The 907,716-nt window shown below is 40.2% G+C and overlaps 1 protein-coding gene across 10 annotated transcripts; it reads right to left on the minus strand.

Moving 5' to 3' along the window:
* Nucleotides 1-40,010: 40,010 nt before the first annotated feature.
* CELF4 (CUGBP Elav-like family member 4) lies at nucleotides 40,011-755,814 on the minus strand. 10 transcript variants are annotated; one of them, XR_008203252.1, is made up of 14 exons: nucleotides 755,242-755,814; nucleotides 661,932-662,014; nucleotides 349,647-349,695; nucleotides 146,671-146,799; nucleotides 141,735-141,814; nucleotides 124,929-125,072; nucleotides 113,882-114,029; nucleotides 107,029-107,178; nucleotides 94,282-94,347; nucleotides 92,538-92,618; nucleotides 86,166-86,309; nucleotides 64,319-64,485; nucleotides 43,381-43,468; nucleotides 40,011-41,504 (listed from the first exon to the last, which is right to left on the minus strand). XR_008203252.1 is itself a non-coding variant. In XM_052670670.1 (13 exons), exons 1-12 carry the CDS (start codon nucleotides 755,519-755,521, stop codon nucleotides 64,358-64,360), a joined length of 1,416 nt encoding a protein of 471 aa, XP_052526630.1. In that variant the 5' UTR covers nucleotides 755,522-755,814; the 3' UTR covers nucleotides 40,011-41,504; nucleotides 64,319-64,357. The 10 variants fall into 10 exon arrangements, 9 of the variants coding, with proteins under 9 accessions (XP_052526630.1, XP_052526626.1, XP_052526628.1 ...); XM_052670670.1 differs by lacking the exon at nucleotides 43,381-43,468 and having other exon boundaries at nucleotides 86,226-86,309; nucleotides 94,285-94,347; nucleotides 146,671-146,796; XM_052670666.1 differs by lacking the exon at nucleotides 43,381-43,468 and having other exon boundaries at nucleotides 94,285-94,347; nucleotides 146,671-146,796.
* Nucleotides 755,815-907,716: the final 151,902 nt, after the last annotated feature.

The following is a 907,716-nucleotide window of genomic DNA, read 5'->3' on the forward strand; positions in this document are numbered from 1 at the left end:
AAACCTTCTGAAGGGGAGGAGTGAACAAAGCAGGAGGTGATGATACTTGATAGCAACACAAACAGACAAGAAGACTTTGGATCTGCAGGTGAGGAGGCGATGACACCTCTAAATTGCACAGGAAACGGCTCCTTGTCAGTGAATCTGGTACCCCTGTATTTGCACGAGTGCCTTCAGCACAGGGATCTCATTACCAGAGAGTTTACTGGCAGATTGGAGGGATTTCAGTGAGGAGTAATAAAAATGATCAGGGACTGCTGGAATTGACATAATGAGGAAACAAGATGAGAAGAGTCAGATATTTATAGCTTGGGTGAGAGAGACAATTAAAAGGTGGGATGGGAGATGGACTGGGTGACCTGAAAGCCTTGTCTGTATCTAATAGCTTCTCATCGTCTGCTGTACAGAGGGCTTGAATTTACCAAGGCTGTCAATCTGGCTCTTAACAGCTCTAACTTCCCACGTTGAAAAGCTCAGGTGGGTGTGCTCTGGCTGTACTGACGCTGTCAGAATGTCACTGGTACTGTACTTTGTTTAAAAAAAATAGTCATCAGCCAAGTTGTGGAAAAAATTGACACTTTGACAGCAAAGGAAAAAAAAATTGGACCATCATAAAATGAAAAGCTACTGAAGTCCTTGCTGGTGACTGAATGGAAAGGGCTCCCAGGGTGCTAAAGTGTTGACTGAGCTCTTCTTGCTGTCTGCAGGTTGGTCTGCTGAGGAAGGTCCTTTTAGAGGCAAAACCCTGCTTTCCATTTATGAACAAGGGCTCTTGTCCTTGGGCACAGAGCCCGGGGTTCGCTGGGTGTGAGAGCTGCAGCAGCCTGTCCAGAGATACCCTGGGTCCACAGGCAAATTAAGCACTGCTGCCTTGCCTGCGGGAGGCACTTTGGGGAAATATCCACGTGGTGTTGGTTGGGTCTGGTGGCATAGTCTGTGCTGTTTTAATGATACCTGTGCGCAAAGGCCAGTGCGGCTTTCATCCATTTCACATCAGTCTGACATTCACAGAACAGACATAGCCTAGGGTGGTGGAAAGGAGAGAAAGATGACCAAAAAAAAAAAAGCCATCCACTTTTTACTACTCTTTCCATGCTTCTGAGCTGTGATATCAGGCTGTGGCTGAGCAACAGTAATCTTATCCAGCATACTGTTGATTTAAGCCTCTTGGATTTATATAACTTTGGAAATGGTAAACTATATTAATTTGCTGTGTTTTCAAGGGAAAGTTATTTATTGAGAGACATTTTTAACTCAAGTGCCAGGAGCCTTAAATCATTATAATAAATTCATGCTATTCAGGGTTTCTTACATTGTAATAAATTTGTTTTAAACATGAATGAGGAGATCCATGATTTCTTTAATATACTGTTATGTATTTCCTTTCAAAATGACACAGCTCACTATATCAAGTGGGAGAATAATAGTGAGAGATTTACAGTACTTAAGAATAACACAGCCCAGGAATGTGACACGTTAACCAATGGCGGGCAGGGGCTGGTGAATGGGACCCACCACTGCCAGTGATACAGGAGAGCTCATGGTGACAAAGGGTCAGGGCAGGAAGGCTCAGTGGGAAGCTCCCTGCAGGATGGTTATCAAATCCAAGCCTGAGCCACCTCTGTGTTGGTGTGAAAAGTGCACGTGAAACACCCAAAAGGTGATGCAGAGTGTTTGCTGCTACTCACCCTCCCCATCACAGCTTTGGGCGCTCGCCTCAGCCACTCCTCAGGAACCTCATCCATCCCTATGGCAGACCTCTGAAGTGTGGTACAGTGATGCTCAGTAAGGACTGAGATAAATTTTAGTCTCCGCTGTTAATCTCTGATCCCTCACTACACCTCTGCTAACCCTTCCACTCAACACTGGATGGCTGTGAGGCCATAAAACAGAAGGCTGGTTTGTGTGTTGTGTCCAACACCTTGCTAAAGCAGGTCTGATAGAACAGGTAGCACAGGAAAGCATCCAGGTGGGTTTTGAGTGACTCCAGAGAAGAAGAGTCCACAACTTCTCTGGGCAGCCTGTGTCCTAGTCACTCTAACAATAAAGAAGTTTTTCCTCATGTTCATACAGAACTTCCTGTGTTTTAGTCTGTGCCCGCTGCTCCTTGTCCTGTCACTGAGCACCAGCCCTATCCATGTGACACCTGCCTGTAGATTCTTACAAGCATTGATGAGATTCCCCCCTCTTGTCCAGGCTGAGCAGCCCCAGGTCTCTCATCTGATCCTCATACAGGAGATGCTCTAGACCCACAGCCATCTCAGTGTCCTTCCACTGGACTCTGCAGTAGTTCCCCATCTTGACTGAGGAGCCCAGAACTGGGCACAGTGCTCCAAGGTGTGGCCTCACCAGGATAGAGAGGGGAAAGATCACTTCCCTCTGCTTGCTGGCCACACTCGTTAATGCACCCCAGAATACCACTGACCTTGGCTGCAAGGGCACACTGCTGGCTCGTGGTCAACCTGTTGCCCGCCAGGATGCCCAGGTCCTTCTCTGCAGAGCTCCTCTCCAGCAGGTCAGCCCCTAACCTGTGCTGACGCATGTGGTTATTCCTCTCCGGGTGTCAGACTCTGCAATTGTCCGTTCTGAACCTCATATGGTTTCTAGTATATTCAGGTCTTGCAGAATGGCAGCACAGCCTTCTGGTGCGTCAAGCACTTCTCCCAGCTTTGTATCATCAGCAAACTAGCTGAGGGCAGACTATCTCCACGTCATCCAGCTCACTGGTGTTGAAAAAGACCTGGCTCAGCACTGACCCCTGGGGAACACCACTAGTTACAGGCTTCCAACTGGACTCTTGCCACCGACCTGAACATGCTGAGCTCTGCCCCTTAGTGAATCCATGTTGACTACTCTTGATAACCTTCTTCTCTTGGGCATGCTGAGACATACACTCAAAATAAGCTGTTCCACCACCTTCCTGAGGATGAAAGTAAGACTGGCTGGCCTGTGACTTGTCACTGGCTTTCTTGCCCTTTTTGAAGACTGGAATGATGTTGGCTTTCCTCTAGTCCTCAGGTACCTCCCCCATTCTCCATTATCTTTTGAAGAAGACAGAAGGCAACTTGGAAATCAATTCTGCTGGTTCCCTTAGCACTTGAGGGTGCATCCTATTAGGACATATGAATTCGTGTGTGTCAAGTTTACCCAGACCATATCATCCTCGACTAAGGGGAAGTCTTCCATTCCACCGACTCTCTCATCTTCAGGGTCTGCAATTCCTCAGCAGTCTTAGTAGTAAAAACTGAAGCAAAGAAGGTGTTCAGTCTCTGCCTCCTCAGCATCCTCTGTTACTAGAACACTCACCTAATTCAGTGGACCCACATTTTCCGTAGTCCTCCTTTTGCTATTGACATGCTTTGAGAAGTCTTTCTTTTTATTCCTAGCCTCCTTCTTCAGATTTAATTCCAAGTGGACCTTAGCCTTCTTCGTTGCATTCCTGCATGCCCTGACAAATGTTCCTTTGTTCCTCCCACTTGGCCAGTCTCCTTTTCCATATTCCATAGATATTTCATAGATCTTTGTCCATTTAAATTCATCCATGATCTGCTTGCATATCTCCTGCCACCTTTGCCTGCTTTCTTACTCTTTATTACTCTTTGGGATGCAGTGATCTTGAACTTGGAAGATGTGGTGCTGAATGTCAACCAATTCCCTTGGGGCCCCTTTCATTTCAATATTCTAATCCATGGGATGCCTCCAAGCAAGTTCTTGATGAGGTCAGAGTTGGCTTTCCTGAACTCCAGGTTTGCAATCCTACTTACCACCTTGTTTCTTCCATGTAGGATCCTGAACTCCACTTTCTCACTGTGTTGCTGCGTCCAAGGCTCCCTCCAGACTACACATTCCCAACCAGTCTTTTCTTGTTTACAAGAACAAGGTCTAGTAGCACACCCCTCCTCACTGACTTCTCCACCACCTGTGCCAGAAAGTTATACTCCATGCACTGTAGGAACCTCCTGAACTGTCTGTGCTTGGTAGCATTGCTCTTCCAATGAATATCAGAGTGGCTGAATTCCCATGAGAGCCAGTGCCTCTAATCATGAGGCTACTTTCAGCTTTTGTAGAAGGCTTCATCAACTTCTTCCTCCTGATTAGGCAGCCTGTCATAGCCAATACCCACAATGTTGTCACTCATATTAGCCTGTCCCTTAATTATCCCCCATAAGCTTTTCACTCATTCATCATTCACCTCTAGAGAGATCTCAATACCTACCAGTTTTTTTCTCATATAAACTCCTTCACTATTTGCATGGCTCTAAAGAGTTAACGACTCTTTGGTAGATGCAGCTGTAATTAAAGACAGATGGACGGCCCTGCTTCCACCCCTGGCAACCCAAACCTGCAAGCCTAGCACCTCAGCTGCATGCATGGAACTGGTAGGGAGGCTGGAGGGTTGTGTCTGCTCCTTTGGGAGAGGAAACGGGAGAGGGCCCTGCCTGCCCAAGAAGTGATGGCAGGACCTCATCTGTCAGTGCAGAAAAATGTCTGGCCAATAAACTTGCCAAACGTCCCTAATAAAGGGCTGGATGTGTTATCATGTAGAATGGTTTTACAGGGGACAGCCATAAAACGTGCACATTGCCCTTTAAAATGCCAGGACGAGGATTGATTCTGGCAGGGTGGAGAGAGAGGAGGAGGGAGAAGGAAGCTAATTGGAAAAGGGGGATAAATCCAGGGGCTTTTTTTCTTCTGTGGTTCCCAAGGGTGTCAGGGAGCAGTAACAAAGCTGAAGTCATTGCTGGGCCTGGGCTTCTCCACTATATCCCTCTGTAATGCTGGGTGTCCTCCCAGCATCTGTTTCTGCTGCTGGTTCAGTCCAGCCTTGTTCTTGCTCCTCACTCTTAGACCCAAGGAAGTTGTGGAGATACCTCCATCAGCCTCTCTGTAGGTTTCTCCACATTTCTGCCTCTCCCTCTCAATCCAGTGGTCCCACATCCTTGCAGGCTCCAGTAGATGTGTCCTGTCTTCCCCAGCATCAGCTCACCTCTCCTTCTCCCTTTTGTGTTCCTTTCTGCCTGGTCTCCTGCTGTGGGCTGGGCCTGAAGTCCATCTCTTCCAGGAAATGGACTGCCAAGGTTTGGGCAGCAGTTTGTGTTCCCTGCTCTTGGACAAGGTGAGCATGTACTCAGGATGCAGGTGCTTGTACATGCTCTGGATGCTGCCTGGATAAACAGGAGACAGGGAGATGGAAGAAGATCCCAGTTGCGTTTAGAAGTGATCAATAAATATATTGTACTCCGGCTCAATTTTAATGCTGCAGAAAACAGGCAGTGATTTCACTTAATAAATGTGGACAATCTCGTAGAGCTCCAAGATCATCTATCCTGCTCCACAATTCCCACACAACAGGATGGTACGTGATGCAGGGCCCAGTGTTTATCTGCAGCTGAGGCTCATGGCCTGTGTTGGCAGAGGGGCCTGGGTATGATTTCTCAACTTCTTGAACAGGGAGATTCTGGGCAGTCAAACCCTGCTGTGATCTGCTCACTGTTGGAAATTGTAAAAAGTCCCTCTTAAAGTCACTGAAGAGGCTGTGGGTTTGCAGTCTGGGTGGGAGGTGGCAGGTACTGGAGGGATGGAAAAAGGAAAGTCAGATTGCTGTTTGGCAAGAATTCTCTCAAAAAATGTTTGTCAGTGTCAGTGTGGATTTGCTGGCTTGTGTCAGATCTCACTTGTCCTCCCACTCTGTGCATGTGGCGCTGCCAAATTTCTGGCTTGAGATGACCCTGGAAATCCCCAGCAGGAGGGGTGGGAGGAGCAAACGCTGCTCTTATGTTTAACCCTCAGCCCTGAAAATGCCCTTCAACGTGGGACGTTGCAGTTTGTGACCAAACACAGGCGAAGTGAAACTCAGTTGGAACATGTGCCTGTTTGTGACCATCAGACATGTCATAAATAACGTTCCTCCTGTCATGGAGATGAGCCAGTACAGCATGGTATGGACCCACGTCAAACAGTATAACTAATGGATATGGTGCATCATGTGAATTTGGGTGCAAAGATTGGTTCTAGTATTTATTTATTTATGTCTTTTCTGCAAAGGAGAGAGGTTATGAAAAAGCAGCCAAAGATGATGAATCTCAACTGAATTTTTCATAGCGTGGCACTGCTTTGTGTGCAACTGAGTTAGGTTTATTCAACAGGGGAGCTCCAGGACTGACACAGAGTTTGAGCTCTCCAGACTGAATGGTGTTCAGGATTTTCATCCTTGCTGCACGGTGGTGAAGTTCAGAGCAATGTTCAGTCTCACAGACGGAGACACATCTCTGAGGTCTGGATGTGCTTCTTCACTGCCTTTTGGCTTAGGACTGTCCCTGCTCTATGCCCATTTCTGTGAAATTTTCATGGAAATGCATTGTTAGTTCTGGATTTGTAATTAAAGGGTTGGTAAATTTTGCTACAAACACTTTGCTGGCCCCCTTCCTAAGCATTCAGTCTTTTCATCTACTGTGTGGGGTTTTGCAGATGCTGTTGTATATTGTATTGTCAACAACCAGTGTGAAAAAACGTGGGATTTAGAAAAATACAAACACATTTCTAATACATTTGAGGACAATTTTATTCTTTTTTTTTTCTTTTTTTCTTTTTTTTTTCCTAGAATGATCACACTTTAGAACTTCTTCTCAATGTGCTAGAGCTATGAGGTTATGGGGCAGCTGGGAGTCTGATTCTACCACTTGACTCCAAGGGCTGTGAGCTTTCCACTTCATCAAGTTTATGATCAAACCACGCAGATGACAATACCATCTGTAATTGCTCTCTGAATTAAAGCATTTCCTCCAGAATCCAGTAATAAGGAGAATGAAATATTCAGGTAGGGTTTAGTGGCTCACCTTGAAAGAATTTCATCTCATGCTAAATATTAAGCCATGCAGCTATATCTGAGCACTTGTCTACTTTGAGACCCATGGGAGAATTAAATCAAATTCTGTTTTAAAGGGGATTAATTAAACTGCATCTGGACCCTATTTCAACACTCAGAATTTAGATAAGTTGAAGTAAGACCCCTTTGATTTCCATTTTAGGGAACGAACTGAAAGAGATGTGTGACCTCTGACTCCACATGAGGGTGTCTGAGGAGTTGCTGATGTGGTTTGACTAATCTGTTTTACATTATACTTCAGTTAATTCAGACTGAATACCTAGTGAAGATAAGCCTGGAGATGTTGGGCCTGTATGTGATTGTATGGACAGTATTTGTTTTCCCAGCTGTTTCGTGAGGCGATAGAAGCTGTGTGGAAAACAAGATGATCTATAAAATGCAACAGAGAAGGTAAACTGGAGGTAACAGACCCAAAACATCTGCAGTTCAGAGTGGGTTCTGTCCCGTAGCCCTTAGTGTCTGATTGCTTTTTAAAGTTCAATCAGTGCTTTTTTTTTCCAGATTTGAGTGAAGACTAAAACTCATTTGGAGATGAGCAAGGTGATGTGTGCATTATCTGCACTTAGGACAGATATTATTTATCTTATATATATCTTATATCTTATATATCTTATAATCTTATTTCTGCCACCAGTTACTTGGCTGTGAAGGCTGATGTCTCAACCTTTGCCAAAGTTTCAGAACTGAATTCATTGTGTCAGATTTCTCCACCTTCTGGACTTCTCTATTTCAAGGCAGAAATATTTCTTTTTATGTATATTTTTTTCCTCATCCCCACCATTTTTCTTCTGGAAATCAGTGACACTCTGTGTCTTGGAAGCAATCTGTGCTGGAGGACACTTGGTGATGTCCTATGGAGTAGTGGAGCCACAGGAGAAATCTTCTCAGGAGCAGCCTGGAATCTGGCATTTTCTGCTCCTGGACAAGGAGAATGGGGACTTTCCAAACCCTTCACTAGAGGAATGGCACAGTGTTTTCTAAGATGGAAACTTCTCATCAGGCAAACCCAAAGCCAGGAATAATTTTTGGAAGAGGAGTTCTTTATGTGACAAACTACAATAGGTTAACAAACATTGCTAAATGCTTTGCTGAGCCCTGAAAATGCTTGGAAGGGAGTTTTTCTTTACATCTAGTCCAGATCTCTCTTGTCTTAGCTTTTGCCTCTGATACATCATTTTCCCACCATGTACAGGACCTCCTCATCAACAGCTCCCCGTAGGTGCTGGCAGGCTGCAGACAGGTGCCCATGAGGTTATCCTTTCTCTCCCACAGGACAAATGCTCCAGCCCCTGCTGAATTAGCTCCAGATAATTGAAGCACTGTGTGCCCAATACCTGGGAAGCAACCTAATGAGTACTGGGTAAGGGAGGCCATTTTTTCCCTCAGTCTCCCAGCTGTGCTGCTGTTAACACAGCCCAAGGTACTATTAGCCCACATGGATGCCAGGATGCAATGTGACTTATGTCCATTCTGCTGTGCACTAAGACCTCAGCGGAGTGGTTCCAAAGCAACCAGAGACCTGTTTGAGGAAATGATTTCCCCCCTCCTTCTCTGACCCACATCATGCTGGATGTTCTCAGGTTGGATATTAAGAAAAAATTCTTTCCCCAAAAGAGTGGGGAAGCATTGGCACAGGCTGCCCAGGGAAGCTGTGGAATCACTGTCCTCGGAGATGTAGAAATGTGGCACTGAGGGCATGGATTAGTGAGTGATATTGCTGGTAGGTGGATGGTTGAACTAAATGATCTTGGAGATCTCGTCCAATCTTAATGATTCCATGATTCTGTGTGCTGTGTGGACCACCCAGATGTTTATTGTGTTCACCAATCCAAGAGGCAGACCACTTTTTTTATCAGATAGTATCTCCAAAGAGACACTTAAAGGTAACAGCTGTTTTAAAGAAACATTTCTATCTAGATTCCTCACTCTCATTCCTTTTGCTCTCCTGCCAGCAAATAAAAGGAGAATAAATGCTCGCAGCAGTGAAGGCTAGGCAGAGATGGGATGGGTCTCAACTGGATGAAGCCATATTTCTTGGGATCAGAGGGTTATGGAAAACAGTACAGAAATGCTAAGAGGAAATTACATTTCCTTCCTTTTTTTTTTTCTTTTTATTTTTTCTTACTATCCTGCCATTCCTTCTTCCTCCTAGGTGTTCGAGACTTTTCAGAGGCAATCGTTACTGTTAATGATTTTAGCTTGTTGGCTATTATCACATTTGTGCCTGGGGACTGCAGTCGGCTATCTGGGCTCTGGCAGGCCTTGACAGCAATCAGCTCCTTCTTGCTTCTCACTAATTTTCTCAGGGGAGCTCAGAAGAAAATACTTTTCCTTCATTTCCCCTCCCCTTCCTGTGCCTCTCCTTCCCCTCTGCTCTGCCCCTGCTCTGCTCCGCGAAGGATCTGTGGGGAGAATCTCACTGCAAAGCACATGGGAGGCACTGGGACATCACCGGGAGAGGAAATGTCCTCTGGGAGGGAGCACTCCGGCTCTTGTTATCCATGCTGTGTTTGTATCCATTGCTGATGCCCCAGCAGATAGGGAGAAAGGAAGGGATCACTGATTATTTTATGAAAAAGGTTCGTGGATCTTTCTCAGTATCGTCGGCTGAGCACAGAGCTTTTACAGCCCTGTGTTTAATATTCTCTTTTTTCCCTCCATCATCATTTTATATTATTCAAAGCAAATCAGACAGCCTTTGAAGAACAGCTCAAAGCCTTTTTTCTTTCTTTTTTTCTTTTTCTTTTTATTTAAGGTGGGAAAGAATGGAAGCCACCTGATACACCTCCATTCTCAATTCAATGATTTTATTTAGTGGGGAAGAGATCAGTTTGCATCTCGTTCTTTAAAGGATCGTAAAGGTCAGGTAAGAACCATATTTCTGAAGGCCCCCAAAGAGGACTTTTCTGGAAAGGTGAAGAGCATCTTGCATTGGAGAAGCCTGGATGGTGGAAATGTCATTACTTCTGTGTGGAAAAGCTCTGACCTGGAACCACTGTTGTCCTGAAACCTACTGATGAAAAATCACTTCTCTGAGCCACTTCGCCGTCAATCCAGACTGATCTTACAAAGACCACTGAACCAAGCAAGATGGTTGTCAGCAAACATGTTGACCAGTTGTTAAGTTGCTTTCTGGAAGATTTTCTGTGCTGAGTGATGCTTCAGTCAAGTGAGCTCTTCCAAAGGAAAGCAATATTCCAGAGGTCTGAAAGCAGAGATCCCAGGCAGTAGACCGGAAGGGTTCTGCATCTGTGTTTGTACGAGGACTCACTGGGATGCTTGGTGACACCATCCCCTTTACAGTGCATGCATGATGGCTCTTGGGCTGCTGATATTTGCACTCTTGGAGGCTGAAGAGCTTTAGGAAGGGATTTACCTAATTCCAGTTCTTGGGTAGATATTGGTGTCTCAGCATTCATCTAGCAAGATAGACCTTGGTATCTTGGTGCCTTGGAATAGATCTCAGTGCAGCCAGAGCTTCAATCACACTCCTTGCTCACAGTGTTCATGAACCTAGGACAATCAAGAGGAAATGCAGTTTTATTAGCCAAACATCATGCTGTTACTTTGCTCCCTACTTGTTCCAGATTATAAGAGTACTCTTAGACAATATCAGATGTCCTGTCTTTTTTGCTTATCCACCATCCTCCCTTTTTTTCCCCAGTTCTGGGGAGCAGAATGCTCTCAGCTCAGAGACCCCTGCTTTGCACCATCCGTGGCTGCAGAATGTTGATGTTGATGTGAAAGCACCAACCCACAGGTGCTATGAGAATAGGAACACAAAGAGATGTGGAGCTCCTTCTGGATCTCTCCCCCTGGCCTTGAGCTTCCAGACATGCCCATCTCTGCTGGTTTCACAGTGCTGAAAGAAGAAGCATAAAACAAGTCATGAACCCCAAAGGTAATGGTCTCTCTGGGCAGGTTGCCATTCGTTTAATATCTGTATCTTTGCTAATCACCTAGAAGTGGAAGTAAATAGCATGTTAATGAAATGTATGGGTGAGACTGGACTGGGGGGAGCTGGAGGGGACGATTTGGTCAGAGGAAATGCAGCAAAAGGATTCGTTGATGTCAGAAAGACCAGTGGGAAATTTCAGCTTGGGAACAATTTGAAGGACTAGAAGTGGACAGGGGAGCAGAGATACAAGGCCATGCTAAAGTGGGAAGGCAGCAGTCTGCATCCATAGGCTGACTGACACAGGAGTACAGTGCTGGAATAATATGTGACTCCTTTGCACCAGGAGGACACTGGGAAGCCTCATGGCAAGATGGTCCTTAAGGTCCATTCCAGTCCAAGATATTCTATGGTTCTATCATTAGTATTGCCAAAAATATGTAAAAAAAATCATGCCTCACATGATTGGTCTTTAATGGAAGGCCTATGAGTAAAAATGAGCTGAGCATGTCTGAAATTGCAGTGCACTTTGGAGGTAATTTCGGTCTTTGGAGGAAAGAAGGACATTAAAGAATCATCTATACAAAATAGAGGAAGGCATTTAACTCAGAGGCGCTTCAGTTCCAAATAGAAACATCTGCTGAACAGCAAGCTATTAGGTGTGTCAGGTTCCTTAAGTAGGAAGGGCTAAAAGAGTTTGATTTCCTTAAGCCAGGTTCCCACAGAAGGTCCCGTGAGTACCCTTATGGATAAAGGGGAGAAAGAAAGGGATATGACAATGCTGGAGCAGAAACAAGATGCTGTAGCCTCTTTTGAGTGAGAAACCTAGGGAGAAAAGAAAGGCCATGTGCTGAAGATGGCTCTGGGTTTGCATTGGAAATGATGACAGTTATAATTTACTTATCAGATGTTTGGAAAGGTTCAAGAGCTCATGCTTGCAGTCCTGTGTGGATGGCACTTTTAATACGAGAGGACAAAGAGTATGTGGCTAAAAGCCCAAGAGATCTGTGTGGTAGTACTGGAATGTTCACTAATAGAGATGATCAAAATAATAACAATTACCATTTTCCAATGATTTTTCTTTTGACTTTTTTGCCAGATATTGGAAAAATATGGATGTATATATTTCTCTTTACCTCTTCTTCCCTCCAGCTTCTCCTGACAAAAAATAAAACAAAATAAAATAAAAAGTGACATTATAAAGAAAAAGGATGAATACATAATGAAAATATGCAGCCAGTTCTCTACTGTGATCAAAATGGAAGAGCCGTGGCAGGGCACAATCTGACTAGCCTTGCCTGAGCTCCCATCACCTCACAGGTTGCCTGAGGTTCATTCTGCACTGTGTCTTGGTTACTAAAAAGATTTTATGAGTTTCTGAGTTGAACCATAAGTTTTCTGTATTTCGGCAAAGTTTCTCAGAGGAACTCATCCAAGGGAAGGCCATGAAAACCATAACAGTTGGTGGAGGTGGGTTTCCCTGCAAGAGGTTAAATCTTCTCACCAGAGCAGGCTAGACAATGGGCTGAATTAGTCTGTAAGATCGTTAGCACAGCTCTCAGCAGGAAAAAAGGAGGGATTTGTGATACAAGGAGGCTGGAAAGAGATTGCCTGAAAATACGTTTCTAGGTATAGATAGACTCACTGAGTCTGAAACAAGGGATCTGATGGGGCTGAAGGGGTAGCAGGAAATCTTCAGAACCGTGCCTGTGAGAGGAGGGCCTGACTGAGAATTTGGGAGAAGAAGCATGGTGTGTGATTTACTAGCACAAGCAAGCACACCGCCTGTCCCATCTCTGCTCGTGGCTCAGGCCTTCCCATGTCCACCCATCCCCATGACTTCTGCTGCTCTCAGAGATGGAAAATAAAGCAAATCATAAGCCCCCAGACTTAGCAGCTCCTGGGCAAATTGCCAGTTGTTTAATATTGTTGCTAATGGTCTACAAGCACAAGTAAACAGCACGTTAATGAAATGAGTGGAGGAGGCTAAATGGGGAAAGATGCAGGAGCTGGTCTGAACAGAAGATAAAATACAAAGCCTTGGGGAGGGTGGAAAGACACAAGAGAAAACCAGAACAGAATAATTTTGGGGGATGATTCAAGGGAAGATAACAGGGGGAGTGAGCAAGGCTAGGTATTAGTGGTGCATTGAGCAGACAAGCACTGCATAGCACTGGTGGGCAGAGCCTTTTGTTGCAGTGTCTGCAAGAGCATCAATCACTGCACAAATTTCTTTTAGGTCATAATTAAAAATAAATAAATATGTTTTCCTAACTTTGCAGCTGGGGATTGAATCAGGAACTCTGAGATGAGCCTGGTTTTCTATTGGCATGACAGAGTTGGAACTGAAGTTTCTGCAACACAATTGTCTTGATGGGAGATGGAAATCTTCACTCTGAGCCAGAAATGGGATCAGTTTGTTTAGCCTCTGGCCCTTGTCTGATCTGCAGGGAGGGGGGAGTCACTTTGGATAAATGGTGCCCCAAAACATTTCATTTTTCCTGTTTTCTTTTTTTTCCTTTTTTTTTTTTTTCTCCTCCCTCCCCCTCATTTAAAATTCATTGGCTCTAATTGCAGAGGTAGTCAAACTTTGGCTATGTCTGAACTGCAGGTCTTCAAGGGGACTCGCAAGCTAGACAGCGAGATGAATGATTTATTATTATATTATTATTTATTCATTTAAATTCATGAATGCTTATCCAAATCAAAAATTGCCCAATTTCATCCAGATCTGAATTTATAGATTTTCAGGCCAGATGGGACCGCTCTGATCAGCAGCCTGACCTCTGGCATCACACAGGCCAGAGAACGCTGCCTGGCAATTCCCGTGGTGGAGGGAAGAGATGCTGCTATGTAAATCAGTATTATCAAGCCCAGTGAGTTGTTTGAAATGGTCTCTAGTGGAATCTGTGAAACTGCCTGGTGGTTTTCAGCCCTGCTCCTCAGTGCTTGCATCAGGGAAAATGCAGCTTCAGCTCTGCTCTCTGTCTGGAAGACAGGGCTACCACCAACAGTGAGGGCTATGGGGTCATCTCTACAGACACAAGCTTGCTCTCATATAAGCAGTTGGGCAGGAAAATCACAGAATCATTAAGGTTGGAAAAGAACTCCAAGATCATGTAGTCCAGCCACCACTGCCTACTAAACGGTGTCCCTAGTACCACATCTCTGCACTGCTTGAACACATCCCTGGGCACGCGTTCCAATGCCCAAATGTTCTCAATAAGTTTTTCCTAAAATGTGCAAGAGCTCCCATAGTGCTAACTTTAAAAACATTGCTTCGTCTATCAAACCTGCACCAGAAGCCAATACAAAGGCAGCTCCCAAAGCAAGGTGGGTCCTGCTAAGCTGAGCTCTGATGGCTCTGGGGGTTTGTGTGGACACCTGATTTGAGGATAGATAGCAGTGAGCTTTACTGTTCACATTCCTTTTCTTCTTCCTGAATTATTTTGCTGCCTGTATTGAAGATGCTGGATGCCAGGGCAGTATCGGAGCACCAACACAGCACTGAATCCTCAAATGGCAGCAGGCAAATTCTGCGGGGTGCAGGGTTCTGAAGGAGTTGAAGGATTTGTGTGTGTCAAGGGGGATGAAGTTGGGAAGTCAAACAGGAAGCAAGCAAGTAATTAAAGGCAGACAAACTTAATAGCAAGCACAGAATGGGATCCAGTCTGCCTAAAGAGTGGGATAAGAACCCTATCTCCCAAAAGCTCATTAAAATGTGTCTATGCATATCTCAAGGAGGGGTTAGAAATCAGGAAATTAGCTCTGGCAGGAAAGACCAGATAAAGGAAACCCCAGAGAGATGATCTTACTTTGCTTCCAAAGACTTTGTTCTTTTGCTGTAAACTAACGAGTTGGAAGATTTTCTTCTCACTGTAACATTGGTTCATTTCTCCTCCTTGCAAGAGGGTCTGTGATGAGATGGCATATGCTCGCCTCAGGTCCCACTAGCCTGTGGAGCTGGAGGACTGAGCTGGGTGGACCTCTTCCACATTCAGACAGTGGTCCCACACTGCCAGCACCTGCTTTAATGGCTTTCACTGAGTGAGAGGAAGCACAAAGCTGGAGAGCTGGGTTTTTAAGGAAACCATATTTATCTCCAAAAGCACATTCACCTATCACAAATTCTTATAAAGAAGAGACCTGTACAGCCATGAGAGGTTGATATGTTACTCTTACATTCCCCATTCTGCTTACATCCCCCATTCTGCTCTTCTGGACAATAAAAGCTCAAAAAGCTCAATCCATGAGCAAGAGCACACAGAACAGGTCAAACAAATGCTGAGAGCTAGACTGAGAAGTAAGAACACAGATGAGGAGATTTTAAACATTCTGTTACTCAGATTTTGTAAATAGTACTACTAAGTTGCTCAGGATAGGAGGAAACAATATGCACTAACAGGCTGACTGTGCATGTGTTAATTCAGACAATAGGACTTTCATTATGATTTTTCCCATCTGTGTACCAGCAATTTGCAAGGCAAGGTATGCACTACTGGTTCATTGTTCTGATCAGATCCCAGTTCATCTCTTTAGGTCTGCTTGTGGCCTGATGCATGAACTTCTCTTTATTTTCTGTTTAGATAAGATTTGGTACTGTGAAATGGCTGTAGTGATTCTGGTGGCTAGGTCTCAGAGGTGTTTTGTTCACCAGAGCCAGTTTGGTGGGCTCAGTAAGAAGAAAGTGTCAATATTGCAAAAGGAAGCATTGTTTCAAACATTTTAGCACACATGAAGCAAAAACTAGATAGAAAGAAGAGAGGCCTAGGTGGTTTGTGCCGCAACAGTATTGTCTGTGGCCCTTCAAAGGAACTGCAAACCACTTCAGACACTCCTTAACTTGCAGAAAATCAAAGATCACCTTATTCAGGATCAAAAGACATATGAAGTCCAAAGTTGCACAGTGGCAATTAAAGATTAGAAACACCGTGGTTTTGTTTTGTGTTTCAGGTTGGTCGAACTGAAGTGGGAAGGATGCAGTCATCAGCTGGATGTTGTCCTGGATTCTGATGCTGCATCTATACCTGTGAATTAACTGTAGCTGGGTCTGCTCCCTTGTGGAGAGGCCAGCTGGCACTGGGTATCCTGCATCTGTACTATTAAATTCTCTAACCCTCTGAACTGCCTACTGAGAATGGGCACAAGTCTGTGCTAATTATCAGGCTGCATGTAGGCATAATCTGGGAAAATGCTAGTTAGATGGTGCCTAAAAGATGCCAGATAGTGTTTTAATGACTTACATATAGAAGATCAAGTTCTAGTAGTAAAGATGAAGCCTGACAGTTTATGTTAGCTGGAAAACCTGCAGGTTCTTTGTGGCTACAGGTGATGGGCCATTTGTGTTCTCAGGTCCCCTCTGAAGGTAGTGGTGTTCAGGGCTTCCTCCCACTGCTCATTGCCAAGATTTCCTTTGATCTGAAGGCTCTCACGCATATGGATCTTCCATGGTGTGGACAAAGCAGAAGCAAAAAAGAACTCAAGGGAGTACCTGCCATCACAGAGTATTTTGCAACAGCATTAAGGCCATGGACTAAGCACCCTGATGTAGCTGCAGATGTCTCTGTTCATTGCAAGGGAGTTGGACCAGATGGCCTTTAAGGGTCCCTTCCAACTCAAACGATTCCAGGATTCTATGATTCCACAATTCTGTGATGTTGTCAGATGCTAGATGCACAGGTGTGCAGTTTCCTTCCAGGCTGATTTATGCAGAAGCTAGGGAAATGCTGAAAGCAGCCCTGGGGTACAGGAGTTGCACTTTGGCAAGCTTCACTGAGGATATGATGCAGAGACTTGCTTAGGGTATGGGCAAGGTTTAAGCTGTACAGCAATCCTGTGTGCAGATTTGGAGTCCACGCATTGATGCACAACCACAGTAGCTTCCCATCCAAGTGTTTCCCTCGGTGTGGGATAAGTTGGCATCATGCAGCACACAGCTCAGGCTTTGGACTGTGCTGAAAGTTGATGACACATCTCTGTGGTCCAAAGCTGGGGTGAAACGAGGGAAGGGTCATGAGCATGCTGTGAAGGCCATGACAGGAGCTGTTAGATGCTTTTTGGGAAGGAGTGGGGGGTGAATCAACATGACATCCCCGCACCGCGCTAATGGCAGCTGAGACGACTTTCTGCTAATGCAAATGTTCACAGCTGTACGCTGGATGTTGCTGAGTGGATAATGGCTGATGAGGTTGCCTGTAGACAGTCACTCCACTACCAGTGTGTAATTAATTGCTATGTAAAGTGCTCTGAGATGCGATGCTGAAACGCCGGGTGTATAAATGCCATCCCCACACAAAAGGGAACAACATGTAAATTCTCTCAATATATTTTTAAATATGAGCATTTTTCAGCTGTTTGCTCGTTTGTAAAATTTATTAGGCCCCCTCCTGAGAACTGGAAGGCAGCAAGGGCAGTGCAGATGGATGAGCCAGCTTCCAGGGCTCCCACTGTTTTTGCTGCTTGCCCCAGACTCGAGGGGGGTCATCCGTTTTTCTTCCCCCATTCCTTTTACCTCTCCTTAACTTCTGTTTCCCCTTTCTTTTGCTCTCTTGTAGGGTGAGCTGCTGCCTGCCTGCCTGGGAAGGGTAGTAAGGAAGGAGAATGCTTTTCTGCAAAGGACAGAAGCTTCTTACAAAGGCTTCAGCCTTGTCTAGCTTCTAAAAGACATTTATTGTTCTGAATTGATAAAATCCAGAGAGATGAGGTTTCAGGCTGTCTGAAGCTGGAAGGGCAGTGGTGTGGGATCATAGCCCAGGTTGCAAAGGGCAAAGCCCTCCTACCTGATCACAGAGATCTGATGTCAGCTCTGAGGACTACATACCCCAGAAAAAAAGGTGGTCTGAACCAGAGAGTATGAAATCTTGTGTGCTGGAGATTACAGAAATAAGGCATGATGACCTACTGCCTTCCATATCACAGACTGGAGATGACATCTAGCAAATGATCTCTCAAGCTGAAAGAAGAAGTTGGGAAGTAGTTATCCTTAGGGCAAAAAATCCAAACAAGGAATTCCTCATCACAGTGAATAACTGAGGTGCAGATAGGTTTAAAAGAGCCAGGTTCACTGATGTCCAGAGGACTGTGGTAGTTTGGAAGCTATTGCTGGTAAAGGAGCTTCTAAGCCTCCGGTTATCAGAAGCTGGGAGAATATGTGGGGGTCAGGGAGAAAGCCACCATTCTACACTAATTTTCTAGGCTTCTCTCATTATTAACGAATTGAAGAAAGGCACAGATAATATATGGACTGGAAATCTGAGGTTTTTTATTGTGCTAATGTTCAATATATTAAGAAATGAGTAGATGCGATATCTTGGAAAGAAATTATGAGCAGGAAATCTGTTTAATGAATGCTTTCCGTCAGTGTTTCTGAGAGGGAAGTCATAGCTTGTATGTAATTTGATGTTTTCGTCAATGGTTGGTAAATAAATGAGAATACTGCCACTTGCTCGAATGTGCAAACAACCTACAGTACAGAGAAGTGCTTAATATGACTTGGGGGTGCACGGAAATGGGTTCATCAGTAGTCCAAACACATAGAGCATGCCTTTTCAGAGCACCTAACTGGGAGAAAGAATGAGAACAGGTTCGAGCTGCAGAGCAGTGAACAACAAAAATCACAGAGCAGCTGAGATTGGAAGGTGCCACTGGAGATCACCTAGTCCAACCACAGGCTCAGAGTGGGGTCAAACATAGCGCACTTCTCAACACTGTATTCCAGTTCAGTTTTGAACTTCTCCAAGGAAGGTGAGAGATTCCACCATCCTTTTGGGCAACAGAGGTGATCCAGCTGTGACCACTCATACCAAAAAAATCTTCTGACAATTCAGTGGTATTTCCTGTATTTCAGTTTATGCCTCTTGTCCTTTCACTGGGCACAACTGGGAAGAGCTTGGCTCTGTCACAGGCTAATTATTCCCAGCTATCAGCTTTTCCTCACATATCAGATGCTTCAGTTCGTTAATTCTCTCACCAGTGTTAAGCAGAAGAGAAGAATCACTTCCCAGCAGTGCCCTTCTCTGTGCAACCATGGATGCTGTTGGCCTTGTTTGCTGCATACTGCTGGCTCTTGGTAAAATTGGTGTTCACCATGACTCCCAGGTCCTTCTCTGCAGCCCCAGTATGCAGTGGTCAGTGGGACACCCCTTGAAAGGCAGTGATCTGAAGATGGTAGCATGAGAAGTAATGGTCTTAAGTTTTGCTAGAGATTTGATGTCAGGAAAAAAGTTTCTTCTCAGAAAGGGTGGTGAGCTATTGGCACAGGTTGCCCACCTAGAAGTGTCTGACCATCCTGGAAGTGCTCAATAAAAGGGTAAATGTTGCACTGAAGGACATGGCTTAGTTGATGTGCTGATGATGGGTTGATGGTTGAGGCAAATGAACACAGTGATCTTTTCCAACCTTAGTGATTCTGCATTTCTGTGAATCTAAGATCAAGAAGTTCTAAGATAGTCCATCTGGACCTGAACCTTCAGTACGATGATGAAACCAACTAATGTTACCTTGGAGGGAAATAGTGAATAGGGAAAGAATGAAACTAATTTTAGCTTAGTGTAAGTCACAAGGGAACAGATAATAGAAACCCAAGCTTAGTATGCGGGCATGCACTTTGCTATGGACATTAAGAAATCAGAGAGTATGCAGAAAGTGGCATAATTCTGGGCTGGAGAAAATGCTTCCAAGTGGAGCTCATCAACAAGCTGAAGTGGTGACTTGCTGTGTTTATGTGCTCAGTACAAAAGGACTCTTTACTCTGAAAGATACAGAAAATAGAACAATGCCTTTAATGGAGCACAAATAGATGCAAGCAGGAATCTGGGCACCTATTTTTCTGGTCACGTCTTTGGGAAAGAATTGCTAAGGATATTGGTCGTGGTTTCATCTCCTGATAAAATGTAATAAAAAACATGTAACTTCAGTTGACCCCAAGTTGAGAAGTGACTCACTGCAGTGTTGCAGACTATGGTATCAAAGATTGCAAACATCTTGTGGTAGTCTTTAGTTTGAACTACGGTTGTCCCTGAAGGGGTCACAAGCACAAGTGATGTACAGCACTTACCTTCTCTCCGTGTAGCTGACATGCTGTGAGTGGCCTTTCTTGCTGTGTTCATCCTGCATGGGTGAGGATTTTGGATGGGCCTGAGTGTGAGGTGACAGGGGAAGGCTGGTGGGGAAAGTGAATGATGCAGATATTGTTCGGGGATTCCTTCATTCATGGGAAGACAGAAATCCTACAGAAAGCTTCTAGAGCCACGCGTGGAGACAGCTAGTTGGCAGAAGGCCTTACGACCAGGGAACAGGAAGGAAAAGCAGCAGGAGACTCTCATTAATACTGTGTTCAGTTTTGGGCTCCTCACTACAAGAAAGACATAAAAGCTCTGGAGCATGTCCAGAGAAGGGCAGTGAAGCTGGTGAAGGGTCTGGAGCACAAGTCTTACAGGAGTGGTAAAGGGAGCTGGGATTGTTCAGCCTGGAAGAGGCACAGGGGAGACCTTATTGCTCTCCTCAGCTCCCTGAAAGAAGGCTGTGGTGAGGTGGTAGTTGGCCTCTTCTCCCAGAAAACAGTGATAATATGAGAGGGAATGGCCTCAAGTTGTACCAGGGGAGGTTTGAGTCAGTCATTAGGAAAAATGTCTTCTCAGAAAGAGTGGTGAGGCACTGGAGTGGGCTGCCCTGGAGGTGGTGGAATAACTGTCCTAGGAGTTGTTCAAGAAATGTGGAGATGTGGTACTAAGGAACATGGATAAGAGGGCAACATTAATGGTAGGTGGATAGTTGGACTAGATGATCTTAGAGGTCTTTTCCAACCTTAATGATTCTATGATTATACTTCGCATTGGTTGGGCTGCTAAAATCTGAATCATTTAGATTTAGATTTAGAAAAATCATTTAGATTTAGATCATTTAGATTTAGATTTAGAAAAATTTAGATCATTTTTCTCCTGGGAATCTCAGCTATTTCTTTCAGTACCTGTATCCGTGGCAAATAGAAGGTGTCCTCTCTAAGGAAAAGCACATTCAGTTAATGGTGTCCAGACCCCATATTTCCACCAAAATACCTCTTCAAGCCACTAAGCTCCACTGCCTATTTCTACTGCTGTGGTTTCCTGTGGAAAAAGTGCCACAGGTCTATGATGGGGAGAAATCTATAGGCACAAATGTTTCCTTTTTTTTTTTTTTTTTTTGCTTTTACTCATCACCCACAACAGCCTCTATTTCTAATGCTGCATTTAAAAAAAAAACACAAAACAAACCCTTGAAAGTCAATATTTATTTTTCAGTCTCCCTCTCCCCTGCTGTTCATCTCTGAATTTAATGCTTTTGAAAGGTGAATGATTGACGATTTACTGAAAACGAAGTTAAAATATAAATAATTCCATGATTTGGCTGCTGTATTAAGCAGGCATATGAGAAAAGCCCAGAAGACCAAGGTTGGCTTTTATTATTAACAAGGAAAAAAATTAAATTTAAATAAATGTAATATTTATTAAAATTTCCTTTCACGTTGTTACCTGAGGTTCATAAAACTTTTGAGCTGTGTCAGCTTTGCACTCCCCAGTACATTGAACTCCAGGGAAAACTATAAGCAAATTCTTAAGATCAATGCAAACTACTTCTCCATTACTCAAAAAAGGGAATTTTAACTATTTTTGAAGGCCCCAGGACTCCACTAATCCAGATATAAAGACTTTTTTCACCTTCAAACTTCACAGTTCCAGCTCCCCTTTCACCTTCTCCCCTCCCACCACCACCCCAACACATGCACAGCCATGAATACACTGAGAGGGAAGTGAATATACATCCGTCAGCCCATTTCCCATCTTTTACATGGCTAATTGTTCTGGACTAATTACACGTAGATACAATTAAATATCATATTGTGCCCCACTCCTAAAATACAACAGTAGGTAGGCTGCAAATAGGGAGTTTAGATTCAGAGGTGTATTTGCCAGAAGGCGGAGGAGAGCAGTGTTGGGCTGCCCCTGCACTCCAACAGTACCCACAGCAGTGCCAGGGAGAGGCGATGTAGGACTCTTCTAGAAGAGGATGGTACCAAGAAAAGGACATTTTCCTGGAGTGAAGTCACTACAGTGGCAAACCAAGTCTTGTGTTATAGGCAGCACAGAAGAGAACGGCTTGGGGATGAAGGCTCTTTTACCATCCAGCTAGATTCCAGATTTAAACTGTAAAGGCAATGAAAAGATCCTGTAGGTTTTGCCTTGTTGCTTTTAGTGGTAACAGTGCAGCAGGAGAGGAGCCATAAAAACAAAAAGTCAGAGCAATTTTAACAGCAGACATTCATTTCTGAAGGCATGAGACCAGTGGCTAAGACCTGCTCTTCAGTCCCAGCGTGCCTTCATGTTGGCCACTGTAGTGAGCATATGTTCTCACAGTAACTTGCACCTAAGCAAACAAGGACCATGAGAAAAGGAAAAATAGTGTTGCAACACCTTAAATCCTCATATGGCCATGCCCCAGTGTGTGGATAGCCTGCTGTGTGTGGTGATCAGCCTTGAAGGACCAGAGCATTGCTTTCCACGGCAGTGGAGGGGGTCTGCAGGTTACCCAAACTCACGTAGGTCTGCCACAGGACCAAGGTTTAGGCATCCGTCTGGTGATAACAGCACAGAGCTAAAGCACTGGTTTGTCTGGGCTGAGCATCTTGAAGTGGACCTACAAATACAGTCTCCCATGTGCATCTGGTTTGGTTGGGGCATGAGGAAAAATACAGTGGGGGACAGCCGGTAAAATGCAGCCCAGGCATAGCCGAGTATGTGTTCCTTTTTGCAGGAGTACCACAAAGAAATGCTCAGAGGCACAAAGGATTTTGGTCCTTACTTGAGGATGTCTGTACTGGACAAAATTTGAAGGAGATTTTGTGCACAGAGGCAAGTTTTTCTCCTGGTGAACTCAGTGGATGTGGAGAGCATGGATAGGCTTGGACTCTGCAGAAGTGGATTCAGAGCAAAAATATGAGCTTTATGAGAACGTGCTTTGATGTTGATAAATGTGCCTTGTGGAGGCGTTAGAAAAAAGCAAAAGAGAGAGGAAGAAGGATGTTGAAAAGGATGATAAAGCAAGAAATAGATGCATGGGATTTGGAAGCATTTGAAGAAACCTTTTTATAAAGCTGTTCTAGGCACGTCCCGTCAAATCTCTCCTGCTGTGAGGAATTTTCATGTTACTTTGCAGATAAACTTGTTGAGAGAGTGCTGTCTGCCTCCATGGTGACAGAATGGCGTCTCGAAGGAAACAGCCCTGCATCATCATTTCTCCTTCAGATTCAGGCAGTATCTGTCCCTGCAGAGCCAGGCTGTGAGGGGCAAATTAAACCCATGTCCTTGTTGTCTGTGGGAAGTGAGTCTGCATTTGGTTCCTTGCAGGCTGGGCTTCTTCGAATTTCCTTTGGTAGAGGAGACGAAGATAGAGATAGAGACTAGGACACTTGGCTCTAATGGGGAGCAGATACAGCCAACTGGATGTGTGTCTGGGAGGAGGGGGCAACTCACTTCTTCCCCTCCTGCACAGAGCTATGCAATTCCCATGTCTCTGCTGCCAGGGCTTCCGAGTCTTTCAGTTTCTGCTCTGTCTTCATTCCACCTCCTTCTCTGCATTGCTGCCATAGCATTGCCTTGAAAAGCCACAGACACTTTCTTGCTTCAATTTCTCCTTAAGACAACACTGAAAACAGTCCTAGACACCTTCGAGGCCATTTCCACGGAGCCAAGGCAGGGCTGCCTGGGAGGCAGCCATTTGTTTCAAGTGGTACTGTACCCTTGGGTTGTTCCCACAAGTTGGCTGCTTTCATCCTGTTACTGCACCTCCACCCATTAGTTGTTACATTCAGGCCTTCCCAAAATGAGACCTCAGCTCAGTAAACCAGCGATGGCTGTTTGCATCTTTGCACAGCATCCAGCATAGAGGATGTGAGGAAGGCATGACTGAAAGGCGAGTAACACTTCTGACTGATGTGTGTCTCCTGAAAATACTTTTCAGCAGAAAATGGACCTTTATTAAAAGAAATTTTTCTGTGAAACATTATCAGTTGTTTATCTTTTGGGAGTTTAACTCACATAAATTTTTCACCTTTTTTCTTGCTTTTTCTTGGAAAAAAGTATTACACTGCTGCCTCTCATATAACACTGGGCATGCAAAAATGAACCCGCCATTCTTGAGTGAACGTCATGTGCTCAATCTAAAAAAATTGACGTAATTGACTCACTAGAGTTCTGTGTGATTTTGGGGAGGTTGTTTTGAATGTTTGGGTTCAAATCATACTTTGGGCTGCAAGACATTTGGGTTTTGAATGTTATCCAAGTGCAAATAAATGATTAAAAAATGAGATGGAAGAGAAAGGAAAGGAGGAGGGGAAGAGGAAATGGAAAGGGGAAGGAGAAAAGGAAGGCAAAAGGAAAAGGAAGGGAAAAGAGGAAAAGAAAGGGAAAGAGAAAAGGGAAGGGAAAGGGAATGGGGAAAGAAAGAAAAGAAGCTATTTCTGGTCTCATGATTCCTCCAGCTTCTTGACTTTTAAGGGATCAAGTCTTCCAATTCTTGCAGGATTGTCCCTGAGGCCATGTTAAGTCACCCTTGTAATTACTGTCTTTAAAGAGAAAATTTGGAGTGCTTTAAAAGCAGATTCCCCTGTATTAAGAGATGGTACAGGTATGAAGCTGTGTGCTCCAGTGAGCTGGAGTTAACTCCCCATTTTTCCACCTCCGTGCCTCTGGTACCAATCTCTGGTAATTTTGCTTTAGCAGCTTGGTTGCGGAGTGTTAACTTCTGCTCTGGGTGGTGAGAATATGGGTGATATCACTCTGGGACATTGTGCCATGCTCTCTTGCAGATATGCTTGGCTGGGAGGGACTGCAGCTCTCCCCACATGTCACACAGAAGTATTTCAGGCGAAGCCTTTATGATAAATTAGGGAATGTGGTCAGCCAGAAACAGCCAGAGCTCTCCTTTATTAATCTGCGGGTGGGTAACAATAAAAATGATGAAAGATCTAATCAGCTCCATTATTAGCTAAAGGTTGCTGGGGGCAGGAGGGCAGAGGGCTGTGTGGGTGCTGTGGGTGCTGGTCGGATTCAGAGGCAGAGGGACAGACAGGAGCAGTCTCTGCAAGCACAGTCAGACAGTAAAACTGCAAGGTGAAAGCTGAGATGATACTTTCCAAATTCTAGTCTTCAGTGCCCCTTTCTACCTGCTGTTTCCTGGTGAGGTCTGGGCGCACCTGTGCTTTCATAGCCAAGTCCCCTTCAGAGCCCAAGGCTCCCCACATAACCTTCATCCTGCAACCAGGACCCCAAGAAGGTGTTCTGTTTTTGTGGTCTGCATTGAGTTGTGAGCTGCGGGGCTTTGTATCATGTCTTTAATATCCGGGGGACTTTTCTGATAGATGTGAGGGAGGTGGGCAATTCAGTACTAGCTGGAGAGCTTTGAGAACAGCATGGGAGATGCTTCAGGCAGCGGATTAAGGCTCCTGGTTATTCTTTCTGCCCTCTTTTGCTTGGGGTCCTATTCTCTCTTAGGGTAGCAAGTTAAGCGAATACAATAGAGGAGAGCCGTGTTTAAGTATCTGGATACGGAGGAATTGAAAGGCTGCAATTCCCCATTAAAGCTTTCATTTGGCAACATCACAAAGTCCTGCAGTCAACACACCTGTATGCAAATGCATTATGGACAGCTAAAAAGCCTGTGTTCTTTGCTTCTTCTGTCATATTTTGCAATGCATATTATTTGCTTACAATTCAGGTCTCTCTCAGAGTCTCTGTGGTAAGAGCATATTGAGGAAAGTCATCTCCTTTCCCAGTAATTTTCTCAGCTTCTCTTGATCATTAACATGCTGGAAATCACTTGAAAGAAACACTGCAATTTTTTAAGGGATTTTATTCATTTATTCATCAAGGTTAAGGACCCTGAAAAACTGCTGTCTACATCTTTTAGCACTTACTTCTTTCAAATCTCATATACATTATAGTCCTCAATCTGGAGCTCTCTTTCTCTGTGAGGTTTTCTCTGCCTGTATCTTTTGTTGCAGTCTTAATGTACAATAAACCCCTTTAAAATTAGTTATACTGCTACAGTTGTCAGGAGAACTCAAGTGATCTGATGAATTTAGTAAGAATTCCAGCCTGTGAAACAGATACAATGAAATTCTCTCCTTCAGCCTACTTGCCTCATTATTAAATCTCCAGTTTATAGTGTGCAGACAGTCACACACTATAATTGAGGTTGAATTGCCATTCTCATTATAAATCCCCTTTTCTCGTATGCTCATAACTTCAGCCAACACATGGGCTGAAACTGTGCACATTCACTTTTAGCTCACAGTAGGATATTTTACTCTATGATCTATAGGCTTTAGCTCTGCTGCCATGCTCTGCTGCCCCATATATTTCACTGTAACTGCAGCTTTTGGCGAGGTTAAGTCACAAAGCTAGGTATGAGCAGGTCTGCATAGCTTAGGCACCAGACTCACACCTGTAGTTCAGGTAGGTAGCAAGAGCATTGCCATCCATCTATCTGAAACGGTGTTGCTCAAGATCAGCTTAAGTAACAGAAGTCTTTCTGAAACCTTGAAAACCACCTGTCCTTTACTCTTGACTCAACAGGCAATTTAGGTACTGCCTTCATTTGCAGACCAGATTTTAAGTATTCCTAACAGTTAACAGAACCCTTCCATTGCTTTCTTTCTTTGCTTATCAGTGAGGTTGAGGGGATATGCAACTGGCAGTTGATGACTGGATCCATTTTGACACAGTGCACATCTGCTCAGCTCCCAGTGCCGGGACAAGGACCTGCTGTTCTCTCTTCATGTGCTGTCGTTGTCCCCAGCTGCCATCTCTGGCTTTCAAGCAGCCTTACCCTCAATGGGATTTATGTAGAGAAAAGCTCTCTGCTGCACATTCACAACAAATGGGCCAACTTGGTGCTAAGTCCTCCAAGCCAGGTTCAGATCAGATAAAGATTTCTGCACTGCATCTCAGCCTGCACCCAAACAGAGCAAGAGGAAATGGGTCTCCTGGCTACAAAACTCAATAAGGTTGCAAAGTTTTGGGGTTCAGACCTCAGTTCTGCTCTTCAGTACAGGTTTTGTGTGTGTCATTGTGTGAGGGCTCTGGGTCCATTGAACAGTGCTCTGCTGATCCCACAATGGCCATAGGCTCAGAGGCAGTGAAAACTAGGTGAGACCATCTGCACTACAGCTGTGCTCACTGGATGAAACCAGGATATCTACAGCACAGAATGCACAGCAATACCATGGGCAGGTGTCCATGCCCTGTCCTATGCACAGGTCACAGAAGCATTCTGTTGTGCTCACATCAGCACAGTGACTTCCAGCTTTGTGAAGAGGACTTGAGAGCTGAGAGTTTGCAGAAACTCATGCTAAGAGTTTCCGGGGAGAAGAGAGGTGTGAGGGACAAAGAAAAACTAGTGCACGTTTGTCAAGAAATCTGAGCCAAAAGGATTTATGTCAAGAGATTTATTTTTTTTCTTGGCAGTTATGAGAGATCACATAAAAAATAAGAAACACACACACTCATACATTTGTAATGGAGAGAAGGAGGTGGAGGAAAGAGATTCGTGCTAAAAGGAAATTGTCAGGCTGGGAAGCATGAGGTAGAGAAATAAATGACATCCTACAATCAGACAAACCGCAGAGCAGAACCAGCCCTGTCTGCAGATGGTTGGCATGGGGGGGGGAGAGTGCTTTTGATGCATGCTGTCAAGGAAGCCATAGCTGTTCACTAAATCCCTCTCTCTGCCCTCACTGTCATGGTCCAGTGCTCACAGAGTAGACAGCAGCAGTGATGGAAGGTGCTGCCACTTATCCCCAGTGGTTTATCACCAACCCTTCATTCCAGAAGTACACTGGGAAGCCTTCTTCTGCTTCTGACCCTGCAGTATTTTGTTGATCTGTCCGGTATCTCATTAATTTGCTTTGGCCAGCAGCCAAGGACCCACTTCTACTACCTCTTTGTGGGAGGGGCTGAGGACAAGGGAGAGTGTGGTGAGACCAGAGGACGCCATGGCAATGTTTACAGAACTAGCCTTCCCATGCCCCAGATCCCCATCCTCCTCCAGGCATACAGCTCAGCATTCTCACACCTCTCCTCCACTCACTTTGCTCCCCAAGTGGTATTTGTGGGAGTGGGAAGTGAAGTGAGGGATCCTGAGGGAAAGGGGAAAATACAGACTGTTTCTCTCTGAACATCTGAAAGGGGCCTTCCTGCAAACTTGGCTCCTTCCCTCTGCCCTGTCTGTGTCACCAGCTGAAGCTCTGTGTCCAATTTTGCTAGGAGATGCGAGGAAAGCTAAAAGGAAAGTGGCTCCTACTCTGTTATCATGGGTAATTTTGTTTGGCATACTTACACTTTATTTAGGTTATAAGGATTAACAACTTCCTTCATGGTATTTCCTGCATTTCAGATGCCCCTATCCGAGCCTGCACTTTGTGGAAGATTCTGGAGTTTCCCTGCATGGTACATGCACATTTTTGAATGTTTTGGGGATCCTGGCACTAAGGCAAAGTTTTCCTTTACTGTGATGACAGGAGGGGCTGGGGGTGAGCTCACCAGGCTGCTCTGTATCAGTAACCTTTCCTGTTACCTATCAGTAACAATTCCTTTATAATCCTTTTCCTAAGAAGCAGTTATGGCAATCACTGTCCAAATTTTCCTGATCTGGACAGAGTTTTAAGAAGTAGGTTGGCTGGAACAAGGTAGTTCTGAGCTTTGCTGACTACATTATCCCTCTGTGATGGGTTTCTGCACAGGAGCTATTCTGAATTTTTAATGAATTTGAAAATCATATCCTTGGACTGGAAAAAATGGTTTGCTCTGAAAGTGTGGGTAACGATGGGCCAACTCCAGCTAACACTAGGCCCAGCAAAAGAAGATAAGATGTCCTGCCACTCCCTTGGTAACGATATCTCTGCTCAAGCATCATCATTAAGAATATTCTTCTGCTCTCTAGTTTTGTCCACCTGGAAGAGGGTTATACCTCAGACAAGTAAGGACAGCATGCCTCAGTGCTGGAATGCTGCTTGAATACATAGATGCAGCAACACACAAAATGTATGAAGATAATGTACACACCTAGGATGATAACTGCCATGGAAATTTGCTTATCTGCCTCCAACTCATAATTCTGTTCCTCTGATTCATCCTTGCACTAATAAACTGTCCTCTGAAGAAATGTAGGCAGTGTGTTGTATCAAATATTTGGCAAGCAGTGCCATATGCCAAAGAGTTTTCCTCTATTTCTCTGAGTAGTTTGCAGGTGTTGTTTTTGTGTTCTTTTTGTTTGTGTTTTGTTACTGATTCTCAGATTTTAAGTCATCCTTAGCTCTGTATTCATACAGTGAAGGCCTTCAGGATCCCATACAACATGACATGTTAGACTGTCGCTACTGGAGATGGACACTTCTTTCCTGCAGAAATATTTGTGATACAGAAAGGTCAGTGCTGACTGCTCTTTATTTTCCTTTCTTGCTTATTACTAATAAAAATTCAATTTTTTGGGGTGTGATGGACTTAAAGGGCTTTATTGCTGGTTGTGTGCATCAGTGTCCATGTGAACTGCTGCACTTGATGGTGCAAGTCTCGGTTTGCATAAGCTGTACTTCCATTGTTTGTTATGGGTCCTTCTCCTTCACCAAACACCATTTCCCATCAAAACTGAAACACTGCACTAGTTGGCAGCTGCTCTCAGAAAGTTTTGCTGCTACTGAATCAACCGTTTCTACACTTAAAATTTATGTATTTTTAAAGCTTTGACCCCATTTGGGCTGAAGAATGTCTGTTTTCCAGGCTGGAATTCAATTATTTTTCCACTGAGGCCTTCTAGGGAAACGTGTGGGAGATTTTGCTCCCCCCTTCCTTCTCCACAAAGTTCAAGTAGGTCAAATGCTACTGTCGACAATCTAACTTTAGCTTTACTCCTTCAAATCCCGACCAGTCTCCCAGACTTGACTTTACAAGTCCTTTCATGTCACTTCACTCTGTAGTGGGAGGAAGTGAAAATTACGGGCCACAGGCAGGGTTCCAAAAAGTGCTCTCTCTTTCTCAGAAAAGGGCTGGCATCTTTCCATGGGCCTTCATTGTATTTTATAGCCATACTACAGTATTTAACAGCATAATTTAGTAAGTGTCGGTACTCCGTAGCAGTGTGTGGAGAAACCGTCTTATTCAACCTCTGGCGACGTGCACTGATTCAAATAACACACTGTGAGGTAACATTAATGTTTTCTGGAAATGAAATTGGAGTCAGAAATGCCCTTATTGGCCATCAGCATAAATACTGGTGTCATCCTGATCAGCAAGCAGAATTCAAGACCTTTTACTCTTAAAAGGTGATTCTCTTTCAGACCTCCGTGTTTTAATTCATTTCCCACCAAATTAGCTCCCCCAAAGTGCAGACACCAACTCCACTCATTTATACCCGTGACAAGTTTTTTTTCGCTGTTGTTCATGTCACACCTTTCCCAAATTTTAAGCACTAAGAAGATCACATATTCACTATTGTTGTGTACCCGATTTTCTTTTTTTCTTTCTTTTTTTCCAGTTTGTAGAATGCATGAAATGAGTTTAAAAAGACTTTCCTGCAGATTGGAAATATACCCTAAGGGCATCTGTAGAAGAATGACCGCAACACAAGATCTGAGTGAAAAAGTTTCGCACCTTTCCAGCTGCAGCACTTCTTTGTTTCTCATCCACTTCACACGCTCGGGGGAGACAGGTTTGGTTGGGACCCTGCACTGCCACCTGATTCTGTGTGCTCTGAACATAGAGAAAAGGGGAAGTACTGACTTTTCTGGGTTGCCACAGATGCCATTTCATGTTTACCTCAGCTGCACAGCCACCAGCTGGGGGACTTGTCTTACCAGTGTGTTGGGATGTCAGCAATCAAACGGAGTAGAAAGCAGCAGTCACATCGGAATCTGGATAGATGTAATCTCCCGGAGAGATTTTAGCATCTTCTCCAGCCTAGAAGGCTGCAATAGTCCATCATAATTTCCATCAGCTGTACCGGACTTTGCATTAAAAGACACTGAATCCATGTAATATCATTCTTCATGCTTGCAGCCACAATGACAAGCCCCTCCTGCAGGACTGCTGCACTTTGATCTATGCTGTACCAATTTTTGACATCTAGCCAGGTCTAAACTGGAGGTTCCTTGGCGTATCAGCCAGGGGGATGCAGCAGTTCCTCAGGTCACCCTTCTCAGCTTATAGATGAGCTCTAATCTCAGGCTGTGCATGCATCATCTCCTGCCTTCATATTGCAGCAGTGAGGCTGGACTTGGCCTCATGAGGGCAGCCAGTGACAAGCTATTGGTGTGCATATGGGAGACCAGTTCTCCACTGGGCAGAACTGGGAGCTACCATGTGAGGCAGGGCTTTACCCCCAGAGTATACAGGGGTTCTTGTCGCTCTGTACATCCCAACACCTAGGGTAAGTGTTTTTGAGCTCACCACCCTCCCTGCCCACAGAAATTTTCCTTGAAAAGAAACCCGGTCCAGAACAGAGATGAATAGATCTACTAGATTGGGAAACAGTGAGGAAAGAGCTGCACTGGGTGCCTGTTTCACAACGTAGGTACAATTATAGTTGTACAAGTCTACCTATATAGCCTTTTATAGCTTTATTGCATGAGAATAACAAGCAATATGGCCACAAACAGACCTGCTTTTAGCAGGAGGTTAAACTAGAAAGCACAGAGATCCTTTCCCGTCACTGCTGTGATTTTGGTTCTATACCTACTCTGTTTGGGAAGTTTAGAGAATATCTATAGTAGTAACATACTCATAGATCTACGCGCATCCACAGCAATAGATAATACATTTCTTCTATAGCCTTGACTTGATGTTACCAAAGCAGTCAGAGTACTTTATCAAGAATGAGGTAGATGAGAAATGGAGTCCAATATATTTTTAAAAGTATCTTTTGTAAGTCTCAAAACCAGTATGAGGCAAAGTCATATGCCACTTCAAAAATGGATAAAGTGAAGTGATGCAACCCAGAAATGGTGATGAGTAGCACTGCCATAGGCTAAGCAGTGGTCCATACACTCCTCTCAAGATGGCATGCGGCTTGGTAACTGTCCAACTCCACTGTCTGCATAGACTGAAACTCAATTGCTGTTAACGAGAATGAAATTATGGCAATATTAGCATAATTAAAATGAGAAGAATCCTAGTTCAAGGATGATTGATGCCCATGGAAAGCTTAGGGTGGAGGCAGAAAAGACTGGTCCAAGAGTGTTGGCTCAGACTTTATTTACCTACACAGGTACTGGAAAAGAAAAAAAAGAAAAAAAAAAAAAAAGAAAAAAAAAGTTTAATGTGGCTACTGACTGGTATTAAATAAATGATGCATGTTGGCAGAGCGATAGATGAGAATTGTGGAAAACACATTGTGAAAGGAACCAGAAGAATTGCTGTCATAAATCTCCCCAAACTATTCTAGACAGAGAGAGGCTAAAAACTAAGCAGGCTACTGGGAGCATAGGGAAGGGGGCTTTAGAAGAAACCCATAGTTCTATAGGTCCATTGCCACAGAATTTGCCCAGTGTCCAGTCTCTTGGAAGAGGAGCATTGGATGACCAGGGAAAGGAAAGGGGTGTGAAGGTGTGACATTGCAACTTGGGTTGTTTGGCTTTTCGGTTTTATTTTTTATTTGAGGCAGGTTAAAAGAGCTCCAGGTGTTCTCTCTAGAAAAAAAGAGATTAGAAGGCAACATTAATCAAGTTTACAACATATTCAAGCAAGTAGATAAAGAGGAGAGAAAAAAAATACCCTGAAATGTTTTTCTAATGAATGCATATTTTAGCTGAAGAATTCACAGGGGTCGGCATGGAGAAAGACATGCATATATGCAAAACTAGGGTTAGAAGACAAACTGGGATTATTTTCAAAGCTCATAAATAATTTAACTGTTGGAAGAAAAACACAGAGGTTTCTGTTGATCTTATTGCCAAAAGAACAACCTTAGGCCTGATAAAGTAAGGGGCTAAAGGGTATTTCACACAGAAGCAGAGCACAGCTGTTTGTCTAATATATGCCACATCAAGTATTGTTTTTCTTGGGTAAAAGATGGGCATGTTGGGACAGGATAGGCTGGCTTCTCAGGCTCACTAAAATACTTTTATTTGGGGCTAAAGGGCCTTTTTGTTGGGAAGAAATGACTGTTTCTTGTTGATTTTTGTAAGGGGTTCACTGAAAGCAGTTATAACTTCCCCTTTAGCTTTTCTTTTCTTTCTTTATTTTTCCTTTTATTTTTTCTCTCTTTTTTTAATTTTTATTTATTTTTATTTTTTTATTTTTTTCAGAAAGAGACCAAGACTGAGTGCTTTAAACAACCATACTTGTAAAAGCATTGGAGGAGTTTGACAAATGACCAGCCACTGAAAATGTCTGAGGAGCAGAAATGCTGTCTTCATTTGCATTCCAGGTTACCATGAAAACTGTGTAACTTCACAGTGATCAACGCAGGTCATAGAAGAACTCAGTTATCTATTTTGCATGCACAATTATCCATGCCATTGTCATACCTACTTAGTCTTCACATTAGTCATTTTGTACAATTTAGTCAAGCAGTCAAATGGCTAAAGTTCTCAAAGTCCCTGTTCCATATAATTTCCCTTCCTGCCAGGTGAGAATGGCCAATAACTGTGCCTTCGACTCATCTTCCAGTGTGCCTTACTGAACTGATCTATATTTATATTTGTCTTTGAAGTAACATTTCTGGACAGAGAGGAGCTAGACTGACAGTGCTCCTGAAACCTGCTTCCTGCAAACATGTGGTCCCTTTGACCATGCCCGTTTGTGACTTGGTAGGCTCCAAGTCTGTTGGCTCAGGAAAAAGGCATATAGTATCTCTGGCTCTTCCTCCCAGTTGTGCAGAGCCTGAGCACCTTTGCACTCAGTTGGGCTCTTTCAAGTGGTCAGTACAAAGCATGGCTAAGACGTTTAATATCCCTCTGCACTCAGCTTCTCTAGGTTACAACCTTACAGCTGAGATCTAGTCGTTCTTCACCAGTGTCCCTTCTAGTGTTTCCTCATTCAGCCAGACCTAGAGCTCAGGTGTGATCATCCATCCATCACCTGCTGAACATACAATGTGCATTTGCACGCTCCTGTCTTGAAGAACTAAGGATTGAAAAGTAAGATCTCAATCATTTCTGGGGGGCTAAAACTGCAATAAAGCACTGGAAGGGCCAATGAGCAGTGACATGGACCTCTCTGATTTAGGTTTGTCAGAAGATGTCTTACTGACCAACATGGTGTCTATTAGTTATTGCTAATGATCCAGAACAGAGGCAAAGCAAGGTCTGGTCAAAAAAGGTTAATCCCCAGTTACACAGAGCCCTGCCCACATTTCTTCACTGTTCCCAGTTAATGGGGAAGGAACGCTCGTTTAAATCTGATGGATGAGAGCCCTTCCTGAAATTGGGCATTTGGTGATATCAGCCTCTTCGTGGAAGGAAAAATTCCCCAGTCTCTGATTAAACCGGATCTGGACTGTAAGTCTTTTAGGCAAGTGTGTTGCTTCACGTGGATTCCCTACATCTAGGAAAATAAAACACCTTAAATGTACAGTATTTCACCCAAACACAACTCCCTCCCAGCACTGCAAAAGCTTGGTAGTCAAGCAGAGAAAATATTTACTTAGTAAAGCTTTAAGATCAGACTTTTGGGCTGCAAGCCGGAAGGGCATAAATAAGCCAGATACAGGAAAACTCCCACTTAAACTACAAAGCTTAATCTGCAGAGCCAGGTAGCTGTCTGGTTCTTTGCCCTGTTTTGGCTTGGGCAGCTGTGTGCAACCTCCGTATCAGAGCAGAGGTTTGGCCTTCGCCTTCTGAATGCTGTGCTCATGCTGGACACAGGGGGTGGCAGCTGGTCTCATACGTAGGGCTAGCCTGCTCTTCTCAGGGTGACATGTGCTTTGGTCTAATCCCAGCATCCTGCTCCTATTCATATCCTGAACTTGCTGCTAATCAACCAGCAGAGGCATATACAGAGTTTCCTTCCCTCTCCTTGTCTTCGGTATTTAGGCAGTGTAGGTGTTCTGGATGTCCCTTGAGGTCATGAATGGTGGGGCCAGGGGCAAATACCTCTTTCTTTGTCATCAGTTTCCTGGCTGCCTGCCCTTGAACCAAAGCAGGCTGCTCCCCAGAGCCTATTGCAGTGTGCTTACATGAAATGTGATGCAAAGTGTTTGCTGGATACCTGTTGTGTGAGATGCAAGTGCTTCAGTGTGCTCTGGGGTTGCTGTAGGAGCAGCAGTAATAGAGCAGACCAAGTGGCAGGAGTTAAATTGAGGAAAAATTAGGCTGATCCTTTTCTGCTTACATGCAATTGTAACACTGGCTGGGGGCTCTGACTAGCTTGGCTTAAAAAAGATATTGCTCATGTCTAACACTTGATGACAGATGGTTCACCAACACAGCTAGGCCTATTGTCTCACTTAATTGCTCTTTGTTCTAGCTGAAAGAAGGTAATCTTTTCATGTAGAAGTAGGTAGGAGGATCTGTGTACAGTGTGCCTGCTGACAGCCACTCCAGTTCTGGAGCCTGCTCTGTAGTTTACTGAAGTGGAATCATCTCCCTCACCCTCTGGAGAAAGGATCTGCAAAGGAGTCAGGATGCCTAATTCGTGGATGCTTTGCTGTCTGGCAGGCTTTGCAACATAAATTGGGCAGCTGAAAATCTCTGTGCAGTGTGTGGAGAAAGTAAAGCATGTGATCTGGCATGCCTCTAAAGGCAAGGAGAAGCTTAGGGCCTCTGCAGAGCTGAGGAGAAGAGCACCATTTTTGGGATATGAAGCTGTGGCTCCCTGCTGGGACAGTTATTTCACCCACTGACCATGTGAAGAGGTGCATGGTTGGGGACCTTGCTTTGAGGAACTGAAAGCAATGACTGTAACCCAGCAATGTGTGCTTCGCAGGAGCACTCCTCAAGCAGCAGGGTAAAGAGTACCAAGCAGTCTGTCCTAGTGAGGTGTCCAGTGCTCCATAATGGCACATTTACCTGTATGTATGCAGATATGCACGTATCCTTCTCCAGTCTGTGCTCAGCTGGATATAATCCATAACAGGTTCAAAACTTACCCGATCAAGACCCAGAATTCAGGGTGGCTTCTGAATGCCATGGAGAGAAGATGCTCGGCAGCAAAGTGTTTCTTGCCACCAAAATCAGTTGTGTTTTTATCAGTGATAGTGCTATATGGATTCTTCAGAACAAGTGTAGGATGTTCAAGGTTGAGTGAGCACTAAGAAAAGCTTGTACAGTACCAGTGGTGACTTTAAGTGTGCAAAGGGATACCAGAATGACCTCATTCACCCAGCAAATAGAGCACAAGGGTTCTGATTTTATACCTTCCAAAGATTTATTTTGGATTTGTCTGTTGTACTGAGAGTGCTTACTGTAGTTAGAGGGAAGCCATGGGACTAAAATCAGTATAAATATCTGTTTTCTTCAGTAAGTAGAGCACCAGTGACATTCCAAAAGGCATTTGGAGACCATGACCTCATGTTCCATTGGCTCTGAAGTGATAGGATGAGCCAGGTATTCTCAAATGGAATGTACCAAGGGACCTTCATAGGCAACAACATCAGCAGCCTTCTTTTCTAAGAGATGCTGTACACAAGCTCGTACATCTCACCGAGGCACCCAGTGATATGTGTTTCCCCTTGCAAAAGCCCTGTGAAGTGTGAGTGGCTTCCTGAGGCCATAAACAGGAATGTTTGGCATGATTCATGGTAGTCAGTGTCCTGGCGCATTTGCAACAATGGGAAATGTGCTGCTGGAAACTGAAATATTCAAAGCGGAAAAGTCCTCATCTTGCTTCACAAGGACATTACCAACAGTGTCATGATGTCAGGTAGACAAATGGACAGCAGGAAGAGCTCCATATGGAGCGGCTTAATGGATAGCCGCTGCGAGTTGGGATGGGGTGGCAGTGGGGGGAGGAAAAGTTTTCTCTTGTGTGTGGGTATGTTGGAAAATGCAGATTTGGAAAACTGCCTCAAAAAAGGGATTTTCTGTTGTCTTAAAGACACAGAAGCATGATTTGTGGTTGAGGCATTTCCATGGGACTCCAGAAATAGTGACTGCAAACCATGGCTCGTACCAAAGGTCGCCCTCAGCTGTTCATGGGGGTGGGCTCCATGGTGAAGGGTGCATGCTTTACCTTTAACCAAACCTTTAGTTTCATGTAATGTGATTTAACAGCTATAAATAAGAAAGAGGACCCAGCGTCAAACACCCAGTGGTTTTGAGCTTCTGCAATAGTGTTTCTGGTCTGCTGCATTCTGGTTCATATGTGCAGGCAGCTGCAGTCTTTCAGGCTGGCTTTGCCTTTCTCTTCATTTTCAGGGCTTCACACTGGGGCTTGTCTCAACAGCTCAGCCTCGTGCTGAAACCAACCTATGCTGCAAAGCTTTATTGATTATATAGCACCTTGATGGCAGTTTGAAAGAAGCAAAGGTTCTCCGTATAGCAAACAGTTAAAGCTTAAAACAGGGTGGGTATGTGTGAACAGCCCAGAGAAGGGTGTTTAATAAACCACAAGGCCAAGTCTGCATTTCTGCTTCAGCCCATCCTATTTCAGTCTGTGTTATCAAAATAATCTGAGAGTAGAGCTCAGCAAGTAAACACCACATGGTTCAGGCAGCAGTATTGTCACAGCAAGGCTTCTGTACCCCTGTACACTAGTGTTAAATGAACCTCCAAAGGGTGGACAGTCTTGCAGTGTTTCTGTTTTTTGGGGGGAATGGGACTGGAGATTTTCCCACTTAAATACTTGAGGATACGCTGGACAAAAAAGTGAGGAGAATGCAAGGTCCCTACTGTTCCATTGGTTGTCACTATTGGTCTTCATAGCCAGGTTCCCCAGTTCTGCAACCCTTATGGTGTCTGTAAGGAGCTAGGTATTTTTAGGAGTCAAGTACAGAGCTGGGCCACCCAGGTAGCTTTAATAGTGTTTTCTGGTCTCCCCTTGTGATCGCTTTCCAGCACTGGATATTTTACCTACTGTATATTGCAGGTACCTGAGAAAAGGTTCTGAAATCTCATTTCACAGTATGCAACTATCAGCCCCCAGCTATATTATATTAGCCAAGGATGTCCCTGTCTGGATGTCTTGGGAACATATCCCATCTTACTTAGGCCACGTGGCCATGCCCTTGCAGGTACACCTTTCAGGGCGTACACTGTGACATGCAGGATGCCCAAACCCACTGTACTGATGTAGTATCAGAAAGGAGGGATCTAGGGAGTTTGGGGACCACAAGGAAGAGCTAGGAGGACAGCCTGAGAAATAGAGAGGGAATTGGGCAACAGCTTTCAGCACCACTCTTAATATGCCTCTTCCCTATCTGTTTTTTCCTCTCTTTGAAGGGCTTTGGGTGATCTAACACTCAAAACTGGCTGATATCAGAGGATGAACCTCTGTTTGTCTCCCATGTCTGTACAGCTTGGGATAGGATGCTGAATTGGCTTTGGGGCAGAAACTGGAGACCTAATCCTCATTTTCTAGCTCAGTGGTGTTTGAGGCTGATTCCCTCACATTAATCCTCTTCTGAGCATCTTCTGTGCTGTAAGCAGAGATGAGATTGATGAATGTGCTCCTTTGCATTTACCTTTTTTTTCAGATGAAAAAAAAAAATAATAATACTGACCATATTCCCTCCTAGTATTCATCACCTGATTTACATTTCATTTATTTCTATAGCCCCGAACAGACATTAGTAACTCATAATAGTAATAATAGGAGTTTCTACTAATAGAACTCCTTCCATCTGTGGAGTTCATATTATGGACAAGCACCATTAGTCCTATTTAGAGATGAATTTAGCTGGCGCAACTTGTCCAGAAGCAGACATAGCTGCAAGTATTGGGACTGAAACACAAAGATCCTGTCCTCGTCTCAGCTGACCTGGTACAGCCATTTGAGGGTGAGGGAAGAACCATCATTCAAAGAATGAGATGTGAGGGAAGCTCAGGAAGAAACTGAACCTCATCTCTGGAGACTGCTGAATTTCACAGGGTTGTCCCAAAGCAGCAAAAGGAACAATGTCCCAAGCTCTGGCCTCTATACTTATCAGCATGAAAAAACCATGAGTGTGAAATCAAACAACAGGCTTCAAACAGGAGCTACAATGACTCTAATTTGTATGTACCATTATTTGATCTACTAACCTACTAGGTTTAAGGTAAACCACAGTGGAATATCAAGCAGACATTAAATGAAACAGTGTCATTAATTCAATCCAATGAGATATGTTTTATATAACAAAGGGATTTGTTCTGATACTCAAACAATGTATATTAATGAAAGAGTTGAAATAGATTCATTTCGTTCTCAAAGCAAACACATTAAGGAAAGCCATCAAGAAGCAAAGAACATGGTATTTTTTTTTAAACTGTGCTTTATTTAGGGCTAAGCTGGAAAGCGTCATTCAATAATTACAGAAGATTACAAGGAGTTTTAGGGAATTGAGAGTGAAAGAGCAGTTGTATGGAACTGCAGCTGCGTTACACATCTGTACTTCCTAGCTGTGGGCTCAGTCTGGCTGTCCTTGCTCGGGCAAAATACTCAACATGTCTCATTGGGAGTTCTGCTGGAGTAAGGACGGGAAGATCAGGCCCATTAGGGAATTAAAAATAAAATAAAAAATAAAAAATAAAAAAAGAGAAAAAAAATGAAAAAAATGAAAAAAAAAAAAAAAGGAAAAAAGGAGATTGAGATCAAGATAAAAAATGCTAAGAAAAACAAACAAGAACATTAAAACAGAGTTAAATCAAAGAATCAGAAACAATTATCACACTGCTCAGTCAATGCAAACAAGTGTGACAATGATGTAAATCAAGTTTTAAGACTGTGAAAATAAATTATAATAAATATGATATACTTTAAAATATATGTGTTCTTAAATAATTCATTGTTTTTTTCTGAGTCAGATTTTTTAAAGCAATGTCTTATTTTTTAACTGCTCTAAAGTCATTTACCAAAGATAAATATCGTGCTTTCATTAAATAGTTTTCCTTGTTTTTCTCTATCATTACAATTAAAAGTCCTACAAAATATGCAAATTTATTTACAGAAAAACAGAGCCAGCATCTATTTTTTTTTTTTAAACATCCCCGTTTCTCAAAATTCCTTGTAAACAGTTTCAGAAGTTCTTCAAAGAGATTGTTTGCTTAATGTTTGTCTTATACTTAGGTTTTATACTTAGGTTTTTTTTTTTTTTTTATGCTTTTTTAATTTTTTTTTTTTTTTTTTTTTTTTTTTTTTAAGTTTAAGGTTTCTAGGCTAATCACTTGCCCTGAAGGTTTCTAGAGCAAATATGGAAGCTACTGAAGCATAGGATGATGGGAATTTCGCGGACAGCAGATCATGAAGACATGAAGCGTTTAGCTGTGTTTCGTTCTTCAAGTTAGAACTAACGTCTGATAAAAAGACAGCTGTTTTGTTTCCCATTTGCATTGTCTACAGAGTCGAGTTTTATTCTGTTTATTTTGTTAATAGCTGGAATGCTTGCAGTTAAAAAAGCTGCCATAATAGCCATTTATCTCCTTTGTCTCCTTAATAAATAACAGCATCCAACAGCAATTCGCAGAGTAGGAATTTATGCTCAATCTAAACTCTACAAAAATTACAGTTCTACAACATCTTTGTTTTAGCATTAACGCTAACTTCTATGTAGTATTATTTTTTTTTTTGCTTTTTTGTTTTTTTTTTATTTTTTTATGTTGTCTAATTTTTTTTCTATTATATAGGTATTTTAAACTTTCTTTTTTAAATTCTGTACAACTATTAGGATTTTAAATGGGGAGAGTTAGAAGCATTTACAAACCTTTTCTTTTTTTGTTTTCCATTTTAATATCAACCATCTTTCCTTTCTCTTCTCTTCTATGCTTTTTAGTGTATTTAAGTTTTTTTCTTTTTTGCTTTTCATAGATATCCATCTAACCTGCCTTTAACAGCGCAATCCTTACGTATTATACAGAAAACCATACGAAAGCTTCATAGACTCTAATTAACGTATAACCAAAGAACCTCCCAAAGTATCAAAGAACTATTATCTTGCTGTTTTAAAAGCATTTAAGCATTTTTTTTTTTTTAATTTTTATATATTTCTTATAATCGCTCTCAAAAACTGTTTTAGGAACAGCTCAGAGAAAAGGAAAGAACTTCCATATTTTACATACAGCTACAAGTCTGCGGTAAAAAGTTTTGTCCTTTGGTCCCTATATAGCTAAGGAATGACAGATAAAGATGCTCAGTGACTGCTACCATGGGTCGCACATGGTAACCGCATCCTTGGTGGCAAACAGGCACTCCTTTGTCAGTATCCAGGTTTGCATCTCCTGTTTGAAGAAAAGCCGCTGTGGTGATATCAGTGTTTCTTCAGAAATCCTGGTTGATCTTGTTCCTGTTCTGATTTTACTTATGTGTTTGTTTGTTTGTTTTCAAGCGCATGTCCTTCGAAGTCAGCAGATGTGATACTTTTCTTGAAGAAATGTTACAGTCTAAACAATCAAAGAGAGAATAAGTCTGAAGTCTTCAGCTTGATTGATATTTGCTGATATGTCAAAGGTGTAATCCAACAGTTCCCGTTTTTTTTTTTTAATATAGATATACTTTTTTGTGTTTTTGTTTTGTTTTGTTTTGTTTTTGTTTTGTTTTTCTAATTGTGGCCCATTCAGCTGCTGCCCTAAAAAATGAAGAAGATCATTGCAAATTAAATCAAAAAGGGAAGGGGGAAGTAGGAAGGGAGGGGGATATTTGGGAGGGGAAAGAGACCTAAAAATGAAAACGAAATTAAAAACAAGTCTGTTCTTTTGGGCCCAATCCTGCTCCTGTTGAAAGTAATGGGTGTTTTCTTCTCCCTTCAATTGGGACAGGATGGGGTTTCTGCTTTAGTTGTTTGCTTTTTGAGTCAATGGCTCTGATTCTGCTCCCACTCTCGTCAACAGAAAGATTCTCCTTGACTTCAGTGAGAACCGGATCAAACCCAAAGTGAGCAAGGTAGTCACGATCATGATAGAGAAAAATAAAATTGTTCCTATTAGTAATAATAATCATAAATCAAATAATAGTGAGGGATGTCTATTTAAATCTGTATTACTATGTATGTACAGATAACTAAGTTTTAATTATTTTTAAGTGCCACTTTACCATGCCAGATCACAATCTTGCTTGGTGGGCTTTGGTAGTGTGAAAGGCATCGAGAAAGAATTCTTCTACATTTTAATGGGATGCTGTCTATGACAGTGTGTGAGCGTTCTGTGGAGACATAGCTGCCAATAACATCTACATCTTTTGTGAATGTCAGAAAGTGGGACTTTGAACAGGTAATTTATAGGAGGTTAAATGAAAAAAAAGACTGTTGGAATAAACTTTTTTTTTCTTTTTTCTTTTTTTTTTTTTTTTTTGAAAAAAAAAAAAAGTAAAGCTAACATTTCTTAAATAAAAAAAGTTATTTAAAAAAAATGTAATCATGATCCGACTAGGCTTGACATTTAAGTAGGATGCTTAATCATTAAGGATTAGCTCTTATCTCTTTCTAGCAAGCAGGTTCTTCTTATACACTTGGTGATTTATTACATCAAGAAACTTAGAAACTGCAAAAGGTCCACTCTGGTGGAAAAGTGTCATGCGGAATATCAATCCATGCTGGCAGGTTTTCACACTGTTGATTCAACAAACAGCAAACCGTACACAGCAGTCTAAACAATTACAACACCAAAAATAATAATAGAATAAAAAAATAAAAAACACTCGTCAAGGACCCTTTTTCAGTTGTAAACAAAAAGATGCATTTTGCGTTTTGATCTGGATGTTTTTGGTTATTTTTTTTCCCCATTCAAAACAATCCCTCCCTCCCTCTAAACAATTAATTTTGTCTGGAGTTGCTGTAATACAGAACCTTAGAATTAGGAATTCTTGAAAAGACATACAATGAGGCTTTTCTTGGGGTTAGTATATATATATATATATTTGATTGCTATAGTTTTCAAACTACTGTTACTATCATTTTGCTTTTTGTTTTATTTTTACCATTTGTTTTTAAAATTTTGGAGAGTGATTTGAAATATCCTAAGGGGTAAAAAAGGCATCAATTGAAAAAGGCCCCAAATTCTCCAGAAAAAAAAATAAAATCACAAGATTTTCAGTGCAAAAATATTAACCACACATTTTTTCTCTCTGTTACTTTTTCCAAATTATCTGTAAAGTTACAACAATCCCATTTTTTTCTAAAGAATTAGGAATCCATCTTTTTTTTTTCCTTCTATGTGACATCTAGAGAAGCATAAAACGCTGACGAGAAATCAAACGACAAATAAAGAAACCACTGCAAGCACCAAAAACGAAACGAAAATGAGCACAGCAAAAAATTGTGGCAGCACAAAGTCAAAAAAGGCACATGTGATCATGACTGGCCAATCATCAACTGATACAACATCCAAGAAAAATGCTTCAATCACGGCACCTGCACGAAACTTGACGGCATGTCATGCAACCAATTCTTAGCTTGTTACATGACGCCATCATGTCACACTTTCAACTTCGAGTTGATTTGAACTTACGGCCTGGGGGACTGTATTCTCCACTTTCATGTCATTACGTGAACTTTTTTCCTAGCTCAGCGCGAGACTGTGGTGGATTTGACTGGCTCTTGGTTGGTTTTGTTGGAATTTGATTGAATGACAAAAGAAGAAAAGATTTTTTTTATATATATATATTTATATATAGTGTGGAAAAAGGGAAAGGTAAGGAAAGAAGATATATATAAAAATAATTAAAAAAAACTTACAAACACAGCATTAGTCAAAAAGCTCTAATGGAAATACTTGCTGTTAAACTATATAAAGCAAAACAAGAAGGAAAGCAAAGCAAAGAAACCGAACAGAATTAAAGAAAGAAGGAAGAAAAAGAAAGAAAGGAAAAAGAAAAGGATGGAGGAGGCCTAGCCGGAGACACACACGTAAAACACACACTTAAATGTAGACACACAGTCAACAGTGAACAGTAACAGAACGCTGTGCAGTGGCTGTTGAGGAGAGCATGCACTGAATGAATGAGCGCAGACACAGATCGGTTTGCAAAGTCTGGAAAAGAAATACATTCGCTGCCAACCAGAATGCTTTTGTTAGCACCAGCCTCTCCCGCACCACCCCCAGCCTCCGGGGTGTCGTGGGACAGCTAGCCAAAGTCCTCTGGGAGCTGTGCCATTTCCTTGGACAGACTCCGGAGCTGGCACTGCTCTAATGCAATTACATCCCAGAAAGTTTAAAGTCATGGGGGAGTAATAGACCAAGAGCTGCTTTGGCTACTGAGAATTAAAAGAAAAAAGAAAAGGAAGAAAAAGGAAAAAAAGAAAAAGAAAAGCAACTACTGGCAGTTGTTGCATGTCTATGTCTATTTAGTGGTTATTAGGGCAGCAGGCTCTGGATACAGCAATGCTGGTATGGCGTGAGAAGCAAACTTGTAGAAGGACTCAGAAGACATGATGATCCCTAAATCAGCATCGTTAAAAGAAGGAATTTTACTGCTTTGGTGTTTGGCTTTGGCCTGATTAAAGAAAACAAAAATGGAAAAAATTGAAGAGAGAAGAGGAAAGACAAGATGAGAGGAGAGGAGAGGAGAGGAGAGGAGAGGAGAGGAGAGGAGAGGAGAGGAGAGGAGAGGAGAGGAGAGGAGAGGAGAGGAGAGGAGAGGAGAGGAGAGGAGAGGAGAGGAGAGGAGAGGAGAGGAGAGGAAAAATAAAGGAAAAAAATAAAAAAAGAAAGAAAAACGGAAACTGCCTAGGATTGGTTGCTGCAATCTACAGAAACACTGTTTCTTTCTTACTAAGGAAAATGTCCCTGTATTGGCCCAGGTAATTTTGCCTCAGTAAACACCAAAAATCACTGAATATAATGATACACTTGTCTTAGTTGGCAGATCTGCACCCTGTTCTCAGGTACTGCATTTCTACCCCGCTGGCAATGCTAATATCTTTCCTCCTGCCTATTTCTAAAAAGTCACTGTATACAACCAACATGTCACCTTGTGTTTGGGTGTTAGAAGAATATTGTTGGCAGCTCTCATCCTGAAGTCATGCATGCTGGCTAGAGAAAATTCTTTGGCTTTTTATTATTATTATTTGACTTTTTTTTTTTTTTTTTTTTTCTGAGCTGAAATATGCTTTCTGGCTAGTGCCATTATGCTCAGCTGATGAGACAGTGAACTAAGCCCCTGAACTGAGCATTGGCTTCAGCTCCATGCCTTGTCCACAGTTGGCTGCTGCTTGGTTGGAAGTGTCTCCTTCTCAATGGCCTGGTCCCAGAACTATGCAGCTGGATGAGCTGTAAGTGTTAGCCTAAGCTTCCTGGGGTTTGGGTGAAGAGAATAGACTGCTTCCACCAAAGGCAGATGCAAGATTTGATTCTACAGTCACTTTTCAAGCAAAAAGGAAGAAAACTGTCTTTTTGAAGATGCCCCAGGGCAGAAATGTTGTCACTTATGTCTCTGGACACTCAAGAAAAAGCAGTGTGAACAGTACAGATCTAGGCTGTGCTTAAGGAAGCAAAACAGCATCCCTCTTACCCATGGGGGCATTTTTGGCTACAGACAGCAGTCACAAAGGAGGCCACACCATGGTCACTGCATCTATGTGCCTATGACCATAGACGCCACCTCACCTATGCCAGCTCAAGACAACCTTCAGGGTGAGGAGGGGCTCTTGGACATATCCTTGACAGGGAGAAACCTTTTCCCTTATGGCTGGAGCAACAAGGACCTCAGTGGTCTGCCATTGGCTTTGGAGTCGCTACTACCATCCCTCTGCCCATCCTCCACACACACCTTCAGACAGTGGGGATGTGACGTGCACACACACATATGCACACATATGTACAGATGAAGGATTAGAACTTGCTGAGGCTAAAACAACAAAACAAAACAGAAAACATGCTTTCAAATGAAAGTCAAAGATGGTCATCCTGTCTGCCTAAATCTTTCTAACGTATGGGTCTGTAGCACCTCCTTGGAGGTAGAGAGTAAGAGATCTTTGGACATCTCTAAGGAGATATCCTGCCCACAGAGGTGAAGAACCTGAGCTTGGGCAAGGTTTCTAGTAAGCAGTAATGCTTTTACATCAATTGACAAATGAAATAGACTATCAAGTGCCCAGTCCTCTTTTTTGGGTCCTAAACTCAGGCAGACTTTCCCTCTGGAGGACTTCAGAGGTACATGCCTTTCTTGGTTGATTAGGCAGAGGAGTCAGATACCTATCTGATGAGGACTGCTTGATCAGAGGCCTGGAATTGAGAAGCAAGTTAGGCATCTGTGTTAAACAGGCTGGACACCAGCCAAAATCATCTGTTTAAGGAATGCAATTCACTTTTCTGGGGAAAGGTATACCCAGAAAAGCAGCCTTGGGTACTTCTGAAGAAAATTTGTGAATAGAAGTGTTAGCGTTATCAAGACAAGTATATACACCCTAGTTCAGAAGTGGTACCAGGGAAACAAAGAGGAAGCATACTTCCTGACCACCAGGGGTCTGCACAGAAGGACAGATTAGGAAAAATATCTTTGCTTCAAGTGACAATGACCAAGAATGTGCTGTGCTGAGCAAACCGTAGCCAAATGCACCTGGTAAATGCCAGTATTCCTCCAAACAGCTTCTCATTTAAAGCCTCTAAGTGGATCTGGAGACCGTCTTCTTTGAACACTGAATGGAGATAATAGCTTAAAGCCCTAATTAGGCTTCAAGTCACAATATCTCCATCTGAGAAAAGGACTCCAGGTGGATTTAGTGAGGAGAAACAGGACTTGCAGCCCACAAGTTCACACATCCTAAAGGATCCCTTCTGATCAGAATGTGAACCACGGCCAAAAGGGGTGTATGTCTATCTTGATTATAATGAAGATTTGAATGCCTAGCTTTGATGGAAATGGTCACACTTTAAGTCTTTAACATAAAGGGAAGCCTTCCTGAAGATCAGCAACGTCCCTCTCGTCCAAATCTAATTTTTCAGCTATAAATACATATTTCTGCTCCACATTAGGCTGTGGCATTGCTGAGACCTGACAACGATGTACCTGAGGCTTTGCCAAGACTGCTAGATGATTTCTTGAAGTGTCTTTTGCAGATGCAAATTGCCTCAGTGTCAACCAGAGTTGGATTACTACTTCTGCTACTGAATGTTTTGGCGGGAACTAATGAAGGACAGGCCTTTCCCAAAGACCCTAGGAATGTGCAGATGATCTTTAAAGTACGCGGGCTCATGTGCTCTTTTTCATTCAACACATAGTCTAGGGAATGTTAGGCTGGTGGGGGGACGCTTGACATACCTGCCTGCTGTCAGGGTATGAACGTATCTGCTCAGCTTGCAAATAGAACCAATGGCACACGCAACATCACTTTTGTGTTTTCAGAAGACCACAGAATTGGCCCAGCACTGCCTCTTCTGTAGTGCACTCCAGGGTTATGCTCTCCTCCCTCCACAAGTATAATGTCTTCCATTCCACAGTTTTCCTACAGTGTCCCTCCCCCTACTCCTATTTAGCCAATTCTCCATGGATCATCTTCTCCATCCCTTCTTCTGTGCAATCTCACAGGCAAAGAATCTCTCCCTGAAAGGACTCAAAAGCCCTCAGTTCTTCCAGCACCAAAGTAACAAGCTCTTAAACTAAATCTCTTTTGATGACTGAATATTGCTCACTCCACATGAAGGTTTCTTTACCTTTATGCAATATCCATTAGCCTCTGTTCACACACTCATCGAAAATGGGAGTCCAGACCCTGTCCTTCTGCCTGTTGGAGCCTGTGCCTAAGAACACCTTAGCTAGGCAGTGGAGATATTTTTCCTACAGCTGACAGATCTTTACAGCTATTGCCTCTGAGGCTGATCAATATTATTTAATTCCCAACCTGTGTTTTTCTCACTTGCCTTTCTTCTTGTTTCTATAGCAATTTTTTGCTCTGTTTTATACCTCTGCACCAACTTTCTCCGAGCACTGGATGGAAGTGCCTTCCCCTCTGCCTCAGTCTTCCTCCTCACCACCCTCTTCCTCACGTGCCCCTGCACGAAACCTGTCCAGTGCAGGTGGAAGAAGGACACAGGGCTCTCCAAAATGAGCTCCATCCCTGCAACAATCACTGCACATAAGGCTGTCATAGGGAGTCCAAGATCAGGAACTCAAATGTCTTAGAGCAGGGAGGGCACTACGGTCAAGGAGATTTTGCATCCATGCTGGGATTAAATGAAGGCTGATCATTTATGCTATAGATCAGTGCATTTACCTGGGCTCTTGGGGTGCTATTTTTAGGAAGAAAAAAAAAAGAAAAAGAAGAAAAAGAGTGCTTTTGTCAGATGCTTCAGTCCTAACATCTGAAGGTTAAAAAATGAGACAGATAGCATACGTAAATCTATACATACATGAATATGCACACATATATATCATACATATGTATATGTACAGAGGTACTATATATACATATATATCAATAGAGACAGTTACACGTATACAGATACAGAAGCTAATGTCATCTAACAGGGAGATGGGAGTCCAGCATTTCAAATGCTAAGGTTTTCTGTTGTTTTTTATTTAAGATGCTCGATGTTCCTTCCTCATTTTTCCCATTTATAAATTAAAGGTGATGATAAAAATTAGCTTTTAAATTGTAATGTCCTTCTTTCAAATAACTGTATGACTTACTTGCTGTGCAGTGTTGTTACTAGGATTGTTCTCATTTAACCATGTTACATTCAGAGCTGGTTGAAAAATGACCATTATTTTCCAGGGGAAAATTGTCATTATTTTGGCTTTTCTTCCTTTAAATATTTTATTTTATAAACAAAGCAAAACTGGGATGGGGGAGGTGGCTAGAGGATGAGATTAATTTTTTTTTTTTTTTAATCAATCTGAAAACCAGTCCATTTTTAACAGAAATTTAGTGTTTTGAAGGCCAGCATTTTTAATCAAGACAGCTTTGTGGCTTTTTTTTTTTTTTTTTTTTTTTTTTTTCTGTGAGTTTGCTGTTGGCATTTCTTTTTTAATCTTCTAGAATGAAAATTTGCTGCGGAAACATCCAGTTTGGTCAAAATGTCACTTTTTGGTCACCCCTTCCTCCCCCAGCCAGTTTGATGAAAAAATGTCAAGCAGCAATAGTTGTGTCACCTCTGATTTATCTACTTTTCTAGAGCCATTAGTCTCAAGCAGCAGATGAAAAAGCACCACACTGGAGCAGCGGCTTCTGGAGAAGCCAGCTTGGTCGGTCAGAAAATGTCACTGGTTCCGTGTGTGGTGTTTCCATTCTCTCCCTGTCCCCAGGTGGTAGCATGAGTGGGCACTGCATGATAGGGACCACAGGGGGGACACCCCTAAGGAAATTTGGAAGAATGGAAAGCAAAGGTAGGTAGAGTGGGATGAAGGGTGCTCTGATCTGCCCTGCACTGAGGTTGTGATAGGGAGCTGTGGGGAAGGACTGAATGGAGCTCTGTCTGCCCTCCTCAGCAAGGTCCAGGATTTATCTGCTCAAGCAAACGCAGCCATACATCCTGTTCCTCTCTCAGCTGTGCTTTACCAGCTTTGCAGACAAAGGTCAGTGCAATAAACTCAGTCTGTTTCGGGAAGCAGGGCAGTAGTGATGGTAAAGGTCAAATGTATGTTATGTGGTTACTGTTCCAGCAAAGCCTGTAGCCTCTTCCACTTCTGTTGGCCAGCTCAGCAGCTCTGGTGCCCTGAGGAGCACATGTCTTAACTCGTACAAGGCAATCACTCCTGCTTTTGCTGCTGGAGAACATTGGGTGGGAGAGGAAATTAAGCTGTGTGGAAGCTACCTTTCTGCACATAATGAAAGGTTCTTTATTACAAGGGGGCCTCAAGGAGTTTGCTATCTCCTGAGCATTGTACCAATAGTTTAATTAAAAAAATGTACATGGTTGAGAACCAAGTCTAATTGGGAAGCCGTGAGCGAGCCTCTGTGCCCTGTCTTTGCTTACTTCTGCTTTGTAGTTTGTTTTTTTTCCCTTTTGTAGACTGACAAGAGCTTATCAAAATGCTGATGAACTGAATGCTTCACTCTTCCATTTTTGCTGCTGAGTGTTAGACAGAGACAAAATGCCCACCTTTCCTTCCTTTATTCCTGCCAGACAATGGCACCTCCAGGAATCATCTGAAGGCAACCAGGGGAGGTTGTGGCCAGGAGATGAGGAGACCCCATCTCTCCTCGGAGCTGAAGTCGGGAGTCCTCAACTTGAGATCTGCCAGCCCTGCCACATTTGGGGTGGTGGGGTCATTCTGTGCCCTATGGCCACACAAAACTGCCTTGAGGGCTGCAAATGCTGCTCTCAGAGGCAGCTGCAGCTTTGCATAGCACTTGGACCCTTCAGATGTCCCGTGCTTCCTTGTGACATACAACGGGACTTTACCCATATCCTGCCAAGCCAGTTTAGCACCACTCCTAGCCTATGTATTCTTCTGAATTAGAATGCAGCCAAGAACATATACTCCCAGCTTGCAACACTCAATTACTCCTTCTGATATTTTATTTTTTTTGCCTGCAGCTTCAAATTACCTTCAAGGTGCACAGTGCAATTAGCTAAAAATATTTCCTGCTTCGTTTTAATTGCACTAAAACTCTAATGCACCTCCAGCGAGGAGCAGTAAGGTGGAAATTGGTGTCCCAAATATTTCAAATTGATTAAAGCCCAGGATGACTCAATAAGCTTACATAGTTCTATTAATTATTAAATGTTATTAATTTTTTTGTTAATAAAAAACCCTTCCTGAAGCCACATTCCATAAGATGCTTCTGAAACAGGCTACTTTCAATGAAGAAATGATAATTCTTTCTGAATTTGAGAAAGATAGGAATAGAATTCCTCCATGTAGCTGGAGTGGTTTCTATCTGAAGAATTCACAGCTCTTGGCAGATTTTATTATCTCTGAATTTGATTCTGAAAACACTTATGTACGTGACTGATGTATGTGACTTATGTATGTGACTCATTTCACTGCTACAGCTGAAGTATTTATATGGTTCTTATTTAGAGCTGGATCACGTTTTTTTCAAAGCCTTTCTTGGTTGAAAATGCAGGTGATCTGTCAAACTACGATTGCTTAAAAATAAACTAAAATTTTGTCAGAGAATTAAAAATAAAGAAAAATTTCTTTGAAGGCACTGAGAAGCATTGTAGCTGGCTCATAAGATTACTTCAATGTACTATGAACAATTATTGAAAATAAACTTCCACTTGCATTCATGAAGAGTTTGATTAGTCTCAGACCTTTGGTTTTCTAGTTCATTGTCACCTCAGACAGCCCATGCCTGCAGCAGCGCTGGCTGGAAGTGCTATCATCCTTCATCTCAGAGAGCTGAACTCAGGGCTGGACTCCTTTAGCTCTGCCACTGAGCTTTGTATGGGATTGCTCCATTCAACTCATTTTATTCAAAACAAACCTGTGCGTCTCACATGGCTGAAACAGCAGGTCACTGCTGGTCTAGCTGACTTTAAACCCATCAGGAGTCCATTGCATGAGCCATTCAGCTGCCAGGAGTGAGGTGTTGTGGGAGGCACTGAGCAGCCAGAGCTGGAAAGCCTTCCAGCTTATCTTGCTACAGCTGGAGGCTGAACCATAAACTGCTGTGAGGTGCCAGTGCTCCAGACTTGCACCTAAGCCTGGCAATTTCATTCCCACACATAAATATTATTAGACTTATTGTTTTGGGATGTAGAAAAATATTACAGTCATCTGAGGTCCTGAAATTTTGTCAAAGGGTTTCAAAAGACCTACAGAAGGATTAATACGTATTTTAATTTCTAGGAGTATAATCTATCTATCTTATCTATCTATCTATCTATCTATCCATTTATTTTTCATTTTTAGTGCAAGTGTAAAAAATTCTGAAAGGTGACCACAAATGGACTTTGGAAGTACTTTTACTTGCCAATACCAGTGTAATATCTGAGTGTGCTGCAAATAGTTCTCAGCTATCAAATGCACTTTCCAACTTGTATAGCAGTTGGGGTCTGTGTGCTATATGGATGTGCTTAGGAGGAATAAAGCTGAGACCCAATAGCTCATTTCACACGAGCTACCCAAGATATGTCAGATGAGCAAGATTTCTGCACTACAATGAATTCAATGGATTTATCACTGATCTCATACAAGTGATAATGTTAGTCTAACCTTTGTGCCTCCTAGTGCCTAAAGGCTAATGATTTCCTTAAACGAGGAATGGTGGTGGGATTGAGAGAGATGATGTGCATCTCATCCATTTCCACGGTTGTGAACAAGATTTGGTAATAACAGTAGAGTCCATTGCAAAAGTCAGAAAAAAGCTCCCGTCTCTGCAACCCTCTCCTCCTGTACTCTCCAGGGCAGGAACAATCTCTGACCAGCTCAGGAACCACTTATGTCAGCAACTAATTCTTACACAATTTTGAAGAAAAATGAAGGTGCTCAGCCTCTTGCCACAGGGCACATTGAGAAGATGAGTGTCTGAAAGAAACCCAGCCCCTTGTTGGTGTGCAAGTCCATTCGCTTGCTTGCTCTGAAGCAAGACTCCAAGAAGGCAGGTATTGGCTCCTCCCTCCCCGTGGGAATACAGGAGACAGATTAAAGAGAAGGGGAAAAAAATCATTTCACAGCTAGTCTGCCCCGAACAAGGAAAGGTTCCTGACACCAACAAACTAATCAACGCTGAAAGCTTATGAGGTCAAGGTTTCCCTTCTCCTCCATTATTCTTTTGACTTTTTCTGACTGGCTGGGACTTGAGTGCTGCCCTGGCAAGTCTATAAATATAAAAACCTTTCTTGCTTTCCTCTGGAGCACACTGAAGACCATTTGAATACCTGTGGGGAGAAGTTAAAACTAATGCAACTGAATGCAACTCACAAAAAACAGCTTGTCCAACCAATCTTCAAGTGCTGACCATAAATTGCTGTGAGTCAGACCCAAGAAGCTTTCCATGCTCAACATGAAATGGGAAAGGCAGCTCTCCCTCCTAAGAGCAGGCAATCTGGATTTAGTGTTTCATGTGGAGGATTATGGCCAGGAATGTTAATGCCAAGGAACATGCCAAGTTTTCTGTGCAGTCTGAGCTGTGCCTTAAGGAGGGTGCCCAGGACTACCAGGATTGAGCTCTGCACATGTGGGCTGTTGTTCCCTAGGTTCTGTACATCCTTCCCTGTGCTCCCTCATATACTCCTCAGGCTGCCTGGATGGTCTGCCTGTTCACAGCTGGTGGAAGTTTCCCTGACCCAGCAATCAAGAAAATTTCAACATTTGTAAAGTCATTTTCACTGGCACCTCTACAATGTGAAACACTCCTGGAGCAAAAGGAGCATCTCTCTCCATTATTGCATGGAGAGGCATGACAGTCTAGAAATATCCATCTGCACAGGCTGGTTATGAGGATCCCTTTCTTAGGCTCTTTACATGCTCTGCACTGCAGCACAGGGATCTTTACTCAGCAGCCTTTTAGAGGCCTTCTTGGGTCCTCTGTTTGGCTCTGCACTACTTCAGTGAGTACACTTGCTCTGTGAGAGGCTCTGTTTGGTAGAAAACAGGAAAAGAAAAATGTCCTATTCCTACCAAGGTCTGACAAACAGGAATCATAGCTGCAGCATAAGCTTCTCTGATGGATTCGGCTTCAGCAAAATGAAATTAAGATTTCAGCAAACAAGCCCCAATTCTGTGGTACCAGTAGAACAAATGACATCTGATAATTGCTAACTCCTTTTGCTTATTCTTTGCTCTGTTCACCCCATCAGTCTCTCCAGATTATATTTTCAACTGAGTTTAATGAACGCCATTTATTAAACTAACACCAGGGTTCTGCTCTGGCCTCAGACAGATGTGCCTGCTAATATGAATCATTTTGTTCAATTGGATTATTCTGATAAAGAGTGGATCCCCACCACTCTGCAGTACACAAACAAATGGGGAACAGCTCGCCTCCAGTTGTGACCAGCCGCTCCTGTTCATTAGGAGGCAGCTCCAGGCTCTGCAGCCAGCTTGGCAGGGTGGTGTCCCTACCAATTCCATCAGCTGATGCTTCTGCTTCGCTCCACATCCCCATCTCACCCAGACAGACCAGGTCTCAGCACAGCCCTGAGCCTGGCTTGTCATGATGAGAGCATCACCATCACCTTTTCTTTCACCAGCTGCATGGGCAAGAGGGTTCACCTTCTCCTTTGTCAAAATGAATAGTCCTTATTTGAATATACACTAAAATCCCCAAACTGTATATTCTTTTCTGCCTAGTGTGCCATGCCTGACCTCTTTTACATTGACATCTGAGAAAATGTGGACTACTTATTTGCTATTGATCCCTCTTTACTCTGATCTTCTCCAATTTTTTGGGCAAAGAGACAGGGATGATATGCTTTTAAAGGCTTAAAGTACTTTATGAGTCAGAGAAAAGGGATAAAATCCGTTTGAAATCTCTCTCTCTGAGGTATCTTCAGTCTATGGTTTGGGATTTTAGCGTTGAAAATGTTGGGTCAATCTCTGTAATACGCTGTGTTCAGGCACCAAACATCCATCTATCTGTCTATCTCGATACAAATCCTACCTTCTGTGAACCATAAAACTCCTCACTGAGTGACATTACCACTTCTCACATCGACAGAACATACTGCGCACACATATCTCAGGGAAAAATTACAGTGGCAATGTGAAAGATCAAAAGAAGAAAGCAGAAAATTTCTCTGCTACCTGACTGTAAGTAGCTAAATCCCACAACAGGTCTTTAATTGGCAGAAATCATTATTGTTCCACTAAATCCTGTGTTTTTTTTCTCCAGGTGTAGGGAAAGCTCAACACTTCCAAAACTGACTTTGATCCTCAATAAACTCATTCAAGTGTGTTTCTGAAGGAAGAAATTTTCATTTCAATCCTGAGTAACACTCAGGAGTTACTTTCAGGAGTCACTGTTGAGAGCCAGAAACCTGACTGTGAGAAAGTGAGGATGCACTGACGGAGAAAAGACCCCAAAGCCAGCCACGGTGCTCATCCATGTGCCATTACTAACAGTCCGGGAGCATGCTTCTCCACAAAGCCATCTGCTGAGATTTGTGTTCCTGTGCTCAGGTTTCAGTTTAAGAACACATTTCCTTTAGTATAATATTCCCTTATGTCTGATCAGGATCTGTGGACCTCCCTCCGCATTGTATTGGATTGATCTTCATAGGAAACAGGAAAAAGACCTACATGCATTCCTGATGGGATTTTGTTTAACTTTGTCTGTAGCAAATAACGTAGCAAATAAAGCTGAGTGGAAAACAGAAAACCCTTAGCTTCAATCCTCTGCTCTTCTGAATTCACCAAATCACCTAAGGATCGATCCCGTTTCCTAGAGTGGTTGTTGGACTGCCTGTCTGACCAGCTTCACATTGCAGCACCTTGTCTACCATGGTGGAGCGATGTGTCATGTAAGGAGAATGGACAGGGGAAAATAAAGAGAATGGAAAGCATTCACTTGTTATATGTCAGAAGAGATGGGGTGTCATGTCTGTTGATGAGTAGGAATATTTCTTCAAGAGGGGAGGAAAAAGTTAATCATATTCAGCATAGACAAATCTGCAGCTGACTGCACAGCCCGTGGGTTTCATGATGGTCATGCTGTGCTCAGAAACTGGTCCAATAGCTTTCCAGTCCATAGAAAACAAGGCAAGGAAAATCTTTTTTCTTTTTGAACAGTCCGCTTTTTGGGGAAGACATTGTATTACAGCACTCAATTATGACAATCAGTGTCCACAGATCTCCCAGATCAAACAAAGATGTTTGCTGGCTTCAAGAACTGGGCTTCACATAGACACAAGTCACAAAAGCAGTCAAGTCCTTGCTATGAGGATTTTGAGAAAGCTTGAAAACAGTTTATTTCCTGGACTTGAAGTGCAAATTGCTTCTCAGTTCAAGGAAGAAAGACTGTTCCAGCTCTGTTTCATTGCTGGGACAAAGCATGAGGCAGCTGGGAAACACAGTCATGCTGAATAAGCCATCACTTGTCTCAGCAAGGAATGGGTGCTTCAAACAGACCAACTGCTGGATCTGTCCTACACAGGAAAAACAGTGCATCTGAAGAGGTGGGGAGGACAATATCTCTAAAACAACAGGAGAAATAGTAATGGGAGAAATAGGCTTTCTAAAAAGATTTGCTTGAAACCATAACTTTCATGGGATGACAAGAGAATTTCTCTTGTTTATAAGTCCTTGTAGTGAAAAGGTGTTTTTCAAATAAGCCAGAAGGATGCGTTTGGAAGTAGGCATGTCCATTCCCTTAGTCTCTGCTCTAAAAAGACTAGAGTGGACAGAATAGGGATGTTGCATCTCCCTCTAGAATTGGAAATTATTCAAATATCTCTGCAATAGCTTTTCAAGGAGATGGTTAAGTAAGTAATGGTGGGCCTGAATCCTTGGGTGCAATACATCAGTGTCACACCATGGAGTTCACAGCAGCAGCTGATGGATGCTGTCTGAGAACTTCACGTGATCACAGTACATAGTACCTTTCTGGAAGGAGCACTGAGTTTTCATTCAGTGCACTTCTTGGTTGGGAAATGACTGCTGTTCTTGTTTTCCCCTCCAGCTCAGCGTTCTACCCAGTCTTTCAGAAAGGTTGGATGAAGCTCAGCTTAGTGGAAAAATGACCAATTTGAAATAAAAGCTGTCTTTTCTCTAACTGCAGTCACAAGCAGGTCAAAAGATACCTGAGAAACAGTGTTTGCACTGCAAACCTTCAATTCTCTGCTACAGCTGAATCAAACACTTCAGAGACCAGAGTTTTGATATTCACTTGTATCTGGCCAAAGTTACTGCACCTATGAATTATTCAAATATGCAATTATTGCATTTGATATATCACTGGATATAACTGTGGGAATGAGAAACAGTGTTCTAGTGCAGCTGATTGTATATGCCTTCCAAACCATAAGGACATCAATTTAAAGTGCTCACATTGATGGAGCACTCTGCAACCCCTTATTAAGATTCTTGCCAGCTCCTGTAGCAGTATTCCCCTGCAGAGTAAATTTCATGGAGTTTTTTAGCCTCTCTTTCCTTTATACCTACAGTGTAAGTGCCAAACACTACCCCATACAGCTTCAATTCATGGTTCTGCAGTAACTCTGAAAGGTCAGTAGCAAAAAGTTCAGTTCATTTTCAGCCTATTGATCAATGCTGCACAAGTAACCTGAGTCCTGTGAACCATGTGTTGCAGCTGACTTGTAACTTTGACTTCATTGGGAGCTTCCCCCATTAACCTCCTGCTTTTCCTTAGGGCCCGAGGACCATGCCCTGAGTGATCTATACCATCCATACTATCTTTACCTGAACGAAAAAAGTATTTTCACAATGCTGATGTTTTCTTTCAGTTAAGCACATGAAAAGCAGATCCATTATTCTTCAAGCACATGAAGAATGGGAACATCTAAGAAGAGCATCTCTTGTCTGAAGTCCTATACTATATGGTCGCTCATGTTGGGCTCTGAATGACTTACCTTTTTTCTCTCCCCTGGTACAGGTATTTACAAACTGGCAGCATATTTCTTTCCCATCTGCTCACTAATGGCTACTGCTCTCCCCAGTGCCCCACTGTCAAAAAGATTTTTCTGGTTTGTCCCTTATTTTAAGGTCTTGTAGGACCTTGTACTGATTTTTCCAAAGCCTCTCTCATTCTGGATCTTTCCCCTCTCTCATTCTCTTTATACCTATTTTATTTGAAGGAGATTGCTTCTTGTCACTGTTTGCTGTTGCTGGAACAAACATTTTGGCTATGCATGTCCTTTGTGTTTTTCCATTTCTTTGGCTCTTGCTTCAAATCACTGCTGTTTAAAGCATCTATCTTTTCCTTTGCATACATTTTCCAATTTTTCTTCAGTTTGCAATGCCTCCTGCATTGGCCCAGCAAATCTCTGTGCTGGCTGAATCAAATCAAAAAGTTCCTTCAGAGACCACTGATTGTGGGTTACTGCAGGTGCCCATTAACTGAAGGAATTAGCACAGGAAGGCTCTAAATCTGACCTGCTCAGCTGATGAGCAGTGACCTGGTCTCCATGAGATCCCATACTAATTTTTTACACTTAAGGGGCTAAATACAACACCCTCTCCCACTGCCAAGCAACCCCAGGGCTTTAAGGTTTTGCTGTTGAAAGCCTTCGTACACGGCACAACCACAGCAAGCCCCTGGTCTTTTCACAGCAGGGAAAATGCTGGCTGCATCATTGGAAAAAGTTCTCAAAAGCCTCAGAAAGTTTACGTTAGAGCATCGGGATCAATTGTGTCACAGTGGGATGAGAACTGGGATGCTGCTTTCATATGTATTATTTAATTTTGAAATAATTGCATTATCTAACATTTAAAAAAAATGGTGACATGGGTTTTAATGAAGAATTCATGCTCTGTACTGAAGAAAAGTACTACGGTGTTGCATTGTGCTGCTCTATCACTCCCATGACAAATAGTGCGGATCTGTTAGTGACCTACATGGACTCATTTAGATGCAAACACAGCAATACTCCTGAAAAGCTGCCCTGCTTTGAGGAAGAACAAGTTCCAAATATTGCTGAATGGAATTCAGTCTCAGAGCAGTAATTACTGATTGTAATTTTGGAGTAAACGCAGTAATTAATTATTGTCGTTTTCCATCAGTGCATTATATTGTGTGCCAATCTTAGAAAAACTACAATAATTAGCAAATGCGGTTTTTCATGCTCTTGTATTGAAACTGTGGTTTATAGAACAGACATCAGAATTTTACCATCATAAATTTATTAGTAATTTAAATGGGCGGACAGGTTAAAAATGATTGGCCTGAATAGAAAAGGTTTCCTTGTCAGTTTTGTAAACAACTTAAGCAGTTTTGTTTCCAACTCCCCCAGTCACATCCAGTTCCATTCTCTCATGTATGAGCACAACAGTGTGAAGTTAGGGTTACAAACACACTATGAGGGACGTTTAATTTAATCACAGTTGTCAGTGGAAATTAAAAGGAAAAGTAACCCAAAGAAAAAAACTGGCAGAGCTGATGTTTTTCCAGTACCTACACAGACTTTCACAACTGAAGCTGTGCTCTCATTCCCACTTTTTTCACTTGTAAAAAACTTGTGCTGGAGTACTGTTTCGATGGAATGATGCTAGTGCAAATTTCTATAATGTAAGCAAGTCCTAAGTGATCTAAGTGATGGCTAAAGGATGCAAATGACAATAATCTGTGCAGGAGGAAGAGGGATTGGTTAGCATCATTGCAGGATGCATAACTGCAAGAAATGGGATTAGGTCCTGAAAAAGAACGTGTAGTCTGAATCTCAAGCTGAACAGCTGAGCAGCAAACAGTGAGATCAACACAACTGCACAACAGCCTCTCCCTGGAGGTGACAGAAGACTGTCTGAGAGGGATAAGCAATCCCAAATTCACTAGCACACTTCCATCTGACTTTGCAGTGATGAGCAACGATAACAGGAGAAAGTCATAAATGCTCCATTTACATCCATTTTTGCTTTTGTTGTTCATTTTTCTTTTGTCTTTTTTTCTTGTCGTGAGTGATCGGAATTTTGCTTGTTTGTTTGATTGTTTTGTCTGATAATATCTGCTTATTCTGAAATTTGTTTTTGTTTGTTTTCTTCTTATCAAAGAACAGAAAGTTCAAAATGCAAAGCTTTCTGCCTTTCTTTGGTAACATATACATTCCAATGGAAAAAAAATATAAATTCCTATGGGAAAAAAATCATCACCTATTCCAGCCAGCTGTGAAAACAAGCACCTCACTCATTCTACATTAAATCACATATCAGCACATGATCAGGAAGCTGTAGGGAAGACCTGGACATACTTTCTTGTGTATTCAAACTTTGCTCCGTGTTATTTTTTCTTAAAGAAGGAGGTTACTTGGACAATGCATTCTCTTAATGCTTTGCCACTACTCCTCTTAGGAGAGGAGCTTATAAAAAATCGTACTGCTATTTTTTTCCTATCTTCAGTATCACTTCCACCCCACTCACTCTGTGTCACTCACATGTATTTTGTCCCACTCACTTTCATGCCAGTCAGTACTTCAATTTAGACACATCTCTCCATCTTTAGCTTTGAATAAAACTTCAATAGTAGTGTATCTGAGGTGGAAAATAACAGTTTTCCAATGACTGGTCACTGAAATGAGAGGGTAGTGAGGTGCTGGAATGGGCTGCCTAGAGAGGCTGGAGATACCCTGTCCCTGGAGGTGTTAAAGGCTAGGTTGAATGGGGTCCTGGGCAGCCTGATCTGGTATTTGATATAGTGGTTGGCAGCCCTGCTTGTGGCAGGGGCTTGGAACCTGTTAATCCTTGAGGTTCCTTCCAACCCAAGCAGTTGATAAGATTCTATGAAATGGAGGCACAGGAGGAATATGGACAGAATTTTCACTGCTCTTCTGTGCATGAGCAATTTAGTTATACTGCAGTGTACTTAAAAGCTCCTAGGAATGGCCACCCAAGTGAGCCGTGGATTTCAGTACTTTTTTTCTTCATTATTTCATGCATTTACTATCTGAAAGACATATGAAGTGCCTTTGAATCTTTGCTTTCTAGTGCTAAGGGGGGATTTGTAATAGAATATATTGATTTTGGCAGAGTTGCCTCAAATGATCCTCCTCTTTATTTTTCTTTCTATTCTCCCAACCCTGTTATTTTTTTATTTTTCTTTCTTTTTCTCTTTTCTTTTTCTTTTTCTTCTTCTTTTTTTTCTTTCTTTTTCTTTTTCTTTTTCTTTTTCTTTTTCTTTTTCTTTTTCTTTTTCTTTTTCTTTTTCTTTTTCTTTTTCTTTTTCTTTTTCTTTTTCTTTTTCTTTTTCCTCTTCCTTTTCCTTCCTTCCTTCCTTCCTTCCTTCCTTCCTTCCTTCCTTCCTTCCTTCCTTCCTTCCTTCCTTCCTTCCTTCCTTTCTTTCTTTTTGCTGCTATAACCACTTCTTTAATTATGAAGGAAAAAGAGAACAGAGGCAGCCATTTTGAAAATATTTTGACTTCTGAATTCTTCAGAGCTTTTCTTTCTGCAGCTTATGGACTTACTTGCCACATCACAGAAATACTTTCACTGTGTGACAGCAACTTCCTTTGCAAGGAAAATAAGGGACTTCCAATCACTGTGGGCTAGGCTAATTGTGCCCCAAACGGGAGATTTATCAGTTAAAGAAAAAGTGAATTCAGAATTAAAATAGAGTGAAGATCTTTCCTTCTTGGTTGAGAAAAAACACTCTAGTGGATTACATCAAGCTGGGTGTTCGCTTTTGTTTTATTTTGTTGGCAGCTTCTTATTTTTGGAAGGGAGTTTGATAAAAGAAAGATCTTTCTTAGAAAAATCCCAATTAGAAAGTTTCTTGAGCACATACTTGAAGTACGTGAGTAACTGCCCCAATGTCCATATGGTTATTCATATGCTTCAAATTGGAACTAAGGACCCTGAAGAGCCATGACCAAAGCAAAAAAAAACCAAAAACCAGTTACTGTATTTAAGGGAGTTAAGGGAGCTGCTTGCTCTCATGCTTTGCAATAACTATCTGTGCTGTGGACATTCAGACCTAGCTGACTTCTATGCTGGTGGTTTTAGGAAACTTATTGCTGCATTGTCAGTCTACTGAACAGACAAATAATTGACTGCCAATAGCATTTTGGTGGCTGGAGTTTGCACATCAAACCAGGCATGGAGGTACACTAACACAATAGAAATACTACTTTTTTGGAAGAGTGGTCAGGCACTGGGGCTGCCCAGAGAGCTGGTGGAGTCACCGACCCTGGAGGAGTTCAAGGAAAGTTTGGATTTGGTGTTGAGGGACATGGTTTAGTGAGAACTATTGGTGATGGGTGGATGGTTGGACTGGATATCTCGTAGGTCTTTTCCAACCTTGGTGTTTCTGTGATTCTGTGATTCTGTAATACTGAGTCAAAGACAACTGACCCTTCTCTAAGTACAGCTAATTAGTGAGGGTTTAGCCCTGAGGCCTGCCTGCAAACTGCTGTACTGGGCCACCATGACCAAAGATTCTGTATTTGCTTAGAGTGCTGGTATGGAGATCTCATAGCACTGGAAATCAAATGAGCTGAAGAGCGATCTGGATCTAAGCCTTTCCAGTCACTAAGTGTCCTCTTCAGTCTCCTTCAATATGGTAGTTTCTATGCTAAATCAGATCCTTTCTTGGGATACATTCCTTATGTGCCCACCTGAGGCCACGTACACATGACTAATCTCTTTTGTGAGGTGCAAAATAAACTCCCAAACAAACATACACAAAGCTTTCTTCAGGATAACTCCTTTCTGCTAAAAGATAGGTATACATTCAGCTCATTCAATGGGTTCCTCAAGATGGGAGTCTATGTGAGAATAAGGACCTTTGAACTGCATCTACTAAGTTATGGTAGGGACTCTGCTTCTAAGAGCGGCAGAGGCACTGATCTGGTGATACTGCTGGCAAGCAGAGCAGTGAAATCTAAGTAAAAGCTTGGAAAGTTAAAGGACTTTGTAAGCAGAAAAAGACATTCAAAACTGTTCTTGTGCTTTGCAGAAGCAAAGAAAAACATGCTTTAGGAGAAAGATTTGAAATTTCATTGCCATTTTACTTGATGGTTCCTTGACACATAAATTATTAGGGAAAAGCCACAACCACCACCAGAATTCTAGTCCTACTACTGCGTTGTGCTATTTTTTGGAAGGAAGCTAAGACCTCGAAGTCAGCCTTGTCATGAAAAGCTAGACCTAGAGAACCTGTAATTATCCCTGATGAGGAAAACACAATAGAGTCATACCTGTGGAGTCTACACCCTGCACTTTCTCACATAATCAGGAGAAACAAGCATATCCTCAGTGATCACAGCTGCCCTACAACAAAAGCCACTGCTTGGAGCCACACAACTGTGGAGATATTTATTTGCAGGTGTTACCGAAAATCTCCCAAACAAAGACAATCCCTGCTTTAGCAAAACAGCAAGCATGCATCTCCCCCAACACTTCCGTGCATTAAAAAAGCCATTGTGATGAAGCAAAAAGCATTTTGATATGAAAACATATTTTGGTTTCAAGCTTCCAAGAGGCCTTGCCATAAGCAAGTAAAATAAAAGAGATATTTGAAGAGGGAAAATGCATTGAATGCATGACTTGGTATAGTCACATATAAAGGAGTTTCTGAACTATGGAGGTTGTATCTTGAGTCACTATTGTCATAGAGATACTAAAAATCCCTGTGAAATTAGTCCATACACCTAATACGTTTGTTGCACATTTTCATCTGCTTCATGTTGTCTTTAGTGCAGCACCTCTTTCAAAGACTTTCTGATTCCATTTCTTATTTCTAGGTAGGAAAGATACTGCTCTGAAGACCAGAACGAAGTATTTTCAAACATTTTAGAGATATCAGTGAAAAATCATTTGTGATCATTTTGTAGTTCTTTAAGACTGTTGAAGTTAGGGACTTTTCTACCCGAACCTTCGGTGGGTCAAAAAAAGCCTGAATCAAAATCACTGAATCTGAGATGTTATGGACATAATGGCCTGGAAAGGTCACCTAACCCATCTCACTGTTACTAATTTGAGAATGTAAACTGCTTGTTGCAGCTTAGGGGCACTGAAAGTGCTAGCTTTATAGGGCAATCTGGTGTGGAATGGCTTTAATAGCAGAGACTTCCCACCTCTGTAAGAAACATGTACTCTTCTATATTCATATTTCTCTAAGAATTATCTGGTGGAAAAGCCAGCTAGTGGTGGAAAACATTTCCATTTTTGAAAACATCCCCATTTTTGTTATTGCTGATAGATTGGATTCCAATGAAACAAGCTTCTACTTTTTTGACACTTACATATATTAGCTGTCTCCTTTCCCAAAAGCACAAAGTGCGTGAGTGTAACAATGAGACCCTCAATCAGATTTGTCTAGGTCCTCACTCAAGCAAAACCTCCTTGGCTTTGATAGGGCTTCATCTGTACATTAAATTTAACAGAGATGAGCATGGATCTTTCTATTCATTTCTTGGGAACAAAGAAATTAGGGGTTATTTAATTGTCAGGAAGACATATTAACATATAGTTATTATGCTGGAATGAAATTGGATACAGACTACACTGCATGAAGAATGAAGAATGCTTTGAAACATTTGCAACACAGAGATATTGAGACAGACACTGTGCCAGTCCAGTCACCTGGGATTACACTGCAACCCAGTCCCATTGCTTAATTGCAGATTTTCTTCAGCAAGAAATGCTGTCTTTGGCTGAGCAAGAGGAATCCGGATAACTGCTGCCTCCCCTCTAGCAACCAGGAAGACTTCCTAGACATGCAGGATGCCACTAGGGGAGCCCTTGTTTAAGCATCCTTCAACCTCTCATTCTAATGAGGCACAAACAGTTCCTCGTTTATGTGCAGGTGTGTGTCTATGTGGTGTGGCTCTAGCCAGAGGCCTGAGTGGAAAAGGCAGAAGCCAGAGAGTTGAAGAGCTGAATCTTTTTGAGGGTCTACAACACAAAGAGAGGCTACAACCACAGCTGACATCCCCTTCCCCATGCAGTTACCTGTGCTAGTGCTTTATATCCAGTGGTTCCCATAACTTCTCAGTAGGGACGATTAGCATCCTTTGGCCTCTTCAGCTGCACCTTCAGCCTCTTCATGCCAATCTGGAAGCCATTCATAGCTTGGATGGCAGCTTGGGCACTGGCAGGATTGTCAAAACTCACAAAACCTGTCAAAACATGAGGTAAGGCAGAAGGTTTAACATGCTGAAGGGGGCCAAGGCACGTACATGCAACGACCACTGAGAATGAACATGGGGAAGGGCTCAAGGGTGGTGGGAAGGAGGGAGTGAGCAGGTAGGAGAGTATGTGGGTGGGCAGGAAAGTAAGGAGAGGATGGTTGCCAGTAGGGGACGGAGGGTAGGAGGGGTTGTTACAGGTCAGTGTCCCAGGACTCAGTGCCTGGTCTGAGTGCTAATTCAGACATGAGACTACGTGAAGCATGGAGGTTCAGATGCTGGTGTCACAGTATCAAGCACAGACAAGATCTGGGTTACCCTAGAGCTGGGTGTCAGCAGATGCAGTGCATGGCTCAAGGCATTTGTTCTTTTTTCTTCTGTAGTGACCAGAGTACATCACTTTCTCCATCACATACCAACATAACTTCTCCCTTGCCTTCTAATTTTCAGAATGAAGCGAACCTGATGCACCTACCGCTACCTTCTTATTATGGCAATATAAGCAAAATGTGAATTTAATAAGCTCTCCATTATGGTATTCATTGGCATGAATAGTTTGATTGTTGGCCACTTAAGCAATGTGAGGAGCTTTATTAACTGGCAGTTACTGCAGACCTTTACTTTATGTTGACACTGCCACTGAGAAAGATGAACGCTGGTGCTTTCCTAAGATGGTTTCTATAGGTAGTTTCATACCTTGTCAGCATATCATTCAATCAGTTGTGGAGTGCGTCTAGAAATAGAAACACCCACAGTGATTGAATTTTGTACCTATAGTCCACCCAACATGCCATCCTTTGTCTCAGTGGAAGACTTGCTATCTGAAACTAAGAAGAGGCAAGACAGGTCATAATCAAAACTAGGTGCAACCAAACTCATTCAGCTTTGGGGAAAGTTTTTAATGTGACTTTTCTCCTTAATTTAGCCCCAGGAGGAGACCTCATATGCCCATCCTGTACATGATTTTTGCTGAAGTGACCATGAGACTGAGATACTGATGAGGCAGGGAGCCATCACTTTGTATAAGGATTGCTTCTGCTACCTTTGCCAGAAATATCCGTATGTGCCAGGAACATTTCTGAGCAAAAACCCTAGGTAAGTCTAGCCTGGACAAGCCTGCACTCCAGACAAAGCCATCTGTTTTCCCACCCCTGCAATGCTCTGGCAGCACAAATCAGCCCCAGGAACCCAGTGTCTCTCAGTAGACAGGCTTAAATGAAGAGACAGCTTTAGAGCCTCTCAAAAAGCTAACGCTGAGCATTTGCTGCCAGGTATACACCTGCTCCTGACAACAGCACTGGACATGGTTTACAGCCTTGGGCTGTTCTGTGTTTGCATTTAGCAACACCTCCTCTTTGGTCTAGTTCCTCCTTGAAAGCAAGCCTCACAAATGACACAGGGTGGCTCATGTTTGAAAAAAAACACGCATACACAAGAATACACACATATGCAGAAACACATCTTCTCACTCTTGCATTAAAGCTGTATTCCTGCCTTTGGATAATAATATAGCTTTATGAGAGATCATAAAACCTACAATCTCAGCTTCATAGTGAGACAACTGTATTATTAAGTGTGGCAAAAGTGGTTTTAAGAGGGAGACCAATGAAACAAATAGCCATCCCTCCCTGTCCTCCTCTCTTGAAGCAAAGCTCCAACTAATTGGTTCTCTGTGCAGTTATCCTACCAGCTACCTGGGTGACGCAGTACCAACACTGCAGCTCTGAAGATGTGAGCAGAAGTGTTGCTCAACCCTCACAGCAGTCTTCAGTCTCTAGACAGAAAACTAGAGTTATAGTGAGCAATGAGCTGTAGTGTTGTTAAATGGCACTGGATCTGTATTTGCAATCACATCTTAGCCAGTAAGGTGGCTGGTAATGTTCCCAATTTGCATCTGACTAGTTGAATAATCTATCAGTCAACAATGCTCTGTGATTTGATCTCGGCAAGAAGAAAGAAAATGAGCACCTCCTATTTTCACCTGAGTGAACTTATCTTCAGATACTTATGAAAGATCCTTGCAAATGCTTTCCTTCATCTTCAACTTGAAATGTGCTATCTGGATAACTCACATCTTTGAATATAGCTATAGAAAAAAACCATTCTTTTTAAAATAACCTATAGACTGCTAATACTCCTGTCTGAGACTCATAAGTTATATCTCTAACAGTAAACCAAAACTGTGCCAGGGAAGTTCAGAGAAAGTGAAGCTCAATTACCTATACCACTGAATTTTTAGAAAGACTCTTGACACAGTCTTGGCTTTTGCCTAACTCCAATTTCTGGACAGAGTGTGAGTATTAACACAGCACAGAAACTGTTTTCAGTACTTAGCTTGGATGTTGCCACGATATTTTGGAAAGTATCAGGATTTAATTGTTTGGGTGTGGATCATTCTATGCCAGCTGGACCCAGTGCTAGACAAAGTAGCCAGGTGCATTTACTGTTATAGACACAGCTACCAAATACGAAAGCTGAGTTGTCTGCAGCTGCATAACTGTTCATGTCATGTCTTTGGAGAGGCCTAGCTTCCATGTGAACTCTGATTTCTACTCTTGTAACTGGTCCTCTTGCAATGTACTTCTATTGGTTAAACATGTACATTCAGAGTGTGTCCACACATACATCCATTTATGAGCAAGTCACCTTGGGATCCTAAAATAATCAATGAAGATTTAGCCAATATGGTCAGTGGAGCGTAGAGTGCAATTTATTTTTTTGGTGGGACACATCTAACTGTGCTATAAGTCCCAGTGGCTGTGTAGTGGGGACCAGCACCGACTGCAGTGAAGATGAATACTCAAGTTAAACTGAGGTTTCACTTGGTGTTTACCTGATTCAGCAGTTGGAACTGACATCTTCAGGTAGGACTGGGTTAACTGGCTAATGCCTATATGGGTTACTCCTCAAAGTAATATTAATTATTGAATCAAAATCCTAATGCTTAAAAACCCCACCAGAAATATTGTCAAATGTGTTGGAGGTCTACCATTTGTCTACTTTTGCTAAGACAGACCTTTAATTGGGTAATAAGCCCTGGTGCTGGGATGCTTATACGTCTGCAAGAACTCTGCCTTTAGATAAGCTCACAAAGCCACTCTGGTTTTTATCATCACTTCAGTTTTAAGATGGAATTCTAAGGCCATTTTCTCAGACTGTGCAAAGCTGTAAATAATACAGCATTTTAACAAATGGGACTAATAAGAGAGATCAGAAGTGCATTTGCTCACTATATTTCATTTAGACCAGATAATGAAGCTGGGAGTTGTACTTTGACTCTGTTGGTATATCAGTTGCCTACAGATCTGGACTGGATTAGTTATTTTATTATCCTTAGTTGTCTGATATCCACTGCTGTAATATGAAGATCTCTACTGTCTAGTTGCTGGGGATGGAGGGGCTATATTGGGTGGAAAAGGAGGGCAAATGCTTTTAACTGTGCATTTTTAATATAAGCACTTCCTAGGGACAAGGCAGTTAATACCTCTATTGTCATTTGAATTTGACTGTTTCAGTTTTCAGGGTCTGAGTATGTCCTGTTGTTGATGTTTTCAGCTCTTCCTATTTCCGTTATTTACATGCAGTGATATTCATTTTGTTGAAGACATTTGGATGGACTTCAAAACGGAGAAAAGCTATAGTTTATTCTGAGAGCTGAGATTTCACAATGATAAAGGGGTAGGCAGATAGACAAGCCATGCTAACAATATCATATTCCTTTCTCTTTTCAGGTCAAATATCTACTGATAGATTATATGACAGTCTTCTGTTAATTGAACTGTTGACACCTTACCCAGCTTTGTTTCTCTTCTGATATGTGCTGGATTTAAACACGTAAGACTAAGAACAAAATAGATAAGGTGCTTGCTTTCTGAATTTTAGATTTAGGGTCAAAACACGATGCTGGCACTTTCTTTGCTGAAGAAGCTATCTGTGTTTTGGGCACCGCCCCTGCATTGTCATCTACACTCTTAAAGGACAAAAGAGAAAGAGAGAGGTTAAAAAATTGAAGCTGTTTCTGTGCATTAGATAATTAATAATCAGAGAAATATATGTCCTGCTCGAAGATGGTTGGTAGGAGGACAGGATTTTGTGATAAATCCTCTCCTCCCCCTCTCCTCTCCTCTCCTCTCCTCTCCTCTCCTCTCCTCTCCTCTCCTCTCCTCTCCTCTCCTCTCCTCTCCTCTCCTCTCCTCTCCTCTCCTCTCCTCTCCTCTCCTCTCCTCTCCTCTCCTCTCCTCTCCTCTCCTCTCCTCTCCTCTCCTCTCCTCTCCTCTCCTCTCCTCTCCTCTCCTCTCCTCTCCTCTCCTCTCCTCTCCTCTCCTCTCCTCTCCTCTCCTCTCCTCTCCTCTCCTCTCCTCTCCTCTCCTCTCCAGGATTATGTAAAAAGGCTGATCTAATAAATGATTTATCAAAGCAGCAAAGAATCAAGAAATGTGCTAGGATTGCAGCTTAGGGCATCTAATCTTCCTGACTCTGTACAGCAGCTTCCAGAAGATACTGACATTGGAGTCCATGACTTCTCCTGACTGGATCTTTTCCTGCATGACTTTTCCTACAGATGGAAATAAGGATATGTCTTGGAGGGAGTTTTGATTTAACTTCCATATTTTCCACGGGAATCGGTGGTACTGAGGCTTTCTTTTCCTGACACCAGAACATTGTTTCTACGTAGCTGATTATCCTGTGTTTTAACCAGCTGAGATGGTAAAGGAGGGAATTCACAATCTGTCTCAGAGCACATTTGAAGACTGTTTTGTGACTGTGAACTTTTCATTCACAGTGAGTAGTGTCTCTGCATGGCCATGAATTACTTTGCACAGTAAGTGCAATCCTGAATGAGCACATCGTTTGGTTCCCATGGATTCCTAATTGGTCTTTGTGAGTTTTCTGTTTCTCTTTGCATTCCACAAGGAGAATTAGCGGTTAATGTGCAAAACAGGATTTTGATGATCTACCAGGCTGGAAGAACATGTCGCTTCTTTTCAGTGAAAGCCTTCCTCTAGACAGAGCGCAGTACATGGAAACTACACTGAGCATCCCCAGAAATAGAAGTCAAGAAGTCATGGACAGTAGCACATCCAGATGTAAACTTTTCATCCTGTCTTTTGAACTTGGGGCAGATGTTTCTACAGCAGATCTGCTCATGTAATTAAGCTGTTCTCAGGCAGTGGAAGGGAAAATAGGAACCTCAAGGAAATAAATATTTAACTTGTTTTAAAATTAAGAATTATTGGATACCTGAGCTGGATGCTCGCTGTACACAAATACAATCTCAGCAATGTACTCTGTAAGAGTTTCCCATGAAAATACAGATGGCCCTTATTACTACTTTTCTGGAGGGGTGGGGCAGAGTTACAGTTTTCTGATTCTGATTGTCATCCTATTTGTCTGACTAACAAGAGAGGGATATTTCCTAGCCCTTCTTGTTGCTGCAGCTGTGAATGTCATTAGGTAAGGAGACAATTTTATTCTGCTGAACTTTTGTCCCTTCATTCAACTCACACTGGTGTCAGCAGTGGAATATGTAAGAAAAGAGGAAGATACTATGTTCTGCAGGATCTGTGCATGTGGAGGCAAATTCCTATGCAGTGAAAGGGAAGAACCATCATGCATATGGGCTTGGTACTAGTGCAGGAGAAGTCCATGCCCCTTGCTTCCCTTGAATGTAAAGTGTTGCTACCCATAGATAGGAGGGGGCTGAACCAGACTAGCAAAGTAGAGGAAGCTGCAGAAAGCACTGGCAATTACTTACACTTTCCTTCTTCCAAAAACATTTGTGTTAATAATTAGGGAATTAATTACTAATGCAATATGCCACTATTGTAACTGTTTCTTCAGAATGTGGTTTCACTGCTTTTGTTACCAACCACTGAAAGGCGACATGCAAGGAGGCATTTTCTGTTGGGAAGGTAGCTATGATGTGCTCAAACCAAAAGAGCCTTTTCCTTTGTAGGAAGGGTTCTGTGGAGAAGCTCCCATCCTCCTCCCCCCTCCAGCAGGAGCTGACCTCCCGCCTCTCAGCTTTTCCTTGCTACTTCAATGTGTTTCATTTATAAGACTGCTCAATTTCTCTTTTCCCATGTTTATTAGTCTTATCAGAGAATGGAGGCTTTCTTTTAATTGCCTTGCAAGGTCTTTACCTTGCTATGTTCTTTACACAATGTAGTAGCTGCTTGCAATTTTTTAGTGCTGTAAAGAATTTCAGGATACAATCTGTATGTAAGTAGCTCTATAATGTATGTGTGCATTGGAAGAAATTGTATTGTAAGGTGATTTATGGGTACTGGAATACTCAATAAAGGAGTATGTCTGCAGATCAAGGGCACAGCACTTCAGTTGTTTTCCAGTGTCTAATAGAGTTGGATGACTTTTTGGAATATTTAACCTTCTGATGTTTAATCATGTCCAAGTGAGATCTGTCTATCCAGTTAAACACCCCATGCCTTCATCCATCCATCCATCCACCCATCCATCCATTTTGTAATGTATGAACAGTCAGTAACTGATGACTATGCTAAACAACTACTATTAAATATTTCACATCTGTGGGATGAGATAACTGGAACCTCAGAATATTCAAAGAATTGGCTCAGAAATTTGCTGAACCATTAATGTTCATTTTAGATATTTATGGAATATTAGAAAAGCTTCAAAGTGTTCCAGAAAAAAAAACAAAACAACATCTTTTCTTAATTTTTAAGGATGTAAACAAAATGACCTAGTAAACTTAGTTAATCTTTCATAAGCCTAGGTAAATTTATGAAAGTGTTGACGTGAGATGATATGACAAAGAATTAAAAGGTGTACAGTCAGTGCTAATTGGTGTGGTTTCATGTAAAATAGGATCTATCAAATGAATTTGATCTCATGAAATTGCAAATTGGGTTAATACAGTAAGCTTTCATAGAGTACAGTTAAACTCTTCTGGAGTACTTGAGAGAGATTTCCTTTATAAAAATAAAAGCAGGTCAAATGAATCTTCTAAAAAATTGGATAACTGATATACCAGCAAAAAAAAAAAAAAGTAAATTATGAGTTATAATATCTAAGTGTTTCTTGTAGGCTCCTCCAGGAGTGCATAAAATCTCTGTGCTTTTTAGTTTCTCTACCTGGAAAATATCTAAAGTAACTGGTGGTAAAATTTGCCAGTCATACTGAAAGTGGTAAAAAATGGCAGAGTAAGTCAGGCTGACTGGGGTCACTATGTAGTCTGGATTCGGTTAAATAGTGCTCATTTTAACCCAACCAAATGCAGAACTAAGTATCCACAGGAAAAAAAAAAAAATATGGGCAGTTCATAAAAAGGAGAATTATTCACTAGAAAATAGTGCTTATAAGAAGAATGTAAGTTTCTTGATAATAGCCAAATACACAAGTTCTGAGGATTAAGCTGAAATACTTAAAAGGCTCAGTACAGTTTTTGGATAAAGCCAATCTCTGGGGAATATCCTTTAGAGAAAGTGAAGTGATGTTGTCTGTGAATAAGACTCAGAAAAATCCTTACTGGAATTTTGCATTTAGTTCAGGTGATTTCTTTTAAAATATACATATTTTAAAGATTATTCAGAACTACAAGAGTAATTCTAGATCTGAAAAAGTAATAATAGGTGCCATAGTTTATTGAGGAGAATATTAAATAACTTTCCAATCATAATTTATAAGTAATCTCTAATAGAATGTGGGGTTTTGTAATACAGAAAAAAAGAACTTCCACTGGATGGAAGCAGACGTTTGACAAATTTAAAACAGAAATAAGACACTGAGTCTGCATTTTTTAAATAGTGAAGGTAATTAACTATTTTGGAACATCTTGTTTAGCAATGGGAGTGGAGCACCTATCACATGAAATCTTGATTAAGAGATTTTCTAAAAGGGATGCTATGACTCAAGCAGAAGGTTTGAACATGTCACATGAGCTGTGTGGTATCTGGCATATGTTACTTTAGAACTCAGTCCAAAGAATCAGAACAGTCCCTTCTGATACTATATATCTGTCTGTCTGTCTATTGTTCATTTCACTTTTGAGATATTTGAAAATCATTTCTTGCCTACTTATCTGGCATGGACTGTGGTAACTGTCATGACAAAGGTGACAATTGATGCTAATGCCTTATAATAAATGGCCCCAAAGTGTGAGCTGTGGACCACTGAGACAGCTGACTGGTACTCGTTCTTCATCTTGCTTCCAGCTGAGAGAAACTGAACAGATGGGAAGGGGAGATTAAATGAAGAGTGAAAGTAGATGGCATGATTAACTTTCTCTAAAGGTCAGAACACCCAGTGCAGAAGGTAGCTAGAAATACATGAGCTTCTTCCCTGTGTCACCTTCCCTTCATCCCAAGCAGCTACTTCCATACAATGAGGCAGTGTGATCTTGAATGTGCAGAGAAGTGGTCCCTGCTTTTGTGCATTGTCAGTTGGATGCTCTCCAGATGCTGCTTTAAAGGAGCAGTTGCTGAAAAATTTTGAGGACTGTAGATGCTGACCCTCAATATTCTAGTTCTAACCAAGAAGACTTTCATTTCTGTTATCCTCCTCTTTCACAATCTTTTTTTTTCATATAGATATTATTGCCATGATTACACTGAAAGCACGTGATTAAAATTCAAGATTTGACTAAAATTCAGACAGTTTAAATTACTGCACGGTCTGATCTGGAGTTTTGACTCACACACATCTGTAAACAGGGCACATGATCAGGACTGACTTCTTTTAAATACAGAAAAAGAAGAAAAAGCTATTAAAGAAAACCACAACAGATTTCTCATCCTAAGAACAAAGGCAACATTAAAAGCTGTTTCTCCATCTAAAAGATGTATATCCGTATGTCTAATGCTGTGGACTGCGGGGTTACCCATTCTACTAAGGAGTTTAAGTCATCAAATGGGAAGGATTTGGGCTTCAGGTAGTCTTTGAAGACCACACGAAGACTTCATGGATCAACTTGGATATGTTGGATATATACATGTGTGCTGTGAAAAAGAAGCACTATATTTCATCTAAAAGAGAGGTAATGTTCCTACTCAATATCTTCCTCATAAGGAGCAATCTAACCATCAAGGAATCACATACAGATAAGTGAATGATACTTGGTTCTGTATGGGTGATAAATGGAACTGAAGAAATTTCCTAATTGCCTTCACAAACAGAAATAACTCTTCTAGACTTAGTTTTTGAGATTTTCTTGTGAATGTTGAGTTCATGATATGTCAGTATAAGACTTTTGGGGAAAGTACATAATTAGAAAAGTGAAGGAACTTTTAAGAAGACAAGTTCTACTTCTGGTGTAAAACCAGAAGCAAAGAATTAGCTCTGAGTGAGATCTAAGTAGGTGCTGAGTTAAAGATGCATTGAATGTTGCTGAATCAAATGAAGGTTATTTTTACATTGGTTTTGTTGGAGATGTACACTATAAACAAGAAGAAACTGGCTACTGAAGCTACCAACAGATATGTCCCAGTCCATTTATTATCTTAATCTCCACTTCTTTTCCACAGAATTCTTTCTTAGATCCCACTGAACTTCTAGATTCCTGATAAATAAGCTATGCATGAACACTGCAGAAAACAGCAGTCATTCTTCCTGGACCAGCAGGACAATGCATTGAATTTCACTACTACCACAGACAGTTCTTCATGTTCAGAATGAATCAGCAATGTTCAGAATCCTCATCTTACTCCTCACTGATCATTACTTAGATGGAAAACTAACGATCTCTCCCCTTTATGTTATTGTACCCCATCATCGGTAGGTTGGGGCAACCTAATAAATATAGTAAGACTAGAAGCTTCTCTTGTTGCAAAGATCAGAAGTTTCTATTCAGAAGGCAGAAATAATGATGAGCAGCTTTTGGCAATACTTTTTACAAAATGCATTACTTTCTATGGAGGTTATTAAGTGAAAAACAGTGAACAAAACTAGAAGTGAAATCAACAGCAAAAAACTTCATATGCGATGAGTCATCTGGGAAGCAAAATAAAAGAGAAAGGTTCTCAATATATTAATAAGTACTTTGTGATCTGGCACTGGGCTATGCTAGGAACCAAGAGGAGAAATGAAAGTCTTACACATTTTAAACTGGGAGATAAGGTACCGGACCAGATCCACATTACATCTGTGGTCTTTTCAGTGTCAGTGTAACACCTCTGCATATTTGGTAACCCACGATGGAACAGATATGATCAGTTGGCTTCTTTTGTCATTACCATCAACAGGAAATAAACGACTTCATATTATACTGTAGCTGCTGGTAGATTCCTCTGGGTCTGCCAACAGAGAATTCACCACTAATGGCCTTTGAAAAAGTATCTTGAATTCTACAGATCTCTGTGAAACCTAGTGAAAGTCCGTCTACAGTTCCTCAGAAGGGTAACGTTCAGTCTGCAGGAGTTGAGTTATATTATTCATTGCCAACCACCTGATCTAATTCTGGCTTTTGGGGCACCTGCATAGTGATCCCTCCAATCTCTTGTCTAGCCTTGAGCAGGAGACAGAAAAATCCAGTGCACTTATATTTTCATTACTGAAATAAGAGCAGTAGAAATATCACCGGGAAACCAATTTATGAAAACACCTTTCGTTCGAAAAAGTTAAGATCTAAGAAATGCAGAATGGTGATGGATAATTTGGACAGGAATCTTGATTTGAAGAGATGGAGTAAAAATGTACCTCCTAAAATGTAGATCCTGAATTGACTCCTGGAGTATAGAAGCAAGTATTCTTTCATAAGCATTTTTAAAAGCTCTGTAACACAATAATTCTGGAGCCTGTTCAGCTGAGGAGATACAAAATGACCAAGGAAAATACCTTACAAACTCTGGAAGCCTTAATGGGGAAGGATTTTAAAGGGTGATTAGAAATTTATCTTGACAACAGTCAGACAAATTCTTCTTTAAGTGGTATGAATAATCTAATTCTGAAGGTGTGTATGCCAAAAATGGAGAAAGCCTCTTGCCTGTGAAGTAGCCAAAGACAGTATCTGCACTTAGATGTTACAAGGACCTCCTTGTTTTATAACAGTAAATATACCTGTTAGTATATCAAGGGGATGCCAGGATGGTTGAAAAGGGCTCAGGCCCAGTGTCTCTAGGTTTTAAATGGGTTACATCTCTAGAGGATCTTGTCAGTGGTGTGCAAAGAGCAGCAGCATTTTGAGCTCTATTAACAAGGAGCACGGCCAATCAGTGAGGGCAGTGATTATTCTTCTCTGCTCAGCACTCGACTACATCTGGATACTACGGCTATTTTGGGCACCCAATCTCAATGTAGGAAAGACAGTAACAAAGTGGAGTGAGTTCAGCATAGATCCATAAGGATGACCACAGTCTGAACACTTGCCCTCTGAGGAAAACAAAACATGGTGGTACATGGTGGGGGATGAGAGACAAGGGGAAGAACTTGAAACAAGAGAAATCTGGGCTGGACATAAAGAATAGCTTTTTCACCATGAAGGTTAGCAGATGTTAGAACAGATTGACAAAATGCATCTCCATCCTTGGTGGTTTTCAGGACCTAAGTGCAAAATCCCTGAGCAACCCTGAGGTCCAATTCCATAGCTGACCTTGCTTTGGGCAGAAGGTTGGACTCCTGAGGTCTGTGAAAAGCTCTGTGAGTCTATAAATAGGGAGAAACAGCAATTTCCACAATTTATGATTAATAATCCCAGTGACCTTCACAAGGTACGATGGATATACCCTAAAGGCTTATGAAGTCTTATTCTCAACTATACACTCATATTTCCAATATTTATACACCCATCCTTTAGATAATGGAAGCAGAAAGGATTTAATAGGAACACCTCTTAATGGGGTTTAACACAAGAGTATTTTGACTATAGACTTTATCTGATTCTAATCAGAATATCTAGTTCCATCTGGATTTTACTAACTCCTTTACAAAAATCAGCTGCAAGCTAACAACAGGTGTTTCATCATTTCCTCAGATTTGCTTAGGCAAATTTTATACAGTTATTTTTAAGCTGCTCTTAAGCAACTCTAGTTCAGTTGTGTTCATTGTTTTTGATACTCTGTTGACATTCAGTATTAGAGAAATATTTTTATATAAATATATATAAAACATACATATTTACATCCTTATACATCTGTAATCTAGTACAGACTGAGAGCAGGGTTGAAGTTGAATTTGTTTGGGGATTTGAAATTGAGAACTGAAACTGGTATGTTGAAGAAGGGTACCTATTTCATGGGGATCTGCAACTTGTCTTCCTGAAGACAATCTTTTAAGATGTCATTACATTTTATCTGAAGACCTTCATCTTATCTCATGAATTGGTTTTAGTTCACTTGCTTGAAAAGGGAAGATACTGCATGCACCAATACATTAAAACAATGATAAGATTGCAAAATGAATCACTCATGAGTTAAAAATGCAAGAATTGATATTATCTATAAAACTTTAATTTTGTATTGCTTTGTATATGCATTAAGGCTTTGCTTCCAGCCACATATTTTTGTAGTTTTCATTGCATGCTTGTTTTAATTACTGTGGAGAATGAATAACAGGGTGAAGAAGATGGCAATGGATCAAACTTAATATTGCTGGTGTTGGAATATGCAGTAAATAAGGCATGGAAAGGATGGTTTCTTGATGTGGTTATACAACCAAATGTTGCCTTGGAGAAACAGACTGGATACCTACATTTTCCATAATGTTCCAGTTAGACAGGGAAAGTAACATCACAAAATTCCTTAATAAGATCTCCAAGGCTACATTTTGTTACTAGTAAACAAAATACACAGGATCTGAGTGCAAATGGCACATCCTGGCTTGTATCTTTATGTCTGCACTCTCTTCACAGAATCACAGAATCACCTGGGTTGGAAGGGACCTCAAGGATCATGGGGTGGTCTTCTCTGTACTGCTATTTAAGGGCAGTCCCTGTACCTTGCCAACTCTAAGCCACATCCAACATACCCTGGCCAAACTAGAGCTAAAGGCATTCAAACATTAAAAAGATACAGGCAGTCATGGCACAGTACATGCACTGATTTGTAGAGTCTCTTTAGTTTAGTGGTGCAGTTGAAGCTTTACTGTGTGTTGCTCTCTGCTTAATGCTCTGTTGATTTGTGACTTGAGATTTTGCTGGTATAAAGACTACGGGTCTGTACCTGCATAAACATAGCATACCCTGCAGTGTGTTAAGTATTTTGAGACAACAGACAGACAGACCTATCATGCTCTTGGAATCTCAGCTGAGGCATCCAAGATTAATAAATAGTTTTGAATATCTCTATGTCTCACCACCCCCTTGGTGAAATGAGGATGACATGATCACTGTGAAAATGCTGTTACTCAGCCCCATGAACCTCACAAATGCTCTATTGGGAAGGGCCTTAGGAAAACAGATGAGGAAATAATAATAAATTCATATTCATAGCAGGGTTTGAGTATTGTGCAGGAAGGAAGGCCTGGGGCCAAGCACAGAACTGTGAAGATCTATTGAACAGCTGCTCAGTAATGAGCTAGCTGACAGACTTCAGAAAGCTGAAAAGCAGTCCTGTGTGGTGAATGAGAAAGGACAGACAGATATAAAGAAGTTGAAGATATTTATGTGGGAATGCTTGGGTGGTTGGATGGATTGATGCAGAAGCTTCCGTTCCACAGACTGAGTTTGCCTTGAATGAGATAGATCTTGGTAAAACCAAAAAAATAAAAAAGATGTAATGGATAGCCTAGATCTCTTGTAGTTTTGCAGTCTCACAGGAGTAGGCTATGGAAAATTCATGTTTAGCAGATCAATCCCTTTGAATTCAGAAATGGGGCTGCCTGATTTGCTATTTCTTACTTCTGAACAGAAACTTCTGGACCAAATGAAAGTAGCATTACAGAAACTCCCTGGCATTTCTACACATGGGGGTGTTTGGGTTTGAAACTACTATATGTCCTTGGAGCACTGGTAGGATCACTGCATATAACTAGGGTTCATCTATATAAAATCTAGTGTGTATGCTGTGCAGACACAAGTGACAACTCCATCAAGTTCTCTTCCTGTTCCAAAAGCTGAAGGATTGGGTTGAAGCCCAGACCATTAAGTCTTTAATCCCTTTCTAAACTCTCTCCTCTCCTCTCCTCTCCTCTCCTCTCCTCTCCTCTCCTCTCCTCTCCTCTCCTCTCCTCTCCTCTCCTCTCCTCTCCTCTCCTCTCCTCTCCTCTCCTCTCCTCTCCTCTCCTCTCCTCTCCTCTCCTCTCCTCTCCTCTCCTCTCCTCTCCTCTCCTCTCCTCTCCTCTCCTCTCCCCTGCCCTCCCCTCCTCTCCTCTTCCCCCTTCCCTTCCCTTCCCTTCCCTTCCCTTCCCTTCCCTTCCCTTCCCTTCCCTTCCCTTCCCTTCCCTTCCCTTCCCTTCCCTTCCCTTCCCTTCCCTTCCCTTCCCTTCCCTTCCCTTCCCTTCCCTTCCCTTCCCTTCCCTTCCCTTCCCTTCCCTTCCCTTCCCTTCCCTTCCCTTCCCTTCCCTTCCCTTCCCTTCCCTTCCCTTCCCTTCCCTTCCCTTCCCTTCCCTTCCCTTCCCTTCCCTTCTCTTTCTTCTTTTTCCTCTTTTCTTTCTTGTGGTGTTAGCTCTTACCATCAGTCATTTCCATTAGTCACATAAATGGCCATTCCTCCTCTGAAGTTCATTAAATGAGTAGCCACAAAGACCCTGCAGTAATTAGTTTCTCCATTTAATTACACCACTAGTGAAAATGTTTCAAATGATTGTGAGTATTCGTGCATAGGTATGTACATAACTTCTGGAAACATTCTGGATGGACAGTATCTATCATCTGGGAGGAGATATGGTTAGAATAAAGGTAGACACACAGACAGACAGATAAATAGAAGATAAATTCTGCTAACGTATTCTTGTCTAATAAATTGTTAAGCAACAAAAGAAAGCAGAAATCCCTGTGTACAGTGTATAGATTTTCTTTAATGTGAGTTATTGGGAAAAGACAGAGTTGTCCCTTTAACTGGAGAGCAGCAAACAGCTGTTCCTTATGCATACATGCTTGCTTGGTCTGAAAGTTTTGGTAAGTCAGTGCATAACTGACAGTTAGATTTATCTCCCCAATAAGCAATCAACATTATAATAAAGGAAAAATGCTTTCAGTGCACCTTTGAGAGTGCATCAGAAATTAATCTAAACATCAAATTAATTATAGTTTGTAAATGAATAGTGGCTCACAGCCCTAATACTTCTCCTGCTCCTCCTCCTCCCCCTAAAACCTCCCCCAACCAACTGCAGTGGCTGGAAGTGCTATACAGTGAGTTTGATGAACATATCATTCTCTTTCTTATTCACACAACTCTTCTCTTATCAGCTGGAGAAATGTCCCTTCTTTACTCCTTGGAACTGAAGTTCCAGATCCTAAATGCTTTGGATTGTAATAGAGAGCAGCTAGCAAATACGAACAACTGTATTTTCTTCCACCCTTCCTCTGGAAGCCCTAAACACCCCTTTGGTATTGTCCTGCTCCTGCTGATGTCTTCTCTGCTTGTCTGTGCCATGTTCTTCAAAGTGGAGAAGACTGAACAAACTACTGCTGACTTGAACCAACACATCCCAGGGGTCGGGCATGCATACTATATGTTGTAAATAATCTCCAAAGTGTCTCAACTTAGGTACTTAAGTTAGTGATTTCTTTCATGACACACTGAGCTTTGGTCTAAAGCTTTGGACAACATTCATTGCTAGTGCTCATGCAAAGATTAAGGGCTCCTGGCAGAAAATCGAGTGTAGAGACTTTTCTTAGGAAGTCTGAAATCAGATTAAAGGGAAAAAATAACATTTAATGACAGTACTGGTAACTGGAGGCAAGCAGAACTCCACCTTTGTCCCAAAGTCTATCTAATAATTCCTGTTAATATTATCCTAATAATATCTGTTGAGAAAGCTCATTTACCAAAGGAAGAATCAGAGGAAAAAAAACCCACAAAAAAAAAAAAAAAAGCCACAACAAAGAACCTTACAGCTGATAAATAGGTCTACTCATCCACGTAACTCAAACCTCTCTGGAGAAGAATCAGTGTCCTGATACATGATGTTAAAACCAAGGCACACAGATTAGTTAACCCATGATTGCCCAGATGGGACAGGAACGCAGGACTGGAATTTACCGTTACATCACCTTACCCCTGGACATGCTCATTTCCCTGGATGAATTTAAGGACAACAATTTGCATATTTATTTATTTAAGTGCAAAACCACCAGCAGGGTATGTTGGAGGCACACTGTGAGCAGGTGCTTAGCAATACTTCACTGATGTACCTCAGGGTCTGCTGGTACAATTCTGCGTCTTATGGAGTGCTGCCAATTTGCTTTAGACCTGCTCTGCAATGCCCCTAAATCCCAGAGCCCTGCATAGCTTTCCAGTGCCCCAGTCTCTTGATGTTTCTGCTACTTCTGTTTCAGATTCCAGTGTCTGTAGACTGTCACGACCTGCTTGCTGCCTTGCTTCTTCCACTCTGCCTTCTGCCACCACACTGAAGTCTTGAACTGCCACAACATAACACTACAAAAGCTCTATCTCTCAGTCCTTCTTCTGAGCTTGCTCCCTCCCTCACTGCTTTTCTGAAGGTGAGTGTTATTAGCTAGAAAAGACTGAGTAAGGAATAGAAATATTTAACGATGTTATTAGCTACTATGACCCTTGTCAAGTAGCGTTTTCTTATCCTTTGGTATCTTCGAGTAAGACTGGATGTTTTTTTCCAAATTGGGTGGCCCATTAGAAACATTTTGGTGGACTCTTGGCAGGAATCTGGAAAGAAACCTGACATCCATATAATGCTAAGAATCAAATGATGTTTTCTTTAGGCCAAATGAACCTATGGTTTTATGCAGCCATCAGAGTTTGCAGACAAAGCTTAGAATGCCCCTTGTTACATTTAACTGGGGACTTTCAAAAAGAGATGGGGCATCTCAACATCATGTGAATATCCATGAGTAGAAAAAGTGAAAAACTTCCAATGGATGTGATTGTTCTCACCTGAGATGTCAGACTGCACTGAATTGAAGGAGGGAAACCACAGTGTCCTTGTGGACATGAAGGAGATTATTCTCATCGTTCTGGAGTCATTGGCTTCTTAAGAGAAATTGAAGTTGCCACACCAGAGGGTATGTGGCACAGGCAGAGTGAGAGGCTGCATGTTATGGGTATTATGGGGTATGTGGAACAGAGTTACTCTGACAGTGTCTGATGCTTGATGAAATGCAAAGAGACAGAGCATCAGGTGCTCACTGCTCTCAAGAAGAGGTGACCAGAGGAATGAATTTCAAGTGCACCAGTATAACAATTTTAGCTTTAATTTATCCACATCTTCTGTGACACCTCGGGGTAATCATTTGGCCTCTGCTGCTCCATCCACTTCCTCGTTTTTCTCATTTTTGTCATGTCTTTTTAATTAATATTGCTCAAACCTATCCTTTGCCTTCTCTTCTCTGTTAAAACATTTTCCTAGAACAGGATTATCTTTGCCATTCACTAGTTCTTCAAATGTCTTCTTGAAGAATATTCTGTATAGCAACACTGCTCCTGAAATTCTGAATATTTACCACAGAGGGACAGTTAACTTTGGATGGGCAGCATGAAGAGTGACTCTTCTCACGCTGACTTTAATAGCTTTAATTGCATCATATTACCTGATTTTTCTTTTTTTCCTTATGCACGAATCACTCACAATTAAATCATCTACATATCTGAGAGGAAAGCTTTCCATAGAACCATCGTGACCAGCACATCAATATACTGATATTTATATATTTACATACAGAAGAACTTACACACATGCAGTGGGAAGTCTCTGCCTTATACAGACACAAAATAGTGCCCCAGGTCCTGTAGAAGTTGATGATCAGGCATATTATGTCCCTGTGCAAGACAACCCAGATCAGTCTATTGTGAGACTGGGAACTGCTGTCCAGAAAGCAAGGTAAATTAAGTGTAATTTTTTCTTAAGTTAGACAACAAATCCTATGGTGGCCCTGCCATTTTACTGGGAAAGGATAGCATGGCCTAGTGATGGTAAAAGAAGTGTGTGTGGTTAAAGTGGCTAAAAATATCAGCTGGGCATTGAGTGAAGAGCTAGCAGGAGAGGAGAGAGAAGGACAAAACGGTGAAGGGCTGTGAAAGTGAAATCAATAATTTTGAATACAAGAGGGTGGATGAGGCAGTGCCTAAGGGGAATCCCAAGGAGATGCTAATATGGTCAGTGTGATGAGGGCTCAGGCCATGGGGATAGAGAGGGTGGTGATGAGTGCAAGGGAGGAGCATGGTGTGTATTTGGACACATTTCAGCTGCATCAGGATAGAGGGGAAAATAAGAGCCAGAGATCTGAAAAACAGTAGGAGAAAAGGGAGGATCTGGGTCCAGACTGGATGCATGCAGCAAGAGGAAAATCTCAGGCAAAAAAGCCTCCCTTTTTAAATGACTGTTTTTCAGTGAGAAGTCAGGTTTGTTTCTCAGGCAATCTCATATACTGCAGCAAGCAGACCTGCTATGGTAAACAACAGATATATTTTGATCACTTTCACATTTTTTTGCATGAAATCAGTTCTTGCCATAGTCTGAATTTCACAATGTTTGCCACTGAACTCAGAAAGTCAAAGGCTCTATGAGCAGGGTGTGTTTTTTTTTAGTGCACACAGGTATTAATGAGTTTCTGCAGGATGTTGGACTCTGGGAAACTGGGAGAAAGGTTTGTAACTGGTCTCATTTTCTTCTATGTCTTCCCGAACCCTGCCCTTCCAGCAGTGGCTAAAGGAGATAATGCTTCCATCTTTGTGCTGAAAGTGCAGGGGAAGTGCAGGTTCAGAGGCAAACAGGAAGGAATAAAAGTCCCTTTTTGAGATTGTGTTCTCCTGACTCACTTGCTTAGGGTTGGCTACTTAATAGTAGTTCAACAGTGACAGAAGAACAGAAAATGAAGAATTTTCTCTTTCCATGGGGGAAAAAAAAAAAAAAGTGAGATTTTTCTCCATGGAATTTTTTAAGTTTGTCAAAAGCAGGACTTCTTGACAATTTCTCTACAACCTGGGGCTAGACTCTGTTAGAGCAATTTACTTGGGATCTGCATAGCAGATACATTTTAAAAGGTCATATAATGGTGGAATATCTTTCTGGGGCCAGACAGTATTGTCCCCCCAGGCTACCAGTTGGAGAGCTCTGGCTTGTTAAAAAAAGTAAAACAGAATGCAAATGCTATGTTTTTACATGTTGAGTTTTGGGAAATGTTTAAGCAGAAAAAGGAAAGAATTTTCTTACATTCAAAGTTGACAAAAATCCTTTTGGAAAAAATAATTTCTCCTTTTTTAAAAAGGTAGGATTTCAGAACAATAAAACCAGCATCAACTGCAATGGACTTAGCAAGAGAAATTATCTCTAATACCCTCCACAGTTTTATGTTGCTCTAAACTTGAAGGTTAGCAGGGTTGGAGGTTTTGAAGAGCAGAGTGACATACTTGTGATAATTAGCTACCTGCACTTCTGCCATTTCTGTCCTTCTGGAAGTTCTGTTAGTATCTTTATCAAAAAAAAAAAAAGCAAGCAAAAGTCAGAGAAAATTGGGTCTTGACACCTGGGACACCTGGGAAACTGACTGAACCTGAATGTTTGTGCCTCAGAAGTTAATATAAGATGACTAAAATCAACTAGCAATCTCTATTTCCTCTTTTTGCTTGGTCTTGAGTCTGTACATCCACAGTGCACCTTCCTGCGTTCAAGCTTGAACAATCTAACATCAGCATCGAATGTTACTGCGTTAAACAAGTTGTGGTTTAGGTTCTTCCAGTAAGACTCATGCTTAAGAAAAAACTGTGCTAAAATGCCCCGATCACTGCTCAGCCACAACCTCAAAGTACCTCGAAAGTGGCAATAAAGCCAGCCCCACAACTGCTCCACAAGCTAGGTATGTGTTATAATCCTCATGAAGCCTTGCAGCTATAGTTTTGAGATAAGAGAAGATGTAGTGAATCTGTTTCTCACCTCACATCTCCGTTTAGTTTTGCCTTTCTCCTTGCCAGTTATGAGAGGAGCTAAGCACAGTATTCTCCTAAATATTATTTATGATAGGAATAGCAATTTCACTCCCAAAGGTCTGTTTCTAACCTGTTGATATCCTTGGAGCCCTAGTTTTCAATGTCACCTAGAGCTGTGCTGGTCTGCTCATTTTGTTATGAGCTTTTATATGATTAAAACTCCACAAAGAAGGTGGGCTCTGGAGTGAGTACAGATAATTCATAATTTCTCATCTAAACTTTCCAACTGCTTCTTCTAACCAGTATCTTTTTTTTTCTTCCAGTGTTTGGGAGTACAGGAATCCCATGACTATGTTGGAAGGGAATTACTGCGTCTTCTCACACCAGGGAAAAACACTTCTAGAATCAAAGAGCAACCTTGTCTGACCCTCTGTAGAGGGTCACAGAGAAGATGCACAAAATTCTTGGAAGTGTTGTCTGTCTTGCACCATAGCAAGAAATGAGGCAGGAGTTTTGGGAGGTGGGCTATCTGGGAGGGGAGTGGGGAAAGTAGCACAGAAGGAAAGCACAGTGTGGAGATTGAAAGTGACTTTAAATTCAAATGAAACTCCAACAAGTCTTAACTCTGGAAGTTTGCCTGAGAAACAGAGTCCAGATCAGCTGCAGGTAACAGGAACAGAAAAGCAATAGTTTGTCCCACTGTAATTCTAATGGAATTGCAAGGAGTACTGGATGGCACAGAACAAGAAATTTCACATCCCATTGGTGAGCATGAGGATGGGAGAGATCCCCAGTCCACCAGCGGGATAGTGCCACGTGGCAGGGTGGCAAGGTCCGCCTGCTGCTGCACTGCCTGAAAGGACCTTCCATAGTAACACTTTTGCAAACAGTGAAATCTCACTGAAACACGTTACCACACAGCTGTTGGCAGGCTGATCCAACCTAGTGGGTGCAGACTGGGGTGTCCCTGTCTGGCCGACCACATGCAGCTGAGGCTGTGTTCCACTCATGCTCCAGCTGGTGGAGCTGAGCCAGCCATATGCCCAGAGCTGTGTGAGCGCAGTATTTATTCAAACCCAGCTGAGGCACAGGGTGATCTCAGGCTGTTTGTATGTGCTGTAGCGCTGGCTCAGGTCTGGTGGGTTCAGAGCATGGTTGCTGGCATTTCACTGAGCAGCCATTCCTACAGGCATTCAACTAATGTTGTTCAGCCTTTGTCCCTTTGCAGTTTAATGTATCACACCTGCTGGAGAGCTGCTCCTCAAGCTCTGTCTTCCCTTTGACTTCATGACCTGTTCCTGCTTTGTCTTAGATACAGAAATTCTCCTTCTGCCACATGCTCCCACTGCTGACCCCATCAGCATTTCACCTAACCCCCTGGCCTCCTCCATTCTGCTGCAGGTGCTTTAGTCTTTTCTGCACCTTCCTCAGCTCCCCTTATGAGGCAAGATATTTTCCACCCCACCACCAGCAACTGCAGCACGCAGTTGCTGGTGAGATGCCAAACCTTCACCTCTAAGCAGCGCATACAATTCTGAGCATGAGACAATTAGGAGAGAAAGAGGGAAGGGGGAAAGTATTGACAGAAATAAATCGAGAGAAATCATAAAAGCTTAAGCAGAAAGAAAGCAGTTGAAAGGTAAAGTATTCAGAGAAAGCCCTTTCCTGGATGAATCTAATTGTTTTGTTATCTTTACCCACCAAAGCATTTACTTTGGTTTGTCGCCCGATCCACAAACACTTTCGAGGAGATGACATTACCGAAAGGCAGGAACATCTGCATCAGCTCAGCATCCCCAAACTCCTGGGGCAGATGGTAGATAAACAGGTTACAGCCCTCTGGTCCTGTCAAGAAAAAAATAAGAACCATGAATAGAGTTAAGTGGGATTTGAGAAAGCACATAGTGGGATTTATTTTGCGTTGTCTCCTCTCTCTGACTGCTGAGGGATACCTGTTAGTAAGCAGTCTGCAGAGCCTGGCCTGCATTTAGGGGTCTTGAAGAAACGGCTCCTCAGTGTGTCTCACCTGGGAAACAGTGGGTGTGGGATGTGCTTTCTAAGTTTTACTGGCTCATCTCTTTATTGTTGCCACTTCACAGAATCACAGAAACACCAAGGAAAAGACCTACAGGATCATCCAGTCCAACCATCCACTAATAGTTCTCACTAAACATGTCCCTCAACACAAAATCCAAATGTTCCTTGAACACTTCCAGGGTCAGTGATTCCACCAGCTCCCTGGGCAGCCCATTCCACTGCCTGGCCACTCTTTCAGAAAAGTAGTATTTCCAGACGCCCAGCCTAAATCTCCCCTGGCACAGCTTGAAGCCATTCCCTCCAGTCCTATCACCAGTTACACAAGAGAAGAGGCTGACCCCCTGCTCGCTGCAATTCCCTTCAGGTAGATATAGAGAGTAATAAGGTCTTCCCTGAGCCTCCTCTTTTCCAGACTGAAAGCTCTTCGTAAAACTCCATGTCTAGCAATGAGACATCTATCATAAGAACCCTTCCTTATTCTCCTATGTTGGTCTTCAAGACTCTTTAAGAGGAACAAAGAAAGCAGAAGACTAGGAACTCAGAAAGTCGCCAGATGTCTATGCTAACCTTCCTAGCACAAACACCAGAATAAAACACAGAATCAGAAGAATACAGGAGCTCTCGTGGCCATGGAAAAAATAAAGTAGAGGAAAAGAACAAAAAAAGAAAATACATCCAGTTCTTGGCTCTCTTTGTACTTCATTTAATCTGTAGAGTTTTGGGTGACCACCCCCTAACCTTTACTTCTCTGGGACTGCACCCAAGTGTTTCAGTATTTTTCCCGTTTCCTGTGAAGACTGAGATACCAGTAGAAGGGAAAATACAGAGACCCCTGGACTTGTTTTGTTTTGTAGAACTCTGCATTCTGTCCCCACAGTATGACTAACTCCAAAGACTCCCCATAATCTAGACAGTTTGGTCTCATTCCACAGGGTTCCTCAAAAGAGATGATAGATGGATTAAAATCCCAAATCCTAGAGTTTGGGACAGGAACTGTCTTTTTTTCTTTCTTTTTTTTTTTTTTCTTTTTTCTTCTCACTACTGTAACAAATATCCAGAGAAGAAGACTTTCAGTGGAATGTCTTTTTGTTTATGTCAAGGCATGGAAAATGTTCTGTTTTGATTGCATTTTGAGGTAGGACCTTCCTCTGGCTTACACTGTGGAAAAAATCCCTAAACATTTAAGTCACCAGCAAAGAACTGTGGAGCCTCAGGAGGTAGGACTTTTTGGGTGGGGGAGATTATCTCCAGGGATAATTCCAGCTGCTGCCCAGGTCTACAGTGACCTCCACAGGTAACTCCAGCTCTGGTTTGCTCATCAGGGTCCAAATGAAGGGGAATTAATGCATTCTCCTTGAGGGTAGGAGGAAAGAGCAAAATGGGATGCCCTTCTTCCACTCAGCTCCTGTGCTTACATCCCTGTGACCTAACTGAGCCTACTTTCCCCCATTTAAAGCTGGGGCACAGTGTGGAGAAGGAAAAGGTTTTTTTAGTACTCTTGTTTTCTTCATTGGGGCATAATTATGGTGTTGTAACACAGCAAATTACAACTTTGCCTTTCCTGTTAGAGAGAGGAGTTCGCCTAGATGCTCCCACCTTTTATTAGCCATTATTCATCCCCCCGGCTGGCAGGAGAAGTAAGGCGAAGTCAGGATTCTGACAGATGCCCATTTAAAGCTCATTAAAATTCCTGGGCCTCAGCATGATTGAAGTCACAGGCTCTCCACATTTCCTTTTGGATTAATGGAAAATGAAGCCCTAATGAATATTTGCTAAGCACAATTTTCCCCACTAATTTGCTAAAAGGACTGTCACGAAGGAACAGCTGATCCTTTGCATCTCGTGCATTTCCTAGAGGTCATGGGGATGGTGACTGAGTTTCTTCCAAGCGGGGGGGAAACTGGTACAGTGGGATAATTAACCAATTAGTCACCCAGTCATCTGCATAACTAATTTACTTTTGAAACTCAGTGGCCCACACTCAGGCTCCCCTATTTCATGCCAAACTTTTCATTCTTCCCCTCAGCTCCTGTCCACGTCTTCCTTAGTATCCCCACTGAGCGATTATCCTTTCTTCGGTCCTTTCTGCAGTTCAGTTACATACAATGCAGTTACTGGCACAATAAGCTAGATATGAAACAGTCTGAAAATGTTAAACAAACACCAACACCCTTAGGTGTCTGTTACAGCTGAGAAAATGCTGCCCAGGAGAAGACCATGGTCCAGAATAGTAGGGAAAATTTCATTTCTTCATCTGAATGTGCCCCAGAGCGCTTCTGCTGTGGGATTTGAGATCTGCATTATTATGGAATGGGTAAAATCTTGGCTTTACTGCAATTAGTGGCAAAATTCCCACTGACATCACCAGAGCCAGCAGTTTGCTCTGTAAAACTGGCAAATTCTTTCAAAAATGCCAGCTGTATTTCCTGGGGTCTTGGATGTGTTGTGCATGAGTAGAGAGATTCTGCCTGCACGCGCTGAGAAATACCTACTAAGGGCACAAGCTGGATCAGAAGCACACAACTTCATCCACACTAGGTTTGGAGGCTGGACTCAAGGAGAGAACAGCACTTAGCTCATCTTAAAGTCAGCTTTGTCTAACAGTGCTTGGACACCAAGAGAAAAAGGCCAGGAAGGATGTGAGAAAGCAGAGACCAAAGCCCAGTTCTGTTTTGAAGTGTGGCTTTGAAACCCATGCTGTGGCTTCCCACTCTGACTCAAACATTCAAGGCCAAACTCACTCCATTCCCAGCTCCAGAGGATTTTTGCTAGTTTAATGCTGAAAACTCCACCTGCTACTGAGAAACAACCTGGGGTAGTTTGATTTATCACCCTCACATATGAAAATTCTGCCATTAGAATTTAGCAACTAATTTCTTGTTAAACCCATCCATCCATAAGTTACCTATCACAGTTAGACTCCTGGGTAAAGAATTCACAAAACAAGCTCTCTCTACCTTGTTTTTCCCGTATTCCTGAGTCAAGTTAGTTCTGTCAGTCTACAGTAGATGACATAATCATGCATGTGGCCATCCCTTTCTGCATATGTGTATATTTTTGAAAGACTGAATGCATTTATTGTTCCACTCAGAATGCTATGAAGCGCTAAGTTAGTTCTATGCAAAGAGTTTTAAAGGGATCAAGATCATTGGAACAAGATTACTGTTGGTATGGCAAAATCTTAGTGAAAACTTTACTGCCAAGAGAAAGGTCTTATTCTGGACTGAGTTAATGGATCACTGAGGATAGGTACAGTTGGCAGTTCAAGGCTGAATATAATACTAAAATTCTTTACTAAGCACTTTACTTTGGTTTTCTAAAGGGCTGTAAGTCACCTCAAAATCTAACCATTGCAACATTTCATGAATCAAGGTTCATTTCTATCCTGACACCTACCACGGCTTTTAGTTTTATTGCTTTAACTAATAGGTATTTCTGCTCATTAATACACTGGAAGCACAGATAGTCTGGATTCAGACAAAAAGAAATAAAAGTTGTAAGGAACACACAGTTTATGAACGATTTGCATATGACAGGCAAACCATGCTGTATAACAGAAACTCATGTGCCTGGAAACACTGGAACATATGGAAGAGAGATCTGTTCTGAGTCTGTGTTGATTTGGCTTGGTAAGATTTGAACTGCTAAGTCATTGCTCTGCCCATGCTCATCACTGTCCAGCTTGTGGCAAGTTACTTAAGATGGACAACAGTGTCCCAACCTATTTCTGGATGTCAACTGTCAATATGAGTAATTAAAAATGAGGTGTCCCCATACGGATGTACAAAGTTGGCAAGTGGTCTTTTGTCTAGATGCACAGTAAGTGGGAATATACCTCACCTCATCAGTGAACACTCTGAGGCTGTAACTTGTTGCCTATTCTTTGCTTGTTATTTAGTCCTCAGCATACTTGAATGCAAGAGTCATAAACCTGCCCTACTTTATTTTAGTATCCAAGTGTACTTCTTTGTTTCCTAAACTATGTCAAGATGAGTAATACAATACAAATTTGAAATTACCCCCAAGTTTTGCCTGGTTGACATGGTCTGAGTTAAGACTTTGTCTCTACCTTTGGAAATTTTGGATCTGCTCCATCCTGTGCAATCCATCAGCTGCCAACAGCCTCAGCGCTCATGTGGAAGCAATGACTAATCTTTACAGGAATTATGCAGCAGCCAAGCAGTCTGGGCTTGTTATCCAACCAGGATTCAGGAGCTGAGAGTTAGCATCATTATTAACAATGTGATCATCAATGTTGTTGTTGTGGTAGGATAGGTTCTTTAATAAATCAATGTTTGCGCACATCCTTGCAAACATAAAGCACTCTTTTCAGCATTGAGTATTGTTATTATTAGAATTCCCTCTTGCTACATCTTCCTGTTAAAGGGTAGAGAGGTTTGAAGGTCTTGACTCACTGCTAAAATGCAGTGTTGTGTCTTAGAGATTCTCCCTCTAGCAAACAGTAGAGAAAACCACAGCAGATAAGCACTACATGAAAATGGAGGACACTGGGAATGGCTGCCTACCTTGAATCAGTGGTTCTTCTCCTATACCTGGCCCCCAGTCATTCTTAATATCAGATGCTCATGGAAAGGAGCAAAGAGTTATCTCATAACTTGTCCACTGGGCGATACTCACCCTCAACCCACAGACACACCGTGCGGTATGAACATTGGGATCTTTGGTCAATGGTGCTCGGAGTGTGCACAACAGTTATTCCTTGCTTTGGATTGTTCCTGGCATAATGCTATGTTAAGCAATGATCTGCTCTCCATTTTGTCCTGTGCTTAATCTAGCCCCGGTAAGTAATAAAAACCAAAGTCCTTCAGCATGGGGGAAACATCTCAGTAATGATACGCTAGGTCTGTGCATCTGTTCTCACAGCAGGGATGTGTACTAGAGCTAATCAGGAGCTGGAAGTTGTGTTCCCCAGGAAATTCTGACATCAGAAAAAAATTAATTCCAAATTAGATCGAATTGCTGACATTTCTAATTTTCTCACAAAATGAGATTTCTCCCCCAAAGTAGTTCTAGGCCATCAGGATGTTTTAGTTTGATAGTCTAATCTTGATTCATTTTATTCTGACTGTATTAAAATATTAAATGTAATTATATATATAACAACACATATAGAATATATCTGAATTAGTGATCTAGTAAGGAGTAAAAGTTGAAATATAATTATTTAAAATGAGGGTCCCTACACAAAGCTGAAGTACCTGACTTAAATGCCTCACTTAGGAAAGCAGTTTCTTGTCCAAAGAGAGTGTGGAGGATGGTTGGGGCTATCTGAGCAGGTTGCCTCTGAGATTCCTACTGTTCCCTACTGGCTGTAAAGCAAACATAAATGACTCCTCTCTTTATTTAAGGAAGTCTTTGGTTGCTCTGCATTACATGATGCAGATACCTCCCAAAACAATCACATGCAACAGTGGGAGATTCATCTATCCATGCTTTCATTGTCTCCAGTGCAACTATCCTGTCCCATGTACATAAGTCAGGCTCCTCTTGTAGTCAATGTAAAGAAACAGGTATCTTTGCTACATGAATAATCTCATCCTCATACAGATATTACTCTCTAAAAAGGGCTGATTTGTGTTTCTAGGGAGGCTGAAAGGACTAAATCAGCTCCACTTAATAGCAGGTGTCTGAAATTACATTACTGGCTTCTAATGAATGATCACCATTATTTGTTTCCTATTAAATTCTTTATTCCAGTACAATTACTCTTGTTGGCTGTCTTAAACAATCCCCACTGGATGTTATTGTCCACACTGCTAACAGGCCTTTCCATGGCCCTTGCACATCAGCATGCTCCTCTCCCTGGGATCTTAGGAGATCTTGGCAGAAATTTCCCATGAGGATGTTTGCAGTGTGCCAGTAACGCCACATATGGAAATTGAGAAACGACTCAGTGGACCAAGGATTCAAAGCAATGGGGCATTTAATGGATGCTCTCTAGGTGTATGAGGAGGGGAACCAGTGTAGAAGGGATGGCATGCTGGGTGCAGCGAAAACAACAGACCACTCACTCACCTTCTCTCTGTTGCTGTGGTATCATGGGAGGTGGCTGTGGGAACGCTTGGCTAATCTGGCCATAAGCAGCAGGATAAGCAGCTGTAGAGAAAAGAAAGGGAGAGAAGAAAAGGATAGATTTCAGTTCTGGGAAGCAAGAAACTTTCAAATCAAACAATCACAAGAAGCTGGAGACGGGCTTTCCCGTGTATTTTAGGTGCCTCGTATAGTCTGAGATATAATAGAAGTGTCACAGTGGTGCTTCAGATAGTAGCACTCATCTCTGAGCATCCATTCTCCTTTCAACTTTGTAGCAGAAGCACCGGGAACAGCCATGTGATCTAAATGGCAGTCTAAACGGAGATCCATGAGATCTCCCCCACCAGAGGTGGGTAACCATCCCAGGAAGTACAAGAAAAACACTCATTCTTGAGCTCAGTGTATTGATGCCTGTGCTGACAGGCATGTGCAGAGTCCATGTCCACGTTTTTCTTTTGCACTCTGATTTATACACATGCTTATAATAACAGTTCATATGTATTCCCACTCTCTCTAACTCTATACAGAATATGCACAGAGGCACACTTCTGCATGCATTCTCAGATATACATTTCCTTTCACGTCTATGGACATTTAGTCTTCTACACAAACACAGTGGAAACAGTGTGCAGCAATTAAACAATTTTCCCCACCTCAGCTCCCCCACCAAGCAGACGAGGGGAGCCATTCAATACCACAGATGGTAGATGATGTGCCTTGCTGCTAAAAATACAGAGTACGGGTCGCCTGTGAGCCCAGAGAGAGAGGGATAGGGGCCATGTGTGTGCAGAGGGGTTAATTAACAGCTCAAAGGGTTGAGCTGCTTCCCATCTATCAAACCTCACAAGCAATAAATGACAATAACTAAAATACCGGCAAATGAAGCCCTACATGGAGAATTAAATTAAGTTTCCAGATACAGCACTGACATGAAATAATAGCCATTCCTCAGCGGGAGCCCATGATTGCTCCAGTTACCATAGGAAATAATGACTTTGAGGTGGCAGCTTCCTTGCAGTGTTGGCCATGGACACCTCACAAGGGGAGGCTGAACACAGCAGGGTCATGGTCTGCACCGGGTCACTTTGGCTGGTGTCAGTCCATCAACTGCAAAGGAGCTGCTCAGCATACACAGAGACGTTGAGAGTGAGAGGTCTGCCCATTGGAGGTCATGGAGAAGCTGCTGGGAAGCCAGGAGTATACGCAGCTTCTAGGGCAAGCCTCGAATCTGTACCTCCAGCCACATCAGAACTAGCCAGGGCTGGGGAGTCTCACACATGCACAACCAGCAGAGTTCACACATACCCTACAAAACGGGCGTATGCAGACATACACTGACTGTGCCCTGCCAGGCACTGCTGCAGTGGCTCGGCAGGGTCTGTTTGCCCATCTGCCCTGCTCAATGCAGCACTCAGGAGACCCCCAGATCTTCTGTAACACAAAGTGGCCACAAACCAAGAGGTCTGATTTTTCTCTTGCTCATTGTACGTTCTAGGGAGGCCTGGTCCAGTTCTGTCAGTGAAGCTGCACAAAGGTAAAGCTCAGTGGGAGCCATTCCCCAGTGCTCTGGGTCCTTAGGTCTGTTTTCATGATACTGCAAATTGAATCTGAAGATCTGTCAGGTGTCCCCACCTCAGGATCCACCTCCCTTCCCACAGCCCCCTTAGCTGTGTTTACAGAATTTAGAGAAGAAAAAGGTTTACTGGGAGAAAGTGTTAATACTAACGACCTGCGTACTGCTGCACTCCAGCGTAGGCTTGCTGCAAGGGGTCTGCTGCAGTGGGACTCTGCGCTGTGGAGACAGAATAGAGAAGGAAATAAGGGATTAAAACAGAGAAATAGAATCAGAGAATATCCCAACTTGAACCAGACCCCAAGAATCATTGAGTCCAATTCCTGCCTCCACACAAGACCAACGAAAATTCAAACTATGTATCTGATAGTGACGTACAAACACCTCTTGAGCTCCAGCAGCTCACTGCCGTGCCCACTGCCCTGGGCAGCCTCTTCCATGCCCCCACCCTCTGGTGCAGAGCCTTTCCCTAACCTCCAGCCCTCCCCTGGCGCAGCTCCATGCCATTCCCACAGGCCCTGTCGCTGTCACACAGAGCAGAGCTCAGCGCTGCCCTCCGTTCCCTGTGAGAAGCTGCAGCCGCCATCAGGCTCCCCTCAACTCCTCTGCTCTGGGCCCAGCACACCCACAGCCCTCAGCTGAACCTTTCTTTTCCCTAAGAAATGTGTGCTGTGAGACAGACAAACCCAAAGGCTGAGGATCCCAGCAGTGGAGCATCTCATTCTAAAGACAGGACTGGTGCAGACCCCCCATGATGTCCAGGAGAGCTCTGTACTCAAGCTTTGCACGTCCCTGTGTGACTCTGCACAGGGCAAACAAACCCTTTTCCACCTTTCTCAAGTTTCAGAGCCCACCTCTAATCATGTAGATTATTGGCATTGCTGCAGTCAACCCCAAAGAGCCCACATCCTAATCCAGGACTGATGCTATGCTAGGTGCTGTGTAGACTCAGATCTCAGTGACAGCTACCGGCACATGAAACTTTCAATCAGAGCAGAAAACAACAGGAGCATAGCAGGGGGAAGGAGAAGAGAACAAAGCACTGGCTCCTGCTATCCTGACATTCCTTCAAAAGACCCATTGCTGCCAGGCAGCCCCATTCGAAGGGAGGAGAGGCTCCTCAGAGGGGAGGGGGACACTGCTTGTCTGCTCCAGGCAGGATGCTGTGAATCTCTGCGTAGAGTACGCAGTCCCTTGCTGGCTTCAAAGTGCATTTTCTCTCTTTACAAGTGTGCATTCCTCCCCCTTAAAACTGTTTATTTTTGTGAAACTTTGAAGTGTAGCTCAAATACAACCAAAGCTAGTTAAGATACTTTATTTTTCTTTTTTTTTTTTTCCCCTTTAGTTCATAGGGAGAGAAAAAGAGAGCAAGCGAAAGAGAGAGAAACGTGTTGGATAAGCTCTTTCTTTATCTGCAGCAATAAAATATTTAAAGCAAAGCTTGGCTGAACCTCCAGTCCAAATGTCACCTTGGCCCTAATATTTCACTTCTTGTTATGAGTTTAATTTGTATTTATTGGTGCTGCATAGTTCCACATTTATGCAATCCCTCTGGCTTCGTACTTCTAGGATGTTCTGTTAGGGAGCTGCTGCTTCCCCCCATCAGTTCCCACTTTCTTCTTTCCTACAAGAAGGCTGATGGAAAAGGCTTGGAGGGTGTGTAGATGTTGATCTACCCAAAGAGGGAGACTGGCTACAAGCCAAAATGTGTGACTAGGTGGAAAATGAGTGCCATGAACCTGAAGAAAACAGACAAAATGCTTTGTAACTGATATTATTACAGATTTGACTTAAATGTCAAAGATTACCATTGATCATGATGGTTTGTAAGGTCTCCTAGTATACTTATCTCCCCACATGCAAAGAGGAAGGGTAAAACCAAGAACAAACATGGAGGGGAGAAATACAACTGTCCAGCTAAGTCTTGGAGGATCCTATTCTTATGATATAACTAGATCTCCAGGGGTGATGACAGGAAGAAACAGGTGAGACTGTAGACTTAGGCTGGATGTTGGTGGGTTGAATCGCTATCTGACTTTTATCAGGTCCCACAGCATCTGTGTAAAACAGGAAAGCACTGCATTACTGTAAGGATTTTCACTCATACGAAAGAACATGAGGAGAATTCATTAAAACCTCTGGAGGTCAGTAGAAGCATCATAGAGATGTAAAGTTAAAGTGCAGATGCTCCAGGAAACTATAAGAAATGCTTGCAAAACATAAAATCTCTTCTCCTTTTACTCCTGCTTTCTTGAAGAAGGAAGTGAATGAAGTCTATTCTTTTTAACTTCTGTTCAGAATTGTTCCTTCTAAAAACAGGCTGTTGAGCATGTTGCTCTAGAAGAAAACTGATGGTTACAAAAGGCTGAGTGACGCAGCAGTTCCTGCACTCCTTTGGGAGAATGGTTCTTACTAACTTGAACCCTCTAAAGAGACCAAGATTATATGCTCTCAGATAGAAGGAACATCCTGAGGAAAATAAAAAAGGAAATGTGGTAGAGGGAGCAAATCTTTAAAGAAGAACCACAGTATTGAAGTCTGAAGCAAAAAAGATGATCTGTTGTGTCTGCCCTAAAGGCAACTGCCCTTTCTTTGTGGCACCCACCTGCTTATATTCTCTTTGTTGTTCAGGAGATACACTCACAGTGTTTTTGTTCTCTGCACGGGATTAGTCTAGTTGGATCAGAAGGCCATGCCTGTCAGAAATCACAAATCAGCTCTCCAGGAGAGCATGGTGTACAAGGAGCCTGAGCTGCTGGGCTGTGCAGGCTGGTGCAGAGCACCTGACTGATGTCCTGCATGATAGCAATAAGGCTGGGGAACATTTCATCCAGTGTGTCCATTCCAACAACATGTCTGTGACATGGCTCAGTTTGCAGGCCATGCTGAAAGATAGTGTAAAAGCTGACAATGGATTTGGGCATGCATTTTCTTTTCTGACATGCTGACAATTTGCAATGCCTGCCTCTTTGTAGATACAGGAAAAACCATGGCATGACATCTATTCAACTGTAGTCCTTTTCATTTTTTCTTGCCTTAGGTGGGCACATATGGAAACTGTCCATTCTCACAGCTACTATTGAGGCTGTATCCTGCCCATACAGAATAATGGCAAAAACCTCCAAATAAGCTATATTATGAATTCTTGGGCTTTGCAGGCTTTGCTCTTCCTGAAGGAAACCTGACACTTCTAATTTTGGTTTGGATCAGAATAAAATCTTCCTCACAGTTAAACACCTTTTGCTGGACTGAGCTCTGAGCTTAAGGTTTTAACATGGATTAAATCCCAGTGGGGCTGGCCACTTTTTCAGAGAGAACACGTTTCAGCAGCTTTAGGAGCATTACATTGTTTGGCTTTTGTGCCAGTGCTAGAAACTGAACAGGGCCTCCTGATTCATTGATGAGCTGCTCTCCTTACCCCATCCCTTGGCATCTCGCCTGTCTTTGGAATCATATTCTGACCACTGTAACCAAACCATTCTCTGTAGGAAATATACACTGAATATCACTGTTCATGTTCAAGATTAAATAATAAAACTGGAAAAATGCTTTATTTAAAGTGTTTGGAACAACAAGCATTTAAGCACAGCCTTTTTCCCTCTCACACAAAGTTTTTAGAGTTCATTATTTCCCTGCATCTTTAGGACTTTAGGGGTCTAACTGGGTGTTTCTTTCTCAAGAGACTGTTTCATCAGTAAGAATGACTTCCTGTCTTGTAGTATATAGAATCACAGAATCATAGAGGGTGGGAAGGACTTCTGGAGATAATCTAGTCCAACCCCTCTGCTAAAGCAGGTTGCCTAGAGCAGGTTGCACAGGAAAGCATCCAAGCTACTCAACTTGTGTGATACACCTTTGGCTCTGCAGCTGTACACCTTTTCCTCTCCAGCTGTGCTGGGGCTGCTTTGTTTCATGATGACTCTAAACCACAGAATCACAGAATCATAACATTGCTCAGCTTGGAAAAGACCTCAGAGATCATCAAGTCCAACCTCAACCTAACCCAGTCCATGAGCACCACATTCCCTGGAATAGCTGCAGTGCCACATGGAAGCACAGTACATATTCACTGCTGTAGCAGTTCTCTCTTCAGAACAGGCCTTTTATTGGCTGGGTTCAGCTTTATAAAAGACAAATATAATGTATAAGATAAAGTCTACTGTAGAATATATACTGGTGGCTTTAATAAGACATCAAGTTGACTAACGTGACTTTTCTCTCTTTTCTCCAGAAATCACAAAGCTAGCATGAGCACCAAAACCAGAAGTTACTGGTCACCTTTCTTCGGTAGCTGTCTCCAAATTTTCTCCTTCACTGCCAAGGACTGACATTCTTCATAACCCAAATTCTATGTGTAGGGGTCCCAAACCATTTATTGCTCCCAAGTGAAAGCTCTCCACTGACTCTGAGGGAAGATCCAGTGTTTAAGTCATTACTTAAATAAATGTCAAATAGTGACTTATATGATGGAGAGCTATATGATGGAAATCAGTGCGGTACTGAGTGCCCACAATCTGAGGTATATAATACAGTGTACTTCCTGAAGCTCAGCTGATCAACGAAGACTGCAGTGACTTGGAAAATGAATATGATCAGAGCTTAAATTCCTCTGCAGTGAAGGAAGTCATGGAAACTCCAGAAGAGGTAGAGAAGAAAGAGGATAAAATTGCTAATGATGAAGACACTGGCATTCAAGAAATCAAGCACCAAACTCAGTTATTGCTGAACCAATAAAACTAGACCATACAGCATCAATCAGAGACTGTGGTACTGAAGCATTTTGTGAAGAGTTCTCAGATGCCCCTGATGGAAATAATAATGTTTCTAAGAATGTAGATGAAGATGAGGATATTGTAGGTGATTGCAGTGAAACCAAAAGCAAGGAGGAAACTTACAACAATCTGAAATTGGTTAAGGTGGTGATAGTTGGGCTGATGGTGATAGAGATATCTAAAAAGATATCTTTAGAAGTCAGTAGTAAAACTCTCCCTTGATTCAGTCAGTTTTGATCAAAATTGAAAACCATGTACTCATAAGTAAAGAAAATGCCAGGTATTTACAGCTGGTTTGACATGCAGGACTGCTACAGTGTCCGAACAGTCTCTGGATGCTCTTGGAAAGGACTGAGGAAAAAGCACCCTGGGTTGCAGCACCAGATGACATGTGGAGGCAGAAAACCCAACCTGCATATCTCTGTTTTATTCAAACCCTCACAGCCTATCTTATCTACTTGGGAAATGCAATTGTGGTGGGTCACCAACTGCAGGATTTTAACTTGGGAGTTGTTAAAAAACAAAAGTGATTACTTTTGCTCACTGTGTACTCATCTTCCTTAGCTCTGAAGCAGATGAAGATGTAATTTCAGTACAATGTATGTGTCTGTAATGGCCAGCAAGGCCAAAGGGTACAGGGAACACAGAGCAGGCTGGGTGTCCCAGTGCAAAGCTAAGGTAGCTTGGGCAGTCATGCTCATTGTGCTGGATTCATTAAACTCAGTGAAGGGCACAACTGCCTGTGCTTCCAGCAGTAGTGTAGATGAAGCCAATGGTTAGTATTGGTTCAGAAATCTCTAGGCACAGATTAAACATTTATGGAAGCTGAGGCCATACTGCGTTCAGTAAAGTGACAGCCCTCCTATGTATTAGTGACCTGTGTGAAGTTCAGAAGGGGCTCAGATGTACAAGGGAACTATGATTCAGAGCTAGCCCAGGGGCTGCTTGTTACTGTAGGCTGGAACATATCACATACTAAAATTCAAAGTGATGGGGAGATATGAATCACTTCTGCGCTCAACACGAGGAGATCAGCAGAGAAAGTTACTTTATTCCTTCATAAGATGCAGACAATATAATCATGCTCCACTGAGGAAGGAGAGTTACCTTATCTCAGCAACCCTTTCTCCCTGTTCAGTTTCTCTATTACTGTAAATATTAGTTGTGTGGCAACAAGTAATAATTACGATATCCCTTGAAAATGATAGACCAAATTCAAGACAGGGTAAACTTTTTGCATCCTGAGCCTTTCTCTCAGCTCTTTATTACATGATGTAATGTACATGCTGAGGATCAGCTGGTGAAATAAAGTGAAAAAAGCAAAGAGGCTCCTGAGAGGCCAGGGAACAAATATCAATCATGTCAGCCCCACTGAAGTTAGCGTAGACATGCTTTCCAGAAACTGAAGATCTGGCCTTGCCAGGGCAAGCTATAGGTATACTGTGAAAACAGATACTAATAGTAACTTCATTTGGCAGCTCAGGGCAAGAGCCTTATCCCTGGACATAGCTTCTATATTAATTTGATAATTTCCATATCTCCATGGGAAAAATTCTGCTCAGATATGATTGTCGCTTTGCAAGACAATCCTGGCCAAGATGCCACAAGGTGACCACAGCAGATAACCTTCCATAAACCTGGAGACATAAAACAAGCCAATGACCTACTATATGGCCATAAATATAAATTTAACGAAGGCAGCACTTATTCATTAGGCAGAAGTCAAGAAATGACTCCCAAGTCCTTCAAAGAAAGTAGATCCGTTAATGTCACTTTCGGAATCCTCTGCCTGATGCCAAAAACTAAGGATGATTTCCCAAGTCAGCATGAAATACCACTGCTTTAAAATTAAAACCAGGAAGTTTTCTTACTACTCATATAACTCTAGATTTAAGTCCAACTTTTTAAGGGGATGTTCAGCTAGTGTTAGACCTGGCATTTAGTTTTAGTCAGACAATGAAAGAATGGAGGTGGCAGTAAGAAGCATGCTGTTAAAAATAAATAAAATCAGTTTAAGTGATGCTCTATAAAGAGTGCCTCCTGAGATGCCTGTAACCTCATGTGGAATCGGCAACGGAGCTATTATGTGGGTACAGCAGGTGGAAATGGTTGTAGGAGAAAGGGCAGAACTCTGCTGTGATTGCTCAGTGGTGTAGATCAGGAAGAATTGCACTGAAGCCAGAGGAAGTGGTAAAGAAATAAGATGATGGTTACTGCCTGGAAACAAAGTGCTGAGGTCCCCTAAAAAATAAAAGCAGGGTCTGGCACATTTGAGGCCCCTTAAACACCGTAAGATTTCACTTTGTTGGAAGGAGTAAGCAAACCTTAAACCTACATGATATTCCCCTCAACACTTTTTATTTCATTTCAATAACTGCATTTCCTGGCAGCCACGCTTTATTTCATCCATTTCACCCTGTTTTTCATCACTACTCCCTGCAAAGCTCTACCAAAACATTTTATCACTTGAATCCACAACTTTTTATTCTGCACCTTCCATTAATTCTTCTCATAGTCCCAGAGGTGTCTTACATCTCCGCCAGGAATACAGCTCTGCCACTGCAGCTGCTGGGAGATAGATGGGGATGGAGGGTGATCAGAGGGTGGCAGGGCTGTTGGGGAGGGGAAGAAAATGATAGAAAAAAAATCCATGCAAAGGGTAGGATTAAAATAAATAAATAAATGAGTGGGAGGGCTCTATTCACCTTCTTAAATCCAATTTAAATCACTCTCTACAGGCCTAATCTATAGCCATAATTACATCATTTCGTACAACAAGCTTGTGAGAGGTCTTAAGAAATTTATGTAGATTAAAATTCATGGGTGCCATAGTACAGATCCCATATTATTAAGATTGATTAGGACAGCTGATGCTGTGATTAAAGAAGCCAGCGTTTACTGTTGTAATTAATTAGGTATTCAGACACAACAATAACTGCAATAATAGAAAGAATGTGCTGATCCAGCAGAAAACAGAGACTGATTCTGTGTTTTATAGTCTCATTTTGCCATTTAGGGACTGGACACCATTCAGTCAAAGATATGTTGCCCCACTGCCTGTTTCTGTTCACAACAGGGGAGCTCCCCTGTTGTATCATGTGAGTTGGGAACAGTGTCAGGTATAGTTGATGCTTGTTTGGGACAACAAATGAGCTTACTATGAAAGTCATGCAGCTTATCACTGGAAATCAGAATTATCTTCAGAATTTTCCTTGTAGGCCTGCCTCCAATCCCATCTGAAATTGGTCTTCTGCTGAGACAGGACAGTAAGAGTCATGTCTGGCCATGAAGAGCTTGATACAAAGTAAAAAAAATTCCGAAGAATTGGAAATGTCACCAGGTAGAGGTGGCTGGCCAAGGTGATTTACTAATTCAGCAACAAAGCCAGGACCAGACTTCTCTACCATTGTCTGTGCTCATAAACATATAAATTGGGGTCAGGTTTTAAACATAACAGAGCACTTAACTTCATGTTTTTGGGAGCTCACTTTAAGTGACCTCCGAAAAAAAACACCCTCAAGATGTTAACTTACTTAGGTGCTTCTCCTCTGAAAACTAGCAAAGTTCCAGCTTTGTATTTACACCTTCTAGATCAGAGGAGAAAAAACTTTGGCTTTGAAAAGGCTCCCACAACTGCCTTAAACAACCTCATTCATTATGTCTGCAGTGTGATTGTTCGAAGTACACAGCATCATTAAAGTAGCTCAGACTACAATTGAGGATGGCAACTTGTTATTATATTTTTAATGAGTGCATTCCTTCACTTATTTATTTTACCAGTAAAGCGTGGTTTATGGCACGTGGCAGATTGTTACAAATGGGTCAAATAAATGCTTTCCAGTCATAATGATGTTTCAGGAGCTCACTATTGCACTTTTGAAACTGCTGATACGAAATATGAAAGTGAAAGCTCATCTCGGGATTTATGGTGGACAAATACAACACAGCCAAACATTTCCCACAGCAAGTAACTAAGCCTAGGGGCTGCTGAGGCAAGTATATTCTAGGACATGGTGTATGAGTGGACTGAATGTTATGGGGATTGAACCTTCCTACAGGTGATTTTGTTATTCTTTTCTTGCTCTTTTCTTATTCTCGTGGGGCACATCCTCTGATAACTTTGAAATGCAAGCAGTGGGGTGGTGGAAGCTGGTTCCTTTTTCTGTCTGCACAAACAGTCCCTGATCCTGGCCAATATCACTGGGAGGGGTCTATTGAGACCAGAGGGGACTGGACCCTATGCAGGGTATCAGGTGGAGCTTGCTGTCTCACTAAACCAGACATATGCACACTGAGTATGCAAAGGTGAATAGAGGGACTTCTGCAGTGTCTGCAGTGAGGATATATAAAGCTGTTCCTGGCAGCAGCAGGCAGTCAGGAACAGTAGCACTGTGAGCCTGAGAACAGTGAACAAGGCAACACGTTTATTAGAGAATTATGAAGAACTAAGGGAAATCTTTTGTAGTTCTCAATAACTATAGCTCAGACTAAATGCACTGAAGAAATCAGTGTCCTGGAAAACATTCTCCATCTGAGGAACCCCAGTGCTGCCCTACCCCTGGGTTTGCCCCTGGCTCTAGTCAAACTGGACATCCCACTGGGTACTATGGGATATCTTTGTGCTTCCTTTCTGGGCATCTCTTGCTCTTTTCTAAGTGCTCTGCTCAGTGCCCTCTTCTAGTTCTGTCCTTTTGTGTTACTGATCCTGTGACAGCTGCTTCTGTCTTTTCCATTCACTGCCCTTTGATCTCTCACTTTTCTCCCTTCCTCTTCCCAAGGAGGTCTTATTTTTGCAGGGAGAATTTTGTCTAGACCCTCATAATGCAATCCAGAAACAAGTGCAGATGATCTCCACTGTTACAAGAGAGGCACTGGGCTCTTGATAACCAAAGAGTGTAGGCAGAAGAGAGCAATCCCTATTACTATGACCAATGGTGAAGTGGCAAATGCCCTTGCACTACTACAAAGTGACTCACCATATCATGGCACAACAGATTATGCTCATTGTCCCCAGTGTGTTGTGACACACTGCTACATTCAGTAGCTTTGCAAGCTGAAGACTAAGGGGCAGGCATTAGCACAACAGAGCCAAATATCCAGAGGGACTCATAGTACTAGGAGAAGAAATATTTTCTCCCTGTTGATTCTATCCATGCACAGAAGTGCAGTGAGAGGCATTATGTACTGGTTGTACTTGGAGAGGGCGAGAGCATGGCTTGCAAAGAGCTGTCTGCAAGGAATTATTTTCTGGGGTTACTACGTGGATCTGTAACTCAAGTGGAAGTCACAGAAAAAGAGAATTCCTACCGGATATGGGGCTGTGATTAGGGGCCTAGTGAGTAGGGTTGTTTGACTTACTCTTGCCTTTGCCCCAAAGCCATAGGGGTTTCAGTAGTCTGACCCAAATGGTATTTTGTGTGTGTCCCTGCTCCAGACAAAGGCAATATTAAAAAAAGAGGATAGGGTAAGAGAGAAAAAGAAAGAGTGAAACTACAGGGTAAATACAATTACATAATTTGCACCTGCTTTTATAGTGCAAAGATTGTGGAGTTCTTGAGTTGCTTAGATGTAACATCAAAAATATTATAGCTAGACACAAAGGTGAATGTGTAGACAAACTGCACAATTAATGAGATTTATTTGGGTCTGAATGATGTGGATGTCATCCCTCTACAGATTTTGATTGTCCTGCTTTGCTATTTTCAGGCAACAAAGCACATTCTGCTACAGGATATAATGGTCTGAACCCACATTTCAGGTTTTTTTTGTTGAGTATGAAAAAGTATCTAAGAGCAAAATTCAGGCATTAAACAATATATGGCAAGTCATAACCATAGCTTACTACGGTAACATACATAATACTGCAGCACTCTTGGCCACTTTTAGAATGAGAGATATATCATAAAAGAAAATTGTTTGGAAGATGCTGACTTTGAATGGCACTGGCATGTTCTTTTCTTCTCTACAGTGTTAGTGCAATTGAATGCTCAGCTTTACTATTTTATTTCTATCCTTGCATTTAGAAATGCAGAACCACAGGGCAGTGCCAATAATAGATACTACAGAGTAATGTACAAAAAATCCTATAATGAAAAATGATGGGATAAGCTGCCCAGTGATGAAAATTTCTTTCTAACCCCAAGCAATTAGTGGCTGGATTTTATAATAAAGCATGAAAGTTTGTGTCCTTTCTACATTTTTATCCAGTCTAATGTGACCGTGGATGTTCTCATTATCCATACAAATGTCTAATCCTTTTTTTTTTTTTTTTTTAGTGTTGCTAAGCTCCAGGCCTCAATAAAGCCTGTGGCAAGGAGTAAAGTTTTGGTGAGTGCATAAATGCTCATTAGGAGGAGAAGAGAACAAGATGGAGCAAACACATGCCTTGTCCTACACCCAACCTGCTACAAAGGAACTTGCTGTAAGAGATTTATTGCTAGTGGGCACAGGCAGAAGTAAAACGAGAGGTGAAGGCTTGGCTGACCACTTTATACCTCTGCTATCACTTAGGATGTCATTGAGTTGAGGGAAAGTTGAGCACCAGGAAAGACCAATATATTGCGGAAGACATGCTGAGATAAATCCAAATGTTGTACAAAATAAAATATTTGCATGTCAGATCTTTTGGCAGAGGGGAGACCCTCTATCTGAAGAGAAGAGAAGCAAAGATGACTTTCACCTTTCAGTCTGTTATGCTTCTGATGTTTGTGCATGGACTTACTATGAACTGCTGGCTGAGAAAGCCTCTCCAGAATCAGAGAGAATTGGATTAAGGCCATTGACTTTTATATAATATTGCATGAAATGCCTAACTTAAAGTTTTCTTTAATTACGGGGGTATTTAGAGATAGTAATAAAAGCTAAAGTCATTACAATTCATCTAAAAATATCATATTTTCTCTGATATTTGCAGTAATAGATTGTGGACAATTAGCCAACAGGAGTCAGACAAACCAGTGAAAAAAATAACATAGAAATAAATGAATAAAAAGAGCAATGATAGGCTGGCAAATAGGTAAATACTTAAATGGGTAGAGGAACCAACTTTCCTGCTGTTATGGCTGAGCTCACTGAGCACACTAAAGCTTCATCCAATCTTCTGATGCCTCCTTTAGCTGCCAAGACTGCTTATTCCTCTACACTGCCACAAACATATATACATGCCTAAATTTTAACACAGTAAGTTCCTTGATTTCAATTCTGCTTAAAGTTCAACTCATGGGCTAAATGTTTATCAGATCTGTGTGTATGGGGAAATTATAGCTATTTTTTCAATATTGTTGATATTTCTGGGTATTTCTTTGATGTATCCACAGGTTTTCTTTCAGTGACTTTGAGTAGCAACTCAAAGCAAGACTTTTGTACTTCTTTGTTATGAGATTTTTTTCCTTGCAGTTCATAAAGTCCCCAGTGATGTCGACTCTTACAAGTTTTCAGGACTGGTTGAGGTGGAAAGAATTTTTTTGTTAGGGTGTTTGTGGGCTTTTTGGTTGGAGTAACTGTCTGATTTCTTGACAGATTGGATTAATCTGAGGTAAAATATGCCTTTGCCAGATGGTAGCTAGGATCAATTATTAAAATTTATTTAAATTATATTGTTGTGATTGGTATTATTAGTGTGTATACAGTCAATGGTAAGAAATGTCTTTCCAGCTCCAGCTTCTAGCAGAAGTCTTTATCAAATCCCGAGAGAGCTAGAAAAATATAAGTCCACATTAAGAACTTGTAAACCCCTAAGTTCTTGGTGATTACAGCCTCACATTGTCCATATATCTGTTAAGTACAGGCACAGAGGTAGATACATATTCTTTAACCTCCCCCATTCATTTCTGACGTCAAAATCACCCCATCAGGACTGGCATCTTTTGAGATGGTCGCAGTCCATGAACCCTATCAGCTGTCTCCAATGGCGTGACATGATAGGTTGAAGCTGAGCCTGTTATGTGTCAGCTGAACTGGCTTCAGTCACCAGCCCTGGTAAGGCTTGAGGGTTTGAATGCAGCAATTGTTTTGGAAACTAGCGCAAGCTGCCTGATACAGAGAATAATCCTTCTGAAGTAGCTGATGCTACAGACCTTTCCCTAACACTGATGAAGCAGGCTGTGGGCATGGCAATGGTCTGGCTTACCTGGGTAAGGGTGTATGCCATTTGCAAACACTGCTTCTGCGGCGGGCTGCCCGTTAGCCTGCGGCGGGAGGCCAGTGAAACCATTCACCCCAATGGGAGATGGGATGCTAGGCACAGCTGGTGCAGTTATGCCAGGAGGCGTGCTTCCACCTGCAAGGAGGGAAGAACACAAAATCAAAGCTGATGAGTACTGGAAGCAATAACCATGTAGAGAAAGCTCCTGATGCAACAACTATGATCACCACTCAGAAACCTTACGATATTTCAAGAAAAGAAAAATCTTCCAAGCTTTCTCATGAAGAAAGCAACCACTCACATGATTGCAGGCTAAACTTACCATTGCTTTTTTGTTTGGAAAGCATTTAACATAAGAAAGGTTTGGAAAGCTTTTTTCAACAGACAAAATTTGTTTGGTGATCCTCATCTCTAAGACTAGATCCACAGCTAACATCATGCAGTACAAGACAGCAGAAATACTGCCATTCCTCCTGAGCTCTCTCCCTAGAGTACTACATGTTTGATGACTTAATAAGCAGACATTTCTTTCCTAGATATCATTTAGCACCAAAAGCAAATTAACAGTCCCACTTTTCTACAGTTTCTCTTTGGAGATGTCAGCTTTGTGGGCGTAGTGATTTTCAGGGCCACTCTTTCTGCACTCTCTCATGAATACACACGTAGTGTGCAAACTAATTTTGAACTCCAGCATCAGGGATACTTAAAATATTTGGCAAGTTCATTTGTGGCCTACATACAGATAGCAATACATTTTTAGTGTTGCTGTTTTGGCCCCGCCTGAATTTGTAGTGTCAGCAGAGATCTCTGACAGAAAAGGGGCAAAAATTAAGCTACAGTTTTCCTCCATGGAACTGTGTTCCTCCATTTCTTTCCAGACTCATCCTGTGGGGGCTATAATGCTATTGCAGAGGAACAATTTAATCATTATGTTTTGGGTGGGATCCTGTCACCCACTGATGAAGAAATCTTAAAATTTTGTGGGGGGAATTAAATCCCTCTGCTACCTTACTGTTTTCTCCTATGTGTATTTGAAAGGACTGGACAATCTGTGCTACTTGAAATGTATTCAGGATGTTTCCAGAGAATAAAAATGAGTTTTCAATGCGTATGAAATTGTATTTTTCTCTTGCTGTCTGGGGTGCGAAGTTAAACTCTCTTATCTTCAGTAATATCTTCCTGTGTCAGGATGTACTACTGATTGCAGGAATCCCTTTTTTAAACCAATTGCAGAAATTTTCCTCACAATCACAGCACTCCATGATGGGTTAGTCCAATAACACACTTTAATGACTGCTTAAATCTGTGCTGGTACTTTAAGAGAACTCATACAGATTAATGAGCTGCTTCTGTATGTTCTGATTTCAGCAGCCCAAGAAGCATGCAATACTTTGTCTCTTTTCTTACACTCTGAGCAGACAAGCTGCTCCTTCCTCTTTCCTTATTTAAATGGTGTTGGCCTCAGTGGTGGTGCTGGGAGCCAGTGGTGGCAACCTGAGTCCAAAGGCAATGCTCTCAGCATATGCCATCAGCTTGCAAATCACAAAGGCTAGTTAAAATTTCAGTTGCTTTTCTGGATCTCTCTTTTATTTGCATAGGCAATGTAAGTAATGTTTTCTAAAACTGCAGCAGGGGATTTGAGCTTGCTATTTTGTGCAAGCGTAAGGAAGTTTAGGAATATTCATTGCAATTCTTTAATTTTCTTCCTATAAAGAGCCCCCTGGAGAGGTCAGATCTGTAGCTGCAGTAAGACTGGCATAATGCCACTACAGAAAACAAATGTCAGTGGTGCATGCCAGTTTTGGATTTCATCCTCAGTTTGAGATATCTTGCTGAAGCTACACCAGGTGCAGATTTACAGCATGGAAGGAGGAAGAAGAAAAGAAGAAAGAAAGTCTAAAGGGAATTTCATTTCTAGTCCTCTCTTTGCAGTAAGCAGAGCATCAGAAACATCTCAGAAGACCCAACTTTTCCTCATATTATATCAAAGACAGGAGAAAAGGAATCACAGAATCACAGAATCACAGAATCGTAGGGTTTGGAAGAGACCTCCAGAGATCATCGAGTCCAACTCCCTGCCAAAGCAGGTTCCCTACACCAGGTCACACAGGTAGGTGTCCAGGCAGGTCTTGAACATCTCCAGAGAAGGAGACTCCACCACCTCCCTGGGCAGCCTGTTCCAGTGCTCCGTCACCTCACTGTAAAGAAGTTCTTGCGCACATTTGTGCAGAACTTCCTGTGCTGCATTTCTGGCCGTTTCCCCTTGTCCTGTCACCATTCACCACTGAAAAGAGTCTGACCTCACCATTCTGCCCCCCACACCTTAGATACTTACAGACCTGGATCAGGTCCCCTCTCAGTCTTCTTTTCTCAAGGCTGAACAGACCCAGTTCACTCAGCCTTTCCTCATAGCAGAGATGCTCCAGGCCCTTCACCATCTTTGTGGCCCTCCGCTGGACTCTTTCCAAGAGATCCCTGTCTTTTTTGTACTGGGGAGCCCAGAACTGGACACAGTACTCCAGATGAGGCCTTACCAGGGCAGAGTAGAGGGGAAGGATCACCTCCCTTGACCTGCTGGCCACGCTTTTTTCAATACACTCCAGAATGCCATTGGCCTTTCTGGTCACAAGGGCACACTGCTGGCTCATGGCCAACCTGTCATCCACCAGGACATCCAGGTCCCTCTCTGCAGAGCTCCTCTCCAGCACATCATCCCCCAACCTGTACCTGTGCATGCAATTATTTCTCCCCAGATGCAAGACTCTACGCTTGCTTTTGTTAAACCTCATCTGGATTTTTTCTGCTCAGCTCTCCAGCCTGTCCAGGTCTTGCTGAATGGCAGCACAGCCTTCAGGCGTGTTTCAGCCAATCCTCCCAACTTGGTATCATCAGCAAACTTGCTGAGGGTGGCCACTCTCCCCTCATCAAGGTCACTGATGAAGATGTTGAACAAGACCGGACCCAGCACAGACCCCTGAGGAACACCGCTGCTTACAGGCCTCCAACCGGACTCTGCACCGCCAACAGCGACCCTCTGCGCTCTGCCAGTCAGCCAGTTCTCAACCCACCTCACCATCCACTCATCTATCCCACACTTCCTCAGCTTTGTTATAAGGATGTCATGGGAGACAGTACTAAATGCCTTGCTGAAATCAAGGTAGACTACATCCACTGCTCTCCCCCCATCTACCGAGCCAGTGACAACATTGTAGAAGGCCACCAGGTTGGTCAAGCATGACCTCCCCCTGGTGAACCTATTCTGACTGCTCCTGATAACCTCCTTCTCTTCCAGTTGTCTGGAGATGGCATCCAGCACAAGCTGTTCCATCACATAAACTACAAATATACACCAAACTTCCAGAGACATGAAATTAATATCCTTGCAGTTGCAGAGTGTTTTGTGAGATGAAGATAATAGGGAACCATCAAAATACAGGGAGACAGCATGAAGTTACCATGCTGAATTGCCCACTGTGACTGCCTACTGCTCAGCATTGACTGCAGGCAAATAAGATGACTACACTAGATGCATAACTTTTGTACAGTTAAAGTCTGGTGAGTTGCATCCTGTCTCTTGCCTGTTTGATCTGCCTGGATCCAAGGCTCATTAAGTTCCTGGGTCCCATGGGAACTCGTGAACATGAATGAACTCATGACCATGTTCTGAGGAACCCACTGTCCTGGAGGCTGGATTAGGAATGCATCAGAAACAGGTTATGGTCTCAGAACATGAGGGGCCTGAAGATAGAAACTCAGAGGCGCTGTGCTCAGCCAGCACCTCCGATGCCTTTAGGACTTCTGTGTTAGCAATGTCTTTTTTCTAGCACAATTTTTCTTTTGCTTAGGAAAGATCAAAACACTTCTTTTTTTTCTCTCTCTCTCTCTCTTTTTTTTTTTTTTTTTTTTTTCACAACATTCCAAACACTTTTTCTAATGCCTGTTTTTCAGAGAACTTTGAAATGTTTCATTTTCATTCCAAGTCAGAACAAAGATATACTTCAATGACTGGAAATCCTGCTATGAAGCAGAATGATCATTTTCCATTTGGCTTTCTGAATGCTAACAAAAGCCAGCAGGAGAATTCACTTTAGGCTTCAGATATCTCCTGGCTACTCAGAAATTGCTGCGAGTGTTGTAGACTTGCTTGCTCAGACATATGTGAAACATTTTCTATGCATCTTATCACAAGCTTTGTAAGTGTTGTGGTAATACAAGGAGTCATTTCAAAGTCTAAACATTTCACCCAAGGAATAATTGTCAATGGACATTTCCACAACCCATTACAGAGGTTTTTCGTGAAGGAAGCTACACATTCAAGGTAAATCTGCAATAATGCCAGAGTGCATAGGCTCCAGGATTGAAAATATGTCATGAGAAGAGTGCAAAATCTGCCACCATGAAAGAGATCAAGGGATCATCTAAACTGGAGCCTTATTTTCAATAATGACTAGTCATAGGTTCTCTGAAAAGCATGTAAAAAACATGAGCTCTCTTTCTTCTTCTGTATTCTGACAATAGTTCCCAAAAGGTAGTGGGCACATCAGAAAAGAGCTTACACGAAAGAAGAGCTGGGATATTTTTCATTTGCTGGATGTTGTGGCAGGCACAGAATTTGGCCATCATGATAGTATTCACACACCTATGTCACAGAATGGCTTATTTTCAAGACATTTATATGCGAAAGTGACTGTGCTTGTTTGTGGTGGAGACATCACAAACCACTGCCTGGATTCGGCTTTCCAAGCCCTGAGAGCATTTGAATTCCAAGCATTCCTTGTTTGACGTTCTCTATGCTCCCACCAACACAAAACAAATCTAGCTAATGCAAATATGATAATCTTTCCAGCAGCGGGTTTAAAGGGTGCACATATAATTAAGCCACTTTTCTATTTGGATTTGCAGTAGCTTCATCGACTCACTGTTTATACGTTTATCGCTATGTAAACATATATTTCAAAATGTATGGTGTAAGATTTTTGAGTCAAGCACTTTTCCTTGGCTCTCCATAAACTGCTGTGGAAATAGATCTCTCTTCCTGCCCTTTCTCCCCCTGCACCTTATATTCCAATAGCAGCAAAGGAGAAAATATATATCTGACCCTGTAGCTGCTGACATTGATCCAGCTAGAGATTGTAAAGAGATGATAAACTGTATGTTAATGGAGAAGTGGAGTTTTTTTTGGCAGACAGAGGTTAGCAGAACCAGATTCATTAGGAACAGCCCTTAAGCCTGCACTACTGTGGCACCTTGTCTCCTTGCCATCCAGTGTCCTTCCTGGCTGCAGTGTCAGTTGGTCTTTTGCTAACGGTGTGGATTTCTCTGTGCTTAGCAGTGAGGCTGCTCTCTTACCAATCTGCTCTGCAGGGGGAACCAGATCCTTCTTTCCCAGCACCAGTTGCACCGTGGCTGGCTCGTGCTCACCCCTGCCATATCTCAATCACTCAAAACTGTTGTCAAGCTGGTCCTCTTTAGGTTAGCTCAGTGCTTCAGGTTCATGTGTTGGCATTGCAATGCCTCTTCACTGAACTCAGTCCCATCTCCAGCACCTCTCATAGGAACAACTGGCATTGTCTCTGAAACACTTCTATCCTAAACTGTTCCCTAGAAATTATTCTTCTTCACTGTTAGACCCCTGTATCTTCTGCTCCCCTAACAGAGTCAGCAGTATATTGCAAACCCCTCCACATTCTCACTTCTTTTAAAGTTTGGCCCCATTTTTCCCAGCTACCCTGCTGTCCTTCAGTTAGGCCAGCAATCACTAAATAATTTACCTGTCCTGCCACTTCCTTGACCTGCATCTGTCCAAATGATTTCCTTGTTCTTCAGGAAAGCCAGTTCTGTTTACACCTCAGCTTAATTCTCTGGCCCCCAGCACTGTCTTCTCATGTCCTGCTACAGCCCAGCCAGCTGTGGGCCTGGGTCCTTCACCAACTACCTGTCTACTCTACTCAAGCTACAAAAAAATCTTCTCATCAAATACTTGCATTCCAGGTAGCATCAGATTTCCCTGAGTACCAGCAGCCCTATTTCACAGTAGGAAAAGGCTTATGCATCCCCAAAATACAGCTCATCTTATTAATTGCATTGCATCTCCCTACAAGTATTGTTCTGTTTGTGTCTGGACCAGCCTGGCTATGACAGCATGAGCACTTATCCCTTATACACATACTACCAGTAAGCAACTACTGGTCACTGTGGGATATTTTCATAGAGTTTATCAGGTTGGAAAAGACCTTAAAGATCACTGAGACCAACCACAACCTAACCCTAACTCTAACAACCCTCCACTAAATCATGTCGCTGAGCACCACATCACAATGGTTTTTAAAGACATCCAGGGATGGTGACTCAACCACCTCTCTGGGGAGCCTATTCCAGTGCTTTTGCGTCATTATTCCACTGTGCTAAGGAAAAGCTGTGTAGAGGATGATGCTGAAGGTCATGGTTGAGAGCTTCTTCCAGTACCTTACAATTCCCTCCTTCCAGCAAAATCCATCATATCCTCTCTCTGGTGTGTCTCATTCGCAGCATTCAGCTGTTGCTCAGCATGGAGCACTAGTAGCCCAACAGCTCACTGTTGGTGACCTGTTTGGCTCTGCTTCTGCACCTTTTTTGTGACCCAGATACTGACTCCCAGCTGCTCCTGCCCCTAGCAGAGGACTCCTGTTCCGGCCCCTCAAAATGATCTGGTCTGACCTCTCCTCCTTCCCTGTGGTAGCCTCTACCAGCAAGACCAGCATTTCAGAAAACACTTACAGAGGAACAAGCTGACAGTTAACATGTCCTTCGAGGTCTCCTGCCCCTTCTGCCACCCCTTCCATCCATCCAGGCCCCTTACCTGAGGTTGGAGTCATGGGGGCAGCTGCCAGGCCATTCATGTTCAGAGCCGCCATCTGCTGCATCTGAGCTGCAGCAAAGGCTGCCATGGGGTTCAGGTAGCCGCCCTGTGCCACCGAAGCCATGATCGCGGCTTGCTGCTGCATCAGCTGGAACAAAGAGAGCAGGGAAAAAATATCACGCAGTCACCAGCAGAGCAGCCTGGGTCACCAGCACCAGGAAGGAAACCATGTGCAAGAGTGTGAGGCATCTCTCCACTTGGAGATGCTAGTTTGGTGCATCTGTGGTAGCCCCCACCCTTGGCACTTCTTTCCCACTACAAGAGCGAGAAGCAAATTGCGTCAAATGTGTCTCAGAACATTGATGTGTCTTTATGGTTCCCACATTTCTAGCACTGTTCCCCAGTGTGGAGGTCTCCTGTGAACTGTACTCAACGTCTGAGTTCTTTTCCTTGCTGGGAACAGCAGAGAGAATACTTTAAGTGTTCCCAAGCAGAGAGATTTCATGGCCTATGTTGCTTGTATCAAAGCTCTGGGAAGGCACTGATGGCTGCTGATGGGAGACCACTGTATGTAGAGCAGTTAGAAATGAGGATCCCCAGTATCTCCAGAGCAGCAAACTTAACTAGTTCTCTGGGGATAAATTGATCTATTTTTATCTGTTGGTGAGAAAAATTGCTTTTTTTTTTTTTTTTTTTCATGCTGCTGTGAGGTCTCCAGTGGGCACTAAACTAAACCATGACCAAAAACCAGAGTCCATGTTAACCCAATTACAGCACCTATTTCCAACACAACCAAGCAGAGATACTCCCTGAAGAGCTATGCAAGAGAAGGGAGTTCCCCTGCTTTAGCAAGATTAATAAAGTGCAGTGGGAAAATCCCTGCATGGTAGTTTTGATCTGGGATGATTTCCTTAGTTTTAAGTTCCTTTTTTTTTTTAATTCCCAGAAAGTAATTAAAATATTGCCTCTTCTAAGGCTCTTAAGAAAGGCAGAAATGAGAAATACAAGTTGTATTTTCAGGCATTTTGCAGTAAGAGTTTTGGAGCAGAAAGGTGGTGAATGGCTAAGTATGCTAGAAATGCTTCCTGCATTAAAACCAGACTTTTCCATCATTATTTTACAATCGGAGCCTAGCTTTTAGATGGTGCAGTTCATGCATACAGTATGACTGCAGTGGGTTAGCTCATGAGATGAAGAGAAGAAAATTAGATGAATCTTCCTCTTGTCTCCTTCCCTGGAGCTGCAGAACGGGCCAGGCAAGGCACATCTGAGGTTCTGTGAGACAGCATCCACTCCCCAGTAAAGACTGATGGTGGAGGCTTAGAGAAAGTGTGAGGAAAGAGGATGAGTCTGAAACCTCATTTTGTTCATTCCCCAGCCACTGTTAACACGTGATTTGATGATAATAATGGAGAAGGAAACTATTTTTTTTCCAAAATGATTATAGAAGTGACTCATGTCTTTGCTGTCTACAGAATGAGTTTTACTCTCTCTGTGATTTCACTCTCTATCAAGAAATCACTCTCTGATGTTGTTGTTTAAGCACACGGGATACACTGTTCAGCATTAAATAGATCTTAAAGTCATGAAGTCTGATAAAGCTCCGACAAAGTCACAACAAAATCTGTTCCTTACTGTTTAACATTGAAATATTAGCTGAATTAGCTGCTCATACATATACACACTGGAAGAAATCCCTTAAATCATCGCTGTCATTCAACTGCTGAAAAATTCCTTGTCACCGCCTGCGAAGAGTCAAAATTAAAGGATGCTCTGCTACTGACCTGCTGTATAACTGTGGACAAATTGTGTATACTTGCCTTGATTTCTCCAGCTATTATATACTGGTGCACAGGATATCTATCTCCTCACGTAGGGGTGCCTTCAGATCTACAGATGAAAATTGCTGTACTAGAGCTGAGTACTATTATTTTTCATAGCCTCATGCAGATTGGTGCCAAGGTGGTGGCTTCCCCTTTGATTGTTAATTACCCTTTTTTATTGTACACTGCATAAGACACTTTCACATTTTAATTAGTGATATCCTGTTCTTTGTAATTACTGATGGAGTGATTAGACAATCTTTTCTATTATAGCACAAAGCTGATTCCTCTTTAAGGAGTACATTTGTTTCTAGGCATCACTGGAGTTTATTCTCCAGATGGGGTACCAAGCAGGTGATTTTATTAAGTATGCCAATAAAGTGAATGAGGAAAGGGAAATCCATCCATCTTTAACATTGGACTGACTCCAGCACTGGGTGTACTGACCCATATTTCATTTTCTGTGCTGGTATTTTACCTGGGGACAGCTGAGGATGCCACTATCTGGTTGCAGAAATGATGGCCAAGATCTGTGCCTGTAGCATCTATTTAGCACTGCTGACCAAAGCAGCATCTCTCTGAGATGGATGCAGTTGCAAGTGCTTGATTCAGCGGCAGTCTGGCCTTTGCTAACTTTTTTCTGCGTTCCTCCAAATCTGCACACAAAAAACATGGAGTTACCTACATGTGTGTGCCATAGTCAGTCTGGCTGACAGATAACAGCCTGGTATTTGAAGCAGAGACTTTCCTTAGGGCTTCTAGGCAGACAAGGAGACTATAATTTTGGCATTTCTCTCTGTCAGATTCAGTAACCTAAATACAGATGGCATTTCCTCTGAACTGGTCACCTATTGCTGTTGATGTAATAACAGACAAAGAGTTTAGGCCAAGATTTGTCTCTCCCTTCTGTACCCAGCTGCCTCTGGGCAGATGAATTTCAGCTTTGTTTCTCCCCACTAACTGCATGCAGAGCCTTAGGTGATCTGTTCTGCTGCACATAGTGACACAGCCAGGTGAAATCACTCCTACCCTTTGCTTGACCCTCAGCAAATATTTTTGGATGGCACTTTCCAGCCATTTAAAATAAAAGTTTTAATCCCTTTTTGTTTGTGTTTCACCTATGCTGCAAGAGACCCAAGGTTGTACCTATGTGACATTTTGTTACCAATCGTAGTACAAACGATTGTGCTGCTTCAAAGACAATCTCCATTTTGCAGTCAGCAGAGCTAAACAATCACTTGTGACATTATTTATGGCTTGTGCAACTTCTATTCCTGCTTATGGATGTCAATAAGATGTTCATCATTAACTCTACAATGGCAGGTGCTCCTCCTGGTTTGCCAATGGTGTTTGACTTCTAGTCTATTCAGAGGGCTTAAAGTTTGCACAGGAAGATGCATTTTGGGAGACATGATACATGCACGCTATTTAGTGCAGTATAATGCCATGCATGGCATTCTGTTATAGATCTTCAGAAAAGTATTTTCTCTCTTTGTGTGGGATATTCCTAACGTTCTTATTACTGCTTCTTACTACTGTGCAAGGACTATAGCTTAAAGCCTGGTGTGCTTCAGAAAAGCATTCAGATAAAACTGGTCATAATCCCATAGAAACTCAGGAGTTGGAGGAGCAAATAGGTTAATTTTAGTTTAGAGTCAAAAAGCTAATGCAGAAAAAAATAAGGTAGTAATTAAGGCTCTTAACTGTGTTTTGGGAAACTAGGTTCAGTTGCTTCTGGGATAGCAGGTATCTTGCAGGGAGAAGCCACCCATTTCTTCAATGCTCAGTGCTCTGGGGATACCTGAGCTGTCCTGGAGACCTGGAAAACCCCTTAGCATAGTGAGCAATTGAGCTGCTCATGACCCAGAGGACACACACATCACGACAGCTTTCATAGCCACCTCATGGGGTACATCTGGATATCCTCCAAGGCTGGAAGGAGTATAGCATCCCAACTCTGAACACAGGCACTAACCCTGGCTAAGTGGCTTGAGAGAGGACACCAATATTAACTGTATTTACAGACATCACAGCCGTTTGTGACACTCCTGCCACCTTTCTGCTTTCATGTTTCCCATTTGTGCATTGAAGAAGTGTTCCTTCCCTATTAGATTAAGGTACTCATAGATAAAAGCACCAAAGGGGAAGGACAACGGGACCTTTCCAGATCATCTTCTGGTGGTTATAGTGCCAAGTGCAGCAGTACTGTGGAGGCTGGAGGATGGAAACTCTCTCACCTTGAAAGAAGCTGATGAGAAAGACCTCAAGTCCTGTGAGGGTCATTGGTCTTTCTCATAAAACCACCAAGGCAATCCCAAGTGAGCTCAAACAAAAGTCACCCCTCTCCATCCCCGGCTCCCCCCAAAGACAAATGTCCCATCCACTCTCTTTTCACTTTGAAAGAGGCCCAGTGTATGATCCCAGTTAATAAAGCTATAGAAAGTGAGGCAGTGACCCCACCAGAGGCAAATCAATAGCAGCAGGGCCCCTGGGTATTGTGTACTTTAAAATATGCCATTTGAAATGCAGATTTTCCCTGCCTGAGCTGGGGCCACAGAGCACTAATCAGAAAGGCAGCAGTCTTATTATCTTAGGCTGTTCCAAGGGGATGGAAGGGAGCTATTTCTTTCCTCAGCTGAAAGGATGTATTTCCTTTTCTTCTCTTACTTCCTTGGCATGATCTTTGCCTCAGCATTTAGAGCTTTTTCCCATCTGATTTTATGGATTCATTCCACAAAATTCCTCCAACCTGTCTGTTATTTATTGCTCAAATATTTATCTTCTGAGGAGAGCAGGACAGTACCAAACTGGTTGATGTATAGAAACAGCAGCCTGCACTGCCTGTCCCAGGGCCTGAGAATCAATGAGGCAGCTGGAGAGGCACTGGTAAGGTCACAGAGGCATGAAGAGGAGTAACACATGATGGTGGGTCTCTAGGAAATGGTGGGAAAGTTCATGCCATATGTTTTTTGCTACCTCAAACAGAGGTGGCTGAACTGCAGTCAGCTTTATAATCAATGGATGAGTAGATACCTCCACAGTGTTTTCCATTCTATCCTACACTAAGAGATTAAGACAAAAAATAGAGAAGGATGCAGCTTTGCAGCACAACTGCACCAAAACAAGAGGTTACCAGTGCTAACAAGTGCAACAGTCTCCCAGTCTCTTGCTGCAATCCATGCCCCAGGACAGATGCATGTCTGACACTGTTGAGCATAATGCTCAGGGACACGAGCAGAGCATTAAACACATAACACAGAAACAAAGTGCGTTCTGCCAGTTTCTTTCCACAAGTACATCCCTTCATGGTCACTATCAGTCTGGAGGAATGTACGGAGATGTGGCCCAGAGGTGGTGGTGGGAATAAGAATGCCACCTAGGGCTTGAGTGGCTTTTAATCAGCAGGGTTGTGCAGCTGCACTTAAGGAAAAATCATCCTTTCTCTACAGGACCAACATATGCATGGAGAGCTGAGATTATTTCCTCAAGGCCAAAAGCTCCTTCCACTGACAGGACAAGGATGCTCAACTCAAACTTCCCCAGACCCCAACAGAAACATGTGTGAAGATGAAGACAGAAGAAAGATTATTTGTGAAACACTGTTGTTGAAATAGCATGATCACTGCCCTTGGTGAAGGCTTTCTCTGAATGATCTGATGACCTTCTCTTTTTTTTTCTATTCCTGTCTCTGAATCACCTGACGTTTTGTTTGACTTTTCATATTCTTCATTCTGTAATAATAATAAAAGTAATAAAGCATCCTACGCTTCTCACTTCTAACGATCTACACAAAACACTTAGCTAATTAATCCTTATGATATCCTTGTGATAGAAAGAGGTAAATAAAGCGATCAATCAAGCAGTAAGAAGACTCATATTTGGTAAAATCATAGAACTGATAAATCCATGACTTCTTTATCTATCTGATTATTGAAACAATATCTTGAAGCCTTCAGTTATTCTGAGAAAATTCAGAAGGTCCTTCCTTTTAAAAATTTATTCCCAGAAAAAAAACCTGCTCTGAAAATATTATTTAAATTTTATTAAGATTTAAAAAAAAAAAAAAAAGAAAAAAAAAAAGAAGTGCAGTATCTGGATTCATATGTCCTGGTGTTTTTCATAATGATACATGATAGTCTGGATTTCTAACTTCAGATAACTGTGAAAAAAAAGAATCTGAAAAAAAATATAAATGTACTTGCAGCCCAGATCTACAAATGGCCATGTCATGGTTCATTCCCTGCTGCTCAATTTTTCAGAATTACCAGGAAAATGACAATCAGATACGAAGTATTCATCCTGTGCAAAGTACCATGGGTTCAAAATAGCTTCCTCTTCTGGAATGGATCAGAATAACAAGTTTGCATAACTAGCAGTATTTAACAAATATATGACACTATGTTGGTCACTGAAATGTAATAACAATTATATATACAAGATTGTCTATCTATGTAAAGTAATTTTTCCGTGTTTTTTAAGGGCTAGATGATTTCTTTTAAATATCTTTACAAATTAATTTTACAGTATGCATTGAAAAAATGTTCAAAAAATGATTCTTCCCTGCAGCACCTCTTCAGGTCATTCATGAGAATGTCCTTTCATTTCTGTGGGAGCTGGGCAGGGAGGCAAAAGTGGGCTGGTGGGCTTTAATGGACAGCATCACAGGATAACTGAGGTAAGCACTTCTGATGATGACTGTGATCTATGCAATGCTGGATGTTCACAGTTTCCTTGCAGTTACTGTCTGCAGTTCAGGAGCTGCAGCCATTTGCACTTTTTCAGAATGAGGGGAGCTGGGATTTACTGAAGGGAAAGGATTTGTTCCAAGCCAAAGAGCAAATGTTACTATTGTCTGTGCTGCCCCTGTCCCCAGTCTGTCCATTTCCTCTCACTAAATCTCTGCCTGTCCCCTGCTGCAGGAAGCAATCAGTCCCACAGCTGGAATTTGGCCAGGAGACTGTGGCTAACACTCCCACCCTATTTTTTACGTAAACTTGATTTATGACTTTGATCTTACTTTAAATAATTTAAAAATTAAATAATTCATACATTATCTGTCACTTTCCAAGGCTCCTTCCTTTGTTCTTAGTGTTCTCTTCTGCTTTTTCCCATCTCCCTGACCCTTTTTGGCCTCTGCATGTTTCCTTTTGTTTGCGGTGGGTCAACAGACAGCTGCTAAGTACTTGCTACTTCCTTCACAGAGAGAAGAGTTGGAGGAACTTTTGCCAGTGGTGCATATTTGGGCTTGGACTGTACTACTATAGTTCACAGTCTGCTTTTACTTTAACTGCTCGTGATTTCAGGCTTGGCCACCCTATGGGGTCTAAGAAGATGCTTTGTACCGGATGGAATATGTGCCTCATCTGGCAGCAGAGCAAAGCTGGTGCTATTCAGCATCAGCCTCATCCCCATCCCCAGGCTGAGTTCAGACCTGTACCTCAAGCTGTCTTCAGGGAGACTACAGAAAGTTACCTACATCCAGCTGATGTGGATCCACAGTAACACGACATAAAAAGGGCTGGTGCTCTAAACAAGAGTGAGCTGAAATAATTAATTGCCTCATAAAAAAAAGAGAAGCTAGATGAATATGGGAAGATATTGCTGGGGGATAAAAAACAACCCAAACAAACTGAAACAAATTAGTAAAGGGGCTCTGGGAGCTTTGGATAGCCATGAAAGCTGACTTGCTCTGAGCTGCATACAGAAGAGGTGAGGTGGGTCTGATGTGGCTCTTTGCATTACTGAAACAGCTCACGGAGTTTGTGCCAAGCTTTGTCCTGTTGGTTGGTTTTTTTTTTTTTTTTTTTTGCAGGGAGCACATGATGGGGAGACAAAACACACACATAGAGGAGAAGAGGAGAATCCCCTTTGCTTCCTGGTTTTGTTGCCTCTGAAGCTGAGGCCATATGGCTACTGAATGTGAGGACTAGTGGCGTGGCCTACACAAGACTATCGCTGCTATCAAGGTTAAGGTTGCTTAAGCTGAGGCTTGGCAAAGAGCAGCAGTGGGGAGTGAACCATGACAAAGCCATTTGCTGAGCTGCAAAAGAAGGAACTTAAAGAGGAGCTTGGGCTCAGAGCAGTCTTGGTAGCACACTAACAACTGTCAGTCAAATACTAATGGACTGAGACCCCTGCCACTTCTCCCCAGAGATGCTGCTTAATTTGTAAATCCAGCGCTGCCTGGTAATATCTCAGACAACTGCACCATGAGGGTTTCTGCTGCACTGGTCACACTGACACGTAGAAACCTTTTTGTATGAGCTAATTCAGCCCCAGTGATATGGGTGGGCAGAGGATGCCTTTCTGGGGAGAAGCCCACTGCCCTGGGACAATGCAACCTCCTCCATGGCAATGGCCATTAGAAACAGCTTGTTAACCAGCAGTAGGACTGCTTGGGAGCTCTTTTATGGTGATGTCAGTCACTGCTGGATTGCAGTGGGATATCTGGGAGGACATAGCAAGAGTACAGTTCAGAAAGCCTATGTTTAATGGTAGTCCTGGCTGCAATGCGAAGCATTGAGGCAGTTCTTAAACTTGCACTATCATCAGGTCTGTGTGTAAAAACCCATGGAGGAATGGCATGAGAGAGAGCCATGTCCCTGAGGGAGACTGGAAAATAAACAAATCCGGTCATCATCTTCACTTGTAGATGGGGACATAAGTCTAGGAAATCAAATGACTCACCCAAGGTCACACAAGTTGCTGGTGGCAATGGCATCAGCTGTCACCACTGTCCTGCACTTGTGTTTTCATTTTTCCTTTTCTTGACTTGCCTTTGCTCTTAAACTTCAGTTTGGGCTGAATAAAACTGCCCTCGTCCTCTCCCCCTCTCCCAGTCACTCTCTCACTATCGATCTTTCCATCTCCTGCTGGCATTTACGAGGTGCCAATCACCCTGATATCTAAGAGCCAGCAGTCCAAGGTGGATTAATCAGGACCAAGGGAACGTCACACAGCTTCAGCTCTCTTTCCTTTCCTTTTGTGTGAGACTCTGAGATGAAGCAGATAGGAAGAGACATAGATAGGGATGCTGATTGAGAGACAGCATCTGAGCACGCTCTGGGTGTACAGGCACCACAAAGAAATGTGATCCCATCATTTAGAAAGCTCTGAAGTCTCCAGGGTAATTGGTATCACCAGCTTGTCATATCCTATGGTCCAAGATCTAAAATTTATTCTTTCCCCCTTATTTGCATACTTACCAGCAGGAAGAAAAAAAAAAAAAAAGAAAGAAAAAGAAAAAGAATATGGGTTCAATACTGTTTTCACAGAACTCAATAGGAAAAATATTCATTGGTTTCAAGGGAAGCAGGAGCCGACCCAGGAATTGTTCTCAGTTTTTCTTCAGAGATAAAACCTCACTCAAGTACCTATCCTCAAAATGGTATTGTCTAGTGAGAAATAGATGGAAGAACTTTTGTGGTATAAAGGTGCAGACCTCATCCTCTTTTGTATCTCTATAACTCTGGGCTGACTCTTTTATAATAGCAATTATAAGAATTACTCTAGATTAAAAATGAATGTAGCTAAGAAGAGCGCAGTTAAGAAGAGATGTCCAAAGTATGAGGACAGCAGTGTCCTTATTACCTTTCCAGCTGCCTGATCAATGCCTGTAGTGTAATTCTGCAGTCACATCTTCTGCCTGACAGCCTCTGCAGATGTGCGTCCTCAGCTGCCCGAGGGCTCCCTTCCTGTTTATTCCCTTAATACATGGGGGAACAAATGCTGCACCCACCTGGCAGGCTGCTGGCCACTGGCCAGGGCTCATGTGGGATTTACTGTCTTTTTCCCATCCTGCAGCTTTGTCTAGATAGGAGGACAGATAAACACAGCTGGGCTAGGGAGGGGGCAGCTCTTCAGTCTGTGAAGAGGAGAGCAGGAGACCAGGGAAGAGGCAGCTGAGGCCTCCATTGTCTTTGAGAATAACAAAAAGAACAGGGAAAAATAGAAGGAAAAAATGAAATTGCTTAATGAGAGAATAAAAAAAGCCCAGAATAGTACCAGGAGAGTGGGAGCATCTGTGAAGCTCCTACAGTATGTCCTCACGACTGTGCATGAGGGAAGAGCTGGGTTGTACCAAGTGCTCAGCAAAGCACATGGCACACAGGAAATAGTGGATATTTGTAGGCTATTTTTTATAAAAAGAACCTGTGGATGGGATGGGAAGTCCGTGATGCCAGTATATGACAATTAAATATACAGACAACACAGCACGGCATTGTGATCAATGTGGTAGAGGAACTACTGGTACGTTGGGGAGATTCTGGAGTTAGACCTGTGTTACCTAAGGCAAGTCTCACTGATTAAGGAAGATATTATTTTACAAAATAGGTTTCTTGCTCACATATCCAGTATGGAGCACAAGAGGGTCATATTTTATCACCAGATGGATGAAACGTCTAGGTATACTTTTTGCTGCCTGCAAATGTATAATCTGTGCCAGAAAAGATATCCAAAGTCACCTGATAGTATTATATCTGCCTGCTGTAGGGATCACTCTACTTTCTTCTAAAGTATGTGACAAAGGGACCAAGTTACCAAGTTGCTTGTCTTGTGGATCCTTTTTAATTGTAGCCTAAGTAAAGCCATTCATGCCAAAGGCATCAAAATCCGTGGTTATGCCAGGAATCCAGCTCCTTGTTCAGTCATGGGTTGTCCCAGAGGTCCAGGGGACAGCTTAGGAATGGATGCCTGATATAACAATACATACTGAATAGCTGAAGTGTTTTCCCAGTGTGCTTAAATCATATTGTTATGAGGAATCAGCGCTGTATGCGTGCTTTTATCTGCTTATCCATTTCCATATTGTATAGCTTGCTTCCTTGAACCTAAAAGAACTTCTATCGAGAGCTGCCATGTTATCCCATGATCACGCCAAAGTTACCCTCAAGTAACTTTGAGTTCAAATCAATCTGTGTGGCTGGTATCAGGGGAGAGCTATTTATGCCCTTTAAAACGTTCTCTGGGGCTGGATGGTACTGACATGGATCAGAGAACTCACATGAGCTAAATTCAGGGCCTATTTTATACAAATATTCAAAGGCTAGTTGTGTTTGCATTTGACAGCAATGGCTTAGATCCCACAAGAAGTGTCTTGCATGGGCCTGGTTGCTGGTTCCTCTTCTGCTCATCAGTTATCTCTCTGCTCACTTGTGTTATTGTGCAGTCTAGGTGCTCTTCCTCTTCATGTAAAAGTGCATGGAGCCAATGTCTATACTTACTGCCTGTGCATAGGCGCCATATGCTCCAAACTGGATGGCCATGGGGTTGAACATGCCCATTTGTCCCGCCATTTGCTGCATGCGCCTCATTGTACGCTCCTTGTCTGTATCTGCAAACTTCACCACCAGGCTTGAAGAGGCTCCCTGCAGGACAGAAAACAAAAGAGATATAGAAAAGGATTAGCCAGGAGATAGATATACACTGGCTCATGCAATCCATATGTCACACACAGATTTGATAGTGTAGGATCCTGCTGACGCTGGCATTTTTCCCACACAACCTCTCTGGCCTTCTGGTTTGGAGCTTTTGCAAGAGACTGAGAGTATAGGTAGGAAAGGACTCTGGAGGACTGTTCCTAGTGTCCTCCAAAGTTCACACTTCCAGGCTGTTATAAATATTCTCTCTGCAAAAGCTGTTGCCTTATTTTTTCAACCTTTAGAAAATCTTCTGGTCTGTTAGCTCTCATCAGAGGATGGGGATACGGACTCAGTTCAGGAAAATGTAGAAACCTTTGATGGATGTATATTGTGGGATTTTGAACTGACTTACTTTGATGGACTTTGCTCTGTGCGTTCTGGACCCCTGAGCCAGATCATCCTTTTACATTGTGCTGTGTTGCAACCTCCACGTTCAGTGAGAAAGCCCTGTTCTTAGAGGCAAGAATCAGTTTGCTGGATAGCGCACAAGCCCCATCAACAAGCAGAGTCTATTCAGCACTGTTAAAGCCAGGCCAGTTCACAATATTTGGGTTCTGTCTGTAGGCAATGCTAGTACAGAGCTACTGATGGTCATCAGAGCTGGCTGCAGAAGTCTGTGAAAAATGTAGAGCTTTTGGGAATGAACAAAATCCCTCACCTTCTCAAAATGAGATAAAAGATCAGTAACTGCAATTCTCAAATTTCTGGTAGGAGGTAGAGATGGGAAGAAATAGATCTGCTTAGGAAGGCAGGCACTGATATTGTTTTGGCTGGATTCAAGGACTTCCTCACTTCATGGGTTGCTTGATTCCCTACTCTGTGGTCCCCCTGGAGGAAGCCAGATGTGGGGAAGGGGGATTTGGCAGCAGCCCTGACAGCAGGCAGACAGTTGCCTCAGGAACTGGGCTGCCACCGGGCCTGGGGAGATGGGCAGGTGAGCTGTCAGAAGACTGACAAAAGAGAAGCTGAAATCATTATGCTCCCATGGTACACTTCCCTTTTGACATGCTGGTATTCTCTGATGGAAATAAAGTCAGCAGGGAGATGGCCAGCTCAGCCTCTGGCTATGGCAATGGGGAAACACCAGTTCTGTGCCAGAGGAACTGGTCTAGAGCATAATGTCATTTTTTTTCCAGCGGAGTGAGATTGGGTGGGACTGCATAGAGAGAGTGTACTTAACTTCCTTACATAACACATCTATGTACCTGCAACTGGAAAAAACAGTCTCTGGGAAAGCAGAGCTGGTCCGTATCAAACCAGCTTAGTAAACTGCAGCTACAGATGTACATATATGTATGTCCAAGTTTTGCATATTCAATAGTCTTTCCAGATTCTCAGTTATGAATAACAATTTGAGGAATAAACTTGCTGAAATAGAAAATAATCTAAGGCCATGCAATGAGTGATGTTCCTCTAGATTAGCAGCCTGCTCCAGGAAGAAGTGATTTTCTTTGGCAAAGAATCTTTTTGACCTGTTACTCTTTCTCTAATAAATCTATAACCCACTTGAACAATGTGGTGAAGAATAAGGGGTTGAAATAAGTGCTTCAGGAAAACAAAGGTAAGGAGAGATGAATGCTCTATTCAAGGGTGGAGAGCAGTCTTCAAAAGTTATAAGATTATAATATAATATAATTATTCTAAGAGCAAAACAGAACACAAGGGTGAAGGTGTGCTCAGGTGGCCAAGAGGGCCAACGGCATCCTGGCCTGCATTAAAAACAGTGTGGCCAGCAGAAGCAGGGAGGTGATCATCCCCCTCTACTCAGCACTGGTGAGGCTGCACCTCAAGTACTGTGTTCAGTTTTGGGCTCCTCACTACAGGAAAGATGTTGAGGTCCTGGAGCATGTCCAGAGAAGGGCAGCAAAACTGGTGAGGGGTCTGGAGCACAAGTCTTATGAGGAGCGGCTGAGGGAGCTGGGATTGTTCAGTCTGGACAAGAGGAGGCTCAGGGGAGACCTCAGTGCACTGTACAACTTCTTGAAGGGAGGTTGTGGTGAAGAGGGATTTGGCTTCTTCTCCCAGGCAACGAGCAGGACACAGGGCAATGGCCGCAAGTTGTATCAGAGGAGGTTTAGGTTGGACATAAGGAAGAACTTCTTCTCTCAGAGAGTGGTCAGGCAATGGAATGGCTGCCCAGGGAGGTGGTGGAGTGGCCGTCCCTGGCAGTGCTCAAGAGGCATCTGGATGACGTTCTGCGTGATGTGGCTTAGTGCTTGTTGTGGCAATGGTGATGAGGAGACGGTTGGACTGGATGATATTATAGGTCGTTTCGAACCTTGTGATTCTATGATTCTATGAAGGGAGAAGAAAAAGAAAACTAGCCAAGATTTTCCTGCATTTCTGCTCAAGGCTGGGCAACTTTTCATTTTTTTTACATCACATGATGTAGTTATTGATCCTTCCCCAAATCACACTCTTAATTGCAGCTCATCGACAAATGAATATTTTAATGCATACATTTCCTCCTAATTATCACCTGGACCAGTCCTTAATTAGATTTCAACACTCATTTAATTAACTGTGATCCAAGAGACTGTTTGGTAACCTGAATCTAATGATTTAAACCTATTTGTAGCTGTATTGGAGGGAGGCAATGGTCCACAGCAGATTGGGCTGTTCAAAGCTGCTGCTGTACAGCAGAGCCGCAGCATGGTTAGCACAACACAGAGGATTTTCAGACTGAGTAAGGGGAACAAGTATTTACCTCTGCAAATGGGTTTTGAAAATGTGACCTTTTCTAGTTAGCAGGATGGACAAATATGAATAAGTTGGTGTGTTTTTTTTTTTTCCTTCCTTTTTCTTTCTATCTCTATTTGCTCTGGAAGTCTTATGTCTGGAGTTGTACCTCAGGAAACTGCTGATCTCTCACATTTTTGAAAACCAAGCTATTATTGTAGATGGCATCATGAAAATATCGGTAACCTCCATATGAAATTCTTGTCCCTGGAGTGTTCTTCGCTCCTGATGTGAATTGTAGTGACTGCACAGCAGCCATTTGACCCAATAGGATCTAAGACTGCCTCTTATGAGATGTTTTTCTGGGTTGCCTGTCAGAGCAGGGCTTCGGGCCTCTTTGAACACCACTATCATAAACACAGGGCGGAAAGGCCATTGGCAAACAGAAACAAGCAAGCTTTGTAGCACATGCTACAAAGAGTAGAAAAGGGAGCTTTTCTGCTGCAATGAGATGTACACATATACAGTTTAAGACATGCAGCCAGTAGAGATGCTGCTCTGCTCTTGAATATGAAGTTTGACTTCGGGATTGATGTTTTCTGTATCTGATTCGTCATATGCAGCCCTTTCACATGGCCTGAAGGAAGTCTGTCAGTGAACTCTAGCAGGCCACGCAGTGCAGGACTTCTAGCAGAGGAGACAAACAATGCTTTTCTTCTAAAAGAGCTGGAAGACTGCTTTCAACTCCAGTGACTCCCCATAATCTACTGGATAACAGAAATATCACAGAATGGGCCCAATTTTCAATGGGGTAGAAACTGCAAAGCCCTTTGTGTGGACCACTTATTGCTTCCACGAGCAGTTGAACCATTGCGTAAATCAGCTGTTGTCCGCTGACAAAGGCAATAGGTCTTGTCTGCCTGGTCATTTATCAGTAATACATAAGCTTCCCTCTTGCACTCCAGTTGTTGTATTGGACACTACATTTCCACAACACCCACAAGAGTTACAGTAGGTAAGTCAACATTGCTTGAAATATACTTTGAGAGATGTGTTAATGTGCATTTTACTGAGGAAAAGACCTGTTTATTTCTCTGCCTTGCAGAACCACAGACAAAGGAGCCTTTTATGAAAGTGAGCATTCCTGCTGATACCTCTGCAATAGCCTACTTGGATTTATCATTTATCTCCCTTCCCATCAAATCAACCTCCTTTTTCAAGTGCTTTGATATCTACTGATGAAAAGAATAATATAAGGGCTAAGTATTATTATGCTTTCCCAATTTTGTCCTGGGCCAGCAACTCTACTTAATACGACTATCTTACTTCTGGTCCCCCTCCCGTGTGCGGTAATGAATTGCTCCCCTTAGTCAGCAGTCAGATGTTCTCTAGGCTGGCAGGGTGAGGAAAAAGATGGAGGAAAAATCACCCTGCACCACACTCACTTTGTAATCCCTAATCAGAGTCCTCTGTGGGAAAAACTAATTTCCCAACCTGTCTTGACTTGTGAAATAAAGTCATTCTTGAAAATGGGAACTTGACAGGTCACTTGTGAAATTTCATATTCAACTAAAAATAAAATATCCATCTATTGATATTTCATTTAAAGGCAAAGAAAAAACAAATCTTTTCCCTGGTTGTTGGGACTGGTTCCCATTAGTTATGGCTCTCCAAATGGAGAGTGTACACAAATTAACTACAGTGTTTTCAGAAGACCAAATAATGCTGCATAGCATGAGGGAAAGCTGCTTTCACCAGAACAATATTCATAGGAAAAGTTTTGTGAAAATATTCCCTTGCAGAATGTATGCCTGATTTTTCTTTAACTGCCAGCCCTATATGTCTTCTCTGACTCAGGTTACTTATCTCTAGAAATGGTTAGACATCTTTTGTTTGCAAAATTGATGAATTTGTACCGAATTCGCCAAAGCCATTCGAATCATGCTTCACTTTAAGCTTAATTAATGGCTCATTGGAGGTAGGCACATAAGCACCTCAATACTACAGAGGTTCCATATAAGCACTTTACTGCAGGAATGTCCATCTCATAGAAATGGACTTTTATCTCACGGTTGGCTCAAATGGTGCCATTTAAAGATTTTGGGCCAAAAATATTTGAAAATGGCTTGTTACATTGGAACTCTAGTGAATAAGGCTCTTCGGTGTAAGAGCTCTGATTGTGCAGATACCATTAAATACCACTGAAAACATCAGCCATGCACCAGGTAAAATACTTAAATTAATAAGTACTGCTGAATACTTCCCAACTGGCCATTCAAAGTATCATTGCAAGTTTTACCATGTGAATGGGATTTCTGTGTTGGGCATTTTGCCTTAGCATTCATTCTCTTCCCGACTGCAAAGCAGAGTTCAGAGGATGTTGATCTTTATCAAGCCATTCAAGGTGGTATTTTCACATGGCATTAGGTTAGACCTTGGAAGTCAAGGAAGGATTTCTTTGTTGTGGGCTCTGTGAGATCAGGCCATTTGGTATGATGACTCCTAAGTTTGAAAAGCAAACTAGATTTTTGGGGGAAGGAAGTCTGTATAGCTTTACTGAAATAAAATAGCTGTTGAATTAACCAGTATTGTCCTGACCCCAACTGGGATTTTAGACAAGTAAGAAAGAAACTACTGTCCAATTAAAACTGTAGAGCAGAGGGAATTTGAGCGAGGTAGAGATGTAATTACCCATTCTGGAAGATGGCCAGAAGACCAAGACTAACATCCCTTCTCGTTTGTGAAATATCCTATCTTTTTCTGTACTCAGGGCTTCAATTCTGTGTCTCATCTGAAAGATGAGTAGGACAGCAGTCACTAGGACTGATTTTCATCGTACGGTCCTGAGAGCTGGTTTAGACTCACTTGAGACAAGAGTGACAAAGACAGAGTGGTGAAAGGAGGCATTAATCCAGAGCTGGAGTGACAGACCCTTTGATAATGCTGCTCCCCTGGTAGAGGGGATTCTTCATGCAGTGTCTAAGCAGCGAGAGTTGCTGCAGGTACCTCCCTTCACTGGTCTCCAGAGCAGTAATTTATTTGGAGTAGAAGCTTGATTTAGATTTTACTTGCCCATACACTACTTTGCAGGTGTTCCTCTGAGCTAAAGTTATTGCTTCCCACAGGGCAACAAAATCATTGACTCCTGGTGACACTGTACCCAATTCTAATTTAAAAGAACTCAATATATAGCCTAGGTATTAGTATGACCCTCAGATCAAAGCCAGATTCCCAAACAACCTGAACTTCAAAGCTGAGTTCCTCAAGCAGCTCTACATTTTTCAGCTCAGTCTTTGGATGATGGAAGTAATCATAGAATCATTTACCTTCTTAAGGTGTTATAACACCAGCAGACTAGAAATTCTTTCCTGCTATTTAGAAAAATGAAAGCAATAAATAAGTATTTTTTTTGTTTGTTTGTTTTTGATTTTGCTATTTTAAGAAAAGAAAAAAAAATAAAAACAAATTCAAAAGAAAATTTTGTTGGTTTTTCTTTTCCACTAAGAGCAATATTGTATTGAAGAGAATGTGTTTTTAGTTTTGTATTCACTAAAATGTAGTTTCTCTGAAAATATTCTAGGAATGAAAAATGTTGATTTGACATGGTGGCTTTTTAAAATAAATTATTATTATTATTACTGAGAAAATGTTTGATATCTGCACTATAGAACCCTATTAAAGCTAGAGTTGGAATGATCACAGCCTAAAAGAGACAGTACCTCTCATTTGATTCAAATAGAAAAGGATGAAAATGAGAAGTAGAATAACTCCAGTGCTACAGAGTGAACTGTCTATTGTCACAGCACACTAGCATCAAAATCAGATGCACTGCTGATGTGCAAGTAGCACAGAAGAACACTGCAGTGGCACTGAGTTGTAAACATGCTGCACACAACTGGGCATCTGAGATTACAGTCATGATGTACCATTTTGGACTTTTATAGCATAAAGGATGTTTCTTGATTGGGATAGTTAGAAGAATTTGCATTATTGCATCATATTTAAATTGAAGATCCCATTGTGCAACTGTGGTCATTAGTTATATAATGACCACATTATATAATTATATATACACACACATATGTATATTAAATATTATATATATTATATATATTCTTTTATAGATAAATAGGGTCATTAATTGATATAAATTTCTCCTTGCAAGGGGGTATTACCGATGCACTACAATGGTGAGGGAGGTGGTCACCTTAAACTACGAGGTAAACTGGTATAAACTCAATCAGGCTTAGTGGAACAAGAAGTTGGCTTATGCTGAAAAACCCACCTCCACTGCATTTCACTCCACCAAGACTGAAACCTGTCTCCTTTCTGCTGGATGACACTTGGCAGGCACTATTTTCTGTGAGTACTATGCAGACCTTTAGGTTGAGAAGTCAAGCAAACTTCTTTGCCCGATTTCACTTGCCAGAGAATATCTGAGGCAAAGATATTAGTGTCTGATCAGATGCCTTACAATTATGAATTCGTGTTGATTTTGATTGAGGGTCATATCTGAAAGCTATTGCTTTGATATAAATACATTTTTGTCCTTTAAAATTTCCTTTAAAATTAATCTTGATCTTTGCATAACCAATCTAGATAATAAATACTGAATCGATTCACACTGGTTGTGTTTTTGAAAGGGATAGCAGTCTGCCCATTACTATGAGCTCTCTGCCTTCTTTACAAGAATGTTATCAGTTCAGATCACACTTCTGAGCTGGGCTAGGAAGAAGTGGATTAAAGGATAACAAGCAGAAGCATTCAGAGTGATTTAAAGTTGATCCAGAGACCACTTAAATAAAACAGATGGTCCCATTCTTTAAATGAGGTTAGAACAAAAAGCCAACCAACCAACCAACCAAAAAAAATAAAAAAAATAGGACAGACAGAGGAAGAATGAACCCCACCTCATAATAAGCAGAGCAGTAAGGAGTCTCTTCATTTCTCTCCATGATGGGGAGACCATGTGCTCATTGCAGAAAGATGGAGTACCCTACAGAAGATGGGGGACTTCCCTGATGTGTATGGAGCACTTTATACCATGTAAATGGCTCTGATCTCCCAGAAAGGTCAGCACTTGTGAGTTATTTTAACCTTCTCCCAACTCCTAATCTCATCCAGCTCAAACAAATGTTGAGTGGTGAGCCTCCCAGAGACCTCTGTGGCATCAGGATTTGGCCAAACTGGACTACAACATCATCCAGCTCTTGACTTCCCCCAGCCACCTCTGCAGCTGTTGATTTATTTCCAAACTTCCCTTGGACTCATAAAGAGACATTATGGTGCTAATTAGCTCCCTTTGTCTAAGGTGAGGCTGTGTGGCTCATGAGCAGTTATCGCTCTCATCCCATTTGGAAGCAATGAATTCTGTGATTCAGAAGGAAGACAGAGTGAGGAAGGCTGGGGGAGATGGCTATTGAAGCCCATCATGTCCCACAGGTCTCTTCACTGTCCTGCCAGATGCCTGTGTGGCTACGGCAATGTGACTGGAGAAGAAAAGCAGCTCTGATGAGTGTTCCAGCCCCAAAAGGCTGTCTTCAGTGCCAGTATGATTCATACCCCCTGTCAAGCAGCAGGACTGCCTGGATTTCTATTCTGGGACCCAGAAACCTGTGATTTATTAGCTCATTTATGGAATAAGGGGGGAGGAGGGAATGCAGTCCTATGATTTTATTTTATATAGAAATTATTAAGGGAAATTATGTTAACTGGGACACTGCTGGCCCAAAGGATATGAAATCAGCTATCTTGGTGGCAGCAGTGGGGTAAGATAGTCCATGAACCTTAGTCTTTCTGTGACCAGAACCTGCTGCTCTGAGGAAAAGCAGCCTGAGATCATTGGATTTTGGTAGGAATGACTGCAATTTAACATCCAGGTATTTGGTGTGTTGTTTCATCCCAACAGACAACACATGACTTTATAAACAGTATTTAGGTAGCCTATTAGTAAAATCAATTCATTACTGGAAGGAGGGCTAGGCCTGCTGATGCTGAATTATGAACTGACTCCTAATGCATTATTAATTTTTAATAATAGGAATGGGTGTGTTGCGTCCAGCCCTAAGTTAAGGAAGCCAGTCTGAGGGTTACAGAAAACTGTTGCTTGGAGTGCATTTTCTTTTACAGAGCAGAAGATCAACAGAAAAAAAAAAAAAAACAAAAACCAAAAACAAACAAAAACTAAACAGTCTGAATTGGTATCTCCACTCTCTTCCATCAGTTCATCCATCATTATCAGTGTAAAATCAAACTTCAGCTTTCTCTATTAAGAAGGAGATGGACTTATGCTGGTTATAGACCACTCAGACATTATGACCCTAGGTAAGTAACTTTAACGCAGATTCAGCAAAAAAATGTATGCAGCACTTTACATGCTGGAGTCATCAACTTTCTCCTAGAGTTATCTATTTCTATTATGCACCTGTCTACAGTTCTGTCCTTGTTACCTAGATACTTTGAAGACACCACTGGGAAGTGAGGTGGTGAACTGATACCTTCAAGTTTGGTCTTCTCAACTGTTTGTTTTCCAGGTTTAAGTAGATTTTAAAATCTACATCCACCAGTTATTACTTCTCTACTAGAATTAGGAACAAGAATTGCTGTGATTTTTGCTACAAACTGGCTAAAAATAAAGGTCAACTGTGTGCAAGACTTGTTCATTCTCACTGTATTTCCTCTTGTTGCTTCTTTTGCTTCTCTTGTGTGTCGCAGCTGTCAGGGGATCTTACAAATGACCTAACTGCAGCCATTTTTGGTGTCTATTCTAAAATCATCATTTATATAAGAGAAACAGACGTCCCCCTGAAGGATCAATCTCTATCCATTAACTGTAAGAGAGGAGCATATGATAAGATTAGAGATGATCCCAAAGTTTTATGTTTTAACCAACACTTTGACATGCCAACCCCAGCCTTAGTTGGTAAGCTACTAAGTGTGGAGAGAATTCCATAACAGGTTTTTATGGTGCCTAACACAGTGGAATTCTTTGCAAGGCCAATGATAACTACATTTCCGTCAGCAGCAGTTGCTATGAATCACCATGGAGTTGCTATGGAATAGAAATCAACTAAAGTTTTCATGAGGGTGAAGAGTTTACTTCTGTTGAGGTGTGATATGCAAACACGATGTTGTGGTTGTGCCCACTCAGCTCCTAGATTCCCTTAAGTGACTAATTTTATTGACTTCCTGAAGGTGTGTCCTGTTGGAGGTGGAATGTGCTACAAGGTTTAAGTGGAGTCTCCCAAACGGTGGGAAAGACAAATCCTCCTTCCGAGTACTAAAGGCTGCCGCGAGCCTAGAAGGAGAAGTGGATTGTGCAGCTGAATGTGCATGTATTTGCGAAGAAGGGAGGAGAGACAAGGAAAGTTTCTCCCATGAAAGAAATGATCCAATTTGAAGCAAGTCCCTCATGGGAAGAGCTGTGACAGAGGCTGCTCTGTTCCTGTTAATTTTCACAGTGCAGCTGTCAGCGGGTCTGTAAATAGTACTCCGCGAAGCCAACACTTCCTATCCACACATCAACCATTCAATTAACAGAAGAACAGAAGAAGGAAATAAAGTGCACCACCGCCTTCTATCACAGCTTTGATGTTTCCCAGCAATTTATGAAAGTGTACACAAATCTAATTACAAGCCCCACTGCTTCCCATTTACATGGAGCTCCTCAAGTTCAGAGCTGTTTATATCAAAATAATTGTTAAAAATACCTCAGCTGATCTACAGCATTGTGGCCCCCCACTCACCGGAGCCGCCACGCTGCTCCTCCCAGGGAGATTCTGCCGACTCAGCACTTTAGTGCCAGCATGCATGCATAATAAAAGCTGCTTCTCTGCCACTCTGCAAGCAAGGCACCTGGGCTACAACTTCATCATGCCCACGAAGGCCTATTTTCCTTCTTTCCTCCACCTGCTCTTTCTGCAGACTCTTACGGCTTGATCTTCCAACCTAAATATTCCTTTGCTGTGTTGACGGGGTGAAAACAGCTGCTCAACCAGTTTCCATAATGGGGCTGTGTCTGGAGTTAACTTCACAGTACTCTGCAAAACCTTAACTGCACTCTAGGAATGCTCAGCAATAACAATAGCAGTTGTCAATATGAGCTACGGTTGGTTTCTTTGGCTGAGGGCCTGAGATACAAATATCCCATTTGCCATGAGTCTGAAAGAGGGCCACTACACATGAGGACAATTGTACTTGTTTTTTGGGGGCAATTCTTGATTATCTTATATTTAAACCACTCTCACTTGGTGAAATAAATAGGTTAAAAACAAAAACTAGCAATCCTAATCTGTTATAGTATGAGAGCATAGACTGTACACTGTAAAACAATTAGAGCACCTCTTAATCTGACTATTAATTGTGCTTATTGGAAGTTTTAGAACCATGGCTGGACTTCTGAGGACTGTGATAGACATGGGATGAAAGTCAACCTTGTTGATGGTGTAGTGTCATTTGTATTTTGTTGATTAATTAAAAAAATAATAATAAATACAATAATTAGAGATCCAATTAGTCTGTAGCCTAACAAAACTTAGCCAGAATTGCATGATTATATACAGATGGTTTCTGACAAGAAATTTGAAGTTGTTCTTCTTATTTCTGTTGATTTTTGAGCTGCACAGAAAATATAGAAATGGATGTCCCCAAGTTAGCAAAGTTTTGGGTGGCAATACTTTTTTTTTGTTTTGTTTTTAAAATTTCAACTAATTTGAATCTTTCTCTGTGAGGCAGACATCTGTTCAGTGCTTGTATCCAAGTCTCACATTTTTCTTTCTTTTCACATAACCAAAGATTCCATCCAAAACATAATTTCATGGAAGATTTTCAGCCAGGCGTAGATAGACTTGGGGTGGTATTGCCCAGATACAGAAGAAATACTGTGGTTTCATGAAGCTGATGCAGAGGCTTCTATAGCAAAACAAAACAGGATATAGCTTGTGTAATGGTGGAAACCACCTTACAGTGTTTTGGAGACCTTAACAGTCTCAAAATTAATGAATAAGAGAGATACAAAATGAATATAGTACTGAGAGTTGGAACATTAGGCAAGCTCAGAAGGCACCTGAAGAATTAGGTATCAGAGGAATCAGAGGAGGGGATGCCTGGTTTCTGAGTCTCATATTGTTTTAGAATCATAGAATCATAGACTCGTTTGAGTTGGAATGGACCCTTGAAGGTCATCTAGTTAAACTCCCTTGCAGTGAACAAGGACACCTACAGCTTGATCAGGTGCTCAGAGTCCAGTCCAGCCTGACTCCAAATGACTCCAGGGATGGGGCACCCACCACCTCTGCAAGCAATGTGTTCATGTGCCTAACTACTCTTACTGTAACAAACTTCTGCCTAATATACAGTCTAAATCCCCCCTCTTACAGTTTGAAACCATTTCCCCTTGTCCTGCTAAAGAGTCTGTCTCCTTCTTCATAACAGCCCCCTTTTAGACACTGAAAGGGCACTGTCAGATCTCCCTTTAACTGGTCAGAGAACACCTAGAATAGGGTTCAGTTCCCTTTGCATTAGACATGAAGGACGTGAACAGCATCAGTGTCTGACTTGTATTGACTTGTAGATGTCTGATCTGGGATAGAGTTACCAAAGCTTTTAGCTCTGGCAAGATTACTGTGGAAGTGGCAGTGGACCAGAAGTACTTCAGACAGCAAGGGTGCATCACAGAGAGAAAAGGCAACTGCAGCCTTCCAAATATCTGCATGAAGCAAGTGTTTTTGCTTTTGTTTTAAAGCAGTGAGGGTCCTTTTCCATTCACCAATGCACCACTGGATCTGAGAGAACATGGGAATCTGACACCTAGAATTAACTGAAAAGCACACTTCTATGTGCGTTTTGGTTCAACAGGTTTCAAAATTTATTTCTCTAAAATATAATACTTCCAGAGGTATCTATTTCTATTGATTGTAATAGAAACTTAGATGACAAGCACTTACATGACAAGCTCATACTTCCTAAACTTTTAGATGTCTAAACTTAGGTGAGACAAGTCCCACCTGAGGTATTCAATCTAATACCACTATGGAGATATTCATTTTAATTATTTAAAGGGATTTCTATTCTAATTAATGAAAGGGAAGGGCATGCTGAAAAAATAATTTATTCCATTCTAGCACAAATAGGTAAGGGCAAGAAAGCATGAAGCTCTAGAAATGTGTCTCCTTTTTAGGAAGACATTTGCAGTAGATTAAAATTTTTTAGACTGTTAAAGCTAAATCAAGTGAAACATAATCTTAATTCCTACTTGCCATATTTGTCTTAACACACACAAACACACACACACACACACACACACACACACAAAAAAAAAAATTAGCTAGCAGTACTGCTTTACCCTTCCAGAAACAAGAATTTCTGAGGTACCATGGTATGAAATCATCAAAGATATGCAAAAGTAGTATGATATTTAGCCCTGCATACTAGCATAAACATTAGTGAAATTTTGAAATTTTGGTATTAGTGATAGTGGATGGAGAAGGGTTTATTCTGCGTGGGTGAAGGAACAAGGCCACATCTTTGATGTGTTGTGCAGAATGACTCTTCAACATTTGGCTGTTTCCTGGATGTGAAGACAAGGAGAGAAAGAGAAAACTGAGCTGAAGATGATGCCTAGGTAGGAGCATGACTGACAGGCAGGATGATAATGTTGTCCACAGTGATTGAAAATGGAGGTGAAGGAGAGAGGAGGAGGAGTTTGGGAGGAAAAGTTTAAGAGCTCTGTTTTATACATTGTGGGCTTGATTTGACAGCTAGGCATCCATCCATTAGGAGAGGCTGGAAAGACAGGCCAAGGTTTCAGTTTGGACAGGAGTCAGTTCTTTAGTAGAGAAGTTAGATCTGCAAACTGTCACTTCAGAAATGGTCGCTGAATTCATGTTGGTGAACAAGGATGCTGAGGACAAGAGCTGGATGAAGAAGTGTAGAGAATCAAGGGAAGAGACGTGTTTCTGCCCCTTATGGGTAAAGAAGAGACGTGCGAAAGGACAGAGTAACCATAGCTGAAGGTAAAGGGCAAATTATAGTTAAAAATACATGCAGCAGTACATGAAAATGATGATCTCTCACTAGGGAGGACATGAAGGACAAGTGTAACACTATTCTAAAGCTGATGAGTTGATAGACAATATAATTTAAAAAGACCCAAAAATAAAGCACTCTTGGCAGGTAGATACAGAGGGAACTTTGGGCCTGCTCAGAAGTAAGGGATTTTGGGAAAGTTATTTCTCAAACCAATTGCTTTGTGCTCAAATTTGGAAGTTGTATACCTGCTTGTTAGGCCCTTAGGAGAAAACAGAGCCTTGCATGGAGAAGTGGGCTTGTGACGGATGACAGTCAGGCACCTGTCCAAGGAAAGGTTAATAAAAAGAAAAAAAAAGAGAAAACTTTCATAAAAGAAAGTTGCCTTTTGAAACTATTAGGGAACATATGTTGTGTGAACAGGAAGTCACAGTAGAGCAATAATCCTGACAGCTGTGGAGAAACAGGAGTCTGCCGCAGGAATGAACGGCTCGAGACCTGACAAGAATGATGATGGATGCCCCGTTGGTAGTACACGAGGACAAGGCAGGAGACGTTTAAATTGGCTGAACCACAGGAACAACTTTGAGTTGGCATCACAGTCAGACAAATGAGGCCAGTCCTAATGGCGAGAGAAATGGGAGGGGGAGCTGGAGGAAGATGGCAGCAACGCGCCCCTCCTTTCCAAGGACGAGGCCTACATCGCCATCTCACCACGAGGTGGCTGCATTTCTCTGTGAACACCCAAGCCCTGAATGAAGCTGCATGCAAACCCCGAAGCACCCTGAAAATGAGAATGAGAGCGGTGAACACTTGCAGAATTTGGCCCATATCTTTCCAAGTGTCCAAATTGTTCTGAGGCCCTCTGTGAATAGCGCTGTGTGCTCAATGTCTTGATGAAGCGTCAAGTCACTTGACAGGTCCTCACTAGTTTGTTGAGCCATGCTAGCTGTCTGTGTACCTGCTAATAGCTCATGGGAAATGTGAGGAAGTGTCACATAATTTAGCTCAAAACAAAGAGGTCAAAACATAATTTTCTCCTTGCATTTTCTGTGAACTAATAGTATGTGCATGGATTACTGCTGAGGTTCAGCTGATTCATGGAAACTTGTCAAGTCATTCAAATTTATGAGTGTGGAATGTGTTTAGTGAGAGTTAAAGTGCAGTGCTTTTTAGAGACCTAGATCTGATTATTCAAGAACCACGTGTTAGGTTATTCTAAAGCAAGTATTTGATTAAAGAAGTCAACAAGAATAATGGTCCCATGAAAAACTGACAGAAAGGCCATATTCTGCACTACTTTTTTTTGCACATCCTCAGTTGACTTCAGCAGCATGGAACAAAAATTTGTTCCAAGATTGTTGAGATGGGTATTTCTTCTTATCTGAACAGTGCTGACAATAGGAAGGATAAGAATATTTTGGATATAGTAGATCTAGATAAAATCTTCAACTCTCCTTGGATTTTTTCTGCTTTCTTCTCTGTTTTGCTCTCATCAATATCACCCAAATTTCTAAGGGTACTGGAACTGACATTTTATTACACTGACTAGTGATAAAGACTAAAGACTCTGGAATTGCCATTACTGATGTCATCTACAGACACTATCACTTTGGATGATAGTTTTTAAGTCATTAGAATACTTCACTGACCTACTCCAGGAAAGATGATCATATTTCACAATGTGGTTTTCAGCAGTAAGCCCCCCATGTTGTTATATTCTAGAAAGTCTTGATTGTAAGAATTCAAAAAGTGGACACCCCACCTTCTAATACCTTCATTAGCAAATGTGTACCATTCTCTAATCCGATTTATCTAAACGTGGGTTCTAAAAAATAAGATTTAATGATTTGCTTCTTCTTATCAGAAATCTCTTTCCATGTGAAGAACTTTCCATTTCCATCTCTACACAGACTTAGAGACAAGCTGCCCATCTGCCAGGTTTATTTTAATATTATTAGGATAAACTCATGAATTGAGATTAGAGGTCCTTACTAAAACAAAGACTTTGCTATATTAAATATTTAAGAACAAGAATCCCTGTATCCTTTACAAGTTGTCAGCGTGCTTCTTAGACCTCCATAATTTACACCATGAATAATTAGTAACAAAAATAATAAGCCATTAAAATAAACCCAAACATACTGGATTAGATTGTCTTTCTGTACTGATAATGGAATGACTTACATTCCTTCAGGTCTGCATCGCGGTTTACAAGAATCATTCTGCACAGAAAATACATTTGCATTTTAATTTCCACTTCCTGAGCTATCAGTTTGGAAACCTCATTTTACAAAACATTAGCACAAGCAGAGTGATCCCTCAAACATTTCCTGGGAGCATCAGTAGTTTGACAGACTGTCTTTCAAATGCTGGATGTAGGGAAGACCACATTTATGCTGATGTAGACTCTTATGCAGTAGCATAGAAGTGTACTTCTCTGTGTTGTGTTTCTGGCATCTACTGCCATTACGTGAACATGCTGTTTTGTGCTCAGTTCTGGCAAAAAGTTTTTCTTCCTTCACATAGAGGCAGGGACTCTTTGTGGAAGGAAAACAAAGAAGCCCTTAGGTACAAATTTGTGCTTTATTCATCTCTCCGCAACTTAGATAAGTGGCTCATGGTGATTTTGATTCAATTGTGGTGCATATTTGGCACCTCTGAACCACGTCTTTTTTTCCAGTGCATCAAAACTGCTGGTGACAGAACATATCACTCCTTGGGGTTCTGTGCTTTCATGAAATGACAGCATCATCCTGGCATTTCCTTTAATGAGTTAAACACACCCAAAGCTCCACATGCCATCTTCCTACAGTGTGAGTAGCAGATCATACATAAATCATTCCTCCTACCATATCAGGCCACGGGACCAATTCTTGCTTTTCATGTTACAGAGCTACTCACCGGCATTGTCTGGCTGCCATGCAAGGCATTGATAGCTGCTTGGGCCTCTGCATGCGAAGAATATTTCACAAATGCACACCCTAGAAAAAGAAAAAGAAGAACATAAGAAAGGTTCCGTGGCTACCAATGACAGAACATTTAAATATTTTATCTTGTCCTCAGAACTAGTGATAGAGAAGATAGTGCAGAAAGCATAACAAGCAAACTGATTATTCCTTTCCAAAGTCCAGCCATAGGCAGTTCAAGGACTTCTTGAGGCAAAGCTAGATAGTTCCATGCTGCTTGCATATAATTTGGGTGGACACAAACTTAGAGAGAACCTTCTGAAACGACTTATCTTTTGACCTTTATAGCTTCCCATGTTAGCACTGCACAATTTTATAATTTACTGTGTGAAAATGACTTTCCTTTTATTTGTATTAAACATACTGCGGAACACTCTCCAGTGTTCTGGAAAAGAGTAAGGAAATGAACAAAAGCAGAAAGCTTCCCATTCCTGTTACAAGTCACCACAGGACAGATGTAGGGAAGGCATTCAGCTTGTTTCAAATACACAAGGTATCTGTCTTATATCACTGCTTGGTAGAAGTCCACTACAGAGGCTGCTCAGATCTTGTCCTGGCTCCGAGCAGCTTTGGTCTGACAAAGCATGACATATCTTCTGATAAACAAATGAAAATGGAATAGATATGCATGTGATGACTGCCATGTTTCTACCACTGAAACCTGAACTATACAGTGAATATTATATCATAAGCTACTTTACCACGGCTTTCCTGTACACATCAGAGAAATGTGGGCAGTGCTCCTCTAGCCTACACTGCCATGTGAAGAATCTCACACTGTCTGAACTCTTACAAAAGATTCCAGGGCAGAAAGGTGCCTTTATGAATATATGCTAGAGTGCAGAAATGATCAACACTTCAAAGGGTCACATGCATCACAAGAGTGGGGGAAAGTATTGCTAACACTCTTAGCTACAAGCAAATTGACTCAGAGGGAGGAATAGTAATTTCCATATGCTAAGGAGGATTTTGGAACAGATTGGAAGAGATCTGAGAAGTTCTGGCTTCCATCCCCTTTCATTACTATTAAAGACTCTTGAGCTTTTAATCAATTTGCAAAGCCCTAGTTGTTTCCCTGAAGGAGTGCAGAACACTCATGAGGGATGCCAGCCCTGACAACAGGACAGCTGTCCTTCATTTCCTTTGTAGAATCTTTAGAAGGTCAACAAACCATCACGGATCCATGCAGTGCATGGTGGGAACTGCAGCACTACAATACCTCACTTACAAAAGTAGAAGAATGAGCCCCGAAGGTGTCTATAATCATCACTATGAGCTGGCAGAAGTGGAATCAAAGAAAGCAATGATAGTCCCCTTCTAAAAAGAACACATACGTATGCTACACATACAGTAGCTATCAGCTACTGGTTAGGATGCCTTCACTTTGCATTCCCTCATACTCCTGTGCTCAGACTGTATTTCAGGAGAAGCGTAATGATTGTTGCTAATAGTAGGATCTAATTTGCAAGGAGCTGAGAGGAGACAATCACAGGAAAATGAGATAGATAAACTTCAGCTACAAACAATGGAGATCAATTATGACATAATCGCAGCCCAGCATTCCCAGGCTCCTGAGATTCTGTGCCTCCCTCTTCATTAATCAGAGATAATCCAGAATTAGGATGTTTAATTATTTGCACAGATTTTTTTGTACTTTATGACTCTAAAAATAAGATGCTTATTAGCAAATATACAAAGGCTTTCCAAAATCAGTTACCCACTGCATTTAGAGGAAAATTTTTGGCTACAGTGTTGCTGTCATGTTGAGGGCTTCACTCTCTTCAGGTGAAATTCACTTCTGTGCTGAGGAACCTGATGGATGAGTGGAGCTGGATAAAGGTGGGAATGAGGGGAGCAGGAGGCATTTGTCTTATTTAATGCCTTATATGCTAATGAGAGTCCTTCATTGCTTTTTCCTACTGCTTCCTACTTGGGTTTTGAGACAGAAGGACAAATGAAAACTCAGTTTTCACATATGTATAATGTCAAAGAAACATTTTGTTCCCTTTGTGTGCTCAATCGGATGGCTTTTTACACAACATGAAATGTGTACACAATTATCCCTCTGCCCTTTGTCACCAGGATTGTGCTCAGGATCTCATGAGCTGAGAATATGAGTCTCAACACTCCTCAAAACAATGGTGTCCTTGTGACAGGAGCAGTTCTGGAGTTAGAAGGGATTTTGACACCCAGAGAGATATATAACCAGGCTGAGCAGGGAGATACATGTGCACGGGTGTTGGGCTTTGTGGGTTTTTTTTTGGTAAGTGTGTGTGTTTTTGGGTTGTTTTTTTTTTTTGTTTGTTTTGTTTTTGTTTTTCTCTTTCTTTTTCTTTCCTTATTTCAAGATTATAGAGCTGGAAGGGCTGCTCTGACTATCTTGTCAGCTGTCCTGCAAGAACAGAGGAGACTGCAGAGTCAGGGCCTAAGGTATCATTGGAGGTGTTAGACTCCACTTGCAGGACTTCTGGTGTAATGGGAAGTCTTTGCTTTCTGAGATACTAAAAAAGACTACTGCTGAATTAGAAAATAAAAATAAATTATATGAGAAAACAATAAGGAGAGTATCCAGAAAGCAGCAACGCAGACACTATGGGTCCTGCTGGATTGTTAAACTGGATCTAATCTCACTGTGGCTTTCACACCTGTGGAATCCTGTGATCCTGTATGCACACTGTTAAGCTTTACTCAGATTGATGTAGGGAAGCTCATTCCTTTCTCACCTCTCCCAGCACAGATATTCTGCACTTCCTTCAGCAGAAAAATGCCCTAATCCCTGTTCTTCTGACACCTTGCATGCTTCAGCAACAACTGTGTCTGTCTGGCCCTGGGTGACTGATGCAGATGTCCACAGGCTCCAGACATCCACCCATGGATTCAAGCAAGGCTGAAAAGGCTTTCTGGCTGTGACGGTATTCTCTGGGAAGTTGAAATTCAAAGTAATGATTGCATCGAGATATCTGGAGGGCTAGGAATTTCACCACAGGGATATATGGTGAAGATTCATATAATGGGTTTGCTAGGACCAGAGCGATCTGATTGCTATCTGGTGCTTAGTTGATCTGCCTAAACTCAGTTTGGGTGGAATTTACACTTTATGGGTCTTGCCCATAATAAATATCTCACAAGTGATATGTGTCACATTGGTTTCTAGCGGATGGAAGACATTACAGACTGGGAATAACTTTGTGGGAGTTGTGGCTTGCCTGACTGTCTCCTAAAATAAGGGCACTACCCTTAAGTTTTCTACAGGATTGAATGCTCTTTGTGTGTATGTATCTGTGCGTGTGTGTAAATTAGGAGCTTCATATTCTCAGTAAACAGCACCAGCAAATGGAAGCTGGAGCCTCTGTCAAGGCTCAGTATTGATCCTGAACAGTTCAGTGAAATCAAGCCTGAGACTGCAGCCTGCTAGCACTAATAATTAAACTGGTTAGCAATATGGAGCTGCCACTCAGATTTGGACTTATAATGAAATTGTTTAAGAAAAAAAGAGAAAGAAAGAACAAGAATGAATACAAGTCTGTGGTTTGGATTTCCTTTGAAAGCTTTTTCTTACAGAGCTCACACATTATTTCCTTTATTATTACTCTGTTTAACTCCTTTGTCATTAGATTTTGTTCCGTACAAATCCAGGTAGAGATGGATTTTTATTTTTTTTTTTTGGCTTTCACTCAATTTGCTGATTTCTTCAGTGACAGGAGTGCTGAAATATCTGCCACTGAGCAATGGTTGGAGCTCTTCTTGGTGAACCAAGCCTTTGGGTCTCATGAAGTTAAAGTAGCGATAAAATTTAAGAAAGGTGTCCACAGTTTATTTTAAGCCACTTATATAAGGAAGATTGGGCTTTGCTGACTTACATCAAAATATTGCCCTATAATGCCATAGTGAAATCATTTTGGGCCACCAGTGACTTTACAGAATAGCAATATCTTTCTCTAGTGTATCACTGTGATTTGGATTTCTTGCCTTTCCATTGCAAAAATATGCTGGTTGATTTTGTCACATGTCAAAATATCTAGTGAGATATGAACTGCATCAGCAAGAGTGGTCTCTTCCCTGGTGCTGCATGTTCCAGCATGGTTTATGATGTATTATAAGCAGATCAATATTTAATGGACACATTATGCTGTCACGAGAAGAGGGCTTCCTATTCAAATTGAAGTAACTTTGTCTAGAAAATGTCAGAGGAAAAAAATGACCCTCAGATTCAACAGAAAAGTCTCATCCTTCCACCTGGACTCTAGAAAAGATTCCTTGTACTGCCCAGGAACAGGAGATTCTAAAAGGTGGCAAAAAAAGGTATGCTTTGCAATTAAGCATTGATGTATTTCAAACAGTAACTGCCTTTTGACTGTGTTGTTTACATCACATCCTGTACCCTCGCAATTTTGATTGCTGGTTGATGTATATCTGTGCAAAGACTAACTAAAGAAGAGGAAGACCTTGGACTGGTGCACGAGGAATAAGCAAAGACAATGGTGGAAAAAAGAATGAGCCTGTTCAATGGGAAAAGAAACTCCCAGCCTTCCTGGGGCTGATGGGAAGAGCCTGTCTTAAGCACTTGTAAAGATACTGTTTTCAGAGGGAAGGCTCTGCCCTCTGAGGAAACAGAAATGGGCAACAGTGCACACATGGAAAGACAGCTTGTTGTGGAGGGGGATATCCTTACATGCAATTGGCTCTTTATTCTCACACATAAGCAGACAGAAAATAGAAAAATATGGCCTCCCTTGGCAAATATGAGCCTTTCTAATATACGTTGTCCTTGCAGCCATCTAGTAAGTTGTTGTGCCAGAGTATTATATATACACTAAGACCTAGTCTATCTTGAAGCTAAGAGCACAGTGTGCCATGAGCCATCATCTTACCTTTGCTGTTTCCATCGGGTCCCCGAAGGATTGTGCACTCCTCAATGTTGCCAAATGCCTCGAATAGCCTGCGCACATCATCTTCTGACTGCTGCTTATTAAGCATGCCCACAAAGAGTTTTCTGTCTTCTGGAACAAAATAAAGAGATGCTTACCATATTTCAGAAGGGATTTGAAAGCCAAGATAGCTCAGTATCAAATGCAAAAGAAACAGTGAATTCATTGAGGTGACATATTTCAGAAGCTGTAAGTCATTTCAGGTGCTTGGCTCGAAACACCTTAATAACATCTGACTCTCAGTGAGTACTTGAAAATAATTTGACAATTTCAATGAAAAAAAAAAAAATCTCCCAAACCCAGAAACATCTAAAATGTTTTAACTGCTTCTTGAAACCTAGGCACGAAAGCCTTCCAAATTAGCTTTTTCTGATCAATTTTTTGCAGTAAGTGAAATAACAACATTGCTCAGACTGCCATCCAAGAGAAACGTGGATAAAGATAGCATACAGAAATAAAGTCCAATTGAAAAATAGCATAAGTTAGTAGCCTTCACAATACTAAATACATTGCAGGAAAAAAAAAAAGTTTTACATAAGCTGTTTTAAATAAGGATATATCAGAAGCCACGGTCTGTAAATCGAGATTTGTCATCCATATCCACTCAAAGGCATATACCTTCAAGTTTGGATTATTTTTTAAGTTCACTTAAAATAAGCCCAAAGTTTTTGAAACATATATTTTTTCTTGAAACATGAAGTTAACTTATATGAATGCTAATATCTGAGGTAGCTTAAGAAAGGTGCTATTTCATGTCAAAGCAGGATGTGGTCTACTGGCAGATATTGTATCTTGAATGAAGACTATTTATACTTGGACTTATATCAAGAATGGAGAGCTGCAATCCACAACATAACACATTGAGAAAATGCCTGTGGAAAGAAACCAGACCACTGAGTAATGAGTTGGTAGAAAGATCTCAGAGATCACTGGGTGATGCATCTGAGTCAGGTTTGTATTCAAAGATCACTACCAGTACACCACGTAAGGCACAACAAAAAAAGAAATGTAGGTATTTTATGCCATGTATGTAAACAGGCCCTTTGCAACTGATTCATGAGCATCTCATTTATCATTCATTAAACAGTATGTAAATGAGTGATTCAAGGTTGTTTTTTTTTTTTTCCAGAACACTTTACAGAGCAGATGTAACCAATTTGAATAAATATATGTAAATAAATAAATAAATAAATAAATAAATGCATTGGTTTATTTGTTTATTTATTTTTAAATGCATATATTAACCTAAGGCTGAACAAAACACTGGTTTGCAACAACTCTTTGCTGGCTGAGTAATTGAGTGATTTATGTCACTTTTGTTCACCAAGAAATCATTGGTGTAGGCAATCTGTTCTGCTTCAACCAGTGTTTGATCAAAATTCCCCTCTCCAAGATGCACCTGCAAATTGGCAAATTACTCTACAGCCTTGGGCGAGGATAATTTTTCATGCAGTTGATATCTACTGAGGATATTAGGAGTTTTCAGTCCTGCAGTGGAGTTATCCATGTGAACCAAAAGTGTTCTACCCCAGAAAATGAGGAGATACGTTGCTTTCAGTAAGGCTACAGAAGTGATAGGAAAAATAGGTTAAAGAGGATATGTGTGTGTTACTGATGGAAGATAAAAAATAGGGCTACCCTTTCAATAGACACGTTAAAAACAAGAAATACGATTTATGTTGGATTTGATTAGCTACAGGGAGCTCAGTGTCTGCTGGCAGCATGAAGTTGAGGCCTTAATGATGCTTATCAGTGCTGTGTAGTCTATACTCACCTCAAAAGAAGATGCTTTGGACAACCAAAAGGTTCATTTTCTGGATGGATACATCCAGGAGGGAAAATGGTATTGGTGATTAGGCTCAATGAATGGATTGTGAACCACAGGAATTGCATCCAGGGAACTTGTAAAATCACAAGTTTTTTTTCCCAAAAGCATACTTGTCAGATATTTTTTTCCTCAGAATTTTTGGAAACGATTTGAGTAATTTCAATCCAGTAATGTCAAAGAATGAACTAAAAAGTTCGAAGATCCCTGTAAGTCACGGTCCTTGTGGGCCTGAACGACCACTTTGGCTTCCCTGGGCCTGTGATGGACCAACGACATTTCTCAGTCAAGTAACCAAGCAGTGGAGAGACAGGCGTGAATTTTGCTTTAGATACATCTCCCCTACTTGACCTAACTACTGTTTTCATTTAATACCTTGCAGGTCCCAGTAGAAACCACTTTGCTAGGTGATTAAACTGATGTGCAAAAGAGAGGTTATAACACCTTAGAAAGGCAATAACTAAAGCTGAATGTGTGCTCTGGGGCTGCCTGTAGACTGGGTAAGGACAATGCCCAGGAAAAAGCCTGGCTCCAAAGACTGTCCAGATGACTGGGGAAAGCCCACCTGCAAAGTGAAAACAGCTGTCCTGGAAATGGGAGACACTTGAGGGAGGGAGGAAAGTTTCGGGAGAAAACTGGGAACTCTACGGCAAAAGGCTTTGCCTAAGAAGTCTGTGTCTAGTAAATACTTCCATCTCAGAGGAAATGTCTGCTATACTGTACTTTACACAGTTTCCCCTGTTTTGAAATAAGCTGCATCAGCAAAAGCTCTCCTATAGTGTAACTGTATTTTCACCAGGCTTTTTTGCTAATATACATGTATCATTAAAAAAAATCACATCCTTCCTCTGTCAGCAGAACTCTCTAGTGTGCAACTGGCCTGAAACTGCCTTGTCTGGCTTAGTTTATGCAAAGCTTAAAACAGGTGTGTTAGGAAACATTTAATTTTATGTTTTATTTTGTTTTATTTTAACCTTATTCTCCATATCTCTGCTGGACACTGAGAGGAGTGATGCCTGCCCCCACAGCCAGCTGGCAGAAGATATGGTGCTTTTGGGAGCTGCACACAAGTGGCATCAGACCACCAGAAGGCTTTGCTGAGGGTGAAGACTACCTTCCCTAGGCACTGTTGGTCCAGCTGCTCCAGAGGAGGTGACCTAAAGGGATCCCTCAAGGCCAGCCAGCACTCAGTGCCATCTGAGCATCACCCTCAACGCAGTCTCCAAATCATCACCCTCCCTCCCTCCTGAAAAACTGTACCTTGGTTTGTCAGGGGAATCATCTGTCACATCTGCCGTGTCAGAAATCTACACAATCACACACTCAGCTGATAAAAAATGAGTTAGTTTAATTTCTTTTTTTTTTTTTTTTTTTTGTGTGTGTGTGTGTGTGTGGTGATGCTCTTTTAACAAAGTGCTGCATTTACCTTTCAGATCCCAGCTCAGCAGTGCATTTTAACAATGTCCCTTGAACATCTCAAGTGGGAAGAGAGGGAGAAAGGGGCAGCAGCTGGGACCATTCAGCACATTCCTGATCTTGGCTAATGAATTTATCCCCTAATGGGCTTGTGTGAACCTCTCACACCCCGAGTGCCCCCATATGCTGCTCTGCCAAGGCCCAGACAAAAAGCCAACATGCTGTGCACTGTGGCAACTACTTCTGCTTTGTAAATGTGTCTGAGTAGGGTCACGAGGCTGCTGGTGTGAAATGAGGTGAGGATGGGCAGGAGTCAGCAGGACTTGTCTGAGCGCATGTGCACACTGCAGATGCTCCCCACCAAACTTTTCCAGTGTCCTTGCTCAGACTGTGCTCAGACCATATTCAGACCAGTTTACGTACTACAGAAAACAGAGGTTTATGCTGTAGAGAAGCCTGAAGCAGTTACCTAATCAAGCTGCCTCCAAGCTCTGTAGGATGCAGGCCCACTCTTATAACACCAATGAATCCCAGACTTCTCCCTTTTTCAGCAAGGAACATACCAAACCTATGTAATATCAGGGCCCTAAATTTTTCAAGTTAGTGAAGAAATCTCACTGGCCTCATAGGAGGGGCAGATGAAAGCAGTCTGAGCAGTCACTCTGCTCTGCAGTGCAAATGTTCAGTGGGATGTCCATGCAAGCCTCGTCTCCCCACATTTTTATTTCACTACTGTTAACCCCATTATTGGCCTTTCCCCATAACCTGAGCCCATCATGTCTGGTTGACCCACGGAAATGAACATGGATGGTTACTCCTTTGTGCTATGGTTCTCTGAAAGGCCAAAATTTTTGCTGATTTGCCTCAAGACCCTAACAACAAGTGGCCTGAGACACTTCTATGATGTCAGAAATTAAGTTCATCTTAAGTTGACCCCCTTTTGTTATCTGTAAAGCACACTGACCAATGGAGCCAACATTCCCTGTTCCTCACAGGAAGAGAGATAGAGAAAGGCTTCAATAATCATGGAATTTCAGGTGTGACCCCTTGATAACACTTCCAATGCTCCCACAAAATGAGGTTTCTCTCTTTCTTCTGAAGCTTGCTCGAGTTGGGAAAAACAGGCTGCAAGATACAGTGGTGAAGAAATGTAACTTGTCAGAGAAATTTAATGTGTCTATAAATCTCCCCAGCTGTATTTATACAAAGTCTCAACACCTTCCCCAGTGCAAATAGGGGTTAAATTATTCCCTGTTCTATTTGTATTTAAATGTTATGTTTTTATGATAAGCGTAAGGCAGAGGTGTCAGACAGGCCCGGGCGAAGGAGACGGCACGCGCGAAAGGTGAAATAATAGAGCATTGCAAACCAAGTGCCAAGAGGAGATGGGAAGGGGGGACACAGGAGTGAGAGGGAGAAGGGGGAGGACAGTCACTAATTAAAGAGACAGAAGGGACAATGAGATGCAGGATGTTTGACCCTCTGCAGAGCAAAAGGACAAGAACAAGAATCACAGCAATTGTGAAGGGACTGTGGGAAAATTAGGGTCATTCACAGAGAGACATGACACAGGTTTGTGTTTATCCAGATAGCTCTTGCTAATGTATGTGTGTGCGTGGGGGTGCATTTAGATAAAAGCGTATAAATACACTTATGTTCTCCTATTCCTCATGCAAAACAAAGAGGTTGAATCCTTGTATCAGAAAAGCATCAGCCAGCTTTACCATCAAGAACATTACATCCCAGGCCTTGGAAATAAAGAGACAGATCTACCACCTTCGTGGCCCAGACTAATCAGGAGGGCGAACCAGAAGATCACTACGGTCCCTTCTAACCATCAAACCTCTTATTCTAAAACATATGAGCATCTCTATTTTATCATGAGTTCATTGCCAGGCATCACAGACAGATTGTGTGTTTGCATCTCCATGCAAGAGCAAAACCTGCATTTGCTTACTTCTGTAGGGGAGTGTGTGTCTGCAAGGAGCACGGGATTCATCAGAGCGGTTCTTTGATATTAGTCAGTGCTTTTGGCTTTCTAGCATCAGGATCAGGTTGCTGTATGGCTTCATTTCAGAAAGCAGATACTAATTAATTCTTTTATTTGTATAACTAATAATTATTTGTCTGTAATGCCATTTCCCTCCTCACCAAATGTTGCTTGTGCACACAATGAGGGACCAGTTGTGGAGCCTCAGTCCAAGCACTGGGAAGGCCCTTTTAGGCTTATCTCCTTGGCACTATGAATGAACAAGTGAACTACCCAGAGACATTTACCCTGCAGGTGTGGATAATAAGAAAACGCTGGTGAGTAGGACTGAGTATCATATCTTCCAGAGGGGAAACAAAAGGCAAAGCAATCTTCCTTGACTGCTTTCATGATCAGTTCTTTGCCAGAGAAGAGAGAGTCAACGGCACTGAATGTCCATCAAGGAGATGTGGACAGATGATCATGCAGTAGAGGCAAAAACGTACCAACGCCAATTAGGAGGTACAGACAGGAGCCATTTCAGACAATTATGGAACTTCAGGCCAAGGAAGGAGCTACAGATCAGAGAGGTGAGCTGCATGCCCCTGAATCTATGGAAGTTTGGATTGAGGTCCAGCTCTGAACTTAACACTGCAGGCTCAAACCAGCGCTCAATCAGAATGTCTTGTTGCTCCCCTCAACCCACGCTAATCAGGTGGATCAATAGGCTAAAAGCAGGGCATTTCCTGGGGCCTGGGCTGCACACTCCTACTGCCATTTTCGCAGCAGTCCTACAGCTCTGTGATGATGATTACAGCCCTTTCCACAGGGGAAGCAATTACGAATTCTGTTGTAGCTAATTGTAAATTAGCTAATTATCTTCTCCGTGGTACCTTGCTGGAAAATACATGAACCTTGTAAAATGGAGGTGTTTCAAAAATTAGGACAGGGATAAAAAACAACAACCAAAAACCCAACCTACTCTGGAAATAACAAAACCCTACTGCTACCTAACTCTGAACAATAGCAACCAGATCCTCATTCCTCTTGCATGGGCTTCTATTTCCCCCCTTTTTCACTCCCCTCCCCGTATCCAACAACACCCACAAGGAGCTAATTCTGCTGCCAGCTTTAAAATGTTTGCTGAGTTCACCTGTTCCTCGCAGCTGGGTGTTTTGGGGCATCCCTAATCACATCTTAGCAGGAGTGATTTCTTTGTGCTGATCTTTTCCCCTCCTCCCTCCCTGGTTTGGTTTTACTTAACAGATTCTTTATATCCCATTCGTTAGCAGATATGATTGCACAGCTGCCGGTCTCTGACTGCTGGAGACAGAGGCTTTGAGACACCCGGGCTAGAGAGAATAACAGCTAATGTGAACAGCTGTGTGATGGGGACAAGCGCAAATGAATATAAGCCCAGGTGTGGGAACATAATTCTCCTGCACAAAGAAGGAAGCTTCATCCCTCAGGTGCATTACTCTCTACTGTTGCATCTGAAGTTTGAAGAGTTTCTATTGTTTAATTGCATGGCTCTATTCTGGGCCTTGACTTGGATGTGGATCCTGCACATAGAGTGAAAGAACAGCTGTATGAGAGATGGCAGGTCTGACTCAAGTGCTGCCTCTTTCCATGGCCAATCACAGATGCCTAGGAAAAAGGATAAGAACAGGATAAACAATTTTGATAATCCCCCCAAATATTCTCCCAGACTCCAGCATTCTGCAGTTTAGATATTTCTGGAGCCTCAAGCTGTGTTTTTGTATACAACAGCTCTCAAACTGTCTTTCTTAGATATAACTGTTCACTGGGATTTGAACCCAAGAGAACTATGAGCATCCATGGCATTCTGCAGCAAGATGTTCTGCAGCTTAATCATGCACTGTGTTATGAACTGCTTCCTTTTGTTTACTTTGAACATGCCACAGAGTGGTTTCCAGTGACAGCCCCTTGTTCTTGTTTTGAGTGCAAATCACTCCAGTCTCAGTTATGGAAGAGTAGGCTCACGAGAATCTGTAAGAACTTGGCCAAAGTTCCCATCTGTACATTTCAGACTGGAATCTGGGATTCATTTCAAACTCTGCTATGGATATTATGGAAGGCAAAATCACTTTTCCTACTGTATGGTTTGTTATTCCTTGTGCTAGCAAGATGGATAACTGTGTAGTTACTGTTAACATTTATAATACAACTCTTGCAAGGACAGCAGCATCAGTGGGAATTCAGCACATATAACTACCCAATGAAAGGACAGCCTCAGTTTCCCCATCTGTAAAAAGAATAGACTACTGTTTACATTGGGCACTAAAGTTCTTCAGTGTTTGACATGAGCCAGAAAGTTCTAGTTTTTCTAGCCAAAAAGTTGCTTGACATGAGCAAGCAGTTCTAGCAATAACAGTGAATGGCATCTGACAAACTGGAGATCAGATTTATGGCTGAACCCTCTGATGGTGTCTATCAGAGTAAAGGGGCTTAATATTTCCCCAATTGCATGTTCATGCAAGAGAAAGGGGTAAATAGGCTTGGTTCTGAAAGGAAATTCCTGCTTTTGAAAATGACAATGAACACAGATCTTGAATTGGTCTTCTGGGAAGAAATTTTTAAGCCCTGCAATGGCAAGATCCCTGAACACACTGTCACAGTGATGATCTGGGTGCATCTGTCCAAGAGAACACAGATGATGACTGCTGTTGGCCCCATAAGTAACTGGAAAGAAACTAAATACACACCAACAAGTGAGCCCAAATTCTAAGGTTAGGTTTTCAAATTAAACGTGTTGGGACCGATTCTCTATTTTGAAGGCTCTCAATTGGATTCCCCAAGCAGGAAGACCTACTTGACACTGTTGAAAGAGATTCTTGGTCTCCACTAGCTGCTAATCCACATCCAGAAATTGTTTAGCAGAGAGGGATATAAATAGTGACTAAAATGCCGATCTGGGACAAAAAAAAAATAAATTGAAGGAAATGGAGAAGAAAGTTCATATTGGAAGTCTGATAATTGTCTGGACTTTGTTGGCCTATAGTCCTGTGCAGTACTCACTGTCTACTTGTAGAGAAGTTTCATCCAAGAGTACACCTACAGTCTTGTCTAGACAGCTCATATGAAAGCTCAGTCAGGCTTCCTCCATGTAGATACAAAATAAGTTATGGACAAAACCTGGGCTACAGGCCAAGCAAACCCCGCTATGAAGACATACTGTAAACAACTCTAACAGCAGAATCTCCTTGTACATCTGAGAATATTATAACCCCAAGACAGATATCAGCAGTTCAGACTTGCTGAACAGCACCACCATAACTGTCCATTGCTAAGGGATGCTATTCCCTGTGCAGATCTCAAATGACAGGTTTTATGGTGTTAGATATTAAGCTGGGAAAACAACTCACAACGACCCACTTTATTAGTAGCCCTTGCTTAGGAAATCTTATGGTGAGTGCAAGTCTAAGACCTGGTGTCGTGCAAAGCACAAAGACTCTGCTTGATTTGTGTCTGGCAGATCATAATTCTTCCAAGTTTATTCATCATCTGAAACACTCAGCTGGAATATTTCAGAGAATGATTCATGAGGCAGTGTTTTTTGGGAAAAGACTCAAGACTAAAAACCTGATCTTTCTAAATTCAATGTATAGCCAAGAACCCAGTTTCTCTTCTCCATCCCCAAACCAGAAGAATAACTGAATTCAAATCAGCCTTTCAATCATGAGAAAAAAAAAATTGGATCTATTTCCCTTGATACTGACATCTTGTGCTTACAGCTGACATTTCCCAGCAACATCTCTGGCCATGAGCTGGTGCACTGGAATATTAATGGGAGAAAAGCACTTAAGGAGACCTGGCATGGAAGTGTGGAGGCATGCAGCTGTGCTGTAACTAAGCTTTGCAGGATTTTCCATGATTGTCTGGGCTCCCAGCTCCTGAAAATCTATGGATTTCTACTGCACCATAAAAAACTTGAAGGATTTCTTGGAGAAGAATGAGGTAAAGGAGAAACCTGTTGTACTATCAAGTGACACCTCAAACAAACACTGAATTACATCATGCTTTTACACTCATCTTTCAGGAACAGCTTAGAATTGAATACAACTCCTGCCGCCTTTGGTTCTGAAGAATTTAACAAATCTTAATTCCTATGTATAACATCCCCTTTTCACTCTGTGGCAACACTGGGCTGAGATTGAGCCTGAAGGGCCATTTGATTTTCACACTCATTCAGACATAAGCTTAGAAGCTTCATGACAAACTCTGTAGGGTCAGTGGTGTCAAAGCTGGTATGTCAAGAAAATAAGTTTCAGTTCCTAAACTCATCCCACTGGTGACCTGTCAGGCCTTTAAAACCCCTTCCAGAAGCCCAGAGGGCCATGACATTATCCATGGTAGCACTCAAGCCTTGAGCATTGAGAGTTGTTGGAACAGCAAAGACATGGGCAGGAAGGGGGGGGGTGGGAGGTTGGGTGGGAAGGACATATTTTCTCTTGCAGGAGCTGTGACGACATTTCAGATCAAATTAAACTTCAGTTTTTAAAAGACTTCAGTGGAGGTAATTGAAACACTTCCTCACAATTGCCTGAACCTAAGTGTTATCTCTCTTTTCCTCTGTATATCATCCCTTTTCCCCCAAGCCTGAGACAGCCCTGCACGGCCACAGCCTCCTTAATATTAAAAACGGTGATTAAATGGGATTCGCCAAAAGACAAAGGGCTGAAAACCTGCCAATTGTTAATCCCTCTTTCGCTGTGCTTAAAAATTCCATTTCCTTCATTTGAAGAAAGGTGGGGGGGAAGAAAAGAGAATTATACGCCTATGTCTAATTTAAATTCTGGCGTCGCGGGTCCTGTTCCCTTCTCCCTCTCTTGACGTCTGAATATATTCCTTTATTACCATTATTACAGCTTTCTGATTGCATTAAAATTCATCCACACGCTTCTCTCCACATTCCACTTTTCTTTTGCCAGTTTTTTTGCTAATTCCCTTTTTCTCTCCCCCCTTCCCTCTCCACTTTCAAATTATACAGAATGTCATTAAAGATCTCCACAGAATGCCTCAACTTCTTTCTCTCTTGCTTTTATAAACTTGCTTTCTTCCTTCCTCTCTATCCCTTCATCTACAAACAAAGAAAATGAAGAAGGAGAGGCAAAAGAATACAATAATAATAAAGTAATCCAAGCAGCATGTCTCATAGGTCTCAGTAACACCTCTCCTACATCATACAGCTCCGGGCCTAATGCTCAATTCAGTTATGAAGCCATATTTCACAAGGAAGTTTTGTATATTATTTGTTTGACGCTTGTATCTGGAATCCACAGCTAAAATCAGAGTGGAGTGCGCCAGGCTGTGTCTGTAAACATGAAAAGAGACAGTCCTGCCTGTGACTATAAGTAAAAAAATACGAAGGTTAGAAATAGAAATATAATTTCGCCCTGCTTTACTGAGCAAGAGATGAAGCCCTGTCAGATTTGCTTGTGGACGTGAGCAGAAGGGGTGTGAGGTGCATACAGGCTGCAAGAACGGAACTTAAATGAGATTTACCCATTGAATCCTTCAGACATCCCACCATCTGTAAGGAAGCCTTAACAGTGACGTTTTATCTCCAGAAGACAGACTACTTAAAGTGTATCTTTTCTTAAGCCTGTCCTGCTTTAGCTAGGTGGAAGCTTCAGACAAGGGATTTTGTAGGTAAAAATGAAGGTAAGAATTGGTCTCCTTCCCTATAATGAATACCATCTTCCTTACAGAGATTTACACTACAGCATGAGGGCATGACAATGACAGTGTGATCAGGTTGGGGTGATTCATCCCCCTTAATTTGTCCCTGTGAATTTTCTAGCCCAACTGGGATGAAGAAGCTGCTGTTGTTGAGCTTTCATTCATCCTCTTCAGTTCTTCCTAGGGTGCCAAAGTGGGTTTTGTTTCTTTTTTTATTTTTACTTTTTACTGTTACCCACAATTACACTGATATAATAAAATGACTGAAACTGGATGAAAAATGGGATTTTCTTTCCATGGGAAATTCTTAGGACTCAAAAACTGTGCTTCCACTTAGAATCAGAGAGGCCAAAGTTCTTGTGAAATGGAAATTTTTCATTTGTGAAATGTTAAAGGGTTTTGTCTCAGAGGAATAAAAGTCTTTGTCTTAATAACCTCAAAACATAAAATATATAAAGTAGCTGTGGTTTTCAGCTAGACAAAAGAAAGTACGTTTTCACACACTATATGAGTAAAGGAAAGTATTTCTGCCATGGGATGCTGTTGAAGGCAAAAGTCATAAATTGACTCCAAAAATTTTGAATGAAGCAGATTAGTGGTGGTTGTGTCCACTCACTGCTACTAAACTTGAAGATCCAGATGCAAAATCTATCTTAGTCACTAAACTTACATCCGCTTGAAGCTGGAAGATATTAAGAGAAGGGTCACTTTTTATAAAATCCCTATCTTACTCTTTCTAATGAGCACTGATGGAGCAGAAGATGCTACACTAGAAAGCCTTTGCTCTAACCCAAAATGGAAATTCTTATGCTCTCAGTGATTTAATACAATACATACTTGAAACAAAATTAATCAAAAAGATTATGTTAAAATGACAAGATTTTGCCTCCTGAAATGAGAACTTGATGCATTAATTTCAAAAAAAATGTACCCTGGCAAAAATCTCATTTAAACGGACCTGTTCCAGGAGAATGCTTTGCTTTTCACGAAACTACATTTGTCTATACAACCATTTCTTTGAAATGCTTTGGCCAACTCAAGAAATGATCTAGGAAATGAATGGATCTGCTTAAGGATGGTGCCTAGCAGGATCAAGCCTGACTTATCCACATACTCATTTAGGCCATTACCCCAAGGTGTGCATGCAGTGTAGCATAATATTCCAAGTGATGCTGCACCAGTGCTTGAAATAAACATTGCGGATTCAAGGTTACAGCTTAAGCTTATTGAAGTTAATGAAAAAGAGTGGCATGGAACCTTGCAGGCTTTGGATTAGACCTTCAATTTGCTGAACTGCTGTTCAGTATGTTCCTCCCACTGCTGCTGGTATCAAACCTCCCAGGCAAAATCTTCCTGATGCAGAATGGAGTTTTTGCAGCTGTGTCAGAGGAGGTCTGGCGAGGACAGAAGGACAGCAGAGCCTGAGTGATGCCAGTAACACCTTCTGTGTGCTAGGGTCTGAGAATCTCTCTATATTTGCCTATACATATTTTCCTGATTCTGCCTCTTTTCTTAATCTCCTTTTACCACTCCATTGCAACAACAAAAAAACTCTTCAAAATAGTCAGCACAGACAAAATTCTTCCTTCCTCTGAGCGGAGAGGAAGATTTTATTGCAAGACTTACCACACACCTTTTAAAACAGCAGCCCAGAGCATGGGTGATTCTATTCTGTCTGGAAAGGACCCAGAAGAATCAACAAGTCTGACTTCTGGCTCCACATAGGACAATCCAAACTCCAAACTCCTGAGTCTGACAGCATTGCCCAAACCTTGAACTCTGGCAGCTCAGGGTCATGCCTGCTGCCCTGGGCAGGCTGTTCCGTGCCCACCACCCTCTGGTGCAGAGCCTTTCCCTAACCTGCAGCCCTCCCCTGGCACAGCTCCATGCCGTTCCCTCGGGCTCTGTCGCTGTCACACAGAGCAGAGCTCAGTGCTGCCCTCCGCTCCATGAGGAGCTGCATCTGCCATCAGGATCCCCTCAGTTCCTCCGCTCTGTGCCCAGCACACCCAAGGACCGTAGCTAAAATAAAACACAGTTTGCTATCCACAATTTCCTTTAGTGAAATCAGTAATCAGCACATGCCCAGTTGGAAGTAAAGCTCCCAATAAGAAGTTACCCACTGATATGGGATGCCCCTCAGCCCAGTCTGAAGCCTCCCAAACACTTCCCTCATAGGAGAAGTGCTCCCCTCAGCATACAGAGCCAAAGATCTCTTATCTGGGGAAAGTGAGATTCCCTTGATAACGTTCCCGTGCAAACGTTTTATTGAAGATTATTTCTTCCACTTCCCCCTCCAACTCCCTCAACTTTCAACCCTGACTGGATCTAAATGCCACTGTCATTTCCATCTGCTGACAGAGCTCTTCAACTGCTGCACCGAATGGCATTCGCTAAAACTAACTAATAGAGGGAAATGAAGTTAACCTTTAAGAAAGGTGAAAATGAGCCGGGTGCTATGCCAGCAGTAAAGAACAGTTCATAAAGAGCCTCCTGCTGCAGAGGCAGTTTACTTCAGGCATTGGCCTTCCTGGTAGCTCTGTTAGCAGCTGTGTTTCAGGGTGGGCTTATCCAAGGGAGAGCATGGGACGTCAGTGCTCACACAGCTGCTCCAGGTGAAAGCAGCAGGGGGCTGTGAGGATGATGATGATGTTGCTTTTGTGGGCTTGAGTGAAGGCTGGGCCTATGCAAGGTCTATACAGCTCTTGTCTGACAGGCCTGTAGGGACAGTCCTGTGATTCTGAGCTTTGGCTGCTGTCATCTGAACTCATAGCAAATTTACTTTGACCGCAGAGAACATGTACAATCAGTGGCTCACACCAGCTGAGCTTTTCTCCTCTATTTTCTTCCCTCACATCCTGGAAGATGAGGGTCTTCTTACTGAGTTTCCTCTTTTCAGTACTCTAAAAAGTCTTTCACAGCTCACCTCAACAAGAACTACTAACTCTTACTGAATGGCTTTTCGTCTGCACTGTTAGGTGGTCCTTCACTCTCTGAAGAGGCATTATTGCAATTTTGGTTTCCTTCAGGTTTTATTCTCTGTTCTCTAGGTGTTAGATGAAATCCTGGCCTTAAGCCACAACTTAATCCTGCCTGTGCCATTCCTATACTCAAACTTGGGACTCTGTACTCATGTGCAATTCATGAAAGAGAGCAATCAGAGATAGAAGATGGAGACAAAGAATTTCCATACAGTAACTGCGAGAGGATGAGCGTCTCTTAGTCCACACAGAATATGCATCTTAAAGGAAGGAACTCAATACCATACAAGTTTGGGTACCAGAAGAAGGAGATGGTAAAATAAGATAAATATTTAAGTAATTTTCTGTTGCCAGGGCTCTGCTTCATCTAATTTTAATTAGACTAGAGAGCCCGAAGGATGTTTCTACTACCACCACCTTTATTAACAACAACTAGCAATAAAGGATTGAGTCCACATGAAGCTGGTACGCTGATATCCTGTTTTCAGTCAGTGTTCTCCTCTGAGTTTATACAAGATGCGTCTCTGTACAGGAGGGGACTGAGAGGAGTGTTTTGTTTTTCCCCCTGGCCAGTACTGACCATACTATTTTCTTTCTCTTGCCATGGGAAATTGTCCATGTTGAAAGTACTTGCGTCAGAAAACTACACCTCTGGACCAAACGACCAGTAAGCATAAACCCCCAAAGATACCTGGTGGAAGTTTTTAGTAGTTGTAAATCAACAGTATCTTACGATGACGGAATTATTTTCCCAGCTATGGCCAGATAAACAATTATAAATGCCCATTATGTCACTACTGCCTAGCGTAGTACCTGCAGATATTCATTCTCCAAATCAGGGCAAAATCTGAGTCACAAAAATGCCAGTTGCCAGCTACTGGAGCTTCACTGTCCATGTGTGTCCATGTGTAAGCTTGTCTCCTCCCTGATTTCATCCTCATTAATAATGCTTTTTGCCTAACAAGGATTTTTGGAGGTCTGGAGAAACAAAAGCTACACAGCTGATCTGAACCTGGCTCTAGTCCCTATTTACTGCAATGGTACTGTAGCTACGCTAAGGGGAGTTGTCTCTTCCCTTCATCAGTAGCAAGGACTCAGAGACGCAGGGAGAGGCAGGGAGTAAATGTGCTATTTTATAGCAAGCCTTTTCTTGAGCTTGAGAGCTCACAGTGCTAATATTTCCCACTTTTTCCCTCATTTCAGCCCTTTTCGTGTTTCATGTTTGGCCTTCGGCAGGCTGAGAGACATGCTGACAAGTTGTAACTTTCACTCGGCTCTGCAAGGGCTTTGTTCTCTGTGTGCATGGCACAGGCTTGCTTCCTCTTTCGAAATGTGACAGCAAGTGATAACACTAACACCAGGAGCCAGCACATGGTCTCAGCACGCTCTCTATGCTAAAGACCCTCTCCAGTGAGCTGCAGCATCAGTCAGGAGGCAAAGATGGGAATCATGTGGGAAGAAGAACTAGGAACAGCAACACCATCTTTCTATCAAAATCCCTTTAACCCTGTTCTAGTCAGTAATTGCAGGGTTATCAACAAAAAAAGGTTTTTCAGTCATCTGTCTCTTCCACTTGTTGGATGCTTACGGAGCTGCTCCTAAAGACCCTCCTACCCCATGGATGAGTCACCATGCTTCTGCATACTGCTTCTGGCTTACAGGTATCCCAGTAGGTTTCATTTTGGCTAAACTGTGCATCGTGGAGAGGAGTCAAGTCTTACTACGAAGACACCAGACACAGCAACTGGCAGCATCGTAGGCTGCTTTGATGCGTATCCTCTTGTGACAAGAGCCTGATTCTGACTTCTCACTTAAACGTGTTTGGCACAGCATTCAAATTAGAAAAGTTTTGGAGAAAAGTTCAGTATCTCTCTGGCTGATTAAAGCGCTTTTTGGTATATAAGCCTTCCCCCCATCCCACAAGAAAAGACACTTCCATAAAGACTGAAGTTGCTTGGAGCACAGCTCTTTAACCTGACCCTCTGAGGTATCTGTGTTCTCTTCAAAATCTTTTACAATTTCTAAAAGCTGCACACTGAGCTAGGATCAGTTTGTCAGTGCACTTCCCCACCAAAGCTACCTACTAAAATATCATCTTTGTCTTCCAGTTTCCTTAATTGTACAGCAAGAGGTCCTATTAGATGGTTTTACCCACCACCATGCTGGGAGCTAATGTTAACTTCCTCAGCCATGCTAACCATTTTTCTAGGTCATTGCCTAGGTACTTTTCTAGGTCACTGTCTTATGAGGTATAACCCCTAATTCCTTAGGTCTGGTTTTTAGCCTCATTACTCCATGAGTCAGCTTCAAGTCAGCTCTGTGAGAAGACGCACATATCACCTTAGTCAGCCAAAGCTCGTTCAGTGTGACCTAAGTGAGTCAGATGATTCTGTATCAGAGTCCTGCCCGTACAATTTTCCATTTTGTGTTATCCACAGATTTTATCAGCTGGGATATTTAATTCCTCTTCATTCATGACAATGCTGACTATCATCAGTGCTGGTAGATCCGTGCAGAACTGTACTACAAACACCCTCACTCCATCACACTTTCTCTTTGACAACTGCATTTTGAGATTTGTCCATTACCCACTTCTTAATCCATTTAATGTCCGCTCTTTTGAATGCTGTACTCAGCAGGAACTACAAGAAAGTTCAAATTCTACAGATCCAACCTTTGCAGCTCATGATAGTTTCTACTGATAAGGAAAACTCTATCAGCCGGTTTTGCCAAGGAGAAGGTAAGATCTCAAGGACATACAGCCCTTCTCCTGCCTCCCCTGGCCTCTGGAATTGCTCTATTGCTCTTTCTCGGATGCTCACACAGCAGGCCTTCAAATCTATTACAACAGTGGCATTTAAGGAATATTGTATCTTCCTAAATACTGGCAGTGTTCTCCAAGTATTGTCACCGAAGATGGACACAATCCTCAATTGTGTCTATTCCTGACTTCTGGTAGTTACTGCCTATTGCTAATTGCTGGCTTACTCACAGGTTGTGTCTGCTATGTGTAGACTTTATCTTTGTAAATGTCCACTACTGTTCTTCACCATGTTGCATCTCCTGCCATTATTACATCTGTAGGATGCCGGGTTGATAAAGCAACTAACTAGGTATGAGATCTGAAGGAAACCAGTCACTTAAGGAAAATAAAGTCACAATTCTGAAAAGTGTTTCATGCAAGAAGGGGACACAGGACAATCTTTTCCCTTCCCTCACCTCAGCATCTTTTTCCTGGGAGCAGAAGTAATTGTATTGAATACATTTGGAGATTTCCCTGCACAGTGAAGCAATGTAAGGCAATAGGATTCTTGTCATTCAGCTTCCCTGAGCATATCTATGAGCTAGAAACAAAGCCCAAGCCCCAGTTGGGATGACATTTATTTAGCATATGTAATGTTAACTGAAAGAAAGTCAGAGAGCATGCACTGAACCCTGCTTTGACTGCTCCACTGATTAACTATGGGTTTGCTCATTTATTTTTGGCCTATTCCAGCTGTCTTGTCCCAAACAGAGGAAAGTATGGCTCTGAATGATGCAGACCAGGGTGGTCGATCAGATGGTAAGCCCTTTTTTCTTTCAGGTAGTAGAATACATAGAAACTAGGATCCAGAGAATATAAGCATGAAGGATTTGATGCAGACTTTCTGAATTTGAACAAAGCCAATGAAAGGGTGCACATCAACAACCCACTCAAGAGTAAGATACAAGGGTGTTCCCTGCACCCTAGAATTACACCCTAGAGTACCCTAGAGAATAACCTACCAGTTACTCAGTCCAAATCTCTCTGTCCTCATCTACCCATCTTCAATTCAGGGGAATTTTAGCACTGGCTGATTGACATCTAATGCTAAAAAAACACACTGTCCCAGTTATAACAGCATAGTATGTAATAACACTGCTCTTACATATTCACTTAACTATTGTCGAAATCATAGCAAGTGGGTATGTTAGCCTGAATTCAGACGTGGGGAAACTGACATATGGTGAATTTAAAGAGAAGCATGGTCTGGAATGGACTCCAGAATTGTGATTGTTGCCTTGCAGTGAAACCCAGCAGAATGCATGGTCTTCTCCTTTGGGTATGAATTTTTCTATGGTGCTTTCAGAGCACTACTCTATAATCCCGACACCAGAGAATTCTGTACAGGCTGCTTAAATTGTATTAAAGCACAAGATTTGGAGTTCAGTTCACTCAGAAAATATGTGTGCTTGTCTGTATGTTTGCATATGGATGTGTGCAGCATGTGGGTGTGATTCTCTAAATACTAGGCGAAATGCCTATCACAGAGAATAGACCTTAAAAGGGGTTTCTGAGCTGTAAGTGAGAAACCAAAGCTGGAAAGAAAAAAGGCAGCCTTCCCACCACCACCAGCAACTCAAATTAAAAACGCAGTTTTGTGTATAAGAAACAGAAAGCTTTAGAAATACAAGGATAAATGACATTTGTTGTGAAATGCCTCCCCAGCTCCTGTCCCCATGTGATAAGAAAACAAGCTGGAAGCTGGGGGTACTCAGGTTGGATTTCAGCAGCTGAAACATTTTCAGATTGAGCTTCATTTGGTGCTAGTTTGCGTTCCCCTGTTACTGGCAGTGGACAAAGGTTCTTCTGCCACCACTCTCAAGCCCCTTGTATCACCTCTTGGTGCAAATGTAGACAGGCACTCACAGGCAGGCAGCTCTTTCTCACTTTGTTTTCCAGTGAACACTATAATCAAAATGCCTCCCCACCCTCTACTTTCAGCAATGCCCCAGTGAGTGATGGCATGTCCATTCTTCAGGCTAGCACAGCTTTCCAGCAAGCAAAACTGCAGGAGGGCTTTGGGAGGAGGAGAAACTGCTCACCCCCACGAGAGGGGGGCATACAGGACCTGGCCAGGACTTTCCATGGCTCTGGTTCATTTCATGGTGGATCAGAGAGCCAGATGGGCAGCGCTGCCAACATTGGGGGATCTGAAGTGGCTAACAGCTGTCAATCAGTGTTAGTGCAAGTGAGAGAGACCCATATGAAAGGTGCACCAGAAAGAGTGGTGGGTGCCTAGCATGTGCTGAGGAAAACAAACTGAAGTATTTAAAATGGTAAAGTGGGAGTACTTTTTCCCATGTCTTTGGTGGAGTTGAGGTCAGTGCCTCATCTCCATTCCCATCACCCCATGAATTCTCAGAAATCTCTGCACAGAGCCAGATCCAGTACAGCGCTGAGTACTGCCTCAGAGGCATTGAGGAGCTGGCAGGATTGGGCTGCTGCTGCTTCCTCACTGCTATTTGGGTGAGCGGCAAGGTAGGGAAGAGGGGATGATTGAAAGGAGAGGGGAGAGAAGAAGAAAGGGGGAAGAAAAGATAATAAGAAAGCCCCCACTGCCCTCTGCCATTGTGCTGTTCACTAGAAGGCTCCCTACAGAATTACGCTGTCGTGTTGCAGGAAAGCATGTAATAACTGAAAATACAGTGTCAAAAGGAATTTTTCAGGCTTTGACAGCTCATAAATTACAGTTCGTTGACTTCTTCCTAGGTCTAGATTTAAATTAATAGGTAGGCAGATATATATTTCTTTTGCTCCTTTCTCCTGAGCAGTAGCAGTTGTGGAAGTGACGCAGTTTCTCACATCTCTGTCTCCCCCTTCCCTCCCTTCTTTCCTTACAAGTAATCTCGCCCTGATGCAGATCAGCTCAACTCACTCTCAAAACCAGCGTTTGGCAGAGTGATCCTTCCGACACTGCCTCTCCCTAGCACACATTCTCTGAACCCCCAGTGGAGAAAGCAAAGTCAAAGAAATTCACTGTTCCCTATAGCAAAAGATGTATTTACAATATCAGGCCCTTTTAGGGGACATCTGGCAGAAAATAGGTGTAGGCAAGTAAAGGTCAGAGGTGCTTGGATGAACTGGTGATGGCTGCTGCATCTGAAGTGAAAGTAAGTGAAAAGGTCTGCTAAACAAAATGAGATAAGATAGCCTTCAATGAACAAATATGCATTGCCCTTTCCATGAAATTGTAGATGTTCATATTCAGGTTGTAGTGAGAATAAAGGTAACTATGCGAATGGATAGCTGGGTAAGCAGACAGATGCATATAATGACAAACAGGAGATCATAGCTCCGGAAGGTAGTCACGTTCTTAGGAGGATTACACTTTTGCCTGCTTGAAATCCCTTGCAGATACTTCCATTTGGATGCCGCATTAGCCTGCACGGTAAGTCTAGCAGGCTCAGATGAGCAGTGCAAGGAGAAAGGGAAGTTTATACCTCACTTGTACCCTAATGAACAGGAATGGTGGCTCCATACTGTCAGCACAGCTCTGGAATTTGGTGCAGGTAGCTGGAATGCTGGAGATCTGTCATTCTTTTCTATCAAATAGTGATTAATTTACAAGTTTGGGACAGGACAACCTCAGGTCTGTCCATGTTGCTGCTCTGCAGTGATGAGCTCAGTCTGCACCAGTGACAGCTGTGAAATTCCTACAAGGCTGCGGATTGGCAACATGCAGGTAGTAAAATGCGTCAAGTGCTTTTGGGCCCTGCGCTTTGAAAAGGTCTCTTGTAAACAGGGGAATTAAACAGGGGATATTAATAGTATTAATTCTTCCTGCTGCAAGTTGTAATCTGCAGCCACCTGAAAAGCTAAGGTGGTACTGGGCTGTGTGCTCAGCAGCTCCTTTGAAAGAGCAGCCCAGGATACATTTGTGTTTGGGAGGGTGGTGATGACTCAGAGCTGGCAGCTGAACATTTCCCTCATTTTCCATAGTAACACAGCAAAAGGGAGTGAAAACTGCAGAACCAGAAGGAACATGGCTCCTGGCTGCCCTTACGGAGGTGTGTGAAGGGACAAGTGCAATAATCACACATTTGAACAGCTCAGAAGATCTTTTGCACTCTAGCTATGGTCAAATTAGTTCTGGCGATGAAGGGCCATCATGTTGTGCTGAAGAAATGGTTTCTAGTGAAGCACTGTAGGCTGTGGACTTAGTCACCGTCAGCTCAGCACTTCCATGTGATGTCCTGGGTTGTGGGGCTGGGTGAGCTGAGACCTGTCTGAGCAGTGAAGGGCTCTGGAGGACATAAAGGAGCTGAGCAGGGGAAGGGCAGGATAGACAGGTGTTTCTTCTGCAGGGAGATCTCACGCGTGGTGACATGGGGATGTTTGTCACAGATCAACTCGGACACGAAATGGCCAGCTGCTGGGGCGAGTGTGTGGTATGATGAGAATTCCAGGTGCTTCCTGTGTTGGATCTGGTGCAACGACTGCAGCAGTGCGAGAGGAACAGAACCCAATTTCAGCCCATCCAGGAGGAAAATAATCTATTTAGTGTTTAGGGCTTCTCATTCTTCAGTTATGTGAGCCTCGTGTTTAACTGTTCTAAAGAGGGGTGCAGTTTAGGTATGCTAGTAGCTTGAATGGGGAAAATATTGAGAGAACTGGGGCAATTTGCTAGACTGGAGAGAATGATGAGAGTATAGCTAAAGCTGTGTATGCCAGCTCTGGCAAAGGGTGAAACACTCCTGGCTGTATTCTTGGAGGAGTGCAGCACATGGCTGCAGGCTCTACTAGTTTTACTGCAGGCTGTTAGAAAGCTGCATTCCCCAAATAGGACTCTGCTGTCTTGGAATGAAGAGTTAGGGGCTGTAGGTGCTTACATCCATTTGCTGTAACACATTTCATGAAAACCTGTTCTGGGAAAAACATTTATTTGCAATGGATTGTTTAAAGGAATATTGAATACCTCAGCAATGGTGATCCTGACATTTTTGGTGGAGATACATCATTTGCATTTTAGATGGCAGTTTGTGCAGAGCTGGATCAGCCTTCCTTCAAGCCTCACAAGTACCTGTATTAGCACACTTTCAATTGGAGTTGCTGGAAAAACAGTGTAAGTCAACCAAGCAGTCTGATGAACCCAATGAAGGCCCTTCTCCACAGCTTCTGGTCCACCATTCATCTGCAGATCACAGCAGTGCAAAACTGTGTTTGGCTAAGAGATACCGTTTCATAAAAACTGCCCTGGTTTCCAGTCTGTGTCCTTTTGTCTTAATTTCAGCTCACAACTATTTCCCACAAGCCCTTGCTCCTGGCCCCTCACTGGGACTATCTAATCTGCTCTGCCCCTACAGCCCTCTGCGCCTTGCTCTGATGAATGCTTACTGCAGCCCCTTGCTTTATGATTTGCAAAACAGCATTTTGCAGAGGACATGAAGGCAGAAGTGACAGAAAAATAAGGCAACCTTTCAATCCATTTATCAAAGTCCTTGAAGTTCCCATTTCAAGGAAACAATCAGAAACAGGGAGCATAAAAATTGAATATGAAATCCACGGCATTTTAAATAAATGGAAAGGTTAACAACAAAGCTGACTCCCCTTGATGATAATAAGAGAAAATCAGTCCCAAGACCTGTAGATCCTGGCTGGATCTTATTTATTAGGAAGAGCCAACTGAATGAACTAATAGAAGAAAAACACAAATATAATGTTTATTCATTTCCTGTTTCTGGTTTCTTAATTGAATGTTTTGCTTTGCAAAATGCAAAAAAAAAAAATGGTTCTAATATTATACTGTAGTCAAGCGAGACCCATTTAATCACACTCAATAGGTCAGAGTCTACATTAGGCCATGCGCTGTTGAGCTGCACCTGTATTCCCCTGGCAGAGGCATCATTTGCTGGCAAAGCTCATCCTGACATTGCTGAAGACTGAGCAGCACATACAAACCACTGCACCATCTCTTGGAAATGGCAACAATTAATGGAACAACTAAGCAGGAACCTCACAACTGGACTTGGGAGCTAAGTCACAGCTGCTAATTTACTGCTGCCCATTAGACTATCTCCTGGCTAAGGAGAAGTTGTTTCCATGATAGTTGTTTGCCATAATTATTTTCAGGCATAGAAGCATTAAATAATAAAGCTCAAGAGGTGTGATTTTTGAGCTGAGATTTCACTTGTTTAGGTGTTTGCAGCACGTGTCACTCTCAGTTTCTGGCTCAATGAACCAGTGGGACCTTGGGCATATTCTCCCAAGTCTGTGAAACCTGCATGATTCCCTACATCTTCTGGGAAATCTGATGCAGTCTCTCTAAAAAGTACTGGACAATGGGATCATAGGTCCCAGTTTTGCTCACCAGATGTTACACCTCTATACTGAAAACAGACATAAATGGAGCCATCTCACACCTTTCTTCCGAAAAGGAACTGTTTGAGTCCTATTACTGTCACCTCTGTGCCAGGAAATATGGAGAAGATCCTCCTGGATGCTATGCTAAGACAAATGGAAGACAAGAAGGTGACATGAGAGAATCAGCATGGCATCATCAAAGGCCAGTCCAGCTTGACCAACCTTGTGGCCTTTTATGATGATGTCACTGTGTCAGTGAACAAGGAAAAAGCCACTGATGTCATCTATCTGGACTTCAGCAAGGTCTTTGACAGGGTACTCCACACCATCCTTTTCTCCTAATTGGAAAGACATGGATTTGATGAGTGGACTGTTTGTTGGATGAAAAAGTGGCTGCAGGATTAAGTCCAGAGAGTGGTGGTCAATGGCTCCATGTCTGGATGGAGATCAGTGACAAGTGGTGTCCCACACGGGTCAGTGTTGGGACGGATACTCTTTAATATCATGAGTGACATTGAGAGTGGAGTCAAGTGCACCACTAGCAAGCTTGCTGAGGACACCAAACTGTGGGATGCAATCAGCACACCGGAGGTCCAGAGGGACCTAGACAGTCTTGAGCAGTGGGCCCAGGAGAACCTCATGAAGTTCAGCAGATCCAAACACAAGATCTCACCCTCACTACCAATACAAGTTGGGGGATGAACAGATAGAATGCAGGAAAGCACCTGGGTGTACTGGTGGATGGGAAGCTGGACATGAGTCAGCAACGTGACCTCGCAGCCCAGACAGCCAGCTATATCCTGGGCTGCATCCAAAGCAGAGTGGCCAGCAGGGCAAGGGAGGGGATCCTGTCCCTCTGTGCTCTAGTAAGGCTCACCCGGAGCACTGTGTCTAGATGTGTAGTGCTCAGCACAGAAAAGATGTGGGCCTGTTGGAGCATGTTCAGAAGTGGGCCACAGAAATGATGCGAGGGATGGAACAACTCCCTATGAGGACAGACTGAGAGAGCTGGAGAAGAGAAGGTTGTGAGGTAACCTGACAGCAGCCTTTCAGAATCTGAAAGGGAGCTACAGGAAAGAAGGGGATAGATTCTTTACCAGTGTCTGTGGTGACAGCACAAGGGGAAATGTCTTTAAGCTCGAAGAGGGTAGACTTAGGCTGTATGTTTGGAAAGTCTTCTGCAGAGAGGATGATGAGGCACTGGAATAGGTTGCCCAGAGACGTGTTTGATGTCCCATCCCTGGATACATTCATGGTGAGGATGGGTGAAGCCAAGGGCAACTTGATCTAGCTGTGCATGTTCCTGCTCACTGTAAGGGAGTTGGACTATATGACCTTTAAAGGTCCCGACCAACCCTAAGGATTCTATGATTTTGTAATTCTAAGTGTGAAGCAGAAAAATGATGAATAGAATTAACCTCCCCATAGGGGATTTGCAAAGAAGTCTACAGGGAATGTAAGCCTACTCCAGGAAGAGCTAAGTACCAAACTCAGACTTTGCAGAAAATCTCAAATGCTATTATTATTGTTTCATTTAATATATTATCACAGACTCAGAGCTGAGTGCCACCACCTTTTCCACTGGCTTGGATTGTGGTCTTCTGGAAAACAAATTGGAAGGATAAGTTTCTCTTTCCTTTTGTTTGGATAAACCACAGGTTCCTTTGATAACCTTCACCATTCACTTATTTCTCCCCTACTTGCTGCCAGAGTCTGGGACCATGATGGCTCATAGTGTTTAGTCCTTTGCACAGGAGTGTACACAGCACCCAGAGTTTCACAACTGACTGTTCACTTGTGATGGCCTCAGACAGCAGCTAAAGACCACAAGAATGAAGGAGGCTGAGCTCTTTTTGAACATTTGGTTTCCAGGTTCTCTGACTGATGGAGATAGGATACTGAAGGTACATTAATGTGTCTGCTTTGTGCCTAAGCAGAGGACTAGTATGCCCAAAGCATTCAGTCTGATATCTCTCACCACCACAAATTGTTCTGGTTTCTTTTCCTATGTGTTTTTTAATTATTATTATTATTATTTTATTTTTTTAATTCAGTGGTCCTCTGGGATGTTGAACCCGCATTAACATCAGAGGCTGATGAGTTAAGGATACGGAGAATTAGTCTCAGCTGGATATCTCTGCAGAAGGCTACAGTAGGTTTTTATAGATTGTACGGTATTTCCAGCAAAATACTTTGAAATCAGAGAGCACCTTCTGTGTGAGGGATGGGGAACTCTTTACCGTCAAGGAGGCAGTGCAGAAAAGAAAGCAGGAAGCTTTTAACCCCTGTCAGTCATCTGTCTGCTTCTCAAACCAAGGCTCAGAAAATCTCCTCTTCTAGCTGATGGGATGCCTTTGCCATGACATAGACCTGACAGCTCCTCACTCCCCCAGCATTGAAGTACTCAATTGCATGTTTTTGTGTCTGTGTGCATTTAAACCCAAGTAGTTTCAAGCAAAATCTGGTGCCACCTACTCAGCATTCCTTTGATAACCAAATAACACTGTCCCCCCTCAGCTTATATTAAGGTCCTACCAACCCCCTACTTCCCCATCCTGAGTTGCAGAAGAAGTTATTTGTCTTGGCTTGCAGTGCAAAGAAGTTTTTTTCTGCTAGAAATCATTTCACAAGGACTAGCTGTTTCTGAGTCTTTGAGGGAGGCAAAATATCTATTGCACAGGATGAAAGCCAGCTTCTAATTCAGGAAAACTGGCAAGGAACTGGTTTAGTGTTAGGCTATCTTAAAGCTGCCTTCTGTTTCTTCTAGAGCACCTGGTTCTTCTGAAAAACTTGATCCAAATCAGGCGACCAGATTCAATTTATGTCTTCTTTGTCCAATGTTGCTTTAAAAATGGTATATAATGTACCCACCTTCGTTTTTCCTCTGATATGTTTTTTGCAACTTAACTTCACACACATGCTCAGAAAAAGTTGGAGGTAGTAGCTCCTGGGTTCTTGCCTAGCAAAGAAGAAGGTATCATTCAGCATCTGCATGCTAGGGAAACCTAAAGTCACAAACCTGTGCACATCATCTGGCATTAGATGCAAACAAACACTGAGTTTAGTGAAGAACGATTGAAGCAGGAAAAGAATAAATGGAAAGAAGGAAAGCAAGAGAAAGAGAAGAAGAAAAGCATGTATGTGCTGGGAGGAAAGCTTGCAGCACCCAGTCCTGCATTTCTCCTTAAGCGTAGGGCAAGAAACATGAGGGTATCTGTGGCTGATGAAGTGGACCTGCAGAGCCAGGTCAGAGTACGATGGATGCTTTAATCCCTTTGTTCATCTGCTCTTCCACTTAATTCAGAGTTAGCCTCTGCATAGGCTTAAAGCAAGTCCTACAAAAGAGCAGGAGTTCCTGGAGTTGGCTGTGTAGAATACGTTATACCTTCTAGCAAAACTGGAAAACCTGCCTTCTTTCAAGAAAGTGAATAATAGGAAGAGTATTTTGGAACATAATGCAAGACCTTCCGTATATGAGAATAAGTTCAGGTGAGTCATTCATACAGCCTTTGTAACTTACTTTCTCAGTACATATGCATACAAATGTATGCATCCTGCACATACGCATTCTGCCATCTTGCAAATGCAATGGAAGGGTTTCTGTGCAGCACCCTGGTTTCTGTTCAACAGATCTAGAACACTGCACCAGATGAAGGCAATTTTCCCCCTCAATCTCGTAGGGTCAGGACAAATTAGCATAGCCCTTCCCACCTCCCCTAAGGGCAGGATAGGGTGTAATGTAGCCAAGGACTGATCTTGCCATGCAGTATCATTGGGGGTGACACAGCTGAGCCCCTGATGAGATGTTTGCTGACATGTGTCAGCAAGGATCATGGCATGCTTCCCTACATGCCCAAGTGTATTCTGGGTATGCCAAAGGAGGCAGGGGGCTCGTAACATTTTGTAATATGGCATTTAAGACAAAAAGGAGTGAGCTGAGGCAGAACAAGACAAATTAATGTAGAATGACAACTGCCTTAAGGAGCATCAGATGTCCAGAGAAAATCAAAAGAATTCTTCTGCCAAATTCTCCCATGTAAATTTATATATATAAATACATATATATATATATACACACACACATACATATATCTGTGTGTGAATATGCATATACAGGCAGGTGATAGTGGATAACATCCGCTGAATTAGGTAATTAGGCAAGGAATATGAATATACTTAGATATATATTATCTGTTTGCTTTCTCTATGTATGAGTTGAATGCATGTGTTTACAAGTCACCTGTGTATATAGGTGTGTGAATGTGTAAATATTCTTTTCACTCTCTCATAGATCTCGGATACAAAAATTTTCTGAAGGTGACAAGTATGAATGCTATTAATAGCAAACATTAGAAAGAAAGCTTGTGTGTATGGATGTGGCAGCTATCTGGAGGTGTATTTATAAGAGATGGGAGAATTGAATGATGTGATTCAACTGCGTGTAAGAGGGAAATTAAGGAAGAAAATTTCTACTGAATGGCTTCTTGGCACTGAGTTCTTGAGACTGGAGAATTGTCTTAAAAGAAAGGAAGTGGAAATACCACAATTTGAGAACTTTAGACGCAATACAACTAAAATGCACAATTATAGAATAGCTGAAATAGGCAGATAAGAACTGGTAAATGCATATGGGTTTTGTGTTATCAAGTCTTGCCACTCTTTGAAGCTGATGTACAAGCACTGATATGCTTACAGACTTCAATATTGTAGAAGCCATCGCTGTTTGGCAGTAGGAAGGAAGTGTGGCATATTCAATATCTGTCTGTATCAAAAAACTCAGTATTCATCTTCTTAATGAAATCATACTTCTGGAGTGATGCTGCAGCTTAAAACATGCCCATTTTTCTCTCTACGTATATAGACTGACCATTTAGATTGCCAGAACCAGTAGAGAGAACATTGTACACTTAGAGGAGCACAACAAGCTATTCCTCTTATACTAGTGGACACATGTGTTGGCCAGCTGCACTGACCTCCAGGCTCCATGCTGCACTGCCAAGATGTCTGTTGAGTGCAATGGGAACAAAGACTCCTCACCCTCATATTGACGCCTACATCTGCAAACCTACAGATTGATGTCCCAGTTTGGAGCTGTGTTACTGTTCAAACAAGCCATCTTTTGTTTCATCCTGCTTCTCCTGCCACGGTAAGGAATGTCATTAGGGGCTACAGAACAGGAATCAGCCTTTTAATATCACATCAGACATCTGAATCTGAGTACATCACTCCCACATCCCTTCACAGTCAACAGAGGTATTTGTGCCTCGACAGGCTGATTCATCCTATCAACAGTTATCTAAGAAAGGTCGAGCAAACTGCTGTGGGCAAATGTCTATCCCTTTCAACTAAGTATAAAGTAAGTTTGAGCAGCTACTTTAGACTCAACAGTTAATATTCAGATGGCTAAATTTAAGAGAGCTGAATCTCACCAAGAACATATCAATTAAACACACATAATCTCTGATCCTTAACTGTGCCTGCAGTTGTGTTATGCTGGAAGTGGTACAGATATGTATCATAGTTTATCTGACCGATTGCAAACAACCAACACAGATGGAAAAACTGGTATTAAATAAGCACAGTAATTTTCTTTGTGATAAAATCTACAGAGGTAAAAAGAAATTCTCAAAATGCGTGTCTTAATAACAGTATAAAGTTACTGATTGACAAACACATAATCTGCTTGTACGTCTCATGTAAGAAGGAAAACAAGTCAAAAGGAACTGGGAAAAACAATTTGTGAAGTATTTCACCACTAATGTAATATGCAAATGCTCTCTAAATAACAAATTTCTTAGACAAAGACCAAAAGCATTAAAAAATGTGGTGACAGCCGGTGAGACTTTACAGCTCCTGAGGTTTCAAGATATTTTGGAGAAATAATATTTTGCACATATGCAGCAGGTTTCACCTGAAGATCTCAAAGCACTTTGTAAATATATATGCGTTAATTAATCTTCACAGCAGCTCTATGAGGTAAGCACTGTAAATATAATTATCTTGATTTTACAGATGGTGAACTTGAGACTCAAAGCACTGAAATAGCTCCCCAAGTTCACACTGTGAATCAGCAACACCATAGTGACTGGAATCCAGCAGATTCACTGCCACTTTTTTTCACTAATGCAGATGACAGAAAACCTTTTGCTTACAGTAAACATGGAGGAAAGAGCTTCTTGGGGGCTTCACGCTTTCTTCATGGTAAAAAATTTTCAATCCTTTGAGTAGGGGATATGATAAATGTATGCAGTGATATTTATTATTAAAATGTTCACTTGCATCTGCATTATTACCACTGGAGAACCACTATCAGTAGATGGTGTTTGTTAGCAGGTGAGATCCTATCCCTAGCATCTAGCATGGCTGGTTCTGGTGGCCGCTTGCTGCTTAAAAGGACAATTTCCTTTTGTCTTCATTTAGTGTGACATTCCCATTGTATCTTGTAAATAATCTGTGGTTGTCCCCACTGGCAAGAAACACATTTTGATATAATGTCAGCCTGATCTGAAACTGAGAAAACTGAGCTTGCCATAAAGGGGAGGGTCTTTCAAGCACCCACATCTGGACTGTTCAGCCTACTTTTACCTTAATAAAAAGTCAACCTGCTGATGGGTAAGGAGCAGTGTACAAAAGAGGACAACACATGGCAAATATGGGTGACAGTCAGTGCTAATGCTTTAGTGTAGTGGGCTGTCAGAATCAAGGGGGTTCTACAGAGGCACTTGGTGGCATCTTTTCTTCTTAAAATAATAAAGGTACTGCATATGGCCATATATTTTGAAAGTATTACTTTGTCTCTCCCTGTATTAGCTAAGCATTTAAAGATGGACTTCTGTTTTCATTTATGTTCCTTCTGATTATTCCATTTGTTTCTGTTCTGCTCTACTCCGTTCCTTACAGGTGCCCATCTCTATTGGCTACCTCTGTTTATGGCAGTGATGCTCCAGCAGAATGTCTTGATGATTATTTTTAGTGAAACTTGTGTTTTATAGTATTTTCTACTGTCCTGAGATTCACAAAGATATTTTCAGCTGGTTAAATCCAGGCTGCGTCCATGCACACAAGGACTGGGTGTCTGTCTGGAAGACTTGGAGGTTCACACTCTTTTTTATACTATTCATGTCAAACGGTGCCAGACTTCACCCAGTTTCCTCAGTAGATGGTTGTTCAACCTTCGTAAGAATATTATTATATTTTCCTCCCTGATGTATCGTAAAAAATAAAAAGAGAGCATCCCCCAAGCCACTGGAAAGGTAATTGGATTGTATAAGGGTCATCACATAGGGGCATTCTGGGTTGACGTTGAAGGCCAGAGCTAGTTTCTATTTCAGTTTGGAAAGACATCTCCCCTGCAGCTCAGAGATGTCTGGATGCCAAATGGTCCCCAAGGCCTCTTCTGCAGGAGGCTGTGATGACCCCACACTCCGGCACCCCTCTAGACCTTTGTCCCTTTATTATGGAAGTCAGTGGGGCAGAACCTGTCTCCCTGCATTTCCTCCTTGGCATCTAAAGATAAACCAAGGAGATGCTCAGTTTTCCAGAAAAGATTCAGATGTGTCCCTCCTTCCTTGTAAATTCCTGGGTAAAGACATCAGTTGTGTGGGTAGTGAGCCCTGAGGACAGATGGTTGTGAGTTATTCAAAGCCAAATCCTGCCTTGGGCTCCCACCACGTTGCCCACTTGAACATGTGCAGTCCTGGGCTCTCTTTTTCTTCTACCACACTTCAATTTTTTTATTTTAATATAGACTTAGTTTAAAATCCACCTCTCAGCTGTGCCTGCAGGGAGTTCCCAGCTGAGGCCAGTAACAGATGTGTGGGCACATCTGAAAGCAGGACGCATCCCTGAGCTCCCTTCCATTTGCTGTCCTATGGGGATGGACCTCAGCTGCTGGGCACAGCTCAGGATCCCTGAAGGCAGCACATACCCTCTTCACTCACTTCTCATTCTGGTAATATATTTAAAGAAGAGGAGAAGAGAGAAGAAAGAGAGAAAAAGCAAGAGAAGCCTCCAAAGTCAGGTGGGAGATGCCTGCAAGCTCTGGATGCAGTGCCACGTGATTCCTTCCTTGGCATTTCTTCCCTAAGTTTGAAAGATGCCCTGAGGTGGGTTGCAATATCTGCATAGATTTACTGGTAAATGGAAAATCACGCTATTGCACATATCCCTGTTGATTTCCACATTGTTATGGGAACCTGGGGAGTCTGTAAAGAAAAGAGTAAAAAAAAAAGTAATGTAAAAAAATTATAAACAATAAATGCCATGCTGCATTTTCCAGGAAGCCCTGAAATAAGGATGTCTTAGAGAGGAGTAAAGTTGACACACATACACATGTCTGGATGTAGCAGACATCTCCAGAGCTGCATCCCATTCTAATTACCACCCTTGTTTGCATGTGTATCTGTTCGTGCAGATCCTTCAGAACATTTCAGTATAGTTTCACTTTCACATTGAATACCGATTATCTCAAGCAACTTAAAAGCTGCACAAGAGGGAAGAAGGGAAAAAGAACCCACAACACTCAAGCCTTTCAACAAAATGTGATAATATCCACCTCTTCTGGGGAGCATTTCATTGCTGTGAGTGTGCTGTTCAGGAAACATATAGGAATGGCCTTTGATACTTGTGACCTTCAGTGCTTACTGGCTGTCAGGAAACACTGCTTTTGAACATGCTTCTTGCATGGGGTAAAGATGCCACAGGACCTTCCTAAAATCTTGTGTTCATTGTCTTGTGCCTCTCACCTGTGCAAAGAAGTGCACAGGTGCACTGTGCCTGGAAGAAAACACTGGTTCACCTTTTTGCCCATTCTGGCTTTCCTTGGAGGACCCCTCGTGCAGTTCTATTGTCCTCAGAACAGCTACTGAACTCCTGCAGTTTTCAGCTTGCCCGTTAAGGTTAAATCAATGATTTGGGCTTTTGCTTTGTGTAATAATATCCAGTAAACACCACTACCTTCTGTGGCCTGAGCAGGATGCCTTGTTCTTTGCTTTGCAATTGCCATGCTGTATGTCTAGTCTTTACCTGGCTGCATTTTGGAAACTGAAAAGAGACCTCAGTGTGTTATTTCATGATTGCACAAGTTGCCAGTCTTCAGGCTCTCTGATTAACTTCTACCCTCTCTGGGGAGAAATGGTCCTGCATAAGCAATGAGAAATGTCAGTGATGCAAAACCAGTATCTAAAACATCCCCATGAGCTCAAAACAACAGCACAATTCATGGAAGAAAAATTCATTGAAAGCTACTGATACAAAGAAAGTACTTCTGGCTCAGGAAATCCCTGAGCTGCAGGAAGATGGGAAATCATTGCTTTTGTAATTTTCCCTACACTTTATGATTGACTACTCTAAGAGATGAGATACGTGTGAAACAGATTGTTGATATGACTGGCTTTAATTGTTCTTATGTACTTATATTAAATTCCTACGTTCCCTGGGAAGAGTGAACCAGTGCTTCTGAGAATGGGTGATCACAGCAGCACCCTGCAGAGAACTGTCCTCAGCAGAGTGTTTCACTGTGGCAAATTGTAGCCATCTCCTATGGCTGCAGCTTGCATTGGCAGCAACGAGGAATGGAAATGAGCCATACGCTTGGTGGGCCTAGGCAGGCGCAAAACAGAATGATATTAGTAGTGGGGTAGGTAGAAGTGAAAGAAAATGGGTTTTTTCTTTCTGGCATTCTCCTTCCAAGGGCTGCCCCAAAAGTTTCCATGAAGAATCTTTACAGAGAAAATATCAGGCATTTAGATTGACACATGATGTTGGAGAAATGTCTGCTTCCCAAGGAAAGTCTGAGGTCTATTTGCTTTAAAGAAATGAAAACTCAAAAGATCTTTGTAGCTGGAAGTGGAGAATAAATACCTATGTTGTAAGATTTTTTTTTTTGAATCAATGGGAAAAAATAACCCACTTTACAAGATATAATATGTGCCTATGAACAATGAAGTTTGCTGCAAATTTGGAGAACAACTTTGTTAAATCAGTATATGGTCAGGATGCTATTCTTGATTTGTATCAGAATTTGCTTGAAAATCATTAGACAGAATGTTCTTTATGTGATCACTGATTTCATCAGCATGATCATAATGCAAACATTCGTAAATTAAAATGATATTAGAACTAGTTAATGTAGTACGGGTTAAGACCTTCCCTCTAAGCCTAGAAAGACATCTCTTGTTTTAGAAGTCCTCTTAATATTCATCAAGTTCTCAAGCACCAACTCAAATTTATTTTCTAACACAAAGCACATGCTGGACACAAGGTTGCTTCAGGAAACAAGGAAATAGCCTCTTTTACAACCTTAATGTAGTCTTGGTTAATTAAGAAAAGTTGAAACCCAGCATTTGCAACGAGGAAGGTGGTTTAGATCAGGCAGGTGAGATGAAAGGTGGATAGAGGTGGAGATACTTGGACTGCTGACGGATCAGGATGCTGCACAGATTAGACTTGCATTTTGAATTCAATAACTAGTTACAGACACAGCACTGTAGACAACTACTAAGATAAGATACACTTCCACCAATTGTACATCTGTATGTCAAGAAGGACAAATGAAATTCTTGACAATCTCTTATAGGATACCAATTCAATTTAAAGTGCATGTTACAGGGCTGAGCTCAGTAGTAACAGGCTAAGGTAAATCTTGCCATTTTGATGTGCAGTCCCAGCTAATTTTTTCAATCTTTATATTTAATTTTCATAATACAGAATTTTCTGAGAATTCCCCTTTGGTCAACTCTTGGGCAAGCAGATGACAGGATGGGGCATAGAATGATTCTGCCTTTTGTGTTGAGCTTTTTGGCTCTAAGGATAAACACACAATTCACTGGCAGTCCAAAGCATTGCTAATTTGATATTAATTTATACAAATTTTTATTAAATATACTAATTTATATTAATTTGCACCGAAGATATGCTCCCTTGAATGATGCAACTGAAGAGGAAGAGTTGAGCCTTTTCACAAAAGAAACCACAGCACAGGCTCACAGCATGGATGAGAGCCACAGCTTAATAGCTCAGAGATATTAGAGACAATAGGTTTGTTTCAAACCTTACTTTTATTTCAAACTTTTCTGCTGACTTCAAATGGAGAGAACTGGGGAAGAACTCTGAGGCATAGCATCAATAAAATCACTGCAGATTCGATGTGGGAGAAAGAAGTTTCCTGGCTCTGACACAACTTATGCTCTAAAAGCAATATCCTAACTGCTAGCCATCACTCCAAGGTCTTCATTAAACACAAACTTGGCCAACCCGATCAAAGCCTTAAATTAATCAGCTGAGCTTGTTCCTCTGCTGGTGTAAAGTGGCATTACCTTTCTCAAAACCAGAAGCCTTACACCAATTCCAATCCATACAGAAAAGTGTGAGTGTTGCTGATGTGTATTACTTGCTGTGCTCTACCCCTAGGGGACAGTATGTAAAGAGTATGTAAAGAGTGTGTTATTCTGCATTTTGATGTCCTGTGGAAGAATGACTGCTATGTAAGCCTGAGATCTTTCAGCTTCACGGTGACATTTTTTTTTTTAACTTCTATTTGAACATTACTTTGGAAAAATCTCAGTAACTTCTCCCTGTTCTTTCTGGGGATGAGTTAGAATCCAAAATATTTCAGTGGGGACACATGAATGCCTTCCACTTGGATGAAAGACAACTCCCATCTCACCCCTTCCAGATGAAAGCATTTTTCCTTCGGGTTTTCTCTTCCCACTCAATAGCTATTAGTTCCCACAGCCATGGAAAACTGAGGGAAAGGAAGTGGAAGCTGGCCTGAATGAACAACTTCAAGCTAGCTAGCCTGCATCAAATGTGGTCGCTGGTGTGACACCAAAGCCCTCAGTGACCCTTCCCAGCATTCTCCTCAAGAAGTTCTACTAAGGGAGGGTAAGAGGATAGAACCTCTCTGATTGCAGCCATCAGTTGTGGGTTGGAAATGGCATCCCAAGTGCCAAATGTTGGAACCTCACTTTAATGTTTAATTTTGTGTTTAATTTTTAAAATTTGATTTGATCATTACCATAAACATTAAACAATATTTCCTGTTTAAATATGAATAGGCTGCATTATTTGATTGAAATGAGTGTTCAGATGGCTAATGCGTTTTATTACAGCCATAGAATTTTACTGTTATTTCCCCTCCAGCTGCTGCTGTTCCAGGGAACTTGAAGGGATTCAGTTTTCAATAGGATGGGCTCTATCCGATGGCATGGTGTGGTACACAAGCTTGCCAAGAAGAGTCTTTTTCAGCCTGGGGATACTGCTGCTGGTAGTTTTATAACACTGATGAGTGGCTGTTATGGTTCAATGTCCATACAGGGATCTCTGAAAGGCTCTTTACAGCCCATCTCCCTTCTACCTAACATCTCTTGTTTGCTATTGAAATGCCAGCTCCCATCTTTGGTTATCCTCTGATAACATCCTCTATCACTCAGTAATTGAATTTTTCAGACAAGCATCTCATTGTTTTCTCCCATGTTGCTCCTTCAAGCATGGTAGGAGATCCTTAAAGAGATCTGCAATCCCATCTCTGGATGTTCCCTGAAATTCCTCCAAAAGCTGTCCCCCTTACTATGATGCTCTCGTTACAGCTTTGACAGCACTGAGACTGAAAGACTTTTGAAACCACTTCACTGCTATGAAACTCTTTTTACAGTTTCCTCTACTCTCTTTTCCGTTTTTCTGTCCCCGTTTTCTCTCTCACTATCTCTAAGTTTTAGAAAGTTTGGAGCTTTTTATTGGCCCCTGTAAAAACTCTTGCATGGTATTGTCCTTCCCCGTGACATGGATTTCCCAGTGCCATTTTAATTAGAATGAGATGGAAAACCAGAATTGCTTTTAGCAGAAAATGTCAAGATTTTGTACGTTATTTCAGTTCTGGACCATAACCTTTCACAAATGCTTGAGTTGACAACATCACCCTTCCCCTCTGAAATTCCCATGAGCACAGGTGTTACAATAAGTCAGCAGCTCAGGTGTCTCTCATGACATAAGAATCTGGCTTGTATGTGGAAGCACCCGCTGATGCAAAAAGTCCACCCTGAAAAATTCACCTCAGAAACCTGCCCAATAAGTTTCATCAAATCCTCTATTTTTGTGCCTGGTGTCTGTATCATGAAAAATTAACGTTCTTTTGCCTGAAAAATTGTCTCAGCACTCATTAGCATGTGGATAATAACCACTTAAGAAAATAGCTTGCTGGCTATTTCAATACATCCAGACCAAATTTTACTGGCGGAGAACAATGGCAAATGGAAGTCAGTAGCAGCTCTTTCTGATTTCTACTTTTGTTAAACTAAAGGTGTATTCCAGTTAATCCTCAGGAAGGATTATAATCAGGAAACAAATCCTTACTGTGAGGTTGTTCTGAAATTCTATCAGAAGAGATTAAACTTCTTTTAGTGGCAATTCAAAACTCTTTAAGATGACAAGAAATTAGTTACAGGTCTTCAAATTTAGATTTCCTGAAGTTAAAGTGAGTTCCTCATTTCTTTTAAAGGAAGGGGAGTGTGATCCAAAGGGAGTCATTTTTCTCCCCTAAACTGTTATGTATGAACTTATTTAAAGTTAGCTGTCCAGACTCTACAAGAAATGTAGAGAGATACTGATGAATTTCCACGACATGATTCATCCTCACCTGTCTTAGGAGTGCATTAAAGAATCTGTGGGAATACCCATATTCTTTATTGACTGTCAAAACACATAGACAACAAGCTTGGAATAACTACCTAACCTTTAGAAGACAGAAGGTAAGAGAGATGTACTCTACTCTGAGCAAATTGCCCCAAACTCTATGAAGAGAATAAGACCAGACGTCTGCTCTTCTGATTTTGAGCCCTGGGTTCTGTTGTGATGTCAGGAGAGCCTATATCATTCCCTGGTAAATAAATAAACAAATAAACCCAAAAACAAATCATCAAGATCCACAATTTTTCCACTCATGTATTTTGCCATGTCTCTTTGATACCATTTTGATTGCTTTTGGATGTCGTAAAATACATACATTTTGGCACATCCCCCTTCTTTTGTCCACACACAGAAGCAAGTTCTGAGTAAGCAGAGAGAAGATGCAAGTGTCAGCATTATGAAGATGCCTCACAGCAAGCAGAGATGAAAAAGTCTTCTGAGGTTATGTGGTCCTCTAAATGCATGGAACATTCTCATGCAGAATATTCACCATTTTGCCTATCTTCATTTAAAGTTAAGATGCATCTCTTTCCATTGAGGCCCACCTCCATGGTCCAAGAAAATTCACCATGAGGACCTTCTTCCATGTATCTAGTATAATTTCCCCTTTGCTTGAATTTTGCCCAGACAAAAGGACTTTGCTATTTCTTGTGTAAGATTAGTTACATGGCCTTCTAAACTGTCTTATTACAGAAGTCTGAATGCATTCAATCCGATATGTTTGCCACTCATGAAAACCACATATGTCCTTGAGCAACAGCAAATGCTTGCAGCAAAAACCACACAGCCTGCTTATTCTATGAAGGTACTGGATGCTGATAATAAGCAAATATGATCTATCACACAAAGTGAGGGAAAAAAGCCAACAGAGCTGACATTCTATGAAGGCTTAAAGCAGGTATCTACCCATGAAGATATGCACTCCTTAAACAAGGCATTTTTGTAGCAGTTGTTGTTACAGCAGTGAGATGGTTGCCTCATTGCAAGAGGGTCAAGCAGAGTAAATCTTACTTTCCAGCAGTAAGACAGAGAATGTAGCCCACATGACTGTGCTACTGCTGTCTTCTAGACAGATATACACAATATGCACTTACATGGAACTCCACAGCAACAAAAGCAGGCCTTAATTGTATTTGATAATCAAATCTGCTGCTCCAGTCGGGTACTGTACAGCAGGCAATTCAGAGTGAACGTAACAAATAGGCTCAATTTTTTTTTTAGCACTTTCCCTGATTTTCCCCTAAACTCAAAGCAAAATATAGGTTTGTATGATCCAGTGGGCATTCCCAGGGCCAAGATGTTTATATTAATAAAATAATTCTAGAAATGGGATTATATTAATGGAAATCAGTCCCGCTTGCATTCTGAAACTGTCTTCTATTCCATCTTATGACTAATATTTGAAAAAGAGCAGATTTCCCTCTCCCTCTTCCCCTTCTCCTCTCTTCCTTCCTGCTTTCTCCCTGTATCTATTACAAGGATTTTAATAGACATTCAAATTGTAACACTCAGCAGCCCATGAGAATCATTTTTTTTTTCTTTTCAGTTGCTAGTTACCATATTATTTTGTATAATTGTTGATGTCTGTTGTCTAAATTATCTCCCCCAAAAAAGTGATCACATACATGCTGAAAAATAAGAAAACCAATAATAATAACAAAAAAACTCTAACAATCCTTCACAACCCAGACACAACCTTGAGGGAAGGAAAACACTAAAAAAAGAGAAAATATTAGTAAAAAAAAAGAAGAAGCAGAAGCAGAAGAGCAGTCCTTCTAGCTAATTCATCTGCCCAGTAAGTGCGTGTGTGTGGTGGATCAGATAGGCTTGACGGCAGGTGATGGGGGTCGGGGCTTTGCACACACTCTGAAAGGGTTCTGATGATTGCAATTACTCACCCACGCTTTGACATAGCACACAATGAAAGACTACAATTAGACAACTATTATTCCTAAATGCTGATATCAACGATGTCCATACAAATGCATCTCACTTTGTCATTGCATTATTCATACTTGAGGTGCATTTGTGTATATGAGTCTGTGAAAAAAGAGGGATGGCAGTTGCTGTTTGTATTTGTGGCACTGTATAAATTATCCCGATTTATGCACACTGTCTCTGTAAATCTATATTTAAGCACACAGCATGCACATTGTTCCTCTGCCTGTATCTGCAGTTACACACATGGAGATGTAGCAAGAGCCCTGGGATGGCACAGTGCAGCTCTCCTGGTGTGCAGGCAGATCCCACAGGGCTCAGGCTGACATTTCTGGGTTTGGGATGAAGCCCTGGACGGGACTGTGGGAGATGGGGATGCAAAGTCCGGTCCCTAGTTTGTGCCTTTTCAGGATCTCTCATTGTTTGCACCTCATTTCCTTTTCACTGCCGTGTGCTAAGCAATGGATTCTGAATATGCTTTTGTTACAAAGAGATTTCCTTTAACTACAGGAGATTTTTTAAATTGGCAGAATATTAGGACAGAACATTTTTTAACTCATTTTTAAACTGGAATTCTTATCTCAGCAGTGGTCAGCAGACACAACCAGGTGCTGTTTGGGATATAACTATTCTGGAATCATTAATTTCTAATAACTAATATTAATAATGCTTAATAATAAGAGAAGGTAATAGCTAGCAAGAATATCCAAAGTTGATTAATCTAATTTGGGCTACAGCAGTCTGACTGAAAATAAAAAAGAGCAACTGGACAGGGAATTAATTAAGAAAAGCTATCCCATGTTAAATGCACACTGTACCTTAATCTGAATGAACTTCTCTGTGTAGAGAGCCCTTTCGATTTATTTTATCCTACGGTATAGGGAATTCTAGTCAAATGTTGCCTAAAGGATTTAAAGCACCACTGGGATGGGGCTCTGTGCTTTGTGTGGGATTGGAGCTGCAAGATATGCCAGTACCTGCTTCAGCCCTTGCTCCTGTCTCAGCTGTGTGCAGAGCAGTTCTCGCTATAGATACAAGTGGGGCAATCACCAAACAGGTAATATATTATTTGATATATTTGGCCTGACTTGGCTGATGTGAAATCCAAAGACACAAGCAAATTTACTCCAATCAATCATGTTTTTAATTGATTTACAATGGCGTCATCAGGATGAAAACATGTCTATAGCCCTGCATTACATGTATGCCTTCTGGCACTGAACATTTGTTTATGAACGGTTGTGGACTGTGCTGAAAATTCCTCCCAAGAAAGTAAGTCACAATGAAATGAAATGCAAGTGTAACCATTAATGATAAAATCAAATAATAAGGCACAAAATAACACAAAACAAGAGTAATAAACCTCTCCAGAGAATTGCATCATTGTTAACGAAGCAAGTAATCAATAGACCATTGTTTGAAAGTGTTGCATGATAGAGACTTAGATAGAGACTGAGTAACAGTGGCAGCCTGAAAAATGATGTATACTGTAAGCAGCTACTGTGTGAGAATTGCTTAGGAATCATGGTCTGGGATATGGAGGTCTTTTGCTGATGACCACTCTACTGCTTTCTTAAAGAAGGCAACACTAAACTTGCTCAAGCAAGCCCTTAAGACCCAGTTTGTGATTTGCCAGCAGGAAATAGCAATATGAGTACTGAGAGCAGGTTGGGGCCTCAGGAAAGTACTCAGCTGAACTCTTTGTTCTGATGGCTGTGCTTCACAGGTCCTTACTACAGCTGGAGAAGATGGACCAGGGGCAATGCAGGAAGCTAAGGCCAGGGATGGAGCAAGAGCTGCAGCAGCTTCAGTGTCACTCACCCACAGGTGATGTGGAGGGAGAAGGAGGAGATCTGCAGTGGGAAACCAGCACTGTCTATCTTTCTTTCCCTTTGTCTGTTTGTGTGCTTTTCTGCTTCCCTTTCATCCAGCTGCTTGGTCCAGGGCAGAGCTAACCTGACACAAATGCCTTTGGCCTGAGTGGTGGCACTTAGCTGTCTTGAGTCCCTGGGGCTTTCTTTTTTGGGAGGCTGAAGCTCGCAGGGATTCTTGATTTTCCAGCCTATGAGGTGGGCACACAGGGAGGCAGGTGGTGGGGCTTGTCACCACTTGTAGGTGTCACACTGGAGCAGGGAGGGCAGGCATCAGTGTGGGCAGGGCTGGGCACCCTCCAGCACCGGGCAGCCGGGCCAAGAAGCTGCACTTTGCCTCCCACCGCCTTTCAAGTTGTCCAGGCTCCCTTCATCTCCCCAGCAGGGTTTCCAGACACAGACATCCCCAAGACCTGACAAAGCAGTGACAGCCCCGTGACAGGGTGGACTAGAGCAGGGCAGAGCAGACAGAGGCATTTCAGCACCAGGGACATTTTAGCACCAGAAACATTACGAAGCAGGCTGGTGCTGGAGGTCTGGGGAAATGCTGTGGTTTTGCTTTTGCAAAGTGAGATGCACCCAATGCAGCAGCACCCCGTGGCCTCTTGTCCCAGGCTAGGTGCTCTGTAGCCGCACTCTGCTTTGACAGTGCTAGGAGCACAGCGCTGTAAAACACCTGCCCACCCATCTGAAAATGTAACATGCTGTGTTTTACATGTGGATGTTTAACTGCATGTGAAACTCTTGCTTTGAGAGCCTGTGCCACAAAAGGAAACTTTCAGGACAAAAACCTGTGCTTTCAGTGCTTGGGAAGTGAGCTTTGCTGACTGGGTCCTGTCTTCTAGACACATCTGGAAGCCACATGCCAGCAACAGCCCCTATTCCTCAAGTGGGGTGGATGTTTTCCTGTCTCAAGGAACCCTCTGCACTTTCCAAGATGGAAGGGAAGGAAAGGGAAGGAAAAAGGAAACCTGCCATTGACTGATTGGATCCCTGATCTGAAGCAGATTTTGGGCATCATGGTCAGAACCCCAGCACAATGCATTTTGTTTTGGAGATAAAGGTCCCGGCACCTAAGCCAGGTGTGTTCATCTTAGGTACAAGAGCAGCTCCACTGAGAGCACAGGAGTTAAGCTATGTATGTCTTTAAGCATCTGTCACATGAGCCTTTCTCTCCAGTGCACTTCTCATTCCCTTGGGCTTAATTTCAACTCCTTCCACTTTCTACTCTGTGGCCTCTGCTGCAAATTCAGGGAACCAGGGAGCTGATTTTTAAAAAATACTTTCTGCTTGAAATATTGCAAGTAAAGAGGAGATGAGAATATATATCAGTTAAATGCTTTTTTAAAGGCGTATATGACATGACACGACACACTGGATTCTAAAATTAAGTACAGTAGCAAGGAACCCCCAGCTGGAATTTCCTAAAATATGGCTTTCTTCCTCTGAAACCACTTTTAATTTTAAGTGCTGACTTTCCTGACCCAGAATAAAGTTACAGGCAATGTTTACTAGCCATCATGGAAGGGAATTGCTCCCTTATTGCATTCCAAGCGTGCAAGCCACTGAAAATCAATATAAAGAAGTAGGAAAGAAAGAATAAGAGCATGCCCACTCATCTCCCCCTCCGCACGCACAGACAGACACATCCATAGACCTGTCTCTTTCCTCCCCACCATGACAGGTAATGGCCCTCTCTAACCTTAGAGGTTGGCAGTGAAGGAAGATGAAGTTTGTCACATTGTTCCCAAGCAGTAAGTTGTACAGCTAGGTCACCTCCGATTTTTAGCTAGTCAGTCAAGGCTACATTTCCACGAGCAGCACACAGCTGCCTTTCCCAACAAATAGTGAAATGATGAATCCATGTCACAGCGGAGGACACCGTCTAAACTCCTGGTGCCTCCATCACTTTGGGACCATGATGGGAGATGACAAGGACATCAGATGGGGTGATGCAAGCCAGGAATCTCCATCACAGGGCTCCTTGCAGAGGTGGTGAGTGGCCAACCTCTGGACATTTCATAGGCACGGATAGCTGTGAAGAGGTGCAAGGTCACATTTGGAAGCTGCTTCTGCAGGGCAGGGTGCTGTGAGAAGGAAACTGATCACTACTTGATGCCAGAGCCTGGAGGCAGACAAGACACTGCAGTGATCCAGGAGATGTCTTCCAAACATCTTGCTTTCTCAGTGCAGTTCAGTGTCAAGGCAAGAGGGAGATGAGAAAAAGGAGGAATGACTCACTTGTCAATTCTGCTAAACTTTCTGCAGGAGGGCCATGCTGCTCTTAAAAGAGGTCAGATTTTGTCTTTGCTTACAGGGACCTGTTCGACTTCTGTGTGGCTTGCAGACTCATTTGCAAGAGAAACATGAGGTCCTGTGTGCTGTTTTGGGGTTTATTTGGCTGCTGCTCTTTCAACATAAATGCAGAGAGACAGGGCAAAAGCAAACCTCATTCTGTCTCTCTACAACATGCTCAATCTCAGGCTGAGCTCTTTCAGAACAGCATTGGTTTGTTGGAGGGCCGGGAAGGGGTTTTATTCAATGGTTCGTGCATCAGCTTCAGGGTGAGTAGCAACAGTTGAATGCTGGTCACAGTGGACCAAGAGCCCTTCCCTGAGCCATGTTCCTATAATAAACCAGAACTGGCAATGTTCAACTAAACGCTAAGGTAAGAGTGTCAAACAAATGATCATCTTTGTACCAGGGTAATGTGCACACAGACAAGCAACAGAGAATTCAGCTCTCAACTCTGGGAAAGATATTTGCTATGATGCCAGTTCTCTCACTTTAATCACAGCCTTTCATTTTGCCCAATGTCTTTTTCGGGGACAGAGATGCTACTTGTTAGTTGGGCAAAGCCACAGAAGTGACTCTGCCATCTCAAGAGTCCTCATGCCACACAAACCTTTTCCCACTGGTAAGGAAAACCAAGTAGAAGACTGTGACAAGATGAAATCTTTGAGACTGGCAAGACTGCCCTATCCTGAGTGGCTGAGATCCCTTAAAATAAGTCCCAGGAAGTATCTCTAACTGATGCAGCCCCAGTCAGTCCTCAGCGGCTGCAGCCTTGCCTGCAGCTGACAACTTTATCACCTCCTTCTCTCCCCCTGCTCTCTCACTCGTCCTTTGGTGCACAGGGTATTCGGGGTGATGGCTTGTGCCAGTGTTAATGGGAATAACACTTGGAGGCTGCTAGAGGGAATCAAGGCCTCTGTCTTCCCAGGCCATCACCACTTTGTGAGCTCTGGCTCTCACCTTTAATGTGGAGTCAGCTTTCTTGGCACATGGAGGATTCACCCTGTGGGATACTTTGCTGACTTTTCTCTTCACCTTGACTCAGACACACAATAGAAATAGCAGCTGTGGATTCCTATGGTTTCAGACCCTACCCTGTTTCAATTAGAGAGGCACATGGATCTGCAGAGGAGGCTTTCAAGGAGGATTTGTGGGTTTCTTTTTGAGTTTTAACACAGAAAAAAAACAAGTACTGCAGTGAACTACCTGCTTCTCCTGAGTACCTCCAAGCACCTGGCAAGCAGGCAGCAATGTTGCTGCTGTCCCTTGTCTGATGGAAAACACGGAGTGTGCTCCAAATGGGTTTTCATCCCTTCGCACCCATCAACACAGGCAAAATATTTGCAAAAAAAGAGTTTGCAAGATCTGTCCCCACAGTGAGTTGTCCCAGTGGAAGAACTTGTGGCAAAGGACATTGCTGAGACCATGGCAATGACGGGCAGGATGGGTGCTTCTGCATTCCCAGCCACTCCAACCTGGTAACCACCTGTTGCTATGCTGAGGTCACCCTGCCAGGAGGAGGTGTTCCTGGGGCAGTGAACAGCATCCTCCTAGGTCTGCGAGCATTTAGTCAGCATCTCCCTGGCTTCCTGATCCACGCCCTGCCTAATGCTTTCTCAGCCCAGCTTCATCTGGCTTCCTTTGGGGATCTGGGCAGAAGTTCTTTCAGCCCTTTCAACAGGGCTCCTACAGAGGAGATGGGAAGTAGATGGAAGACCAGTGACTGCCAGCAACTGAGCACAGCTTGTTGGGCGTGTTGACACCAAGGAGCATTTGTTCTCAGGATCTCTCTGTGTCCTAGAAGGGCTCTCAGAAGCCCCCAGAAAGCACTCCTTTGCCTGAAAGGAAGAAAGCACTTCCACAGTTAGTCAGAGATGCTCCTACTGCTGAAGCAAAAGCCTTCTTCCTGCCCTGCTCCACTATTTCCTTCGCTAGGATAGAGAGAAATAGCATAGGTCACCTTCCTCAAGAAGCACCACACTTGCCTAGGAGGAGGAAGAGGTGGAGAAGCTGCAGTGAGGAGCGGCTAGGGTAAACTCAGAAAGTGTTTGAATAGCTGCGAAAATTAGTTGGGCACATTTAGTTGGTCCTTTTTTCCTTGTAAGGAATTGCCATGAAATTGTTCTAAAATAAATCAAACTAGCATCTTCCCTACACCATGCGCTACTTGGCTCCAGGGAAAGAGGGGTAGCGCATGCTAGAGGGTTGTGGCAGGGATGGGGCTTAGAAACCAATCAGGATTTTCACAGCATCTCAAGCTGTTTGAGGCCTTGCCCTCTGCTGTCATGTGCACGCCAGAGATTTTTTTCTTTCTTGTTCAATAAATCCCCTGTTTGCAAGACCTCGGGAGTGTACAAAAGTTTGAAAGTGACCGAAGTTCAAGTACAAGGCTCAGCAGGAGACAAATAAAAGGAACTTTAAATCTATTATTAAATAAGTGAAATCTCACAACATCTTTAGGTCTGACTTGCATTTTCTGAGCTCTTGAAGTTGCTAATAAAGACCAGCAAATGGCTTGAATTTTGATCCTCAGCTCTGGGGGAGGATCTGCTTTGCCTGATAATTCTTGGGAAAGCATCCAGAAATACATTTGTCAACATTTAGAGACTTTGGAAAATACTCCAAAGTTTCAAGATGGGGCAAGCCTCTACACAGTGCAAAAATTGTTTTCGTATCTCTAACAGGGAGTCAGTGAAAAAGAGAAACAGAGGAGCTTTAGGCAGAAACTTTGCAGAGAAATGGCAGAGCAGCTCATTCTCAAAGTACATTTTTCTATACTGATTATTTCTGTTGTTAACCATTGATTAAAAACCAAACAATTCTTCCACAAATTCTTTCAAATTACTCTATCTTACAGTCTGCGTTTTGAAATGGTCTAAATAAAATGCTTTGTCATCTCAACCTACAATATCTTGTAGGTCACTTTGATCTGCAGGTATTCAAAATACACCTTCTAGTCAGAATTTTCACCCTCAAGGGCATGATAAACCTAAGCAAGAAGGGCTCCTGACCAAGTCTCAACACAAACCGACACCTATTTTCACTAGAAATATCATAAGGACAATGTTGTAGAGCAATCATGGCCAAATGCAAACTCTGGAAGTCCATGAAATGACTTTCAGATTGTTGAAATATTTCACACATATTAATTAAACTTCAAATCTCCTAGCTGAAATCAGAATAGCAGAAATACTTCAAAACTAACTTTGAAGTTCTCCCGCTGGGAGCAGAAGGCTGGTCTACATGTCCTCCAGAGGTCTATTCCCACCAAAATTACCTGATTTTGTTAAAACGGTGCAACGTTATCGTAACCTAGAAAGTTGTTTGCAGAGACAGAAAGAGAAATTGGAAGCTTCTAACCACACACCACGTTATTCCTCAAGAGCCAGAGACTGAGTGTGACAGTCCTGACTTAGCATCCACAATCCCCATCTCTCAAATGCCAGACAATGCCCCCAACACGAGCTTGGGGACACGAGCTGTCTCTCCGCTAAACAATTGCGTTACTTTCAGAGGAAGGAAAAGCATGAAGTGTTTGAAGGTCTCTGTCTAAGCAGATTTGCATGACCAGTTCTGTTAGCAATCACGCATCTCTGGCACGCCTGGGTAGTTAGACGCTCTTCAAAGATTTGCAGTGGGCAGTTTTAGCCATGCATCTTTTCATCTTTTATAGCTACACTCCTTATGTCGGAGCCATTAGCAATATCTCTAAACTCCCCTTCAATCATGTTTTACGGTGCCTGCTCAGTGCATTGAGATACCTTTTATGGTTGGGATGACACTTTCATTATAAGCTGCTGTTTTCGGTGCTTTATAACTTTCCCCCAAAATTACCTTTGGGGGCTGAAATTTTCTCACGTTTTCTTATTCACAGGCCAGCAGTGAATTTATTTAGAAAGTTGGAAGATAATCTCCTCATCTATTTTGGAGTTATCAGAAGTTAGAGGGAAAAAAAAAAAAAAAAAGGAAATAGAGTATTTCAAGTATTGCAAAAAAAAAAAGAAAGCATTTTCACTCTCCTATAACGTGAAAATCCAGGGTGAATGTAGGCACCGAGAGACACCTGTTTATTGTGATTAAATTTAGGTAAAGAAAAAAAATATTAAATACTATGACAAATTGCAGGACAGTCAGATACAGTGCAGTCCTAATAGTAAGAGATGGAAAATGTATTTATGACTATTGGAGGCTGAAGGATCTTTGTTGCTGGCTTCAGCACTTTGAGTTTCCTGAGCTTTGTGCAATGAGCCCTTAACAGAGCATCAATAAACGCCTTTTGATTTCATAAAAGCCCAACAGTCATAGCTACTCAACAAATATATAGGCAAATGCAGCTAAGGTATTTATCAACTGCTCTCAAGGTGCTTACTCACTTCCCAGTATATGCTTTCCAGTAGTTACTGTATGGGCCTTTTTCTAGTAGTGCTTACTTCTCTTTTCAGGAAAAGAAAATGCAAACAGAATGTTTCCCCTCTCAGCACCTAAACCTCTTCTTTGGACATAATTTGCCTGTTTGTATGATGAAGGCTTTGGTGAAGACCTAAATGCTGTAAGAAAGAGGCTGTTGGGCAGGATGGGTGCCTATTTTGATATTAAGTGAGATCGTTGACACAATAAACAGGTAGATATTATTATGGCTGCTGCAAGTCTACCTGTTTTTTTTTTTTTTTAGATATATATCAAGAGGAAAATAAATATGGAGACAGATTCAGTTTAGATTATACCCTATGGATATGCTCCAGTGCTGGCTCCAGCCAGTGGGTCCCTTTTTCATTGGCTTTAATGGCTTTCCAATCAGGCTCTAGGGTCTGATTTTATGTTCAATGACCCGGCTGTTCATGATGACTTTTCAGCAATTTCAGAGTAACTGGAGTTGCCAAATAGTTTTAGATATAAATGATTCACTTCTCTCATAATTTTAACAAAAGCAGCTCCACCTGCAGGCTCCCCAAAATTAGTGGGATTTAAGTACCTCCTGAAAAAGGTGCTACAAATGCTTGCTTGAGCTTTTATAATTTGCTTTAACCTTCTGTTAGGATTCTCCTGTGCATTTCAACCTGTGCATGCCTTAAACAGCATCTCCTCTGTAACAATAGCAGCTCTGTAACACAACTAAAATCAGAATTTTGAGTCTGATATTCTAATTTAGGGAGTTCCAAGCTATGGCACTTTTCAGCACAGTACTTAATCACTTTACTTAAATTTTCAGTGCAAAGAAACCAGAGCAAACACGCTCCCTGAAACACCAGGTAGGGCTGAATAGCCTCAGCATCTTGACCCACATGGAATGAAGCCACATGGAAAAATCTTTCCACCCACGTCAGAGGTCATGAACAATATGGCAGTTTCTCTTTAAAAGGTGAGTTACTTCATCCTGCAGAATGATATGCTGTATTTAACGCTTCATTTTAAGCTGTTTTGAGCTCAAATGAATATAAATACCCAATGGTCATTCTCTTTATTAAACTAGAGCTACACAAAGGACTAATAATCTGGTTGTCTTGTTGTTCAGTCTAATTATAGTAGGGAGTGTGAGGAATCCCATGTGCCTCCTAACTTTGGATGAAAACAATTAGTCTGCAGGTTTCTTCTTTTGGCTTTTATTATTGTCATTATTGCAATTAATAAACTTCATCTTCTACTGGCAGAGTCTACAGAAGCACGCACTGCAAAACAGGGGGAGAAAGGACAAATGAAGTATTCTGTCTTTTTCCTATGATTTCTGTCTTGCTTTTTGGATAAGATTTGTTTCGTATATCAGGGCAGACAGCTCAAAGGCTGGATCCTAGTGAAGAACATTAGAACAAAATGCTCAAAAATATTTTGGTAATGGAGGCTGCTGTCAACATTTCTCAAGAACAGGTCAAGCGCAAACCTTGAAGAGGGGCCCCAGGGAGTGGTTTATAGTATGGACTGATACAGTAAACGCAATTTGTTTTAATTAAGGCGATGGGTTATTGCATAATTCACATTGCGCTGGCTGAAATGACCGCACCAGGCACTTTTGGAGAATTACAAGCCATTCTCATAAATTCCATTAACTGTAATGCAGCAAATGTTGCAGGAAACTGAGTTTCATCAAGAAACATAAATACAATATTCCTACTCCTCTCAAGTATATACCAAAACTAATTCTGCAGTATAGCTGCAGCTTTTAGCTCCTACACATTATGAAGTACATTTTTTCGTGCACTTTTCCTGACATAACTAACAAACCTGCAAATACAATTAGCATTCAAAGCACCAAACCAAATACTCAAGAAACAACAAAAAGCCTGGTGCAAAGGATACGGCACATCACCAAGCCTAGTCAACCATGCGTGGTCTCTAGATTCATACCGGTCATTACACTGGTGTTCTGTGACCTACACAGAATCAACACAGTGTGATCTGGAAAAGCAGTGGCTATTTTTTTAATTTAGGAGAAGGGGCTGTGCACAACCTGAGATGCTCTTGCTTTTCAGAACAAGCACACAGGGTTGATTCACTCCAGTGTTGGCTTTTGTAATCTCAAATTTCGTAGCTTTCAAAAAAAGTGTGTGATTATGCAATTAAAAAGTGAGTCAGGTTCTGTGAAACAAATACAATGGAATGGATTTAAATTAGGCCACCCTAATATTAGACTGACAAACTTTTTCATGGACTACTTTGCAATATTTACATTCTTTTAATGTCAGAAGTATATCTATCGTATAGTATATAGAGAGGGTGAACTACTATATGTTTTATTAACAGAAAAGATTCTAGAGATGGAAAGATGCTGGGGACCTTTAAAAATAAATAAATAAGTAAAAGTGATGTGATTGCATTGTTAAATATTTACTGTTTCAAACAAATCACTCAGTGCACTTCAGTAACTCCAGTACCACAAAACTGCAAAAATCATACACTTGAAAGAAAACAACAGAAAACATTGTACTATAATGGTGAGGTAATTAAAGAAAGAGGAAGAAGTGAAAGGAGAAAGATCTTGGATCAGCACTAGAATTCATGATTAGATGTAACCACACAGTGAAACACTGATAACCCCAGTAGATGTGGGCATCTGCCTCCGAACACTCTGTCTTAGAATTAACTCACTTAACACCAGCTACCTAAAACTCACTTTTCTCAGGCTGTTATCTAGGGTCTCTTTATAGGAAATTGCTGTAGGTTAACAAAAGTTTATTTAAAATTCCAGGATAAGGTTTTAAAACAGGCAATGTGAGCCACTAATGCTGGCCAACAGAGAAATGAATCGGGAAGTGACCTTTTTTTTGTGCAAAGATGTAGCTAATGTTGTAGCAAAGCATGACTAATGTTGTAGGAAAGCTGCTTTTCTAAGGTAGGTAGTTGTGGAAACCTGCTGTTAACATTTTAAAATTTGACAGCCCTTAATGCTGATGTCAGCCAGAAAGCTTTCAGAGTGTTTTATTTGCATGATCCTTAGATCATGGTGGCCAACTGGTTTGTTCTGAGCTGCACAGAGCCAGCAAGGCTCCTTTCCTGGTCTGCTGGTGGCAGAATAAAAAGCCACGAGGCATATGTCATGCTACCTGATTCACAATTTGTGAAACAAACCAGCAGAGCATGCTGAAGCCAAAATATCCACCTTCCCTGGCATGCAGTTGCGTAGCCAGCACAGCCCCATCTGCCACTGGTACTCCATGGGCACACTCAGCCTGCTGCCAAGGGTGACTGGGTCACCCCAGAACCACCCCCAGGACCCTCCAGGGATCCAATCACACTAACAGATGGACAGATTGACTTTAACACACCTTTGAGGCTACCTCTGTCTAACAGTGTGGTTCTCAACAATGCACTCCAAGCAAAAATGATAGCATTTGCAATCTCTATTCAGCTTCAGTTTCCTCTTCCAACTGGTTAATGAAATAACTCTTCTTACTGTGCTTCTTCTTCTTCCTTCAGTACCTGCCTTATCTATTTATTTTCTTCTCTGCTGGAGGACACAGACCTCTTCTCTGTTTGCACTTGGGCAATGCCGTGATCTCAATTTGAGGAGGGAGGAGAGGCAGATTTAGGTGCTGCCCAGCTAAAGAGGAATGTCAACTTATTATAAGTTGGTGGCTGTGCTCTTTCCTTCCCCTCCTACTCTGCTGTCTGTGATGTGATGTTATCAGTTTGCCTCCTGTTCTTTCTTTCGGAGCATCGTAAATATAACAGCAAGACGGAGCTGCTTTTGAGCAAAGTTCCTCACTGCATTATACATGAGTTTGGAAACAAGAGGAGTTTGTTCTGAATCCCATTTAGCCCTGTGAACTTTTGCAGGTGAATTTCAGGCCTATTTGGCTGGTTAAAGCTGAAGTTTGAATTATGGAAACAACAGGGGGGCACGTTGGATCTCTTCTGCCAGAAAGGCTGAGAGAGACAGCATTTTATTTTCAGCCTTATTAAAACTTCTCTATAGAGAGGAAGTCGATCTTTTCAATTGCTCTTAATCTCCAGAGAAATCTCCCACTGATCCCTAAAATGCCGAACTTGCAATCCTGGAGCAGTTTTTAACCTGCAGTCCTGGAACCTTTCTGAATCTTCCAATCCTTCTTAAATGCATCTCCTTTTGCCAATTATCCAGTAGTGGCTGAATACAGCCAAAGCATACTATGGTGTTAATTTGCACAAAGACTGTAATTGTTGTCTATATACTTGTGCAATCACCTCTGCCAATCTATGCTCAGTGCTGGATGCTGGGCATTTCATAGGGATGCTGCAGCATGAATCTGAAATGTGAATTGCAATGATTCACCCTCAGATATAGGGCTTGTCTTGCCTAACTCCAAGAATTTGATTCAGCCTGCACACACCTACTTCAGACGGGTGTTTTTGAGCACATCTCCTTTGGACAAACAGCTTCATTTTTTTGCAGCTGGCTCTTCGTTTTGACAGATAGATGAGCCACATGTTCTGCACAAGGTGCCCTGTTTGTCTGCAAACTGTTGTCTGGGCATCACTCCTTTAGCCTAGGCAGGTGGTCCAGTGTCAAAAGAAAGGGGCAGAAGGAGAAAGCAACAGCATTCTGGGAGTGGCTGGCAACTAGCAGGAACCGTGGCAGATGGAGGGGAATCCTCTAAGGCAGAAACTCTACCAGGAAGTGGGGAAGAGAAGAAGGAGGATGCATGTCAGTATCCAAATCAAAATGAGTTTTATGAAGACAAAAGACAACACCCCATCCAGAAATCTGAAGGCATCAGCTGAGTTTTACCTGTGCTTTTAACATGTGCCATTTAAAGATGATGCATGTAAGATGAGCAGCCTTTGTTTTCAGAGACTAGCTGCCTTCATTCCCTGGCCTGGAATGATTATCTCAATTGCCAGCTTTGCATGTCATTCAGTTCAACTTAATCATAAGGACCCACAAATCAAGAGATTTCAGGCTGGGGAATTTGTCTTACAAACCCTTGCACATCAGCAAATAGGATTTTCTTGCACTTCCACATGGACTTAACAAAGACATTTGCTCTCAGTTTACTGAATTTACATAGTGCAATTTGAACATTTCACAGTGCTATTTGTGCGAGGATCCTTTTCAAGTCAAAGAGCTCAGATGGCATATATGAATGGATAGGGATTAGTACTGCAAATACTAGATGCATCCAGGTTGGAAAGCTCATAACTTTATGGTCAAGGAATTAAACCAGATTCAGAGTTAATATCCTCAGCTGATTTGAATGGCTAGAAATCTTGCAGAGATACATGTTATGCATAGAGCAGCATCAACAGAATTGTACTTATAATAATTATTAGTTCTCTACCTAACTAATGTTAGGATATTAGGTTGTTAAACTGAGTTATTATGAAGAATTCACCACAAGTGCTGCATATATTCTCAGATTTCAATACATCTTTTTCAGAGCAGCCCAGTACATACGGTATACCGAATGGGGGAAAAAACTGAGAATGGGGTAAAACCTGAGAGCACTGTGAACCAGGACTCAGTTGCTTCTCTGTAGTCATCAAACAATACGGACCTTTAATAATATATGGAAATCCAAACATATCTGGAAAAGCTAGCTGAGTTCTTCATTATTTTTATTTTTTTTGTCAGTTGTTACATTCAATAGAGAGAAGAACTACGTGTGATCATTTAAATAATACATGATTTTGGATTGAGGAACACTGAGTAGTCTCAGCTAAAAATACTGCCTGTTTCTGAGCAAATGTTTGATCTTGGGTCAAAGAGCAGTAGTTGGTGAATTCTTGTTTCAAAGTAATATTTAAATTTTTATCTAAAGCTTGACCTAATTTCTAAAAGGGCACAAATGGGTTAAATAACCCCCACATTAAACACAAATGTATATTTAATTTACAAAAGTACATTTTGGGTTGACCCAAAATTAAAAATAAAAAAATAAAAATGTGGAGTGCCACTCTAGAGAGCACTCTCTAATGTTCAGGGTATTCATATCATTTCAGCAGAAATCAGCAGAGAGATGTAAACCACAAAGACTTTCAGGCCTTCTGATCCAGCATTATTATGTATCCAGCAGAGATCAATGCCTCAAAGAAAAGTGCAAAACCTCCTGAAATGTCCCATTAAAGACTACACATTTAATAGCGATTAGTATATGGATGTCTCAGGTTCCACCTCTTCTCCTTGTTATGATCTCCATTTGATGTGACATTCCCCATACAGGCTGCTGAGATCACATGAATTTGTGCAGAACTGCACTGGAGGAAAGAAGAGAAGCTGCCTGTATCCCAACCAGCTGTAGGTCACTTTGCTGTCCGTCCAGTGGATGCCCTATTCTTCATTCAAAATTAATTGATCTTCACTGCAAGCCCTGTGTAGCCTCACACCATTGCAATCAAGTGTTGGGGACAGAAAGCAAAGCACAACTTTGCATGTTGTTGCTGTGGTTGTGTGGTGTGGTGTGGTTATGTGGACATGCATAATATACGCTCAAAATTGGAATTTGGTTCTGAAAATGGCATTAGCTACTGTGGCCTTGCCTAAAGTGCCACATTATGTACCACACCCTCACATAGTTACCATTTGTAGCCTGTACCAAGAAACAAAGCACGGAACTGTTTTGCTGGAAAAGGCTTTCTTTGTAGAAGCTAGTTAGAAACTTCACTTGTGATCACCTGAGATCAAAGACTGAGAAAGGTTTTGTTGATTCCTGATGCTTTGGAGAGCCCTGGTATTTTGTTCAGATAATTTGATTTGTTTGTCTTTTGTCTTATCTCTGGTTGCAGCTCAACAGAACTGGTTCTACACTGTGCAAAAGGATGACATAGGAAACTTCTGTCATGATGACAAAGCCCGGTGAGTATGAACATCTCTATTCCACCACAGGTAGCAGATGAAGGATGGAAGAGGAGACAGGTGGAGATGCTTAAGTAGACCCATGAGCTCCACCCAGAGCTTTAAAGAACCAACCATTCCTGGATCCTTCAGGAAAAAACTGTTTTTTGGGAGAAGCTGAGAGTCTCCTGGGGCTCCTTTTCCCAGGACCTGTGTCAAGTCCTGGGAAACATGAGGAGGAAACTCTCACCCCAAGATCAACTAACCCTTCAAAAGAGCAGCAGGCACAGGGAGAAGTGGGAACAGGGATGTTGCAACAGGCACATTCTGAATACGTGCCCCACATCCCCTGAGAGAAGGATGTCAATTCTTTTCTCCTTCTTTCCCCTTGCCAAGTGATGATTTCCCCCCTAGTGCAATAAATGTGCATGCAATCACCTTTCATAACCAATCAACTCTACAGGCTCCATTTCATGGCCACTGAAGTAGGAAGAGTGCCTTTGCTCTGCCCCATGCTCCCCAAAAAGGCAGCTGAAGCCTCGGTGGTCCCATTACTCCATCAGACTTGTCAGCAGAAAACCACGTCCTTGGTGGCTTTTGTGCACAGGGAGCTGAAGAAAACCTCACAATTCCCATTTCAGAGAGATTCTGATGGACATTCTGAGGATACTGGGACATTCTTCCTTGAACTCTGTGTCTTCTGCTCCAATTACATGAAGGCATTCCACAGACACTACAGCAGAAGCTGCTGGCAGCTATACTGAACATGTTACCATAGAGGAGATATTCCACTTTCAGAGTCACACAACTTCACAACATGTCTGTTTTTAAAATGTCACTGCATTTTTTCTTTTTAAAAGCTTAAAATTACACTGTCTGCCAACATGGAGGCTCATACATACATACATACTGTGTGCAAAAAATGGTGATATGAGCACTAACATATGTGCACACACACACACACAAATACAGCTGGAGTTCACCTTGCTAATGCTGCTAGCAAGGAGTATTTTCCAAGGAACTTCCTATTTTGTCTTTGAGAAAAGTTGCTTTTCTTTACAAATAGAGGATATTCGTTTAAGCTGTTGTTTGAGGTGTCAAACATAAAAACAAGAAGAGACGTCAATCGGAGCCCAAGGGGACAGGGAAGGAGAGACAGAAAGACAGAAAAATGATTCCAATGCAGGTGGCTTGTTTAAGCACAGGGTGTTCTGCAGCCAACAGGATCTTTGGAGAAAGAGATGAATTTCTACCCCTTTAAAACATGAATAAGGTGAGATGAAGGGAGGGAAAAATCCATGAAGGTGAAGAGCCTTTTTTTTCCCCTTTTTCCTGTTGTGATGGATGATTTCAGCTTAAAGTACCGAGTTTTCCACTGAAGAAAATATCTACAGTGATTTTGATAAATAAATGCTTAGACCTTGCAGTTGCCATTCTGATGTTGGAGGGAGAGAAATTGATGCTTGGTTGTTTTTCTTTCTTTGTGTGCATTTTCGGTTTGTTTGCTGTTGTTTTAGAGTGTTTTGTAGTTGTTTTTTTTTCCCTGTTGTTTTTTTTTTTTTTTTTTTGGTCTGCTTGGTTTTTTTAGCAAAGGGCTGAGAAGGAGCAAAACTGGGACAGTTCTGCCACACCTGAAGTAAGAAGAGGGACTTGGACATCCTTTCCTCTTATTTTCTTCACTATGCAAGAAAAAAATGAAGCACCCACAGAGGGCAATGTCAAGATAATAACAGGATGGCATTATGAGTCTGCCAAGTGCTTGGAAAAGGCAAAGAGACAGTATACTTCATCCTATTGACCTCCAGTGCTGGCTTCTTTCTCCGTGCTTGTAAGAGGAGCTGTCTGGAAGCAAAATGTCTTTGAAGCAGAAATAAACTCCCAGACCTCAAAGACATGGATAAAGCCTGTCCCAGAGCTTTTTCTTTCCTTCAGCCACTTACTCAGAGGAGCTGTTCTACCACATGCAAAATGTGGCCGCTTCTATGACAGGACATCAGGGGATGCATTAAACAGTATTGCAGTTCTATACAATTTTGCAGTAAAAAAATATATATATATATCCAATTCCACTGCACCTATGATTGACAAAACACAAAAGCCCAAGCTGGAATAGAGCTCAGTTCATAAAGAATAGCCTATACCTTTTAAAAAGAGGGGTCTTTCAAGCACTAATTGTGATTTGTGTTTTATACCCCAGCCATGCTCCCAGCTCTGCTCTGGAGCAATGTGCCAGGAACCTGGTGGGCAGTTAGTCACTAACTCTGATTTCCACAGCAGAGCCTTCTTCCCCCAGAGCTCTCCTAGTCCTGCCTTGGCCCGATGTAACACTGCTTTGCTGATGGGATGTGAACAGATCAGAAGTGCCAAACTATGTTTTGAGGAAGTCTCTGGTGCTTCTGTAAGGCTCTGAATTGGAAACAAGTATTGCTGGATTCCCAATCCATCTTACAGCAAAAAATAAAAACAGTGATGGAAAAAAAACATCAAAAAAACCATTTTTTAGCTTTCAGCATACTGATTACATCACTTGTCCCTTGACTTCTCTTTTCCCAAAACCCATTAAAGCTGTACCACATCAGCACATGGGAAAGGGCAAATGAGGCCAAAGACATATTCAAGAGAAGCAAAATCCTGGTCCTTTCATTCACTTTCTCAGCACTGGGATTCCTGACGGGGACAGCTGTGCACTCACAAAAGGTGGTTGTAATTCCTCTCCCCCATCCCTGCCCAACAATGACGGGTCCGAGTCTGCTCAGCAGGATTGTGGAGCTACAGAGGAGTGGATGAAAAAGCCTGAGTTAAATGGAGAACACAAACACATCTCCAAGCTGCACTAATGAGAACATAACTAATATGTTACACATTCCCAGCAGCACAAAGGAAACCTAAGGGAAGCACAGGCAGTCAGAGGTATTATTTCACTTTCTGTAAGCTGGTTCTGTTCACACAAAGGTCTATCTGTCTGTGTATTTAAGCTCCTCTAGTGGCTTCTCATACCCTCAGAAATGCCCTAAACTTTGAATCCGTGTCTAAATTGCTCAGCTGTCTATGTAAAGCTGCGCGAAACTCGAGATCCAAGGTATAGTGGAAGAGGTGAGCTTTGGTTCAATAAAAGTGTGGAGAAACTCTTGAAATCTGCAAGACTGCTTTTATTCCCTGTGAAGTTTGTTCAGTTCAGTTAGTAACCAGAGAGCTTCTGAGAGCCTCCAGATTCGCCCAAGCTGCGAGATGAAAAGAGGTTAGAAGGAGTGCTATAAACAAGATATATATCCATTTTTTTCCCTCTGCAGTAAACTGTGGCAGAGGTAGCAGAAGACAGGAATGCAGATGTCCGTGTCATTTGCTCCCCAGTATATCAGGGGAATGACAGGTCAGCACTTGGGTTTGCAGTGATTTGCATTTCCGAGCTGAGCAGGGTGACAATTTGAGGTGACATGACAGCAGGCAATGTTTGGAGCCAAATTGGCCCTCAAGAAACCAGGGACAGGACAGAAAATGTGACATCTCTTATCGGGGCCAATGGACAGACTCATCTGGAGGATATTTCTAGAAGAGGATGCCTACCCAAACACCTGAAAAAGATGCAAGGAAGCTTTTTTGTTGGACTTGTCACATATTTTCCTTGTAGTCTGTGAGAGTGAGAGCAGAAAGAGGAAGACAAGAAACAGAATTTTATTTTCCCCTTCCACCCACACTGTCACATCCTCACCAGCTCACAGTGCAGCTGTGAGCACACCACATTGTGCCTCTGCTCCAAATGGGTGCAGTAAAGATGTGCCCCCAAAGCTACTGTCCCAGTGACTTGCTGGTAGACACTGTAAGATTACCCTTCTGATGATTTTACAGTCTTCTTTTCTTTTTCTCCCAGTAAGGCTGATTTGCACACTTGGGTTCACTGCCTCCATCAGTGCTTCCTGTAGAAGCAATCATTTGTGTTAAGAAGTTTTACTGCAAAGTGAATGAAGGCAGGGGGGAGACAACTGAAACATGGGAGAGAGCGCAGGCTTCTTTGGCACTGCTTTTCCCTACTCCCACTTGCAAGTCCTGCTGATGCTTACATGCAGCCAAATACTGCTCACCACTCTTTTGGGGCTTTTGCACTGCCTCCCTTGGGGCACTTGTTCTTAACAAAGGTTCTAACCAGAGCCCATTTCTCAGGCTTGAGCGGAAAGATCAAAAAACAAGCCAAGTTAACCTTTGTGAGAACTTCCACCAAAAGATTTCTACATTTCCTCACTGAAACACAAGCTTTTGAGAGAAGGGGAAAATTAATCTAAATTGTGAACATCTTCCTACCAGCTCTAGCTAAGGTGGGAGATACTACGTAAACAGAATCATATAAATCCTCCTAGGCCTTTGGGCTGGTCTGCTAGGGAAGTGGTCACTGGCCAGGTAAAAAAAGGAGTCACATGAAAATGCCCTTACTAGGCAAGCTGTAGAGGCTTCCCTGTTCTGTTCTTCACGTCATGTTTAAGGGATTCCTCTTATGCCCAGTGGAGCATCTCCATTGACTTACAGCAGCTGGAGAGCAGACCCCTGGGCAGATATGTGACTTTCCCTTGCTGAAAAAGCTGATGTATTTCATCCCAGAGGAAATTGCCTTTGAGTATCTTATAAAGCAAATCCAGAGCATATGCAGGAGTATAGTCTGAAGTCCTAACCCAAGCAAAAGCCCTTGGCAGGGAAGAAGGATGTAGGTGAATGAGAATAAAGAATCTGTGTTTCAGAGGTTAAGAAATTTGGGATGTGCTGTCGGGAATACTGGTATGGAAAGGGCTAGGCTAACGTATGGTACCATAACTATTATCTGAAAAAAATCTGCATCTGGAAACCGCAGCTCTATCATTAACTAACACAGAAGCTCATTGGAGATTTGCAGAGCTTGGCACTGTCAGTGTTGGAAAGATATGGTCTAGCTCTTTCTTAAGCAGTCCTTTACATTTATTTAGTTATTTTAAATGGCACTAGAAATGAATCTAATTTGTCAAGTTCCTCACATCATTTTAAACATCTATTACGGAAAATAACATTAAAGACAAAGGATATGAAGCCATAGCAAAGGATCCAACAGAGACTGGGTTTGGCGATTCACCTCCATGTGTGGAAAACCAACCTGACCAGAAGGACTGCTCAGCAGAGAAGGACCTGGGGGTCCTGATGGACGAGAGACTTAACATGAGCCAGCAGTGCGCTCTGGCAGCTCGAAAGGCAAATGGGATCCTGGGCTCCATCAGGAGAGGGGTGGTCAGCAGGGACAGGGAGGTGATTGTCCCTCTCTACTTGACTCTTGTGAGGCCCCATCTGGAGTACGGTGTCCAGGTGTGGAGCCCTCAGTACAAGAAAGACATTGAGATTTTGGAAAGGGTCCAGAGGAGGGTGACTAAGATGATCAGGGGACTGGAGCACCTCCCCTATGAGGACAGGCTGAGGGAGTTGGGCTTGTTCAGCCTGGAGAAGAGAAGGCTGCGGGGTGACCTCATTGCAGCCTATCAATACCTGAAGGGAACCTACACCCAGGAGGGGAGTAAACTCTTCAAAAGGGCTGACAATAGCAGGACTAGGGGAAATGGATCCAAGTTGAAGGAGGGAAGATTTAGGTTGGATTTTAGGGGGAAGTTCTTCACAAGGAGAGTGGTTAGGCCCTGGAACGGGCTGCCCAGGGAGGTTGTGGATGCCCCGTCCTTGGACGTGTTCAAGGCCAGGTTGGACGGGGTCCTGGGCAACCTGATCTAAATGTGTATGTTTGGTTGCCCTGCTAGGCAGGGGGGTTGGAACTACATGATCCTTGAGGTCCCTTCCAACCCGAGTGATTCTGTGATTCTGTGATTCTGTGATTCTGTGACTGAAGTCCTAGGCTGTGATTTTTAGCAGCAAAGCTCAGTCAAAGAGAGACAGGGTTAGGAGCAAATACTTTTTTTCAGGTCATTTTAGGTTTAGGTGATGTGATTAAGGAAGCTCACTTTTTGATGAAAAGAAGGAATCTGAGGTGAATTGCTGCCTAGGTAATAAAGCAAAATATGTTTTTAGATGACATATCTAACAACTGGGCAGTTCTGTACCTTTCTTTGTGATTTCTTATAGTTTTTTTTTGCTATATGATTTTGCAAGAAGGAACAACGAAGTATCTTGTCAGAGCTGACTTCCTGTGGGTTAGAGCGTGATTGCAACAGAGGTACTACCTTCTTGTACACACAGTGGGGTTTGCAGGATCAAATTATGCAATGGTCTCTCCCATGCACAGATGTACCTAGCTTTCACACTACCCAAAAGTCACCACTGCTATTCATAAATACATAGAACTGTTCTGCTCCTGCCAGGGAACTATTGTACAAGCATAACAAAATTCATCCAACAGCTTCCCCTTGAAACATATATTTTTTTCACATATTACAGGTGAGGAGCAGGAACAGACAAATCTGTCAGCCCGACCAAATCATCCATTCTTAGCCTTCCTATGCTACCCAAGCGCTGCTAGAAGCCTGTCTGAGTTTCATTTCCCGTGACAGGGCCATGTGCTGCAGGAGTTACCCTGGTATAAATCTGAAATGGCATTGCTGATTTCAGAATAGCTGGACTGTATCTTTCCCAGCCTGAACAAACTGCTGAAGGAAAAGCACTGCTTCCAGAGACACTTTTATTCTATCTAAAAACATATTTTCCAGCACGCTGCCCAGTCAATTAGCTGAGAGTGATAACTGCTCAGGTTCTCAGGCTACCTCCACGTGAGAAGCTCAAGCAGTAAGACTGCAAAGCCCTGGGAGCATCCACAGCTGGGGCTAGGTGACACACATCACTGGATTAGCAGAGTACTTTAAGCTTGCACACCTATAGACCAAAACACTTACTTTTCAGAGAAGCAATATCTTCAAAACTTACTCACCATATAAGCATTTGATTGCCCAAGATTTGAATGCCCAGGCATTCAAGGCTAGACTGGATGTGGCTCTGGGCAGCCTGGTCTGGTGGTGTTGGTGACCCTGCACATAGCAGGGGGTTTGAAACTAGATGATCATTGTGGTTCTTTTCAACCCAGGTCATTCTATGATTCTTACATCACAGTAAAACAGCATGGTCCTTTCCTGCAACATAATTTGTACTCTCTAGCAGTTACGGTGATATTTCAGGTTTGGAAGGTCTGGAATTAATCTGTGGCTCTGCCACAAGTTTCTGTGGCCTGAAGCAAGACATTTTTGTTTCAGTTCCTCAGCTCTAAAATTGCAGTGACCAACTTGGCTAACTTGTCTTTGGAAATCAATAGGATTTACTGCAGTCTTGAAACAAAGAATGTGCATAGCTGATTGGCTGGACCAGGGGAGGTTGCTCACCATCCCATAGCGTGAGAGGTGAACTGGGAGTGGATGATCTCGGTGTAGGTCCTGTTAGCATTTCAGCTGGAACCTGCACAAAAGGTTGCACCTCCCTCTCCTCTTGCAACACCTTATTTTGTCACAATGGTGTGAGCTAAACAAGCAAAGATTAACAGAATTGTCTCCTAGAGACTGCAGCCCCAAAGTTCAACTTGGACCAAAGGGTTTCATATCTATGATGCTTAAGTGTGCTGCGTTTGTGCTTAGGTAAACACAGGCACATGAACACACACACTCACATATGCAAACAAACTCCTCATTATATATGCACATCTGTATGTAAATACATACATGAAATACGAAATTATGTTTATGCATTTTACACATACATGCACACACACACACACACATGTATGTATGTATCTCTTCCTGAAACTCTTGTATTACAAGCAAGATTTTCTTCCTTACCCTGCAAGTCCTTTTCTTAACCTCCTCTGAAAACACCTCTAGTGCCTCATTCCAGTGCCTAATTGGCCTTATCATTAAGGTATTTTTTTTTTAACTAATGTCTAAGCTAAATGTTTCCGTTTTAGGATTCAAGCCATTGCTTCTTGTTATCCCTCTCCCAATGATGTCTACATAATATGGATTGATATGCTAGCCAGGGATGGCTTCAAAAGAAGAAAATAGCATCCATTAAGGAAAGGCAATATAGGAATGAGTCATATAAAAATATCCATCTATCTGTACGTATATTTCTGTCTGCATGCAGATGGGCATACAAACCATTCCAAGTACATACACACGCAAACATGCAGAGTAGACTGCTAATTTTCATGAATTTACCACACATTTAAAACTCATAAAATTATAAGATCACATTATTTCCCTCCCTGGATATACTGAACTGTTACGTGAGCATACGCTTGCACGATCCCAGTAAACCACAGCTGACTGAAACACAGCTTGTCTGCTTCTAACCATGCCAGTCATGCTCATTTTACAATCTTATGCTCCCTGTTTTCAGATAGTGAAAGTTAGGTGAGATAAATCCCACCCAAACCCTATAGCTGTAGGCCTGAAAATAGTCATTGTTGTAATTATATAAGCTTGTGGTATCTGGTGAAAGAGGCCTCCAGGCCCTGATTAAGATCTCTATTTGTTGCTCTAATGCAAAACAGTATTATTAATAGTGTTAGTAATAAGCAGTACAGAATGCAAATCCCAGGAACACATGTTATCAAAGCTTGTGCAGACTTCAATAGTGGAATATTTGTGAAGTACTTTTTGATCTTAAATAAATAAATAAATAAAAATGCCAGGGAAGTGACTTATTATCATTTCAACTCCACTACGTACTTTTCCCCCATTTTTTTTTCCCCATTCCCCTCATTACTTATACAGTTAAGTGACAGGATGGTGATGGCAGTGGTCCTTCTGCAGACAGGGCATAGTTCTGTACATACTGAGAGTAAGGAGTGATGGTGAATTTTGGGATGGATAATGTAGCTATTGAGATTAGAAATCACTTTCTGCTCTATATACCTGGGGTGTAAAACTCAAAGCACAGAACATGCAGGTAGGCTAATGCTGAGAGCAGGAGTTTTCTCACTGCTTCTCAGAAATCTTTAAGTATAATCATTAGGTAGAAGTTATTGCTGCTTTAATGAACAATTTCTTGCACAGTGATGTCCAAACTAAAATTCTTTGATCATCACACTCTTCCTTCTTTCTGTTCCCAAAGCCAATTAGAATAATTTAACTCACCTCAAGTTTCAGCGCAGCTTGTTGTTACAGGAAATTAACTACTTTGTCTGATTCAATTTCAAATTAGACAACATAATAAGAAGAGCCTCTGCCACTTCACTGGGAGAACCATACTTCCACCATTGAAAAGATCTCATCAATCTCATAGTCTAAGGTTTTCTTCATCATCAACCTTCTCTTAATTGGAGTTTGTATGGACCTCACAAGCATGCCTCATTTTAAATCTGTCACCTCACACATTTATGTAGTTCTCTTGCCTTCATTGCTCGAAGTGATAAATATATCCATTTCACTAGTTTTCTCATGCCTCTCCCTGAATACTTTTGTTATGCTTCCTCTGATTTATCTACTCATTTATACATTGTTTTTTTTAACATCCAACGAGGATATTCTTCTACACACAATGATAAAACAACTACGCATAGTGGGGCCTTTATTCTGTTTATGTCACATATCTATTAGGGAGATGTTAACATCTCAGGGAAGCCTTTTCAAAGTCATTTCACTGCTCCATGAATCACAGTGGATGTGTTTCTGGAATGACAGACAACAGACTGACCTGAAAGGCTGGACCATGTGAGAATGAAATAGGAGCAGTATCTTTTCCTTTTAATCTTAGCCTCTTACAGAAGAAACAAGGTGCTTCATCTCCTTCTTGCATCTGACATAAGAGGGTTACAAAATGAACTTTCAACAAATTTCATTTCTGAAGATTACCTCCTGCAAATCGGAATATGAGATCTTAACTCTGCTGCTGTAAATTGATAAAAAAGCCCTGTAAGATCAAGCTATATCTGCTATAATCCTCCTGTAACCACAGCTGTACTGAATAAAAAAAAGGCCAAATGAAAAGTGTGACAGAGGCACACAACACAAGAATGAACTTATCTCAGTTTGGACCAAAAAGATAAAAACATCACCAGGACAATAATCTCTAAAAAACAAAAATACATGGCAGAAACAAAGAAACTTATGAAAAAGTCTGGAAAATCATGCTGAACTGAAATGCTGCAAAGCAGCATTGCTTTCATCAAGAATTTCTCACCCCTTCAGTTAGTCTGCTATTAAAAATAACATCTGAGTGCAGTTGGGAATGCTGTGCGGTTTCTTTTGTTTCTTTGTTTCTGGATGGAGACTTGGTTGTCTAATATTGGAAAAAAGGGAAAGAAAAATAACCTGTTTCTACAGTAGATCATATCGACATATTGGGATTTCATCTTGCATAGCTGAATCATTTGTATCTGACAGGTACTACTACAGGGAAGATGTTAGACTTCAGAGATAAATTAATTCTAAGAAATGTTTATAAATCTAGAGAGCTGCACCCATTGACTTCTGCTCCAAGCTGAGGCAGAGTAACCATGTTTTCAAAAAATGGCTCTCCTGCTGCTGTGACAAAAGAGTTTTTGGTGGAAGTCATTCACTTTTTATTGCTTGAAGAAGACAGGGCTGGGTCGAAAAGTTTCACAGTAATGTTTATGATGTTAATGAATATAAATCACAGGGTTATGCAGTGGCCGAATGTAGTAGCTCTAGGAAGGGTTTCCTTACCTAAAGGGATGTGTTTTGCTTTTGATATCATTTTGTTCAGAGAACAGAGAAGCAGGAATAAACCTTCCTTCATGAAGTGCCAAAAACTGGCCTGTGAGGAAAGAGTGATGGATGAATCTGTGACACTGAATGGGGACTGCAAGGTGATGGTGAGCAAGGGTAGAAGGATGTGTGACAGAACACTGAATTGTAGAATGGCTTGGACTGAAAGAGATCTTCCAGCTTTCTGCCATGGGAATGGATGCCATCCATTAGACCACGTGAAGAGAGTTAGTAACAGCCTTTGGTTTGGGGGAGCTTAACTTGCATGGATTTTAGTCTCTTCTGACCAAAATGAGTGAACTATGTCTGGCACTGTTGAGGTTATCTTCCTGCAAAGTGCCTAAATGAGTCACTCAGAAGCTGATGGAATAGATTTCCCTGGATTTAATTCTATGGTGTACATTACATACTGATGGAAATGTAGCACTTAAGCTGATGTCTTTGTTCATCAGTTTCTGGATCTTAGAGGGAAAACGGTTCAAAGGTAAAACATTTCTTAAAAAAGGAAATAACAGGTCTGAGAAGAGGGAAGAAAGGAGAAACTAGTTTTAAATGACATAAATTATGCTTTTTCATGTTAAGATGGAGCTGTGGCAGGGTGTTTCTGATACATTAATTTCCACCTGAGTTATGTCAACTACATTAATGCATGCACGCATGTATTTCATTTTCTGTACAACTGTCCCTTCCTTCAATAAGTCCATAATCACTTCTGTTCTACAGCTTGCATTAACAGAGTACAGGATTTTCACAACCCGGAAACAGCCAAAACAAAGTTTTTCTCTAATTAAAACCTGTGGTTGAGAGAATCAAGCTGAGTATGAAGAGAGAATGAAAGAGTTGTAAAGTACCTTTTATGGTCTACTAGCTAAACTACATGGTCCCTCCAGCATTTTGGCAAATTAATGCATGAATCAGCTCTTATTTAATTTACAGATGCACGTGGTTGGGGAGGGAAAGGAGGGGTGGGGAAGGATGGGGGGTGGAACAGTCGTGACTGGCAGTTCTTCCCGGAATTGGCTCTCTGAATATGTCCTGCAAAGGAGATCCCACCTCATTATAACAAAATGTTAGGTGCAGTGCAAGAACACAGACTAGAGACAGGGAAAAAAACAGGAGCAAGACAGGTAAATAAATTAATGGTTCTGTTCTTTTTGCATCTAAGAATATAAATGTGAAGAAATGTCATCTGTCTCCATGACCATTTCAATGTTAACCTATGTACTGAGATAGGAAAATGCACCGGTGCATTATGATCTCCTAGTTGGAGCTTTCTCCTAGCTCTTCCTTTCCTTAATCCTTAAACTAAGCTCATTTCATGAGCTGATCTGTTTAGAGGTCTGTACTTCCCACTTGCTTATGTTGGAGTCCAGGCTGTGGATTAAGAAAATGGGCTAAGAATTTATTCAAGTGAGGCTGGTTTAACCTCTAGTATTGCTCTTCAGGTTAATTTCAAAGTCCATTAATTTCAATGGACTTTGCATCAAACACAGTTGAGCTACAGTAATATTTATCCAAGGCAGGAGGAACTCAAGCAAGTTGTCTTGAAGATGGTTGTGTAGATCACAGAGCAGCAATGCTGTGAAGGTCTAAATACTCTAAGTGGTCAGAGATTGCTCTTGCAGATAAAGGGCAGGCTCCACTGTACAACCACCTGTATTTCTGGACAAGCCATTGGAGTGATAATGCTCATTTCTACATGGTAGGCAAACACTTGAGAAGTTTCCCTCTTTCCTACTTACATAACTGGAGTCTCATAATTTTAGAGGGAGAGAAGAAGAACTTTTATAATAACTTCTTTTACCTACTCTTTTCCCTGTGCTCTCCAGTCAGTGCAGAACTCATTGTCGGTGGATATTCCCCACTGAAAGAACTAGAAATCAGAGTCCCATTGGGAGTTTTCCCTTAGGTGAAAAGTAGGAAAAGGGGGATAAAAAGCAAAAAATAGTTAAGAAGCAAATAATTGTCTTGCAGGAAGTAGGGTTATCTTCTCAGAAAAGAGAGCCTGGTGTGAAAGCAATGAACAATATTCAGGAAACATGACTGCAAATGCCTCAGGTGCCTCCTGAGCTGGTGGGTTTTGCTGAGTGCCAAGTTCCCTCTCTGGCTAGACAGTCAGCTACAGTAGGCTCTTGGCTAGGACAGTATTTCTGCTGGGCAAACAGAAATCAGCAGTGCTGAGAGGATGGTCCCACAGACTGGTAATGAAATGTCTTGCTAATGAGAGATGAGTTGGGCTGGGTACAAAGATCATTGCAAGGTGTTGATGTATATGAGGACATCTGTCAGGTGCAGTTCACCTGCCAGAAACAAGCCATTTTAGTTGGATGTGACTCAAACTTCCTCTGTCTCTACATGATATTTGTATGCTTTATGGAATAAATACTTCTTGTTACCTTCGTTAGCATGTGTCATTGAATATACAACGTCCTGTCACTTTCACTAGTATGTTCTACTGACTATATTGCTGCTTGCAAAGCTCATGTTGAGTTAATGTACCCGATTTATTTATACAATTCATTTTGCTTTATTTCCAGAGACATGCTGTGACCATACTGTGATGCAGATCCTGTGGTAGTGACTATAATAAATAAATCCAGTGAACAATTATCTCCCAAATACAGCTTCACTGACACAAATCAGTGGAGTATAGTTCTTTGCTTACATTTAAGAGTTGGTGGTCGCATACCAAATGTGGAATTTGACCAACAGGGAGTACAAACAATGCATTTGTGATCAGAACTGGAGGGGCAGGAAGAAAAAAGCAATCAAACAGCTCCACTAGTAATAATTTGTAGAGGAAAAACAGTCTAGTGGTGTGGATGTACTGATAAAAACAATCTTTCTTAATATCTGTAATTTTTCCCAAGCTTTCTGGTGCATTGATAGATAGACAGATAAACAACAGGCAGAAAAACAGATGGACCGATAGATTGCTTTTTAAAAAATTGGGAACTTTTTTTTTTTTTCTTACAATGCTTGCATTTGGAAGAAAAACATCTTGTCCTTTGACAAGAAAAATATATCATTTTTTCCCTTTGTCTGCAAATCTTTTCTTTTTGACTGGGCAACATTTCATTCTCTGAACATCGTGTTTGGACTACCCTTGATGTGAAAGTGCTCCACATACCAATGGAGATAATACCATTTTAATGTTCACAAAACTCATAAGGTCTTTGGAAACTGGAAGAAATGTCAAATTATTATAAGCAGAGTGCTTCAGAACCAAAGGAATTCCATAATAACTGACTTATTCTATCAGTAGTTCAAAATAACTCTATGTTTAAAACTAGATTCTATAGATATGGGACAACTGTAATGGACCTCACGTAACAGAAAGTTTTTGAAGTGTAAGTTTTGACAATTTAACTGGATGTTCAGATGCCCCAAATAGAAACTGAGATCTCATCCACACAGTTAGTACTCTTTAGGAGAGGATTCCTCACGCTAAATGATGGAAACTACTTTGGGCTGAAATGAACCTTGAGCAAACTCCACTGACCATGTTGCTAGGCTTACAATTGACTACAGAAGCACACCAAGTGATCACAACCAGACACAAATGCTGAGTATGCACATATTCAGTCAGTTGAGTCAGTGAGGTAAACAAAGTTGAAAAAGACGAACCTTTCCATGTGGCCTTTCTTATTATTCTTCTTATTCAGTAGCCAGCATATTGAGGAGTAATCCTTATTCCATTACTCAGCGTTTACTTTTAACACTATCAGCATCAGGGTTTCTAGTTCCTCTACACCCCCTGATGACAATATGGCATCAGTGAGAAGACAGCAGCTTTAATTGCAAGATTGCTCCAAATTTCTGAAAAGCTAACAAATGTCTTACTGTCATTTTTGTCACTTTGAGCTTTGTGCTCTGAGATATCTAACTCCTGCTGTGATGTTATACCTTTGAGGAAGATCTACTAGGAGAATGACAGTATCTTCATATGGGCAAGAGAGTACCCATGTAGCTGTTTCAAAATGAATGAATTTATTCTCTTTGGTCGTGTCATGGTAGAGGAAAGGAAGAAAAGTAGGAGGAAGTCATACGAGAAGTGGGGAAGTTTTACTAAGTCTACTAAGTTTACTGAGTTACTGAGAAGAGTTTTATTGTAGTAGAGTAATTTGAGACTTGATGGGTAATGAACTCAATGCTGAGGCATGAAGCTTCTCCCCCTACAGTCCAAAGCCAAATCCCCAGTGAGTAGGCTGTAGCTCATCTTGCTATGTGCATCAAGGTATTTGGGGCAAAGGCACTAATGTCCATGGTACAGCCTCACAAACACATGATGCAGATCTTAACCTTAATAGGACTGTAAAGAGAAGGCACTGAATATCAGTCAAAAAAGTATCAAGCTCTGTCTCTGACACTCCTGTTAGCAGTTGTACCCTGGCTTGCTGATACTTGAGCTGCTGGCAGCAAGAAAAAAAACTGTTTTGTGACAGCAGCTACGTGCAGTGTGTCTTCTCAAAAGCCAATGCATGGCAGGGTGAAGGGAGGGTAGGATTTCAACCTTCGCTCCAAGTTGCCTCGCTTTCCTGGGTTTATGTCAGGCCCTTAGCGTTATTTGAACATAGTTTTTGTGGTTTAATTTGCATAATTGATGAGATGGAAAATTATCTCTATGATTGATGGATGTTCTGCATGCACCAGAGTTTGTCACAAAAAATAATGCATCTGTAGGATGAGCCTGCTGCTCCTGCCATGTTATTTCCCAATAGGGCTATAAAATTTTAACTTAACCCTGCAGGTTTTTGGGTTTCTTTTGTTTTTAATCTTTTACGATATAATGTGCAACACAGTAAACAAGCAGAGACACAGCATCAACTAAAGTTACCATCTTTCTTCATTGTACTCCAAGGACATGGAGTAGGAAAAAAGAAGAAAAGGTGCCACATTTGTGGAACTGATCCAAAGATTTCCTACACCAGGTGTTCTCATTGCTCAGTAGACTTGCACTATGGCTGTATCTACACATTTTCACTTGCTTTGGGTATATGATATTTCTTTACCAGAAGCTTGAATTAATAAAAATTTCTTTTAATTTGCAATTGGTTTACAGTGTGCATTGTCAGACTCCACAATTCATTTGATAATAGCACTTTTTAACATAATAGTCTTTTTCACAGTCAGAAGATAGTGCCTACTGCAATGGTACTCTTTAGCAACTAACTATTTCTTCCCATAGGAAACCCAATGTGGTCCATTTCTGTTCAGCACAGAACTAAGATGCGGGGGTGACTTGGAGTAGAACTCTGAGCTGAATACTAATTGCATATGTTTTATGTCCAGTGTGCATTAAAGTTCCCTACTGAGCAGAGAAAGGCTTAGGGACACACTCAAATTCTTTGCTCAGTGATGTATTTGGAGAGCTGATGTCATCCTGTCCTGCCTTCAAATTAGTGTCCAGGCACAGCAGGCAGCTATGAATTATATGTTAACAGGTCAAGCTTTGCAGGGTGTCCTGCATAATTGTCTGAGCTGAGGGTGTCCTGCTTGCACTAAGTTGTGGGTCAGACCCTCTAGGTAGCCTCAGCTGTCAGTCTGAGGATGGCTCCTACACTCCAGGATACAGAACTTTAGGGAAGAGGCAAGACACTGTTTAGAGAGGGCAAGACACTGTTTAGTCCTACATGGAATGTACTCAGAGGGGATTTATGAGGGAAGAAAGGAAAGAAGGAGATAAGAGATTCCTTGATCCTTGAATTGAGCATATCTGAACTACAAACAAATTTTCTAGGGCACTTCCAAATCATGATCTCAGCAGACTGGAAGTGTAGGCTAAGCCTAGGATTATCACAGCACTTGAAGGACAGTTTTGCTGTGTCAGGTGAGTTTTTTGTACAACTAGTCCTGGTTTGGGGAGGACACAACTATACTGATGTCAGTGAGGATGGGAAAGATGGACACTGGCAGTCCTCCAACAAGTTAAGAATAAAGTATTTACCTCAGGAGCCCTTCACAGTGACCAATCATTTCAGCAAAAATTTGCTTGAATGGGAATTTGTTCTCTTTCAGCTAGAAATGAGTTCCTTCAAACTCTGAGTAGGCCTAAACCGCTTTCCTCAGTGACTTAAAATATAATACACTTAAGTTTGCACTTAGAAGAAGATAAAAACACATATACAGCATGCCACACTGAACAGTTTTCTCATCTAGCTTATGTCATTAATGTTTCCTTCAAGAAAAGTGTAAGTTAGACAAAAAACAAGCTAAGTAACTAGCTGAAAAAATCCATACAAATAATGGTAATCTAGGGGTAGACTTGGACCAGGTTGTATCTATGCCCTTAGAAAATGGCTTCAAACCTGAAACTGTTCAGCTTCTGAGCACTGAGGTAGAAAAATCATATATGGCCACAGCCACGGTTCTTTTCCAGCAAGGAATCTTTCTACCAAGGAAAATGAGAGACATTCTCTCCGTCCCTGATCCACACCAAATGCTGCTCCAGACTGAAGTGACAAAGGACTGATTAGTTATGATTGGCTGCTACAGCTAAGGCGATACAGAACTCCAATCAATTCCTCAGCAATCAATTCGTTACACCAAACTCTCCTTGCCTCCATCTGCAGCTGCCTGACATCCATCAGGGCCCCCATCTCCTGCCTGCGAGGCCTGGTGAGCATCTGAAGGTAGCTCAGTGGGCTGAAATGGATCTCACTTGCTCGGCATGCTATTGGGCAGACATGCTAGAGGCCTTAACCCTCCGGAGCTGAGCAGCTCAGCTGTGCACTTCAAGTTTCCACTGTGATATTGTATTTGACATTCAATTTGAAACCCTAAACTCCTTTAATGCAGTATTTCAACACAATGATAGTAATAAGGCAGCACTACTTGCTTTTATTTAACTACCAAAGGCAAAGTGGAGAGGGGGAGAAAACAGGCCAATTATATTAACCCCTTCATTACTAGCAACAGTGGATGATTTGCTTCAGTTCTATGCTAAAATAAACTAGGAAGAAAATCTGATGGATTTTTTATTTTTTTATTATTATTATTTTTTTTTTTGCTAGCATCTACAATGCAGTATTTTTTTTGTGTGTGTTTTGCTCCCTGAAAGTCCCAGAGGCTGCCATTTTGCTTTGTAAATCTCAGCAAAAACTGTGTGGAGGCGGCACTTGCTCCTGGTAGACTAATCACATTGTGTTATTGGCAGGAAAGCAACAATTAAAATTCTACACTTCTAAATGCAGGGCCATGATGGGACCCTCAGCGATGTCCTTCCAATACTTCAGAAATCTCTCTCCATGTTTTTTTCATGATCCCACATCAAGTTAGATGATAGCAATGGTTTAAAGTGCTCTGATGGCCATTCCATTCAGAGGAATGGGTGGGAAATTAGAGCAGCAACACACATCATCTCTACTTTACAAAAGGGGAAACCTGTAGTTCTGGCCTTTGGTTTGGATGGGAAATGGAGAATTTGTTTATTGTCCCAGCTGAAATACTCAGCTTAGATAGCAATCCCCATAGATTTTCCAAGGCTCAGACATGGCTGTCAGTACTCAAGAGCATTGAGGTACCATTTCCTGCCCAAATTTTCCTCTAATCCTAAGGCACTGCAGGAATATCAGACCTTTGTCAACCTTCCAGGCTGAGAAAATACAAACTGTGGTTTTGTTATACCAAGTTTTTCACAGCTCTTCCACTGGACTTCACAGACCATTAGGCTCAGCACATCTGAGCCAGCATGAGTCAAAGCAGGGACCAGGCTGAGAGAAAGGGGAGTTAGAACAAATGAGTCAAGTCTAAAGTTACTTAATATTCCTACTACAAACACACTTGTTAAGGTAAGGTCTTTTTCTTCTGGTAATGTCATTGTTTTCTTTTCCAGTCTTAGCATGGCTTTTTTCTGTGCTTTATGCACCAGTTCTTTAGCCATGTTCCTAGACGTATGACCTGTATTTCCCTGTGTGCTTCTTCCCAGCTTGTCCTCAGATACCAAGTGAATGTCAGATATCTAGACTCAAAATATTTAAAAGCATTTAGCTAGCTTTACAAGGCAACATTTCGGTCAAACTTTCTCTGCTTTAGGAAAGGACATGTCGCCCCTCTTGGCAAATCAATTATTCAAACGCTGTGATAGTCCGAGGCATCGTATCAGTAATAAAGTGGTGAATTATTAATCACCGCTTGTGCCGTTTCGATTAGATTTGGGAAATTCAGGATTAAATTTCTGGCACCCCGTGTCTCGGATTGAGCACAGCCCAGCTGGCCTGACAGGCATGAGCTGGCTTTGTACTTCAGAGGAGGCTGGTAGATAAAAATTACTTGAAAAGCCTCAGAACTTCAATTATTATTATTAGTATTTTGGAAAGAACTGGAATGACTGAAAATAGATTTCCAATCTGCAGGGCAGTTTTGGTTTCACACAAAACTTGTGCTGTAATAGCTCAGTCTGTTTTCTTCCCCAGTTTCTCTGAATTCATCTGCTTGCTGCAAGAAAGACTAACTGGGCTTGAAAGACGAGGCAGTCTGGTGAGTCTGTGCCTGTGTACAGTATTTACACTTTCCACATTTTATCTGGGCTCTGAGGACACTCCAGAAGACTGAAATGATATTAATTAGAAGCAAAGGGCCAGCCCTCCTACTGCTCTGGCAGTACCAGCTGAGAGAGGGAGAGCCTTCATGCAGGAAGAACAAGCTTTGGCATGCAGGTGATTCTGCTTACCGCCTGCTTAGGGTTGGTGTGGGAGAGGGAACAAGGAGGTACACAAGTATGTGGTGAACGTGGGGAAGTGCTGGTCAGGGTTGACGCAGGGCATGAGGTGATAGAATTTGGTATATTGCAGTGTTGTGGTAGTGAATTAAGAGCGACCTGAATCCCAAACCAGATGGGAGAACAGTGGTGGGGAGGATGAATTTTGGGTGCCCCTACCCAAAGCAGTAAACGTGCCACTGTGAAGAAACTGTGAAGAAAGATCATTTCCTCTCTGGTGACTTTCATCCATGGATGAAATTTAATTTTCCATCCTTGCCTATAGGCATAGCAGATTTGAAGAAGTTAGTAACTTCTGCAGTTAGTCTGGGAAGTTAAGTAACTTTGTACAGGCCTTAAGGAAATCAAAGGAAAAGCCCAGGTGACCTGACCTTATGCTCACATCCTTGTCAATGCAAACTGATAGCACAGGTCTGAAATGAAACCTGCCGGGTTTCTCTCTGTGAAGTTGGCCTTTTGCTAGACATACAACTGAGGGAACAGCTTTTGCCACAAATGTAGTCCAATTCAAACCCTGAACAGGACTCAAAAATGACCGAGTTGAAAACCCTTGACATAAAGGAAATAACATTTTACTCTGTGCAGTTTTAATTTCATCCCTCTGCCCTGGAGTCAGAGGTTTCTGAGCAGAATACGGACTGAGGATTGCATGTGCATTGTGAGGAGAAAAGTGTGTGGGGAGATGCTGCATGGAGCTACTTTCTTACCCTTAGAAGCCTTCATGACTTTGGGGGGAAAGAAAAGGGGGAAAAAAAAAAAAAGGTTTTAAAAGAATTTTTTTTTTTTGAAAGAGGAGCTGAAAAAGACATCAAAACAGATCAAAGAAACTCATGGAAGTGGAAAAAAAAAGAAAAAAAAAAAAAAAACAGAGAGAGAGGAGAAAAAAAAAAGGAAAAGCTCCTGCAGTAACATTGGATGAAAATTAAGCTTCTCAGATCTGTTTAAAAGATATTCTGTTTGATCTTTTATATCTTCTGCTCTGATTATCCAGGTTCCTTTTGATGTTGCTGAGCCCTATAGAACTGATATGTAAAAATACACATACATATGTATTAATGTAGTGGGTACACATGCACATGCACACATCCTCTCATGCTTTTCTTGCTGCCTATGAATGGGAGATGTGGAGCCAATGGAAATTAGCTGTGAAAGACCAAAATCCCTCACTCTGGCATGTCTCATGCCATGATGTCCACAAGGAAAGAAAAGACTCACGTTTTTTCCAGAGTAGGAATCAACCATCTGTGAGATGTGTAGGTCTGGTTGATGTATTGCTCAACATTGAAATTGGGAACTGTCACAAATGGCACACCATGTCCTGTTACGTGCATCTCCTAGGCTCCTGGAAAGTCATACACTTGCAGAAAGGAAAAACTACCTAAGTTCTACAAAAACACTGTTATCTCCAAAGTAACACCAACAACTAGAGTGGCATGGGATGTATTCTTCAAGCTGTCCTTAGCACCTCTGGTCCCTCTTGTCACCCTGTTAATCCTCTCTGAGGCCAGCTCTAGGCTGTGAGCACTGTAGTGCCCTTCTTTTAGATTAAGGGCAGCCCTTGAATGAGTCGGGATGATGACAAAGGATTTTGCCCACCGAGCAGAGACAGCTCCAGTGTGCCAAACTGGCTGCTGTTGCTGAAGAGTGAGATGGATGGCAGCTGCACTAAAATCCTCTTTCTGGCCATGCAAGACTTTGCCTCATTGCCCTCACCTGCAAAGCTCTTCCCACAATGCTGTGGGATGCGGCCACTTCAGAGGCAGCAGGACAAACCCTGGGTGGCTGTGGTAAGCATGATGTCCTCCCGAGTCTGGGCTGCACTGCACCGGCCTCTGCTCCCCACTGCTGTGGTGCCCAGTGCCTCCAAACATTTAATCTGCTTACCCTCAGGAGGCCCTGGGAGGCAGGAAAAGTGGTATTAAGCTCATTTTACAGTGGGGAAACACAAACAATTTCCATACAGATACAAAGCAAGTTGGCAGCAGAGGCGAGATGTGCTGCATCTCTTATCCTGTCTCGGATTGTGGGCAGCTCACCTCCACCTCTCCTCTCTTGGCTCTTGCTTATGTCCTTCCGGTCCCTCTGTCACAACCACCCCTAATTTCTGTCTCTTTCACCCCAGTTCTCCCATGAGGATGAGCACAATGGAGCACTCGCTGAATCTGGGCTCAAGCATGTGCTTTCCTGCAATTTTAATGCACCAAAGTGCTTCTAATCATTGTAAATATTTGGAGTGGAGTGTAGGCAGCTGGGAGTAGTACGTTTAGTATTTTGGGTTTTTCTGAGCTAGAGTTTGCACACTTCCTTGCTTAAGCCCTGGGCGCTGGCAGGTTGATCCCCCCTCCACAGCTGTATTGAGAGTATTTTTTTTTTTCTCTCTTCCCCACCCTTTCTTGGATGTTCCCTAAGTAGATCTGTCTATTGCCACTCCCCTCTTAATGTTCCCAATTGAAGGAAAAGAAAAAAAAGGAAAGTATACAGCAAAATAATTTTAGTTTTACAAAGAGCAATAAAAATATCAAAGGCTTATTTGTAGCTAACAGCACACACACACCATTCATTGAACTAAGATGATGAGGGGGGAACATTTTCTTCATCTCTCCACAAATGTGTTTCTTTAAAAAAAAAATCAATAGAGGCAGATTTTTTAATTAAAATAGATGCTGATCCTTCCTGCCCCTGATGCTGCTACTTGTTTTGTTGTTGTTGTGGCTGCTGTTATCTAATCTGGGCCTTTATTTTTTTATTTATTAGCCCCTGACAATAGGAGATTGTAGCTCTGATTTTCCTGCTAGACTTGGGGGAACAGCAGGGAGGTGGACCCATAGGGGGAAAATTCTTTTGTTTTGGTTCCAATCTCTTTGCTCCACAGGTAAGGGTCAGACACCCCATCCTCAGGCTGTCCCCTCCTCCAGCTCTGGCGATGGATACAAAGGCTAAGCCTTGCTGTCTCCTTCTCTCTGTCCTTTTTACAGATGCAAATCCCTGCTGTTCAAGCTCAAGAGTGTCTCGGAGAATAAAGTGTGCTCTGTGGAAACGCCTTCATTTGAAAGTGTTATGGAGATCTGGAGCTGAACTGCTGAATGGGGCGAGCTTTTCTTTTTGTCTTTCTTTTTTTTTTTTCCAGCCCCCCCTCCCCGAATAAAACACCAATTTAGTGCTCTGATAATAAGTTCAAGAAAGCCTCTTCCTAAAGCAATCACCCTTCTTCCTAGTCCAGCTGATCTGAATCTTGTTTCTTTCCTCTTGTCTTCAAACCCTCCCGTGCGTACTCCCAATACACATGAGATCAAAGGGTTCCCAACAAGGTTTTCTAATGAATGGATATCCAAGATGAACAAGTTTGCTTCAAGCACACTGCACTTAGAGCCAGTGTGGGACTTTATGGAGCAGGAAGGACCAAGTGCCTGGTCCATCTGTAATACTCTGGCTTATTACCTGGTAATACACTACCAGGGTTCCTGGTCTTCTGCCCTTCCAACTTGGGCAGGTGCTAGAAGTGGGAACTTTTTTGCTGACAAGGATTGGCCATGCCCAGTGGTTTTAAGCATTCTGAAATCTATAGGCGGGAGATGAAGCTTCAGAGAGTCTAAATCAAGGATAGATTCATTCTCCATTTCAAGAACCCACACTGTAAGTTACAATCAGATCATGATGGAGGGAATTACCCTGACCCTGGACTGTCCTCTATTGCAGACCCTTCCTGAAGGCCATCTTTCAGTCCTCTCAAATGCCTTTTCATAGAATCACAGAATCATAAAGGTTGGAAAGGCCACTAAGACCACTAAGACCATCTAGTCCAACGATCAGCCCATCCTCACCATGCCACTAAGCCATATCCCTCAGTACCAGCCCTTTCTTTTTCTTGAACACCTTCAGAGATGGTGACTCCGCCACCTCTCTGGGCAGCCCGTTCCAAGACCTCACCACTATTTCTGAGAAGAAATTTTTTCTAATATCTAACCTGTATCTCCTTTGGTGCAAATGCAAGCCTCTTGTCCTAAAAGATGGATCTCCCTTCTCCCATTCATTGATTTTGCCTAGATGTAACCTGAGGGGCTCTCTCAACTCTCATGGCACAAAGATGACTTGAATGAGCCGAAGATCTGCATTTCTCTTTATGTGTCAGTAGCACATAAGGTCAGCGCTGTAGTGCTTAGGGACAAATGTGTCCTTTCTGTCCCTCAGTGCATGGTCGGCCAGGTGCTATCAGGAGGGAGGGCTTCACATGCCTCTGTGCACCAAGCACAGACTGCTGCTGGAGGCACAGAACCTGGCTGGAGGGATCACTGGTCCCATCTGCTATGGCAAACTATATGTGTGCACGTGGAAGGAAAGTGTGGTTAAAACAACCCAGTTTTAGCCTTTTCATCTAACATATATCCACATTGCAACTGTCTGTCAGCATGCCCCCGACCTCCACCAGTTTCGAAAGCTGTCCAGGGCATGCAGTTCTCCCTTGGGACTGTGGGTAGGTGCTGGCAGCCCTGCTTATGGATTGAGGGATATGTCTGAATACCTAATTGTTTACTTCACTAGCCAGCATGAACATCAACAAAATAATTTAAAAAAATTACTTCCCAGCTTGCTATATTGATTCTCCTGACCCCAAATGAAACTTTTTCCATTATGTTTTGCTCCTTTTTCATTAAAAGTAAGCAGATTAATAAAGGAAATTGTGAAAAAGAAAATGAAAACGCTTTGTTTAAAACATGCCTCATCAGCAAAATAAAAGTTTCACATTTTCACTCAATTGAATTGATTGTAGTATCTTATTATTTGATAGGAGCATGCATATATTTCCACTGAATGCTTACCTACTTTTTTTTTCCTTCTCTCGATGAATAAATATTTGACCAAAAAGCCTCCTCTCTTGTAATCCAGCAGAGCATCTTACATTACATCTACAAAGAAAGCTAGAAAATGCCAGGGAATGGTCTATATTGTGTAATCCAAACATCCATTCTTTCAGCACAAGACTGATCTCTGACATGGTTTGGATATGGGCCAGCAAGTCCTGTCCCATGTGAATCCTGGATGTAGCATGGAAGACAGCACAGGGAACTTCCACAGGAGATAAAAGGATCTGGCCTTCTGAAGGAGATGGATTAGATTTTGCCATTTTGTTTGGGAGAAAGAATCATGTGGAACTGCTGTCAGCTCTCCTGTGCCAGCTCAGCCCCTTCCTAGAGAAGGTCTCTGGCAGTACTTATTTACAAATATAGGTATATTCATACTCTTTCAACTGTTTTGATGATGCTGGGGATCAAGCAATATCTAAAGCACTTGTCAACGTAGATGAGGCATAAAAGCTATTCCTACTCCCATACCTAAGTACAGTACACAGAAAGGAAAAAAAAACCCAAACAAACAGATCTCCTTCTTAATTCAAAATCTCATTCTTTGACTTCAAGAATCTGCAAGGTTAGAGACTGACTTTTGAAAGGTTGGGAGAAGGTTGGAGAAACCAGTTTAAAAGTGAGTACCTTCTTTAAAACTGCTTAGCACACTAACAGGATTATACAGAACTGAACAGGGCTATGGTTTCCCATTGTCCTGCACTGGCACACAGAAATAAGTATTTCTAATTTTCAGATCAAATGCCTAAGGGCAGAGGCACTAAAAGTACACAACAATTCACAAGTTGCTATTTGCAGGTGCAAATATTCACTCTATAGGGGAAACTTTTAGCCATATCCATTATCTACTAAAACTTTCTTTTTCTTATTATTTTCTAGACCTTAAAATGCATAGAAAAATTAGAAGTGAGATATAAACAGCTCCCCTTCCCCCACCACCCACACTTACATAAGCACACACACTGAAAAGAGATAAACTATATATATATATATCTGCAAAAGATAAAATCTACTTAAAAATGCAATCTCTAACCCTGTTCCAGCTTCTGCATTTATCAGGTGGCAAGAAAAGACTTTCACACCAAAGGAGTGTAAGTTCTGTTAATAAATTCTGCTACAATATCTTTGAAAGTGTGAGCCAATAAAATGTTATACCTGGAGATTAAACTATATCCAGCCTCAGTAGAACAGCCGTGACATCTTTTCAGTGGACTGGGTAAGGAAATGGGCTTTTTATGCATCTCTCTTTACCTTTCAAAGGGAGCTGAAGAAGGACACTTTATTCACGATACCTTGGGATAGATGTATCTTTCACTGCGATCCCTTATAACCATCCCTGCTTGGGCGTTATCATGGGAGTAGCTGCCTTGCTATATGCATCTTTTCTCAATTGCATGCTATCGATTGATGGTGTAACAAAGTTTTTGAGTGATAGCTCGACAATGGAGAAGTTCCAGACTCCCCTTCTCTCTTCCTGTGTCAGTGGAGGGGAAAATGTCTTATCCTCAGCATTAATTAAACTCTGTGAAACCTGTTTCTGTGATAGAAGACTTGTGTGTAGTTGTAGACTCACTGACAACATCTTAAATTCACTAACTGGCATTTACTACCTAGATAAATAAGAGGATGAACCAGCACTACTGTAGAGAAGCCAAGCAAAACTTTTGATCTTCCTGTTAAATACATGGGCCAATTCATCTGATCTAAAAAAGCACCAAAGCTTACTGATGACACCAGTAAAGGATGAGCTTCTGTAAAGGATTTGTAAGTGAGGAAGTGTGAGCTGGAGGATGGCTACTACTACCATAACCACAAGGTCCACCTGTTGGGAGTGCAGAAAGCCCTGTTTTATGCTGTATGTTGGAAAATGTGGGGAGGTCTCCATGATCATTTTGTTCTCTGCACATTTTTCTCAATGGGTTCTGCCTTCACATAGCAGCACTTACCATGCAGCGGATGGTGGATGGTGTACAATGCTATGTGCCTAAATCTGCATACAAATTAGACTTTCATTGAACTTATTCCAAGACTGACAGTTTTGGGCCTGTGTCTATGGTGTTGCCTGTTTTTACTTGTCTGGAAGTCACAGGGATAGGGATGGAGATCTCAGGGCAACTAAAAGGAGGACTAGGTATATGATTTTTCAGATTGCCTCCACTGCAAATTGGGCCAGAAAATGGTCTAAGTCAATGTCTGATAATTGTAGAAAAGATCTGTTATTGATAGCAGTGTTAGCTTGTCTGAACCTCATCCAGTTATGGTTCAGGAAGTAGCACAGGCCAGAAATTGCTCCATATCTGCAATATGTGCATGGATACCCAGAGAGAGAGCATGGCACTGCAAATGTGAGCATATAAGTTTGTCCTTAGGTATAGGTTACACCTCTGCACAAATACAGAGGGAGTTCTCATCTACATTTATATGTATCAGACGGGGGCTCAAGCTTGTGCTATCACATGGATACATTATCCAAATGAACAACTCTCTGAACAGAGAAGGCAAGCATCAGAAACCTCATTAAATGAGAGCTGCTCCAAAAATATTGACTCCTATTTTACTATGTTGACCCATAACATCAGAGGCAGATGGTGGTGGTATGGCAGGTTTTTACAAGCGTGGCATGAAGGCTTTTGTCCATTGGTGGTGAAAATGTAGAGCTAACAGTGGTGATTATGCTGACAAGAAGAGTTTTGCAGCTGAGAATTTGCTCTATCATATAGTGTTATGATATTATTTGTAGTTGTAGTTTCCATGGAAAAAACTAGGAGGCACTGCTTTCAGAGCAACATATCCCTAAATGTCTACTGCTGGTCACTGCTTGAGAAAGGGCACAGGATTACTGTTTTCTTTGATCAGAGGCAATATAACCACATTTATATCCTGCAATTTCTTTGTCACCTTTAAAGATAAAGCAATCCTGATTTCTCTCTTCTAACTCTCCCACCTCCATATAAATGCTCCCACTTAATCAGCCCATTCTAACCACTAATACCTCCCCCTTGAAAATCAGGGCTGACTTTCAGCTCTCAGCATGATTGGAAAAAAAGTCTGGCAGAGTATAAAGCAAAGTGTTGCTTTTCCCTTCCAGAATCTGTGTGGGAGGATGAGATTGGCACAAGTTACTGGCTAAAATATCACAAGTGGCAAAGCTCTTGCTAGGACAGTCTCTTTCACATCCCACTTACAATAACAACAATAGCCTTGGTATCACTATCACTTTGAAAGAGAGAGCAGATAAGGTGTGGGGGTGGGAAGGGCAGGAATTACAGCCCTTATATTAATCAGATAGAAAAGCTCTGTCTCCCACAATTCTTTCATTAGCTGGCGAGACAGGTGCCCTCCGACCTCTAGCATCACTTACTTCCTTGGTAACAACTACTGCTGGCAGATGATCCCTCTTGTAGACTTCATCCATATTCAAAGAGTTGTCACATCCAACTGATGCTAAGAAGCTAATCAAGTGGAATTTTCTTTTCCTTTTCTTTCTTTTTTTGTTCCCCATTTCACTCCTCTTTTGCTAGAAAGATAGTTCCCCACCACACAGTCAAATTCTTTTGAACCCTGGGAAAAGACCAGATCTGTAGGGACAGGGAGACAATCTCTTTTCTGCTCACACATGAAGTCTCTGATGATTTTTCCCTTTCTACCCATCAAGCATATGACTGTTTTGCATTCCCATTACCAGCATTTAAGAACAATCAAGCACAACCAGAGGCTTGTCTAAGACAGCTGTCGCATCACACTTGCTGTTTAAGGGCAAGCTGAAAAATTTCCCATCAAAACTTTTTTTTTTGAGAGAGAGAAATTAAATTTCCAACGTTGTCTAGGTTTGTGAGGGAAGTGCCCTTATTCTAAGCCAGTTGATTTTGCAACAGATATAAGATGAGAGGAGTAGAAAATTGCATTTTCCACAGAGAAAGGCAATATTTGCACCATTTTTTTCTCTATGGTAAACCCATCAGCTGCATCATGTTTCTTTCCCACGTTCAGAACCAGGCTTGCCAATGTGGTGATAATGAAATATCCAGCAATATGTTAAATGAGAGTACTTTATGTGCAAGGGAAGCATTTTGTATGAAAATAGTTTCTAACAGAGAATGCATGGTCATCTCTTCTACCCACACAAAGACTAAGGTGAGGTAATTTCAAACACTGGCAGTAAGAAAGCCGAGTCTGAAGTAGTAACTATTATATGGGAAATCTGACATATTCCTGATGAGAAAAAAGAAATAGAATAATAATAAAAATGCCATTTCTGATTTTTTCCATTCTGACTTTCATAGATTTCTGATTATCTGCATCTAAGAACAAATCTGAGGCCACTGAGTTCAAACAGACAGTGAATCTTCATTCACTTCTGTATGTGTATGACTGTCACTCAAACAGGAGGAAAGAGAATCAAAGTCAGGAATCTCTGCTCCAGAAAGTGTAGAACATCAGTGTTTTAAGGAAGCTCCAAAACAACTGAAATATATTATTTGTAGCTTCTGAAAATTAAATGCTTTTAGATAGAGAGAATTCCTAAACCCAGTTCCTGATTTTTCTGAAAAATACTTGTAAGCAATGACCTGAAGAATCTCTAATAAAAAAACACCATCTATAAACAATAGCCCTATTACAATGCCACTGATTTACACAATTCAGAGGAAATGCTGACAGCCTCCATTTAAGCACTGGTTTGAAAATGTTGCTTTAAATCCTGAAGGCATCTGTTCCTCTTGTATGAGTTAATTCAAGGGGAATAAATGTGCAAAACAAAGGAAAATAGGAAGTCAGGGGCGCACTGGTACCAGACAAACATCTCTCCCACAAATCTCCCTTATTTCCACCATCCACTGCCAAGCTTCTTGTTAGAATGTGCAATGCATAATTTACTCCTCATGTCTCTCCTTTCATCATCCTGTGAGTACAGATTCTTCCATAGGCATCCTTGGTGTTATTGCCATTCCTGTCACTGGTGCAAACTGAATCTGGCTGGTGGGTTTACTTCTATGAGTGTGCACGCTGCGGGATTGCAGCTGCAACTTCTTAGCAGCCTCTGTCTTCATGACACTATTTCTGGACCTCCCTCTCACTCTCTCTTGTCTAGCAATGTCTCGTCTCATGGAGACTGGAGAGCTAAGTTCATTAAAATGGAATTTGGTGGGTTATCGCACAAAATTACCTCTATTTACATCTGCTGCCTGTCACTTTCAATGCTCTATGCCTTTTATCACTTAATACTTCCACTACCTGTCCATGCCAACTTTATGTGGGCAGCAGTTGTAGGCTCAAGTTAGTACTGCTTGCTGCATGCACTCTTCCTATCGTAGCCACCTTTAATGGGCTGTGTGAGTTTGTATCTTGGCCAAGAATATTTGTTCATTGCTAAGACAGAGCTACAGCTGTGCTGATATCCAGAAATGCCAAGAATATCCAAAAATGTTTCTCCCAGGCTGAATTATAATTCCTACACTAATATTAACTCTTTGGCTTCTGCAAAAGGTCTTTTTGAGATCAGCTGAAAAGAAAAAAATAAAATGAAAAGTAAGCTTTTAGCTGCAGAGTGCACGATGCTGAATCTATCAGATCTCAGCTGGACTGAGCTGTAATATCTCAGCTATAAAAGAAGTTCTGCATTTTTGCTCGTAGAAGACAGCTTAGCAGTGATTCAAGAGGTGGAGCTCCATCTGAGCTCCCACCACCGCGATTTAACAGACCATGCCTATGTCCTGTTTGGGCATCTGGCAGACTCTGGTGCCTACGGCTCAGCCACAGCTCACAGAGCAGCAAGTTCCTCAAGTGCAGCACACACTCCAGGTTTTACAGCACTGCCCTAGGTACTAGAAAATCATGAAAACCAACCCATTTTCCTGTCTAACATGCTACATCCATCACCTTCAGCTCTGTTTACTTGTGCAAGCCATTCAGCAGAGACATTGGAAGGATGAAGAACAGCAGAGTATGTGTAATTTCCACAAACCTCAGCAGGCAACGACAATTGCCCCCCATCTGCAGAAACTCAGGCAATTGCATTTTCTTCTCGCTCACTGCCAGTGTGACACCCAAGCACCTCCGCAGCAAAGCCAGGAAACCTTTCCCTATGAAAATTAGGTGCACACTATAACATGAGCTTTAAAGGCTTCCTTCCTTGAGCTTTCCTCTTGCCCTTTTGTCAGTGAATTAACACGGCATCAAAGTGCCTGCCACCCTGATCTCTGACCATGAGCTTATTAAAATTGCATTGGAAGTTAACAATGAGGATGGAAAACAAAGATCAGATGAATAATGCATAAACAAAGCACTTCAATTAGAGATTGAAGAAAATAATATAAATATATTAGATAGCAAAATATCTTGAATTATAAATCTTATGGGGAAATTCTTCATTTTTTCCCACCAGAAGAAAAAAAAAAAAAGAAAGGAAACAAAGAAATCCATAGACTTTGATTGGCTGATGAGAATAAACTGTGGGGATATTTATACTTCTTTGCTGTTTGAGCTCAACGATTTCATGTGTTTTTGCAAGATAACACTTAGGCCATGTGATTTCATCAACCAATTGAGCTGCCAGGCTCTTTGCTGACACTCAGTAATGAAGTGATACGGTAGGGTAGGACACAGTCACCTTATCTTTTTATAAATGCATTGAGTGGCATTTGGGATGCCTTCCTACCTTTCCGGTTCATTTGCATTACACAAGAACCCTCTAAATGTTAAAGCTTTCACTTGCCTCCAAAGTTTGACACTTCCAGCTGCATTCAAGGATATCTGTCTCGGAGTGGCATAAAAATAATGACGTGTGGCTGTGTGTGCGTGGGGACGGGGCTGCGTACGCAACGGGCCCAGCAGCTGGCTGAGGCCTCCATCCGAGCTGACAGGTCTACCCAACCTGAAATCATCAGAGTGCCGTTTCTGAAATCGTTTGAAAGTGGAGTGTCAGGAAGATGCTTGCATGGCGGCTGACATCTCCTCCCGGCGTGGTTTAATGACATCCTTTCCTTGTCACAGCCCTGCTCACGCTTCACAAATAACAACAGCGGCGCAAGGACTTGGCAAGACAGCGTCGGGCAGGAGTGAGAACCTGGGGAAGGACCGGGAGGCAGGGAAGTGCAAATCGCTGGAGACAAAACCACTTGAAAGGGCTTGAATCAGCCTGAACATTCATACCTGGAAGGACTGGGGGTGTTCCTTGCTTTCCATATCATTCTTCTGCCTTGTTAAATGAAGAATACAGAGTTGCCTGGCTTTGCCAAGGTGCAGTGGCAGGAAAGAATGAAATACTACTTGGTGCAGAGGCCAACCTATGCAGGTCTCTGGGTGTTTGTTTACTACAGTGATTTTGGTGGGTTCAAGGAGGAGGAAAGCAATAAGCAAGCCTGTGAGATTCTCCTCCTACCTCCACGTGGCTTCTGGCTTTGGTGAGACGGGCCAACTGAGTGCATCAACTAAAACCAGGAGTTCAGGGTTTGACATGACCCGAGGGCCTGAACTCCTGGCTTGGTGCTGGCTCACAAGGACAAGGTGCCCCCTGTTCTTCTGCCTCAGTTTCCCCTTTGTAAGACTGGGAGGAGACAGCAGCATTAGGATTGCGGAGTGACAGACCAAATTATTGGGATGACATGAAACATGCAACCACACCGTCACAGAAGGATTTTTAAAATGCCTCATTGGCACTACATTATCTTAATTAAATGCAATTATAGCCAGAAAAAAATGATCAAGAGCTACCTGATAGAGTCTATACTGATGTGATATTTCCCTCACTTCTAAAGAGGTTTATCTTAAGTGTGTTTGCTAATTAATGCCACCTCCCAGTTAGCATAAGACTGGAGCTTCTGTACCTACTTTTGGTCAGGAAAGATGCTGACTTAGGTTTCTAGTGGGGAAACACCTGGTGGAGCAGTCCACAGCAAAGACGGCGGGCTGCCAGGCAGTGGAAAGACTTGTTTCTGTCAGGCGTGAAGACAGCAGGGGAACCAAGGAGCTGGGGAACCAGGTATGTTATCCCTGTGTCTCCGTCTGGTTGTCTCAGCTGTCTTGGCAGCCTTAAGAAGCAGCTTAGGAGCTGAAAGCCTGCACCTGCTGCTGAAAGAAACATGATTTGGTAGATGCTTGGTGTCTGAGGATTTCAATGTGCAATAAAAAGATAATTTATAGTAATCATAACAATCAAGGGTGAAACCTTGAGGCCTTTAACAGTCTTTTGTGGGGCAGAACTACCACATAAGCTGGTGACAAGTTTGCTGTCTCAAGGACTGAGTAAATGACTGAACTGCAGCCCAAGGACTAGCTCAGTAATAATACAGCAAAAGGAAAGAAAAGACCCTCCTTGCTTTAGGTAATACCTACCTGAAGAAGGGCTTTTGTACCCCCAAATTCTTTCTTCTCCCCTCCCTCCATTTATTTGTTGCAGTTCTTAGGATATAAACTAAGAAGATTTTACGGGCTTTTTCTTTTCTTTTTTTTTTTTTTTTTTTTTTTTTCCTAGCACAGAAGTGCTCATGAGCTTTATAGATGACATTAAATACTGTTGGACAAAACATGTTTCTGACATTATGAATTTGAGTGCAGAAGAGATGCATTTTAACTACTGTGTCCAGCTAGGCAAAGGCTATCAGAAGTGTCTGTGCAACTCCCTGCCATTCCTCACCACACACACACTCTAGTGTGTGCACCAGTCTCCCGACCTTATATTTTGCAATTTTTCAAAACAGCCACCATTGCTCAGATGATCAGTGGGCATCTGGTGAGGATGGAGGGCAGCTCACAGAGGGCATGAGCCAGCATTTATGCCTTTGGTAGTGATAACTGACACTGTGGTAGCTTCTCAGGCTTGCATGTGCTCTGCCAGCCCTATGGGAGTGTATTTACAAATTAAATGAAAGAGACAACAGATGCTTTCAGATTACTTCACAGGGAACTGAATGACAAGGTCAAGGAAAAGGAAGGGTAGAAACGAGCTTTGTCAAAAGAAGTATGCACCTCAGTGGCCAATATTACCTTACATAGGCTCACATCTTTGGTGCTGAGGGAGCTCCTGTGCACCAAACAAGCCAGCCCCATGGATGATTTGTTCAACTAGTATCCTTTCTTTTGCTTTTCTTGGCTTTCAAGCCAGAGGCTAAAGGATTCCAGAGTATTTTGCTTGTCCAAAAGGACTGATTCCTACTGCTATGTCTAAGGTGGTGTGCTTGCAGGTACACAACACACAGAGATTAGCATTTGTCCTAGTCTAGAAGTTGCCCTTTAATTTTTCCCAGTCTACATACTCCTAGATGTCAATTGACAAGGAATGCATGAGCGCATCAGAAAGCAACCTGCAAAACAAGGGATGCTCGTCTCTTGTCTTGTCTGTGCTTGTTGCTGATATACACTGTGGCCCCAGAAGATGTAGGGATGGATATGGCATTGGGATTCTTTCCTGCATCATGACCATGATTCAGGTTTGAGGAGGTATATGTGAGCTTGATGGACAACATGGAGAAGGCAACTTAAGTTTGAATTTGCTGAGGATTTAGATAAAAGTCTGATACAATAGTCTTTCCCTTGTCCCCAGTGGGCTTTAAAGAAATCCAAATGCTTTGGGTGAAAACCCCTGGAACTCATTTCACTGAGCACTAGACAGCTGAGAATTTGGGACAGAGTCAAAGTGGACCATGTAAACTCTCTTTGTTGCCAGTCTCCTCTCTCGAGGGAGTGACTTCTGCCCTAGTTATAGAAGTATAATAAGAACTTCATGCCAGAAGTGTATTCAGGTTACCATAGGAAAAATGTACAAACCAGGACAGCAAATTCAACCTAGCAGAAACAGCACCAGCAGACACAAGAATATTCTGGTACATCTTGAGGCAACCTGAATAGACTCATAGTTGGCTGATTCTAGGTATTTCTGTTCAGTTCAGAACTGAATATAAAAGTAGAGTCTCTCAAGTGGAGATCCCCAAGAATTTCTTGCATCTTACATGGCTTGACTTCCTTACATGTTTCCTTGACCCCCAGCTTGTGTTTCCTCTGCTATTCACTGCAGAACAGTGATGAGAAGACTTGAGTTTAACTGTTATTGCCAGGGGGTACTTCAGGTAAGTACTGTATAATTCTCCACATTTAATGAAGTGACTGAGGAGGGCTATCACACCTATGTTAACCAAGATTTTTAACAGGGAAGATACCTAATTCCATTAGAAATGTTCAGGATGCAATGCTTAAGTAAGTATGTACATGAGAGATGTGCTCTTGCTCACTTTCTGTTATTTTTTGTTAGTATAAAATCCTTGTGACCAAGAAGGGGGTTAAAACCAACAATAAATACACATTTCAGATGAACTTGGGGTATTTAAACCAGAATTATTTTTGAAAGGCTCATCCCCAATTTTATGCAATGATGCATCTTCGTCTATTTTCAAAGAAATCTCTGGAAACTGACACACAATCTGAAAATGGTAATGTCTTTGGCCTTAAACAAAAGTAGAGAAAAGTAGGTACTTCCTTTTGAATACTTTGGCCATGAGGGCACGTATTTCTGAGCATCACCCTGATGCTTGTTTTGCACACCTCTAATGACCCTAGAGTGGTCAGGATATCTGTTCGTATCTGAGCTGAAAGACAGCAAGAGAGAGAAGGGCTGTGAAGGGCAGTCAGTAGTGAAGACAAGTTTTCAGTCATTGAGCTCCTGAGCTTTTTCTTCTCTGAAGTAAAGGTAGGGAACAGGCTATTCCCTGGCACAAAGCGAACCCAGTCTAACGGAGTAGAACGGCTGCTCATGAGCTCTTCTGATGTAGGCAGGTCCATTGGGAGAGCTCCTCCTGCATGAAGATCTGTGCTGGCACTAATGAATTTCTTAGCGATTGATTATGGAATCAAAGCTCATCGTTTGTCCTCAATGGGCATCAGTGTAATTTTTGCATGTGTTAAAGAAAAGACTCATCTTTGTTGATACAGATTAGGATTAAAACACAGAAGGAGAGGTGGGGAAAAGGATGGAGCTCAAAGCTTCCACCTGTATCTTCTCATCTCTGGAGCGTAGCTTAATAAAAACAGAAAACATATGCAGGTGGCTGGTTCCAAAATACTTTGCCAGAATAGCAGCTGCTTAAAAGCTTCCAAATGTTCAAGATGTTTATGGACTGGGATCTATCTCTTGTCATCCTGCACACATCCTGCACACCTCCCTTGCTGCAAGAATATGAAAAGTTGAATAGCAAGTGCATTCAGATAAAGCTATGGCTTTGGACCTGCCCCCTTTTTCTCAATCAATCAAATACAGGGACATGAGAGAGCAGTCCCTGCTGACACAATTTGGGTTCTCCCCGTTTCATCCCTGTGCACCTTATGGCATTTTCTATTTTCTAAAATGCAACTTAAAGAGGAAACTGAGTTAGTATGAGCTTCACTGCTGGAATTACAGCCCAAAGCATAAGAACCGCTGCAGAACAGACAATGATGGAGCAGCTCTGCATCAGAGGCATGGCATGGAAACCAGAAGCAGAGCTTGTGTAGTCATTCTCTCTTCTTCCCATTCCCTTAAATCCCAAAGACACTGAAGCTAACAACATGCATGGGCACACAGAGACATAGCTTCACCAACACCTTCATTCATACTAGAGGTCTCTTGGTGTTTGAAACAACCCTGCTTGTCTGCAGGAGGACTCAGGAAAGCACTGACCCATCAGTCTTCCTCCTGTGTCCACGTCCGCTGCAGTTCAGGTGCACTGCAATTTGCTGTCAGCTCAGTGAACCAGATCCATGTGCCAAGAGAAGGAGCAGTGCCTCCTGTGACTGCTCCATAGCACATGAACTATCAGATATTCCTTTTCTCTTTCTTTCTTTTTTTTTTTTTTTTTTTCCCCACCCCTGCCCTGCCACCTGTGAAAATTCTAAAACTTTTTTCATTTATGCGGAAAATTAAATAAACAAATAAATAAGCTCCCAGAACTCAAAGATTTCTTATTAAAGTTCTGAACATATGCTAGTTAGGAAAAAAAAAAAAAAAAAAAACAACCCTAAGTGAAATTGGCTGATAAAGTAAGAATCCCACAAAGGGCTGTTCTTCCAATCATCCGGTATTTCTCCTGTAATTTCCTCAGAGATCGTGGAATGATTTTCCAGATGTCTCTGTTCCTTCCAGGTGGCGTGTTCAACATGATTTGGAACAAGGCCAATCTTAAACTTCTTCCTATACAGAGCAGAGGATTCTCGGCAAAGTACACATATGTATACACTTTCACATTTTTGGAAATATAATTAGTATTTTCTTAAGTGTGCAAGATCAAGCTTAACTTAGAGGAAAAGCAATATTCTTGTGAGGCCAACGAACTTTCTGAGAAAGGCAGCATCTTCTCTGATCAGTAAGAAGAAAATGAACAACTTCTGCTATATGACAGGGTTTCTAAGGGACAAGAAAGTGGCACAGTTTCCTACTACCCTCTTGAATCACAGAATCATAGAATGGTTTGGGTTGGAAGGGATCTTTAAAATCATCTAGTTCCATCCCCCTGCTATAGGCAGGGATACACATGAATCCTGTATATTCTGTGCCACCTTGGTTCCCCCTCTATGCTATTAAGTCCTTGCTTGTGTGGATGAACATTTTCTGGCAGCAGAAATGTGGGGCTGTGCCGTGGGGACAGGGCTACAGGGAGTGGGTCTCCTTTTAGGGCAAGAAGCCTATAGCAAATGAAAATAGCAAACACCAGAATCAAAGAATCATACTTAGGGTTGGAAGGGACCTCTGAAGAACATCTAGTCCAACTCCCCTGCAATGAACAGGAACGCGTACATGTAGATCAGGTTGCCCAGGATCTTCTCCAGCCTTGCCTTGAAAGTCTCCAGGGATGGAGCATTAACCAAACTTGTCCATGCCACAAAAAACAGCATATTCTGCTTATATTTAGTATCTGGGCATGTAGAACATTGAGAAGTGTCAATATCTCTCCTGGAGGGCCTAATCCTTGGCTGCTCCTGCATGGTATGCAGGCACATACATGAATAGTAAGCACACAGCTGCTAACAGGAACCTAGATCCCTCTCAGCACTGCCTTCAGCTGCAAAAGAGCAGGAACAGCTGACAAAGAACTTGATTTGTCATGGAAAAGTCTTCTCTACTCTTCACCCCATATGCTTTTCGCCTTGCAAACTTAACTGCTTCACTCTAAATGAGAATCATCATTATTTTTGGCACTAGCTCACAGCTCAGCTCTGTTTAGTCAGAGATATTAAGCCAATCAGTTCCACCGATGACCCCTGAATCCCTGGGATGGGTGGATATGGTGGTGTAAATGTCATGGGTGAACTTCAATGCTTGTGATTTTTAAATGGTGATGTGAATTCTTACTGGGAGGACAGACAGAGCCAGACATTGGCTGTCAAATAGCAGAGTGGAGTTTTCATTCTGCCTCCCCCCAGTGCTGACCTCAATAATGACCCATTGCATTTTAAGACACGGGAAGAAAGGGAAAGCATTCTTCCTCTTTCATACTGACTCCTGTAATATACAGAAACACCTCCAGCATCACAAGCTAAGCGTAAGCAAGGGATTTGGGGCCTCTGTTGCCTCAGCTCCACAGTTCATTATTGCAATTCCCTTAGCTCTGACTCCATGTACATGCTTTATCCATTTTCACTCGTGTTTTTTCAATAGAAATTCAGCTTTTTAAGGGGCAAGTTTAGCCAGCAAGAGGTAACTAAATGTTCTTGAAGACATATTTCCCCCACTCCAGAAAACATGTGGTTTACAAAGAAACTCCTTATTATTGTGCTACAAAAACTTGTTTTAACTGAAAACTTGCATCACTAGTGGAAATCACAATACTCATATCCTATCTATGTGCTATGTTTACCTGAGCTATGCATGAGCATACAACCCAGAAGTGTTCTATACAGCAGGAAGTCTGCTATCCTGTGTAAATAAAAGCAAATCCCAAAGAAAAGCAGGAAAATTAGGAATGGGATAAGCTCTAGAAAGTTCCTTTTCCTCTCTTTCTTTTTCTGAACTGGAATCAAAGGTGTAATTGTTGTGGGGTGGTTTTTTTTTGGTGTTTTTTTTTTTTTGAAAGTTGTTACTCTGAAAACTAAGTCAAATAACTACAAAAAAACAAAAACAAAAACAAAAAGCAAAAACAGAATTATGTCAGTACCAGAATGCTGTGCCATGTTTTTAACCTTTTGATTTCTTTTTTTTTCTTTTACCTTTTTAACAAGAACTCTTTCTTCTCCGTATTTCATGTACGTATTTTCTAGTACAGCTCTAGGTCTACAGCCTGGTGCTTTTCTTAACAGCCAACACCAACTTGAAGACACACACATGCATACAACATATCAGTGCTGAAAGAACAGATTTGCACACTATTTCCGTCCTGCTATCTCTTGGTAGAAACCAGCATTTTGCCTTGAATGGCTTGAATATAGAATACTAGCTTCTCCAGTATTGGACCTGTCTCCTCTGTATCCCCCTCTCATTCCCTAACTGAGTATGTTCAAAACTCAGATGTCTAAATTAGCTGTTTTAGTGTAACTTTGTTGTCATTTTGGATATACAGACACTTTCTGAGGACAGTTCATCTTTCTTACACAGTTATCTTGGACTGAAGTGAAATAAGCTGTAGAGGCACATGCTTTCTTTGATTATAAGGAAAGCCAGGAAGGCTAACCTGTATTAGAAACATGTATTCTGGGATGACTAAACAAGTGAAGATAACCCAATCGGGACAGCAGAAAATACCCTCAGACTTTATTAATAGCATAAACGATACTACTTTATTAGTAGCTACTAAACTATGATTATCCCCATTCAGATCCTCTGGTATCTGCTGATTCCTGGAGATTTCTCATGGACTAATGAGAACCAGCTGGGACAGTAATGTATGATGTCACCTGTGGCACATAACTAGCTTAGAAATGCTGCTGAAGGGCCAGAAAGTTTGGAGACCACTTTCTACCACGTCGTCAAAGAAAGCATTGGCAACAGAGTATATTTGTCTCTAAAAATCTCTTTTTCATTTGCACCTCAGGTTTATTTCCCCAGAGTTTTCAACAGCCGGGGTCTAATTTTGGATACGTGGCTATATTTTACTGAGACGGTCACCAAGAACACGAGATTGACAATAAGTTTTTGGATGTGGGAATCAGCAACAAATTACTTTTTGAAAGTAATTTGAGCAACACTGAGTAGCTGATAGATTCAGGCCACAAGCAGTTTCACCTGCATCAAGACAGCCTCCAAAACAAATACACCAGCCTGGAAGAAAAGAGCCTTCTTGTGCTGGAGGGATGATTGGGTCACTGAGCATAGCATTACTCATTATAGATAGAGAAACATAAGAGGAAGGATTACAAGGGGAATCTTATCAGGTCTAGGGAGAAGAAGAGTGAGGAGGACACTTGAGTTATTCTAGCCTGTTGAGATCTTAAATGAAAACTAAACGGGAGTCCAGAAAGGCATGGGAAGAAAGCAGAAAATGCAGTGAGTTTGGCTGCTCTGATCTCAGTGCAGCCTGCAGTGAGCCTGAAAATGACCTCAGGCTGGAGATGCCCAGCTGCGATTCTGGTACAGATGGTTTCCCTTGCTGTCAGTGGAGAAAGGGCAGAAGAGCAATAGGTATTTTTACACCTGCACTTACTCCTCAAACAAACACACAAAAACTTTCTGCCCCAAGACAATAATAAAACCTGCATTTCCCCCCTCCTTCTGCAGAAAGGGAGCAGTGACCTGCAAAAGCAGACTCTGGCAAGAGGGGACCTCCCACTCTCACACCCACTGGACCATCCTCTTCTCTGGAAGTACCCCAGCTTGATCCTGCTCTCAGGGGGAGGTCTGACAACAATCCCTCCTGACTTGAGAGAGGACAGACACGCTGATATGTAAGTTCTTTGGGAAGAACTGCCTATCTAGTATGCAGCTGCTCAGCAGGAGAGGGCTGTCTCCCCGCAGGACCTCACTGCCTACATCTACATTACTCTGAAGGGACACCATCTGGACCTGCAGGAAGCACAGCATACTCTACTTCCTGTGGACTGTCTGCATGTGAAGAGTGTGTTTTGGGCGTGCCTGGTAATGTACAAACTCTCCACCTATCCCTGGGCATGCAGGGTCCTATGCAGCGCAAGCTGAATATACTTGAAACAACTTAGGCCATTCTTGCAGGTTCATTATCTGCACAGAGTGTGATTTCCTGGTCTTGAGCTCTCAGGGCTACCCTTAACAGCCAGCATAGACATCTAACATCAAGTGCTGTTCAATTCCACCTGTTCATAAGCAGCTCTTCCCCTCTTTTGGACAGGGAAGGATTTTACATCATTGTCCAACGGGGTCATTCCTCCCTTTCTCCACTCAGCTACACAGAACTGTGCTTGACATGCGAGAAGGAAAAGCTGATTTACCATAACAGATCAGAGTGTGGGTACATTGCATAAAATATGCTGTTTGTGACAGAGGGAGCCATCCAGCCAATTTGATCGCTCTGCTCCCTGGGGATTAAAACACTTCCTTCATCTCGGCAGAGAGCCTGCGAGTGGAAAGAACATGAATTAAAATCTACCTTTTGCTTCGGTGCTTTCAAAACACTGTTGTCTCTTGTGGGCAAAGCCAGAGGTAATCCTGGATTCAGTGTTCCCTCTCTGTGCTGTTCAGTTTGTTATCTCTTCTTGTTTGTTTGTTCCACTTTCTTGCTGCATCCCCTTGACATTAGGATAACAACAGTCTCTGGAGGAAGGAGCACTGTCCCTGCTGTAACCCATGGAGCTCTGCTTGCATGTTCCCAGGCAGCCATAAGCCTCAGCTGGTGAAGGGGCTTCCAGTGGTCCCCTACCCCAGCAGAGGAACACCATCTCTAAGCACCCAGCTAGCTCACACTTATCTGCCTTTTACATATCTCATGTTAGGTGAAGTAAATAAATCTCAATCTAAGTGACTTTATCAAGATAACACACACAGTCTGCAGTGGTGTAAAACACAGAATTTACATCAGAGGTCGACATTCTCCCCAGCCTCAGGTTCATGTCCCTAATATGAAATAAAAATACATCAAAGGCTATTAAAGAGAAAGACACCACCTTTGGCTCAGGGAGCTTTTGAACTACAAATCATGGGAGATGGGATGAATATTTTAGGGACAAATCACTACCTGCCTGCCTTCGTTTTATATTTTTCCTATTGGCCACGGGCAAAAAAAAAAATGCCAGGCAAGGCAGATATTTGGGCTGCCCCAGCCTTGCCATCTTTGTGTTCCTCCCTATCTCAGGCCTTGGATTAGTCATTTAGGGGCAGTTTTTAGCAACAAAATTATTCCCAACTGCCTTGACCAAGGTCACATTGAAAGTCTGTAAAAGGTCTGAAAATTAATTCCAAATTGCTCAAGTGAAATTTCTACTCATTGGCCTGTCCACCCCCTGATTCATGGCTGCTACAACTAATTTCAACTGCAGACTATCAAACTTTTTCAGGAGCTGTCTCTGATCAGTTGATAGTGTTTAAAAAAAAAGAAGAGTGGGGGGGGGGAGGTACATGTCAAATAAATTCAAACAATAAATAAGCCAGCTGAAATCGAGGTCTGCTCATGGATATTCAGTAAGCTGCAAAAGAATCAAAATCTGTTGGATAAATTATTCATTGCAAATTATTTGTTCATCTTGACAGTCATAAAATTATACAATCCATTAAAAAAAAAAGAAGTCCAGTCACAGTATTTGACTCCAGCCCTGTGCTGCAGAGAAAACCCCGCTAGGCTGGTATTTGGAATGAATGGCATACCTGCGCCCTGCTGATGGGAGCTGGGGGTGTCCAATTCCTCCTAGCTCAGCCTCAGAGATGCAGCACTGTACAGATCACTGCCCATTGCCTATTGGGTGTACATTTTCATTTGCTTTCATGGTCTGAAGATATTCCTCCAAGTTTCTCTCCCCATCCCAGAAGAAAAGACAGAGCACAAAGGCCACCACTCTCACATTTCTTAAATAGTACAAGTCAAACAAATTCCCCCCAGTTTTAGACCAGCAGACCCAGTCCATAGTAGGCTGTGTTGCAGCACTTCCTGCTTGGATGTATCTTTGGCTCTTTATGCCCATTTCGGGCACTAGTGTGCATTACTGTCACCTCACAGTGGTCCTGTTTTATATGTGCATCTAGGAGTTTGTTCCAGAAGACAAAGCAGGCAGCAGTGGTGTGCTGCTTGCCTTCCCCCACTCTCCATCCTGCTCTCTCTAATGCACACCTGGGACCCTTCCTCCCACACAACACGATAAATCTGCCTCTACACAAGAGAGAAGCAATCAGCTATGCTGATAACTCATGTCTGGGCACACTCCTTGTGCTCACTTTGCATTGCCAAGCTTAGAGGGGTTGCAGTTGGGTTGATAAGCATAAAGGCCATGTCAGCAATCACTTTGCAGTGATACACCCTGATTGGTATGGCCCAAACGCTGAAAGCATCCTTTATTTTCAAAACAAGACGTACAGCACAGCCCTTATCAACATACAACAAAGTGTACACACTTCAGTGCAGTGAGTCCCTTAACATGCTCTTATCATGGACCAACCATAGGCTGAAACAAGTGAAGAAGCCTTTGATTACTTTTACACATTAACACACAAGCACATGCATGTATGTATACATCTATGTGTGGGTGTATGAATGGATGTGCAATGATTGGTGAGATCTAGTAAGCAATAGTAAAGTTTTAGGCCTCGGGAAAAAAAATCCCTGTTACAAAGACAGACAGGAAAGAGGTTCTCCTGCTCTGCTTCGTCCTAGATCTTACATGCTAGCATCATCACCATGGTATTTATTTATCTTTTCTGAATTTTCTTCTTAAGTTTTGATCTAAGGCCAGGTTTTCTAATGAGTTTAGTAAAGGATCAAAGGATGAATATCACCATCTGCCTAAAGAAAACAATAATATTTCCAATCGCTTGATGTTATCTGGCAGGGAAGGCAGATTGCTGGGCTCCTCAGCTATATCATAGGAGGGAGATGAGAAGAGCAATAGGGAAAGAAATCTTATATAATCAGTTGCCAGTAAAGTTTCAAGTCTTCCAAAACCCCTGCCAATTATTTTGTTTTGGCATCAACAAATGAGAAAATAGATTTGTTGGAGAGGAGAGGAGAGGAGAGGAGAGGAGAGGAGAGGAGAGGAGAGGAGAGGAGAGGAGAGGAGAGGAGAGGAGAGGAGAGGAGAGGAGAGGAGAGGAGAGGAGAGGAGAGGAGAGGAGAGGAGAGGAGAGGAGAGGAGAGGAGAGGAGAGGAGAGGAGAGGAGAGGAGAGGAGAGGAGAGGAGAGGAGAGGAGAGGAGAGGAGAGGAGAGGAGAGGAGAGGAGAGGAGAGGAGAGGAGAGGAGAGGAGAGGAGAGGAGAGGAGAGGAGAGGAGAGGAGAGGAGAGGAGAGGAGTACTAGGCATTTATGTACCTCATTAGGAATCCAGTCCTGTTGGAAACCTGGATTTGTGTGGCTTGTGCATCAGGTGGCACCTGAGATCTTTCTCCATCAGACATGGAAAGACAGAATAGACTGCCAAACCCTTGGCATTTCATGACATCACCTTTGCAACTAGCTCTCCTTAGGAGAGAAGAGTCCACTCCAGCAGAGTGTTTGTATTTTTAATGCTGGTGTCACTCACTTCCTCCTAGGCAAGTCACAGGTACAGAAGGGTAAATGAGCTAAGCAGTGCAGAGCAAAGAGGGAGACACCAAATCCACAGCCCTAGAGAAACAAGATATGTAAAGGACTTGCTCCGGCCTTTAGCACAGCATCCTCTCCCTTACCAGCTACTTGGCATTCCAGCAGGGTGGGTTAATCCTTCGCTTTGATGAATCTTTAATCTTGGCACCTTGTGGCTGAAGCCGGCACTAACTAGCAGATCCTGGCGATCAAAGTAATGCACTTAAATATTTAATTTATAAATAGAAAATAAAAAAATAAAGACTTGGCTTCATAATAGCAATAAGGCAACTCCAGGCGCGTTGTTATTGCCAATTAATCACACTCTTGGGACTGATGAAGAGCTCCACTGCTCCTTGTAACTCTAATTGCCCTATGGGTGCAATTATCCATAGCCCCTCTTCCTCTCTCTGTCCAGCCAGATCTTATGGCTTACTTCCACATTAGGCTTTCTAGTTTTTAACCTCTTTTTCTAAGAGCTATCTTTCACATAGTCCAGATTGGTGATGGAGAATACTAAGACTAATTCTCCTCATATGCACATTCACCCTGGCTGGTTAGAGCATAGGCATGTTCACACCTGCTTCCACATGTACAGGTCTGGGGAATGGTGGAAGGCAATTCATGGACACTGTCTTTTTGGATCTGCTCTGCAGCTCACATCCAAGGAAGCACACAGTACTCACCTCCTACCTGGGACCTCAAACTTCCCACTGAATCAGGAGCCTCTACTCAGATCCTGGGACTGGGACTGAGCCATGAAACTTTGAGCATAAACACTGCTATTTTTGCTGCTTTGAACATCTGGCAAATACTAGAACTAATCCTGTTAAAGACACATACTCTTTTCTGAAATATTTACTACTGAAGCATTTCCCAATTTGTAGTTTGGACTTGAGCCACAAAACACCTAAACCTGCAAATACAGAGACATGTGGCACTGCCATGGGACTGTCAAGGACAAGTACCTGGGGAAACGGAAGAACACAGGGCTCTTTAATTTAACAGATGAGGATGTAGAAAGAAACACAACCTAGAAAATGAAGTCTGACATGCAAAGTAGAAATGAGGTGCTCCTTTTAAAGAGCAATTAACTGTCAGAAATCTTTATCAAGTTTTATGGAAGATGTGCTGTCACTAACTGCTTTAAAGTGGGATTGGATATTTTCCTACAATATATACTTTACTTCAACAATATCTCTTGGACTTGAATTGAGAAATAATTCAGAGAAGTCTGAAGGCTTGTTTTATGTAGCAGGCTGGCTTAGATTGTCACACCAGTCTCTTCTGGGCTTAAAATGCATGAATTATTGAGGTCTGATACTCGGTCTCCACGGCAAAGGTTGCTTTCTCTGAAAGGCTCATGCCTTTAAAGGTTCACTTGTAGCTTCTTGTAATGTTCATCACCTGCTGTAGTGGAGCTTTGAATTCAGGACTGTAAGAATAAAAAAAAATCAAGGAGTGGATTCAGACTGCACATGTTTTGTGCCTGATCTGTAGTTGGTCACCCAGCAATGTCTAACCATGTGAATTGAGGGCTGCAAAGAGCTGTCACGCTGCAAGTTCCTTAAAGAAGCCTGGTCTGCAACAATAAAGTTTTCCACACATTTTTATTCTTTAATACATTCTCAGCTGGTATAGAGGAGCAGAGCTTCCTTAACTTCAGCCAAGATGTAGCAATTTACCACATCTAAGAATATGTCTCATTTCACCTCTCCATTCACTGATGGCATCACCTCTTGAGAGAAGAAAAAGGCAAATTTAATTCCCATCACCAATTCATTCCTCGCTTGCACTGCTGAGGAAACTAACAATTATTGTGGATCACACACATATACACACAGCTTTGCAGAGAATCACCGGAGTTTTCCTGCAAAGAATATGCTTTTGCTTTCATAAAAATCATAGATAGAACAACTTTTATGCCTCGTCCTTTCCTCCAGCATTTAAGACCTGGAAAACTTGCTGCTTGTGTTGTAATCATAGCCAGCTGCAGGATATGTGACTGTGTTGCTTATTCCTCCCCTGTGTAATGTAGACCTCTATGCCCCACATGAGCCAGAGCCTTGTATGAGTTATATGGCTATTATGTTATAAGTAGGACTGATGTATTACAGAATGCTGCCATAGATCCTATTAATGGCACTCGGACTCTATTTTTTTCCCTTGTAGTAAATTCTGCATTTTTTTTTTGGAAATGGACAGCTTCACGAACATGCAAAGATCCAGCATCCAGGCTGAGCTTAGGCAAAGTTGAGGGCCTGTGTGTTGAAGTGGAGCAGAGCATCTCCCTTTTCTGCAACAGCAGGATCTCCATGGACATCACTAACCCTGCTGAGAAGCCAGTGTCTTGTCCAAATGTGAGCAGCACCACTGCCAAGAGCTGACAACCCCATACTCCATTGCCCAAATTACTTTTAACATAATATTGCTTTCCCTTACTCTGAATTTACAGTTACCTCAGCCCTGTGCTACCGTTCATTCTTCTCTGCCCATTGGCAGATTTGCTGGTATCTACCCTTTTCCTAAAGTTTTTCTTCCCAAGAGCATGACGTAGCCTGGTATTCACAAGCAGTGGTGGCTTTTTTAATAGAAGGGTGCTCTCCGAAAGAGATGAATCTGTAGCCATTTTTCAGGCTCAAACATCTTGGATCTTTGTGAGATATGTACATTTCTGGGCTGTGGTCCCATTCTGCTGTCAGCAATGCAGGAAGAACCATAAAGCCCAGGATACATACATGTAGGGAGTTGAAATCTCTTTCTGGATGTGACTCGGGCTCAGCTCTGCCCTTAATAATCAGGATTCAAACACAGTCCAAATCCTTTACTTCCATGACAACCACATCCTCCTGCAACTAAGCTTTGATGAAATTTTCTCAAATTTACAGCTAGCTGCAGGAGTGTATTTGGAGAGGAGTGTGCACCTATGGAAGATAGTGGAACGGGCATCTCTTTCCTCCAATTTTGATATGAGAACAGAGGATTTCATGAATAACCACAATGAATTGAATCTGCATCAGTGGAGGATCAGGCTGGGTGTAGGAAAAGGCCCTTCACCAGAGGGTAGGGTGTGGAAGGTGTGGAATGGGATCCCAGAGCAGTCACAGCCTTGAGTTGCTGGAATTCAGGGAGTGTTTAGACACTGCTCTCAGACACAGGGCTTGAATTTTGGGTGATTCTGTGTGGAGCCAGAAGTTGGATTCAATGATCATTGTGGGTCCCTTCCAACTTTGGGTATACTGTGATTCTATAGTTCTGTGGAGAAAAATGGCATAGCAATGTATCTTTGTATGTATTTAGGAGGTAAACTAAGGCAGCGCTTGGGTCTGGATGCTGTGTCACAGCTATACAAATTGTTGAGGGCCAGGTACCATTTCCAGAAAGAAATTTAGATTCGCTTGCTCTGTCCTGAGTAGAAGAGATTTTAGGTATGTGGATAAAAGCTGTACTGTGTCACTTGCTCCCTGGGCCAGAAAATGGGCCTTGGCTGGTTTAATTTACTAGTGTAGATACATGTTTTAAGATTGCATTGTTCGGTAATGATAACAGGACAGCGAGACATGAACGTTTAAAGATAACGATATCTCCCTCAGTCCTTCTAACAGCTCACTGCAGCTCCTCTGTATCTTACTGTTCATTTTCTTATTTCTTTCCCCTATCTTCCCTCCTTCTCAAAACCTAGCTAACATGCACTATGTCATTTCATACTAGATGTCTGAAATAGTTTTGAAAAGAGCCAGGTTCTTTGCTAGAGGGACTATGGGACTTCGATTCAGTGCTGCCTCTGCTCCAGCCTAACTGAATGTTCAGAAGAACAAGTGAGAGAACAAAGGGATGTAAAACTATGATGCAGTCCCTTCCTGTCACATCTGATTTAGCAAACAAAGTCAGATGGCCTAACAAGAAAAACAAAAAGAAAAAAATAAAAATAAGCATAACTACTGCTTTTGTGTTTGAACTGAAACATTAACAATCAGAGGACAGTATTGAAGCAGCACAGCCAGCCCATCCATCTTAGGCACATCAAGCCAAATGGAAATCCATGGTCAACAGATACAAGAAGTCTAACAACCTCGGTGAGGTTGTTAGTAAGACAGGCTCAGCCTGATTACAGGGCAGCTGGTGAGGCATAGGACTGGGGCCATAAATCTGGAGTGCACAGTGTGATGAAGACAGCTCTGACCAAGGGGTGGGATCTAGGGTTGGATTAGCTGAGTGAGGCACAAGAGATTAGGAAATGCAGGTCTTGAATGTGCACTGAATCTAACATTAAATTAATCAAGATCTCTTTTCAAACCTCTGATGCATCTCGTATTGCTAATGAAATAAACTATAATAATGTGGGGAGGGTTCATTAAAGGGAAGGGATGGAGAGGGAAATGAGATTGAAAAAGATTTGCATTTATATATCTCCAAGTGACTTACCCTGGTGGTTTGGAAAAAGAAGCATCCCAACACCAATACAAAGTGCTAAAATTACATGGCCTGAATCAGAGACATACGAAGAGCAATGTTTTTCTGCTCTGTTACTTTCCACATCAGGTAAAAATCTCACAAAAACTGCTAACCTCACCTGATTGCTGGCACAATGCTGGGAAGTTGCTGCCACTTCGGATCTCATTTTATAAGATTTTGGTAAGGTTTTGTCCTTTCAGGAATGTGTTTGCTAAGATAAGGCTTAGCTTTGATCCTGAGTCCTCCTGAATCTAGTTATGTCCTAGCAGGTGTCTACTTTATATGTGTTTTGCCCTAAACACAACAACCTTTTTTAAATAAAGCAAGGCAAAGGCAGATGTAACGGGGGAATTGATACTTCAGTGTTTGTCCTGTTGGGTGAAGATGAGTGATGAAATAGAGAGAGGGTAGGAAAAAAGGTCAGGAAATCACAACCAATTTGTCAAACTAGCCTATTTCTCCCTTATTCGCATCTTTCTCCCTCTTTTTCTTTATCACTAGGGACATTAACGTGAAGGTGGTGTCCTCTCTGAGCTGCACTCCCACAGCTCCTGCTAGTGGAGCATCTCAGAGTACCTCGTCAGTATGAGCACATGAAGCTTCACAGCACCTTTGTGAGAGAAGTCAATATCATTAGGGATGATTGTACATTATGATACATTTTCTAAAGCTCCATCTATGTTACAATTAATCTCCAATTCTAAGCCAGTATTTGGCCTTACAAGGTACACATTTACTTTCCATCGCACATGGTAACGATTTTCTGTCCCTGGTCCCGACTTTCCACTAGTGTAAATCTATACAGAGCCCTCTCCAGCTCATTTTACACCAGCCGATCATCTCAGACTCTCTTTGATATTTGTGGTCTGGTGGTGTTGCGGGTCATTAAGACAGATGCTTGCGGCTACCTTGGGACGGGCGGATGTCAGCGTGGAGAAGATGTGTTTCCTTATATATGGTTTGCTGCACTCAGTGGGATCTTTCAAGGTGGGATAGACTATCTGAATGCAAAATGCAATTGAATGCATGGACTGTCACAACTGTTGGGCTGGAAGGCACCTAGAAGGAGTTCATTTTTCTTATGAGATGACAGGATCAACTCTATTTGTGTTGCTCTGGATAAAAGTTTGCCTATCCTGCTCTTGTAGATCTGGAGTTTCGGAGAGTCTCTGCTCTGTGTGAATAATAGATTTCAGACTTTGTCACTGTACATTGTGCCTATTTTAGTAGTAGTTTTCCTTAACATAAATTTTATCATTTTTATTGAAACGTCTTAAAACTAGCACCTGCAAGCCCAGAATGAAGTGAGCATTATAGGCACATTATTACAGTAAGTTTTGAAGTTACGTAATCACTGGGACCCCTTTCTCTTCCCCATTTCTCAGCTCTTGGAAGAACAACAAAAAAGAACAAATAAACCAAAACGTGATGCAAACTCAAAGAATCTTGTGGGCATTCATTTAAAACAACAGCAAATAAACACCCCCCACAAACAAAAACAAAAAAACAAAAAGAAAAAAGCAAAAAAGCAAAAAATCCCCAATCCTACCCAAGATTTTAAAGCAGCTTTCAGGCTTCTGTAAGGTTTGACTAGGTTTAAATGTTTGTAATAGGGACTACTACTGGAGTGGGAACCAGTAAAGAAATGCATGAGACAGTTTACCTCCTCAACTCACATGAGAAACAAACATTAGTCTGCCCAAACTGGAAGCAGATAAGCTGCTCACAGCATCACACAACAGGAGATGCATACAACCATCACTTGTTTAAGAGGGCACAGATTGGGAAGAGGACACAAGAACATCTGTACAATGTCTGTTATTCACCCATCCAGGGCAACATCAGTCTCTGAAGAACTCTGTACTTAGAACCAAGATGCTGAAGAGCCTCTCAACTGCGTCTGAGGGGAGAATTGGGCTCTTAATTGCCTAGCATGGCTGTACGAGAAAGGTGTACAATAATAAAAATGCAGCAGATGAGAAAGCTGGCTATTTGAATATGACATCCTTTGTCAGCTTTATTTCACTTAATAATGTGACATGGCTTGGAGAGGAAAAAAATGATTAACCTTGCCATTTTTAAGCCTGAATTGCTGGGAGTTTTTCTGCTGAAATTCATGTCCTCAACTTTCTTTGATATTTAACAAATTCATAGTTTTATCTCCATGGAAGCTTGTTTCAGGAGGGAAAAAATCTAAATGTGTGAGTGGAGGGGGTGAGGGGAGAGCATTGAGCAAGCCACCATTTGGGAGTTGGGTGTAAAGTAGCCTGGCATTGATTAACGTGGTTAAAAGAAAGTGGGAGGGGAAGTGTACTGAAAATGAGTGAAAGAACGGTATTGTAATCTGCTTTATTGCATTCCTGAGATGCTTGACTTAGCCTCATTGTCATAGCAAGATGATGTGTACCCTACGAGTGTATAAAAATATATGAACTCCTGGGACAATATAGTTCAATCTGCTCTGCTATTACCCATCATGCTCATCTGAGCACACTACAGCTATTAGATCTGTTTGTGAAACAGCTGAGCCCATGCATGGATCTCCTGCAAATGGAGCCTGAATGTACAGTTGAGACAGGATCTGAATGTACAATACATGGAGGGAGAAACAATGGGATAGAATGGGAACAACTGCACAATGAGAGGTGCAAGAAGAATGAATCTGCTCCAACTGTGGATACGTAATAGTAAAATAGACAGATTGCCATCTATAATTCATGGTGTTTTCTTCCCCATCCCCTTGTCAGATAGCCCTCAATCAGTTTGACTTGCAGGAGCTATACTTCACTACTGAAAGTTGTTTAAAGGCTGCCATTTTCTGCCTCAGAGGTAGCTGCATTTACAAGACAGGAACTGAGCCATGTATATACAGAAAATTATGTCCTGTGATGTCTTTTCCTGTTCAGAGGGACCAAAGTGGAGCCACCTCTGGGTGAACAACACTGATGCCAAATCAGCTCACTGCAGAGTATGTGCTAAAACAAAACAGACTATATCCAAGAAACTAAGCTCTCTTGTAAAAAGATATTAGAGGCTAATAATGCATACAGACTCTTACCATTCTTAAATAGACTCTGCCACATTGCTAATAGAAATTCATTGTTAAAGTACTGGAAGACAACTATTGCACCATGCCTGCAACTAACATTACTAACTCTCATGTTTGGCTATCAGTGGCACCACGAAATAAGTCAGTAATTTTCTCTTAATCCCACATTACATTCATTTTTACAGACACTTTTTTTTTCTGATGATGACACTGCTTAACAGACTGAAAAATACTAAATTATAACAGATCTGCATCTTTGTAATTTCATCTGAAACAATATTTCCTTCATTCTTACTGTTGAGTTTGGAAGAATTGTATAATGCCCCAAATGCTTCTTGTCTATTTCTGAGAAACTGCTCTCAGGAGAGGAAATTATTAAAAAAAAAAAAAGAAAAAAAAAAAAAAAAAAGGAAAAAGAAAAGAAAAAAAAAAAAGAAAAGAAAAGAAATGAAAAAAGAAAAGCTTGTCTTGTTATTTCCTTCTCTGGATAATTGCATTTTCCATACCTCCTCTTTCAGAGGCATTTACAGTGAATTCTGCCTTCCACTGCTTCTATTGATTTGTAGCTCTGCAGGGTGAAAACCAGACCCTGGCAAAGCCAAAGGGAGTTTTGACTTCATTCTTTAAGAACAAATCCACTGGTGTGCTGGATCAATGCAACGAGTCTGAGCGCTGGCCTGTTAAACTGGATTTGTAACTGCTGCTCAGAGCTACAGCTATGCAAGCAGCCAAACCATGCTGCTGAACTTTGTCTTTTCTTTTTGACTGTTATTTTTGTTTTTGTTTTTTTTTTTGTAACTGGGTAATCTGGGTTAGTGGCAAACAAAGGTCTGGGACAGACCTTTCCACTCATGCAGTTGGTTTGTGCATTTAGAGTTGCCCACTTGGTCTAGCTCTGTGACTGTAGTTCCAGCTGGGTTTGATGAAAAGGTTCTTTTCCAGAGGGCAGTTGCCCCAGAATGGGTTCCTTAGGGCACTGGTCACAGACCCAACCTGCCGAAGTTCAAGGAGCATTTGGCAAACTCTCCCAGACTTAAGTTTCTATTTTTGTGTGGTTCTGTGTGGGTCCAGGGGTTCCACTTGATGGTACAGGTGGGCCCCTTCCAATTCTACATATTCTATGATTTTACAATTCAATGGTTCTGTGAATGGATATCCTGGTTCTAAGCCTCCCAAGAGTGCTTTGAGAAACCCCGCTGTGGACAGAACTTAGGATCTGCCACTGTGCTACTTAGTGGTATGAGCTTCAGGGCCATACAGAATCCTTCAAGCACCAATGCCCCAACTAGCATACAGTGGTGGACTTTGTATAATAGAAGATGGATTGGGTCCAAATAAAGTGAAGTAATCCCTGCATATCTGGCAGAACTCCAGCAACAAAAATCCTGACAGAGAAAGGGATGGGTTCAATTGCATCATGTCTGAGATCATATCAAGCTTAAGAGCTGAATAAGCTGTTGACCTTGGCCTGTTTGCTGCCTATACCACCAGAGCAGACAGATACAATTGTTAATAGCATAGCCTAATTACTTCCTAATTTCTTCAAGAATACCCCAAGCATAAGAATTCAATTAACTACAACTACAAGGAAAGTTTGAAGTCTGAGCTATTCTCTTATTGACATCATTTGGATGAAGAGAATGTGAGAACAGATGCTACATTTCTTAAAGAATCCAATTTTTAATTAATTTTAACTTATAAGTTAATGAATAAGTTTCTCTTAGAAATTCTCTGAGAATTACTTCCATTTTCCAAAAGTAAGAATGTTAAGCTTGAGAAGGATAAGCTGTTGTTTGCTTGCAAAACAAAGGGACAGGATCCCTGTCTTCACCGCAGGCATAATTTTTTGGAGTACTACATCCAGACTACACTCCTGCTTTCATTAAACTTTCTTATGCTTCCCCACACGAGTGACATGAAGCTGTCAGCAGCTTCTAGGAAATGCATGGAATTGTGATGGTCAATAAAGGTTTGCCAGATTTTCCTGCTTTTCCTTTCAGTCTTACTCCACTTCCAAATTAAGTTGTTCATTAGCAGTGTTCTAGTTTGTACAATCTTTGCAAAACCTGATGACTGTCTTGAGATATTGAGGAAGGCATCCCATCCACTGCATGTGCATCAGGCTTGACGTTTAATGATCAAACCTCTTGGTTTTGTCAGGGAATTTGTGGAGATGAAACAATGGGAGTATTAAGTTTGAAGGGGCCAAAACCAAAAATGCTTAAGTAACAGAAGACCAAACAGTGGTAATACAAGGCCTAGCACAGGTAACACCATCAACTATTATCACCATATGGGGAAAATGATCACTGAAAGTCCTGTGGATAATCACACACCATCAACTCTGCTACATATCTGGGCCAGTCTGCAAGCATCACTGCGAAGTATTTTCAATACCTGACCTGATGATATGAACATGAACTGCATCCAAATTTGTTTTCACTTGCTCCAACTGTTGAGAACATACAGATAAACTCACTGCAGAACCATAGGGAAAGCTAGGAACCAGGAATTCCTGCTATGCTTGATGAGAGACAAAAGATTCTCTTTATCATGCCTTTCAGAGAGATGAAAATGACCCTTGGGCGATCTCTTAGTTAAAAATTCTACTGAAGTCTAGCACTGGTTTACACTCATCCACAGACACACAGGGCAGACGGGTTATAAATAGCAGCTGTGGTTGCTTTGCTTAAGACTGAGCCAGTTTCTGCTTATCTCTCTCGGTAAACGCACGGAGCTGTATGTACCACAGAGACTGCCACAGTAAGGGTCAAAGGTAAGTAGTTAGTTCCCTTTAAGTCTTGTGATGAAAAGAAATAGCAATGGCATCCTATTTTGTAGCTCCATATTGGACAGAGATCTGGGGAGGGTTCTGGTTTTGTATGCAGTGCAATGATCGCAGAAAAACAGAGAAATAATGGCTTAAAAGCTTTTTGTCCTCTTGCCCTGGCAGGAGGTTGCACCACCTGAATGTGCTGGAAAGTGAAGGCAAGAAAACTTCAGTATAAAGAGAAAGTTCTGAGGTCAGATGCACACATTCACATAGATCATAAATAAAAATTCAACTCTAAAAGGTGAGTGTAAGGTGCAGAGCTATTCCTAAGCTCTGCAGTCTGGGTGCTAGCTGTACAATTGCAGCAGCATGAATGGCAGTGGAAAAAAATACCATGGAAGTGCTGAAGGTGTCACCAGCAGGTGTTATTAGCTGTCCTGAGCTCAGTGCAGCTGTACTGGGCAGTACAGGAAGAATGGCTCAGCTGTGCCCAAAGCTTCTGAGCAGTGGAGGTAAGAGCTCAGCTCACCTGTGCTCTGTTTGGTTTGTGCATGACTTCACTGAGGAATGCTGACTCTTGGATCCCATGGGCTCCCCTTCTCCAGCTTGCCTCTGGGAGGCCTGAGGATGTACCTGACTTTACTGAATTAAGTCAGACATATGGGAACTCTGTAAATCATAGAATCACAGGCTCTCTAAAGTTGGAAGGACCAATAAGATCATCCAGTCCAGCCACCAACCCACGCCTGTGACCTCTCTAGATGATGACCCTCAGTGTCACATCTACCCTTTTAGTGACCACCTCCAGGGACAGTGACTCTACAACTTCCCTAGACAGCCTATTCCAATACCTCAGCACTCTTTCTGAGAAGAAATTTTTCCTAATGCCATCCTGAAATCCCATCCAGGTATTGTTGAGATACAGCTAGGCTAAGCCACCACCAACCTGACCACAACCTTGCTGTGAAGGAGAGGTTGGATCAAACCCCATCAGAGACCACTTCCCACCAACACATTGGTGATTCCTCTATAGAATTTTAGCTGTTATCTCCTTGTTCTGCAAAGTGGAGGGCAAGTCTGATTTGCCTCCATGACTTGTCTGTTCACTGTCCTGCACTGATTTTCCGAGAAAGGAGCAAGAAAAAGTAACTCTTCCTACTGGAGAAAAACAAACCATGTTTACTTTTAAGATATGCTACAGAAAGAGAAACCCAGGTGGCCTTTGAGCGCCAACACAGAGGCAATTCTCTCTTAAGTTGGGTTGGTGTCTTTAGTAGATCACAGAAAAATGAGGGGTAGAGGCAGAGGCAAGCATTTCAAAATGTGGTAATGAAAATGCTCACAGGAAATGTGTTAGATCAGTAAATACACTTTAATGGCATTTGCACTTATTTAGCATCGCTTTTACACATCCAGGATGACTAAAGTGAGTCTTAATATAAATGCGAATTGGGATCATACAGAGAGGAATAGATACGAGGAAATGGGCACAAACTCAGATGGAGACTCTTAACTGGGATGCACTGGCATAACTCCCAACACATGGAAGGTAAAAATCCAGCCATGCAGTGTGTACTCACACATAGATGAAGACACACATATGCACACACTTTTCCTTAAAAATAGTGAGCTTTCACTGGGCCCCACTTCCCATTAAAAAGGACTTACATCCTATGAAAATTCATAAACTCTGCAGGCGTTTCCACGGCGATTTGACGGAGTAATCTCCCGTCATCTCAGCTTCTTGGTGACAATGACAAGAGGAAGATGGATTTATCAAATACACAGTGACATGTTTATGACCCTGTTTTGCATAAGCAGGAACCTGAGCCAAAGGCTGTGCAGCTTGAGATAGCAAGAGGGTTTTTATAAATATTGTGACAAGCAGAAGTGATATTTGGAAGAACATGAAAAAAAAAAATTATCTTTCAGGGTTGTTTTTTTTTTTTTTTTTTTTTTTTGTTGTTGTTGTTGTTTTTTGAGACAGACTGCATTGTCGTAGGGTGGGGGAGAAAGGGAGAGAAAGCCTTTTCCCCACTTCTCTACATTTCAGTTTTGAGCACAAAGGCTCAGCTCTCCCTCTCACTTCAAGAAGTTTTTCTGCTAACTCGTTTCCCCCCGAATGCAAAGCCCCCTTTTTATAAATGTGTTGTTAGGAAGGGAGGATGGGGAAATGATCTCCATTTTTGGCAATAAAAAATAACGTGGAGGAACTGTAGGAACACAGATGGCATCAGATAACTCTATTTATGACACATGCACGCAAACATGCCAGGCTCAGCTCTAGACGTACTGCTACATTCATCAGCGTGTCTTTTAAATGGGGAGTACCACCAGAGGGCCCACACACTATTTGAAGTGATTTTACCCTACTTTTGCACACAAAAACCAATCATTGCAATTATTAATGCAGTTTCTAAACAGGAATTTCACAGGGGATTGCCCAGGCAACTCTCTCAGGTTTCTCAGGGCTGCAAAAGCTTTTGTCTCTGTGAGGCAGAACTAGGTGGTGAAGATGCTCTAGGTGTTCTGCAGCCTGTGTCACAGTGAGGTTTGCAGAGCTGTGCTGTGCAAAAGAAAGAGCAGGAGCAGAGTGATGTTGCAGACCTGAGGACTGAGCTTCATGGTTTTATATCCGTGAGTTTCACAACAAGAAGTACCCTAACACCACCAGATACTCTTTTGGAGAGACAATATAAAAATTTGCACTTTCGATTTCTCACAAAACCATAGGAGCTAGTTAGAAATATAGGAAATAAATCACAAAGAGGAGAAAAAAAAAAGAGTAAGAAATGTGCATGGTTGTGTCTTTCCTCTTTGGATTCCATAATTTTCATCATAACTTATATACTGAAAGAAAGGATGAGGCTAAAACAGCAACAGTGTGGAAAGAAAGGTAGTGGGTACCCAGAGAGTTCATGTGGTAGTTCAAATGGTATGAGCACAACTTACAATGCTCAGTATGAAATATTGTCTTTGTTTTTAGTTCTCTTCCCCCCTCCTTGCTCCCCTTTCCCTTCCTCCAGATAAATATATTAATTAAATGGCCCTTCTTTAGAATTACACAGAAAAGAGAGTTCAGGAACCTTTATTGAACCGACCTGTAAAACTAGAGCAAAATCAGCTTCTCTGTTGTTCTCTCTAAATGATTTTTCCATTGCATTTCACATCTTATCAGGGACTTGTTTGGGCTTGAAGCTCTGAAGCCTTTTCTGTAGGTCAATTCAATAAGGCACTCAAAGCTGCTTTTCTCTTCATTGATTGGGATGTTGGGTATGGTTTTGGGTTTTCTGTGTTGCTACTTTTTTCTTTCCTGTTCTTTAAAGTAAAATAATGCTGTTTTATTTTCATTTTTTTTTTATTTCTTGTATCTTTAAAGGAGAACAGACATAGTGTCATTCTTAGTCCATCATAAAATTTTTCTTAAAATGAAATCATCCCATTTCATTATTTGATGTTCAGAAAGAACTCATGCTTCCCCATGAACATTGCAATATGAGCTAAAATTTGGCACAAAGGTTTGAATTTGAAGACTTGTTTCACCAGGTGTGAGGTAGGTATGAAGCGATAGCCTCACCAGCCATGTCAGCTCCAGGGTAAATTGCTCTGTACCAACAATCTATAGCTTATTCTGTAAAAAAATTCAATAGCCCCAATTTTAATTTTTGATGTCATCATTAATAACTTTGCCAAAATAATTGTATATACCTCAGATAAATACTGTACCAGATGATACACATGCAGGAGTTGTGCACTGGGATGGTGGTGGTGGTGGGACAGCTGAGAAGAGATGAAGGAATTGCCTACTTGTTTCTGTTAAACTGCAAGGGAGCTCATGCCTTTTCTGTGGCTGGGAAGCTCCATGCACGCTATCATACATTATGTTTTCAGAGTATTGGCAGTTGGGCTTAAGTTGGATGGAAGGACAGCATTCAAATACTTTGTGACTGTGAAATGAATAACATCCAGAGGACAGGAGACTCAGTTGTCTCAGGCCCTATTCCTACATGAGAATGACTGCACAAGTCTGCTTCACAGTCCAGCAATCACTAGGATCTTCTTAGGATGAGCTGCTGGGGACTGCGTGAGGAAGTGTGAGACACTGCACATGAAATGACCCTTCAGAGTCTCTCTATCTATCTGACTTCACAATCAATAGTCCATACTGCAGTGTCAAAGATGGACCCCAGATCTACCGCTTGGAGCCAGTCCCCTCAAAGACCCTTTTTAATTCCCACTTCTGTTCCCAGAGGGAACCCACTAGGGCACTGCTTGGCCTCAAGACAGACCCCTGGGTCTGCAGTATTGAGTGGGGCTACCTCAAACCCTGAGAAACCGGACGTCTCTGTGAGAACAAAATCCAAGGGCCCTCCAAATAAAGAGGCAGGAGTACATACAAACAGCACAGCCTCTTCCCCACAGCCCCTATTCAAACCTGAGCCAGCATTACAATATCCCAAGTGGCCAAATACAAAATTGCGATTGCTGTATATGGAAGTCACCTTTCTTTTAGACATTAGTAAAAATTTCCTATCTCCACTTGACTGATTATGTATTTTATCTGTTATATTTCTTCTTCCCTCCATCCTCCAGCCTCTCCCCCCTTGCAGCAAACAGTTTCATGCAAACCTTCTAAGATTTCTGTGGGGAATGGTAGGCAATAGAACTCTGTTGTCTAATGGGACTTCCACCAGCATTTGGCATCCTTCCTGGCATTTCACCCTTCATATTATAATTTATAGTGTAATGTATTTTTTTTCATATCACGCTATAACATAAATTATTGCCAGTTTGTCCTTAGCACTCAAGGAGACAGTCTAGGGCTTTTCAAGCCAGGAAAAAGAATGAGAGAAAGAAAAAGAGAAATAGAGAGAGAGAGATGGAAGGAGAGCAAGAAGGGGAGGGGGGTGGGGAGAGAAGGAATAAAGAAGTGAAGGAGAGAGAGGAGGAAGGAGAGAGGAAAGAAGGGAGGGAGAGGAAGGAGGGTAGAAGAGAGGGGAGTAAATCCATTTACAGAAAAAAGCCCAACACTGTTTTCCTAAGGCAAACTAACCAAGTAAAATAAAATAGAGAGCAACTTTTTGTCCTAATGACTTATTAAAATGCTCTGCTTCCGCCTAGGATATATCAATGAGCCCTCAGTGGATCAGACAGGAGAGAGTCTGAGGAAGAAACCATCATGCTGAAAAATAATGTATTTTTAAGTTTCCTTATCTTTCTCACTAGTATGTCCCTTAAATTATTAAAAGTGAAAGACATTTTAATATCACTTGGAGGCTGTTTGTTCATTTTTGGCATCTCATTTAGCCTGGAGAATAACATTATAGAAGACAGTTTTACTGTCTATTTACTTTATTACTGTATGTTATTTCTATTATGGTCACAGTTAGAAGCCCTGTTGGGTTAGGTGCTGCACAGATGCATCCCAAGGCATGAGCAGCCTGTTTAGCTAAGAGGACTACAGGGATGTGTTCATATCCCCTTCTTTCTGAGCCATCATTGCTCCACTGGCAAAACCGTGCCCTGCATGCAACAGTGCTGGCAAAGATTGCTTCTGTGTTCTCCATTTGTGGTGCTTGATGAGATCATCATACTACAGCAGCTGAAAATGTCCTCTTTTTGCTCACATATCCCATGCCTCCTTCTGAGAGCTCCATAACAGCAGCCAGAGGTGCCCAAATTTCATTGAACTTTTGGGTTCTCTGAACTCCAAGATGAAGAGACAGATTGATGCCCTATTCTGCCATAAATTGGTCTCAGTGAAAGGAAAAAAAAAAGGAAAACAGAAATTAAAATATATATATATATATATATATATATAAATACATTTACACATACCTATGAAGCTTGAGGTTTTACCGGGGTTTGAATAATCAGAACAGAAAGGGACATTTGACTCTTGGTCATGGCCTCCTGTATCTTACAGGCTGGTCAGCCTCCCCCAGACAAGCTCCCTCTGTGAGAGTTTACCAAGTTTGTAGATCTGCACAGAAAGATCTACAAGGAACACTGCTGTTGTGCTGAGGGCAGCTGTGCTGCTGTGTGCTGTGCAGACTTGCAGACAGACACACTTCTCCTCACACCACACAGGGGACATCAGCCTGCTGGTACGGTCTCTCTCTTTATGGCAGCCAGGCTGCACAGTTGAAGCAGGAGCTGGACATTTTGTAAAATAAAAATCACTAACTCCTCAGTAAAACTCTTAGATCAATGCCTGTTCTACATGCACACAGTATTGAGGGACACTGTGAGAGGAGAGAGATTTTGGAAGAAGCCATTGCTTCTTTCCCTTTTGTTTTGGACCGAACTCACGGTGCACCAATCCCTTTTCCAAACAATTTTCCAACCCCAGAGAAAACTGTTGGTCCTCTAGACCAGTATCCTTTCTGGAGACCAGCTCCCACCAAGCTTTGAGAAGCTGCAGCATAGCAGAGAGGTGACAAAACCACCCAGAGCCCTGCAGCTGCAGAAATCATGTCAGTATGTGCAGAATTTGCATTCTGCAGTTGTAGGATTACACCTATAAACAGCTGTAAGACAAGAAAATTAAAAAGAATTTGCTATGCCTTTTCCTTATCTCCCTCCTTTGCTCCTGCTCTGCTTTCTGTACCTCCTTGGCTCACGACCACTGTTCACTCACTGGAGTCCCAGCAGCAATTCTTCCTCTCTCCTCTCTCCTGGCCTCTTTGCAGCCTTGCTCAGCTGCTGGGTGCACAGTTTGTTAGGGAATCACCTCACAGAGGACTTCTCTTGTGAAACTTCTCTTGTGTGTGTGCATTTTCCCTCAGGGATGTTGCTTGTGCAGGATGCTTGTGGCTGGTAAAGCCTAACATTTTGCTGTATGACAATCAGATACAGACTTTGCCACCTTTCTTTGTGAAGGGCTGCTCTAAGATCTATTTTTTCCAAATACCTTTGCAAAATTGCAGAATCTGAAGATCTCTTTTAGCAAGTGACATCCTCATTGCTTCTTAAAGAAGGGAATATTGATACTTCAAATGGAAATATGAAACAATGAAGGGTCCTGCCTCATCCTCCTGCAGATTCTCCGTGGAAGAGGCCAAAATAGCAATGTCACTGCTGGAACACTCTCCTCTTCCCAACCTGAAAAGTCCTCATCATTGGTATTACGTGCTTTGTGAGTAGCATTTTGGAGATTTCACACTTGTTTTCAGTTTAAAAAAGAGTGCATTAAATCTGTCTCCAACCTTTTCCAAACGCTTTTTCTTCAGGATGTACATTTTCAGGCTTTGCTTGCTGCAGGCCCAAGCCCTTCCCCTGCCCAAAGGAGGCACAACGAGTGGGCTCCTGTTCTCAATCTATTGAGAAATCTCAAGATTTACCTGGGTTTCACCTTCTGTCTGACTGTACACAGTATGCCCCACACTTCTTAGATCAAGCTTATAGAGATAGATGCATACATATTTTTTAGGCTATTGAAGCAACAAACACGTCTCCACTTTTGCTCCCCCTGTGAACCTGTCTCCTTTCTCTTTACTCATTATATCTTTCACCCAACAAGGCCACATCCATGTATTTTCCCTTTGCTCTGCTCTGTCATCAGAATCTGAGCAAAATTTGACTCAGTGTACTTACTTAGGCATTTTTTGTCCACTAGAAGAGCAGAACCACTACATTACAGGGGCGCATGTTGACCTCTTTTGGACTTAGTCCACTCGCTGTGTTTCTGACTTGATGGTTTTGAATCCAATCGATTGGTAAATGGCTAAATAGTGAGAGAAATTGCTTTCTCTCATTACTCTGCATGGCTGTGTCATTACCCTTTAATATTGCATCGTTATTGACTGATGCAGCCCTTCAAGACATGGCCAGCGGGATGTAATGCAGAGGTAGAGATGTGCAAAATATTTAATTCAAAGTTTACTCCTCTAATGGGAGGCAGGTATATGGTTGAAAGGGGAAGTAGAGGAGAGGTGTGAGCCCCAGCAAAAAATAATAATAATAATAATACAACTCTGCTCTTGAGCTTGACCTGGGCTTCAATCCATGATGAATGCCTTGGAGAGATGGACCTTACTTTAACATATAAGGCATGCTCTTAAAATGAGATATTCCCAAAGCTCATCCTGCCCTTAGCACATTTGTTCCTCAACACAGTGACTCTGAATTTTGCCTTAAAATACAATTACGGCTCTTGGTCTTTTCACTTACACAAGTGTTTTGATGTTGCATGCTACTTAGGTGAAATTGGCCACCTGTGGGCTTCATGCCTCCCTCAAACTCAGATGATGACTTTGGGCAAGGTATCAAATTTAAGTAATCTGGTTTTCTAATCTCATTTAGTATTTGGAGACTTCTGCCAAGCAGTCTTTTTCCATTCAAGATCCTAGTTTGCAGCTTCCATGTCTGGGCAACCCACAGAAAACAAAGGTCAAAAATAAACAGAGGAGATATCACTGAACAGCAGAAAACAAACAAACAAACAAAAAAACAAAACCAAAGAAACAAACAAAAAAGAAAAAAGAAAAAGAAAAAATCCCAAGCTACTTCACAAAGAAAAAAAGAAGAAAAAGTGTCAGAGTAGGAAAAAATAATCATAAATTCAGCTGTTCATGCTCACAGCATATCCATGATTGCTCACTCCTGTCTAACCATGGTTAGAACCAAATCAGCTCCTGATGGCTTGAGGCATTTGGACATACTAATGACACCTGCCAAACACCGTTCAACCTAAATACAACTGATCCATGGAACTCCTTGCTGCTGGGAATCACAAATGTTAACAGTTTACATGTGGGCAAGTAGTTAATAGAGGTATTTATGAGTGGAAAATCCACCCAGGAGTACCACATTCAAAGAAACCCGGAGTCTGGCTGTTTGAGGTGGTATCACAGGGAAAGTAGTGCAGTACATTTTTCTTATTTTTGTTCTCCTACCTGCTCTTTGCTTCTGTGGTTAAGAGGTACTGTATTATAAAGTCTGGCTTGATGTGTCTCTTGTTATTTCCCTGTGTTCAATAGAATATGTATTTGGAAACAAAAACATACTAACAAAAGGAGAAAAATGTAAGAAAGAGATCTTAGCAACAGGTTAAGAGTGAAAGAAATAAAGAAAAAAAAAATGCATTGCCAGAGGGCTGGCTCTCTGCCCTACTATTCTGCTTCCCCTCCCCCTTGCCATCTTAGCCCTCATTTGGGAAAGAAGACCCGTCAAATTAAAGATGGATAAAAACTCATTAAGAAACAACAGGCCTAGATGAAATTGCCACTGGGATTGCACTGATGGGATGGTCTCCCCCCACCCTTTCTTTCATTCAAAGATTACAAACCCTTTTTCTCCTCCAGGACTCTTGCCTCCATCCTGGTCCTGGCTAACTCTGTGCCTCCATGAACCCCTGGGTTTGAAGGGTCCGTGTGGGTAGAGAGGGGGAGAGTGTGAGGGTTGTTTGTTACGCTTCCTTTTGTTTTTAATTAACCTCCGGTGTTTTCTTTGCCTAGAGAGCAAATCCTCTCACCCTGATTTTTTACACATGCCTGCATTCAAACTACAGAAGAGTTAGATCTAGAGAGAGAAAAACTGAGAAAGTTAGAAGGCAAAAAAAAAAAAAAAAAGCTTCTCCATCTCCATCTAAAGGAAAAACGTTTTATGTGAGGGAATTGCAATGTCTGTGAGTTTTACAGGCCAATCTTTGCTTATTAATCCTGATATGAGGCAAGCCCACAAGGATAAAACCACTCACAGATTAATGGTGAGCTGCTGGGCTCCAGTTCAGGATTCTTGCAGCAAACTCTCATTGCAGGGGTCTGCAGGTGTATCTGCGCTGGGCTCTAAGACAGAGCTGAGGAATACAATTCCTCCCCATAGTCCTGCCCCAAAGTTTATTTTGTTCTTCAGCCCATGTACCTCTTGATCGTGGTGATGATTCAACAACTGAAACAGCTCTAAGAAACTAAACTAACAAAAAAATGGTTGTAGAATATGCACACAGGGGTATGTACTTCTGTCCTCCCATGCATGTGCACTGTGACAAGGCAGCATGAGTACATATCCAGGCCATAGGGCAGCAGGAAGGTAACGAAATTTTATATGGGTAGGGTGAAGAAGGGGACATCATTGCTAAGTGGAAGGCCATTGTCTGCACTGAGGCAGTTCCTCAGGAACACTGCTGAGCATGTGCATCACAATCATGTCTTAATGTCTGAAGGAGAGCTGAGCTCTCAGTCTCCAGTCATGCTCATGCCAGTGGAATTAAATGCTGTTTTACCAATGTCTGGGTAAAATCCACGTGTAAACTTGTGGATGGGTTGACCAGAGGCCAAGGAAAGGTATAAAACCAACAACATGCCACTTCAAGAGGAAGATATTCCCTTAGCTAGCTAAATTTGAGTGTGATTAGTGAAGCAAGAGGAGTATTTCAGATATGTATTGAAACAGAGATATGGTGGAGGACAGGACAGGGAGATTTTTGCTAGGCAGATTAGCACAGGCATAGTCAAAGGCTAGAGTCGTATTTACATGTAAAGATTCATTCCAAGCAAATTGGGATTGAAGATATCTATAGAAACTGAAGAAACAAATTCCTTGAAAACCCATTATTTGTGTGGACTTGCTTAGTATCAGCACAACATCACGCTGCAGAGAGGTTGCTCACTTCAGCAGCCTGAATCTTTCCCTGCATATTAGCGTCCTCATCTTTTTTGGTCTCTCCACTTTGCTAACAGTGCTGTTACATAAGGGAACACACCAAATAACAGCTTTCCTGTGAAAAGCGTTATCTTTCCAAGGAAGAGACAGCCCAGCAAAAAGCTTTCTGTCACTTTCAATAAGGACTTTGGGCTAAATCCTCAGCTGATGTAAATCAGTAGCTCCACTGAACCTCAAGTTGATGAAGCAGCTTGAAAACACCTGAAGTTTGTCTTGGAGAATCCACAGGAGATGCTGGCACACAGCATATGTATTAAAACTATAACAGTAATAGTGACAGTGGGAATTGTCATTATTAATACAAGCAATAATTGCAATTTGCAATGGGCCTCTGGAAAAACAAAAGCAGCCTGAAAATATGGGCTGTATAAATGCTTGAATATGAGCTTCCTGTTCTGTAGAACAAACTTGTGAACTCAAAATTTTGTAAATAAGTTTTGAGTAAATAGTCTTTTTTTTTTTTTTTGTAAAAAAAATGTTGAGTAATAAACATTTCACTGCTGTTTTGAAACAGCAAAATCCAGAAGTAAAATGAATTAGATGATTGAATAAAAATGAACATATTTTGCTTTTTGTGCAATCAAGTCCCAAAATCATTCATTTCAGTCTGCTATGAGAAATTCAAGCTGGGGAGTCACATGTGCAGTATAACATTCATGTTCCTGTATCATACTGAATACCTATAGAGCACAGTGCTGAAATGGTTGGGTTTCAGCTTCTCCAGACTTGCATTTCTTCCCCTTGTACTAAAAGGGAAGTCTGGTCACTGCAAATGTCAGCAGTGTCTTTCTTGGAAATGAATAATAGTCACAATACAAATTTACTCTCAAAAGGGGCAGTGCAATAGATGACCATGGTACGACCTTACATCTATCGAAAGTAAGTGCACTTCCTGTCTCACAGAGTACTTGTAAACCACTTCTTTTTGCCTACTTACTGCCTACTTTGAGGACAATTTCATGCCATTTCAACTTCTTTGCTCTTTAATTACCAAACTGTGGAGACTGTAAAATAAAGAAACTCTTCACAAAGCTCTGGGTCTGTTTCTCATGAGAGGACCACAGCCACAGCATAATGGTTTGAAGGATCCTGGAGGATCTGCCTCTCTCATCTGGACAGATGCATGACCAGCTCTGACTATGCTGTTCCAGACAGTTGCTTTTTTTCCCCATTTTTAATCTACCTCTAGTGATGCAGCCTCAGCCTCCCTAGACAACCAGCTCTGCAGCTTTTCTTTCCTCACCATTAGAAAGGATTTTTTTTTTTAGCCTGAATCTTTCTCCGTCCAATTTCCTGCCTCTTGCCAGTGGCAATAAGGAAGTGAATAGACCTTCAGACAAACAACAGAAACCCCGCTCTCTCATTAAAGACGTCAGCTGTAACATCGGTTAAATGACTGGTTCTATGAGATCTAGACATAGATACAGGGCAGCAAGTTACCCCGACAGGGATGAGAGGAAGGACATGTCCTTCTGCTTTCTCTCTCCCAACTTTATCGAAGCCAATCTTTGAAAATTCAATATTCATTCTGAGCTCCTGCTTAATAAACTTGGCAAACCTGACATTTTTAAAACAAAACAAAACCATGCTGTTCACTTTCCCTTTTCATTCTTAATTGGCCCATCTAAAAGCAATCAAGTGAACATTTAGCTGTGGTAGAAAGAACTGCAGGAGACCTCTCCTCCAAATGCCATTATTCAGGAGTGCACAGGAGTGTGGATATGTTTATGGAGAGTGGGAGGCACTTTGCAAATACTCTCTCAGCAGCAATAGAGGAGCAGAAGGATGCTCAGGGCTTGGATAAAAGGGACGTGGGCACAACAGAGCTCCAGCAACAGGGACTCGCTGCCCGGCACAAGTCCCAGACACCCACACTTCTGGTTTAGGATCCCTAAATGGTGTTGGGGGAAATAAGGCATTAAAGAATAAACTCCATAGGGTGTTGCCTTGACTTGCCAAAACAACACAGTACATAGAGAAGCATCTCGTAAAAGCCATCCGTCAATGGGACTCAGTTGCTGCCCATTGTTAGAGGTCTCTTGCCAGGGCTTAAGTGCTTGAGGTGCTTCCTGCACAGGGAGCCCATGCTTATCAGGGCCCCTTTTCACTAGCTGCTAGCAAAGGGAAAGAAAAACACCAGATAATAAAGAAAGAGCGTGTGCAAAGCATAGATGTAAGTCTGTGCCTCTCACAGCAGAAAGGCAGACCCAGTAAAGTACTTAATCCATTTCAGGTGTTAATAGTGCTGAAGGTAGGGTAGCTGTGTGTGTGCAATGACATACATTGGATGTATCGATCAAGTTAACTTTTCATAGCAGGTACTACCATTTCTAGAAATACATGAGTATGTCTAGGACAGGAATCAGATTTCAGCAGTGAAGCTATACAGAACGTATAATTATATTTTGCATTTTTAATATACTTATTAGCATAATAATGCATTAGTCTAATAGAATATTAATGTGATGCAGAAATATTAGCATATTATAGAACCTTATTCATTAATACATTAGACCCCTATTGTATTAGTGGCACAATCTACTAGAGAAAATGTTGCTTTGTGTCTGATATTGCAATCCAAGAAAAAATTGAGATGGTACAGAGAGAACTTCCCTGTCACAGGCAGACTGGAGTCTAGGTGCACTTGCAGGAGCTGAGGAGAAAATCCTCTTGCAGTAAGAAAGTTGATATTTGAGAAGCTTTCCTACATTCTCTGATTTAGACCTAAGAGCTTTTCTAGGTTTTTGCATTAAAACATTAAACTCTTCAGCCTTCTGAAACCTCAACATCCATGAACCTCAGAGCTGAATGAGAAAGCTGCTTTTACTGCATTCAGATACCCTCACAGAATACGTAGAATTGAATTCAGATCTCTGCTGTCTCATCGTGTCTCATCCTGGAGAGCATCTCCACCACGGACTCATGGTGACAAACATCCCCTCACAGAGATCCCATGTTGAATGCTACCAAACAGATTGCCAAACAGAGCAGTTTGTTCCTCAATACCCCACAATGTCAGTGAATGACCCAACTGCATAGCTATCTACTTTTCTGTTGTTCTCCTCGATGAAATTGTGAGGAATGTCTTCATGGAAGCCTGACTGAAAACAGTAAGGTCCTGTGAAAAGATCTGAAAAAAAGCCTATTATATTCAGGTTCCAAAAATTCCTCTGTAACTTTCTTAAGACTTTGTCAGTTTGACATCAGCCCCGGAATAAAGGGTCCCACCCTGAACTGATCTCTCCATCCACATTTTATTAGGGAGCAAAATCTCCTGTGTTGCTGTCTGTGTGTTTCTACTGGAGAAATGCCCTCTCAGGGCATTTTAAGGCAGGCTCCCATGGCAGAGCATTAAAACAACATTTTGTTATCTTCAAGGTACTTGATGGTATGCCCCTATGAATGGGACTGTGTAAAGCAGTTATCTGCTCAAACTTTGTACTAATCTGCATGACTCTGATGTCCTTATGGCAACTGAATGAACATGCTCTATAAGCTATGGAAAACAAATATCTAGTTAGTTAATCCCATGTCTTCTATTCACAGACAGACCGACAAACAGGACTAATTCCTCCTATTAATACTTTGACTAAAAGCAATAATGCTAACCAAGATCACTCATGGGGTAGATTACGTGCTTTTAGCAGAATAGGGAAATGAGTTAAACAGGAAAAAGAAGAATTTGTTGTAGGGATGCTAAGCATTGAAGAAGTCTGTTGTTTCTGTCTTCCTTTCAGAGTGGTACAGTCCTTTCCAGAGGCAGATATTCCCAAACCCCAGGTAACCCTCCCAAGTAAGGACAACAAAGAGAAGGTCAAAATCACAGCGCTCACTCTCTACAAAACTTTTACATCTGCCTAACATCTTTGTGGCATTGGGATTGTCTGAAATTCTGAAATTCCTTCTAAGGAGCTCAGCAAAGTAGATATTTTGCTTTTAAAAAATTACACTAGATTTTCAGTGTACATAGCTATCAAACTGAACTTACTATTTTTTTTTTTTTCTTCCCATTTTACACTAGATCCAGTGGATTTGTTTTCCAGGGTGTTGTGTTCCTTTTTTTTTTTTTTTTTTTTCCCCTGATGCATTTGAACAGCAGCTTTTCTCTTCTCCTTCTGATCATGTAAATGTTTAATTGCTCTTTGCATTTGCTGATGGCACAACATAAGCCCCTGCAGTAAAAGAGATTTGTGCTAAAACTCAAGTGCTTAAGAAATAAGGAAAAGGGTTATATTTTGGGTCAGTTCAATTATCTCAATTTCGGGGGGAATTATATATTAATTTTAATGTAAGTTGCAGCATAGCAGTGCAATTAGCATTCAGACAATGTGAGAAAGTCTTTCCTGAAGTTAACCAATGTGTACAGTCCATGCAAGGGATTCCAGGGGGTTAGGTGGTGCAGATCACAGCCATAATACAGCTAAGCCAGGTCCTTAGATGGTGTAAATCAGCACTGCCAATGGAAATACCCTGATTTAGACCGAATTATTATGTCCCCCTACTGCTGTTTGAGATGGACTCAAGATGACATCACTAGAATACATATTTACTTCCTAAGCACTAAATTGCATTAAAGCCACCCAGCTGGACTGAAAGCTAGAAACCCAAGCAAGCCTCTTGTTAGCTGGCATCAAGCTAGTCAGAACCAATGTCAGCCACTCCATATAAGCTTGATTTAAGTATGAAGGAGAAAGTCTTGCCTTCTGTTTTCCTAGCAGTTCAATGCAGATTGTTTCATACCCCATTTTAAATTAATTTTAACTGGTTCAATGTCTTCCTGGTATATAGGGGATGTAAAGCCCAGGGGAGCCAAACTACTCTCTGCTGGATCCCACCCCTCCCAAAGTAATACCTCAAGTACAAATTCACAGATACCCCACTACCATGTCTGACTTCTTATGTCTGAATCTGCTTTATCCTCTTAGCAGGGCTGACTTATGGTGTTTTTTTTGCCAAATAAAGACCTCTGTCCAGCGAAACATGGGAAAACAAAAACCCTTTGTTTCTAGTCTCAAAACTGCCTACCAGTTCTAGTTGGAAGGTTTGCTCAGTTGTTTTGTGAAAAGGTCTTGACTGACAGAACGTCTGAACTCAGAAAATTAATGAGCTTGTATTCTGCAATGGGCTGGGAAAAGGAATCCAGATGGAGAGACCCTTGATAGGACTGCTAACGCTGCTTTGTTGCCATCCTTTGTTCAGCGTAGAGTGCCCAGCAGTCAGGGGTTCTGCTGTTTGGAGGAGAGGGGGCCAGGTGATCCTGAAACACAATTAATGCATAACAGCTTCGACCAATCTATCTAATTTACTGCTCGCATTTCTCCTGGGCTTGCTTCCTCTTTCATTTTTCCCACTCACCATGAAGGATAGCCACTTATCTTAAAAAATAGATAAATTTTAATAAGAAAGAAAGAAAGAAAGAAAGAAAGAAAGAAAGAAAGAAAGAAAGAAAGAAAGAAAGAAAGAAAACAAACACAAGAAATAATGCTATTTTCTGGATTCACTCTGCTTTTTCCCTTACTGAGTGCTGTTTGGGGACTCTTTTATTTAACAAAACAAGGTCAGCTCATCAGTACAAAAGCTGAAAGTTTCACAGGGTCCAAGACTGCTTCCATCCATGGAATTACTTTTTAACACATTCTGAGTTAAAATTATCCCCTCTGAGCCAAATGCAGATTGACAGCCAAACAGCAAACAATTACATTTTGTTAATCCATTTACAGAGGTGCAAATGCCTAATTCAATACTGGTTTGCTCTGACACCACTGTAATGTTGTAGGGCTTTCTACTTTTTTTGTTTCTTTTTTTTTCTTTCTTTCAAATACCTATATTTTTTAACAGATATTCTGCAAGGAATACTCCAGTTACTGTTTAAGGGAGAAGGATTCTAGGAGCCTCTGGGGCTGCAGGAACACTCACCACCATCTCAGTCCTCTTTTGCTTGTTTATAGTTCAGAATGCAGCTTTTGTGTCAAAAACTGAAGCCTTTAACATTTTCAAAGACTGTCTACCTCTCATCTGTGGCACAGTGCTGATGGAGCCAAACAAGGGCACCCAGAGTTCAGTAGCTCTTATAATTGGACGTAAACTGATTTCCAACTAAGGTCAGTTTGATGAGGGGGCTTCAGGTGCCATTCAGAAATGACAGCGGAGCTCAGCCTAAACCCCAGTATTGCAGAATCATATAGCACTGATCAGTTAGAAATCATGTCTGGAAACTTTCTATCAGGATTGTCTTGCCTGAGAGTCAGCTGTGGAGCCAGACCATTTAGACAGACAAGTAGACGGACAGACAGATACAGGTGAGATTCTATCCCTGTCACTCAGCAATCCAATCTCAGCTGATTTTCTTCTATTTAATCTGTGTGCCTTACTGCAAAGGTGCCTATAACCTCATTACCTAAGAAAAGAAAACGTGAAATTGGGCTAACGTCTGAGAGAGCGAAAGTTATACCATCCAACAGAGGTATGTCTATTATTGCCTACCTTACTCCCCTTGCCTATTTTTTCTACTTAAGCATCCATCTTTTAGTTTTTAGTGCTGTTGGAAAGGGTAACTTTCAAGGCTTAATATTTGTCTGCATTTTTTAAAGCAGTCGATACACAGACACACACAGGTACACACACACTCACAGCTCTGCAGCAAACAGACCTCATGAAAATGTTTTGTTGAACACCTCTGAAATATCAGCATGAGGGCACTACATCACCCACAGAATGCTCAAAAACCATGTCCAGTGCTGAAAATATACCCACTTGATTTGCTTTTGTCTTATCCTGTGTATACAAAAGCCATCATCCCACACCTTGGCCTCCAGAAAACACTGCTTCCCACCACATTTTGAAAATACTTGTGCTTGTGCCTGGGTTTTTGGTTTTGACAACAAACAGCAGAACTGGACAATGCAGAAGAAGGATTATGACACAGTCCTTCAGCTAAAGTGACTTGATTGGCATTAGGCAGTGGCAATGCTCAACATGATGTTGCTTGTCCACCTCCTAAGTAAAAAAGCAAATCCCCACCTTCTACCTCCTCTGTCTTTAAGGAAGAAAAGGCTCAAAAAGATCTGCTGCCCACCCACTGTCCCAAGGTCTCAGGGGCTGAGTTAATCCCATCACACTAACAGAACATAACAATGTGTTGAGAGTACTTACCACATTCCTTGAAATTGAAGAAAGTTGCCGTGGTTATTAGTAGCTCCTAATGATATTTGCATAGATTAACAGACTTTAATGCAATCATGAATGCTACAATCCCGGGGAAAATAATGAAGAAATCCATTATGAGGTAATAAAGTAACTAAGTCAATACAGTAATAATTTGATCCCATATTAGTAATAATTTTATCTCCTGCTGCAAGGCAATTTTAATGCACATACCATTTCTGGACAGTTTTATAAATATCACCTTTGTTTGAGATAATTAATTAGCAAAATCAAAAAATATATTGCTGGTATTTTATACGATAAATTAGTCATTAGGTTTAAACTGGCAGGCTGTAATAAAACTTATTAAGATAAATGTGCTGGGATTCTTAACACTTCAGAGGAGCTGTTCTCCTCCGTCTAAGGCTCTTCTGGTGCAAAGCTATTATCACTGCTGGGTGGTTTCTATGTGTGTTAAAATCCAATTATGAAAATCATGTTTATAACTCCAACTTGCTTAGCAATAGGAGCTGGATGTGTTAGCCCATACCTGCCCAGTGGATGAGGCTAAGGTGATGGGGAGCTGCTGAGGGCCCTGCTATCTCACTTCCCATCATCACTCAGAGCCCAGAACCTCCTGCAACTCTACTGCAAAGTAACTTCATTGCAGAGAAGCTCGGGCCCAGGTCATTCTATTGTTCCAGGAGAGTAATTTACTTTTGGGGGCAGGGACAGAATATTAGTCATTAGTGGAGTGGTCAGCTATTCTGCTTTTCTGCTTGTCTTATTTTCTGATTGCTGAATCATTTTTTTACTTGCCAGCAGTGCCTAGAGATCACAATGGACCTCAGCAACATATGTGCCAATGTGGTCTGCACTAGAGCTAAAAGCTCCTGCACTTTACAGTGACCAGCATTTCCAACCCTCTGGGCTCCGAGAAAGGCTTTGCAGTGTGTTTGGGGACAGGTCCCAGCCAGATGGCACAGGCTGGCTGTGACTGTCAGAACTGGATGGGGACCAGCTTCTTGCAAGGAGCGCAAATCTTGCCATCTAATGAGCTGGTCTTGGATTCCTGGAAGACTGGTGTATGGCCAAAGTAAGGAGTGCCAGATCATGCTTCATGAAACCACCTCCCAGGAAGAGGGGTATTAAATCACTAGATTGCCTTCTCAAAGGGAATGTTCCAGGGCTTGTTTGGACTTCCCCTGCGTCAGTTTGCTGTCACCTTCCCAAGGCATTCTTATTTCACACTCTGACCAGTCTTCACTTTCCCCACAATTCCCCATTTAGCTGAAGTTTCCAAATCTCTGTCACTTTGTGTTTGAAATTGTAAGAAATGACACACACCCATCAAACTTCAGTCCTCTGTATGGGCCAATTCTGAATATAAAATAGCAATGTCCCCAAAACCTCATTCTGATTTATAAAATACCAGAGAGTTCAACATTTATCTGGGAGCTGGCCATGAGTGCTGCTGGAAACTACTATTAAACCAATACTATAGCCAAGTAAGCAGTCAAAAGACAGAGAAAGTGGGAAAAAACACTGTTCCCCTGTTCAGAAAATCACCTCTGGTGTAATATAACATCATTAGGGCAGCACAATAAATTGCAGAGCAAAGAAACTCACTATGTTCTAGAAATACTCCCTTTTCTAATACACTGCGGGTATCACTCTCAAAATAAAATTATATAATCAATACTTTGTCATACTTGTTTGGGGAGAACAAATGTTTTTCCCCACCAAGTAGCAGTGCCTTCACTTTATGGATACTTTCTCATTAATGTTCAAAGTGGTTTATGTACAAATTCTGTTTAGGAATCCCATAGGCTCTGGAATGCTGGATGCTGGAGGAGCAACTGGGGCAAAAAATCACTGCATAGGCATTTTTTTCTAGTTTTTCCTAAGCGTGCTCTACTGGCTATTGTCAGGGAAGGCTATTGGATGAAATGGACCCTTTATATGACACAAAATGGCAGTTCTTACAAAATCATATTACATCCTATTGCCAATTGACATGAGACACTGTTGGTAGACTGTATATCTTTTTTCTCAAAGGAACCTGGTTTAGTCCTGGATGTTCAGTTCACATAAAAGGTATGGAATGCTGTTTACAAGTATTGTGACATGAAAATTGCAAATCTAGCAAAGCCTCAGAGATTTTTTCATCTGTTGCTATTTGTGGAACTTGCCAACACCACTGTGCTCTACCTTTAGCCCTGTAGAGGGATGCAACTCCTTTCCAACAAAAAAAGTCTGAGAAAGGTGGGCATGTTCAGTCTGGAGAACAAAAGGTTCTGGGAAGATCATGTTGTGGCCTTCTATACTTGAAGGGAGCTTATAGACAAGAAGGAGACTGAATTTAGACATGATCTGACAGGACAAGGAGTGGTTTTAAACTAGAATGGGAGATTTAGGTTAGATGCTGGGAAGAAATTCTTTACTCAGAGAGTGATGAGGCCCTAGCACAAATGCTGCCCAGAGAAACTGTGGATGCCCCATCCCTAAAGATGCTCAAGCTCAGTTAGGATGAGTTCCTGGACAGTTTGATCTAGTGCATAACCTAGTTTTCTGTGACTGATCAAAGGGGCAGGTATGGTTTCTCAGGACCAACTTTCTGAGGCCAAGTTTCTTCAAATGGTTCCGAGACTCTCCTAATTATCTGTGGGAAACATTCCTTTAGCTAATCTCTTTTTTGCCTGATGTGTGATGGATGTATGTGACACAAGCTCTCTGTGTTGGTGCCCCATGTATGTTATGGTAACTTCAAAATGGTGTTTCAGGGATATCTACTGGATGGATTGTCTGACGAATATTACAGTCCTCTGCATCCCACATGAATTCAGATTACGGAAACATAAAACAAAAAAGGTCTTTTTTTTTTTCCCTCTTTTCATTATCTCAGTGAACCATTGAACTATTTGGAGAACTGTGTCCTTTTATTTAAGCATAATCCTAGGGAGTTGCTCTGCCCAAACAGGACAAGCTCCCCATGCACTTGGCCATCTGAAGCTTAGTCACTTCTACTCAGACCTCTTTTGCATCAAGGACCTCCTTGGTCATGCTGAGCGCTAATTAAATCAGATGACCTCAGGGGCAAGAACGGGGAGGAAAGGCCTAGGTATAACCTCTTCAGCATCTCTTGTGGAAAAGTGGTTTTAGTGACAAGCATCTCACAACTGCCATTCCCACAATCGTTCCCCTTGTCAATACGATGACCTTTCAGAGGCGGAAGCTCCTTTCTATTACTCTGTGCACTGGGGTAAACCAGGCCACACTGTGTTATCTACTCAATTTATCAACACTATTTACAGCAGGTCCATTCCACTGTCTGGCTTAACTCAGTGCCCAGAGACCCAGCATTGAGAGAGGAGGCGGCTGCTGAAGAGAAGAAATGTCAATTCCAGCCCAGTCCCCTAAAGTGAAATAAAAGAAACAAAGTAAATAAGGAAGGGAAGTAAATACAATATCTCCAGGGTGATTATGTCTATCTAGTCCAATACAGGCAAGCGTGAAACCAAGAGAAACATAGCCTTATCTTCTTAGTTATCAGCACATACAGAATGTCATCTCATGGTGGCCTAAAAAGAATCTTGCCACATCCATCTTTAATGAATAGGACATATCTCTCACCTGCTTGTATTTTCAGCGGCCCCAAACTGCTGAAAAATGAGATACGAATGTCTGTTCTCCCTGTTTGCCATGATTCATGATAATGGATTATCATGTTCTTTGTTCTGCTTTGTTTTTTGGTTTTTGGTTTTTTTTTTTTTTATAAGAATTACTTTGGGTAATTTTGTTTTCCTTCTGCTCTTCTGTGCTTTGAGGATTCAAGTTTGCCAGCTTTTCTCCACAGCTCTGTGATCAGATCAGCATATACCCGTTTATTCATTTTTGAATGAAAGAAGATCAACCTTTTATAAATGAAAACACTTCTAAAGGCTGAGGGTAACTGGAAAACACCAAATACCACAAAACTTACTGTGAAACCATATGGGTTTCACTCTTCTCCCCCCATCAGATTCAAATCATTTGAGTTTTGGACCTGCTTTTCTCGCAGATTTGAATTCATTATAGTGGCTAAATAGACTATAGTCCCTCCTTTTGGTACCTGGAGGATTCTCTGAGCCAACTGATGAAGAAGATGCTGTTCTTATACATCATGACTTGTCTCAGAAGGTTTCAATGTCATGTTCTTCTGTCGTATGAGATATATTCCTGTCTCCCTTTAATAATGATCATGCCATGGCCATTACATATTCTTTGAATGAGTTCACTCATTCATTCTATATTTTTATATCTTACTGCGCTGTACCCTGGATTGAAGTCAACCTTTGATATCTATATTAGCTCACGACTAAGCAGGTGGCCAACAATATCTTGGTTTTTGTCTTCTGTTGTTCAGGCAAGTATTGGACCACCACATACACTGTCAATGGTGAATGCGAAGAATGAAAGAATTTGTTTCCTTATAGCTGAAATACAGCTCAAAACCTCACAGAGGCAGTGCATCATGATCTCTGGGCACAGTCAGAAATTTAGATCAAATGTGTCCTCACAGGTTCACAAATTAATCAGAGCAAAATCAGGAGGTCTGCTGGAAATTGTTCTCTTAAATCACATTTGAAATATGAAATTAACAGAACAGAAAGAGTAAAACACGAAAGAAAAGATCTATGTATAAAGAACAATTCAGACAGGTCCCACTGAAACAAAGAGCTCTGTTCAGTTTTACTATTAGAATTACACTTCATTGCCAGCTCTCTCAAATGACTGTCTTGGAACAAGTCTCTGACAGCTCTGCCTGTAAAACAGGCTCACTACAAGTTCATTGCTCTCTTGGAGTTGTGAACTGTACCTGCCTACTCCAAGCAACTAAATCAGATGTCTGGATGAGGCTCTAAAGAAACAATTTGCTTGCATATGCCTTCAAGTCAGAGCTTCAGTCCAGCCATTGAGGACTTGGCTTCAAAGCTGATACAGCAGATAGCAGGAAAGAAGACAGTAAAGGTCAAGACTTCATTCCTGCTTACCTTCACAAGTACCTCACCAGGGCAGAGGAAACCAAGGTCAGAATGATTCTTTGCAAAGAGAAAATCTCTTGATACTGCACTAGGCTCACTCACAATGGGACTATTGAACATCTTGGTTTCTACATGACATGAACAAGTCCTGGTTGCATCCAACATTTAACAGAGAGCATTTAACAGGATTAGCTTTTACCCATTCCAGAACAGACATCCTGCTTGTAATTCACCTTGTAACTCCCTCTTTATTTACCCTGGTAAGCAAAAAATAGCCCTTCACTGGTGATGAGATGTTCCAGTGTCACTGCGTCAGCTTCTGGTAGTTACATCCTGAGTCTCATGGTCATTTGGGCACCGCCAGTATTTTAAGATACCTTTGGCACTCCTATCTGATTAGCAGTGAAGTGTAACACCACCAGTACTGAACATTCCGCAGTGTCTGTTAAAGATAAGGGGGAAAAAACTTGAATAATTTATGTAGTTAGTTTAATTTAAATAATTTATATGCTAAGCATTGCAAACAGAACTGGAGTTGATAATGAGTTCGAGAAGCACATTTTGAACTCAGTTGCAGATTCTACTGCATTGTAATTCCTGCAGGATACAGGATTTCCTAGCAGTATAAAGGCCAGGGAGTGTAAACAAGATAGTTGCTTGGAGAGGAGTCTATACAAACTCCTTCTTTACCAATTACCACCAGATCATCTTACGTTCTCTACAGCTTGCTCAGCTTGAACCTCCCAAAATTATCAAGAGCTGCATGCTTTTCTCTGAGCCACAGAGAGATGCCTGGTTCCATTGTCTGACAAATAAGAGTTTGTAACTGGTGTAATCTGTAATCAGGAATCAATTAAAAAGATATCAACAGGAAAGGAAAGATAAGGGAAAACCAGGAGAAAATCAATGAACAACATAAGGGAATTAATCATTCAAAGGGTCTTTCCTAAACAACTGGGTCTTCTCGGAGGACTCTTTGCTGCATGTCATATAGGCCTTTTCCTTTCTTCAGATTTTTTTTCAGATCATTTAAATGAAGAATCCTTTGTTTTTAGCAGTGGGAAAAAATAAATCACAGAATCACGAATCACAAGGTTGGAAACGACCTGCAAGATCATCTAGTCCAACCACCCTCCCATTCCCAGTACCACAAGCTACTAAACCATATCTTGTAGCTCCTGACCACCCTTTGAGAGAAAAAGTTTCTCCTAATGTCCAACCTAAACCTCCTCTGGTATAACTTCCGGCCATTTCCTCGGGTCCTACTATTTGCCTGGGAGAAGAGGCCAGACCCTTTTCCATCACAACCTCCCTTCAGGAAGTTGTAGAGTGCACTGAGGTCTCCCCTGAGCCTCCTCTTCTCCAGACTGAACAATCCCAGCTCCCTCAGCCACTCCTCATAAGACTTGTGCTCCTGACCCCTCACCAGTTTCGTTGCCCTTCTCTGGACACGCTCCAGGGCCTCAATGTCTTTCTTGTATTGAGGGGCCCAAAACTGAACACAGCACTCGAGGTGCGGCTTCACCAGTGCTGAGTACAGGGGGATGATCACCTCCCTGCTCCTGCTGGCCACACTATTTCTAATGCAGGCCAGGATGCCCTCTTGGCCACCTGGGCACACTGTCAGCTCATGTTCAGCCGAGCATCAACCAACACCCCCAGGTCCCTTTCCTCTTCACAGTCATCCAACCACTCATCCCCAAGCCTGTAATGCTGCATGGGGTTATTGTGGCCAAAGTGCAGAACCCGACACTTGGCCTTGTTAAACCTCATCCCATTCACCTCAGCCCAACGATCCAGCTTATCTAGATCCCTCTGCAGGGCCTCCCTACCCTCAGGCAGATCGACACCACCTCCCAACTTGGTGTCATCATATCCATGCCACCCAACCTCCAGCATTCCAGGTTCACCGAATGGCCACTGCCTTTTGCACTTCTTATAATGCAAGTGAAATACATCTGAGAGCTTGCTTAGAGCTAAAGAAAATTGATGCTAAACTTTGTGAATTCTTGCACAAATTCACAGCAAATATCTCCAGGTTCACTTTAAAGGAAATACATATACTCCTCAGGGATGCAAGCACCAAAGAGATCTCTAGCACATATTTCACAAGAAATAAATTCCTACAAATCCTTACACAGTTTAAGATTCATCCTTGTCATAGCAGACAAGTTATTTGCTACTGGTTTCTTTTGCGGGGATTAATTTTTCTGGGGGGTCTGAATTTCTAACCTCCTAAAAAATATGCTTACTCATTTCAAAGAAGCTGCTAGAACAGCCGTAATGAATCTATATTGCCAATACCATCAATTGCTGTGAGTGTCATGATATATTGTGTTCACCCATGACCCCTTGCAGAGTTCTGCTGTTATGTGTGCAAACCACAGCTTTCCATTAAAAAATAAATATCTTTCTAGACATTTGTTGCTGTGAACAACAAAAGCTTGAAAATGTGACCCAAGTTCTGAGCACTGAGGGTTCAAAACTCATGAGAAGTGAAGAAGCCACAAGTTTAATTACTAAAGAAAAAAAAAAAAAAAAAAAAAAAAAAGTCATGAGTTTTAAGTTAATTATTGTTGTGATTTTTAGGGGTTCTTATTCATCACTTTTGAACAAGTTGGCACACTTGTGTAACTGCAAAAAGCTGTAGAGCTTTTTCATGCAAAATGCCATAATTCGGGTCATTTCCTCTTGTCAGCCATATGCTAGTTAAGTGATGGCTAGGAGATGACCATGATAGCTACATTTCATAGCATGTAGATGTGGCTAGAAAAATAATTTATCAATTAGGTCAATTTCTTCTCCAATTTGTCAGCAAGCATTCTCAAGCCAGAGAGTCAATTTATGTGACCGATCAGAATTTAACCTTATCAAGGATGAGATAAAGGCTGACAAAGAGCCATGGACTTATCTATGATAGAGTTAAACATTCTGCTTTTTAGTTGATGTCTCTGTAGCTTAACTGTGGCAAATACAAAAAGAGAACTGATCTGTACAGTGTTGGTCCTTGTTGTCTTCTGCCCAGACTGCCTTGGAAGATGGTGATGTCCCCATTTCACCCACATAATTCACTGGGTCAATTATGCAAAGTTAGACACAGAGAGCAAGAGAATTATTTCCTGACCCCATGCACTATCAGCTGAGAGACTCCTTTATCTTTTGCAAGTGATGCCTTGAAGCCAACAGGAAGTTATTGCCACTGCTGGTAAATAAAGGCGTTTAAAATCCATTATAAGGAGAATGTAATGTTTTTTTTCCATCAAGATCTCTTTGTCTTGATCAAAATACAAGCAGGGATGAGCCCTTCTCCCAGCGGTGGGTGGTAACAGTCAGAGCTTCTTTGACCTCCTTGCATTTGACAGCCCTTTCCCTCTGCTCTTTAGGGAGGGAAAGGTTAAATGCCACTTCTGCCTTTCTTGTTTCCTCCCTGTTGCTTTCTGAGAAGGAAAGGCCTGAAATTCATATGGTGACATCAAGTAGAGAGTCTGCTGTGTTACTGCACTTGTAAATTAACAAAATACCCAAGATTCTTTTTCATCCTCGCTCCCCTCCTTTCTCTACCTCAAAGCTTCCTTGTCATTCTGAGCTGAGCTGATCAAGGATTCCCTCTACCTTATTTCCATTCAGGCTGGTGTGTCCCTGCTCTGCCCTCCCTATATACATATACAAATCTACTCCCATTCATTTCAGCTGTGGGACTTCAGCAAAACAGTGGAAAGACTGGATGAAGGGAAAGCCAACAATATCCTTTAGTTCTTTTCTGAAAATCCATATGGCACCATGCTATATCCGTCTCTCTTTCTTTTGCCAGTGAATGTCTGCACATATTCTAACTTTTCCTGACCAACCCAGAATTTTTTCCTTTCTTTATACAGTCTTTTTTGTTTTTTCCCCCCTCACTTGCTGCAGGGCTGACTGAAGGAATGAAGCTGAGTTCACCAAATTACACATTCAATTCTTTTTCCTCCTTCTTATCATATTCCCCAGTAGTCCTGCCACTACAGTTACCACCAGTCTAGCTGCTTGGTGCTCAGTTCATGGCTGAGCCAGCATGACATGCAGAAAATAGCAGAGGTCAACGCACAGCTCAGAGTCACTATGGAAGATGTGGGGTTGCTGATGCTCTACTATTTGCTCCCAACCTTGGAAAGAGCAAATGAAGAAAATACAGAGAAGAAATTAAAAGAAGGCAAAAAGAAAGGTTCTCCTGTAAAGAAGAAGAGCATTTGTCTAGGTAGATGATGTCACCTGACGGCAATTACTGCTCTTTTCCTAGATTCAAGAACCTCACAGAGATGAAATACAGCTCCTTTCCCACGGTCAAACAAATGCATTCAGTACTTCTGTGTGTGATGTATATCTACAACTATGCAGCTTCTCAGTTAGTAAAGAATACTGACTCATCACTTCTCTTTCCTAGACTCTTGCTGACCGCTTTACTGATGAGAGGTAACTCAAAACACTTTAGAATAAAGCGTTTGTGAAATGGGTGAAATGTCAGTGCTTCAATTTATTTTTATTTTAAGACAAACACTTACACAGGGTGTCCATATAAAGCAATTGAAATTTCTCAAGTCACTGAGCTCACTTCAGCCTGAGGACTGCATTCATTATTATTACTACTGCATATAATTAGTAATAGCACATCATCATAAAGTATGCAACAGAAAATAAGTTGTTCTTACCGTTCATGTCTCTAACAGCCAAGATGCTTTGTGGAAAAGTGCTAGTTAAACTGACTGTAAATACAAGTACTATATCAAATATAGCAAACAATTATTATTATTTTTATTATTAATTGTTTTATATTATGCACAAAACAATTCTACCTATCCAGAATATGTTTTAGGTCAAGTGTTCCCATTTCTCTACTGAGCTCGCAGACTATTTTCTCCTTTAAATGTGGATAATTTTCAGTCATTTGTAAAAAAATCATTGAAGGACGCCTGATGAAAGTGGAAACTTCCCATAATTCAAATAATAGTGCTGAGAGCCATTTCTTGCGAGAGCCATAGTTTAGCTGTCTCACATCCCCATCCTTCACAGGGCTGAGCTCCCCTGCCAGGCTACAAATCCCATGGTGCCCCCCATCCACAGCATTTGCCTGAAGCACTGCGACAGCTCAGGTTTGGCCTCTTGGAAATTGAATTTCAATTTGAGAAAAGTCTAAATGTTCTTCTTCAATCAAAGATGTCAGACTAAAAAGTTACAGCTCTTCTGGAACTCCTTGTGCCAAGGCAGGGTTTGATATCCTGCCTTTTCATTCCAATTCAGGACAAAACCAAATGTTGACAAAATTGTAATTGCTTAAGTCAGCTTTCCAATTTAGGTCCATTCTTTTAGAGCAAGACGAAAAGCTCTGAGGACATTTCTACTTCTGCACAGATCATTTAGGAATAGCTTTAAAGTAGAGAGGAATCAGCTGCCCTCTTAAAGGAACAATGGTGTTTGTTTTAAATAGTTAAGCCCTGGTCAAACAGTGATTCAGGTATATGGCACCTGTTACAGAATTACAGAAACGTGGTGCACATGGAGCAAAGCGCTGATCTTACACTGCTTGTTCAAATGTCTTTGAGGTTTTTGATGCCTTAACTGTGTTTTAAAAACTCTCAGACAGAACCTCAGGTTCAGACAGAAACTGAGATTAAAGCCCACTGCAGAAAAAACATTAAAACTTGAAGGTTTTAGGAATGGTGACTAGCTCACTGCTGAAAATGTGGCTGAGTGCTCATGCCTGTACCAGATAAATTAGCGCCATGGTGCACAGTGCTCAGCTCCTGCCTTAGAGATATTGGAGCCATATCTAATGAATTGCCCTCTGTCAGCTGACTTCATATAACTCACCAGGTGTGTCCTTAGATCTGTCATCCATGTGTCCTAAAATCAACAATAAAACCACCAACACATGAAAAACAGAGGTGAGATAAACAGCATTAGTTTGATAACTGCAGAGTACATTACCATCCTCCAACCTGGTGTGATTATACTGGTGCAGGACTTCTGTGGCTGAAAATCATGGTTCATTCCTGATTTTGGAACCATGGACAGAAGTAATGATCATTTCATATGTCTGTGAGATATTACCAGTAATGTTTGAACACAAATTTAAATACAGATTATCTCAACTGCTACCTCATACCTAATCCTGTTGTAATCTGAATGCTAAAGTACCTAGCTCAGTTTTTGACACAACCATAAAGAGAGAAAGATGCTATACTTCATAACTTGCAAATGACTGCACAGGGAGACCGTAGACTCAAGCAAGCACATCCCATCTCTGACAGTGACCAGGAGCGAATGTGTGGGAGAATTGCAAGAGGAGGAACCGGTGCTGCTTGAGGATGTCTTCTCTGCCTTGAAAATTAATTGATACATCTGTTGGCATGGCTCATGCTGTACAATAGCTCCACTGTGCACTTTCTTTAAGGGAGACCAACAAAGCTAATGCTCTTCCGCCTGTGATGGGTTTACAGCTCTCATTCAGGACTGACCTTGGGCTTTCACAGTGCAGCACAGGGAGAAAAAGAGTTTCACAACATATCTGTGAGACAACAGGAATCACAAGGGATACTCAAGGGCAAACACAGCACCTGAATCTACCTGCAATGCACATTTTGTTCCAGAGAAGGTATCAAAGGTATCATGTGTTGGCAGTATCCCTTTAGCCACGTTGACCCTGCAGGGTGGCAGCGATGGATTCTCCCCACCAGCAGTGAAGTCAGGTTTCAGACACACAGGGCTATGAGCCTACTGCTTCCAGCACCTTACTGAAACTGCTCACTCTTTTATCATATTCCTTTCTAGTCCTCTGTTTCTCAGGGCACTTTGTAGCCAGACTTTTTCTGGTCAAACAACAGCCTTCACTGTGATGAACTACATCTCTATTTGAAGGAATGAAAGCAGATCAAATGCATGTCCTGAACGCACCTGAGACACCACAGCAGCAGGCGTGCACCTCCAGGATAATGTGGGCCTGAATGACAGGCAGTGGATTTTTTTTTTAAACCACTTAAGAATAACCCCATAACTTAAGCCCACATAACTTAAATAATTCTGCCATACATTATCATTGCTTATTTGGTCCTGATGTATGACAGCTGCTAACTAAACAAGTAATATGAGCAATAACACAAATAAGGGCTTTTTGAACCGATGTAGGAACTGAACAATTGAAGCATGATCTTGCACACGTGATTAAACTGAGACATAAAGAATCAGGTAGAAGCTGCCTGAACCGTCCCAAAGTTAAGTTGACTTGTGGTCTCAATTAAAACCCTTCAGCTGTTCTTTTGAATACTTGAAGTTGATGAGAGGAATATGCACTTAGAATTATACTTCTGAGTCATGTAGAGAAACCAGCTCATGTTCACAAAATGCAACAAAAAACCGGGTAGCCAAAATAAATCTCCCCATTTACTCCAGTGCTTTTTGGAAGATGCTTAGAAAGAAGTGACCTTTGCAGAACTGTACAGAATGACTACCTAACCATTCTCCTTTCACACATCACTGAAGGTAATTCTCAATTTCATGTGTTGCGTCTCCTCTGATGTCTACAGACCACCATGGAAACCTCCTGAAAGCATATACAGGGCAGAAGACACCCACACGGTGCCACTTCCCATCTGTTGTTTGGGGTGAAAAGGAACAAAGCAAGATACCCACATTGCAAGGCACTTCACCCCAAGGACAGACATACACTGAATCTGAGTACAGGTAGATATTCTGATACAGGATGAACTTTAAAGTGGGGAGCTTGGCTGTGTGTCAGCAGCAAGGGGATTTTCACCTATCTGGAGATAGGTAAATGCCACAAAAGGCTTAGCCTCACTACATATAATAATATCTGGTAAATAAAGCAATAGAGACTCCAATGGAGAAGAGAAAAAGCTGTGGCCATGAACACCTGGCTTAAGGAAGGCATGCTGTGTTTGCAAGATCTTTAAATATCCTCCTGCCAGCAAAACTAAGAAGCTAAACACACCACAGATTGACTGAGCCTAAACAGCCTGCAGCTAACTGTGACAAGAAACCTGAACCTGCTTTCCTGGACACATCATAATCTAGTCTCCAGGTGCTTACCAAAGGTTACAAGGGCACAGCTGGCAGGATGGCCAGGAGCTCTACACCATGGTCCTCAGTGCAGAAGTGGAACCTTCATAAGTCTGGGTAGCGTGCTGACAGAGAAAGATTTAATCACAAGTTAAAGTGTTGGAGTTCCAATAGGGGTCAAACTTCCTTTCTCTCTAAGCTTGTGTATAGCTTTGAGTAGAAAAAAACATTTTGCTGACTACATATAAGAGGAAATTCCAAATAAACAAGCAAAAAAAAAAAACAAACCTCCAAAGTCTCAGAATGTAGTGGGGATAGAATGGGGCAACGAGATCCAAGTATGATGGTGAATTGTAAGTATCTCCTGAGACACATAAAATCCCAACTCCATCCTCTGAACCAAAATCCTAATGTTAGAAGGCGTGCAGGCTCACAGGAAAATAACTGTAATTTGTGTGAAGAGGGCATTTGCAGCAATTCATTATAATTCCTTGCTTGCTGTCATCCGTCTCCAAAGTCACTGGCAATGCAGTATTTGTGTGAAGCTATTAAGGCCAAACTCTTTTTAGATTCATGGCAAGTGCCGAATGACAAGGCGAGAGCCCAAGCAGTGATAAAGTGAAGTGACATGCCATAGCCCCTTTCTCTTCTCCACCCCTACCATGCCAAGGTTGCAAACACTGTGGATTTTGCAAATGAAAGCTACCTCTCCTCTCCCTTCCCCTTTCCTGGACTATACCTGCCACAAACGGATCTCTGTGAGGCACGCACCCAGAGGAAGGAGCAGAAGGCAGTGGAGGACAGCAAAAGAAAATTTGCTTTTCCTCGCTTTCATTCCACAAAGATCACACAAATCTTTCAGAGGTTCCCAGACAGATGGTCTGTATGTGAGAGACAGAGATAGGCAGGCTGAGGCAAGGAGAGGAGAGATCTAGGTGGGAACTTTTCAGATCTCCTAGATGAGGACACATCTTAAATATACCTGTATATAGATATGTATAAATCAATTGCAAACTTATCGATATCTACGTTTATCCCTCTGTCTGTGTTTTGTTGTTCATTTCTGTAATGCTCAAGACTATACAGAGGATAGTCAAATCTCTTACAGCTATACAGACTTCTAGCAAACAAAAAGTGGAAGTAAAAGGTGATAATTATAGAGATAAGTGCTCCTATCAAACTGTATTTCTATGTCTCTCCTGTTTTTTCTTGCATCTTTGGCCTCTATATTTTTTCCTTTCTCTCCCTACCCCTTCTTTTTCTAAGCTGGGCAGAAAAATCAGCTTAAAGGATAATACTGCTCAGCTTTCAGTGGGATAACATAGCCAGCCTACAGGGAAGAGCAAACCTCAAACCCAACTAGAACGATGAAAACAAGCAGGTTATTAAAGGTCCTCCTAAAATGACAGCTAAACTCGTGTTTGCAGAGACTCACAGGCTGTTGCTCAGCAGTGAGGATCTCCGGTTCAAATCCGAGTACTTGCCAACAGCAGTGCTGTAGTAGGGAAAAATCCTCTCCTTTTTCTCAGCCCTTTTCTCCAGAAAAACCACAGTATTTTAGCTGTATGGGGATACTGATATACCCTGAACTTAATCTATCAGAATCTAAAGAGGAATCACTTTGTCCCAAAAGCTTCTGACAAGTTACCATGCATTCAGTTACTGTTCATGTTATGTTTAGAACTACAGTAAAACCTATGTTGCCAAAACTTCATATAGAAAAGCAAAGACATTAAAAGGCATCTGATGGGACTGGATATTTGATCACAGTATGCTGTGTTCTCACATGTCAGGTCATGGCCGCCCCTTACGTTATCCTTTATGCTATTGTACTGAAGACCCATCTCTTCCCCCTTTAGTCAGGGGAGAACATGTGGATCTCCTGAAGTAGGTCTGAAAAGTCAACATGTTCAAAATCTTGGCAAAGCAAGCCTGCAAAAGTCATGTGTAATTGTTACCTGCTTCCAGGGAAAGGTTTATCAGATCCCCTTGCAGAAGGAAGCATCAGAGCTGTTGACTTCTCTACTATTAGTAGGAGGAGAGAGGTGTTGGCTCCTAAATGCCTGAACTCCTGAGGCTTTCAGCTGAAGCCATCCCTATACTGAAACAGAGAGGCCCAAGGTGCACGACATTCCAGAATGAGGAAGGAGAGGGGCCTGGATGCTCTGGGGCAGATGGGTAATGGGACACAGTCATGCAATGTGTCAGAGAATCCAGGAGTGAGTTAACTTTGAGGCTAGACTTAAGGCTAGGGCACAACATAAATTGCATCCACTTGTTTAAATTAAAATTGCCCATAACCCTTTTATTTCCTTGCATCTGATTCTTCTTTGGCAGATGACAAGAAATTGCTGGTCGTTAACGTTTTTTTCTTGCAGTGAAAAGCCACAATCAATCATGCTTTCTTTTGACCCTGCAGTTAGAGGAAAACAGAATGGCTCTGGGCTGTATTTTCAGACTCCACAGGTTGCTTAGAGCCTGTATTTGGTGCCCCCCTTCCTTCTCAGCCTCTGTGTTATAAAAGATCAGGACTCTCTTTTATAAAACAGTTCTGGCATTTCTATTATCACACATGCCTGAGAACAGGGATGCGATTGCACTGAATAGTGTGAAAAAAAGAAAGGAAAGAGGGGAAAAAAAGAAGAAAAATCAAAGCACAGCCGAGTTGATTATTTAAAGAGCTGGGTGAAATTTGCCATCCTTTTAAGGCATCCTGGGCTCTGGAATATCACTGTGTCACTTAATGTTTGCAGTTAAGTATTTACAGATCTGTTTCTATGGCAACCGATTCTTCAAAGTTACTTTTACAATTCTGTTTTCTAAAATGTGTTTCTTTGGTTGATTGCACAGGGATATTTGGAAAGCAGCCAGGTCTAAATCATGATTTTTTTCCCATTAAGGAGAGGTCCTTTCTAATCATGTTCAGTTAGTTCTTTGATGGCTTTATCTTGATTCGAAAATGTATTTTGTTTTTTTGTTAGTGGGTGGGAGAAGAAGGGGGAAGAACATGAACAAGCATCATGAGGCTTTAGTTAAAAAAAAAAAAAGAAAAAGGAAGGTGTTGGAAATTAGGAATGTGAAATACGCTTGTCTGAGCTGATCTTATTTATCCTTTCATTGTTTAGAAGAGTAGGCCTTTAAACACATCTAAATAAATAAATAAATGCCCCACTGACAGTTTGAACACATTCTGAGGCCATGGGAGAAAATGATTCACTTATTAATGACTCATGGAGATGGGAGTACAGAGAGGGAAGATGAACACTGGAAACAGCATCAAAACTGAGATAGGCAGATCCAATATGTGGGGGGATCCATTCACCCGGCAAATACCTGCTTGGGGCTGGGAAAGGTTGGTCCCACCGTTAACGACACTGCATGAAGCAGTCGTGGGATCTGCCACATCGTCCTTTGCAGCTGTAGGTAGAGTCATTGCAATGTCTCTATGTGAAGAGGTAAAGAACATGGGTGGATGTCCCAAGAACTTGGTCTTCCCATTACTGCTAGAGATATCAGTCCAATCTCCAGCCCATCCAGAGCACATAAAAGGGAGCACAGGAGCTGAATCTAGTTACCAACACATCAGAAGCCATAAAAGTACCTGGGACAGATGGAGAAGGGATGAATATTTTCTCTCTCAAAAGACATTATCCCTACTAAAGTCAAAAGGATTTAAGCTTGTCAGGATGTTTTCAAGAGAAGTTTGCTTATCAGTGATTTGGGAAATGTTTAAACTTTGGGCACATTTTGAAAGGAAATTCAGTTCAGAGGTGCCTGTAAGCCTCACCATAAGAGGGTGCCTAACAGGTCACCACCCAGGTAAAAAAGATGACCCTGTTGATTAATAAGTTCAAAGAGGGAAAAGGAAAAATAGCTGGCTAGAACAGCTAGCTGAATTATCCCTTAATAATCATCAATAACCCACTCCTATGTAGATCGCTCTGAATGTAATGCCTCCCATTTATTTCCACAGCAATTGTAAAGAGCACAGTAACAGTATTTGATAGAGCAAATTTTCAGCTAAAACCACTATTTTTCAACATAATCATCACCATAATCCAATTTCTCCGTATGAGCTAATCAAGACTCTTTTCATTTTGTGCTGTGACAGCTGCACATGGCTGTCCAGAATGTAGCTTCTCTTTTATCTCAGTGTTGCCCTACTGAAATGCACTGTGCTCACACACACTGTCATCAATGAACTGACATAGGTCTCATTTTTCCTTTATGGAGGAATTCAGTGACACACCTTTACTTCATACACACTTCCACATGAGTTGCCATTTTGTCAGGCTGCCCCTTTGCTGCCAACTGTCCCACAGCAACAGAATTCAATGGAATATTGATGGGAAGGTTCAATCTCTACAAAAATACTACCAACATCTGCCTCTGACGCTGTGGGTCAACATCATAAAATAAAAGGCATAACTTTCAGAGCAGCCCTTGTATTTTCACCATGCCACAGAAGGCAAGGTTTCATACAAAAAGAAAAGGACATAACTGGAAGACAGAGTATTGCAGAGCTGGCATGTAGTATCACAAAACATAAAAGGGAATAAATTAGTGGGGTATCTGGCATTGATGAAGTAGATTAAATATGGATGGATAATTACAAATAGAGGAGGAGAAATAGACAGAATGATAACCTGATCCATACTTTTCTGTTCTTTATGTGAAACAATATCAGATGGCCAGATGAAGGAATGAGGAGTCAAGATGCCTGGGCTCTCTTCCTAACTTTGCCATTAATTAAATATGTGACCATTTAGGCACTCTGTGCCTCCACTAACCTAAACTTAAAGGACTGTTGTCAGTGTCAGTTAATTACTGCCTGCATAGAGCTTAAAACCTACATGAGAAAGATGCTAGACAGGTATCCTGGCTTTAATGTTACAATTCAAAATAATATAATTGGAGAGCTGAAAAGGGGTGTGGATTTGAGACTGAAGCAACGGAATTGCAGAGCAAAGCTTATAGAAAGAAGGAAATCTAGGAAAAAAAATAATAACTAGAATAATAAAGAAAAGAAAATGAAGACTCCTAGGCAGGTGATGGGCAAGGCAAATTTTGGCTGACTGAGATAATAAGCCACTCTTCTGAAACTTTTTCACTTTTTCCTCCTGCTGCAGAAATGCTCCATTAACTCTCAGGAAGATGATTTACCATTTGCCCTTTATAGACAAAGCTGAAATAGTAGGAACATCATAGCAAAACATATGACCCAGCTTTTGGCACACCCTGTGGCTCCAAACCTTTAATGCACAACACAGAGTCTTGGAATCTGAAGGGAGATGACAAAGAGATGCTGCCATGCTATGATGGTTATTAAATGGACAACAACTACTAAGAGGACCAGGAGAAGTTGCAGGAGGCAGATTCCTTGCCCACAGGCAGTGGAGGGCCTTGATTTTTTTGTGATTTATTTACCCTTCAGTCTACTGGGTGAAAAGAAATCTTCATGAGGCATGGCTTTGAGGACAAAGAAGCAACAAGAGTTGTGCAAGGTCATCTCCAAGAAAACTCTGAAAGGAGAGTAAAATAAGAGGAAAAGAAAAGCTAAATTAAACAGAATAACAATGGAGTTTGGCTGTAACCTGCTATATTTTTAGTTTTGGCTGGCTGGTGGGTGTACTTAGCCTCCAAAAATGGGATACAAATCACAAAAACAACAGATAATAATAGCTGTTCTTGCCACCTCCTCTTTCTCCTCCCCAGACATTTGTTGGCTGGTCCAGCTGAGTGTCCTGTGAGTAAAAGGTTGCTGAATGAAATAAGAATGATCAAACCAGCTCTGGATAACCAGCTAGTGCGCCTTCAGGCTGAAGATCACAGCTGGAGAAGAAACAAGAAAGCTTCCCAGTGCTTAAAGATACAGAATTTCAGCTGCTGCAAATTCGCCCTCAATTTCAGAGAACTGAAAGGTACTGGATACCTCTGGATAGCCATACAAAACAAGGTTTGGGACTACTCTGGAGCTGTGAGGAGCAATGATGTGATCTGACCACACTCACAATGTGTCTGCTATATTGGATGGACTCCTTTCAGAGCAGTGGGAGAGAACTCTTTGTGTCAGAGCAGGTTTTTCCAAGCATGAAAGTAAGGGGATGTGCTAATACCATCAGGAGTGGCACAAGGATGTACCAGGGCCCATGATTGTGCAAAGTATACTGGTAGGAACTGCTACATTACTCCTGAGAATGGTCCCTGGAATGACATGCTTTCACCTAGGGGATGGGAGAACACTTTGGGCACAGGACAAAACTGCCAGGGGGTGTGTCAACAATTCAGTAGAGTGTGGGGCTGTAGGTGAGGGATCACTCTAGTCCATTATATTTACGCACAGGACTGTTGTTGGTAGTATTGCCCATAAAAGCATCAACTTGTCCTGCATCACCAGCCCTGCAGTTGTTCTTTATTCTTTTTACTTTGTTGAAAAAACCAACCTCCAAAATGCCAGGATGTCAGTTTTCTGGAACTGTCTTTAATCTTGTGTATTATTATTTTATTAGGATACTAATAAGGGTCTTTCTTCTCATTTATATGGGAAATACGTCAGAAAGGAGTCAAGACAAACTAGGTTTTCTCTAGTGACCTATACTATATAGCATGTTTGTTCGTTTTATATGGACATCCTGGAAAAAAAAAAAGAAAAAAAAAGACAAATAAACAAAAGAACTGTTCAAGACTTTCATAGACAGTGTAATAAGTCTTTTCCCGGTCCATCTGGAATGAAACAAGCTACCTTCACTAATAGTTCTCCCATCCCTATTACAAATAATTTTTGTTGCAGACATTTAATTGATGTTATTACGTGCTATTTATGATGTGCTGTGGGAAATGACTATTTCTCTCAGTATACATCATATTTTGGTTTATTGTTTTTCTTTGACTCAGTGCAGTAGCCAGGTGCCTTATACGTTCCCAAGCAATCAAAGCCAGTGCTACAGGGACTCTGCCTTCATATTCACTCATTCACTGGGGAGAAGGGAGTTTACCATCTTCTTGGAGTCTTTAGGCATCTAACTTAAATGCAAATGGGAACATATGGAGTGAGGAGCATACAGATGAGACTCGTCTAAGGATACAGTGTCTAAAAATCAGGTTCCTCCCAATATAGTCAGGGGAAAGTAGCAGCAACCTAGATGCCTGCCTAGGGCTGACTGCATGATCTGTGCTCTTCACCTGCCCATTTTCAGTCCACTAGCTCTAAAATAAAAACACCTCAGACTTCCTGTATTTCTAAATACTAGAAACAACAAAGATGAATCCCACCCTTATATAATGAACAGAGATACACAGGAGCCTCCAGATTTCACAAGATTTTCTTTGGATGCCTTAGGGTAGACAGTATTAACACTCCCCTCTTGTGCCTGGGCTCTGATCCATCCCTATGGCTGCTTCACTTCCATCTTAGAAATATGCTGTCAGGTTTAGATTTCCAAAAAGAAGTCAGAAGAGTGAGAAATTTTGATGGGATGAAAGTGATCTTCTCTAGCAAGCCCCAGTGAAATGCCTAGTCTGAGTTTTCAAAATAATGCCATTCACGGAGCAGTAGGATTGCCTCCAACAGTGAGTTTTTTTATGAGAAAACTTTGCTAGCTACTTTGAGTAAGTTCTCACCATACTTTATGCAGTGTTTTTCATCAGAAGATCTGAAATATCTTATATGATTTACTCTGGTAGGACTCAAAACTCATACGGAGTTTGCCATCATTGTGGCTCATCATTCTCTTTTCTTAACTGGACAAGGTGTGCTTTGTTTTGACTAAGTAAAAATGCTTGAGTGGATTTGCTGTGACCATACAGCACCTTGCACAGTGATCAGCTGATTCCAATGTGGAGCAGTTGGTGCTACCATTGCAGCTGTTAAATGCAATGACAAATTTGTAATAAGGAAACTAATGTAGCTCTGGGCAGCCTGGTCTAGTGTTAGGTCCCCTGCCCATGGGGAGGGTTGAAACTAAATGATCTTTGAGGTCTTTTTCAACCCAGGCCATTCTATGATTCTATAATTCCTGGACCAGAAGCACAAAGCTGTGTTCAGTATGAGCGTCCTTGACACCAGTTTTTATGTGTGTAAAAAGTGTTCTGGTATTCTCCACATTTGTGAAAACTGTCCTGATGTATTGCTGGCTGCCTGTAAGCCTCAGCACATGCAACATGCGCGTGCACACGTACTCGCTCACGCAGACACACACAAGATAGAGTCTTCTGCCACTTTCTATCTGGCAACATATTAATCTTGTGTTTCTCATTCTCTAAAAGCTTCACCATTATAACATAATTACTGCTGAAATTGACCTTTAAAATATATTCCAAATTTCAAATGTCTTTAAACCCCTCAGTGAGCACCATTTTTCAATTTCACATATTGTTTTCTTTTTTAGGAGAGGCAGGACAAGAGATGGGAAAGAGGATTAGCAAATGAATGTCAACCTGTAACATATGCACATAGTGATAAAACAAAATCTTGCAAAGATGTACCTGGACATTTTTAATACCCAGTGTTCAAGCAGTTATGATTTCCCGTAAGGTAAATGAAAATGTAATAAGACTAACTAAAATGTTGCATTTGTGTCTCACCTTTCCCTAAAGTAATTCAATCAATCAGTTTAGCTTCACTAATATTCAAATGCATATCTGATGCCAGCAATATAAAAGTTCAAGTATTCCTTGGCTTTTAAACACATTTAAGCCATTTTATTAGAACACACACTTCTCTAAATTTGTATTAGTACCTAAAATTGATTGTGTTTCTAACTCTACCTAAAGGAAAGGATAACTTTGTTTGCAAATGAGATGCCAAATGGTGTGGGGAGACAGATTTCTGTATCCTCAGACTGAAAATATGGATATTATAGTACATGGATAATCATGTGTATGCTTACATCATTGTGCAGATAAGTAAGTAAGAAACAAGTAGTGTAACTCCAGTTCAGCAGCACTTTCACACAGCTTAATCCTTTGCACCCATAGAAAAAGGAGGGGAGAGGAGAGGAGAGGAGAGGAGAGGAGAGGAGAGGAGAGGAGAGGAGAGGAGAGGAGAGGAGAGGAGAGGAGAGGAGAGGAGAGGAGAGGAGAGGAGAGGAGAGGAGAGGAGAGGAGAGGAGAGGAGAGGAGAGGAGAGGAGAGGAGAGGAGGGGAGAGCAGGTCTAGAATTAAATGGGGAGTTTGGTGGCCCTGCATATGGCAGGGGGTTTGGAGATTCACGATCCTTGAGGTCCCTTCCAACCCTGGCCATTCTGTGATTCTGTGAAAGGAAACTTCCTCCTCCATTGCTGTGGTGTGTCCCTGTGCTGCTTGGGCATGGACAGGGCAGGGACTGCCAAGAAAAGATGGCATATACAGGGTCTTGTCCTTTTGAAATACCAATGAAAAGCTGGCATGGCATTCTTCACATAGTTTCTAGCTGTGAGCTTTCCTAGGAAAATCCCAGTTGAAAAAGAAGTGCTGGTTCATAGCCTGCTTATTCTGTTTGCTCCCACAAAAGCAGGTGTAAAGTCTGCAAGCAGGGACCATGTGCACATACGACTATACTCATCTTTAGATACAATTCTTTGCAGTGTCACATTAACAAACCTTGGTTAGCTAAGGAGGGAAAGGCATAAAAAGCATGAGGGAACTGTATCTGCAGAGTCCAAGAGCCTGCAAACCATGTGCTTCTGGTTGTTTTGGGCACCTCCTGGTGCTAAGTAACTTTGGCACTGTGCATAACTTCCCGAGCCCTTTGGCATGTCCCATCCATAGAGCTGCCCATGTCTCTCGGTACCAAGAAGATGAGATGCCTGCCCACTCCAAAACCTTCCCTACTTTTCATCTAGATCCTTTCCTAACTGCCATAGAGGACACCGGCACCTGAGGGTACGTGATGCTGCAGGAGGAGCTCTGATGATGGGAGACACATGGGCAAGTGCAGGAAGACCAAGAGACCTCCAAAGTGTGGGTCTGCTGCAGGGGCAGGCAGCTCCTCAACTGAGAAAAAAGGGGACAGTCTCATTGAAAACACCTGTTTTGCGTCCGTTTACTCCAGCTGAGGATCCAGTCCATTATTTCCAATTAGGTTTGATGGAGGATTAATCCAATCTCAGGTGTCAGTTTTCTGCCCACTGACAGCTGCTTATGGCATGACGTGCATGCTATAACCTGCTGGCCCACCTCACCTTTCTCTTTATGAAAAAATGCCATGCAGAGTCAAGCTTGATAGAAATGAAGACAAATGAAAATCATCAGAAATCTCATTAGTGACCATCCAACAGCTTTGCTGAAAGCTAGGTTTTTGCTTTCCCATGCACACACTTGTTTTATGTTGTAGGGTTTGTTACATGTGTCATCCCCCTCAGCGCACACTTTCCCCTTCTTCCATTCTTCCATTGCAGTGAGGTAATGCAAATAAATTGCTCTGCTTGCTTTGCACAAAGGTTTACATATTGTTCTGTTGATAACGCTTTTGGTATGCCTAATAGATGTAAAGGGGAAATACCTGTCTGTATCACTTCTAAAGTTTGTGTATTATCTAACTAGCTCACACTGCTTTAGAGGTTTTAAGCTCTCCATAAGAAGTCCTTTTGCCTGTGAATCTTTTATGTTACACCTAGGTGTCCTCATTATAAGGGCTCTACTATTTGACAAGCAACGCTTGTCTCTACAGTCGGTGATGAACACAGCATGACAGGCAATGTGTGCCTCTGTCCAAGGCACTGAATCACAATAAAATGGTAAATTACTGTCTGTCATAGCTAGAAACTGCAGTGACTAATATCCAATTCCCTATTCTACATAAAATGAGGTGTGTGTGTGGGGAGGGGGTGCACTCATTTGGTGGCGGTGGGAGAAGCTAGTGTTAAGATTCCCTTTTATTGAATCTTTGCGATTGAAAATGTACCTGTACACTGAGAAATAAAGCAAAAGGAAGGGTTCTGAAAGGGGGGAAGAGGCAAATTACTAGCAATTGGCTTATTGCTTGAATATTTTTGAACAGCTCAGAATTTGTTTTTGTTTGGGTATCATCAGGATAGAGATATTTGCAAATGGGATTCACTCTTCTCACTCCTTGGCAGAAATACGGAATTCAGCTTTGATTAAAATGCAATAATAATTGTGAGTTGGACTGCATGTCACTGCTGCTCAGAAAAGCCCCCATTTGAGAAGCCTTTATTTTAAAACAAGCCATTCATCATTGCAGTATAATTTCCAGTAAATATATTGTTTATTCAACTGTAATGCTAGAGATAATGTTTAAAATTCTCCCCTCATATCTCATTATGAAATAATTGATAGCAACATGGTCACTTCTTTTCATTTGTAAGGCTTTTTGTTGTTGTTTTTCTCCCCTCTCCCTTTAAGGCAACTTCTTGAAACAATCAATATCAGCAGTTTCAGAAGTGTGATACAATAAATAAATCTCTCAGACAATGACAGAGAACATCCTTATTATAATAAATTTACCATAAATAAAACTTTGTGTGATATCCCTAAGAGCCATTTTACGCGAATGCCTTCAAATGCTGTACAATGAAAGGAAAAAGTGTGGGGGGGAGGTGGAAAGAGCAGAGGACAAAGATGTGTACAGATGTGTGTTCGACAAATTGCTTCATTCTAAAAATATATTAAATTTGGCTTGCTGTATGGATTGTGCAGACTCCTCTCTCCCTGCATGATACACTGTATTGTTTGGAGTTGTTTAATTAATGTTTGTCTTGATTGCCATATATAACTGGATTATCTGCATCCTTTTTTAATAAGATATAATGCTACAGCAGAGATTATAACTCATCTGTTTTCTCACAAACCATGCTTGCAGTCTTTCTGTTGAGGTATTTATAGGGATCAAAATAAAGAAGCTGTTTTAACCACCGAAATCAAGTTTTGATACAACCCAGCAAGAACATACATGGCTTAAACATCAACACTGCCCAAAACGTAGCTTACATCCTATCATTTCATATGCCACTGTCCAGCGTTTTATGTGAGCTTGAATTCTTGGAGAAATTTTTTCCCCTCCTCTTTCCTCCTCTCCCTTCTGTCTTTTAGTAAAATTGAGGCTCCACTGAGCATTTGGCACATGGCTTCCTCAAGCCTCACCAAAACTAAGCCTAAAGCATGTGCTTTATTTCAAGTACATGCTTAAGTAATTTGCTGAACAGGAATCAAGCATATGCATAACCTTAAGGAGATGTCTTCTTTGACTTTGAACAGAGACGCTTCAGTTGTCTACACAAAAGACCAGAAGGAGGAAGGGTAGATTTTTATGCAAGACTTGCAATCTGTTAGGAGTTGATATTGGTACTGGCATGCTGGTAGTGGTATGGAGGTGGTAAAACGCAGGCAGACACAGGGAGAACAGGTTCTTCTGTAATTTCTGATTGCTTAGATCAAAATACATCTTTTTCTATCTGCGTGCTGGAGATTTTATGCTTTCCTACCAACTTGTACTGTTGTTATCTGAACTTCAGAACTACATTTTTTAGGGGAAAAAGAAAGGAATAATACCTGGTGGGTGGTATATGTTTTGTTATTAATAGTAATACTTGGCACTCAGATGTCATGTTTCATCTCCAAAGCACTTTATGTAATTAAGTAATTCATCTTACCATCTCTGCATGAGATAGAGCTCTGCACTGAGGCAGCCCAGGAGTTTGTGCATTCAGGACCCACACTGTTAGAAGAGCAACTAGGCTATGCAGATGGGACTGTTTCTGGTGAAAAACAGCTGACCTGTGCCAGGATAAGGCTGCCTTAAGACATTCTATGTGTCTATGTAGTAAAAGAGTGTTTACTTTGGAAATGTTAGCATGTGGTTTCCCTGAAGTTATTCCCCAAAGCTCTACGCCTGTGCAAAGAGGGATTCTGTGCAGAGCCTGCTCCAGTGACCCCTCTCATTGAAGCTGTCCCCAAGTCCTGGCGGCTCCTTGTCCCTGTGGGTACCTGGAGGACATGGGGGATAGAATCACAGAATTATAGAATCACTTCATCACTTGAGTTGGACGGGACTTATAAAGGCCACCTAGTCCAACTCCCCTGCAGTGAAGAGGCACACCTACAGCTCCATCAGGTGCTCAGAACCTGGCCCAGCCTGACCTTGAGTGTCTCCAGGGATGGGGCACCCACGAAGACTTGGTCCCATCAGTGTCCCCTTATCTACATACTTACATACCCACTCAGGGCTACCTTCAGTGAGATCTGGTGGACACAGTCTACTTAGAACAGGTCTGTTAGCAGAACCTGTATGTGAGGAAATCTGTGAAATCTGCCTTTCCTCATCTTTACAATGAAACCAGCATTTCTAAGCAAGTAATGGCAGAGACAAAGGGCATGCAGCAGACTTAGCTTGTGGCTCCTTGCTCAGCAATTGTATTTTCTGCCAAGATTTTGTTATTTTCTTTATTTCTTGTGCCTATGGAATAATGGATACTTTGCATTCAAAATCCAAAGCACCTTGAAGAAACTATTTTTTTTTCCCCAGTGTTTTTGTCACATCTTCCTTATTTGTGACCACCTTGGAAGAGTTCTTTTAGTCTCATCAAAAGGCCAGGCATACAATCATAAATTCAGTGGCCCAATGATCCTGCACTGCAGATTATAGTGGGGATTCCCAGAATCTAGCTCTGGGAATAAGTAGAGCAAAACAGCAGAAGATGATTTGAAAGGCTATTGTTGGTCAGAAGGCCCACACAAATACCTGGCCTCTTTCTCCTTCCTCCTGAAGAAAGCTCAGGGAGAAATGATTTTTAGTACACGATCTCTAATGCAGCACCAAAAATCAATCTGCACAATGTTCCTGCAGGTTTAGACATATGCTTTGCTGAATATGGGGGATGCTGAGGGTTTTTTTTCTGTGCATGGCCATCCACACGTGCATGGGATGGACTCTCCACCAGAAGGTGATTTGTCAGAACTTACAAAGAAAGTCAAAGCCTTCAATTAGAGGGAGCGGCTGTACTTAAAAGAGAGATGCAGCCCAGCGCACACTTGGATTTATCATATTGAAAGAACATAGTCCTCTTTCTAAGCAGTTGCAGTTTTTGATAAACGGCCTACATTAGGATACCTCAAAGGTGCACTGCATCATTAATTACCAGGGTATATGCTGCAGAGGAAGTTAATAAAACTTGTCTCTTGCATGGAAGTGAGAAATCTTACTACCTGATGATTCCTGATGGAAGAAGATGTTTCTGAAGCCACATGTGCAACCTTGTACAGGTAATAATAGCGAAACACTCAAGGGAGTCTTTTATGTTTGAGGATGTCATTTTTCTTTTTGATTTATAGGATATTAATGGCTCTTTTTTTTTTTTTTTTTTTTTTTTGAGCCAAGAGCCATGGTAAAAATCAACTGATGATGCTCAGATTCAGAGAGAAAAACAGAACAGAAGAGAAAATGGAGCAGAATAAAATGGGACAAATACGAGTCTCTCTGGGAGAAATGCCAGCCGCTAGCTCTGCTATTATTATACTGGAAAATCTTGTAAAACTCTAGCCATTAATAATGGGCTGCTGCCAGATATTGATAATTTATTCAAATTGTAGGTCTGGATTTGAGGGAGCAGATGTTCCTCATGCAGACACTTTCAGAAAATGAATTCCAAAGAAACAAAATAACATTCGGTGCTATCAGTATAGAGGAAAGGCAGTATTTTAGTATTTTAGTCAACATCTGGACTACCTCCTATTTTTATTGCCCCCTTTGCTCCTGGTTCTCTCCTTCCCACCAACCGTTACCATGGGATGATTCTGTTACTCTTCTTCTTCAATGGCAAATAAATAAATAAATACTCTGGTTCACAATTTATCACAAATAATCTAACTGGGAGTAATGGGATCTGACTAACTTCAAATCACTTTAAGCATGAGCAAAGCCTCCAAATAACCCACCTATTAGGAAGATGGGAAATTAATTTTGATCCAGAACAAATTCCTACAGTACCTGTAGTATTTTGAGTCTGCTCTACCCAATATGGGGTTTAGTTTTACCCTCCAGCGAATTCACAGATGTTCTCTCCCTTTCTCTCTCCCCCCTGCTCTAAGCCTTTGCTAGGCTGGAAGAAAACTGGGTATTCATAACTCCAAAATCTCACTGGCACAGATGCTCCAAATTAAAGCAAGCTGTTCCATCATCTCTTCCACTTGTTGGCTGCTCCATTTGAAACCATTCTAGACATGGTGCAACAGAATGCACTGTGTGTCCAAAAACTGTTAAACATATTTCCTTGGGCACAGTGACAATTGTTGATGAACACTAAATGGCAATGCTCACTATCAGTCATCTTGTACTCTAAAACAGAAGCCAACATCTAGGACTAAATCCAGAGGATGTATTGAGATGTGTTGGCCAGCTCTTTTTCCTGTGAGGTCACTTTGCTTTCTGTAGATCTATGTGGCTTTGCACTGCCTCTCTTCTGGAAAGGTAGGTAGGTCCAAGACTACCAAGGGAGTTAGAACATCATCTAATTTTCAGCACTTTACAAATGACTGCAGACACTTACATTCCAAACACTCTCATTTTACAATTCTTATCCAGTCCCAGCTAATCTCATGCTCCCATGCAATAATTTGTCCTCCACCAGTCGCACGTTGCCATCTGTCCATTCTCCAGACAGATCCAGAGGTGCCAGCTGCCTTTCTGTAGCTACCCCCCATTTGGAGAGGTTCATAAACGTTGATGCACGGAGGTGTAATCCCTTCAGACTATCTTGTTCATGTCTGTGACTGACACCCTGTTTTCACAACACTGAGAGACTGAAGAATTTGTTGCTCCCTCCCAACTCACACACACACATATACACGCAGTTGTTAGTGCTACAAAGGATAGTTTGCAAAGAAAAAGAATCCAAGCTGGTGTATGTCCAGGGAGCCACATAAAATTCCCAAGAAGTACCAGGGATAGAGAAGAATAGTCGCAAGCAATATATTTGCAAAGCATGTGAAGATGCGCTTGTGGGTCATTGCACACTGAATATTCCTAAGAGTCCTTATGAATCCCCCTGTTTAGTCCCCACTGCCCCATGGCCATTGTCAGTAATAACAAGCATCCAGGGAAGGCTCTTGCATGGTAGGAAGCTAAAAGTGACTGTTCCTAATTTCCCCCTAAAGCCTGTAGTATGGCTTTAGAGACCTCTCCATGAAGAATTCCTACTGCTTTTGAAGCTGGCTTGCTTAGAGGTCTGTTTCTTTTGCAAGAGAAACAAAGCATAGCTGTTGCAAAATTCCTCTGGAGAAAACTGTTCCCCTTTTGTCTTCCCTGTGTTTAGGTGAGAGGGAAAAACTCTAAATTTCACTCAGCTGGTGACAGCACTTCAAGGCTTGACAGCACAAGAAGAATTGAGTCATTACCTCACCTCCCATCCTTTGCAATTGTGGTTGGACTCCAACACTGCACCTCCCATACATGATACAGAAAATAGTGGAAGTATCAATGATTGTAAAGCATCTCCTAATTTTTTTCTCTGCCCAGTTACCAGCTGCCACTAACTTTGCAAACTTTATTGACTGCTGTTATGTCTGGTGCTAAGTATCTTCCGACTTCATTCCAAGTCATAGGAAAAAAAACTGAGGGGCAATCAGCTAGTTCCATGATGAATGAAGCCCATGTCACTCAGAGAAAATGAATATTTCTTTGCAATAATGACCAGATGGTAGCAAGACTCAGATCCAAATTAAAACATGCATGATAAATGCCAAGAAAACACAGAAAGACAAAAACCCAACCTGGAGTGAAATCTCTCTATAAATCTTCCCCCCCTTCTTCCCCCCACCCCCCCGCCCCTACAACACAGGCACTTCTAATGGGAATTAAATTATTAAGAGATGTTGCAAGGAGAATACAAATGTAAGAGTCTTCCTCCTTCTTGGAACTTTTTGAAAGAGTGTTTCAGCACAGCCAGCTGGCTTTTCTTCTCCATATGAGACAGCACTGGGCTGAATGGGATCTTTTCATGTAGAAGCACAGACAAAATACTAATCCAGAAAATAAATTATACATTGGAGTTGGCATAGAAAGAGAATATATTTTGCCTCCTGCAGAGTTGACCTATGGAACTTCTTGCTGCAAGAAATTATTACAGCTGAAATCTACAAGGACTTAGAGTGGAGTTAGCATATTCAGATAGTAATACTACCCACAATTATATTAAAAAGAACAAATGTGGATAGCAGATATGCATTATCATAGTTCCAGGTGTATTCTAAAGATAAATTAACAGCATTAGAAAGAAACTATATTATGAAAAATGTAGAGTCCACAATGTTTTCTATGCTTTTTCATGAGAAATGTGATATTTGAAAGTGGTAAGATCAGGAGAAAAGATAACACAGGCTGCTGGGCCTGAGCTAATACAGCATTTGCAGGAATACTGTGGATCCCCCATCCCTGGAAGTGTTCAAAGCCAGGTTGGATGGGGTCCTGCAGCCTGGTCTAGTATTAAACGTAGAGGTTGGCAGCCCTGTCTGTGTTGGGGCGGGTTGGAGCTTCTTGATCCTTGAGGTCCCTTCCAACCCAAACCATTCTATGATTCTGTGATTCTATGATTCTATGATATTATGAAAGAAGAATGTGTTTTCCACCCTCCTGGACAGCTATTGGGCAAGCCAAATCTAGCCCTTCACTGCCCCCATCAACCCTCAGAAACTTCACTTTTTGTGATCCCTCTTATGTCCCCTTCCTTCTATTTGTGAGTCTCACAGTGATGCAAAATGGATGATTTCTCAGGGGGTTGGCCAGCTCCTCCCTGTCGGCACTGACAACTTTCCCAAGCACTAAGTTAATGAGAAATATTAAATTACAGAGGCACACACACTTTGGAAAGAAACATGGTGTTTGATCCCCCCAAACTGCCAAGCACTACTTAAAACCGATAACAAATGTTCTTCCCCTGCAAGATGTGATTAGCTTTTATACCTGTGCAGATTGTACAAACACACAGGAGGGAGCTTTTAAATATCATTGATTTGCCTATTTGAAATTATTAATTTCAAATTCGGCTGGAACAACCTTTGCTAAATTACACTGTGCCAGTGGGAGTTAGAGGACCCACAAGTCTAAACTTAACTTAAGAATGGGAGGAGGGAGGGCTAAAGAAGAAGAAAAAAAACTGAAACAACTAAAAGTCCATTTAAACTCAGTAGGTTTCCAGTTAATTACATTTTCACACCTATCCCGGTAGTTACAGATGTATTTATAATGTATGCCTGCCTCGGTGGTTACTGAATACTGCATTCTCCACGGACTCTATGAGCCCAGATTTCTTTTCTACATCTAAAAGACCTTCAGCTTTAATTGCAGTCACATCCAAATACTGTCTCAGTTCAATTGTAATGGTTCAAAGTAATTTTCATCCCCTCATTTCTTTCCTTCTTTCCCTCCCTCCTCTCCTGTATAGAAAGAGAAAAACTGGATGTCATGTACGAAGACATCACTGCCCAGAGAATTGCCCCCTCCACAGCTTCTTGCCAGAATGGGAACATATCCCTTTCTTTCCAAAAACTTAACCCCATGTAAAGCATGTGTGATCTGCTCTCCAGGTCCCATGAGAAGGGCAGTGGCTGAGATTCAGCCCTCCATCCCCAGGTCAGACCTGGAATCCCACGGCTCTGTGGAAGAAACAGGGTCATCCAGAAGCCAACTTCTCTGCTCTGTCATTTTTATTATTTTCTTTTTAGGAGATGAATTGTCATCTAGAATTACATTTTTCTCTCTGTTGGCTATAAAAGGAGCCACGGGTCACTAGCTCAGTCAGATAATCTTCCTTGATACCTAAATTAAAGAAGATGAATCCCACCCTACGAGACCTGCCATGGTCACTTGAAGAGGCTGTTGCAGAGAGAATGACCGAATGTGGGTACACCTCAGAGACTGAAACTAATGCTACTGAGCCCACTCTGCATATGGAAAAGGCTTCTGCACGTTCAGAATGGAGGAACATGATGTATAGACAGACAATTGGTTCTGCAAATCCCCTCCACTCTGCTATCTCTCTTCCTGTGGAAATTATCAACTTTCTGAGCTCATCCCTTCAGGCCAGAAGTTTCGCAGCTCCTTTAAGCAGCAGTGGAGAAGAGCCCTGTAATTGTGCTCTTTAGCCAAATGCTCACAGCACAGTCAATGATTTTTCAAGGGCTCTGTAGAAGCAGCTCTTGCTGAAACAAAGCTACTGCAGACCTCTGACAGCTTTTGGTTCTAGAACTAGGGACGTTTCCTCAGCTTCCCTCCTCTAATGCAGGCCTCAAGTGTAGACACCAAGACAGGCTTCAAAAACAAAACCGAAGTGGTCATGTACCTAAATTTGCCCCCCTGAGAAGTAAATAAGAGAAGGAGCTGCACTGAAAAGAAACTGCTCATCTTGCTTAATGCATGACTGGAAGGCGCTCCACTATGTTGGTGCTGAGGATAGGATGAAAACCTATTTGAAACAGAATAGCACTCAAGAGATTATTCACAGCCACAGCATAAACAGTGAAAATTTACTGGAGTATATAGACCACCCAAGTGTGCCGCTAAATGAGCTTCATAGTAATGGAATTGCCATATCTCCCTGAATTGTACCCCAGTAAGGCTACCCTGCTGTTTGAAAAGCAAATTCAGACTAGATGCTAGGAGTCTGCACTATTACAAAACAAGCCATAGGGAGAAGATAAACCGTCTAACTTGATAAGGATAGCATGGACTACTCTGACAGAGTAAAAACAGTATGAGCATTCAAGGAGACAAACAGGTTGTGGAAATATGGCAATGTTACATCTAAGGTTGAGGAAATAGTCACCTGTAGCGATACTGTACTATCTGGAAAGCCAACCTGTGATTGCTGGAAAATGCAGCTCTTTTTCTGGTGTCAATCATCACAGCTCCATTGATGTCAGCCTCTTTTCCTGGTAGTGTAATATGCTGTTTCTTTGCTAATATAATGCAATATAATTTCATACTTTTTAAACTTCAGTGGAGTTACATATACTTCCACAAAGTGAGGGTTTTGTTGACAACCTTATTAGGATGCACATACAGAAGAAGACAGAGTTAAGATTAATGGAGGCAACCTCAACCTTCTTTCTTGACATCTGAGTGCTTGACTGTGGAACCAGAGTATTATAGCGGTAAAGATCCTCCCAAAACACATCAACCAGTCTAACCACTTCAATTTAATTATAGCCATCTCCCTCCACACCTTGAAGAGCTTTGTGAAAGCAACTGAATGCAGCCTTCATACCCAACTATCGCAGCCAACCTGCAGGCAACAAACCTGATGCTGGAGGAAGTTGACTGGTTCACTGAGGTCACACAAGCTTCCTCTTATTCTTACTGATTTTTCACTTTCTCCCTGATTACACTCTTAGTGGCAGCAGTCAGCATGAAGCCATAACCAGCAGCTTATGGTTCTTAGGGGTAGTCCTAGCAGCTGGGGAAAGTCAAAATGCCACAGCCATGTTATTGTCCTAGAAGGGGGCTTGCTCACTGGTGCTATTCTCTGTTGTTTTGCTAATAGCTTACAGACTGGCTGGTGCTAGCCTTGGATAGATAGCACTCTCACAAGAAAAACATGGGCATGGTTTGGGGGATGGCACAACCATCCTACACTTTACTTCAGAGTGAGGGACAGCATGGGGCTGGAGCAGATGAAGCTGATCAGATATCCTTCTCCCAGCAATAACATTCACATCATGATTTCATTTCTTACCCAGAACCATTTAAGTGAGGCACAATAACTAAGACACTAAGAATTACTTCACAAAATGCTTTTTAAAGGGGAGGTTGCCTCTGGCTTCCGGGAACTTCCTCTTTCAGAGATGCTGGGCAAGCTTATGGGTCAGTTTTGGTGTTCTTAGCATCAGCTTATGGCCTCCAGGTGCAGAGGCCAGAGTCTCGAGGGCCAACCACTCTGCCTTGCTCTGCATGCTTACTCAGCAGAAAGGGGGAGGGGAGGTAGGGGAAGAGAGAGAGCTGTGAAAGCACAAATAAGCCCTACCACACCAAACCAAAATGTTTTCAGTTTCTGTCAGGAAAAGAAAGATTGGAAATGACATTAAGTCAACAGTCATTGATTCTCTTTTCTTATGACCATTATATAGAGCCTTCCAATCCCTTATGTTTTCCTGACTGGCAGAAGCATCCTGAGCATCTTAACTGAGTGTCTGTGGGCCACCCACCCCCATCTTCTATTTAAAAATTATTATTATTATTATTATTACTATTGTTATTATCATTGTTTTTAAATCACTCTCCACATAACAGTTGTTTTTCACATTAAATAACATCAAATGAGAGCTCACCATAGTCAGAAGAATGAAACTGTCATCTCTAATTTGCCTGGCAGAAGCCATGCTGACAGGATGTTGTCTGTGGTTGTTTAGAAATAAAATAATGCTCTGAGGAGAAGTACAGAAACTTAATAGGACTTTAAAAACAACAGGAGCCATGGGGACTGCAGATGGTTCCTAGGCCTAAGGACTAAATAAACAGTGATTTTATAGGCAAGAATGTAGCCTAGGGGAGATGGCCTCTAAAGAGATGTTCACACATATTGTGTCCAACATCATTAGACTGCCCGGTGAGAGCAAACGTTCGACAGTTAAAGACATTTTGAAAAGGAAAAATCAGCCTCAAAAGATGCTTTAAATGAACAGGAGGTGCAAGAGCAAACTGTCTGAAGAACTTTGCGTAGCTAAATGACTCACCAAACATCTGTCTCAGGGACCAATAATTTGAAACTGATTGACTTACTGGATGTAAAACATATAGATAAATGCAGAGGGAAATAGTAAATAAAAAACATCCAAAACGGAGGGTGGGATTTGCTGCAGGAAAACAAGCAGCGGGGATCAGTGAGGGAGGTGGATGGGGAGGCGGAGGTTCATAAAGAAGTGACGATAACAGCTCTTTCAATGGTCCGAAGAACAGTTCATGTTCTCTCCCTCTCTCTGAGGTTTCATTTATGCCTGGCACACCCAAGTGCAGAGATAACAACAACAAAAAAAAAAAAAACAAAAAAAAAAAAGGAAGAAAAAGGAAGAAAAATATAAAAGACCACCTGATATTCACTGAAGCAAACACAGGGACAGCTTCAAAAAGGCTCAAAAAGGCTGTGATTCTGAAAATAAGGGCCTTGTAACACCAAGTGCAATCTTCTACCCAGGGCTGCTAAACCCTTTCTGCCAAGCCATTTACATTTATAAGGCCTTCAATCATGTGGTTGTTTTTTTTTTTTTCCCTTTCCCCCCTTCTCTCTCCGCTCCCCACCTCCTCTCTCTATTCTGCAGAGCGCTCATTTCAGTCTCGCTCTTTTGTTACACCTGTTTGCAAGTGGATATTTTGCAGTTAACTTAGCTGGCCTCTTCATATTTATGGCTTTCAAGACAGGCGGAGATGGTGTGAGAGGGAGAGCTGGGCCAGGCTTTTTGTAAGGAGGTGTGGTAAATTTTATCAATAGCGTTCTTTGGCGGTAGGGTTTACTACAAAGAAAGGGATGTTGGTGATGCAGCTGCTGCTGGAGAGACCTTTCTCTGTAACAAATAGAAAGGAATAGTGAAATCCCTATTCTGTTAAAGCCAGATACTTATTTTTATATCTTGATGACTATATATATATCTATCTGTCAGATTCCAAAGATTTTCTTGAGTTAATTGCCTGGGAATAAGCTTACATTTCTAAAATAACAAGTGCTTTTGTAACTGGAAAGAACACCTTTTTTTTTTATTATTATTATTATTATTATTTTTATTTTCCCTTGGCAAGAATGTCAAAATACAACATTTTGACAATTTCCTGAAATTTCTCTCTGGATTATTATTATTATTATTATTGTTATTAATTTATTTTTTTTTTTTAAAGTGAAATACATTCTGCAGTGATCTGGTATTTCCTAATAAGCTCCACAACAAAGGAAGCCATCCAAGTCAAGCAAAACACAATTTATTGGAAAATTCCCTACCCCTTCACTGGACAAGGGCTGCTTTTGTTATCCAATCTTACTTTTAAACCTTCCCCTGGACTTGGCAGTTTAATTGATATGAACCAGGTTGACTGGTTGTTTTTTTTTTCTTGCTCATTTGAGGGTACTTGGATCATATTCTGTGTTCCTTGAAGCAGTAGAAAAATAGCACCAGTGCTCTTGAAACTAACAGGATGCTCATCACCTTGGGTTTGTAAGACGAACACCAGATAAAGAGAATCAATAATCTATCTCAGAGCAGCAAAAACATCAGAGCAAGCCCTTCCACACAACCCTCAAAGGCTCACAGTGAGTTGCCATCAGCAAATGCAGATCTTGTTTATGCCTCTCACGCTATCAGGATAACACACTAGGAATAACACTGCCATTTAGATCTTGTGGAGCGTTTGTAGGAGGCAACAAGACTCAGAGAACAAAGCATCACTGTCCCCGTTCTGCTGAGCAAGTAACAGAGAAACCCTCAGGAAGGGCCTGGGAGTCAACCAGGAGAATCCTCATGGTGCTCAGCTCAGTATTCCACCACCACAGACCACCCACATCACCAGAGATATCTCTGAGCACAATGGGGACAGAAACTTTGACTGCAACCAAACACTCACTATTGAAAGCACTGTTCCCTTCCCACAGAAACTGTTCTTAGAAACAGCCTGGACAAAATGGGTGATTTCTAACTCCAGGAGCCCAAGGCCTCTCTAGAGAGGGAGCGAGCAATTGCTCTCGGTTTGAATGGGCACCCAGAGACATTCTCGGTTCTGTCCCAGATGCTGGATTGCCATCTCTGCATGTGACCTTCATCCCCTCTCCTGTGTCAGCATTTTCAAACAAGGGTCCCTGAAATTAAATGCCTGCATCTTCATTCAGACATCAAAATAGTTGGCCTTCATCTCAAAGTTGCTAAGCAACCATGTCTAGCACAGGAGAGAGCGGGACAGCAAGCAGTCTGCGGTGCCATTGCTGACCAGCCCAGGGTCACCCACCTTTCAGTGCTGAAGAAAGTGGCTGCATTCAGGCAAACCTAAGAGTGAGCTTCCCAACCTTAATTTCCCCATATGTTGGTGTTTCCTTCTGTGCAGTGGTTGTTGAGCATAGAGATTGCTCCTGCAACACTCCTGGAAAGCACCTTGAACTACTTGGGTGAAAGAAATAACAAGAACAGAAGGAGCAAAGCAAGGGACAAAGCAGATAAAAGCAAGGAAAAGCTCTGACACAATGATGCAGCAGTCGGCAGCATGAGCAGCTTTCATTTTCCTGCAGCTGTGTCATATAATGAAATCCTCGTATTAACGAACGACACCTCACAGACAAAGCCCTGCTAACTTTATATGCCCATGCAAGGTCCTCTGACAACCTCTATTCTTACTCATGGCTGGAAAGCCACGAGTGGTGATGATGAGGGGGAAGGAGTGAGGGGGGCAGTTGCCAAGCACTGATGAAGTCTGGGGAGACTCCAAATACCCCAAATAGAGATATTTTACCCATTAGCTTCCATGTGCAGTCTGTTTGAACCACAGCCTCTCCCTAGAACATCCAATGGCTGCTTTTGTTTATGGCTGCTTTTGTTTGCATGCTTTCATACATTAGTCAGGTGAGTCTCACAAAATAAGCATTTCATAGGGGCTGGAGAGGGAAAATATCCCCTAGCTGAGAACAGATGAATCAGAAGCAATGCTGAGATGTAGGGATTCAGAGTCTATTCTACAGCAAGTCTTTGGTGAGACAAACTCAGTTCTGCACAGAGGAGGAGGTCTGTACCAAGCAGGAAGGTGGGAAATACTGCATGGTCACCAGCTGACAGCAGCTGGGGAGGATAGGAACAGACCACTTTATGGCAAGAAACAAAAGGGGATAAAGAATATTACTTGGGGATATTGTCATGCTTATGTTCAACCTAAAGAAACATCATGGCACCTGACATTTGATCCAGCCCAGACCAGTCTGGGCTTTCTGCTGGAATTCTTGTTTCTTTGCTCAAACCAGACTTCTTTCCACACTCAGAAATTCCTTCCTTGCTATTACCATTTTCTACTTCCTTATGTATGGCTTACATTGAGATAAAGAAGTACAGAAATCTCAAACAAATTAATACACTGTTATTTCAAAAGCATGAGGTGTAAACGAAGAACTGAATTTGGTGGAAGAATTTGGAGCAAATTTGTAGGGTCTGCAGAATCACGAACATTCTTGTTGGTGGCCACAGCAATAGGTCTCACTCATGCCTCTCCTCCCCTCTTTTAGAGGAAATTAATGAAGATTCTGATGATCAGGGAGAGGAGGCTGCTGTGACATATGAAGTGGCAGTCCCTGCCAGGTCGTCCTTGCACAAACAACTCCTGGGTGCTGGTAAGCAGGAAAAATCCAACAAGAGAGAAAGCAGAAGCTATAAACTATAAGCAGCCTGGCTATTTTCAGGTCCCATTCCAGGCCAAACTGGTACTAAATTATTTACCAACCAATTGTGTGAAGGAATCAAATCCAGTGGCATCCACATGCGGCACTCATAACCTACTAACTGCATTAATGCAGCTGAGGATTAAAGGAGATTTGAATCAAAGTAATGGGAAAGAAATCATGTGCTGAAGTATTTAGATGTAGTCACTTTTCATGCTGCCTCTATGCCTCAGGACTTGTCACCCCCCTTCCCTGGCAAGTGGCCACAGCCAGCCACTAACCACCAGCACTGATAGCTTCTAGCTCAGCCAAGCTTCCATTTTGGAGATCAAATTTGCAAAGACGCAACTGGGTCCGGAAGAAAAAAACAAAGTAATAATAAAAAAAGAAACAAAAAGAAACAAAAAGAAACAAAACAAAAAACCCCACAAGGCCATAGACAAAGAAAGAATGAAAACAAAGAAAACTAAAATAACTCACCCAGTGCTTCAAGGACAATTTGGATTAGTAGCAGGGGGCTGGCATTGGGCAAGGGAAGTCTGTTAGGGGTCTTCTAACTTTTCCCAGATGATTCTGCTAACCAGATGACATCTTTTGCTGGATTAGTGCCTGATGGGATGGGGAAATGAATCCAAATAGCAATAAGGCAGAGAGCTGAGCAGTTAGTCTGTGAATGAACAGCCAACTGCTACAGTTGTGGAGACCATTTTCCCCTTGAATGAGGAAGGAAGAGAGAGAGTTTCTTATGATTTAGGGAAGAATAAGGGAAATTGGTGAATGTCTCTAGGATGTTCTTCTAGTTTTTAACAGCATTAGGATTTGCTCTATAGCTCAAAGCAAGGCTGTAGAGCTCCAAATGTAACAGCCAACCTGCAGGATTGATGGGCTATAGCAGTGATGTGTGGTGAAGAAGAGAGGCAAGCATGGGCTCTCCCACGTCTTTGCTTTCTCCTGCAGAGCTCACTCATGCTGCAGAGGAGATGAATCCATGAGAAATTCAGGCTGGAACAAGAGCAGCACAATCCAAACCACCGGGTTACATGCAAGCCACTTTGTTTTGTTTTCTAAACTCTGGGGCCGGGCGATATCTCAGTGCTAATTCGGTGCAGATTTGCAACATTGGGTAGCAGGAGAGCCTGGTGTGAGGGTGGGCTTCACTCGGTGGGCAGCATGGTGCACCTCTTGGAGTGGCAGCCGTGGCAGTGAGGAGTACTCTCTCTGCAGAGCCTGTCAAGCAAGGACGCAAGGTGGCTTGGCATAGTTAAACCCTATCATGCACTCAGCTCACATACAGGCCTTGTGTTACAGGGAGATGGAAACATTGGCAAAGACATCGAGGTGACATCTCTTCTGCGAAAGTTACACTGGGCTCTTTTTAAGATCTTTTTGGACAGCAGCCACTAGAGATGGGCAGGACAAGAGAGCTCTGGTAAAAGACTTCTCTGAAGGACATCGGTCCTGAGCGTGCAGTCCTGTACTCTAGGGCAGCTTAGGGTTGAGGAATGGGAACAGACACCTCTCACTGAGCTGTTTACTGCAGCCTTTGCAAATTTAGGCTTGAAATATTTATTCACTCCCAGTACCCTCTGTAATGTGAGTTTTTGACATGGCAATCAATGATGCTGTTTCCAAGGGTAGTGCTTAGTCCCAGCAATAAAAGGTGGCAAGATCAGACCTTAATGGTGGGAGAGGAAGGATCTTGATTTGAAAGCAACAAAAATAGCAGCTAGTCTAGACTTCCCCCCAAATCCAATAGTAAATGAAATCCAGTGGGACTTTGATCTTTCCAAAATGTTTCTTTGTCCCTCTCACTTGTTACAGCCCTACAGGACAGATCTATACGTATCTGTTGTATTTTTCATAGATCAGGAAAATGAGGCATGGGCAAGAAGGAGTTTGACATGATATACTCTGGACAATTTGAATTCAGGCTGACTCAGAAGAGGCTAGATGAACTGACTGAGCTCTCTCCAGCTGCCTGTTGTCAGCCAAAAATGGTAAAGGGATGAGATGGTTCTATTGCAGTTAGTGGGTATACGGAGAGCTCAAGAAGTAAATACGTGTACTTTTTCCTAACTCTCTGCAGCTGCATCTTCTATGTTCCACAACAACCCACAGCAAATCATGTTTGAAAACTACAGTCCATTCTTGCCTGTGTGAATGATTAATGCTGTGGCCTTGCACATACAGAAAAGGGCTCATCAATTTCTTTAAGTGGTGATGGCTCTCAAATGCTTTGCCTAATTTCAGTGAATTTGCAAACCCCATTTCATTCTACCAAGCCTGTCTCCCAAGGGCTTACGTTGTGCAGTTTCTCTGAAATTTGTGCTGCTTTAGATCTGTGCTTTGCAATTGGTTAACCACCTACTTAGCAGCACTTGTCATTTGGGATTTTCTTCTTTTTAATAGCCTTAAATGTTATCAAAACATGAGTCCTAAATAAAATTCCTCCTGATAACTACCAGTCATGGAGTCATTATTGGAAAGGGCAGCTGGTGGAGGATAGCAAAGCGGAGCTCAGTGCTGCTATTTGGAAAGGACAGCTTTGTACTTAATAATAATAATAAAAAGTCACTGCGTACTTATACTCTGGTTTCCCACAACTCTTCTTAGCATGAAGTCTAATCAGAGTTTGACTCTTCTCTATAGAGAAACAGCTGATTCAAAACCAAACTGACCTTCTTTGGTTAATAGTAATAACAATGAGAAAAGAAATAGCATTCAGGGGCATCTCCTTAACAAAAGGAAGCACTCAATTTCATGCAGAAGCTATTACCTTCCACTAAGCTAACACATTCTGAAGCAGCCTATAAATGAAAAACCAAAACATTAAAGCAGAACAGCCTCGTCATATATTTTAACTTTTAATCATCCTATCAAGTTGATTAAATAAACAGAGAAAGTGGAGATTTATTAGATTGAGCGAAGAAGGTGACAGGGAAACTCTGAATGTATTCAAAGATCAGATGAGGCGCCATGTACTAAAGCACAAGTCAAGTAGACAAGGAGCCTTTTAAAAAGCCTTTCCTTTGGACCACCTGGCTCCCAGCTCACTCATAGCTCATGGACAGGAATCAAATTCTCAAACAGTTTTAGCTCACAGTGTAAATGAACTCCTCCTATCTTGGTAGGATACTGCCCCACCAGTGACTGACCCAGCGTGGTTGTGTAAAAATCAGTCTATCTCATCTTGGAAAGAAACCTTGGATAAAACCCAGCAAAAGAAATTCACATTTCAAAATTTTTGGCTATTTTTGGTGTAAAAGTCTAACCACTCTAAATACTGGCACAACTCAGGATGAGATTTTTGAACATTTCCTCTTGATATTATTAAATCCCCATCTGCTGTCAGATACCACACTTCCACTTTGTTTTTACCCCTTGCACTTGCTACTTACAGTTTGAGTAACAAGAGCTGCACAGAACATAGATGAATCACGCAGGCAGGTTAGGGTGAACAGCTCTTGTATTAGTCACAAAAGCCTGAAGAACGAGATGAGTTATGTGCATGCCAGTTGTTGGGAGAAGATTCATCAAACCACTGGGCCTTGAGCTTGGTTAAAATCACACCCTTTTAAATCACCCTGGAGAGCTTTTCTGGTCTGGGGGATAACTCACCAAAGAAAGACTGTGAGAGCTGGGATCTTAACGTGCTCTGACATGGACAACAATCTGACCTTGGAAAAGTCACTTTACATCTCTGTGTCTTTGTTTCCTCTCTCTATGTGGTGTGTCAAAACCTGCAGGTCAAGATCTGCATCTGCGTGCTATTAAGTATAAATGCATCACTTTGAAACCTCAAACCACGCACAGAGAGAACCCTGAATGCTACCAGAAGGTAAACTGCAATGCTGATCCCGCACCTACATGTTCAGGCAGAGAAAGGGCTGTGCCAAGGCATGTTTCACACTGCAAAATGATTCCAGAAAGACAATGTAGTTAGGGAATTAAATAAAACCAGGATTTACTGCATTAAAGAGGGGCAAAAACAAACCAAAGAGAGGGCAAAAGAGGTATTTAGAAGATCTGAGTCCCAGATCTTCTAAAAATGGGAATCAAAGTTGGCTGGTAGATACAAAAATTTTACACAACTCACAAAGACTAGTAAAAACACGAGCCAGAGACTGTGTGCAACAAGCAAGTAAGAAGCAAGAAGCTTATTAAGTATAAATAAATACAAAAATGAAATTAAAAAGAAAAAGATCTGAGATCAATACTCTCTCAAATACCTGTCTTATCAAGCCTCGCATGCTGATTGCAGCCCAAGCAAAATGACCTACTGTGAATGATTCCCAATCCTTTTCTCCTTCAATTTCTATTTTTTCATTCTTGCACTAGGATAATCTTTTATTGATATGATACATGCTTATAAGAACAATGCTGCAGAGATTGTGGGCTTGCATCATTTCACAAGCAATGTCACGTTCAGGACTTTTACATCCCAACTATGAAGAATGCAGAGGGACACAGGCAGTGATTTTTAAAGAAGTCTAACCTTAGATAAAATACAAAATTTAAGGGGGAGTTGGAAGCCCCAAGGAAGACAGATAAATTCACTCTGCAAAGGCTGTTCAGAAGAAGGTAAGAAAGGAGATTTTGTCCTCAGTGGTGTTAATTTGCATCAGAAGATTATCTGATTCTTCATTTGTTACTCTCATTTTAGCAAGGTTAAAACTAAGGCTCAGGAAAACAAAGTCAATAGGTTAAAAAAGAAAAAGAAAAAGAAAACCAAGAAACATCATCATCTTGTTCTAACTGAACCAGTGAGCACTACTGAGACTAGAGGTGTAGCAACCCCTGCATTGCTCTCAAACTTTTCAGTGCACTTAGCTATCTCTGGCTGGGCCAGAAACAGTGGGATGGATGTAGGAATCACTGCCTGAAATCCCCACTGTGTGAGGACAGACAGAGATGTCAAAGGTTAATCCTGGCCCTGAAACCTCCAGCTTGTGCAAAAAGTTGGAAAAAGTGCAAAAGTTGAAATTACTATAGTTATTTCTACCAGTCCATTGTTTTATATTCCCAGTCTGAGTGCCCACAATTTGTCCACACAACTGCAGATCCATCTCTTCTCTACCTAAGACTTGCATTTTCTATGTAAGACTGAAACTTTAGAGTTTTGAATCCAAAGTTTCTCTCTTGAAATAAAAAATTAATAACTCCATTCTGTCTGCCTCAACTCTCCATCTCAAAGGAATTCACAAAGGACTGTCAAAGAAACTTATTTAAATAGCATTATTTGGACACAGTAACCAATGTGATTAAAATTAAATGACTGCATGAACACTTTGCATGTATCCAACAACTCACGGACCATTACATCCTCTAATTGCATGAATTTGGTGTGCTGGATTTTATGAGGCTACATCATTGAGAACTCATGGAGCTGAACAAGGCAGAACCTGAGGTCTGAAGCACTTCATATCTAGAGGATGTTTTGGTTTGTCCGAAATTCATGCATACTGGTGAGATTCAGGGAATGCCTTGTTCATCCCTTGCATGGATGAAGGGGTACTCAGGCAGAGATGACTTGTGTGTGTCCTTGGAGTAAGAGTCTGCAGTCATTAAAGTCTTCCCTATCTGCTGCTTGTAAAAGGTCAGTGCAAATTTCTTCTTCGGCTCTCCCCTCTGTCCTACCTTTAGACCTCATGCCCAAAGCCATCAATCAGACTGTCAGTCCTTCATGTACAGTCTTTTCTCCAACAACAACTCTTTAATTTTACAATCAGTGATCTCCCTCTCAGCTTGAAACTTTCCTTTAGCTCTTCATCTTTGTCCATGCTTTACCTCTACCCTCAAAATCTTCCTTCATCTGTTCATGAGGCATTTTCCCTCTCACCTGCAGCTGCCTACTCCAAAACACATATTGTTTTTATTTTACAAGAGGTTCTGAACCAGGTCATACATTTGCTAGCATCTACTCCTATAAGCACCAAAGCTCCTTTACCAGTTCAATACCTGCTAAACAGGATTTGATAAACCTTGTCATCACATTATTTACTATCCATAAAGGGAGGCATCCTGGGTTTGCAGATCTAACATATAGTTCACACTTTGCACAATGTAGAGAGTTACTAAGGGTAAACTAATTGTCCTTTGTGAGATGGCCACTGTTCCGTGGGGAACACGTTGTCCTTTCCAGTCCTTTGCCAACATTTCTAATGCTTTCATTCTTTTTCACTTAAAATGACAAACAGAAACAAGAGAGTCTACAAAAGTTTAAAAGTTCCTGAGGAAAGGAGTTCAAAGAGGCTGATAAGGACAATGGGGTAGTCCAGGAAACTATCAAAATTCAGGGCTACATTTGGCCAAGACACTGGGGGACCAGACCCAGAAATGCTACCAAGCAATTTCTATAGCATTAGGACATCAAATTTTATTTTATTTTTTGGTAAGAAAGTCCAGTGCAGAATAGAGGTGATACCTGAGCCTACTGTGGGCAGTTACAAATATTCCTGTCACTGATCAGAGTGAACAGTGATCACCAGTTTTCTCACTACTACTGCTTCAGGTGGGTATTCAGGAAAAGACATGCAAAGCCCAGAAGTTTGAATAAGCTCTCAGTAGCAGACCAACTTCAATGGAATGTGACAGGACTTAGAAACACTACCTAGCTCAAGAGCACTCAGGAAGGGTAGGACATGAGCGCCAAACTTTGAATCACTGCAGACCAAGATTGTATCACCCTGCAGCCATCATCTTTCCAAATATAGAAGGGGATTCACTGACAACCTCAACTTCTTATCTTTGCTGCTGACCTTTACTGAGTCACACAATTGGCTTCCTGCAACAGCCAGTGCTTGGATTCACAGTTTACTATGCACTGCCTGCCTCCTCTTTTATGGTTTGCACTTTTACTTTATTATCTTTAATTTTCTTCTTCCAACTCTTGAGTGGGTATTAGAAAGTCAATACAAAACCTATTCTGGCCTTTTATTCTAAAATAACAGCACTAAGCTTGTTTATTTACACAGAGACAAGATGATATTTGTGACAGCCTTGTCAATAGTTCAATGGCATGATGCTAACTTTTTTCTTTAAACACAAATACATTTTATTTATGTGTTTGTCTGTCTCTCCAGATTAACTCTTATTTTCTGGAATCAATATCAATATTCTCCAAAGAGTTGAAAAACTGCACAGAAGCCATGTGGCTTTTGAATGCCTCATCTTGGGGTAAAAGTGTGTGATTCCCATGAAGGAAGGGGCAGCTAATCATGCACTGAATTTACAGCTCTTACACTGCTTAGATGAACTGGTCCAGTCAACAGAATTAGCTTTCACCAGCAAGTAGGCAGTATCTGGGATATCATAGGATACCACCCTCATGACAAGACCTTTTCCTCTGCAAATTGAGATTATTTTGTTTCCTAACCCAGCTTCCCGGTCTTCTCATTCCTTGTGTCTATTACCTCTGTTCCTGCCAGCAGCTGTAAAATCATAGAATCATAAAATGGTTTGAGTTGGAAGGGACCTCTAAGACCACCTAGTTCCAACCCTTTACTGTTGGCAGGGTCACCTTCCACTAGGCTGGGTTGCTCATGGCACCATCCACCTGGCCTTGAATGCCTTCAGGGAGGGGGCATCCACAGCCTTGCTGGGCAACATTTCCACAATAAAGAATGTCTTCACAATATCTGGTCTAAATCCACGCTCTTACAGTTTAAAACCATTTCCCCTCATCCTGTTGCTACATGCCCTTATAAAAAGCCCTTCCCCAGCTTTCCTATAAGTACCCTTAAAGTACCGGAAGGATTAAGGATGAGAAGGCAATATCCCTTCACTCAGTGTTTCCATTGGGAAAATATGCATTTCACCCCTTTCTTGACAGAGCTTGGCAGTCCACAGCAACATGAGAAGAAAATCTTGGTCAATTTTGATAGCATCTATTTTTTGTTCCTACCAAGGATGGTATTATGGGCATCTTAGCTAGGCCCAATGCTTTTTGTGCCTTAATTTCCCACCTGTGAAAAAGTATAAAATACAAAGCAATGTAGTGCTTGGTATTTGTAGTGCTTGGTACATATAAGAAGTAATTAATTGATTAAATTATATATGTTTTCAAATTCTAAGTCTCAGTATGAATTGTTTGATTTTCAGAGATGCTGTCCATCCACTTTTCCCAAAGAATTAAAGTGCCTTCTAGCATGGCAAGAACTTAAACCATCAACGGCTTACTCATAAGATTTATATTGGGTTGGAGTGCTCAGCACCAGAGCAACACTTCAGCCAGGGGAGCTACCTGTGGCCATGCAGGTTTCTCTGTTTCTCTGACATAGAGCCATCACCAATGAAAACCCTTGCTGCTACATTTTGGGGTTGATTAAAAGTATGCAGATCTTCTATGAATCACTGAGGCATAGAAATGCTCCAAGAAAGACTTTCTGTGCTGATAATTTTGATGTGACTGAGATTCAAAACAACACTCCATCTCCAAACTCTTACTTGCAAGTTAGGTGAAGGGGACTACACCCTCCTCAGTCCTACAGGGTAAGCTGGAAGGGACCTGCAAATCCACTCCATTTGGGACAGGTTCTAACAATGCTATAGGAAGCAAAAGCATACAGGTCAACCTGGCCAGTGGGGATTTTGTTCAGATCAAAAGGTTTGACTTAGACCAAAAGCCAGAAGTTAAGTTCTTTACAGAGAGATTGGTGAGGTGCTGGAACAGGCTGCCCAGAGAGGTTGTGGATGCTTCATCCCTAGAAGTGTTCAAGGCCAGATTGGATGGGGCCCGGGGCAGCCTGGTCTGGTATTAAATGGGAAGATTGGTGGCCCTGCTGCGGCAGAGGGGTTGGAGATTCATGATCCTTGAAGTCCCTTCCAACCCAGGCCATTTTATGATTCTGTGATTCTGTGAAGTGAGGTTGCTCATCTGAACCATGTGAGACTCTCCAGGCTGAGGAACCAAGGGTGCTTTGTCAACTGCCCTTTTCTCAGTGGATAGAAGGAAAGCCCCCAGCACACCCATTCTCAGAGCCCTAGGCAGCTGCAATGAATACTATGGCACTGTTTTATGCTCTCCTATACTTTCCTAGCTCCAGGTTATCTACCCCTTGCAAATCCAAAATAGCAGTCAGGCTCATTGCTTTCAAATCAAGTCCAGCTCTTCTTTCAGTCATTCGCTATGGCTCTTCCTTTTTTACCGCCTAGTGAGGGAAGGCTGTCTTCCAGAAGTACACCCACCTCCCTAGATGTTATACTGACATAAGGCTGACTTAGCTACATATGCAAAACCAAGGGTTTGAGGTGCACACATGCACTGACTTACCAACTTAAGTATAAACTGACTCACTCATTTCTTAATACAAGATCTGCAGTGCAAGCCATGTCAGAAAGCCCAAGCAAGGCAGCTCAGGTTATAAACCTCCCAGTATTTAGTTATGTCTGGGGTGGTTTGTGCTTGCAATCAGTAACTTCAGGTTCCCTGTCTCCCCTGAAGTGTTTGCCTTCTCAAAGTGCCACCTACATTTGCAGAACCTGAAGACCCGTGATCCTTTTAAGCAAGATTGTCAGGAGAATTTGATCACCTTTGAAGGAAAGAGGCAATTGCCTGAATGTGATCCATTTTCATTCTGTGTGGATCCTGGGGAACAAATGAATCCCATAACTCAAGATAACACTTGCTTCAGCTCTAAAAATGCCTTATGTTTAGCTTAAACACAAACTGTAACTTGCTAATTTTACTTGTGCTTGCATACTTTTTCATGTTCTGCCTAGGACACACAGCTTTTTTGTCTTATCTACTAGACCATCATTTTTCTTTGACTCAGGCCACAGACCAGAACTCACTGCATTTTCATTCTACTGCAAATGTTTTGCACTGTTGCTTTGTCTGCTCCAGAAGTAGTTGCCTTTTCATGCTGTCTACAAACAGCAGTCTGCCAACTTCTGTAAGGACACTGTGGAGAGAAGGCATGCTGCAAGGGCAAAGGTGGGTCACAAATTATTTTTGAACTCTGATTAGCAGTAAAGTGGTGCCTGCGAATAAATGCTAAACTGCGGAATTCAGATGTGGCTGGCTGATTATTTCCCATCTTCTGTTGACCCTAAAAGTCAATAAAGCTCTCGTGCTACCCTTCTTTGAGATTCCCTCTCCTCTCTATAATAGTGTGATTAAAATACCCTAGTTCAGGCCCAGCCTATTTTGATGGTTCCATGTGCTTCTCCCCTATGGATTTCTTCGCTCTGGCTGTTAGCCAATCAAGGCTTCAGCAATCTGATCAGCTGCATGATTTAATGAACCCTCCTTTCGTGGGGAAGGGCACATTCCTTTATAAAAACTGGTGAGATATCACATTTCACAGGACGACCTCTACTTTCATAAGATGATGGGAGAAAATTGGTTTTGGAAATCGAGGAAGATTGCATCTTGTGAAAAAGAATCCGGAGAGTGACACAGAGACCACCTTTCCATTCCAGTCCATTTAATTTTCAGGTTTTGGTTTTGATGGGGAGCTAAATATAACTTGGGTCTCTGGACCAGATGCACAAATAATTAAGAAGGAAAGAAGCCCCTCTCTCACTTCTTTACTCCAAGAAACTCACCTAGCAAATGTACTATGTTCAAAGCTGCATAAAGAAATAGAGCTTGTCCTCCACACCACTGCAGCAGTCTTTGTGTGTAGAAGTGTACTTTTGTTAACAATGTTCTGCAGTACTATTTTGCTGCTATTACTCTGCCCAAAAGCAAGATTTGAAGAGGCAGAATGCAGTGGTCCAGACATTTAGATTCATACACCTGGATTCAAACGTGTTGTCTGGGTATCAAAGCTGAATTCAAACCCAAAGAGTTTGGCATCTGGGTAATTTTCAGGGCCCTATCTTGAATTCTTGAAGAAATTAGGCTAAGATAGTTAATGTTCATAACAAGTAGAGATTAACTTTGAGATTGTTCAGAGAACTTAAGAATGATTCTCTTTCATGAGGTCATAAACTTGATGCTGTAGGCTAAATAGAGTCTGACAGGCATGTTTGTTCAGGATACATTTATTACTGAGCTATCTAGGGACATCCACAATTACTGTCATGAGATGTCTGATGATTAAAGAGTAGAATGAGCAAAACGGAAGATTAAAGGCATAGAAAAGGGAGCAGAGATGTCTGTCTTCACTGAGAGTACCCATCTGAAAGGAAATTTCGAGCCATTCAGGAATGTGCATGGCATATGTTTGTACAATGAAATTATACATTTTTTAGACATCACCCCCCTGCTTCCATCACCTTTTACACAAACAATAGATCAACAGAGGGCACAAATCTTATGTTTCACATTCTGAGCTCTTAGAAGAATCCATCGTGCAGACTTTGGACACTAACACGGATGAGTCAGAGCTACTCAAGGATGTGGCCCTCCTTAGTTGCCTTGTATCCTCAAATATCAACAAAACACTTCCCACTGTTCCTGGCACAAATTTGGAAGAAGCAGAAGTACTATCAGTTTCAATAATCTGTTTTTGCTTGTGTGTGTGTGTATGTGTGTGTGTGTGTGACAGTCAATACTGTCACATTTCCCGATAACCCTATATTAGTTTCCTGGTATCAGGTGGGATGGAGCAGATTTCCTTCATAGTCTCTGGTTTTGGCCTTAGAAGAAAAACAGTGTTGATAGCACATTCATGTTTTAGTCGTTGCTCAGCAGTGCTGCACAGAGCCAAGGATGTTTTAGCTTCTTGCACTTCTTGCCACCCAGCTGCTGGGGGTGCACGAAGAGCTGGGAGTGGACAGAACCAAGACAGCCAACCCAAAGTGGCCAAAGGGATTTTCCACACTATATAACATCAAGCAAAACTATAAAATTGAGGGAACTTAGCTGGTGGGCAGCAACTGCTTGGGGAAGTGGGGTGCAGTGACTGACTCTAAGGATAGGTGAACAGGGGAGAACATACCAGATTTGTGTTTGGTTGGGTTTATTCCACCTGAAATAAAGGACAAAAGGATTTCCTTGCATGTCCTTGTGTCATGTGTTCATTCACTGTCCCTTTTTGAGCCAGACCTTCTTAGACTTGTTTTTCCTGATGAGCTCCCTGGGGGGGGGGAACTAACAAAGATAAATGCTCCCTCACTGCCTCTGAGCTGCACTGCCATATAAGACGTTTTGATCTAAATGCACAATGCCAATGCGTGTGCCAAGCCCTATGTCATTCAGGATCCATTCTAAATAGTCTAAAATAGAGAAGTATACATGAAGAATTAATACGCAACAAATAAATGGGAGGAATGAAGAATGTCCCCAAATTTTTTTCCTCTAGAAATGCTGGAATGCCAATAGAATATGCATGTTTTGTAGGGCATCCTGCAGCTGGCATGAACAGCGACATCAGTTCCTTCAGATGAAGAGTCAAAAGGGTCAGAAGAGAGATCTACCTACAGAAATCCTAGAGCTAGCGTAGGGACACCATGAAATGGCCCATTCACAGCATACTGTACAAGGGCTGCTCCAAAAGTAACACCTCCTGTTTTATTCTTTTGGCCCACTGCATCAGAGGCAGATGTTGGTGGTCTGGCAGTAGGCTTTGAACCTTCTCACCAATATTCCATTGGTGAGAATATCCATATCCATATGGATATATCAATATCCATACATTTTGTTGCTGTGCAACAGATGGCAGCAGAGGGGCAGTCTGGCAGCATGGCCTCTGACATGGAAGTGCATATGGAGCAAAGGTGTTTCGTTGTATTTCTATGTGAGGGAAAAGCAGCACCTATTGGCATTCATTGGTGCTTGCTGAACATTTCTGGAGACCAAACAGTAGATGTGAGCACAGTGAGGTGGTGGGTGGTGTGTTTCAGCAGCAGTGGCACTGACAGTGTGTCACCTCTGCTGGTGCAGGGGTTTACAAACATGACATACATGCTCTTGTTCATCTCTGGTGAAAATGCAGAGCTAATGGTGGTGACTATGTTGACAAATAGTGTTTTGTAACTCTATCAAATAGTGTTATTGTGGTCTTTGTTCTAGTTTCCATGGAAAACTAGGCATTACTTCCAGGATAACCTACATATGTTCCCCTCTTACTAATATCTACCTTTTCATTTCTTCATTCCTCAAGGAATATTTTCCCCTTTGTCTTTACTGAGAATGAGTGAGGAGAGCACCATGCCTGCAAATGGAATTGAAACAAACAGCAGAATAAAGAAAAAAAAATGGTGTCCCCAGCGTCTCTTCACCTGCAAACACTTTTCTTTGTGTGTGTGCATGGCTACATGTGCTGCAACTTTATGACGGTACTGAGTTCCCTTGGGAGCTTCCAACTATCGTAATGCTTATGACTGCCAGTCAGTTTCTATCCCAAAATATCCTGCATAGTAAAGACATGCAATAGGCAAGAAGAAAACAAATATTCATTACTCCAGGAGTTAAAGTAACATCCATTTGGATTGCACATCTGTAAAAGGCCAATAAATTGAAGGCAATGCTCATAATTACATTGCAGGCCAGGCTGAAAACATGATGCATTCCTCCAGAGAAATTTGCTATTGTTGGGGTTTAGAAAATTTCTCCCTCCCTGCTGCTGCCAACAGAAAAAAAAAAAAGAAGGGAAAAAGATACTTCTTTTTTTGGATGTTGATGATTAAATAAAAGAGATCTGAATGGCAATAGTCATTAGACCAGCAGGAGGAATAAATAAGAAACATCATTGGTAGTTGTAAATAACGGATGCCGTTTTGAGCACAAAGCAACACATCTGGTAATTATTCTCAATTCCACTCCAATTGCTTTGATTTGGCGGCGTAAGGTGCCACAATGAATTCTGACATTATTTATTTATTTTTTTTATTTGCAAATCAGTGTTTAATTGTAAATTGCCTTGGAGGAATCAATGGGATTTACTGCTTCTGCTATGTGAGGTGTGAAATGTTTGCCATTCCTGAACAATGGATTATTTTTTTAATAATCTCTGCCTAACATCCTCTTCCCTTGTAATACGTGGAAGTTGCTTTTGGTTCTTCTCTTCCCCACACATGTACACTTTTTTCATCTTCTTCCTTAAACTTTTTGAATGGCTGCTCATTTGATAGTTTATAAATACTGCTTTATTAAGGCAGAACTTAAGTAGGACCGTTCTGTAAAACCTTCTTTATGTGTCCTTCTTACAGTTACTTTTATGAAGAAATTTTGGGGGAGCATGTTTGGAGCAGATAAACACACACAAACCATTAACCAAAAAAATGGGAACTTTTTTTTTGCCTTTTCATACACCTTTTTTTTTTCATTATAATTTTTGTTTGTTTCCAGAAAGCATTCTTCCTATGCAGCCTTACTCCCTCTTAAAAATTATGACAAATCCCTTCCACATCTCTGCAATGAAGGATAAACAGAGAAGGCAGTTTTCCTTTTTCTTTTCAATGCTTACTTGAAAGTTTCAAAAAAAGAGGGAAATAAAAAGAATTTGGAAGAAATTTGCAATTGCAAGAATTCTCTGGCTCTTACTGAAAGCATGTGTAGATGACCCGTTCTTCATACATGAGTTTCAATTAACTCTTGCACATAGCATGACCAAACAACAACAGGGGTGATGGTGACTACTGCACCTTTAAAATGTCTCTGGGCCTTCACTCCTCATCTTTGACACAGTAATAATGGACCTTTTTTTCTGAGTTGTCTGCTGAGATTATAACTATGCCAGGACTTCTCTTTCATTACAGTGCATACAGTATTTAGCAGAACAGGGACACAGTCACAGTTGCTTTCTCCAGATGATACTGTAATTACCACATTAATTTGTATAACAACCTTCAATCCTCTGGCTGGGACACTCCTTCCCCTGAGCCACACTTATTCCTGTTCTAAACTGACACATTCTCTCTCCTTTGGATAGGATTCAGTTTGGTTGAGTCTTAGATGTGTTTGGGTGTTTTGTTTTTCTTTTCTTTTTCTTTTTCTTTTTTTTTTCCCTAAGAAAAAGAAAATTAAAAAAAGTAGATATTTTTATTTTAATGAAGGAATGCCAATTTTCATGAAACTGTCTTTATGTCAAAACTAAAGAAGGAAAAAATCCCCACCCTTCAGGTCCACAGTACTTGTGTACTAAAAGTACCATGCCTCTATGCAGAGATGAGCTCCCAGACTGGGCTGCAGATCCCTAGACTTCTGTGGATCCCAACAAGCCCAAAAGAGACCCAGGAGACCATCAGAAAGGGAGGGCCACCCTGTCTTTGAGCTAGACAGACTCTGATCCCTTGGGGATGAACAGAAAGCAGCCTCCTTGAAAGCCACTCTGGTGCAGAAGAGCAAAGTTGCTGGAGCTGGGCACGGTCTCCCCTCTCTTCCTCTGATGATGATCACCATACATTTTGCTCAGCTGTGGAATGGAGCAGATGAGCTAATTAACACAATAAGTCATAAAGAGACGGTGCCAGTGGGGAAAATGGAGCTGCCTGAGCTGTCTGTATCTGTACCCTGTGCAGCCTTCATGTCACGAGATCCTAACTGTATGATTAAGAATGACAAGTGTTAACCCCTCTGGTCCGGGGGTCTCCCAGCTCTCCTGCTGCAGTGGTCTCATCCCATTTTCTTTCTCTGAATTACAGCAATTAGCAACAGAAAAGACATTAGTTCATCTGTCCTACATGCTCTCTCTCTTCTCCTCAGCCAGGGTGAAATGAATTCCTATATTCTTGCAGTTCATTGTCCAGCCAATTTTCAAATGGCTTGCACAGTGAAGATTCTTTTAAAAAGCTGTTTCATTGACTAATGCCTGAATCTCAGCCCAATTACCTCCATACATAATAAAATAAAATTTATTTTGGGGACAGGTGAGTCTGAGAGGTTCCCCTTGTAGAGCATTCATCAGATTCTTCCCTTGGGGCTGGTCTAATCCTCTATCCAGCAATCATATGTTGACTGGCAGCCTGTATTTTGCCCAGAAGGCATGGTTTGGGTCTGAACAAGACTTCCATATTGGGAATGAAACTTCTCATGAGCAAGACAAACAAAACCAGGACTCCCACTTTTGAAAAACAGTCCACTTGTAGCTGTTTTGTTTCCAAAAAGGAAATTAATTCTGGGGGGAGGAGTACACAGAGTATGGAAATACACAGTCCTGATGATATTCCCTCAGGGAGATTAAGCTGGATTCAGGGCTGAGCGTGGCCAAAAGCCAGACTGAATCAAACTTGCAGTGTCCCTTTGTACGGACTGTGGCAATTAGTGTGTATGAGGAGGGAAGCAGGGAAAGGAGCAAAGGAAAATGGAAGGAGAAAGGATTAAGTGTGTTAGTCCAGATCATCTAGACTCAATGGCTCTCGGGTCCTTACTTCCATCTTGCAGAAAACAAGGATTAAGATAATTCCTATGAACAGCTGAGTCAGAGGATCATCTTTGTTGCTATTTTCTCTTGGAGTGAAAGTCTCTGTTTAATTCTACAAAATCATAATAATTGAAGATATACAGAACAGCTAGATAAATTCCTAGCATTGCAACCCATTGGGAACAAATGTCATTTTCAAGACATATTTGTTTTTTGCATTTGTTTTTCTTTTTCTTTTTTTTTTTAGCTAGCAGTGCCCCATGCTTAAATATTGGCTAAAGGAAAAAAAATATTAAAACCTACAGAACAGCTGATATAAAGAAAAGGACTGAAAAGAGCACCTGACAAAAGGATCAAAGTTGCCCAGGAGCATCCCTTCCACTCCAACAGGTAGTGTGGGCACCCAGATATTTTGCAAAAATTTGGGGTTGACACAGAGCTTTCTGATAGCAGCAGTGGTGTCAACACGAACTGTGCTGGGTGAGATCTTTATGGTTTTTTTCCATCCTCAGTCATGAATAAAATTATACAGATAGATAGATGATAGATAGATAGATAGATAGATAGATAGATAGATAGATAGATAGATAGATAGATAGATAGATATAGATATATATAATGTGTTGAAGCCTGATTCTGGCAAGTGGGAAAAATTCTCAGCCCACAGACAATTTTTTTTTTTAATGAGTTATGGAAATTGTTCACTTTTGGAGGAGGGAGGGAAGTATGCTTTGTACATTCAAAAATAAGGAATCAAAGTTCATTATTAGGATACGCTACTCTAGAAATTTCTGTTTCTGTTCAACTCCTGCCTTGAATTTCCAGAAGGTAAAAGGCAAATGAACTATGAAATGTTACCCAATGCAAACTCAAAACACACACTGGTTCCAGAACTTAACAGTGAGTCTGAACAGACCGAACAAAGCAGACCGAAGGAAGAATGGCTTCCAACTCCCAGATCAGTTTCACTCTTCATAAAGCTAGAGACTTGGAGATGGGCATAACTTTTAAATGCCTATCATAAGTCACCATGGAAGACTTCTCTTGGACGTTCTGGGACTTCAAGCTGGGAGTTCCATCGCTTGCATTAAGGAACAAACTACTTCTGCAGCACCACTGCCATTACTGAAAGATAATTACTATGGGAAGTAGTTTAAGGCATGTCAGTGGTATTTCACAGAGACAGAGACAACACACAGTCTGAGTTAGAATCTGACCTGAGGAAACTTGGTTTCAAAGACTACGGGTCTATCAGGCTTGGAAAGGATGCATTCCCACTAAATTGTAGTGGTGCTCAATCCATTCCAAGCATGGCCTGAGGGAAACTGGTCACTAGGGTCTCTGTAATGTTCCAGTTCAGTGGTGTGTTCAAAAATTCACTGTGTAATCGGGAACTGGGAGGAAGGTCTTACAGAATCACAGGTTCTCACACTTGCATTAAATGTGAAAAGAAGCTCTACAAACTCCACAAAACACCAGCCATTTTTTCTCTACTATTTCAGAGAGCACTATCACATACTAGCCAGCACAGAAATTTAATTATTTCCTATAGGGCTTCAGATGCCTGTACAATTCTGCCTCTTAAGCAAAGACCATCTCACAGGGGGTGGTGGACATTACCCTTACAGTATATCAAAGACTGAGACAAGTAATATCACTGTTTTAACATCTGCTGGGGGCAAAGGTGATTTTCCATTGTGTTGGCTGAGCTGCTAGATGGCAAAGGTTATAATCTTGACCTGCTTGACTGGGATTTTACTCGGAGGTCATTTTCCCTCAAATGAAACTGTGCCAAGGGGAATGATGCTAAGATTTAGGTAATTGCAGGTAACTTTGCAAAGCTTTCTCCTCATTGTGAGTTGCTTCTTCACATGGATTTAGAAAGCACTAGAGAGACCTGAGACATGTATGCCTTATGTCATCCCTAGCTTGATGCTTCAGGTAAAGACAGTGAGGCTATCTGGACCAAAAATTGGGTGGGCATTGCATGTCTGTGAGGGGAATTACCTGAGGTGAACTTTTATACTCTTTTCATACTTGGCAGTCTCAGCTTGTACTGAGTACCCATGTGCCATCACTCAAGGCTGGAAGATGACCTCTGGATATTCCTTGCGTACTTGATTCCCACTTTGGTACTGTGTAGACCACAGTGACTTTTAGAAACTTCTATCCACATCTATTCCTCATTCATATTCAGTAAACAGAACACAAAAGTAGATTTCTTCCCTTTTTTTTATTTAAGCTGCCTTTGCAGTTGCCTTTCAGGGTTCACACAACAGCTGCAATGGCCAGCTTCCAGTACCTGATTTTTGAAACAAGCTTATACCTGATCTTTTCCCTCTTCTCCAGAAATTTGGGAAAAGGCATACATCACCAGCTGGGGACCTCATAAGTCAATATTTCTACATCTGAAACACAGAATCTGTGTACACAAACAGGAGAAGTATACAGATGGAGTAATATAATACAAAGTCAACTTTGGAAAAAGCAGCAATAAAATTAATAGATAAAATTTCTCTTCTCTTGGTGACTTTGGCAATGGGTATCTTGCTCATGCCTTCCCTTCTTTCAGATCTCCTGCTCGCAGCTAAGGGGTTCTCTGGATCCTAATCCCAGGACAAGATATTCTGTTTACTTAAAGAGAGCTGCTGCCTGGTTTGATGTTGGCTAATTAGTGCCATACCACCCATAGAGATTGTCAGATAAAGGGGTTTGTTTTCAGCAAATAAACTTCAGCTTCTGCAAAAGACCATGTTGGCAACACTTTCCACTGCCAAGCTGCCTCCTCTTGTCTGGTCTATCATGTATAGATATCCAGCTACCAAGAAGATGGTCCACAGTGTGCAAGAACACTGTGCAGGAACCTTACCACTGCTTGCTTCCTTTGTGTCTCTTCTCTCCTTCTTTTCTGTTTTCATTCATCAATAATTGGAGGCAACCCGCTTTTTTGCAGTTTCATCCTGTTGGTCCTCCATACACACAAGCTCTGTCAGGGTAATGTATGCCAAAGCCTGCTCTAACGTACCCCAACAGTAAATCAAACTGACTTTTCAGAACTTCTGTGGACATACTGCTATCACTACCATTTAAAAAGAAGAAAACCTTGTTCTATTGTTTCACCTGCTTGTTATATCTTCTAGAAATTATGATGATATTGCCTAAGAGAGGAAGGCAGGGAGGCAGGCAGACAGCAGAAGGAAAGACAGAGAGAGACAGAGAGAGACAGAGAGACAGACAGACATGAAGGAAGGAAGGGAGGAAGGGAGGGAGGCAGGGAGGGAGGGAGGAAGGAAGGAAAGGAGGCAGGGAGGGAGGGAGGGAGGGAAGAAGAAAAGAAGGGAGAAAGGAAGGAAAGAAGGGAGGAAGGAAGAAAGGGAGGAAGGGAGGAAGGAAGGGACGGAGAGAGGGAGGGAGGAAGGAAGAAAGGGAGGAAGGGAGGAAGGAAGGGACGGAGAGAGGGAGGGAGGGAGGGATGGAGGGAGAGAGGGAGGGAGGGAGAGAGGGAAGGAGGGAGGGAAGGAGGGAAGGAGGAAAGGAGGAAAGGAGGGAGGAAGGAAGAAGACATTACTATTTCCAATAAAAAGAATTCAGCAATGAATTCTAAATAACAACAAGAATCATTTGTCAAATTGAAAATAAAGCCCCTTTTTTTTTTTTTTTTCTGTAAAATTGCCACTGGCTTTTAAAAATATAAAAGGACACATAACCTGAACAAAGGATGTGCACACACAGCCCACTTATTATCTAATCATGTGCAAATCCACATATTCAGATAAGTGTGATTTTCTGTGAAAGTAAGAATTAAACTAGCTTTTCTTCTACCTAGATTGCTACAATGAGAACAAATAAGTATGCACTTTAAAGAAAAATAATGACCAAAAGAACTAAAGGGTGTCAGCATTTTCTGATGCATACAAAAATCAGTGAGTCTGACATGACCTTGATTTCAAGTAGCCCTTTGAAATACAGGTTGCAATATCACTGGTGCAAGCTCGAGAGTGTATTCCAGATGTTGTTTCTTGTTCTCTTTGAAATAAAAATTTGTTTTATACATATATGCTTTTAAATTCCACTGATTCCTGGAGGTTTTTAGCTACAGTATATGAGCATTACATCAAAAATCTTTGATAGAAAGCTTCACCCATAAGTTGCCCTCAGTACATTAAACCATATGCTGTGAACATCTCCATCTGCACACCTCTGTCCACAATTATGCTTGAGTAGTGCCCAGAGATTTAACTTCCATCCTGAAAAGCATAGTGATTCCAGATCTAAAGCTGAAACACTGTCTTTCTTGTAGCTAGACATACTGCCACACATTTGGACTTTGGAAATCTGCTTCAGACTGCACTTTCCTGCACTTTGAGATGAAGAGAAATACTTTGAGTAACAGCTCAGATTTGTTTATTCCACATGATGAACAGACAAAATACAACACTACTAATGCAAAAGAGTCTGGGAGAAAACCTGATAAAAGCTGGATCATTTTAACAAAAACCAAGATTTGCTCATCCAACTTTCTTAACCCTGCAGTCTGTCTAGACAATCTGATGTGACTAATTTTACAGTAACTAGCTTATGTTTGGACAGTACTTTTTATGCTGCATTACCAACACCATTACACAAGTCTCTGCAGGTTTTCACTGCAAAGCAGCCACCTCTGATGTTGTGGTGGCTGTTAAGCAGTGTTTGGGAACTCTCCCCAGTGGTTTTGGCTGGGGAAGGAAGGGAAGCACAACAAGCAGGCTGACTTTTCTGCTGTGTGAAGCACTGTTGAAATCAGCAGAAAGAGGCTAAGAGATCTGTCTGACATTCTGTTAAAACCAAGAAGCTGTTACTACAGGAGGCCTCTTGACAGGGTATCAGAGTGCACACACTGAAACAAGTTGCTTCACGGGCAGCCAAATGTGTAAACCCTCTTCCAATGTCCTTACCCCCATGAGTTCATTGATGTCTAATAAAAGATGGGCTTATGAGCACTAATGAGAACTCTCTGCTCTGCTTGGCTGCCTATTTTCATGAAATTTATAGGAACACAATAGCTTTGGGACCTCTTCCACCCCATCAACGATAAGTTAAATTACCCAGTGGGTTCAAAGCTCAAAGGAGGAGCCCTTTACAGATTGACTGATAGATGGGCCCAGGCACACACTAACAAACAGCTTGATTATACAAGCCTGATTTCCTTTGGAAAGAAGGAGCAAGAGTTCTATTGGTCCCAGCCAATAGATAGGATAACTTATAGCAAATTGCCTCCTACTGCCTTCTTAAGATGGTACTTCAATGAAAACTTAATTCTTAAGCAAATTCTGGATTTTGAAGATGTTCTGTTAATACCTCCAGGGATAAGCGTCCTTGCTGGGCTTGAGAAGATAGAATACCTTCACCAGTGAAGGTGGAATAGCTGCAAGTGCATTGAAAACAAAGGTCTGGAAGAAAAGGGGAGTGTTTATGAAGCATGCCCTTCATTTTAAAGGGCAAAGCTGTGGTTTTGAGAAGCCAGACAATTTCTCTGAAGCAGAATTTTGTTTGTGCTGCAGGGGTATTTACTGGCATTTGGATGGTGTAGGTAGAACAGCTTTATGTAAAAAGAAGAAAAAAAATCAAACCTTTAAAGGAGCTTTAAAAGGACAATAACCCAACTCTCTGACTGTTTAGGGGATTTTATTTGGACAGAGCTGTTGCTGAGCCTTTTGTGACCAGACATTTGTACGTGTTTTACTGCATGTTTGCACGGCTGCACGCAGGAGATAATATAACTGACAGCCTAGTGATGACAGATTCCTACAGCACAGAGGATGCAGGGAGGTCAGGAGTGGTACTAAGTCCTCTCCAGTATGATAGCACCATCATTTCCTATTTACCTGCAATGTCAGCAGCAAGATGTTCCCAGTTCACAGAAAAGGTGCATGTGGGTGGGGGCCAAGAGGCTGTGCCCAGAGTGGACTCCTCTCCAAATTGCCCTCAGATTTACCCCTGTACTCAGTGATTCACCCTCTATAACACTTAGAAAAGACCAGAGAAGATTCAGATCAATCTCAGTTGGGAAAGGAGGAAGAAGTGATTAAGTAAAAAGGCCAGTTTTAAGTAGAACACTACTTAAGTAGGATTGAGAGGACATGACTACATGGCTTCTGCTCCAAGCTGTGTGATGAGGTCCTGCTCTCAATCCACAGTGATTCACTGGAGGGTGATTCACTGGACCTCAGTTTTCTCATCCATACCCTGAACAAAGCAAAGAGGCTGATTTTGCTTGAAACAAGTTTTGAGAGTTCCTAACAAATCTGCAGAAGGGAAAGTATAATGTACATCAACCAACTGAGCAGAATGCATTTTTATGTCATCCTTCTACCTGTCTTCTCTTTGTGGATAACAGTGAGGAACTTTACACTGCAGTTTCAGGGATGAGGACAGAAAGATCCAGCAGGTCCAATCTTCCACCTTAATCTGTACAGTTCTGTGGTCAGAAATTGATGTGTTCACAACTGGCTTAGAATTTGAGGCTGTAGAGAGCTACAAGAACTGGAGGGCAGAAAAAGAATTTTAAAAAAATCAAATGCCTATAGAAACAGGGAGAAACTCTTCTGAAAAATTCTGATGCAAGTTTCTACCATCCCCAACCTATTGTTTCGAACATTGTCTTGACAAAATAAACTACATTTTATGTCTTCAGTGGTTGAATTTTTGGCTGGGATGTTTCCTGTGCTCACATCTCAGTTCTAAATACATTTGCAGGAACGGAAACAAAATGTGTGCCCTTCCTGGAAGCAAATCCACTAGCTGTCTCTGCACTTCATCAGGCTGTGAAAGGCAGACTTCACACTATCAGAAACAGTCCAGGATAAATCAGCCCATTCACTTTCTTCATTCATCTTTTGAATGTCTTTTGCATGTCTTCAGATTGTATCATGGTGTAGATAACGCTGAAAGACTTTTCAGTATTCACTTTTAATTGTTGGCTGTTACAGTGTTTGGCTTTCAGAGAGGGAACATGACTAGTGGAGAAAATCTGAATGAGAAAATAGAAAACTGATGGAAGGAGAATGCTTGAGGGTCAGTTACTTGGACAGATCTCAGCAGATCTTCTATGGAGGCCTTGGTTCAAAGGCCACTGAAATCTGAGTAGCTTTTGGTCCAAATGGTAAATAATTTACTGAATACACACTGGTATCTGATCTCATCACTGTACCACTAGAGATACATTTTCACAAAGTGCAGATAAAACCTTACCCCTATTCAGGACCAGCATGCCTGTTCTGGCTGTAGAAGGTCCTGCTGATAGAAAGTAATTGCTTACATGAGAAGATATCATTAAGTACACAATACAACCAGTCAAGAGAACTTCTCAAGTATAAGTACTTATGCTTCTGCATTTGAGTTGTGGATACTCAAACTAATCATTCAAGGAAGTCAGACAATGAATGTATAGATTTCCATCTTTACTCTGAGGGCAAAAAAAAATCTGCATGGTCTATAAACTCTGCTGGCATGTGAAGACAGTAGACTTGATCAAGTGACAGGTAGGTAGTCATGTGTGGTCCAACTGGAACTGGTGCAGCACTGCTTCCTCAAATCAAAACACCAGAACTGTCTTCTGGGTTTCTTTCTCTAGAAGTCATTTTATTTCAGCGGTGCAAGTGAAAACAGTCTTACAGAAATCTGCTTTTCCAAGACTTACATCTGGTAGAGAAGTGGAATGAGAGTCCTGAAGTCTGTTTGCTGGTTCTCCCACATGCAACATCAGGATCTTGAAAACAGAGAAAAGTTGGAGCTGGGTCTATATACAAGGAATAATGGAAACCTCAGCATGAGACTGGCCTCAGAACTTTCCTTTGAACACTTTGCAGGTGGGAGGATCAGCTTATCAAAACAAGAGCGATATGAAGAGTAATATTCTATCCTGGCACAGCTAAATGATGACACTGGTGATCATTCTTTTCCATTCTGCTGATTTAAATAGCAGCTGCAGGTACATATCTGCTCACTAATGCAATCCTGTCTCCTCTAAACAACAGAAAAGGGCTCACACAGATTGCTGCCTTGCATACTTCACCTTCCGTGAACCAGAAACTACAGGGAAATACTGATCTCCTTTGCTCAGAACAGACAGTGATGTCCCAGAGGCCAAGAGACATGGCCAAAGTAACCCAAGCTCTTGGTGACAGTGAAGGCATTTGAATAGAAAGTTCAGGTGGGCACTTCAGTTTTGAGGCTGTCCTTTTCTACTCATGAGAGAACGCAGAGACAGAAGGAGCCCAGCAGCAACCACTAGTTTAATAACAATCGCTACTATGCTAGGAGACTGGATGGATAATGCAGTCCCAAAGCACAGACATGAACTAATGTCATCAGCATTGGTATAAATAGGGTGTCTGCATTTAATTAATAAATAATAGGCTGCAATGCTAATCTCCTTCTGCTAACTCTTTTCTAAAGGTGCAATCTATTAATCACATGTCACTGCCAGCCTGGTCACTCCTTTTTTTAGATTCAAGACAAAAAAAAATAGCTAGAATTAAATGGTTCCTAAATACAGCAGGGCAATTGAATAGCACAGCCAGCATTATGATCCACTGCTGATTTCAATACTTGGCTTCAAGTTTTTTTCCTCTAAGGACTGATAATAAAGCTTTAAAGAGAGAGTGAAGGCTTGTGATGTTGTTAAAGGTCAGCGTGTTACTAATGTCTGTAAAATGGAGGTGTTTTTTTTTTCCCCTGATTATTTGCCCATGGAAATTCTGCTACTTTACAATGTCTGCCAACGTGCAGTAAGACCCATTTCTGCGTGTACTTGCTAAGGCAGGTAACATACTTCTGTTGAGCTAAGGACAGCGTAAGATTCATAGGAGTTATTTTGCGAAAATATCTCACCTGCTTAGCACACTTTGAGACTAGGAAGCCAGAAACTCGAGGAGAAAAAAACCATTTGTGTTGGTATGGAAATGCTGTGGGGGAAATAACAGCATTGCTCATCTGGGATCATGCAGAAGTAGACATGCAAATTGCTTCCTTTGCATGTGAATATCCACTTTCTGGGAAGCCTCCCTTTCAGGGCTCTGAATGAACTCCATTGTGTCCATAGACACAATGAAGATTTTCACCTGTTCAGCTTCAAGATTATGGATCTCCCTGCTGTGCCTTTTCTAAGGTCTCTTTAGAAAAACCTGGAAAACTTCACCCCAGGAAAACATTGCCCCAGGTGTCTTTGTGTGCATTGAGGCGTGTGCATTTATGTCACACATCAAGTTGCTATCCAAAATGTTGTTATTAGAAAACATACTCTGCCTTTTCTAGTCTGTTGCATGCAATTGATCACAAAGATGTTTCATTAAAAGCATCTCAGAAAGTTCATTTCTGCAATTGCAACCTGTTTGATATCAAAGTTGTGCTGAAGCCTCAGAAGTGTCATTCTCTGGTTAAATTTCTTTATTCTTCAGTCAAATGCAAGGCAGAAGTCTCAGCACAGAACATATGGGTGAAATTTTACACTCAGTTTATGCAAGAGGTTAAATGAGATCTAATGATTCCTTCTAGATCTAAAAACTATTAATTTTCCTTTAATCCAGCGTGGAACACCAGAAGAACAGCTACTGCTACCGTGCTTTGGCCTTTCCACTTAAAATCCAAACTTCAATCAGGGAACACTACAGGCTCTAATAAAAACACACTGTCTGTAATAGCAGGAAAGAGTGCTGGATCACACACTGAGATCAAGGAGATACAGGGATAAATTCAGCTCATTGCATGCGCTGGAAATATACTTGAATCAGGATTTGAACTTCTTGTGGTATTTGACCCCTGTTTTGTTTTAGATGGCACCAGTCCCTTTGAAGAGTTCCCCATTAAAGAGGCAGTTGGTATTCAGGGACTGCTATATTCCAGTTTCTTTCTGCATCCTTGTTTCTCCCAAGGACCTGCCTCTGTGGCAGCAGGTGGCACTGGCAGAACCTGCTCCCTGTCACTGTAGTGTGTCCCTCAAGCATGGGCCTCAGTTTCTTTTCTACTCATCTGTGACCAAATGTGCCAACCATAAGTATGTAGTGTGAGTGCACAGAAGACTCCTTCTCAGGAATGAGGTCATGCTAGTAACTTAAAATCTTGTGTGTGTTATTCAGGATGTCACCTGTGTTTTGCGATAGGACACATCCCCAGAAAGAGCTTGGCTTGAAGGTTGTCCTTAACGTTTCCTTTCCCCAGGAAAAACCTAATTCCACAGCATCTGGCCTGATGTATTGTTTTCACTACCAGCTGTACAACTCAGCACAGCACTTTTTCTCACATCTGGGACGACATTATATGAGAGGTCTGCATCCTACCGTGTATCTGCTCCTGTATTTAGAGGCTAAGCTCTTAAGATCCTCCGTCTGTTCTGCACTCTACAACACACCTGGTGTCGTAGTTCATAGCTGGTCTCCTAAGCACTGCTGCAAGATAGATAGTAAATAATTAGATTTCTGATGTTGGGTGTGGAGAGACTGCTTTGATTCAGTCCAATCTCTAAAGTCATTAAGCTCACACTATCTTCATTCCTGCTTGCCTGAGGTTCTGGCTCATTTTCCCACACCTCTTCTTCATTAGCTACTCATAATAATAATAGTCATACTCATCTTGGAATAAAAATATCCAAGAAAGCAGTTCATCCAATATAACTTATATTGTGGCAACATAATTTTATGTTAATTGGATGGCTACTTGGAGGTGTCAGTATTTTGTGGTTTATAATCAGTGCATCTGCCCATTCATCAATGACTCAAGAGATGGATAAATTAAAGATTTGGGGCAATTAATTACCATTCATATTGCAGTTCATGGGTAAGAAGTATTCTGCTGTCAGTGAAATCCTACAACTAGGCTGCTGCAAGAAAGCATGCCACAATTAATTTCAATCCTAATACACTTGACTTACTTATCCCTTATTTTTAACTCTCTTGTAGCACAGTACTGACCATTGGGAAATCTCAGCTTGTGTTATGAAACAAACCTACTCTGCCCTTTCAGCTGGGATGTGTCCCAGTGCAGTTCCCACAATACAAGTAGGCACCATCTCCTAGAGGACTAAGCCTGACCTGATTCCACAAAAAGCAAAGTTCCATGAAGCTGGCTTGAAATATTTAAACATCATTATTTGGGGAGATTTTCAAAGGGAATATTTAGACACCCAAGGCCCGTTGACTGAGTGAGATTTGAGATGCATAACACATTTGATACTTCTAAACATCTCTATTTATCTAACCAAACTACTTCTGTGGAACTAATGATTACAGAACCTGACACCTAATAATCAATTAATACCTGTACTCTTGTAGCACCAGCACTACTTTATAGGTGAAAGCTGGAATTACAGCAACATACTGGGGCAATTTCATATATATGTTTGTATTCAGACAGTTAAAGGTAAATACTAGTCAACAGTTCGAAAAGAGGTGAGAATAATAGCCTGATCCTAAGTAATCTCTTTAAGATCCATTAGGAAATCTGAAGCAGTGCAAGAATTGAAGCCTCAGTCTTTCAAGCTGCAATCTATTGCCCACTCTACAGCTTTTGCTTCCTCTGTGCAGGATCATGCTGCAACACTGCCCTTAAAATTGAAAAGAAAGGAAACTGTCCCTCACTAATTGAAGCCAACTGTTTATCTTCCCTGGGGGAAAATGTTTCAGTGCAGTGCTGCCTTGAAAATTACCTCTCTACAAATGATATTACAAGGGGTCATATTCATTTTCCACCACAGATTCTAAAACAGGCTGGTTTTAAATATAAAAATATTTTTGTTAATTATGAAAACACATTTTCACATTTTAAAGACACAGATGTTAGGCACTGCTTTCAATTTGAAATCTTTTTTATTAGTATTTTGAGTTCACTTCCTGCCATGATGATGGGAGTGGTAAAAATCCCAAATATAAAAATGCAAATTGCTTTTAAGGAAGAATTAAAATTGATCAGATTATCTCTACTGCTCAGGCTGATTGGGATGCAACCCATCTTATTCTTTTCTCAACACTGTGAAATAATCAAATTAATGGAGAGAGATCCCTTTCCATTTTAGGACAAAAACCAACATAGCACCTTTTGTTAATATATTTTAATAAGAATTTCAGAAAATTCAAGTATTACCCTTCACATGATACAAATGGAAAACTGAGGTCCATAAAGGTAAAAGCTGTGATCCATCCTACCTCTCTTCAGATGCCTAAAAGCAGGACACCTAAAGCTGTTAGTTGCCATAAATTCACTCCAGATTCAGTGGGGAGAGGGGAAACTTCAGAGCACTTTTTATCCCATCTGTTTCAAGATGGGGCAAATCACCTTCTAGAGGTACCTCTTCCTTTCCACTTTCCATAGCAGAAGCCAAGATAATTAGCTTCCACTGTGTGCTCAATATTCAAGTACTAAGCCCAGATGAAGTGAATGCTGCCAGAAACAACATTTTAAGGAGAGTGGCATGAAATCCCGGTTTAAAATTTCCTCTGGCCCTTAATCCAAGGATCCTAACTAAGAAGCTCAACTTCTAGATAAAAGCACTAGATGCTAGTTTACTCAACGCACTGAATTATTTACATACTGATTTTCCACCTCCCAGATTGATTTCACATACATGCTGCAATTGAAAAAAAGCTGTATGTGTCATGGAGAAAAGTTTGCTTGACCTTCAGTATCTCCTGAGTCTCAAAGCTTCTTGAGAGCTGTGACACTGTCATTTGGGATCTGAGCAGGCAAGGAGCAAAACTCATATAGTGAAACGCTCAGCAGATAGAGGGGGTTCAAACTGCACCGAGACAGGCTGAGGCATTTGTATGATTAAATTGCTCAACTGCAAACTTGCTGTGCCTATGGCTTGAGGATATTGACTGTAGTCCGGGCATTTCCTAGCTCCCACATCACAGTAACACCCACTTCCCAGAACGACCCTGGATTACACAAGAGTCAAAAGGCTTTGCAAGCATGCAGTAAGCAAGTGGCAATCATGAACAAACAGGCATGCAGCATTACATACTGGATGCTGGGCTCAGTTTATACCCTGGTAATACTTTAGCCAGCACTTTAATTGTTTGAACTTACCAGATCTAGAACAAACAAACTTACTTATCTAGGACCAGGATTTTAAAAGTGATCAGATTGACAGTGCTAACACTTTGAGTTAGATGGAGAAATAACTACACATGAATGACTGTGGCAGATGCATTCAGCTCTACATTGCCAGAAAGAACTGAAACTCAAACTCAGATTAACGATGGTGGGGAGGAGAAAAAAGCTGGAGACCTTGTAGTATTTTTTTTTTTTTTTTGTCATTAGTTATAAAATATTATTCTTTTTTTACCCCAATTCTAGATGATCTGCAACAAGTTTTCTGAGTTTTCTGATATATGCTACTTTTATACTAATTTCTTTTTTACTAGATTTTTTTTTTTTTTTAAAGTAATTCTTTCCTTTGTCATTCTTCTTTACTTCACACTTTACATCAGGCCTCTCCTAAGGGCTCTTCCTTCCTGGAGTGTTGTATAGGAACATGCAATACTGGGATTTTGGCATGGGGAGGAAGACGGCTTGTGCATTTTCATTAAAATATCAGTTGGTAAAATATAAGGGAAAAAAAAAGCAACCAACCAACTAAACAAAAAAGCAGCAAGCAATACCCAATGGGAGAAGGGACAACACCAGACACCTCACACCTAACTCATTCTTGGCTCTGTGGTGGAAGCTCATACATCACTCAGGAGGCAAGCTCCCCTCTAGGAGCTAGGCTTGGATTTGATGTGATGAAATTTGGATCCCCTGTGATTATCAGACCAAAGTCACAGGGAAAAAGCCTGGAAAATCTGAACAAGTAAATTAAATCTGTAAGGTGTGAGTATTAGTCACCCTTATTTTCTTCAACACTAGGTAGAATAATAGCCTCTACTTTCCATTCCCCCCAAATGCTTCTCTGCAAGAACAGCAAAACATGCCTACCATTTTTTAAAGAGATGTCCATGTAACCATAACTACAAGTTAGTCAATAGAAAAATACATAATAAATGGCTGTTATTTCAACTCTTTTGTGAGACAGTTAATTAGAAACTTCATTTGTCTACATGGATTGCACTTATTCAGCTATATTCTAATAAAATGTGCATTGCTTCTAGTGAAGGGAATGTATTTCCTATTGATGTGCTATGAACTACTATACAGAGAGGTGTTATTATATCCCTGTGTAATAACAAGCCAATTATAATGATCAGCAAAACCTTTACAATAAAGTCAATGCATGAGGAGTGATTATCATAATGCATTCTAACTGTTCAGTGCCATAAATGCTTTGCAATTAATTGTGGAGCATATCTATAAATGTATTATTAATGCTGTATAAAAACCCATTGACAAGCAACCTTTACATTAAAAAAAGATAGCAGGACTGTAATGCGTCCCTGAGTTCACCAAGGAGGTTGAGCTGTATTTACCAAGGCAGAATTTTTTTACAAAATTCTATGTTTTATTTCCTCCACCCTCCTCACCACTTCTTCCATCTTTATTCTTTTACACAGAATCCAGTTATACACCATACTGGATTTTTGGTCCTTTACACATCATTTTGGGCACAACTAAAAGCTTGCACTGGTGTCTTAATCCTATGACACTGACAGCCCATCTTTCTTGAAAGCCAAAGGCACTGGCCACAAGAAATAAGCAAATAAAAGTATATCATAACCTACATCAGCAATGCATAAAGATTGAGAAGAAAGGAGTCAAAGTTACATAATTGATCAAAAGTTGTGTGGTACCTCAGTGGCAGAGAGAAGAACTGATATAAAAGCCTTAAGGCAGTGAGCTCCCCAGCCTCTCCGTAGGCTCTTCTCTAGGCTCTTTTCCTTATCAGTAAACTACTAGGTTACAGATGCTATATGAAAAATATGCAGTATGGTTAGTTTTGTTTCCCCCCCCCTTTTTTTTATTTCCTTAACACTTTATTTTAGAAGGTTGTCCTGAGGACATGTGCTAGAACACAATGTCCTGTGGAACTTTTCCAGTTCCTATTGATGGGCACCCTTCCATCGATTTCAATCATGATGGAAAGGGCAGACGTGAACAAAAGTTTGATTTCCCTTATACAATTTCAGCAGGTGAGTACAAAGTGGAGCACATCAACCTTCAGTAGTGTCATCGAATATAAAACATTACACATAAGGATCTTCTGGAGCCCTTTTTCTCCCCCAGAATTAAGTTTTACGAGACAGAAGAGAGCACAAACAGTGTCATCCAAGGCTACTTTGAGTTAACTGATACATTTGCATTCAGCACTGATGGTACCTTCTGCTTGCTTGAAAACAGGATCTTATGAAAACAACAGGGAATCAGCTCTCAGTATTGTGGTGCAGTTGTGAATTTCTAGAACACCAGAATATTTTTCATTTCTCATAGTCTGTGATTGGCCCTATGACAAGTCACAACTAGAAAGAGAAGACCTCAATGACTACTAAAATACTGCTTCTAGATCAGCCTTATCCTGAGATTTAAGGAAGAACATCACTTTTAAAAAGTTTTTTAACAGATGTTCTGTTCTGGAACGAAAACCAGAGACAGATTTCCTTTGAACCTAGTGGCATTGTTGAAGAAGGCTCCATCACATGCACTGGGTTCTAAAGTTCAGCTCTGCCTCTGGAAGACCTTTGCCTCTCTAAGACTGGACTGAGTAAAAACAAGAAGCCCAGGTATGGGTGAGTTTCTAGATTCAGCCGTGGACTTAGGGAATCCATGTTTTCATTGGGAGGAAACCAAGAAACGTGGTCCAGAAATGGCCAGAGAGATGCTCAAGTCTATGCAATATATGATGGTCCTTGTAGCTCCAGGTCCAAATTCTTCTCCAGCCATGACCAAATAGGCAGAGAGACAAACTGACTTCATAAATTGACTGTATCTCCAACAGCTGTTCCTCAGTGCCCACCCTGCCAATGGTGCTTTGCTAGTGCTTTCTGTGGGTTCTGATACTTCTTCAAACTCTGAAGCAAGAAGGCTGCCTCCCAGAATGATATCAGGTTCTTTTCCCTTCTGACTCCTGAGCTCATCTCCCTTCCCCATGGATTTTTTTTAACATAATATTAGATTACTTTAAAACAATCATTACTTCTTTTTTTCCTTCACCCAGAGAACTACAGTGAGCTATTTAATACTGAACATGCAATTAATAGAGAGAAGATACTTGGATTTAGGTGTGGGCTGTGTTTTCTGCAAAAAAAATTCTCCTGTTAGAAAGGTGGAAAAGAGTTGACCAATCATATTTTGGGCAAATTTAAGTAAGAGCATATATACAACACTGTGAGATTTAGAAGTGCAATGTAGTACGGAGTTGAAAATCTTTCAAACTGCAAGGGAAGATAAAGAATGAGAGATATGGTTTTTAAATCTGTGGGCACTGAAGGAAAAAAGAAGGTGGAATGCGATAAAGGTGTGGCAAATTACTTGTCCAGAGGTCTTGAGTTGAGACCTCAAAAAATATGAAGACAGATCTGCTACTATCCAACCACCATTTCTGTCCTGAAAAGTGTACTGGTCACAGCCAAGTGTGACACATGTGTTCTGTGTGATCTTCACAAGTACCTCCTTGTGCCATCCACAACTTGAGCTATAAAAGATATGGGTGAGAATACTACAGGGCTTATGATGATTTTGGTAGAGTTAATGGTAGTCCCTAAAGATGTGTTCAGGACAGATCAGCTTAGATATTTCTGACTAGTCGTGACAGAGAGAACATTATCTCCCTAGGTTACGGTTGGACTGGATGATCTTGCAGGTCGTTTCCAACCTTGCGATTTTATGATTCTACATTTGTTTGCCAGTGCTGACAGCCTGGTCCTGCTGAATGGCTCTGGGACTGCTAAAAAGGAACTGAGGAGAAAAAAAATCCGTGCAGGCAAAGTAAAAGTGGGATGAATGGATCACCATTTGGAAACAAAACATTTTGTCATCCCACTTTCCAGCTTTTGAGGTGGGAAGAAATAAAGGGAGCTCAGCAAAGATAAAAGCCAGAGAAATGCCAGTAAAATGGCTTCCATGGAATCTGGCAACGTAGGCTAGACATGTGATTCAAATAAAAGAATGAGATGGTACAACTCTGATGTGTGCATATTTTCACACTCGGACTTCTGGCACATGAGTAAAGCCTAACCTTGAGAAGTGCATGACAGGAGATGCTGGGCTCTGCCAAGATTGCCACTTCCTTATTTACTCTTAGCTCTCTTCTTCACACCTTCCTTGTGGTTGTATAGACCTTCTAAAAGCACTTCCAGAGAAGAAGGAAATAATTCCACATGACTTTGTTATAGCAGAGTAAAGCCAATCCAACCTGAAGTCGTTTGATTGTAGCAGTTAACCTAGCCTGCATCTGGACAGGAAGATTTCTGAGACATTTTGGCCAACAGCATGAGCCATAGAATTCTGAATATTTAAATGAAAAATAGCTAAATAGCAGATAGTGAGTGGAATCTGAGGCTACATTCATCACAGACAAGCCCTGCCAGCTGCAGCAGAGGGCTAGTGAGAGTTAGAAATGCCACAGATGAAATAAGAAATAGATCCAGACTTTTGTCCCCAAAGACAATAGGCCTTATAAATTGCAGAGAGGTCATTCTGGCCCCATCATAATTGCTGAGCTGATGGACGGGAATAAAAAGAAACAGATTATGGTGCATGAGCAAAGCACCACAGTATTGCTGCATATTGTGAGTGCTTGGACATTTTGTTCTGAAGCTGGAATAAACCATAAGCAAACAGATAATTTCAGAGCCTGCATACTGAATAACAGCTTGAGAAATGATGCAAGTCACTTGAAATATGACAGTCCAAATCTTCCAGCAGCTGCTATCACGTTCCCTAAACAGCAGACAAAAAAGACACTGCACACACCTTCTGCAAAACATACACAAACAAATTTTCTTGCAAGCACAAACAGACACAAAGGCTTTTGTAGATTTGTGAAGTCCTGCATGCAGAAAGCACTGCAATGTGTCAAACTGCAGCGTCTCCTATAAATCCCTTTACTCCCTCTCTGCAGGACGCTGCTACCTTTCAACTAAACAACTTCAGACTTTGACTTTTTTCTTTTTTTTTTTAATTTTCTTTAGTACAGGAACCTTCTATAATTTCTTCATAAAATACAGGACCAGAAACCACTGTGAAGTGTTTCTGGGTAGAGACGTTAACACTGAGCCTGGGTAGCACACTGTGTGTGTCTTTGCATGCCTTCCTTTATGGACCTTCCCCTGTCCTTTGAGAGGAATGTGGAGGCAATGGCGCATCTAAGCATCACTAATAGAGTGTAACTAGAGAAGCAAGGAGAGTCCTTTCCTTTTAAAAAATGTTACTCCCAGAACACGCTAGTGGGACCTCAGGGCTGTGTTTATCACAGGTTAACCCTGCCAGCTGCAGCAGGAGCTGTCTAGTGAGGGCTAGAGATACCGTGAACAAAATAAGAAATGGCTCCAAACTTTCGCCTCAAACCACAAAACAGACTTGAAATCTTTCCCTAAGTTTGCAAAACTTTAATTCATTGATATCTACAAAACTAATTTTAGAGCTGAATAGAAGACAAAGAACTAAAGTCAAGTCATCAATAGGATGAAAGTAATAGAAAATTCTTTCTGTTTAATTGGAATTTGTCTTACTCAGAATATAACATCAAGTTGTAGTTTATATGCCTAAAACGTATCAGACAACATAACACATGGCAAAATAACTTCTGTGGAATCAAAGCAAAATTTGGGCAGCACAAATGTCAGACAAAGATTTTAAGATATCCTTGATGTAGCTAATTATACTCTGATTTTTTCTGAAAGAAATACAGAATTTTTGCCTTTTTGTCACGTTCTATCAATCTGATCACTGCTGAGGTCTTTATAAAATGTTGGAGGATTCTGACCTTCCTATGAGATATTTGGAGTCACATGAAGCATCTGACAGAAGAAATACTCCCATGTAACATTCTGCAGCTTGAGTATTTGCACACACAAATAGGCAGGAATGCAAGATGCACAATTTTCCCATTAATTTAGACTTTCCCAAGAGAAATGTATTGAAAATACATTCATTTCTAAGTCCTGTGAGATTAGGCAAATGTAAATAATGCCAGTTTTTACTGAAAAGAATTGCATTCTTTGTCTTGCTCCTAGTCCAATGTGGGGATTAACAGACAAAATAATAAAAACAGCACAACTAATAAGGGGCAGTCAGAATTTCCATTTTGCTGGGATGAGTGAAATTTGTGCCAAGCAATATTTTGCATTCCTCCCCAAATCTAGATGGTCTGATAGTCTAAATTCATACTCATATGCTCCAAATGCCAACAAACCCACTTTTGTTTCAACTGAGAATCAAGACACAGAAGGGATTAAAGACCAATAAATTACAGGCTGTAGAACAAGGGAAAAAATTATCTAGCAGATTCTGCTTTTGTTGCTGTCGTTGGAGTAAATTCCAGACTCCTACCAGCTTTGGGTTTTGGGAGATCTTACTGGGAAAGTCAAGGGCCCATGCTTCAACAAAATCTGGGTATTTATCCTTGTGTAAAACACAGTCTCATTGCCTCAAGAACACTGTTCACCATTTCTAGTTACAGACTCTTTCTGAACTACAGATTCAAACAGCATCACATCCTCTCTTTACTACCTTGACCTGGCACCAAAATTCCCTATGTGTCAGAAGACAGGGATGTATTTAGACCATGGGCTTTGAGCAGACTGTGCAGTACAGAAGAGATGTTTAATCTTCCAAGCCTTTCCCCTTTCCTCATGTCCCATCCTGATACATGAGTTGGGTATAATAAGCTACAACTTAACAACTTTGTTGTTGAAGTTGACCTTTATCTTGCAGCCCTAATGAAGTCTTTTGATGTGCTCCTAAGATACACAGCCTCCTTTTTAGCATTCTGTTTGCCTTGCCTCCTTTAACTGGTGGGCTCACAGAGAACGTAAGTTTTCATACAATGCCTCCCTTGGGTGCCAATTGTTCTTTTCTCCCATAGTTGCCCTTGAGTCATGCCGTTCTGAAACATCACCAGCCCACAAGCAGCCTGACAGTGGGAAATTAGGACAGCGTGTCTTTCACACCAATGATGAGCACACACATTTGGCCCTACATTATCATCACCACCGACAGGAGAAATACGGAAGCGGAGTGGGTAGAAAGAGATGAGGCTTGTATGTGTAGGGGAGATAATTAGGTAAAATACAATGGAGAGGGAACTACTGGTGTGACAGATAATGTGGAATCAAACTGCCACCCGAGCCCTTTGCGGTTCAATCCTCTCCTCCTGAAAGCAGCTGCTCTTAGCAAGAGTTTGAAAACCTTCCCCAGAAAACCAGGCATGTGTTCTCTATTAGTGATTTGCATTTAAAAAAAAAAAAAAAAAAAAAGTGATTGGGAGCTACATACCCTGTAGGCACACTGAGCAAATTGGCCAGCCTAATTATTATTTTTTGGTATGTCTAATTAAATAGACAAAAGGCTCTCCCTTCACTCCCGCTGTCAGCACGAGCTCCAGTGGAATGTGCATAATGTCCCCTCATTTGCCCAAGCAGCTGAGCCTTTCCCTTTCCCCATAGGAGATCCACACTGACAACTGCCCATAGCTTACCCACACCTACTAAGACATGGAGCCAGATCTTCAGAGGGGAAGGAAAAGGGGGCAAATTGACCCTGTTCTGTTAAAAACCACTAGAAGATGCTGCCTTGTGTGACATGCTTTGTTGCAGATTAGAAAAGTGCTCTGTCCCTTGATAGAACTTGCCACTGCAGAGCCTTTTGCAAGCTTTCTGTACACCGCTAGCAAACCCCCCTGAATTTACTTTATGGGGACTCCAGAAGTGCCATATTTATCCTTGGACTTCTGGGCACTTTTCCAGTATTCAGTTCTTGCCCTGCTTTGTGATTACACGGCACCGCAACTCTTCCTTACAGAGCCTCTGCCAACCTGCTGGTTTCACCACTCTGTGACACCAGCCCTCTAACTATGAGCTGTGTACAAAATCTTCCAATGACTTGAGTCACTGGAGAGTTTCAGCCTCACACTGATGCAGTCAAAGCATCTGGAATCCAAAGCTTTCAACTGAAAAAGAATACAATTTCAGGGCCTTTTGTCTGCAGGACATTTTGCTCCTTTTCAGTAGCTCATGCTGGGGAATTTCCACTAATGTCAACACAAAGATAGAGTCACATAAATGAAGAAAAGTTTATGTCTATGTTGAAAATTAAAGAGTTTTCATATAACGCATGGCCAAATCATCACTAGATGACAAAATCTATTCCCATGTTTCTATGATACCTAAGCACTACTGCTTTAACTGCATATATTGACAAAAGCCTCTAGTTTGTGTTGTTTTTTTTCAGCCAAGCAGATAGGTATAGAGAAGAATGAATGCCATTATATATATAATATATTTATATATATATATATGTATATTTATATATACATAAATATGCAAATTTAAGAAAATAGAATGCAAACTAGTCCTGCATAACTGATGATGTTACCCATTCTTAGTGAGCTCTGTATTTGATCTGACAAACAGGCCCCTACCAAGCATGTATGCTGTAGTACCACAAAATCAGTTGTGAAAGAAAGCCTGTGAGAAAAAAAGCAGAAAGAAACAAAAACCTGTCAGAAAGAAAACCTGTCAGAGGAAACACCTTATCACCAGTGATCAATGGAATGGTCACTTAGCAAAGCCTTCCAAATCCACTATGCAGGATGGAAAAGAGAAAGACCAGCTCCTTACTCCAGCTACATCTGTACAAATCCTGAATAACTCCCTTTTTCTGAGAGAAGCCTTCAGCTTCCACAACATGTTTATCCACATAAGCTGATGCAGGTGTAGAAAACTCTTAAAATTTACCTTGTCCAGGACCAGAGTTGTTTCAGTTCAAGGAGAAACAACATGGTCAGATAAATCGTAAAATGTCTGCTTTATCCTAACCACATTAAACACCTCTGCAGCTCAGCAGAACATAGGTCTGAAAAACCTATGTTGCCGTCATTGCTGTTAAACTTTGTTAAGTCAGTGCCTGATGCTTCACTTCTTAACAAGGCAGTTATTTGTTTCCCAGGCAATCTCTGGCACCTGCCTGCCTTTTAAAATCAAATAATAATTGAACATGAGGAAAGCGAGACGAAGTAAAGGAGATTTAATAAAGAGAATCTTTGCTGCAGAGGGAATTTCTTTGGCAGTGATTACGTTACTAATTGATCAGCACATTGCCTGAGAGAAGCCAGAGACAACAATTATACTTAGCACTGTAGCTGAAAGCAATGCAGTCAACTACCTCCTCGGCTTTCGCTGTCCGCTGGTTTCACCTGGATCGGTCTATTCATCTGTAAGAGAAAACGAAGAGAGACAGATATTTAACAATGGAATTGAGCATTCATATATAGAGTCATGCATCATAGTAAGCACAAGAATACACTCCCTGAGGAGGGAAAAAAGCAATTAGTAAGCAAAGAAGGGACCAGAGCACAGGCTGCCTGGGCAGCTTCTTGGTGTGAGGTAATTCAGTGCCACCCCATTTTCCTGACAGGCGCTCTGCTGAATCACACTGGGAGAGAGACTGACTCTTTTCACTTGGGTTTTGAAATTTTAAATGTAACTTTTAAAATTTCTAATAGTTTCTTCTGAAAAAGCTACTGTGTCAGAACAGAAGTAAATTTCACCTCAACCATTGGCTCAGGAGGTTTGGCTATGATTATCAGCAGTATGGGGGAATGGTACTTGGACCTAGTTTGCCCATGTCATGGAAGTGCTGGCCATTGAGACTTTCTTCAGAGGACAGGCACAGTAAGTTAGTCAAAATCTCCCTTTCCCTCTTTTGCTTTTTCAAATGTGTTTTTCCTTTCTTACATCAGAATATATGCGCATATACAAATCTTGCCATTGTGCTGAAAATATGATTTTTGTTCTCTAATTTATCCCTGTTGCTCTGTTCCTGTAAGAAAAACACTGACAACCAGCACTGTCTCCAGTGTTCAGTGAGGTGCAGAGTACAGCAGACTTCTCAGCCACTCTGACCCAGCACAGCTCCTGCCTGGCCACTGGGGCCTATCATGGTGCCTAGGAGCTGGGGTCTCAGCCCAGGCTGGGGAGCACAGCTGCGTCTTTCCCTTGTGCAGGTCCAGTCCATAGCAAGGATGAACATATTCCGAGAGACACACAGATAGCACAGCACAGACAGGACACCTACATGTTCAGTCACACCAGCTGCCAGCCAAGTGCTGCCTTCAGCCGTGCTTGCTCACAGGGCTCATGTAAACACAGACACAGATGATTGAGTCCCCTTCCTCCTTTATAGTGCTGGGGACAGAAGGTCACTGGTGCAGGCACACGGTTAGTGTGACTGGCCAGGTTTGGTTCCCATCACTGCCTCTCTTATTATCCTTTACCTTTTTATCTTAAAAAGTCTGAGTGCAAGAGAACTCCGCATTAAAGGAGTTCCCTTACACCTAGAGCTACACAGCTTCTCAGGAGAAGTGGCAGTGGATGTTCATAAGCATCCTTACTGCTAGCGCCTATCTCAATGTCTGATGCAAGAGATTAGGATATTCCTCTGCTATTAATAGCTGGTGATACAGACTGGATCAGAAACAGCCAAGATTTCCATCTGAAAGCCCTTTCCTGACTCTTCCTCCATACCATATTAACATGGCAATGGGAATTTGCCAACCCACTGCTTCCCAATGAAGTCAGACCAAAAATTGGCTAAGTGTCACAGGATGCCTTTTCAAACCGCAATGCAAACAAACAAACAGAAAGAAAGAAAGAAAGAAAAAAAACAAAAGAGGCAAATGGAGGTTAAATAAAATGGAAACTCCCACTGGGATCCATGTTAGTTGCAGCAGGCCCAGTAAAGCTGTCTTAACCTCCAGGCAGAGGGCAGAGGTGCTCAGAAGTGTATTATGCCTTGACTGCAAAGTACATTAACCATAGCCACCTCTGTGCTCTCTCAGAGTAGGGGTAAGAGGAATGGTCCTGATGGAACTTTGTGGGGGAGTCTGGGTTTGGCCTGCAAATGCAGGGATGACAATTTTTCTTCCTAATTCTTCTCAGTTTGAAGTAGGCATCGATCTGAATTATTCTCTTTTCTCTGGAAAACACTGGAAGCACTAATTTTTACCAACTATCATTACAACAAGAGATTTGCAATCTTTTTAGTTGTGATGTCTGTATCTAGGCAGTACTACTATGTAACACGCAAAATATCTTATTATTCTATTCTAATTATTCTATCTCTATGCTTCTCTTCCAGTCTTTCTACTACCTTAGAATGAAGTAGAGGTGATTTTGCCCCTCTCTTCTTTGTGGCTAAATGCAGCTTGCCAACAAATCTGTTTCCTTTTTCTTCCCTCATTTTTTTTTTTCCTCATTTCTTTCTTTTTTCTTTTTTCTTTTCTTTTCTTTTCTTTTCTTTTCTTTTCTTTTCTTTTCTTTTCTTTTCTTTTCTTTTCTTTTCTTTTCTTTTCTTTTCTTTTCTTTTCTTTTCTTTTCTTTTCTTTTCTTTTCTTTTCTTTTCTTTTCTTTTCTTTTTTTTTTTTCTTCTTTTTTTCTTGAAAGTAGTTCGTAATCATTTAGATTTATTCTAATTGCTCTGAACACATATTTGGTAATAAAAAGTCATCAAACTGGCTGACAAGTAGGTTAAGATGATGGAGAGCCTCGCACATCTTTCTGCATTGTTGTCTCGAGAGGAAAATGTACTTAGCCATAAACTGACAACAGTTAGAATCACACTTGGAAAAAGATGGATCAGTGGCTTCAGACACTACTGAGCAAATTCTATTCTTCTATATGCCAGCATCATCTAGAAAATCCAGGCAGTTTAAGTGCTAAAAACTACAAAGTACTGTGTAAACCTCACATCAGCCCCTGATTCTGCAACTATAAAGGTCTGTCCCTCACACACAACTATCACAAGATATTAGCAGAGCCAGAAGCAATGTACTTGTCTTCAGCAGGATGGACGTCCTGCCATAGTGCTCCTTTAACTACACTTCAGCACCTAGCTGTTGGAGGCACTTAAAGATCTATTAAACATATGAGGTCCCTGCTGCTCATTCAAAGACAGTGAGAACTTGCTTTCCAGACATTTGGAAAGAGAAGTGGTCACATAAGGTAGGAATTTGTAGGAGATGTGCTAACAGCCACAAAATTCCCCATTGAATTCAAGTGATTGCCTTTGGAACAACTCTTCCTACTTGTGAAGAACTGGATGTGGTCAGTTCACAAAAGTCAGATGAGAACATCAAGTTTTTAGCAAAATGAGAAAAAGAAATATTTAGGTAAATTGATAAATAAAAGGCTAGTGTCATTTAATGTGCACTCTGATTTATACACTTGACAATTTCTTTCTAGACCAAAGAGAAAATGCTGTATGCACAGAGCCCATAACACAAATTGAGATCATCTTGACATGAAAAATACCCATTATATGGTGAAACACTGAGAGGAAAATAATTAAGTTTCCTCCCTCCATAGATGGAACTTTCTTTCTTCTCCCTCTTTTCTTTTTTCTTTCCTTACACAGATACCGTGGGAGCAGGCAGATGGCATGGGGAACAGGGAAAGACTAAGTGGAAAAATAAAATATACTTTCCCCAGTCTGGGAAGCACATGCTTAGAAAGGAATTCAGAGGTTCAAGCTCTCTGCTTATTCTTCAGCTGTGAACTGTCATTGTGCAAAGAAATAAATTTTTTTATTCGTAATTACAGTCCTCTGAAAAGTGTTTTCAGGAATAATGTTATGGATATCTCTAACTTCTTGTCCTGGTGGACCATGGGAGTGTGTCAGGTGGAAGAACAGTCCTATGGCAATCAACTGGGCTCACAACAGGAGGGAAATATTGGAGTAAATGAGATTGTATAATCATCTTTGCCTTGAACTAGAAAAGTCAGTGACCTCAAATTACTTTTTTCAGTTCCCTTATGAAGGAAGAACTCAGGTAAGTACACTAGAGGTGGACAACATGCCTTGGTGAAGATGCCCCTTCCTGGAATTGTGAGGAGAACTTGAACTTAGAATTGATAAGTTGCTTTTGAGTGAGTCAGCACATGAAGCTTTAAAAACACGTCATGATGCCCTAAGGCTCAGGAAATCCATGGCAGCTACTACTGTCCACCAATGAAACTTATCTTCTACATCTTTAAATGCCTCCAGTGTCATGAAATATGTGTGCCAGAGGCTGCCAGTACAGTCAGGAATTACATATTTTACACAAGCCTTCCTGCAGGAACTTGTAATTTTCATCAGAAGAACCCCAACCAGGCAAAAAAGAGGAAGAAACCTCAGATTTAAGAAAAACAGAAAGGTGCTAATACCAGTGCCAATCAGCAAATCCAATTAATGTCATGGGCAGCCACAAGAGATCATAGGAACTAGAGATTGGCTGTGAACTTTTAGTGATTCTTATCACTAAAAAGTCTTTAAGAGAGATTTGGCATTACAAGGAAAAAGATCTAGGTAGGCTAATCCAGTATTTAACTGACAAATGGACTGGACAAAATCTGGAAGGTCATCCCCAAGGAATTGTTACACTTCTCTTTGCTGCAGTGGTCCTCCTTTCCTCTGCCCAAAGATGTTCTCTGTGGTCTCCTTTGAAATATGATCATGAATTCTCATTCTAGATTATCCCTGTTGAGGAACATACTGTTTTAGTATCTATTAATCTGGCATGAGTTTATCTGTAGCCTTTCTCCTTCCTTGCAGGACATGACTGAAAATGTTCATGCTCTGTGTGAAACATGAGCATCTATCTATTTGAAGTGTTTATAAGATTCCCAACTTTATGGTCCCAGAATGCCCCATTCATGATGCAGAGGCCACTTTGGCCACAGTAATGATTTGAAAATGTCTCACTCAACATCACTGCTGGGATGTTGAGGGAAAAAGAGCCAGAAAATGTAATTTGAATTTCTGGTTACACACAAGAGACCCAGTTTTCAAAGAGGTGGCAAACAGCAGTGAAGAACCAGAGTTCTATTCACATTAACTTTACTCATGTGGCATCATGCAACCTCTGTGTCTCAGACTCCCTGTATCAGAAATTGTGGGTGCTGTATAATAGCAAAAATGTGAATCCATGCTATTGCAGAAAAAGCTGTGGGCCTTTCTTCCACAGAAGCCGTAAGCAATTAGTTTGACTGGGGAGTTAAAACTTCAGCTGCACTATGCTGCTTACTTTCCTTTCATTCTTTGCACCTTCATCTCTGCCAAAAACCATCCTTACTGTTGTTTTTGCACACCTTGGACAAAATTACTCTACTCGTTACACTTCATAACCTTCACTTTGTTTTTTCCTTCCCTTTGCCTAAAACCAACTCATTCAAATAATGCCAAATTCATCTTCCCATATCAACTTGCCATTTGCCCCACCTACGCCCACCCCAATCCTCCCTGCAAGTGGAAACACGACATCATTTTTCATGTCCAATTACAGCCACCATGGTGCCACTGTTAGAAGACAGCGCAGGTACTCCTGTCAAAAAGGGTTTGAGTTACAAGAAGCGATGAATTACAGCAAGCCCTTTTTCAATTCTCTGCAGAAATGAAATGTCAGAGCTTGCTACTGTATTTTTCTCAGCACCATCAGCTACAGGCCTCTGCAGGAATTAGACAGGGGACAGACGCTTTTCTGTATCGTGATTTTTTTCCCTTAAGGTTGTCATTTTCTTCCCCACCAACCTTTTCGTGCTCCCCCTGGCTTTGATATTAATTTAGAGCAGGTAGAAGGATCATCTGCGAAAGAAGAGTCGGAAATAGAGACAGCTGATTTCTCATTGTCTCCATCTTTCTTCCTCTCACTGCTCCTACTATCCTTCCCCTCCTTGTCTCACTTTTTCATTATTCATTAAATTACACAGGGTTTCTAGCTAGGACTAAGGCTCAATTAAGCTTGATGACAGACAAACAGAACTGAAAACAATAAGAATGAAGGAAAATATTAAGAGTGGAGACTTGCCTTGAACAGATTCAAATGAGACCAGAGATAGGAAGGAAAACTGAGGAAGGAGCTGCTGAAGATTACTGGAATACCACTAAGAAATACCACTAATCATTAGGAAAATAATATCCTGTGCAGAAGAGAGCAGTGTTGGGCATTATCTGCTGGCTATGCTAAAGGAATAAGACTCTTCAGAAGGCAAAAAAGTTATTCCAGAGGTTGTAGGATGCTTGAAACCATAGAAGATGACCACACTGATCATTTACATAATAATAGTTTTTCCTCCCCCTCCTTACAGGCCTTAAGAAATGTGATTAACAGATAACAGATTGGATGTATAACTGATTGGGTGTATGATTAGGCTTTGTGTCAAAAACTGCAAGAGAAGGTAATCTGTTCTCCATGTTTACTCATGTTCCCAAAGAATCAGGCTGTTACAGTCTAGAAAGTAGAGAGTTAACATCTGACAAGGTCAGATTCCAGCTGTATACTGGCCTTCTGGATGAATTTGTTCATACTATTATATCGGTGTCTTTCTCAGCTTTCTCTTCTGTAAAATGAAGGTAAGAACACCCCGATGTATCATGAAGGTTGCTGGTGAAAAAAAAATCTTTCTAAATGCTGGTGCTAAAAGCAAGTTCTGTAATTTACGTCTGAATGATGTGAGTAGCAATAATGGTGAATAAATAACTCTTCCTGCTCAACCACATTCTGTTGTGCTGGGTATTGTTCAGACATCAGTCCTCTAAATTAATGATGGAACACTCCTTTGGTCTGATGGCAAAGGATGTGATGTTGATGGAAACTGTCAGTTCTTAGCAAATGCTTATTGGGCATTAATGTGTCTGTGTACCCAGTAGACACTGGCTAGTCTCATAGATGACAATTTCATTCTAAAGTACCTTGATTGCTAAAGATGTCATGCATTTCTTGGTGATTCCATGACATAGCTCAGATGTTAATTGGAGGCATTAATTTGTTAGTAACTGCCCTGAAATTTCCTGAAAATATGTCTACTTCTTATCATTTCAATGGAAAAGATCTTCCTGTTCAAAAATGCCACCAAAAATACCGAAAGTATACAACAGTAATCCCAGTGAAGTCTACACAGTTACTCTTGCGAGTAAAGGTATTGGCATGAATGCTTTTTAAGAGTGGGTCATAACTTTTAGAGCACTGAACAAAATCTGCTGTGATTGAAGGCCCTAAGGAAATGCAAAGTATATTAGTGTCAAAGTTGGAAAGGCCAAGAAAATCACCTACAATTGGATTGTGTGTGTGTAATTGCAAAGTTCAAGTAAATCACTCTGTACCTTATTCTGAGTGACATAATTGAATTACAGTGATCTAAACTAAATTGCTATAAGACTGAATCCAAAGCAATCTCCTCTCTGAAGAAAAAAATAAACTCATGGCCCGGGTCCTCTGATCAGGGAAATTTCCATGAGAGTTACAGAATCAGAAAAGCTGCTTCAGCATAGGTCAGCTATACAACCAGCCTTCTGTATTTCTGTATTTCATCTATAACACTAAAAGAAAATGCCTGTTCCCATGAGAACAGTGGTTAGTGCTATGGTTGCATGAAATGCCATGTGAGTACACCTTCAGTATACTTCTGTGTGGGCAGCATAAACTGATACAATGCTGGATTAATGGCAGAGTAGGGTGAGTAAACCTTTAAGAAAGTTTGGCAAAAAAAAATCACAGTGGCTTAATGAACTGTAGTAATGAACTATACCTGGAATACAGAAGCCCCATTTTGTGAGGCTTCATCCAGACCTGGGCACTCAGCATAAGAAAGATGTGGAACTCTTTGAATGGGTCTAGAAGAGGGCCACCAAGATGATCAGAGGGCTGGAGCATCTCTCCTATAAGGAAAGGTTGAGGGAACTGGGCCCATTTAGCTTGGAAAAGGGAAGACTCCAAGGTGATCTCATTGTGGCTTTCCAGTACTTGAAGAGAGTGTAGAAAGAGGAGGGGGAAATGGCTGTTTACGAGGGTGGATAGCAATAGGATAAGGGAGAATGGTTTTAAACTGAGATGGGAGATTTAAGTTAGAAATTAGGAGGAAGTTTTTCACACAGGGGTAGTGATGAACTGGAACAGGTTGCCCAAGGAGGTTGAGGATGCCCCATCCCTTGAGGCATTCAAGGCCAGGCTGAATGTGGCTCTGGGCAGCCTGGTCTGGATGTTGGCAACCGTGCACATGGCAAGGGGGTTGAAACTAGACAATTATTATGGTCCTTTTCAATCCAGACCATTCTATGAGTTTGTGATTCTATGATTCTACTGACTCTATTCCAAACTTTATATAGCTAGTGGACTTTCAATTCCTTCCCACCATGTTCTTCTCTGCCTGACCAGATCTGTGTCATAGGCATGTACATAAATAGACGAGAAGACCTGTATGAGAAGGCATGTATGAGGTATGAAAAAAATATCTTGAAGGGTCTAATCTTTACAAATCAGTCAGTGCTCTGGTGCCTACCCCCGAGAATGATTGCTACTGGCCATCCCTGCACTCAGAGTATTTTCTATATATCATATAAAACACATTACAAACCATCCATCTAACTATCGATCCATCTTTCCACTTGTCTTCTGTATATAGATGAACCCAGAGGGGGCTTAAGTTCACATTCACATGCAGAGCCTATAGCTCTGAATCCAAAACTTCCTCACTGCAAAACAGTTTGGGCTTGATTTTGAAGAGACAGCTGATTTTGTTAATAACAAAATAATGACTTTCCAATTCCACGGATGTGTAGGTTTGTTCCTGGGGAAGCTGAGCACGTGGTGACACTGTAAGTGTCTCTGGTTTCGAAAGAAGTGACTAAGTCTAGAGGGATTTATGGACCTCTGTGCTTTGTCCAGCCACCCACTGCTCTGCAGGCTTGAGGACAGCAAGAGGAATAAATCACAGGATGCTTGGAACAACAAAAACTTATTATTCAAAGCAAGAGAGGCAGCAGGCTTGTTTTTTGAGCACTGTTTCATATGCAAAACTGCATGTGAAAGAGGCAAGTAGGAGGTCTCCTTAGAGCTGTAGGCAGCTACACAGTTAGACAGGCCTGAAAAGAAAGGGGCTTGAATTATGTTGACTTGTAGCCGCATGCACAATGACTAGTAGGAACTTGAAGGCATTTTTGGTTTGGAAAATGTTTCTGCACTCCATATATCCATGAGGTCATTCCATGTGGAGTGAGCATATTCAAGAATGTACCAGGTGATGCTAAGCAATAGGTAGGGGCCTTTTTATCTGATGATCCTGACAACTGAGGTGTAAGTCTGAAAGAGGAGCTCTTTTCATAAAATCTTTCCTGCAGCTACCACAAACAATCAGAATTAAAAATCTGTTAATAAACATATCAAATTCTGATACAAAACTAAGTCTTTTGCTGCCCTTTCCTCACATCTTCCCAAATACTAATGGGAATAAGCTTTCTGTACTGTTACCTCTCCTCTAATTTCTCACTTGAGTTTATTTCAAGATAATTTATATCCAATTTTAAAATGTGCCCAAATGAACTTTTATCTAAAATGATATTCTCTATCAGGGGCATTTTCTATTAGCTAGTTCTGCATGCATTTAGTAGAGAAATCACATTGTCTTTTAGCCTAGGTATTGTGATCCCATCTCTTTCATGGCAAAGCATCGACTTAATCCACTTATATGAAAGTAGCCCATAAAGATATGACCAAGATAGCCTTAAACCAGACAGCATGGCTAAGAAATAACAATATATAGATGGTGGCATAGAACTTAAATGAATGCTGGGGGTCCTTGATCATTTTTGCTGTGTGTGCTCAACTCAGGTGTTTGCAGTCTGTGCCTAAACTGCCTAGTTTAAAGTTTGCACTCAGACCTTTTCTGTGAATTGTCTCACAGATGCTTTCGGTGTTGATCTGCTCTAAAGATTCCCAGCACTGACTGCAGCTGGTAATCAGTCAGGCAGAGGCACAGCCAGGAGGAAGCTCAGGAGCTGCCTGGGTGAATAAGCATAGATATGGGGCAAGGATAGGGTGTTCACCACATATGGGACACGTGGAACAGACAATCAAGCCAGAGAGACAGATGTACTACTCAAGGCATTATGGACATAACCCCTGCCCTCTCACTTAGAGATGAACATCTGTTCTCCTCTTTTCTTTATCCCAAGCTCATGACCTCTGGCTGTTGGCACTTCCCTGCTGTGCTCTTCATTCTCTAAGCTTTATCTCTACTGAAGCAAGACCCAAATGCTGACTTTGCCAATAATGGTTGCTTGGCTTGCCTTTTCAGATTTTAGGCAAGGCCAAGCTCCCATTGACTTCAGTGCTTTGGGTTCAAAAGGAGCTTGGCCACCATCCATCCAAGTAGATTAGGCCTTCTGTGCTTGTGGCTTTGTATGCCTGGCCACAAAGATAAGAACCATAGCCAGCCCTCTTGCCCATGGAGAAATTTTTTCCACAGCAGTGCCATTTAACAAACTGAGTAGGCAGTGTAAATTAACTCTCAGCTTTCACCCATTGCCAGATTCATGAAATAAAGGCACTCTCACAGATGTAGTTGTGCAGGTGGCCTCAAGGCCTATATTCAAGCACAGTGTCCCCAGGAAATGAAAGAGGGCATAACTGGGTTAAGGCTGCAAGCAGGGTTGTCTTTCATACTGGACTGGCTCTGGTCTGAGCCAGGACCATATCTTCCCCCAGCACAGATCCTACTTTCAAGAGTGTTCATGCCCTTCTGGATATACTAATTTCCTGTCCCAAGGATTAACTTCAAACATGGCAAAGCTTGCTATAGGAGAGCAGGTAGCTGTCTGCACTCTAGGAAGGCTAAACCTAAACCTGTGTCATATAGGTCTTTGAGGCATTTCTGAAGCACAGGAGCTTCTTTTGTAAGGCATGTCTCCATCAAGATTCAGGTGGTACAGCACTCAGTTCTATCAGTTTGCAAAAATCATTATTTTATGATAACCTGAAATAAGCCTTGTTCAAACACAAGGAAAGAAAAAACAAAACAACCCCCCCAAAAAACAACAACAACAACAACAACAAAACACCACAAACAAAAAACAGTAGCCATGCCACCTTCTCTACTGGTTTGTCTAAACCACACCTCTAAACCACATTAGATGTGTGAAAGCCTTTCCTAAAGATAAATCTCTTAGCTGTGTGCTGGATCAGGGCTGCAGTTCCCGGAGGAGCATGCAAAAGAAATAAAAAACTAATAATAGTAATAATAATAATAACAGCAAGCAAGGAAAGACACACTAAAAGAACATCCTTATCTTGACAGTGCTCCTTTATAGAAAATCTTCTGTGAAGGGGCTTAGAGAGCTAAATTTTGCTTCAGCACTCTTTCACAGAGAGGAAATACTTTCTGGAAGGAGATTTTAAACCCATCCAGCCACCCAATTAGCCCTCTATTTTTTCCTAGTAGTGAATGAATGAATAAGTGCTAACAGAAACCTTGTAAGTATTAGTACAGCTATCAAAAAGAAGAGAAAGCAAAAATTCTTAGCCCCCTAAACACTTCCTGTATTAGGAGAAGCATAGAAAGATTTGGAAAAAAAAAATCCTCTGCCTGACACAAAACTACCTTTTTTTCTGGATTCTCAGTCCTCCGACTTTCCATGTACATTTCAGCCAATGCAGAATCAGGATCTCTGACTTGAGAGGAGCTGCCCCTCACCCCCACCTATGTATAACTGGTATCATCTGGTCCTATGTTTTGACAATTATCTATAACATAATTACGAGACTGATGAGTATTGCTGATTAATTATGCCACCCTTCAAAGTTGATCTGGGTACTTAGAATAAACAAATATCCTGGTTGGGCAACAAAGGTGATTTTCTGTGCCTGTTCCAGCCAGCAAAGGCTAGTAATTTCATCCCACCAGGCAGGGATGTGGTTGGAGACTTGCAGCACTGCTTCTGCTCTGGTTTCCAACCACACCCTGGTTTCCCCCTCCCGAATGATAAATATTTCCTCTTTGTTGAGAGCTATCCAACAAGAGTGATGTCTGATACTAATGCATCACTGATGCTTTCTTCCTCTAATTATGCTCAAACATTGCCTTTCTTTCTTTTTCTCTCTGAACAACTACTTCATCTTCTTTCTTTTTTTTTTTTTTTTCTTTTTCTTTTGCATCAACATGTACCAAAGCATTAAACAAGACATTCCATTAATTTCTTCATCATCATAACTTAAGCCTGGGACATACCCTTTAAATATTCATTCAGCTATGAAAACTGGGCATTAAAATTTTAATAATGTCAAGCTCATTTGAACTGAGCTCCTGAGGGACTATTACGATACAATTAGAATAAATATGATGATTGATTTGGTGTAAAGGTTCACCTGTCCACATCTGTTAGTGGCCGGAATCAGCATGCCACCTCTGGCATCCTAGCCGATAGCTCCAGGTTATTTACGCCCTCCTTCCTCACCCCCATCGACTTTTCACTTGTCTGCAAGCTCAACCCCCCAACTTTCTTGCATTGTGTATTCTGCTGGGGTGAGGTTGGAAGAGGCAAACTGGAGAGACCTCACTGAGAAGAGACTACTTGGGCGACTGGCCTTTCCTCCCCCTCCTCTCCTTGTGCTGTGGCATTTGATTAAAGACAGCGTTGATCAGAGCCACTAGAAGTTCAGCCATAAACTTTCCAGCAGTATTAGCCATTAACCTTTTTACAGTATGTGTCTGAACTCCCAGGGTCTGATTCTTCTGCGTGGATAAGGAGCAAGTCTACACAATGCTGACATGTTTGAACCAACGTAGAGGAGAGCTAGGCTTGCTGCTTTCTAGCAGCGTCCTTCAAAATCACAGCAAAGAAATACTCTCAAGATGTGAGATATAGAATAAAACACATAGAATAAAAAAAAAAGCACTGTGAGGGAAACCAAGCAAGAAATCATGCTACTTAGGAACCCTCTGTTTCAAACACAGGATGTTCTCAAATATCCAGACAGATAATTAAAAAATTTTCATTCCTGGGTGGGTGTTGAGTATATTTGAAAATTTGGTCCAGACTGCACAGTCTGTGCCTGCAGTGTGAATTAGGTGCTAGATGGTATAAGTGTAAAATGAGAGAAGTCAGAACCATGACCATAAAAATGAGCAGTGTTTTGTTTTCTTTTTTAATATCATCTATTTTAAATAAACTCATTGATTCTTTGAACTGGGGTGTGATGCAAACCTTTCTGTACTTAAAGTAACCTTGGTCAAGCATGTAGCAGGGGGATCGAAACTAGATGATCATTGTGGTTCTTTTCAACCCAGGTTATTCTATGATTAATTCTATGATTCTAGCCTTAACTCTCTCCCCTATTAAAGCTTTTGAGGCTTTAACATCAGTCTCCTGATGTATGGTGCTTTCCCTAAATCCTCAGCTTCTGGACCCTTGCAATTTTTTAACACAAATTTTAATACCAGAATAAAAGAAAATTCTTAGCGCTCAAAACAGGGCTAAAAGAAAATGAATACACAGAAATAAAATCTGTAATTTATATTACCATATCATATATGATTGCTTGAGATAATTTATGATTGATATATCTTTACAGAAGGCAGTATTAATTATTAGAAGCATTATTTGATTTTTATTCTTTTGGGCTGTTTCTCTCCTATCTGCGCTTTGCTTAAAGAGAATACTGACTCTAAATCTGTCACTTTCTTTTTCAAATTCAAATCAAGTCCAGTTCCCGATTCTCTGCATTTTCTTTCCTTCTGCATTATTTACTTTTCTAAAAGAATAAAAATATGTAAAGCTGTCCCAAAACCCCAAAACCACCTTTGATTAAATTTAATAGAAAGAAAATTTGTATACATATGCATGTCTTCAGACTAATCCTTAAACTTAGCATCTGCTTTTACTACCAGCAGCCCATTGTTGTTTTGCTGTGATGGATCTAGCACTTTAGTTATGCTACTTACGAAGGAAAGATAATTCTTCGTAACAGTTATGATCATTTGAGATCGAGGTCTGTTTTTAGTGCTTAATATTGCTTTCCAATATTTGCTTTGTTACCAAGATCTTTTTAACTATAATTCTTGAGTCTTTCATACAAATGACGTTTGTCGTCTAAACACCCTTACTCTTCTAATCTCTGCGTGAAAAAATGTAGTTAGTCAATGAGGGGAGTGTAGGTCAAGTTAGATGACCATCCTTGTTATTTGTTATCAGACAACATAGCTTAAGTGACAAAGTAGAACTAGTGAGTGTTTCTAACCTGATAACATAAGGTAAAATTTCCTGGGTTAAGACTTCCATGGCCAATAGGCCATGAGCTGGTGCTGGTTTTTTAAGCCATGCCCATTAGATTCCTGAAAGGGTCCACAAGAACAAGATGTCAGTCCCTGCTAATAAAACAGGCTGTTATCAAAGGTGATTGAGTGTAATGCATGCACCCTACTCAGGTACAATTTCTATGTCTTTCTGGGGCCCCCTCCCAACCCCAAAGAAGAGGTGATTTAAAATAAACTCAGCCCACTGCACACTAAGATACAGAGACCAGAAAGGGAGTAAATGGTCACTTGATGTTTTCTCAGAGGGAAAGGAACAATTTGGAAAGTCTGAACCGTGCTTGCTGTGAATGCAAAGTGTGAAAAGATTCAGTCTTGAACTCCTATTTCAAGTCTATTATCTATCATCTTCTTCCCCACTTAGTTTCTCTGTGGAAAAGGGGTTTAGACAGTAATCTTTACCTTCAGGGCCCATTGTAAGGATTAATTAGATATTATTCCTACAAAACTGGGAAGTTTTAAAATGCTATATAAGCTCTCAGTGTTATTATAACGTGCCATACTCTGCATAACGTATACCTTTGCAATATTACCCCTTGGTTGTTCAAGACTACAGAACTGCTGCTTCTAATTGAGTTAATGGCTTCATAGGTTGGTAATTTAATAAAACAGACTGCTTAAACCAGCAAAGTTTTGATTAAATGGTGTGTGTGCAAAGGGGAATTTATATTTGTTAGAGGCTCCATGAATCCACAGAATCAAGGCACAGATAATGCCTGTATAATAGTCAATTATACAGGGAGGAAAGAAGGACAAAGCTGGAAGCCATCTTGGACATCAGGGTCATGTACTGCTGTAGTCAGATATTTTAGGATGGTCTCAGGAGTACGCGCCAGTAAGTGATAGGGTGCAAATACAGATCAGATGCTGCACTTCTCCTGCCTCCCTCCTCCTTTATTTTTCTGAGTCAGGGAAGCTCTACTGCAGCTATCATGACTGTAGGGAGAACTGAACTGCTTCTTTCCATCTGGACTTGCACACACACAGACACACACATACAGGGTTAGCTGTAATGCCATAAGGAGAGCAGAAAATATGGGGAAAAGTCCTATTTACTTATGAGACAACTTTTCTTTCACTTAAATCAGAGACGTGTCATGAAATTGCCTTCCTGAAGTAAATATCCAGCCTTGACCATGCAGAGAAATAGACTGCTTGGCGACCTCCAGAGGGAGCTCTTGGCTGCCTGAACTACGATATTTAAACCAGACGGACCCAATTTCCTAGATGGAGAATGAAGGATTTTCTCCAGAAAGCCTGCTTTGTTAGGTAGTTACAATGAAGTTAGTTGCTATAGCACAAAGGCTGCATTGAATCTTTGCCTTCAGCAAGTGCTGGCCACAGGAATTTTGGACACTGAGAATAGCTGCAGTGGCTTCTTCTGTCTCCTGGAGCTGGTAGGGAAAGTCTACTCTGAACTTTAGGGAATAAGGGAATTAATTCCTCCATCTTGGCACTTTCATGTGCTGTAAATATCAATTCATAGCTACGTCTACACCAGCACCACTGTGAGTTAAAAAATTTTTTCTTGTATCATCTCTCAAGAGCTCCAACTTAGGCTTATATAAAATCACATTGATCCTTTCTTTTGTGTCCTGTATCCCTCTGACCCCAGAAAACAAAGGCACAGCTAGCCTGGCTATTTCGTGTATAAAGAGCAGCACCCACAAAGATAATGAGAGGTTTTCACATCTATTTGCTGAGCACTGGTAGATCATCAAGAACAGGTCCAAGCCGCAAAGTTTCATCTGTCAAAAGTCAAGCACAAACTTTCCAAGCTAAAGGCCAGCCACAAAATTCAGATCCTGATCAAGCACAGCCAGCTTAGGAGGACATTTGGCAGTTGTGGTGTAGGCTGGGCTCATATCTCATTCAGAAATCTGGCTCAATTAAACAGTTACTCACTGACATCTTTATCTGACCCAGCCAAGCTCACCAGCATGGACATCTGCATTTCTGCAGGGCTCCATTCAGACATGGAAAGCTGGTGAGGTCCCATGTGGAAATGGGAATGCTTGGCCTTGCATATTCAGCTGGAGGCTGAGGGTCTCAGGCAGGCTCACTGGCTGGAAGAGCAGTATTTTGTGTCTGCAAAGGAGCCAACATTGTTTGCACTTTGTGGGGAGAGAGCTGGCTCAGCAGAACAAACAAATATTAGAAGAGTGAGAAGTATGATATCAAAACTGGACAATTTTCTTTCTCTCTAAATGTGCTGGACAACAGGTTATTGGCACTGATACTTGTTAGTCTCTAGTCTGACTTAAGGTGGGGTCAGGCTGCTTGATGAAAATTGTCCTCCTCCCTATTAAAAACTGTGAACTTTACTGAAGTTCAGCTTGTTGTGAAGCTTTGAAAAAAGACTCAGGACAATTATTTTGCTGCTCCAGGTGCTGTGTTCATTCCCCGTAGGAGTCTTACTAAAGCATCATCAGAAATGTGACTTCGATTAACAGTAATAATATGCTGGGCCAAAATGCCCTTCTTCCCCCTGTGACAAGCTCACTTGAACGAGTACCAGACAAAGAGAATTCAAGATTCAGCTCCTCCATGTGAGGTGGTGTGTGCGTGTGCATGTGTGTGTTTTAACTAAATCATTTATGGTCAATAATGCCAGGTTATTATAGGTCAATAACTTTCAATTATTCAGTAGCCTTGCTGTGCTCCCACTGTCAGGCAGCACACCAGCATGTTGGCTCTCGAGAAGCAAAAAACTCATGATGAGAGCTTTGGAAAAGCAAGCACGAACACAGCTTGAGTAGAGGAAGAGAAAGCAGAGAAGAGGGAGAGTGTGAAAAGTCTTAGTTGCTCACAGGAGTATCTTGGGGAAAATTTGTGACATACTCTATCTTTCTCGTGCTTGCATGCAGTCGGCCCCATCTTTATTCCTGGATCTCATATGGTTGGATGCAAGGGAGCCCAGATCCCAGGGATGCATAACCACAGAACGGGTCTTGAGCTACCACTGCCTTTCATCAAGGCCTACAAGCTTGGGCTTAATGCCACAGTAGCCTGGGGGCTGTGTAGGAATATGTGCACGGACAGTTAATAGTCATGGTTATCTGCTCTGTATTGGGTTCACAAGAGGAGATGAGTATCAGCTTTGGTCAAATATTAATGAAGAAACAAAAATGTAAAAATAAAAAATTACAGAGAATGAAAATGAGAGTGCTGCTCCCAACCAAATTTTTGGGACAGCAAGATAGGGCACTGGATCTGTGGGATGAACTCGTCTCTTGTGAAGGGCAAGCAGCGGAAAATGAGCTTCTGTCTGGGAAGGGGAAGCACAGCATCTGTCAAAGACAAGGAGGGGACACAAAGAAGAATAATTCTGTGTTTCTGTAGAAAATTGGGTAACTACACTATCTGCCTGGAAGGCTCTTTTTGTGAGCAGCGTGTTGACACTACTTCCACCTGCTTCCTCTATGAAGCAGACTGGCACTGACAACAGCTGTGTAAAGAGAGAAACTCAGCTTGGGGAAAAACATCACCTTTCCTGATGTCTGAGTCAGTGGCCACTGCTGCAGGTAACATCCCTGACAGCCATGGCTTTGTTGACTCCTGCATCTGCCGAGCTGCCATGGGTGATGAGGAGTTAACGGGAGCTCGGAAGAGCTGGTCCATTTTGAATGTGAATAATGGGAATACTCTCCTTCAATCGTGTATTCAGCACGGGGATGTACAGAGGTATAAAGTTAATCACTAGCTGGGCCACCCCTATTTCCAGAAAAAGAACTTTAATACCTCCTTTATCCAATGAAGTACCATTGTTATACCTGCATATTATGAAGGGTTTATTAAACCGGTGATAATCTATTCAAGATAAAGTGATCTGTATGGCCAACTGAGCACAGATCAGACAGAATGATGGGAGGTTATTGTTAAAATATGCAAATTCACATCCTATTGAAATGCAAACCCTCCAGATAAGATTTTTTAATAAATCTGGTCTTTTTTCACTGCATGAAGGTAACCTAATGTTTATTGACTTCAAGACCATATAATGGAACGTAATATCTATTAGTCAGATCCTTGCCTCTCGATTACTGGAGGTACATGTTCTGGCTCCTGAAGAATTTTTGTTTTATGGTTTGGTACAAAAGAAAAGAGATTAAAAACCCTGAAATTAATTAACTTCCCTCTACTCAACACCCCCCTTCGTCTTCAACTGCTGTCATTAGTTACCCAAGTAAAAGGAAGCAGTACCCATCAGCTGAGAAACTGTCCACTGCTTTCAGTGTTACAAAAAACAGCCAAAAGGAGAAATTCTGCAAGCACTGAGCAGTTCTGTATGGCAAAGGAAAGAAATCAAGACTTTTGAATGTCTTGTCCTACCAGGGAAGTTTGTGTAAAGTTTTATTTTACCTTCCTTTAAAAATGGGATTGTGAATAGCTTGACCTGACTTGTAGGTGTGCGGGTTTCTGGTCTGCTTAATGCATGTATTCAGCATGTTGTTTTTTTTTTAATCTGAGGGGGAGAGGTGGCTACAAAACCAGATACGGTCCCAGATACCAAAGCAGCTGCTGAAATAAAGGCTTTTACTTTAGTGAAATGCCAGAACTGCAATAGCAAAAGTTAAGCACCCATTTCCACTTAAAGGTCGCTTCTTTAAAATCTACATGCTGATACAGATTGATTCGAGACTCAGTGTGCCTCATGGAGATGGCAGGTTTGTTTCGCATCCCAGAATAAAGGTCAGAAGAGTGAGGGCAGCTTGAAATACAGCTTCCCAGCTCCTTGGAAAAGCCTTTTCCAGCTGTTTTGAGGTGAAATAGGGATTGCAGTCATGTCTAAGGGTTCAACAGACAACTGAAGCTGAGCAAGGGAATATGTGCAAGTAGTTGTCTTGCACTGAGATACCTGCAGCAGCTGCATGTTTTCTAACCCACACTAACCTGTACAGACAGGGCTGTGCAACAGCCTGAGGACAGACCCTTCACGTACAGATGAAAACCTTTACAAATTTGTTCTTCTCTCTCAGCAGACCTCTGGCTTCTATCACAGCTTAAGAGTAACCAAAGTTAAACCCTTCCAGACATCTTGCAGGTTAGGCTGATGGGGATGTGCTGCCTGCCTGTGTGCCTGTGGTGAGAGCTGCACTTTCTATCTTCATCCCACACCACTGCCAAAACATGGCCTCTCTGCCCAGGTACCCTTCTCATCAGTCACTTTACTAGGTATACCACCAGTTACAAATTAGCACTTAATCAAGATAAATCCCATAGGAAGGATATGGATAATATGCAATGCATTAAGCCTGCAAATTAAGATGGTCTGATTTAGCCCTGGCTTTAAAACTCCTCGGCTTGCATTAGGACTAATGATGAATGGATGTACGTCCCTAGTTGGACAGGAGCTCTGTCAGGGCACAGCTGCCCAGCAGTGACAAAGTGAGTGCAGAGCAAGTACTCTGCTCAATGTTCATTAGGGCCTTCCACACTCTCCCTGCTTGGGAATGTGCTTTTCCTTGCCATGGATAGTTGTAATAGTGACACTTCTCCAGGATCTATTGACTTAATGGTCCTGGAGTTCATTAACAAAAGCAATCTGGGGGCATAGGTACCTGTGCTATTTGTCCATTGACTGGAGTAAAGAAACTGAGTCATTCAGGAAAATATTTGGCATGAAAGGAAATATCTGCCTGACCTGCATCACATCCAGTGATTTCAGTGCACTTTCAGACACTCTCTATTGCACTCTTGCTCTTCTGCCAGCCAGCTGCAGGGATGTTGGTACCATTTTGGCTCATGAAGCATGGCCCAAGTTACAGCTCAATGACCTGAACTCTCATAGCAGATCAGTGGAGGGGAAGTGAGAGAAAACTCTCCCATTCCATTCCCTAGACTGCAGAATGAGTGATGCAATAGGATGATGCTCAGTTCTCTGTTCTCTGTGTGTAAATACAGGCATTCCTAATGAGCATCCTTCTCCATGCTACATCACACATTGCAAACATGCAGTCAGAGAATGCTTCTATGACTGTGTGAGAATCACAGAGCTCTGGCAAGCATCTTTTCCTGCCTCAGTTCCTGTAAGACCACAAAAAAAGCCTTTCATCTATTATATGCTGTTCAGATTGTATTCTCTGAGTGAAGTCAGGAAGGAAGAAAACCTCTTAGCAGCACTCACACACCCAGGTCAGGGTCCACTTGGATCGGTATATGCCAAGATTGAATTCTGTAGAGTGCAAGGGGGCTGCTGTTATGGGGGAGGCTACAAGAGAAATCTGTGTAAGATTATCAGCTGGGGAGGATCTGCAGCTGGCTACAGTATGATAAGGGTTAAGGGTCTTTCTTCAGGCTGTAGAAGTAATTAGGGGAAGGAAATTTTACTAAAAGAACATTCATGGCAACTTATAGGGTTTAAAATGTACTTCTCTTCATGTTTGGGTCTCTTCACAGTTGCACAAGTGTGCAAGCTCATCACAGTACAGTCTCTCCCCTTGGTGTGGTACTGCACTTATTACTGGGAACAACTTCTCTCTACAGAGTGTCTCTATTTTATGGTTTTTAAGATATGGATGCTGTCATCATATTCCCTGGAGATGTGTTCTGGTTCACAGAGAGGCTGTTTTATATAATCTCCTGTGAAAGATTAAAACAGCAGCAGCAGAAACAACAACAGTGAAACAAACCACCTCTTGGGAAAAACAAGTTGTGGCACAGGCAACAAATACCATCCCATCAAAAAATGGTGGAGACATGGTCACGCTTCTCATTCCACAAGAAAGTTGGATCACACACACCCCTAGAGTAACAGACATATCACCTTACCCTAAGATAGTGAGTATCTGTTACTTTACCAAACAACATCAGAGATATTTAGAAGAGTCAGGTGCTTTGGGACAGGACAATTGCCATCAAGTTGGGGACAGGACAAATGCCATCAAGTCATGATGGCATTTCTGCATGATAAAAACAAGGCTCAAGCATGGTTTGATGCCTGCTGTATGGTATGAATGACATTGCATATCTCTTGGTGTTGCTGCTCAGTTGTCCTAAACACTTCCCAGTCCATCACATAGGAACTAGCATGGTAATGAAGTTGTCAGGAATCATCAGAGCCAGTTTATCTTGTTACCATCATTGCCAGATGATGCTTCCAGCCAAATGTCAATAACAAGAAAGTTAGTATGCAGATTATGCAAGAGGGGAAGGGTGCCTCTATTGTCCCCTATTCCTTCCTTTTTTTTACATCCCCTCTAAGATAAGAGGCCAGCAACTCCTGATTCTCAAGAAAGAAGATGTCTTTGCATTGCAGGTATTATATTAAGGTGGATCCTTGTTAATTTGATAGCCCTGAAAATAAATATTGAGCTGAAGGAAGCTGTGCCTACTGTGTCTCCCAGGCTGGAGAGACCTGTGTGTGCCTGCACTCAAATGGACCATGTTTCTGACTTTATTTAAAGCAGAGATTAACACCGTGGATTTGAAATTTAGACAATGACTGTCAATTAAGGAACTAATGAACAGAGCTTAAAGCAGGAAATAAAGACAAAAGCACAAACTACTAGTGAAGGGAGGGAAGTGGTGATGAGTAGAAACCGAAGACCTGCTGAATAAAGGAGTTGAAAGTGGAAGTTGAAAAAATCTTATAAAAAGGAAGTGTAATGAGTGCTGACATGGATGATTATGAGGGTTTGAACCTGTCACCCACAGTAACAAGGGCACTGGCCTTTCTCACTTGACCTCGGGGGATAATGCTGTTAGCTGAGGTTAAGGAGGGCAGGTGACGAGTTGCTGTTCAAATACAAAGCAGAGATGTCCTTTTACTTCCAATAATTAAACCAAAAACAGAAACAAGCACGGGCTGAATTCTGGAATCACCTGGCAAAGTTCCCAAAATCCCCTATGAAATTCTGCTACACCATCTCCTTTCTGCATCATTCATTCATCCTTACAAAATGGCATTTTCTTGGGGGTAATCTGTTCTCAAATATCTGTTTAGAACATGCTAATCTCAATACAACAAGACTAATGCATAGACTCACAACTGCATCCCCTGGAGTTTTGGGGTGCCTTGCATGACACTGAGTTCACCTAGAAATTCCTGCATGGCATTGCTGAAGTGCAGCCATTTCTGGGAGGTAACACTGGTACTATTTAGCCATGCTGCACTCAAAAGTGAAAGTGATGGGAGAAGGTAAATTCCCCTGCTCAAAGGACAGGAACAAACTGTTTATAATTTTTCTTCTACCTATTATGTGCAATTCTAACAACCATTCAAACACTTATGTTTGACAGTGATGAATATTCAAAAAAGGCAAAGTTTTCCAGGCATGTGTACAAATATTAAAGGAAGTTGAATGCTCCATTTCATCGAACATTTTTCAATCTTATTCAATCAGGAATATGAAACAATGCCGTATGAATTTGCTGATCAATCACAGCTTACAAACACAGCCTGAAGAGTGAATATGCATAGATAACAATCCAAATATGCAAAAAGAGTGAGAAAAAGCAACTTATAGTTACAAATAATTACAAAGGGTAAATTAACAATTAGCCAGTCATTAATGCAAAGTCTTTGGGATGACGAATACATCAACTAGCCATGAATTTATTTAGCCTAGAAATCAGGAAAAGGATTATCTACCATCAACAGTGTGAAGTTATGGACCAGCTAGAAAGATGGGGAGCAAGTATATGAACAAGGTCAAGATAGATCTTGAGAAGTTCATGCACTGGCAAGGAATCAACAGTGCCAATACAGAGAAACTTTTCATTCTCATGAGTTTTTTCTTTTGATTTTATTTTTGATTTTATGCCACTGCAAGCATACCTTGTGCAAGAATGCTATCAGCCAATGCATGAAGCTCTGAGGCTTAAGCTTACAAACTGATCAGATTTTGAATGTTTCTTCATATGAAAACCTGTTCTACAAGCATATAACTTAAGTTATATTTAATTGTTATTTAGGCCAATCTGAACCAATTCATTTGACACTACAGGCAGGAACCTTAGGAAGCAGATTAGCAAATGTTGTTGTTGTTGCTGTTTAATGATAAAAATATTGTGAGAACTGGCAGAACTACTCAGGAGATGAAGTTTTCAAAATCATTTTCCAAAAACCTGGACAAAGATGTTTTGATTATCTCTTCATCTGTTCGTGATACTTAGTTTTCTCATTTGAAAGTCAAATAAGCTGATGTCATTTGAAATGAGAGGCGCTGCCTGATGTATGTGAACGAGAATCAAGGATTTCTCTGCAGAGTGGCTGAGAAAGCTGCCAGTTTGTGTGTGTGCAGAAGTAGTTACTGCCCTCCTGACAAAGACACCCAGTTTGGAGCAAGGACCTCTGGAGCAGTGAGCTCCAGCTCCACAGTTTGCCTTGAAAAGCGAGCAGATGCTAGGTGGAGGATTTAATCTTCAGAGCTAGAGAGGACAGAGCTCATCACATGAGTTTCTGATGTTTTCATTTTCTTTCACACATTTTTCGAAGGGACAGAAAGGAAGGTGAAGAGGTGAATTGAACTGAAACTAAAATGTGCACGCTATTTTTTTTTCCCCTATTTTCTGGCAAACATTTTGTTTACTATTTTCCATAAAGAATGATAACATTTGAAAATGCAACCTCCTTTTTTTTTTTTTTTTTTTTTTTTTTCTCCTGAAAGCTTATTTTCTTTCCTGAACTCCTCTCCCTCATATTTCAACATTCAGGCAGTTTGAATTTAAATAAAACAGCAACCACAAAAGGATGCATTTTGTAGTGATTATTGTAGTTGCTGAAAAGCCACATTTTGTACACAAACATGCACAATTTCAATCAACCTTTTTGCCAGTATACCTTCTGTGCTTATACTCCAATATTGTCTTTCATACCTCCAATTCTATCCAATGAACATTTTAACTATCATTCCCCTTCAAAGCTATTCTAAGGACTGGATCAATTAATAATTTTTGAAGTGCTTTAGAGACAAAGAACAGAAGGGCAATTCTGAACCCTAAGTCCTTATATCTATTAATGCTGGGGTCCAGATATCAAATTTAAAGTGCCAGGATTGCTTCAAAAGTAGTAAATAACATCTAAAATCCAGACATAGAAATTTTGGGTGATGAAGTAACATTTTGATCAATATAATATTAAAAAATACAGATGGAGTGATTATTTCCAGTTTAGGGCCTAGTAACACCCTACATTAAAAGGAAAAAGGGAGGAGACATTAACAGAGAAAAAAAAGAAATACCAACGAGATGTGTGATAGAACTGTTTCCAAGCAGCTTAGAGCAACTGCTCCACGACTTCTCCGTAGGCATGATTATTCCTGTCTGAGAGAAAAGCCCCATTAAAAACCATTTCTGCTCCCTCCCATGGTTTTGGGACACCATCCTGTAGAGAAATCATTGACAAGCCTGCCTTCTTCTAAAAGGGTTAGCCAAACAAATTGTCTTTCTTGCCAGAGCTCCTCTCCCTGCTTTTTGCCTTTTGTCTTTCTCTTTTCTTGTTATAATCAGAAGTGAACATTTTGGCACGTTAATTAAAAAAGTAATAGCTGCAACAGAGAAAAAAGAGGAGGTGTAAGGTGGGGGAAGCTGAAGGGGGACAGTAACTGCAGTCCTAATTAATAGAATTACTTTCACTTGAAAGCCAACCTGATGAGGAGGGCTCTTGTCCTTGAATAAATAGTCTGTGTGCCTGCATGTGTATGCATACGTGCCTCTTCCTCTCTCTCTCTATGTGTATGTAAACACAGCTACTCTGTTGCTTAGCAGCCTGTAGTGCCCTTTCATGAGAAAACAAAATATATGCAACAAACCTTCTCAAAAACACCAAGTTCCATGGGCATATTTCTTTTCTCCACTCAGGCAAGGTGGAGAGTGGCCCTGAAATTAATGTCTCATCCAACGGACAAAGGCAGAACTAAGCTAATTGGATTCCCATCTGTTCCAAACATGGTCTCAACATCTCACAACAATAATAAATAATATGGTAATCATGGCTAGCAATTAATCTTTTAGTTTAGATTTTTTAACCAGTGCTGGATGGATCCTAATTTCGCACAAATATGGATTGCTGTCAGGACATTTCCACTGGACAAAAAAGAAGGAAAAAAAAATCACAGTCTGACCACACACAATCACATCAGATCTTTGGGTGTATTTTAGGAGAGCAATGGCTGTCTAATTTAAATGCCTCCTACAAGGAAAATACAAACTGGAACTTCATAGAGTCTAATTTTAATCTAAATCCAAAACAAATGTGAACCAAGTTGACAAATGACTGTTCGAAATGACACACACAATACTTGCTTAACATTTTCCTGGGATGAGGCAGGACTGATTAAACCTTTACCATTTCACTTGCAGATAGAAACAGTGTGTCTGCCCCCTTGGGCTCTCAGCCCACCCAGCGATGCCTGGGTTGTCCTTTTGTTACTTTATCTTCTCTCACTCCTGGCTAGTTATCTGAACTACAACCTGCTCATCCCAAATACTATCTTCTTGTTCTGTGCCAGTGCAAAACTGAAGTAGTAGTCCTACACTGGGACTTTTATATTGATAGGAGTAATAAAGAAGAATAAAAGATGGGCAAATTAGCCTAATAAAATGCCAGTGAGAGCTCACAATCCCTGATATCCAGTGGCATGCTGATGCCCAACCAAGATGCCCTTCTAGAGTTCTCTCTGTGGACAGTGGTTGTCATCTCTCTGGACATCCACAGACACCTCAAATCTGTGATGTAAAGGAAGTTGGCCTGTCAAAAATAATCTTCTCAATTTCCAATTACAAATCCATATGGTAGAGCTCGATGTGGAACCAAGATTGTACAAGTGCTAAACTGACAGACTGACAACATAGACACATCTGTCCCATCATAGTCACTTTAGGCAGGATGGTGTGGATCTCACAGTGTTACTGGACAGTTTTAAGATGACAGGAGAGCCCTTGCAGGTCAGCATTACTCTGTTCAATATGGGGCCTCTCACTACAAGAAAGACATTAAAGCCCTAGAGTGTGTCCAGAGAAAGGCAACAAAGCAGTGAAAAGTCTGGATCTCAAGTCTTATGGGGAGCAGCAAAGGAAACTGGGATTTTTCAATCTGGAGAAAAGGAGGCTCAGCGGAGAACATAAAGCTCTTTATAGCTCCTTGAAAGAAGGGTGTAGTGAGGTGGGAGTATGTCTCTTCATCTGAGTAACTTGCAACAGGATGAGAGGCAATAGCCTCAACTTGTGCCAGGGAAGGTGCCAATTAGGAAGAATTTTTTCTCAAAGGAATTGATTAGGTATTAGAACAGGCTGCCCATGGAGATGATGGAATCACCATCCCTGGAGGCATTTAAGAAAAGAGTAGATGTCATACTTAGGGAAATGACTTTTGGGGCATTATTGGTGGTAGGTGGATGATTAGACTGGATGATCTTAGAGGTCTTTTCCAATACTGTTGATTCTATGATTCTATGATACTGTGATTACCTCTCTTAGGGCCCATCAAAAGAAAGATAAAAATAGAATAAATTTTTGATGCCTCCTTAAGATCACCTCAGAATACAATTACTATTAATTCAAGGGATTTCCTTGTATCAATGTGGATTTTATCTTTGTAGAAACCCCAACTTGTAAATCACCCCACATATCCAAGTATACTTCTAATGTCCATAGCAGCAGGTGGCAATGAGATCCTTAACTACATCATTTGCTACGTTAAAATCACTTCCTTTTTTCTAACCTGGTTCTTTAGTAGTTTTATTCAGTGTTCCCTTAAGCAGCTTTCTTTGATATAACAAAGCTATAGGAAAGAAGTAGAGCTAAGCCATGAAGATGTTACTCCATATTGATGTGAGCTCTTAAATGTCTGTTACATCCCAAATCTGAAATAGCCATCATTTAGTGAAGAGAGAAATGTTCTTTATATGGCTATAGTTGTAAACAGATGGATAGATATAATGTGATGTATGGAGCTGGAACAATCAGTCAGTAAAGTTTATAAAGTACTTTGGGGGTCCATCTGGATGGAAGGTACTACATTAATGTAAGGCTGTTATCAGTGCCTCCAAACAGCATCCGACTATCTCTCAGCACTTCTTTGGATGGACAGTTACAGAAAACACATAAAATATATTCCTCAGTAGATATTTCATCCAAACTCTTTTACTTGCAATAGCAGAGGTCTAGGCTTTCATTTGTACAGACCATTCCCATTTGCAGTCACAGGGAAAAAACTGCAATAGCTCAACTCATGAAGTTGCTGGATTTGTTATGTTTGAACAATGAGGTTTCACAGCACAGCCATGGAAATAAATAGATGGTTTGGGAATTTGCTAGTGACAGGTCTCTTGCTGCAGCTGGGGACAGGATAACTGAAAAGACACTAATGGGAGAGAAAAAGTCATTGGTTTTTTGTTTGTTTGTTTGTTTTTCTCTAGGAAAATGACAAGAATTAAATTCAAGTTGGTAATGATTGAAAAAATGGACCACCTTTCTGGTGACAAGTAGATGCCAGGTGTGAATGCTGGGCATCAGAAGAAGTTGCTCAAAATGACCACTTTCCTTGTGGTCTCACTGACAGTTTGAAGAGTATGGCTGGGGAAATGGAGGAGGAGATTAATTTTACAAGAAACTGGGAAGATTGCTTCAGAACATGACTTGGAAATCAACAGAAAGATTCCATTAAAGCTCCTCCACAGCGCTGGGACAGTTTTCTTTCTCATAGCATTTCTTTGGCTAAAGACACCATTTTGTATGAAATCAGGAGATATTTTCACAGAAACGTAGGGTTTGAATTCTTTTTTTTTTTTTTTTTTTTTTTTCATGAAATAAATTTATGAGTATGGATTTATCATTATTGTTTTCTGTACATCCTGAATGCCCCAAAGATTTCAGTCTGAAGATGCTGCTGAATGAAATGTTTAAATTTCCTATAGTGCCAGCATTTTCTGCTGTGAGATGGCTTCCCTAAACTTCCCAGATTTCCTATAACACTTACTAGGCAAACACTCAATGAACATTTTCTATTGAGACCAAGGTTTATAACATGCACCATACATGTAATTATAGAAAGATCATCTATGGAAAAGACCTGAGCATGAGCTAACTAAATTACTATTCACAGCATGATAGCCTTTTCAAAGGTAACTATTTATTTACTAATTCACTTACTATTTATCCATGGAATCAGAATATTACATGGACAATTTTAAGGACCTCATATAATTATTTTTGTAACCTATTTATTTATTTATTTATAGGGAAAGGGAACATTTTCATGTCAGTTTTAAATGGAATTGTTCACCTTTTTCCTATAGACCTAATTTCTCTCTACTTATGTTGCACCTCAAGTGGCATTTAAACCCTTGGTTAGAGAGAACGATAGAATAAGCTGTTTCTTTCCATGAGCTCAATTCTCAGTTGCAGCAGGCTGGAAAACTGATATTAGAATTGTCCCTTACTTACAAAACAGCCTTCTTGTGCATAGGGGTTAGTTCACTCAACTCTTCATTTTCTGAACTTGAAACTGTCATTAACTATCAAGACAATGGTCACCAAGATGAAGATAATAATTTCTCAGAAGATCTGAAATAAGAGACCATCATGAACTCATCTTCAGACTTATAAAGAGCTGTCCATCTGCATTTTAATAGGAGAGAAGAGAGAGTAAAGTAGACCTTTAACAGCTCTGATAACACAGGAGCTACATAGTTCTGTGAGACTAATACTGACATTTCTGAAGGTCATTATATTTGACAGCTAGGAGACAGAACTACAAGGTAATAGATATGCAAGCAGGTAGGTTTCAGATGTTTTCTGTCACATACTACCTAACACATAGTCAGATGACAAGACATGAAGGAGGTAATGCTCACAATGACCCTGTGCTCATAGGTGTAGACACAAAGAAGGAACCACACAGCACATAAGCATTTACAAAGCATCCATTACCATAGCAGTATTTAGATGATGAGTAAAGCTACTATTCAGTGTAGCATAAAGAAGTTCATAACTCAGAGAGGCTAGATTGATCCCACAAGAACTGCTGAAGTAAGAGTGGCAGACTAAAGCATGTATACTGTATGAATAATTCTTTCCAAAGAGGACTAAGACAATTATATGGCTGAGGAAGTCAAGGTCAGATTATTATTTCTTTGACTACAGCAGCCAGACAACTCTCAAATAGCTGATGTGAACAGCTCTAATAGAACAATGTCATTAAAACCCAACTTCCAGAGCTTAGGAAATGACGTTGCTGGAACACTACCAAAGGCAGGTGAAAATGAAGGTTCACACTGTTAAAAACTAGTGTTTGTAATTACTGTTTTATTCCATTTCAGCAAATTCTCAATTTCCAGTGAAGAGCAACAATAAAGATAGAGAATTGAATCAACATACTTTCTGGACTTGTATAAGCCAGCAACCTTTATCTTGGTCATAGGAAGATTAAACAGAAACTTCATCTACATTATCACTAGCCAGCTCTTGATACTGCTATTTCAACAACTTTCAAACCTATGTCTATTGGTCTTATTAATACTACTCATTTGCATTGGGAAATGGAGACTGGTCCCAACTTGTAGAGGGGAAATTGGCTGTAGAGAAGCAACGTCACAGCCTAGGTCCTAGTTCAGCAGAGAGCTTAAGCACATGCTTAATTTTAAACACAGGCATACAACCTTTTCAACTCAGCATGACAGGAGCTTGTGCTCAACCTGCAGCATGGGGCAAGGAGGCAGCAGATGGGAAATTGGCACAGCAGGGGCTGACACAGCATGGTTAGCTACATGTTTTTTTGGTTATTTATACCTGTAGGGATGAGTGGGGAGGGAGGAAGGGAAAAAGAGAGAAGCAAGCATGGAAACGGCAGGAGGAAAAAAGGAATCAAATCAACACATTACACATTGAGGTATAAGGACTAAGAAAAGTTTCCTGAAGAGACAGATTCCCCAAACAGAGTTTTGCTTTTTTTTTTTTTTTTCCTTCTCTTTTTTTATTTTTTTAGGGTTTTTTAGGGTGTTTTTTTTTTTGGTTTGTTTGTTTGTTTGTTTGTTTGTTTGTTTTTTACTTAAGTGCCATTCAAGTAGCAAAACAGGATGAAAAAGCTGTTTGCTAATAGGCAAAGATATTTAGTCACTGGAGGAGGACATGAAGGAGCAGAAATGGAAGGAATTAATATCTTCTGTATGTGATGGTATTCTCACAAAGCTTGCTAAAAGTGTGAAATAAGCCCTATTTTCAAAAAAGGATCTCCTAGTTAAGAGGTGAGCTACTCAGACTAGTATGGAAAAGCCTCCCATTGAGCTGAGTGTACTACAGTGTGCAAGGAACAGCTAGTGCCAGGCTCACCACCACTGCTGCTACCTGATGAAAGTGTGTTTGTCAGGAAAACAGACCAGGATCTGCAATTGGCTTCTTCATGACTGCTCTTTGATCCCTCTCAGTGCACAACATTCCTAGATCTAGGAGGCAAACAAAATCTTCAGTTCCCTGCCTTTCCAAAACTAAATGCTTGCTTTAAGTCACATGGAAATGGATGCTGACTTTGTGCGATGGCATGATCCCTAGTCAAGGACATGTGGTCTGAATGATGACATCATCATTGCTAGTTCAAGTGATTTTAGAATCACAGAATCATAGAATGGCTTCAGTGGAAGGGGACCTCAAAGATCATCTAGCTCCAACCCCACTATAATCAGCTGAGTTGCCACACTTGAATCAAAAAGAGCTTTCTGTCTCCCCAGTTAAGAAGACAAAGAGTATCCATTTGTACTAGTCTCCGACTAGCTCTCCAACTCCTGGCAGATGCTAAATGCTGTTTTCTGTCCAGACTTTCTGGAAAGACTTATGCATGCTGGAGGTAAGAAAGTGGAATGTCCCCAAGAACGAACTCCCATCAAGATGGTGCTTTCTCCATGCCTAGGCTCATGTGTCAAATATCTCAGAGGACAAACACTGAGGAAAATAGACCCCAACCTACATGGAAAATGGGTGGGAGAAGGAACAGAAGCATGGGGAATGCAATAGACCCCTTCACAGTCTTTTTACCCACTGGGGATAAAAAAAGGAACTGAACCAAGGACACCAATCCCCAAGTTAACACTCTCCCTACTAGATTGTGATGGGCCTCTTTGAGAGATCTGTGCCAGGAGTTTGTTTGCAAGGTGCTTCACCACTGACCCAAGAGCCCTTGGGAGTATGCTGGGTACACTTCAGAGAGTCTAATCTCTGCGTGAAACCAGCTCTGATAAAGAGCAACTCTGGTGGCCAAAAATGCCGCAGTGATATTCAAGCTGACTACAGGCTAATCCCTAGGATCATGATCAGCCTGTTTATTTTGCTCAGTTAAGCAGATTCTAATGTCCAGGGCTAAGTGTAAGCATTGCTATGAACACAATCACTGAGCTGCCAGCTCTGGGTTGCCTTTGGTCATCTAGATGGTCAACCTTGACCCTATAACACTCCTAAGCTTTTGGAGGATGAGAAGGTAGTTCTCTATCCCTTATATTTTCTTTTCATTTATTTCATTTTCCAGATCTGAAAGATGCTCTGTTCTGTCACTGTGTAGTCTTCCCACATAGAAGGCTATTGTTCTCTTTAATTAATCACTTATTGACTTAGATTCAGGCAATACATTTTCTTTTTCATTTTACATCTAAAGAAACTATTGCAGCCCTGGTTAAAAATCTCTCTTGGTCTCAGTGAATAGTAAAAGACAAAGAATTGACAGAGATTGAGAAAATGGGTCTTCTCTCCTTGTCCAGATGCTGTCAGGTTCTTCAGACTGAAAGGAGTTTGGTCTCTTGGCCTTTTGTTTTCTTTTGCTCTTAGGAAAACAATTAAGCCATATGACTTTGAACGAATAAGTGATTCATTTAATAGCCATCAATAAGAGAGCACATTGGATGTTTCCTGACTCTGAACCATGATATTTCCTTACATATGACTTTTGTGCTAGTTTTCATCATCAGTGCTGCTTGCTTTACACCTTCCTTTCACTTCTAAGCACATGGTGAAGAGGGTATAAAGCATGAATCAAGTTTGGAAGAAACCACACAGTGCAGCAATGTCAGGAAACCAGACCTACAGATTATGAAGTACAGAACAGGAAATGTTCTTGCGTACTCTCTGCAAAGCACCATCTTGCTTCTGACAGTCCAGATCGCTCAGAAAACTTCAGTGCCCATTGGATACCTTCTCCCAATCAACCATTGGGGTGTGCTGCACACAAGCAGTCACTAATAGCATCCCAGGAAATCAGTTTAATTCAAATTGCACACGCAATGCCAAGTCCTATCTTCAGAGATCTAGGCAAGACAGTATCTGCCTTCTCACTGCATGCGGGAGTCACTGACATCCTCAGTAATCCCTATGTTATGCTCTGAATTGTCCTCTCATGCTGCTTGGAAAAGCTGTCCATTTTTAATTCTTTATGTTTAACCAGCCCAGCATGTCAATAACTGAGTGACTCAAAGGTTACAAGCTCAAGAGATAACAGAGGCAGAACAAATCCTGCTTGGGGCCTGAAGACACCTTAGACAAACTCCGGCTGTCTCCATGTTTTATGATTTCATGTCTTAGCATCCCAAACAGAAATAAGGGAATATGATCCCAATAAATAGAAAAGTCAACTGAAAAAGAAGTTGTAAGTGAATCTGAATAAGTCAGAAATGTGGCCAACATCTAGAATACCTTCTGCAAAAATAAGAGAGAAAAGTGCTATTGAAATACAGAAAATTGTTGGCTTTTCTTGCTTGTTTCAAAATGGTACACATATATTTTTTTTCTATTATACTGAAAGGAGAGGACTAGACTCGCCTAGAAAGTATTTGATTGAATTTCAGGAATACTAGCAGACTTTCTGCCTCTTCTTCTCTATCGGTATGTTTCTTTTGCTTGTTTCTTTGATTTGGAAAATAAAGGTTTCTATTTCTCATTTTCTCTATTTCCCCATCTTATTGTTTCTCTAGGTGACAGGCTTTCTGGTGAAGAGACCACACCTCATGCTCCCACCATGCCCAACACACTGGGACCCAATAGTGATCAAAACCCTTGCTCAGGAGTGAGGCCTTGTGCTGCTGCAAATTGCAGCAGAGATTGCACAGAACGAGCAAACCAGCAAGACACGTGGCTTCAGTCCTTACTCTGCAATTATATTTTGCACGATCAAGGGCAAAACTAGACCTTTATTCTATAGTGTCACAATACATTGGCACCTCAGCACAGCCAGGACTGTTTGAATGTTACCTCTGCCAGGTACCTATGCCAGAACTGGGCAAGTGTTCCCAAACAAACTCCTGCATAGACCAGGTGACTGGTCCACAGCAGTGGTTAGTTTATCTGGATACAATTGGCACGAGACTGTGCAGTGAGGAACTGATTCCTTCCTTCCTTCCTCCCTTCCTCCCTTCCTCCCTTCCTCCCTTCCTCCCTTCCTCCCTTCCTCCCTTCCTTCCTTCCTCGTCTTTTTCTTTCTTTCTTTCTTTCTTTCTTTCTTTCTTTCTTTCTTTCTTTCTTTCTTTCTTTCTTTCTTTCTTTCTTTCTTTCTTTCTTTCTTCTTTCCTTCCTTCCTTCCTTCCTTCCTTCCTTCCTTCCTTCCTTCCTTCCTTCCTTCCTTCCTTCCTTCCTTCCTTCCTTCCTTCCTTCCTTCCTTCCTTCCTTCCTTCCTTCCTTCCTTCCTTCCTTCCTTCCTTCCTTCCTTCCTTCCTTCCTTCCTTCCTTCCTTCCTTCCTTCCTTCCTTCCTTCCTTCCTTCCTTCCTTCCTTCCTTCCTTCCTTCCTTCCTTCCTTCCTTCCTTCCTTCCTTCCTTCCTTCCTTCCTTCCTTCCTTCCTTCCTTCCTTCCTTCCTTCCTTCCTTCCTTCCTTCCTTCCTTCCTTCCTTCCTTCCTTCCTTCCTTCCTTCCTTCCTTCCTTCCTTCCTTCCTTCCTTCCTTCCTTCCTTCCTTCCTTCCTTCCTTCCTTCCTTCCTTCCTTCCTTCCTCTCTTCCTCTCTTCCTCTCTTCCTCTCTTCCTCTCTTCCTCTCTTCCTCTCTTCCTCTCTTCCTCTCTTCCTCTCTTCCTCTCTTCCTCTCTTCCTCTCTTCCTCTCTTTTTATATCCAAAAACCTGGCTATTAACTTTTCAAAACTTATTAATCTGTTTTCATTCCATTGGTAGAAACTTTCCCCCACCTTCTACTTAGCTTTTTAAAACTCTGAGCTGATTAAATATGACACAACAGTAAAATATTACATAAGTGCACAAGAAAATTTTTACTTCATTATCTTCACAAAGTGAGTCATCTTGAGTATGACACTGGCTTTGGCTCAATTTTCTCTCACTTTTTTGCTCTAGTTTTATATTTAATCACAGCTTTTTTCTTCCCCTCTTTACGCATATGATTTTGTTTTTCAAATCCACAGCAGAATGATCCAACTTTGTTCTTGTGCTATTAATTAACACCACGCTCTAGCTTCCAACATACTTAAATGATGAATAAGGTTAAATTTCAGACAACATTCTGTACACTGCCATCAATTAACAATTTTCGAAGCAGCACTTCATTAATAAACATTGATCAGCAGAGCCCTTGTGTGGAACGCATTGAAGCTGAGAATTTGTACCACAGCTTCTTTTATATGTGTGCCGGAGTGTGTGGTGTGTGAGCGTATGCATGAGTGTGTATGTGTGCATGTGTGACAAAAATCAATGCAATATCCTAGGAAACTCATCAGCACATCATCTCCTAAAAGGTTAATTAAGAATTTGAGGAAGAACAGAGGGGCTGAAGCAGAGGTGATGGACATCCATGTCTCTCCAGATCATTAAGTACTAATTAGGTTTGGAAAGCCTATTGAGCTTCCTTGGTCTCATCAAGCCATGTGATGGTCCCTGGATACCTCAGTGTGAAATGCCATCAGCACTATATCTCTCTTTATGAACAGGATGCACTTCAGTCTCAGGTGTGCCTGCTTTCTCACTTTCTGTGTGTATGCCTCATTTGGTATGTGTCTGATCAAGTTATTTCATTTACTGTATGAAAACTGTATGAAAGATACAGACTGTTGCAAAATCATGCGTAATGCAGCATTTTTGCTCACAGGGTAAAAAGGGAAAAAGAGAGGTGTGAAAAATCAAGAAAAATCCCTGCAAGGCATAAAATCAGAATGATCAGGGGAAAAACTTACAAGACCATATGTACCCTCTTGCTGTGCTGGAAACTCACTTAATGAGGACTTCTACATTGGCTTCCCTTTACTTACGTTACCTGAGATGGAAGTGGGGCAAGAAGGAAGCTCCATGGTGAAAGTTATCAGAGTAGGACCCCACCGTGCAGTTTGAAAGAGCCCACAATATGTATCTCATTAATTATGTCAGACACCTATTTTAGAACTCCTTGCAATAAGTGCTTCACAGCTAACTGCAAAAGTGGTGATAGTTTTTCAGAAATGGCATCCATGGAAGATCAGGTACTGCTTTTAACTTAATTTTCTGGGATTTCAGTATTTCCCAATCTTCAGTTCTTACAGGGACAGATTGTTCAAAATGTTTCCTTTAAATTTAATTGTGAATGCAAATTGAGATACTTATACTTTGCTATAGACAGTCTGTGCCTGGAAGAAACCTTTGAGGTGCTCAGGGTGCTGATGTGCAAATTCAAATCAGATGCCAGTGACCAGATAGGTTCTGGTGGCAACCAGTATTGGTGGAGCTATTAGACAAATACACAGCAGTTGTTCTGCTGTGAGGGTTCCCTGAAGTTGGTAACTCAATAATGCTTATTAATTCTAGCTTTCTCTAGGTGGTCTTAAAGCTGCTGAAAGATAAAAGAATGGGTCTAATAGCACTTCAGCATTGTTGATCCAAATGGTTTAATACCTGGGAATATAAAAGATATTATTCCCATATTATTCTAATATATGAAGAGCTAGCCCACACTCAGTAATGCACCAGCTCCCTTTCTCAGGATGGAGAAAAGGATGGTGCCTGATTAGCACCAGTGTAACAAAATGGTACTGGAAAGACTTTTCCTCTGAGTTGGCATTTTCAAGGAATACCCAATATGATGAGGATGTTAACACTGGGGACAGTTGTCATTGCCTTTTTGATCATAATTGCACCTTGACTTTGATTGCATTTGATGGAATGGAAGTCAATGGTTCACTGGCTCAAACTGTTGCTCTGCCAATACTGTGCTATTAACATTTTGGTTATTAACAGCCCATTCGGTTGAATTAGTAGTGTCATAGGGGCTCAGGAAGCAGCCTGGGAAACACTGGGACACGGGCTTGTTTAGATGCTTCTGGAATTAAAATCAACGCCTGCACACTATCATCACCACTGCCACCCAGTTGTCAGCAGGAGATGGATGAATTGAAAAGCTGCTGATAATGTTGCAGCCTGCACGTCTGCTCCCGAATATCAAGGACCCCTTGATAAACCCACTGCAATGCCTGGAGCACTTCATCTGCAGGCGACTTGCTCTCTGCAATATGGAGAGGATTGCCACTAATCCTAGCGCATTACTGTTCACTTGACAGAAGTCGCCTGAAACAACTTGCGTCTGTTCTTGTCCTGATTTGCTGTCGGTATTTATTAAGAGCACTGTGTTTAAAATGGCACACAGCATAGCCTGCAGATAACATCTTAAGCTTCCTGTCTATACCAACAAAAAAACAAACACCCCCTCCTGAGAAAATCTCCTCCAAACATTGTCACTCCCCACTTTGCTCAGCCATGTCACCACTGCTGCTTCCTCCCCAAGAGGTTCCTCTGAGAGCAGTGGTGGTAGCAAAGAGGCACTTTATCTCTGATTTTACAGATACTCCTGAGCTGTTGCAAAATAATTTTTAAAATCAAACTAAGTTTAAAGTTAAAAATTGATATAAAACAAAAAGTTAGCCACTCAGATCAGTTCTATTTACATGACTTCTGCAGAGAGATGTTTTGGACTCGCAACATCTATAGTCTTCTGTTGACTGACATGACCTCTACGTTTCTCCCCTTTCCAACATAACTGGACATTAACCTCCAAGGGCATAAAGATATTATAGCTTCTCTGAGCATTCAGTCTTAACCACTATGCTTACGAGTAAGTAAGCAAATGGTAATGGTCATATGGTGTGGATGCTTACTTACCAAGAAGAAGTAAAATTTGACTCACTGGCACTGATTCAACGGATCTAATTGTCAGATTGAATCTACAGTTTGACTTCTTACATGAAAAAGACTATAAAACATCCTTACTAATTCCTACTCTGATTCTAATTTGTGTCTAGACATATTTTAGAAGCATAGCAAATCCTCTGAAAAACAAACAAGCAAACAAGAGCTACTAGTAAGTGCCTTTGCAACACAAATTTTCCAGTTTCCAGTAAAAGCCTTATGGAATTTCCAGATGAGGAACTGTTTCTCTCAGCTTTTGGTATCTCTTGGTTTCAACACCATCACAGAAAATCTGTTTGAGTAACAGAGGAGAGTTCTCAAACACATCAGCAGAGAGAACCTTCTTTTGTATGTCACCTACCCCAAAGCTGTGGCTCTTCTCAAGACTATCATACAGCAAACAAAGTTTGAGAGAAGATAGATACTGTCATGTCTGGTCTGGATGTGTGCTTTTGGCATAGAGTAATAGAGAGTGGTATGACTTGAAGAAGAAGGTTTATACTGTGAGAATTGTCCTTGACAGAAAAGGAGTTAATGTAAAAAGTGACTCTTCTGATCTTAGTCATGCAGTGGAAGACAAATCAGTGGAATATCTCTCACTCTGACTTTAAAATAAAGCACAGTATTGCAAAGCAAGGATCTGTGCATCAACTTAATTTGTGCAGCATCTTAATATTTGTCCGGGACAAGCAACATTAGAGATTGCAGACAGTAATGGCATGTTCAAATGAGGGACAGATGGCTGTCCAACACTGACACCGCAGGTGTCTCAGACTTTTAATTTCAGTTTTGTTCAGGGAACCTTTTGCTCCCCAGTCCCTTGCTACCACTGTCAAACTTTTCCAGAAGCAGAAAAGAATGCAGGGACAATGTGATAGAAGTACAGAAGGTGCTAGAGCCAATTGCTAATTCATCAGGGAAATCAGTCCATCAGAAAATACAAACTGGATTTCTGGGAAATCATGTGGATGCAAGCGTGTAATGCAATGGGTGTCTGGAAGATAAAGCCAAAATATCTGCCCTAAATCAGCCTGTACTAATTTTATTTGAAAGCCTCAGCTCAAAGAGAGACATAGGGTCTCTGGAATTTCAGAGCCTAGTCCATGAATGTCCTTGTAGAACTCAGTAGGATGACATGGAGGAGATGAAAGGCCGCCTTTAGTTTTAGGTGTTTAGCCAGTCCTGCAAAAAGAGCTGTGCTTGGAGGCTTTAACTATTTGACAGTATAGATAGAGATGTCTGTGCCAGTAAAAGGCAAAGTTTTTCAGTAAACTCAGCTCAGGAGTTTTGCCTTCTCTGGCCCACCAAAATATTTATAGGCAAAACTCTCTGTGAGCTCTGAAGCCAACGAAGCCTGTCTTCCTACGGGTTTGTACCATGAATCCCAATGATGCTTGTGGTGTCTACTTTGAGGTGTGCTCCAGTGCATCCCTTCTTCTCTTTCTGAAAAAGTGTAGTGCTCAGAACTGCAAAAAACAGTATATTCCTCTGTGTGCCCTCAGTAGTAACTTCTCTGGGAAACAGGGAAGATGGGTTGAGCAAAAAGAGGAGATCATTTGTGTATATGCTTACTTGGAGATATCAGCACTGTGGGACACCATTCTCCATTTGAGGGACAAAATCTGTCACATTGTAGGTATAGATTTGTTTGAGCATTAGACCTAAGTCACTATGTCTGCTGTCCCTGAGCAGAAGAGGAAGACGGAAGAGATAATGAATGGATACTTGAAAAATTTTTAATTGTAAGGACAAATCCTCAAAAATGCTTTTGCAACTTTCAGATATCATCTTTTCTCTACTGATCAGGAAATACTAAAAAGATTTAAAAAAACAACTTACTAATAATAGATCTGTTTAGAAATATTCTTTTTAAAGAAAACAAAAAAAAAAAAAAAAAAAGAAGAAGAAAATTTCAGTTGCTCTTTTTTGCCCATCCTTTGAACTTTCCCTGGAGGTGTCTAAGAAACATGTAGATGTGGCACTTAAGGACATGGTTAGTGGACATGGTGGGGATAGACTGGTGGTTGGACTAGATGATCTTGGAGGTCTTTTGCAACCTTAATGATTCTATGCCTTCACTCACACTGAATTGCAAGTCCTGGATACCAGCTCTAGCTTTCATGGAATGCTGTGAATAAATAACCTCTTTTCTTAGCTTCCCCTAAGAGCAACTGTATTTACTTATCCAGGCTGCTGGGCATTGCTAAGCTATCCTGCTTCTCGGAGACAGGCAATGCTGCTGGGGTATATTCCCACCCATACTACCAAAGTGCAGAACATCCTTCCAGCATTGTTCAGGGAAACTGCATGTAGCATTCTGACAAGGCATGTTCTTTACACTGCAGATGAATGAACTTAACTTTACATCAACAATTTATCCATGATCTGTGCAAATTCTACTTTATTTATTGGAAGAGAAGAGGTACAATTTGGTGAAATTAGAAAGCTTAGATGCATTCTAGTTTCCAACGTCAGTTAGGTTTGCCTGTCTTTTGTGAGGTGAATAGTCTGATTCCAATTTTTGTAAATATATTTCAGCTGGTCTCTGAGAGTTACTCCGCACTGCAGAGGAATGAGTCACATTGTTGCTTTCATTTTTACACTGGGGATACTGCTCCTGCCAGGATCATGCCATTTACTTGGCTCTTCATTCCTATTCCAGATCATCATCCTTCCCTTCCATTACCCTCTTTCACATCCCTATGGGAGCAGTAGGACAATATCTTTCTGTTGTCCTATGGAGCTAGACTTCAGATGTCTGATGTTGCCTGATTCCTGGAAATTGAAGGAAAGATAAATCCCAGAAAAATAAAACCCGTCCCATTAACACCCCAAGCACTAAATATGGTCCCTTTGTGGCAGCTGCATCATCATATTATTACTCTCTATCTTGCCATTATTTTTTGGGTGGAAAGCTGCCTATGCAATCCACAAGCACTGTTGGAACAGCCCAATTTTACAAGCATAAAGTATTATGATTGCATTGATTTCCATCATAAATCATATTTTCCATCCTCTGTCTCTCTTTCCTTGCACTGACTGAATTAAGCCTTGGTGTTTTCTTTAGCTGCTGCCAGAGCTGAGGCTTGAGATGATATTAGGGTAATGATGATAAATTTTACCCTCAAGCCAAACCATTTCCACATTACAGATAATGTTTTTTCCAAATAAGTCCTGTTATTGGAATCCAGGACCCACCACATCTGCAGGCTCAGAGGCTGCCTCAACACAGTCTCTTTGCTGTAATGGGTTTATAGATTTGAAAATTCGCTCTAAACAAATAAGTGAGAGGAGAAAGGGAAGAATGAATGAAGAAACAGAGAGAGAATCAACTGAAAGGAGGTGAGAAAAGAGATGGAAAGAGAGAAAAAAGAAGAAAGGAAAGAAAAATATAGAGGAATGAGTAGAACAAGGGAAAGAAAAAAAACTACAAATAAAGAAAAAAAAATACAATAAAGAAAAAAAATGCGGTGCATGCAGCAAAGCACTAGTAAGCCTGATGCTAACTGTGTCTCAGAAGGAGAACAGCTGAGGTGGCAAGACCCACATCTGCGTGTTTTGCATTTCATTCCTGCCCTCTTCAAAGACCGTGCAATTTCTTGGCATCTCAGTTTGGAAAGGCCCAGCAAGTGAAATCTCAATTGACCTTGCAGTGGATGAAACTGAGGAAATCTCATCCAATATTGGGATCCATGCTAGGGCCTTAGTCTCAGGTAGTTTCTTATTGGTTTAAGGTTATTCTCCTTTTTTTTTTTTTTTTCTTCTGAAACTACTGCAAAGAAGGTCAGCTGACAACCTTTGTCTGATGGGAATTCAGACTGTGCAGTCAGGCCTGAAGGGTAGTGCCACATGCTCAGAAGAGAAGTTTTGGGACATTTGACTAAACAGCTAAGAAAGGCCAACTCTTTTACTTACTTCTTCTTCAGGAACTATAAAGACAACCAGTTGCACAAGTCACTGTGCCAGTTCACAGGAGTATTCCTGTATAGCTCAGTATCCCTCATGGGTGCTCCATACCACATTAGTATTGACATTTATATGTCAATAAATCCTATGCTCCCCATGTGTTTTGTAAGCAACCAAGTTCCCTTCTGCTCTGCTCCTCACATTCACCAGACCATACACACTTTAGAGTTTTTCTTCTAGTTGCTTTACTGAGTGAGTGAAGTTCCCCATGGGGGAGCATGGACAGAGACATCTACTTCAGCAGCAGCTAGCCCTTGGAAAGCTGACCCAGAACAACACAGCAGTTCTGAGCAGCTCTGGCTGGGGACATCACCTGCACACACAGACACTTTGTGTGGAAAAACAAAAACAAAAAAAACAGAAACATAAACAAAAAAAGCCACCTTGATTCCTATTCTGCTTTTCTCATGGTTCGCCATGCCAGGTGAGATTTTCTGAGGAAACTGCTTAGCATCTGCCACCACTTGTACATACAGTGAAATAATAGTTTCCAATTCTTGGCTCATCTTGATCTGTAAAGCTGCATCTCATTAGCTTGCACTGTGAAAGTGGGATTCATCTGAATGAAAACAGGTATCTGTAGCAGGGACCTCTTCATCAGAGGTGGTCAGCCCAGACTTCTTTCAGAGTCAACAGAGCCAAACAGGCAGTCCTTGCTCAGGATTCATCTCACTTTATGATGGACATCTAAGTAAGTCAGCAAATCCCCCACTGGCTCTAAAGGGAGTCAGGGGTGATTTGCTTAGATAAAGCAGCTGCATCTCAGATTAGAAGAGGTGCATGCTTCTGCACCTGACTTCTTACTGGTCAAGCTGCTTACAAAGGGAGAACTGACTCGTGCTGTATTTGTGCAGCTTACATAAGCATCCCCAGTGTGATGTGAGCTGGCAAATAATACTATTACACAATGAAATGGGTATACTGAACAGAAGAAGCAAAGAGGTGTCTATCACAGGAAAATTAATTTAATCACAGTGCTGGAATATGAAATGAAGGTGGAGAAAAGGTGAATCCCACGTGGTTTGCTAAAGATATTCCTTGTTGTGCTCTGAAAGGAGGCGTGATCTCACTGGCAAAGGCTGACTTTGCATGACAAGTCAGCCTCTGGGCTGAATTCTCCTAAAAAGGACAGAGTAGAGCACACAGTTTTAAGCTCCAAAGAGGTGTGGAATCAACCCTCCTTGCAGTCTTTGTCTCTCAGTCCTGGACAAATTGGTGGGTCCCTTACTTTTACCCTGTAGCCACACAAGAATTTCAAAACAATCCAATGTACTAAGGGGAAAAGTTAGACTCACAGGATTTTTTATCTGGGCACTCTAGATTTTGCACAGAGAATTGAGTAGTGTGGAGTAGAACAGAAGTAAAGCTGATGATGTTAGCTCTGAGACAAAGCGTCTTCCATTGCGTCTGGTATCTGAACCCACAGCTCTAACAGTAAATTTTAAATAGGTCCAGGAATGGTCTTAGGCACAGTATAGAAAGCACTCGAACAACTTCATTGTTAGCATAATCCTTGTCATGGTTTTAGCTGATGCCAACTAGTCCCTTCCAAATTCATGCCTTGACAATCAAGGCAGGCAGGACAGGACTCAGAGTACCCTGATGCTGCTGTAGGTATCCCTGTTTGTTACAGGGGAGTTGGACCAGATGGCCTGTAATGGTCCCTTCCAACTTAAACGAATCTATGATTCTATACAGGAGACAGCTCAGACTGAGAACAGTCCCAGATGTAGTCTTATTTATAAGGGTACTTTGTCTTGAGAGGAAAAGAGTTTAGCTACATGTTTGGGCTCTGTTCTGCACCACTTTGCCTTGGAGCAAGAGGACAGGTTCTGACCAATTTGACGCCGCTGTTCCTTTACTCATCCTGCTCAGCTAAGCTGATCCTGTAAATGTTTTACTTCATGTTCTAGGTTCCAGAAATGCAGAGGAAGATCTGATAGCCTGATTCACATTTGTTCCTCCTAACCTTCCTCCCATAAAGGCAGTACTGTGCCTGCCCTGGAGGTCAGAGTTATTGCTCTTCTCAGCTTAAGTCAGAAGTCCTCATTACAACAAGCCTGGGCAATGCTGAAATATAACCTGATGCAGATGGCTGGGGCCAGCTATGATTCTGGCCAACAAATTTATCGCAGGGAGAAGGTAAAAAAGATGAACCTGCAGATAGGTAGGCAGGTGGCAGGCAGTTTATTTCACTGGCAGTGCTGGAGTGCCTACTTCACGGGATGCTAAATGCAGTAAGTGGGGAGGAGGACAAATTTAAGAGGGAAGCAGTCAGTGCTCTTCAGGGTATAAAGAGAACATCCTGTGCTTCCAGTGAAGTCTCAAAAAAGGGAAACACCTTCAGTATGCTGCCTTTGCAAGGACCATGTATTTATTATTCATATAAGCTCCTAAAGAGATGGTCATTGAGAACATCAGTCATCTGGCAAAGCCAGCAGCCTTACCACATCCCTGGGATGCCGCAGATAGCACATCCTGGGATAGAGATGCCAGATGATATATCCTTAAAATTGGGCTTAACTGTTTTACTTGCTCACCTGGATGAATCAAATTGGGATCTGGCAATCCAGCCAGTATCCTACAATATAAACCTCTATGCTATTCTGCTGCTTCAGCCAGGACATGAGAAATATATGCTGTTCTCCATCATTCCTCAAAGCTAACTGCTTCCTGGTACTGCTGACTAGCAAAATTAAACCTCCACTTTTAATCTATATCACTAGTATCAGCCCCAAACTCTCTGAGACTGCAGCAGGATGCCAAAACAGGGTAGGGCCGAGAGATGCATTCTCCTCTATCCCTTTCTATTCTACAATTACAAAATAAGCAAAGGCTTTGTGTGCATCCTTTTCACCTGCAAACTGCCTCCTTCTTCACCTTGCTCGTTGCAGGAAAGAAAAATGACAACAGAAATGTGCAATTTAAGTGCAGTAACACACAGATTTATGAAGCAGAACTGCTTTCCACAAGTGGAATGACTGCATGGGAGATCACCAAAGCAGATGATACAGTGAGAGAGCTGAATGACAGCTGATGCTGTAGCTGTGCAAACTGTGGCAGCCATAAAGGTAATCAAAACTTAGGGCACAAACCTGTGCACCTGCTGGTACCAAGAACAACAGCTCTAAGGCAGCCAAGAAGAGCCTGGAGCCATTTGTACAGAAGCTCCAGGTCCCTGTACACTTCTTCCTTCTCTGCCTCCACAGGTGGACCAAAAATAGAGTCCTCGTTTTTGCATTGTCTGATCAGTCTGCAATAGCAAAGGTAGGAGTTTGATTGCCTTCCCTCGATCCTCACGGACAAGGTACTTAGGAGGACAAAGTCACTACCACATTTATTAATAACCAGCATTGCTGCTCGCAGTCACACCACAGGGAGAAGGATTAGATAAAGCACAGAGAACAACCCCATCTTCCACCTTGTAAAGGAGCATTTATAACCCAGTGTAATGGAGCATTTATAGCTACTGTCACTGTACCAGACAGCTTCAGTCTGCCGAGCTGTGATGCTGGACCTGGTTTTGAATGAAAAGAAATACTGAACTAAATTCTGGTGATGACATTGATGGTGTTTCATTTCTTTTTGAGCAATATTTTGGTTTATCTTTAATTTAGTTTGGAGGATGGTTCAGTTTGCCAATAAATTTCATACCAAGATACCAAGATCTCCATGAGAAACACACTTAAAAACCCCCAACCCAACAACAACAACCCTTTCTTCTGCTGCTTACAAGGCCTATTACTTCCAAACCTGTGTTTGGTTTCAACACTGTATAATCTCTCAGCTGCAAACAAGAGACCAAGACAGTTCTGACTAGAGCTACCCTATAAATGATTTTATCCTTGATGTTTGTTCTAACTGGAGAGATGCCAAGCTCTTTGCGACGTGATTAGGTACAGGTGGTAAATAGGCTTTTTGGCTGGTTCATAGGTAATTCATGGGCAGTTTGCAAGGGAAAGCCAAGTTTGCACCCAGTGAGAAAACAACAATTTTAAAAAACCCACTACTCTGAGGTTAACATTTTGATGTGAAGCTCATAATTTTTTTCCTGGTCTGACACAGGTTTGACCTTCCCTTTTCGGTCTTGTTGCATCAAAACACCAAACCTGGGCAACAAAGCATTGCATCAGTTCCTCTTATATGAACATGTAATATGGAACATGGTAAACTGCACCTATCCTTTGCCACTGCCTCTCCCAGGGACCTGCTCCTGATTCCATCATGACTGGTGCCCAAACTTGAAGAAGGCTGAGAGAATCATGGCACTCCACAACTGAGTGAAAGTGTCTCCGTTTAAGTTAATGGTTATGAATCTGCCATGATTAACTTTAATCTAGAAATGAAGGAGAGAGAGAGATACGGAAAAGCCTTACAAAACAGAACAAAGAATGGGAGTGATCTGACCAAACGCAGATGCCTATAACTGAGACAGGTCCTGTCTACTCAATGGAGATAATTAGGCATCACTCATGAATCATTTCACCCTAACAAGGCATCTAAAATAGGCTAGATGAATCACGGTCCAGAAACACCTATTTTTCTACCCTCACTATTAAAGACTAAGGTAGCTATCTGACACAGAGACATTTACACTGTAGGCTGTTAAAGCTAGATGAGATGAATAAAAAAAATACAGTAAAACATAATAAAAACAATTTTAAAAAGCCACACAACAGAACATTAACAAAAGTCTTAAAGATTTTTGAATGGAATAGCACATGTATGAATGTTGTCTGACATAGATATAGCTGAATCAGTAGATGCAAGAATCCACTGAAGGTTGGATAGGACAGTTAATGAAAAACTACATTGATGGAAACTGTTCTCTACTGATGCTATGAAAATCCATGTATTTCCCTTTGAAGCAGATCAAACACTTCTTGTTTTCTATTGGAATAGTAAAGTAATGCATCTTCTCTGTTAATTTGATTGTAAGGCCTAAAGACTTACAAGTTTGCCTTCTTTTTTAATTAGTCTATTCCAGTATTCCTATAATTAATTAAGATGAACAGAGGGTTTGGCCTAAGTAAGGAAGAAGCAAGACTTATTCAAGAATAACTGTTTTCCGCATATTCTTTTCCTCCAATTTATCTCAAATTTCACCTTTTAAGACTCCTTTCCCACAAAGCCAACTTAGCACAAAGAATCATAAGAATGGCTAGGGTCTTAAACACCACTTGGTGCCAACCCCAAGCCATGGGAATGGGCACCTTCCATTTAGACTAGGTTGCCCAAAGCCCTGTCCAACCTGACGTGGTTACATCATTACTGCCTCAAATCTCATTTAAAAAAACAAACAAAAAACAAAAACAAAAAAAAAAAAAAAAAAAAAAAAAACAAAAAAAAAACCACCATTGCTTATGTGAGGTTTCACTTAACAAAACTGACCAGAAATGGTTTTAAATGATAGAGGGGGAAGATGGAGAGGCTTTGGTGTTCTGAGGGGCCTCTCTGCAACAAGATTACAATGACTGTTTTCAGAAAAACCTGTGTGTGTCTTAGGACCTATGCTGCAGACTGCAGTGTATCCCAGCAGAGCATCCCAGCACGCACACAAGCTAACTGAGCCATAAAGGGGAACCAGCACACATTATCCCAGAGGTATTGGTTCCTCCTCCAACCTAGGATGAAGTCCTGTCTTTCTGCTTTTGCTATGTGTTAGCCACATTAAATCACACTTCTGACATTACTGCAGTTTATTTAAGGTAAGATCGACAAGCACATTCGCTTCACAGAGTCCTTGTGTTGAAGCTGACAACAAAGGACACTGGTTCTTGCTTTTATTTTGGAGGTGAAGAGTGAATTTTTGATACAAGACAAAAGTTACCTGGAATTATACTGAAGCTCAGCACATACCTCCTAGCTAGCCAGGCACTTCCTCTAACAGCATAAGCAGTGTAAGTCTATGCTAACTTGATTCGCAGAGCACACCTCAATCACATCTAGAGGATCCATACACAAACAGCACCAGGATGCAAGGTCTGCACCAACAGCAGAGTACTTCTGTTCAGAGCTCAGTCATATCACTCCAGCAAACGGCCCCTGAAGCCAGTGACTGGATTGATGCACTTTCTTGTTGCATGTGTTTCCTCACTCGTGTTTTCTCTTTACTTCTCTGTACATCTTGCCTTAACAAAGAAACCTGAATGCTGCCTGGCTTGTCCAGCATCTTCTCTCTCCTGCAGGCTCTCCCACACCTCCCTCATCTTCCACAGCAGCCACTGACCTGATATAAGTGCAGCTCCTCTCCCTCTTGGTTCCTGTTCTGAAAGCCCATAGCAGCACTGCTCCTGCATGGTTCAGACCCAAACCAACATCACTGCTTCCATCCTCTTCAGAGATGAGGCCCCTCTGCACTCTCATCTCACTAAAGAGCTGAAAACAGTGTCACCTGAATTTCTTTTGCTAAAAAATAATAACACATTCTTAACACATAATCTGGTGTTCCAAGCAATGTGGAAAGTGCTTTGGAGAAGTCTGTTAAAGTTTAATTGGATGCAGTAGCTTCAGAGCGTTGTTTGAGGTCCCTAGAGATTAAGATATTTTACAGCTCCCTTGTTCCTATCACAGAGTTAGGGGGCTCATATCCTACTTCTTTTCCTTGTTTCTTTCCCTTTCCCTTTCCATCTTTTTATTTACAGAGCAATTGCTTCATTTGGGGATGAACGTAAGAAACAACTGACTTCATGAGAAAAAAAAAGCCACAAGATGGCATTACAGAGCAATTAAACTGAAAGTCTGTGCTGGAATTTGAGTTTCTTCTGTTGCTGGTGAAGATCGAATCATGGGCAGCCGAACTGTGCTCACTGTAAGAGGGGACAGGTGTTTCAGTGCAGCTTCCAACACATCCACTGTTGATGGTCTCACATGGTTAACTCTTATTAACATTTCCAAGACTTCAGTTGAAAACCATTCAGGAAGCAGAGGAGAGAACATGCCTCTTCATCAAGCCTTTGTTAGTGCAGTTTTCCTCTTAATGTATTGTTCTCTTTGGTTTTCCCTTACTCACAGGTGTGGGGTACATGAGCCCACTGGAGAGTGTGCATGAGATATAAACTCCCTGTTTTGCTGCAAACACATTGGAAATATGTGCAGTCGTGTCATGGTCCTGTTGGACCAAAGGAGAGGGTAAAGGGAGAAAGTATAGGATTTGCACATGTGTGTGATACCAGTGGGAATAGTGTGCACATGTAGACAGGCTGCATGACTATCTCCAGGTGGAGACAGACATGATGTGCTGGTATGTCTGTGCTGTTTCAGACTCTCCTTGAAGGAGCAAAGCTCCCACTGGAAATCTGTTTTGGGGAATGGCTGTAGGTGCGGCATGCACCATTTTTGTTGTGCACATAGTGTGGGGATCAAAGCATAGGATGAATTAGCTGTCAGTTTTCATAGCTTACAGGCTACATGATGCAAAGCAGGAGGGTGCAGAAAGGGACATATAAGGCACTGGTGTTCATGTGCTTTTGAGAGGCACAGTCATGTACTTCTCTTTTATATAAGTCATCATCATTTCATGTTTCGGACAGTCACAGCCCATCACAGCAGTGAGAGCAAGGCAGGAGCCAGTAGCATGCTGCGTCACACTATAGCATGTGTGTAGTCCTAGGGGGGGAAGATAAGGGTGAAAAAAAAACCATTTCTGACTTTCCCTGCAGCTTAGCAGAGAATGCAGCACTCTCAGAAACAATCGAGCTGCTCACCAGCACCTGACACAGCCTGCCTTATTTCTGTAAATAATGTAAAGTCCCCTTTATTTCACATCATGCATTGTGGCAGGCCAGGCCAAGGAATGCATTAGGGTTGATTCTTTCGAGCATCCTGGAAAACGAGACAGAGCTCAGGCTGCACACACTTCAGAAATCAGCGATTTGAAATAAAAGCTGAGATCACCAGACCTCTCCAGCCTTTCCTATCTTTCCCTAATGGTCAGCAAGGGCAGGTGCCACTTGTGGTAGCTGCTAGTGAACAAAGAGATGCACAGGTACAAATGCTGCTGCACTATACGCAGTGCTGTTTGAAGGGGTGTGTGAAGAAACTACTTCCCTTTTTGTTAGAAGTCAGCTTCGTAATGTTATTTTTATTACTCCTACCATCATGTTTACAATATCACTATTATTAAATTATTTCTTAGTCAAATGAGCTAAGGGAATCTTTGATTTTTTTCTTCTTTTTCTTTTTCTTTTTCTTTTTTTTTCTTTTCCTTTTTTTTTTTTTTTTTTTTTTTTTTTTATTTTTGGCTATAAAAGTGCTAATAATTTGCCGCATTAGGGCTCCGAGGAATTGATGCGAGATTATTCCCTGTTGGATTACTTTCTCAGCGCTTTGTCCAGCTTCATTTTAATATTACTCATCATCATTTCATGTTTGCATTGTGCTCCAGTCAGGGATCATTTCAGTGCTGTATTTCCTTGAACACAAAGCTCCCAAATGCTTAAAGGCAGAGTGCTCAAGAAGAAAACACAAGAGTGAGGCTTACTGTGCATGCAGGTGCTATTTTCTGTACCAGTCCATGCCACAGCCTTCTTCCTCTGCCTTTCTACCACTCCCTGCAGCCCTGCACTGAACAACTGAGGCTAATCTCTGTTCCCCACCAGCCTTTCCATAGCCACATGTTCCTGACAGCCCTCCCAAATTAGCTTAGGTGCTCTTCAAGCACTGTGATAGTTCAATCATCAGTTGCATAAAAAGCTGTTCCCACATTTTCACTGTTGCTTTTTTGTTTTGTTTTGTTTTAGTTGTTCTGTTAATTTTCATCAATATGATCAGCTGATTTGGCCCAGACAAGCAGCAGAGATTATCAGAGAATCATAGAACCACTGAGGTTGGAAAAGACCAGTAAGACATTCTAATCCAACTATCAACCCATCACATCCTTGCCCTAATGACGGGGGGACCAATTATGTTGCTCAGTGCCTCATCTCCATGTTTCTTGAATACCTGTGGAGATGGTGACTCCACCACCTCCCTGATGCCATGGAAAGGGATGTGGCTTAGAGTAACCCCCAAGGGACACAGCCTCTGCACCACATAGGGACACTGAGCACATGAAATTCTGACCTCTCAAAAGCTGTGAACACTTTGGGGTGAGTTTGTCCTTTTCAGTGGCAGCCCATACAGAAAAGCAGTGTGATCTACCCGTGTGCTGTGTTAGAGTGCCATGCACCCCCTTTATGACCTAAGCTGCTTTGTGCCTCCTGCCCAGTCTAGCATGTCTCAGCTTTGAAAGCATTGGTTTCTAAAAGGGATCATGAAGCTAGATGGCTAGGGTGGAACAGACAGACCAGTGCCACTGTGGAGGAAAAAGCCCTCAAATCTCAAACCAAAGGTACTGAAAAGTCAACACAGGATGAGAAGGAGGTGAACACAAAGAGCCAAAGGAAACAACTAACATAGGGTGGCTTCCTTCATCTGTGGCCCTCTTCCTAATGCAGGAGTATCTAAGTCCATATGTGAGATACCAGACCCTGTACTTCTACTGACACTGCTATAGTATCACTATTGCTGCTTTAAAATGTAGACCTAAGCAGAGAAAGAGAGCAAAAAGGAGATGTCTGGGGAGCTGAGATCCCAGTAAAATGATTCCATGGCATAACTAAAAGAGGAAGGAATCTCTAACACTAAGAGCCCAATATCACGGTTACTCATGTGATGCGAAGAGACAGCTCTGCACAATGCCTTAGAGAAGAAATCCCCTCCCAGGAACACTCTGAGGTCCTGATTTAGCACAGACTTAAAAATGCATCTGAGTCTCTCTATCTCGAGTGACGCTGACTTCTGCATGTATAGCACAGCTTTCAGATTGCACTGGGGCACATACCAGCTTACACCCAGCAAGAAAGCAGACAGAGGCACACTGCAGTCACTGAGGCTGGGGGCTCCAGCTGCCTTCTTTATTGGCCATCCCTTTGCTGCATGCACCTTTTGGTAAGACAGCATCTGCTTCTGGCTGAGACAGCTGAGCTGTTATGTGAATGAGATGACAGCCCTCATGCAGGCACTGGGAGAGCATTGCTAAGCCCCTTTCTTGGCTCAGAGGAACTCAAAGTTTTCTCTTGTGAAAATTCTCCTTTACAGCAGCCTATAAGTGAAACCATCAGAGAGGGGAGAGCATTGCACCCTCTACCCTGTAACACTCTGGAACTGATCGGAAAAGACAGAAGCAATATGTGAGCAGAAGAAAGGAGGGCAATGGGTACATCTCCACAGCTCAGAATAGAGAGCACACCTCGGAGTGGGAAAGTTCATGCATTTGCCTTTTATCTGATGCTGATTTAATGTAAAGTATATTCAGAGAGATTTTTTTTTAAGTGTGAAAGAGGGGCTGGGCCATTCTTCAATAATATGCGCTATGTATATGGTTGCAATAATAAGAAAAATGCTTTATGCAATTATTATAGAAGACAGTATGATTAGACATGCAGAGAAAGATAGAAAGAGTCAGGCAGAAATATAAAGGAAAAAGGCAGAGAGCTAGCTCGCTGATAGGAAAGCAGAGTATTATGAGAAATTATTGTGTAAAGCAGTAGTCGTGTAGAACAATAGATTAAGGAGAAAAAACCCTTAGCCTGTCACTGCGGAGGAAAAGTAGCGCAAGTTCAGGAGGCAGCGAAGCATCCAAAGGATGGTTGAGTGGGTTAATAATGTCACAGCAACATAATCAAATTAGTAATGCTACCGTGGCGATGTCGTCTAGTCTATCAAGGCATTTACCTGGTTACATTCAAAACAACACCACTCTGAAGGCAGAGGACTCCAGATGTCCTCCCCGTCCTGCGTGGGCACATGAGCTCCACGATCACGTCAGTCATTGCTAGGATAGAGGGGAGTTAGTGAGGCAGAAATCGCTGCCCAGCTCTGAGCCCCATCACCCAGCTGCCAGCTCCTCTCTTCTTTACTGGGAAAGAGGTTCAGGATACATTGGCAAAGGAGATTGTTGCACTCCCTGAGGCAGTCTTGGAAAACGGTGCTGGCTGCAGGGCAACATCAGCCTCCAGGCATAGGTGAAGCCAAGGGGAGAGAAATGGGTGTCCTGCAAACCAGAGCCTGCAAATACACACTGGGATGTGTCACAGTGACAGCATAACTGTGTGAGACCCCAGGGCCATTCCAACTTTGCTCTAAGTCTCCAAAAACATAAGTGTGAGGACTAACAGAATCCTACTGGACAAAACTCTGCTTGTGTAAGACCTAGGAGCTTTGATATGTATCACCTCCTCCTGATTCACACCAAGCATCACAACCTCGCTGGGACTGTGACACCACGGACATCTACAATTCAGTTTCCAGCCTAAAAACAAGATGGCCCAATGGGAAGACACCTGAACCAGCATGAATCTAACTCACCAGGAGAATGAGATAAGAATAAAGCGGATAAGGATGCCCGAAAGATGAAGCCAAAGAAAACACTCAGGGATGGATGGGAGACAGGCAGAGGGATGGACTCATTTCACAAGATTAGGTATTTCTAGGCTAAAAATCTGTACAGAGAAGGGGGGGAAGGGGGGGGGAGAGAGGGGGGGGGAATGAAGAGAGCTCTGATAGGGACAATGATAAATGAGTGGGGCACTTGAACAGTTTTATAGTTTCAAATAAATTCTGCAGGCTGCTGTTTTGTAAGGAGGTGTTCTTGCGTCTGTCTTAATTGGACTGAAATTTATATTTATGTATATTTTATCTCTCCATCTAAATACATATCTGTGTATGTACACACATATGTAATGCATAGGTACATATACATAAAGAAAAAAAGAAGGAACGTGTATAAGTGTGTCTTCTTTAAATTCCCCCAGCCTAGGAAATACTGTGAAGGCCATCTGTGTGGGAAAAGGCCCGTCCCCAGCCCCCTCCCTCTGCTCTTCTCCTCCAGGATAGCAAAGAAATGCAATTCTCCCTGTTCCACCTCAGTGAGGAGAGAGCAGTACAAAGAGTCCCCGTGTCCATTGGCAGGACTCGGAGACAAGCGTGGGGCTCTCAGGGAAGGAAATAGAAAATAAAATCAAATGAGGCTTAATCTGAAAAGCAAACGTTTGCAGGGACAAAGCCACCACAGGGATTGTCATTTCACAAATTGTATTAATCTGGGCAAATAGTGCTTCAGAAGCAGTAACCCTGGTGTTGTTTATGCTCAGTTCCCCTTCCTGACCTTATCTTACCTCCCTTGCTCCTCTCAATATGGGCCAAACCCTTATCAGTTTGCACCAAAGGTCCCTTCCTCAGCACAGCAATCATACAAACCTGGAGCTTGTGCACAGATTTGATAAGGATGACTGAAATATGACTTTGTTCCTTTCATTTAACAAGTAGTGTGAGGGATTAGTGGCAGAAGATGACAAAATCACTGAGCACCCAGGTCCCCACACTTTCTTGGGGCTGCGTTGAAAGGAGCCTCAGTGTGGTTCTCCTCTCTGCATCTTAAGCCCAAGTAAACATGCAGGTCAGAGAAGGTGGAGGAAGGGTTAAGAAACTAACCCACACATTAGTGAAACAGTAAGAAGGAAAGGGCAAGGAAATAATTATAACCAGGCTTTCAGCACTTCCTGTGCTCCTTTATGGTCCAGCCAACAGACTGGCCAATGTTTGCCCAGGGTGGTGCTTTGCCATAACTGTAGTCTTTCAATTCAGAGAGGAAATGAGAGGATTTTTTTTCTGGTAGATGCTGGAATTTCTCTCCATCTGTCCATTGTTAGTACTTTTCCTGATCACTTAGCATCTGAAAACGTACAAATCCGAGAGTTTTCTATGTACAGTTCTTGTCATCATGAAGAAAGGATACTGGAATGGGTACTGAAATTTCAGCTCTGTGGATGGAGCCAGAGAAAGAAAAATTCAAGAAATCAATCTTCTTAATCAACCTTCTTTTTTTCCTTTTTTTTTCAATTTTTTTTTTTATTTTATTTTTCCTTCTTTTTCCCAGTAAATACTGACTTGAAAGAGCTTTTTGCCTTTTTGTTCTACAAAATCCACCAGATTTGCTTGAGTGGGGAGGGGGGTGGAGGCAATTGTTTTTGCTTAATTTCTAAGTCAGTAAGACAACATTGGTTTGAACATCTCAGATCAATCTCCAAAGCTGTTGAGTTCATGTTCTGATTAAGAGAGGCAGTGAACAAAGGAGCAGAGTGTGGAGGAAGGAGGTAAAGGGGTAAAAACAAGCACAGCAAAAAGTGAAGCAGTGGAAAACTCTATTGAGACTATGAAAAAATGTGGAAAGAGAAAAGTGGAAAGAGAAAAAACGTTCTAGAAAAACAAACAACAACAAAAAACAACAACAACAACAAAAACCCGCATATGCATATACTGCACCTTACTAAGAGCTCCCTGTAATCTTGTCTGCCATGCTAATTACCAGATTGAGGTGTTGGTACCTTATGCAAAGATGAGGGTGTGTGAGCACACATGCATGGCTTCTGACAGCTCACACATACAACCTGCTGCTTTTTCCCTTTATCTAGAGGAAAGGTTTGGGTTTTGTTTTGTGTAGATTGTTTGTTTCTTTTTTTTGTTTGTTTTGTTTTGTTTTGTTTTCAATTGAATCACCGTCAGAACGAGCTGAATTACAGGAAAGACGAGGTTAGGCAGCTTGTGTCGCTTTTGAGAAATCCAATAAAAAAATCCAAAGGATTCCCTAAACCCCAGAACTCCAGGAAATGTGCTAGTTCCTGTGTATTACATTGTTTCCTTCCTAACATATTAATGTCCAATACGCAGCAATATGCAATGGCATGCTCTGCTTTCATTCTGCCTGCACTTCTGCACCAATTTCTTCCTCCCCTCTAAAGGTTCACTGAGTTTTGCACCTATATGCACCCCTCTTGCATTCCAAAAACGGCTAGCTTTAGCTAAACTGTACATCAGGATTTAAATGGGGTTTATGCAGAGAAAGGTGTGCAGAGGGCAGTTGATGTTGGCTTGGTAATGCAACAGCTCAAGTGACAACTAGTCATTAGCAGCTAATCAAATCGCTTCTGCTAATCCAATCAGCTTGAGAGGCTGAAGTTGTTTCTTTGCAAGTTTGGGCACTTTGGTCTCCCAAACATCGCAGTAAGTTTCTAGGGTTGGAGGCAATTGGAGCAGGACCCATGCAACCAGCAGGTGCTGGGGGATCTCCTGCAACGTGGTTTCAGTGCTATGAGGCAGAACAGGAAGAAGCCAAAAGTCAGTGTGCCCTTTACATCCTTCAGCAACATCACAAATATCAAAGTACCTGAGTGTCTGGGCTGGGGGCTGGGGAGGGAGAAAAGGAGAGCAGAGACAACTATTGTCATCCCCGGGTCCTTCTCCAGACCGCAAATTATGATCCTGAGCTGAGATTTTTCAGCAGCTGCATGAATATCATTCCACCTCATCTTCCTTACCACCTAATCTCTAAATAAGGGCCAGTTGGACTCTGGAAGCATTATGCAGTACTGTTATGGCTGACATAAACCACTGAAGTGGCATTTTGCAGATGAGAGAAATGAGCAAAAACCCTGCAAAATCCTCTGCAGTTGGGTTTAAACGAGGGCTGTAACTTCTCACACATGTCCTGCTCCCAGTGTACAGGAAGAGGCTGATTAATCCTGTGTGTGTTAGCCTGGAATATTGCATTACTGGAAGCAAAGAAACCCCTTAATCATATTGCTGGTTATGCCAGAGGTCTGTTTTCTCTCAAGTGCATCACATTAAGGGCCAACCCTGGGCTACAGCACTGTCCCAGGCTATTTTTCTGGTTGCAGCATAAAATGCTGCTGGTTTTTTTTTGTTTGTTTGTTTTGTTTTGTTTTGTTTTGTTTTTTTGTTTGTTTGTTTTTCATTCTGATTTTATTTCAGTGGCTGGTTAACCTTCAGCTAACCATGAACACTGTAGAAGTTTTTGAGGGTAGATGGGATTTTTTCTCCCTGATCTCCAAGAGGAATACTGATTTGCAAAGAAGAGACTTGCTCCTCATCTCCCTTTGCTGTTTGCTACAAAAGCAGGGGTGTGGAAGGGCTAATGCAGTATGCAAGATAGGAAGGACTGCTCTCTGTCTCTCTCCTTCTCTGCTACTCTAAAGGAAGAGAAGAATCTCTCAGAGAGAACTGCTGTCTCAACCTTCACCCCTTTTTGAGAGAACAGTTCAATCCTGATGAGGTGTCTGCTAGCTGGCAGGGCATCCATCCGTGTTCCCTCCAAGCAGAGCAAGGCTGGCATTAAGGATAGGAAAGCAGGAACCCTAGGACCATGCTCATTTGGGAGATGCAGAGCTTTGGGAGTCTGTAATGCCTCCCTAGGGTCGTTATGGGAGTGGATAGGGAAAGAAAAAAAGATGTCTTGTTGACACAGTGCTTCTAGGAAGCCCAGGGGAGTGATTGAAAAACACAGATGTCTTCTGGGATGATGCACCATGCAACAGATCTCAGTTCCCACTCCCAACACATTCACAGAGGAACAGTTCTCTGTATCGAGGAATAAGGGATTTCCTTCTGATACCCCTGTAAAGTCCTTGTTGTATGTTTTAGCACATAGCTCAGGTTCAGCATTGTACCCATGACTGATCTTGTGCAAAAGCAAGAAAAAATTGACACTTGAAAAATCCCCCTTCCTCTGTAGGGCATTTGCAGAGGTTTGGTAATACCAACCACCCAAATGGCATGAAAAGTTCTGACAAAGGCCATTATGAACACAGAACCAAGACGTGTGACTGTAAACAATGTCCCATAAGGTGTGAAACTAAGTAGAAATGTCTGTGAGGAAGGCCGATTATTGCACTGAACCCAAAGGAGGAGGAGGTGACAGAAGGAAAAGAGCATCTATTTGTACAAGCCACTTTGGACTTTCCCTTTGAACAGGGCACAGGGGCACTGAGTCTTACAGCCTTTTTAATAGGAGCATCTGCTCACATCCCCATCCCAGCTGGATGGTGTCTATGTGTACTTGCTGTTAGTAGGATGTGCCATGTGTCACGAGGAGGAGCAGATCCTGGGCAGGGAGCACATACACGGCTTGGAGGCCTTTATATCACAGCGGCACGTACATTTGTTTGGTCTGGACACTTGCTTGGAGGCAGCAGCTGCATCTCCATCTTTTGTGGGATTTCCAAATGGATAAAGCCCCCAAGGGTGGATGTCATTATCAGGGTAATGCTCGTGCTAGCAAATGTGTGGAGGAAGGGGGTTTCATGGGCATCTTGCACTTTGTCTTATCTTATTTTACTTTATTCTATTTCTTCCGCTGACATCTGGAAATGAGAGTCATCTCACTCCCACGGACTCTCTGAACTCAGGCCATCTGTGGGGCCATCTTTCCCTCTCCCTCAGTTATGACCTGCCCTGCAGGAGTTTGATGGCGATGGAGAAGGGGTGTAGGAAATTTCATGGGGATGCCCACATGGCCAATAGCAATTCTGCCAAAATGGGATTTCTGTCTAGTTCAGGGGCTTGTTACACAGCTCTTAACACTTTGGTAGGTGTTCACAGAGATGGAAATGCCAAATCAACCCTATTTATTTGCCTCTTGTTCTCCTCAATCCATCCATGCCCTTTCCCTTTGGAAACGTCCATCAGCAATTTTTAAAGGCTCACATTTATAGGGTAAATTTGGGCAGATGGAGGAATTCGTCCCATACTATCTCTTGTAAAGGACTTCAGAGGCCACATGGAAACCTGCAGCAGCCTCTCTCTGCCCATCAGCAGCAAATTTAACTGCCCCATCTGCCACCCCAGCCCTCCAACAGAACATAAAACAGGACAGCCCTCACAGCTAAAGGCCAGCTCATGCACGAACTACCATATGCAGTGGTTTTTATAGAGCTTAATCCAAATTGCTTGCATGCAAAAGCAATCCTAGCATGATCAATCCCTAAATTTGAAGTAAGAGCCTCCAAAGAATGGGGAAGAATTTCTGCTTTGTAAAGAAAACTTTGCCAAAGAAAGCTTATAGTGAGGTTTGTAAGAGGAGTCTGCATGGATTCAAGCTGGGTGTTAATAATAAAAGCAAAGAGCTACAGTGCTGGCTCCCCGCCACCCACCTCAGCGAACCCGGCTGAACCTAGCAGACGCAAATTCAAGTCAGACTCTGTAGGCTGGATGCACAACATGATCCTGCTTGTCCCATCTGTAGCAGTGCACATGCCAGTGGAGATCAGCTGAACACAAGGCAAGGAGATGCATAGGGGAGCAACTGATTTCCTCCTTCCTTCCCACTTTTTTCTGCTCTGAGCTGGGAAGAGGACCTGGAAGCTGATACCATGTCGGTCCTGCTCCCAAAAGTCTGGCTTGGGTACGGCAAACAGACGAGGATGCACAACGTATGCTCTGTGCTATGACACAGGGACCCGTGCTATGAGACTGATGCAAGAGATATTGACACCCTGAAGTCTCCCCAGTGCTTTAAGACATTGATTCACCATTGAAACAATAGCAGTGCATTTTCCCCTCAAACCCCCGAGTATCCATGCCAGGACCATATCCCTGCAATGGTGGGTCAGAAATTTGCCGGCCATGACCTGCTTAATGTCTTCAAGGCCTAATTGGCATCCTGTGCAATTGGTCTGGGTTTGGCTGCCAGGAGGGTGTAAATTGTCTCCTCCTTTCACAGATGGGATGGGGGAAGGGGTGACCACAGCGTGCCTGTGTCGGTGTCAGGGGACTGCAACAAAGGATGTCATGAAAATGGCACTGCCAAGGCGCCTGCATATTTGGCTTATAACTTGATGAGTGCAGGGCAGGTGGCTGAGTCTATGTCATGCCCTGTGGGGAGTATGCAGGGATGGGTGAGAAAGGAGGAAAAATAAGACTGGTGCAGATGGGAAGTGCCAGCTCTTCTCACTGAAGCAGAGCTATTCAATGGGGAAACCCAGCCAGAGAAATTTCAGAAAACTGGGAGATGAGCACAGAGTTGGTCAGTGGCAGTGCACACAACCTCAGCTTTTCTTACAGCCTGCTTTGGTGTATTTTGATAGGGAAATAATTAAGAAAAGTCTTCAGATTAGGGAAAAAAAGGAAAATAAGAAAAAAACTCAAAGATGTCAAGTAAGACTATGACGTGTGTATGTGCACGAGAAAGAGAGGAAGAGAAAGACACAGATTTTTTTTTTAAAAGCAAAAACTTCTTGGAACAAAACACACACAAGGCAATGCCAAAAACTTGAGAAGGAGAGTGGTTACACACTAATTTAATTCTCTAATCCCCCTACTCCTGTCACTGTTTACTCACTGATAAATGTGCAGTAGCTTCAGCAAGACAGCCACATTTGCAGAAACTGACAGCCTGACTCAGAGACTATTTACCTAAAGACCATGAATATTAAAACAGGTTTCCAAAAGGGCCCATCTTGAAGGAGAAGATTAGCATGGGGCCTCTTGCTGACAGACTCTTCCCTCTCCACCCCTCCTTCCCCCGCTCCGTGATGCATCTCTTGTGCAAACACTGTAGAAGTATCACCTAGCTGAAGAACTGAAATGTTGGACCGATGCCCTGGAGCTGTGCATTCAGCTTCAAACTGACAGCAAAAATACCCATCCATCAAAGAAAGAAGTTGGGGTTAGGGTTTGGGTTTTCTATTTATTTATTTGTTTGTTTGTTTGTGGTGGTGATTTCTTTTTCTCCATCAATTAATTAGAAACAAATTTCAAATGCAAATCTTTATTTCCTCCCTCTTCCCCACTAGAAGATGAATTACAAACTCACAGTGCTTCAATAGATTTAACAAGGCAATAGAATTATATTCCAAAGTCCCAATATATAAATGAGTTTGCATCTGTCTCTGAGGGTGGCTCATAAAATTGACCAGAAAGATGGAAAAAGGTTAAAGCAGAACTGGGAAGGGCAGAGCAAGGGATGGCTGTAAAGACCGGAATAAAGGAGTAGTTTCTATAAGGTGAGAAAGAGGAAATGGGCAGAGTACCTCAGCTTGGAAATGAGAAAAGAGTGGTAGAGTTGGACTCAAACCAGTGTGCACAAAATCGTGAGTTACATCAAATGGAATGTTGATATTAAATGGTCATTAATGGCGTTTAAAAAAAAAAGCCTACATGGGAGAAAGTTTCAAGTCTAAACAGGTGGCTTTGTTTGCTTATGCAACACATACTTTACAGGAATAACATCTTTGTCACAGAATTTTGTAATGATCAAAACTCTTAAGAGATCTAAGAAAACCTTAAGAAACTTAAGAAAGCATTGTACAAAGTGCTTTTAAATACAGTAATGCAGAAGAAAAGAATCACAGATTGCTGTAAGAAAAGAGACTCTAGCAAAGGAACAACAGTGCTGTTTTCCACTCTGTGCTAGTACACTTTCCCAGCTCATTTGTTGCTGCCCAATGAAAGGAAGATACTCCGAAAGACAGACCTTCAGCATACTTTAAAGGACTCCTCTGATGAAAGGAAAAATTGTAATATGCAGAACAAGTAGTGATGTACTGAAGTTCAGCGATCATTTATAATCTGTTTGTATCCAGAACCTAAGCACCTGGAGGAGTGGCTTCTGTAAACATTCTCAATTTCATGTTCTAGGAATGAGATATGTGATGTTTGGCATACTACAGCTGAGGAGTTTGAAAGCACTCAAGAAGACATCACAGACATCCAGTGCACAGGAGGTCTGTAACTGTCGTTCTGTTTATCTTATAATTTGGCTTGGAAAATATTTCAGAAGTAGTGAGAGACCCTGTCCTACAGTGATTTGGCAATGGAGTTAGAAGCATAATTTATTTTGGACCTGTGTTTCTCTCTTTTCTTATTCCCTCCACTCTCTTCTGGATATAAGGAGTACTCCATTTCCAAAAAGAAAGGATTTGGGGAAGCTTCAAAACACACAGGAAAATGGTCATGCACATATATATCATGGAAGCATTCAATATAACTCCCATCCCATAGCCTGGGATAGTAATGAATAGCCTACTGCCTAATGCACCAGGGTTAAAGCAGTAAGACTGATTTTCTCCAGTGGACAATCACTCCAATGTGACACATTTGTCCTGATACAGACAGTGCTACTTATCCTTGAAAACGGGTAAATATTCTGGCTCTGAAGACAATGACATTCACCCTCTCTCTTCGGTCAGTGAACTATTTAGACAATTACAGTCTGTGATTTTCCAGCCTCTCAAAGTACCCTAAGGTGACTTGATGTAGATGCTTGTTTGGGATAAAATGGCACAGTTCTGTTGAAGTCGGTGGAATTTTTCTGCTGTTTGTTTTTGTACCCAACTGAGGATCAGGTGTTTTGAACACAAGCCTTTGGGAGCACTACTGCCAGCTACTTGATGGACAAGGCTAACACAAGGACAAGTGCATTTGGCTTCCAGGGGAAAGGGCTAATAGTCATCCTATTTGCACTTTCCTTGTGCCCATAGACACCTTCCCAACTGCAGCCACGCAGTACATGCCTGGAAAACTTCTATAGCTGCCCCTCAGCTCTGCCTGTAGATTCAGAAACTAATTTAAAAGGTTTTAGAAGGGTTAAAGCACATCACCACCTGCCACACAGCTTTTCTCTGGCCAACACCAGGTCCTGAAGCAGAAACAACCCCAGATCCTTCTCTCTTCTTAATTCCCAGCTGCCACAAGGTAAAAGTATATCCTGTTGTAGGAAGACTCCCTGTGAATGTGCTGAAGGTTACTGAAGGACACTTCTTGTTATCCGGGGGATGGCAAACGGCAGGAGCAAAAGTTGTTGGAAATGTCTCCTAATACACATAAAAATTCTTGATGAACATTTTTTGTAGGTTGGATTTAACATCTCATTAAAGGTAGGATTTACTTATAGTCAGAGGAACAAATAATGATCAGGCAAAGATGGAATATTAGGGAAGCCTTCTGGAAGAAGAAATGCAGTCAAAATACAGAGGAAGCGGAAGTCCCTCTGGCCTCAGAATTCAGCCCAGGGTCAGAATAGCTTTCACCAGCTTCTCTCTAGAGCACCTTACTCTGCAAAACCTCTTTCCAGCACCTGAACGTCTTTCCTCTACACCTTGTTTTTATGACCCTGAGTATATGCTTGCATGAACAAATCAAACCTACTTCAGACCCAATTTTAAATGCTGTCTTTACTGCAAGCCCTGAAGTTAGAGAACAAATATTCTCAAGCACAAATAGTGTAAGCAATGTTTCTTCATGATCTCACAGTAAACATTTGGCATCCTGGGACACTGTAGTTGGAAAAGATTTTGGAAGCTCACTGGCTTAGCAATTGCTGAAAACTAAGATTGGTTAATGCAAGTAAGCATCATTCTGTGCTACGTTTGTTTCTCAAAAGCTTCTTTATGCATTCCCTCTTAGATCTATGAACAGATGTGGCTTGATCTGTCCTTCCCAAGGAGGCTAAACAGTTATGGTTTTCTGTATTGATAAATACATTGTGAAGTTAATTATTTGGGAATCTTTTATTTCTGTGTCACATTCACTCCTTTTGATATCCGTATGTGCAAAAATTACAGCATCCTAGATCTATGTGCAATATCTCCTTGACTTCCGAGTGTCCCGCAGTCTTTATGAAGTGGAGCCATGCCTAAACTCACATAGGGTGGACAAGTCCATTTTCCATCACTTCCCCAATGACTCTTACATTTGACTATCAGTGGGTGCTCTCTTGTTGCATTATTCATGAGAACTGACTGCCACAGTCCCTTTTCTGCTTTGTTCTGCCCATGTGCTCTGTGACAGACTGACCTAATGTGGACCCTGCTGTGTGTGTACTGTGTGTGTATGACATGCTGCACCACACTGCAAGATGGTATGCATGTTGTCCAGTAATGATGATGGAGTGCACATGCTATTTCTCTTGTTGTGTGCCTCAGCAGGGAAATCACATAGCACCCTGTACATTTGTGTGCAGCCCTAACCTATGACAGGACCCCATACATAGAACTTAGTGCCCTAGGATTGGAGAAACTAGAGTGATCTGCAAAGGCATCAAGGTATTTAACTCCTTCTTAGATACTTTATGCCCAGTTTAAGGAAGTGAGATTAAAGTCCTAAATAAGAGTTTAAACACACAAACATTTTCATGGATGTAGGAGTTTGTCAAGGAACATACCTCCAAGACTGAGGAAATAGTTTTGACTTTAACACCCCCAACCACGCATTCATCACCCTGCAGACATGCAGACGGTCCTCCTCCTCCCTCTCCCTCCCTTCAGCTACAGCAAAGCCATTCTATTCAAACTTTTTCACTATCAGCAAGAGAAGGTGCCATTTACACATTTACAGAGCAGTAGACACAACACCAGTTTAACGATATAAGAAAGGAAAGAACTGAGGAGTGATCTGTATATAATATATAAACATGTATTTTAAATTCAGCAGGAAAGACTGCTGTTGTCTTGGTTTATGGAGATGTAGCTAAATGTTAAAGAGAACTCAAGCTGATGGAATTGGATGGAAAGTTCTCTCTTTGAATCTGTTTGTCATCACCTGTATCTCTGGTTCTCTTCTCATATCACCCTCAGAGACATGACATACTGCTAGCCACCCCCAGTACATCTCATGGAGAATGTTCGTGTTTTCCAGCATGCTTTTTTTTTGAGTGGTGCAGCACTATACCATGTGGCAGCCCTGGTAAGGCAGGAGGGCAGAGGTCAGATCAAGCACTCGCAGCATTTGCCCAGAGAAAGAAATAGTGATGACTGCTCTATGGGAGGGATCACAGGGTCAGCAGCACTGGCCTGACCAAGCAGTATGACTGCGAGACTTCCAAATCTCCAGATTGTGTCTCGCAATTCACATTTGCTTCTCAGCCCCTGGCTGAGACAAAGCCCAGTCCCGTGTGCCTCACAGGCTCTCCATGTGTAGTCATTGCTCTCTCTGCACCTGCCCTTCCCTTATCATTTCATAACAGCTCCAGATAGGTGTGATTAACAACACACAGGCCTTATACACCTTCTGTGGGAAGGAATTTTCAGCAAACTTTCCCACAGAGTCTTGTTTTTACAGATGGGCAGAGGGAAAATGAATAACCATGTCATGCAACAGGCCCGTAGAAAAAATATGGGAAACATGGTTTTGTTTCCCTCAGGTTTATCCTTGCTTTTTGTTGTCCTCCTGGACAACATGCTCGATCACATAAAGAATGAGCATGTGATCCGAGACAGCCAGCACGGCTTCACCAAAGGAAGGTCATGCCTAACTAATCTTGTGGCCTTCTATGATGGATTGACGGCATTGGTGGACGAAGGGAAGGCGACCGATGTCATTTATCTGGACCTGAGCAAGGCCTTTGACATGGTCCCCCACCACATCCTCATCTCCAAATTGGAGGGAAGTGGATTTGATGGGTGGACGACCCGATGGATAAGCAATTGGTTGAAAGGCTGCAGACAGAGGGTGGTGGTCAATGGCTCTATGTCCAGGTGGAGGCCGGTAACAAGTGGTGTCCCCCAAGGGTCTGTCTTGGGACCGGTGCTCTTTAACATCTTTATTAATGACATCGATGAGGGAATTGAGTGCACCCTCAGCAAGTTTGCTGACGACACCAAGCTGAGTGGTGCAGTTGATACGGTGGAAGGAAGGGATGCCATTCAGAGGGACCTCGACAGGCTGGAAAGCTGGGCTTGGGTGAACCTAATGAGGTTCAACGCGGCAAAGTGCAAGGTTTTGCATTTGGGCCGGAAGAGCCCCAGGCACCCGTACAGGCTGGGAGGAGTGGTCCTTGAGAGCAGCTCGGCAGAGAAGGACCTGGGGGTCCTGATGGACGAGAGACTTAACATGAGCCAGCAGTGCGCTCTGGCAGCTCGAAAAGCAAATGGGATCCTGGGCTCCATCAGGAGAGGGGTGGTCAGCAGGGAGAGGGAGGTGATTGTCCCTCTCCACTCGGCTCTTGTGAGGCCCCATCTGGAGTACTGTGTCCAGGTGTAGAGCCCTCAGTACAAGAAAGACAGAGAGATTTTGGAAAGGGTCCAGAGGAGGGCAACTAAGATGATCAGGGGGCTGGAGCACCTCCCCTATGAGGACAGGCTGAGGGAGTTGGGCTTGTTCAGCCTGGAGAAGAGAAGGCTGCGGGGTGACCTCATTGCAGCCTATCAATACCTGAAGGGAACCTACACCCAGGAGGGGAGTAAACTCTTCAAAAGGGCTGACAATAGCAGGACTAGGGGAAATGGATCCAAGTTGAAGGAGGGAAGATTTAGGTTGGATGTTAGAGGGAAGTTCTTCACAAGGAGAGTAGTTAGGCCCTGGAACGAGCTGCCCAGGGAGGTTGTGGATGCCCCGTCCTTGGACGTGTTCAAGGCCAGGTTGGACGGGGTCCTGGGCAACCTGATCTAAATGTGTACGTTTGGTGGCCCTGCTAGGCAGGGGGGTTGGAACTACATGATCCTTGAGGTCCCTTCCAACCCGGGTGATTCTGTGATTCTGTGATTTTTAAGCAGTACTGGATCTTGTAATGCTGGTATCATTTTAAAAATCAGATGCAACCACAGGGTTGAGAAAAGAATTAGGAGATCTTGTGGTTTTGGTCCAAAAAATACAAATGCTATTGACAAATAGTTTTTGAGAAGCTACTTTTTTTTTTTTTTTGAGAGAGAGAGAGAGAGAGAGAGAGAGAGAGAGAAAGAGAAAGAGAGTTATTTGTGAAGGCACATGGGTGAGACACATGTTACGCTGCAGATGGATTGCAGCTTTATGTTAGTAAGGCAAGACCCTCAGCAGCCATTCACAGTTGATTTGAATCAGAGAGATTGACGGGACATAGACCTTTTGGAGTATATCCAGAGGAGGGTCAGAAAAACGATCCAAAGGATGGAACAGCTGCCTACTATGAGGACAAGCTGACATCTGAGGCTGTGCAGCCTCGAGAAGAGAAGGCTGAGTGAGACCTGAGAGCAAACTGTCTGTACCTAATGGAGGGCTGTAAGAAAGTTGGGGACATATTCTTTAACAGGGCCTGTAGTGATAGGACAAGAAGAGGTCTCAAACTCAAAAAAGACTGGATTTGCTTAAACAGTTTCTTATGATCCAGGCAGTGATCTAAGGGAGCAGGTTGCCTAGAGATGTTTTTCTGCATTCCCCATACTTGGATACCCTCAAAGTCAGGCTGCAGGGGTTCTGAGCACCTGTCTGAGATGGAGGTGTCCCTGTTCATTGCAGGGGAGCTGGACTAGATGACTTTTAAGGGTCCCTTCCAACTCAAACAATTCCATAATTCTAAGTTTAGCTGGAAGTATGGAGGCTCACTTTTACACCTGAATTCAATTCCCCACTCAACCAAATTGTCTGCCTTGTGTCTAATTGCAAACATTAGGCCATAGAGTTAGTATTTTCCTGCTTCTCCAAAGTTTTTGAGGCAGTAAGTCAACTAATGAGTGAGAAGCTCTCTGCAGTCTGACACAAGGAGTACAAGCACTTAGGCAGGCAGATAAATTGTTCCTGTTCTCTGCCTGGAAGAGCATGACTTTTGCAGTTGCATGTTTCCACAGAGCGTTCATAATTATGAATTCAGCAAGTCACCGCGCTGTGCATATTCCACAGATGTTCATGGAGAAATCATTGTCTGTGAGAAAAGATCCTGGTTAATGCATTTGCTGCAACAGGCATAAAAATTGAATACAAACTGGCCATGAACAGGCAGAACAAATTCAATTTGGGAGTCATAAGGCTATTGTGTCTTACACGACGGTCTGTTGTCACAGAGCTCCGAATAGGATCCGGGGACAGACATAAGAAACTTTGACTTGATTTTCAAATTATTTTTAATTTGGTTTCCTAAAGAAATGAGGTATTTTGCAATAACTCTTAATGTCTTCATGTCTATTTAAATCTCTCTCATTCTTTTTCTTTTCTGTCAATACCTTTGAGACAGTTGGTACAACAGGTTTTATTTGCAGCTTGAAATAAATGAGAGAAAGCAACCAAGAGATAAAATACTTTGGAGGAAATAGGTTCTGTTGTTTTGTTGTTTTTTTTTCCTTTCACCAGTGAGTGCATATTTTTGAAAAAAAATATCTAGGAGGAATACACGTGACTTGGAATATTGTCCTCTCTCACCATTAAAAATGTAGTAAATAAGTTGAGATCTATATTTGAAATTATTTTTAAGCTGAGACAGCTTCTATCCATGATTTACCTTGTTTACGTAGCACAGAGCAGAAGTCATCCTGCTCTTTGCTGACCTGCCTAACTATCGAGCAAGGGATGTCTCTTGTACATGCTTTTTACAACTCCTTTAATCTCCCATTGCTCAGACTGATATTGAAGGGTCTTAAAGGCAACAGGTTCCAAGCTCAAGCTTAGGAACTTCTGGCCTAAACTCATCTGAAAGTCACCAGTCAAGTCTACTGCTCTATTATCAGTCAGTCAAAAAATCAGTCTGGCTCCAAAAATTCATTCTGTGATTTAGGGCCAGTTTTGCAGCCACCCTCATAACTTCTTCAGGCTTCCCTATATCTTGTCAGTCCTTAAGACTAATATAAATAACAGTAGCCTTCATGCTGCTCTGACTTTTATGGAGGAACTGAGTCAGCCAATGCCCAGTGCAAAGGATCTATGCAGCCCACCTTCTCCCTGTCTCTGCATAATCTTCACAGACACATCAAGCTTGACCTTGCAGCAGAAAGTCCCGTTAGGTAAAGAACCAGCATGGTACTGAACTGCAAGCTCATTTCCACAGCTCCCTAAATAATTTCCAAGATCTGATCTCCTGTACATCCTCTGTTTTGCTTCCTACGGGATAGGAAAAATGGTACTGTTGTGTTTCACAGGAACATGGTGAGGACAGGATTCATTAACAGATACCTTTCCTGTGGTGCCCAAGTGGTACTGAAATGGCAGCAAGACTTAGCACCGGTAACAGTGACGAAAACCCTTGTGGATCCTCTCTTTGTCTCTAGGACAAAATTCACCAAAGACAAAACAGAGAGGGCTCAAATCTTAGTCTGAGTAACCTGTGGTTGCCCCAAAGAGCTACTTGTATCATTCTGCAGCAGCCAAAACTCCACCTGCCTGGGGCGAAAGTGACATAATTAGCTTGGTAAGCTGGATGCTCCTCTGCACTCCTAGAAAAAAACTAGTCATGCAAGAATTCAGATTAAGAGGAGCGTGCACAAATGTTTTCTTAATAATAATTAATACATGATTAATAGGAACAAATTCTGAAAATAAATGATTATAAGATGTCTCTATAGCATGCCACTAGGATGATGGGGATAAATGATGCCGAGACACCTGAAAGTTGAGAGCCCATTACTAAGCATTTATAAATGGGAATGCATAAAAATATTTATCCACGTCTTTCTGAAACATGCTCTAATGTGTCTTCAAGCAATTTATCAGCTAAAAAGTAATTTTCATTAATCACTTATTAATTATTAATAAAGTGTTTGTAAGTGTCACCTTAATTTAAAGTGTTTCTGACTCAAGGTGCACTTACAGACGTTCATTCACGAAGGAGATCTTGACTCCCAGACCTCAGTCCTTCAGACTCAAGTGACCTTGGTATGTCCTCCTTCGCCCAACCTACCCTAGATCTCCACACCTGTTAGGCTTGCAAATGGGACTAAGTAATGTTTCTGGAAATCACAATTTGTCATTTCAGAAAGAAACTTGATCAGATCCTTACTCCCCACTCAAAAAGCTGGATGCCCGGACCTAGGAACGCAGCATTCAAATGTTTCAATTTATCATTACAGTGGAACCCTGAAGAGATCACATCTGCTAGGACCATAAGTTGGACAGGATCCCACTTCAGAAGGAGCAGGCTCAGCTCAACATTCCTATTCTTGAACAAGGGACCAATTAGGCAGACTTATTCACCTGCCATAAAATGAGATGTTAGCCAGTGGGGGAAGTCACTTAAGGACAACACCAGAAAGTCTTTCTGATCTCACTGTTAGAAAAGACCATCTTAAGAAACAACAGCTCTTCACAATCTTAATTCCCATTGTATGTTTTCTGTTCCTCCGGTTTCTTCATTCCTCCTTTCAAATCAGCCTGTTTGCCTCTGCCTTTCCTCCTCATCTTACATATTTTATCTTTGTCTCTTCTCTCTTTTTTCCACTCTTCATTCATCATTTTCTTAATTTTTTCTCCTCATCTTTTGCTTTCTTTACATGCATATTAATATACAGATGCATATATGTTCATATGTGTATATGTATACATGCATATGTTTAGCTAAGATTTAATTTTAAGCTTCACTGCTACTGAAAAAATAATCAGAAAGGTCTTACATCTTGGAAAAGAACCTGAGCTATGAAATGAACGAATACTCACACCACCTTCTCTGTAGGTTTTGTAGTTAGGAATGGATCTTTCATTTGCTAAAAACTGGATTCGGGCCTAAAGAGACAGTAAGGGGGAAATCTTCAGGCTTAAAAGTGATATTTTCTGCTTCTTTCATAGCTTTTATTAAGCATTTTGACTAGATGGATAATGGTGTGAAGAGCTTCCAGAGTGGAAGCAGAGAGAAGCAGACACACACCTGTCAGGGCTGGTCTGTGTACATTTATCCTGCCTTTGTGGTAGGGAATGGAAGAGATGACCTCTCGAGGTCCCTTCCAGATGTACTCATCTATGAGTCCATGATTAATTGGCTTAATGATCTGCAGTTTATCTATTCAAAGAAATAAGCCTCAAAATCTTCTGCAAATACATCTCTATGGACTGCCTGGGGTTATTGTCACTCTGTCCCCAAAGTCCTGCACCCTAATTTAGACTCTACAGAGGGGATCTCTTCCTGCTGATCCCTGCAGAAATACAACCCCTTTCACATTCTCAAATAACAAAGGAATTAAAGAATAAAGCTGATTCATCTCAACAGAGAAAAGAAGGGAAATACAGCCTTTAAAAGGGAAAGAAAATTTCTACGCTCAGCTTCCCCTGAAGACAGAGATGGAGGACTGAAACTTGGTGAGGGCTGCTGATGGTATAATTTGGTTTCCCAGTGCTCCCTTCCCTCCAGTATGAACAGGAATAATTTCTGACTGCCTTCCTGGGGTAACGAGATATAGGGTAGCACAGAACATCTCTATTGGTGCCAGAGGGAAGCCACAGGAGAGGGGTCCATGTTGCCTCCACTTCTTAGTAAGAAGTTGTCCTTTAATCGTACCAAAGCAATACTTTATTGGCTAAGGACGGACCTAATCAAGACCAGTCACGTTCTGCCAAAATGTGCCAAAAGAAGAAGAAGGTATAATAGAGAAAAACAAGGGAAAGATTACAGTAAAGGCAGGGATGGACAAAAATCTAACATGAATATCTTATGAATGAGAGAAACAGTGGATGGGAACCTCTTACCTATCTGAATAACTGCAATCATGAAATGAATATCTTCATCAGAACTATACAGGCAACCTGCAACTGATTTATTCCAGGTATTTATTTAAGAATGAGACAAATTTATCCTTAAATTCTTTTTTATAATGTATATATAACAGGAAAGGCTTGTAAGTAGAAAAGTGGGTCTTCCTGGAGAAGCTGATCATGTAACACTAATTTACAAAGAATGTGCGTGGTTAATGAATACAATGCATAATAAAGATATTAAGGATTTAATCTTGCATATTTAGGCTATCCAGATCTAGGCTTTACGGAGCATATATTAGCCTACCCTTTCAGTAGTCATGAAAAAAATAATGGACAAAATTAGTTTGGTATCACACTTTCTGTGTCTTCTGAATCATCAGAATTCAAACTGAGTTAAAAATTAATAGGAGTGAGATTCAACTTGCTAAATATAGATATGTATGGTAGCTGTGTACATCTCCACTAGCCACCCTTTATTTACTTCTTAATCGAAAGAGAGAACTAGACACTTTCGTGAATTTCAGCAACCTATTTTTGCCTAAGGTGTGTATGTAAACCAGATATCAGAGGACTGTGTAAAAAATTTTTTTTAATGTCTGTTTACTGACTGCAAAGGAAATTTATGGTAACCAGCTTATATGCAGATTTCTAAAGATATAAGGCAGGATTTCTAAATTTTAAATTCCAAATAATAATAAAAAAGTTCTTTTCTACTGAATTATTTCTATAGTTTCCTGTCTTTCAAAGCTAGAGAGCAGAGATACAATTTTCTACTGAATTCTCCTTGCAACTTTAAAGATACAAATTTAACTTAGATTTTAAAATTCAACATCCAGAATTTTTCATTACTTTCCTTGTTCCTTTAGTTTTCTCCTCTCCTTTGAACAGTCTAACCACTTGTTTCTTTACTTCCTTTTCATCTTGAATACAAAGAGTAGGTTGATCCCAGCTCTGGCCCTGGAAATGTCAGGCTAAAAATGTTACTCTTGGAGTGATTTGCATGCATTACAAAGTGACAGGTGACAGGAGCACACAACCTCAGCTAATAGATGATTAATGATGTGATGTTGGCCAGCACTGTTGACTCGTTTTCTTGCTCTTCGGGAAACTTCAAAGGCAGCTGGCATTTCTGTGGCTTTATGACAGACTCACAGGTGAGTCTAATTGTTTAGCCCATATGTGCATAGCGTAGAAGTAGCCATGAGCATGTTCATGAAGCACATGTTTGTGTATGAGGCAATGTGCAGAACTGTATGCACGAGCTCCTGGGTGTTTCTGTGTGCATACAAGCTCCTCATATACAAAATGCATGGTTTTAGAGGGTTGCTGAGAGCATCATTAACCAGTTACTATAGTCTGAATAAAATACCATGGTCCATTTGGGGTTACAGACCAAAGTAATGAAAGAAACTTGCTGGAATTTTAATCTGAATGGAGAAAAATCAGCCCTAAAGTAAACAGTACGTTTGGAAGAGAGCCCAGTAACTAGCAATCAGAACAGGATTAGAAATAGGTCAGGCTGTAAACTTGGATCTTTCCTCCACCCTTTTCCTTTTTTTCTTGACAAAATTTGAGAAGGTTTAGGTCATTGTAGAGATTAAGACCAGTGGAAAAATATGAGTTCATATTTCAACCACACCCAAAATTCAAGTCATAGGCTCAATTTAGAAGGATGCGTTTCTCAGTCTGGAGTCCACTTAGTCCACATAGTACATGGAGATTTTTAGGAGAATATTCTTAGTTAGGATCTTCCCAACATAATACATACGCAACAACTTCTTCTATGTTCTCTGGATTTAAAACCCTTGTGCTTGGTAAAGGTGAAGCAAATCTCATTTTCTACTCCACACATGAATACTTCTCCTTTATACCCTGTTTTTCCCATCTCCCTGCACTCTCTATTCAGGAATGGCTTTCAAAGTTGCTCAGTGCTAGTGGGAAATAAATAGGCAGAAACTGGGAGATAGGGCCTGTACCTCTGCACAAGGATCAGACAAATTGGTCTTCTCTAATAGAAACAAGGATAATGCTGAATCAAAATTCTGCACCAAAAGTTTTTTGCTTTTATTTTTTTCTTCAGATGGTGTAGGAGAAGCATGAAATTTGGTGCCTCTTTAAGGCACCAAAATGCCCAAGAGCTAATGCTGCATGAAAATACTGTACCATAAAGGAAGCATTTCTTTAAGGAAATCATTTTTCCATCATTCTTCCAATAGCTATCATTTACAAAAGAACAATGCAAATTTAAGAAGCCTCAAATAATTGTTCTTAAAGTCAAAGACAAGTGGCCAGAGGGGATCTTAAAGGTTTCTATCCTTTGTTGATTCAAAGGGAAAGATACAGGAGTCATTACCACTGTCTGAGACAAATCTCCTACACTCATGTGAAATTGGATTTGAAAGGTCCTGGAGACAGCAGCTGGGATCTGGGCATGAACACTGTCCTGAGCAATTGAAGTCCATGTCTGGGTTCTGAATCTCAGTGTAGGGCACACTTGAGATGTAAGATGGACGCCAGGCTAATTTTGAGCCTGAATGCCTTCCTGAGCCAGATAGCTTGGCCCCATCCTATAGCAGTTTCCCATTTCTCTAGCTTGGATGCAGAGAAAAAATAGCTATCTGCTTACAGCCAAAAGCCAAAGCTGCAGTGCTTCTGAAACTACCTTTTTTGTTGTTTTTCTTACCACTCAGCTTGTTCAGTGTGTTGACTCAATCTAAAGACTTGTCCTGTCCATTTCACCTTTTCCAGACTTCATTAACCCTTCAACTGAAAGTACATTACCCACTACAAACTCAGAAGCGGCTCCAGGCAGGGCAAGACAGTAAGTACCAGGACATTGGGAAAGCAAGAATAAAAACATCCTAGAGTTGGGAGCCCTCTGATCTATTTCAGGCCTCTTGGATTAAACAGCTCTGGGTGTTCAGGCTATTCTACCATGCTTCATGTCTATTTAAACTGGATTGTTCAAGTTGAGCTTCCTGCACTGCTGATGGAAAGAATTCAGTGAGAAAAGGAGAGGTCAGCCTTTCTGAATCCTTCTCCCTGCACCATGTATTGGTAGAATTTACAGCTTGTAGAAGGGAGTTGCTCCATATGTCCTCATGATTGGTCTGCCTTGACTTCAATGGCAGAAGGAGGCAACTGTCCTCTACAGGCAGTGGTAAAAATAAACCTCAGCATTTTGAATGTCCACAAGAATGTCCACCTCCTAATCTGCAACATTTATGACATTAACGTCATGGACTTTCTAGATTAACTTGCGTAGATGCTAAAAAAAGCTGATTTTTCTTATTGTGCTCCTGGAAATGAAATCCCTTCTGCATATTTGATTCAAAGTCTGCTGCATACACATGTGCATATCTTTGACTGTGGAGGTGTCAAAGACAGGCAGAAAAAACATAAAAGTCAATTGTCAAAAATAAATATTTTAGCTTTTTAGTGCTGTTGCAGCATGTAAAAATATAGATGCTATGATCTGTATACGCAATAGGTACGTATACAGATACAGAGTAAGAAGCAAAGAGTAAAGTGAAAAGGTCATTGACCAGCAGTGCTGACATTTTTAAGTGACAGAATAACCAGCACTTTTCTTGTCTCTTAGTTCTTCAGAAGGCTGCTTTGAACATTTTCTCCCAGATTATTGATAAATACTAGCTTCAGTACTACACTGCTGGCTTTAATGGCTTGAAAATTTAAAATTGCAAAAATCAATTTTCTTACAAATGACCTTTGTGAAACCTTGTTCAAACAAAACAAAACAAAACAAAACAACCAACCAACCAAAAAAACCCAAACCCAAGACTGCATGCTTTTGTTTTAAGCAAAATCTGGATGGCAACATCTAAGAAGAGTGTTTGGGTTGTTCGTTTTTTTTTCTTCCCTAGGCTTACACTGAACAAATGAGATTGGTCTGATTCCATACAGTCTTTCTGGCTGACACTAAGACTGGAAATTTGCAATAAAAGGGAAATTGTCTTGAGGAAGTTTTTAGCAAGCATAAAAGGGAGAGTTTCGGAGTGAAGTTGGTAACTGGTGATTGCTACTGACACTTGCTATAGCACTGGAGTCATTGCTCACCTACTACAGAATTACAACCACCTCAGGGCAGAAAGCACTATCAGCTGTAAGTCCCAGCCATGACAATGAAGGCAACAGGAGTTTCAGCATGTCCTCAGTGGAATCAGGATTAGTTACTTGTGCTATACACAGTAGCTGAATATAGGAGAAACAGAATTAACTCTTCTGAGGTATTTCTAAGCCTTACACTGTCTTAAAAACAGACAGCTCCTGTACGTTGTTGGTGAATATACATAGATAATGGTAGTGTCTATGTTGAAAAATAGTGTTTTGTACCTGAGAATTCTCTCTATCAGACAGTGCTATTGTGCTCCTTGCATCTGTTGTAGTTTCCACGGAAATAAATAGGAGGCATCACTTTCAGAGCAACCTATGTATCAGAAAAGGAAAGATGTAGCATCCTGAAATCATCTCTGTAATCTCAGTCAGGACTTCTGACTGGTACATCCTCTAGAGCCCGTCTCCAACGGGCTTGCCAAAAATGCTGCTCATGCTTTCTAGACACTCAGTGTGTATATCGGATCAATCCTCTTGATTTGTAGGTTAAGAACAAGTCCTTCAGTCAGAACCAGTGATCTCATTGCTGCTGGTGTGAATGCAAAATACCTCAAGTGAAAACAGGGGGATTGATCTGAAAGGACAGAGGTAATTTAGAACAAAAGTTGGGCTTTTGTGTATTCATTAAAAAGTTTCCTGTGACCTATGGGACACATCAACTCTTTTACAAAGGTTGTCATCTCTGTACAGCCAGCCATTTGTTTTGCTTTCTTCCTAGATAAACTTGATTTCTATAATGGGCTATACCTTTTGCTGCTATATCCTCTGGGAGAGAGGTCTGGTCAGATGATTAGCATTATCTTCTCTCTTAAATATTACATTATTAAAATTGGGCAGGGTTTTTTATGGCAGCTGACTAATTAGCCCCACGTCTCATCTCAGCTGTCAAAAATCTCTTTTCATTGACAGTTTACTTTAAGCAGCTCAATTAGCATAACAAATGATTCACCAAAAGTTCTGTAGGCATCCTGTTGATTAATGTCATTTATCTTGCAAACCAGCAGTAGATGGCTGAGTTGCTCCTAACAGTTATTAAGTACATATATATACATTATGTGTCACTCTCAGAGAAGCAACACAACTTAAGAGACTTTTACAGACATCTAAGAATGATAAAGAGCTTTCATCAGCTATAACAATATGGAAGATATCCTTAGCAAGGAGCAAGAAGATGAGACCAAGTTTCCTTGCATATAACCCTGCAAACATCCAAATGATTTTATGAGCAGAAGTTTCTAAGGACACATGATGGGACTGAGGAGAAAAGAGGCTGATCAGAAGTCCTGGAGTCTGCCTTCCTGTCTTTTTTTACTGTATGCATCTGCTTTTCAGCATGTGGGCCTTTGCTTAATGGATAACATGCTGAATAAAAAGTGGCTGGGTTCTTCAGTTTCAGCTTCCCTAGCACTTCTGACTTCTAAAACTCTTACGTGATTTTCGAACTCCAGTGTCCTGAGCTCTTGTGACCAGCATGAGGTCATAACAGCAGCTCAAGGGGCATGGTAGAACAGCAAGGCAGCTCACTCCCTGTTAAAACAAGACTTGATGAGCAACAGTGCAGTACTACTGGACAAGGAGTAGAGAGACTGAGGCTGCTTTTTCTGTCCGCTCAACCACTTGCACTGAGTTTGGCCTTATTTTACCTCCTCTCTAATCCTTATTTCCCTCCCCTCCAATTTTATCCACTCTACTCATGAGGTCTATAAGATCTTTACCTCAAGGACATTTCCTCCCTGAATGTTTACAGTCTTTTACCCTACTTAAGGTCAGGGCGTCAGAAACCCCCATTATATAAAAGCACGAAGTTTAACCAAAGAGAAAACTCCATTGTGAGTGAAAAAAAAAGAGCTTATTATCAGCACCAATCAGATAGACCCTCTGATGACAATGTTCCAAAATTTCTGCAAACAGAAGTTTTTTGTCAGTGAAATCAGAGATGTCCATATCTTACACTGGAGGCATTAGTATGAGTGGCTCCGTAATCATTATGAAAAAAGTATGTGTGGGTTTCAGTTGTTTCAAAGTAATTCTCCTAGAGGAAGGAGCTTTTATCACTGAACTCTTTAATAAGGGCTCTTCCCCACAGCCCCAGGAGGGACCATGTAAGCTTTAAAGAAAGTACAGCAAGTGCTCTCACCACCGAAGCCACTAGGAGTATATTTTATAAAGCAATATTAAAGAAATACTGAGAGCAGAATAATTTAATCAAATTCATGAAATCAAATACCTCCAAGGCAGCGATGAAGATGCAACTCAACAAGTACTGGCATTTCATTCCATAGGAAGAGGAAAATTCATCAGCGCCTCTTTTTTTCTTTTCCACTCATAGAAATAAAACTTAACTACAAATAAAACTGAAGTCAAAAAATCTCAGTACATGAGGATTAGTCCTAATGCACTTTGGGCCTCCACTCAGTCACACTCAGTTTGGAGCTTGGGTACTGCTCATTGACAGGGAGCTGGAAGGAGGGTTGTTGAGCATTTCTTCTTTTTTTTTTTTTTTTTTTTTTTCTAATCACACTAGCAGTCATGGGCAAAACATTTCTTCATCTTTTCTCCCTCTTCTTACATCGTGTTTGTCATGACTCTTTTCCTTTCTGAAGGACAGCACAGGAAACCCTGATCCCAACCTGGGGTTGCCTCATGCTGCAGAGATGTTACAATAAAAAGTGAAAACTAGATTTCAGAGTAAACAGAGGGAGAATAAAGAATTATCTAAATTTTGAGCCATAAAGTACCCAGTGGCTGTAATTGCCAAAAATCTTTTGCAAGTAAAGACCATAACTAACATTTAATTATTTTACTCTGCTACTTAATGCTTTCAGCTTCTATTGGCTTTCGGACTTCCTGAAGTTGATGGTAGAGCAGTGTTTCTGTTACTAACTAGTGTATGCTATGAAAAGGAGGGGTAAGCTGACTTTGATGGCAGCCTATACTACTAAGAAGGAAGCCTGGAGAAAAGAAATATATATAATTCTTGAGCATCTACTATGGCCTCACATAACATCTGAGCCCCAGTTTGGAGTGTACCTATCTATGAAACATCTCTTATTTTCAGTAACCAGGTGCATGATTGAAGCTGAGAGATAAATTAATTTCACTTAAATTTAACCATCCAGTAGTTGTACGTGAGGTTTATTCCATCCACACTTGCTGCATAAACTACAGGGTATCAGGCACCTCATGCAGTGAATCATCCTATGTTGTGAGATGTGGCATCCAAGGCCTTATAACAATGCCTGTCTCTACCTATTGAATAGAGAGAGCTGAGAACCTTAGACTGTATGCCTTCCTTTTCACAGAACTAAAATTAGATGAGAATATTCCCATCCAGCTGTCTTCCCCAAAGAAACACAAGAGGAAGTAGGCAGTAGAACAAATGCTTACAATGGCCTCCACGTTGCCAGACACACACACTATGCAGGGGATCACCCTTCTTTCTGAGAACCCCATTCCACAGTGAGGGGATGGGTTTGAAACACCAAATCAATGCCCTCAAAGTCCTAGTGAATGCAGCCCACGAGCACTAAAGTAAGCTGGAAACGCACAAAAAGCTGTATGAAGAAAACATCCAGGCAGTGCATGATCCTGACAAGCGGCAACAACATCCCTGAGACAGACTTTTCAAAAGTACAGAGAGAGGAGCCTTCACTTTATGATGCATATTTAATGGCAAAAATACAGCAGCAGTACTATCTTGTCCTGCCTGATGGCTTCTCTCTCCATCAAGGCCATCATAAATTCTGCCTTGAGTAAAGCGGAAGTGATTGGACTCAATTTATTCTTCTCTAAAACATACACACAGGCACGCGCGCACACACACACACACACACACACACACACACATCCATGAGGGAAGGATACAGAAGTTCCAGGAAAAAGCCGTAACTCTATCACCATTACAGAGCAGAAAGATAATTAAGTAAATGTTGGCAGGGAATAGCATTGAATAACTTGAGCAGAATTAGTTCTTCTTTGCTTTGGTCTTTGCAGAAACTATGCTGCATTCTCCAGAGACCTCATCCTGAATTGCTTCAGATAGCATCCTTTTCCCTGAAGGAACTCAGAGAAACAAGATTTCCAGGGAACACCAAAGGTTGACTTCCTCCACTCCAAGGCAGGATCAATTCAATCTAAGCTGGAAAAGATGTGTGTTTGTGGGCATCAGACTGTACAGGTATGCAGTTAACTCTTCCCATAAGAGATGTCTGGGAAGCAGGAAAATACTGGTAACATCTGGATCACTTTAATTTACAATTTGGAGAAAAGAGAAGCTTTCTGAAAGATATATGTTAAAATCAAGCAGACGCCCAGTAATATAATTTCTGTTTGTGTCTGAGTATTTAGAGTATGATGAAACCATGAACTGCAGTTAGTAATTATTTCCAAGGACAGATAAATAGCAGCTCTGCCTTTTATTTGTCTCATGTAATGATCCACTGGGCTAGTAGACTTTGGCACATTTTATGTAATCTCAGATTTATCATGAGTTTATAGCTGGCCAATAAGTTAACATAAGAAGGAAAAAAAAAAAAACAAAAAAACAACAAAATCCAAACCACAAAACAATTGAAAATCTTGTAAGTCTGTACAGCTTTTAAGATTGGAGGAGTACGTGTGAGAAAAGAGGGAAGAAAACAGAACAGCAAAATGTTGAATTTAAAAGTTTGAGCTCAAGTCCATTCAGGCAGACATGTTTCAAATAAAATAATTTCTTTTAAATTTCTTTGGGCTTTGGACAACGTTTTCTGGGCTTTTTTTGAGCTCACTGAAATAAATGTTAAATGAAATGCATGCATGTATACATGCAGCTGCCTTTAAAATACAATTATTTTAAAGGCAAATCTTAGAAATTACCCATTTTTCTTTTAAGGAAGGCTATTCAAGTGCCTTGGTAAAGAATCTTTTTCTAAAACACATTCTGCAGTCTTTGCATAATAATATCATTCTGTTCATAGACTATACTTTCAGGAATCACCATGTAATTTTGGAAATAAAGCAAAAATAGCACATCTCCTTACATTGACTTTGATATGGCAGTGCTAATTTTTGAACCTTTGGAAAGATCAATGCAATCTTTAAGTTTAAAACACACGAAGAAAGTATCCTTGAAAGCGAAACTGAGATTTACAAGTGGATATTTTTCACTGTGTAGGAGTGTTTGCATACAGAAATTGGGGGTTATCACTAGAACTGAAATGTATGGAAGGCACAGAATGAGGAGAAACGTCTTATGACTGAACAATTACAGCAGTTTCACCCTCATATGACATCCTTACTGCTTCATTTTGTGTCTTAGGATCTCTTATGACAACATGTATTTGGAGAGAGTCATTTAAAAATATTTCCAACAATAGTGTTGCTTACATGGGAAAGAGAATGAGATCAATTGAAAAATGCATCCTCCCAAATCAGCAAAAATAACTTTTTCTTCCTAAGAAAAAGCGACACAATCATGTTTAATCAGGGCATTGGATGGATATGGAATAAGAACTGTATTTATTTAGCACATGATTTTTTCACCTCAGTCAACCCTAACTTTAAGATGATAGCATCTAGCTTGAGCTAATAACTCCAGCTCTTTCCACATTCAAATAAAGAAAAACACACACCTGCAAAGAGAGATTACTTTTGTTTTAAGGCGTATCTCGAGGACGTGGTGGATGAACGTACTTTCGTGATGCTCGTCTTTCTCCATTGACTATAAAGAGGCTCTAGATAGTCAGACTAGCCTCAGAACCTGACCTTCAGGCATCTCATGCGGATGCTGTGTGTGTTGACTGCAACCCACTCAGATCTCTTATTTCCGCCTGAAGCGGCTAAGATAATGGCGGTTGAAAAGCAGCTGAAAAAGCATAGATGTTTTTTGTTTAGATGCAATATTGAAGGACGTAGATGACCTGATTATAATTTATGATCTGTACTTCAGTGCTAACAGGAAGCTTAAACCGCCTAAAGACTTTACACTGTAAGCAGAGATGATGGATAAGAAAGGATGAAAGTTACGGGAATTCTAACACTGAGATGAAGAGACTTCCTTAAGCTCAAAATATCTAGCTTGTCTGTGGAAAAGGTAGGAATAGGATCTGGATTGCTCAAAACCCAACCACGGGGTCTAATTGCAACACCATTTTCTCCTCTAAAAATTAGCTAAACTACTTAAGGTAGAACAACAATTCCTTGTGTATGTGTTGTGATCCACAGTGGCATAAAAATATTTAAAAGCATGATCATGATTTTGACAAAAATCTGTCTGTTATTGAGACACAGTGAACAGGAGCCTGAAAGGGGACCCATACCAAAAGAAGAGAAGCTCCTCGCGTTGAAAGGGTTTCAACTCTTAGATCAGAAACACTTCAATAGAGATAATACAGCCATGAGTAGCTGGACAGGCAAGATGGCATTGCAGACAATCTCCTGCTCCCGTAAGGTTTTCAAATTCAACCCATTTTTTCAGAAGGCAGTGCATCTGAATTCATATTCCCTCTGTAGTCATCTTAAAAAGTGACAGCTCCTTCTGAGAATGATACAAATTGTCAGGGAACCTGAATTGCCCCCTTGGAATGCACTTTCTATGCAGCAACTGTAAGTAAATTTAATATTGACCCCACAAAGAAACACTTAAGTGCAATGGAAAGCAAGTACCTACGGAGATCAGGTGAATGCATGGAAAAAAACATACAATGTGGACACAGGTTTTCATTATTATCATTAATTATTATTATTTAATTATTCTGTGGATAAGCAGAGTTTGACATTGATTACAAACTGCTGCCAGGGAGTTGCCACTGATTGTACTACAACCTGGATTTGATCCTAGTTTACAGATAAGAGTGCCACAGGTTGTCTGAGCTTGGGACAGGCATCCAAAGGGTGAACAAAACATCTACAGGTGGTCTGGGCTTCAAATAATCCTCCAGGAGATGATTACCAGCATCAGTATCTGGGGCTTATCTGTCATAATTTCTTACTAAAGAAGAAATGAGGGAAAAGATCTGCCAAAAACATATATGATGGATCAGCCAAATTGTTTCTAAATGGTACCTTAGTCTGAGATCTCCACAGGGGACCAGCAGCCAGCTGCACTACACTATAGAGTAAATGCCACTGCTTTGGAAAAGAATCTGTGGCAAGTGATTTGCATTAAATATTTTTTTTCTTTTTGGGTTTTTTTTTTTGTTTTTGTTTTTGTTTTTTTTTGTTTTTTTTGTTTTTTTGTTGTTGTTGTTGTTTTTGTTGTTTTTGTTGTTTTTGTTGCTATTTTTGGCTAACTCAGAACTGCATCAGCATGTAAAATTCAGAGAGAAAATGCCGATTTGCTGATTTCCAGTATGTTTTTTCCTCTGTGTTTAGAGATTTTACTGCCAATGATGGGTGGGGAGTGGGGAGGATAGCATCAGGGTGGAGGTGGTGATGGGGAATCCGAAAAGAAAAAGCAACCAAAAGCAACCAGAGAGACCATCCACAGCCAGAAACAGCTTTTGTTTTCCAACATTTTCTTTCAAGCTCATGAATAAACAGAAATCTGTGAATTCAAAACGCCTGCAGTTAACTAGCCTTGGAAAGAAGAACAGAACAGAAGAGGGAGAACTAGACCTGTGCTGAAAGTTGCTGAACTCATGAATATGAACAAAGGGCATGGGAGTAAATGAAGCCTGTGGACTCACAGCTCTCATCATGAGCTAGAGATTCTTTCAGCATATGGAAGGTATGCAGCAGGATCTGGCCATTTTCCTGCTATTTAGACTGATTTGGGGACTGCTGCCTTCCCATATTGTCCTGTAGTATTGTTCTCATTGATAAAGAATGATGAAATACAGTGTGATATAGATATAAGCACTCACAGGTATACATATGGTGACAACCACAAGCCTGCCTCTTGCCCAGAGCAAGTGCTTGGGACAGTAAAATAGGTCTGCCCTTCAGCTTGTCTGCTTCATCGAAGCAGGTGTTGGGAGTGCTGAGGAGATGTTCCTTTTATCTGCATCACTGCTCTCTGCCTGCTGACTTCTAAGCTAAAGAGAAAGATCAGACTTTCAGGGTTCCTTTATATGGGAAGGAAGGGCTCCAATCCTTTGTTCCCATGACAGAAGGAGACTCATCACACCCAGACCCTCATCTTAGAAGTGGAAAAATGCCCTGCAGAGATGTTCCCAAATGCTCTTTCTGCATGTCTTTCATATACCCAGAGACACATGGATTTATGTGTAAATACAATCACATAAGCACCTATAATGATCCCTTTAAGGATAAATATATAGATGTATTAACACCCAACATACTTATGACATAGAGGTATGAATTAGAAAGAAAAGCAAATGAATTAAAAGATTCAGAAATCTAGGAGTAGAAAAGAACACTGTAGCAATCCAGACCTTCAATCTTGCATTAGCCAGACTTTATTATCTAAAGAAAGATTTGTTAGGCTACAGAACATTCTGAAATCATACTGAGTGATGAGGACAACAACAAGAACAAACAATGAAATATTTAATATCCTCTAGTGGCATTGACACTGCCTTTGAGCACAAGGCAGTACATTAACGCTGTTACTATGCTTCTTAACTAGAGTGGCTAGAACTTGACTACAAGAGACAAAAAGTGGTGGAGAACATTTCTTGCAGTGCTTATGCACTGAGAAAGCCTCAGCTGAACCCACTTCTTGGCAATGTACTTGATGAAATGTGTGTGCTGAATATGGGTATTGATCAATGAATTCAGAGAAAAAATGATGAAGGATTAGAAGCTGAAAAAACACGAGCCATGAGAAACATTTTAAATAAATTTTTATAAAACTTTTTATAAATTGTGCCTGCTTGGTGAGCAGAAGAAAATGGTGAGAAAAGAAATCATAATAGTCTTAGAATATGTAAAGGTCTTTGCTGAGAAAGAAGTTGCAAAAAGGTTCCAATTAAAGCAAGTGATTTTGTTCTGGAAAAGTCACATATCTGAGGGCGAGATGGCTCCTTGAGGTGTCACTTTCTCTCTCCTGTCTATGGAGCAAGCCAAGCCATCCTACCCAATAATTCTGCTATAATACGAATCCTTTCCAGGTGTGAGAGCACTAGCCAAGGTACAAACACTTCATAAGTCAGGGCCTTCACTGGCAGGCTATGATTTTTTTTGATTTTTTTTTTCCTGAGTATGTGCTACTCGCCACAGTTGGAGACAGGACACTAGTCCATGTGAATCTTTAATCTGACTCGACAGGAAGTACATGTGTTCTCACATAAAGAACCCCACCAGAATACCACTGAATATATTTCAGACTGATGTGCACAGCGTGAGCATGACAACTGTATCTCATTTGAGATTTCTCACCCCACAGACAGTATGTAAGGCTGGAATTCACATCCAGCAATCAGCAGTCACATTTTAAATACCCTGAGAATTCCTGTGAGCCCTGCAGTCTTTTGATGAAATCCATAAAAGTTTGACTTCATGTGTAAAGCAAAAGTACCCAGGTCTGACACAAAGTCATTTCTTACCTTTGAAAATGTTCCTACGATCCTCCATGGGCTTTGAAGCCTTACGAAGCAAGCTCTGTTAGAAGGATTTTGTTGCATTTTTGGTGTTTTGTTTGTTTGTTCTGAATGAAAGTTCCAAAATTCTATCTCTGCACAGTGAGAGTTTTTATGGTTACCAATTTTTGCTCACTGGATTAGAAGCACAGTTTCAGGTCTCTTAAACCAACTAAATTTCTGGCAAAGCACTGTTTTCTTTGGCTTGCCTGAAACACATTGTGTGAATGTGTGGAAAGAACACAGACAGAGACTATCAGATCTGTTCAATGAGGCCATTTCTCTCCAGGTCTTGCAGTCCTGGATGGAGGCAGTTTACTTTTAAGTCCATCTTGGGTAGATTCAGAAGAGGATCACACTCACTGCAGTAGAAGAAACAGCTGCAAACATCCTAATTCATAGCTGACTATTCTCCTTCCTGTTTGTACTCACACATGAGCACCCTTGTGACCACCAGGTGACATCACCAGGGTGCATGCCTCAGAGGTTGGTAGGAGCATCAGGCACTCAGGGGAGGGCTGTGCTGGTCAGTCTGCAGGTGAGCTAATTCAGTGCCTTCAACTGCAGTGCTCCTTAAGGAAAGGACAAATTATGCAAAGTATACTCTCAGTGTTAGCAGCAAGAACCAACACAGATAGAGGAAGAAGGAAAAATAGAGTGTGCCACGCAGGGGAGAGAAAAAAAAAACAGGCTGTGTTTGTAGTGGTGGCCCCTATCCTGGGTTGTTCCCTGGCTGGCAGAAAAGGACTTCACCATCCTTGGCACACAGTTCCCCTTCCATAACTACAGTGACACACGAGCTGAAGCAGGGACCCATCTTATTTGCTTGCTCATACTCTGAAGATTCTGAACTACGATAACAGTAAATGTAACTTTTCATAAGAAATTAAGTTAGATAAAACTCCAAGCCCAGGAAGAAAGGCTTTTACCTCTTCAACTCCAAGCATGCCCTCTAAAAGGGAATCTTTTCCTTGATATCATTTTGCCATCCGGTTTTCCCTGGTGTCTGTCCCTTGAAACACAGTACCAATGTTAACACTTCTCTGGGGTTGTGTTTACTGTCTTCCCAGAAGAAAAAAAAAATACAGTGGAAAGAAAAGCAATTGTATGAATTATCTTACACCCACCTAAGCAGGACAAGGTGCTCAAGGTGTGAGCAGGAAATAAATGGCTGACATTAGCTCAGGTACCAGAGCCCTCTCAATCCTGGTCCCTGCAGGACTGTTGACATGGTGACCAACCATTCTGGCACTCTTCTGTGGAAAGAAAGCCCTGCCAGGAGCTGGGATGCACTCACATTAATTTTGTCCTGGCCAACAAAGACTGACCAGATTGCAGAGACTGTGAACTCACAACCTTGATTTGTTTCCCCTTCAATAGCTCCCTGGAATGCTTGGCATTCTCTACCTCTTCCTCTTTGTCTAGGAGCCTTACAGGGGCAGACATAGCCCTGGCGATGAATCCCTGCAGTGAACCAACCCCACTGAGGTGCAGGAGATGCTGACACGTCTGGAGTTCATCACTCATTCTGCCAGCACAGGTAGGACTGCCTGGAAGGACAGCACATCATAGACAGACTACATTTAGCTGGATACTTTCCCTCAATCACTGCATTAGCTTGTCCTGATCCTATAGTTAAAAACAGCTATTTATTCTATCACTACATGCTGGCAAAGATATATTGCACCAAGTCAGCACCTACAATTATTATAGTACAGAAAACCTTTGCTGTAACACGTTTAGTGCTGCTATTTATCAGACACAAGGCTATTACATCCTGGCTCCCAACAAGGCTACACAATTCTGGCACCCAGGAAGACAGCAGGTGCTCTGAATTAAACCAAAACCCAAAGACTTTCTCTTCACCTTCATCTCACTTTCCTTAATGGTTTAACAAGTAGTGGGGGAATATAAGGAAAAAAGGTGTTTGCAAGAAAGCAGTCTGTGTATCTGATGCTATTTCTCAGCATCATGAACTATCAAAGAACAATGAGATGAAGGAAGAGGTTGCAGTGTTGTGAAGGAGATGATAGGGTCTGTAGAAACTGGAATCCAAGTAGGTTGTACTTGGTGACAAAGCCACAGTATTTAATTTCAGTAGAGATTTCTTTGTGAAGTGCTTACCCATCACTACCCCTTACCCATGAATACCAAACATTCCAGTCCATCTGCCTAACAAACTGTCAAAAATGTGCCCATATAAATTCTGCTCCATTCAAACACTAACCCAGGGCTATGGGCATCTTTTTGGTGTCTCTACTATAACACACAAAATTTCTTTTATCATTCTCAAGAAAGCTGTTTTGTCAATGATTAGTACCTCAGACTAATTTATTTTCACGTCTTTCCACTGATTTATTGGTATTTCTTAAAGAATCATCTCCAATTTGGTAAAGTTAGAATCATTGATAAATTGAAAAATATAGTTCACAAACTGTGCAGATTTCTTGTAGTTAATAGAGATGGAAATGCTAAAGAATAGCTGATTGATTAGCAAAAGGGAATATTTTGGGGTATGTTACTAAAAGCCTATTACTTCCAAGTTCTCTCTTTCCCCTTTTCTTCCAAGTTTCTCTTTCTTTTAATTTTCAAAAGAAACTCAGGCTTGAATCTAAGAAACTTCCCTGATGACTTCTTTATGAAAAATGATGCATTTTTTGCAAACATCATTTTTCAAGAGAAAAATGTCAAAATGACTTTTATCAGCCCTTGCCGACGATCTTTTCAGTCTAGAGCTGCCAGCAGCTATGCTGGATAATCTGGGTGTGGATTCCACAGAGCTGCAGGAAGAACTATCATTAGTGATTACACATGTTCAAAATGCCAAAAGGCACTTATGTCTGTCAAGTCCAAATGTTTATAGGAATAGAAGAAAAGAATATCTGAGATCTATAAGGGGGGCCCAGAGTCAGAGCAGAATATATAGGAATAGAATCAATATCCAGCCAGGAATTCAGGACTAAGTATTAATTTTCACTGAGAGCTGGATTTGGAAACTTTGGGTCATTGCTGTCAAGGATATTTCCCTGAAGAAGTTCTTAATGATACTTTGAGGAAGATTTAGCTTTACTTTCACCAACTTCCCACCAAAGGTATATTTTCAAAGTTGCTCCTTAAGGCCTTAGACTCCCAGACCTCCTCTTGTGGGGAAGCATGTTGTCATAGAGCCACCACTGACCATGACTGCCCAACTGCTTTACCTTTGCAACACGACAGAGGTGGCTCATGGGACTTTTTGTGCTTTTCCTTTTTTTTCTTTCTTTTTTTTTTTTAATTATTATTTAGGTTTGATGCTCCCAGAGAGCAGTGTCATTCTAGTAGAAGAATTGAACAGATCAAATTCTGTGACAGATGAAAGCAAAGAAAAGGAAGTGCAAGGATTCTCAGTTTTGCAAGTAATATTAATAACTGATGCAAAAAGATTTTGCTTCTGGCCGTCATTGATAATGAACAAGACACATATAGTGAGTGGATCTATTGACTTGATATTCCTGCTTACTCTGCAAGTGTTACTAATGTTAGGATAGCTGTATTTAAGAGACAGAAGCCCTTAAGAAGTATATGCTGATGGAGCTGCAGACACCACTGAAGATTCATGCCACTAACTAGGGGAGGGACCCAGAGAGTGGAAATAATTTGCTTAAAAGCATGTTGATTTGGACATCACTAATCTGGGCATTGATCTCTGCCGGCATTAACTTTGCTGTTAATGCAAATAACTGAACATAAGGATGCCATTAATTGTATTGATATAATGGAAGGCACTGCCCTTGACTTCAAGGCCCCCTCCTTGATGTAGTGCTTGATAATGACTCAACATTTTTGTCTTCTTTCTCTCTTTCTTCTCATCCAAAATGATGCTAAATTCCTTTTTATGTCCCTGCTATGCTTGGAATATCCTGCACCATCAAAAGTTCCTTTCTTCCTGAAGGTTCCTCATTAATCTTCCCTCTCTTACTCAAGTGCAGTCTCACAAATGCAGTAGAATGTAAGAAAGACCACATATCCACAGCACAACAGCAGCAATACATCCAAAGAATTCAAACCATAGTTCTACCATGGAAAAATCCTTCTGTGATCCCTTGGATTAAGAGAGTTGTGTGTTGCAGGAGGGAAGGTTAATGAAAAAAATGCAATGTGATTTATCCATACAACACCACTGATAGAATAACAATTAAAAAAATGTTTTGAAGATTTGAATTCCTCATTTTAGAGATGGATTTAGGGATTCTACATATGTAGCTTCTCTAAGAAATGTTAAGAAAAGTCTTGCTATTTACTATTACCTACTAGAAGGAAAAATTCTTCTGGCAGAGGGAATTTTAGATTAAGAGATCATTTAAGTTTTGTTTAGGAGGTAAAGACACCACAAAATATCATGCTAGAAAGCTAAGTCTAAAATTGTGGTACAGTTTATTTTAATGATGAACCAATTTTCTTAGTCTTAAAAACTTATATCAACTTTAGTTTTCTATAATGTATGTTTAAGATATGAAGCATATGTGTACATATACATACACTAAGGAGAAAGCTCTTCTTTTCTCAAAGGAGCTGTTAGTCTAGACCAGAGGCTTACCGAAGACGTAAGAGTCATTTCCTCCAACCCAAAGATTTTGCAGTGTCAAAAGCAAGGATATAGAAGAAGAATTGGATCTATCACAGACAACTACAGTTACCATTGAATAATAAAACAAGCATCAATTAACTTCACATTTTCCTTAGCCATTATTAATTGTTTGATTTCTCGAGGGAACTGTCAAGACAGAAACTGGTATTGAGTGGATCTGAAGAAGTGAGTGTATGGGGAAGATGTCATATGTGTAAGTGGCTTCCTGGATCAGGAGGCCTTTGGGCTGTCTTTTTCAACCAATCACTACAGCCTAGTTTAAAACAGGGTTGCTGACTGTTTGAAATGCTGTCAACTTTGAGATAATCAGAGGCATTGCCTCCGGAAACCAGCACATTGTGAGACTGCAAAAGGAAGCCCCTGCAGGGGAGAGTAGGAATAGGGTATGTAGTGGCATTAAATTGGCATCTATTTGTCAAAAACATCCTTTGTCACCTCTTTTCTCTAGAAAAAAAAAAAAAAAAAAAAAAAAATTCCACTGCAGAAAAACAAAAACAAAACTAAACAAAAAACCCTTTTATCCTCCAGTTCCTCAATTAACATCTGAATTGTAATCAACCACTTTGCAGTCCAGGAATCTCTGACGAGACAGGGAAATGAATGCTGTTTTTCAAGCTCAAAATAAAAATACAGTAATGATAGTGGGATTATACTGGAAATTCTTGGCCAATAGGAAACTCAGAGGGGCTTGATTCATTCCAAATCCAAATCCCTTTTGGTTCCTTAATCCATAAAGCTTACTTAAGAAGTATGCTATTGCTACATAGTTGGATTTAGGATTTGCAGCTGGATTTTCATGTACAGTTGTCTATCATCATGTATCTGTAAATGCATCTTTAATAATTACTTTGCACTTGCAAAGGGCTTTTCTTTTTGCAAAGCAGCGGTGCAAATGTTAATTTTGAATAGTATTCTGTAATTTGGAGATACTTATTAACTCTATTTTACAGATTGGAAGACTAAGGGACAGAAGGTTAATTGAGCCTAATTTTAAAAAAAGTCTTAATGATTTGTATCAAAAGAACACATAGATCTCAAGACAAAAACTCAAGCCCTATTGTGATCAGTGCTTCATTTTCTTTAGAAAATGAAGAAAAGAGAATTCCTGTCTCAAGTAGTCTAATTATAGGAATGTACATACAGGTGGATTATCACAAAACTAAATGGTACCTATGTGGATCTTTTCTGTTTTGGTGAAAGCTGCTGGGAGATATAAGTTTCTCATATTTTGGTGAGAATATCCCGATAAACTTGAGAAAAAAGGATATGACCTCAGCTTCATTTTGATTTACTTCAAAGTGGCTAATAGCATCAGAACTACTCACTTAAAATTGTTCACATTAGCATATATATGAGGAACATTGGCTGGGATGCTCCTGTTCAGCAAAACAGCGGAATCATGGTAGCATCTACACATTTGGTAGCACATAGAATAAATATAATATAATCTGTCTCTCCTTTGGACTAACAAGCAGGACAAATCATGCAAAGAGTCAAATTTCACACTGATTTATCTCCACTAACTTAAAAATCTAGAACCTAACTGGAGGCCCCATGTATGACAAGGATCAGTCAAATTTCAGTGGCTCTGCAGATCCTGAGGAGGAGGAACAGATGGACAGGAACACAAGGAGGCCAATTGCATAAATCCTGTTTCTTAAGAAACTAGATTAAAATGAGGTGTTTTAAAGTCCAGTTGGGGGTTAATTTTATTTAAAAGTAGATGCCTGAATACTAACACATATGGCTAGGAGCTGTTGTCAAAATCAGGTGTAGATGTACCAAAATCAGGTCTGTTATATCATTACAGACTGTTATGTCATAAAAAGAGCCCTGGACCCACATATCCAGGTAGGTAGGTAGGTAAGCTTTTTAGCCGTTTCTACTTCAGTTATGTAACCTAACAATAACTTCTGGTTTCGGTCAATTACGTTATAATTGTATTCTAAAACATCATGTCTGATTTAAGCCAAACTCTTTTAGTCTTGCCAACAGAAAGAAAGAGTGTGGCATGAAATTGCAGTGTTAAAAGCTAAAGCTGTGCCATCCATGAAGGTATTCACAATTCAAGACTGTATTTCCATGCATAACTTAGAATGTTGTTCCAGAGCCATCAGACAAGGTTTAAACTTAACTGTTCTGAAATCATCATTGGCAAAACAATACATGCAAACGCAGATAAATAGATAGATAGATAGATAGATAGATAGATAGATAGATAGATGATAGATAAAAATCCTAAGTAGGAATATCATGAGCAATGGATTTTATTTAAATTTCACTCAAACAAGAAACTGAGCTCAGAAGGTACAAATGGGGCAGTAATCTTTTGCACTACAGTGGTAGTAAGGCAACAGAAGATTAGTGAGGTATGATGATAATGTATATAATCTCTTGCTGAGAGGCTAACAAATGGCTGTAAATCCCGATACATGCCCTTTTTCTTAAGATGCTACAAAACTCCACCTTGGCTTCCTTTTTTTCCTGCCCAAAGGAAAGGTCTTATCCTGATATGAATTTGTACTGAATGATGGATAAAATGAACCTCTCTAGCGCTATCCTGGAACATGCACAGCATACAACATGATTAAAACCTTCTGAAAGTCCTGAATCCAGCTGCAGCCTTCAAAGGCTTCCACAAAATCTTCCTCCTTTCACTTCCTACAGCATTCCCCTCAACACATCCTGTTATAAATTGTCCTCATGGTAAGGAAGGAGGACACTGGAATTATGTGGGAATACCTAAATTAGTTTAAGGACTCAAGTTTTAATTCTGAAACTATTTTTCTCTTTCACAAGGCCACAGGCTCCATGTTGTGTAATACATTAGGATCGCCACAAAATATATTCATGGCATAGGTACTCAGATTAAATCTCCACTATAGGGTGAAAAAAGCTACCAGTAAAATGTTATTTTAATGCATTTGTTTGTCTCCTTGTGAACTTATAAAGATAATAATGATAATAATGATAGCAATAATGACTGACATTTATAGTATCTTTCATCCAGAAGGATCCCAAAGTGCTTTGCAAACTGATTTACAAACGACCGCATACCCATATTAAACACCGAATCCCTATGTTAATGCAATATTAATGTTGCAAATATAAAGCAGTAAAAAGACAGGAAATGCAAAGGTTACAGCTTCAGGAACAATATGCCATGCATCTTGCATAGGAAGGTCTACTATTGACAGCATCACCTGGCAAAATTCTGTGCAGCAAACAACACTTTCTAAACTGAAAGGTGCTCCAAACTCTGTGCATCTGAGCATGAAGGTAGTTGGGCAAGCGAGGTGGAAATTTCATTCAGTTCCCTTCCTCAGGAGCTGAAATGGAAAAGCTGAGTTCTCCAATTCTCTATTTTTTTTATTATTTGCTACAACTGAGAGGGCAAAGCTAGATGTAGATGCCCAAAAGTCAGAAGTATTATGGCTAATGGTCCTGCAATTGGGCAAGGAAGGGAACTGAAAGAATCCTGCTGGCTTCAGTGAATGCTGGATCAAACATTTGTCAAAAGAGTAAAATTTCACTCTCTCCTTTTCTTGTACTTATTATTATTATGAGCTGCTCTATTTATTTTATATATATATATATATTTTTTTTTTTTTTCATAAATGGAAGAGCATTCTTATCTTTTTCACCACCTTGTTCTTTGAGCTATGGAAAGGATGATCTATTTTGGATCCAGCTCTCACATGGCAAGCTTCAGCTGAAAGGCGTTTTACATCCATTTGAGCAATGTTTGTCTGTTGATAGAACAGATGAGCCTAATGTTAATGGTGCAAACGGTGCTGTTTTCAATGCACAATTAACCAGGTCAACACTGTGATGAATAAAAAATAAAGCTGGCATCCCCATGAAAGTTCACATTGGTTACTGGTTTTTGTGACTCACAGAACACCCTTATCTCTGAACAGACCTTTTTCTTTTTTTTCTCACATAAGATCAAATCACCTGCATCAATAGAATGGCTGGGTGGAATCTAAAGGAAGAGAATCTATGTTTGAATGAGAAGGGTTTAATGAAAGCTCTGGGCAGCCTGGACTAGTGTTGGCAGCCCTGCACATAGCAGAGGGGTTGAAAATAGAGGATCATTGTGGTCCCTTTTAACCCAGGCCATTCTGTGATTCTATGAAAGCAACAACCCAAATTATATTGTTTCCAACCAGCTGTGTTACTTTTGGACCACCTGAACGCAGAGGAATATGTATTTTTCTTTCTTCTTTTTCCTTTATTTGCAAGATGGCATTGTGAACAGGGTGAAAGTGCATATACAAACACAGCATAAACTGTCTGTACAGGGCATACACCCATAATCTTGTTGCTATAGCATCTTAAAAGCAAATATTAAAGTGAAGTTATCTTTTAGGGCAGTCATTTCTTACAAATTAGGAAGTAAATTCTAACTATGCAAATCACTCAGTTGCTCTGGCAGGAGTTTGGCATTACTTGGACTTGTCTGTCTGTGCTCCCACCATATTTTTTATTGAAGACTAAAACTCCCAGCAGAGTAAATTGGGGAAAAACAAGTAAAATTTTATCTATCCAGGTACCTTAAGGCTTTTCTTCCTTTGTTTCAAGAGAATATTTCCTGCCAACTCCGTGTATCTTCACACAGTGATAACACCCAGAGGAAAAAAAATAAAGCAGCAATATATAGAATATAAATGATTTACTCTGAGAAGGACTTCAGCCTATGTTTACTTCAACTTTCATATCAGCTCACAGGGGTTAAAATTCACTCCTCCTATAACTGCTGCTGTCAAGGTAGGTGGAAGAGTGTCTTAGTTCTTTTGCAGTTACCCCTGGCGTGATTGTAGTTATCACTACTGCACTGCAGAGGCTTTTATGCTGCTTTTAGTAAGGCTCTGTACAGACTGGTTTTGCTCAGCTCTGGGAGAAGAGTGGTTAATAGTGTCATTTTGGAATTTCTTATTAACAGGCCAGCAAAACTGCAAGGTTGACAGCACTATTAAATATGACAAAGTCTTCTTTAAAACACTGACTGTTTGACTAGTGGAAGAAAAAAAAAAATCATGGCATGATTTATACCCGGCTGTACAAGTCACACTCTCTCTCTATATCTTGTGTCCAAGGAATGATCACTCATCTATAGTCTTCAGTGTCCTCAAACAGCTCGTCACAGATGGCTCATCTTGACCCTATAACATTGAGACATGCTTGTGTGTCGCACATTTCTCAGACTGCCTCTCCACTTTGGTCCCCACGTTGTATCAGGATTTCCTCTCAAATCAAAGTGTTTCTGATTGGTCCCCTCATTGGAATGCCAGTTTTTCCCAATGGGAATATTGTGCCCCTAACGGATGGTATCACTATTTGGGCTGAGGATTTCACAGCTGAATTGATAAGATGGGAGGGCGTCTCAAACTGGAAGGCCACTTTCAGATGGGAGTGGAGTTTACCAAACAAGATTTTGCGCATATGCTTGGGATTTTTGAGAGAGAGAAGAAAAATGCATTAAGATTATATTAGAAGAAATGACATTAATCAAGTGCAGACAGAGTGGATGAGATCAACAGTCAGTCTAGTTCAATATCCTGTCTCAGACAGTGGTCAATACCAACTGCTCCTCTGCAGCTGTCAGGACACCCTTCAGTGGGCAGCTATGGGGATAACATACTCATAAGGACAACGTCTTCCTAAACCCCATTAATTAGAAGTTGGTTTAAGCACTGAAGCAGGGAAGCTTATATCCACTCTGAAGCTTTGGGCTTTCCTTTTTTTTTTTTTTAAATAATCCCCACAATTGTAAATCTGGATGTTCTTGCTACCTAATAGAAGTCTAATCCCATTCTCCCTCTTCCTCTCCTTCTCCCAAACTATCAAAATACTGGAACAACACCAGGAACAACATTGATTTTTCAAAAATCTGAATTGCAGCTTTTGCTTGTGCAGGACTGAGTGTAACAGTTTGCAGTAGCTCTGTCTGGCCTTGAAGAAATAAGGGATTTTAGTCACTGAAATCAGAGATGAACAATTTTGTGTTATCTGGCTGTGATCGTTAAAGTAGCCTGAAATATATCCCTCTACATAGTTTTACTTTTCACATATAGCATCCATTTCTGCTCTGAAACATGTCTAGTAACTAAACAGCTTGGAAGTGATCCAGGGAACATTGTTAGCACCCTGTATTTTAGATATATTAAGTGTATGTTTTTTGGCTGGGTCTCTGGCTTTATACTCCATTTGAATAATATAAGCTTTTACTGAGAGGAAGAGGAAGAAGTATTATCCAGGTGAATAGGGAAAGATATCAGCTCTGCCTCAAATGCCAGGCTGGTGTCTCTTTTCACTGAATGAGTTGTGTAAGGTCAAGAACACAACCACAGGGCTCAGGGAGCAGAGGATACAGGTAGTATTTTTCTGCATGAAGCTTTTCAAAGGCTTAAAGATACAACAGAACTTTTTTTAGGCAATAAAGCCTCCAGAGATTTGAGGCTTGGGGTTTTTTGTTTTGTTTTGTTTTTGTTTTTGTTTTTTGTTTGTTCGTTTTTGGCCAATGTTACCTTCTTGATTTAATAAAATCTATAAAGTGTGTGCAAAGATTTGGTGATTGTTGCAGGAAACCCTAAAGAAATCATATGAGGCATTACTTTTTGAGGTACTATGTTTTTTAGTTAGTTCACTCTTCTGTTGTATTATGTCCTTTAACTTGTCCAGTCATTAATTCGTCCTTCCATTAAATCTTATAAGCAGTTTGCCAGAGGTCTCCATTTCCCTGTGTGGGTAATGATCCCAAGATAGACTTCATGTCTGGTGATGAAGACAGAGCTGAGTCTACAGAGGAAAATGAGAGTATGAGTCATTCTAACTCCCAAGAGGGTTGCTGTGATGTTCTTTAATAAATAATTGCAGTTTTCAGAAGAAATATCTTATTTTTTAAATGTACTTATAAAGCAAATGCCATGCTTGTCCAGGTAAAGGGGGAACATACTTTGAGCAGATGCAATATTAATATTCACTTGATGAGTCCTAACTTTGGAAAGCAGAACTTCATCTTCTGTCATCGAACCATGAGAAGGTGGAGAAGATTTAGCATTGAAAATGCAAGGTGGTTTAGAGGTCCTGTGAAACAGCTGAAAAATCTGTATTCAGTAAGTGTATGGAGAACATATCTCTGCTTATCTATGCCTTTGTGGTATTTTTTTGTTTTGTTTTATATTATAATAAGATCTATTGACTATCTGGGAGCATTTTATTAAAGAGAAAAGTCTAGGTAAAGCCAGCAAACTATTCACTGCCAAAATTTACCCAGAAGTACCTGTGTAATTGAATTTGGCCAGCTCTAGCAAGATATTTGATTTTCTATAATTGGATTGGCTAATGGGGGGAAGAGGGTGGAGAGACAAAGGAACTGGAAAGTTATCTGTCTCCCTTGACAAAATGATCCAGTCACTTGGGAAATTTCTCTGCCTTCAGGGAGAGAAGAGCCAATTGAAACATGAAAACAAAACAAGTGATGGACTGAAGCAAGGAGAAAGGGCTAAAAAGCAAGGGTTAGTCTATGGTTCTGCTACAGTCTCCTGAGATGCTTGTAGGCAAGACACTTAATCTTCCTGTGCTCAAATTCTACTCTATGCCTGTCTTATTTCAGATTCTGAGTGCTTTGGATTGCAGGCATGTTTTAGTGAAGATGGATAAGAGCTGGACATTTCCATAACACATAGCTAAACCTTCTCTCACATCAAATAAGTGAAGGCCTGTAAGTGTACGTGGCTGTGGATAAGGATTTTGAATGGCTGTCATATCTCCAGCTTGCTTCTATTCATACCACACCAGTGTAGGCAAATGGGATTAGAGGACATGGACAACTTGCTTGTGGTTTTGGGTCATTCAGCAATTCTGGATATATCCATGGCATGAAACTCAACTGCATGAATGTGTTTGGCATAAAGCATCCTGAGATTTTCCTTCAGCTCTTTTCTTAGAGTGACAGATGACACTCACCTATCACAGCAGAGCCAAGACACTAAATGTTATTGGATATTTTTATGTAAACAGACCAACTCTACTAGATCAGATAAAAGGTCCTCTTGTCGGCAGTCTCCAGCAGAAGGTGCTTAAGGCAAATATACATAGTAAAGGTTATATTCTCCCTGAATGTCCTCCTAAACTCCAGACATTTTCCATTCAGAGGATTCCTGAGTTGAAATATGTATGCATGCAGTCAGTAAACTTCACTGTGTTTCCTTAGCCATTTGTTATGTTGTACATGTGAAAAGAAGAAGGAAAACAAGTTGTCCAATTGCCATGTGTTTATCAAAAATCTAAGTAATATGGCATCTACATTCATCATCTCAGCAAGATCAGATGAGCTGTATCAAGAATTTAAGGAGAAGGATGAAAACAGAGATTGACAGCTTGCCTCATTTCTCCCACCACTTATACGAGTATTTCTTTAATATTGGTGATATTAATGTATTATGTTTGGCAGTATTGTGACATTATTTGATAACAGTATCAAGAAATATTCTGATATTATCCTTATTCTTCATTAAAAATGAAAGATTTTCATTTTAAAGAATTTTTAAATGTCTAATCAATCTTCCTGAAAACATAAGACTGACTGAAAGTTAAGATGAAATAAAATCTTCAGTTGTTGAACACAGTTGTAGTTTGAAATGAGTGAAAGAGTCCTTTATCTTAATGACTAAAATCTGATCTTCTAAAGAAATGAAGCTGGTACAATCATGTTATATAGGTGTGTTGGTCTTTCACTCTCTCCTGATTACATTATTGCATGCTTTAACTGAACATAGAGCAGGATGGAAATAACAAAAAACACCAAAATAAAAAATATTAGCACTGTCATTGAGAGAATGGGTAATGTTAGCAGCTTGTTCTTATTAGACACCAAATAATGCAAAGTAGTGACAATCATCATGAATTTCTCAGCCACAAGAGAAGATTCAAACACTGCATGAACCTTTTTAGACATTTCAAAATCATCAGACACAAAGTCAAAGTAAAGGTTCACACGTGCATAGTTTACAGTATATTTCACTTCATGGATAGATGAGTCCTTACAGTAAGGACTGTAAAACTTTGTGGAATTAAAATAGGTAGAGGAGGAAGAAAGTAAAAAGAACACATGCCTAAATCTTTCTTTAAGATTTAATGACAGTCAACTTCCAGTAACAACTTGTTGGGAGGGCTGTCTTGATAGCTGCACGAACCTGCGGTGTGGGTTACCCTTGTTATACTGCTCTTTGCCTGCCTGCCCTTTGTAGGGAAATGTACTTTTCACTATCAATATACATTAATTTAACTTTCCTAATCAGTTTAAAAGCCTTTTGAAAATGCTTTTTTGTGGGAGTCTGACTAGCTCAATCTTTTATTTATGGGCTTGTACTGGGATGGCCATTTGAATATCTGTTGTGACTACATATTTTATTATGCATTTTATTTGTTTTTTATTGAAAGCTCTCTGAAGTACTAAGAAAGATGCCGGGCAAGTGTCTGAATAAAAGCAAACTAATTTAGAAACACCTCCTCGATCCTTCTGCCTCTTCTCACAATATGACTCACTCTCACTCTTCTCACATATGCACATGCTAAGACTTTTGCCCTCTATTTAATAGCACACACCAATACTTGATTTCATTTCCATCTTCTGTGAAAACGTAATGAATTTTTGCTGTAACTGCAAACAACCAACATCAGAATGCTAACTGATATGATAGAAACCGCAGTAAGTTTCCGTACTTTGAAGTAAACTTTATCATAAACAGTGGATCCTCTTTATTCTTCTAGAATCTTAGGGTATATTTTTGTTTTGTTTTGTTTTCCAATCAGGTGTTTCTTTGTGCAAGGAGTTTTGAAAAACATAAAGTTAAATATCTCATAAACGTTTTCTGCAAATTCTTCAATTTTTGAGAAGGTAATTTTAAGATCATTCTTTTTCTCTCCCTTTATAGCAATAAATCTTCAATGTCATAACTAATTTTGATATAGAAGACACTTTTTTTCCTGTAAAGGCAACGAAGAATTGTATTTGCTATTTCCTGATTTGCTTTGTATTTTCCTGTGTTTCTCTCCACACACTGGCAATCCTTCAAAATGGGCTATTCCACAGACAGATGAAGTCACAGCATTCAAGCCCGTAAAGACACTTCACATTTGGACTTGTGGCTTATTATCACTTTCCTTTGGAAACCGATAAAAGATAAAATCTTAAAGGAAGCCAGTGATCTGTTCACAAGCTTTTTGCTACTGGCTGACTGTGCTGGAGGAACAAAACACTGCCCAAGTTCCAAACTGCCATCATATTTTTACAGAAAATTTGCCAATGGAGTAACGTGAAAAATAGAGAAAAACAAAACAAAACAAAAAAAGAACATAGATGAATACCAAAGAGAATTAAATGAGTTAACTGAAAAGCATATTAGTTTGTAACTACCATGAGGAACAAAGAAAGTCCTTCTGTCCGGGATCTTGACTATTCAATCAGAACGATCAAACACATAACAAAATAATTGGCAAAATTGTGACCTTTTGTTATCAGAAAGGCTGATTTTGCTAATTTCTCCTGAATGTGGCTGGCCAAGATGTGCTACTGAACAGTTGCTTGAGGTGAACCTCTACACACAAACACACCTATACACACATCTTTATCCCAGATCATCCTGCTTACAGGCAAAAGGAACCCTTTATGTTTAGATATTACTTAAAAGATTAAGTCAACATATTTTAGCATGATAATCTATATACTTACATCTAGCTTTTAAAAAGCCAACATAATAGGAACACCTTTTTTAGGTTTACTTGCTGCAGCTAATCTTTAATGGGTCTTTAACACCAATGGCATGCATGTTTGTCAATAGATTTACAGCAGTGATCTTGTAAATTACACAACTGCATGATGAAGAGCAGACCAGGTGATTAACTGCTTTAACTACACACCTCTGACCAGATCACCTGCACTCTGTCCACTGATTTATCATGTTCGTGTGAGAACGTCAAACTTAGGATTTCAGGAAAATACCAGAACTGCTGACATGTCAACCCTGAAGAGCTTAGTCACAAGGATCTCTGGATTTACAAGAGTCAGATGCTGAAGTCAGGGCAATAAACTTACCGCACTTCAACATCATATGGTAAGCTGGACACAGATTGATACACGTACATTTTTCATTATTCATTCATTTATTCATTCATTTAATTAACATAATTTTAAAATGGAGATATGATTGGAAGATCATCCAGTTTTCCTGAGCACTTATGAAATCACAGTGTTTGCAATGTAGGAAAAAAATTGTTTTAGTCCCTAGTTTCAGCCACTGAGGAATCTTTGAACAGAACATAGCTTCCCTAAGTCTTTTTCAAAACGTAGATCTGAAGGGGCCTTTCATCACATCTTATGAAGTGAATTATTGAAGATTAAGTATTCTTCGAAGTAAGCATCCTTGCCTTAGGTGAGGAGAGGGATTTTGACCCTCAAACTGATGATCACAGTGTCATCACAAAGTATGATTTATATCTTTCTAAAAGGATGGCACTCTCAAACATCATCAAGCCCTATCAGTAAACCTGAAGTCAGAGCAGTATTTTGGACATGTTTTTCATTTCCAGATATAGTTGCACCTTTGCTGATCTCTGAGCATATAGGAATTTTTTAACACCATACTGCAATCAGCTAAGTCCTGCAAAGGATCAGAAGAAAATTGTTTGGGTTTAGTGCCTGTAGGACATTTCCTCTCTAGAAGGCCAGAGTGAGTTTGAATTTATCCACTGGGATCTGGTCAATGAATGTAGATGAATCCATCTGAGTTAGTCACTTTTGATTTTCTCTATAATCAGCAAAGAAAAACGGATGCTTTTGGGACAAAATTCATTAGACTGATTTTAGATTTCAACATTAAGATGAAAGGAATCACATCAGAGTATATTTCTCTCAGCTGATTAGCTGAAATGTATGTAACTAAAAATCTCTGCAGCTACAGATGATGTGTGGCAAGTCTGTACAGACAGACCGTAATGGGAGTTCTAGTAAGAGAAGGTGGGACAAGGGAGTAATTAAGTAAAATCTCATCTTTTCTTATGCAAAATTTAAATATAGAATATGGTAAAGTGACTGAACAACAATTAACTGACAGAAATAATGAGATGGGGAGAAAAACATTCCAAACAGAATGAGCACCAGCTTTGGCATATCTGGATTCCTGTGTGTACCCTGCAAATTTACAATGTCAGATTGACATAACTTGAAGGAGATGGTGAGCATTATCCTGGGGGAAAAAAAAAAAAAAAAAAAAAAAAAAGGAAAAAAAGAAAAAAAAAAAAAAAGAAAGAAAAAAGAAAAAAAGAAAAGGAAAAAGAAAAAGAAAAAGAAAAAGAAAAAGAAAAAGAAAAAGAAAAAGAAAAAGAGAAAGAAAAAGGAAAAGGAAAAGGAAAAGGAAAAGAAAAAGAAAAAGAAAAAGAAAAAGAAAAAGAAAAAGAAAAAGAAAAAGAGATATGCATATTTATTTATTCAATGCAGCAGCAAATTCTGCTTTTCTCTGAGCAGCACCTTTGCAACTTACAAATTTCTCCCTATTTTCACAATTAGTGCTGGCTGATACATGCACTGGCTGGTGAAGCATTCTCTTCTATTTCTCCTCTGCCAAATGCATTGGTCCTCATATATTCTGCTGAAACACATAGCACGTGCATGTTATTGATAAGCTAACCTGTAAATTTTGGATTATAATCCATCATTAAAACAATTTTTCTCTGTGGGTCATATAGGATGGGAGGACCTCTAATACGTACTGATCAATACTTTGGATATAAACTATAACTCATATGCACTACAAAAAGAAGTGTGAGGTCCAAAAGCACTGTTTAGAGTGAGCTGAACATGCAATACGGATACTGGTTAGGGCCACAAAGTTCTCCTTTCTACAACATGAACTTCAATAATCCAAAAATCAGTACTTCCGAGTTCTGCTCCCAGCTTGAAAGGCCTCAACTTCTCACTAAATTTGTTTGTTCACCAGTGCAGTAGCTGTGCACCAACCACAGGCTGCAAGGTCTAGTCATCATAAAATGTTTCTTACTGATCATTCCAAGAAGAAGCAAACATAAAACATTTTTTTCCTCATCTAGCACAAATTTTCTCCCATGTTTTCCTCTTATATCCAGTGCAGAGTCTGCCTAGAAATACAAATAAAGAAAAAGCAGTTTAAGTGGGACATCACTTGCAGGGGACAAGAAGCACCCCTTGGCAACCTTCCCTAGGTACCACAGGCCTCTCTGAAAGAGATTTCCAATTAGGTGTCAAATTAATAAGGCACTTCTGATGCTTCATTCCTGCAGGAAGACATTAGTAATTTGTTTGTTCCAAAGGCGCCACTCATTTTCACACAAAATGGCATTTAAATGTTAATTGAGTCAGGGGATGGGGAGTGCTTGCCAATCACTATGCAACTTAAGGTCAAGGTTTTTGTCTTAAAGGAGGACTCAATGTTAATTTTAAATTTAAAATTCTTGACAGATAGCAGGTTTTCAAATGCCTGCTACAATCTAGCTTGTTTGATTCATTTTAATAAGTAACTCCTGGCAAAATGAAGGTTTCCCCATGTCTTCAAGGAAATGGAAGGGCAAAGAGGCACAGTGGACTAATCCTGCATCCACTACAGGGAACAGGAAGCAAAACCAATTTAGACTCCCATTCATCTCCTTGCTCCCCATATAGAGACCGAAAAGAGTAATTTACATTCCTATAAACACTAGGCAATTATTGGAGGTTTCAGTTTAAAAGAAGAAAGAAAAAGAGTTCTCAATATGGAATTCAGCTTTGACTCTGTTCTGGAGGAATATTTTGTGTGCATGTCTGTGTATGTTTGGATATTTCTTTGCTTTACAGTTTGTTGTTTGTTGTTGTTCTTTTAACCTTCAGATTGTGACTTATAAATAGGTTAAATAACTGTGATTTCCTTGTGCCTTTTTTCCAAATGTGTGAACTAAAAAGGAGGAAGATTCCTACGCGCTAGGTAAAGATACTCAGGCTGAATCAGTGACATGTAAATAAGTAGGTGTGTCTGTAGATGAAAGACACCAATAGGTCTTTTCAGAGCTTTAGAGGAGCGTCTCAGGGCTTCAGACGCGGGTAGACATTGTTGCTCTCTTTTCCTTTCTGCCCTGGCAGACTTATCCCACATCAGTATCACTTCCTGTCAGTCCTAAGAACAACCAGAGGGGTTTGCTGCATTTACTTCTGCTGGTCACAAGCTGTGGATGGGGTTGACATTCCTCTCACATAGTTCTTGCAACCTCTGTGCAGGTACATGATAAACTGTCACATTTCCCAGGCAGCCTTTCAGGGGGTGATAGATTCAGATTGTCACTAATTCGAACTTGTGACCTGACCGAGGTAAGAAGAAACAAGGGATGCTTCTCCTCTCCTTGCAGAGAGAAGCAAGTTGGGGAGGAAATGAGATGGGTTGTGAGTGATCAGGGCAATCACTGAATTACTAGCAGTTTTGCAGAAGCACTGCAGAAGCCATGTGAATGTCACTCAGAATAGATTATTATTTCTCTCTGTTGATGGTGAGGGAGGTCTTTGCATAACTAATTCAGATACACAGACCTGCCAAGTTGGCTGAAATGAACTTCATTCTATCTGTTGATAAGAACAACAGGATAGAATTTACTTTCATCTCTTCTTAGATCAATTAAACTAACTCTTACCTTTTCTTGTGGTCAGATTGAGGACTAACGTCTGCCCTTCTAGAAATTACACTGTAGGTGTATGCATTGCAGGCATGCACACAGGACTCATGGACCTGGACACCTAGCACTCTCTGAGCCTTTCTGTTTCATTTCCCTTCCTTAGCCAGGTGTTGCATTCCCATGAATCACCAAAATATATAATGGCATGAAGATGCTCAGACTCTACAATTGCACAAGTGTTTTAGATAGACAATACTTGAATGAACAGTTTTCACTTGATTTACACTACCTAATTTTAGAGAACTAGTTTCCGCCATTTGACTTTATGGCCAATTGAGAGAGGTGGATGAATGCTAGCCCTCTTCAGCAAGATATTCAGTCCTCTAGGATCTCTATTGACCCTTAAGCATGTAAAGATTCCTCAGTTTGGTAGAATGAGCTTGGGGCATTAAACAATTTTATTGTGCTGCAGCTATCTATCTATTATAAACATCAACAAAGTCCTCAACAAAGAGATTGCTGAACAATAATCTTGACCTCTACATGTTTCAATAACTGTAGTGTTTGTTTCACAACACTATAACACTTATTCATGTCATTGGCATAGATGCATGCCATTGCTGTGATTACCCTGGAAAATATACTTTTACTCACTGAGTTGGAATGCAATTGGACTGATCCAAGTTGCTAACAATCTCCCTGGCCTCTTAAAATCTGCAGGACTAATCACCGACCCTGGGGGTGTTCAAGGAAAGACTGGATGTTGTGTTGAGGGACATGGTTTAGTAGGAGCTATTGGGAATAGGTGAACGGTTGGACTGGGTGATCTTTTAGGTCTTTTCCAACCTTGGTGATTCTATGATTCTATGATTCTATGACTAGAGAGTGTAAAACACCATAATGCTAAACTAAATCAAGAAGTAATCTCAAGAAAAAGAAATAGATACATGCTAGGAAGTTGGGTGGTCCAATCTTCAGCTAGTGCAGTATTGTTACCAAAATGATACTGCTTAATTTCCTGTTACTTCTAAACTACCAAAGAACTTTAAGTCTCAGGTTTGATATTTTCCAGCCTTTGTGATGGCGCTCACAGAGAAATTTCTGTTGATGTATAGTCTCCAATTGTAGCATTCAATTTTATTTATTTTATTTATTTATTTATTTATTTATTTTTCCTTACCATGTAATTCATTTCCCTGTGCTATTTCTGCTCCTTGTGTCATCACTTTTCTTTATAAAGTTACCTAAATGTTTATAGTTAATCAGGAAAGAGATTGATAAAACAAATTACCCTTGCATTTGTTCATGGAATGAGTAAATTCAAACATGCAGAAATAAATATCTTACTGCTCCTGAATACTTTCATTTATATGTGACAGGTCACTTACTTTTCTTGCAGTCTACATACAAGTATAATGGTACGATTCAAAAATATAGCACTAGTAAGTGTCACCATTGCTATCTTTTCTCATTTAAGGAGACCTAAAGAATATCCCAGGAGGCTAAGCTGCCAAATAATGATACAAAAGTCATTGCTTAAGACTGTAGTAGAACAACTGCTTTGAATAAAATGAGATCAATCTCATGATTTTCCCTTCCAAGGAAAAGGAAATCTGTAGGCTCCATCAGATTTGGTTAGTTAGAGAAGCAGATGTGTCGTGTCAATCTAGTCATGTAATCCACAACCTAACTGCTGTGAATTTCCTACAAGAATTTCTATTTGGCACCCTCCCTAGATAAGTGTTCACATCATTATCAGGTCTTTGAATAAGTCTATGTCAAGGCTAGAAATAGACTCAGAATTAGACTGAAAAAGAGGAGAACTAAGTTCCTGTCCAGTATCAAGAATCAGCTACAGTCTATGGAAACTTTTCATTTCTCTCAGTTTTTGCTTGCATTCCCTGTCTTAATTTTGAATTTGACTGAATTTGACTTGAATTTGACTTAATTTTGGAATTTGACTGTCTTTGCTGTTGGGAATCGACCTGAATGTGGTAGTGCACATGAAGTGCATGCACAGCACTTAGCAGAGCTGGATCTTGGTGGTGACCACTGAGTTCTACTGAAATATAGACTAATAAAAACAGGCAAAGCAACTACCCTTTCATTCTCATCTTACCTTCCCCTCTGTTAGAAAAACAAACAAACAGATAAAAAAACAAACCAGCATAATAAGTACAGAAATAAAACAATTAATTCCTAGTTCAGATTATTATGCCAATACAAGGTTAAACAAAAACCCCAAAAATACATCGTGGGAACTTCTCAGAAACTAATATTGGAAAACAGAAAATTCAAAGACCACCAAAAATATGAAAGTATTCTTAAAGAAGAATTTTAGCATCCTGATTGTTTTAACTTTTCTCTGGGCCTTGGTTCCCTGGGTTATTTTAGATGCTCATTTCATACACATAGAGATTACTTTGTGTGGCCAAAAATTACTATGTTGTATTACGGGGTTTTTTTTGAGACTTCTACTCTGCACAGTATCACATTTCTTTAAATATTATTACTTCTTGGGAAAAGTAAAATTGAGAACATTTTAGTAGGTGTGAAAAAAAATTTGCTTCTGTTTTGTCTGGAGAGGCAAGGGAAGGAGTTAAAGTTAAGATGAACTGAACACATGAATGCACTATGCCCGCCGGGGTCTGGCTGTATATTCATTATACAAGGTCAGGGTCTCACTTCCATTCCTCCTAGTGTAATTTAGGTAAAGCCACCACACAATGCCTGACCTTTCCATGGGACAAGCTCCCTGCCTCCCTCCTGACATGCTGCAGTAAATTTGTGTGTAATTAAACATAGTGTTCCGACATGCCAGGTCTCTGTGGCAACCTGGCCTCCCCTCTCCAGCTGACCTTTCAGATTGAATCCAGCACAGACCACCAAGGCCAGGAAATGTCTGGGATCGGAGTGCAGCGCAACAAAGCAGGGCATGTCTGTGCAGATTAAAACATGTTCCCTGCCTTTCCCTCCACTTGGGCCTACATTGCACCACATGCACCATGCTAAAATAGTGATTGGAAGTGTGGCAAAAGACTATGAAGGCAGCTTTGCTTCTTCAGCCACCCTTTGGGCATGGGATACCTCCAGATCCCCAGCTGCAGTGTAAACTCAATGGGCAAAACATTGAGTAACATGCAGGAAGACTAAGTCCTGTTGTAAATAGCTCCTAGTCTGAACAATAGTCTTTGGAAGGGTAGAGGCTCTTCATAAAAGTAGGGGATTCAGAAGGTTGCATGTGTGGTGGATAGTCTGGCCTGATCAGTTTATCTATCAGACAGTATAGCTGTTTCTGGTCATGAAGCTAGGAACAGATGCGGTGTAGCCAGATCAAAGGTCTGAGAATTCATTGCAAGAATCCCTTCTAGCCCATAGGAGTTTGCCTAAAACCTCATGTGGGACTTCACCTAACAGGAAGCTGCAAGAAAATATAATGATAGTTTACCAAAAGAGACAAGTTTACACTTTGGAGAGAAAATGCAGTGCAACAATACTGGGTATCTAAAGATGCTCATTAGTGGCTGCAGATACTGTTCTAAAAGGACTAAAAGAGCAAGCAGCTACTGCACACAGGACTTCGGGACAGTAATCGGAGTGAACTTACCTATCTTCATCTATATATGCACTTGAGCTAGTCTCCTAGATTTATTTTATAGTCAGAGGAGAGAAAATGAATATTCAATCCATATGAACAGCAAGACTGGATATAGTTTTCAACCATTAGATTTATACAGATTGGTTAGATAAATCCTACCCTGAATTCTTCATTTACACACTGACCGGTGAGCACAATTCCAGTGATATAAGGGGATCTCAGAAGTCCTTTAGAGCCCTGAAGGTCAGACTGTTTGTTCCCAGCTATATCAACCACAGTATATTCAAGTGAAATGACCTATCTGTGCCTCACTTTTCCTAATGGAAAAAAAAAAAAAAGAAAAAAAAAAAGACGAAGTAACAATCATATGAAAAACTGTGTTCGTCTGAATTACAGTAGTATATTACCACCAGCTATGTCTAGCACTGTCTAGAATAATAGAAAGAGTGAGAAACCTGAAAGTGAACAATTTTGAAATAACGTTCCTTCAAGCAAATGGTTCTGCAAATTTTTATATATCTTTTGGAAAGATTTCTCTGCCATGACAGGCATTTAGGACTACAATTAACTTGCTCTTGGTCAGAAACATCATTATCATGCTGATTCTTTCCCACATCAGGAATGAAAGCAACAGAAGAGAAAAGGCAATGCAGTCTTTTCAGACAGGTTTCCATAGTTGGAAACTCTGCTCTTTTTTATCATCTTCCTTCACAGTCAGTCCAAACAAGGAAGTGGCAGTGTCCTAGGTGTCCGAATGACCTTTTGGATGCAAGATTTTCAGGTGCACCATATCAAAGTGATAACTGAAGTCTTATCACACAACCTTCCCTCTGCTATCCCATTGCTCTCTAATGCTAATAATTCTCAACCCCATCTTGCTCACGGCTCACGATCCCATTGTCCTCTAGAAGTTTCATGATATTTTCTCTGCCTTTACATTCCATTATTTTAATGGGGAGAGAAGTTAGATTTATAGGATGATAATTGCCAGCACCAGAAGAAAGAAACTGAAAAAGACCTATTTTTGTAGGTCATCCAGCCATTTCCCTTGCCAATGTCTGAATGTTCTCTCCTGTATATGTTTTGCTCAACGTGTCTGTGACTGTCCTCAGCAACACATTTTCCATTCTTAACTTGGGAGACCATGGTTTGATATACTTCACTACCAGTAAGTGTTTTGTTCCTGATATTTATTGTGATTTTATGTGTGATATTTATTGTGTTTTTTTCTTTGCTTAATTGTATCCCATTACTCTTAGTTATATCCCTGTGGACCATCTTAAATAATTCCTTCCGTCATTGGCATCTTTCCCCTTCAAGTTTGTATATTTATTTCTTGTCCCATTAATCACCCTTTAAGAAAACTACAGTCTTTCAGCACCTTCATCCTTGAAATACAGAGAAGTCTGTACCTTCCTAGAGTCATTTCTTTCCTGTTCTGAAAATCAAAGAGGTATACAGGTAAATTCCTTAGTAATCAACACAATGGTAGTTAAGAGAAACTGGTCAAGCTTTACCATTCATAGAAGGAGTGTTAGAAGAAACAACTGAAAAAAATGGATTTACAATAAATGCATGAGATCCATTCAGTAGTCTAAAAACCATAACTATGGGAACTCGCTGGCAGCCACTTTTGTGGAGTCCTGACAAAAGCAACCTACATTTAACTGGCCTCCTTAGGAAAAGAAGAAAAGGGTCTTTATCATCTTGTTTGGTGAATGCTATATTGCAAGACTCCTCTTAAGGATGTAATAAGACAAAGGACATGAAAATAAAATTTTAAGAGCAGAAAACCAAAACACATGGGCTAAATCAAGTAGGGTGTTTGGTTTGTTGTTTTTTTGGTCTCTCCCTCAAAATTATCAGTTTGCAAACTTCTCTAAACTGATTCAGAAAGAAGCAAAGTTCTTGCTATATGGAAAACCTGTTCCCTGCCCACTTTCATTTTTAAGTCGGTATAGTTCATTTTCTAAGGATCTAAAATACAGGATTTCAATTCAATTATAGGGTGCAGATTTGGTTGCAAAATGCATGTTAGTACTAGATGTCAGTATCAATACTTCCTCCTGTATCACCGAGGTGCAATGAAGATTACCTAGTTAATGTTCACAAAGGGCTGTTTAAATGTTATTCTTATGAGCTATCTGGTTCTTTGGGCAGGTTTCATTTCTGTTGAAACTCCTGCTAATACTTCCTTGACCTTTTGATTCAGCTGCAGCACCTTTGGTAAGAGACTTTGCTTTTGGGGCTGCTGGTATTTCATCCCTTTGATTCACTCCTGAGCCTAAAGCACACGACCAAGGCTGTTAAATTAGTTCTTTAACCCTGGCCAAAAATCTGCAACATGAAAACTATCAGAACAGGAGATGGAAAGCAAAGACAGAATGTGTCTGTGTGGAGTCCCTTTTGCCAGCATCCTCCTTTTGCAGCTTTTGCAAAGGGAGGAAGAGTATCAAATCCAAGGAAGTGTTAGATAGAGTAGAACTGACATTTGAAGCTGTAATACCTTAAAGTCAATATCATTATCTCTGGTATTTACTGTAGCATACAATGCTTAGATGAAATGGTAAAGTTCACTTGTTCTTCCTGTACACACTATATTGTCGTATGTGCTGTTAAACACACACACACATACACAGAAACAAGATTTAGCTTCACCTAAATGTCTGGTGTGAAATGACATCTAAAGCTGTCTGCTGCTCTGACTTTTCAGAAGCGTGATGCTGGCGACTGACAAATTTTAGTATGTAATTCAGAATGTACATATATAGGGCCTTCACCAAAAGTAATGCCTCCTATTTTATTATACTGGCCCATGATACCAAAGGTGACTGTTGTTGAAATGGTAAAGGTTAAGCCCTCCTGCCAATATTCCAACTTAAGCCATTCTATGGTTCTGCGATTCTGTTTGAGATGGTGGGTAGCTCAGAGAGGCTAAGATGACTAAAAATATATATCTGAACAGGGGGCTGGGAAAATTTCGGACTTCTCAGCGGGGTGCAAGATAGTGAGAACCTCACTTGTACATAGACATTTGCAGTCAGTTAGTCAGGACTGTTTTACTAGACAGCGGAGAGAAGCAATACCCCTGGGAGAGCACGCACATCTTAGCTATCTGAGATGTGTATCTTAGGATGTGATGAATCATTCTCAAAAGAGGACTATTTCTCTCCACTGACCATAAATGGAGGCTAGTATAATTAGACCTGACTTAGATGTCTGTCTTTTAGCCTTCAAAGTTAGGACAAATAGATGTCACCCCACGTTCCACTTTTTTTCTTTACAAGTGAAAGATCATATATCCTCAATAGAGGGAAAACTGTTGAGCATGGAATCAAGAATTTCTGCAGTGTCTTCCAATCTCTCAAATGAAGCTCTAAAGTGGTCTTAAGTTAAACTGACCAGATTGATATTTTAATTTAGGCACTGATAACAGAGAGTTATTTCTACATTCATCAATTTCCTATGTCATCCATGGGGACAGCTGAGTGCAAAAGAAGACTTCAAGAAAAAAAGCTGCAGTAATTTAACCACTAAACCATTTTTGTTCAGATCATTATAATAATAACAGAGGGCTTGGATCTAATATGTTTGTTCCTAATCCAAGAGTATCATTTGAATTACATACTGGATGCTGTTTTGTGTTTGCTGAACTCTCTTTTATGGTTTGATGTGTTCTTTAAAGAAAGCAAGATGAGAACAGACATCCATTTTCTAAGTAAACTTATATGTTTGAGACCTCTTCTCATGTGAAAGATTATGTCTTTTCATTTATTTTTTTACATGTCTTTAAACAACTTATCATGTTCTATTGTTTCTCTTATAGCAAATCTCACCTCAGCATCACTTGTGACAAGTTGATATATCCCACCCTGGGCACAAGCCCTCCTTCTGCAGCTCTGTGGTGCACAAACTCAAATCCAGTAAGTCTTTGGCATCTCATTCACTACTATTGCCAATAGCATCTCAGAAAGGACCTGGTAGCAGTCTGCAATAGGAGTAACACAACTTTTATTGGTGAGTATGACTGTTGTTGCTAGCAGTGGGTAAAATGGATCACACTAGGGACAGGATTACAATGTACTGCTTGATAATCAGCAAAACAAGAGCATTATAGACTTCCCAGTTACTATAGCAGATGACTAAGACAAAAATTTATTTGAGCTTATAGATATTATAGGGCTATTTCAAGGGATGTCAGTGTTTCCAGATGCCAGAACATTCTACACTGCAAGTGATTTAGGTTGTTTCTCTTAAGAAAAGGGAAAAAAAAGAAAAAAAAAAAAGCATCCTCTGTCAGTTCTCGGTTTCATTATTAATAAGCTCAGAGTTACGTCTCTGAGAAATGACCACCAAGATGAAGTCAAGTGCCTTGAGTTCAAAAGGAATCCTGTTCATTTTTATGCCTTTGTAAATTTACATGAATTAGCACTTTGATGTGATCAAGAGATTCATCATATATGGTTTCATTTTAGGAGGGGTTTCCTTTTTTTCTGTTTTCTTTGTGTTATTCTATCCACTACTTTGTTATTATATGATGGTTTAGTCTTCATGAATAATCATCCCTATTACTACAGCAGCAGCAACAGTGGAAATAGCAAAACATGCAGGGAAAAAGAGAAGACATTGATGGAATGAAAAAAAAAAAAAGTCCTGCAAAGCACCTTTAATTTTTTAGAGGGGATTTGAAAAGCTGTCAGTTTTCTGCTGCAAGCTGACTACTACCTCTAGCCACAACAATCGATAATAATGAAGCTTTCCACTTCTTATTTCTTCACCTGAGCTTTTCAAAACTCTTGACTAAGTCTAAACTTGGCAGACTGGCATTTGGGAAAGCTAGGTAGGCTTTGCTATCAATTCCTCTCCAGCTGTTCTCAGGATTCATTACTCCAAGGCATGTGGTTGGATGGTAGGAGTTGACTTTTTATAAGGACTGAAGACTAGTGTTGGAGCAGATTCCTTTTTCAAGGCAGGAAGCGTAACAAACACTTGTGGAAAATGGTGTTTCCTGCCACAGACACACTGAAGTTAATGAAAAGAAAATGGTGGCACCTTCTTTGCATTCTTGTTGGAATGCATGCCTACCCAGCTGCTCTTTCCTCACAGTCTCCAGTCTTTTTTTTTTTTCCTGCTTGTCTTTTTATCAAGCAGTAACCTCAGAGTTTTTATTATTTTGTTCTCTGAATTGCAGAGTTTCTCATACTTTCTGCCTCATGTATTCATTTCAAATCTCACTTGAATTTTTATTTTTCTCTACATTTATGTGACTAGACTTGGAGGCTCTGTACCTCAATTTCTGCTGAAGCTATTAAGGATGCTTTGCTTTCTCGCTGTCCTCATTTTAAAGGAACTGATATCTTATTCACCTGAAGTGTGATAATATTTAGCTATTCTGGGAAATTCACTGCTTGGAAGCTGTTCTGCAAAGTATTTTGTATTTTAAAATACAAATTATTGTTTCCCTTGAACCATAAGGTACTTTAAATGAGCTCATTCTACTCATAAGAACTGCAGTCTCATTTTACTACAGTTCATTGGGTCCAACCTCTGCTGATCCTATTGATCCATCCTGGTAGCCTGAAATAATTTTATTATGGGTGGAAATCCCTGCTGGAGAAATTCCTCAGCTTCAGGAGGACAAATGTACTGTGTCCATGTATCTGTTCCAATTGCTCCCAACAGAGGTATAGGAAGCAGAACTTAATTTATAAACAGTGGGAAGTTTCTCTAGTCTGATTCAGGTATGTTTCATACTAGTCTTACCAGGGAAGCAAAAACAGGTAGATTTAATCTTATATCCTCTTCCCAGTGATTTCTCATCTTAACATAGAAATAGGAAAACAACAACAACAAAACAAACAAAAAACAACAACAAAATAAATAAATAAACAAAATACCAGACAGTTCCAAAAACTTCAGTTTCCTCTGGACTCTCCCACATCCTTGAACCACTTATCCATGGGCAGATTGTGATTGGACAAGTGGGAATGGTTTTAAATGAACAGAGGGGAGATTTAGATTAGATATTAGGAGGAAGTTTTTCACTCAGAGGGTGGTGAGGCACTGGCACAGGCTGCCCAAAGAAGTGGTGGTTGCCCCATCATTGGTGGTATTCAAGCCAAGTTGGATGGGGCCCTGAGCAACTTGATCTGCTGGGAGGAAACCCTGCCCATGGCAGGGAGGCTAGAACTGGGTGATCTTTATGTTTCCTTCTAACCCGAGCCATTCAGTGATGCTATGAAAATGGAGACTGAATGAGTGAACGCTCCAATGTACTGTATCAAGTCACCATGTACATCTAGTTGATTTAAAAGTTTTGGATAACTTTTCCTCTCCCTTTTATTGGATGACATGTTCTAGTTTGCCAAAGAAGAGTACGATACAAAACCAGAAAGCCACATGAGGGCTCTTTGCTTTCTGGTGCCGGGGAAGAGTTGTAGAAAAGTGGCTGAACAGGCTACTTGGCTGCACTTTATAGACAGCTGAGGAAAAGGAGACCTAAGAGATTCATCAGCAAATCAATATCTAGCTCACCAAGAACTCTCACTCAGTTAATAATATTCTATATTTTGTACCTCTGTTGTTCTATCCGAAAAAATCAAAGCAAACATAAGCTGAGATGGTTTTGCAGCTTCCTGTCTGAAGATAAGAAGATCCTTCAAAGGGATGTGGACCAGCTGGATCACTAGGCTGAGGCCGATGGGATGAAGTTCAATAAGGCAAGTACTGGGTCCAAGCACTTTGGTAACAACCCTAAACCACGCTACATAGTTGAGGAAGAATGGCTGGAAGCACGTGTGGAAGAAATGGACTTGGAGGTATTGGTTGGTGCTTGGCCAAACATGAACCAGCAGTGTGCCCAGGCTAAGAATGCCAGCAGGAGCAGGGAAATGATCGTCCCCCTGTACTCAGCACTAGTGAGGCAGCAACTTGAGTACTGTGTTCAGTTTTGAACCCCTCACTAGAAGATTTACACTGAGGCCCTGGAATGCGTTCAGAGGAGGGCAGTGATGCTGCTGAGAAGTCAGGAGCATAAGTCTTATGGGGAGTGCTGATGGAACTGAGATTGTTCATTCTCAAAGAGAGGAAGCTCTGGGAAGATCTTACAGGTCTCTACAATTCCATGAAAGGAGGTTGTGATGAGGTGGATGTCAGCCACTTCTCCCATGTAACAAGCAGTAATACAAGAGGTCCTCAAATTGCTCCAAAGGAAGTTCAGGTTGGATATTAGGAAAAATTTCTTCTCCAAAAGAGTGGTCAAGCACTGGAATGGGCTGCCCAGGGAGATTGTTGAGTCACAGTCCTTGGAGTTGTTCAAGAAAAGTTTAGATGTTGTACTGAGGGACATGATTTAGTGGGACAATATTGGTGGTAGGTGAATGGTTGGGCTAGAAAATCTTGAAGTCTTTTCCAAACTTAGTGATTCTATGAATCTATGAATATTTGTCCTTTTAAGCTCACAGTTTGGGACTACTTACTGGACAATATGTGTCAAATGGGACCTTAGTCTTGATGTGTACATCATCAGTTCAGTAGTTCCCAAAACTGTGAGGTCTTGACCACAATTAAACCCATATCCTATGGAATTTACTGGAAATATCATGGGTGTGCCTTACATGGAATTCAATCAGGTTTATAGTTTAATAAACAGATCTGTGTGAATAGGGGCTAACAAATAAGAGAATTACTGAAAGAGCAAGCTGCCTTTCACAGCCAGAAAAAGGCCTTAAACAATCCAGAATTTTGGTTATGACAGCTACAGAAAAGGAGATTTTTAACTAAAAGACAAAAATGCACCTTTGGCAGCATTTTATTTACTCATTTAATTGATATTCACTCTCTGAGCTGACGCATTTTAGTATCAGACTGGAATGATCTATTACTTAGTAAACAGAATGATCTAAAGTAGAGGTGGAAGAGATCTACTGGGACAGATTTTCAAGCAATTTACATACTCTCTTATATATACAAAATATGAGCACCATTGCACATATAACTATACATGCAAGTCTGCATCAATGCATATGCAAATCAGGTTATTGTGCAGGGTATTATGCCCATTCAGTGACTCAATTGGTGCAATTAACCAATTTCTATGCAGAACTCTTGTAAGTGGGCATGCAAATTAATGCAACTGCATGCAAAGCTTATACCAGCATTTATGTACTTAAATGTTCTGTGTATCTAGCCCATTAAATAAAGGTCTGTTTTAACTAGACTGTGTAATTCAAGCCCGATCAGATCACAATGTACTTAGAAGCCCAGTACATAAAAACAAAACCATATTTCTGATATGCTGTGTTACTCAAAACCACCAAAAGCCCTTCACTACTGCTCTTGGATTATGAAATCACAGTCACAGCCTATCAGACCATAACATAGGAAAGACATTTTTCCTGATATTCAGTCTGATTTTTTCCTTGCTTAACTTTATCTTATTTCCTCTAGTCATCCTCCCACTCTAAGCACTATCTCCCACAATATCATAAAGTGGCTGCTGTGTTTGCTTAATTCAGTTACAATATTTCAAGGAAATGAATTTTACTTGTATGAAGACAAAAGGCCAATGTATATAGAAGGGGGCTCCTCTTCTAAGGGTCTTGTTAGTGACAAGAGCTCTGTTTTGAGAAATCTAGACTGTGACGTGTCCTAGAAAAACCTTAATTAGCATCTTTCCCAGTACTCACTAAAGCTTGTATAATAATGCTTGATGCTTTAACTGAGTTTCTCTCATAACCAGACTCACCCACATCCTGGGTGTCCAATTTGGCTTGTCTGGGCCACATGGGGTGAAGAGGAATTGTCTTTGGCCACCTATATGTAGGTCACTCTGAAAGTAATGCCTCCTATTTATTTCCATAGAAACTACAACAGAGACAATGAGTTCAATAGCACTGCCTGATAGATGACATTCTCAGCTAAAAATCACTGTTTTTCAGCATAGTCATCACCACTAGCTCTACATTTTTATCCATGATGAAATAGAGCCTACATGCCATGCTTGTAAAAACATGCACCAGCACATGGACAATTTAATATTATGTGAGTGGCCAATGTAAGGCTTGCAAGATGAAGCATCTTCCACAAGTTCTCAGAGTGTACCAGTGACTACATAAGGATAACCCAAATACTATGTCTTGAGATTGACTTGGTCTGGTTGTTCACTGCAAACTTAGGATGTGCTAAGGAACAGCAGACCAATTTCTGAACTCAGTGCAAGAGTTCTTAAAGTAGTACAGTTCAACTCTTAGAAAAGCAAAACTGGAAGCTTTTAGATCAGAAGAATTCTTCTAGTCCAGGCTCTGTCTAAAGCAGCACCAGTTTGGTCCTTTCCCTAACAAACATGTATTTCTATGATATAAAGATTATTTTCATATAGTTTTGTTCCTTTGATAATTGCCTCTTTTTAGTAAGTACAAGGTATTTATTTTCACAATGCAACCATGACATGACAAAAATGGAAAAAAAAAGCAAAGTCTTTAAAGGTAAAAATTTGCTTAGATACAAAATGAGGGTTATCTCTGGTTTTCTTTATATGAGTGATTGTGTTAAATCTGTATAAACTCATTGCACACTATTGAGTTAAACTGCCATCATTACAAAATCTGCTTTTGCTAATGGCTTAAAAACATTCTGCTTTATCAGACTTATGTAATATTATGCTTCGCAGATCACATATCTTAGAGCTATACTAGAAGCAGTTATTCCATGCTCAAGGTCCCCTTTCCTATATATCAAACCACAAAATAATGAAGAATTACACAGAGTTGCTAAAATACTAGAGAGAGAGGAGGAGGGAGATACACATTTTTGCAATATTTTGAACCTAGTGTCACTGGGACTTTTTTAATGCATAAGAGGCAGAGTAATTTTGCTCTAGTTCCACATTAATTCCTGCACAATATGCATTGGGGATATTATTTTTTTACAAGACATTTTAAAACCGGGCCTGAAAACAAGCAAAATCCATTACCGACTTACAGTAAATTCCTAAAGGATTCTATGTACTTCTATTCCTACATCAAAATGGCTATACACACACACACAGAAACAGATTCAGCAAACATGGCAGTATATTTTAAGATTCACTATCTTGAAGAAAATAAGACAAGAAACAGCAAGCCCTATTCAGCAAATTTATTGTACTCCCTTAATTTCCAAATCTCAAAAGCACAATGGGCACTTACAGTGCATGATCATTTTTAATTCCTAGAAAGTGATTTAAGATGGGAACATTCCTAACGATGACTTCCAGCAAACCATTCAAACATGGCCCTGTTCCTAGATTTAAACACTCTGGTGAGGCTTGTAGCCTTATTGATGCTTTGTATTTAATATGAAGCGGAATTAAACTTTTAAAACTACTCTGCTGTTAAGTCAGGAAAAGTTAGTAGCTGAACTGTAAATCTGTGACCATATTTATGTGTATATATGCATATATACATATATACACTGTATAATGCTGCAGTATAAGAAAAGACTAGATTCTCTTAATTAAAAAGAGATGGGGAAAATGAAAGAAAAGATACAGTGCTATACTTGCTAACATACAGATGTGGAAGGAAAACTGAAGACCTTATGCCGATGCCAGGACAGAGTATATATACTTGCCTACTGAATTTGTTCCCCAGATTTAAAGGGGTTTGGCCCATACTCTAAATGTATCTATGGCTGAAGAATTGGGAAACAAGTCAGAAGACTGATGAATGAACCTTAGACCTTCAACAGACCGAGTAGCTGACTTTTACATACCTCAGTGTTACAAAAAAAGCTAAAAATATCACCAAAGTTTTCATTATCTGACAGTAGTAGTTGTCAGAACCCATGACACTTTCAAATGCTGTTACATCCAGAAAGATGCATGTAGGTGAGCAGAAAATGGCACAAATATGTCTGTAAACAAAAATGTCAGAACTCTCTAGCTCTTACACTGTGTGATTTGGCTCAGGTAGAGGATCAGCCAGGTGACATAACTTGCAGTCACACTGCCATCGCTCCTTCCTTGTTGTCAGCAGTCAGAGTGGTGAGTAGCACACAGCTGACCAGCTCTGTTCCTGCTCACAGAATGAAAGATATGGTACATAAAGTGTTTCAGAAGCCGCCTTTTGAGATTGCAGAAGGGGAAATGGGGCCCAAGAGAGTACAATTTTGTGGTTTCATTTTGCAAAGAGTTTGCGGTTTTGGGTGTTCAATTTGAGCCTCCTAGAGTAAAGCCAGCAGTTGTTCTGATTTCTGTTGGAGCTCAGAATACTATTTCTTGTAAAAATTTCACATTGTCTTTACTCTCTGTGATAGGTTGTGTTCTCTTCCTTTCACCTCAAGCAACTCACTGTAAAGCACACAAAATCAGAGCCCACCTTGCTTAAAGTCTTGAATCTGCAGTAAATAGAAGAAAGAAGCTCCAGGGCTGGGCTTTGAATTAGGAACCTGCCAACTTTTGTTGCTTTGTTGTCCACAGCTGCCTGGCTGTGACAGATGTGGCAGAGATGAGACCTGACAGAGGGAAGGCTAGGCTCTCCTGAGCCTTGTGCCACACCATGTCATTCACAGTGCATGCAAGGGATCAGGAGACACAACACATTCCCTTTATGTATGCACATATATAACTCTCCTTGTGTTGCACATTCCATGCTAAGCCAAATTTTTTTGTAGATTAGAAGAAGCAGCAGTGAATTTGAGTGGAAATAGTGGAATGAAAAAGAATTCTTTTGTCACAGGCAAGATTTTTGGTCTCTCTCCCACTACTTACTTGTAATGTTTTGTTAATGTACAAACTAAATCTACACAGTGACTAGGATTTCCCCATCAAAAGCAAGGGAGGAGGAAGAACTTCATTTTAGTTCTATTTTTAAAACAAGAGAAAGTGAAAAAAGGTGATTTTGTCTTTAGACTTTTAGACAAAGAAAGGGAAGAATGAGCTTGTAAAATGGTACCTTCAGAGTATGTTTTTGTTTAATGGGATGCTGATAAAGCAAGCCCTCAGCCTTACAAAAAAAGAAAAGAAGAAAAGAAAAGAAAAGAAAAGAAAAGAAAAGAAAAGAAAAGAAAAGAAAAGAAAAGAAAAGAAAAGAAAAGAAAAGAAAAGAAAAGAAAAGAAAAGAAAAGAAAAGAAAAGAAAAGAAAAGAAAAGAAAAGAAAAGAAAAGAAAAGAAAAGAAAAGAAAAGAAAAGAAAAGAAAAGAAAAAAAGATCCCCTGGCTTCTCCTATAAATTTCTGTGTCGTTTACATATAAATGACTCCCCTCCTCTTTCTTTCCTTTGGACTTTGTATCATCTCCATCTATTCTGCCAGACAATAAAACAGCTGAACTCATCACCAGAATTTATAGGCCAAGGATTTGCTCTGGTCACCAGCTTACGGCAGTGCAACACAAAGAGGTTCAGTCAGGTCTAAAGAGAAGGAAGTAGTGTGTGTTCATGTCTATGTGGGAGGGAAAAATCTGAAGAGAATTATTTCCAGTGATAATTTTCTTAAAATGGCTACAAGATAGGCATGACTGTGAATGTGCATTGTCATGTATATAAGGTTGAGCTCTGGACTGTTGAGTAAGAGATTCTTTCACATCCTATGTCTAACTCACTCATAAAATAATGAGCCTGAGTGTAAAAGTTTGATCTAAGCATATAGACTTCATGCTGAAGCACCATGCCTGCTCTTTTGAAAGGTGTGCTCCCATGCTGCCTTGTCCAGCGAAGCACAGGGTTACAAGGGTGTCTGCTGGTGTCTGAGGAATTTATGGATGGGTGCTGTAACTACACATATGTAAGCATCTTCTGGCTTACTGAAAAGCCCTTGAGAGATAACAGGGAGTATGAAGGCTTTATGCTTGTCAGAAAGTCTGTACGGTCGTTAGCATGTGGATCTTCGCGTTCGGGCACGTACTGATACACCCTGACTTGTATATGGTTATGTCATGTTGTGTAAGTGTGTTTTGCCTTGTTTGAAAGTCTCAGTGAGAGTGTGTATATCTGCCTTTAAAAATTGCATTGCCGCAGCATATAAATATTTATATATGTAACTGTCATAAATCTGTCAGCTTGGCAAACGTATGAGTCGCCAAGGTAACTTTGGGAGATTTTTATTGAAGAACTCATAAGCTGGAGTTGAGGAATAGCTGAAAGAAATGAGAATTAATGGCTACTCAACATCACTATCATAAAGTTAGTTATCCCAACTTTCAGAAAATGAAGCAGACAGCATGTTGGCGATCATGGGCATAGTGTAAGTACAACAGACTTGATGAAAGTGTAACACTGTGACTAAAACTAAATCGGGGTACTGGGTCAATACTGTGGGAGAAGCGTGGGCAGTGACACTTTGGAAATCAGAGGCTGTTGCTTTCCTGTGCTACACCATGGTTGGTTTTGGAGGAGCCTTCCGGATTTTCAGCTAGAGTGTGTATGTGTGTCATCTTACAAAAAAGTCCTCCATAGGAAAATGTTTTCCTCATTGAAACCTTGCTTGAATACATGGCAAGTAAGCCTTTGCCATTGTTGCTCTGAGGAGCTGGGCTGCACAGGCAGCTTTGTTGTAGCTGATGGAAGAGGCAACAGTTTACTATTGCAGAGATGTTTTCAAGAGTGAAATCACCTTTTCCCTAGGATTTGTCTGTGCCGAGAAGTCTTTCCAGAGTAAGCTAGGCAGAGTAAGCTAGGTTTCTTCACCTGTAGCCTATCTGGCTCCTGTAACAAGCCGTCCATGGAATGACACTGTTAGTATTTGAATATAGCAGCATTGCCTGTAATTCCCTGTCCCGCTTTCCCTCCCTTTATTTTCCATTATAGACAAACCCAAAACAGTTTTGGCATATGTGTTTGCTACTGAATTTGATCAAAGAAGTGAGATGCGTTCTTGTAGAGTTTCAAAAGCACAGAGTTAAAAGGTGATTGTAGAGGGGTACATTGAAGTATCCAAAATATGGGACTGTTTGTAAGTCTTACTCTTCCTCTGATTTCTGGCTTATTAAATAATAATAATAATAAAAATTCTTCTGCCCGTTGTAAGGAAACAAGTGATTATATATATTTTTTAATTAAAGGATGTGGACACACTTCCTCTGTTCTGTCCCATGAAATACACCTTTAAAATCTGCGGACACGGCTGCTGTTCTGTTTTTTTACAGTACTGGGTTCAAGGATGTGCAGATGAACCCAGGACTGTCCACACTCAGAGACACAGTGCAGAGCCTCATCTCTCCAGAGACATTTCAGATTCTTACACAGACCTCTGCAGTGTTATGGATAACACACTAATAAAACAAAAATCTAACATGTATCCTTTCATTTCCATGTAGTTAATTGATTTCCTTTCCATTACAATTACTACTTTTATTAGAAATTCACTAGGACTCCTGTTTCTCTTCTCAGCTTTAGACTAAGGACTGCAGCATCTCACAGAGACAGTTTCCACTCTCTCTTCCAAATGCTATGTAAATGTGTTTGTTTTTAAGTACACGTTCCTTTCAAAGTTTTGGTCATCAGTCATAGAAAGTGAGATTAGTAAAACATCGCGTTTCTCTTATTATGTTTATTCTTTTAAATATCATAGTCACTGTATGATATAAAGCCTTGGGTTGGAAGGGACCTCAAGGACATATGGAATAATGTATAAAGCTGTAACTATGTGTGAACATACACATAAAAACATCCATAATTATCCACTCATACATAGAATAAAACACATTTCTACATTCTTAACTCTGAGGAAAAGCTTTTGGTGTGCTGTTCATCCCTGTGTGGTGCACCTCATCTCCTATCCCCACGTGTAAGGCTGAGCAAGTCCTGCTTTCAATGCTACTGCAGGGCCAGCTGGTCACAGTCGGCAGCTCTAGTTAATAACTTTGAAAGCTGAGTGCAGCTTTCGGCTTGATTCCCATGTAAGTCAGTCTTGCTTGCTATTCATCAGACCCCTATCCCCTGCCCTCCTTCCTCGGGCATAATTGGCCTCTCATTATTTGCACATTATGGAGATATCTCACTTATTCGGGAGTGTTGCAGAGTCAGATGAAGCAAGAAGTGCACACTTCCTGCCTGTTCTCTTACTGTCTTACTCACAAATTGCTCCTATTACTTTATGGCAGAAAACAAAACTAAACCCCAAGCCTAAAACAAACAAAAGCCAAGGATGCAAGTTTCAGACAGCAAACGAGTGAGCAGTGCAGCATTATATCAAGCTGGATTTATGACATCCCAGAGTGTAGTACAATTCCTTAAAATGCACTCACAGTCAGGAAAGTGACTGTATAAAATGCCATCTGGGGTTTCCATATTTTATTCTCTTTTTCTCTCTCGTAACATTTCCAGGTTGAGTTTGTTAAGTCAAAAAGACTTTTTTTCCAACTCTCAGCTCCACCACTCCCATAAGGATGGATCATGTATTATCGAGCTCTTACATCATCTTACAGGAGAACAATTCTGCGAAAAAATGCAGTTTGATCATATTCACCTTTCTACCTTGTCTGCCACCTTGCAAACCAGCAGAATTTAATTCAAAATGCAACGAGGGGCTAAATACACTAATTTTCATTTGCACCTAATTCACTTGGGAAAAATAATTTCAATCAAGGAGGTAGAGAGTGAAATAGACAAATTGGACTGATTCTGCAGATGTTTTATAGTTGAATCACATAAACCTGCCATTTTGATTTTCTTTTTTTTTATTACAAGGAACTCTGTAACAGTATTTAAAAATATTCAAATCTGAAAACTGTAAAGATGCATTACAGTCAAGATGAAATACTTGTTTTATTTCACTGAGGAAACATACATACTGCTAATATGCTAGCAGATTCCAGCCAGGTTAGTTCAAAGCATTAAAAAATATACATTTTTGTTTAGTCAGAAAAAATAAAAACACTAAAAAAAACCAAATTTTTTTATGCTAACTGAAATGCTTATCTTTGGAAATGTGAGGAATGAGAAGGAATCAATGATATAGCCTGGTGCAGCACAATGGAGAAAAAAATGTCATTTCTTAATTAAAAATTATGAATGTTACTTTTATTGTGTAGAATTCCCTACAGAATAGCTCAGATCTTCCTCACAGTGACTTCCAATAGCTTCTTAGAAAGTTGGCCTCAACATCAGTACAATTATGATCTTGCTGGCTAGCTAAAGTGAAGTGAGAGGTGTCTCTTTGTGCATTGAGCCTTTAATTAAGAAATAATAAATGAGATCTACCCATAGTTCCACGGACCAGGCTTTGGCTTAGGAAATATAGAGACTGAGGAGCTGTGATTCATGTTCAAATATAATGCATGGTTAGGTAACATCCAAACTGATCAGAGAGGGGAGCCAAGGTCCTGATATAACCCAACCATTCATCACTTATCAGCTCTAACCTCTTGACAAACAGGGCACCCCTCCCTCCTTTGGTAATAGGTTAATTAATTACCAATTTAGAAGTAATCTTACATATCAGCTGTTGCCCTTGATAAGAATTAATTGCAGATACTTTTGGGGGAGGAACACATTAAATGAGCCTTTCTTTAAAAGGAAATACCAGAAAGCAGATGAGGAGCAGGACTTGTAGAGTGGTTCCAGAGATAGGAGGATTGTCTGAATACACTTTGGCAGGGCTGAGAATGACAATGAAACTCATTAATTTTATTTATTGAGGAATTACCAAGATTGTGATAAAACTGTTCTGAGCTCATCTGCAACCCTCCTCGCCCACCCATGTTTAACTCCCTGAAGCAGAATCTTCACCCACTCCTCCTTCTGGTGAGGGATTTAAATGCAATCCTGTTTTCCTTGCAGTGCAATAATCAAGCTCTGTAATTATCATGGATGAGATTCTTTTCACTTAAGTTTAGGAAACTGGAAAGTAGATTGTTAGGCTGCTCCTATAATCAGCACATATGTCACTTCAGATGATGAACTGCAAGTGTGCACTTAAAGATGAGATGAAAACTGAGATAAACTTCATACACTGTGTTGTTCGCTTGCTCTCTGAAGGAAACCTTGAGTTACTTCTTTGGGTGAAGATACGCAAGTTCTATGCTGAAAATTCATTTGAGTAGCATTGAACTGTTTTACCATATCTGAACTTCTTTTCTGGTGCTATTGGCTCTAGATTTCCTCCAGAGACAGTAAAGGAAAGGAAGGACTTTCCAAGATGTGAGGAGTGCAGCCTTATTAGATGTCTGCTTTAACATTAGAATCATCTTGCAAGTTCCAATTCCTCTCCACCTACTACAGCGCTTGTTTAGAGATACAGCTGCTTGTACCATGGGATGTCAATAAGCTTGGATAAATCCCAGCCTAAGTAGTCTGTCCAACACTGCCACAGGCTCTTTAAAGCAATGTATATGACATCTGATGTGTTTGAAAACTACTCCTACTAGATTATTTCACTGGGTTGAGAATGAGCTTTCATCCTGAATGACCATAGGTTTAGGCTGACCTTGACACAGTTATAAAATGTAAAGTGACTATGACAGTATCTGATGTGAGACTGTAAAATCAAGTCCCAGAGTCAAGTCTTAGAAATGCAAGCTTCTTGCTTTCAGAGGCTTGCAAATCTGAGATCATGAGAAAAACTGGTAATGACTATAAAGAGCTCAGTGAATCTAGATCTAAACTCCTCCAGAGTTGGAAAGGCTTTTCACAAGCAGTATAGAGTCTTCTCTAATAAGAATTCAAACTCACCAGACCTCCTGATGTTTATCCATTACTACAAGAATATATGCTTCATTTCCCATTCCCATTAACATGGATAGCTGTGGCAAAGGTGCATGGGAACCAGCAGGTTTATAGATCTGTAGCCATATGAATTATCAGCAAGATGCTTCAAATCCACTGGGGTCTGATATTTACATCTCCTGCACAGAGCCATCATGAGGTCTATGCATCACTTGAGTTCTACCTAAGCACTCAGCTGGGCTCTGCTCTTTCATTTTCTGTGCTGCAATGAGATCAACCCAAACTATTCTCACCATCAGCAATATCTGGCTCAGAATTTTAGGGCAAATTTGAAGATTGGTTCTTATTTTATGGTACTGAGTTTCTTATTTTTCACAATACCTATGTAAATTTTAAGAGTCAGAGTCAATATTATATGTTTCCATTGGGTAGATATAAGATTCATAATCTAATTCTTTCCCCTTCATTGTGTTTTGGGCTTTTGTTGGTCAGAAAGAACCGATTTTCCATGCCAAAAATATCTGCATAACATGTTCTGAAAAGAGAACATATTCTCCAACTCTGTGTAGAGAATATTTGATGGAAAAAATAATAAAAAAACTCGTGCTGGAATAATTACAAAATAATAATGACCCAACAGTTCCAAGACAAGAAGACTGGGGAAATGTCACTGCGAATTCAGTACTAGTTTTGAAATTTGTTTTATACCTGAAGATCTAAAATCTAGTAAGTTAAAAAGCAAATTAAGCAGTTTAAAATCGTGGTCTTAAAATACGTTCACATGTTCTAATTTGATTTTCTAAAATTTCTTTGTCACTTTTTTTCCAGTTTCATTTTCCATACATAACATTTATAACAGTGAATATTACATTAAAAACCAAAAAAAGAAACAAACAAAACCAATCTCAAAAACTCTTTTCCAATGGGAAGAAACAATTCCTGTCCAGTTCTGCCATGCCACTTACTTCCCAATTTTGGATATATATTTATGTATATATTGGATATAGAACAATGTTATTTAGCCATTCCACTGCTAATGAAGAACCTCCTTGAGCTCAGTGGTAGGGGGTAGCATTTGTGCTGCAGGAAAACCTATTTCTGAGATTCCTCGTCACTATGAAATTCTAAGTGGCTGCAGAAAGCTGCATAACAAACACCACGAAGTCACAAACACCAGTGGTTCTGTTACAAAAGCATTTGCTGCTAGGAATTTGAACAGCATCGTTACTATTTCTAACTGCAGCACAGTTCCTAAAATGTTTTCCCTAGAGCCATGCAAACATGTTGTTGTTAGAAAATGAATGGAAACTAGGTTTCTGAGGTGATTTTTTTTTTTTTCCTCCTGATCGAGACATGGAGTTGAAACTTGGCTCCTGGATGTTTAGAGCCTTCGGAATTTGATAAAAAAAACACCCTGGTCTCAGATCCGCAAAGCATTTATTAGTTGTAGGGCAAGATTCAGTTTCATTTCAAATTGGGCAAAACTCTGCTAGTGAAACACAACATCATTACGAGTCCCAGAGTAAACAGGGATGTCAAATTCAGACCTGTGGTTGTTTTTATTTTTTCAGTTGCTTTTACCTATGAACCTGTCCAAAACTGGAACATAGCTTCCTCTGAAGAGAATCCCTGGAGATTCTTAGTCCCCGCTAACCCTTCAGTCCTGCATTCCTCACCAAATAGGTGTCATACATCATTTCTGAAACTCAGACTTCAAATGGGAGCTGAGGATGTGCATTTCCTAGAGGCAGGAGTAAATGATTTCCCTGACATCTCTTTCTCCTATATGGTATTCCACCACCACTGTCCACTCCATATGCGTCCGTCTCCCTGGCAATACCCCCAAGAGATGGCTGATGTCCCACAAAATAAGCTAGAGAATGCATCTTTAATTGGTTCCAGAAGAAACTTTATTACCCTGTAGCTAGCTTCTTTGTTTTTTTTCTATAACAAATTATCCTAATGATCTGACCCAGGACCAGATGTTAATTGCAATGGAAAGTAATCAATTTCCTTTACTGAGCGTGAACTCATTTGCAAGGTTAGTCAGTGAGCAGATATGGAGTTCTTAATGAGGCAAGAACCTAGCAGACCTTCTGGGTTCCTTGTGTCAATTCCAGGTTTACTGCATTGCACCCATTTTTACCCTACCCATCTTTAGCCAGGCCACACTATTAAAAAAGTGGTGAAGAAAAAAAGTGCAATCTGCCTCTAATCACTTGGTAAAGGACAGGAAAAAATAATAATGCAACCACCATAGCCATCTGAAAGATCTGAGAGATAAAATCACCCTCTGTATATATATATAAAAATAAAAATAATAAATATGTAAATCACACAGGAAATTATGGCTAACGGCATGTTGTTTAATAGAGGGTATTATTATAAATATGGGAGATGCTCAAACAACAAATTAAGCCTGCAGTATTCTGAGAAAGAGCTCAGAGGACGCAACCTAAATTCTAACTTGGCTGCCGTCTTCGGTGCTTCTGTGCTTTCGTCTGGGTTTTATATCACCACTGAGCACAGCTTTAGGAGGGAATGGTTGGGCCATTCAGAGCAATAAAAATATAAAGAGGGGAGGGTAGGAGCAGAAGGAGGTACTTAATCTTCCAGTGAACTTTTCAAAAGATAGTTTTGTAAGAAAAAGTGTTTTCGCTGGGTTGGATGGGGAGAATGTTTTCCATCCTGGGGAGGACAGGGGGAGGAAGGTTATCTGTTCAGCAGCCAACAGGATAGCTTTAATAGTGCAACCTCTGGTGTATTTGCACCAGTGGAGCTGAAAATTGGAGTAAACACCATTGCTGTAAAGAGCGGTTTAGTCTGCCTACCTAGGGGTTGCAGTGGGGCAATTACACCCTGCTGCTGCTTATGGTAAATCTCTATTTTACCCTGGGTCTAGCAAACAACTTTTTTTCTTTCTTCTTTTTTCTTTATTTTATTTAAGAGAAGATACGCTTCCCCTCCAACTCCCTCTCAGTTCCTAATTCTAAAGCACTCCATTCTGCTTTTCAGCCCAATTCCTAGCGTGCAAAATCCCGTATCCACCATTTTATATGTGAAAGGGGACCATAAATTTAAATCAAGGTCTCTTCCAACCAAACTTGACTTTAAAATATTTAAGAGTCAGCCTCACTGCATCAAGATTGACTCTCTTATCTCAGTTAACTAGGAAATCTTAGGTAGGAGAGCAAATAGCTGTTTCTCATGAGGTGATCTTCCACAAAATCCTCCAAGGTATACCAGCTGTCAAAACAATCTCAATTCCAAGAATACTTTTGGATACAAGGAAGAAAAGCATGCAATCAGGTGAGAGATAATAATGCCTAGGATCATCACTCCTTTTCAGAAGATTTCTCTCATCTCTGGTTCCAGCAAATAATTCTGGGAATTTACATTTTTGGGACTGACAGTGCCACTCCAGAGAGATGCGCAACTAAGATGAACTCAGACAAGAAGGCAATGTGCTGGGGAAGTGATGGAGGTAGACGGGTAAGAGAAATCTAAGGCAACAAGACTTAATTAAAGAGGTGTAGGGAAAAGAATCCATCTTCATAATATATTTTTATTCATATGTATTATAGCAGCTAATTGCAAAACTGAAATCTTAGTGGCCCCCAATGGAGTTACATAAAGCACAAGTAATTTTCAGTGCATTCAGCTAGAAAGGGGTATGGGAAGGTGCGTTCTGCATCTGTCTACATTAATAAATAGTGGTTCAGTAAGAGACTTTCTCAGTGACGAGGTCACCCCCATGTTGTGCCTATATTAGAGACCCTTTCAAAGTGCACACGACAGGTTGTTCTGCTACGTCAAGCACAGGGTTCGACGAAGCCTGGCAGCTTCCCAATTTGTTTGAGGTGAATATGAATCCTGGAGGTGAGGAGGGTGCCAGTGGCTGAGGAGGAAAATTTGCTTTTCACTGTCATCTCTCATGTGTGTTCAGGGGCAAAATCTGAATGGAGGGACTTAGTATGCGGTAGCTTCCTCACCAAATTGACTTAATTGGAAAGATGTTTAAGGAAGAATGTGTATCATTGTGGTTCTGCCTGAGTAGAGCGAGCGTGCAATCAGCTCTTCACAGAAGAGAAGCGGCAACTTTCACTGTATGCCCTGGAGTCGGCTCTGCAGGAGGAAATGTGCTTTATGAAAGTCCTAACAGTTATTCAAGCTCTTTTCTGGCCTTTTTAAACACTTGAAGGATCACTTCACTGAACTGTGAGAAGATGGACTTAATAAGTGGTCATAGTTTTGGGCAACCCTTGAGCCCATTGCACTGCTCTGCCCACACAGGGAAGAAAGAGCTGCTCCTGAGCTGCTTCAGGAAGAAGTGATATTGGCACAGTGAAGACCTCAAAACTCTTCACCTGCAGTTTAGTCTTATCTGCTTTCAGTTCTGTGAGCCCAACAACCTGTTCATCTGCCTGTCAGACACCAGCTCCAATATCTGCATGAGTAATCACTGCAGATCCCAAACACTGCATGTGACTTAGATGCCACTTTCTCCCTCAATTATCCTTTCCCTGTCCAGTCCAAAATAATAGACATGACTGCTATTTTCACCTGCTCCCCAGAGGAGACGTCCAAAAGCACTTTTGTGACTACTTATCACCTTTCCTTTCTATTCAGAATCTTTTTTATACACCAGGAAAGAAATTTTGTCTGCTGGGCATCCAGAGAATGTTACCTCGCTTTCCTAAGGTTGCTTACAATAAAACTTTTCAGCAGGGAATGCATATTACCAGAGAATGCACTCAGTCATTAAAATGAACCTGCAAAGAAACTGCAGGAGATATCACAACCTATGCTGTGAACCACACAAATACATTTTCTTTCTTCACGATGACTCAAAACCATTCAGCCTCCTTAGCTGGGGCTCCCACCCACTGGAAGATCTGAGAAGAGGGTTTCAGGGGCGAATTGGTGATGTTGGGCTAAGGTAAACAGCCAAGAGATGCGCAGAGGGAGAGATGCAGATCTGGAGATTGCCATGATGCTGGACTTGGAGACACACTCTAATGGTGGTGTCCCAGTAGAGGCTTCCCCCCATGGGCAGCACTTTAGCCAGTTGTGCAGTGCTGTATGTAGGGAAAAATAAACTTCCTTCTGACCCCTGCAGGCAATCAGTTTACGCCCTGAAGCATGAGATTTGATTAGCCTCATTATCTAAGCTTACATAACTGTAAACATTATTAATGGTAATAAAATTATCTAGCCTGTTTTAATAATACAGCCACAGTATTTGTCTCGATGACCTCCTGTGGCTGTAAATCCCAGAGGGGACTAGCACACAGCATAGTGGTTCTTTTTATTTATTTTAAATTTACCAGACATTAATTTCACCATGTCACCTCTTGTTCTCCCATTAGAGGGTGGAGTGAGAAGAAGCCAATCTATGCATCTTTCCTAATGGCAGACACAAGCAACACCATTTAGTAAGTCTGAGAGTAAACACCACTAGACATTAAGCCTTGGGATTCATCTTCCCTCCCTAGCTGTCAGCTGACATATTTACATCATATCATGGGACAGGGCCTGCACTCTTTAAAACCCAACATGAAGTTAAGGAGATTAAGTACAGTACATTTGAATTCATCAGTTGCTTGGAGCCTAAGCTAGAGTTTTGACTTCCGAGTAACGTAATTGCCCTGATCCCCACAGAGAGATCTTGCCACAAGGGAAGCAGCACTGCCACTTCACTCTTCAGAGTTTTCAGACACTTTTCAGACATAAAATCTCACCCCACCTCTGTCCCTGCTACCACAGCCAAAGAGCAGAGAAGATCTCCCTCCTGCCAGATGGTGATCTTTCTCTAGAGGTCTTCCTCAGCACATACTCTGGTAATGTTCAGGAGAGCAAAAACTGAAGATGGACACAAATCTCCCTAAAGAAGGGGATATGTGCTTGCTCCCCAGTATGGGAGGTGGAAGAAGATTCTGTCTATCTTATGCAAAGAAGTAGCTGAGCAACCTATTTCTAGCCTTGCCTGCAGCAGACTGTATCTACCAATGCAACTTTTATGGAAATGCTGAGAATATGCTCCCATATCCACATTTTTAAATACTGATGTTTGTGTTAGAATGCAAAGCTGGAGGTGCTTTGAAGAGTAAGGGAGTAATGAAGAATTAATACTTTATGTTAGCTTCTGTACATGGTGCTGTTCTGTGTTCTTGCATAGGATGTGGGAGGAAGCACAACTCAGTCTTTTCTTGTAAAGATATTATAATATTGCATATAATTCATATGGGGTTTTTTTTGTTCATTCGTTTGCTTGTTTTGGTTTGGTTGTTGGGGTTTTTTTTTGTTTTTTTTTTTTTTTGTTGAGTAGTCTTTGCTTGCTGAGTAAAAATACCCAATGTAAACATTTGCTCAATGGCACAAATGAGGCTACCCCTAAATGACTAGTCTAGAATGACTCTAGTTAATAGTTAAAGGTCAGCATGGGAGTTGTGTTGTTGGTTAGCCTAGTGCAAATCATACCTTAAACAAAACTTTGTTTTTTTGTTGTACACAGACAAGCCCTTCCATTTCTTTTTTTCTCCTTTTTATGCTCTTCAACTAGTGGTGGAGTCTTCCTGGTAGAAAAAAGACTTTGAGGTAAAGAATTGCAATAGTTTGTAGGAAAAAGACAAATTCTTCAGACATCTCATCAAGAGCAGGGAAACAGCACCTGCAAGTTTAGCAATGAGCTGAATGGAAAATTATCTGTGTATGGTGTGATTATTGCACTTGTTCACCAATAGCACAGGCACACAGGCTTCTGTGCCACAAGCCTCTGTGTGCCGTTCTTTTCTGAGGAGACCATGGGTGTTCAGCATCAAGCTGTCAAAAATCCAGATATGTCATGACAAAAAAAAACAAGCCCAACTCTTTAATGTACTTGAATATACACACTCTTAGGGTTTTGGGGAGGGAGCACAGGCTGCTGCCTGAGGGCTCGGCTGCTAATATTGCCACCAGGCTGCTTCCCTTTCACCCATTTGACCAACAGCTCTTTTGTGAGAGAGCTGCATAACGCCAAGTCCTGAGAGAAGAAGAAACCCTCATTTCAGCAAGAGCAGTCCCCCAGTAAAAGCAGGAAGAGGTGGAGCGGTTCCCTCAGTGCCCAACAGCTTTCAGAGTGAGGGACAGATCTCTGAAAAAGCCATTCCCATGTAAGTGCTGCCCCTCGTTACCAACACGGCAGCATAAATCTGTGTAGATAAACTCTCCATACTGAAAGCAGAGCTGAATTCCCAGTCCACAGCATTGACCTACTAGTTAAGCACTGCAGTGTCGTTTGCTGGATTCCCAGTGCAAACATATACTTTCAAACACAAATTGGGATTCTTCTAGCAGATTAAAGATGTTTTCCTTCCCTGGAACACAGCCTGTGAGGGTGAGAGCTGAAGGCTCTGCTGCCTCACCGTGCTCCGTGGCTCAAGAGGATTTAATATTCAATTCGCTTGTCTTCCATCCTCCCCAGCCCCCCTTCCCCTCTCCCCCTCCTGCAGACCATCTCCACGTCTGGTGCCTTCCTCCTACCGATTTCCCTCAGGTCAGAAGAACTCTGTCATCAATCCCCCACTGAGACTTATTTCCAAAGATCAGCACTGACCCAGAAGTCACTTGGCACCGCACCATCAGAACAGCGTGTGCCGGCGCTGCTGAGAGGAGAATCTCACGGAGACCGGATTCAGGATGTCGGGCCGTCTGCTAAGCACTTGTCAGGCTCCCATATTTCAGAAGGAAGTCTTTATGTGGATGACCTGGTGACTGGAGGATGTATTTATAAAACAACACACAGGGGGCAGGTGGATTGATCCCGTCGTAACGCTCAGCATTGCTGAGCAGAAGGGTCTGTGCTGGATTTCTGGTTCTCTCTGCTCTCACCCCAAGGAAGGGGCACACAGATGGTGCAAGAGTCCAGAGGGGGCAAACATTCAGTGTTGGGGACATGCTGTGAGAAGAAAATATATGAAGAGGATGGATAGTGCATGGGATGGAAAATTCTGCATCCAGTCATGGACAGAGGGCACAGCCAGGGCTGGATGAGCGAAAGGATCTCCACCTCAGGGCTGATGTGAGGGAGGGACCAGGTGGAAAGTGTTCTTCACCTCAAAAGCCTTCGCTTAGCACCCTGGAATGCAGTGGCATCTTTCTTGTGATAGAACTTCAGTTATTGCTCCATGTTCATCAAGATGGTCTTGCCCCCAAATGACACAATGCGAAGAGATGCCATGGCACCGAGGAGCTAGTACTACTACCTAGAGGCTTCCATCCCATATCTACGTCCTGCAGTAAATAATTGCCCCATCCAGCTCATCATCTCTCAAGACAGCAGCAAAAGAACTTCTTTCTGCAAATAACAAGTACAATTTGCAAACATCCCACATGCAATCTCTGTGGCTAAAGCCTGAACAAACTGTTACATTTTTCATCACAGTCTAAATGTGTCTCCTTGATTGCTAGTGGCTCAGAAGACACAGAGCTTTCCCAACCAGACTGTATCCTGCATGCAGACATGGGAGCGCTGCTCCCTCTATCAAAACAAGTCAGATGGACGAAAATGCCTTGTTTAGGGCACAGAGATATCAACCATAAAGGAACCTCATGATTGCGCTAGCTGCATTCAGAAGCTAACTGGAAACCTACACTGTTGCAGCACCAAAGGAGCCCAAGCTATGGAGAATGAGCAGGCTTTACCAGTGATATTTGGTGTACCTAAGCAGGCAAACATCAAACAGTGATGTTCGAACAACCAGTTTCAAAGGTGCAAATCTGAAATTTGAACCACAACTTCTTTCTGTGGTTGATCTGACTATGGTGTGTACCATTATGAGTTCTTTCTTTTGGAGTGAGAGAAATTTTTGTGGTGATATTTCAAGTTGTCATTCACACAGCTGTGAATTCAGCATTCTTTGAATACTGCAAAGTCCTCAAGGGCTTAAATGCTCAGAAAAAAAAAAAGAGAAAAGACCACAAATGAGAGATGGAGAATGAATTAAAAAGGGGCCACAACATAACAGATAGTTAAACACAAACACACAATCAGCTCAGTCTGAGTTTGAATGGGAAGAACAATTCCTTTCACTCCAGGAATTACTGGGTGAATTTCTCCAGCCCATGTTATGTAGGTCAAAGCAGATTATCACTGTAGTCCTCAGGGCTTTACCATCTATGAATATACCCAGTTGATTGCTGAGCAGGCCTTTGGAAGAGCTAGATGCAACGTGTGCTGATACTGCTCAGGCACAGAGGGTGGGTGCTTGCCCACACTAAGAGAACCAGATTTTTTTTAGTTCTAAGTCATGATTTACAGTGCTGAGGTACTGAATTCGCAACCCAGCTCACTTACTTTTCCAACCTGTTTTGATTTCTGTGCAAGTCTGGGTAAGGGATATGGGACTTCAGCTGTCACTGTGGATTCCTGGGACACCTTTTGTCAGCAGAAAGAGTTAAGACCCTTTTTCCTCCCCTTTTCTTATGACAGCCCTAGTGCTTGTCTGACCACACAGCAGCCCCAAGCCAAGCATGGGCAGATCAGTTGTCTGTGCTGGTTTACCTCGAGCCTATTGTGTGTTGCAGTAGTGCATCAGAGAGCACAGACACAGCACCGAGGCCAGGAGATGAGGCTGCCCCTTCTCATGGCAGCTCGCCACCAGAGCTATTTACTTCTATCATCAAAACATGTCCTTTGCTGTCCTGACTTGGGAACTCCAGTGATTTACATGGGACTGACTTCAGACTCCGCTCCCCTATAACCCAGCAAAGTGCCTCGACAGAGATGGCAGGGGGACTGAAGCCAGCTCCTTTCCCAGTCATGCTGCTCCATCAGGATCTGGAGCTGGAATCTGTTGCATGTTGTGTTAGGACCCCGGGCTGTGAGCTGCAGCAGCATGGAGCAGACATGCCTTCTGCTCCACCGCCGTGTCTGCGGGGAGCAGCAGACACTAGGGAGAGAGGTAAACAGGCAGCACTGCAGATTCCTTAAAATCGTAAAACACCAGGAGCCCTGAGACTGAGCAGAGGCCAGGTCTTGAGGCAATTTAATCTGCACTCTTCCAAGTAGAAGTCCAGCTTATTTTCAGTGCTCCCTCTTCCCTCTCCATGTAAGGACTGAGTTATCAGGATCTAAGTATTCATCCTACGGTACAGGAAAAGCCAACATTAATTCTTTGCTCTCCCATCGCACCATTTCTATTTCAGGAACTCTACGCACCTTTTGATGCAGTCCTTATACTCTGAGTTTAGCCCACAGGTAAATCCACAGAGGTGGCTGTACTCTTTCTATGCCCACTGCTTTAAAAAATGTAACAAAAAGATGCCCACATTAGTATGCAGAGAAAGCCAATTTATACAGGGCATTAGGCATGCAGTATAAATGAGACTACAAGAAGAGCAGAGTGGATGGTGAATGTTTGTGGAATAACTTAACAACTGGGAATGATGTTGCATTTTCCATGCAAGCAGACAGACAGATATAACATGGTCCCAACAGGGAAGAGTAAATCCCTGTAGTTTGTGGCCTACTTTCAGCTTCATTAATGGAATAAAGGCCAGGAGGCATGATGTCATGAAATTAGCTTCCTAATTAAACATTGCCTTTGCCTCTCTTACCCTCCCCTCTCTGGATGAAGTCAGTGGCTTTGCTGGCTCAGAGCGCTTGCTATTTGTCAAAGGTTGAAAGTTGTTCTGAGCAGGATATTTAGATGTCTTTGCAGCATCTCACAACAGCACATTCTGCAGTTTGCAGTTTGGAGGCTTCTCTTTTCAGGACACCTTGGAAGATAAAGGACTCTGATTCTCAAGCATACTGGTCTCTTTTCAAGCACTGGCCTCTGCAGAGTGCTCTGAGAACCTCTGAAGAAAGGTGCTGTGTGTAAAAAGATCCTAAAACAAACTCTCTGGCTGAGGCATCACAACAATTTAGTGCTTGCTCTGAATTTGGGACTTTCACTTTTTATATAAAGCAAACTACTCCAGGGTTTGTAACACCCTGGCACTCTCTCATAGCACAATATCCTTATGTCAAATCCTTACCATAGTTATGATCAGAATCAAACTAGACCTCTCCCAGGTTCTTGGGGATCCACCACTGGCATATATGTGTTTGTTACTCTTTTCTCAATTTACAACACAGGCGATACCTGATCTTTCTTCCAGAAATTGTCCATGGCTTCACTTTGCCCATTCAGCAAAAAATGTTGCAAATACTGTATGAATAATAGAGAGCCCAAAAGCTAATATTGCCAAGAATGGGTGACTCAGGAAGTGCTTCAGACATATGCATAAGAACATTTAGCCCTGCAATTCATCAAATGTGGAAATGTTACTCATATTTATCATTTTTATTCCAGTACCAAAACAGCATCTATTGTATATATTAAAAGAAGTAACAGTCCCTGTAGCAAAGAAGTTCCCTGAAGATGAGCACAACCTAGTATGAAAGGTAGAGGCCAAGACATTATTCCCTTTCCTTTTTCACTCAGTTTGTGTGAGGGGTGTACAAATGCCCTAACATATGTCTTAGAGTTCATGGTATGGAACAAGAACACGCTTCATAGCTTTTGCCCACATTAATCTCCCTGTATGGGATCTCACATCACTGACAGTGCTACAGATTCCAATTTATCACCTATGGGAATCCTACCTCTCCTTAAATCCCATGTGTAACAATCCTGAGATTCAGCACTGATCTCAAGTGGTCTCCGAATGTGAACACACCACTGGAGTGTGGCTGATATTCAGAATCCAGGGACTGCAGCTCCTGTTGCCTCAGCTGTCCATCACCATTCAAAGAATCCCACTGCTGCTGGCAAACTGAGGCAGAGACCAGGGAGGGTGGAATGCACAAGGTTATGCAAGGTGGTGGTAATGAAGCTGTGTGTCAGCATTCCAAGATGTGATCTACAACCTTAACCCCAAATCAAGCATCCTGACTACCCAGCTTTTCTCCTCCCCTCTCCCACTTCCTAGCTCTGCCGTACAACTTCCAGTGTGATACTACTACAGGGCATCCCTGTAATGTATGTTAAATAAGTGTATGTCTTCGGGTGCGCCTGTCTCCCATTGAGATGGAGCTATTTTCTCACACTCGGCATCTTTTGTGCAGGTGCGTGCTTTACAAACAGAAAAATCAGCACTCTGCAAAAGTGTTTCTGTTAACATTTATCACCCCTTCCCTTAGTCATCACCACAGCAGCCCTCCCCTGGGAATAGGAATGGTAATTCAAGGGAAGATGTAATGCTAGCCCATTGGGATCATTGGATTAGAACAGAGACACAAAAGAGAGAAGGAGGAAAAGAGGAGAGAAAAGGAGAGAGTCCTTCTAAGACAGAGGCAGAGAAAGAGTTGAAGTCTCATTCCCTTTTATTGTAGCCCTATGCTTTTTAATTGTTCTGCATGAGTAAATCCTTCCTCTGTGATCCTGTTGTTAATGAAAAAGTCCATTGCGGTCATCCTACTGGCTTTAAGCTTATGCTTGTCCAATGGTTTCTTGAATCCCAGAGCTGTTAATATATCTGGAGTGGAGCAGCTGCAGGGCAACCTATTTCTATGATAATGTGTATACAGAGCTTTTATCTTTTTTTTTTTTTTTTTTTTTTTTTTTTTTTTTTTTTCAGGTGGGGGCAGGGAGGAGAGTGGTGCTTACATGTTATCCCCTTTTCCTCACTTCTGATCTTTTTTCTAAATATTTCTAGAAGGCTTTACCCAGAGCCCCAGGTGTTACCATACAACTTCAATTTTGATAGGTCACTGCTGGGGGCTGAGATTTTATCTATATCTGAGTTGTATAAGGCTCAGTGTTGCCAATGCAAAATCATGGGTGTAAAATGGTGAATCTTTGTAAAGAACTAGGCTGTTAAAATGAAAATCTCAAGCTATCCCAAAATGCTTTCAAACTGCAGCAAAACCCCTGGTTCTGAATTCCAGGAGTAAAATGATTTCACCCTCCAAGAGTTCCCACAGATACACAGTGATTGAAATTGAAATCTGGAGTTTCACCCTATAAAATTGTAAAATGTTACACAAAACCAAATCATTTTTCAGACTCCATCAAAAAATACCAGCATTCTTGTATGAGGCACCAATATGTTGTAGTACTCCATGGAAACTTATTATAAGCAGTGTTCACATAGTTGAATTCTACATTCATTCCTCTTCAATACAGTTTGGTTAAAAAGTAACTTCTCTTTTTCGACCCATTCTTATTTCTGATGAAAGCTTTAAAAATTAACTTTAAAAAGATAAAATACTCCAGAATGTCTTATGTAATGCCCAAAAGACAACCACCCCTCAGCTTTCTCTCTCTGAAATGTCTGAAATTTTTTAATAGGGAAATATATATGTGTATATTAACTAAATTTTTCTAATACACAATATTCTTATTTTTAGGAAGAACTGTAGTAGTGTGAGGATTGCCCTACAAAACTAAGCATGGTGTATAATAAAATAATCAGCACATCAAGACACAGAACTTTGCCATGTTATCTGTAGAGATCGTTTGGATCTCATTTGTATAATAAAGGAGAGAATTCTTTCAGTGACATGCATCTAAAGCACATTCAGTTTGAAGAGAGTAACATAGAAATTTCCTTAAAACTATTTAAATCAGAGACGTGGGCAGGCCTCTAAATACTGCAATTCATCCTCTTTCACTTTTTAATGCTGCTCAAAACCAGATTATCCAAAACACAAGCTTCCTCCAGTTGTTGCATCATGAATATAACCTTACGCTAGGGTGTGGTTGAAACACAAAAAAAAAAATCCCACTATATATCCTTTTGCAAGGACATGAATCCTCAAGTCCATCATAATTCCTGGTGATAATACAGATGATATTGTTACAAAAATGCCAGAAAACTGAATGCTTCATTCTGTCTCCCATAGATGTTTTGGATTGAAAAAGATTAGCAGCACTTCACTGATGTTTCATGGCAGAAAAGTTTAAACATCTTTAGCAAGGTCTTTGAGGATAAAACAATTACTATATTCACCATCACAATGCATCCATGTAGTAATGGAGATTGTTGTTTGCTTTTTGTTTGTTGATTTATTTTTTTACAAATGGTCAGATATTTTAAGGTGAAACCAGGAAAATGAAAAAATGCAATGACCTGCAACTTTGCATTTTTCTCAATTTAAAGACAGCACTGTCAGTGAAAGGTTTTGTTTGAGCAGCTGGAGACCTGAAGATTTACATTTGTAGACAGTGTAGAAAAGTTTTCCAATGGGAACAATTCTAAAGGTGAAAGGAAGATTAAGTCTGAAGCCTATTCAAAACCTCTGCCTCTGTAGTGAAGCCAGCAGTAACAAATTTTAGGCTGGTGAAACTGACCTTTGGTTTCACTACAGCCTAGTTAATGATCCTTAGGAGTGCTCTACCAAAGTTGCAGAGGTTTATATTCCACTAATCCTTTCCCATACAGAATTAAGTTCAATGGGAGAGACTGAGTATACAAGAGGAACCTATTCAAAAAACAACTACAGATTAATTTGAAATCTCATATATCAAGTACAATACCTTTACGGTAGTGAGAAGTACCACTCAGTTCGGCCTCAGTTGATATGTTTTGACATAATTCCCTTTTTTAGACAGTTTGTATGATCCTAGAATGCACAAGATTAAAATCCTGTTGTTTTACACATTGTATAAGATCTTAATAAGGAACAGTGTATGTAGTCTAGAGGAAGAGACAGACACAGCAGAGAGTGGGAACAGTAATAAAAGCAAACAGAAAAATTGAAGGGCACCATTTCAAGGGAGGAATCAGATAAAAGAATTCAAAGCCCTACTCCTTTGACTGTTAAGCAGAGAAAGTGGACTCTGGTGCGAACCTCAATTCTGGATGAGAGGATAGGACATCTGGGTCTGCTGCTGTGTGGACATATCTACCGGCTCAAAATGGGCTCAGGCATTTGTACCTCTCCACCCTATTTGGAAATCACTGTGAATCTCTGAGGTTGCTTTGGTGCTTTTTAAAGCTTTGTTCACAACTGATCCACAAGGTTGGCCAGCGAAATCCCACCAGAATTAGGATTAGAATGGAAGCCTCCAATACAGCAGGCCAAAGTCCACATCACAGCAGAGCGAACGAAGGTAAAATTCCAAAATTGCTGCTTATTTTATTGTTTCTTTCACTAAAATTACGGACTGTGAATGGTGTTAGGTAGAGCTAAACTGAAATCTGCGCAGCAGGTTTGATGAATGTTTGTAGCTCAGACAGCTTTCTCCGGGGGTCAGGTTTTTGGGTTCTCTGGTAATGCTACAGAGAAAACATCTAGAGTTACCATTGGAGACCAAAGACATTTTATTTCAAAGGACGAAAACAAAACAAAAATCTATCATACATCCAACTGAGACTAATATATTTGGCTAGTTTAAGGGCCAGGTCCTGGCATCTTAACTAGATCAGATGGCTTGGGAGAAATGTTTGTGCCATTTGCCTACTTCTGTGTGGGCTTCAAGCTGGAATGATGCTGCTTTCAGGAAAGCTGCAGCTGTGTACAAGGGAACAAATCGTCAGCACAAGCCCAGGATGGCAATAGGTAATGTACTGAGCAAGTCCATTTCCTATTCTAAAAAAAATGTTTTGATTTGATGACTGGGAGAGTGGAGGGAGGAAGAAAAGAAAAAGGAAAAGGAAGCTGGACCAATCCCAGTTCAGGCTTTGAAAAAACAAGGCTTGGCATCACTGCGAGACAGAGAGGAACACAGAAGCTCCCTCTCCAGGGGCTCTACCAGCACATATCACAATGGTACCAACTGGGCTGCAGATGCTTTGTAGCAGGTAGCCTTTAAGCACCTTGGAAGGCAGCCCACTGCCTTATTGAGCTATTACCTATTATACAAACATTACATTTCCTATCCACAATCCTAACAGAACCTTTGCTGTTTCATCATTTCTTGCTGGGCACAATAGATACTTCTCCCCTCTCAGTCTGTCTCCTCTTCTGTGTTTCCTTGCTTTGCTGTCCTTGCTGCCCTCACGAAGAAGGGAATTCAAGACATAGCTGCTTCAAAGCCCAGTGCTGCCTACTGGTCAGTGCAAAACTGTGTGTACAGGTTTGCATTTGGTCCTCATTGTTTGCTATGATGAGCAAAACTAGATTTGGTTTACTTCTATGAAAAAGTTCAGAACTTGCAAAAGCAAAAGCATTCCTATCTTTGTTCTAAATTTACAGCAAGTATATTCTTATACACTTATTGCTAAGCTACAATAAAGCATCCTGTGTTTTTTAGCTGCTGCAAGTAACACCAAATAATAATGCAGCTTGCAAATTATCATTTTCAATACAGTAGTTGCTGGCTCAGGCAAAGCAAGGGGAGAGGGGGGCATCAAATCTAAAAGGATTCTGGGTATTTTTTTCCTTTTACCTCATTAAGCTTTGCTTCCAATTACATTTTAATGATGCTTGATGTCTTCTGTATGCTAGCATTTACTGCAGTCTCTTTAAATTTAATCGTCTTGATAATGGGTTACTCTGACATTGCAAATTAGGGGCTGAAAGAAACCTTTTGCCACATCCAGAAAAAGCTGTATGTCCACTCTGCAGCCTGTTGCTACTCAGCAGGAAACAGCAGACTTGGAATGTGGCATTCCTTGTGCCTTCTGCATAGGACGTCCCAGTGTGTGCTTCCAAAGGGTGAAATAAGGATTAACAATTAATGAGTGGAAAAGATAGTGAAATTCTTCACCCTCATTTCAGGGTTCAAGGCAGAAATCATCAAGATATACACATCTCCTCTACCACACGTGAATCCTAAAGATGAATCCTACAGGACTCTTATTCTACAGAGTTGTGCTCCAAAGATTTTCTGAAGAACTGCATAATAGATTCATATCACAGAATGTTTTGAGTTGGAAGGGGTCTTCTAGTTCTAACCCCATTCCTGTGGCAGGGTTACCAATCACCAGATCAGGCTACCCAGGGCCCCATCAAACCTGGCCTTGAATGCCTCCGGAGATGGGGCATTCCCAACTAATCACATTTATAACTTCCTCTCCCTTCTTCCACTCTTAATTTATTTTCATGCTTCCCCCTTTCCTTCAATACATTGGAGAACCTTAGCAGCAATAGGAACTCTTGCCCTGATATTTTCTATCCCAACAAATGTATTCTTGTGAGGCCTTGATGTCTTTAATAGTGCAAAGAACACATATTAGGTTCGGTAGTCGAACACTATAATAGGATACTTCAAAGCAAAATATTTAGGATGGATGTTTTTAGCCAAAAAGAAACTAGAGCTCTCAGGACTTTTGGGTCCTGTATCAACTGTCTTTAAGACAATCTCCATTCTGTTGCCTCAGCAAGAGTTGTGATGGGTTGTGAGGGCAAATGAACAAATTTATGAAAGATATTTTCTACCAGCATGTTTGAAATCACTGGAAAATTAAACCTTACATTGGAGCGCAGGTCATCATTGCAAGGTCATTTTCTCCAGTTTTCACCAACCTCATTAAAAGCCCTAAATGATTGGTTTCCTACTGTAACCAGAAACTAACGGGAATTTAAGGCATTTTTTTCACGGCCTCAAGAGGAAAGATGAATAAATTAGGGGCCCATTGCTCACGTATTTTCACACTTGCTCCTGACTTACCATCATCAAAACATCTAATCACCTAAAATTGCCAGGTCAAAACCCCTTCTAGGAATTGGGTATTTTCTTGTCCTTTCTCAGTCAAGGAGAAAATGAAAAAAAAAAAGTGGTTTTTTTTTTTTTTTTTTTTTTTTTTTTTTTTTTTTTTTTCTCCTAAGAGCAGAAACAAGAAGAAACAACATTTGGAGAGTTAGGAAACAGTTAAGTGCCATAAGTCATAAGTTGAAAGAATGGTGTACTGGAATTTAGATCAAGTCCACATTCTCTTGAGATCTAGAGTCTTCCTATCCTTAAAATTTAAAATACTTATTTAGAAATCAACTGTGAATAAAAAGTGCTACATGGGAGTTTTATGGATCCTGTTCTTTATTCAGAGTGCTGTTACATTTCCTGGTTCACTTTTCTTAATATTTCACCATGCAAAATTATTATTTCACTAGACAGCACCTTCAAACATTATCTCTTTTAGTAGTTTAGTAGTTTAGTGGGATAGATCTCTCTGCAGAAATTGCTGCAAACAGGAAAATAGAGCACTTTCTTAACTCATCTGCTTTGCCATCACAAAAGTTGACCTACAGCTTCAGTTTGGTTCTGTCCTGAGCCTTCAACACAGAACTCACAGATTGACAGCACCATGGGAAGACACAAGAAGAAGGAAAAGTGGAAAGAAGACACCAGTTTCTTTCTAGCTGTCATTTTCCTACTGATCAGTGCTAGATTATATAGAAAATCATTCCCATCCTCCATCTCATAATAGAATCTCTTCTGCAGAGAGAGGAAGGACATCACTGAGATGGGAACATGATTTTGGGTCAGAAGGCAGCAGGCTTATGCAAGCAATACAGATCCATCTCATCATGTTCACGAAAAGTAACTAGTTCACTTAATAGCTGTTCCATTAAAGACAATAATTAAGCAGATTATGGAAGCTGAACTAATCTAACAGTCTCTGTGACAAAGACAAATATTTCCTCCATGAGTCTGATGGATTACATTCAATTTTTTGTTACTATCTCCTGTATTTTTTTTTTCCTGAAGAAACTCCTCTGGGATATCACTGGCCATAATTTCAGTCATTTCTGGTGGTTATGACTGAAGCCCATTTCTGGAGGAAAAAAATCTGGAAACAGTTCCTCCAGATATTTGTGTAGGAGCAACTTCTGGATACATTCTGGAAAGGACCAGCTTGTTCATGTCCTTATTACATTTCTCAACTGATACCTCATTTTTCTAATTCTGAGTTTTCACAAACTCAAATCTCTATAAAATTGACCAGATATATTACCAGATTTTTCCCAATATGGGAAAAGTTCTCTCTTGCCATCCCTTCCTAATATAACTGTAAAAGCATAATGAGGTGACCATGAATAAAAATACATTTTTGAAATTGTTTGTAATTTCTAAAATGTGTATGAATTTGTCTCTGAAGTTTGACAATTTTTCCATCTCCAAGCTTTTCCAGTGCAGAATTTTTACCTCCATTCTTTTCTCTCCAGCATATCTCTTTTGTGCTAAAACAAATTTAGAAAGTGGAAACAAATAAACAAACTCACAAAACTTCGGACTTTAACCTTAAAAATGAACTTGAAAGAAAATAATATTTATTACTGCCAAGATGTCTCTTTTACAAGCAAACGCTACTATTTTGGGGATGCAGAATGTGCAGAGGAAAATCCTGACTGTTATCTTCAGTCCTAAAATAACTCTCTGTATTTTTTATTTTTTTTTTTTTGAGAGCTTGATTTTGTTTGTTTCTAAGGATCTGATTTAGGTTAAGTACAGTATAAAAAACAATCAATAACTCAAGGAAAATGTATCACTTCAAACAGCCCTCAACCTAGCACTTCTCCATTTGTTCAGCTTCCTTTCCATTTCAGTGCTATTTTGATGGAGTCTCCTCCCTTTTGCTCTAAAATAATCCCCTTACATCTTTAGAATCAATTTCTCACTGCCCCCAGATGCCAACCAGTTGCTTCTCCAAAACCTTTGGAAATGGACTGGAAACCAAAGTGGGTCAGGCCCTTTCTTCAGAGGTTCTAAACTCCCATTGATTCAAGCAGGTGTTGCTTTATCAAGGAAGGTAGTTTTCCTTGACACATTTGTATTTCTGCTTAAGCACTCCCCCAAGAAGTTGCAAGAAGGCATAAACTATAGCACTTGCTTCTACCTCCAGCTCTAAAAAATGAATTGTTTTTCCAGCTTTGAATAAACATGTATCTAATGAATGCAGTTTTTACCTGGACCAGGATCAATATAGATATATGTGAGAGAAAAGTTTAGCTGAATCCAAGAAAGTTTTGTTATGACATCAGTCACAGAATTTGTGCTTATTTGTACTTTTCATCACTATTTTGCAAAAAAGAACCTACATCCTCCTGCTTACAAGTGGGGAAGTTGAGGACTTTGCCAAAGTGTATTAAATAAATCCGTGGTAAAATTAGGAGTCCTCCTGAAAAACCTCATTCTTTTGTTATGGCGTTCTCTTCTGAGCCTCACTATATGATAAAGTGAACTCCTACTATCAGTTGATCTAGGACTCCACTTCTGTTAATTATCAGCTCAGCTCAACTCATATTCCAGTCTAAAATAAATAAATAAATAATGAGGAAGAGAGATTCTTTCTTTGGATTCATAGAATCATAGAATCACTAAGGTTGGAAAAGACCTAAAAGATCATCCAGTCCAACCATTCACCTATTCCCAATAGCTCCCACAAGGTAGTAGGTAGATTCAAAGTAGTTCCAAAGGTAGTAGGTAGATTCCTATTACCTTTCACTTCCTTGCCTTCTCCATCCACCCATTTATCATTCAGACAACATAAATAATTGAAAAGAATAGTACATAAAATTAATTGTAGAAAACACAGGCTTTTAAAGTCTCATCTGCATTAAAAAATAAAACAGATGTGTTTCAGCACTCCATTTTGTAAAGTCACTTCCAGCAGACTTTCTGTATCTGCACAGAATTAGGCACAAGACTTAGCAGCACCATTCATCCTGCAAAGAAATTCTTATCTAGCACCCATAGATCTTTATCATATGAAAACATTAATTGAATATTTATTGAAGAACAGCAGAGAGAAGTGGGAAAGAGAGGCTGACAGTGTGGGGATTGAAGGAGACAAAAAGAGGTGAAAGTGGCTTTGGAAAAGGTGGAAACAGAAAGATTATACTGTTGTTCCTTTTATAGATGACCCTGACCGATCTCTTCAAACAGCTCCCTCTCTTCTGCCGTGAGCCAGCAGAGAGCCCTTGTGGGCAAGATGTCCTGGGGTATATTAGAAAAAGTGTGGCCAGCAGGGTGAGGGAGGTGATCCTCCCCCTCTGCTGTGCCCTGATGAGGCCACATTTAGAATATTGCGTTCAGTTCTGGCTTCTCCAGCTTAAATAAGACAGGGATGTCCTAGAAAGGGTCAAGCAGAGGGTCATAAGTATGATAAAGGGAGCATCTCCTGTATGAGGAAAGGCTGAGACTTGGGCTGTTCAACATGGAGGAGACTGAGGGGCAATCTGATTAATGTTTATAAATATCCAAAGCACAGGAGGAGGTTGGATGAGGGCAGAATCTTTTCAGTGGTGTGTAATTATAGGACAAGGAGTAATGGCCAAAAACTGAACCTTTAGGAAGTTCAACACAAACACATGTAAGAACTTTGCTGTGAGGTTGGCAGAGCACTGGAACAGGCTGCCCAGGGAGCTTGTGGATTCTCCTTCTGTGGGGATATTCAACACCCATCTGGATGTCGATCTGTGTGACCTGCTGTAGAGAATCTGCGGCAAGGGGGTTGGACCCAACGATCTCTTGAGGTCCCTTTGAACCTCTGCAATTCTGTGATTTTCTGATTCCTGTTCTATTCATGCATTGTATGACAGTGAAGGAATAAAATGAATGCAGTGAGCTCATTTTCTCCATCAAGATCTTACTCAGACAGGACAATCGAAACGTGATTTAGAAAAAAATAAGAGGAAAGACTAAAGAGAAAGCCTGGAAGATTCTGTACTGTTGTCTTCAGCACAACAAGACAGAGAATCAGGACACTATACCACTATGATGACTGCCAAAGACATCCTCTCCTACCTGCCCTCCACACAAGAGATCAGCAGAAGTAGTGAACAAGCCCACCACAAGATTGATCTGAATCCTGCATGTCCTGATGTACCCAGCACTCCTAAAGAAATTAGACTTACAGAGCCTAGCTGTGTTTAATATGTAGCTCCTTGTCCTATTCTTTCTCTGACAGTATTTTTTTTTTCATAGCAGCTGGGCAATTTTAACCAAATTTGACAGACTGAGGGAAAGAAAATTCTTTGAGACAAAAAAAGATATTACGTTCCAAAGAAGTTTATAAGACTAGACAGCTGAGTGAAGGAAACCTTTGTGAACCTCTTCTGAGAAAAGCTGAAGTACGAGAACATCTTTATATCAGGCACCAGTGAATCTACAAAAAGAGTGCATTCAGAGAAAAGAGGGAGACTGTATGTCACTGGAAACCAAGCTTAATTCTTTCCAATGCACAAAGATAGCCTATTTTTGTCACCAGCACTTAAGCGCCTTCCTACCATACACAAAGTGACATAAGTGATGTCTGTCAAAAATGTTTTGTGCCCTCTCTCTTCTACCTCCTTCATCTGAAGAAGAAATGTGTATGGAAAGAAAAGACTTTCTCTGAAGATTTTGTAGTAATTTTTTTTTTTTTTTTTTTTTTTGGGGGGGGGAGGGAAGGACTATAGAAGATGGATTGATGAAGGGCAATTGGAACAAAATGTTTTGAAAGGAAAAGTAGAGAGAGGTAGAAACTGGAGTGAAGCAAGAAACAGGGAATAATTAAGTGTTAAGAAGGGATGGATGGTAAAGAGATTATATTTGGGTCAAGAAAGTGCATTTCAAGGTCAATGAAATCAGAACTGGCATGAGAGCATCTGGACTCAACCTGCAATTCTATCACAGGTTTTTGATGGTCCTGTGGTCTCCAGTTTCCTTATTTCTCAGGAAGTAATGATGAGTAAACACCATCATAGACAGATGTAAGCAGTTTTGTGACTGAAGGAGAGAGAACTGTGATAAGATGTATTATTCAAATGTCACTCACAGAGATCTAGAACAAAGATGTTTTGGAGTAACTGACATCAAGGATGAATTACTGGAAGGAATAAGCAGCTGGGATTAAAAAGGGGAAAAATACAGGCTGAACTGTTGGTGGAAGACTCATTACAATAGCATGTTTCAGAAGGCTTCCAAGGGAAGTGAGAAGGCTGTTTTGCTTAGGGTGCTAAAAAACAAAAAAAAAATACACTAAGAAAAATGCATCAGAGGGCAGTCACATTGTTTTCACTACCCTAGCACTGCCCCAGCCACTTTCTAAACCTTGTAGGTGTAGTGATGCAGCATCCCTGCCCCACCACTCTCTTTCCCCTTTTATTTCTTGGAAGAGCTCCCAAACTTTCTTTTAGAGGACATTGAGATTCTCAGCTCACACTCTGCTATTGACAGAAGACCTCTGGTTTGTTTGCATCTTGACTGGGAGTCAGATAATCCTGACACAAACATTGCCTAGACATGCTGGCTTTGCTCTCGCCAGCAAACTCGATGATGTGTGGCCCAGGGGCGTGTGTGCCACTGTTGTACTTCTCTTAAATCTCTGTTTTTTTAGTGGAGACAGATGAAAAGACAGACAATGCCAGCTCTGACTGGGGTGTAGCTGGCTGCTCCTTTCCCTCAAAAAATTCACTTTGGGCACCCTCTCCTCTCCATGTTGTCACCCATGGGCTCACTACTGTTAAAAAAATCCTAAAGGTTACAAGAAGAAAGATGGTCTAGTAGTAAAGGGCTAACTGACGGCTCAAGAGATGTGATTTTAATTCTTTTTGTGGCTTCAGGCAAGACACTTAGGCCCACATCCACATAGGAAAATGTCAAAACGCTGCAGTTCAACACAGTCAGAGATAAAGAGTTTCATGGTGGTAATGCCAAAGGAAAATCAAAACCAAAACAAACCTGAGTATTTGCAGGTTGATTTTCCCTTGCAAAATGCCTTTTTCTAATCAAGAACTTTTTTGAAGGAGGTATGTGTATGGGGGAGAGGGGAGCAGGGACATTTAGGAGGAGAGAAACATAATTACATGACTTTTCAGCATGTATTCCGTATGAAGCAAAGCAAGAACAAAGGATTCCAGCTTGTCACTGAAAGGGGTTATATTTCTTCTTTGTTTCACTTGAAAATTATATATTTTTATTTGATTCAGATGGAAGGTAGGTTTCTCCCTTCTCCAAACTGTAATTCTATTTTGCCCATCTGACACAAAATTCGAGCTCTGACTAGGAGGGTATAAAAGAAATTGAGGAGAAAAAAAGGAAGACTTGACAATGACATAATTTCAGGTTGCATTTTGCTTTGTGGTTGTTTTTGTTATCACAGATACAGAGGAGTAATCCAGGAAGATGGACCTCTTAGGTGTGAGGGTCTCTTTGAAGACACATTCTTGACACAAAGACTTCTGAAAGAAAACCGTCTGGCTATCAACCAATTTCTCTGCTTAAGATTGATGTGTCAAACAATTAACAGAGATGGAGAATATATCTATAATGCAGCAGTTATCGCTAAATTGTTCTGTTTATGTATCTCTGTCTTTTCTCCCCCTCTTTTTTCTGGCCACCAGACTACTTACATGATACAATCTGAAAGCCCATTTCTTTGGGAAGCTTTTGATCGCAACTTTCCTGCTGTGGTGGAAGAACTCTGGGAAGGCATTCAGCATTTCATCCTCAGTCATTTAAAGGAAGAGAGAGAGAAAGACAGAAAGGAGGACAGAAAGAGAGAACTAAGGAATTCAGAGGGATGCATTATTCAGCACGCTTGGAAATAACCCTTTTCACTGGCTCCACTAAGCCCAAATGCCCTGGAGGTTTTCACTATCTATCTTTTTCCAATGCAGCTCAGAAAAAAAAGCTCACATCTGTCAAGATCACAGTTTCAAGAGTCCCAATTTATTCAGTTGAATGGGATAAAAGCGGCTGTTGGAAAAAGATTTGAAAGGAGGTTGGGGGAGGGAAACTGTCCAGTTCCTACATCTATCTATCTTCCTAACTCCGTGTGCATGTGTGTGTGTAAAACACACTCATTCAAATACACACAAGCAAAGTTGCACACCTGTCAACGCAGAACTGTTTGTGTCTTCACGAAGGGCAGTTCTGCAAATCACACATCTGTCAAGAGCTGGGCAAATTTACATGCATTGACCTATAGATATGCAACCTAAGCACATATGGATATGGTATAAGGAGATATATATGAGAGGCTAGGAGTGTGAAGAGAAGGAAATAGAAAGGAAAAGCTTAAAAATCTTGTTGACTTTTTTAATCCCTGCCCTTCTTGATCTGCTAAATGCTGTCACAAAAACATTTATTAATATGCAAATTCTAAGTAGCAATCTGGAGCCAGTCAGGTTGCGCTAATTTGCACATTAATATCCCTCTTCTGGTTTGCCTTTGCTCTTCAACGGAGGAGAGGAGACAGAGGAATCTCGTGCTGTATCCTTTTAAAAAGCTGCCTCTGCGGTGGTCCGAAGTTTCATTTGAAATGCTGATGCACATTTGAAGAGGAGAAATACAAACAGCATCTAACTCGGAGGCAGAGAAAAGGGTGAAGAGAATGGAGCGGGTAAAAGAGAAACCACTGCCAGATGCTCTCCTCCCAAATCCCGTAATTGCTCCATAATTGCAGGCTACAAAGAAGGCAGCACCATAATGAAATTGGTCTCAGAAACTGGTTTTGGATTTCTGATTGTTTTCTTTAGTGGACTGAACTGTGTTTTCTCTGGCCTGGTTGCCTCCTGGGCTGGTTTTCCCTGCAGACTATAGCTCAAAGGCAGAGGAAAAAAAAAAGAAAAGAAAAAAGGCTTTTTTTGTTTGTTTGTTTGTTTTAAATGTAACAAAATCCTTCACTTAAGAAATGAGCTTTCTCTTTAAAGTCTGTTCATGGGAGAATGATTCTCTCTTCAGCCTGGAGACCAAGCTGAAGCAGGAGGTAATAGAGGTCTGTAAAACTCTTAGTAGCGTGAAGTGAAGGATATGGAGCAGATTGTCAGTGAATGACTGTCCAATATCCTTCCAGCACAAGAATGAGGGACTATTACATGAAAATAGCACGCAGCAGGTTCAAAATATGGAAAGGAGCTGATTATTCACACAGTAGTCAATCTGTGAAACTGCATGCTTCAAAATACATGCACAAAAATCTGCACGTGTCCCAAAGCTGTAAGAGAATTCAACAGAGAAAACTCCAGCCAGTACTCCTATATGCAAAGAGGTAACTTTGGAAAATGCCTTGCCTGAATTTGCTGAAAGAAAACTGTGAGGACCTTGCAAAATATTTCTGCCTTTCTGTCCCACTTTTATTCAGGCAGTCATTTTTAGCCAGTGTTGGTAAAGAGAATAATGGACGAGATGGGCTTTTGGTCTGACTCTCCGTGCAAAAGTCAGGTTTCTGCTTAGGTGATTAAGACAAAAGGTTTTGTAAGACAAAACCTTTAATCATGAGAATTGAACACTAGAGTGATCATATACCTGATTCTGTAAACATGGGAACAATCCAGCAAGCTTTGGGAAAACTTTAGGTGATTAAGGTTGGAGAATGTTTAGCTAATGAAACATTTGTTTTTACAGGTAAACTGAAATATTGAAAGAAGAGACCATCAGAGCTTTTGAGTGTTCTTTCAGAATTTTTTCTTCTGGTTCCTCAGAGATGAAATAATTGTAGTCTTACATACTCCCCTGTAAAAACAAGAAAAGGATGGTTTTGTGAACCCAGTGAGCTATCACTTGTATAACTTAAACTGATTGAGATCTCCATACCCTGAACTTCTTTCTCTTGAGACTAGGTTAAGACCTTCAGCTTGCTCTTATCATTTGATAACAGGCACTTTTGCTCCTGAATGCCCTAAGTCAAACGGAGTCCAGTGACCCAGAGGTGAAAGGATCATTTCCAGCCAACTTAATCAATAGCCTGAGTCTGTTTTGCAAAATTGTCAGGAAGATCTACCAGCCAGGTCATCAAGTGTACTTACTCAGATTTTCACTCCCAGTGTTGATTGTAAAGCTAACAATATTTTATCCACACAACACACACACAGGAAGAAAAAAAAAAAAAGTTGTGTAATCATCTCAAGAACTATTTCAAGCCATTAAGTGACCATACAGGTTCTTCAGACACTATAAGCAATTGTAACTTTCTGATTAACAGAGTGTTAATCACCCCTTTCCCCCCACCCCCGCAGCGGGATGGAGGAGAGAGTTGGAAAAAAAAAAGCAAAGTAGAACTCATGGGAGGAGATAAAACTGAGTTCTGGTTGTGTTCCCTTCCAACTGCTTGTGTTCTCCTCAGTTCTCCTCACAGGTAGGGCAGCACAAGAAGATGAGAAACTGAAATGTCCTTCAGTGCATTATCAACACTGTTTTTCTCCGAAGTCAAAACATAGCATCCTATGGCAGTATGAAGGAAAAATCTATTCTGTCCTGAAAGAGCAAGAGCAGTGAGGCAACATTATCTGCCTTTAGTTTGCACATATGCATAAAGATAGAAACAAATGGTGGAGTAATGGATCTTCTAAGTTTCACTTGTAAGTATAAAGCAGAGATAATGAGGATGAAACATGTTTCCTAATTTCAGCTACCTCAACATCAAGCATCTACTTAAACTGGCTTATATACACTCTTTCTACCTTAAGTAAGGAGAAATATCTCTCCTGGAGAAGATTTATCCCATTCTGAGACAGATACCTGTAGCAGGGAGGAAGATGGGGGCACTCTTCTCATCACTGTCTGCAAAAGAACTTGAAAAGCTGTGTTGGATTTACAAGAACAATTTTGAACAGGCCAAAATCAGCTGATGTTATGATCCCTTAAGAGACAGAGTAGCTGTGATCTCAGTTCTAGCTTTTGACTTACTAGTTCCACATTTACAGAGACCTTAAGTCAACATTTTTCCTAGGGCAAAGCTAGTATAAAAAATCTGACCAAAACATAAAGATGTTGCTTGCTTTTACTTAGCACTATGAAAAGGAGCATACAGAGAAAAACATAGGACTCACTATTGCCATCTCAAGGGCTGATAGCGAGACAGTAAAGAGGGAGATTGCTTTGGCCAAAGTTGGACCCACTGACATCAATCCCAGACATGCAGGGGAAGGTGCAAGGTCAACCTGTAGATCACTAGAAACTAAGCACTTCCAATCCATTAATTAATTACACAGCTGGAAAGAGGGGACTGTGAAAAAGGTGAACTCAATGACATTGCTGACAACAGGAGCCCTCTATTTATCAGTCATAATGAGCTTCCTTCCACCCCCCTGCATCCTCCCTCCCCCAGAGCTGCAGCTGCACTGATGTGACTGAGCACTTGGGCTCCCCTCTTTGCTCCCCAGCCAGTCCCCTCCTTGCCAACATGAAGGTGACTCAGTTAGTCATGTCACTTAGGCCTGGGTTATCTCAGTCAATAGCAAGACACGTGGAGTGCAGAGACCACCACACTGATGCAACACATCTGCCTGCTGTTGCTTTGGGTTCTTTTGTCCAACAGCTCCTTCCTGACATCATGGGTAATGAACCCCTGGCTGGAATCGGAGGGCTGAAGACAAAAGTGCCACCACCTGCTCTGAATACTTGAAGCTAATGAAGTGAGCAGACAAGCATATTGAGGTTGTAAGTTTTTTTTTTTTTTTTTTTTTTTTTTTTCCCCTTTGCATAGTACAGCAGAAACAAACTTCAGAAAGACAGATTAGACAAATTCACAAGTCTATCACCAAGTATTGAGCATGATGATTAAAGATTAGGATGTCCTTACAGTAAGAGCTTCATGGAAAAAGTCATTATCTATTCTTACACAGAGTCAGTATTTGTTCGGCCCAAATGTTCATTCTGGGCTTGCCCAGCAGAACCATCCACTGTGAGCTATTAAAAGATAATAGCCTAGAAATTATAAAAGGGAAATTGAGGCAGGACTAAATGATGCACAAAAATGGGAAAATCTGTCTTTCTCAAGGCAGAAGTGAGAGTGCGTCAAGTGAGAGTGCAATTTTCTGAAAGGTGTGTGTTTTTAGCTAACGTTCTCTCCCTTTCAGTGCTGACTTCAGTAGGTAGTATATGGTTCATGCTGGAGAGCAAAAGTGAGTATTGGATCAAAGATAATTGCATATCTCTAGGAGGGAAGCTTGAAACTCATGAATGATGTCCCTTAAGAGGAGAAGAGTAGAAAGGTGTGAACTTGCCATTTGGGAGAATGAGGCTGGGATAGAGATGGGACAACTGTAATAGTCTCCTCTCATTTGCAAAAGCTAGGAAAGGGAACAATGATTATTACTGTCTCCTGCTTTACTCCACACTAATGGATGCCTCTGAACTAGCAGAAGTCGTTTCCATTAAATTCCTGCATTATCAGGCCATTACTTGACAGGGCAAAGATTAATCGCAAACTTTCTGGGGACCATTTATTCCATTTGCCAATCTATCTCTCCCCGTTACGCTGCTTTGGTTGTGTTGTCAATTTTTCAAGTGCCAAGGAGTTTGGACCGATCCAGTTTTCTGTCCATCCATCTGTCACACACCTGTCAATCTGGTTCGATCTGAATGCGCTATTTGCTTTGGGAAAGTCAGAGCGAGAGGGGAGGTGGGTGGGATGCTGGATGGTGTGGGAGGCAGAAGGCCCATATTTGAAAAATACACAGAAAATAGATCAGTGAGCTGTACTGGAAAGAGAATAGAGGTCTGAAAGAAGCCATAGAGGTAAGACTGAAGATTTAGCAACATAAATGTAACAACTCCCCTGTTCTGCAGTCTGACTCATATCATTAGCCTGAGAAACTATGAATGAGGTACATTAAAACATCTATAGATTTATGGTTATAGTTCATTTTATTGTACTGCTTGGTGCAGGGCAGTATGTGAAATGGATTGAATGGGAGAAGAGATCTTTTAAGAGTATAAACTTTTAACTCAGTGGTTTAAGTCATTATTCAACATCTTCAGAGCTTAGCACTAGGAGTGCTCAGGAAATGTAACAGAGGGAAAGTGAATTGTACAAACACTTGAAAGAAAAGTTAATTACCCATCCTGATTTCCTTTTAATCGGTATGCATTAAAGCAGTGAGTTTGTTCACTGTTAGTTTGGTTTTGAAGAAGTCAACCTTTGCTTTCTAAGCTGTTCTACTTCACTACTAGTGTATTAGTCCTGTGACTAAAAGGGATTCTTGCCTCACTGGTACATATCACAGAAGATACTGCTGTTCATCTCAGCTCAGGAAACCACCCTGTGCTTTGTCATGCAATTCATACAGAATTGTGATTTGGAAGTGGTCCTGGCTCTGAATTACAATCAGGGTAAAATCCATCTAAGTTCAAGAGTGATTTAATTGGACAGTGGCCCAGATATTCCATGTAACTTCAGGTATTTAGCTAAGATGCCAAAGCTTGGAGTTCAGCCATCCTAATCTCTCAATATAGTCAGTGGAGAAAAAGAAATAAGCAATTCAAATATTAAGTGGTTGTATTCCCTCTGGAAGTTCCCCTCTCCCACCTTTAGCAGTCTGTGGTTATTAGGCAAATGCTGTAAGTTTCTCAGGTGATTGTGTAAAGCCAGGTGGGCTGAAATTAAGCCACAAGCCCATATGGGATCCACCTCTAGCTCAAACGATCCTGACCTCCAGGAAATATGAAATCTTAGAGTTCAAAGGCTGCAGCATTCATTTCGTTGCTCAGGACTCTCTTGACACTCCTTTCAATCTTCTTTCACACAAAATTTTCTGGGAAGCACATGGCAATGATTACCTCGCTCCTCCTCCTTCATGATAATTAATCAGACTTTGCAAATAGCTTGACTCCAGTCCAAATCAGTCTTAGTTATACCTTCCTTGGAGCTTATTGTCTAGAAAACTGAAGATCAGTCTCTCAACAGGAACAGCCTTGTGGATCAGCTATTGATTCAAGATCTTTAGCATGACAAATGTAAGACTTAAGCTTTGCCAATGCCAAATGACTGACAACAACTAGGAAAAGATGACAGCAGATAAAAGCCAGGTTCAAAATGTTTCATAGCAGATTTCTGAGAACGCAAATGTCTGAAATCAAAGACTGTTGGCAGATATGCCAGTTTCAAATCCAGATGAGATGGAACAAGGAAATGCCCCTTTCTATACAGAATGATGCTGTGATGTCTTCTAGAAGTAACAAGAATGGGGGAAAATGACTGCTTTTTAAAAAAGATTTCCTCTTTCTTTGTGTACATGCATCAGAGCAGAAGACACATTTTGATTTAAAACTTGTTTTAAACAGTAAAAAACCCTTTGCTTTAAAAGTAAATAACTTCCATGGAATTTATGCTTGTGAAGATCACTAGTGCAGAATTAACACTTAAGCATCTTTATACCATCCTTCTTGTCATTTTCCTGTCTTTGAAACTGAAGGTTAAAAATTAGATTGGAAAGATGTTCTCAGACAAGTTTGAAAAATCAAACCTGCCAGCTTTCTCCCATTGCTGTGGAGTGCCAGCTCTACTTTCATCAGCCCACATTAGAGGTTTCTCACCTGCAGTCCATTCAATCAAGAGAAAACAGCACAGACAGATGGAATAAGGACAGTTGTTCTAGCATCTACACAGATTGGAAAACTCCTTCCAGCAAAGCCTTGGTGGAAGTTGAAAATAGAAAAAGATATCCTTATTCTTTCCAAGTAATAGTGCTCCTTCTCACTTGCCATTACCTCCTTTGCATAAAGCATCAGGTTAACAGTGTCTCCATTTGTGCCTCTGCGCACTGGAAAACTCCTGTGTAAAGCAGAGAAAAGTGCAAGGGATTTTGGAACATTTTAAGTTTCTTATGAATCTTATGATGGTGTCTCACTTGTTTGGATCCAGCTTGGATGTTGGATCTAGGGAGTCCCAACAGAGCTTAGAGTGAAGTTGAAGTAACCTGTCTGGTGTAAAACAAGCAAGAAATTCCTAATGGAGTGCTCTTGAGTCACCCTACTCTTGACGTTTCACATCATATCATGTTTGTGTTAAACCTGCATGAGCATTTTGGGAGAAAAGGACTAGATCATAATGCAGAATGCTTCAGGATTGGCACTGAGACAGGCTCGATGGGGCGGGTGCTAACAATGACGATCCCAAACCAGATATCAATATAATTCTCAGGTAGGATCTTGTGCAAGTGACAGGCAAAGAAGTACAAAGATTTTTAGAAATCCTCCCTGAAATACTGTATGTGCCAAATGTAGGGAGGTGAACTCTGTACAACTGCTTCCTGTCAGGCCCTCCTTCCCTGCCTCCAGGCTAGTTCCACTAAAGATGCTGGAAGGGACTCTGAGCACCGTATCAGATCAGGGCTGGCTGTCACTCTGCTTTTCAACTCTTTCTTCTTTAGTACAACTGCAGCTTCCCCCTCCCCTCACTCCTAGCTTTAGTTTTCTTTCAAAAACAAAAGATACTTCTGATCTCCCCTTAACACCCACTTCTCTCTTCCATTCAAAAATGACATACTGTGCCTCTACAGTTTCTTTTTAAGTCTTTACTCCATTTTCAACCCAGTTGCTACTTTGGCTTCTAAAGCAGACTCTTTTCTCCATTTATGTTTCCAATATTTTCTTCTTAAAATAAATAATAAATAAAAATCATTATTGTAGCAGAAATGTCAAAACTTTCAAACAAGACAATGGGGGCTGTAAAGTTCTTTGTGCTGAATAGAGGAAAAAAGCCTATGAGGGAACTGCAATATTCATCAGTGATTTAGAACAAGACAGAACATGGTTTCCCCTATCCCAATTTTAACAAACAGATGGAATGGAAAAGCCCTGGAACACCATGCAATTGAAACAGCAAATGGTGCATTAATGCTGCATACACACGAACACTTAGGGGCAAAAAAATGTGTAGTCACCCACTCAGGGCGTGTTGATATTGTCCTGATCAATACAGTTAAAGTGTAACCTAGATTTTTCAGCCACTGGGTATCTACAAAATAAACATCCTGGTATGCAGCAAGACATCATTTAATTAGATTAGCCAGAATGCTGGAAAAAAAGTATTGCTAACTCAAGCCCTGTGAATAGCTAAGGTTTGAGTCTGCAGTGTTTCAGTTGGTAAGAGACAGCATCTTAAATTAACTCTCAGTTGTACCTCAAAGTCTTTCCTGCTTTGTTTCAGAGCCAAGCCAGCACCATTGAAAACAGAGTTCAACAACTCGTTGTGTGAGTGCCAAAGATGGCATGAAGCTAGCGAGAAGAGCAAGGAGATGTGGCTTTTTGAAAGACACATTTGTGAGACAGGTGCTTCTCACAGAAGCAAGGTATAGCTGATCAGCTGTGTGTGTCTTTCAGTGGCACTCTTCTCTCTCCTGTTGGAATTCTACCTGTGTGTGTAACCTCTAATTCTGGAAATAAAATGCCTTTCACAGAATTAAAAGAAAAAAGAAAAAAAAAAAAAGAAAAAAAAAAAAAGAAAAAAACTCCAAACATTCTGCTATTTAATGGTTGCTGATTCCATGGTTTAATTCATTATTGACATTTCACCTTGCTCTGAAACAATGAGGAGTGCTCATATGATCAGTTACCAAGCCTCAGCTGGGAGGTAACAATTTATGACTGAGAAGCTGGGAGTAACGGGGCACTTCTGAAAGTGCCTTTCAATTGCATCTCCTCACAGTTCCAATAAATATATGCAAAGACATAAGTATGTATTTAGAATCAAAGGAGCTATGGAAGGATGATGTAATGCAACAGAAAGCATGACCAATGGTACATGCTTACGTATCTAGAGGTATGCAGCATAATAGACTGAAATCATTGCACATTCTCTCAGAGAAGAAAAGGAGTTATAGAGAAATCTGAGTTAAAACCAACTCTCCATTTGAAGAAACAATATAAAAATGCAAATAATTTCATAAACTGACAATCATGGAAAACTTGCACGAGGTACTGAGGAAGGATGACCCACGAAGACTAAAACCAATGAGAAGGGCTTGAGAAATTAAAGTAGCAAGTTCCTTACCATGAGCACATTCTGTTCCCATCCTCTTAGCTTGACAGAGAATAAATGTGTTTCAGGATAGCGCTGTAACCTTGCCTGGCTGTTCTCGTGTGTGCTGCTCTCCCACTGAGACCATAAGCATAGGTTCCAGCAGAATGGGGATGAGCAGAGGGAGAGCAGGTTGCTAGTTTTTAGTGCTATGCTGTTTATCCTGCTTAGCCATAAAGCAACGTAAATCAACCATGTCATCCTACCTAATTGCATGTTCATATAGGACTTAATTGGTAATATTCCTGCAACCCAGCTCCTCAACCTTCATGTTGCATTGAGTTCCTCTCAGAGACTAATGAGTTTTATACAACAACAAACATTTAGGTCTGTTGTTCTAATTCATTAACATAATGGGCAATACAATGAGCAGTTATGATAATAAACACTAATAAGAGGTACTCATGACACTTACTCCTGGCAATACTACACCTGTATGGTGTGCTTGTACAGTGGCAGTAGACTTACAAACTGGGGTACAGTCACTTTAGATCCTCTCTCAGTAGCAACCTATAGCAGTCAACATATGCCAGCTGAAAATGACAACAATCTGTAAATAATTGCTATCACAGATAATAAGAAGGGAACAAAGAATCATAAGCTTAACATCTTTTTTTTTTTTTTCTTTTAAAACTACTTTTTTAATCACCAAAAGAATTTGTGAGAATAACAAGGAGAAAAATACTCATTGCGTGAAATGCAGTGGCCCATCTCGAAAGCTACAGACTTGACTGCTGCCTGGATGCCTAAAGAAACTTGGCCATTCTCCTATTTCCAATTCTCTTTATTATGTGCAGAAAACACCAACAGGTTTTTTTGTTTGTTTGTTTGTTTGTTTGTTCGTTTGTTTACACTTAGTTCAGCCATCTTTGACTGCAATAAATTTTCCATGAACAACTGACACACCTCCATAACTAATGAGTAAGTATGTACATGTACACACATGCACAAGATTTGTAAGACCATTGAGTACAGCTCAGGTTCACTACAGCAAAATTCATGTTCGTACCAATGACTTTTGGAGCTTGGATGGTGTATAAAACACCAGCCTGCCATTAGAAAAGCCTATTTAACGTTCCATTTCTGAGGCAGATAGAACCAGATAACCATGGGGACCTGGCTGAAAAATGTACTGTATGATATTGAAAACTTTCAGAATGTGCTCTGCCACATTTTAAACAATGGTATAAACAGGTTCAGATCTTAAGCTATCTGTAAAAACAGTCTGGTTCTCCCAAAATCTGTTCATCTTTAACCTTTCTTTTTGGGTTGTGTGAGAAACACTCTCATCTATGGTAGCATAGACATGCTGTGGGTAAGACAAACCCATAGATTCATACTTATCTCCTTCTCGTGTCAAACTAACTACCTTGACTTAGCAGATTTGCATACCCAGGAAGTAGGACATTATTTATTTTTTATTTCTAAAAATGGTGCCACATTTACAGGGCAGTTGGTCTGTTGAGCTTTGGTTATTTTTGTTTGTTTTGCTTCCCTCTCTTTGCTTGTCTATGAACAAACACCTTTCCTTTTTACAGAGATACTCAGGTTCTCAGGGATACTGCACGAATAAAGAATTATAAGTCTACAAAAATATATTATTTCTGAAACTTATAGCCAGAACTTTATTACAATGGAATTTTTTTTTTCTAATTTAAACTTACACTGCTCATATGACACTTATTTAATTATTCCTCATATTTCATCCACCGTAATTTGATCTTCTTGTAAAAGAAGAAGCTTCTTGAAAATCAGTTTTTTCCTTGACATAGACAGAGTTGACTAGAGAAGGAAGGGATAAATCTGCATGCTAAAAACATCCTCTCACAATTAATCATATTATTTACAATATTTCAAAGGCGTATAAGAAAAGATCAAACAAAAAGGCACCGACAGTTCAACTTCATATTTCTAAGAAGCTGGATAGCTCTTTGGCACAGTTTAATTAAAAAATGTATAGAAGGCTACAGGAGGGCGCAAAACTTTTTGCTGCTGTAAATAAGAAAGTCCTTTCAAACAGGTCACAAATCATCATCAAAGACTGCATGTTGTTGAGCATCTGTGATATGCAAGGTATGATATAAAAAAATGTCTTGTGCATCATCTTTCATAACTCTGTGATCCCTCATTGACTGTACCTATGCTAGTAATATTTACAATAATTCAACTTTCCACATGCTTCTTGCTGAATGTACCTGCAAGTATTTTCTGTATAGGCAATGACTTTAACAATGGTGGGAGTTAGTACCTCTACAGGCAGTTTCAGCTATTTATCTCATACACATGTGGCTCACACATTGTGGTAGCTTCACCGTTAACTTTGGTTATGAAATTCCTTAACCTAGTAACAAAATTCTAATGCCACTTTTATTATGAACCTCCTGTGTGGAGAAAAGAAGATGAGTAAGTCTTTTTTTGTTTGTTTGTTTGTTTGTTTGTTTTTTAATACAAGATCAAGTACTATGTCCAGAGAAGACAGGAAAGAGTGTCTAAACAACCTTAAGCTACCCAAATTTTAAGCCTCCTTTCTAACATAGTCCTTCAAATCGACACTGTAACCAATGAAGAGCAATGTATTTCTCCCAGATGACAACTGATTCCATGCTAAAACTGTTGGCATACCATAAATGTAGGTAATGTTAAGTGTATTATTTCAGATGACTAAAGGGAATCCACACATTTCTGTCAACTGCAGAGGTAATGGGAATCTGGAAGTCCAATTCTGGTTCTCCCAGCTATTCAGTGCTCCTCTGAACTTACATTTGCGTAAGTCATAGTGTTTATATTAGGCATCCATAGCAGTAACTGAAACACAGTATTCTTGGACCATGGAAGGGAAAATCAGTTCCCACAGGGAAATAGTCACCTACAGCAATGCCTTCCCAGAATTTCTCTCTTTCACTGCACTCTGTTCTTTGTAAGAGACAACATCTTCAGAGCAGAAATTAGCTCTTCAAGAGACTTCATAATCACCTTCTAACAGCCATTACCATCAAACCATGTCATCAAAGGCCTGGAGAACCATCAAGACTGGTACCAGCCATTCACAGCATCTGCTGGTCTGCACAAGGGCTGTGATCCACAGCAGCTGCAGACAGGTGAGCACATGCCACGCTTCCCTTCAAGTGATCACTCCCCCCTTCCCTCCAACACCCTTGTCTGTATTTTTTGTTGATCTGCAGCAGATGCAAGCCTGTGATTGAAGGAGAGAGCTTATTGCTTTAATGGGGTTATGGATTAATGGGGTATTAGGATGGGGAAAGATAGTAACCTGGGAATTCTGAGGGGTACTTCTGCCTCAGGATCAATATTGCCAGTGCCACAAATATATCTGCCATCCTGGCCCCTGGAACACATACCATTTCTCTTTTTTTCCCCTTCCTTGCTTATTGCAGAAGCTTTAACAAATCTAACCACTCCTCATCAAACCAAATTCCTAGTGGACTTCAGACCCTGAGAAGGGGCAGTCAGCAGAAAAGTGGATTGTTTTAGATAGTAAAATTATTCTCTGCTTTCTCCAGTCACAGCCTTTTGTCTTCTGCCTGAAAATCATACATCATACTCGAAGGAGATATTATTTTTTGAAAGTGAAGATGGGACTTTGTAACTTCGAATCCCACCTTTATCAGTTTGTTTACAGGTTGGATGTGAAGGATGCATTGGTAGAAGCTCACTTAATGATTTGACAACTAGAACTGCTGGTGCCCCAAGCCAATTTGCCATTAAACAGCGAGACTTGGTGCATTTCTACTATATATTCTAATTTCCGGAGAGAGAGGAATGGGTTTCTCTGTGTGCAAAGAAAAGTTGATTCTCAGCAGTAAAGATTAGAAATCTTGACTTCTCTACACAGTTTTATAATGTACATTTTATAGGAACACATACTGCAGAGCCACGATATGTAGAAATGGAAAACTATGCCTAGCTTAGGAGCATTACCTACCATGAAAGCTACTTAGTTTTGTCTGTTTATTCATTTACCTAGGAAAGGTGAGCTATCGGGCTGCCCCTGTAATACAAGCAGTAGTTAGGTTATTTCTCTAGGTAGTAGTCATGTAACAGACATAAATATAACTTAGACCTTCAGATGGAATGTATCAACTGTAATTGAAAATAAACTGAGCTGGATATATGATCAACCAGATTTTGAGATGCCATCAAGGCGTGATGCTCTCCCCATACCCTTCAAAACAATTATATTTCCAGCAAGTAAGTGCATTCATTCAGAAAATCTGAAGAGCTTTAGATCAAGTGCAGCAACTGTAAATCCTTCAGGTGCTTCCTGCCAAATTTACTTAATAAAATCAGACCAGCCTGGTTTTGTCCCAGATCTCCATCAGTGACAGACATAGCACCAATCTCAACATTCTCATCATCATTTCTATTCTCTGACCCTTTACAAAGCACAAAGGTAGTGAATTTCCCCATTAGCTCTTTATGAAGTACAGATTTTTTAAATTGAAATTTATCTTCCAAAATATACTCTTTTTGAAGAAACTAATAGACTGAAAATAGGCCACTTCTTTTGTTAGTTGTCAGTGATGCTCACAAATTAAAAATAATCCTCTTGTCTAATTTTAGTTTCTGATCTTTGTTTCTTGAAATGCCTGCTTTCTTACAGTGCAATGTCCTTTTTGGCCTGGTATCTAATTTATTCAGAGGGCTGCCACATGGTCGTGAGCTAACAAGTCATGACATTATGTTTTGAATCACCACTGGGTTGTACCAATTCCTTCAGATCGGACCTTTCATTTGGTGTCTGCTGTGCAATAATAGCATGGCTGGCTGGTTGCTGTCTCTCACCAGGGTGGTGGTTAACTTCACTGGTGACAATATTGTTTGTGACCATATAGTTTAGCTCAATTCCTTCCCCTCTGTCTCTGCTTCTCCTCCCACTCCTCAGCTGTTAATGCTTCTGGACATCTTGTTCCTCACTTTCTTTTTTTTCATATGTTGTACTTCCATACCAGTGTCTTCTCCTCCTCTTCCTTTCTCTTAATACCCAACTTCTCACTGCTCCCAAAACCTGTTTGCCTTGCAACACTACCTCCTCAGCTCCCACTGGTGGGGCTGGCATTTCTGTTTCCTTGACAAGTCAGTGTTAATCGTGGTGGAAAATCTTCTTAGCATGGATTCTGTACTTTGCTTTTGATGCCAGTGAACTACATTTCAACATCAGGAAAAAGTGATTTAAACTTCAAGACAAGGTCTTTAACTCTGATGATATACTGTAATGACATATTTTCACTATGATGGTTTTCATATCTTGTAGGAGCCTGGTAACAATTACAGTAAGCGATTTTAGTGAAGATATGGTAAGTATGTAATTAAGTGGCTGTCTCTGCCCCTCACCTTCTTGGGACATAATCCTTTTTAGCCTTTGATTATCAAAATTACCATGACCCTTCTTTTCCCTCTGTGAACCTTGATTAGTTCTGCCTGTCCCTGCCTCTGTTTCTCATGTACTGAACAATTATAATTAGTCATACCTTAAGGTTATGAGACTAAAGTTGTAGTGCTTCCATCATGCTTTAGGATCCTTCCATACAAAGGCACAAGATAAATGGCACTCCATTCTGTGTAGTTATAGATCAGAATACTACTTTCTTGCATCTAGGAGCATATTTTCACTCTCAGAGGAAAGGTAGAGTAAGTTGCCACTGAGTTTCTTTGGAAGATGGGAAGTCACCATTTGGCCTTTTTGGAAAGATACTAAGTCTTACAAAAGAAGTGATCACAGAAAACTTTGTGGCAATAAATGTGAGATTCTACATTCAGGTGAGAGAAAGGACAAATCCTGACAGCAGGTATCATAACCTTCTTTGAAATGAAATAGCTGAATATCACAGCCAATGCCATTGCCATGTAAGTATAACCATACTAAGAGATCCGCTGGTTTATCTAGTGCTAAGGACTGATCTAAATGTCAGGATGTGAACACTGGCTCAGGCATTTTTAGATCAGTGGTAGTCTTTCCTAATTAACTTCTGACATGTTGTGACTGAAACTCTCTTTTGCCCAAGCTACTGATTTATTCTTAAGAATGAGCAAGGGATGCTTATGATCTATTCCAGATACGAGTTCAGGATGGAAAAATCAGGAAGTTCTTTGCAATTTTGAAGAATTAGTTCCTAAAGCTGTGTTATTCTAAGAGATTTTAGCTCATGCACTATTTGTTTTTTAAATCTCTCAAGATCTCCCTATTACCTTATTTAAATATTCTAGTTTTAGGAGAAAATTAACCCTTGAATATAAATAAAGGATTAAACTTAGATAGAGGACTAACTTCTGTGAGTAATGTTTGCTTCAAGCCCTTGGCAGCCTTTGTCCAGCTTCTAAGATAATGGCATGGAACAATTTTTAAATTGTTGTTGCAATAATGATAATTATCTCCATAAATTCATATTCAGTTCACAGTGTTATCCTGTCACTTTCATCTAAGTTTCTCTGCAGAGATCACTCAGTCTTTCTGGTGTTGGTCTAATTTAACATCTGGGAAATATCTGTTACAACTCAAATTCAATTTTAATATTGACAAGTGACAAAAATCTGGAAGGTGCTGCCACGGTCTAAAACCTTAATATGTACTCAAAAAGAATATTATGACCTATCAAGTGTAAATGGTACCTGAAAGATATTATTAAAGAGACCAAGGAACAGCTGACAGATGATTGGATCATCCTCTAGCACCAGTTCTAATCTAAGACCTTGGACAGAACAGTCCAGCAGTTTTTAAATCTATGTGAGATACACAATGAATACATATTTCTTATCAGTAGTATTTGCAAATTCACCTTCACTATCTGTATTTGGATTCAAATATTTTAGTATTCTCCAGAGGAAGAATAAAAATTCTTTTCCACCTCTTTTCTTTTCTTTTCTTTTTTTTTTTTTTTTTTTTTTTTTTTCCCTTGGGTATGTGTACTTTTTCTTTTTTTTTTTAAGTTGAGGGGCAGATGTTGGGAGGCAGAGAAGGCTGATGTATCATTGAACAATGACAATTAGATGAATTTCATTTAGTAGGTCATAAAGTTAATGTGGCTAATTGGAACATAAGGATAGAAGTAGGAAAAGAGAAAAAGAAATCCTTGTATTATCCTCTCTATTCCTTTCCCATCTCCCATTCCCCCCCCACCCCCCCCACCTTTTTTTTTAAGGATAGTGTATCATTACTCATCATGAAAGCCCTTGGTGACCACTGAAACAGAGGAGGGACCTTTGACACAGCTTGATCAATCCTAATTGAATAGACCAGAGGGACAGCAGCCAAAAGGAGGGGACCCATTCTTTGCATTTGACAGCCTCGTCCTTTTTAGTTTGTCAGCTGTCAGGAAACATTGGGGCATTCTCAGGTTGTATACAAATGCTTTAAGTTGCCGTACAATTTTTTGCTGCAAGAAGAAGATGGTTTTTAGGCTTGAAAATTATCTAGTCTTCTCAGACCTAAGATTGTCATGTAGGGAAGTACCTGCTGGAGAGATGAAGTAAATGGTGAGTTTCCTGGATGAGATCTTGCAGTTTTCCCTCAAATTAACAGAAGGCTCAGTTTCACTTATTATCCTGTATACTCCAAACTAAACTGATCATTGTTACCCTTTTACCTTATACTCTCCTGCATTGCAAATGGATATGTAATTACCTAAGATATGAGGTAGAGAAGTGTCAGACTCAGTATTTCTCCTAACATGTATCCCTTGAAGATATGTTCAGTGTGCTTCTCCATTTTTCTTGAAAAGAGAAAAAATGGAAGAAAGAAAATTAAGAGAAAAAATGAATGCTCAGAAAAACATGTAGGGAAAGAGACACTCATTCTGTTTGCAGTGCTGTAAACGAGCAACATCCCTTTGACTCCTGGCTGTCCTACATAAGTCCTAACAGAATCACTAAATCATAAAATCATTTGAATTGGAAGAGACCTTTTAAGGTCATTTAGTCCAACTACCCTGCAATGAACAGGGAGACCTACAGCTCCATCAGCTGCTCAGCACTGGGTCCACTCTGACTTTGAATGTCTTCAGGGATGGGGCATCCACCAACTCTTTGGGCAACCTGTTTAAGTACCTCCTCACTCATTCAATCTATTATATTATTTCATAATATTATATAGTAGTAATGTTAATATTGAATTATAGAATATTAATTAGATCTCCCCTCTTGTAGTTTGAAATCATTTCCCCTTGCCCTATCAGGACAGACACTGTTAAACACTCTATCCCCTTATTTCTTACAGCCTGTCTTTAGCTACTGAAAGTGTACTGAACTTAACTAGAACTACACCTGAGTGAATACTTTCAGGAATATAGAAGTGAGGAGTGAAAAGGGGTGGAAAATGACTGCCTTCATCCTTTCTGATCCCCGATCATTGATGACCCATCTCTGCTTGTCTGGCACTGGTGCAGCCAAAGAGTTGTTTTCTCATGACACATTTAAAGAGTTAAATGAGGAAGTGGAGTTGGTATATCTATGCTTGATTAACAAAAATAATAAAAGATTTAGACCAGACTATCAGCCAAGACATTTGCTTCATACTCACAACTACTGTCATATTCAAGTCTGAGACACCTTTTCTAGTATTGACTTCCCAACTTTTCCTCTCACTTTCCATTACAGATATTTTCTGAGAATTTTATGTGTCTTGACAATGATTTGCATGCAAATACCAGACAACTAAAGCAATTCACTGCTTTTACATTGCTTTCAGCTTGATGAGGAGTTCAAAACACTGAAAATCTCCTCAGAAGTTTTGTCCTAAAAGGGTCAACATCCTAGCTCTAAAAGCCAAAACAATTAAAGATGCTCAGAGATGCTACCATTTTCTGTTTCCACGTTATTCAAGGTTCAGCCATGATTGCATCTCATCTCTTCTCTCACATTTTGACAAGAACTTAAATAACGTCTACACTCTTTTCTGTTCCTGATCACGTACCTTACTGCACTGCTTACAAACCACAGGCTTTTCTGCTATAAAGGCTGTCTCCCTCCGTGTATTTGGCTGAGAAAATGTGCAGAAAGGTCAGAGCTCTTATGGACATCAACTGCATCAAGAAGATACCTCCTTCTTGGGTTATAGAGGAAGTGAAAAGTGTCAAATTGACAGTTCCTCTGGGCATAGTTTGTAACTTTGTATATATTTCTACAATGAATGATTTGCTACAAACTTGTACTCTATAAGAGGTTTTTGAAAGATTCCCATCTCTAGACTATTGATAGACTGCACAAACTTAATATAATTAAAACAAAGGAGCAATGACTCCAGCAGAAATGGAAGAAGGAAAATCTGAAAAGAAGAACAAATAACTTAAAAAAGGTCAAAATGGTCATCAATGACTACAAAGGTCTTAAAAACAACCTGTATGGCCATACAGGGAGTTGACAGACATCCGCAGAGAAGGTCTGAAATAGGGCCATAGTGGTGAAAGTTTTTGTCATATACTAGAAGCAATCTCAGCAGTGAAAAGCCAGGTGAGCTCAGCTGTACTGGATGTATCATCTGAGCTCTGACAGGTCATACTTAACTGTTAGTATAGAGAATCCACAGGAATCTTCTCTCTCATTATTCAGCATATGCTGAGAGATATGAATTTCACCCCGTTGCACTGGTTATTCCTGTGACAGTTGAGTGGGGCTATGTGCCCAGGAACAGCAAAATGCCATATTCTTATACTGTATTTCCACTGACAAATGCCTCCCACTGTGGAAGCTTCACAGGATTTTAATTTCCATCTAGAGCAAAACAGGTACTCATATTGGCCACTGACTCCCTTTCAGTCCCAGAAAGGGGAGAGGTCATCAGAGAGATGGTTAAACTACTTCAAAATGTATCTCAAGCTGCAATTTAGAGAACTCAGGTCTCTGCTGGATTTAGTCCTCCAATAAATAAACAAAAATGATTTGAAACTCAGGTTTCTTTGCCAACAGAAACTTTTGATTCTCCAGCTGCCCATGATTCACAGAAGTGTGTTGAAAACCAATTTTAGGCCCAGCATAACTAAATACAGCGTGACATTCAGCCAGCTGTGGAGATTCATGCCAGTGCTTCTGCCACAGGACAGATGATGAATGTGCCTGCTGGTGTTTGGGAAGATTTTGCAGCCCAGAACATCTTTCCTTGATCTTGAATATCAGGTCCTCACACTACTACCAATTACAGGAGTGTCTGGTATTCACCTCATACTTTTATCTTAGCAAAGATAGGTTTAATATTAGGATAAACATAAGGGAAGGTAGGTGGCACTATAAAAAATTACCAACATAAGGCACCAGGGTTGTTGATAATGTTCTTTTCCACCATAAACAGAAAAGGTGCAAGACAACACTGTCTATAACTAATATAACTCACACACTGGCTTCAGGAAGAAACTCATTTAACTCAGGATTAAGATATCTAGTGGAGAGAGGAGGAGAAATTCATCTGTGACTGTTACCGTTCATGATTTTCAGTATGAGAACAAGGCAATTCCTAAATGCACAGATTTCTGCATATTTTCTGCCCACCTGCTGCACAACCAGAAGGTCAATCTCTATGGCTTGTTATATGCTGAAATCTAAGTAAATAATATCAGTTGCCCCTATTGACCTTGGCACAAATCAAGGACACGCTGACATCTTTTTAAATGATTACATATTCTTTCTGCTCTATGATCACATGGAATTACTTCACATCTCCTCTCACACACACACTTATTGTTTGAGCACAAAGTGTAGGCTCGTATGTAACCATTTCTGGATGCTTTAAAGGATTCTTTGTCCCTCAGCAAGGAAAAAAGTTCTCAGAAAGCACAGGAAAGCAAGAAACTATAGGAATAAAGTTGTGTCCTTCATACATATGGAAATATCACTGCAGGGGACTGAGGGCAGAACAGAGAGAGATTTTGAAACGAGAATCGGTGGCTGGAAAAGATACATACTGAGTGATGGATAGACAGAGGGAGGGCTAACAAAAAGAGAGACCCAAAGCAACTGCTTTGCAAAGGACACAATTTACAGGAAAAAAACCCATAACATTTCTCTTTAAATTCTGAAACAAAGGGAACCTTATCTCATCATTGCTCTCCTCAGACTCCCCATACCCTGTTCATCAAGATAAGTCCAAAGATACAAACACCACTTGCTAGTTTTAGCACACTTGTCAAGACAAACCTTAGCAAAGGTGCATCAGAATGACAAATCTATAAAAGAGATATTACCTTTCTGTGGCAATCTGCAGCTGGCCATTGTGTGCAATTAGAGCTTCATCACCATGGGTTTACGGTGTTCTAGAAACAATTCTAAAAGGGATTCTTTAGCAAAGAGTAATTTGATACTGAAAGTTTTATGAAACTAGTGAAGAATTACTAAAGATTTTACTGTGAGAACCTTTGATAATATTAAAGTTGTCATGCCTTTAAACTTCAACTGAGGAGCAGTAAAATTTGGTGTAATTGAGAAACAGTTGCTTAGCTCATTACAAAATCAGATGTGCTTTTTTTGCAGAAATTAATGTGAAGACAAGAGGAAAAGGAAAAAAAAAGACAAGAGAATCACTGTATGGCTCATTACAAGTAAATTTGATTCTGTTTGAACAACCCTGACTACAGAGACATTTGAATCAGCAAAATGAGGTACTTAACAAGTGACTGGTACATCTCAGTCTTACTGGACTGTCCTGGCTCTTCCGCCTGTAGTAGTAATCAATTGCAAAGACTATTATTTCACATCTGCTTATTACCAAGATGATTTTTGTGTTAAGAGTATGAAAATAGATATGTTATTTCTAAGGCAGAGATAGAGTAAGGAATGTCAACCTTATTTTACAAAATTAAAACATTGGAACAAATTCTTGCATGATGCCTCCTCTCAGCGGAAGAGAGAGTTTTATGCTTGCCACCGCTTATCCCCTACAGCCATGAGCTTTTACATGGCACAAAACTGCATTTGTTTCACACTATTTAAATGATAAAATCATTGCTAATATATTTCATTCATTCAAAACCACTAGGGATGAGCAAAATATCAGTTTTCTCCAAATGCAAGTACACTTCTCAGGCACTTTTCTCTCTCTGCTTCTGCTGCTAGCTATTCAAGAAAGTTCATGGAAGGAGATTCCTAACCCAGCCATCAAAACTAATACTGACAGGCTATAACTTGTAATCAAAGATTGACCTCACTCAGATTGTATAGGACCCTAGGGAGAATCCTGGGAACTACAGACTAGTGAGTCTGACTTCCATCGCTGGTAAGATGACAGAGTCTATAATAAACAACACAATCATAGAGCACATGAATTATATATCTGTTGGGAAAAAAGTCCGCATGGCTCCCACAAAGAGAAAACCTATCTTAGTAATCCGCTGGAGTTCTAAATACATGGTTAAAAGGCAAGAAAAATCCAAGAGAACAGGACTTTCAAGAAAAAATTCAAAAGAAAGCAATTTTATTCATTATATCTATCCATGACCTGCTGCAGAAGAGCATCCAACTTTGTAGATGGTAACAATATCTCCTAGAAAGGCAAAATGCCTTCATATTAGCAATAAAGTTCAGAGAAATCTCATATAACTATGACTAAATGGTTGATAAATGAGCTCCAATATGGATAAACCTTCAGTAGTTCAACTAGGAGACAAACAAGCAAACAAAAATCAGTAACAAATGAACAAATAAAACCTAGCAACAAAACAATCTTTGATTGTTCTCATTAATCAGCATAGAATTACCAGTTATAGTTCAGTTAAGAAATCTTATCTTCATTGCTGACAGGTGTCTGAAATCCTTGTCTTAATGTATAGTGGCAACTGAAAAAGCCAGTAAGATACTGGCGACTGCAATAAAGATGTGGATAATGAGACAGGATATATTATTTTCCCTCTCCTTAAAAGCTGTGGTGCATCCAAACCATGAGTGCTGCATGCATTCTAGGCCTCTACCTCTCAGGAAAAACATGCTGGAATTAGGAAAGATACAAGAAAAAGAGCAAACCAAATGATTGGTTTAATGAGGCACCTGCATCTTGAGAGGAAAGTAAAAGTCAAAGACAATTCACGGGATGTCTTACTGATTCTGTTGGAGACTGAACACTGGGACAGAAGAAGAATCAGTCTAATTCAATGGGCATTTCTTATTCTCTTACTTTTGTATGTTACTTTGATGTCAGATGTCATTTTGGTGCCCGCCATTCTAAGGTAGGAACTATATGCCAGTTTTGAATCAAATGTCATATAACTATGTTTGATTAGGGTTTTAATTCAAGCTAAATAGTTGTACTGAAAATCAGGGAATACAATGAAAAGCTCAGTACTGTGGTAATAAAACTGCACAACTCAGTCTGCATGTGATATGCATTTGGCTAGTTCATAGCCAAATAGTAAGATAGTAAGGTCTATCCACAAATTATTTTGTAAGTATAATTTTATTACACTCTGATATTTCCAGGGACAAAGGTCTACCAACTATCTCCTGGGACACTCAGTCAACAGTCCTCTTACAAACTCCTTGTTTTCCAGAGCATGACAAAGTTTTTGTGAATTATTTGTCTATGGTTATATGACTAATCAGTGTGATCTAGACTGGCTTCTGATTGAGGATATGTTTTCTGAAACGTTATCTCATTGTCTTCTGTTTCTTTTATATCCCAGGTGAGTCAATGGCATTAATATTTCAAAAGAGGCTCTGCTTATCATGCTGAATGTTGTATATATATATATAACATTATATATATATAATTATATATATACATATATATAAGTTCCTTCTCAGAGGCAACTTCTTCCTATGATCCAAGAGTTTGGGACAACATGTAGTTGTCATTTTTATAAATCTAGTCAGCAAGGGCTGGACTCTAAACGATATTGACAGATGGTATGGAAATAGTTCGTTCTTTGTGAAGACATTTTATCATAGAACTCATTAGTGGAAGAGTGAGTCTATAGATCCAAAGCAGAGATTCACCAGGAATTCCTGGTTATGATGTTAGAGCAATCTTTATCTAAAAATAGGATAGAAATTACAACCTATTTTGGTAACCAGAATACACTGTGCAAATGACTAGAAATGATGAATGGGTGAAATTCTGACCTCATTTACTCCTTTGTGAGTACTGGAAAGAAAGAGTACCATCCTCATTCTGTTGGAGGTATAGAGAAAGGCCCTACTTAGAACTCCTTGCAGCAGAATGGGGACAATAAGTTCGGTTCTCATCAGGGTTTGCTATGGGTAAAAGTCAACCTTGGCAAGATTGCAATAAAAGATATTCAGAAAAGAACAAAAATATACTCTTAGTATATTTGGCTGTATATACTGGCTGTGGTTTATCTGCTTCTCTTTTATATCCTGGAAGAGGACAGATTTTGCCATCAGTCACTGCTCATGACAGATTGGGTGGTCCAAGGCATCCACTCCTCAAATGGAAGTCTGTCTATAGTTGCAGTCTTGCAATGAAACAAGAATTCCTCTGACCTTGTGCTGTCTCAACTATAGGTGGCCTCTGTATTACTTTCTTTTCACAAAACATCTTTATTATGAACTCCTCTCAAAGATTCATGTGCCAGTGCTCCCTTTATGCCTTGCATTTGTCTCTCCAGAAGCACAAGCTTTTCGCCTGGATCATGCCCCATTGCTACACCCAAGGAGTGAAACTACCTTGAAGCTCTTTGTGATCCATATTCACAGCACTGGCAGTTCTGCAGGGAAAAGAATAAGTGAACTTCTGAGTTCTAGCATCTCTTCCCAAGTGGACAGTCCAAGAAATTAATAATAATAAAAAAAGATTAAAAAAAACCCCAACCATTGGTATGAAGGACAAAGAGTGCAAACAAATGCACTAAATATTGTGAATGAAACAATAAATCCATTTCCTTATAGGCTCTGCTGCTCACTGCTAAGAATAAAACACACATAGAATGGTTCATTTAGCAATACGCAGCACAAGGACACCTTCTGCCCATGTGACAGTTCCATGCACACTTCTTGCATAGTTTCTCGGAAGAGCCTCAAATGCTGAGAATTTGAAGGGAACTTAGAGGACTGCATGCCACATGCTTCTAGTCTGCAGATATTCATGATTAGGAGACAGGCCAGACTATTATGTATGCCAACTGAATATGCCACAGTTGCTCCAAGAAACCTATTTCAATTCCAGAACAGCACGTTGTCAAATCTGTAGTGAGGATAAAGCCTGCTATAAACACTACAATGCTTGTCGACAGACAGTACTAATACTTACAGTAGAAGGTATTTTCAAACTGGCCACGTTCTGGTGCATCGTCTCTCATATTCATTGCTCACAACCTCAATAATCATCTGTGAGGACTCCTTTAAAACCCACCAGGCATAAAATCATTTGCAACAGAGTCTGTCAATAAAAAGTATTGTGCAATAAATAGATAACTTTACTGTGTAATAGGTAACTTCTGGGTCCCATTTTTGATGTAAAATCTGAAAGATTGCATATACATGCAAAGATAATAGCATCAGACCATGAGATGCAGGCTACAGAAAGAATTTGTGTTACATCTTTAACCCTTTATTGTTGTTTTATTTATATATTTCTTATTCACATTCTACTTTTGTTATGATAGTGTGAATCCAGAGTCATTCATTTATCTGAAGACTTTCAGATTTGTTTCAAAGAGTTCCAGTGAATTAAACTGATGTCCAACAAATATCCTTCCAAACATGTAAATCAAGAGATATGAATCTGCAGACATTGAGAGGCACAAATTACCACTAATTGACTAGACAATGCAAGAGTTTTCCCTGTTCCACTTGCTGGTTTTCAAAATGTAGAGGAAATATGAGAAATAAATAGTGAAAAAAATATTAAAAAAAGAAAAAAGAAAAAGAAAAAAAAAAAAGGACAAAAAACAACAACAACAACAACAACAAAACAATAAAAACAAATACTACCCAAGTACTCATCAGTCTCCCATATTTTACGCATTATTACAGACAAGCCTTATAAGAATTATTGCTCACTTTGATTTTAAAAATAAATTAAAAAAACATTAGATGCTGCAACAATAATTATTTGCTGAATGTGGAAAATAACAGGAATCTTTAACAAGTCTGGTTTTGAGTAGTTTTCTAGTCTGCTTTACAGATTGGTAAGTTTTGAATAACGCACTTAGGGAAGATTTTAACTTTGTGAGTGATTTTGACTTGTGAGTGAACCAGTGATGTTTGATTATGTGTTCAAAAAAGATTTCTGCTTCTTGATTTCAAGTATTGCTTCCCTTCCCAAAGGGCAAAATAGAGGATAAAAAAAGGAGGTGGACCATAATAAGAACCACAGAGATAGGGTATCTTAAAGCCCTGGAGTAGTTTGCATGTGAATTCTGCTCTGAATCTCATAGCCTATGCCTCTGTCTACATCCTCCTTTTATTCTCTTTAGTTGTTCACTCACAAATTTAAAGCTCATATAGAATGTAGGCTGACTGCTTTGAATATACGCAAACTTTTAAAAGCAGAATTTAGGCTTCTATGCTCATAAATCATAAAAGGAAGCATAAATTCTGTGTTTTAGTGGAGATTTAAATTCCTGAATGGGTTTTATAGGAGCCACATAAGACCTATTGACAACACACCGATATGGTAAAAAGTAAATAGAAGTGAAAACGTCAGAACTCAAAATGTCATTCCTTAGCTCTCACTAGCCTAAAGACCAAAAAATAGCTAGAAAAAATCTCACAGGGAAACAAATGATAACATGAAATTAAATGTGTAATATTCCTTTTTATGCTGTGTGTGGGAAAAAAAAAAAAAACCAAAACAAAAACCACAACACTCAGAGAATGAGCTGGTACATTTGCATAACAAAAGAAATCAACAACAACAACAAATTGCCATCATGTTCAAAGCTGATAATTGCACAGATGACAACAAGAAAGAGCCTTTCTTCTCAGCTCTCTAGGGAACAGCCTTGACGAGATGAAGAAAAAAGGTGGAAAGTGACCCCACTTGCTTTCATGAAAATTAGCAAGCTCAGAAAATGTCTTTGGTGCAAGGGGTGGCCACTGAATGGTGTGAATGCTAATGAACTCAAGGAGGGCAGAGGCTCAGCCAACCTTCCATCAACCCCATCTGATGATCAACAACTGTCAGCAGCCTCTTCAAAACACCCTCATTCAGCCTTCTACAATTTAAATCACCTTGTCAAAAAAGTCTTTTAGGAAAAAGTGTGTTCTGAGGAGATTCCTGTTTTGTATTCTTTTTTCTTCCCCATTTGTGTTGCTTTTTGGACTAACATTGATTTTTAGATTTTCAACACCTGTTCAATGTAGTGATCTCTCTTGTTTACGTACAGTGCAGCCCCACATAGTAACCCTTAATTTTATCAAGCCAGTTAGCTATACAACTTATATCGCTGGGATCAAGGGCAAGATATTTAAAATCACTAACACCTGGGTGATTTCCAGACCCTAGAAAAGTTCTGGCTCTGGAGAAAAAGGTACTTCTTTGGACATCAGAAGATCACCGATTCTAACTGGTTTTGTCAGCATGAAAATATGTATTTGCTTTGTCTGCAAGATGGAACATAATTCAATTTATCCAATGACTTCCTAGAAGTACAGCGACTCCAGAAGTCTACAAAAAGTGCTGAATAGCAGTAGTATTTTTTTTAATTATCCAGTGTTACCATGCCCTTGAAAAGAATTCTGAAACCCTTTGAATGTAGGAGACTGATGCTGGAAGTCGACAGAAAGATAGGCTATGTGAGAGAATGGACCAACTGATACGTCCCTATTTAACTCGCCACTTCTTCCTTACTATTTCCTTACATCAATAATGCAGTGGGCAACAAGAATGAATGAAGGCATAGTGTCTTGTTCTTGTCTTTCTTATTCTAGGACAAATTCTAATAGAGCAAAAATAGCTCCCATTGACAAATCTCCACAGACTTAAGAGATTTAAAGTACTGAAACTGTCCTTTAACCTTATGGAACATATCTATAAAATTTAGCAGAGTTTCAACCATTGGATTAAAAAAAAAAAAAAAAGCCATTTTGGAGTTTGGAAGGTTTAACACAAATAAAACGCAGTTCTAGAGATCTGAATTATTAAAGTCAATGTTTATTCTATAAGACAAGATGTGTGTATGTGTTTTAAAGTCTTACAGAATTGAATTTTCTGTTATGGTCAATAAGATTGATCGAAAACCAAACAGCTCCTCCTTCCAACCCCCTCAATAAACATAGAGAAGAAAAACACTAATGTCTAAAATCAGACCTCTATTTCTTTGTTTTTAAGTGCCCTGGCATTTGTATCATTTGTATTTGTTTCAGATGTCTAACTTGCTTCTATTCATTCCAGAATAAATGGGTGAGACCTTGAATAAACAGATAGTTAATGTACTCACATGATTTCACTGGGTTCAAACCTCTGTAGCAGACAAACCAAAAACTTTTGCGTCAGGTTCTAACATCCTATGGACCTTACCCGGTCAGTCCTTACAGTTGGAAGAGTTTCACATTGTATAAATAATGAAATACGTCTAGGGAATGAAAGTCACAGGCACAGAAGCTTTGTCATTGGGGGACTCATGTAAGAAGTCTGAAGGTACCAAATTCAAGTTCTCCTTCACCAAATGAAAAGAATAAGTAAAAAAAAATCCAATTTTCCTGCTTTTTTCCAAATGCAGTAAGCCTCTGGGCTACCAACAATCTTTCTCCTGGTTGGATTTCTCTGTTGTTTTTTTTTTTTTTCCTAGTCTCCAATAAGTACGAGATATCTTAACATCATTGTAAATTATATCTCAAAAACATGTCATCTGGTAGAACATTTTCTCTGCAAAACTAGGCTCTAAGGAACTCTGAAGGTTTAGCTGACCATGAAGGATATAAACACCTATGCGGGAATGCAAACAAAACCTCTAGCTAATTGAAGACTCATCTAAAAGGAATCTCATCTTTCTTTCTGAACCAATCAATCTGAAAACAACATTCAGAGATCACTAAAAGACAAAATTTTTATCTTTAATTGCTCCTCTACCAAATTCAACTGTTCAGTGCCCAGGACCATCACACTCATGTTGTAGAGTATGGATACCTTTTATGTTTTCTCCATCTTTAACAGTGAAATGAAAATGAAGTATAGACTAGTTTTTCATTGGACCTGGAGGGAAATTTTGAGACATTCATTTAATTTTATCTGTGATGAAATTAAAAATAAGAATTGTCTCAAATAAACCTGTGATGAAAAGGGAGTGGGGGTACTGAACTCTTTGTTATTTAGTCAGTTTTGGATGGCATATTCTTAAAACAAGAACTAAACTTTCTCATCTGGAGCCTCTAGAGGAGTTCATGAAGACTTAATCAAATAAGTGGGTCCTTTCTCTGCAGGTTTCTCTGCCTGACTGATGAAGTTCAAGACCTGTTGGCAATGGATGAAGTACCAATTGGCTCCTTTCTAGGTGCAGATTTCACTACATGCATCTTTAATTAGTTACTCCTGCCAGGTTTCAGTTGGAGCATCAAGTCTGATGTCTCCAGACAGATGAGGTTTTCCAACTGAGGACAGCAGGTGTGCAGACTGGACTGCACAGACAAGACAGAAATGGGTCTGTCTTACATTGATCCTGGCTGAGTACAGCAATATAAACCAGGGACAATTTTGTAAGGGGTTCTGGTAGTTAAACTGAATTATGAAGAGGGGAAGTAAGCAGAGATAAAGTTGGAAATGCTTTGAAATGAGTCTTCAGCCTATACACATCACAAATGTATTATTAATCCTCAAATGTATAACCAAGCACACATACCGGTTGGGTATTTTTTGGTTTAATGGCTTAAAAACAGCCCTGAGGAGAAGAATTTGGAAGTGTCAGCTGACGAAACACCCAACACAAGCTATTGATGTGTGCTTGTAGGCCAAAAAAACCCCATTTTCTGGGTTGCATCAAGAGAAGTGCGGCCAGCAGGTTGAGGGAGGTGATTCTGCCCCTCTACTTTGCTCTTGCGAGACTGCAGTACTGTGTTCAGTTCTGGGGCTCCCAACAGAGAAGGACAGCGAACTGTTGCAGCAGGTCCAGAGGAGAGCCATAAAGATGATCAGAGGACTAGAGCACCTCCCCTACAAGGACAGGCTGAGAGAGTTGGAGAAGACTCTGGGGGGGGCCTTATAGTAGCCTTCAGGGGGCCTACAGAAAAGGTGGAGAGGGACTTTCTTTAAAGGCATGTAGCATCAGGAGGAGGGGAAATGGATTTAAACTGGAAGAGGACAGATTTAGACTAGATATTAGGAAGAAATTCTTTACATTTACATGAACAAATACATCCACAAAACTAATTGGAAAGGGAAGCCTATATGACCATAAAAAAAAGTTGTCTAAAGTCATTAGCTTATGGTTTTTAAAAGGTTCATGGCTGAGTTTGTTAACTTACTGTAGTATACTTTGGCTTACTGTTATGACAGACAGAACTGGAAATTCCTACCTCAGAATATCAACATAGTTCCTCAAAGGGGATAAGTAATTCCAGATTTTGTGAAATTAATGAGAATGGCTTGCTAATGGCTTGCTTGTGATCGGATTTTCTGATGTCTAACAAAGGGCAAGATCAATTAGCTATTTCTTCAGCACTAATAGTGCCTTTTCCTCAGCATTCTGTTTCCAAAATTCATGTTAGAACAGAGTATATTTTAGTCTTTTCCTCCCATTGCCTAATTTAACTGAAATCAGCTGAGTTTGAAAGTAATTCTGAAGGACAGACAGTCTGTGATCATATAATCTTCCTTCACCAGAAGCTTAGCTAACAATTTCAGGTAAAGTCCAGGGCCGCTTAGTGAACTCTATGGCATAGTGATTCCATTTGCCTAGTGAGCAGATTGAGATAATGAAATTCTCATGAACAGTTCTCTGCTGAGCTGATCAGGCTATGCTTTACCAACAACATCTCCTCTCCGGTGTCTAACCACATATTCCATTTCAGATCCTCCCTGTGTGTATAAGGAAACACTCTCCTACCATATTTTGACATGTCTGGTAAACAATAAGAAATTTCACAGCCTCTCTAGGAAAAAAAAAAAAACACTGGGTTTTAAATCCAATTGACAGATATTCAACTGAGGAAAAAAGGGAAAATGAGGTAATCAATTTGTTCAAGGAACGAAGAAAAACTGTAGCATAAAACTACCTTTATCTTCCAAATGTCAACATACTATTTTTGGTCATATTCTATCTTCCATGTGACGGTTTACATCACTCATTTCCCAGCAGAATCATCTCCACCATGTGAAGAAAATTTCAGTTTCTTCCCTGTGCATCTCATAGACACAGACTCAAGCCCATACAGCCACCAGGTCAATCTCCAGCAAAATAGAGAAGACAGCCTTCCCAAATCCCATATCCCTGTTTCTACTTGACACTGGTTTTCTTTCCCCTTTATTTATTTCCTGCACTCAATGTGCAGTGAACCTTTCCAGGTTCATTCATTCCTTTCACTTTGGCAGCATGTCACTATGGGGACAATCTATTGAGGATGAGATGGAAATAATATTACACTACTGAGCTGATAATACCCGACTTTAATATTTCTTAGCAGCATCCCCATTGTGCTATGTCAGTGAAACAGACCAGAAGTGTAGGTCTCTAATGTAAACCAAAAGGAAGAGGGGAAATACCTCTTTTATGAAAATTAAAATTTTCATACATCAGCAACAGGAGGTGAAGGGGCAGCAGAACTGCAAGGGAACAGACTAGCTATCTTTCAAGTAATGCCTCTGAGCAGATAGCTAATAAACATGTGTATTTAACTCCAAGCACTTTTTTTCTCTCATCTCCTTGTCTTGTCTTTTCCCGCTAATATACCGGTTTAGTTATACATAGCTCATTTTAGTGACATCATAACCATTCCATTGGTCATTATCATGTTACTTAAACAGATTTACTGTCTGTGAGTTTGAATAATAATAATAAAAAAAGGATGAAAGAGGGATGTTCAAGGAGCCATAAGAAAAGATATTCAAGAAGTGTGATTTCCTGCTTACAACAACACTAAGAAGCTCTGCAAGTAGCTCTCTAACTCAAATTGGTAAGTTTGTATTATATTTAAGACAGTTCAAGGAGAAGGGACAACCTGCATGTTGTTTTTGCTTCTTCCATTTTTGGCTTTCTGACCTTAACGTATTGTTTAGCTTATCAGTTTCTTTAGCTTGCACATGACAGAGCATCTTCTGTTCTTTGATGTGTGCAAGTTTAACATATTCATTCATTTGATTCTGTTGGTATGGCAGCAGCAGAGAACTCAGTTCAACAGTTGACTCTGATAGACCCTGATCATAGGTCAGATTTAGTCCTCTGAATGTCAATATTTCACCTGAGGATGATGATGGAGTCAGATAGGATATTTCTAATTCATGAAATATCCTCTGCTGCCTCAGCAAGCAGTTCATCAAGAGAGTCACTAATAGCATGAAATTTTTAAATGTGTGTTTACAAATGATACTAAAAAGAGGATGCCTGGAGGAGACTTTCAGCTCTTTCAGGTGAATTTCAATGACCCAACAGCTATGGATAAAATGCAGAAGGTTGAAGAGGTCAAGTCTGAAATGAATAGACTTCTGTTTAACTCTTCATGTCCTGATGATGCTGATTACCTTCATTTTGCCTTTCCAAAATACCTTTGGTTGATAGCCACAACCTAATCCACCAGGGGAACCCCTTGCTGGCTTGTGTGTCACTGCCAACTATAACTGAAAACTGTAATCTGTGTATGTGAAAATCAGAGTTCAAAGAAGAATTAAAATCTTATATCTGTGTTTCTACATTACCTCACTCTTATTTCTAGAAGAGCAGTGAGTGAGAAGTTCCTGTATGCTATTTTGCAAACCTGGTGAAAAGTATGAATGAGAGCTGTGTTAAGACAGAATAATTTACCAGATAGAAAAAGCCCAAGGAAAGAAAACAAAAAAATAAAGTTTTTAATGGGTTTCTGAACTTTCTGAGAGGCTGCAGACACAGCATCCTAGTTTTTGAGATCTATGCACTGATGAGCTTCCCCTTTTTCTTTTGCTGCTAACTTCCTCATGCAGCCGAAATACAAGTGGTCCCTTGGCACTGATTTATATTATTTTTAGAGATGTGCAGGCAGCAACGGTTTTAGGCACTCAAAGCTTAATAGTATTTTTACTTTAAAGAAGAAAGAGAGAGAGAGAGATAAAGTGATCTTTCCGAGAAGATCGGAGCAGGAGGAGGTGACTGATAAAAGTTGGGACTGATGGATTCAGCGCTGTACCCTAATTAGACAGGAGCCTGGCACTTGCAGTGGGATTTTAGGGAAGTTCTGTACTGGTAAATCTCTCCTCTGAAGAAAAGAGGAAATAAATTCAGCAACTCTGAAAACCACCATGGTCTAAAATCCATCCAGCATTATGAGAAACTTCAAATTTAAATGACCCTGACTTCAAACCATACTTGCAGAAATCCTAAATAACATGTTCCAAGATACAGAACAGCTGTTTTGTAGGGTTAGGTACTGGAACAGAATTCAGAATGCCTGAGTCTTCTGATCAGATCTGCCACAAATACTCATAAAGATGCAGGGCAAGGCACATTATTTAACTCACACATGTTGAAAGGACATGTTCTATTGTCTTGTTTCTTCATACAACAACAACTTTGGGAATACAATGGAGTGGTGCTCTCCAGACATGTGAGTCCCTGACCTCATGCTCTTCTAAAGCATAAATACTCAGAAGCATTTCGGTACTCACATATCTTCATCAGACCACTGGGTGTAGATTCATCAGTATGAATTTAGTCATCTACAGTATTGGCATTTACATCTGAGATAGTCATCTAGGTCACCTTCACAGTCCACAGTGAGAAACAGTCAATTCTAGAGTACAATCCATTTAATTCAAATGTACATGTCAGGAGATTCACTCTTTGGAAATATCTTTTTCTCTCCACTGACTGTCTATATTCTAGGCAATTAGATCAGATGTGTATTCATCACACACATTTATCAATGACTCACAAGTTGGGAACTCGAAGGCACCTTTCTGGAAGCATCTAGAGTTTAGTCATGTTCCCACACCTGGCTAATGGCTAGTTCTGAACTATGAGATCCTTTCTAACTTGTGCAGATTCCCACAGGCTCAGTTTTTGCCATGATCTGTTAGAACTCAGAGGGTTAGATCAGGAATAAGATGAGTACTGATGAAACAAAGTACATTTCTGCATCCTTTTAGGCAACAACTTTTAACTTGCTTTGCAGGATAAAAGGAAAGCAACCTACCTCTCTCAAAATGTGAGTTATTCCGTGTGAAAGAGAAGAAATGAACTCCGCTTTTTAGTGAATTCTTGATTCAAGTGTGACTGAGGAAGTGCATTTTCCACCATTTACCAAGGAGTCCATATCAAAAAGGAAGGTATTAACATGTTCCTCAATTTTTTTAGTGCCTCGTTCCACAAAATTAGTCAGAACTTCACATTTAATTGAGCATGTCCAACAAGTTCAAAGGTTACACAGGTGATAAAGCAGAAAGGAAAACTAGCAGACAATGGGAAAACAGCTTCTTCAGAAGATGTACTGGAGGGGAAAACAAAGAAAGAAAGAAAATCAAGAACCCAGTCTGGAAACCATTCCACTGCCACAAAGGAAACCATTCATTTACATTCTCAAGGAACCCAACAGCAGCTGGAGGTGTCTGGGCACTGCCATTCCACAGATGATGTCAGGCCTGCAGAAGATTTTTCAATTAATCTCTCTTGACCCTATGCCTTGAAACCTCATTCCTATTTTTAATAACCCCATTCTGCTGGATGACCTTGAGACCCAGTGACCAATAATGCCCATTTAAGTAACTGCGGGGGTGTCAGTAAGTATGCAAGGAGAATTTGCAAGGGGCTCATTATATAGACAGTTACCACAAAGAAAGACTCTCTTTCTCGCTCTTTCTTGTCCACAGTGTGATCGCTGGGACAGAGGATGCCTCATGCTACTAAACTAATAAAATGCTCTTAAAAAAAACAAACAAACAAATGTGTATAGACTTACACAGAATTAAGAGGAAAAAAAAAAACTGTGTGTACCAAAAACATCAAGAAAATCACTGAAAATTTTAGGCTTCCTAAGGAAATGTAAGAACAGCTTGGGTTTCAACCAGCTATCCTTTTAGCAGAAATCTCTTGATTGGAGAGATGGGATGAAAACAAAAGGGATTAGGCTGAAAGAAGAATGAATGATAAACTGGGCTGGTTGTGAGGATACCCACTGCAAGTGAAAAGAGAATTTTCTTCCTAATATCATTATCCTTGAGGTTCTTACAGATAAGAGCTGAAGAGCATGTAAGAGAGTATACTGGATTTGCGTGGGTGATGTTCGATTAATGCTATTAATCAGGACTTAAAAACTGTCATCCTGGGTCAGACTAAAAGTCTGTAACAAAATAACCTGTTTCTGACAGTGACCTGTAACAGATGTTTGGTGAAAGTGTAAAAATCCTTGGCAATTACAGTGCGATCTTCCCCCAGCTGTACTCTCATGCCTGCAATCAGCAGTTTAGAAACTTCCCAGGTTTTCGTTTGTGAACCTTTTGGAAGGTTTGTACTTTAAATTTACTAATTCCATCAGGAAAGTCTAAGACTTCGTGAATTACTGATTTTTGACTAAAACCATCTTTGGCATGCAGAAAGAGCGTGTCAGGTTTCTCTGGGTATTCTCTGCAATGTTGTTCAAGATCCTTGCCCATTAGATCACATCAAAATGCCTGAGCCTACCAGAATACGTGCTGAAAAGCGGGATGCAGTACTTGAAAAAGCAGGTTTCAGGGCTCTGTGCATGTTCATAAATTATAATAGACCTGTTCATCAAGCAGCTCTTGAAAAAACTCTTGTTCATGTAATTGTCCTTGTACTGCTCTCTCTGGGTCATTGGCTATCAAGGCGGCCAATGCACTCTGCCCTAGCAGCGTTACACAGAACTGATCCTAAGCAGTGATGAAAGGAAAGCAGAAGGGCAAAGCACCAGCGGAACAAAGAAGATAAGGCCCGCAGAAATCCATCAAATTTTAAAATGCATCAGATGCACTAACGTCTCAGAGGAGACTCAGATAAGGACACAAGTAACTCTTCTTATATATTCCTTTGAGGCTGAACTTTGACACACTGCCTCACCAGCTCTCCAACAGGTCTGCTCACCTCTTTGTTCATTCAAGAGCCTTTCTCCTTTTCATTTCATTTTGCTGAATTCTACTGATTATTAAAAAATAAGAACTGAAGTCTGAATGTTTCTGCGTGCATTTTCCTGCCAGTCATACAAATCTTAATTGCCTTTGTTTGCTCTTATCACTTTAGTTTCATTCAGGACAGACCCTTTGTGTGTTACCAAAACAATCTTGCCACTGCTATGTTCAAGCATTGTTTCTATATTCTGTACTTTTTTTACATCAAGTAATGTGTTCGTTTCTTCTCATCTACCCCAATTAGTTTCTATTATATTTTCTTTCTGTTCCTTATAACTTTTGATTTCCCTTTCTCTTTAATTCACTGGCTCTATACTAGTGTAGCTTAACTCTCAGGAAGTATTCTGGGACGTGCTTGATTAAAAAAGATAAAGGAGATTAAATTCAAGCAGTCCTGTATTTTTATCTTTCCCCCAGCTGTACAGTATCTGCAATAACTGAACTATTTATATGTTTAGCATTCTAACATTAGTTTTGTCTCAGACTAAATTTTTCCGTGTTCATTAATTTAAACTTAAGAGAGAGAAAATTTTAAGATGGGTCAAAAGAAGATTTTTCTTCATTTAAAAATATATATTTTAATACGTTCATTATTCATATAGCCATCTAATATTTTTGACAATTTAAAATAAATTTCTGTGAAAATGACAAGACTTTTGTTTTTCAGTGTAGTACTTGTAGTACTTTGGAGTCTGCTTGCATTTTTTTTTTTTTTTCTTTTTTCTTCTTCTTTTTTTTTTTTTTTTTTCCCCAAGCTGTGTTTGAGATACTGATGAATTCACTGATTTACAGAGATGGACGTTTCAGGAAAAAAATACTGTAAGTCCTCAGTAATTACCAGTTTAACCCTCAGATAATACTCATTCTCCCTAAATGAAAATCAAGATGTAATTAATTTTATTTTCATTTCATTCTGTAAATGTAAAGGCTTCCATTTCTTTCACCTCAAAGATCTCTGCATCTCTTTAAACAGAATCCTAAAAAAATTCAGCCTTCCATTCCATCTGTATTTCTGAGTCCATCTTCTCTTCCCTTTGAGTCATATGCCTGACTTATTTGTAAAAACTTCCAATAAACATAAATCTGACTGTCAACCTAATATGCTGAAATCAAAAGCTATTATTGACTTTGCCATATTGATCAGCAGTGGCCCAAGCCCTGTAATAGATTACAGTGTTTCTCTCTGAATGCAGCTACTCAGCTGCTCTCTCTCGGCATTAAATGAATGTTCCTCTGTCAGGAAGTGTTAAAATGACCTGGTTCAGAGCCACCTGCTCCAAGCTTTGGCCTCTCATGGATTACACACAGCATTCTTCTCAAAGCCATGGAAATGCCAAAGAAGCAGGTCACTACTACCCTTTAGAGGTGAATGTCATGTGTTTTGTTATTTTTTTTCCTTTTTTGTTTTTAATCTTTACAAAACTGTGTTTTGCCTGATCTTAACAATGTGTCCAGCCCCTTTCTTATGGTGTGTCTTAGTAGCATTAGTGCACTTCTGCTCCTCCACTCTGCTGTGTGTACTACATCCTCACCATATAGACTGGGAATAGAGCAATGAGGAGGCTAATTAACTTGTTACACATTAGTCATGAGGAAGCTCAGGAATAAAAGATGGCTTGAAGACACCACCTTCACGTCAACAGTATAATAATGAAACACTGACTAGCTCCCTTCTCTCCTTATATTCTTCAAACCAACTTTCTTCTGGTTTGAAATTCCAAGATAGTTTCTGGGAGAAAAAAAAGAGATCTCTTCATCTGCTTGAAAAGTGTGTCATTATGGCTTTTCCATGACATCAAACTGAGCGTGTAGCATATCTGAGAAATACTATCTCACGCCTAGAGGTGACTTATACTTCAGCAGACTGTGTAACCGCGGTCATTTCTGAACTAAGTGGAGGTGTTAGCACCATCAACCGTGAGAACCACAATGACGCCCTCCAACAAGCAATAGCAGCTGCCATCTGGAAGGCAGCCCCTCTGCTTTGTGCTGCTCCGGGCTGGGATTTAGGCCAATGATCAATCCGGCTAAGTTCCTACTGGAAGCAACCTTTCACTAGGAGTACAAATATTCAGAAAATGGAAACAGAAAATTCTGCTATTTCTACAGCTGACCTTCTCTCAGAGCCAAGTGTTTAAAAAAAAAAAGAAAAGAGAGAGAAAGAAAGAAAGAAAAAAAACAGAGGCATCAATTCTGCTTTGTGGAAATACCTGATTCAGAAATGCTTAAATGCAGAAATGTCTGAGGAAAATGTCTACTTGCCTCCTAAATAAAAAGATAAAATCTATACTGAACTGCCACTCACAAAAAAAAAAAAAAAAAAAAAAAAAAAAAAAAGTTTCAATGTTATCTTTTTGAAGGAAAAATTATGTGTAATGTTCAAGTAAAATGAAATTAACACATAAATGCTGTTTTCAGTGAAGCCCTATATATTTCACAGGTAGTTATTCAAAGCTGGAATGTTTCCACTGGATATAATCTAAAGAGAAGCAAGAGAGTAAAGAGCATCTGAGAGATCCACTCAAGAATGGTCACCGTAAAGGAGATGCAGGCAGGTCAGGAGCAAGGTGCGCACAGGAGCTATGCAGAGAAAAGCTAGCATTGCTTATCCCTGAGCAGTTAGCCCACGGCCAACATTTGCAGATCTATTAATCAACCACCCTCCAAACAAACCGAGAGAAAACAAAACTAGGCTGTGAAGCAAGCAATGGACACTGACACCGAAATGAAAAAAGATATGGAGAAACAAGAGAATTTTAGAGCAGGTGGCATCAAATCCTTCCTGAGCAAGTCAAGGGCTCAGTGTCCCCAAAGAAACTCGTCAGAGAGCTCCCCAAAGCAATCTCTTACACACTCTTCTGTAGTATGTAAATTTATTGAAATACAGTCCCCTATGCCTACTGGGAGATGAGTGTGCTGTGATCCGTCCTCTCAACCCACACTGACACAGGCAGCTGACATTGTGGTTTTGAAGATTTCCCTTTTGTTTTTGCTGCCAACTCGTGGGAGGGGGAGAGGAGGAGGAAGGGTAAGAAGGAGGAGGAATTGAGCCTGTGAGTGTGTGTAGGCAGGCCAAGAGAATCTGTGCCACTGAACACCCAGATGGCAAGAAAAAGTCACCTTTTACTAACTGGATTTGAGGCAGATTTTTTGTAGTGTGTAGGCGTGAAGGAGGGCAGGGGTTGTGATGAAGATGCAGGAAAGCAGAGCATGTAAATTCACATGTTTGCTTCAAGAAGAGTGAGAGGAGGACCCATGACGGGTAAACATGTTTCTATCTGCATGTGTAGAATCACAGATCTGCACAGTGGAGACTTGAGTTATGGAGTAAGTCCTAAGGAATAGAAATCTAAGCACCCCAGATATTGCTCCATTGCCCTTCTCTATACAGAGGCATAAGGGAGTTTACAACTTCCTGCTACCCTGTAAGACAACTTTGTTCCTCCAAAGTCCTCTGAAAAGGGTGCTACGCCAGTGGAAAATAAATGTTTGGTGGTTTGAACTGTACTTTCCTACATCATTCGTGGTGACACAGCTCATGAACAAGCCATTTTGTGCCTCTACATTTTCCTCATGGTAACCCGAATCCCTGAATTAAGGAGGAAACAATAAAGGAGAAATTACTCAAACCTACCTTTCTGGATTCCCTTATATAATAAAACAAACCAAGCTTCACACATAGCTAAATTCTCTGTCTAATCCCTAAAACTAGGTGAGTTGAGTCCCACCTCCCTCATACAGTCTAGGCTGTGCTATCCCCCAGAATCTCCTGTGATCCTGCAGAGTTACCTCCTTGCCAGTACTCAAGGCTGTATCCTTCATTAGTCAGTGCACAGGGTTCCTTGGAAAGTTCTGCATCTCCAAGGGCTGAATCACACACAGTTTCCATCTACCTGACGTGTTTGAGAAGCTGGCTGGCTTGGGAACTTTGGCATAAGAACTCAGAGGAGAAAGAAAGCTGTCTAGAGCCAGTAAATCCTGCTTCTGCTTTCTGGGAATGTATGGGAGACACAAACAAACAGTTCTCCAAAGGTGTAATTAAATGCCATCAAAAATCCCATGTCAATCTGATGTGAACTGAATGCCTGAATTGGTACTGATGTTCATCCCAGAGGTATCTAAAGGCCCTGTAAATCTCTCCGAAGTAGGAGGGGTAATAAAATGCATACAAGACAGCTTAAGGTCATGACCATCTCACTTTGGGGGTTTCTTAAAGACTTGAAATTAAGTCAGATCTGTTAAAAGATTGACAAGTATTTCCAGTGAGATCTGATCAGACTGGAGAAGTTGTAAGTTTTATGGTGACTGAAAAGAGAAGGGATGGAAGGATCATTTGAGTATCAGTTGGAATAAAGATGCAAAATCACACAAGTAATCTGATAAAGAGTGATCTTAAGAGCTCTGCATTGAGAATATGTTGTAATCATTCATCTCTAATGTGTACACACCTATGGATCCCAGGTTTCAATCCAGAATGAATCATTTTTTGAGTGATTTTGACACTTTGATTGCAGAATTTGTCAGTAATTTGCAGACTGAACACAAGCCTTCAGCAGAATAGAACAAGCATCACTAAACGCCACTGTAAATAGAGGTATTTTACCCACTATTTTTTATTTTATGATAACTGTGCAGGAAAAGAGTAGGCTCCTTATTCTTGATGTGGCTCCAATGACCAAAGAAGTTCACTGCATTGCAATAATAGGGAGCTATGTAACGTCACCTCACACACTGGCATGTGTCATAGGGGAAGTCTGCTGGGGCTGCCTCTACAATGGATATAAGGTGAATTTTTTGCAGTGCCTTCAAAGTAACCAAATGCAAGTAGAAGCGGAGAAAAGTAATCCCTTCACGTCTCCCTCTCTGAAGGCAGCAGATGCTTTAAAATTCACCCGGCAAGGCCTGCCGTGTAGCAGACAGTGGGGTAGAGAGGGTGGCTGCTCTGTATGGCTTCCTCTGCTCCTCAGGTCTGCTCCCAGGGTTTGCATCTGCATGTGCAATTTTGGCATTTCCATATATCTGGCCAATTGTTATGCAGATCTTTGGCTCAGGGAGCTGGGCCTGTTCCCTGTCCCTTCCTGGCCCTCCCTTTGTGAAGGAGGGAGCTCTGTGCTTAGTAAACAGCAGGCTGCACTGGCCATTAGCAATCCACTAACTGGCCAGATACAAGCAACTGCTGCAAACAGCACTCCGGCTGAGTCCAACACTTTAATTGTTCTCTCTGTGCTAAACAGAAACACTTTATTTTTCTGTCTAGAGATTACAAATGAAAGGCTTGCTTCTCCACCCTCCCTCCACTGTTATTTTCTTCACTTGAAGGAGATTATTCTCTCCAAGAGAAGATGCCATGGTAGAGTTTGCTGTGATAGCAGAAAAGGACAGCAGGTCATCAGCGTTAGTAATCGAGGGCACAAACCTCAACCTTCCTCCAAACCTCCTCCCACCCTTCATCTTGCACATATCTCTGCCCATGTTATCGAGAAGCTTTTCCTGGCTGGGTGTTTCCAACCTTCTTGTTGGAATCTGCACCTTAACAAGGGCCTGATTCAGAGTCCTCTGGAGCCAACAGAGAGATTCCCTCTGTTCTCAGGAGCTCTGGATCAGGTCTGTAAAGAATCATCTTCACTGATGAAGATTAATCAGTGCAACAGCACCAATTTCCACAAATTGAAGACAAGGTAAGTTAATTTAAACCTATTTCAGGAGTTCCATTAATGGAGAAAAACAGTATTCCCTGTAACAATGTAATCAAACTGCAATGCCTGGAAAATGACCTCTATGAAGCTATGGCTGTATCTCCCAACCTCTTCTGGGAAGTCGTTCATGTAGCTCTATCTGTGACAGAGATCATTTTTAATATATGCTAACTTCTATTGTATGGTATTTTTCCCACTGGTTTTGCTAACACAAACAAACAGAACAGCCCAACAACACTTGTACTAATGTAACAAAAAAATAATAAAGGTTTCTCCAATCAGCTGGATTTGTGTAAGGCTGCCACTGTGCAAAAATCACACATTTCAGTTTTCTTTAAAAGTGAGAGAACGTGCAATCAACTGCCTAGTGTGACCTATTCTACAGCATGAATTCAAGATGTTGCAAGTACCAGTTATTGGAGCCTAGGCCCATGTCCTCTTTGGGGTATGAGAGTCTCTTATATCAGGTTGCTGCCCTCCTTCAGTGCTTAAAACATATTGTCACAGACTTGCTGAATGGACTATCAAGGGAGCTGCGTTCTGAGCAGGTCTCTTCCTCCATGCTGACATGCAGGAGCACATGTCATTTTACCAGCTCATCCTGTCGAGCAATGATGGATCACATAATACTGAATTCTGGCAACATACAGCAGATTTCTCTCTCACACACACACAAAAATCTTAAACTTTTTACTTCATCCCAAATGGAAAGAATTTGAGGATCAAAAAAGGATCATAAGTAAATTTTTCCTGAATAGAAGCTGCAGTTCCCTCTGAGATATCCTGCTTTAGACAACCAAAACCTTGCCATTTGAATCTGAGGGAGTCACCCCTGCAACAACTCATTTTGAATCTGCTGCTATTGAACTCTGCCATTTCAGCTGGCTCTTTTACAGACAGTCTGTCCTCTCCACTCCATTCATTTACCACAGCAGGAGTTAAAATAATTATATCAGCCTCCCTGATATAAATTAAATAAATCCTGTACCCAAAACTCAAGTGGAGCATCTGTCTGCTGCAAGTGGCAAAGATTTTACTTGTGCTGCAAACTTCTGTAGATTTCACTGTCAGTAGATGATCACTGATTCTCACCATGATGTAGATGAAGTTACTTCAGCCAGCCTGAGAACTCATTGTGGTTGTGGAGGGAGTCTGGCTGCCCCCTTACCACTTACATTTTAGATCTGTGTCTGAGCCAAGAAAACTTCTTCTAGTTTGTGAAATGCTTTGATTATGGCTGAAGAGAAGTTACCTTTAGAAGATTCTAATCTCTCTTTGAATGCACTGGCATTGAGTGCAAGTTAAAGCCAGATTTTTAGTATGTGTGAAGAAGAAAACAAAGCAAACTAACAAAAAGCAAGCAACAAGTGAAAAAAAGAAAAAAAAAAAAAAAAAAAAAAAAAAAGGAAAAAGAATCACTTTAAAAGTAAGAAAGAAAAATATCAAACATAGCAAAACAGCTAAGTGTTTTTTGTTGTTTTGTTTTTCAGGCAAAAAGTTTATTTCATCAAAACAAATTAAAAACAAGAAAACAGGAAAAGAGTATTTGTCTGTATTCCTCTGCAATATGAAGTGACAGCTGCTTTGAGTGCCTGGATAGCACCTTCTATTTGGGGTTTGAACCTTAGAGCTGCAAGAGTTTCTTGCTGTGGTCAACGCTAGTGACAGATTACACACTGAGAGATCAATCTGGAGTCCCACTTCCCAGCTTTCGTGCCTAGATGATTTCCCCAGGCACTGATGCAAATATCTGGGTGTTTGTGTGTGACATTTATTTGTTTTTTAATGCTGTAGGGAACTGACGATTGGGTTTGTTATTTCCACTAACCAGACATTAAAATACCTTGAGCTGAGCATGCCTTCACAGTGCTTCAGCTGAAAAGTGCTAGGCAGAGGTAGGATGACAGCCCCAGGAAATATTAACAGAGATTCATGCCAACCTCAGCAGCAGAACAAACTGCACCCAGATGCAAAACTCCGAGTAAACTTTTTTTTTTCCTTCGTTCACATTGTGGTACATTAGCCACCAGAGGGAGTCCAAGAGACCCCCAAGAACTGCAGAATGAACAGATCGACTTTTGGCAAAATCAAAGTAATTAAACATTTTCTACCAGGGGCTGCAGAGTTCAAACCAGTGTGAGCTACTTTAGGTCAGTGTGAGAACTGCAGTGTGGCAAGATTCATCACTTAAAAAAAAAAAAAAAAAAAAAAAAAAAAAAGAGAAAAGATAAATTGGACTTAATTTGCAGTTTAACTTCTCAAAAACAAAAATAAAATGAAAGAGAATAAAGAAGCAAGTCAGTATTGTTAGTAACACTGCTGTTGCTTAAAATGATCTTTTACCTTTGTATTTCTAATTAAATAATATTTTGTGTTTATAGGTCAATGGAATGGAAAAAAATCAGGTCAGGAGAACAGCATCCATAGGGCAAAATGTCTCATGTGTGTTGCTGTATATGTTCTTGTGTGCAGAGAAATGCACAGATATTTAAACACAAGTACATTATATTCTGTTCTGTCTTACACTTTGGTTGCAGAGGATGAGGTGTGGTTTCAGACTGCCTTGCATCTCCCAGCTTGACCCCAGTGATGGAGAAGGAAAGCAGCTCTCCCAAGGGATGTGGAAAGGGCTGAGAATGTCACAGGCTGCTGTTTGTGTCCATGTCAGGTAAGAGAGACACCACCACACACAAATGTCAATCATCTCTCTCCTTAAAAGACATCACAAGAATCAACACTGGTGGGCAGAAACATCAATATGCCAAAACAAGTGAGCTCTACTCTGTTATAGAGATTCTGCAGCAAAAAGTAATCGTAGTAATGTCAGGAAAAGTAATGTCAGGAAAGATAACTTCCCCAGAAGACCCTACTGCTCACCTCTGGTCTGAGTTGGGACTAGCACCTTCATGGCCAACTGCAAAGCAGTTGTCTTCACCACTAAACCAAAAAAATCCACATCTCTACCTTTTTTCTTGTCTCTCTAACCAATAAACTCTAAACATCCCTTTTTCCTCCCCTCTCTTTTGTCTTACAGTTATGAAGTCCTACAAAATTGGCCTGCATTTTAGCAGGAAATACATACACATGTGGAGAAGAAAGAGGTTAATTCTATTTTTGGCTACTGTGGGGAAGACTGTGTTTTCAATATCATTATTCTAGTGTCCAAACTCATATAGCTAGAATAGATAAGGCAAGAAAAGGGCAAAACAGAGGAGCAAAGAGATGTGAGTATGGTCAAAGAGCGGTCTGCTGTCAGAGTATACTCTCATCCACTACACCAAACAGTCTCTTCTATCACCATACTTGAATTATCTCACCCATGTTTGCATTGTGATCAGTAATGCATTTGTAGAGCAAAATGTAAGAGCTGAACTGTACAAAACATGAACAGTACTCAGGACAGTCACTTGGGAGTAGTTTGTCAAAGAGACCTTGACTGAGGCTGAAGAGAAGTGAATGGCTTAGGAAACCTCCTTGACCAAAATCAGTCCAAAGTATGAGAGGTGAGAAGCCTGACCTCTTCTTCCTACGTGAGGATAACATTCCCTAGCAGGCTGTCTGCTCTCTGGATCAGCAGATTAGTTGGAGTCATTACAAGAAAAGAAAGGATATTTTTTACTTAGTTATTTACAAAATGTACCTAATGAATTATTGATCATGTGAATAGCACTCTGTACAACCCTCTAGGAATCTGCCCTTTCCAGGTCACACATCTGGTCTGTTGGCCCAAAAAGGCCAGTGGAGATATTTCACCTCTTGGACCAATTGGGTACCTGGCTGCTTAAGCCACTGTTGTTTTTCCATTCCATAGTGCCTGCCTGCAAATTAAACCTAATTAGTTAAGGTAGAAAGCAACAGAACTGGGCAAAAATATTGAAGAAAAAGGGTGAATGCTGCTTCCACTGCTTCATTCCAAAACAAAACTGTCCCCACTTTGAAGTGAGTGAAGCAGATTCAGTTCAGTGTACTTGAGCTCTTTTTTTTTGCTTCTGCCACTGAAAATACCAAACCAGTTACTGTCTGCATTAGCTAATGTAATTGTCAGCAATGACAGTGTACAGTCTGTGGGAGTCTCATCCTCACCTCTCTTCATAGCCATCCATAGTGGCCAAGAGCCCATCAGCCTAGATAATGATTCATCCAACTAAACATAGGCATCTGATCAAGGCCAGTGTGAGTCATGCCCTGAAACTCACCATCTGTCTTGTCTAACTTTCCATTAACTGTGAAAGGAGCTTAGATACAGAGGTACATGGTATGGACCTAAAGGTAGATCAGATAAATCCCACCACTGATCTGTGTCCCAGTCCCCCATCAGAAAACAGTGTCTATTTTTCTTGTCTGTTGAAATTCTTCAGTTTCACTGCCATAACCATGCAGGCTAATTCTATGCACTTCTACCTGCGCTCTTTCATTTCATTACTTCCTTGAGGAAGAAGATGAATGAAAAATACAGCCTTCTAAAGCTGGACCTTCGGTAGAAATATCACATTTTATTCCATGTTTGTATAAAATACAGAGAGGCCCCAATTTCCATGGCAGCACGCTCCTTTTGCTTGAGCTGTTCTATGCCAGACCTCTTACTGACACAGGGTAGTGTCATGGCACTGCAGTCAGTGGCACTACTTAAACTACATCATTTGAATGTCTGTTTATAATCTACAACAGCAAATATTTATGCTTCTTGTAGATATAGCTTTTTTTTTAAAAAAAGGAAAAAGGGTAACTTTTTATTTATTATTATTGTTGGTTTCTTTTTGCATAGCTGGCAAGAAGGCTAGAGTCAGTCTCTTTCTCTCTCCCCCTCTCTGAGTACCAGCTGTTCTTCATGGGGGGATATATGAGCAGTTTTATACAGTTTTAATATCCACCAGAAATTACATCTCACTGCCTTTAGGGACTGAACCTTTAAAATTCAATTTCAAATAAATATAATTATAAAATAAGGCAGGGGGGAAAAAAAGGCAAGAAGAGGGAAAGGAGGCATCAGAATTCAGTTCCTCACTATGAGAGCTTCAGGGCACAGCCAGTGGGGCTGTATTCTTTAACAACTGTAAGAAAAATGGCCCACGGCTCTGAGATTAACGTATTGATGCTTTGGTCATCACTGTACGAATCCAGAGAGAGCAGCATCTCATGCTGCCAAGGAGGAGGAAGGGGAGCAAGAGGTTTGCAGAACTTTTTGTACTTTCCACAAATCTTTCATCACTGGAGAAACAGTGAAAAAAGAGGAATGAAAATGCAATATGTAACAGAGCTGAAAGGAAAAATCAAGGACTGCTGAAGTGTCATTGTGTCTTTTCCCCTCCAAAAGAAAGCATCTGGCTCTGGGCAGAGTGGTGATTTGGGGAGCACAGATGCAATTCTGGAACAGAAAATCACAAACAAGAACAAATTTTGTAAAATGCTAGAAGTGAAAAAACCCAAACCATCACAAGGTCAAAAGCTTTGGAGCCTGTTAATTTCTCTCAAATTTCTCTCAAATTTCATCTCAAAGATGATAATGAGAAAGTGATTTTGTTAAAATGCAAAACTGGTGAAACCATGGACAAGGTTGTTCTTGGAGAGGCAGTGAATCTTACTTGTACATGTACCGTTTTTGTCAAGCCAACTTTTCTTTCTTTCTCTCTCTCTCTCTCTCTTTTTTTTCCCCCCCATAGAGGACTTCACATTAACATAAAACTAGGAGAGGCCTTTTACAGATCTGAACATTATGGAGATGATAGGTGCTTCTCCTCAACAGCGAAGCTAAGGGGAACAAAGTCTATTTAGCATTTTGCTGAGCTGATCTGCTATTTGCTGCTTGCAATAGAACACCACTAAGCTGTAAAACCTGTTCGGTTGGGGTCCAGGTTTTTTTCTGGAGCAGATCTTATTATAAGATCTTGTTCTGGGACCCAGTGGTCAAGGAAACTTTTCTCCTTTTCTCTAGCAATTTGGTCAGCAACTGCTGGGACTCTGGTAGAAGTCTGTGGAAGTAGATTTCCTCTACAGCCTTTCCACATCATGCTTCAGTGACCAACTTCACTCAATCCAACTTGCCCAAATGCAGCCAGATTCAGAAAAGAACAGTAGTCACTTAGGGAGCCCTGTCTCTTATCCCTCACCCTGTGCTGACTAGTCCATTACCAGCCTTTTGCTCTTTCCCGAAAAGCCTGGTGCTTCATCAGATAAGCAAATATTTCGGAGACCTACCCTCTTTTGTCATGCATTTGAATAAGCACCGTGTTTGCAGTTATTTGTTTAGCCACTGAGCTGAACAAATTAGATTAACACAACACATGCAGTGATGGGAGGAGGACACGGGGGAGGGGGAGGGGGAGAGGGCGGGGGTGGGGGGAGGTAGGGGTGCTCTATCAGAGAAAGGGAAGATGCTGGGGAAGTGCTGTCATCATGGCAGTTAACCATGCCTTAGCAATGGTGTCCTTCATTAGCCCAGAAAATCTGCTAGGTAATTCCCGCATCCTCTCCTCCATGTGCCTTGTGCAGAACTGGGGCACAGGATCAAAGCCATGCTTCAGAGCTCAGGAGGTTGTGTCAGTTGCATTTGTGTGAGGGGAGATTTGTGGGAGAAACTTCCTTCTGCTAAGTTCAGTGACACACTGTTAACAAGACAATACAATAGCCAGGGATGGTTGCTGTTTTCTTTCTCTCCCTTTTGAATTTTTATTTTTATTTTATAGTCCAGTGAGGTCTGTCATTACATTTCAAACTTTTTTTTTTTTTTTTTTTTTTTTTTTTTAAGCTGTTGCAAAGATTCTCTCCTATTGCTTCTGCTGCTCTTCTTTCATCAGCTTCTGCTGATGAGCATCTCACTATCTCAGGCCCTGTTCTACATATGAGATAAGCCATCTCACAAAATGTCCACTCTTAGTAAGGCATCTAGTCACCCTCATCTCTAATGCTAGGGAAACTTATCGTGTTTTTCACACAGAGTTGGAGAACAGGTCAATGAGGTTTCCAAGGCAGTCTTTCTTTTGGCATAATGTAACACAGCTCCTCTGTAGTCAACTTACCATCAAGAGGGAGCAGATTAAAGCATTCAAGATTTGGAAAAGATGGTACCCATATTTTACAGATAGGAAACCACAGTCAGAAAAGGCGATTCACACAGAATCACTATCCTGGAGCTGACAGAAATCTCCTGAGTTACAAACTAGTGAGGCAAACAAAGCACCTCCCAATAGTCAAGCAGCACTGAGCATTTTGCAGACGGTGCTCTGGAAAGCTCAAAGCCTAGTCCATATAAAAAATGATGGGGATGTTTCACAGCAAAATGATCTTTAAATCATATGCTACACATAACAAACCTACCCAAAGTAAGCGAAGAACAATCTGTACCAAGATAACTTCACTGTCTTTGACAAAGATGACTTTGACTACATTCCCTACTTTGACTTGAAGCTGGTGGTTCCTTTACTCTCTGCCTCTCTAGTTTAAAGGTCTGGAAGCAGTGGCTTCTGACCACTGGAGACACAACACTAAATTGTGATTTTCTGTTTCTGAAATAGATCCTTCTGGAGAAAAGAACCCCCTTCTTAATGATTCCTCTTCACTACAGCAAAGGGTGGCAAGCACTTAGGTAATTGGAAAAGAGGTGAGTCTAATTGCAAGAAAAACCTTACTAAATTAATCAGTTTAATGTCACCTCTGATAATAGTTGAAGCAATTCCATGTAGATAATCAGGATGTATTGATAATCCAGACTAACGGGCGTGGAGAGATGGAAAAACCTTTTTCCTCATTATACTATTGTTACAAAAAACATTTTTGAAAGAACTACACAAGAATTTTCCTTCTTCTTTTTTTTTTTCTTTTTTTAAAATTTTTAAAAATAATCTCCAGAAAATTTAACTCAATAGAAAAGGACTGAAAGATCTTTGTTTATCTAAACAAATGGGAACAATCTTGAAATCTCTTCTCAGATTGCATATTATTTTCCAGCAATCTCCAACCTGGAATAGAGACCCATAGCAAGAAGTTAGCTAACAGCCTTATTTGCCTCAACAGTAAAGAACATTAAGAGAAAGAATTCATGTTTCTCATTGAAATCTTGCAGGGGGAACTGATGGAGATGTGGTGACAGAAGGGTGACTTCAATCTTGGACAAGTCCTGTAGTATGCAGTCGAGTAGAAGGGTGAAGGCTGCTGTTTCTCCATGTCTTGTCTGCTACAGGTGCAAAGAAAGTGTAGAGTGAGATGACCGAATACAAAGCAAAGAGTTAAAGAGTTTGACTGCTGTTCTGAGACTGAATCCTGCTCAGAGGCACTGGTATGTAAAGGGATCTTTAGCCAATGCAAAGTGAGGTTCCTTTTATATATATATATGAAATAACATTTTCTTCAGACTGGAATCATGATGCATGGCTTTCTGCTTTTGCAGAAAGTTGACGTTGAGAGAGAAAATGCATACTATCCGGCTACTTGAAGTCTCCCTGCTTTTAACATTTCCCACCTGAGTACACTTGAAAGATTCCTCAGAGCACTGGGGAACACAGGGGTGATGTAAACCTTTAGATGATGGATTTCACTATTTTAAAATAATATTTTTGGGAGAAACTCTTCAAACTTTCAGCTTTCTTTTTCCATTCTTTTTTCCCATCCGTGTTCCACCCTCTATTCAAAATAGACTTAGACATATAGAGAATCGTGTTTCTTGTGAAAACACAGTGATTTTCATGTATTTGGTGTGAGCAGATCATAATATCTCTGAAACAGGAAGAAATGACCTGCTTAATCTACTGGGTTTTGCAAGATGTCATTCCTCATAGTCAAATTCAGCAGTTGTCACAGGAATCCTAACTACATGATCCTTGAGGTCCCTTCCAACCCGGGTTTTTCTGTGATTCTGTGATTCTGTGTGAATCCCAACACTTCCATAATGTTGTAGGTTACCTTACCCTACTGCGTGAGAGGGAAGGAGAAGAAATCTAACTAATGGTTAAGGGAGTTATCTGGAAAGACAGACTTTTGTGTCTGCTTCCAACAACAGTGGCAAAACTTGCAAAAATTGAGGAGTTTAAACTCAGATCCCTCCATAGGTCCTCTGAGGTCTGCAACCATCAAATGTAAGGCCTCTAGGTGCCCTGGGAGTGTCAAACCATGAATAAAGACATTTATGCCATGCCTCTGATATCACCTCTAGGCAGCTTCACCTGTCCCACTTCTCTAAGGAGGCTAAAACTATACACCCCAAAGGCCTATTGCAGCAATGCATGCAAGGGGCTTTGAGGAAATACGGAGATGTAAGCAGCTAGCCTTCCTCCCCTCCTTTGCATTCTCTGGAAGAAAAATTCATTTCTGTGAAGAGAGTGTGCAAAGCAAGGTTTATACAGGCCTTAATTTGTGCTGGATACTTCTCAGCAAATGCTGTTTTAGATGCCAAAGGCCAGCTGCAAACTTCACAGCAAGAGCTAAAATCAATTTGCAGCCAAAGTAAAAAGGCCTGGATATCTGTCCCTGGCTCCTTCTCTTTCCAGCACAGCCATCAAATGAGCTGCTTGGTTACGTGGTTAATTTCAGAAATGAAAAGACCAGTGGCAGTAACAACATCGAAGGCTCCATGGAGTGAAGCTCGGAGAGGAGATGCTGGTAGCCTTCACAATCCAAGCTACCATATGCCATCTCAGAAACAATTTCCTTCCAATTTTTGGAGAAAATAGAATAGAGTTACTTGTGGGGGAAAAAAAAAAATCAATCTTCAAGAAACATGTATCAGGTGAGCAAAGAAGGTTTTAGATAAACAATAGTGAATAATGCTGAGGGCCACAGAAAAAGGCTACAGATTACAAAAGCAGTGAAAATTTGAGGCTCTCAGAGAAGGTAAAAGAATTAATGTTAAGTGTCTATGGAAGAGGGGAAAACATTTATTAATTTTATTTATTTATTTCATATATTTTCTGCAAGATGAAAAGTATTTCCCATTATCACAAATACAACCAGCTCAAAGTCTGAGACAGACAATATTTTCCTCTCTCAGAGTCTGAATAAAGCAAAAATATGAAATTTCTTTTTCCCTAAGTTTTACTGGGAGAGCTAAAGCCTATAACTGTGCTAAACCCAGCAAGAATAGGCCTTATCGCAAGTGTCACATCTGCTATTGCATGCAAGCTTCTTAGAGATCCTGAGCAGCAGGAATCTGTTCTTCTACTATGAGAACACTTGTGTTTTACCTTTACAGTTCCTGTAATACCTGTTTTTTTAGGCTGAAGAGGGCTGTGCTCACATGAAAAATTAGACATGTCCCATTCAGGTCTTGAGCAGAGTGTGGAATGTGAATGGCACCAGCAATGGGTTTCTGCATCAAAGCTGAATGTGTCCACACTTCTTCTCAGACACAGCAATAATACTAAATGTATTCTCCCAGCATTTTTTATACTCTGAAAGGTGACTGCTGCCCAATGCTACTTTGAAAGGATTGCTTTCCTTTTGTAGCTTTATGGAGGCCGTAAGTTTGTCTCAATATTGCCATTTTCCCTTTCATTACTGTTCTTTGATGCCCTTGCAGGCACTTATACTTCAGTAGGAACTCTATATCTCAACAGATTTGGAAACCTGAAACCTAGTCGACAAAGCATGGAGACATGACAAAATGTAAAATAGAGAAACTACCTTTCTGAGATAACTATGGATTCACTGCATCCAAGCAAGCCAAACTTTTTAGCATACTGATTTGAAAATGTATTTGTAATGAAAGATCCTCCACTTTTATAAATAAGCACCTAGCATGAAAAGGAAGGTGGGATCAGATTCCCTAAATCTTGAATTAATTCCTTAACCACAGAACAGTCTAACCGCACAGGGGCTTTGGTATTTACATGAAAGAAAACTCTTGGAGCATGATTTAGAACAGTAAAACTCCAGGTGAAGTCAGCTGTGATTCATGGACATGGCACAACAGAGACAAGAGCTCACCCAACCATATCCTCCATTACTAGCAGAAATACAGATTCAGTAAAAGAAAAAAAAAAAAACCACACACACATATATATATATCACTACTGCCTCAGTCAGTCATGGTAAATCTGAATATATAAAGCTATAGACTGCATGGATTCTCCACTATGAATTCTTCTTGGACTGATAGATGAAATACTGTAACTCCTTAAAGGCTAACCCAGAGAGGAGACAGCACTGACACTCCAGTATATTTAAAATGCCCATGTTTAACTCAAACCGTAGCCTGAATAATACAGCATATTTTTGGCTAGGGTTAAATTGATTCATAATGATTTGTTCCTCTCTTTTGCCTAGTAACTTTTTTCTTAGATACACAGCTGTCTTAATAACACTTAGGTTTGTTTAGCTTCTCCTCTAACCAGCATCATTCACAGTAACTGTGCTAGTGGATAGGAATGGCTGAGATTTCTTTCTTTCTCTTGCATGTGGAGAAAGTTAGCTGACAAATACATCCAAGCTCTCTTGTATTTTGAGTTCTCTCTGTATTATTCATTAACTACAGATTCTTCTTAAAGAGGGATGATAACTGTGTGGCTTTTACTGGTTTCTGTCCCGATCTGTCCCATTGAAATAAGAAGAAATTGCCCCCAGCACCAAGTAGTCTGTGCTGGCAGTGGCACAGAGAAGATGCCTACATGAATAGTTTGAAATCCTACATACAGAAGGACTGCTCCAGTTCCTAGCCTGTTCTTCTTTAGGCTCATCAATCATCTATTCAGAAATGTGATCAGAAATGCAACTGAATGAGCAGGTGTTGAAAAAGCCAGAGATTCAGGAATAACAAAGTATTAGCAGAGCTGGGCTGGGAATTACTCTTATATCCAAATAACTTTGGATAGTTGCAAGCATATTGCACATTGGCAATTTTTAGGATGGACAGTACAGTCCACACCACAAGCATCAATGTTTGGCCAAATGTGTCTCAACTTCCGTCCTTCAATTTTTTCCACCTAAATATAGAATCATGGAATCCTTAGAGTTGGAAGGGATCTCTGAAGGTATCTCATCCAACTCACCTGCAGTGAACAAGAACACCACAGACACTCACTCCAGGTAAGGTGTTACCCATTGGAGTAGATGGGCAGGATCTGCTCCCTCACCTTGCTGACCACACTTCTTTTGATGCAGCCCAGTATCTGGCTGGCTTTCTGTGAGGGCACATTCATTCCATGTCCAGCTTTCCATCCACCTGTACCCTCGGGTCCTTTCCAGCAGGACTTTGTACAATCCTTTCATCCCCCAGTTTGTATTGGTAGTGAGGGTTGCCTGCCTTTACCCAGGCACAACACCTCGTGTTTGGATCTGTTGAACCTCATGAGGGCCACTACTCAGCCTGTCTAGGTTCCTCTGAATAGCATCCCATCCCTCTGGTGTGTTGACTGCACCCCACAGCTTGATGTCATCAGTAAACTTGCTGAGAGCGCACTCAACCCCATTGTCAATGTAATTGATGAAGATATTAAAGAGCATCGGTCCCAGCACTGATCCCTGGGGGACACCATTTGTCACTAATCTCCATACAGACATTGAGCCATTGACCACCGCTCTCCGGACTTGATCCTGCAGCCAGTAAGCTTTGAAGCCTTTCCAGATTCCCTCACTGAGTATGAAAATTTGTTAGAGCAGCTCTGAATTCATATTAGATGTCTGAATAGCACATACCATATCAAGGCTCTGATTATTGGCATATTCTTCACAAACTATCACATTAAAATTATGAACTAGAAGTGATTGTCAAAAAACATGTGCATCTTTTTTTCTTTTTTTTTTTTTTTTTTTTTTTTTTTTTTTCCCCAGTGGATGATTTTTACCATGACAGGAAATAACAAACAGGGAAAATAAAATTCTGTTCTGACACTTCTGAGGTAATTTGAAGGAAAATGCAAGGGATGGAGAAAATAAAACAAGACTGCTCTCCTGCACTGTTTCTAGATACATTTTCCTCTCCTCTCTCCTCTCCTCTCCTCTCCTCTCCTCTCCTCTCCTCTCCTCTCCTCTCCTCTCCTCTCCTCTCCTCTCCTCTCCTCTCCTCTCCTCTCCTCTCCTCTCCTCTCCTCTCCTCTCCTCTCCTCTCCTCTCCTCTCCTCTCCTCTCCTCTCCTCTCCTCTCCTCTCCTCTCCTCTCCTCTCCTCTCCTCTCCTCTCCTCTCCTCTCCTCTCCTCTCCTCTTCTTCCTTTTCTCTTTCCCTTCCCCTGCCTCTTCCCCTTCCCTTCCCTTCCCTTCCCTTCCCCTGCCTCTTCCCCTTCCCTTCCCTTCCCTTCCCTTCCCTTCCCTTCCCTTCCCTTCCCTTCCCTTCCCTTCCCTTCCCTTCCCTTCCCTTCCCTTCCCTTCCCTTCCCTTCCCTTCCCTTCCCTTCCCTTCCCTTCCCTTCCCTTCCCTTCCCTTCCCTTCCCTTCCCTTCCCTTCCCTTCCCTTCCCTTCCCTTCCCTTCCCTTCCCTTCCCTTCCCTTCCCTTCCCTTCCCTTCCCTTCCCTTCCCTTCCCTTCCCTTCCCTTCCCTTCCCTTCCCTTCCCTTCCCTTCCCTTCCCTTCCCTTCCCTTCCCTTCCCTTCCCTTCCCTTCCCTTCCCTTCCCTTCCCTTCCCTTCCCTTCCCTTCCCTTCCCTTCCCTTCCCTTCCCTTCCCTTCCCTTCCCTTCCCTTCCCTTCCCTTCCCTTCCCTTCCTCTTCCTCTTCCTCTTCCTCTTCCTCTTCCTCTTCCTCTTCCTCTTCCTTTCCCTTTCCCTTTTCCCCTTCCCTTTCCCTTTCCCCTTCTCCTTCGCCTTCCTTTTCACCTTCCTCTTCTCCTCCTTTTCCTTTTTCTTTTCCTAGTGGAGGGGAGGGGAGGGAAGTGTTGAAGACAAGAAAAAAGTACTATAAAGTGAGAGTTTAGCCCCATAAGGACCTCTTTATAATGCTTCAACAGCAAACTCTATGGCAGCAGCAATAAAAATAATGAAAGGCTTTGTCTCTCAGTTGAAATGACACAACATATTTCATAAGTATTTCAAACATTTTCATTGGAAAGTTGTACTTTAACAGAAGAAAAGTGAAAAACACCTCAACAAGGTTCATAACACTTCCTTCTCACTTTCCTTTTTTAAAAATAACTGTCAAAAAGTTGCCTCGTGGCACTATTTCAGTCTCTTCTAGCAATGGTGATGATGATATTTTTTAGGTTTTTCTTCACATTGCCACTTTCTGGATAAGCCCTCCTATTCTGCTCTCAACTGAGGAATAAGAGTTTTACCTTTGACAGAATGATGCTGGGACTAGTATTTGCAAGAGCTGAATGAGATTCAATAAATTTTCTCTGTATACATCCAAGTTCTTTGGATCTGAGGACAACATCTCACCTTGGCCAACAACAACAACTTTTTCTCTTTTTCCCTACTTCCTTCCCACCCCCCTTCTTTCCTTTAATACTGTTAATCTGTTTCTGGGTTTTGCTGTAATAAACTATCTAGACTAGTATTGTTAATAAAATCTTATCATCCACCCCCTCTTTCAATTAATCTATGCATCCTTTTTTTTGTGTGTGAAGGTGCCTGATGTCAACTTTGATGATTTAGTGGCTATAAAAAATAAAAATAAAATAATAAAATCATCTGACAAGCTCTTAAAAAGTAAGGGAGGGATGAAAAGAAGGAGACCCTGTGGTACAAAACTATAAAAGGTTAGATTAGACTTTAGCAGAAAAGTCTCTGTGATAATTACTGTTATCTGCTGATCCATAAACTCTTCACACAAACTGCAACAGTAAACCAAAAAACTGACACTTTAATAGCAATGTGCTTTGTAGCACGGGGATGTCTCTCCTCCTCCTTCCCACGTTTCCATGCCTCCGAATGCTTCATTTCCTCGCAGCCCTCTGACAAGCTGAGCTGCCAACCTGGATTCCTAGGAAGCAGCAAGCAGCTAGAGGTTGGACTAATTACTGCTAAACTTTTGCAGATTCACAGCACAACCAAGTTGGGAAGGCAGGAGGAGTGGGTAAGATGGACCATCACCTTGCTAGGTTAGGGTATGTTTTTAAAAAAGTGGGAGGACTCCAAGAAAATCTTAGTGAAAAGTGCTGAGTTTATCCAAAGTGCAAGCCCAGTCAAAGGTCCACCATCCCTCCTGTGTCATGAAATGGCATGGCTCAACAACTTGAGCTGGTTTACGTTTCTAGCTGTACACCAGTCCCCAGAACCACTGCACCATGGTGCAGTCCTTTCTTGATTCGTAATAATAAGGGATCTGTCCTCCATGCAGATGGAAAGGGAGTGATCCAGAAGCACTGGGAAACCTTTCTGGGCTTGGCTTTTGTGCCACCTAATAAAGAGCAGATTCATCACTGCCAACTTAAAGATGCAGCTCTAGACAGGGAAATTGAATGCTTTTTTTCTCATGTTTGAAAATCATTTTATGACTGGCAACATTATGCTGTTGCCGTAGTTTTACACAGTACAATCTTAGCCCTTTGCAAATACAAAGGGGAGAAAGCAGTTAAAGTGTGTGTGGGAAAAATATAGGTAAGGAAGAACAAACATCAAAAAGAGGATTGAAGTCAGAGAATTACCCCATAATAGTCATGCCAAAGGTACTCTGAAGTTAATGATTCTATAAAATAATTAAGAGGAAATTGCAATTTTGAATTATAAGCACTCAAGGCCAAAACAGCAGCTAGCATAAATCACTACTGGCAACAAATCTCCACTTCCTTCTCCTGGCCCCATTTTTTCCTCAGTTCTCCACCCACTAGAATTTAATAGGAAAATACCTAAATATTTTGAACTACACAGTAAAATCCAAGCGAGATTCACACCCAGCTTTTCTTATCTCACAAAAATAGTGAAAACTCCCCCTGAAAAGGTTTTATTTCCTATTTTATGGCATCGGGTTTATTGACTCATTTTCTATAGAATGCTTACAATTAAATAACATCCTATTCAGTTCAAGGGGAATTTATTCTGAACAACAACTTCTGCAATTTTTATTTAAAATACCATCATATAATTCAAACAAACCAGCCAATAAATTTCTAAGCCAATAACAACTGAGACGAAACCAACCCAACAACTTAGAACAGAACATAGACATAATATTGATCTAAAAAAAGTAATTAACAATAGTTAAAAAAAAAAAAAAGTTTCAGTATTTCTGCTTACTTCAGAGATTATACAAATATGGGGAGATACTGGTATTTTTAGTCCTATGTCCTGGGCATAACATTCTCATAGAATGGCACACAGAAGTTTCTGCATCAGGTTCCTCTATTTTGTCAAGGATGCTGCACTTTAAAAACAGTCTGGTTTTCATTTGAAGGTATCTGCTTGATTGAACATCCATCATGTTCCCAACTTTGCCCAGTTGCATCCCTTTTTGTATAATCTTTCAAATACTCTGTTTTCTTCTAATCATAACATACAGCTCCAGAACCATGTTAAATAAACTGAATGTGTAACCAAATGTTTTTGTTTTTGTTTTTATCACATACTAGCAATATTCAGACAAATACATATTTGTCCAGATTTGTACACACAGGTGCCCAGAAAGTATGTCCAGTAATCAGAAAGCACAGCCCCTGTTCTTCCAGGAAACCATTACTCTGGCAGGAAGGCTTTCTGTGAAATTCTTGCATTAAATTCATATATATATATATATTCCCAGTTTGAGGGAGCCTCAGTATACTAGAAGGGAGAACGCATTTGAAGCAGACAAAAGATTTTTATTTATTTTTGAACTACACTGCATAATTACCCCATGCAACAAATTGCCACAAGGTTTCACAAAAGCCAAGACCTTACTGTAATTCCAAATAGGATTACACATTTATATGTATAATGAGAATGTTCACAGTTACACTGACTTGGATAAGAAATGCTAGGGAAATAACCTTCATGCTTCTAGGCATAAGTCAAGTGATTGGAACAAAGTTGAGAAAAAATAATCATTTTATTCTGTATTTATCCCTTATGTGTATTTTAACACTTGATCTCTAGTATCCAAAACAGAGCACTATCTGGAGGTAGAAACAGACCACTGGTTGAGTCAAGCAGTTGAGTAAGATTCAATTATAGAATAAGTACAGTTCTCAAGTTATTGGTGAATACTCTCTGCTTGGATTAATCTTTTTCACTCACATAGCTATCTTGTGTATAACAAATAGCCATAATGTCTAGAGATACATGAGAAAGGACACATCTGTAGGATTGAACTGCAGGTGAAAATCTTTAGGGTGTATTGAAACATTCATGGCTATCTATCCATGAAATCAAAACATTACCAAATAGATTATATGTCTTTTCAGAGTTATTTCTATAAAAACCTGGTGATTTCATTTCTATTGAGTTTTGTAGGAATTGGCATTCAGAAACCAATATGTCAAAAGTGCTACTGAATTTGTTTTATTGTGTCTATAGTAGGCAAAGGGTGTAGATTCAACAATGGCTGATACTTCAATTAAAGACATCTTCTGAAAAATTAAACAGTGCATAGATCTGAAGGCTGTAATTTGCTGACAGCCATTTAAAAATTTGCATTGGGCTTTTGTGCTGATTCAATCACCTCTTTTTTGCAGACCAGCCACTAGGCTTATGAATCCACTTCTGCCCTCTACTAACTAGAGAAACCCTCCATCACAATCAAACAAGATTTACGCTGTCAGAAAAGGATATCCTAGGGTTACATCTACCATACATCCCAGCAGATTAACAAGATTGCTAACAAATGCAATCCTTTACATGGGCCAGCAGACCACATCTATTGCATTGTTCTCCTAAGTGTTGCTCTTTGCTATGTTACTGTAAAGAGCTAAAGCAAAAAACTCCCCTGTAATCTCTTTTCTATCAGTACCAAGTGTCTAAGCATGTGCTCCTTGGCATCTATTCCTACACCTTTATTTTTGCTTGAGTCTTCTTGGACTGCTTTACCTTTTCTATGGGGATTTGGTGGAGCTCAGTATTGTAGGCATGTGACTTTCCTGAGCTCAGCATAAATCCTAATTAATGGAACTTTAGCAGACAAAGTGATAGAAAGCAAACCAGAGCAGTTCACTGTTTGACCAGCACTGTTTTTCGCAGATCCAAATTGCATTTATGAACTCTCATTATCAAGATGCTACTTGATTATTTTTAAATTATGAGGCTGCAACAAAACTGATCAGTAATATTACCTCTCTCTCCCAGCTGGTAGACTTCCATGCACACAAACCCGAAACACAACCACCAAATCTGTTCCCTGCCCTTGTCATGAGCTTTCTATCATGTTAAGCTCTCATTAGTACTGACTGAGTCACACATGAGCAACCAGGAACCAACAGATTCTTTTCAGAGATAAAACAAAACAAAATAAGGATGGGTGGGAGGTTGGAGGTTTAAAAATATCTCAGAATCCCAGCCTCTGTCCTGGTCAAATTTCAATTCGTTTTATTTGTTTGTTTGTTTGTTTGTATATTTATATATTTATTTATTTATTTGTATCATATAAGCCATGGAAGCAATCTGTAGAGAGGCAGGGTCTCTCTTATTTGTTTTTATTGCTTGCCTGCTTTGTGCATCCAGGAACAAGCTTCGTGCAATGCAGGGGGAAGATGTGGCACAGAGACAGAGGCAGATTTCAGGCACTTCTTAGACCATGAATGACCCATGAGAGACAGCATGTGCTTTTTTAACTTTTTTGTCTGCTTATGAAAATACTCTGAAGTTCTGCATTGAAGTCGGTGCTAATGCTTCTCTGAAAACACAATTATAGTCAGGGCTCCTCAGCTTAAAAAATGGCCTCAGAGGCAAGAGATAAACTCTGTCCATTTTCTGCCATTCCTTGTTGAGGCACACTTGAGTCATAACAGCACCTGGGCAGAAGAACTAGGTCTTGCCTAAAGGATAAAATAAAAAAATATAACACTGAGATTCAAAAGACAGAATGACTTCTAGAGATAGAATTGGCCCAGGATTCACTGACAGCAGAAAAGAAGGTGCCAATAAAAAGCCAAAGAGCCAAGAAGTAGTGCAGTAAATAGCTTCATACATTTAGTTTGCAGCTTCCTAATTCAAAGCTATGACTCTTCTCCACACCAGCAAATAAGGCAGCACACTGTTGGCATAGCTCTCCATTTGGATGTTAAAGTAACCTATACTACAACTACATCTGTCTCTTCCTAAGTTATCAGTAAGTCTCCAGAGAAAGCATGAGCTCTGGCAGAGAGCTGGGGGAGAGATTGTTTCAGTCTATGTGTCCCAGATCTAATGGGCAGGCAGAAGAGGAGGGTATACTGATGAAAAGTCCTGAACGTATTCTGATAGGAAAATGAAAACATCAAAATGTGCAAATCTACTGGCCTGGCATAAATAAAAAATGGGGCACAACATGAGGAAGTCTGGCTCCACTACAACTCTTTGTTTGGTGCCCAGACTCCACCTCCCCCCCCTTCCTTCAGCCTATACATGTCTTTATCCCTCCTGAAATCTATGTTTTGGAGCATATGAGTCCTCCTTCTCTCAGCTATATGAGTCCTTTTCCAGACACAGAGATCACTGCAATCCTTTGGCAAAAAGGAGTCAAAGTACTCTATAAAGTCCTCCCTCTGTCTCCATCTCTCCCGTTTTTTTCATTCTCTTCCTTTTTTTTTTTTTTTTTCTTCCACAACCCCTCACATTATTCATCATAATCATAAAACATTCATTTGTGCTTCTGACCAATTGGAAGGCCCTCGCGGGAGGCCATAAAGGGGGGGTGTCAGGGTTATAATGAATGTAAATGCCAGGTGTTTAAGCCGGATAATGTGCAATTTGCAACTCAAGCAATCTGCACAATAAGCAAACCTAACGTTATGGTACCTGATAGGGGCACGATGGCCATTCAGAGAGAATGAAACATTTTACGACCTCTATGTTGCCCTGATCTCATGATCTAATAATAGTCCAGACAAAATTAGTTCCTGCTGTAATGTGTTTGAATGTTTGGGGGGAGGTAGGTGGGGAGGATGGATTGCAAGGAGTAGGAGAGGGGGATGAAAATTGTATCAGGTGACTCTGCTGAAGTTTCAGAGGATCAAAGGGAATTGTTAGCTGGATGTGCTATTTAAGACAATAACCTACTGCTGAAAGTGAGGAGGTCAAAGACGGGTCCTTCATAACTATCTCTCACACGTATATGTGTGCACATAGAGCTTCTCCCCAGGACTTGGCTGCTGATTAAATGAAAAGAGGTTGGTCCTTGAAAAAAAGAAAAAAAAAAAAAAAAAAAAAAGAGCTGATTTTATGGCAGTGTGGGGCTGGACAGCCTGATTCCTTGATGCCTAACAGAGCGTCATCAACCAGAATTTAGCTAATCTTGGGCTGGAAATAGCTGCAAAGTGTAGTTATTCCCATCTCGCATCCCTGCTTCAGAAAATGAGTGTCATTTTCTTTCCTTCTGTGCAAGGCCAGGTCTGGCTCAGCAAGAGAAAAGGGGGAAGATAGGTCTCCATCCACTCCTCTTGCCCCATCAAAGAAACTGAAGCAGTGGCTAATGTACTTTGAAGGAAGGGTACAAAATGAAAGTCTTTCCTATTTTATCCATATGCTCTTTAAAATGTCATTGAGATTGCAATGAAGATAGGAAGGGGGAAAAAGCCTTTTGAAGAGGACCCTGAACGCCTCAGAGCATGCAGTTCCCTTCGGAGAATTCAGTCAGGTTTGTTTCTCTAACTCACACGATACAAATACTTTCCTCTTTTGGCCCATCAGCTCCAGACAATGCTCACTGTGCTTCCATAGGACAAGAAGGGTGCACAGAAGCTAACCTGATGGATGAGAGACTAGTCCAAACTGCAGGCCTGGCTGAACTCCACAAAAACATGGCTTATACTCTATCTACACTTCTTCCCACCATTTTAGATGACAGACATAGAGCTCCCGTAGGTAGATATGTTTTTGACTTCATGTAGCCTGACCTTTTTCCTCTGGATGAGCCCTATAACGTAGGCACGTCTTTGAGGGCTCCAATGCCTTTTTATTCCATCCAACACAAGCAGCTTCAGGAAAGCTAGACAGACTTCAAACATTATAGTTCATGCCAACTACGTACTGGAAAGACTATTTCTTAAAGACATCTAAAGCATATCAAAAACTGTAACGTTTTTTTTTTTCTTCAAAGCAACATTACAGCTCAGCTCAGCCTTGTGAAAAGTGTCCAGCAAGCTGGATACATTCCAAGAGTCAACATAGTTTTCATTTTATAATGTGGTTGTCTTTTGGAGTTGAACCCAGAAGAGAAACAACAAGGCCTGCTTTTTTTGGCGTTTTTAATTTTTGTATCCCCCTAAATTCTTTATATCTGTGCTCTAAGTATCTTTTTTCTTCCTACTATCAGGTGGAAATGTGTTTTTGTGACTCTCAGAGTGGTATCATCCCATCTGTGTTTTGGAACTAAAAGCTAGATTTAACTTGAATATTGTGAAGTTGAGTTTATCACTACAACTGTTGAAAAAAAAAAATCCATATTCATTCTATTCTTGTCTGTTTTTTAGTTTTTTTTTCAATTTCTACTGGTCTAACACAATTTAAAAATTACATTAAAATGAGTGGTCTTTCTTTTCTTTCTTTCTTTTTTTTTTCTGGTGCCAACCTTCATTGACTTTTTTTTTTAGTTTCAGGAAAGAAATGCTGATAATTTAGCCACAAACCCTCGCTGAGAAGTTCCCACCAGAAATTTCACACCTAGATGAATGCAATAATTGCCAAACAATCTGTGATCAAATATGACCTTTTTTTTTTTTCTTTCACCACACCTCTGAAAATCAAAGGAACAAGTCAAACACAAGAAGCATCTGCCATGGATCTTATGAACTTACTAGCAACACTGCATTCTGCCTTCTGACTTCTCAGAGTTACTGCAGATGTATTTTTCTCACTGCATTTCTCTAAGTTGTAGATCTAAGTCTTCTCTTCCCAACCTTCCTGTCCTTCTCAATTCCATACATTTAAGACTCATCATGCTTTTCTAGACCATACACAAAATTGTGTGGCCCATTACATCTTTCTTCTATTCATACATCAATTTCCCATGGGAAATTTCTGCTAGCATTCTACTACCCTTGAGCAAGCATGTAACTTAGACTAGAGAAGTTAGATGCACACCACTTCTACTTCAGAGGTATAGGTGAGATGAAACGTAAGCCATTTCATAGCCAAAAACTGATGAAGATATTTTATTTTTGTGAAGAAAAATTCCCCAGGAGGAAACAAAAAGTCAACATAAATCATTCTAAGTTTTAAAGAGATATTCATTCTATGCAACACCGAATATGGACAAATGTGGAGTTGTTACTTGTGCTTCTTCAAGCTCCATCACATACCTTGATGGAGTTTCCTTCTTTAGTCAGTGGTCCATATACAAGACCTGATGCAAAAGGGATTTAGGCGCTGAAGAACTTGGAAAAGTTCAACAACATCATTCTTGTTGACATGTGACTGTGATTTTACTAGCAGCAGGGATGAAAGGTAGCTTCTTTGATTTTCTGCAGTAGTTTTCTGGTTTGGCTTTTTAATTGTGTATGTGCAGGGAAAAACTTAACGGATTTTGGCAGGGAAAAAATGCCCCTTCAGAAACAAAATTGTGCTGATTTTATTTTTTGGAGCAGATGACGATCTTTGTTTATAAGGAAAATTAGGCCAAATCCAACATTTTCACAGATGGAGGAGTCTGAATTATTTATCAGAGGTTTGTGATTTTTCTCTTCTTTCTCTTTCTCTCTCTTTTTTTTCCTTTTCTTCCCTAACTGGTAAATAATCAAATACAAAAAAGCTCATTTTTATTTCAAGACTGGGATCAAACCTACACCAGCAAAGCTAAAACAGTTTCTCTCCATTTTACTCCTTCCTTCTCTTCTGTTAGAGATAATCCACTTGTGTAAATAATTAAACATCCACTGGGCCAAGAAAGGAGGAGGCAGAGAGGAGAGACTGAGGTTTTGGTGTTGCAGTTGAACAGGAAAAAAAAAAAGGTTTCATACAATAAGAAACAAATGAAATGACATAATTTAGCTTGTTCCAGCTGTTTCTTTTAAGGATACAAGAAACATTAGAGGAGTGAGTGATAGTATATTGCCATGGAAACTTTCCTCTTAATATCTAATCAGTAGATGTTGTTTCAAGTCCTGAATTTTGAAGTATTACCTTACAGTCTTAAAATATTTGTTCTGTTATTTACTAGTTCCTCCAAGCATTTTCTCTTATTTTCTGTGTTTAAAAGCCTGTAAAAATTATTCTCATAGTCACCAGTCACATGGCATTGAGTTCCATTGGATTAGAGTTCAGAAATACACAAATATCTCTGGAATGAGAATACGGGTTCAAAATTACTCATTCAAAAATGAATTATAAACAGTGATTTTATTTATTTGTTTATTTTTTTAATCTGTACTGTCGGTGACACAGAAGTTTCAGACTGAATCTGAGCATTTGAAAGAGATGCATTAGTAAACAAAGGGAAAAAGGCAGGAACTCTTATGAGTAGGTATTTATGTGAATAAACAAATACTTAACATTGAAATCGCACTCTGGAATGGAGATACAAGTTAGGATATATTCAGATTTATCAAAAGTAATGCTGAACAAAACCCTGTGGAACATTCCAATCCATATCAGCTTGATCTATTGATAGAAACGTCAGTCTGGAGGTTTCCAGACTCCATTCTAGTTTCCGTGTTAAGCACTTAAGACTTCTCTACCAAAAAAATAAACCAAACAATGTACTTCCTGTCCTTATACTGCAGTTCTAACATACAATCAAGACCCGATCCCATTAGCAAACATCAATTTCAAAAAGCAGTAGGTGTATTTGGAGGTAGATGATAAAACTTACTGCATCTGAAATATTTTATTCACAAATTCACTATGGGATGAAAAATCCCATGAAAATGGGATTGCATTATCTAGAAGACTCCAGTTTGGGGAAATTGTGCTATTTCAACTCAGTGATGCCTCATTGGCACTTGAAAAGAAGTGTAAGACTTTCAGCAGGTTGAAGAAAGGATAGATCTTTTATCTGTACCACAAAAGGGTGACATGATAGTGCTCATGCATACACATAAGTCCAGCCTTTGACAGCACCTCCTGTGAAACTCCCAGGAACTTATTTTTAGCACAAAGCACCAGTAGAAAAGGGACAGTTACGAGAGATCATTACCTGAAATTTAGCAAAGACTTGGCACAACAACCAGAAAAAAAAGCCTACATCTGATTGGTCTGTTCAAAGTCCTGCAGATGCATTCCTGTCAAAGCAGCTGAAACTAAATTGGTTTTCCCTTTGATGGCCATTAAATCTGGGTTATGCTCCAGTGATCAGTTGATCTAATGGAGAGGTCAATTTTCATGAGATGTGGTGGATAGGAGAACTAAGGAGATGGGCCATTTTTCATCCAAGTATCTGACTTTGGCGTTAAAAGTAATCGTCTTGCAAGAAGAGTGAGATAAATACAGAAAAGTGTAATGAATGTTCTAACCTCTTTCCCTGTAAACTTCAACTCTATCACACTATTATGCTTTCCTTAATCTCAAGGAAATAACCTTAGAAGAAATGAGGGTGATGTCTGGACTAATCGCAATCACAGTACCACAAATAATACGTTAGTCTGTAATTTATCAAACGTTCTGTTCACAATCCGGAAACATTTTCCCATGCTCGTCTACTTGCCAAGCTCTTCTTCCCTGTAGAACATGTAAGGGATTGCTAAACTAAGGATGGGGAAAGCAGGCATTCCTGCAGTAGAACTTTGCTTTTCCACTCAGAGAAGTTTAAATAAAGGAAAATAGCTGAAAAGAATAAAAGTGCCAGCAAGCCAAAGCATCTGTCAATGAGAAGCATGTACACTGATAGTGTAAGACAGTCTTACAAAATGCTGAACAATCACAAACGTCCTTTCAGCAAAGGGGAAAAAAGTACTTCCCAGGGATGCACAGCAAGGGATCTTGTCCCTCTACAGAACTGTGAGCTCTGTTGCCCAGGGATTATGTACACGTGTCAAAATCTGCCACAGAACAATGAGTGCAGCTATTTAAATGAATTTGAGAACATACTTGGTAGAGAGCTATTTGAGGTGACGTTGCATAAAGCTCTTTTTTGAAGGGAAAAATTAAATTTAGGATATTTTACTTAAAAAAAAAAAAGGAAATAAAAGATGATTTTTTTTTTTTAATATCTACATAAGAAACAATCTCAAGTTATACTCACTTAAATGAAATAGAGTAGTTAAAGAAAAAAAAAGTTCACAGGGCTTTAACTACCCAAATTATCCAAAAGCATTAAAAGCATATTTTATAATTAAATCAGTTCATATTTTTAAATTTAAGACAAGTTGTTTGCACCTATTTTCAATTTAATCATTTTCTTATTTTCAGAACTTTAGATTCAACTTAATTTAATGTTGGTTTCCATATTGCATTTTGCCAAGGATATCAAATCAGAAATAATCAAGCAGAACTCCTCTGCAAACATTTCTGGTCTAGTGGACTGTATCTACAAAAGTAAAACTTTATGAGATTTATTATTTGAATGAAATGTGGATGATAAACTAGCATAAAACTCAGTATGTAGCTAAAAGGCTCTTATAGCATAACATCTAACTGTCACCGCTCAGTAACTGCAATTGTAAATTATTGTAACTTCTACGATCAACAATGTGAGATTAAATGTGAGGGCTGCTCCAAAAGTAATGCTTCCCATTTTATATTTTCCCACACAGACAGAGGCAGATGTTGGTGGTACAGCAGTAGAGGTTGAACCTTTCCAGAAACATTCCATTATATTTTATTGCCACTGTGACAGACAATAGCAGAGGGGCAGTCTGACAATATGGCATCTCATGTGGAAGTGCATGAAGCAAAGGTATGTCACTAAACTCCTTTATGCAGAAAAAAATGGCACTCATTGACATCCACTGATTATTGCTGGACATTTCTGGAGACCAAACAGTGGATGTGAACACAGTGAGACGGTACATGTATTTTTCAGAAGTGGTGGCAGTAATGTGAAAGAAAATCCATGTATTGGTTTGACATCAAGATTTCTATAAGCATGACATGCAGACTCTTATTCATTGCAGACAAACATGCAGAGCTAATGGTTGTGACTATGCTGACAATGTTTTGTAGCTGAGAATTTGCAATACCAAACAGTGTTATTGTAGCCTTTGTATCTGTTGTAGTTTCCACGGGAATAAATAGGAGGCATTATTTTCAGGGCAATCTTCATACTTGGGAAAACTGCTGAATAGATAAATGCAAAGTAAATGATCTCTTTCCTAGTTTGCTAATAATCTAGGTATCAAAACACTTGGATAAAATAGATTGACTGGGTAGCCTGGAAAGTCCAGGATAGTGAAGGAAAAAGAATTTGCCGGGCAGTACTAAGTCACAGAATGTCAATTAAGCATCAAAGGACACATGGGCTATGCATACAGAAGAAATCCAATGCTGGACTGTACTTGATAAGATCTTAATGCCAAATGGGACCTTTTCTGCATATGGATAACCCAATCAGGAACTATGATTTTCAAGACTAGTATTTTCAGTACTACTAGACAAATCTAGTATGCTGGAATGAATGAAGGAATAGGGGGTCATTCTGCATGTATCAACTTCCTGCAGCCAATGTAACCTGCGAAGACAGGTTACACTGGCTGCAGGAATGTGGACTGCAAAGGCAGAGACACCATAAACCCTATCAAAATACTCATCAAATACTATCAAACTCACTCTGCTGGGGAAAGGATGATAAAGAAAACTAGCTACAGATAGCATAATAGCCCAACTGGCAAGAACACTATTAGGGAGTGTTCAGATACCACAGCGAGGAAATAAGAAAACTGGAATTGACCCCCCTCTCACACACAAAAATAAATAAATAAATAAATAAATAAAAAAATCATGAAGGGTAAATTCTTTAGAAGGTACACATGAGATAAGTAAGTTAGCTTGAAACAGGTGATACCAAAATAATCCTGTTTGTAGAATTCAGACTCCAAGCTGACTGCGTGAGCATCTGAGGGATGCTCCTGCTCCTGCCTGCCACTCAGAAAACACAGTGAGAACTGCAACTGCCACCACCGGTCCTGTGCAGCTCTGCTTTCCAGCAAAGTGTGGAATCGGCATTTCGATTTGAAAGCCCTATTGCAAAGGACCTGAAATTTGTATCTGCAATTTTAATTGACTGAGAGATCCTTAAAAGGAGGAGGCTAAGCACAGCCTGCAGGTACACAATGCCTGACAGCCAGTGCTAACAAGGACACACTTAGCTTGCTTGAAGAGACAAACAAGCCCAGAATTGATAACTACTTCATGAATGAGCTGTAACATGTTGCTTTAAAAAGATGCTGTCAGAAGGAAGATACAAACAAAACAACACATTATTGAAGGGCATTTGCTATTATCTGGGCTATTAGCAAATGGAAGAAACTATTAAAGCAGAAACAATGTTAGAAATCTAATTCACTTTTCAGCATTAACGCTATTTACTGCTTTACTCTTCTCTTAAGTTGGAACAGAGCAAATGGACTGATCAATTTTCTGTCCTACTCCAAATACAATTTCTTAGCAGTGCCTGAAACAAAATGTTTGTAGACTGCATAGTCAGAGCTCACATAGTGTGCAGTCTCATCAGAGAAAAAGGGTTGTAATGGACGAGAGAAAAGAAGTTTTGAAGAATGTTGGTAACAACTTTCTGAATTAATTTGATAGTTTCTAGAGCTCATTTTAATTTTCCTGTGTTTTATAGGTTACTTTATATTTTCCAGCTCCATTTAGGGTGCCTAGAAATTTTCAGGACTGTGATGTGCTTAACATCACTCCCAGATGAAAACATATTCCCTTTCATTCATTAAAATACATGTTGACAAGATCTATAATGAATTTGTGAAAGTCTTTTCGTGACCTGTTTAGGGTATTTAAAGTGTCTGTGGCACAGACAGATCTCAACTTCTGAATTCTGTTTTCTTAACTAAAATGTCATTGCTCATGCTTCCAGTACAACGTTTATATCTTTAATATCTGTTGGCCCTTCAAATGAAGTGGTTTGTATAAGGGAAATGAAAGAGGAGGAGATGGCTGGGCATACAGGGCACGAAAAGGACAAAACCATAAATTGTGTATTTGGAGTTTTACTAACTTCTGTGTTTAAATTCTGAAAATGCTTTGCTGAACCTCAGTTTGTGTGAAACCATGAACAATTTGGAGCACAGCACTTTAAGCGTAAGCCAAAGGCAAGCAATATACCTCAGTACTATTTCCATTTAAACTGCTTAGCCACACACTTGCAGACTTGAAACAATTCCACTGAGGTCCTTCTGCACTCAGGAAATTCTTGCTGGGTCACTGACCATCATTTAAAGGGCATATCTTGTCCCAGTGTCCAACGTGAATTTTTCAAATTAGCCTTCACTTGCTGCCTCTGCAATACACATGGCTGTGCTCAAAAACCCTGAGCTTTTAAGAACAGTCCTTACACTCACTTAACAAACAATCAAAAAAAACAACACAAGAATATATACTTACTATATTTCACACATAGTGCAACCACATATACAGAGCCTATAAAAGCGAGCCACCAGCTCCCTTGAAGGCTCTTTATAAGGACAACACACCTTTCTGAGATAGATACTGTGAAGGAATCACTGTGATACTGTGGCCTCTATTATATCCAGAAGGTCAGGTGAAATGATGCTTTCTGTCCTCAAAAGCCTCCAAGTCTTTAACTTTGAGGTAGGCATGGGAGAGCTTTTTGCAAAGGTTGGTTCAGATAAACATCCTAACAGCATGAGAGTGTTGGCTTAACCCCAAAGCTATGTCAGCTGTTTCTATTGTCCAGAGACCTTTGTGTACCAGGGATGTGAAAGCCCTGCCAACATCACAGACATCTACTACAGAGCCCTCCTTGCCATGCCTCCTTGAAACTCACCTCTGTGGTGACACTTCCAAACCACTCAACACCTGGGAGGCAGCTGGTGTGCTATCACTGCAACTTCCCGACAAAATCATAATCCGCTCTCTATTACCTTGTTCTCCCTCCATCTGTTTGCTGTGGCCTCTCTCAGGCGTTCACATCTCTGAGCAACTTGGGTCAAGGACCGTGTTTTCACTTTGCATGTGGTAAGCATTAAGTGCTCCAGAGCACTTTTTTTTTTTTTTTGTCTTTTTTTGCACTCTTGTGGCAATGCATATTATAATAAACCATTAGCAGTCTTGATGATAAACCTAACTTTCATGCAGGGCTAGCCCCATATCAGCTTCACTCCTTCAGGTTATCTCCTTACCTGCTGCCTTGAGCACGGTACTGATGTTGCACTGACACCAGCACGTCATGGGAAGTTCTCAGCCAGAAAGAAGACACCTCAAAGGCAGACAGGGAACTCTTTCCTACATTTATATCTGCTTCCATCATCTCAGCATGGTCAACACTGGGAGCCTATGGTCCACACCAAGAGCAAGTGAAAAAATACATCAGGTAACTGACATGGATTTTAAAGTAACTTTAGATTTACTTCCCCTTACAGAAAACAAAAGCAATAAAGTCCACTACTTTCTTATTTTCCTGTGAGATAACCGATAACCTGCAGCACCAGCTTATGTCCCATTTTTCTTCTTCATTTAATTAAAAACAAAATAAAACAGTTTTTTTGTTTCATTTGGGAGGGGGGGTAAGGAGGGAGCATGGGACAAGCATCAACCTTGATTTAAAGCACATAACCAAAGAATTAAAAATAGTTGGGAAATTAACTTGGGGTGATCATTTTATCCTGTTTCAGCATAATTAAAGCTCCATTTTCTCCAGAGAAATAAATTAAATAAGATATAATTCTTCTGTTTGCTTTAAAAATATCAAGTACTGACTTGTCTTCCCTCAAAGTGCTGTAATGGATATCATCTTCTTTGTTCCTCATCTGGTCAGCTCTGTTTGCCCACTGCAGAACAGGTAGCACCATTCTCCACAACCTCACTTGCCTACTTTGACTCTAATATCTACAGAGCAGAACCCAAACCCATCTCCTGTATACTTGCACTGTACCAATCTCAACAGATATACCTCTATGAAATGTTTGGTGTTACCACATTTTTGCTGCTCTCCCATTCAGGGACTTGTTGCTACTAAATCCAAAATATTCTTTTTGTTTGTTTGTTTGTTTGTTTGTTTGTTTTTGGTTTTGTTGTTATTATGAACTGTAAGGACCCAAGGCAATGTGTTGCACCAGGATCTGAGCCTCTCAGTATTTGCTGCTGTGTGGATTCCAATGACTTGGCCTTGAATATTGTGCACTCAGAGGCCCAGTTTACAAAGAGGAGCTAAGGATGAGCAACTTCTTCATTCTTCAGGGCTGCATTTGAGCACATATTTAGTGGTACATGCGATAAACATTTGTTTCACTGTTTTCCTAAAATTCACAAACAGGACCAATGCTATGTGTGTAACTTTGATTTTTTTTTTTCTCCTAAACCCTTCTGTTTACTGTAGCTATGCATAAAAAGAAAGGCCTGCAAAGCAACCTTTAAAATATACCGAGTCCAACTTCTGCAGTTCCCAGCCTCAATTTCATGATTGCTAAATCAGCTAGATGACTTCAAATTCTCTGACAGCAGTCTTGCCTTCTGAGCCTGGGGTTCAAACAAGCTGCCTGGCAAACAGAGCAGCAGCCCAGGTTTTGTGGCAGAGCTGCCAGCAAGTTGTTCAGCAGTGTGCTTAAATCAGCCACAAACCAGCTGGCCCAGACACTGAGAGTGCACTGGGCTGCTGAAACTCTTCTATCGAGTGGGCATAAAATTGAATCGCGTCCACTTGAGGGTTGGAACACTGCGGGGTCTTTTTTGCAAGCATGCCCCAGTGATCGGGAACAAATTCTTTCCTTTCAGTCTATCCCCCTGGTTTCTATGCACTAGGTTATGTCTGTATAAATATTCTAGGGACCTGGGACTTGGGGGCTGAGGTAAGGAGGAAGCCAATGAAAATACATTTTAACTAGCAAGGACTGTCTCTTCTCTTTCTGTCACCTTGTGGGCTTTTGCAATAGAAGAGATATTTTATTTGTATTTAATAAAGCCCAGCGGTAGAGCTGCTTATGAATCAAGCTGCATCATGCATGGAGCTAGAAAAAATATATATTGGGATTTTCTAGCTCGCTAGAGTTATTAATCTGGCTCAAAGCCTGCAGTAGGATTTAATATATTAAGTGAAATTGCAGGCCTTTGCCCCTGTCTTTTCGCTAAGACAACAACATACATACGCCATATTAGATTCCATTTTTTGTACATTTCAGATAAGGAGTGGATTAAATAATGAATGAGATTCCCATTAGCTTGAAATTTTGCTTATTTCATGCAACCTCCTCCCCCCTCTTTTTTTTTTTTTTCCTTAATCAAAATGACTCCACGGTGGAATATTTTTGCATTGATTTGAAGGGATTTTTTTAAGTACTCATTAAATTTGCATTTACACATCTGACAATACTATTTTTTTTTTTTTTCCATGTTTTTGTGTCCCAGACACTGAACACTGCATTACAAAAAAGATTAAGAAAGAAACCCAACCTACTTTCATCTTGAGTCATGTGAGATATTTTTTCTGGCAGTACATAAAGGTTGGGAGACCTTCGGGATTCCCCTTTACTTGACAAAGTCATGTAAAAGATTCCAGTGTGGAGCACAGGACATCAGAATAATATCACTGTAATTGATCTGAGAGGCAGAAGATATCAGTATTTCCTACCCCACAGTCTTCTACCAGACTGTATGGGATTGTCCTTTTCAGTGAACATTCCAGTATTGTCTCCAATTACCTCACACCTAAAGGTCCTCAACTACCAGCTTTCCACCAACCCTGCAAAAATGCCTTTGCTTGGGCAGATGCTGGAATATTTCTGTTAAGCTCAGCAAGCACTAATGCAGAGCTGTGTAGTGAATTGTTCTCAGGATGAAAAGCAGAAATACTGGCTTCAGTTCATTTACTGACTAAATTGCAAGTTTTCCCATGCTGTTCTGAATGTTAAGCCATGCCAGAAAAAGTGACCATCATTTTGTGCTAGAGTTGCCCAGGAAAAAGTCCTACCAGTCTGTTGTCTTTAGAAATGTCAGCAGCAGATGACCAGCACCTGATATAATGCAAAACACAGCCAGGCTACACAGTCAAGGTCTAGCCAACCTACTTCTAGAGTAGCAAAGCCAGGTGTGTTTAGACAAGGATTTTTGCCTGTTTTTACTGCACATATTGGAGTGAGAAATTTTCCCCTTTTGCACTGAGCCTTTTCTTAAATAGCGAGACAGAGTGGAAAGCAATCTGTCCCCACTGCCTAGAAACACTGAATGCAGAAATCAGCTTGCCCTTTCACACTATCAAAATGCTACATAAATATTTATCATCGTTATCTTACCCTTAACAAAGTTCTCCTGACATTCAGCTGAAAATTTTCTTTGCTTAATTTCCTACTACAACTTCTAGTAAATCTCCTTTTGTACCATCATAAGCAGTTCATCTCCTGCCTTGGAATTTACACCCTTGCAAATATATGGAGATAAATATCACCTTTCCTTCCTCCCCCTCTCCTCAGTCATCCCTTAGCCAAGCTATACATATTTGGTTCTTTTAATCTCTCCTCATAAGTCAGCCCTCCACAGGCCCTACATCATTTTTGTGGCTCTTGTCTGAACTCCCTCCAATTTGCCGACATCTTACTGATGAGAAGGTGCCAACATGGAAAAATGGGATGAGCTGCTTTCTGCTGTATGTATCGCAAACTATTGCTATCGGCACCACACAAGGCTCCCTCCATAACCCATGGGTCAGGTATCCTGGATGCTTATTATTCCTTCATGATTTTCAGCTGACAAGAAAAGGCTCTCAGAATTCATCAAAAAATAACGATATCTTGGTCTCATCCAGTCATGGGCAGTTTGTTTCTTCTCATTCTTCTTATTTTTTTCTGTTTTCCAGCTTAAAGTATTGTTCTCCAAATTTTTAATCAAAAGCTAAAAACACTGATGCTACAGAACAAAACATTTTGACTTCCAATAAAAAAAAAAAAAAGAAAAAAAGAAAAAAAAAAAAGGATGATTTACTGACAAGAATAGGAACTAGAGAGCATGTTATCTAAGGAAACAACCAGACATGGGCTCTGTTCTTCCCTTCTCCCCTTAAATTCTCCCTCGATTTGAGAATGTGCAACTCAGTGACAAACGAAAAGGTCCTAAGTGACCACATTTCTTTTCTTGCAGTGAGCTGGAGGCTTGGTTCACTAGAGCAGATAAAGCACTGAGATCCCCAGCCGGGCGTGCAAATCCTTTCTTAGCTATTGGGATACACCAGCTTCTCTCCGCCTGCTTAAAGAACAAATGCAGTCAGCATAGTAATGACGTACCGCATGGCACATAATTGTGTATTTTTACTATTGCAATGCCCTCAGAATCTGAATCTTTGTTGAGTTGAATCAGAAAAAAACCAACACAAAACATCTCCGTGCTGGGCGCTATAGCAGGCAAGGCTGCCACCCCACAGGAATTCAAGCTCCATTGCAAGTTTGGTGCCAATAAAGGTATGCAACAGGATAGCCTTGGGTCGCCTGAAAAGCAGTGATCTCAGTGAAGTGGTGTCTAAGTACTGTTACTGGAGTTTTATTTACAGCAGTATGAGAGCTTGTTAATTGTGTATGAAATAGAACACCAAAGGACTCCTCCCTTCCATCCTGTATTTGCAGCAGGAAGATTTGGTTTACAAATCTATCCTGTAACAGATACTTTGCAATTTTTCCTCCAAATGATATAGTGGTTATTTACAAACACAATTAAATGTGGAGAGGAGGGACTGTAAATTGCAAGGAGTCAGGAGAAAGGCCTACCAGCCAGTCCAAATTTAAAAGCTGAATTCACTGAGTATAAGGCATGGCACTTCAGTGCAGTGCTTCACACAGGCACTCTGCAAAAATAGGCATACACACAGGGTAAAAAGCAAGGAAAGCTGGGGAAAGTAAGGATACTTAAGTTCTTTTCCTACATCTCTCACCATATGATATTATTCTGCCACTTATTTTTGGGACTCAGCTCTTTTGTCCCTAAAAATCTTTTGCCCAGATCTTCCTTTGATAGAAAATTCAGAGAATAAGTCACAAGCATTAGCAAGAATCAGAAAAAGGAAAATGAATGTATTTCCTTCTTGTTCCTCTTTGGGGATCTCAAAGTGGTTTGGTACATTGAGAAGCACAGGCCAGAGAACAAGGAAAGAGTTTATTTCTGAAGCTGGGTTAACTTAATGAAGCCCCTTCTGCATGTGTTTCTTCCAGTCTAAGCATTCGTGTGCTCACACCTGCACACAGTTCTCAGTGATGTGTGTTCTCAGTGATCTTGCTTAAGTCCCCAGATCTCTCATTCAGGAACTTTTGCTCCACGGCCCAGAGATCTGTGCACCGTGCTCTCTCCTAATGAGCACTGCCTGGACCTCACTGGAAATAAAGTCCAGGGCAGCTGAGTAAACGTCTCCTGACTACAGGTAGGCTATGGGTCCAGGCAAGGAGCTCCCAAGGTGGCAGCTGCTGTAGCTTATGCCAGTTCTTAACTGCTCAGCATCAGCAGTTTGAGGACCCAAATCTTCTGACAGATCCACTCATAGACTGCAGGGTACTAATTATCCATCAATTAGACATGTCTGGCCCTGCCTTGCAGCAGAACAGACACTCTTTCAAGATCCCTTCCAACTTGTTTGCTGCATTAGGATTTTCTCGATAATGATTATCTGTGATACAAAGCTGATATATAGCGCAAGAAAGGATGGACGGACAGAAATAATTAATTTTAATGTGAGAAGTGGGGAAAAGATCATTGAGCAACAAGGGAGGGTGGGGGAGGGAGGAACATTTTCCTCTTCTGAATTTGGAGCAAATAGCTTCCTTGTGTTTCCTCCTCCTTTTTTCACAGAGAAGGGACACCTCTGTAAAACTCAAAGGCAGCAGAACCCTTTTGTAAAAAATCAGGATACAAGTGATAAATATGTCTGAAAAGCAAAGGTGCTGAGCTGGCAACTTTGCTAGCAGATTGTTCAAAACTTGCTATTCACCCAAAAGATAAGGACGGGAGGAGGGTGGGAGTGGGTAAAGGGGAAAACTGCTCAAATGAAGACAGATAAAATTGGCTAGTGTCTGGTTTCAATTTTTGTTCATGATTAGTTCCAGGTTTGAGCTCCAGTGTCCCATAGTATTAAAAAAAAATGTTGTCAGAATCCCTTTTGCCCCAGTATAAGAGTTGTGCTTAAAGCTCCTGCTCATGGTGGATGAGCTGCGTTTGGATCTAAGGCTGCAACAATGGAAGTCATGGCTCATTTGCCGTGCTCTGGGAAGTCCTGTCTATACCTGGACCCCTCATAGCTCCCTGTATTTCCTCAGCCATGGGCTGTCCTTTCCTCTTCCCCACCACCCTTAAGGACAGCTGTGGATGAACAGCTTTCCTAAAGTCGGATCAACCATCCTGCAGCAAAGCAGTTATTCAGATTCTAGAACTTTAATAGAGGAAATAACCAGACTATTATATACTGGGGACGTTTGGCCCCTTGGATCTAATCACTGCAATTTTCTCTCAACTTGACTCACTTTTGTTTTAAACACACCTTTGCAGGTCCTGCAGGAACCCTGATCACCGGCTCCCAGAAGGAAAGTTGTCCTGCTTTTGTGAAGTGTGAAAGCAGCTTCTTTCCCTGCACGCTTTTTTTATTATTTGAAGCTTAGCCCCTGGGAGTATGCACAGCTTTTTAGATCAGACCCAAAGGAAAGCATGACACCAGGAGGAAAATTTTTGCAGGCTTCAAAGTACACTGTGACATTATTTTTAATCTCTTCAAAAGGGGAAATGGCTTCCCCCTTGAATTCAAGGTTCTAATGTCCGTTTATAAAGGTCATCATAAATCTGATGCAATTATCAGTTTCTCATCTCACAGCAGATTTGTCAATCTGTCCATGGCTCCTTCTCAATGAATACCAGTTTGAGCTTCCCTCTTTGCTTTAGCAGCACTCAGAATACCCAACAAAGGATGATAAAATTATGAAAACAGCAGTGCTATACCCAACTGATGATTCCCACCCAGCACCTATTTCTGACAGTCATTTAAGTCAGACATTTTTAGATAGAGGACAAAAAGAGTGCAAGTCAATTCTTCTGTTCAGAGACTCTTATCATCTGGATATTAGCAGTTATGGAAATTTCTCAGAAATAGGTTATGTGAGCAATTATATCATAAGCTCCTTCTCTAGGAATTTGACTAGTAAGAAATTTCCTTGTATTTTAATTTATTTTTTAAGCCTCCTATTCCAGGAACACTCTTTCATCTTCACAGTATCTTGCAACAACTAGTTCTACATTTTGATTCATTGTTTGAGAAAGACTCCTTTTCAATGGAACAACTTTCCACTCAAACTAACTCTTGAAATATCTACTTCCAAACAATCTCAAAGCTGCCATTTTGCTGAAATCTAGCTACCTTTTCCTCTATTTGGATGGAGGTGTTGATCTGCTGATATCCCACTTCAATAACACAGTTTCTACCATTTGCCTTCTGTACCTCCAAAATTGAGTGGAAGAGTGGGGATGAAACTTCAGCAATAGAACATTTCTGTGTCATTAAGTTCTGTATAACATGAGTAGGGATGGAGACATCTCTTGCCAACATTTCCAGCCATGGAGGATTATCTATCTGTGTATTCCCAATTTTAACTGAGTGAAGAATTTAGTCCTGTTTGACAAAAAGCAACATCAAATCTACTTCAAGCAGAAGAGGACATAATTAGAAGGAAAAGAAAAAAAAAAAAAAAAAAAAGGAGGAAAGTAATGACTTTTTTTTTTTTTTGGGGGGGGGGGGGGGGGAGGGGGGGGGAGAAGGGAGAAATAGGGGGAGTGTAAGGAAGGATGTTTTTCATTGTTATTGCCAGTGATCACATTGAAAAGTTTCCACTATCAAAAATGAAGAATTCAAGTCAAGGAATTGAGTGGTCTCAGCTTCCAGCACGCCCAATGACAAAATCAGATAACGTGTCCCTCTCTAAGACTCCACTATATCAGACATTTCTTTAGGGACTATATAGGAAAACAACAACAGTATTTGACTGTGGTGGCAGCAGTGAATCAGGAGCATCCTTTTCTCCTAGCGGCAAATGTACTATACTGAGGAAAGTAGTACTGTTCCAATATGGATTCTGTCTGTTCCCCCACATCTCCTTTCCAGGTTAAAAGCAACTTGCATCTTTACAAGCCTCTGCCTCCCTTCCTTGCTTGCAGAATTACCACCAGAACACCACCAGGTCCCATTTCAGATAATCTCTTTTTCTGCCCTCTTTCCTCTCAGTCTTTCTTAACCCTTCTATCAGAAAGTGTAAAACAATAGCCCTTTAGGTCAAAATCTTTTGTTTAAATCTCTGAAAGATGAGACTCAAAATGGATTTTAAAAAGGTCAGAGATCTAAGCTTCCAATTCTCTGTGAACATGAAAAGCCTGAATCCGCTCCAAGACTCCACTGAGCAGAAAGACGTGGGGATGGGAAAGAATTTACATGGAACTGCTGTTCCTAAGTCCGCTTTATCCTCTTTCCCCTTTCCAACCTCCAGCCTCCATACAGAGACCACAGCAGCTTCCCTCTGCAGCTCACAAATGTAACGAACTGGGAAATTTGTATTTGTCCCCTCCATGCTGCACTCCCTCTTCTCTTTTTCTGTAATGATAATGCAAAATATGCCACTGATGTTCCTGTCCTTAAAGATAGAAGGGTGGAGGGGGAGAGTGAGGGAGAAGATAGGGAAAAAAAAAAAAAATAGAAGATGAGCTGAAGTCATCCAACAGGGAACATATTTCACAGGTTTTAAAATGTTCAGCTCACAACTGTACCTGATTACTATAAAGTACATCACTCACTTTAGAACCAAATTTACCCACACAAACTTGGTGTTCTTTCCCTGTTTATTACTGTAAGTTATTGCCCTCAGAAATGCTGACTCATGAAACTCAGCTTATGGAAAACATTCTATATGTTAAGGCAGCAAATCCTCACACCATCTTAGCTGCTGAGGTTTGTGTCTCTTACTATGAGTGTCAGCCAGGACATAAAGCAAGGGATTTGGTACTCCAGATTTTTTACTTTTTGCTTCAAATGGTGATGATTTATTTCATGCTCAGAACAAAACTTCAAATTTGTCTCATCCTTTGTCTACTCACTTGTTTGCAAAATGGGAACTGAGTGTCCAGTACTCTCAAATGCAAGGATTGACTTAACTGAATTGTTTTCCTCAAAGAATAATAATAAAAAAATAAATTATATTTCTCTTTAGACCATGTATGTTAGAAATTTGTTTTTAGAAAACACAGAGTAAAAGCTCAGCTTCTTTTATTATCATGTATTTCTAGCAGATGAAACTCTACAGAAGATCAAAATATACTTGGGAATATATACAGAATCAGCGATGGGGAGAAGGAGAAATGGCAAATCTGAAAGCACATCTTCAACAGAGGAGTTGTCAAGTCTCATCAGTTAATGTTGTCAAAAGTGCTTTGGAAGAATCTCAGGAGAAAGGTGTGAAAAAGTGTACAATGGTTGTTATTTGCTTTCTGAAAATTAAATATCACACTTTAAAGGCCAGAAATGCAGAAATCCAGAAGGGGTTAGGCACCAAGAGGGTATCTCTTTCAGCAAAGCCCAGACAGATAGAAGTGGGAAGATTTACTATTTACATCCACATTACAGTTAAGCAACAGTACAAACATCACACTACAGCTTGCCCTGAACTCTCATCTGAAGCTCCTGGTCCTAGTCCTGCATGGACCTACTGCACATACTTAACTTGTGTTTCACCGAGTTCAAAGGGGTTACTCATGCATGTAATGCTTTTCATACGAATGAGTGCTCACTGGATCTAAGCAAGGGGAAAGCAACCCTTTCTAAAGATTCAGAATATTCAGCAGCCTTTATTATTAATTACCACTCTGATTTGCTTTTCATTTAATATCATGCTGCATTTCTTCGTATTTTATAAACATGCACATAGACACAAGCACTTGCCATTGTGGATTTCAATAGGAGTAAACTTACAAAACTGTCATGACAAGGATTACTTTCAGTTTTAAATGAAGGAAGCACTACAAATTACACTTGAAATGGACACTTTGAGCAACTTTTAATCACTGGGAATTTAGATCAGGTTTGTCTGAAAAAAGGATCTTCCTCTACATTCAGACAAAGAAATTGGAAGACTGAAAAACAAACAAAGAGACCTCTTCTGGATTGGATTGGATTCAGTCTGTGTAACATCAATTTTTTATTGATAATCAATCAATTTTGCAAAAACAATATTTTCTTATCCACCCTTCCCTACAAATTTATCAATGATAAAATTACTATTTTCAGTGGAGTAAAAATAACTTCTGGTAAAACACTTTTGCTAACTATTATAGGGATATAACTTATGAACATTCTCTGTATTACGAGCAGGAAAAATCAGACACACATTACTACTTGTGCTTTTGCACACCATTTGCTCAAACACATTTTGTTCTTCAGCCATGGCTCATTTGCAGTCTTACACAGTAGGAATAGTAGACCATAATTTTTTATGGGGTAAAGGGTAGTCTCCTAAATGGATAGCTTCAAATGACCCCTCTTTCAGAAATATGGGAAAATGTGATTTCCAGTGACAGCCTTGTCTGGAGCCACAGCCACACAGTGGATCTTACAACTCTTTGTCAAAATGCACTATTTAGATGGGCCAGCTATAAACTACAAGGAGTAGGTCTTCCTTGTGGACAAGAGTTGGTGTTCCTATATCTTCCTAGAGTGAAGTACAGGCATATTCCCCCATACACCCACACTATATGTACACTTGGCTGGACAATGATGTTCTCCATAATAACGTCCCAATCAAGTTTTTGCACTTTCCTCTAATAGAACTCCCCGCTGTCTACTCACTTTACAGGGAAACGATGGCCCTGTAACACCAGGATATGCAAATACTCTTTTCCTGCTCCTCAATAAATTCTGAAGTTATCTGCCAGGTCATGCAGCAAGTTAGCAAAAGCCTACATCTCTCAAGAACTGCCCCAGTACCTTCCCCTCTGCTTTGTGTTCTTCCCTTTGTTTTAGCTGATGCCCTCCAAACTGACAGACATAACTTCCTGAGCCCTCCTAGCCCTGTCTTTCATCCCAGTTGAAAGAAACCCTGTTCAGGCTGTCCAACTTGGGCCAGCCTAAGCGAGCAGAGCTCACAGATGGTTAAATGCATTTGACATTTCACCGCAGGGCCTGCAGCAGAAATCCTTGCCTGCTGTAGTTGGAGCCCCGGATAGTAGCGAATCAAGGCTCGTGGCTCCAGTGCTGTGTGTGCACACTCTGCTGTGAGTTAATATTATTGGCTCGCCCCTCAATCATGCCTTTTCCAGCTAGCTGCTCCTGTCAAAGCACATCTCATTAGGCCTGAAGGCTCAATGAAATGGAAATTCATGTTTAAATTTAAAAACAACATATTGACCCTGGGAGCCAGTGATGTCTACATTTTTAATAACTTACCGAGAATAAAAGGAGCGTATGTGTACAGGGGAAGGGGGAGGGCTGGATGGCAGGAGAAAGAGGGAATGTAGAAGCGTAGAGCGGATGACTGGATAGGGCAAATGGACAGCTAAGGACTCTGGTTCTCTCTGCTTCTCTCCAGTTCCATTCTCATTCTATTTGTCTCTCTTGTTGCACAGAAAAGGGATCAGGCTTTGCTTAAAGTGGTTTCATAACCTCACAAGCAAAGCATGTCTATAATACGATCTTAACAATGAGGGAGGGAGAAGAGCATTCCTAATGCTGCCTGTGTGCATGCACATGTGCATACCCATCCACACATGAACAACGATTCTCAGACATCCCAGAGAGATGTGTTTTATTTGTATTGAGCAGTAGTGTGATGCAGCATGTGAGTAAACACAGAACCTTTCTGAAGAGGATGTGAAGACAACCATGTCGCATGTGACCATGTGGTAGCAGCCCCAGGCCCCTGTGCCTATCTCTGATGTCATTATTCCCAATCAGAGAGGCACGTACAGCTCTTTTGCTCTTTCCACCATGCCTGTTAAGTAATCTGATGGAGGAGGCAGCCTCAAATATGGCTTCTCCTCTCTGATTACAGGAGGAGAGATGCTCATTCTTCTGGGCATTTGGTGTTTGCTAGCATCCAGGCAACCAAGGACAGAGAGGCAAAGGTGGGAGGTTCTCATATCGTGTGATCACTATGGACACCACAGCAGTGTTTTTTTCAGAAAGCAAGCAATCTGACAACATCACCTTGGCCTGTGTCCAACTTGGGAAATCACACACTGTACAGCTCAACCCACGCTGGCTGCTACGTTCTTCCTCAGTTTCCAGACTCCAGAGATGGAGTTCTATGATGCTCTGTTCTGTGGGAAGCTCCTGATGTCTTCTGCATCGCAGCAGGAGGGAAAAATCAAGGCTAATCCTAACTTATTGGGAACATAAAGAGAAATTTCCCAGAAGGCTTGAGATCTTCAGATGAAATTGCTACAGATGAGCAAAGTGTGCCTGTATCTAACAAATGAGAGTTGCTATCAGCTAATTTTTTTCTCCTTTACTATCTCCACTTTCTCAGCACAATATTCCTGGATTCCAGAGCAATCCTCTCATGATATCTGTGGTCCAAATCTGGATCCTGTTCAGCTGTCTGGCCCAGATAGACATGCTTATCTTCACACATGTTCAATAATCTCCATTGTATATGTGACTTCATGTCATCTTCATTGTAGATACAAATCACATCTACAGTATTTAGAACTTATAATTCTACAAATTCTATAAATCTATACTAGGAACCTGAACAGAACCAGACTGAGGACTTTCTCACCTACATTCCTGTTTGAAAATGTCACTGTCATTCAAACTAAGCTCTAAATATTCTAGACATTACTTCCTCAGGTTTTCCTCCTTTCACTTAGATTTCTCCTGTGCTCTGCAGTCCTGCTAATTATTCTCCTATCTTTTCTTCTGGACTGCTTACCATTAATCCTCAGTTCTGCGCTGCCTTCCCTATCTTTCTTCTTTGCAGTCTTTAACTACTTTGATAATTTCCTCAGCATTTTTCATTCTGACACTAACAGTTTTTGTTTTGTACTGTTGTCATTTTCTAGATATACTTAGAGACTCTGTTCACAGAGTTTAAGGGTGAATTTCTCTCCCTCTCCACCTTGACATCTCACACCACAGAATTTCATTCTCTCACTGAACATCTTGCTCTTGGCTACAATTTCTCTTCCAGGAAAGCATCCAAATCTCAATTTGAAAACTTTAAGCAATGAAGAATTTACCAATTTGTGGCCACATCAAAGCTCAATTACACTCACTGGTTACAAAAATAAATAAATAAATGAAAATTAAAAAATAAAAAACCTTATGCTTTACTTAGCCCTTTTGTGTGGATTCTTTCCCTAGGTGTTAATTCCCAGCATCACTTTCCCTGATATGGCTAGAGAGATTCTGCTGTTCACATTATCTAAGTTGTGACACTTAGAAACACTTTCCACCTTTTGCAGGACTGTTCTACCTACTTCACCTTCTTCTTAACAGCTTCCTGAGTGATTCTCCCCCCCTAATGCTTTCTTTATCTTTTTCCTGATATCCTAGATCCACGAGCTCCCAGTTGCTGGTTATGCACTGCTCTGGTAGAGTGCAGTTTACAAAAGGATCTATGTCTACTTTTCACACTAGTGTGCAGGAGCAGGAAATCCTCTCTGCAGGGCAGATGGCAGAGACTTCATACCCCCTCTCACAAAAAGCCTTCAGTCTGAAGGGATGCAGAGCTCTTTTTCCATGCCACCCAACTTAGAAGCTTCATGTATAAGCAGGAAGAGAGGGAGAGGCAGACAACCTACAGGGGTCACAAGCTGTTAAATAGCCTTCAGGCTTCCATTTTATTTATTTATTAATCCAGAGGAGGTGTGTAGGAAGGGATGGAAATACTTTGTTTCCCAATTTGTGTCTATTATCTATTGAAATTTGACATAGTGTCTCCACAGTTCCCCCTTAATATTCCACTGTATATAGAACGTGACTAGCTCCACCATCTAATGTGACAGCTTAGGAAGATTAAAAAGAAAAGCTAAACTAGCAGTAGTTGGAGATGAGGAAAAGTAGCACATTTATGAATAATTTCAGCTGAATTCTAACAACACTGCATTCCCTGGACAGGACACATTTATTATCTTATTCACCATGACTACTGCAACATTAGTGATTTGTTACTGAATCAATTATTAATTCATAAGAGTGAATAAGGCTCTGTGACTTAACTCTTCAGTTGGCTGTGCCCACTATATGTTTATTGCAATTTTTAACTGCTTTCTTTTCCCTTCAATCATCCTCTTTACTGTCACTCTCTCTGTACATCCACACATCCACACTGATACAAAATGGTGCTTTCCATTTCAGAAATCCATTTGGCAAAGGCCATTTGAGTTCCTTTTAACTACAAATCTCTCCCTTGTGAAGCTTCACTTTCGACACACCAATGTTGTGCCCAAATAGCTGAGGATGCAGTCTCAGAATCTGGTTGGGTAGATCTTGCTTTATGGAAGAGATTTGCAAAAAGATCAGTCAAATCAAGTCTTCCTTCAGAAGCTGCTTTGATCCCTACAGTTGAAGTGGCAAGTGCAAGACATTTAAATGGTTTGTGAGATTTGGTCACTAGGATATAAAGTGTTTTTCATTCTCCAGTGGCGAGATACAGGAGCAGGCTGTCTCCCACACTTCAGTAAGGACATCAACCAAAGCAGAAGCAGAGGTACAATACCCACTACCATCCAATCTCACTCTTGCAGCTAATACAACTCTGTGTCAGCTGGTTAGAGAGTCAAGTAGCAAATCTGAAAAGCTGAATTGAGACTCTGTCACTGATTTACTGCAGAGAGCAGTGATGGTCAAATTCTGTCACTCAATACCTTTGAAAAACAACACTAAAAAGAAAAAGGAACATGCTAGAATATTCACAATATCTATTTACAAGTAATTGAAATAGCAGTTATTACTTAGTTTCGTGTCAAAACACAGCCTACCTATCAATGGTCATTAGGCAGAATGTAAACCCAATCATTTTTAACAAGAACTACTTTCAGTGAAATACATTGCTATCCTCCTCTAAACCTTAGGTGTAGAGTGATGGAAGAATGCAAGCTACCTAGATCCTGGCAAGGATTAGCTATCTGAATTTCTCCTATCATCTATTGGAGCAAGCTGTAAGCTCCTTATCTTTGGAAAGGCAGTTGATGTAGTCTACCTAGACTTCAGCAAAGCCTTTGACATGGTCTCACACAGTATCCTTCTGCGGAAACTGGCTGCCCATGGCTTGGGCAGTTTTACCCTCCGTTGGATAAGGAACTGGCTGGAGGGCCGTGCTCAACGGGTGGTGGTCAATGGAGTGAAGTCCAGCTGGAGACCTGTTACAAGTGGTGTCCCCCAGGGGTCAGTACTGGGGCCCATCCTGTTTAATATCTTTATTGACGACTCAGATGAAGGGATTGAGTGTACCCTGAGTAAGTTTGCAGATGACACCAAGTTGGGAGGTTGTGTAGATCTGCTTGAGGGCAGGGAGGCCCTGCAGAGGGATCTAGATAAGCTGGATCGCTGGGCTGAGATGAATGGGATGAGGTTTAACAGGGCCAAGTGTCGGGTTCTGCACTTTGGCCACAACAACCCCAGGCAGCGTTACAGGCTTGGGGATGAGTGGTTGGATAACTGTGAGGTGAAATGGGACCTGGGGGTGTTGGTTGATGCTCGGCTGAACATGAGCCGACAGTGTGCCCAGGTGGCCAAGAGGGCCAACGGCATCCTGGCCTGCATTAGAAATAGTGTGGCCAGCAGGAGCAGGGAGGTGATCATCCCCCTCTACTCAGCACTGGTGAGGCCGCACCTCGAGTGCTGTGTTCAGTTTTGGGCCCATCACTACAAGAAAGACATTGAGGCCCTGGAACGTGTCCAGAGAAGGGCAACGAAACTGGTGAGGGGTCTGGAGCACAAATCTTATGAGGAGTGGCTGAGGGAGCTGGGATTGTTCAGTCTGGAGAAGAGGAGGCTCAGGGGAGACCTCAATGCACTCTACAACTTCCTGAAGGGAGGTTGTGGTGCAAAAGGGTCTGGCCTCTTCTCCCAGGCAAATAGTAGGACCCGAGGAAATGGCAGGAAGTTATACCAGAGGAGATTTAGGTTGGATATTAGGAGAAACTTTTTCTCTCAAAGGGTGGTCAGGCACTGGAATGGCTGCCCAGGGAGGTGGTGGAGTCGCCGTCCCTGGTAGTGTTCAAGAGGCATCTGGATGAGGAGCTACAAGAGATGGTTTAGTAGCTTGTGGCACTGATAGGAATGGGAGGGTGGTTGGACTGGATGATCTTGCAGGTCATTTCCAACCTTGTGATTCTATGATTCTATGATTCTATGTTTGCTAGAATTTGATTTCCAGAAGGAAGACAGGCAGTAGTTTCCATATCATTCTTTGAACTATATCACCTACCAGTTACGAAAATGGAGGCCTTCCACTTTGGATGCCAATACTACCAGAGGGGTGCTTGATCGTATATGAGTTACCATTTCGATTGACATCATTCAGATTAGAACTACTTCCAGCACTGAAGTCAATGATCATCTTCCAGTTAATTTTAATGTTATTGCTAATTAAGCTTTCATGGCCAGCAACTCACATCCTTACAGTAAAATAGTGTCGGTTATACAGATATTTAGAACAGTTTGCATCAAGGATCAATATGAAATGTTTACCAACAGGGTTTGAAAGGAGGTGCTGAAATGAAAAATTCCCTCATGCTGTACTTTGAGTTTCTTAGTGGGAAACCAGAGAAACAAGATCACATTTTTAGGAAGGTGATTCCATATCATGCTTATTCACAGCTGGCAGCCAATGGAGTTAGGTTGTTCTTTCCAATGCTATTGCTTTATATAAAGGTTTCTACTGCCATAAAAGGACTAAAATCATATAACTTAAGAACAAAATATCTCTTCTCCCATCCTTCCTCCAAGTTTTACAACCCAGGCAGGGAGCACCTCAAGAAATAAAGTCAAAAGTAAAGTAAATGGTGACAGGTCAATTAGAGGATTGAAATCATGTCCAATTTCATAATCTGAAGCATTATAAGTAACACAGAAAGGATTTGTCTGCATACACAAGAGTAAATATTTGATTTTTATCTTGACATTGTACTTTCAAGGAAAGTCAAAGAGGGGAACAGACGTTATAAAGGGGATCCTGAACATGCTGAAAATCAAATGGTTTATGGTTAATGGTTAGATAGAATAGGAAAGAAGCTTGCAAGTCACTGCAGTTGTTGGAATAAAGGGCAGGTCATGACAACATGACTCATTCTCTACTGAGAGGGGGTAAAAATTGGCTAATTACTCTGCAGGGCAACATTCTCATGCCCTGAACTTCTGCCTCTCATGTCCTATGATCACACAGGGTAGTACACAAATGATCACACGAGCAAAAAAAAATACACGTACTGCCTTCTTCACTCGGACGTATTTTTTATTTGCAGAAAGAGGTCAATGGTAAAAGAGGTAATGCTCAGCCCTCCAATGTTCCATTCCAGTCAAAATTGAGTAAAGATTTGGCTGCTTGTTTTGTTAAATTTTCAGGTTTCCTCTCACAGTTTATCTCCCCTCACCTGCCTCAATATTCTCCAGTATTCTAGAACTCTCTCATTTTGTCAGGGAAAGGAGGATACAGGACTTTAAAGATTTTCTGCAAGAGTTTTAGTCCAGAGATTGAGAAACTGAAATTCAACTATCTGTTTCCTGCAGTTCTCATTATAATTAAAGCAACTTTAGAAGACAGGCAAGGTCTCTGCATCAGCAGAGCTGACTTGACATGGACCTCAGGAAAACAAAGTTACTCATGGAAAATGTTTGTTTAAAAAAGCCTGTAAGGACAAAAACGAAAAGAAAAAAAAAAAAGCTATCATTTAAGCCTGCCCATAAATCTCACTAAGATTGCAAAGTTGCAGCTTGCTTGGTATATTTTATAGGCAGAGATCTTGCTGACTTGGCTGACACTAGCTAGGAGGCGGGGAAGGCAGGAAAGTTGAGATTTGGGGTGGGTAAACATACCCATCCATCAAGTGATTGGATTTGCAACTAAAGCTGTGAAAGCCACATCAGATTAACATTGCCAGGGCAGGAATGATGTGAAAATCATCCATCTTTAATGCAAGTGACAGGAGGGAGAAGGAATACACATGTGGGGCTGGGACAACTTTGGCTCCTCTATGCATGGAGATGGAGATGCATGGAAAATCTGCCTCCCACACTGGTGCATATGAGTTCATGCTGGAGCTTCTTTTCATTTGGTGGGGAGTGGAGAAAGGAAGGTAGAGGATGGGGCCTGAAAAACCATTTCCCATCAAACTCATATCTCCGTTGTTCAGAACAAGAAGACCCATTTGTGCTGAACTACGTGCTAAAAAACAAACAAACAAACAAAACTACAGAACATCATAGGGGCATTTTGTCCTCTGGAATCTCTTGTTGACGGAAAAATCTTAGATCAAACAATTTAATTCACATAGGACCTTTGTGTCCTAATCCACGGAGCAAGGTTTTCAATCAGGCGTGGCGGGATGGAGGCAGGCAGCTTGGCTTGGGCCCCTGGGACACGGGTCTGGGAGTGGCAGGCAGGGAGGAAGGTGAGGAAATGAGATGCGATTTGTCACAGAGATCCCTCCCCGCCCCAGAGAGCGGACCAGGCACTGCTGCTTACCAGCCTTTAGGAATGCAAAGCAGCTCTTGTGCATGGGTCATTTCAGGACAGTGACGATAATTAGAGTCCTAAAACACACTCAGCACACCAAATGAAGAGGGGAAGTGGAGACAGTTGGTGAAAAGGGTCCAGCTACTCCTTAGGGGGCAAATGAAGGATTCACAGTAAATAAATTAGATTTAACAGCACACACACAAGAAAAATCTATCAAAAGGAGGAGGCTAGAAAATAAAACAGAAGAGGGATGGTGTACATTTGGAATGTGAAATGAGAGATATGATGCAAAGTGGTCAAACTGCCTGGGTACAAAACTTGGACAGCACATCAACAAATCTAGGAGACATCTACCTCCCATCCTCTGACTCTTCACACCCAGTCAGCTTTGTCAAGGCTGGAAACAGGTTGGCTGCTGGTGTAGAAATAGGCAGAAGTCCTATGGATTGTGGGAAGGTGAAATGACCTCCAATTTCATGCAGAACAGGTGTACTTCACCCTGAGTCACCCCCAGAATCTGTTGCACTAGTACAACAGCTACAGCTACCACAGTGTTATTGTGTCCCCTTGCTGCTTGCAACTTGTTCTCCTGCAGAATCCAGCTAAAGATCAAAGTTCCCACAGTAATTGGCAATCAGAAGCAGGCTGAGGATGTGGGGCAAAGTTTTGTTAATATGTGTGACACCTATATACAAACGTAAACGCATCCACATACAGACAAGCCCACCCTTTCTCACCACTGACTTTACAAAAGGTCTGCTGCTACCGTAAGGACATAGTTCAGGAAGGACATAGTTCAGCTGTTGAATCACATTTCTCCACAGAGTGCACAGCTCTGAAACAAAATGTTATCATGAAAATCCCTGTGGACTGAAGCTGGGAAGGAAAAACAGACTCCTGACCTGCAGTTGTTAAAAATGGCTTTTTGCAGATGAATGGTAATGTGAAGCGCTATGTTACAAAGGATAAAAAAAAAATGGAAACTCAAATTGCTTGTACTTTTAGCACCTTGAAAAGCAAAACAAAAAATCTGCAAAACCCATTCTCACTATTGGGAAGTAGTATTGCACAAGTTTTGGAGTGTTTAGAGCCATGAATGCTGTAATGTTTTGGAAGGAGCTGAGCATCATCAAGACTGAGCTTGAACATCATCAAGACTGGACAGCAGTTGGGCAATAGGTTTGAGGACTACAGGTGTGGATGTTGGCACCAACATTACAGAAGTTCTTTCTTTGCTTTCCTCATACAGTTGTAAAATACCATCCTTTTTTTTTTTTTTTTTTTTTTCTTCTCAGCAGTCTCTACCAGAAGATCGGACTTATGTAACATCGTCATGTAGATTGTGTTCACTTAAGTTCCCAACAAAAAACTCCGTAAATTGTGAAATCTAACTGGCACTCTCCATATAAAGAGAAAATAATCTCAGCATTACTTGGCCCTAACAAGGCCAAGTGCCAGGTTTTGCACTTTGGCCTCAATAACCCCATGCAGCACTACAGGCTTGGGGAAGAGTGGCTGGATAACTGTGAGGTGAAAAGGGACCTGGGGGTGTTGGTTGATGCTCAGTTGAACATGAACCAGCAGTGTACCCAAGTGGCCAAGAGGGCCAGTGGCATCCTATCCTGCATTAGAAATAGTGTGGCCAGCAGGAGCAGGGAGGTAATCATTTCCTTGTACTCTGCACTGGTGAGGCTGCACCTCGAGTATTGTTTTCAGTTTTGGGCCCCTCACTACAAGAAAGACATTGAGGCCCTGGAACGTGTCCAGAGAAGGGCAACGAAACTGGTGAGGGGTCTGGAGCACAAGTCTTATGAGGAGCAGCTGAAGGAGCTGGGAATGTTCAGTCTGGAGAGGAGGAGGATGAGGCAAGACCTCACTGCACTCTACAACTTCCTGAAGGGAGGTTGTGATGAAGAGGGGTTTGGCCTCTTCTCTCAGGCAAGGAGCAGGACACAGGGTAATGGCTGCAAGTTGTATCAGGGGAGTTTTGGATTAGACGTAAGGAAGAACTTTTTTCCCTCAGAGAGTGGTCAGGCACTGGAATGGCCTGCCCAGAGAGGTAGTGGAGTCGCCGTCCCTGGCAGCATTCAAGAGGCATCTGGATGAGGAGCTACAAGAGCTGGTTTAGCGCTTGTGGTAGCAAAGGTAATGCGAGGACAGTTGGACTAGATGATCTTGTAGATCTTATCCTACCATGTGATTATATGATTCTATGATAATTAAAAATGAGTTGAAATATTAGCAACAGCATGTGCAATTGCCAGGTAGAAGCAGAACCGCTGCTGATAACAAGTGCATTGTCTCACTGACTTTTATACCAAAGCTTTCTTGACATCTTGGGAAAAAGAAATGATAATTATCCATGCCTTTCAAAAAGAAATCAAGACCCCGGTGTGCCCAGAAAGCTAGTGAGAATCTGATCAGAATTTACTGCTTCAGACGGAGGTGGAAGTAAATGGCACTTTATGAACTCCATCGTTTACTGACTCACAAACTTTGTTTACTTTTGGGGAGGCTGATGATGTTTTAAAACATACTTTTCTTCACACTGTAAGGGGAGTTGGATTTATTTGGCTGGTTACACTGCCTTGATGTAGTTAATGTTATCCCCCCCCCCCCGTGTGGCCAACCTCCCTGGCTCTCGCCTGGGTACTAAAAATGCTCTATTTCAAATGTTTTACTTGAAGCCATCTGATGTCTTCTGCAAAGACACTTCCCAGAAATCCTCCAGAAATCCCACACTTTTGCTGCTCCATGAATAGGTTGTTGAACACTGAGGTAAAATCCAGATTTAAGATCGTTGTATGACCTCAGGCAAACTGGCAGGTGTGGGAGTCCCCTTCTCCAACAGTCAGCTAAAAGTTATGCTCCACTTGAAGACAGACACTTAACTGCTTTTAGAAGTTAACAGAGATGGACAGCCATCTCAAGTGAGGTTTCATCCTGTTTTTTGATGGGGTGGACTGCATTCCAGACATCTCTCTCATTAGACTAAAGAGCAGTCTAGATGACTAACAGAATAGAAAATTTTCTGGCTTTTACGGGGTTACATCTCAAGGATATGAATCCTGTACTTCTAGCCTGTGTGCCTCAATTCCCCATCAGCAGAGTTGTCCCCATTCTTACTTCAGCTCAGATACAGTAGCAAAAATGTTACTCTAGATCTGAAATGTTTAGAGGTTGTGAAATGAAGGTAGATAAGCATCTGTGGTTGAAACAAGAAATTCAACAAGAGTTGAAGGGAAAAATATAATGAACATTCCTGCAAACAGCTTCAGTGCAGGTAATAGTACCTATAGACGAGTGATGTGAAGGGTGATGTAACACTGTCTCCAGACACCAAGCCAGTTCTGTCATAGAATCATAGAATCCCCAAAGTTGGAAATGACCTCCACAATCATCCAGTCCAACCATTAGTAGCACATCTGAACTCAATATATCTATGACACCAAACACAGTGGGTTAAAGATCTTGAGTAAACATTTGTTGCTTTCACAGTTTCATCTGAAAGAGAGTCACTGACCATCTGCACACAAACTGCTAGGCACAGAATTGGCTACTTTCCTGATGGACCACTAAGCACTCTGACAGGGCATCTTGCATGGTTCTTCCCACTCAGAGCAGCTCAGACTCTCCATGCTACGATAAAATGTTGTCCCTTGCCTGTAGCCTCAAGATACAACCAAGATAGTTTGGAACTAAAAAATGATGGTTTCTGATGATTAGATATTTCATCACTGTATTTCTCTATGTCTACTTAAGATAAAGCATCAACAAAAGTCCTAGAACTTGCATAATGTAAAAAGCTTCTATATGTTTGAAACAATAAGGTTAAGTTGAGGCTTACTTTTTCTGTGTAAAAATAAATGATGAGCCTTTTCTTATACTAAAAAAAAAAAAACAACAAGTAGGAACTAAATATCTCTTAAACCAATCACTGTCAAATATATTTCAAACATAGCAACAAGTTCAGAAGCCATTAGATATGAAAGGGTGGAGGGAATATATAAAGAGAAACAAGGAGTGCAGGAAAATGAGGCATTTATTAAGGAACATTTCTGTACCCATGCTAAATATTCCCCAGAAAGAGTCAGACAATGTCTGATGAAAATCTTGGTGAGAAGAGGAAATCTGGTCTCACTGGGAAACTCTGCTTCTCTCATGTAGGCTGTGGCTCCAAGAGAGATGTGGGAACAATCCTGCCGGCTCAGTCTGAGGGTTGCTTCTCCTGCTCAGCTCTTCACGTCCACTCCCACTCAAGCTACCACACAATAACCTTGTGCTCCCTGCTGTGGCACTGCGCAAGGGCTGGCAGGGGAAGGGGCTCAGGGATAATGAATGAAGCTCTATATTAGCCACAGAAGCACAGGACAGTCAAATGAAAGGGTAAAAGTATGGTCATGAAAGACAAGCAGTCACTCCGACTGTGTGCTGGAGGTAATTACTGCTATATAAATAAACCAGAGGAAAAAAAATCTTTTAAAAATCTAATTACCATGCAGCACTGTGGATTTCAACCTTGGTCAAGTACAGGCAGACCTGATTTACGCTCCATCATAAAATCCTGAGCATGAGGCTGGGCTCTTTCTCTCTTTACAATATGAGTCAGGGAATCAAGCACAGGACGCTGTCTGATAGATGTGCCCACATCTGGGTGGGTCAGCATCTCCAACTAGCTCAAGATTACACAACTACACCAGCTGGACATACATTCATCACAGTTTTCCCTCTATAAGAAACAGCAACATCTGTTTTGTAGAAAATGATACTCTATTTCTCTGGATAAGTCTCTATTTCACTGGATTTTTGGTAACTCGGTATGAAGAAAAATGTTTGAAAGAAAGAAAATACTAAGACAAATATGTCATGAAGGCAGTCCTACAAACTCTTATAATGTTGTAAAGAGGGAAACTGAGGCAGAGGCTGTAATATCATGAATTCTTTTGGTTCATCCTGTTCAAGCAGAAGTTCAGTGTTCTAGTTTCCTGAAAACAAAGTAAGTTAACAACCAAAAGTTAGATCTTTATTTTCTGTGCCTTTGCTTGTTGCAAGAAAGATTTCCTCCAACAAAAACCAGTAGGTGAGTAAGATGCAGCAGCTAACTTTGAATGTCTCATTTTGAACTTGCAGAATTAAGGCACGTTCAACAGCACAGCAAAGTAAATCCTAAAGCACATTTGATTCTCTTCATGTGGAACCAAGTGCTACACTGCAGCTTCTTAACTGCAGAAACACTTCTGACAGCAATCAAGTTGGGGCTGGATTTGCAGCACTGTTCAGAGCTGTTGATGTAAGTGGACAGGAAGCAGATTTCCCATCATAGATATATAGGACGCTTCATACGTTTTTCCATTCCAAATTGAGAGAGAAAAATTGGAATCTATTAAGCCATTAATTTCCAAGCTAGGAGAAACATACACATACATATAATGACAAATACATTAGTTCAGTGAAATTGCTTACATAAATGTAGAAATGTAAAATTGTCACCAAAAATTACAACCATATACTTGCTTAACAAATTAATGACTCAAAATTGTTTAAGTCTGAAAGCTGAACATCTTGCTTAAAGCCATGTCAAAACAGGATGCTTCGACTGCTAAATATAAATGCATTCTTGAAAGTGGCGGGACACCCTAGGAATAAAAGTAATTTATTTTGTCACCTAGTTGTTTCCAGCACTTTTAGATGACAAACAGCAAAACCAGAATAACTACTAAACATCAACCAAAAGGAAAAAACAATATTGCCAGACTTCAAAAATAAGAACATTTCCTTATCATTGTTAATGGAATTTATTACCTAGCATCTGTTACCCTATCTTTAAAAAGTCAAAGCCCACTTTTAATAATTGCCTCTTGCTTTTATACAATACCTGGCACTCTTACAGCTTCCTTGATTAAACCTCAAAGCAGGTAAGCACTGTGATTCAGAGATTTCACACAAATAAATTGCTCTGTTTCAGAGAAATCAGTGCCAGAGCATGGAATTCCATGTCCAACCTTAAATCTTGTGTAACAAATGACTCTGCAGTTAAAATCTTGACTACAGACATATTAGAGCATTATTCCCACCATTAGAGTGTACATTTCACAAGCCTGATGGCAGTGAAACCTCTGGGTAAATCAGAAGGCTGCTGCTGCTCACTGGATTGGTTGTGTACAACACCATTAGAAAAAGACTAATAGTTATAAATGGTCTGCAAACATCTTTAGACTCGAAGGCTGGTGACCTACAAAGGAATAACTCCTCAAAGAATCTTCCAATATGAGTACAAGAGGTAAAGAGTCTGATGAATTAAATACAGCTTTCTTTCCAAAGGGGCTTGGATTCTGGTAGCAACACTGAGGGGGTGGAGAAGGCGACAACTGAGATCTAGTCTAATGCCACAGATGCTACAGAAACATGTGTAGGGCATGGAAATCACTCATCATATCTACTACCTTCCCTCCATCCTCCACCCTACTTGTTTGCAAATGAAGTTCTCCCTCCATTTTGATGAATTTCATGTTGGACAAAGTGAAAACATCTGAGCTGAGATTCTACTAGCAGTGAAAATCTCAGATGTAGCAATAGTATTCCTCTAGCAGCAATTCTTGAAGCTTGTTTATCAAAACCATGGCTTCTGCTTCTAATTTTTACCCCATCTTTCTGCAGTACTTGCAGTAAGGGAGAATGAAAGTGGAGAGTTTAAACTGTCTACAGTTCCCCTTACTTTATATTTAAAAGTAAAAAAGAAAGAACAAATATTAGAGTGCTTTCACACAAATAAAAAGATAGAGTGAGCTCTAAAAACAACTAGAATAGCTCTTGGGAACAGCTCGTCGCTTGAATAAATATGTGCAGTTTACTGCCTTCCGTACAACAAGGGTGTTCTCTTTTCTCCGTCTTTCTTCGAGCCATGTACACACAACCTTTGGGCTGTAAAGCAACAAAGAGCTTGATAAACCTAAGAATGTTCTTCCTATATGTGTGCCTGAATATGTGTGATTTGGACAAATGTAAGTTCAGCACATGCGAGGCAGTCAGCCTGTCCCTGTTCTCAATGGTACTCATCTGCAATGCAGGGAGTGGGCAAGAGGCACAGCTTGAAGCTTGGCAAATGAAAGGGACTGCTGGAAGACAGAACTGTAGGGACATAAGAGAAACTTCAGATCTTTCTCATTAAACTTAAGTGCATATCTTTTCCTCCTCTATTCTCCACTTGCCCTCCTCTTTCTTCCCATCTGGCTGTGGCCTCCAGATTCATAGGTAGCTCTAGTACACACAGAACTAACAGTTTACCAAAATCTTCCCGCACAATTCTTTCTGCTTGTCAGAAGAGGATTCATGGAATATATATGTTCATGTTAGCAGGAATGGTTATTATTACAAGAAACAAACATAACAACAAAAAAAGAGGTCATTAATAAAAACATATATGAAAAAGCACAAAATACACAAATCTACACACATACAAACACAAAATATACACACAAGCCTACACAAGTTGTCTGAGGTAGACAGACAGTTGTCAGTGCAGAACAACAGAGCCCAGCAGTCAATGATGACTAGCACTCTTACCAGAATGATTTCTCCCTTTAGATTGGCCAGTGGAGAGCTTTGCTTGCTCCCAAGCCAGCTGACCTCAGGCAACCTTCCCCCAAAGTGTCATAGCATAAGAAGCATCAAGTAATGAACGTTCACAGTGAAATTGCAGAAGTTCAAAAGCACATCAGAAATTTTGATTTACTCTTTCAAAGAAGTAGGAGGTGCCACACTAATAAGCATTCCTTTAGGTTCCCAAAGTATCTGTCCAAGAGAGCAAAAGAGAAAACATTGAAGTGTTGGCTCCTATTTTACTATCTAGACTAAGTGATGAGATGTTGGGCGGAATGTCTGTATGAGCAACAGGATTTACTCGGTAGGATACAACCCCAAGAAAGAAAGGGGCAGAGTTGAATCCATAGTCTAGTTTGCCCTAGATAACAGTATCTAGTGTAGGCTATTACTACTACTTCTGGCATATCATATGTCTTACTCTACAATGGAGTTTTCCTGCTCTGAAAACAGACCTAAGATTTGTATTTTTGTTTTCAACAGGCAGCAAAGTTATGTGGACACCAGAATTGCTGAGTATTATCAATGAATTTCTGAAAATCCAGCCTTTATTCTGCCTCTTAACTACTCTGAAATGCATTGAGTTCTACAAGGAAGGATTAGATTTCTTGTTTATTTTACTGCTACAATAATATATATATTTAAAGGAAACTTCAATTTTATATAGTATTTCTTGAATATCTACTTCCAATTTTGCACAGAATTAACAATAGAAGTTCTGGACTTAGACATACATTCTAAATAAAAGCATAATTAAAACCGTAGAAATACACAACTAAGAAGCAATAATTTTTGCTTCAAGAGCAGGAGCTACAGTGAGTCCAAATCTCAGCTGGAAACCTGACCACTGAGCCACAAGTAAAACTTGCATTTATCAAGCCATGAAATGAATAAGTATATTCTTACACATATTCTGAAGTTAGCTGCAACAAGGGTCAGAACACAATGTGCTCTTCAGAAGTTGCCAGCTTTCCTCAACAGAGTGCATGAGGAATGGTTAGAAACCAGTTTGATTGCTTAAGCATGGAAAAAGACACCAAGCTAAGCAGTTGATTTCGTGACAGGAGTATCCACATGTGGTTACTTGGGTGGAGCAGAATCTGGCAATTTAACTGCAGGCTGTTTTGGAGATAAAACCTTCTCTACCCAACATGATTCACTAGAAACTGGCTCTGAAAGCCAGATGAGCTTGGCTAGATGTGATGTGCTTTAAATTTTCCCTTCATTTTGGCAAGGGTCCTCCAGCCCCTGCGATGGCAATATAGCATTGCATCAGCAACACACCCAGCTAATCACAAGAGATTTACAGCTGTGTCAGATTAAAAGAGGCTGGGTGAGGGCAGCTACACAGCAGAATATTTATTGTGCATCACTTAGGAGATGCAGAATATTGCTTGGACACTTTAATAGATGCATCATTGTTAACTGATTTGCTCTGAGGCACCATATGCTAATCAAATGGGGTACGATGCATAATTTCACATTAATGTCGTAATAAAGGAAATCTCAGTGTGTTCTGTAATGTCTTTATGATTACCTTTAATTTCAGATAGCTAGTGAAGGAATGTGTGTTCAATACCTGGATCTGCTGTCTAATTACCTAGGATATAACAAGAACGAAATGTACAATAAAAGGCCAGGGTTTTTAGTGGAGATCGCTGGTGACAACATAACCAGTAAATAAGTCTTACGATCTTCATAGGCCTGAAACACCACAGCCTGATCAGCATGAGAGATTGTTTTAGGTATATTTTGATTTCATCTTTAGTTACCAACCTGGAAAAAGGAAATTTGTAGACACTGAGAGATGTATCCTCAAAGCTGCTCTCCAGAGGATTAAATACACAGGTTCAACAGATGTTTTACATTTACTCCTACAAATAATCGTACAGTCTTGTCATTCAGTTCAAGACACGCCTTATACTTATGGCAGCCTTTCAGGGAGGCTCCCTAATTCTGATCATTACTTTATTTATTAAGTGTCCCTTACTAGTTTCTTCCACAAGAAGGCTGTATGCTTTGAGTTATCTTTTGGGAGTTTGAAGCAATATATAGAAACTATTTTATGAATAGCTTTTGTTGTTGAGAAAATCTGTATTTGTTGTATGTACAACTCAATATATTTTACAGTAGGAAGTACTACAGTAGGTAGAACTGAGGAAACTGAAGCGCTGTTCTGATCACTTAATTTGGGTGACAGCACTCAAGAGATGGGATCATGGCATCAAGTCTCACAGATGATAAATCAGTATCTGAGCAAGTAAGTGTTTGAGACAGACATCCTCATATTAAATAGCCCTCATCGGGAAAAAAAAAGAAAAAAGAAAAAAGATTTGGTCATGGCGTATCAGGTAAAGGAGAATCTTGTACAAACGAGGAATTGATTGTAATTGATGTTCCTGTTTATAAAGATTCTCAGCCCAAATTTGGTGCTTTTGTATACATACACAAATCCTCTTTTTGTAGCAGACATTTTTAAGATTGCATCCTGGAGGGAAGGTTTTCAGCTGAGGTGGTAAAATTGAAAACAAAACAATCGAAAATCTCTGCAGGAGCATACCTGGTCAGACCTGCTCAGAGATGATATGCAAGTTCCTTCACACAGCCATACTCTGAGATGTTTTCTACCCAAGTACATTCATCAGGTGGACAAGAACAGAGCTATTTCAGACTTCCATTGACGAAACTAAGATCTGGATCTTGCCATTACAACTGAGACAGGGAGGAAGGAAATGAAAAAATGAATTCTGGATCTCCAAGCTAACTACAATCTGCTACACTAGCATAAATAAAATAAATAATAAAAAAAACCTCCAACTCTCTTCAGGTCAGTGGAGTCACACCAGGGTAGAAGTGGTATAAAACTAGATGAAAACCAGACCCAGGAATTAGAGCAGCAATACTGTCTGGGCCCTACGAGACAGCCAAAAACCCTTTGACAGAATAAAATCCTGATATGCTGCAAGAAGCAACCTGTGAGTGAGTTCCCTATCGGCATCATTACTGCATTCCTCAAAGCAGAAATCAGAAGGCTCTTTCCAGAGGAGCAAAGCTGTAGAAAGAGGCTCCATGTTTAATGACACCAGAGAATGTTTTGTCTGATGTGGAGACAAAGAAATTGGCTCTTGCTGACTTGGTACCAACACAAACTGGGACTGACACAAAATTAATGGTCAGATTGGGTGTGGGGCAGATGGAATAAAAATGGAGAAGCCATTTAAACAGTGGAGCCAACTAGAGAGCAGTTTGAAATTTTTTGTACTTCTCTAACTTCTCAACATTCTGAATTATGGGGACCTATGCTCATTACAATTTGTTCTTCCACCCTCTGGATTTAGAGACAACACTGAAGAGGTGTTCAGGATCAAATAGAATGAAATCAGCTAAACAGCCCCAGGGACAGTGTTGGCCTCAGACATGATTTGAACTCTTCACCTAGGCTAAGAGTTATAGTTTTGGCTATTAGTGAATTTTAAATCTGGACTTTGGATCCAGTTGGGATCAAGAAGCACAAAACTATTACTACGTGCAAAAGATTTCCTCCTCCATCTTCTTTTCTTTAAAATTTACATCTCAAATCTGTGTAGTTGTACGTCTCAAGGGCAGAACTGCAAGGACTCCAAAATCGTACCTGATACAAATGGAAAGATTAACACCTACTATTTTTCACAGATTTCCCAATATCACCTGTACAGTTTCTGTGGGCCTAGACAGCAAAAGAACCCTAAATAATACTTCTTCACCATTTCAGGGTCATGATAGCTTTCTGCAAATCTTTTACCATATATTGAAAGTTACTGCTCCCAGAGGTAGCTGTAAACCACTCAAATTCAGATGTTAAGCAACTCTATGGAAGCACATTTGCCTGACATCAATATTATGAAAACCAACAGTCTGATTGTCTGCCATTTTTTTCTAATTCCTAACTTTTCCAGAACTCCATTCTGGACAAATTCTGTCCTTTTCTGTGTTAAACTATAATGAACACGAGGATGCCCTGATTCCTGAACTCTGTGAACTGTTTCAATGTGGGATGCCTATCAGGGTATAGGTGTTACCAACGAAGTCAGCTGGATATTCTGCAAGAAATGTGTCACTGACACATATGGACTTCTCAGTGATAACACAGGCCAGTGGGCCATGGAGCAACCTAGAGATGAGCCTCCAAACAACTACCAAAAGACAATAGAAAGGAAACATCCTAGAAGAAACTTGAAGAAAACACAGACAATGAAAAGGGATTATAAAGACATTTAAAATTTTATGATGAGTGTAAGCTTATTCCCCAGCACAATACTGCAAAACATTCCCTGATAATAGATACTACAATGTCTGCTTATGCTACAAATACTGCATACCAGAATAGAAAATTAAACATAGCACTTCGGCCCAGCTCCAGATAGAACTTAAGTTGAAGCAGAGTATTTCTGGGTTTACTTAATCTGTATTTCTAACAATGTTTGTTCTAAGTCAGCAAGCCCTAGTTTCCACAGGGAATGTTTGAACTTAATTCCTAATCTATATGACCAATGGCAAGAAGGTATGAAAGTGGGAACAGTAAATCTAACACATTTTATTTTATTTTATTTTTTCATTGCTTGATTATTCCACAGCTCTAAGCACTGTGGTTTCCACAGAGGATAGCAGCACATTGCCAGCAGCATACCTAATTAATTCCTCCTTGCTTGTTCCATGTGGCTTCCTCACCTCCTTCCCAGCTGGCCCTAGACCCATTGCATATCATCAAGATAGCTTCAACATCATTAATTTAGACCAAGTGAAAAGTGAATTCTTTAATTACAGGAAAGTGTCAAAGCTTATGTGAGCTCAACATCAGCTAGGCCACATTAGCTCATATCCTTGGGACTGTCTTTCAGGTTTTCTCCCTCTCTTCCCACCACATTCAATGGAAATTTAGTTGTCCAGTCTTCAGTGAGTGACTTTTAGATAATAAAGAGGTGTATAATATTTGGCATTTACTCTGTGTATTTTTTTCCCTAAAAAGGGCTCAAAAACACTCTGCACATTAAGACTTGCAATATTCTCTATGGAAAAGTAAGCATTATTCTCATTTAATTAATGCATTACCAGAGGCGAAAATGTGAACTAAAGGAGATTGATCCTTCAGGACTTCAGAATTTGCTCAGATTCTGGTGAAGATGGTTGGGAGATGAACGTACTCAGCACCAAATCACATGATCCTCCTAAACTAAGGTTAGTTTTCATCTTAGAAACTTTAGTCCAGCATTCTTCATTGAGTGTTTTAATCAATGCCTTCATACAAAATTGGGTCAAGAATCAAGTGGAAAAAATAACAAGGCATGTTGATTTGTGAATGTATGTAAACATGCCAACCAGTCTTGAAGAAAGTTTCAGAAGCACACAGACACGTTCCTTTCTTATTGTCAGTCAGTCGTGTCACACATGCTGGCAGAAGTGATAAGCAGGGAGACAGAAAACTTCTTAGAACCTGAATTCCATTTCTGCAGTGACCAGGGCTTAATATATGAACTTGGGATAGGTGACTGCTCCGTGTTCCTGAATTCAAATTGTTTCTACTCCCATGACATTTAGTAGCTTTATCAGCAATGCATTGCCTAAAAGTGGGTAAGAATGAAGGAAAAATGAGGTATTACATGTGCCTATTAGACTATAAGTAATTTCTCATGTCACTTAAGATGTCTATAGTAGCAAATTCAACTGATGCAAGCCTTTGTGGAATTAAAGTCCATCCATTAAACCATAAAGAAAGTGAAAAACACTAACATCCTCTCTGCTTATTCTCCTCTGTCATCCATACTTTCTCTCCTTCATGACCATAAAGCTGCTTGTTTTCATCAGATCTTGAGGTGTTCCAGGCTTTGTCTATAGGAGAAGCAGACTTGGTAGCTTGATTGAGACTCAGAAGGGACATAAGCAGTCAGATCTCTAAATTAGTTAAAGTACTTAGATGCATTATGAAAAAAAAGAAGGCAGCAATTGCAAGAAAGAAAACTGTGACATACACCAAAAAGCAAATGCCCAGAACTCCACTGAAACCTAGCATCATTTCTTCCTGTGTAGCATCTGTAAAACAAAATTAAGTTAGCACGACACTGAAAATAGGATCTCTCCTATGGAGCATAATGCTTACCATCTTCTCAGAGCAATTTGCTGCTCTATATTTAAAGAACTCTTGAGTTTCTACAATAGGCAGTCTAATTGCAAACATTTGGTGTTAATGTTTGATGCCTAGGAGAACAGCAAATCTTGTATTTCAAAACAGTATGTGCGCTTTCTTTGCTTCAGGGGTAGGATAAGACATCCATTAGAAGGTGATGAGCTAAATGCAATCTTCTAGGAAGGTTTTATGGCTGTAATAGGGCTTAAAGAAATGTTACTAATTGCACCTCAGATAGGTCCAGGTACACCCCACATCATGTAAGTACTCTGATAATCACTTTGAATAGGGAAAAAAAGATCTCAGGATCTGAGGCTAAACAGACCTGGAAGGACAACCTTCAGAAGAGGAAGGACAAACTGGTAAGCCAACTGCTTTGCCACAAATCTACCAAGCACAGTACCACATATGCTGCATGTTATTGGTATCAGCCATTTTTACTGAACTAGCCTAAATTGTTTCCCGCAAAGTCTTAACCATGCATGGATATTGGTGATGGCAAAGGTATATGAAAAAAACTGAAGATAACAGCTCACTTTATTCCAAAACTTTCAATCATCATAGAATCATGGAGTGTCTTGGGTTGAAAAGGACCACAATGATCTTTTGGTTTCAACCCCCCTGCTCTGTGAAGGGTCACCAACTACCAGACCAGGATGCCCAGAGCCACATCTAGACTGTCCTTGAATGCCTTCAGGGATGGTCATCCACAACCTTTCTGGGCACCTAGAACATAATTATTCAGCTGCATACTTGAGCTCTCTCAGGGTACAACTTCTGTTGCCAATAAAATTCAAGTACTGCTGCGGTGAAGTTCTGCTGTGTGAGTTTGACAGTTTGCAGTATATTCAGTATATTCATTTATGAAAATTTAAACTTCACTTTTTTTTTTTTATTTCTTAATCTTGAAAATATTCTGTACTCTATATATCACTTTGTAATGTATGCCATTAAAGGCAACTAAAACATATTTAGACTGAGCATTTTTTGTTTGTTTGTTTGTTGTGTTTTTGGATTTTGGTTTGGGAATTTTTGTTTGTTTGTTTGTTTTTACCTCTGTGAACAGGCTACCATATTAGTATATGCTTAACAGATACAGTTTATAAAAGAAAAGGACTCGTTCAAATCTTCTGACAGAGTACACTCCTTGACTGTTGATTACATATTCCTTAGTGTGTGCTCCATCCGAGTGCCACTGTTAAAAACCTATAAACAGCCCAACCCATAAAAATTCAATACTAGCTTCCAGTTATATATTGTTACTTACTATTTATTTTATTATATTGGACATCTCCCATGCTCCAGGTATTTTACAGCTCTTAGGATAGTTAATGCAATTTAAATATATATATAGTGACTATACTGAGTTCTCACAACAGGAAAAAAACTCTAATGTATTAAAAAAAAAAAAAAAAAAAAAAAAAAAAAAAAAAAAAACTAATTACAATTTATCTCATTGATTTATTTCTCTCCAAGCATCCCCTCCCATTTTTTTGTAAGCATTAAAACCTTAGGTTGTAATTTTGATATACGCTGCTAGATAGATTAAACACCAAATAATTCTCATATAAAACTGGTAGTTTGATCAATACAACTAAAAGCTTCTTCCTCACTTTTGTATTTTCCAGCTTTAGAACTATCAATTTTAATCTTGCATGCTGGATTAGACGATAATCGGTCCAGGGATTTATCTTCACAAAATTCAACAAAAGCTCCTGTTCAAACCCTGTAGTGAGGAAAGAACAGTTGATCCCTCTTTGGCATAGAAAGATAACTAGGTTCAAGTTCAGTCCAAGCCTACACCCTACTCTTCCACAACTTCCTCCTTGTCTTTCTCCTCCTTTCTGTTGAGAGGGAGCTCCAGGAAGTAACCTAGAAAAGCATGTGAGAAAAGAAACTACCCAAACTAATTTTGAAAAGGTAGTTTCTGAGATAATCTGTTTGCCAGACTGGAAACACGTGAGAAAATGGTTGAAAATCTTCAAAGAAGGTTTTTTCTCATGTTCTGCGTGTAACTGAGCAAATCTATTCAGCCATTTCTGTGCGACAGAAACAGAATTCTTGCCAAATAAGTAATTTCATTTCCCAGATAACCCCTATTTCCTTCGTATAAAGCAATACACTAGAGAGAAAGAAAAAATGCATAGAAATCACCTGGATTCATCAGCAGTGTACGTGACGTAGAAACCTGACAAGAATGTCAGAAGGTAGCCCCAGTATAGAACTCTAAACAGAATAAAGTAAGCAGACTGTAAAGCTTCTGTTTTCAAATAAAATTTATGGTCAAGCTGGGGAAGAAAAATACAGCCAAGCAATAGAGATGGCTGCTGAATCTCCAAAAGGATTTCTAAAGTAACTTTGAATAAGGTCATGCAAAGACAAGAGGAAACTGGAACCCTTTCTTTCCACAGAGGTAAATAAATGGGTGACACTATGCTAATGAAGACAATTCACTCCCAGGATGAGTCATTCAGCAGCAGCAAGGTCTCTGTCCTGCCTGTTGATTCATATTCTTTTCCCTTCAGCATCAAGAGCATCTTAAAAGGGTTTGCTGCGTGACCTACTCACTAACAAGTTTGGGTTTGATTTTTTTTTTATTTATTTGGTATTAGCATAGTGTCACCCCCAGGAGATTTTCCCTTCAGTGATAGAATATCCTCTGGGTTATCTTCTGTAGGGCGGGACAGAGTGAAGCTTAAAGCAAGACATGATGCCAAAAGAACTACAGCAGAAACAAGACATGAACAGGCAGCATGTCTGTCGGTGGGAAGGTCAGCTCAGCCTCCACCTCACAATGCAAAAATTAAGACAGGAATTCTTTGCCTTGGAGTCTCTTTGTCGCTCTATGAATAATTTCTAGCAGTTCTCTCTCCTGTGCTTCAACATACAGGAGCTTTTAAACAGATCAGCCTCTCAGATGTGAGAACCTAGATATGAAATAGCACAGTGATGGGGTAGAATATAGGTCCAATTATGCAAAGCTTCCTTGGGTAAAATTGTTTAAAAATCAAAATAAAATGAAGAAGTCTACAATGTTTGTTGTAACAAGAATATCAGCTGCACAAGGAGTCTACATTTGACCCTATAGAACTGCAGTGGAAAAAATTATAAACATTGTCCTTCAGAAGTAGAGCACTTTATTCTCATTTAATGACAAGTATGATGGTCTTTTTAAGCAGCAAGCAAAAATTAAAGTACTATATTTAAGTATGTATTTTTTAAATTTATCACTTTATGGAGATATTACTAACCAGATAGCTGGTATAAACTGTCATATTTCTAGTGACTGAAGGCAACTGAATCAATACTTCAAATTAGGTTCAATATTTGAATGCAGCAGTAAGGAAGGTTGTGTAATCCACTGTTAAAGATTAGATAGCATGTCAATCCTAAATTGCACATTAAAGAGGAGACTTTAGTTAGAGAGGTTTCTCCTCTAAAGATAGCAATGTTTTTTTTTTTTTTTTTCTGAATGGTAAATATTCTTTTTATTTAGTCATTGAGTTCAAATTTTCCCCAGTGTAGTACAAGTAGAATTTGTTTCCTTTATCTATCACGCTGCCAATAGTACTCAATAAAACATCAAATTAATTATCAAAAAGTGTTTAAGATCAAAATCTTTGACTGTCCATAATGAGATGTCCAATGATGCTAATAGCAAAAAGAGTCTGTTTAGAACTAATCACCAGAAACACATTTCAGTGTGAAATAAGAATAATCAGTAGACAAGAATAATGGAAGAATCAATTGCAAAATACATTAAGCAAGTACTCTTGTACATTAAATATTCATTTTATGCTTCACCTTAATACCTATAACTTACTAAATAAATGTTAATGTTTATTGGGGATTTTTTAATTTTCAACAATGGTCTTTTGAAAGGAAAACACAAATCTATTTAAAAGAACTCTTTGAAAATGTGACTTTCAGATGAATCCTTTTCCTCCAGGTTGTAGGCTTTATTAATAAGAGAACATTAATAAAAAGAAATCCCTATTCATGTTTAATCGTTTTTGTTTAAAAGGCTTGATTTTCTTTGAACAAGGGTCCTCATTCTACTCTCCTTGAAATTAAAAGACAAATCTTCCATCCACTTCAATAGGAGCAGAAGAGGAACTCAAATTTGCAATGTACCCTTTCTCCCTGTCATGAAATCCTGCAATCTCTTTCATCTGGACAGACTGAAGCCACGTTGCTTGTTACATGCATGGAGAGACTGCTGAGGGACAAAGATGTATCTAAGCTAATGTGAGGGTTTAGTAAACATTTTAATATACTAGTGAATAAATGAAAGTGGAGCTGCACGATACCCATTAACCAAGTTTCAGTGGCAGCAGGATCTGGCTCTGATATTCTATACAAAGTCAATGGAGGGTGGAGATTACTGGTGATGGGAAAAGACAGGTGAACTCTGGAATGTTCCCTCCTTCCTATCATTTGCATAGCAGAGGCTGTACTTGCCTGGACCTGCTTGATGATAACCAATGTATCATACTCACACATATCACCATGAGTCCGAAAAAAATCATGCTCCACTTTACTATTGAGGATTGCATAGAAATGCAAAAAGTGGCGATATCCTGGCAGCCACACAAGGAGCTCCCAGTGCAGGAAAGATGTGGGAATGTGAAGCTAATGGGATGAGTACAAAGGAGGGCCTCAAAGATGATCAGAGGTCTGGAGCACCTCTCTCATAAAGACAAGCTGAGGGAGCTGGGCCTGTTCAGCCTAGAGAAGAGAAAGACCTCAGGAGACCTCACTGCAGCCTTCCAGTAGGTGAAGGGAGCTTTCAAATAGGAGAGGAACAGACCTTTTACATGTTCCACTAATGATAAGACAATGGGGAACAGTTTTCAAATAAAAGAGGGGAGATCTAAATCAGATATTAAGAAGAAATTCTTTACAGAGAAGAAAAGGGCCTTACTGTGTGAGGCCCTTGCACAGGCTGCCCAGAGAAGATGTAGATGCTGCAGAATCTCTCAAGCCTGGGACGTATGGGGCCTTGGGCAACCTGATCTAGTGACAGGCAAACAGCCCATGGAAGGGGGTTGGAACTGGATGATCTTTAAGTCTGCTCCCCACCAAAGCCATTCTATGATATGATTCTATGAATACAAATGTTTAATCACTGTGTTCTAAGGAATGAGGGTGGTGACAAACTGGAACAGGTTGCCCAAGGAGACTGTGGATAACCCATCCCTGAAGGCATTCAAGGCCAGGCTGGATGTGGCCCTGGGCAGCCTGGTCTAGAGGTTGGCGACTCTGTACGTAGCAGGGGGGTTGAAACTAGATGATCATTGTGGTCCGTTTCAACCCAGACCATTCTATGATTGATTCCATGATTGAATCTGGATTTCAGAAAGAATCAAAAATATTCTGATGATCTCAAAGGTGTCTAAAATACAATGGCATGCTTAACCACCTGGTTTGAGCTTCCTGATCTGATACCATAACTGCCATTGCATTCACTTGATGAAAAATAAAATATTAAGGAAAGCAAATAAGATAAAGCCACAGGCAAGATAAGCAGAAGATGTGTTAACATAAAAAAATGTAGTTACATTGGTTGATTAAAGGACACACATTGCCATTACCTGAATTCTGTCTCTGAAGTCTTCTCTTATACCCTCTTGTGCAATTATGCCTCACTCTCATTGTGGTACACTAATCTTTTAGGTCTGGCATACTTGCTAAGTACCCTTAAAACTCTTGAGTGTTGGTTGCAATCACCAGCACTATTGCAGGTAACCATGGCTACTTTCCGCCCTTGATTGTGACACACTAGGAAACAGCATCAGGAGCAGAGACAGAGCAACAAGAAAAATCAAGGCATCACTAAAGCAAAGAGCTCTGAGTCCTGTCTAGAATTAAGTAAGCTGGACATCCAGCTCCTTTTGAGACAGAAGAATGCATGGCCGTACACAGAGAGTTCCAAGCAGTGCGGACATACCCCTAGTTTCAGCCTACTGGGATTTCACACCAAATTGGAAGCAAAATTTTTTTCTGATCATAGAATCACCAAATTCATGTTGGAACAAAGAGCACAGTAACAATGCTTGATAGACCAAGTTCTCAGCTATAAAACATCATTTTTCAACATAGCAACCAACATCAGTACTGCATTTTCACTTGTGATGAAGAAGAGCCTTCATACAGACTCATAGAAATCAGCAGAGATAACACAGTGTAACTGCCATCACTGCTAAAATGCGCTACCCACCATCTCAATGTGCTCACATCCAGTGTTTAGTTTCCATGAAAGTCCAGCAAGTGTTAATGAATGTCAATAGGTGCAATTGTTTCTGCAGAAACTCAATAACTCACCTTTGCTTCATATACACTTCAAATGTCAGAATTTGTTTTGTCACACTGCCCTTCTGCTGCCATCTGTCACATGGCAGCAAAACAGAATATTGTTGGAAAGGTTCAGCCTCTACTACCATACTACCAACTTTCACCTCTGACATCATAAGCCAACAAAGTATGAGAGGGATTACTTTCAGAGTAGCCCTCTTATATTCCTATTACTAAAACTCTGCAAGTAGAACACTGATATTCTGGGTAGTGTAGTGTAAATATGATGGCAGCATCAAAAATTTTTTTTTGTAATTCTTTGTGATGTCTACTATCTACTCAATTATTCAGTAGGTCTGAGCTTTGGTCATGTGCAAAACTCACAGTCTGGACTACCAGTCTTAGCGAAGACTCTTATTCACAGGTAACAGTAAAAACGGTTGAGGCAGAGGCCATCTAGTGTCAAAAAAGGATGATATTTGGCAAAATGGACAACTCAGTACTAGGCTGATATACCACAGTTTGCGTGGGGGAAAAGAACAGTGGATGATTAAAAAAAAAAAAAAAGAGAAAGATGATTTTATACTTTTTTTTTTTTTTTTTTTTAAGTTACTCATTCGTACTTAGCCACATATCAAAACTATTGTCTTATTTTCAAACTATCTGATAACTTTAACCATTTAAAGATTATTCTTTTTGAAAAGAAAATGAACTTTTTTTTTTTTTAATTGAGAGATCAATCTCTGTGGCACTTTCAAAATTCATCCTTTTCTCTCCTTTCATATTCGTTATTATCAAAATAGCCATCAAACTTGACTCAATTTGTTCAGCCCACACATAGTTGTTGAGCTGCAGATTTAACAAAATTGTCCAATTCTGCCCTTAAATCATTTGGACACAGAAAAATTAGGTTCAAATTCTTGGCTTCATTAGAAGAGTTTTTGTAAATAACTTGAGGACATTTTCATTTGCCATACATTTGCTTCTCTTGCCCATCTCACTCTGGAACCTTGCTATACAAACATACTTAGTCCCTGAACCATTTACAATTTGAGTCTATGATAAGAAAAACAGGAGAAGATAAGCATGAAGAAAAATGATACAATGCCAGAAGAGCTCATTGTGTATAGAATGTTCCCCTATCCATGCTTCTAGAGAGTTCTTTTATTGAAGAAAGAAAGAAAGAAAAAAGCTTCAGAGCAGACAATATCTCTTACTGAATGTTTACAGAGAACCAAGTGCAATAGGTCACAGCTCCTAAACCATACAAATAGTTTCAGCTCTGTCAGATATGTTTCCAGATTTTGTGAATGTTGGTAAACACGCAAATATTATACACAATAAGGGCAAAGATACAAACTTTAGACACACCAGCAGCTCTTCTTTCTGCACTATCCCTTTTACAAAGGGATGCAATGAGTAGTCCTGTTGTGTTTGGGGCATCTAATCCTCGTGTTTTGCAGGCACTGCAGGAATCTTTAGCTCTTCATCTCTGTTTTGTCATACCTGAGTCAGGTCTCTACATCAACTGGTATGAAATCCTAATTATATTCTGTCATGTGAGAAAACCAGTATTCTTTAAGAGAAAACAAAGATCCTTTATACTTTGCTGGAGTGACCATATTGCTAGATGAGGCAGAAGAACTGAAAATCAAGCATTTGCCTAGGGCTAGGATGGTAATATATCTAAGTGTTGATAGCCAGTAGTACAGTAGGCAGGAACTACCACTATAGCATGGGCACAGGGTGACATAGAATGTGTACAATCACACACTTCATTTTCATATGTTATGTAGACATCAAATCACTGCTTTAAACTTGTTAGCTATAATATATTATAAGCAATTCATGGAGAGTTACTTAGAGTTCTTCTTAAAAGGTAGATCTCTTCACTTTTTTCTTTTCTTTTTTTTTTTTTTTTTTGGTACCATGCAACTGCTATCAGAGGTGAGCAACAAATTTCTAATCAACACAGTTAATCACGCTGTCTCTGCAGAGAGGCCACAGTAGTGCTCACATAATCTCATTTGTCTGGGTTCCTGGAAATTACTTGGAAAAACAAAAGTGTGCAGCTGCAGAGATGCTGCACGGTAAACAGGAAAAAGAAGAGCTCCAGCCTCTTCCTCTGCTCTGTCATTTCTCTATCAATTTAGAAAATGCAGAGAATCCAATTAGTAACATTGAAAAGGGTTTGTAGAACTATTGGTGGGGCTCTGCATGGAGTGCTTCACCCAGCTTGAGAAATATATATAAACCAAATTAAAACCCATACCCCTAACATTTACATCACATTGACTAATAATGAAAAGACTGAAGTCATCATCACCATAGCTTAGGATTTGTCACCTGGGCACATCAAATACATGTTGGAGATTTCAGTAGGCAAAACTGGCAGCAACTGAAATTGAATAGTTGATGCCCCTTTATCTTGTTATCTTCAGGCTTTTAAGTAACCTGTCCTTCAGAAATGCTTCAAGCAATTTCATTGACTACAGAGTGAACTAAAGGAGATTATCTCCTAATTTGACACCTCAGTTGGAATGAATCAAAGACTAGAAGCCAAAGCCACAAGACCGACTCATTGGTTTACTTCCCAGCTGTACTTTAGAAGTGTGCATTACCTCAGATTTCTTCCATCCCTCTCTGCTCCTTCTCTAGAAAGAGAAATTTCTAAAGGCAAAGGAAATCTCTGCCAATTTGTGAGATACTAAGCCAAATGCAGTCCTGACTTTTACTGGGGCCCACAGCAGTTACTAATGCATAACTTCACTCTCTGAATTACTATATCACTAACAGAATTCACTTTGACAAAGCAAGAGAACACTTAAAAAAAGCCCCCAAATTAGATGATTCTAATGGATGTACAATCTTCAACATCTAAGTAGAATATTAATGTAGAGCTGGATGCACCACCTTACTATTACAAGCCTACTCCCTAAGTTCGTTATATATTGAGTGAACAGAGATTGGCACAGCCAGATGGCAATTCAGATTTTAGGTAGGATGAATTGACCCCTGGAAGTGCCTGTGAATATTAACAGTTCCCATTAATGATTTGGAAAGCAGGTCTTAATTTGCATTCAAGCCTCTAGTGTACTTCTTTCCATTCTCATTCGCCCCACAAAATGTTGATACAGAAGACATCATAGCAAAACATCCCCCTCAAAAGTTCTTAAAATGTGCTTTCATTCTCTTTGTGCAGCTGTCTATGGAACAGATGATCTTAAGCTGCCTAGCTGCATTGTAGAACAGAAATTTTGTAATTTTAAACTTCAAGTAATTTCAGAAGATATCTAGGTACCATGTAATATAATGGCAAATTCTGTATCTGTTGACATCTCATTCTTTTGCAAATTTCAGATTTAAAAGATGAGGTAGGACCACAGCAGCACCGTGGGAATTTGTGGAACCATAAATGAAGGGGGGGAGGAAAAAACATGAAATGAAGTTGCCCTTACTCCAGAATATCATTTTTCTCTGTTACCACAGAACATAACAGTTGAAGAGAGGAAACCTGGACATAGGCCCATTTATATGAACAGCTGCTCCTGCTAATTACCTGTCGGTTTCTAAACTCCTTGCCGGAAGGCAAGGGAACAGCATTCCCACCACTGGAACTATTAAAAGATCATCTGTTTCTATCATCAGACCAGAAGTGGAGGCACATCTCACCAACATGCTTAGTACGGTAATTTAGGAGTGAACTGTAGCAGACAAGGATTTGTTTCTCTCCTGAATTCTGCCACTGTATTTCTGCCCAAGACCTTTCCATTCCCATCTGCTACAGTGGGAGTTTATTGCTGAGAGCACCACAACTATGGCCCTGTTAAGAGTCCCATCAGTAGTTCTGGAAACCTTAGTCAATGTTGCTAATTGGATTTTCAGCACATTCATGAGTTGTACAGGAGAGTGACAAGGTGGAAGTAAACATGAGCAACCACGGACATAAAAAATTAGTTGGGAGTAATGAAAGAGTCAATTCCATAAGAGAGGTACAGTGTTTTCAGCTTCAAACTCACTCACACCTCTTTCACCAGCTGCTTTATGTGAGTTTCAGGTTGGGGAGGAGAACCCCATCCTACTTCCTTCATGGTTCATTCACAATTTGAACCACTTGCTATGACCACTGGCATGTGCAAAGTATCAGGGTGGTATGAGTGGAAGTGGAAGGCAAAAAGGAACTCATGAGATCAGCAATATTTAAAATCCTTAAGAGGAAAATCTACTGGAGCCAAGCAGCTTTTTTCATGGCAGTTTGTCATCAAATCATTATGGGAGCTGTTCAGATCCTCCAAAAATGTGTTGGGGAAGAACTAAAGTGGGATCTGGATCCAAATCTACGAAAGTAATAGAAAAATTACTACTGATATCAGTAAGGCTTGGATCAAGCTGGCAGCTGCTCACCACCCATTTACATCAATGACTTGGGACCTATGTTAGAAAACCATTTAATAAAATGAGAGTCCAAGAGATTTAATGAGATGCTTCACTCATCTTCTGACTTTAAAATTAATCAGTCTTGCCTAGTTCATCTAAAGAGCATAAAAAACGTAATCAGCTCAGTAAAATTTTTGTATTAGCCACTTAGTGTTGTTAAAGCCCACAACACTCTTGCTCACTATCAATATGCAATATCATATCCATCAGAGGAAGTGATTGGTAGATATTTTATACTGTATTATCACTCTTCCAACAATTAATTTCTCATACAAATGAAACACCTTTCCTACTGTTTTATCACTTAAATAGTGATATCTACCAACTTGCCATCGTAGGGGCTTTTGGCAGTATAATTCATGCATACTCTTCTTCCATCTGTTAGCATTAAGGCTTGTTTTATATATGAGTGTATATATATATTTTATACACACACTCACCCACTGTCTTCCAATCCTCCTTGAAAGTTACAAAGGATTAGATACAGATTAGGTTAGTATTTTAAGTACAGAGGCACAAACATGGATGAAGATATTTTCAGTGATAATACACTGGAAATTCCTCTTTACCAACTGACTTCTATACAGGAGGATTTTCTATAATTTACTTTATTTTTACTGTATATAGCTTCTAATCATTTTTTGCCTCTTCTGTCAAAGTGGGCAAGGTATCACTTAGTTTCATTTCCTGAGATCTGACCAAGGGTCAGCAATTACCCTGAACTGATGTCTGACATTAGCAAATAGACAACCTCCTCTTGTTTCCCACTTGGTGAATCAGCAGTCTCCATGCTAATTGCGTCAACAGATTTTGCTACAGCAGGGGAAGGGGAATTCCTGGTTGACAAATAGGTCCCCAGAGAAATGCAGCTGTCAGTTACAAGAGCCTACATGGCACTGCGGAGGCAAAAAGCAAGAGGATGAATCCATGGCATTGAAAGTGATATTCATAGGGTCATGATTAGAGTACGCTAGGATGCCTTGCACAGGTTACTGGGGCAGAATGAAACCAATAGGCATGATCCACCATAGGCCCTAGAAAGAAAACTACAGCTATGCATCATTTGAAAGCACAGCACTGCAGACAGGAAGGGGCACAGGCTGACTTTTTTTTTTCTTGCTGTATTTTTCCTATCCAACATCTATATCTTCAACACCCTATTAGCCTCCAGCTCCCCAGTTACCCCAAACCATTCATTTCTCCACCCAACTATACCAGAGAAAAATATTAATGTTTCTAAAACTTGCTCCCTTTCTTCAAGATTTCTTTTACAAACATTTCAGAAGGTCTTTATTTAAAAAATTTTCTTCTATGTCTTTCTTTGGAAATAAGACCATTATTTCCACTCCTCTCCCTCTCTCCCCAGCAAGCATGCAACCATTGGTGCATATCCTGAACCAGGATCACCTGAAGAATTTGAAGTTTTAGTCTTGAGAAAAGGAAATCTGAAACTGTGGCACTTTTCAATGTGGGATGAAAGAGACAGAAACAAAGACTGCCCTTAAGAAGTGTTGCAGAAAAAGTGCCTTTTAAAAGAGTATGATAGAGAATAAAAATCAGGGACTTGAGGATGGGATAGAAGTGATAGAAGTGGATGGGGGATGAGCTAAGCTTGTTTCATCCTGCACTGGAAGCTGCAGCACTGAAGGTACAAAATGACTCTCTAAACTCAGAAATCTCCATTATTTCCCCATTTCTGTTACAGTTTTGCTCAGTGCAGCACTTTACTAGGGAAAATGAATGCCACCATGAGCTGGGGAGAGCATCCCCAGCAGGAGCCGAGTCTGTACAGCCCTATGACCAGGACATGGCAGAACAAGGCAGAGTGAGACAAAATGAATTGCACCAATATTGCTATTATCACATTAGCACAGGCTCCAAATCCTTTTCAATTACAAGTCCAGCCTGGGATCAGCCTTCTCAAACAATTCATGGAAAAGCAGGCAATATACTTCTCCCAAGCTGTCAAATTGCCCTCTTTTCTCAAGCAAAAGGCAATTTTTGCTTTCAAAGAAGTGAAAAAGAAATTTCACGGGAAGCTGGCATTTCTGTTTAAATAATGAAATGTACATCAATCCAATTTTGCTCATCAAGAACAGAGGAGCTTTAAGAATGCCCTGAATTTTCAGTCTTCAGGTGGCCACTGATGCCCAAATTAGCTCTGTTTCACAGCTGCTATTAGTAGTGCTTTGTGCCTGCTTCACAACTAACAAAACAGTTTTATATTAACACAGGGACCTAAATAGATTTGTCCATTAAATGCTAGTACATTAGACCCAAGGTGTCCCTTACAAGTACCCCAGTGGAGTTTTCTAAACAATCTTGGCTAGAGCAACCTTGGGAGGCAAGTTTGCTGAGAATCATCGCTTTTAATAATAATCATTCCAAGACTGAATAAAGGGTCTAATGCACAGTAGTTCTGGCAAAAGCTATGCCATCCTAGAAGGAAGACGGAAAAAATAAATGGATAGAAGTAACATAAAGGAAAAAAAAATCCCAGCACAGAATTACACAGAATTACAAATTTTAGATTCAAAATGCATTACATTAAGTATTGTCTTTAATTGTTATTATCCAAGCAGGAGGAAAAAAAAAAAAAATTGATTTGGCAAGAGAAAGGTGAATTCTCGACAGATCAACACAAGATTTTTCTCTAGAGGGTAGAGACTTGTTAATATCTTGGCGGGTTTAGCAAAGCAGTGAGATTCATATTATTGCAGTTATTAATTTCTTTAGTAAAGTGTTAAATCCCCAGGTACTTTACCTAGTGGCAACATTTTTATTTTTATTTTTTATTATTTTTTATTTCCAGCAAGCCTACCTTCTCAAAGGAAAGAAATCTGAATGGAATTAAGGATGTATGATCACAGGTAGCAAAATTAATAGAGATAAGGAAAGGAACAGGGAGTTAAAGTTCAAATGGTTTACACTGTCCAGGAACACTGGCAGAAAATATTCTGTGCAATGTATATTTGTTTTTATTGTGCTAGATCTCTATCCAGATTGATGCCATTTTTCACCACTTTGGTTGTGTCAATGATCTATAACAGAATAAAAATATTCTCTAGAAAGTCATACTAGATCAATACCATCTTGAAAGAGAAGTAGTGCACAAACATAGCCAGCTTGAATGCAAACACCCACATATATAATTTTTGTTCACAACTCTTTTCTGAAAAGCATTTACCAGACAGGAGGTCTGCACAGCATACTGAACAAGGGGACCATGTTGTGAACACCTGTGCTTCATCCTTTCCTAGGCACTTATGAGAGAGAGACTACCAAGAAGGTGAATCCAGGCTTCCTATATCCCATGCCAGTGTTAGGCTAGAGAGGATAAAGATATCACATTGTATAATGCGTTGAAGAGCAGACTGATGCTTTCAGCAAATGTCTCTCAGAAACCTAAGACCCAATAAATGAGTTTTAATTTACTGAAAATGCCATGAGGATTATGCCAGGGGACAAGTGGGAAAGTTCTGCTTTTAATCCTGCTTTCCTTTTTTTTTTTCCCCCTTCTTTCTCTTTTTGCTTGCTCAGTGCTATTCATAAATTATTACCACCCAGGGATAAAATGAAAAAGGTCCAAATGTGATGGTAGTGTCTATATTGCTACCTGAGCCTAGAAGAGGCCAAGGGGGAACGTACAATGGCTTATCTGAAAGTAATGCCGTCTACTTTATTCTGTTGGCCTATAACATCAGAAGCGGATGCAGGTGGCATGGTGGTAAAGGCTGAAACTTCCCAACAACACCCTGTTGCATTTTGTTGCCACGCAACAGATGGCAGCAGGGGTACCGTGTGACAAAATAGTGTCTGACATGGAAGCGTGTACGAAGCAAAGCTGTGTCATTAGATTCCTGCATGTGGAAAAAATATCACTCATTGACATTCAGTGATGCTTGCTGAACATCTATAGAGACTAAACAGTGAATGTGAGCACAGGGAGGTAGTGAGTGGTGCATTTCAGTAGTGATGGTAGCAACAGTGAGTCTCTTCTGCTGGTGCAGATGTTTACAAGCACTGCATGCAGCTCTTGTTTATCTCTGGTAAAAATACAGAGCTAATGGTGCTGACTGTGTTGAAAACTAGTGTTTTGCAGCTAAGAATTTGTTCTCTCAAACAATGTTATTGTGTTCTTCATATCTGTTGTAGTTTTCATGGAAATAAATAGGAGGAATTACTTTTCGAGCAACCTGCAAGCCTCTTACCAAGCTTAATATTTTCAAGGAACAATGGCTGTTAAAAACCCACAGAGCTGCTGGGACAAACATTCTCCTTTCATTAAGAATCAGTCAATGCATCTTCTCTTTGGGAAAAATCAGACTCCAAGCCTCAGCCACGAGTCTTTCAGAGAAGGGGGCTCGTGCTCTGCTTTTCTGGTTCCCTCCTTTGGCCTCAATGCAGCAGACCAGGATGCTAATTGGAAAAGCAAGGCTAATTGGTACCAAGAAGGCAAAAGAAAGTGTGGGGGAAAACACAGGAAGATAAAACAATATGTTAAAAAAAAAAAAAAAAAGAAAGTAAATTCAAGCACATAAAAACATTTCTGCCTTACTGTTCCTAGATAGGATCACGTAACAGTGGTGCAACAGCCCAGAGGCTACAAGGGGAAAAAAAAAAAAAAAAAGCTACAGTGTATAGCAATGAAAATATCAAACCCTTTGTGTACCATCAAAACAGAAACCAAGAAATAAAGTTAAGATGCTAAACATGTTTGAAGAGCAGTGAAGCATGTGGCATGTATTTGACTTCCACCTTCTGGGGAGTGCAAGCAGGCATGACTGAGATCTATTAAGTCTAGGGATGGACGAATGCTCCGCAGGTGTGTACAGGACACAAGCCCTGAAGTTCAAACTCAGCCAGATTTTGAAGTGGCATCCCACCAGGCAAACATGCTTCTTCCCTTCCCTGTAGAGGGAGATACCCTTCATCCCTCGAGAGAAGATGCCATAACCTTTCTCATCGAGGACTCAGAAATGCTACATGAGCTCATCTTTCAGCTGGATGCTTTTGTCTCCCTCACCCTGGGACCAGTCTAAGTTTTACCCATCACAGCAGGGAAATGCCACTGCATGCAAGCATATCACAGAATACCTGAAATTTCTAAGAAACCTTACCAGTGTAACACCCCCATCCTTAAGAACCTCAGGTGCAGTGATGTTTATTAGAGCCTGCCAATGGGGAAGTGCAATCAACAAAGCCTAGAGATACTGAAACTCAGTATTTCCTTCCTCCAAATGAAGAGCATTTTTTGTGCGTAACTTCTCTGATCAGAACTCACTTAATTTCTCTATAACCTAATGTGCATATGCAAAACAAGAACTTATGGGAACAAAGGCGTCTGAAATACTTTGATTTTAACAACCCAGAGGTGACTGCTTCCTTCAGAAACAGAATTTTTGAGGCCTAAATTTGTGTTCCAAGAGACTCATTTTTAAGGCTGTTCAGATACAGGGATAGTTAACATTATCAAGCATAATCAAAGCCTGCAGGAACATATTCAAATATCTCAACAAACAGGAAGGTCAGACTTCATAATTTTTCCAAAAAAACTTATTTTCAATTAATCAGAGACCTGAACATTTGTAACACAAACATAAGATCCCCCAAAAAAACCCCAAACCAACACAAACCCTCAACATAGTTGACATTTTTTCCTCTACTCTCAAGCTAATCTTTTTTTATCAACTGAAAAAATTACCTCATTAATTGGCCTCAAGGAGGCCATTCACAAGACAATTAACTACTGGGAGTGGGGAAAAAAGAGGAGAAGGATAAAGTGAACATATTGAGAGCTCAAGCACTGTTTTGCATCACAGCCAGCTGTGAGGTGCATTCATTTTCAGCAGTTCTGTGTCATCCACCCTTCCCTAGCCTACTTACTCAAAGAATTCCTGTTTTCTACAGGATTTTGATCTCATTCCCTTTGCTTCCTCACTGGGGTCACACTAAGTATGTTAGGATCTTAAGGGCAGAAAGATGAAAATAAATAAATAAGAGCAGGCAAGGACAATTGCAGAGCATCCAATGTTAATGTCACCATAGAAAGGGTCTGTCAGCAGTTCCATCAGAAAATTCCTATTTTCTAATGTTTATAACTCGGCCATAAAAATTCCCTCTGAACAGTGGCTGGAAACTTGGCGAACAGTATATCTCATCCTCAGCTGATATTTTTTATTTCCTTGTCACCCACCCACCTTCTTCCTCTGTCTTTTTTTCCTCTTTTCTTTTCTCCTCTTTCTACATGGTAAATTTGGTTGTCTTAATTACAGGAGCTTGAGACAGCACCCTGACATACTACGCATCATCTCTGCCTACCTTTTGCCTTTCCTGCTCCTTCTACACCTCCTGGTGCCATTTGCTTTGCTATATAAGTCCTGCACTCCTTCAAGGCCTTGCTTGCAGTTGTTTTGAGTTTCTGGAATTTTTAAGGACAGAACTCTATTTTGGGCTAACTGCAAGCAGCATGTATTGATACGCCAAAGCTCCACAACTTCTTTGAAGAGAAATAAAACCATCAACATGAGAGAGAGATGTTGCAGCTGGCCCTTTGTGGTCTATGAAATCCAGTCAAAAATGTCAGGTTTGTTCAAATAGAAATAGTAAACACCTTGTCTCCTGGTCTGTGTTGGTTTTGATCCACTTTATAATCAATGAATGTACGGATATCATAAGGTATACCAGAGAGCTTGGCTATGTAGCCGTTACACCAAAGCAGAAAAGGTAGGATGCTTACCTGTATCCTGGACTCACTTTTGAAACTCCAGCAGAGTAAATCTCCAAAACAGATCCTTCTCCACTGGTAGTCAGCTCTCAAATGGGTCTAGGAGAGATGGAGTTAGGCTCCACCCCTTCCAGTAGCACAGGTGAATTGCCTTCACTTGTGTTTCCATGGCTGACTCATTGCTCGCCTCAGGTGATCAATTAGAAGTTCAGGCCATGATTTATCGGTTTCCATACACCTACCAACTCCCTTCTTCTGTCATAGGAAGAGCTCATCAATAAGGGATGCTTAAGTGAAAATGACAGCAGCTATCTTGGCTGACGGTTGAGACATAACTGGAGACTGTAAGCATGATGCTGTACAACTGGAATTCAATTGCCAGGGCGGGTGGACCAGGCATGGAGAGGGAATGCATAACATATGCTGAACAGCAGGAAGGCAGCTCTTTAGGTGTAAGGAGTGACTAGAATTAAATGCAGCTTGCCCTGGTACAAGTCACTCCTGCAACAGTGACTCCAAACACAGGACTGGAAGGGGAAGGAAAGGAGAAAGGCAAAACATTGTCTTTGGAAAAGAAGATTTGAAAAGAAATCCCACTAAAGGTACGTTTTAAGGAATAGCAAAGTAAGCAAAAATTGTGAAAGCAGAGTAAGGAGAAAGAAAAGCAAGACAGAGAAGGCAGAGAGTTCAGGTTCATGAACATCCCTCTGTTTGAGATGCTCACCTGAACCTCCTGAATCAGCAGAAAGGAGTTGATGATGTGTAAGCAGAGGCCTCTACACTGGAATTTTCAATCCCAGTTTGTGTTGGTAAGAGCATGAACTCACATGCAAAATAAAACTAAAATTTAATGAAGAAAAAAAAAAAAAAGGCAAAAGGTTTACTCTGAATTTCTGGCTTTGGAGAGTGGAGAGGTTTATGTTCATGCATACATAGGGGGGCTGAATCTTCCTGAGGCTTCCCCCCACCCTTCCCCCCCAGATATCACAGTATAACTCATGCTGGTCAGTATAAGGCAACGAGACTGAAAATAGCCATGATATGTACTATGAATTGCCTGAAATATCCAGCATGCTCTTTCTACTTTTACATTAATCTAAACAAAACAAACAATTATATTACAAAGGCATAAGAAAATGACATCAGTACGGAAGTAGCCTCTTTATATCATGATCTAATTTTTCAGACTCTGCACACAGAATTATCTTTAGAGTGAGACATCTCCCTCTGCTTTCTCTTTTGCATATACTAAATTGCCTAAGAAGAAATTTAGGGCAGTGTTTCTCTCTTTCTCTAAGAGTTTTATATTTCTGTGTCAGTTAAATGTGAGAAGAGAGTTTAGATGCACACTGATCAAATTGAATTCAAGCTCCATCAAAATTCAGATTTAGAGAGTTTTTTTTTATCCAAATTCCATACAGCTGTAATTTGTTGATGATATAACATCTAAGCCTTGCTCAGATGCTTAGGTTTTATTCAATAGAACACGCAAGCTCATATTACAAACTCATGTCTCAATTACCCCATGAACAACTTGGAACAAAACAAAAAAAACAACAAAAAACCCCACAGTAACATCTATTCTTTGGAAGAAACACTACAAAAATTGGTACTTTAAACAAAATAAAGATCAGCATCAAATTAGACATGAAGACAAATTTAGTTAAAAATTGTACCCTTACATTTCTCTCAAAGTAAGCTCAGCAAATGCCTCTTTTTCTCTCACAGAGTAGTGATGTTCCCTAGCAGCAAAAGAAAAGGCAATCAAATGAAATGTTGGGAGAGATCAGGAGCTGCAAGGATGCTGCAGAAAAAGGAAGGAACACAGTAATTAGGAGAAGACTTAGGGAAATAGTTACACCATCCCATAGAGTAAGAGATCAAGTGGAAAGGAGGCAAACCAGGAGAGACTTTGTTTTTGATGTTTTTAATTGATGCAATGCATGGTTGATGCCTGAAGATTTGCTACCAGTTTTGTTATTCTAATTAGTGAAGTGTACAGACAGGCAAACCAACATCAAAACCCTGATCCATCGCAGCAGACCTCAGGCAGCTTTAGCAGCAACTGAGGAGATGCGTAAAGCATCATGACACCAAACATCTACACACTGAACAAAAAGAGATTTATCAGCTAGCATGCAAGACTGGCAGGGAGACTGTCCCACACTGTGGGACAGAGAAGCCTCTGGCGTGCTGTAACTCAGCAGTAGAACTGAGATTGAGCATTAAAAGCCCAGACACAGGGGCTACTAGCTTAAGCCTGCACTTAGATATTTTTTTTTCTCACCACAGAGGTTCATGAATATGTTTGATATGTAGATGTAGATCTATATCAGTTAAGATAGGCTAAGTAAAGTTGCTGGATAAGAGAGGCTAAGGAGAAGTATGGTTAGGGATTAGAGTGCGATGATAAATGATAATACGCTTTTGTAATTAAAGCAGATCTTATGCTAAAAGGACTGCAGTCTGTTTGACTGGTAGATAGGTTTTTGGGTCTATTTACAGTCCAACAGCACTTTTACATTGCTGAATGTTCCAGCCCCAAAAGATCACTTAACTGTGTGATTAGCATGATTTTCCATTTTCTTACTGACTTTTCCTTCTTTAGGGCAAATCTTACCTTCCGAAGAACTAGGTTTTTCTTTGTGAAGTTGCGTTTGAAAATGTGACCTAATTATGTAAACATTTTACCTCCTTACCCCTCACTTTCCTCCTTTTCCCTACAAAAACAGACAGTGAAACACTTTCCTGACACCATTACCACTGGTGGGGCAGGACAAGGGTGGTATTAAAATGAGCGCTACAAAAAGAGCATGGGGCTGGGATTTCCTTGGACCTTACAGTTATTAAAATGGCTGCCCAGCTATTTAAAAAATATATATATATAAATAAAATAAAAAATCAATGAGGAATTTAAGTGCATAATATATGTAAGTATACATACATAGATAAAATATATGTATTAAAACAATATAAACTTGGATAGAGCTGGGTCTATCTATATCACAGTCTCAAGTAAATGACTTGAAAAACCACAGATATTGAAAAAGCTAACCTCAGTGTCACATAGTCCCAATTATTGGCTTATCATTTCTTCTGCTTTCATTTATACATGGATTTACCAGTTTAATAAAGCATATACTCATTTTGAATTAGTAACTGGGACTATCCATATGTTACAGCTGGACTTGAAAACTATATTTTTTATTTAGTAGTTCGACAAATTAATTAAAAAAAAGAAAAAAAAAAAAAAAAAAGACACTGTTTTCATAACCAGTTGTTTGTGTTATTTTTAGTAGCTCCAGGATAACCTCTTTGTTTTCTCCAAAACATTTATATTAGCTCTTCCATGAACAGTCTTTCCCTCTCATAAATACCAGCATGTTTCTGAACATGTTGTTCTCTGAGGAATCCTTTAGAACAGTGTGAACATACAACATGATGTTTGGTGGTATTGTTTTCTTTGGATTCATGCTTTTTAGACCATTCCCAAATTTATCTCATAGCTTTTTACAGATCATCATCAATGCTCTGTGTTGAATACTTGCACCTAGGATGCTTACGCAGGCCTGAACACATACCGAGTGTTACATATGCCTATGTGTGTACACGCATGTGTATACAAATATGCAATATGTTCTCAGTGAATTATAAAGCATCTTTTCATTAAAATCCTTATTCAACATTGTCTTATAGTTAATTTAGAATATATAGTCAGAAAGAACTGAGTTTTCTGATATAATCACTTAGAAGGGAAACGAGAGCACTTCGGCTATGGAGAGTAGCAGAGAGCACAAGAATAAAGTAACGAATTTCAGGCAAAGCAATGAAGACCAGGCAACTTACCATTGAGCAGCCAGGTAGTCAAAGTTGCAGAGAGTTATCTGAACCCCTGTAAATAATGCTTTAGACACAGGACCTTACGGACACATTTTGACTGTGCCGATCTGTCACCCTTGAGCCTCCACATCCCCTGTCCCCCAGGCAAGAAGTGTTTGGAGACATAACACTTAATATTCTCAGGGGAAATTTTACAGTCCCAAAAATGCAGATTACATGAGATTCTTTTCTAAAACAGAAAGTTCACTGAGTCCCCTGGCACCTATAATTTTACACACACACACAAGGAAAGAACAGAAGAACCCAACTATATTCACCAGCACAGATAATCCCAAATAAATAAATAAAAAAAAAAACAACAAAGGCCAACAACAACAACAACAACAAAAAACACTCTGATCATCCACACTTTTGTAACTTATGGCAGGTGCAAACCTAGGGGCAATTAAAAATCATCTAGCCTTTCAGAGACACCTTGTGAATAACATAGCCTTTATTACACTGCATTTACTTTGTGAAACACCTTTTCCAAGAGCACTTCTTCACTTTCTCCTCATCTCTTCTTGCCATGCAACAGATGGGAAACTTAAGCCCTGGAGCATTGGCTTTCACAAAACCTCAAGTCATCTGCAGCACTTCAAAGATATGGGCAAAGAATGATATTAACTATGACTTTTTCTTGCTTTGTTATGTTATTACTATGGCTTTCATGAAGTGCTAATCTTTGCTAGCAATGATCTGTATCAAAACTTGTGTGAGATTTGACCACATCCACAGCCACGTTACTTGAGGTAACAAAAAAAATCCTGTATTTTTAAGTAATCAAAAGCGCAAAGAAAGTGTTAGTTTCAGCACTACCACTGAAGCAAGCCTGTTGTTGTTAAGTGCTAATTCTGTAGCTCACATGGACACACTGAAAGGACTTTATTGCACTCAAATACAGCCAGTGCAATTTCTTGCATAGGCAGAGATAAAATCAGTTATCTCAAAAGAGTGATTTCAAAGTCAACAGTGAAGATTTGCTTTGAAAATTTTTCCAGAGGGTCCTGTCCCTGTTGGCTATCAAAGGCCATATATCATATCTTGGCACCTGTATTTGAGCAGGGAATCAGCTCAGCCAGCTCAATTTCCCTTTCCAACAATCTATCTGCAGCTGTTTATGAGTGCTCTAGTCCACCATGTCAAGAAATCTGATTCTTCACCAAGAAGATCAGTGAAGCCTTTGTTCTGAGATTTGGATCCCAAAAGAGAAATGCACCACAGGAGCATCATGCCAAAAACCACCTCAACACATGCTTATTATTACATGTCCAGCAGAAAAGTGAGTGAAAATTACAGGGTGTAGGAAGATTACCTAAAGGTTAAGTGAATTATTTCAGATCTTGATGCATTTGAAAGTTATTTAATGCTAAGAAACAACTCCTATTTCTTCCTTACCACAAAGGAAAATTTCAGACTCAAAAGGTAGCCCAAAAAAGATGTTGGAAACTAATCCAGGAGCAAGGGTTTCTTTTCTTGCTGTTTCTGTTTGTTTCACACTTCATTAGAATGTGTTGTTGGTAAAGGAAAGGCAGTAGGGAAACTCTGGTGCTTCAGAATCCTTCAGAGCAGTAAGGGTTTTGCAAATTGCCTTACCCAACTCAATTAATATGGACATATATAGGGGTAGCAATTTAGATATGTATTTATGCATGTCTATTTATGTATGGCTAATACATATATATATATATGTATTTATGTATGTATGATAGAATGATGCAATATCCTCACTGTATGCTTACATATAAATATAAATATATATGTATCTATAAAATCTCCAAGACAGATAAAACGCACACAGCTGTTAGCAGCTGAAGCAGACCTTAATTACACTCGGGTTGTCATGGTAACATCTGACAAGCTTTGCCTTCGTGGATGGGAGCATTTGCCCTCTTGGAGTTTCAGTGTACCAAGAGAGAGGTTTTAAGAAAAATTAGAATAAATCACACAACTTTTCTCTGGCCTTTGTGTCTTCCTGTGAAGGCAAAAGGGCTGGGAAACAGTAGTGCTCCACAGGACTGACAAATCAGAGCAAGGCATGAGTAAAATGCTACAGGAGTATAAAGAATATTGACACTTAACATGCTTTGTTTTGCTGAGAACTAGTGCCCATATATCCAACCAAAGCTCTCAAAGCATTAGCATCATTTTATACAGATGTATTTATACGCATGTACACATGCACACCAGGAACATATAAGGAAGGCATCATTAATGCCATTGAGTCTGGTATATGAAATGATTAGTGGTAACATGAACTTTTACTGCTCATGTGTGGGTAGGACAACTGTGGGAAGAAGGATGTTACCCAATTTACTCATGATCTTGATCAAACCAGCAAGACCAGAAAGATAACTTAGTTCTAGTCTAGCTGACTAGAAGACTTTATGGCCAGCTAGTTTAATAACTAAAAACTTTTAAAGATCAGGCGTTATGGCCAGCTAGTTTAATAACTAAAATGCACTAAAAAGCACTAAAATGGAAAACAACACACCACATGGTAATGTATCTCATTAAGGAAAAAACAAAACAACAAAAAAAGGAACCCACAAAAACAATAATAATAATTAAAAAAAAAAAAAACAAAACAACAAAAGAAAAAAGAAAAAACCAAAAACATACAAACAAACAAAAAACATAAGCACACACAAAAGCCATTCAGGTTGTTTATTTCAGCAGCAGCTCACTAAGAGAAGACTAAATAATATAGACAAATCCTCTTCAAGCAGAGATCTGGAGAGGAAGCAGCAAAGCATACTCTTGCCATTACCTCTGTTAGAATCAAGTAATTCTTTGTTTTCCCTTTCAAATAATTTGAAAAAGTAATTATTTCTGTGAATAAGATGTGCAACGTCCTGTCTTTATTTTTATTGTCCTTTCCTATACCTCAGAAAAGAAAACAAACAAAAATCAACAACAACAACAAAAATGAACAAAACAAACCAAAATACAAACATACAAGCAGGAGAAAATATTATGTATCTCTAACACCAGACGTTTGGCTCACCAGCGCATTTTCCTGAACACTTGGTTTAAAAAAAAAAAAAGAAAAGCAGCACCATGGTGCTCTACTTCTGTATTAAGTATTCAGCTGGCGCAAGTGGTTTCAACACATTCAGGAAGTATGTAGTGAGAGGCAACCATGTGGACTTTGCCTTCCAAAGATAAGGTGACTATGTTTGTCAACATAGGCTTCTCTCATAGGCAACGGAGACCAACAAGAACAGGGGAAGGCATCCCTGAAGGTGCTTGACCCTTTCCACTGGCTATAAAATGAGTCAAGGACAGTCCACTCAGGCAGACAGTTGACTGTAGACATCAGAAGTCAAACAAAATGTATCTCCTCCAGCAGCTCTACAAGAACTAACAAATATACAACATGTGAGCATGAGAGAGGCAGCTCTGCTTAAATCATGCAGATGAGGCTCAAGTCTTGCTTCCCTCTTGCACAGGGAATGTTAGTAATGCAGAACTCATGTGTTTGTATATCAGGCCTCCAAACACTACTGTAATACATCTAAGAAAGAAGAACTGAAAATCCTAATGAAAGCAAATTTGCATACAAATGAAAGTTATTTTTGTATGCACTATTCCCCCATCTCCAGTTTCATTCTCTTCTCAGAACCTCAAGGATGCATAAGATACGAGGAATTACTGCTGGACAGAAACCTTGTTTTCATTTCCCACAGAGAAAAAACAGCAACATTTCTCATAAAACACACTTGTTTGTATTGATGCAGTTTACTAAAAGGAAAAAAGAAAATGTCATTTTTTTTGGTAACTTAAAGAAGGGAAAAGTCGTGTTTGAAAGTGAAAAGTCAAAATGCTTTATTTCAGAAAACTGAAGTAAAATGAAGAAAGGGATAATCTCTCTGGGCCTCCCCCCAGCATTTCAGAGGGCACTAATGCTCAGAAGGTTTTATGACAAGGTGACTTTTACATTAAAACCTCTCTTTAAAACAAAGTATTTTGAGAAATATAGTCTTCTAAAATTATTATTATTATTATTTTTTTACTGAGCAAAGTGTGTGTATTATTTTGGCTCTGAAGGCATCTCACATACTAAGTAAGAGCTTTCTGCATCATCCTTTACTAGGAGCCTACATTTCTAACTTCCATGCCTTTCTTCCATCCCACCCCACCCCCTCTTTAATTTTATTATTATTTTTTCTTTCATTTCATAAGCTCTCAGCTTTTTAATATGAGAGCCTTTTATTTCTATAAAACTGCAGCTGCTTTCATTTAGTTTTATGGATTTAATGTATTTAGAGGTTCCAAGAGAAGCTTGGAGCTGGCGGTATTATCCAGACGTTTGCTGCTTAGTGCCTTTTCTAATGACAAGACTTATCTGATTCAGAACATTTCATATCTGTAGAAAAATTAATTCTCTCTCCCTTTGTCTTTAGGCCTCAAGATTTAATTTGTTCAGGGGATTCTTTCATGCACTTTTTTTTTCCCCTTTGCAGATACCCTGATGACTTACTTCCAATGCTGAAGAAATTCTTCCTGCTGGCATTTGAGTCTGAACCATTTGCAACTTAGTACTTATGTCTTCCCATCACCATGGCATTTGAGCTCCTTTTGGTATTTAATATATTTTATCCTCATGCTCTGTGATGTAGAGGTTGCTATTCTCACCATTTTGCATAAACGGAAATGAAGCAGAGAAGGAACGAGAGCCTCCAATTGATCCACAGTAATTTTAGTATGAGCTACACATCTAAAATATTTGCTCAAATGTAAACTTCAAGTAGTTTACGCAAGGTTGAACAGAAAGTTTGTGAAAGGAGTGAACATAAGGAGGGCATTTAACATCAGTATACTTTCTACCAAAATACCTATCAGTCTCTGCTGTGATGTTCCTGGATGAAAGCGAAAGAAACATGTCCATCGCAGAAATTACACGAAGCACTGAATTTGTTGTCATTTGCTATTAATCTGCCAAGTTTCTAGCACTGGGCAATCCTGCACCTGTTCAGCAATGCAGTTATTATCCATACCTATTTTTCTCCATTTCAGTTCTCTACTTTTTGTATTCTGCAGTAATTCCTGAGGACCTTTAGAAGGCCTCATACTGGGCTTCCTCTTCACCTCATCTATTAACCTGATTGACAATGAAAACGTTCATTGTAATATTTTTTAGGTCTTACAGTTAATATCTTTTAATTCCTTTATGGGGAAATCAAACCTTGTGGAAGCGCCATTTCTAACCATTTAGGACAGTTCACTGTCTTGGTTAAACTTCATTTTTCTTACGATATTAAGAAATAGACTGGAGATAGTGGAGATACCTTATGAATAAATTTCAGATATTCCTTTCTTTCACCGTTAAAAAAATAACTACGGTATACATTAAAAACATACCATTTTATTCAGTCCAAGTCTGAAAATATGTATATGAGAGTTAAAAAATAAATAAAAGTGGTTACAATAAGATTTGAATTTAAATTTCCAATGTCACAACTTTTTACAAAAACAATATTGAGGAGAAAAAAAAAAAAAAAAAGCCAATACAACACGAGACATCAAACTTTCTCCAAAATGTTCAAAACTCTTCTGTCATAAGCTCCCTCCACACACTCCTTATTTCTTATTGGTGGTAGGGACAAGGATTGAATTTGGAGTTCAGAAGATAAAAAATGCAAGAGAAATAGGAAGAGAATGTGCCTTTTCCCCTTCTAATAAGTTTTTCAGAAAGCTAAGCTTCAAAAACCTAGGAACAGAAGTCTGACAGGGTGTGCTTTTTCCCCCTTGTCTTTAAAGAAATGGATGTAAAAGGAAATAAAACATACATGCAAAAATAATCTCTACTCCTTTAAATGCTCAGATTTATGAGACATTTTATTAAAAGCAAGAGAAAAACAATTGATACTTTGCTGAAGAACAAAATCAGAAAGAACACCTTCAGGTAGATATGTCATTACAAAGCTAAAGGGCAGCCCCAAACTCCATTATATGCATTCCCATGCAGCTACTTTCAAGGCTTTTGATGGAAAAAGTCATAAAAAGGTTGTATGGTATCAGTTTATAGAGGCAGGGCAGTCACAAATACATGTGCCACCACCCCCGAGACATGAAGAAGAACAAGGGATCATTGTGAGGCTGGCTCTGCATTTCCTCCCAGAGCCCCACAGTGCCATTAAATGCACGTGTCACATTTCTCACTGATGACTGCAGAAAGATTATGTGAGGCATTGCACAGAGGGGGACAGCATCTTTAAGAGCCTACAAGCCAAAGAGGTGATGGCAAGAAGCTTTTCTGGGATTACATCCAATAGGTCAAGCAATAAGTGGGAGCAAAGGCCAGCTTTTTAGCCCAAAGGAGTCCTCAAGGAAGGTGTAAGGGAGAGCTGCTGGCTCATTAACTAATGAGCAGTGGATGACTGCGCTCCAGCACTAAGACAACACATGGGTATCCCCATAGGAAACCCACCCTAGCCAACACAGCTGGTAACCTTCAGGCAAAAGCTCTGCAGTTCCCAGGTGGCGTTGTGAGGAATGGGAGCTTTTCCTTGCAAGTATGAGGGAAGAGGACTGGGAGAGTAGTGGGGGGTCACAGTAGTGAGTGTATGTTTCTATGGCATGCAGCATTTTGGGCTCCTGCCAGCACTTTCTCCCTTGTTTAACACCCCAGTGGAGCTGTATGCTGTGCTGAACTCCATACACTCCATCTCATATCCCTTCCCTTATAAACCTTTATTAAGGTTTTATGTTACACAACTATCACCGATACAAAACTATTGCATTTAGGCTTCCAGGCGACCGAGTGCATTAAAACTCCTTGTGTGGAATGGCAGGAACCAATTCCTCATTTTTACTGGCTGGGAACTGAACCTTAATAGGCCACAGAGCACAAAACTCATAAACCACCAGAGTAAGGGGAGGAGGAGAAGTGGGGGGGGGAAAGTTTGTGGCAGAGGTTATGAAATTATAACAGAAAACAAAAGATGTGGAGCATGGTGCAGTGAAGAATTCTCCCCACGCACAGCAGAGTTAACCTTGCCACTGATTCCCAGCAGCTGGAGGGGAAACAAATAAAGTGGGACCATGCTCCTAACAAAAGAAAGCAGCACTCCTTGACACCAGAATAGCAGCAACCTTCATCTCAAGCCCTCTCGCTTCTCAGGAGAGGCTGTGGATTGCTGGCTCAGGCACAAGTTGCTTTTGCCTAGCAACTGGCACAAAGTCCGTCTGTCAGCTTGGCCTGCAATCCCTCTGTCCTTCCTCCCCCCATTCTGCACTCACCATGTGGTCTCCGAGCTCATTTGTCAGACTTCAGACAGGCTTAGAGGCGAATGGGACTGAAGCAGGCTTTTCTCCCATGCTGATATCAGGCAGAATGGTGCTTTGCACCTCAGTGTAGTTCATCCCAGCCCTTCACTGGAAAGCTCTTGAAGGAAGGACCACCTGCCCTCAGAGCACTCCTATACCCATGTTGTGTAAGTACACACTTTTTCTACCTGGCTCTGATGTAAAGATGCTGGTTTCTGCTGATGGAAGTATGTTCTGGATCCAAGAATGTTTTTAAAACGGATGTGGGACAAAGCAAGAAACAAAACAGAAAGCTGACTTCTGCCCTTTATTTATTAGGTGATGCAAATGCAGAAACAACTGCAGATTGGAGAGGAAAAGTCAAATCAGAATACTTTCCAGTTAAATTAAATTCTGTAGCCACTTATTTCAATGCTGAAACAAGTTACTGCTAGGATCCTGCCCCACTATGTCACTTTGACCTGAGAGGCAATGGGCCTGGGAAGATACTGTTTCCTGGAATAGCAAGGAGTCATTTCACTCCCTCTCTCAAGAAAGGAACATATTAGGAAATTAAACAAGCTGAAATGCATGAGACAAGCCTAGTAAATGCAATTGTGCTCCAGTCAGCATCAGAAGGGCTGGCTGGACTCCAGAAGTTGGAGAGAGTTAGTCCCTGCATCAGGGTTCCTTCAAATCAAAAAGGAAGATAATCACCCATTTCAGGCACCAGAGGGATATTTACTTAGTGTATTCTGACTTTGAAAATGGAAAATTACAAGATATATGAGAGCAGTTACCTTCCAGAGCTTAAAGTTATCATTATACCATACTTCTAATTTCAAATCAGACTCAACAGCAAGGGCTAAAGGGAGCCAGGTTCAAGCAGTAAGCATAGTTTTTAGCACAAAAACTTGGGAACTGCCTGGTATCACAGCCCAGCTGACCCTCAGGAATTTTCATCATCAGACTCTTCTTTAAAAACACAAAGTGCCTTTTACCTCTTTTAAAACTCACAGGAAGCAGGTTTCAATTACGAAGTTTGCATGGACTGAAGGAGAGGAGTCTAAAATCAAGCGGAGATTTTACCCTCCTTACATATCCCTTTAGAAATATTTTTCATTTGGAAATAAAATGCCTTCTTCTCCAAGTAGGGAAATTTGAGATGTGCAGAGATGCTGCTGCTTTGCAGGCTGGGATGTATCAGGTCTGGTGGCCTACCCAGATCTCTACAGGCTGCATTCGGCCACACTAACCCACGACCATTATAAGTAGGAGGGAGACCAGCAGTTGCTCTCACCCTGCTGAGTTGCTAGGGCAGCACCAAATTTTTTCATCAAAAAGCTTCTCCACAAAAAGATAGAAGAGACAAAGGTGTTTTTAAAAACAAACAAAAAAAACCCAAACTTTTTAAATGATACCAAATTCAATTGAAATGAGCTACTTTGTCATCACAGCTCATTATCGATTGCTAGCTGAACATTCTTGGCAAAACTGGAATGAGCAAGAGTAAATCTTACATAAAAAGCACAGTTCTATTGATCACAGCTGCTGCTACCACTGGCCCTCCACTGAAGCAAGAACCAGCTACTTTAATAAAAATGTAATCCTCCAGTAGAGAGGAACCCATCTGCCTTCCAATCCACTCTGCATCACGCTCTTCTGAGTGGTCTTGAGAGAGAAAGCAGACCAGTCCATCCCCCTGATAAAAAACTATTACTATGCAGTGACACCATTGCACTTGATTTAAGTACATCTGGCATTTTCAGGTGTAATGCCTGAAGCAATAATACTAAAAAACCAGAACAACCCTAGTTATGCCCTCTGGGAGTTGCATGTGTGTGAACTAAGTAACTTATAGAGTTCCAATTTCCATAGTATCAAGCACTTTACATTTTGTAATGTATTTATGCTCCTATCACCCAGGGGAAGGAGAGGTCAGTGCTATTCCTCCTGCTTTTGCAGTGCTTACTTAGATCTTTTTCTATTGCATGGGAGCTGAAGACCCGAATCTCAGTCTGAGCTTGAGGCTATGGGGCTTGGTTGTAGTCACTCAGCAAGCCACTGCTGTGACTGAGAGCTGCTGTGTTACCAGTCACAGGACAGGCCCCATGTTCTGCTACAAGACATTTGGTCAAGGAGTCTGATAATTACAGATGTTCCTGAGGAAATGGCGGCATCTTTCTCCATTTCAACCCATAGGGAATATATCTGACTCTATGTAGACACATCTGTCTTTCCTCTGCCACCACCTAGTCTCCATGCTCTTTTAGAGCAAAAGATGAAGAAAAGGAGGCTCAGAAAATCAAGTCCCACTCTGAATCCTGTAAGAGGTCCCTTGTCCTCTCACTCCTCCCTCTCATCTGGGGTCTAGCCTCAGGCCTTGGAGTCCCTGCCTCCAAAATGCTCCTATGGAGGAACATTTGTCATCCGTTCCCACCCCTTGTTCTCACTCACTCTCCTCTCCTGCCTTTACATCACTGAGCCTATTTCCAAGTAAGGACCAGGGCACTGTGTACAGGTATAGATTCCACTTACTTTTCTGGTCAGAACCAAGCAGCTTGGACTCAGTGAGCAGAAGAGGTTCAAGAGATGCACATGGAAAAGTAAGGCCATGTTCTGATCTCAGACAGCAAAAAGGCAGGGAGTCACACAAATTGGTGGATACATGTAGGGATATGACACTGTGCAAGAAGACACACTGAGCAGGGGAACCATTTGCCGGAACAGAACCAGTTTTCTTTCTCCTGTCAGCATTCAGGAGTAACTCCAGCCAAATGAGTGGAACCAACAGCTCCACAGTAAGAGGGTCAAGGAGGTGGAGCAGAAGCTGGGAATCAATTCCCTTCAGGCACAACCTGGACCCTCAGAAAATAAAGGACATGGGTACCTGCTGCATGGCCACATGATGCTAGGGCCTATGGGGGCCTCTGCTCAGTAAGCTGAGGAGTTAATAGAAGCAAAACAAATCCCCTTTATTTGCCTCAGGGTCAAGGGTCAGTGTAAGTAAATCATTAATTAACACGCTGGCGCCTCAGTGCTATTGACAAGGTTTTGTGTACACAGTGGGACTGTGGCACCCCCTACAATTAAGCCTGCATTGAACTTTCCTCCTTCAGCTGCCTCCTACTCAGCTTGAGCAGGATCACTTAGTCCCCTGTCCTCATCCATGTCCCCTCTCTGTTTTTCCTATTAGCTATTTGCATAGTCACACTTTTTTTTTTTTTTTTTCTTTTTTTTTCTTTTTTTTTCTTTTTTTTTCTTTTTTTCTTTTTTTTTTTTCCTCTGGTCTATCTTCAATAACCAAGCCTTCTTTTTATCTTCATTTATTTATTTCCTTACTTCCCAGCTCCATTAAGCACCTGCTCTTTCAGAAAACTTACTGAGTATGAATTCATCAACATGTATTTATTTCACCACCATGCTCAGGTAAAGCTGCACCTACAGCATTTAAAGAGTTTACAGGTGCTTGGTGATAAGTCATCAAGCTTAAGACACTACAGTGTCTCATAAGGGAATAAAAATCTTCCTCTCAGCCCCTAGATTTTAATAAAAATCTGGAATTATAATCCATTACCATCAGCACCTGGATTTTTTATTTTATTTTATTTTTTCTAATCAAAGCAGGTCTGATGAGTCTTAATCCTGTACCAGCTGATAAATTGCTATATAAAGAGCAGTCATCTCAGAGACACAGCAGTCACGGACTCTCAACAGTCAGACTTACAGCTGCTAAGAAATTTGCTTTAATTTTCTTTTCAGAGAGGTCTGCTTGTATTTAGTTGGTTCAGGTTTTTCCTGCTGGAAAGATCTTAGTCTGCAGACTGCTTCAGTGCTGCATCATTTTGAGATAAAGACTAACTTCAAAGACAAAGTTTGAACTGCAACTTTAATCAGAAAGCCAAGACCAGAGTTCATCATTCCCGAATGCAGAACTAAACATCCATTGATGTTACATGATGTGGTGGACCCATGCTCTGCCAGTTCTCAAACTATAAATCAGGAACTGCCTTGGTCCTAGTGTATATTAGTGCAGTACTAATAAAAAGTAATTACAGAAGCTTTGATCTACTTAAAAATGCTTGAAACAAAAGCACTTGGATAGCTACCTTCCTCTGCTCATGAAATACTTACTATATTAATTCAGTGTTATCTTATAGTCTTTGACATATCATTCATATAAGGTAGGAATGACATGATAAGCATGTCTTTAACACAGCAGGAGCTTGACAACCTATCTCCTTGAAACTCCTAACAAGTGTTATCACATTAACCTGATTCCTACTCTTCCCATGTGCGCCAGAAGCCTTTATGAGAACTAGAGGGGTAAGAAATTGGCTGTATGTAGATTAATACTCACCTACATCAGCAAAGGTACAGGTAAAAATTCTCTGCACAATACAGTCATGGATCCTAGAACTTCTGACCACAGAGACAAAGGATGAGGGAATCAGCACTTTCTTCCTCTTTCAGGATGTCCCACTGGTATTTGCTGCCTTTGTCTCTAAGCATCCAGTTCACAGCCCTTGTGCTAGTTATATGAAAATGCCACCCTATACAGCTCCCAGATCCAATGGATGTTGAAAACAGAAAGCTGCTAGCAGCCAAATTAACAGTAGATAATTATTGTCATGCATAAACCTCTTTAAAAAGTACAGGGCACTTGGCGTCAAGATTAGACAATTAACTTTGTCAGAGCATAGGAGAAGGGACTGAAAGGCTTACATTTGCAACATAGTATTAAGTCTGCAATTCTCACCGGGACTCATGTGAGTAAATACTCTAGGTCAAAGCCTTGACAGCCTTATTTAGATTTTGCTCACTTAGTATAGGCTCTGCTCAAGTAAAGACCACATATAATCCAAGGAGAGACTTTAGAGTTTGGCTCTATGCTTTGACAGCCTATAAAAGAGTGGCTGAAGCATAAGCAGGATCAGCAGAAGTAAGCCTTTCCATACACGCCATTCTCTCTGAAGCCAGTGCTGTTATACACACTAGCCAAAACATGACAGTTCACTACAGTATATTCTGCAGTGCCTCAGTCAGCTGAGTTTTAAAAGCATAAACTGGAGAAGGGCTTCTGCTGATTTGCTTTATTGATGCCACAGCTCAACACAGTGATCCTTCAGCAATTCATATCCACAATCGAATGGCTCTTTCCTGGGGGATCGGCAGACCTAGGGAGATTAGCACCTGTCTCCCTCCTGTTTACCACTGGCAGGTGCTTAAGTGAAGCAAGATATAAGCTTTGCTAAAGTGAACAAAGCTCCAAAAAGATAAGATGAATGTACTGGGCCATGGAGCTAACACTTTCTCACTTGGGGAAAGAGCAAATGATTCTCCATCTGTTTAGCAAAGGTGGCTTTGTGAGCTAATAGGAGGAATAACAATTCATTAATATAGTGAGCATTAAGAGCTAGCATACAGTTACTAGGAAAAAGCCTTCTGTAGCACAAACAAAAGAAATTTACTGCCCCTAAAAAATGGAGGGATCTTGGTGACTGCGCTGGCAGGCACAGGTAAGCAGGAGCTAGCAGTGTTCAAGCTCATCCCAGAGCTCAGAGATCAAGAGAAGCAGGAGCAGAGGTGTAGGTGGGAGCCAGCTTTGATCTGGAAGCAGCATGACCACATTCCTGTGACTCCTGAGCTAACAAGTCCCTCTTCTCCATAGATAGTACTATGCTGCTTAACACCAGCAGCTGTATCTCTATTGTATTCTGCTTTGCAACCACTTGGTTTAAATACTAGGCAACGAAGCAACATTTATAAGTAGCATATCTTGGTAAGAATCTCCTCGGCTTTGAAGGACTAGCTTTTAGAAAGCAAGAAAAAGAGGTAAACTTTTAACCACTAGACCCTGCAAAATCTAGAAGACATTGCCCATTACTATATGAGTAAGGAAAGGAAAAGGATATCTCCCCCAGATTTCAATTTTGCTTAAGTTTTATCCAGGCATTTGCAGAAGCATGTTTAGTTTCTTCAAATTACCAGGTATAGAGCAACAGAAAATCACAAAGTTTGAAACAATTCATCCAGAGGGTGAAGTTCAGCACTGTGTTGCTGTTTCTTGCATCACTGAACTCCTTAAAACTTCACAGCTTAGAGATTTTGCAAAACTATTAACTAGGAGACAGTAAGTAACTTGTTTGACAGCAAAAAGGAAATGTGGCAAAGGTTCCGATCCAATATGCTGTTGGCTAGCATCTTCACAGGGTATAGGTAATCCTTTGACATAGTAAAAACAGAGTGTATTCAGCCCTCTCTAGATTAAAGAAAAAGAAGTTCCTCGTGAATTTGTTTGATGTAAATAAACCCTCTATTTATCTTTGTCTTTAATAAATTCATACATTATTAGAAAATCCTTTATACAAGAAGACCCACTGAGCTATATCATCTCATTTTAAGAGATTTCCTGTTGGTGGAATACAAAGCAGCCACCTGCAATCGCCAAGTGCTTGAAAGGATTTAAATAAACACACACAGATAATTAGATCAGTTAACCTTGCAAATTAAAACAAGCACATTGCATTATCTCCAGTTTATCCTAAAAGAAAATATGAAGTTCCTTCAGATAAATAGTTTAATAAAGACAATGAAGAGTTTATACAGGCAACACAATGCAAGTCTTCCAGGCATGCAGATTAATAGGATGAAAACCCACTTGCTGACTTATTTCATGTTGGAGGACTGGATACTGGCTTGCACAGGAGCAAGGATCCAATCTAATTCACAAGCCATATTGTCAGGGCAGTTTCGCCTCAGACAGCCAAAGCAACTGGCCCTGGATCACCCACTATCCTATAGAAAAGAATAGGTGGGATGTCTTGTCATATTCACTGTCAGAGGGCTGAAATCAGGGCAGATGAATTACACCTGTGATCACAGAATATCACTTTATGACTCACGCATCAACTTTCCCTTTGTAATGTAATTGCACTTGGGGTGAACTTTCTTATAGAATTAGAAAGCTAGGCACAGCTCATTAGCTGTGCTGCAGAGAAAAGTCCAGATTGAGTTGTTGTAGCAGTTGGGTGGCACCAATTGTCTATTAGCATCAGTGTGCCAGCTTGAAGTATGGTAGCTCAGCTACACACAGAGCTTTCCTTGTGGTCAGCAACTCAGACACATAGCACAGAAGCTGCACTGACAATTGCCTTCTAACATCAATCTGCCAGAGGAGATCATGTTGGCCACTCATAACCAAGTCAAGCCAGAAAAACACCACTCAATTCAGCAAACATTTCAACACTTTGAAGCATATTTCTATTCCATGGACAGAACAATGTTTTAAGAGAAGAAATATCACCAGTTATTATTCACTGCGCAGATGTAATTTCTGAGAAGAATTTTCTAAGAATTTCAGAGTAGGTTTGCATTTTGCAGACTTCAATAAAACAGTAGGCAGAAAATCCTGACAAAAATGCTATCGTGGATTTCTCCCTGATAAGAAACAACTGGAAGCAATATCCTTTCAGAAATGATTTCAGTGCTTCTGAGAGAAGAATGAGCTTCTTTTTGTTTTTGTTTTGTGATGTTTGTTTTTCATCCATAATTTCTTCTTGTAAGATCTGGCAGTACTTTGTTTCAAACTGAAAATGTAACATTCTCAATTATAACAGGTAGCTCCTACAATAGCATGGCACAAACCATGTGCTACACACAGTTCTGAAGCTGCAGTGGTTGGTTGTGTACCAAGATATGCCATTCTCATGGCAATTCTGTCACTGATGATGATGAGCACCTGCTCTCATGGCCAAATCTAACTTCTCAAAAATGTTTTGTAAAGCCATGCTTTAAATGACAGATTGGAATCTGTTTAAATATTATATATATTTCTATATGCACACTCACGTGTCCCCTATAACTGTAGTGAATGTCTCTCAAGCATCAAGGAGAAAACAGGACTGCCATCTACAAAGGCAGCAACTTATTTTTGCATTAAAATTGACCACAGAGCACATTTATAGAATTACTTCGAGGTTAGTTAGACCTATGGAGAAATAAGCTGATGCCCCAAATTAAATAAAAAGTTTGAAATGAAAACATGCTGCTATATCAGCTGATCTGATTGTGCCACAATATCTCATTATTTTATATAGATATTAAAATCCCTAGCAGAAATTAATACTTACACATATAGACTGCACAGAAGTAGACTGAAAACTGAATGGACGTTGGGGACTGAATTCATTTTTACATTTAGGATGCATTTAGGGTGCATACCTAGCACATGTCAGAATCTCAGTTTGATCTCCAGGCTGGATTCTGTACACATAATGAAATTCCTAAGTCAAGGCTTGATTACCCATTGCCCTTGGTTACTACACTGTTCTGGGTAGCCTAACAAACAAGCCCACATTTGCATCTGCTACGCTGCAGATAAATCCCCTGGACTGGCACAGGAGAAGGTCATGGCATTGGGACTGCATCCCTTAATGCCACAGGCTATACTATGCAGCTCTGTAAATAAACACAGTGGGTTTAGTTACCAAGGCTATTCTTCTGCATCTTCTACTGGAAATTGAGCATTAAGAGAGGTTAGAGAGAGAGAGAGAGAGAGAGAGACAGAGAGGGAAAATAAATAAATAAATAAATAAATAAAAGCAACTAAACAATACAGAGAAAATAAAAAGCCAGAAAATAATCTGTTTTCTACAATGCTAGGAAACAGATCTTCGCTCATCTACTTCACACCCCCTACTCATCCTGCTGCAGATCCAAGACAGTCCCCGAGTTTCATTTTGGAAAGTAAAGCTGCTAAGCAGCTACCAAGTGACCTTTGACTCTGAGATGAGTATTTATGGCAGGCAACACATACATCAACGACAACAAAAAAAGTTTCCCCAGTAACTAAAATGTTTCTGCCAACAATGTATCTTTTACAAGCTTGCAAGATATACCGAGAGTCTAATAATCAGATTAAAATCACATCAAACTATGTTGGGAAGTCAAGGTGAAGGCCTTTGCATTGTTCTCATGAATAGCCCTATCCAGACCCACCAGGTGATGATAAATTCAGTTTTTTGCTTGGTTGGTGTTTTTTAAAATTTATTTTAGAGGCTTACAGTTTTTAAAAGCCAAGAGGTGGGAAAACAGTTGGTGTTTTAGCAGTTCTTGCCAGCATTTGATTATAGTGAAATGGTTGAGAAGAAAAACGTGATTTCTCCTGTATAGGGATAATAAATACTCGATCTTCCTTTTGCTGGTGGAAGCCCATGACTCAGAGAGGAAAAGCTTTGTCTAGTGTTACTCATATTTCTAATGGTGAACTGAAGAACAAGCTTCAAACCTCAAATCTAAGCACAGGATTGTACCATCTCCCAGGATCATTGGGAACCAAATTAGAGGGATTTAAAACAGAACAGAAATAGAGTTTTAAATTGCTAAATGAGGAGACAAGGAGAGATGCTGAAATCCTTGTGTTTTATTTCCACCTCCTATGTGGCGTCTGCACGAAGTTAGGCTTGAATCTTCCATTTCCAGATCGCATACTGCAGTCTGCAGACAGGTGCTTGAAATGGATACATCATCCCTATTTCCTCTCCCTGCAGAAGGCCGTCTGGGAAATACAGACAAGCATTGACGAGGGAAACACTGTATCTATCAGGGTGGATTATTAGATGTGAGAACAGAAGTTCAAAGTGCTTACACATGCTTTACAGATGTAAAGAACTCTAAAAACCTATATAGATACTTTCCTGCACTGAAAAGGTATTAGGGGCTAGCATCATTCAGTCTGTCTAGCGACGTGAGCATCTAAACTACAGAGCCCTATGCAGCTTGCAGCAGTAATGCCATAATCACCTGTGACTGTCTCTGCAGCACAAGGAGGTAGTATTCTTGCTTTCAGGCTCAGATCAGCCAGGTTTGTTCAGATTAGTAACTCAGAAATTGAATCACTCAGCTGAGCAAAAGGCCAGTTGGGGAATGTTCAGGTGAGATGTTCTCCCCACAAGCAAACAGAGCAGATGGGTAATAATCTCATTTGTCCTGTCCAGTCAAGGACAAGAAAGGAGAATTGTCCATGGCGTGTAGGATCACACATGAAGGCTCTGTACATTATTAAAGAGTCATTGAACCGTGGGAAAAAGCCGATGCTGCAGTACAGACAAGGAACAGCCATGAGACAGCTTTGGGAGCCCATCAGGACAACAGTAATTTACTTCACATTCTTTGAACTTTGGCAAACCAGCTAGTCTAGAGTTAAAGCACTAAGGCCCATTTAGAAAGGTTTTTAGAGAGGGAAGAATAACAACCCAATACAGAAGATGAACTCAGTGAAGTTGTACAGGAACACTGCAAGGGCAGATCACATCTAACTGAGCTTAAGCTAGCTGTCAAATCACTTGATTGTGTACTTCAGTGTAACTAGCATGTCTGCCACCACCAAGCCAGTCTGAGAATTGTATTCACCTACTCACTGCACAACTCCCACAGCTTCTCAGTAGAAGAAAAACAGTTTCCTTGGAAATAAGAGCTCTGTCATTTGCAACACTTGTAGAAAGCCTGCTAAGTCTCAATTTCTCCCCAACTTGTAGAAAGGATGGATGCTACAGTTAGCTCACATACAGAATCACAGAATCACAGTATGGCCAGGGTTGGAAGGGACCTCAAGGATCATGAATCTCCAACCCCCCTGCCTCATGCAGGGCCACCAACCTCCACGTTTAATGCTAAACCAGGCTGCCCAGGGCCCCATCCAACCTGGCCTTGAACACCTCCAAGGACGGGGCATCCACAACCTCTTCAGGCAGCCTATTCCAGCACCTCACCACTCTCTGGGTAAAGAATTTCCCCCTGATGTCTGACCCAAATCTCCCCTCCCTCAACTTGAAACCATTTCCCCTCGTCCTACACATATCAACCTTTTCAAGTGTTGATTCCCCTCCCCTCTGCAGGCTTCCTTTAGGTATTGAAAGGCTGCAATGAGGTCACCCCACAGCCTTCTTTTCTCCAGGCTGAACAAACTCAGCTCCCTCAGCCTGTCCTCACAGGGGAAGTGCTCCAGTCCCCTGATCTTCCTAGTGGCCCTTCTCTGGCCCCTCTCCAACAGCTCCCTGTCTTTTTTGTACTGCGGGCTCCACACTTGGACGCAGTATTCCAGATGGGGCCTCACAAGAGCAGAGTAGGGAGGGACAATCACCTCTCTGTCCCTGCTGGCCACCCCCTCTTTTGATGGACCCCAGGATACCATTTGCTCTCCGAGCCACAAGAGCACACTGTTGGCTCATATTAAGTTTTTCATCTATCAGGACCCCCAGGTCCTTCTCCACAGGGCTGCTTTCAAGGACCGTTCCTTCCAGCCTGTACGGATGCCTGGGATTCCTCCAGCCCAAGTGCAAAAAACTTTGCACTTTGCTGTGTTGAACCTCATCAGGTTCACCTGGGCCCACCTTTCTAGCCTCTTGAGGTCCCTCTGAATGGCACTCCTTCCTTCCACCATGTTAACCGCACCACTCAGCTTGGTGTCATCAGCAAACTTGCTGAGGGTGCACTCAATTCCTACATCGATGTCATTGATAAAGATGTCAAGGAGCACCGGTCCCAAGACAGACCCCTGGGAGACCCCGCTCGTTACCAGCCTCCACCTGGACGCAGAGCCATTGACCACCACCCTCTGTCTGCGGCCTTTCAACCAGTTTCTTATCCATCGGGTCGTCCACCCATCAAATCCACATTCCTCCAATTTGGAGATGAGGATGTGGTGGGGGACCATGTCAAAGGCCTTGCTCAAGTCCAGGTAAATGACATTGGTTGCCTTTCCCTTATCCACCGATGCCGTCACTCCATCATAAAAGGCCACCAGGTTGGTCAAGCATGACCTTCCTCTGATGAAGCCGTGCTGACTGTCATGGATGACACGCCCATCCCTCATGTGGTCGAGCATGTCATCCAGGATGATCTGTTCCATGATCAATACTGAACATACCACAAACATACAGAGGGCTTTATCTTAGACCTACTTCCAAGGAATCCAGAGGGAGTGTTTGCCGATTACAGAGCAGAACAAAAGAACTGCCACATTTTAGGAAAATATACCCACCAGATACTTTATACAGAATCATCACTGCTCTGCTACACAGTGTCAGAAAATCCAATCTCCTTTCCTTCCCCTGGTATTATGCAGGGTTTATCTGTACAGAAGTGAGTCATGTCTATTGACTAGTCCACAGGGAGATATCAAAAACTGCCTGACGAGCCTTTTCAATGCTTTCCTCCCCACTAAATCTAAAATTCTGTTTTAATCCCAATTTCAGAAAATCTCTAGTTATTGGTTGTTTCTTTAAAAAAAGATGCAAACCCAAATGAAAATAACCCATGGCAATACAGCTGCTTAATTCCACAGCTCCCAAGATGACATCAGAGATAGCAGTGGGACTTCGGTACGTGAAGAGGCAACCTCTCCTAAACATCTGAGAGCAGTTTGTAGAGACGTCAGTGAGTCAGCAGTGTGCAGATACAGTACACATATGTACAGGTCATATGCTACTGTATGTATCATCCTTCTGTGGTATCTCTCAGGCTCTAGCATGCTCATGGAGCTCCATGCCCAAAGAGAAGTGGTATCTCACACCATTACAACCATTCCCAAAACTGGTTTGATAACAGAATTTGATAAAAGATCAAGCAGAGTGGTCTCAGATCAGAGATGTCTCATGCCTGCATCAAACATGCAGGGACCAGTGTTAGACGTTATGAAACAGCACACCCAGCCCAACATCCTGAGTTTCAGCAAGGAAATTGGTAGCTCACTGGAAGATGCCTCTGCAACGCTGGTTGTGCAGAGTAGCTTTAGATCTGACCAGTGGAAAGATCTGATAGTGGTGGTGAATAAGCATATGGTGGAAAATCATCAGGACTTTCTGTGACAGCCCTTCGAGCACCCTCCAGACTGGTTGGATCATAAACCAGAGAACTTAGTGTAAAAGGATTTTACCAATCTCCTCATGTTAGCACTGACTCCCCAATGAAATGTTTTGTCCTTTTTGAGGCATTCCAGTTTTGTGATGGTGTTCCTTTTTTACATCACTGCTAAATCTTCCTTTTGCATATTTTTTCATTAATCTAACTCTTAATCAGAATTGCAAGCAGTATTTTCACTTAATTGAAGCTGTTTTCACGACTTTCCTTTTTTTTTTTTTTTTTTTTTTTTTTTTTTTTGTTTGTTTACTTTTGAACAAAGTTTCTGTAACATGCATTTCAGTAGAGATTCTGCAAAAGCCATTAGTGTATTTCTTCACAAAATAAGTGGGGTTTTTACTCCATTTATCAATATCAACTTTCATATTTCCTGTCACTATTTTTGTAGATTTTTTTTATCGTATTACTTTAACAAAAGGCAAGGATATTATAATCCAGAGGTGGACAGTCATCCATAGAATGAATCTCAAATTTGTTAAAATTTAGAATTCACTGCAATTCACATCTAATCCTCCTATGCCTCTTAAGTATTAAGTATTTAAAATGCAGAAACAGGAAATGCAAAAGACATTATCTGTTTTATGTAACCATTCCATGCCTTGCAGAATCATGGTCTTTCAGTCAAGACATTCCATATCTTTATATTTATCCTACTGCACATGTGAGTTACCACATCATCTCTCTGCAATGACAAGTAGATATTATTCTTGTGAAAGTAAGTTAGACACTTTTTTTGTTTAATTTGGAAGAAACGAAAGTATGTAATTCAAAGGAATTAACTGTGGTAGAGAAAAGAACACTTTCATTTTGAGTATGTGCTGAGTAAAGAACATGGTGTCTCACCCAAACCAGTAAACAAAACAAGTTTTCAAATAGGGATCAGCACCTCCTCACTTGATGACGAGATAAAAAACACACTTTATATAACAGGGAAATTAACAGTTATTTACTCTGCATGCACTCTTGTAGACAGGCCACTGAGGCAATCCAGCAAATGTATGATCTCATAGCAAATAATCGCAGATTGAAATGGGTTTGTGCCTCCTACTTCCTGACAAGCAGTGCTTTACAGAGTACATCTATATTTTTTCCAATCTTCTGAGGACCTGTGTGCCAACTACTTGTACCCTAAGTAGTGTGGATGCTTGAAATTAGAGAAGAAATATCAGATAGGAATAAAACTAAGAGTCTTCTGGCAAATAAACAGGCCCTAATGAAGTGGGCATCAAGGGAGGATTTCTAATCTTCCTGAAAGCAGTATGTTTCATCTGCATGCTACTTATGTATGAGTGCTTCTTTCCATCACTGTGCATCAGGGAGAGCTGGTACAAAACCAAACCCAATAACAACATCAGTAAACAATTACATGCCTAAACTTAATAAAAAGACAAAGTTACTGATAGATTTTTAAATAATTGAATGTGAATTATGGGGTACAAGGATTATTTGTTCAGAAATATGAATCACTAATTACTTTTCCTAGAAAAAATATGGATTTTTCCCTCCATGATTGTGGGAATGATTATTACTTATAATTTGTACTCCTTTTGTATTTTCTTGATGGTAAAAGAAAGACAGTAGAAACTATTTTTTCCCATATGTCCAAAAAGATTTGTCATCTGGAAATTTAAATAAATGAACAAATAAATAAATAATTCTGAAGACAAAAACACAATGAACTTCTAGCCATTTGGGGGAAAAAAAAACCAACCAACCTATTTTCACAATACTTCAAGCTAATAGAGACTTCTACTAATGGATTTACAAAATGATTATTTATTTGCATTCAGTTCCCAATGCCTATGTCACAAACTTTCAGAAAGCTTTTCAGAGGCCCCAGGAGATGGAATACAAAAGATTCAAGCTAGTGAGAAAACTGTTCATTAATATGTGCTTATACTTTCAAGACAATCTTCTTCAAAGGCATGCTTGAAGCTGAAGAAAGAAAAGACTTACAAGAAATAGTTGCTCATAATAATTATCCAGCACTGAAGGCCATTCCAGAACATATTCTGGACCCACCTACTTCTTCAGACATCAGAAGTTATGCAGAATGGCAGTTTAGGGAGAAAGAATCTAATAGGGAAGGAACATAAGATATTGAAAAACACCATAGCCAACACGAACAAGTCCTGTTTTGCTTTTTCTTTAGACACATTTGTTCTCCATTGAAGTTCTCCATTTTCTACTAGATGCAACAAGCTAAACTCACAGTACAATTACATTAAATCTTCTTACAAAGTTTCAAGAAAGCTGTTCTCCTTATTCTTTCACCTAACGCAACTAAGACTTTTTTATCTTTTTCTCCTCTTTCTAATGAATCTAGGGGAAGGGCGGAGAAGTGTTTCCCCATGAATACAAAAGCTATACCTAAATTAAGTCTGCTAGGCTGCCAAAAATGCACAGAAATATGTTTCTGTCAATGAAAGACCTTGTTTGTTACTGTAAGGATTGCATGAAGCACATTTTTTTGATCCTGGAAGGACTTTGATCTACACTAGCCCCTAAAACACAGCAAAGGATTTCACTAGGCTTTGGAAAAAGAAGAAAAAAGAATATAAAGGAATTGCAGGTATGCAGCACCAAACAGATGACATCAAGTTCTTTATGTGTTTGTCAAGTAAAACCAGGCTTTGGACAGAAGAGAATGGGTGTCACGGCTCTGGAAAAGTTAGATTTCATCATCTTCCTCAGAAAATTTCATTCAAGAAAAGGAGAGATTCAGTAAAGTGTTTCAGGGCAGGTCTGGGCATGAAACTGGAAATAAATAAGTCCTTTACCAACACAGTTTGGCTTCAAAGAGTTTGACACACAAACAAAATGAAATTCAGTTCTTTTCTTTGTTTCCAGTAATCTTACAAGTGAATGAGGCATGACTGAAACTTAGTCTTGAAAACATTCTTAAGAACTAGAAATACATGCTGATATTCAAAAAGGGAACCAGATCAGGACTCGTAGGTAATTGTGCTTCTGTGGGCAATTACCAAGAACTGCTAGAGTGAGATATATGAGACAGAGCCAAGAGCCATCCCTGCCTGGCCTGGATGTAAACAGATCAGAGGTGTATGCAGGTCTTTGATATCACAAGAAATCTACCAGTGTGGGTGGACAGCATAAAGCCAGAGCAGAACATCACATTCAATACTAAGATAACAGAGAGATACCTTTAAAGAAAAGGTGCCTAATGCATGTGCCTCTGTGAGCAGTGCTAGCAGTGATTCCAGACCAGGTTGTCCAGGGCTCCATCCAACCTGGCTTTGAGCACCTCTAGGGATGGGGCATCCACAACCTCTCTGGGCAGCCTGTTCCAGCACCTCACCCCTCTCTATTTGAAAAATTTCCCCTTGATATCCAATCTAAAAATTCCCTACTTGAAACCTTTCCCCCTTGTCCTATCACTGTCTATCTGAGTAAAACGTTGATTCCCTGGTTTCAATCCAAATAAGTAATGGCAAGAAATGTACTAAATTTCCCTTGACAAAAGCCCTCCTCCTCTCCTGCACTTCTCATCAGGCAGGAGGTGAAGACATGGCATCAAGCAAGACAACACTGATGTTCCACCTTTTCCCAGTGCTCAGAAGTGCCTAAGTCCCTTAAAGGAACTATTGTCTTAGTTTTAGTTAGGAAGGAATTGTTTTCTTCAGAAGGTCTGGTATTATGCTGTATTTTGGTTCTAGAAGAATGACCATGCTGGTAACACATAAATGTTTACAGCTGTTTGCTAAGCAATTTTGCATACAGCAAGGCCATTCTCAGCAAAGGGTTCAAGGAGCTGAGAGGGAACAGAATTTGGGCAGCTAATTTAAACTGGCTAAAGTGATATTCTGTTCTATATGACATCAGTTGGAAGGAGGTTTGAAGTGGGTTAGCATTCATATGGCTCTCTTCTTCTAGCTGGGCATCAGTGAGCAATTTCTTTTGCATCACTTATTATATACAATTTTTTACACATGTGTATATATGTCATAATTATTACCTTTTCTTGTTTTTCTATCTTAGCAGATAGTTTTATCTCAACCCTTGAATTCTACTTGTTAAAAAAATATATTTTTCAATTATCTCCCCCATGTCACTGGGAAGCAGGGGAGCAAGTGAACAACTGCATGGTGCTGAGCCACCATCTGGGTTAAACCACAACAACCTTGCACCCTGCTAATCAGCATCTCTTTTCATGCCTTTGGTGACGTGTGGTTGAACACCATAGGCATCCTGTAATATATCTTAGAGAAAAAAAGAGAAGATAGAGTGAGGTATACTTATTACAATGCAGGAGCTCAGTGCAGTGACAACAGTCTCTATTATTCTTAGCATGACCCTAATATACAAGCATGGGGATGTTTGTAGGATGCCTCTTTTTATTGGAAAGTATATCTGACCCAAATTTTATTACAGACGTCAAATGCAATATGGACAACTACAGCATGAATCTAAGAAATTATCCTTACTTTCACTTTCTCTCACCTCCTTTTTTTGAAGTAATAGTAAGAATGTCACTTTCCTTGTTTATTTTCAGGTAAATCGTGAGAAAGAGAAGAGACAACCCATTTCTAAAAAGCAAGAATCATCCTGAGCCATCACCTTATATTGGAAGAACGCTTTTCCCTCCAAACAGTTATCATCTTTTCTCAGCATCACAGGAATGCCTAGAAGGCTGTAGTCAAAAGCAGCAGCTGTCAATGCTGAGTACTGTACACAAACAGTTGCATATGAAATGAAAAATCCTACTTTGGGAAACTCTAAATGCTTAGTAATCAAAAGGTGACAGTGGGGGATGCTTCATTAGTTCTACGGTATTAGACAAATCAAAAGTGGATTCATTGACTTTTCTGTCAACTTACTAGATCTAGATTTCCCAAATCTTGATTTTCTGCTTAATCCAGGAAGCTACACTTTATTATAGTCTGCTATTTTCTTGCTGTTTTTCTCATGGTCCCAATTGCTCCCCTAAGATGATCAGTGTTGAGAGAGGTAACTTAGGATCTGCTGATACATATTAATGAAATCTAAGGTCATCTTGATAACAGTCCTCTAAAAATCAATGAATTTATTATTATGCATCAAATATCTATGCATAAATCTTCATCTACTATATATACATATATATTTATTTAGAATTTCAGGTGAAAATAACTTAATAATTTAAGTAAAAACACGTGGGAAGAGAAAATAAAGGAAGTAAATGTACAGACATTCCCTCCAAATAGCTAGAAAACTAGTAAGCAGGAAACTTTACTGAGATGCACAGAGAAATGGTAATGCCTGTCCTCTTCTTAGTCTGAATTAGAAATGATAGAGATTTGTACCTTGGAAGCTCTATTTGTCCAACAAATGTCATGTTTGCCTGCTTGGGCTGACTTCTACTGTTCTGTCCCTTTCACTTCAACAAGGATTACATAATGTATTCAAAAAATTGATCTTAGATAAATACTTGATCAGAATTACCCCAATATCTCAAATTGAAAACTCTTGAATCAACGTTTTCTAGAGAAAAGTTGTTGCCTTAGGACAAAAGATAAATATGATATATGAAACAATCACTCAGACCTTAACAAAAACATTTTCAGGACAGGAACAAAAATATGTAGATCATCAAGTGACAGACCAGTGAGCTGAGTCAAGACAAAAATGTTTATTTCCAGTGGATAAGAATGATCAGCACCTAAATACAGCATTTGTAAGCTTAAGCATCCCATTTTAATGTCATCATTGCAAGCGTAAGGGAAACAGAACCACCTGCTTTTTAGGAAGAAAACAGGGTTAGGAGTTGGCTTCTGTAAAAGGAGAAATGTTATGAACTCACATTCTGGACACCTGCCTTTCCACACAGTGAGAAGTAATTTTAGGATGGGTAATAATTTTGTTGGAAGTAACACTCCAACACTGGACATAGTTAATCTAGGTTTTAGCAATTGGAAGAACTGGTGATTTTAAGTTTTCAAGAAGGATATTATGGTCTTACATGTGTATGATTTCTGTACATCACTGACCTGACCTCTATTTAAGAAGCTAAAACCACTTATGGAAAAGTAGTTTTCTTTAAGCAAAACAAGATGAAAATTGAGTGCGGCTTCTAAAAAAAGCTGGTAGAGGACATGAAAGGAATAGGCATGCAAGAGATGAAAATAGTTATACACTGATGTGAGCTGCCATTGGATGGTTGTCTAGTCTCTATGCCAAGGTTAAATGCTGTTATTTTAGCAATTTCATTGAAGTAGATGTTTCATGATTCCAAATCCTTTCAGGGAGAAAATTCCAACCTCCTTATCAAACACTGGGTTTTGATGAAGATTTGATTATTTTGTAGCTGCCAGAAAGAGAAGGAAAAATGACAGAGAAGCTATATCTAGGAGAAAAAAATGTTGAACTAATTTTTTCTCCAAAACACTTTTTATATATATATATGTATATATATATGCACACTTGAGTCCACTTATTACAGAGTTGCTTTTATCATGTTGATATAATAGCTCTAAAATGAAAAGGAAAAAGGGTTGTTCACTTTGATTAAAAGAGTGTTTAGGCTAGGTTTCAAAGAGCTACAGGGAAGCACGTTCTGTTAGTCTAAGTTCAAGGTTAGATCTGGTATTAAAAGGCAAAGCAAGTGACATCAAGAGGGCTGCTGTTAAACTTGGCGCTTGTAATAGTGTCGGCTTCTGTTCAGAACTCTCTTGGCCTCTGGACAAGATACTGCAATTCAATAACAGCTAGCAGAGACTTTCTAGGACTCTCAAGGATGTTTTCCCGCATATAAATGGAGAGACCTCCAGTGGCTCTGCTCTGTATCACCAAGGCACCATGGATTGGTGCAAGAGTGCAGCAACATCTCAGAAAGTAGTCTTTGTTGATTTTATGGTATGTGAATAACCAAAACAATGGTAATCATAACCATAAAACTTGCACATCACTGCAAAAAAGAAAAAAAAAAAAAAAAAAAAAAAGGAAAGAGGATAAATATAACACTTAGACTTCATCTATCTGCATAGGAAAGTATCATTAATAACTACAGATGCTTAACATAACCTCCTCAGACAATGAGTGAGGTGGCCTTCTCCAAACTCTGATTATCCTCTTCTAATGGGCTTCATTTATTGTGTAAACTAATAACCAAGGCCTAAGCACGGCACACTCCTGGGTCTGCAGGAAAATCATTTGGCCCAAATATGATTAACAGGTGAAGACTGCCTGGAAACACAGCATGTTGATTTTGGGGAGCTGGGGAGCGAAAGGATAGGGCAGAAGGAGGAAAGGAAAAGCAATATGTACTGCAGAGAAATGAAACAAAGAAAAGAAAATATTAAAAAAAAAACAGTGATCTGCATTCTGGTGTCAATTTGCTGGCATCAATTTCCTGCCTTTCAACTGGGAGCACTGTGAGTTTTCAGCCAGATTTGGTGGAATGCCAGAATGCAGCCCCAAAGTGCTAATACCAAGAAACCAAGGCAGTTGTAATGAGGGGATCTGATTGCAGCGCTACCCAGAAAGTCATCAGCAATAGCAGATAAGGAGAGTAACTAGAGTTGTCAGTCAGAGTTTCTGTGCTTCAGAGCAAAAAGACACTCAAAGAAAGCTGGATTCCCCAAAGTGAAGAAGTTCAACAACACAACCCTGGCCCAGGAATAAAGAAAATGACCTTCCAGCTCCCCTGGCTGCATCTCTAAAATGCAAGCACAGCTGAAGGGAGACAGCTATACAGGGCAACTAAAAAAAGAGGATCAGATTCTCATTTGAGCTGCAGTGATGTAAATTAGCTTAAACTTCACAAGAGTCCACAGAGAAGCTCTGAATTTACGCCTGGTAAACAAGAGAACAGAATAAGAGCCTCCCTCACTGGAAAGCACATTTCTTAGCAGCGCAATGAACATCACATTAGATTATCCAAACCGAAATAATTGTAAATACCCAATTTATCTGGACCCATTTGTGCTGTCTGCTTAATTGTTGCACTTCACTCAACAAGGACAATGAAATTATTTTGGACAGGCTCACTTTAGAAGCATTACCACTCTACTATTGCAGCTTGAGTTTAGAGTGCAGATGGAAAAGGTTTAAGGCTTAATAAAATGTAAGACAAACACATAAGCAACAGAGATAAATTTGAGATCTCCGTTGGCACCTGAGACATTCTCTTTGCAGGGGGTCATTTCTACTTTTCACTCATTCACATTCATAGAGCCCACAATACAACTTACAAAAACCACATTGAGCCCAGAACAAAATTTTTTTTGCCAAGATTCCCTCAGCAACTACCTTGTTGCTCGAAGCAAATGACATGCCATACTTGACTTCCCCAGAAATACAGTACTGCTAGTCAAAGAAGATGTCGCTGCAAGTCTTTGTTGTCCAAAAGGCTAGCCTGTGAGGCTTCCCCACCACATCTCCCTCCCTCTACACAAATCAAGCACACAAATCAATTCCCAGTTGTACTACAAAAATGGAAACAGAGAAGAGACTACTGCATGAATAAACCTCTCCTGATTGTCTTTTTTTCTGGAAGTAGGGGGGAAACATGAGCACATATACTGGGCCTCATGATTTCAGAAAATATCAGATTTACAAGCCAACTCTATACATACAGCATCATAAATGCAGAAAAGTCTCTCCTCTCATCTGGAAAAAAAACCATGATCTCTCAGGCAGAAGTAGTTGGGAAGCATGGTATTCTGCCTTAGCAGCTATAATCTCAATTTATTTCATGAGGCAGATATTATGTGAATGTTTCCAGCAAAGGATAAAAGAGGTTGCAAGGACAAACATGCAACGTAAGATGGAATTGAGGATAAAAGGAGACAATGATCCAGGGACCACTGATGCAATAGGAGAAGGCAATTGGAAAACTCAAGAAAAGTAATTCAAAGAAATTAAGGTGTTATTATCCAAGAAGATGAAAAAATCTGCTGCTCAGCTGAAATGCCTCTACACCAATGCACGCAGCTTTGGAAACAAACAGGGAGATTTGGAAATTACTGTACTACTAGGAAATCATAATGTAGTTTCTGCCACTGAAACTTGGTGGGATGATTCCCAGACTGGAGCATGGCTATTAATGGCAACAGGCTGTTCATAAGGGACATATGAGGAAGTAGGAAAGATTGTATTGCCCTCTACACCAAGGAAGGAATGGAGTTTGAATAGTTGTCCTTGAGGAGTGGCCATGAGAAAACTGAAAGTTTCTGGGTGAGAGTTAGAGAATGAGGCAACAAAGGGAGCCTCATAAGTAGTGTTTACTACAAGTTACCCAATCAAGCAGAGCCTGTTCATGAAGCCTTCTTCCTCCAGCTACAGGAGGAGACAAGATTGCAGACTCTTGTCCTGCTGGGAAACTTCTACCAGCTCAACACACTGGAAAAGTAGTTTGGTGATCTGCCTGAAATCAAGGAAGCTCCTGGAATACATAAAGGTTAAGCTATTGAGCCAAGTAATATATATTACCACTAGGGGGGATTCAGTACTGAACCTGTTGGTCACAAAGACAAGTGACAGGATTGGAGGCTTTCTAGGCTGTACTGACCGTGAAATGGTGAAATTCACACTCTTGAGGGATATGGAACAGACAAAGATACTAAATCAGGGTGCCAAACTTTAGAAAAGACAAATTCTAGCTCTTCAGGGAGTTAGTCAACAAAGCTTCCCAGGAAAATCCTCAGGAACAAGGAAGCAAATCTGGCAGATCTTTAAGGAAGTTTTCTTTAGGGCACAAGAGCTCTCCATTCCCAAGTGTAGGAAGTATGGAAAAGAAGATAAGACTACAGCATGGTTTAACTGGGTCCTGCTGATGAAACTGGAGAGCAAGAAGAAATTGCACAGGAAGTGGAAACAGAGACTGGTACTCTGGGAGTACTCTGGATGTTGTTATGCTGTGTAAGGATGGCTTCAGGAAAGTCCCCCACAACATTCTTCTCTCCAAACTGGAGAGAGATGGATTTGATGAGTGGACTGATGAGAAACTGGTTGCAACACTGTACCCAGAGAATACTCCTCAATGGATCAGTGTCTGGAAAGAGATTAGTGATGAGTGGTTTCCCTCAGTACTGGGACAATGCTCTTTAATGTCTTCATCAATAACACCAACTGTGGGGTTGAATGCACCCTCAGCAACAATCAGATGCATGATGAAGCTGACATGCCGAAGGGACAGGATGCTATCCAGAGAGATAAGCTCAAGCACTGGACTTCAGAGAACCTCAGGTTCAACAAACCCAAGTGCAAGGTCTTGCACCTGGGCCATGGCAACTGTCTCCTGAGAGGATAGGCTGAGAAACCTGGGGCTGTTCTACCTGGAGAAGAGAAAGCTCTGGGAAGACCTGACAGTGGCCTTCCAATATTTAAACAAGGGCTGTAAGAAAGAGTCTCTAGAAGGGTCTGTTGTGATAAAAGGACATGGTTTCAAACTAAAACAGGGAAGATTTAGATTTTATATAAAATATTTTTATAATAATGTAATAAAGTGCTGAACTGGGTTGCCCAGAGAGTTGGTAGATGCCCTGCCTTTGGAGACATTCAAGGTCAGGCTGGACCAGGCTCTGATCACCTGATCTAGCTGCAGGTTTCCTTGTTCATTGTAGGGGAACTTGACTGGACAATCTTTAAATGTTTCTTCTAACTCAGACTATTCTATGATTCTGTGACAATGATTTTTGGCCAGATATGAGGTACTAATGAGACTATTGAAAAAAGACACTAAATAATGCAAAAGACATGCAACCTCTCATATGTTTACCAAGAAATATCTTGACAGTGAGGCTGATTCTAAGTCATCCATATAAAAAACAGCCCAGAAAATCTGATTCAAATTTTATCACCTTGGATCCAAAGTGCTATTCTGTTGATCAAAGCTATAAATGAAATCAGAAGTTCATGCTGACATGCCTTACATGCTACATATTTACCATGCAAAGTCTCTACAGTAACAAAGAAATGACTGAACCATTCATACAACAAGAGAAAAATAAATTCACTCAATTTGTTTAAGGAAGCAACCTGAGCTTGAAATGGATTAGTTATGGCTGGACAAGACTTGCTCTGCCAAAACCTGCCTAGAAAGACAGTGATTAAAAAAAAATAAAAAAATAAAAAAATTCACCCAACATGTCAAAGAAAATATGCACTGGAAACTAGCAGAGACTTTGAGGGTTGCAGTTCAAAATACCTAGGGGGGAAAGAGGAGAGTAACTACATTCTAGCAACAGTGACTTCATTCAGAGATGAAAATATGTGAATCTCAAGGTCAAAATTTAGTACATAACTCAAAGGAATTTGAAGGTGTATGGTTTTAAAAGGAGTTGTATTTTAATGAGACAAGATTTTTTTAAGGGGTGACATGATGGGAAGAGGAAAAAAGGAATAGGAAACAAGATATAAGAAGTTCCTATTAAAGAGAAAAATGGGAAATGCACTTTTCTTATTTGAAAAAAAATAGGTTAGGCTTAATTTTGTCCTTGTACTTACAGAAACTAATCAGAAAGATTTGACATTACTGGGAACCTGCCAAGTGCAGCTGCTCATACATACAGTGCCACTATAAAGCTCTCAATGCAGCTACTCAACAGAGCAAAGTCACTTCAGATATCTACTTGCTTGAACTGATAGTGCAATCTCATGACCAGTCATTTTGCACAACTTTCCTCTTGCCAAACAGAATAGCACAAGTGAAGCACAGAAGCTAAATGGGTTACATTATGTCAAGTCCTATCAAAAGTTATCCATATGTAGATAATGGGACAATCTTTGCCAGTCCCGGAAGGATTGAAGCTCAGCTAATTCTTTAAAAGAAATTCTCAACTTTATGCACAGTTTAAAGCTTAATGCATGGATCATGAACTTAGGTTATTTAATATAGGATACACAGCTTTCTGAATAGATTTGCATCTATCAACCATGTTTCTTGTGTCAAGGCATATGGTTTGTCTACAATACAACTGATAGTGTGTATCCAACATGTTTATATGCTCCTAACCCAGCTAGCATAGGGAGCACCAACAGAAATAATGTTCCAGTCATTATTCAAGTTCTTATTATGTTATGCCCCAGGAATTAGTCATGAAGTATAGTTGCTCTACAGCATTTAAAATCTGTGCTGCAGTGTTCTAGCTCTTATATATGGTAGTTAAATTAAACCAGGCTAAGACATATCTGTGTTTCAATAATAATTTTGGTAGCAGACACATAAAACTGATCTGTCAGTTCTGTGTGTGGTCTTCAACTCCTATTATAATTTGTTTTAATTAATTTTGTATTACTGTGTGTATCTGAAGGGTTTAGAGATATGTATTTGCTCTATAAAGAATTACAGACTTGATAGCTTACACCTATGTAAGCCATGGGAAGTACAGCTGGAACTATTAAACTAATAGTATAGGTAGACATGTTACCACTGATGAAAGTGAGTCACATAACTACACAGCATCTTCACTGAAGTGCTTCATTGCAATATTATGCTGGTCGTGCATGACAGATCTGTCTTTACAGGCTTTTCCATTACTATACAGTGCAAATATGGGAAGTAGTTATTTACAGAGAGGTTACCTTATAAACAATGACTGTTTCCTATCACACTAGTAGTATCATGCACGCTATCAGCCCTATGACTGAACAGATGAAAAGTTAATTGACTGTTAAACTGTGCCTGTTTTTTTTTTTTTTTTTTTTTTTTTTTTTTTGTTGTTGGTTTGTTTGGTTTTTGTTTGTTTGTTTGTTTGTTTGTTTGTTTGTTTTTCCTTCTGCCCTCTCTCTCTATGAAAATATAGAATTAGAATCGAAGGTCTACTGCTTGGAAGTTATTCCTGGTTGTATCCCATTTTTCCCTTAATAAGTAGAGCGATACAACTGCAAACCAGACACCTCGTATTTAGGGCTCATTAGTACCTAATGACTGACACCACTGAAACACCAAGGAATCAGCCATCTCTAATTCCTACAAGTCCAAGCTGGGACTTCTCTCTAGTAAAAACCCAGGAGAGCTACTGAATGGCCCAGCAGGTGTCAGAGATGCTCAGTATTTTGTGAGATCAGATATTCGAATGCAAAGATTCTTGGTAGAAATTTGTTTCCTCTTTTAGAGCTGTGGTATGGTTCATGATGACATCATTTCAGCAGTGACAAATATAGCTGAGTCTGCTCTTTCCTATGCCATATAAATCCCTTGACCTCAATCAGATCACTGCTGATTTACGCTTGTGTAAATGAAGTCAGAATCAAACCCATGGCATTCATGAATGTAGGCCAGGGTAAACATTACTCACAGTCAAGAGAAAACTCTTTAGAGGGAGGAAAGAAGATCATTTTCATGTAAATATCCTTAATAATAAAGAACAAGAGATAGAAATAAGAGTATGAATGAAAGGCAATCAAGAATTGCTCTGAAATGAGACTTGCTTCCAACTTTATGAGGCTGCATCAGCTGCTCGTAAAGAAGCTTAAGCCCAAAATTTGACCAACCTGAAACTTGTTATATATAGTTTTTCATCAATGATCTGTGAGCTACTACAGTCCCTAGATTCAGTTTTGAAGGTAGCTGAAGTGGCTCAGCTGCTGCAGGATATGGACTGGTTTGATTGCAGTGTTTTGCAGTGTGCTATGAAAATGAAAAAGTTCTGTCTTTTTCGTTTTTTTTTTTTTTTTAAACTGAGATCCAGGTTTGCCCTCAAATCGTTACACATTCTCTATTTATTTATGCATAAATGGTGGTACGACGGCTTGGAGAATAGCAGCTCTTTGATGGAAGGTAAGCTTGACTAGCCTATGGGAGTTTACTGCTATGCATATAAATGAGGCCATACATACAAATATGCAGAACAGACAAGTGAAAATATACAGCATCTCTTTAAAATGAAATACTTTGATTGCTCCAATCACAAGAAGTTGTAAAACTACCCTGAAGAATTAACAGCCTCAGTACATGCTAACTACATCCATCATAAATTCGTCTTTAGTTTCTGTTATCATATCACTGCCTCTTGGGACCCCCAGTCCTGTCATCATTTGCCCTTTATAATTTATTCAGCTTGTACTTGCCTGAATCCTTTCTACTTATCATTCATCTTTACAGTTGTACATAAAATTAGATTGATCCTCCTATGGCAGACATGTCAGAGAAAAAAAGTTGTCATTGCAAAGCACAAAGCAAATGAAGGTCCAGCAAAAGCTTTTGTTGAATAACTTGGAAATCATTCTTTGAGAGCCTAAAGGTGACGAATAGAAAGACAACCTCCTGCATTTATTTTTGTACTCCATTTTACAAGTGTCACCAAACTGCAAACAATTGAGAAGCCTGGTTCTCATTTTGCATATCTCAAGATAAGCTTGGTCAGCCACCACAACTGTGGTGAATAAACCAGTCTCAGCAGAGATATAAGAATATGCATCCAACACACTGGCCCTGCCACAACGCTTGCTCTGTATCCTTTTCCTACTGTGCTCTTTGGGCTGAGTGGCAGAGAGTTTACTTTGTATTCCAGAGGCTGCTGTGTAGCGATACAGAAGCCAATCTTTAACTAGTGAAATGGAACTTTAATGTTTACCAAGCAGATAGGACCCAGGTGTTTCATCTCATCTGGCGAACAGAACAGCACTGTCAAACTACAGGAGTTTTTAGTAAATGGAAAGTGCATATCGTTTCCTCTCTCTCTCGTTTCCTCCTCTTTCCAAAGCAAAATCCAAAAATCCTTTTACTGTCTGGTCAGTCAGAAGGAGGAAACAAGAGAGAAAAAAAAAGTCTTTTTAACCATGACATTGACACCTACAAATTTTAGAGTACTAGAGAATTTCTACAGAACTGTTTTTCACAAGACTCTTACCTCAAATCTGTTTTTATTCCTTTTCATCTTCATTTTTAACTTCAGAAAACAGACATGTTTCTCCCAGGGGAACAATTAAATGTGTTTTCTTTCAAAATCTAAAGGGCATGGTGAGCAGGCTGTGTGTTCAGCAGGCTACTTTAATCAATGGAACCCATCCAGCCTGCCGCTGCTGACCAAATTGCAATTTACATTGGTAGATAAAACTTCTGAAATGGGAAGATGCAAGAATATAATACCAATTTCTGGCATAAAACAGATGCAGAGTGATATGTGGCTTAATGGTTTTCCAATAAGCTTTTTGGGGAAAAAAAAAAAACCAAACAACTTTGAAACCTTAGAAGTATAGACTAAAATTATAGAAAGTTCTTCTTGACCAGTGAAATTAATGCTAAATGTGCAAGACTAATGTAGTCCACATGACACTCATGTCTTATTTAAGCCTCATTACAGAGATTTAAGAGAAGCCAGATTTGCAAGATCTCCTCCCTCCGCCCCTGGTTCTCAACAGTCTCTCCTCACATACACATAAGATTTTAAACCAGACAAGAATGACAAGATGGAGTGAAATTGTTTGGGACCTGAACACAACTTAAACCTGTCTTATAATATTAAAGATGTATGTTTATTTATTTGTTTAACAGAAGTGATGATGAATAAGGCAGAATGCATATTTATCAAGATGTTGGAAAAGATAGAAAACCAGAAAACTAACGTTATGGACTGAGAAATGTATTAAACCCTTAGGTAGTACTGTTCTCTCTTTTAGGAGGAATAGCTACACTATGAATACCAGGTCTGTTTCGCAACCTGAGTAAGCCCTATGAATTGCTGAGGTTAACATTTTCTTAGCTACTTAATTTCATAGTTATTTTGTGCAAGTATTACAGGGAGGTTTTAACATTATGCAAAGAGGCAGTGATTCCAACCAAGTATACACGGACTTTTCACTGGCAGTGCCTGAGAGTCACAATGAAGCAGCGCTGCTGTGCTTATCAAATATGAGATCAGTTTATTTGTGCTATAAATAAAAGTAGATCTTGGTAGTGTAATTACATTCCTCAGCATTATCCTCTGCCATTCACTTCAGAAAGAAAAAAAAAAAAGGGAGAAAAAGTTGCCTTCATGATAATTTGTAATCAAAATGACTACACTTAAAACATAATTTTATTTCCCTGATTTCATTTCCTGTGGAGGTTCGTGGGGCAAATAGACAATATTATACAAAATTTGCTGGCAGATAATTCTCACATCCTTTCACGGTCATTGTCTAGATCACTCCCCCACCTCCAACCCATGCTTTCCCCAAAACTGAAGACTGTGTTTCTAATGCTGAATTTTATCACTGAGAGATATATCAGCATCAGAAATCCCGTGAGTGAATCAACTTTTACTTTCCCTTCCTCCTTTCCCCTCTACCAAATTACTCTTCCTTGCCTAATTTGCTTTTTATGATGTTGGAAATAAATGTGGTTTCCCACTATGAAGGATTAGCACAGATTATGGCGAACAGTGTTAATTATAGGTGGGGAAAGAGAATTGTGCATCTCTCCAATCTGTTCTTGATTTCCCTCGTGCCTGTCTGGCTGGTAATAAGCCTCCTTTAATCTGGCAGTCCCCTTGGTGAAATCAGCACCACGGACAGCAATATTGATTGCTTCTGAGAAACCATCACAGCTGCTCAACCAAATTACCTTTGATATGTGACCTTTAATGTAATTACTGCAACATCAAAGCATTTCTATAAATTATTAAAGAACTAATATACTTCATCATCCAGCTACTCTATTATATGTAAAATAAACAATCACAAGTAAACGCTTTAATTTGAGATGTCCGATGCTCGCAAAAGTGCTCTTTAAACATACACGCACAGCCTCCTACATTAACCTTCAATTTTAGGTGATAATCTCAAACGGTCCAAAAGAGACTAATTCATTTAGAGGAAGAGGATTCGACTAATAATTTTATGTTTTACATTCCACTCTAGTTACTTCATGATTCCTTCTTGCCCAAAAACAAAGTGCCATAAAGACTTTATTAATAAACACATACCTGCCTGGAAGTCTTTTGATTATTCCACAAGATGACTTTATGCCCCACATATAACACAAAAATATGTGAAACATATTTCTGTCATCTTACAAAGCACATCCAGAAAGTAATTACTGTAAAATATGTGCATGTAGCCACTCCACTAAAAACACAGTGACACATAGCTAAGGGGCAAGGTGTCTGAATCTGGACACAAATTCCTAATGCCTCACCATTTCCATACATTAGCGTTCATGTGCATATTATTAAAAATGACTCAATTTTCTGCTTTAGAATACAAGGATCACGAACAGCAATATTGTAGGAGAAGACAAATATAGAGTTTACTGATGGAAAGAAGCATTCTAATTTAACGGCTTACAGTAGTACTACTTCCCCCTCCTACCTCAGGCTTGTTAATTATTTTCCATACTTTCTGAGTAGCGCTGTCTGTGTCAAGGACACTTGAGGGTCAAGAGAAGGGGTTATATATGTGTCATTTTTGAACTCATGTGAACGAAGACTTAGACCCTTGACCTTTATGAATATTTTTTATTTTATGATGATGAACTATTCTTGATATTGTTGGTGCATATAATCCAGAACAGTCAGGTAAGTCATAAATAATTCTTAGCTACTCACATAGGAATCATTAAACAGTATCCAGGCATAATAGTTTATCAAGAGACAAGGCTGGTTTCCTTAAATAAACTACAGTGACATCATTCAGAGGATGAGTTCAGAAACTTGGCAGAAGACTGTATGCAGAGGGTTTGCTGGTGAAAAACAGAGTTTATCCTGAGACAAGCAGAACAAGAAGTAAAAGGGAGAGTCAGTGCTCAGAACTGTCAAAATCCAGGTTACAATTGCAGAGGGTTCACTTTCTCAGTTTAATCAGATACCGATGTGTCATTTCAAAGTTTAAAAACAAATCAAAAGAAGCATTCTGAAATCAGCATGGTCAGTATGATCTGTATGGGATGGAAGTGACATAAACCAATGAACAAATGTTTTATCTGTATTATAGAATCAAACAATATAATCTGTGAAATGCATCTTTATGCCAGTTCAACTGGTGGAATTTTGTCACGGTCCAAAGCAACAATTTTTACGATAAGAGTTTTGTGATTTGGAATCCCTAAAATGCAAGCCAGGATTCAGAAATATACACATATAAAGAAGTCTATTTGTAACAAAGTTACCTCCAGTTTTAATAAACATTTCAAGCTTATTTTAAAAAAAATCCAGGTAAAATACTTTAGACATCCCAATTCAACACAAACATTTATTTTCAATTTTATGTACTTACAGACCTTAATTCTTGAATGATAAAAGAAAACATTAACTATAGGAAGAAAAAAAAAAAAAAAGGATAAACCTAAACATCAACATTAAAAATAAAAATAAACCTGAACATTAACTTTCAATCTGTGGTTAACGGGTTTCTAGAAAAAAAAAATTTCTGAGGGAGTTGTCAGCTGACAGAAACGTATTTTTAGGGAATGAAGTATGTACATATTTACATAAGGTATGGCCTTTAAAGCAAAGATAGACTTAGATGAGCAAGTGTGTGGGCATCTCTGCAATGGCAAGGTGGCAAAGAGATAGGTAAATAAACTCTGGATGATGGAAACAAGCAGAGCAGAATCAACACTTTCTTCAGAAACAGAGCAACTGGTTTATCTTAGGTTTTTTAAAGTGGTGGGTTACGGGTAAACAGGACTCATTCGTAATACATGAAGTAATAAAACAAAACCTTGGATCAATTTCCCCTTGATTTTGGCAAAAACTGAGACATTCAAGATCTCAGTGTTAACTACTTGATCACTGGCTTTAGGATAAAATCAGATTTGTTCTGGTTTGCAGTGTACAGGAATCCTGCACTCAGATGTTTCCAATCTGTATATCACATCTGAATTTAAATAATCTCTCTCTCCCTTCTTTTGGTTACTGCTAAACTGGAAACCCTTCCCAGCAGAGAAGGTCTTCCCCACGTAATACTGATTCTATTTTTAGTTCTGGTAGTGTTGTCTGAACCTTAGATCTTGTTCATGTGAATAATTTTCCTCATTATCTTGTGCTCATCTCCTCTCTCTCTTTCTCTTGTCTCACCGCCTTTCCAATCTGCTACAGCTGTTTGAATACTAAAGCAACTGAGTCAAACCACTTTGTCATCAAGAATATGTTTTCTTTCTGTGATAACTCAATAATGTGATCTGTCTCTTGATTTTTCAGTACCATACCTTGCTTCAGAGAAGAAAAACAGTAAGAGTTAACACCTTGTGAGCAGTTCTAATACTTCACTATAACAGTCATAAGCTTAAAGCCTTTCCTCATCTGAATAAATCTGGTAGAATCTAATCCACAACAAGTTTATTATTGCTTTGCTCTTATCAGGAGCCAAGAAAAGCCTTTTCTGTTTGTGCATGGATACGATTTGGGTGTGTCGGTGATATCTTGATTTTATTAGCACAGTGTAAATAGTGAAACATACAAGCAACCAGAGACATTATGCTTCCAAACTCAAGATGGGAACTGCATATGTAATCAATTCTAGATTTTTAGAAAAATAAAATTAAAAAAAAAAAAACAGAAAAAAAATCAATATGAACTCACCCCTGGCAGTGTCTTCTGTTCGTGCAGTGCACTCTGGGCCTTTAGAGCAGACTCCCTTTCGCAGTATGTTAGGAAGGCACAGCCTGAAAGCAATAACAGAAAAGAAACCACCTCAGTAAAAGCAGTGTTTCCCAAAAGATTTGTATGTGGAATAAACCTATCGTCACCCATTTCAGTAAATTAACCACTGAATCTCTCTTTAGTAAGTCAACAGTGAAGAGTCTAGAAATTAAGCAGTCATCACTTCCACTTGGCCCTTGCAAAAAGCGAGTAACAGCAAAGATATAAGTGTTTATTTTTGTTTGACTATATACTACATATTAGATACAAAGAGATGTGTAGTATCTGGGATCCTCAGAACACACAAATTACAACAAGGTGGATCATGAGATCCTACTCCAGCTCCATGTTAGCACTGGGAACAAGTTTACCTTACCCTACAATCATACCATGCTGAAGATCTCACACATTTCTCTGTAGAAAGTACTTCAGGTAAGGGGTATAAAAGTACTAAGGACTTTCTACTGCAGAGATCTATGACTATTCTTTAGCCTGACTTGAATTCAGAAGCGGTCTCCCAGTCTGTATTCACACCAGAAAGTCACCTCCCTGTAAATGCTGCTGCAAGGGTTCATCGTCTTTGTGTGAATGTATGGAAGACAATCATAGCAAAGCCCAAAAAAGCAAAAAGATCATTGCTTTACAGATCAGCAGAACTTCAGAGATATTCTAATCTATCACATATATTTGCTTCTTCCAGGAAGCTGTCTTAACTGAAAATGAAAAATCCCTGTCAGATTATGACAGAGTAAAAACCCTACCACACCTCCCTCCACATATATTCTCCTCTTCTCATATAACTGGTGAATGTTGCAGTATCTTCTATCAGTTGTGCATGTATCTGCTGTGATCAGATTATTCCTTCTTACTGCAGTATTCTGAAAACCTGCCAGTTCCTGCAGCAGAAGTAGTGCTTGTTATGCAGAGAATATTTTCTTTGAAATTACAACACAATACCTGTAATCATATAATCTCTCTGATGTATAGTTAAGAAATCTTTCAAGGTTTAGGCTTGCCCATAGGCTTGGCATGTCCAAACTGTAGGCATTTCCAAGAGGAACACAATACACATAGGCTGTCAAGGAAACCACATCTTGACCCACTCGTCTTCTTCCCGTGCATATAAAAAATATGCAGTATGTGACTTAACACTAGAATATGGTGACCCCCATATGATATTTCAATTCTGACCCCCATTATGATATTTTGCCCATAAAACAGACACAGTTTTATACAAATTTCTTGGGTAGCATATGTTTCAGAAGAACAGTGCGCTTGTCTTCTTTTCAGCGATTTTAATAAATTAGTAAGCACAAGGGAATAGGGAGAACATATGAAATTTTTTAAAGATTACTTTGTTGCAGTCACCCTACTCTCCTCAAAATAAAACCACAAGCTCTTTAATTTTTCAATTTAACATGGGAAAAAATAATTTTTCCCCTTCTTCTTATTCCATATTACTTTCTGAAGGTCTTGCTCCTTTCAGTATATTCAAGCCAATCACATTTATTATGTCTCAATAATTGATATTCTCAGAAGGAGAAACTGACAGTCAAGGAAGGAGACTGAACAAACAGCAAAAGTTTCCATCCTCTAATTGGAATTATTTGGATTCATTCCCCTTTAACTTTAAATGGATGAGTTTTCAGTCTGCATTTGCCATGAAAGGGAAAGAAAATGTGGTAGAGACAGTTTACAGCTAGTGGAGGTAATAGATTGAAAAGTATCCTTAAAAGTCACCCATAGCTTGATAATCAAATGGGAAACTATGCTTAAATTTAATTTCAGTGCTAAATCACAGGCTGAGTGCTCTCTGTTGACTAGACACAATAAGAACGTCTCCCTTTAGTAGCAGACGTGGAGCAGCTGATACAGTCTAATTAGGCACATCATAGTGCACTGTTATAGAGATAAACTATGCAGTGTAAAGCTCCCATAATGATAGCTATATTTTTCTCCTTATTGTGATGGCCATGAAGACAGTTCAGGATAACAGTGTTGTGACTTTAATTCCAATGGAATAGAAAGACTTTCTCTCTGAAGGGATAAGGTTTCCTTCCAAGATCTGCAGGTGTGCATGGGGCCAAGTTCTCATCAGAGATCAACCTCCAGGAAGTCCTCTCCAATTATGTTTGAGCAAGTGACAGATGTATGAAACTCACAACCACCAGAGACTTCCAAAAGTACTCAGGGCAGAAGGACTTTGACAATGAGAAAGAGGAGGTTCTGGATCAGGTTGTCCACAGAAGTTATGGATGCTCTGTCCCTGGAAGTGTTCAAGGCCAGTTTGGATGTGGCCCTGAACAACATTATCTAGTGACCCCCCTGCAGCAGGGGGCTTGAACTTAATGATCTTTGATGTCCCTTCCAAACCAAGCTATTCTATGATTCTATGAAAAAAAAAAAAAAAAAAAATCTGGTGAAAGGTTTTAATATGATCAGAAAAAAGAAAAGAAAGAAAAAAAAAAAGAAGCCAACAAAACCAATAAGAGCCTCTCCCACCAGAAAAAATGAGAAGAGGAGAGGAGAGGAGAGGAGAGGAGAGGAGAGGAGAGGAGAGGAGAGGAGAGGAGAGGAGAGGAGAGGAGAGGAGAGGAGAGGAGAGGAGAGGAGAGGAGAGGAGAGGAGAGGAGAGGAGAGGAGAGGAGAGGAGAGGAGAGGAGAGGAGAGGAGAGGAGAGGAGAGGAGAGGAGTGAAAAGAAAAGAAAAGAAAAGAAAAGAAAAGAAAAGAAAAGAAAAGAAAAGAAAAGAAAAGAAAAGAAAAGAAAAGAAAAGAAAAGAAAAGAAAAGAAAAGAAAAGAAAAGAAAAGAAAAGAAAAGAAAAGAAAAGAAAAGAAAAGAAAAGAAAAGAAAAGACCAATCTTCTGGGGTAAATAGTTTGTGGAACTATCTTTACCTTGCTCTTTACAAACATATTATACACATTTACTACATACTATACCTTTCTTGCTTATTAAAAAGTCCTTTTATTTAGGACTTACCCAAAGTAAATCCTGATTTCTTAGAAATAGTTAGAAGTCTCATCCTAGAAACCTTCAGTTGGAGTCAAGTACAGCTTAGTGTTTACAACAGACCTCAAAAATAAACTTAAGAAGGCCAGTTCATGTTAGACAATTTTTATGCAATCCTGCATAATTTTCGTGTTTCATATTTTAGGAAGACAAGAAAACTTCTTGCCACTCTCACTGTCTAAGCACCAAAATACTTGATCTATCCTTAATATTGCTATGCTTAATGCACATCAGATTGAAGCACATCTTTTACATGCTGTTTTTCCTAGGGTGCTCCTTTCAGTGCACCTACACATTGGATTTCACAGTGAAAGTCATATTGTTAAAGTTGTTCTTTCATGTCTATTTCCCTATAGGAAAAAAAAAAAACAAAAACATCAAAGCAATTTTCTCTATTGGAAGTTTTGATTGTGTACAGAAACACTTATTTCACACACATACACATTAGAAAAAAAAAAAAAAAAAAAAAAAAAAGAAGGAGAACTCTCAACTAACTGCATTTAGCAGCTCATTTGCCATCAGCCATCTGGGCTGGATGTGAATCTGATTTCTCAGTGAAAAACTTTGCATTCCATTTCAAATCTTAGCACCATCCAGCCCTATGAAACTGCCTGGTTTTGTGAACATTTCTGAATACACCTCTTAAGGGAAGACAGGGTGAAGGCTATGCATTATTCCAGTCACCTACTTATATGGGTGATAATAACTGAGTAAGTGTAGTGTTTTAGAATTATATCTCTCAATTCGAGCAAAAAGTCCAATTGACCAATTATCGATAGTGATGGATTTGCTCCTAGGTTTTTCTAATTTTAACTCTATTTCTCTCAAACATGCCAAATTTTCCAGAAATATGTCAATCAGCTGAAAGTTGTCATGTTTGTCTTGTGTCTTTCCAGCTGTTCATTTGCTAGCAGTGGACAGCTTTTTGGGCAAGTATATAAACATCTGGAAACTCCCGGCTGGCAATTAACTCTCAACCTATTGAACTGCACTCTCCTGGAAACATAAGGATGTATCAAGTGTTCTCCTGGGAAACAGAGTTGTTAAAGGGAATGGGAGAAACAAAAACAGGAGCTCAAAATGAAAATAAATAAATAAATAAAAATTCTAGCTTAATTTTACCTCCAGGGAATTCAATAACATAAATAATAATTGCATCGAGTACAGATGGATAATGATCACACAGCAACTTCAGCCCCACAGTAAGTCTTCTGAAGATTCTATGCAAGCCTGGGAGGCAAAACAGTTGGGGGATGCATACTGAGCCCAACAGCCTAATTCTGGAAATCAAGAATCTTTCACCCCACCAGTACTCAGTTCATCCTGGGACAAACTAAAGCACATTGTTTTCACTTGACATCTTAGTACTTATCACTTCAGTTAATTGGTTAGCCCTCTGTTGCTTTAAACCAGATAATAAAGTAAGAAGAACGGCTCACCTAACATAGCTTCTGCTATTTAAAACAAGTAGTTCTAAGATTTACCATTAATAAGAAATTTATTTTACCTTACATTCAAGAGGAATAAACCTCTGGAGAAGGCCAATCCTTTGCACTGATTGTAAAGCCCCAGAACAACTTCATAAGGCATACACTTTTATCTTCAATATTGCATATTCATAGAAACAAAACCCACCTACAACCTCTACCCTCCCAGTTACCCCAACCACATGCACTGTCCATATCTGAATTAATTCTTGTTATCTACAATGGGAGATGATGATACATACTGAGGATCTCTTAGGATCCTGTTATCCTTAGGATAACTGTTATCCTTAGGATAACTGTCATTAAGGTTCCCTCTTCCTCCCTGTTTTTTTTTTTTCTTTACTTTGGCAGACAGCCACAAGTATCTTGGCAAATTGTTTAGGCCAAAGAATCAAGCACTTAGTGACTTATGACCCTTTCTTTGCCTGTTTTGATGATATTTTATTATATCAATAGAATTACATAACCTCAAACAAAACTTATCTGTAGCTTCACCACATATATCTAGATCCAGAAGAATTTTCTAAGTTCTGGACTACAACCATGATCACTTTCAAGTATTTGCTGTATGTCTGAACAAGTCATTAAAGTCCCATCCAAATCCACTGACAAAAGGCACCTCAGTAGGATTTGGAACCAGTCCTTAATCTTTCTGAATGTACCATGGGTTTGCTCTTTGGTATTATGAGACAAATTAAAAAAATTAGATGCTTTGAGACTTTTGGATGAAAGCCTAAATCTAAGGTGGATTCTGAGCACAGGGGTGTAAATCCAGTCAAGGTGAGAGCTTGCTTATCAGAACAATGCAATTACACCAGCATAAAATTAGGTGTATGATTTGGCATATAATCTACAGCATCTCTCAAAAGAGCCTTTGGCTCAGACCAAGACCTCAGCTAAATCAATCTAGAACATTTAGGACAGACTTGGAGATGGCTGGCTCAAGCAAATTAAGCTAGTGTTTGAATCACAAATATTATGATTCACTAAGCCAGTTACTACAGTTCATCTGACAGATGATTACTTCTGGAAACTACAGTACTGCATCTGATACCTGCAAGTTTAAGTAAAATGAGAGACCCTATCCAAGACAACTATCTTCATGATTTCAGTTGAAATGATATTCTTTGACAGTAAGATACATTTTCTAAACCTGCCTTCCCATTTTGTTTTGTTAGGCTCCTGTATAGCACCTGAACTGGTAAATTAGATACCACTGTGTTAACAGCTACACAATAAATAATAATAATAATAATAATAATAATAATAATAATAATGAATTTATATAGTATTTACCTACTGTGTAACTCTTGTTCTCCATCACCTTTAATGCACCTAATTCATCAGACTCTAAGGCAGAGAAGCCAAGGGCCTATCTCCAGTAGTCCACTGTCAACATTAAGAGCTTCAATTGCAATTCAAGAGCATCAATACAGGATTTTGTGCTAGTGATACTTTTCTACCTCTGCATCTTAATTATGCTTAAGATATTTAGATCTAGATGTGTACAAGAAGTCTGTGATGGATCACAGGGATCTGTCCCCTATCTTCAAGCCTTAAGGCTTTGTCAAAAATAGTTCTTTCTCCAAAAATAAACAGTGCCTTTCTTCAAGAGTAAAAGATCTGAAAGAAAGATTGTAACACTTACAAAAACTCCTGCTTCAAAATCAACATCTCAGATTATGTCTCCCAGCTAGGATTTCAAAGTAAAAAAGAAATATTTTTCCTCTATCCCAGCCCTACCTGTCTGGTTTTAAAACACTTCTCATTTGCTCTGTCTACAGTGAACTGCCCAAGGTTTAATCACTTGAGGGTTTAAGAGATTGAGCTGAATTTTCTTGAGGGGGACACAATCAATAGAGACTTTTGGAACTAGAAATGTTTTATCTGATTTCTTCCTCTGTTTCTCTCAGTGATTAACTACCTTCTGATGAAAGTTAACATCTTTGCTGGTAAAGAACATTCACTTGGCTAGAACTTTCTTTTTCTCTCTTGCTGCACAAACGCTGAACGCTGGAAAAAGATAGGAATAAAAAATTTTTCCCAGATATCAGCTTCCCTGCCAATTATATTGCAGTGCAGATTAACATCTGAAATGCCCTACTACGTGGAATGCTAATTCAATTTTTAATCATATGTTATATTCCATTAACTATTATGATGCTGTCATTTTCCAACTGTAGGTAATTTGATAGGGGTCTATATACAGACCTTACAAAATGCACACCCATGAACCAATATTAAAATATAAATATAAATATAAATATAATATAAATATAAAATATAAATATAAATATAAAAATAAACAAATCAAGTCAAACGTGGAAATGCAGAAGTTAACCACATTTATAGAAAATTAGCGTGCTTTAAGTACATTTATACTTCAAAATGAGACATGGATATGCACAATTCAAATCAGAGTCTTTCCTCAGACTGAGCAGTGCTTAATTACATTTAGAAATGTACAAGCAGACAGCAGAGAGGCTTCAATAACTGCTAGTACACATAAACATTTAAAAAAATACAGATAGTTTCCATCCTGATCTTCAAGAATAAATTTTCTTATGGAGAAAACAAGTTTAAAAAGTTTATCTTAGGAAGTTTCAATGAAACATGACCATGAATAATTTCTTAGGCCCATGAAACAATTTCTAATTACAGTCTAGAGAGAGAAACTTAATCCAGGGCAGTTAGTAGCCCAAACTTTAAAGCAAATCAGTTAAGCAGAGTCTTGAACATCTACACATCAGAACAGTCAGTGCCTTTTCATTGGTAGACTCTTGAAAGTGCATCTCCATTTCTTTGTAGGTAACTTCACAGGTATCCTACCTCCATTCTACAGGAAACTTTTGGGTTTTTTTTAACATCTTGGTTGGTTGGTTGTTTTTTGTTCCCTAGGATAAAGGAATATCAGGTTCTGATCCACACAAGGTAAGTTTTAAATAGAGTCTTGAGAGTTCTTCACAGGTTGCACTGAACCATCTTCTGCTGACAAATGTAATCAAGACAAGAGATGGAATGAACCATTGATTTGGCATAGCATATACCAAATTTTATTTGCCCACACCTGCCAATATTCATTGCTCAAGTGCTTGCAAGTCTAGCCCATCCAGAACATTTTACTTTCCAGAACATATAATGTCTAATATTCATATATACAGCAAGTCACCCTTCAGAGAAAGAAACTACCCTTCAGAGAAAGAGGAACATAAATTACTGGTTAAAGGAGTTGTCTTTGAAAAAGACTTCAGGTGTACCTCATCAGGCCTGGAAATACCTGATGTCATTAAATTCCATAGACGGCATATTTTTAAGATGACCAGCCTCACTTCAGCTACTTATTTCTTGCCTAATAACTGTGCACTCCATGTTGTAAGAAGGAGACATGTACCCTTGCCTTCCTCATCAAGAAATTAAGAAATTAAGAAATTAAGAATTAAGAAATTCATCTTAAAGCATAGGAAGGCCGATTTCAAAGCAAAGCTCAAGATCAGATGCCTGTCTAGACCTAAGGAACAGTGTTTCTGGTATTTCAGAACAGATAATGACAAAACAGTCATAGCAGCTCTAGAGATCACTTAGATGAGGATAAGTATGTCTCAATTTCTACTCAGTATGAGAACATCATGTTTAAGTTAAAATCCTGATTTCCTCTAAGCTTGACTAACTTCAGCCTACTTACCTCTTCAAATTAATATCACTGTTATTTATATATAGCCTCAGAAAAAAAGTTAATAAAGCAGCTTAATATGAATTTTTCAAGATTTTGTTTCCAATTTAGTGATAAAAAAGAAATTTTAGACCTTTTTTTTAATTGATTCACCTGTGAAAGTTACAAATATCTTAATCCCATTGCTGAAATGCTGCAATTTAGACAGTTATGAGTTAAATCTCCTAAGAATATTTGCATTAATTAGATGCTGTATCTGCTGTTCTGGGTCCTACCTTTTGAGCTTTTTTCTATTGTTAACAGTATTTGAATAACAATGGATTTTATGAAAGACCTACATGCTTCAGAAACTTTTCTCTTTTTCTTCAGTGGATCCACTTCTTTTGGATAAAGTTATCCCAAAATTCTTAAATAATCTCCACATGTTATGTTAAACAGTATTCACCCTGAATGCCCCAAATCTCAGTAAAATACGACTAAAGAAACACTACCTCTAAGTCAAACCATTCTGTCACTTCCTCTAGGCCTTTGTCCTTCTACAACCACATAGGGATAGTATCTTATTTGCTTACATGTTTAAATTTCTCATTTCCTATCACAAATGTGAGAAAGAAAAGTTCCTTGGAAAAATATCTGCTTGTGTGCTAAATGTGTTTGTACTTAAACAACATAAGAATTGGTATTTTCACCCATAAAATGACAGGTCCAAGCAGTGAATATTTTGTGGACAGAACCACCAAATAAAAAGCTATTTAAGCTTGTATCTCAGGAAAATGTCTTGTTCTAGATTCAAACCTATATGTTCTCTACCCAGTCTCATATTCTTCTCTGAGTCAGGGCTTATAATATCTGACACTTCCAGCTCAAGATGGAAAACAAAAGTCAATGCAACAACTGCAAGGAAGAGCACTTCTAGCCATTCAGAAGGAAAATATTATCTCTAAAGTTATTGTTTTACCAAGTTTGACATACTACGTTTTTTCCAATTCCAAAAGTTCTTATTCAAAGCTAAATCTTTAAAACCCCTGAAAATCAATCTATTTTAAATCTTTCTGTTACTTACAAACATTTTTTTTTCCATACCCCTGCATTCAGGAGATCTAAATGGGACAATACTGGAATCTACTGCTAAGTTCCACAGGGTTTTGTTTGGCTTGAACTCAGGAAAATGCATCTTAAGACATCTTAATTAGAACTTATGGATATGGCAGATCAAATACAGATGCAGAAATTATGTTTTTTATTCCAACAGATACAGAAAAAATCTTTGAGCAACAGCTGCTCCCTAAAGAGCATTATCTTGAGACTGTTAGCCTCCAGAACAGAGTCCCAACATGAGTCAGAGAAAACTCAACAATACTAGTTAATTTTTTAAGATTTTTAGGGTCCAATTTCAGCTGCTAGAGGGACTAACATCCAGACTTCCCTAACCATTTTCCATGTGTCTTGATTTTGAATAGATTCTTCTATCCACTAAATGATGTTAGATACAAATAAATGCTGTCTTTTCTACTTCCTTCTTCTTATCCTTCTTTCACATTCATCATTGTTCACTTAATTATATCCAGGGTAGTATTATAAAATAGGGTGAAATTCTTCTGCATGTGGTCAGAGATGAAGTTATCTTCTTGAACAGGTGACCTCTATCTGCTTAAGGCCAAGAATCACACAGTGTGTGTCAAAAACCAAGATGGAAACAAGGTGTTGTGGCAGTATGACAGGAGAAAGAGTGCACTGATTTCTCCAAGAATTTATCTCTGTTACAGCACAAAGCAAGAAGCAGATTCCAAGAACGAAGACCTGTGCATGTCTTTGGGCAAAAAGCATCAATGTAAATTGAGCCATCAATGTGCTATACAATTTCTCTTTAAGAGACATGTCAAAATTATTTGACAATAAGACAAGAATTATAAAGGCTAGAAGATTTAACTGCATGTTCAAAGCTGCACAAATAATTAATAGCAAAGGTCATCCTTTAACCAAAACCTTCCACGACACAGCTTAGAGCTATGAACACATATCACTCGACTTTTCTTAAATCTGGAAGAAGTCTTCCATAGACTTGCAGACATGAATGATCCTAGGAGATTCCTTCAAGAAAGGAAACTAGTATCTATTTTCCTGTGCATCTAGGTACACATTCCTGTCCAGTATTGTAGAATTTAGTTCCTTGGCAGGAAAATAAAAAAAAAAAATCCACCTGTGAATTTCAGTCTAAAACTTCAAATTTTTACAAGAGGTAAAAGGATAAAATCTTTACAGTGCAAAGAAAGACAGTGAAATTAATTGCAAGATTTGTATAATTTACAAAGTTTCAATGCACCAGGTGTAAATGGGCTCCTGTCAGTGTGAAGAACAATTTCCTAATGAATAGAAAACACAGGGTACAAGCTGTGCAATCTTTACTGCAGAAAGATTTTGACAACTTCATTTTCATTGATAGACAAATATTAGTGACCAATGAGCATACAGCAGATTGCTTCAATAAAGCATGTGAATTCATTTCCAAAGTAAAGATTTCTTCTAAAAAATGGAGATTGCAAAGGATGCTGAATACCTTAGTAATGTGCCTGGTGATCTCAATCCCCGTTAAGGAGTATTAGCCATGACTAACATCTTGTATGATTCAGCTCTTTAAATAGCTAGTGAATAGCCACAGAGGCTAACATAAAAGATGTTCAACAGGAGGCATGAAGCTGAAAGGAAATAACGTCACTTTTAGGTGATGATGGGCAACATTTTGTGAATAGTTCTGCCTCCATTTCTTTGTGCATGTCATTTCCGGATCAAAGATACCTGTTTCCTTTAGTGTCAATAGAAAATTCCTGTCTGAAATGATCCTGTCAGCTACAATCACCTGGGAGTGTTGAGAAGGACATGGAAGAAAAAAAGAAAAAAAAAAGAAAAAAAAGAAGAAACAAGAAAGAAGGAAATCAGAGATGAGTAATAAAAATTCTTAAAGGGTTGGGAGGATTGACATATGAAGAAATATTAAGAGAACTAAGTGTATATAACTCGGCTAAATGATTACTCAGGAAGAGAGATGATATACCTATGAGGCTTGAAGGTGTAAATACAGAGTGTAGAAAATTTTTCAGGGTGATATTAGATAATAATAACTAGCTCTACAGACATGAAATTTGACAACAGAGCATTTAGGCTGAGCATTAGGAATGATTCCCGTTTATGAGGTATCTGTTTCCTCTGCCCGGCTCCCCAGAAGTTTTGTACCTTGTTGATCTCTATCAAGAACATTTTATTTATGTTTATAGTATGTATTTAGTTCATGACCACATTATGAGAAATTTCCCAGAATCTGAAAGTGTAGGGAGAATAGTGGAATAATCCCTCAAACATTGCTGGGGTGTAAGTTTTAGGGAATGGGAGTAACAGATGGCCTTCAAGTCATTATTCTGCAAGAGAGTTCAATAAGCTTCTTCTTTCCCTGTCCTGCTCTATGACATAAGGGGAGATAAATTCTTGAAACACTAGAACAAAATAATGTCCACAGATTCTTACAGGATTTAGCACAATGACAAGTTGTCAATTTAAAGCTTGTGAGCCTACCAAATATAAAAGTAAAAACTAACAGTCTCTCCAAGTCATCAGAGAAAATCTGTCCTTCAGGGAACTTTTATTACTCAAGTCACCTGAAACAATAAAACCATAAAAGAGCCAAAGCATTCTGGGCCTACACTTTCTCTTTTTTGATCCTAATCTAACCAGCCCTCTAGACCAAAAGAAAAAAAAACACAAAAACAACAACAACAAAAAAACAACATGCTTTTAAGAAATCAGTTTCTGTGTAAACAAGTCAGAACATCAATTGGCTGGCATGGAAAACTGTCTTGAACTGCAATTCATGGGTTTCTAGGCTATACAATTGCCTACACTAAATGGGGCAAGGTGGCAGTCCAGATATCCATCAGTTTTTTTTTTTTTTTTTTTTTTTTTGTGAGTTGTGTGTTTATAGATTAAATTCAAGGAAACAAGAAAAAATTATAAAAAGACAATTATAATTCTACTAATGGTTTTTGTTGTGTTTCTTTAAGGTTTAACCTGGCATCTTTCTTGATGCTTATTTCTCCACTGACTCAGTATAAGGGAGAGGAGATCTAAAACAAATACAGACACAAAGGCAGGCTTGACTGTTCCTAACGGGAAAATATTCAGGATTGTAGAGCACTTTCCTAAATACAGGGAAGTGGAAGTCATTTTGCCCAATACATGGGAAGCTAGGCAAAAAAATTCTCAAAGATAACTTCTGAACACAGTGGCCTCACAAAACTTCTCTCTATTGCACATCTGTGAATCACTGGCTAGTGAATGCCCAGAAACACACAAACAAACAACATGTTAATGATGTAGTTTCACTTTATTATTCTTTTTTTCATCAGGAAATCTAAAAATAGTGAGGCAGCTGCTGAGCATCTCTGGGAGGTTGAACATACTGGTGAATCCCTGCTGATGTCAGAGAGTAGAAGTTTAATGAGTTAAAAAAATTGATTTGTCTTCTAAAGGGGTGCAAGAATGATGGCTCTAGGTCAGACAATGTCCACCTCATCCAACATCCTGTCTCCAATAGAGGCACTCAATATAAGAAGAGAATACAAATAATGCCTGCCTTGGATACTCTCACAGTCTCCAGTCTTGTGGCTCAAGAATTTCCAGGCTAAAATTGTCTGCATATATATATAAACAAACAAACACTTGATTAAAAAAAAACTGAATTTCTTTTTTTTACATTAGTTTATTGCATTTTACAACTTCAGTTGTTATTTTTACTGTAAACAGACTTAAGGTTTTACATTGTAAACTACTACATAAGAACCATGTAAGAACCATAAGAGACTGCTTCCTGGATCACCTGTAATCTCACTGCATCAGTGTAAAATGTGAACCACAAAGCCCCAGCTTTCAAAGTGTGACCCAGTAGGATCTCAGCATCTCAACTATCTAGGAACTTTTCGTGATCCAAGCAGATCCAAGCATGCAGAACCGTTTACTTCTATTGTTTGCTCTGTTACAGTTGTTTGAATTTTCATGTTTACAGCAAATCAACATTATTTCACAGGGACCTACTTCATCACAGGATTATTTCACTATTTCTAGTTAAACCAGTTTTTTCCTGATCATATATTAAAGAATATTCTCAGAAATATGAAATAATAATCCTCCAACTGAAATAAAAGATTATATTCAACACCCTATCACTATACCAATCTCTGCATAGTCCTCACATGAAAGAGTGAAAGTACAAGATTTTACATGATTTTGATTACAAATCAGAAGTTGAGAAATATTAGAATTTAAATTGTCTGTATAGCAAAATTGCATGAATGTACAAATGCATTATAGGAGTTGTCAGTTATATGATTACACGCTTTTTCCATTTTCTGTACTCTAGCTTCTGTCACCGGACCGTCTTTGTTCTATACTTGTACAAATCCTAGCAGATCAGCATCCTCCATATGAATGCATGCAGACATTTTCTCCAGCAGCTATTCAGTGTCTGAATCAAAACATGTGATATGATCGCCGTAGGACTTAATTGCAACCGATTAGGTTTATTAACACATGTAGAATGTTATTTTATATGACAGCTAAGATGAAGGCAAGATTCCTTAATTTTGGAAGAGGCAGAAGAGTGAAAAGTAGAAATAATTATATTTATTACTACAATAGTCTCAAGATCTCTCTTCTCACCCTCTCAACCATTGACATTCTTCTTCTTACCACACTGCGCTCTTTCGGCATTTTCTATTTTCCTTTAGTCTCTCTTCAAGAAGATTTCAGTGATTCTCAAGTATACATTCTGTAAGATTTTCCTATCTAAAGATGGTCAGGACACATTTTATACACTGGCTTCAGATTGGAACATCTTAACTATTTTAACAGCTAAATGGACAAAATGCAACATATTCAGTCGGTGCAATATGGATAAGTTGCTTGGACATCTGTTCATAGGATGCAGCGCTGTAATGTCACGTGACTTTTAATGATTTGTATGCTTAGGTCTATCCAGCTCAAAAGGGTTCTTCAGTGACAATCCACTGACGCACTGGGTTGGAGTCTGACCTTTATAAATGACAATTGTGATATTTTAGCCTCTTGTCTTTGCCCTCTATGGAATACAACCAGGTATCCACAAAGTCTCTCATTTACTCTGTATTACCATGTCTAAGACTTTCTCAGCTCTTGAATGAATGCCCTGCAGCCATATCTCCACCCCTTTGACTTCGGATCCGTACAGAACTCATGACACCTGGTCTCCCCAGAAGAACTGCACTTGTAAAGTGCTTATGTGCATCTCAGATCCTACACTAGGAAGGGCTACATGCTGTCAATCTTTCCCTTCACATGTAGTTTTGCAATGTAAGACAGGTTGTGAATGACAGAAAGTCAGAACAACTTGCAGACACATTTTCCTGATGCTGACCAAAATCAGAACAATCCATGTAGGTCTCTGCAAGTTCATAGACTGTCAGGAAAGCCAGTCGTTATCCAGTGAGCACTACATGCTAGGACACATCATGACACTTAGAAGTGCATGTTCAAGGATGTAGCTATTGCAGAGTGTAAAGAGCTGAACATTCTTTCTTTCATGAGCAAAACAGGAGAGTACAGAGCAGATTCTTCTTACTTTGCTGCAGTTAAAAACCAAAGCCAATCCAGTCAATAACAGGAAAAAGAGTACCAGTGTCATCAGCATTGCTAGGGAGGCCTCAGCACAAATAGGGGACTGAGGTACTATTCTGTGATTCAAAAGATGGAATTCAAAACCTGGAGCCAGAGAGGTATTATTAAGTTTGTATTCTATGCAATATCTATGTGCTTGTTCTGTCAGGATAGCAAAATGAAAAAAGCTTTGCATGGATTCAATTGCTAGCTAGATCATTACAGTAAATATCAGAGGGAAAAAATGGGTATTTAAACTGTAGGACAATGTCTCACAAGGACAAATGAGTACAAATTGACCATGAATAAGTTTGATTTGTGAATTAGAAAAAGGTTTCTAGTCATCAGAAAAGTGTCTTCCAGCAAGAATAGTGAGCGCAAGCAAGCTAATTAGTTTAAAGATTAGGCTTGATCAACTTATGAAAGGGATTATATGATGTGTTTTTCTACAGTAGTAGGAAACTGAGTCTTATGATCCAGGAGTCATGTCGTTCCTCCCTGCACTGTCTTGGGTTCCAAGCTGCATGATTTCAACCCAAATTTTCAGCTGCAGTGCAATGTTATAACAGGAGTCATGTAAAACCACTCTGTTCTAAAACAGAACTTACTGCAGTTTTCCTAGCAGTGCAACTGGTATTAAAAGTAAACATTTCCAACTAGACTGGAGATGCTAGATTAAAAAGACTGGGGGTGATAGGGGAGATTATACATAGAAAGAAATTATAAAATGAAAAGCTTTGAAATCTTATCAGATTTAAAGTAGATTAAGATGCATAAGTTTACTTCTACTGGAAATTTTGGCAAAATAATTGATTAGTTTGAAAAACAGTCATAAAAGTCAATCAATTCATAGAAGACTTCAGAAATAAAAATCTCTATTTTGGAATCACAATGCATTGCCATTCTGAATCCTAAAGAATAATAAGACTTGCAGGTGGAGGAGACAGAATAGAGTCATTCCTCATTTTCAACAAACAACTTATGCTTTATTTCTGCATAATTAAGCTGCCTGAGTATTACCCTAACAGTGGTTTTGATATCCATTTATCCATTATTTTTTCTTAAGCTAACTGATAAAGTTCCCAGGGAAGATCAGTCAAGATATGGAAAGTAGTCTAACAATGCAAGAAATAGTTTCTTCTGATAAGTTCTTCTGGACTCCTCTTAAAAGATCTTGAGTGTGTCCTAGATTTGCCAAAGAATTGTCAAGGGACTTGCTTGACCACTCCAGTACTAAAGTGCCTCCTAAAATACATCAGTGTATTTATGACTGTCAAGATCAAAGGAATAGACCACTTCTAACCTTTGCATTTCTGTTATTAGCAGAAGAAAACTGGGCTGTACACTATTCAGGGCATCAGATCTCATCTCATCCTTCATGTAAAATACCTGTTCTATAGGCAGGAACTATATAGTTGACGTATATAATCCATTAAACATCTAAATTTGGGATTCTAGTCATGTTGAAAGAAATTGTGATTTCTCTTCTAAACCAGTGCTAAAGAAAAGGGAGCAATCACTATCCCTATTTTACAGTTGAGGAAAACAAACAAACAAAACAGGGAAACTTATTAATCTTCTCATCTATGCACATGAAAAGCTTTACAGATAAGAGTTGTTCATCCTAGATTCCGAGTCAGTATCTTTCCTCTTTCAGTTTATCACAATTTATCCATAGTATGCTTCTCTTGATTTAATCCATAAAGAGATTTGGGATCTTTTCTGGAATGGAAGATGTTCCACAGCTACAGCTACAAATTGTTTTAGCAACCCATCAGTCTACTGCTCTCCTGGGCACCTGCAGAATGGAGTGCTTGGTGTTCTCACTTTTCTCTTCAGAAACACAGTAGACTAAAGATCAGATACTTTAAAAAGAAAAATCCATAAGAGTAGCTTCAGAAACTTAACTTTTCCAAAACTGTCAGGAATAGAAGTTTTGAGATCAAAAGAAAGACAGATGCTTTGGAGAAAAGTGCAGACAATGGGAAGGATGTAAAGTTTCTAGAACGATCAAGTTGCAGACGCTGATGTCTTCCCATCTTGTCTCTCCTGCTTTAGTTTCACACACTGAGAAAAAATAAATGGGTTTTCCGTAGTAAAACCTGCCCTTCAGCACTCCTTCAGGATGTACAAGCAATCTTCATACAGCAGATCAACTTTCTTTCTGATTTCAGCAGTGAAACAGGTTACATTTCCAATTATCTAAATGGTTCTTGACTACTTAAATCCCTCCATGAATGGCAAACTGCTCTTCTTTTTCCATCTCCATTCACCAATGTCTTTCTCCCATTCTCCCCTACTTCTGCCTCACAATACTACTCTGAGAGTTCATTTAAAGATTAACATACTCTGCAATAAAGCCTCTCTCTCCAGTTTCTTTTCAGTAATAGACTATCTGGAGTCTTGGAAAGATGCTTAAATGTATATGTAATGATTCATTATTTTGTATCTTGAAAAGGTGAACAATGAATGTCAGAATTGTCTTTAAATTTTTCTAACTCACTTGGAAATCACTTTCTGAAATCACTCTGGAAGCCATACCAAATATTTTATTCCTTTACTTATGCCCTTTTGAAAGCTGCCAAGCTGTGTCTTTAAATTTTGGGCTTTCTTCCACTGATTTTGTGTGCACCAGCCATTTGTGACTCAATTCCCTTACGCATGCAAAGGTCACAGAATAAAAACTTCTACTAATCCAGATGATTTCAGATTTTGTTACTTTTCTAGGGGGGAGAGGGGTAGAGGACAGAATGAGGAAAGGGGGTGAAAGTGCAAGGCCAAAGCAATAAAATTATTCCTGAAAACAAAGTTCCATTTCTGAAATTTGAAAGGAACCTTATACTGTACCAAGAGACTGGAATGAATCTATTTGTCCATATCAAAAGGCACAGATCAAGAAACTTGAAAGAAAGACTCAACTCACAGTGTGAGCTCTATTTCTGTCTACATCAGTGACATAGTACTGCATCTGTAAGTCCACTGCGGACAAACAATTCCCATTTTCAATTCTGAGCTTGATTTGCACTGAAATCTTAGTGTTATAATTGCAGCATCTGTGAAAACATTCAAATCACTGGATAAAGAATAAGTATAGTTCACACCTATTTCTAATCTTATGATTTTTGTGCTAGTGACATGAAGTATCAACGAATCAGAGACTCAGGTCACTGCACATCAGCATTTTATATTGTTGTTGTTATAGGGTTTTAAGCACCTGAGTTTACACATTTCAGAGGAATTTCAATTTAAGTCAGTGAAGATACAGTTCTCTCTGTCACTGGATCTACAGTTGTGCCTCAATGATACTTAGATCAGTAAAAGTTTGATGACCATTTCCTACCCTTCTCACCCCTACCTTTCCATGTAATTGCTTAGGGCTTTGACTCCTAAAGTTCATGGACATATTTGCTTAAGGACAGATTGCTTACAGCTCCCATCTGCTTTACAAAAGCAGATGTCAGGATTTTGCAGGAAGGATTTGGCAGCTTCTTATCCACTGCTTGGTGTTGATCAACCAGCATGGCTGCAGGTAACATTAAATAACAGAGAGAGCCCAGAAACAGTAGACTAGTCCCTAAACAACACAGGCAAATATGCAGTTTGAACACAAAGCCTTTATTCCCTTTCCCACAAAGCCTTTATTCCCTTTCCCTTCCCTCCATTCTTTCTTACATCAAGCACACCATGGGCTTGCATATGCCGTGTGTTGATGACCAGCAGACTGAAACTTATTTCCAGCTTTCTTACGCAGTATCTTGAGACACTTGAGGAAAAGCTACAATTTAAAAATAAATAAATAAATAGATAGATAAATAGATAAATAAATAAATAAATAATCCTCCTACTTCTGACAGAGAATATAGAGAAGAAACAGTGAATCTGGATTGTGAGTAATTGGCCTTGTTACAAAGTGAGGAGTGAGAACAAAACTAGGCTTTGGGCCTGCCCCTAAGTTTGGCTCTGGTGCTCTGTGGCTTTATTCCTATTACAGCAACAAATGTGCGAGTCTACAGTTTAGTAATAATATACTTCTTGACTGACCTTTCCTGGCAAGTTAATGACAGGAGAGAGTAATAAGGACATGCTTTTTAATCTAACATCAGTCAATAATAGTATACAACTAATAGACTTAGACATCATACATTCAATAATTGTTTTTACTTAAAGCCCTTACAGTTTGTCCACCGAGACACTGCATGTCAGCAGCAGTCACTGCCTATTGATAGGCACCAGTAAGATATTTATTCATACCTTTCTGGCTAGTTTACCTTCTCCTGGAGCATCCATCACTTGAGTATCTAAGCACTGAAATATAGATTCATTTATACATGCACACATTTTGGCTCGGCTGCCACAGAAGCTGGGATCATTATATCTTTCTCCATAGAAAGCTAGCTTCCCTACAAGCACGCCCATTTATTTCACTTCATTGCCAGAGGAGCTTATTTATACCTTCTAATGCCTAGAAACTCCAAACAGAATTGGTACATAAGCAGCATATGCATACCTGGGGCCACATCCAGACAGCCTGAACACAAAGCTTTGTCTGTAATTATGTCATTTTTCAAAAGACTAACAATTCTGATGATGAAGACAGAGAATAAAGCACATGAAACTCAAGCAGGATGGAGTCAAGGAGGATATCAACGCAGACCAGTGTCAAAGAACTGGGAAATCCCTATACAAGTATCTTTTATCCTACAAGAAACAAGATGACTCACTCAAATTCACCCACTAGAGAGCAACATCCTGATTATTTGTCACCTAGGTCTGCTCCATGGTACCTCTCAAATGCAGCAATGAGTTAAGCATCAGTCTCTTTTGAAAACAAAGAAGAGATTGCTAGGGGTTTTGTTAAAATACATATATGCAATGACAATCAATTTTCTTTTCATGTGAGCATTATTCTTCCTTTTGATATGGGCAGGATTGTTACATCAACAGTTAGCTTTCTAGATAGTAGCTGCCCTAGGGTTAAATTGCTAAAAACACCCTTCTTGCATGTTATCCTTATTTCATTGGAAGGATTAGGTTCGTTTCATTTTATATGGTAAAGATGAATGACCCAGTCTACTGGCAAAGTCTAAATTGCAGTCCTTTGCTTGCCAAAGTCTTCCACCATTTACTCTTGTCACAAACAGCACCCTGCAATCCATTTAGTTTCATTTACAGCAGATTAATTTCTTTCTGACCTTTGGCACTGCTGTCAAATAGACTGAGACAGACAAGAGCTTAGGAACAGCAAGTGCATTTCATGATGTCAATCACTGGACCTCAGGGATATTCTTAACTTCTCATGTGACAGATCAACACAAACGAAACCTTTCTCCTTCTTCTGGAAGAAGAGGGCTTATGACCACTCCAACTGTACAGCTGCTCAGCAAGCTATCTTCAGCTCCCCAATAGCTAGCTGTAAATGGAGATGAAAGGCAAATGTTTTACTTACTATAAACTTACTTTCAAATCTCACTCTACTCCTCATCCATCAATTAGATTTATTTTCTTTAGGTTAAGTTTTAAAGGCAAATTCCTTAGTGTAAGGGTCATACTGCTCAAATTGCTACTCCAGCAATTTTATTGCCTTGCTACTTTCTGCATACCATTACCCACTGTGCCTTACAGCATCATTATTTTGCTTTTAGGACTCCATCTCTAAGAAAAAAGAACAAGATATAGACAGTCTGTGTAAGGAGAGCACTGGCTAAACTCTTCTACTGCCTGTCTTCTCCAATAGAAAGATCTTCCACCCATTCAACTCCATCACAAAGAAATTCTTCACCTGAATACCCATCCACAAGAGATTTTGTTCAGAAGAGAGGGAAGGTGACTATCTTTCCAATGCACAGGGATGGTCTGTGGTTAGAAATTTGGCACTACATTCATCTTCTTTTCAAAAGGAGAAAAAACTTCTCACATCTAGTGTCAGAACTCTCCTTGCTGGATATCTGAGACAAAACAAGGCTGAAAGAAACAGACAGTACTTAAACTGCAAGGCATAGTTGGAGTAATCTGCAATACTTTTCTCCCAAAGCAGTGCTCTTGAGCACTGCTGAGTTGGACTCCTTGCTATTTCCAGGGCACCACCTGGCAGAACCGCAGGAATTATGTCACTTAGCCTCAGTGCCAGTCTCTTCCTGCAGCACTATGCAAGTCCATAGATTTTCTCCCCATGAAAAATTCATGGAGACTTGAAACATGGGGACTGCAGCCAGTTAGATATTTCCATTAAAGGGAACACCCTGAGTAGAATCAGAAGCATCTTTTCAGTCTCTGTTCAGGAAGTCCTTTTGTAGAGTTGGCAATAATCTGTGGAAAATTATTTTCCAGAGCGAACCCAGACCCTCTTCCTGTAGCCATATGCTAAAAATCACACTTCACATTCTGAAAGGCCCCAAACGATTTGAAAGTCTGTCATTTTTCTTTTCTCACAAGCGCAAAAATTTTTAAAATAAGTTCTCTATTACCAAAAGAACTTAGATTCTTCAAAAACAAGTAATAAAGGAAAATATGCAGGACTGAGTCATTTCTGCTAGCATGTTTCTTGAAAATGATGATTTCCCTCCTCCATCAAATAACATTATCTCAACTTCCTCATCCAGGAAAAAAACAAAAAAAATGTCTATCTATGTAGATAATTCTCACCTTTATTTATAACTATTGCTTGTTATATTTGGAATTAAACCTTAAACCATAGTAACAAGAAATTTCTGATAGTACTATATTGTATTAAGTACTGCCACATCATCTCAAAATTTGAGCAATGTCTGACCACGCTTGTCCTCATCTCTTCCTTTAATGCAACTATTTTTGGAAGAATCTTAGTAGCTAATGCAATGGAGTCATTGATTTCAGATGGCGCACTAAGTCAAGCAGTAAGTTAAAACATTAAAAAGAAACCTAAACACAAAGGGGATTCACTTGAGGGTGCTGAGGAAGCTGGCAGACGTGATTGCCAAGCTGCTTTCTACCACCTATCAGTTTTCCTGGTCAACTGAAGATGTCCCAGAAGATTAGAGGCTTGCCAATGTGGCTCCCATCTATAAGAAATGTAGTAAGGAGGATCTGGAGAACTACAAGCCTGTCAGCCTGACCTTGATGTCAAGGAAGTTTAAGGGGCAGATAATCTTGAGAGAAGTCACATGGCATGTTCAGGACAACTGGGGGATCAGGCCTAGCCAGCATGGATTGAAGAAAGGCAAGTCCTGCCTGAGCAACATTATCTCCTTCTAAAATCTAGTGACTCACCTAGTGGATGAGGGAAAGGCTGTTGATGCAGTACATCTTCAGCAAGTCTTTGACACTGTATCCCACAGTATTCTCCTGCAGAAGCTGGCAGCCTGTGGCTTGGCAGGTACACTCTTTGCTGAGTAAAAAATGGCTGCAAGACTGGGCCCAGAATGTGGTGGTGAACAGAGTTACATCCAGCTGGCCACTGTCATGAGTGGTGTTCCCCAAGGGACAGTACTGAAGCCTGTCTTCTTCAATATCTATATTAATGACCTGGATGAGGGGATTAAGTGCATCCTCAGTTTGCAGTTTGCAGATGAAACCAAGCTGTGAAAAAGTGCTGACCTTTCTGGGAATAGAAAGGCCCCACAGAGGAATCTGGACAGGCTGGATTGCTTGGCTGAGGCCAATGGGATGAGATTCAACAATACCTAGCACTCATTCCTGCACTTCAGCTTCAACAACTTCACGCAGTGCTACAGGCTCAGGACAGAATGGTTGGAAGGCTGCGTGGAAGAAATGGGCCTGGGGGTATTGGTTGACGCAGTGTGCCTAGATGGCCAAGAAGGCTAATGGCATCCCAGCTTGTATAAGGATTAGTACTGATTGTTCCACTGCACTCAGTGTTGGTGAAACTGCATCTTGAATATTGTGCTCAGATTTGAGCTTCTCACTGCAAGAAAGACATTGACGTCCTAGTTCAGAGAAGGGCAATGAAGCTGGTGAGGGGTCTGGAGCATACATCATATAAGAAGTGGCTGCGAAAACTAGGATTGTTTAACCTGAAGCAAAGGAGGCTCAGGGGAGACTTTATCTGAAAGGAGGCTGTGGTAAGGTGGGAGTTGGTCTGTTCTCCCACATAACTAGAGGTAGAGCTAGAGGGAATGGCATCAAGATGCAGCTAAGGAGATTCGGGTTGTGCATTAGGAAATACTCTCTGAAAGAGTGGTCAGGAACTAAAGCAGACTGCCTAGGAAGATGGCGGAGTCACCGTTCCTGGAGATGTTTAAGAAATATTCATACGTTGTACTAAGAGACATGGTTAAGTGGGTAAATATTGGTGTTAGGTGAGCAATTGGATGGGATGATTTTGGAGGTCTTTTCCAGCCTTGTGATTCCAGAACTCTATGAATCTATGAAAAGCATACTTTCTGAAATCCTGCCTTATATCTAGGTTTATTCAGGTGCAGGCTGATTACACAGGGGGTCAAGTAAAAATAGCTTTTTTAAAAACAAAACAAAACAAAACAAAACAAAACAAAAAACCAAAACAACCCACCTTTTCTTGAGTGGAAATCCAGTTATTTAAAACTCCTTCAACTCTTCTCTAACTTCCCGCATCAGATTTCCATGTACGTGAGAGGAGATTTTAAGTGTTTCGATCTCCTTAGACAAGAGACCTTGCACAAATCTGTATGGTTATTATTAATAGTACTGTGTAATGTTGTATGCCTGAGAATTTATATGCATGAGTCTCCAGGCATATGAATTCGTGCACAAATACAGATATGCAACATTATGGGAAAACTCTGATGCTTAGCACTTATGTAGTCTTTTATTCAAGAATTTTGAAAAATTCTCCAGAGGTACAGGAAACCTCAAAGCACCAAATATCACTGGAAAAAAAAGGAGCAAAACTGCTAGGTCACATTCAACCATTTGATAACTCATTAGTGTTCAGGTCCACAGTAGTTCACCAGACACTTGCTCTAACCAGAAGGCTTTGTTTCTCATCTATGCTTGCCTGGATTAGAACAAAGAAATATTGTCTGTAATAGAACTCATCAGATAGCTAACCAGTTCATATTCTAACACAAATATTTTTTCCTCCCCTCGCCCTACGTACTCAAATACTCCAATTCCAATTACTCAAAAGGGTCATATAAATACCAGTCTCAGATAAGACATGCATTTATGCTCTTTTCATAATTCCATAAGGAAGTGAAAGTAGTTGATCTGGCATAATGATATATATATATCCTCTCCATCCTCCTCCTTGCCCCTTATGTGTGTCTTCCAAAAGCAGCAGATGTAGAAGTACCATAATGCAACATGGGGATTTGCTCTGGGATAGCTATTTTATTTTTAAATGGCTGAATACGTCAGGGTTAAAGCCTGCCTGCACCACCAACATATGCCTGCCTCTTACTGTCATCTTGGGGCTTCTAAAGTTCATTTTCTGAAATGGTTTCAGTATTATGCCTGACTGAGTTGGGGTTTCCTCTTGTTGGTGGTTGCTTTCCAGAGACGGGCAGTCTCCCATGATGCACAGCTTAGAATAGAACTGTGGGAGAAGAACTCCAGAAAGGGAGAATTATTTCAAGTGGATAGATAAAAGAAACTTTAGTGTTTACTCAGTTTAATTGCTTTAAACATTGTTCCTCTTCTCTGTTGATATATTTCTAGTTGAAAAATAGAATCATAGAATCATAGAATGGCCTGGGTTGAAAAGAACCACAATAATCATCTAATTTCAACCCCCCTGCCATGAGCAGGGTCACCAACCAGCAGACTAGGCTGCCCAGAGACACATCCAGCCTGGCGTTGAAAGTCTCCAGGGATGGGGCATCCACAACCTCCTTGGGCAACCTGTTCCAGTGCATCATCATTCTCTGGGTGAAAAACTTCCTCCTAATATCTCACCTAAATCTCCTCTGTCTCAGTTTAAAACCTTTCCTCCTTGTCCTACTACTATCCACCCTTGTAAACAGCCATTCTCCCTCCTGTTACATGCTCTCTTCAAGTACTGGAAGGTCAATATAAATACTACAGAAGTTTCTTAAAGTTTAAAAATTACTGGTTACAACATTAGAGACTTCCCATATCCATTGCAAAAGATTGCCCAGTAATCACATAGTAAGAGAAGTGAACAGTCATCAAGAAGTTTTACTGTTCCCAAAACATATTCACAATCAAATACAAGTCTCTTGATTCCCTATACAGTCAGAAACAAGTGTTCTCATTTTCACCACAAGTGTTCACTCATTTTCACATCTCATTTTCACACCTCTACCTTTTTAATTAGACCACTTTGAACTGAGTTGCTGCGTCTCATACAGACCGTTTGCATACAGCGAGGAAAAGATGGCTCCTTCTTTATTCCAGGGAAGATCTGGAACTTGTCTGCAGCCTATAAAATTCCTACTGCCTGAGGACTTTGCACTTACAATTGTTATTTTCTTGATGACTTTTCCTCCACATCACAGTGAGACTCCTCCAGACCCTAGATGGTATATCTTGAGGTAGATCTAACCACTGTATTAACACTGCTCAGGAGGACAATATGCCAAGGCCTAAATAATGCTACTCTGTCTTGCAGTTAGATCTCTCCTGACTTATTTTCAAAGGACAGACGTTAGTTTCTGAACAGAATTAGTTGTTATGTATATTTAAATATGAAGGGAAATCAAGAGCAATTTTAAGGGCATGTGGGTCTGATTTTCTGCCAAAGTGCTTTATTCTATAATGAACTCTTTCTTTTAAGCCACTTTGCAGACACTTTGGTCTGAACCCAATATCAATAGTATAGGTTAAATTTCACATGCTTAACAATATTTAACCCTAGGGCCTCTTCTTGGGCTGTTAAACACTAGTTTGTCCACCAGGCTTGGGCACTGGGGTAGGAGGTATATGTTGGGACAGCAGCCCAAAAAAGAGAAAGAAAAATCCTGACCTGTATTGTATGAGTTCACTGTTGCAAATGGTAAGGCAGACATTCTTCTCCAAGCTGTTTGTAGTCACATTTAAATAGTCAATAATTCATCACTTACAATGAGAATGTTAAATGTGGAATGCAGCAGAATGTAAATTGAAATGGCTAATCCTTTTTAGCATGATCCATTAACAACCAAATATTAAAGGTGAACAGAGAATGAGAGGAGACTTCATATGCAACTGCACCGGCCTTTTCCTCTGGGGAAAGGTCTGTGCTGAAAGTTTCATTAGGTTACAAACAGGTCACACACAGGCCTAAAAGACATTTGTCCATATCACAAAACCAGAGATAGCCTTGAGTATAACGTAGAGCATTAGACAAAGAGGAGGTTATGAGAGGACCTTGTTAAATTCCATGCGTCCTCTGAATTGTGTGCAGCATGGGCATGCCGTTTTGTTTCTTCGGCTTTGTCTCTGAAAAAGATAGCAACTCCTGTGCTTCTCCATAGTGCTGGAAGGATTATCACATTAAACAAAGTGCTTGGTGTCTGACACGTGGGCAAAGAAGTGACACAACCAAGTGGAAGTGACTACTGTGCTGATGTCACTATATATGGAATGTAACAGCTGAGGTGGACAGCAAAGCAGCAAGAGAGGAAAGAGCTTAAGGTGCAGTTTTACACTTTTACCACACCTTCATTTAAAATCCTAACAGAAGAGATTAAAACCCCAACAGAACAGTATGATGTCAGTTAGCAAAGCAGCTTAACAAGCAGTTCCTGCTGATCTGGGATGACTCTCTAACCCCTTAAAGCAAATCTAAAGATCAATTGTTCCACTTTAAACAGGATACTAAAGGACTCTTCACTAACACTATGTGTATGCCATGTAACCATTCAGTGCTTAAGCTTAACCCATTCAAATTGAACACTAACATCGCTGCTGATGTTCTCTGCAGGGCCAGAGGTCTGATAATAGAATGTTTGCCATTGTTCAAAATAACTGGAACACTAAAGGAAGCAGAAAGTACTGTCAGAGCAATGTATTAGAGTGGAGCATTGAGGGGGCTTGTTGGGGTTTGGTGTACTCCTCCATGAATTCACCTCATTCACCATCTCTCCAAATTGACTTGTTTTCTCCAAGTTTCTGTTAAGCGTTCATGATCTGGGGACCTCTCACCTCACTTACCACTTTTGCCTCTGGAATCTGTGTTCTTAAACCCTTTGTTTTTAGGCAATGCTCCAGAACATAACATTTCTACTGGGAAATGGCTGCAAACAAACACAGCATCTTCTTAGCAACAAAACGAAAAAAGAGAAGTGGGTTTTCTTTTGTTTTTATAAAAGACACAATAATCTCTCGCCTGAAGAGTAGTATAAGAGTTTCTCATAAAACTTCATAAAACAATATGGTCCTGTGAAACCAAACAACATGTCAAAGCCCTATTTATTCCTTTCATTAACCTGATCTAATCCCAAGAAATTTCTAATGGAACATGCACTGAATCGATGAGTCTTCCTCTAACCCTTCCACTTACACAAAAGAGATGGAACAAACATAAATACGTCTACACTTTACACTCAGTCTTAATTTGTTCTGTTCTGCGAAGAGATTAAAAACCCACCAGTGCCTTATGGAAAACTGGCATTCTATTTAGAGATATTTTGGCTGCTTTTGGCTTTGTTTTTCCCTGTGATGTTCCTTTCACCCACAGCAATGGAACTTTTGCAGTGGGGACAAGAGCATTTTATCAACAGTTTCTGAGGAAGGCCCTGCAACTCAATGCAAACTATCTTCCTGCTAGTGGGAAGCTCTTCCTCACAGTCCTCAGAAGTGATTTGAATGGACAGATAAACTCCATTCCTCTTATCAATACTTCTTCATTTGCTAAAAAAGAAAATACTCGTCCTGCTTTTTTTTTTTTTCTTTTTTTCTTTTTTTTTTTTTTCCTGAAGAAATGTTTATCAGATTCAATTAGCATATTCTTCCTGATTTTTATAATGCTCATCTTTCTCCATGTTTGTTTTCATTCCCACTTCTACATGATGAGCACCCACATTCAGAACCCCCTCCTGATAACTGGACTTTTTTCAAAGATCTCCACATTCAATTAGAAAGGAGAAAGGTAAGATGCAGTCACAGGAAGGGAAGGGTTCATTGAGGGAAGAAGAGCCCCTCAGATTTTGAGCAACAATTTTGTGATTCCTATGGATGTTGGAAAAGAAACTGATGTTTTGATCTAGCTGGACTAGGAAAGAATGGACAAATGTGCTTCACTTCATAGTTTTATCTCCATCAGAAAGCAAACATTAACAAGGGGGCTGCTCTGTGGAAGGCAGCAAGAGTATATAAGCAGATGGTGTTTGAGCATTTAACCACCTCAAGACAAGCATGACTTGGCAGTGACTATACTGGAGGCCTTGTTTACCCTTACAGCTTTGGACAGTGCAGCTGCTGCTCCAGTTCTGGTAGAAATTTTCAAGCACAGGTATGCTTGGCAAGGGAAAAGATGGATGGGAACAAGGCTCTTTCTCATGTTCAGCTGTGCACTTAATATACAAGCACCCCAAACACATGCTCCAATGTCTGCACATTGCATCCCAAATGGGATGGCTGGTGGTCTGCATCAGCACCTGAAAATTAAAAAATATTTGGGACAGAAAACTCCGTCAAACAGTATTTGAGGGATTGAATCTCTTCTGAGCAACCAGACAGCTGAAGTTTGAACTGCCCAGGTGAAAATTCACCTTACCCACACCCTGCTCATACATTTCTCCTTTATTAACAACCTGCCATAGAAACTGCCTTTTCTTGCATCCGGGAAATAATCATGGATGTCTGGAGATGCTATTTCCACATATTTAAAGACAAAAAGAGATGAGTATGGTCTGTATAGGAATAGAAATTAAGAAAATAATGCATAACTTCACATTCTTAGACAAGAACTTTAATCATTGCCTAAAGTGCCAATGAATGCTATTTCAACAAATGTCCTCCATGGGCATGAAGGGTAACAGGATCTGACTGAACTGTAGTTTTTCTGAAAATCCCAATAAAGTGACCTCCAAAAACAGATCTCAATTTTATCTTATTTCTTAAGCAGCCAACCAAATATAAATAAGTACAAAAATAAATCCAAATTGCCTTAACATCATGTTGCCTGCAGTGCAGTGGTGAGGTGATCCCTTGCCTCCCATTACCCACCCCAATAACTCTTTTATATGGAGTGTGAAATAATTAGGACCAGCAAAAATAATTTAGGAAACAAGAAGAAACTAATTGTATAAGCTTGTTTGGGGAAAACACAAAGGACAAAAGCAAACCTGGTAGAGATGCTGACAGATACAGTACCAGTATATTAAAGCCCACACATGTATTAATAATAAGCTAACTAATGGTCCCTTGCACAAAACACAATGAATTTACTACACAGCAGCCCGCTGCTGTGGTGCATTGTGGATCTACACAACAGAGAAGAACATGGTTTGTGAAGCAGGAGAGTTTAATATTGTGTCCAGTCCAATGACTTTACACTGTGCTTAGGGAGAAACTAAGGTTTCAGAGCACAGCTCTGGGAAATAAGAAATCTCAAAGCATGCACTGATGTTGATTAGATCCTCTGGATCCAGGCAAAGTCACAAGCTACTTCTGTGAACACCTCCCCAAAGTATAAGATCCCTGTAGCAGCAAGTAGCAGTATACTGCTGAAGCAGGCCTTCCACTCTTCATGATCAGTACAACTTTCTGGAAACATTTGTTCAAATTTAAGGTTCTTTTTCTTTTCTCAGAGCATGCAGGTTGTAAAAAGTCTCAGACTGCAAATAGGAAAAACTAAGGCATAGTGTTAATTTGAAAACTCGCTGAAGATCATAAAAAAGCTGAAACTGAGGGGAAGAGAATGTACAGGCACATAATCCACATCTTACCTTGACAGCTCCAAGATCTACAGAATCAAAGAAGAATGCCAGTAGCCTGAAGTCAGATAGTTTGACCCTGGTGAATTATGAAACCTACTTGACTGGACCAGCAAACCCTGATATCTGGTAGCATAATCTCTTCTCAATAGAGTCATCTGCAGGCTGGACCACTGACTTCAAGGTAAATATTTGCATACTTTTTCACATTGATTTGTATCATGTCCTTTTGTGCCCTGAACAAAAGTAGTCAAAATCATGGTGGTCTAAATTGGTCACCACCTTTCTGAAAGCTCTATGCTCAAGAGAAAACACTCTCACGAGAAAGGTTGTTTAGAAAAGTGAATTGCAACTATAAATTTCTGGGGTAAAAACAAATGAAAAAATAAATTATTTCTGCCTTAAGATAGAGGTGACAGTGAACAAGGTAGTAGTCCTACTTAGAGAAGATCCAGAAGATCAACTTAAGCAGTTATTCTTTTAAGGTTTTCTTTCCCACCACCAATCCTATAAATTTGAAATTCAATCAGTACTAGAGTTGCTGAGTGCTTATGCCACCCCGTCTTGATCTGTTTTGCAAACTATCTAATCTTCAGCTGCCCAACCTCACTGGTTGAGCTTACAGCGTGTCCTTCATTCAAGACCTCTGGTCTTTGACTCACTGTCTCAAACTAGCCAAGTACACTTGATCCTACAGAATTATTCTTGCCTGATCATAAGCTTCCTAGCTCAAAACATAGGTCTGGAAACACTAGAACTATGAAAATCCTGTCCATATTTTTTCCCTCTATGAGTGAAAAGGCATTCAAATCATTTGAGTTACCTATTCCAAAACTCCTCTACTACTTCAATGCACCACTACTTCTTCCTTCAGCATCCACTGCTGGGCAACATTGCTGTTTATTTAAGTAGCTACTGCGTATCACCCCAACAGTGGCTGAATGTCAGTGCCAAGGCTAAAGGTTCTCTCTGTGTGTACACATACTTTTGTAAAGCACTTCAGGATCAAAAGGTGCCAATGAAACACAAGGGTATTATGAAAGCCTGGAGTTTCCTCGCAGCCAGCCTGTCAACTAATTACAGTTGTGTGCTTAGCAGAGAAGCTCTGAAAGTTACCAAGAGCAAAACCCTATGGCATCATCTGACACTGACAATGCTGTAGCCAGGAGTGCTGCCATTTTTTATACTTTCAGAACTGGCTTTGAACTGGACATGAACTTGCATAGATACGTGCCTGATGTACAAGTCAAGTGCACCAGTGCAGTGATCCACCACACTTTCCATCACTTTACACTTAACTGCATGCCAAGCCTTCATAAATTACACTTGCTACTCTATAGTCCGTTTTTAACAAGAGAGCACAGTCAACCTCAACGTTGCTCATGTCAGCAGTACAGAGCACAAGCAGTAGATTGGACAAAAGACTGCTCAGCAGACTCATTTCTTCTGATGGAGTCATCACAGACTTGCTTATTCCTGCCTTCCACTTCCTGAAAACATGCAGGTAACCTGCAACACAGCAGGATAAGAAACCACATGATAAGACATTTATTTGTCTGAGCAGCGTAGAAAAAGTCTAGGACATATCCAGAAGCAGAACTTGGCTGGAGGATTCTCAGTGTACCTTTTAGAACCATACACAGCTCTTTTTTTCTGAGAAAGGATTGGTATTTCAGCACCAGATGTTCTTTGTTTGATTCTGCCTAGTCTGACACATACGGATAGCATTTCCAAATAATTCCTGAGAGCAGATTACACTGTGGAGTAATTGAGGAAAGGACAATAACAGTGCTACCTCTTTCGGCTTCTTATTTTAAGTGTGTTAACAACATGCCTCTGTTTCTTTGCACCCCTCTATTAGGAACATCAGGGGTTGAAGGTTTCTTCCTCCCCCTTCTTTCCTCACAATCATTTATACAGAGATTGTTCTGGTTCTTAACAGGTTATGAAAGGAGTTAAATGATGTGGTTGCCAGTATTGTGTGTGTGTGTTTAGAGTATGTGTGTGGGGTTGAAATGGGGAAAGGTAAACTCGGTGACCCAGTGGGTCCTTTCCAAGGTTATGTCAGCCTATGACTAATGTCAATAAAAATTATTTCATCCAAGCTTTTGCATTTAGGCAGGAGAGAAAACAACAAATTAATGAAAACAAGAAGGTCTGAAAAGCTGGTAAGAGGGAGTTGGAAGAAAATGACAAAGCACACATTCAGTGTTCAACGTAGAGAAAGTAAGTGTTCAACTTGGACTAAAATATGACTTACGAGGTTGTTCATTTCCACCCCTACTCCTACGTACCTGAAGGGAATAGAATTTAAGTGTCCCAGCTCTAGCTTTGTAAGTGATTTGACAAATTGTTTTCTGTGCTGCCGCCACAGTTACCCAAAATAGGTAAAATATTTCATTTTGGAAAGAAAAACATTTACATGAGGACTTGACCTTTAACTCAATGTCAGAAGCTCCCCAGGTGGGAGGTGAGACTGATGGGAGCTTCAGCAAAGTCTAGAAGCCTCCTGGAGTAATTACTGTCTCTATGGCAACAAAACACTGACTAGGTATTGTGGGGTTGGGGGTGGAGGGGAGAGGAGAAAGGAGGAGGCTACAGGCCTACAAAATACACGGGCTCCCACTAACATGATTCTCCCAGCCATCTTGAATGTCTTTTCTGGAGTCACTAAAACTGATGGGACAATCCAAATAGGCTTCTTTCTTGGCTGAACAGTGGATTTGCACAACAGCACCTTCAGAGTATCACACTGCAAGGCAGGGTCCCCAAGATGGACATTGGGATGACTGAAGATGATCAGAATTAGTGATCATTGCTCAGATTTCTGATCAGACTATCAAAAACAGAGAACAAAAAGAGAAAGGCAAAGAAGCTGCTATCAGCTCAGGACATCTCTGTCAGCCTGTCAGAGTTATGTAGAAACTAGAAAGCCTGAAGACAACGTTTTCTGTCGCAGCTACTTAAGTGTTCAATTCAGAGAAAATACACAGAAATAAAATCCAGAAAAACAAAAACAAAAAACAAAAACAAAAACAAAAACAAAATAAAAATCAAGCTTCCTTTCAGAATACAGTTGACCTGTTCTCATTGTGACTCAACAAGACAAGTAGACTGAGAATTTTTTAGATGCTTCCTCACAGAATGAAAGTTTCTGGCCAGGAATTTCCCCTGGTCAGAGGTGATTTATTGAGTCACCAAGCCAAGAAGCAAAATTAAACCCCCTCAAAACCAAGAGGTTGAGAACACTATTCTGATTGAGTGCATCCTCACAGAATCAGACTGGTTGAAGTTGGAAAGGATTTTGGAAGCCATCTTGTTTAAGATGACAAAAACCTTCCCTCTTTTTAGTTTGCATCAGCTCACTCAAAACAGCAAGAGGCAGTCAGAGGGTGTGCTCATACTCCAAATACATTCTTTATTTCAAAAAGAACCAACTGCCTCAGAAGCAATGCTGTATACAGGTGCTACACGACACTATACTCAAGTCTTTTAACCCAAATTCTTACTAGTGGTTGAAGCTTCTTTTAGAGAGAAACAAAGGGGGAGGAACAAGAATTTTCTTCTGATTTTAGCAAAGAGAAAGTAATATTTTCCATCCCAGTGCTAAGCAAAAAATCTTGAAAAGAAGAGAACTCCTTTCTCTTCCTCTCCTTCCTCCATTACTTATAAAAGCTGTTCCATTCAGTTTAATTGGAACAGACGGAAATATAAAAAGTTCCTTTTAAATATATAAATTATATACACATACACTTATATTACGATCCAGAGGGGGAGGGAGAAAACATCAAAATCTGAGAGCAGAGAATATGAAGAGCTAGTACTCATTGTTCTGATTCTGAACTCTAATTTTAGATTTGTTTACAAATGTGTACTTAAAAAAAAACAGAAAGTACTTCTCCATAATACATGCTCTCACTTCTTTTGCAGCTAATGGATTTTGCTGGGATTTAGCAGTTAAAATTTACATGCAAAGCAATTCCATCCTTCCAAAATAGGGAAGAAGTGGTCTATGAAGTTCATCAAACACTTGCCCACACCCTCCCACACACCTTCCCTCTCTAAGCAAACAATTTATTTAACTTTCCCACCATCCCCTTCTTTTGACCCAAGTATGTTTATTTGTTCTTCCATTTTGGATCTGAATTTGGTGCTTCTGACATCCGACAGATACTGGATTGACAGCCTGAGAGAATGACATCCTACTTAGCCAGAATAGAGGCACTGGTAGCCATAGCTCTAAGTATCCTGTTAATTCTATCTCACTCATGGACAACACTTTTCAACAGTACATCTCAAAGCACTTAGGGAGTTAGCATCTTTACTTCATTCACCAGTGAGAAGATAGAGGCTGGGAGGAATAAGAAGTGACTTGCTCAAGGTGAACCAAGAGAAGCGTAGCAAAGCTGTAAATGAAATCCACCTCTGCCAGAGTCAGCTTACTGTCCAACTCATCCACTCATCCCTTTGGAAGTAGAAGGCAATGTATTTCCTCCAGCCCTTACCACAGCCAGAGTTCATTCTAAGTTCAGATGAACACACTACATACAAATCAAGCTGCAGAAACCACTGGAGCTGTCAAGAGTTTCTTCACAGTGCCCCTCTACTCACCATAAATAGTAAGTACATACTCTTACTCATTTCCTGTGGGCTATTAAGGCAGCAATTAACAGTATTAACACCACCATGAATAACCCTGTTTTTATATGTTGCCTCTTTTTCTGGCATGAGGAATATCAGATTTCTAGACAAAAGTCTGTACATTCTACTCACAGATTTCCTCCCAGCACCACTGAAAGCCTCCAAGTAGGAGCACTACATCCAAGTGTTGCTACTAGTCTGAAAAGGGACAGAATAACAGAGCAGAAGGCTGTACTTCTTCTACACTGATAAGTTCAAATGAGCTGAATTTAATCTACCATTTAATTCAAGAATACAGTAATTAACAGCGCACTTCCTTTATAACTCATGTTGACTTCCACAGTGTTTGGTTTATACAGAATAACCTCACTAAAAATTTCATAATATTGGTCAGAAAGTTGAAAGATGAGAAATGAGACAGAGCCTGATGAATGGCAGCACAGCCTTCTGATGTGTCAGCCACTACTCCCAGCTTTGTACTGTCAGGAAACTTACTGAGGGTGCATTATGTCCCCTTATCCAGGTGAAGACATTGAACGAGATGTGACTCAGCCTGTGCCACTGCCTCACCACTCTGAGTGAAGAATTTATTCTTAACATAGAATATAAATTTCCCCTCTTTTAGTTTAAAGCCATTCTCACTTGTCCTATCATTATTAGATAGTGAGAAGTTAGTCCTTCTCCCTCTTATAAGCTCTCTTCAAGCACTGCAAGGCTGTAAAAAGGCCTCCCTGGAGGTCTTCTCTTCTCCAAACTAAACAAGCCCAGCTCCCTCAACTTCTCTTTAAAGGAGACATACTCCAGCCCTTTGATCATCTTTGCAGTCTCCTCTGGACCAACTCCAAGAGCTCCACATCCTTCCTACATAAGGGAACTTTGACTTGGATGCAGCACTCCAGATGGGGACTCAGAAGGGCAGAGCAGATGGGGACAATCACAGACATGGAGGTATTGGTTGGTGCTCATCTGAACATCAGCCAGCAGTGTGCCCAAGTGGCTAAGAAGGCCAGTGGCATTCTGGCTTGTATCAGAAATAGGTAGCAGGAACAGGGAAAAATTTATTTTTCGACAGAGTGGTCAGGTGCTGGAATGGGCTGTACAGAGAGGTGGTGAAGTCACTATCGCTAAAGTTGATCAAGAAACATTCAGATATCATACTGAGGTGGCATGGTTTAGTGGAAATTGGTGATAGGTGGACTATTGGACTGGATGAACTTGGAGGTCTTTTCTAACAGATGATTTGATGATTTGATGATTCTATGATTCCAACTCTGCTGTCACCCCTCTTTTGATGCAGACCAGGAAACTGTTCATCTTTGAAGATGCAGGTACGTACTGTTGGCTCATGTCCAACTTTTTGTTCACTGGGACCCCCAAGTCTTTCTCTGCAAGACTGCTCTCAAGGATTTCTTCTCCTAGTGTGTGTACACATATCTGGGATTTCCTTGATGCAAGTGTAACACTTTGTATTTGGCCTTGTTTCCTGCTGCTTTTAAGATTTTTGAACTAAGTGCCCAAGTTACTTTTATTTTTTTTCTTCCCTGTGTTTGAAACTAATATGTAAACATATTAGTTCCTACAATTGTAATGAAAATAGAACTGCGGATAGAAGAGGGAAATCTTAATTCCCACCAAGCCTCTGGTTAGATTATCTTTATAAATTAGACACCAATCCAAATTAGTCAATCCAAACTGGAGTGACAACTTCTGGAATATCTTTGTTTATTCGTTTCACTATTTGTGCACATGCTAATTGAGCTCCTATCAATCTGCTTCTTCCTATTTAAATAGAACCCTGATGGCCACTCCTCTTTTCATGCAAAGTTACTTTCTGTCCTTGACTTCCCACACCAGATTTAATTCCAAGTGAGCCTTCACCTTCCTTGTCAAATCCCTATATGCCCTGACAATGTTTCTCTATTCTTCCTAAGTGCTCACTCCCCTTTTTCACATTCAATAGACTTCTTCTTCCACTTAAGTTTTTCCATGAGCATCTTGGTCATCCATGTAGGTCTCTTGCCACCTTTGCCTTACTTCTTACTCATTTGGATGCACCTATAATTAGCTTGGAAGAAGCAGTTCTTGAAGGTCAACCAACTTGCTTGGGCCCCCTTACCTTTCATGCTCTAACTCAGGGGATGCTTCCTGGTAGGTCCTTGAGGAGGTCAGAGTTGGCTCTCCTGAGCTGCAGGGTTGCAATCCCACTTACTGTCTTGTTTGTTCTAAGATCACAAATTCCATTATTTCATGGTCACTGCATCCAGGGCTGATCTCTGCTTTTACATCCGTAATCAATCCTTCCTTACTTGTAAGAACAAGAAGAGAAATGCACCTCTCTTCATTGGCTCCTCCGCTACCTATAGCTGAAAATTATCTTCCACGCAGTGCAGGAGTCTCCTGGACAGTGTATCTGGCAGTGTCACTTTTTTTCAGAACTAGTGGCCCTGGTTGTGAGGCTACATTTAGCTGTCTGTAGAAGGCCTCATTAAATTCTGCTTCCCAGTCAGGAAGCCTGCAGCAACCACTCACAATGACATCACCTATACTTGCCTGTTCCTTAATTCCTGCTGATAAGCCCTCTACTTGTTCATCATTCACTTTTAGGCAGAGCTTGGTATATTCCAGTTCTCTAACAGAAAGAGAACTCTACCATCTTGCTTTGTTGGTCCATCTTTCCCAAAAAGTATACAGCAATCCATGACAGCATTCCAGTCATGTGTTCTGTCCCACTGTCTCTGTGATCACAATGACATCATGCCAGTGAGGCCATACAAGGATCTCAAATTCTTCCTGTTTATTCCCCCGTGCTGTGTGCATTGGTATACAGGTAAAAGAAAAGGGAGCAGAAGATGTAGGTATCCCTCGACTGTTGTGAGAAGATCCCTCATAGCTATGCATGCCCTTGACATGACTGGTCTTCTAGATCACATCATGGAAGTCAGTTAAGGAAGGTTTATCACTGTTCTTCTTGGCCTGGTTCATTCCCCAGTCATTTGCAATGGCTTGAGCACTGCCATGTCAGACATCTCTCCCCCAAGTCCACCTCTCTAGGTTAGCTAGCCTACTGTCACAGACTATCCTGCTGCCTCTAGATGGGTGGATCTCGTCCCTTTCTAAGAGGTTATAACCTTCATAGAAAAGTCCTATTGTCATACACTTAACATAATTGGAAAGAATGAAGACTGAAATTTCTATTATTAGAACTCTCCAGATAAATTTTTCCACCTATGCATCTCCAATGAGGAAAACAGGTGTAGAAGGCCTAAGAAATGCCACCAGCTCAGGCTACTGAGACTCATAGGCTGAACCTTGAGTCTTCTGTAGCTGAACCTGATAGGGAGCCAAAAGATCTCTGCCTCAGGATCTTCAATCTTTGTAGTGAGGCTGCCACAGAAGGCCAAGATTTGCACTAGAATTTTGTTGAAGACAGATCAGAAGTGATCGTGACAAGTGAGAAAGCAAATAACTATGAATCTTGTCTGAGAATACAGAGGGGACAAAGAAAGATAGTATGCACACACATTTTTGGTGTAAAAAGGCAGCAAAGTCTGACTCCATCATTCTGCAGCATATCAGACCCTGCCTCCCCCAGACCCAATTTTCTCACCCCTGCATCTCAAACAAGATGTTTCAGCTTCTGCTATAGAATACATCACAAGACAAAATGTTCACAGTATCACTGACGGATCCCCAACCTTACAGTTCTTCATATAAACCTTTGAAATATTTCTACCCATTCTAGGCTGCTCCTTTGGGTTTTCTGTCACTTTCTGTGAATCTACATTATTAGGTACTTTTCCAGCAAAGGGAGATGAGAGGAATCAATGTAAATTTGCATCCCCTTCTTGCCAACTCATCCTAAACTCACCCTCTCCCTCCTTGAAGCTGTGCCAGTCAAATACTATAAAAGATAAACACTATCTACCTGCTGATGTGGAAGAAGTGGGTTCAACTCTCAGCTTCACCACAAGCTTCTAGGTGACAGGCAGTTCTTATCTGCCTCTCTGTAAAACAAGCATTGCCTTTCATTACTCCATAGGGAGTTTGGGAGGATAAAAAACCCATTAATGCTTTAAATATAGTAGAATTTTTCTACTAGAAATATTTAGAAATGAGGAGGCGGGTGGAGGGAGAAAGACAAAGGTAACATGACAACTATTTTCCCCCAAAAATTCTTAAAAACATCTATATGATCATTTCTAAAGTTTTTTTTTGTTTTGTTTTGTTTTGTTTTGTTTTTAAGAGAAAAAAATATTCCAGAAAAACCTTCAAGAAAAATAAGCAGCATCTTGTAGTGGTAGAGGTGTAGGGTATACACATTAATATTTAAAAAAAGAACCAACATTCAAGAACCATTTAAAGAAAATTAGCAGCTTTTTTTTTTTTTTTTTTCCTATTTTAATTGTTGTTTCATTTAAAACTAGTACATTTTGTCAAATTCCCTAAGACAGGATAAAGGCCACCCCAAAGCCTCACTATCTTCAAAGTATTATATTTTCAGTCTGCAGACAAATAATACAGTGGAACTAATGGGTGAAGACTAGGAAACATTACTTCTAAGTAGGCATGGCCCATGAAGCTAGGAATTACAGAGTAGTGGGTTGGTAGCTAAAGGAGACAGAAGTGTATAATTTCATACAGAGAAGAGACATCATTCTAATCAGACAATGTAAAGACTCATTTTGTCTTTTTTAGAGTATTGGTAATGAATATATATCTTCTAGGTAACAAAATCCTGTGTGCTGTCACAATTACCTGCCTGTGAGCTCCTAGAGAACTGGAAGCACAAAAGAAATTCAGGCATGTTTTGTTTTGGACCATCAGGCAGCAGTTTGTACTGATAGATGTATTTTTGAGAGCGTACAGCTGCCTTATTCACTAATTAAGGCTTCTGAGAGTGTAATGAAAAACTGTGATTTCACTGCATGGCAAACGGCCAGCACAATTTGTTCCAGATACACAAAAGAGATTTGAGTTGCAGATTATCTGGGTATGGGTAGGGTGAGTTTCATGCAGGTGTGCAGAAAAGGCAAGGAAAGTGGCTGGAACTGTATTCCAAACGTACTCACAAACCACACTGGAATTTCTTCCAGAAACAGAATCTCACAAAGGTTAGATGACATAAACTGGTTTCTCCCAGCGTAACAACCCTTACCTGAGAGGTGGAAAGTGTATGTGATACGTACCTGAAAACACTAGAGGGAGCTTGCAGAAGAGGCGGAAGAAGTGCTGTTATATTTTTGGTAAAGGAAGTAAATTTGCAAGCTAGTATAACCTTGTTTACACTTTGGCAAAAAAAAAATAAAGCATTCACCTAAAGGACATGATTGCTGTTCTCCATTTGTTCAGTAATGTGCACTGTCTGGTGTCAAGATACTAATCATTAGTAGGAAGAGCGAAAAAATGTTTAAACAAAACTCTTTCACATTGTCAAAGAAACCCACAAAATAGCTTAGGCTTACTACAAATTAAGCAGTGCTTACACTGTGATTCAACAAAACAGTCCCCCAGAAAATAGCTGCCGAATGACCACGTCTGAATGAAGCTGGGATTTCAGCAGTCAAAAAGACAAAGCTGAGGCAATAAGCCAATACTAAGAACCCTAAGAATTGCTGATGGGCTAGAAAATCAACTCCACAATTGCATCCATCCCAGAATATTATTTCAGTATATCACCCTGACCACACTGGCAGCAGCCTTGAGCTATCAAATTTACATACATCAAGCAGACAACAATATGATCAAAATTAAAAACCTACTAATACATAGGAATCTGCCAAATTGAAGTTCTGGACCCGTTGGATATCCAGCTCCATGTCTGTATCTATTATACTATGAACATCATTTCTATGACTATCAGCAGCTGGAACATACAAGGTTTGCTTTCCTCGGTACTTGGAAGGAAGCCTTACTGTGTGTCCCAGTGCTCCATAAATAGCACTTTTCCCGCCAATTTCTCTGTACTATAATCCAGATTATATCCCAAACCTCCAGTCAGATGCCATCAGCTTTCAGATATTAAGGACAGTATTGATCCATGGAGAGAAAACATGTCAACATATTGGATACCTGCTCATTCATAGAAATAAACACTCTTTGGAGATGAACCTCAGATTCACACTCAGTTTTAATAGTCTGAGCATTTGCAAGGAAGTAAGAAAAGACAATATAATACACACAGGATCTTAAAGGGAAGATGTTCTCAGTAGAAAATAGGAGAATTTATAAATTCATTTACACTTGGAGGAAAATAGGGCTGCCCTGGTCTAAAACTTTAGCTACAGTTTAAGAACTCATTGGAGTTATAAAAATGTTCATAGGGAGACTAATTAAAAAAAAAAAAAAAAAATTGTCATTAGGAGACCATTTGGAAGACAATTGCAATATGAAGTATTGAATGCTCCATGTTAAGTGTACCAAAATTCCCTGTTAAGGCACCCTTTACTCTTAATGTAGCTTCGAAGCACAGCTACATTTTTTTGTTAAGGTCTTATATCCATTACTCAACCTCCACATGATGTTTGCTTGGTTTTCAAAGAGATCCCTTGGTTTCTTGGATTAGCTGACTTATAAAATAATTGCTATGTAAAAGAAAATCTCATTAGAACTTCTAATGAATGTTTCCTATATTTTCCTCTGCTTCAAACAAAATTTATCATTTTCCTCTCTGCTTTAGCCCACAGTGAAATCAGTCAGCTGTCCTATGCCTCAACAGATCACAGCAATTAGCAACAAAATACCACACCACAAGCACTTTCAAAGACTGCCCAAGAAACACATCCAGAGACAATATTCAGAATATTTGTATCAGGAAGCCCTTATAAACATCAGTCATGGAAAACCTAATTAATCTGATTCAAAACAAATACAGTGGCCAGACACTAAGTGACATTAACCAGGCTGCAAGAGACTTTTGAAGGAACAAAGCAAACCCTTGGCATGGCTAGTGAATCAGTACTGTAATTCAGAGAGAGAGGGGAGCTTTTGGGATGGATTGCTGCAAACAAGCATGTTAAGAGTAGAACACGCAGGAGGGGAGCTCCTGTTCAAAACAGTGAGCTCTGTACAACCTAGCCTAGGTATATCTTACCATGATACATTATGAAAAGTAGAAATCAATGCTCCCACTAGAAGAGTGGTATGATTTTTCAGAACTGCTGAGCACAGAGATGCCCCAATTGATTTCAGTGGGATCTGCTGTGTATTTGCCACCTCTGAAAGCTAGGCTACATATTTAGGTGCCTATATATAGCTTTGGAAGTCTAACTTTAGTTAGACTATCTGTTCAGCAGTTAGATAGGGAAATCTCAATCTTTGTTCCTGGAAGTACCATCTTTGAAGGGAAAAAGTATACACACACACACATATATATATATATGTTGTGCACAAGGGTTAACATTACTCCTGGCATTTCAAATCCTTTTGCAAAAGTAGCATTCACTCTAGCCCCAGCTGCAAAGATTCTCTGGGAAGATATCACCGGCTTACCTGTCTTCAACTTGAACCAAAGCTTTACAGCTTTAAATGAACAAGAAGAGCTCCCTCTCCATCCCTTGTGTTACTAAAACTAAAGAGACATCAATACTGTTCTGACGGTCCATGACACAATCTTCAGCCCTTTTCCTGGTTGGAGTGCATGTTCTTCATTGTTCTTCATTACTGGCTAAGGAACAGTGTCCCAACACGGTTAAAAAGCCATAACACATCACCCTGGAGTAGATGCATTTCTCTACTAGAAAAAAAAAAAATAAAAAAAAAATACAACTTATAGTGAGAATGGCAGGTCACCTTGAATATATCAGAAAAGAACAGCACTGGCAGCCCTATGTGATTTAGAGTTGTTAACTAGTGACTTCACTGGTCTGCACAGCTCCTGTAGTATGTTAAGTGCTTCAAAAAGTTTATGACATTGCCTGTTTTTAAGTATGATAATATATAGGGATATTACCTCTGAACAACTGCTGTGCTTCATTTGACAGAACAGGTCATAACAAGCCTTCACTTTACTCCTTTGAAGCTTTGAATCAAGGCTAGGATTTCGTCCATTTCTGTACTAAAGTTGCTCAAATTAAAGTCTCTTTTTTTTTTTTTTCCACAGCTCTAAAAAAGTGAATACTATTAGATCTAACACCTAATATTAAGCTGATACAACACTGATATTTGAAAAGATTGCAGATATTGCAATAGTTGCCACATAGCAATAAACTAAGGATATATTCAGTTAAGCCCAGTTTTCTTAAGTGAGTAGTTTTCCATTACAATTTCAGCAAACAAAAAGATCATACTGCTTTGCCCAACATCACTGCAGGGTTTTGGAGGGCATTTGCTATTCACCATTAGGTTTCCAGTTTATACTTGTCTCGAATAGACACAGATGCAGAGCTTCATCCTAACTCAGTTGCAAGGCTAAGGCTTTAAGAACAGCATAATGGCCCAAAGTTACGTATAAAGCCAGTGCATACATCAGGAGAGCTTTCAATAACCACAGCCTGCTGGGTCCGACCCAATGTCCATTTATCCCAGTATCCAGTCTCTTGCAGTTGTGAGTAAATGGCTATTAAGTGAAAAAAGTACAAGAACAGATCAAATATGTATGTCTCCCTAGTCTCTAACCTCAAGATATCTGCTCCTCAATGACTTGCTGATCCCAAGGTAGTAACTCTCAGTTAAATCTCTTGAGTGTAGTTGTCTGAGTATTTGTCCAATTGCTCAGAGTTGTAGAACTACTGCCAACACCATCATGCTGTAGCAGAGAGCTCTATTTTTTAACTACTTACCTCATGAAGGATTATGTTTGCTTTTTGATCATTCACCTAATATTCCTAAAAGAAAGTGGCATTAAACGAACTTACAAGGGCACAGGGATGATTATTCCCTGATCTCTTTCTCCAGAATACCTTGGATCTTAAAGACTTTGATCATTGTCTTTCACCACTCATCAAATTTCTAGCAGAGAAGATTCTAGTTTTAGATTCTCCTTACAAAAAGAACAAAAACCACTGTTCCATTTTTGATCACCCTACTTCTCTCTCAGTACTGCACCTAGCCCTTTTGAGGTTGGGATGCAAGAATTACCTAATATTTTAACCACCTTAAGCCAGTGTGCCTCGAGAAACTATTCTAGGAGTCAAACTCAGGTGAACATGTCAAGTGAGATAAACTTAGACTAGGGAAAAAAACTAAGAATAAATAAGACCCATTTCAAAGCAAGTGCAAATAAAGAGCATATTGAGTCCATTGGTGCATAAATAATGATGTAGAAACCACTGCCATAATACTGCTGCTTGAAGATCTGGGGAAGATGCTATTATTATCCCACTGCAAGATAGAAATAGGCATAATAAGGCCAAGTGCAGGGTATTGCACTTGTGTCAGGCAACACCAGGTAAGCGTACAGACTGGGAGAAGAACTTGAGAATAGCCCTGCAGAGAAAGACTTGGGAGCCCTTATGAGTAAAAACTGCACATGAGCCTGCAGTGTGTGCTTACAGACTGGAAGGTCAACAGTATCCTGGGCTACATAAAAGAGAGATGATAGCAGGAAGAGGGAAGTGACTTCTTCCTCTGCTCTGCCCTCATGATGCTGCATCTTCAGAACTTTGTCCAGGTCCAAGCACATGAGAGAAGTGAAGTTGTTGGAGCAGGTCAAAAGGAGGGCCATGAAGATGGTCAGAGGGCTGGAGTGGATCTGCTGTAAAGAAAGGCTGATGGAACTGGTCTTGTCCAGTCTGCAGAAGAGAAGACTCCAAGGAGACCTCATTGTAGCCTTCTAGTACTTGAAGGGAGTTAATAAGAAGAAGGAGAACTGACTTCTCACACAGTCTCAGTTTCAGGGGAAACGCTGATATATTAAAAAGTTATTTTCAAAGCGGTTTGCTAGACAATATATTTAGCAACATCTACACACAGCTTGAAAAACCCAAATTATTACAGGAAAAAAAAAACAACAACAGAAGACTTTCTGGAATGGTTGTTTAGCAAATTGTTTTTCTGCTGTTTGCTTTTCAGCTAGCAGCAAACAGGACTACCACTCTTCAAAAGGTTTGTAGCAAATCAGTCAGACTCCTTCTATGCGCTGACTACAACTCCCAACATCACCTGTAAAACTCTTTCAAAGTCCTACTGTTTATTTTCTCCTGAACTAACTTACTGATCCAATATTCAGGTATCATGTTATCTGTTTATCTCATCTAGTTAGTGCATTGCTTTTTAAGCAGCAATATCACTGAGATTTATTTGGTACAACATCCACAGAGATTGTCTTGCATAACACTAGATTGTACACTATGAAAATGCAAGTCTATTCAATATGCCTCATATTACTCAAAATAAAGGTGTTGAAACATCATCTTGTCTCACTCCATATCTGTGTTGTGCTCCCCAGCAGCTTTAGGACCAGTAGTTATCAGTGATTTCTAGATTCAGCCAGTACTGGAGTACTGTATGCTCTCTCAGGAGTGGGGAGAGAACAAAGTTAACTGTGGAAAACTCACTATTTGCATGTGCAGAACTCACAGCACAATACTGAAGAAAATATCAAAGTCTCTTGGTATACTGATTCTCTACTGAAATGCTAACTAATGTAAAAAACATTCAGTAACTCCCAGTGTTATTCATAAACAATCCTATAGGTCAGAGTAAAAGAAGATGGATAAGAATCAGTAAGATGGATAAGAATAGATACTACCAGTAGACGGATAAGAATCAAAAAGGTGGAATCCAAAGGTGAGAGGAAAAAAGATAGCTTTTGAAGTAGCTACAGGTTAGCAGTGTGCAACAGAAAAAAAGGGAGAATGCCTGTACTCATAGAACTCAGTAGCTCCACGTGGATCTTCTATTCAGTCCCAGACACAAGGGATAACTTCAGCAACTTTGCAAGAGTTGCATACTATTATATTCCTTCAAAGCCTCCCAGACAGAGAGTGTCCTCAACATCAGTCTCCACCAAGGTGACATGGCTGCTAGGATACTCTAAGTTGCATGTACCTACCACAGAGAAGTAAAAAGACAAATCCATTCTGCATGTGCAACCAAGGCTTGTGGCTCAGCTGCTTCCAGCTTTCTGCTGGCAGCCTGGATATTACCTCTAAGATAAATGAATAAGAGTTTAGGTCTTATTGGATTACTGTTTATTGAACTTTATAAATTCCAATTAACAGGCCCCTGAGCAATAAGAGACATGTAGTGTACTCTTCATTTTATAGTGCAATTATTACTGAGTTTATTCTCAGCTGAACAAGAGGTATTAATGGATAAAACATGGGCAAGAAGACATACTAATAGATAAAAGTAGATATTGTAGACAAAGAGATAAACAGATAAAACCAGGAGAAAATACACAAGGCAAGAAAGAACACATGTGTTTGTCTGATTAGGTTGTTTCATTGCTCACACTATTTAGAAGACCTACAAGAAATTGATGAGAGTTACACAGATGAGTTAAGTGGCCTAAATATGCAAAAGCAGAAGAAAAGAGGAAGGGGGGAGGGGGGGAGAAAAAAAGAGGAAATAAATGGCAGTCAAAATAAGAAAATCTGGAATTTATTGTTTTCACAGTTGCTGTAGAGGCATGAGCATATTGGGGGAGATCTCACTGTTCAGAATTTTATCAATGTGCAGAGAGGATTGTGCTAGTGGAAGTTTGCTACTATTAAAAAGAAAAAAAAGAAAGATAGAATCGCAGAATCGCTCAGATTGGAAAAGACCTTCAAGATCATCAAACCCAACTAGCCATACTACCCTAACACTAACAACCCTCTGCTAAATCATGTCCCTGAGCACCACATCCAAACAGTTTTTAAACAAATCCACGGATGGTGACTCAGCCAACTCCGTGGGAAACTTATTTCAGTACTTAAAAGCCCTTTCCATAAAGAAGTGTTTCCTGATATCCAAGCTCAAACCCCCCCCTTACAATTTGAGGCCATTTCCCCTTGTCCTGTCACCTGTCACCAGTGAGAAGAAACCAGCCCCACTCTTGCTGTAAGCACCTTTCAGGTATTTGAAGAGAGCAGTAAGGTCTCCCCTCAGCCTCCTTTTCCCCAAACTGAATTCCCAATTCCTTCAGTCTCTCCTCATAGGGCACATTCTCCAAGCCCTTCACCAGCCTTTTTGCCCTTCTTTGGGCCTGCTCCAGCACCTCCATGTCCATTCTGTACTGATGTGACCAAAACTGAACACGGTACCCGAGGTGGTTACATGCTGAGCATGTTCATCTATCAGTTCACACAAAAAACATGCAATGCAACTCCTCCACCTCCCACCCAATACCAGATAGAAACCGTATTATCACGAGATCTGGGGAGATTCACCTCAATTAAAAGCTGTGATGAAAGGAAGATGTTTTTAAAGCACTGTTGCTACAGTTCTTTTTTGGACATCCTCACCCCTCTTCTAATTTCTGTCTTTTTTTAATTTTGATTTATTGAACCTGTGCAGACTGTCTTTTTCAGAGATAAGAGGAGTGTGTATGTGTATAAACTCCAGCAGTAACTAACCACATTGATCCAGTCTTCAAAGCCAGGGATTTCTGGTACTTTCACATACTAAATATAAGAGCTCTCCTACCTGTCTGCTGCAGTTACTATGAAGTGGGAAGAGATACATGTCATCTTCGTTTTATTCTTGAACTTTTATACCACGCTTCTCAGCTGGTGGAATACTGAGGTGGGAGATGCCAGTACTTTCTCCCTACTTCCATCATTTGAAGGCCCTCCTTAGGTTCAGGAAGCTTTGAAAACTTACAGCTACAATGTAGTCTTGTATCCCTGCTCAAGCAAAAACTGACAGTTGAGCCCAGATCAAGTTTTGTTTCTGCAGGTAATATTCACTGGAAATGCTGATATCAACTGCAATAGGTAATGGACTGCAACAAGAAACATCCCACATCCCAGAAAAAGACCTAAATCTTGATCTTCTTATTCTGAGTATCATCTGGCAACTTCTTACATCTTCTTTTCAATGGGCAGAAGTCAATTTGGTGATGATTTGAATGAACAAGCTTTCTTCAGGTTGAGGAAGAGATGTAAAAAGGCAGCCAGGAACTTTTTTAAAGACTTCCTACAAACAGTAGCATGACTCTTCCATAATTTAGTAATAGCTAAATCAAAGAATATTCTTGGCTTCACCCTCTTTGTTTTTTTTTTTTTCTTTCTTTTTTCTTTTTTCTTTTTTTTTCTTTTTTCTTTTTCTTTTTTTTCCCCCAGGTTTCAATCCCTCAGCTACTTCCAGTCACTATCAGTCCCAGAAAGGGCTTTCGCTCCTAAGCAAGTCACATGAATGTTCTTCCCCTTCAGACACTTAGAAGCTCATACCCATGCTCTTTACAGCTTTTCAGTAGCACATTGAAGCAAAATATTTTTTGAGAAACTGGTTTGGTTGCTAAAACATAATCTGTTTACCCAAGCACTGGCACAGCTCAAGGCCATCAACAAAATGGGAAGCTCTCTTTTAGGTTAGAGTTTGTGCAACATCTAAACAGTTACAGGAAAGATAAACATGCCCCAGGTCAGTAAGAGCTAATGTACTTGAGGAACTTAATGTATCTAAGTATGGCAAACTAACAAGGGCCTGCTCTCTGCTGAACCCCCATCCCACTTCCTGAGCCCCCCAATCCTGCAATAGATCATACAGAAGGGATTACATTAATTTTCTATAAACTATATCAACTTGAGTGGCATGTCCTTAAGGGTTAGGTGATTGATATCCACAATGAAGTCTTATAATCTAAAATCATATTAATATTAATGTTAAAGATTTTCTGTCCTTTATGTGCATCATTAAATTCCGAGTCTAAGGTGAAATTGACAACATACATTTTGACAGCTTATCTATAATAAATATGCAAATCTTGATACCAGCATGTCATCACAGACTTTGCTGCTCCTTGAAATATCAGAGAGATCCTTTCTTTATATGACATTTACAGTGAAAGATCAGATATAAAGCATTTTGTATGACTGAGATTTTCATTGGTTTAGTCTTCAACCACAATGATACGGTCTTCCTATTCTATTGGCACCAGCATCATCCCTCCTCCTGTCTCCTCTTCTTGGCACCATAGCAAGGAGGGGGGAAATTTCAAATGATTCTAATTATTCTTTACTTTTCTCATAGAAAGTGAATTTAAAATAACACTGTCTCTGAAGGCTTTTTAGCAATGCCTTCCCTGAGGCTCATGTATACTACCAGCAAAAACTGTTCCAAGCAACAGGGTTGAATTTAACCCAGGAGAGGATTTAAATGAATTAATAGACAGGATGCCACTGATCTTTAACTCTGTGAGGGCTGAGGGCACTTCAGGCCTACGCAGTGCCACCTCACTCAGGTAAGGTGGTGTAGGGAATTTAGAAGCACAGACCTTGTAAAAACAATATTTCAGAGCAGTACCCTGCTGGTCCTGCTACACAGTCACACATCTGGTGCACAGCATCTCATGCTTTGGTATTCACTGAATACAGTTCTGAAGTCTGGCAGTAAGATATTTATCTTTTCTCTGATACTCAGTAGGACTCTACACAAGTAACATTAAACAATGCCACTAGGCCACAACACAACATTCACAGTGAAGGGACACAACAACCAAACTAATTGTCCTGTGCTGATTTGAATTTATTTTGCAGCTCTCAACCCATATTTCTGTGAACCTTTCTGACCTCTGCCCCTCTCTTCTCTTTATCAGAAATTTCTGCTAATTGAATCTGAAAAACAGAGGAAGTTCCATACAGATGCAGAAAATGACTTCTTTACTGTCTGAGTGACAGAACAAGTTGCTCAAGCAGGCTGTGTGATCTCTTACTGGAGATATTCAAGATCTGTCTGGACACCTACCTATGCAATCTGATTTAGAGAATCTGCTGTAGCAGGGTTTGATCTCCAGAAGTCCTTTCCAACTCCTACAATTCTTTCATTCTGTGACAATGACAAGAGTGTGGGGGTGTTTTTTTGTTTGTTTGTTTGTTTGTTTGTTTTTTGTGGCAAAGGTGTTTGGTTTCTGTTTTCAATGTGGAAGTATGGTGACTAGTACAGCAAACATCTAATTTTGATTAGGAATTTGAGCATAACTCATCTAAACAGCTAATCACAATTTTTACACTACCTTGAGCAAATGTGGATGTGTCCATGTGAACATAAAACCACTCTCATTATCTCCTAAATTAATCCTTGCATCTTCTTGTCAGTAGAGAAAGAATTCAAAGAAAATATAAGGAGATTTTCAAAGAAGCCGATAAGTCATGAAAAATCATCCTGAGGCTATGAAATTTATTGTTTCAAGGTCTGTTATAGCTGTTTATTCCTGACAAGGGTAGGGCACAGGTAGAACATGATAAAACAATGAACCATCTTTACTTCTGTGATCTTCTGTCCAAAACCTGACACTAGCTTCTACTAGGAAATGTAGAATATGGACAGGGTTGAAGAAAACCCTACAGAGTCCGATCATGAATTTCTCATAACTGTCTCTCTCTATATATGGATCCCATGCTGAGCAGGAGACACAGTAGGTAGCTCACCCTATACTCACAGAGGGATAAAGCACTGATCCTTTGTTACACATCAAAAGAAGGAACCATAGCAGTTTAAATACAATTACCCTCTTCACTCCCAGGAAAACAGAAGGTTTACTTAAAATTTGTTGTTGAAACCCTTGGAGTCTTTGATTTCTATTTCAGTAAGAAAGTAGATTGGCCTGTATTTAAGATGTCTTTGTGGCTGTTCAACAGCATCCTTAATCCTGCGACAGTAGGAATTTCGGAAGCACTAAAATTATTCCATAGAATGGCTAAGTTGGAGCCTGCAAGGACAATCCTGATGCTCAAGAAGTAGATCCACATCAAATAAGATCTCTTCTAATACATCCTGTCAGCAGCCAGCATCTGCTCACATCCACTGTGCACAGCAGAGTGCTGCACAAGATGCAGTGGAGGGCTGCTACCCTGCCAGGAACCAGAGCAGGAGCTTCTTGATGCAACTCAAAAACCTGAGTGATAAACAAAGTGGGATTGTGGAAGGAGCTGAATCTCTGCAAATTACTCACACACTAAGGATGTGTTGCCAGTGCTGACCTCAAGACATAGGTTGTGCTTCTAGGGTCAGGGGAATAAAGGAGCACTATTATTACTTCTGCAATATTCTTACAATTAACACTCAGTTCTTGGGTTGCATTCAGCTCTGACTAATCCTTCCCGCTTTACTTTTTATTTGTGTTGATTTGACACGCCTTAATCCCTGAGTCAGTTTCTATTACTTTTAAACCAAATGTAAATTATACCAAGTCTACCCAACAGTGTTAAAGCCAGAAGGATTTATAATGCAAAGAACCTGTTACAAATACCCAGGCAAGCATACCAAGTGCAAGAGCTTTCTACAGCACCAGAGACAAACATGTCACATTCAGAAGATGCAAAGCAAGACCGTGGCAATGAAGTGCAGTTTATGAGGACCTGGGGTCTCAACCCTGCACCAAGGAACTGAGAAAGAACAGCAAAGACAGAACTTTCTATAATGAATTATCTGCATTCCTTTATCCTGGTAGCATGGTCATGCCATCTCTTGCATGAGCATCACCCACATCACTCATCATGGCACACCTGCTCAGCCTCTGGGATCTGGGATGATATTTTGCTTGCCATCATGCAGGCATTCCTTTTCACTTACCAGGATTCCATTCCCACTTACTCAGGGCACTGCCTGTGCATATTCCCTTGCTGTCCACTCATACACACTCCCCTACTCTGTTTCTATCCTTCTCCCCATTTATGGCACTGTGTTAGCACCCAGTACCCTGCCTGCCTCTTATATTCATTGCTGTGTTCCCCCTGCATCTATATCCCAGGTGCCATGTGCAGCTTGCACCTCATCTCCATTCCTTCTGCCTGTCTATATCAGCTTCTTTCAAGCTTGCAGGAGCCAGGCAGGAAGACTGTTTTTGATTCATCCACATTATCAGCAAAGTGCATCCAGATCTGAACAGCCCTGTCAGCTTTTGAGAAATGAAACAATAGTGAGTATCTGGTGAATTTCATGGTTATCAACACTCCTAATCAGTCAGATGAACTGGGAAAAAAAAAAAAAAAAAAAAAAAGCATTCACAACTTTGAACTAATGATTCCTTAACATCCTTGCTTTTTGAGACTTGATGCACTTCAGTTACCTTTTTTTTTTTTTTTTTTTTTTTTTAAAAATGAATGGAAATCACAACCCTTTTCACCCAGGAATTTCTGTAGTATTCCAGAGCCTGAAGTCTCATTTCCTTTCCTCCTCCTCTGATTTCTGTTTGTAGGGCATCATTATCATTATGTAATGATGTTTCTGTCGACCTGGCAGAGTTGCATAGTAAAGCACATTAACCTGGAGATAACAGATCACTTACATTTTTTATCATGATCTATTGCTGAGTTAGCACACCAGGCCACTTCCAACAGCACTGCGCACTCGATAAATTAGTGTGCTGGCCTAGAACTCGTGATGGAATATTGTTTGGATTTCTGGTGGCTCTGCAACTAATCGTATTTTTCCCATCTGTTTGCTTTGTTTTGACTCAGAGCTGTCGAGGGAGAGGAGTACAGAGATGAGAGAATAAGGAATCTGCCTGTGCAAGATTTATCCCTCAGTATTAATTGTCTCATTCACTTCATTAGGATCTCTCCCATCAGCCTACTCCAAGCTGATGACCTCTAACTTGGCCTGATACAGCTGAGATGCTGAAACCCTCTTTACTTTCTACTGTCTTCATAAGGAAATAAAAGCTTTCCCATGACCACTAGCAGCTTCTGTACTTAGATCAGCCACGAAGCCCTAAATTCATCTCAGACAAACCTGCTATCAGGAGTGGTCTCTCCAAAGCTTTGGTTTCTTACTATTTCTCACTTACAAACTCACAAGCCTTCAGAAGCAATGCAAACCATCAGAGTACACCTCAAGCCAAAGGAGAACTCAAACTGCTTATGTGACAAACATCAAATCCCGTCCAGCTTCAGGATCCCCATACAGCATGAGAACAATTTTCAACATCTTTAGGTTTTTTCAAGGATAACAGCACTGGAGATGGTATTCAAGACATGGTTTCTGCACAGGTATCCCAGGAGACAAACTTCTGCAGCCATCATAGCTGACCTTTCATACAAAGGAGATGCGTGTCTCTATAGCCTCTTTGCACATGGCTCCTGCAGTAGATACACCTAACACAACAGATTTGGAGAGATTTTGTATCCTTTTTCACAGAATACTTGTTTTCTCCACACTTCAACAACAAGGATCAAATACAAATCATATTACCACTGTTTATGTAGGGCCTACAAAGCTAAACTATGGCATTAAATATCTCTCTGCATAGCCTATTGAGAGCTGCCCTGTTATTACTGCAAGCTAAGCAGGTCACTAGAGAGACCTAGAGGTCCCAATTCTGGAAACTTATGCATGTAATTCTCGTGCCACTGCTGACCACAACAAGTTTATTTGTGTACTTAAAGTTAAAAAACTTCATGAAGTGCTTGCAGGATCAGAGTCCTATTTCCCAGGGTGGTAGTTCTGCTGCTGGTAAATAAGTGCCAGGAAATAGAGCAGAGACATGCTGGTTTGTGCATCCCCAGACACACAGAAGGCAGTAGCAAAATAATATTTACCAACCTGAAAAAACTGTAAAAATCTGGAGTTTCCAGCTTTTCTGACAGTACTAACAGCAGAAGAGTGAAATAAATTAAATAATCATGCCATAAATACTAATTAATTGCCATTAAAAAGTACTCAAATCATTTAAAAGAAAAATGCAACCATTAATCAGAATAGCTCAGGTACCTAAATAAATATTTACTATTATGTGTGCATATTTAATCTACCTAACCATCAAAGACTAATGCTCTATTCCTTGCCAGTGAGGCTTATTAATATCCTACAGGGAGAAAGCGGTGCCCCAGAACTGTGCAGAATTGGGTATGGGGATTTAAGAGTAAAACAGTTGCATAGGTAAGAGCGTAAGCCTGGAAATTTAGTCCTATATATAGACACACATATGGGAATAACCTCATCTTATTATCTGTGTTTAAATTAACAGCTCCAGGCCCTAATACACAAACCTCATTGTCCCAAACAAGTGCTTCTTAATGGATAGATCCCATCCTGAAGAGCTCCTAAGCCCACACATCAAAGTCTTCTCAAGATCAGGATTTAGCATATTGTATTAATGAGAATTACTTTCAACCCACTGTGCAAGAACAGGTCTATCTATAGCATTCAGAAAACAAAAAGCCTCCATGTTTGAAGTCTGCTCAGAGATGATTTGTTAGGGAGGTGGGCTGGAACAATTTTCAAGGAAAAAAAAAATCAGTTGGGAAAGGAAAACAGGAACTCTGAGCTTTAAAGAAAAAAAGAAAGATGTGACTAGCTTTGAGAACACACAATCCAACTCAAAGCTCACAAACAAGAATTAAGGATACTCACCATCTGGAACACAGAGATTTAGCAGTCTACTGCCTACTGCAAAATGGACCCTTCAGGGCCTTCACGTAGCTTCTGCCCCTCATTTTAAAGGGTCATCCCCTGCAAAAAGCATGCTGGAAAAATGCTTTCACTGAAGGGAGAGTCTAACAAGATACTGCTTGGGGGAAAGAAATGATAAAAAGAAGAACATTGGGGGCTTGTTTAGATGCTATTATGATATGCTTGTAGGTTTGTCCTGAACTTGTGTGCTTCTGGTTTTTGGAGTAAATTGCTTTTCCATGTGTCTTTAGGGGAAATTAAATATAAACAATTAATAAACATTGGGAAGATTACTTTTAAGTGTTCTCAGGAGGCATTTGCTATGATTTCTATTATTTCTAATAAAACAAAGTGTGGGAGTGAGATTTTGTTTTTTTCCTGTTTAGGTTTTCTGAAAAACAAACAAACAAACAAACAAACAAACAAAAAACAATGATACCCCCAACAAACAAAAAACCAAAACAAAACAGTACAAAAAAACAAACAAACAAAAAAAAAATTTTTCCATCCCTCAATGAAAGCCACATGAAAACGTCAGTATTGGCAAAGCCAATAAAGATTCAGAGAACAAACAAGTTTATTAAGCTTATATGTAAGGCTTATTTCAATTGCTTGCTTGATACAGTTTTATAAAATTCTGCTGACTTTTACTACAGAGATTTAAATAATAGGAAACAAGTAGAGTCTAATTCAGGAGTTGGACTTTTTAAGCATTAGTAGAATAGGATTGAGTTTTCCACTTGCGAATCATTTTGATGTCCTTTATGTTTTTGCTTAAACTGACTTTCAAGGCTTATGTGTAACAATATATATATATATAAAACCTACTAATGTCTCACTTTCTAAGGGAAACTACCATGCTTTCAGAAAGAAAAAGCTACGATATTAAAACACTAGGTGTACTTGAATGCACCTAGTGTAAACTTGAATTCATAAACAAGGAAACAAAGTACTTCTTGGTTACTGAGCCACATCCAATAATCAGAGTCAGTTACTTATCTTTAAAGGAATTTCAATAGAAGGTTTAACACCTAAATAACTTTCTAGACGTGACTTCAAATCACCCACCACAAAGTGCAGATCATCCATTTTCACAGAAGTTCTGCAGAAAAATATCTCAGGTTAAAAAATAAACTGGCTCCATAACAACCTCTCAGGTGTAAGGTACCTGCACATTGTTATTGACTTTGGTAAAGCACTGCTAATTTACACCAGATGGAGAACACCTGAGGTACCGAGGATCTCCGCACAATAAAACAGGTACAACTCTTCTCTTTTTGTCTTTACCTTGTGCTATTGTCTTTCTTTAGGTAATCCTAAAGAAGTTAAAGAGAGGAGGAACTTTCAGGAAATAACTGTTTCTTAAATATAGCAATAGAAAGTTCTTGCATAGCAAAGCCAATGGCTGCCCTATTGAAAACTTCCCAAGAGTTTGAAGATGTTATTAGGAGATTAAAAAAAAAAAGAAAAAAAAGAAAAAAAAAAGAAAGTAGCTGATTCTAAATTTTGCGTATACTTTTTTTGAAAGAGACTTCTGAGGAGAGACACTTGGAGAGGTGGTTAGTGTTAAGGAATCTGGATATAAAATGCCTGTTAATGCCTTGATGTTTTCCAGGCTATTTTGTGATTGGCTCAGCTGAAGGAGAACCTTCTCACCTTAGATCTACTATTAAACTTTTCAAGAAAAGGGGTGGGGTTTTTTTGCTGATTTCTTCTTAGGACTTTTTTAACATTAAAGGTTGGGCACGTTCAAATCAATGTTTTAGAAAATAAAATCCTGGTTCTCTTCCTTTGATCCTAGCCTACTTTTCTCTCCAACAAGCAGTGTCTTTTGTCAACTGTTAAAGAACTGTTAGAGAAATTACAATCCACAATCTACCTTGTTTTTCTAGTGCCAAGGATATTTTAGCAGAAAATGCTTAAAAACCCCAGTGCTGCGAATGTTTCAGGTGAACAACTGTTTCATGCATCTGTCTGGGAATAGAATGGTTTTGTTTGGGGATCCAAGGTGTCATGGGAGATGGGAAACTGACCAGGGTTTGTTGAGTGTAGCTAGGGGATGCTGGTGATAGTAGTGGTTCTTTGGATCTGTGTAGGTGGATAAAGAACTTGCTGAGAACATGACATTGACTTGATGTGATAGCTAGTAGTACTTCCCAGAATAATGATGTGAACCAAAAAGAATCAAGGTAGTGCTCTGGGTGCTACATTAGCAGGGTATAAAACTATTTTGCTGTTGCTTCTGTCTTAATTCTGGGCCAGAGTCTGAGGGAACGATGCTCTAGAAAGGGCATTTATGTGACCCAGAGGAGACCTCAGATCTGGGCCCTGCTCCAAAGTATAGATATGATAGATAAAGCATATTTCTGTTGATGGGATAGGTGCTTTTGGAGTTGAGAAGAAACTGAGCAGGGCATTTGAGTTGGGACATAAGCATCACAAATTATAGTCTAGACATTTCTATTTATTTATTTATTTAGTGGCTTCAGTTCCAACTTTTCCTGTATCTAATGTATCTGGGGACTGCAGCAGTCTTTAATTTCTTGGGGACAGATGATTATATAGGTTATGAGGTGCTCTTGCATGATGTTGATGGCAAGTAAATACATAATATTCTTATTTGGCCTTGCTGATGGTGCAGTACAGTGGTGCAGCAGGAGGAACATCGGGCAAGTGGTCAAAAAACTTATGTTCATTCTTTTCTTTGGGTTCTGAGTTGCTCTATGACCTTGACGTATGACTTCCTTTCTTCTCTTTCTTTCAACTTGTGTTTTTGTTGGATCATGAACAGTACCTTGCATTGTGGGGCACTGACTGCAGCTGACTTTTCTAAACACAACCGTATCACATAAGGAAAACTTATAAATTATTTCTATTGGTTGTCTGATTGAAAAAAAAAAAATTATTCTTACTCTTGTAGTAGAAAGTCATTACTATTGCAAGGAAATGCAGTTTCTCCCAGCTGTGCAAAACTGGTGACAGATCTAGGGAGCTTTGAACTTCCCATAAATTTGTGAATGCATGAATTGTCACTGACTGGCAAGTAGAATTTTTCTTCATGCTTTTTGTGGGTGAAATTAATTCCTCTCTGTTTAGGTTTATATTGCTATTTAATTTGAGGCTGATATAGCGGGCTTAAAGAGTGCACAGGTGTGTGATTGCACTTTACAGGGAATTAAATCTTTTCATCTCCTACATGTCCTTACCTAATGTTTAAGATGGGGTATGTGTTGGTGATGTCTCCTTACACCTGGAGTTTGGAGTTTTAATTAGAGTGGTGTGAAGAGTTATGCCAACAGTGCTTTCAGTGGAACATCATACGTCTTCACGAGTGTCTTAGATGAAAAACTTTTGGTTCTGCATTCCTTAACAGAAAGTTGCATGGTGTTTCCTACCTTCTGTAAGGTCAGAAAGATTGTAAGTCAGGCTTTCCTGCTGCATTTCAACACTTCCTGTAATGCCAGACAGAGGGTACCACACTCATCATATCTAAAATCTACAACTAGATTAACTTTATGTTAGTGCAGTACTAAAAAGAGTGTTGTGCATCTTTCCAGTCTACCAGATATTCTCTTCTGTGGAGGGGCATCCAGATAGCCTGAGTAGGACAACCTGCCTGCCAACTCATGTTACTCACTTACCTGCTTTCTATGGAAAAAAAAATAAAAATGGTTATCGTAGGAGTAAAAGAATGGTTAGTTTAAGAGTAAAAGACCTATGTGATGGTGGTGTCTGTGCTTCTCTCTTTGCTCCTTCCTTCCTTCTCTGCAATCATTTACAATCATTTACAAACTTACCCATCTTATCCAAACTTATCCTACCAGTACATGAAGGGAGCATATAAAGGAGGGAGAATGGCTGTTTACAAGGGTGGATACTAATAGGAAAAGGTTTTAAACTGAGACAGGTTAAATATTAGGAGGAAGTTTTTCACTCAGAAGATGGTAATGTGCTGGAACATGTTGCCCAAAGAGGTTGTGGATGCCCCATCCCTGGAGGCATACAAGGCCGGGCTAGATGTGGCTCTAGGCAGCCTCATCTAGTGGTTGGTGACCCTGTATTCTATGATTCTATGATATTCAGACAATCTGAGTAGGTGAAAAATCTAAGTGAGTGAACTGGAATAAATCTGGAAAAAAAAAAAGTGTGCTCAGATAAAGAAAATATTGAAATCCAAATTGAACTAAAGAGAGACCACAGTGATAACTTGGCCACATTACCTGAAAGAACCTGAGTTGTGTTATGCCAAAATCTTTTCAAGTTTTCTATGTTTTTCAGTATGCTTAGCTGTGTTAGATAGCACCTACAGAGAGAATTCTCCTAGTAGGGCATTTCATGGCAACAGCAGCAGAAAATGAGGGAAGATCCACTTTGGGTTTCTTGGGTGCTTCTAGTGACAAGCCAGCAGCCAGCCCTGCTTTCTGCCTGGCCCCTGATTGCCCATACTGCATATCTGAGGATCAACCTAACCCCCCTTTGTGGGTCTGTCCTGGCAGGGGTAGTGGTTATCTGTAGTGTGATTTGCTCCATGCTCTTAGCAGGTTTCAACTCATTCTATTTCAAGTACTTCCTAACAGAGCAAGAGTCATGACATCAATCTTAGCAAGGTAAATTCTGGTAACAGCTGGGCTGGTGGCCAAACGAGGCCATATGTGAGCTTGGAGAGGCCAGTACGAGTTTTAGCTACAGGAAAAAAAGGCAAAGAGCTATGGCTTTCTTCTCCTCCCAAGTGTACAAACAATTCACTATTACCCCCTGCCTAGCACAAGCCCAGCTTTATTTCCTTCATTCTCTCATGATTACTGGTTTTAAATTCTTCTGACTTCAGATTACCACATGAAGCCCTGGTGGCTGCAGCAGGACAGTCTGTTCTAAAGTACTCACTAAAAAAATCAAAGGTGAAAGATAGTGCAGTATGCTTCTGCCCTGAGGTTTCCAAAATCATTGTGTTTAACTTGGTCCAGTTTCATGAAGTTCCTTGGGTGCCTGACGATTAAACTCCTCACTTACCCTACTAGGAAACAAGTACTGAACTCATTAAGAGAACACACAAGAGCTAGAGCATGCCTTCCTCATCAGGGATTTGTCTGCATGAAAACAGGCAAAAGGTGCCTTGCAGCAACAATGCCAGTGGGTACCTTTAAAGCTGATTCTTAAGAAAATGACTTTTTCGAGTAGCTATACTGTCTGTCTGCCTAAGGGTGGTAGTGTCCATCAGTCTGTCCTTCCTGTGTAACCCTGAAAGTCCCTGGCAAATTGAGCACAATATGACAGAGAGGAGAGGTCTCAAAGACGATTACAAACTTCATTAAAGGAATGACTGATGGTGAAATCACTGAAGAAAAGGCTACTAAGCTCACCCTTTATTAGACATTAGGGAATCCGCATGGAGAACGAGACATCAAAAGTGAAGCATCACCAGTTTTCTCTGCTCTCCGAACAACTTGTTTTTAGCTCTGTTGGACCTGAGTGAGACAGGGGAAGGACGGATTTAATTCGCCCGCCCTGGCAAGGGAATATGCTTAGCCCCTGACATCATTATAGATGAATCCCTCCAGAGATATTAAAAATGGAGAGCATAGTTCAATCTTGGTGGCGTCATGTCCAGAGGGCCAGTGGGAGAAATCCTCCTTGCCTAGTTAGGCTTAAAGCGAAACTTAACACAAAGAGGATGACTAAAGTGCATTTAGAGCGAGTGATTTATGTAAAACTATAACCTTTATAAAATAGGATTAAGTGCCAATGTGCTTACATTTGGATGGGGAACGCTTGTTATTTGCCCTGCAAGAGTTATGGCCAATAGGTCTCTGCAAACGGAGACTGAGGAAGAGACAGAATGTCTCAACTGCTTTTTCATTTTTTTTCCTTCTTGTTCCTGCCCTCCTCCTTCTTTCATTAAAGCTACACATCATATGAAGTGGCACCAGCCTCAGAGAGTCTCTGACAAAACCATTGCACGGAGCCTCAGGATAGAACTTGCTGCAGTTCATGTTCTCTCCCTCTGCCCTTCCTCTCCCTGTCTTTTGCTTCTCTAGTGAACATCCAATAAGTCAGATGAAACTTAATCTTGTTTGCGCTGTCTCTAATTCTCTTTCTTTCTTTATTCTCCTTTTCTCTTGCTGCTCTTCTTCCTTGTCCCTCCTCTGCCCTCCAGCTTCAAGTTGTTTTATGTTGCTCTAGAACAACAGCACTTTTTTGGCTTACCTTTATTCTTTCCTGTTTCTGGCCTTCTCCCTTGGTTGCAGATCAATAAGTGCAAACAGTGGGCAAGGGAACATCAGCAGAATAAAAATGAATTGATGCAGTTCAATCCCTATTTTATGCCTTTTAAATTTTTGAATGGGCTGATTTTTTACAGAAGTGATGTGATCAAACCTGAGGGAGCAATTCTGCTTTTTTGCTCTGAGACCCACAAATACTGGGTAAATCTCCTCGGGGACCCAGATGCTGTCTTGGTGATGGATCCTGGAGGTGCAGCTTGTTGAGGGAAATGATCCACTGGTCACTGACGATAAGAGGGGAGCTAATTTCAGAGGGCTCCATTTGCTTCCCCCTCCCTGTCTATATGGCAAAGTCTTGGGTACCTTGGAATCTTCTGGGGGTTGTTTTCCAGGTTCTGAGTGCACAAAGAAATCAGTTCCTGCATCATGAAATTAGTTAAGAAAGTGGACAGTAGCTGCCTTGTTTTGTTGTTGTCATGTTTGTTCCTTTTTTAATAAAAATCTTTCTTAATTAATAGAGTAGGTGTTTTGTAAACGCTAAGCTTGGGACTCCAGACTTGTATCTTTATTTCTGTGCAAAAACTTCCTCATTTTCAATGCCGTCCTCTGTGGAAAATGGGAAAATTCAGCACCTACATGAAATTATGGAAATGGGGAGCTCAAATCACTTAAAAATAACCACTGTCCAGTGAAATCTGACTCTATCCATTTCTTGATTTTAGGAAAATCTTTCCCTTTTCATGTCGGTGGGAGAACAGAATTATTGTCAGACTTTGCTTTTCACATCCGCTGCTGCTACTTCAGAAGGAAATTGTGAGTATAAATCAGCTGGGGGCTCTGATCCAGCTATTCTCCTTTTGACTGCAGATTGTTATGTTTTCCTCCCTATGAAATAAGAATTAGACTTGTGGAAATGCCAAGCCTGATTCTTATCATGCTCTGGTTTTCTACTGGTATCGTTGCAATGATTTCTGCATTGTTGCTCCTGTTACATATTGGGATTTATGAAGATAAGGGTCAGTATAATAAGATTCCTCAGTATTAGAGAGAATAATTAATTTCAAGTCTGAACCCTAACATGACATATGCCAGTTCTTGATGGATGAGAAGCAAAAGCAGCACAAGCTTTGTTCAATGTGAATTCTTGCTTCTCCAAACCTTTTCAATATACTCTCAAACTTTAGCCAGGAGCTGTAATGTTATGTTTCTGCAATAAGTCCATTCTCCCTCAAATTTTTCATCTTGACTTAATATGATTTCCTCCTCAAATAGTTACTTGCAGCTGTCAGGATTGGGAACATTGATCTGCTCTTGAGACAACCCATGAAGACATGTTCATGACCTTGCTTTCTCACATTTCCAGCCCTCCTGCTTGTGCCTAAACTGGTCAACCTCTAACAGCAACTTTTCATCCAGTGGTTCTGTTTTAGTCCTGGAGCTCAGAGCATTGCATCAAGCAGGGAGCTGGGAGGCTGCAGAGGCAGATATGCTCTTCCTTCTCAACACCCAAGACACTTCAAATTATTCTGGTTATTGTTTTACTCAAAAGCTGCTGGATCTGTTTGGATCTAAATGGTTGTCATGTTTTACAAGTGGATTACTACAAATCCTTAGGGAGGGGAAAAAAATTAACAAGAATAAGTTGAGAAGTTGAAACCACTATTGGCATAGTCACACCAGCTTCACCTACTCAGTGGTTGCTGTTGTAGAATGCAGTCCCCATACACAATGCATTACCAACTTCCAATATGCAGTAATATTTACATTAGCATTAGGACACCATCAAGCCTTTACTTATCCACATAGTTAAAATTGTTATCTGTATACGAACCCCAGAGATGATATATCTATTTGTCAGCAGTGACCTGATGATAATAGCAGTACAATTTAGTTATAATATACAATATCATTAATCATCCAAATGTAGCATAAATAGAATGGACCATTTGCTAAGGTCTTGTCGGGGGTGGAAAGAAGGTCCCTCATTTACAACAGCTGTATCTGCCAGAGGCTTATCTAAGGAAAGGGACTAGCAGAGATGGGGGTGGGGAGGGGAGGATGAAGTGGGTGAAATCTTCAGTCAAAATCAGAATCACCTTCAAGGGTGGTACATGCCTCTATTTATTAGCATTATGCTACATATGCTAATGGCAGACTGTACACTATTTCTGAGCATTAACATCTGCTCAAAGCAGCAGACTTTCACTTACAGAAACTGATTTAAACTCAGTGAAGCAGATAAACACAGAAATCTAAGCAGGTGGCTGCGACTGAAGGAAGAATTCTCAATTCCTGCACTCAACCGATGAACTTCACTAAAACCATAATTAATATTCAGATAACTATATTCTGACACATAGAATAAACAAGATCATTTAAAGGATGCAAATGCCTACCTGGTATGAGGGGAAGTAGGGTCTTGGGTTTGGAATACAAAGTGGTTTTAATATAAATACAAAGCATTCCTTTTTTCTTACTGCTGCCTTTGATGTTAGCATGTGCCAGAAAACATAAGTAGCAAGAAAATGTTACTGAAATGTTCACAGGCACGAAGTGGGAACTAAACTTTTAAACAAGCAGTTTGTGGAAAGTAATAATATAAATGAACCTTTGCTTGTAGAAACAAACTTTTAACAACTATGCTGTTGAGTTTGGTTGGCACTTATAAAATCATTGGCTTTCATTTGGAAAACTTTGTACATGCAAGGCAAAAGAAATCCTCTTCTTTCCAGTCACACTTGTTTGAGTTTTGTGTTGAGCATGGATAGATGGTTCCAAGTGAAAGAACTACCAGTGTTTCATCCACAAGATAATATTGCAAAAACAAAACTCTATCCCATTTCTCTCTAATTCCAGACTCTGAAAAGATGGATAGACTTTAAATCTAATCTGGTTGAGTCTGAAGCTTAGAGTGAAACACTAAACAGGGGTGAATTTTACGTGGATTCAGATTTTACTGCAGGTATTTGATCTGTTTCCAGAGGTAATACTACCCCTCAAAAAAAACTATGTGGTATTTCTTTTCCTTATAAAACAGATATATATCCTTACTGTCAGTCCTAAAAGGCATATTCAAGCCTTGTGTGTTCAACTAGAATTCTGGACTGGTATTTCCTTGGTTATTGCAAAAAGAGTTACTATTCAAGACTCTGTGGTGCCCTTTGAATTGCATTTCTCCTCCATTGATGAGGTGCACAGATTTGGATGGAATGCACACTGCAGGTATGGTCCTAAGTTTTCAAGAACTGTGGATCAGATCACCATAATGATGAAATTGCTTATTATTGTTCATTACATGATGAAATGAACTACAAATCCGCTGGGTGGAAAATGGTAAGAAGCTGGGAGAATGTTTTAGGAAAGTTTTGAATACATTTGCCCTGTTCTCACCAGTTCCTAGGCATCCTCTCATGGCCGTTGTTGGACACAAAATGGTCTTGTGTACACCATACTTCCAAATCAGTAGAGCTGTACTTAAGCTATCAAAAAAGCTACTTTTTTTTTTTTTTTTTTTTTTTTTTTTTTTTTCATTTCTTTTTTCCTTTTGTGATTTCTGTGTTTGCGTTATTTTCTTCCGTAACTCTGGAAAGCAAAGCTTTGTTCTTAAAGATGAGACTTGTGTTCACTGCATTCCAGGGGAGGGTGATTGGCAATGAATAGCAAGTAAAGTAAAATTTTAAGACCTGACCCCGAAAATAACTACAAACACCATATGCATACTCATATAACCATTTTTTTGGTATTGCTATTTCTTCCAGTTTCTATAAGCCTAGCGAGCCTTGCTGTGCTTCATCACAGCCAGATCTGGAATATGTGAGAGTATATGAGAATCTCAACTTTCTTTTTTTTAGGTACATTTTCCATCCTGTGTGTTAACTGGGAGAATCTGAATCTTAATTGAACTATTTCAAAACAACAAAAAGTAAGGATCTCAAAATATACTGTTTTGAGACAAAATATTTGAATATTTTTGTCTCAAGATTTTTTATGCAACCTCATAACTTCAGAAAGTGTTTTCTACTTTTTGAATGTATAAGAGCCAGCGATAAAGCTCTATTAATGTTTAATTTGAATTTCCTGCTGTCTTTGAAATCAGAAGTAGCAACTTCATGGCCTTCCAAGATCTTATGCCAACTCCCTCTTCTGTGAACACTGAGAATCACGGGATGCGACTACATCACCATAATCTTTTGGGAGTAGTAGTAGCATAGCAGATACCTATAATACTGTGAAGATTAGAAGTTTACCCCTGCTGATCTACCTTTTTTTCTCCCCACATTCAAGTCCACCTGATTTGTCCCTATGGGTTCATAGAATGACTTAGGTTGGAGGGAACCTTGAAGATCATCCAGTTCTAGCTTCCCATCCTGTATATTTGATTCTTGATACTGGTGTCTGTTGGGTGTTTTGTGGTGTGAATCTTCAGAAATGTATTGGCAAATTCTGACCTATTCTCATAATACATTCAGCCTAGTAAATCAGAAAGTATACTGGCTTCAACTGTGCATGATCAGACCCTAGCAGTGGAGGATAATGATATTATCACTTTAAAATTACTAGCTTTCACATGTTTCCAAATTTGTGAGTATTTAAAATGATTGTTAGAGGCATGCGTGACTTTTTGAAAGTTCGGTTCTAGAGGACTTGTTACTTCTGAATATTAATAATCTGAAATTTGTAAGGTGAAATTGTTAGGCTGTTGTGGTTTTTTTGGTTGCTTGTTTTGTTTTGTTTTTGTTTTTGTTTTCTGTTTGTGCTTAATTGTATGCATGTAAATGTTTCATTGACTACTTTGGAGGGGTGAGAAAAGATCTGCCTGAAAAAGCTTCTGTATAAAGTCACAAGGAGGAAATGAAAAGACTGCCTACCAATCTGTTAAAAAAAATAAAATTGCCCAAGTGTTTGGTATCAATTTCCAGTGAAGAAAAAAAAAGGGTTTTTTCAAAAGCTCCTAATGCAGTTCCAAGTAAATCTTCACTGCCAATTTAAAGGAATAATACGAGGAAAAGCAGATCGAAAGCACCTGCCGAAGGAGCCTCCCTTTGGATAACAGGCATGCAGCTATTCTTCTCCTCCCCAAAAGCAGAGGGGAGGTGAGATGGTTGCAAAGCAGTTGGAAATCTCTGCCTGAGTAGTAGGACAGCTCTACTAAGATGTATAGTTATTATAGACATATATATTGCAAATAAACCCAACTGGAATCAGGACATCAAAAGACTGATGCTCTCTCCTAAGTATTCATCCTTTAAGTATTGTGTCTTTCTTTCTTTCTTGTTTTGTTGACTGCCTATTAGTGTGCTAATCTCTTGGGGGAGATTACTGAACAAATAGCTGTTGGACAAAAATAATGACAAGGAAGGAAAGCAAGAAAAAAATGTAAGAAAGGAAGGAGGGGGGCAGTAACAGTGGAAGCAGAGCTGCAAAAAAACCACTTGCTGCTTTAAGGCTGAAGGAAGGCAGAGAACCTCATTTCCCAGTGGGTCAATAAGGAAAGGATCAGGTCCTTACAAAGGGTACTCAGCACCCTTGCAGGATGTGTTACTGTCTACCCCAAAAGGAATAATATAAACATGTCATTTCTGGGGGCAGCAGCTGGCAGCTCCCAGTCCCCTTCTTCACTCCTCTATCAGGGGTAATGGAATGCTGTCCTGGTGAATGCATCAGATTAAAGCAGAGATTCTGAAGCTAAACCACCTGAGTGAGAATCTGGGACAGGCTCATGTTCTGCATGGACCAGCATGGAGTAATTTGCCGTGAACTGGGGACAAGCTGCAGAGACCTCCACCAGCTCCTATTTCAGCATCTTCAGCCCTGCAGCTGCCCAGCCACAGCCCTACCAGAGGCACGGCTCAATGCGCGGCATCCAATTTTCCAGCTAACACTTTTAGAAAACAAATCCGTTGTCAGCATTACGTGTCACACAAATATTGTCGCTTCCTGGGAGGAGATGTCTATCTGTGTTTGCCTAGGTTTGCTTTTGAACTGGACATTGAACTTGTTTCCACGCAATGATTAACAGTGATGACAGTGCGAACAAAGGGAAACAGCTTTGAGTAGGATGGTTTGTGGGGAAAAAAGAAAAAAAAAAAAATAGTAGAAGAAGAAGAAAAAGGAAAAAAAATCCCTACAGTCTGATAATGCCACTGTCAAGGGAAGGCATTCTGTAATCTGGGAACAGTCCTATATATAGCAATATGCCTGAGTGCCTCTGGGGAGCTGAAGCACTTATAAATCTCATGTATTAGATGGAGGCAGAGCGCAGCACTTTCCCTGTTCATATGGAGGTGGCTGTTTCTAGTGGTTCTTGTGCATCTTGGAGTAAGATGCCAGTATGCCAAGATGCAGCTTTAAGAGAAATCTTTTTTATTATTGTATTTGTTTTCTTTTATCCTGGCCTCTTTGACTCTTTCTTAATTTCTTTTCCGTTTTGCCTATTTTTGTCTTTACTTGGGGACACTAAGAGCAGCCTCATGACAAGACTTGCACATTTTGGTGTTTTTTTTCTTTTTTTTCTTTTTTTCTTTTTTTCTTTCTTTTTTTTTTTTTTCAGATGATATTTGTAGGGAAAAAACAGCTTAGCAGGAAGGAAAGCTGTTCACAGATTTGGGGTAAATTTGGCAAGTTGTTTCAAGCAGGACAAAAAGGGAAAAATGTCAAAACATGGATTATTCAAAAAAAAAAAAAAAGCTTGGAGGATTAATTTACCTGTTTTAAATAGCCCATACATGGTTTTGGTATTGTTTTCTAAGTATATAACTGCAAGATCACACAAAGGGAAAGTGCTCCAAAGTGAAATACCTTGAGGTATATGAAGGTATACACACACACACACACATATATATATATATAAGATATAAAGATATATATGAGGATTTTTTTTTTTTAGATCAACTTAGCCCAAATTGTTTTGACAATCTTTTTTTTTCTTTCTTTCTTTTTTTCTGGTTCAATAGCAGAAACTAACCAAAACCCAAACCCAACCAAACTTTCCAGGCCAGACTTCATTACCGGTACAGCTGTGGTTCTGATTCTCCCCCTAGTTGTAGTCCCTGAGTAATGCTGCCATCTCTGACACTGGTGTGCACCATGTCCTTGGTCACCTCATCAGACCTCTCAGCAAGGATCTTCTCCCCTCCTCCCTCCCTCCCCCCGTCCTCCCATCCCGCCCCAGGCATGCACAGCACCTTGCACAGAGGGGACTGCGGTCGGCTCCGACCTGAAGGTGTCACTGCTACGCTGTAAATGCTGACACCCGCCAACAGCCTTTCCCTTAGCTGCACGGTGGCTGCACTGCAGTTACAATGAACATGCAAAAAATGGTAATAGGTATTGCAAAGTACAGTTTTAGCACTTAAAAGACACCAATATATTGACCCATTTGTGTCGATATTTATTCCTTAGCAGCTGCATTACATTGGCATATAAGCCCCTGTCTAGATTCCATTAAAATCCGTGACAAACTCCCATTGACTTAAATGGTGCAGGATAGAGCCCTAAATCTTTAATGTACTCATGTACATGTCTGTTTTTTTGGTTGTTTTTTTTTTTTCCTAGATAACGTAACCACCACAATGTAAAAATACATTTATCATGTGCACTTTGCTCAAATATCTGTAAATGCAATAGTAATCACCCTTTCATATTATGTGCTGTGTATCAACAAGTTACTTCTACTTAGGGAGGGAAAAAGAGTTCTTAAAATGTTCCTTCCCAGAAATGCTAAAGTGTTCTGTACAGAAATTCCTAGCTAAAGCTTTCTACAAACATATACCACTGCTATCTCACACAAAGAATTTCAATCTGAAGGATTCAGTTCTTACTCCATCACTGAATGCAAATACTCCTCAGTCCCTATGCATCCCCTGATTAACAGCATCAATTGGGTTAAAATAAGGATGGCAAACTGAGTGCTGCTGGTGGGGATGCTAGATCATTTCCAACCTTGCTGCAACAGGGCAACAGTTAGGACTAGATTATGGACAGTTTTACTCATTGTAATCAGCAGCTGCTTCTCAAGTGCCTTTCCTGATGTTTATTTCTACCCAGTGGCAGTGGAGAAGTCCTCTTAACTGCCATGGCTTCAAGGATTCCTGGGGTAGGATGTTGGACTGTTACCTAAAATGGCCCTTATGGACAATATAATGGTGGAAAATCCTCAGCAGGTAAGAAGTTGTCAGTGTCACTCTTCTGCCAGCTGAGTGTTTGATCAACTTGAGGCAAAGAAATGAACACTCAGGAGTGCTCAGACAGAGTGAGGAAGAGCTGGAGTGGCAACAAGGGACCTGCTGGGGGTGGTGCTTTCTTAGGGTGTTTGCCATCTTTGCCAGATTAGTTAGCCAACACTGAAAGCCACATTCAAGACTGTTCTCACTGCTGGCTCCTGTCTGGGCATCTAAACCAGCTGAGACAGTTTCCAACAACATCAGTGAATGACTTGTTGGCATCTCCTCACATTTTTCCCATCTGCTGATAACCAACTGCTGTATCTTGTTCCCTTGTCACAGCACTTCCAGGCAAGAGGTGTCTTTTTGTCCTCATCTCTGCAGCTTCCATCATAGCAGGCTCTTGGCCCCAGTAGGTGACATGGGGGACAGAAATAGACCACAGCCAAGGCATCCTGTGAGATGCAGAGCCCACTCTGTGTGATGTACTTAATGGTCCATTTAATGCAGTGAGGAGGCTACTCTTATTCTGCTTTTGTTTGCTGTCTTTACTCCACCATTTTCCTTCTCCCTGGAAGCCACAGGACTGTGCTGGGCAAATGCATTGGGGTGCACCCTTGCCTCCATCCCACTCTGAAAGGGGGAAACAGCCATGGCACAACTTGGAAGATGGGAGTTAGCATGCATTAATCCTCACAGGAGCAAAATCTAAATAGCTAATACATACTAAAGTCTCACTGCCTTTTCTGCCTAAGCATGTTACCTGCTGCTAATCCCTATGGAAAAGGTTCTTAACTAGACACTGAGAGAGAAAACAAAATAAAAGTTGAGACGACCTGATCTAAAGCTGAGATGCTTGAGGAGGGAATTAGGGGTTCAGATTACACCACTGGTGACCCTGATGCTCTCCTAACTGGCAGGTTTCCTATCGTCCTGGCAAGGAAAGGCACAGAAAACCATCGCTCCAGAGTTCTGAGTCATGCTCCTCTAGCAAACTCTCTCTGCATGCACCAAATCCTCACTTCAACTCCACAATGCAAGAAAGGAGCCAGCAGGCTTGTAGGAGATGACTGAACTTAAATCAACAACTTCAGTGTATATTTTTTGGGTAGGCTTTAAACTTGTCCCACAAATCAAAGAAGCTGTGTTGGCATAAGGGCTCCCCCACTCTCTTCCACTACATAACTGTGTCTAAATTTATCTGCAGAACTGTGCTCGTTTTGGAGTGTACAACGTAAATATTCAGTTGCTGAAAATCTTCTGGGTCTGGTGACTTTCATCAGGTTTGGGTCTGGGCCCTGCTGTTGTTCTGTAGCTGCATCTCTGATTATCTGAGCAGCAGCATCTGGGAAGAGAGATCAAAAAGATCCCCATCTGTCCTGGTTCAGAGACAATTGGACCTGATTCTTCCTCACTAGTCATGTGAGTAACGCTGCCCTGCCAGCCTGTCCAATGCAATAAGGGATTGCTTGCAAGGAGTAAAGGTGGAAGAAGAGGATGTCAGACAGCCCCTCCTGGAAAGATTTATAAATACACCATAACCTACTTCACAGGCTCAGTGCCTTGGAGAGTAATTGAAAGAGATGTTCCATATTGATCTTTTCAGAAAGTTCAGTTTGTCTAATCCATCCCCTCCCCAGGGCCAGGTGAAAAATGTTTGAATTTGTAGTGCTGGGGTGGGATTCTGCTCTCTGTCAACTGGATGTAAATGTCGGGAGTCCTCTGAAGTCCACACAGGTTCCATGGTGTAAAGGAAGGCAGCAGCCAACCCCAAACCAGAGAAAGTGCCCAGGTGTGTGTATAGCTGGGGTTGGCTTGAGGAAACCCATTTTTTTCTTGATGCAGGTTTCCAACGATTTTATAGGATGGACATTATGTATCCATGTTGTGATGTGAGTGCCAGGGATTTACTGTCTGAAATATGGAGAGGAAAGATGATTTTGTGATTAGGAAATCAGACTGGTGCTTGTATAATCTGTGTTTAATTCCCAACCCAGCTGTAGATTGCCTCTCTGTCCTTGGATAAGTCACTTATGCTCAGATCCATAAAGCTATTTAGGTATCTAACACCCATTGATTTCAATGGCAGTTGGGCTCTAAGTGCCTTTAAGGATCTCTGAGTCTTAATCTCAGTGCATCTCAGGGCCAGGAATCAAACCTATAATATCACAACATGGTATTTCTTTATTTCTTTCTTTTCTTAGTGAACGTGTGTTTGTCTCTGTCCGTTTGGAATACGGTAGGTCTGTATTCGTCTGTACAGTCTCTAGCAGTGTGGTCCTAATCTCAGCTGTTGCTGGAAAAATACAATGCAAATGAGACAAAAATTACAGGGGGGAAAAAAAAAAAAAAGGCTGAAAGCTAAACCGCAGCAAAATAATCTAAGAAATTTAATATTACAATACAGTTTTGAATGCACTCTTGCACTTTGAAGACTATTATCAAAACCATGTCTTTATCTATGCACTGATCTTCTCAATCCTGTTAAATTATTCAGCCCCTTTTGCCATCCTTCCTCAAAACATCCCAAATATTTTACAGGTGCAAATTAGGCTCTGAATGTTTGAATCATACATGGGAAGGCAATGAGGTTTTACCTTATTTGCTTTGCAGTTCAGGAAACTGAGTCACAGAACTTTGCCCAGAATAAAAGGTACGTAAGTAGACACTGAAGTCTCAATATGGCATAGCAAGACAATAAATGGAACTGACCCAATGTCTTTTTGTTTTAATCGGAATTATGGGTAACCCAGCTTTAATAGGGATTCCCTGTTCCACTCTTCTGGTTTCTAAAGCACTGTTTTCTATCTCCTCCTGCTCCTCTTCTCTGTGACTTTTGTTCATCTAATAAGAGCATTCTTCACTCTACAACTGTTCCTCTCCTTAAGAGCAGATAACATATGGTTCTTCATGGGACTTTATGCAAACAGGAACACATAAAACCAAGCTGCCATGGAGAACAAACTTTTGGAGATTTGCAAATGGGTCAGGCGGCCATTCTGTGTGAGGAGCTGTTTAAACTTGGGCCAGATACACTATCGGGTATTTGCTGGTGTCTGCACAGCATAAAGACTGCAGTTGTGCTGTTTGCTAACTGTCACCAGAGAGAGATGGAGAAAGGCTGGAGAGTTTTCTCCAGATTAGCTCATTCTGCACAGGAGATGTGGAGAAGTTCCCCACCTGCAGCCATCGGCTGGAACTTGCAAAGACCCCAGTACAATGGGATGTAAGCACACTTTGCACAACCAGCCTCAGCCAACCTTAAAATCTAAGCCTGCTTCCGGGAAAGCTCAGGCTTTGCTGTGGGGGGTGAGCACTGCATTCCCCTTGTCTGAAGCACTTTTTCCCTAGAAATAGACTATCCTTGATACTCACACATTTCTTAAAAGCACACATGCCTAAAGTTGTGTCATTTCCTTCCTGCTCTTTGGGTTTCAATAACCCCAAGGGCTGTATCCTGTCTGAGGAGTCAAAGCAGGGAGGCAAAGCATGATGACTGGGGAGCAGCAAGGCTGAGCAGAGAGAGAGCCACAGAGACATCCAGTGCTTCCTGGCTGCAACGGTTCAGAGTATCCTAAAAAGGCAAGAGGCTTTTGAGGGGATGTTATGGCATTCTCTTAAAACTACCGTTCAGTACAAAGCAATTAATTCATTTCCTGAATTAAAAGGAACCTTAAAATGCATAGTGGTGTTGTAGTACACCTAACATTTGCCTGACTGGGATGAAAGGGAGAGTTGTGCTGGGAGGAGGCCATTATCCATTTAGTATCCAGGAAAATGGGAGCAGTTCCACCTGGCATTTAATTCATGTGAGTGTTGCTGATAGGTTTAAACCTCTTCTGGTTTTCTCAAGTCTGTTGGGAAAAGCCAGCAACAACTATCAACAGATCTCACCAAATAAATTAAAGGACTTTCTTCTGTCTGCTCAGTTGCCCCATAGGTCACATCCCTACATATCACTCCTTCCTTTTTCCTTATAAAAAATAATCAGAGCAAAATAAATGACTGAAAAGCCAGCATCTTACCAAAGCATCTTTGTGGAAAGGTTTAATTTCCTGCCCTGCTGTTTTTGTGTGTATGTGTGTATTTTTCTTTCTCCCATAGGAGAGAAGGAAATAAAGAAAAAAGCAATGGGAGGAAGAATAAGGAGAGCTGAGAACTTGACAGCCAATAAAGGGAGGGGAGTTTGAGGAAAAGATCGGCCCATATATCAGTGACTACATTTTCCTTGAACTGAAAGGATCAGCCACCTCTATACAGATCTGGAGGGGTGAGAGAAATATCAAGAAGGCAAGGCCTGTCAGAGAAATGAAGTTTGGCATCCTTACACCCTCCCTTCCAACTCAGAGCATCCCTGTATGAAGCACAAGCAGACAGATAAAGCAAAGTATGAGAGAGCACACACGGTTTGTAATCACAACAATTTACAATAAAATGATCTTCTGGGAGGATCTTCTACTCAGAGTGGAAGTAAGTGGGGCTGGGTGACATCCCTGACGTTGTGGTGTGGAGACCCATTGTCGTCCCTGGGGAGAAGGGTGCTCACCCACAATCCTAGAAGTGGGTGAGTGTGTTCGACAGAATGGATAGGAAGGAGCCACAACGTGGCAGCACTGTATCTGGTGTGTGGAAGAGACAGCGAGAGTCACGCCAGGCTGACCTTGGTCCTGCCTACATCAAACCCGAGCTGATTTATTAGCAGAGGGTCAGTGCTGAAGGAGGTACCCGAGGAGCAAAGTTTGTTCACAGGTAGAAATGCTTCAGTAGTTCTCCTTCACTAGAGAGGAAGAAAAAGAAGGGGAAAAAAACCCTACAGTGGTTTGATTATTATTCACCAAAACAGGCTGGGCTCCCTTGAGCAAGAATCTGGCAAAGCTCTGCCTGTTAGGAAATATCTGTTAACACAGTATGTTTGAGTCCAACAAGAAATGATCCCTGATACTTAAAGTGAATATCAATTTGTTAACTTTCTGGGACACCTCAAAGTTTATTGCAGGGAAAGACTTTTATCTCATTTCATAGAGCAAGGATAAGAAACACAATGACATATTGGATATCTGAGTTTCAGAAATCAATCCCTACATTATAGTGTCCAGTTTGAAATGCCAATGGCAGTGGGGAACCCCCTCCCCACAGTACTTACACAATGAACATACAAAGCAAGTAGCTACTAAAAAAAGTGTCAGCCAGCTTTAATTTTTCTCTAGAAATGACTTGCTCAGCGTCTCTGAAGTAAAACAGCAGCTGAGCTAGGTTTTTTTTCCTAGCCAACTCTCCCAACTCCTAGCTCTCAACAGCACCATGATAGAGCACTACATATCTACATAGGAAATCTCAGACCAACCTCATGGTGGGATCCAAGCAGCATAAGCGACTTTTTTGGGCATAAGCAGTGCACCTTAGTTTTGAGCCTCTGCACCCCTTAAAGAGACTGATTCCCACCAAGAGAAAGAAAAAGAGAAACACACTTGAGTTTTGTAATTTGAGCATAAGTTGACATAAAAACTAAGGGCTTCTGCATCTGGGTTTGGTAATGGAGGGGAAGAGGGAAGACTTGGAAGGAGGTGAGGAAATAACAATTTGCTGCCACCTGAAGTATTGTTTAATGCTTTGCTTAAAAACGCTGACAGCTTCTGCACAGCTGTACCGACGGCAGAAGCAGCCTGCTGGCACATTGATAAAGTATTAAGACGAGAGCAGATCTGGGTGCAGTACGAAGAGATGAGAGCTCCTAGCAGCTAAATGAAGGCAACACACACAAAGTAACCGTTACCTGGCAAAGGTTCATTTTTATGCCAACATCTTTTGTTTTGATTTCAGATCAAAGGGAGGTTAGGTGGCTCAGGGCTGGCCTCCAAGCTGCATGGCTAACTTATCTGTGCCACGCAAGCAGGCATAACATTGTCTGCTTGGAAGTAGAGAAAGACCTGAAACACATGAGGGAGGGATGGGGAGACAAGGGGAAAAGGCAACAACAGCTCTATACTGAGGAGCCCTGCAAAAGCACATTTAATCCCCACCTTTCTGGTCTGCACAGATTTGGACACAAAGTCCTCCTGCTGCTCTCAGTCTGGAAGTCTCACTTTCGGTCCAGACCTGTAGTGGTCTGGCTGAATCTGGCTCTGCTCTTTGGAAGCTCTGACTGTGATCTCCTCTCTTCTTTAGCCCTGAGCATGCGTAACACTACTGTGGTATTGAAAATATCATCCCTGCATGCTCCAGAGCATGCTGGTATGAAGGTGCCTGATGCTGATATAGTTTTACTTTCCTTCTGCTATTTGCATGTGTGTGTTCATATGTCACTGGAACTGATTTTATACAAGTATTATAGTGTCCCTAACAAAGAAGTTTAGTCATCTTGGTCATGCTGGTCCAAAGCAGGGCAGCTTTTCTCCTTCAACGTTCCTAAGTACTGTACTACAAAGCATTACTCCCTGCCAGGTCCTGCTGACTTCCTGGGAATCTCAAAACGTTTTTTGAGAGGATCTCTTCCTTCCTCTTTGTGCCATAAAGGAAAACTGGGCTCCAGGTTAACAAGAACTAAGGCAGCCTTACACTATTTTCTTCCTGAGAGGTGGCCCAGCATTTTGAGAATGAGAGACAGAAAAAATAAGTTATCAAGGCATTGGGCAGCCTTTATGTAGTGAAGGAAGATGTAAAATAGCAGCCAGAAGCCAGACACCACTGCTCTGAGACATAACATGCCCTGAATAACTTGCCTCAGTTTGCTCTGATTTGGAGGTGTAAGAAGCTGGTGGCTCACTGCAGCTCAGTGTGAGATAGATGTTACTGTTGAGATTTCTGATACACTTCTGGATCATCCAGTATATTATGCAAGCATCAGTGTTGTACTGGAATCAAATAGATTGGCTTCACTGCTGGCCCTCCTGGATCCCACACAGACGTGATTAGCGTGGCATCCTATCCCATCACAATCTGTGTACACTGCACAGGAAAAGAGAGAACTCCAACCCTATCCCTCTTTTCTTTCCTCTACTCGAGTGGGACAAATCCTGAATATTTATAGTGCAGTAATTCTGAGAGAAATTCAAAGCAGTTTCTTCCTCCAGATCTACATTGGTATAACTAGGAGCAGAATCCATCCCCATGTCTCGTACATGGCTACTAAGCAGGGAAAAATACTGAGGGCTCCTTTATCTTGACGGCACAAGATAGCTCAATAAATGTAAAGTGCGTGTTACATAACAGCAGAATAATCTATGGTATTGAGGGCTCATAGATCCTGAAAGTCTTTTCTGCTTGCAAGGAGGGGAATTAAATAAGGAGAAAAATATATATTGAATAAAGTGCTTGTTGCAGAATATTTTTTTTAAATACTGAACTGTGAAACCTAAAGTAGGGCAATACCCTCCCTTTCAACAATACTTTGACTTCCTACAGTCAGCAGATGCAATATGCATAGGATTCAGAAAGATCCCATTAAAATTCATTAAACCGTGTTTCCAGCTATTTAGTAAATTTTGAAGAAAAGAAACCTATTGCCTCTTCTGCTCCATACGATGGCCTCTTTGAATGTAATTAACCCTTCATTCAAGGGTCTTTCTATCCAACTAATCTCCCACCCCATGCCTTCCGATGCATTTTTAATACTGCAGCTAATACCGCCACCTAAAATCCTCCAGCAGTCACTGTGCAATAGAGCTCTTTGCACAGGCAAGGTACTGTAAATCTCCATAAACAGTGCTTGGATGAACAGCAAATTCAGATAAGTGATGTGTTCTTTTTCATGCCTTCCTGTTACAAACGGGGGATGCTCTTCAACCTTCAAGGTAAATTTTTATCCAGTAACAATGTTGGTTTCCTACCTGCCCTGGAGATTTAGCCAACAGACTGGGCCATGCTGGGCAAGAAGGGCAGTGAGAAGGGGCAGGAGGGCATTGATAAACACAGAGGCAATAAGGAGAAGTCTAGAGAAATACACATGCAAATAAAACTGCAAAATTAAAAGTGCAAAACAGTAATGAATCCAGTGAAATTGAAATATATTACGCATCAGCTTTACCTGTCCAGAGTGTAAAAGTTTTACTTACAGGACTCAGGACCTGATCTGGCTGAATCCTTAGTGCTGTAAAACGTGACCCGTTGTGGACTGGAGATCCTATTTACAAAGATACTAAGCAGAGATGCAGACTATATCATGAAAAATATAAGAAACAAAATACATTCCTTTTTCCCTCTTCCTCTTTTCTCTGATAAATGATCTGATAAATGAGCTGATTTGTTAAAACAGGCAGTGGAGCTAGAGGGGACAGGGGAAGAGATCTGGCATTAAAAAAAAAAGAAAACTGAAGATGAGAATTGAAAATATTCTGTTTCTCTTTACCAAAAACAAATCCTACTTCCTGGACAACTCGAACAATCTATCCCTAAAAAAATATCATGAAGCAATATTTGAAACTACTGGGAAAGTCTTAGTCCCATTCACACTGCAAGATGTTCAAGGTATGTGGTATGTCTTTCATGATTTCTATGTTCTGCCCCAGTTCTGAAGGAGTGTTATATCTGAGTCACCGAATTATATTTTTCACTTGGCTCCTGTAACACCCCTACGCTTTATTATTTCATCTGAACTGCAAATTTCCATGGATCCAGCAAAGCATTTAAAAACTTGCCCAACTTCAAGAGCCTACTGCTTTCTGGGAGGCTTTTCACAATACAAATTATGCATATGCTTTTCAGGATTAACCACTCTGTACCATGACCGCATTTCATCTGGATGAGATACAGACCCTTCCCAGCAGACTGGACGCCGTGTAGTGCACTGTTCTAAAATTTGCCTATGAGCACATATGCCTTTTTATTGAAGAGCTTGTTCTGTCTGAACTCTGGCACTGGGATCGTGATTGGTCTTAGGTAACTCAGAAAGGATTAATCCTGGCACTGTGGGCTTGAACACGAGGGTTATGGTTTGTGTATTGGATGTGGGGCTCACCCTAAATTACTGGGAAACCAGAAATCTGCATGCCTAACAAAGAGGCACTGTCACTGCCTTGCCTTGCCAATGAATGGTATTTTAAAAAGGAAGCAGAGTGATTCAAGACATCCATGTGGAAGATGAGAATTTCAAAGTATGACACAAGTTTTACTTTATGAGGAAGTATTATTGTTCTTCCAGAGATGTAAAGGGAGGAAAAATTGTGGAGTAGTTCAATCCTGCTAAATTTGTGGACCGAAGTGGCAGTCTAAGTGCTACACAGCAAGCTGGGGAGAAATCTCGGCAGTTAAAAGCCAAAAATTTGGTCTCCAATCTTGCCATTCAAAGACATATGACGTACTATCTTCCTACTTGAAAAAGAAGAGCAAGTGTGCGCTAAAAAATCAAAGATTAGACATTCATCTATGTGCTCCTTGAACCAGGCATGGTGCTTTCAACACCCAAAAATGTGTGTCCAAATTAACAGCAAAGTTCAATAGCTGCAAGAAGATGAGGAAGGATTCATCTGCTTTAATTGTTTCCATGATTTAACCGGCAGGCACCAGGAAATTAATCTGGGCAATAGTCGAGACAATCTGCACAAAACTGGGTCCAATGTTGCTAAAACAAGCCGGCTGAAATGAAAAAGTGCAGCTGTGACTCCGACTGATACCAACACACACACGCAAGCATGCGCGTGCACAAAAAAGGCACCAATTATTATTCTTATTATTTATAAACGTGGAGGAAAAGACGAAGGGAGAACAGTAACGCACCTAGATGCTGATTAGCAGGGGATTATATTGATGATGTAATAAAAATTCACTTTGTCTCTTAAGCTGCACCAGGACAATCAGAGAGAGATTAGATAAAAATCAGAGAGAATGAATAATAGAAGGGAGAAGTAACATCATAAACTGTAATTCCCTGCAAAATATTCTACCTCCAAGTGCCCCTCATCTGAATAAGGGTTGAAATACAGCCCAAACACAGTCAGGAAAGAGGCTGATGTGGCTTCGTATATGTATGATTTATCAACGAGCAGTCACGTATGCACATATATGTACCTGCATGGAGATGCAAATTTGCACACATCTTCACACACACACACATCTATCCAGCTTTGTTGAACAGACAAATGATGAGAGAGAGCTGAAAAGAGAAATCGCAGTATGTGGAAAGGGACAAACAGACAGGGAAAGCATGTGGGATGGACAATTAGAATCACAGAGGAATCAATCTGTGCAAGAAAAACAGGAATTTGAAGGAAAAAAACAATTCCATCTCCAAGTGGCAAGGCAAAGGATGGAAATGCAGTCCCCCCATGCTCATATATTTACCTACACATTCACCAGCATGTGTTCCTGTCTGACTCAGAGTTCCCCAGCCATGAAACCCCCCCGACTATAGGGAGATAGGAGAAAAGTTTTTCCTCTTTGAGCACTTGCTTGAAAAGGAGTAGAACTGCCGCACGTCGAACATTGGTTTTAAGTTTACTGACCGTGTTTAATATTTGATTAAACCTTTGGCATATCTGACTATCCTGATCTGAATAGATGATCCGATGCTTTCCCTGGTACTAAAGCCAAGCATAAGTAATAGCCATCCGCTGACTGCTGCTTTCTTGCGCATATCAGTAGGATTTTGTTGTGTCTGTAAACCTGCTACCTGCTTCAGGATTCTTTTCAACTATTCAGTATTTTCAGCTGTGCTTTATGGAATGAAACAAAAACAAAAGCACAACCAAAATGCTTCCCTCGCCATGCAGGGGGCTGCAATTTATTAACAACTAAAAAAAAAATCCCTTCCTTCTCAAGTCATCCCTGCTTAAGGATATTACCTGTACTCCTCACAGTACTTTTCGCCTGTGGTTTGCATTATCACTGGCTAAATACATTAGAAAACGTTCATCAGCTTGCTCGGCAGCTTGGGGATGTTTGTGTGGTTGCCCACACACTTGTGCATGCACACACACACACATAGCAATTTTATAAATAAATCACAGTCACAGGGATGAGAAGAGGGCATGTGGTGCTTTGCAAGGGAGCAGAACAGCAAAAGGACATCGCCAGAATCAGAAAATGGGCTGTGAGAGTTCCTCTGTGCTTCTGAATGACTGTGAGATGGCCACTAAGGCTGGGCACACAGGGAATGAGAGGAAAGCAGCCTGGGCTGCTCTTATCCTGGCTTCCTAGCTGAGGAAATATCTAACCCCTAAACAGAGACACTGAGCAGGCCTAAACAATCAGCGTACATGCTTTACACCTCAAATGAGACAAGGCTTGCTGGGAGAGGTAATATCTTTTATTAGACCAAGTGATAGAGTTGAAAAAAATAGACAAGCTTTCAAGCACACAAGGAAGTCTGTCTGTTTTTTTCCAGCTAAATCAGCTGGACTAATAAAAGATATTACTTCTCCTTACAAATGTTGTCTCATTTATAACCTTAGACCATCACCGCTAAAGCTACAGCGTGACTTATGCCTTAAATACACACAAAGCTCTTTGCAAAGCCGGATATCATAAATTCCTCTTTAGACACAGCAAAATGAAGAAGAGCCAGGTCTAGGAATGGGATCTTGCAGGACATGGGAGGTTAGTAAGAGGTCCAGGCTAGAAAAGGGGTCCTAATCCCTTCCTACCTACCTCTGAAAGAAGCAGGCTGATGCAGCACTACACCAAAGCCTTATCTCTCCTTCTTGCTTTAATTCTTGATTGCTAGAGAAAGGTCCTGGAGCTGAGAGGTAGCTCTATTTCAAAACAGCAGGAAAAAAAACATTTCTGCAGGAAGCTGAACTGTACTCCAAGAGTCTGCCAAGAACAGTTAAGAATAAGCTCATGATTTCAAGAAGTCAAAGGAAAATGTATGCAGGATTTTTATTCAGGTGTGAGAAATCTGCTCCTGATTTAATGAAAAACGAAAAGTTAAAAAAGAAATAGAAAAAATTGCAATTGCCTTGGTGAAATTATAGACCTACTGATCTGTTGTGCTTTATTTTTTAAAATCTCTAAAAGAGGACATTGGGCTTTGAATCTTAAAAGAAGCCTTTTTTCTCTGCACATTCAATGGTTTATGTACAGGGATATATATGTTTATGTGTGTATGTGCGTTCATATTTTACAGGTATTTCTGCTACTTTTCACAATCTTCTGATGCTGGTGGGAAGTTAGTATAGATGCCTGTTCCCCAACCCTTCCCTGTTTGGGGAAGATCTGAGAGAGGAGACAGCTCGTGAAGATGGGAGTCTTAGAGTGGTGAGCTGAACTGAGAGAACAGAATTGTGAAGAGAAACAGTGAGAGCTGGGCATGTAGGGCTGGACTGGCTGGACTTGGCTCCAGGAAATGAACAGGTCATGAGCACACGTAGGGTAGAAATATAGATATTAGGGGAAGCAGGCACGTGAGCTTGAAGTCGTGTAGAGAAGGAGTCTGATCCTTGGGGACAATTCTGAGTTTGTGGCCCACAAACCCAAACTTGGACCTCCAACCTTTCCCCAAGGAGGAAACTTGGCAAGGGAGAATAAGGCTCTGGTTCTGGTTCCAAACCCAGATGAAGCAAATGGAGAGGCTGGGAAAGGAGAAGGGAGCGAGCAGGTTGCCCAGCACCCATGCTGATATCTTCCACCTGGTGGTGCAGAGCAGGAACACAGCTCTGGCTGGTGGTTCAGCTATTTCTTCATGCACTGAGAAACAGCAGCCAGGAGCCCTGTTCCTGGATCATCGTAGGGGAGGGGACAGGATAATGACACACCTATTGTGCAACTTCCTCTATAAATGAACTCATTAAATCTATTCTACTACCACCTTTCCGGCCTTTTTCAATGAGCTGGTCAGTAACAAATGATCATTTAATGGCACAGAGCAGCCACTATGTCGGAGAACAGATTGAGGCTAATATAACATACATTCCTCCAAACAAAAACTCAACATCTCTCCCATTTTTTTTCTTCCTTCCCCATCTGCAAACACTGTCAGTAAAGCTGAGTAAATATATAAATAATTAAACAAACAAATATTTTCCCTGCTGCCCCCAGGCCTTTGAATCGGAGACTTCGTTGGATTTCAGGCAATCAAACAGCATCACATAAACACACTCACTCTGCATGCACACTTCCTCTCCACCTTTGACAGAATATCATTGACTTGAGTGCACTGTGATGATTTCAGATAGATCTGGGGTAGATAATCGACTGTACACACATGCACACTCCAGCTCTTCCATTTATTTCACTAAAAATGTAAGCACAGAAAGGTGGAATCACAAAATACCGCATACATTGTTATTGATGAACTAACTAAAACTACTGAAATTAAAAAACAAACAAACAAACAAAAAAAAACAGCGATAAAATAGGAGGAAGCCTGATTTACTTTCTGATCATTGGCTAGAGCGTCGCTGTAGGAGATAATCCGAAAACACCCTTTTAAATGAAAAGGTTTCTAAATGAATTTTGCTGTGACAGGCTACTTGAGATTACCGGAATCTTATTTATCCCCCACAATAAGAATCTTCTTCAGCAGTAGCCCCCAAAACCCCCTTGCAAAAGCCAAGGATGTTCACATTCCTGCTTAAAGATTCACGTGGTTTCTGTATGCTGTCCATGAGACTGTGTCGGAGTCTAACTATTGACTTAATGGAGCATTGTGTTGGTCCTTGGTAAATGGACAACAACTGCCAATTCCATCTGCTCGTACTAAGGACAGGAGTACACTTGTCTGGAGGGAACTTGCTCTTTTTACTGACCCAGGGAAAGAAGATTCCTTCGGCTTGATCCAAACTGTATTGCAAACAATATGTTTGGATCAGACCCTTAGAGAAGAAAAGTGGAATGCAGCCCTTCATCAAATCCTTCAGGCTTGCAGCTCCCTCAGTTGCCATAACAATGAAGAGTATATATGTGATTCACTAAAATAAAAAAAAAAAAAGAAATCAAGTTCCTGAATCAGTGAATGATAATATTCCTGTAGATGAAGAAATTACAAAGACTGAATCCCACTCACACAAAGAAAATTGTGAAAATTGCTGTTGACCCTTTCTTGGTAAAACAGGGACAAATAAGTATTTTCAAGTAAAATGAGCAAAGCTAATTTTCCACCTCCCTACCATGTGTTTTCTGCAAGCTTATTTTCCTGATCTGCACTGAAAGAGGCTGTGATGCAACACACGTCATCAGAGATGCACCAAAACCTTTTCTGATGGAAAATGAATGCTGAATTTCTGCCACTAATGCCTCCTTCCTTAAAAAAAGTCAAACTGTCTTAATATTGCAGAGGAGAAAATGACAGATCAATAACCTTCTGAAGCCAATTGGAATCTTCCAATTGATTCAACAGGTTTCAGATGAGGCCTGAAGGCACTGAGCTTAAGTGACTCCACCAGAGAGTGTTGGTGATTAATTATCCCAGCCCTGATTAGAAGTCAACCACCCTGCTCCCTCGCTGCTTGCCCTCACCCACCAGATCCTTCCCATACTTTGAAAATGATCTGATTACAAAAGGGTGGTTCCAAAATATGGGAACCACCAGTAAACATTTCAGAAGGAATGGCAGTGTTTGCTTTTCTTGCTTGTTTGTTTAATTTATTGTTAACTTTTACTGAATCGAGAGCAGAATGTAAAACCCAGAATCACTATATCACTGTTACCTGTGATCTTTACATATATTTTCTCCTACCGTTCATAAGGATTGACTTGCTTTTTTTTTTTTCCTTTGTCAGTGATTAAATTTGGAGTATAATTATTTGTAATATACCCTAATCATCTAGGTCCAAATAAACATGCAGCACTGCTATGCTTTTAAAGACTTTGCCAGAGGATTTTTGTTGGTTGTCTTGCCCATTCCTCACTTCCACTCCTACTTTTTTTCTTTTATTGCCAGTATCTTGAATGAGATTTCTTTTTCTTAACAGAAAAATAAAAAATCCATAGTAAGAATAAAAGAAATCACACACATACAAAGAAAACAAAGCCAAAAAAATGACCAGTTTCTGTCTGAACACACATAACAGAACAAATCCTGCAGAATAGCATAACTGAATAATAGTTTATCATTTTTATAAAAGACGGTGAAAAATTGAATCCTTGTCCGTGTACTATTGAAAATGGAATAGGATCAAATAAATTGCTTTTAAAAGCAATTAAATGCACACAAAAGAAAAACACTCATCCTGTAAACCAAGACAAGAAATAATGAAATGCAAACCATGTTGAAACTACCGTATGGTGACTGGAACGAGACATTTCAAGCCGAATGGTACAGCAGGATCACATAGCATACCTAGACAAGGCAGCCTACAGCTGAAGAGGGAGTTAGGAAATTCAGAAAGCAAGCTGATCTTTGTATCTAGGTTTATAAGAGTGAAAACCTTACAACACTTTCACTGCATGCTATCGACAGCTGCTGCCCCAACAAGCGGTACCTTGCAGAACTGCCCGTAACTTAAGGTCCAGTGGAAACCCTGCTGCAGGTGAGGTCAAGTATTCCTGAAGACTTTAATCAACACTGAAACAGATCTCTATGCTCTGCAAAGTCTTTTTCCATCAGTTATAGACTATGCATAGCACATATATCTTATTTTTACCCTCCTTTCCCCAGTATTTTTAAAATGATACTAGAAGTGTGAAAAATAAGATAAACAGAGCCCTTTCACTGCGCTGCTGCATTTACAAAAGAGCTCTCTGGTTCTGCTCCATCCTGGAGTTTCTCCAGGACTCTAGGTTCTCTGGTTCCCTGGCAGCTGCCAGGCAAAGACCTGATCCTACAGTAGGAGGTTTCTTGTCCTGTTGTAGGGCTGGTGAGACCTGGGGAAAGAAATAGAGCCCTGCCTGGAAGGTACAGGGAAGCACTTTTCTCTGGATTTGCTTTCAAAGACTTGTCAGCCAGTTGTGGCTCCTCTGCCTCTCCCTCTCTCCCTCTTTCATGCACCATTTCAAAGAAGTGCATCTTTACCTTATTATATTATTAGAATAAATCAATATTATTAATATTACATGTGGGCAATTCTGTAAATTCTTCATAGTTCTCCTCCTCGCCAGTTATCAGCAGGTACATTATACAGTCTCTAGTTAGATTGGTCAACCAGGCTATCGATAGTCCTAATAAGCAATATCTGTATTGTGACCTTTGGTCACAAAACTGAATCTCTCCTATAGGGCTGTCATATTCCTTAAAGAAGTATTGATAAGCTCATTACTGTATTGTTACATATAATTTTAGGTGTGATTCTCACTCACCCTCAAGCATCTAGTAACCTTTTTTTCCTACTAAAGCATTGGCCCTTTTACAATTGATCAAATAATGAATTAGAGCATTATAGAGAGGAAACATAATCAGGGGATTTCTACAAGCACACTGTGATATATCTTTTGATCTTCTGACAACCTTCATCCCTCTGGATCCTAGGAAGGAAGCACTGTTTTATAGGGATATTATTAGGCTGATGCTGCTTTATACGTCTACCTGCAAGAAGCTGCTGAATCTGACAAAGATATTTGTGTGCGTTTGCGGTGAGTGATATGTACTATGTGATGCAAACCTATCCTTAGGGACTGAAAAGGAGAGAAATATCACAAATGTAAGTCTGCCCTTTCTATACATGCGTGCATAGACAGTCTTCGTGCATCATGTACACAGGCATTTGAGTTAGAAGCAGGCCAAATATGCAGTCAGATCTCATCAGACCAACTCTGTCTGCAAAGCTCCATTTTTATTCTGTTTGAAGAAGCTTCGTGTCCAGAGTTATCTGCCCCAGCATACTGGGAACTCAGCTGGGTTGCCGCAGAAATATTTTGGAGACTCAGACACAATGTACAAATAAACCAGACATGGATTAATTAAGTGTGACTGTATCATTAAATTAGTATAATGAACAAACAACTACATATCATATTAAACTCTGCATATAATTCCAGGAATAGGCTGTTAAGTCACCTGTCACTTTCATAAAAGAATATAATCTCGGTACTGTCTTTTAGATAGGAATTATTTAGAGGCATATGTCAGCCTTAATGTATATGTGTCTCTATTGAATGCATGTTTTCATTAACATACGCATATAACAAATGCTTGCACATGCATATGATATACAAATGCAGCAGATGCATTTGTATCCATCTGAAAACACAACTTCACGCAAAAGTTAATTCTTGGGGGCATCGTTCAAGCAAACTATACTTCATTATATCTACCAGATTAAAATCAGAAATTACAAATCTCAGTAACAGAAAGGAGAAAAAGTAGTCTGTGTTATGAACTCTTCCTGTACGGCACCTTGGTGTCTCAAGCTGTAAGCAAGTTTCTGGTGGCAAAATATTCTGGCGGACCTAACAGAGATGGCACATCTCTCTGATGATACACATCCCTAGGAACACAAACACTGCCAACAAAGCCATCTATGAAATAGTTAATATTAAACAAAGATTATGTTCAACAAAGAAGGGACAAGTAAACAGATAAGGGTGAGGTAGATCGAAATCTGCATGCCTCATTGGCTGAGCTGTCGGATATTTCTAATGCATTTGAAGGGTTTGGTACTAAGAACCTGCTAAGTATCTTTAAACCTTTGATCTGTAGCCAGTCTTAACAAAGGTGACAATTAATTAAAGGAGAGTGCATTGCAATAAAGTTACATCGTGGTCAGTTTATATATACTGTCCAAAGCTGGTTCACAGAAGTCACTGTCAATTAAAGTCTTCTTGGAGTCCAGTTCATTATCAATTTTCCCCCCTTGCCTTGATCAATATTTTTGGCTGCTTCTGCTTGACAAACTTAACACAATGTCTATATCTATATGTCTTGCCATTCATTTACATGGAATAGATGGCTGTATATGATTTATTTTTAGCCAGTATGTATCGTCAGACACTTTATTTGAGAGGTTTAGAGCTCTCATCCATCTTTATTTTAAGGAATGACAATAATAAGCCCTCTCTACCTTCGAGGGGATATCATGTGGATATAATGAATACACATTAAAAGCTGCATTCACCTGTGTGTGTATTCAGGACATGGCTCACACTGACAAAAGCAAATAAATGCAGTATCTGCGGTGCCATCCTGACTTCAGTCCACTTCATGTGATGAGGCATATATAGAGTGATGCAAGAAATCCTGCAGTCCCCAAAATGCAACAATGCATCCTGAGGAGTTACAGAGGGAGAAAGGTCTCTATAAAAATGCTCCAGATCAGTCAAGGAAGTGGTAGTGGAAGAAAAACTATAATTTACCCTTGTCATGGATATCATTTTCTGCTTTTCATTTCTCTTTCGTTTACTCTTTCTGCTGCAGATTTTAATATACAAGGATCAGATGATCATGACAAGCCCCAGCAACAGTCATATAGGCATTAGTGGAACAGTTAAGCAAGTGAGAAATGATGCAGGGGTCAGGCTTTTTTCAGTTCCTCAGCTTCATTTAAGTTCTAGTTTCACTCACTGAAGGAAAGCTAAGTTCGGACACAAGCTATCAGGCACAGAAGCTGGTTGCGTTTGCTGCAAGTGTGGTTTTCCTACATAATAAACAACCCTCAGTTTTAACAGGAAAGGGACACACGGTTTACAAATGTGAACCTACTGATGCGATAGCGAAGCTCTCATGAACTTCTACCCAGACAGCAGAAATGGGGTCTCTGCTTTCTCCTGAAAAAAAATGCTGCGATTAATGAAACACCAGCTTCATTAAGGCCAGGATTTGGCTTAGCTCACTTAAAATCTCACTTGGTTAGTGCAAACACAGTGCACTAATGTGACAACACATGATGGAAAGTTCATACTGAGCCCTGCAGTCTGCTGTCATTGAATATTGTTGTAAACCTATAGTCCATGCCAACACAAGTCTTTGGGCATTGGATACTTTTCTCTCTATTTTAAATGCAGGTACCTGGCCCAACAGCTTCAATTGTCTTCCCCACTTTTTCTCCCTTGCAGCCATTACCGCCTGTCACATAAACCCGCCTGGGTTCACACTTGATTGACGGGAGGGACGGTAACAGCTCCTTTAGTGTTGTTCTGGTCTGTCGGGTCAGTGCGGCTGGTATGCATGTGCACAGAGTATGCATGATAAAAAACACTCTGACATCTTGCTAAAAGCTGTGGCTGAGCTTTTCCATCTCTGAAGGCCAGGGGAGACCCTCCTTGGTCATCTGGCTACTTCTGCCCCTTGATCTTTGCTACATGCATTGGAAATCCTGTGCCCTTCTCACCTCCATCTTTGGCAGATGCAATCCTCCTTCCTGTTGAGCACAAGACACTCTCTGCAAGTTGACTCACTCTTCACCCAGGCAAAATTTCCAGATAGTCTCTGAAAACTTCCTTTGAAAGACTATTCCATCAGATGCCTCACTTTTATTGTATGGTACAACTTGAATCCCTTGCTAAAGGCAGCCCTGTCTGTTGTATTGGTTACTGGTAGAAGCAGGGTACGGGATGAAATAGACCACCTTTTTCATCCAAGGTGGCACGGATCGTCAATTTTTTCCGCTACTTTAATGCTGACATTCCCAGTATTTTCTGGATGAACACAGAGAAAAAATAAAATAAGATAAATCAAAAACAAATGGTATTCTGTTTCTGTTGTGATTCTTCAGAAATAAGTAAATTCCTGATTCACCATCTAATTAAAACCTTATTTTGATAAAGTAAATACTATGATGTTTGGAAATCGAAACTATTGCGGTCTTTTTTAGAGGAAAAACAAAACAACAAAAAAAAGAATACGTTTTATTTCCTTCCCTAAAATGCCCAAAGGCATTGGCATGTGTAGATATTGAGGGACAGAAGCATCTATAAATGTGCTGGAAATGTAAGACTAACTTAGAGAAAGATAAGAGAAGGAACAAAAGCTCCCGAAACACAAACTTTAATTTCTGTGTTCTATAACTTTAAAATAAGTGCATTCTTGTGAGGATGATTAGTTGATATGGTAGTGTGGCTAGCTGAAGAACAGCTTTCGGTGCAAAACTTAACACCCAAGCGAGAGATCCCAGAAAATTGGAGTTTGTACTGGAAATGCTGACACAACCGTAACAACAGCATCATAACTGGCTGCAGCTGCTTCTAGAAACCAAAATCCATGTCCAGATTCCTGAAAAAAAAGAGTTAACATGTAGCCTTCTAATTTATGAAGCAATCTAGGCTATCCATTTGACGTTATCAAATATGCATATAAGCTCATCTGTATGGGAGATTATAATGTACAGAGGGATTTTTCCTCTCTCTCTTGAGTTGCATTTTGATTATTTTAAGGAGTTGTTCTTTAGGCATAAAGTCCCTTCTGTTTTATTCCAGTTTATTTGTGCATTTACCTCCCTAAAACTTGTTTGGTTTACTACCATACTAAATGCTGTATGCATTTCTTTCAGCCAGGCAAGCCTTATGCTTCAATTATGGAGGAGTTTATTCAGCACCTGTATTGCGTTGTGTTTCTTTTCAGCTAAATTTCCATTTCTCAAAGGCAATATGTATGAATGTGTATACATCATTTTTTTCCCTGTATTTATACACACACAAATTCATACATTTATACAAATATATTTGTATATATGTATATTTGTATATTAATTGAATGCACATCTTCATTGCACTTCTGAATTTCTGCGGTATCCAAAACATTTATAAACATCCTTAGACTTAACAAGGTTTTAATCTTTCTATCATCTTTCTTTGTAATCAAACATAACAATATAATGAATGGAAGCCTTGTTTACCTACCTCCTAGGTACTTCAAATTCCAAAATTATTTATACTTTTGAGAAGGTATAGTGGTAAAAGAACTAAACTATTCTTTTCCTACTGCATTTTTCTAGCTGCATTGAATACTTATCAGGTCAGGCAGGTACACTATACCAGCCACAGGACTGCAATAGTGGATGCTGGGGAAGTTTTTGAGGGGTTTGTGTTTACCCCTCTCTAAACAAGGCTGGAAAGAATATTGCAGCTCTCAGGTCCATGAAAGACGCTTTCTTCCTTACTGTATGCTGTCTCCACTCTTTTAAGTGCGCTCACTCGCATGTTTCAGTAAATCTCAGTTAAGTGTGCAATGCTGATTTCTTCCGACTTCCCAAATAGAATATTATGGAGACCTGTGTGTTTTAAATTAAAACACATTTCAGACCTTGGTTACAAGCATGCTTCAGTAGAAAAGGCTGTTTAAACCTACGGGGACAGTCCTATATTTAGATTACATTAATTCATAAATATTATACTAAATACCATTTAAATTGGCCTTAAATGACTTCAAAGATAATGCATTATAATATGGCTGTCCTGAGAGCACTAACCTTTATGTCTCCCAGTAACTCAGCCTTTAAGCATACACCACTGCTAGATAAGAAGGGGGGAAGTTATGAATGAATGGCTTGCTAAATTGTTCGAGTGTGATTAGTTAACTCCATGCGTGCGCGTGCGTGTGTGTGAGCGCGTGGGTGGGTCAGCTCTCCCCGGTAGATCTCTACCTGCAGATCTTAGCACACAGCCTCTTCCCAACCCTAGAGCAAAGTGCCATAGCAGAAGTGTGTTTCTGCCCTGTGTGGAGAGAAGCGAGGATGGGGGGAATATGTAGCACCAATGCTAGTTGCCATGAAAGATTCTTTTCTCAGAGAGCTAGCAATTCTTTTCCACATTTCCTCACATGCTGCATCCCCTATACCCTCTTCTACATTTGTGTGTCTGCAAGAGTATTGTGCTCCCCTGCCTCTTCCCTGGTACCTGGCATGGCATCAGACAAGACTCCTGGTGAGAGCACCTAGGACTTCGCTGTCCCTTTCTAACAGTTTGTTTGGGTTTTTTTTTTGTTTGTTTGTTTGTTTTTTTCTTTTGGCAAAGAGGGATAGTTATGTAGTTTATCTTCAGGTTCTTAATTTTCAATTTCCTTCTGATATACAGAAGCCTCACCATAGGATCCCTTCATAATATTTTGAATCGTACACATCCCATGCTCTCATTTCAGTGGACTTACACCTGAAATGACTCCGGTTGCTATGTTTTTACTCTACGCTAATTCCCTTCTCTTCCCTTCCTGAAACAAAAACCCACCTTCTCCCTCTCCACACCCAAGATTTGCTTTCTGTACACTTAAATAAACTAAAGCCCACTGTTAACCCCTCAAAGTATATTACTGTCACAGCTTCATCCTCTGGATAAGGAATTTTATCAACTGAGAGTGATGGATCAATTAATGTACAAACATGATGCATCACTTACGGAAAGCATTTTGGAGTTTCATATTGCCATCCTACCCCTGAGAACCAGTTGGACTGTCTTTGTGCAGTTCTTCACCTATGCCTCCAGCAAAGCCAAAACAGGGAGATCTGAGTGAATACTATGTTTCACATGACTGAATTTAGAGAAGGGGAAAGAAAAAGAAAACAGATTAAAAATGAAATGAAAGAAAATAAAATAAAATTAAAAAGCCAAACACAATCTTCATCCTTCAAAGCTCCATCATGCCTTTTGACTTAATAGTAATTAATCACTACTGGCAAGAAAGTAATTTTTTTTCCAGGTAGCCAGAGGCACATTTTTATCAGGATTAGCTAATAAATCAGTGGCATTGCTAGAAAGGAGTTCAAACTCTTCTTAGATTTACTAAATAAAACCGATCTCTGAAGCGTCGGCAACTCAGTGTCTATTGAAGCTTCACTCAAAATCTAACCTACGGTATAACAATCAACATCATCATTTTTCATTCCAAAGTCCAAAACTTCTAGGGTGTTAAAAATGACTGTTTCTTTCAAGACAAACACACACTTTTTGGTTTCACGGTGTAACAAGAAATCCCACCTGGAATTTTTCCTATTTTTCAGCTTTAAAACAGAAATGAAATGAATGGAAATGAAGTTAGTATCTTGTTTAGTTCAGGAATATGTGTTAAACATATCCAAGCAAGATAAATGATCCCTCTCTCTCTATCTCTCCCTCCCCCCTGCTTCCTGAGTTTGTCTTTATGAATACAGGCATACAGTAAAAGCAAAACTGAGCAACATTCCCATCTATGAAACAGAAATTAAAGTTACTGTTGATTAATTGTATGTTTCAGGTAGAACAAAGCAAAAGAATTAATTCTCATCAACAAATCAAAAAAACATCCCCATTTACAAAAAAAAAAAAAAAAAAAAAAAAAAAAGAAAGAAAAACACCAAAACCTTTACCTAGATGTTATCTCAAACATTTCATCTATCTTATGCTGTGTGATAAGTGATTCTCTTCAGTGTAGCTTATACTGCTGTTGTTTTTTATTTTACGGAAAGCTTAGATAATTTTTGCAAACACATGCGTACACACGGGCTGACTGGCTACTCACTATACCTCATCTATTAGACAAAATCTCCCAGGACATTTCCGACGTTTCCTTCCCTATTCTTTGTACTATTATTTTAATGTTATTATTAATAACTATTCTAGACTGGATGTCATGTTTAGAAGATGTCCATCAGACTTTGATGTGTCTTCTAGGCAGCTAGTCTGAAAGGAAAGCTAGGTTCAGAAGGGACAGACTGATCATTGTAAATATGAGAAGGGTGTTTGGAGCAACCGGCAATACCCTATAACTTGTGCTGAGTCTCCAATCCTCGAACCCTGAATGTTTCTGTACCCTGTGTGACTCTGGTACTTTGAACTGCCAGGGTATATTTTAATTTGCATTTTCTAAAGGTGGAGAGGAGGGGAGTCAGTGGGAAAGGGAAAGATATGCCTCTTAAACATCCTGTTAAGTTTTAAGATTTACAACTCACCATGGCAGCTGGAAAGCTGGGAAGCCACTAATGCCGTTCCCCGTAACTCTCCCTGCCAGGAATGAATCGGCTGGAGTAGAGGTTGCTACTGAACCTCTCTCATAACAGATACAACTTCTACTCGCCCCGTGTTTCCCTGCACAACCGTTTTTCCTCCTGCACTATGTCTGGAGTCACACCCTGCTCACTTCTGATCTTTTTTTTTTTTTTCTTTTTTATTCTTTCCCCCTAAATAGCGAGATATCTTATGAAATAAACACACACATACATGCACATACACACGCACACATGCATTATATATACAGATCCTGAATTAATAAAGTGGCTTGCTACATTCCCACTACTAAGCTATGCTACCATGCAAATGATCTTTAACTTCCTCTATGTGAGTCCTACTTTCCCACCCAGTGATCTGAGCATCTTCACTGCCACTACACACTCCATCCCCCCATCCCAAAATGTAGCATCCTCTAATCTGAAATGCACCACTGGAGAGACTAAACAGGGAAAGGAGCAGGCAAAGCTGGAGAGAGCAAGACACTGCATGGAGAGCACGTCCTTACTGTTTTGAAAGCAAACCCAAAAAGTTCCTGGGATGGACTTTGGGCACACTAGAGTAGTGTTAGTAATGTGCCTGCTCAGAGACTTCTCCGTTCTGGAACTGAACTGCAACCCACTCCTCCTGGCTTGCCCTCTCCAACACATACTCACTTTGTGATTTTATACTTTCTTCCCTTTCAGAGATGTTTTTATTTTTATTTTTAAATTGTTTTTATATCTCTGTTCCCATGCTGAACAAAACCTAAATGAACACCCCCTGCACACCCCCGACAAATCACTCTCCTCTATCATCAGTTTCGGAGCAGACTACAAGTAAGAATCCTAACAGAGTTAAAAATGAAAAGGAAAAAAAGTAAATAAATAATTAAATAAAAGAGAAGAAGAAAATGCAAAGGTGCCAGTGCCCGATACACAACAGTTGTAAAATAGGGGCTTCCCAGCTCCGCGGGAACACGCGGGCAGACAGACGGACACACACCCTTGAGTGGAAAATGTGCAGCTCCCAAAGATAAATAAAGAAATCCTCTTAATCTTTTTCAGCACCACTAGCGTGTGGACAGCTGCCTGCCAACACAGCCTCCCGTTCCGGCTCTCGCCTGGACTCTCCGGCTTTCGCAAGTGGCAGCATCTTGCCCCTCTAAAAGGGGGAAAGACATGAAAATACTAAGAAACAAGGCAAAGGCAGCTGACCCCCTTCTCTGCTTCTCTCTCTTCTCTTTCTAGGAGGGTCTATTATTTCTTTCCCTGCCCCCCAAGCCTGCCGCCTCCGCCCCCGGCCAGCCAAAAATGAAATAAAATGAAATCGAAAGGAAAGAGAGATCCAGAGAGGGAGTGAGAACCTGCCTTCTTCTCCCGATCTCTCCCGGGAAAGTTCAGGAGGTAACTCACCTTTGTGCATGCCAGTGAACCTGTCCTTCAGCACCGTCAGTTCATAGATCTTCCCGAACTCCTCGAAGAGCGGTTTGAGGTCTTTCTCGTCCAGGTTACGGGGAATCTGCCCAATAAAGAGCTTAATGGCATCGTGGTCCTTCATTGGGATGGTGGATGGGTTTCCGGGACTATGGTTTAATCCGTTCATATGCCCGTTGGTGCTGGGGTTGCTGTGATTGCTACTCAGGCTGGTATTGTCTGGTTGTCCGTTTGCTAACGTGGCCATCTTTATATACATAGAGAAAATCTTCTTTCCTTTTTTTCCCCCTCTTCTTTTCTCTCTCTCTCCCTCTCTCTCTCTCTCTCTCTCCCTCTCTCTCCCTCTCTCTCGCTCTCCCTCTCCCTCTTTCACACACACACACACACACTCGCACACACACACACTCCTCCCTCTCCGTCTCTCTCTCTCTCTGGGTCTGATCTGATTTTTTTTTTACATTGAAGATCTGTGTCCTTTCCGTTTAAACAGGCTGGATCGGTTCAAATTCCCAGCCAGACTAGGGGGTGGGGTGTGAGTGTGTGGATGTGTGTGTGTGCGGGGAAGGAAGGCTGGGGGTGGGGGATTGCTTTTGCCTCTACTCTGCCTAAACCCCCTCCTCCCATCCAACCAGCCCCCCCGTCTGTCTGCCTGGGAGAAGCTCAATGGTATCTTCCAACACAGCCCCCGGCTATAAATAGCACTAGGCGCATGGCTCTTTGAGAGACAGTCAATTTCTATTGTGCCAAGTGAGCAAAGGGGAACGGTTGCGTTTTTAGGACCAATGATGATGATTTTTTTTTCCTTTTCTTTTGCAAGTCCTCCGATCAATCGCTGTCGTTATAATTTCAGTGATCATCGGGAAATCTGCCTTTCATTTAAGAGGGAAAAAAAAACACAAACCCAAGGTGTTCTGACTTCTTCCTATTATGATGCTGTGTCTTATTTATTATTTACTCTTATTATGAATTTGCAGTTGATAATAAAAGCAGTTGAGATACGGACGAATCCTCAGTCTCAGAGGTTGCTTTTGCTATTGTTGTTGTGGTTGTGATGTTACAAGCTCTCTTTACTATATCTGTTCTTGTTGCATCTAAAAAAAAATGCATGCTCTTTATGCTCTTATTTTTAAAATTATACTGCCTATGATGACATCAGGCTAGGAAAGGCGCAAACTGTATTGCTGTAGGTCTTTAGAGAGAGAGAAAAATAGCGAGATGACCATTAATTTTCATGCTGCCGATATTTATTTTACGTACAGTCAGTGTGGGTGTTATCTCCTGTGTGTGTGTGCATGTGTGTATTGGAAAGGGATTGATTAGATAAGATTTTCTTGCCCGACTTTCAAGCCATCAGGATATTCTGTCTCTCTCTGATGGAAACATAAATCGTATTTTGTAGTCATCAGGGATCAGGAGTTGCTTGTCCGGACAATGCTCTCCAGACAAAGTGTACTGTATGGTGGAAATGAAATCAGCTCTCCTTTCTTAGCATCCAGGGGTGGGGAGGGCAGGGAGGCTCGGATTAAGGACACAACTCTCCCTTGTCTCCCAAATAATAATAACAATAATCCGGACGGTAACAAAACAAGGCACTGCGTGTGCTCAGAGCAATTTCCCTGCCTTTTTCTCCCCCCGGCTTTCCCGTGCGAGCCGGGCAGGGATGAAGCTCGGAGAAGCACCAGCAAGTGAGCCGGGAGCAGCCTGCGAGTTACCTGGCTTGAACCCCCCCAAGACCCGCGCTCCGGGTGCAGCTCCCCGGTGACAGGTTATTCCCACTACCGCCGCGCTGGTCGCAATCCCCCAGCCCCACGCCCGCCCCAGGCCGCCTTCAGGCACCGCGGGGGCTCCGGGCCATTGTTCCCGGCGCCGCCGGCTGCTCCCCGCGGCAGAAGCGGTGGCGGCCCCTGGGGCCGAGCTGGGAGCGGGACCCCTCCGGCCGGCAGTCCCCCGAGAGCTCCGGGCAGGGCATAGGGAGCACGTGCGGCTGTAAAAGGAAGGGGCAGCCACGGAGGAGGGAGGTTATCAGTTACAATTCGCGGCGTTCGAGTTTTATTGACTGGAATTTATTTTTATTTTTGTTTAAAAATAATGAGTAGGAAAAAAAAAAAAAAGAAAGAAAAAAAAGAACTGGGCAACGCTCTGTTTGTAGCAGCAGAGTCAGCTTTCACTTTATTTGAGTTTTGCTTTAATAATGGAGCAGCAACCTACTGTACTACTTCCCTGTCCCCCCACGATCTCTTTCTCCCCCCTTTCTCTCCACCTCCCCGACCGTCTCCCCCCCTCCCCCCCTCCAAAAAAAAAAAAAAAAAAAAAAAAAAAAAAGAGGGTCCCAGTGTATGTAGCTCGGCTATCGTACTATCGCAGCAACTCCTGAGACTGTGAGCCCTCCCCGTCTCAAAGCAGGAGGTGAGCACGAACCGATCTGGGGCTCGGAAGGGGTGCCGGGCTGCGCCCCTCCCCTGGGCGAGAGCGGCTGTGGGGGCAGCGGGGCGGGGACGGGCGCGGTCCCAGGAGCCGCTGGTCCCCTTTTATTCCCCGGGATCCGCACCTGGGCGCGACGCCCGCGCAGAGTCCCCCGGCAGCTCTCTCTGCCTTTTCGGGCTCTTTTCAATTTCTTTCGGCACTAATGGGGAGGCAGCTGCTGTCAGACGGCTGATGCCGGGCTGGTGGCAGGCTCCGCGCGTTGTCTGCCGTCTGAGCAGACATGCGATTTATTGGGGTCTAAGGGGGGGATCTGTCTGTCTTCCCTTCCCATACATTTACTTACGGCGTTTAAGGGCTAAAGACGAGATCTGTCAGCCTGGGAGCTGCGGGAGGGTAAAGCCCTTCAGACAGCCCCTCTCCCTAATTCCCAGCACTGTGACTCACCTGCTTTCAGATCTTTCCTTGTGCCTTGGACTGTGATAAAAGAATGGCAACAACAAGAAAGCCTACATAAAACAAAATCTTCCAGCACCCCCCAGTCTGCACCAGGACATTAAAAATACTTTTTCTGAACCTTAAAACTGCACTCACAATGGAGCGAGAAAGGCTCAGTGGAAGAACGCTTGTAAAACCTTCTTTTTTTTTTTGAAGGAAGGAATAGCCACTGTCGTGTAAAGTGAAACAGCACCCAGCACGGATCTGTATGGGGACAGCTCTGTTAACACCTTGTCCATGAGCAGGCCACTCTGACTGCAGTTAGGGCTTATCCCAAGTGAAAGCCAATTAGATGAACATGGCAGTGAAAAGAGGTGTTTTGTTGCTCTCTGAGGGTACCCTTTTCATAACAATCCTTATTTTCTAAAACTTTGAGCTGGTCTGCACCCTGTTTGAACAGAGCTGTCAGTACAGTCATTTAGAAATGGATGCTGTTCAAGTGCAGCCCCCTGGTGCACAGGCACAGCTGTGAGGGGTGGCAGGATGAAATAATATGGACACAAATATTGCTACAAGGGCTCCGGGATGAACACAGCTGCTGCTGTGGATGAAAATTAGCTCTACTCCATAAGCACCTTTACACATGTACAAGGGGCTGCACTGGATTTTAAGCAGATACAGGAGAAAGAAGTGTGGAATTGTTATCTATAAACCAGCCTTTGCCGAACAGTTCCCAAGTGAGAAATGTTCCCAGTGTAATCACTCTGGGTCCAGTTCAACAGTCCATAAACAGGAGAGTCCACTGGAATTTTGTAAGGATAAGGTATTTTGAAACAAGCTTCTGTCTCTCCCTGAGAGTAAAAATCATTTATCTGCTTGGAACTAAAATGAAGCACTTCTCCCCTCTCTCCCCACCCCCTCTTCTTACATTATTATTTTCTTCTCAGTGTGTTTACTTGCAGGAAAAAAAAAAAAAAAAACACACCCTCCTACCAAGCCTATCTACAAACCTTATTTGCTTTCACTCCTCACTCTGGTTAGTATCTCTTTTTGGGAACACACATGCTGTGTTTTTGGGGTAGGTTAATAGCGATCCTTTCTTCCTTGTAAGCACACGACTCAAATCAGCACCTCTGGGAAATGCATTGACATTGCCCAGCCTGTAGCAGCTCGGTGCCCCGGGACCAGCCCAGGTCTGCTCGCACCTCCTGCAAGAAGGGTTTTTGCAGCACCGGGCTTTGGCTTTTAATGTTCCTTTCAAAGGGCTTGATTGATTGCTGTTAATCCTGTGAACAACTTCGGGGTTGTTAACAGGACTGCCCGCATTAGCAAAGGTACTCGCATGCATTAATATGCTCCTCGTCCCCATGACGTCAATAGACAGCTTTCCAATGACTTCCAGGAGGGCTGGATCAGGCCCTTGCTAGCAGCAAGTTTTTAATGAACACTGTTTGATGCAGGAAAGGGAGGAATAGTAATACATCAGTCCCGAATATCTTCATTCTCCAGGAAACAAGCAGGTAAAGAAGAAAGGCAGGAACAGGGCGAAAGGTTGCCAGAGGGGGATGCTTCTGCTCAGCGTCAAAACTCTGGGCACAGAGCACACGGAGCCACTGTTCGCCAAATGATAGCAAAGAAATGGGAGGCCACTCTTCTTCCAAGTAAATAACGTGTGTGTGAATTATGCTTCTAAAGAGAAATTTATCCTCCTTTAGACCTAGGTAGCTAAATCAGCCCATGTACTCCCAGATTCACTGCTGGCTTATTATACTGCAGTTTTCCTAATAAAACATGAAACTATTAAGAGCGAGAATGCATGCTGTAATCACAATCTGCAGATGCAGCTCTCAGCCTTATTACATGCCTCAACCCCATGAAGTCCCGCTCAAATGGGATTGTTTACCTCAGCTTGGTAGGCTTTCCAAAGAGTGCAGGCAGATGTGGTGGGGGCTGTTAGCTGCATAACCAAATGAAATAACTGAGAGCTGCAGTGGGGACCTCTGATACAGACAACAAAAGGAGGGGGACAGATATCCACGGTACTCTGAATGAAAACCTGAGCATCGGGGTGCAGGTCCAGTCCTGAAACATTTAATCTGCATTATTGTTAATTAGTCTGCTGTGGTCAGAGGGATTATTCATCTGAAGAAGGATTACTCCTGTGAACATTTTCAAGACTGGTCCCTGAATTAATGTGTGAATCAGGGTTTCTTTTTTCTATCTTTTTTTTTTTTTTTTTTTTCCTCTTGCTTTAGTTAGAATCAAGAAGGTTGGCTGAGGAGAAAAATGAAAAACTATTCACATCCAAAGGATCTTAGTACTGGATCGTAGTCAGTGTAAGCAACAAAAGGTATAACTGCTATAAAAGGTATCTGTTTTTGCAGGCTTTTTGTTATTAAAGTAGTGCTGGTGAGAGTTTCAGGTGGTAGATTGAACACTGCATATAAACTGGAGGTTAATAAAGGACAGGAAAATAGATGAGAGTGTGTATGTGTGTGTTCACATGTGTGTTTGGACACAGGATTTGTGCAGACACATACATACACATAATTACATTTCACTCCATGAATTCTGCTATTTAAACAGAGCTCTCCAGAATATTCCTATTACCCATTCTGTGAGCACTGTAAACATGTTGTCGGAGTCCTTTGAAAAGACTCTCAAGTTTATTATCTCCCCATCCCCTTTCCATAATATGTATGTCCCTGTACGTAATGAGTAATGAAAGCAGGCAAGCTTGCATTGTGGGGACTATAATGCTTCATGTTAATACGGCCCTTTTCATCACCAAATCATTGTGCAGTCATTAACAAATTAATGCTCACAGCGCCCCTGTGAGGAAGGGAGATTTCAGTTTAATAGGAACCCTTAGCACTGGCAATTATAAAGGTTGCTTGAGACTTCCTACAATAAAATCCTGTTCAGCTTGATAATCTGCATATGGTTTGTCTGAAATTAACAAACTTGGGTGCCTGTGCTCTGCTCAATTTTTTTAAATCATTTCTGGAAAATTTCAGCTGGAGCTGTTTATCTGTTCCTGAGAGGAACTCGGAGGAGAAGTGGGGTGGCTTGAACTGAGTCAAATGAGATGCTTTGCAAAGCTCTCCTGTCCCCATGCTTTACAGCATGATACTAACAGCTGACAGGAGGTGAAGATCTTTTTCAAACCTTTTTGCTATCTTGGGGAAAATCTGCCCCAAAGTGGCCAATTAAAAGCCTTGGGAAAATGGCAGTGCTCACACGCTCACTAGAGATGCAGATTTCCAAACCAGGCTACCCAGTGACTCGATTCTCACCGGGAAAGCTGTGGCAGAGACACCAGCTACATCTGCCATTACAGCGCTGCCCTGGGAAAGACCAGAAAAAATTGGAGCCTGGATACCTGAGACTAAAGTAAGGAGGTTGTCTTCCCTGTGCTTTCATGGATTGTCAGGAGATCCCACTGTGAGACTACAGCAGAAGGTGAAAAGAGATAGCTGGGGAAAACTTAGGAAAGCAGAGATGAAAAAGGAGGCTGGAGATGGGATGGGAAGGGGCACAGATAGGAACAAACCGGGGTTCAGGACTGGGGATAATCTGTATATCAGCAAGCAAAGTGGGTGCATAGCACAGGGCTAAGAAATACACTGTCTTCATCTGAGCATGATCCTTAGCCTGGGCTTTGTCCCGTATTAGCCTCCCATACCCCTTCCAGGGGAAGGGGTCAGCACAGAAGGTCAGCACAGACCAATGGGGTGTTTCCAATAGGTGGTATGGTCGAGGCTTGTGTTTTTACTGGGCTAACTCATATGGATACGTGGTGCCATGTCATTTGATCCCAGGGTTTAAGAATTCCCTGGTTATTTATTAGTGTTGACCCAGTTAGCTATGGAAAGCATGAGAAGGAGAAAAGGTTGTGTTGAGCTGTAGCAGTCTGCTTCTCAGTAGGAAAAATCTGGGAAAAAAGGTGAGAAATGAAGGGAGATAAACAAGAACAAAGGGGGGATTAGTTTACAGAATACAATGTAAGAAAATACCAGAAAATAAACTGTGGAAATAATAGTGAACTGGTGAGCTTGTGGGGATGGCAAGCTCAGTGACAGAGGAGTGAAAAGCTAAAGCAGGAAAAAGAGACGGATTGAGAGGGAAACTCGATACATAACTAGGTCTGGGAGGAGGAGTGAAGAATGAAACAGGGATGGATCTGCGATAGGGATAAATGAGAAGAACAGGAGAATATCTCTGCCCCGAAAAGCCCTCTGTTCTGCTCTCCGGGAAACGGCAGGCAGAATGCCCTGGTCCTCTGCAGTCAACAAACGGTACTGCACCTGCAATCTACTCACGAATGTCCGTGCAATTAAAAGCTGAATTAGAAAGCATCTCTACAGCAAAGGCTAATCCAGATTGTGCACGAAATCTCCATTCTGGAACTCTTAATATTTTAAGTATTTAAGTGATGTTTTTGTGTGTATATGTGTTCACAGTTCACAGTTATATTTATTATTCATGAGGCAGAGAACTGCAAGAAGCTGAACTTTTTTTTTTTTTTTTTTTTTTTTTTTTTTTTTTTTTTTTTTTTTTTTCCCCTGTCTCTCCAGTTTGGGATTTGGGGATTTTAAATTAATTTAGGTTAAAGGCTGATTTCAAATCTCTTTTTTGGGAATGTTGTCCTCCCACGCCTCTAGTCACAGTCAGTGCATATTCTTGAAATTCAGTCCTGTCTCTGAAAAGAACTTCAGCAGCTAATTCATAGTTGGGCACACAGCTATTTGCTGAACTTTATAGACAATCAAGTGTGCAGAGTGTGTGTGTGACATTAATGTCCAAAGTCACTGGTCACTTTTAAAGTGAAGGTTTACAGCCTCTCGGGAAGCAGGAAGAAAGTCAGTGCTTAGATTCAAAGTGTCCTAGTATCCTGTGGCACGTTTTACTTCTGAAGCTATGCTGGATCTCATGTTGAATGATGGTATGTTGTAGGCACAGTCTCAATATTGAATTTGTTTGCATGAATGAACACTTGTTTTACAAAACCCATTCTTGCTTCTATTTTATTCTCAAAGTAGCTGGAGGGAATGTCAGTCAGGGTCCAGAATCAAGGCTGCTGACTTCATGTAGCCTCATTCTCATGCAGATGCATGGTGGATGATCAAGTGTTGAAAGCATGTGAGGAGCATGTGTGTGTGCCTCTGTGCACGTGCACACATGTGTATGGAAATGTTGTACAAGAAGGGAATGTAAAGCCAAGTGTGCAAAAATGCTTCTCATCAACTGTCTGTTAGAATTTCATAGTATACTTAAAGAAAAATATTTTTTCTTATTTTGTACTACTTCTGTCTTTTTCTATTTCTCTCTCTCTGTACAAAACTTTACCAATCTATCAGTTCTCTATTGTCTGGTTTATAATATCTCTTCTTGCATTATTTGTTACTGTTGTTGCAAATATGCTTTGTTTCCTTAATAGTCAATTTTTTAAATCCATTCTAGAATTTATGAATGCAATAAACTTTAGATCTTTTCTTATATCTTCTTTTAATATCAATTTTTTTTCATTCTGTTTCTGTTCTGGATAATGAATCACCTCCAGCACTGGCTGTCTTCTAAATGCTGGACATGCAGATAGAGGCTGGAAAGGAAATAAGCAAGGATATACAAACTGCCCAGGGCTTCATCAGCAAAGAGAGAGACTGCACGTGCTTTCAGTTAAATGCATAGCCAACTCAACATTAATAAGCTTGTGGAATAAATACAGAAGGTGGTCTAGCTTCTGTGCATGCACATAAATGTGGATTATCTAGGAATGTACAGGGTCTTGGTCACTTCAAAATTACTTTTCCATCTGGGACCTGTTTTCATCTCAGACATCCTTCCAGGATCTCAGGGAAACTGTACATTGCCTCCCCGTGAGCTTCTTAAAGTAATAGCTGTAGTACAAGTGACAGCATAATACAAAGACTCAGGCTCTGTTTGCTCCATTGACTGCAATAGGAGGGTGAAGAGGTCTTTTCCTGTATTTTCAGCTGGTGGGTTGTGCTGGACCTCACACCTGTGCTGAAATTAGAACAGACAATTTTTCATCCTTTGTGCTTTCTGCATGTATCCACCTAATTTATGAGTCCCAGTTAGCTCTGTAGTAGATACTGAAAGATAGGTGTCATCAATGTCTGTTCATCCCTCTGGATCTCTAGCTGAGAAGGAAGTGGTAGATTTGAATTCAGAAAGCAGAACTGCAAGGTCTCTAGTAGGCTGCAAATGAGAAAAAATGTTTAGAAATGGTCTACAGATGGACTGGAAAAGGGGGAGAGAGTGAAATTGGGAGGAAATGCAGAGATGAAGAGAAAAACTGACTTACAGGAAAGACAAAAGAGACAACAATAGAGCTACAGCCCTGTGAAAGATCTATGGAGACTTGGTGAGGAAATGGGTTAGAATAAAAAATCCAGAGGTTATCAGATAAGAGCTGTCTTTGTTAAGACACTGAGGCCCTTCTGAGGGTCTCTGTCTTCAAAATCCATTAGGACACTGATAGAATGTTCTAGCTCCATCTACAGGGGCTCTTAATGGAGGCTGGAAAATTTCTGCTGCTATATCAACTATTACATGAACTGTCGTGACAGAATACAGTGCAATGAATCTAAAGATTTCATGAGCATTTGAATTTATCTATACCAAAAATTACATAAGATGAACAGCAAAATTTGTATATGGATTTGCATACATATATTAACATTTTAATAGTTAAGTATTTAATGGAAACATTGGCAATTCAAGCTTAGAATGGACAAGCATTATTTTCACATACATTTCACATGGGTAATGAACAATGGATTTTAGTCTTCCACATACTGGACTGACTAGGTCTCCCATTGATGACTAAATAATAATCTCAAACCAATACGAGAAGTTAAATGAAATGTTTATATTCAAGTGAGGATTGACTAAAGAGTTAGAATTAGAATGAGAGAATGCCTGCCCAATAGCTCTGCTCCCAGGTGGCACACTGCCTGAGAGGCACAGAGGAGAAACTGAGAGAGACCTAGTAGGTCCTGGAAGGCAGAATTTAACTTTGTTTTCCAGGGCCAATAGATTTTGAACAGAAAAGGCCTTCTCTTTTTCTCATCCTGTGGCAAGGCAAAGCTTATCTTTCTTCATCTGAGGAAAAGTCCGGCTGACTAATTTAGAGGGGTGCATGGTGTCTGTTTTCTTGTATTGTGGTTTGAATAGAACGAAGACCCCACAGAATTGAGAAAGGAGATTACTCTACTCTTTCCTCAGAGCTGAAAATGAGCTGCAAATGGCAACCATGCATGGCATTGTGATTGTTTATGAAACTAGTGGGGAGAGATCTTTCCTCAGTGATGCTCCTAAGAGAGAATTCTGTTTCCCTGGACAACCAGGAACAGGCCACAGGGGAAAGCAGCTAATATAAAGATATCATGAGTCTGAAAAACATGAGTAATGAGATAATACACCTGCACATATCGAATAATTAAATGTCTTTGGGGCTCATTTGTTGTGAAATAGAACATTTTTGAAAATAAATGTTCATATTTAAGTCATCTTTTTACTATCCATGGAGCTAATATCAACTTCTATAACTCTGGCCTATGTACCTCAGGCAAGCGTAGTCCCACCTACATCTGATCAAGCCAAATTGTGAGAACGTGAAAGCTTGGTTGTCTTCAAAATCATTAGAAGTGTTCAAATTATGGCAAGGGCCTTTCTGATGGAAAATGAATTTCCATTATCAGAAGTAGGCTGGATTTCAGAACATATGTGAGCTTGACTGAAAATGTAGATACAATTTTTGATGACTATGTTCTGCAGAGAATTATTCCTAGGGAGCAGGTGCTGCTATCCAAGGACCATTGGTTCCTAGTATCTTTGCCTTTCCTGAGCTTTACAGAAAACCTAGATCAGGTTTCACAGCCTGCGTTTTTCGCAGAAAAATGCAGCTTTTTTTTATCTGAAGGGAAGAGCACTTTCAAGCAAATATGAATTCTTTCTCCACTGATAAAATATCTTCATTTATATTGGGTAAGAGTCTGCTGTTTCATGACAAATACTTGAGTAAGAAACCATGCCACAGTTAAATTCCTCCATTCTGTTGTTTGTTTGTTTGTTTTTAATGAAAATGTGAACTATATGAAGGCAAAACCTCTCTGTAAACACAGTGAATCCAAGTCACCACATCAGCTGACATGCACCTTAGAACAACAACAACAACAAAAAAACCCAAAAACTAAGATTCATCTTAAATATTTCTATGCACTGGAAATGAACAGAGAATCACTATTATTACCTTCCTGTAATATTTCAAAAATGTAAGTATATACTTTCAAAGAACTCTTCAAGCTGTCATATCTTCTTTCCTTTCTTGCAAAGCACTCGACTTGGTCAGCAGCAGATTACGTACCAAATTATCCCCAGTTATCACATTTCATTGATTTTGCTATTCTTGCCTTGGAGAATATTGAAGGTTTGAAAATCAGAAGTCAATAATGCCAGGTAAGCTAGGGAGGGCAGTGTGCCTTCTGATGAACCAATTCATCAGCTGAACAATCTCAACATGCTCTCTAATATTGATCTGAATATTCTTGAGTATTTCTGCCACGTCTTGCTTTTAACTGCTTTAATTTCTATGGTAACATTAGTCAGATTTGGTACTTCGGGTTATGTAACCTGGAAGACGCTGTTATTAATGAATTCAAATGTGAGCAGGGGCCATGCTGAGCAGCATTAGTTCCCAAAGTTACCTGAGCACAGAACAGCATGTCAGCCCAACAGTTACTGTGTCTCTGAGTTCATATCAGGCTGAGATTCAGGACTGTATCAAGGCACAAGAGTCTTATTACAAAAACAGCAAAAAATGTTTGCTTACCAGTTTAGAAAGAATTTATAAATGTTTGTCTGCTCTGAACCCTAAAACATGGAGTAGATTTTGCAAAATGTCCCTAAGTTTCATTGTGCTAGAAGTGAGGACTGTTTCTGAATTTCATTCTTGAGGATAGCGCTGCCCTCACTAGGGACATCATGTATCTACGTCGTTCTCCAGTTTCCAGTTGTACTGAGTAATGGACTTGGTAGTGGAGAGTCATTCATTTTTAACACTGATAAATTTAGATTTTGACTTATCCAAAGCAGGTGAACCTCTGTCTGAATCTTTGGAGAACATTCCCATTCCTGACTAGTCAAAAATAGCTGGTGGAGATGCTTTTGTCTATTCATTAAACAGAGTGTGTAGCATGGCTAGACTTAAAATTGAGATGTTTCAAGTGGATTCCCATAGTAGATGGGAAAGCTTTATTCTTAAGCTTATAGGTTGTCCACGAGTGCACAAAGAAAAAGTCACTGTAATGTGGACATTTCATATAACACATAGGAGTTTCCCTGGACATAATAATTTTCTGGGAAATAATTTGCATGACAATGGATTGGAGTCCCTGGGAATATTAGCAACAAAGCAGAGTTCTGTAATACAACTCAGTGCTTGTAGATACAATGAATGCAAAGGGCTGAATGTAATGCTATGGTTGGCCCTTATCCAGTCTTCTGATTTAAGAACAGTCTGAAATACAACAGATATTCAATCATCCAAGGTCCAAGATGGAAGAAAAGAAAGAAAAGAGCAATACGGTCAGAAATGCAGGGTAGAATATGATGGCTTGGACATGATGGTAGTAAAGATTTTTAAAAAGGACGGAAGAAATGACTCTTTCTTGGAACCAGTCACTCTGAGACAGTCCAGGGGGAAGTTCATCATCCCTTGGCAACCAGAAAACAGATTAATATAGAGTTAATAACATTCCCAAGGTCAGCATTCTCCTGTTGAAACAGATTCTAATATAGAAGGCTACATGCAAGCTATTTTTGTTCCTACAATGACTGCTGTGTTTGCCTCCACTCCCAGCATCACTCTCACTGTACTGTATGTAAAGCACTTTGGGACACATTGGCTATGAAAGGAAGTTCAATTTGTGAAACCAAATTCTATTCTACCCACAGTCACTGCACACTGAGCCGGGTCAGCTCTGCATTCATTTACCTTTTTTTTTTTTTCCCTCTCCAGAATTTACAGCTTCTGCCTGCCTTCCGAGTAACTGAGGAAGCATATACATGATTTTATGCCATGCAGATATTATATCTGTATGTGTAAAAATGTATGTATGCACTTACACATGCACACATGCAGACATGCTGAAGAAGTGACTCATAAGAAGAAGTAAGAAACAGGGAAAAAATTAGTTCATGCCTTTCTTTGCTTGAAAATTTCTATTGCTTTTCTGCTAAATGATGTTCCTGTATTATCTACATAATAAGTACCCTCTTTCTTCAGACAATTAAAGAGATGCTGTCCATATCCAACGAAAATTATATATTTATACATGGCAAACTTCTATTAATAAACATGTGAGATTGTTAGAACCGAACAAAACCTCACAACTTGTCTTTATTTCCCTCCACTTAGGCTTTTTATTATCCTTCTCCTTGTGCATTTAGCCCTGGTGAAAGTTGCCAGAGAAACAGTTTCAGTAAAAGGGCAAGGCAATGCAGCCTGTTGTCTCACACCTGGAGTCTCACGATTTGGATCACCTCTTGGTTCTGCTCTCTGGTGTGGCTGTGGGCCACTTTGCTTTGTGTTTCCTGAGCTCTAAAATTGGAATAGCTTTATTTTCCCCTTACCTCTCTCACAGAGTCTTTCAGTGAAACACAATAGAAAACCATTGTCTTTCTCAAGGCTGAGTAGGATATTCCTGTCTCCAGAGCGTGATCCTGTATGCCCCATTATGTATGAAAAACCTACCTCTGGGTCTGATGGTGAATTTTTGATTCCAGTATTGTGGTGGTCTACTATGTAACATTAGCATCACATAAAGTTATGTGCTACCAGCAGATGCACCTGAAAACAAAGAAACAACAACAGTGAAGAACAAAACAAGACAAAAACAAACAAACAAAAGAAAAACACCAACCAACCAATAAACCACAAAAACCTAAACCTAAAAAGCATAATAGCAATAACAAGACAACAACCAGCCAACCAAAAAAAAAAAAAAAAAAAAAAAAGTCAGTTGAATGAATTTAAAGAAAGTCTTGAAGAAATCTAATCAGTGGCAAACTATCCATTGCTAGTTGTGTTTTACTTTATGCATTGTTATTTTTTTCCTTAGCAATGGGGTTGGATTGATTAAAAGATTCATTTATCTTCTATTCAGACTCATTTTCTTCCTATGTTGAAGTTATCACCATTTCAAAAGCAGTACTACTGTAATATAATGCATATCTGAAAAGAAATAAACAAAACTCACGCATCTCTAAAAAAATCTCTATAGAAAATTAACCTTTTGTTTTTCAGCCTAAAACACAAACACATACAAAGAACATGTAGCAGCCTGCCATCTTCTCACTGTACTGGCATCAGCTGTTCTTGCTCCAGGATCAGTGGGTCCATAGGACTCTCAAGGAAGAATTACGTGTGGAAAGCTGGAGAAGAAAGTTTGAATTATTTTTGTTACTTTTCACATTAAATGAATACATGAATATATTCTCATATGCTTCTGTTATTTTCAGAACTGGTCAAGGAAAAATGCAGATAATGAAGCATGGCCAATTCTAGTTTAAGCAATGTGATGTTTACCTGTTTCCCAGACTAGCCTAAAACCCAAGCAAAAGGATTTGCTCCACTTCTTCCTTTCCTGCTCAGCATTAATCATTAATCTCATCTTCCTGCTCCCCTGCTAAGCTGTAGGTTGGTCTGTTTTTTGTTGGTTTTTTTTTTTGTTGTTGTTTTTTGTTGTTGTTGTTTTTAAAATAATTATTATTATTTTTCTGTTTTTCTGTTCTGAAGTCACCACTTCTTTCTTTACTCTCCTGTAATCTTGGGATTAGCTTGGGAGTTTGATTGTCTAAAGGCCTACTCTGTTGTCTCTTGGGGTATTGTTCTAGCTCCTTTGGTAAGTGACAAACATTTCAACTCACATTTTACTTCCCCAATAAATCCTGTTATTTCTGCCCAAGTGCCAGCCTTCTCACTTACTATCATTATCAGCTATATCCTATTTGCCCTAATCTAGTTATCTTGTCCTTTTATCAGCTTATTTTACCAGCCCCCACCCAAGCAAAACTCCTTTGACTCCAATAGCAGGCAAAAGGAAAGACGTCTCTTTGGAGTGAGTAATTCTGAAACAAAATGAAAGTGTGCAACAGATACTTTGGTGGAATACTTTGGAAACATCCATGCAAATAGCTCAAGACAGTAATTCCTCTTGGAAGCCAGGTAAGCTAAATGATTTTGCCTAAGCTTTGCAACAAGCGGTAACCTGGACTTAAAATCTCTTGAGTTTTCACTCCATAGCATTATGCTACATATCCAACAAAAATCCTTAGTTCCTCCCACAGCTGTCCTTTCCCACTTCCTAGCCTCTCCCAAACTCTTCCAGGTACTGTTGAAATACATACTGTTGGCAAGGAACACACTGGCAAACTACACACTGTGTCCGTTTCCTATGAATAATATATTTCTCATGTACCCTCATCCATGCTTATGTGCATCCGAGCCTAGACTAAAATTTTTCACTAAACTGTTGCTTCTGATAGTCTAAAAAGAACATCTTATAATGTTTCAATTTTGCATGCAAAATACCAGCTTTTACAGGTTAGGTGCTTTTGAAAAACTCCGCAGCACTTCTCTGTGCTGAATCAGAGTTTTAGGTGGCAGTGCAATGTTAGACATGCCTTTCTCAGATAAGATGCAAAACTGTGGTCCTGTGAGGCTAGAGATCATTGAGGACAGACTGATTTAACACTAGCTTGCAACCAGAAAGGCTTTTAGATCTGGAAGTGAGGAAAAAATCTCTTCTTCACTGATCCTACAGCATCAATAAATGAGATGTGAGAGCAAATGTGATTATTCCTTTTGGACTATGGATAGGGTAGACTGGGGGATCTTCAATAACTGTCAGTAGGTGAGGCTGGATTTGATGTCTTGTTTGAAGGTACACACCTGCAGGATTACAATGCCTTCCATGACCTCAGCAGAGCCTGTTTGGTAGCTGGCATGAAGTGGAAAATAAAAGAAGTCTTTTACTGACTGATTCCCACTTTGTGTGTCACCTGGGTTTCCCATGCAGGTCTCTTCTCCAACCGTTATCAGGTCTCTCCTCTAACTATTATTACAAGGTGTCAATGCCATAATTAAAGCTGAATTGTGATACATTACAATGTAAGTTTCTCCTGCATGAGATTTAAGTGATCGAATTCTTTCTCCAATTTTTGCACAAATTCTTCTCAAGGAAAACACTCTTCTTATACGTTTTTTTCTTTCCATGGTTAAATATTCTGATGCTTTTACTGGTAAAATGTTTAAAGAAAACTTACTTAGAAATCTGAATATGTTTAATTTTGTTTTCTCTGACTTTTTTTTTAATTTTTATTTTTTTCAGTGACCCCATTAATTTAAGACAATCTCTCTAGGCTTCCTGTTCCACCCTGTGACTCATCTTTTGGATTTCTCAGTCATCTGCTGTGCAGTGGGAGTTGAAATAATCAGCAGAAAAGTTGAGCTCTTCAGTATTTTTTTTTTTTTCTCTCTCTTTTTTTTTTTTTTTTTTTTTCTTTTTTTTTTTTTTCCCCAATGTCATAACTGAATCAAGATATGTGATGGAAAAATGAGAGACTTGACAATGGTGCATAAAAAAGTTACAAACAAGGTACAGTGTTAAAGTGAAAACACACAGCAGAATCAAATTAACAGTAATATTGCTTTTAAACCTTTAGCTGTTGTGAGGCCAGCAGATTTTAACAACATAAAAGGAGATAATTCAGCAGCTATGATCTAGGAGATGGAGAGTCAATTTCCTCCTCAAGCACAAACTCTCCGGGTGCCTGTTTCTGTTGCCCATATGTCAGGGAAGAATTATAGCATCTCTTTCTTTCACAGGAAAGTTGGTAGGATAAATACATTAAGGAATGGGAAGCAGTCAAGTCCAGACTCATCCCACTTAATTCTGACACCTAACTGAGGAAACCGAGAAGAAATTTAGCTATTCAAGAACATGAAAGTTGAGGCAGAAGGACAGACATCTGCAGCAGGCAATTTAGCCTGCTGGAGGTGTGTCACACTCAGAAACTGTTTATCTTTCTCCATTGAATCTATGGCAATGGTTTACCTAGGGATGGGATGCAATTTTCTGAACACAGTTGCCCAGTGATCATTCAGGTATTTTCTGGTAGCTAAGACACGTGCTTCAGGCAGGTTGGTATGACACGTGATTTCCAGGACTGTGTGGGATGTCCGATGTCCTGAAGCTCACTGCATGTGAGTTGATGCCTGTCTTCAAACAACCAAATCACTAAATGGCTTTCAGGACAATACCAGTGAAAGCCATTTAGAAGTTTGAAAGGGATATAGTAAAATCCAGCTGAAAACATATGTAGAAATAATTTTCTGGCTACTTTGGAAACTGTGCCACGCCTTGAAAGTACTTTTCTTGTTCAGTTCCCCTTCTTCCTTCAGTTTTCTATTTCACCTGAATTATATGCTGTTAGTTTCTTAAGGAATAAGGAGAGGTAAAAGATGAAATGGGTAACTGTGTTGCACTTAGACAGTGATGGGCTGTTAGAACAGTGACATTTCACAACCTCATTGCAGAAAGTATGGCATTCTTTACACTGCTCAACCTCTGTCCATTAGATGCTCTCAGCCTTGAAAGAAGTATTTTCTATACCTTTCTCCCCAAGTGGGTGGTTAGTCTGTGCATGCATGGGCATAGCTCTGTCCCTGTACTATGTGAGAGTATGGGTGTCTTTCAGTGGACTGTGTTAGAGGTAGATAAGGTGTCATACAGAAAATTCAACATCATTTTTGGAAATGCTGTGGATTTGGTCATGATTAATGCTTCCTGAGTATGTCATTCATCATCTTAGTCTCCTTGTGGGTGCATCTGTGGCCCCCATTGCTTTTCTTTTGAGCATCCCCCTCATCTCAGATGGCTACAGATTTTACTTAAGAAATTTAAATTAATGTGCTAGAAGCTGTACATTTCCTGTACAGTCAATGGAGAGAGATAGAAAGCTGCAGGCAGTGATTCAGATTTAAGGTGGGCTGAATTCCCCTCTAGAGGTGTTTTCTCCAGCAGCCTAGAACACTAATTCACCTAATCTAGGCATTTTACCTCATTTACAGCTCTGCAGGCAAAAGTGCCGTAAAAAATTATATTTAGAAGCTCTAACAAATTCCTTCCTTTCCAGAGAAGATATGACCCTGGTATATAAATGCCATCCCCTCTCCATACCATTGACTTCTTTTCCCATCTCTCTGTTCCAGAGCCTTGTCTCTGCCTTGCTGTATTTGAAAGATTATAAACTTTCTTCCCTGTCGTCTTGATTATTCCTTCCAGTGTTGCTAATAGCTGACCAGCTTTCCATTGTACAGTAGCACAGTATGTAAAAGCCTGCAATTATTGTCCATTTAGGCTTTCCCCTGGGTCTGCTTTATTCCTGGCATCAGTAGACATATGCACTGCTTTTCTGGTGATTTTACTACTAGATTCACTGCTGCTGAGGTTAAAAAAAAAATTAAAAAATTATTGATGATCTGCAACCTGTTATGTGATTTTCCCTTCTATGGTTCTTTTTTTTTTTATTATTTTTCCCCGCTTCCTTAGCCTACTGTAGAGACTTCACAAAAACTACTCTGTAGTATGACTTCCTCAGCTGTTGCATCCTGATCTGTACTGTATCACTCCTTGAGTGTTTTGCTGTTGTCTTCTGCACTTCTGCACAACAGTTACAGTTTGTTACCTGGATGTCACAATAGCTCTGCTATATTTGATGAGGCTTCTTCACCCTCTTTTCTTGTTCTAGACAACTAAGATAACTTGGATCCTAGGATCCTAGCTGGGATATTGCAGTTTATTGTCTTTCCTTTTCAGCAGGAGGTAGGAAATTATTACAACAGGTCTGACCTACTTCTTAGCATCTGCATGTGAAATGCGCTGTATCTATAGAGTACCAACCTCTGGTATTTCTTCACAGTCTTAAGTTATGTTCTGGGCCTGGGTTAGGTAGAATAGTAAACCTTTTATCTAGTGAAACTCCTGGATTGAAATGCAGTGAATTTCTCAAGGCAAGTGGCAGTTATGTCATTTATCCAAAAAAGACATATTAATAGCAATAGCATTTCTAAACATTTCAGAGGATCCAGAACATTATAAGCTGAGATTTCTGGCATCACATTCTTGGTACACCAAATTATTTCATAACATCTTGTTAATATACCACTAATTGTTTCAACAATCTTTGAATTTTTCCAGAATCAGTTCCTGCAAGTACTGTATCATTGTTCTGTGCTCTCTCACTAGGTCCACATATGGTGCTGAAAGGGTTAAACATACACAGTTGTTTATTCAAACACAGCCAGACATCTGTTGCATCACATTAATATACGTGCTTGTTTAAAACCTTTAGCTCTCAAACACCATAGTTACGCTTGCTTAGTAGCCAGTGATCATCTGTCATCTGTCTACATCCAGCCACTGCTGTGTTGTCAGAATTCTTGAATGGAACAGATACCAGTAATGAACTTCTGAGCTTGTGCTTTTGTCTCTACATTGTGCCTTCCCTACTCCGCTATGCCTGTTCTTTGTTACGTAAGCTTCCTGAGGGTACTTGGACCTTCTCTCCACGAGGCTGTTTGTGCTACCCTCTAGTGGCCGCAGCAGAAAGGATGTAGCGAAATTGATAGTACATGCCAATTTTCATGCAAAGGTGATCATGGTTTTTTTTGTTTGTTGTTTTGTTTTGTTTTTGCAACATGAAATCAAAGCAAAACATTTTGGGAAGCGGGAAAAAGAAAAAAACAAACAAACCAACAAACAATGACAACAACAACAACAAAAAACAAAACAAAACAAACACCTAGGAGATAAATCAGTTTAAAGTTAAAGGTTGGGAAATAAATGGAACTTCCAAATATATGTAATTTGCATAATATGAAACCTTGATGAAATGCAGAATGATTTTAGACTCTGGATGGGCACTCAGAGTGTTTTAAATATACCAGAGTTTTCTTGTAAGAACAGAAGGCAATAGTTTGATGTTCCCACTCAACCTCAGTGAAATATGACAGAAATACTGATTTTCCCCCACTTTTGTCTTCTGTCAACTATGAAGCTTTTCAGCAACAGAAACTCTCCTCCACTGTTCATACAGCACAATCAAGTTTTGCTCTTGGTTGAACTCAATTACAACATTGAAAGGAATGGATAAAATTTGATCAATTATAAGGGTGTGGAAGGAAAGGCAAGGTACAATAGAACAAAATAGTGGAGAACTGCTGACCTAAGAGGAACACCTGAGAGCTGTATGAGAGTATGGGCCAGTGTTTTCAGTGTTACTGAGCGCTTTGAGTTTCTGCGTACTACTGTAGGGCTCATGTAGGGTAAGTAAATACAGGAAAAGATGAGGAACAACCCCAGCTCCAAAAGCTTGAGACTTTATAGCATACTTCAATTACTAGATTTTTGAGTATTCAGAAGGTTCCTATTTCTTCCAGAGCACAGCTATTGATTTTCAGTTACATTTCTGTTCTCATCTGGGAGAATGCCCAAACTATGGTTCAAATTAATAAGGGGCAATTTAAATAGAAGACCATTATTTTAAGAGAAAAATCCCCCAAATTCTTTAGCTTCTTTAGGTAGGTAAGGCACCACCCAATTTTAACAACTTGTAGATGATAATCATCATATGGCAACATGCCTAGGAAACAATTTCTGTTGCTGAACATCTAGAAGAGGGATGCTGTTTTGGCTGTGCTGTACCACTGCAGATTTATCTCCAGTGGGGCTATCTTATCCCAGGAAACAGTAACTTTTAATTTGAGGGTCTTAATGCAGAAGGGAAAAATCAAAGTAAGACTTACATTCATAAAAAACTCGTGAGTTTGGCAAATAGGGGATAAGAAAACTGCCGAGGGTTTTATATTAAAAGTTTAGAGGTTAGATTACCTCCAGCGTTTGCCTTCCAAGTACTCCCAGGAAGGAGAGAAGGCAACCTAGATATTGAGTGGAAGATCAGATTAACCCTGACATTTCTAGGTCAAGGGAAGAACTGAGGTCATGTCTTTCCCATGCCCACCAAAGTCACATCTGTGCTGATCAGAAATACTCATGGAAATACTGATACAAAATTCAGGAGGGCAAATGGTGCTGCTACTCTTTAAAATGCAACATGTCAACAATTACTGATGTTTTCACTCACTACATCACTATGTATGTTCTACCCTGTCTTTCTGAAGCAATCTTATAAATCATTGAAGAAAATGGTTCTATTTTTTGCCTTAAACATCCCAGCCTTGAAATCTTATGACTATTTTCCAAATTATGTCTTCAGATTACTAGATCATTTTAATACTTGTAACTGTCTGCTTTATTGTCCCTGCTAGTCTTTAGTTTGAAGAACAATAGCTTTAAGGCAGAACAATCAACCCACCAGATACTGTTTGATGAAGAGCAGTCACCCTTTCTGGTTTTCAGAATACACTTCTCTCCTGGCTTTGTATATTAAGGACAAGAAAAGAAGAAACAAAAAATTTGACCTTAGCTAGTAACATATGGGAATTAACTCAGGTTAGACTGTGGTAAATTAACAGTCAAGAAATAATCAATTCCTTTGTCCTTTCGTGGCAGATTTTCTGCCTATTTTGCCTGATAGTTGTTCACTGTGTTTAAAAGAACCTCCAGCAATATAGATGTTACATGCCTTCCAAACAATTTACTCAGCTGCTTAACTATTCTCCATCAGGAGAACATTTTTCTGATGTCTAATTTAAATCTTCTTTGCTGTAATTTAAGTCCATACCTTCTTTTCCTATCTGCAGTGACTCTGAAGAACAATTCATCACACTTTTCTTGGCAGCTTTTGAAGAACCATCACCTTGCCTCCCACTAGTTTTTCTAGACAAACTGCAAGAATTTCTTCAATCTTTCTTTTGGAGACAAAACAGGACAGGTACAGTTTAACCATGTAGCAATATATCTATCTCTACAGCTCTGATTTTGATCTTTCATTTTTATGCGCACGCTCAGAAATGTTCTTTTCTCTTTGGGATCATATTTGTGTTAAATTGTATTTCACATATCACCGTAAATATTAATGATTTATCTTTAGCTGTGATTGTCTGTTTCTCTGCATGTCACCCTCTGCCATCTTATGATAGTTCAGAGAAGACGCTACAGGATATGACATCTGTAGTCTCTTTCTCTACCTCCTGCTAGGAGGTGAGGACTTGTCTGAAATAGCTATGGGTTTCAGCGCAAGGACTGTAGCTCCTCTGTAACAGAACTACAGCCTCTGACCCCAAGCTACAGCACCCAGAAAGTGAAGATATCACTAACTCCCGAAAAGCATTGAGACCTACCCGTGGGAAACACTTATCTTTAAGCAAGATTTCTAGCATAATCTATCAATCATGACACTGACAATAGCTATTCTTTGCTCCATAAGGCCCAGAAACTTCTATCTTTTGTGTTACCTATATGACTGTTGGTAAGTCATTAAGATTTCTCTTGCCTAAATTTCCTTTCTATGGAACATGGAGAAAAGGATTTTTTGACCTCATAAACAAAAAAGAATTTTAAACTACATAATTGTACTAAAAATTATAAGATGCACAAGCAACATTACAGCAAGGGCAATGACTCTGTAAAAGTTATAAAAAGGTGTGACTTTTAAATCATGTATAGAGATCCAGAAATGCAAAAGCATACACTGCAACAATTTTAAACTCACTGCTGTTTACTTCATTAAAAACAAAGCATTTGTCTTCCGGAACAAATAATGTATATATTAAAAAATAAAAATAAAAACAAAATCTTAGTTTACTTCAAGTGAGATTTCATGTCCATATTAATTTCGTGCTAAATTTTCACAATATAAATCTGTCATTCTGCAAAGAGCACACTGAGGTAGCAAAATCAGAATGAGAAATGCAGAAAGACTTCTTATTGTAACACTGTTTTAAATGTTAATTTCTTGATAACTAATTTGACTCATACATCTTTCTATTTTACAGACAATGTGTAAATCTTAAGAGTTTTATTACATAAGGTCTTTAAACTATGTGATTTGTAAACTATGCAGATGATGTTAATTTGCAACTTTAAATGCTCCTTATGTGGAGAGTTTGGCATTTTGTACAGTAGATAATAGTCCCAGATAACGAATTCATTAGATGTTGTGGGATCTTGTCACCTCCAAAAAGTAAGTCATTTCCTCCCAGATAAGCAGCTCTGTTCACTCCACTTCCTGCTAAAGTTCATGGAACTTCCCATTTTATGCTCCTCTATCCAGTTTCTTACAGTTTTGCAACTTCTGTGTTTGTAAGCACATATATACATTTCCCATATATATGCACACACACACGCACGTATATACATTAATAGTAATTAATGTAAAACTTTTTTTTTCTGTGGAGAATATGACTAGAATATGACTAGAAAAAAAAGTATGGTGCATGTTCTATATACAAATTATTGACAACTCTGTGTATTAAGCTCTAAACCTCTGATAAGCTGGAGTAAAAGTTCAAGTTCTTAGCCCTTTAGTTTGGAGATGTGCCCCTTGCTGTGGCCAGGACCTGACTAATGGAGAACAGGCCTGTAAAATTTACAGGCTCCTGTGCTCCTTGACTTGTTTTAAATTTCAGCTGCTAAATTCAGTTTCAACCCCAATTGCAGTTCAGCACTGTGAGCTGCAACACTTTCAACACCACCTGAATGTAATGTCTCTCCTGTTCTTGCTATGGTCCTCCCTCTTTCCTCCTTTTTTCAGTTCAGTCTAGCAGGAAAAGATGAGGAAATTTCTTGGTACAAGTGCAGGAAAAAGAAGATTTGCTCTGAGTATGCTTCGGGTAGCTGAGGAAAAAGGCTTTTAATGAAGGAGTCTCGGAAAGAAGAGGAAGAGAGGAGGGGAAGAACTGCTTTTAAAAAGAGACTCTGCAGCTAGGTACTTATGGGAGGGAAAGCGGGGGGGAGGAGGGGAACAACACTTGAAATGGGTTGGATTGGACAGTTGAAGAAAGTAGGCAGATGGGTCTAATAAAAAATGCAGAATATGGGACAAGAAGGGACTGAGATGGATGCTGTACTGAAGGCAGAAGCTGTTGCAGAGCAGATATGCAAGGAGGGTAATTATTTTGATTTACCCAACTGGTGAATATTCAGTGACAGATAAATTTGCTGACTTAAACGTTCAGTGGGTCTTAAACGTTCAGTGAAGGACAGGCCATACTGAAAGGCCAGGTGCTTGCTATCTCAGTACGGTATCTGAAATTTTGAACCATGGTATCTCAGTGGCTTGGTTTCTCACAACATTAGATACGCAAACAGAACAAGAAAAGGTTGTAAAGTAAATCTTATTCTGTCTCACTCATGTAATGAAAAGGAAAGTATGCTTAAAAAAAAAAAAATTAAAAAAATAAGGAAAAACTGTTCTTTTTCCCTACTAGATGATTGTCTTCTATCTCTCTTATGCATTTCTATATATACAACATATATCTATATATATATATATACACATAATGCTAATTTTAAAAAATACCTCTTGAGAAAAAAAAAAAAAAAATTATTTCAAATATACTCCTAAACTTCACACAAGTATTTTGTCATATAAAAAACTGTGATTTTTAGTTCTAGTTGTATTTCCTGCCTGTTTTCCTTTAAGTCACTTGAGAGGAGCTAGGAAGAAAATGTTAGTCTATGAAACATTTTCTTTACAAGTCAGAAAGCTGCCAGGATGGTGCTGCTTGATGCAACGGGAGAGGCGGTTTTTCTGAGATGAGCATTTTCAGCATCTGAACTCACTTCCCCAAGCAACCATCAGATGGTAGCAATGCTTGTTTGCTATCTACCATGGACTAGATTCAAGCTGGGATGCAGAAAGCAAGGCTGTTATTGCCAGTCCCTGCAGCCACCCAGAAGCCTTTTGAGACTGCTCTGATGTTAGCATTTCAGAGGACACTGAAGCTGCAGATCACACTGTAAATGCTGAGGTAGACAATATGTAAAACAATCTGATCTTATATGCACAGAGTTGTAGCCAATAGCCACATGCATGAGGGGACAGATGAAACCCTAGGGAAATGCAGATGTCCTGTCCCTGGTTTTGTTCTCTAGTTTTTGGTTTGCTGCAAAGAAAGACTCTGAGGGGTGCAGAAATAAAAGTAGCAAGAAAATTAACTTGGGACCTTGAAACTAACTATGGTAGAGACTCTCAGGCAAATCGATCTAATGCTGCAGAATGATGATAGAGCAGACTCCTGTAGCATGTAGGAGTCCTTGGTAGAGTGATAAAAAGCTTTCTTATTGAAGGCCTGGCCTGAGGTCACTGAAAACAGCTCTCCACTAGGGAAACATTTTGTCTGCTTCATCCTTGAAGGTAAGGGCAGTATTGAATGCCTCTGGCTTTAAATGTCAAACAGCTAGACACCTAAGCCAGACTTCTCACGTGTGCAGCCCACAGAGTGATAGAGACATGTCTGGAGAGAAAAAACATTGCCCACACCTAGATTCCTGATCTGGAGTAGGAGAAATCAGTCTGTGAAGGTGTCTGTTTCTCTCTACTGATCAGAAACGGATCTTATTGGATTCACTTAAGTATAGGCCCTAATTTTAGGTGTCTAGGGAAGTGTAAGTCAGTCTCTGAGAATACTATTGATAGGCACAGTTCCCAATCCTTGTTCTGCTTTATCTTACAAGACAAAAAACAAAAACAAAACAAAACAAAAAAGCCAAACAAACAAACAAAAAAAAACACAAAAGAACACAACAGAATAACTTTATAAAATGTGTTCACATGGCATGCAGTTACTGAAATATTTGAAATCACCACATTCAGTTCATTAACACAGAATTACAGAATGGCCTGGGTTACAAGGGACCTCAAGGATCATCATCAAGATCCAAACCCCGTCCCACAGGCAGCCTCCACATTTAATTCCAGACCAGGCTGCCCATGGCAGATCTGGACGCAGTACTCCTGATGGAACCTCACACAAGTGGAGTAGGGAGGGACAATCACCTCCCTGTCCCTGCTGGCCACCCCTCTTCTGATGGAACAGCTTCAAATTAATTGGTACTTTTCTAATTTCTTGTATTTGCACATTTCTTCTGTGATATCAGTGCTATTTGGACTCTTATCCAGGGTCAGAAGGTGTGATTGCTCACTAGTTCTATTTTTTGCTGGTCTTCTATTATGTCTGGTACATATTACCTTAAGATACCCCATTGCAACAGAGATCTGATCCATTTTCTTCAGGAGCTGCATGTTCAAGTTCACTTTTTCTTGCTGCTTGGTGTGCATGTATGCCTTCTTGGGCAAAATGTCCCTTTAATTCCCCACAAGCCCCTGCCCTTTTTGTCCAAAAATGTCTCCTGCACAGTCTAACCAAGGTGGCAGCTTCATTAAACCTTAGGATAGATGCTTCAGGCATCTTTACAGTTTGAGATAACTAATTTCTATCAGTAAATTACTAAACTGTAGCCTACTGTCAGACTTTATGATGGCAGGTGTACTATATTTAGCAAAAATAGATTTAGCATGCCTGATTACCTGTTTAGCCATAGTGTCTTCTAGTAAGCTCTTGGGGAAGTGAGAATATCATTCTAGAACAAGTACATTTTTTTTCCTGTCACCATAATCAGACCTATGTCGGCTTTGATCCAGTGAGCTTTTTTTTTGCTTTCCCTGAGTCACTGACATTGTTTTTTTGACTTAGACCAGGCTTATATTTTTGGCATGCATAGTAAGTCTTGACAACTTCTTAAATGTCATTTTTGTATTTGTCTAGTATGCCTTTTCTTTTCCTCCTAGCTCTTTGTTTCTTTTTAAAAATTATTATTATTTTTATTTTCTGCTGTTGTTTTATTTCTTAACTGGCCTTTATATATGCTTATAATCAGTTGCAGCATCTGAGTGTGGCTGTGAACTGGGAGGAATGGAGAGCAGTCTGTGCTGGTTGCACTCGTTCTATGTACTTGTCACAAAGCAACAAACCTCGCTGATGCTGGTTGTGTCTCCTCAGGGATGTACGTTATGTTGTACCTTCCCAGCTGTGTGCATTCTCTTTTTGAGCTGCTGCTCTAGCAAGTGCAGTGTATGTTTTGTCAAACCACTAGCATTTGTTTGTGCTAAAACAAACAGAAAACGGGTTTAGACAAAACCTCTGTACTTAGATCTTCTGCACTTCCTCTAGGTGTTCCATGGGAGGGTTGGAAGCTATGAGCTGTCTGTCATGTTTATACTTAGCTTGCAAACCATACAAAAAACAAGAGATTGGGTTTGTCAGTGTGATTGTAGGAGGTCATGAAATTGTTATACATGGCTTGAAGTCAAGGTTGAGAATAACTGTTTCTTATAAAAGAGCATGTGCAATTTACATCTGTATACAAAATCTGAGGCCTTATCTTCCATTATGTGCATCGGTGCTATTCTTTGTATGTGCTGATGAACCCTATGGCATTCACCTTTGTTATCCACTATGCTGCCATGAGAGATCATTAGTGATACCCTTCCTGAACAACTGCTTATTACACTTACTGTAATAGCACCTTATTGTTTTCCCTTTCTAAATGAATGCTTTTTGTCTGCAAATCTTTACTGATGTTTTCACCACATGTCCACAGGACATCTCTGCCTGACTCTGGTTTGGCTAGATAGATTTACATCTGGATACTTTTCTATATTGGTCATGTGTTCATTTTCCCTTTCTTTTGCAACAGGAAAATTAGTGATATCTTTGTGTCACACTTTCACAACTTTCAAATTTGTATTCTGCTTTTAGACTGCCTTTAGTTATGTCATTCTGCTATCCTATCTCAGAGAGCTGTTCAAAGCATGGTTCATTTGTAGTGTGCTGACTTTGGCAATGGAACCAAACTAAGTGGCAGTGTGTGGGAATGATGCCTACAAAAATGCGTCTTGAATATGAAAAAATGTATGGCATTAATTCTAGAGGCACATGCCAAAACTGTGACATCTCAACCAGAATGTATTTAATATTGATCCTAACCTCTATTATTTTTCCTTTTAATGACAATAAGAGCCTTTTATTTTATTTTACTATTATTTTTTTTTCATTTTCATTTTTATTTCTGTTCAATTTTTAACACCTGTACACAGAAAAGATTTAATTCTTCTCATTATTCTCTTCTGGCATTTCTAAGTCCTTATGTCAATAAGTGTGCTTCAGTTTTTTCTTTTACCCTCTTCCTTGAAAAAAAAAAAAAAAAGCTTCCTGAAGACCATCGTGCAGTAAAGTTTAGCTGTGTCCTGGGAAATTCTTTGTTCCCTCATACACTTCCAAAGTTGTTTCAGTCATCCCTTACTTCTGTTCTGCATGTACCTTCTTGATGACTTTAAGGCCTTGATGAATTCTGAGTAATGAGCGGGCTTTCTTTCCTGGAGATATAATAATTGCCACATATCATGGATTTATGCTAAATGCCTTATCTTTTGTCTATTTGAATTCATGGTAACAGGAGAGAAGATTACTTTGGAGAAAAGACAAGGCAATACATCCTTTTTACAATTTTTTTTTCCTCCTCAATTATCATAAATGTATATATGACAGCTCTCACAGATATAAATCATTAAAAGGAAGTAAGAAATTCACAACTCATTTTGGTGAAGTACACAGATAAACTCCTACCAATTCTTCCCACTCATTCAATAGTATAGAAATTTGGAAATATTAATTCATATATATTCAGATTGCAAACTTAGTTATGGCTCTGTGGTATTATGGTATAGCCTGACACTGGATAATTTCTCCCCATTATTTCTCTACCTGGTTGAAACACCTGCTGCTGAACCGCAGCACTTCTTTTATATAGTTGAACTGATTTTGATCTATACTGCTGCAGTCAAAAGAGGACAAAAGTTTGTATACATGATGCAGGTGCTGATAGTTTGCACTGTTTTTCTTGTCTTGTGGTGGTGACAGGGCTTATACCATGATGTGGCTTGAAAACCTCAGCTGTATCTTGGAGCCTGAGAGATGTTATGAAGTGACTCTGAGCAAACTTGAGGAAATGGTATTCTTTTCATTTGCAACAAGAATAACACCAGCTGATACTTATCATGGCCTCTATTTATTTTACCCATTTTTTTTTTCTGTTGTTGATGGGGTGATGACTAACATTTCTTTCATGATAGAAAACAAAATAGTGTGGATGAAACATATTGAAAAGTTAAATCAAAGGCATCTGTGGTTGCTGAAAGCCAGCATTCATCAGTAGGGAAACACATCGGGAATCTGTGAGCTCTTAGGTTTTAGTGCCTTCAGTTTAAATGTCAGACATCACGATGATATTTTACCATATCTATAGAATTTAGGCCCAGAGTCTTCTTTAAAAAACAAAATAGGCAAACAAAAAAACACTGCCAACAAAACCCAGCTTTCAGGTCTCATTGTTACTGGCCTCTTTCAACCTCCAGTCAGTTATGCAGTGTAAATGGGAGAGCATTTGATGATATTAGTGAGGGCTGATGCATGAGTGAAGAGCAGAGCGTCTCCTTTGGGAAAATGTACTAGGCCAGGGAAAGCAGCAGAGACAGTGAAAGAGGTGATTCATGGTTTGAAGTTGAGAGCTATTCAGAATTTTTTTCCAATAACAATAAAAAGAATATGATGTAGAGACTGAAATCTTATGAAAGTGGCATGCATCTGTTCCTCTCACAATACAGAAACACCCAAAGCATTTCCTCTTGAGTAAAATAACTCAGCTGTGTGCCAAGAAAGACAGAGAAAGATTACTTCCTTTTCACTCTTGGATAGACTCATCCCTTGTTTCAAAAGACAGTGCATTTGGAGGATAAGGGAAGTCCTAAGTCCTAACATGATATCCACTGGTATTTGCTAACCCAGGGCCAATTTTTCCAGTCCTGTAAAGTTAAGGGTTATATCAAGTCAGGTTTCTCAGTTGTATTGGATAAACTTGATTTTAACTGGGGAGGATTCTCAAATGGCTTGAATTGAACTGTGGTAAACGTAAGCCAGCCTAAATAGCTGCTTTATTATAGTTTATTATGTAAGCGTTGGTTCACAATAAATCATTGTACTCTATAGTAACTAGCTTGAAACTACTGCATAAATATTAAATGGCCTCAGGAATAGAGACATTTTAAGCAGAATTACTGAGTATGGTTTTCCAAATCCATTGGGAAATCCAAAATCCCCATAGTCACTGAAGGACCAACACTTACTGTCATTTATAGTAATGTAAATCCAGTGTAACTGTGTTGAAGTCAATAGAGTTATTCTAAATTAACATATAAAGAAAATAAATTGAGTTTGGCCTATGAAATATAAACAACATAATTGCCTGAAATTCTATCCATTAGGATAGAGAAAGAAAATTCTAAACCTCTGCAGAAATAGGAATTAAAGTGATCTGTTCTATGTGTGTAAATTTAGGCAAAAAAAGATTATACTGATTTCATTCATGTAATAAAGCTCTTACATCCTAATCAGAAATCTTGAAGCAGAAGTTATTCATTTTTCTTCTTAAAAAAAAAAAAAGATGAAATCTACATTTTGATAATTACAGTGGATAATAGAGAAAGGAGAGCTAGCTTTGTGGCTTTTGCAAAATAAAAAATATTCAAGCGAATTTAATTATTTGGAAGCTTCTCTGCTTTTGGGATGAAGTAGTAGAAAAGCAAAAAATTGCTATATCTGCAGTAATCAATGATCTGTAGGCTTTCTATATTACTAGCAGTAGTCTCTTGCAGATAGGCATGACATGATTATGGTGTGTCTCAGTTTCCCAAAACCCAACATACATTTGCACAGGTTGTCCTTGTCTCTGCTCATTCATTCACTAATGAGATCACAGAATCACAGAATGGCAGGGTTGAAGTCTCTCTGAATGGCATCCCTTCCTTCCACCCTGTCAAACGCACCACTCAGCTTGGTTTCATCAACAAACTTGCTGAGGGTGCACTCAATTCCCTCATCGATGTCATTGATAAAGATATTAAAGAGCACCGGTCCCAAAAGAGACCCTTGGGGGACGCCACTCATTATTGGCCTCCACCTGGACATAGAGCAAGAGATACAATTTTCCTATGTATTCAGTGAGTATGTAGGGATGGGAGAGACTTGAGCCCTTGGGAAACATAACTGTACGGCTGTGATTTCACCAGGAATATATTAGAGTCCTGCTTTAAGGACCAAAGTGCTGAGATTCCCCAGCGTTGCCTTCATGAATGCTTGAAAAGTAAAATTATTTTTTTTTCCTGTCAGAGCAGAGCTGGCCACTGAGAGAGGGCAGAGAGCAGGCAGAGTGACCTAATCAGATATGGAACTAATGCTCATAAGCTGAGGTTGAAGTCTTGGCCCACAAATATGAGGTTCTGCCAGATCGCAAAGATGGTGTGAAGTGCATAGCACTGAGGAAGGAAAGCTCTCAACAGTGCTACTGCAGATCCTGCTTAGAATTTGGAGTGAAAAGAAAGGGATAAAAGCAGAAAAATGATGTCCTTTGTTCATTTCATTTATCTCCATGTTTGTAAGCAGTTAGGGCTCTGCTCATCCCAGCAGGTCTATAATGTATGATGTGACATACATCCCAAAACCATGTTTGAAGACCAAATAGAGATTGTGATGCTGTGAGTAGCTTCACAGAGCGCAGAAGACATCATGTCTGAAATCTCTCCTTCAGGACATGACAACTGACTTGCTTTCTGCCCTCAGTCACAACTACAGAGTACGGGGCACAACTTTGGGACATGGTGTCATATATTTGAGTGCTCGATTTATGAAACACAGTGAAGAAAAACAAAAGCTGGAACAACACATTGATAGGAAAATTCCATATGTGTCAGCTAGAAGACACACCTTTAAACACAACCTTGAAACATTTATTATAGAACAGAGCAATTTGTATTTTATTCAATAGTGTTTTCAAAGGATTGTTAACCACTGTCTGCAGATACCTTTTCTTACAAGTTATAATCTATCGCACACATTCCCCTCTCCCTTCCTGGTAACCATATAACAGAGATATGCATTGCAGAAAATGTGTATACGTTTGCTTCTATTACAGTCATGATCAAAAGTCTATGATATATTGAAATATTTGCTTTGTACAAATACATCTGTTATCAGAGGGTTCCTTAACATAAATGGTGTATTTTCTGTAATATGCTCCATCTAATGAATGGTTCAGCAAAGGCATGAGAACAGAACTATGTGGGGAGAATGCAGTAATTTCTCTTTAACATGCAGGAATTCTGAATACAAGTAAATGCATGCCAAATTTTCTTGCTTCTAAATCTGAATAATTGTATTTCTGAGCTGTGCATCTGGGTAGATAATAAAGCCACAAAACAATTTAATGAAACATATAAAAAATCAAATGACATTACTAAATATTATAATATGCAGAAAATATATTTTGCATATTGTCACCTAATTTTTCATCCACATACTAACAAATAATGCAACAATAAGTGAAAGTCTTATTATCCATCTAAGTAAATTGAGACCAAATTCACCTTGTTTTGTCGGGAATAAACCCACTTGGCCAGGGAAACCTGCTGATAAACCTGGGGAAGCACACCAACTCAATATGAGTGAACAGCTTCGTTTATTGTAAATACAGCAAACCTTATATAGATACAGAACCCGAAACCACGGTTATAAACAACTCTATAAATCACATACCTAGGGTACAGTTTTCAGACAGGCATATCGAAGGAACAAAAGCGAACATTCCATAAACCCATATACCAAGCACCGTTGCTTAGGTACAATCTATGCTACAGTCATTCCAAGCACAAACCGTCCCTGGCTCCTAAGCCACTTCCAAGCACAAACCGTCCCTGGCTCCTAAGCCACGCAAGCTAGTTTGATCATCTTCTAGAAACCCAGATTAGGGTACAAGATAAAACCCACTGCAATTCCCCCCTTTTTATTTTATGGGCACATCTCAAGATATTCCAAGGAGCTATGACCTCCTTGTTCCTTAAGCCAATCTCGAATAAAATTATTTGTAGAAAACGTACTAAATACCGGCATGGCTCGAGGGGGATCGACTGCCCTTTGAAGACAGCCATATACAATTCGTCCACCTATAATTATCAATAGCAATATTAGTAACCATCGCAAACCTTCTTTTATCAGGCCGTATGCCCATGAGGAAAGGCCTGGAAAAGTAGAACGAAGCCAATCGTCTATGGGATTATGATCTTTACTCACAGATTGCGTGTGATTCAGGAGCCAGCGAATCCGTTTATGTATGGAATCACTATGATCAGACAAATTAAAACAACACATTCCCTCAAAATCAGTACACCCGCGTCCCTGCGCTAACAGCAAAAAATCTATAGCTGCTCTATTTTGCAACACCGTGTGCCGTAAACTGTCCATGTCCTCCAGCATTTCCTCAAGAATCTGGGACGTAATATTGCTTTGTTTGACTGTCCAACATGCCAATCACTCGATCTGCTTCAAGGCTTGTGCAGCTGCCAAACCTGGTGCTAGGATGGACGCAAAGATGTTCGCAGTGACCGTCCATAGTTGTACCTCGTCACGACAATCTTCAGCCAGAATCATTGCCGAGCGTTGATCCCTCAGGCGGTCATCTCCAGATAGCATCCTATAGGAAAACTTCTTGTTGCATAGTAAAAGGTTCAGATTGAGCAAACAAGATATCATCCATGTGATGATAAATGATAGCATGAGACTAAGCTTTTCTGACCGGCGCTAACGCGTAATCAACAAATAACTGGCATAAAGTAGGGCTATTTTTCATCCCCTGCGGAAGCACGACCCATTGATAGCGTGCCGCTGGCATGCTCTTATTGATTGCTGGCAATGTAAAAGCAAAGCGTTCTGAATCATCGGGGTGAATTTTGATTGTAAAAAAGCAATCCTTAAGATCAATTATTAACAGGTGCCATGACTCCAGGACCATCGATGGGTTTGGCAATCCCGGTTGCAATGCCCCCACTGCTTGCATTTGATTATTAATAGCACGTAGATCATGTAGCAGCCGATATTTCCCCGATTTTTTCTTAATCACAAAAATAGGAGTATTCCAAGGGCTGGTAGAAGGCACGATATGCCCTTGCTGCAATTGCTCTTGTACCAACTGACTGGCATGCTGCAGGCTTTCCTGTTTCAACGGCCACTGATCAATCCAAATGGGATGATCAGAAATCCATCGCAATCGGACCGGGAAAGCCCATGCAGTGGCCGTTAGGGAAAACCTGAAGACTGACGTAACAGAGAAGCACGCATCCAGTCTGGCACATCGGCATGCGACAATGCCTTGGTCAATTTGTCAACAAAGCTAGCAAAAGTTTCCTCTCTGCCCTGCTTAACTGATAAATATGATGGTGCCGGCTTTGATGTCTTTACCATGTTATATGCATCCCGTGCCAAGTTCATACTCTCCATACAAACTTCAGGTCCCATCTGGACCTGAATGTCAGGGCGAGAAAACATATTGCTGCCTGTTAACTGATCAACCGTAACCTGAAACAATGGGTGGTGCATATCCCGCGGGGTCTGTGCAGACAACTCACACAGCCGCCGCCAATGTGCTTGCCACAGCATCTGCTCAGAGGGCTTCATAATCATGCGCATTATAGTTTTTATGTCCTCCGGAACCAAAATGCTACTAGCCCACATATACGTCAAAAGCTGTTGAGCCGGTTCACTATGTGACCCATGCTCGGCCACTGTAGCCCGCAACTGAAATAACATTTTCCAACCGATTGGCACATGTACCCGGTGAACCTCACCATCCGGTCCTGCATCATAACGAATTGGAAAAGCTTGACTCACAATCTCTACTATATCCATTTCCCCCTGATGTGCGGCTTGCTCCGCAATCTTAGACCAATTAAGTCTTGTAACCCGTCTATTTTTCCCTATTTGAGTAACATTGTCACAGCCCTTTTGTTCATTTCTCCTTGGCGAAGCCCCCGCCGGCACAGGTGCAGAGGCGAGTGGAGGGGAGGGGGGGCAAATCCCCATTACCTTCCTCCTCAGGGAATAAGTCAGGCTCCGAATCCGACTCTTCCTTTCGAGGAGCGCTGGGCAAAATGTAATTATCCAACTTAACGGGGACAGGGATGCCCATAGATGGATGAGGGGGATCCTGGATTCTCCCCGTAGCCGTCCCAACCCCCAATTGCTGAGCTGCCTGACCAGCCATATCCTGCTCCACCTTGTGTCTCTTAATACAGTTAATAATCTCCCTCCAAGGCTTCATCAATTTCTTAGCCTCCTTTTTATCATCAATCACCTGATCCCAAAGTATATCACCACACGTACGCCACTCATCAACATTAAATAAGGTTCCTGCATGCAAGAACACCCCCGCCGATCGCCCGAAATCTAAAACGTTCGGTACCGACTTTAAAACTCCCGAATCCACCCCGCGTTTTTCTAAAAAACGTAAAAGCAATTGTTGGGCTACCTCCCGCTCCATTCCGCCTGATGGAGATCCGCAATCCGTCTCCCGCGGTCGCGCTCAGCTGGCCAGCTATTCGCACCGGTTGCCCTCCGAGTCTGCCCCGGTTGTTAACCGCATAAAACTCGCAGCGCCAGGTGCATCAGTCAGGTCCCTGTTCGGGCGCCAAATGTCGGGAATAAACCCACTTGGCCAGGGAAACCTGCTGATAAACCTGGGGAAGCACACCAACTCAATATGAGTGAACAGCTTCGTTTATTGTAAATACAGCAAACCTTATATAGATACAGAACCCGAAACCACGGTTATAAACAACTCTATAAATCACATACCTAGGGTACAGTTTTCAGACAGGCATATCGAAGGAACAAAAGCGAACATTCCATAAACCCATATACCAAGCACCGTTGCTTAGGTACAATCTATGCTACAGTCATTCCAAGCACAAACCGTCCCTGGCTCCTAAGCCACTTCCAAGCACAAACCGTCCCTGGCTCCTAAGCCACGCAAGCTAGTTTGATCATCTTCTAGAAACCCAGATTAGGGTACAAGATAAAACCCACTGCATTGTTTCCTTTTCTTTATGTGTGTGTGTGTGTGTGTATGTGCGTGAACATAAAAGTGAGATTGATATTATTACTTCATGTTTATAGTACATTTTTTCCATAATAACTAAGGTGACAAATATGAAGCCTTTTTTTTTTTTTTCTCTTTAAATCATTCCTCAGCTCAAATTTTGATTATGTTACGTAGTCAAGCACTTATCAGGAATAAGACTTGAATACATGGCCTTTATTGTTATCTCTCATTGATACATAATTCTGCAAGAGTGAAAATTGGAATACCATAAAGAAAGTGAGAATCCTCATATATAAATTCAGTGTGTAAAATTAATGGATGTACATTGCCTTGAGCATTCCTTATAGCCGAAGGACTGATATGGTCAACTCAGATGGCAATGCTGCTGACTCGTGTCAGACACATATTTTAGGATGAGGTGAACTGTCCTTTAGATGGATTTGTATTTCTTTCTGTTTGCTGTTAAGGAATCCTAAATGAGTAGCTTAGACTTAGATGTCTAACTTTTCAAAGCCTGGGTAAGGAAGTGGAAATCCTATCTAAAGAGGCAAAAAATGTTCCCACGATGGAAGGATCTCTTTTGTTCTTGCAATGATTCTAGCACTATGATCTATTTAACTCTGTCATGGAAGAGGTCACTGCAGAGTTCCAGCTGACTGTAGTGTCTGGATTTAAAGAACAGCAATCTAAACTGTCTACAGCAAAATGCCTTTCGCAAAGGTGAGTCTCTATCATAAAAAGTCATGCAAACAGCAGGAAAAGGACTTAGTTTTGCAAGGACCAGAGCATGGTAATGTCCTGGCTTTACTCAAAGCAGCTGTCTCCCTTCTTTCCTCATGATGCATTGGCCCAGATTTTGTCACACAGAACAGCTTCTCATATCATGAGGTACTCCATTGACCAGTGAAGGAAATTGTTTCATTTATCAGTGAAAGTGGGTAAGACCCCACATTGTTCCAAAACTAGGTAGCCAGCTCTTTTTTGATAGTTAACTTCTTACACCTATAGAGAAGGATTTTCCCCATCACCTCATCTATCTTCATGCTACTGGAAGGAAATTGGCTCTGTTCTTTGTTCTGTCTTATCTCCTACATTTAACATTAAATTCAGAGTCCTGAAGATTACTTTGTAAGTTCTGCAAAGGTAAACTAAGGACTAATAAACACCTTGAGCTAATGAGTGAAAAAATCTTGTCTCCTTGTGAAAGAAAGAACTGTTCTCAAAGAAGATAGAGGCTTTGTACTCTAAGGTATTTTTTGTACTGAAACCAGGACTTTTTTTAGAAACCACACAACAATTGTGGAACAAATTCCTGTAAGAAGAAAGAACAATTGTATAGATCATAAGACTTTCCACTTTAGATGTCAAGTGTACTTCTTGATTCCTTCTGCTGTTCTTACAAACAGCTCACACAGAACAAGATACCCAACTAAAAAAGTAGAATTTTCTTCTGAGAAGAAGGAGTAAGAAAGACCTAGACATAACTAATTCCAGTGGCCACATTCCATACCATGCTACTGAAATGAGCAAAAATGTTTTGGGAAATATCAAGTTTAAACATGCAGAAAAATAGAGATTAGGATTTGCCACACAGAGATAAGTTACAGTGAAATGGTGAACAGAATAATGAATGCATATAAAAATATTCTAAGTCCTTGATTTAGGAATCAAGTGCCTGAAGACAGGTTTTCCTCTTGTTTATAGTTTTATCATAGTTCACATAATGCAGAGGAAAACTTGGCCCTTAATTTGTGAAAGAAAGTTTTTGGGATAAGGAATTTGATCTGACTTCAAAGAATGTGAATCAGTTTTTTTCTATTCTATTGTCAACTGTTCCCTTCCAGTTCAACGGTATTGCATATACAGCTTTCTCTGATGAGGTTCATCTTTATAGTCCGCTGCAATACCCCTAGATTCAACCATACCTTTGAGATTTTCTCCCTCCCTTCCTTTCTTCCTCCTTTCCTTTCTCCCTTCCTCCCTCCTTTCTTCTCTTCTGTTTCCTATCGCTCTTTCCTACACTTCTTCCCTCCTTGTCTTTCTTCCTTCTTCATTTACTTAAAGGACCACTATACTAACTAGAAAAAAAACTCTGTTAAGATAGCCACTGTTAAATCTTTGATGCTTGAACTAAGCAAGTCACAGGACTTACAGCCTGCTCACCTTTTAAAACTATCCATGTTTCCACTTGCTACCTGTGATAAGCAACAGTGATTGGAATTGCTTAATAGGCAGAAGGATGGGTGGAAATATCCTATCGGTAAGTAAAGGAAACAACATTGGTCTCAGAGGTAGCAGGAAAATCAGTGGTTTAGCATCAGACATTATATACTTGGAGGAAATAAAAAAAATCAGGAAAAATATAAATAAAAGAGAGTGCAAAGTTTTATTGTCAAGCGCGTCTGTCACTTCATGAAACCACAGCTATATATAAGATATATGTGACATACTAATAGGAAGTAATTTACTCAAGGATGTTTTTGTGCCTTGAAGTGCCTTCAACATTTCTGCTTTGAAAACTTTGCAAGTGTGTATGCATCAGAGCAGTTACCGAGGTGCTGAAGTTCCCAATTTGTGCACAATGTGACTTTTATAATGCTATTAAACTCATCTCATGGAAAGCGGTGTGCACAAAACAATGATACATGAGATCTCAAGGAGGCTGCTGAGAGGGGGGGAAGGATGGAGTTGGGGGGGAGAAAGCTTTTATAAAGTCACTTTGAGAATGCACCTCCACTCCATAAGCATTCTGTTTATTCGTATTGGAAATTATCTGTTGCACTTTGGGCTGAGATTCTTGCTGCTTGCATTTGTCACTCCTTCTATATAATAAATAAAGTACAAATTTTTATTTATTTCTCTCGCTTTAAAGTAAACATAGTGTTGATGAGATGCAGCAGACTGACAACCCCGATAATTGAACTTATGCATTTATTTCCAGCATGGAGCAATAAAAACCCAAGATTCCGTCTAGTCCTGTGAGCTCTAACTTGAAGGGATGGTCTCGAATGAGTACCCAGTACCTGTAAGTACAAACAGGTTGTGCAAACAGCTCCAAAAGCTCAGACTTTTTCAAATGCATTCTGACCTTTCCTCTTTCTTACACTTGATCCTATCTTAACAACCTGCCCTGCTCTTTTCTCAGTGGCACCTACACAATAAAACCTGTGTTATTCTGTTACCTGCTGGGGGAGTAACATCTCCCTGTTTTGAGTTCAGGTATTCCCACAGAGTTACTGGAAGACTCTAAAATCTCAAATTATGCAATTGCAAACAGTATTTGCAGGGTGAGACAGATTTTTTGCTCAGTGGAAGCCAAAGGGAGGGTACAAGGTTAATTTACTGCAGAGGAAATGTGAGATGGTAGTAGTTTTGGGGAGAGAAAACAAACAGGTTTTCATCTGTAATGGGAAATCCTTAAACAGCGATTTTTCTTTGTTCATTTGTAAATATAAGCAAACACCGAGAACAAATAAAGTTCTTTCTCCAAATTGAAATTCCCTGAAGGAAAAAAAACTCGGGGAGGTGAAGGTCAGTTCAAATATTTCACTGTGATAAGCTCAGAGAGTTTCATTCAGAGGAGAACTACATATAACTTTTGAATATATTGGAACAATGATTTTTTTAAGCTATTGTGAAATTAAAATCAATGCATCCCATGCAGAAATTACTGCTGCTGAACATTTTGTCATCATTTGTTTTTCTTCTCTCATGAAATTTGCTTGAAAACAATATTTTTAATGCATTTTGGAAGATGTAATTTTTATACCAGGCAGGCATTCTAGCAGCATTAGCTTGTTGGGCTTTAAATGGCAGTGACTATGGCTCTGAAACATTCTGCCCAGTTTTAGGCATCTAAACTCGGAATACAGTTTCTGTAGATTTCTGTTAGCAATGGAGAGAGTGGCAGATGGAGATGCCTTCAAAAAAGCATGTGTAACATTCAGGACTAGCTTTCTGATCTCTTCTGATCAGAGAGGCGGAAAGAGTCCAAAGGAGGCAACAAAGATAGTTAAAGGCCTGGAGCATCTCCAGTACAAGGAAAGGCAGAGAGATCTGAGAGATCTTCAGCATCAAGAAGAGAGGGCTGAGAAGGGATCTCATAACTGCTTATAAATATCTAACCTATGAGAGTCAACACAATGGGTGCAGACACTTTGGTAGAGAGCAACAGTAGAACAAGGGGCAATAGGCAGAAATTGGGACATGGGAAGTTCCATACTTACATACGGAAGAGCTTCTTTATTGTAAGGGTGACAGAGCACTGGAACAGGCTGCCAGGAGAGGTAATGGATGCTCCTTCCCAGGAGATATTCAAGACCTGCCTGGATGTCTACCTATGAGACTGCTGTAAGGAAACTCCTTTAGCAGGGGGGTTGGCCTAGATGCTCTCCAGAGGTCTCTTCCAATTCCTATGATTCTGAGATTCTATGAATGAAACTATACTGATATAAACTTCAATTGCTACACACATATCCATCTGGTCTGGTAAATAAGCAGAGTCCACAGAGTGAATTCTGCAACTACCAGTGGTTTGGTCAGCCAGGTGAAAACCAAAAAAACATGGCTACACAAGTGATGACCTCAGACTACTTTGTCAGTATGGCTTTTTCCTTCATGAAGAGCTTAGCATACGTTTCCTTAGTAATGGATTTAAACATACTGGATGTACTCAGCCTTAGAGTCAATAGATAGGAAAAAACAAAATCCACTACAAATTCAGATAGGTTTAGACATAGCAGTATCTATTTATTTAGGAATAGATGGCTCTATCCTTTGTTAGTCTTTAGATCCGATATGGGTCAGCATCAAATAAATTGTCTTATATTAAAGCAAGAAAAAAGTGCTGGAGGAAGACGAATCATGGTACTTTCCCCTGAGGTGGTGAATAAATGCAATACTTTTGTCCCTGTCTCCTTTCTCCTAAAGAAACAGCTTGGATGTTTGTCTAGATGTTTATTAAATCCAGCACCTATTTTCTCGCACTCCTATTTCCTTAATGGTATTCAGGGAGAGTCAGACTTTTTATTTTTTACACAACATCAAGACATTGTATTAAATATAGGATTTGGGACTTGGCAAATCAGCAAGCACATTGTACTCCAATGGAGACAAAAGGTGACTAAACAGTTTAGCCAGACAACATACAGGCAAAAGTAATGCTCCCGGTAAGAGGATTGCCAGCTCTATTGTTGGGCCCACAACAGGAACCAACTTATTGCAACAATAAATTCCCATCTCACATGGAAGTTATTTCAGGAAGAAGTCTAACAAGCAAACTGCACCCACAGCTTAATCCTATTGTGACCCTGATGGATTTATATTTGCTGCTGGCTTGTAGGGGTGGAATGAGGCCGTTTTGTTATTGTTCAGCTGTATTTATTGGGGAAAAAACTACCCCAGAGTTAGGTAAACATGACTATTGCTACTTTTACATAGTCAGGAATTTCTGTTCTGCTAGTGAAACTACAAAGAAAAACTAAAATTACATCTTAGTTATGCAGAAATTCTTCACTCAGAGACAAGAAAAATATTTTCAGCTGTAATTAAGACTTGTGAAATGTCTTTTTTTTTTTTTTTTTTTTTTTTTTTTTTACTATTTTTGTATTTTTTCTTATGACCTTATCTTCTCTCTTCACCTTTTTTTATTATATACGACAGCTATCTCAGCAGTGCATGAGGTCAGGTGTAGTAGTTATTATGTATAATGTATTTTCCTACTTTCTGCATTTTGGAAATATCTATAGAAGTTCACCTACAGGTATATTTTCACTGTAACTCTGAGATGTGACATCATTCAGTTTTGCAGTAACTACTGATACTGAATCACAATGGCAGACAACTCCCATAGACTAGATATTCAAAAATTTAATTATCAGGTCCAGAATAGATCTGAGAGATCTTTAGTGATCCTTTCTAGGTGAAGGGTATTTAACTTTGTGTATGCAGAAGTGTAGTTAGATCTTTGGATTACCAAGCAGATGTACTAAAGATTCAGTTTAGCCAAAGCTTCAGCTGATGTTGATTGGTATAATTTGACTAAAGTCAGTGTTACAGTGATTTACATAAGCAGAAAAAACAGACTTGTAGCTCTTATGGCTTTCTTGAAAGTGATTGTTTCTTTGTATATTATTCATGGCCAAAGTGAATAATTTACACGGAAATTGGGAGTTCCTATTGTTATGTTGATATAAAAATCTAGGAGGTTTAGAGATAGCCATAATTTCTTGTATTTAGGAGTTTCAGGCAAGTTTCATTTGGGAAACAAACAAATGAAAGAACAAAAAATGTTTGAGATGGAAATTATAATTTTTATTCCCTTGCAATCTTTATTTATTTATTTATTTATTAGTTAGTTTGTTTTTGCACTCAACATTTTTTTCTTTATTGTGCAATCCACATTTTGACTTAAGTATATTTAAGGAGAAAAATAGAACAACAAAAATTCCAATCATTTGTGAACACTGCTTACTCATTTTCCAGCCAGTTTTACTGGCAGGAAAATAGTTTAAAGCAATTTATTTATTTGTTTGTTTGTTTGTGTTTGTTTGTTTTACTATGAGACACATCCAAATACTGACTTCATCTCCGTGTTTGATTGTATCAAGTTAGTGTTTTGAATGGCACTATGGATCTTCCTAATGCTCTTCTTATGTCTTTTTTATAATGTACGTATTTAATTTTTTTCCTCATGTGTGTGTATTATATTTTTTGCTCCTCAATACTTTATTCCATACAGATGGAAACAAGAGCTTGTCAGCCTGACAGTCTTTCTCAGTCGTTTTTAAAAATAATCTCTTTAAGTATTTCTTGATCCAAATCTCTGCCTTATGCTCTTTGGAGCAAGGAACATTTCTGTTTTTTAAGTACAAAGAGTTCCTTTCTACAATTAGCAAAAGCACATTCAAAAGGTGGAAATCTGATATACAGTTCTCAAAAAAGCTGAAAATATGCAAAATATCAAGCAGTGCTGTTTGCGTAATTCTGGTGCTAGCAAAGTATTTGTATTCCCAAAATATATTCCTTCACATAGATTTGAAGCCCATCAATTAGAAGAGCCTGCTTCTCCCATTTTAAGTCCTACGTGCTGTCCCCATTCTCCCTGTTATAAGCATGTCTCTGAACATTTTTTGCCATCATTTCCAGCTCCACCATGGGATATTTGATCAGAAATTACTATAGTTCATAACTCAAAGGCTCAATCACATTTAGTCTGACTACAGCTGTTTAAAAATTAATAGTTTGGGAATTATTTCAATTAGAACTTGATTGTTCTCCAGAACCCATTCAGTCTGTTATAAAGGATCCTCAACAATAACATCATATTCAGGATGCAAGGAACTTTTAGGTCCTGTTTCCTCTCTGCCAGCACAATGTGGATGCCTTGAATTATTTGTGATTATTAAAGGGAATTAAGGGATTTAAGGTAATTAAAAGGAACCCTAAATGCTCAGGAATATTTAGGCTATCTGAGTTCCCTGTGGAATCGGGAAAGGGAAAAAGCTGGAAGGAATTTCTGCTGGGAGATGGGTATTGTACACTTTCTGCCATAAGGGAAAACTGCTTGCATAAATTTTAAGACATCTGAAGTCACCTGATGTCCAACCCCATCCTTGGCTGCACATGTAGTATATGTCTACAGTTTAACAGCACCTTTAAAGAAATGTAACCTTCTGTTATACCTACAAGTGCATGTTAATATCTTTTTGATGGGAAGGGTATTTCTGACTTTGATTTGTAGAAGATTCTCCAGTAGTTTCCTTCTTACTTATTTCGGTATTTATTTACCCGAGTAGAGAAATTTCTCATCAGAAATTTATTATTTATTATTAACAATATAAAAGCATATTTATAATCACATTTTGTTAGACAATGTAAAAATGAATCAAATGGTACAATTTCTGTACCACAGAATTTGCAGCCTGAAAGAAAACATGTAACAAAAGTGTCCTAATAAAGAGATGAGGTTGGTATGAGGAACAAAATTTGTTGTACAAAATCCATAACCTGTCAGCAGTAGCAATTATAAGTCATTCTCTGTTATTTTTCAGTGCTTTAACATGTTTAGATGACAGTCTGTAGACAAGCTAATGCCAGTGTAGGTGAATCATATAGGGTATGAGTGCTTGTAAGCAGACTTGCTATATTTGGGAGAATTAATGTTTGTATTATGAAAAAAAAAAAAACACAACAGTATTTGCTTTGAAAATCTTTAAAATGGAATTTGATTTATATTTAGTAAAAGTCATTGTTATGGAAATTAATTAATTTACATTTAATGTGCAGCAGTTACATAAAAAGATTATTAAGCTGTTCTGCTTTTTCTTAAATGAAACATAATTTGCAGCACGTCTATTAAATCTGCGCTGGTGGATTTGATTGGAGAAAAAACATACCATGACAGAAGAAAAAAATATTTCTGGGGAAATCACAATATATGTTAGGCTAAAACAGACATACAGAGAAACAACAGAAGTCTATGCTGATTTAACAAACAAGCCTCTCATTACATCAGTGTCATACTATCATGTGCTAAGCATTGAGACACCCATGCTAATTGCACAGATATTCTGGCTGATGTTTTACTGTGTCAGAGAACAGTAATCACCTACTGAGACTTATTTGTTGCATAGATCAAGTCGAATCCCATCCTGAAAATCTGATGCTAGGAAGAGCTTGAGTATGTGCATCAAGAGGTGATGTGGCTGATCTAACAAAATTGTATAATATTATGTGATATTTATTCTGTGACCTAACACCACAACACAAGTGAATATGACAGGCTCAAACACATGTTAAAACCCAGGACCTACATACAACTTGTCCTAACTAGGACATCAGTCCACTTGTTGTAGTATCATCTGTACTGTACAAACTTCAGTTTGGATCCTATAGTTCATAAGTGAAGTATATATCTACACGAAAAACACATATGACAAATGGAGCGATAAAACTGATTACGGATATGCACAAAGCACAGACTGACCTTTGCATTTTGGATAGTGAGCCAATTCAGCAACATGGAGTCCCCCCTGCATGAAAAGGCAGCCATTGCTCTACCTGATTTCCTGTATGAAAACAACTGTACATACTGACAAAATAATTTGTACTTGTTTAATGAAAATAATATTTTTTAATTTATTTTCTTTGCAACAGTGTTAGAATAACCTAAATGTATATACTAACCGTGTTTTATAAAGCACCCAAAAGAAGAGCAGGCAAGTTGGATTCACTTCACTGAACTGTTACTGTCTCCAACGGAGATGAGTCAACCTAAACTCATACTGTATTCAATAGAGAGCATTATGCTCTTTAAGAATGTGATTTGTCTGTCATATTTTAGAACATCCTATCTTCTAGATACCTTCTTCTATACACAGTGGAGAGAACTGCACATACTAATATAGATGGAAGTACCTACCTGTTCATGAGAAACTCACATTTTCATTTATATTAAATCTCCATGCAGTATGTGTGAAATGTAATATCATAGACTGAAACTGTTTATGTTCGTTTAATTACCATCAGTGAGTGCATACAGCGGTCAGCTCAAATTGTTTCAGAAACAGTACTTCTGATAAAAGCTGCTGCTCAGTAGCATGCTTGGTGTGGACTCTCCACTGTCTATGGAGAGATGGTGTCAGTAAATTTTCACTGAAAGTGGCGTTATTTTCTTTAAATGTGTAGAAACTTTGTAATTTTTGTTACTTCTATCTCTCTGGGGGAAAAAAAGAGTAGAAATTGGCTAATGGATTCAAAATTTACAGAAAAAGATTCAAAGTTCTATATGTGCGCTGCATGATCATAAACAGTGATTTTCCTTAACTATTCCTCACAGTTTCCCAGAAATATATTTTGACATCTATGAATCGTGACATTGATTTCTTTATTTGTGTGTTGTATATATTCTTCTCCCCTGCCCTCTAAATCTATTGACCACTTACTCATTAAAAGTGAACTAAGCAGGTCAAATTAGAAATGGGTTGCCTATAGTAATGGAATATCTTTCTTGATTGTTCTCTACGTATTATCATACTATATCTAATAAATAATAGTGACAAATTGGAAGCATCACAGAAAGATCCATTGATTATAATATTAATTCCAGTACAAACAATATATACATACTTTTTCTTTAATTTGGGATAAATTAATACAGCTCAGGAATTGAACATAAACAGAGCTGGGATCTGCAATTCATTTTTCTTATTCATTATAAAATTGGAGCTAGTTAACTTTCAAAAATGCAAATAGGGAAATAAAGTCAGTAGCAATTTTCCAAGGCAATATCTAATTGGATTTGTTTATTTTTATCTATATTTACATTTGTTAATTCTCTCCACCCCCACGTCCCAGTAGTCCAGTTTGATTCGTTTTGTTTCTTCTCCTCTTTGTAGATCTGTGTGGTTTTCTACTTTGGTATGATCACATTTATATGCTTCTAAGAAATAAATACAATTCATGAAAAAGAAACAGAACAAGGAAATAACTAATTTCTGAGAGTCCTGTAGTCTATTCTTATCTCACTGACAGCTGAATAATTGTATCATCACTGGATTTTCCTAAAAATCTTGATATTCGGCTAGCAGTATTCACATTAAAGTCAATGGCAATTCATTGAAGTCAGTGAGATCAGATTTAGGCCAGCAGTAATTACTCTTGAAAACTTTCTCTTTAATCTACAATAATTTCTGCTAGCCTATGTGAGAATATTCTCTGGAAGGAAACTTTGACTTCTCTAGAAAACAAGAATCAATGAAGTTGCTACTTGTTAAGTTCAAGATATTGAATTCATTTATTTGTTTCCTTGTTTCTAACAAGAATTACGTTCATCCTTACAAGAGAAAGTTTAAGAGTGAATTGTTCCATGACATGAAATGTATATGGCCCAAAGTATTATTTTAGGACTGTAATTCCCAAACAACAAACTTCACACATGGACATCAGTCTGGAGAGAGATAAGACAATGTACTTGCATCAGAAAATTCATCTGCAATGCAATTCCTGTCAGTTCCACAGAATCATCAGCATTAGGAAGTCAATTTTCAAACCACATGTGAAGACTTTGAGAATGACACTCCTAGACCTGCTGATATAAAACCTATTATTATTAGGTCAATCATTTCCCAAAGCAGTGACAGATATTCAACACTATTTTCAGAAATAAATGAATAGTCTTCATTGCAGTTTCTCTCCTTGTTGGCAATTTCAGTAAAGAGGCCAAGAGGTGAATAGCCTGCAGAACTTGTTCTCTTTTTTCATGCCTTGGGTAGACTTTTTTTAAGTTAAGATCTTTTTGGAGAAAGTTTGCCCTCTCATAGGCCTTTTTTTTTTTTTTTTCTTTTTTTTTCTTTTTTTTTCTTTTTTTCAAAAAGCAACCATGTATGTGAATTTTGAGCAACCAGTATCACCCATTGCTAAAGGGCAGGAGCTAACCTGGGAAAGGTCATTCCAATTCACAAAGGACTTTGATATTTCAGAATAGCTGACTTTGTTATGAACTGAAAGAGAACCTCACATTTTGAATTCTTTGAGTAAAAGTAAAATTCTCATGGTCCTAAAGAACTTCACCAGAAGAGCCATCCTGAAGGTATGAATGGATACTGGAAGTTCTTGGTAGGGTGGCCATATAGATGTTTCATTAAAATTAAAAATGAGAAGCCACTTTGATGAATAAGAAGATGAAGAAGTGCCAAAGTTTTGGAACTGAAGCTCTGATAGCTTCCAAGCTTTTAAATTTCACTTCATGCAAGAAAGCACAGTGAGATGCTGGAAATCCCCATTGCCAAATAACAATGGAGAAAAATAGTGATCAAGGAGAAGACAACTTTTTAAATGAAGCCTAGTCACAGTTTCTAACACAATATTGTCAACATTCAAGTCATTGTAAAACCTTTATATTTCTATGGATCACCACCTCCTGAAGGAATGACATATCCTGGAGAGTTTCCAATGAGCAAGAGCAAGCATGCTTCTAGATGTTAAGCAATTTCAAAATTTATTACTATTCTATGTTAGCCGCAAAAAAATACATTTAGGTGGCATTTGAGGCATAAGGACTCATCTTTAATGTACATTCTAGGCTTCTTCATCCTTTAGGTTTTTTTTTTTTTTTTTGTAGTAGTATTTTGTTAGCATATACATGAAATAGCATAGACCTTCTATCTTGTATACAAGGTAGATTATTTTTTCAAAACATGGAGGAGATTAAGACTTCTTTGTATGCTAGATGAAGCATATGTATGATGAAGAACAAGTAAAGATTTCCAAAAATAACATTTTTAAAATGTTTCTTCTAACACACAGATGTCTATGACATGAAAACAGATCAATGGAAGTTCCATATGTAAACCAGGTCCTTCCTCTTGACGCTCTTCCTGTGGTAACTTCTTTATATCTTTCGTATCACCCTGACAGTGCTCAGATGCACAGGTTGAGAATGGTCATCTTTTTAAAGTCTGCCAAGTTATTCTTTTACCAACCTGAGGCTTCCTGCCTTTGGTTCTATAGTTTTTAAGTACCTGCATCAAGACTTCATTCTTTGGAAGAAGAATACATGCTTATTGCCTTTCTGAGCATCTCCTTAACAAGCCTCCTTATAAATAAATATTATCCATTGCATAATTGTGATTTGTAGTTTTCAGCCAGGAAGGTGTGTTGATCCAGGCACCCAACGAGGGGTTCAAGAATGATTTAGACTTAAAAAAATACCTCTTTCTATTTTTTAGTTCCTAATCAAAGTTGTAATCTATCATTAGAATAAGTCTTTCATTTTCTTGTTCTTTATCTCTTGTATTCTTCCTTCTTCCTTCTTTTTCTGTTTAATCTAGACTGTCTGCCAAAGTTTTTCTACATCCAAAAAAATGCTTTATTATAGGCAACCTTTCAATTAATTTTCCTAAATAAAATGACTGTATTAAGCAAAAGTGTGTATAGTAGCCAATACAATGTCAGATAATATTGAACACAGACTTGGGCTAAACTTGCAACCCAATACGTAATTATGTGCAGAAGTTACAACTTGATTTTGAATAGAATACACGTGTATGATGAAGCCACTTTATGGCTGAGTGATTGATTACAGAATTCTGAGCCATCTCAACAAGATAAACTCAGATAAAGGAATCTCCTGATATTTAAGGCTTGAAAATTTATTATCCAAAGACTACTGTAAAAATGATTTTATAATTCTCTTCATTTAAGTGTTCTTTTTTTTGCAAGTAATAAAATATATTTTCCAAAGTAACTGACTACGATTCGAAACTCTTCTTCCTTGCTGGTAGTAAATGACAATTAGAAATATAAATAGGATAAACCAAACATTACTGGTTGTCCTAGCTGCTTCTTGAAGCTGTTCTGTGGAAACTAATAAAATGAGAATGTTTTTCTCTTAAAATGCTAAAATGCTTTTATTAAACATAAAAAACTAAGTTTTAGGTAAATGTAAATGCACCAAAATGCATCAAGCCAAGAATTTATTAGTAATAGATATATTAATGATATAATTAGACAAATATTGTTAGTTCATAATTATTACAGAAAAAGAAATTAAAGAATAGCACTCACTACCATTAAAAAAAAAATCTGAAAAAGAAATTAAAGAATAGCACTCACTACCATTAAAAAAAAAATCTGAGTAATATATCTATGCAGTTATAATTGTACAAACATTTGTACTTACACATTTTATTTTACCCTTCTGCTTCTCCTTTGCATCGTAGGTCCTACTCAAGCAGGAAAATAATTGGAGCAGATCATCAGTCTCCTAAGTTCTCTAATGAGAAAAGGGTGACATTAATTGATTTTCTTCTCACTTTCCCCATTTTGAAGTACTAGGCATGGGACTGCTTTTGTATTTCTTCCTATTTTATAGCTCCACATTACATCTCAGTTTCTTGTATATACTGCTCTGCAAATCACTCCTATGGTCCTATGAGGAAACTGATATAGTCTGATATTGAAGATAGCAAATTTCAGCCCTCTAGAACCATCTGACTGCTACCTGAATAATAATCTAATTATATATTCCTCACATACACAAAAAAAAATCACAATAAATGTTGTGATAATAATGTGTTTGCCTGCTGTGATCATAATTTCAAATGGATTACAACAAGAAGAACTTCAATAATTGATACGAGTAATTAAAAATCACAACAAAAGTTTCAACATATTATGATTACTGGATGCTGAATGAAAACTGTGCAATAAATGGATAACATTAAACTAAAGGTGTGAAAAATAAACAAATTTCACTTCAGCAAGAAATTTCTAAGACAGAAAATATGGATTTTTCCTGAATTGGATAAAATGTATCAAGAATTCCACAACTCATCGGGAAAAAAAAAAAAAACAAAACCAACACTTTTCATCTGAAAATACTTTCTTTCTAAAAATATTTTTCTATCTTTCTTTCAAGAAATTAAAAAATTGTATATTAGAAACTAAATCAAAATATGTGTCTGCAAAAAAATAATATTACCAAAAAAATCGGGCTTTTCATTCAAAAAATAGTGATAGAGAAATTACAGTGCCATCAGAATCCCTTCTATATTGCTTTAAATTGAAAGTTAATTTTAAAATTAAAAATTAATTAAATCAATTTCTTTCCCTAAAGAATTTCAGTTTTGGTGGAACTCTGTATCCTTGTATCCTTTCCACATGCAATTTGTCAACATTTTTTCTGATCAGGTAAGGTCATACTACATTATTCAATATATCCTGTTTGTGCTATCTACAGAAGTTAAGATTTAGCTTCATCCTACCATAATGAAAGTAATTGAAGTATAATAATGCAAGTAGCTGCAAGTATTTCTCACTTATTTAGAGAGCCTGTTGTCTGTATATGTTCTTTTACACAACACACAAACCCTACCCTATGAAGTAGCTCAACCCTTGGAGAAGGCCAGCTCTCTCCCTGTCAACTTTAAGTGGACCATCTACTTTCCTAATCTAAAATTGTATTTACTTTTTAAATAATGCAATCACTTTTCAATTTTTGGAAAATCAATTAAGAAGATTTAGAATATTTTACATTTAAAAAAAATCTATGCAACGTACAGTTTAATCTTTAAATTACCTAATTTGAAAATAGCCTATCTCAGCTTTTTAAAAGTCTGAAAGAACTAAAATGAAAAAGACTCAGAAAGCAAAAATTTGGGGGGATTGACACTGGCTGTCGTGAAAACAAAACCACGCCTTGATAACTAGTGTTTTCCATCTCCTTTGGAATCCAGCTAGGAACAGAATTTATGTATCTTGTCTGGGAAAACTTTCCTATTTCTCTCCAGCAATTCAGCTTCTCTTTAATTAAGTCTGCTCTGTTTAGGTCATAGCCATTCAGCCTGTGAAATATTGACCATTCAACTCTGGGGGAAAACGTAAAGAAAAAAGGACACAAATCAGAAAGGAATTTTGTACTCGTGCAACATGTCTTTGAAAAGGAAAACCTCTGTGAATGAATGGGACAGGATCAGAAGCAGGTTGTATATTTAGCCTCAGAATCATGTAACTTCTGTCAAATGACTTTTAATTGCTTCTTTTATTGGTGAGTGTGTTCAGTTGGACTACTCAGTTGTTAAGCTGTACTGTTTTGTTTTGTTTTTTTTTTTGTAAAATTTGCTTATGTGGCTACATATCCTAGCTATTCAGAAATGTTCTGAGCATATTCATGATAATGTCTTGCATCTTACAAAGAAAAATGAAGTGAGATGAATGCAAAACATTTCCATCCGGGGACCCTAGGTCTTCCTTAGGCCTCAGTGTTTAGGCATTCCATTAAGAAGCTGTGAAATGTCCTAGAAACCTCTCTTGTTCTCTCATTACTTCATCATGGCTCTTCCTGGCTGCCATCTGGAGTATGACAAGGTTTTATAAAGGAAAGGCAGCAGATCCTACTAACAGAGTCCTGCTTACTTTCTCAACTGCATATCTGTTAAATATCCCACAATCAAAAGAAAAAAGAGGAAAATATACTGAAAAGCCTGTTCTAGGAAATTCAGAGCACCCAGTTGTGAGAAAAGGTGTGAATGTCAATGCCTTCTGATGTGCCCTGAGTTTCATATGCAGATAAAGTAGAAACTAACATGTACCTTATCCGTATCCTACAACCTAGAAAGACTGAAACTTCATCCATCCAAATGATTCTTTTCCCTTGGACAAGGCCAGCTCTTTGGCAGGAATTGTGGCAACTCTCAGACATATAGGTTTCCATTGTGTTGCAGGTAACTTTTGCCTTCTCCTAGGACCCAGAAAACCCACAAGTGCATCCTTTCTGCTATTGCAGATAGTCACAGCCAGGTAACACTTTCTGAGATGCAGCCTCCGGCCTTTTAGTTTTTGCAGAACCATATTAAACTTTTCTAATCTGATGTGCAGAATCCCTTGACACCTCTTAGATTTTCACAAGGAAAGAGTGAACCTGTCATATAGCTTCATGGACATTCACCACATCCATACTTCAACTAATATTGTCTTCCCTGTGAATGATACCACTTTATCACGGCTGTCTGAAGATAAAACTTTTTACTATCTAGGGAGGCAGTTATAAAGATAGGCTCTTAGTCTTTTCTGGCCTGGAAGGGGAAGGACGAGTAAGTGCTGCATTTACTAGGAATATGAGACAGAATTTCTTCAAGGCAATAGAGGTATTTAACATGCTCATCTATCACTAGAATTTGACTGTCACAACAGGAGTAAAAGTTTAAGTCTAGGGATTTTTGGGAAGTTCTGACTGTGGAGAAGTTTAATAAGATGTGTCAAGTTATTAGTTTTGATCCAAACAAACACAGAAAAGAATATAATACTAATTCAACACTGTAGGGCACATAGCATACTGGGAAAAGGAAATCTAAGCTAAAAGAAGGGAATAAATATCTTGAATATATCAAGGTTGTGGTAAATAGCCAAAGCTATCCCAGGATGAAGCAGAAGGTGACTCTCTGAAAGTATGGGATAACAAATACTTTTCACAACAGTTGTGATCACCCACACTGTAATTCACCATAGTAAATAGGGGTCACATGAATTAATCAAAGGGTAAACAACTTTATCAGAACCTATCACCCTATGTTCTATTTACAATCAAGGGAGACAGAGATCAACATACCCAAAGGATCATTCATCTCATTCACAGATGGACAGCAAAAGTAGATCAGCTAGGTTGCCATCTGGACATACCAACTTTCTTTCATTGACTGTGTGAGAGCCTAAACTGACCTATATGTGTAAGTTCAGATGCCTAAATGTAAGTAATAAAAATCATACTGATGTGACTCTCACAATAACACCAGTCATTTAACTTAATGACAGAGTGAAAAAGTTGAAGAGTGTAATAGAACAGCCATAATGCTGGTCATTTCACGCAATGTCCGAAAATTTCAGTTATTTCATGAAATAACTGCTTTCACCGTCTGACTGTAACATACAGCTGGAATTAGAAATGAACAAGCTACAACCACATTCTTAGTTACTGCATTTGTATTTGAACAAAATTGAGTCTCTGTGCCTAAATCTTTTTATAGGTTCTTATCAGGAAACTTAGCTGTTGCAGTACTTTAAAAGATAAATTTTTTTGCTGCTCTGTTCTTTTTCCTCCCTCTATTGTTACCAAAATAATAATGATTATAAACATCGCTTTAAAAGCATGCCATGCTAGGGGTAGCTATGCTGCAATACATCATTCTGAACTACATCATATTCATTTATGGTGAAGAACATTTATATTAATGTTTCCATTGCTTATCACAGACACTAGCATTATAATTGCGTAAGTCAACTCAGCTTAGTTATTTATTAGGATGAGTTTCACTGCCATTTCCTTGAGTTAAATCCTTCCTGTATCCAGTCAGGGAAGCTGGTTTATTCCTGCCAATCACTGCTGCTTGACTGTCAATAATGACAATTGAACAACTCAGTCTATCACATTAAATAAATTAATAATACACAGAATTCCTGATAATTAATAAATATGCTTTTCAGATATGCACGTAGTTAGGATTATATGCACAGAAAACAAAAATTGAAAGTGTAGAGTAGCTAGAAAAATCCAACATCTGAACATTAATTCACACATTTCAGATGTTAGAAAACTCAACATTTGAATTCCGAGTTCAACACTGGGTTATTTGGATTCTTGGTATTTCTCATAATCTCTGTTTAAGGCCTTGACCTTTGGTGATGAATATTAACTAGTCCACAATAGTGTTCACAGGAAGCTCTGCTTCCCTGTCTTCTTTGGCAACTTTCCTATGAATCAGATGTTATTTTTCTTCAGCCAGTAGGTCAGGTGACAGCAATGAGTTGATACTTTTTTTATCTAATGTTCAACCTGTTAGCTGTCTTCCTCAGGCTACTCTTGAATATGCATTTTGTTTGCAGCTGTCTTTTCTTGACTGCCTCCCAAAAGAGACTATTTTGCATAAGGATCTCTTCTATTATAAACAGGAACACTTAAGCTAGAGTCAGTGGAACTGGACTACTTCATACTAGCAGAAGGTTTGGCCATGTAATTACCTCTTGACTTAGGAAATTCATGTATGTAACTTTAAATAATTTCTTGTTTAGTGGCTACTTCAATGTATTGATGCTGAAATGCTTAACAGTCTGCAGCTTGGAAGGATGTGCTTTGAGAAGGAATTTTTAGAGACTAGAAAAAGCAGAACTGAGAAAGATCTAAGCGTAATGCTCAGAAAATACATGTCTGGAGAGTATTTGATATTCTTTACTCTCTAATTAACTTCTTGCCAAGGAAAAATAAAAAATTGTGTCCAGCATAGGTTTAATTAATGAGATTTACAAGTGACCAAATAAAATTCTGCTAAATGAGAAGTTCAGGTAGGGCTTGATTTCGAGGTTTTACCTGACAAGAACTTTGGATTATTTAGGATTACCGAGGCTATGCATATATTCTTATCTGTCCATGACTGTGTTGCTTTTTAAAAAAAATTATTTGTTACTTTTTTTTTCCTATATCTTAAAGAGTTATTCTGAAATTGTCACCTCGAATAGAAAGGTGTAAGCAAAAAATCAAATACTATTGTAGTATTTAAGTCCAAGAAATGTCATATTATGGGGAAAATAACTATAATAATCTACAATAAACTTTTATAAATTATTTTTTAAATAATAAGATTTTTATTTTCCTTACTGAAAACAAAACATTGAAAACCTTGGAAGGAGCCAATCTTTTGTTTTCGTACTTCTTAATTTGTTCAAAGTTTCCATGAAGTGGTCCAAAGCATTTGGAGCATCATTCCTATGAAGAAAGGGTGAGGGAATTGGGCTTATTCAGCCTGGAGAAAAAAAGGCTCAGGGGAGAACTTATGACAGCCTTTCTGTATGTAAAAGCTTATATACAGGAGGGAGACTGACTTTTTACATAGTCTGCTAGTGACAGGACAAGAGGAGAGATTTAGATTAGATATTAGGGGGACACTTTTTACTCTGAGGTTGCTAGGACAGTGGAAGAGACTGGTCAGAGAAATTATGGAAGCCGGACAACTTGGAGGTGTTTAAGGCCAGGATGTATGGGGCCCTGGGCAACCTGATCTAGTGACTGATTTAGTGGTTGGTAACTGTCCACAGGAGAATAGCTAGATGACCTTTAAGGTCCTTTCCAACCTAAGCTATTCCATAATTCCATGATTCTGTGAAATTTGTGAGGGATTATTTTAAAAACTGAGTTGCACTGCTGTTTTAAGGAATCATAAAACTTCTTTTATTCACTAAGATTCAGTGTGCAAATAATTCCTGTAGAACACTGTGTCAGCTCAGCGGCTCACATCCTATCCTGTCCCTATGACCTTAATACTGTGGTTATTCCAGATTGGATTCTGTTATGGACTTGATTCTTCCTCTCACTCACGAGTGACATCTTCAGTCTGGGCTCAGCTCAATGCTATCACTATGTACAAAATACATCATGGTGAGAAATAGAAAAAAGAGCTACTACATGACATTATGATGCTAGATGGATTAACTTATGTCAGTATGGCAGAGGTAACGGATTTAGCTTCACAGAATCACAGAATAGCCAGGGTTGGAAGGGACCTCAAGGACCATCAAAATCCAACCCCCCTGCCACAGGCAGGGCCACCAATCTCTATGTTTAATTCCAGACCAGGCTGCCCATGGCCCCATCCAATCTGTACTGAAACACTTCTAGGGACAGGGCATCCACAACTTCTCTGGGCAGCTGTTCCAGCGCTTCACTACTCTCTCTGTAAAGAACTTCCCCCTGACATCCAAACTCAATCTTCCCTCCCTCAACTTAAAACCATTTCCCCTTATCTACCATTGTAAGAAATTGACTCCACTTGTGTTTGCAGGCTCCCTTTAGGTACTGAAAGGCTGCAATGAGGTCACCCAGCAGCTTTTTTTTCTCCAGGCTGCACAAGCCCAGCTCCCTCTGCCTGTCTTTGTAGGGGAGGTGCTTCGGCCTTGTGATCATCTTCATGGCTCTCCTCTGGACCCTCTCCAACAGCTGTCTTTCTTGTACTGGGGGATCCAGACCCAGACACAGTACTCGAGATGGGGCCGCACAAGAGCAAAGTAGGGAGGGACAATCACCTCCCTGTCCCTGCCCTTCTTTTGATGGAGCCCAGGATACCATTTGCTTTTCAAGCTACAAGAGCAAACTGCTGGCTCGTGTTAAACTTTTCATCCATCAAGATCCTTGGGTCCCTCTCCACAGGGCTGCTCTCAAGGACTGCTCCTTCCAGTCTGTATGGATGCCTGGGATTCCTCTGGCCCAACTGCTAAACCTTGAACTTTGCTGTGTTGAACCTCATCAGGTTCACCCAGGCCCATCTTTCAAGCCTTTCGAGGTCCCTCTGAATGGCATCCCTTCCTTCCACCGTATCAACCGCACCACTCAGCTTGGTGTCGTCAGTAAACTTGCTGAGGGTGCACTTGATTCTGTCATCGATGTCACTGATAAAGATGTTAAAGAGCACCGGTCCCAAGATAGATCCCTGGGGAATGCTGCTCGTTACCGGCCTCCACCTGGACATAAAGCCATTGATGACCACCCTCTGTCTGTGGCCTTTCAACCGGTTTCTTATCCATCGAGTGGTCCACCCATCAAATCCACATCCCTCCAATTTGGAGATAAGGATGGGGTGGGGAACCATGTCAAAGGCCTTGCTCAAGTCCAGGTAAATGACATCGGTCTCCTTTCCCTTTTCCACTGATGCTGTCACTCCATCATAAAAGGCCACCAGATTGGTCAAGCATGACCTTCCCCTGGTGAAGAGGAAGGTCTGTCTCAGATCACTTGCTCATTCCTCGTGTGATCAAGCATGTCGTCCAGGAGGATCTGTTCCATGATCTTCCCAGGCACAGAGTGAGACTCACCACTTGTGGTTCCCTTAGTCCTCCTTGCTCCCTTTCTTGTAAATGGGAGTGACGTGACCCTTCCTCCAGTCATCCGGGACCTCACCTGACAGCCATGACTTTTCAAATATGATTGAGAGTGGTTCGGCAACCACCTCAGCCAGCTCCTTCAGAACCCTGGGATGCATGCCATCTGGCCCCACAGACTTGCACACTGTCTCATCAGGCAGACTCTGACTTGCTCTGCCCTAACAGTTGGGGGGGGGTTACTGACCTGGTCCCCACATAGAAGTTTAGGAATGCAGGGCTCAGGGATGTGAGAAATACTAGAATCCTGGCCACCAGTGAAGACCGAGGCAAAGAACTCATTCAGTACCATTCATAGCCCTCTTTTTACATTTACCCAAGGAGATACACTAACTTTGGTCTGTCTCTTCTGGCCAATGTTCCTGTAGAATGTCTTCCAATTACTTTTCATGTCGTTTGCCAAGTACAGTTCTGCCTGTGCACTGGCTTTCCTGATCCCACATCTGCAAGTCCAAACAGCACCCTTGTATTCTTCTCAGCTTCAGCAATGATATGTTGTATTTGACGTCCGTGGGACAGAATTATCAGAAACAGTATTTATATGATTTCAATGAAGGAAGTACTCAAGGACTCCACTGAATAAGGAATTTTATGGAAAGCAAATGTTATGGAGTTAAAAAATACAATATAATAGCATAATCTAATAGTAATACACACTATCTGATGGGAAGTGGTATTGAAAGCTCACCAGAAAAAGAGGCTTCTAGTATATGAAAAGACATATGCAGTTATAATCACAATTTCCTGTAAGAAGAAGCACTAAAAGAACAAGTAAATACAGTTTCTTCATGAGAGATGACTCTCAGAACATAAAAAGTGCTACTAGTTCATAGGGCATATGTCATTACTTGTCAAGATCAGCAGTAGCTTGTTTAATTTTATCGAAGAAAAATACTTTGGAAAAGTAATTGAAAATCTGGAGAGGTAACAGAAAGGCAAGAAAATGAGTATAATATTGATTTTTGAAAAGAAAAAAGAAAAAGAATGATCATGGTTATTATCACTTCCTAGGCCCAGCTGAAAACTGCACTGAAATAATGTAGTAAGTACTACAAAATAATAATTAAGAAACTTCCAGATAATTTGGTGAGCACAATAAGCACCACAAGCTTATCAAATAACAATACTTGAGAGACTTATAGCTTGAATTCTTGTTGCATTGCACTTAATATAACTTTCAGTATCTACATAATGATAGAGAAAAGATTTGTGCCACTATTAAGTCAGGTATTTTCCCTGAATTGCCAATAGAGTCATCCACAGGAAGTGACCTGAGCCTAGGGGTAAAATCTACATCAAAATTCTTCTGCTGTGCATTTTGATAAAGCAGTTGAATAAGCTAAGCTCTTTTTTATTTTTTTTTTATTTTTTCCAAAAAATGATATATGTGTCACAATTTCTGAGGTGTACCACTGTTAAAGGAAGTAGTGTGAGTTTTCTGGTGTGGAAAGGAGTCTCAAGATGCCCTGAGAACATCCAGGAGATGTTAAAAGATGTAAAAATATTTCTCAGGCTTTTTAATGGGAATACCCCATGATGGTGTTCTCCACTCATCAAGAAATTCATTTAGAGTTTATCCTTTGTTTTGGATACTAACATAGACCTTGGAATGTTATATCACATAACAAACATAAACAATGAGTCATATTGCATTTATGTGATTGTATGGGAACTAGATTTTGGAGAGGCACTTCTTATCCAGCTCAGCACAGAATGTCATCTGTCATCATAACTATTGGCCTGAGGATATAAACCCACACTGACAAAAATGACACCAAAAATGACACCAAAAATGACACAATGAAGCAATTCCTTCCCCACTCCACTGGAAAAAAACAAAACAAAACAAAAAACAAAACAAAAAAAAAAACTTATATCTAAGTAACATCAAAATTTTATAGATCTACCATCTTCATGGAAAGTGTTCAACTCCTTGGGTTCACAAGAAGCAGCCTGGACTAAAACATGACCTTCATATATAAAAAACAATTTTTACTTAAATGCCAACTTAAACCTCAAAATTTGAAAGTCTTTATAGTTGTTAAACAAGTCATCCTTAATCATGTAAAGTGCTCAGCTGATAATTGTACTGTGATTGATACAATTGCCCTCATGAGTAAGTGCTACATGCTGAAGTAGAAAATGGTCAGGACTGGGCCCTCGCATTCACCATCCAGTTTGGAACTCCAGAATTGTTAGGAAGGGTCACTATCACTCAAGGTATAACAGGTAGGGAAACTGAGCCATCAATAAGTGATTTATTAAAGGTCAGAGAATAAATTCTGGTTTTAGCTAGATGAAATGATATCCATCTCTATTCTTTAAACATAACATTAACATTTTCCCTCATAATAAACTTACGTGCATGCTAGGATTCTTAAACACACAACAATAAATAAATGAATAAATAACTGTGCATATAGATGTATGAGATCTTGGAGTTTACAAAGTAGAGACTTGTCTATTACTTTAACTCCACCAAAGCAAATTGTCTCACAATGGATCCTGACGAAAAATCTTGTTGACTAAGATGTTTTCTGTACATGTGATTCTGTTTTCTGCATGTATGCTCATGAGTAAGAAGGAAGAAGATAATTACACAATACAAATACAAAGTTAGTAATTTCCAAACAACAAAGTAGCAGGAAACCTCATTTGTGATAAACCTGTAGGGACTGGGAGAAGGATGATGAGCACGTGAAATGAATAACTCTTAACAATACATTCGTCTAAAACAGACTGAAAGTGAAAATAGTTCATTTATGAACACAAATAGCTATTCAGTCAAAAGATACTTGAACAGAGGACGAAAGGAAGATACTCATAATAAGTAGGAGCCATTTTAATTTTGAGTTTTCTAACTTCAAAGTCAAAATAGATAAAAATAGGAAAAAACTACAGACATTCTGTTAAATCTATTTCCGTTTTACTATGGTGTCTACATCAGCTGTGATTCCAGCAAAGTTTTTAAGATCTGTATGTTTGCATAAAAAATTAAATAGGAGGTTTGTTAGACTATGTTTTTGACTAATTTTGTTTCTTTATCTACTAAAAAAAAAAAAAAAAAGTGTTTTTCATTAATTAAGCAACCAATCAACGTTTATTCTTCTTTAATCAAGGAGAAAAGAAAGTTTAAAATATTTAATAAGGAGGAAGCACATGATTTAAGTTATTAACTATTGATTTACACCAATTGAAAGATGTAGTGTGATGTAGAGAAAAAAAATCATGTGAATGAGTGTTTATACAGATCTCAAAGCTCTTCTGTTAGCTTTGTTGTTTGGGATGCATCTGGCATCTAGGATACCTAACACAGATATCAGAATGGATCAGTACTGAAGAGTGACTTGTAAAAACTTACAGAATGTGAGGGAACCTTAGTAGAAATGCCGATCTTTGTATGTAAGGAAAGAAAATCAGTGACATATCACTAAGTCATACTACAATGTGCAAACACTGATATTATTTTGAATGAACATGTAATACTGTACCATTATCTTTTAGTTCTTAGATTTCTTCTAGAAGCTTTATGTTATAAGCTCTTTGGGACTTAGGAGTAAGTTCCTTCTCTGTTGTAATCATTGGAGCTTGCCAAAGGTCTGAGGCTTCTTGACAATAGCATAACATGAACAGGTGTGTGGGTGATATCTTTATCCTCATCCACAAAAATGTCTGAATAAGTTAGATTTAGTATCTGCTGCATTAATGCCGTTCCTCATACAGTACTGAAGATACAGTTATAGATTATAACTAATGACTTGAATATTCTGCTCTATATTTGTGATCATGAATCTTTGGAGATGCTTAGACAAACAATCAAGGATCTCGGAAATTAACTTTTGCACAGACTGTAATCTCATTTTTTATTATTATTATTTTTTAATATATATTTTTTTCTTCCATTATCTTCCACTGGTTACAACTTTGCCAGAGTGGCTATAAGGAGGTTATAATGCTGGGAGGATTTGAGATATAGCTCCCATATTTTTCTGCTAAGCTCAATTGACAACACTTACCCCTACGCTTCATTTCAAAATCTGGTTAGGCTGAAATGTGGGTTGCAGTGATGACACTCAATGAAAGGTCAATCTTTTCTCTAAATTCTGCACAAAGTCTGTCATGTCAGAATAAAATTGCATATCATCAGTGTGTAAGTATCACATCTTTCATGCGAATATTTGTTTAATCAAAACAGCAGAATTGGCTTTCCACATAACCAAGATTCTCTCCATATATACTTTTTAATGGGAAAACAACCTTGATATAAACTCTTTTTATTGTGGTCCTGTGGTGTTTTCTCACTCTAAAGGATTTTAGGAATTGATTCCCTTGTCTCTATGCATCAAATATATCATTGATAAGCACTAAATAGAGCGGGAAGGAAAAGGGTAGAATATGTGGAATTAGAACAACTCTTCTGTAAACATAAAATGGAATATTAGGGTATCTGACTGTGAGTCACACTCATTGAAATTTACTTTAAATACTTTCTCTGTGACCTTGGAGGCATCTCAGAGCCATAGGAATTTGGACATGCCCCAGAAAAATGGACCCATGTTTACTCCCTGAAAATAAAATTAAATCAGAATATCAGGACACTGTCTAAATGAATATTTTTCAAACCTGGACCAGAATTACTACGGAAGCACTTGCTCGTTATTACTCATTCAGAAAAAAAAACAACAGTGTGACATGATGTAAAACTTCCTGTTTAATTAGGGTGTACATGGATTAGCTTTTAAGATCAGCTTGTTTAGGGACAGTGTAGTTAGAGCAGAGTGAAATCCTCTTGGGAATTATTAGCCAACATCACATCAGGCAACCTTTTCTTGATTTACTGGGTTTCTGAGGCTGCAGAGCAAACAACAGCATTTTCTTGTATTCTGATTCCCCCTTGCCATTACAAATGGATATATGGAAGTGAGGACATATGTCCTACTGAAACCTCTTGGTGCCTAATAATGGATGTTTCTATATACAGGCAAGTAGTGTCCTATTATACTCTGCATTCTCTGTGCAGGGAAAGGCAGAAGACAGACTATCAGGAATAAAAGTTTGTATTCATTATTTCTTGGCCTTAAGAAAACATGCCCATCAATCCATCAAAAACAAATTTTATTCTGTAATATTAACATTTAAGGCTATGCTCTTCTGGCGTATTGATTCTCCATAGGCAGAAGGACTCTGAAATGGAAACAATTTTAGAAATGTAGTTTTCAGTTTCCTTAATATTGCATGTTCCTATTATAAAAGAAAATATTTTTTCTTTCACCCTTCTCTCTTTCTGTACTATATGTACTAGGCACAGGACAGTGGGCCAAGTTTATCTCTTGTACAGGTCTAAGGACCTTATAAATCTGAAACATTTCCACAGCCAATTAATTTATTAAATAATTAAATATTGTCACTTTGTTAGTTATAAATATTGCCCAAAGTCAGGATTACTGTCAGGATTTCTTTTTTTTTTTTCTTTCTTTCTTTTTTTTTTTTTTTTTTTTTTTTTTTTTTTTTTTTTAATTATTTTTCATTGAGTCTCCACAATCAAGGAAACAACTGAACCAGGAAATCAGTTAAACAAATGCGTAATTTGGACTGCATCCATACTGATTTTAGCTTTTACTAGTTCTACATAGTGGAGTTAAGCATGAACTGAAAGTTCTCCTTTATTTGTATAGCTGGAAGTTGTTTGTGCAAATGGAAGGTGAATTTTCATTTTCTTTGGAACCAAAATCATGTATCTAAATGAGGACTGATTTACAGAGCATAACAGAAATAATTTGTACAGATTTGGACAAAATTCTGGGGCACTAATCTCCAGACCTCTAAAGTTGAAGACAAAATTGGAATGGTAGCTAAAAATCTCCTCACATCTCTACAGCTGGTGCCTCTATATCATGGCTAACATACATGAATACTTCCATTGCCAGTGATTCTACTGTGTGACGTGGTTTGAAATCTGTTTTTCCCTGTTGGGGAACAGAAGGTTTTGGTCTCCAGTTCTGTCAGTTTGACACCTCTTGACAGCACAGACCTCCCTCCTTGGCACTGTGTTTCTTAGCTTTTCAGTTAAATGTCTCCTGCTTTTTGAAAAAAGAAATCACTTAATTCATTATGGCTGAAATGCAGTCCTCTACAGATTGCCAGCATATGATCTACACAACCCTAGGGCACTGCCTGCCAGGATCTAACATGGGGTCTTTGAAGAGGGCTTGGAAACCGTTTTTGAGGTGAATGGATCTTGTCCTGGACCACTGCCCATAAGAGAACTACAATGCTGAGGGAAAAAAAGGCATATGAAATAAGATAACAGATTTAATCCAATATGTTGTTATTTATATAACAGCTACTGATAACCCGCAGAAGGTCTCTAAGCATGGCTTACCATAGAAAATTGTGTAAACAGGAACACTTGATAGACAGCTGTCCTCTTGAGCCAATAAAAAGAACAAATGCAGCTTGTTTATAAACTCTGCTAAAATGAAATCTAAATGGTATTAAAAGAAAAGGAGGAAAAAACTTTATTTTTAAACTCTAAAAGTCTGCAGCCTAAAAGTGTGAAAAGCCTTTCACTATATGAATTTGGAAAACACATGGAAAAATAAAGACGTGTGTGTTTACAGAAAATATCCTAAACTCTCAGAGTGCTCTCAGAAATCAAGAGATGATCATGTTTGACAGATTCTCTGATGTCACTGTGTGAGGTCAAGCACCTATTTTAGCTCAAAGATTTCATGTATCTCCAACTGCATATCACTCATTATTAATTTTCTAATTCAAAGTAGTCACAATTGCCATGTAGATGAGGCAATAAATAATAGGCTCTAGCTCTTCTGAAGTGCTGAAGGATCTTTGTATCCATTTCTTGTATCTGTTACAACCAAACAAGTGTTGTAAAGTGTTGTAGTTGATGCAACAGAAGGAAGGAATGCCATCCAGAAAGACCTTGATAAACTTGAAACGTGAACCTATGTGAACCTACTGAGGATCAATAAATCAAAGTTCAAGGTTTTGCTCTTGTGCTGGGATTATCCCAGGTATGTACACAGACTAGGAGAAGAGCTGCTTGAGAGTAGTCCTGCTGAGAAAGACTGAGTCACGTTAGATACAAATTTTAACTTGGGTCAACAGTGTGCATTTGTAGTTCAGATGCATGAACTGATGTTCTGGGCTGCTTCAGAATAGAAGTGGCCAGCAGGGTGAGGGAAGTGATTGCCCCTCTGTGCTCTGCCACTATTGTGTCTGAATTGTGAGGTCTGAGTTCTTCAACACACAAAGATGCTGAGGTTTTGGAGTGTGTCCAGAGGAGACCCAGGAAGATGATCAGAGGATCAGAGCATCTCTCCTGTGAAGACAAGCTGAGAGAGATGGACTTGTTTAGTTCGAAGAAGAGAAGGCTGTGGGCTGACCTCATTAAGGCCTTCCAATATTTAAAGATAGATTATGAACCAGAGTGAAAACAACTTTTGACATGGGTAGATAGTGGTATAGGGAGGGAAAGGTTTTAAACTGAAGGATCAAAAGCTTAGATTAGATGTAAGGGGGAAAGTTTCACTGAGAAGGTGGTGAGGTGCTGAAATAGGTTCCCCAGACATGTTGTAGATGCTTCTGTACCAGTCTGGATAGAGCTCTGGGCAATATGATGTAGTATTTTATCTAGCAATTTACAACCCTGCCTGCAGCAGGGGCACTGGAACTCGATGATCCTTGAAGTCCCCTCCAACCCAAGCTATTCTGTGTTTCTATGGTTCTATGAGATATTACTCCAAGATTTAGTTCAGAAAGAAAGTTAGTTAGTTCACAGTCTCACAATGCTTCTCAATTTGTCCAGTTCAGCCACTAACCCTTTCTTCCAACATAGTATAGATCATCTCCTTGAAGTCTTAGCCTTCAGTCTTGAAGAGGTGCCATGAGTAAAACTGGATAATTGTCTGTGACCTGCTTATATTAGTTCACGTGTATTTGTTCTGCACTTCATAAAATAGTTCTGGGGGACTTGTGTTTCAAGGAGAATTAGCGTTTCACTTTTTAGTATCTAGGCTTATAGTATTTTATGAGGTGGATTGATCACATCTAAGTTAGAGGTGTGACTGGGAAAAGTCAAAGAGGCAAAAGAGATACCATTAAAAAAAAAAAAAAAAAAAAGATGCTGATAAACACTGAAGAATCTGGGAACTTGGGAATGAAAAGTATTCTCATGCAAGAAACTGAACAATGTTGTTTTCCTGCATTTGATCATCATCTGCCAAAAGAAGTTTACTGTGGCTTCGTTTAAAGCAGGTGTAGTTATGCAATACACTTCACTTAACTGAGATATTTTAAAGTCCAAATGGATGCCATATTGGGACAGTTCTCAAAGAACTGATTTAGCAGTGTTAATGAACAGTAATGCCTGATACTTAATCAGAAAACTATTGTAGGGGGAAAACCAATGCAGCAGAGATATGCATTTAATGTATGCCAAGTGATTAAGTAGTGATTAACTAGGGGTTGAATTTCTGAGCTCTGGACTTTTAATAAAGTGTCAAATAAAGATTAAAAGGAAGAAAAAAGAGTAGTCAAAGGAGAAACTCAGTAAGCCTCCATTTTATTACTGTCTCTTTATTCAGTATAGAGTTTTTAAGTCTTATATATTTGTACTCTCACATAAAATCCTGTAACAGAGATGGGCATTTAGGATACAATATTCAAACACACATAATGCATTTGAAATCCTGTCTGTTATCAATTTGTTCTACATATTACTTAACATTCAATGTGTTCAAGGAGTTTCTAACTATTTTCAGTCTCACTTTCAAATATAAATAGATACTTTTGTTCCATCATTTGGTTTAGCTCTGTTAAAACTTCACTGCAAAGAATTTAGTAACTTCACCATTCACTGATCACATCCTGCCGATTTTAATCAGTTTGCATAATAATTACTCAGGAAAGTAGCATTACTGGAGTCAATGGGCAGAGGCATCAATGATACCCTGACATGAATGTGTTCATGAAATGGAAACCTGTGGTAGCCAAGCTTCTTTACTGACTCCAAGGGACATATTATTATGCTGTGGTAGCTCTCAAGGAGGTTCTATATTCTAGAGGTAATGATTCATGCTTGGTATTAGCATCATGATCCAGGTCTTGTTCAACTGCACTCCATTTCATTAGTTGTGCAGAAGATTTCATTTCTGTATAGCATCACATGATGAGTTTTAACTCTTCCTTTGGAATGTAAGATGTGGTAGGTACCTTAAACTACTGTGTGGAAGTGTCCCTTCAGGAAAACGAAATCAATGAGAATTAATAAATTACATAAAATTTTAACTTTGCCTGATCATGGGAGCTTGAAGAACCAGGTTCCAAATACCCCTGCACCTCTGTAGTGATCAGTATTATTTTGCAAAGTTGGCACATTACTACTGAATAGCCCTGGCCAGCCACTTTACGGTGCACCCCAAATGTGCATTGCAAAGGGAGAGAAAGAATATTAAGCATCTTTTTCCCAGTGATGCTCTCTAGCATGAGAACTGCCATGATAAAGTGTTGTATTTACCATTAAGTTGCCATGCCAAGCAGATTAAGGCAAACATCATCTGTACCTCAAATTTTACAGCAAGTTAGACAAGAAAATAAAGCTTGCTTTAATTAATGTTCAATTTTTGGAGTAAAAAAACAAAACAAAACAAACAAACAAACAAAAGCACACAATAAAGGAATAGGAAAAAAATATTAGTTTCACAAACTAGATGGTAAATTATCATGATTGCTTTACCAAGAAATGGTGGTTATTGTAATTAGTCTTCTACTTATTCTCTGCTTATTACTGTGTTTGAGAGCAGATTTTGAAATTATTTTAATTGCCTTAATGAAAATGAATTTGAAGGCAGCTCAGCACTTCTGAACATCAAGCTTTTAAAAAGTTATTATGTCATAGATGATGGCACTGCCTAAATCATTTCTCCAGTAGTATTACCCTGCAAACATCCTTGCACTTAACCCAGTGGTGGTTACCTGACAAAATATTCTATGGCAGACAAAAATCAGTCTTGGCAGCCAATCTTTGTGAGTGCAAAGAGTGAATGACTGTTAACACCCTTATCACTCAGCCAAATACAAAGATGTTTTAAGGTGTTAAAAGGACTCATTCTCCAATTATTCTGTTTTCCAGGTTTCAGATATGTGAAAGAAAAAGGAAAAAAAAATGTTTTCTAACATGTGGATAATTCTATTTTGATTTTATTTCTTGCCAACTGTACCCATTTGGGTTACACAATTGCCCAACCTACTTTTAGTTTGAGAAATACAAAACTTGCTCCTACAACTAATGAAAATCAATGTCACTTTTGGTTCATTCCAAACTAAAAATTTTTGTGCCAAAAAAAGTAATGATTATTATGAGCTTGAGGATTTTCTTTCCATCTTTGCTATTCCTACCTTTCTATATCTCTTTTCTGTCAAACAGATTCTGGCATCTGGTCACAGAAATTTGCAGAAATTGCTTTTTTTTTCTTTTGCTAAGAGCTCTTTAGGCAGACTATTGTCCAATATGCTTTTAATCCATGTTGAAATGGAGAATGTGTAAATACATATATTAACACCAAGAAAATGATAATAACTCACCCATAAATTCTCTACAGAATGTCTTTCTCTCATCTTACTATTTACAATCAATTACAATCAGTTACAATCAGTTTTCTATCTTTTGCATGTACAATACTGCACACTTTCAATGAAAACTTGTTCAGCTAATTTCAAAATCTTGTATTCTACAGCTGGGAATATACATGTAACACTGCAGTGCAGAAGTCAGAATATCAGATGGTTAAAAAAAAAAAAGGAAAATTTTCATGAAGAACATTATCTTTTCCTACTCACACTACTGATTGCTGTTTCTTCTCCGTTCTGGTGAATGCTCTCACAGGATTGCAAATTTTAGCAAAAGCAACCAGTGACATTTGTGTCTTCAGCAGTTTCTCTAACCTCAGTTTTGGACAGTCTGGGACATTGTATTCATCCTCCCCAATTGTAAAAGACTTTTTGAAACACTCTTTTACACTGAATTGCTTATTACATTCCTGTTAATCAATCAGAGGTGAAACCTGTGGCCACTGGCAAAGGCATATGCTTTGTTTCACCTCCCATTCCACTGTTTAGCCTGCCATGCCAGGCACCATTATCAAGAGAGATTTGTTTGGATAAGGGTATGCCATAATGTGACAGTCATAGTCCATTTACAAATCCAATACAGGCAGCTTAACATAACCATAATAATGAAAAAAAAAAAATCAAACATAAAATAATGGGAAAATATGTGTACTGTTTGCTCTGTTTGACATCATAAAAAAAGGTGCACACTTGGGATGTTTATGCCCCAGATTGTTATTTTCTGATAATGTACTTGGTTAAAGTAAAGTTTTCCCTCTGGATGCATACATAACACTTAGATAAGAACAATTCACAAAATCCTATTATAGTGCTGCTGTACACTAACACATTTTTGGATGCTTCAGGTAATATCAGGTGCATATACACAGGTGGAGAAAGCATTTTGTGGAATGTCATTATTGGTGGCATATTTGTTTAAGTTTTCATATGCACTGAGGGCTTCTTCTTTGAGGCAAACATGTCAAACAGACAAAAAATTTGAATGGGAATTCTTTTAAAAATAAAAGCAAGCAAACAAACAAACAAACATCAACTTTTTAATATTCTTTCTCCCTTCTACTGTTTCCTTCTTTCTATTCAGAAACAAAATATCACCTTTAGATCTCCAGGACACTCTAAACTTTGCTATACATTTATGCCTATTCAAAGGGAGAACAGCATGAGAATTTTGAACTGGCAGGAAATACGAAATTTAACTTCCTTTGCCTTCTATCAGATTTTAAGAAAAGTAAAAATTATATGTCTTGTACACTGGAAGATGCTGTTTTGCTGCTGTTGCACCACCCTGAAGGACTCTTTCACTGACAATGCCAGTTGCTGAGTTATTATCCTACTACATCTATGTTTCTACAGATCTATACTTTAAAGTCTAGACTCACCAAGTACTTATGGGTAATTCCATTCAAACTGTTCAGTCTATCTTTTTCATCAAAGCATGGAGGTAGTCTTAAGAAATTTTCCAGCATTGCCTCTGACTTCCTTTTGGTAAATCATTCCTCTTCTTGTGTTTTTTTTTCATTTTCCCTGCCATGTCTAATATATTTGAAACCAGTACTGAATAACATAAGCCTACAGGAGTCTAGAAGTGGAGTACAATCACTCCTGTTCCTTGAATACAAGGATTTTTGGTATTGAAACATATTGTTAGCTGAGTTTAGTCTGAGTATTTAGTGATTCTCTGGGAAATTTTAAGGTATTTTTGTAATTGTCTTAAATCTCTTGTGTTTAGAATAGGTTTAAAAGTATCTAAGTGTGTATTAAAATATTCAGGCTATTCAAATATTATAGCTAATTAAAAATAGTATACACTGGTTCTTCTTCTTCCATGCAAAATTCAGCTGAACACTGTAAAGGAGATAATACCACTAGCTATAGGGCAAATAGTTACATGACGTCTGAAAATCAGCTTTTACAATTATAATACATTTTGACTTTCACTTTTTATCTATATTCAGCAATACATTTACAAACATTGAATATTTTATAACACTTATGGTAGAAAACATTTTCAATAAGGAAACTGTTAATATCTTTTTAGCAGAGTTTAAACTGAAATAAGTATTGTATTTTGTGCTTTGTGTAAAATATTTTTCAAAAAATTGTAATTGGAATACTGTAAATGCAATGCATTTGTAAACTAGGGATCATTTGGTCAAGAATCAAGCAACTAATGGAATGTCTTCTGACAGAAAAAAAACCAAACCAAACCAAAACCTCCTAGTACTAGACATCCAGCTGGTATAGACATTATCATAATATCACAAGAACAGATTTTATAAAATATGTTTAGAAAGTACCCTGACTTTTTAAAATGTAAAGAGCAAAGAGGAATGTAGGGGTATGTTTGCAGAATATAACACAAACAGTTCTCATTCCATACTCTAAAAAAACCTTCTAGTTGAAATAAAATAAAAACTTTCTGATGGTTTCCCACTGAAAATCTTTTTTTCTAAAAGTGCTTTAAGCTTCTGAATTTGGAGAAACACATATCTGTGGCTAGAAAGAACTCCAAAGGAAATAGTGACTACTTCTGTACTACTTGTGTTTTCTCTTAATCTCATAGATGCTTTTTGTTTTGATCTCCTGGTAACCATGAAATAGTAAAATTCATTGGAGGTATCTACCTGGAAATGTGAGATTTTAGTTTGTACGTGATATGAGCATAGCCTGTAGGTGCTTATGCAACAGTCATCATAAAATGCTTGATTCATTTTACTACTTAGCGGAGGGGAATCTAATCAAAACTTCTCCCAAGGGCTCCCCCTGTAGTGAATGTGGAAATGCTAATACTTACTTCCCTCCTTATGCTTTCTATTTAAGATGTAGGGCATACAAAATGAAGCCAGCCAAAGCAAAATCTGCTGCAGATACCTGTCCCTGAGGACATCTTAGCTGACTAGCTCAAATGAGATACAAAATTTGTACAGCTAAAGACAAGTTGGATGAACATTCCAGCATGTTAAAAGGAAAAATGAAGTATCTTCTGGAAAACCTTAACATCTTCAGAGTACTTTCTGGAGAGAGGTTATGTCAAGCTACCTTGACAGCCTAAACTTACATAGATAGTATCTATTTTTGACAGATTTCAAAGGCTTCCTTCTTAAGAGAGATGAGAGACTTAGTTTATATGTGTGTTCCTACAGTGTGTTCCAAATTCTCTTTACTTATCATAGGTCATAGAATCACTGTGATTGGAAAAAACTCTTCTGAACTCTCTTAAGTTCAATAATCAATCTAAGGCTAAAATGTCCATCACTAAACTGTGAACCTAAAAACCACACCTTTGTCTTATAAATACCACCAAGGACAGCAAGTCCACCACACATCTGGACAGCCTGTCCTAATGTCCAACACTCTTTCCTAGAAGAAACTGTACCTGGAATGCAATCTAAACCTTTACTGGTACCACTTGAGGCTGTTTCCTCATTCCAGACTGGGGAACTTGTAGAAGCTCACCTGCCTTCATGGATAAAAATGAACTATAAAGCTAGAGTCTGATTAGTTATTAACAGCACAAAATTTTGAAGGCAAGATAGTGTTATATAGTGTGTAGAGTATCAACTGAAGACTTCAGTAAGATTATGTATTGTATAGCATTGGATATAATAATTTAGGTACATCTCAATTAACTATTAGACTGATCAGATTTTGTTCTACTTCTTGCTGAAGCATAGCATTTGACACCAACAAGGCAATTAACACTGTCTCCTATGACATCCTTGTTATGAAACTTAGAAAGTGTGGAATGAATGAGAGGATGGTGAGGTGGATTGAAAACTAGCTGACTGGAAGAGTCAGAGCTGTCATCAGCAGTGAAGAGTCTCATTGGACTAGCTCTGTTCCCCTAAGGCTGCTGCTGAGTCTGGTCTGTTTAATACCTTCATCAACGGCCTCAATAAAGGGAGAGAATCAACTCTCAGCAAATTTGCTGTTGATACAAAGCTAGGAGGATTGGCTGATGAACCTGGAGGCTGTACTACCATTTAACAAAACCTGGACAGGCTAGAGAGTTGAGCAGAGAGGAATCTGATGAAGTTCAACAAGGGCAATTGTAGAGTCTTGCACCTTGGGAGGAATAACTGCATGCACCAGTACAGGTTAGGGGATGGCCTGCTGGATGAGCTCTGTGGAGAAGGGCCTGGGGGCAACAGATTGGCCATGAGTGAACAGAATGCCTAGTGGTCAAAAAGGCCTATGGTATCCTAGGGCACACTAAGAAGAGGGTGGCCAGCAGGTTGAGGGAGGTGATCTTCCCACTCTTCTCTGCCCTTGTGTGGTCACATTTAGAATACAGTGTCCAGTTCTGAGCTCTCTGGATCTAAAAATGACAGGGATCTACTAGGAGTCCTTCAGAGGGACACAAAAATGATAAAGAACCTGGAGCATCTCCCATATGGGGAAAGGCTGAGTAACTTGGGTCTGTTCAGCTTGGAGATAAGAAGACTGAGAGGGGATCTGATAAGTGTTTATAAATATCTAAAGGAAGGTGGGAGGCAAATGGATGAGTCCAGACTGTTGGTGGTGTATAGTGATAGGAGAAGCAGTAAGGGCCTAAATGAGAAGTTCCATACTAACATGTGGAAGAACTTATTTACTGTAAGGGTGATGGAGCACCGGAATAGGTTGCCCAGAGAGGTTGTGAAGCCTCCTTCTCTGGAAATATTCAAGATATGTCTGGATGCCTACCTATGCAACCTGTTGTAGGGTACCTGCTTTACCAGGGGATTTAATTCAATTGTCTCTTGAGATCCCTTCCAACCCCTGAGATCCTGTGATTCTATGAGTCTGTTATAGCAAAAACGTGCTATAAAATTGCACTACTGGACAAAATTTAACTTTTCTCCTCTGTGATTCTCAGCACTGCTTATTCATTACGGCTTGGTATTCTGGTGTTGATTTATTATTTTTATTTATATATAAATAGTAGTGAGCTGTAGTGAGCTGGGGGTCGGCCTCTTCTCTCGTGTCATTAGTGATAGGACCAGGGGGAATGGCTTCAAGCTACGGCAGGGGAGATTCAGGCTGGACATGAGGAAGTATTACTTTTCGGAAAGGGTGGTCAGGCACTGAATGGACTGCCCAGGGAGGTGGTGGAGTCACCGAGCCTGGGGGTGTTCAAGGAAAGACTGGATGTTGTACTGAGGGACATGGTTTAGTAGGAGCTATTGGGAATAGGTGAACGGTTGGACTGGATGATCTTCCAACCTTGGTGATTCTGTGATTCTATGATTCTATTCTATATTTATATTTATTTATATTTATATTTATATTTATATTTTTTAAATCCATTCTTCCATGTTATGATCAGCTTAGGAGAAATACAAAACCATTTTTTTCTTGTTACTTCTGTAATTGATAAAAGCTTTCTTCTTAACAATTTAAAAAAGAAAAGTAAAAAAGATTAAAGCATGTGTACATAAATTACTAAGGAAAAGAGCAATGTTTTTTGCATGGTCACTCAATTTCGTAACACCTCTTAAAGAGTAAATCTAAAAAGACTCTTATGAGATGATAAATATGGTTGCTTTACTCCTTTATATATAAGAGAAGTTCACTGGGATTTACTTCAAGCAGAATTTCAGCTTGTGCTAAGTCTTATGAAACTAAATGGTCTGAATAAATGCAAAAAGTTGAAAATCTTGTTTGAAATGAATTCTGAGATGCACACACACAAAAACAGTTAGAAGTATACTACACGTGTTAAATTGACTGCATAGTTCATGTTTCTGAGGCCACGGAGGTGCTAAGGAATGGATGACAACACCTAATCTTGAATCTAGCCAAACCTGAAAGAGATATAAGCTTTCTCTTGCCTATTGTATAAAAACCTTGCTATTAAAGAGTCATTTTTCCTTCTACTCAACTTTATAATATGTCCAACAGCTCTTCCAGTTCGCTCTTTCAAGTCTGTCACCAGAAGCCTAAGAAAAAAAATGAAAATGCAAGACAGTACAACTTAAGATAAAGTAGCAATATTCAGTAACTCAGCGTTGAGCACCTCCCCTACAAAGACAGGCTGAGGGAGCTGGGCGTGTGCAGCCTGGAGAAAAGAAGGCTGTGGGGTAACCTCACTGCAGCCTTTCAGTACCTAAAGGGAGCCTACAAACACAAGTGGAGTCAACTCCACCACACTACAATGGTAGATAATGACAAGGGGAAATGGTTTTAAGTTGAAGGAGGGAAGATTTAGGTTGGATATCAGGGATGTTCTTTACCACGAGAGTGGTGAGATGCTGGAACAGTCTGTCCAGAGAAGTTGTGGTTGCCCCATCCCTGGAGGTGTTCAAGGCCAGGTTGAATGGGGCCCTGGACAGCCTGGTCTAGTATTAGATATGGAAGCTGGCAGTCCTGCATGCTGCGGAGGGGCTGAAGCTTGTTTATCCTTGAGGTCCTTTCCAACCCAAGCCATTCTATGATTCTGTGATTCTATTCTATGAAGACATCACTGAGATAACATTCGAAGAGGCAGTTCAATAACTTCGTCACAAAACATAATTCATATTCTCTTTGAATAGTTTTACCAGGATGTTGAATAGCCATGTGCATGAACCCATGAGGGCTTCTACTTTTGAGCTGCATTTTCTTGGTTTTTGTTTTAGAAAATATAGCCCTAGAGAGGACACTGAGGCTAAAATTTGGCAAACAAAAATAAGAAATAGGATTTAATATAGATTTAAGGTTCTTGGTACTCACTGATTTACCTGTCTCAAGACAACTGCTTGACTGGGTTCTTTTGATTAACTGACTTAAATTCTTTCTTTGGTGTCACAGGAGTTATTAAAGATTAGTCACAATTACTCACTTATAAATTGCTCGGGTTATCTGTAGTACACTGTCTCTCTCCAATTTATAGGAGGGACAGGAGGTTCTTTTAATATCTGTATACCCGGCGTGAGATTAAAAAGCAACGGTTCAAATGTTGGTCCAACCAGTTTATTACAAATCTTAATCAGGGAAATGAGGAAGGGGAGGACGGACTCTATTATGATTAGGGTAATGGGGAAGGGAAGGAGGGCGATAGAAAAGATAGGAAAGAAGAGGCAAGGAGTCTTTATAGGCAGCAAGAGGGAGATAGTCACCACCATGGATCCAGCGAGGTTCATAATTCAGTCTTTGATCTTCAGTAGTGGTGGTTCGTCAGGCAGAGTTGTCCTGTTGACGTCGAAGGACGACGAGGCACGACGACGACCATGGCGATGATGGCCCCTTTTCAATGCTTTCAAAGTGGTCGAGTCAGCTGTCTTTGGAGTGACAGCTCAAATCCAAAGTAGTCAAGTCAGCTCTCCTTTGAGTGGCAGCTTCTGGCTCTGGGATCTCAGCAGAAACTCCTTTGTTCCCATCTTCTGGGCCTTGCCAGCAGATAAGAGGGAGCAGGGAGGCCCATCTGCATCCTGTTTTTCACAGAACACGATGGTATCGTTCCCCAGTTTTCCCACACCTAGCTGGAGCTGTTTTGTCACAGGTCAGATCTTCCGCCAGTGAACACTCCTGAGCACTCTCATCTGCTCTTCTATAGAGTGAGCAGCTCTGGGGGAAGGGGCTTTCAAATGTTATCGATTGTCACACAGTTAGCACCCATTAGTTGCCTCCTCAACAAATCATTCAGAGTCTTATCACAAGAAATACCTCAGGAAGCAAGCTTTGAGCCAAAAAACAGAGAAGGATTCTCACATACACTGAAGAGAATCTACCAAGTCTAAAGAATTTTGTCCATCTATAAACTATTTTAATTACCTTTGATATAGTATTACTTGTCTGCTCCTAATTTTGCTAAGAGTATATGTGGTTCTCTCAAGAGTCAATTGACTCTCCAAGGTGTAATATCTTTCAAAAACCTTTTAAAGAGACTAAAATAATCACTGTTTGTGTACTGTTTTGTTTTAATTTAGGCCCATTTTCCTGAAACTAAAATGATCATAGCAAAGAATTATCTAATTTTTCGTTTTTCCTTTAATTATGACATGACAAAGAACTTAGTTCAAGAGATGTAAAGGAAGGGAAACAACCCTGATTCATCATCCAAAGAACTGTTTAGCTTTAAAAGATTTAGCTTCTACCTTTTAAAATTTCTTCAAATTATAAATAGCTTCCACATTTTCAAGTAAATGAAATGGCACTCAGTAACTTGAAATAACTCCTAACTTCACATCATTATTAGCAGTCAAGAGAACTCAATGGTCATCTTTAATTTGATTACTAGTTCTTGAGAAACTGGAGCTCTTTTCATTGCAGGTTTCTATTCTGTTTGGGAAATGGGGAACTCCAAGCAAGCATATGTTACAGGGTATCAAGCAGATACTGGAAGAAACTGTGGTCAAGAAGAGAACTGGAAGATGTAGATGTATATAAGATGTATTGTGAAGGAGCCAACACAGTTTTTATAAGAAACAGTTAAAAATTAATAGAATTATTCTGAAGAGTCAGAAGGCATATGTATAAAAGCAGACTTGGATTTCTAAAAAGTCTCACAGCAAAAACCTGTCAAGAAACTAGAGTATTGTAGAAAGAAATAGGAAAGACTTTTCCTGGATTACTGTTTACAAAGATAAATGTGAAGCGTAGTAACAAATGGTTGATTTTCTTAATAGAGGAAGTCGACCAAGTGAGACCCTCAGGGATCCTTTATATTACAGAGCAGGCAAAATCTGCTGATGATATTGAGGTAGTTCAAATCATAAAACGAGATCTGACAACCAAGAGTATAGATATCATGACACTGAATTATTGAGCAATAAAATGGGAGGTGAAATTCTGTACTGATAAGTGCAAAGTATTGAAAATGGGGGAAAAGCAAAACTGTATACACAGTGTGCCAGGCTGACATCTTTCAGGATAGAGAGCACAAAAGAATGTGCCACCAGAAATGCAGCTTATTCCTCACAGAGCTCAGGAGACTCATTGTGCCATTATCAATATAAAGTGCACCAATGTTTTGAGATCTGCTTGCATTCAGTCCAGAAAGAGTATAGCAAATATAAAAAGGAAAGAAAAGGGCAGCTAGAAATGTTTACAATTGTGAAACAAGTTTTTTTTTTTTTTTTTTTTCTTTTTTTTTTCTTTTTTTTTTCTTTTTTTTCTGACTCATGTTAAAGATGCTTAAAACCATGAGTGATATGGAAAATGGAAAATGGGCAAAATTTTTCAGTTTCTCACAGTATGGGAAACTACATGACCAGAAATTACGTGATCAGGAAAAACTTCAAAACAAAGAGCTTTACTGTGCATCAGATACAAAACTGGCTAAACAGTTACTAGAGACTATAATTATATCTTTTTAGTGATCATGTATACATTCAACTCAAGCAAACACGTATCTATCTGTCTACATGAAGTATGCTAGTGATGTTTTCCCTTTTTTTACATAGAAGTTAATAGTATATACATTAGAAGTGGTCATGGCACCAAGCCTACCAGAGTTCAAGAAAGAATGTAGTCCATGCTTTGAAATCAATTTGAAATTTTAAGTGGTCTTGTGCAAAGCCCGAAGTTGTACTCTATGATCCTTTTGGGTCCCATCCAACCCAGGATACTCAATGATTGTATGATTCTACATGTACATATATTTAAGTTAAAACTACAAAGAAAAATGCAATTTCTAACTTAAGCAACCCTTTGAAGTGCTTAAAGCAGGGATTTCACAGGATAGAGAGCTCTAGCCTCTGCCAAAGGGAGAAAAGGGCTTTTTTTATTATTCTTCTGTAGTTTTGAGTGACACACGGGAGAAAAATGCAATGAACCAGGTTGCAATCTCTCTGTCTCTGAGCAAATCCAGAACAGAAAGACTTCAGGCAGCCACATCAGTCATGGTGTACAGAAGACAAGCCGAGAGTAGACCATTGCCACACAAACTTTGATGAGAACTTGCCTCCACATAGCTTCTGGAATAACAGTTACAGCCATATGACTGAAACTCTGAAAGTTTCTGACATTTAATATCAGTAATTAAGAGTTCAGATAGGTGGTTGAATCAATAACCCTTTGCAGTTATTGATCAGATGCTGCCATCCTGCCAATCACGGAGCATAGCTGACCTTATGAAAGCTGATTTTTGCTTCTAGCACTGTCCCAGTACCACCTCCTTACTGCCTGACTTCATCAGGAACCCTTTAATAGCTGTCTGGCTGTTGTCACCTGGATCTGTTTTGAAGCAGGGTGTGTCTCTGTAACCCACTTGGGCACAGTTAAATCTTCAAAGGCTCAAAAGGCAGGAGAGGTAAGAATAGCTCCTACCCCACAGACCAACTCACCCTCCAGTCCACCTCCTCTCTGCTGCCAACCCAGAGCAGCTGTCCTCTCTCCCCAGAATGAGACAGCACAATGCATTCTCTCTCACCTGCAAGTATGAAGGTGCTTTGAGCACCTCTTGCAGCTCAGAAAAATTCACGCAACTGTACACTGAAATCTCTCCACCATTCTTCCCATAGATGGTTCCTTGGGCAGCATCACTGCACTCCACAGGATGACACTGTACAGCCTGAGAATGGGAGGCACTTACACAGGTGTGCAAAAGGCACTGGACTAGGGAAATGGCCTTCTGAAGTGTTCAGCTGAGCAAGAGGATTGTTTGATTTTCACTCATGGAAATTTAATAGCTTGCATAAAAAGAAGTTTAGATTTTATTTCCCATTCAGAAGCACCTAGCAGAGAGGGCTGGCAATGATTTGAAAGCTTGTTTCATAGGAAATACTTGTTGGTATCTCATGAGCCTAAACTAGAACCTTATTAATTGTCTAGAAGGCAGTGCTACTATAGGGAAAACAAGATGCATGTTGTCGCTCATCTGGAAGCTGTTTCACCATGGCACATTTTTAATGAGAGAATAGCTGAGCTTACATTCAAGACCTGAGACCTGGGCATAGACAACCCTAACTTCATTCCAAGCTTTTCCACAGCTGCTAGCATTCCTAATACCTAGACTTTAAGAGCCAAGTCTAAGAACAGACTTGTGATTCTTTGTGTTTGAACAGTTGGTCCTCCAAAGTCTACTGAGATCTCCAAGACTGAGAGAAGAGTTTCCAATATGTGATTGGTTCTCATTTTCTGCCAATAAACAGCAATAGGTGCAATCATAAGCTGTTTGTTGTGATCCAGTTGGAACCAGGATAGATACTTCCTCTGCTGATCTTGCCGGGGCTTAAAGGTTCACTCTAGTTTGATTGGGAGCTGAGGACTTGTGTCCACTCTGAAGGAAACATGGTGTTTTCCACTGCCTGTGTGAATAATACCATGCACCATTACAGACTGGGAGCTGAGCTCCTGGAAGGCAACCGTGTGGAGAAGAATCTGGGTCATCTGGTGGATAATAGGTTGGACTTGAGACAGAAGTGTGCCATTGTGGCCAAGAAAGCCAAAAGCATTCTGGTGTGCATTAGAAAGAGCGTTGCCAGCATGTTGAGGGAGGTGATCCTCCTCCTTTTCTGCTCAGCCCTGATGTGTGTCTTTCCTTATACTGTGAATATACCTTTTTTTTTTTTCTTGTGTGTGTGTGAAAACAACTTCATCTGTTCTGCTTCTCGGAATCCTATATGCAGGAATTCAGATTGCAATCCTTTGTAATCGGATCCCTCCACCCCACTAGTCATGGAACCAGGCCAAATTAGCCTGTGAAGCATCAACACTATCTCAAGGAGACTGCTAGTGGAGGTCTTTGTAATTACAACAGATGGTTCTCTGGAGTTTACAGATGGAAATCAGCTAGGAATCTGGTTTTAGAAAGATACATATACTTAATTTCATGTATCACACTGGGACAAATATCTTGGTGCCTGTTCTTCAGGTTGAGTGCTTGCCCAGGGGAGGGCAATGCAGATATTTCATTTCATACAGTGGCTATTTCAATTTTAGCCACTTTCCTGCATGTGGGTAAATGGCAGAATGCATCTATGGAAACACAATTTAGATAGATGGATTTTGGCTGATATTTAAGAACCGTAATAAATAATCTCCTTACTCACTCCTTCAAATCTCCATACCTTTCTGCATATTTTATAACAAACTCTAATAAAGAAATAATGTAAAATGGCACCTGTTAAAAAAAAAAAAAAAAAAAAAAAGAATAACCCAAAAATATAGGTGACTGAAATACGAGTGTAATATAGAAAAGATAGCGATGCTGATATTAATGACCTATCTGTCTCCTGGTGCACTTAAAAAAGTCTTTCATGTATTTTATTTTTTTATTAGAGACTGTATCATTAGCTCTGAAATATCTTATTGAAAAGAAGGAGAAGAGAAATTTGACTTTTTAAAAGCCAAATTCAGACAAACTTCTTTTTCCTTATTTAAAAAATAAAACAGAATAAAATAAAATAAAATTCATAAACATTTTTTTCCCTCTGGCTGGAATATTATGGTAATATATTAAATTCCCACCCCCAACTCCACAAAAGGAAGACCCAGCTACATTTACATAATAATGTCCCTACTGTGCTTTTGACAGATGGGTTTCATTGACACAGACATACTGTTAGGGGCTTAGCACTAGATTAAAAAAACAACAACAATACAGTGCAACATAATAAAAGTGCATTGTAATGTACATCATAACTTTTGGCCAAGGTTAAATTTCCAGTTGGTGTATGAAAGTCGTATTCTATTAGACAAAATAGATGTCATGCTGCAAAGCATTAAAGATGAGTTGAGTGAGCCATTTGTTTTTATTTATATTACATTATATTTTCCTTGATTCTATTTATGCAGTGGGTAAAAATGTAAAAATAAATATTTCTGCCCCTTCTTCCTCACCTACATCACTGCACCACATAGTGATACTGAATGTCTCCATGTGGCTGCCCCCAGTGCAGGGTGTTGTACAAACCCATACGAATCTCTGCTGTGGCTGCAGTAGCACTATTTAGGCCCACCTGAGTAGGCTGAAGGATCCTGCATGGTCAGCGACACATCCATGGCAGTAATGGGCTCACTGAACAACATCCTTTCATTGAGAGCAGCTCGGCAGAGAAGGACCTCGGGGTCCTGATGGACGAGAGACTTAACATGAGCCAGCAGTGCGCTCTGGCAGCTCGAAAGGCAAATGGGATCCTGGGCTCCATCAGGAGAGGGGTGGTCAGCAGGGACAGGGAGGTGATTGTCCCTCTCTACTCGGCTCTTGTGAGGCCCCATCTGGAGTACTGTGTCCAGGTGTGGAGCCCTCTGTACAAGAAAGACATTGAGATCTTGGAAAGGGTCCAGAGGAGGGCAACTAAGATGATCAGGGGGCTGGAGCACCTCCCCTATGAGGACAGGCTGAGGGAGTTGGGCTTGTTCAGCCTGGAGAAGAGAAGGCTGCGGGGTGACCTCATTGCAGCCTATCAATACCTGAAGGGAACCTATACCCAGGAGGGGAGTAAACTCTTCAAAAGGGCTGACAACAGCAGGACTAGGGGAAATGGATCCAAGTTGAAGGAGGGAAGATTTAGGTTGGATGTTAGGGGGAAGTTCTTCACAAGGAGAGTAGTTAGGCCCTGGAACGGGCTGCCCAGGGAGGTTGTGGATGCCCCGTCCTTGGACGTGTTCAAGGCCTGGTTGGACGGGGTCCTGGGCAACCTGATTTGAATGTGTACGTTTGGTGGCCCTGCTAGGCAGGGGGGTTGGAACTACATGATCCTTGAGGTCCCTTCCAACCCGGGTGATTCTGTGATTCTGTGATTCTGTGATCCTAAAATGCCTATGCAGCTTTGTCCACACCACTCCAATCATCTCTGCAGTGAGCAATGGTTCTTCTGCTCTGTTAGTTATTTTAAAAGCCATATTGGAGTCCATGCTTCAGCTGCTGTGAGATCCTTGCTGTCCTTCCTTCTTAAGCTGCCTGCCTTAAACTTCACAGAATGACTTGTAACATAGAGATGCTTAAGAGAGGTTCAGGTGAAAATATTGACTGAGATGTATACTCATAATTCAGGTACGCTGTCCATTCTACAATTCACTATGGGTCAATTCAGTTGTGTGGCTGTCTCCAAACTCAGGAGAGTATCCAAATGCCTCTAAAATGCCTGTTTCTTTTTTCGTTTTTACTGGTTTTTGGTTATTTCCCTTTTCCTCTATTCTTAAATTCCAGCAAATTTGTGCCTTTCCTCAGTAACAGCTTTGTGCATCTTCACAGTAAAAGTCATCCAGCGAAGAGACTGAGAAGTTTTTTCATCATGTCTCCCTAAAAGGTACTCTTGGTTGCAAGAGATTCACAGCTTCTTTTTAATGTCAAGTTATAAGGTTTTGGGGGCTTTCCCAACTCCATCAATTCCCTTGACAGCACAAACTCTTTGAGTGGAGTGGTGAGGACAGAGCTGATAAACTGCACACTCCTCCAGTACTGGCCTCTGTCCAATGAAACAATAATGCTCTCCTTGGGAAGTGGTTTATGCTCTGTATAGAAATGTTTTCCCACCAGGAGGTGGTAGCCAAGATGCATATGGGCCTGGTGTTACCAGGACTCATATGAGGCTGCCTGCTCCTATGATGCTGGTGCCACTGTCCTCTCCTTAGCAAACTCAGAGGAAATGGGCTAGGTGTGTTGTTCTTCCTGCTGTTGTCACAACACACAGCCAGTGGATCTCATCCTATCTTGGAGGAGCTGCTGTAATGACAGTATCGTAGAATCACAGAATCATAGAATTACCTTGTGGAATGGCTTGTGTTAGAACATCCTTAAGGACCACTTAGTTCCAATTGACTGCTGTGGGTAGGGCTACCAACCACCAGAGGCTGTCCAGGGCCCCAAATAACCCAGTCTTGGTCACCTCCATGGATGAGGAATTCACAGCTTCTTTGAGCAAACTAAGAAATCTGAAAATGTAGGAAGAAGCCTAGCGTAAGTTCAAAATGTATTTTGTTCCATGAGAGAAAGAGACACTCTTCTTGAAGTGACATTACAGAACACTTAAAATTGTTCTTTGCAATGGGCTAACATTGCTCTAATCCAAATTACTCTTAATTTACAAGTAAAAATATATTACATGTGCCATAAGAAAAGGTGTTTTTTTTGTCTCTTTTTGTCTATTAATCACCTACTGAAGAGATCATATGAGAAACAATCAAAAGAAAAATGTTTGCTTTTTTTCTCTCCTCTTTTACATATATGTGTATGTATATAACAACTATTCTCCTTGTTTATTCCTAGAAAATTGTATACTGCCTACTTACAATTTCTTACTTAAGGCATCTTTCCAACTTGTATGTAATTTTTACTTTCAAGTTATGTTTTAATCTCCAATTAATGAGAACAATGCATTGAACACCACCTACTGTTTCAGAGCTGTTGATAAAAAGAAATCTAATTATGTTCTGTCTTTGCACTTGCTGGTGATATGTAGAATTTTTTATACACAGAGTCTCAAATCAACTTTAACTGATGCATCACTGTTGTGTCTTGAGAAGTTGCATCAACTTTTACCACTTGAAGAATGTGTCAATGTTTTAGTATCAAAGTCAGCTCAGGGCTGAAAATGGAGAAGAGGAAGGAAGATAATATTTTTGTGATAAATTTAGTTTAACCATTGGAAAATAAATCAAATAATCTGAGAATACCAATGTTTTGTTATACTTCCACACAGATCCGGTTCCATGAAAGACCTGTGGTGCTGGGATGAGCACTAGGGAAGCGTTTCTGTCTTCGTAATGCATTGCTCAAGCTTGAAGATAAATCCCTGATAGAGTTACAGACAATTAATCTTTCCAAAAGAGAGGTAAGAATTTTGGTGGTGTCTAAGCAGTATTCATTGTTTCCTCAGGAAAAAAAGCGTCTTTTGTTTCAGTATCTAACCTCTGATGTGCAGTGGGTAAAAGGAGAGTCATCCATGCAGATAAGAAGATCCTCAGATGCTTCTGCAGGGCTAACTCAATTGCTTTCCTCCTGTGTCTGCTAAGATTGGTACCTCCTGTGCAAAAGCCATGATAACCAAATAGCATTATCGTTCCAAATCCACTGTCATCATCATCATCATCATCATCATCATCATCATCATCATCATCATCACAGGCCTCCTCCTGGCTAGTGAAAGATGAAGGCTTGACCTTAAAAATGGCACCCCTGGCTCTGACCAACTGTGTCTGTTTTTGTCCCTGCCATCTGTCTATTCATCTTAGTGACAGGCAGCGCTGGCTCTGCTCTCTTCGTTTTCGCTGTGCATAGACAAGTGTCTGCAAAAGAGCTTGCTTACATGGAGGGAGTTGATACCAGCCTCAGGAAAGCATTTGGCACATCACAGTTGGAAACAGCCATTGCTTTTGTTCAGATTTGGGTTTTATTTCTTGCTGTGCTTATAAGAAATGAAATTTTCCTCCTTGGGGGCAGTGCAGAAGTGAATTCACTGTTTGTCTGTGTGGCTAGTTAAGGGACAATAAGAGGTTTCAGGATCTTGGTCAAAGCAAAAGGGGCAGCATGGGATAAAGACTGGAGATACATGAAAGATAAGTAAATTACTTTTTTTTGTTTTGTTTGTTTGTTTCTTTTTTTCCTGAAGCAAATACTCAGAGGAGCAGTAAGACCACAGGGAACATAGTAAGTCACTGGAAGGCACTTGGGATTTGCTTTTTAAAGTCATCTGGTTAAGCTGTGCTCCTCAGGCAGCCAGTAAAAACACAGCTTTTTACTCACAAAAGTCTTAACTCCTGAGAATTGATGAAATTTTAGGAACTAGTAATCAGAGAGAGAGAGGAAATGAAGACCAGTGATTGCAAAGCAGAAAAGACTTAAATTAGTGTCTCTGCTGGGCCATAAGTTTCTTTTGCAAATTTGGAAAAAGGAATCAACATTTTGGCCCACATTTTGGTTCCTACATTTGGTAGGAACCTGTGAAATGGATATAACAGCATTCTTTTACCTTTCCAAATCTTGGAAAGAGCACATAAACTAGAAGAATCCAAAATAAGGACATCAGTTTTCTGCTGAGATTATTGTCTTCCTCTGATATGACACTGTTAAAATACCTCATTCTGTTTAGGTCCCAGATTTCACCATAAGCCTACACTGTTTCAATTTCAACCAGGATTGAAGCTGAGTATAATGCGTTCTTTGAAAATTTCATTCTAATCCTGTAAGTGTATTCTGTATTTTATGCATGGAAGCAGTGCTGTGGTTTCTCTCTCTGCAGTATGTATGGACAGCATATTCAGAGAAGAGTATAAAGTACCTAGAGTATGGAGTAGACCATAAGAAGGATAGGAACGAGAGAGGAGATAAATTTGCATTCAATACAGTAGATAGGAGGATTGAGAAAGTGATCTGTAGGTCCTGGGCAGGACTGCAGAGCAGGGCTCAGATAGGTGGGTCATTGTGTGCTGCTTGGCTGCTTCTCCAGATAGAGTGTTTTGAGGCCAGGCATCACTGAGAGTTTGCCTAAAAGTGTTGCACCAGCATCTGAGAGATATTTATTAAGTAGACACTATTAATCTCCCACTTACACACTTATTTAATTTATTAATAACATTTAATACTGGTAAGATGATCAGCTTTTTGTTTTGCTTTTAAGCATTGCTAACATGGGGAATAAAGATGGAGGAATATAGAGCAGGCATCATCATACCAGTACAAAAATCCTGGCATTTTGTTTTCAGTGTTATTATTATTATTTCAGCAATGATTATGTCTAGACATCTCAAGATGATATTGGGGTCTGTTGGTGGTCAGTATGGAATAAAACAGATTACTTTGAAGAGCTGGTCATATAAATAAATTGGCAAGATAAAGGGAAGGAGAATTTCAGGGAAGATATTTATTCCAGGATTCAAAGAAATGTTACTCAAATATTCTAATTGCTAAACAGATATTTAATCTACTTCCACAGACTTCTGGCATTGGGCTGTAGCACGATTGTCTTGTGTAACAACAACAAATAAGGACTTCAACACAAAATGAAGACATGCTTCTTCTACTGCACTGTGAAGTCCCATACAGAAACTGGGCTAGAGTAATGTGTTCTTCAGGATCTTCTATCAGTGAATGAGTTTAGAGGGTCATAATTTGAGAAGAAAAAGCTGGGAAAAATGCATGATTTTTATGGGGGGGTGTTAGTTGTCAGCCAGCTGAACATAAGCAAGGTGCCCAGCTGGTCAAGGCGTCCAATGACATCCTGCCTTGTATCAGAAACATTGTAGTCAGCAGAAGCAGAGAGGTGATGGTCCCTCTGTACTTGGCATTGGCATGGCCACACCATGTACTTCAGTACTATGTTCAGTTTTTGGCTGTTCACTATAAGAAAGACAGTGAAGCTGTGGAGCATGTTCAGAGAAGGGCAATGAAGCTGTGAAGTATCTGGAGCACAAGTTTTATGAGAAGCAGCTCAGGGAACTGCTTGTTCTGTCTGGAGAAGAGGAGGCTCAGGGGAGACGTTATTACTCTCTACATCTACCCAAAAGGAAGTAGGGTGTCAGTGGTAGGGCAGTGAGGTGGGTGTCAGCCTCTTTTCCCAGATAACAGTGGTAGAATGACAGGTGATGGCCTCAAGTTGTGTCAGGTGATATTAGGAAAAAATTTCTTCTCAGAGAGAGTGTTGAAGCATTGGAACAGGCTGCCCAGGGAGATGATGAAGTCACCATCCCTGGAAGTGCTTAAGAAACATGTAGATGTGGCAGTGAGGAATATTATTTAGTGGGCATGGTAGTGATGAGTTGATGGTTGGAAGCAGTCCACAAGGACCATTGAGTACAACCCATGACTCCACACAGGACCATTCAAAAATCAGACTGAGAGCATTGTCCAGATACTTCTTGAACACTGGCAAGCTTGGTGCCGTGACCACTTTCCTGGTGCCTGTTCCAGTGCTCAACCACTCTCTTAGAGAAGAGCCTTTTCCTGATATCCTACCTGAACCTCCCATCACAGCTTCATGCCATTCCCTCAGGCTCTATTGCTGGTCAGAGAGAGTAGATCAGTATCTGCCCCTCTAGTACCACTCATGAGGAAGCCATAGGCCACAATCAGGTCTGCTTTCTGTATCTTAGAGTGGCTGATCTTAGTCTTTTCCAACCTCTATGATTCTGTGATTCTGTGAACATACAGGGCACAAGAAAGCCCTCAGGGATCTGGTTAAAATGACAAGACAATTCTGATAAAAATGGGAGGTCTGATTGCACTTCACCAATCTGAGATAACAGTTCCGGTCTGTATTTGAAATTATCATCCACTCCCTTGAAGAATGTTACTACTGTCCACCACCAATCAGAGCCGCAGTGTGCAGCATGTATAGTCTACTGCACAGCCAGGCTGGCATAAAAACATGAGATTGTCTCAGGAGGAGACCAATTTCATGCATACAGCTGTGCGACTGCTATTCATAGAGCCATGAGACACTTCCAGATGAACTTTGCATTGGAGCAACTACTTTTCAGAGAGTGAATTTCCACCCTCTCTTCCTAGGTCTCAACATGAGACATTTCCACTATACGCCCTTAAGGAATCTCTTTCAAGTTCTGTCTGATGGAACAGGCTGGTATTACATCAGAGAAGGACGCCCCACAGTGATGTTTAATAGTTGCCTGTGAGTCTCTGGCATTTTTAATAATATCTTCAGATACTATTTTTTTTTTTCTACTTCCCACTTGAAGCTTTGAATATATGTGTCCTGGAAACCACGTATTTTCAAATGCAGATGCAGAACTGAATGAGCTACAAAGGTGGTAAATCCTGGGTTAGAATTCAGAAACAAATGAAAAGTTCACCTTAGCTAGGAACTTGGATCTTGCTGCAAACCAGTGTACAGCATTTTAGCACGGCACATTACCTAGATTTAGATGGCAGCTTGTCACTTCAGGACCTTGTGCTGCCTTTCTGTTGTAACTAATGGGCCAGTACAGTCAAGTGGGCTCCTTGCACAACTGCTAGAGAAGAGAGAGAAAAGTGATCTCAGAGTTTATGGGTTTGAATAGAGCCCTTGAGCACACCACTTCAGTTTTTCCCTCTTATTGCTGCTCTAGATTTAATTTTGCCTTATAAAGAGGCGAAAACAGAAGCAGAGATGAGATGAGATGAAATTCATTCCTGTCTCTGGGTTGCACAGATGGCATAATGATGAAACAGATTGCATTAAAGGTGGGCAAGCATGGAAATCTCATGCTCTTGATGTAGGCAGGAGATAGAGAAGGTAGAGCTGTGGTCTTCTTATGCATTACTTAAACAACTTGTTTCAGGGACCCCAACATACACATTTGTTGTCTCCACTGACAAGGTAGAAAGGAAGGGTTTCACTTCAAAGATGAGCTGTAGGCACATATGTATACTAAATTCAAATGTCATCTTCGTGAAGCCTAGCAGATTTGCTTTTAGATCCCAATCCAAATAACAATAGGAATTAAAAATAATAGAGTCAGTTTTAGTGAGGGGGAAAAAAAGAACAACAAATTAGATCTTTTCCGTAATACTGCAGAATTTTGCTGCCAGATCTATTTTTTTCCTCTCTGCCTTCATAAAAAATTACACTAGATGTAATAAGAACAAGGTGTTCTAATTAAATAGATTTGTTTACATCTTGTAGTGTGAAAAACTAATTCAGTCTGATATACTGTAGGTTCTTATGCTATCCCTCTCCCACTTCATGTAAAATTACCCTTTTTAAGTAGTATTTTATTTAAGAATATTTAAAAAGTGGCCTTGATTAAAGAAAAACTGATTTAAGTTCCAAAGTGCTTTCTTCTTAAGATAAAGCTTTTGTTTCAAAGCGCAAGAATATAGGAGGGGGAGAGCAAAAGCTGTGCTATCTATCATAGTATTTCCTCTGTGCTTTACTGTGTTGCAAAGGTCCTTACAGTTACTAGTCATGACAACTCACGGCCTGTAGATATACCATATTTTTATTAAGTGAAGGTTAAAGTCGGGGCCAAAACAGATCCGCTGTAATGTGCTTATAAATATAACATTCTGACCCACAGCTGTGTATAGTCTCAAATCCAAAGCAGAACTAAAGACTTGTATAAGACAATCTCTGGTTGTATTCCTGTCAGTGTAAAGAATTCTGTATGTTCTCCACTCAGGCTGACCAGGTAAAAACAGAATGTCAGAGTTCTGTAAAGGCAACTGGTGGCCAGAAAGACTTAGCCAGTCCCATGGAGTGTCTTTGATTGCCAGAGGTGCACATTCTGAAGACCATAGGAACACATCTACTAGAAGGAAGAAAATTGAGAACTGAACCTGTAGATAGCAAGATATAAAGACAGAGTAGTATCTGATGAAGATCTGCCTTAAGTTCATCTTCCCTGTAGACTGAGTAATGAAAAGCATTTAATATGCAAAGTTCATTACAGTATATGTAAGGAGAAGATGGTTTTGAGATGGTTCTTAAATCCTGATGCCTCAAAAAAAAAAAAAAAAAAAAAAAAACAAACAACAACAACAAAAAAACCAACTCACTTCCAAAGTTCTTTTTTTGGGGGGATAAGACATTTGTTTTTACAAGTTCTCACTCTGCTCCAGCTCTCTCTGGCAGCCAGAGTTGCATGAGATGTGGGGATGTTAAGCTACTTGGGTTTGTGCCTCCCTGGCAGCTGGAGCTGCAGAGAGTCTGGGAGCTGGGCGGGAGCAGGGTGTTCAGCCCCTGGCCCTGTGCCTGCTGCCAGGCTCCTGCTTTTTTTGAATTCCTGCCTGTGTGCTTAAAATGAAGAGGAAGAATATCTTCTGGGAGGGAGGAGAAAGAGAGCAGCCAGTGAAAATGACTGCCACCTCTCTAAAAGAAACAAACATACAAAATAAGTAAGTAAGTAAATAAATAAAAAGGGAAAGGAAAAGAAAAAAATAATAAAAAATGTCACCAAAGTTAAATATGTCGACTGAAATTTTATGTGGATGAAGAGATCATACTCATCTGGAAAATCAATCTACTGGGCAAGGGAAGAACGTGAATACACACATCCCTGTTCATAGACATGGGACCTGATTGTGAGAGATGCTAATCATTTCAGTTCTCACACGGAGCTCTTCTGGCCCCTGATGGTCTCACTGAAATGTGCCTGGAAGAGGACCACAAAGATAATCAGAGGGCTGCAGCACCTTTCTTATCCTTTCAGGATAATGAACTTTCCAGGTGATGCATAGCACCTTAGGATTTTGCCTTAAGTTTGGTATAACTTAGAGATAAGGAACACAGAGGGTAAAAGCTCTAGGGAAGACTAATTTTCACCTTTTGGGTGCTTAGAGCATGATAAAAAACTTTCCTCCGTGCTTTGGAATTAATTTCTCAAAAGTTCCAATGCCTGCACACCCATTTGTTTCCTCATTGTTTTTATTAAACAAGAAAGGCGAGCTTTATTACTGCGCAAATGAAAGCATCACCAGGAGATAGATACTTCCCAGATTCTTATTAATCTCTAAGAGTTATGAGGCCGCCTAAGTTCCACAGAAATTAACATACTCTACAAATTTCTTTCAGCAAGTCACTGGCTCCTTTCTACACTATCTGGAGAGAGAAAGGAAGCCAAAATAAGCATAACCAAAGCAGAATAAATCTGTGTTATTAGGAGGTTGTTGCAAGTCAAAACATGCATGTGCATGTGTATCTTTGTCTACAGATACAGGGCAAGGTTCTGTGTTAAGGTGTATCATTTACAGCACCATTACAGTAATTTACCATAGGCTGCGGTTGTATAGATTGAACTATGTGCCACAAAGTAGAGGTCATAATCATAATTAAAGGAGAGTTGTATTTGCAATTCAAAATCATTTGAAACTAATCTCCAAAACTGCTATGTGCAAATTAATACAGTACAGTACTGAATATATTCTTTTCCTTACTTCTTAGTGTAAGATTATCTGTGCCTAACTGAAAGCACACTTAGTGCCTGTGTTGTAGAAACATTTAATTGCCATACAAGAAAATGGTCCCACTGCAGTAGCTATTAGAAATGTTTATTATGAAAGAGATCCTACCCCAAACATAACAATCACAAAAGAACCCAGAGGCATAGAAGATAGGTGAAATCATCCAAGTTAGTGGCCGAATACCTGACTAAATGCTCAAACCAGGATATCCTACCTATTATGGTTAGCAAAAAAAAAAAAAAAAAAAAAAAAAAAAAAAGCAACAGAGAATGAGAACGTGTGTGAGAGAGAAAAACACAATCTGTCCATCAAGCCCTGTTCTAAAACCAGAATAACAAACAATTACAGTAGAAGAGACTTAAAGCATTGCCTTCTGTTCTTTCACAGTGGCAAAATTCTGTAGCTTTTTGTTTTGCAGTACAGGAATCCAGTTAACTAAATATGAGTGTTGGGCAATACAGAGAAGATTTCTGTACTTCTTTTCCATTTGAAGTTTGAGCTTTCTTATTTTTTTTTATATACATGACCATATACATGACCACAACAAGGTTTCTTCAGATGAGAGGAGACCGGGATATGTGTCATCCATGGTCTTCCAGTTCTTCCTAATTCCTGTTATGTTCCTATTGATATTTCAATTTCTGTAACGTCCCACTCTTCCAACTCTCATTCATGCATCACAGGCATGCAAGTCAATATCAGTTATTAACTGCCTCAGAAGAGGGGTGGCCAGCAGGGCAAAAGAGTGGGTGATTTCTTTGTACTCTGCCTAGAGGAGAACCACAAAGATGATTGAAGGGCTGGAACACTTCCCTTATCAAGACAAGTTAAAGGAGCTGGTCTTGTTCAGTCCAAAGAAGAAAATGCTCCTGGAAGACTTCATTATGGCCTCTCAGTATTTAAAGGGAGATTATAAACAGGAGGGAAATCAACTTTTGACATGGGATGATAGTGATAGGAGAAGGCCAAATGGTTTAAAACTAAAGGAGGGAAGATTTAGATTGGATGTCAAGGGGAAGGTTTCACTGAGAAAATGATAAGGTGTTGAAACAGGCTGTTCAGAGAGGTTGTTGATGCCCTGTCCCAGCAGGTGTTCAAGGCCTGGCTGGATGAAGCTCTGGGCAACCTGATCTAGTATTTGACCAAGTGGTTGGCAATCTGCCTGTGGCAAGTGGATTGGAACCTGACGATCTTTGAAGTCCCTTCCAATCCAAGACATTCTGTGATTCTGTGATCTAGTGAGTGTGAAACAGAATGAGAAAATTGAAGAGTGTTGATTGATGAAAATATTGAGAGATGTTCTTGGCATGCCTGCAACACCTCAGGCATGTGGACTCTCAGTGACTGAAACTTAGTCATGTGCTGATTAACTTATTTGATTCTTGCCACATGAGCATACTCAATAGCTATTGCAAGCAAATACAAATAAGTGAACTAATCTTCTATGGAGAGCTAAATTCACTGTACAGGAAACAGAAAATGAAGAATGACTGTAGTGACCATGATAAAACTTGTGAGTGGATGGAATTACTATGATATGGATGCTCAGGTGAGCTATGAGCTATAATAAAGGCAGCATAAAAGCAGGAGTGTGGGTAGGACAAATAAAAAGTATGATCTTACTAGCATCAAAGAACCACAAACAGGAGAACAAGGAAGCCTGGGATTTCCTAAGAAGTTATTACGCTCACTTTTCTTGAATCTATATCAGTACTTATTTGTAACAAGTGCTGAAGTATTTCAAAATGTCCTGTAGTCTTTTATAATAAAGTCCCACTAATAATGATGTCACATATTGGATGACTTGTGACATAGTGTGTTACTATTTGTTCCTTGAAATGTCATGGTAAGATAAATCTGAATATCTGATTATTGTCTGTGCAGACTCCTTCACCCGTCTCATTTAAGTGCCAACCTGTCAGCAGTTGTTTTCCTACAGAAAATTTCCAACTGATATAAAGTTCTCATGTACTTGCCCCTGATCAGATAGAACATAGACAGAATTATCAAGGATGAGATGATCTCAAACAACTTAGAAGCAAGTAATTAAATAAAAAATATGAACTATACAACTTCAGAGCTAAGCTGATCTGTTTCAGCTGAAAATCTTCATCCCTGGCAATTAATATAAAATTCTTCCTGAAGAAATGAGATAAATTCTTTGGCTTTCTTCTCTTCTGTGTAGTGGATTATTTTGTTTGTTTGTTTATTTACTTATTTATTTACTTACTTACTTACTTATTTATTTACTTACTTTGATTTTGGATTACTGAGGGTAGCATCTGCAGTGTTCCTTCTTTAACAAAAAATTTTCTGTGCACACATTGTTTTCCTCATTTATGCTCCCCCACTACCCAATTAACGTCACACTAAATTATAAACCTGCAACAGATTTAATTCTGGACCACTGAGCTGTCACTTTTAACCCTCTGCATGTATCTTTACAATATTTATGAGAAAGCTGTACTCATTTAGCAAGTAATGAGAAATTTCTAAGGGTTTATAACAACTATATTTGTTACAATAAAGAATATGGAATATATTCCTCTACAGAAATCTGTGCAATTTTCCAAATGGATACAGAAGTTTGATACCTATTCAATTTTCAAGGTTTTAGAACAGTTTTCCAAATCCCTATTATAACACTATGGAATGAAAATGGATGAATCTGACCAGAGTTTAACAGAGATCTGGGCTTATTTCCAAACTCCATTGAACTCTTCTCATATGACCTTGAACAAAGAACTTCAGATATAGTCCAGAGTGTTTATTTTAGTGTCCAAATGTGACTTAAAATGAACTTAAAACCTTCAATTCTAAGAAGCTGCTTTCAAAGGATGGCCTAAGCAGAAAAACACACAATCTTTGCTGCAAGTTTTCATGATGCCTAAATACAGAAGGTACAGAACAAACATGGCCTGAGGCATTATGATGCAATCAGGTCCAATATATACACAGGCTTCATCAAATAATTCCTGAACACAAAAATCCTCCTACCACTCCATTATTCAAGAAACAATTTGAAATGGGATTATAGCCTATATCAAAGAAAACAAAAACAAAACAAAAAAACTCAGCTAATTAACTATCAGTGGAATGAAACCTGGAGGCTTCCATATTACTAAGCAGAGCAGAACATGTGAGTAGATTGTCACCTCAACTATTTTTTATACTTTTGTGAGACCTTTCATCTCCCTCTGGATAGGACCAAGTTAACATATAATCACTGTGATGAAAGGATTTTGTTCTTCATTATAATTTGATGATTTTGAAAAAAAGTAAGAAGTTACAAAAATATCTCTTTGGTTTGTACCTCTCTGTTTCAGCTTATTCCAGTTAAAACAGAAACAAGAATACTTTCACTATCTTTTTTAGCTGTTCAAATTTTTGATATGTGACAATGAAGAATTTAAATGCCATGCATCTGAAAACATAGCAACTTATGATAGATAAACTCTGTATAGTTTGACACAACCAATTTTCAGAAGGGTTTTTCTGGAGACACAGTTTAAGTTGGGCAAAAATAAGCATTTTCAATTCACAAATTCACATACAGTCTGTAATGTTTTTTGTTTGTTTGTTTTTACCACTTTTAGCATGTTTTGTCCTGTTCACATTCTCACATTCTGTTTTCTGCACGTTTACTATTCATGTTGGGATCACAGCTTCTGTACTTCATCAGACTTACCTTTAGCTGATAGTCAACTCTTTGTACCTCCTTTGTTTAATAAGAAAGCACATGTTCTGGTATTTCTTAAAACATAGTAATACATTAGCAAACATTTTTGACTGGACAAAGTACTTGTACACAAATGCAGACAGATGGAAATCACATTTTCTCACACTGTGTGCACGACTTGATTCTGTTGCTCAAGTTCAATAGCATATATAATTGTTGGCGTGAAATTCTGATAGTAAGATTTCCCAAATACTTATCTGAAAAATATGTCTGGTACTGGCAACTGAGTGGACCATAAGTGCCACTTTTGGTACTTTAGGCACTTCTGTAACTCTGTCTTAATTACTTCTGTCACTGGATCACTGATGTGGCAACAGAGTAAACCATGTTTTGAAATATTATCTGATATTCTATGGCCATTCAGAATGACAAAGCAAATCTCTACATATCTGCATCTGCTGTTTTGTTTGTTTGTTTGTCTGTTTTGTTTTTTAAATCTGTTAATCCCAGGAATTTTTCCTGATTTTTCAATTCTTGTGATTCATCAGCAGAAAAAAGCGTTATGGTCATCATCTACCTTTTCCAATTAAAGATAGATTAAATCATAAGAAGACTCAAAAATGGTACAAAGATCATGTAGTTTTCAACTAATTTATCTTAATTAGGAATCTAAAAGTTAGTGGTGTAATTTGGCTCTGGGTTTAAGGCATCTAATTTTAGATGTCTGTGTGTGTGAGATAAATGCCCAAGATATCATTATAGAGAGTAGAGGTCTAGTCGATACAATTAGTGGTTTAGAAAGAGATGACACAAATGTCTATATCTGGTCAACCAATTACTCTCCAAGCCTAGATACCTGATCGTATGAAAATACCTAAATTTAGATGTCTAGAGTCAGTTGCCTGGAAATAGAAATCTGACAACATTTGAAGTGTCCTTGAACGCTGCTGACATCCACGTGGAGCTCGCCTGTATAGCACAAGACTCCAGGGAAATGCCTACCTTTTTGCATCAGCATCTGGATGCCCAATCCCAAATGGTACCAATCTCCTATATCTCCTATTTGTAGTCTACTGAAAATGTCCATCAGCCTCTAAGCTTACCTAGATAAGCCATAGGATGTTCTGATCATGCACAAGTGTCTATTGCAACTCAAGATGTTCTAGACTATCCAAGATAGCAAAAGGAGGCTGGCAGATATGACGCAGGATCAAAGAGATGTTGAGCCCAGAAGTCAGATGTTAGCCAAAATAGCCCAAGGCCTGTATGTTTAAGCAATTGAATTGAGCTCTAACTGTTGAGCCAATAGCCTGAGGCACATTTTCATAGTCAGTGGAGATACAGAGAACAGTTCATCCCATTCTGAAATAAAGGTCAAAGGCAGGTCAGATTTTTTCTGCAGATTTTTTCTGTTTTTTTTTTTTCTGCACATATGATAAAGGAGTCCAATATGACTAGTCCCAGGTATTACCTGTTTGCGAGATCGAATTGGTAAAAATGTAGGTAACATGGGAGTCCACATAGCATCCTAAGCAGCCAAGACCCATCAGCCTTCTAACAAAATACTCACATAATACTGCATGCATTTATACTGTCACTGTATACCTTTCAAACTCTATTACCAACGACTGACTGAAGAGACTGACATTCGGTGTGTATTACAAACTATCTGTACAGGGATGGAATCCCTGGCAGCAATACCCATCAGTATAAAACAAACCACCACATCTTGCTGTCCTGAGTAAGATCCAGTGCATAGATTGCATATGACAAATTGCACACAGCTTGTTTATGACCATCGGGCTTTTTTTTTTTCTTTTTTTCCTTTTTTCTTTTCTTTTTTCCTGTTCTTGCTTTACAAGCTAATGTGTTATACTACATTGAGCTTTTCTCCCAGAATGATCCCAAAGCCTTCTTAAATTGAAAAGATACAACATGCAGTAGAGGAAGCTTAACCTTTGTTGAGAAAATGAAGCAAAGCTTTTTTTTTTTTTTTTTTGTTTAGGAGCCTAGTAGTTAAAACTGTTAAAGGATGTTGGTAATACACAGGGTTTGTTAAAAGAAAACAAAACATAAAGCTCCAGTACAATGTTGGAACTTTTAATAATATAACACATGGCAGACTAGCAGGGTATAGAGCCTGAGACATTTGCTGGGTTTTTTAAGGGCATTTGCCTTGCCCTTAAAAATGGGAGCTGATTCTCACTGCACCTTTGAACCACCTGTGTCAGCAGAGGAAAAGGGAAGGTATGTCCAGCAAATTTTTTCATACTTGCTGCAAAAGCTGTTTGCATAGGAAACCATACAGTGTATGCTGTTAACCAGGGATTGGGATATGTTATTTGTCATTTTTAAGCAGTATATAATGCAAAGCTTTGCCTAGGCTGGTACATAACATACAAATGAAATGTAAATTCCTCTCCCCTATAGTGGCAAAAATAACAGACAGCTGAAAATGTCAATCTGAGTCCTAGGTGGTTCTTTAAATTGCACCTGCCTTGTTGCTACTTCTCACAAATACAAAGCCCAATGAATGCTTACAATGAGCAGATTCTTCTTTTCTCTGTTACTTAAGTGTCTGTACATGGGTAATACTACACCAAGCTGCTTTAGATCAAAGATAATAATGAAGTTCATTGCCTGCATCAGGAGTGGTTCTTCAAATTCAACATATAAAGCCAGGAGATCTCCTATGATAAAAATAACAAAGGATCTGAGGTCTGATGTCCCATGGGTAAAAGGGAAAAGTAGAGAGGTCTGGAAGAGTCTTCTGCTACAAACCCAGAGTTGTGTTCAAAGTCCCTGTAGATAGAAGCTGGTAGAGATCACACTGGACCCTGAGCAAAATCAAACTTACAGATTTTTATTTTATTTTATTTTATTTTTTTCTTTTTCTTGGTAGAGAGCTTACAGGAGATACAAACAGGGTTCTGTGAAGGAAAAAATGCTGCAGATATGCTCACCGCCTGCAGAAAAATAGGTTTTCTTGCCTTTTTTTTTTTTTTTTTTTTTTTTTTTACATACAAGGTTTCCATTACAGGCTAACTGGCTTCTGTCATTGTATTCTTATTCTGTCAGGCAAAGCCGTAACACACCGCCTAACCAGAAGGATGTGAATTTCTTGCAAGTCCACTCCCTCTTGATTGGCAGTAGTGAGGCAGCTTCTGCAGAAACAGGAACTCATCAAGGGAGAAATTAATCTCAGTGGTTTCTAGAGAAGCGTGTGCACATGGCTTAAATAAATAAATAGCTCCTAAAAGGGGCACTGATGTCAAAGCAATAGTCTTATTACAGCAGCTGTCCCAGAATCTGCAGTCCAGTTCCTCCAGAGATAGCTCTGGTCAACATCCTGGAAGCTTCTCCTTTGCCCAGAGGACAGACGTCTCTCTCTGCTCACAGCTTCTCACCAAGCACACCCTTTTCAAAGGTACCAGCTCTTCTTTCTGCTCTGTTCCTGCTCAATGCTCTGTGCTGCAGCAGGAAATATTATTGCACTGGTGACATTTCCTTGTGCAGTTTGACATTTCCCTTTGGAAGAAGCTAGTCACTTTACCGCGCCTTTTATTTATTGTTACTTTGGCTCGTAGGCCGCAATGGAGATTGCTTTAACATAGTTGTAATTAAGGATCTATGATGATAAGGTCCTTTAAGCAGGGATATGCTATTTTTATTCAACTCTAAAAATTACGTACACCCACAGGGACTGTGTAAACCATAAATATAGACATAGTTGTAATCCAGAGCCCAGCAACAGTGGTGTAAATTGATACAAAAGCACTATATTTAGGAGAGTCCTACTGGCATAAATTAGAACTAACTATATATATTATTAAGCATTCTACGTCTACATATTTTGAAAGATTGTACTGGTAATGTACCACTATATATTTTTTTAAAGACGAATACTTTAAGATCATATGTCAAGTCAGCTTGGTAAAGAAACTAGACTTGGCAAAGTCTAAGTAAGTATATTCTATTTTGGATGAATGAAATCAGCAGTGGATTGAAAAAAGAGCAAGAATATCTATTCCATTTTATTTATTTTTTTTAACCTGAAGATTTAAATGGGAAACCATAGAGATGAAAAACAGGAAGAAATGTCAGTGTGAAACTGTTTTCATTATTTTCATTTATTTTCATACACATATGCATGCAGAAAATGAGAAGTAGTACAAGCTGAAGATTGAAGAAAATATTCAAATTAAAAAGTGAAACTTTTTCTTTCATTTGAAGACACAGCAGGAAGGAAAGGTTTATTCTTTTGAGGGAATTACAGAAAATGATATTTTGGATATAGAAATCTGTAATGCTTCATTCTCAAATATGTCAAAATATGATATCATAATAAAATTGACACTAAAACTTTATTTTTAGTCAGATTGCATCTTTTCATAAAAACAAAATAAAATAAAGCAAACACGTGTAAAAAGCTTTTTAAGTGGTGCTAGAAATTCCTTGTAAATTCAGATTAGGAGTCATTCAGGAAAAAGAGATTGATGCTTTCTATAAAGGAAAATAGAGAGGAGCATTGAATTAAATGGGCTTATAAAGTTTTTGTGGAATTTTTATCAGACCATTTACTTGACGTTGATTAATGAATTTATTTTGAAACAATAAATGATTCATTGAATATTGCAATCACTTAGATACTTTCAAAGTTATAAAAAAATAATGTTTGTTAGATATCTTCTGAGGTCTGAAGTTCAGCTGCCTATTTAAAGTAGGACAGTTTCCAGCAGTATTTTAAGCCAGGCATGTCTTAATCTACCTGATCTTGAAAGCATCCAGAGATGGGGATTCCTCCAGTTTAGTGTGTGATCTGTTCCAGGATTGCAAAATCCCAAAGACATTTTCCGACCATCCAGTCTGAAATGCCCAGGTAGGTGTTCTGCTAGTTCTAGCTGCTGCTTCATGCAAAATCCAGCTTTGTAAAATAATCTTTCAATATCTTAATTCATTTGTTTGAATGACAACACCTATCACTTTTTTAAAAATTATTATTATTATTATCATTATTTTTACCGTGCTCTTCAGTCTTAGCTTTAGTCCTTTCAAAATACATTCTTGGGGCTCCATATAGCACAAAAATTTCACAAAAACAAAGCCTGAAGTGATAAATTCATATTGGAATCCTGATACAAATCCTCTTACATCAGAAATTTTTTTTCTTGTGGAACTTGCTGGCCTTTAAAAAAGGTCTAACAATGATAAATTCTACTCTGACTGTAAACTGTTCTGCGCCACCACTGCATTATACAAGTATAATGCATAGGTGGCACACAGGAGACTGATACCAAACTGGGGACTCATCATGATCTGATGTTTATCATTTTTTTATAATTTCGACATCACTTGTTTCAAAAGTCTTACCATGGATGCCAGAAGAAAATGGAGAAAGGTATTATTTGTCATAAAAGGCCATTCTTCAAACAGGATCCTTCTTATAAAGTGAAAGGGGAAAAAAAGGAAAAGAGGTCAGATGCATTTAAAGCTTATTTGTCCACAAATCTAAAGTGTAATAAATACTAACTTTCATTGAAATAGTGATCATAAACAATGAACATTCCTAAAAAAAAAAAAAGCTAATTAAACAGCTGAACTAAATCACAGATCTTCTCAATGAATTTATAAGTAACATTTGAGCAGGAGCACATTTATTATTTAAATGTAGACAATGAAACATGTGTAAATTGGAATAAGGTATTTGCTAATTTCTTCTTTCTATTCTCTTCTACTCTGAAAACACCAACTCTAAACACTGAGATGTGCTTAAAAAAGCAAAAGAAAAAATAAATCCACAAACTAAATAATGTGTTTTGAAGCCGCCTAAACAAAAGCTAACCAAACCTGCCCACTTTGGATTGCATTAATCAAAAGAATCCTATTGTTTTTTTTTTTTTTCTTGTTTCGCTTGTTTGCTGTCATGATCTGCTTCTTTTCACTGCCAGTCACAAGGTCTCTTCTTTTTTTAAAAATGTGTATCCGTCCAGAAAAAAAAGTCAGGAGGACTCTGGCAGGCAACATCAAAGCTGTACGCTTTGTACATTTAGTCAAGCTTTTCATAAAGGGGATAGTTTTGTCTGATGTGGTTTTTCATTAATTTTAAGAAACATTGCTCTGTAATGCCTTCATTTTCTAATTTGTTTTCCATTTTTTTTCTACATTTCATTAAAGAAAAAAGAAACCTAGTTCTCAATTGCTTGCTTAATTGTATATAAATTCTATGTACACATACACATTGCACATATACCCACTGCATGTGTGTATATATATATATATATATATATATATATATATATACACATGTATGTACATACATGATATTTGTGCTTAAATTTCCAAGGGTTTTGTCTGTGAATCCTAAAACCAAATTCTTAAAAATAAAAACAAATTCATGCTAGTACTGTTTCTCTTTAGGGGAGTAGAATATCTCATTCACCTGAAAAGGTATTTCTATAGGACGCTTTGAAGAAAGAGACACAGGAAAGCACAAAAACAAGGCTATTGGGTCCAAAGCAGAAATAAGGGACCAGGATTTGTTAACTCAGCTTTGGGTCACCCCAGAGCATGTTGGAGAAAGTCTCTGGCCCCAGCCACCTCAACCACACACAAACGTGTGCTGAGCTGTGCTTTTTCCTTGAAAAATAAAATTCCGACCAAAAGACATTTGGAAAAAAAATAAAAATAAAAATAAAAATAAAAATAAAAATAAAAATAAAAATAAAGTCTTTTCTGATGTTGAAGATATGAAATGATGGAGAATACACTGTTTCCCTTAGTAGCTTGTGTTTCTGGTTAATCATCTCCTCCGTTGTGCCTAATTTCTAATTTGAATTTGTCTGGCTTCAGCTCCCAGCCATTAGTTCTTGATGTGCCTTTCCCCGGTAGATTAAAGAGCCCATTAATACCCAGTGTTTTTCGCTGTGAAGGTACTGATACGTCGTATCACGGTCACCTCTCAGTCTTCATTTTAATAGGCTAAACAGATTGCGGTCTTTAACTCTCTCTTTGTGAAGCATTTTCTCTGGACCTGAAATCATTTCCAAAGAAGAAATCATTTTCCTCTTTTCTGCACCCAGCTCAATTTTGTAAATAAACTCCTTATTTTTATTCATGCAGATGCCAAAATTATATTCTAGTATCAGTCCTATGAGCTTTGAATGCTGAAATAAAATATCTGCTTCACTTCTTCACCCTCCTTCCCTACTTATTCAGCCTGAGATTGCATGAGCTTCTCTTCCAAGCATGCTACTCTTAAAGGGAACTTTAAGCTTATTTCTGCAGTGTCAGCTGAATTCTTTTCAAAGGCTTCAGTTTCCATCATCTTGTGGTTCATTCTATGTCTACGGAGCATGGTTCTTTTATAATATCTCAAACATACAACTGATTTAGAGAATCAAACAGCAAAACAAAAAATATCATGGGACAGAGACCAGTTATATTTCCTTCCAACTCCCTGTTTAAAATGTTGATAAGTGGTAAGCCTTTCTCTAAACCTTTCATATTCACTGGTGATTCTCCATTGATAACATTTTTTTTCCAAAGCTGTCAGTTAACCAGCTCTCAAGCTAGTAGAGAAAATTGTATGTGCTTTATTGGTACTGTGAAGAGAACATTTTTAATCAAAATGGTGTGCTGAAGTAAGGAATACTATAATATATAGCATAGTAGCAGAATTACTTTCACCAAGCAACTTGTAAGCAACTCCAAAAATGAAACTAGGTTTGTATAATGGGACCTATTTTCCATTTTTCCATACGGTACTTTTTGTTGGCTTTGATTAGATTCTCACTTTTTTTTTTTTAATTAATGTATTGTCAAATTTTCCATTGTCTTAATCACAATTCATACATAACTTATGTAACTTTTTTCATTTTATTTTCTTTTTCCTTTTTTTCCACATTCATTTTTTCTTTTACTAACATAGCAATAGTGTTATCTTTCTAGAAATTAGGTTGGCTTTTTTTTTTTTTTCTTTTTCTTTTTTTTCCCAAAAACAATTAGAAATTCATATCATTGGGAAGATGTTTGCTTAAAACCCATCCTTTGGATGTTCAGATGAGAATTTCAGATGCTATTGATTTGTAAACAGCTATGTCTAGAAAAAATATGTCTCTATCTTCCTTGGTTAATACTGGACTGAAAACATTTTATTTACCTTACCTGTTACAGGTACTTCATAATGCCTCTTTCAAATACAAAAGCTAATTTTTCATAGAAAACATATTTTCTTGTGCATTCTTATTATCATAATGTCCATTACCACACAGTAATGAGAATATACCATTCTTAACACACTTGAAAAATTATCTTTTTTATTGTTCTCAGTCCTATAAGCTACAGATCTTTTTCCATGTGCCTTTTATAAATTTTCTCTGCTTCTTACCTTCTATTCCAAACAAACCACAATATCATTAATTATGATATTCATTTAATATACTTTTAGTGTCTGCTGTACGTGTTCAGATGAATTTCAGTTTCTTGCAAGGACTGTGGATGTTCTGATGATTGAGACGAGGTGTATAACTTTAAAGTTTTTCACTTGCTCATTTATGCTTACAGATATGACAAGAGCCAACAGTGTGCACTTGCAGCCCAGAAGACCAACTATGTTCTGTTCTGAATTAAAAGTGATTAAAAGGCCAGCAGGGAGGGAGAGGTAATTGTCTCCCTCTATTCAGCTTTTGTGAGTCCCCGTCTGGAGTACTGCATCCAGGCCTGGGGCCCCCAGTAGAGAAAGGACCTGGAGCTCTTAGAGTGGGTCCAGAGGAGGGCCAAAGGGCTGGAGCACCTCTCCTATGAGGAAAGACTGGGGAAACTGGGCTCATTCAGCTCTATGGAGACCTCATTGTGGCCTTCCAGTACTTGAAGGGAGTGTATAAACAGGAGGGGGAATGACTGTTTACAAGGGAGAATGGTTTTAAACTGAGACAGGGGAGGTTTTAGTTAGGAAGAAGTTTGTCACACAGAGGGTGGTGAAGCACTGGAACACGTTGCCCAAAAATATATTGGCATTAGTTGGCAGTCCAAAAGCAGAAACAGTTCAGAATGATATCATGAATGTGGAATGAACATTGTATTGATAAAAATATTGAAGAGATCGCCATTTGCACAATAATTTGACTCCTTGTACTTTTATTATCAAAGTATATTTCCCTACTTTTGCAGTGCAGAAAACTAAGGCCTGTCTTGAGTCATCAGTTCCTGGGATGAGATATTTAAGTTCTTTGGGATAGCTTTGTTTTACTGTCATGTTTTCTTGTGTTACAATGTTTGTTCCAACAAAATGATCCTCCTTTTGACAGCAATGGTAGGATATTTAATAAGAAATGGCTGAGAAACTCCATCCCTAATGCTCAAAAATGCTCAAAAACATCTAACTAGTTGTCTGAGTAGGCATTGGTTACAGTTATTTTGAAGTGCTTACAGTGCACTTATTTCTCTATGTGCATATATGTGCTTATTTATATGTACTTGCATGTATTTGTGTATACACATACACAAAAATATGTACATGAACATAAATGCAGATTGAGTATCCAGCAATCTGAACTTTCTCCTTGTCTTTCTTTTTCTGCCTACCTGCATAAACTGTTGAGAATTCTTTTCTTTGTTAAAATGACCCAGGTAAATTTATTTTTTAAATATATATTCAGATATCAGTAGATTCACATCTGTTTACTAGAAATGGTTTTGTTTTTCAATATGTTGAACTTCTTAGATTACTCAATGAAGGTTATAAAACCCAGCTGTCTTCCAAACTGTCCTGATTCATATGACGATATGCCTCAGAGACTGTAAGAACATGGTTCACACTGATAAAGTAACAAGTGAGAGGATTTGAAATGAGCAGATATCTGTAATTTTACTTCTCAGAGTTGCTCATAATGCTTTTTTGTCTTCACATTCTCAAGCTTATTATGGCTTGAACTCTTGTGGAAAACCTATGCTAAGTGGAATCTTGCAGCACAGATCATGTGATAAATTGGATGCCTCTCAGGAACATAAATCTGTGCTGTTGCATCTTGATGTGGAATTGGTGCTGATGTTAACGTGTCATTTTCCCAAATGCTTCAGAGTCCTGTGGGCTTGCCTTGAAGGTAAGGATTTATCTTCTAATCTCAGAACTGCTTTCCTCTGTCTGGATTAGCCATGAGCAGGCAAGTCATTAACATTTATGAACTGGGGATTAATAACACTCCAGAGCATATTATGGTGGTCTGCTTATCCCCTGCCCAGCTCCTTAACCTGTGTCTGAAATAGGAAACAAATTGGTAGCATAAGGCTTCACAGAATAGCAGTTTCTGAGATTGGAAGTCTCGAAGCCCAACTCAACCTAGTTTAAAGCAGGGTCACCCATGGAAAAGTTTCTTAGAGTCCTGTTCAGAGTGGTTTTGATTATGGATTGAATCTACAATTTCTCAGGATAATTTGTTGCAGTGTTAAACTGCTCGCACAACCAAAATTTACCCTTTTCCCTTCCCATTCCCTTCCCTCTCCTTTCTCTCCTTTCCCTTTCCTCCCATCTCTCTCTTCATTCCCTCTCCTTTCCATCTCCTTCCCTTCTGCTTTACTTCCCCCTTCTCCTTCTCTTTCCAGTTTTCCCTCCTGTCCCCCTTCCATCATCTGGAGTACTGCATCCAGATGAGTAGTCCTCAGTTTAGGAGAGATGTGGACCTGTTGGAGTGCATCCAGAAGAGAACCACAGCAAGGAATGATGGAACTCCTCTCTATGAGGACTGAGAGACCTGGGGCTATTCAGTCTGGAGAAGAGAAAGCTCTGGGGAGAATTGAGAGTGGCCTGTCAGTATTGGAAGGGGGGCTCTAAGAAGGAGAGAAAAAGATTCTTAGCGAGGTCTGTTGTGATAGAGCAAGGGTTCCAAACAAAAAGAGGGAAGATTTGGAGTGCATTCTTTTTTTTTTTTTTTTTTTTTTTTTTTTTTTTTGACAGTCAATGTAGTGATGCACTAGTCGAGGTTGCCTGGAGAGGTCTTGGTTGCTCCATACTTGGAGCCAGGCAAGGTAAGCAACCTGATCTATCTGTAGATGCTTCTGTTCATTGCAGGGGGGTTGGATCAGATGATCTTTAAAAGTCCCTTTCAACTCAAAATATTGTAAGTTTCCATGGTTCAAAGAAAATTTTCCACTCACATTTTGACCAATTAAGTTTAAAAATCATATAGGAGAGAGAAAACCAAAATAACAAAAACAAAAACAAACAAACAAAAAAAACATGGCTAGAAATAAGCTTTCTGTTTCGCAGGAATTTATGGAAATTCTTTCCATAGTTTTCACTCCTCTCAACTGAGTGATAATAATAGAACAAGTATGAAATTTACTGGAGAATAAGAATCCAAAATATAATAATTATTTTGATTTGAAATGATTTCAATATTTGTATTTAATTTTATGCATCACAAGTTGTTTTAAAATGATACAAAAAAGTTGTGCTGAAATGGAAATATCTTAACATTCTTTTCCCATACAAGATCATCAGAAAAATTTTCTCAGATTTCTTTATAAGGAAATTTTATTACATTCAATAGATTTTCTACAGGCATGCTGTTTTGCCAAGCATTTTTTAAATGAAAGATCTGTAGAGGACATCCTGGTTACTAAATTTAAAAATCTCTAAATCATCCTAAAAGTAAAGTAGTAATCCCCCCCAAACAACAACAACAACAACAACAACAACTTAGAAGTTCACATGAGTTCTCTTTAGGGACAGAACATTTAATTACATTTCATCTAAAAATATATTTATATTTATATTTATATTTATATTTATATTTATGTTTATGTTTATGTTTATGTTTATGTTTATGTTTATATATGTTAACTTAAATATATATTTTATTTTAAAAGTGTTTGCAAAAGATAGCATAGCAGAAGTGTTCTTATTTCAATATTCTTACACTCAGATATAGGGATTTTAATAATTTGCAACAATGAATCTTGAGTTTGATACAGAATCATTGTCATATTACAGCAAGAGGTACATCTCCATCTCTTTTATAAAAGGTTAAGTAATTTTTATTTTTTTTTTGTACATAAATTCTACAGGTCGGTCATGTGCAATAAGAAGGAAGATGCTTTATCACGTTGAAGAAACAAAGAAATACTTTCAAGTTTAAAAACAAGAACAAAAACAAAAAACAGCCCACATCCTGCATAAATAATGCAACCTCAGGACAATTAGCATTTGGAGAGTAGATTCTTGTCACATCAAGCACCACTTCAGAATTGAAAAGATATCGACAAGTTCTATTACAGTGGAGAACACAGTGGGACAAAGGGAAATATTTCAATTTAGAAGGTGAAATCCTTATTTAAAGGCCAGCTACAAAAGAGACAATGATCTTTGCTCCTGGACACCTACTAGCCATTAGTGGGAAAGTTCGTCTGAAAACATACACATGCACTTACAACTTGGGCTCTAATGAGGGCTTTGCTGTTTGATGACGACACATCTGGCATGCTTTTAGAACTCTGCAGTCCCAATTATAAAACTGTCCAGCAGGAAAACCCATTACAGATCTGAGCCGGTTCTCCAAAATGAGGTTGAAGAAAGAAAAGGGGAAAAAAGAAAAAAAGAAAAAAAGGCAAAGGAAAGGGGGTAAGGACAAAGGAAAAAGAAAAAGAAAAAAAAAAGAAAGAAAAGAAAGGGGAGGAAGGGGAGGAAGGCTTGATTTGGCGGGGGGGGGGGTGGGGGGGGGGAAGGGAAGAAAAATAAAAAGAAAAAGAAAAAGAAAAAGAAAAAGAAAAAGAAAAAGAAAGGAAAAACGTAAAATGCATTTGAAAGAAAAGTTGTTCCAAAAGCTCCTATAATGTGACAGAACTAATTTGTGCCTTCAAAGATCTAAAGATCCTGTTAGCTGTAGGTGGCAAAGAGGTTACTTTTGGCATGGGCTGTGGACATCAGATAACATAACACAGAAAACTTCTTTCTCTCATGGAACAGTTAATGAGATCAACACTTTTAGGATCCCCTGAAAGAGTTCCTTCAATCTCACCCCATCCACATCTCATTCTCTCAGCCAAACAAAAGGTTTCTGGTTGAGTTTAATTGGTGAACCAATGCTTTGATAGCTGGGGTTTTTTTCCTTGCCCTTGAGGTTACTCATTGCAGAAGAATTAGGCCAACCATTTGAGACATGAAGACTAATGGTCATCAGGTTCTTATTTTTTGTGTGTTAGTGTTTATGTTTGTGTGTGTGCGTGCGTGCATTTTGCATTTTCGTTTCTATGGGGAATCTAAGACTGATAATAAACTTTAAAATTGGTCACCTTTTTCAGTATGGATTTTCACGTCCACCTGTGCAGTCCAGAGAATATCTGTGGGAGTTCTATGAGATACAGTATCAGTAGTGGCACAGCTATATCATGATATGGTATGATCCAGTGTAATGTAAAAAAAGTGCTTCACTATGCTGTAGGACTTAGCTATTGCGTGCTCTTGTGGCCAAGAGGGCCAATGGCATCCTGGGATGCATTAAAAAGAGCATGTCCAGCAGGCCAAGGGAGGTGATCCTCCCCCTCTCCTCTGCCCTGGTAAGACCTCATCTGGAGCACTGCGTCCAGTTCTGGGCTCCCCAGTACAAAAAAGACAGGGATCTCTTGGAAAGAGTCCAGTGGAGGGCCACGAAGATGGTGAAGGGCCTGGAGCATCTCTGCTATGAAGAAAGGCTGAGTGAACTGGGTCTGTTCAGCCTTGAGAAAAGAAGACTGAGAGGGGACTTGATCCAGGTCTATAAATATCTAAGGTGTGGGGGGCAGAATGGCGAGGACGGACTCTTTTCAGTGGTGAATGGAGACAGGACAAGGGGAAATGGCCGGAAACTGCAGCATAGGAAGTTCCGCACAAATGTGCGCAGGAACTTCTTTACAGTGAGGTGACGGAGCACTGGAACAGGCTGCCCAGGGAGGTGGTGGAGTCTCCTTCTCTGGAGATGTTCCAGACCTGCCTGGATGCCTACCTGTGCAACCTGCTGTAGGGAACCTGCTTTGGCAGGGGGGTTGGACTTGATGATCTCTGGAGGTCCCTTCCAACCCCTACAATTCTGTGATTCTGTGATTCCTTCCACAATGTACTGAGCATGCAAATTATGGAATCAAAACTGGGAAATGGTGAGATTCCAATGTACTGAAGTACACCATGATGCGCTTTTTTGCAGTACATGTCAAAGAACAGCCCCTGAACAACATTAACAAACCTGTACAAAGAAAATATTCATTGACCTTATTCCATATTCCAGGGACCAGACTGGTCTCTATTATGGAATGAAAAGAAAGCATATATCTATATATAAAACCTAGGGAGACTTAAATAATTGGGGTTTTGTGACTTTTAGCACACTGGTCATTGGAATACTTCTTTTCCTTCTACTACTTTGTATATTAAACTTAAAGCATATTTGACAGCACATTGGAGTTAGAGAGTTTTCTTTGCGGATTTTGAATAATGCATATGCACTGACTAAAAAGGTCTGAACTCCGGCCATACACAGAAAGAGTGTTTGCTCCTAAGTGCATCCTTTGAGTTCAGTCAATGTGTCCAAGAACTTGGTTTGAGAGCACAAAACATTCTTGGCTGCTGCCCATCCCGGGAACCTCAGATCTTAGCCTGTATATAATGCCTGCATATGAGCACCATATGGAAATGGAAAGTCTGGTTGGGAATGTAGGCTTTCTCAGCAGAGGAACACGTGTCTCAGGAATGGAGGCAGTTCTCAGCTGTATCTTCATCCTGATGGTAAGATAGACTTTCTTTCTCAAAAAATCATTACAGATAAAATGCTCAGCTGACTAGATTGACTGTAGTTCCTTGAACTTTTTTCCTTCCCCTTCCTGTTCTGTGCTTCTAGATAGAGGGTTATTTTATCCCATTACACATCTCTGTTGTTATTTACCCAAGCCATTCACCTTTTATAAAAGGTGCTAAAGGAAATCACCCTCTGTGTGGCAGGCCTGGGAGTTTAACTCTCCACTTTTTCACCTCTTAAGATAATGTGAAAACATTTTCCTTCAGAAAACATGTTTATGCAGCATCAGCATCAAAAAGCCATTTTCTTGTTTTCCCTAATGACTTTATCAGACACACAGCAACACAATGAAAGATGTTGTTGTTATTCTTTTTTCTTTCCTTGATCTTTATATTTTCATGGAAACATCATTAGTGAGGATAATAGTGGTGCCAGAATATATTCAACACATGGGCCTGACACTCTCATTTTAATGTATTGCCAAGATGATGTTTTTTTTTGTTTTTTGTTTTTTGTTTTTTTTTCCCTTTTAAGCTTGCTGGTATTTATCAAAATCTCTTTCCAAAGCAGAAACCCTGGGCTGCCCTTCTGCCATCTTTTAGAGGGTCGATGCAGGAAAATTCTTTAGCAGAGAGCCTTCTCCTTTGCCTTTCCATTGGATGAGATAGATATTTGCATAGAGTGTTAGCATCCGAAATATCAAAGACTTAAATTCAATTTCTTTCTCCTTCTCCAAGCTGGTATGTAAATACCTATCTCCCTGGAGAAGGAGGCAGTGCAGACTATGCCAGCTATGCTACCAGTATGATGATATATACCTCCCTCCCAGTGCTGGCAGAAAGTCATCCTATAATTAACAATGATGTAAACAGTAAAACAAACAAATAAAAAAAGAAATAAATACCCACTATTACTCTTTCTAGGTATCTGTTCCTGTTAACTTAGTCCTTTTATCAGCAAAACTTTTTGCAACCAGCATGGTGACTGTAGAATGGCAATCTATGTCTCTGTGATTCTAAACTAAACCCATAGATAGAAACACTTTACTGAGAGACACCACTGCCTTTCCTATCATACTTACCAACTGCTGTGAAAAGCATGGCTTCAGTCTCACTGAACAGTTATTTTTTGGGAAATTATCTACCAGTTTTGGCCCTCTGGATCTCCACATCTAAGTGAGATATTAGCAGTAAATGCCTGCTTTAAAATCAGTATCTGAGGAAGTCAGCCAGCTGTGAAGCACATAAGGCATGCCCTCATAAGTTTAGAGACCCTTTAGACAGTGGAAATAGAGAGTGAACAAGGAAACAAACCAAGTCGAATTCTCATTCCTACCACTGAAAAAAATGCTTTTGTATAATGTTCTTAGGGTATCAGAGGATAAACAGCCATCATTTGGAAGGTGTGCACTGTAAATTTTACATGAAGGACCCCAAATAAATTACTCTTCAAGACCTGCTAGCTTGTGCTCTGTGTTGAGATGTAGCTCATCAGAATGACTTTCTTCCATTCCCAGCTATCTTGCAGGCAGGCAGCAGACCCAAATCCATGCCACCAACACCTTTATCTCCCTTCCAAAATCAGCCCCCCTCCTTCATTCCTGAGGGCACCCACCTTAGCTCAGCCATGCACCTTAGTTACACTCTGGTGACCACACTTGCGTAAAATGCTAATGGCTGACTGACATTTCAGTGCTCTGCAGCAGATACTAATTGCTTTATCCTTACAGGCTGGTTTGTAGAGAATTGTGTTTACTTGAAGGGTGATATTTACTTAAAATAAAAGGCTGGAAATACACATTATGTCTTGAAAATTTTCTCAGCTGGTGTCTTAAGAAATGGCTTTCCCCTCAGCAGTGAACCATTCTCTCTGTATATCACTGGAGTCCCCTGTTCACAGTTCGTCTAGAAGAGAGTGAACTACTCAGCCTCTGTTCATAGCTCTGAAGTCCCAGCTGAGATCTATTCATGAGATTTTCTACAGTACAAATCAAGGGACCCTTAGGGCACTGTATAAATTCATAACAAGGAATAATCCATTCTCAGTGTTGCATGCAGCTTGGGAAAAAAAAAAAAGAAAAAAAAAAAGAAAAAAAAAAGAAAACACTGTAGGAAACATTGGAAGAAGGCAGAATGACAGAAAAGTGTGCAGTGGTGTTACAAAAGCTCCAAATTCTCGAGTGCACAGCACTGTCAAGATGTCTTAACACTATGTAGCACAGAAAGGAGGTGGGCAAAACTCTTATCCATCCTCCACAGAAGAGGAATGTGTGTGGCAGAATGAGATCCATCCACTTCTGAAGATGCACTGATGTGAGGAGTGTGATTGTCCTAAGTTTTCTTGGTTCAACTTGAGAGTCCACTCCAGATCTATGGAGAGGCTCAGCACCTCAAGAATTTTAAATATTTAAAATTAAATTGGATGAGGAAAGCCTAAGGCTTTTAATACAAATATAAAAAGGAAAGCTGTGATAAGCCTCAAATCATGCCACATTCTACTAGTCTCACAAGTAGATCACAGCTTTCTACTGCTACAGCTACTTAGTTCCTCTTGATATCTCCTTTCCTGTTCCATAACAGAGAATTAAGTCCAACAGTGTAACTGGACCTTGGGACAAGCAAGATGCCTAGAGAACCTCCTTACATAAAGAAATCCTGAAGCAGTTTTAAGATATGTAGAGCTATAGTTATGTCTCATATAGAAACCTACCTTACACATTGGAAGCAACTGTTTTTCACTGAGGAGTGGCTAAAAAACTGCTGATCTTTTCACTGGATGTAGTTCATTAAACAGTCTGTGTATGCCAAATTTATGTGGACTAAACAAGACCAGACCAAAGGCTCTTCTAACATGTTCTTGCTGTAAAAACACCAGTGAATAATCTGAGACAGAAAACCTCCAATTTGTTAACTAAAGGACATAGCATTTTCAGTGTGATCATTGTTACATTTTTGACAACAGAAGCTTGAAAAACTGGTCAAAAACTGGTCAAAGAATAGGATTGAGTGTCATCAAATGCTAGTATCATATTTCAAAACACTGAAGATATTTTTTCCTGTGTTTATTTATAACATCTCACAAGAAGAAAACAAACAGGTTAGGCTTATTCAGCACTTTATACTCAAGCTTCCTCAAAAATCTTTACCTGAACAGCACTTATAATTATAGTACTGCCTCATGAGATTTCCAAGAGTTTTGAAATTCATCTATGAATGCAAACTCTAAGAATGATTTTTTTTATTTCTTACACTTATTGTTTTAGCTCTGACAAAAAGAAATGTGAAAAGCATTTGAAAAAATGCTCACCTGACATATTTGAAACTGTCAGAACTTTCCAAACTAATTGGGTTCATAAAGCAAAGAAGAATAGCCACCACAAGCGGACATTGATATTGGAATGCTGGTTAGAAATCTTCAAACTGTCATGAGACTGATTTAAAACAAACAAACAAACAAACAACAACAATAAATCTTTTTCATTTGTTGTCTAAAATTGTGATTTTTTTTTTTTGTGTCTGCTCAGTCATTAACAATAAAACTAAAAATAGATGTTCTGATGTTGGTGAGTATAGGGACTCCGAGTATATAATCATGCACGTACAAATTACAACAGGTCAGACAGAAGTGTTGTTTAACTGTGATCATACTGAGAACATTCAAACAACATCTTTCCTTCTGCATCCTCAATCTCTACCAGTGATGCAGAGTCTGGACCTATGCATTGTTTCAGAAAAAAAAATAAAAGAGAAAAAAGAAAGAAATACAATCATTCCCATGCTAACAGAGACAAGTATGATTTCAAAGATGAACTCCAGACAATCATTTATATGTTAATAAGACCAAGCACACATCCCTTAGAAGGACAGACTCCTGAAGCAGCTTGTCAATTACCACAGTTCTAAGAAGGAATCAGGCAGTGGGTATGTGACACTACAATAAGAAGACATGGCTCTTAGTGGAGCCTGTTGTATTGGCAAATCCCAGTATTCTCTTAGACCAGATAAGGGAGGGGGGCTGTAAACAATCTCAGACTGCTAGCTTTTAGCTGAAAAGAATATTCTTTTAATCAGGACATGCTTTGTAGCTAGACCTCTTCAGTATTATATATGAATTATTTTACTACTGCACTCATATTCCAGGAGTTGGGGATTCATCATCTAAGAAAAGTGATCTAAGAAAAGTGAGAAATGGAAATGGTAATGTGGTACAACTTCATTACCACTCTAAGAGCTGTTGTAGCTCTTATGAAAAAAGTAACTTTAGGTGTAAGCAGAAAGGCTTTAGGGGGTGCTGGCAAATTAGTTGGCGGAATTGGCACTGGAGACTCTATCAAAGTCTTTTGAAGTCACTGAAAAAACTGCTCTTAACTTCAACAGGCTTTGAGTTAGGCTTTGAGTTCAAGAGCTCTGACAGGGCTGCAGGGAAAAGATGAAAAACAGCAGAATAATAAATCAGTGCTGGGGTGAATGACATAAACTCCAAGAGAAAGAAATAGCAAAGAAGTTGGACAGTAAAAGGAAGCAGGGCTATTGAGACCAAGTAGGTAGATATTTCAAAACTTTCTAAGAGGGGTGATACATAAAATGGAAATAATCTTCCCTTGGAAAGACTGGGATATTAACTATGTTTGATCAACATGAACATAGTATCCTCTGACCAAGTAGTTCTTATACTAAAGCAGAATGTTTTAGCCATTGGTGTTGTCTGATTACCCAAGGACAATTTTCTCTAAAGAAAATTGGCAAGAGGAGGACTGTCCAGCTTGTTCTTAGCTGACCATACCTGGATAAAAAGGATAAAAGAGGGAGCATTCTCTAAATAACTGCTGAGAATCACATAATTCCCCAAGCAAACCTACACAGACGCAGATGGCTAAACCTTATCAGTATGGAGGTAGTAGGTGCTTCTTCACATTAGATAGACAGAATACACGTGAATTTTATGTATAAATATGGTGAAGAAACTTGTGTTACCATGCTTGATTTGTGGATACTTCCACTGGCACGCAGACCAGAATAAAATGCAATGTCTCTCCTGAATGTTGAGAGTTGGCTTATTGCAATCCAGGTAACGAATCTGCTTTAATCTGCTTTATGGACAACACTATGAGGTGTCTGCAGAGTTTGTCAATTCAGAGAACATCCATTCACAACATTTTTCAGATGTTCAGGTTTTTAGCTGTAAATTTACTCACCATTATTTGAATATATATATATATATATATTTATGAAAAGAAAAACATGCTGTTGAATATAGTGGCTACAGGATGCTGAGTGGGAAGGTAATGATTTATAATACATTATAGGAGTGGGTATGATGAAAGTCTGCAAAGAGATTCCATTGCTCTGCTGCCTCTGGTCTCTGCATAACTTAAGCAACAAGGTGCCTCTTGCAGACTGCATGGTTTTAACCTGAAGCTATTACCAGCATTTGAGATAACATATTGTTTAATCCTTCTAACTTCAACATGAATCATTCAAAGAATAAAGGGGGAGGGGGAAAACTTAGGAGAGAGAAAGAGAAGGACTCTAACAAGAATTATTAGAAGTGTGAGCTGCAGGATCTGTTGATAAGGCAGAAGAGCTGCTGAGCCAGTGTCTGGAAAGTAGGATGATATCTGACAGCTCTCAGGGTTCTGCGGGCACATCGGCTAGGCTCAGAGGAACACACAGTGATTGTCCCTGGGCTTTGCTCTGTCAAAGGGTATTTGAATTCCTGCCCAGTGATGTCTTTTTTGAAATCCTTTATTTTCCTTTAGCAATGACTATTGTTGATGTCATTTGGAGTGCTAGAGCCTCTTTCCCATGATGAGTCCATCTCCATGGTGTATCTCTCATTCCTGCCAGTCAGGGCTACATCACAGCAGAGCATACATCTTGTATCTTCTACTCTGCTCTGGAATTAGATGACATTTAGGGTTTTGCAGAGACATGCAGGGCTCAGCCTAGGTCTCAGAGATCCAGCTAGGTGAATTTTCAGAGCAGAGCATTTACATACAATAACCACAAGACTTCCTAAAGCCATGTAGGAACAAAAATGAATAATTCCTCGTAGCCGTAATGATGCATCTGGCATCCGGGGAAGCTGTGCAAGAAGGTCTTTCTCTTTGCTTTTCCTTGAAATCACTTTCATAGATTCTTGATTTAATCCTTTCCCATTTTAAGAGTTGTTGGTATTTTTATTACCTCAAAGAAAGTCTCCATCCTCCACAGTCCTAGCCTGTCAAATACTATGGTTTTGGGGCTTTGAGACAATCCATCTGTTTTACTGCAAATAACAGGTTTTTTTCCTCTTTTTCTTCTTTTTTTTTTTTTTTTTCTTTTTTTTTTTTTTTTTTTAGCCTGAAGGATAGATATATAAATATCTATCTATCTATCTATATATCTATAGATATATAGATATATAGATATATAAATATATAAATATAATAATAATTATATATATATATATAGCCAAAACATTCGCTTTAGTACATCAATACATGTAATGAGATTTGTATCTGCATCCAAAATTCAACCACTTTGTCCTTTCAGCCTTTCAGTCGGGTGTTGGCAGCACTATGCACTTGACTATTTGTTTTAAGCTTAGGCTAGTAAAGAAAATTTGTGCCCATTAAGGTGACATGAATTAAATATTCCATTACAGTTGTCTTGTGTGTAACCAAGAACATGCAGTCGAAACAAGCAGCAGCAAGCAGTTTGGTGTCCTACAGTCTCACTGTTCCTGGTCCTATTTGTGGTTTCAGAATGGAAAGAGAGCAGCATTTTCTTTCATCTAGAATCAAGGTGATTTTATTAATTTGACCCATTGATCTGAAATTGCAGCACAGAGAAATTGTGAATCCAAGATATCTCATTTTTCTATGTAACTTACATGCTGAGAACACTTGGATGTAAAATGTTTCTGTCTTCTCTTCGCCTTACTGTCATGGTTGCATACACTTATGCATCTAAGAATTGGGACTGGATATTCAAAAATGCTGTGGTCATAGCTTATTATAGCTGGTAACTACTGGAACTTGGTTCCCTCACTTAGATGCAGATTTCCCCAAAATGGTTTGTTATAGATGGCCAAGGGTTCAGTTCTTCAGCTTGAATGTGGACAGCTAGAGGCATTGGGACCCTTGAAGGAGCCAGTGAGTTGTGCTTGGAGTTGGACATTGCAACTCAGTATCTACTGGAAATCCTGGGAATTTGTACCTGGAGGCTTATTGGGATACAGTCGTACAAAGCAAATTGTAGCAAGTTTCTGAATTTGGAAAAATGAAGTGACCTATGGGCTCTCCACTCTTTGGTCAGTGGAAATCTCATTAATACGGGACTATTTGGCTGACCAAATGAAGGTATTTGCTTAGTGTGAGCTAAATCATTTTCTAGACTCCATTAACTGCATGGATTGTAACAGAAGCACTCTCATCTATCTTGAATGTAGAGTCCATCTAGTAATATGTAAAACTGCTAAGCTTAAATGTGATCTCTATTGTCTTGGAATAAAAGGAGTAATACACTGAATAACCAGTGTCACAAAGATCCTTTTCTTGTGTTATGAGAAGCAAAACCAAAATCCACATAGGTTTCTCATCTTCTTTCCTGTCATTATTATTCCTTTCATATTCATAATGATATTTGCAAGGATAAAAACATCAAAGTTGGGTGTATGGTCTTGTTTTAACTCTATTATAATTGTTATTATTACTATGAGTAGTACTACTTAGCTTTTTATACCTCTTTTTCTTGTATATGTCTTAAATAACTAAAAAACAGGAAAATGCTCTTAGGCTGGATTTTCTGAGGCACTAAAGCAAACAAAAGATGAAATAGCCAATTGATAAAATGAATATCAGTGGTATGGCTAAAAATAAATCGTAGCTTAGATAAGGAACTGTGTACATAGTAGAATAGCAGTTTCAAGAATAAGGTTCCAATATGTCTGGAGGACTTCACCATTTTACATTAGCAATTCCTCCTTAAGTCAAAATCTTTGTTTTGTATGAGAAGAAGCTATATGGGGCAGTGCTTGAAGAGAAAGTGTCATCTTAATGGATGAGAATGAAAACCACTTGACTTAAGTTAGAGAGCAAAGTAGGTGAAGAAATTAAGTCAGATACCAACAAAACAATTTGAGAAGTACCAATCTAGTTGATGTTACCTCTTAGACAGGAAAATCAGTCCCAGTTTTTAAGAATGGAGAAGAACATCTACATATGACTCTCAAGCCCTTTTATAGATTGATAGATACCCTTTTTAATTAGGCTAAAATGAGGATTTGCTCTGAACATGTTTCAATCTCTGACTGTCAGATTCCTTAATCAATTCCAGATAAATTAAAAAAAAAAAAAAAAGTGAAAAACAGGAAAAAAAAGAAAAAAAAAAACAACAAAAGACCTCTACGCACTGCCAGTTCCATTGGTATCAGTCACAAACTCTTGCAAGGATTTCAGCATTTTAATGAGCTTTTGTACTAACGGCTCATATTTTAATAACTGCTATCTGCACTTCCAGTTGAAAGTGATAAGTGAGACTATATAGTTAATGACAATACACCTCACCTTTACCCTTCTTTTACCTTGATACTTCATCTCACTCCGAATTCCTCTGATGAAGGTTTTAGAGGAATTAGAATTACTTCTGCAGCTGTTGCCTGGGACCTAAATTTTTTGTACATGTCTGGCAGCTCCCAGCTGATCACATGTTTGAGATCCTACTCTGCTTGGGTCCCCTAAGGGCTATGACATTGGCTAATCATGCTGGTATGTTGTGAGGGTGCCCAAATGGAAAACACCGAAATGCTACCTTTTATGGCAGAAACTGATAAGAACTGGGCAGAAGGGAATGTAATAGTAATAGTCTTGATTCAGAGGCAAAGAGACCTGAGAAGGGACAGGAAAATTAGAGGATAGGACTTAGGCAAAATGAGTTCAGCTTTCTGCTCTTCCTTACCTTGTGATGTTGCCCAAGACATTTATTTTCTCAGTGCCCTCTCTAAAGTAAGGCTAACAGCATTTCCCATGAAGGATTGGGAGGGAAAGGGAATGGGGATACAGTCATTCTGTGAATGTCAGGTCATTGCTTATTGTGATGGAGACAGAACGTTGTGAAACTTCATTGCTTTAGAGCTTTTTAGGAGGAGATTAGACAGTGACAGCGCTAGTCTGTATTGCTCATCCTCCCAAGGGTGCAGATAGGTCTCTGTCCTGTGATTACATAGCTGCAGTTACATCTTCATTGAAACCTTGTTTAAGCTTTAATTTCCCTTCTCAGCACCAACTTTCCTCTCCTCCTCTCTTCCTTCCCCACTCCCCCAAACAGAAAGAGACCTTCAGAGATGAGGAGATACGGAGCCAGCTCAAATCACAGGCTTGCTGAGACTTCTGTTCATCCACAGATACCCACCTCCAACAGTACAGCCATACTTTCTGGGGTCTTAGACTATGACTGCATGCCTCATTCTAGCATGAGCTGTAACCATACAATCTATGTTGCTCTGGAGGTCTTTTGTTGTTTTTGTTTGTTTGTTTGTTTTTATCCTGATAATGAGACCAGAAACATTTCTATTCAAGACTTAAAGGTCTAATAAATGCTTGAAGCCTAGACTGTGAACTTCAGAGCAGTGTCCTCTCACCTACAGCTCTCATCTGGCTCAGCACAGTTTCACAGTTATGGCAAATGTGGACTACAGCATGACAGATTGCTCGACTAGCAAGGGTAGAACAGTTTTGCGTAGTAAGAATGAGAACAAAAATATGAATATGAATAAGAAAAGATTTGGCTTCTACAAAGAGCTTATAATGACAAGGAAATGAATGAAACCCTCTGGGAATGTTTTCGCATGGGTATCAACTGAAGGTCCTACATGTATTTCTACTGGATGGCTAATTCATCTTGTCATCATGTTTCATAAAAAAAAAAATAAAGCATTAATAAAACCCTTTCATTGTTGAAGTGATATATAGAGCTGTCCAAAATATGGAATTTTCAGAAAGATCCCAAGTCTTAACTACTTCTTTTTTTAGTTCTAATTTAGAACAAAATGTAGTCTTAAATTTCATGCAAAAGAGAGTATTTGCAGTGGGAAATGTCAGAAGCACAGTAAACACAGCTATCACTACCACCTGGAACTGTTTAGAAAAATTTCCATGGAGAATTTTATCAAAATTAGCACATTCCAGAAACATTTTGTTTTTGTTTAAATGGCAATTTAAAATGGAAAAAAAAAAAAAAAAAGTTATGTAAAAATAATTTTAGCAGTTGTATGATTTTTTTTTTTTTTCTTTTCTTTTCAATAAAGCTCTTTGCTTAGATTCTCAGGGCTGGAGAAAGAAGAAAATCACTAGACAATGTAAGTGTGAATAATAATCCTACCCTGGGAGAGAAATTGAATATTTTAATATTGTGAGATCTTTATGGTTTCTGCCTGATAAGATTGTATGATAATAATACTTTTTTATACAAAAAGAAGTGTGGTCTTTACTGTAAAAAATATCACTGAAGAATCACAGTGCCATGTGATGTTATTATAAGGTCTGAAAAAACAGTTAGGAATTTCTCTCAACAAACATCCACTGTTTCAAGTTTATCAGTGCAATTTGTTTAATAAAAATAATAAATATTCAATGTTTGCATGCATTTATGTTTCATCTAAAATAGTCCTTTTATTTGTGTAAGTAGATTTTAAAATGTCAAATTTAAATACTCCATTAAGATGTTTAAGAAATATTCCAATTGCTCTGCTTTTCTTCCTAATGTACTTGAAACTAAAACTTCTAACAGTATTTCAAGCACATGCACATGCACGAGTGTGCACATATGCACACACAAAGTTTTTCAAATGAAGTAATGTTTCTGATGGAAATTAATCTTTATTTATTTATTTTCCCCCCCCCCAGCCAGTTCCAGTGCAGAGCATTGTGTAGGGGCACTACAGATTGACAGTGCTTTTCTTCTGTCTCATCTTTCAAAATTTGACTACATTTGAGATGCTATTATTGTTATCTTTTATCATCCCAAGACCTCATTTCTAAATAGTCCATCACTGCATAAATAAGGTGAAGCTTTCTGTTCCCATGTTCATCAGAGCGAGTTCTCTATGTAAGGAAAAGGAAATAAGGGACAAGAAGTTCTAGGACAGAGTAATACCTCTAGATAATTATCCTACACAAGTTCAGGGTGAAGACCCTCATAGAAATCAGTCATCTACAAGAATGGCTGAGTGAGCTGAAGGATAATAAAGAGGCTGTTGTAGGGGTATAAATTGTCAGAGAACAAAGGATGGTGAAAAGTTAAAAAAAGGAGTAAAGATTAGCATTGATTATAATCATATGTTTAGGAAACAGTCTACTAAAGGAGAGCACTGTGGTGAAAAAGCATTCAGCATAAAGTGTGTTTAGCCAGAAAAAGAAAGGAAACTGAGGATAAAAAAAAAAAAAAAAAAGCTGTCAGAGGCTAGATGCTGTCATCTCTGTTGTAGTGCTGTCAGTTCATTTAATAATTTTCAAGCCTGTATCTCGGTATTAGAAGCTTTAAAACTCCATCTGAAAACAATCGCTATTAATAACCCCGTGTGCTTTGCAATATGAAAGCAGCAAGTACAACAGTGAAACACCTATAATCCTCCTATGTTAGACAGCAGCAGAACAGCACTCAGCCAACCATGGAGGAGAATCCTATAAAAATACCCAAATCCATCTCTCCATGATGGATGGTCTTTGTACAAGCACTAAAGTGTATTCCCTTTAGTACTACTGTCTATTGATGCTGAGCTACTAAGTAATCTGAGGGAAACTAGGAAGCGATCGCCATGATAAAAATAAAATGGATTGGGGATAAAGCTGGAATTTCGTCAAAACCGTCATGATCAGAACAATATTGCCTGAGAAATGGAGAGCTTTATATCTGTCAACATGTCAGTGTTTGGACAGGAAACCAAAGCCTTGGAGATTGGTGTCAGAAGAGGGATCTTTTTCTTCCATAAGTGCCATGCATGTACCAACATGAAATACAAATGCAATCTTGCTGACTAGAATTCATGACAAGTAGCTCCTGTGAGAACAGTCTGAAACCAGTAAGTCTGCTCTGATATTCCTAGAAGACTTCTCTCATATTTGCCAAGCATTTACTTAGCTTTTACATTCTACTACTTAGAAGTACATTCTACTATTTCATATTATTATTTCCTGAAGATTTCCGAATTTATTTTTGAGTTTTGAATTAAGCCCAATTCTGAACACTTTATGTGAACTAATAAGAAGGAATCATTAATGCTGAGAGAATGACTCACAGGATTAAAGGCAAGAGATAGGATCAAGCCCTACACAAGTACTAAAGCTCAAATCCTAGTAGCATTAGTGGGATGTAAATTGGATTGAAGAAACAACCAACCAACCAACCAACCAACCAAAAGCCATTAAAAGCAAACAAGCAAACAAACAAATAAAGATAAAAAGGAAAAAAAGAAGAAAATCAAGAAAGTTGCATTAACACCGTGGTTTTGAGAAAGAGATCCCACCAGCAAAGTCAAAAAGGAGCAAGTTAACTTGTGGGGATTTGATACTGGGGGCCACAGTAATACTGAACACAACAAGTACCAGGATAAAAGCACAGTGATTCTGGCAGAATAATAGCACAATACCAGTAAAAACAAGTCATATCAACCCTGTTTTCTCTCTATATAAGTGATAGGATAGAGATTCAAAGCAAGGAAGAGTCATAATCAGAGAATATGTGGTGTAGGAAGACACTGCTGGAGATCCTCTACTTAAAACCCTTCTCAAAGCAGGGAGAACTGGATCAGGTTTCTCAGGACTGTATCCAGTTGGTATTCAAGCATCTTCAAGGATGGAGACTCTATTGTCTTTCTGAGCAACTTGTTGACAAGCCTCACAGTTAAAGACTTTCTTTTTATGTTTAAATGTAATCTCCTAAATTTCCTTTTATGTTTATTGCCTTTTGTTCCATCAGTGTTTTCTCTACTGCCCCTCCTGAAGGCATTTATATACTTCGATAAAAACCTCCCTGAGCCTTCACAGATACTGCCTCAATAGTCTCAGATCTTTCATCCTCTATTCAAAAGCAAAATTCTCCAATATCTGCAGCTCTCTTTGTGACTCCAGTATCTTCATGTCTCCTGGTATAGGAGAGGCCAGAACTGGGCTCTCTCTAGGTATGTGCCTATTTTTTTTTTCTAGATTGCAACCACAATAAATCTCAAAACAGGAAAATACTGCAGCAAGAACTGAAAGAGTCCTAAGTTTTTATCAAGATGATTTCAAATGATTTTGTAGAACTGCTGGAAAAAGACAGCCAGACAAAAAAGAAAGTAAAAACCACGTGAGTAATTCTTACATCAACAAGAAGAAATAATGACCACTTCATGTTTAAATGTTTTTGAAAAAAAAAAAAGTTGATTAAAGATGCAGGATTCCACTTTTGAGGTTTCCACTTTTCTGAAGTCTTCGGAGGGATGTTCATGAATGAGAAGTAAGCCACTTATAAATTTGATTTTTTTTTTTTTTTGCTGCAGGGAGCTCCAGTGTCTTTCATGACAGCATTAGCTGACCAAAGTGAATCAGACACTCACAAGGTAGCCTTAGCATCTTCATCCTTTTAAAAGAACTGTGGATGAAGGAAATTTCTCTAGATTGAAATGCATCTCTCTCTTAGAGCTGAATAGATTTTTTTTTTCTTTTTTTTTGGTTCACAAAATGTTTTAATATCTCTAGGTATGAGTAGCTTTGACTGGGAAACTGCAAGTATTTTTCATGCCTGAAGACTATTTCAAATACTCTGCTTGAGCACAAGTAATTCAACATTTGGGAATGAAAACCTTGGCATGGAGATCATCTGCAATGAAAAACAAGACACTTTCTTATGAAAAGGAATAATAGTGCAAGAAAAGAGAAGAAAAGAGAAGGAAAGGAAGGGAAGGGAAGGGAAGGGAAGGGAAGGGAAGGGAAGGGAAGGGAAGGGAAGGGAAGGGAAGGGAAGGGAAGGGGAAAGGGGAAAGGGGAAAGGGGAAAGGGGAAAGGGGAAAAGGGAAAGGGGAAAGGGGAAAGGGGAAAGGGGAAAGGGGAAAGGGGAAAGGAATGGGAAAGGGGAAAGGGGAAAGGAAAGGGGAAAGGAATGGGAAAGGGGAAAGAAAAAAGAAGAAAAGAGAAGAAGGGGAAAAGAAAAGGAAAGAAAAGGAAAGGAAAGGAAGGAAAAGGAAAGAGAATGGCAAGGAAAAAAAGAAAAGAGAAGGAAAAAAAAGAAAAAAGAGGAGAGGAGAGGAGAGGAGAGGAGAGGAGAGGAGAGGAGAGGAGAGGAGAGGAGAGGAGAGGAGAGGAGAGGAGAGGAGAGGAGAGGAGAGGAGAGGAGAGGAGAGGAGAGGAGAGGAGAGGAGAGGAGAGGAGAGGAGAGGAGAGGAGAGGAGAGGAGAGGAGAGGAGAGGAGAGGAGAGGAGAAGAGAAAAGAAAAGAAAAGAAAAGAAAAGAAAAGAAAAGAAAAGAAAAGAAAAGAAAAGAAAAGAAAAGAAAAGAAAAGAAAAGAAAAGAAAAGAAAAGAAAAGAAAAGAAAAGAAAAGAAAAGAAAAGAAAAGAAAAGAAAAGAAAAGAAAAGAAAAGAAGAGAAAAAATTTAAGGCCATCAGCCTGGTTGGCTCATTTATGCCAGAAGGTTCAAGGGATGAGGAACATACTTGGATAATATGAATGCCTAGAATTTGCCAGTTGCTGTCTTTGAAGGCTTATGGCAGAATATTTTCTTGGGGCAGATTATTCAATAATGTGAATCAGCCTTATTTGTTTGTTTATTTATTATCAGTGCTTAATTTTCTTCATTGAGGCAGGTACACTCCTTATGAAAACAGGACACTGGACCCATTAATAGTTTCTCCGATGTAGAAGAATGAGTTTTGTGTTGTTCTATTGCACATTATATATTTTAGTTCATGTGGATCATCCAAAAATGGCCAATGCCTCAAAAGACATATGTAATCATCTGTGCTCTGCAGGTGGAACACACCACATTTTCAGAGGTGGATTCAGATCATGTAGCCCTTTCACATTTAAATGCCACCTCTGAGATGGTTTGCTTAGCCTCTGCCAGCACTCAGTGAGGGATGTAGTCAGTGATCCATAGTTTCAGCCCTGGACAGTGATCTCAATTCAGGATGAATCTGCTATTGCTCTTGTTATTCCTTCCAATGACATTGCCAATGCTGAAGTCACTAAATGGAACAGAAATTGAATCACCAGTGACATGAAATCTACCCCTAAATTTGTATAAGTGTATAAGCAAGAATGACTTTATATTGGAAAGCTAGTTGCTTTCTAGAATGCTGGGGAATGAGAGGGAAGGGAATAGCAAATTGCTAAGTAAAAGGATAATTTTGAAATAAGTATACCTGGAAGTAAATTGGCAATGAGTATATGTGGAATAGAAATGGAATGAAGACTCCTAAGATAAAAAAAAAAGCATCTTCCAGCTTTGCATTATGAAAATAAAGAATAAAAAATTCATTCTTTTTGTTTGAGGTAACACCTACACTTTATGACCAAAAAGTGACTTCATTCCCGGGTATCAATGCTGCAAACATAGCTGGGTATAAAAGGATAGAGTTTAGTTCACTTACCTTTATTTCAATGTGTAATACATTGTGTTTCACAGAAGTAATGGGTATTAATCTATCTTTTCTTCCTCACTTTGAATATTCATTACATATTGCTGTAATTTCACTGTTTAAATGGTCAAGTAATTGTAAAAAACTTAAGCAGAGTATGATAGTATATTAACTGAAGTGAACATTTTCATTGAGATTTTAAAAAGTTTAAGTTAATGAGAATTTTGGTCTTTGAATTCAGGAACTTCAGTGTGTACATACTGTTGGGGCTGCTGGGCCAAATTTAAGTTTTCCCTTTTGTGATAGAAGGATCTGGGCAACTGTCCTTTGCTATGTCTGATTATCGCCCCTGAGGGCTTAAGGCCTGCAGGGCATAGATTTACCAAAAATGAAAAAGTCAGTTTGCAAATGAATTTCTTAAAAGGACTTAGATTTGAACTGCTCAAAGGATCATGGGTTATGTCTTAATGACACTCTTGAGAAATAAGGTCTGTCAGGAAAGCTTTGCACTGAACAGCAAATTATGATGGAGATAAGTGTTTCACATGCCTTGGTAAGTTAAAGATAAATTTAAGCTTGGTCCTGTATATCAGTGTAGAGATCTTGCATTATACACTATGAAGAAATGAGATCAGCAAGGTATATCTGAGCAAATAATTTTGCTTTGTGATGTGCATATTAAAGTCACTGGGAAAAGCAAAACTCTTAATTCCCTGACTTTTATGCCTATATGTAGCTTTACATATAGCTGCATTGCTTAGGAATTTGTTATGATCTGGAGATTGATTTTTATGCCTTAAACTGCTATTAGTTTTAGACCAGTTTGGATGTACAATACATAGTGCCTTTTCACTGCAAAGCACATAGCAAGATCAGTTTGTGCAGCTACCATGTACAGGAAATTAGGATAGAGACTTTTCATAATTCATGGGCTTGCATACAAATCTTCAATTTCTGGAGCACAGACAACACTTCCCTCCCTCAGAGCCAAAGATAAAAGCCTATGAGTGACTCTGAGGTGCTAAAATATGAGGGAGACAAGGACCAGATCTTATCTTTGTTGATACGATAGGCAGATATAAATACTAGCCTTGGATAAGAATTCAAGAAATAATTTAATCAATATACATATGGGCAAATGAAAATGCAAATGAACCACGGAGATGTAAATGTTCAGGAAGAAAGAAAGATTTCTGTAATACTTACCTGTATTGCATTGACTTCAAGTAGCCCTTAAGTGGAACTGACGGTATTACAAACACAATAAGCACTTCTAGACAAACTGGAATAACAATCACTTCAGGAGCCTGGAAGCATTCACAATTCTGCTGTTGTCAACTCTTTCAGTGGCTTTAATTTTCAATGGTAAGCACAACTCCTATATAGTGTTGTCAAAACCGCAATGAAGTTATGTCATTGAAAATTAAAGTGCTGGCCTGCGGAATGCCAAACACACAGATTTGAATTTCATGCTTTCTACTAAACATCAAGACAAATATGTCTAATTTCATAAAAACCTCACTGGCCCAGAAAAGCTGACAATCAGGCCCAGTGCTACCATTTTGCTGGGTGAAATAGGAGTTTATACTGTAAAAGAGCTCCCCAGAAGGGCAGAAGAAGAGTGAAGAAGCATAGGACTAGGATTCATAAATGTAGCATGAGATCAAAGCATAATGAGTTTAGGGTACTAAGGCTGTAGCAGTTCAACACTAAAAATTATTTTCATTTATTGAAAAGTTCCACATGCACTGTTTGGAAAATGTTGGGATGCAGTTCAAGAAGAACTTAAGGAAACTGGCATTTTTACCCCCAGAAGTCAGGCTGTCTTTGTTCAATTTATTTTTGCTTTGCGGGTGTTCTTGGTTCCAGCAGTAGCATATTCAACAGGAGAAACATCACACTTATGCCTGTAAACAAAACTCACCCTTCCTCCTCTCAGTCCTACCTCAGGCTCTAAGACCAACTGAGGAGCTCTGCTCCTCCATGTGTTCACGAGATTGAAGATAATTTGTAGTAATCTTCTGAGTTTCTGTGGTATCTCTGCTGAATGTACTTAGGCCTGATACATGTTTTTTCCCTTTGGTGTTGGTTCTATCCTGTATGCAAGATTATAAACAGTAGTGAAGGGCTGCAATCACTGAGAAGGCTGGGCAGATTGTATAAATGTGAAATTCATGGAGATTTCCAGACTAGTTTTCTTCTAGGATGTTTTCTAGAAATTACTGATTTGACCTTGGAGGCAATTTGTATTTGTACTCACTTCTATGGGACGAAATGTGTCTATTCAAGGCACAGGTGCCCAAATCAGACCAGTTGTACTCAGATGCTCAGAACAGTGTGGGCACTGATATTTCAGACAGGATGGGTTTCATACCAAGAATTCCTATCAGGCAACAAAACACGGAGAATTAATTGCTTGGCTTTATTTGGTTGTTTATAGATAGCATTGTAGAAAGCAGCATTCACCATGCTAGGTTTGCATTCTGTGACTTCTCCAGTCTTGAACTGAATGAAATCCACTATTTTATATTCATTTAGTTAATCTAAAGTTTGATAATTAAATATCATACATTACTTTGACTATACTTCTAGTGTCTAATGAATAATCAGCAACTGTAATAGTGGATTTGCTGTTGTTTGTTTCACTGAGCAGAAAATATATATTCAAAACACCACATTTCTTCTAAAAATATATCAACTTCAAGATATTTCCCTCTGATGATATATTTCCTGTGAGGGATAGGGGGGTGCTTCTCTGTGGTCACAGAAGTCTTTTGGATACTGTATTTTATTGCGTTTATGCCCTCTGAGATCTCACATTATTAATAATACTATTTATTGCAATTATTTATTATTAGATGAAGTCTGAGAGACTTTCCAGCAATTTGCAAAACACAGAAGAGGATTCAAACCTTAACCTGCGGGGTTTGTTGTTGAACTTTCAGATCCTTGAAAAGCTCTCCACAAAGAGGAACTGAACTGAGCAACAGCACGATGCTAAACGGAAAATGAAAATAAATAAATAAATAAATAAACACTATTATTGCCGGACTTCTTACTCAAAAGGCCCACCAGAGGGATTGATAAAGAAGTCTGGTAGAAGGTATAATAATCCAGAATATAGATAAGTATCTGGAAAGGATGATAAGCATTCAATAATGTCACGTAGTAAATTTTAATTTTCCACAGGAGATGTCCTCTTTATCTTCTGGAGAACAGAAATGTGCTTGGTTACAAAGATGCGGGTGTACTGAATGAATAACCATAGTTCATAATACGCTCTGTTGTGTAAGTTTTCTGAGCTAGACTGAGGATAAGAGAGAGATGCTATATCTGCAGACGCAGAATCACAGCTCACAGGCCAGTAGGAGAGACTGAGTTCAAATACCAAATAGCTCACAGTAATGACCCAAGAACATGCAAGGTCATAGAATAATCTGACTGGCACAAAAAGCAGTCCTAGTCAAAAGGAAAGCTTCACATCTTAGATTTTGCATCAAAGCCTTTCTTTTTTTATGTAGGATAATGAAAACTCAGAAATGGAGAATGGGGCTTTGAGAAAAAATATCATCAATTATCTGCAATTTTGAGGATGGAGCACGCAGCTTGCAAACCTAGCCTAACATATCCACCACCACATCTTTTTGAGGAATAGAAAAGTGCATACATTTTTAATTTTTTTTTTCTCTAACTTAAAAGTAGGGGCCTTTATCTCACCTAAGAAACGATGAAAGAATTTACATAGACATTAGTTTAAAATTTTATATTTTTTTTTCTAATTTTTCCTGCCAATTGATATGCAATTATTTCCTCATCACTATATTGCTCTGATTAAGACAATTTAAAATAAAATGCATCGACTGTCACACAAAATAGAAAAACAATTTAGTTGATATAGGTCTAATATTTTCTCTTTAGCTTGGTTTAAAGCTGCAAAAACAAGATGCTACCTAGAAACTTCAGAACACATGCACTACCAGAAGCAAACCATGTGAGGAGACCAGACAGAGAACACAGACAAAAATTGTCTTCGTAACTATGACAGTGACGTTAGTGTCTTACAGAAGCTTTTAGTTATTATTACACCCTTCAAAAGAAGAGTGTGCAACCCTTTGCTTTTCTTTTTGACACTTGCCTTCCTATCTAAACTCACAGCAAGTTATTATTATATCTGAAACATATTCTATAGAATAAAGAACAACAGATGTACAATTGGAAACTGATACTGATCCCATCCAAAAAAGCTGCTTCTGAACAACATCTGACTCAGAAATCTTTTTTTTTTTTTTTTTTTTTTTTTTTTTTCAAACAATCCAGAAACAAAGGTGGGTAGTTTCTTTATTTCGTTCTTTTTTTCTTTCTTTTTTCTTTTCTTTTTTAAATTCATTTTGAACTTAACTCCTTTATGCTAAAGAAGGAGTCCTACTTTAGATTCCAAATGGCTTAATGCCAGCTGAGTATGTATTAGATAGAATCACAGAAAAAATAGGATTGCAAAGGGTTTTAAGAGAGTGTATAATCCATGTAGTTCTTTCCCCAAGGCAGGATCAACTACTTAAACCATTTGTACGAGAAGATTGTATATCTCTTGTTCTCAGTAATGACCAGTGATGTATTGCAAACCATGTACTTCCATATATTACAACAGAATTTGGAGAAAACAGGTCAGATTAAAGTCTCACTTTCTGACAGTGTGTGAACTCATAATAAGAAGCAGTTCTTGTTCCGAACAGCTCTCAGTCTCTCTTGACAAAGCAGACAAGGGAAAGAAAAATAATATATCAAGCTTATTTTATATGAATTTTCTAACTTTTTAGCATTAGCCTAATCCATCTTCTCTTAAGCCTAATAATAAATCTTCATCTGACCACAACTGGAGTAAGCAAGATACACTACAGATTGCACAAAGAATATGCAGAGCATAAAAAGAGTCCATATGGGACTGCTATATAATCCAGATGTCTCACATATCAAAATGGTGACAGACTTCTATATCTAGCATGGAAGGGTGTTGGTTTTTTTTTTTTTTTTTTCACTGCACATTTATAAAAGCAAACAATTTAGTTAAAAAGTAAATAGTAATCATTTTTTAAAAAGCATTGTGCATTATGGGTTTGTTTTTTTTTTTATTACAGCATGAAGCCATAAAGCCAAACAAGCTTGTCCATGCTTCCTGAGCGATGGTTTATGTTTTGACATTGACTAACTTATCCATGCTCAAGGCACAAGCACTCAGACAATCTCCATCAACAGTTTCCCATTAGAAATCTTGATCTCTGCTGAAACGAGCTCAATTCCCTTCATTATTTCCAAGACGACAAGCAGTTTGATAGGGAGGATATTACAAGTGTCAGTCTCTTTGCCTACGGACGGACCAAGGATGAGAAAGAAAGAGGAAAACAAACAAACAAACAAAAAATCTTTGTGCATATGGCAACTTTTTAATGTGTTAGTTGTACAGCTATGCTTCATTCATTCACCTAATGTTTACCAAGACGATACTCTTTGAAATCCCTTAGCAAAAATGAGGCTGAGCAAGGACTTGCTGGTCAACCTGAAGAAAATGAAGGAAAAATTCAGGTGGTAGAAGCAGGAATGGGAGGCCTGGAAAGAAAATAGGAATGCTGGCCAGACATGCAAAGATGGGATCAGAAAACTCAAGGCCAGTGATATGTGGTGTCTCCCAGCGGTCCATCTTGAGACCAGTGCTCATCAATATCTCTATCAGTGGCACAGACAATGGGATTGAATGTGTCCTCAACAACTTTGCTGATGACACCAAGCTGAGTGGATGCAATAGAAGGAAGGGACATGGATGGACTCAAAAAAAATATATATATATATATGAGGACCCAATGAGTTTTACCAAGGCCAGGTGCAAAGTACCATCCCACATATGTCTACAGGAGAGAAGAATTCACTGAGAGGAACCCTGCAGAGAAAGGCTTGGGAGTCCTGGTGGACAGAAAGTCAGATATGAGCCAGTAGTGTAATTTTGCAGCCTGGAAGGCTAGCAGTATCCTGGGCTACATGACAAAATGGGGGGCCAGTAGGAAAAGGGGAGTGATTGTCCTCCTCTGTTCTGGCCTTGCTAGGTTCCATATGGAGTATTGTGTCCATGTCTGGGACCCTCAGCAAAAGAAGGATGCAGAGCTGTTGGATCAGATCCAGAGGAGGACCACAAGGATGATCAGAGAGCTGGAGCACCTCTCTTAAGAAGAAAGGCTGATGCTGCTGGGCTTGTTTAGCAGTTTTGCTCACAAAAATGAGGTTGAAGTATTAGATAATCTTTAAGGTCCTTTACAACCCAAGACATTCTATGATTCCATGATTCCATGAAAAGTGCAAGTCTCTCTCCTTTTTTTTCTGTATTTTCTTAGGTTCTATTTTTCTTGCTATTCTGCTGACAGTAAGAACAATCAATCCATCTTGAAGAGCTTCCTTGTTAATGGAAGGAGTTATAGGGCCCCATAAAATACCCCTTGTAAAAAACCTAAGAAATATTTTTGAGATAGGTGCTAAGGTACAGAACAATACACTGAGCTCCATGGTAAACTTGTCTGTAAGTATCTTCTGAGGTATCAGTTTATTTTTATTAATTCTTGAATTAGGTTTCTAATGAGAGGTCTGTAAGTTAACCTGTACCTCTATCCACTGCAGTGGAAGTATGTTGCTTTATGCTAAGATTTAGTAATAAACATAGTGAAAGATAGTATCTGAACTGAACAACTGATTTTTCAAAGGTAGAATATAGACAAAATTGAGAAAAAGAATGAAGAACAAAACGAAGTATGTTTTCCACTCAGTTAAGTCAAAATTGGTTATTTGAATTTGCAAATTGTTTCTGAATCCATGTTACGGAAAGTGTTTCCTTAAGTCTATTCTTACTCCTGTGTTTTTGAGGGTATATCCCATAGCTATTTCGTGTGGAGATGCTCCAGAACTCTGGAATAACTTCCATTAGAAGACCCTGTGGCTATGTAGATACAACTAAATTGAATATTTATAAGTCTACTCCTTGATACTGATGCTGAATGTCATGGAATGGTTCTCATCCATACTGTAACACTCTCCTACCATTCAAAACAAGATTTTAACTGCCTACTATAAATGGTCCCTGATCTCTCTGGATGCTTAAACCATGTCAAAGAATAGATGTTAATAGACCGTTAATTGCCATAAGACAAAACCATATCAAGAATCATTCTATTTAATAGTTTCAGTAATCATATTCTAGTGCCCATGAATGTTTTTGAGCAGCGTTTTATTCATTACTATAGCGATCTCCCACTTATCCCCTCAGGGGAATTGCATGGCGGCCAGTGAAAGAGCATCAGCACATAGGTGGGTTTTATTAAATGCTTATGAGAAAGAACATCTGAGAAGTAAGATAATAAAGGATTGGTAGTGTGGATATGCAACTAAGATAGTTATCTCCAAAGAGAATCTATAGCCTTAGGAATATGATAACATTAGTATGGACCACATTAAAAATTTAAACACTTTCCTTAGCTGTTGACATTCAGTATTTTGATGAAAGTTATCATTAAAAAAACCTCAGCTTTTTGAATATATTAAAGAACTTCAGTAACAGGGAATAAAATCAAATCATCAACATTTTGGCATTAAAAGGAGGAGAAAAAATAAACAAAGAATCATTGATAAGAAAAATGATGCAAAATAAGTCAAGGAAAACTAAGGGAGGATGAGTGTAATGTCTCAAGAAATTAGTAATGATCTGCTAGAGGATGTGGAAGGAGGTGTGTTTTGCTTTATTGTGCATTTCTGTTGAGTGCAGTAAAAGAATATTTCACCATCTGTCATCTTCAAGAAATTGGCATGCTCTGACATTGGACAGGTTTGTTCATACTTTCAGTCTGCTGCTCGCTCATTTCTGCTGAACATTTTTGTTCTTCACTTCTCCCACATAATTTTTATTTTTATCATTATTATTAGTATTTAAAAGTTGGATCATGTTCCATTGCTTTTTTCTATAGTTTGAAGTTTTCAAGCAAAATGTAAAAAGAAAAGGAAAAAAAAAAGAAAAAAAAGAAAACTAAGAATAAACAATCAAACAAAAAGCACTCCATGCAATATTATGATACAATATTAACTGAAATGCTTCATAATGTACCAACTCATGTTAAATATTAAATTTTTCTTACATAAAAATCAAAAAGGCAATACATATTAAATTTATGTGAGTAGCTTATATCTCCTATTATACAAGGTGTATTTCTTCAGAATACAGAAGGAAAATGTCCACGAGAAGTTACGACTGTAAATCCAAAATACAGAATTCTTCTTACCACATGTCAATGAAAATACTAGCAGTGTAGTGTGACATCCAGTTAGCCCCCCTAGCTCAGCTGGGTGTTATGTAGATATGCCGATATCAGTTCTAAGCTGATCAATCAGATTCTATGCTGTATGTTAAATGACCACTGCCTTGCAGTTGATTCAGTGCTTGACATTCACAGAACCACATAGAATCACAGAAATATGAGGGTTGGAAGGAACCCCTGGGGATAACACAGCTCCCTGCTAGGCCAGATTCCACAGAGTAGGTTGCAGAGGAACACATTCAGGCAGGTTTTAATTATCTCCAGAGAACTTCTCTGGACTTTTTCTTTCAGTGTTCTGTCACCCTCAAAACAAATAATGTTTTTCTCATGCTTATCTGGAACTTCCAGTGTTCCAGTTTGTGCCCATTACCCTTCATCCTGTCACTGGGCACCAGTGAAAATAGCCTGGCTCCGCCCACTTGACATATGGCCTTAAGTATTTATAAGCATTGGTAAGATTCCTCTTCAGTCTTCAGGCTGAATAGCTCCAGGTCTCTCAGCGTTTCCTCATAAAGAAGATACTCCAGTCATCTTTGTGGCCCTCTGCTGGATTCTCTCCAGTAGTTTCCTGTTTTTCTTGAACTGACAAGTCCAAAATTGGTCACAGTACTCAAGACATGGTCTCACCAGGGCAGAGTAGAGGGGAAGAACTACCTTCATTGATCTGTCGTTTACATTCTTTTCAGTGCATCACATAATACCATTGGCCTACTTGGCCACCAGGGCACACTGCTGGCTCACATCCAGCCTGTTGTCCAGCAGGACGCTGAGGTCCTTCTCCACAGAGTTTCTCTCCAGCAGGTCATCCCCTAACCTGAGCGAATGCACATGGTTGTTCTTTCAGGTGTAGGACTCTAACTTGTCCTTGTTGAGTCTCACAAGGCTCCTCTCTGCCCAACTCTCAGCCTGGCTAGGTCTTGCTAAATGGCAGCACTTCCTTATCAGAATGACTTGGATTGGAGGGGACCCCAGGGATCCTCACATTCTAACCGCAGTGCCACAGCCAGGGCCACCAACCTCCAGATCTGGTACTATATCAGTATATGCAGGGTCCGTCCTACCTGGTCTTGAACACCTCCAGGGATGGAGCATCCACAGCCTTTCTGGGTAGCCTGTTCAAACATCTCACCATTGTCTCTGTAAAGAAAGTCCATCTGACATCCAGTCAAAATGGATGTTGTGTTGAGGGACATGGTTTAGTGGGAGCTATTGGGAATAGGTGAACGGTTGGACTGGATGATCTTTTAGGTCTTTTCCAACCTTGGTGATTCTGTGCTTCTGTGCTTCTGAAAACCTTCCCTCCTTGTGTTTAATACCATTCTCCCTTGTCCTATCATTATCTTCCCAAGCAAAATGCTGATTTCCTCCTTTTTATAATTCCCTTTTAAGTACTGGAAGGCTGCAATGAGGTCTCCTTGCAGTCTTCTCTTCTCCAGGCTGAACAAGCCTGTCTTCGTAGAGGAGGTGCTCCAGACCTCTAATCGTCTTCATGGCCTCCTCTGGACACTCTCCATAGCTCCACATCTTTCCTGTATTGAGGTGCCAGACCTGGATACAGTACTCCAGATGGGGTCTCACCAGGGCAGAGTAGAGAAAATGGTGTGTCAGTCACTTCTCAGTTTCATATCACCAGTGAATTTGCTGCGGATTTATCTATGCCCTCGTTTGAGCTATTAATGTAGATGTTAAACAAGTCTGTACTCAGAACTGATCCCTGGGGAAACACTAGCTACAGTCCTCCAGACAGACTCTACACTGTTGACTGCAGCCTTCTGAACTCTGCCAATCAACCAATTCTAAATTCACCACACTGTACACTCATTTATCACTTATTTTAAGCTTACCTCTGAGAACATTAAAGGAGATAGTGTCAAAAGCCTTGGTGCAGACAATGTAGACAACATCTAATTCTCTCTTTGTGAGTCCACTCTGATTACTCTCCTAACTTTACTTTCTTCTACTTGCTTGCAAATTGCATCGAGGATCAGCTTCCCAGAGACAGAGGTGATGCTGAATGGCCTTTCATTTTTTGGCTCCTCCTTTCTTCCTTTTTTGAAGACAGGAGTAACATTAGCTTTCCTTCAGCCTTTGGCACTTCTCTCATTCTCCATGACTTTTCAAAGATTGTAAGAGGCTTGGCAATCACTTTTGCTAGCCTCCTCAGCATTCATGGATGCACTTTTTTGAGGCTCATAGATTTGTGATGAAGATCTCATTTTTTTCTGGAGGGATGTTTGTTTATATTAAGGAATATTTTATCTTTGTTTTGTTGGTTGTTTTTTATTGTCATAATTATAATAATTATTGTTATAATTACATATTATATTATATTATATTATATTATATTATATTATATTATATTATATTATATTTATTATTATTGTTGTTGTTATTATTATTATTATTATTATTATTATTATTATATATATATATTTTTTTAACCTGAGGATTTGAGATTACTGAAGAAGGCAAACTAAAAACAGAATAGCATTAATTAGTCTGAAGCAACAGATAGACTTATAAGGAAAAATGCAAGACTCAAAGCACTGAGAATGGTGATGACTCAGGGGACTTACTCTAGACTTATAGCAGTGAATTTGATATCACATTTTGGCCCACAGCCTGTAAAAGAGTTCTCTTGCTGTCTGTCAGTGTTCATATGAATATTCTTCAAACTTAGCACTCTTTTTATAGTTCTTCCATCTGGAGATCTCTAATGTCAAGGTATAAGAAAGATCAAAATTCACCAGGTAGTTTATCATTCAGGGGATAGTGCTCTTAGTGTGTTGGCACTACTACATAACAATATTTAGAACATCTATGAAAAAAAATACTTTAGTAATTAAGGTACACATAGACACATTTTTTTCATAAATCAGACTTAAGAAATCACTTACACCAATAATGCTGATTGAATGTATACTTTTGCTCCTTTTTCATTTTGTTTTGTTTTGTTTTCTAATAGTAAGAAGTTGACATTTATAGGACTTCCAGAAATAACTGAGTTCCAGAAATTCCATCAAGTGAAAATTAATACAAGCAAAGCAGATAAATTAGCACAGAGCACACACCAAGAAAAAAGAGGAGGAAAAGGTATTTGATTTGCCATTATGTCCCCTAGGAAGAATCTGTCTCCACATGCTTTCCAGCATAGCACAATATTTGACCAGTCAATGAATGCACACTAGTTCTGCCCACTGTCTCTGGAAATCTTAGATCATCTCAGAAGATCTAAGAAAAATACAGAGATGCTGAGCAGACATGCAGAGATAATATCACAAAAGTCAGGGTGCAGATGGAACTGATGAAGGATGTGAAAAATAACAAGAAGAGATTCTACAAAAGGTATCTACAGGTATACTGATTAGAAGAGTCAGGTAGAGGAGAGTGCAAATGTAAATGAGGAGTAAAATATGGCAGCAAGAGACATGGAGAAGGCTGAGGTAGTCAATGAGCTTTTTTGTCTTGATCTTCATAGAAGCAAGGCTTCCCACACCTCTCAAATCCCTGAAGATCTAGATGGAGGCTGGGGGACAAAAACCTTCCGTCTTTAAAAGAAGAGCAAGTGAAAGACAGATTTGTGATACTGAATGTGCAGATTTATGGAGCCAGGTATACCTCTCATTGTTCTGATTCTTATTTACTTGGCAAGCCACTCTTCATCTTCTGGAAAAATCATAGCTATCAGGTGAAAACGCTGATGACTGGAAAAAGGGGGAAGTATCATTCCTATTTTCAAGATGGTAAGAAAGGAAGACCTAGCAAACTACAGATGGGTGAGCTTCTCTTCTGTGCATGGGAAAATCATGAAACAGATCCTCCTGGAAGAGATGTTAAGGTACATTCAGGACAAGACTGTGATCTGACACAATCAGGACAGCCTCACCAAAGGCAGGTTGTACCTTACCAATCTCATGGCTTTCTGTGATGGAGTGACATCATCTGTGGTCAAAAGAAGGGCAACTGATGTCATCTACGTGGATGTGCCTTTAACACGGCCCCACACCACACCCTTATTTCTAAATTGGAGAGATATGGATTTGAAGGGTGGACTATTCAGTGGATAAAGAATTGGCAGGATGGTTGTAGTCAGAATGTTGTTGTCAGGCATAACTGGTGACTTCCAGGAGTTTGTTTTGGTATTGGTGCTATTCATCATCTTTATCAGTGGCACAGATAGTGGGATAGAGTACACCCTTGGCAAGTTTGCTGATGACACCAAGCTGAGTGGTACAGCTGAAGCAATAGATGGAAGGCATGCCATCCGAAGGGACATATGTTTGAAAAGTGGGTCCATGTGAATCTAATAAGGTTTACCAAGGTTCAAGGTCCAAATTGCAAGGTGTTGTAGTTGCACTAGAGTGATCCCAGACACGAGTAAAGACTGGGAGAAGAAGAAAAGCAGAGGCATCTGGGTTTGTTTAGCTTCAAAAGGTTTGTGGTAACGACCTCCCTGCAGTCTGTTGGTATTTGAGGAGAGCTTGTAAATGAAGGTGGATGGACTTTTTATGTGATCTAATGGTGATAGGACAAGGGGGAATTGCTTTCAAAAAAAGGAGGGGAGATTTAGGTTAGATGTTACAAAAAACTATTTTATTCAGAGTGTAGTGAGACTAGAACAGGTTGCCCAGAGAAAGCTGTGGATGCCCTGTCACCAAATATGTTCAAGGCCCTGGACAATCTGATCTACTACCTGATATAGTGACCTGCCTTCAGCAGTGGAGTTGCATCTGTATGATCTTTCAGATCTCTTATAACCCAAGCCATTTTATGATTCTGTGATTCTCTGATCTGAACTCTAAGTCACTGTGTGAGCTTCAACTGATATTTTCCTTAAGTGACACAAGAAATTGAGAGGCCAACTCCTCTCAGTATTTCTAAAATCTGCCCTTTTTTACCCCTCTCTTCCTTGTTTAAGCAAACAAAATAGGTATCAGAAATGGAATAGAAAAAATAGAATAACTTATTTGTTATCTAGTAGCTTTCCTGTGGTAAATGCACTCCAAATGTGATGCTGAATTTGACACCCAGCTCATAAGAGCAGTAGGCTGAATACCAGGAGGTACTTCAGCATCATCCACTTTCATACACATTCTCCCACTCTTTGTGTCTCATATCTGATGTATAGAGAATCTGAACAAAATCAAACATTCAACAAGGTAGGGCTGGAGAAAAAGGTGAGCAGAAAATCCTTCCTTGTCCATTCAAGCAGTGAGAATAAACCATAACGTATACAATTAATGTACATCAGAAAACAACTACCATACCTGCTGCCACTGTTGAAAACTTTGTGTTTTAACTAACATTAGATGGTGGGCTTTTTGTTACATTCTCATCTGCTCATTAGCCATCAAACTCTGCTGTCATGAGCCACTGCTGTGTGATATTTTTTTCATTGTTGGTTGAGGATAACAAATATTTTTGATTGCATCTTATTTTCCTGGTATATGGTAGGGGGGAAAAACAAACAGTTAATCTATTTCATTTTACTGATCACCATCCGGAGTTCTGGATGGGTAATTTTGTGTCGTTACTCTGTCCCTATCTCATAAAGTTTCATTTACTGCCTTTTTAAACAAATGATGACTCCAAATCTATTTGTCACACAATAGCTTTCAAATATGCCAAACAATAACTATTACTATTCTTGGCTTGTTTGATCCAAATGGCATTTGCAGACATTATTCCTCCCCTCTCCTTGATATGACTTGAATAGAAACCTTTAAATAAATAAAACAAAACCCAGAGAAAAGCTTGAAAACAATAAACCAACATCCAAGCTCTGGAAAATAATCACAAAAACTGTGGCTGTTACTGTTGTAAGTGGGGAAATCCAATTATGAGATGTCAATATTGTTCTCCTTTCAATTGCTTCAAAAAGATTCATATGTGTGTAATTTTTAGGTTGATTTCATTGGCCTCGTCAAAAAGAAATAGAAATTACGTAGCTGAAAAAGGATTTAATCCCCCAAATCCTTCTTGCACACACCACACACATGCAAATGCTCAGACACATACAAACCCACACAGAAACACACACACATATATACATACAGTGCGATCGATATCAATTTTCAAATGTACTATTGATTTTAGTAGCCCTTAATTTCAAGACAAACAATAGCTTCTTTAGTAATTTCCATGCTGCTGATATAACTGCCATCATTGCTGACCTGCATGTTGTCAAATAATATTGATTGGGTATGAAATGAAATAAGAAGTGGCTGGCAGTAACGGGTGTGATGGGAGAGGAGAATAATATGGGTGCTTTCTCTTTAGCCAATGGAATAAATAAACCTTATCAGCTGAGTACTGAGAGGGCTAGGTCATCAGGCAGAGCGTTGGTCTCCTTCATAAACTTTGTGTTCCTGCATAAGCTGTTTTACCTTCTCATACCTCTGTCCTCCGTTTTCTCAAGATGGTTTCTCCCTTCTATTCATACTATGAATTCTAAGAGGGAATTTTCAGCTTAATTCCATTAAATGCACACCTCAAGCCAGTGAAGAAGGATGTTTTTATGACAACTACTGAAGACTAAGGAGATTGACATTTCTTCTCTGCTCTACCAGTGTTGTTTAATCCAAAAATATATTTCTAGATCACTGATAATTCTGCATGATCTCTCTGCATGGAGTTCATTCTGCAAGTCAGAGCTACAAATTCTTTGTCTGTCCTGCATATTAAATGGTGCAATTTTTCATGACAAGAGATAGTGATAGAGACATTCCATGAAATTTATCCAAAGCCCTGTCTTTGAGACTCTGGAATCTTCTGAGCAGCAGATGTTTTGTTTTTGTTTTTGTTTTTTTCCTGGAAGGTCTGTAACTGTGGAAATCTGATAATTGCAGGTGGGCAGACCAGAAATGCAGCTCTGGACTAAATTTCTGAACTCCTTTAGGTCACTGGGGTATTCACCAATGTGTTTTGATGCCTAGCATGACTTTGCAGGACTCTATGAATTATTTTGCACTCTCTGAATCAGTATTCAAAATAAAATATTCACATAATCACATCTAGAACTTGAAATTATGGATATCTGAAAGAAGCCTCTAGTTCTCTCACATTTCTCTTGTTCACATTTCTGGATCACATATTAACTGGTGTGAATATATTCTACCAATTCAGATTTCTCCTCGAGTATCTGCTGACTTTGATAGCATTCTTAACTTCCTATCCTGAGCTGCTTTATACACTGATTTATGTTTTAAATCATCTACTTTAGTCATGTATCTGCACCGATGGTGCCACAGCCAGCTAATTCATTCATTCATGTGTTAACCTCAGCGCAATTAATCTTCCTCTTAGGAAACTACATAAATAAGACCTTATGACTACAGGTTATCTAAAATCTTTCATCTTAACATGTCTTATTGGGATATGCATATATATGTTCATATGCACATGTATATATGTATGCAAATACAATGAGAGGGACAAAAATAGCCAATAACACAGAGTTCAGATCCAAATTTGGGTCATAGTTACAGAAGATCCAGCTTCAGGATATGCTGATACTCTGTGGACTTATTTACCCTTGCAGTTCTCTTAACTGACTTCATTAGGATTCAGGAAAATTTATATGCAATACATTAGGTTAATCTATAGCATAGATATGAGCCTATGGGTAAAATCCTCGATCCCTTTGGAATCAATGTAGAAATTCCCAAAGGACTAAAAATTTCTTTCTGTCTAGGAATAATTCCCTTCAGCATGACAGTGCACCCCTCACTGGAGTGGGAAGCAGCTGCAAAGCTTTAATGAATGAAAAAGAATATAATATCCATCTAAAACTAGAGTGGGAATTATAAGTAGGCAAATCAACCAGCAGTTACTCAAATTTAAATCTATTGAGGATGCTGGGGTTAATGACTAGTTTATGCACTACATTTCCTTCCTTTAATATTATTTTAATATTGTTGTATTTTATTTTAATTACATTCAATCTTAGTTTTTCTGTTACTTTATAGAGGAAGCACATTTGAGCTCACTAGCTTGGAAAAAAAGCAAGAAGCAAATGTCAGACTTATACCACCACATGGGATCTAAAGCTTGGTTTAATTCCTGTTGAGAAAGATTTAAATTAAAACCACTTTCCTCTCCCTATGGACCCCTTATTCAAAGACGACAGGCCCCTGAGTATATGTGCTTGGGAAAAATACGTATATATTATTGAAAGATCAGTAACAGGACCGAGGAAAGAAGTAGGGAAAACAAAAAAGAAAGATGTAAATGATTGTTTTGGATACTAGGATATATGTGAGTTTCTCACCCTCCTAAAAGGCATCTGTCCTGCTTGCTCTTTGTGAGGATGTTTTTTAGCTTTTAGTCTGCTTCACAGAAGAAGAAAGTAATTTTAGAATCATAGAGGATGAGTAGAATGATGGTATGCAAGAAAGGAAATCTACTGTAGAGGGAATTGGTCACAAGAAGTCTTTATGATGTATTCTAGTGCATGAAAAAGGAAAGCTTGCATAGTTTCCACTAGATTGCAGCTGTATTTCCTAAGGATTTACTTATTTAGTGACAATGAAAGTGCAAAACATTCTGGAGACCCACAAAGATTAAAAAATCAAATATTAGGTCTTGGGATGCTGCTTGCTAAAGCTGATTGTTCAAATTCTGTTAGTTTTTTATAAATGTGTAGCAGCAAGATCAAAATGGTAAACAAATAAAGGGAAGATAAAATAGCTGTAAAGGCATCTGTAAGCATGAGGTTGTTCAAATCTTTAGAATCAACTGACAGCTTGGGAAAGAAAATTCTATGGACAAATTCATTTTCCCCCACCACTTAACTTCATGAAATCGATGAATGGCATTCCTTCACAGTTTTATCAATAGAATGTAATTCTGGCTAGATCAGTCTGTCAACAAGATACAACATCAAATCATTTTGTCCACACAAATAAATCACTTGCTATTTATTATTTCTTTTCTCTGTTTGTGGATGAAATGGGGCCATCAAAATGTCCAGCATAAGAATGGAGTCTCCACTTCATTGCAGATAAAGCATATAACATGGAAAGAAAAATTACATCATTCAAACAATTGCAGAATGCAAAAGATGCAATAAAATGGATCCAAAAGAACTTCTGATTGAACAGTGTTTTATACCTAAAATGAGTCTTGAAGTGAAAATAAAGTTTTGGAGACTACTGGTTAACGACACATGGTACATAATAATCTTATCCATATCTCGAGCTCTTTCTTGCAATCACAGTAAACTTATAACATTGTAAAATTTTATAAAATTGTCTTATTGAACAACTTACTTTGAGATGCCGTTATCATTAGTGGTGGGTATGTAAGTGTGGTTGGGATAATTTTAGGTGGATGTGGTTGTTTTTTTTTGTTTGGTTGGTTGTTTTTTTTCCGCAATTTATTTCCCCAGAAGTTTACAGCTGTCTTTTCCCAAACCTATTTAGTAAAGATCATTAATACAGGATGGCACTTCTTTATCCCACTGCAGTCTCTACTTCTACCACAGGTTGTTAAGTCCTGCCCTGTTTCATTTATTTCTCAACCTCATGTAGCTCATGTAGAATATTTGAGTTCTTATTCTCTGAGCAGTACAAATGTAGACTAATAGGCAGAATTAAAATTATCCTTTACAGTGAGGCAGGTGTCTAATTTTGGGTGGTGTGATAATTGTCACCACCAGTCTGGGATTTGTAGCTCTCTCTTAAGTCCAGCCTCTTTAATAAGTGTATGTTTACTGTCACCTCAGCAGTTTGTTCACAGTTTAGCTTCACTCTCTATAGAGATTTAAACTCAGACCTTTAAGTTGCGGAAGACTGCACTAGCTCCTAGACAATACACTGTTTCATGCATGGAAATGTTATATTTGTGCCCAGAATTTCTCAGAGGTATTCATGAATGAAATGTAAAAGTTCAGTGCTCTACTAGCTTGGAAGAAGAGATATTAAAGAATTTTCCCGGATAAACAGGAATAATGGAATTGTAGAATCAATAAATCATAGAATGGTTTGGTTGAAATGGACTTTGAAGATCATCTGTTCCAGCCTCCTGCCATGGGCAGGCTTACAACAGTCCAGACAGGCTGTCCAGAGCTCAGCAATTCTGGCCTTTAACATATCCAGAGATGGGACATCCACAGGTTCTCTGGGCGACTTATTCAAGTGCCTCACTACCCTCTTATTAAAAAAAAATAAAAAATAATTAAAAAAAAATTCTTCATAATATTTAACCAGCATTGCCCCTCTTTTAGTCAAAAACAGTTCCCACTTGTCCTATCTCAATCTACCCATGTAAAATCATAGGATCATCCAGTCCAATTGTCAACCCATCTTCACTCTGCCACTATACCATGTCCCTCAGTGGCACATCTATATGTTTTTTTGAACACTGTTAGGGATGGTAACTCCACCTCCCCAGGCAGCCTGTTCCAATGCCTCATACCTTTTTGCCTTTCTTGTAGTGAGGGGCCCAAAACTGAACTCAGTACTCAAGGAGTGGTGTTATCATGGCTGTGGCTCTGCACCACTAAACTGAGAGCTTATGATATCTGGAGACCTGTGACAGTGTGTATCAGGCTTACAATATAAGCTTGTGGTAGTAATAGGAATGGGAGGGTGGTTGGACTAGATGATCTTGCCGGTCGTTTCCAACCTTGTGATTCTGTGATTCTGTGATAAGGTTTTGGTAGTGGGGAACTGCAGAGTGGGCTCTGAGAGTGAAGCTCAGCAGCTACCTCATGTCAGATCAGAACAAGCTGCAGATGCTTCAAAAGAGATCTACCACTGGTTAGGGTTGAGCCATGAGTGACACTGTTGTTGCCTCTAGGAGAGCAGATTGAAGAAAGAGGCTGCAGCCCATGGAGAGGCTCATAGTGGAGCAGGTTGACACCTTGCAGCCCATAGGCACCATGTGGAGCAGATCTCCGCATGCAACCTGGAGGAGCCCACATTGCAACAGTGAATGTGGCCTGGAGGAGGCCACAGTTTCACTTCCCTTCTGGGTCCCACTGCCCCTTCAGGTACTATCTTAGCCTCTCCAATATTTAATATTTAATATTCAATCTGTACAAAGTGAAACAATATCTAGTGTAGGGACTGAGATCAAGCCCACGTGGAATGCCCAAGGCCACATATCTGGTCTGTAATCTGTGGAGACAAGAAAAAGAGACATCTTATAGGGGTAATTGTCATACAATGGTGAATTTGGGTCAAAGTAACTTAAGCAACAACTAGGCAAAGACTAATCACAAACTCCTTTCATTAACCTGACTACACCAAGTTACTGACCATTGAGCTCAAAAGCATCTTATCTTGAGCAAGCTGTCTCTTAGTCAAGTGCAATATATCAGTTGCTTGCAACCTGACTTCTGTTCTGGAAGAGAGCCAAGGTGGCATGATGAAAGAGGCAAATAATCCAGGCATCAAGTCAGGCAGTGCATCCTTCACTGGATAGATCGGAAAGCTTTACACCCATAGCACAGGTCCTCAGGATAGATAAAGCTTCCCTGCACTCTAATCTTCCTGCATCAACATTTCTCAGTTATATTTCTTCCCTTCATTTTACACAATCCACCCTCATTTGTTGGCAGGTTTAGTCCATGCTAAAACAAACTGTAAATGCTTTAGAGTTTGTTCATTTTAGTTGTTCTGTTTTGTTGTTGCTTTTCTCCCTGAAGTCCCCAAAGAAATATCAGAGTACAAAGGAAAGAAAGCAATACTGAGAGTAAGAGTGAAAGTCAAGCAAAAAGACAGAGGAAAAAAAGAAAAAAAGAATAAAAGAAGCTAGTGATGGCTCTTGGGAACTTTCTTCAAGGGGGTTAGACTTCCTTCAGAGAAAATTTAGATATATGTTTGCTCCTTTGTTTGCATTCCAAATTGGGGCTGTTTGTGCACATTCAGAGAAGAACAAAAGCAATGCAAATTTCAGAGATGTTTAATGCAGCAGATTGCTTACAGGGCCACCTGGCTACTGCAAGCAGCCCACTTCCTACTGTGCTCACCTGCTCAAATATTAACTATGAGTGAGAAGGCAGAAGGGTATCAATTAAACATCAGGAGCTTTGGAGCAGGGAGATGAATTGCTTTTAGGATACAATGCCAGTAGTTGTATATTCTTGACTTCTCTTTCAGGCTACTTAACCCTCTGAATGGTAATGCATGGTAATGTCATCTCTCCCTCTCCACCCTTCCCTACAAGAATGGGTTCCAATGCATAAAGGAAACAGTATAGCTTTTGCAAAAGTGGAAGAAATTAATATTATTCCAGAAGAAAACTTCATTTTACTGTAGCTCCAGACCAGAATCTGGTATCTTTTTTTGATAGAGACCTCATCCAAGCTGCCATGTATTTCATGGAAGGCAGAAGTCAGAGATGCACAAAATAAGTCCTAGTGAGTGTAAATTAAGGAAATGGACAGTTGCTAAGAATCCTGACTTCATTGTGTGACAAATGAAATACAAGACAGTGCCAGGAAAAAAAAACATGGTCAGTCTTAAATGAAAGGCTTTTCTCTACCTAATTATTTCTAACACTAATAATATACTGGAACAGAGTTGAAGTCCATCATCCCCAAATTTGAGCATTATCAATAATGATTGCCTGAGGATAAGCATAAGAACAAAGTAGGTATATATACCTTGCTTCTGTACAATTGACTATTCTCCAGTTTACTTACATTATTGAAAGTTCCATTATTAAAAGTTGTTGTCTACATACTCAGCAACTCTGAATTGATTTACTTTCATGAAGTTGTCTCGGTCTCCCGTGGACACCTGTGGATTTCTGACTTCCTTGACATTCTGGAATGAGAAGCTCTCACATTTAACTTTTCTAATTGCACCACTTAGCTTACCTGTTATGTGTCTGAATGCATTACTAGGAAGGTGTCCCACTGCACAGAGGACAGAGATGAGATTGATTCACAATTGCTTTAGGCCATTGTCCTCTTCCATCACAGTCATATTGTCAGATATACCTTTATGAGAGCTATCTCCAAATTTTGCAGCACATCTTGTCAACAGGCTTAAGAAGAGGATAACCTGTAAGATGAGTTCAGACACAGTGATCTGGATTGGTGATAGCTTATGACTGTGTAGTCCTACCAAGCAAGGAGAAACATGCTTTCACCTATACAGGTTCAACTACAACCTTGGCAGTCATTATGGCAGATGTCTTGATGGTCTTAATTGTCAAAAAGCCCTTTCCACACTTATTAATGCCTTGCTTTCCTACCAGCTTGTTTTGTTTTGTTTTTGTTTGTTTTGTTTTTGTTTGTTTTGTTTTGTTTGATTTTCAAGAGCCTTAAACTAGAACATCTTTACCTCTTCACATGGGCCATTTGAAATACTTGCTGATAGTTCAAATCTGCAGTTAATTTACTCTCCCAGTATTTCTAAGAGCTAATTACCTGTGTGTATAAAATGATGAAATCTCATTATATTTTCTTTAAAAAATCCGCCATGCATTTCATTACATTATCCAATTACTGCTGTGCTTGTACAGTGTTATGTTACTGCCAGATCACAGGCTATTTACTATACACATGTGTTACCTTAATTAAACAAATGCAACTAGTCATACAGAGCAATGTTTATTTGGAACAAAATTTCAAGTACTGGCCATTGATTTTGAGCAACCTGACTTTAGTTTAACCAGTGCAGGATGAGGTTGGGGCCTACTTTTGCAGACAGACTCGCCTGTCAGTTTCTATAAATGTTTTAGCAGTGGTGATTGCTTGAAATTTCTTCAAATCAAAGCCATCTACATCTTTTCACCTTGAGTTAAAACTCATAAAAATGCATTTAAAGTTATTTTTATTAATTTCTTATCAGAACTCTGATGACATTATTCTTAATGAAAACATGAATTAGAGACATTTGTGCAGAGAAGATGGAAAAACAATTAGAAAGAAGAAAGGGAGAAAACAGTGACAAAAGAAATTGCCTGAGGGCACCTCCTGTGCACAGGATGCAAGAGATGGTGGTGTACCCTCTTTACTAAACTGAGAACTGGAAAAAATGTGATTTCCAAGAGCAATTCTTAAAACAGCTGAGAAAACAGCAACAATACATATTTGCAAATACAATGCAGAAGCTTTTTAAAGAGATATATTAACAATAAAAAGGTTCCACTTCTTGGTCTTGCAGCTAGTTTTCTACTGAAGAACAAATCAATGACTGCATATGTGGGTTCAACCAGTGTGACCGTTTTGGTGATATATGTGGTTAAATATTTAACAGAACTGATCAAGTCAGCATTTGGACAATCCCACTCTCAAGAACTACAGTGCCTTTCTTTGCTTAGCTAAAAAAACTAAGAATGAAATCTCACTGAGCTGCTTGCCACAGCTCCCCACAAAAGAGCTGCAGCAAAGATCTAAGGATGGTGCAGCAGTTATAAAAAGAGAAACTTGCCACAACTCCAGTGGTATTGGGAACTCCTGAGGCTGCGTGTGAGTGCCATCTGCTGACCCCTACCATGGGAAAACAAAGTTGGTCTCATCCCTGGAAGCATGATATTCCTCTAGGATTGCTAATGCTCTCCACCACACAGAGAACAAACACACTAACTAAAAACTAACATACTGTTAGCCTTCTACAATGCATTCTCTAAGGCAGTTGCTTTCTTAAGTTGCTCCACTTGCTGTCTTTCTCTAAGTGCTCACAAGTGTATAACCATGCGCTCTACACTGCAATTGCTTTCATAATCCAAAAACCCACTCTAGCACCCAATTTCTATGTAGTGACTAACTATGAGTCTAAAGATCTCTTTGGTTCCTACAAACACAACTTCTGCTTGAGCTTCCTGTACCTAGGGAATACCTTCTTAGCACTTCTTAGCACCATCTCTTCATCTTAAGCTGCATGGACTAAGTTTATGACGCTTGAACACCAAAATCTATGCATTTTTAGATTTTACTTATATAATAAAAGAATGATATCACAGTAATAAAAATATCAAACTGGGATTGAACTACTGGCTCTGTATGTCCTAGCTTTCTCAGAGGCTGCTCGCGTAACTTTAGGCTTGTCACTGAAATCATTCAGGTCTTGGTCTGTAAAAGAGAGATAAGAACATTTCCTCTCTCTGCCTGCTCTGGATGGATTGTTAAGGAGCTTGTTAAGGAAGGGACTATCTTTTTCAATGTATTTCTTACAGAATCTACCACAGCATGTTCCTTCTAGCACTGAGAGTCCTGTGTATCGGAAGTACATATGAAAATATGGTAACATTAATTTAAAAATCTTTTGAGAACTCATATTGTGCTGTTTTTGGATTTTCTCTTTTTTTTTGGTGGTGGGGGGGGGGAAGTCTTCTGCACATGAGAAATAAAGAATAATAGAGACTAATTTAAACAACAAGATCACTGGGAAACTTTCAACCATTTCAGATAACTGTATTGGTATCTATACGCATGATCTACCCACAGGTTTGACAGATCAGGAGAACAGAAAATTATCAAAAATTACAAAAGTAGTAGCATTATCCCATCGTGCTCACAGTCTTAGCAATTAGTGAATAGATTCTTTGTTCAGATTACCTTAATTTTTGAACAATTATGTTCCTTTCTCAAAAAAGCCAAGTGTGTAAGCTGACTCTAAAGGACTTGGCTAGCCTCACTCTACAGATAGGAGCTGAAAGCAACTGTCCAAGATCACAAATGCAGCCAGACAGTCAAGAATGGCAATTGAACCTAGACTTTCCCCCAATTACACTGCAAAGAGACCTGCAGGTCTCTGAGCCAGTAGTATTTGCGTCTGCTGCTCTAATACCTCGTGATTGTGTTTGCACAAAGTGAAGCCATGTCTTTTGGCTGGGCTCAAAGGACGGGCCGTGCTGACATACAATATGTATTTATATAGGTTTTATCCAGAATATAGTCAGCTTTTGCTTCAGCCCTCAGCATATACCATCAGCAAATCCCCATTCCTAAACTTGGGGCAAAAGAACAGCTTTAAGAATTTGTTTCCTTAAGGCAAAAGTGAAAGTCAAATTATACATTTCTTTCTAAAAGCCTCAGAATAAAGTGAGAAAGGGGAAAAAAAAAAAAAAAGAAAAAAGAAAAAAAAAAGAAAAAAACACATGCACTCCCCTATCACCTCCAAACATCAACAGATTCCCAGTTCTGAAGTCACTGCATGTGCAGTCGTTAAATAAATAACAACAGCAAGGCCAACCTTTCCATCTCCTCCATGTAAGAGGAGAAACACTCTGGCTTTGCCACATGTCCTGTAATTACGGGTTGAACCCCTGTTCACAGGGGTATCGATCTGCTGCTAGCAGAGTCTAACTCATTAGGTATTCCTTCATTGTTTCCTATGCAAATTAAGTTAATGAGAATTAGGAACATAATGGAGCCCATTCACCGTTCTAGTTGGTGGAAAATGGGTTTGACTACCAATTTTCCATTACAGCTGTTTTGTAATTACTCTGGAGCACTCTGAATTCTAATGGAGATCCCGAGCTGATCTGACAGTCGCTTTTTTTTTCTTCCCCTCCTCCCTCTCATCTTCTCCTTCATCTTCTCTTTTTTCCTGAAAAAAGAGGTTTTTCCTTTTTTTTTTTCTTTCTTTTTTTTTTTCCTTTTTTTTTTTTCTTTTCTTTTTTTCCCTTTCAATTGCTGGAGTTTGATTCCTATTGCAGTAAAAACGAAATTAGAACAAAATTCCTATTTATCTTCTTGGAAACCTGCTCTTTTCTTTCTCCCCAGATCTGACTTGAAAGATGCTCTGTTTCTGATGTTGTTAGTTTGCCATAGGAATAAATATATTAATATGTATTTTAAAAGGAAAATAACACAAATTTTAATTTTTTGTGCTCTCATTTGTGAAGGAAATGAGGTTTATCATGGTCAAAGAGCATGTATGCCTCTGCCTATCTGTTTGTCTTTCTCTCTTTACAGACTGATTAGCTAATTTCAATCAAATTTAGCTGAAGATTGGAGGTGTCAAGGATATTAAATTACTATGAGATTCAGAGGAGAGGCATCTGAGAAGCAGAGAAATACTCTATGAGCAAGCCACTAAAGACAGTCTGCAGTGAGTTCACTTTTGCTAGACTCAAAAGAACCCACACAGGAGAAAATGGTTTTGAACATTTCAAGCAGAGGATCAGGGCTTACTCCTTCCCTGACACATCACAGACTACCCACCAGACACAAAGCTAGAAAAATACAGGTTTTGTTAGTTCTGTTCATCATAGAATGAGTTGTTTTAAGTCACTGAGTCTAAAAGTACATTTAAAGCTGCAAAAGAAGTTCAAGGCTTCAAGCTTTGGAGACTATTCTCAGCTATTTCTCTACAGAATGCATATTATTATTCATGTTAATTATAATAGTGGCTATGTGCCAATCAGGTAAGAGGATCCACTGTGCAACTAGGCTCTGAATAAACACTAGTCTGAATAAACACAGCCTAGTATCTGTTCTGACCCTATAGGGCTTCTTATTACGTGTCAGATATGAAGCTGGGGATAGGTTGGAACACATGGAGTCAGATGTCATGGTGGTGGTGTCATCATCAAAGTTGTATCTGATCTATGCAATTCTTCCTTCCTTCTTTGCATCACACAGGGAATTATCATGCTAGGAACACTCTTCATTTGGGACTGTAAAGTTTCTTTTACATTGCGTATGGTCTGTTTCAGGAGAGAACAACTGAGATGTGTTCTGCAATAAAAAGAACATGCTTCTAAAGGATGATACAATATGATGCCTTCCCATGATTCTTCAACGGAGAACTGAAATGGCTACTGCCACCATAACTATTTTTAATATTAGAAGCAAATGCAATTTATATGAACACAGATTATAAGAAACCTGAGCATGGTCTGGCATGTTGCTATGCTCAGAGCAAAAGGGATGGTTGCTCTTGCACAGTTCTTATGAATTGCCATCTTGACCTCACCTCTATGCTAGAGTTCTCCCAGTGTTCAATAAAATAGTTGAAAAGATTAACAGCTACTGATTCAGGGTCCACAGGCCACCTTTTAAACAAGAAGCTCAGAGCTTTTGGAGTGTTTACCTCTGCTTAACGTTCTTTTCCTTTTTTTCCCCTCCCAATTTTTCTCTTTTGAAAATCTGGACATGTTAAGCATCAGCCAGGCCCACCTGTTTTCACTTTTGACTCAGTGTAGTTCAAGATGCATTGTGGACTTGTTTGTAGTAAACAGAAAAAATCCCAACCTTATTTAATGAGAATAGGGTGAAGCTGAGGGTCAGGAAAGGCTAATGGCTAGATGGAAAGAGGCAGCAGGAATGCAGCTGGATAACTCCATACAAGGCCAAATGCACACGTGGCGCATTATACCACTTGGAATACGAGGGAAGTTTAATTGAAACGCACAAACCAAAAGGTCAAATTCATGTAAAATTTAAAGGACATTTTTATTATTTGACATGGAATAAATTGCAACTTTATATTGCTTTTAGATGCAATCTTGTTCAACGAAATTAGTTTAAGCTAAAATAAAACACACCCTTTAAAGTGTTAAGATGAAATATTAGAACTTATTACAGGTGGAAAGAGATTTTGATTTCTATAATAAATATTAAGGAAAATATTTGGTGGAAAGTACAGCCACCTAATTTGCATTAGTACAAATGAGAACCATTAAGTTTAGCTGATTAGCATATTCATGTGTACTGTAGGCACCACATTCATGTATTCAAAATAGACTCTGATTATTAATCAAAACTATTACATTTAAAAGCAGAACCTTTGAAACTAAGAATACACCATTCATTAAATTTGTAACATGATGTAAAGGGAAACATTTTACCAAAAAAAAAAAAAATGCTAAGCGGAAAACTCTGTGTTGTTTTTCGGTTGTTTGATTGCTTTTGTTGTAGTCGTCATATTTCGTTGTCATTACTTGTTTGTTGTTTCTTTGTTTTTTTTGTTTTGGTGTTGTTATTGATATTGCATATTATTCATACAAAGCTTAAAGAACCTAAAATGTAAAAAAAAAACAAAACAAAAACGAACAAACAAAAAACCCACAAAAAGTAAAAATGATATAGCACTAATTGTCTTGGGACTATTTTACCTTAATGCAAAAGAAAAAAAAAATCCACAAAACTTGCAAAGCCGAAAGAAAATCACAAATACAATAGAGATGTGATATCAACATTTAATAATAGCATTGTAAAATAATGGGAAAATTATTATGCATATTTACATGAGAGACGGGATAAATGAAATTATTGCCAAAAATCAAAGAGAAAAGTTTTGGTTGAAATAGAATTCAAACATACATATATTTTATTTGCTTCTGCAATTTATGCCCTATTTTGTATCTTCTTCTATGCATTTTACTTCTACTAGACATTTTACTTCCATTTATCATAACATGACCCATTTAGTATAGCAAACTACTGTTGTATGTATTTAAAA

The sequence above is a fragment of the Tympanuchus pallidicinctus genome, unplaced genomic scaffold (genome assembly GCF_026119805.1).
Source record: "Tympanuchus pallidicinctus isolate F22 unplaced genomic scaffold, pur_lepc_1.0 scaffold9, whole genome shotgun sequence".
NCBI lineage: Eukaryota > Metazoa > Chordata > Aves > Galliformes > Phasianidae > Tympanuchus > Tympanuchus pallidicinctus.

Excerpts from the sequence above, each read along its gene's own strand:
- CELF4 (XM_052670663.1), bottom strand. The coding sequence starts at position 755,521 with ATGTATATAAAGATGGCCACGTTAGCAAACGGACAACCAGACAATACC. Across the intron at positions 107,179-113,881 it reads CCCCATGACTCCAACCTCAG|GTGGAAGCACGCCTCCTGGC; the intron begins GTAAGGGGCCTG and ends CCCTCCTTGCAG. Across the intron at positions 94,348-107,028 it reads TGGCATACACCCTTACCCAG|CGCAGAGTCCCACTGCAGCA; the intron begins GTAAGCCAGACC and ends CTGTCTCCACAG.